The sequence below is a fragment of the Tamandua tetradactyla genome, chromosome 2 (assembly GCF_023851605.1).
Source record: "Tamandua tetradactyla isolate mTamTet1 chromosome 2, mTamTet1.pri, whole genome shotgun sequence".
Taxonomy (NCBI): Eukaryota; Metazoa; Chordata; class Mammalia; order Pilosa; family Myrmecophagidae; genus Tamandua; species Tamandua tetradactyla.
In genome coordinates, this window is record NC_135328.1 from 160595575 (window position 1) to 161749007 (window position 1153433).

The 1153433-nt window shown below is 38.8% G+C and overlaps 4 protein-coding genes, 4 long non-coding RNA genes, 1 other non-coding gene and 7 pseudogenes across 27 annotated transcripts; 10 read left to right on the forward strand and 6 right to left on the reverse strand.

Moving 5' to 3' along the window:
* Positions 1-3144: 3144 nt before the first annotated feature.
* LOC143662901 (cytochrome P450 2J2-like) lies at positions 3145-27956 on the forward strand (annotated as a pseudogene).
* A 39846-nt stretch (positions 27957-67802) lies between these two features.
* LOC143674151 (ribonucleoside-diphosphate reductase subunit M2 pseudogene) lies at positions 67803-68968 on the forward strand (annotated as a pseudogene).
* A 28743-nt stretch (positions 68969-97711) lies between these two features.
* Positions 97712-123857, forward strand: LOC143674149 (cytochrome P450 2J2-like). Its single transcript, XM_077149475.1, has 9 exons — positions 97712-98018; positions 104697-104859; positions 107850-107999; positions 108365-108525; positions 112135-112311; positions 113785-113926; positions 115926-116113; positions 118944-119082; positions 123329-123857. Exons 1-9 carry the CDS (start codon positions 97809-97811, stop codon positions 123505-123507), a joined length of 1509 nt encoding a protein of 502 aa, XP_077005590.1. The 5' UTR covers positions 97712-97808; the 3' UTR covers positions 123508-123857.
* A 31857-nt stretch (positions 123858-155714) lies between these two features.
* Positions 155715-186583, forward strand: LOC143674148 (cytochrome P450 2J2-like). The gene is made up of 9 exons (XM_077149474.1): positions 155715-156026; positions 161129-161291; positions 165053-165202; positions 165582-165742; positions 169324-169500; positions 171257-171398; positions 172942-173129; positions 175937-176075; positions 186157-186583. The coding sequence occupies exons 1-9, from the start codon at positions 155817-155819 to the stop codon at positions 186333-186335; spliced, it is 1509 nt and encodes a 502-aa protein (XP_077005589.1). The 5' UTR covers positions 155715-155816; the 3' UTR covers positions 186336-186583.
* A 40690-nt stretch (positions 186584-227273) lies between these two features.
* Positions 227274-314031, reverse strand: HOOK1 (hook microtubule tethering protein 1). Its single transcript, XM_077149476.1, has 22 exons — positions 313461-314031; positions 303279-303364; positions 296925-296997; positions 287233-287283; positions 285272-285404; positions 282221-282288; positions 281063-281125; positions 280042-280125; positions 272436-272602; positions 268079-268219; positions 266810-267011; positions 266188-266298; positions 249839-249926; positions 249698-249758; positions 247775-247915; positions 241967-242060; positions 240258-240292; positions 239633-239715; positions 238062-238162; positions 235061-235162; positions 232569-232637; positions 227274-230844 (listed from the first exon to the last, which is right to left on the reverse strand). Exons 1-22 carry the CDS (start codon positions 313521-313523, stop codon positions 230674-230676), a joined length of 2187 nt encoding a protein of 728 aa, XP_077005591.1. The 5' UTR covers positions 313524-314031; the 3' UTR covers positions 227274-230673.
* On the forward strand, positions 313699-316109 carry LOC143674152 (uncharacterized). Its single transcript, XR_013170888.1, has 3 exons — positions 313699-314062; positions 314450-314581; positions 315982-316109. It is a non-coding gene; the product is annotated as an uncharacterized LOC143674152 (long non-coding RNA).
* Positions 316110-376170: 60061 nt separating this feature from the next.
* On the reverse strand, positions 376171-376303 carry LOC143675378 (U11 spliceosomal RNA). Its single transcript, XR_013171604.1, has one exon. It is a non-coding gene; the product is annotated as a U11 spliceosomal RNA (small nuclear RNA).
* Positions 376304-388616: 12313 nt separating this feature from the next.
* On the reverse strand, positions 388617-389538 carry LOC143657774 (glyceraldehyde-3-phosphate dehydrogenase pseudogene; annotated as a pseudogene).
* Positions 389539-409270: 19732 nt separating this feature from the next.
* Positions 409271-924931, reverse strand: FGGY (FGGY carbohydrate kinase domain containing). Of its 16 annotated transcripts, none has more exons than XM_077149482.1 (17): positions 924817-924931; positions 891988-892205; positions 855028-855139; positions 843725-843876; positions 815400-815488; positions 701817-701932; positions 656732-656860; positions 621545-621648; positions 571911-572018; positions 557171-557232; positions 520832-520979; positions 502311-502385; positions 496634-496754; positions 495758-495939; positions 491054-491148; positions 413995-414056; positions 409271-409520 (listed from the first exon to the last, which is right to left on the reverse strand). In XM_077149482.1, the coding sequence occupies exons 2-16, from the start codon at positions 892189-892191 to the stop codon at positions 414038-414040; spliced, it is 1716 nt and encodes a 571-aa protein (XP_077005597.1). In that variant the 5' UTR covers positions 892192-892205; positions 924817-924931; the 3' UTR covers positions 409271-409520; positions 413995-414037. The 16 variants fall into 16 exon arrangements, with proteins under 16 accessions (XP_077005597.1, XP_077005607.1, XP_077005599.1 ...); XM_077149492.1 differs by lacking the exon at positions 495758-495939 and adding an exon at positions 700422-700526; XM_077149480.1 differs by lacking the exons at positions 409271-409520; positions 413995-414056; positions 924817-924931 and adding exons at positions 440758-441971; positions 924087-924161; positions 924587-924769.
* LOC143674155 (glutathione S-transferase Mu 2 pseudogene) lies at positions 514592-515908 on the forward strand (annotated as a pseudogene).
* Positions 730603-773124, reverse strand: LOC143654390 (developmental pluripotency-associated protein 2 pseudogene; annotated as a pseudogene).
* Positions 855724-859584, forward strand: LOC143654393 (cytoskeleton-associated protein 2 pseudogene; annotated as a pseudogene).
* A 65-nt stretch (positions 924932-924996) lies between the features above and the next one.
* Positions 924997-927006, forward strand: LOC143674156 (uncharacterized). Of its 4 annotated transcripts, XR_013170894.1 has the most exons (4): positions 924997-925185; positions 925501-925742; positions 925864-926142; positions 926383-927006. It is a non-coding gene; the product is annotated as an uncharacterized LOC143674156 (long non-coding RNA). The 4 variants fall into 4 exon arrangements; XR_013170895.1 differs by lacking the exon at positions 926383-927006 and having other exon boundaries at positions 925000-925207; positions 925864-926256; XR_013170892.1 differs by lacking the exon at positions 926383-927006 and having other exon boundaries at positions 925003-925185; positions 925864-926256.
* Positions 927007-1040806: 113800 nt separating this feature from the next.
* LOC143675120 (U2 spliceosomal RNA) lies at positions 1040807-1040919 on the reverse strand (annotated as a pseudogene).
* Positions 1040920-1083805: 42886 nt separating this feature from the next.
* Positions 1083806-1088716, forward strand: LOC143662917 (uncharacterized). Its single transcript, XR_013165670.1, has 3 exons — positions 1083806-1084008; positions 1087790-1087903; positions 1088018-1088716. It is a non-coding gene; the product is annotated as an uncharacterized LOC143662917 (long non-coding RNA).
* Positions 1088717-1126727: 38011 nt separating this feature from the next.
* LOC143662922 (uncharacterized) lies at positions 1126728-1129202 on the forward strand. The gene is made up of 3 exons (XR_013165672.1): positions 1126728-1126964; positions 1127872-1127921; positions 1128260-1129202. It is a non-coding gene; the product is annotated as an uncharacterized LOC143662922 (long non-coding RNA).
* The last annotated feature ends 24231 nt before the right edge of the window (positions 1129203-1153433 follow it).

The window sequence follows — 1153433 nt, forward strand, 5'->3', positions numbered from 1 at the left end:
GCCCAGTATACAAATACACCTCTGGCCAGTTCTCCTTCAATGCAAAATGAAGAAGCAGGTACATGCTCAAAGTTCCACCCACTGGGAGGATTTCCCCTCACCACTGTTCTTCAGGGACATCCTGGAAAAGGGTCATAGTGCTGCAGCTGTCCACTTTTATGTGGTACCTGCATATCATGCAGACCATCTGTAAATCAGGCCTGAGTTTTCTCTTTCTCAGTCAATTCACTGCAAGGAACTTCCCAAGAGGTCAACTCTCTGGTCTAGGAAAGAGAAGGTAATATGGCAGGAGAGCTGACCATGGGCATTTGGGCCACTTCGTCATGAAGCGTACTTGTGCCCTCAGTAACTCTTCTAGCCATATCATGTATATACCATTTCCATTGTATGATGGAGTGTGGCTGTGCACAGTCACTTTATGGCTTGGTGGGCCAGACAACATAGAGTTCATGATAGGCAACTTAGGTCTCATGGTAACTTGGTGGCCCATGGTTAAGCGTTCAGTCTCTAATAAGGTCCAGTGGCAGGCAAAAGCTGTTTCTCAAAAGGAGAGTAGTTATCTGTAGCAGATGGTAAGGCTTTGCTCCAAAATCCTAAGGGTCTGAGTTGTGATTCTCTCAAGGGGGCCTGCCCAAGGCTCCAGACAGCATCTCTATTTGGCACTGACACTTCAGACACCAGTGGATCTGCTGGATCATATGGTATAAGTGGCAGAGCAGCTGTACAGTAGTCTGGACCTATCATAGTGCCTCCTTTTGTTCAGGTCCACACTCAAAGTCAGCTTCTTTCTGGTCACTCGGTAAATGGGCTGGGGTAGCACACCCAAGTGAGGAATATGCTGTTGCCAAAATCCTAAGAGGCCAACTAGGTGTTGAACCTCTGTTTTCATTGTAGGAAGGGCCAGTTGTAGTAGTTTATCCTTCACCTAAGAAGGGATATCTCAACATGCCCCACAGCACTGGACACATAGAAATTTCACTGAGGTAGAAGGACCCTATCTTTTTGTTGGATTTATCTACCATCCTCTGACACACAAATGCCTTGCCAATAAGTCTGGAGTAGTTGCTACTTTTTGTCCACTAGGTCCAATCAACATGATATCATCATTATGAACCAGGGTGATGTCTAGTGGGAGTGGGAAACAATCAAAGTCCATGTGGACAAGATTATGACATAGGGCTGTTTGATATACCCCTAGGTAGCCCAGTAAAATTATATTGCTGACCTTGCTAGCCAAAAGCAAACTGTTTCTGGTGGTCCTTACTAATAGCTATGGAGAAAAAAAAGCATTTTTCAGATTAATAGCCGCATTCCAGTTACTAGGGATGTATTGATTTGCTCAAGCAATGATGCCACATCTGGAACAGCAGTTGCAACTGGAGTTACCACCTGGTGAGCTTACTATAATCCGCTGTCATTCTCCAAAATCCATCTATTTTCTGCACTGGCTAAATAAGAGAATTGAATGAGGATATGGTGGGAATCACCACCCTTGTACCCTTCAAATCCTTAACAGTAGCAGTAATCTCTACAATCTGTCCAGGAATCTGGTATTGTTTCTGATTTACTACTTTGCTAGGTAGGACCATTCTAGTGGCTTCCACTTGGCCTTTCCTACCATAATAGCCTTCACACCATGAGTTAGAGAGCCAATAAGGGGATTCTGCCAGTTTCTCAGTATGTCTATTCCAATTACCCATTCTGGAACTGGCAAATAACTACAGAATGGGTCTGGGGACCCACTGGACCTACTGTGAGATGGACCTGAGCTAAAACTTCATGGACTTCCTGATCTCCAAAAGCCCCCACCCTGACTGGTGCAACAGAATGATGTTTTGGGTCCCCTGGAATTCATGTCACTTCTGAACTAGTGCCTAATAATCCCCCAAATATCTGATCATTACCCTGTCGCCAGTGCAGGGTTACCCTGGTAAAAGGCCATTGGTCTCCTTGGGGAAGGCTTGAAGGAAGTCTAACAGTGTAAATTTGTGGCAATGTACCAGGGTCCTCCCTCAAAAGACCTGGCATCCCCCTCATTCAATGGGCCATCATTTGTAAACTGTCTCAAGTCTGGAAATTGATTAATTTCCATGACTCACTGTTTTTGTAATTCAAATTAGACTTCTGTTCACTTGACCTATAACTCTTTTGCTTATACAGCTCAAACAAGAATTTAGTAGATTCCCATCTATTGTTATTTATAGGTACCCCATGATCTACTAGTCCACTCCACAAGTCTGTAAATCAGATTAGTTTGACTTTTACTTTCAATCTGCTGTCCTATGACAGCCATGTCACCTTGTTTTTGGTGATTAAGGGCTGCCACCTGGCTTCTGTCACTCAGGATCTGATCATTCCCATTGAGTTTAAGGATTCCAGCTCAGTGACAGCTGTTCCCACAGTAGTATCTGATCTACAGAGAAGGGCAACCACAGAGCACTTCAGGGATAATGGAGCTAGTCTCACAAATTTATTTCTCACAGTTCTGGTAAAAGGTGCATCCTCCAGTTATTCCTGGGGTGTCTGGGCAGGCTTTCGATGATAAATCTATATGTGCATCTATTTGTGCAGTCCTGCATGCTTTTGAAAGGATGAATAGTTTATATAAAGAGACCAACTCAGTGTCTGACATATAGTAAGAGTCCAAGAAATGTTAGTTACTGCTGTTATCTTACTGATTACCGGGCACAGTCCCAATAAGTGTGCGAGGAAATGACTGAGAAATAAGGAACCCAAGTGTCTGCCGTGCTCTGCGAGATGCATTAAAACCATAACGCACGAGAACTAACCGTTTCAGAGAAAGATGGTCTTCAAAATAGAGAAGAAAATCTCTCCTAGCATGGCGTTTTCCAAGACCGTCTCCTGCTATTTGGTGCAGGTTCTCCTGGAATCAACCGCCTGGCGCCTCCCTTGCCTCCCCTCAAGCCTGGCATCTGGCAGGCAGCAAGGCTGGGCGGGGCAGAGGGTGGCAGGGGGCGGGACGCGGTGGGAGCTGCTTGGGCCGGGCGAGAGGGGCTCGGCAGTGGGCGGGGTTCGGCAAAGGGGAAATGGGGAGTGGATGCGCTGGGCTGGGGTTGGAGTTGGGGAGACCTGACAAGACAGACCAGTTTGGACCGCGGAGGAGAGTGAGATATATATATAACCATGTTCCCCGGGTTAGGCTCCCTGGCAGCCGCCCTCTGGGCGGGGTTACGACTCCGATTCGGTACTCTCCTGCTGGGTGCCGTCGCCTTTCTGTTCATTGCTGATTTCCTCAAAAGCCGGCGTTCAAAGAACTCCCCGCCTGGGCCCCCGCGCCTGCCCTTCTTTGGCAACTTCTTCGGACTGGATTTTAAGCAGTCGCATCTGCATCTTTAGCAGGTAGGAGCCGCAGAAGTGCCGGCCATGTCTTCGTCTGAACCTGCAGGGCAAGGGGCAGTCCAGGGAATAGAGGGAAGGGTTGGGGGTTCTGCTGCTAAAGCTGGTAAACCCTGCTTTAAGGCTCCTCTTCCTCATCCAAATGACATTATTCTACCTACCCTTTATATGGGTGAAATATTATTCAAGAGTTACTAAGTGTGCTAGGCTTGTTATCTACCTTAATTCATTTAATTATGTTATCTTGTTAAATATTATTGTAATACATTATTATACTATCCTTGGTTTGTCACCTATAACATTAGGATACTTTAAAGCATCTTGAAAAGTGCTATATTTTCGTTCATGGTGATTCCATTTTCTATGTGTAATAATGCCTAAATCCTCACCACTTTTCAAGTTGGTAACTGCCACCACCACCCCCACTGAGCTTTTGGCCTTTAGCCTGTTCCCCTTTCAATGCACTCACTAAAATAACCTAAATTGGTCACTCCCTGTGTAACTATTTCCACTGCCTCCCACTGTCCCTCAGAATTCAGACTCCTTACCAAGGCACTTGTCCCACAAAAGGCAAAGTGATGTTTCTGGCCAATTAATTTATAGTGTCGAATCCATGAACAGCATAGATTTCAGTGATTTAAAGACAGATTTTATTCGGAAAGCAATTAAAAGAGCTTTCAAAAATAAGGCATAGTTACATCACCAGAAAAGATGGCACGAATACCTGAAGAGAAGTGGTGGAAAGTCTCAAAAGCAGCATTCCAAGTCTCCTTAGTAAAAATCCACACCAATCTTGGAGACAGCACTCAGAGTCTCCTTAGTAAAAATCCACAGAAAAGCATTCTTTTCCTGGATAAGATTCTGGTGAGATGCTCTCTCTTTTTCATAAGATTCTCTTCCTTTTTCTCAGAAGATTCTCCTCTCTCTTTCTTCTTCCTTCTTCTTCTAACTACTTGCATGCAGTTTTTGTGATATGTTTACACAATAGTGACCGATTTCCTATTAACTTATGTGACCAGGCCCAGTTTGGTCCTCTGGAAACTCAGCTAGGGGCTGAGAGGGGCTTCCAGGGATCTAGATATCTCTATCAAAGTACACCTTCTTCGGAAAGATAGCCAGTCCTCCCAGCTGGAGGGTGCATTTCACCAATGTATTATTAAGGGCACACAATCACAACATCAGTTGTATGCAATGGCAACATCCATGGAAGAGAACAGACTCGACAAATGTATCTTTCCCTTATAGCACTTGAGACCCTTCTGGATTCCAACCCTTTCCACCTCCTTATTCTCATCTTCCATCCAGGCTTCCCAACTCTAGTGGCTCTGAATTCCTTAAAGTTTCCTCTAACATTCAGCACTTTCTCAAGAATCCTCAGCTGGTATCCCTGTCATTCAGCGCAGATACCTGGATGAGAGTCAACATTGTGGGAAGTGGTTATGAAGATTAAATAAGATGGTTAATGGGCAACACTAACAAAGCTTATAGAAAGGGTTCAAAAATGGTTAGTTCCACTTTCTCTACATATCCTGGCATAGTTTAAACACATATCTATGTTACTTAAGGACAAATGGACAAAATTTATCGCATTTAATTACAAAATGTATTTACCCTTTCTGTTGCTCTTTCTTCATTCTCTAGACTCCAATATCCTATCAATGTCATTTCTTTCTTCTACGAAAAACTTTCTTCACTCTTCCTTTAGATTATTCTGGTGACAAGTTCTCTAGGCTTTTCTTCATCTAAGGATGTCTTCATTTCACCTCTATTTCTGCAATATATTCTCACTGGATATGGAATTGTATATCCAGTAGAAGTCAGAGTTCCACTCACAGACTCTTCAGTGGAAGGGTACCACCTTGTTACTGCAGAGCTATGGTGGAAGAAAACGTTGCACCCACGGATACCATGAATGTAGGACCTAGGGTGGGGGATCTCCTTTTTCATGGTTTTTGCATAAAGATCAGTCAGATAAAAAGATTAAAATATTTCTGTCCTTTGTGCCAGCTTTTCCTGATTCTTGGTTAGACAGAGGAAACAGACATTTCTTGAAGCTATTTTTGTCTGTGCCCATTGGTGTTGTGATGAGCAGGAAGTATAAAATGGAAAGCTTTTACTCAATCTTGTCCAGAATGAGAAGATGAACACTTATAGGTCCTCCCCACATACATATCCAAAAATGCTCTTAATCTACCACTTGAACTCTTTTAACTAATTGGACCCCACTTTCCACTCACACTGGGTAGCTTGTTTACCCCTACACACCCAGATTTTCCTGCCTTTGCATTTGCATATGCTGTTCTCACAGTACTGTCAGATGAGTCATTTACTTTAGCTTGAAGTTTTCAGCTGTTTTGTGAACACCCTTATTAAATATTCAAAATTAGTCAAGAAGCTAGGAAATTCATCCAGGCCCAGCAAGATGAAAAAAGTCTGCTTGATTTATATGGACTTTTACTGCTTTTTCTAGAAGTAAATGTGTGTATTTTGGAGGCAAACAAACCTGAGATCAGATCTTGGTGCTGCCCTACTAACGAGTCAGGACACTGTGCTTTCGCATAATGTATTTTTTGTTTTGTTTTGCCGGCATCCTAAATTTCACCTAAGTTCTAGCTAAAACATTGCCTTCTGTTAAAATTTTTCTCTGATACCTTGAGTGGATATTCATCTCTTCTTGTCTATTTCTAGTGGCATTATACCTTATATTATCGTCTTCCGTGCACTGGTTTTTCTGCAGTCAGCCTTTCCAAGGGACTTTGATACCCTAGGTGAACACCATATCATATCAATTTTTGTACTTTCTCTGCATATAGCATGGCAAGGCAGGAAGGAGCTTGACAACTCTTTAGAGTGACATAAAGGCTCGAAGCATTGAACTTGAATTTGATTTCCTCAGATTGTTCTCAGAAGCCTAGCATAGACCCAAGAACTTCCTGTGAAACCAGGATTCCCAACAGGAGTCCATGGGCCCCAGGGAAGCCCTGAAACTGCATGCCTGAATGTATCCTTAGGTACAGGATTTTACTGGAGAGTAATTCTATGACTAATAGTAGATTTTTAAGGATTTCATGACTCCAAAAGGTAAAGAGCCACTTGTGATAAATCTTTACTCCTTATTTATTTTCTTTCTTTTCTTTATTGGATGTAAATACCTTTTTTACCTATAAAAGCAACACACATTCATTGCATTTTACAGTATAGCAAGAAAGAGAGAGAGAACCTGACCCTTTCTTGTGTGCATCCTGCCCCCCAACACTGCCTTCCACCCCTCAGCACTGCCTTCCACCCAGGTCTCCCAAAATTAACAGCCAAACCTCTCCATTAAGACTTTGGTATACATCTTTCTAGATTTCTGTATAATAAAAATAAAATAATTAGAGTTTCTCCATATGGAGGAGAAAAGTGTTGAACACCCCAATACAAAAATTATCAGAAGATGTAAGCAAGAATTTCAACATGCAGGTTGTGAAAAAGGTGAAAAACCTCAGTAAACTATACAAATGGCATGCATTTATTCCTATCAGAATGATGCTGATGCACCAAGATACACACACACAGTATACAACATTGATGAGAGTTCAGGGGAACAGGCCCTGTCTCTCACTGCTGGTGGGCATGTGACGTGGTATACCATTTTCCTTTTTTCTTTTCTTCTCTTTGTCTTTGTTCTGTTGGTTCTTAAGTTTAAAAACTTAGATGAAGTGGATTCTCTCTCAACTTTATACATCTTATATCAGCTAAAGTATGTTCTAATTGATGAATCCTTTTAAATGCTATCAGGATCATTTAATCGGGTAAAGAAATTGGCACAATATTTGCACTAATAATTGTTAGGTGCAAGCACCATCATCGATACTGTTTGTGACACCAGGGCTCTACTAGGGCATTAGATTTATCCATGTTTACATGATTGATCATAATGTACAAGTTTTTTTTTAATCAGGTTTGTTAAACAAGAACTATACATGAGCAGAGAGTGGTGGAGATGGAACTCTGATGAATTAACTTTGAAGTGCTAGATCACTCCAAGTCCAAGCTGAAAGTCTAGATTGTTTCGCCTTGTCAGTTGAGTCATTTACCTTAGCCTGAAGTTTTCAGCTGGTCTGCGAACACCCTTATGGAATATTCAAAATTAGTCAAGAAGGCTAAGAAGTTCACCCAGGTACCAAGCAAGATGAAAAATCTCTGCTTGATTTATGTGGACCCATTACTGCCATTTTCTAGAAGCAAAGACATATACTTTGAAGGCAAACCAACCTGAGATTGAATATTGCTGCTGCCCTTAGATTTTCTCTTTGCCTTGCTAGCAAGTCAGGACATACTATGCTAGAGATGAATCAAGACTGATGGAAAATCTGGGCCAAAGGAACAATGGAAGGATTAAATTGAGGCTTGGTCTTGAATTCAGGAGTTGGGTGGTGTGATGATACTGCGTCCATTGTCCTTGCTTTGATGAGATTTCATGGGTCCAGAATTCTGTACATGCCACGGGGAGAAAGTACATGGGGATCAGGGAGGAGGAGCCACAGCCACCTAGAGGAAATGGAACCCTTCTGTTTTTTTGAAGAAATAACAATTTAATGGACAAACATAACATTATCACGTGGAATAAAACATCAAAGCATTATCCATTCTTCACTCAGCAAAATAAAGTGTTTTTGTTGTTATCATCTATAACCCTTGAAAACTGAATTAACTTTACTAGTAATTAAAAAAAAAGACTGTCAATACAAAGAGACACAAATTTAGCACTGCAGACATTATATAGAAAAGAAAATTACAGAGTACACGTGTCCAGAGCTTTCTTGAAACCTCACCAAATGCTAATCTAGTTTATTGGATTTTCCATTTCAGACAAAATGAACATTTTTTTAAAAACCTTATAAATATATAAATTCTAAATCACAAAACACCTCCTAAACTTTATATTTACTCTAAGTACAAATGGAGTTTTTGAAGTTGCATTCACAAAGCCATCTAACTTACATTTTGCAAAATCATCACTGTATTCACAGTTATCTTGTGGCTTGAAGTCACTGCACCAGCTCCCACATACCTGTTCCTGTCATACATATTCCCAAGTTAACTGTTATAAAATTACAATCAAACTACTATCCTAGAAGTTTCAATTTTTCCTAAATAAGGAGGTTACAATTGGCTCACTGTAACTATACCACACAATAAATATTTCATCTCAAATAAGTCAAAGTAGGTTTTCTTGATGCCCTTTCTAAGAGTGACAGATATTTTAATGTTAATCATCAGGTGAAAGAGAAAATAAGCTTTTTGTTGTTATCCATCTATAACCCTTGAAAACTGAATTAACTTTACTAGTAATTAAAAAAAAAAGACTGTCAATACAAAGAGACACAAATTTAGCACTGCAGACATTATATAGAAAAGAAAATTACAGAGTACACGTGTCCAGAGCTTTCTTGAAACCTCACCAAATGCTAATCTAGTTTATTGGATTTTCCATTTCAGACAAAATGAACATTTTGTGATAGAATATGAAAGAGGCAGTTCAGTGTCTCTGCTTTCACAAGTCATATGGCTTATGTTTCACTTTGAAAACTTGTGCAAGAACTTGAATCCATCCTAGAAGTGATTTTAAAACATGTAACTCCAGAGCTAAAGTGGTTTTCTCTATATCTGGACCCAGCCATCTAATGAACTTTCTTCTATTATCTGGTATGTACTGGGGAATGGGGCATGATCTTGCGTTTAAACAGATATTATTATTTACTAAGAATTTTGTGTTTGCTACACCAGATTTATACTGAACTGTGTCTCTTTAACTGTTTTTCAGCTTGTAAAGAAATACAGGAACCTTCCTAGCCTGGAGTTTGGTAACTCTCCTTTAGTAATCGTAACAGGATTACCCTTAATCAAAGAAGTCATTGTCCACCAGGAGCAAAACTTTCTGAACCATCCCGTGACTGCTATCCAAGAACACATCTTTGAGAAAGGTGGTAAGTTTCTTGACTGATGTAGGATTTGTGTGCTTGATATTATGTTCTGTTAAAGTGTCTCTATGATTATAATTTTTCAAAAACCTCAGAGACAAGGTCCACTGGAGAATACCTTCCATTAAAGGTATCCATATTTCCATAGTGGAGACACCCTCTCAGAGGGTTTAGCAGGGTCAGCCCTAGAGTCAGGGATTTGGTAGAAGTCTTCTTTTATTCAGAAACTTGCTGTGGATGCTTCCATAATCAGGTAGCCTTATCACTCAGTGATAGAATATGAAAGAGGCAGTTCAGTGTCTCTGCTTTCACAAAAATGGGCATGGAACTGCTTTCTTCTGCTGCTCATCTAGTTTCTTATTCTTAAGACCATCCCTTTCACTCCTTAATGTATCCAGTGTATCTAACAACAACCAGCCAACATCTCTATACCTCTTATTTCCACAAAACTCCATAAAGGTGTGAAAAACATTATCCCCCAGAGCCTGGCTTCATGCAAGCGAAGCATTAAGAGAATCGAATGGTGATATTTTGACTATCTCTTTTGTGAACTCACTCCATGGATTGGGAGTACCATTCCGATTACGGGAATCAGAGTCCTTAGTGCCTTTGAGTCTAGTCAGAATAGAAAACCATTCATAAAAACTGATTTTTAAGATTCTGTTTCTTAAGAACCATTCCTGGTACCAAGTTGTATTTGTTAGGGTTCTCTAGAGAAACAGAATTAACAGGAAACACTTGCAAATATAAAATTTATAAAAGTGTCTCATGTAACCGTGGGAATGCAGAGTCCAAAATCCACATGGCAGGCTGTGAAGCTGGTGATTCCGATGGAGAGTCTGGACGAACTCCACAGGAGAGGCATGCTGGCCAAAGCAGGAAGAGAGCCTGACTCTTCTGAATCCTCCTAAAAAGGCTTCCAATGATTAGATTAAGCCTCACTCATTGCAGAAGACACTCTCCTTGGCTGATGACAAATGGAATCAGCTGTGGATGCAGCTGACATGACCATGATTTAATTCTATGAAATGTCCTCATCACAACAGACAGATCAGCACTTGCCCAACCAGACAGTCAGGTACCCCGTTTTTTGGAGTAATAAAAATGTTCTAAAATTGACTTTGGTGATGAATGCACAACCATGTGATGATAAAGTGTATATACAGATTATATATGAATACATCTCAATACAATTACATAAAAATAAAAAATAGATTCTATTTAAAATTTTAGGAGTGGGTGAAATTTCCCAGAAATGGAGTTTAAAGTGATAAGGTGCTTTGAACTCAATCTTGAACAACTTAATTTTTTCAAAATTGATAGAAGAATATAAGCCAGCAAAAGTAACTGAGGAAAATCTAGAGTATGGTGTTGTGCATGCCCCTAGAAGAAAATATTTCAAGGAATTAAGTGTCTAAAGCTGCTGAAAGATCAAGTAAGATAAGGTTAAGAAGAATCACTGGATTTTACAAAAGGAGGACTATATCATTGGAATGATGAAGGCAAACGCTAGATCTTAAAAGGAGTTCATGGAGAGCTAGAAAAGAATGTAGCATTACCTGTGATATAAAATGAACAATGTTATGTTGAACACCCTGAAGTTTTGTTGTTGTTGTTGTTTTGTTACCTTTTCCCCTTGCTATTCTTCTTTCTCTATGGAGTATTCAACCCTCCTTGCCTTCTTGAGTCATTCTTTCATCTTTTAAGATCTAGCTTAGATAGGACCCTTTTAGTTTGCTAAGGCTGCTGGAATGCAGCTTTCTATACCCAGAATGGAACAGCTTTTAAAAAGGGAATTTATCAAGTTGTAAGTGTACAGTTCTAAGGCCATAGACATGTCCAAACTAAGGTATCCAGCGAAAAATACCTTAACTTAAAAGGAAGGGCCAATGACGTTTGGGATTTCTCTCTCAACTGGGAAGGCACATGGGGACATCTCCTAGCAGTCTTTCCTGGGCTCTCCTTTCATAATAGCCTCCCAGGAGTGATTTCCTCCTGCATCTCCAAAAGCCTCTGGCTGTGTGGGCTCTGTTGTCTCTGAATCTTCACGTAAATTGTTTCTTTCTTAAAGGGCTCCAGTAAGCAACCTCACCTTGAATGGGTGGAGACATATCTCCATGGAAATTACCTAATCAAAACTCACCACCCACAATTGGGTGGGTCACATCTCCATGGAAACAATAAAAAATGTCCCACCGAGCAATATTGAATGAGGATTAAAAACATGGCTTTTGAGATTACATGACAGTTTCAAACTGGCACAAGCCCCTCGTACAAAGCCTTCCATGCCTCCTCGAGAGTATGAAATTTGTTTTGTCCTAAAGTTCATTCCTAGGACATAGCACAATATAAGTACTTAAATATACTTCTGTAAATAATATTCAAAGCTTGGGATTTAGAATCAGCAGACTTAAATTTAAATGCCTCTTCAGCTGCTTATCATACTGTGACCTTGTGAAGTTTACTTACCTTGGGCTTCAGTTTTTTCTGCAATAAATTGGGGCAATAATCGTAAATTGTACACTAATTTACTCCGTTGACTTTTTGTGAGTATTAAATTATGTAATGCATGAGAAATATTTATAGAAGTGCGTGGTATAGCAAATATTCAGTAAATGTTAGCTGTTAGAGCCACTCCTTTGGGATTAATCTGTTAACTTGTTTCACATGTCTTAACTCTCTTCCCTTCCCTGCCACTGATGTCAGTCCCCAAAGTATTTGCCAGACATTCATATTTTAGAATCAGAATAGCATGATATTGGCTCTCTTTTTCCCAGGATTAATCATGTCCAGTGGCCAGACCTGGAAGGACCAAAGAAGGTTTACCCTGTCAACCCTAAGGAACTTTTGGCTTTGGGAAGAAGAGCTGAGAGGAACACATTCAAGAGGAGGCCCGACACCTCATAGAAACAATAGAAGAGAAAGGTCAGTGTTTCACAGGACAGGTGCAGGAGATTGTGGCTCCTTTCTTCGTTGAGCAGATACCATTAAGTGCCTAAATGCCTACCCTATGCCCAGCACTATGCTAGGCACTGAGGATATAACAGTGAACCACTAATTGCCCCTGTCCTTATGGGGCTCTAGAATTAATCGCAAGACAGGCATTAAAAATATTGCTGAATTAAACCCTGCTCATCAGTTTGTCTTTACAAGCACTGACTGAGTACCTGCTGGGTGTCAGCCCCTACAGTGTGCTGTGGCCGGAGCCTGATTTGTGGTTCTCTCCTAAGTATGCCATGTGTCCTTTTGAGTGGAGTCTCCATAGAAAGCAGAAACAAGGCCACCTGAAGGATCCATCTCTTCTTCCTCCTCCTCCAGGACAGCCTGTTGACCCTCGCTTCAAGATCCACAATGCAGTTTCCAATATCATTTGCTCCATCACCTTTGGGGACCACTTTGAATACCAGGATGGGTTGATTTCAAAAGCTTCTGAAGTGGGTGGATGAGGTCACATGTATAGACCCTTCAGTGCAGTGCCAAGTAAGGCAGTTCTCCTTCCATATATGTTGCTTAAGAACATTGGGGCTAGTGTCAGACACAAATGGGTTCTTTCTTCCTTTCCATCCTCCAGCTAAATGTCTTTCAATTGCCTTCAACAAAAATCATTTGAACTTAGTTTGTGGACTTTAACGTGTTTAATAATATTATGAAATATTTACTATGTGCAAAAAAATATGTTTAACATTCATGTAAGGTGTAAAATTTCATGCACTTATACAGTTCTCTTATTCTTTAAAAAAAAAAATTATTGGCCTGAGTCCCTTCTATTCCCCCCTCCCTCAGAAATACTCTTCTGCAACTGGCTTCTCACTCAGCATGTCCTTTTGAGAGCCATTTATGTTGATTGATCTTTTTATTGTTGAATACTAGTCCATTTTATGACTCTGTCACTGTTTACTAATCTATTTTCTATGGATTCACGCTTGAATGATGTTATGAACAAAGCTGCTATGCTCATTCTTCTATAAGTATCTCTGTGGAGTTATCCACTTATTTCCTTTGAGAATATGTGGACATAAAAGATGCCAAAATGTTTTTAAACTGATTACACTATTTCCACACTCACCATCACTTGCTGTTATAAATCTTTCAATTTCTTAGGGTGTAGGCCTTTGGGATGCAAACCTCACTCCTTTCCTTGGGGGGTCCTGAACCCCAAATTTTATTCCTCTAAGCCTATGTGTCTACTAAAAATTCTGCTCAGCCTTTTGGTCCCCTTAGCCACTTTCCTAGATTTAGAAGACACTTCTAGGGCAAAATCATCGGAAGTGTTAAGCTCACCTCTCTGGGTTTCCTTCTTCCCTAGACTTTGTTGCTGAATTCCTCACTGCCTTGCTACGTGTGTGGATACACACATGTGTGCATTTTTACAATCTTATCTTACTGTTCTCAATAGATTGGTTGGCTTTGGTTTATCTAACCTGCCGTTGCTAAATGTTAAAGATTGCCTCATTTAAAAAAACACTTTATTTTTGAAAATTGCAGACAAATATTAATGTAGAGAAAATATATAATGAATCACTGTGTACCCATCAGTCAACTCCAACAGTTATCAACACCTGGTCAATCTCATTTCATCTATATCCATACCTAACTATTATCCCCTCACCCCCAGCCCTGGATTATTTTGGAGAAAATTATAGATGTCAGTTATTTAATCCATTGATATTTCAGAGTATAATTAATGTTTTAGAATATAATTCTGAAATGATCCACTTTAACAAAAATATGTTACTACACCTTAAAAATTGGTATAATAATTCTTAGTCATCAAATACTCAATCAGTATTCAGATTTCTCAAATGTCTCCTAAGTATTTTTAATGGGTTTTATGTTTTTTCCTTGACTCAAAATCCAAACTAGGCCCATATGTTATATTTTGTTGCTTTGTCTCTCAAGTCTCCATCTATGCCCTCCAACCCACCTCTTTATTTGACCTTTGCAATTTTTATATTGACAAAACTGAGTCATTCATCCTATAAAATATTCCACATTTTTTATTTTGCTACCTGCTTTCCTTTAACATTTAACATGCTCTTCTAGTGCTGTGCTTTATGTGTATGGGTAATTAAATCTAGATGATTGATCACAATCCGTTTTAATTTGGGGGGGGAAGACTCCTTTTTAAGAAGTACATGACATCTGGTTGTCTCTCTTTGTTATATCAAGATTGATCAGTGAGTTCTTCTTTTTATCAGCATGATCCATCAATTATAACATCCCCCATCAGCTCTCTCTGAAATGGTTTTGTAAATCATTGATGATCATTGCCTAGATCCATTATTTATTTGGAAGATTCAAATCAGTGGTATTCTAATTCTTTCATTCACTCTTCGTAACTGACTTTGATTATTGATTCTGTATTTATCAAATTGGATTAACTTATTAATATTATAATTGTTCTGTGGATACATTACAGACAATTGTAACATGCAAATAATAAATAGCTCTGTTTCTTCCTTTCCAATTCACATCATTTATTTTTGCTGGCTAGAATCTCCACTGTGTCAAAAATTTCCTGGTATAATGGTGGATTTCTCTTTTTCTCTTTTTAGTTCTGACAATTTCTGCTTTATAAATTTTATGACTATGTTGTTAGTAGATGCATATAAGTTTAAAATTGTTATGTCTTTCTAGTGAATTGAAACTTTTATAACTATTAAGTAAAGTCCTTTATGTCTACTAATATTTTCTTCCATAAAGGCTATTTTGGCTTATATTAATATAGCAAATTACCATTCCTTTGGTTAGCATTTGGTTAATACTCTTCCATACTGTTCTTGCCTTTTTGATCTTTTTATTGTTTTAGGAGATTCTTTTTTAAACAGTGAAAAGCTAGATGTAAATTTCTTATCTGGTCTAAAGATATTTGATATGTTAATGAAGCATGTAATTACTTTTCATTTTTCCTATTAAAAATTAGAACTTCATTCTAGTCATTTTGTATCTTCTATTCATATTTCCTTTTTCTTCTTGCCCTGAGGAGTTTTTTATTAAAAGAGGCAAACCTAATAGTCAGACCCACCTCTGACTCATCTTAAGTCTAGACAGTTTGTATTATGTTATACTATCTGCTTCCTACCAGATATTAGAGAGAATTTATACAACAAATATTTTATTCAACTAAAAACGACAAGTTTTGCCCATGTAGAGATTACATTATAGTGGAGAAATATAGAAATACAAACATATCTGTGCAATACATTTATGGACATATGTATGGATGGGTGTATATATTTATGATATATATATATGTATATATATATATATTCATATTATATAATGAATATATATAATTGCCATGAAGGAAAATAAAGCAACATAGGAGAATACATAAAGGTTACAGAGCTGCTGCCATTTACAAGATTATTGGTAAGACTGTTTCAAGGAGGTGACATTTGAACAACACCTCAATGAAGCAAGGAGGTGGGGTCATGCAGATTTATAGAGGAAAAGTTTCCAAGCAGAAGGAACAGCAAAGGCAAAGGCCTAAACAGAAACATATTGATGTGGTCATGGAGACCAGTGTGGTTGGAGTGTAGAGAGAAAAGTGGCAAAAGTGATAGGAAAGGACTGAGGGGGTGGGCATAAGCAGGGATCAGCTTGTTAGGGGCTCATAGACCCAGCTAGTGATGTAGAACTTTTTTCTGAGTGTATGAAGCCTATTGAGGAATCAAGGGTCAAAGAGTGAAATGATCTTATTGACTTGTGAAAGGATCACTCTGGCAGCCCTGTGCAAAACAGACTTGGACTGGTGTTAAGAATAGAATCATTAAACACAATTCCAGATAGGAGATGATGGTGGATTGTTCTTGGGTGTTAAGCAGCTTGTTGGCGTGCAGTGGCCTAAGCCTGGACATATTTTGGATAGAGAGCTGCAATGCTTTGCTAGAGGGGTGAGAAGAAGAGTGAGAGAGGAAAACAGGCATCAAGAATGCCTCCATGATTTAAGCCTAAGCCTATAAAAGACCTATGGATTAAGAACATTGTTTGTCTTATATAGTGAAAAAATGACCTGTGATCTCCATCGTTTTGCTTTTATCATTTAGCTCTACAATTTATTTCCATGGATACTGAGATTCCTTCCTGGAGCTCACCAGACACTCTTTAGAAACTGTGAAAAACTGAAATTGTTTATTTCTGATATGATTGAAGAACGCAAGAGAAACTGGAACCCTGCTGAACCAAGAAACTTTATTGATGCTTATCTCAAGGAAATAGCAAAGGTAAGGAAACCAAAGCCATTTCATGTGCCTTGTTCTTAAAGGTAAAATGTGGATATTGCTACTATAACTAATTGCCATAAACTTAGTACCATAAGATACAGATTTATTCTCTTACAGTTGTGGAGGTCAAAATTCTGAAATTCATTTCACTGGACTAAAGTCAAAGTGTCCACAGGGCTGGTTCCTTCTGGAGGCTATAGTCAGACTTCTCTCCTTGCCTTTTTCAACTTCTGAAGATTGCCAATTTACTTGACTCCTGGGCCCTTCCTCTATTTTCAAAGCCAGCAGTATAGCATCTCTCTGACCTCAGTTTCTGTCCTGACATCTTTTCTCTCTGACCTTGATGCTTTTACTGTCCTCTTTTTAGGTTTCCTGAGATTCCATTTATCCAGGAGACCTTTCCTTCCCCATGAGGCCCGACTTGATAATCCAGGATAGTTTAAGCATTTCATGATCCTTACCTTGTATACATGGGGGGCAGGGTAAAGATAGAGGCAGTCTTTCAGAGAGTGTAAGAATAGGAGTAGCATGAAGTTGGGGTTGGTGAGGCAAATAGAAATAAAGATACTGGATAAATGGTACTTGACTGGAGGCCTTTTCACCCCTCACCCTTACTCTCTATCCATATCTGAAGGAGTGATACACAAAGGGAAAACAAACCATTGAGAATAGTAAAAGCACTGTTTTATTAGTGGCTGGTCCTCTGCCCAGTTACATATTTCTTCTACCAGCCCCAGTGCAGAACACAAGTAAAACTGTTTTGAAGGCCATAGTTTCGTGTCAAGGTCTAAGTGGGTCTTCCTAATACCCCTTCCCCCATACCATCTACTTTCCAACATTATAAGCAAGAAACAGGGAGGAAGCTAAAGGGGATGTTTGGTCTTCAACACAGTGGGTCCTCCAGGTAGTATATGTCACTGAATAGTTGTCTTGATTTTGGCTCATGAAATTAGTGGTTCTTCTGTCTGGAGAATATTGGATTTATTTCCATTTCCTTTCTTGTTTCATTTTCTTGCCACAATATTAGCAGGAGCATCCTTTTTTTCCTTGCTACCTGGTGCTCAGATATGCAACAACTCATTAAGAGGAATGGTGACAAATTGAAACTCTTGGAAGATGGTGATGAGGATGAGGAGGGGACATGAGGAATCTTTGATAGAGTCAGAGAGGTTTAATCTAGCAAAGATTTGTGGAGAAATATGAGAATAGCTGTAGGGGAGTCATTCAGCTTAATCTTTCTGATATCAGTACACACATTTGGTGGCTACTTCCTACATTCCTTTTTGCATCTCAGGGAATTCATAATGTGGTCTTAAGAGAGGCATATGGTCAGGTTCACTTTACAAAGCTTGAAACTGAAGGTCAGGGAAGTGAAGGAGCTTTCTCTAAGGTATACAGCTGTGAATTAAGTGGCTGATATTGGAATTCAAACTGTTTTTCATCCCATTCTGTATCCACTGTAGCATGACCTCCCAAGTTATAGGCATAAGAAAGTATTTCTCTTGAATCATCCCCCAAAGTGCTAGAAACCCTTCATAGCTTCCAACGCTTAGGGCGGGACAATGCCAATGATACTGGCATAATAGCTACTGTCCCCCGAGTATGAAAAAAGGACAGTCATTTATCCTTGGGACCTTTCCTTCCATGTTCCCTCCCTAGGATGAAGCCCCACTGTTCTGTGGGCAAGCACAAACACTAGAAGCACATCAATAAACTTTCTCCTTCCTAGAATTCAGGCGATGCCTCTTCAAGTTTCCATGAAGAAAACCTCATCTGCAGTACCCTGGATCTCTTCTTTGCCGGAACAGAAACAACCTCTACAACGCTGCGCTGGGCTCTACTCTACATGGCCATCAACCCAGAAATCCAAGGAGAGCATGTCAGTCTTGTGCCTGGAACAAGACATACTGCCTGCTAGGACTGCTGCCCTAAAGTTGGGTCCAAAGATAGCATGTGGTGAAATGGAAAGACTGCTTGAACAGTCATGAGGGAATATGGACTTCAGAACAGGAACATTCTTCAATTTTTCTGTTGGGAAAGCAATGACACCTGGTCATACAAATGTAATAGAGGGTCCTTGCCCTCAAGATCCTCACAGCTAGTGAGGAAACTATGACCTCAATTGGCCTTGTGATAATTTCCATAAAAGAGCTGCATTCTCATATGAAAATCTAGTCCTTCCCCTCCCTCCTTTGAAGTAGTGGCTTCCCGCTGCCCTCTACGTAATGTCCACAGTCCTCAGTCTGGTGTATAGCACTGTCTGATGTGCCTCTTTCTCCCTTTCCAGACTCACCCTACCCATGCTGCATGGGGGCCTCACTAAATTATGCCATTTCCCATTGCACTGTCCTTATTTATGCCTCTATGCTGTCACATGTGGTGTTCCCTGTATTGAGAATATATGTCTCAAATATCCCAACAGTGTAAACCTGTAGACTTCTTGAAGAATCTTATCAAACATTACCTGTGCTATGACATTTCCCATTCTTCTTGGAAAATGGCAGCATTTCTTCTCCTAGAGATGATCCACGGTACATCCATCACTGTGCTGATCACACAATGTGTATGTGTCTTCCCCACTGGTTCTGTGCCACTCAAGGAGAGTAACTGTTATGTTTATTTTTCTTTCTCCTTGGGATTTGGAACTGCTTCAGCACAGTTTTTCAAAAAACGTGATTAGCAATTTAATAGAGGTATATAAAATCATGTTGATGAATAAGACCAAATTTTTCTTCTAAAATAAAAATAGAATAGAAAATATCAAAGTTCTCCCCATGTACTAAGGCAAAGCATGTCCGTGAAACTTTGTTTCTCTCATATGTCATGAATATATACATGAAGTGTATATTTATGGATCTGTGTCCTGGGACATGATATAAAATTCATTTTTATATTTGGATTACATTTCTTAAACATTTAAATGCTACTGGGTCAAGATACAGATTATATTTCTGTAATAGAGGCCCCATATAACAACAGCTTAAGTTTTACTTCATTTATCTATCAATCTGAGCTGGACTCTTCTGAGTCCCTAGAGTGCCATGCTCCTTCCAACTTGTTGCTGTGTTGTATCTAGTATCATGTCTGTGTTTACCCATCTAAGATGGCTTTCTGCTAGGGCTGTGATTCTACCTGCGGAAAGGGTAAAAGAGAAGGGAGCTCAAACCCCCTCTTTTAAAGGAATGTTCCAAGTTTTATACATCATGTCTGTGCACATTCTGTTAACCAGATGGTCATATACAGTAGCAAGGGAGTCCGGGAAATACAGTCTTTAGCTGAAAAACTATGTACCCAGCAACAATTGCTATTATACAAAAAAAGAGGAAAACATACATTTGGGAAACCTAGCAGACTCTATCATATATTGGGTGCTCACATACATCACTTCATGCCATGTTTTTAAAAAAAGCTTTAATTTAGTGGTCAAATGCTCACCTTCCATGCAGGAGACCCAGGTTCCATTCCCAGGACCATGCATCAAAAAAAAAGAGATTTAAAATGGGAGTAGATTTGTCCCCACTTCTTAGATGAGGAAACTTAGGCTCAGAGAAATTGAAGTAATTGCAGCATTAATGTTGTGGAGCAATGTTTACTTCTACAATTTCCTTACATCATGGTTCCCTTTCCACTCATATATGCCTCTTTGAGAAACTAGAGTCCACACACTTGACTATAATCTTTAGCCATTTTGATCCTAGTTATTCCACTCCTTAGCCTCATCAGGATCAAGGGAAATGATGCACTCAACAGTTTTCTAAACAAGCACTTGGAAAGGTCAAAAAATACTTTATTGCTTTGCAACCTGGTCACTAGTTGGCATACAGCAGGTAAGATTCTGGAGACCATCTCTACATATTTGTAAGGAATCATAGAAGTTTGAAAAAATAATAGAATTTTCCCTTCTTTTCCAGAGAAAGTACAAGCTGAGATCATCAGAGTGATTGGCCATTCTCAGCAGCCGAGCACGGCTGACCGAGAGCGCCTGCCCTACACCAATGCCGTCATCCACGAGGTGCAGAGAATGGGCAATGTGGTTCCCCTGGGCTGGCTCAGGGAAGTGGTGGCAGAAACCACCGTGGCTGGATACTACCTGCCCAAGGTAATCAAGAACTCCCCAGATCTTCAGGCCATTGTTTTAGATGGTTGGAGCCTGAACTTGAAAAGTGACATGTATTCTTATCAATTTGAATGGGTAGAGTGAGATATTATCCCTAATATAAAATACTATTTAACTTCCTCCAGTTATGAACTTTGAAACATTAGTTCAAAACATAATAACTAAATGTTAATAGGTATTGGGAGGTTCCTTGGTTCAATAAGTCTAGGGGAAGAAGTCCTGTGGGATTTCACAGAGTCTGCTAATCATTGATGGGATAACTGGCAGCAGTACTCAATCATGATTTGGCAAAGAACTTTTTCCTTTCTCATAATAGAGCACCTCACAGGTTTAGAGACTTTGGAAAATACTGCTTCATACAATGCTAGATGGAATGTTAAAATGTGAAGGGACATTTGAGAATACCTTGGCCAACATCACTTTAATGCTGGTGTTTCTAACATAATATCCCCACATGTATTTTTCCAACTTTGACTGACAGTCCTAGAGATGGGGAAGTTAAGTAGTGCACCAGCAAAACCAACCCAAGTGTTCAATGTTAGTTCTAGTTAATCAGATAGATAATTAGTTAGTTAGTTTACCTTAGGTTTATAACCCAGGTTAAAAAGGAAGGGAAAGGAGCCAATACTTATTAAGAATTGATTTTGTGCCATAGACTATCTAGGTTCTTCAAAATCTCTTACTCAGTCCTCTAATAATTTTTATTACATCCATTTTAGAGATTGGGAAATTTAGGTTCAAAGAAATTAAGTAGCTTATCCGAGATCTCTAAGCTACAATAGAACAGAGTTGGGATTCAAAACCAGATCTCTTCTGATTACAATGCATATATGTATATATGTGTATATATATTTACACATACACACACACGTATATACACTATACCATGTTCCCCGCCAGATGCTGCTGCCCTTTGATTTTAAAAGTCTCCCTGTAATTTTTCCCAATTGGTCTCTGTTAAATTCTCCATGTCCTCACAAGGATTTTGATTCTCCAAGCACTACTAATCCTGTCCTCTGCAGACAGCTCTTCTGCGCCCCCTAGTATCCTCACTCCAGACTGCGCATTCTCAGCTCCACCCCTGCTCCTTACCACCTTGGTCAGCTGCCTTGCATCCATTCCAGTGTGTCACAGTCCCTGTGAGTATGTCACCGTTTCAAGTGGCAGAATTAGAGGAGCTTCCACTTACACCTTGGTCACTGGGCTACCCCTTGGACACTGTCCTTGCAGAGCCAGGTAGAGCAGTTGTTGTTTTCACTCATTGGACATCTTTTGGGTGAAAGCTGGGGTCTAAATTCCAGGCGTCCAGTACAATTTTCTGGCAATTTATTTTCCTCCAGGAAATCAGCTCAGCTCAACAGACCCCTTCTACCACTGTTTTTAGCATCAAGTTTAATGTTAAAGTTTTTCAGCCTGGGAGCTAAGAAATCTCATTGATGTTATAATATAGACCTGGTTCAAGCACAGTACTGCCTCTTCCCACTGTGCATCCTTATGAATATTGTTTAACCTCTCAGAGCTTCTGTTTCTTCATCTGTAATGTACACAAGATCATGTATGCAGAGCACTTACCCTACTCCTTAGTATAGAGAGCACTCACAAATAGTTATGGATCTTTGTGAATTCAATAAATATTCATTTAGCACTAATATGCACAAATCTGGAGAAACAATCCTGAGTAAAATAAACCAGGGAAAGAAAATGTAAGAACTAAATTACAAATCATGATAATTGTCCAAAGAAGAAAGCTCACAGGACACAGGTTAACTGGGGCATGAGTAGGAGTTGGAGATGTCTGAGAAGTGGTATTTGAATGGAGAAGTAAAGGATGATCGAGAATTAGTTCAGTGAGGAAATAAGGAGGAAGAATTTCCCAGGAGGGGCCTAACAGTACTTAAAAAGGCTTTGAAATGAGGCATGGCATGTTTGAGAAACTGAAGAACGACCACTGCAGTGAGAGTGCATGGAGAGGAAAAAAGTGACAGCTACAGGGCTCAGGTGGCCGGTATTTTACCTAACTGCCTGGAAACTATGAGGGTTTCAGGTTCTGCTGTTAGTGGTGGGTGGGTGTGGCATGATAATATCATTTTCAGTGCTCACTCTGTTTTCAGGATGCCTGATAGATTAAAAGAAGAAAGAGAGGTGTGGGGCAAACAAGATGGCTTGTCTTGGGGGGCAGCACTGGACATGGAATACAGGTGACAGAATCAAGAATAATTGAGGAAGTCAAGTCAACTATTCTTGGTGATGGATTTGATAAAGGAAGAGTGAACAAAAGAGAGGCATTAGGCTTTCTCCTTGGAATCTTGCTTGTATAATTGATTTGATCCGGATAATTTTTCACTGGACCTGATTGTATTTTTCACCTACTGGGGGTGGGGGGTAGGTGCCATTGTACTATTGGATGCAATGAAAGAAGGAGAATGGGGGAAATAGGATAAATGAGCCCTTTTTATCTCGAAGACCTGCCACACTGAGGAGCTGAATTAATTTTGGTCCAGTACTGGCTGGACAACTGCTCCATTCTCCTGGAGCTGTATATACATCCCCTTTCTATGCTGACCTCTCCTGTACAGAAAGATCCACTCTGCAGTCAAGAGAAGCCAGACTTCCTTAATAAAATTCCCAATAGGAAAGTGTCCCATGGCAAAGAAGAGGGTCCTGGGGTTTTAGGGGAGTGGGCACAGTGGAGGATGGGTTTGGGAGGGAGGGGACTTCAGGGTGTGGTCCACAGTGGTGTGGGAGTCCGAGGACCCGCACCCGTTGTGCAGACCTATTGTGCAGCTCAAGCCTTGCCTGAGCCTTCATGTCTTCTCTAGGGGACCACGATCCTGACCAATCTGACTGCGTTGCACAGGGACCCTGCAGAGTGGGCCACTCCTGACACGTTCAACCAGAGCATTTTCTGGAGAATGGACAGTTTAAGAAAAGGGAATCCTTTCTGCCTTTCTCAATGGGTGAGTTGTAATAAACAAGAGTGAGAGTTCTGATTTCCTCTTTCAACCCTCCTGCACTATTCTGCGTTAAGTACTTAGTTTTAGTTGCCATGTTTCCACTTGGTCTCAGCCGGCGTGACGCTGCCTTTTGCTCACAGAGACTTAGACACTTGCGGTATTACAGGGTTTTATATTTGTTTCCTATTCTTTTAAAGGACCAGCACTCACACAGAAATAGACCCAATTTATAGTAAGGTGTCAGGCAGGAGACCAAGGAAAGGAGCTACTTATTATTAAGGGCATCAGTCAGTGATTGAGTAAATAGCATAGGCTTAACTAGGTCAGGTTCTACTCTGCAAATGCTCAATGAAAAGACCCTTTTGCCTTTAAAATTTTTAATTATCTTTTTTCTAATTTTAAATGAGATATCTATACATACCATAGAGTCCATCCACAGTATATAATCTGTGCTTCACAAGATCATCACAGTTGTGTATTCTTAAATACCTTTTAAAATTTGAGTTAATACATTCAAAAGGTATGCAGATTGAAAGGTAGAAAAGAGGATGAGATGAAACTGTTTCCTGTCAGGCATTTAGCCCTGAAAATATGGCCACGAATAAAATAGAAAAAATAAATCTGTCCTTATGGAATTTATGTTCTAGTGTAATTTCACAAGATTTAAATTACTATTCCAACTGTAGAGACAATGATTCTGAGGCACAGAGCGTTAAATATGTCAATTAAATTCATAAAACTTATACATGCCAGAATTAGGACTCAGCCGGTCAACTTTGTCAAAAACCAAAGCCTGTGTTCTTTCTAGTTTTATCTCCTAAAAATGACTAAATGCTTCAGAGACCCCACAGTGTGGAATGTATGTCCATTATACTTTTCATTAATGATGCCTATCATTAACTTAAAATACACATCATATAATGAAACAGTATCATTTTGCTGATGATCTCTTAAAGGCTCAGAGAGAAAGGAATGAAATGCATTTTGAATTCCAAGTGAGAGTCTCTTCAAAGACCCTCCTTACCAGTGCTGCACTGACCTAAGTGTAGCTGGGCTGAATCTGATTACATCCTCTTTGTCTTTCTTCATCTGGCAAAGTGTCACCTTTGCTCATATTAGATAAGTCATTTCTTAATAGAAAAGCTGACAATGAGATTTAGGAACATCTCCCCATCTTCTTGTCTGCAATAGTTTCAAATTTTACATTGCAGTACAAAGTTTAAGCTGCATATACCAATAATTGTAATATTCTTGTTCCCTGGCCTTTGCAACAGTTTTATGTAATTCTAAAATTCCAAAAGTATAACCATTTATGAGCCCCACAAAATCTCCTCACTTAGTGATTCTGGCAGCTGTGAGGGGAAAAATTTTAGTAGATTTCTGTAGCTTTAAGAAAAATGGTCCTTCTAGTCCGAGTATGCCAAAATAACTTTCCTTCATATTGCAGAAGACAATTCTTTGTAGTTCCTTCATGTTTCCCCATTAAAAAAAATTATCTTATCTCCGTTAGCTGGAGTATAAAAAGCTCTATGAACATTTCCTCACTGGGGCTTTCTTACTGAGAATTGTATCCCTCCCTCTTAATCATTGATTTCAATGGAAAGCAGATTATCTCATTTAATCCTACAGCACCCAGTTATTAAAAGTTAGATTGGAAATGGATTTGGCATTTCTTTTCTTAATATAAGAAAACTAAGGATAAGAGATGTCAGCATAACTGGTTAGTCTTACCCGTCACATTCCCAGTTTTGGCACCCAGATAAATTTCCTCACACTTGGTCTAGGATTTTCTAAAGGCAGCATCCCTAAGCAAATGAGGTGTGGACAGCTCCTCCACTTCTCTTGGTAAAGAAACCAGGTAAGAAACTACTACATGTGTGTAATCAGGGCGGATTGTTAAGCTACTATTGAAAGTTCATAATTTCTTTTCCTTGTTTAAATCCTTCTTCTTTGATCCAGCAAAGTAGCATGCAGTTTCATGAAATGCATGCGTCTTGTGCCTTATTTTTTCAAATACACTCACTGAAGTATAGGAAAATTGAGTTGGTAATAACTTTGCTGGGTCAACTCTCTCATTTTATTCATGAGGTAACTGATCTGGTTGATTAGTGATGCCAGTTAATGGAAGCACCAGGAAGATGTTCCAATTACTGTTTACAGTGAACATGTATTATGGCACAGGTAAATAAGCTTCTAAAAGTAACTCTAGAATTAGAATAAGCAAACTGATAGAGTCACAATCTGGATTATAGATGAGCAGGGGATGTGTTGTTGATTTGGGAATGGGAAGGTAAGACATGAAATGTACAGATTTCTTATTTGGAATGATGAAAATATTTTGGTAATGGATGGTGGTCAATGGTAGCACAAAATTGAGAATGTAATCATTATTACTGGAATGTATATCTGAATGTGATTACAAGGGGAAATGTTAGACTGTATGTATGATAATGGAATGATTTTTTTTAATTCATGGAACTGTGAAACATAATGAATCTTAAGTTAAATCATGTCCTTTAATTAATAGTATAGTTCTACGAATGTGCTATCATCAGTTGAGACAAATGTTCCACATCAGTGCAAGTTATCGGTGCGGATGGTGGAATCATTGAAACCTATATTATATGTATGATTGTTCAGGAAACCCACAACTTCTCTAAAATAAGGAAATATGAAGAAAGAAAAGCACACACTAGAGCATGGTGGTGCTAAGTGGTGTGGGGTATTAAAGTTAAGTGGGGGGAGGACAGTCCCTCTCAGGGACAGCTGCCACAGAAGCCTAGAGTTGGTGTCAGGGACTAGGGAGATGAGAAATCTGCATGGGGTGGCCTTTTGAAATACTCTTTTTACCAGAAAATTATTGCTTACTTAGTCTTTTGGGGTTCAGTGAGTAGCCCACACAATTTATAAAATAAGTTCTCATTTAAACACAGACACATGTGCGTGCACACACACCATATAATCATTTTCTCTAATGCTTAAAAACATTAATTCATTTGCCTCAAATCAAATGGCTAGAAAGGGGGGAACATTGAGCTGGCTCTCCATCATCCTGCCCCCAGTTCTTCACTTACGCAATGGAAGGAGATGTGGTCAGGGCAGGGCTGAGCTTGATTTGTGGAGAGGAGCATCTAGTCTTGGGCACCACATTGTCAGAAAAGAAAGACTGCTATTTGTTGAAAAGACAATTGTGAGAGATAAGGAGGTTAAAGCAGCTCCAGAGGAGCGGGCCTTTTAAATTCTTGAGTTCATCCATGTCAGTGATATCCCCAATAATTGAGGAAAACATGGAGAAATATGCTTTGTAATTAAGAAATTGCTCTGATATTCACTTGCTTATGCCTTTGTACAGTTTCCTTTTAAAGATTGAAAAAAAAATAATGCAGAATTTTGGTGTGATATCTGCTTTTTGTTTTGCTGTTTGTTAAATGATTTTTGAAAATGTTTAGGCTAGATGTGCATTTTCTTCATCATCCCAGGCCTCTGACTTTGATGATGATTCTATGCAGAACCAGCCTAATCTCTGAAAATATTTGAATTTCTGATCGTGGGCTTTTGCTTTCTGTGATCTAGGTTACGTAGGAGCTTTTCACACTGTACATATAGCTCTGGGGCCTAGAAAGCCCTTCCTTTGCTCAAAGTTTGCAGGACTTTCTGTTAGAATTGTAAAGAGCCTCGTATCATCTCTCCTAACCCCTCCCATTACCAAAATGGTCTTCTCTAACTCAGAGATAACAGATATGAGAGATATCAATGAGTTCTTCTGGCCATTGTAATATAAAACTGCAACTTGTAGGCAACCACGTCTTTGAATCTAATTCAAGGACGAAACACTAATAAATGAGACTTTAAATCTTAGATGCTAAGATGGCTTTGTTATCACTGGGAACGTGCTTTCAACTCACCTTTTCAGTGTCTGAGTTCAGAAGCCATGTCTGCTCACATTTTAAGCAGGATTTCCATCCTGCTGGGTACCTCCTCAACCTGGAAGATAAGTCAGTCTTACTGTTTCTGTCTTTCAGGAAAACGTGTATGCCTTGGGAAGCAGTTGGCCAGGTCTGAACTGTTCATTTTCTTCACTTCCATAATGCAAAAATTTACCTTCAGTCCTCCAAGCAATGAGAAGCTGAGCCTGTATTTCAGAACAGGCCTCGTCATTTCCCCAGTCAAACACCACCTCTGTGCTGTTCCTAGGGGGTGATGTTGTTGGGGAAGGAGAGAGAAAGGAAAGCGAGAAGAAACATGGACTGTGTTCTGAAGACCCTGGTGCCTGCTCTGGTGTGGGAACAGAGTGTTAGTGGCTCTCTGGAAAAGACACAGAAAGTGAAATTAGTAGAAACTGGATCCAAATCCCAACTCGGGAATGTCCTTCGATGTAGCCTTAAGTAAATCATTTAAATTCTAAACAAATTTCCTTTTTCCTTAAGAAAGTTTCTCTAAGAACCAAAGTAAATAATAAACTTCAGATGATTTGGAAAACATAAAGCATAGCATGAAATTATAACAGTTATCTGCTTCCTCCTTTTTCCTTAGCCGTGTACTTGCTGTGACCTGTTGACCTATCTCAATTTGTACAAGTGGTACAAAGTTCACCTTAAAGACTTTCATGTATGGTAGCATGGTGCATTTCTCTAGGTTGAACAGACAGGAAAAGCAGGTGTTCTTGAGGCAGTTGTTATGGTTTGCATGAAAAAACACTACTTTGTCATTGGCCTCAGGATCAAGTAGGGTGTGCATAAAATAAAAATAAAATAAAATAAACCTGGAAATTAGGTTTAGGGTAAAAATTGTGGAAAACATCCCATCTTTAAGTAATGCTGGATAACTCAACTTCCTCATCTTAATCCTGCCTTCAGGCATTTGTTCCCATGCTGATTCATATCATGATTTAATGGTATAGTAGGTGTCCATCTTTCAACTATGTTGTAAGTTCTTGGATGTCAAGTATTACCAGCCTACACTCTCCTTGACTGCCATACTGTATATTGCAGTAGGGAACCAGGAGCCCCAGATCATGTTCAATCTCTTTGCGTGTGATTGCTCAGGAAAGATAATGGCCATAAAATGGAAAAGCAGTTTTGGCCCCAATTTCCATGCAAGCTAAGAAACAAAACTGGACTAAACTATATAAAAAGAACTCTTTCCCCATGTAGTCAGGCTTAACTAATTTAAAGAGCTGAACACAAAACAAAATGGTCCACGAGGCCATGGGGCTTATTTTTCTTCTTGACCAGACTCCACACAAATCTCAACCTGGGAATTCAAAAAAAAAAGCAGTTCATCTGACACCAGAGAAGAGGAATGAGAGAAGACCTGTTTGGCTACAGTTGGCCTCAGTTAGTCTGGCAGAGCTCAGAAAGAATGTTTCTTTGTAAGGAGAGAAATTTGCCACGCTTCTAGATGGGCAAGTACTCACGAACTACTTGAAGGACTCATCTTCACCTATTGGATGGGATTGGACACAGGACCAAGTAGGGCATGACTGCCATTAACCAGGATCCTTGGGGAAACCGAGGACTTGAGTAATGGAATTGTATGGCCACATACAATGCCTTTCATTTGTTTGTTTTCTTAACTTGTGAGGACCAAGGTCTGTGAACAACCAAGCTTATTGTCTCACAGATCTGGAGACTATAATCCCCAAACGAGGTGTCGGCAGGGCCATGCTCCTTCTGCAGCCTGTAGGAGAGAATCCTTCTTTCCTCTTCCAGCTTCTCTTTGCTGGCATTCTTTGACTTGTAGCTGCAGCACTTCAATCTCTGCCTTCTTCATTATATGGCGCTTTCCCATATGTCTGTTTGTCTGTCCCACCTGTGTCCAAATTTCCTATTTTTTTTAAATCCACCAGTCTTATTGGGTTAGGGCCCAGCCTATTTCACTTTGGCTTCTTCTTTGCTAGGAGCATCTTCACAGGTCCTAGTTCTAAGTAAGGTCACATTCACAGAATGAGAGATTAACACTTGAACATATCTCTCAAGAAGACACAATTCAACCCATATACCAAAGGTAAGTGTGGGGTGGGGCTATGTACAGGAACATCTGAAGTTGTCTTTCCTCAACCCCTTACAGTGACCTTGAACAAGATATTCAAACCTGCAAGCTGCAGTTCTCTTCTTCTAAGACATGGACACATGAGTAGAAACCTCACTGTATGGCAGTGAGGATAAAACTCAAAATCATGAAATACTGTGTGTATAACAATTAGATGATGACATGGGACTTGCAGAATGCAAACTGATACTGGATTAGTCCTCCCCCACCCAAGCACCCTTTGGGCTTCCATTATTTGTCCCTGAATGAAATTTCAGGTAGGGCCCATCACTTTCTGGTTACTCTTATTTAGTAAATCTTTGTCTTGATGCATTCATTCCTAAGAATCATCTGGTCATTAAGATGTGTAGCTAGTGAGTATACACCTCCATAAATTAGCTGATTTTGTTCCCCCTGCTCAGCCCAGTGTCATGCCTGGCAACCTGCCAGGTGGTGGGTAGGAGGAAGGCCAACTCGTCTCTTTGTTCTACTTCCCTTACCCTTCCCCCTAGCCCACAAAGGCTGCTTCTGGCTCATGATGCTTGCAAGGGAAGACAGGCAGCAAGTTTTACCATCTGATCCATCTCTCTTAATCTCATTTCTCTTATTTAATTTGTAGCCAGCATAAGTCCCAAAGAGGGGCATGACTAGAGACAATAAAGTACATTTAGGAAGTTAAAGTAGCCGTGAGGTAGAATGGCATAGTGGTTAGGAGCACAGAGTGCCTCGGTCGAAATCTATCTTTACTACTCAGTGGCTGAAGAACTTTGGGCAAAGCTCTTCACCTCTGTTCCTCTGTTTTCCCATCTTACCTTCCTCTAATTAAACTAGTTTTTTAAAAAGTTGCAAATACTTCATTTGATACTATCATTATAATTCCAAGATTATGTCTTCATATTTAGAAATTCTATTGGAGCTATTGTAAATATAAAGTTGTTACATACAAAATATCCCATTTTTACCTTGTGAAATTGAATTTTATTATAATCTTTTGTATTTTAGACATACTTGCTTTAATGTCTCTTTCATTTTGCTTTACTTTCTGTACTTCCTAAGATATGAATTTTCCTCTCTTTTTTGGCATCTGCTGACTCAGCCAGTCAAAAATGTTTATTGAACATCTGCTTTGTGCTAGTCACTGGAGATACAGCAGTGAACAAAAGAGACAGAAAGCTCTGCCATTATGCATCTTATGCTTTGGCAAGGAGCAGAGAAAGAGGCAATAAACCAAATGTTATATGAGAGTCCATGCTGTAGACTAATATTAATTAGGAAAGGAAGGAAATATAATTTACACAGGTTGGAGAAAGAAAACCTTATTGAGAAAATACAACATGTGAGCACTGTCCAGAAGAAGGTTAGGGAGAAAGCCATGCAGGAACTTGCAGGAAGAACCTTACAAGCAGAGGTAATATATCCTGAAGCAGGAGTGTTTCTGGTACTTCAAGAAATACACCAAGGAGGACAACATGACTACAGTAAACTAGAAGTAATAGGTCAGAGAGACTACAAGAGCAGATATTACAGGGCCTTTCAAGACATGAACATGATTGGGCTGTTTTTTTTTCCTTATGCAAAACCTTTTCTTAATTTGTACATATAATCACTATCATTGTACACTCTAGGCATTCCTAGATTATACCATTTCAGTCTTTATCATCTATCTCCCAGCCCTCCTCCCTCTATCATTCTCACATTCAGTTTCATTCGGTGTACTTACATTATTGTGCTACAATCAAGTAGTATTGTGCTATCCATTTATGAAATTTTATAGTCAGTCCTGTTGTACAGTCTATGTCACTTCAGCTCCAATTACCCAATATCTACCTATTTTTCTCTCCCAATTACCTCTGTCCTTAACTGAAATTCTCCAAGTTCATTCATTCTGTTTAGTTCATATCAGTGAGACCATACGGTATTTGCGTTTTTGTTTCTGGCTAATCTTTTTGTTTCTGGCACAGTGTCCTTGGGGTCCATCCACGTTGTTACATGCTTCATGACTTTATTCTGCCTTATAGCTGCACAATATTCCACCATTTGTATATACCACCACTTGTTTAATCACTCATCTCCTGATGGACATTTGGGCTGTTTTCATTTCTTGACAATTGTAAATAATGCTGCTATAAACATTGGTGTGCGATATTTTGTGTCCTTGCCCTCATGTCCTCTGAATAGATAACTAGCAATGAAATTGCCATATCATATGGCAATTCTGTACTTAGCTTCCTGAGGAACCAGCATACTGCCTTCCACAATGGTTATAACATTTTACATTCGCACGAACAGTGGATAGGTGTGCCTCTTTTCCACATTCCCTCCAGCACTGGTCATTTTCTATTTTATTGATAATGGTCATTCTGGTGTGTGTGAGATATCCTAATGTGATTTTGATTTGCACTTCTCTAATAGTCAAGGAAGTTAAGCATCTTTTCCATGTGCCTTTTAGCCATTTGTATGTCCTCTTCTGAGAAGGGTCTGTTCATGTCTTTTGCCCATTTTGTGATTGGGTTGTTTGTCTTTTTGTTGTTGAGTTGAACAATCTCTTTATATATTCTGGATATTAGACCCTTATCTGATATATCATTTCCAATTATTGTCTCCCATTGTGTAAACTGTCTTTTTAATTTCTTGACAAAGACCTTGGATGCACAAAAATATTTGATTTTGAGTGTTCACATATATCTATTTATTTCTTCAATGCTCATGCTTTGGGTGTAAGATCTGGGAAACCACCTTCTATTACAAGTTTTATAAAGCATTTCCCTACATTTTCTTCTAAAAGTTTTATGGTATTAGATCTGATAATTAGGTCTTTGGTCCATTTTGAGTTAATTTTTGTATAGGGTGTGAAATATGGATCCTCTTTCGTACTTTTGCATGTGAATATCCAGTTCTCCAAGCTCTACTTATTGAAGAGACCATTCTGTCCCAGGTGAGTTGGCTTGACTGCCTTATCAAAGATCAATCGTCTATATATGAGAGGGTCTATGTATGAATACTTTATTTGATTCCATTGGTCAGAATATCTGTCTTTATGCCGGTACCATGCTGTTTTGGACACAGTAGCTTCGTAATACGCCCTAAAGTCAAGTAGTGTGAGACCTCTGACTTCGTTTTTCTTTCTCAGGATGTTTTTAGCTGTTTGGGGCACCCTGCCCTTCCAGATAAATTTGGTTATTGATTTTTCTATTTCTGAAAAGTAAGTTTTTGGAATTTTAATTGGTATTGCATCAAATCTATGAATCAATTTAGGTAGAATTGACACCTTAACTATATTTAATCTTCCAGTCCATTACAAGTACAGAACACATTATGTACTTCCATTTATTTAGGTCTTCTGTGATTTCTTTTAGCAATTTCTTCTAGGTTTCTTTGTATAGGTCCTTTGTATCCTTAGTTAAATTTATTCCTAAATATTTATTCTTTTGTTTGCAATTGTAAATGGAATTTTTTTCTTGATTTCCCCCTCAGATTGCTCATTACTAGTGTGTTGCTTCCATGGATGGGAGCTCAAAGGATATTAAGGAATGACAGCAGAGACAGATGGGATCAGGGGGTCTGAAGATTAGTGACAACAGGCAACTTTATTCTTAACTAGTTCCTGCTTTATACTTCAGGGTTTATGTGACAAAAAGCATGTATGCATTTCGTGAGAAAACAGAATGCTTACTTTTCAGTATTTACTCCCTACATACTTAAGATAACCATGAAGAACTTGGGGTTAAGAAAAAACATTCTCTCCCTCCCAGACTGTTCTCCATTAAGCAGATAACAATCTCCACAGTTTACTGCTGCCACTACTCTGAAGCCAGTTGCTCCCAATAAATTCCGCAGGTCTTGTTTTAACTCTTGCTCCTACATTTCCCCTTTTTTATTTTATTAGCCAAGGTGACTATGCCTGTCTTAGGTTGCCCTTAAGCTCTGAAGGAAGGGTCTTACTCATCATTGGCTACCAGTCAAGCTCTTTGACTTTGATTCAGGAGGGAGCCAAAGGCTTTTGCCAGAATCATACTGTTAGTGTGGCTTTGCTTAGTGGCGCGGCTTGCTACTTTGAACATTTGTTGTTTGACACAGCTGAGGAGGAAGAGAAAGAGTATAAACAGCCCCAAACCTAAGCCTGTAGTAGTCAAAAAAATGGTGTGATTTCCACCAGTAAATAGGATTAAGATTTTTTTAGCTCTTGGGTAAATGATTGTATAACATCATCTCCATTGGTTATATGTAAGATATTCTGAGATAGTTCTAATACCCTTTTTTGTAATTCTAAGATATCAAGACTTAAAATTATCTGAATGCCCCAAAAGGTGCCTTTTTATCTTTTCCCATTCTATTTCAGAATGATTATATCTTAAAGGGGTAATACAAAAAATGCTCTCATTCCAGTCACATTTTAAACTTCGTAAAAAATTTAAATTATACATTTGATCTCCAATATGAACCAATGCTGTCTCTATATCATTTAGTCTATTATTAATTTGCTCATCAATATGAGATTGACTGTGCCACAGCTCAGGCATTTTTATGCCATTCTCTAACATAATGCTGCATCTGTATAGTTTGATGCAATGCAGTTCCAGCAACCGCAGCCGCAGTGGTAATTCCAATGATTCCAATGACAGCTGCAATAATGAGTCCAATTAGTCTCTTAGTCCTTTTCAGATATTCTTTTGCCAAATGGATCAGGATTTGTGTTTCTGGAGAGGATTGCCAAGATCTTGACATCTGTACCAGCAGCCAAATACCTCTTCTTCTCCTCGCTGCTATAATCGTCTCATTTTCCTACAACATAAATGCTTGGAGACAAGTGAATAGAGAACAATTCTCACAATTAGAAGTTTGATTTCTTCTATGCATATGACCTTTAACAATACATGGATCTCTGGTACATATTTGCATATAGTGTTTATGGCTGCTATTTAAAGAGAAGTTATAGTTAGTAGAATTCACTAAAAAAATTGATCGCAGTCCTAGAAAAATTTTCCATAAATTTCTCTGACTAATGTTATATTTATCATCCCATGGATTTGGCACAAATCGTCCTCTATGTATTAAACTCTGATTTAGCTTGCCTATCCATATAGTCTCAGTTATCTCTGAGATAGAGATGGGAGGCCCCACAGGGGCCGCATCTCTCACAATTCCATAGGAATCATTAATTATGGTAACTGCTCAATCCATATGACATAACTGCCATCCATCCCAACTTTCCCTCTCATCTAATAGGCAAGTATCATTTGATTCCATAGAGTTAAAAGAGGGATACACATATAGGTAATGATGAGAATCATTCTTGATCTTAAACCATATAGTTCAATTACTTATTATCATACACAGTAATTCATTACCTATGCATATGGGTCTTTCTAAAAATGGAAAAGTTAAACTTGACACCATTTTTCCTTCTTCCTTAAGTAGTTTTGGAAGCCTTGAACCTACTGGACCTGGGAATCCTAAACTAGTATTCAGATATATTGGTAAAGTTGGATCTGCCCATGTTGGTGCCCACAGCAGAGCTGGGTTAGGAATATAAACCCAATAAGTATAATTATGTCCCTGTCCTTCAGCAATTAAAGTTATATGTCCTATATATAACTATAATGTACATTACCCATTTAATTATTTTTGTCAGGGTCGACATGTCTGGGTTTTATTCTTTTCAAGGGAATCCAAACTGAGGTTCCATCATCTGTAATGACAAGAGCAAATCCTCTACCCCGCACCTTTATCATGCCTGCTTTCTGTAGATCATCCTTAACATCCTTCCAACAGATCAACTGTACCTGCAGTTCTGTTTGGTCATATCATTTTTCTTTTCCAAATTACTAAAATGTTGTTCTGCAGGGGTCTGTGATGAATTATCATAAATGTTTAAAAATTTTAAAGTAAACAGTGCTTTTTCTAATTGACTTTTTGGTGTACTTATTTTCACAACATCATCCTCCTGATCATCATCTCCCCCTTTTTGTTTCATGAGCATAGACTTGAGCATCTGGTTTGCTCGTTCAATAATTCCTTGCCCAGAGGGATTATGTGGAATTCCTGTGATATGAGCAATATGAAAAGTAGTACAAAATTTGTGAAATTGCTTCCCTGCATAAGCAGGACCATTGTCTGTTTTAATAGATTGAGGGCATCCCATAACAGCAAAAGCATTAAGTAAATGTGATCAAACATGGCAGAAACATTCTCCAAATTGTGTGGTATCCCATGCGAGATGAGAAAGGTGTCTATGATAACATGTACGTATTGCATTTTGTCAAAATGTGAAATATGAGTAACATCCATTTGCCATAATTCATTTGTTTTTTGACCTCGAGGATTTACCCCTGATGCAAATGGGAGCGCATTCAAAGTTTCACCTGTTGGACACGTCCTAACAATGTCCTGAGCTTGCTGTTTAGATAAAGATGTAAATTTCTTTTACAGCCCTTTGCTATTAAATGAGTCAACTTGTGAAATATCATGGGATCTTGAAGTACCCCTACAAGAGTATCTGCTTGCTGATTTTGTAATGACAAAGGACCCAGAAGATTAGTATGAGCTCTTATATGTATGATAAAAAGGGGATCAATTCGACGTCTGACCAATGTTTGTAAATGTAAAAACATTCAAGATAATTCATCTCCTTCAAACAAAGAAGCTGTCTCAATGTGAGTAACTGTTCGGCAGACATATTCAGAATCGGAAACAATATTCAGAGATTGTGGAAAATTTTGCAGTACTTGAACTACAGCTGCTAATCCAGTGCACTGGGCTGAAGTATAAGGTGTTTTCCAACTTTTGTTTTCCCCTGGGGTGACATACACAGCCTGTCCAGTACTACTACCATCAGTAAAGATGGTAATGGCTCCCTCTAGCGGGGAAGCCTGAACTATTTTAGGCAAAATTCATTGTGTTCTTTTTAGAAATTGTTAAAGTTTTGACAATAGGCAAATGATTATCAATTTGTCCTTTAAAATCACTTAATGCTATTTGCCAAGAGGTACTGAAAATAAAGACTTTGAATCTCTTCCTTTGTGAGATCACACACTATGCAATTAGGATCATGACCTCTTAATTGATAATATCTTTGGCGACCTTTGGCTATTAAAGAAATGATTTTTGCAATATATATTTAAATGTTTTTGTCAATTATTTGGTAAAAAAAAAATCCTTTCTAAAACACCATCTTGCCAAAATAGGCCTGTGGGAGATGGCAAGGTAAAGAAAATAATAAAATCAACAGGTTTTACTAAATCTATTTGAACAAGCTGTCCTTCTTGAATGCGTTGTTCAATTAATTGTAATTCTTGTTCAGCCGGAGCTGTTAACTGCCTTTTGTTTAATAAATCAAAATCTCCTTGTAAAATATCAAACAGGTTCTGTAACATATAATTAGGGATCCCTAAAGTGGGTCTAATCCAGTTAATATCTAACAGTTTTTGAAAATCATTGAAAGTTTGTAAGTTATCCAGTCTTAATTGTATTTTTTGAGGAATTATTTTATTATCAGTTATTTGCATTCCTAAGTATAGGTAAGGCTCAGTTTTTTAAATCTTTTCTGGAGCTATTTGCAGCCCATATTGAGGTAAAATTTTTGTAATAACACCAAAAACCTTTTCTAAAGATGCATCATTGTCATATGCAATTAAAGTATCATCCATATAATGAATGACAAGGGCCTTTTTACACTGATTGTCAGCAATATCAAAAGCTAATGTTATTAGAATTAAATCATGGGCTTCAGGTATCTGTACAGTTTTTTGAATCATATCTGTTAGACGTGCCACAAATTCAACATACGGCTCAATATTTCCTTGAATTACTTTAGCAAAAGTTAAAGCAGGCTGTCCAGGCACAGAAATTCTTTGCCAAACTGTAAAGCAGGCCATTCTGATGTGGATGATAGCTCTATCATCGTACTGTAACTGTCTTTCAATACCTGCCCATTGGCCAGTGCCCATGATTTGTTCTTCCGTTATTAGCACTGGAGGTTGGTCATTGGCATTCCTCCTAGGCAATTGATTAGCTTCATCAGTGCACCATGTTTTAAATTGCAGAAATCATCCATATTTAAAACAGTTCTGGCTAGCATCTCCCAATCCCAAAGAATTAATCTATCCACATGAGCCATGCCCTGGACTAAACTCCATACTGGGCACAAGCTTGTTTCAAATCTTTTAACAATTTAAAAGGAATTGGCTCATGATAAAATTCTAAAGTACCCTGAGGATTATTTTGATCGGGAGGCAAGTGATTAATTGTCACAGGAAAAGCTGATAAAAGTTGTACTGCCTCCAAGTCCCCTTGCTGAGATCCCTGTAGCAGACATTTCATTATTGGTGTTTTAGGTATAGGCTTTGGCACAATATTACATGATTCATATATATCACTGAATTGCCAGAATCTGTAAAAAACAGATTCTGAGGATGCTGTGAAATTAAGGGACTGAGTATAGGGGCAGAAGGTGGATTGCAGATCTGTGCAGGGAATATGGAATTTTGTTGATGTAAAGTAGACACACTAGTAGCTTTTGTTTGATAGAAGTTCGGGAAGTCTTAAGGGCAAGTGAAACCAGCCTTATTTTAAAAAGGGTTGGTATGGGCTGCGGTGTAAGAACACTGAGAGTGTATAGATTTAACATCTTCCTCATCTGTCCTTACACCCTCCTCCTCACTAAGTTTTATTTTCTTTTCATCTGTATTTGCAGTCGCAGTCATGTGTTCTCAGGGAAAAAATCACAGTTTCCCCATCCTCACTTTCTGACTGTAAGGTATCTAATGCTGCAGTTATTTGATGACACAATGCCCACATTGATAATGGGGCAGTCTCCCCTTTTTGATAAGTCCTTTGAAGAGTCTTCATAACCAAACGCCATTATTTTAAATTTAAAACGTTATGACCCTCAGGGTGAAACCAATAACAATGCTTTTGAATGAGATCAAATAAGCTTAATAATTCAGATGTTTTAACAGAGACCCCAGTAGCTTCTAACAATGTTTTCAATACACAAACATACTCCTCCAGCTGCCCACTGTGATTACCCATTACCCTGATGCTACAAGGAAAATGCTTACTTACCAATATGACTTGAGTCCTCTTCTACCAGCTGAACAAACGTCCCTCTAATGGAGACTTTTCCTTGGTTCCTCAATATTGTTTTGGAGTCATCTTCTTCTTCATGCCCTATGTTGGGTGCCACATGTTGCTTCCATGGACTGGAGCTCACAGGATATTAAGGAATGACGAGAGATACAGACGGGATCAGGGGTTCTGAAGATTAGTGACAACAGGCAAATTTATTCTTAACTAGTTCCTGCTATATACTGCAGGGTTTATGTGACAAAAAGCATGCATGCATTTCATGAGAAAACAGAGTGCTTACTTTTCAGTGTTTACTCCCTATATACTTAAGATAACCATAAAGAACTGGGGCTAAGGAAAAAAAAATTCTCTCCATCCCAGACTGTTCTCCATTAAGCAGATAACAATCTCCACAGTTTACTGCTGCCGCCACTCTGAAGCCAGTTGCTCCCAATAAATTCCACAGGTCTTGTTTTAACCCTTGCTCCTGCACTAGTGTATAGAAACACTACAGATGTTTGAATGTTGATCTTGTAACCTGCCACTTTGCTGTACTCACTTACTAGATCTAGTAGTTTTGATGTGGATTTTTCAGGGTTTATGACATATAGTATCATATCGTCTGCAAACAGTGAGAGTTTTACTTCTTCCTTTCCAATTTTGATGCCATCTATTTCTTTTTCTTGACTAATTGTTCTGGCTAGAACTTCCAGCACAATGTTGATTAACAATGGTGATAGTGGACATCTTTGTCTTGTTCCTGATCTTTGGGGGAACGTGTCCAGTTTTTCCCCATTGAGAATGATGTTAGATGTGGCTTTTCATATATTCCTTTTATCATGTTGAAGAAGTTCCCTTCTATTCCTATCCTTTGAAGTGTTTTCAACAAGAAAGGATATTGAATTTTGTCAAATGCCTTTTCTGAATTAATTAAAATGATCCTGTGGTTTTTTGCTTTGATTTGTTTATATAGTGTTAGTGATATAGTGTTGTGTCCTTTCATTACCTCTTTTATTACATTAATTGATTTTCTTATGTTAAACCATCATTGCATACCTGGGATGAATCTACTTGGTCATGGTGTATAATTCTTTTAATGTGCTGCTGGATTCGATTTGCAAGAATTTTGTTAAGGATTTTTGCACATATATTCGTCAGAGAGATTGGTCTGTAATTTTCCTTTCTTGTAGTATGTTTTTCTGGCTTTGGTATAAGGGTGATGTTGGCTTCATAGAATGAGTTGGATAGCCTTCCCTCTTCAATTTTTTTAAAGAGTTTGAGCAGGATTGGTATTAATTCTTTCTTGAATACCTGGTAGAATTCACATTTGAAACCATCTGGTTCTGGGCTTTTCTTTTTGATGAGCTTCTTAGTGACTAATTCAATTTCATTACTCATGATTGGTTTGTTGAGGTTGTCTGTTCCTTCTTGAGTCAATGTTGGTTGTTCATGTCTTTCTGGGAAGTTGTTCATTTCATCTACATTGTCTAGTTTATTAGCATAAAGTTGTTCATAGTATCCTCTCATTACCTCCTTTATTTCTGTGGGGTCAGTGGTTATGTCTCCTCTTCCTATTCTGATGTTATTTATTTGAATCCTCTCTCTTCTTTTTGTCAACTTTGCTAAGGGGCCATCAATTTTATCAATTTTCTCATAGAACCAACTTCTGGTTTTGCTGATTTTCTTGATTGTTTTCATGTCCTCAATTTCATTTATTTCTACTCTAATAAGTCAATTTTGTTGGCCCTGGGGCTAGTTTGCTGTTCTTCCAAGGGAACAGTTACTGCCTCAATTTTTGCTCTTTCTTCTTCTTTGAAATATGCATTTAAGGCAATAAATTTCCCTCTTACCACTGCCTTTGCTGCATCCCATAAATTTTGATATGTTGTGTTTTCATTTTCATTTGCCTCGAGATATTTACTGATTTCTCTTGTAATTTCTTCCTTGACCCACTGGTTGTTTAAGAGTGTGTTGTTAAGCCCTCATATATTTGTGAATTTTCTGGTGCTCTGCCTATTATTGATTTCCAACTTTATTCCTTTATGATCTGAGAAAATGTTTTGTATGATTTCAATCTTTTTAAATTTATTGAGATTTGATTTGTGACCCAGCATATGACCTATCTTTGAGAATGATCCATGAGCACTTGAGAAAAATGTGTATCCTGCTGTTGTGGGGTATAACACTCTATAAATGATTGTCAAGACTAGTTCATTTATTGTATTATTCAAATCCTCTGTTTCTTTATTGATCCTCTGTGTAGATGTTCTGTCCATTGATGAGAGTTGGGAATTGAAGTCTCCAACTATTATGACAGATGTGTCTATTTCTGTTTTCAGTGTTTGCCTCATGTATTTTGGAGCACTTGGGCTTGGTGCATAAATATTTATGATTGTATGTCTTCTTGTTGAATTGTGCCTTTTATTAATACATAGTGTCTTTCTTTGTCCCTTTTAATTGTTTTACATTTAAAGTCTAATTTCTTGGATATTAGTATAGCTACTCCGCCTCTTTTCTGACTGTTGTTTGCATGAAATAGCTTTTCCCAACCTTTCACTTTCAACCTATGTTTGTCCTTGAGTCTAAGATGCATATGCTGTAGATGGGTCCTATTTTTTAATCCATTCTGCCAATATATGACTTTTGATTGGGGAGTTTAATCCATTAACATTTAGTGTTATTACTATAACGGCAGTACTTTCTTCTACCATTTTGCCCTTTGTATTTTATATGTCATACATAATTTTTCTTCTTTTTACCTTTACTGATAGTCTTCCTTTCTACATGCTTCTCCACACCTCTCTCTCTCCTATCTTTTCCTGTCTGTCTCTAGATAAGAATCAAATCTAGAAATCAAATTTGTCTGAAAATGTTTTAATTTCCCTCTCATTTTTGAAGGACATATTTGCTGGATACAGAATTTTTGGTTGGCAGCTTTTCTCTTTTTGACTTTTAAATATATCATACCAGTATCTTCTTGCCACCCTGGTTTCTTCTGAGAAATCTACACATAGTCTTATTCGGCTTCCCTTGTATGTGATGGATTGCTTTTCTCTTGCTGCTTTCAAAATTCCCTTTCTTTTTACATCTGACATTCTGATTAGTAAGTGCCTAGGATTATGTCTATTTGGATCTATTCTGTTTGGGGTACACTGCACTTCTTGGATCTGCAATTTTACATATTGGGCTTTTATTGTGAGTGATAGAGAAAAAATTACATAATTCTTTGAGCAAATGAAGGACAAGATCTGATTTTGTTTTCAAAGATTTTCTCAGGTAGATGTGCATGAAAGTCCAGAGTACAATAGCCGAAGAAAAAGGGCTAGTCATTTACTATAATCCATGTGAGAGTTCAGGGTGACTGTAATAGGATGCTAGCAGAGGAGGCAATGTGAAATGATTGGATTCTGGGTATATTTTGGATGTAGATTCAACTAGATTTGCCAATTTACATTCTATGTGTGAGAACAAGAGGAAACAAAGATGATTCCAATATTCTTAGTTTGAGAAACTGGAAGGATGAGTTTTTATCTCTGAGATTTGGAAGACTAGGAGGGGAACAAGTTTTATACAATCCTAATCAAATGAACACAAATAGTTTTCCTCCGATTGGCTAGACAAGCTGAATCCCAAGTCTATAATTAAAGTCAATGTTAAAAATATCTTAGAAAAAATCTGAAAGAGAGGGGGCATTGTAGCATTGTAGAGTAAGGAGAACTAATGGAAGGCCCACAGAATCTCAATTAGTTGGATGGATGGACAGATAGATAAATACATGACTGATGAATGTGAGAGAGAGAATATTACTTTATGATAAAGATAGCATTGCAGAACACTAGAAAGAAAATAGTAAGCAAATTGGATAGTCATGTGAAAAACTGAAATTAGGTATCTACCCATTTATATTAAAATAAATGTTGATGGATAAAAATATTAAAGTAAAAATTGACACAAAAAAAATCCAGGACTTCCGGAGAAGATGGCGGCTTAGTAAGACGCGCGGATCTTAGTTTCTCCTCCAGGACAGCTACTAGGGGAGTAGAAACGATACAGAACAGCTCCCAAAGCCATGACAGAGATAAAAAAGACACTGTACCCCATCCTGGAACGGCTGGCTGGCTGAGAGAACCCGCTCTGGTGAGATCACCGAGGGGCGCGGGCTTCACCGGACAGGGCGGCAAGCAGCCGGAGTCACTCCCTTCCCCCTTCCCGGGCCGGCTGGGAGAATTGGACAGGCGGTCCCCTCAAACCGCGGCAGCTGGTGCCCACACCATGCGCGGCCCCCCGGACCAACAGAGAGAATTGGATCAGAAATCCCCAGGCCGCGGAGAATGGTGACGGGGGGGGCGCCCTTCCAAACCCGTGACTCCACGGGAATGTGCACTCTCCTGGGCGGGCTGCTGCAGCTGGCGCCCTCCCGCCACGCTTGGCGCCCTGGGCCGACTAGGAAATTCGAACGGGCGCTTGGCCGGGCTGCGGCGGCCAGCGACCCTCCCTGTGTTTGGACCCTGGGCCGGCTGGCACTCTTCCAAGCCGCTTCGGCTAGCGAACCTCCTGGACGGCGAGAGTTTTCCAAAGTTAAAGGACCCACAGCACCTTTTACTGGTGGGACCCGCAGACAAACGTGTGCCACGAGCACCACCTACTGGGCAGGATAAGAAAAACAGAACCCAGAGATTTCACAAAAAATCTTCCAAACTTTTGGATCCAACACCCAGGGAAATCTGTCTAAATACGCAGACGCCAGCAGAAGATAACGGATCACGCTCAATTAATTGAAAATATGGCCCAGTCAAAGGAACAAACCAATAGTTCAAATGAGATACAGGAGCTGAGACAACTAATGCTGAATATACGAACAGAAATGGAAAACCTCTTCAAAAACGAAATCGATAAATTGAGGGAGGACATGAAGAAGACATGGACTGAACATAAAGAAGAAATAGAAAAACTAAAAAACAAATCACAGAACTTATGGAAGTGAAGGACAAAGTAGAAAAGATGGAAAAAACAATGGATACCTACAATGATAGATTCAAAGAGACAGAAGATAGAATTAGTGATTTGGAGGATGGAACATCTGAATTCCAAAAACAAACAGAAACTATCGGGAAAAGAATGGAAAAATTTGAACAGGGTATCAAGGAACTCAAGGACAATACGAAGCGCACAAATATACGTGTTGTGGGTGTCCCAGAAGGAGAAGAGAAGGGAAAAGGAGGAGAAAAACTAATGAAAGAAATTATCACTGAAAATTTCCCAACTCTTATGAAAGACCTAAAATTACAGATCCAAGAAGTGCAGCGCACCCCAAAGAGATTAGACCCAAATAGGCGTTCTCCAAGACACTTACTAGTTAGGATGTCAGAGGTCAAAGAGAAAGAGAGGATCTTGAAAGCAGTAAGAGAAAAACAATCCATCACATACAAGGGAAACCCAATAAGACTATGTATAGATTTCTCAGCAGAAACCGTGGAGGCTAGAAGACAGTGGGAGGATATATTTAAATTACTAAAAGAGAAAAACTGCCAACCAAGACTCCTATATCCAGCAAAATTGTCCTTCAAAAATGAGGGAGAAATTAAAACATTCTCAGACAAAAAGTCACTGAGAGAATTTGTGACCAAGAGACCAGCTCTGCAAGAAATACTAAAGGGAGCACTAGAGTCAGAACCGAAAAGACAGAAGAGAGAGGTATGGAGAAGAGTGTAGAAAGCAGGAAAGTCAGACATGATATATATAATACAAAAGGCAAAATGGTAGAGGAAAATATTATCCAAACAGTAATAACACTTAATGTTAATGGACTGAATTCCCCAATCAAAAGACATAGATTGGCAGAATGGATTAAAAAACAGGATCCTTCTATATGCTGTCTACAGGAAACACATCTTAGACCCAAAGATAAACATAGGTTGAAAGTGAAAGGTTGGGAAAAGATATTTCATGCAAATAACAACCAGAAAATAGCAGGAGTGGCTATACTAATATCCAACAAGTTAGACTTCAAATGTAAAGCAGTTAAAAGAGACAAAGAAGGACACTATATACTAATAAAAGGAACAATTAAACAAGAAGACATAACAATCATAAATATTTACGCACCAAACCAGAATGCCCCAAAATACGTGAGGAATACACTGCAAACACTGAAAAAGGGAAATAGACACAAATACCATAATAGTTGGAGACTTCAATTCCTCACTCTCATCAATGGACAGAACATCTAGACAGAGGATCAATAAAGAAATAGAGAATCTGAATATTACTATAAATGAGCTAGACTTAACAGACATTTATAGGACATTACATCCCACAACAGCAGGATACACCTTTTTCTCAAGTGCTCATGGATCATTCTCAAAGATAGACCATATGCTGGGTCACAAAGCAAGTCTTAACAAATTTAAAAAGATTGAAATCATACACAACACTTTCTCGGATCATAAAGGAATGAAGTTGGAAATCAATAATAGGTGGAGTGCCAGAAAATTCACAAATACGTGGAGGCTCAACAACTCACTCTTAAACAATGAGTGGGTCAAGAAGAAATTGCAAGAGAAATTAGTAAATACCTCGAGGCGAATGAAAATGAAAGCACAACATATCAAAACTTATGGGATGCAGCAAAGGCAGTGCTAAGAGGGAAATTTATTGCCCTAAATGCCTATATCAGAAAAGAAGAAAAGGCAAAAATGTAGGAATTAACTGTTCACTTGGAAGAACTGGAGAAAGAACAGTAAACTAATCCCAAAGCAAGCAAAAGGAAAGAAATAACAAAGATCAGAGCAGAAATAAATGAAATTGAAAACATGAAAACAATAGAGAAAATCAATAAGACCAGAAGTTGGTTCTATGAGAAAATCAATAAGATTGATGGGCCCTTAGCAAGATTGACAAAAAGAAGAAGAGCGAGGACGCAAATAAATAAGATCAGAAATGGAAGAGAAGACATAACTACTGACCTCACAGAAATAAAGGAGGTAATAACAGGATACTATGAACAACTTTACGCTAATAAATACAACAATTTAGATGAAATGGACGGGTTCCTGGAAAGACATGAACAACCAACTTTGACTCAAGAAGAAATAGATGACCTCAACAAAACCAATCACAAGTAAGGAAATTGAATTAGTCATTCAAAAGCTTCCTAAAAAGAAAAGTCCAGGACCAGATGGCGTCACATGTGAATTCTACCAAACATTCCAGAAAGAATTAGTACCAACTCTCCTCAAACTCTTCAAAAAAATCAAAGTGCAGGGAAAACTACCTAATTCATTCTATGAAGCCAACATCACCTTCATACCAAAACCAGGCAAAGATATTACAAAAAAAGAAAACTACAGACCAATCTCTCTAATGAATATAGATGCAAAAATCCTCAATAAAATTCTAGCAAATCGTATCCAACAACACATTAAAAGAATTATACATCACGACCAAGTAGGATTCATCCCAGGTATGCAAGGATGTTTCAACATAAGAAAATCAATTAATGTAATACACCATATCAACAAATCAAAGCAGAAAAATCACATGATCATCTCAATTGATGCAGAGAAGGCATTTGACAAGATTCAACATCCTTTCCTGTTGAAAACACTTCAAAAGATAGGAATACAAGGGAACTTCCTTAAAATGATAGAGGGAATATATGAAAAACCCACAGCTAATATCATCCTCAATGGGGAAAAATTGAAAACTTTCCCCCTAAGATCAGGAACAAGACAAGGATGTCCACTATCACCACTATTATTCAACATTGTGTTGGAGGTTCTAGCCAGAGCAATTAGACATGAAAAAGAAATACAAGGCATCAAAATTGGAAAGGAAGAAGTAAAACTATCACTGTTTGCAGACGATATGATACTATACATCGAAAACCCGGAAAAATCCACAACAAAACTACTAGAGCTAATAAATGAGTACAGCAAAGTAGCAGGTTACAAGATCAACATTCAAAAATCTGTAGCATTTCTATACACTAGTAATGAACAAGCTGAGGGGGAAATCAAGAAACGAATCCCATTTACAATTGCAACTAAAAGAATAAAATACGTAGGAATAAATTTAACTAAAGAGACAAAAAACCTATATAAAGAAAACTACAAAAAACTGCTAAAAGAAATCACAGAAGACCTAAATAGATGGAAGGGCATACCGTGTTCATGGATTGGAAGATTAAATATAATTAAGATGTCAATCCTACCTAAATTGATTTACAGATTCAATGCAATACCAATCAAAATCCCAACAACTTATTTTTCAGAAATAGAAAAACCAATAAGCAAATTTATCTGGAAGGGCAGGATGCCCTGAATTGCTAAAAACATCTTGAGGAAAAAAAACGAAGCTGGAGGTGTCGCGCTGCCTGACATTAAGGCATATTATGAAGCCACAGTGGTCAAAACAGCATGGTATTGGCATAAAGATAGATATATCGACCAATGGAATCGAATAGAGTGCTCAGATATAGACCCTCTCATCTATGGACATTTGATCTTTGATAAGGCAGTCAAGCCAACTCACCTGGGACAGAACAGTCTCTTCAATAAATGGTGCCTAGAGAACTGGATATCCATATGCAAAAGAATGAAAGAAGACCCATGTCTCACACCCTATACAAAAGTTAACTCAAAATGGATCAAAGATCTAAACATTAGGTCTAAGACCATAAAACACTTAGAGGAAAATGTAGGGAGATATCTTATGAATCTTACAACTGGAGGCGGTTTTATGGACCTTAACCTAAAGCAAGAACACTGAAGAAGGAAATAAATAAATGGGAGCTCCTCAAAATTAAACACTTTTGTGCATCAAAGAACTTCATCAAGAAAGTAGAAAGACAGCCTACACAATGGGAGACAATATTTGGAAATGACATATCAGATAAAGGTCTAGTATCCAGAATTTATAAAGAGATTGTTCAACTCAACAACAAAAAGACAACCAACCCAATTACAAAATGGGAAAAAGACTTGAACAGACACCTATCAGAAGAGGAAATACAAATGGCCAAAAGGCACATGAAGAGATGCTCAATGTCCCTGGCCATTAGAGAAATGCAAATCAAAATCACAATGAGATATCATCTCACACCCACCAGAATGGCCATTATCAACAAAACAGAAAATGACAAGTGCTGGAGAGGATGCGGAGAAAGAGGCACACTTATCCACTGTTGGTGGGAATGTCAAATGGTGCAACCACTGTGGAAGGCAGTTTGGCGGTTCCTCAAAAAGCTGAATATAGAATTGCCATACGACCCAGCAATACCATTGCTGGGAATCTACTCAAAGGACTTAAGGGCAAAGACACAAACGGACATTTGCACACCAATGTTTATAGCAGCATTATTTACAATTGCAAAGACATGGAAACAGCCAAAATCTCCATCAACAGAAGAGTGGCTAAACAAACTGTGGTATATACATACGATGGAATATTATGCAGCTTTAAGACAGGAAAAACTTATGAAGCATGTAATAACATGGATGAACCTAGAGAACATTATGCTGAGTGAGTCTAGCCAAAAACTAACGGACAAATACTGTATGGTCCCACTGATGTGACGGACATTCGAGAATAAATTTGGAATATGTCATTGGTAACAAAGTCCAGCAGGAGGTAGAAACAGGGTAAGACAATGGGCATTGGAGCTGAAGGGATACAGACTGTGCAACAGGACTAGATACAAAAACTCAAAAATGGACAGCACAATAATACCGAATTGTAAAGTAATCATGTTAAAACACTGAATGAAGCTGCATCTGAGCTATAAGTTTTTGTTTTGTTTTTTTTGTTTTGTTTTTACTATTATTACTTTTATTTTTTCTCTATATTAACATTCTATATCTTTTTCGGTTGTGTTGCTAGTTCTTCTAAACCGATGCAAATGTACTAAGAAACGATGATCATGCATCTATATGATGATGTTAAGAATTACTGATTGCATATGTAGAATGGTATGATTTCTAAATGTTGGGTTAATTTCTTTTTTTTTCCGTTAATTAAAAAAAAAAAGAAGAAGGGGTATTTGGAGCTGAAGGGATACAAACTGTGCAACAGGACTGGATATAAAACTCAGAAATGGACAGCACAATACTACCTAATTGTAATGCAATTATGTTAAAACATTGAATGAAGCTGCATGTGAGGTATAGGTTTTTTTCTTCTCTCTATTATCGTTTTAATTCTTATTCTGTTGTCTTTTTATTTCTTTTTCTAAATCGATGCAAATGTACTAAGAAATGATGAATATGCAACTATGTGATGATATTAAGAATTACTGATTGTACATGTAGAATGGAATGATTTCTAAATGTTTTGTTAATTTTTTTAATTAATGAAAAAAATCCAAAGAAAATATAGTGAATTATTTTACATTTTTGCAGTAAGGATGACATCCTAAGAATGACTCAAAGCGCTGAAGTTTTGAAAAAAAGATTGATAATTTTGACTGCATTTTAAAAATGAATATTTCTGCATAACAAAATGCTATAATCAAAGTTAAAAGAGCAGGGAAAATGTGAGGAAAGTATAAACAATGCAAATAACAGATAACCACCTAGTTCCCTCAATATACCAAAGAACATATAAATCAGTAAGTAAAAGATCAACTACCCCCACAAAAATGAACCTTAGAAATAAGTAAATGCAAATGGTGTTTTTAAAAGAGGCAAAACCTCGCTTTTAAGCTTAAAAGTAACACAATTAAAAATAATACATATGAGAACTGAAATCAAATGCAATCATTTTTCATTTATCCAGTTGGCAAATAAGCACAAGGTGTGAGTTGACAAGCATGTGGGGAACAAACACCACTGCATATAGGTGGTAGGGTCACTGCAGAGAAATCCAGTCATACACATCAATATTTAAATGAACATACCATTTGATCAGAATATTCTCCTTCATGAACTCATTCTATAGCCTCTCACAAAAATTTTAAAACTGCAACTACAAGCACATTCCTTGAGGCATTGTTTAAAATATTAAATAGCTAGAAATAACATCAATGTTCATGGTGGAGACATAGTCATTTTCAAAAATGCAGAGATCCATATATACTTATATTAAATGATTGCTGAGATATTTCAAGTGAAAATTACCAGGTTTAGAATCATATCTATAGTAAGCAACAATTTATACATTAAAAGGGTGAATAAGATTACAAGTGTATACACACATGCAGCTAAATTCTGACTTAATTATCTTTGGTAGACACCTCCCTACTGCAGCTCCAGTTTCTGCAGCCCACTTCAATCAAGCTTTTTTCCTGTCACTGAACTCAGAGACTGCCAATGACTTCCATATTGTCAAAAACAAGGTTTACTTCTCTGTTCCTTTCATATTTTACCAGAACAAATTCAACACTCAAACCACTCCTTCTTTTCTGATATTTTCTCTTCTATCTTTTGTAATGCCAGACTTTCCATCTTTGCTCCTACACTTTACATAGATTTAGAATATTTTTTTACAAAACTTTAGCAAGTTTCTGACCTTGCTTCTCTTTCTAAACCTGAAATCATGAACTATACTCTCCCAGTCTTGCTACAACTATCTATTTCCATTCTAAGCTTGAATCTCAGAATATACTTTCCTGGAGTTATCTAACCTGTCCATTTTTTTAAGCTAGCCTTCAACTTCAGAATGTATTTTCCCAGACTCGTGCATCCTTAGGTTGTCTACTGAGACATTTCTTAGGACTATTCTTAATCCCTGCCTAACTCTAATTTCATATTCCTGTTTCTCCATCCCTGTTTTCTCATTTCCGTAAAACCTCTGCTAACCACCAGAGGAGAGGGCCTATTACAAAAGGCTTTCTCCTTGTTTCTCCACTTTTCTGTTCTATTTCAAGTCTCTTTGTGACTCTCCTCTGTTCAGCTTCTCAGTGTGGCATCCCCAAATCTTTCTCTTAGGACTCCTTTACTCCTCAATACAACTTCCTCCTAGGTGATATTATCCATTCCATGACCTGAAATATTTCTTCTCAAAATACCAGACTGGAACATGCAGTTGTCTACTTGATATGTCCACTTGCGTATGTAATAAATACACCTAATTTAATATGTTTGTCTTAATTTTCTAGGGAGCTATGACAAATACACACAATGAATTGGCTTAATAACAGGAATGTATTGGCTTACAGTTTCAGAAGCTAAAAGTAAAAAATCAAGGAATTGGCAAGGCAACGCTTTCTCCCTAAGTCCATAGCATACTGGTACTTGCTAGCCACCTCCTTGGGGTTCCTTGGTTTAGTCTGTGCCTCCCATCACACAGCAATCTCTCTTTTCTTTTCTACAGTCTGTTCTTCTTCTTTCCAGTGACTTCCAGTTTCTGGTGATCTTTGGTGACTTCTGTCTTCCAGTTTCTTCTCTTTATAAAGCCTCCCCTAACACAGATTAAGACCCACCCTGATTCAGTTGGCCACACATTAAATGATGATAATATCTTCAGAAAGTCCTGAATAAATTCATACAAATCAGATTGCAGATTAAGGTAAAGAACGTGTATTTTAGGAGGACACATTTTTCTCCCTACCATGATGTCTAAGAGAGAATTCTTTATTCTCCCACCCAAACCTGTCCTGTGTTCTTTTTCCCTAACTCAACAACTAGCAGCAGAACCCCAAATCTAAACATTTACATAATTTTGCTTAGTTGTTAAAGATTAGGTACTTTATGTTTCTGTGTCTCAATTTCTTCATTTATATAAGAGGTTTTGTGGTAGTGCCTATTTCACTCTATGGCTATGAAGATTATGTGAATGACTGTGTACCCAACTGAAAATGACTCCTCAGAAGACATAATTATCATTATTCTTGGGACTCTTTTTCCATCAATAAGGAAGTCTTTTTACCATACTTCCAAAATCACAGCCTAAAAAAAAATCCTGAATTGCATTGGCTTATCTTTGACTTTTCTACTGTCACCAGCCTAAGCGATTATCATCTACAACTTGTTTACCATAATGACCTCTTATCCCACCTCTCTTCTCTTCTCCTACACCTCTAATTGAATATCTTCAAGGAAATCAGGGTAATAGTAATTTATAAAATCAGGTTTTGTTGCTCATACTCTTAAACAATCAATGGTTTAAAGAGGGAATCAGAAGTGAAATTAGGAAATATCTTGAAGTGAGTGAAAATAAAAATACAAAATAACAAAATTTATGGATACAGAACTGAGCTAATCTTATGATTGGCCAGTGAAAGAGAACCCCTAGTCCCACTATTTCTATCCTTTCACCATGGAAGCTCAGAGCACTCATGGTATGCATAGGCATAAAGGAAAAGACCCGAAAGTGAGCCAGGCCACACTGCCAGGCTCACCCAGACTGGCTGCGGGCAGGAGTAGTTTAAATACTCAGTTCCACAATTCAACATTGTTCCACATGGGAGCTTGGGAACCACAAAACACTTTGTTCCCACAAGCAGATTCTCCACCAAAGTCCACACTGCCAATACCCAGTCCCAGGATTGGTGACATTCAGCATGTACAGATTCCTGCAGCCTTGAGTGGCACAGCATCTGGTTAGTCCTGGTGCTGCCAGATGATTTAGTCAGGGAAAGTCAGGACTGAGGGAAAGAGGGAGCCCAAGAGAGCCATCTACTCTGACAACACACAACATGCAGTCTGGCAAAATGCCATTCTGCCTAGCTTTTAAGAGATCTTCAATTAGAGTTGAATCTCCTGCATGAGCTCTTGGTCTTGCTTTGGTAGGAAATTGCTGACAAAGCAAGTGACAAGTAAACCTTCAACTCAAATCCAAACAACTATAAAATCTTAAGCAAGTGAGGGAAACCAACTTTCAAAATAACCTTATCAGGATAATCAAATACCTCAAAGGCAGCAGAAAATGAGAAAAGCACATGAAGATGCAAGAAAATATGGCCCAGCCACATGACCAATTAAAACAGCGGAGGGTACATAGAATTTGGAGCAACTACTGAAAGATGTCCATATAAATCTCCTAAATAATTTCAATGGGTTGGCCAAAGATATATCAATAAGACAATAGAAGAGAATAAAGAAGAATTTGAAAAAAAAATAGAAAAATAGCAGATCTTACAGGAATGATAGATACTGTAAATCAAACTAAAAATATACTAGAGACACACAACAGCTGATTTGAAGAAAGAATAACTGAACTAGAGGACAAGACAAATGAATTTGAACATGCAAAACAACAAATGGCAAAATAGCTGGAAAAATAAATTGGATCTCAGGGAAATGATGGCCAACACAAAGCTCACAAGTATAGATATCATTGGTGTCCCAGAGGTATAATAGAAGAGTCAAGGGCTAGGACACTTATTTGTTGGGCTGAAAATAAAGACAGGAGGGACAGATCTAGAAGAGGGAACAGAATTGAAGAATATTAGTAAGGGTAACTTAAATAATAAAAAGAAAAAGGGAGAGAAAGATATACAGATCTGAGAAATAAAAACCAAAGGATAAGATGGTAGATTCACTAATGACTTTACAGTAATAAGGTTGCATGTTAACTGACTAAACTCACTAATTAAACGGAGAAAATGGATTAAAATATGACCCATTTATATGCTGTTCATAAGAGATTCATCATAGACCCAAGAATACAAATAGAGTGAAAGTAAGAGGATGGAAAAAATATTCTGCACAAAACATAACCAAGAGGGTGGGCCGTGGTGGCTCAGCAGGCAGAATTCTTGCCTGCCATACTGGAGACCTGGGTTCAATTCCCAGTGCCTGCCCATGCAAAAATAAATAAATAAATAAATAACCAAGAGAAAGCAGAAGTAGCTATGCTATTATCAGACAAAATAGACTTTAACCATGAAGACATCATAAGAGACAGATAAGGACACTATATATTAATAAAAGGGACAATTCACCAAGAAGAAATGACAAACGTAAATGTTTTTGTACACAAAGAGCTCCAAAATATATGAGGTAAACATTGGTCAATTTGAAAGGCAATAGACATTTCAACAATAATAGTGGGAGACTTCAACACACCATTCTTTTCTATAGATAGAACAACTAAACAGAGGATCAGTTAGGAAATAAAGAACATAAACAATGTGATAAATGAATTAAACCTAATAGACATATGCATTCTTCTCTAGTTCTCATTGAACATTCTCCAGGAAAGATCATATGCTAGGGTACAATGCTGGCCTTAACAAATTTTCAAATATTGAAATTATTCAAAGCACTTTCTATGACCATAATGGAATGAAGCTGGAAATGAATAGCCATCTAAGACACAGATCTTTTGCAAATATATGGAGAGTAAATAACAAAGTTTAAACAATCAGTGGGTCAAAGAAGAAATTATAAGTGAAGTCACAAAACATCTAGAAATGAATGAAAATGAAAATACAGCATCTCAGAACTTATTGGATGCAGCAAAAGCAGTGCTGAGAGGGAAGTATGTATTGCCATAAATACCTATCTTAAAAAAGAAGAAAAAGCTTGAGGACTTAACTGCTGACCTGGAGAACTAGATAAAGAACAGAAAACTAACCACAAAGCATATAGAAGAAGAGAAATAACAAAGATTAAAGCAGAAATAAATGAATTGGAGAACAAAACAACAATTGAAAAAATCAATAAAAACAAAAGTTCATTATTTTATGGAGAAAATCCATGAAATTGATAGGTTCATCGGTAGGCCAACAAAGTAAAAAAAAAAGAGAGAGAACAAAAATAAATAAAACCAGAGATGAGGGAGGCTTTGATTACCATGGACCCTGGGGAGATTTTTTTTTAAACCATAAGATGATACTATAAAAAAACTACGTTATCAACAAACTAGAGAACTTAGATGTAATGGACAAATTCCTAGAAACATGCGCACAACTTACACTGGCAAAACAAGAGATAGAAGATGTCAACAAACAAATTACAAGCAAAGAAATTCAACCAATCATCAAAAGTCTTCTTACAAAGAAAAACCCAGGGCCAGATGGCTTCACAGGAGAACTTTTCCAAACATTCCAGAAAGAACTACCACCACTCCTGCACAAACTGTTGCAAAAAATTTAGGAAAAAGAATCAATACCTCACTCATTTTATGAAGCTAACATCACTCTAATACCAATGCCGGATAAAGATACTGCAAGAAATGAAAACTACAGGCCACTCTTCCTAATGAATATAGATGCAAAAATTTCCAACAAATTCTAGCAAGTTGAATCCAACAGCACATAAAAAAATTACACAGAACAAAGTGGGGTTTATTCCAGGCATGCAGAGATGGTTCAACACAAGAAAATCAATCAATGTAATATACTATATTAAAAACTCAAAAGTGAAAAAAATCACCTGATTATCTCTATTGACACTGAAAAATCATTAAACAAAAGTCAGCATCCTTTTGGGCAAAAGTACATCAAAAGGTAGGAATCAAAGGAAGCCTCGTCTATATTATGAAAAATCCACAAACAGCATCATACTCAATGGTGAGAGACTGAGAACCTTTCCGCTGAGATCAGGAAGAAGAAAAGGATTCTCTGTGCCACCCCTCTTTTTCAACATTATGCTAGAAGTTCTAGCTAGAGCAATCAGGCAAGAATAAGAAATAAAAGGTGCCAAATTGGAAAGGAAGCAGTAAAACTTCTATTATTTGCAGATGACATGATCCTATACTTGGAAAATCCTCAGACATCTATGACAGAGTTTTTTGAGCTAATAAATTCAGCAAAGTTGTGGAATATAAGATTAATGTGCAAAAATCTGCAATGTTTCTGCACACAAGTACTGACCTAACTGATGATAAAATAAAGAAAAAATTTCCAATCACAATAGTAACTAAATGCATCAAGTTTCTAGGAAGAAATTTAACCAGGGATGTAAAGGACCCATACATAGAAAACTTCAAAACATTATTAAAAGAAATAAAAGAAGATCTAAATAGGTCTTCATGGATAGGAAGTGTAAATATCATTGAGATGTCAATGCTATCTAAATTTATCTACAGAAAAAAACAATTAAAATTCCAATCACTTACTCTGAAGACTTTAAAACATTAGTTATCAAATAAATTTGCCAAGAGAAGGGCCATGTAAAGCCAAAAGCATGTTACAATAGAAGAATAAAGTAAGAGAACTTATACTTCCTGATTTTAAAGCTTTTCATAAAACCACAGTGGTCAAATTATTGTGCCATATTATTGGCACAGAGTTAGACATGTTGATCAATGGAATTGAATTAAGTTTAGGAATAGACCCAAACTGGGAGAGAATAGTCTTTTCAATTAATGAGATTAATTGATATAGCTAATGAAAACAGTCCCCTACCACACTTCAGACCAAAATCAACTCAGAGTGGAGCTAAGACAAAATTTAAGAGCTAGTACCATAAAACTTATAGAAGAAAATGTGAGGAAACATCTACCACACCTAGTATTAGGAGTTTGCTTCTTAGACCTTACACTGAAAGCACAAGCAACAAAAGAAAAACTGATAAATGGGAACTTCTCAAAACCAAATGTTTCCATGCCTTAAAGTACTTTATCAAAAAGGTAAAGAGGCAGGAGTAAATATTGGCAACCATGTATGTGATAAAGATTTGATATCCAGTATACATAAAGATACATCTTACAACTCAACAAAACAAATTATAAAATGGACAATACATATAAATAGACATTTGTTCTAGTTTGCAAGCTGCTGGAATGCAATATACCAGAAATGGAATGGCTTTTAAAAAGGGAATTTAATAAGTTGCTAGTTTATAGTTCTAAGCCTGTAAAAATGTTCCAATTAAGGCAAGTCTGTAAAAATGTACAAATTAAGGCACCAAGAAGAGGTTACCTTCATTCAATTAAGGCCAATGAAGTTTAGAGTTTCTCTCTGAAATTGAAAGGCCCATGGCAAACATGGCGTCTGCTATCTTTCTCTCCTGGCTTGTTTCATGAAGCACCCACACACAGGACATATTCCTTCTTCATCTCCAAAGTACTCTGGCAGTGTGGGTTCTGGCTCTCAACATTTTTGTGGTTCTAAAAAGGGACTCTCTCCAAAATGTTTCCTCTTTTAAAGTATTACAGTCAAGACCCACCTGGAATGGGTGGAGTCATATCTCCCTCTAATCAAAAGTTACTACCCACAGTCAAGTGAGTCACATCTCAATGAGAATAATCAAAAAACTCATAACCAGTAATATTAAATGAGAATTAAAGGACATGACTTTTCTGTGGTCCATGACAGATTCAAACCAATCCATTACACCCTTTGGACCTACAAAAGACATGTTCTTTCCAAATGCAAAATACATTCATTTCATAATATTATCATTAGACCTTAAAGCATTTCAGTAATAGTACAAATGCAATACAAAGTCAGAAGCAGTACAAAATCTCCTAAGCTACAGGTATGATTTGTCCTAAGGTAAAATTCTCCTCTGGCTGTAGACCTGTGAAACTCAGTACAAGTTATTTGCTGCCAACACACAATATACAAGGGAGAAACAGTCATAGGATACATATACCCATTTTCATAAGGAGGAACTGGAAGGAACACAGGGATCATTGGACCAAGTAGTCTCAAAAACCTATGGGGAGAGTGGGCCATGGCGGCTCAGCAGGTAAGAGTGCTTGCCTGCCATGCCCGAGGATCCGGGTTCGATTCCCGGTGCCTGCCCATGTAAAAATCAAAAAAAAAACCTATAGGGAAAATGCCATTAGATTTCAAAGTCAGAGAATCATTTATCTATGTAAATTTATTTATCTTTGGAAAGTCATTTATCTTTAGAAAGAGGCAGTCCCAGCCTTTCCAAGGGCCGTCAGAGAAGCCTGCCTCTCTCTGACTGCAACCTTGAGAGACATTGGGGAGACCACCTTTTTCTTGACTCCACCCTTTCCATGCATTGGGGCTGCACTTTGGCTCTATGCCATCTCCAGGACACATGCTCAACACCTCCATGTGGTGGCAGTCAGCCTCTCCCCAAACCCCAAGGGATATACTCCACCCTCTCCAAGGCCCAAGACAGCATTACTCTTCCATTGAAACAAGGTGGAAGGCCCATCCTCTCCCTTCAGGCCAAAGTCACTCTCTCCACATGCTTGGGTATGTCCATTCTAGAGTTGAGTCAAGAGCCAAGGCTTCTTGACTCTAGACATTAGCTTCTATAGTTCTGCTTCTGAAGTTATTGTATCTTCACATTGTCCCTTTTCTGAGCACCCCAGTCCAGACCGGCAGCTGCTCTGTTTATACAGGTCCCACAGCTCTCTTGTTGGCTTTCTATGTAGTAAGCAAAGATCAATGCCATCAAACAGCAGAGTTTCCACAAACCCTTCCTAGATAGCATCATTTCCAATCCTGGATTTTTCTGAAATGGCTGACTGATTCCACATTTGGTTAAATCCTCACATAGGGCACCATTCTTTGGGGTCACCCTTCCTGGATGCCCAGGATTTTCCATATCATCAATTTCTGTTTTTTTTTTGTACCCAAGAGTTCAGTTCTCAGCTAATCTCTTTCCAGTCACATTTCGCTATAAACTGGGAGGAGAAACCAGGCTGCACTTGCCACATTTAATTTGGAAATCTCTTCTGCTAAATATTCAAGTACATACCTTTTAAAATCTGCCTTCCAGACAAAGTCACTAGTCAATTTTTGCCATATTATGTGCCATTTTAAAACAAGGATCACCTTCCTTCCAGTTTGCAACAACACATCTCATTCTGTCTAGAGCCTCATCAGAGGTATCTTTAGAGTCCACATTTCTACCAACAGTTTCTTCAAAGCATTCTAAGCTTTCTCTATCAAGCTCCTCACAACTCCTCCAAAACCTTCCCCTTATCCATTTATAAAGCTGTTCCAACATGTTGGTATTTACAAACTGCAGTAGCACCCCACTTCTTCAGTACCAAATCTGTTCTAGTTTGCAAGCTGCTGGAGTGCAACATGCCAGAAATGGAATAGCTTTTAATAAGGGGAATTTAATAAGTTTTAAAAGGGGAATTTAACTAGTTTATAGTTCTAAGTCCATAAAATGTTCCAATTAAAGCAAGTCTATAAAAATGTACAAATTAAGGCACTAAGAAGAGGTTACCTTCACTCAAGAAAGGCCAATGAATTTCAGAGTTTCCCTTAAATGGAAAGGCATATGGTGAGCACGGTCAGCATTTCTCTCTCAACTGGAAGGGCACATGGCAAGCACGGTGTCTGCTAGCTTTCTCTCCAGGCTTCTTGTTTCATGAAGCTCCCCCGGAGATGTATTCCTTCTTCATCTCCAGAGCTCTCTGGGAATGTGGGCTCTGGCACTCACCATTTTGATGGCTCTAGAAATGGACTCTCTCCAAAATGTTTCCTCTTTTAAAGGATTCCAGTCAAGGCCCACCAGGAATGGGTGGAGTCACATTTCCCTCTAATCAAAAGTTAATATCCATAATCAAGTATGTCACATCTCCATGGGATCAATCAAGTTTCCAGCCAGAAATACTGAATGAGTATTAAAGGTCATGGCTTTTCTGGGGTCCACCACAGATTCAAACCAGCCCAATATTTTTCTGAAGAGTAAATACAAAATATAAATGGCTAAAAAGTGTATAAAGAGATGCTCACAATTATTAGCTAAAAGGGATATGCAGTGGAATCAAAACCACAATGAGATATCATCTCAAACCTATAAGAATGGCGGCATTAAATGAATAGGAAACTACAAATGTTGGAGAGGATGTGGAGAAATTAGAATGCTTCTGCATTGCGGGTGGGAATGTATGTTACAGCCACTGTGGAAGACAGTTTGATGGTTCCTCCAAAAACTAAATATTATGTTGCCCTATGACCTCGTAATACCACTACTCAGTATATACCCAGAAGGGCTGAAAGCAGTGTCATGAACAGATATTTGCACAGCAATGTTCCTACCAGCATTATTCACTACTGCCAAAAGATGGAAACAACACATGTCCATCAACAGATGAGTGGATAAACCAAGTGAGATGCATACAGATGATGAAATACTATGAAGCGGTAAGTAGAAATGAGGTCCTGGATCATCCAACAACATGGATGAAACGAGACATAATGCTGAGCAAAATAAGTCAGTCACAAAGGGATATGGTTTCACTAATATGAATTTCTTAAAAATGTGAACTCAGAGTCTGTAAATGTAGAATATATAGGATCTAGAGATAGAAGGAGCTAGAGAAGGAGGAATGATTACCTAACGAGTACAGACTAGTTAATGAGACTGAACTTAAAAGTATGGGGATGGATAAGATGATAATACTTCTTAGTGGGTTTATAAGTAATAGTTCCATACTGAAGGTGAATATGGCTGAAGGGGGGTTGTTTAGAGCCTTGCACCTCACTGATTAGCACTGCAAATACAAATAAATTCTTGCATGAATTACTTCAAAAGTATGTGACACCTGTAAAAGAATTAATAATACAAGGGTATATAAGAAAAAACTGATTTGCATGCCATGGTTTATATTTAACTGGAATACATCACAAATACCACAGCAATAATTGGGGGTGGGACAAGAGTTAAGGGGAGGTTTGGATTTTCTATTTGGTGTGGGTGTGTCTATCTGCTTTTTTTCTCTCTGCAGCAATGAAAATTTTCTAAAATTGAGGGTGATGATGATTTTAAAACTAAATGAGGATATTTTGAAATACTCTTTATTTATTTTGGATAGAATATCTGGTATTTGAATGCATCTCAACAAAATCTGCAAATTCAAAATAAATAAACAGAAAGATTCAAAAGCTAGAGTAAATGTGGAGAAAGAGGTACACCTATTGAATGATGGTAAGTAGCAGAAAGGGGCAGCCACTCTGAAAGATAATGTAGTGGATCCACAAGCATTAATTGTAGGGTCACACTATGATGAGGCAGTCCCATTACTGGGAATATAATCAAAAGAACTGAAAGCGGGGACTTGAGCAGACATTTGCACACTGATGTTTAGGGCAACATTATTCATGAAACCCAATGGATAGAGGTGGTCTAAGGGAACATTGAGAAAAAGATGGGTGAGATGTGATGTATACATATGATGGAACCTTGTGCAGCTACAGAAAACAATGAAGTCATGATGCATACAATGGGATTGTGAACTGTGAGTACATTATGCAGAGTAAAATTAGCCAGAAACAAAAGGACAAATATTGTATAGTCTCTTTAGAAAATACTTATGAGAAAATTGAGGCTTGGAGTGTAACCTCTTACAGCAATTATATTTATTATTTAACCTGAGCTTCAAGTTAAATTTATTTCTAAATTCTGAGGTGTGGTGCTATATGTGTCTAACCTGGTATTTTCCTGGAACTTTAGGGACTTGTGTGATACCTAATGCTCAGAGCTGGAATTCTGCAGCTCTGAAACTCAGCACTACCACATACTGCAACTATTTAAAAAAGCCAAAAAAGAACTCAGGCTTCAATTAGAGTACACAATAAAGCTAATCTGGTTAGGACTATGGTAAATAAGAACACAGAGTAAAGAATAATATTGCCTATATTTTAGAACTTGTCCTACTATGTGAGACCAAAGGAGGAGAGATTTATTTTGTTCAAAACCAAAATTTTCTGTGGTACAAAATTTAACTTAACCTCTCTGGCCAGTTCAGTTAAACAACCTAAACACTCAGAGCTTAGAATTAAAAGGAGGTCTTGCAATTCTGTGTAGGTGAAAGTAATACCCAGATACATTCTAGAGTATGTTGAGAAGACAATTAAAATATTTTGGCCTAATCCCTTGAGAGACTGAAGGAAGATATTACACTTTTCCACCTGGGAATTCCCTCACACTCTCTCAAACATTATGGAGTAACAAATTAATAGGCCAAGCCCTTGATCTTGAAGTTTACTCTTATGACCCTTTTATCAGTAATGGAGAAGCTAATTGTACCTATAATAATGCCTGAGCATACAGAGAACCTCTTTTGTTGCTCAGATGAGGCCTCTCTAAGCCCAATTCTGGAAGTCAAATCATTATCACACTCCCCTTCATGGGATGTGATGTCCAGGGATGTAAGTTTTCCTAGCAATGTGGGAATTGACTCCTAGTGATAAGCCTGGCCCTGGCACTGTGGAGTCAACAATGTCTACCTGACCAAAAGAATGTCTGAAAAGAAAGTAACAAAATAAGGCATGAGTGGCTAACAGATGGTGTCAAGGAGCTATTCTGGAGCTTACTACTATTCAAGTTCAGTTAGATAGTGCTAATTGCCATGATATGCCAAGCCCCACCAACGGTACTTATGAAAATCCTAAAGAATACCAAGGACTGTTCTAGTTTGCTAGCTGCCAGAATACAATATACCAGAGATGGAATGGCTTTTAAAAAAGGGAATTTATTAAGTTGCTAGTTTACAGTTCTAAGGCTGAGAAAATTTCCCAATTAAACAAGTCTATAGAAATGTCCAATCAAAGGCAGCCAGGAAAAGATACCTACTTCAAGAAGGCCAATGAAGTTCAGGGTCTCTCTCAAGTGAGAAGGCACATGGCGAACACAGTCAGGGCTTCTCTCTCAGTTGGAAGGGCACATGGTGAACACGGTATCATCTGCTAGCTTTTTCTCCTGGCTTCCAGTTTCATGAAGTGCCCTGGGAGGCATTTTTAGAGTGGTTGTTAAACTGGATTATGTGACAACATGTCACTGGCTTGTGGGCTCTCTGCTTTTCATGGCTATGTTGTTCTGCTCTGCTCTCTCTGAATCTCCTTCATTCTCCAAAATGTTTTCTCTTTTATAGGACTCCAGAAACTTATCAGGACCCACCCAAATGGGTGGAGACATGTTGTCACCTAATCCAGTTTAACAACCACTCTTGATTAAATCACATCTCCAGGGAGATGATCTGATTACAGTTGCAAACATGCAGTATTGAATAGGGATTATTCTGCCTTTATGAAATGGGATTTTGATTAAAACATGGCTTCCTAAGGTCCATACATCCTTTCAAACCAGCACAAGGACTCTATCTGAGACTGTATAAAATTTTCATTCACTAAGTTTATTTTTCAGACACCTATAACCTCTAGGTGGTTCTTAGGCCATATAAGCCCTGAAACCCAGAGTTAATGGCCTTTCCTAGAGCATCAACCTATTCCATTACCTTCCCACATAATGCCAACACATCTTTCAAGATGACAAAGTTAGAATGGCCGCTTCAAAAAAATGCCTAAAGATTGGAGAAGGATCAAAGGATGAGGAGGACTTGTAACAGAAAACATAGGATTTAACAAATGAGTGTGGCTACTGAGTCATTATTCATGATATTTCTTTTTAGTCTCCAGTATCTTAAAGCAGCTAGGAAATATCTGAAATGGTGGAACTATACCCCATCCATACTTTGAAATTTGTCTTAACAATACTTGTTAAAATGTACTTTGAAATTTATCACTTTTTTGTATGTATAGTCTACAGTAAAAAAAAAAGTAAAAAGAGAAGAAGTAGAATATACTCATAAACCAACTACCACTAAAGAGATTTACTTAGTCTTAAAAAAAAAAAAAAAAGCCCAGTATTGGGTGGCTTCATAGGGAAATTCTTCCAAACATTCCAAGAAAACTTACCTCCATTTTGTTCAAAATCTTCCATAAAATTAATCACGAGGGAACACTATCCAAATCATTCTACAAGGCCAGCATCACCCTTATAACAAAGCCAGATAGTGATACCACAATAAAAGAATACTACAGAACAATAGTGCTTATGAATATAGATGCAAAAATTTTTATCAAATACTCACCAACCAAAAATAACAACATATTAAAGGACTCTTACACAGTGACCAAGTGGAATTTATTCTGTGTATGCAAGGTCAGTTCAGCATAATAAAAGCAATCAATGTAATACACCACATTAACAGAATGAAGGAAACAAAACCATCTGATTATCCCAATTGATGCAGAAAAGGCATTTGAGAAAATCCTTTGCCTTTCTTGATAAAAACACTAAGAACACTAGGAAAGAAGGAAATTTCCTCAACATGATTAAGGGCATATATGGAAAGCTCATAGCTAATATCCTACTTAATGGTCAAAGACAGAAAGCTTTCTCTCTAAGAACAGGAACAAGGCAAGATTTTCAATTGTCCTTACTGTTATTCAGCATTATACTGGAAGTTCTTGCCAGACAATTAGGCAGGAAAAATAAAAGGCATCCAAATTGGAAATGAAGAATAAAGCTTCCCTCATATGCAGACGATATGATCCTATATATAGAAAACCCTGAAAAATTTGCAACAATGCTCCCAAAGTTAATAAATGAATTGAGAAAATGGTGAGTGTATTTTTGAAGGTATGAAAATATCAATACCTTCAAATCCATAGTGTTTCTATATACAAACAATGAACAATTGGAAGCAGAAATCAAGAAAATATTCATCACAATAGAAACTAAAAAAAATCAAATATCTAGAAATAAATTGATTCAAGGATGTAAAGGACCTCTACACAGAAAACTACAAAATATTTCTAAATGCAATAAAAGAAGAGCAGAATAAACAGAAGTACATTTCAATTCATGTACTGGAAGATTAAATAACATTATAATGTCAGTCCAACCCAAAGCAAATATAGATTCAATGTAATCCTAATAAAAATTCTAAGAACCTTCTTTGCAGAAATGTAAAAGACAATCATCAAATTCATATGGAAGGGTAAAGGTCCCCAAATAAGTAAAGCAATCTTGAAAAAGAAGAATGAAGTTGGAGGATTCCTGCTTCTCAACGTTAAAACATAATACAAAGCCACAAAAATCAATACACCATGGTACAAGTACAAGGAAAGACATATAGGGCAATGGAATGGAATAGAAATTAACCCTTACATTTATGGCCAACTGATTTTTGACAAGGTGGCAAGGACCACTCAATTGGGACAGAATAGTCTCTTCAACAAATGGTGCTGGGAAATCTGGATCTCCATTTGTTAAAAAAAAAAAAAAAAGTGAACCCCTGGTTCACACCTTATATAAATGTGATCTCAAAAATTGATCAAAGACCTAAATACAAAAGCCAGATTTATCAAAATCCTAAAAGAAAACATAAGGAAGCATATTCAGGCCTTTGTTTTAGGACATATGTTAGCCTTTATACCCAAAGCACATAAAACAAAATAAAATTGGGTAAAGAAAACCTCATCAAAATTAAAAACTTTTCTACTTCAAATGCCTGTATCATGAAAGTAAAACAACATTCCTACACAATAGGAGAAATAACTTGGCAACCATATCCATCCAGGGTTTAATATTCAGAATCTATAAAGATATCCTTCAACTTAACAAAAAGATAATTCAATTAAAAATGGGTGAAAGACTTGAACAGACATCTCCCCAAGGAATATATGCAAATGGCCAGAAAGTGCATAAGAAGATGTCCAATATCATTAGCTGTCAGGGAAATTCAAATAAAAAGCACAATGAGATACCATTTCAAACCTGCCAGAATGGCCACTATTATAAACACAGAAAATAACAAGCATTGGCAAGGTTGTAAAGAAATAGGAATATTCATTCATTGCTAGTGACTATGTAAAATGTTGCAGCCATTGTGAAAGAGAGTTTGGTGATTCCTCAGAAACCTAAGTATAGAACAACCATATGACATAACAATGCCACTATCCAGTATATACCCCAAAGAATTGAAAGCAGGGTCTTGAATAGATAATGAATGGATAAATAAAATACTGTATATACATTGGATGGATGATTATTCAAACAGAAGAAAAGTGAAGTCCTGCTACAGGCAACAACATGGGTGAACCTTGAAGACTTCAATGGAGGGAAATAAGCAAGACATAAAGGACAAATGTTGCATTGACTAATTTATTTGAAATTGTTCAAATAAGCGGATTCATAGAGTCAGAATCTAGAATATAGGTTACCGGGTGTGCTGGTTTGAAAGGATGTATGTACCCCAGAAAAGCCATGTTTTAATCTTAATCCCATTTTGTAAAGGCAGCTGTTATTCTAATCCTTATTCAGTACTGTATGTTTGAAACTATAATTAGGTCATCTCCCTGGAGATGTAATTCAATCAAGAGTGGTTGTTAAACTGGATTAGGTGGAGACATGTCTCCACCCATTTAAATGGGTCTTGACTAGATTACTGGAATCCTATAGAAGAGGAAACATTTTGGAGAATGCAATAGATTCTGAGAGAGCAGAATGACATAACCAGAAGAAGCAGAGTGCCCACCAGCCAGCAGCCTTTGGAAATGAAGAATGAAAATGCCTCCCAGGGAGCTTCATGAAAGGAAGCCAAGAGAGAAAGCTAGCCGATGATGTTCACACATGTTCACCATGTGTCCTTCCAGCCAAGAGAGAAACCCTGACCCTGTTCGCCATGAGCCTTCTCACTTGAGAGAGAGACCCGGGACTTCAACAGCCTTCTTGAACCAAGGTATCTTTCCATGGATGCCTTTGATTGGATATTTCTATAGACTTGCTTTAATTGGGGCATTATCTCGGCCTTAGAACTGTAAACTAGCAACTTATTAAATTTCCCTTTTTAAAAGCCATTCCATCGCTGTTATATTGCATTCTGGCAGCTCGCAAACTAGAACACTGGGGGATGAGTTGGGATAGGGAATGAGAATTTAAGGCTTAAAATTTATAGTGTTCCTATTTGGAATGATGTAAATGTTTTGGTAATAGATGGTGGTGATGGTAGCAAAACACTATGAATGCGCTTATCACCAGTGAATTATACATCTGGGTTAAAGAATAAAATTACAATAGATATTACAAAATACTAAAAGATGAGTGAAAAGAAAGCAGAAAATATCCAAATTAATGTTATGCAGTCAAGGCAGTGCTCAGAGGGAGATGTCTAGCTTTTAATGCCTGTATTTAAAAAAATAAATCAAATTAAGAACAACTTCACATATTGAGGAACTGGAAAGAGAAGAGCAAAGTAAACCCAAAGTTAGCATAAGAAAAGAAATAGTTAATAGTTAATATTATCATGGCGATACATAAAACAGAGAATAGAAAAACAGTTGAGAGAATCAACAAACCAAAAAAAAATCAATAAAAACAACAAATACCTAGATTGACAAAGCAAAACAGAGAAGTGATGCAGAGAGCTATGATCAGAAATGAAAATGCTGATATCACTATTGAACCTAAACAAGTAACAAGGATAGATAATATTATGGGAAAGTGTACACCAAAAGAAATTAGATAATTTAATTTAGATGATACAGAAAAATTATGTAGAAATGCAAAAATTACCTCAATAGAATTAAGAAGAATTAGAAACCTCCAAAAACACAAGCATTGAAATTTAAAAATAAGAAAAACCTTCCATCAAAGAAAAGCCCATGAGCAGTTGGCTTCACAAGTGAATTCTGCCAAATATTTAAAGATTTAACACCAGTCCTCATCAAACTCTTCCAAATAACTGAAGGGGAGAGAATATTTTCTAGTTCATTCTAGAAACATTGTAGACAAATGCGTATGTCTATAAGCTATAGGCAACATTTGTAGATGTGTAATGCAGACGTACACCAAATGTGTGTATACCACATAACAGACATTTGGTATATGTGCTTGGCTGAGGAGCCAATGCGGTGAAGCTACCATCTTTGGGAAGCTACCATCTGTGGGATTATGACTGCATGCCTCTAAATCCCACCCAGGCAGAATGATACAGCAGCACCATGGAGCCTTGGTTGGTCTTGGATAGCCATTCCCCACCATCCCATGCAACCCATGCACATGTGGAATCCCCACCTGCTTTGAGAATCATTCTGGTGTGGAAAGCCCCTCATCCTGGGGAATGGAGCATGGCCAGAAAGGGGGCTTCCCCTTCACCCATCATGCACCACACGTTCATGGGGAACGTGGTGTTAAACCATTTGTAGATGACATGCTTCTGTGTCTAGGTTTTATAGGTAGCAGAGCATCTCTCTCACTGTGATCTATTGAAAGTCTGCCCTCCACACAAGGGTTTAAAAAAATAGAACTTATACTAAAGCTTGATAAAGATATCACAAGGAAAGAAAATTACAGGCCAACTCTTTACAATATTGATGCCAAAAATCTTTAATGAAATACTGACAAAATAGCTACAATAGCATATTAAAAAGATACTTCAAAAATGTAACCTGCTCCCTTCTACCCCCTCCCTCATGCTCTCAATGCACATCCTGCTTGCCACTCTGGCAGACCAGCAGCAGATCCAGCTGTCATCCCTGAAGGGGCTCAGCCTGGCGGACAAGGAAAATGCAACTCTGGCTCTTAGTAGCACCCACATCCTGGCCAGCAAGACCACCCAGAAGATCTTCCAGGAGCCTGCTGAGCTGGAGAAAACTAACATACCTACCCCCAGCATGGAGAACAAACCACTTCTGAGAGAAAATCCTTGCCACTTTGACATCTTTCCTGTAGAGTACCATGATATTCGGCAGATGTATAAGAGGCTTCCTTCTGGACAGCTGAATAGGTAGATCTTTCTAAGGACATTCAGAATTTGGGAAGCCCTGAAGCCTGAGGAGAGATATTTTATATCACATGGTCTGGCTTTCTTTGCAGCAAGTGACGGCATGGTAAATGAAAACCTGGTGGAGCAATTTAGCCAAAAAGTTCAGATTACCAAAGCCTGCTGTTTCTATGGCTTCCAAATTGTCGTGGAAAATATATATTCTGAAATATATAGTGTCCTTATTGACACTTATATTAAAAATTCCAAAGAAAGGGAATTTCTCTTCAATGCAACTGAAATGATGTCTTGCATAAAAACAAAGTCAGACAGGGTCTTGCATTAGATTGGGGACAAAGAAGCTACCCATGGAGAACATGTCCTAGCCTTTGCAGCAGTGGAAGCAATCTCCTTTTCTGGCTCTTTTGTATTGATCTTCTGGCTCAAGAGATGAGGAATGATGTCTGGCCTCACATTTTCCAATGAACATATAGCAGAGATGAAGGTTTACACTGTGACTTTGCCTGCCTCATGTTCAAACGCCTACTTCACAAACCTTCAGAACAAAACGTAGAAGAAATAATTATCAATGATGTTAGGATAGAACAAGCATTTCCTACTGAGGCATTGCCTATGAAACTGATTGGAATGAATTGCATTTTAATGAAGCAGTATATTGAATTCATGACAGACAGTCTTATGCTGGAACTGGGTTTTAGCAAGGTTTTCAGAGAGGAGCAACCATTTGACTTTATGGAGAATATTTCACTCAAAGGGAAGACTGACTTCTTTGAGAAGAGAGTTGGTGAATATCAGAGGATGGGAGTGATGTCAAGTTCAACAGAAAGCTCTTTTACCTTGGATGCTGACTTCTAAATGAACTGAAGATATATTCTGATTTTGCTGATTTTTTTTCCTTCTCACAAAAGAAATTAGTTACTTGAAACATATCAATCAACTATACCACAAAATAGTCCAATAGAAATATTTGATGGCATCTTTGAAACTGTGTAGGTACCTCAAAACTAGTCCTGTTAATAATATTAGTGGAGTTACCTAGACAGAGGATATCTAAGACACAAAGCCAGTAGGATTTTTATGGAAGATCTTGTCTGTGCTTCGTTTTTGCAAGCAGATTGGCTGTAGGTGACTTTGCTGTATATAATTGTACCTGCAGCAATCTTGGCTTTCGAGACGGGAAACTCTCAAGCTAGTTGGATTCAGCAGGATTGAACATTCAGTTACTCCCACTAGGCAATTGGAAGATGCCATCCACACTGCTTCAATGCAAGTTTTAAAGTTTACTTATTAGTTTGTATATAAAAATGGCACTTTACATGCAAATAAACACTGTACTGTCAAGCTACAACCTAGTATAGCTTCATTTCATTAGTTTCTATACCAAAAAGCAATGCTGAGTTTTCAATCTACCACTTAATGGGAGCCCATCCAGATTTTTACTAGGTGACTAAAGTTAAACTTGTGTAGACTAAGCATGTTATTTCTAAGCTTTATTTTCTTTCATGAAATGAAGTATCTTTATATCAATTTTAAAGTCAATTTTGTGCATACATGGGTGTTATCCAGTCAATGCCACATAAAAGACAATTTGTGTTTTATCCTGGAGCACAGCTGTGCATACTGAAGTAGAGTGTCCTAGGATAACAGAAAAGAAGGTTTTAGTTTTTTTAAGGTTAATCGTCCAGGTGAAAGCTTCTAACTTAAGTCCTTAGGAATGGAGGCATTTCTTTGGCTGGCTGCAGGTAAACTCAGTCTTAATACCTATGAGGGGCTGTAACATTTGATTTCTTAAATGTGTGTTCCCCCCACCCCCAGAAAATTGGTAGGAAAATGATCCTCAAAGGGTCTTAGATGGGATCTGACATAATGTCATAAATTTTTCAAATCATTTTCATATGGAATAACCTATACAAGATCTTTTCCTTCAGTGGTAAAGCCAGGACTAAAGTAGGGTCCCCTAAAAGTTGTGTGTGTTTTTTTTCATTAGAAACTTTCTGCTTGTGGCGTTTGGGTTATACCTATAGTTCATACTTGGAAATAACCACCCAGTATTTTCTTACAGTCATGATTGATTGATTAGACATTACCCAGTGCAATCACTTCTAACAGTTACCTAAATCTGATGCCAACGTGATTGCCTAAACTTTAATAGAAAACTATTGTTGTATAGCTATTAATATGTTCCATTCAAATTTTTAATTTGAGAAGGAAGTATAAACTAATAGATAATAGGGCTTATGTCATCAACCTGCCTTTATGTTCCAAACAAAAAAGCTGAGACATTACATGGCAAATCATGCTCAATATACATTGCCACTTTGGCAGCAGTTGTCAACTGATGGCATTGGCTGTTTGACCTCTGGCCTGTTCTAGTTATCTTCAACACTTATGCATTAATTGTCTAGTCAGTCTTTTTATTCCCATAATATGGGACTTTTCTATCTATTGTATTGTTATTAAAATTAATGAATTGAGATTATGGTCCTCACACTGGGCAACATTAAAATGAATGAGCAGTTTCCCTTGCATTATCAGGTACAAGGGAGAATTTGGAATCAGATTTTAGGATTCCACTTCTCATTACCTGTGTAATTTGAAAATTCTCCCAACTCATACTCAAGTCCTAATCTGTGAAAGGAAAAATTTTTAGTGTAAAGTATTTCAAAGATTGAATACTGTACAAGTGTTAAATGATTAAAATAAAATTGTTGTCAGTTAAAAAAAAGATACTTCAAGACCAAGTAGGATTTATCATAAATATGCAAAGTGGTTCAATATACAAATATTAATCAATATGATATAGCAAATAAATATAACAAAGGAACACATCATGTAATTATCTCAATAGATGCAGGAAAAGCATTTCTCAAAAATCATCACCATTTATTGATAAAACACACACACAGAAAACTACGAATAGAAGGGAACTTCCTCAACATGGTAAACACTATTTATGAAAAACACACAGCTGATATCATACTAAATGATGAAAGGCTAAAAGCCTTCCACTTAAGATCAGGAACAAGACAAAGATGCCCACTTTCACAATTGCTGTTTAATGTTACAATAGAGTGAGGTGGGGAAAGATGGTGCATAGTGATGTGTGAAATTTAGTTGGTCCTCCACAGCATAGCACCTAGTAAATAGCCAGGAACTGTACTGAACAACTTCTGGGGGACATGAGTGACCAGACACACATTGTACACCTGTATGGAATGGGTGGAACAGCTGAGAGAATACATATAAATGTAAGTGTCTCAAGCCCAGGAGGCCAGCACCCGCCCCCCCCACCATGGGTACAAAGCCATATTCTCTGAGGGGAAAGGAAATAGACTTTACTTGTAGCAAGATCTTAGCTTAACCCCAACTCCAACTGGAAAATAAATGAACAAATTCTAACTACTGAAAACAGGCCATAAGCACAGATAAGCCTGGAATAAGCACCAAAGGAACCAGGAGTTTCACCCCAAGAGAGGGGGATGGGCTCTCATAAAAAAAAAGAGGCATTTTAAGTTGCACAACACAAAATACTGGAAAATGGGGGCACATTGAGCTTGGGGATACATCAATCCACATACTAATTCAAGCTGTTGAATAGCAAACCTGGGGACCAGGGATATGGCTCTGAAAAAGCTTTTCCTTTTTCTTTCTCTGTTTTGTTTTGTTTTGTTTTTTTACCTCTTAACAGCTCATTAGATAGAACTGCAAGCACTGTCAGGCTCCATCACTGCCCCATGCAAGGGCAGAATTAAGCTTTACTGAGAGACAAAGTAATTAATCAGGGGAAAGGTGTTAATCCCCTAAAGGGCATATTGTCCCTAAGAAAAGGGGGTGGAATCCAGTTCAAATGGGGGTCCACCTTCAGGGAATTCAGGCCCCAGGTCTGAAAAACAGAAGCAATCAAAGTCAGCCTACCACTTCAGACTCTGTCTCAACCACATCCCTGGCAGGGAGAGTCTAGCTGGAATTAAACATACCCCATCACTTTACAGTGGTGGAAACCCACAGGTAGATAAGTGCCACATTGCTGGGCAGGATTGGAAAAGGACAGAGTCTAGAGGCTTCATAGGAAAGTCTGACAACCTGCTGGATCTCACTCTCGGGGAGAACTAATGCTGGGTACTCTCTTCTCTTGGGACGGAATACTATCTGGTCTGGGAAAATCTGACTGGGGTTGATAATATCTGAGGAGAACTTCCCAAAAAAGGGGGGCTCCATTTAGGCAGGGCAAGAAACAGAACAATAAGAATGAAAACTTCTGAGCAGTAAAACAGAATCAATGCCAGAGGTCTAGAATGAGTTGAACTGAATATCAAAGAACAGATAGAGAACATAGTCATCCAGCAAAAAGAAAAACTAGATAAAAGAATGAAAACAACCTCCAGAATAAACTAATTAATAAAATCAAATGCCTACATGTGAGCAGAAAATAATGAGTCATGCTAGGAAAATTAAAATGGTGCAGTGAAAGTAACAAGGTAACACTTCAAATGAGATACAGGAGTTGAAACAACTAATTCAGGATGTTCAAACATTCATGCAAAATCTCATCAAAATTCAAACCAACAAGGAGGAGCCAAGATGGTAGTTTAGTGAGGTGTGGAATCTAGTTCACTCTCCAAAGCAGCTAGTAAATAGCCAGGAACAATACAGAACAACTGCTGGGGCCACATCAGTGACGAGATACACAGTGTAACTCACTCTGGACAAGCTGGACCAGCTGCGAGCCCACCCAGAACCATGAGTTCCCCAAGCTGAGGCAGCCGGCACCCCTCCCACACAGGCTGACTCCCAGAGGGGAAAGGAAAGAGACTTGACTAGCACCGGGGCTGAGCACAATCAAGCTCCAATTGTAGAATTAATTAACAAACTCTGACTACTGAAAATAGACCCCCAGCTCAGCTGAACCTCGAGTAAAAGCTGAGGTTGCTGGGTTTTGCCTTGGCCAGAGGGGTCAGGGCTGATGGAAAAAGAAATGGAAAAAAAGACAGAGGTGTTTTGGATTGGACAGCACAAAATACTTGAAAGGATATGGGTCTGAAGGAAAGGAGAGGGCACATAGGACCTGGAGATACACACAGTAATGTCCCAACTTAAGCTCTTGATTGGCAAACCCAAGGGTTTGCTCTGAAAAGGATTTTTTTTTTGTGGCTGTGTTTCTATGGCTTGACTGCTTTTTGGATACAGCTGCAGGGTGTCTCAGGCTCCAACCGCCCCAGGCATGGGCAGAATCAAGCTTGTTTGAGAGTTTATCTGGAGGCTATGCATTCCCCAGGAGAGGGGTGGGGCCAAGCTCAGGTGGAATTCCTCTCTCAAGGAATTCGGAGCCCAGGGTCTGGAAAACTGAAGTGATTAAAGTCAGCCTACAACCTCTCCTCTATCTCAATCACACCTCCAGCAGGGAGAGTCTGCTGAAGTTAAAGGTACACATCACCTTTTGCTGGTGGGTCCTTCAGGCAGACAAGCACCAAATACTGGGCAGGATAGGAGAAACAGAGTCCTGGGGCTCCATAGGAAAGTCTTTCAAACTGCTGGGTCTCATCTTCAGAGAAAACTGAAGCAGGTGACTCTTTCCTCCTGAGAAGAGACCAGTTTGGTCTTGGAAAATCTGACTGGAGTCTATAATACTTAAATAGACACTCCTACAGGGGGTAAAAAAGGCACCATACAGGCAGGATAAGACACAAGAACTGAAACTTTCTGATCTGTTAAACAAAACCTAAGCTAGAGGTCTAGAATAAGCTGAACTGAATGTCAAAGAATAGATAAACAGCAAAGTCATCCAGCAAGAAAATCCTAGGTCAAAAAAGTGAAAACAATCTCCAGAATAAACTAATTAAGGAAATTAAATGCCTAGACACCAGCAAAAAACCAAGGAATCATATCAGGAAAATTGCAGATATGGCCCAGTCAAAGGAACAAACCAACAATTTGAATGAGATACAGGCGTTGAAACAATTCAGAATGTTCAAACAGACATGGAAAACCTCATCAAACATCAAAAATCAATGAATTGAAAGGGGATATAAAGAAAGCAAGGAACAAACAAAAAGAAAAAATCACAAATTTTCTTCCCATAAGTTCTGTGAAAAAACAAATCACAAAACTTACAGGAATGAAAGGCAGAGTAGAAGAGATGAAAAAACAATGAAAACCTACAACATTAGATTTCAAGAGGCAGAAGATAGTATTAGTGGATTGGTGGACAGGACATCCAAATACCAACAAACAAGATAAAATATAGGGGAAAGAATGGAAAAGTACAGGCAGGGACACAGAGAATTGAATGACAACATGAAGCACACGAATATACATGTTGTGGGTGTCCCAGAAGAGAAGAGAAGGGTAAAGAAGGGGAAAAACTACTGGAGGAAATTATCACTGAAAATTTCCCAACTCTTATGAAAGACTTCAAATTATAGATCCAAGAAGTGCAGCATACCTCAAACGAGAATAGATCCAAATGGACATACTCCAAGACACTTACTGATCATGATGTCAGATGTCAAAGAGAAAAGCAATCCATCACATACTAGGGAAGCCCAAAAAGACTATGCATAAATTTCTAAGCACAAACCATGGAGGCAAGAAAACAGTGGTATGATATATCTAAGATACTAAAAGAGAAAAACAACCAACCAAAAATTCTATATCCAGCAAAACTGTCCTTCAAAAAATAAGGGGCAATTTAAAACATTTTCAGACAAAAAACCACTGGGAGAATTCGTGGCCAGGAGACTGGTTCTGCAAGAAATACTAAAAGGAGCACCAGAGACAGATAGGAAAAAGCAGGAGAGAGATGTGGAGAAGAGTGTAGAAATGAAGACTATCAGTAAAGATAAAAAGAAGAAAAATTAGATATGACATATATCTGAAAGGCAAGGTGGTAGAAGAAAGTACTGCCCTTACAGCAAAAACACTAAATGTTAATGGATTAAACTTCCCAATCAAAAGACATAGCCTGGTGGAATGGATTGAAAAACAGGACCCACCTATGTGTCTACAAGAGACACAACTTAGACACAAAGATAAATGTAGATTGAAAGTGAAAGGTTGGAAAAAGATATTTCATGCAAACAACAATCAGAAAAGAGCTGGAGTAGCTATACTAATATATGACCAATTAGACTTCAAGTGTAAAGCAATTAAAAGAGATAAAGAAAGATACTATGTGTTAATAAAAGGCACAATTCAAAAAGAAGACATAACAATCATAAATATTTATGCACCGAGTCTGAGTGCTCCAAAATATATGAGAAATAGACACATCTACCGTAATAGTTGGAGACTTCAATTCCCAACTCTCATCAATGGACAGAACATCTACATGGAGGATCAATAAAGAAACAGAGGATTTGAATAATACAACAAATGAATAATCTTAACAGTCACTTGTAGAACATTTTATCTCACAACAGCAGGATACATCTTTTTCTCAAATGCTCATGGATCATTCTCAAGTATAGACTGTATACTGGGTCACAAATCAAATCTCAATAAATTTAAAAGATTGAAATCATACAAAACACTTTCTCAGATCATAAAGTCTCAGATCATAAAGAAATCAATAATACACAGAGGGCCAGAAAATTCACACATATATGGGGGTTCAACAACACACTCTTAAACAACCAGTGGGTCAAGGAAGAAATTACAAGAGAAATCAGTAAATATCTTGAGGCAAATGAAAATGAAAACACAGCATATCAAAATTTATGGGATGCAGCAAAGGCAGTGCTAAGAGAGAAATTTATTGCCCTAAATGCCTATATCAAAAAAGAAGAAAGACCAAAAATTGAGGCATTAACTGTTCACATGGAAGAACTGGAGAAAGAACAGCAAACTAACCCCAGGGCAAGCAAAAGGAAAGAAACAATGAAGATTAGAGCAGAAATAAATGAAATTGAGGACATGAAAACAGTCAAGAAAATCAACAAAACCAGAAGTTGGTTCTATGAGAAAATTGAATAAAATTGGTGGCCCCTTAGCAAGGTTGACAAAAAGAAGAGAGAGAATGTGAATAAATAAAATAAAAAATGAAAGAGAAGACATAATCATTGACCCCGCAGAAATTAAGGAGGTAATGAGAGCATACTATGAACAACTTTATGCTACTAAACTAGACAATGTAGATTAAATGGACAACTTCCTAGAAAGGCATGAACAACCAACACTGACTGAAGAAGAAATAGACAATCTCAATAAAATAATCACAAGTAAATAAATTGAATTAGTCATTAAGAAGTCCCCCCCAAAAAAGTCCAGGACCAGATGGCATCACATGTGAATTCTACCAAACATTACAGAAACAATTAGTATCAATCTTGTTCAAACTCTTAAAAAAAATTGAAGAGGAGGGAAGACTACCTAACTCATTCTATAAAGCCAACACCACCCTCATACTAAACTCAGACAAAGATATTACAAGAAAACAAAACTACAGACAAATCTCTCTAATGAATATAGATGCAAAAATCCTCAACAAAATTCTTGCAAATCGAATCCAGCAGCACATTAAAAGAATTATACACCATGACCAAATAGGACTCATCCCAGTTATACAAGGACAGTTCAACATAAGAAATCAATTAATGTTATACACTATATCAACAAATCAAAGCAGAATGTTCTAGTTTGCTAGCTGCCGGAATGCAATATACCAGAAAAGGAATGGCTTTTAACAAGGGGAATTTAATAAGTTGCAAGTTTACAGTTCTAAGGCCTAGAAAATGTCCCGATTAAAACAAGTCTAAAGCAATGTCCAATCAAAGGCATCTAGGGAAAGATACCTTGGTTCAAGAAGGCCGATGAAGTTCAGGGTTTCTCTCTCATCTGGAAAGGCACATGGCGAACGTAGTCAGGGCTTCTCTCTCAGCTGGAAGGGCACATGGCAGACACAGCGTCATCTGCTAGCTTACTCTCCTGGCTTCTGGTTTCATGAAGCTCCCCGGGAGGCATTTCCCTTCTTCATCTCCAAAGGTCGCTGGCTGGTGGACTCTCTGCTTCGTGGTGCTGCAGCATTCTCTGCTCTCTCCGAGTCTCTCATTCTCCAAAATGTTTCCTCTTTTATAGGACTTCAGAAACTAATCAAGACCCACTCAGATGGGTGGAGACATGTCATCCCCTAATCCAGTTTAACAACCGTTCTTAACTAAATCTCATCAACCAGGGAGATGATCCCATCTCAGTCCCAAATACACAGCATTGAATAGAGACTATTCTACCTTTAAGAAATGGGATTTATATTAAAACATGACTTTTCTTAGGGGGCATACTTCCTTTCAAACCAGCACACAGAACAACCACATGATCATCTCGATTGATGCAGAAAAGGCATTTGACAAAATTCAACCTCCTTTCTTGTCAAAAACACTTCAAGGATAGGAATAGAAGGGAACTTTCTCAACATGATAAAGGGAATATATGAAAAACCAACAGCTAACATCATCCTCAAAGGGAAAAACTGAAAACATTCCCCCTAAGATCAGGAACAAGACAAGGATGCCCAGTATCACCATTGTTAATCCACATTGTGTTGGAAGTTCTAGTCAGAGCAAGTAGACAAGAAAAATAAATACAAGGCATTGAAATTGGAAAGGAAGAAGTAAAACTCTCACTGTTTGCAGATGATATGATACTATATGTTGAAAACCCTGAAAAATCCACAGCAAAACTCCAAGAGCTAATACATGAGTACAGCAAAGTGACAAGTTACAAGACCAATACTCAAAAAATCTGTAGTGTTTCTACACACTAATAATGAGCAATCTGAGGGGGGAAATCAAGAAAAAAAAATCCAGTTACAACCAAAAGAATAAAATATTTAAGAATAAATTTAACTAAGGACACAAAAGACCTATGCAAAGACACCTAGAAGAAATTGCTGAAAGAAATCACAGAAGACCTAAATAAATGGAAAGGCATACCATATTCATGGATTGAAAGACTAAATATTGTTAATATGTCAATTCTACCTAAATTGATTCATAGATTCAATGCAATACCAATTAAAATCCCGAAAACTTACTTTTTAGAAATAGAACAACCAGTAGCCAAATTTGTCTGGAAGGTAGGCAGTGTGCCTCAAATAGCTAAAAATATCCTGAGAAAGAAAAATGAAGTTGGAGGTCTCACACTGCCTGACTTTAAGGAGTATTACAAAGCTGCAGTGTTCAAAACAGCATGGTACTGGCAAAAATATAGATACACTGACCAACGGAGTTGAAAAAAGTGTTCAGATATAGACCCTCTCATCTCTGGAAAATTGATCTTTGATAAGGCAGTCAAGCCAGCTAACCTGAGACAGAATGGTCTCTTCAATAAATGGTGCCTAGAGAACTGGATATCCACAGCAAAAGAATGAAAGAGGATCCATATCTCACACCCTATACAAAAATTAACTCAAAATAGATCAAAGACCTAAATATTAGATCTAAGACCATAAAACTTTTAAAAGAAAATGTAGGGAAATATCTTATAAATCTTATAAGAGGTGATTTCCTAGATCTTACACCTAAAACATGATCATTGAAGAAAGACATAAACAAATGGGAAATTCTCAAAATTAAACACTTTTGTGCATCAAAGAGCTTTCTCAAGAAAGTAAAAAGACAGCCTACACAATGGGAGGCAATATTTGGAAATGATGTAACAGATAAAATTCTGGTATCCAGAATATAAAAAGAGATTGTTCAACTCAACAACAAAGAGACAAACAACCTGATTACGAAATGGGCGAAAGACATAAACAGACACTTCTCAGACAAGGAAATACAAATGGCCAAAAGGCACATGAAAAGATGTTCAACTTCCCTGGCTATTTGGGAAATGCAAATCAAAATCACAATGAAATGTTTCTCACACCCACCAGAATGGCCATTATCAATAAAACAGAGAATGACAAGTGCTGGAGAGGATGTGAAGAAAGAGGCACATTTATCCACTGTTGGTAGGAATGTAAAATGGTACAACCACTGTAGAAGGCAGTTTGGCAGCTCCTCAGGAAGGTAGGTATAGAAATGTCATATGATCCAGCAATATCATTGCTAGGTATCTATTCAGAGGACATGAGGGCAAGGACACAAACAGACATTTGCTCACCAATGTTTATAGCAGCATTATTTACAATTGCCAAGAGATGGAAGCAACCAAAATGTCCACCAACAAATGAGTGGCTAAACAAGCTGTGGTATATACATACAATGGAATATCACACAGCTGAAAGACAAAATAAAGTTATGAAGTATGTAACAACATGGATGGACCTTGAGGACATTATGCTGAGTGAGATTAGCCAGAAACAAAAGGACAAATACTGTATGGTCTCACTGATATGAACTAATATGAGTGAATGAACTTGGAAAATTTCACTTAAGAACAGAGATCATCAGGAGATAGAAATAGGATACATATTGGGTAATTGGAGCTGAAGGGAAACAGACTGCAACAGGACTGATTGTAAAAATTCAGACATGGATAGCATAATACCACCTAACTGTAATACAACAATGTTAGTACACTGAATGAAGCTGAATGTGAGAATTATTGAGGGGGGAGGGCTGGAGGCACAAATGAAATCAGAAGCAAAGATAGTTAATAAAGACTGAAATGGAATAATCTAGGAATGCCTAGAGTGTACAATGATAGTGACAAATGTACAAATTTAAAAATGTGCTTGCATGAGGAAGAACAAAAGAATGTCAGTATTGCAGTGTGTTGAAAATAGATGGTAATTCATATTTTAAAACTTTAATTTATGCATGAGACTAAAGCAAAAAATGTTTATTTGGTAAAAAATTTATATTTTGACCAGTGCATTTCATAATATAACTTATGTGCACAGTTTAATTGAACACCATAAGTACTTGGAACCTTGATAGGGCATTAGCATTTGTAGGTTTGTCCAGAGTGATGGCCTGATAAATCCCAGAGTGATTTGAACAGTGAATAAAAAAGTATTTGCAAAGTCCCCCTGGGGAATAGCAAGAAAATGGGAAAATTCTACTTCCCCATGTAGAGAATTCTTGATATTTTTACAAGCAGTGAGGATAACCAAAACAATAGGCCAAGCCCTCAATCTTGTGGTTTTTTCCCCATGAAACTTATCCCCACAAAGGATAGGCTAAGCCTACTTAAAATTAGGCCTAAGAGTCACCCCCAAGAAAACCTCTTTTGTTGCTCAGATGCGGCCTCTTTCTCTCAGCCAACATGACAAGCAAACTCACTGCCCTCCCCCTCTCTACATGGGACTTAACTCCTGGGGTGTAAACCTTCCTGGCAATATGGGACAGAAATCCTAGAATGAGCTGGGATTCAGTATCAAGGGGTTGAGAAAACCTTCTAGACCAAAAGGGGAAAGAGAGAAATCAGACAAATTCTCTCAGTCCATGGCTGAGAGATTTCAAACAGTCGAGAGGTTATCCTGAAAGTTATTCTTATGCATTATATAGATATCCCCTTTTTAATTAAGGTATATTGGAGAGGCTGGAGGGGAGTGCCTGAAAATGTAGAGCTGTGTTCCAGTAGCCATGTTCCTTTAAGATGATTGTATGATGACATAGATTTCATATCATTATATGTCACACAATGTGACTGTGTAATTGTGAAAACCCTGTGCCTGATGCTCCTTTTTTCTATGGTATGGACAGATGAGTAAAACATGTGGATTAAAAATAATTAAATATGGGGGGAACAAATGTTAAAATAAATTTAGTAGATTGAAATCCTAGTGATCAATGAAGCAGAGTGATAAGGGGTACAGAAAAAAATAGGGAAAACAAAGCCTAAAATATATTGCATAGATGGAAATACTAGCAGTCAATGAGAGGGAGGGGTAAGAAGTATGGTGTGTATGAGTTTTTTCTTTTTGGTTCTTTTTCTGAATTAATGCAAATGTTCTAAGAAATGATCATGGTGATGATATTGTGAGTTTTTTATTATATACCAAGAATGAAATGATCATATGGTAAGAATGTTCATGTTTGTATGTTGTTATGTCTAAAAAATTTTTTTTTAATTAAAAAAGCAAAAAGGGACCTAGATTGTAAGCTGTTAGTGCAGATACTTTAAGTCCAGAGTGGTGATTATTATTTCTGAATTTTGAGAGACTGTTTTATATACATAACCTGATATTTAGAGATAAGAATGAAGCCAAACAGCTTGGGGTTAAAGAATTCAGAACATGGGGTGAGGAATACGGTGTCTATATGTTAGAACCACATATACTCTTTGAGACCAATGGAAGAGACATTTATTTGATCTGGAACTGAAATTTTCTGTAGTGCATTATCTAATTCAACCTATCCATATAGCTCATTTGAACATAGGAAGCACAGAATAAGAAAGAGGCCCTTTAATCCTGTATAGATTATTGTAATTCCTGGAAACATCCTAGAGTATATTAAGCAGATAATCAAAAAGTATTGACAAAGTCCCCTGAGGGAGGGGAGAAAGACTATGGAACTATTAAACCTCACTATCAGGGAATCCCCTGATACTGTGTCAAACTTTAGGGATACCCAAATCAATAAGCCATGCCCTCGAACATGAGGCTTACCATTGTGAAGCTTATGTAGGTAGCATAGAAGCCTAAATTACCTATAGGCATGCCTAAGAGTTACTTCTGGAGAACTTCTGTTGCTGCTCAGATGTGGCCTCAGTCTCTCTAAGCCCAACTCTGCAAGTGAAATCATTGCCCTCCCCTCTACATGGGACATGACATCCATGGGTGAAAGTCTCCCTGATGACATGGGAAATGACTCCCAAGGATGAATCCAGACCTGGAACCATGGGATCAAAAATTACATCCTGACCAAAAGAGGGAAAAGAAGTGTAATTAATAAAGTACTAGTGGCAGAGAGTTCAAATACAGTTGAGAAACTACTCTGGAGGTTGCTCTTATGCAAGCTTCAGGTAGAACTTGCGAACCTATCATAACCTGCCAACCCCCAACCAGGACCATTCCAGCCAATTCTAAAGAACACCTAGGGCAATATATAAGAGTCCACAAGGGTTCCAGGTACTAGAGTAACTTTCCAGAAACCTGCAACCTCCAGACGGGTCCCTAGTTCAGATAAGTCCTGAAACCTAGCCCAGCGTCTTCAGAACATCAGATACTTCCATCTCCCTAGCCCATATTAGTGACAGACCCTTCCAATATCAAAAATTTTGAATTTCCATAGCCCAAATAACCCTAAAGAAAGGTACGGAGAGACCAAAGGTGATGGTAGAGTTATACTGATAAGATAGGATTTAACAAATAGATATGACTGCTGAATCATTAAATTGATATTTTAGTCTGCAGTATCTTAGAATATCTAGAAGTAAAAACCTAAAATTGTGGAATTGTAACCCATACCAGACTCTGAAATCTGTTCTACAACTAATTGTTGTGCTGTACTTTGAAATTCATTGGGTTTTTTTGTGTGTGTATATTATTTTTTACAAAAAGGAAAAAAAGTTGAGTGTGATGATAAAAAAATGTATTCCTTAGAGCCCCCTATATTCTGGAGCAGCTAGAAGGAAAAATCTGAGATGATGGTATGGTAGTCCATGACCAACTCTGGGATCTGTCCTGTAACTACTTGTTGAAGAATGCTTTGAAAACTGTTGCTTTTTTCTTTCTTTGCTTTGTATATATGTTATATTATACAATAAAAAAGTTTAAAAACAATCAAACCAGCAAGTTGATGAAGGATATAAAAAAAGACATTGGATGAAAATAAAATGAGCTTGAAAGTTTGAATAAAGAAATCACAGAAATTATGGAAATGAAAGGCACAATAGAAGAGATGAAAAAAACAGTGAAAACCTACAAAATAGATCTGAAGAGGCTGAAGAAAGGTTTATGAACTAAAGGACTGGACATTTGAAATTCAACACACAAAAGAAAATGCAAGAAAAAGAATGGAAAAGTATGAGCAGGATCTCAGGGAACTGAATGACAACATGAAGCATATGAATATACATGTTTTGGGAGTCCCAGAAAGAGAAAAGAAGGTAGGGGGAGCAGAAAGAATAATGAAGGAAACAATCACTGCAAATTTCCCTTTTCTTATGAAAGGCATAAAATTACAGATCGAAGAAGTGCAGTTTATATCAAAAACAATAGATCCAAATAGACATACTCAAAGACACTTACTAATCAGATTTTCAAATGTTAAACACAAAGAGAGAATTTTGAAAGCAGAATGGGAAGAGCAATCATCACATACAAGGGAAGTTCTATAGAACTATATGTGGATTTCACAGCAAAAACAATGGAGGCAAGAAGGCAGTGGCACGATTTAGTTTAGATTCTGAAAGAGAAAAACTGCCACACTAATTCTATACCCAGCAAAATTGCCTCTCAAAAAGGAGAGGGAAATTAAAATATTTTCAAGCAAATAGGCGCTGAGAGAATTTATAACTAAGAGACTGGCTCTGCAAGAATAAGGACTATAGGCACATAGGAAAAGGCAGGAGGGAGGTCTGGACAATAGTGTAGAAATGAAGACTATCAGTAAAGACGAAAAGAGAAAAAAATCAAATATGACATATGTATTAATTTGGGTTCTCTAGAGAAACAGGATTAGCAGGAGATATCTATCAATATGAAATTTATAAAAACGTTTCATGAAACTAAGGGGATGTTGGGTCCAAGGTCTGTAGGGCAGGCCACGAGCTGGCAGCTCCAAGAAGGTCCTCAACGAACTCTCAGGAGAGGCTGGCTGGGCAACTGTGGGACTATAGGAGCCCAAAATCTTTAGGGCAGGCACGAACTAGCATCTCCAATGAACATTATCCATGAACTCTCAGGAGAGGCTGGCTGGCTGAAGTAGGAAGAATGATTGCCTCTTCTGAATCCTCCTTAAAAGCCATCCAGTGATTAGATTAAGCATCACTTATTGCAGAAAGTGCCCCTTTAGCTAATTAAATCAACTGTGAATGCAGCCAATGTGATCATGATTTAAGTTCATGAAATGTCTTCATACTGACAAGGCAGCACTTGCCTGACCAGACAACCAGGCACCACCACCTGACCAAGTTGAAAAATGGACCTGATGATGACAACATATAAAATCCAAAAGGTAAAATATTAGAAGAAAGTACTGCCTTTACAATAATAATATTAAATGTTAAAAGATTAAACACCCCAATCAAAAGATGTAGACTGGCACAATGGGTCATAAAAGAGGACCCATCTATATGCTGAATACAGGAGATACATTTTAGACTGAAGAACAAATATAGGTTGAAAGTAAAAGGTTGGGATAAGATATTTCATGCAAACAATAACCACAAAAAAGCAGGGGTAGCTATACTAATATCTGACAAATTAGATTTCAAATGTAAAACAATTAAAAGAGACAAAGAACCATGTATTAATACACCATGTATTAATAAAAGGAACAATTCAACAAGAAGACATAATAATGATAAATATATATGCCAATTCAGCATGCTTCAAAACACAGGAGCCAAATACTTGACAACACTGAAGTTAGAATTAGACATCTCCACCATAGTAGTTGGTGACTTGAATTCCCAGCTCTCAGCAGTGGCTTGAACATCTTGACAGAGGGTCAAAAAGGAAATGGAGATTTTGAATAATATGATAAATGAACTGGACTTAATAGACATTTACAGAACATTGCACCCCACACAGCAGAATACACATTTTTCTGAAGTGCTAATAGATCATTATCAAAGACAGACAATATGTGGGTCACAAAGGAACTCTCAGTAAATTTGAAAAGAATGAAATCATAGAAAACACTTTCTTGGGTCATAATGGAATGAAGTTGGAAATCAATAACAGGCAGAGGGCCAGAAAATTCACAAATATATGGAGGCTTAAAAAGACACTCTTAAACAACCTGTGGGTCAAGAAGACATTAGAAAAGAAATCAGTAAATATCTTGAGACAAACATATGGGATGCAGCAAATATAGTTTGAGAAGGAAAATTATTGCCTTAAATGCCTATATTAGAGAAGAAAAAAGAGCAAAAGTTGAGTAATTAACTGCTCTCCTGGAAGAACTAGAGAAAGAACAGCAGTCCATTGGACGGCAGTGGAGTGGTTCCACAGGAAGCTAGGGGTTGGGCTGCCAAATGATCCTGAAAACCCATTGCTAAGTATGTATCTGGAGGAACTGAGTGTTGGGACACAAATGGGACATTTGCACAGTGGCATTTACAGCAGCACTGTTCCTGATCCACAATGGATTGAGAGGCCTAAGGGTACAACAATTGAAGAACAGAAGGGGTATCTATGGTGTATATACAATGGACTACTGAGCAGCCTCAAGAAAGAATGAAATTGTGAAGCATAAAACTAGGAGAATGAAACTTAAGGACTGTATGTTGAATGAAATGGCAGAAACAAAAAGACGATATTATTATGCCTCGATCATATGGGCTAACTATAAAATAAAAACTCAGTGAACTAAAGTTGAGAGCATAGGTTACTAGGTTGGGGCCCATTGTAGAGGGTCTTAGATTGTAAGCTCCTGCAGCAAGTCATGCATATTCAGGAGGTGAACTGTTAATTCTAAATTCTGATATACTGATCTGTTTGTATATCACCTGGTCATTCCCAGAAGCTTCAGGTGTTTTTGTGGCACTTTAGACTCGGAGTTTGAGTTCTGAAGCTCTGAAAGTTAACAGTCTTCCATACAAGAACTGCTTAAAAAGTTGCAAATGTGATCAGACTTCAAGCAGAGATATGAATGAATGATCTGGACAGGACTAAGCTATCCTTACCTGTAAGGATGATATCATACAGATTTTAAAACTTCAACTTCTGTGTGAGATTAAAAGAAGAGATGTTTGCTTAGTGGAAAATTCATATTTTCAGTAGTGCATTTCCTAATTTAACTGGTATGGTCAGTTTAGTTGAACACAGTTAAGTATATGGAATTTTGACGAGTGTGTGAGATCTTGTTGGTTTGTTCAGATTAGTGTGATGCCCCAATATATCCCAGAGTAATTTGGGCAGAGAACAAAGAAATATTTGCAAAGTTCCTTGGGGAAATGGGAAGAAAGTAGGAAATATTCAACTTTTCCATTTGGAGAATTCCTGATATTCTCAAAAACAATGGGGGCAACCAAATCAATAGGCTGAGCCCTCAATCTTGGGGTTTGCCCCTATCTTTTACCCCTGCAAAGGATAGCCTAACCCTTTTTTTCCTTTTTATGCTCCTTTTTTCCAGGGTATGGACAGATAAGTAAAAAAAAAAAAAAAAAAAAAAAGAGAGATAAAAATAAATAAATAATGGAGGGGAACAAAGGATAAGATAAATAGGATAGATGAATAGATGAAATATTAATGGACATTGAGAGAGAGCAGACATATATTTCATATATGGTGTATTTCATACATGGCTCACAATATCATCACATAGTAATATACTCATTACCATGTTTTAGAAAATTTGCATCACTCCAGAAAAAGAAATAAAAAGAAAAAACTCATATGTACCATACCCTTTACCCCTCCCTCTCATTGACCAAAAGTATTTCCATCTACCCAATATATTTTAACCTTTGTTTCCTCTATATTTTTTCTATACCCCTTACCACCCTATTTCATTGATCACTATCATTTCAACCTACTCAATTTATTTCAACATTTGTTCCCACTATTATTTATTCATTTTAATCCATATTTTTTACTCATCTGTTTGTATGGTAGGCAAAAGGAGCATCAGACACAAGGTTTTCACAATTACACAGTCACATTGCAAAACCTGTATCATTATACATTCATCTTCAAGAAACATGGCTACTGGAACACAGCCCTACCATTTCAGGCACTTCCCTCTAGCCTCTCTAATACACCTTAAACTTAAAAAAGTGCTACCTATATAATGCATAAGAATAACCTCCAGCCACTGACACTTTATTTTGTCTCATTTCTCTCTTCCCCTTTTCGGTCAAGAAGTTTTTCTGAATCCCTTGATGTTGAGTCCCAGCTTATTCTAGGATTTCTGTGCCACATTGCCAGGGAGGTTTACACCCCTGGGAGTCACGACCCAGGTAGAGAGGTGGAGAGTAGTGAGTTTGTTTGTCGTGTTGGCTGAGAGAGGGATTGGCCACATCTAAGCAACAAAAGAGGTTTTCTGGGGGTGACTGTCAAGCCTAATTTTAAGTAGGCTTAGCCTATCCTTTGTGGAGATAAGTTTTACATGAAAAAAAGCCAAGATTGAGGGTTCAGCCTATTGATTTCATTGTCTCCACCTCTTGCAAGACTAAGGAATTCCCCAAATGGGGAAGTTGAATTTTTCCCCTTTCTCACCATTCCCCCAAGGGGACTTTGCAAATACTTCTTTATTCACTGTTAAATCACTCTGTAATTTACTGGGGCATCACACTAGACAAACCTACAAAATCTCATGCCCTATTCAAGGTTTCATGTACTTTTGGAGTTCAATTAACCTTTCAATATAAGTTATATTAGGAAATGCACTAGTCAAAATATAAATTTTGTGCATTACACCATTTAGCAACTGTTAAAAATTTTGAAAAAGTGATCAGGCTTCAACTAGATATATGAATGAATCTGATTTTGGTAGGAGTAAGGTAAATCAGAATACAGGGTAAAAGATGATTATGGTCCATATTTTTAAATTTTAACTTCTATGTCAGACCAAAGGAAGGGATGTTTATTTGGTGGAAAATTTATATTTTGGGTGGAGCATTTCCTAATTTATCTTGTATGGTCAGTTGACTTGAATACCATAAGTATATGGAATCTTGAATAGAGTGTGAGATCTTGTGGGTTTGTCCAGGTTAGTGTGATGCCATGATATGTCCCAGAGTAATTTTGGCAGTAAATGAAGAAGTATTTACAAAGTCCCCTTGGGGAAATGGGGAGAAAGGAGAATATATTCAACTTCTCCATCTGGGGAATTTCTGATATTTTCACAAGCAGCGGGGACAACGAAATCAAGAGGCTGAGCCCTTGATCTTGGTGTTCACCCTTATGAAACATATTCCTGCAAAGGATAGGCTAATCCTACTTATTATTATGCTTAAGAGTCACCTCTTTTTTGTTGCTCCGATGTGGCCTCTCTCTCTAAGCCAACTCAGCAGATGAACTCACTGCCCTTCCCCCTACATGGGGCATGATTTCCAGGGGTGTAAATCCCTGGCAATGTGGGAAACAACTCCCAGGATGAGCCATGACCTAGCATCATGAGACTGAGAAAGCCTTCTTGACCAAAAGTGGGAAGAGAGAAATGAAACAAAATAAAGTTTCAGTGGCTAAGAGATTTGAAACAGAGTCAAGAGTTTATCCTGGACCTTACTCTTATGCAGTATACAGATGTCCCTTTTTAGTTTGGTGTGTGTTGGTGTGGCTAGAGGGAAATACCTGAAACTGCTGAGCTGTGTTCCTATAGCCTTAATTCATGAAGATGATCATATAACAATATAGCTTTTACAATGTGACTGAATTGTGAAAGCCTTGGGTTTGATGTTCCTTTTATCCAGGATATGAGAAGATGAGTAAAAATAAATAAAGATAAAAAGTATATAAGTAATAAGGAGGATGAAGAGTAAAAAACTGGGTAGATTGTAATACTGGTGGTTAATAACACGGAGGGCCAAGGGGTGTGTGATGCATGAGTTTTTTCTTTCTTGCTATTGCTTTTTCTGGAGTGATGTAAATGTTCTAATCATTTTTGTTGAATACACAACTATGTGATGATATTGTGAGCCATTGATTTATAATATGTAGGAACTGTATGTGTGAGAATATTTCACAATAAAAATATTTTTTCAAAAATTTATTGCACTGTAAATTCTCACCAGAGCAATTAGGAAAGAAAAAGGAATGAATCATTCCCAAATTTAAAAGAAGAGTTAAAACTGTCTCTAATTGTAGATTACATGATCTTACACATAGAAAATCCAAAGGAATCAAAACCAAACAACTGGAGCTAATAAAAGAGTTCTGCAAAGTGGCAGGTTATAATATCAACATGAAAAAATCAGTTATTTTCTTTCCATGCAACATTTTATGTTATAGATAGATAGATATATAGATGATAGATAGATAGATAGATAGATAGATAGATAGATAGATAGATAGATAGATAGATAGATATAGATAGATAGATCAAAGGCACAGAATTTGAAGTCCATAATAGATACATTCATACATCTATGGACAATAGATTTTCAGCAAGGGTGCTAAGGACATGCAATGGGAAAGAAGACTCCTTTCAATAACTGGTGTTGGGAAAATTAGATATCCACATACAAAAAGTGGTAATGGATTAAGAACCTTAATATGAGAGCTAAACTATAAAACTCTTAGAAGATAACATGGTGGCAATTCTTCATGAGCTAGAATTATTTATGATCTATTTGTTTATCTTGATGCCAGTATCACAGTTTTGATTACTGTAGCTTGGTAATACAATTTGAAATTGGGAAGTGTGAGTCTTACAACTTTTTTTCTTTTTCAAAATTGTTTTGGCTATTTAGAGCCTCTCACACTTCTAAATAATTTGAGAATGAGGTTTTCCATTTTTGCAAATAAAAATAAAAACAGGCTGCTGGAAATTTAACAGGGATTGTATTGAATCTATAGATCATTTTGGTAGCATTGATTGTTAAGTCTTCTAGATCATGAACACAGTGTGTCTTGCATTTATTTAGGTCTTCATTTACTTCTTTCAGCCATATTTTGTAGTTTTCTTTGTCCTTGATTAAATGTATTCCTAAATTCATCTAGGAATTCTATTGCAAGTAGAATTGTTCTATTATGAAGCCATGCAGGTGAGGCGGTTTGAATCTGCTTTATACCCCAGAAGAGCCATGTCCTTTAATCCTCATTCAATATTGCTGGGTGGTATCTTTTTTATTGTTTTCATGGAGATGTGACCCGCCCAATTGTGGGAGGTGACTTTTGAATAGATGGTTTCCATGGAGATGTATATCCACCCTTTCAAGGAGGGTTGTTCATTGGAGCCCTTTAAAAAGGAAGCATTTGGGAAACAGCTATGAGAAGCACCAGGACTGACAGCCAACAGAATGGACAGAATCCCAGCAAAGTCACTGAAGAGAAAGCTAGCAGATCTTGCCCTGTGCCTTTCCAGCTGAAAGAGAAACCCTGAACTTCATCAGTATTCTTGCACCAAGTTATGTTTTCCTGGATGCCTTAATTTGGAAATTTTCACAGCCTTGCCTTAATTTGGACATTTTCACAGCCTTAGAATAGTAAACATGCAACTTAATAAATTCCCCTTTTAAAAGCCATTCTATTTCAGGTAGATCACAGACTGGTAGTTTTTACAAACTAAAAGAACAGGGTTCCTCAGAAAGTTAAATACAGCACCAGTGATTCCACTTCTAGGTACATGCACAAAGAATGTGAAAGCTGGGTCAAGTATAGATTCTTGTACACCAACGCATATAATAACATTGTTCATAATAGCCAAAAAGTGGAAACAGCCAATTGCTTATCGTCAAATGAATGGATAAACAAAATGTAAGATAGAACGAAATTCTGAGACATGCTGCAACACGGAAGAATCTTAAAACATTACACTCAGTGAAACAAACAAGATGTTATAAAGACAAATATTTTGATGCCACTTATAAGAAACATCTAAAAATAGGAAATTCATAGAGATAGAAAGTATATATGAGGTTACCACAGAGTAGGGGAAGAGGGGAAGGGAAAATGTTTGCTTGTTGGGTGTAGAGTGTTTGTAAATAAAAATTAATTTTTTAAAAAGACATGAAAAAAATTGGAGTGGGGCATATGGGCAGATCTTGATGGGGACAGGGGACATCGTAACTCTAAATAATGCTGAGTTTTCTTTGCCAGGTAAACCTATAATGATCTCCTTTGAGGGAGCATCCATCCACTCCTGACTTAGGAGGTTAACTCTGTGTTCTAGTTTGCTAGCTGCCGGAATGCAACACACCAGAGACGGATTGGCTTTTAATAAAAGGGGATTTATTTTGTTGGTTCTTCAGAGGAAAGGCAGCTAACTTTCCACTGAGGTTCTTTCTTACGTGGAAGGCACAGGATGGTCTCTGCTGGTCTTCTTTCCAGGCCCCTGGGTTCCAACAACTTTCCCCGGGGTGACTTCTTTCTCCATCTCCAAAGGCCTGGGCTGAGCTGCAAGTGCTGAGATGAGGAATGCCGAGCTGCTTAGCTGTGCTACGTTGCAAGCTCTCATTTAAGCACCAGCCAATTAAGTCAAATGTCACTCATTGCAGCAGACACGCCTCCTAGCTGACTGCAGATGTAATTGGCAACAGATGAGGTTCACCTACCATTGGCTTATGTCTGCAGCAACAAGATTAGGTATGCTCACCTGGCCAAGTTGACAACTGAATCTAACTAACACACTCTGTTTTGACAGAGAAAAATGTAATAGAATTCCCTGAGATAGTTGACTTACAAGACCCCACACATTCTTCTCAGTACTACCTACCCCACCCGCACTGCTCTTTACACCCAGCTCACAACTAGACTGAAATCCCAGCAGACCCCAAAAAGTAAGATATAAAGTCCAACCCATGAAGAGATATCCTAAACTCAAAAGAAACTCGGATTTCTTCCAATATAGAGACAGAAATCAGGGGAACATGCTCAGCTTGCTTGAGACCCATGACCCTTCGTTTCCTTCCCATTCCTGCCTTGTGGAATGCCTTTGCCACCATTGTACACAGTCTTTGAGGCCACTTTCATAGCCAAGAGGGCACTTCTTAGCTCTCTTTTGTGGGTTTTCTCTAGTAAACTTCTAGCAGGTCTGTGGTAGAGTATATTGCTCTCATGGAGCTACTAGTCTCCTCTTAATTACTTACCAACAAATCTCCATTGTTTTCAAGAGCTCCTTTAAGCTTAAACTTTGCCACACTCTAACTAAAGTTCTAACTAAAGCCAGTTCTAACTAAAACCTGTTACCTTGGGAAGAGTTTCAGATCTCTCTTTTCTTATCGCCTGCTTCTCCCCCTGGACAAAATCTCTCCGCCACTACTCCAGAGCTGAGACTGTGGACATTGGTCCACTTCTCGTGGACTGGCATTCCTGTTTTATTAGCAGGGCACTGGGCAGGGGCAGTAGCCTCTAATCCTTTACGGCTTGCTTTTCCTGGTGTAGGACCTCTGTCTAAAGAGTGAGTACAGAGGGAAGACATGAGGGCAAGGATACAAATGGACATTTGCACACGAATGTTTATAGTAGCATTATTTACAATTGGTAAGAGATGAAAACAGTGTAAATGTCCATCAATGGATGAATGGCTAAATAAGCTGTGGTATATACAGATGATGGAATATTACATACCTGTAAGACAGAATAAAGTCATGAAGCATGTAACAATGTGCATGGATCTTGAGGATATTATGCTGAGTGAAATTAGTCAGAAACAAAAGGACAAGCATTGTGTAGTCTCACTAATATGAGCTAACATTAATGAGCTTGGAGAATTGAAGGTAAGAACACAGGTTATCAGGCAATAGAAACAGAGTAGAGATAAGGCAATTAGTGCTGAAGGAATACAGATTGTGCAGCAGGACTGATTGTAAAAATTCAGAAATGGATAGCACAATACTCTCTGATGATGGCACAATAATATAAGTACACTGAATGAAGCTGGATGTGAGTATGACAGAGGGAGAGGGGCTGGAGGTGAGTATGATACCAGAAGGAAAGAAAGAGGTTAAAGTCTAAGATGGCAGAATTTAGGAATGCCTAGATTGGACAATTATGGTGATTAAATGTCCAAATTAAAAAATGTTTTTGAGTGAGGAGGAACAAAAGAATGTCAAAATTGCAGGGTTTTTAAAATAGATGGTATATGGGAAAACATACCATCAATGTAAGCTAGGGAGCATAGTCAACAATAACATTGTAATACTTCCACCGAATGTAACAAAGGTATTATGCCAAAACTAATGGTCAACACGTAGGGGGAATGAGAGAGGGGTACGGATTCTTTGTGGAAGAAAAAGAATGTATTCAGATAGAGTATGATGGCGAAAGCATGTCTATACACTTAGGTTGGATTGTATGATGCATGAATAAAACTGTTTAAGAATGAAGAGAGAGAAGCAAGTGCTAGAGAAAATATGAAGAGAGAGATATTCACTGTCGGTGGGGAAATGAGAGGTGCAGCCCTGGGGAGGGCAGTGTGGTGGTTCCACAGGAGGCTAAGGATGGGTTGCCATATGATGCTGAAAGCAGTTGCTCAGTATATACCTGGAGGAACTGAGCATTGGGACACAAATGAACAATTGCACACTGGTGTTTTCTGGTGGCAGTGTTCTTGATCCACAATGAAAGGACTGGCCTCAGTACAACAACTGAGGAATAGAATGAGGGGGTCTATGTAATGCACATACAATGGACTACTGAGGGGCACAAGAATGAATGAAGTCATCAGGCAGTAACTAGTTAATGAAACTTAAGGACTGTATATTGAATGAAATGTCCAAAACAGAAAGACAAATATTATCATGCCTCAATCATATGGACCAACTATAATATAAAAACTTGGTGAACTAATGTTGAAAGCATAGGTTACTAGGCTGGGGCCTATTGTAAAAGGTCTTAGATTGTAAGCTCTTATACTAGTCACATATATTAAGGAAGTGTAACTGAGATATTGAGATATTGAGCTGTTTGTATATAACATGGTCTTTCTCAGAAACTTCGGGTATTTATCTGACACCCGAGACTCAGAGTTAGAAACTTAAAGCTATGAAAGTCAGGAGTACCGCATACAGTAACTATTTAAAAAGTTGAAAAAATTATCAGACATCGACTAGAATATGAATGAAGCTGATCTGAATAGGACTAAGGTATATCAGAAGACTGGGTAAAGGATGATATCGTGCATATTTTCAAATTTCAACTTCTGTATGAGACTAAAAGGAGAGATGATTATTGGGTGTAAAATGTACATTTTGGGGTACACAACACTTTGCCCTTTGTCCCCCTATTATTTATTTATATTTTTAATCCATATTTTTTTACTCATCTGTTCATAACCTGGATATAAGGAGTTAACTTATAACTTGTGTGGTCGGTTTAGTTGAACACCATAAACACGTGGAATCTTGAATAGGGTGTGAAAGTTTGTTGGTTTGTCCAAGTTGGTGTGATGTCCTGATAAATCCCAGAGTGATCTAGGCAGTGAATAAAGAAGTATTTGCAAAGTCCCCTTGGGGGAATGGAGAGAAAGGAGGAAATATTCAATTTCCCCATTTGGAGAATTCCTGATATTTTCATAAGCAATAGGGACAACCAAATCAATAGGCTGAGCCCTTGATCTTGGAGTCTTCCCGTGTGAAACTTATTCCTGCAAAGGATAGCCTAAGCCTACTTAAAATCAGGCCTAAATGTCTTCCCCAGAGAAACTGTTTTGTTGCTCAGATGTGGCCTCTCTCTCTAAGCCAACTCAGCAGGTGAACTCACTGCCCTCCCTCCTACATGGGACATGACTCTAAGAAGTGTAAATCGCCTTGGCACTGAGGGACAAAAACTGCAGGATGAGCTGGGACCCAGCATAAAGGAATTGAGAAAGCCTTCTTGACTGAAAGGAGAAAGAGAGAATTAAGACAATATAAAGTTTCAGTGACTGAGAGATTTCAAATAGAGATAAGAGGTTATTCTGGAGGTTATGCTTATGCATTAGATACACATCCCTTTTTAGTTTATGGTGTATTAGAATGGCTGGAGAAAAGTACCTGAAACTATAGAGCTATGTTCCAGCAGTGTAGATTTTTGAAGATGGTTGTATAAAGATGTAATGTTTTCAATTTGACTGTGTGACTGTAAAAGCCTTGTGTCTGATACTCCTTATATCCAGGTTATGAACAGATGAGTAAAAAAATATGGATTAAAAATATAAATAAATAATAGGGGGACAAAGGGTAAAATAAATTGGGTAGATGGAAATATTAGTGGTCAATGAGAGAGAGGAGTAAGGTGTGTGGTATATATATGAGTTTTTACTTTTTTCTTTTTATTTCTTTCTCTGGAGTGATGCAAATGTTCTTAAAAATGACCATGGTGATGAATACACAACTCTATTATGATACTGTGAGCCACTGATTGTACACCATGTAGGGTATGTGTGGGTGTGAAGATTTCTCAATAAAAATTTTAAAGAAATAATAAATTAAAAGAAAGGCCAATGTGTCTGGAACGCCTTGTCAGCTGGGAAGGCACATAGCAACGTCTTCCAGCTTTCTCTCCTCATTTATTCAAATCGTTTCCCCAAGGCCATTTTCCTCCTGCTGCTCCAAATGTCTTTGGCTGTGTGGGCTCTGTTGCTTTGTCCAAAATGCTTCCTTCTTAAAGGGCTCCAGTAAGCAGCCCAACTTTGAACAGGTAGGGACACATCTCCAAGAATGCCAACTAATCATTTGGCCCCACCCTGGAATATTGATTGAGGATTAAAGAACATGGCTTTTCTGGGGTACACAACACTTTCAAACCGGCATACTGTGGTTGTTTGGCTGTGAAGAGGGTCCAGGAAGCGCCTTATGCTGGCTGTTCTAGTTTGCTAGCTGCCAGAATGCAATATACCAGAATCAGAATGGCTTTCTAAAACGGGAATTTAATAAGTTGCTAGTCTACAGTTCTAAGGCCAAGAAAATGTCCAGTTAAAACAAGTATATAGAAATGTCCAGTCAAAGGCATCCAGGGAAAGATACCCTGGTTCAAGAAGGCCAATGAAGTTCAGGGCTTCTCTCTCATCTGGAAGTGCACGTGGCGAACACGGTGTCATCTGCTAGCTTTCTCTCCTGGCTTCCGGTTTCATGAAGCTCCCCGGGAGGCATTTTCCTTCTTCATCTCCAAAGGTTGCTGGCTGGTGGACTCTCTGCTTCGTGGTGCTGCAGCATTCTCTACTTTCTCTGAATCTCCCATTCTCCCAAATGTTTCCTCTTTTATAGGTCTCCAGTAAACCAATCAAGACCCACCCAAATGGGTGGAGACATGTCATCACCTAATCCAGTTTAACAACCACTCTTGACTAAATCACATCATCCAGGGAGATGATCTCATTACAGTTTCAAACATACAGTATTGAATAGGGATTATTCTACCTTTATGAAATGGGATTTTGATTAAAACATGGATTTTCTAGGGGGCATACTTCCTTTCAAATCAGCACACTGGCATTCCACACCGAGGAATAAAAGCTATAGGGATGCATACCAACTCTAGTAAAATAGTAAAATGTGAACTGGGCTCCAGCTAGTAGTTCCCTCTGGTCTTTGGAAAAGTAGAGAAGATGCTTCAATTGTTTTAATTTATTTCTTCTTTTTAATAGAAAATTTTAAGCATAATATGTATCTGAACACTGGGTATATGAGTGTATGCTATACTATTCCAGAACTATTCAGCATGTTTTTTGTGGAGAGCCAGGAGCAATCAATCAGGCCCAACCAGGAACAACGAATCAGGCCCAAGCAGGGAAAGTCTCCACAACATTGGGGCAGAATGTCCCCAAAGTTCAACAGTAACCAATGTTAGGAAACTGAGGGAACAGGATGTGTTTTGGCAACAGCTAACTGCATTTTTCTGCTTCTATGATTGTGCTTGCTTGCCAGCAACTGCAAAACCACAACATGATTTTAGCCTTTATAAGCACAGCTTGAAAACCTCTGGCTGCTGCTCTCTGAATCTTCCTTCTTGGAGGTTTCTTAGGCAGTCGCTGGCAGGCTAATAAAGACTCCCAATTGGCTTGCAGTTTTGAATTGTGGTCTCTCTTTTGGCACGCCCCACAACATTTTGAGTATCTCACAAATGGTGAGATACTGGTGGGCACAGGATGGAAGGAAAGGTTGGAAATCAGAGGCCTAACACCGTCTTGGGATTTCAAAGGAAGAGCCTCAAAAGGCAAACCAAAATCTAAGACACATTCCTTCAACAACCTTCCAGACTAGGCTCAGTCCTAGGAGTTTTGTATTCTAAATCTTCAAAACACTTTTCAAATACAAGACCTTGGTTAACAACAACCCCTGTGAGCTTTACCAGTATGGGGGATTCATTTTTTAACTGCTTCTTTAGTCTTAAACTTACTACGTCTCAGGTTCTTCAACTAGCAAGGCTAACTAACGACCAGAGCATCTCCCGCACAATTTTGTAAGGGTGAATAATTTATGTTAACGAGACCAACGAGCCGGCTGGCATAGGGTAAGAGCCCAAGAAATGTTAGTTGCTGCTGTTATCTTATTGTTTACTGGGCACAGTTCTAATAACCGTGCGAGGAGATGACTGGGAAATAAGGAAACCAAGCGTCTGTTGCGCTCTCTGAGATGCATTAAAACCATAAACCCAAGAGCACTAAAGGTTTCAAAGGAAGACGGGTCTTCAGAATAGAAAAGAAAAACTCTCCTAGCATGGCGTTTTCCAAGACCGGTCTCCCGGGAGTCAGTACGGGTTCTCCAGGGAATCAACCGCTGGCGCCTCCCTTGCTTTCCGGAAAGCCTGGCATCCCGCAGGCCGCAAGGCTGGGAGGGCAGAGCGTGGCAGGGGGCGGGAGGCGGCGAGAGCTGGTTGGGCCGGGCGAGAGGGGCGGGAGGGCCCGGAGGGGCGGGTGGTTGCTGGAAGTCTGGCGCGGCAGTAGGCGGGGTGCGGCGAAGGGGAAGTGAAGAGTCCGGGCGCTGGGCTTGTAGCAGTTGCGCGGAGACCGGCGGTGACAGCTCGGACCGCGGGTGAGAGTCAGGTATTGGAGTCATGCTCCAAGCGTTAGGCTCCCTGGCGGCCGCCCTCTGGGCAGGGTTCCGTCTCCGTACTGTCCTCCTGGGTGCCGTCGCCTTTCTGTTCATTGCTGATTTCCTCAAAAAGCGGCGACCGAAGAACTACCCGCCTGGGCCTCCGCGTTTGCCCTTCTTTGGCAATTTCTTCGAAGTGGACTTTAAGCAGTCGCATCTGCAGCTTCAGCAGGTAGGAGCGGCAGAAGTGTCCGGCCATGGCTTGGTTTGAACCTGCAGGGCAAGGGGAATTCCAGGGAACAGAGGGAAGGGTTTGGGTGGCTCCGCCGCTGAAGCTGGTAACCTGGGTAAACCCCGCTTTGATGTTCCTCTTCCTCATCCAAATGACATCATTCTACCTGCCCTTTATATGGGCGAAATGTTATTAAAAGGTTACTACTTAAGTGTAGTAGGCTTATCTTCCTTAATTCATTTATGTTATCTTGTTAAATATTATTGCTATATATTAAATTTGCTTTGTCACCTGTAACATTACTTTACCGTGTAGCTCTTCAAAAATATTTCGTTCGTGTAAGTTCCGTTTCCCATGTGTGAAACGGTGATAATAATCCTAAACCTCACCACTTCTCAAGTGAATAACTGCCACCACCACACTAACTGAGCCTCTGACCCTCAGCCTGTTTCCCCATTCAGTGCACTCTCACTGAAGTAATAATCTAAATTTGTCATTCCCTCTGTAGCTATTTTCAGTGCCTCCCATTGCCCCGCAGAATTCTGACTCCATACCTAGGTGCTTGAGACCTTTCTTGACACGATCTCTTTCCACTTTTTTATTCTCATCTCCCATCAAGGCTCCGCAATTCTAGCGGCTCTGAATTCCTTAAAAGGTCCCTCCAACATTCAACATTTTCTCAAGAATCCTCAGCTGGTATCCCTGTCCTTCAGCACAGGTACCTGGATGAGAGTTCACATTGTGGTAGGTGGTTACGAAGATTAAATAGGACATTTAATGGGCAGCATTAACAAAGCTTATAGAAACGGCACACAAACTATTAGTCCCCTTTCTCCACAAATCCCGTCATAGTTTAAACCCATGTCCATATTACTCAAGTACAAATGGACAAAATTTATCGCTTTCAAGGAGAAATACCTAATTGGCAACTCTGGATAACAGAATTGTTGGCAGAATTTTAAACGTGGACCTTTAAACTCATGCCCTTGTTTTGGAAGCATATTGTTTAATTTTCAAGTGTTTGGAGATTTTCCCATTTTCTTTCTGTTAAAGATTTCCAATTTGATTCCAGTTTGAAATTACTTTATATGATTTCAGTTCTTTTAAATTTGATAAAGTTTGTTTTATGACTCATTATATGGACTACTTTGGTCAAGGTCTGATGTGTGCTTGAAAAAATGCATATTCTGCTGTTGGTGGGTGGAGAATTCTATAAATGTCAATTAGATCCTGTTGGTTGTTGGGTTTCAGTTCTTCTTTATCCTCTGCTGACTTTTTATCTATGGTTCTATCAATTACTGAGAAAGAGGTGAAGACAGCAGCCATAACTATAAGTTTATCTATTTCTCCATTCAGTCGCATCAGGTTTTCCTACATGTATTTGGTAGCTCTGTAGTTTGTGCACATTAAAAATTGCTATGCCCTGTTTTGGTTAATTGACCCTCTCTTCATTTTGTAGTCTCTCCCTGTTCCTGGTGATTACCTTGGCTCTGAACTCTACTTTGCTTGATATTTATATAACCACTTCAGGCTTTCTTTTGATTAGCATTTGCCTGGTATATTTTATCCACCCTTTTACATTTAAGCTATTCATATCATTATATTTGAAATGGACTTCTTATAGACAGTGTGTAGTTCAGTCATTTTTTAAAATTCATATTGTCAGTCTCTGTCTCTTAATTGGTATATTCAGACTGTTTGATGTTTAATGTAATTATTCATATATTAGGATTTAAGTTTGCCATTCTATTATCTTTTATTTGCTTTTTCTGTTTTATTATTGTTCCTTCTGTTTTTCATTACTCCGTTTCTCTTCCCTGTCTTCCTACTTAATCATTCTTTTAAGAATTCCATTTTTATTTATCTATACTGTCTTTGAGTATATCTCTTTTCATAGGTTTTCATTTAGTTGTCACTCAAGATATTACATACACATAAGTACATTACTGCAATCTACTAGTATCAATATTTTACCACTTAAAGCTGAATATAGACACTCTACCACCAGGTAGGTTCCTTTACAATTTCTGCTTTATGTTATAATTGTCTTCAATATTACCTCTAATTTGATCAAGAACCACATCAGACAATATTATAACTCTTTTTTTCAACCGTGCGACATGACCTCAAAAATCAAAAGGAGAAATATAGTCTTTTGTATATACCAATTTATTGACCCTTTCTGTTGCTCCTTCTTCATTCCTGAGGCTCCAAGTTCTTTTACCTTTCCTTCATCTCAGAATGTCTTTATTTCACCTTTATTTCTGCAATATATTATCCAGTGAATTCTATATCCTGTCATGTCAGAGTTCCTCCCACAGACTCTTTAGGGGAGGAGCACCACCTGGTTACTGCGGAGCTGTGGTGGAAGACAATGTTCCACCCGTGGGTATCACGAATAAAGGACTCTTAGGGTGGGGAAGCACTGCATCTTTTTTGCATGGTTTTCAGCTCAAGAAAAGTCAGATAAAAAGATTAAAAATGTTTTGTCCTGTTGCACTATCTTTTCCTGAACTTTGGTTAGATACAGAAAACAGACTTTCCTAGAAGCCATGTTGTCTGTGCCCATTGGTGTTGTGATTAGTAGGAAGTGTAAAATGAAAGCCTTTTACTCTATCTTGTTCAGAATGAGAAGATAAAGACTAATAGTAACGGCCTCACCAACACCACCCAGCATCTACCCTTTACCTACCACTTGGACTCCTTTGGCTAATGGACTCTACATTCTACTCGCACTGGGTAGCTTCTTTGTCCCTAAACACTCAGATTTTCCTGCCTTTGCATTTGCATATGCTCTTCTCACAATATTGTCAGTTGAGTCATTTACCTTAGCCTGAAGTTTTCAGCTTTTCTTTAACACCCTTATTGAATATTCAAAATTAGTCAAGAGGCTAAGAAATTCACCCAGGCCCAGCAAGATGAAAAAAGTCTGCTTGATTTATGGGGACCATTACTGACATTTTCTAGAAGCAAAAAGATGTACTTGGGAGGCAAACCAACCTGAGATCGAATCTTGGTGCTGCCCTTACCAGCAAGTCAGGACATAGTGTGCCTTCACATTATGTTTCTTTGCTGGCATCCTGAACTTAACTTAAGATTTAGCTCAAATATGTCTTCTCTTAGAAGTTTTCTCTAATATCTGGCGTGGATATTCATCTCTTCCTGTGTAATTCTACTTGCATTATAGCTTATAATATCTTCTTCCATACATTAGTTTTTCTGCAATCAGCCTCTCCCAAAGGACTTTGATACCCTAGGCCAAAACCATACTCTATTTTATTTTGTACTACCTCTACATATAGCATAGCAAGGCAGGAAGGAGTCTGACATCTCTTAAAAGGATCATAAAAGCTTGTATCATTGAACTTGAATTTGATTTCCCCAGATTTTTCTCAGAATCCTAGTATAGACTCAAGAACTTCCTGTGAGACCAGGATTCCCAATCAGAGTCCTTGGGCCCCCAGGGACAAGAGAAGCCCTGAACCTTCATGCATGAATGTATTTACATGTACAGGATTTTACTGGAAAGTAGTTCCATGACTATACTAGATTTTAAAAGATTCCATGACTCTAAAATGTAAAGAACCACTGTGATAAATCTTTACTCCTTATTTATTTTATTTCTTTTGTATTGTATATAAATAGCTTTTTTTAACTATAAAGTCAGTACAAACTCATTGCATTATACAGTTTGGCAAAACGGAGAAATAGAGCCTGACCACCGCATCGCTCCCTCCATCACTGTCTCCCACCCAGATGTCCAACACTATCAGACAAACCTCTCCATTAGAACTTTGTTATACAGCTTTCCAGAGTCTGTGTAATAAAAATAAAATTATTTTACAATGCTTTATTAGAGTTTTTCCATATCTAAGAGAAAAATGTTGAACACCTCAATACAAAAATTATTAGAAGACAAGCAGGCAATGCAATATGCAGGCTGTGGAAAAGGTAAAAAACCTCAATAAAATATACAAATGTCGTGCATTTATGCCTTTCAGAATGCTGCTGGTGCACACACACACACACACACACACACAATACCCAGTGTTAAATGAGAGTTCAGGGGAACAGAGTTTCTCACCTCTGGCTGGTAGGAATATGATTTGGTATGCCCTTTTCCTTTTTTCTTTTTTCCTTTTTTCTTCTCTTTGTGTTTTTGTTCTATTGGTTCTTAAGTTTAAAAACTTAGATTAAGTGAACTTTCTCACAACTTTATATATTAGTTAAAGTATGTTCGAATTGATGAATCCTCTTCAGATGCTGTCAGGGTCATTTGATCAGGTAAAGCAATTGGCCTAATATTTGCAGTAAGAACTGTTAGGCACCACCACCATCATTGATATTGTTTGTGAAACCAGGATTCTACAAGAGCATTAGATCTATCCATTTTTACACAGTTGATCATAACATGTAAGTTTTTTGGGGTGTTTTTTTTGGGGGGGGGTGGGGAGCATGGGCAGGCTCCGGGAATCGAACCCGGGTGTCCAGCATGGCAGGCGAGAATTCTGCCCCTGAGCCACCATTGCCCACCCAACATATAAGTTTTTTATTAGCTCTTTTGGACTAGAAATATACATGAGTAGAGAGTGATGAAGATGGAACATTGAGGAATTTTGTTTCAGTAAGCACTTATGAAGTGCTAGATCACTCTAAGTACAAGCTGAGATTCTAGATTGTTTCACATTGTCAGTTGAGTCATTTACATTAGCCTGAAGTTTTCAGCTGTTTCATAAATACAGTTATGGACAAGAGGGCTAAGAAGTTCACCAAGGCACACAGCAATGAAAAAAAAAGAGTCTGCTTGATTTATGTGGACCCATTACTGCCATTTTCAAGAAGCAAGACATGTATATTGGAGGCATACCTTCCTGAGACTGAATCTTGGTGCTGCCCTTGCTAGCCAGTTAGGACATACTGTGCTAGAAATGAACCAAGACTGATAGGGACTCTAGAACAATGGGAAGATAAAACTGAGTCTAGGTCTTTAATGTAGGAGTCAGGTGGTGTGATGATACTGAATCCATTGTCTTTGCTCTGATGGGGTTTTATAGGTCCAGGGTTCTATAGGGGCCATGGTGGAGCAAGTATATGGGGATCAGGGAGCAGGAGCCACAGCCACCTGGAGGAAATGGAACCCTTCTGTTTGACGTCACCGCCTGGAGCTAGATGCAACCCAGACAGATAAGAGGCAGAAGCAGTGTCTACTTGGAGCTGTCTCTTGTTTGGGAGAGGCTTTGATTAATGGGCAAGCATTGTCATGCAAGCAGCATTTACAAACACCTGCAATATTGTGCATGCTCATGAACAGCCCCCCACAATTTGCACACACACCCCCCCCATCCCCAGCCCTTGCTCTCTCATTCTCACTAAATTCAAAGGTGTGGGAGCCATCTCAGGGCATCTTGTCCTGCCCTTTGCCTGGACTTACTACTACATACAGTCTTGAGCATAAACCTAAACCATCATATTTTTTTACAACTCCATACATCACAGCAAAATGCTTAACGTTCTAAGTACTTCGAACTGTGTGCTTGAGCATTTTGTTCATTTCTGAGTTTTCACTGTCATATTTACCCCAAATTGTTATAGGGTTGAACTAAACAAGTCATGACAGGATTTAAAATGCCATAGGAGAGTAAGAAAATTCAAATTAGTTGTACAAATTTGGTTTCCTCATGGACTTACAGAAGTTAGTTTAAATGGAACCTGATTCGGGACAGGTGATGCACTCTTGTGCCTGCTCATGAACACACCCCACAGGTTTCCATCCACCGCCGCCGCCCTCGCTCTCTCACTCTCACTAAATACAAAAGTACTGGAGCCATCTCAGGTTCATTTTTCCTTCTCAAATCTTAACATGGTACCCAGGTTAATGTGACTGTCTTTGACCCTAAATACTTTTCTCCCACATATCCTTGTGCTCTCATCCTCTCTGTCACAATGACTGTGCCTTCACATCTCTAGCCACACAGAGACTATTCATTCCTCAGAGACTCGTCCAGTGGCAGTGTGCCAGGCACCAGAAAACAAAGTGCCTTTTCACACCACTGTTCTCAATCTTCCTCACAGATCCCTCTGAGGAAGGAATAATTTTCTCTATTTTATAGCTGGTGTGCTGAGGCTCCAAAAAGTAAGCAACTTTGCTAAGAGCCCGCAGCTACTGAACTGTAGATTCACATACTAACTCCAGAACTTGAGTGATTTTCTCTATAGTTGGCCCAGCCCTTTAATGCACTTTCTATTATCTGGTACATGCTGTAGAATGGGGCATGATCTTGTGGTTAAACAGATATTATAATTTACTAAGAATTTTGTGTTTGCCACACCAGATTTATATGAACATAACTAAGCCTTTTATGGAGGATCAAATGTACTGCATTCTCTCCCTTCACTATATTCCAGAATACATGAGGTTAGAGACCTTGTTTCTTTTATTTGCAGTTATATCCTGACTGCCCTGTTCTAGGGATAGGTTGTGGGCACTTCCTCAACTCATGATTTTTGACCATACAAATAAATATTTTAGAAAATACTTCCAAACTGTATACTGAATTAATTCGAGGGTACTCACAGCATATCCTCAATCCAAGCCCCCAACTACAAACGCACACACCCTCTGTTCCTAGACACACAGCCATGCACATATTCAACTGTGACTATTTAACTCTTTTTCAGCTTGTAAAGAAATACGGGAACCTTCTTAGCCTGGAGTTTGGTAATTTGCCTTTAGTAGTTGTAACGGGATTACCCTTAATCAAAGAAGTCCTTGTCCACCAGGAGCAAAACTTTCTGAACCGACCCATGGCTCCTCTCCGAGAACATACCTTTAAGAAAGGTGGTAAGTTTCTTAACTGATGTAAGATTTATGTGCTTGATATTATATTCTGTTAAAATGCCTCTATGATTATAATTCTTCAAAAAATCCAGAGATAAGGTCCATCAAAGGAAGCTGAATGTCCACATTTCTCTGGTGAAGACACCACTTTATTAGGGGTTGGTAGCGTCAGCCCTAAATTCATGGATTTGAGAGACGTCTTCTTTCCTGCAGACTAATCAAATAATCAAATAACCTCATCATTCAGTGATAGCAGCTAAAAGGCAGTACAGTCAAGTCTCTCTGCTTTCACAGAAATGGACATGAAACTGCTTTCTTCTGCTGCTCATCTAATTTCATATTCTAATCTCTATTTCCTTATGCTTGGTCATTAAGATCCTGCCACACCTGGTGTCTCAAGCCTTCCAGGAGATCGTGACCCAGTACACATTCAACAAGCTGGCATGAATATTTGAAATTTTTATTAAATAATCATAATTGTGTAAAAACTGAAATGAACAACTCAAATCTATTGGTCTATCAAAGCACCAGTTTTTATCAGGTGCTTTGCAATTTCTGTTTAAAGCATTTCATCTGTTTATTTTACATCCAAACTAGTAATCTTTAATTATCTGCCATGTAAAGCACTCTCCTAAGACAAGAAATATAACAATGAGTAGGACAGATGAAGTCCATGTCCTTATGTAACTTACATTGTATTCAGGAAGAGATACAGGGTCAGTAAATAATATAACAATTTAAAGTCTATAATACTTTTGAGTTAAATGCAGGGTGCATTTCTTAGGGGTAAATAATCTAGTCCGGAATTCAGGAAATGCTAACAGAAGTAAATTGCAATGAATTTAATATAGTGAAGAGAAAGGAGGAGTAATCAGGCAGAAGGAATAACATATGAAAGTCACTGAGATGGGATGAAGGGGAATGAGCATAACGAAAGCTGGCCAGTGCAGCAGGAGCCCAGGAATTCAATGGAGGAAATGGCAAGAGATAAAGCTGCTGGGCTTAGCAAGGAATAGGTCATGCAACTTTTTGTTAAGGATATTGGTTTTTATCCTAATAACAATGGAAACTATGAATAGTGTTAAGCAAAGTAGGGAATCACAGTATTTATACTGTACATTTTTTAAAAACTCACTTAGGCTACAGAATAGAGAATGGAATGAAGGGCACAAGAGTAGATGCAGAGAAGTTCATTTAAGAGCTTAGAAAAGATGATGATGTGGACTAGGTAGATGGCAAGAAATGAGAATAGACTAGACCAGCATGGTCATAGTGAAGATACATGAACCAAGGTATGTAGGTGGTAAATCTAATAACTACAATGAGCTATGTGAAGAGAGGGTGGAGGGAGAATGAGGTGTTGAGGTGGACACCCAGCTGGGTAGATGATGGAAAGATAAAGACCTGGAGGAAGATTAGGTTGTTTGGTTTAGTTTCCTTTCACTGGGGCATTGTATGGAGAAAATGCTGAATTCAGTCTTGGATATGCTGAATCTGAAATAACTTTAATTTGGCAAAGTGAAACAGGCCATTGTAGTCTGGATCTGGATCCCAGTGTCAGGAAGAGGTGGTCATTATGAGTAGATGCTATTTAAAAATTCAGGAGTTGGCGAGATTTTCCGGAATTGGCGTATAGAATGATAAGAGGCTTTGACCCTAATCCTGAAAAATTTAGATTATTTCAAAATTGATAGAAGAATATAAATCAGCAAAAAAATATTGGAGGAAAATCTAGAGATTTTGGTGCTCTGGGTGGCACTGGAAGAAAGTATTTCAAGAAAAAGTGCGTAGAGCTACTGAAAGATCAAGTAAGATGAAGTTAAAAAGTGTCAATGGATCTTACAAAAAGACAACCTTTTATTGGAACGATGGAGGCTCTGCCAATTTGAAACTGTCGTCTACTCAGAAAAGCCAAGTTCTTTAATCCTCATTCATTATTGATGGGTGGGAGCTTTTTAATTGTTTCCATGGAGATGGGACCCGCACAATTGTGGGTGGTAACTTTGATTAGATGGTTTTTATGGAGATGTGTCTCCACCCATTCAAGGTGGGATTGCTTACTGGAATCCTGTAAGAGGGAACCATTTTGGAAAAAGCTTTAGAGCCATGAGCGTCCACACAGCCAAAGACATTTGGAGATGAAGAAGGCAAATGTGGTATTCCAGGAGCTTGCAAACTAGAACAAGGCTAAAGCTATATTTAAAAGGAGTTGCGGGGATTGCCAGAGAGCCAGGTTTGATTCCTGGAACTTGCCCATGTCAAAAAAAAAAAAAAAAAAAAAAAAACAGTTGAGGGGAAAAATAGAAAAAAAATGTAAGGTTAACTATAATATAAAATGAATAACGTAATCTTGAACACACTGTTTGTTTGTTTGTTTGTTTGTTTTTACCATTCTCTGCTTTCTGTTCTTCTTTCTCTGTGGGGTATTCACCCCATCTTCCTTTCTTGAGTCATTTCTTCATCCTTAACACCTAGCATAGTTAGGCCATCTTGGAAAACCTTTCATGTTACCTTGAAAGCATAGACATTGTCATTAGAAGAATTCATTCCTAGCATTTAGCAGAACATAAGTATTTAAATATACTTATGTAAATAATATTCAAAACTTGGGCTTTAGAATTAGGCAAACCTAAATTTAAATTACTGTTCAGCTGCTTATAATAGTGTTTCCTTGTGGAGTTTACTTACACTGGGCCTCGGTTTTTTCATCAGTAAAGTGGGGACAATAATTGTAAACTGTTTACTGATTTACCCCATAAAGCTTTTGTGAGTATTAAATTACATAATGCATGAGAAATACTTAGGAAAGTGCCTGGCGTAGCAAACATTCAGTAAATGTTAGCTATTATATCCACTGCTTCGGGATAAATTTGTGAATTTGTTTCACATGCCATAACTCTCTTCCCTTCCCTCTGTCTTACAAATCCCCCAATTATTTGCCAGACATTCATATTATATAATCAAAATAGCGTAATGTTGGCTTTTTTCCTCAGGATTAGTCATGTCCAGTGGCCGAACCTGGAAGGAGCAAAGAAGGTTTGCTCTGTCAACACTAAGGAACTTTGGCTTGGGAAAGAAGAGCTTAGAGGAACGCATTCAAGAGGAGGCCCGACACCTCATAGAAACAATAAAAGAGGAGAAAGGTGAGTGTTTCATAGGACAGAAGCAGGGGATTGTAGCTCCTTTATTCATTGAGCAGATACTTATTAAGTGCCTAAGTGCTATGCTAGGCACTGAGGTGTATAACAGTGAACCACTAGTGACTCTACAATTAACCACAAGACAGGCATTAAAAATATTGCTGAATTAAACCCTGGTCATCAGGGTTTAATTCATCACTTTGTAAGCACTGACTGAGTACCTGCTGGGTGTCAGCCACTGTGCAGTATGCTGTGGCTGGAGCCTCATTTGTGATTCTCTCCTAAATATGCCATGTGACGTTTTTACTAGCGTCTTCTTAGAAAGCAGAAACAAACCCAGCTGAAGGATCCATCTCTTCTTCCTCCAGGACAGCCTTTTGACCCTCACTTCAAGATCAACAATGCAGTTTCCAATATCATTTGCTCCATCACCTTTGGGGAGCGCTTTGAGTACCAGGATGGTCAATTTCAGGAGCTTTTGAAGTGGCTGGATGAGCTCACATATATAGAAACTTCAATGCAGTGCCAAGTAAGGCAGTTCTGTTTCCATATATGTTGCTTAAGGATATTGGGACTGGTGTCAGACACAGATGGAATCTTCCTTTCTTTCCCCTAGTTAAATATAATCTCTTATAGCTGACTTCAACAAAAATTAATATGAAGCAAATCTATTGACTTTAATGTGTTTAATAATATTATGAAATATTTATTGTGTGCAGAGAATATTTTTGTCATTCATGTAAGGTACGAAATTTCATATGGCATGCACTTATATACCTTTGCTGTTCTTTTTTTAAAAAAAAAAACATATGCTTTTAGTCCCTTCTATTTCCCTTGTCATCAAATACTCAACCAGTATTCAGATTGCCCACAATGCCTCCTCAGTATTGTTTGTGGCTTTTATGGTTTTTTCTTTCATCCAGAATCCAAACTACATCCATATGTTGTCTTTGATTGCTGTGATTCTCAAGTTTCCATCTATGGCTTCCAGCCTACCTGTTTTTTTGATTTACCTTTAAAATTTATATATTGACAAGACTGAGTCATTTCTGATGTAAAATATTCCACATTATTGATTTGCTGACTGCATTCCTTTGGCATGTTCTTCTAGTCCAATATATATACAAATTATATATATTGGTAATTAAATCTAGATGATTGCTCATAATCAGCTTTGTTTTGGGGAGGAAGACTACTTTTTAGGAAGTACATGATGTCTGGTTGTCTGTCTTTATTGTATTAAGAGTAATCAGTGAGTTCATGCTTTATCAGCCTGATCCATTAATTAAAACACCATGTATCAGCTTTCTACAAAATGGTTTTAGAAATCATTGACCATCATTGCCTAGATCTATTATTACTTTGATGGATTCAAATCAGTGCTCTTCTAATTCTTTCATTCCCTCTTCACAATTAAATTTGATTACTGATTTTGTACTTATCAAAGTTGATAAGCTTGTTAATGTTATAATTCTGTGGATACTTTATAGACATTTCTCATATGCAAATAATAATAGCTTTGTTTTTTCCTTTCAAATCCTCATACCATTAATTTATTTTTCCTGCTTTATTGTGCTGGCTAGATTCTCCAATGTATTTGTTAAAAATTTCCTGGGATAATGGTGGTTTTAGCTCTTTCTCTTTGCTGTTTTGACAATTTTTGCTTCATTTATTTTATGACTATGTTGTTAGTAGGTACATACAAGTTTTAAATTGTTCTGTATTTCTAATGAATTGAAACTTTTATAACAATTTAGTACAGTTCTTTATGTCTATTAATATTTTCTTCCAAAAGACTATTTTATGTTATATTAATAGAGCTAATTACCATTCCTTGGTTAGAATTCTCTTATGTTGTAGGAATTTCTTTTTTAAATGGCATAAAGCTAACTTTAAGTTTTTTATCCAACCTAAAGATATTAGCCTTTTTATCGAGGTCTGTAATTCCTTTTCATTTACCCTAACTATTGAACAACTGGAACTTAAATCTGGTCATTTTGTGCTTTCTATTCATTTTTCCTTTTTTTACCTTTCCTCCTTCCACCTTTTCCTGTATTAGTGTAAAAGAAGAGCACTTTTGTTTGATTATTTTAGTCTTCACCCTGGAAATTTTAATATGCGTGGTTAAATCATCAACATGTAAAATATCTTTACCATTGCCCCTAAATAATACAAAACTTTAAAACACTATTTCTGCTCACTCCTCTAGCTCTTAGTAGCATGTATTGTATTTTGTTCTTTTTTTAATTCAAAGTACATGATTTTTATTGTTTTATTCAGTCACTGCCTATTTACCTACATATTTACCACTTCTGGTTTTCATCATATTCTTTCTTGCTCTCCTACTGAATTTCCTTTAGTGAATGTCAGTTGGTGCGAAATTCTTTTGTTTCCAGTTACTGGGAAATATTTTTAGTTTGTCCTCACTTTAAAAATGTATCTTTAGTGTTTATTCATTTCTCTATGACGTACTTCGAAGTGGGTTTATTTTTACTGCTGAAAAGTATCTGTTCCTGTAGTTGTCTGGACACATCACATGAAAACGTGATGCAATTACTATGATATTAACCCATAAAAAGGACATAATAAATGCTAGCTATTAACCTTGATTCAGAATTATTTTGAACTCATATTTTATCTGCTATTCATGGTAGGTCTCTGTTAAATACATTTTTTCCTTCCTATTAGGACAGAGTCTAGAAAATCATAATTCAGTGGTTGCCCAGCTGACTTCTAAGTACGTGTATCAGGGATGAGAAATTTTTTAGAAGAGAAGGAGGAAAAGTATAGTGGGGGTCATTCTTGGAACCCCCAAACATACCAAGTGAAGTATGGACAACTGCACATACCTTAATCAGTTAATTTTCATAATAATCCTATGAAAGTGAAATGAAGCTATCAGGTGTGTGCAAGCAGATATGGGAATGTCCAAGCAAATACAGGTCGTGGTCCCTGGCTCTGGGTTAAATGTTCAATGTACCTCATGCTGTTTGATCCCCAGAATAATTGTGGGTGCCCAGAGGCAGCTAGTGAAACTGAGGATCAACAGAATACATTATTGTTATTTCTAATCTGAAAGTATTATGACTAGAAAGAAGCAGAGCTAATAGTCACACCCACATCTATCTCATCTTAGCCTAGGCATCTGTATTATGTTATACTATCAGCTTTCTACCAGATAGATAGAGAAAATTTATTCAAGTAAATATGCCACGTTTTGTCCACGTAGAGATGAAATCATAGTGCAGAAACATAAATACAAATATACCTATGCATATATGTATGTACATATGTATATGTATATAGGGGTGTACAATCTATGATATATCCTTATAAGCGTCTATATATACATATATGTATATATAATTATGTATATTTAAAATTGCCTTGAAGGAAAATAAAGCAACATAAGGGAATAGATAAAGGGTGACAGAGGTATTGCCACTTAAAAGATTAGTTGGTAATACTGTTCCAAGGAAGTGACATTTGAGCAATACTTCAATTGAGTGAGGAGGGGGGGTCTTGCAGATTTATAGAGGAAAAGTTTCCAAGCAGAAGGAATAGCAAAGGCAAAGGCCTAAACAGGAACATGTTGCTGTGATCATGGACCGGTGTGACTGGAGTGTAGACAGTAGAGTGGCAAAAAATGATAGGAAAGGAGGGAGGGGTGTGGGGGTAGGCAGAGATCAGCTTGTAGGGCCTTATAGACTCAGCTAGCGATATAGAATTTTTTCCTGAGTATAATGAAGGTCAGTGGAGAATCAAGAGCCAAGGAGTGAAATGATATGATTACATTGTTAAAGGATCACTCTGGCAGCTCTGTGGAAAACAGACTTGGACCAGGGTTAAGAATGGAATCATTGGACCCAATTATAAATATGAAATAATGGTGGATTGTTCTTGGGTGGTAAGTAGCTGGGGTGGTGAGCAGTGGCCTGAGGCTGGATATATTTTGGATAGAGAGCTGAAATGTTTTGCTAGAGGGGTGAGAAGAGAAGTGAGAGAGAAAAAGAGTCTTCAAGTATACCTCCAAGATTTTAAGCCTAAGCAAATAAAAAATCTATGGAAAAAGAAAGTTGTTCGTCTTTGAAAGTGGGGAAAGACATGTGGTCTCCATCATTTTACTTTTATCATTTAGCTCTACAATTTATTTCCATGGATAATGAGATTCCTTCCTGGAGCTCACCAAACACTCTTTAGAAACTGTGAAAAAATGAAATTGTTTGTTTCTCGTATGATTGAAGAACACAAGAGAGATTGGAACCCTGCTGAACCGAGAGACTTTATTGATGCTTATCTCAAAGAAATAGCAAAGGTAAGGAAACCAGTCATTTGTTGTTTTGTATTTAAAGGGAAAATGTAAATATTGCTGCTGTAATAAACTGCCATAAACCAGTGTCATAAAACACAAATTTATTTTCTTACAGTTCTTGAGGTCAGAATTCTGAAATGCATTTCACTGGACTAAAGTCAAGGTGTCAGCAGGGCTGATTCCTTCTGGAGGCTATAGTGAGATTCCTTTCCTTGCCTTTTCCAGCTTCTAAAGGCTCCCAATATTCCTTGGCTCATTCCTCTATTTTCAAAGCTAGCAGCATAGCATCTCTCTGACTTCTGCTCCTGTCCTGACTTCATTTCTCTCTGACTGTGACGCTTTTGCCATCCTCTTATAAAGTTTCTTGTGATACATTTATCCAGGGGACCTTTCCTTCCACATCAGCCCCACCTTGATAGTTGAGGAGAGTTTAACCACTTCATGATCTCTAACTTACCCATAATGGGGCAAAAATAGAGGCAGTCTTTCAGAGTGTAAGAATAGGTGTGGCATGAACTCAGGGCTGGTGAGGCAAATAGAAATAAAGATAGGGAATAAATGATACTTGGCTAGAGGCCCTGGGAATGTCTAAGTATGGCCTTTACACACCTCCACCCCCTACTCTTTACCCATACTTGAAGGACAGATACCCAAAGGGAAAGAAGCAATTGACAATAATAAAAGCACTGTATTATTATTGGTTGGGCCTGTGCCCAGTCACTTATCCCTTCTACCAGCCCCAGTGCAGAACACAAGTAAAACTGAGTTGGAGGCCAGAGTTTAGTCTCAAGGCCTAAATGGGACTTCCTAATAACTTCCCCCATATCACCTGCTTTCCAACTTTGTAGGCAATAAAGAAAGAGAAAGCTAGAGGGGATGCTTGGCCCTTAACACAGGGGACCCTCAGGTAATATATGTCACTGAAGAGTTCTTGAAATTTGACTCATCAGATTTGTGGTTCCTCTTTCTGGAGAATGTTGGATTTATTTCCATTTTTTTCTTATTTCATTTTATTGGCCTAATATTAGCAGAAACATGGTTTGTTTGTTTTTTCCCTTGAAAGAGATTTTACTTGCTACCTGCTGCTCAGGTAGTGAAAAACACACTAAGAGGAATGGTAGCAAATTGAAATTCCTGGAGGAAGGTGATAAAGATGAGGAGGTGTCATTTGGAGTCTTTGATGAAGTCAGAGATGTCTAAACTAGAAAATATTTGTGGGAAAATATGAGAAATTCTATAGAAATGATTATATCAGCTTATTCTGTATGATATTATGTGTTGAGTATTTCTGACGTTCCTTTTGCATTCCAGGAAACTCATAATGTGATCTTAAGAGGGTCATATTGTTATTTTCATTTTACAAAGCAGAAAACTGAAGCACAAGCAGGTGGTGGGATTTGCTCTACATCATACAGCTGTAAATTATGTAGGTACCACAAACAGTAGAAACATATCAAAAACCTTTGCCCTTTCTAGAATTCAGGCAATGCCTCTTCAAGTTTCCATGAAGAAAACCTCATCTGCAGCACCCTGGATCTCTTCTTTGCTGGAACAGAAACAACCTCTACAACACTGCGCTGGGGTCTACTCTACATGGCCATCAACCCAGAAATCCAAGGTGAACATGTTGGTGTTATGCCTGCAGCAAGACATACTGTCTCCCAGAACCTGCTGCCCTAAAGCTGGGTCCAAATACAGCATGGTGAAATGGAATGATGGGTGGGACACTCATGAGGTGATATAGACTAAAGAACAGGAACATTCTTCAGTTCTTCTGTTGGTATAGCGATGAGTCCTGGTCATTCAGATGTAACAGACAGTCCATGCCCTCAAGAACCTCACAGCTAGTGAGGAAACTGTGAAGTCAATTGGCCTTGTGATAATTTCCATATAAGAGCTGCATTCTCATATGAAAATCTGGCCATGCCCCTCTTCTCCTTATAAGTAATGGCTTCCCACTGCCCTCTGGACAATGTCCACGGTCTTAGTCTGGTATATAGCACCCTCTGATGTAACTCTTTCTGCCTTTCCAGCTTCAACCCACCCACACTGCATGGGGGCCTTACTAAATTACACTGTTTCCCATTGCACTGTCCTTATTTATGCCTCTATTCCATCACGAGTGGTGCTCCCTCTATAAAGAATATACTTCCTCAGTATCCCAACATTGTGAACCTGCAGTCTTCATGAAGAATCTTTTCAAACAACATCTTCCCTATGATGCTTCCCGTTCTTCTCCAAAATCACCAGCATTTCTTCTAGAGATGATCCAAGGTACTCTGTCACTGCTGATCGCACAATTTTACATGTCTTCCCTACACATTCTGTGCCATCGAGAACAATAACTGTTATGTTATTGTTATTCCATCCCTAGGATGTACCTCAAAGAAAAAAATAGTGGGTAGCAATTTCATAAAGGTATATAAAATCGTATTAGTGAAGCACAAATGTTTCTTCTAAAATAAAAATAGAATAGAAAATAGCAATGTGGTCCCCATGTACTAAAGGATAAGCAGGTCGATGAAACTTTGTTTCTTTCATACTTCGTGAATATATATATAAAGTGTGTTTATTTGTGTATATGTGTCCTAAGACAGGATATAAAATTATTTTCTAAATTTGGGTTACATTTTTAAAAAAACTTTTAAAACTACTGGGTTAGGATATAGATTTTATTTCTGTAGTGGAGGTCCTAATATAACAATGACTTAAATTTTACTTCATTTGTCTCTCTGGTAAAAATCTGAGCTGGACTCTGCAGAGTCCCTAAAGTGCCACGGTCCTTCCAACTTGTTGCACTGTTGTATATACAGTGATGTCTGTTTACACCATCTACGATGGCTTTTTACTATGGCTGCCTTCCCACTTGCAGGAAGAGGAAAAGAGAAGGGAGCTCATACCCTTTGTTTTAAGGCATGTTCCAAGTGTTAAGCACTTGTCCACTTTGTGCCCATTCTGTTAGCCAAATGCCCATATTCAATGGCAAGGGAGATGAGGAAATAATAGTCTTTAGGTGAATAACCATGTATCCAGTTAAAATTACTATTTTTGTAGGAAAAAAAAGAGGAAAACAATCATCTACCATATATTGAATGCTCAAAAACATGTTTGTGCCATTTTTCAAAAAGCTTTAATGCAGTGGTAGAATGCTCACCTTCCATGCATTGAAAAAGCATGCATCAAAAAAAAAAAAAAATGCTGTAAGAGATGAGTAGATTTGTCTCTACTTCTTAGATGAGGAAACTGAAGCTCAGAGAAATTGAAGTAACTTGCAGCATTAACATTGTAGAGCAAAGTTTACATCCAGAATTATCTTATATCATGGCTCCCTTTCCACTCATATATGGCTCTTTGAGAAACTAGAGTCTGTAGAGCTTACTATAATCTTTAGCTGTTTTGATCCTAGTTATTCCTCTCCAGCCTAACCAGGATCAAGGAAAACAATGGACTCAACAGTTTTCTAAATAAGCACTTGGAAAGATTAAGAAACGTTTTATTTGTTTGCAACCTGGTCACTAGTTGGCATACAAAAGGTAAGATCCTGGAGACCACCCCTACATCATTGGAAGGAATCATAGAAGTTTGAAAAAATAATAGAAATTTATCTTCTTTTCCAGAGAAAGTACAAGCTGAGATCATCAAAGTGATTGGCCATTCTCAGCAGCCGAGCATGGCTGACCGAGAGCGCCTGCCCTACACCAATGCCGTCATCCACGAGGTGCAGAGAATGGGCAACATCATTCCCATGAACGTGCCCAGGGAAGTGGTGGCAGACACCACTGTGGATGGATACTACCTGCCCAAGGTAATCAAGGTCTCCCCAGAGCTTCAGGCCATCATTTTACATGGTTGGAACCTGAACTTTGAAAGTGACATGTATTCTTATCTCACTTGAGTAGGGAGAGTGAGATATTTACTAATATAAAATACTATTTAACTTCCTCCAGTTATGAACTTTGAAACATTAGTTCAACTAAATGTTAATAGGTATTGGTGGATTCCTTGGTCCAGTAAGTTTAGGGCAAGAAGCCCTATGGGATTTCACAGTCTTACTATGCTAATGTGTGTTGTAAGTCATTGTGGCGTAACAACTGGCAGTAGTACTCAATCATCCTTTGCCAAAGAACCCTTTCCTTTCTCAGAGTAGAGCACCTCACACATTTAGGGAATTTGGAAAATACTGCTTCATACAATGCTAGGTGGAATGTTAAAATGTAAAAGGACATTTGAGTACACCTTGACCAGCACACTTTTGATGCTGGTGTTTCTAACTTAAATATCCCTACAGGTATTTCTCCAGTTTTACTTACTGTCCTGGGATCCTGAACTTAACTAGAGCACCAGGGAAACCAACCCAGGTGTTAGATGTTAGTTGCTAATTGAGATAATTAGTTAGTTAGTTAGTATACCTTGGATTTATAACCCAGGTTAGAAAGGAAGGAATTGATTTTGTGCCTAAGATTGTCTAGGTTCTTCAAAATGTCTCAGTCCTCTAATAATTCTTTATTATACCCATCTTAGAGATTAGGAAATTGAGGTTCAGAGAAAGTAAGTAGCTTGTCCAAGGTCTCTAAGCTACTAAATAACAGAACTGGCATTCAGACTAGATCCCTTCTGATTACAAGATGTATATGTATATATGTGTGTGAGTCTGTGCATGTGTATATACTCACACACACACACATAATACATTATACTGTATTCCCAGCACAGATGTTACTTTCCTCTGACATTAAAAGAATCTCCCTCTAATTTTTCCCAATTGGCCTCTGTTAAATTCTTCGTGTCCTCACGAGAATTTTGACTCCCCCAGCGCCACTCCTGTAGTGTTGCAGACAGCTATCCTGTGCCCCCTAGTATCCTCTCTCCACCTTTGCATCCTCAGATCCTCCCCTTGCCTCCTCACCACCTTGGTCAGCCAACCTGGATACATTCCAGTTTGTCAAAGTCCATGTGAGTATGTCACCATCAGTGGCAGAATCAGAGGAGCTTCCACTTATACCTTGGTCATCCCTTGGCTACGCGACACTCTCCCTGCAGAGCCAGGTAGAGCAGTTGTTACTTTCACTGATTACCATCTTGTGGGTGAAAGCTGGGGTCTAAATTCTAGGTGCCCAGTGCAATTTTCTAGCATTTATTTTTCTCCAGGGAACCAACTCAGTATATCAGACACCTTCTACCGATAGTTTTAGCATCAACTTTATGCTAATTTTCAGCCTGGGAGCAGAGAAATTTTATTGATGGTATAAAGTTGAGGAACCAGGGCTTTCACATCAGGCAGACATGGTTCAAGCACAGCTATGCCTCTTCCCTCTGCATCCTTAGTGGATGTTGTTTAACCTCTCAGGGCTTCAGTTTCTTCATCTGTAATGAGCACAAGATCATATATACAGAGTGTTTAACCTATTGTTTAATATAGAGTGCTCACAAATCTTTATTAATTCAACAAATATTTATTAGCACTAATGTGCTCAAATCTGGAGAAACAATCCTGAGAAAAATAAACCAGAGAAACAAAATATAAGAACATAATTACAAACCAAGGTAAGTGCCTGAAGGAGAGAGCTCACAGGACACACGTTAACTGCAGTTGAGTAGGGGCAGGAGTAGTCTGAGAAGGCTTCCAAAAGAACTGATAGGTGAGCTGGGAATTAAAGGATGATCAAGAGTTAGCTTGGTGAGGAAATGGGGAGGAAGAACTTTCCAGGTGGGGCCCCACAGTATTTTAAAAGGCATTGAAATGAGTGGGAACGTGGCATGTTTGAGAAACTGAAGGAAGACCACTGCAGTGAAAGTACATGGAGGAGAAAAAAGTGGCTGCAACAGGGCTCAGATGGCTGATCTTTTAACTAACTGCCTGGGAGCTATGAGGGTTCCTGGTGTTAGTGGGTGTGTGGGTGTGGCATGATAAAATAATTTTCAACACTCACTGTTTTCAGAGTATGTGGAAGATTGAAAGGCAAAAGAAAGGATGTGGGGCAAACAAGATGACTTGTCTAGGGGGCAGCACTGGACATGGAATGGAGGGACAGAAACAAGAGAAAGTGAGGAAGTAGAGTCAGTCTTGCTGATGGATTTGATAAAGGCAGAGTGAGCGAAAGAGAGGCATGAAGACTCTCTCCTTGGGTTCTTGCTTGTGTAATTGGATAGACATGATTTTTTTTACTGCACGTGATTCTATTTTTAACCAATGATGGTGGGCGGTTTGCAGGTGTCATTGTACTAATGGACACAATGAAAGGAAGATAGTGGGGGAAATAGGATGAATGAGATATTTTTACCTTGAAGAGTGGCCACACTGAGCAGCCGGGCTTAATTTGATCCAGTGCTGACTAGATAGCTATTCCATTCTGCTGTATACACATTCCTTCCCAGTCCTATGCTGACCTGTCCCTGTAGAAAAAGATACACTCTGTGGAAGCCAGACTTCCCTGATAAAATTCCCACCAGGAAACTGTCCCATGGCAGTTCCACGGAAAAGAACAGCATCCTGGGGGCATGCGGGAATGGGCAAGTAGAGGGAGGGTTTGGAAGGGCGGGGAGTTTAGGGTGTGGTCCGCGGTGGCGTGGGAGCCTGAGGACCAGCACATGTTGTGATGCCCAAGCCTTGCCTGAGCCTTCACTTTCTTCTCTAGGGAACCATCGTCGCAACCAATCTGACCGCACTGCACAGGGACCCCGCAGAGTGGGCCACTCCAGACACGTTCAATCCGGAGCATTTTCTGGAGAATGGACAGTTTAAGAAAAGGGAATCCTTCCTGCCTTTCTCAGTGGGTGAGTTGTAATAAATGAGAGTGAGGGTTCAGGACTTCCTCTTTCAGCCCTCCCACACTATTCTCCTGGAAGTCCTTTGCTTTAGTTGGAACGTCCCCACTTGGTCCCAGGCAGCGTGACTCTCTTGATGTTGGTTGCAGCCTCAGAATTCCCTAGGCTGGGCGTTGCTGCACCGACTCCTCACCTCCTGAGTCCTCCCTTGCCTCTGGTTGAAAGTTCAGCTTGGCTTTGCTCTAACCTCCAGAGCACCAGGAGGAGAGACACATCCCCTTCTTTTTGCTCACAAAGAAATTTGGTCACCTGCAGGATTACAGGGTTTTTGAATGTTTCCCATTCTTTTAAAGGACCAGCCCACTTACTCAGAAATAGACCCAATTTATGATAAGGTGCCATGGAGGAAACCAGGGAAAGGAGTGCTTATTATTAAGGGCATCAGTCAGGGACTGAGTAAATGTCATAGGCTTTTTAACAAGGTCAGGTTCTACTCTGTAAATACTCCTTGAAAAAGCCCTTTTGCCTTTTAAAATTTTAATTACCTTTTTCTAATTTTAAACGACGTATCTACACACACCATACAGTCCATCTACAGTATACAGTCTGTGGTTCACAAGATCATCACTCAGTTGTATATTTTTAATTACCTTTTAAAATTTGAGTGAATACATTTAACGTGTATGCAAACTGAAAGGTACAAAAGAGGATGTAATGAAACTGTTACCTGTCAAGCATTTAGTCCTGAAGATATGGCCATGAATAAAATAGAAAAGATAAATCTGTCCTTTTTGGAATTTATGTTCTAGAGTAATTTTACAAGATTCAAATTACTATCCCCACTTTAGAGATGATGAATCGGATGAATCTGAGTCTTAGAGCATTAACAATGTCAATTAAAATTTATAAAACTTATACTTGCCAGAATTAGGACTCAGTGGCACTCAACTTTGTCAAAAACCAAAGCCTATGCTCTTTCTAGCTCTATCTCCTAAAAATAACTAAATGCTACAGAGACCCCACAGTGTGGAATGCATCCCCATTATGCTTATCATTAACTTAAAATATATGTATCATATTATGAAACAATATCTTTTTACCGATGATGTCATGAAGACTCACAGAGAAAGAAAGGAAATGGACTTTGAACCCAAGTCAGCGTGACTCCAAATACCCTCCTTTCCCAGTGGCACACTGCACTAGGTCTATTGGGGCAGATTCTGATTATTGTTTTTGTCTTTCTTCATCTGGTAATGTGTCAACTTTGCTCATATTAGATAAGTCACTTATTAATAGGAAAGCTGATATGAGATTTAGGAACATCTTCCAGTCTTCCTATCTGCAATAGCTTTAAGTTTTATATTGCAGTACAAAATTTGAGCTGCATATATCAATTATTATAATCATTCTTGTTCCTTGTCCTTTGTACCAGATTCATGTAATTCTGTAATACTAAAAATATGACCATTTATGCATTCCACAAAAATCTCCTCACCTAGTGATTGCTGCAACTGTGATGGGAGAAATTTTAGTAGCTTTCCATGGCTTTAAGGAGAATGATCATTTTAGTCTAAGTGATACCAAAATAACTTTCCTTCATATTGCAGAAGCCTATTCTTTGTAGTTGCTGCATGTCTCCCTGTTAAAAACAAATTCTCTCATCTTCGTTAGCTGGAGTATAAACAACTCTCGGAACATTTCCTCACTAGGGCTTTGTTACTGAGAATTGTATCCCTTCCTCTTAATTACAGATTTCATTAGAAAGCAAATTATTGCATTTAATGCTACAACAACCCAGATCTTAATAGTTAGGAAATGGATTGGCATTTCTGTTATTAATATAAGGAAACTAAGGATAAGAGATGTCAACACAGCTGGCTGGTTTTACCCATTGTATTCCCAGCTTCAGCACACAGATAGTTTTCCTCACACTTGGTCTAGCACTTTCTAAAGACAATCTCCCTGAGGAAATGAGTTGTGAACTGCTCCTTCCTGTCTTGGAAAAGATGACCAGGTGTGAAACTGCTTTGTATGCATAGTCAGACCAGATTTTTTTTTTTTTTTTTTAAATACATGGGCAGGCACCGGGAATCGAACCCGGGTCCTTGGGCATGGCAGGCAAGCACTCTTACCTGCTGAGCCACCGTGGCCCACCCCAGGACAGATTTTTAACCTACTATTGAAAATCATATTTTCTTTTCCTCATTAAAGTCCTTCCTCTTTGATCCAGCAAGGTAGCAGGCAGCTTCATGAAATGCAATAGTCTAGTGCCTCATTTTCAAATTAAATCGTTGAGCAAAGGAGAGTAGAGTTGGAAATAACGTTGCTGGGTTGACTCACTCGTTTTACTCATGAGGTAATTGATCTGGTTGGTTAGTGATGCCAGTTAGTGGAAGCACCAGGAAGAAGGTCCAAGTTACTCTTTACATTGCATATGTGTTATGTAAAAGGAAAATAAGCAACTAAAAGGATACTCTAGAATTAGAATAAGCAAATTCACAGTGTCAGAGTCTAGGTTATAGGTTATCAGGGGATGGGCAAAGAGATAGGGATGGAAAGTTAAGGCTTAAAATGTACAGGGTTCCAATTTGGAATGATGGAAATATTTTGGTAATGGATGGTGGTAATGGAAGCACAAAATTGTGAATGCAGTTATTACTGAATATATATCGGAATGCGATTAAAAGTTATACTGAGTATGTGGTAGTGGAATAAAATTTTTTAAGTTCATGGAACTGCACTACACACTGAATCTTAGACTATGGACTTTAACTAATCACACAGTTATAAAAACGGGCCATCATCTGTTGTGACTAATGTTCCACATCAATATGATGTATTGGTGGGGGGGTGGCATAATGGAATCCTATATTCTATGTATGATTGTTCTATAAACCCACAACTTCTCTAAAATAAGAAAACAGTGAGGGAAGAAAAGCACACACTAGAGTGTGGTGTTAGTAAGTGGTGGGTTGGGGTTTTATAGTTTAAGTGGTGGAAAGACATTCACTCTCAGGGGTGGCTGCCACAGAAGCATAGAGCAGGTATCAGAGCCAAGGGAGATGAGAAGTCTGCATGGGGTGGCCTTTTGAAATACTTTGTTTTAATGGCAAATTATTCCTTACTTGGTCTTTTTGGGTTCAGTGAGTAGCCTACACAATTTATAAAATAAGTTCTCATTTAAACACAAACACACTGCTTGCAAACACCATAAAATCATTTTCTCAAATGCTTAGAGGGTTTATTTAATTTGCCCCAAATCACATGGCTAGAAAAGGGGGAAGTTGAGTTGGATCTCCATCTTCCTGCCTCTAATTCTTTGCTTACACAGTGCAGTGGGATGTGGCTGGGACAGTGCCAAGCTTGAGCTGTGGAGACAAGCATCTAGCCTTCGGCTCCACATTGTAAGAAAAGAAAGGCTGCTATTTGTTGAAAAGACATTTGTGAGAGATAGGGAGGTTAAAACAACTCCTTTGGAGGCCTTTTAAACTCTTGAGTCCATCCACGTTAGTGATATCCCCAATAGATGAGGAAAACGTGGAAAAATATGCTTTGTAATTTAGAAATTGCTCTGATATTTACTCGCTTATACCTCTGTAAAATTTCCTTTTAGCGACTAAAAAAATATTAATGCAGAATTTTGGTGTATTACATCTGCTTTTTGTATTACTGTTGGTTAATTGATTTTTAAAAAACTTTAAGCTAGACACACATTTTCTTGGTCATCCCAGCCTCCAGCTTTGATGATGATCCTATGCATAACCAGCCTAACCCCTGAAGGTGTTTGCGTTTGTGATCCTGGATTTGTGCTTTCTGTGATTTAGTTTAGCAGGTCATCACACTGTACATAAAGCTTTGGGGCCTTTGCTCAGATTTTGCGGGATTTTCTGTCTGAGTTGGAAAGAGTGTCATATCATCTCTCCCAACTCGCTTCATCCACAGAATGGTCTTTTCTAACTCAGAGACAACAGATATGAGAGATATCAATTAATTCTCCTTAGCATTATAATTAAAAAATGCAACATAGAGGCACCTGGGCCTTTGAAACCAATTCAAGGACAAAACACTAATGGAGAAAACTTTAAATCTTCTATGCCAAATGGCTTTGTTAGCACTGGGAATGTGCTTTCAATTCACCTTTTCAGTCTCTGAGGTACAAAGTCATGGTTGCTCCAACTTTAAGCAGAATTTCAATCCCTGCTGGGTACCTCCTCAACCTGGAAGATAACTCAGTCTTACTGTTTGTGTCTTTCAGGAAAACGTGTGTGCCTTGGGGAACAGTTGGCCAGGTCTGAACTGTTCATTTTCTTCACTTCCCTTATGCAAAAATTTACCTTCAGGCCTCCAAACAATGAGAAGCTGAGTCTGGACTTCAGAATGGGCATCACCATTTCCCCAGTCAAACACCACCTCTGTGCTGTTCTTAGGGGATGACATCTTGGGGATGGAGAGGGAAAGGAAGGCAAGAAGAAGCATGGACTATGTTCTGAAGACCCTGATGCCTCCTCAGAAGTGCAGAAACAGAGTGGCCTTGTGGAAAAGGCACAGGAAATGAAATTAGAAGAAATTGAATCCAAATCCCAATTTGGACATGTCCTTCAATGTAGCCTTAAGCAAATCATTTACATTCTAAAAAAAATTTCTTTTCCATTAAATGAAAATGAAATGAAATCTCCTGGATGATGAAAGAGTAATGACTCTTTTCTAAAGAAGGTTGCTATAAGAATCAAAGAAAGTAATGGACTTTAGGTGGTTTGTAAAAAATAAAGCATACCACAAAATTATAACAGTTATCTACCTCCTCCTCCTCCTTTCTTAGGCATGTACTTGCTGTGACCTGTTGATCTATCTCAGTTTGTTCAAAGTGGTATTAATGGTTGGTAATAGTTAGAATCTGGGTCCAAGTCACAGAAGTTCACCTTGACTCTCACTTATGGTAGCATGATGCATGCTTTCTCTTACTTGTATCTCATAATGGCCTTTTGGGATCAGCAGGGCAAATATTGTTCACTAGTTACAGGCAAGGAAAGCAAGTGTTGCTGAAGCAGTTGTTACGATTTACATGAAGAAACACTACTTTGTCATTGGACTCAGGGTCAAGTAGGGTGTGCGCAAATTAGGCTAAACCTGGAAATCAGGTAAAAGTATGGAAAACATTCCATCTTTAAATATAGATAGATTACTAAACCTCCTTGTCTTAATCCTGCCATCAGGCATTTATTCCCATGCTGATTCACATCATGATTTGATGATATAGTAGGTATCCATCTTTCATTATAGTGTACGTTCTTGGATGGCAAGCATTACTAGCCTACACTCTCTCTGGCTGTCATACAGTATATTACAGCAGGGAACCCAGAACCCCAGAATCATGTTCAACCTCTTTGTGTGTGATTGCTCAGGGAAAATGATGACCAAAAAATGGAAGACCAGATATCATTGAGTTTTGGGCCCAATTCCCTTGCAAGCAAGCAAACAGAACTGGACTAAACCATAGGAAAAGCTATTTTTCTCCAAGGTAGTTAGATGTCACTAATTTAAGGAGCTTAGAACAAAATTAAATGGTCCATGAGGCCATGAGACTTTTCTTTCCTCTTGCCCAGATTCCACACAAATACCAATCTCAGAATTCAGAGAATAGCCAACTCAACTGACACCAGAGAATAGGAATGAGAGACGGCCTGTTTGACTAGACTTAGCCTAAGTTAATCTGGAAAAGCTAAGAATGAATGTGTTCTGAAGAGAGAAATGTTTCAGTTTCCTAATGTATGGGAAAAGGCCTTTGGGCATTCTTGCCTCCTAGAAGAAAGAATGAGAAGCAAGAAACTTCACCATGTGTATTTACTTTGTAACCCACTTGAAAGTTATACCTCTAGAAACTAGCCCAAGTGATATCCTAGGAAAAAAAATCAAATTAGGCTTTGCACTTTTCCAATATCTGAGGCCTTGTTTTCCATTTCTTTTAATTATTGATCACTCGAGCAGAAGAAGAAGTTGCCCCCACTGTGTCACTGGGAAATTGACCAAAATAACTTTACATTATATGCTTCAGTTTCCTTATCTGTAATGTGAAGTGCTTTATTGAGTTTCATTGCTGCTGTAAAATTTCCATGCTTCTAGATGGGCAAGTACTCAAGAACTATTTGTGGGAAAAACGTAAAATCACTGGGGATTCATCGTCACCTGATGGATGGAATTGGGCCCAGGACCAAGTAGGGCATGACTGCCATTAACCGGAACCCTTGGGGAAATAGAAGACTGTGAGTAATGGAATTGTATGGCCACATAAAATGCCTTTTTTCTTTTTTTCAAACTTGTTGAGATTGTAAAATATGAACCTTCTTCCTGTTCAAGCATGATACAAATTTTGTTATATTCACTTTACAACCTCTCTTATCCCCCCATCCATTTGGGAAGTCCCAGGGCCCTTTATCCCAAACAGTGTCTGGCAAATAGTGTGCAAGCAAAACAGCATTTTCTGTGTCCTCACAGAAGAGGCACACATTTTATGGAAAGGCAACATGTAATGTGAATCTTCTGTCCTCCACCATCCTGCACAGAGACAAAGATGCACTTTGTAGGTTAAGTTTAAAATTGAGTTGGAAGTCAGGGGGCTTCAAGCAAAGTAGTAGCAAAACACACACCCCGAGTTCTCACAGCAATGTGCTCGGGTGGTCATACCTGGACTGCATGCATCATAAAGGGGCCTCCAGAAAAAAAACCCACGCTGACAGTGCCCAACATATTTATAGACGTGGGGAGGGGCTGACCAGGTGGCTAACAAGGTGCTTTAGTTTGCTAGGCTGCTCAAGGCAGAATCCATGAAATGGTTTGGCTTTAACTATAGAAATTTATTAGCTTACAAGCTTACAATTTTGGAGCCCATGAAAATGCCCAAATATAGGCATCATCATGACAATGCTTTCTTCCAGAAGACCAGCTATTTGTGATCCTGGACTCCTCTGTCACATAGTAAGGCACAGGGTGGTTTCTGCTGGTCTCTCCCTTTTCTTCCCTGTTTTCTTGCTTTCCACTTCTTGCTTCTATGACTCTCTCTGTCTGAAATTCATTCCCTTGTAAAGGACTCCAGTAAGAGGATTATGACCCACACTGGGCCATGCCTCCACTGAAATAACCTTACCAAAGGATCCTACTTACAATGTGTCCATACCTACAGGAATAGATGAGCTGCAAGAACATGATTTTCTGGAGTATATACACATCCAAATGACTACACAAAGATAGCTTCCTGTGGGAGGAGGAGGCTTTGTGGAGCTGGGAGCTCCAGAGCTCTGCCTCTGGTGTCAGGCTGCTCTTCCTTTGAACTAACTCAGGCCTGCTGAATAGTTTCCAAACTACCAAGACAAAGTTCTACAAGCCGGATGGTTTAGAGACTCATTGTCTCACAGATCTGGAGAGTATAAATACAGAAACCAGGTGTTGGCAGGGCCATGATCCGTCTGCAGCCTGTACAGGAGAATCCTTCCTTGACTCTTCCAACTTTTTTTTTTGCTGTAATTCCTTGGCATTCCTTGACTTGTAACTGCAGCACTTCAATCTCTGCCTTCTTTATCATATGGCATTTTCCCACGTATCTGTGTGTCTCTCTCACCTGTGTCCAAACTTCTTACTCTTTTAAATCCACCAGTCATATTGGGTTAGGACTCACCCTATTCCAGGTTGGCCTCATTTTTGCTAAGAGCATCTTCAAAAACCCTACTTCCAAATATGGTCACATTCACAGAATGGAAGTTTAGAACTTGAACATATCTTTTGAGATGACGCAACTCAAACCATATACCAAAGAAAATGTGGGGGGTGGGGGTGGGGAATAAGTGTCCAGGAACATTTGAATCTATCTTTCTTCAAGCCCTTTTCTCAAGGCTTACAGTGACCTTGAGGAAGGTATTTAAACCTGCAAGCCCCAGTTCTCTTCTTCTAAGACAAAGGTACAAGAGACGTAACATCACAGTGTGCTGATGAGATAAAACTCAAAATCATGAACTACTGTTTGTACAACAATTAGATTGATGGCATGGGACCTGTAGGATGCAATCTGAAAGTTGCTTTAGTCCTTCCCCGCCCCCAAGCACTCTGTGGGTTTCCTTTATTGTCCCTGAATGAAAATTTCAAGTACAGACCATCACTTTCTGGTCACTTATGTAATAAATGTTCTTCTGGTTGCATTCAGTCCTAAGAAGAATCATTTTGGTCTATTCCAATTAGGATAAATTACTGCCCCTTCCATGATGAAAGTGGTCCAATATAATCAACTTGCCTCCTTGTAGCTCGCTAATCACCTCGGGGAATGGTACCATATTAGGACTGAGAGTGGAACTCTACTGCTAGCAGATTGAGCACTCAGCAGTGGCCATAGCCTGGTCAGCCTTGGTCAGTTGAAGTCCATGTTGCTGAGCCTATGCATAACTTCCATCCCTACCACCATGCCCACTTTGTTCATGAGCCCATTGGGAAATGGCAGGAGTGACTGAGGAATGAAGATAACTTATATCCATAGGATTGGTCATTTTATCCACTTGATTATTAAATACTTCCGCTGCTGAAGTCACCCACTAGTGAGCATTCACATGAGACACAAATATCTTCATGTCCTTTGCCCACTCAGAAAGGACTATCCAACAAATACCTCTTCCCCATCCTCTTTGTCACCAATTTTCCAATCATGCTCCTTCTAAGTCTCCTGCCATCCTTCAAAACCATTAGCAACAGCACATGAGTCAGTATACAAACGTGCCTCTGGCCAGTTGTCCTCCAAGCAAAATGAACAACCAGGTACACTGCTCAAAGTTCTGCCCACTGGGAGGAGTTCCTCTCACCATTGTCCTTTAAGGACGTCCCAGAATGAGGTTGAAGGGCTGCAACTGTCCACTTCTGGGTGGTTCCTGCATATCATACAGAACCACCTGTAAACCAGGCTCAATTTTTCTCTTCCTCAGTCAACTGACTGCAGGGAACTGCCCAAGAAGCCATAGCTCTGGTCTGGGAAAGAGAAGGTAATGTGGTAGGTGTAGGGGCCATGGGCATTTGGGCCACTTCCTCATGTAACTTCCCTGTGTCTTCAAGACATGCTTGAGCCCTATCTCTAATATATCATTTCTATTTTACGATGGAGTGTTGCTGTGCAGGTCCAACTTTGTGGGTCAGACAGCACCCAGCTCATGGTAGACAATTCAGTCTCAGAGTAAATTGGTGGCCCATGGTTAAGCATTCAGTCTCTTCTAAAGCCTAGGAGCAGGCTAAAAGCTGTTTCTCCAAAGAGTAGTTATCTGCAGCAGATGGTAAGGCTTTGCTCCAAAATCCTAAAGGTATGCTTTGTGATTCTCCAAGAGGTGAAAGCCAAAGTCTTCAGACACCATCCCTAATTGCCACTGACACTCACAGAACCATTGATTCTGCTGGATCATATGGCCCAAGTGGCAGAAAGCTTGCACAGTGGCCTGCACCTGTCACAGAGCCTCCTCTTGTTCAGTTTCCCACTCAAAACTAGCATTGTTCTGGTCACTCAGTAAATGGGCTGGTATAGCATACCCAAATGAGGAATATGTTTTCTCCAAAATCCAAAGAGGTCAACTAGGCATTGTGCTCTTTTTTGGTCATAGGAAGGGCCAGATGCAACAGCTTATCCTTCACTTTAGACAAGCTATCTTGACATGCCCCCCACCACTGTACACCTAGAAATCTCACTGTATTTTTGTTGGATTTATTTCCTATTCCCTGACACACAAATGTCTTACCAATAAGTCTAGAGTAGTTTCTACTTCTTGTTCACTAGGTCCAATCAACATGGTATCATCAATAATTATATCGATCATCAATAATTATATCGATCATCAATAATTATATTGATATTGATTATATTGACTAGTGTAATGTCTTGTGGGAGGGAGAAACAACCAAGGTCCCAGCGGTCAAGATTGTGACATAGGGCTGAAGAGTTGATATACCCCTGAGGCAAGACAGTGAAGGTATACTACTGACCTTACCCGCTGAATGTAAATTGTTTCTGGTGGTCCTTAGTAGCAGCTATTGAGAAAAAAGCATTTGCCAGACCAATAACTGCATACCAGATACCAGTCAATGTGTTGATTTATTCAAGCATTGATACCACATCTGGAAAAGCAGCTGCAATTGGAGTCACCATCTGGTTAAGTTTAGGACAATTTACTGTTATCCTCCAAGTTCTGTTTTCTGCACAGGCCAGATAGGAGAGTTGAAAAGGGATGTTTTGAGAATCACCACCCCTGCATACTTCAAGTCCTTAAGAGTTGCACTAATCTCTTTAGTCCCTCCAGGAATACACCATTGCTTCTGATTCACTATTTTTTTAGGTACGGGCAGTTCTAGAGGCTTGCACTTGGTCTTTCCTAACACAGTAGCCCCCACTCCATGAGTCAAGAACCAATATGGGGATTCTGCCAGTAGTTGAGTATGTCAATACCAATCATGCATTCTGGAACTGGGAAAATGACCACAGAATGAGTCTGGGGACCACTGGACCCACTGCAAGTTTTACTTGAGCTAAAAACTCCATCAGTTACCTGGCCTAAATAATCCCCTACTTTGACTGGTGGACCAGAGTGATGTTTTTGGTCTTCTGGAATTAGTGCTACTTCTGAGTCAGTGTCCAATAATCCCTGAAATATCTGATCATTTCTTTTTCCCCAATGCATAGTTACCCTGGTAAAAGGCCATTGGTCTCCTTGGGGAAGGCTTGGAGGAAGATTAACAGTATAAATTTGTGGCTGTGTAACAGGGTCCTCCCCTAAAGGGACCTGACTTCTCCTCATTCAAAGGGCTCTGGGTCTATAGACTATCTCAAGTAATTAAGGGCCTGTGACTCTCTGTTTTTGTAATTCAAGTTTGACTTCTGTTCACTTGACCTAGAACTCTTTTGTTTGTACAGTTCAAACAAGAATTTAGTAGACTGCCCATCTATTATACTTCTAGGTATCCCATGATTTACTAGCCAACACCACAAGTCTCTGCAAGTCAGATCATTTTGACTCCTGCTTTGAGTCTGCCACCCATTATGATAGCCATAGCCACCTTGTCTTTGGCAATTAAGTGCTGCCACCTGGCTTCTGCCAACTTGGAATTCAGTCACCCCATTGTGCTTAAGGATTCCAGCTCAATGACAGCAGGTCCCACAGTAACATCTGATCTACAGAGATGAGCAACTACAGAGTTCTTCAAGGATGATGGTGCTAATCTTGCAAATTTATTTCTCACAGTTCTGGTAAAAGGTGCATCCTCTGGACATTCCTGTGGTGTATGAGGGCTTTGTATGATAAATCCACTTTAACATTACAATCTTTCTAAGCCTCTGAATCCCCTCATCTGTGTTATACCTTGGCAGTTCTGGCATTTCAACCTCAGGTAACATCAGCCATCTTTTGATCCATGTTTCAGCCAACCACCCAAACAAACTGTTAATGCATTTTCTAACCCCTCAAGCTTTAACACTGAATGCAGCATCTCTGCTTAGTGAGCCCATATCAATCAATCCAGCCTGATAGAGTTTATATTCCTCCTACCATCATCCCACACCCTTAAAATCCATTACCACACATATTCCCCTGATTTTTGTCTATGTAAATTGGAAAACTCATATAGTTCTTTAAGAGTAAATTGTACCTCCTCATGGGTGATAATTTGTACCTAGCCTTTGGGGCCTGTTGGGACTTTAGCCTGGTTATAAGTCTGAAAGAGATGAGGGGGTGGTGGGGATGGATCATAAAAGGATTAGAAATATCTTCCAAGCCATTTGCTTTAGGACATCTGTTTGCAGTTTCATCTGGTGAAACAAGATTAAACACTCTAGGGTTAATCCCTTCAGGTGGAGGTTGGGTGGCCAACTACTCAGGGCAGGCTGGAAGTGGAGCAGCTATGTCCTCAGGGCAGATTATTACATGGGTACCTAGAGAAGACTCAGCATGACCTAGAGTATCAACCTCTCCACCAACATCATTATCAATCCATGTGTTGCTATCCCGTTTTTTTGGGGTCCCACTCCTTTTCATTCAATGCCCTCACTTTAATGGCAGGCACCATGCAAGATTGAGATTTCAGTTTACATTGTAAAGTTGCTACTCTAACAATAAGATTCTGAGTCTAATTTTTGGAGATCTCAAGTCTCCAATATCTTAGAGCAGCTGGAAGCAAAGACCTAAAATTGTGGAATTGCAACCCATACCAACCTCTGAAACCTGTCCTAGAACTAATTATTACACTATACTTTGAAATTTATTGGTTTCTTTATTTTTTTTTTTTTTTGGTTTATTGGTTTTCTTTTTTTTTTTTGGTATATATGTTATTTTTCACACAAAAAAAGAAAAAAGTCGAGTGTGATGATTAAGAAAATCATTCCTTATAGCCTCCAATGTTCTTGAGGAGCTAGAAGGAAAAACATGAGATGATGGTATGGTAGCTCATGACAAACTCTGGGAACTGTCCTATAACTATTTATTGAAGAGTACTTTGAAAACTACTGTTTTTTTCTTTCTTTGCTTTGTATATATGCTATATTATACAGTAAAAAAAGTTTAAAATTCCATAATGGATCCAGGACCTTAATATAAAAGCTAAACTATAAAACTCTTAAAAAATAACATGGTGGCAAATCTTCATGACCTGGAATTTGGCAATGGATTCTTTGATGTGCCACCAAAATTACAAGCAATGAAAGAAATGTAAAATGTAAAACTTTTGTGAATCAAAGGACACTGTCAAGATAGTGAAAAGACAAACTGATTGGGATTAAACAGTTGCAAGCCATATATGAAATCTGAACTTAATATCCCTAAAATATGAAGAGCATTTACAATGCACCAACAAAAAATTAACCCAATTTTTAAAAGGGGCAAAGGAATTGAGTAGACACTTGTTCAAAGAAGGTATACAAATAGCCATAAATGTATGAAAAGATATTTGACATCATTAGTCATTAGGAAATGCAAATAAAAACCAGTAATGAGACACCATATCATACCCACAAGAATGAATGTTATTTTAGAAAATGGAAAACAACAAGTGTTGGAGAGGATATCAAAAAATTGGAGTTCTAGTGAAAAGCTGATGGGAATGTAAAATGGTGCAATCATTGTGGAAAGTAATGCAGGGTTCCTCAAAGAATTAATACAGAGCCAGAAATTCTACTTTTAGGTATATACCCAAAGAATGTGAAAACTGGATTACATATAGATTCTTATACACCAATGGTTATAACAGCATCATTTACAATAGCCAAAGTGTAGAAACAATCCAATCATTCATTATCAAAATAATGGATAAACAAAATGTAAGATAGAATGAATTTCTGAGACATGATACAAAATGGAAGAATCTTAAAACGTTATGCTCAGTGAAACTAGCAAGACATGTAAGGACAAATACTGTATGATGTCACTTTTAAGAGAAGTATAGGAATAGCTAAATCATTGTGATAGAAGGTAGATGTGAGGTTAACAGGGAATGGGGGAGGGGAAGTGAGAATGTTTGCTTGGTGGATACAGAGTATTTGTAAATGACATTTAAAAAATTGGCATGGGGCATATGGCAGATACTGATGGAAAGGGAGGGACATTGGGCCTTTAAATTGTGTTGAGTTCTTTTTGCCAGGTAAACTTGTAATGGCCACCCGTGAGAAAGCAACCCTTCCACCCCTGACTGAAGAAATTAACTGTTTTAACAGACAAACCTGCAATGGAATACCCTGAGATAGTTGATTTGCAAGGCCCAACAAATTGTGCAACTTTCTACATATCTTGTGGAATTTTGCAAGGCAAAATCACCATAAGATATCACCGCACGCCTACTAGAATGGTCGTTACAAAAAAAAAAAAGAAAACATCAAGTGCTGGAGAGGATGTGGAGGAAGAGGCACACTTATCCCTTGTTGATGGGAATGTAAAATGGTACAATCACTGTGGAAGGGAGTTGGCAGTTCCTCAGGAAGCTAAAAATAGAATTGCCATATGACCCCATAATCCTATTACTAGTTATATATTCAGAGGAACTGAAGGCAAGGACATTAATGGACATTTACACACTGATATTTATAGCAGCATTATTTCCATTTGCCAAGAGATAGAAACAGCTCTGATGTCCATCAATGGACAAATGACTAACCAAGCTATGGTATATACGTATGGTGGAATATTATGCAGCTGTCAGACAGAATACAGTCATGAAGCATGTAACAACATGGATGAACATTAGAGACATTATGCTGAGTGAAATTAGCCAGAAACAAAAGGACAAATACTGCATGATCTCACTAATATGAGCTAACATTAATGAGTCCATTTTCAGAGTTGAAGTTAAGAACACAGATTATCAGGGCAGGCCATGGTGGCTTAGCAGGCAAGAATGCTTGCCTGCCATGCCAGAGGACCCAGGTTCGATTCCTGGTGTCTGCCCATGTTAAAAAAAAAAAGAACACAGATTATCAGAAGATAGAAATAGAGTAGAGATTGAGCATTTAGTGCTGAAAGAACACAGGTATGCAACAGGACTGATTGTAAAAATTCAGAAATGGATGGCTACTAACTGATTGTAGAACAATAATAAAAGTACACCAAATGAAGCTGAATATGTGTATGACTGAGATCAGAAGGAAAAATAGGGGATAAAGACTGAGACCATAGAATTTAGGAATATCTTGAGTAGACAATGATGGTGATTAAATTTAAAAATGTAAAAACGTTTTTCAATGAGGTGGAAGAAATAAATGTCACCATTACAAGGTGTTGAAAATGGATAGCATAAAAAAATACAATCAGTGCAAGCTACAGTCTGTTGTCAACAATAACATTGTAATATACTTCCACTAAATGTAACAAAAGCATTAAACCAAACTAAATGTCAACAGGTGGGGAAGCATGGAGGACAGGTACAGATTCTCTGGGTAAGGAAAGGAAATGTCTTCACATAGATTATGGTGGTGAAGGCATGTATATTTACTTAGGTTGGATTGTATGATGTGCAAGTAAAACTTTAAAAATGAACAAAGAGAAACAAGTTTTAGAGAAAATATGGAGAAAGAGATGTACCTATTCACTGTCAGTAGGGCAACTGAATGGTGTAGCTGCTTGAAAGACAGTATGGTGGTTCCATAGGAGGCTAGGGGTTGGGTTGCCAATTGATAATGAAGCTCCATTGCTCAGTATATATCTGGAGGAACTGAATGTGGAACACGAATGGACATTTGCACACTGGTGTTTATGGTGGGAGTGTTCATAATTCACAACGGATGGAGGTGGCTTAAGGATACAATGACTAAGGGAAGAAAGAGAGAACTCTGGTGTATATATACAAGGGATTACTGAGCAGCTGCAAGAATGAAGGAAGTTGTGAGTCATGGGTGAATGAAACTTAAGGACTGTATGTTGAATTAAATGTCAGAAACAAAAAGACAAATATTATCATGCCTCACTCATATGGACTAACTATAACATAAAGACTCAGTGAATTGAAGTCGAGAACATAGGATATCAGGTTGGGGCCTCTTGTAAAGATTCCAAGATTGTAAGCTCTTACAGCAGTCACATATATTCAGGAGTTGTAACTGTTATTTCTAAATTCTGAGATACTGAGCTGTTTGTATATAAGCTGGTCATTCCCAGAAACTTTGAGTATTTAAGCGACACCTGAGACTCAGAGTTAGAGCTCTCAACCTATGAAAGTCAGCATTATCCCATGCAAGAACTGTTTAAAAAGTTGAAAAAGGGATTAAACTTTGGCAAGAGAGATGAATGAAGCTGATCTGGATAGGACTAAGATAGATCAGAATGCAGGGTAAAGGATTCTATATTTTACAACTTCCATGTCTCTGTGGGACCAAAGGGAGAGATGCTTATTTGGTGCAAAATTTATATTTTGGGTAGTGCATTGCCTACTTGTATGCACTATGGTCTAAACTTGTATGGTCAGTTTAGTTGAACACCATAAGTACATGGACTCTTGGGTAGGAGTGAGATCTTGTTGATTTGTCCAAGTTAGTTTGATGTCCTGGTATATACCAGAGTAATTTGGAATATATAGTAATAAAAACCTGTGTGCAAAGTCCCCTTGGGGGACTGAGGAGAAATGAAAAATATTCAACTTCCCCACTTGGAGAATTCCTAATATTCTCACAAGCAGTGGGGGCAAACAAATCAATAGGCTGAGACCTCAGTGTTGGGGGTTGCCCCTATTGAACTTATTCCTGCAAAGTATAGGCTCAGCCTACTAATAATTATGCCTGAGTTACCCCCAGAGAGAACCTCTTTTCTTGCTCAGATGTGGCTTCTCTCCCTCTCTAAGACAACTTGGCAGGTGACTCATTACTCTCCCCTCCCCTCACATGGACATGACTCCCTGGGGTGTAAATTTCCCAGGCAACATGGGGTAGAACTCCTGTGATGAGCCAGGTCCTAGCATCATGGGATCAAGAAAGCTTTCATGACCAAATGGGGAAAGAGAGAAATAATGCAAAATAAAGTTTCAGTGGCTGAAAGATTTCAAACAGAATCAAGAGTTTATCCTGGAGGTTATTCTTATGCATTATATAGAAATTCCTTTTTAGTTTGTGGAGTATTGGAGCGCATAGAGGAATGTACCTGAAACTGTTAAGCTGTGTTCCAGTAGCCTTGATTCTTGAAGACGATTGTGCAACAATATAGCTTTTACAGTGTAATTATGTATATTAGTTAGGATTCTCTAGAGAAACAGAATCAACAAGGAACACTCACAAATATAAAATTTATAAAAGTGTCTCACATGACCATGGGAGCACAGAGTCTAAAATCCGCAGGGCAGGCTGTGAAGCCGATGATTCTGATGGAGGGTCTGGATGAACACCACAGGAGAGGCTCACCAGCCAAGACAGGAAGAACCTGTCTCTTCTGAATCCTCCTTAAAAGGCTTCCAGTGATCATATTAAGCATTACTCATTGCAGAAGACTCTCCCCATTGGCTGTGTAATCAGCTGTGGATATAGCTGACATGATCATGATTTAACTCTATGAAATGTCCTCATCGCAAGAGACAGGGCAGCACTTGCCCAACCAGACAAGCAAGTATCACCACTTGGCCAAGTTGACACATGAACCTCATCATGATAGTCCACCTCTTGTCAACTTGGCAGCTATACATACCACCTTAAACCATACCAAATTTCTAAATAAAAAACTGTGAAACACACATTTTTCCTTTCACTTAACAATACTTAACTGTCCTGTATATAACTGGAAACACATTAAATCTCTCCAGAATAGGGTGCAAATCCTTGGGTAATATTCATTCTTAAACTTGATATCTTACAACTTAAATAGTCAAAACAGCATTACAGTCTTCAGTTCTGTAACTGATGACGTGGTCGAAGTTCACATTTATCACTACCTTCTTCCACTATCCATTCCATTGACCCTCAGCAAGCACTTCAGCTGGCTGTGGTTCTTTGCCTGGTGGGGTGACCCAAACCTTCATTCCTGAAGTTTCAGAGCCATTGGTAGTCCTACCTGGATTGGGTTGTTGCAGTTTTCCATTGATTTTAATCACATGGCATGGTACTACTAAAAGACACCCTAGGGGATCTCCTATATTCCAAGAAAACTCTTATTTACCTCCATTATGTAGTTGCAGTTTTACTTCCCCCTGATAGTCAGGGTCAATCACTCCAGACAATAATGTAATCCCCTTCTTGGCTTGTTGATCCAGTGGCATAAGTAGCCCAAAGTGACCAGGTGGCAGTCTTAACTTCCAGTTCAGTGGAATCATTGTTGTTTCTCCTGGAGGAAGCATTCCCCATTTTGGAACTAAAACCTGTAGACCATCAGAGCTCAGGGTCGCAGGGACAGGAAGCAAAAGTTTTCCTAGTGGATCACTGGAGGTAATAGTGAGTGGTACCACTCCCATTTCCACCCCTTGGTTCCTGGACCCATGGATCCTGGCTATGGGAGAAACAGCACCATACAGTGGATGCTGATTCAGAGCATATACAGCTTCCTAGAGAACATTACCCCAGCCTTTCAAGGTATTGCCACTGAGTTGGCACCGTAATTGAGTTTTCAAAAGGCCATTCCACCGTTCTATCAATCCAGCTGCTTCTGGATAATGGGGAACATGGTAAGACCAGAGAATTCCATGAGCATGTGCCCATTCCTGCACTTCATTTGCTGTGAAGTGTGTTCCTTGATCCGAAGCAATTCTATGTGGAATACCATGATGATGGATAAGACATTCTGTAAGCCCACAGATGGTAGTTATGGCAGAAGCATTGTGTACAGGGAAAGCAAACCAATATCCAGAGTATGTGTCTATTCAAGTTAGAACAAATTGCTGCCCCTTCCATGAAGGGAGTGGTCCAATGTAATCAACCTGCCACCATCTAACTGGCTGATCACCTCGGGGAATGGTGCCCCCGAGGCACCATCGGGGTGCTGAGTGTGGGTCTCTGCTGCTGGCAGATTGGGCACTCAGCAGTGGCTGTAACCAAGTTAGCCTTGGTGAGTGGAAGCCCCTGTTGCTGAGCCCATGCATAACCTCCATTCCTACCACCATGACCACTTTGTTCATGAACCCATTGGGCAATGACAGGAGTTGCTGGGGAAAGAGGCTGACTGGTATTCATAGGACGGGTCATCTTATTCACTTGACTATTAAAACCTTCCTCTGCTGAAGTCACCCTCTGGTGTGCATTCACATGGGACACAAATATCTTCATGTTTTTAGCCCACTCAGAAAGCTCTATCCACATACTTCTTTCCCATACCTCTTTGTCACCAATTTTCCAATTATGGTCTTTCCAAGTCCCTGACCATCCAGCCAAACCATTAGCAACAGCCCATGAGTCAGTATACAAACGCACCTCTGGCCAGTTTTCCTTCCAAGAAAAATGAACACCCAGGTGCACTGCTCGAAGTTCTACCCACTGGGAAGATTTCCCCTCACCACTGTCCTTCAAGGACACCCCAGAAAGAGGTTGTAGTGCTGCAGCTATCCACTTTTGGGTGATACCTGCGTATCATGCTGAATCATCTGTAAACCAGGCCTGAGTTTTCTCTTCCTCAGTCAATTCACTGTAAGGAACTCCCCAAGAGGCCATAGCTCTGGTCTGAGAAAGAGAAGGTAATGTAGCAGGAGTGGAGACATGGACATTAGGGCCACATCTTCATGTAACTTGCTTGTGCCTTCATGACATGCTCTGGCCCTGTCTCGTATATACCATTTCCAATTTACAATAGAGTACTGCTGTGCACACCAAGCTTTATGGCTTGGTGGGTCAGACAACACCCAGCTCACAATAGGCAACTCGGGTCTCATGGTGTTCTAGTTTGCTAACTGCTGGAATGTAATATACCAGAAACAGAATGGCTTTTAAAAGGGGGAATTTAATAAGTTGCTAGTTTACAGTTCTAAGGCTGAGAAAATGTCCCAACTAAAACAAGTCTATAGAAATGTCCAATCAAAGGCATCCAGGGAAAGACACCTTGGTTCAAGAAGGCCAATGAAGTTCAGGGTTCCTCTCTCAAGTGGAAGGGCACATGGGAAGCACAGTCAGAGTTTCCCTCTCATCTGGAAAGGCACATGGTGAACACGGCCAGGGTTCCTCTTTCATCTGAAAGGGCACATGGAGAACACAGCATCATCTGCTAGCTTCTTCTCCTGGCTTCCTGTTTCATGAAGCTCCCTGGGAAGCATTTTCCTTCTTCATCTCCAAAAGTCCCTGGCTGGTGGACACTGCTTCTTGTGGCTACATTCTGCACTGCTCTCTCTGAATCACTCATTCTCCAAAGTATTTCCTCTTTTATAGGACTTCAGAAACTAATCAACACCCACCCAAATGGGTAGAGATATGTCATCTTAATCCAGCTTAACAACCACTCTTGATTAAATCACATCTCCAGAAAGATGATCTGATTACAGTTTCAAACATATAGTATTGATAAGGGATTATTCTGCCTTTATGAAATGGGATTTAGATGAAAACATAACTTTTCTAGGGGACATATATCCTTTCAAACCAGCACACATGGCAACTTGGTGGCCCATGGCTAAGTGTTCAGTTTCTACTAAGGCCCAGTAGAAGGCCAAAGCTGTTTTTCAAAAGGAGAGTAGTTATCTGCAGCAGATGGTAAGGCCTTGCTCCAAAATCCTAAGGGTCTGCATTGTGATTCTCCTATAGGGGCCTGCCAAAGGCTCCAGACAGCATCTTTATTCACCACTGACACTTCCAGCACCATTGAATCTGCTGGATCATACGGCCCAATGGCAGAGCAGCTTGTACAGCAGCCTGGACCCATCGCAGAGCTTCCTCTTGTTCAGGTCCCCACTCAAAATGAGCAGCTTTTCTGGTCACTCGATAAATGGGCCGGAGTAGCATCCCAAATGAGGAATATATTGTCACAAAAATCCAAAAAGACCAACTAGGCATTGTACCTCTTTTGTGGTCATAGGAGGGGCCAGATGCAGCAATGTATCCTTCACCTTAGAAGGGATATTTCGACATGCCCCACACCACTGGACACCTAGAAATTTCACGGAGGTGGAAGGCTTCTGTATTTTTGTTGGATTTATCTCCCATCCTCTGACACACAAATGCCTTACCAGTAAGTCTAGAGTAGTTGTTACTTCTTGCTCAGTAGGTCTGATCAACATGATATCATCAATATAATGAACCAGTGTGATGTCTTGTGGGAAGGAGAAGTGATCAAGGTCCCTGTGGGCAAGATTATGACATAGGACTGGAGAGTTGATATACCCCTGAAGTAGGACCATGAAAGTATATTGCTGACCTTGCCAGCTGAAAGCAAACTGTTTCTGGTGGTCTTTACTAATAGCTATGAAGAAGAAAGCATTTGCCAAATCAATAGCTGCATACCAGATACCAGGGGATGTATTGATTTGCTCAAGCAATGATACCACATCTGGGACAGCAGCTGCAATTGGAGTTACCACCTGGTTGAGCTTACAATAATCCACTGTCATCCTCCAAGACCTATCTGTTTTCTGCACAGGCCAAATAGGAGAGTTGAATGGGGATGTGGTGGGAATCACCACCCCTACATCTTTCAAGTCCTTAAGAGTGGCAGTAACAGCTGCAATCTCTCCAGGAATCCGGTATTGCTTCTGATTTACTATTTTGCTTGGTAGGGGCAGTTCTAGTGGCTTCCACCTGGCCTTTCCCACCATAATAGCCTGCATAAGTCTGAGAGCCAATGTGGGGATTCTGCCAGTTGCTCAGTATGTCTATCCCAATTATATATCTGGACTTGGAGAAATAACTACAGAATGGGTCTGGGGGCCCACTGGATCCACTGTGAGATGGACCTGAACTAAAACTCCATTGATTGCCTGGCCTCCATAAACCCCCACTCTGACTGGTGTACCAGAGTGATGTTTTGGGTCCCTGGAATTAATGTCACTTCTGAACCAGTGTCTAATAATCCCCAAAATATATGATCATTTCCTTTTCCCCAATGCACAGTTACCCTGGTAAAAAGCCATTGATATCCTTGAGGAAGGCTTGGAGGAAGATTAACAGTATAAATTTGTGGCAGTGTAACAGGGTTCTTCCCCAAAGGGACCTGGCCTCCCCTTCATTCAAGGGGCTCTGGGTCTGTAAATTGTTTCAAGTCTGGAAATTGATTAAGAGGCCGTGACTCTGTGTTTTTGTAATTCAGGTTAGACTTCTGTTCACTTGACCTAGAACTCTTTTGTTTATACAGCTCAAACAAGAATTTAGTAGACTGCCCTTCTATTGTATTTCTAGGTACCCCAAGATTTACTAGCCAATGCCACAAATCACTGTGAGTGATATAATTTTGATGCCTGCTTTGAGTTTGCTATCTATTATAAAGCCACATCTATCTTGTCTTTGGCAATTAAGTTCTGCCACCTGGCTTCTGACAACTCAAGATCCAGTCATCCCCGTTGTGTTTAATGATTCCAACTCAGTGACAGCAGTTCCTACAGTAATATCTGACCTACAGAGTATGAAGGGCCAGGAGCAATCAATCAGGCCCAAGCAGGGAAAGTCCCCACAACATTGGGGTGGAATGTCCCCAAGAGTTAAACAATAACTAATGTTAGGAAACTGAGATAGCGGGATGTGTTTTGGCAACAGCTAAAGGCATTTTTCTGCTTCTATGATACACTTGCTTGCTAGCAACTGCAAAACCACAACATAATTTTAGCCTTTATAGGCACACCTTGAAAACCTCTAGGTTTCTTCTTGGAAGTTTCTGAGGCAGTCACCAGCTGGTTAATAAAGACTCCAAATTGGCTTGCAGTTTTGAATTATGTGGTCTGTCTTTCAGTGCACCCCACATCATTTGGAGGCCCCAGCGAGATCATCCCTAATGGGACATCTGGTGACCACAGGTCCTGGGGATTGCCCCCGGAACTGAGGTCCGGGCTAGGGGAAGGCCTCAGAGAGATGTTCCTCCACCCCAGGCAAGGACCAGAAATCGGGCTGGTTCTATAGGACCCTCCAAAACTATACAAAATCTGGTGGAGTCACCTGTTTCTGGAAACCTCACCATGAGTACAGGTCTGTTATTGGATCCAGTGAGGACCTCTGGAAGGCTGGAAGCAGCATTACTTCCAAGGTCAGGTCCAAGAGCAAGACATTGCCTGGGGCTTCTGGTTAGGAATCAATTAAGGATAAGGCTTTTGTGTATCTTGGTTTACTTTGTCTCTTCTCTCATCTGTTGGTCTCATCGCATTCTGTGTCGTTCTTGTCATAATTGCCATGGGTCAGTCAAGCTTATCTGTCTGTATTCCCCTTCAACATTTTTAGAAAAATTTCCAGGAATTTCAATGGAAGATCAGAGACTACAGAGCCCCTGTCAATGCCTTCAACTTAAAAAAGTTCTGCTCATGGGAATGGCCAACTTTTGGTTCTGGGTGGCCTCCTGAGTGAACCACAGATCTATCTGTGGCTTATAAACTCCAAAGACCAATTTTTGGTAATCCAGGCCACCCTGACCAAATCCCCTATATACTAATTTGGATCAAAATTTTAGCAGAAAAACCCAAGTGGTTATGGTCTTGCCTGGAGTCCCAAAAAGAAAGACCCACCCAGAGCCAAAACGTCCTTCTTAATAAAAACCTCTCAAAGAGAAAGGACTAAAGGGATCCCAGTATTGACAGGACCATCAGAGGAGCTGCTCTTGATGGACCCTCCCCCATACTCAACAGCACCTCCACCCCCTCTAAGACCAGAGGGGAAAAATAGTCAAGAGGTGGCAACCAGCCCCTCTGATAGCTGGGAGGTGACATTCAGTACCCCCACACCAGAAGTGGCTCTGCTTACCACCCTTCTTCTGGTTCACAATCACCAGATTCTTCTGGAGCTCCAATTTTACCCTTGAGGCAGGTTTGCCCTGCCCCAGGGGATGACAGCCCACCTTTCATGGTCTATATCCCCTTTTCCTCTAGCAATCTATATAATTGAAAAAACTAAAATCCCTCTTTCTCTGAAAAGCCCCAAGGGCTCATCTCCCTCTTGGAGACTGTCTTTTTTACCCACCAGCCCACCTGGGATGACTGCCAACAGCTCCAGGACCTCTTTACCTCCAAGGAATGAGACTGAGTCAAGAGAGAGGTGAGGAAGTTAATTCTTGGACCTGATGGACAATTTACTACTGAATCAACCCAATTAGAGGCTGTGTTCCCCTCCACCCATCCTGGATGGGACCCCAATACTGATAGAGGTAAGGAGGCTCTTGATTGTTATCGCCAGACTCTGCTCCAGGGAATACGAGTGGTAGCCAAGAAGCTGACCAACTTATCTCAGGTAAGCGAAACTGTACAAAAGCTGGATGAATCTCCAGCCGCTTTCCTTGAGCGCCTCCTTGAGACATACTGCTTGTACACCCCTATAGACCCAGAGGTGCCCAAAAATAGGCGAGCCATAAATATAGCATTTGTAACCCAGATGGCCCCAGATAAAAGGAAAAAATTCCAGAAATTAGAAGGATTTAAGGGTAAAGTGCTGTCTGAACTGATAGAGATTGCCCAAAAGACTTTTAATAACAGAGATGACCCCGTGACCACGCAGTCCAAAAAAATAGCCAAAATTTTAGTATCCACAATGGCTGAACAGGAAAAACAAAAAGGTAGATGGGAAACCATTGAAAAAAAGAAAGGGAAACCAAGGAAAAAGGTTGGGCCTATGTGCAAACCAATGCACCTACTGCAAAGAGAATGGACATTGGAAAAATGAATGCCCTAAAAGACGACTTAAAGGACTGAAACCAGCCCCTGTTCTGGTTGAAGAGGTGAATTGACAGGGCTAGGGGTCCATTCTGTTGAGCCCCTGGGGAGCCCAGGGTCACCTTAGAAATTGGGGGCAAGCCTATAAAATTTCTTGTGGATACTGGGGTAACCTTCTCCATCCTCCAGCAAGCAGAAGGGCCCATATCTAAGGAAAAATCCCCATACAGGGAGCAACGGGAAAGAAAAAGTCTTACCCATGGACTAAGACTAGGATCACTAACCTTGGGGAAGGAACTGTCACCCGCTGGTTTCTTGTAATGCCAGAGTGTCCATACCCCCTTTGAGGAAGAGACCTTCTCCAGAAATTACTAGCCACCATCTCTTTCAAAAATGATTTGGCTGAGCTCTCCTTCAATACAGCCCCCTCGGTAATCCTCCTCACTTGCCCCTTATCAGAAGAGTATTTACTTACTGCAGAGGTGGTGCTGCCAGGCCCATATTTGTGGGAATTTAAAGAAAAAATACCAGGCGTATGGACAGAAACTAACCTACCAGGATTAGCCACCCACCAGCCCCTCATTGTTGTCCAGCTGACTAGCACCGCCACCCCAATCAGAGTCCGACAATACTCAATAAGCTTAAAGACTAAAAGAGGCACTGCAGTCCATATCAAAAGACTCCTGGAGGCAGATATTCTAGTCCCCTGTCATTCGGCCTGGAATACCCCCCTTCTCCCAGTCCAAAAACCCGGGACCGATGATTTCCGGCCAGTGCAAGATCCTGGAGAGGTAAACAAAAGAATTGAAACAATTCACTCCACTGTGCATAACCCATATGTGCTCTTGAGCCTGTTACCTCCCAGCCAGCAGGTCTACACTGTTCTGGACTTAAAGGATGCCTTCTTTTCACTTCCCCTGGCCGCAGTAAGTCAACCCATCTTTGCTTTTGAAAGGAGTGACCCAGAGGGGGGATTCTCTGGACAACTAACCCGGACTCGGTTGCTGCAAGGTTTCAAAAATTCTCCCACCCTGTTCATTGAGGTCTTAAGCCAGGATCTGGCTCGTTTTAGACAAGAGCATCCAGAGATACCCCTCCTACAATATGTGGATGACCTCTTACTGGCAGCTAATAATCTGTCAAACTGCAAAAAGGAAAATGAAAACTTGTTACAGGAACTAGCCCAGTTGGTCTATCAGGTCTCAGCCAAAAAGGCCCAACTCTGCACCAGTTCAGCAACATACTTAAAGGGTATGAATTAGAAGGGGGAAAAAGAGCTCTGTCTTCTAATAGGATTGAAGCTATCCTAAAAATACCCCAGCCAAAAACGAAAAGGCAGGTACGGGAGTTTTTAGGAGCAGTTGGATATTGCTGGCTCTGGCTTCCTGGGTTTGCAGAAATAGCAAAACCCCTGTACACTAGCACAGGAGGAAAGGACGAAGCTCTAACCTGGACCGAGGCTGAGCAAAATGCCTTTAAAATGCTGAAACAGGTGCTTTTGAGCGCCCCTGCCTTAACCTTGCCTGACCTGTCCAAGCCTTTTCAACTACATGTCACAGAAACCCAAGGAATAGCAAAAGGAGCCCTCACCCAAATGTTAGGACCATGGAAAAGGCCAGTTGCCTCCCTGTCTAAAAGACTGGACTATGTGGCAGCTGGGTGGCCAAGCTGCCTCTGAGCCATTGCCACCACTGCCATTTTAGTAAAAGAAGCATCTAAATTAACTCTGGGACAGGACTTACACATAGTGGTCCCACATTCAGTAGAAACATTACTAAGGAGCCCACCTGAGAGACGGCTCTGAAATGCCTGGATAACCCAGTATCAGGTATTGCTACTGGATCCCCCAAGAATCTGCTTCCTAAAAATGGCAGGTCTTAACCCCGCCACCTTGCTTCTGGATGATGATCCATCCGAGGACATCCATGACTGTTGTGAGATCTTGGAATCTTTCACGAACCTGAGGACTGACCTTACTGACAACCCCTGGCCAAATCCTGATAAAGAATTATATACAGACAGGAGCAGTTACATCTCAGAGGGAATCAGGTATGTGGGGGCAGTGGTGGTAACTGTGGACCAGGTCATCTGGACTCAGGCCTTAGGACGTGGGACTTTGGCCCAGAAAGCTGAACTAATAGTTCTGACTCAGGCTCTAAGGTGGGGAAAGGGGAAGATTGTCAACATCTACATGGACAGCAGGTACACCTTCACAACTGTGCATGTCCATGGGGCACTATATCAGGAGTGGGGACTTTTGACGTCGGGAGGAAAAGAAATAAAAATATGCCAGAAAGACTTGCCTTGCTAGAGGCTATTTGGTTGCCCAAAAGGGCAGCCATTATACATTGCAAAGGACATCAGACTGCTGAAACTCAAATTGCCAGAGGAAATGCCTTGACTGATAAAATGGCAAAAGAGTTGCCCAAAAAACAGTGGGGACACTGCAGATAGTTCCTGTTTCACTGGGCAAGTGCTGCCGAGCCCTCCAAAATATACCAGGGGAGAATTAGACTGGGAGAAACTCTGGGCACTTGAATAGATCTGGACAGTTGGAAGATTCTCCCAGATGGGAGAATCCTAGTGCCAGAGCACCTGGGGAAAACTTTGGTTACCCAGGTTCACCAAAGTACACACCTGGGCAGTACGAAACTAACTAAACTGTTACAGAGAAATTGCTACATTCCCCGGTTGCAACAACAAGCCTGGAAGGTATCATCCAGATGCCACATCTGCGCCCAGGTAAATTCTGGCTGAGGAAAAGAAATGCCCCAAGGAACTAGGCTGAGGGGACAAGCCCCAGGGGAACAGTGGGAAATAGACTTCATGGAAATATTACCTGGTCATATGGATACAAATACCTGTTAGTCTTCATTGACACCTTCTCTGGATGGACTGAGGCATTTCCTACCAGAACTGAGACAGCACAAATAGTAGTAAAAAAACTAGTTTCTGAAATTGTCCCCTGATTTGGCCTCCCGACTGCAATGGGGTCCGACAATGGGCAGGCGTTCATCACCCAAGTTACCCAATTGTTAGCAAAAATATTAAACATCAAATGGAAATTACATTGTATTTATAGGCCACAGAGTTCAGGGCAAGTTGAAAGAATGAATAGAACAATAAAGGAAACTTTAAATAAGCTAAAGCTCGAGGCTGGTGAAAACTGGGTGAGTCTCCTTCCATTTGCCCTCCTAAAAACTAAATGTACTCCCTATGTTAAGGGAATTACTCAATATGAAATCATGTTTAAATGACCACCTCCATTAATCCCTAAATTGGGGGGGGGGGGGGTGGGAAATAGCTGAATTAAATAACCATTCTCTTCTAAAATCATTACAGGCCCTGCAATCTACCACCCAGCAAACTCGGGAACTGGTGAAAGCAGCCCGTCCAGGACCAACAAATCCTGCCCCTAAAAAAGATCTATTTCAGGTGCAGCCTGGAGACCTAGTTTGGATGAAGAAGCTTTAGCCAGCCACCTTGGAGGCCTGGTGGACGGAACCCCTGCCAGTGATATGGAAACTTATTTTCCTGGTCCCCATGGCTGACCACGCTCTTGTCTGCCATAGCAGGGCCCCTAATTCTCCTATTATTAAGCTTAATGTTTGGACCCTGTATAATCAACTGTCTAACCTCATATGTACAAAGAAAAATACAAAGTGTTAAATTATTAGTCCTTGGAACCCAATATCAACAAATTTATAATCAAAGTAAAGAAACAATGATTTGATTCTCTCATAAAACCAGTGGGGAATGTGGAGGGCCAGGAGCAATCAATCAGGCCCAAGCAGGGAAAGTCCCCACAACATTGGGGCGGAATGTCCCCAAGAGTTAAACAATAACCAATGTTAGGAAACTGAGACAACGGGATGTGTTTTGGCAACAGCTAATGGCATTTTTCTGCTTCTATGATACACTTGCTTGCTAGCAACTGCAAAACCACAACATAATTTTAGCCTTTATAAGCACACCTTGAAAACCTCTAGGGGCTGCTCACTGAATCTTCCTTCTTGGAAATTTCTGAGGCAGTCGCCAGCTGGCTAATAAAGACTCCAAATTGGCTTGCAATTTTGAATTATGTGGTCTCTCTTTTGGTGTGCCCCACAACACAGAGAAGTGCAACCACAGAGCTCTTCAGGGATGATAGTACTAATCTCACAAATTTATTTCTCACTGTTCTGGTAAAAGGTGCATCCTCTGGACATTCCTGCGGTGTAAGAGCAGGCTTTGCATGATAAATCTACTCTAACATTCCAATCTCTCTAAGCCTCTGGATCCCCTCATCTGCATTATACCAGGGCAGTTCTGGCATTTCAACCTCAGGTAATGTTGGCCACCTTTCAATCCATATTTCAACAAACCATCCAAACAAACTTTTAATACCTTCTCTAACCCCTCAAGCTATAACACTGAATGCAGAATCTCTTCTTAGTGGGCCCATATCAATAAATTCAGCCTGATCCAGCCTTATATTCCTTCCACCATTATCCCACACTCTTAAAATTCATTGCCACACATATTCCTCTGATTTCTGTCTACATAAATTGGAAAACTCACACAGTTCTTTTGGAGTTATAATGTACCTCCTCATGTGTGATACTTTGAACCTCACCTTTAGGGGCCTGTTGGGACTTTAGTCTAGTTATAGGTCTGGAAGAAATGAGGGGTGGTGGAGGTGGATCATGAAAAGAATTAGAAATATCTTCCAAGCCATTTGCTTCAGGGCCTTCATTTGCAGTTTCATCTAATGAAACAGGATTAATCCCTCTAGGGCTAATCCCTTCAGGAGGAGATTGGGTGGCCAACTCTTCAAGGCAGACTGGAGGTGGGGTGGTTATGTCCTCAGGAAGAACTATTGCAGGGTTATCTAGAGAAGACTCAGCGTGGCCTAGGGTTTCAACCTCACCCCCAACATCATTATCAATCCATATGTCACCATCTCATTTTTCAGGGTCCCACTCCTTTCCAATCAATGCCCTCACTTTAACGGCAGACACCATGCAAGATTGAGATTTCAGTTTACATTGTAAAGTTGCTACTCTAACAATAAGATTCTGAGTCAGATTTTCGGAGATCTCAAGTCTACAGCTACAGGAAATAAGATTTTCCTTCAGGATACTCATAGAAATGTCTACATCTGTCAGATGGCGCTTAAGCTTCTTGTTCGAAGTTTTAAGCCCATTCCTTTCACTCCTTAATGTAGCCAGTGTATCTAACAACAACCCACCAACATCTCTATACCTATTATTTCTACAAAACTCTCTAAAGGTGTCAAAAACATTATCCCCAGAGCCTGGCTTCGTACAAGTGAAGCATTAGGAGAATCGAATGGTGGTATTTTGACTATCTCCTTTGCCAATTCACTCCATGGATTGGGAGTGTCACTCTGATTATGGGAATCAAAGTCCTTAGTGTCTTTGAGTCCAGTCAGAGTAGAAAACCACTCATAAAAACCCATTTTTAAGATTCTGTTTCTTAAGAACCACTCCTGGTACCAAGATGTATTAGTTAGGATTCTCTAGAGAAACAGAATCAACAGGGAACATTCACAAATATAAAATTTATAGAAGTGTCTCACGGGAAAACAGAGTCCAAAATCCACAGGGCAGGCTGTGAAGCCAATGATTCCGATAGAGGGTCTGGATGAACACCACAGGAGAGGCTCACCAACCGAGACAGGAAGAACCTGTCTCTTCTGAATCCTCCTTAAAAGGCATCCAGTGATCAGTTTAAGCATTACTCATTGCAGAAGACACTCCCCATTGGCTGTGTAATCAGCTGTGGATGTAGCTGACATGATCATGATTTAATTCTATGAAATGTCCTCATCGCAACAGACAGGCCAGCACTTGCCCAAGCAGACAAGCAGGTATCACCACTTGTGGGAGCAGTCATTTCCTTTAATCCTGATTCAATATCGCAGATGGAAGCTTTGATTAGATTTTCTCCATGGAGATGTGGCTTGACCAATTGTGGGTGTGGCTATTTGATTAAGTGGAGTTGTGACTGCACCTATTTCAGATGGGTCTTGATTAGTTTGCTAGAATCCCTTAAAAGAGGAAACATTTGGGAGATAGTCAGAAATGACAGAGCTGACAGAGACATTGCCCACAGAAACTTCAGAGCAGAGCTGACACAGATGCCAACACTTGGAGAACAGAGACACTGATGTTTGGAGATGCTTGGAGCCAAGCAGACATCACTAAGAAATGTTAAACAAAGCAGAGCCAAGAGAGAGCCAAAGGAAGTCATGAGACGAAAGCCAGCCTTTAGAAGGAAAGTGGGGATCCCTGGAAGAACAGAGCCTGAAAGCAATGGAGCCCTGGAGTGAGGGATCAGCATGCCAACCACATGACTAACCATCTGACAAAGGTGTTACTGACCCATTGGTCTTCCTTGAAGGAAGTTATTATTCTTGGATGCCTTAGTTTGGACATTTTTATAGGCTTTGAACTGTAAATTTATAATTTATTGAATTCTCCTTTTCAAAAGCTGTACTATTCTGGTGTATTGCACTCTGCAACTAACAAACCAAAACAGATTTTGGTACCAGAGATGTGGGGTACTGCAGTTTGCAAACACCAAACATGTTGGAACAACTTTAAATGGATAAGGGTAAGATTCTGGAATTGTTGTGAGGAGCTGTGCCAGTCTGAATCTGTGGTGGACCCCAGACAAGCCATGCCTTTTAATCCTCATTCAATATTGCTGGGTGGGAGCATTTTGATTGTTTCCATGAAGATGTGACCCACCCAAATGTGGGTGGTAACTTTTGATTAGATGATTTTCATGTAGGTGTGTCTCCACCCACTGAAGGTGGAGTTGCTTACTGGAATCTTTTAAAAGAGGAAACATTTTGGAGAGAGTCCCTTTTTTGGTGGAGCCACGTGAAAGCCAGCAGATGCCGCCATGCTCGCCATGTGCCCTTCCAGCTGAGAGAGAAACGTTGAACGTTGTTGGCCTTCTTGAACCAAGGTATCTTTCCCTGGATGCCTTAAATTGGACATTCCTATAGACTTGTTTTAATTGGGACATTTTCTCGCCCTTAGAACTGTAAACTTGCAACTTATTAAATTCCCCTTGTTAAAAACCATTCTGTTTCTGGTATATTGCATTCTGGCAGCTAGCAAACTAGAACAGGAACTTTATAGCAAAGGCCTAAAGTGCTTTGAAAAGACTGTAGATATGTGGATTCTAAAGATGCTTCTAATGAGGCCTTAGACAGAAATGATGAACGTGTCATTCTAAACTGGAAGGAAGGTGCTTTTTGTAGTTGGAGGCAGAATTTGAGAGTAATGAACATGGATGTTTAGCAGAAGAAATTTCCAAACTCAATATGGAAAATGCAGTCTGGCTGCTCCTGCAACTTAGAGTAAAAAGTGAGAGAAAAAAGATAAGTTGAGAACTAAACTCTTGGGTACAAAGAAACCAGAAGCTGGTGGCCTGGTAAATGCTGGGCTTGCAGAAAGCGAGACCACAGTGCATAGGACCCCAAATGAGGATTTAACAAAACACAGAAGTAGTCAGACATTACAGAATAAGTGAGGATTTGAGATGGCGTTTTCCAGAAAGGATTTGAGGAAAGTGTTTTTGTCTGATCACATGATCCCAGCCTAGTGCATAGAAAACCAACACAAGTTTTGTGGAATCTATATAAATGGAAACACGGCCAGTCTAGACTAATAGGGACAGAAAAGGGACAAAATTGAGGAAAAATTACTGCAGAGGCAGAACCATAGAAGCTAATGTATGAAGTCAAGAGACCTTGGGCAATGAGAGTGAACTCACCCAAGTGTTTGGGTCCAGTGATGCCTGTGTTGCTTCCAATTTCCCCCTAAGGGAATGGGACAATGTGTCCTATGACTGTTCCTCCTTTGTATATTGGCAGCAGATCACTTAGGTTTTGAGCTTTATCAGAGTTATGGGTTGCGAGAGTGAAGGAATGTGTTATTGCTCAATAGTTGCTACATATCTTGCTATTATTACTGACATTTAGTAGATTTTCTAGAATAAAAGATTCTTCATTTGTTGTATGCCATAAGGGGTATTAAACATTTTAAATGGGTGGATTATTTTTCAATCATTGGCTATATGTTTTAGTTTGCTAAAGCTACAGGAATGCACTATTTCAGAAATGCAATGGCTTTTATAAAGGGAATTTATTAAGTTTGTAGTTTACATATCTAAGGCCACTAAAATGTCCAAACTAAGGCATCCATAGAAAGATACCATAATTCAAAAAATGCTGATATTTTCCTTCTGCAATTCCAAAGGTCTCTGTCTGTGTGGGCTCTGTCACTTCTTCCAAATTGCTTCCCTCTTAAAGGGTTCCAATAAGCAACCCCTCTGGGAAAGGGTGGAGAAACATCTCCATGGAAACCACCTAATCAAAAGGTCCCACCCAGCAATATTAAATGAGGTTTAAAGAGCATGGATTTTCTAGGGTACACAACAGTTTCAAACCAGTACTTTCCACCCTCTGGACCCCAAAACACATATTCTTTCCCTGTCCAAAATACATTCATTCATTATAGTATCACAAAGCCTTAAACCATTTCAGTACAATGGTTTCAGTAATACAAAATCAAAACCAGTATAAAATCTCATCAAAGTTAGTTACAGACATGGTCTATCTATCCTAAAACAAAATTCTCCTCTGGCACTGGACTGGGAAAACTCAGCACAAGTTTTTTGTTGTCAATATGCAAAAGAGGAACTGTCACAGCGGTCAAAGTTCCTAAACAATTCCTAAAGCCAGCAGGGCAAACTCCATTAGATTTCAAAGTCTGAGACTCATTTATCTGTGGGGCATTAGGAAGCAGCAGTCCCACCCTTTTCAAGGACCTACAGAAGGGTCCTGCCTATTCCAAAGGCTGGGCCATTGGATGCAACTTCATGGACATTGGGGAGACCACCTTTTTCTCAGCTCCACCTTGTCCAAGCATTGGGGCAACACTTGGGCTGTCTGCCATCTCTGGGGCACACACTTAGTCCCTTCAGAACAACGTGTGTTAACAAGGTTTTCCCAGTCCCCATGGAATATGCTCTATATCTCAGAGGCGTGGGGCACCAAAATTCTTCCAGGACATCCAGGTAGAAGGCCTGTCCTCCACCTTTAGGGCAACTCACCCTCTCTAGGTTTATGGGTGGGTCTGGTCTCCTGATCAGAGTTTTCTTGGCTTCAGACCTTAGCTATTGAAGATACTTTTCCTTCAAAAACCCTTTTCTGTCCCTTTTAGTCCACACACTGGCAGTGGTTCTGTTCAGTGTATGAACAGAACACTCTTGTTGATTTTCTATGTACTATGCAGGGATCATAATCATCAGACAATAGGACTTTCCACAGATCCTTCCCTGATAAATTCATTGCCAATCCTGGCTTTTTCTGAAATGACTAACTGGATCCATATTTGGGTAAATCCTCATGTGAGCCACAATTCCCTGGGATCTCCCTTTCTAGAAGCCCCAAATTTTCCAGACCATCAATTTCTGATTTCTTTGTACCTAAGAGCTCAGTTCTCAACTTATCTCTTTCCTATTACATTTCACTATAAGCTTCAAAGTGTAGCCAGGCTGCAATTTCAACATTTAGCTTGGAAACTTCCTCAGCTAAGCATCCCAACTCATACCTTTTAAATTCTGCCTTCTACTCAAAACCAGTAGACTGCCTTCCACTCAAAATCAGTTATCAATTTTGCCAGATTCTTTGCCACTTTAAAGCAAGGATCATCTTTCTTCCAGTTTGCAATAACACATGCATTGTTTCTGAGGCCTTATCAGAAGTACCTTTAGAGTCCACATTTCTAGTCTCTTCAAAGCATTCTAAGCCTTCTCTATCAAGCACCTCACAAATCTACCAGAAATTTCTCCTTAACCATTTAAAAAGTAATTCCAACATGTTTGGTATTTGCAAATCACAGCAGCACCCCACTTTCCTGTTTTAGTTTGCTAAAGCTGCCAGAATACAAGATACTAGAAATAAGTGGCTCTTAAAAAGAGAACTTATTAAGTTTCAAGTTTACAGTTCTAAGACCATTAAAATGTCCACACTAAGACATCCAGAGAAAGATACCTTGAATCAAGGAAGGCCCAGGGGTCCAGAACACCTCTGTCAGCCGGGAATGCACATGGCAATGTCTGGTAGCCTTCTTTCCTGGCTTCATCAAACTACTTCCCCAGGGGCATTATCCTTCTGCATCTCCAAAGGTTTCTGGATATGTGGTCTTCGTCACTTTTTCCGAAATGTTTTTAAAGGGCTCCAGTAAGCAACCACACCTTGAATGGGTAAGACACATCTCCATGGAAACCACCTAATCAAAAGTTCCCACTCAGCAATACTGAATGAGGATTAAAGAACAAGGCTTTTCTGAGGCACTCAATAGTTTCAAACCAGCACAGTATTTTTGTTTTGCAGTGTAGAGGGTCCCCAGGGCTCCTTATGCTGCCATTTCAGAAGTTGTTCCCCGGAAGCATTGCTCTAATGCAAACAAATAGAAAAGGGAAGGGGGGTGCTAACAAATCTAAATGTCTATAACTATGGGAATGAGTGAATAAATAGTGTTGTAGTGATAAATGATTATACAGCTGTTAAAATGAATGAAGTAAAGCCACACATATCAATCTAAAGAGAGATCTCAAATACATCACAGATTGAAAAAAGGAAAAGCAAACTGTAGGGTCATTCTTTAAAATTAACATTTATATGAATATTAGAAACCTTGTAGGGATACATAACAACTATAAGAAAACTAGGCTCTGGCTAGTAACTCCCTCTGGACTTTGGAAAGGTAGAGAAGACACTTTCATTCTTTTCAAACTCCAGTCTCAGGCATGCCAGGCAAGAACTCTGCCACTGAGCCACCGCAGCCCATATATATATAATGTACTTATTTATTTTTACATAGGCAGGCAGCAGGAATCGAACCGGATTTCCAGCATGGCAGATGAGAACTCTGCCTGCTGAGCCACCGTGGTCTGTCCCAAGTCTTTTATTTTACTTCTGAGAGAAATAGGGAAAATGGACTCTTCTCCGGAGACAGAATGGCTCAGATCTGCTTGTCCAACCTCCCAGCAGTCCTGTTTGCCAAACCTTCCAGATCCTGGATCCTTGTTAAGTCCGGATAAGCAGAATATAAATTTCACATTCCTCTAGGCCAGTCCATTTCCCTGAATCCAAGTCAACAAAGGGGCTGTAACTATAACCTCGGACCTTCCTAAGGGAGAGTCCCGTCTCTTCCTGATTGGTTCAGCTTTGGTGCTCAAGACTGTAAGCCCACAACTCCCAGCCAATGAGGGATGGGTGAGAAGGGGGAGGGGGGCAATTGCGTCAAGGGACCTATATAAGCTTTGTTACTGCGCACGGTGGACGCACTCGCCTGCTTTCACTTGTGTAAAACTTATGAAGTTTCAAGTTTATAGTTCTAAGTTTACACCACTTGTGTGGTGACTGAGCTTTCTCATGAAAACAAAACGAAGGCTGTCTTTGATTTAACCTTTTGTCTTCACAAATCTTCTTTTGGGTGGGTAACTGTCTTCCCACTCATTTTAAGCATCTGTGTCCTGACACTGGGTACATAAATGTATGCTATACTACTCCTGAGCTATTTAGCATGCTTTGAGTATCTCATAAATGGTGAGACACAGGTGGGCACAGGTGGCAGGAAAGGTTGGAAATTGGAGGCCTAACACTATTTTGGCATTTCAAAGGAAGAGCCTCAAAGGGCAAACCAAAATCTAAGACACATTCCTTCAACAACCTTTTGGCTTAGGCTCAATCCTAGTAGATTTGCATTTTAAATCTTCAAAAAAGTTTTCAAATACAAGACCTTTGATAATCTGGCAACAACCCCTGTGAGTTTTACCAGTCTGGGGGATTCATTTCTTCACCATTTATTCAGTCCTAAACTTTCTGTCTCAGTTTCCTTAACTACATGCCAACTAATGCAAGCATCTCCCGCACAATTTTGTAAGAATGAATAGTTTATGTAAAGACACCAACTAGGTGTGAAGTGAGACTCCAAGAAATGTTAGTTGCTGTTGTTTACCAGGCACAGTTCCAATAACTGTGCGAGGAGATGACTGAGAAATAAGAAAAACAAGTGTCTGTTGTGCTCTCTGAGATGCATTAAAAATCATAATTATACCCAAGAGTACAGTTTGAGAGAAAGAGAAACCCTCAAAGCCGAAAAAAAAAAACTCTTCTAGCGTGGCGTTTTCCAAGACCGTCTCCAGGGATTTGGTGCGGGTTCTCCTGGGAATCAACCGCTGGCGCCTCCCTTGCTTCCCCTCAAGCCTGGCATCTGGCAGGCAGCAGGCTGGGAGGGGCGGAGGGGGCGGGACGGCTGGAGCGGGTTAGACAGGACTAGATGGGCGGGTGATTGCTGGAAGCCTGGCGCGGCAGAGGGGAGGAGGGGCTGACGAAGGGGAAGTGGGGAGTGGCAGCGCTGGGCTGGGAGTCGTGTTGAGCGGACCTGCCGTAACAGATCAGCTCGGACCGCGGGTGAGAGTCAGGTATCGGAGTCATGCTCCCCGCCTTAGGCTCCCTGGCGGCCGCCCTCTGGGCAGGGTTCCCTCTCCGTACTGTCCTCCTGGGTGCCGTCGCTTTTCTGTTCATTGCTGATTTCCTCAAAAGCCGGCGCCCAAAGAACTACCCGCCAGGGCCTCCGCGCCTGCCCTTCTTTGGCAACTTACTCCAACTGGACTTTAAACAATGGCATCTGCATCTTCAGAAGGTAGGAGCGGTTGGAAGTGCCAGCCATGTCTTCGCCTGAACCTGCAGGGCAAGGGGCATTCCAGGGAACAGAGGGAAGGGTTTGGGTGGCGCTGCCGCTAAAGCTGGTAAGCTGGGTAAGCTCTGCTTTAAGGCTCCTCTTCCTCATCCAAATGACATTATTCTGCCTGCCCTTTATATGGGTGAAATATTATTAAAAGGTTACTAAAGTGTGCTAGGCTTATCTTCCTTAATTCATTTAATTGTTATCTTGTTAAATATTATTTCAATATAATATTGTTGCTTTGTCACCTATGATATTACAATACTGTAAAGCATCTTGAAAAATGCTGTATTTTCCTTCCTGGAGATTCCATTTCCCAGGTGTGAAATGGTAATAATAATGGCTAAATCCTCACCACTTTTCAAGTGTATTACTGCGACCACCGTGCTAACTGAGCTTCTGGCCTTCAGCCTGTTGCCCTTCACTGCACTGTCACTAAAATAATAATCTAAATTTGTCATTCCCTGTGTAACTATTTTCAGTGCTTTCCATTGTTCCTCAGAACTCAGACTCCTCATCAAGGCACTTGAGATCCTTCTCGACTCGATCTCTTTCCACCTCTTTATTCTCATCTTCCATCAAGGCTCCCCAACACTAGGGGCTCTGAATTCCTTAAAGTTCCCTCCAACATTCAACACTTTCTCAAGAATCCTCAGCTGGTATCGCTGTCATTCAGCACAGGTACCTGGATGAGAGTCAACATTGTGGTACGTGGTTATGAAGATTAAAAAGACAGTTAATGGGCAGCATTAACAAATGCTGTTCTCACAATACTGTCAGTTGAGTCATTTACTTAGCCTGAAGTTTTCAGCTGTTCCCTGAACACCCTTATTAAATATTTAAAATTAATCAAGAAGCTAAGAAATTCACCCAGGCCCCCAGCAAGACGAAAAAGGTCTGCTTGATATATATGGACCCATTACTGCTTTTTCTAGAAGCAAATGCATGTACTCTGGAGGCAAACCAACCTGAGATCCAATCTAGGTGCTGCCCTTCTAGCAAGTCAGGATACACTGTGCTTTCACATTATATGTTTTTTTGTTTGTTTGTGTTTGCTGGCATCCTAAACTTCCCTTGAGATCTAGCTAAAATATTGCCTTCTCTTAGAAGTTTTCTCTGATATCTCTTCTTGTCTTTTTCTACCTGCATTATAGCTTATATTATCTTCTTCCATGCAGTGGTTTTTCTGCAGAGTCAGCCTCTCCCAAAGGACTTTGATACCTTTGGGAAACACCATATCAAATAGATTTTTGTGCTGCCTCTACGTATAGCATGGCAAGGCAGGAAGGAGCCTGACAACTCTTAAGAGTGTCATAAAAGCTTGTTGGATTGAACTTGATTTCCCTGATTTTTCTCAGAATCCTAGTATAGACTCAAGAACTTCCTGTGAGGCCAGGATTCCCATCAGAAGCCCATGGGCCCCAGGGGACAAGAGAAGTCCTGAATCTGTATGCATGAATGTATTCATATGTACAGGATTTTACTGGAGAGTAGTTCCATGACTAAGATTAGATTTTAAAGGATTCCATGACTCCAAAAAGGTAAAGAACCACAGTGATAAATCTTTACTCCTTATTTGTTTTCTTTCTTTTCTTTGTTGGATGTAAATACTTTTTTGCTATAAAAGCAACACACACTCAGTACATTATACAGCTTAGCAAGAAAGAGAGAGAATCTGACCCCTCCTTGGGTGCATCCCTCCCACCCCTATCACTGCCTCCAACACTATCAGCCAAACCTCTCCATTAGGACTTGTTATACATCTTTCCAGATTTCTGTCTAATAAAAATAAAATTATTTTATAATGCTTTATTAGAGTTTTCCATAAGGTGGAGAATATTGTTGAGAACCCCAATACAAAAATTATCAGAAGACATATGCAGGCAATTCAACATGTAGGTTGTGGAAAAGGTAAAATACCTCAGTAAAATATACAAATGACTTGCATTTATGCCTTTCAGAATGACGCTGGTGCACACACAACCACACACACACACACACACACACACACAAAATATATGTAAAGAAATTGGCACAATATTTACATTAAAAATTGTTAGGCACCACCACCATCATCAATGTTATTTGTGAACCAAGGCTCTACAGGGCATTTGATCTATCTGTGTTTGCACAGTTGATCATAGCATATAAGTTTTTTTTAATCAGATCTGTTGATCTACAAATATACATGAGCAGAGAATGGTGGAGAAGGAACTCTGAGGAATGTTGTTTCAGTAAGCACTTAGGAAGTGCTAGATCACTCCAAGTACAAACTGAGGTTCTACATTGTTTTACATGGTCAGCTATGTCATGTACCTTAACCTGAAGTTTTCATTATTCCAGGAATACCCTTATGATATATTTAGAATTAGTCAAGAAGGCTAAAAATTTCACCCAGGTACCAAGCAAGATGAAAAAAAAAGTTTGCTTGATTTATGTGGACCCATTACTGCCAGTTTCTAGAAGCAAAGACATGTACTTTGAAGGCAAACCAACCTGAGATTGAATCTTGGTGCTGTCCTTGTGTGCAGAGCAGGACATACTCTGGCAGTGATGAACCAAGACTGATGGAAAATCTGGGCCAAATGAACAATGGAAGGATAAAATTGAGTCTAGGTCTTTAATGCAGGAGAAGGGTGGTGTGATGATACTGAATCCATTGTGTTTGCTCTGATGGGGTTTTATAGGTCCAGGGTTCTGTAGGTGCCGTGGTGGAGTAAGTGCTTGCGGATCAGGGAAGAGGAGCCACAGCCGCTTGTAGAAATGGAACCCTTCTCTTTTTTTTTAAACATAACAATTTAATGGACAAATAAAACATTATCACAGGGAATAAAATATCAAAGCATTGTCCTTTCTTCACTCAATAGCATAAAGAGGTTTTTGTTGTTATCCATTTATAACTCTTGAAAACTAAATTAACTTTACTAGTGATTAAAAATAAGACTGTCAATACAAAGAGACACAAATTTAGCACTGTAGACATACAGAAAAGGAAATTAGAGTGTACATGTCCAGAGCTTTCTAGAAACCTCACCATATGCTAATCCCCTAAGTTACTAAATGTTCCATTTCAGACAAAATGAACATTTTTTTAAAACATTATAAGTATATAAATCTAAATCATGAAACACCTCCTAAACATTTCATTTACTCAAAGTACAAGTGGATTTTTTGAAGTTGCATTCACAAAGCCATCGAAACTAGATTTTGTGAAATCATCACTGTATTCACTGTTATCCAGTGGCTTGAAGTCACTGCACAGCTCCCACATACACTTTCCTGTCATAAATGTTCCCAAGTTAACTGTTATACAATTAAAATCAAACTACTATCCTAGAAGTTTCAATTTTTCCTGAATAAGGAGATTGCAATTGGCTCACTGTAACCATACCACACAACAAATATTTCATTTCAAACAAGTTAAAGTAGCCTTTCTTGATGCCCTTTCTAAGAGTGACAAATAGGTTAATTTAATCATCAGGTTAAAGAGAAAATAAGCTTTTCCCAGCTGGGTGCCTCTTTCTATAGACAGTCTACTTTCCCAAACCTAAAATCTGCTAAACAATTTCTTCTCCTAATTATATACATTCAACTTCCCCCACATCATGAAAAGGGGTTCATTAACTCAAGTCATATGGCTTATGTATCTCTTTGAAATGAAGTGCACAAGAACTTGAATCCATTCTAGAAGTGATTTTAAAACAACAGGGATTGCAACATGTAAAGTTCCACTTGCCACCTCCATTTTACTTCCTTTAGGGTCTTTTCAAACAGGGCATCTTGTTCTTCCCTTTGTCTGGACCAACTACTATAAACAGTCTTGAGCAGAATTTAAACCATCATATTTTGGTGCAACTCCAAAGAGTACAGCAAGATGCTTAACGTTCTCAGCCCTTCGAACTGTGTGCTTGAGCATTTTGTTCATCGTTTCTGGGTTTTGACTGCCATAGTCACCCCAAATTGTTATAGGGTTAAACTAAATAAGTCATAACAGGATTTAAAATGCTATGGAATAGAAAGAAAATACAAATTAGTTGTACAAATTTGGTTTCCTCATGAACTTACAGAAGTTAGTTTAAATGGAACCTGATTCGGGACAGGCGATGCACTCTTGTGCCTGCTCATGAACACACCCCACAGGTTTCCATCCACCACCATCACCCTTGCTCTCTCACTCTCACTAAATACAAAAGTACTGGAGCCATCTCAGGTTCATTTTTCCTTCTCAAATCTTAACATGGTACCCAGGTTAATGTGACTGTCTTTGACCCTAAGTGCCTTTCTCCCACATATCCTTGTGCTCTCATCCTCTCTGTCACAACGATTGTGCCTCCACATCCCTCTCGGCACAGAGACTGATCATTCCTCAGAGACTCGCCCAGTGGCAGTGTGCCAGGCACCAGAAAACAGAGTGCCTTTTCACACCGCTGTTTCAATCTTCCTCACAGATCCCTCTGAGGAAGGAATAATTTTCTCCCTTTTATAGCCGGGGTGCTGAGGCTCAAAAAAGTGAAGGAACTTTGCTAAGAGCCCACAGCTAGTGAACTGTAGATTCACATATACCTCCAGAGTTAGAGTGGTTTTCTCTATACCTGGCCCCAGCCTTCCAATGTACTTTCTATTATCTGGTACAAGCTGGGGAATGGGGCATTCCCTTCTGGTCAAACTGATATTATTATTTACCAAGAATTTTGTGTTTGCTACACCAGATTTACACTGAGCATAACTAAGCCTTTTATGGAGGGTCAGATGTAATGAATTCTCTCCCTTCACTAGACTTCAGAATGCTTGAGATTAGAGACCTTGTTTCTTTTATTTGCAGTTATAACCTAAATGTCCTGTTCTAAGAACAGGTAGTGGCTGCTCAAGGAATTCATGATTTTTGAATATATGAATAAGTATATAAATATAGAAAATATTTCCAAATCGTGTAGTGAATTGAATTTGAGGGTACGCACAGAATACCCTCAATCCAAGCCCCTCCAGCTATACACACACCCCCGGTTCCTAGAGAAGCAGGTATGCGCACACTCAACTGTGACTCTTGAACTGTTTTTCAGCTTGTAAAGAAATACGGGAACCTTCTTAGCCTGGAGTTCGGTACCTTCCCTTTAGTAGTTGTAACAGGATTACCCTTAATCAAAGAAGTCCTTGTCCACCAGGAGCAAAACTTTCTGAACCGTCCCATGGCTCCTGTACCAGAACATACCTTTAAGAAAGGTGGTAAGTTTCTTAACTGATGTGAGATTTATGTGCTTGATATTCTTATGTTCTGTTCAAATGCCTCTTTGACTCTAATTCTTCAAAAACTCCAGAGACGAGGTCCACTAGAGAATTCCTTCCATTAAAGGAAGCTGGATGTCCACATTTCCCTGGTGAAGACATCCTCTCGGAGGGTTTAGGAGAGTCGGCCCTGAAGTCAGGGATTTGGGAGAAGTCTTTTTTTTTCTTCACGAACTTACTGTGGATGCTTTGATAATCAAGTAGCCTCATCACTCAGTGATAGCATATGGAAGAAGCAGTTCAGTCTCTTCTTCCTGCTTTCACAAAAATGGACATGGAACAGCTTTCTTCTGCTGTTCATTTAATTTCTTATTCTTATCTCTAGCTCCTTAGACTTGGTCATTAAGATCCTGCCACACTGGGTGTCTCAGGCCTTCTAGGTGATCATAACTCAATACATATTAGAACAAGCTGCCATGGATATTTAAAATTATTTTTAAATAAATTTAAAAACTGTAATGAAAACTCAAATCTATTAGTCCATTGAAACACCGTTTTTTTCCATTGCTTGGCAATTTCTCTTTGAAGCATTTTTTCTTCTACATCTAAACTAGTAATATTTATCTGCCATGTAAAGGCACTCTGTTAGGCACAAAGGATATAACAATGAGTAGAATAGATGAAGTCCATGCCCTTATGTAACTTAGATTCTATTCCGGGAGAGACACAGGGCCAGTTAATAATATAACAATTTAAAAGCCTATAATACTATAGAGATAAATGCAGGGTACATTTATTAGAGGTAACTAATCTAGTCAGGAATTCAGGAATAGCTAACATAGGAAATGGCAATTAATTTTATATAATGATGTAAAAAGAGGAGTAATCAGGCAGAAGAAGTAACATGAAAGTCACTGAAATCGGATGGACAGTGATCATAATGAATCAAAAGCTGTTCAATGCAGCAAGAGCACAGTAATTAAATGGAAATTATGGCAGGAGATAAAGCTGCTGAACTTTGCCAGGAATGGTTCTTATAAGTTCTTGTTCAGGGTTTTGGTTTCTATCCTAATGAGAATGGAACCTACTGAATAATTTTAAGCAGAGTAGGGAATCAGAATTTACATTGTACATTTTTAAAACTCACATATGCTACAGGATAGAGAATCGAATGAAGGGAAGAATAGATTCAGAAACGGTCATTTAAAAGCTTAGAGAAGATGATGGCTTGGACTACAGAAGAGGCAAGAAATGAGAGTAAGTTAGACCAGCATGCACACAGTGAAGATACATGAGCCAAGATGTTACCTGGTAAATTCAGTAAGACACCATGAGCTAGACGGGGAGAGGGGAGAGGGAGAATGAGGTGTGGAGGTGCACACCCAGCTGGTGAGATGATGGAAGGAGAAACACCTGGAGGAAGAGAAGTTGTCTATTTAGTTTGCTGTGACTGGGGAGTTGTTTGGAGAAAATCCTGAATTCAGCTTTGGATATGCAAAGTTGAAATGTTTTTTAGTTGGCAAAGTCAAAAAGCAGTCTTACTATGGAACTGCAGCTCAGTGTCAGGAATAGATGGTCATCATCAGTAGATGCTATTTAATTAGTGGTCAATGAGAGGGAGGGGTAAGAGGTATAGTATGTATGGTTTTTTTCCTCTTTTGTTTGTTTCTTTTTCTGGAGTGAGGAAAATGTTCTAAAAAATGATCATGGTGATGAATACACAACTATGTGTTGATATTGTTAGCCATTGTACATCACGTATGGACTGTGTGTATGTGAAGTTTTGTCAATAAAAATGTTTTAAAAAAAGAAACATTTATATTTTTCTGAAGGACTACTAAAATAGTGCTTAGAAAATGTTTTAAGTGCTATTAAAAGTTTTGGGTCAACTTCCCATATTGAATTTATCCAATGTTATATTTTCTCACCTCAAAACATTTCACTGAGAATGTTCTCATATTAACTGTGTGGTGAATGCATAACTATGTGATTATACCAAGAGCCAGTGATTTTACCCTTAGGACGGATTGTATGGTTTGTTAATAAAACTGTTTAAGAAAAATAATGTTGGGGAGGATAAAAGGTATGGAATGTTTTGGTTTTTCTTTTTTATTTCCTTTTTCGGAGTAATGAAAATGTCCTAAAATTGACTGTGGTGATGAATGCACAATTATGTGATCATACTGTGAATATATAGATTATATGGTAATATAATTAAATTATATGAAAATAAAAATAGATGCCATTTACAATTTTAGGAATTGGTGAAATTTCCCAGAAATGGAGTATAGAGTGATAAATGCTTTGAACCTAATCTTGAACAGGTTAATTTTTTCAAAATTGAAAGAATATAAACCAGTAAAAGAAATTGGAGGAAAATCTAGAGATTTTGGTATCATGGGTGCCCCTGGAAGAAAATATTTCAAGAACTAAGCATCTCAGACTACTGAAAGATCAAATAAGATGAGTTTAAAAGAAAAATCACTGGATTTTTACAAAAGGAGGACCATTTCATTGGAATGATGAAGGCGAAAGCTAGATCTTAAAAGGAGTTAATGGAGAACTAGAAAAGAATGTAGCATTACCTGTGATATAAAATGAACAATGTTATGTTGAACAACTCAGCTTTTTGTTGTTGTTGTTGTTTTGTTTTTACCTTTTCCGCTTGCTATTCTTTCTCTGTGGAGTGTTGACCCCTCCTTGCTTTCCTGAGTCACTCTTTCATACTTCAAGATCTAGCTTAGATAGACTCCTTTTATTTTGCTAAAGCTACTGGAATGCAGCTTTCTATACCCTAAAGGGAACAGCTTTTAAAAAGGAAAGTTATTAAGTTGAACATTTACAGTTCTAAGGCCATAGAAATGTCCAAACTAAGGCATCCAGAGAAAGAGACCTTAATTCCAAATGAACGGCTGATGACATTTGAGATTTCTCTCTCAGCTTGGAAGACATGTGGGAATGTCTGCTAGCTTTCTCTCCTGGCTTCTCCTTTCATAATGATTTCCTGAGAGTTTTCCTTCTGCATTTCCAAAGGTTCCTGGCTGGGTGGGCTCTGCTGACTCTAAAGCTTCTTCCAAAGTGCTTCTTTCTTTAAAGAGCTCCAGTAAGCAACCCCACCTTGAATGGAAATCACCTAATCAAAAGTTACCAGCCACAATTGGGTGGGTCACATCTCCATGGAAACAATAAAAAATGTCCCACCCAGCAAAATTGAATGAGGATTAAAAGCATGGCTTTTCTGAGCACACAACAGTTTCAAACTGGCGCAGAACCCTCATAAAAAGCCTTCCATGCCTCGTTGAGAGTATGGACTTTTTTTTAGTATTTAGTACAACATGAGTACTTAAATATATTTATGTAAATAATATTCAAAGCTTGGGCTTTAAAATCAGACCGAAATTTGACTTTGTGTTCAGTTGCTTATAATAATGTGACCTTGCAAAGTTTACTTACCATGGGCCTCACATTTTTCTCTGTAAAATGGGACAATAATTGTAAACTCTTTACTGATTTACCCCATAAAGCTTTTGTGAGTATTAAATTACATAGTGCATGAGAAATACTTAGTAAAGTGCCTGGCATAGCAAATAGTCAGTAAATGTCAGCTATTGTATCCACTGCTTTGGGATTAATCTGTGAACTTTATTCACGTGCCTTCACTCTCTGCACCTTCCCTCCCTCTAATATAAATCCTCAAGCTATTTGCTAGACATTCATGTTATAGAATCAGAATGGCATAATATTGGCTTTCTTTTTCCCAGGATTAGTCATGTCCAGTGGCCGGACCTGGAAGGAACAAAGAAGGTTTGCTCTGTCAACACTAAGGAACTTTGGCTTGGGAAAGAAGAGCCTAGAGGAACGCATTCAAGAGGAGGCCCGACACCTCATAGAAACAATAGAAGAGGAGAAAGGTGAGTGTTTCATAGGACAGGTGCAGGAGATTGTAGCTCCTTTATTCATTGAGCAGATACTCATTAAGTGCCTAAGTGCCTGCCCTGTGCTAGGCATTGAGGATATAACAGTGAACAATTAATGGCCTCTGCCCTCATGGGGCTCTAGAATTAACCACAAGACAGACATTAAAAATATTGCTGAATTAAACCCTGGTCATTATCACTTTGTAAGCACTGACCGAGTACCTGCTGGGTGTCAGCCCCTGCAGTGTGCCGAGGCCAGAGCCTCATTTGTGGTTCTCTCCTAAGTATGCCACGTGTCCTTTTGAGTGGAGTCTCCATAGAAAGCAGAAACAAGCCCATCTGAAGGATCCATCTCCTCTTCCTCCTCCTCCAGGACAGCCTTTTGACCCTCACTTCAAGATCCACAATGCAGTTTCCAATATCATTTGCTCCATCACCTTTGGGGAGCGCTTTGAGTACCAGGATGGTCAATTTCAGGAGCTTCTGAAGTGGCTGGATGAGCTCACATGTATAGAAGGTTCAATGCAGTGCCAAGTAAGGCAGTTCTCCTTCCATATATGTTGCTTAAGGATATTGAGGCTGGTGTCAGCCACAGATGGGTTCTTCCTTTCCATCCTCCAGCTAAAATATAATGTCTTTTAATTGCCTTCAACAAAATTATTTGAAATCAGTCTGTGAACTTTAACGTGCTTAATAATATTATGAAATATTTACTATGTGCGAAGAATATTTTTAACATTCATGTAAGGTATAAAATTTAATGCACTTATGCACCTCTGTTGTTCTTTTCAAAAAAAAATATCATTGGCTTTGAGTCCCTTCTATTTCCCTCCTCTCTCAGAAATACTCTTCACCTGGCTTCTCACTCAGCAGGTCCTTTTTAGAGCCAGTTATGTTGATTGCCCTTTTTATTGTTGAGTACTATACCATTTTATGAATCCGTCACTATTTACTAATCTATTTTCTGTGAATTCACACTTGAAGGGTGTTATGAACAAAGCTTCTATGATCATTCTTCTACAAGTGTTTTTATGGATACATCCATTCATTTCTTTAGAGAATATATGGACATGAAAGATGCCAAAATGTTTTTAAAGTGGTTACACTATTTCCACACCCACCACCTCTTGCTATTATAAATCTTTTGATTTCTTAGTGTGTAGCCCTTTGGGATCCCAAACTCACCCCTTTCCTTGGTGGGCCCTGAACATCAAATTTTATTCCTCTACACCTGTGTGTGTGCTAAAAATTCTGCTCAGCTTTTTGGTCTTTCAGCCACTTTTCTAGATTTAGAAGACACTTCTAGGGCAAAATCATAGGAAGTGTTAAGCTCACCTCTCTGGGTTTCCTTCTTATTCTAGACTTTGTCCCTGAATTCCTCACTGCCTTGGTAAGTGTGTGTGTATGCACACATATGTGTGTATTTTTAAAATCTTATCTTACTGTTCTCAATAGATTGATTGACTTTGGTTTATCTAATCTGCCATTACCAAGTTTTAAAGATTGCTTCATTTTTTTTTTGTTTGCTTCATTTTAAAAACACTTTATTTTTGAAAATTGCAGACAAATAATAATATAGAGAGAATACAATAATGAATCACTGTGTACCCATCAGTCAACTCCAACAGTTCTCAACACATGATCAATCTTATTTCATCTGTACCCATACATAACTATTACCCCCCAGCGCTGGATTATTTTAGAGAAAATTACAGATGTCAGTTATTTGATCCACTAATATCTCATAATATAATTAATATTTCAGAATATAATTCTTAAAAGACCTATTTTAACAAAAATGTAATGCTAATCCACCTGAAAAATTGTTATAATAATTCTTTGTCACCAAATACCCAACCAGTATTCAGATTTCTCAAAACTTCTCCTAAGTATTTTTTATGGGTTTTATGTTTTTTTCCCTTGGCTTAGAATCCAAACTAGGCCCTTATGTTGTAGTTTGTTGCTATGTCTCTCAAGCCTCAATTTAAGGCCTACAGCCCACCTCTTTATTTTACATTTACAACTTATATATTGACAAAACTGAGTCATTTATCCTGTAAAATATTCCACATTCTTGATTTTGCTAACTACTTTCCTTTGACATTTAACATGCTCTTCTCATGCTGTGTTTAGATATATTGGTAATTAAATCTAGATGATTGATCATAATCAGTATTAATTTTGGAGGGAAGACTACTTTTTAGGAAGTACATGATGTCTGGTTGTCTCTCTTTGTTATATCAAGATTGATCAGTGAGGTTCTTTTATCAGCCTGATCCATCAATTATAATATCCCCCATCAGCTTACTAACAAATGGTTTTGGAAATCATTGATGATCATTGCCTAGATTCATTATTTATTTGGAGGATTCAAATCAGTGCTATTCTAATTTTCTCATTCATTCTTTGTAATTGGCTTTGATTGTTGATTTGGTACTTATCAGATTTGATAAACTTATTAATATTATAATTGTTCTGTGGATACTTCATAGACAATTGTAATATGCAAATAATGATAGCTCTGTTTCTTCCTTTCCAATTCACATGCTATTCATTTATTTTTCCTGCTTCATTGTGCTGACTAGAGTCTCCAACGTGTTTGTTAAAAATTTCCTGGTATAATGGCAGGTTTATCTTTTTCTCTTTTTAGTTCTGATAATTTCTGTTTTATATAATTTATGACTATGTTGTTAGTAGTGCATGTAAGTTTTAAATTGTTATGTCTTTCTAATGAATTGAAACTTTTATAACTATTTAAGTAAAGTTCTTTACATCTATTAATATTTTCTTCCATAAGGGCTATTTTGTCTTATATTAATATAGCTATTTACCATTCCTTTGGTTATCATTTAGCTAACTCTTTTCCATACCTTTTTATTTTTTTAGGAGTTTCTTTTTTAAACAGCATAAAGCTAGGTGTAAATTTTTTATCCAGTCTAAAGAAATTTGCCATTTTACTGAAGCATGTAATTCCTTTTCATTTATCTTATTAAAAAATTAGAACTTAATTCTAGTCATTTTGTGCTTTCTGTTCATGTTTTCCTATTTTCTCCTGTCCTGACTAGTTTTTAATTAAAAGATGCAGAACTGATAGTCAACTGTATCAGCTTAAATCTAGGCAATTTGTATTATATTATGCTATCTGCTTTCTACCACATATTAGAGAGAATTTATTCAATACCTATTTTATTCAACCAAAAATGACAAATTTTCCTCACATAGAGATCACATTATAGTTGAGAGACATTTAAATACAGACATACCTGTACATTTATGGACATATGTCTATGTTTAAATGGGTGTATATATGTATGAGATATACATGTATATGTGTGTGTGTGTGTGTGTGTATATATATATACTTACCATGAAGGAAAATAAAACAACCTAAGGGAATACGTAAATGGTGACAGAGATGCTGCCACTTACAGATTATTGGTATGACTGTTCCGAGGAGGTGACATTGAGAAACACCTAAATGAAGTGAGGAGGTGGGGTCGTGCAGATTTATAAAGGGAAAGTTTCCAAGCAGAGGAAATAGCAAAGGCAAAGGCCTAAACAGGAACATATTGATGTGGTCATGGAGACCAGTGTGGCTGGAGTGTAGGGAGTAAAGCAGTAAAAAGTGATAGGAAAGGAGGGAGGGCTATGGGGGTAGGCGGGAATCGGCTTGTTAGGGGCTCATAGACTCAGCTAGTGATGTAGAACTTTTTTTTCTGCGAATAATGAAGGCTATTGTACTATCAGGGGCCAGGGAGTGAAATGATATGATTAAATTGTAAAAGGATCACTCTGGCAGCTCTGTGGAAAACAGACTTGGACTGGGGTTAAGAATAGAATCATTGGGCACAATTACAGATAAGAAATGATGGTGGATTGTTCTTGGGTGGTAAGCAGCTGGGGTAGTAGAGCAGTGGCCTGAGGCTTGACATATTTTAGGTAGAGAGCTGACATGCTTTCTTAGAGGAGTGAGAAAGTGAGTGAGAAAGAAAAACAGGCATCAAGAATGCCTCCAAGATTTAAGCCTAAGCAAATAAAAGACCTATGGATAAAGAACATTGTCTTAAAAAGTGGAAAAAGACATAAGATCTCCATCATTTTGCTTTATTGTTTAGCTCTACAATTTATTTCCATGGATAATGAGATTCCTTCCTGGAGCTCACCAAACGCTCTTTAGAAACAGGGAAAAACTGCAATTGTTTGTTTCTCGCGTGATTGAAGAACACAAGAGAGATTGGAATCCTGCTGAACCAAGAGACTTTATTGATGCTTATCTCAAGGAAATCGCAAAGGTAAGGAAACCAAAGTCATTTAATTTGTTTCGTTCTTAAAGGGAAAATGGAGATATTGCTACTGTAATTAACTACTATGGCAGTGTCATAAAACACAGATTTATTCTCTTACAGTTCTTGAGGTCAAAACTCTGAAATCCATTTCACTGGGCTAAGGTCAAGGTGTCTGCAGGGCAGGTTCTTTCTGGAGGCTATAGTGAGATTCCTCTCCATGCCTGTTCCAGCATTTTAAGACTACCCATATTCCTCAGCTCATGGCCCCTTCCTCTGTTTTCAAAGCCAGCAGCATAGCATCTCTCTGACCTCTGCTTCTGTCCTGACATCTTTTCTCTCTGACCTTGATGCTTTTGCCTTCCTCTTTTTAGGTTTCCTGTGATTACATTTATCCAGGGGACCTTTCCTTCCGCATAAGGCCCCCCTTGATAATCCGAATAGTTTAAACATTTTATGATCTTTACCTTACCCATGAGCGGGATAGACATAGAGGCAGTCTTTCAGAGAGTGTAAGAATAGGAGTAGCATGAAATCAGGGTTGCTGAGGCAAATAAAGATAACTGGATAAATGGTACTTGGCTGGAGGCCTCTTCACCCCTCACTGCCTACTCTCTATCCATATCTGAAGGAGCAATACACAAAGGGAAAGCAAGCAATAGAGAATAGTAAAAGCACTGTTTTTTTAGTGGTTGGGCCTCTGCCCAGTTACATATCCCTTCAACCAGCCCCAGTGCAGAACACAAGTAAAACTGAGTTGAGGACCAGACTTCAGTCTCAAGGCCTAAGTCGGGCTTCCTAATACCCCTTTCCCCATATCAACTGCTTTAAAACATGGGCAAGAAACAGGGAGGAAGCTAAAGGGGACGTGTGACTTTTAACACAGGGGCCCTCCACATAATATATGGCACTGAATAGTTGTCTTGACTTTTGACTCATCAGATTAGTGATTCCAGTCTCAGGAGAATACTGGATTTATTTCCATTTCCTTTCTTGTTTCATTTTATTGGTATAATATTAGCAGATGCATTGTTTTTTCTCTTCAAAAGAGGAGACTTTACTTGCTACCTGGTGCTCTGATATGCAGCAGCTCATTAAGAGGAATGGTGACAAATTTAAACTCTTGGAGGATGGTGATGAAGATGAAGAGGTGTCATGAGGAATATTTTAATAGAGTCAGAGAGGTTTAAACTAGAAAAGATTTGTGGAGAAATATGTGAATAGATGTAGAAAATAGTCATTCAGTTTATTCTTTCTGATATCAGTACAAGCATTTGTTGAGTACTTCCTACATTCCTTTTTGCATCTCAGGGATTTCATAATGTGATCTTAAGAGAGGCATATTGTTACTTTAATTTTACAGAGCATGAAACTGATGCACAGGGAGGTGAAGAAGCTGCCTCTAAATCATACAGCTGTAAATTATGTGGCTGATATTGGAACTCAAGACTGTCTTACATCCATTCTCTTTCCACTGAACTATGACCTCCAAAATTATAGGCATTAAAAAAGTTTGTCTTAAAAAAAAAAGTTTGTCTTGAATTTCATCCCCCCAAGTGCTAGAAGCCCTGCACAGCTTTCCACACTTGGGGCAGGATAATGTTAATGATACTGGCATAATAACTACTGTCTCCTGAGTATGAAAAGAAAGACAGTCATTTATCTTGGGGACATTTCATTCCATATTCCGTCCCTAGGATGAAGCCCCTCTTCTGTGGGCAAGCACAAATGCTAGAAACAAATCAACACAATCTGTCCTTCCTAGAATTCAGGCGATGCCTCTTCAAGTTTCCACGAAGAAAACCTCATCTGCAGCACCCTGGACCTCTTCTTTGCCGGAACAGAAACAACCTCTACAACGCTGCGCTGGGCTCTACTCTACCTGGCCATCAACCCAGAAATCCAAGGTGCGCATGTTGGTGTTGTGCCTGGAACAAGGCACCCGCCGCCCTAAAGTTGAGTCTGAAGGTACCACGGTGAAATAGAAAGATGGATTGAGCACTCATAAGGTGATATGGACTTAAGAACAGGAACATTCTTCAATGTTTCTGTTGGTATAGTGATGAGTCCTGGTCATACAAATACAACAGAGGGTCCCTGCCCTCAAGAACCTCATATCTAGTGAGGAAACTGTGACTTCAATTGATCTTGTGGTAATTTCTATGAAAGAGCTGCATTCTCATATGAAAATCTGGTCATGCCCCTCTTCTCCTTTTAAGCAATGGCTTCCACGTTCCTCAGTCTGGTGTATAGCACCCTCTGATGTGCCTCTTTCTGCCTTTCCAGACCCACCCTACCCATGCTGCATGGGGGCCTCACTAAATTATGCCATTTCCCATTGCACTGTCCTTATTTATGCCTCTATGCTGTCACATGTGGTGTTCCCTACATAAAGAATATATGTCTCCAATATCCCAACAGTGTAAACCTGTAGACTTCTTGAAGAATCTTATCAAACATTACCTCTGTTTGATGTGTGATGGCATTTCCCATTCTTCTTGGAAATTGGCAGTATTTCTTCTCCTAGAGATGATCCATGATACATCCATCACTGTGCTGATCACACAATATGTATGTGTCTTCTCCACTGATTCTGTACCATTCAAAGAGAGTAAGATGGCTTTCCACTAGGGCTGTCTTTCCAAGTGCAGGAAGGGATAAAGAGAAGGTAGCTCATATCCCCTCTTTTTTTTTTTTCACATGGGCATGCACTAGAAATCGAACCTAGGTCTCTAGCATAACAGGCGAGAACTCTGCCACTGAGCCACCATTGCCCACTCAATACCCCTTCTTTTAAAGGCATTTTCTGAGTGTTAAACATCACATCTGTGCACATTTTGTTGGCCCGATGGTCATATACATTTGCAAGGGAATCTGGGAAATATAGTCTTTAGCTGAACAACTCTGTATCCAGTTAAAATTACTATTTTTGTAGAAAAAAATGGAAAATATACATCTTGGGAAACCTAGCAGATTCTACCATATATTGGGTGCTCACATACATCAGTGCAAGCCATTTTTTAAAAAGCTTTGAGATGAGGGTAGATTTCTTCACACTTCTCAGATGACGAAACTGAGGCTCAGAGAAACTGAAGTAACTTGCAGTATTAATGTTGTGGAGCAACGTCTACATCCAGAATTGTCTTACATCATGGCTCCTTTCCACTCATATATGCCTCCTTGAGAAACTAGGGCCTATAGAGCTTACTAGAATCTTTAGCCATTTTGATCCTAGTTATATTCCACTCCTTAGCCAAACCAGGATTAAGGAAAGTGATCGACTCAGCAGTCTTCTAAATAAGCCATTGGAAAGATTGAGAACCACTTTATTTCTTTGTAACCTGGTCACTAGTTGGCATACAGCAGGTAAGATCTTGGAGACCACCCCTACATCATAGGAAGGAATCTTAGAAGTTTGAGAAAATAACAGAACTGTCTCTTCTTTTCCAGAGAAAGTACAAGCTGAGATCATCAGAGTGATTGGCCATTCTCAGCAGCCGAGCGTGGCTGACCGAGAGCGCCTGCCCTACACCAATGCCGTCATCCACGAGGTGCTGAGAATGGGCAATATCATCCCCCTGAACGTGCCCAGGGAAGTGGTGGCAGACACCACTGTGGATGGATACTACCTGCCCAAGGTAATCAAGATCTCCCCAGAGCTTCAAGCCCATCGTTTTCAATGGTTGGAACCTGAACCTTGAAAGTGACATGTATTCTTATCTCACTTGAGTGGGGAGAGTGAGATATTGTAGTAATATAAAATACTATTTTTCTTCCTCCAGTTATGAACTTTGAAACATCAGTTCAACTAAACGTTAATAGGTATTGGTGGGGGGAAGAGGGGAGTCCTTGGTCCAATAAGTTTAGGAAAAGAAGCCCTGTGGGATTTCACAGAGTCTTTACCATGCTAACATGTGTTGTGAATCTTTGTGGGGATTCAGCTGGCAGTAGTACTCAATCATACTTTCCCAAATAATCCTTTCATAGTAGAGCACCTCACAGGTTCAGGCACTTTGGAAAATACTACTTCATACAATGCTAGGTAGAATATTAAAATGTAAAGGGGCATTTGGGAATACCTTATCCAACGTCACTTTGATGCTGGTGTTTCTAATACAGTATCCCCACAGGTATTTTTCCTTACAATTCCAGGAATGGGGAACTTAGTTAGCACACTAGGGAAACCAACTCAGCTATTAGTTGTTAGTTACTTAGGTAGATAGTTAATTAGTTAGTTAGTTAGAAAGGGAGTGAAAGGAGCCCGTATTTATTAAGAATTGATTTTATGCTGTATCCTATCTAGGTTCTTCAGAATGTCTTAGTCCTATAATACTGCTTTATTATACCCACCTTAGAGATTAGGAAATTGAGGTTCAGAAAAAATAAGGAGGTTGCCCAAGGTTTCTAAGCTACTAAAAAACAGAGTTGGGATTCAGAACCTCTGATTCCAAGGTGTATGTGTTTGGGGTGTGCATGTGTGTGTGTGTGTATAATTTTTTTTTTTTTTTTACTATACCATGTTCCCTCCAGAGATGTTGCTTCCACTGACTTTAAAAGAGTCTCCCTATAATTTTTCCCAATTGGTCCCACTTAAATTATCAGTGTCCTCACAAGGGTTTGTACTCCCCCAGCACCACCACTCCTGAGCTCTGCACACTGCCCTCCTGTGCCCTCTAGTATCTCTGCTCCAGCCTGCACATTCTCAGGTCCTGCCCTTTCCTACTTACCACCTTGGTCAGCCACCAAGGATCCATTCCAGTTTGTCAAAGTCCCTGTGAGTACGTCTTAATGAGGGATGATCTAAAGTGGTAGAACCAGAGGAGCTTCCACTTACACCTTGGTCACCCCTTGGTGACACATCTTTGCAGACCCAGGAAGCGCAGCTGTTGCTTTCACTGATTTCCTCATTGAATGGCCATCTTGTGGGTGAAAGCTGGGGTCTAAACTCCAGGTGCCCAATGCAATTTTCTAGGAATTTATTTTTCTCCAAGGAACCAGTTTAGCCAACAGAATCCTTCTATCGCTGGTTTTAGCATCAGCTTTAAATATTAAAGTTCTTCAGCCTGGGAGCTGACAAACCTTATTAATGGTATAATATAGAGGTGAGGAACCAGGGCTTTGGCATCAGGCAGACCTGGTTTAAGTATAGCTCGCTTCCTCCCACTGTGCAACCTTATGTGTGTTCTTTAACCTCCCAAAGCTTCTATTTTTTCATGTATGTAGAGCACTTAACCTACTGCTTAATATTGAGTGCTCACAAATAGTTATGGTTCTTTATTAGTTCAATAACTATTCGTTAAGCACTAATATGCTCAGATCTGGAGAAACAATCTTGAGCAAAACAAATCAGGGAAACAATCATGCAAGAACATAATTACAAACCATGATAAGTGCCTGAAGGAAAGAGCTCACAGGACCAGGGTTAATGTTTGAGCTGAGAATTAAAGGGTGATCAAGAGTTAGCTTGGTGAGAAAATGGGGAGGAAGAGTTTTCTGGGTGGGGGCCAACAGTACTTCTAAAGGCATTGAAATGAGTGGAAACATGGCATGTTTGAGAAACTGAAGGACAACCACTGCAGTGAGAGTGCATGGAGGAGAAAAAAGTGGTCCTGACAGAGCTCAGATGACAGGTCTTGAACCTAACTACTTGGAAGCTATGAGGGTTTCATTTCCTGGTGTTAGTGCGTGGGTGGGTGTGGCATGATAAAATCATTCTCAGTACTCACTCTGCTTTCAAGTGCATGGCAGATTGAAAGGGGAAAGAGAGGGTGTGGGGCAACCAAGAGGGCTTGTCTAGAGGGGCAGCACAGGACATGGAATGCAGGTGACAGAATCAAGAAAAATTGAGGAAGTAAAGTTGACCATTCTTACTGATGGATTTGCTAAATGCAGAGCGAGCGAAAGAGAGCCAAAAAGGCTGTCTCCTTGGGTTATTGCTTGTGTAATTGGATGGATCGTCATGATTTTTATTGCACCTGATTCTATTTTTAACCTATTATGGGGGCTGGGTGTCACTGTTGGACAAAATGAAAGGAGGATAATGGGGGAAATAAGGATGAATGAGCCATTTTTACCTTGAAGAGCTGCCACGCCGAGTAGCTGGTTTGATTTGGGTCCAGTGCTAGCTGGACAGTTTTTCCATTCCCCTTCTGCTGTATATACATCCTCTCTCAGTCCTACGCTGATCTGCCCCTGTAGAGAAAGATCTACTCCGCAGGCAAGAGAAGCCAAACTTTCGTAATAAAATTCCCAACAGAAAAACTGTCCTACAGCAAAGAAGAGGGTCCTGGGTTTATGGGGGAGTGGGCACAGTAGATGGTGGCTTTGGGAGGGCAGGGAGTTCAGGGTATGCTCCGTGGTGGTGTGGGAGCCCGAGGACAAGAGCCTATTAGGCAGATGTGTTGTGCAACTCAAACCTTGCCTGGGTCTTCACTTTCTTCTCTAGGGGACCATGATCCTGACCAATCTGACTGCACTGCACAGGGACCCTGCAGAGTGGGCCACTCCTGACATGTTCAACCCGGAGCATTTTCTGGAGAATGGACAATTTAATAAAAGGGAATCCTTCCTGCCTTTCTCAATGGGTGAGTTGCAATAAACGAGAGTGAGGATTAGGGACTTCCTCTTTCAGCCCTCCCGTACTCTTCTCCTGGAATTCCTTTGCTTTAGTTGAGATGTCTCCACTTGGTCCCACCCAGCGTGACTCTATCTCTAGGTTGGTTGCAACCTCAAGATTCCCTAGGCTGGGCATTGCTTCACTGACTCCTCACCTCCTGAGTCTTCCTTTGCCTGGTGTAAATTTCAGCTTGGCTTTGTTCTAACCTGTGGAGCACCAGGAGCAGAGACACTCACCCTGACTTTTGCTCACAAAGTAGTTTGGTCACCTGCAGTATTACAGGGTTTTTTGTTTTTGTTTTTGTTTTTGTTTTTTAATGTTTTGTGTTCTTTTAAAGGACCAGCCCACCTACACAGACATAGACTCAATTTATAATAAGGTGCCATAGAGGAAACCAGGGAAAGAAGTACTTATTATTAAGGGCATTGTTCAGTGACTGAGTAAATGTCATAGGCTTTTAACTAGGTCAGGTTCTACTATAAATGCTCCTTAAAAAGGCCCTTTAGCCTTTCTCTAATTTTAATTTTTTTTTAAATTTTTATTGAGATATCTTCCCACAATATGCAGTTCTTCCAAAGTATAAAATCAGTGGTTCACAAGGTCATCACTAGTTGTATATTCTAAATTTCCTTTTAAATTTTGAGTTAATACTTTTAAATGATACGCAAATTGAAAGTTACCAGGAGGATACAATGAAAACTGTCAAGCATTCAGCCTTGAGCATATGATAATGAATAAAATAGAAGAAATAAATCTGCCCTTATGGGATTTGTGTTCTAGTGTAACTTTACAAGATTGAAAATCCTGTTCCCACTTTAGAAATCATGAATCTGAGGCTTAGAGGGTTAAATATTGGCAATGAAATTCATAAACTTATACATGGCAGAGTTAGGACTCAATGCCACTCAACTTTGTCAAAAACCAAGCCTGTGCTCTTTCTAGATCTATCTCCTAAAAATAACTAAATGCTACACAGAACCCACAGTGTGGAATACATCCCCATTATTCTTTTCATTAATGATACTTTTCATTAACTTAAAATATATATATCATAGAATGAAACAGTATCATTTTGCTGATGATGTCATGAAGGCTCAAAGAGAAAAGAAGGTAATGGATTTTGAACCCAAGTCGGTGTGCCTCCAAAGACCCTCCTTTCCTATTGGTGCGCTATACTAGGTGTGTCTGGGCTGATTCTGATTGTATCATCTTTGTCTTCCTTCATAGAGTAATGTGTACCTTTGCTCACATTAGGTAAGTCATTTATTAATAGGACAGCTGATATGAGATTTAGGAACATCTTCTAGGCTTCCTGTCTACAATAGCTTCGAATTTGATATTGCAGTACAAAGTTTGAGCTGCATATATCAACTATTGTAATCATTCTTGTTCCTTGGCCTTTGTACCAGGTTCATGTAATTTTGAAATACTAAAATATGACCCTTTATGCATTCCATAAAAATCTCCTCACTTAGTGATTGCAGCAACTGTGATGGGAGTACTTAATAGATTTCCATGGCTTTAAGAATGATCATTTTAATCTGAGTGATACCAAGATAACTTTCCTTCATATTGCAGAAGCCTATTCTTTGTAGTGGCTTCATGCTTCCCCATTAAAAAAAAATTCTCTCATCTGCATTAGCTGGAGTATAAAAAGCCTACAAACATTTCCTCACTGGGACTTTGTTACTGAGAATTGTTTCCCTCCTCTTAATTAAAGATTTCATTGGAAAGCAAATTATCTCATTTATTCCTATAGCAACCCAGTTATTAATAGTTAGACAGGAAAAGGATTGGCATTTCTTTCCCTAATATAAGGAAACTAAGGATATGAGATGTCAATACAACTGGCTGGTTTCACCTGTCCATTGTCAGCTTTGGCACACAGATACTTTTCCTCACACTTGGTCTAGCACTTTCTAAAGACAACCTCCCTGAAGTTTTTAATGATCCTTCCCTTCTCTTTGTAATGATCACCAGTTGTGAAATTACTACATATGCATAATCAGGGCAGATTGTTAAGCTACTATTGAAATTCATATTTTGTTTTCCTCATTTAAGTATCCGGCAAAGGGGAAGGCAGTTTCATGAAATCCAAAAGTCTACTGCCTCATTTTTCAAATAAAGTCATTGGAGGATAGGAGAATAGAGTTGGAAATAACTTTGCTATGTCACCTCTCTCATTTTACTAATGAGGTGATTGATCTGGTTGGTTAGTGACACCGAGTTAATGGAAGCATCAAGAAGAGTGTCCAAGTTACTCTTAGTGCAGACCAAAGCCAAGAAATCGAATAGTGCTAGTCTTAATGCTTTTATAAGGAAATTCATACGTGCTCTCTTGCTGAGAGCCTCACCCAGACATGTAAGGTAATTAGAGCAGAGATTATTTCACTTATATGACAAGTAAGAAAAGTATAGCTCTGTGAGAATGCATGGTTTACTCACAGCTACACAGCTGATTACTGGTGGAGCCAGTACTCCAAGGCAGTTCCTGACTCTATAGGTCAGGTTTTGTCATGATTTAAGGATTCTTCTAGGAGAATCTCTGCTATTAACAATATAGCTGATTTGGTACCATTTAATCGTATTTGCTATTCATACTATTTGTGATGGGTAAACATATAAAAATGTGGGGAACAGCTGACTTAGACACACCCTGGTGGGAAATGGCATAAAGTAATATATAAATAATGACATAATTGTGAAGCACATTTACACTTACTAAACACTTTTGCATGTATTATCTGATTTTATTTTCTTGACATCTTTTTTAAGCAAAGGAAAAAATAGAGACTTTTTAAAAAATATTGAATTACACAGGAAAAAACAAAGTAAAATAGCAAAAGTATAATATAGAATTCACTGCAGAGAATAATACCAGTTTTGTTAGCATAGGGAAGACTGTGAGGAAATATGTTATTTAGTTGTAACATATTTTAAACTTTTATTTTCTTCTTTATAAATGTTTACAGTAAATATGTTTTATGTAAGGGGAAAATAAACTACTAAAAGGATACTCTAGAATTAGAATAAGCAAACTCATAGAGTCAGAAACTAGATTATAGGTGACCAGGGGGTGCGGTGTAGAGATAGGGAATGGGAAGTCAAGACTTAAAAGGCACAGGGTTCCTATTTGCTATGATAGAAATGTTTCAGTAATGGTTGGTGGTGATGGTAGCACAGCATTATGAATGCAGCTTTTGGTAATGAAATATATATCTGAATGCTATTAAAAGGGGAAGTGTTATACTGTATATGTGGTAAGAGAATGCATGTTTTTTCAAAGTTCATGGAACTTCACTCACAAACAGTGAATGTTAAGTTAAACCATTGACTTTAATTAATAGCAGAATTATAAAAATGTGCTATCATCAATGTAACAAATGTTCCACACCAATGCTGGGTATTGGTAGGGGTGGACGGTATATGGTATTCCAGTTTGTAAGCTACTGGCACAATATACCAGCATGGAAATGGCTATTTTAAAAAGGAATTTATTAAGTCGCGGGTATACAGTTCCAAAGCTGTGAAAATTGAAGCAAGGCTATGAAAGTGTCCAAATTAAGGCATCCAGGGTAAGAGTACCTTGACTCAAGAAGGCCAATGGTTCCAGAATATCACTGTCAGCTGGAAAGGCACATGTGCATATCTGTTAGCTTTCATTATGTTAGCTTTCTTTCCCAGCTACTTGTTTCATGAAGCTCCCCCAGGGGCGGTTTCCTTCTTCATCTCTAAGGGTCTCTGGCTGTGTGGACTCTGTCAGTTCTGGTTACTCTAGAGCTTTCTCCAAAATTGTTCCCTATCAATGAGCTCTAGTAAGCAACCCCACCTTGAATGGATGGAGGCACATCTCTATTGAAACCATCTGTGCTCGTTTGAAAGAATTTATGTATCCTTAGAAAAGCTATGTTTTAATTCTAGTCAATCTTGTGGGAGCAACGGTTTCTTCTAATCCCCATTCAGTACTATAGGTTGGAAGCTTGCTTAGGTTATCTCCATGGAGATGTGACTCAATCAAATGTGTGTGTATTATATCCCTCCATTCTACCTGGGACTCCTATAAAAGAGAATGAGGAGTGAGCCACAGAACTGTGACAGAATAAGAGAACCACAGTCCACCAGCAAGCAAATTTTGGAAATGAAGGAGGAGAATGCCTCCGGGGAGCTTCATGAAACAAGAAGTCAGAAGAAAAACCTAACAGACCTTGCCTTGTGCCCTTCCAGCTAAGAGAGAAACCATGAACTTCATCGGCCTTCTTAAACCAAGGTATCTTTCCCTGGATGACTTGGATCAGACATTTCTATAGACTTGCTTTGGGGCATTTCCATGACCTTAGAACTGTAAACTAGCAACTTATTAAATTCTCCTTTTTAAAAGGTGTTCCAGTTCTGGTATATTGCATTCTGGCAGCTAGCAATCTAGAACAGATTTTGGTACCAGGAATGGGTGCTGCTGTGGTTTGCGAACACCAAACATGTTGAAATGGCTTTTTAAATGAATAAGGGGAAGACTTTGGAGGAGTTATGAGAAGCTTGATAGAGAAGACCTGGAATGCTTTGAAGAGACTGTTGGTCAAAATGTAGATTCTAAAGACGCTTTGGATAACGCCTTAAACAAAAATGAGACCCGTGTTATCACAGCCTGGAAGGAAGGTGAGCCTTGTCTTACAATGGCAGATAATCTGGCAAAATTGACTAATGACTTTAGCTGGAAGGCAGATCTTAAAAGCCATGAATTTGGATGTTAAGCAGAAGAGATTTCCAAATTAAATGTGGAAAGTGCAGCCTTGTTTTTCCTTTCAGTTTGTAGTGAAATGTGACAGGAAAGAGATAAGCTGAGAACTGAACTCTTGGTTACAAAGAAATCAGAAATTGAAGTTCTGGAAAATTCTGAGCTTACAGGAGGGGAGACCCCAAAGAGTGGTGCCCCACATGAGGATTTGGCCAAATGTGGAATCAGTCAGCCATTTCAGAGAAAGCCAGGATTAGAGACGGAGTTATCCAGGAAAGATTTATGGAAATTCCTTATGCCCCATGGGCATGATCTGAAGCTACTGCATAGAAAGCCAATGAGAATGTCGTGGGATCTGTATAAAGAGAACCACTGCCAGTCAGAACTGAGAGGGACAGAGAAGGGACACATTGGAGGAAAAATAACTTCAGAGGCAGAACCATGGAGGAGGGGTCTGAAGTGAAGAAGCCTCAGGCCAGAGAGTGGACCCACCCAAGAACTGGAGAGGGTGAGTTTGCCCCAAAGGCAGAGGCTGGGCCTTCCACCTCATTGCAATGGAAGAGTTGTGCTGCCTCAGGCCTTGCAGAGGGTAGAGCACATTCCTTGGGATTTAGGGAGAGCCTGACTGTCACCACATGGTGGGGTTGAGCATGTGCCCTGGATATGGCAGAGAGCCCGGGTTCAACCCCAATCTTTGGAGAGGGTGGAGCTGAGAAAAAGGTGGTCTCCCCAATGTCCCCCAAGGTTGAGTCTGGAGAGAGGCAGGCCTCTGCGTAGGCCCTTGGGAAAGGTGAGACTGCCACTTTCTAAAACCCTGAAGATAAATGACTCTCAGGCTTTGAAATCTAATGGACTTTGCCCTGTGGGTTTTCGAAACTGTATGAATCCAGCGACCCCTGTGTTTCTTCCAATTTTTCCCTGTGGAAATGGCTATATATATCCTATGATTGTTTGTCCTTTGTATCCTGGCAGCAAATAACTTGTTCTGAGTTTTACAGGTCCAGAGCCAGAGGAGAACTTTGTTTTAGGAGAGACTGTGCCTGTAACTGACTTGGTATTGGTTTTAACCTTGTATTGTAATTGTATTGTTACTGAAATGGTTTAAGTTTCTCTGATATTGTTATGGAATGAATGTATTGTATATATGGAAAAAGCGTGTCTTCTTTAGGGTCCAGAAGGTGGAATGTGCTGGTTTGAAAGGATTTATGTACCCTAGAAATGCCATGTTTTGATCCTAATCAATCTTGTGGGAGCAATGGTTTCTTCTAAATCCCTATTCAGCACTATAGGTTAGAAACTTGATTAGGTTGTCTCCAGGGAGATATGACTCAATCAGTTGTGGATATTAAACTTGATTAGATGTAGACATGTCTTCATCCATTCTATGTGGGTCTTGATTAGTTTACTGAAATCCTATAAAAGAGGAGACATTTTAGAGAGAATGCTATTTGAAAACGGTGAACAAGCAGAACTACAAAAAAAATGGCAAATGAGCAGAACTACAGGAGAACAATGGAAAAGCAGAGCAGAAGCACGAGAATGAAGACAGAACCACTGAGTCCACCAGCCAGTGACCTTCAGCGTTGAAGGAGAACACCTCCAGGGAGCTTCATGAAGCAAGAGGCCTGGAGAGGAAACTACAAGACATTGCCATGTTTGCCATGTGCACTTCCAGCTGAGAGAAAAACCCTGAACCTCAACAGCCTTCTTAAACCAAAGTATCTTTTCCTGGATGCCTTAGATCAGATATTTCTATAGACTTGCCTTAATTGGGACATTTCCATGGCCTAAAAACTGTAAACTTGCAACTTATAAAATTCCCTTTTTTGAAAAACAATTCTGTTTCTGGTGTATTGCATTCTGGCAGCTTGCAAACTAGAACATATGTTCATATTATATTTATGTACATACATTCTCCAGCTCTGTCCACTGAAATGGCCTGGGAGCAACAACACCCCGAGAGCAATGAACAGATCTAGATATCATTGTCCATTAAAAGGAACCAGGGTTTCTGGAAAGATGGCTGATGCCAGGTCTGAAGAAGGGCAAGTATAAGATGAACCCATAATATTTTGTTGTGTCAGGAGTAAGGAAAGACCAGCCTGTATGGGCATCCAGTGACCAAATCTGGAAGATCTTGAGCATTTAAATAAATGATAGTAGTAGAATGCTTTAACCCTTTGAATGCAAATATCATGAATCCATATTTATATAAATGAATAAATAAATTGACGGATGCTCTCCTGATGGAATGCCTATTAATACATATGGAAGGAGTAATGGAATTAGAAAATTACCATTCAGAAGCCATCAGGGTAATAAATAATTCTGTCAGGAAACATCAATGGATGCTAAAACTACTGGATGTCATTTTATGGTCTATTTACATAGTCTCAAAGTATTTATTAATTACAAAGGGAAAAAGAGTCATTTACAGGAGAGAACCTGGCAGATACCACCTAAATCAAGTGATCAAATCAAAATCCTGTAACATCTGATAGGATGCAACAAGAAGAACATAGTGTCACTTCAGTGATAATCCTATGAAAAATGTACAACCTCACAGGCTAAATCTAATGATAAGGAAAAATGAGGGACATTTTAGAGAATATCTGGTCTGTAATTTTCAAAAATGGCAAAGTCGTGTAAGTTAAGGGAGGACTGAGGTATTATTCCAGATTGAAGGAGACTAGGCAGCTAACTGCAACACATGAATCTGACCTGGATCCTTTTACAATGCAGGGCATTACTGAGACATCTGGTAGAAATCTAAATAGGATCTGAGGATAAAATGTTGATAATGCATTAGTGTTAAGTTCCTGACTGCAATGGTTATATTGTAGTTCTGTTAAAGAATGTCCTTGTTTGTATGGAATACATACCAGAGATGTCCTTGGTTATGTAGGCAACTTATTCACAAATAATTCTGGGGAAACTAGTTCTTTGTATTATTCTTGAAAGTGTTCTATACATTTGAAATTATTTCAAAATGAAGTACCACATTAAAGAATTATAATTTACAGAAAGGTAATTTGGTCATGCTACCACCCAAAAAGTTTTATTTAAAGGTAGTCTTTCAGTTATGTTTTTCTATGTATGGAATTATAAGGAAAAAATCTATCATACTGTTTTCCAGATCAGATTAATGATGAGCTATTTTACAACTAGAATGTTTACTATTATCCAGATGGCATTTAAAAAAACTATTTTTATTGACAAATCTTCACACATATAGAGTCTATACATAGTGTCCAATCAGTGGCTCACAGTATCATTACATAGTTGTATATTCATCACCATGATGATTTTTAGAACATTTGCATCACTACAGGATGCAAAGAAATAAAAAAGAAAGAAAAATACTCATATATCCCATACCCCTTAGCCTCCCTCTCATTGACCACTAATATTTCCATCTACTCAATTTTTTAACACCTGTCACCCCTATTATTTATTCATTTTTTATCCATATTTTTTTACTCATCCATCTATACCCTGGTAAAAGGAACATGAGACACAAGGTTTTCACAATCACACTATAAAAGCTATGTAATTATACAATCATTTTCAAGAATCAAGGCTACTGGAAGACAACTCAACAGTTTCAGGTTCTTCCCTCCAGCCACTCTGATACACCATAAACTAAAAAGGGATCTCTATATAATGCATAAGAATAACCTCCAGGAAAACTTCTTGATTCTGAAACTCTCAGCCACTGAGACCTTATTTTGTGATAGCAATAATTTTTTTTTAATTTTTTTATTGTATAGTATAGCCTATATACAAAGCAAAGAAATAAAAAAGCAATAGTTTTCAAAGCACTCTTCAACAAAGTAGTTACAGTACAGATCCCAGAGTTTGTCATGGGCTACCATACAATCCTTCTAGCTACTCCAGAATATAGGAGGCTAGAAGACTTAAATATTTTTTTATCATCACAATCGACTTTTTTCTTTCTTTTTTTTGTGAAAAATAACCTATATACAAAAAAGCAATAAATTTCAAGGCACAGCACCACAATTAGTTGTAGAACATATTTCAGAGTTTGACATGGATTACATTAAATTGAGTCATTAAATTGATATCTCTTTTAGTCTGCAGTATCTTAGGATAACTAGAAGTAAAAACCTAAAAATTGTGAAATTGTAATGCAAGTGGCATTTTGAAATACATTGTTTTACCATAAAACTTATTGCTTATTTGGTCTATTTGAGTTCAGTGAGTGGCCCATACAATTTATAAAATAGTTCTCATAAAAACAAACACACATGCGTGTGCATGCACACACACCATATAATCATTTTCTCTAATGCTTAGAGAGATTACTTAATTTGCTTTAAATCACATAGCTATAAAGGGAGGGAACTTGAGTTGAATCTCCATACTCCTGCTTCTAGTTCTTCACTTATGTAATAGAGTGGGACGTGGCCAGGGCAATGCCAAGGCTGAGCTGTGGAGATGAGCATCTAGCCTTAGGCTCCACATTGTAAGAAAAGAAAGGCTGCTATTTCTTGGAAAAACAATTATGAGAGTCAGGGAGGTTAATACAGATCCATTGGAGATGGTCTTAAACTCTTGACTCCATTCATGTCAGTGATGTCCCCAATAATTGTGGAAAACATGGAGAAATAAGCTTTGTAATTTAAAAACTGCTCTGATACTTACTTGCTTATATCTTTGTACAATTTCCTTTTAAGGACTAAAAAAATACAGAATTTTGTTGTGTTATATGCCTTTTGTATTATTGTTGAATTGATTTTGAAAGCTGTAGGCTAAACATCCATTTTCTTGGTCAACCAAGACCTCCCACCTTGATGATGATCCTATGTATTTGTGTTTGTGATCCTGGGCTTATGCTTCTGTGATTTAGTTTACCAAGGAGGTTGTCATCCTGTACTTAAAGTTCTGGGGACTGGCAAGCCCTTCCTTTGCTCAGATTTTGCAGGACTTTCTGTCAGAGTTGAAGAGCCTCATATCATCTCTCCCAATACCTTCTATCTATAGAATGGCCTTCTGTAACTCAGAGATATCAAATATCAGAGATATCAATGAGTTCTCCTGGCCCTTATAATATAAAACCACAATTTAGAGGCAACTAGGTCCTTGAATCCAATTCTAGGACCAAACGCTAATGGATGAGACTTTGTCTCCTATGCTAAAATGGCTTTGTTAGCACTAGGAAAGTACTTTCAACTCCCCTTTTTAAGTGTCTAAGGCCCAAAGTCATGGCTGCTCCAGTTTTAAGCAGGATTTCAGTCCCTGTTGGATGCCTCCTCAACCTGGAAAATAACTCAGTCTTACTGTTTGTGTCTTTCAGGAAAACGTGTATGCCTTGGAGAACAGTTGGCCAGGTCTGAACTGTTCATTTTCTTCACTTCTCTTATGCAAAAATTTACCTTCAGGCCTCCAAACAATGAGAAGCTGAGCTTGGAGTTCAGAATGGGCATCACCATTTCCCCAGTCAAACACCGGCTCTGTGCTGTTCCTAGGGGGTGACATTGTTGGGGAAGAAGAGGGAAAGAAAAACAAGAAGAAACATGGACTGTGTTCTGAAGACTCTGGTGTCTTCTTAGAAGTGCAGGAATAGATTGTATGTGGCTCTGTGGAAGACACAGGAGGTGAAATTAGAAGAAACTGGATCCAAATCCCAACTTGGACATCTCCTTTGATGTAGCCTTAAGCAAATCATTTTAAACAAATTTCCTTTTCCATCCAATCAAAATGAAATAAAATATCCTGGTTGATGAGAGGATAATGATTCTTTTCCCAAAGAAGGTTGCTATAAGAATCAAAGGAAATAATAGATTCTAAATGGTTTGTCAAATATAAAGGATATCATAAAATTATAGATGCCGTTTGTCTCCTCTTTCCTTAGGCATGTACTTGCTGTGACCTGTTGATCTATCTCAATTTGTTCAAAGTGGTACAAATGGTTGATAATAGGTATAAGGTAGTGCCAAGCCACAGAGGTTCACCTCTCACATATGGTAGCATGATGCAGCTTCCTCTTGTTTGTGCCTCAGAAAGGCCTTTTGAGATCAGCAGAGCAGATATTGTTCCCTATTTATTGGCAGGAAAATCAAGTGTTGCTGAAGCAGTTGCTATGGTTTACATAAGGAAACACAATATGCATTCCACTCATGGTCAAGTAGGATGTGAGCACAATAAACTAAACCTGGAAATTAGGTTTAGGGTAAAAGCATGGAAATACTCCATCTTTAAGATTTAAGACTTATTGTCTTAATCCCGCCATCAGGTATTTATTCCCATGCTGATTCACATCATGATTTAACTGAGTAGTGGGTTTGCATCTCTCAACTAGACTGTAAGTTCTTGGATGGCAAGTATTACCAGCTTATACTCTCCTTGGCCGTCATAACACTGTTGTCGCAGGGAACCGGAAATGCTAGAATCCTGTGCAACCTCTTTGTATGTGATTGCTCATGGAAGATGAAAGCCATAAAATGGAACGCCAGGTAGCATTGAGTTTTGGCCCCAACTCCCATTAAAGCAAACAAACAGAACTGGACTAAACCATATAAAAATATCTTTTTCCCCAAGATAGTTAGACTAAACTAATTTAAAATGCACAAAACAAAATGAAATGGTTCATTAGGCCATGGGGCTTTTCTTTCCTCTTGCCCAGACTCCACACAAATACCAACCTGGGAATCCAAAGAAAAGCCAACTCAACTGACACCATGAGAAAAGGAACAAGAGAGGACCTGTTTGGCTAAAGCCAGCATCAGTTAGTCTGGCAAAATTAAGAAAGAATGTGTTCTAGGAGAACAGGGCTAAGAAACAATGTGTTCTGGAAGAAATATTTGAGTTTCCTAATGTATGGGAAGAGGCCTTTGGTCATTATTATCTGGAAAAAGAAAGAATGAGAAGGAAGAAACCCCATGCATGTGCACTTACTTTGTAACCCCCTTGAAAGTTGTACTTCTAGAGATAGACCACGTGATGTCCTTGAATAAAACCAATCAAATTAGGCCTTGAACTTTCCCAATATCTGAGGCCTTGTTTTCCATTTCTTTTTAATTATTGATCACTCAAGCCGAAGAGGGTGCCACCACTGACTTACTGGGAAATTGGCCAAAATACTTTATATGCCTCAGTTTCCTTATCTGTAATATGAAGCCCTTTATTGAGTTCCATTGCTGCTGCAAATTTCCCATGCATCTAGATGGGCAAGTACTCAGGAACTACTTGTGGGGTAAATGTAAAACCACTGGGGACTCATCCTCACCTGATGAATGGAATTGGGCCCAGGACCAAGTAGGGCATGACTGCCATTAACCAGAATCCATGGGGAAATAGAAGACTGTGAGTAATGCAAAAGTATGGCCACATAAAATGTCTCTTTTTATTCACAGCTTGTTGAAACTGTAAAATATGAGCCTTCATCCTGTTGAAGCATTATACAAATATTTTGTTAGAATCACTTTTCTACCTCTCTTATTCCCCCATCTGTTTGGGAAGATCCAGGGCCCTTTACCCCAAATAGTGTCTGGCAAATAGTGTGCAAGCAAAATAGCATTTTCTGTAGCATCACAGAAGAGGTACACATTTTATGGAAAGACAATATGGACTGTGACTCTTCTCTCCTCCACCATCCCACAAAGAGACAAAGATGGACTGTACTGTTTAAATTTAAAATTGAATTGGAAGTAAGAGGGCTTGCAAGCAGAGTGGTAGTAGGGCACAGAAATGTGTGTGGATGGGATGATCAATTCCCAGTGCTGATTGTTGCACCCTGAGACCCCTTCAACCAGAGCCCTCCATCTGCTTTATGGACCATGCCTTTCTTTAACTAAGTCCCTCTCCTACTCTTGGGCATCTGCCTGTTTCACTTCTCTTTAGGCTACAATATCCCTCCAAGCAATCCCCCTATAGAATTCAAGTGATTCAAGCTGGCCTCTGCCATGGAGAGCACATCAAGCTCCCACATTTGCCACCTCAAGAGTGCAATGCCTTCCCTACTCCAAACCTCCTCAAGCTTCAAGGTCTCTCACCTCAGCATGGCACTAGTCTTGGTGCCCCAGAAACTCTGGAAGGCACGCAAAGACTGTCAATTGGTGAGGGGAGACTTTTGTGGAGTGGTGGTAAGGACGGGTCTGCCAGCAGCCTCCCCACAACACTCCAACACTCCAACTCACCACAGAAGCCCCTCTATCACTTTTCCCTTTATCTTCAACCATATGGACCCTTTACATAGGTGACAAGCTGTAGCAGGTCACAAAAACAGTTTTTGGTTGCCCTCATGACAAGTCCTACCTACAAAAGATTTCAAGTACCTGCATTTGAACTGTGGGCTTAGTGAGCATTTGGCACATGTTTGACGTGCAACAACTGGAACTCCACAGAAACTCAGAGAGGAAGACGCCCATTTTCATATCCTGTTATAAATATCTGGCCATAATAAGACCCAAATAAATGTTCTTTCTCTTTATATGTTGATTGATGGGACAGATGCATGACCCATAGGACACCTCAGGATTTTGCTGTGTCTCCAGGTCAGTGCTATCAGCAGCAAGGACAGGACTGTAAATGGAGCAAACACTGAACTAAAGTTTTACTGAGCTCTGTCATAACTTAGGTAGGGTCCTTTGTATTGTTTTAATTTTTATTCTGTCACATATATGTGCTTAATTTTCTGCCATTAAATCCCTGAAAGTAGGGTTTCAAATATATTTGCATTAAATGAAACTCCTTTGTTTTATTCTCATTAGTTTTGGATATAAGGCAGCCTAATATGGTATGCCTCACATTTTTTAATGTGGTAAAATTGCATGGCTTCCCCCAGTACTCAGCACTCTGGTGGTGTCTCCCAACATGTGGAAAAATTCAAATTGTTAAGAATTGTTACTTCTACTTGGAAAGAGTGGATAGATCTGTGCTTTGGAACCAATCCTCACGTTAATAATATTTTCATGACAATTCAACAAATATTTTTGAGTGCATAGCATAAGCCAGATATGCAATGATTACCAAGGGGAGGTACAGGGCCACCCATTCTTAAAAGCATTCAGTCTAGTGATTTTAGGAGTGATGACTGCAAACATATAAACAAAGTTACAACAGTGATCCTCACTGAGAATGACTACAAAAGGAAAATTTTCTCAAACATATGTAGCCCCATATATTTCACTTTCATCACTGCATAACACTCTTCAGGCAGGGGGGGCATGCAATGAATAAGTCCCCCAGATTGACCCCCTTTTCCCCCTACCCCCTATTAATACCCAGTGCAATATATTGTGACCTGAATTCTCTCAGTGATTTTTCCTCCTTTTCCTTCTTCATTTTTGAAGAATAATTTCATCATACACAGAATTCTATATTAATAGTTTTCTTTTAGCATTTTGAAGATGTAATTCCATTGTTTTCTGGATTACATTGTTTCTGATTAAAAGTCTGTAATAATTCCTATCTTTATTCTCTGTTCCCCCTTTTTTTTTTTTTTTTTTTTTAAAGAGAGAGGGAGGAAGGGAAGGAAAGACAGAGAGAAGGAAGGAAGGGAGGAAGAAAGGGAAACATCTTTAAACATTTTCTTGTTTTATTGTATTTTGTTTGTTTGTTTGTTTTTTACATGGGCTGGGGCCGGGAATCGAACCGAGGTCCTCCGGCATGGCAGGCAAGCACTCTTGCCCGCTGAGCCACCGCGGCCCGCCCTCCCCCTTTTTAATTCTAGCTCTTATCCAGATTTGTTTTCTTTATGATTATCTTTGAACAAATTAACTATAATGGACATTGGCTTAGTTCTGTTGCTTTTTATTCTGATTGGAGTCTTGGGTATGTGAGCTTATTACTTTTAGCAAATTTGGAAATCTTTTGGCCATTAAAACTTCAAATATTTTTTTCTGAAACACTTCCACCTCTTCCCCCAAGTTTCTGGAATTTCAGTCCTATACATATTAGACCACTTGGTACTGAACTACTTGGTCACTAAGGGTCTGTTAATTTCCAGCCTTGTTTTTGGCTCTAAAATACATAATCCTTTAATTTTATATTGTAATAAAAGAAATTAACATCACAGGCAGTAGAGTAGGGAAGGAGAAACTACCTCTACATGCCCAGTAATTTAAACCTATGTGTACTTTTTTTCTGTGTTCTTCAGTTTGGATAGTTACCATTGTGTTTTCAAATTCACTTTCTTTTTTTATCTATAGTATCTAATCTCTATTAAACCCATCCATTAATTTTTTTTCCTGTTTACATGTTTTATTAACTTTTAAAGCAGTTTCATTAAGATATATCCATGTACCACAAAACCCATCCAAAGTGTACATTCAGTGGCTTTTAATAAAGTTGCAGAGTTGTGATTTCATTACCACAATTAATTTAAGAACATTTTCATTACTCCAAAAAGAAAAAATCTATACCCCGTAGCAGTCACCTCTCAATCCCTGTATTCTTACCCAGCCTTACATAACCACTAATCTAATTCTGTCTCTATAAATTTATTTTTATTTATATTTTATACAAATGGAATCATACAATATGTAGTACTTTCTGTCTGGTTTCTTGTTTTTCCTTTTGAATTAGTTTTTTAATTTATTTTTACAATTAGAGTGGTTGTATGTTTTCAGAAAAGTCATGAAAAAATGCAATATTCTCAAATACCCCCATGTTGTCATAAGTATGGCACCTTTGTTGGCACTGATGAAAGAATATTAAATTATTACTGTCCATAGTTTACATTAGGTATATTTTTCCCTAGACAACCCCATTATTAACACCTTGGAATAGTGTTGTACATTTGTTATACTTCATGAAAAAAACATTCTTATATTTGCACTACTAACCGTACTCCATCATTCACAACAGGGTCCACTGTGTTACATAGCTCCATGCTTTATCTTCTAACTTTCCTTCTGGCAGCATCCACGATCCAACACTTCCCTTTCAACCATATTAATCAACATAATCCAGTACTGTTAATTACACTCACAATAAGTTGCAACTATCATCCCTATCCGTTTCCAAATATTCACAATCAAACTAAATAGAAGTTTTGCACAAATTAAGCATCAGCTCCTCTTTCTCTATCCCATTCAATCCCCTGGTAACCTATATTTTAGATTCTAAACTAACTCTATGAGTTTGCTTATTCTAAATAGTTCTTATCGGTGAGCTCATACAGTATATGTCTTTCTTTCTATATATTTTTATTACCAGAACATAACAACATACAAACATGAACATTCTTAACATGTGAACATTCCATTCTTGGTATATAATCAATGACTCATAATATCATCACATAGTTGTATATTCATTACCATGATCATTTTTTAGAGCATTTGCATCACTCCAGAAAAAGAAACAAAAAGAAAAAACTCATACATACATAACCCGTACCCCTCCCTCTCATTCACTGCTAGTATTTCCTTCTACCTGATATATTTTAAACTTTGTTTCCCCTCTTTTTTCTGAACAACTACCACTCCCTTACATTGATAACTAGTATTTCAATCTACTCAATTTATTTTAACATTTGTTGCCCCTATTATCTATTTGTTTTTAATCCATATATTTTACACATCTGTCCATACCATAGATAAAAGGAGCATCAGACAAAAGGTTTTCATAATTACACAGTGACATTGCGAAAGCTATATCATTATACAATGATCTTTAAGAAACATGTCTACTGGGACACAGCTCTACAGATTCAGGCACTTCCCTCTAGTCTCTTTAATGCACCATAAACTAAAAACGGGATATATATATGATGTGTAAGAATAACCTCTAGGATAACCTCTTGACTGTTTGAAATCTCTCAGCCACTGACACTTTATTTTGTCTCATTTCTCTCTTCCCCCTTTTGGTCTAGAAAGTTTTTGCAATCCCTTGATGCTGAGTCCCAGCTCATTCTAGATTTCTGTCACACACTGCCAGGGAGGTTTACACCCCTGGGAGTCATGTCCCACATAGAGAAGGGGAGGGCAGTACATTTGCTTGCTGTGTTGATGAGAGAGAGATAGTCCACATCTGAGCAAAAAAAGAGGTTCTCTGGCAGTGATGCTTAGGCCTAATTTTAAGTAGGTTTAGCCTATCCTTTGCAGGCATAAGTTTCATATCAACAAACCCCAAGATTGAGGGTTCAGCCTATTGATTTGGTTGTCCCCACTGCTTGCGAGACTATCAGGAATTTTCCAAATGGGGAAGTTGAATTTTCCCCCTTCTTGCCATTCTTCCATGGGGACTTTGCAAATACTTCTTTATTCACTGTTCAAATCACTCTGGGATTTATTGGGTCATTACACTGGGCAAACCTACAGAATCTCATGCCCTATTCAAGGTTCCATGCACTTATGATGTTCAATTAATGTGTCCATATAAGTTATATTAGGAAATGCACTAGTCAAAATATAAGTTTTGTACCAAATAAACATTTTTTTGCTTTAGGCTCATTAGAAGTTGAAGTATTAAAATATGAATGTCCATCTATTTTCCACACCCTGCAATATTGACATTCCTTTGATCTTCCTCACGCAAAAACATTTTTTAATTTGTACATTTAATCACTATCATTGTACACTCTAGGCATTCCTAGATTATACCTTCTCAGTCTTTATCATCTATTTCTCCTTATGGTTTCATATGTGCCCCCAGCTCTCCTCCCTCTATCCTTCTCACATTCAGCTTCATTCAATGTACTTACATTATTGTGCTAAAATCAGGTTGTATTGTGCTATCCATTTCCAAATTTTTACAATAAGTCCTGTTGCACAATCTGTATCCCTTCAGCTCCAATTATCCAATATCTACCCAATTTCTATCTCCTGATGACCTCTGTTCTTAACTGAAATTCTCCAAGGTCATTCATTCATGTTAGTTCATATCAGAGAGACCATACAGTATTTGTCCTTTTGTTTCTGACTAATCTCACTCAGCATAGTGTCCTCAAGGTCCATCCACATTGTTACATGCTTCATGACTTTATTCTGTCTTATAGCTGTGTAACATTCCATCATAAGTATATATCACAGCTGTTTAGCTATTCATCTGTTGATGGATATTTGGGCTGCTTCCATGTCTTGGAAATTGTAAATAATGCTGCTATAAACATTGGTGTGCAAATGTCCATATGTGTCCTTGCCTTCATGTCCTCTGAATAGATACCTAGCAATGGTATTACTGGGTCATATGCCAATTCTATACTTAGCTTCCTAATGACCCATCAAACTGCTTTCCATAGTGGTTGTACCATTTTACATTCCCACCAACAGTGGATAAATGTGCCTCTTTCTCCACATCCTCTCCAACACTGGTCGTTTTCTGCTTTATTGATAATGGCCATTCTGGTGGGTGTGAGATGGTATCTCATTGTGGTTTTGATTTGCATTTTCCTAATAGCCAGGAAAGTTGAGCATCTTTTTCATGTGCCTTTTAGCCATTTGTATTTCCTCTTCTGAGAAGTGCCTGTTCATGTCTTTTGCGCATTTTGTAATTGGGTTGTTTGACTTTTTGTTGCCGAGTTGAACAATTTATTTACATATTTTGAATATTAGACCCTTACCTGATGTGTTGTTTCCAAATATTGTCTCCCATTATTTAGTTGTGTATTTACTTTCTTGACAAAGTTCTTCAATGCACAAAAGTGTTTAATTTTGAGACTTCCGGAGAAGATGGCGGCTTAGTAAGACGCGCGGATCTTAGTTTCTACTCCAGGACAGCTACTAGGGGAGTAGAAATGATACAGAACAGCTCCCAAAGCCACAACAGAGATAAAAAAGACAGCGTACCCCATCCTGAAACGGCTGGCTGAGAGAAGCCGCTCGGGTGAGATCGCCGAGGCGTGCGGGCTTCACCGGGCGGGGCGGCAAGCGGCCAGAGTCACTCCCTTCACCCTTCCCGGGCTGGCTGGGAGAATTGGACAGGCGGTCCCCTGAAACCGAGGCGGCTGGTGCCCACACCACGCGTGGCCCCCCGGACCAACTGAGAGAATTGGATCGGAAATCCCCAGGCTCCGGAGAACGGTGACGGGCGGGGGAAGCCCCTTCCAAACCCGTGACTCCCCGGGAACGTGCACTCTCCCGGGCGGGCCACTGCCGCTGGCACCCTCCCGCCACGCTTGTCGCCCGGGCAAACTAGGAAATTCGGGCGGGCGCTTTCCCGGGCTGCGGTGGCCAGCAACCCTCCCTGCGTTTGGACCCCGGGCCGGCTCGAATCTTCCAAGCCGCTTCGGCTAGCGAACCTCCCGGACGGCGAGAGTTTTCCAAAGTTAAAGGTCCCACAGCACCTTTTACTGGTGGGAGCCGCAGAAAAACGTGTGCCACGAGCGCCACCTACTGGGCAGGATAAGAAAAACAGAACCCAGAGATTTCACAGAAAAATCTTCCAAACTTTTGGATCCAATACCCAGGGAAATCTGTCTAAATGCGCAGACGCCAACAGAAGATAACGGATCATGCTCAAATAATTGAAAATATGGCCCAGTCAAAGGAACAAACCAATAGTTCAAATGAGATACAGGAGCTGAGACAACTAATGCTAAATATACGAACAGAAATGGAAAACCTCTTCAAAAACGAAATCGATAAATTGAGGGAGGACATGAAGAAGACATGGGCTGAACATAAAGAAGAAATAGAAAAACTGAAAAAACAAATCACAGAACTTATGGAAGTGAAGGACAAAGTAGAAAAGATAGAAAAACAATGGATACCTACAATGATAGATTCAAAGAGACAGAAGATAGAATTAGTGATTTGGAGGATGGAACATCTGAATTCCAAAAACAAACAGAAACTATTGGGAAAAGAATGGAAAAATTTGAACAGGGTATCAGGGAACTCAAGGACAATATGAACCACACAAATATACGTGTTGTGGGTGTCCCAGAAGGAGAAGAGAAGGGAAAAGGAGGAGAAAAACTAATGGAAGAAATTTTCACTGAAAATTTCCCAACTCTTATGAAAGACCTAAAATTACAGATCCAAGAAGTGCAGCACACCCCAAAGAGATTAGACACAAATAGGCGTTCTCCAAGACACTTACTAGTTAGAATGTCAGAGGTCAAAGAGAAAGAGAGGATCTTGAAAGCAGCAAGAGAAAAACAATCCATCACATACAAGGGAAACCCAATAAGACTATGTGTAGATTTCTCAGCAGAAACCATGGAGGCTAGAAGACAGTGGGATGATATATTTAAATTACTAAAAGAGAAAAACTGCCAACCAAGACTCCTATATCCAGCAAAATTGTCCTTCAAAAATGAGGGAGAAATTAAAACATTCTCAGACAAAAAGTCACTGAGAGAATTTGTGACCAAGAGACCAGCTCTGCAAGAAATATTAAAGGGAGCACTAGAGTCAGAACCGAAAAGACAGAAGAGAGAGGTATGGAGAAGAGTGTAGAAAGAAGGAAAGCCAGATATGATATATATAATAAAAAAGGCAAAATGGTAGAGGAAAATATTATCCAAACAGTAATAACACTAAATGTTAATGGACTGAATTTCCCAATCAAAAGACATAGAATGGCAGAATGGATTAAAAAACAGGATCCTTCTATATGCTGTCTACAGGAAACACATCTTAGACCCAAAGATAAACATAGGTTGAAAGTGAAAGGTTGGGAAAAGATATTTCATGCAAATAACAACCAGAAAATAGCAGGAGTGGCTATACTAATATCCAACAAGTTAGACTTCAAATGTAAAACAGTTAAAAGAGACAAAGAAGGACACTATATACTAATAAAAGGAACAATTAAACAAGAAGACATAACAATCATAAATATTTACGCACCGAACCAGAATGCCCCATAATACGTGAGGAATACACTGCAAACACTGAAAAAGGAAATAGACACAAATACCATAATAGTTGGAGACTTCAATTCCCCACTCTCATCAATGGACAGAACATCTAGACAGAGGATCAACAAAGAAATAGAGAATCTGAATATTACTCTAAATGAGCTAGACTTAACAGACATTTATAGCACATTACATCCCACAACAGCAGGATACACCTTTTTCTCAAGTGCTCATGGATCATTCTCAAAGATAGACCATATGCTGGGTCACAAAGCAAGTCTTAACAAATTTTAAAAGATTGAAATCATACACAACACTTTCTCGGATCATAAAGGAATGAAGTTGGAAATCAATAATAGGCGGAATGCCAGAAAATTCACAAATACGTGGAGGCTCAACAACACACTCTTAAACAACGAGTGGGTCAAAGAAGAAATTGCAAGAGAAATTAGTAAATACCTCGAGGCAAATGAAAATGAAAACACAACATATCAAAACTTATGGGATGCAGCAAAGGCAGTGCTAAGAGGGAAATTTATTGCCCTAAATGCCTATATCAGAAAAGAAGAAAAGGCAAAAATGCAGGAATTAACTGTTCACTTGGAAGAACTGGAGAAAGAACAGCAAACTAATCCCAAAGCAAGCAAAAGGAAAGAAATAACAAAGATCAGAGCAGAAATAAATGAAATTGAAAACATGAAAAGAATAGAGAAAATCAATAAGACCAGAAGTTGGTTCTATGAGAAAATCAATAAGATTGATGGGCCCTTAGCAAGATTGACAAAAAGAAGAAGAGAGAGGATGCAAATAAATAAGATCAGAAATGGAAGAGGAGACATAACTACTGACCTCACAGAAATAAAGGAGGTAATAACAGGATACTATGAACAACTTTATGCCAATAAATACAACAATTTAGATGAAATGGACGGGTTCCTGGAAAGACATTAACAACCAACTTTGACTCAAGAAGACATAGATGACCTCAACAAACCAATTACAAGTAAAGAAATTGAATTAGTCATTCAAAAGCTTCCTAAAAAGAAAAGTCCAGGACCAGATGGCTTCACATGTGAATTCTACCAAACGTTCCAGAAAGAATTAGTACCAACTCTCCTCAAACTCTTCAAAAAAATCAAAGCGGAGGGAAAACTACCTAATTCATTCTATGAAGCCAACATCACCCTCATACCAAAACCAGGCAAAGATATTACAAAAAAAGAAAACTACAGACCAATCTCTCTAATGAATATAGATGCAAAAATCCTCAATAAAATTCTAGCAAATTGTATCCAACAACACATTAAAAGAATTATACATCATGACCAAGTAGGATTCATCCCAGGTATGCGAGGATGGTTCAACATAAGAAAATCAATTAATGTAATACACCACATCAACAAATCAAAGCAGAAAAATAACATGATCATCTCAATTGATGCAGAGAAGGCATTTGACAAGATTCAACATCTTTTCCTGTTGAAAACACTTCAAAGGATAGGAATACAAGGGAACTTCCTTAAAATGATAGAGGGAATATATGAAAAACCCACAGCTAATATCATCCTCAATGGGGAAAAATTGAAAACTTTCCCCCTAAGATCAGGAACAAGACAAGGATGTCCACTATCACCACTATTATTCAACATTGTGTTGGAGGTTCTAGCCAGAGCAATTAGACAAGAAAAAGAAATACAAGGCATCAAAATTGGAAAGGAAGAAGTAAAACTATCACTGTTTGCAGACGATATGATACTATACGTCGAAAACCCGGAAAAATCCACAACAAAACTACTAGAGCTAATAAATGAGTACAGCAAAGTAGCAGGTTACAAGATCAACATTCAAAAATCTGTAGCATTTCTATACACTAGTAATGAAAAAACTGAGGGGGAAATTAAGAAACGAATCCCATTTACAATTGCAACTAAAAGAATAAAATACGTAGGAATAAATTTAACTAAAGAGACAAAAAACCTATATAAAGAAAACTACAAAAAACTGTTAAAAGAAATCACAGAAGACCTAAATAGATGGAAGGGCATACCGTGTTCATGGATTGGAAGACTAAATATAGTTAAGATGTCAATCCTACCTAAATTGATTTACAGATTCAATGCAATACCAATCAAAATCCCAACAACTTATTTTTCAGAAATAGAAAAACCAATAAGCAAATTTTTCTGGAAGGGCAGGGTGCCCCGAATTGCTAAAAGCATCTTGAGGAAAAAAAACGAAGCTGGAGGTCTAGCGATGCCGGACTTTAAGGCATATTATGAAGCCACAGTGGTCAAAACAGCATGGTATTGGCATAAAGATAGATATATCGACCAATGGAATCGAATAGAGTGCTCAGATATAGACCCTCTCATCTATGGACATTTGATCTTTGATAAGGCAGTCAAGCCAACTCACCTGGGACAGAACAGTCTCTTCAATAAATGGTGCCTAGAGAGCTGGATATCCATATGCAAAAGAATGAAAGAAGACCCATCTCTCACACCCTATACAAAAGTTAACTCAAAATGGATCAAAGATCTAAACATTAGGTCTAAGACCATAAAACAGTTAGAGGAAAATGTTGGGAGATATCTTATGGATCTTACAACTGGAGGCGGTTTTATGGACCTTAAACCTAAAGCAAAAACACTGAAGAAGGAAATAAATAAATGGGAGCTCCTCAAAATTAAACACTTTTGTGCATCAAAGAACTTCATCAAGAAAGTAGAAAGACAGCCTACACAATGGGAGACAATATTTGGAAATGATATATCAGATAAAGGTCTAGTATCCAGAATTTATAAAGAGATTGTTCATCTCAACAACAAAAAGACAGCCAACCCAATTACAAAATGGGAAAAAGACTTGAACAGACACCTATCAGAAGAGGAAATACAAATGGCCAAAAGGCACATGAAGAGATGCTCAATGTCCCTGGCCATTAGAGAAATGCAAATCAAAACCACAATGAGATATCATCTCACACCCACCAGAATGGCCATTATCAACAAAACAGAAAATGACAAGTGCTGGAGAGGATGCGGAGAAAGAGGCACACTTATCCACTGTTGGTGGGAATGTCAAAAGTTGCAACCACTGTGGAAGGCAGTTTGGCGGTTCCTCAAAAAGCTGAATATAGAATTGCCATATGACCCAGCAATACCATTGCTGGGAATATACTCAAAGGACTTAAGGGCAAAGACACAAACGGACATTTGCACACCAATGTTTATAGCAGCGTTATTTACAATTTCAAAGAGATGGAAACAGCCGAAATCTCCATCAACAGAAGATGTGGTATATACATACGATGGAATATTATGCAGCTTTAAGACAGGATAAACTTATGAAGCATGTAATAACATGGATGGACCTAGAGAACATTATGCTGAGTGAGTCTAGCCAAAAACTAAAGGACAAATACTGTATGGTCCCACTGATGTGAACAGACATTCGAGAATAAATTTGGAATATGTCATTGATAACAGAGTCCAGCAGGAGGTAGAAACAGGGTAAGATAATGGGCAATTGGAGTTGAAGGGATACAGACTGTGCAACAGGACTAGATACAAAAACTCAAAAATGGACAGCACAATAACACCTAATTGTAAAGTAATCTTGTTAAAACACTGAATGAAACTGCATCTGAGCTATTGGTTTTTGTTTTGTTTTGTTTTGACTTTACTACTATTACTTTTATTTTTGTCTCTATATTAACATTCTATATCTTTTTCGGTTATGTTGCTAATTCTTCTAAACCGATGCAAATGTACTAAGAAATGATGATCATGCATCTATGTTATGATGTTAAGAATTACTGATTGCATATGTAGAATGGTATGATTTCTAAATGTTGGGTTAATTTCTTTTTTTCCGTTAATTAAAAAAAAAAAAGAGAGAAGGGGTAATTGGAGCTGAAGGGATACAGACTTTACAACGGGACTGGATATAAAAACTCAGAAATGGACAGCACAATACTACCCAATTGTAATGCAATTATGTTAAAATACTGAATGAAGCTGCATGTGAGGTATAGGTTTTTTTTTTCTTTCTATTAATGTTTTAATTCTTATTCTGTTGTCTTTTTATTTCTTTTTCTAAATCGATGCAAATGTACTAAGAAATGATGAATATGCAACTATGTGATGTTATTAAGAATTACTGATTGTACATGTAGAATGGAATGATTTCTAATTGTTTTGTTAATTCTTTTTTTAATTAATAAAAAAACTATAAAAAAGTGTTTAATTTTGAGTAGTTCCCATTTATCTATTTCTTTCTTCAATGCTTGTGCTTTGAGTGTAAGATCTAGAAAACCGCCTCCTGTTACAACTTTTATAAGGTATTTCCCTTCATTTTTTTCTAAAAGTTTTATGGTCTTAGATCTAATGTTTAGATCTTTGATTCATTTTGAGTTGATTTGTGTATAGGGTGTAAGATATGGATCCTCTTTCATTCTTTTGTGTGTAGATATCCAGTTCTCCAAGCACCATTTATTGAGGAGACTGCTCTGTCTCGGGTAGTTGGTTTGACTGCCTTATCAAAGATCAATTGCCCATAGATGAGAGGGTCTATATCTGAACACTCTATTTGATTCCATTGGTCAGTATATCTATCTTAATGCAAGTACTATGCTGTTTTAACCACTGTAGATTCCAAATACGCCTTAAAGTCAGGTAGTGCAAGACCTCCAACTTCATTTTTCTTCCTCAAGATATTTTTAGCTATTCGAGGCACACTGCCTCCCTTCCAGACAAATCTGGCTACTGGTTTTTCTATTTCTAAAAACTAAGTTTTGGGGATTTCAATTGGTATTGCATTGAATCTGTAAATCAATTTAGGTAGATTTGACATGTTAACTATATTTAGTTCTCCAATTCATGAATATGATATGCCCTTCCATTTATTTAGGTCGTCTATGATTTCTTTTAGCAATTTCTTATAGTTTTCTTTGTATAGGTCTTTTGTATCCTTAGTCAAATTAATTTCTAAATATTTTATTCTTTTGGTTGCAATTGCAAATGGAATTTTTTTATTGATTTCTCCCTCGGATTGCTCATTATTAGTGTATAGAAACACTGCAGATTTTTGAGTGTTGGTCTTGTAACCTGCCACTTTGCTGTACTCATTTATTAGCTCTAGTAGTTATGATGTGGATTTTTTATTTTTTTGACATATAGTATTATATCATCTGCAAACAGTGAGAGTTTTACTTCTTCCTTTCTAATTCTGATGCATCATATATCTTTTTCTTGTCTAATTGCTCTGGCTAGAATTTCCAACAGAATGTTGAATAACAATGGTGACAGTGGACATCCTCATCTTGTGTCTTATCTTAAAGGGAAAGCTTTCATTTTTTCCCATTGAGGATGATGTTAGGTGTGGGTTTTTCATATATTCCCTTTATCATGTTGAGGAAGTTCCCTTCTATTCCTATTCTTTGAAGTGTTTTCAACAAGAAAGGATGCTGCATTTTGTCAAATACCTTTTCTGCATCAATCGAGATGATCATGGGGTTTTTCTGCTTTGAATTGTTGATATGGTGTATTACATTACTTGATTTTCTTGTACTGAACCATCCTTGCATACATGGAATGAATCTTACTTGGTCATGATGTATAATTCTCTTAATGTGCTGCTGGATTCGATTTGCAAGAATTTTGTTGAGGATTTTTGCATCTATGTTCATTAGAGAGATTGGTCTGTAATTTTATTTTCTTGTAATGTTTTTGTCTGACTTTGGTATAAGGGTAATGTTGCCTTCATAGAATGAGTTAATTAGCTTTCCCTCCTCTTCAATTTTTTTGAAGAGTTTGAGCAGGATTGGTAGCAATTGTTTTTTGAATATTTGGTAGAATTCACATGTGAAGCCATCTGATCCTGGACTTTTCTTTTTTGTGAGCTTCTTAATGACTGATTCAATTTTTCACTTGTGATTAGTTTCTTGAGGTCATCTATTTCTTCTCAAATCATTGTTGGCTGTTCATGACTTTCTAGGAAGTTGTCCATTTCATCTACATTGTCTAATTTATTAGCATAAGGTTGTTCACAGTATCCTCTCATTAGTTCCTTTATTTCTGTGGGGTCAGTGGTTATGTCTCCTCTTCCGTTTCTGATTTTATTTATTTGCATCCTCTCTCTTCCTCTTTTTGTCAACTTTGCTAAGGGACCATCCCTTTTACTGATTTTCTCATAGAACCAACTTCTGGTTTTATTGATTTTCTCAATTGTTTTCATGTTCTCAATTTCATTTACTTCTGCTCTAATCTTCGTTATGTCTTTCCTTTTGCTTGCTTTGGGGGTGAGTTTGCTGTTCTTTCTCTAGTTCTTCCATATGAATGGTTAATTCCTCAATTTTTGTTCTTTTCTGATGTAGGCATTTAGGGCAATAAAATTCCCTCTTTGCACTGCCTTTGCTGCATCCCATAAATTTTTGATATGAGGTGTTTTCATTTTCATTTGTCTCGAAATTATTTTCTGATTTCTCTTGTAATTTCTTCCTTGGCTTACTGGTTGTTTAAGAGTATGCTATTGAGCCTACATAAACTTCTGAATTTTCTGGTCCTCTGTCTATTATTGATTTCCAACCTCATTCCTTTATGATCTGAGAAAGTGTTTTGTATGATTTCAGTCTTTTTAAATTTATTGAGACTTGCTCTGTGATCCATCATATGGTCTATCCTTGAGAATAGTCCATTTTGAAGAAGAGTACTTGAGACAAAGGTGTATCCTGCTGTTGCAGAGTGTAATGTTCTATAAATATCTGTTAAGTCTAGTTCATTTGTTATGTTATTCAAGTTCTCTGTTTCTTTATTGATCCTCTGTCTAAATGTTCTGTCCATTGATGAGAGCAGGGAATTGAAGTCTCCAATTATTATGGTAGATGTATCTATTTCTCTTTTCAGTATTTGCCTCATATATTTTGGAGCACTCTGGTTCAGTGCATAAATATTTATGATTGTTATATCTTATTGCTGAATTGTTCCTTTTATTAATACATAGTGTCCTTCTTTGTCTCTTTTAATTGTTTTGCATTTGAAGTCTAATTTGCTGGATATTAGAATAGCCACTCTTGCTCTTTTTTGATTGTTGTTTGCATGAACTATCTTTCCCAACCTTTCACTTTCAACCTATGTTTATCGTTAGGTCTAAAATGCATCTCCTGTAGATAGCATATAGATAAGTCCTGTTTTTTAATTCATTCTGCCAGTGTATGTCTTTTGATTGGGAAGTTTAATCCACTGACATTTAGTGTTATTACTGTAAGGGCAGTACTTTCTTCTACCATTTTGCCTTTTGGATTTTATATGTTATATGTTGCTTTTACTCTTTTTACCTTTACTAATAGTCTTCATTTCTACACTGTTCTCCATACCTCTCTCTGCTGTCTTTTCCTATCTGTCTCTAGTGCTTCCTTCAGTATTTCTTGCAGAGCCAGTCTTTTGGCCACAAATTCTCCCAGTGATTTCTTGTCTGAAAATGTTTTAGTTTCCCCTTTGTTTTTGAAGGACAATTTTGCTGGACATAGAATTCTTGGTTGGATGTTTTTCTCTTTTAGAATCTTAAATATATCATACCACTGTCTTCTCACCTCCATGGTTTCTGCTGAGAAATCTATGCATTGTCTTATTGGGCCTCCCTTTTATGTGATGGATTGCTTTTCTCTTGCTGCTTTCAAAATTCTCTCTTTCTCTTTGACATATGACATTCTGATTAGCAAGTGTCTTGGAGTATTTCTATTTGGATCTGTTCTGTTTGGGGTATGCTGCATTTCTTGGATCTGTAATTTTAAGTTTTTCATAAGAGTTGGGAAATTTTCAGTGATAATTTCCTCCATTAGTCTTTCTCCTCCTGTTCCCTTCTCTTCTTCTTCTGGGACACCCACAATACATATATTCATGTGCTTCATGTTGTCATTCAATTCCCTGAGTCCCTGCTCATATTTTTCCATTCTTTTCCCTATATTTTCTTTTGCTTGTAGGATTTTAGATGTCCCCACCTCCAATTCACTAATTCTATCTTCTTCCACTTGAAATCTAACATAGACTTCCATTGTTTTTTCATCTCTTCTACTGTGCCTTTCATTCCAATAAGTTCTATGATTAATTTTTTCAGACTTTCAATTTTTTCATTTTGTTTGTTCCTTGCCTTCTTTATATCCTCCCTCAATTCGTTGATTTGATTATTTATGAGATTTTCCATGTCTGTTCTAACATCCTGAATTAATTATTTCTACTCCTGTATCTCATTTGAATTGTTGGTTTCTTCCTTTGACTGGGCCATATCTTCAATTTTCTTAGTATGATTCATTATTTTTTGCCTGTGTCTAGGCATTTAATTTCTTTAATTAGTTTATTCTACAGATTGCTTTCACTCTTTTACCTAGGATTTTCTTGCTTCATGGCTTTGTCTGTATATGTTCTTTGACATTCAGTTCAGCTTATTCTAGACCTCTAGCATAGGTTTTGTTTAATGGATCAGAATTTTTCAGTTCTTGTTTTCTTGTTTCTTGCCCTGCCTGTATGGTGCCCTTTTTGTTGTTGTTTTGTCTTCCTTGGGGAAGGTCTACTTATGTATTATAGACTCCAGTCCCATTTTCCCAGACCAGAGTGGCCTCCTCCTGAGAGGTGAGACCCAGCAGATTAACACACTTTCCTATGATGCCTCCAGACTCTGTTTTTCCTATCCTGCCCAGTATGAGGTGCTTGTTTGCCTGCAGGTCACACCAGCATAAAGTTACATGGTGCCTTTAACTTCAGTAGACCCTTCCTGCTGGGGGCATGGTTGATACAGAGTAGAGATTGTAGGCTGGCTTTAATCACTTCACTTTTCCAGACCCTGGGGTCTGAACTCCTTGAGGGAGGGATTCCACCTGAGCTGAGCCCCACCCCTCTCCTGGGGAAGGCACAGCCTCCAGAGAATTTCCTCCTTCCATCTGACCAGACTCTGCCTCTCAGACAAGCTTAATTTTGCCCTTGCCTGGGGCACTTAGAGCCTGAGAAGTCTTGCAGTTGTAAAAAAAAAAAATCCTTTTCAGAGCAGGACCCCTGTTCTTGGAGGTCTTGATTTGTGAATCAAGAGCTTAATTTGGTAAATTGCTCTGTGCCCCGCCCCACCTTTTTTTTTTTTAGGGTTCAAACCTTTGCAAGTACTTTGTGCTGTTCAATCCAAAAAATTTCTCTCTCTCTTTTTTTTTCTGTCAACCCTGTCCCCTCTGCACCAGTGCAAAAACTAGTAACTTTAGCTTTTATTTGAGGTTTAGCTGAGCTGGGGGCCTATTTTCATTAGTCAGAATTTGTTAATTAATTCCACAATTGGAGCTTGGTTGAGCTCATTCCCTTGTTAGTAAAGTCTCTTTCCTTATTCCTCTGGGAACCAGCCTGTGGGGGACAGGCACTGGGCTCTGCAGCTTGGGGGACTCACGGTTCTGGGTGGGATCACAGCTGGTCCAGCTTGCCCAGATTGGTGTATGCTGTGTGTCTGGTCACTGATATGGTCCCAGCAGTTGTTCTGTACTGTTCCTGGTTATTTATTAGCTGCTCTGGAGGATGAATTAAATTCCACAACTCAGTAAGCCGCCATCTTGGACCTAACCCAGTATTTGTTTGTCTTGATGTGTCTGGCTGATTCCACTCAACATATTGCCTCCAAGATTCATCCATGTTGTCACATGCTTTGGGATATTGTTCCTTCTTAAGCTGAATAATATTCAAACATATGTATATACTACATTTTGCTTATCCATTCATTGATGGACACTTGGGTTGCCTCCATCTTTTGGCAATTGTGAATAATGCTGTTATGAACATCAGTGTGTAAACATCTGAGTCTCTGCTTTCAGTTTTTCTGGTTATATACATAGCAGCATGTTTGCCGGATAATAGAACAATTCTATTTTTAGCTTCCTGAGGAACTGCTACACCATCTTCCACAGTGACTGCAACATTTTACATTCTCACCAACAGTGAATGAGTGTTCCTATTTCTTCACATCCTCACCAACACTTTAGATTTCTTTTTTTTTTTTTAACAGTGGTCATTCTAATAGATGTGAAATGATATAAAATTGTGGTTTTGATTTGCATTTCCTTAATAGTTAGTGATGTTGAGCATCTTCTCATGTGCCTTTTTAGCCATTTGTATTTCCTCTTTGGAAAAATGACTTTTCAAGTCTTTTGCCCATTTTTTCATTGGGTTATTTGTCTTTTTATTGTTGAGTTGTAGGATTTCTTTATATAGTCTAGATATTAAACAGTTATTGGATATGTGGTTTTCAAATATTTCCTTTATTGAGTAGGATGCTTTTCACTTTTTTGACAAACTCCTTTGAAGACAAAATTTTACTTTTGAGGAGGTCCCAATTATCTATTTCTTATTTTGTTGTTTGTGTTTTGGATGTAAGGTCTAATAAATCATTTTCTACCACAAGATCTTGAAGATGCTTCCCTATATTTTCCTCTAGGACTTTTATGATTCTGGTGCTTATATTTAGATCATTGATTCATTTTTAGTTAATTATTGAATAAGGTGTGAGATAGAGGTCTTCATTCATTCTCTTGCATATGGATACCCAGTTCTCCTTGCACCATTTGTTAAAGAGACTTTGTATCACAGTTGAGTACACTTTGCAGCCTTGTCAAATATCAATTAGCCATATATGTGAGGGTCTAATACCGAACTCTCAATTCAATTTCATTGGTCAATATATCTATCTTTATGTCAGTACCATGTTGTCTTGACCACAGTAGCTTTGTAATGTGCATTAAGGTCATGAAGTGTGAGTCCTCCAACATCATTCTTCTTTTTCATGATGTTTTTCACTATTTGGGGCCCCTTATTCTTCCAAATAAATTTGATAATTGGCTTTTCCATCTCTGCAAAGTAGGCTATTGGAATTTTTATTTGGATTGCATTGAATCTGTACATCAATTTGGGTAGAATTGACATCTTAATCATATTTAGTCTTCCATTCCATGAACATGGAATATCCTTCCATTTATTTAGGTCTTTGATTTCTTTTAGCAATATTTTTTAGTTTACTGTAGACAAGTGCTTTACATCTTGGGCTAGATTTATTCCTAGATATTTAATTCTTTCAATTGCCATTTTAAATGAAACTTTTTTCTTGATTTCCTCCTTAGATTGCTCTTATGAATGTGTAGAAATGGTACTGATTGAGTGTTGCTCTTCTATCCTGTCACTTTATTGAACTCATTTATTAGCTTTAGACAATGTTGAATAACAGTAGTGACAGTGGGCATCCTTTTCTTGTTCTAGATCATAGAGAGAAAGTTTTCAGTGTTTCATCATTTAGTGGAATGTTAGTTGTTGGTTTTTCGTATGTGCCCTTTATCATATTTAGGACATTTCCTTCTATTCCTCAAATTCTAAAAGTTTTTGTCAAGAAAGTACACTGCATTTTGCCAAATGCCTTTTCTGTATCAGTAGATATCATGTGACTTTTCTCCTTAATTTACTTTCTTGTTCATGGTGTATAATTATTTCATGTGCAAATTCTATTCGTAAGTATTCTGTTGAGAACTTTTTACACCTATAATCATAAGAGAAATTTATGTAATTTCCCTTTCTTGTATAGTATCTTTATCTGACTTTGATTATTAGGGTGATGCTGGTTTAACAGAATGAGTTAGGTAATTGTGTTAGTTTGCAAGTGCCAGAATGCAAATATACTGGAACTGGAATGACTTTTTTTTAAAAAAAACTTTTTTTTTGTATAGTATATCATATAAAGAAAGCAAAGAAATTTAAAAAGCAATAGGTTTCAAAGCACTCTTCAAAAAATGGTTACAGGATAGATCCCAGAGTTTCTCATGGGCTACCATATGATCCTCTCATATTTTTCTATCTGCTCCAGAATATAGGTGACTAGAGGGCTTAAATACTTTCTTATCATCACAATCTACTTTTCCTTCTTTTTTGTGAATAGCATATACGCAAAAAAAGCAATAAATTTCAAAGCACAGCACCACAATTAGTTGTAGAACATATTTCAGACTTTGACATGGGTGACCATTTCACAATTTTAGGTTTTAATTCTAGCTGCTCTAAAGTACCAGAGACTAAAAGAGATCAATTTAATGATTCAGCATTCATATTAATTTGTTAAGTCCTATCTTCTATGTATAATTCCATCATCACCTTTGATCTTTCCATACCACTCATTGGGGTTGTTTGGGCTATGGCAATTCTAAATTTTTGATGTTGGAAGGGTCTGTCACTAATGTGGGATAGGGAGATGGAACTATCTGATGTTCTGGAGAGGCTGGACTAGGTGTCAGGACTTATCTGTCCCAGGGATCCATCTGGAGGTTATAGGTTTCTGAAAGTTACTAGAGTGCCTGGAACCCTCGTGGAATCTTTTATATTGTCATAGGTGTTCTTTAGGCTTGGCTGGAATGGTCTTGGTTGGGGGTTGGCAAGTGATGAAAAGTAGCAAGGACTACCTGAAGCTTATGTAAGAGCAACCTCCAGAGTAGACTCTTAACTCTACTTGAAATCTCTCTGCCACTGATACCTTATTAATTATGCTTCTTTTACCCCTTTTGGTCAGGATGCAATTGTTGATCCCATGGTGCCAAGTCTGCATTCATCCCTGGGAATCCTCTCCCATGTTGCCAGGGAGATTTTCACCCTGGATGTCATGTCCTACGTAGTGGGGAGGGCAATGATTTCACTTGAAGAGTTGGGTTTAGAGAGACTGAGGTTACATCTGAGCAACAACAGAGGTCCTCCAGAAGTAAGTCTCAGGCATGCCTATAGGTAGTCTAAGCTTCTCTGCTACTACATAAGCTTCACATGAGTAAGCCTCATGATTGAGGGCATGCTCTGTTGATTTGGGTATCGCTAAAGTTTGACACAGTATCAGGAGATTCCCTGATGGTAAGGCTTAATAGTTTCATAGTCTTTCTCCCTTCCCTCAGGGGACTTTGCCAATGCTTTTTGATTATCTGGTTAATATACTGTAGGATAGTTCCAGGCATTACAGTTATCTGTAAAGGATTAAAGGACCTCTTTCTCATTCTGTGCTCTCTCTGTGTTTCAGTTGTTCAAATGAGCTATACAGATAGGTTGAATTAGATTATTCAGTACTGAAAATTTCAGTTCCATATCAAATAAACCTTTCTTCCACTGGTTTCAAAGAGTATGTGTGGTTCAAAAATATAGACACTGTCTTCCTTACCCCTTAATGTTCTGAATTACTTTAACTCCAACCTGTTTGGCTTTGTTCTTACCTCTAAATATCAGATTATATACATAAAAGAGCCTCTCAAAATCCAGAAATAATAATCACCACTCTGGACTTAATGTTTCTGCTCTACAAGTTTACAATCTCGGCCCCTATTTTGTTCTAAGCACTTTCTGAAGGTGATCTTACCACTGTTTTTTATTGTTGTTGTTGTTGTTGTTTTTGTCTCTGGTTTATTTTGTCTCACCAAATGTGCCACATGTTCATTCACATCATTGCATGCCTCACACCATTGTACTTTTTGTAGCTGCACAGACTACGTTCATAAGTATACACCATCATTCACCATTCTACTTCTCTGCCAGTGCATCCTTCAGCCACCTGCATTCATTGGGCATCATGTGGAGGGCCCACAGTTCATCAACATTCTCAATGTTAGATAATTTCATTGTTCTCAAGAGACAGAAAACACACCCTCGCCAAATAAGAAATCTAAGCTTCCTCTTAGCTTTTGTCCCTCATCCATTATTTACCTCTGCTATTGCTGTGGTAGTGCTGATGGTTTCCTTTTGAACATAGCTCATATCATGCAATAGCAGCTTTCCCCCTGTGCCCTGTATTTAAACATTCTTTATGCAAGAATCATTTATTTGAAGTAATTCTTACGAGAATTCATTCATATTTCTTGTGTGAGTCAGTGGGACACGTAGGTCTATACAACCCCTTTAATCTTGTTCATCTTCAATACGGTAATATTACTTTTAGATCCACTAGAAAATCACCTTCACTCCTATCTATTCCCTTACATTGGAATTCAACCTTATCAGCTGATGGTTCACCCATCTCTAGCATCTATGTATCTCTCTAAGTCCCCTGTATTCTGTATTATAAGACTCTGATTATACCTTTATTCTGGTCACAAAAGTGGACTCATACAGTATCTGTCCTTTTGTGTCTGGCTAATTTCAATCAGCATTATGTCCTCAAGGCTCATCCATCTTGTCATGTGGTTCCTGATGTCATTTTGTCTTACTGCTGCATTATATTCCATTGTATGCATATACCATATTTTGTTGATCTACTCATCTGTTGATGGGCATTTGGTTTGTTTCCATCTTTTGGTGCTTGTGAATAATGCTGCTATGAACATCGGTGTGCAAATGTCTGTTTGTGTCATTGCTTTCAGCTCTTTTGGGTATATACCAAGTACTGCTATTACTGGATCATAGGATAGCTTGATATTTAGGTTCCTAAGGAACCACCAAACAGTCTTCCATAGTGGCTGCACCATTGTACACTCCCACAAGCAGTGCATAAGTGTCCTAGTTTCTCCACATCCTCTCCAACATTTATAGTTTCCTGACTGTTTAATAGCAGCCATTCCTACAGGTGTGAGGTTGTATCTCATTGTAGTCTTGACCTGCATTTCCCTAATAGCCAGTGAAAATGAGCATTTCTTCATGTGCTTTTGAGCCACCTGTACTTGCTCTTCAGAAAAATTCCTATTCATATCTTTAGCCCATTTTATAATTGGTTTGTTTGTTCTTTTGTTGTTGAGTTGTGTGATTTCTTTGTATATACAGGGAATTAAACCTTTGTCTGATATACGATTTCCAAATATTCTCTCCCATTGAGTTGGCTGCCTTTCACCTTTTTGGCGAAGTCTGTTGAGGTGCAGAAGCATTTGATTTTGCTGAGAAATCTACATATAGTCTTTTTGGGCTTCCCTGTATGTGATGGATTGCTTTTCTCTTGCTGCTTTCAAGATTCTCTCTTTTTCTTTGACATCTGACATTCTGATTAGTAAGTGTCTTGGAGTATGTCTATTTGGATCAATTCTGTTTGGTGTATGCTGCACTTCTTGGATCTGTAATTTTAAGTCTTTCATAAGAGTTGGGAAATTTTCAGTGATAATTTTCTCCATTAGTTTTCCTCCTCCTTTTCCCTTCTCTTCTCCTTCTGGGACACCCACAACATGTATATTCATGTGCTTCATCTTGTCATTCAATTCCCTGAGTCCCTGCTCATATTTTTCATTCTTTTCCTTATATTTTCTTTTGCTTGTCGGATTTCAGATGTCCTGTCCTCCAGTTCACTAATCCTATCTTCTGCCTCTTGAAATCTGACATTGTAGGTTTCCACTGTTTTTTTCACCTCTTCTACTGTGCCATTCATTCCCATAAGTTCTGTGATTTATTTTTTTTTACTTTTGATTTCTTCTTTTTGTTCATTCCTTGCCTTCTTTATATCCTCTCTCAGTTCACTGATTTGATTTTTGATGAGGTTTTCCATGTCTATTCGAACATTCTGAATTAATTGTTTCAACTCCTGTATCTCATTTGAATTGTTGATTTGTTCCTTTGGGCCATATCTTCAATTCTCTTAGTATGAGTCATTATTTTTTGCTTGCATCTAGGCATTTAATTTCCTTAATTAGTTGATTCTGGAGATTGTTTTCACTTTTTTTGCCTAGGACTTTCTTGCTGGATGATTTTGTTCTCTATCTGTTCTTTAACATTTAGTTCAGCTTATTCTGGACCTCCAGCTTAGGTTTTGTTTAACAGATCAGAATTTTTCAGTTCTTGTATTTTTGTTTCTTGCCCTGCTTGTAGGGTGTCTTCCCTTCCCCCCTTAGGAGGGTCTGCTTAAGTATTATAGACCCCAGCCAGATTTTCCCAGACCACACTGGCCTCCTGTCAGGAGGGAAGAATCACTTGCATCAGTTTTCCCTGAGGGTGAGACCCAGCAGATTGAAAGGTTTTCCTATGAAGCCTCTGGGCTCTCTATTTTTCCTATCCTGCCCAGTATGTGGTGCTTGTCTGCCTGCAGGTCCCACCAGCATAAGGTGATGTGTACCTTTAATTTCAACAGACTGTCTCTGCAGGGGGCATGGTGGAAACAGAGGAGAGGTTGTAGTCTGGTTTTAATTGCTTCACTTTTCCAGACCCTGGGGTCTGAACTCCTTGAGGGAGGGATTCCACCTGGGCTGGGCCCCACCCCTCTCCTGGGGAAGGCACAAGCTCCAGACAAACACTCAGACAAGCTTAATTCTACCTGTGCCTGGTGCAGTGGAGCCTGAGAAGCCTTGCAGCTGTATCCAAAGAGCAGTAAAGCTGTAGAAACACAGCAACCAAAACTAAAGAGAAAAATCCTTTTCAGAGCAGGATCCCCAGTCCTCAGATTTGCCAATCAAGAGTTAAGTTGGTACGTTGCTCTGTGTATCTACAGGTCCCTCCTCTCCTTCAGGGCCCAGAACTTTTCAAATCCAAAAAAACCTCTGTTTTTTTATTTTCTATTTTTTTAAATTTTTCCATCAGCCTGGTCCCCTCTGTGCCGGGGCAAAACCCAGCAACCTCTGCTTTTACTCAAGGTTCAGCTGAGTGGGGGTCTATTTTTAGTAGTGAGAATTTGTTAATTCATTCCACAATTAGAGTTTTGTTGAGCTCAGCCCCTGCTGCTGGTAAACTCTCTTTCCTTTCCCCTCTAGGAAGCAGCATATGGGGAAGGGGAAGCAGCTGCCACAGCTTGGGAAACTCATGGTTCTGAGTGGGCTCACAGCCAGTCCAGCGGGTCCAGATTGGTGTACTCTGTATGTCCGGTCACTGACATGGTCCCAGAGGTTGTTTTATATTGTTCCTGGCTATTTATTAACTGCTCCGGAGGATGAACTATGTCCCAAACCTCGCTAAGCCACTATCTTCAGAAGCATTTGATTTTGAGGCATTCCCATTTATCTATTTTTTCTTTTGTTGCTTGTGCTTTGGGTGTAAAGTTTAGTAAGCTATCTCCTATTACTAGGTCTTGAGGATGTTTCCCTACATTTTCTTCTAGAAGCTTTATGGTGCTAGTTCTTATAATTAACTATTTGATCCACTTTGAGTTAATTTTTGTGTAGCGTGTAAGAAAGGAGTCCTCTTTCCTTCTTTTGGCTATTGATAGCCAGTTCTTCCATGCCCAATTATTGAAAACTCTACTTTGTCCCTGTTCAGAGGATCTGGGGGCCTTGTCAAAAATCAGTTGACCATAGATTTGGTGGTTTATTTCTGCACTCTCAATTCAAATTCATTAGTCAATGCTTCTGTCTTTGTGCCAGTATAATGCTGTTTTGACCATTGTGGCTTTATAATAGGTTTTAAAGTCATAGAGTATTAATCCTCCCACTTCATTCTTCTTTTTCAGGATACTTTTAGCTATCTGGGGTCTCTCCCTTCCAGATGAATTTGGTAGTTAACTTTTCCAAATCTTTGAAGTAGGTTATTGGAGTTTTGATTGGTACTGTGTTGAATCTGTACATCAATTTGGGAGAATTGACATCTTAACTATATTGAGCCTTCCTAACCATAAGCAGGGAATGTCTTTTCACCTATTTAGATCTCCTTTGATTTCTTTTAGCAATGTTTAAGTAGTTTTCTGTATACAAGTCCTTTACATGCCTAGTTAAGTTCATTCCTGAGTATTTGATTCTTTTAGTTGTTATTTTGAATGGAATTTTTTCCTTAACTGACTCCTCAGCTAGGTCATTGCTTGTGTATAGAAATGTTACTGATTTTTGCACATTAATTTTATTTCCAGCCACTTTGCTGAATTTATTAGCTCAAGTAACTTTGCTGTAGATTTCTCAGGATCTTCCAAGCATAGTATCATATCATCTGCAAATAATGAGAGTTTTACTTCTTCCTTTCCAATTTGGATGCCTGTTATTTCTTTGTTCTGCCTGATTGCTCTAGCTAGAACTTCTAGCACAATGTTGAATAATAGTGGTGACAGTGGGCATCGCTGTCTTGTACCTGATCTTAGGGGGAAGGTTTTCAGCCTCTCTCCATTGAGTACAATGCTGGCTGTCAGTTTTTCATATATTCCCTTTATCATATTGAGGTAGTTACCTTTGATTCCTATCTTTTGGAGTGTTTTTATCAGAAAAGGATGCTGAATTTTGTCAAATGCTTTTCCAGCATCAATCAACATGATCATGTGATTTTTTTTTTGCTTCTGATTTGTTAATGTGTTGTATTACGTTAATTGATTTTCTTGCATTGAACCAACCTTGCATTCCTGGTATAAACCCCACTTGGTCATGGTGTATAATTCTTTTAATATGTTGTTGGATTTGATTTGCTAATATTTAATTGAGAATTTTTGCATCTATGTTCATTAGGGAGATTGACCTGAAGTTTTCCTTTCTTATACCTGGTTTTGATATTAAAATGATATTAGTTTCATAAAATGAGTTAGAGTTCCTTTTTACTCAATTTTTTGGAAATGTTTGAGCAGGATTAGTGTTAGTTCTTTCTGGAATGTTTGATAAAATTCCTGTGTGAAGCCATCTGGCCCTGGGTTTTTCTTTGTAGGAAGATTTTTGATGACTGATTGAATCTCTTTACTTGTGATTGATTTGTTGAGACCTTCCATTTCTTCCTGAGTCAGTGTAGCTTGTTTGTGTGTCTCCAGGAATTTGCCCATTTCAGCTAAGTTGTCTAGTTTGTTGGCAAATAGTTGTTTATAGTATCCTTTTATTATTTCTTTTATTTCTTCTGGCTCTGTGGTAATGCACCCCTTCTCATTTGTGATTTTGTTTATTTGCATCCTCTCTCTTTTTTTTTCTTTGTTAATCTTGCTAGTGACCCATCAATTTTATTGATTTTCTCAAAGAACCAACTTTTGGTTTTATTGATTCTATTGTTCTTTTGTTCTCCCATTCATTTATCTCTGCCTTAATCTTTGTTATTTCTCTTCTCCTATTTGCTTTGTGGGTAAGTTTGTTGTTCTTTCTCAAGTTCCTCCAGGTTTGTTGCTCTTTCTTGCTTTTTAGTATAGGTATGTAAGGCAATAGATTTTCCTCTCAGCACAGCCTTTGCCACATCCCATAACTTCTGATAAGTTGTATTTTCATCTTCATTTATCTCCAGATAGCTGCTGATTGCTCTAGCAATTTCTTCTTTGACCCACTGGTTGTTTAAGAATGTATTATTTATTTAATCTCCATATATTTATGAATGTTCTCATTTTTTGGTGGTTATTGAGATCCAGCTTCATCTCATTGTGATCAGAGAAAGTGCTATGAATAATTTCAATATTTTTAAATTTATAAAGACCTGTTTTGTGCCCCAGCATATGATCTATCCTGGAGAATGTTCTATGAGCACTAGAGAAGAATGTGTAACCTTGTGCTTTGGGGTGCAATGACCTATATATGTCTGTTAGGTCTAATTCATTTATCAAATTATTTAACTTTTCTATTTCCTTTTTGAACTTCTGTCTAGTTGTTCTTTCTATAGAGGAGAGTGGTGTATTGAAGTCTCTTACACTTATTATTGAAACATCTATCACTCCCTTCACTTTTGCCAATGTCTGTCTCATGTACTTTGGAGCCCCTTGATTGGGAGTATAAACATTTATGATTGTTATATCTTCTTGTTGAATTGACCCTTTAATTAATATATAGTGTCCTTCTTTGTCTCTTATGAAGTCTTTACATTTAAAGATTATTTTGTCTGATATTAATATAGTTACTCCTGCTTTCTTTTGTTTACAACTTGCATGGAGGTCTTTTTCCATCCTTTCACATTCAATCTATTTGTATCCTTGTGTCTAAGATGAGTCTTTTGTAAGCAGCATATAGCTGGATTATGTATCTTAATCCATTCTGCAAATTTGTATCTTTTAATTGGTAAATTTAGTCTGTTAACATTCAAAGTTATTATTGAAAAGACATTTCTTGATTCTACCATCTTATCTTTTTAATTTTATTTGTCATATCTCTGTATTCTTTTCCCTCTTTCTCTTTATATTCTTTAAATTACCCTTAGTGGTACTCTTCAATTCTGTGCTCTCCTCTATACCCCCCTCTCCTATTTTTTTTTCGGGTGGTAGAGCTCCTTATAGCATTTCTTGTAGGGCCAGTGTCTTGTTGACAAATTCTTTCAGGACTTCTTTGTTTGTGAAAGCTTTAATCTCTCCCTCAATTTTAAAGCACAGTTTGGCTGGGTACAGAATTCTTGACTGGAAGACTTTCTATTTCAGGATCTTGAATATGTCATACCACTGCCTTCTCACCTCCAGAGTGCTGGTTGAGTAGTCTGAAGTGAGTCTTATTTGATTTCCTTTGTATGTAGTAGACTGTTTTTCTCTTGCCACTTCCAGGATATTCTGCCTCTCTTCAACACTTGACAGACTGACTAACATGTGGCTTGGGGAAAGCCTACTTAGATTTTTCTGTTTGGAGTTCTTTGGGCTTCTTTGGCTTGTATATTTATGACCTTTATTGGGGTTGGGAAGTTTTCTGCCATTATATCCTCAAATACTCTTCCTAGCCCTTTACTCCTCTCTTCTCCTTCTGGAACACCAGTGATTCTTATATTTGCGTGCTTTGTTTTGTCTATCATTTCCTTGAGTTCCCATTGAATATTTTCCATCTTTTTTGCCATTTGCTGTTTTGAGTCTTCAAAGGCAGTAATCCTGTCCTCTATATCACCTATTCTTTCTTTTGTCTCTTCAAATCTGGTGTTGTGTGCCTCTAGTATGCTTTAATTTCATCAACAGATCTTTAATCACTGTGATTTCCACTATTTTTCTATTTATTCTTTCAAATTCCTCTTTGTGCTCTTCTACTGTCTTCTTGATCTCCTTTATGTCATTTGCTCTCCCGCTCATTTTATTAAGTAGAGTTGTATGAACATCTTTGATTAGTTGTTCCAATGTCTGTGTCTCCTCAGGTGTTTTTATTTGGTTGTTAGGCAGGTCTATATCTGTCTGCATTGTGATATGCCTAGTGATCTTCTGCTGTCTTTGTCACATGCAGATATATTTTTTATTAATTAAAAAAATTATAAGAAAGAGACACAAACATTCTTAAGATATGCTCATTCCATTCTACATATATAATCAGTAATTCACAATATCATCACATAGCTGCATATTCATCATCATACACATTTCTTAGAACTTTTGCATCAACTCAGAAAAATAAATAAAGACAATAGAAAAATAAAATGAGAACAGAGAAAAAAATTATACATACCATACCCCTTACCCCTCCCTTTCATTGATCACTAACATTTCAAACTAAATTTAGTTTAATATTTGTTCCCTGTATTATTTATTTTTATTCCATATATTCTACTCATCTGTTGACAAGGTAGAGAAAAAAGAGCATCAGACACAAGGTTTTCACAATTACAAAGTCACATTGTGAAAGCTATATCATTATACAATCATCATCTAGAAACCTGGCTACTGGAACACAGCTCTACATTTTCAGGCAGTTTCCTCCAGCCTCTCCATTACATCTTGAATAACAAGGTGACATCTACTTAATGCATAAGAATAACCTCCAGGATAACCTCTCGACTCTGTTTGGGATCTCTCAGCCATTGACACTTTGTCTCATTTCACTCTTTCCCCTTTTGGTCAAGAAGGTATTCTCAATCCCTTGATACTGAATCTCAGCTCACTTTAGGATCTCGTCCCACGTTGCCAGGAAGGTCCACAGCTGTGGGAGTCATGTCCACATAGACAGGGGGAGGGTGGTGATTTTGTTTGTTGTGTTGGCTTTAGAGGGAGGCCACATCTAAGCAACAAAAGAGGTTCTCTTGGGGGGTGACTCTTAGGCCTAATTTTAAGTAGGCTTTACCTATCCTTTGTGGGGTTAAGTTTCATATGAACAAACCCCAAGACTTGGGGCTCAGCCTATAGCTTTGGTTGTCCACACTGTTTGCAAGAATATCAAGAATTCAACTTGGGGAAGTTGGATTTTCCCCTGTTCTCATCATTCCCTGAAGGGGACTTTGCAAATACTTTTCCACTCACTGATCAAATTACTCTGGGATTCATCGGGGCATCACTCTGGACAAACCAGCAAAATCTCATGTCCTACCCAAGGTTCCATGTACTTATGTTGTTCAACCAACTATCTACAGAAGTTATATTAGGAGATGCACTTGTCAAAATACAAATTTTGTACCAAATGAACATTTTTTTTGCTTTAGTCTCACACATAAGTTGAAACTTTAACATATTAATTACCATCTATTTTCAGCACCCTGCAGTAATAACATTCCTTTGTTCTTCCTCATGCAAAAACTTTTTTTTTTATTTTGTACATTTAGTCACTATCATTATACACTCTAGGCATTCCTAGATTATACTATCTCAATCGTTATCATCTATGTTTCTTTGTGATTTCATTTATGCCCCCAGCCCTCCTCCCTCTATCATTCTCACATTCAGCTTCATTCAGTGTTTTAACATAATTGTATTACATTTAGGTAGTATTGTACTGTCAATTTCTGAGTTTTTATATTCAGGCCTGTTGCACAATCTGTATCCCTTCAGCTCCAATTACCCAATATTTTACCCTATTTCTACCTCCTGATGGTCTCTATTACCAACAAAATATTCCAAGTTTATTCACTAATGTCAGTTCATATCAGTGAGACCATACAGTATTTGTCCTTTTTTTTTTTTTTGCTAATCTCACTCAGCATAATGTCCTTAAGGTCCATCCATGTTGTTACATACTTCATAACTTTATTCTGTCTTACAGCTGCATAATACTCCATCGTATGCATATGCCACAGTTTGTTTAGCCACCCATCTGTTGATGGACATTTTGACTGTTTCCATCTCTTGGTAATTGTAAATAATGATGCTATAAATATTGGTGTGCAAATGTCCATTTGTGTCCTTGCCTTCATGTCCTTTGAGTAGAGACAGCATATAGATGGGTCCTGTTTTTTAATCCATTCTGCCAGACTATGTCTTTTGATTGGGGAGTTTAATCCATTAACATTTAGTGTAATTACTGCACAGGTAGTACTTTCTTCTACCATTTTGCCTTTTGGATTTTATATGTTGTCATGGTTAGGGACATGTGTCAACTTGGCCAACTTGTGCTACCTGTTTATCTGATTGGGCAAGTGCTGGCCTGTCTGTTGCAATGAGGACATTTCATAGGATTAGATCATGATCACATCAGCTGCATCCACAGCTGATTCCATTTGTAATCAGCCAAAGGGGAGTGTCTTCTACAATGAGTGATGCTTAATCTAATCATGGGAAGCCTTTTAAAGAGGACTCAGAGGAGATAGGTTCCATTCCTGCTTTGGCTGGTGAACCTCTCCTGTGTTGTTCATCCAGACCATCCATCAGAGTCGCCGGCTTCACAGCCTGCCCTGTGGATTTTGGACTCTGCATTTCTGCAATCACGTGAATCACTCTTATAAATTTTATATTTGCAAGTGTTCCCTATTGATTTGTTTTCTCTAGAGAACCCTAACTAATACACATGTCATATTTAGTTTTTCCTCTTTTTACCTTTACTCATAGTCTTCCTTTCTACACTTTTCTCCACACCTCTCTCTTCTGTCTTTTCGTATCTGTCGGTGCAGAGTTGGTCTCTAGGTCACAAATTCTCTCAGTGATTTTTTGTCTGAAAATGTTTTAATTTCTCCCTCATTTTTGAAGGACAGTTTTGCTGGATATAGAATTCTTGGTTGGCAGTTTTTCTCTTTTAATAATTTAAATATATCATCCCACTGTCTTCTTGCCTCCATGGTTTCTGCTGAGAAACCTACACATAATCTTATTGGGCTTCCCTTGTATGTGATGGATTGCTTTTCTCTTGCTGCTTTCAAGATCCTCTCCTTCTCTTTGACCTCTGACATTCTGATTAGTAAATGTCTTGGAGTACGTTTATTTGGATCTATTCTCTTTGGGGTGCACTGCACTTCTTGGATCTGTAATTTTAAGTCTTTCATAAGAGTTGGGAAATTTTCGGTGATAATTACCTCCATTAGTTTTTCTCCTCCTTTTCCCTTCTCTTCTCCTTCGGGGCACTGACAACACGTAGGTTGTTCATGCACTCCATATTGTCACTCAATTCTCTGAGTCTCTGCTCATATTTTTCCATTTTTTCCCATATATTTTCTTTTTCTTATCGGATTTCAGTTATTCCGTCCTCCAGTTCACTAATCCTATGTTCTGCCTCTCGAAATCTACCATTGTAGATTTCCATCATTTTTCATCTCTTCTACCTTGACTTTCATTCCCATAAGTTCTGTGATTTGTTTTATCAGACTTTCGATTTCTTCTTTTTGTTCATTCCTTGCCTGCTTTATATCCTCCCTCAATTCATTGATTTGGTTTTTGATGAGGTTTTCCATGTCTGTTCGTATATTCTGAATTAATTGTTTCAGTTCCTGTATCTCATTTGAATTGTTGGTTTGTTCCTTTGACTGGGCCATATCTTCAATTTTTCTAGTGTGATTTGTTATTTTTTGCTGGCATCTAGGCATTTAATTACCTTAATTAGTTTATTCTGGAGATTGGTTTCACTTCTTTTACCTAGGGTTTTCTTGCTGGATGAATTTGTTGTCTATCTGTTCTTTGACATTCAGTTCAGCTTTATCTGGACCTCTGGCTTAGGTTTTGTTTAACAGAGGAGAATTTTTCAGTTCTTGTTTTCTTGTTTTTTGCCCTGCTTGTGTGGTGCCTTTTTCCCCCACCCTTAGGAGGGTCTACGTAGGTATTATAGACCTCAGCCGGATTTTCCCAGACCAAACTGGCCTCCTATTAGGAAGAAAGAGTCACCTGCATTGGTTTTCCCTGAGGGTGAGACCCAGCAGATTGAAAGACTTTCCCGTGAAGTCTCTGGGCTCTGTTTTTCCTATCCTGCCCAGTGTGTGGCACTTGTCTGCCTGCAGGTCCTACCAGCATAAGATGATGCGGTACCTTTAACTTTGGCTGCGGGCATGGTGGAGACTAAGGAGAGGTTGTAGGCTGGTTTTAATGGCTTCAAATTACCAAGCCCTGGTGTCTGAATTCTTTGATGGAGGGATTCCACCTGGGTGGGGCTTCACCCCTCCACTGGGGAAGGCACAAGCTCCAGACAAGCCCTCAAACTATCTTGTTTCTGCCTATGCCTGGGGCAGTTGCAGCCTGAGAAGCCCTGCCACTGTATCTAAAGGTAGTCAAGGCTTTGTAGAAACACAGTCACAAAAAACTCTTTTTTTAAAATTTTTCCATCAGCCCTGCCCCTTTGACCAGATTCACCTGAACTGGGGGCCTATTTTTAGTAGTCAGAATTTGTTAATTAAGTCCACAATTGGTGTTTGGTTTGGCTCAGCCTCTGCTGCTGGTAAAGTCTCTTTCCTTTCCCCTCTGGGAAGCAGCCTGTGGGGGTAGGGCGCCAGCTACCATGGCTTGGGGAACTCACGGTTCTGGGGGGGCTCGCAGCCAGTCCAGCTGGTCCAGACTGGGGTATGCTGTGTGTCTGCTCACTGACGTGGCCTCAGGAGCTGTTCTGTACTGTTTCTGGTTATTAGTCATTGTTCTGGAGGACGGCCTAAAGCACGCACATTGCTAAGCCTCCATCTTGGCCTGGAAGTCAACATGTAGTTTTGACCATTTTACTTTGGGAGTTGATTTCTTTCAGTAGTCTAAGGCCTTATGTTTGTGGGATGTTTGTACAGCAGGGAGCAGGGCACAGGGTGGGGCACTCAGTACAGTGATTTGTTTCAGGGCAGGTATGGGCACAGGCTGGGGATGTTACATTGGTGCTTGTGAATGTGGGCATCCAGTGGTCAGGGAGGATGTAGCTGTGCAGGTACACCAGTCTGGGGGACGTAACCCTGGTGTGCACTAGTCTAAGGCATGGAGCCCTTTGTGTGCATGTGTAGAGCTATGGCAGCAGGTCAGTGTTATGTCTTCGTGGATTGGGGGCAGATGTGACCCAGCTGTGCAGGCTGCTATTTTCTCAGAGCTTGGAAGTGAGGCTGAGGGCTGTGTGCATGAGCAGTTCTAGGACTGCTATAACGTGCAGTTTCCAGAGCTGAATGATGATTGGGCGCCCGTGTGCGTGCGTGGGCATGGGACGCTGTAAACGGATGCTCTGAGCTCAGGGCAGGTGGGGTGAGGCTGTGTGACACCATGAGCAGGACGGGGGTGCGGGCGTAGCCTAGGTATGGAGGTTAGTTTCTGCAACCTTTATGTGCTGGTAACAGCCTGCAGGGAACAGGGAGGGGGAGGTAGTGCTTGGGAGGGTTGTAGGAGAGGTACGTTGGGCTGCACTTAGCATGGGGGTGTGGGGCAGGTATGTGCACTGGTGGCTGGTGGGGTGGGGATGCCTGAAGTGTGGGGAATGGGAGTGGGTAAGGGGTTTCAGGTTCATGGGGTTTGGGGTGAGTGGAATGGCTTTTAAAAGGGGGAAATTTAATAAGTTACAAGTTTACAGTTCTAAGGAAGTGAAAGTGTCCAAATTAAGACTAACAAGAGGTTACCTTCTCTCAAGAAAAGCTGATACTGTCTGGAACAGTTCTGTCAGCTGGGAAGTCATGTGGCTGGCATCTGCTGATCCCTTGCTCCTGGGTTCTGATGACTTCTGCCTCTTTTCCTGTCGGGATCCTCACTTTGCTTCTCCAGAGCTGGCTTTCATTTCTTGGCTTCTTTCCGTTGGTTCGCTCCAGGTTCTGGCTTGCTTAACATCTCATGGCAACATCTGCTGGGATCCAAGCATCTCCAAACATCTGTGTCTCTGATCTCCAGGTGTTAGCTCTGCTCTGAAGTTTTGTTGGCTCTGAAATTTCTGTCATTTATGACTCTCTCCAAAATGTTTTTTTAAAGTTTCTTGCAATTTAATCAAGACTCACTGGAATGGGTGGAGTCACATCTCCACATAATCAAAAGATTACACCCACAATTGGGCATGTCACATCTCCATGGAGATAATCTAATCAAAAGTTTCCATCCTGCAATATTGAATCAGGATTAGAAGAAATGGCTGCCTCTACAAGATGGAATCAGAATTAAAACATGGCTTTTCTGGGGTACAAACTTTCAAACCATCTCAGTATAGTTCCCTCCCTGAGTAGGATTGGTATTCTTCTTGGTATCACTGGTAAAACTCACCTATGAAGCCATGTGGTCCTGGGCTGGTCTTTATTGGGAGGCTTTTGATGGCTGATTCAATCTCTTAACTTGTATTTACTCCGTTGAGGTCTTCTATTTCTCCTAGAGTCAGTGTAAGTCATTTGTGCCTTTCTAGGAATTTGTCTTTTCATCTAAGTTGTCTAATTTTTTGGCATGAAGTTGATCACTTATGATCCTTTTTATTTCAGTGGGATCAGTAGTAATGTCCCCCTTTCTCATTTCTGATTTTATTTATTTGAATCTTCTTTCTTCTTGTCAGTCTAGCTAAGGATTGTCAATTTTATTGCGCTTCTCAAAGAACCAACTTTTGGTTTTGCTAATGCTCTCAATTATTATTTCATTCTCAATTTCATTTATTTCTGCTCTAATCTTTATTTTCTTATGCTTGCTTTCCTGTTTTCCAATTTCTCCAGGTGTGCCATTATGTCTCTGATTTTAGCACTTACTTCTTTTTTAGTACAGACACTTAGGGTATAAATTTCCCTCCCAGCACTACCTTTGCTGTATCCAGATACAATGTGTTCTTGTTTTCATTTGTCTCAACTGATTTCTCTTAAAGTTTTTCTGATTGTATAGGAGTGTGTTGTTTAACCTCCATATATTTGTGAATTTTCTACTTCTCCAGCAGTTCATTCCATCATGGTCAGCAAAAATGCTGGACAAGAAAAAGTATGAAAAGGCATTTAAATTGGAAAAGAAGTAAAATTATCTCTATTTGCAGATGACATGATCCTATATATAGAAAATTCCACATAATCCACAAGAAAGTTAGTGCAACTAATAAATGAATTCAGCAAAGTTGCAAGTACAAGAGCAATATACAAATTTCTTTAGTTCTGAAAGCTTTTTAGTAGATGCCTGACAGTTTTCCATGTACAAAATCATCTGCGGAAATAGCTTCTTTCGATAACTTCTTTGCGATTTGAATGCCTTTTATTTCTTTTTCTTGCCTAATTTCCCTGGCTAAAACTTCCAGTACAATGTGCAATAGAAGTGATGAGGGTGGACATACACTAGGAATGGACAATCAAAAATGAAATTAAGAAAAAAACAGCATCATCAAAATTAAGATACTATAGTAAATTTAACAGAAGTACGCTGAAGCTACAAAACATTATTGAAAGAAATTAAAGACCCAAATAATGAACAGATACCCCATATTCATGGATTTAAAAGAAGATAGTATGGCAAAGAAGGCATTGTTCCCCAAATTAATCTACAGCTTCAAGCAATTCCTATCAAAATCCTAGCTAGATTTGCAGAAATTGACATGGTGACTCTAAAATTCATATGGAAATGAAAGAGACCCACAACAGTCAAACAATTTTGAAAAAAAAACACATTTGGAGAAGTCATACCTCTTGATTTCAAAGCCTACTTCAAAGCTGCAGTATAGTACAGACATAAGAATACACAGCTAGATCAATGGAATACATTTGAGAGCTTAGAAATAAGGAATTATTTATGGTCAGGTGACTTTCAACATGGGCGACAAGACAATTCAATAGGGAATGAATTGTCTTTTTAAAAACTGAGAAAATTGATAAATTGAAATTCATAAAAAAAAAATCTATTGTGTTATATCATCAAGAAAGTGAAGAGAAAACCCACAGGGTGGAAGAAAATTATGTGAAAATCATATATCTGATAAAGGACTGTATCCAGAATATATAAAGAACTTTTACAATTCTACTATACCAAAACAAGTAATGCAATTTAATAAAAGTTGGCAAAGAATTTGGAGATATTTCTTCAAAGAAGACATACTAATGGCCAATAAGCTTGAAAGGATGGTCAGACTTGTTAATCATTTAGGGAAATGCAAATCATGAGATACTTCACACCTGTGAGGATAGCTGAAATAATATCAAGTGTTGGTGAAGATGTGGAAAATTGAAACCCTTATATACTGTAGTGGATTTGTGAAATGTTGCAGCCACTTTGGGAAACAATTTGGCAGTTCTTCATGTTTAACAGAGTTATTACATCACCTGGCAATTTCACTTGCTTGTATGTATACAGAATGGAAAACCTGTCTACATGTGTTAGTATTGTTCAGAGTAGAATTTTTTGTAATAGCCAAAAGGTGTTAACAACACTCATCAACTGAAGAATGGATAAATAAAATGTGGTATATACTTATGTATATATGTAATGCATTATTATCCAACACTAAAAAGGAATGAAGTATTGTTATATGCTACAACATGGATGAGCCTAGAAAATAATAAATGAAAGAAGCCAGTTATAAAAGGCCATATATTGTATGATTCCATGTAAATGAAATGTCCAGAATAGGCAATCCATAGATATAGAAAGTAGATTACTGGTTGCCAAGTGATGGGAAGAGGGTAAAATGGGAAGTGACTACTAATAAGTATGAGAATTTCTTTTGGGGGTGATAAAAATATCTTAAAATTAGAGAATGATGACAGTTACAAAACTCTACAGATGTACTAAAAAAATCTCTGAATTGTATGCTCTACAAGGGTGAATTATTATGGTCTATGAATACATCTTAATAAAGCTGTTGTTAAAAAAAAAAAAAAAGACTGTGATAAGAACAGTAAAAGGCCTAGGGATAGATCCAGAGGAGTCGAAACACTAAGAAGCTTACAGATATGTTCAGAGGAATTGTGTGGCTGAAATGAAAACCCAGGTCTCCTAATTCCTTGTCTATTCAGATGCTCTCTGCAATGCACTCCGCTGACCTCTTCAGAGCTGATAGAGACTGGAATTCCAAAGAAAAAATTTTGTCCATTATCAGAAGATCTAGTTTAATGCACCACGAAATTTGTTGACTGTGTAGAAGATATTATGTTAAGTACTGTGAAGAAAACAGAGATGAAGCAGATCTGGCCCTGGATCTCAAGAAACTTAATTTAGTAGGGCAGACACATAAATAAGGTAGGTCACATTAAAAGCACTGACGAAGATTTCAGAACTTTAGAAAAATGGATCTTTCATCTTGAGAAATCATGAAATATTTTATGGAAGAGGGGAATGTTTAAGTTGAGGCAAGAAGTCCAAATGGCAGCTCTTAACACTTCCTGAGTAACAGGTTGCTGGAGCTTGGGAGGGCAGAGTAATGGAGTGCTGCAAAGCCTCAGCCAACTTGAGTCCAACCGTAGCTCTATTCCCACCCATGCCACTGTGTGCCAAACAGAGTGTGATGTCTAAGTTTCATTTTTGCCATATTTCTATGACCCCAAGTCACCTGGAATTTCACAGAGAGATGCGGAATGTGTACATTCAACCTAGAGATCTAGAACAGAGCTATCCAACAGAATTTTCTGATGAAAGAAATGTTTTATATCTCCACTGCCCAATATGGTAGCAATTAGCTACATAAGCCTATTGAGTGTTTATGCTAATGCAAGATGGCTACATTCCATGAGTGAAATTGAAGATGTAAGTGGGCACATCAAAAAATTGCTTTTATCCATCATTTCATTCACAAAAAGTTTTCAAAGGAAAAACAAAATTAGAATTCAGTAAATACAATATATTTTTCTTTATTGATTCAAATATTTTAAATCCTTTATTAATTCAACAAATAGCATACATTTTATCCACTAAAAATCCATCATACACAGAAACAGAAAATTTATTTACTTAAAACATTTCACAAATATTATGTTATTGGACAATCATTTATTTAAAATAATATGCTACTTACAAAAATAAATCAAGTATTGCTTCTATTTTTCAAGTGTCAAAGTCTCTGCCATAGAAAATAGAAAGGATGTTTTATATACTAAACATTACATCAGGTTTAATAACTGCACACTCTTTTATGATTGTGCTTTATGAATTTCCAAACTACTTCTTTACAATGTACAGTTTCACAATAATAATGTATGCATATAGTCCATATACACACATTTTTACACAGGAATGTTTCTCATTAAATATATAGAGAGAGAACTTAACAAAGACAGTACTGTGGTCCAAAAGCCACCCCATAGGACCACATATGCTACCAAACAGAAATAGGCGTAGATGTGGAAGCATTATCTAACATTCAAATTAGCACACAAGTTATTATCAAAGATGACATTTTAATGAAGGACACTCAGAAACATTTTAATGTTTCTGGACAGCAAGACATTAATTCTCAATTTATACTAAATCATTAGTTCATAAGCCTTATTCATTGGAAAAATAGAATAAACGAAATATTTCTCATACATTTAATGAATCTCAGAATAAACATCAGTTGTATATACAAACTTCTTATTTTAAAAAGAAACAAATATAAATATTAGAGAAAATGCTCAAAATTAATGATCATTTCCAAACTGGTCTGTGCTTTTACTTTATAATCAGAGGGCCATATAATTCCTTATCAAATAGATAAATGTTGAATTTCCTTCTTTCATAGTATATACATTCAAGCTTCTCTGACAACACAGATGTATATGAATCATGGTTCATAATGAAATATTTATAATGCTTTACCACCCACAGGGTGTCAATGTCACTACATTAACCAGATGCGGAAAAGAATCTCACTTCTGATCAGTTTCTGAATTACTGTATGATTACTCACAATTTAACACAGAACTTTAAGTTACATTCTCTTGTATAAATACTTGCATATCAAACACTTTAAATTCTACTTAACAATTAGAAAATTGTTATTTAAAATCTACTTACCAAGCAGAAAATGTGCCTTTTCTCCATTAAGAAAAAAAGAATCTAGTTTATGTTCTTATTCAGACACTGTATGAATTATTTAGAAATTCCAAGTATAATAATCAGAAAGTTATTTGAATTGTGAAAAAACTAATTTGTTGAAATTGATGTTCTAGAATAAATGCCTTTAAAAGAGTGCTTGCAGAGTTGGTAAAATCTTAATTATAAGCAAGTAGTAAACATCAAAGAGGCAGATGTTTTTTCACTTACAAAATATGCCAAAATGCCATAATATTTAGAAAATTTTAAATAGCGTGCTAAAATATTTTCCAAGGCTTGTTTATTTCACTAAAAGTTACAGGCAAGAAGAGACTACAAGAATATTTAAAAAATGCAAACAAACGATATAATTACACCAACTAAAAAAGCATCAGAATCTAAGAGGTAGTCAACAGAAGTTACCTTGATAAAACAAAATATCCTGAAAGATGCTTCCTAATATTAGAAATCCAAATGCAGTATGAATTCTTGTATTTTGGGGATTAAATACATTTATTGGGAGAGGATCTGAAAAACAGGTATATCTAAATGAATAATACTGTCATGTTTGAAAAGAGTGGAATAGTCATATTAGAAAAGAAAGGCTAAGAATAAAAATCCAGGGATCTACAGTCCTCAGGCCTAATCTGACCTACTACCCATTTTTTGCAGGTAAAGTTTTATTGGAACACAACCATGACCACTATTTCCGTACTGTCTGTAGCTGCTTTCACATCAAAATAGAACTGATTTGCCCATGCCAAAAAAAACCTCACAGAACTGACTAGTTGTGACAGACATTATATGAGTCACAAAGCCTAAACATCTGGCCCGTTACAGGGTTTTCTGGGTCCTGGCCTCGACAGTATGTAGTTGTTGTACAGCACTGGAAAGCTCTGGGAAGACCTAACTATGAATGTCACAACAAAAGGTATTCAAACTGTAAGGAATGCAGGATGCTAATGAGGTCACAATTCAACTCTTTTTGTTTTTCATATCCAAAATAGTTCTAATATTTTTCTTCTTATTTTTGTGATCCTATACCAAATAGTATTTCCAAGTTATTATAAAAGATTTAATGTGGTTTATCCAATATAACTTTCTGCAATGATGGAAATGCTCTATATCCACATTGTCTAATACAGAAGACACCAGCTACTGAGCATTTGAAATGTGGCTGGGTATAATCAAGGAGCTGAAGTTTAAATTTTAGTTATTTGAATTTAAATGACTGCCTGTGGCTTGTGGCTAAGCATTAAATAGCACAGATTTAGCACAATTAAATTAAAAATGCAAAGTGGTTAGTTTTTAAAACGATGACCAAAAATTTAGAAAGTAAAAACTTTACAAGAGCTTTTGATAGAAACAAAGTGAATACCATAAACTCAGTCCAAGACAGACTTCTTAATTAGTAAAAAAATCAAACTGATTCCAATGTCTTTTTTCAATAAAAAGACAAAATTATTATACCATGATGAATCTTCTTCTTAGCAGAAGCCCTGATAATTTGTAATATTTAAAAGCAAATAACTGAAATTGCTCATCAATTACATTGTAGATATTTCATACAAAGTATATTTTAAAGCTTGTTTTCCATTGGAAAGTCATCTCTTACGAAGGTTAATTTGTTTTCAGACCCTTAACATATGGACTAAGCTGTACAGAAGAAGTCCTTGTATATAGTAGGTACATATGAGAACTACAAGTTTTTCTAGTTATTTTTAACTGTGGCAAAGTCATTTCAACAATTAAATCTTCCTAAAGTTACATGTTCAATGACATGATAAAATATACTCACTCAATGTCGGAATTAGAAGGACAGAAGTAAAAACTTGTATATAACAAGCCAAAGAATAAGTCTTATATATATCTATGTGCCTACCTCAAGACTATTTTAATATGGGCCCCAAAAAACCAAATATATATATTTTTAGGTTACCTATTCCTGATTACAAAATAATCAAGTTACTGGAACTGAGAACATTACAGTAAAATATACAAAATCAAATTGAAATTCTAGTACTTTCAAAAGATGACTGTTTGTTTGAGATGTATACCTAATTACATCTTTTAATTATTCAAATGTGCTTTCTACAGAGAAATAGCAAATTCTATACTTCATTAATAAAATCAGCTGGCAAAATTAATTCATGCATTTTGATTTTAAAGCAGCATCATAAGCTTCCTTTTCAATATGGTAGTTAGTTGAAAGGTACAAAATATTTTAAGGGCACTTTTGTTTGTTTTCTTTGCAGTTTAATCAGATGTTGCAGCAGGAACTTTAACAGAGAGATTTCTTCTGGTGCTGGTAATGTGCCTTTGTTGTGCTAAAAATGACCGTACAGGAGTACATGCCCCACTGTCTTTGTAAGCACCACTGCCGCTCACAAGTCTAGATTCCATCCCCAGTTTCTGGAATGCTAAACTCTGGACAAAAAAAAAAACAAAAAATATTAACATGACTGAATATTTATATAATCTTTAGAGTTTGCAAAGTCCTTTTCACATATATAAAGTTGTTTAATCCTCAAAATAATTCTGTAAGGCTGGAAAGCCTTATTTTTATAGAAAAATGTAAGGGCTAAGAAGCTAATTGTTCTACACACAGTAATACTAATAATAATGAGAAACAAATGAAAATTCAGTTTCTCTATTTTAATCCACTAAACTCGAAATCTTTAAAAAAGATGGCTTAAATTATGTGCTGGAATTAGGTTTATTTATAGCAATAGGAAAAACTTCCAAAGTGAATTTGGAAAAACAGAAAAACTTAGATCAGTGTTTCTCAAAGTGTGGTCCCTGGGTTAACAACATGAGCCTCACCAGGAATTTGTTAAAAATGCAAATTCTTTAACTCCACACAGACTTACTGAATCAAAAGCTCTATAGATAATGCCCAGCAATTTGTGTTTTAGTAAGTCTTCTTATGCATGCTGAAGTTTGAGAACCACCAGCAAATTCCAAATTTACTATGGTCTTTCTATATATATTGATACATGACAAATTACTGTACTTGTGGCTGTGGGGTTCTTAGTAAGGGAAGTCATTACATATCTCTCACCAAACCTCATGATGTAATTTTACTGATTTAGTATCACTAGTAACTAGTATGTTACATAAAATATATTAGCTCAATGAATGTAGGTTGAAAAAAACAAATATACAATGCATTATTTGGCTCCAGTGTCTTCACTGATTTATGCATCAAAAAGCCACAGAGAGAATAAAAAAAAAAGCCACACAGAAACAAACAAAAAACACAGTCCCTGATTTTAACTAAGATGATTAATTTATGAGGGAAAGTTTTAGAAACACCTCTTTCAGAGTAATTTCCTTCAAGTCCCTGCTACATTTAAGCCAGAGAAGGCAGGGAAAGATGGAGGGAAGGAACAATCAGTATGGTGATGTAAAAGAACAAGGCATGTTTGAGGAAGGGCAACTAATTCTATGTAAATGAAGTTTACATAGGGAATCTGTAAACTGATATTCCTTCATATTAAATAAGAAGTAGCTGAGGTAGATAATGGCTGACTTATCTATTCTAGATAATTAACCCAAAAAAATATTATGCCATGAAATAATATTCTTGAAAATACCCCACTGATTCAAAGGATGACAAAACAAAACAGTTTTCAAATTATTTAATACTATTTTCTTCTTAGTAGGACAAATAGACAATGATTAAATAGTATTCCCTGAATAAAAAGACAGAAATATAGTTAGGGACACAATGAAGGACTAAAAGAGGATATTAAAATTAATACTGAGTATCAGAAGCAGTGATTTTGCATTACATAGATACCCATATTTCTTCAGAAACCCTTTAAGGAGCACAAATTAAATGTTTCAGTTTGAATAGGCAATTTAAAAATTATTTATGATTTGTAATCATAAATTACAATGGCATATCAACTATAGGCTGTGACATGTTAATAAGTCATGAAATCAATTTAGCAGTTTATGACCAATATTTTTTAAAAATAGAAGAAAATGCAATAGAAAATACCTGAGTGCAATGTAAATTGTTTTTGTTATATATCATGTATACATACTGATTTATGATATAAAATCTATTTCCTCCTGTAGTTTTTCATCAGAAGTTTGATAAACACTCTTTTTAGGATTCAATCATTAGCTAAATTTCATCTCACCTTATTATACCAGGCAGAAACAATTAGTTTTTCTTCATAGTCACGGAATTTTGCTACTTTACATTCACTCTAGAAAAAGAAAAGATTAACTATTAAAATCTCACAAACCACCCAAATTATTAAAAATGGAACCATTTCATCATTATGCTCATTTTTTAGAGTATCTGAATACATGTGTGAGGCACATGAAATAATGAAAATGTAAACTGAGTCATGAAGAATGTATGTACAAGACCTTTAGGAAAGAACAGGATTTGTAACTAGTAAATCTTCATTTTAGTCATTTTACTGGCAGAACTGAGCAATTTTCAAAATAAGAGACCCCAATGTCTAGAGAGAATGTAACAACTGGCTCAGGTAACAAAACAGTAAAGCTGCATCCTAGAGAGTCAAAACTAAGGAGAAAGTGGGCATAGTTAAAAGTACCCTGGGAAACAATCCTTTAAAATCGCCCATAAAACTTACCACAAATTTCTATCTCTCAGGTCTTGGCTGCCTGTACACTAAAATCCTTGTAGCCACACTAATGTGGCATGTTAAAATGATTATTCTAATGGCGCTAAATGTTTTTTTTTTTTGAGTCCCAAATATAGTTAGCTTATATTAAAAATTATCATCTTGAAACACTTGAATCTTCTTCTGGCAAGGCAAGATGCTCATGGTATGACAAGCATCCAAGAACCAAGCACAAATGAGGAAAGGAAGACTTCCTTCTCCTGCTCACAGCCACTGTAGGCACAGACTCCCAGTGAGGGAAAACACACAAAATAACCTCTGCTACTGTTATTTTCGTCCTCTTCCTTCTTGCAGAGCGGAGAGAGATGAATTCACATAAATTAAATGCCCATATGCTGTGATTTAACTGAGCTTTTTCTCATAGTTGTTAGACAACTGCATATCAAACAACAATGGTGTTGTGTTATCATTCTTTCGCTGGGAAGTAAATAAGCAGTAATTTAGATTTCTGAGATTATCCAATCCAAGTCCCGTTATTTTAAAGATGAAGAGACTAAGAAAAGAGGACAAATTTAAGATAGGAAGTTACAATAATGAAACTTATGGCCTCCTGAATTAGGTAATATTTAATGCAGTGGATACAGAAACAGATAAAACACAGCCTCTGCCCTCGAGGCTTTCCTTCACATGCCAAAAAGTTCAAAGTACATGAAGTCACTATGGAGAGGTAATTAACTTTGCCTAAGGAATACAGGGAGAGCATTAAAGATGAAGTGACATTTGATTTGGATCTTGAAGAATTAATAGCATTTCTCAGACCTATCCAATGTTTTCTACAAATACTACATTGCCTGAACCAGCACTTAAAGCTTATAGGTCTTCATAGCAGGTACACATCAGGTTGGTGTGGACTCAGGGTGTAGAGAAGAGTGTCAAAAACTATTTCTACCACAGTTCACATCTACTGGTTCAGAAATAATATGAAGGAAACAGTAAATAAACGTTTCTCTGAAATATAATATTCCTAATTGATTTTAAAAGAAACAAACTATTATGAGAATTCAGAGGTCAGTATATAGACCTCAACATAGTTTGCAATTATGTGTATGTTATTGTAAAGAGGTCTATATACTGACTTCAAGAATAGCCTCAAATCTCACCACAGTCTTAAAAATAGTAGCTTTGCAAAACAAATGAGATTAGAACATGTCCAGTTATAAAATCTAAGCATTCATAATTTCATATTCACATACTTAATTCAGCTCATAGCTTTTAGCACAAAAACTTAAAAATTTAAAGTATTATTAACTAGCTTTATGTTAGTGCTAGTACTCAATTAATTAAGGAGAACATGTGATTACTTCCACAACTTTGCACAACTAATAATCAAGATTGCCACTTTAATTCAAGGGCTTACTGGGATCCTGTAAATATGTCCATCTCCCAGGATTTACAACTGACAGCTGTTTAGAGTCAGTCAGGAACCAATACAGATAAGCTAAAGCTGGTTAACAGAGTGAGCATACTGCCTTTTTAAAAAGATGAACTCAGTTTCTGTATTGGCAGAAAAAGAAAAAAAAAATCACATTGGCAGGGGTGCAATGGCAGTTCAACAGTAGAATTCTTACTTACTGTGCAGGAGGCCTGGGTTTGATTCCCAGCCTGTGCACGTCCCAAAAAACAAAATACAAAAAAATCAACAAATGGTGCTGCAATAATGGGATAGTCATAGGGAAAAAGCACACCGAAAAAAAATCACATTGGTAGAATTTTAAAAGGACTCTATTAGAAATCCAAGGATATCTTATTATTGGCTGTTACAGAGGGAGAAAGACTCAATGCAGCAGTTTATAAACATAGTCATAGAGTACACAGTGGCCAATCTTGTGGGTAGTGAGATGCTATATATGTGCTAAAATATGTTATTTCTACCTTCCTCTTGTGAAACATTTTCATTAACAGCATACAGATAACAGCAGTTAACTACCAGGATTGCACAGTATAAGTAACAGTAAATGATTAAGAAAGTTTTTTACCTCCAGAATCTCAATTCTTCTCTCTTTCTCTGCCAACTGTTTTCTAAGCAGCATTATTTCAGCTGAAGCTGGATTTAATTTGGGATCTAAAGTTTTTATTACCTGTTTAAAGACAAAAAAAAAGTTATGTTCCTTTTATCTTCCTAAGTATTGAAAATATAGGAACATAATCTATAAAATCTGTGTAAGTAAAATGGAAAATTATCTGGAAAGGGATCCAGGACCTAACTGTAGCTTGCCCTACAAAATCTAACTTGAATAACAAATTATCCTCTTCTAACAGCCTCATATCAAAATCAAATTTCCCTTCTCCAAAGCTCAGTACTAATGAATAGTTATTTAGCCCTTTCAACCTTTGAATGGTGAGGTCTTGCAATAATTCTACATTTATCCAATTGAAATTTTAAAAAACTTTTTAAATGAATGCCATAACCATAGGGGAACTTGTAGATTTTTACAAAATTAATGAACAAAAACAAAACTCTTAGCAAATGTCTCTCTTACCACCATTACCTAGCTATGTTCAATTCAATAGGTAAGATGAACATAATAGATTTTAGTGATTTTATCTGTAAACCTTAGGGTGCTTAATCATACGTAAATTACTGAAAGTTGAGTAAAAAAGATGTTTTATCAGAATGTAGTTAAGAGATTCAGCCAAACTATGTGGGTAGCAGTTTCTTAGGTAACATCAGGTACAAAGTAAGCAAAAACAATAAATTTTCCAATAACATAGACATGCATATAATTCTAAATCAACTAAAAAAGGTTTAAAATGTTAAAAATGAATTAGGAAAATGTCAAAATGTCATATATATTTATTTAGGTCAAGAAAAAAAGAACAGAATACAATTTACCTAAATATTACTGTGGTTCATTCATTCATTCATGAACAATTCACTCACTGAGTGCCTACTATGCAGTAGATACTATGGCACATAGGATCAGTAATAAACAAGAAACAGGGTGCCTGCCCTCATGGAATTCATATTAAAGATGGACAACATTTTAAAAATTCAAATCACGATTTAATTACAATGCTGTTACCTATAAGTGGTAAAAGTATGGCTGTGACTTGTTTATAAATTTTCTGCTTTTCTACAATGCACATTCACTTTAATTTTAACAAGCCCTTCCTGTCCCCAACTGTACCTCCCCATTCCTTTTTACTTAAGGTGAAAAAGATCTAACGTTGGTCAAAGCAAGCAACTGCTTTCTAAATGATAAAAGTCAGTGATGGCTAGGATATGGTATTCAGTGTCATTGCTTATTCCAATTAATTATAATCCTTTTAAATACATTTAGGAAGACTCTCACTAAAATTTTCTTATTCTTCAATGCTTTAATTCCATTTCTAGGAAGCAAGGTTAATAAACCAAAAAGAGGGGAAATTTTTCTGTATCAATTTGTTCCCTAAGGCCTTAATTTCTTTCTAATAACATAAAAAGAAAAAGAAATGAAAAGAAAATATTTCCAACAGTAGGTTGATGAATAAATAAACTAGGATACATTCCACACATCTGAATATTATACAGACATTATTTTAGTCGTTTCATAAGGGAGTCTCTGCTGTATTCCCAGTGCTTAGCATACTAGGCATTCAATAACTATTAATTACATTATATTTATATAAAATGAGGAAATGCCTATTATTTTAAGTTAAGTGCAAATTATATACATAGATATATATATATATCACAAATTATGGAAAAAATAAGCAATGAAAAAAAGCAGTTAAGAAAATACAAAATGTTGACATCGATTGTCTCTGAAAACTTATAAGCCTGTTATACTTTCATAACAAGGAAAAACGAAAGTGTGGCAGAGACTTCCTGGATGTTTACCAAGCCTACTTCCCTTTCTTTCATAGTTTAATTAATTAAAAAAACATAGTCATACTTTCTTTTCCTTCCTCTGCAGCAGCTGACTGTGCCTTGAGTTTTGTCCACTAGAGTGGAAGTAGAAGTGATTTATGTTTTTTCCAGGCATGATCCATTAGACATCTCCCATACAATTAATTTATGCTTCCTTCTCCTATCTACTGGTTGGACAGCAATGTCAAGTGAACTGGGGAACCCGGTGTTGAAAAAGCAGAGTCTCTGTTAGCATGGGTCTCTGAATAATGGCAGGGAGAATAGCCCCCTCCCCAGCAATTACTGGACTTTATGTGACAGGAAGGAAATGTCTATCTTGTTAAGCCTTTAGACCTTGAGTTTATATGTTGCTACAGGTACGGTTTGTATCTTAATTAATATATAAACAATATATAAACTTAAACATAAAAAAGGTAATAGGCATATTACTGGCATTTTAAAGCTTCACCCAAAAAATTCTGTTACTCAATAAATAGAACATAAGTACATTAACACTGGGGTATCACATTAATATTTAATTAGGAAAATAAATGGCTAACTCACAGTAAAAAAAGATTTCAGTAGAATAGTAATACTTTGAGACATTAAAAAAAGGTGTGAAATAAAAATAATTTAGTCTGGTGAACATTAGAATAAATGTGTTTTAACTGTCTAATGTAGACTAAAGTTCAAACAATTTCAAACAAGCTTAAAAAGTTAGATTTCCGGGCGGGCCACGGTGGCTCAGCAGGCAAGGATGCTTGCCTGCCATGCCAGAGGACCCGGATTCGATTCCCGGTGCCTGCCCATGTTAAAAAAAAAAAAAAAGATTTTCATCAAAGGCAAAACGTTCATTTTAAGAGCTAAAGATTCTACACATTATAGTAGCCATTTTCTCTAATGAAATCACTATAGTTAACATGCAATCTGCCTTTATAAACCATGTTTATTTTATTTTATATTGATGAGTGAGACTGAGAAAGTGGGAAGACTGGTGTAGGGATACACCAGGAACATGACAGGTAAGGCAAGGCAGTAAAAGCGAAGTGACCTGATATAGTTACAAGTAAAATAGTATAACCAAGTGGAATGGGCTTCAATGGAACAGGGGTCACAAAGACTTGAGCTCTGAAAGCTAAACCACTCACGTTTCTTGCTTTCTCCAAGTACATTTTGTATCTTTCCTCCATTGCTTTCATATCTTCATCTTTCTTCTGAAGAGCAGCTTCAAGTTCACTGATCTTTTGTGCTGTTCATGAAAATGAAATGAAATATGACGAATTACTTCTTATTTAAAATACTAGATCCACTTGCAAAAAATTGTATTATATTTATTTTGTAAAGACTGATAAAAGAACTTAAAAAAGAAACCTTTATTTCTTCTTTGTAGTGAATTCTTATCGAAATCTTTTTTTTTTTTTTTTTTAAGGAAAGACAGAGAGAAGGAAGGAAGGATAGAAGGAAGGAAGGAAGGAAGAAAGGGAAACATTTTTAAACATTTTCTTGTTTTATTGTATTCTGTTTCTCCGTTTCTGTTACATGGGCTGGGGCCGGGAATCGAACCGAGGTCCTCCGGCATAGCAGGCAAGCACCTTGCCCGCTGAGCCACCGCGGCCCGCCCTCTTATCGAAATCTTTGAACTACCAATACCCCTGTGCTGGTTTGAAAGGATGTATAGAAAAACCATGTTTTAATCCTAATCCCATTTTGTAAAAGCAGCCATTTCTTCTAATCCCTATCAGTATTGTATGTTTGAAAGTATGTGATCATCTCCCCGGAGATGTGATTTAATCAAGAGTGGTCGGTAAACTGGATTAGGTAGAGGCGTGTCTCCATCCATTTGGGTGGGTCTTGATTAGTTTCTGAAGTCCTATAAAAGAGGAAACATTTTGGAGAACGAGAGATTCAGAGAGAGCAGAGAATGCTGTAGAACCATGAAGCAGAGAGTTGACAAGCCAGCGACCTTTGGAGATGAAGAAGGAAAACGCCTCCTGGGGAGCTTCATGAAACCAGAAGCCAGGAGAGAAAGCTAGCTGATGATGCCGTGTTCACCATGTGCCTTTCCAGCCCTTTCCAGAGAGAAACCCTGAACTTCAGCGGCCTTCCTGAACCAAGGTATCTTTTCCTGGAAGCCTTAGAGTGGACATTTCTATAGACTTAATTGGGACGTTTTCTCAGCCTTAGAACTGTAAACTAGCAACTTATGAAATCCCCCTTTTTAAAAGCCATTCCATTTCTGGTATATTGCATTCCAGCAGCTAACAAAGAACAACTCCTTAGCCATTTATTATTTTGTACCTCAAAAATATCTCTATAATCTGTTTTATCTAACTATTTTTCTCTTTTCATTTCAATAAGCAAATACACCTTACAATGTAAGCACAGCCACAAAAAGGGCAAAGAAAGCTTTATTTTTACATAATGTTTAGAAGTTCAATTTAATCTGACTTTAAATCATTATTTGGTATACAAATCCACAGTATTAATTTCTATTATATTTTACAATGTTTGATACTCCTATATATCAATCAGTTTGCTTTAGATTTATATACTTTTGCTTTAAGATAAGCTCTTTTCTTAGTGACTTTATGACTAAAATGATCCATACTTCTTATTTGTAAGGTATGAGCCTATGCAGTATCCAAAGACTTATATACATAGTTCTTGTTTCCTTCAGTTAAAAAGGTATGATCTGATCCAGGTTTTCACAAATACCTACCATTCTGATTCACATCTGGCTGAAGATCTTCAATAAGCTCTTGTTTCTTCTGTAACTCTTCATGGACCTCTGTTAGTTTTTCCCTAAGTAGTGGAAAGAGCATGGAGCTTTGGAGTCAAATAGACTTAAGAACGAAAACCAGTGTTTGTCACACAACAAGGGCAGACTGTGGGCAAGTCTCTTTCTGATTCTTAATTTCCTTCTCTGTGAAATAGGAATAACTACCTGCCTAACTTGCTATGAGGATGTAAGCTGCCTGGCACATGGTGAATGCTCAAAACATTAAATTTCCTTCTCCTTGCCATTCTTGTTTCCTAAGAATGTGAAAGGAGATATTTTATAGGTTTAATCACTCACATTTTCACAAAATGTAGGTGTGGGAGCAGTTTAATTTGTTAAACTCTTCAAATGGTAGTGACAAAAAAAAACATAGGAATTTAGGATGGCTGGCAAGCAAGCTAAATATTTTAGCATGTCTTCTTTTCACTTTTTTATGGCAATGCTGAACATTCAACTAGTATCATAATATTTGCTTTTATAAACAGAATAAGAAAAGGATATTAACTTTAAAGGTGTTTATAACCCTTCCCCTTTCACATTTGAAATGAAATATCATTTTACTTACATATGAGCTTCCAACTTCTGCTTTAGTTTGCTGGACTATAAAATTAAAAAAAAAGTTGCTGTAAGATGACTATCTTGAAAAAGGTGAATTTTCCAGACATCAAAACTGCTTTACCTCCTTTTGAAAGGGTACTGTTTAACATTTATAAATATTTTTAAATTTTACATCTCTATCATAAAGCTTTAGGTATTTTCTACTTCAAAAGTGAAAGGAAAAGAATAGGAAATGAAATAGGGAAGAAACAGTAACACAAAGAAAAATGCTTCATATTTCTGAACAAAAAAAGATTTAAACTTCATGAAAATAGCAAATGCAAGCTGAATGTGATATATAGAGGAGTATCAAACAATATATATCTAAGGAATCATTTAGATATAAATTTTAAGGCTTTAGTCTTTAATGAAGAATAGAATTAAAGAACTAAAAATAATTATCTTTATGATTAACATTTATATCATTATAAAATACAAGAATTTAATGTTAATACCAAAACTAAGCAATAAGATTTTTTAAAGCTGTGAATTTAAAACATAAAATTTCCTTTTGAAAAAAAATTTTAATTACAATATTATTTCTGCATCTACTGAACAGCTGAAAATTTGAAAATATATAGTCTGAAATACAGTTATCTACAATTTAAATTAAAAAATAAAAATATTTAAATTCTTTAAAAAATACTTCAATTCAAAATGTACTCCCCAAAACAGATCCTATTTTAAAAGTATTCCCTAATGTGGTTAAAAAATATATTTGTATTAGAGAGGTTACAATACCGTATATATGCACATATGAGATGCCGCCATGCATGAGACGATTTCTATTTTCCAAGCCCCCAAAGAGAAAAGAGAAAATCATATAAAGCATATGAAAGACAGAAAGGAAACTCAAAATCCTTTCAATCTTCCTTTCATCTCTTTACTTATTCTACATAGTTTCCTCCCCCATCAACACAGGTATACTTACCAAAAATTCTACCTAATCTCAATCAATTAGTATCTTTCTCTCTCTCTCTCTAGCACACATCTAGCTCTATGTTTTTTGTTGTTGCTTTCTCCCCGAACCATTACTTCTTTTTACCTCCACACACAGACATCAACTATAGAAAAATTGCTAGGTACATCCAGAATTAGGCTAAGTTTGATCTCTTTTAAGTCCTCTTATTTCTGTCCTCACAATATCTGCCATCTGAAACCATTAGAAAGTGGCAAGGCCAGAATTCAATATGGACAGAAAGAGAATATAAAGGGGATGTCTCCAAGATTACATTTAGGTTCTGTCCTTCTGAGACTGGTATGATCCATTTCTTGAATGCTCTTTTAATAAAAATATTTTTGTTTCTGTTTTCTTAATAAAAATTTTCCTCAATTCTGACCACTATCATTTAGGTTTTTCTAAGGGCAGCCCTGTAGGAATCCACGTAGAACTGTGATGGCCTCAATTGTAGCATACTTTCAATTAGGAATTAGCATGAACTCAGATGTAGCTATTGAAGTAGGGTAGATAGACATCACCCTATAGTATGTGTGATAAACTTATAGGCTCCAAGTTGGCAAAATCACTGCATCTATTATGCAGATATATACGGTATTTAATGGTACCCTCAATGATAAGGGTACTATTTTCAAGTAAGAGGTTAATTTGGGCATCAGGACCTGCCACTACAGATAGTCCAGACATAACACAATTATTGTAATTTCTAAATTACTTACACTTTCACCTTCAGACTTGGAGCCTTGTTCCTGTAAAGACTTTTGGAGATCCTCAATCTGCTGCTGCAATTCTCGGATGCGCTCTTTGCTTAGCCTATTGTAAAATGAGTCTTACATACTTATTTGTATTACAAGTCAAAGCAGTTATGATTCTATAATTTAAAGGCATAATCATGAAACTTAATAAAATAGACACTTAATAGCAATAATAAATGCAGAACAGCTATCTGTGGCTAGGTAAAATATGTAGTACAGTTGGTTGCTTTTAAGGAAATGCTTCATTTTTTTTTATCCTGAAAACACATATGCTCAAATTTAAAAATTTACGGCACTTATATGTGAGTGGCAAAAACATTTCTACAACGTATTCAATAGTAGGAATATTAGATCAATTTTCATACAGTTCTATTTTTTCATAAATAGAAACTAGGTTTCCTTCTCAATCATACTTCATGGTGCTTTAGGAGAAGAGGAAGGTCACCATTTTCCAACTATTTCTTCCCGATTTTTGTTTTTTTTAATTGAAAGACACACTAGCAACTAATGCAGTTTCTGACTTGACAAAAAAAAAAATTCTTTAAAACCCTGCTTAAAAATTACCTTCTTTGGGAAGTTACCATCAAGAGTTAGTTAACTGTTGGTCTCTCTATAATACATGCAAAAACACATACCTGCCCATCGTAATAATCCCACTATTGCAGTTATAATAATTTTCTATTCACATGTCTATATTCTTATATTAATGCCCTAAAAGATAAAACTTGGTACCTCCAGTGCTAATAATAGTTTTGGGCCAGCAAAAACCAAAAGGCTTTCAAATGTTATTGAATTGTTTTGGGTTTTAATATTTAATGGATTCATTTGAAAGCTAAAATTTTATTTTTCTTTTAGGCTGAATGTGTATGATTGACAGAAAAGGGCTGGGGCCATATATGAAACCAGAAGGAAAGACAGAAGATAAAGACCTAGACAGTATAACACAGGAATGCCTAGGGTGGACAATGATGGTGATTAAATGTACAAATATAAAAGCATTTTTGCATGAAAGAAAACAAATGAAGGTCAACATTGCAAGGTGTTGAAAATGGATGGTATACAGGAAAAAGTACAATCAATGCAAGCTAGGGTCTATAGTCAACAGTAATGTTGTAATATGCTTCCACTGAATGTAACAAAGGCATTATGACAAAACTAAATGTCAACAGGCAGGGGGGACAGGGGGAGTGTATGGACTCTTTGTGGAAGAAAAGGACATGTCTTTATATAGGTGGCAAAGGTATGTCTACGTACTTAGATTGGATTGTATGCTATGCAAATAAAACTGGTTAAAAACAGACAGAAACAAGTGCTAGAGAAAATGTCGAGAAAGAGATGTACTTTTCACTGTCGGTAGGGAAACTGAGAGGTACAGCCCCTTGGAGGGCAGTGTGGTGGTTTGACAGGAAGCTAGGGGTGGGGTTGCCATATGATCCTGTAAACCCGGTGCTCAGAATATAACTGGAGGAATGAGTGTGGGGACATGAATGGACATTTGCACACTGGTGTTTATGGCAGCAGTGTTCACAATCCATAATGCATGGAAGTGGCCTAAAGGTACAAAGACTGAGGAATGGTAGGGGAATGGTGGTGTACACATACAATGGGCTACTAAATGGCCTCAAGGAGGAAGGAAGTTGTGAGGGATGCAACTAGGTGTATGAACCTTAAGGACAGTATGTTGAATGAAATGTCAGAAACAAAAGATAATTATTATCATGTCTCACTCATATGGACTAACTTTATTAAAACTCAATGAACTGAAGTCAAGAGCACAGGTTATGAGGTTGGGGCCTACTGCAAATATTCCTAGATTGTAAGCTCTTACAGTAGTCACATATATTCAGGAGTTGTAACTGTTATTTTTAAATTCTGAGATACTAAGCTGGTTGCTTTAATCTGTCATTCCCAAAAACTCTGGGTGTTTACATGACACCTGAGACGTAGAGTTAGGGCTCTGAAGCTATGAAAGTCAGCATCACCCCATACAGAACTGTTTAACAAGTTGAAAAAGGGATCAGACTTCAATTAGAGATACTGAATGAAGCTGATCTGGATAGGACTAGGGTAGATCAGAATACAGGGTAAAGGATGATATTGTCCATATTTTAAAACTTCAACTTTTGTATGAGAACAAAGGGAGAGATTTATTTGGTGCAAAATTTATATCTGGGTAGTGCATTACCTAATTTAACTTGTGTGGTCAGTTTAGTTGAATGCCATAAGTACATGGGATCTTGAATAGAGTATGGGATGAGTTGGTTTGTTCAGGTTAGTATGATGCCCTATATATTCCAGAGTAATTTGGGCAGTGAATAAAGAAGTATTTGCAAAGTCCCCTTGAGGGATTGGGGAGTGTGGTGGTCTGAAAGGATTATGTGCCCTAGAAAAGCCATGTTTTAATACTGATCCAATCTTGTGGGAGCAACCTTTTCTTTTAATCCCTATTTAACAATGCAGGCTGGTATCCTTTGATCAGATCATCTCCATGGAGATGTGGCATGCCCACTCAAGGTGGGGCTTGATTGGTTTACTAGAATTCTTTAAAAGAGGAAACATTTTGGAAAGGGCAACAGAACCAGGAGAACAAGGAGAGCCCACGCAGCCAGAGACCTTAGGAGATGAAGAAGGAATACATGTCTGGGGGAGCTTCATGAAACAAGAAGCCTGCAGAGAAAGCCAGCAGACATCACCATGTTCACCACATGTCTTTCCAGTAGAAACCCTGAACTTCATAGGCCTTTCTTGAGTGAATATAACCTCTTGTTGGTGCCTTAATTTGGACATTTGTATAGAATTGCTTTAATTGAGACATTTTCATGGACATAGAACTGTTAACTTGCAACTTAATAAATTCCCCCTTTTAAAAGCCATTCTGGGTGCAAGGGTGGCTCAGTGGTAGAATGCTTGCCTTCCATGCAGAAGACCTGGGTTTGATTCCCAGACCATACACGAAAATAAAAAGAAGTCAATTGTGTCAATTACATCACATTTTTGGGTGGTACAATGGTGGCTCAGTGGCAGAATTCTAGTCTGCCATGCCAGAGACCCAGGTGCAATTCCCAGAGCCTGCCCATGTCAAAAAAAAAGCTGTTCCATTACTGGTATATCACATTCCAGCAGCTAGCAAACCAGAACAGTGAGAAAGGAGAAAATACTCAACTTCATTTAGAGAATTCCTGATATTCTCACAAGCAGTGGGGACAACCAAATGAAAGGCTGAATGCTTTGATCTGGGGTTTTGCCCCTATGAAACTTATTTCTGCAAAGGATAGGCTAAGCCTACTTATAATTAGGCTGAAAAGTCACATCTAGAGAACCTCTTTTGTTGCTCAGATGTGGCCCTTCTCTCTAAGCCATCTAGGCAGGTGAACTTACTGCCTTCCTTGCTACATGGGACATGACTCCCAGGGGTGTAAATCTCCCTGGCAACATGGGACAGAAATTCTGGCATGAGCTGGGAACTGGCATCATGGGACTGAGAAAGCTTCTTGGCCAAAAGGGGGAAGAGAGAAATGAGACAAAATAAAGTTTCAGTGGCTGAGTGATTTCAAACAGAGTTGAGACTATGTCTTGGAGGTTATTCTTATGTAGTATATAGATCTTTTAGTTTATGGTGTACTGGAGTGGATGGAGGGAAGCACCTGAAACACTTGAGCTGTGTTCTAGTAACCTTGATTCTTGAAAACAATTGAATAACTATATAGTTTTTATAATGTGACTATGTGATAGTGAATACCTTGTGTGTGATACTCCTTTTATCTGGGATATGGACAGATGAATAAAAAATATATATGAATAAAAAATAAATAAATGATAGGGGGATAAGGGGTAAAATAATTGGGTAAACAGAAATACTAGTGGTCAGTGAGAAAGAAGGGTAAGGGGTATGAGATGTAAGAGTTTTTTTCTCCTTATTTCTTTTTTTGGAGCGCTGCAAAGGTTCTAAAAATGAACATTTTTAGGTGAAGAATACACAACTATGTGATGATATTGTGAGCCACTGATTGCATACCACGTATGAACTGTATGTGTGTGATTTGTCAATAAAAATATATATATATTTTATTTATTCTTCTTTTAACCACAGCTGATTTAACAGTATACATATACGTTTGAGAGAGAAATTTCAAGTATCTCTAAGATTTCTTGGTTGTATCTGAGCTCCAATAAAGGTTGGACCAATAAATCCAAATACACCTGATAAGCAAGTGTGTCAGATAAGCACATTGGTCAAGAGCAGAGTTAAAATGAGAAACGGTTCAAATCTAGGCTCCATACTTACTAGCTGTGTAACTTTGGGCAAGTTAACCTCTTTGTATTTCCATTTCCTTATCCACAAAAAAAGAAGTCATCATAGTTACTACTTCACAGTATAATTCTGAGGATTTATAAAAATGTTACCTCAGTATTCGATAAATACTAATTGATTTAAACACATTATCTGCAATCTTCATAATACTCTACAAATAAGTAACACTCTTAATTTATAGAGCTGAGGATATCAAATGTGAGAGAACTTAAGTAATTTTCCAAGAAACTAAACAGCTAATAGGTTAAGTAAAAGTGGGATTCAAATTTGACGTCAACATTTATGCCCTATCTACTGCACCAGACCACAGTAGAAAGCCAGACTGTCATTTATTTATTTGTTAAATTTTCTGTTCATTGTGAAGGTCTCTAAAATGAACACCAAGGATAATCTGCCTTAATTGTAATAAATTCTCTGTACCAAAGCCAAATGTCAATAATAGGGGAATATAAAGGAGGGGTATATGATTTTTTTTTAACTTTCTGCTCAGAAAAAAGGGGAATGTTCTCATATAGATTGTGGTGGTGAATGCCTAAATATGTGATTATACCAGGAGCCATTGATTGTATACTTAGGAAGAACTGAAAGCAGGGACATGAATAGACATTTGCACACCAATCTTTATGGTGGTATTATTCATGACTGCCAATGGATAGAGGTGGACCAAGGGTCCATGGACTGATAAAACACAAGGCTGAACAATGGTGTACACATACAATGGGATACTGTGTGGCTGCAGGAAGGAGTGAAGTTGTGAGGCATGCAATAACATGAATGAAACTTGAGGACATCATGTCGAATGAGATAAGCTAGGAACAAATGGACAAATATTGTATGGTCTCACCAGTATGAACTAACTATAATGAGCAAACTTTGAGGGTTAAATTCAAGAACACAGGTTATCAGGAAATAGAGGGAAGAGATTAGGCAATTAAATGCCTAAGGAGTACAGAATGTTTAATAAGGTTGATTTTAAGGGTTCAGAAATGGATAGCACAATACTGTGTGATGGTAACACATACTGTAAGTATAATTAACAGAGCTGAGTGTAAGTATAGCTGAAAGAGGAAAATTAGGCTCATGTATGTCTCTAGAAGGAAAACGAGGATAAAAGCTGGAACTGTATAACTTAGTGAAATTAGAGTGGACAGTGGTTAATTAATTGTACACATATAAGAAAGTTTTTACATAGAAAAAAAAAAGATAATAATCAGCCTGGTTAACTAAGACTAGTAAAATTAATAGCTAACTTATGAATCTAATAACCATAAAGAATATAATTGAAATGAATCACTTGACTTCTTTCACAGCATGAACTTTATAATAGTGATAGACTTTACACAGAAGATTCAAACTCTTCTAGAAAACCCCGATTATTTTAACTACATTATTTTCTACTTCTGTGAACTAAGATATTGTGCTTAGGTATCATCATGCTTTTAAATTATAAAGAATATCACCTTTGCTCAGTTTCCAATTCATTCATTTTGCGATGCTTCTGTTCTAACTGTTCCTGAAGTTCTTCAATACGTTCATTCTCAGTCCCCTCCTGCTGCAAGCGAAGCATCTTATTTTCATGTTGCAGTCGAATAAATACTTCCCTGATGTTAAAAAACAAAATTTGTACTTTTATTTTTAAAATGTAATGGTCTTCACATAATTCCTTAAAAATAAATTCCTGTCCACTCAATAGTTATCATTTTAAAATGCTACTAAAGCTTCTGAAAGCATTTAATTAAAAATTATGTAGGGCAGGCCACGGTGGCTCAGCAGGTAAGAATGCTTGCCTGCCATGCCCGAGGACCCGGGTTCGATTCTCGGTGCCTGCCCATGTAAAAAAAAAATAAAATAAAAAAATAAAAATTATGTAAACTGCAAGACTGCCTCAAGAAACAAGTAGTAAAGTTTTAAAGGTAGATATAGGATTAGTTGTATCTTATTATTTATTTATTATGGGAATCTCTAAGAGATAATGTGAATTACTTTGCTCTGATAATTTAGAAATTATTCACTAATAATTTGTAGCTTATACTTAGAAAACATAAATGAAAAGCAATAGATTTAAGAAGACTATAGTTGGCTGAACATTTTTAATATACTTTTATAGTGGTAATAAGTCTTATACTGGTGGTAATGTCAGTTTTTTTATTTTTGAAAAAAAAATTATTGAAGGTTTATATGCACATGCTTTATAAAATGCAATAAACGAACGGTAATAAAAAAATAATACTCTTGTGCCTGCTGCCCTCCCAAATTTCATTATCTACAATGAAATTTCAATTCATCCCAATTTTTCTTCCTCTGAATGACATAACATAATTAAAAATACAGGCTCTTATGGCTATTTTTTCAATTGTCCATTTTAGAGTCATGACTGACTTCCTGCCAAGAATGAAAGATAAACAACTGATCTTGCTTTACATACCTATGACGTCCCTCATTAGAGGTCTATATATTGTTTTTCATCTTCTAATACTTTTAAAACTTAAAATTAACTCAAAGTGGATAATACACTTAAATGTAAGGATCTAAAACTATAAAGCTCCTAAAAGAAATAAAAGAAGCAAATCACAAAATTTGAATCCATTTATGTGAAATGTCCACAACAGAGCAGAATGTAATTTCTACTTTCTAGGGCTAGCTTGTGGAAAGCTGGGAATGAGGAATGACTGTTAGGAGGTTTACGGTGTATCTTTTGGGTATTATGAAAATTAGTGGTAATGCTTGCACAACCCTGTGAATATACTAAAAACCTCTAAACTATACATTTTCAAAATGGATGAATTATATCACATATCACATAAAATGAGATATGTGAATTATAGCTCAATAGCGCTATTTTAAACAAAGAACAAATAAACATAACATGTGAATTTGTTGCCAATAAAGGGAAAAGAAAACCATAAAAGTGTCAGACCAATCAGATAGCTGGAAGCAAAAGTAGTAAAAAGACCATGATGAAATTGGGGGGTGAACAGGAACCTCTAAATTTTGTATTTTTCTTTAACGTCTGTTTAATTCTCTGGATATTTTTTACAGCTCCTAGTTTTTCACCCACGTGGATTTAAATGCAGCACACTGAAAAGATTTTTCATGGAGTTAAATAATAGGAAAATATGTTCAACATAATAAAGGTCATCTTACAAAAATTAGAACATGTTATTCAGATAGTTTATGAAATTTTAACTTCTGATTTTCTAACAATATGACTTAGAAAACTTAAGCAGATAAAATAATTTTCAGATCATGACTCATAAAATGAGTTTTAATGGCTAAGACATTTATGAAAAAAATGAAGAAATCACAATTTCTCCTATTAAATATTGATCAATAAAAACAAATATACCTATATTCCAAAACAAAACAAAACAAAACAAATATACCTATACTCCACCGGCATAATCTCAGCAGCAAGATTCTCATAACTTTTTGTGGCAGCTGTATCTAAACAACAAAAATCAGATTAGCATTTCAGTATTTCTACAATTAAAAGAAAAAAATTTTCCAAATGCAGTAAAATTTACCTGTTTGGTTTAGGTGATCCTGTTGCACTTGTGAACATCGAAGCTCTTCATTTGTTTCTTTCAGAGTATCACGCTGTTCTATTAGTCTCTTAAAAAGAATTGATTAGACAAATTTAATTTTTGCCCACATTGTACTTTATGTTTATAATTGTTAATCTTAAATTAATCTAATAATCATGGCTTAGTTAATTTAAAATGACATTGTTTTTGCTTTAGTGCTAAAAATCTCATTTTCTCTTTTATATAAGAGTTATGAGAGCTTTCATACAAAACATGGTTCGTGATTTCTCCATCAGATAATTTAACTTTGAACCAAATAAAAGCAAATAAATGCAATTATGTAACACAGTGCAAATATGCAACCTTAGGGCTACAAAGACCGGGGATTTAGGAGGCAAACAGACTATGGTTAGAACTCCATTTTCACTACTTCCAAGCTATATTATCACAGGGCATTGTTGTTATTTGACCTGATTCAGTGCTTAATCTGCAGGAAAAGGCTTATTCCCAGGGCATTTATTAAAAGCAATCATCAGTAATTCTTTAACATCACAGCTGCCTGAGACACTGGTATATGTTCAGGTAAACAGGTGCCAAGCCAAAAATAAAAGAAAGATATGAGAAACACAATGTCCAAATTGGGCTTTGAAAAGCTCCCACATATTCCTGGAGATCTAGAAGGCCATCCATGTGCAGAGGTGTGCACACGCCTAGGAAAGATCTGAGGACCCCAATCTCTCACCTCCGGATGTCCTTGATGCATGTGCAAGCAAGAAATAAAAGGCAAAAGGCAGAGTTTTAAACTGCCTGAGAACTAAAAGTGCCTTCCAACACACACACTCAGCCCTTCGGCAATGGCTAGAGAATTATTGTTTTAAGGAATTTATTTTAAGCTCTGACCAAACCCCAATCATTAATTGACCACTATTCTGAGCAAAGACTTCAATGGCTGCACATGAAAAAGAACATAGAATTTACAGAATTAGTTCAGAAAAGTCACTAAAAAAGTCTGATTTGCAAAGTTCACACATTATATTATTTAAAATGCCAGGGTTTCAAGAAAAAGATAAGACACACAAAGAAACAGGAACATATAAAAGCCTATAACCTGGGAGTGGGGGGCGGGCGCAGGGAACAGAGGGGAAGTAGTCAATAGAAATTGTCAACAAGGGGACCAAGTTGGTGGAAACACGAGACAAAGACGTCAAATCTTTATATGTTATAAATTTGGTCAAAGAACTAAAGCAAACTATGTGTAAAAAATTAAAGGAAAATATAAGAATGATATCTTACCAGAGTATCAATAATAAAGAGATTAAAAATTACAAAAAGGAACCAAAAAATGCTAGAGTTTAAAAAGTATAACTGAAATGGAAAATTCAGCAGAGTAGCTCAACAGCAGATATAAGCTAGCAGAAAAAGGAATGAGGAAACTTAAAGATAGGTCAATTGACATTATCCAGCCTGAGGAACAATTGAAAAAAAGCAAAGAAAGCCTTAGAGACCTGTGAGGAACCATCAAGCATACTTACATATGCATAACAGGAAACCAAGAGGAGAGCAGAGAAAGGAACAGGAAGAACATTTGAAGAAATAATGGTCAAAATGACATCCAAAATTTGATTAAAAAGATAAATCTATGCATCCAAGAAGTTCAATGAACTCCTAGTAGAAGAAACTCAGAGAACCACACTTAGACTTATCATGGTCAAACTTAAAAAATTCAAAGACAAAGAATCATGAAAGCAGTACGAGAAAAATGATCCATCATGTAAAAGGATCCATGAATAAGATTAACAGCTAATTTCTCATGAGAAATGACAGCCAGAATGCAGTGGGATGTATTCATAGTCAAAGTGTTAAAAATGTATAAATTGAGATATTCCCAACCAAACAACTTACTGGTAGAATTTACTAGCAGAACTGCCCTACAAAATCCTAAACAGAGTTCTTCAGTCTGAAATGAAAGGACACTAGATGGTAACACCCGAATCCACGTGAAGAAATAATGAACACCAATAAAAGCAATTGTGTATGTAAATATATAAAGTGTATTTGTTAATCTTTTATTTTCCTTTTTTATTTGAACAATATCATAAACAGTCATTATAAATTGTGCTATATGACAATTATAGCACAAATGAGAGGGAGGGAAAGATATAATATTGAGGTAAAATTTATGTATATATGTAAATTAATATTTAAACTAGATTTTAAGTTAAGATGCTGTCTTTTTGAAATAATGGTCTCATTTCCAGGAAGACAGCCAATTAGAGTAGCTCGAGATTAGCCCTGCTCCACAGAAAAGTTAGAGAAGGGACAGGAAGGCAACTGAGGCAGCAATTTGGGAGTGCAGCTGACCTGCACCACATGCAGCAGCCCTGTTTGCAGAGGCCAAGGAACTGAGAGGCAGAAAGTCGGAGCCTGGGATAAAGGCGCAGAGCCCACGGACTGCACCAATGGGAAAGTGGGACTAGGAAGTAAGCCAGGCCATGCTCCTTGGCCATGCTACCCTCACCAGCGCAGCCAAACAACCAGGAACTCACCCCACACCCCACACACCTGAACTCCATCACCTGCTCCCATTCCCCACGCTCCAGGCACCCCCACCCACCAGCTTACAGTTCACGTACCTGCCCCACACCCCTACCCCAAGTGCAGCCCAACGCACCTCTCCTGCACACCCCCCAAGCACTACCAACCCTACTGTTCCCTGCAGGCTATTGCCAGCACATAAAGGTTGCAGGCACTAAACTACATACCTAAGCTACCCCTGCCCCCGGCCCATAGTGTTGCACAGCCTTACCCCCCACTCCCTGAGCTCAATGCATCCGTTTAAGGCACTCCCAGGCCCACGCATGCGCATGGGCCCCCAATCACATCATTCAGCTCTGGGAACCACACTTTACAGCAGTCCTAGAACCACGGATGCATACAGCCCTCAGCTTCACTGCCTAGCTCTGAGAAAGTGGCAATCTGCACAGCCAGGTCACATATGCCACCAATCCACAAAGGCAATAACACGGACCTGCTGCCACAGTCTACGCATGCACACACAAAGAGCCCCGTGCCTTAGACCAGTGCATACCACAGTTATGCCCCCAACACTGGTGCACCCACACAGCTACATCCTCCCTGCCCACTGGGTGCCCATGTTTACAAGCATCAGTGTAATATCCCCAACCTGCACCCATGCCTGACCTGAAACAAATCATCGTACTGAGTGCTCCAACCCATGCCCTGCTCCCTGCTATACAACCATCCCACAAACACAAGGCCTTAGACTACTGAAAGAAATCAAACCGCAAAGTAAATCAATCAAGCTATTTATATGCAAGTAAGACAGGAGAAGATTACTAAGCATATCACAACACAGACAGATATAGCCCAGCCAAATGAGAAAATTAAAAGAACAGAGGAGACACAGTCTTTGGAACAACTAATCAAAGATGTTCATATAGCTCTATTTAATAAAATAAGTGGGAAAGCATATGACATAAAGGAGATAAAGAAGACAGTAAAAGAGCACAAAGAAGAATTTGAAAGAATAAATAGAAAAATAGCGGAAATCACACAGATTAAAGACTCTTTTGACCAAATTAAAAACATACTAGAGGCACACAACACCAGATTTGAAGAGAGAGAAGAAAGAATAAGTGATACAGAGGACAGGATAATTGATTTCAAAGACTCAAAACAGCAAATGACAAAAAAGATGGAAAAAATTCAATGCAAACTCAGGGAAACGATAGACAAAACAAGCACACAAATATAAGGATCACTGGTGTCCCAGAAGGAGATGAGAGGAGTAAAGGGCTAAGAAGAGTAGCTGAGGATATAATGGGGGAAAACTTTCCAACTCTCATAAAGGACATAACTACATGAGTAAAGAAGCCCAAAGAACTCCAAACAGAATAAATCCAAACAGGCCTTCCCCAAGGCACATACTAATCAGTCTAATCAGTCTGTCAAATGTTGAAGAGAAACAGAAAATCCTGAAAACAGCAAGAGAAACACAATCTACTACATACAAGGGAAACCAAATAAGACTGAGTTCAGACTACTCAACTAGCACCCTGGAGGTGAGAAGCCAGTGGTATGATATATTCAAGATCCTGAAAGGGAAAGATTTCCAGTCAAGAATTCTGTACCAAGCCAAATAGTCCTTCAAAACTGAGGGAGAGATTAAAGTTTGCACAGACAAAGAAGTCCTGAAAGAATCTGTTAACAAGAGAAAAGCCCTACAAGAAATACTAAAAGGTGTTCTGCCAGCTGAAAGAAAAAGACAGGAGAGGGAGGTCTAGAGGATGGCACAGAAGAGGAATATCACTAAGAGTAATTTAAAGAATACAAAAAGAAAGAGGGAAAAGAATATAGAGATCTGACAAATAAAAAAGATAAGATGCTGGAATCCAGAAATACCTTTACAGTAATAACTATGAATGTTAAAGGACTAAATTTACCAATTAAAAGATACAGATTGGCAGAATGGATTAAGAAACATAATCCAGCTATATGCTGCTTACAAGAGACTCATCTTAGAGACAAGAATACAAATAGATTATAAGCGAAAGGATGGAAAAGGATTTTCCATGCAAGTTGTAACCAAAAGAAAGCAGGAGTAGCTATACTAATATCAGACAAAATAGACTTTAAATGTAAAGACATCATAAGAGTCAAAGAAGAACACTATCACTGATGTGAACCGACATTTGAGAATCAGCTTGGAATATATCATTGGTAACAGAGACCAGCAGGAGTTAGAAACAGGGTAAGATAATGGGTAATTGGAGCTGAAGGGATACAGACTGTGCAACAGGACTAGATACAAAAACTCAAAAATGGACAGCACAATAATACCTAAGTGTAATGTAACTATGTTGGAACACTGAATGAAGCTGCACCTGAAATATGGTTTTTTGTTTGTTTGTGTGTTTGTATCTTTTGTTTTTGTTTTTTTTCTTTTTCCTTTATATATATATATATATATATATATAATTAGTATTATTATTTTAATTCTCTTCTCTATATTAACATTCTATATCTTTTTCTGCTGTTTTGCTAGTTCTTTTCCTAAATCGATGCAAATGTACTAAGAAATGATGATCATACATCTATGTGATGATACTAAGAATTACTGAGTGCATTTGTAGAATGGAATGATTTCTAAATGTTGTGTTAATTTCTTTTCTTTTTTTTGATTAATAAAAAAATTAAAAAAAAAAAAAAAAAAAAAAAAAGAAGAACACTATATACTAATTAAAGGGTCAATTCACCAAGAAGATATAACAATCATAAAGGTTTATGCTCCTAATCAAGGAGCTCAAGTACATGAGACAGACAATGGCAAAACTGAAGGGAGTGATAGATGTTTAGGAGACTTTATTACACCACTATCCTCTATAGGTAGAACAACCAGACAGAAGATCAACAAGGAAATAGAGAAGCTAAATAACCTGATAAATGAACTACACCTAACAGACAATACAGGTCATTGCACCCCAAAGCATAAGGTTATACTTTCTTCTCTAGTGCTCATGGACCATTCTCCAGGATAGACCATATGTTCAGGCACAAAACAAGTCTTCATAAATTTAAAAATAATGAAATTATTATAGTACTTCTCTGATCATAGTGGGATGAATAAATGGATCTCAATAATCACCAAAGAACGAAAACATTCACAAATCTGTGGAGATTAAATAACACACTCTTAAACAACCAGTGGGTCAAAGAAGAAATTGCTAGAGAAATCAGAAGCTATCTGGATATGAATGAAAATGAGAATACAATTTATCAGAACTTATGGGATGTGGCAAAGGCTGTGCTGAGAGGGAAATCTATTGCCTTACATACCTATATTAAAAAGCAAGAAAGAGCAAAAATCGAGGACCTAACAGCAAACCTAGAGGAACTTGAGAAAGAACAACAAACTTACCCCCAAAGCAAACAGGAGAAGAGAAATAACAAAGATTAAGGCAGAGATAAATGAATGGGAGAACAAAAGAACAATAGAAAGAATCAATAAAACCAAAAGTTGGTTCTTTGAGAAAATCAATAAAAGCGATGGGTCACTAGCAAAACTAACAAAGAAAAAAAAGAGAGAGGATGCAAATAAAATCAGAAATGAGAAGGGATGCCTTACCACAGAGCCTGAAGAAATTAAAGAAATCATAAGAGGATACTATGAACAACTATACGCCAACAAACTAGACAACTTAGATGAACGAGCTACACTGACTCAGGAATAGAAGATCCCAACAAACCAATCACAAGTAAAGAGATTCAATCAGTCATCAAAAATCTTCCTACAAAGAAAGGCCCAGGGCCAAATGGCTTCACACAGGAATTTTATCAAACATTCCAGAAAGAACTAACACTAATCCTGCTCAAACGTTTCCAAAAAATTGAGGAAAAAGGAACTCTAACTCATTTTATGAAACTAATATCATTTTAATATCAAAACCAGGTATAAGAAAGGAAAACAACAGGCCAATCTCCCTAATGAACACAGATGCAAAAATTCTCAATAAAATATTAGCAAATCAAATCCAACAACATATTAAAAGAATTATACACCATGACCAAGTGGGGTTTATACCAGGAATGCAAGGTTGGTTCAATGCAAGAAAATCAATTAATGTAATACAGCACATTAACAAATCAAAAGAGAAAAATCACACAATCATGCTGATTGATGCTGGAAAAGCATTTGACAAAATTCAGCATCCTTTTCTGATAAAAACACTCCAAAAGATAGGAATCAAAGGTAACTACCTCAATATGATAAAGGGAATATATGAAAAACTGACAGCCAGCATTGTACTCAATGGAGAGAGGCTGAAAACCTTCCCCCTAAGATCAGGTACAAGACAGCGATGCCCACTGTCACCACTATTATTCAACATTGTGCTAGAAGTTCTAGCTAGAGCAATCAGGCAGAACAAAGAAATAACAAGCATCCAAATTGGAAAGGAAGAAGTAAAACTCTCATTATTTGCAGATGATATGATACTATGCTTGGAAGATCCTGAGAAATCTACAGCAAAGTTACTTGAGCTAATAAATTCAGCAAAGTGGCTGGAAATAAAATTAATTTGCAAAAATCAGTAACATTTCTATACACAAGTAATGACCTAGCTGAGGAGTCAGTTAAGGAAAAAATTCCATTCAAAATAGCAACTAAAAGAATCAAATACTTAGGAATGAACTTAACTAGGGATGTAAAGGACTTGTGTACAGAAAACTACTTAAACATTGCTAAAAGAAATCAAAGGAGATCTAAATAGGTGAAAAGACATTCCCTGCTTATGGTTAGGAAGGCTCAATATAGTTAAGATGTCAATTCTCCCAAATTGATGTACAGATTCAACACAGTACCAATCAAAACTCCAATAACCTACTTCGAAGATTTGGAAAAGTTAACTACCAAATTCATCTGGAAGGGAGAGACCCCAGATAGCTAAAAGTATCCTGAAAAAGAAGAATGAAGTGGGAGGATTAATACTCTCTGACTTTAAAACCTATTATAAAGCTACAATGGTCAAAACAGCATGATACTGGCACAAGGACAGAAGCACTGACCAACGGATTCAAATTGAGAGTACAGAAATAAACCCCCAAATCTATGGTCAACTGATTTTTGACAAGGCCCCCAGATCCTCTGAACAGGGACAAAGTAGAGTTTTCAATACTTGGGCATGGAAGAACTGGCTATCAACAGCCAAGAGAATGAAAGAGGACCCCTATCTTAAACCCTACACAAAAATTAAGTCAAAGTGGGTTCAATAGCTAAATATAAGAACTAGCACCATAAAGCAGAATAAAATGTAGGGAAACATCTTCAATACCTAGTAATAGGAGGTAGCTTCCTAAACTTTACACTCAAAGCACAAGCAACAATAACAAAAAATAGATAAATGGGGACTCCTCAAAATCAAATGCTTCTGCACCTCAAAAGACTTTGCTAAAAAGGTGAAGAGGCAGCCAACTCAATGGGAGAAAATACTTAGAAATCATATATCAGACAAAGGTTTGATTTCCTGTATATACAAAGAAATCATACAACTCACCAACAAAAGAACAAACAACCCAATTATACAATGGGCTAAAGATATGAATATGCATGTTTCTGAAGAGCAAATACAAATGGCTGAAAAGCACATGAAGAGATGTTCATTTTCACAGGCTATAAGGGAAATGCAGATCGAGACTACAATGAGATACCACTGAATGGCTGCTATTAAACTAACAGGAAACTAAATTTGGAGAGGATATGGAAAAACTGGGACACTTATGCACTGCTGGTGGGAATATATAAGGTGGGAATATATAATGGTGCAGCCACTGTGGAAGACTATCTGGCGACTCCTTAGGAAACTAAATATTAAGTTGACCAAATGACCCAGCCTTAGAACTATTTGGTATACCCAGAAGAGCTGAAAGCAATGACACAAACAGACATTTGCACACTGATGTTCACAGCAGCATTATTCACAATTACCAAAGACAGAAACAAACCAAATGCCCATCAACAGATGAGCGGATCAGCAAAATGTGGTATATACATACGATGGAATATTATGCAGCAGTAAGATATAATGACTTCCTGAAGCACATGACAAGATGGATGAGCCTTGAGGACATAATGCTGAGTGAAATTAGCCAGACATAAAAGGATATTGTATGAGTCCACTTTTATAATCAGCATAAAGGCATAATGAGAGGCTATAATACAGAATATAGGGGACTTAGAGATACATAGAAGCTAGAGTTCAGAGAACCATTAGCTAATGAGGTTGAACTCCAATGTAAGGAAACAGATAGAAGTGAAGGTGGTTCTCTAGTGGGTCTATTAAGTAATATTACCATATTGAAAATGAACAAGATTGAAAGAGGTTGTATTGTCCTACCGATTAACACTAGAAATATGAATTTCTTCTCACAAAATTCCTTCAAAGATATGATTCTTATACAAAGAATGTTTACTTGCAGGGTATAGGGGGAAAACTGCTATTGCATGCTAAGAGCTATATTCAAAAGCAAATCATCAGAGCGGGCCACGGTGGTTCAGCAGGCAGAATTCTTGCCTGCCATGCAAGAGACCCGGGTTAGATTCCCAATGCCTGTCCATGCAAATAAATAAATAAATAAATAAATAACCGTTAGTCCTACTACAAAACAGCAGAGGTAAATAATTGGGTGAGGGACAAGGGTTAAGAGGAAGTTTAGGTTTCCTATTTTTCTAGGGTGTGTTTATTGGTTTTGCATCTCTTGGGAACAGTGAAATTATCTAAAATTGAGAATGTTGATGAACTGTAGACATTGGGCCTTCTACATGATGTCCAATGAATGCAGATGGCTGAAGGATGCACCGACGGAGAAGTAGACTGGCGAACGATGGTGTACACTTGTGAATGAAGGATGTAACTGCTACAAAATGGAACAATGTCGTGAGGTACACAATGATGTGAATGAATATGTGGGGCATCTGGTGAGAAAACAAGCCAGAAATAAACAAACAAAAAAAACAATGGTATGGTCAGCTTTAGAAAATGCTTAGAAGAAAATGGGCCTAGGTTGTAAGCTTTTAGAGCAGACACATTAAGTCCAGACTGGTGATTATTATTTCTGGATTTTGAGAGGCTATTTCATATATGTAACCTGATATTTAGAGATAAGAACAAATCCAAATAGGTTGGGGTTAAAATAATTCAGAACATAGGGGTAAGGAAGACAGTGTCTATATTTTAGAACCACACATACTCTTTGAGACCAATGGAAGAAAGGTTTATTTAATCTGGAACTGAAATTTTCAGTAGTGCATAATCTAATTCAAACTATCTGTTGAATTAACAGCTGAAACACTGTGCTTCCTGTTTCAATGAGCTCATTTGAACAACTGAAACACAGGAAGCATAGAATAAAAAAGAGGTCTGTGCTGGTTTGAAAGGATGTATGTACCCTAGAAAAGCCATCTTTTAATCCTACAAACATTTTGTAAAGACAGCCATTTCTTCTAATCCCTGTTCAGCACTATATGTTTGAATCTGTAATGAGATCATCTCTCTGGAGATGTGACTCAATCAAGAGTGGTTGTTAAGCTCGATTAGGTAGAGATGTGTCTCCACCCATTCAGGTGTGTCTTGATTAGTTTATTGGAATCCATAAAAGAGGAAACATTTTGGAGAAAGCTGGAGATTCTCAGAGCAGAATGACATAGCCACAAGAAGCAGAGAGTCCACCAGCCAGCAACCTTTGGAAATGAAGAAGGAAAATGCCTCCCAGGGAGCTTCATGAAAGGAAGCCAGGAGAGAAAGTTAGCAGATGATGCTGTGTGTGCCACATGACTTTCCAGATGAGAGAGAAACACTGACACTGTTAGCCATGTGCCTTCTCACTTAAGAAAGAGACCCTGAACTTCATCGGCCTACTTGAACCAAGGTATCTTTCCCTGGATGCCTTAGATTGGACATTTCTATAGACTTGTTTTAATTGGGACTGGACATTTCTATGGATTTGTTTTAATTGGGACATTTTCTCGCCCTTAGAACTGTAAACTAGCAACTTATTAAATTCCCCTTTTTAAAAGCCATTCCTTTTCTGGTACATTGCATTCCTGCAGCTAGCAAACTAGAACAAGTTCCTTTAATCCTGAATAGATTACTGTAATGCCTGGAAACATTCTAGACTATATTAACCAGATAATCAAAAAGTATTGGGCAAAGTCCCCTGAGGGAGGGGAGAAAGACAATGGGACTATTGAACCTTACCATCAGGGAATCCTCTGATACTATGTCAAACTTTAGGGACACCCAAATCAATAGGCCAAGCCCTCGATCATGAGGCTTACTTTTGTGAAGCTTACATAGGCAGCAGAGAAGCTTAGACTACCTATAGGCACGCCTAAGAGTTACTTCTGGAAGACCTCTGTTGTTGCTCAGATGTAGCCTCAGTCTCTCTAAGCCCAACTCTACAAGTGAAATCATTGCCCTCCCCACTGCACGGAACATGACATCCAGGTGCAAAAGTCTCCCTGGCAACATGGAAGAGAATTCCCAGGGATGAATGCAGACCCGGCACTGTGGGATCAACAATTATATCCTGACCAAATGGGGTAAAAGAAGTATAATTGATAAAGTATCAGTGGCAGAGAGAGTTCAAATAGAGTCGAGAGTCTACTCTGGAGGTTGCTCTTACACAAGCTTCAGGTAGACCTTGCTACCTATCATAACCTGCCAACCCCCCACCAAGACCATTCCAGCCATTCCTAAAGAACATCTAGGGCAATATATAAGATTCCACAAGGGTTCCATGCACTAGAGTAACTTTCCAGAAACCTACAGCCTCCAGATGGGTCACTGGTCCAGATAAGTCCTGACACCTAGCCCAGCCTCTCCAGAACATCAGATAGTTCCATCTCCCTACCCCATATTACTGATAGACCCTTTCAATACCAAAAATTTAGAATTGCCGTAGCCCAAACAACCCTAAAGAGAGGTATGGAAAGATCAAAGGTAATCGTGGAATTACACATAGAAGATAGGATTTAACAAATGAATATGAATGCTGAATCATTAAATTGATATCTCTTTTATTTAGAGCAGCTAGAAGTAAAAACCTAAAATTGTAAAACTGTAACCCATGTCAAAGTCCGAAATATGTTCTACAACTAATTGTGGTGCTGTGCTTTAAAATCTATGGGTTTTGGTATATATGTTATTTTTCACAGAAAAAGGGGGAAAAAGTCGACTGTGATAATAAAGTATTTAAGTTCTCTAGCCTCCTATATTCTGGAGCAGCTAAAAGGAAAACTATGAGAGGATGATATATATGTAAGCTCATGACAAACTCTGGGATCCGTCCTGTAACCACTTGTTGAAGAGTACTTTGAAAACTATTGCTTTTTTATTTCTTTGTTTTGTATGTATGTTATATTATATAACAAAAAAAAGTTTAACAACAACAAAAAAAATGTTGTCATTTCCAGAGTAGCCATTAGAAAATAACTGTAAGAAAAAACAGTAAAAGAACAGAGTTAAAACAGTACATTAGAAAACATCTATTTCACACAGAAAAAGGCAGTAGTGAAGGAACTGAGGACCAAAGAAAACATAAGACAAATAGATAACAAAATGACAACCATACATGCTATCTTATTAATAATGGCATAAAATGCTAATGAGTTAAAAACCCCAATCAAAAGGCAAATATTGAAATAATAGACTTTTAAAAAAATTATCCAACTATATGCTATGTAGAAGAAACACATTTTAGACTCAAAGACATAAAGTAGTCTGAAAATAAAAGGATGGAAAAGATTTATCATGCAAACGGTAACCAAATGAGAACCAGAGAAGGTATACTAATATCAGATGAAACAGACTTTAAGACAAATATTACTAGAAACAATGAGAGATATTTCATAATGATAGTCAATCCATGAGGAAAATAAAAAAAATTACTAAACATATGCACCTAACAAAAGAATCCCAAACTACATATAAAGCAAAAATGGAGAAACAAAAAAAAATCCCACTTTTAATAATAAATAGAATAACTAGGGTAGGCCATGGTGGCTCAGCAGGCAGAGTTCTTGCCTGCCATGCCGGAGACCAGGGTTCAATTCCCAGTGCCTGCCCATGCAAAAATAAATAAATAAATAGATAGAATAGAATAATAAACAAAAGTTCTAAAAAGAAAGACTTAGCAAAATTATAAACCAAGAAGACCCAAAGACACTTAGCGAACAATCCACCCAACAACATCAGAATAATATGCTGCTTAAGGGCACACAGAACATTCTCCAGATAATCCATACACTAGGCCGTAACAAAAGCTCCAGGAAATGTAAAAAAAGGACTAAAATCATAAACAGTATGTTTTCTGATCATAATGGAATTAAATAAGAAATTAATTATAATAAAATGAGAAATTCACAAATAGGTGGAAATTCTTAAAAACACTATGAAATAAACAATAGATCAAGGCAGAAATCACAAGGGAAATTAGAAAATATTTAGAGATGAACAAAACAAAAATACAATATACCAAAACTTATGAGATACAGCTAAAGAAGTGTTGAGAGGGAAATTTATAGCTGTAAACACCTATATTAAAAAGGAAGAAAAATCTCAAATCAGTAAACTAATACATTATCTTCAGAAACCAGAAAAAGAACAAACTAAACCACAAAGGAAGTATGTTAGGAAACAAAGATTGAAGCAGAAATAGATGAAATAGAGAAAAGAACAAATGATAAAGAAAATCAACAAAATCACAAATTGGTTCTTTGAAAAGATCAACAAAACTGAAAAACCTTTAGCTAAACTGGCCAAGAAAAAAAAAGAGGTGACTCCAAAATCACTAAAATCACAAATGAAGGAGGGAATATCCTTACTGACATTACAGAAACAAAATGGATAAGAGAAACTACTATGAATAACTGTATGCCAATAAATTAGACAACTGGGATTAAATGGATAAATTCCTAAAGGTAGACACAAACTACTGGCACTGATTCTACGATAGAAAATCTGAATAGACAGGAGAGAGTGGATTGGTAATGTAATAACTTCCCACAAATAAAGCTGAGGTCTAGATTGTTTATGAAAACACCAATTGTTCCTAAATTCTAAAAAAAAATAGAGCAGAGAAAACCTGTCAATTCATTCTAAGTGTCCAGTATTACCTTGATACCAAAACCAGGCAAAGATTTCACAAGAAATGAAAATTACAAACCAATATTCCTTATAATATATATAGACATAAAAATCCTCAACAAATGAATAGGAAATCACATCAAACAACATATGAAAAGGATTATAAACTTTGACAAGTGGAATTTAACCCAAGAATGTAACACTGGTTAATACCAAAGGAAATCAACATGTAATATACCAGTAAAGGATGAAAACCACATGATTATCTCAATAGATGCAGAAAAAGCATATGACAAAATCCAACTCTTTTATGATAACAACACTCAGCAAACAAGGGATAGAAAAAAAGGAGCTCAACCTGATGAACACCATCTATGAAAAATCCACAGATAATGGTGAAGGACTGAATTTTTTTCCTGTAAGATCAAGAATGGAACAAAGGTATCCACTCTTGCTACTTCTCTTCAGCATGCTGCTAGAAGTTCTAATCAGGGCAATTTGACAAGAAAAAGAAACAAAAGACATGCATATTAGAAAAAAAGAACAACTCTTCCTATTCACAAATGACACGATTTTGTATTTAGAAAATTCTAAGGAATACTCCTAAAAACTATCAGAAGTAATGAAATGAATTCAACAATGTTGCAGATTCCAAAAATCAGTACATAAAATCAGTTGTATTTGCATATATAAGCAATGACTGATCCAAAAATGAAATCAAGAGAGCAATTTCATATTATATCATCAAAAAGAATAAAATACTTGGGAGTAAATTTAGTCGAAGTCTAAGACGTATACACAAAAATCTACAAAACATCAATGAAAGATAATTAATTGAAGGACGCTATATTCATGAATCAGAAGGACTTAATATTTTGGAGATGGCAATGTTCCCCAAACTGGTCTATAGATTCTAAGCAATCCCTATCAAATTCACAGCTGAAGTTTTCAGAGAAATTAATAGGCTGATCCTAACATTCATAAGGAAATGCAAGGGATCCAGAATAGCTAAAAAAAAACTTGATAAAAAGAAAGAGGTTGGAAGACACACATTTCCCAATTTCAAAACTTACTACAATGAATCAAGAAGGTGTGGTACTGGCATAATGATAGACATAGTGATCAGTGATACAGAATGGAAAGTCCAGAAATAAGTTTTACTGCTATAAACAGGTAATTTTCAACAAGGGTGACAATTCAATGACATAGGAACAGTCTTTTAAAAAAAAATGAATATCCCCATGCAAAAAAATGAAGTGGACAGCAACCTTACATCATATGTAAAAATTAACACAAAATTTATCAATGACCTAAGTACAAGATGTTTATGAAAACCCTAAAATTAGAACCATAAAACTCTGAGATGAAAACATAGCAAATCTTTGTGACCTTTAGTTAGGCAATGGTTTCTCAGAAACAACACCCAAAGAAAAAAGAAATAGATGACTTGAACCTAATCAAAATTAAAGACTTTTGTGCTTCAGATAATACTATCAGAAAGTGAAAACTCACAGAAAATATCTGCAAAATAATTTCTCTAATAAGACTTGTATCCATAATATATAAAGAATTCTTTTAACTCAAAAATAAAAAGACTAAGACTGAATTGAAAAACATGGACAAAGCATTTGAATAAACAGGTCTCCAAAGAAGATATACAAATGACCAGTAAGCACATGAAAAGATATTCAATATAATCAATTATTAGGGAAATGCAAATCAAGACCTATAATAAGATACTTCTTCAAACTCATTAGGATGGCTATAAACAAAAAGACATATATGAACAAGAGCTGTCAAGGATGTGGAAGAATCACACATTGTAGGTGAGGATGAAAAATGGTTCATTCTCTTTAGAAAACAGTTTGACAAGTCTTTAAAAGATTAAACATAGTTACCATATAACCCAGTAATTTTACCACTAGGTATACACTCAAGAAAATCGAAAACCTGCACAAGAATATTCATATGCAGCATTATTCATAACAGACAAAAAACTGAAATGACCCATATATCCATCAACTGGTGAATGGATAAACAAATGTGATATTATCCATACAATGGAATATTATCTGGCAAAGTAAAAGAATGAAGTACATACATGCTGAAATATGGATGAATCTTGAAAAATACTAAGCAAAAGAAGCTAGTATATATTTTGGAAAGAAGAGATAAATCTACAGACATAGAAAGAAGACTAATGGTTGCTAAGGATGTGGTAGGGGTACAGGAATGGGGAATGACTGCTAACGGATATGGAGCTTCTTTTTAGGGTGATTGTTCTAAAATCAGACTTTGGAAATGGCTGCACAACTCTGGAAATATACTAAAAACACTAATTTTTTCACTTCAGATGAGTGAATTTTATAGTATGATACCTCCATAAAAATGCTTTTTTTTTTTTTTTAGTGTATGAATGGTCCTGGAGAGCCACAGGTTGACAGAATAAAGTTGGAAAAGTTCACCCAGAGACATATGACCTTGTCTTCTTTTCCCTTGCAAAAGAAATTAACAAAGTCCATGAAGAAATGACAGTTAATTTTACAAGACTTTCTTTAACACCAACAATATCCATTTGGGGAAAGGCAGAAGGACTGACAGATACCAGTTTTATTCTAAGAACAGCAAAGCTAATATAAAATCTAAACAAAAGACATATATCTCAACTTTTCAATTATATGTGTTTACCTCTTTTTCCTTCAGTAAGGTTTCATGTTTTTCTTCAAGTCGCTTCATTTCAAATGCTAGTGTGTCTGCCCTTTTGGATTCTGAAGAAAGTTTAACATGAAGATCCTGAACCTTTTGTCAGAAACAAAAGCAAAAAATAGAAACAACAGTATGTAACATTGATACTTTGTCTTTCAGTTGTATAAATGAAAAAATTGATAAAATATTTTATATTGATTACAAATTCTGGTTATTTGTGGGAAATTATATGTAGATGAGAATTGGCATAAATTTCTAAATAACCAAATAATTTAGCCCAAAAAGTTCAGTTTCTAATCTAATGTTTCTTCTGTAGGTTGTTTGATAAATAGCAAAACAGAGTATTTTAGGCCATAGCTCCATTCTCTAGGCATTTACCATTGGAAAAATTTACAAGTTCAGAAAGCAATAAAAACATGAAAGAACTAGATAATTCAAAGTAATTCATCAACTCGAATTAAAGTTACAGATAAAACAAATTCGTCATAATAATTTCAGCTATGTGTGCTCAATCTGCAGTTTTATAATCTTTTTAATGGATCAAACGGAATAACAAAGTTGAACTCTTTCATGTACTAATTTAAAAATTAAGATATTTTCTTACCTGCCTTTTGTATGTTTCTAATTGCGTACGTGCTGCATTTGCCTTCTTCAATTCTTCTTCTAAGCTGACTGTATTATGCATATACATCATGTTTGTTTCCTGTAAAGTTTTTACTTGCTTCCGGAGGTCATTCAGATCTTGTAGTTTCTGACGATATATCTCAACAGTTGACTCGAGTTTATTTGCTTTATCAGAGGTGGCTCTATAACGATAAAGACAAAACATTACTGTGTAAAAACTAGTAAATGCATCTAACAATTTTATTTGGCTGTAAAATGAGTCTCCCCAAAACTATCAATTGGCTATTAAAAAAAAGAAAAATCCTAATCTTTGTGAAAACTCTAGAAACAGACCCAAGCCTAAAATGGTCTAAATTTCAACCTTCTTGTTAAAGAGGTGTCAAAATAAAAATGCTACAAATTTGGCACATTAAATTATCAAACTTTTATATAGTAGCATACAGTGTGCAAAAAGAATGGTGCTGCAAATATACTGAACAATTCTGAGTCAATCTGTAGGTTATAGGCCAAACTGTCTTTGTGTGTATCATTTAAGACTCTTTTGTTCTAAGAATTTAATATACTCAGGAAGTTGACCAATTTATAAATATTACTGTCTGGCAAAACAGTTTCCTATACAGTTGTGCTTGACTAACTGGGCAGGAGCAAAAAAGAATGAAACAAAAATAAATGAAATCACTTCAATATCATACGCTGGTGCAAATTAACGACTCTGAAGATATTGTTTTTAAATGGGTATTAAAACTGAAAAAAAAAAAACTAATAGGAAAAAATCGCAAAATGTGAAAATCATATGGATAGCCTGTTCACTTGAGGAAAATTTCATACGTGGAAGCTAAATATAAATTTTACTTTAATTGTCAAGCACAATTCTTCCTGAAATTAATGCTAGTGTACTTACGTATAACTATTTCCTCAAAAGCTTAAAAATGATGGTGGGAATGTATTTTCTTATACAAAAGTCACAAAACATACTAATGGTCAAGCTAAAAATATCTACAAGTTACTCAGTTACAAAATTCTAAGAAAAAAGTATCATTTAGGGTTATGGGTTCTAATAAAAACTGTCTTAACAAGACTAGAACATTATCTTTCAGTTGAAATAACTATGAACAAGCATGAACTTGGATATAAATTGTCCATACTTGGACACAGTGATAACTCCAAGAAGCTCTGATTAAAATATGGAATACCAAAACTGACTAAGTAGTAACTCAGTGGTGACAATTATATTTGGACGTACCCATACCTAAGTATATCTATTTCATCTTTCAGGGCTCTTGTTTCTTCAGCAAGACTAGTCAATTCATCATTCCGATGCTGAAATTCAATTAATTGCTTTTCAAGTTCTTCACAGTGAACACGATAATCATCTTTTGCAGCTTCGAGCCTTTCATAAAGAAAACAACTATGTATTTATAATGTAATTGCCATTATTTATTTTTCCTACTGAGCTATGTGCTTAAGAAGACATACTTAAAAACAAATGTAATCCACAATCAAAAGAGAAAAAATTTAAAGGGTAAGATAATTTCAGGCTGTTGGTTTTGAAACAGACTTGAGAAATAAACTTAATGTTTTGAATTTCCATTTTCACTTCTGTGAAAGATAATGCTGTGAGATAACACTGTGCTTAGTATTATCTCTAGTTCTAACAGAAATTTCTATTTCAAAGGATGAAGAGAAAATGCATGAGGTGCATATTAAACTTACTCAAAAATATACATAATATGTAAAGTGAAAACTGTAGACTGATGAATTAAGGATTGTCATGGTCAGCTGCATCCACAGCTGACTGCATTTGTAATCAGCTAAGGGGAGTGTCTTCTGCAATGAGTGATGCTTAATCTAATCAGAAGACGGCTTTTAAGGAGGATTCAGAAGAGCTGTCATTCTTCCTGCTTCAGTAGGCAAGCCTCTCCTGTGAAGTTCATCCAAACCCTTCATCGGAGTCGTCAGGTTCACAGCCTACCCTACAGTCCTCGGACCCCTACGTTCCCACGGTTGCACAGCCAGCTTCTCCTGAGAGTTCACTGAGGAACTCCATCAGAGCTGCCAGCTTGTGGCCTGCCCTACAGACCTTGAAATCTATGTTCCCATGGTTATGTGAGGCATTTTATAAATTTTATATCTACAGATATTTCCTGCTGATTCTGTTTCTCTAGAGAACCCTAGCTAATACAAGGATGAATACTTCAAACTCTAGAGCAATATCAAAAAGTAAAATGACAATACAGTAATGAAAATCAAATATTAAAATTATATTTTGTTAATCCAAAGAAAGCAGGAAAGAACAAAGAACAAAAGAACAGATAGGACAAATGAAAATAGGAGCAAAAAGACATAACTGAATACAACCACATCAATAATTACACAAATGATAAATGGACAGAACATGCCAATTAAAAAAGCAAGGCTGGGTTCATTCCCCAGTGCCTACTCACACACACACACACACAAAAAAAGCAAGGCTGAAATATATGCTAACTATAAGTCACATTTTAAAAAATAATTGCAGACCAATATAAATTATAGTCACAAAAATCACTTCAAAATACTAGCAAACAAAATACATATCTGGTTATATATAAACAGGATAATAAGACAAAGGGGTTTATCCCAGAAATATAACATTAGTTTAACATTCAAAAATCTATCAGAAAAAAAAATCAATCAGGGCAGTACAACGGTGGCTCAGTGGCAAGCTAGAGAACCAGGTTCAATATCTGGAGTGTGCCCATGCCAAAATAAATAAATTAATCGAATAAATCATATTTTTGTGGTGATAAAAAAATATTTATTCCTTTGAGCCTCCTATATTCTGGGGCAGCTAGAAGGAAAAATCTGAGATGATGGTATGGTAGCCCATGACAAACTCTGGGATCTATCCTGCAACTACTTGTTGAAGAGTGCTTTGAAAACTACTGTTTTTTTCTTTCTTTGCTTTACATATACGTTATACTATATAATAAAAAAAGTTAAAAAAAAATCAATCATAGCTTAAAAAGGAAAACTACACAATCTTTTCAAGATGAAGAAAAAGCATCTAATAAAAATCAACCCCTATTCATGGTTAAAAAAAAACAAAAAACCTCTTAGCAAATTAGAAAAAAAAGGGGGGGAACGTCTTCATTCTGATAAAGAACATGTATTTAAAAACCTACAACTAACATCATACTTGATGGTACTTAATAGAACATTTTCTCCCTTAAGACTGGGAACCAAGTAAGGATGTCTGCTCTTGCAATAAGGCAAGAAAAACAAATACACAGGAGAAATACTAAGAAAGGAAGTAAAATTGTATTAAATTCTGTTTGTACGACCCAGCAATATTACTCCCAGGTATCTGCCAAGATATATGAAAAATCAGATTCACAAAAAGTCTTGGGCCTCCAATGATCACACCAGCTTTATCTGTATCAGCCCCAAACTGGAAACAATTCAAATGCCTACCTAAAGGAAGATGGATAAACAAAATATGGTATAATGTGATATAATACTATAAAATTGAATGTACTCAGCAATAAAAGACTGAATTACTGATATATTTATCAACATGGATGAATCTTACAAAAAAATAGCCAGTCTCCAGAGTTCATACTGCATTATTTAATTTATATAATGTTCTAGATTGGAGAAAACTAATCTATGGTGGTAAAAAAAATCAGAAATCAACCTCTAGGGGATGAGGACTGACTGGGAACGGGCAGGAGATTTTCTGTAGTGTTGGAAATTATCCACATATTGATAAGGGTATGAATTACACAGATGTATGCATTTGACAAAATACATCAAATTTGTACTCAGTAGTGCATTTCACTATAAGCTATCTTGTTAAAAAAAACTGTAAACATACTGAACTCTAATAACAGGTCTCTTTTTACAGGGGTGTGGGATTCTGAAACTACTTTCTGTACACTTTGGGCTTTAGTCAATCAGTACTGAGAAAAATGGGAGCCAGGACTTTCTCTATTGGAGAAGGGAGTTACAATACAGAAATGGAGATAACTAGATATGAACCCTGTAGTGTCCATTTAATGAACATGTGGTTCATTTTTATATATTTGAAATACACATATTTTCAGCCTAAAAATGAACCACGTGTTCATTAAATGGACTAATAATTAAATAAATGTAGCTACATGTATATACAAGTATGTGAATATGCGTGAGTATGAACCCGTGTGAGTGTATTTCCTAGCTATGTCTACCATGGTGGCCTAGAAGCATTGATCAAAAAGCATACCTGGAACATAGGTCTTTGTTTATAAGTAATATTCTCCAACTGAAAGGAACCAGAGTTCACTGGAGAAATGGCTAATCCTAGAGTTTGGAAAAGTAAAGGATGAGAAGAGACTGGAACATTCTGTTGAGCCAGAAAGAAAGTGTTCAAAGAATAAAGCCAAAATGTTAAAAGGATATGTGGGCCAATCTAGGACAATCTGAACATCAAAATGATGAAAGCAATTAATTTATAAATCACTGAATAAGAATACATTACTAAATACAACGCATGATCCCAGAATGGATTCTGGACTGAGGAAAAAAATAGGTAAAAAATAGGTATAAAAGACTCTGAGACAACTGATGGACTTGAATAGATTTGTGGGTTACATAATATCGTTACCAAATTCCCTAGTTTTGATCATTCTACTATGATGATGTAAGAGAATGTCCTCGACCTTAGGAAATATACACTGATGTATACAGGGGGTAAAGCAGCATGTCTCCAGCTTACTCTAAAGTGGGTTAGATAATATTATTATATCAATGATAAATTCCCTAATTTTGATCATTCTACTATAATTATATAAGAGAACGTCTTTGCTCTTATTAAATACACATTGAAATACACAGGGCTGTAAAGAAGCATGTTTCCAGCTTACTCTTAAGTGGTTTGGAAGAAAATGCCTATCTATATGACTGTGTTCATACAGAGAAAGATAATGTAAATGTAGCAAAATGTAAAACAACTATTGATTCTGGGTAAAGAGTATAAAGTAATTCCTTGTATTCTTTTAACTTCTTTTTGTAACTTTGAAATTACATCAAAATAAAGTAATAAAAAATATATACAGTACAATTAGAGTGCCTACCCTCAGGGTCTAAGGGTGAAAAGCTCAGTGATCAACACTCAGGCAACAATCAACATATACTAAAAGCATGAATGTGTACATTTTTTTAAAAGAAGAAATATAAAATTGAAGTGAAAAGCATCTCCTTAACTTCAGATTTACATTTTTGTCCACTCATTTTCAGGCTTCCTTTCCTATGTAAAAAACTCCCTGTCTTCTCCATCCCTTCATTCACCCCTGCTGGCTTCAGCAATCACTCCCTTATATGAACGCCTTTAGTTCTTACCTGCAGTCTTCATTTGTTCCTTATCATATACTGTTTTGAAATGTTTTATTTTTATATAGTATCCCACTTGCCTAACTGGATTGTAAGCACTGTGAGGGCAAGAACCACTTATATTATCTGGTATCCTTAGTAGCTTATAGTACCCTATGTATGTTTAATAATGCTTAATAATTAGTTCTTATGATCTTTTAGCTACCAGTTTACTAGACAGAACTCTACAGAATGACTTCTACTGAAAATGATACCTGAAGTTTTCTTCCTGTAATTGTTCTAGTTGTAATTGTGCTTGAAAATATTTTTTTGCAACCATTGTATTTGGATCATCAAAAGATCCATCCAACTGGTCAAGTTTTTCATTCATCATCTCATTCTCAGAAACCAGTGAATTCTTTTCATCTTGAAGTGCGGTCACCTAGAGAAAAAATCCACAAATATAAACACTGATAGCAAAAAGCTCTGAGATGTGAGTTTGAAGTTCTGATTCTAATTCTGACTGAGTCATTAAGTACCTTGGTCAATAGGAATAGATAATTTATAAGGTTCTTTCCAACTCTGGAATTCTGAGTCTATAAGGTTGGGTCAAACAAAAGAAATCAAAACAGAGTAAGGATATCTTTGAAATGTGCCTGTCTAAGTTCTGGGAAGAAAATATTTTGAGACCTCTAAAATTTGAAATATCAATAAACTTCAAAAAAATCATCTGTTCCCCCCCTTTTAGGTAAAAACTAATTTTCAGGATGTCATGACAAAGTAAACTAAAACATACATGTAAGCATAAAGTTATTTTAGGTTCACAGTAGAAAATTATCAATCATACATCACATATTTGGGGCGGATCACATTTGGTTAATGAATCAATAGCAGAAAGCTAAACTGTAACCATTTATACACTGAGGCTTTATGATTTAAAACCAACAAAAACATGTTACTTTAGAAGCACATCAAATATCAGCCCTGACAACACTTTTTTTTTTTAACTCATACCTTTTATACAAACAGGATTGGTCCTCTGGTTCTATTTCTTTTCAATTTAAAAACATCCTTAGAAATTTATGGCCAAGGGTGTGACCTTTCGTAAGACCAGAGGTTTACATGTGCTTTTATTAAGAATTAGTTTGATAATAGGGGGGAACAAAGGCTAAAATAAGTTGTGTAGATTGAAATACTAGTGGTCAGTGAGAGGGAGGAATAAGGTATATGGCATGTATGAGCTTTTTCTTTTCTCTTTCTTTTGCTGGAGAGATGCAAATGTTCAAAAAGATGATCATGGTGATGAGTACACAACTATGTGATGATATTGTGAGCCACTGATTGTAACTATGAGAAAAGTGCTTGTATGTTTGTTTGTTGTTCATTAAAAAAAATTTACAGATTAAAAAAAAAGAAGTGGAAATTCAAACATGTTGGAACATTTAGAACTTCTTATATTCAGGCTCTCCATTTTGGGGGACAATTAACCAATTAAAGCCAGTTCCCATTTTTAACAAGGAATTTTGTATTTCTTTTTATTTAAAATTTTCCTTCATTGTGCTCTCAATTGAATTACTTTATGTATGTAACATTGGATTTGTTTTGATGTTACATAGTATTCTCTGATTTTATTTTTATTTTCACTGTTTATATCACTCTGTATTTCATTAAGAATTTTCTCAACTGATAATTAAACCATATATATAAAAGCAATAAAAGTATAAGGATTAGTTATGCAAAAAAATTTTTTTTCCTTCAAAAAAATATACCTTTGCTTTTTCTCCTCACAACAAAATACCCATTAATGTCACTGTCATAATAGAATGACTAACAACATTTATTTATTCTTTTGAGAACTAGCATCTCTTACATTATTAAACTGAAATGGTGATTTCCTACGTCAATTTATTACGCTGAGACAGAGAGTTTAGAAAGTGAAGAACAGACATGAAGAGTAGTAAAGTAAAGGAAAAATCTCTGAGTGAGGATATGTGATTTTTTGCACTAAAGGGGCTAAAAGTTTGCGTATATGGGTAATGTTCAGCAGATATTCAGGGGCTACCACTTTCACTACTAACATCTGTGCATATAATAAAACTGCATATATTATTTTGAAAATACTTAGAAGAACATAGTGCTGGTTTCAGTCTATTCTGTATCCCAGAAAAGCCATGTCCTTTAATCCTCATTCAATATTGCTGAGTGGGAGCTTTTTGATTATCCATGGAGATCTGGCCCACCCAATTGTGGGTGGTAACTTCTGATTAGATGGTTTCCATGGAGATGTGTCTCCACCCATTCAAGGTGGGGTTGCTTACTTGACTTAAGAAGGAACCATTTTGGAAAAAGCTTTAGAGCCCACACAGCCAGAGAACTTTAGAGATGAAGAAGGAAAATGCCTCTGGGGGAGCTTCATGAAACAAGATGCCTGAAGAGAAAGCTAGCAGAATTTGCCATATTCATCATGTGACTCTCCAGTTGAGAGAGAAACCCTGAATGTAACTGGCCTTCTTGAACCAAGGTATCTTTCCCTGGAGGCCTTAGATTGGGCATGCCTATATAACCTTGCCTTAATTTGGATATTTTTACGGCCTTAGAATGTAAACTTTCTACTTAATAAATTCCAAAATTTAAAAGCCAAAAAAAAGAAAAAGAATTAGTTTGAAGAAAAGATGACTGTCATGACCTCCAATATATTATTGGACAAGTTTGCTATTTATATTTGCAATAGGTATAATTAATTCAATCTAGTTAAGTGTATGAAAATATAAATTGACGCAGTAAGCTAACAATGAGAAAGTAAAATCAAGTGATTGCCTTAAAGTATAGGCATGCTACATAAACTGTTCTCCAAACAAGAAATTAAAAAGACTAGGGAACCCACCCCTAGATAAACCACACCAAGGAAATAACTTTCTGTTTTTAAATTCAATGTATATATCCGTTCCTGCCATGCAAACGGCTTAGTAACTATTATCTGTCATGTACAATTCTAAGTGATTCAAATAGAAAGAATAATGAGTTTTGTCCTCAAGATTTTATAGTAGACATATACATAAAGGAAAATGTTCAGGAGAGCACTGCATTCCCCATCTGTCCCCCAAATCTTCATCCAGATCACTTTAGAGGAAAATGTCAGAGGAAACTGCATTGACTTTCCAACTCAGAGCTGATCACTTCTGGGCCTATTATCCAGAGCAACTCATTTGGAAACTCATTCTGCCCACATTACTCTCCGTCCTCCCCCACTACTTCTCCCCCTCCTCTCTCTTCTTTCCTCTCTTTTTCTTCCTTCCTTCCCTAAATAAAATAAAATAAATAAAAGGAAAATGTTCAAGGTGCATTGATAGAAGCACACTAAAGGGTGGTGATGGGGGGCACAAAGCAGTCTATCTAATTCTAGCTTGATGGTAGGGGCTATCATAAAAGAACTGTTAGAAAGTAACTGCCTTCAGTCTTCAAAAGTGGGTATGAATTCTCTAAGAAGAGGATGAAGAAAAAAATTAGTGTTTTAGCATGCTGTTGAGTGATAGTATTTTTCAAAGTATGGTTCCAGAGCTGCCTTCATCAGAGACGTGTGGCAAGGAGTCAGGGGATAGGGGTGGGGGTGGGGTGTTGTTAGACAAATATCTTGGACCCACCCCAGATCCATGACTTGGAATCTCTGGCAGTGGGGTTCTAGACATCTTTAACAAGCTCTCCAGAAATATATATTTTAGGGATTGGTGCTACACATGCCTCTGTCCCTCTCTATCTTTCTGAGCTATTTAAGATATAGAAAAGTTCAAAAAAAACCCTTTTTTTTCTTAATACCACTCAGCATTAATCATTAACATTTTGTCATGTTTACTTACTTAAAAAAAATATGAACTTCTTTAGGAGTCCCACATGATTCTCAGGCACATTACAGTTTGAAAACCAATGCCTTAGAATATGAACTTGTACAGTGATGATCAGGAATGTTTTTTCTCTAACACACTATAAGCAGGAGTAATGGGCCACTACTAATGCAGTAAGTAAAGGAAATCTAGCTACTAAGTAGGTGTTATAAAAAATAATTGGAAGAGGCAGAAATTAAAAGCCACTGGCTATGAGTTGCTTGCCCTAAGTCTCCATAATCTTTTAGGCTGGAACATGATATCAAAGGTTCTTGAAACTTCACATCAAAACCACATGTGGAGTTTTTTTGTTTTTTTTGTTTTTTTTCCAATTACATATACCCAGGTCTTCCTCCTAACTTCTTAGGAGGAACTGAAGAATTAGAATTTCAGTTGTCTCAACACTAATTCGGATTCAGGCTTAACCATGTAAATGGATTCAAGTTTCAACACCAGATCTCGCACCACAGAATATACATTGTTTTTTGGGGGGGATTAATATTTTTACTAGCTGAATTGTGTCAACAAGTAGTTTTAAGATGGGCTCATCTGAGCTTTTCATCTGGGTTTAATACTGTTTCTCTGCCTCACTTTTCTGTAGGTATTTCTGGCATTAAAGTAGTAGATGGAGTCTAATTTTCAATTTTATGGGCAATACACCTTTTCTACCTGAATGTCTAAGGAGTTATTTGTCTTTTATGCTTCAAGTACAATAGTTTAACTAGGATAAGGCTGGTCTCAAACATTATTTTTGTCTTCGAAACTAGTTTTTTCTGGAACACGGTATGCTCTTTCAATATTCACCTTCAATTCATTTTGAAGTCTCATATTTCTTAGTTGTGTTCTGTTACTCAGATCCCTTTATCTTTTTTTTTGCATGGGCAGGCACTGGGAATCGAACCTGGGTCTCAGGCATGGCAGACAAGAACTCTGCCACTGTACCACCATTGCCCACCCAATCCCTTCATATTTTTTAAAGATATGTATGAATATATGCACATATATGTTGGTCTCTGTAAACACCCACATATTGTCATTAATCCAACATTTAGCACAGTTGATTTCCACAGGAGCTGCACCATTCTACACTTCCACCAAGAATATACTAAGAGTTCCAATTTATCTCCGACACTTATTTTCCATTTTTTAAATAATAGCCATCTTTGCGGGTGTGAAGTGGTTATCTCTACTGTGGGTGTGATTTGCATTTCCCTAAGAACTAATGATGTTGAGCATCTTTTCATGTGTTTATTGGCTATCTATGTATCTTCTTTGGAGAAATGTCTATTCATGACCTTTGTCCATTTTTAAATTAGGTTGTCTTTTTTTGGTTGTACTATAAAAGTTCTTTATATATTGCGGATATTAAGCCCTTATCTGATACGCAGTTTCAAACTCTCTTCTCTGATTATGGAGGCTGTCTTTTCACTTTCTTGATAATTTCCTTTGATGCACAGAAGTTTTTAATTTTGATGAAATCAAACTATCTATTGTTTCTTTTGTTACTTGTATTGTTGGTGTTGTATCTAAAAATCCACTTCTGAATCTCAAGTCATGAAGTTTTCCCCTTATGTTATCTTCTAAAAGTTTCATAATTTTAGCTCTGATATTTAGGTTGTCGATCATTTTGAGTTGATTTTTGTATATGACATAAAGGGTCTAACATCATTCTTCTGCATGTGAATATCTACTTTTCCACTCTCTTTATACTTTTCATTTACATTCATTGTGACATCTTGAATCATTCCTTTGTTAGTCACCTGATTTTCAGCTAAGTCTCTTCTGTTTCTGCCTATTTCTATTTTATTAGTACTACAATATTGTTGTTTTAGGATCTCAATGTTTCTATACATCTTTAATCTCCTTTGAAATCTCATTTTGTTGTTTTATCATCTATTCTGCTTTACTAATGGGTTTTTATGAAACTGTTATTCAATAAGAAGCAAAAGTTGTTTTCTAAGTTGGGCTATTGTCTCTTACATGCTCTCTTGTCTTCTAACTTTTGGGTTTAATCTGTAATATGTCTACATAGATGGAATGCCATTTTTCTTTTCATCTTGTTCATGCTTTTCAGCTGAGAAATGTTATCTGTTCCAATGCAGTGGCTGACATCTTGGCCACCCTTTCTCGACTGTTTCTGATATCCAGTATATCTTCTCCTCTAAGCCATATTTGGGACTATTTTCTCTCGATATGAGACTATAGCTTTGTGAATGTTGGCAGAAGGAATGGAGATCAGTTGAAATAATGTGCAATCTTTTTACAATATCCGTACTATGCTCTGATTTCTTAAGTTGCACTATGTTTCTTATCCCAGGATGGTGGGAGATATATCCTATACTCCTGGGAAAATTTTGTTCTTGATTCTATATAACAAATTTATCTGTGCAGATAATTGAAGGTTAACGCTTATATTCTAATACTGGAATTAAAATCCCAAATTTTGGGATTTCTGTACTTTTAACTAAAACTATGAGATCACATTATCTTCATTATATATGACAAACACTTAAATCTTGAACATAGAATTTTTTATTCTTTAATGAATAAGAATTTCTCATAAAACTGTACAGAGATCCTACATGTGGTGGCTGATATCTGAATTAATCATTTGTTCTCCATCTGAAATATTCTGGAGGATTCATATGATCCCAATTTGAAAGAAACACATCTCTCATGTGCAGAGATGAGTATGTCTGGAATAGATGCATAGGAGAACAGGTAGAATTTCCCCTATATTTGAGGTATTTTCTTTGTTTAAATACAGATGACTGGATTTCAAGGACCTGGATTCTAGTATTGCCAGTGTCCTATGTAGCCAAGTGACACTGCAGAAATCACTTCTAGATGGCACTGTTTCCTTATTTGCAAACCTCTAAGGGTTAGACACATTCACTACTTAGCTTTATCATTCTAGATATTTACTAGCATTATCTAGCAAAAATAATGCACAACCCTACTTCCATGTCCTCACACTTTTCAGAAGGTCAACTATTTAGTTCATTATTTGAAAAAAAAGGGGGGGTATACACAGCATATTATGTAGGCATATTAAACTTTTTGCATACTTTTTTCAAGACAACACACACATACACACTATAAAACATATATATAGGATGATGCTACAGTGGCTCAGTGGCAGAATTCCTGCCTGCCATGCCAGAGACCTGGGTTAGGATTCCTGGAGCCTGCCCATGCCAAAAAAATCAAACAAAACACATACATAGTGCTATGTGCCAGACCCTGGTGTGAGTGCTTCAGCTATATTAACTCATTTAATGTTCACAGCAATTCTGGAAGATATACATTATCATTACTTCACTTCTCAAAAGAGAAAATATAGTGCAAAGAAATTAAGTAATCTGCCTAAGAGCAAACAACCAGCTAGTAACCTGGCCACCTTCTGGATCTAGGTAGTCTGGTTTGACAGGGGACCCCTTAACAACTGACTATTGCCACTCATACCAAGAACGTTTATTTTGCTGACATGTATATGTATATGAACATGTGCATATATAACTTCTCTCTACAGATATGTGTATATGGGAGAGAGAGAAAGGAGGAGAGGACAGAGGAAGGGAAGAAAAGAGGGTAGAGAAGGAGAACACATCTGTTTATTGAGTGTCAGACATTTCTAAATATTTTCATGAATTACATCATTTAATACCTACAAACACACTATGAATTACATACTTTAATTTCCTCTTTTTACTAAAGAGAAAATTGAGGCATTATCTTACCAGTTGAAATTCTACCATCAACAGACTTATTTTCTCAAAATATTTCTTTTGGCAGAAGGGAGTAGTTAGGTTATCAATATCCAACTTTCAGAGAAAAATAATTATGAAACTCATGTTTGAATATCCGAACCTATAACAAATCCTTTTAATGAACTCATCATGAAATGAAACCCAACCTCCAAAACAGTTTACTTATCAGTTAAAATAAAAAACATTTATACACTAGAAGAGAATTTTTTTCAGATCAGGCTTCTTTTCCGCACCTGCATATCTAGTTCTTGGCATCTTTGTCTCAACTCTTCTTTTTCTGCTAGTGCTTCCTGAAGTTCTTCCAAGGCCCTTTTAAGCTGTAATATAAAATGTCCTAATTTGTAGTAAACCATCTGACACAAATTGAAAAACATACTTTTCTCACTACACACATATATACTGATATTGGAGATTACTTTTTAAAATCTACCTATTAACTAAAGAGCCTGAACTTGTCTTTGCATAAATATTTATATAACCCTATTTAAAGTGTCCCACAGAAAAAATTTTATATAAATTCATGTGAAATATTTAAACAAAAAAATATTGGGGGGGCATAATTTAATTTCAGCAAAGAAAAAGTTTTGAAAGAATACAGCATGTTTAAATTAAAACAAATTATTTATTGAAAACTTTTAAAATTTAAAATACTTCTTGAGGTATCTGGTGACACTCATGAAGAAAATGATGTTCAACATATCAATGACAATCAAAATATCTGATACATTTGCCTCTCTTTGCCCACCTTCCTCTATATTTCAGATGGGGTTATTCATAGGAGAAAGCTTTTCCCCTCTTGTAATACAGTCATGTACTAGAACCAGGGAAAGGAACCTTGAGTATAGGGTCTTTAAGTTATTTCTTCAATAGCAGAAGAAATGATAGTGACAAAAATTATATTACCTTAATGGATAAATTAAAAGTCAGTTTAGTTTTTCTTTAATTGTCTACTATGTAATTGTTTAACCCCAGAGCATCGGCTAAATAGGTATCACAAATGTGAGAAGGAAACTTCAAAGCTACTCAACTCTTCCAACATGATCACAAAATCTCTGGGGACCAATATACCATTTGCTTTCAGGAAGGAATATAAACATAACATTTAAGTGCATCTGTACAGCAAAATAAATGATGCAAATTTCATGGAAGAAAATACTTTTGTATATGCTCTGCTATGTAAGCCATATGATAGTAATTGGCAAAGGAACTGTATATATCATTTTCAACATTTTTTTCACATACTGAAACACTTACCTGTTGCTCTAATTCTCCACCATCATCATTTGTAGGAGAGCTCATTGTTTCTTTACTCATCAACTAGGAATTAGAATAGTTAAATTTAATACAATAATGCGATGTTTCTACAGTAAAATTTCTTGCCTTAACTTGATGACCCCTAGCATACTTTTTAAATAAAAATTTTATTAGAGGTTTAAGGTCAATAACAATATTCAAGCATTATTTTATTGAATACATTATAAGTAAATTGTCTTCTAAATATATACATTTAAAATACTTTTGTACAAAAAAATTAAAAACCAAGTTTTAGAAGATGAATTACTTTATAAAATTGAACACATTGAATAATACAAAAATGATTTCCTCACAACATATATATTAACACTTTTAAGTTACAACTTTTGAAGATGTGGCAAAAATTCCTAATTTGAGAAGTCACCTTAAAATTTAGGAGTTATAATGACAGAAAACAATCCTGTGAAATAATTTTTTGCATCTGAAACACAGATTTATTTATAGGCATGGCTTTGAATTCAAACCAACAATGCAAACCCAGAGTACATAAATTACTAAAGTCCTATATGATGTCACTCTCTAAATAATACCTACTGAATTTTGCTTTTTCTCATTAATCCTTCACCTATTTTCCTTCAGGTCTTCTCTGCACTCCATGGCATCCCTGTTTTTTTTAACCTGAATTTAAGAATCAGTACAATGCTGCAGGTACTCTGAAATCTTCTGGCTCCACTTAGGTAGATTTGCTTGAACCCAAGTTACTTAGTTCCAAAACCTAAGTATCACCACATTTCCTGACAGATCTAATGTTCTGAAACTTCAACTGAAATATATGCAGCTTTGAAATCTCAGGAAAGATTGTTCTTACTGGCAGAAAAAGAGAAGAAATTAAAAATAAAGAAAACCATATATGCAGAAGTTGTTTATCCTACTTAGAAGTTATTTAAGGAAATTTGATAATTTATCAACTAGTTTTTAAAATAAAGATAACAAAATTAGCTTAAAAGGTCTTTTAAGATATTTTGTAAAAAGATGATACTTTAGCTAAAGATAAGCAAAACTGCTCTGAAAGGAAGTTTATGCAAGTAAAAATGTATACCCATAAACTTTATGTGAAAAGTTTTACATAATTAGGTTTGTTAACATGATATGACTTACCTCTTGAATAGCAGTCATAACTACATGCTGAACAGACTCTTCCAAGGTCATTATATTTTGAATATGTTCTATGATTTAAAAAAAAAAATCTGAAAAAATCTCTTTACTCATAGTACCTTACCCATCGAACTAAGAGTAGAAAAATTTATTTACTACAGTTAATTCTTTACATAACTACATTATTTGATACTAAAACAAATATATCCACTGAAAACAAATAAGCAGTACAGAAAATATTTATATATATATTTATTTTTATATGCTTTCTTTTTCCTAAAGAAGGAAACCTCTAGTTTTCTTATAAGGAAGCGAAGGAGGAAAAAACACAATCTTAAATTAATTACAATTTCTTCCCTTATTTCTTCTTAAAATATTCTTGTTAAATATTACTGGACGGATTCAAAAACATTAAGTGAATTTCTAAAATCTTAGGCCTAGAAAGTTTCATTTTATTACCTACTTAGTTCATTCTAGAAAAGGTTTCAGACAAGAGAATTATACAGCTTCCTTTTAAAACCTGTTCAAGCACTCACTAACTCTCACTGTATGGAGATGCTTATACCTTACCACAAACACATATGCACTAAAGTAAGGTAAATACATCTCAATGAGAAATAAGGAACCATGAGAAAGAGTCCTTCATATATTTTAAAATTTAAATCCACTTAGACTGTCTGTTCTCCAGCTGAACAATTTTCCAAAAATTCTAAGGATTTATTTTCTAATACTTTTATAATTTTAATTATTCATTTGAGAAACTTCTAAAAGTTCTTTAAATCCTTTTAATTGTGAACCCAAGAACTGAAAATAGATTCAGATATATTCTGGTATACACCTGACTGCCAAGTGGGGGTAGGGGAGAACTAATTAGAGAAGGGACACGAAATGGATGGATTCCTTTATTTGGGTTTTCTGATAATGGAGTATTTCACATCTGCTGAAACCCTTGCTAAAAATAAACTTTCTTCCCCACCAAGATAAAAGTGCTGTTATCCATACTAGTTCATTCTTTCAAGACTGAGATTGTTGTAGTACTTTGGAATCATTTTGATATCCTACTTCAAAATACAAAGGTGTGAAAGCTGTTTCATATCCTAGATAGGTGTGTGTGTTTCTTTATTTAAATTAAAAAACTGATAGGTTATTTTTTTCTACTAAATACTGAGAACCCCCATACACCTCCATAGATAAACTCAATTAGATAATCCTGAAAACGCAAGGAAATTTTCTTATATTTACTACTTGCTAATGTTTTGGTTATATATCCAGGAACCAAAAATTCTTTTAAAAATATGAGGATAAAATTGCTAAGTAATGCTTACAGCTGTAGTGTGAAAATACTACATATCACATAAAAATTCATAGGATGCAACAAAAATATTAATTTAAGGGAAAATTATAGCTTAACATTTCATAGTAGGAAAAAAGGATGGCTAAAAATTAAAGAACTATGTCCAGTGTAAGACAGTATAAGGAGCAGCTGATTAATTCACAAGAAAATAGAGGAACAAGATAAAAGATAAAATTAAATAGAGGAAAAAAAAAATTCAAGCAAAGCCAAAACTTGGTTCTTTGAAAGAAAGACTAATAACACTGATACATCTGGTAAGATTAGTCAAGGAAAAAGAAGTTACAAATAACCAGTAGGAAGAAACAGAAAACAAAGCATTAACAGAAAAAATAAAACAATCACAATTTTAATAGAAAATCACTAGATTTATAAATGAATTAGTAGTTGTCAATTTGTAAACATTTAAGGCAGTTTTAACTTTCTATGAGCAATGTCCTTCCCTTTATTTTTTTTTAGTGTGTTGTATGGTGGAGTCACATTTCATTCTTTTTTCCATGTGAGTATCCTATTATTGCAGCACCATTTACTGAATCGTTTGGTTTTATTGGTTTCTTTGTTTGTTTATTTTGGGAAATGCACGGGCTGGGAATTGAACCCAAGTCTCCAGCATAGAAGGCGAGAACTGTACCACTGAACTACCCTCACACCCCTATCCTTCACTTTTATAAAAAATTCAATATATAAATCTTTGGCATCTATATGTGAAAAGTAAAAGCCTATGGAGAAGTATTGCCTTGCACTAAAAAAAACAGCAGCAAGTTAATAATAGAGGGGATTAATATTAAAATTTCCTGATATCAAATTCTTTCCATTTTTTCACTGATAAATTACAATCAGTTCCATGTATTTTATTTTTCTTTCTGAATTGTGTTCTTATTGAATTTATCCTCTCATATGCATCTGACATTAATCTAATTAATTTATCTAATTAATTAGAAGACATTAATGTTTTCTAAGGTGCTGGCTTGAAGTATTTTGCAAACTTAAGCACCCAGCTTTCTGTTTTAAAGGTGATGTACTAAGACCAATTTTGACCAAATCGTACAAATAACATCAGCATCAATAATCTCACCACCTGGAATGATGTCAACCTTGAGGGAAGCAAAGCTAAGTCTGTTCAGTTCATAATTTAATTTTTTACATGCAACCAAAATTAATTTTTTTTTGTACCCTGCAACACATAGGTCGCTATATTTGGATATACCAATATAATGATCCAAATTCCTTTTATATCAGACAGGTTATTTGAAGGATACATTGGATAGGTATTATCTTTAAAAGAAAGAAATATCATTTGAAGAAGGCTGAATTTACAATTTAATAGCTGCATATTTATTTATAAAAAATTTTATACTTAAGATTTTATGTCACATATGAAATAGATAATGTATCAAATCAATAAGTGAAATTTTTCATTGAATACCTATTATATACCAAGCACTGAATATATAAATTAAACTGAGTTATGAATTAAAATACCTGCATTTTAACCACTGAATAAAAATCACAGAAATCAGGTTCAAATGGGATATTTCAGATATGTGGCTTTTTAATGGAAGATGTTACCTGAATTCATTTCTTCTGGCTTACATTTCAGGGAACTGTCCGCCAAGTATAACAGCTATTCTCATGCTATTCTATATGGCAACGTAGGTTGTTTCTAGAAAATAGATATCCTTAAATGATTGAAATTCACTTACCTTGCTTCTTTTCACAGTTGACCGCACAACCTAAAATAAGCTGGAGCAACCTCCCAAGTTCAACAGGATTTGTACATTCAGTTATTTTGTTTAAATCAGGAATAAGTTCTTCAGAAATCTGCTGCCCTAAAAACTGAAGTATCAAAACAATAAATTTAGATTACTCATTTAGGTAGGCTAAATGAAAAAAAATTAAAGCCTAATTCCTATATGGGATTAACTATATTTGATTTATTACAAGGGAAATAAATTATAAATAACTTCAAGAAAAGACTCAGATAAGTTAATAAATGACAGAATAATTGATTAAAACTAGAATATTCAAACAACCTGTCAAATTTTGAGTAAACAACCAAAAGCAGAGAAAATGGCTTTCCAAATAGTCTTTGATGCCACTGTCAGGGGAAAGGATCATTTAAGGGGCCCTTTTCTGATCTACCATGACAAATCTTATGCTTTTCCATACAATAATGACAGCTTTATAAACCAAAGAATATACATAATTTCTTGATAAATGAGCAACTCTTAGAGAATCACAATACAAATTGGCATTTTTTTTTACAAGTAAACAACAAATATAATCTTTCCTGGCCTTTTCTTTCAGTATTTTTAGCTTTTTGCTGGCACTGAAAAAACTTAAAAATAACTTTTAGGTATTAATAAACTGATAAATTTTTCAGAGAATTCTTCAAATTCTTTGGAAGAAATTACAAGTTTAATCGTGTGACATTACTAATAGAAATAAAAATTCCTTAATAGCAAAATCAAACCAAAAGCTTCCAATCATTAAACAATAAGCTACCTGACAAAGGGTTTTCTTATATCAAATAACCCTGCTATAGAACTTTTTATGATGCTGAACGAGAAAAACAGAGTAATGTACTAATGTAAATTTAATACTACTTTTAAAAAGCATTTTTCCCAATTCACTTGTACAAGCATAATCTTACAATATATGTTTACTGTTGTTTACAATGGAAAGATGGCAAAATAAGAGAATGCTTTAATTGAAAGCTACTTAAATTTAATTAGAAAGTCTACATTATTTGAGCCCTCAATCTTGGGATTTGTTCATATGAAACTTATCTCCACAGAGGATAGGCTAAGCCTACTTAAGATTAGGGCTAAGAGTCACCCTAGAGACCCTCTTTTGTTACTCAGATGTGGCCTATCTCCCTCTCAACCAACTCGGCAAGCCAACTCACTCCCCTACCCCTCTCTACATGGGACATGACTCCCAGGGTTGTATAAGCCACCCTGGCAACATGGGACAGAAATCCTACAGTAAGCTGGCACTCAGCATCAAAGGACTGAGAAAAGCTTCTTGACCAAAAGGGGGAAGAGAGAAATGAGATAAAATAAAGTATCAGTGGTTGAGAGATTTCAAACAGAGTCAAGAGGTTATCCTGGAGGTTATTCTTATGCATTATATGGATACCCCCTTTTTAGTTTAAGAGTTATTAGAGAGGCTAGAGGGAAGCACCTGAAACTGTAGAGCTGTGTTCTAGTAGCCATGTTTCTTGAAGATAAATGTGTAATGATAGCATTCACAATGTGACTATGTGATTGTGAAAACCTTGTGTCTGATGCTCCTTTTATCTATGGAATGGACAGATGAGTAAAGCATATGGATTAAAAATAAATAAATAATAGGGAGAACAAAAAAAGAAAGACTATTTTATAGCACTACATATAATCAAATCATATAAAAATGAAGGTAGTTCTGTTTGAGGAAATAATTTAAAGACTATGTATATATATAAGCAACTTTATGATTCAACATATTTAAGTTTATGCATGTCTATTTTCACAAAATTTGAGTGTACTAAAAATGGCAATAAGACAAAAATATGACCAATTATGATGCAGTAAAACACTGTAAACAAAAAGCTACATAGTTTTTCAGTGCCAATATAATTATCATAGCATTCTGTATTTAAACAAAGTCATGTCTTCCATACCTCATGGTAATAACTCATAATTCCTTGAAGGACTTTCTTTAAATTACTAGCCTGATGGGAAAAAAAGAATAAGAATTATTATTATATTAATTATATAAATTTGTATTTCATATTAATTATGAAAAAACACTTATGCCAAAGTGAAAGACAAGAAAAACTTTTCATTGCTGAGATGAATGACAGCACAACCATTACATTAGAGTAAGATAACAGAGATTTAATTGGTGTTTAATCGATAGGAAATTTGTCTTCATGTTAACATATTTTAACTAGGGTGATTTTATTTAAAGTGATACACAAAAAATTCAAGAATCTGCTTTAAAGGTTTAGCACAAACACATTCAGCCATGAGCAAGTAACAAGTTTTGTGCTCATTCTTGTACTACAAACAAGTAGAAAATAGTACAAAATACAAGGAACAATTATTTTCAAACCCAAGACAAAAGGCAGTACAGAATTCTGGTTTCTTGAAAGAAAGGAAACAAAAGAGATGAGCTCCACACTTGCTGAGGCTTTCTGTCTGGATACAGTTTTCAGACCATAGCGTAGGGAGATGGAAACCAAACAAAGCATGATATTAAAACTGAACTGAGAAGACAGACATCAGGAGACCAAGGCAGCTAGAATTTTCAGGGCAGACAAAGTTTGGAAAGAAAGAACTTCAAAAATGTGGAGAGTGGTTCTTTTTACTCTTTGGGTGAATATCAATTTGCATACGTATAAGGTAAACTCAATGAGACTGTAAAAAATAACTTCCCAGGAAGAACAATTCGTGGGAACTATAAGCTGAGCACTTTTCAAAGTTTACATAGGTCAGGAATTCTTGAAATTGCACCAGCTAGAGTAAAGAGATGATGGGAGACTGTACTTTTCTGGGAGACTCCAGAAAAGTCGTAACTTAGTAGTGGGTTACAGAAAGAATACTCTAGATCTGCCACCCAAAGAGCTTTAAAACAAGCCTGTAAATAATCAAATGGATTCACTAGTATCTTACCTAGAAGAAAAATTCTACCTCTTTAAAAATATACAACCAAACCCAGCATTCAAGAAAAAAATTCACAAGACCTAGCATCAAATAAAAAATTACTACACATGTGGGGCGGGCCACGGTGGCTCAGCAAGCAGAGTTCTCACCTGCCATGACGGAGACCCGGGTTCGATTCCCGGTGCCTGCCCATGAAGAAAAAAAAAAATTACTACACATGTGAAGAAGTAGGAAAATGTGGACAATGAACAGAAAAATCAGTGAACAGAAATGGATCCAGAAATGAGAGGTAGACAAATAAGACTGCTAAAACTAGTTTAGAAATGCTCAAGGATTTAAAGGAAAACACGGACATAAGGGAAGAAACTGAAGATAAAAAAAAGAAGAAACAAACCACTAGGGATAAAAAAAAAAAATTACAATACCTGAAACAAACAAACCAAAAAAACTCCACTGGATGAAATTAACACATTAGATACTACAGAAGAAAAACAATGGATCACTGCATAAGAGAAAAATGGCTAAATTAAAGACAGAAACAGAAACTCTCCAAATTAAGCAAGGATACGAAAGAAACTGAAAAGTTAACAGTGCTTCAGTGACTTGTGGGGCAATATCAGTTTACCATATATGCAACTGGAATGCTGGAAAGAGAAGAGAAGGAGGATAAAAATTATTTGAGGATATAATGTCCAAGAATTTTCCATAGCTAATGAATATTATAAATCGTGGATTCAAGAAACGCCTAAAAAAATCATGATGACCATGCAGACTTACTTAATAAACTGCTGAAAATCAGTGATGAAGAGAAAATATTAAAAGTAGACAGAGATAAAAAAGTCACATTATATAAAAGAGGAACAGAGGTAAGAATTATCAGACTTCCTATCAGAAATTCTTTGTGTTGATCTGAAGTTGTATGTACCCCAGAAAAGTATGCTTTTAAAGATAATCCATTCCTCTAGCTGCGGACCCACTGTAATTAGGATCTTTTAGTGAGTAGGATCTTAACTAAAGATGAGACCCACCTCATTCATGGTGGGTCTTAATCCTCCTAACTGTGTTCTTTAAAAGAGAATAAAATTCAGAAAAAAAGAGAGAGGGTCATAGAAGCAAGCTGGTGAAAGCAACAAAGAAACCTGGAAGAGAAGGGAGTGACCAGAAGACACTGTCAGGTGCCTTGCCATGTAACAAGGGAGCCAAGGATCTCTGGAAGCTGGTCTTCTGGAAGAAGGAATCATCACGATACCTTGATTTGGGCACCATGGCCTTAGAAGTTTAAATTTGAAAGCTAGTAAATTCCCATTACTAAAAGCCATCCATTTTATGACATCTGCTTTCAGCAGCCTAGCAGTCTAGAATAAATTTTGGTACCAGAAAAGTAGAATACTATTATTGCAAGTACCAAAAATATATGAATGGGTTTATAAATGGGTAAGGGGTAGATTCTTAAAGAATTATAAAATGTTTGATGGACAAGGCCTAGATTGCTTTAAACAGACTGCTGGTAAAAATATGGATGCTAAAGGTACTTCTGATGAAGCCTTAGACAGAAATGACGAATGTGCCACTGAAAAGTAGAAGAAAGGTGATCCGTGTTTTAAAAGTAAGAAAGAACTTGGAAAAACTGTGTCCTGATGTTAGATGGAAAGCAGAATTTGAAAATGATGAGCATGGATACTTAACTGAAGAGATTTACAAAGTAAATGTGGAAAGTGCTGCCTAGTTTCTCCTTGCGGCTTACAGTAAAAGGCAAGATGAAAGGGATAAACTGAGAATTAAGCTCTTGGGCACAAAGAAACCTGAAATTGCTGGTCTGAAAAATTCTGAGCTTCCAGAAAGCAAATCCTTAGAGTTTAGTGCTTCATTTGAGGGTCTAACTGAACATGATCCAGTCACAGCCATTTCAGTGCAACACAGGATAGGAAATGCAGTTATCCAGAAAGGATTCATAGAGAGTCTGACTTATGGCTTGGAACCCTGTGCACTACATACAAAACCAACAACTGATTTTTGAGATCTCTATGAATGGAACCAGTTGGGAGTAAAATATGACAGAAAATGGATAGACTGAAGGAAAGATGACTTCTAGGGCAGAATCATGAAAGGTGGGGTCTAAACTGAAGACATGGGCTTGGCCCAAGAGGGCAGACAGAACCATGTATATGGAAAGGGTAAGCATGCATCAGGGCTCTGAAAAGGTGGGCCTTCTGTCCTCCTGTTCAAGAAGAGGGTTATCACTCCAGGATTCTCAGGGACCTGGGGATTACAGAGTCTGGCCATTAACCTGATGCTTGACAAGGGTATAGCCAAGAGCATGACTGTCACCCCAAAGTTTGAAGATGCTGGAGCCTTCACCCCAGTCTTTGGGGAGATCATGGCTACTCCATAAGCACTTGCTGGGGCTGCCACTTCATCAAGCCCCAAGTACAAGGCATTGTTCCACAAATGATTCTTGTATCTTGAAATCTAATGGTGTATGTCCTGCAGGGTTTCAAAATTGTTTGAAACCGTTAACCCATTTTCCTTCCAATTTCTCCCTATGGGAATGGAAATGTTTATCCTATGAATACCCCTCCTTTAATTACTAGAAGCAGATAACTCTTAAGTTTCATAGGTCCACAAACTGCAAGGAATTGTGCCCCAGGACAGACAACACCTATAATGGATTTTGATAAGACTTTGTATTAATACTACTACTGAAATGATTTAAAGCTTTGGGATACTGTAAAGGAATTACTGAATTTTGCATAAAGAACATACCATTTTGGTGTCCAGTGGATGGAGTAGTGATGGTCTGAAGCTATAGGTACCCCCAGAAAAGTATGTTCTTAAAGTTAATCCATTCCTGTGGGTGCGGACCCATTGTAAATAGAAACTTAACTTAAAATGTGACCCACCTCATTCAGGGTAGATCTTAATCCTCTAATTGGAGTCCTTTTTAAGAGAATGAAATTCAGATAGAGAAAGGCACTGAAGCAAGAGGATGAAAGCAAGGAAACCCAGGAGAGAAAGGAGAGACCAGTAGATGCCACGATGTGACAGAGGAGCCCAGGATCAACAGCAGCTGGTCTTAAGGAGAATGCATCATCTTGCCTTGATTTGGACATTTTCACAGCCTCAGAACTAAGCTAGCAAGCTAATAAATTCCAATTATTAAAAGCCAACCCATTTTATGGTATGTTTTTGGCAGCTGTTCTAGTTTGCTAGCTGCTGGAATGCAACACACTAGAGACGGACTGGCTTTTAATAAAAGGGGATTTATTTCATAAGTTCTTCAGAGGAAAGGCAGCTAACTTTCATCTGAGGTTCTTTCTTATGTGGGAAGGCACAGGACGATCTCTACTGGCCTTCTCTCCAAGCCTCTGGGTTCCAACAACTTTCCCCGGGGTGATTCTTTTCTGCATCTCCAAAGGCCTGGGCTGAGCTGCAAGTGCTGAGATAAGGTATGCTGAGCTGCTTGGGCTGTGCTACATTGAGCTCTCTCATTTAAGCACCAGCCCATTAAGTCAAACAACATTCACTGCAGCAGGCATGCCTCCTAGCTGACTGCAGATGTAATCAGCAACAGATGAGGTTCACGCACCATTGGCTCATGTCCACAGCAACAGAACTAGGTGCCTTCACCTGGCCAAGCTGACAAATGAATCTAACTACCACATGTCCACCCCTTGTCAACTTGGCAACTACATGCATCACCTTAAACGATATTAAGGTACAAAAAATCCTCTTCTGGCTGTGGACCTATGAATCTCAAAACAAGTTGTCTGGTGCCATTATGCAAAGAAGGGACAGTCACAAGATCCATAGGGAGAAATTGGAAGGAAAATCTGCAGGGCAAACACCATTGGATTTCAAAGTCTGAAAGTCATTTATCCTACAGCTTTAGAAAGTGGCAGTCCCACCCTTTCCAAGGGCCTATGCAGTGGCCCACCTCCTTCCAAATCAACCCTGGGGAACATTGAGGAGACCACCTTTTTCTTGGCTCCACTCTCTCCAGGCATCAGGGTCACCCCTGGGCTCTCTGCCATTTTGGGACACACACTCAACTCCTCCATGTGGTGGCAGCCAGGCTTTCTCCAGTCCCTAAGGAGCGTGTTGTACCTTTTCCAAGGTCTGCAGCGGCACAACTCTTCCACTGCAACGAGGTGAGAGACTCATCCTCGCCCTTTAGGGTAAACTCACCCTCTCCATGTATATGGGTGGGTCCACTCTCCTGGCTGAGGTTTCTTGGCTTCAGACACGAGCTTTCATGGTTCTCACTCTGCAAACTTCAATTTTTCTCTTTTGTGTCCCCCTCTGTCCAGATTGGCAGTGGTTTTGTTTACACCAACAGTCTCTCCAAGCACTCCAGGACTTCTCCATCATTCTTTTCACAGTACCTCCAAAATCTTCCCCTTAGCCATCCAAAAAAACCATTCCAACATATCTGGTATTTGCAAACTGCAGCAGCACCCCACTCTCAGTACCAAATCTGTTCTAGTTTGCTAACTGCCGGAATACAACACACCAGAGAAGGACTGGCTTTTAATAAAAGGGATTTATTTCATAAGTTCTTCAGAGGAAAGGCAGCTAACTTTTATCTGAGGTTCTTTCTTATGTGGGAAGACACAGGATGATCTCTACTGGCCTTCTCTCCAAGCCTCTGGGTTCCAACAACCTTCCCCGGGGTGATTCCTTTCTGCATCCCCAAAGGCCTGGGCTGAGCTGTGAGTGCTGAGATAAGGTATGCTGAGCTTCTAGGGCTGTGCTATGTTGCGCTCTCTCATTTAAGCACCCGCCAATTAAGTCAAACAACATTCACTGCAACAGGCACATCTCCTAGCCGACTACAGATGGTGATCAGCAACAGATGAGGTTCACATACCATTGGCTCATGTCCACAGCAACAGAACTAGGTGCCTTCACCTGGCCAAGTTAAAAACTGAATGAGAGATTCAGAGAGAGCAACACTACAAAGCAGAGAGTCCACCAGCCAGCCTCCTTTGGAGATGAAGAAGGAAAACGCCTCCTGGGGAGATTCATGAAACCAGAAGCCAGGAGAGAAAGCTGGCAGATGATGCTGTATTTGCCATGTGCCCTTCCAGCCAAGAGAGAAGCCGTGACTGTGTTTGCCATGTGCCTTCTGACTTGAGAGAGACCCTGAACTTCATCGGTCTTCTTGAACCAAGGTATCTTTCCCGGGATGCCTTCGATTGGACATTTCTATAGACTTGTTTTAATTGGGACATTTTCTCGGCCTTAGAACTGTAAATTTGCAACTCATTAAATTCTCCCTTTTAAAAGCCAAAAAAAAAAAAACTGACACTAACTACCACAGCAGCCTAGCAAACTAGAACACTCCTCCAGTAGAAAGGTGATGGAAAGACATGTTTAATGTACTGAAAGAAAAAAAATCACCAGCCTAGAACTCCATATACAACAAGCATATTTCTCAAAAAGAAAGCAAAATAAAAACTTACTGCAGAGAAACAATAACTGAGAAAATTCACTGCCAACAAGTGTGCACTGTAAGAAATATCAAAGTTCTTCAGACAGAAGGAAAACAACACCAGATGGAAATTCGGATCAACACAAGGGAACGAGGAGTTCTAGCATTGTTATATATGCTGATAAGTGTAAAATACATTTGTTTTCTCATTCAAAGAGTACTGACTCTGTCCCAATCAAGATGGCTGAGTGAGAAGCTCAGGACTCCAATTCCAAACAAACTTTGACCAACAAGAACTGGCAGAAACCAGCAATCATACCAATATACACATTGTGGGAGTTCCAGAAGGAGAAGAAATTAAATAATATTAAAGAAATAATGATTGTAAACTTCCCAAATTTAACAAAAGATATGAATATACACATCCAAGATGCTCAATGAACTACAAATAGGATAAGCCCAAATAAATCCACACTGCAACATACTATAATAAAATTGTTGAATACCAAAGATCAAGAGAGAACTCTGAAACCTACAGAGAGAAGCAACATGTCATATAAAGGGAGCTTCAATAAGATTAAATGCCAATTTCTCATTGGAAACCACAGAGGCAATGACATATTTAAAGTGCTGGAATGACATATTTAAAGAGCTGGAAAAAAATTTCCAACCAAGAGTTCTTTATCTGGCAAAACTGTCTTTCACAAATGAGAGAGGGATTAAGATATTTCCAAACAAACATATCTGAGGGAGTTCGTCACCACTAGACCAGTCCTACAAGAAATGCTAAAGGGAGGTTCTGTAGGTTGAATGGAAAGGACAATAGGTAATTTTAGATAATTAACTGAAGCCACATGAAGAAATAAAGATCTCCAGTAAAAATAATGAAATGGGTAAATATGAATACTAGTGACACTGTAAACAGCACAGGATCTAAAAGGTAAATGCATAAAATATAATGATAACTCAATGGCACCACTCTCATAATGTATATATGTGTAATCTGTGACAAGAACTATATAAAGGCAGGGGATAGGGGCGGGGGTATAGTAACATGGTTGTGTATACTACTGAAGTTAAGCTGACATCAAACCAAACAAAACTGTTTTAGATTTAGGATGTTAAATTTAAGATCCTTGCTAACCCCAAAGAAAGTATCGGAGAATATGAAACTCCTGGAGACAGAGGTGGAATCAGATTAACAGGGGTAAGCAGCATGGGTAGTTAATGCAAAATGAATGAATGCAGTATTTCTCTGTGGGGTAAAGGGAAAATTCTAATGGGCAGTGGTGAGGGTACCACAACATTTTCAATGTGTTTAGTCCCAGTGAACGTTATGCTTGAAGATTTATGTTGTGTATATGTTTCCACAAGAGGCAAAGAAAATAAGATGGTAGATTTAAATAGAATCACACTGAGTAGACAAACATTTCCATTAAAGGGGACAGTCTGTCAGACTGGGTTACAAAAGCAAGACCCAACTATTAGGTATCTACATGAAATGTCTTCAATATAAAAATGCAGACATATTAAAAGAATAGAGAAAGATAGGTCACATAAACAATGATCACAACAAAACTAGATTTGCAATATTAATCAGACAAACTATAGATTTCAGAAGAAGGAATAATATCAGTGATAAAAAAAGGCATTTCATAACGATAAGTGGATTAATTCATCAAAAAGACATAAAATCAATATGTGTAAACCTAGTACCATATTCAAAATACATGAAGTAAAAATTAACAGAATGGAGAGAAAAAGATGACAAATCTATAGTCATCATTAGAGATTTAAGGACTTCTCTCTCTGTAACTGATAGAATAAGAAAATTATTAAAGGTACAAAGATTTAAGCAACAGCATCAGCAAATTTGACTTAATCCATATTTATAGACTAACTACAGAATACACATTCTTTTCAAGTGCACATGGAACATCCATCAAGATAAGCCCATATGTTATGTCACAAAATAAGTCTCTGTAAATATAAAAGAACTGTTTTCAGACCAAAATGGAATCAAATTAGGAATCAACAAATCAATAAAATAAATACACCTGGAAAATCTTCAAACTTTTAGATTTCAAAATACCAACTCCTAAATTACATATGGGTCAAAGGAAAAACCACAAAGGAAATCAACAATTTATTGAACTAAATGAAAATAAAAGCATACTGTGTCAAATATGTAGAACGTGGCTACTGCAGTGCTTAATATTGGAAAACAAAAGGTCCAAGGTTGATGATGTAAGCTTACACATTAAGGAAGATAAAGAAAAAAGGCAACTTCAACTCTAAGTAGTAGAAGAAAAGAAATAAATAATAAAGATCAAAGAGAAAACCAATGAAATAGAAAACAGAGAAAAAAAATCATGAAAATAAAAAGCTGGCTCTTTAAAAACATCAATAAAACTGGAAAAACCTCTAGTTAACTGACCAAAAAAAGATAGGAAAGTCACAAATTACTATTATCACAAAAGAAAGTAGAAACATCACTAAAGATAATAAGTCCTTAGCATTCTATTAGCATAATAATAGTTAAGAACAACTGTATGCCAAATTAAACAATCAAAATAAAACAAACAAATGCTCAGAAAGCCACAACAAAACTGACTCAAGAAGTAGAAAATCAGTTTGGCATTTCTTAGAAGATTAAACGTATCTTACCATACAACTCAGCAATTCCACTCAGAAATTTACCCACAAGAAACTGAATATATCTCTATACCAAGACCCATACATGAAGCGTTCACAGCAGTTTTATTTATAATATCTGAAAATGGAAATAACTTAAGCATTTATCAACAGGTAAATGCTGAACAAATTGTGATATATCAATGTAATGAAATACTACTTAGCAATAAAAATAACAGCAACACAACATGGATGAGTCTCAGAAACAGGCTGCATGAAAAAAGCCAGACACAAAATACATACTGATTTCATTTAGACAGAACTCTAGAAATGAATTCCATAGTGGCAGAAAGCAGAGTCACAGCTGACTAGGACCAGACTAGGGGTGGGGATTAACTGTGAAGAGGATATGGAAATGTTTTGGGTGAATGGGGAAATGTTCTATATCTTGATTATGATGATGGATAAATGGGAATATATTCATTTGTCAAAACTCAAACTGTACACAATACAATACACCTATTTTAAATATGTAAATTCTACCTTTTAAAGTTTATTTTTTAAAAAAGATTTAGTTGTGCTTAATGTTAATTTTAAGAAAACTCTTTGAATCAAGTGCTTTTTCACATTCATTCTATATACCTTTATTCTCCAGTTTTCACCAACATCCTCTTTAATTCGGCTTAACCAAGAATCGTTGAACCAAGTTACATCACTAAAACAAAAATACAAATAAACATTAAAATGCTTTTATTATCTGAAAAACATTAGGAATACCAAACTGAATCAACAGAAAGTTATTTTACATTTTACAACCTGCCCTTAAATTAACATGAATAGTAAAAATTATTTAAATGAACTCACTGAATTTTTTGTGATTTCTCAGGATTTCTTTTGGAGTTTCCGTGTTAGATTACTTAAGCCACTAACATTTCCAATTTAACATACATTTACTAAATAGTTCATGCTAGGTACCATGTTAGCAGGAAGACACTAAGATTTTAATGAGCATCTGTGTATCAAGCACTGTACTTGATGCTTTCCCATACTGCTTCATTTAAATGTCAATTATTTGGCAAAGAAACTATCATTATTCCCAAATTTACTCTTCATGGAACTGAAGATAAGAGAGGTTAATAATTTGCCCCACATGACACCAATACATGTCAAAAATCAAATAATCTATTTGATTACAGTCAAGGAAAATGAGTTTAACTGAGAAATCTATAAGGACAAATATTGTTTTACTTAGAAATAAACTTCTATATTGATATTGAAAAACCAAGATAAAGAATTGAAATATCAGATTTTTGAACACATTTGTCCATAAATAATGAACTATAATAATAAATTATATACTTTCAACAAATATTTGGATGCTTGCTCTGAGAAGGTAATTGAACAAGATTAAAAGGAAGATGAAAGAGTTGAACAAAACAAGTAACTACAAGTGGCTAAACAAACTGTGGTATATACATACGATGGAATATTATGCAGCTTTAAGACAGAATAAACTTATGAAGCATGTAATAACATGGATGGACCTAGAGAACATTATGCTGAGTGAGTCTAGCCAAAAACTAAAAGACAAATACTGTATGGTCCCAATGATGTGAATCGACATTCGAGAATAAACTTGGAATATGTCATTGGTAACAGAGTCCAGCAGGAGTTAGAAACAGGGTAAGATAATGGGTAATTGGAGCTGAAGGGATACAGACTGTGCAACAGGACTAGATACAAAAACTCAAAAATGGACAGCACAATAATACCTAATTGTAAAGTAATCAAGTTAAAACACTGAATGAAGCTGCATCTGAGCTACAGGTTTTTGTTTTGTTTTTTTTTTACTATTATTACTTTTATTTCTTTCTCTATATTAATATTCTATATCTTTCTCAGTTGTGTTGCTAGTTCTTCTAAACCGATGCAAATGTACTAAGAAACGATGATCACGCATCTATGCGATGATGTTAAGAATTACTGATTGCATATGTAGAATGGTATGATTTCTAAATGTTGGGTTAATTTCTTCTTTTCCATTAATTAATAAAAAAAAATAAGGTAAAAAAAATAAAATAAAAAATAATAATAATAAAAAAACAAGTAACTACAAAATCACAGAAAAAAAAATAGTGCTGGAAGAGGTCTTATAGGTCTCATCTGAAGTTTTACTTTATAAGCCAACTAAAGCGGAGGGAAAGTTTAAAAGAATTATTTTCTAAAGTTGTATTTTAAATTTGAAAATGCAAAGCTGAAACCAGAACACAAGGTCTAGTCCCATTAGCTTTTAGAAATTAGTCTATCTCTCATATTCTAATATGAAGATCTCACTTCTGGCTGGAATAACCCAAAATGGTTTTTTTTTTTTTTTTTTTTGCATAGACAGGCACCAGGAATAGAACCTTGTCTCGGGCATGGCAGGCGAGAACTCTGCCTGGTGAGCCACCATGGCCCACCCAACCCAAAATGGTTTTATCATTTTCAATTCATCTATTTGAAATTTGTGACCATTTTCTTTTGAGAAAATTTATGTTGATTTTGCTCAACTTCTCCCAGATGCTAATGCTACAATTACCAAAACAATTTAAATATGTAAATGATGCACTGCTAACCCAGTATTTACCTGATATGACTGAATTTATTTAATGTACCAAAGCTGTCAAAATAAATTTACTTTCTTTTTATATTAAATAAGTAATAAAAATTCTAACATAAAAGAGGTATATGCTAATCTTCTGAGTCAAAGAAAATCTAAATATATGATTCTAAGCTGCAATTATCTTTAGAAATTAGATCTAGAGATAATCTATTCTGATTTCTTCTTTTTTCTTCCATTCTTCTGTTTCTTCTTTTCCATGCAAATCAACCTCAGCACTAGTTGGAAAACATGTTCTAACTTCTGCATAAAAATATAACTTCTGCTTCCTTTCTTAAAAACTAACTCACCTTTCTTAAATACAATGACAACCAATTTTTCCAATAAATTTGATATCCAACCTCAGAATTCTATGGACTTATTTTTTCTTTATTATATTGCCACATATATATGCCTTAACTAGATTCTTGGCCCTCAACAATTAGTTCCTTTTGCTTATATTTCCTAGAACTTCAATAAAACTCAAGGGGCATCAAACAAGAAGGGGACAGAGGACTAATGAAGCAAAATATGATCCAATTATTTTCTAATAAAAATCAGTGAGAATCACTAAATGAATTATTTTTTTAAATCAATCCATGGTATTTGTCTTCCACAATTATACCAGCTAAATTCAGAGAGTAAGGAATACCTAGTGGTTTCTACGAACAACACAGTTGTCTCTTCAGTGGCCACCCCGAGACTACTTTTATTGAATAATCAAAAGGCTTTTTGTGTTTAAAACATCAAACTATGATCAGTACCTTGGACATGCACATCTGACTTTCAAAGTGTTCTAAATAAATCTTTCAGTTGCTTTCATTTTATTAAGAGCCTAAAGTAGTAACACTACATTTCAATGATTAAAGCTGGTTAAGAGCACTAGCACTGGCTTTTGAGTCCGGCCAAAGAGGCCAAACACTAGTTTTGCTCATTTCACTTCTCTCAGCTTCAGTTTCTTCATCTAGACGTTGAAGATGAACAATAATAACTACCTCACAGAATAGAAGCAAGCAAAATGAGACCTATGGGACCTATGACAATGGCTTGTATTTAAAGGATTCAAATGTTGGCTATACGGTATTTTATTATTTTTATTTATTTTAATAATAAAATGAATGAATGGTCTCTAAATATTCTACATTCTCTGTCTCATTCTTTCCCCTTTTGCAAAAATGTCTAGTCAGAGATAACAGAAATTGGCAGAAAAGATATATCATACGTAAAGTGACAAAGCTAGGCCTTGCTTTTGGAAGAAGGGGCATGTACTATATATAGTGTAGTTACCATTTCCCCCCAGATTAAAAGAAAAATGCATGCTAATAAGATGGATTTTAGTCTGTTACAGTTTTCCTAAAGAAAAAGAAAAGAAATACATATGTATATTTTAATTAAAAAGTTTCTCTCCTAAAACTCTTTCAGAAATTATAATCAGTTTACTCAACAATCTTAATAAAGGCCTCTATCTTTCAAATCCTTTAAACTTCAAAAAAAATTTTGAAGCCCTATAATAAATCATAATTTAGAATCCACTGATTAAGAAACTAATAAGAAAAAGCTACAATAAAATCAATAACAGTTTAAAAATAGCCAAGTTTTTCAAATAAAAATAGATTCTACACATCTGAAAAAGAGGTACACATTATGATGTGTTCAGACTAAAGATAATATTTAGTCTCTTAAGGACCTGTAGACCCCTAGCTGAGACGAAGAGGTATGCAATTGGATATCACTTCTACAAAATTTATTATTCAGAAGCATATCTGCCACAGGTAAATAAGGAAATAATTATTGGCTAAATTTTGCTACTGTTATAAAAAATAAAATTTACCTTCTCACCTTCAGTAACAACTCTGATGCAATCTGACATGAGTCACAACAGCAACCAGTACAAAATGTGATAAACTGTAACACATGCTAAAATGCTTCAAAATATTCAAAGAAATATGAAATTTGATCTTTTTATAAGAAGACAGATGATACACCGACCTAACTAAGGGAAAACATATAACTCTCACTATCCAGGATCCAGACTTCTACAAAGCTCAAGAAATGGAAGAGTTAAAAAAAAAAAAAAAAAAAAAAAGTGCCCTTCGGACAATAAGGAGGTAAGTAACTCAAATATGCAAAAATAAGAAAATAAAGCAAAAAGAAAATTTAGGCCCAATTTTAGGTAACAATTCATTCGCCTTATGAAGAGAGCTTTCTAATTTCTGGATACTTGATTTTTCCAGCAGGGACACTATTAGAAGACAGTAAGAGACAAAGGCAAGAGCTGAAATAAAGAAAGAAAGAAAAGCAAAGAGAAGAGAATCAGTAATAAAAGCAGAATCCCAGATTCCTACAGGATGTGGAAAAATGAGCCAGTGATAAATGATACAGTTCAACTATAATTTATCTGACCCTATTCTAAGTATCAAGGCACAGTTCTAGAGTATAGGAGGTCAAAGAGCCAGATGCATCACGGTAAAAATAGTTCTCCTCTATTGTACTGTGGCATAAACCCACTACAGCCCACTCCAATACATATAAATGACATCTTTGGATGCACTATTGGAGTGAGTGAATGTGCTTCAACCTCACATCCAATACCAACCACAACGTGGCTGCCTTGTCACTAATCTCCACAATATACCATTATGAGAATGTCTAAAGACAAAAAATAGTAACAACTTTCTCAAATGATCAAGAAAAGATCATGTTGAGAATATGTGACCATTCAAATCACTTTGAAACCAATGAGGGTATAAATAAATAAAATATATAAGAAATGTTTTTAAGAAAGCAGGGGAGTAAGGCATATTTGAGAAGGACTGTGCCTAAAATATTAAGTGCATTTCTTAATTAACCTTGAATTAACCATAAAATTTGTCTATTCAAATGATATCATTTTGAAGATTACAAATAACTAGGATGTTGCTATAATTTTAAGCTATTTTTCTAAAAGTGGCATGCTGGTTTGAATGGCTATGTACCCCAGAAATGCCATGTTCTTTAATCCTCATTCAATAGTGCTGGGTGGGATCCTTTGGATTAAGTTGTTTCCACAGAGATGTGACTATCCAGTTGTGGGTGGGAACTGTTGATGAAGAGGTTTACACAGAGATGTGTCTTCATCCATTCAAGGTAGGGTTGTTTACTGGAATCCTTTAAGAAGGAACCATTTTTGAAAAAGTTTTAGAGCCCACACAGCCAGAGACCTCTGGAGATGAAGAAAGAAAACACCCCCAGGGAAGATGTTTGAAATGAGAAGACAAAGACCCCAGTAGATTCCAGCTATGTGCTTTCCCAGTTGACAGAGGTGTTCCGGACCCGTGTGCCTTTCTTGAATCAAGGTAATCTTTCACTGGATGCTTTAGTTTGGCATTTTTATAGCCTTAGAACTGTGAACTTGCAACTTAATAAATTCTCTTTTTAAAAGCTATTCCACTTCTGGTATATTGTATTCAGGCAGCTTTAACAAGCTAAAACAAGTGTCAATGATTTTTACTAACCTATCTACATGGTTTTCAATATGAATCACTACAAGGCTTTGCAAGATGATGGCCATATTAAACAAGCCTTCTCTAAAAGACAGTGAAGCACAGATGATTCTGGTCTCACTGAAGATAAGTTATCATGAAAGTAAGCTAATAAAAATTGATTATGATTGCTGAATTGGCCATGTTATTCCCCTAAGGGTACTGTTCATACTGTAGACGTTATTTAATCTTTGTAAAATGTTTGACAAACCAAATTCAGGAAATAATGAATTTAGGAATTTTTGACATATAAAATGGGCATAGCCCAAACAGAATCACTTCACTGGGTGAAGTTCTTCAGCATCTGTGACTTCAAATTTCACCCCTACATCATCTCATTATTAGAATTACTAATATTAATGCAGAAACAGGTTTTAAACTTTAACTTTAATATTTTTTCCAAATCAGGTATTTGACAGTTGCATGCTTCAATAATCTGCAAAACAGCACTCTCCATGCAATGATACTTTAAAATGACAATAGTATATAACTAAAGGAAACATGAGAAGCAATTATATCATTCATTTAATGTTTTATTTTACAGTTACTAAAATCTTGTAAACACATCCAGCACAAGTTTAAAACAAAATCTGAATAAGTAAGAATTCTACTTGTAAATTAATTTACTTAAAATGTATCTCTATGAGTAAGGAAAGAATAATAAAGTGGTAAAATTTTTGTTCCCTAGTTGCAAGAATGCCTTAGTATCATATGCTTATATGTATTAATAGGATAAAGTTTCAATAACCTTGAAAGTACAAGTCTAACTTTCTCTCCTTCTAGATCTTGATATTAGGTTTGCAACTGTTTTCAGAAAGAGTCAGAATCAACACTCACATCTGATGAAGAACCTGGGCCATGGCCACTCCATTAGTCAGCTGTTTGACGTCTTGACAAGGCGCAGTAGTATTGAAGGTCTGCAGCTAAAATGACATGAAGCAGATAACTTTACTGATTTTTGATGCCTACAAAGAAGCACTAAAAAAAAAAAATCACTAAATACACTGATGCCATTTATGGAGTAATTCAGAATTTCTGAATAATAAAAAAGCAAGGTACAGACTCTAAAGATAGTAACAGTCCCTGCTTTGCCTATTTTTAAAAGAATAACATAAAAGGAACTTTAAAATAACAATATTTACAATGAAATTTTCATTCTTAAATTTCATAGGAACACAAGGTTAGGAATGTCAAGGCTAAAATGTCAATGAGATCTAAAATAAGACAATATTTGTGACTCCTATCCCCCAATGAGCTGAGGGCATGGACATAAACCAAGGACTCACCATGGTAGCTTCTATCTAGTTTGGTTTTAGATATTACTGGCTTTTCAAGTCTCTATCTGCTAGACATTTATGTACATATTAAAAATGGTGGCCCCTTTTTCAAATAAGAATGCAAATACAGGGCGCACAGGTGGCTTAGTGGTGGAATGCTTACCTTCCATGCAGCAGACCTGGGTTAGATTCCTGGACCACATACCCCGCACCCCCTCACCCCCCAAAAAAAAGAGAGAGAGAAAAAGTTTTACATATCAAACTCCAACAGAGATAGAACAAATCATATAGTTTCTACAAATCTAAGCCTAATCTATAAGGATCTTAAACTAAATAACTCTTTTCTCATACCTATTTTATTTCTTTCCCTCATTTTATCACTTAATTCCTTACTTTAACACTAAATTAATTATCTTAATCCAATAAAATTATCTTCTACTAATTGTTCTGGGTATTTTGAGATTCTACAAATCTGTTCCCATTGTCCCAACATAACATGGAAGAATGATACAGACAAAGCAGAATAGTCACAGTTACTTTCAGTATACACAGAGATACTTGACTAAGTTCCTAGGCTAAGCAGGACACGATGGTACAGGATATGGTTACAAAGGAAAATCACCAAGTTTCTTCCCTCAAGTAGCTTCACTCAAAGGTTAAGGAGAAAAACACATAATCTATTTCTAGACACTGCGTAAGTACCACAATTGTAGTATACTCAAAATGTTCTAAAAAATAGGTGTTACCTAAATCTAATTTGGGCTATTTAAAAAAGACTCCTTAGAGATGATTCCTTAATGGCAAGTTTTAAGGATGAACAGCATATTTTCTCAGTGGGGAAAAAAAGCCAGGGGAAGGTAGCTTTAGGAAATAGGAATATAATAAAAGAAAAAATACATGAAGAGAGTATTTTAGGGAGCACACAGTTCAGATTACTGGATTTGCAGTACAAAGAGACATGAGGAAGGAGTGACAAGGGGGTTGATATGACAGGCAAGGGCCAGGACTTTGGAGGGCCATGGCAAGAAATGTGGACTTATTTTATCCTAAAGGTATCATCTATGTATTGGAAATAGCAGTTTCTACCTCCTCGGACAGTTGTGAGAATTAAATGAACAGACAAACATAATACACTTAGAATAGTGTCTGGCATGTGGTAACTATTAGGACATTACTTATGAGCCAAAGTTTCTCAAAGTGTGGGATCTAGGAACAAAAGGTATCAGAATCTGCAAATACATTAAATCAGAAAATTCCCAAACAGGAACATCAAGTTTTGAAAACCATTGCTACAGGGGGTCTTCACTGAAGGGTGATAAGGAAGAAAATAATAACTTTAGTATATTTTGGATAGCAGTAATAGCAATACAGAGAATGGAAGAGAGGCAGCTTTATGCTCAAATCGGAGAGACCAGTCAGAAGGCTCCTGCAATGATCCTGTTGATAAAATGGGTATCAGAGAGAGAATGGCTGAATTAGGGTAATGCTGACTGAGAAGACAGTATAAATTCATGGAATATTTAGAATATAAGTGAGTATTTTAAAACTGGGTAGGTGCCCAGGGAAGAAATACCCCAGGGCTTAGGGCATTTTTAAAAGGAAGATATGCAAATATTTTCAGATAAACTGTGGTTCCCACTGTTCAGCCCTATCTACTTACACTTTACATCATTAACTTAAAACAAAAATGGATATGATTAATGAGTCAAAAGAGTCAATATCAGAATGACAGAATATTAGGCAAAATAGTAAAAAAAAAAAAAAAATTATGGAATACACATACCACACAAAAACAAAGTAATCATTTCATTGTCAATGCTTAAATTAAGATCAATTTCTCCTCTGCGTAGCCAAGGAAATTGGAGCGCCTTCTGGCAGTTCTTAAGCTAACTGCAAAATAAACTAGATAACAGAGAATACAATTTCATTTGGCTAAATTGGAAGGCTTTATAACCAAAACCAGTGAATAAATTAGAAAGCTCAGTAAAGGGAGTGAAGCGGAGGCAGAGGGACAAAAGAAAATTAATTCTTTCATAATACTCTTCACAAAATTGAAGAGGCAAAAGCCTTTTTAGTAAGTAACCCAGACCAGGCTACTACAGCTGCCCATCACTAAAACAGTGTTCCCCCAAACAATCACCTTACTTTCTTCTGTAGCTAAAAAAATAAATAAAATAAAATGACCAGAATATGTGTGAATGCTATTCCTGACCTGCTTCAATACAAACATCACAGAAATCAAAGAAGGGGGGAATTATACCTGATATCCAACAATAATTCAATTTTGGGTAAACTATATATTCATATCCTCCCCACTACCTACTCATTTCAGAGAGGAAAACAAAGTTTTGAGTTTAAAGATGTTATAAGAAAGATTCAGTCTTTAATATTTTTGCTAATTTGGGTATATATTTGGTATTATTCTTTCCTTTGCCTGCCTGTCAAAGAATTCAAGAAGCAATGAAATTATTTTTTTAAAAAATCTGGTAAAAGAGGCACATGAAGAGATGCTCAATGTCCCTGGCCATTAGAGAAATGCAAATCAAAACCACAATGAGATATCATCTCACACCCACCAGAATGGCCATTATCAACAAAACAGAAAATGACAAGTGCTGAAGAGGATGCGGAGAAAGAGGCACACTTATCCACTGTTGGTGGGAATGTCAAAGGGTGCAACCACTGTGGAAGGCAGTTTGGCGGTTCCTCAAAAAGCTGAATATAGAATTGCCATACGACCCAGCAATACCATTGCTAGGTATCTACTCAAGGGACTTAAGGGCAAAGACACAAACGGACATTTGCACACCAATGTTTATAGCAGTGTTATTTTCAATTGCAAAGAGATGGAAACAGCCAAAATGTCCATCAACAGAAGAATGGCTAAACAAACTGTGGTATATACATACGATGGAATATTATGCAGCTTTAAGACAAGATAAACTTATGAACCATGTAATAACATGGATGGACCTAGAGAATATTATGCTGAGTGAATCCAGCCAAAAACTAAAGGACAAATACTGTATGGTCCCACTGATGTGAACGGACATTCGAGAATAAACTTGAAATATGTCATTGGTAACAGAGTTCAGCAGGAGTTAGAAACAGGGTAAGACAATGGGTAATTGAAGCTGAAGGGATACAGACTGTGCAACAGGACTAGATACAAAAACTCAAAAATGGACAGCACAATAATACCTAATTGTAAAGTAATCATGTTAAAACACTGAATGAAGCTGCATCTGAGCTATAGGGTTTTTTTTGTTTTTGTTTGCTTGTTTGTTTGTTTGCTGTTGTTGTTTTTTACTTATTACTACTTTTATTTCTTTTCTTTATATTAACATTTTATATCTTTTTCTGTTGTGTTGCTAGTTCCTCTAAACCGATGCAAATGTACTAAGAAACGATGATCATGCATCTATGTGATGATGTTAAGAATTACTGAGTGCATATGTAGAACGGTATGATTTCTAAATGTTGTGTTAATTTCTTTTTTTTTTCTTTCCGTTAATAAAAAAATTAAAAGAAATAAAAAAAAATAAAAAAAAAAATCTGGTAAAACACCGGTTTTATTTGTGAAAGTCCAAAGATATTAAATGTATCTCCAAATGTTACAGAGCTAAAAGGCAAAATTTCTCTTCACAGAAACTTCTTCAAACTGTCCTCCATTTCCTACACTATGTAATTTGCCCAACTTTAGCCCTAAAATTCCCCCTTATTGGCAGAATAGCATTTCTAAGAACTAACTATTTCAGGAAAATAAACTCCAAAAACCATAAAATAACTTTCTAAAAACTACTTTTGGGTGGGCCATGGTGGCTCAGCAGGCAGAGTTCTCACCTGCCATGCCAGAGATCTGGGTTCAATTCCCAGTGCCTGCCCATGCAAAAAAAAAAAAAAAAAACTAAACTTTTATCTGTTTCCCAAAAAGGCAGCCCCTCCACCTACCCACTCAACCAACTTTTCTTTCTGACCGCTCTAATTCTGTTAATAATGGCTCCCTTCTCGAAAGAACAGTTACTGACAACTGTGTTCCTCATCTCCATGCTTTAGTACTGACATAACTTCTATCTCCTACTACTTTCTCTCAACCCATTACATTACTTATTATGGTAGGGAATACATTAAGGGACCAGCAATCTCATGAAAAATATTTATCTTCCATTACATCACTTTAACCTACAACCAAAGTAGACCATTCACATTGCTGCGAGTGGCCCTTCTCTGGGTCTCGACAACTCTAGTTTTCCCCTTACTACTGCTTACTGAAATCCATCAATCCTTTTATGATTCATTACAAAATTCACTCCCAGGTAACTACAAATTCCTACAGCTATATCATACTTAATGGTGAATACTGAATGCTTTCTCCCTTTGGTCAGAACCAAGACAAGGAAACCCACTATCATCGCTTTGATTTAATGGTATGGAGACCCTAGCCAGTGTTGTAAGGCAAGAGGAAATGTTTAAAAATTGAAAAGGAAAAAGAAAAACTTCCATTATTCTCAGATATGATACACATGTAGAAGAGCCAAAAGAATCTATTAGACCTATAGGGAATATAGTAAAGTAGATGCATATGAGGACAACAGAAAAATTAATTGCATTTCTGCATACTAGTAATACTCAATTTGAAAATTAAATTTAAAGTATCTTCTGCAATGGCACCATAAATAATCAAAAAACATGAATTAATCCAATGAAAGGTAGAAAGGTGTGCAACACTTCTATAATGCAACTTTAAGAGAGAAATTAAATGGAAAGACCACTAATACCATTGAATTGGCATCAATACCAATATTGAAGAGTCAATATAGTTAAGAAGTCAATTTTATAAAAATGATACAGAGATTTAATGTCATCCCAATAAATATCCCCGTAGGTTTTTTTTTCTTTTGGTGAAAATTGACAAGCAAATTTAAAAATGCATACCGAAATACAGATAATCTAGAATATTTAAAACACTATCGAAGAAGTTTAACATTGAAGGTCGTAAATTATCAGATTTCAAGAGTTAACATTAACTCCTATAATTGGGACAGCATAATAGTACACAGACAAAAAATGAGTCTTAATGCTCTCTCAAACCATTCACAAAAATTAATTCAAGAGGAATAAGCAAATTACATGTGAACAGTAAAACAATAAAGCTTTGGAAGAGAATAAAGATCTTTATGTTCTTGGGGTAGGCAGTGCTTCTCAAACAGGACTTTTACATAAGCACATGACAGCACAATATCACTACTTCTCAGGAAAATACAAAATTAAAACTGCAATGAGATACTACTATACTTATCAGAAAGGCTAAAATTAAAAAGAATGACCATTCAAATGTTGGTGAGTATGTGGAACAACTGGAACTCTCAAATATTACTGGTAGGAGTGACCACTGACACAGCCATCTTGCAAAACTGGCAAATTTTCTAAAGCTAAACATACAGATACCTATCCTATGATTTAGTACCATTTTTAGATTAATACTACCAAAAGAAGCAGATGCTATGTTCTCCAAAAGACATATATGAGAATGTTCATAGACATTTTCATAACAGCCAAAACCTACCAACGAAATATAATAACCCAATATAATAGCCAAAAAGATGCCCAAACGTCCACCAACAGGAAAATGAAAAAAAAAAAAAAAAAAGAGTCATTTTCCTACAATGGAAAGCTATACAGCATTTTTAAAAACTGATCTACCCAACAGCATGGATAAATCTCACAGACATGTTGACTAAAAGATGCCACACCCAGTAGTACAAGATTCCATTTATATGTATTTCAGGAAGAAAAAGCATTCCTCTTTGTGATAGATCAGAATAGTTGTCACATCTTACTGGGAAATAGCATAAAGAGAATTTCCTGGTATTCTAGTAATGTTCTATATCCTGATCTGCATGATGGCTACATAAGTATAAACATAGGAAAATACTGTTGAGCTGTTAAGTTTAAGATCAGAGCATATTATGTACTTACTGCTTCATTAAAAGGAGAAAAGATCCTCTGAGCCTGTGTATTACTCTATGTATGTGTATTCAGCTATTCTTCACTGAGTATCTACTCCAAGTTAGGTACTGTGAGACATGCTAGAGCCACAAAGATGGCACTACTTAAAATCTAATGGAAGAGAAAACAATTAAAATGGAAAAAATACAATAGGAGTTATAGAGAAAATTATGACTCAGTCTACCTGTGCCTGACATAGTAAGGGAATCCTTTTCCAAGAGTCCTACAATGAAGGGAACACATTTACAGAGACCTGATGGATGCATAGGAGTTTATTAGGTAGCCAAGGAGGCGGAATGGCATTCCAGATGTTTGGGAGCAGCATGTATAATGGCATATAGATGTTAAAGCATCTGCCCATATTCCTGGGACTACCAAAACCTTGATATTGATCTAGTATAAAAATCACTGAAAGATTGTGAGATTGTACAAGCTTGTACTTATTACTAGGGGTAAGGGATGGGCCACAAGATGTAAATAAGGCAGTAACTAAAATCATGGAAAGGTATTTGGGAAACCACCAAAGATTAGTGTATAGGGGAGTGGCATGATCAAATTTTATTTTTTCTAAGATCACCATATCTGAAGTGTGAAGAATTTATTGTATGGGTTAACAATAGAGCTGGGGAGTTCAATAACTCTGCAACTACTAAATGGTCTATGCAGGTGATTAAAAGGACCTGAAGTAGGTCAATAGCAATGGAAGGAACAGAAGCAGAGGCTAATATGAGAGAGCTTCAAGAGGTACTGTCAATAAGAATAAGTGACTTACTATATGTACAGTGTAAATAGAGAAGAAACAGAAAAATATGAACTGAGTTCACTGGAAAGAAAATAAAAATTACTGTTGAATATACATCATGCTACTCAACTGTTCTCATAAAATAAGAGTATATTAAAACTATGCGATTCCATTTTCAACTATCAGATTGGAAAAGTTAAAAAAAAGTTTAATAACACATTATGATCAGTGATCACGGAGAAACAAACATTTTCATACTGCTCTAAAATTTCCCTGGATCTGACTAAAATTCTATGCATGTGGTGGACAATCATGATTTTCTCCCCAAACTTGCTCCTCTTCCAAGATTTCCAATCTCTATACCTTATGCTAGAAATCTAGCCATCATTCAAGACACATTTCTCTCATCCTATATCCAATCAATTACAGACCCTTTTGATTTTACTCTTAAATATCTCTTTAATCTTTATTCCTTTCATCCTCCAGTGACATAAAATTCATTCATTTTTCACCTGAACTACAGCAACAGCCTACAAACCTTATCTTGATATCTACTCTTGCTACCTTCAATCCATTCTTCACACTACAATCAGCCTGATCTTTGAAAGATACTTATACTACCCTGTGACTTTGTTTAAAACTCTTTAATAGATGCCCAATTCTGCTGCAATAAAGTTCAAAGAGTTTTAAATGGCTTGAAAGATCTTGCAGGATAAATCTTCTTCCCTCAACTGTCTTACCATCAGGTAAGATAAAAGATAATACAGTGCTTATTGAATTGGGCAAAACTAAGAACCATGTGAAAGCCTTAGAGAAAAGTATATAAGTGCAGTAGGTTGAGGAGAGATTAGGTTAAGGAAGTATAAAAAGGTGATTTAAAAAAGAAAACTCTTTGAAGGAATCACAACGGAAATGAGAAAAAAAATTGACTGTAAAAGGAAGGTTAAATAAGTGGGATTTTCACAGGTAGTACTGGCTCTTTGTTCTTTAATTTCAAAAATGGGGAAGATATGAACCCATTTATATGTTGCAGATAAGGAAGAGGATAAATGATGGAACAAAGAGCCAGAACCAGAGTAAGGAGGAGGAGGTGGTGATTTACCAAAGAGAAAGAAGAGTTGGGGGCTTAGAGCACAGATAAAGTCTAGCTAAGAACAATGTGAAAGGAACTGTCTGGGTATTTTTTACAACCTGTATCACAGAGCTGGGCAGCATTACAGCAATAGCTGGATTTGGCTATAACAACATTTGTAGATTGGTAGAGGCAACAGTTTGCACAATCATTCCATTTTCTCCAGAAAGCTCAGAAGCCTGAGAGAAGAACAGGTAAACAAACAACCAAGTGTACTCTGTCATTTATGATTCTTTATCATTTGGTTTATAACATTTTTGCAACTTTTATTGAATTTTGCTTTCCACTGTAAAATTCATTAAATCTTAAAAACAGCTCTGCCTGCTATTCTGATTAAAACGAAAATCTCTTTGATTCTTACTATGCCTAGTAAAAAGTAGGAACTCAATAAATACTGGTTAAAAGAATGGATTCAGTCATAGAACATTTTAAAATACTGCCATACTATTCAAGAAAAACCCTGCACTCTGCCACCACCTCACAGGTAATTCAATGACATCATAAAGACTAAGTTTACTACTTCAGTCAGAAGTTTAGAGCAACAATGTAACAGATGAGGACACACCCTGTAATTAGCCACTTGTTTTAACAAAACAGATCATTAAAAGTAATGTTGGCTTATTTCAAGACAGTTTAAAATACAGCATCTAAATCCCCACACTTATTTTAAATGAGAATACAGTTGAACAGTTCACTAATTGCTTTTAACACAGAAACTCTAAATATTATTCCACTTAGAGTAAAAGCTATTTACTTTAAGTATAAACACTGATTTAAATTTTGATTATTTCCAATGATGTCATACACTTCTAGAAACCATCCCTGATTTCTCTCATTCTTTTGATTACATGCATTAGAAGACTGCCAGGGAATCTTATTAACCAACTACCTGATCAAGTTCATTTACATTCCACTTTGCACATATTCTCCTGCACATAACTAAACAACTGGTTTGAGGATAGGCATCATCAACAAGTCCCTCGTGAACTCCCAGTACTATCCTTGCCCAATATGTTAGGTACCACACCTTAATGCCAGCTCTGATACCTGAGAAATTCCAAGAGTTGAGACATCATTTTGCTGAGCAAAATACTGAAGAATCTGGAAACAGATCTTGTCTATCCAAACATAATACAAACTAATAGAAATTCTAAAGTGTAAACGAAAATGCCAATTACTTTTATTTAAATAAAATCCTGTCCATTTTGGAGGGGGAGGGGTAGCGAGAAAAAGGGAAAATGATCTCCCACCCCAGCACATCTTTTATTCCACCCAGAAAAATACGTGGAAACGTCACTTCTAAGTGGATTCTACAAAATCCGAGGGCCCTGGGTAGTGAGGGAACATATATCCAGGAATTAAAACACCTTCTTGACCATCTGTGTACAAGGTGAGCGGGGTCTTCACTCGCTAGTGGTGCAAAGATCCCTATAGAAAGACTAATCGGCAAATGGAAGGTGAAAGTCAGTGGTCCAGACCGTCTAGGAATTGGGGCTCAGGGTAAAGGGAGATAAGAGGGGTCCGGGAGGAAGGATAGTTGGCGCTTGGTTCCTGTGTCAGCTGTTAGGGGCACGGTCCAGCTGGATCCTACCGCTAATTCCCGACTCTCCTGCGTTCTGTAACCTCCCTCCCCCAACCCCGAGTTTCCCTTACTCCTTCCCCTCGCCCCCACAGATGTAGATCCTGCCTCCCGACCCACAGGTGGCACCCTCACGGTCAAGGGCGACAAAAGGTGAGGAAGACAAGTCGGCGAGTCCGCTGCGCAGATGGCCCGGCTCCTCGTCGAGCTCACCTGGGAAAAATAGTGGGCCCGGGGCTTCTCGCCCAGGTTCCTCGTGCCCCCAAGCCCAAGCACTCACCCAGATCATGAGGCTGTCGCAGAGAGGTAGCTCGGGCTGCGGAAGGGGCTGCGTCTCTTCCATGGCCGGGGCCGCCGACGACTACGCTGTGACACCGACACCTTCCTCCTCCCCGGTCTCCTCCAGGAGCCGGCGTCGACGACCGACTCGCCAGCCAGGAAAGCTCGGTAGCGAGGCCCAGCGCCAGCGCGGCTCACGCGGAAACCTCACGCCGCCGACGTCGCCGGCGTAACCCCCTCCTCGCCGTCGCCCTCGCCCCCGCCTCTCTCTGGAGTTCGCCCCGTCCCCCGCCTGGGACCCGGCCTCGCCGAAGGGCACCTGAGCCCCGCCCCCTCCCGTTCCTCCCCTCTCCCGCCCCCTCTTACCACTCCCACCTACCTCTCCCCGCCGCCCTGAGTGACCTGCGTGCACACCAGTCACAAAGAAGCTACCCAAAAGAGGCGGGGCGGGAGGTAGAGGGAGGGAGACAGCGGGAATAGGTTGAGCAGGAGGGGTTACTGATTGGGCGCGCCCTCCTGGGGATTCGGCCAATGAACATGAGACAAGCCTAAGGCTCCAGGAGGGAGTCGAACTGGGCGGGAACCCGCTTTATGACCTGGCAGGTGCAGTGAGGGCGGAGGAAGGAGGTTGAGCCCGGGGGAAGGGTGCGCATGCGCGGCGGGGAGGTGGCAGTGCTAAGTTCGGGCAAATACCGGTGCAGCCCTAAGAGGCAAAAGGGGCAGGGTGGACGGTGCTGCCCGAGTAAACGCGGGACATTTAACAGGGCAGAGGCACCTTCCCGCCTCCTTGGTCGTGGCGCGCCTGCGGGCTGTACCTGCGGACCCCGACGCTCTGCTTCCGTAAATTCTCGAGAAGGAGAACGTACATGTGAATTAAAACCATTCGGGAATTTTCCACGAGTAGTGGCCGCAGAGTCTGACGAGGAAAGGAGCAGTGGGTTTTTTCCTACCCTGGGAACACATTGGAAAAGGGATGGCTTACCTTTGCAGGCATGGCAAAAGAATGTTTGGTAGGAGAAACTAAAATTGCTGGAATCAAAAAGACTCTCACGGGATTACGGATCCTCGGTAATTTTATTTTAAATGGAGCAAGAGGAAAGACCATTTTCAGGTAGCAAAACGGTAAATCAAATGGTCTTTTCGTTTTCGAAAAGTGATACGGAAAATATCAATATACAATACTTCCCATTTCCCTTTGGGGATTGAAAAATATGTCTTCTGAGAATGTTAGGGGAGTGGGGTGGCATAAAATTGGAGGCTCAAGTTGCTGAAAGACGGTTTGGGCTATTGAAAAGTAGTCTTTGCTTATGATTAGCATCACTTCACTCATTCATAAACTCATTAATTCAAGCTCCGCATAAAAATGCAGCTGGCTCTTGGCTCATTTATATTGCTGCGTTTTTATATTTAGGCATTGAAAGTTTAAAACTGCTGGTTCACAGCAATTAAAGCCTCTAAATGGAAACGAATCTCATTTCTAAAAATACTACACATGCATTTGCTACAGGCTCTCAACATTATTCCAGAACTTTCTTACTCTGTGTGGAGTCATTTTATATTTCTGGACCCTGGGAACATTGATAATGTGGGTCAATGTAAAGTACAGGATGTAAGAATCTAAGACCTGGCCTGAACTTTGGCTTCATTACCCACTAGCTATTGACCTAAGCTCCTTCCATTGGACCCCGACCTACACGTTCTTAAAATAATGCAAATGACACTTCTTGCCCTGCCTACCTCATACTGGCAAAAATGATAATGGATATTACCTTCCAATAGATAATGGAAGTTTGGTGAGTGTGAGTTACTGTAATTATATATACTTAGAAGCTTTTATCTCTGATAGCCGCAGGTAACTAAACTATTCAAATAAAATATTTAATAAAAGTAACTGAGGTGCGAAGGATAATTGAGTGCTAGAGGGTAGACCCTGGAGGAAAAGATGCTTTCTCTTCATGATACTAGAGCCAATAGAAAAGTATGTGAAGAACATGATCTGTGAATTCAGAGGAGAAAAAATACCAATATAAAACAAATATGAAAAATAGGAAAATGTAAAACATGAATCACTGAAATAAAACAATAAAAAAATAATAATCATACCTAGAAGAGTGAAGTGCATTTTCATACAAAACTAGAACAAGCATTAAAAAGGGGGGAGGGGCAATATTTATGAAAAATTTTTTAAATGTCCATACCATTTAACGCTATAATTCCATAATTCAGTTTCTAGTCATGAATTCTATTGAAGTAATCAGAAATGTAGTCAAAGATTTTGAACACTTAACATGTATTGCAATTCTATAAGTATTGAAAATTACATGTCCAATAAGCAAGAATTGTTAAATACATTATAGTATGTTTAAAAGATAGAATATTAGGCAACTAATAAAATAATGCTTTGGAGAATATATGATAACATAGAAAATGATCATAATGTATAATAAAAATTTAGATATAAAAGATGAGCCATATGGACTAAACATTATAAATATTATTTATGTATTTTAATATGTGTACAGCAAGAAGACTGAAAGGAATAGTCATCAAACTACTGTGGTTACTTTTCTAAATGGAAGACAGATGAATGCTATTTTTTATAAGCATTATTTTAAAATTTTCTGCCTCAGAATAAAAGACAGAAGAAATACCAGTTACAATGCGAGCTATTTTTTTCAGTTTTTTTTTAGATTGACATCTGTGTATGGAGAGTTGAATAAAATTTTTTTTGGTATGCTGTATGGTGGAGGTTACATTTCATTTTTTTTCCACGTGAGTATCACCTTATTGCAGCATCATTTGTTGAATTTTTGTTTATTTGTTTTGCTTGCTTCTTTGGGAAGTGCACAGACCGGGAATCGAAACCCAGGTCCGACATGGCAGGTGAGATTCTACCACTGAACTACCCTTGTACCCCGAAATGAAACTAACTTTTAAACACTAATGGGGAGATTATAAATTGGTACAATCTTTCTGAATATTTGACAATATATATCTAGAGCCTTTAAAACAATCAAAGCTATTAAGCCAATAATTTCACTTTCAGAATATATTCTACAAAAATATTCAGATGCTGACAAAGTTGTTGACTGCAGTGTTATTTTTCAAAGAAAAAGAAACAGCCATTAAATGTCTGAAAAAGTAGTGATTAAATACATTTTGAAGGGTGCATGCGTGGTTCAGTGGTAGAATGCTCACCTTTCATGCAGGAGACCTAGGTTTGATTCCCGGACCATGCACTGTCCCCCCCAAATTAGTACATATCCACACAATTAAATACATTGTAACCATTAAAATACTTTCAAAGATGTTTAATGAATCAGGAAAATGCTTGCAACTAACATTAAGAGAAAAGAATGAAAACATAATTCACATAACAGGCATCCTAATGTATATCTATATATATAAATATATAATTGTATAGAAATGTATATTTATATATGTTTGCTTATTTGGAGATGTGTATGCATATGTATATATAACGAGAGAGAGAGAGAGAAACTAAAGAAAATAAATCAAAATGTCACCAGTGGCTGATGATATCAGTGTGTTGGGATATTGTGTACTTTACCATAATTTTTAAATTTTCTACAACTTTATTATCAGAAAAAACTAAAAGCTAAAAATGATTAAAATTGTAACTATACTAGATCTAAATAGTGGAAGATATGTATAAGTATACACACATATCTATTATGTATTTATATTGAGAAGAGAGTTGTTTAAAATTAAATGCAAGCTTGCTATTAAAGAAACCTGACATTTCTTATTGCTGGGATGATCTTGGGCAAGTCACTTAGTTTCTCTTCAGTTTCAGTCATTGTAAACTAGGGTAATAATACTAGTATATTTCTGTATTGCTTAGAGGGTTATTTTGGTGGTAAGTGGGAGAAACCAAACTAGGGTATAATACATATATGTTAAACAAAATATGGTGTTAGAGGGTGTTCTAGTTTGCCAGCTGCCGGGATGCAACACACCAGAAACGGATTGGCTTTTAATAAAAGGGGATTTATTTTGTTGGTTCTTCAGAGGAAAGGCAGCTAACTTTCCACTGAGGTTCTTTCTTATGTGGAAGGCACAGGATGATCTCTGCTGGTCTTCTCTCCAGGCCCCTGGGTTCCAACAACTTTCCCCGGGGTGACTTCTGCATCTCCAAAGGCCTGGGTTGAGCTGCCAGTGCTGAGATGAGGAATGCCGAGCTGCTTAGCTGTGCTACGTTGCTATCTCTCATTTAAGCACCAGCCAATTATGTCAAACGTCACTCATTGCAGCAGACATGCCTCCTAGCCGACTGCAGATGTAATTAGCAACAGATGAGGTTCACATACCATTGGCTTATGTCAGCAGCAACAAGACTAGGTATGCTCACCTGGCCAAGTTGACAACTGAATCTAACTAACACAGAGGGTTATGGGAAAGCTCACTGATTGAGAGGAAAAGCCAAAGAACCAGGCCTGAGAAAGGCAGAACAGAGTGAGTACTTTTGAAAAAAGAACTAGATAGCAAAAATTATGGGTGCTCTTTCTAGGACACCGCCAACTAGATGAGTATTTTGAATAATTACTCAGTCTTTCTGAGTCATTCTGTTCAAGATACAGATTTCTGGGAGAATATCTGATTGGGATATTTGTCCACCCCTTTGCCAGAAGACGATGGAATGTGTCGTCTGATTGCCCTGCCAAGAATGCATACCCAGTTGAAACTGGGGGGCAGTTGCAAGTATGAAAGGAGATGGGTACCTGCAGACAGAAAGAAAAGTAGCAGTTCTCTCCACTTGACCTCCTAGGACTGTGGTGAGGCTCAAATGCATGAAAAATACTTAACACAAATCCCAGCTATAGTAACTGCTTGATACATTTTAGCCGTTACACACATGTGTTATGTGTGTGTCTTGGGGTGTGTGTGTACATTTCATAAAGAAAACTGAAAGAAAACAAATTAGTAGATGTTATGATGATGATTATTAATATTTATTTATTTTCCAATTCCACCAAAATGGAAAAATGCTCACTTTTAAAGTAACATGAAATTAAACTTAATAGCAAGGTCCTTGACGGCAGCTTAGTGAGGTGTGGGTTTTAGTTCATCCTCCAGAGCAGCTAGTAAATAGCCACAAACAATACAGAACAACTACTGGGGCCACATCAGTAACCAGACACACAGCATAACCAGTCTGGACAAGTTGGACCAGCTGCGATTCCACCCAGAACCACTTCTCAGGCTCTAACTGCCCCAGGCAAGAGAGGAATTAAGCTTGTCTGAGAGCTTGTCTTGAGGCTATGCCTTCCTCCCAAAGGGGTGGGACCAACTCAGGAATTCAGACCCCAGGGTCTGGAAAACAGAAGCAATTAATGTCAGCGTACAATCTCTCCTCTGTCTCCACCATGCTGCAGCAGGGAGAGTCTGCTGAGGTTAAAGGCACCTGTATTAGTTAGGGTTCTCTAGAAAAACAGAATCAACAGGGAACATTCACAAATATAAAATTTAACACAGAGTCCAAAATCCACAGGGCAGACTGTGAAGCTGACAACTCCAATGGAGGGTCTGGATGAACGCCACAGGAGACGCTCACCAGCCAAGACAGGAAGAGCCTGTCTCTTCTGAAGAGCCTTTAAAGGCTTTCAGTGATCAAATTAAGCATTACTCATTGCAAAAGACACTCCCCTTTGGCTGATTACAAATGGAATCAGCTGTGGATTAGCTGACATGATCATGATTTAATTCTATGAAATGCCCTCACCGCACCTCAGCGGGTGCTGATTCAGAGCATATACAGCTTCCTGGGTAACATTGCCCTAGCCTCCAAGGTGTTGCCACTTAGGTGGCACCATAATTGAGTTTTCAAAAGGCCATTCCAACATTCTGTCAATCCAGCTGCTCCTGGATGATGGGGAACATGGTAAGACCAGAGAATTCCATAAGCATGTGCCCATTCCTGCACTTCGTTTGCTGTGAAGTGTGTTCCTTGATCAGAAGCAATGCTATGTGGAATACCATGATGATGGATGAGGCATTCTGTAAGCCCAAGGATGGTAGTTTTGGCAGAAGCATTGCATGCAGGGAAAGCAAACCAATATCCAGAGTATGTGTCTATTCTAATTAGAACAAATTGCTGCCCCTTCCATGAAGGAAGTGGTCCAATGTAATCAATCTGACACAATGTAGCTGGCTGTTCACCTCGGAGAATGGTGCCATATCGGGGGCTGAATGTGGGTCTCTACTGTTGGCAGATTGGGCACTCAGCAGTGGCTGTAGCCAAGTTAGCCTTAGTGAGTGGAAGTCCATGTTGCTGAGCCCATGCATAACCTCCATCCCTACCACCATGACCTCTTTGTTCATGAGCCCATTAGGCAATGACAGGAGCTGTTGGGGAAAGAGGCTGACTGGTATCCACAGAACAGCTCATCTTATCCACTTGTTATTAAAACTATCCTCTGCTGAATTCACCCTCTGGTGCACAGTCACATGGGACACAAATATGTTCATGCTTTTTTTTTTTTTTTTACATGGGCAGGCACTGGGACTCGAACCCAGGTCCTACGGCATGGCAGGCAAGCGTTCTTGCCTGCTGAGCCACTGTGGCCCACCCTGTTCATGTTTTTAGCCCACTCAGAAAGGTCTATCCACATACTTCTTCTCCAGACCTCTTTGTCACCAATTTTCCATTTATGGTTTTTCCAAGTCCCTTGACCATCCAGCCAAACCATTAGCAACAGCCCATGAGTCTGTATACAGATGTACCTCTGGCCAGTTTTCCTTCCAAGCAAAATGAACAACCAGGTGCAGTGCTCGAAGTTCTGCCCACTGGGAGGATTTCCCCTCACCACTGTCCTTCAAGGACACCCCAGAAAGGGGTTGTAGTGCTGCAGCTGTCCACTTTTGGGTGGTACCTGCATATCATGCTGAACCATATGTAAACCAGGCCCGAGTTTTCTCTTCCTCAGTCAATTCAACCCCCCAAGAGGCCATAGCTCTGGTCTGGGAAAGAGAAGGTAATGTGGTAGGAGTGGAGACCATGGGCATTTGGGCCACTTCTTCATGTAACTTACTTGTGCCTTTAGGACCTGCTCTGGCCCTATCTCATATATACCATTTCCATTTTAAAATAGCGTGCTTCTGCACATGCCCAACTTTATGGCTTGGTGGGTAAGACCACACCCAGCTCATGATAGGCAATACAGGTCTCATGGTAACGTGTTGGCCCATGGTTAAGCATTCAGTCTCTACTAAGGCCCAGTAGCAAGCCAAAAGCTGTTTCTCAAAAGGAGAGTAGGTATCTGCAGCAGACGGTAAAGATTTTCTCCAAAATCCTAAGGATCTGTGTTGTGATTCTCCTATAGGGGCCTGCCAAAGGCTCCAGACAGCATCTCTATCTGCCACTGACACTTCCAGCACCATTGTTCTGCTAGATCATATGGCCCAAGTGGCAGAGCAGCTTGTACAGCAGACTGGAACTGTCGCAGAGCCTCCTCTTGCTCAGGTCCCTACTCAAAATTAGCAGCTTTTCTGGCCACTTGACAAATGGGCCAGAGTAGCACACCCAAATGAGGAATATGTTGTCACCAAAATCCAAAAAGACCAACTAAGCATTGTGCTTCTTTTTTGGTCATAGGAGGGGCCAGATGTAGCAACTTATCCTTCACATGAGAAGGGATATCTTGACATGCCCCATACCACTGGACACCTAGAAATTTCACTGACATGGAAGTCCCCTGTATTTTTGTTGGATTTATCTCTCATCCTCTGACATGCAAATGCCTTACCAGTAAGTCTAGGGTAGTTGCTACTTCTTGCTCACTAGGTCCAATCAACATGATATCATCAATGCAATGGACCAGTGTGATGTCTTGCGGGAGGGAGAAATGATAAGGTCCCTGTGGACAAGATAAGACATAGGGCTGGAGAGTTGATATACCCCTGAGGTAGGACCATGAAAGTATATTGCTGACCTTGCCAACTGAAAGCAAACTGTTTCTGGTGGTCCTTACTAATAACTATTGAGAAAAAAGCATTTGCCAGATCAATAGCTGCATACCAGGTACCAGGGGATGAATTGATTTGCTCAAGCAATGATACCACACCTGAAACAGCAGCTGAAATTGGAGTTACCACCTGGTTGAATTTACGATAATGTATTGTCACCCTCCAAGATCAATCTGTTTTCTGCACAGGCCAAATAGGAGAGTTGAGTGGGTATGTGTTGGGAATTATCACCCCTGCATCCTTCAAGTCCTTAAGAGTGGCAGTAATCTCTGAAATTCCTCAGAATCTGATATTGCTTCTGATTTACTATTTTGCTTGGTAGGGGCAGTTCTAGTGGCTTTCAGTTGGCCTTTCCCACCATAATAGCCCTCACTGCACCAGTTAGAGAGCTAATGTGGGGATTCTGCCAGTTGCTCAGTATGTCTATACCAATTATACATTCTGGAACTGGGGAAATAACCACAGAATGGGTCCAGGTGCCCACTGGACCCACATTGAGATGGTCCTGAGCTAAAACTGCATTGATCACCTGGCCTCCATAAGCCCCCACTCTGACTGGTGGACTAGAGTGATGTTTTGGGTCCCCGGGAATTAATGTCACTTCTGAACTAGTGTCTAATAATCCCCAAAATATCTGATCATTTCCTTTTCCCCAATGAACAGTTACCCTGGTACAAGGCTGTCAGTCTCCTGGGGAAGGCTTGGAGTAAGATTAACAGTATAATTTATGGCAGTGTAACAGGTTCTCCCCCAAGGGGACCTGGCCTTCCCTTCATTCAAGGGGCTCTGGGTCTGTAAACTGTTTCAAGTCTGGAAATTGATTAATGGGCCATGACTCTGCGTTTTTGTAATTCAGGTTAGACTTTTGTTCACTTGACCTAGAATTCTTTTGTTTATACAGCTTGAACAAGAATTTAGTAGACTTCCCTCCTATTGTAGTTCTAGGTACCCCATGATTTACTGGCCAATGCCACAAATCTCTGCAAGTCATATAATTTTGACACCTGCATTGAGTTTGCTGTCTATTATAATAGCCACGTCTACCTTGTCTTTGGCAATTAAGTGCTGCCATTTAGCTTCTGCCAACCCAGGATCCTGTCATCACCATTGTGTTTAATGATTCCAGCTCAGTGACAGCAGTTCCTACAGTAATATCTGACCTACAGAGAAGTGCAACCACAGAGCTCTTCAGGGATGATGGTGCTAGTCTCACGAATTTATTTCTCTCTGTTCTGGTAAAAGGTGCATCCTCTGGACATTCCTGGGGTATAAGAGCAGGCTTTGCATGATAAATCCACTCTAATATTCCAATTTCTCTAAGCCTCTGGATCCCCTCATCTACATTATACCAGGGCAGTACTGGCATTTCAACCTCAGGTAATGTTGGCCACCTTTTGATCCATGTTTCAACCAACCATCCAAACAAACTGTTAATCCCTTTTATAACTGCTCAAGGTATAGCATTGAATGCAGAATCTCTTCTTAGTGGGCCCATATCAATAAATTCAGCCTGATCCAGCCTTATATTCCTCCCACCATTATCCCACACCCTTAAAATCCATTGTCACACATATTCCCCTGATTTCTGTCTATATAAATGGAAAATTCAAACAGTTCTTTTGGAATATAATGTACCTCCTCATGTGTGATCTTTGTACCTCACTTTCAGGGGCCTGATGGGACTTTAGTCTAATTATAGGTCTGGAAGAAATGAGGGGTGGTGGGGTGGGTCATGAAAAGAATTAGAAATACGTTCCAAGCCATTTGCTTCAGGGTTTTCATTTGCAGTTTCACCTGGTGAAACAGGATTAATCACTCTAGGACTAATCCCTTCAGGAGGAGGTTGGGTGGCCAACTCCTCAAAGCAGGCTGGAGGTGGGGTGGTTATGTCCTCAGGGAAAACTATTACAGGGTTATCTAGAGAAGACACAGCATGACCTAGGGACTAGACTTAACAGATATTTATAAAACATTACATCCCACAACACCAAGATGAACTTGTTTCTCAAGTGCTCATAGATCATTCTCAAGGATAGACCATATGCTGGGTCACGAAGCAACTCTCAATAAATTTAAAAAGATTGAAATCATACAAAACACTTTCTCAGATTATAAAGGAATGAAGTTGGAAATCAATAATAGGCAGAGGCCCAGTAAATTCACAAATATATGGAGGCTCACACACACTTTTAAACAACTGGTGGGTCAAGAGAGAAATTACAAGTGAAATCAATAAATATCCTCCAGCAGATGAAAATGAAAACCCAACATATCAAAATTTATGTGATGCAGCAAAGGCAGTGCTAAAAGGGAAATTTATTGCCTTAAATGCCTATATCAAAAAAAGACAGAGCAAAAATTGAGGATTTAACTGTCCACTTGGAAGAACTAGAGAAAGAATAGCAAACTAACCCTAAAGCAGGCAAAAGGAAAGAAATATTGAAGATTAGAGCAGAAATAAATGAAATTGAGAACATGAAAACAGTCGAGAAAATCAACAAAATAAGAAGTTTGTTCTATGGAAAATCAATAAGATTGATGGACCCTTAGCAAGGTTGACAAAAGAAGAAGAGGGAGGATGCAAATAAACAAAATCAGAAATGGAACAGGAGACATAACCACTGACTCCACAAAAAATAAAGGAGGTAATGAGAGGATACTATGAACAACTTTATGCTAATAAACTAGACAATGTAGATGAAATGAACAACTTCCTCGAAAGACATAAATAATCAACATTGACTTCAGAAGAAATAGATGACCTCAGCAAACCAATCACAAATAAAGAATTTGAATTTGTCATTAAGAAGCTCACCAAACAGAAAAGTCCAGGAACCGATGGCTTCACATGTGAATTCTACCAGACATTCAAGAGAGATTTAGTACCAATCCTGCTCAAACTCCTCAAAAAAATTGAAGAGGAGGGAAGGCTACCCAACTCATTCTATGCAGCCAACATCACCCTCATACCAAAGCCAGAGAAAGATACTACAAGAAAAGAAAATTACAGACCAATCTCTCTAATGAATATAGACGCAAAAATCCTCAACATAATTCTTGTCAATTGATTCCAGCAGCACATTAAAAGAATTATACACCTTAACCAAGTAGGATTTCCCCCAGGCATGCAAGGATGGTTCGACATAAGAAAACCAATTAATATAATACAACATATCAACAAATCAAAGCAGGAAACCACATGATCATCTTGATTGATGCAGAAAAGGCATCTGACAAAATTCAGTCCTTTCTTGTTGAAACACTTCAAAGGATAGGAATAGAAGAGAAATTCCTGAACATGATAAAGAGAATATATGAACAATGCATAGCTAACATCATACTTGTTTTAGTTTGCTAGCTGCCAGAATGCAATATACCAGAAACAAAATGGCTTTTAAAGTGGGTGTGGTAGTTAGATTCAGTTGTCAACTTGGCCAGGTGAAGGTGCCTAGTTCTGTTGCTGTGGACATGAGCCAATGGTACATGAACCTCATCTGTTGCTGATTACATCTGCAGTTGGCTAGGAGGTGGGCCTGCTGCCATGAATGATGTTTGACTTAATTGGCTGGTGCTTAAATGAGAGAGCGCAATGTAAGCGCAGCCCAAGCAGCTCAGCATACCTCATCTCAGCACTTGTAGCTCAGCCCAGACCTTTGGAGATGCAGAGAGAAATCACCCTGGGGAAAGTTGTTGGAACCCAGAGACCTGGAAAGAAGGCCAACAGAGACCATCCTGTGCCTTCCCACGTAAGCAAGAACCTCAGATGAAAGTTAGCTGCCTTTCCTCTGAAGAACTAATGAAATAAATCCCCTTTTTTAAAAAAGCCAATGCATCTCTGGTGTGTTGCATTCTGGCCGCTAGCAAACTAGAATAGTGGGGGATTTAATAAGTTGCTAGTTTAAAGTTCTAAGGCTGAAAAAAAGTCCCAATTACAACAAGTCTACAGAAATGTCCAATCTAAGGCATCCAGGGAAAGATAGTTTGGTTCAAGAAGGCTGATGAATTTCAGGGTTTCTCTCTCCAGTGGAAAGGCACATGGCAGACATGGTCAGGGTTTCTTTCTCGGCTGGAAGGGCACATGGTGAACATGGTGTCATCTGCTAGCTTTCTCCCTAGTTCCCTGGGAGGCATTTTCCTTCTTCATCTCCAAAACTTGCTGACTGGTGGGTTCTCTGCTCTCTCTGAATCTCCTCTTTTTCTCCAAAATTTCTTCTCTTTCATAGGATTACAGTAAACTAATCAAGACCCACCTGAATGGGTGAAGGCAGGTCTCCACCTAATCCAGTTTAACAACCACTCTTGATTGAGTCACATCTCCAGGGAGATGATCTAATTACAATTTCAAACATACAGTACTGAATAGGGATTAGAAGAAATGGCTGCCTTTACAAAATAGGATTAGGATTAAAACATGTCTTTTCTACAGTACATACCTCATTTCAAACCAGCACAGTCCTCAATGGGGAAAAACTGAAAGCTGTCCCCCAAGATCAGGAACTAGAAAAGGATGTCCACTATCACCATTTTTATTTTATATTGTGTTGGAAGTTCTAGACAGAGCAATTAGACAAGAAAAAGAAATACAAGGCATCAAAATTGGAAAAGAAGAAATAAAACTCTCACTGTTTGCAGATGATATGATACTATATATTGAAAACCCCCAAAAATCCACGGCAAAACTACCAGAGCTAATAGATGAGTACAGCAAAGTGGCAGGTTACAAGATCAACACTGAAAAATACATAGTGTTTCTATACACTAGAAATGAGCAATCTGAGGGGGAAATCAAGAAAAAAATTCCATTTACAATTGCAACCAAAAGAATAAAATATTTAGGAAAAAATTTAACTAAAGATACAAAAGACCTATACAAAGAAAACTACGAGAAATTGCTAAAAGAAATCACATACTGTGTTCATGGATTGGATATCTAAATATAGTTAAGATGTCAATTCTACCTAAATTGATTTATAGATTCAATGCGATACCAATTAAAATCCCCAAAACTTACTTTTCAGAAATAGAAAAACTAATAACCAAATTTATCTGGAAGAGGAGGGTGCCCCAAATAGCTAAAAATATCCTGAGAAGGAAAAATGAAGTTGGAGGTCTCATACTCCTGACTTTAAGGTGCATTACTAAGTTACAGTGGTTAAAACAGCATGGTACTGATGTAAAGATAGATACACTGACCAATGGAGTCAAATAGAATGTTCCTATATAGACCCTCTCATCTATGGACAATTGATCTTTTATAAGGCAGTCAAGCCAACTCACCTGGGACAGAGCAGTCTCTTCGATAAATGATGCTTGCAGAACTGAATATCCACATGCAAAGGAATGAAAGAGGGTCCATATCTCACACCCTATACAAAAATTAACTCAAAATGGATCAAAAACCTAAACATTTGATCTAAGACCATAAAACTTTTAGAAGAAAATGCAGGGAAAGATCTTATAAATCTTATAATAGGAGGCTGTTTCCTAGATCATACACCCAATGCATGAGCATTGAAGAAAGAAATAGATAAATGGGACTCCTCAAAATTAAACACCTTTGTGCATCAGAGAACTTTTTCAAGAAAGTGAAAAGACAGCCTATGCAATGGGAGACAATATTTGGAAATGATATATCAGATAAGGGTCTAGTATCCAGAATATATAAAGAGAGTATTCAATTCAACAACAAAAAGACAAACAACCCAATTACAAAATGGGCAAAAGACATGAATAGATGTTTTTCAAAAGAGGAAGCACAAATGGCTAAAAGGCACATGAAAAGATGCTCAACTTCCCTGGCTATTAGGGAAATGCAAATCAAAACCAAATGAGCTATCATCTCACACCCACCACAATGGGTGGGTTATTTATTAATTAATAATAAATTATTAATAAAACAGAAAACGACAAGTGTTGAAGAGGATGTGGAGAAAGCGGCACACTTACACACTGTTCGTGGGAATGTAAAATGGTTCAACCACTGTGGAAGAAAGTTTGATGGTTCGTCAGAAAGCTAAATATAGAATTACCATATAATACCATTGCTAGATAGCTATTCAGCGGACACAAGGGCAAGGACACAAACAGACATTTGAACACCAAGGTTTATAGCAGCATTATTTCAATTGCCAAGAGATGGAAACAGCCCAAATGTCCATCAATGGATGAGTGACTAAACAAGCTGTGGTATATACATATGATGGAATATTACAGAGCTGTAATACAGAATAAAGTCATAAAGTATGTACCAACATGGATGGACCTTGAGGACAGTATGCTGTGTGAGATTAGCCAGAAACAAAAGGACAAATACTGTATGGTCTCACTGATATGAACTAACATTAATGAATGAACTTGGAGAATTTCAGTTAAGAACAGAGACCATCGGGACATAGAAATAGGGTAGATTTTGGGTAATTGCAGCTGAAGGGATACAGACTGTGCAACAGGATTGATTGTAAAAATTCAGAAATGAATAGCACAATACTACCTAATTGTGGCACAAAAATGTTAGTACATTCAATGAAAGCTGAATGTGAGAATGATAGAGGGAGGAGGGCTGGGAGTACAAATTAACCAGAAGGAAAGATAGATGATTGATTAGAACAGTGAATACAAAAGTATTTGCAAAGTCCCCTTGGGGGAAGGGTGAGAATGGGGAAAATTCAACTTCCCCATTTGGAGAATTCCTGATACTCTTGCAGGCAGTGGGGACTACCAAATTAATAGGCCAAGCCCTCAATCTTGGGGTTTGTTCATATGAAACATCTCCACAAAGGATAGGCTAAGCTTACTTAAAATTAGGCCTGAGTCACTCCCAGAAAACCTCTTTTGTTGCTCAAATGTGGCCCATCTCTCTCTCAGGCAGCACGGCAAGCAAACTCACTGCCCTCCTCATCTCTACATTGGACATGACTTCCAGGGGTGTAAACTTCCCTGGTAACGTAGTTCAGAAATCCTAGAATGAGCTGGGACTCAGGATCAAAGGATTGAGAAAACCTTCTCAACCAAAAGAGGAAAGAGAGAAATGAGACAAAATAAAGTTTCAGTGGTTGAGAGATTTCAAACAGAGTTGAGAGGTTATCTGGGAGGTTATTCTTATGCACAATATAGATATCCCCTTTTTAATTTAAGGTATACCAGAGAGGCTAAAGAAAAGTGCCTGAAACTGTAGAGCTGTGTTCCAGTAGCCATGTTTCTTGAAGATGAATGTGTAATGATATAGCTTTTGCAGTGTGACTATGTGAGTGAGAAAACCTTGTGTCTGATGCTCCTTTTATCTATGATATTGACAGATGAGTAAAAAAATATGGATAAAAATAAATAAATAATAGGGAGAACAAATGTTAAAATAAATTGAGTAGATAAAATACTAGTGAACAATGAAAAGAAGTGGTGAAGGGTATAAAAAATAGGGGGAACAAAGGTTAAAATATATTGAGCAAATGGAAATACTAGTGGTCAGTGAGAGGGAGGGGTAAGGGGTATGATATGTATGAGTTTTTCTTTTTATTTTTTCTGGAGTGATGCAAATGTTCTAAAAAATGACCATGGTAATGAATACACTACTATGTAATATTGTGAGCCATTGATTATACACCATGCACGGAACATTTACGTGTTAAGAATGTTCATGTTTGTATGTTGTTTTGGTTTGATAATAAAAAATAAATTTAAAAAATGAAATTAAACTTAGAAAAAAAGGAGTCAGGTTCAAGAGGATATTTTAGGCTCTGAGCTGGGCTGTAAGTATCCATCTGTCTAGATGGATAAATGATAAGAGGAGAGAATCCCTGATTAAACACCATAAATAGAATCGTAGTAGATTCTACTTGTAAAGAAGAAACATGTGCCTTATACATACATGTGAAGGAATGAAGAAAAGGAGAATTCTAAGGTTCTTCCTGCTGATTTCTAGGTACCCTGAATGCTGAGTGCACACACCACTAGAAAACAACTTTAGCCAGGATAGGCATGTATCTTGACAAACAGAACAGCTACCCTAAAAGTGACCATCAGATCAGCAAACAGCCCAAATGGACATCGCTGGCAAAGCATTCATTTGTGAAGCAAACTTCTGGACCCATACACAGAGAATCTTGACACTACTTAGTTGCAGGTATTTTTCACAGTCCTGCAAACCAAGTCCTCCAAATATTTAAGGAAGGAAGAAAGGATAAAGAAGGGAGGAGAGGAGGAGGAGGGAGAAAGGAAAGAACTGTAATGGAGGCTAGATTTCAACAACAGAGATGGAGGAGCCAGAATGATGTAAGATTCACTATTGGAGTTAACTTGGTTCTCTGGATGATGCCCCCAAGAGTAGTTTGCAGTCCACAATATCCAAAGAACTATAGAAAGCTCAGGCTACATGTGGGTCGGCATCTGCATCCACAGGCAGTTCGATGGAGCAGCATCTGTTTCTAGACTATGATAATTTTTAAAACATGGGAAATACTTTGGAATAATAGTGTGCAGATCCTGGGGAAGGAGATTTACAAACTCTAGGCAGAGTTTGTAAGAAAGTTTGTAAGAAAGATGCTGACAAAAACTGACATCTTAAAATGGCTTTTAGTTCTTAGGCCCGTGATTGCAGTGGGCGCAAGTGCCTGGAGTTCACCAGAGCTCCATCTAAAACTGGATTTAGGGAAGCAAGAGCAATCACAGCCACTGTCCATAAGGGAGAATTAGGCTTCTGTTAAAGGAACAATCTTGGGCAGAATTGACTTGGAAACTACGTTATCCTAAACGTTTGGATGATGGGGCTGGGAACACAAAGAAAACCTTCATATTATAGATGTTTTCAGCTGGAGTGTCAATTGAGATAGAAATTGGAGAAAGGGTATTAAGGATATGAACGACTTCCCACTGCATATAAAAGGAAATCCTCATCTATTCTTCACATTAAGCAGAAAGTGACTCCTGGTGTGAAATAAATACCCATTTAGGGACTCTATGTGATACTGGGAATTTTACTCCTGGGGCTCTTGTTGACTTAAGTTTTAGAGATTTTATATCCTTTAATGGAACTGCTTTTTAATGCATATCAGTTGAATGCTTACAAATGGATGTTAGCATGAAAATCTTGGGCTGCCCAAAGTGAGATTATTCTAAGATTTCAATGGAGAAGTTCTAGCCGAGTTGAGACTAAAGAACTCTCTGCCACTGGATACTGTACATTAAAAGAGCAAGGGTTTTAAAATTTGCACCATAACTGGCAAAAAATATATATGTATTTGCTAGGACTTTTGTTGTGGCAGCATGTTACAAGTTAGGTTTCCCAGGAAGCAGATCCTAAGGTGGAGATTAGCAGGCAGGAGGTTTATTAAGAAGTGCTTTGGGGAAATACAGCTGTAAAAGGAAGGGAAGGAAGCAAAGGTGGGCAGAGGATAACAAATGCCATCCTAACAAAATTCCACCCTGCTCCTGTGGAGCTCTGAAACTGGAATGATCCCTCTCATGACCTGGATATGGGCTGATCTGGAAAGGGGATGTGACAGTTAAGGCAATTCACAAAGAAGGCTGATGACTGAGGGCTGACTCCTGGCAGCACTCCCAGATGCTGGGGGTCTGGGCACAGCAGTATCCTCTGCACAGCAGTAGTTCCCATGGTCATTTGCGGGGGAGGTGGAGGTGCCATCACTTAGACTAGCAAAGCATGGGGTCAAAAGAACACAGGCAAGTGACCATGAATGTGTCATAGAGCTCACAGAGGGAAAATGTTGGCTTCCATGTTTCTTGGATTGAGAAGGCTCCAAAGTGGGAAGGGACTGAAGCCACACTTAAAATTTTATGTAGGGGCTTGGTGTCAACTAAATGAATGCCCCCTTGGAGAATTTAGGACTTAGATATCTAGAGAAACACATTATACAAATAGGTCACAACACATGGTAATATCAGTTGTGTTTTAAACTGATGGGAGTGTTCAGTTTGCCATTTACTGAGTGGAAATAAATACAACTTTCATTTATTAAGCATATTTAAATTAACCGTAAAGCTCTAAATCAGATATAACAGGACATAATTATTTTATCTCACCTTAAATAATTCAGATGAGAATTGTTTAACTAGCAAGATATGTGCATCAGTTTTTAAAAACTTAAAAAGTGTTTACACAAATAAGCATTTAGTAAACTGTACTGGTAATGTGACCAGTTAAACATATCATTTAAACATATAAATTCTGTAGTTTATTCTGAGTTCATGCAAGTAAAGCACAAGATATGTCATCATTTTACACCTTATTAGAAGAGATGATCCATGCTTCTCATTCAGTCAGTGACCTATTTTATGTATACATAAATCCTAATCCATGTAAGCAGATTTTAAATATAAAGACCAAACAGTGACACCAATGACTAATCATTTAATCCATAGATGTTTGTCTTTTAATGTATTATCTTTAAAAGTCAATAAAAATCTACACAGGATACCTCCTATTGTTTTCAGGGGTGTTGAAGTTAATATTTTCAAAAGTAAATTTCCTTAATTTACTGTTTTTATATTTTCCCTTATTGCTGAAATATTCCTTTAGGCAGTCAACTTTTTTTTTTCAGCATTGTGAACCAAACAAACCTTCATGTCTAAATGAGTGTAATTTCACTGCTTGAGAATCTGCTGACTGAAGAACTAATGACTACAGTACATGATACAGGGATAAATCAGATGTATTGATCCTTGAGCATTTTTAAAATTAATTTCATTTATGCACATACCATATCCACCAAATATACATTTATATTTTCAATCAGAAGATGAACTTGGACTATTATTTCTCTTCAGTTTTCATTTTAAACTTCATATGATTTTTCTGCAAAATAATTAAGTTTGCCATTTTGGTTAAATAACTGGCTTACTGTCAATGTTATATCCCTTTTCTATTTTCAAGGTTTTTTTTTTATGTTGCCTCCCTCTCTGTCTTTCCCTCCAAGAGTCATAGAAATCATGATTGTTTGCCCTTAAATACTTTGCATATATCTCCTAAAAATGAGAACATTCTCCTACAAAAGTGCATGTATAGCCTCATACAGATATCACAACTGGGAGATTTAATGTTGATACAATTCTTATTTAAATCCCCCTAATTCTTCTGGTATTCTTTCCCCCCCTTTTTTTATTTCTGGGATTCATAGTCAAGAATCATGCATTATATTTGTTGTCAGGCCACTTTAGTCTCCTTTTATTAAATCAGTTTCCCAGTCTCTCTGTATGTGTGTACGTGTGTTGTGTGTTCAGCAGTATTATTGAAAAGTCCAGTCCAATAGACTTGTCTTATTGTTTCTTCAGGAGTGGATTTGGGCTAACTATTTTTGGCTCAGTGGATCACCTTAGCAGGAACATGGTACTTGTTTGTCCAGTTATTGGGGATTTTAAATTTTATCATTTGGTTAGGATTGTGTCCACCAGATTTCTCTATTCATTGTAAAGGTATTTTTTCCTGTGTGTGAATAATCTGAGCCTGTGTGAATATCCATTTCCCCAGAAGACTTTCACCCAATGCTTTTTTTTTGGGGGGGGGGGTTGTGGTACATGGGTCATAATTGAACCACAGTCTCCTACATAGCAGGTGAGCATTTACCATTGAACCATCCGTGCACCTGCACCCAGTGCTTTTAACATCCATAAAGTAAAGTATAGCCTGAATCATTTACTACTATGGCAGTTATAAAATAATCATTTTCTCCTTCTATTATTCCTTCTATATCTAATTGACAATATTCTGTAAATTTTTTTTCCTTTTTCCCCATATCTCCTTTAAAATTTAAGTGTGAATATGAACTCATTAATTTTTTTATTCCATATGTTATAATCCTTTCCTGTCATTATTCATTTTAATAATCAAATTATCCCAAATTTGGCCAGTGAGAACCTCTTCAAGTTGGCTTCTTTGTCCTTTTGGCATCCCCCAACCACTTTTTTTTTTTTTTTTTTTTTTTTTTTTTTTTAGTGTTTCCACTGTTTCTGGCACACAAACCTGTTCCAGGCTCACTTTGTACTTTCCTAATCCCTACACTGGAATCAACAATTTCCCCAAGGAGACATGGCACTGTAACAGAAGTTTGGATTTAAGAAATGTTTGTCTGTCAGAAAGACTGACCTATTGAGATTCTCCCCTCCAGGCTGCAGTCCAGACATCTTCCATGTTCATTGGGCACAGTGCTCCAAAGAGCCTCCTTACCTGGGAACAGGTCACATCTGCACAGATCCCACAGGGGCCCAGCTTCCCGGGCCTGATATGCACCAGTGCTAGGCTTCTGATTCATTCTTCTTCCTAGAGTCTCTTCCCAGTATCCTTGCAACCACTCAGGAGTGTCAGAGTTTAAGATGTCTTATAAATGAGTCCTTCTTAACAGTTATGAATTACCCACCTTCTTGTTTATTTAGCTACAGTTCACCAACCAGTGAAACTGATTTTAAAATTATAATATATAGTTCTATCACCTATAAGTTAACATGTATGTCAAGGACACTGGTTTTTAACCGATGGAAGGTGCATGCTGTTATTACTATCGAATGACTAATGACTTTGAATACTTAAATAGGAGCTAGATTAAAAATCAAAGAAACAAACAGCAACAATTGAATGTAAGTTCCAACGTAGGTCTTTATGCCACTCCTGATATGTGAACAACCACAGGTCAAAGAATTTAGAGGTCAAAGACACCCAGAGCTAAATAGCCATGAAAGAGAAAGTTTTACCTGCTAATGGGTTAGATCATTGTTTCTATATCACCTCTTTTATTGGCTTCAAAATGGGGTACATAGAAAACACTTCGGTGGTACAAAAGTTTTTTTTTTAAGTCTCATGATTTATAAGTTGAAATGCACATCTATGCACTGTATCCCCATTCCATTTTCACTGAGAAACCACACTTCTCCTTGGATAGTGGAAGTGAATAGAGTCATCCTCACTGCAAAGAGAAAGGGAGAATTTCAGGGGCAAACCAGGCACACCACCCTCCTCTTTCCCACAATTTTACCAATCCCTGAATTCTAGTAAAGTTTGCGGAGAATAAACCTATCATATTATTTTTGGAGAGCTAATTTTGTTGATGCTGATTATAAAAACAGCACAGATGTAAGCAAAATAAAGCTATGTTTGCAAAAGGTAGACAACAGCTAGAAAAGTCAAGATTCAACATTTTATCAACGTCACTATTGTCTTGATTTTACCCTAAGTCAGCCTTGGGTACAGAGCTGATATTAACAGAGCAGGCATGGATGGGTCACGAAGGCTCACTATTCTAGACTAGCACTGTGGTTCTTTTGGAACATTAATGCTTTGAGATTTCTGGTCCATCTCTCTCTCTTGCCACCATTCTAGGTCCCCTGCTGCTGCCTGACCCCCCCAGGGTGACTTGAGAAGCCGTCCCCAGACACAAGTTTCCATACACCTCAGTTAAGGTTTCTGGCAGGTCTGCTGGCTATCAAAATAAGATGTATCTTTACCCATAGTTTTGAAGGGGATTCGGTGCTGCATGTATTTAATGTCGTGGATGGAATTTTAATGCCTGGCAATCTACTAAACTCTTCGCCGTCTTCAAAACCACAAAACCTTTGCAGAGTTAATTCAAGGCACAGATTTTGAGGTTTATATCCCTCATCCTGAGTGAAAGACAAGGACTTAGAGAGTTAAAAATGAAGGATTCTGTGGTATGCCATGCCCCAGCCAACGGTATTCCTGTAAACCCTAAAGGAATACCCAAGGCTCTATCTGAGACTCTATAATGAAGTTTCACTCACTAAGTTTATTTTTCAGAAACCTAAAACCTTCAGATGGTTCCTAGGCCAGATACACCCTGAAACTCAGAGGTACCAGTCTCTCCCAGAGCATCAACCATTTGTACCCCCAACCCCATAATGTTAACACCCCTTTCAATATGAAGAAGTTAGAATGGTCATTGCCCAAATGTCCCTAAAGATTGGAAGAAGGATCAAAGGAGAGGGAGGAGTTGTAACAGAGAAGATAGGATTTAATAAATGAGTATGACTACTGAATCATTATATTCATATTTCCTTTTAGTTTCCTGTGTCTTGGAGCAGCTAGAAGGAAATACCTGAAGCTGTGGAACTGTAACCCGTACCATACTTTGAAATTTATTCTATAACTACTTGTTAAAGTGTGCTTTGAAATTTATCGATTCTTTTGCATGTTATATTTCACAATAAAAAAAGTTAAAAAAATAAATGATTATGCTTATTGAATCATTATATAGATATTTCTTTTTACTTTCTAGTGTATTAGAATAGCCAGAAAGAAATGCCTAAAATTGATTAACTGTAATCCAGTTGTCTTGATCTTTGATAATGATTATATAACTATATAGCCTTTATCTTATTACCTCCGGATTGTAAAATCTTGTGACTGACACCCCCTTAATTTGTTTTTTTCAAGATGAGAGTCTTAAAATCACAAAGTCAACCCTCTAATTTTAACGAAGGAACTTGAGTCAGCTCAGCTAACCATTGATTTGTTCTTATATCGGTTAGTATATTAGTCAGGATTCTTTAGAGAAGCAGAACTAACAGGAGGTATCTGTCAGTATGAAATTTATAAAGATGTCTCACACAACTATGGGGATGCAAGAGTCCAAAATCCATAGGGCAGGCTGTGAAGGTGGTAACTCCCATGAAGGGTCTCAGTGAACTCCATGTCGAGGCTCACTGGCTGAAGAAGCAGTGAAAATTCTCTGTTCTCCCTTAAAAGTCTTCAACTAATAGGATCAAATCCAACTGATTGGATTATCTCATTTGTAGGAGACATGCCCTTAGTTAATCATAGATGTAACCAGCCACAGCTGCAATCAATTGACTGATGATTTAATAAACTATCCTTCTGGTTTATCAACCAGCCACGAAATATCCTTCTAGTAATGGTTAGGCCAGTACTTGCCTGACCAGAAAACTGGGCATCATTACCTGGCTAAGTTGACACGAGAAGCTAACCATCACAGTTAGCTTAGCTCTAACATAGCTCCATTTCATTCCATTTGTAAATTGTTTCTGTTAATACTTGTTATTGAAATAGTAACAACTCCATCTCCTCTTGTTTGATACCTTAAAAACCATGCACTCCTTAGACTTGAAGAGACAGATTTGGGGGCCATCTGCTCTCCTGCTTCATGTGTGGCATTAAACTCTTTCTCTCTTCGAAACCCCTTTGTCATGGATTGGCTGTTGTGCACATCAGGCAGGGAACCCACCACTTTTGATTCATATCACTATGTGATGTTAAGTAAGGTTTGGTTATTATATAAGCAGGTTCCATCTCATGATTAGAATTTAATTCCTTGACATTGGATTTCGGACCCCTGTTAAAATAAAGGCATTGCAGTAAAATCTTAAATGTTGACTCTCGTAGCCCTTTATACTTTAGGATGAAAGTATTTATTAGCGCATTTCTGTTGTATGAGGTCAGAAATTGAAAGAATGAGAAAATGAGCACCTGGGAGTGGAGTAGTGAGAAGGATCCATGGAGAAGGGAAGAGAGCGAAAATCAATTTCATCTATTCAATATACCTCATATACATTGTTTAAGTTAATTTTCACAACAACCCTCATATTTGCAAGTGAGGTTGTAACATTCAAAGTCTACAAATTGTTTGGCATTTAGCCCAGAAATAAAACCCCCATTTGTCTGACATCAAAAACCTCATCTGTTCCTTCTATTATCCCATGCCAATCTCCAAGTCAAGCAAGGAGGGCTAGGGGCTGAAAAAACAAGCTTCACCCACTTTGAGTTTTGAGAAGGGCAAACCTGTCATGCTGCTTTCCCTGTTCTACCTTAAGTTACTCATTGAGACTTTTGTGCACAGCCGCCCTCACAAGCATTGTCCTTTGGTTGAAAATAAGGTCCAAAGTCATTCTCTTTGTTACTCAGAAAGTCTGTGGAAACAAGTTTCTATTTCATTTGCTTTCAGTATCAGTTTAAAAAGAACAGATAGGCATCTTAAACTGAATGCTGTCTTAGTTGGATTATTCATTATTACAAGTGCTGTCTGTTGCCAGAAGTTCATGCTAGTGATGGAAAAGCTTGTTTCAGGCTTGTAAGAGATAACTAAAGCAAGATGTCTGTGAAACAATGTTGGGTACAACGCCCCGGAAAACATGTTTTTCTCCCCTCCTTTTGCTGACCTTGGTCAAATTCCTGAAGTCCTTTGGTTCTCAGTTTTCTCACTGAAAATGAGAATTATAATACCTAGCCTGCCCATACAATACCTTGCCTGCCTGAAGGAAGGAGGCAAGGTACAAAGGATAACATTAAAACAGACATATTAAATATCTTCTACACTCCCTTTAACATTGGAAATTTGGAGAAATATAAGACATAGTACCTGCTCTTGTGATGAAGAACTTGCATGCACAAAAGGAAAATAATAACACAGAGACATATTTGCAAAGTACTATGTGAATGTCAAAGATGAGAAGAGAAGGGATAAATTACCAAGAATATCATAAGCTTCCAAATTTAAAATAAAATACAACTATATAATTCTTTCTTCCCAATGTCTAAGAAAAGAAAACAAGAAGAAGGAAAGGAGGGAGGGAAAAAGGGAGAGACAAAAGAAGGAAAATGAAGGAGGGAAGGGAAAGAAAAGATAAATGGGGGAGACAAAGGTAACTACGCAGAAAAATATTGTCATTTAAATATATTTTTGTTGTAGCTCTTTTTTCTCACATGATTTAAAAGACACCTGCATAAAGTGATAATCATAAATCTATGTTGATGGATACATGTTTAAAGATGTAATTTGTGAAAAGAACTTGAAGCAGGGAAAAGGAGCTATTTAGAGGTAAAGTTTTTTGTATACTGTTGAGGCTAAGTTGGTATTAATTTGAGCTAGATTATTATAAATTATGATGTTAACTTTAATGCCTAGGACAACACTAAGAAAATAGCTAAACAATATATAGAAAAAGAAATTAAAGAGGAATCATAATGGTACACTAGAAAATACCTATTTAAGGAAAAGGAAGGTAGTAATAGAAGAATTGAGGGAAAATATATAAGACATCGAAAACAAATAATAAAATGGCAGTTCTTCTTTATCAGTAATTATATTAAACACAGATGAATTTAAAACTCCATCAAAAGGGAGCTTTTGGCAGAATGGATAAAAAACATGATCAACCATATGCTGTCTCAGGAATCTCACTTCAGATACAAAGACATACATGGGTTGAAAGTGAAAGATGGAAAAAGATAATCTATGCAAATAATAACCAAAATAACATGGAGTGACTATATTAATAATAGAAAAAAGCAGATTTTAGTATAAAAATTATTACAAGACAAAGGGCTTAGTTAGTCCTAAAAGGGCTATATATAAAATATATATATAAGAATACTAAACATATAAACAGATATGTAAAATATATGAAGCAAAAATTGGCAGACTTGAAAGGAGAAAAGTTCAACAGCAACAGTGAGAGATTTCATTATCCCACTTTCAATGATGAATATAACAATTAAATAGAAGATCAACAAGAAAATAGAGGGCCTGAATAAAACTATGAACTAACTATACCTACTAGACATATATAGAAATTTCCACCCAAGAACAGCAGAATCCACATTCTTCTCAAGTTCACCTGGTCATTCTCTAGGAAAGACCACATTCTTTCACACACACACAAACACAAAACATAAATTTAAAAAGATTGAAATCACAAAAAATATCTTCTTTGCCCACTGTGCAATGAAATTAGAAAAAAATAACAGAAGGAACACCGGAAAATGCTCAATTATTTGTAAATTAAGCAACACGCACTTTAACAGGTCAATGAAAAAATCAAAAGGAAATAAAATACTTTGAAATGAATGAAAATGATAAAGCAACATACCAAGATATATGAGATGCAGAGAAAGAAGTGTTCATGGAAAACGTTAAGCTGTACATGCCTACTTTTAAAAAGAAGCAAGATCTCCAAATCAATAACCTCACTTCCATATTAAGGAAATGAAAAAAAAAATAGTAAAGTAACCCAAAGCAAGTGGAAGCAAGGAAATAATGAAGACTAGAGCAGAGATAAATGAAATAGAGAATAGAAAACAGAATTGAAAAAACAAAAGTTAGGTTTTGAAAAGTTTAACAAAATTTCCAAATCATTAACTAGAGTGATCAAAGATAAAAGTGGACTCAAATTACTAAAACCAAGAATGAGCGCGATGACATTTCTACTGGCCCTATATAAATAAAAATCATATGCAAGAGTACTATGAACACTTGTATGCCAAGAAATTAGATATATAGATGAAATGGACAAATTCTAGAAACACAAGAACTATCAAAACTGACTCAAAAAGAAATAGAAAATCTGAATAGGCCTGTAAGAAGTAAAGAGACTGGACTAGAGTAGCTCGAGATTAGGCCTGCTCCATGGAAAAGTTAGAGAAGGGACTGGAGGGCAACTGAGGAGGCAATTCAGGAGTGCAGCAGACCTGGGAGAGCCTTCTGTACCACAGGCAGCAGCTCTGTTTGCAGAGGCCGAAGAACAGAGAGTCAGAAAGCTGGAGCCTGGCATGGAGTTGCCAAGCCACAGAGCATGCAGTAGTGCAAGGACAGGAGCGTGGGACAGGGAAGTAAGCCAGGCCACATTCTCTGGGTATGATACCCTCACCAGTGCACCAGCAATTACCCCACACCCCACATACCTGAGACCTGTCACCCGCTCCCATTCCCCATGCTCCAGGTGCCCCCACCCCACCAGGCCCCAGTGTACATACCTGCCCCCCACCCCCACCCCAAGTGCAACCCAACCCACCTCTCCTGCACCCCTCCTGAGCACTACCTCACCCTCCATGTTCCCTACAGGCTGTGGCCAGAGAATAAAGGTTGCATGCACTAACCTCCAATACCTAGGCCACCCCCAACCCCTGCTCATAGTGTTGCACAGCCTCACCCTGCCCTCCCTGAGCTCAGTGCATCTGTTTGTGGCACTCTTAGGCCCAGGCATGCGCATGGGCCCCCAGTCACACCATTCAGCTCTGGTGACTGTTCCATACAGCACTCCTAGAACCACACATATGCACAGCCCTCAGCCTCACTTCCCAGCTCTGAGAAAGTGCCAGCCTGAGCAAATGGATCACATCTGCCCCCAATCCACAAAGGGGTAAGACCTGCTGCCACAGCTCTATGCATGCGCACAAAGGGCCCCATGCCTTAGACCACTGCACGCCAGGTCTACACCCCCCAGACCAGTGCACCTGCACAACTACATCCTCTCGAGCCACTGGGCACCCACACATAGCATAACATCCCCAACCTGCACCCATACCTGCCCTGAAACAAATTACTGTACTGAGTGCTCCACTCTGTGCCCTGCTACCTGTGTACACCATCCTGCAAACACAAGGCCTTAGACTACTGAAAGAAATCAATTCCCAAATAAATCAATCTAAATATTTACATGCAATGGAGACAGCAGAAGATCACTAAGCATATTACAATGCAGACATATATAGCCCTGCCTAATGACTAAATTAAAACACCAGAGGAGACACAGACATTGGAACAACTAATCAAAGATGTTCATACAACTCTACTTAATAAAATAAGTGGGAGAGAAAATGACATAAAGGAGATCAAGAAGACAGTAGAGGACTTCCGGAGAAGATGGCGGCTTAGTAACACGCGCGGATCTTAGTCTCTTCTCCAGGACAGCTACTAGGGGAGTAGAAACGATACAGAAAAGCTCCCAAAGCCACAACAGAGATAAAAAAGACAGCGTACCCCATCCTGGAACGGCTGGCTGGCTGAGAGAAGCCGCTCGGGTGAGATCACGGAGGCACACGGGCTTCACCAGGCGGGGCGGAGAGCGGCCGGAGTCACTCCCTTCCCCCTTGCCGGACCGGCTGGGAGAATTGGAGAAACGCGGTGGCTGGTGCCCACACCACGCGCGGCCCCCCAGACTAACTGAGAGAATTGGATCGGAAATCCCCAGGTCGCAGAGAACGGTGACGGGTGGGGGAGGCCCCTTCCAAACCCGTGACTCCCCGGGAATGTGCACTCTCCCGGGCGGGCCGCTGCCGCTGGCACCCTCCCGCCACGCTTGCTGCCCCGGGCCGACTAGGAAATTCGGACGGGCGCTTTCCCAGGCTGCGGCGGCCAGCAACCCTCCCCGCGTTCAGACCCCGGGCCGGCTCGCACTCTTCCAAGCCGTTTCGGCTAGTGACCTCCCGGACGGCGAGAGTTTTCCAAAGTTAAAGGTCCCACAGCACCTTTTACTGGTGGGACCCGCAGACAAACGTGTGCCACGAGCGCCACCTACTGGGCAGGATAAGAAAAACAGAACCCAGAGATTTCACAGAAAAATCTTCCAAACTTTTGGATCCAATACCCAGGGAAATCTGTCTAAATGCACAGACGCCAACAGAAGATAATGGATCACGCTCAAATAATTGAAAATATGGCCCAGTCAAAGGAACAAACCAATAGTTCAAATGAGATACAGGAGCTGAAACAACTAATGCTGAATATACGAACAGAAATGGAAAACCTCTTCAAAAACGAAATCGATAAATTGAGGGAGGACATGAAGAAGACATGGGCAGAACATAAAGAAGAAATAGAAAAACTGAAAAAGCAAATCACAGAACTTATGGAAGTGAAGGACAAAGTAGAAAAGATAGAAAAAACAATGGATACCTACAATGATAGATTCAAAGAGACAGAAGATAGAATTAGTGATTTGGAGGATAGAACATCTGAATTCCAAAAACAAACAGAAACTATCAGGAAAAGAATGGAAAAATTTGAACAGGGTATCCGGGAACTGAATGACAATATGAAGCACGCAAATATACGTGTTGTGGGTGTCCCAGAAGGAGAAGAAAGGGAAAAGGAGGAGAAAAACTAATGGAAGAAATTTTCACTGAAAATTTCCCAACTCTTATGAAAGACCTAAAATTACAGATCCAAGAAGTGCAGCGCACCCCAAAGAGATTAGACCCAAATAGGTGCTCTCCAAGACACTTACTAGTTAGAATGTCAGAGGTCAAAGAGAAAGAGAGGATCTTGAAAGCAGTAAGAGAAAAACAATCCATCACATACAAGGGAAACCCAATAAGACTATGTGTAGATTTCTCAGCAGAAACCATGGAAGATAGAAGACAGTGGGATGATATATTTAAATTACTAAAAGAGAAAAACTGCCAACCAAGACTCCTATATCCAGCAAAATTGTCCTTCAAAAATGAGGGAGAAATTAAAACATTCTCAGACAAAAAGTCACTGAGAGAATTTGTGACCAAGAGACCAGTTCTGCAAGAAATACTAAAGGGAGCACTAGAGTCAGATACGAAAAGACAGAAGAGAGAGGTATGGAGAAGAGTGTATAAACAAGGAAAGTCAGATATGATATATATAATAAAAAAGGCAAAATGGTAGAGGAAAATATTATCCAAACAGTAATAACACTAAATGTTAATGGACTGAATTCCCCAATCAAAAGACATAGAATGGCAGAATGGATTAAAAAACAGGATCCTTCTATATGCTGTCTACAGGAAACACATCTTAGACACAAAGATAAACATAGGTTGAAAGTGAAAGGTTGGGAAAAGATATTTCATGCAAATAACAACCAGAAAACAGCAGGAGTGGCTATACTAATATCCAACAAGTTAGACTTCAAATGTAAAACAGTTAAAAGAGACAAAGAAGGACACTATATACTAATAAAAGGAACAATTAAACAAGAAGACATAACAATCATAAATATTTACGCACCGAACAAGAATGCCCCAAAATACATGAGGAATACACTGCAAACACTGAAAAGGGAAATAGACATATATACCATAATAGTTGGAGACTTCAATTCCCCACTCTCATCAATGGACAGAACATCTAGACAGAGGATCAATAAAGAAATAGAGAATCTGAATATTACTATAAAGGAGCTAAACTTAACAGACATTTATAGGACATTAAACCCCACAACAGCAGGATACACCTTTTTCTCAAGTGCTCATGGATCATTCTCAAAGACAAACCATATGCTGGGTCACAAAGCAAGTCTTAACAAATTTAAAAAGATTGAAATCATACACAACACTTTCTCGGATCATAAAGGAATGAAGTTGGAAATCAATAATAGGTGGAATGCCAGAAAATTCACAAATACGTGGAGGCTCAACAACACACTCTTAAACAACGAGTGGGTGAAAGAAGAAATTGCAAGAGAAATTAGTAAATACCTCGAGACAAATGAAGATGAAAACACAACATATCAAAACTTATGGGACACAGCAAAGGCAGTGCTAAGAGGGAAATTTATTGCCCTAAATGCCTATATCAGAAAAGAAGAAAAGGCAAAAATGCAGGAATTAACTGTCCACTTGGAAGAACTGGAGAAAGAACAGCAAACTAATCCGAAAGCAAGCAAAAGTAAAGAAATAACAAAGATTAGAGCAGAAATAAATGAAATTGAAAACATGAAAACAATAGAGAAAATCAATAAGACCAGAAGTTGGTTCTATGAGAAAATCAATAAGATTGATGGGCCCTTATCAAGATTGACAAAAAGAAGAAGAGAGAGGATGCAAATAAATAAGATCAGAAATGGAAGAGGAGACATAACTACTGACCTCACAGAAATAAAGGAGGTAATAACAGGATACTATGAACAACTTTACGCTAATAAATACAACAATTTAGATGAAATGGACGGGTTCCTGGAAAGACATGAACAACCAACTTTGACTCAAGAAGACATAGATGACCTCAACAAACCAATCACAAGTAAAGAAATTGAATTAGTCATTCAAAATCTTCCTAAAAAGAAAAGTCCAGGACCAGATGGCTTCACATGTGAATTCTACCAAACGTTCCAGAAAGAATTAGTACCAATTCTCCTCAAACCCTTCAAAAAAATCGAAGTGGAGGGCAAACTACCTAATTCATTCTATGAAGCCAACATCACCCTCATACCAAAACCAGGCAAAGATATTACAAAAAAAGAAAACTACAGACCAATCTCTCTAATGAATATAGATGCAAAAATCCTCAATAAAATTCTAGCAAATTGTATCCAACAACACATTAAGAGAATTATACATCATGACCAAGTAGGATTCATCCCAGGTATGCAAGGATGGTTCAACATAAGAAAATCAATTAATGTAATACACCATATCAACAAATCAAAGCAGAAAAATCACATGGTCATCTCAATTGATGCAGAGAAGGCATTTGACAAGATTCAACATCCTTTCCTGTTGAAAACACTTCAAAAGATAGGAATACAAGGGAACTTCCTTAAAATGATAGAGGGAATATATGAAAAACCCACAGCTAATATCATCCTCAATGGGGAAAAATTGAAAACTTTCCCCGTAAGATCAGGAACAAGACAAGGATGTCCACTATCACCACTATTATTCAACATTGTGTTGGAGGTTCTAGCCAGAGCAATTAGACAAGAAAAAGAAATACAAGGCATCAAAATTGGAAAAGAAGAAGTAAAACTATCACTGTTTGCAGACGATATGATACTATACATCAAAAACCCGGAAAAATGCACAACAAAACTACTAGAGCTAATAAATGAGTACAGCAAAGTAGCAGGTTACAAGATCAACATTCAAAAATCTGTAGCATTTCTATACACTAGCAATGAACAAGCTGAGGGGGAAATCAAGAAATGAATTCCATTTACAATTGCAACTAAAAGAATAAAATACTTAGGAATAAATTTAACCAAAGAGACAAAAAACCTATATAAAGAAAACTACAAAAAACTGCTAAAAGAAATCATAGAAGACCTAAATAGATGGAAGGGCATACCGTGTTCATGGATTGGGAGACTAAATATAGTTAAGATGTCAATCCTACCTAAATTGATTTACAGATTCAATGCAATACCAATCAAAATCCCAACAACTTATTTTTCAGAAATAGAAAAACCAATAAGCAAATTTATCTGGAAGGGCAGGGTGCCCAGAATTGCTAAAAACATCTTGAGGAAAAAAAACGAAGCTGGAGGTCTTGCACTGCCTGACTTTAAGGCATATTATGAAGCCACAGTGGTCAAAACAGCATGGTATTGGCATAAAGATAGATATATTGACCAATGGAATCAAATAGAGTGCTCAGATATAGACCCTCTCATCTATGGACATTTGATCTTTGATAAGGCAGTCAAGCCAACTCACTGGGACAGAACAGTCTCTTCAATAAATGGTGCCTAGAGAACTGAATATCCATATGCAAAAGAATGAAAGAAGACCCATCTCTCACACCCTATACAAAAGTTAACTCAAAATGGATCAAAGATCTAAACATTAGGTCTAAGACCATAAAACAGTTAGAGGAAAATGTAGGGAAATATCTTATGGATCTTACAACTGGCGGCGGTTTTATGGACCTTAAACCTAAAGCAAGAACACTGAAGAAGGAAATAAATAAATGGGAGCTCCTCAAAATTAAACACTTTTGTGCATCAAAGAACTTCATCAAGAAAGTAGAAAGACAGCCTACACAATGGGAGACAATATTTGGAAATGATATATCAGTTAAAGTTCTACTATCCAGAGTTTATAAAGAGATTGTTCATCTCAACAACAAAAAGACAGCCAACCCAATTACAAAATGGGAAAAAGACTTGAACAGACACCTATCAGAAGAGGAAATACAAATGGCCAAAAGGCACATGAAGAGATGCTCAATGTCCCTGGCCATTAGAGAAATGCAAATCAAAACCACAATGAGATATCATCTCACACCCACCAGAATGGCCATTATCAACAAAACAGAAAATGACAAGTGCTAAAGAGGATGCGGAGAAAGAGGCACACTTATCCACTGTTGGTGGGAATGTCAAAGGGTGCAACCACTGTGGAAGGCAGTTTGGCGGTTCCTCAAAAAGCTGAATATAGAATTGCCATATGACCCAGCAGTACCATTGCTGGGAATCTACTCAAAGGACTTAAGGGCAAAGACACAAACGGACATTTGCACACCAATGTTTATAGCAGCTTTATTTACAATTGCAAAGAGATGGAAATAGCCGAAATCTCCATCAACAGAAGAGTGGCTAAACAAACTGTGGTATATACATACGATGGAATACTATGCAGCTTTAAGACAGGATAAACTTATGAAGCATGTGATAACATGGATGGATCTAGAGAACATTATGCTGAGTGAGTCTAGCCAAAAACTAAAGGACAAATACTGTATGGTCCCACTGATGTGAACAGACATTCGAGAATAAATTTGGAATATGTCATTGGTAACAGAGTCCAGCAGGAGGTAGAAACAGGGTAAGATAATGCGCAATTGGAGTTGAAGGGATACAGACTGTGCAACAGGACTAGATACAAAAACTCAAAAATGGACAACACAATAATACCTAATTGTAAAGTAATCATGTTAAAACACTGAATGAAGCTGCATCTGAGCTATAGGTTTTTGTTTTGTTTTGTTTTGATTTTACTATTATTACTTTTATTTTTTTCTCTATATTAACATTCTATATCTTTTTCGGTTATGTTGCTAGTTCTTCTAAACCGATGCAAATGTACTAAGAAACGATGATCATGCATCTATGTGATGATGTTAAGAATTACTGATTGCATATGTAGAATGGTATGATTTCTAAATGTTGGATTAATTTCTTTTTTTCCGTTAATTAAAAAAAAAAGAGAGAGAAGGGGTAATTGGAGCTGAAGGGATACAGACTGTACAACGGGACTGGATATAAAAACTCAGAAATGGACAGCACAATACTACCCAATTGTAATGCAATTATGTTAAAACACTGAATGAAGCTGCATGTGAGGTATAGGTTTTTTGTTTTTTGTTTTTTTTTCTTTCTATTATTGCTTTAATTCTTATTCTGTTGTCTTTTTATTTCTTTTTCAAAATCGATGCAAATATACTAAGAAATGATGAATATGCAACTATGTGATGTTATTAAGAATTACTGATTGTACATGTAGAATGGAATGATTTCTAATTGTTTTGTTAATTCTTTTTTTAATTAATAAAAAAAAGAAGACAGTAGAACACAAAGAGGAATTTGAAAGAATAAATAGAAAAACAGCAGAAATCACAGAGAATAAAAACTCCGTTGACCAAATAAAAAATACACTAGAGGCACACAACACCAGATTTAAAGAGGCAGAAGAAAGAATAAGTGATATAGAGGACAGGATAATTGAGTTTGAAGACTCAAAACAGCAAATGGCAAAAAAAAAAAAAAAAAAAAGGAAAAAATTGAATGGGAACTCAGGGAAATGATAGACAAAACAAAGCACACAAATATAAGGATCATTGGTGTCCCAGAGGGAGAAGAGAGGAGTAAAGGGCTAGGAAGAGTAGTTGAGGATATAATGGGAGAAAACTTCCCAACCTTCATAAGGGACATAAATATACAAGTCAAAGAAGCCCAAAGAACTCCAAACAGAATAAATCCAAATAGACCTTCCCCAAGGCACATACTAATTAGTCTATCAAAAGTTGAAGAGAAGCAGAAAATCCTGAGAGCAGCAAGAGAAAAACAATCTACTACATACAAGGGAAATCAAATAAGACTGAGTTCAGACTACTCAACTAGCACCCTGGAGGTGAGAAGGCAGTGGTATGATATATTTAAGATCCTGAAAGAGAAAGACTTCCAGCCAAGAATTCTGTACCCAGACAAATTGTCCTTCAAATTTGAGGGAGAGTTTAAAATTTTCACAGACGAAGTCCTGAAAGAATTTGTCAACAAGAGAACAGCCCTACAAGAAATACTAAAAGGAGTTCTGCCAGCTGAAAAAGAAAGACAGGAGGGAGGTCTGGAGGAGGGCACAGAATTGAAGAGTACCACTAAGAATAATTTAAAGAATACAAAGAGAAAGAGGGAAAAGAATATAGAGATCTGACAAATAAAATAAGATGGTGGAATCAAGAAACACCTTTTCAGTAATAGCTTTGAATGTTAATGGATTAAACTTACCAATTAAAAGAAACAGATTGGCAGAATGGATTGGGAAACATAATCCAGCTATATGCTGTTCACAAGAGACTCATCTTAGACACAAGGGTACAAGTAGATTGAAAGTGAAAGATGGAAAAGGATTGTCCATAAAAGTTGTAACCAAAAGAAAACAGGAGAAGCTATACTAATATTGGACAAAATATACTTTAAATGTAAAGATATCATAAGAGATGAAGAAGTACACTATATACTAATTAAAGGGCCAAAAATTCACCAAGAAGATATAACAATAAAAAATGTTTATGCTCCCAATCAAGGAGCTCCAAAGTACATGAGACAGACATTGGCAAAGCTGAAGGGAATGATAGGTGTTTCAACAGCATAATGCTGAGTGAAATTAGCTAGACACAAAATAATATATACTGTGTGAGTCCACTTTTATGACTACCATAAAGGGATAATCAGAGGCTTATAATACAGAATATAGGGGACTTAGAGATACATAGAAGCTACAGATGGATGAACTGTTAGCTAATGAAGTTGAACTCCAATGTAAGGGAATAGATAGGAGTGAAGGTAATCCTCTAGTGTGTCTAGAAGTAATATTACCATATTGAAGATGAACAAGATTGAAAGGGGAACACATATGTTCCACTGACTCACGCTAGAAATATGAATGAGTTCTCATAAGAATGACTTCAAAGACATGATTCTTGTAAAAAGAGTGTTTAAGTCCAGGGTACAGGGGAAAACTGCTATTACATGCTATGAGCTATGTTCAAAAGGAAACCATCAGCACTACCACAGCGACAGCAGAGGTAAATAATGGGGGGAGGGACAAGAGTTAAGAGGAGGTTTAGATTTACTATTTGGTGAGGATTTGTTTATTGGTTTTCTGTCTCTTTGGAACAATGAAATTATCTAAAATTGAGGGTGTTGATGGACTGTGGACTTTGGGCCCTCTACATGATGCCCTATGAATGCAGGTGGCTGAAGGATGCACTGACGGAGAAGTAGATTGGTGAACAATGGTGTGTACTTATGAATAAAGGTTGTGTTACTACAAAAAGAAACAATGTCGTGAGGCATGCAATGATGCGAATGAACATGTGGGACATTTGGTGAGACAGAATAAGCCAGAAACAAACAAAAAAACAACAGTGGTATTGTCACCTTTAGAAAATGCTTATAAGAAAACAGGGGCCTAGATTGTAAGCTTTTAGAGCAGATATATTAATTCTGGAGTGGTGATTATTATTTCTGGATTTTGAGAGGCTGTTTTATATATATAACCTGATATTTAGAGATAAGAATGAAGCTGAACAGATTGAGGTTAAAGTAATTCAGAACATAGGGGTAAGGAAGACAGTGTCTATATTTCAGAACCACACGTATTTTTTGAGACCAATGGAAGAAAGGCTTATTTGATCTGGAACTGAGATTTTCAGTAGTGCATAATCAAATTCAACCTATCTGTATAGCTCATTTGAACAACTGAAACACAGGAAGCACAGAATTAGAAAGAGGTCCTTTAATCTTGTGTAGATTATTGTAATGCCTGGAAACATCCTAGAGTATTTTAAGCAGATAATCAAAAAGTATTGGCAAAGTCCCCTGAGGGAGGGGAGAAAGACTGTGCAACTATTAAACCTTACCATCAGGGAATCCACTGATACTGTGTCAAACTTTAGGGATACCCAAATCAATAGGCCAAGCCTGCAGTCATGAGGCTTACTCTTTTTTTTTTACATGGGCAGGCACCAGGAATTGAACCCGGGTCCTCCCGCATGGCAGGCAAGCGTCCTTGCTTGCTGAGCCACCGTGGCCTGCCCAAGAGGCTTACTCTTATGAAGCTTATGTAGGTAGCAGAGAAGCTTAGACTACCTATAGGCACACCTAAGAGTTACTTCTGGAGGACCTCTGTTGTTGCTCAGATGTGGCCTCAGTCTCTCTAAGCCCAACTCTGCAGGTGAAATCGTTGCCCTCCTCACTACATTGGACAAGACATCCATGGGTGAAAGTCTCCCTGGCAACATAGGAGAGGATTTCTAGGGATGAATCCAGACCCTGGCAACGTGGGATCAACAATTCCATCCTGATCAAAAGGGGAAAAGAAACATAATTAATAAAGTATCAGCGGCAGAGAGAGTTCAAATAGAGTCGAGAGTCTACTCTGGAGGTTGCTCTTACACAAGCTTCAGGTAGACCTTGCTACCTATCATAACCTGCCAACCCCCCACCAAGACCATTCCAGCCATTCCTAAAGAACATCTAGGGCAATATATAAGATTGCACAAGTGTTCCGTGCACAAGAGTAACTGTCCAGAAACCTACAACCTCCAGATGGGTCACTGGTCCAGATAAGTCCTGACACCTAGCCCAGCCTCTCCAGAACATCAGATAGTTCCATCTCCCTACCCCATATTACTGACAGACCCTTTCAATATAAAAAATTTAGAATTTCCATAGTCCAACAACCCTAAAGAGAGGTATGGAAGGCTCAAAAGTGATGGTGGAACTATACATAGAAGATAGAACCTAACAAATAAATATGAATGCTGAATCATTAAATTGATATCTCTTTTAGTCTCCAGTATTTTAGAGCAGCTAGAAGTAAAAACCTAAAATTGTGAAATTGTAACCCATGTCAATGTCAGAAATATGTTCTACAACTAATTGTGGTACTGTGCTTTGAAATTTATAGTTTTTTTGAATATATATGTTATTGTCCACCAAAAAAGAAGGAAAAAATTCAATTGTGATGCTAAAAATGCATTTAACTGCCTAGCCTCCTATATTCTGGAGCAGATAGAAAGAAAAATACGAGAGGATCTTATGGTAGCCCATGACAAACTCTGGGATCTGGCCTGTAACCAGTTGTTGAACAGTGCTTTAGAAATTATTGCTTTTTATTTCTTTGCTTTTTATATAAGTTATACTTCACAGCAAAAAAACAAAAGTTAAAAAAAAGAAGTAAAGTGATTGAATTTGGAACTTATAGTCAAAGACATCAATTCAACTTACATGTGTTAAGGGAGCTAAAAGAAACCACTGATAAATGCTAAAGGAAGTGGAAAAAATGTTGTCTGAACAAAACAAAGGATAGAAATTACAAAATGGAACAAACAAATTCAGGAGCTAAAAAGCACAATAATTGAAAAACACTCACAAGAGAGGTATAATGGCAGATTTGAGAAGGCAAAAGAAAAGATCAGCAAACTAGAAGGGAAGACAATTGAAATTACCCAGTGTAAGCAGAAATTTTTAAAATAATGAAAATATGAACAGTCTGATGGACCTGTGGTACACCAGTAAGCATAATAACATATGCATCGTGGGAGTACCAGAAGAACGAGAGAGAGTCAGGGACAAAAAAGTATTTGAAGAAATTGTCGTCAAAACTTTTCCAAATTTAATAAAAGACATGAATATTTACATCCAATAAAGACAATGAACACTGAACAGGATAAACTCAAAGAAACCCACTTCCAATCTCGTGAAATTGTGAAAACCACTAAACACAATGGAGAATTTTGAAAGCAGCAAGAGAAGTGACTCATCACTTGCAAGGCTTCTCAAAAATATTAACAGTCAACTTCTCACCAGAAATCATGTAGGCCAGAAGGCAGTGAAATGCATATTTAAAGTCCTTATAGAAAAAAAAAACAAAACTGTCAACCAAGAATACTATATCCAGCCAAAGAATGCTTCAAGAAAGAAAAAGAAATTAGAACACTTACAGATACATAATAGCTAAAGGAGTTCATTACCAGAAGACCTGCCCTACAAGAGAGGCTACAGCGAGTTCATTAGATGGAAATTAAAGGATACTAAACAGTAATGTGAAACCATAAGAATAAATAATAAACATTGGTAAAGGTAACTACAAAGGTAAATATAAAATCCCATATTATTTTACTTTTGGTTTATAACTTCTGGGGTAGATTGAATTACATACCCCTACAAAAGAGAGGTGCTTAATCTTTATCCATGTCTCTGTGGGTGTGAATCCATCGTGAATAGAAAGATGTTATTTTTAGTTAAGGTATGGCCAAACTGAATCAGATTGGGCCTTAATCCATATTACTGGAGGCCCTCTTTATAAAATAGCAGGCAGAGAAAATCAGAGGAGACAGAAGAAATCAGAAGAGCAGACACAAGGAAAGAAATATTGCCATATAGTGGGAGACAGAGATGCAAGCCAAGAAATCCCAAGGCTGCAGCGAGGCAGCACCAGAATGCAAGAGCCTCCCAGGAGAAAGCAGAGCCTTGCTAAAACCTTGATTCGGGGCTTCTAGACTCTGAAACCATGACATAATGAATGCCTGTTGCTTAAACCAATGCATTATGTGGTATTTGTCATAGTAAACTGGAAAACTATGATAAGTGCCTGTTTTCCCCTAGATGACTTAGATGGCAAATGTGTAAAAGAATAATTAAAATCTATGTGTATGTGCACACAATGTATAATAATGCAATCTAAGACTGTAACATTATGTATGGGGAGTAGTAGTGTTGCATAGGAGGAAAGAAAAAACACATGTTTTCCCCATATACAAAATACATTCATTCCATGACAATATCAGAGAACCTTAAACCATTTCAGTAGCAACATACATGAAATACAAAGTTAGAAAGGTACAAACTCCTATCAAAGTTAGTTACAGGCATAGTCTGTTCTAAGGCAAAATTATCCTGTCTCTAGACCTATAAAAACTCAAAACAAGTTATTTGCTGCCAACATACAAAGGAAGAAGAACATTCATAGGATGCATATACCCATTTCCATAGGGAGGAAGGAACACTGGGGTCACAGGACCCAAGCAGTTTCAAAAACCTGCAGGGCAAAGTCCATCAGATTTCAAAGTCTGAGAGTCATTCGTCCTCGGGGCTTAGAAAGTGGCAGTCTCACCCTTTCCAGAGGGCTGCCTCTTTCTGAACACAACCTTGGGGGACATTGGGGAGACCACCTTTTTCTTGGCTCCACCCTCTCCAAACATTGGGGCTGCACCTGGGCTCTCTGACATCTTCAGGGCACATGCTCAACCCAACCATGTGGTGGCAGCCAGGCCCTCCCCAAATCCCAAGGAATGTGCTTCACCCTCTCCAAGGCCTGAGGAGGCAAGATTCTTCCACTGCCACGAGGTGGAAGGCCCATCCTCTGCCTTTGGGGCAAACTCACTCTCTTCACAGGCTTGGGTGAGTCTACTCTCCTGGCCCGAGGCTTCTTGACTTCAGACCTGGCCTCCATGGTTTTTGCCTCGGAAGTTATTTTTCCTCCAATGTGTCTCTTCTTTGAACCCCCCAGTCCAGACTGGCAGTGGCTCTGTTTATACAGGTCCCACAGCACTCTCATTGGCTTACTATGCAGTAGCCTTGGATCATGCCCATCAGATGTAAGGAGTTTCCGATAACTCCATGTCCCATCTACGCTTTCTCTGAAATGGCTGGCTGATTCCACATTTAGCCAAATCCTCACATGGGGCACCATTCTTTGGGGCCTCCCCTCCTGGAAGCCCAGAAATTTTCAGAACATCAATTCCTGCTTCTTAGTACCCAAGAGTTTAGTTCTCAGCTTATCTCTATCCTGTCACATTTCACTATAAGCTGTGAGGAGAAACCAGGCTGCACTTTCAACACTTAATTTGGAGATCTCTTCTGCTAAATATCCAAGTTCATGGCTTTTAAAATCTGCCTCCCAGCAAAAGCCACTAGTCAATTTTGCCAGATTATCTGCCATTTTAAAGCAAGGATCACCTTCTTTCCAGTTTGCAATGGTACATGCCTCATTTCTGTCTAGAGCCTGGTCAGAAGTATCTTTAGAAACATAAACTCTGGGCCTTCTCTATCAAGGTTCTCACAACTCTTCTAGATTCTTCCCCTTATCCATTTAAAAAGCCATTCCAACATTTTTGGCATTTGCAAACTGCAGCAGCACCCCACTCCTGGTACCAAAATCTGTTCTAGTTTGCTAGCTGCCAGAATGCAATATACCACAAACGTAATGGCTTTTAAAAAGGGGGATTTAATAAGCTGCTAGTTTACAGTTCTAAGGCTGAGAAAATGTCCCAATTACAACATGTCTACAGAAATGTCCAATCAAAGGCTTCCAGGGAAAGATACCTTAGTTCAAGAAGGCCAAGGAAATTCAGGGTTTCTCTTTCAAGTGAGAAGGCACATGGTGAACACAGTCACAGTTTTTTATTTTTTGCACACCATCTGCAAAGGCACATGGTGAACACGGTCTGGGTTCCTCTCTCATCTGGAAGGGCACATGGCAGACACAGCATCATCTGCTAGCTTCTTCTCCTGGCTTCTGGTTTCTTGACACTCTCTGGGAGGCATTTTCCTTCTTCATCTCTAAAGGTCGCTGGCTCGTGGACTCTGCTTTGTGGTGCTGCAGCATTCTCTGCTCTCTCCAAATCTCCTTCATTCTCCAAAATGTTTCCTCTTTTTTAGGACTTCAGAAACTTATTAAGACCCACCCAAATGGGTGGAGACATGTCGTCACCTAATCCAGTTTAACACCCACTCTTGATTAAATCACATCTCCAGTGATACACCGGATACATCATACAGTATTGAATAAGGATTATTCTGCCTTTACAAAATGAGACTTAGACTAAAACATGGCTTTTCTAAGGGACATACATCCTTTCAAACCAGCACAGAAAGCATTTATATACTACTGAAACTAAGTTGGCATTATTCAAACCATGTTTTTATTAGTTTGAGATGCTAATAGTAACCAAAATGCAATCACTAAGAAAATAATCAAAATATATAGAGTAAGAATATATATATATATATTTAGAGAGAGAGTAAAGGAGAGAAGAAGGGAACCAAAATGGTACATTAAAAAAAAATCTAAATACAAAAAGGCAGGAATGGAGTAATTGAAAAAAAACATATAATACACACAGAAAGCAAATACCTAAATGACAGAAGTAAGTCCTTTATCAGTAACTAATTTAAATGTAAATGGATTAAACTACCCTATTAACAGTCAGAGTTTGGCAGATTGTATTTAAAAATGACCAATCTATATGTTGTATACAAGAGTGTTAATTTAGGTACAAAGACATGAATATACTGAAAGTAAAAATGAGAAAAGATATTCCATGGAAATAGTAATGAAAGAGAGCCATTTGGCTATATTACTGTTAGATAACATAGATTATAAGTCAAAAATGACATTATATATTGAACAAAGATTCAATCCATCAAGAAGTTATAAAATTACAAATAAATATATACCCACCTAACAATAAAGCTCTAAAGGATATCAAGCAAAAAATGGACAGAATTGAAGGAAGAAATACATTGTTTTACATAATAGTTAGAGACTTCACTATCCCATTTTAAATAATAAATACAATAACTAAACAGAAGTTGAACAAGTAAATAGAGGACTTGAACAAAACTATAATCCAGTTACACCTGATGGGCATGTGTAGACACTCCACACAACAGCAGCAGAATCCAGATTCTTCTCAAATGCATATGAACCATTGTCCAGGATAGACCATATGTTAGGTTCCAAACCAAGTCTTAATAAATTTAAAAACATTGAAATCATACAAAGTATCTTCTTTAATCACAATGGAAAGAAATGAGAAATCAACAAGAGAAAGAACACTGGAAATCACACAGATAACTAGAAATTAAACAACGCACAGTTAAACAACCAGTGGATCAAAGAAGAAATCACAAGACAAACTAGAATACACTTAAAGGCAAATGAAAATGGAAAGAGAATATACAAAATTTATGGGGTGAAGCAAAAGGAATGCTCACAGGGGAATTTATTGCTGTAAATGCCTACATTAAAAATTATGGAAGATCACAAACGAATAACTTAACTTCAAATGCAGAGTAACTAGGAAAAGAAGAGCCAACTAAAGCCAAAGTTAATAGAAGCAATAAAATAGTAAAGATAAAGATTCGGATGATGATAAATAAAGCAGAGAATAAGAAAAAAAATAGCAAGAACCAATAAAACTGGGCGGGCCACGGTGGCTCAGCAGGTGAGAATGCTTGCCTGCCATGCCCAAGGACCCGGGTTCGATTCCTGGTGCCTGCTCATGTAAAAAAAAAAAGAACCAATAAAACTAAAAGTTGGCTGTTTGAAAAAACAATAAAATTGGCAAATCTTTTGTCAGGCTGACAAAAAAAGAGGGAAGGCACAAAAACTAAAATAAGGAATGAAAGTTAAGGCATTACCAGTGACATTACAGAAATTTTAAAAAAGATTTATAAGATAATACTATTCACAATTGTATGCCAACATATTAGATAATCCAGACAAAATGGACAAATTACTGAAGCATACAAATTATCTGTAGTTATTCAAGAAGAAATTGAAAATTTCAACAGAGCTATAACAAATAAAGAGGTTGAATCAATAATTGCAAACCTCCCAACAAAGAAAAGTGTGGAACTGCATGACTTCACTGCTGAATTCTATCAAACATTTAAAAAATAACACCAATCTGAGAATTCTGAGAATTTGGCAGAATAGGATAGGCTGAGTTCACCTCTGCTCCAAGGAACAGCTAGAGAAGTGACAGAAAAATGACTGGGACAGCAATTCCAGGATGGAAGTGACCTGAGAGGGTCTTCTACACCACATAGGGAGTCACTGGTTGGAAAAGCTGAGGAATGAAGACACAGAGAACCAGAAACCATCCAGCGACTGCAAAGAGCCTAATGTGCCCCTTTCCGGTGGGGTCCTGGAGCCCTCAGGAGTGCACAGGCAGGGAGATGGGAGCTAGGAAGTAAGTCAAGCCACATTCCTTGAATGTGTTATACACAGCTATGCTGGCCTCTCCACACAACCTGTGCCACCCCATGCCCAATGCACCTGAACCCCAAACAGCACCCCCCCAGTAACCCATGAAAAACCCATGCCCCACACACCCATGTCCCATTCCCTGGAGTCCCAAGCACCCCCCTACCCTCCTCAGGTTGAACACCCTCATCTCGCCACCCCATGCACGCACACACCCCTGCCCTGGTCCTGTGCCTCCACCCCAGGCACACCCTCACCTCACAGCCCCACGACCCATGCCCCCATGCCCCACCCTTCACCCATGCCCCCCCCACAGGTACTCATCTTTATGTCCATGCCACACACACCCTGCCCTGTGCACACGTGCACTCCCACTCTGGCATCCTTCTCCCCCAAGCTCCATGCACACACACCCGTACCCTGCACCTGCAGCCCTAGACATGTATGCACCTCTGCCCCAGCACCCAGGCATCTGCACCCTGCCTACTAGACTCTTGCACTCCACCTCCCCATGACCTGCACTCTTGCACCCCACCCTGAGCACATATGCATCTGAGTCTCTGCCCACTAGGCCCACCCTTCCCCATGCAAGTGAGCACACCCTCTCCATCTCACAGCTGCACCCCACTCTTGGCACACATGTGTGTACCCATATTCCAACCCCCCCATGCCCTAACCTCCATGCCCTGAATCCCACACCCCTATACGCATGATTCCCACACTCCATGCATCCCCTGCACCCTGCCCACATATCCACAGAGCCCCACAATCCACCTCCTGCATGTCCTGCCTCTGTTTTCTCCATGTCATGCCCTGTCCCTATGCTCCAACGCCTGCCCAAGATGTACCCCACCCCCACTGCCCTTCACCACCCCACCACAACCCCACACCCTATACCCCATGCCACTGGGCACCAGCATAGCACCACCACCCCATGCCTAGCCCTGTGCCACAATTCACCACTGTGCCAGTGTGCTCTGCCATATACCCCATGTCCTGCCCCATGCCCATCCCACAAATACAAAACTTTAGACAACTAAAGGAAAACAACTTCCAAAGTAACTTTATCAAGGGAATTACATGCCTCAAATTCAACAAAAAATTCACAAAAGCAGAAGATACAGATAGATATAGCCTAGCCTGATGACCAAATTAAAACACCAGAGGAGGCACATACTTCAGAACAATTAATCATAGAAGTTCATACAACTCTAATAAATAGATTCAACAGGTTGGCTAATGATATAAAGGAGATCAAGAGGACACGAGAAGAGGGCGGGCCGCGGTGGCTCAGCGGGCAAAGTGCTTGCCTGCTATGCCGGAGGACCTCGGTTCGATTCCCGGCCCCAGCCCATGTAACAAAAAACGGAAAAACAAAATACAATAAAACAAGAAAATGTTTAAAGATGTTTCCCTTTCTTCCTTCTATCCTTCCTTCCTTCTCTCTGTCTTTCCTTTAAAAAAAAAAAAAAAAAAAAAAGAGGACACGAGAAGAGCATAAAGAGAAATTTGAAAGAATAAGTAGAAAAATAGCAGATATCAGACAGATTAAAGAAACTTTAGACTAAAACAAAATTATACTAAAGATTCACAACAGCAGATTTGAAGACACAGAGGAAAGAACAAGTGAACTAGATGACAAGGACAATTGATTTTGAATGCAAAAAAGAATAAATGGCAAAAAATAAGGAAAATTTTGAATTGTATCTCAGGGAAATGGTCAGCAAAATGAAGTGCACAAATATAAGAATCATCAGTGTCGCAGAAAGAGAATAGACAAGTAAAGTGCTAGGAAGATTAGTTGAGGAGGTAATGGGGGAAAACTTCCCATTCCTTGTAAAATACATAAATATGCAAATCAAAGAAGTGCAAATAACCCCAAATAGAATAAATCCACATAGGCCTACTCCAGGATACATACTACTCAGTCTGTCAAATGTTGAAGAGAAGAAGAAAATCCTGAAAGCAGTAAGAGAAAAGCAATCTACTACATACAAGGGAAACCACATAAGACTGAGTTCAAACTACTTAACAGGTGCCATGGACATGAGAAGGCAGTGATATGGATATGATACATTTAAGATCCTGAGAGAAAGACTTCAAGCCAAGAATTCTGTACCCAGCCAAGTATCCCTCAAAAGTGAGGAAAGATTAAAATTTTCACAGACAAACAAATGCTGAGAGAACCTGTCAACAGGAGACTGGCCCTACAAGAAATACTAAAGGAAGTTCTGTTGGCTGCAAAAAAAAAAAAAGAGAGAGAGGAGATAGATGTCTGGAGAAGAACAGAGCATTGAAGAATAAAAGTAAAGGTAACTTAAAAGATAAAAAGAGAAAGAGGGAAAAGAATATATGGGTCTGACAAATAAAAACCAAAGGATAAGATGGTAGATTTAAGAACTGCTTTTACAGTAATAACTCTGAATGTTAACAAACTAATCTCACTGATTAAAAGATACAGATTGGCAGAATGGATTAAGAAATATGATCCACCTATATGCTGCTCTCAAGAGACTCATCTCAGACCCAAGGATGCAAACAGGTTGAAAGTGAGAGGATGAAAAAAGATGTTCCATGCAAGCTGTAATCAAAAGAAAGCAGGAGTAGCTAAACTGATATCAGTCAAAATAGACTTTAAATGTAAAGACAGCATAAGAGATAAGAAGGACACTACATAATAAAAGGGACAACTCATCAAGAAGAAATAACAATCATAAATGTTTATGCTCCCAGTCAAGGAGCTCCAAAGTATTGAGGCAAACAATGGCCAAACTGAAGGGAGCAATAGACATTTCAACAATAATAGGAGGTAGATTTCAATACACCACTCTTCTCTATAGATAGAGTAACCAGGCAGACAATCAATAAGAAAATAGAGAACTTAAATAATTCAATTAATGAATTAGACCAAACAGATATATATATATATATATATATATATATATATATATATATATATATATATATATAATGAGAGATTGTTATGCCCCAATACATTCTTCTGCAGTGCTCATGGAACATCTCCAGGATAGAGCACATCTTGGGGCACAAAACAAGTCTTTATAAACTTAAAAAGATTGAAATTATTTAAAGCCCTTTCTCTGATCACAATGGAAAGAAGCTGGAAATCAATAACCACCAAAGAATGAGAACATTCAGAAATATATGGAGATTAAATAACATACTCTTAAACAGAATCTAGGAATAAACTTAACTAGGGATGTAAAGGACCTGTACACAGAAAAGAACATAACATTGCTAAAAGAAATCAAAGAAGATCCAAATAAGTGGAAAGACATTCTTCGCTCATGGATAGGAAGGTTAAATGTAGTTAAGATATCAATTCTACCCAAATTGATCTATAGATTCAATACAATACCAATCAAAATTCCAACAACTTGGAAAACTTGGAAAAGCTAGTTACTAAATTCATCTGCAAGGGAAAGAGACCCCAAATAGCTAAAAACATCCTAAAAAAGAAGATAAAAATGGGACAATTAATACTCCCTGACTTTAAAACCTATTATAAAGCCACAGTGGCCAAGGCAGCATGGTACTGGCACAAAGATTGACCAATGGAATTGAATCAAGAGTGCAGAAATAGACCACCAAATCTATGGTCAACTGATCTTTGACAAAGCCCAAAAATCCACTAAGCTAGGACAAAGTAGTCTTTTCAATTAATGGGCATGTGAGAACTGGATATCAATAGCCAAAAAAATTAAAGAGGACCTTTACCTTACACCCTATGCAAAAATTAACTCAAAGTGGATCAAACACCTAGATATAAGAACCAGTACCTTGAAATTCCTAGAATGAAATATAGGGAGACATTCTCTAGATCTAGTAATAAGAAGTACCTTCCTAAACTTTTTACCCAAAGGCCAAGCAATGAAAGAAAAAAATAGATAAATGGGAACTCCTCAAAATTAAATGTGTTGGTCCTCAAAAGACTTTGTCAAAAAAATGAAGTGTCAGCCAATTGAATGGGAAAAATATTTGGAAATCACATATCAGACAAAGGTTTGATATCCTGTATACATAAAGAAACCATACAACTCAACAACAAAACAAACAACCTTATTATAAAATGGGCTAAAGATATTAATAGGCATTTCTCTGAAGAGCAAATATAGATGGCTTAAAAGCACATGAAGAGATGTTCATTTTCATTAGCTGAAAGGGAAATGCACATCAAGACTATAATGAAATACCACCTCAAAACTATAAGAATGACAGCTGTTAAACAGGAAACTACAAATGTTGGAAAGAATGCGGAAAAATTGGGACACTTATGCACTGCTGGTTGGAATGTATAATACTGCAGCCATTATGGACAAAATTTGAAGGGTCCTCAGAAAACTAAATGTCGAGTTGCCCTATGACCCAGCAGTACCACTTCTTGGTATATAGCCATAAAAGCTGAAAGCAGTGACACAACAGACATTTGCACACTGATGTTCATAGCAGCATTATTCACAATCAACCCAAGATGGAAAAAATCCAAGTTAGCATCAACAGATGAGTGGATATACAAAATGTGGTATAAATATATGATGAAATATTATGCAGTAGTAAGACAAAATGACTACTGAAGCACATGAAAAGATGGATGACCTTGAGGACATAATGCTGATTGAAATAAACCAGACATAGAAGGATAGAAACTGTATGATTTCATTTTTAGGATCATGGTAAGGGTAAACTCAGAGGCTTATAGTACAGAATATAGGGAACCTAGAGATACACAGAAGCTAGAGATGGGTGAACAGTTAGTAAAGAGGTTGAAGTTAAATGTAAGGGAATAGATAGAAGTGAAGGCAGTTCATTAGTGGGTCTATAAGTAATATTGTCATATTGAAGGAGAACATGATTGAAAGGGTTTGTATAGAGTCATGTATCCAACTGATTATCAATACAAACATAAATAAGTTCTTGCACAAACTACTTCAAAAGTATGAATCTTGTACAAAGGTTGTATAATATTGGGACATAAGGGGAAATTGCTGTTGCTATGTTTAACAGGAAGACCTCAACAGTACAACAACAACACTGGAGATAAATAATTGGGGATGGTGAGGCACAAGAGTTAAGGGGAAGTTTAGATTTTCTATTTGGTGAGAGTGTGTTTATCAGTTATTTTTTTCTTGGGAGCAATGAAAATTGTCTAAAATTGAGAGTGTTGATGAACTGTTGAATCTTGATATTACACATAATGCCCAATAGATGGAGGTGGCTGAAGGACACAGCAACTGAGAAATAGAATGGTGAACTGTGGTGTATAAATATGATCAAATATTGCACTGCTATAGAAAGGAACAAAATCATGAGGCATACAATGTTGTGAATAAACCTGTGGAACATTATGTGATGAAAAATGAGTTAGAAACAAAAGAGCAAATATCGTGTGGTCTCATTTAGAAAATACTTATAAGTAAGTTGGGGCCTAGGTTGTAAGTTCTTATAGCTGTCACATTTAGTCCAGAGGGGTAATTGTTATTTCTAGATTTCGAGAGGCTGTGCTATATAGGGATAACCTGTTTTTCTCCTGGAACTTTGGGTACCTTCGTGACACCTAAGACTCAGAGTAGGCATTCTGCAGTTCCACAGTCAGCATTGCACAAAGAACAACTGTTAGAGAAATTGAAGAAGAGATCAGGTTTTAATTAGAGATAAGAATGAAGCTGATCCAGTCAGGACAAACATAAATCAGAATATAGGGACAAGGAGGACATTGTCTATATTTTAGGTCTTCACCTCTCTATGAGGCCAAAGGAAGAGAGGTTTGCATTGTCCAGAACCTAATTTTTTGGTAGCACATGACCTAACTCAACCTGTCTGGATAGATCATTTAAACAACCCAAACACAGGGAGCCCAGAATGGGAATGATTCTGTATAGCTTAATGTAGTGCCCTGATACATCCCAGAGCATGCTGAGCAGATAATTAAAAAGTATTGGCAAAGTCCCTTAATGAATGGGAGAAAAAATATGAAACTACTAAACTTTAACAACAGGGAGACCCCTGACACTGTCTCAAACATTAAGGACTCCCAAGTCAATAGGCCAAACCCTTGATCTTGAGGCTTGCTCTTGTGAAGCTTATTTATGAAGCAGTAAATAATGCTCCCAGAGGACCTCTTTTGTTGCTCAGATGTGGCCTCTCTCTTCCTAAGCCCAACTCTGCAAGTGAAATCATTACACTTCCCCTTACATGGGACATGATATCTAGGGGTGAAAACCTCCTGGCAATGTGGGATATGATTCCCAGAGATGAGCCTGTGAGATTGGCCATACCTTCCTGACCAAAAGGGGGAAAAGAATTATAATAAATAAGGTATCAGTGGCTGAGAGAGTTCAAATAGAGTTGAGAGGCTACTCTAGAAGCTACTCTTATGCAAGCTTCATTTAGATACTGCTACTATCATGGTTTGCCAACCCCTAACAAAACCATTCCCACCAATCCTAAAAAGTACCTAGGGCTTTATCTGAGATTCTACAAATGTTCCATGCATGCACCATGATTACTTTCCAGAAACCTATCACCTCCAGATGGATTCCTAGGCCAGATAAGTCCTGAAACCTAGAGGGACAAGCCTCTCCAGAATATCAACTAGTTACATCATTCTATCCCATATTAATGATAACCATTTCAAACATGAAAAATTAGAATAAGCAAAGCCTAAATACCCATAAAGATTGGAAGAAAGATCAAAGAAGAAGGTGAAATATTAACAGAGAAAATAGGAATTAGAATGAATATGACTGCTGACTCATATTGATACTTCTTTTAGTCTCCAGTGCCTGGGAACAGCAAGAAGGAAAAGCCCAAAACTGTGGAATTGTAACCCATACAAAACTCTGAAATCTCTTCTGCAACCAATTTTTGTGCTTTGAAATTTATTGCCTTTTTGTATATATGCTATTTTCAAAACAAAGCAAACAAAAACCCCCAAAACAAATAGAAAAATGAATCAATGTCAATCCTTCTCCATTTCTTCTGAAAACCATAAGAGAAGGGAACATTTCCACATTCATTCTATGAAGCTGCATTACCCTTAAACCAAAACCAGATAAAAGTAGCACGAGAAAACATATAGACCAAAAATTCCCCTGAGAATAGATGTAAAAATTCTCAACAAAATACTGGCAAATTTAATCCAACGGCATATTAAAAAAAATTATACACAAAACCAAGTAGGATTTATTCCAGGATTGGTTCAACATGAAGAAATGAATCAATGTAATATACCACATTAGTAGAACAAAGGAAAAAACCCACATGATCATCTCAATATATGCAGAAAAGGCATGTGACAAAATCCAACACCCTTTCTTGATAAAAACAATCAGAAAACTAGGAAGAGGGAAATTTCTCAACATGATAAAGGCAGTTTATGAAAAAAAATATGGTGAACATCATACACAATGGTGGGGATAGCAAGCTTTTCCCTTAAGATCAGGACTAGGTCAAGAATGCCCACTGGCTCCTCTGTTATTCATTATTATACTGAAGGTTCCAGTTAGAGCTATTACATAAGAGAAAGAAATAGAGCATATTCAAATTGGAAAAGAAGAAGTAAAACCATCTCTGTGTGCAGATGACATGGTCCTATTGTTTTTTCATTTTTAAACATTTTATTCACACAGCATACAATCCAACCTAAGTAGACATGCCTTCACGGCCATAATCTATATAAAGATATTTCCTTCTCTTCCGCATAGAATCCATGACCTTCCCCATGCCCCTCACTTGCTAACTTTCAGTTTTGGCATAATGCCTTTGTTACATTCAGTGGATGCATATTATTACAACGCTATTGTTGACTATAGACCCTAGCTTGCATTGATGGCACCTTTTCCTGATTACCATCCACTTTCAACACCTTGCAATACTGACATTCATTTGTTCTCCCTTGTTCTAGTTTGCTAGCTGCCGGAATGCAACACACCAGAGACGGATTGGCTTTTAACAAAAGGGGATTTATTTTGTTAGTTCTTCAGAGGAAAGGCAGCTAATTTTCCACTGAGGTTCTTTCTTATGTGGAAGGCACAGGATGGTCTCTGCTGGTCTTCCCTCCAGGGCCCTGGGTTCCGACAACTTTCCCCGGGGTGACTTCTTTCTGCATCTCCAAAGGCCTGGGCTGAGCTGTGAGTGCTGAGATGAGGAATGCCTTGCTGCTTAGGCTGTGCTACATTGCATTCTCTCATTTAAGCACCAGCCAATTAAGTCAAACGTCACTCATTGCAGCAGAAACGCCTCCTAGCTGACTGCAGATGTAATTAGCAACAGATGAGGTTCACATACCATTGGCTTATGTCTGCAGCAACAAAACTAGGTATGCTCACCTGGCCAAGTTGACAACTGAATCTAACTAACACATCCCTCATGCATTTTTTTTATATTTGTGCATTTAATCACCATCATTGTTCACTCTAGGCATCCCTAAGTTGTATGATCTCCATCCTTATCTTCTTTCTTTACTTCTGGTTTCATACATGCCCCCAGCCCTTCTCCTTCAAACATATACTCACATTCATTCATTGTACTTATATTATTGTGCTACAACTAGGTAGCACAATAGTGTTGTCCATTTCTGAAATTTTACATTCAGTCCTGTTGCACAATCTGTATTTCTTTAGCACCAAAATGCCCAGTATCTACCACTTTCTATCTTCTGATAACCTGTGCTCTTAACATTAACTCTCAAAGTTTACTCATAAATATTAGTTCGTATTAGTGAGACCATGCAGTATTCATCCTTTTGTTTCTGGCTAATTTCACTCAGCATATTGTCCTCAAGGTACATCCATGTTTTTACATGTTTCATGACTTTATTCCATTGTACAGCTGTGTAGTATTCCATTGTGCGTCTATACCACAGCTTGTTTAGCCACTCATCTGTTGATGGACATTTGGGCTGTTTCCATCTCTTGGCAATCATAAATAATTCTGCTATAAACTTGGGTGTGCAAATGTCCATTCTTGTCCTTACGTCCAGAATCCTCTCAATATATACCTAGTAATGGGACTGTTGGATCATATGACAATTCTATACTTAGCTTCCTGAGGAACTACCAAACTGCCTTCCACAGTGGTTTTACCATTTTACATTCCCACCAACAGTGGATAAATAAGCCTCTTTCTCCACATCCTTACCAGCACTTGACATTTTGTTTGTTTGTTTTTTTTATAATGACAATTCTAATGAGAGTGAGATGATAGTTCATTATGGTTTTGATATACATTTCCCTAATAGCCAAAGAAATTGAGCATCCTTTCATGTGCCTTTTAGCTATTTACATTTCCTCTTCTGATAAGTGTCTGTTCATGTCTTTTGCTCATTTTTAAATTGGATTGTTTGTCGTTTTGTTGTGGAGTTGAAGAATCTCTTTACATATTCTGGATATTAAACACTTATCTGATATGTGGTTTCCAAATATTGTCTCCCATTACACAGGCTGCCTTTTTACTTTCTTGACAAAGTTCTTTGATGCACAAATATGTTTAATTTTGAGAAGATACCATTTATCTATTTCTTTCTTCAACACTCATGCTTTGGGTATAAGGTCTAGGAAACCACCTCCTATTACAAGATTTATAAGAAATGTCCCTACATTTTCTTCTAAGTTTCATGGTCTTAACTTTAATGTTTGGCTCTTTGATCCATTTTCCAGTTACTTTTTGTATAAAGTGTGAGATATGGATCCTTTTTTATTCGTTCACATATGGATATCCAGTTCTCCAAGCAACATTTATTGATGAGACTATTCTGTCCCAATTGAGTTGGCTTGACTGCATTATCAAAGATCAATTGTCCATAGATGAGAGGGTTTATATCTGAACACTGTATTCAATTCCATTTGTCAGTATATCTATCTTAATGCCAGTACCATGCTGTTTTGACCACTGTAGCTTCTTAATATGCCTTAAAGTCAGGTAGTGCAGGACCTCCCACTTCATTTTTCTTTCTCAAGATATTTTTAGCTATTTGGAGCACCCTGCCCTTCTAAATAAATTTGGTTATAGGTTCTTATATTTCTGCAAGTAAGATATTGGGATTTTAATTCATATTGCATTGAATCTACAAATCAATTTGGATACAGTTGACATCTTAGCTATATTTAGTCTTCCGATCTAAGAACATGGTATGTCCTTCCATTTATTTAGGTCTTCCGTGGTTTATTTTAGCAATTTCTTGTAGTTTTCCTTGTATATGCCTTTTTTATAGCCTTTGTTTCTGTAACTGATTGTGTGGGTGTAGTTCATATTTATAACTACCTTCTTCCACTACCCATTCCATGTTCCCTTACCCTCAGCAAGCACTTCAGCTGGCCGTGGTTCTTTGCCTGGTGGGGTGACCCAAACCTTCATTCCTGAAGATTCAGAGCCATTGGTAGTCCTGCCTGGATTGGGTTGTTGCAGGTTTCCATTGATTTTAATCACAGGGCCTGGTAGTACTAAGAGACACCCTAGGGGATCTATATTCCAGGAAAACTCTTCTTTACCTCCATTGGTAGTTGCAGTCCTATTTCTCCGTGATAGTCAGGATCAATCACTCCAGCCAGTAAAGTAATCCCCTTCATGGCTTACTGATCCAGTGGCATGAGTAGCCCAAAGTGACCAGGTGGCAGTCTTAGACTTCAGTTCAATGGAATCAGCGTTGTTTCTCCTGATGGAAGCACTCCCTCTTCTGGAACAAAAATCTGTATACCAGCAGAGCTTAAGGAGCAGGGACAGGAAGCAAAAATTTTCCTAATGGATCACTAGGGGTAATAGTGAGTGTTGCCACTCCCATTTCCACTCCTTGGTTCCTGGTCCCTTGGATCCTGGCTATGGGAAAAATAGCACCATACAGTGGACACTGATTCAGAGCATCAGCTTCCTGAAGAACATTACTCCAGCCCTGTAAGTAATTGCACCTAGTTGGGACCATAATTGATTTTCAAAAGGCCATTCCACCATTCTATCAATCCAGCTGCCTCTGGATGATGGGGAAGTTGGTAAGACCAGAGAATTCCATGAGCATGTGCCCATTCCCACACTTCATTTGCTGTGAAGTGGGTTCCTTGATCAGAAGCAATTCTGTGTGGAATACCATGATGAAGGATAAGACATTCTGTAAGCCTTATTTATATTCTGCAATAGTTTTGACAGAAGCATTGCACACAGGGAAAGCAAACCCACATCCAGAGTATGTGTCTATTCCAGTTAGAACAAATCACTGTCACTTCCATGAAAGATGTGGCCCAATGTAATCAACCTGCCACCATGTAGCTGGTTGATCACCTTTGGGAAGGGTGCCATATTAGGCGCTGAGTGTGGATCTCCGCTGCTGGTAGATTGAGCACTCAGCAGTGGCTATTGCCAGATCAGCCTTTGTGAGTGGAAGTCCGCATTGCTGAGCCCATGCATAACCTCTTTCTCTACCACCATAGCCATTTTGTTCATGAGTCCATTGGGCAATGTCAGGAGTTTCTGGGGAAAGAGGCTGACTGATATCCACGGAATGGGCCATCTTATCCACTTGATTATTAAAACCTTCCTTTGCTGATGTCACTCTCTGGTGTGCATTAACATGGGACACAAATATGTTCATGTTTTCGGTCCACTCAGAAAGGTCTATCCACATACCTCTTCCCCAGACCCCTTTTTCACCAATTTTCCAATCATTCTCTTTCCAAGTCCTTGGCCACCCAGCCAAACCATTAGCAACAGCCCATGAGTCAGTATACAAATCTACCACTGGGCAGTTCTCCTTCCAAGCAAAATGAACAACCAGGCATACTGCTCAAAGTTCTGCCCACTGGGAAGATTTGCTCTCACCGCTGTCCTTCAGGGACATCCCAGAAAGGGACTGAAGTGCTGCAGCTGTCCATTTTTAGGTGGTACCTGCATATTATGCAGAACCATCTGTAAACCAGGCCCGAGATTTTCCTTCCTCAGTCAATTATCTGTAAGGAACTCCCAAAGAGGCTATAGCACTGGTCTGGGCAGGAGAAGGTAATGTGGCAGGAGTGGCAACCATGGGCATTTTGGCCACTTCCTCATGTAACTTATTTGTGTCTTCAGGAACTGCTCTGGCCCTATCTCATATATACCATTTCCATTTTATGATGGAATGCTGCTGTACACACCCAACTTTATGGCTTGGTGGGTCAGACAACCCACAGCTCATGATAGGCAACTCAGGTCTCATGGTGAATTGGTAGTCTATGATCACACGTTCAGTTTCTACCAAGGCCCAGTAGCAGGCCAAAAGCTGTTTCTCAAAAGTAGAGTTGTTACCTGCAGCAGACGGCAAGGCTTTGCTCCAAAATCCTAAAGGTCTGCATTGTAATTCTTCTATAGGGCCTGCCAAAGGCTCCTGACAGCATCTCTATTTGCCACTGAGACTTCCAGCACCATTGGATTTGCTGGATCTTATGGCCCAAGTGGCAGAGCAGCTTGTACAGCAGCCTGGACTGTCACCGGGCCTCCTCTTGTTCAGGTCTCCATTCAAAATTAGCTGCTTTCTGGTCACTCAATAAGTGGGCAAGAGAAGCACACCAAAATGAGGAAAATGATGTCACTAAAATCCAAAGAGACCACATTGGTGTTGTGCCTCTTTTTTGATCATAGGAAGGGCCCAATGCAGCAACTTATCCTTCACCTAAGAAGGGATATCTCGACATGCCCCACACCACTGGACCTCTAGAAATTTCACTGAGGCAGAAGGCCCCTGTATTTTGCTGGACTTATCTCCCCTCCTCTGATGTGCAAATGCCTTACCAATAGGTCTAGAGTAGTTGCCACTTCTTGTTCACTAGGTCCAATCAACATGATATCATCAATATAATGGACCAGTGTGATGTCTTATGGGAGGGAGAAATGATGAAGTTCCCTGCAGACAAGATTACGACATGGGGCTGGAGAGTTGATATACCTCTGAGCTTGGAAAGAGAAAATATATCGCTGATCTTGCCAGCTGAATGCAAATTATTTATGGTAGTCTTTATTAACAGCTATTGAGAAAAAAGCAATTGCCAGATCAATAGCTGCATACCTGCTCAAGCAGTAATACCACATCTGGACGAGCAGCTGCAATTGGAGTCACACCTGGTTGAATTTATGATAATCCACTGTCATCCTCCAAGACCCATCTGTTTTCTGCACAGGCCAAATGGGAGAATTGAATGGGGATGTGGTGGGAATCACCACCCCTGCATCCTTCAAGTCCTTAAGAGTATCATTAATCTCTGCAATCCCTCCAGGAATCCAGTATTGCTTCTGATTTACTATTTTGCTAGATAGGGGCAGGTCTAGTGGCTAACACTTAGCCTTTTCTACCATAATAGCCCTCACTCCATGAGTCAGAGAGCCAATGTGAGGATTCTGCTAGTTGCTCAGTATGTCTATTCCAATTATGCATTCTGGAACTGGGGAAATAACTACAGAATGGGTCTGGGGGCCCACTGAACCCACTGTGAGATGGTCCTGAGCTAAAACTGCCATCGATCACCTGACCTTCATAAGCTCCCACTCTGATTGGTGGACTAGAGTGATTTTTTGGGTCCCCTGGAATTATTGTCACTTCTGAACCAGTGTCTAATAATCCCCCAAATATCTGATCATTTCCTTTTCCCCAATGAATAGTTACCCTGGTAAAAGCCCATTGGTCTCCTTGGGGAAGGCTTGGAGGAAGATTAACAGTATAAATTTGTGGCAGTGTAACAGGGTTCTGCTACAAAGGGACCTGGCCTCCCCCTCATTCAAGGGGCTCTGGGTCTGTAAACTGTCTCAAGACTGGAAATTGATTAAGGGGCCATGACTCTATGTTTTTTAACTTCAAGTTAAACTTCTGTTCACTTGACCTATAACTACTTTGCTTATACAGCTCAAACAAGAATTTAGTAGACTGTCCATCTATCATACTTCTAGGTACTCCATGATCTGCTATTCAGTGTCACAAGTCTCTGAGAATCAGATTATTTTGGCCTATGCTTTGGGTCCGCTGTCCATTATGATAGCCACATCCACCTTGTCTTTGGCAATTAAGTGCTGCTGCCTGGCATCTGCCAACTAAGGATCCAATCATCCCCATTGTGTTTAAGGATTCCAGCTCAATGACAGCAGTTCCCACAATAATATCTGACCTACAGAGAAGGGTGACTACAGAGTTCTTCAGGGATGATGGAGCAAGTCTCACAAATTTCTCACAGTTCTGGTAAAAGATGCATCCTCCAGACATACATCCTAGGGTGTATGTGCATACATCCTGGGATATATGTGCAGGCATTCCATGATAAATCCAATCTCTCTAAGCCATTGAGTCCCCTCATCTACATTATACCATGGCAGTTCTGGCATTTCAACCTTAGGTAATGTCGGCCACCTTTTGATCCATGTTTCAGTCAACCATCCAAACAAACTGTTCATGCCTTTTCTAAACCCTTGAGTTATATCATTGAATGCAGAATCTCTGCTTAGTGGGTTCATACCAACAAATTCAGCATGATCCAGCTTTATATTCCTCCCACCATTATCCCATACCCTTAAATTCATTGCCACACATATTTCCCTGATTCCTGTCTATATAAATTGGAAAACTCAGTTCTTTTGGAGTATAATGTACTCCTCATGGGTGACACTTCGGACCTCACTTTTTGGAGCCTGTTGGGACTTTAGCCTAGTTATAGGTCCAGAAGAAATGAGGGGTGGTGGGGGTGGGTCATGAAAAGAATTAGGACTATCTTCCAAGCCAATCACTTCAGAGCATTTGTTTGCAGTTTCATCTGGTGAAACAGAATTAATCACTCCAGGGTTATTCCCTTCAGGTGGAAGTTGGGTGGACAACTCCTCAGGGCAGGCTGGTGGTGGGGTGGCTATGTCCTCAGGGCAAGCTATTGCAGGATTATCTAGAAAAAACTCAGCAAGATCTATAGTTTCTACCTCTATACAGTTATCATTAATCCATATGTTGCCATCCCATTTTTCAGGGTCCTACTCCTTTCCAATCAATGCCCTCCTTTAACAGCAGACACCGTACAAGGTTAAGATTTCAGTTTATGATGTAAAATTGCTACCCTAACAATGAGACTCTGGGTCTGATTTTCAGAGATGTCAAGTGTGCAGATACAGGAAATAACATTTTCCTTCAAGGCACTCAGAAATTTTTACATTTGCCATATGGTGCATAAGCTTCTAATTTGAAGCCTTCAGCTCACCCCTTTCCCTCATCGATATACACGATGTATCTAACAACAAGCAGCCAACATCTCTATACCTCCTAATTCCACAAAACTCTGTAAAGGTGTCAAAAACATTATCCCCAGGTGGGCCACAGTGGCTCAGCGGCAAGAACGCTTGCCTGCCATGCCAGAGGACCTGGGTTCAGTTCCCAGTGCCTGCCCATGTAAAAAAATAAAAATATTAAAAAAAAAAAAAAGACATTATCCCCTAGAGGCTGGCTTCATATAAGTGGGGCATTAGCAGAATCCAATGGTAATATTCTGACTATATCCCTTTTGCCAGTTCACCCCATGGATTGACAGTGTCATTCTGATTATGGGAAACAGGGTCTTTAGTGCCTTTGAGTTCAGTCAGACTAGAAAACCAATTGTAAAAACCCATTTTTAAGATTCTGTTTCTTGAGAACCACTCCCAGTACCAAACTGTATTAACTAAGGTTCTCTAGAGAAACAGAATAAGCAGGGGCTATCTCTACATATAAAATGTATAGAAGTGTCTCACATAACCATGGGGATATAGAGTCCAAGGTCTGTAAGGTAGACCACAAATAGGCAGCTCTGATGAAGTTCCTTAATGAACTCCCAGGAGAGGCTGGCTGGGCAACTGTGGGGATGTAAGAGTCCAAGGTCTGTAAGGCAGACCACAAACTGGCAGCTCTAATGAAGGTCCTCAATGAACTCTGAGGGGAGGCTTGCTGGCTGAAGAAGGAAAAGTGATTGTCTTTTCTGAGTCCTCCTTAAAAGCCATCTGGTGATTAGATTAAGCCTCACTCATTGCAGAAGACACTCTCCTTAACTGATTGCAAATTCAATCAACCGTGAATGCCACCAACATGGTCATAATTTAAGTCCATGAAATGTCCTCACAGCAACAGACAGGCTAATGCTTGCCTGACTGGACAACAGGGCACCCCCACCTGACAAAGTTGACACATAAACCTGACCATGACAGCTTCATAGAATGAGCTAGATAGCTTTCCATCCTCTTCAATTTTTTGAAGAGTTTGAAGAGGGTTGGTACTGATTGTTTCTTGCATGCTTGGTAGAATTTACATGTTAAGCCATTGGGGCCTGGACTTTTCCTTTTTGGGAGCTTCTTAATGACTGATTTAATTTCTTTACTTGTGATTGGTTTGTTGAGGTCATCTATTTCTTCTTGAGTCAATGTTGGTTGTTCATGCATTTCTAAGAAGTTGTCCATTTCATCTGCATTGTCTAGTTCATTAGCATATAGTTGCTCATAGTATCCTCTCATTACCTCCTTTGTTTCTGTGGGATCAGTCGTTAGATGCCCTCTTCCAGTTCCAGTTTTACTTATCTACATCCTCTCTCTTTTTTTGTCAGCCTAGCTAAGGGTCCACCAATTTTATTGATTTTCTCAATGAACCAACTTCTGGTCTTATTGGTTTTCTCAATTGTTTTCATATTCTCAATTTCATTTATTTCTGCTTGGATCTTTGTAATTTCTTTCCCTTTGTTTACTCTGGGGTTAGTTTGCTATTCTCTCTAGTTCTTCCAAGTGAACTGTTAATTCCTCCATTTTTGCTCTCTTTTCTTTTTAAATACAGGCACTGGAGGTAGTAAATTCCCTCCTCAGCACTGCCTTTGCTGCACCCCATAAAGTTTGATATGTTGTGTTTTCATTTTCATTTGCCTCAAGATATTCATTGATTTCTCTTGTTATTTCTTCTTTGGCCCATGGGTTATTTAAGAGTGTGTTGTTTAGCCTCCATATATTTGTGAATTTTATGGCCCTCTGCCTGTTATTGGTCTCCAATTTCATTCCATTATGATCTGAGAAAGTGTTTTGTATGATTTAAGTCTTTTTAAATTTGTTGAGACATGCCTTGTAACCCAGTATGTGGTCTCTCCTTGAGAATGATCCATGAACACTCAAGAAAAAAGTGCATCTGCCATTGTAGAGTGTAAGGTTCTGCAAATGTCTGCTAAGTCTGTTCATTTATCATATTATTCAAGATATCTGTTTCCTTATTGATCCTCTTTCTAGAGGTTAGTCCATTGATGAGAGCTGGGAATTGAAGCCTCCAATTATTATAGTAGAGGTGTCTATTTCTCCCTTCATTGTTGTCAGTGTTTGCCTCATGTAATTTGGAGCACTCTGGCTCAGTGCATAAATATTTGTGATTGTTATGTCTTCTTGTTTAATTGTTTCTTTTATTAATACATAGTGTCATTCTTTGTCTCTTTTAATTGTTTTATACTGAAGCCTAATTTGTTGGATATTAATATAGCCACCCCTGCTTTTATCTAGTTGTTTGAATGAAATTTTTTTTCCCAGCCTTTCACTTTCAACCTATTTTTATCCTTGGATCTAAAGTGAGTCTCCTACAGACAGCATATAGATGGGCCCTGTTTTTAATCCGTTCTTCCAGTCTGTGTCTTTTGACTGGGGAGTTTAATCCATTAACATTTAATGCTATTACTGTAAAGGCAGTACTTTCTTCTACCATTCTGTCTTTTGGATTCTGTATGTCATATCTAAATTTTTTCTCTTTTTACCTTTACTAATAGTCTTTGTTTCTATTTTACTAGTAGTCTTCTGCAGACCTGTCTCTCCTGCCTTTTTCTGCCTGTCTGTAGTGCTCCCTTTAATATTTCTTGTAGAGCCAGTCTCTTAGTCACAAATTCTCTGAATGATTGTTTGTCTGAAAATATTTTAATCTCTCCTTCCTTTTTTGAAGGACACTTTTTCTGGGTACAGTATTCTTGGTTGGCAGTTTTTCTCTTTCAGAATCTTAAATAAATCATAACACTTCCTTCTCACCTCCATGGTTTCTGCTGAGAAATCCACAAATAGTCTTATCAAGTTCCTATGTATATAGTGGATTGCTTTTCTCTTGCTGCTTTCAAAATTCTTTCTTTGTCTTTGACATTTGACAATCTGATTATTAAGTATCTTGGAGTAGGTCTATTGGATCTATTCTGTTTTCAGCATGCTGCACTTCTTAGATCTGTAATTTTATGTCTTTCATAAGAGAGGGGAAATTTTCCATGATTATTTCCTCCATTAGTATTTCTACTCCTTTTCCCTTCTCTTCTCCTTTGGGTACACACAAGACATGTATATTCATCTGCTTCATGTTGTCATTCAATTCCCTGAGTCCCTGTTTGTATTTTTCCATTCTTTTCCTTACATATTTTTGTGTTGGATTTCTGATTTCCAGTCCTCTATTTCACTAATCTTTTTTCTGCCTCTTCAAAGCTATTGTTGTAAGTTCCATTTTTTAATCTCTTCTTTTGTGCCTTTCATTCCTATAAATTCTGCGATTTGTTTTTTTCAAACTTTTGAGTTCTTTATGTTCACCCAGTGTCTTCTTTGTCTTCTTTCCTCAACTCATTGATTTGGTTTTTGATGAGATTTTGCATGTCTATTTGAATATCCTGAATTAGTTGTTTCAACTCCTATTTCTCATTTGTTGTGTTTGCTTGTTCCTTTGACTGGGCCATATCTTCAATTTTTCTAGTATGATGCCTTATTTTTTGCTGGCATCTAAGCATTTGATTTTTTTTAGTAGTTTATTCTGGAGATTGTGTTCACTCTTTTACCTAGGGTTTTCTTGCTGGATGCCTTTGTTCTCTATCTGTTCTTTGACATTCAGTTCAACTTATTCTAGACTGCTACCATAGATTCTGTTTAACTGATCAGGCTTTTTCAGTTCTTGTTTTTCTGTTTCTTGCTCTGCACATATGAAGTCTTTTTTTTTTTTTTTTTTTTTTTGAGGAGGGTCTCTTCAGATTTTTTTTTTTTTTTTTTTTTTTTTTCCGCCGGGACCAACGATCACCAGCTGCCCTGGCAACAAAAATTATGCTTCCGAAATCTCTTGATGTCGATTCCGCACGAAGAGCAACCGAGGCGCCCTACGTGTGCCACTCACGACAGAAGCCCTTTTTTCTTCTTCAGATATTTTTAACACCAGTTAGATTTTCCCAGACCTGACAGGCCCATGTGTCAGGAGGTGAGAGTAGCCAGCATCAGTTTTTCCTGAGGGTAAGACCCAGGAGGTTGTTAGATTTTCTTATCAAGCCTCTAAACTCTATGCTTTTCCTCTCTTGCCCAGCAGGTGGTATTTGTCTGCTTACAGCTTCTTCCCATCTTAAAGTGATGTGGTACCTTTAATTTCAGCAGACTCCCTGCAAGGGTGTGGTTGAGACAGAGGTGAGGTAGTTGGATGACTTTGATTGCTTCTTTTTTCTAGCCCCTGTGGACTGAATTCCTTGAAAGATGGATTGCACTTGAGTTGTGCCCTGGTCCCTTCTTCTTGGGGAGGATACACCCTTTAGGGAACTAACCCCTTTCACCTGACTAGTTACTTTGTCTCTCAGATAAGCCTTATTTCCACCCTTGTCTGGGGCAGTGCTGGAGCCTGAGTGCTTGCAGTTCTATTTAATGAGCTCCTTAGAAGTAAAAACAAGTCTTTTCAGCACCAGACCCCAGCTGCTTGGATTTGCCAATCAAGAGTTGAGTTGGTTTGTGGCCGTATGTATCTCCAGGCTCTGTGTGTCCCCTTTTCTTGGGGTCCAGCCATTTTCCAGTATTTTGTGCTATCCAACTCAAAAAACCTTTGGTTAAAAAAAATTTTTCCATCAGCCCAGCTCCCTCTCTACTGGGACAAAAAATCCTAGCTGTTTTAGTGCTAATTCCAGGTTTTTCTGTGCCGAGAGCCTGTTTTCAGGAGTCGGAATTTGTTAATTAATTCTGCAATTGGAGCCTGGTTGAGCTAAGACCTTGCTACTAGTAAAATCTGTTTCTTTTCCTCTCAGGGAACCAGCCTGCCATGCCCATGGCAGAAGGTTGGACTCCACAACTCGGGGGATGTACAGTTCTGTGTGGGATCTCAGCCTTTCCACCTGGTTCAGACTGGTGTGCACCATGTGTCCAGTCACTGATAGTCCCCCAAACAATTGTCCTGTACCATTCTGGGCTACTTACTAGCTGCTCTGAAGGACAAACTAAGTTCCACCCCTCACTGTGCCACTTTGTCATCTTGCTCTGCCTCCAGAATGGTTCTATCTATATAGAATATCCCAAAGAAACCACAAAAAAAGAAAATAGGGTTAAAGAAATTAATCAGAGTAGCAGGGTAAAAGATCTATAATAAAAAATTAGTTGTTTTCTATACACCAATAATGAAATATCTGAAATGGAAATTAAGAAAACAATTCCACTTACAGTAGCATCTAAAACATTAAAAACAACAACAACAACAAGAATAAATGTACTGAAGGAAGTGGAAACCTTGCATACCAAAACTACAAAATATTGCCTAAAATATTAAAGCACATAAATAAATGAGCAGATATCCTCTGCTTATGGATGGGTAGACCTGATATTGTTACGATGTCACCACTACCTAAAACAATCTACAGATTTAATACAATCCCTATGAAAACTCCAGCAGTCTTTCTGCAGAAATAGTTAAACCAATCTTCAAATTCACATAGAATGGCCAGGGGCCCTGAAGAGCCAAAACAATCTTGAAATAGAAGAAAAAAGTTGGAGGAGTCATACTTCCAGATTTCAAAACTTACTACACAACCACAGTAATTAAAATAGTGCCGTGACTATCATCCAGTTAGGTATATACACCAGTGGAATAGAACTGAACCAGAAATAAACCCATTAATCTCTGGACAGTTGGTTTTTGACAAAGGTGCCAAGTTCATTCAATGGGGAAAGAGTAATCTCTTCAACACTGGTGCTGGGACAACTGGAAATCCACATACAAAGAATGAATTTGGACCTCTATCTTTCACCATATACAAAATTCACTGAAAATGGATCAACAACCTAAAAATAACGGCTAATTCTATAGAACTTTTAGAAGAATTCATAGGGAAATACCTACATGAACTTTTGTAAAACAACTGATTCTTAAATTTTACACCAAAAGTTTGAGCACTAAAAAAAGCAAAGTAAATTGGACTACATCAAAGTTAAAAACTTGTGTGCTTCAAAGGATGTTATCAAGAAAGTGAAAAGACAGCTTGAAGAATGGGAGAAAATATTTGGAAACCATATATCTAATAAAGGCTTAATATCCAGATTATATAAGGAAATCCTACAACAAAACAACAAAAAGATAATCTAATTAAAAACTGGGCAAAGGACTTGAGTAGATATTGGTACAATGAAAACATACAAATGATCAATAAGCACATGAAAAAGATGCTCAACATCATTAGCCAATAGAGAAATGCAAATCAAAACCATGAGTTTCCACTTCATATGCATTAGGACGACTACTTAAAAAAAGAAAATGACTAGGGCTTTTAAAGATGCAGATAAAAAGGAATCTTCATACATTGTTGGTGGGAATGTAAAATGGTGCAGCAACTGTGGAAACAGTTTTGTGGTTCCTCAGAAAATTAAACATAGGATTACCATATAACCCAGCAATTCCACTCTAGGAAGATGCTCCAAAGAATTGTAAACATGTACTGGAACAGATACTTGGACACCAATCTCCATATCAGCATTATTCACCATAACCAAATAGTGGAAGCAAACCAAGTGTTCATCAATGGATAGGCAAATGGATAAAAGATGTAGTATATGCATACAATGAAATAGTATTCAGTCATAAAGGGGAACAAAATGCCCATACATTCTACAACATGGATGAACCTTGAAAACATCATGTTGAGTGAAATATGTCAGAAACAAATGGACAAATATTGTACAATTTTTCATATGAGTTACTTACTACATGCAAATTCATAGAGACAGAAAGCAGAATAGTTATTATCATGGGCTGGGGGAGGGGAGAATAGGAGTTAGTGCCTAATGGGTACAAAGTTCTGTTTGGGTTGGTATAAATGTTAAAGAAATAGATAGTGGTGAAACTTACACAATGCTGTCAGTGTACTTAATATTACTGAATGTACACTTATAAATGGTTAAAATGATTTTTATATTATATATGTTTCACTACAATAAAAATTTCAGCAAAGAAAACCTCAAGAGTAGATGGCTTCACTTGCAAATTATACCAAATTTTTAAGCATTAATACCAATCTTACCAAACTCTTCCTAAAAAAAGAAGAGGGAACAATTCCTATGAGGATAGTGTTACCCTGGTATCAACTCCAGATAAAAATATCACAAGAAATGAAAATCAGAAACCAACATCCCCTATGATATGGATGCAATAATTTTCAACAAAACATTAGCAAACTGAATCCAACAGTATACTAAAATGATTACACACCAAGGCCAAGTGGAATTTACTCCAGGACTACAAGGGTGGTTTAACAAATGAAAATTGATTAATGTTTACACCATAATAATGGAATGAAGGAAAAAAACCCAACATGATCATCTCAATTGATACAGAAAAGGCATTTATCAAACTCCAACATCTTTTTTATGTTAAAAACACTCAGAAAACTAGGAAGAGTAGGGAAATTCCTCAACCTGATAAAGTTCATTTATGAGAAAACCATAGCTAAAATAATAATCAATGATGAAAGACTTGGATACTTTCCCCCAGCAATGAGACAAGATCAAGAACAAGATCAGGAAGAAGACGAGGATGCTTGCTCTTGCCACTTATACTCAACGTTATAATGTAAGTTCTAACTATGGAAATTGGGCAGAAAAAAGAAATAAGCATCCAAATTGGAAAGGAAGGCGTAAAACTATGTCTGTTCAGATGATGTGGTCATATACAGAGAAACCTAAAGGAGTTCAGCAAAGTTGTAGGACACATGATCAACATACAAAAACCAATTGCACTTCTATCACAAGTTATTAAGTAAACAATTCCATTTATAATAGTTTCAAGAAGAGTAAAATACTTAGGAATAAATTTAATAGAGGTACAAGACATATCTGAAAGCTACAAAACATTGTTGAAAGAAATTAAAGGAGGCATAAATAAATGGAAAGACATTCCATGTTCATGAGTTGAAAGATTTAATATTGTTAATATGGTAATACTCCCCAAATTGATGTACAGATTCAATGCAATCCCTATGAAAATTCCAACTGTCTTTTGAAGAAAAGGATGAGCTGAACCTAAAATTCATATGGAATTTTAAGGAACCCAAACAGACAAATCATTCTTGAAAAAAAAAAAAAAAAATTCGAAGACTCACACTTCCGAATTTCAAACCTTCCTACAAAGCTACAGTAATTAAACCAATGTGATGCTGGCTTAAGGATAGATATACAGGCCAATGGAATAGAGGGTCCAGAAATAAACCCAAACATCTTTGGTCAACTGACTTTTTAACAAGGGTTCCAAGATTATTCAATGAGGAATGAATAATCTCTTAAAAAAGGGAACGAATAATCTCTTAAATGGTGCTGGGATAATTGGAAATCCATATGCAAAATAATTAATTTTGATCACTACCATACATTATTTTCAAAAATTAATTTAAAAATGGATTAAAGACATAAATTTAATAGTTAAAATTATAAAATTCTTAGAAGGAAATATAGGTATAAATCTTTGTGAACTAGGATTAGGCAACAGTTTCTTAAATATGACACCAAAAGCACAAGCAACAAAAGAATATATAGATAAATTGGATTTCATGAAAATTAAATCTTTTGTTCCTAAAAAGACACTATGAAGGAAGTGAAAAGGCAATTCACAGAATGGAATAAAAATATGTGCATATCATATATCTGGTAAGGGCCTAGTACCTAGAACATATAAAATTCTCTTACAACTCAACAATAAAAAGACAAATAACTCATTTAAAAAGTGAGCAAAGCACTCGAATAGACATATCTCCAAAGATTTGTGTATATGCAGATGGACAGTAAGCATAGGAAAAGATGCTCAACCTCATTAGTTCTATAATTATTGGCAGATTATAATGGCGTATATTATTTCATTACCCCCAAAATGAAGCTTTAACAAGTCTCCTCGTAGCATGTATATCTCCCTATGTGTGTATCAATATATAATCAGAACAAGAGTTTGATTCAGTGGGGGAGATATACAAACTCACTGATAGGGATCATTAGCCAAATCCTTTACCTTTGACCTCTTGTCACGGCTCAGGTGCAATAGTCTGCGAGATTTGATCAAGTTGACAGCCTTGGCACTTCCTCTTTCTCTCTCAAGTCAAGTCTGTTAGACTCTGACACTGACACAGAAATAGCTATTTCTGTCTTAGAAACATTCTGTTCTTCGACATGTTTAAGAATTGAAACTAATCCAGATTCTTCCTTGATGGTCTTTTTAATGTTCTGTTTATTCCAGTTGTTCTAAAGATTAACAATGCAAATTTTGGTAATGTTTTATATTTCTTAGACTTGCTTTCCTACATATCATTTTATTATATTTCCTCATCTTCCTATATGGCATAGGAAGTAAATGCTTAGTGATTTACCTTTTACTGAAGATGTGAATGTTCCTGACCTTCAAAGACAGGGTGTAGGAAGGGCAGGTGATCCACTGGTGCCACTGTTATTGGTGTTTATCTTTTGCTGTGGATTAAAAAATATCTATTTTTCATCTCTGTGTGCACAATCTTGTACATACATTGTGAGGGACACAACTATATACAGAACACATGCCGTCTATACTCCAGCAGCCACTTAAAAGAATCAGATTCCTTCCTGCTGCCAGGCCTTCTCAGGTGCATAAGCCTAGAAGATGCATTCTCTAAACTCTTCCTCACTTGTCCAAACTCCAGGAAGGGGGTAGCATGTCTGTATTTACTGCTGCATCCTCTTGTCCCTTGCACAGTGCACTGGACATGGTAAATGCTCCCTACGTATTTGAAATCGGCATAATTAATCTTGTCATCTCTTGCTGCCCCTGAAGTAACTCCAGCTCACATTTCTCTTGCTCCTGGAGTTCTTCCTGCCATTTCTGCTTCTGACTCTGAAATAAACTCCTGAAAAACAGATGATACAGCACATTTCAAAAGTTTTTTCTCTGTGACGGTTTGCATTGAAACTTGGCTTGGCAGTGTGGACAACCAAAGCTATAGGCTGAGCCCCCCAATCTTGGGGTTTGTTCATATGAAACTTAACCCCACAAAGGATAGGCTAAGCCTACTTAAAATTAGGCCTAAGAGTCACCCCCAAGAGAACCTCTTTTGTTGCTCATGTGGCCTCTCTCTTTCAGCCAACATGACAAGCAAACTCACTGCCCTCCCCTTTCTACATGGGACATGACTCCCAGGGGTGTGGACCTTCCTGGTCACATTGCACAGAAATCCTAGAATGAGCTGGGACTCAGGACCAGAGAATTGAGAAAACCTTCTCGACCGAAAGGGGAAAGAGAGAAATGAGACAAAATAAAATGTCAATGACTGAGAGATTCCAAACGGAATCAAGAGGTTTTATCCTGGAGGTTATTCTTATGCATTAAATAGATATCACCTTTTTAGTTAAGGCATAACAGAGAGGCTGGAGGGAAGTGCCTGAAAATGTAGAGCTGTGTTCCAGTAGTTGTGTTTCTTGAAGATGATTGTATAATGATATAGCTTTTGCAATGTGACTGTGTGATTGTGAAAACCTTGTGTCTGATGCTGCTCCTTATGGACAGATGAGTAAAACATATATATAAAAAATAAATAAATAATAGATGGAACAAATGTTAAAATTAACTTATTTGATTGAAATGCTAGTGATCAATGAAAGGGAGGGGTAAGGGGTATGGTATGTATGAATTTTTTTTCTGTTTTCTTTTTATTTCTTTTTTCTGAATTGATGCAAATGTTCTAAGAAATGATCATGATGATGAATATACAACTATGTGATAAAAAATAATGTTCATATTGTATGTTGATTGATTTTATTAATAAAAATAAAAAAAAAAGAAACTCGGCTTGGGTTCACTGTCAGTCCACAGCAGGAAGAGGAAGGGTGATTCAGAGTTAACAGTGGTAACCCAACACAAAGCCCGCTAGCATTCACCAATTTTAAAAAATTGAGTAGTTTCTGTCCAGAAATAGTAGAACCATAAACTGTATCCTGTTTGCAAATCGAGCATTTCAGTTTGTTATTTAATTGTTCACATTCAGCATATACAATTTGTGAATGTTGGAATAAAATTATTGCTTCTAAAATGAGTAAAACATAAATTAAAAATGCTCAGTAAGAGGAAATATCATAAGCACATTATAAAACACTGCTGTTGCTACCTAAAAATAGCATAAGAAAGAAAACACATTATGTACACCTTTAACCTATGAGATTGTCATAATCATCACCTCATCTTCTTCTACTCTAACATTTATCTGAGTATTTCTGGCACCATCACGGTGTTTGGCTCCTCGTGTGTGTTCAGAACATGTTTTTGAAAGGAATGGATGCATGTCCTATAACTGATACTTGGCAAGACCTTTAGGGTTTTCAAAGTCAACAGTTTTCCAGCCATTATTCCATTTGAATCTCATGACAACATGATGAGTTGGGCAAAGGAGTGACTACCAACTCGATCATAAAAATGAATAAAGAGAGACCCAGAGGGATTAATTTATTTGTCCACGTTCACACTCTGCTAGTGTGTGCACAGTCTGCCCTTCAAACCTAAGCTTTGTGACTCCAAGTTCCAATGCTATCCTGGCTTGTCTTTAAAACTTGAATGCATGTATAATGTTAGGACTGAAAAGTTCTCGACATTTTAATGACATTCAAATTATCTCTCAAATATCAAAATGAAATTGGTCTAACGTTTTAAATTAGAGAATCATAAATCTAAATAGACGTAGACACCATTAAAACAAAGCTAAGATCTGAAAATAATTGAATCCTTCATTTTAGGACTAAAATGAAAGGAAAACCACTGGGTGTGTGGAACAAACACTAACATGTTGTTAGAGAACTGTCAGCATCTCTTAGTATGAATGAGTGAATAATTATCACAAGAAGAAAAGAAAAATAAACTGTAATTAAGCAATGGCTGTTACAGTGTTCCTTAGGGGATAATTATTTGTCTTTATTGTATTGTAACAGTACTACTCTGCAGATGATAAAGTACCTTCTTTTTATAGTTATATTTGATCTGTGCTTTTGTTTAATCCATGCTTTTAATAAACAAATTGCTTTATTAATGCCTTACACTTAGAAAACCTTTAAGATTTCACATAATACACTATTGATATATTTAAATAACCAATGGCTCATTATTTAACAAGAACCACAGATCATTGTTTCTTCATTTGGCCCACCTATCAATAAACATTTAATAACTTTGCAGCAATTAGAGCTGTTCAGCAAACAGAAAAACCTCAGGAGTCCCATGTTTTGGGGATCCTCCAGGCTGAGGCTGTTGCTGCTAAAGAGAAAATCCGTTCACTGAGTGGTAGGAGAGGCTTTTTCTTTCTTTGTTAATTTTTAAAAATTTGTATCCATCCTAATTTCAAAAAAAGGTCTTGAATTGGTTTACAACAAAGGCATAACACTACAATAAATAATCCTAGTATGCTCTAAAGGCAACAAGCAGAAAAGGAGAAGGATTGAGGAAATGTTATATCAAAAATTCACAGCAAAGGAAAATATAATTGAGTGAATCCAAAATGGAGTGATGAGCTTCTTAGTAACCAAGGAAAAGAGGGAAACGTTATTCTTATTTAGTGGAGCCTGGAGTTCTGTGAGGTTTTGGATATGAGGCTGTTCCTAGAAAAGATTTTGAAAGAAAAAAACCCAATAATGTAAATGATAGCAAGAATTAGAACAAAAAATATACTGTTCCACATCCGACTGCATTTTATACATCGGTCTTTGTCAAATACGAGAGCTTGAAAGATAAGACTATGATGCAAACTAGTGATATGGTCAGGTGTAAAGCTCCCTGGGGAAGCATGCCAGCAGAGAAAAACGTATAGGTGGCAGTCGAGGGGAATGACGGAGTTGGGGGTAGGGTGTTTCCACTGGATGGTCCTATATTGCTACATGAAATAAAATGCCCCTCACTTCCCTATTGAAAATGCTTCAGTGACATCCCATTGCACTTGTGACAAAATCTGAAATCCTTACCATTGACTTTAAAACCCCGTTATGATCTGGCCTCTGCCCACTTCTCAAGCATCATCTGAAGTTACACATCTTCTGCATCACTCTGTTCTAGAGGCATGGACCTCTTCCAATCCTTTGAGAGCACTGAGCTCTTCCTACTCTGTGGTACGTCAGATGCTTCTCCTTCTACCTGCAATGCGCTCTCCTTGCCGCTTCACCTGACTCCTATTCAACTAATAGATTCCCACTTAAGAATTCCTTCTGCAGAGAAGACCAACTGACCTCCACCTAACCCCATCTATATTGAATTACATCCCTAATTATTTTTACATAAAATGTGTTTTTATAGCACATATAACAACCTCTTTGTGCATTTATTAAAAATCTCCTTGTGTGCATATACATGACTTAGTATGTATATGCATATATTTCCTAGATCTATTCCCTGAGAGGGAACCACCTCTCACTTGAGCCCTTGCCCTCTCTGTTTTCCTTAATTGGGTATCATATTTTACATCCACTGCTTGCTGCCTCTTGGAATAGTAAGACTTGCCCGACTGTCTTTCCCTTGACCTTTGTTTTGCTTCTGGGACATCATTCTGGTATTTGTCTTTCAGCTTCCCACACCTCCACCACAGTTAATCTCTCTTCCACACCCCTACTTAAGACCTTACCAGGGCCCTCCTTTTATTGCATTTAACTTAAAAATAGGAGACCAACATGAAAGATGAGATGTGAGTGTCGATGGCAAAACTGACAACAATGGAGGGATAAATTAAAGGAAAGAAGGGCTGGAGGCAGGAAAGTTAACCAGAGGCTCTTAGATATCATTAGAATCTGGACTTAGAGTGGAAAAGGTGAAGAGGTACAGGAAATCCAAGAGATTTCATTGAAGAGTGGACAATAATAGTAATATTTAATTATAAGGATGCATTATAGCTTACAGAATACCTAATTCATTCCTTTCAACCCCAATTAGATGGTTATGTAAAGATCCTTCCTGTCTGAGGGACAGAAGCAGTGGCAAGAAGTGTGTTTTGGGGAAGGGGGCTTCAACTTTCCCACAGTTTTCACCAACTTTGAATCTGAACAGTTGACATTTTCTCATTCTTAAAAAGTAAAAATTTTTGCCAAAGCACTTTTAAGACAAGTCTGCTAGCTCTTTGAGTCCCCTAAGTAATTCTTACACAGAAATTCTATATTCTCTGTTGCTGAAAGAAGTAGTTTTTTGGCTATTAAATATTCTTCACCGCACTCAAAATGTATACTTTTATTTTGATGCTAACAACGCATTATTCTGAACAACCAGTGGTCCTGTGCAGCACTCTCAAGTTAAGTCACGATCATCTATGCCTTCTTTAGCACACATGTAAAAATAAGCCCGGCAGTGTTTGCTTCCTCAGAGGTGCCTCTTCGACAAAGAACATTGAAGATGTTTGCCACATACTGTGCAGTTATCTGCTTAACCTGAACAGCAGCCTATTTTTAGCTAAGAATCAAAAAGAAAATGTTCTGAAGTGTGACAAAGGAAAGAGTATGGATTTTGTATTCATGCAGACCTAGCTATTCACTGGCTCTGTGAACACTGATGATTTATTTAACTTCTTTGTGCTTCCGTTTATTCATCTATAAAAATGAGAATAGCATCTCCTTTATAGTGGTTTTGGAGGATTAAATAAGTAATGTATGTAGCATATCTGGCATTTGGTGATTTGTTATTGTTGGTGATGTTGTTTTAGGTACATTTCCTGCAGAATATTCTCTACCCAGTCCGTCCGTAACTCTCATTCCTGCGCCACAGAGCCCCTCCCAGTGAGAGCAGGAGGTTAGAGCTGTACAAGATGCAGTGGTTCTTAATGCCAGCTGCACATTGGAATCACCTGGGGAGATTCTCAACCCTACTGATGCCAGGCCACATTCAAGAACCATTAAGTCAGAATCTCTGGAAGTAGAGCCCAAGCATGGGTAGTTTATAAAAGCTCCCAGGTGACTCTAATTTGCAATGGGCATGAGGATCACTAGGTTAGAGGGGCCACGGGTCTCACAGATGGATCTGACCTTGAATGGCAACTCTTAGGACACTTTGTTCTCACAAAATTTGAGAAGACTCCCTGTTATTCTTCCTCCTTAGAAGGAATATGGATCTTTCCTTTCTCTAAAAAAACAGTCCTTTACAGTATGACGGCACCCCAGATTCAGATGCGGGGTAGGAGGATTTGGCTGATGCATTTGCAGGAATACGACTTGGTGGCTAAAATGTTGCTGAGTTATCTAGTTGCTAAGTACAGAGGAAGCCACGTTCGTGTTTAAGAATGACTCACGGATGTTTTTATATTTGATGTATATATTAATCCATTGTAGTCACTATTTTTTGATGCAAATAATTTTCTTGAATTGGTCAGCAGAAAACCATTCAAGTTGGCTCTAGTGTTATTTTAACATGATCCAATAGAATTTGAGAACTTCCTTGCTCTCAGTTACAAAGAGATATTCCAGACTTCTTGCACATTTCTTGTCCTCAGTATAGTTTCTACAAATAATGTAGATTTTGGGCACTTAGACACTGAAACCTTGACCCTATGCTTGCTAAATTGTATAGGCTTGTCAATGTTTTCAGAGAAAATAGCTAGCATTTTCAGAAAGAAAACATAAATCATGCATGTATACTGAGTTTTTCCATTCAAAGTAAAGGTTATAGGATTTGTCTTATCTTTTATTTTATTTTTGCATCCTTTCTTTTAGGCTAAAATCCTAGATTGCTGAAGACATTAACATAATTATAAATTTGCTTTATGCATTATATCGTCATCTATTTTTCAAAATACTAATGTTAAGATTATTGTGAAGAATAAGATTATTGAATGCAATTGATGCTTTACTTAGGTCCTTAGTATGAGGTATGAACAGATAATAGTATAGTTTTCAAAGCTGAAATAATTATTCTCTTTGTGGTTATGCTACCAATTTGATCCAGATTTAAGCTGAACTGTACTCTTTTTTTTCCCTCTGGGTGCAGTGTTTATTGATGGTGCATGACAAGGTAGGGGTTCTCTGAGCCCCTTCCCTTCTTCAGGAGTCTGGGGTGGAAGCTGTGGAGGGTGGGTGATTCTCAGTGTTGGGGGATCAAATTGGGGCTAGGATTCCCTGGCAGTTGGCTGCCTCTCTCTTCCTCTTATGCTGGGGCTGGGGCTGGTGGTCCAGAGGCTCTTACTCCTTGGAGACCGTGTGGACCATAACGTCCACCACCCTGTTGCTGTAGCCAAATTCATTGTCATACTAGGAAATGAGCTTGACGAAATGGTTGTTGAGGGCAATGCCAACCTCAGCATCAAAAGTGGAACAGTAGGCGTCACTGTTAAAGTCACAAGAGACAACCTGGTCCTTGGTATAGTCCAGCATACCCTTTAGGGGGCCTCTGAGCCTGCTTCACCATCTTCTTGATGTCATCATATTTGGCAGCTTTCTCCAGTCAGCAGGTCAGGTCCATGGTGGATACATTAGAGGTGGGGATGCACAAGACCATGCCAATGAGCTTCTCATTTAGCTCCAGGATGACCTTGCCTGCTGCCTTGGCAGCATTGGTAGATGCAGAAATGATGTTCTGGGCAGTCCCATGGCCACCATGCCACATTTTTCTGGAAGGACCATCCATAGTCTCCTGGGTGGCAGTGATGGCATGGATGGTGGTCATGAGTCCCTCCATGAAGCCAAAGTTGTCACGGCCTGAGTGGGTCAGGCAGTTGGTGGTACAGGAAGCACTGCTGACAATCTTGAGGGAGTTGTCATACTTCTCATGGTTCACACCCATCATAAACATGGGGGCACTGGCCAAAGAGACAGAGATGCTGATTCTCTTGGCACTATTCTTCAAGTGAACCCCAGCCCTCTCCAGGGTCATGAAGACACCAGTGGATTCCATAATATATTCAGTATCAGAATCATCCCATTTTATGTTGGTGGGCTCTTGCTCCTGGAAGATAGTGATGGAATTCCCATTTATGATAAGCTTCCCATTCTCAGCCTTGATGGGGCCATCAAACTGGCCATGGGCAGAGTCATATTAGAGTACGTAGACCACTCAGTTGAAGTCAGTGCAGGGACCATTGATGGCAACAACCTGTCCTTTCCCAGAGTTTATAGTAGCCCTGGTGACCAGGAGCCCCATATGGCCAAATCCATAAATTCTGACTTTCACCATCCTGTCTCAGGGACGTAGCTGGTACTGCAAGAAAAGATGCAGCTGCCTGTCAAGAAGAGAGGAGAGGAGATCCTAGACTGTACTTTTAATAATAGAAAGTGGCCAGATAGGATCTGCTACCTATCAGGAAGGGAAATTTGGCATCACAGAGTTGAGAGTGGAGATTGGAGAAAAAGGAAACCATTTCATGAATGTACCCCACCAAGTTCAGGCTGATTGATAAACCTGGTAAACTAGTAGAAAAAAGAGGCAGAAAATTGATGGAGAATTGAAGGAGAGCTTGGTACAATCAAATGCACCTATCTGCCTTCTGTCTGGAGATAGAAATATAGTATGTTTGCATAGTAATTAAAATTCCAATTTATTACATTACCTTTCTCTCTGCTTTGATGCATTCATTTGTGAAATGAAAAACTGTAATTCCTACAGTGATGTTCCTTATGGGTATGGTTAATATATAGTCCCCTTAAAGTTACTAGAAGGAGGCTTCACCTACACCCTGCTGTTGGAACTACCCTTTATGAGAATGTCAATGACTACACTTAGGGGACTGACATTCAATATTCCCCAAACCACCAATCCGGGTGTCAGAGCAGAAGCTGCACACTAAGGACTACAGGCCAGCTTTTGTAAATACCATTTTTTGGAACACACAGCCACACCTATCATTTACATATTGCCTATGGTTGTTTTTTTGCAAAAGTGGTAGAGCTGAACAGTTGTCATAGAGATTGTATGGCTTGTAAAGCTGAAAATATTTACCACTTGGCACTTTACAGAAAAGTTTGCCAGCACCTGCTTTATAGCGCCACCCTTGTGTCCGAAGTCTAAAATTCCTCACTCTTCCCAAGCCAGGTGAAAGGGCTGAGAGGGAGATCCTCACCCATCTTTTGTGTTTCCCTTTTTTCTTCATGAGGCCTCAGCTTTTTCTTTCCTCTCCTGTGACTATAGGACAACGCCACCAGATGGTTCAAATGGGACATTTTCTATCTGCTATGACTAATATTTTAAGAGACTGTGCTACAGCTCAGAACAAAATATTATTTAATACACGCAGAAGGAGGCTTAGTACCACTTAGCAAGTAGTGACCTTTGACGAGTTACTTGATCTCTCTGAACCTGTTTCTTCATCTACAGATATTTATTTCTAGGACTTTGAAGATGAAGTGACATAATGAAAGTTCTTGGCACATAATTTACATTTGAGAAAGGTGGTTTTTTTTTTATTATTATTGTTGCTATGAATGAGAGTCAGGTAATGGTTGTGAACTTGACCCAGGCTTCTTTATATATATATATATATATATATATATATATATATACAAAACAAAACAACATACAAACATGAACATTCCATACTTGGTGTACAATCAATGGCTCACAATATCATCACACAGTTGTATATTCATCACCATGATCATTTCTTAGAACGTTTGCATCACTCCAGAAAAAGAAATAAAAAAGAAAAAACTCACACAACCATACCCCTACCCCTCCCTCTCACTGACCACTAGTATTTCCATCAATTCAATATATTTTAACCTTTGTTCCCCCTATTTTTTTCTATATCCCTTAACTTTCTTTGATCACTAGTGTTTCAATCTGTTCAATTTATTTTAACATTTGTTCCACCTATTATTTATTTATTCTTAATCCATATTTCTTACTCATCTGTCCATACCGTAGATAAAAAGGAACATCAGACAGGTTTTCACAGTCACACAGTCACATTGCCAAAGCTGTACCATTATACAATCATCTTCAAGAAACATGGCTACCGGAACACAGTTCTACAGTTTCAGGTACTTCCCTCTAGCCTCTCTAATACACCTTAAACTAAAAAGGGAATATCTATGTAATGCATAAGAATAATCTCCAGGATAACCTCTCGACTCATTTTGAAATCTCTCAGCCACTGTCACTTTCTTTTGTCTCATTTCTCTCTTCCCTCTTTTGGTAGAGAAGGTCTTCTCAATCCCTTGATGCTGAGTCCCAGCTCATTTTAGGATTTCTGTCCCATGTTGCAGGGAGGTTTGCACCCCTGGAAGTCATGTCCCATGCAGAGAGGGGGAGGACAGTGAGTTTGCTTGCTGTGTTGGCTGAGAAAGAGAGGCCACATCTGAGCAACAAAAAAGGTTCTCTGGGGGTGACTCTTGGGTCTAATTTTAAGTAGGCTTAGCCCATCTTTTGCAGGGATAAGTTTCACATGAACAAACTCCAAGATTGAGGGCTTGGCCTATTGATTTGGTATTCCCCACTGCTTGTAAGAATATCAGGAATTCTCCAAATGGGGAAGTTGAATTTTCCCCCTTTCTAGCTATTCCCCCAAGGGGACTTTGCAAATACTTCTTTATTCACTGTTCAAATCACTCTGGGATTTATCAGAGCATCACACCAGTGATGCTCTGATAAACCTACAAAATCTCATGCCCTATTCAAGGTTCCATGTACTTATGGTGTTCAATTAACCTGTCCATATAAGTTATATTAGGAAATGCACTAGTCCAAATTAAAATTTTGTACCAAATAAACACTTTTTGCTTTAGAAGTTGAAGTTTTAAAATATGAATGACCATCTATTTTCAACACCCTGCAATGTTAATATTCCTTTGTTCTTCCTCATGCAAAAACATTTTTTAAGTCACTATCATTGACTAGTATATTTAGTCACTATCATTGTACACTCTAGGCATTCCTAGATCATACCATCTGTCTTTATCCTATATCTTCCCTTATGGTTTCATATGTGCCCCTAGCCTCCACCCTCTATCATTCTCACATTCAGCTTCATTCACTGTACTTACATTATTGTGCTACAATCAGGTAGCATTGTGCTATCCATTTCTGAATTTTTACAATCAGTCCTGTTGCACAATCTGTATCCCTTCAGCTCCAATTACCCAATATCTACCCTATTTCCTTCATTCATTAATGTCAGTTTATATCAATGAGACCATACAGTATCTGTCCTTTTGCTTCTGGCTAATCTCACTCAGTATAATGTCCTCAAGGTCCATCCACGATGTTTCATCTTTCATAACTTTATTCTGTCTCACAGCTGTGTAATATTCCATCATATGTATATACCACAGCTTGTTTAGCCACTTGCCTGTTGATGGACATTTGGGCTGTTTCCATCTCTTGGCAATTGTAAATAATGCTGCTATAAACATGGTTTGCAAATGTCCATTCATGTTCCTGCCCTCATGTCCTCGGAGTAGATACCTAGCAATTGTATTGTTGGATCATATGGCAATTTTATACTTAGCTTCCTGAGGAAACGCCAAACTGCCTTCCACAGTGGTTGTACCATTTGATATTACCACCAACAGTGGATAAGTGTGCTTCTTTCTCCACATCCTCTCCAGCACTTGTCATTTTCTGTTTTATTGATAATGGTCATTCTGACCAAGGCTTCTTGAGTGATGTTGGGCAAGTTATTTAACCTTTCTCTGTCTCATTTTCCTCATCTATAAAATAGAGATGATAATAGTATGCAAGGTTGTTGTAAAGATAAAGAGGGATGCACACATACAGTCTGCCTACAGTGAGCACTCACTGAATGGTACCTACTATTACTATCAGTTATTCTTGTTGGTATATGGGCTATGAGTGTCTTGAGACTGAGAATTGTGATAAAAATGGTAGAAGAAACAATAATTTTGAAAACATTGGGTTAAATTTTCTTATAACTGCAAAAAGTTTGTGGGGGGAGTGAAATAATAAGGAAAGATTCAGAAGAGTAACACATTGTTGTTTCATTCCATAGTGACAGTCATAAAGATTTTTTTAACCACTTCCTTACCAGCTCAATCACCTTTATAACAAAGTAAACATTGTATTTATTTCCTGTGGGTTTTATAAGCTCCCAGAAGTTTCCTTTTAAGTCCCTGTACTAAAAAACAGGTGACATCAAGGCCAAATACATGTTCCTGATGTAAATAGCAGGAAGTCTATGAAGTGTTTGTTGTAAAAAGATTAGGATTGAAACATATGCTTCCATACATATAGCACAATATGTTCTCTAGCTCTATATAACACCTGTGTTGAATAGCTAAGCCATATGTTTTGCAAATTATACTTAAAAAATATTATGTAGATGTCAGAAAGAAAAGTGTGCATTTGTACAAAAAATAAACACGTTTGCTGTTCACATGAACTTAACTTTATGGACAATTTTTTCAGATCCTTTTTAATTGAAACAAGGTTTTAATCTTGTAGTAATGCTGAAACTTCTTACAAAACTGTATAGTTTAAAATATCAGAAGTATATTGTCAAAGGATGATACTGAAATTTCTATACAGCATTGTAATTTAAATTAGCACAACTTTAAAGCAATTCACGAGATTTAGTATTAGAAACTCCATGTGTCAAAAAATAGCTAGTTAGTTACATCATCCATTGATATATATTTGGCTTCAAGGAAAGAACTTTTTATTTTTTTAGTCAAAGACCTAATAATATGTTAAAACTGTCCATGTTGTATGTATGTGTTCTTTAGAGTTAGGGTATTTACAGGGAGAGGATGTAAGTGGGCACATGTGAGTCATCCTCGGCCTTCTGTGAGTGACTAGAGAGTTTCTTACCTGGGATGGATAATAAGAAGAAGACTTACAGGTTAGAATAAAGAGGAATACTAAATTTTAAAAGGCCACAAAGAAATTCAATATTGTATTAGTTAATATTTTATACTTGTTCTTCCTTGAGCAGTTTGACCTTTGGTGTTTCCAGATCTAGAATTTAATTGAAAGACTTCCAACAAGATATTTCTAAATGGAAGTTTCTTTTGAGTCCATTTTTTAAAACTTTTTTTATTGTATAGTATAGCATATATACAAAGCAAAGAAAGAAAAAAGCAGTAGTTTTCAAAGCACTCTTCAACAAGTAGTTATAGGACAGATCCCAGAGTTTGTCATGGACTACCACACGATCCTCTCAGATTTTTCCTTCTAGCTCTCCAGAATATAGGAAGCTAGAAGGAATAAATATTTTTTTATCATCACAATTGACTTTTCAAAATTTTTTGTGAAAATAACATATATACAAAAAAGCAATATTTTCAAAGCACAGCACCACAATTTGAACCCAATTTTTTTTTTATTAATTAATGGGAAAAAAAAGAAATTAACATAACATTTAGAAATCATACCATTCTACATATGCAATCAGTAATTCTTAACATCATCACATAGATGCATGATCATCGTTTCTTAGTACATTTGCATCGGTTTAGAGGAACTAGCAACACAACAGAAAAAGATATAGAATGTTAATATAGAGAAAAGAAATAAAAGTAATAATAATAGTAAAAAACAAAACAAAACAAAACAAAACCCTATAGCTCAGATGCAGCTTCATTCAGTGTTTTAACATGATTACTTTACAATTAGGTATTATTGTGCTGTCCATTTTTGAGTTTTTGTATCTAATCCTGTTGCACAGTCTGTATCCCTTCAGCTCCAATTACCCATTATCTCACCCTGTTTCTAACTCCTGCTGGACTGTTACCAATGACATATTCCAAGTTTATTTTCGAATGTCCGTTCACATCAGTGGGACCATACAGTATTTGTCCTTTAGTTTTTGGCTGGACTCACTCAGCATAATGTTCTCTAGGTCCATCCATGTTATTACATGCTTCATAAGTTTATCTTGTCTTAAAGCTGCATAATATTCCATCGTATGTATATACCACAGTTTGTTTAGCCATTCTTCTGTTGATGGACATTTTGGCTGTTTCCATCTCTTTGCAATTGTAAATAACGCTGCTATAAACATTGGTGAGCAAATGTCCGTTTGTGTCTTTGCCCTTAAGTCCTTTGAGTAGATACCTAGCAACGGTATTGCTGGGTCATATGGCAATTCTATATTCAGCTTTTTGAGGAACCACCAAACTGCCTTCCACAGTGGTTGCACCATTTGACATTCCCACCAACAGTGGATAAGTGTGCCTCTTTCTCCGCATCCTCTCCAGCACTTGTCATTTTCTGTTTTGTTGATAATGGCCGTTCTGGTGGGTGTGAGATGATATCTCATTGTGGTTTTGATTTGCATTTCTCTAATGGCCAGGGACATTGAGCATCTCTTCATGTGCCTCTTGGCCATCCGTATTTCCTCTTCTGGTAGGTGTCTGTTCAAGTCTTTTTCCCATTTTGTAATTGGATTGGCTGTCTTTTTGTTGTTGAGTTGAACAATCTCTTTATAAATTCTGGATACTAGACCTTTATCTGATATGTCATTTCCAAATATTATCTCCCATTGTGAAGGCTGTCTTTCTACTTTCTTGATGAAGTTCTTTGATGCACAAAAGTGTTTAATTTTGAGGAGCTCCCATTTATTTATTTCCTTCTTCAGTGCTCTTGCTTTAGGTTTAAGGTCCATAAAACCGCCTCCAGTTGTAAGATTCATAAGATATCTCCCTACATTTTCCTCTAACTGTTTTATGGTCTTAGACCTAATGTTCAGATCTTTGATCCATTTTGAGTTAACTTTTGTATAAGGTGTGAGATATGGGTCTTCTTTCATTCTTTTGCATATGGATATCCAGTTCTCTAGGCACCATTTATTGAAGAGACTGTTCTGTCCCAGGTGAGTTGGCTTGACTGCCTTATCAAAGATCAAATGTCCATAGATGAGAGGGTCTATATCTGAGCACTCTATTCGATTCCATTGGTCGATATATCTATCTTTATGCCAATACCATGCTGTTTTGACCACTGTGGCTTCATAATATGCCTTAAAGTCTGGCAGCGCGAGACCTCCAGCTTCGTTTTTTTTCCTCAAGATGTTTTTAGTAATTCGGGGCAACCTTCCCTTCCAGATAAATTTGCTTATTGGTTTTTCTAATTCTGAAAAATAAGTTGTTGGGATTTTGATTGGTATTGCATTGAATCTGTAAATCAATTTAGGTAGGATTGACATCTTAACTATATTTAGTCTTCCAATCCTTGAACACGGTATGCCCTTCCATCTATTTAGGTCTTCTGTGATTTCTTTTAACAGTGTTTTGTAGTTTTCTTTATATAGGTTTTTTGTCTCTTTAGTTAAATTTATTCCTAGGTATTTTATTCTTTTAGTTGCGATTGTAAATGGGATTCATTTCTTGATTTCCCCCTCAGCTTGTTCATTGCTCATGTATAGAAATGCTACAGATTTTTTAATGTTGATCTTGTAACCTGCTACTTTGCTGTACTCATTTATTAGCTCTAGTAGTTTTGTTGTGGATTTTTCCAGGTTTTCGACGTATAGTATCATATCGTCTGCAAACAGTGATAGTTTTACTTCTTCCTTTCCAATTTTGATGCCTTGTATTTCTTTTTCTTGTCTAATTGCTCTGGCTAGAACCTCCAACACAATGTTGAATAATAGTGGTGATAGTGGACATCCTTGTCTTGTTCCTGATCTTAGGGGGAAAGTTTTCAATTTTTCCCCATTGAGGATGATATTAGCTGTGGGTTTTTCATATATTCCCTCTATCATTTTAAGGAAGTTCCCTTGTATTCCTATCTTTTGAAGTGTTTTCAACAGGAAAGGATGTTGAATCTTGTCAAATGCCTTCTCTGCATCAATTGAGATGATCATGTGATTTTTCTGCTTTGATTTGTTGATATGGTGTATTACATTAATTGATTTTCTTATGTTGAACCATCCTTGCATACCTGGGATGAATCCTACTTGGTCATGATGTATAATTCTTTTAATGTGTTGTTGGATACGATTTGCTAGAATTTTATTGAGGATTTTTGCATCTATATTCATTAGAGAGATTGGTCTGTAGTTTTCTTTTTTTGTAATATCTTTGCCTGGTTTTGGTATGAGGGTGATGTTGGCTTCATAGAATGAATTAGGTAGCTTTCCCTCCACTTCGATTATTTTGAAGAGTTTGAGGAGAGTTGGTACTAATTCTTTCTGGAATGTTTGATAGAATTCACATGTGAAGCCGTCTGGTCCTGGACTTTTCTTTTTAGGGAGCTTTTGAATGAGTAATTCAATCTCTTTACTTGTGATCGGTTTGTTGAGGTCATCTATTTCTTCTTGAGTCAAAGTTGGTTGTTCATGTCTTTCCAGGAACCCGTCCATTTCATCTAAGTTGTTGTATTTATTAGCGTAAAGTTGTTCATAGTATCCTGTTATTACCTCCTTTATTTCTGTGAGGTCAGTAGTTATGTCTCCTGTTCCATTTCTGATCTTATTTATTTGCATCCTCTCTCTTCTTCTTTTTGTCAATCTTGCTAAGGGCCCATCAATCTTGTTGATTTTCTCATAGAACCAACTTCTGGTCTTACTGATTTTCTCTATTGTTTTCATGTTTTCAATTTCATTTATTTCTGCTCTGATCTTTGTTATTTCTTTCCTTTTGCTTGCTTTGGGGTTAGTTTGCTGTTATTTCTCCAGTTCTTCCAAGTGGACAGTTAATTCCTGCATTTTTGCCTTTTCTTCTTTTTTGATATAGGCTTTTAGGGCAATAAATTTCCCTCTTAGCACTGCCTTTGCTGCGTCCCATAGGTTTTGATATGCTGTGTTTTCGTTTTCATTCGCCTCAAGGTATTTACTAATTTCTCTTGCAATTTCTTCTTTGACCCACTCGTTTAAGAGTGTGTTGTTGAGCCTCCACGTATTTGTGAATTTTCTGGCCCTCCGCCTATTATTGATTTCCAACTTCATTCCTTTATGATCCGAGAAAGTGTTGTGTATGATTTCAATCTTTCTGAATTTGTTAAGACTCGCTTTGTGACCCAGCATATGGTCTATCTTTGAGAATGATCCATGGGCACTTGAGAAAAAGGTGTATCCTGCTGTTGTGGGATGTAATGTTCTATAAATGTCTGTTAAGTCTAGCTCATTTATAGTAATATTCAGATTCTCTATTTCTTTATTGATCCTCTGTCTAGATGTTCTGTCCATTGATGAGAGTGGTGAATTGAGGTCTTCAACTATTATGGTATATATGTCTATTTCCCTTTTCAGTGTTTGCAGTGTATTCCTCACGTATTTTGGGGCATTCTGGTTCGGTGCGTAAATATTTATGATTATTACGTCTTCTTGTTTAATTGTTCCTTTTATTAGTATATAGTGTCCTTCTTTGTCTCTTTTAACTGTTTTACATTTGAAGTCTTACCTGTTGGATATTAGTATAGCCACTCCTGCTCTTTTCTGGTTGTTATTTGCATGAAATATCTTTTCCCAACCTTTCACTTTCAACCTATGTTTATCTTTGTGTCTAAGATGTGTTTCCTGTAGACAGCATATAGAAGGATCCTGTTTTTTAATCCATTCTGCCAGTCTATGTCTTTTGATTGGGGGAATTCAGTCCATTAACATTTAGTGTTATTATTGTTTGGATAATATTTTCCTCTACCATTTTGCCTTTTGTATTATATATATCATATCTGATTTTCCTTCTTTCTACACTCTTCTCCACACCTCTCTCTTCTGTCTTTTTGTATCTGACTCTAGTGCTCCCTTTAGTATTTCTTGCAGAGCTGGTGTCTTGGTCACAAATTCTCTCAGTGACTTTTTGTCTGAGAATGTTTTAATTTCTCCCTCATTTTTGAAGGACAATTTTGCTGGATATAGGAGTCTTGGTTGGCAGTTTTTCTCTTTTAGTAATTTAAATATATCATCCCACTGTCTTCTAGCTTCCATGGTTTCTGCTGAGAAATCTACACATAGTCTTATTGGGTTTCCCTTGTATGTGATGGATTGTTTTTCTCTTGCTGCTTTCAAGATCGTCTCTTTCTCTTTGACCTCTGACATTCTAACTAGTGTCTTGGAGAACGCCTATTTGGGTCTAATCTCTTTGGGGTGCGCTGCACTTCTTGAATCTGTAATTTTAGGTCTTTCATAAGAGTTGGGAAATTTTCAGTGATAATTTCTTCCATTAGTTTTTCTCCTCCTTTTCCCTTCTCTTCTCCTTCTGGGACACCCACAACACGTATATTTGTGTGGTTCATATTGTCCTTGAGTTCCCTGATACCCTGTTCAAATTTTTCCATTCTTTTCCTGATAGTTTCTGTTTCTTTTTGGAATTCAGATGTTCCATCCTCCAAATCACTAATTCTATCTTCTGTCTCTTTAAATCTATCATTGTATGTATCCATTGTTTTTTCCATCTTTTCTACTTTATCCTTCACTTCCATAAGCTCTGTGATTTGTTTTTTCAGTTTTTCTGTTTCTTCTTTTTGTTCAGCCCATGTCTTCTTCATGTCCTCCCTCAATTTATCGATTTCGTTTTTGAAGAGGTTTTCCATTTCTGTTTGTATATTCAGCATTAGTTGTTTCAGCTCCTGTATCTCATTTGAACTATTGGTCTGTTCCCTTGACTGGGCCATATTTTCAATTTTCTGAGCGTGATCCGTTATCCTCTGTTGGCGTCTGGGCATTTAGTCAGACTTCCCTGGGTGTTGGACCCAACAGGCTGAAAGATTTTTTGTGAAATCTCTGGGTTCTGTTTTTCTTATCCTGCCCAGTAGGTGGTGCTCGTGGCACACGTTTGTCTGCGGGTTCCACCAGCAAAAGGTGCTGTGGGTCCTTTAACCTTGGAAAACTCTCGCCATGGGGGAGGTTCGCCAGCTGAAGTGGCTTGGAAGAGTGCCAGCCGGCCCGGGGGTCCGAACGCGGGGAGGGTCGCCAGCCGCCGCAGCCCGGGAGAGCGCCCGATTGAATTTCCTAGTCGGCCCGGAGCCCCAAGTGTGGCGGGAGAGCGTTAGCCACCGCGGCCCGGGAGAGTGCACTGTTCCTAGCTGGACCGGGGAGTCACGTGTTTGGAAGGGAACCCCCCGGTCACCGTTCTCCGCGGTCTGGGGATTTCCGACCCAACTCTCTCAGTTGTTCCGGGAGGCCTCGCGTGGTGGGGGCGCCAGCCGCCGCGGCCCGAGGGGACCGCCTGCCCAATTCTGCCAGCTGGCCTGGGAAGGAGGAAGGGAGGGACTCCGGCCGCTTGCCGTCCCGCCCGGGAAAGCCCGCACCCCTCGGCGATCTCACCGGAGCTGGTTCTCCCAGTCAGCCGTTCCAGGATGGGGTACGCCATCCCTTTGATCTCCGTCGTGGCTCTGGGAGCTGCTCTGTATCATCTCCACTCCCCCAGTAGCTGTTCTGAAGGAGGAAAGGTGAGGGTGGCAAGGCTGTCGAGGACGGTCGTGGAGGAGCTGGTGAAGGCGGCAGAGGGCACGGTGGTGGTTGGAGAGCCGCCGGAGCAGGAGGAGAAAGGGAAGGATAAGATGGCGGATGGAGCACCGGAGCAGGAGGGGAAAGAGAAGGATAAGATGGTGGATGGAGCGCTGGAGCAGGAGCGGAAAGAGAAGGGCAAGATGGCGGCAGGAGTGCCGCCGGTGGAGAAGGGGGAAGAGGAGGGCTGGCTGGCTGGCGGCGGGAGCGCCGCCCGTGGAGAAAGAGGGAGAGGAGGGTTGGCTGGCTGGCGGCGGGAGCGCCGCCTGCGGAGAAACTGAGCCCATTTTTAATGACTACTTTAGACACTGATAATTAGGAACATTCATTTGAAAGACAATAACCGATAAAGTAGTGAAAAGCATTTTGTTTCTGTAATTAGGTAAAACAACCAAATTTCATGCATAATAGCCATTACTTTGTTGAAGAAACCACCTATTTATACATAATATGAAAGAGAACATCTGCACAACTCAGGCCAAAGTATTATAAACTCTTGGTTAATCAGAGTCCAAATCACTGCAGTGGTTCTACATGACTCCAGGAAAATGCTTTGTACAAAAGGCTCCTTGATAGAGTAAGTTTGGGCGACTCTTCACAATTTCTCTAGGAGATTCTCAATGCACATAAGTGTATTAAAAAATATTCTAAGATATTCTACAATACTAAAACTTGTTTAGCATAGTGTTTCCTTAACTTACTTCATTATGGCTCTTTCTTCAAATAAACCTATTGCCTATACAAAAGCCATTGCTTCATCTCCTTTGCTTAGTAGAACCATGAGTTCACTGGATCAGAAATAAGCCTAGTGCCAGGGAATACACCATGAGTTCTCTAACCCAGCTTTGGCAATTCCATTCTTTCTGACAGTGATTGGCCTCATGGCCGGCCTGATGCAGAGTCTGGCCAATGAGACCACAGGAGAAGTCTGCTAGGAGGTTCCTCCTTCATAAACGAGGGCCACAGGGAGAGATAGCCATATTCTGCTTTGGAAGATATTATGTGAAAATAAGACGTCTCCAGAGGTAGTAACTATTTTGCAATCAGGAAGTGACAAACCTGAAGTCCAAAATCAGCAGACTGAGGCTGGGAGAATGGGATGATGAAAAGGGGTTGGATCTTTGATGAGATTGTTGAATCCACAAGTTAACTCAAGGACTGCCTATTTTTACATTTCTTGTTGAGGAAATAACAAACATTATATAAGTCACAGTAGGAGGGGTTATTATTATTTGTAACTAAACACCATCCCGATTGAAAAACACATTCTTGGGAAACTCTGGAATAGAGTAAGATGGTGTCCTATTTACTTTGAGTGTGAGACTTCCATACATGCAAGTGGGGAAAAGAAGTAAATGGGATTGCTCATGTCTAGGACTGGAGGCATTAACTTAGCTACAGGTCTTGCCCCAAGCAAGGCTGAGCCAGATGTTCTGATCATGGCATATTTAGTCTCAATATGGGTCAGTGTGGATCTAATAGCATCTTATGAAGTGTATCAGTTAGGACAGGATAGGTCATGCTGGTGCAAGAAATAATCTTGACATGAATTTGTTTCTCTTTCATGCTACTTGTTCACTGGGGGTTGGTTGGGGGCTCTACACTGAATCCTCCTCATTCTGGAAGCCAGGCATACTGACAAAGACTTGATCCAGAAGCAATAAGCATTACAGAGTAGTCACAAGACCCCACCCAACCACAAGGGGTATGTGTGTGTGTGTGTGTGTGTGTGTGAGAGAGAGAGAGAGAGAGAGAGAGAGAGAGGGGCAGTGAAATCCTATCACATGTTGTAGCACAGGAAACACTCAGGAAACAGCTTTAATAATCAGTCCTCTCAGAGTGATAGCAATAGCAGTTTCTAGTCAGAAAGTCTGCTTAAGTCCCTTAGATTCTCTCTAGAAGGCCTTTCTGGGCTAAAGCAAGGCCTGGGTTGGTGGCTAGAGAATTGCAAGGAACTGGATCTGGCTACTGGGAGAGAGAGCTGGTAAGAGCTAATCAAAGTTCCATCCAGCAGAGTAAATATTTAAGCAGGACTCTGGTCCTAGCAGGGAAACTGGAGTGCAAATTGACACTTTGTGCCAGTTTTGGTCTGTTGAGCACAGATAGATAAACCTTTTCCATATGGTTTTAACTGAGATAGGGCTTTTTTGGGTCAAGTGGAATGGGAGAGATGATTTATAAGTCAGAGTAGCAGGAAGGAGAATTTCACATATGGTTGGAGGAGAGCCAAGGTTCCACCTAGGAAGCCAGTTTCAAAAGCTAAATTGGAAGGGACCAGTGGGGCCAAACATGAGTAAGTAAGTGAGACCTGGGCCTAGGAGGACTACAAGTAGAATGAAATGTAATGTGATGTATGGCCTTTGACAAATGGCTTAGGGAATAGTGCGGGGAACCATGTGAGAGCACTCAACATTAATCTTTCCTTGTGCCTTGCAAAAGGATAGTGTGGCAATTTAAAGGTGTTGAGCCAGACTGGACAAGCATATTTGTATTTTAAGGGAAAAGGCTGCGACATGGTAAGGCTCTAGGTGCTCAGGGATCACCACCCCTGGAGCCCCCCAAACTGGGTTAAGGACAGAAAGACAAATTCTAAACCCACTGGCTGGGGAAGGGTTGGGGCTGGCCTGAACTCGATGTACACTGCTTGTCTCCGGCAGTGGTTACCTAAGAGAGATAGTAGAGCTGAGCCTGCAGACAGAAGCCTTTGGTACCTGCAGTTTAGCAGAGCTGAGACAGTTAGGGCAGACCATTTCAGCTTCAGTCATTTCAAGATGAGCCTTCCCAGACAGATTTAGGTTATTGACATCCTTTGCCTGCCTGCAGTACTTCCTAACTTGTGGTACTCATTGGGCCCAAGATTGCTGTGGTGGTTAGTTCTCTTTCTATATACATGCCTTCTCTCCTCATCCTGATGCTGTTTCCTTAATGCATCCACAGGAACATTCCAGCACTCTTGACACAGTAGGAACAATATATTGGGTGTTATTGATAGAACAGAGAGGTTTTACCTGGAGAAATTGGATATAAAGTTTTCCAACTTGACCAGAAGCAATTCATTCAGAAATTTTATAATGAAAATATGGATTGGTTGAGGAGGGAAAGACTGATCTTTCTTGAATTTTTACTTTAAGTCAGACACTGTACTAGGCACTTCACACCTGCACACATCATACCGTTTAATACTCAGATCAGCAATAAGGTAGATTTTCTTAATTCCACCTTATAGGTAAGAAATGAAGACCAATAGGTTAACTGACTCACATAAGTTCACATACTGTGTAGAGTAAAAAGCAGTAAAGCTGGGTGGTGCAATGGTGGCTCAGTGGCAGGATTCTCGCCTGCCATGCTGGAAACCCGGGTTCGATTCCCGGAGCCTGCCCATGCCAATAAATAAATAAATAAATAAATAACATGAAAGAGTAGTAAAGCTGCCATTTGAAGGCAGGACTCAGTGACTCCATGGCCCTAGGCTTTCTCACTTTACCACTCTGCTTGCTGACAGAAATAATACAGTGCTTCTATTGACCAGTATGAGAAACGGCCTCCTAGATTAGATGTTTATGCATCATGTTAAAGAGTGGAACTGCAGAGAGAGCAATTAGCAAACTAATGAATGAGCCATCTTCAGTTGCACAAATAAGCTAATTGAATTTACTGAGGAAGAAGTAAGTGAGGGGTCCTGTCCTGCCTCCTCCCCATTCTAGCTACATCATCTTGGGTAGCACTGAAACTCATGAATTGTGGTTTTTGTATTGTAAAATGGAATCCCACTGCTTGCAGACTTACCTCACCAATTTATTGTGAGAAGCAGCTGAGAAATGTATGTGCAATCAATATGGAAGCTGTAAAGAAATATTCAAATTTGAGATACTATTATTGATTTTTGCCTAAATACCAGACATTAGTGAATAAAACATTGTGCATTTCAAATATGTATTAAAATGGTACAGAAGGGAGTCTGGCTCACCATAGATTTTAATAATGAAACACTTCTAAGGCACGACTTAAGCAAATAAAAATTGGGTCTTTAGAAACATTTATGCTAGTATATAGTTTTAAATGATTTTCTGTCCATAATGGAAATTGATAATAAAATTAATAAGTGAATTAATGGTAAACTGAAAAGCTTGAATTTCTTAGCAGGAATCTTTTTATTTAAGTTACTTTTGTCTTATACAATTTTATAAAATTGTCAGATATGTATAAAGTACATTTATAAAATGTACTTTTTAAAGTTTTCCCTCTAGAAATCATAAAAGAAAATGTTTTGTGTTCAAGACCCCCTCCTATTACTGTCAATAGCAGTTAAGTGCATTTATGCAGACACAAGACAGCACAAAGATTCTTCTGTAATTCATCAGAAGTTCCATCTTTTGTGTAATTACATTACACAGCTCTACTCAGTCATTAATTTCTTGTTTGGCAACAACATCCTTCATGTAAAATCCTTTGATGGTAGTTATTTGTAACTATACCCTTGAATTCTGAAAGCATGTGCACTTCAGCCCTGATGAACAATGGGCATTTCTGGAATATGCACAATTGGTTTCCCATCAAGTATCATGCAGGAAATGGTAGAAACACTGAAAATTCACAAAAAGTTTCTGAGCTTGACCTAAAACCAAAAAGAAGGTGTGTGTGTGTGCGTAATAAAAAACTGAAAGCAAGTGACTAGGTATAAGGCATGATTTTTTTTAACCCTTAATAACCAAGTTACACTTTAGACAGTCCCTTAAATTAAGGCACATTAACACATATTGTAGACAGTTTGACCCAGAAGTGTGGGACCTTTGAGATATTTTTAGTTTTGCCATTCATCTCTGTACAGATAAGTCATTCATTCATTCACTCATTCATTCATTCATTTAATCTATTTGTTCACGGAGTATCTGTTAGATGTGAGAAATTTTCTAGGTGCAGAGAACACAAGGCCTTAAATCAGTGTGTGCCCTCTAAGCACTCCTGGGCCTGCAGCAGGGACACAATGAAGTAAACTTGAATAACTTGATTATCATCAGACCTGGAAGAAATAGCAGATCACATTAACATTAAAACCCAAATGTCCAGCTTGTTACCCTCATCTTGTTTGAGGAGGCTGAGGGACCTCCTCAAACCAGGGTTTCTAGTATTTTTACTGCTCTCCTGGGAGCTTTTATGTCCTTATTCCTCTACCCTACAATTCAAATTGCACCAACACAGACCATTTTCCTGATAGAAAGACCAACTTCCCAGTCAGAGCCTCCCTAAGAGGGGACCGTGCCTTCTAGATGCTTCATTCAGATACCAACAAGCTCTGGAATTGGGTCCTGTACTTTATTATATCTCTGTAAAGTGTCACACCATTCTATCATCTTTGTCTTTAGTTTCCCACTATCTCCCCTGGCTTTTGTTCTCTTTGGCTCTTCTGAAAGCCACATTTATCTTCTTCACATTTGGGAAGTATTTTTGGTCAAATACAGAACCTGGAATCTGTTTCTTGGCAAAATGATTTGCTAAGCAAGGCTGACTTCAAGTTGAAAGAAAAGTGTTCAGGAGGCAACAAAACAAAACAAAAATCCCACAAATCACTCTAGTTACACTGTAATTCTTATTCATAAAGGCTAAATATACCTATACTTTATATGCAGGCATTAAATAAAACCTCCTCTCCCAGTATAAGAAGGTGAGTGTTAGAGTCATTAAAAATGTATTGTCAGGCTACACTTAGCTAAAGAAATCCATATAGACATTTATACTTCCTTGTATGGTAGGAATCAGAATGATTTTTCTTAGAAATTAACTTCCTGGCCAGGTAGCATTAAGAGATCACTGTAGAAACAAAATTTGTGAAGTGTCTATTATCTGCAAGGCATTGTGCTTGGGTCTTGACACACAGTTCTTTCATTGGATCCTCGAGGTAGGTAGCAGGTTTATCCCATTGATGGAAGGGGGAGGTGGACTCTTGGAGGTTAAGTACTTTGCCCAAGTCTTCTCATCTCTTCTCTATGTCTCTGGCTGCTCCACACTACTGAGTGAGATGCCAGAAGAATCCTAGGGCCAGGGCTCCCTTGCTTCATCTTGAAGTGGTATCCTTTTTCATAAGGCAGTGGGGCTGCAGGGTCAGTCTGGTTTGGATAGGAGTTGACTGTGGGAATGAAAAGCATTCTGGGCTGCTCACCCACAGCATAAGCACTAAAATTGTAGAGCAGGTGGTGGGGAGAGATTTCTCTCCAGCTTTACAAGGGGGTGATAACCAAAGCTTTGCACCCAGGCAGGTCTGGATTCAAATCCTGTCTCTACCACTATCAGAGTGATTCTGGGTGAACTGTTTATCTTTTTTGAGTCTCAACTGGAAAGTGAGTATAATGCCCCCTCTTTCACAGTGCTGTTGGAAGGACTGGAGAGAATATACAGGAAGGACTTGGTAATTACTCTTTCTTCTACCTCTTTCTTTCCTAGGCACGCATGTACTGCATTCACCACTGCTTTATACAAACAGGTCCAGGCCTGCCCCAATTTCTGAGTCAGTACGGATCAGCTTTAGCAGCTTAAGCCTCTTTAGTCCTAACATCTTGCCTAGCTCCTACTGTATCCGACTCCTCCCTGAGCTGCTAAATCCAACCCCACAAACCTCTCTCATTTCCATCCCAAGCCCTGGCTGGAGTCCAGCTCTACAGAAACTGGGTTTCATCCTGCTGGTTTGGACACCCAGACCCACCTTCACCTGGGTGATCCAAAAGATCTCTATATCCTCTAGATACTGTAAAATGCTATTGTAGAGCTGGCCTTTGTAACTAGGTGTGGTCATCCTACTCATTACTGATTTGTTGTTATTATTGCGAGCATCTGTTAGGTGCCAGCCCCTGGAACAAGACAGACATGGTCCAGGCAATTGAGCTAACAGCTTCACACTCAATCCTCATTATAGTCCTAGTAAGTAGGTACTATTAATATCTTCATTTCAAAAATAAGGAAATGGGGCTAAGTATCACAGCCAATTACAGGTAAAGCCAGGCTAGCAAGCTAAGCCAGAACTCACAGCCATTACACCATATTGCTTTTCAGCCCAAATGCTGACCCTCCACCCTTGCCTCCTTTTCTAAGTGTTTGAAGCACTCCATGGCAGAAGATGCTTTCTTTTACTGCAGCAACTCTCACAAGGCACTGAGAGAGATTTTAACTTGTCTGTGTTTCTCATTAGAATGTGAGCTCCCTGAAGGGCAGGGACTGTTTATTTATTCCTGTACCCCAGTCCTGGTATAGAAAATGTACCCCACAAGATGTTTGTTGACTGAATTATACTGGCCTTTTCTTTTCTACCTGCTGACTTACATTGCTGTAGTCCCAGCATGCCCTCTATCCAAACTCATCTGAGCTATGACAGCTCTAGAATCATCATTCGCAGCTACCTCTGGGTCTGAAATAGTGTGTGAATGTGTGTGTACGTGTGTGATATATGACTGTGTTTGTGTGTGTCTGCATGTATGTGTGGTATCACCTAAAGCAACTATAATTTTCAGACACTTGTTTGCATTAAAAACTTTTAGTTGTCATGTTTCTTTAATCTGAAAACTTTCCATAGGCTTTGTCTTCTTGACATATACATGTTGAGGACTGCAGTCCATTAAAAAAATAGAATTCTCCATATTTTGCATTTGTGTAATGTTTCTTTATGATTAGATTCAGTTTATGCATTCTCAGCCACTGTACTCCATAAGTGAAGCAATCTCCTTCTCAGGCTGTCACATCTGGAGGCACATGATGTCCATTTGCCCACCTGAAGTCAATTTTGATCACCAAGTTGAGATGTTATCCTATTTCTTTCCTATATAGTTTTTTTCTTCTTGTAACTAATAAGCAACCCATAGGGAGACATTTTAAGATGATGTACATGTCTTATTCCTCATCAAAATTCTCCCTGGATTTACTAACGATTCCTGCCTGAACCTATCTTTAATATGATGGTTGCAAAATAATGATTCTATAATTAAATGCAATATTTGATCCTAGACTGGATCCTATACTGGAGAGGAAAAATGCCATAATGATTGTATTAATTGACAAAATGGAATATGAATTGCCGATTCAGTAAAAGTGTTATGTAAAATTAGACCTACTGAAACTTACTCTCAAATGTCTCAGAAAAAAATGTACATGTACACAGATACATGTGTATATATATATATGTGTGCGTATATGTATATATACACATATAAAAAGACAGAGAATGTACATATGATAAAGCAAATGAAGTGAAATATTAAAAGGTAAGTACTAGGGGTAAAAGGTACGTATATGGGTGTTCTTTGTATTATTCCTATTCTTGGAAGTTTTCTGTAAGTTTGAAACTACTTGCAAATGAAAGTTACTAACATGCTTTAGCCATCGATAGAGTAAACATTAGATGACCTACTAAAGCAACATAAGTCTTTCATTTAGTGGCTGGTAGAGTTCAATGAACAAGTTTCCCCCAGATTGGATATCCCAAAAGATCTAGCCCCATTTAAGGTGCTATGACTCAATGCAGAACTTCTGATACCATGATGGCATCTGTGTGTCAACTGCCAACTAATAATGGTGATATTTTGAAATGGAAAACTCTAGTTCTGGTTGTACATGTCTCAGTTTTCTTTATTAAAAGATGATAAAGAAATGATAATGTGGGTCCTAAAGGGTTTTGCATATAAAATGAAATGACAGAGGTCCCTGATGCAATGACTCACAACCTTCCAGTGTCAGCACCTACAGGCCTGTTCAATCCCCTTTCATGATCGCTGCATACTCCTTCTGATGCTCCACCAGCTTCAGGAATACTTGATATTTCCTATCATAATATCTGGGGGAAGAAAAAATTATATTGAATTATCTCAAGATAAAACTGTTATGCAGCTTCCTCTTGAATTTAGATGAACAGAAAAACATCTGTTATGGTTTTGCTAATACCTCCCACTCTTTGAGTGCTTACAACCTAAGTAATGGATCAGCATGTTTCATACCCAATATCTCTAACTACTTGAGATATTATTATCTCCATTTTAGAGATAAGGACATATGCTCAGAAGAGACGCTTCTAAAGCAGTATAGCTAAAAATTGGCAAGCCGGAATTCAAACTCAGACCTGTCTGACTTCAAAGCCTGCAGTGTAACGTATTGAAAAGCCCAGACTTACCCAGCCTTTCATCCCCAGCTTCAATAAATATTTCATGTATGACTGGCCCCAGGTTTGGTGGCTGATGTAAACCACAGCCTGAAACTTACTGAACATTTTAATCACTCTTTTGCTGATTCCACACCTAGATTTCCTTTGAGACTGCCTTACCCAGGAGTAAAACCCCCTGGAAATGTGACTAATACTGTTCCTGAAGCTGTGCCCTGCCTTTCAGACATCTCATACTGGACCTTCCTTTCCTGTACACTCTCACGGACTCTTCGGGTGAGACATGTCAGTACTGGTGTTGACCATGAATCATATGGCAGAGCAGCTGGAGCTGCTTTTGCACCAGAATCCTGGAAAGAATAAAAGCAGCTAAGATAAATTTTACTTGAAGACTTGAAAATTTGTCCTTACAGTTCTTGGATGTGGGGGAACTGACATCCAAGGGGTGAGGGTTGATGAAGCCACTTGAGCATGTCTTGGTAGATTCTGGGCTCCTCTGAAAAGGAGTCCCCATAAGGGAGCTTTAGCACAAGCCTGTGAATTGGAGAAGGGCTGGAAGAACAACTGTGAATACATACAGGACTTCTAGTGGTAACATGCAGAACTAAATTGGTTCTCCCAATATTTCCACCCTAAGCACTCTGGTAGCTCAAGAGCTGTGATAGGGCCGAATCAGGGGTTAGAAGGAGGATTCTGAAGCCTGGTTTGAATCTCAGCGCTGTCAGTTACTAGCTATATGACCATGGGTATATATGTTACCTTATATGTGCCTATGTTAGCTCACCTGAATACAGTGATAATAATAGGACACATCTCAATTGAGCTTTTGTGTAAATAAAATGAGATAATATAAGAAAAGTATGTAGAGCTATTGGCAGTTGTTACTTTTTAAATAATTCATGCTCCAGTATTATCCTCAATCTGACTAAAGGTAGGTTCTACTAAAACCCACTCTATAAAGGTCCAGATTTGTTAATCCCATAGAATGATTTTGGGGACAGTAATCTTTTCCTTGTAATAGCACTCTATGACCATTACAATTCTTTTATTATATGAGATGGAGCCTGACTTTGGAATCTCAAAACTGCTAGAAGGGAGCTAAGGTCAGTACCCTCAGCTTATACTTGAATATTTCTAATTTTAAAATCAGTAACTTTGTAGCATCTTTTTTCTTCGGTTGCCTTCTTTATATAGTAGGAAAAACCCGGTTTTGCAGATAAGAGCCATGGCTGAATTTGGGCAATATATTTAAATGGTTTGAGCCTCAGTTTCCTTGCTGTAAGAGGGATGATATTAGAATTCATGTCACAGAGAGGCTGTAAATTTTAGACAAGAAAATTAACATGAAATACTCTGTGAGCTGTCAAGTGCTTACAAATGTGAACTAATGCTCTTATGTCCTTATCTAATTCTGGAACATTAAGTGATGGATGGACTGTAGTCTTCCCTTTTTATATATAGGAAGCTGAGGCAGTTTTAAGTGACTGGTCTAAGGCCACAGATAAATTCTGTCTGGTCATAACGCTGAGATTGGGGGATCCTCCTAAAATCTTATTCAACATAGTCAGCTAGCTTATGTTCTCTGTGAGATTGGATTTTTTTTTTTTTTTTTTGATATTGGCTTTTTAAATCAGCTGAATCCCCTGTCTTCTGAATTCTCCCTCGGTCAGTTCCTTTCGTGTGGCACAGGCCTCTATTTGAGGCAAATGAGGAGACTGGCTCTCTTTCTACTTGTGCATCTTAGGGCTGGCCTGCAGATGGAGCTACAGCACTGTGGGTGCCTCCTTCAGGGGCCTGCTCCCTTCTGACAGCAAGAATCCAAGGATTATATTCAAAAGGAATATTTTGGGTTTACTGGAAGAACTTAAAAACAGACTTCCCTCAAAAGTCTTGGGCGGGTCAGGGCAGAGATGGAGGAGGATCATCTGTTTCAAATTTCAAGAGAGAGTGATGACCCAGACACCCTGGGGAAGAGAAAGAGGAGCAGAAGCTCAGGGCCCCCGCCACGGTGGGGAGTGCTCCGATCCCTCAGTGCTGCGGCGCTGAGCCACCCCAGAGGGTCCACAGCCAGCTCCGTTTGGAGATGAAGAAGAAAGGGGAAGGGAATTGGATTGCTTTTCCCATGGACATTTCCAAGTTTGTCACATACCCACTTAACGGGAGGTGGATTGTTTTATTTAGGAACTCAGCAGACACTGGAAGAGCCTGAGATGAAGCAGGCTCTCCCAGATCGACGTTCTTACTGGGAGTATGATGTGCACTGAATAATATTTCTCTCTCTAATCCAGTGCCTGACAGGGTGTTAGACAGTGTTTGGAAATCGACTGACACGTAACTGTTCAGACGCAGTTTTTGTTGAATATGAAGTGCTTAAAAACCTTACTGCATTTAATCCTATTCTAGAAATACTAACTTGGATGTGCATGCTACCTTGTGTTTTTTAGATGTGTTAGTGTGCTGGTTTGAAATTATTATGTACCCCAGAAAGGCCATGTTCTTTTAATCCTGATCCAGTGTTGTGGGGACAGATCTATTGTTGGGTGGGGCCTTTTAATTGGGTTGTTTCCATGGAGATATGACTCATCCAATTGTGGGTGGGACTTTTTGATTAGAAGGAGATATGACCCCACCCATTCAAGGTGGGTCTTAATTAGTTTACTGGAGTCCATAAGAGAGCCAACACAGAGAGCAGACACATCTCCAAACAAACAGATGTCTGGAGATGCAGAAGATGCCAGAAGCCCCAGAAGATGCCAGAAGCTGAGAGAACCGTCTGAAACCAGAAGCTTAGAGGAAAGGACAATAGACATCACCATGTACTTTCCCATGTGACAGAGAAACCCAGGACAGAGAAAATCAGCCTTTTTTCCAAGGTATTCTCTTGTTGGGAGGTTTAATTTGGACATTTTCATGGCCTTAGAACTGTGACTTGAAACTTAATAAATCTCTTTTATAAAAGCCAATCCATTTCTGGTATACTGCATTCTGGCAGCTTTAGTAAACTGAAAGAGTGAGCAAAGCTGAAAATGGTTCCTTTTGGATAAAACTTTTTGTAAATTTCCTTTTCTGTCTTAACCTCAAATACTCTCCAAAAATTATAAAAGGTACAACTGCCCATCTTCAAACTTACTGCCAGTGATTTACCTTAGACCATTTCCATTATCAATCTGGAGTACTGGAGTACTGAAAAATTGAAAATGCCTTCTGGTCTATTTCTACCTTTGGCCCCTTCAACTCAATTTCTAAAACACTGATAGATCTTTCTAAAATCCACATTTGACTAAGTCTCACCATTGCTTAAATCCAGTATTTCTATTCTGCCTATGGGCTGAACTTGGAGCTCTTCAGCATGGCCTCGAAGCCCTTTGTGAGCTGCTCTTCTACACCCAACCTTTCTGGTCTGACTTCTTACCACTCTTCATCTTATATTTTGTGATTCAGAATAGTTACCTGAAAATAACATGCTGTTTCCCACCTTTACAACTTTGTATGTGCTAGTCCCTCTGTATACAATGTCCGTTCCTGCCTTGGCCTGCCTGCCAATTTCTTTTAAGCATTGAAAGCCAGCTCAGAGACTTCACCTCCTCTCAAAAGCTGTACCTCACTCCTATAGGGTCACATCTCTTTCTTTTTTGTGCTACTTTGTCATCTGGCACATACTTCTATTGTAGAACACGTCCCTTTTATCGTTAATCTATGCACATGAATAAGATTGTGTCTAATTCACCTAGAGCATAGCATAATGCTCTGAATATAGCAGGAACTCAAAATTCATGTTTTCTTGAATTTTGATAGAGAACATATAAGTTAAAACACTGATTAAGTTGCAGCTCTCAATGCCAAATGATATAAAGTGTGCAAGAATGGACAGATGCTACTGCGTCCCTTAATGGAAGGTTTATGTTTTGCTGCTAATTACCTAGTGAAACAAATACTGGTCTGCGAGTTCAAAAGTTTATATCTGACCCCCCAGCTTTGGTTCTGCCTAGCTCTGTGAGCTTGAGCAGGTGACTTTATCTCTCTGGGACTTAGTTTTCCCAACTGTTAAATTAAAAAACTGGATTAGGTGACCTCCAAGATTTCTTCCAGCTCTACAGTTGCATGTGTCTGTATGTTCTCATTCCTGAGCACCATGCATATAAAAACAACTTACCTTTTATCCTCATGTCTGGGGAACACAACTTTCCCAACTTTGCTCATTCTTGCCATTGCCTCCTATTAAATGGAAAACAGAACACAGAAAGCTGAGGTGGAAAGCCAAAACCAGAGGGAGGCTTGTCACAGGCAAGAACATTCCAATTAGTGTCCACTTTCCTTTAAGACACTCAGTTGATCCATAAGTTTTTCAACCTATTTTCTCTGTTAATAACATTAAAACCCAATGAACACTTTTAAAGAATAAAATAAAGAATGAAACCCTACGACCACATAGCCTGGCTTTAATAAATAGTTGTGTATTGATGCCTCAAGGGTATAAACAACTCAGAAGGCCAGCACTTCTGCGATGGCCTGCAGGGTGGGTGGGAGGCAATTATTTCTCCTCCACGCCAGGACTTGAGGACATAAGACACCGACATAATCAGCCGTTGAGCTCATTGTCTACTTAGGCTTAAATAACAATAACTGAATGGAAACTAAATTATACCTGGACTTTAGGATAAAATATTTAAGACCTCTTCATTGCACATTCAGTTCTTTTCCCAGCGGTCTCTAAAGTTGTGAGTACAGACATGAGATCTCTGGGCTGAATCTAATTGACTTGAGTTCTGGAATGTGGCTCCAGGACATTCTTGTCTTAACAACAGGGCAATTGAGCAGACCATACTTCGCAGCTTCTGGATGGAAATGGTCTGGTGTGTACAGCATCAAGATCAGCCATAGGTTGTCTTGGCCCCTTTATCTAACAGAGGGGCTAGGTTTCCTTGGGCAACCTCTCAAGGCTGTCAAAGCCATAAAAAGGTTAAGAGGAAAGGAGTGAACCCAAACTTTGGACCCAAGGGATATGACTAAGGAGGACTGGAAGCAATAGCATGAGAAAGCTCCTCAGAGTAAGTCCTGTCTTAGAACAGCTATTGAAATCTTGTTGTTGAGGATAGTCATTCTGGAATGGCATATACAACTTCTCATCCCACACATTAATTATTCACTATGTACCAGACACTGTGCTAGGGACCCAAATTTGTGTAAGACATACTCTTTGCCCTGGAGCAACTTAAATACTAGCAGGGGAGGAAAAAAAAAGATAAAATGTTGACTACTACACAGAATTTGATTGTTGCTGGGTATCTTCAAACATATCAAAGTATCCCCCACCATCCTGGTGATCTTACTGTGCCTTCTTATTTTATATAGTATCATGTCAGATGATACTAGTTACCATCTGACATACCATGAATTAACCAACTTACATATTCACTATTTGCCCTCTCCACTCCCTGCCCTATTCAGAATGTGAGTTACATGAAGGCAGGGACTTTGCTCACTGCTGAGTCTCTGCATCTAGGATAGTCATAAAGCATACTGAGCACCTTCTGTTTGCCAAGCAAACAGGACTCCATATATATGGAATATGGAGATGAAGAATGCATGGGCCCTTTTATCATGAAGCTCCATATATATGGAATATGGAGATAAAGAATGCAGGGGCCCCTTTATCATGGAGCTCAAAAGAGTGTGGAAGAGACAATATACTGTGATCAAAATATAATGTGATAGGGAGTGGGCCGTGGTGGCTCACTGGCAGAGTTCACGCCTGCCATGCTGGAGACATGGATTCAATTCCTGGTGCCTGCACATGTTAAAAAAAAAACAACATATATATAGTGTGATAAATATTATGCTAGGAGCATAAACTTTTCAATAGTTACTCAAAATTTAGGAAACTTGAAGGTTTTTCACCTGCTCATCACTTTTGCAAATTTCCATACTAGAGAGCTGCTCGATCAACTCATTCCCTGAGGATGGCCTGGACAGTTACCTGATTTGCTAGCCCTCAATGGATTTGAAAGTACTGACTGGAAGGTCAGAGAAGCTGAGAGCAGCAAGCACACCAACAGCAGAAACAGATGGCAAGCTTAAATAGGAAGGGGATTTTAAAAAATTAAAATAAAAGGAAATCAAGGAGAAGAGACAAAAACTAAAAAGGGCAGTCCGTGGCTATTTTGTGAAGGGGCAAAGAGTCAAAAACATCTTCTTGCTGTTCTACTTAGTGGGGATATTTTAAGAGTTCAGCTCATCCCCCATGTGTGCCAGCACATTATCCTTCATAGACTAAGTTCTAATTCCCTTAAAACCAGCCGCATGTCCTGTGGGGATGGTCTCAGCAGCCTCTACCACCAACCTCTCATTCATTCGTGTTGTGTCCTTGCTTCTTCTTTCAGTAATGGTGCTCTGCTCTGCCTCGAGAGTGGCCGCTGCCTCCTTCTGCTGACCATTTTGATGGAATCTAGAAAACTGCCCTCAGGGAATATCCTCCTGCTCGTGCCTAAGCCCCAGACTTCAGACAGCGTTGCGGAATAGACTTCATGGGCGGGTTCCAGGAAACTGGTATTCTAGAAGCTGCTCCATAAATGTTATTTTCCTTCCCATCACAACAGATGTTTGGATGAATGGCAGATGCCAGTGGATTCTTTCTTCTTTTCTTCTGTTACCTTTGGCTTATTTTTAAAATAAATTATTGAGGGGAAAAAAAAACAGCCCTAGAGATTTCAAAGGCTTAAAAAGAAGTTTTATTTCACAAAAACTACAGATTGAGAAGTTAAACTTAGCTCAGGTAGTAACTCCTCTAAGAAGATTTTTCTGAATCATCCCCACTGCCTGCCTCCCAGCTAGACTGAGTTATTTTCTCTCACAGCAATCTGAGCTTCCATCTATCATAGCATTTATGATATGGCACCGTAATTTTTTAACACATCAGTCTCCTCAACTAGACTGTGAGCTCCTTAAGGCAGGAATTGTTATAATTATTTCTGCTGCCAAACTCGGCATCTGGTATAGTGTATGTGCTCAGGAAATGTCTACTGAATGAATGAATTTAAGGATAATAACACGTGACAGAATGTTAAAAAGGAAGTTTTGGCTGAGATCTAAAGATGACAGATATGAGATACCAAAGTGAGCTGAAAACAGACCACCCTGAAGAGTTTGCATAAAAGGTGGTTGAGGACCAATTAATCAACTCTTAAACCTTTCATCCACATTGAAGTTTTTGGAAAAAGAGATGACTTTTCAGAAGAGAGCTGTTGTTTTATCGCATATCAAATCTCCTTGCAGGGCAAAACTGTTCTCAGGGGAGAACAGCGTTCACTGAGACCATCAGAGAGCTCGATGTATGTCTCAGACAGCTTGATGTGATGAGGTTTTGGGATGCAGTGAATTGTGTGTGACTCCTGCTTGGAAGAGGCAGGCTGGCTGGCAGCTTGCAGGAAGAAGTAAAAGTCAGATGCATTGGAATCTGCCAGCACTTCGAGTCCTGTGGACCCCAGGCGGCCCACAATGTGAGACTGTCAAGGGTTATCTTAGCGCCTGCCTAAAACAGACACCGAAGGAGGCAGAGGGAATATGATAAGCTGAGGGTTTCTAGAGGTGGAAGGTCTCCAAAAAATCTATGATGGAATCTCATAATATCAAAAGATCACTATGAACTCTAATTAACCTAAAAGCTCATGAAGCCCATTTATGACAGTGCTGATCAAATAAGATCTTTCCTAAAGACTTGACCTCTCTTCTCTTGTGCCTTCTAACTACTCTAGAGGAACAAGAAAAAAGCTAACCTGATCACGGCTACTTCTCACTTGTGGTAGGTGGAGAGGTCTTACCTTTGGTTGAATATAGAAGTGATAGTTATTATATATTCCTTGATATTATAGTTCCAAAATTTTGCCTGTGTTTCATAACTTACAGGGACCACAAGACCTGTATTATCTAAGAGACTGTTTCTTATAAAAGAAAGTAATGGAACTGCCTGGTTTTCTAACCAGAATAGAGAAAAACCAGCTCTACTATACAAATGGAAAGTGGCCATGGGAGTAAAAAATAAAGATTTTTTTAAATTCAAGCTCAAGAACTGTGTTTGTTCTAAACATCAGCTATATATGCATAATAAAGATTAGGTGAAAATACATCAAAATGTCAACAGGTAAGAGCATGAGTGATAATTTTTTATTTTGTTAACTTTTTCTGTGTTTTCTAAATTCTCCATGGTGGCATATAGTCAGTTTATAATTCTAAAGAAAACAAAAATATACTGAAGTCTTAAAAAAAAAATTATGCTTATACAGACAGTCAAGATAACCAGTACTCACTTTCTTCTCTCCTGGAAGGTAGGGCTCATTATGGGTTCTTGATACAACATAGAGAATGCCCAGAGCACCAGTGCTGTCATCAGAAACAGCACTGCTGAGTTTTTCAATTTCTCCAAAAAATTAACATAAAATGGAACCCTTGTGAACCAACTGGCTGCAGTAAATCTGGAAATTACCACAGCGTAACAATATGAATTTATTATGGAAATGCTGACGTGCTAAATATAGTCACCCCACAATATATTTCTGTTCAAAAGGGTTTATTTGAAGTTGGCCTCCAAATTCATACTTTTTGTCAGCAGGCAGGAGCTGGACAATCTTAATTTGCAGCACGCTACCCTCTTTGTTTGAGAGTCTAGACAGCACAATGAATACAGTCACTTTTCTTTTTCCTTCTTGCCCACACAATGGAAGCTTTTTAAAAACAAAGTATTTTGTAAAATAGCATTTTAATCGCTTCTTTTCTTTCTCTTTATAAGGCAGAGCTATAAATAAGCCATGAAAGTTCACATTTGATCATCACTTCTGAAAGCAAGTAAAGGATTTCTGTAGGGAAAAAGAGGGGCCCTGTACCGCGGCCATGAAAGACCACATTCACAGGGCTTGACCCGAGGCTGCCATGTCAAGGCCGAAATACTGGTCAGCACACACTGCTTGCCACTTCTCTTTTAGCAGCATTGTGGTCAGGGGAAACACCCACTTCTCATGTGTTATGGCTTGGCCTGGGAGCTACCAAAGGGCTTTAAGCTATACTAGGGCGTGTGAGCAAGAGAAATTAAGTTAAAGCAAGGAAGAGTCTCCTTCAGGACGCCAAGGAGAAATTGTAGATTCTGTGAGTGGCAGACAAACTGAGGTGGGCAGTTTGTCCAGGGGAGATATGATACATTGGGGAAAGGGAACTACACCCTTAAAGCTTGGGAAGACTGCCTGATGGTCCAGACACAGGCAGTAAAGGACACAGAAAGCTCTGCAGTATGCAGAGTCATGATCTACAGGGGAGACCACGTCAGGACCTGGTGTGGTTGGAGCCCTACTGTGAACTCCTGGGAGGCAGAACCACGTCACTGTTGATATAATGCCTAACAATGTCCTAGAACTTAGTAGGTGCTTTGGTCAATGTTTGCTGAGTTGCTGCAGGGAAGGTATGATGCCTCATATGACAGAAGCAATGCACGACTGTCTAAGGTAATCTTTCTACGGTGGCATCCATGCACTCCAGAGTGTGCTCAAGGTGGTCCACTGGGATTCCAGACCAGAATACTGGAAATGCCATGTATAAGGTTTTCAGTGTAAAGAAATTAAGCTTTACCAGCATTAAACATGACTACTGTCACCAGATCTGTCAGGTGGTCCATACATTAGACAGACATGAATCATGTAAGAAGTGCGAGGTTTCTTGAGAGAAGAGTGGGAACTCTATGTCCCTGAAAAGTTGCCAGCATGGTGCTCACTTCTCTGTCCCCAGTTTCCAGGGATTTGACAGGTTGTCATTTACATATTCAAGGTAAGTGGATTTACAGGCCTTATCTAATTTTATTTAAATTACCCCTCACAAAATGGGCAAAGGGGTTGTAAAAGATTCAAGTCAGTGGATTAAAGGTAATGGGGATAATTGAGACCCATGTAAATGAGAAAATGATAAGACTTTTATTCAGTACTAGCTTTTCACAATACAAGATAAAAAACAGTGAAGACCCAGCCAGATACAAAGACTGTCTCAGGTAATGGATACACAGGCACACACAAAATCATATAAAAATTGCCAAAAATCATTAAGAAGGTACCTCGCCATATATCTATAGTAAACCTTCAGATATTACAAAATACTAGTATAAGTCATCATGATACATAAATACGTTAAAAATATTTTATTTCAGCATTATTTTATGTTCTATACTGTACACAATCTATAAGCATAATAGAATACAGCTATGCTTTCTTTTTTTTGGGGGGGTGCATGTCTGGGAATTGAACCGGGTCTCCTGCATGAAAGACAAGTATTTTACCACTGAACCACCCAGGTACCTTGCTATGCTTTCTTATAAATTCATTTCCATCTACTGAGTAAGGACACATGCTCAAAAGTTTTTAATGATGGTGTATATGATCCAAAAAACAAACATGGTGGCTACTGACTTAGCAGCTGATACAAATATGCTGTTATGCTACTTGCTCAAGACAACATTTATCAGGTGTCATGCACTGTGCTAATCATTTTATGAACAGAAAGTTTTTAATCCTCAAAATGACTTTATGAGACAGATATCACCATTTATTCCCATTTTATGAATAAAGAAACTGAACACAGAATTGTGTAAGTCATTGGCCCAAGGTCATAAAGTTAAGAGTAGTAAAATCAGAATTCAACCCCAGTTCTGAATCCAGGCCATTGCTTAGCCCTCGATTCAGATAGGACAGTATCATCTTCCCTATAATGCAAAAAGCCTGATCCTTGGGTCCCAAAGGCTTGAGTTTAAATCCCATTTCTGCTGTTTATTATCTGTGTGAAACTGGGTGTGTGAATTCATGAGAGAGAGACAGATAGGCAGACAGGCATACTAGTACAGGATACTGCACCTTTTTTAAGAGATGCTGACACAAAGCTCTGAAATACATGAATCTGCCTTCTTGAGAAACTCTGACTCATTTTACTGGAACAACAAGTTCACATGCTAATGTGTGGGCCGAGGCACATGACCCTTTCATAGAAAAACAGAAAATATATCAATGTGATGTTCCTCCACAAATATTAAGAAATGGCTACTTGTTCTTTTATTTACTTTGTTTTCTGTTTCTTTTGACCTGTACCTGGTATTTGTGTAATCCCCATGCACAATGATGTCAGTGGAGATACGGGAATGAATATGATAATGGAAAGACCTTCGTTATTAATTATGATATGATGACTGGCTCCTTTGTAATTTTTTTGTTTTGGCATGGGCAGAATCTGGGAATCAAATCCTATATAATTTTAAATATGCCAGATAAATATCTTATTTAGGGTGTGGATTACAAGGTTGTACACATCTATCAAAATTTATCAAACTGAACACAAGAGCCATGTATTTCACTTTGTCTATACCTCAATTTTAAAAACTGTAAAAGAAAAAAATGTGTATGTGTCCCTGTACTTACAATTCATTTAATTTTCAATTATAAAAATGATAATGAAATGGAAATAAAATTTCTAGATGTTCAGTGCTCCAATCCTGACTCTAAAGTACATTCAAATGTCTCTTGATCACAAAGAGAGAGGGTGACAGTGAAGCCTCTCTAATTTTGCAAAAATGAAGATGCTATTAGAAAGATGTTGGCTTTTAGAATTAATAGGCTTGGGGTAGGATCCTAGCTCTGCTACTTATCAGATGAGTGAATTACGCCTCAGTTTCCTCATCTATAAAGTGGAAATATCACTGTCCAATCTGAGCGTTGTTGAAAACTCCAGTATCACTCTCTGACTAATATCGCCTAACTAATCTCCTGACTTCTAGTTTGGTCCCCCTAAAAGCAGTCAAGGTGATTTTTCAGATAGAAAGAAAATATAATGTAGTGATGAAAATAACAGGCTGTGCAACTAGATTACCAAAATTTGAAGTTTGACTTTACCACTTAGTAACTGTGTGACAACTTGTTTATGACTGATTTTCCTTGTCTGTAAGGAGGTATTAATAATAGGATGCCCCTTATGGGAACATTGTGAGGATCAAGTGAATTAATTCATATAATTCACTTAGAACAGTTCCAGCACATGATAAATGCTCTATAAGCTTCACAAATTTTTTATCTAACTAGAACGCAAGCTTCATGTTAGCTGGGGGTTTTAATTTGATTCATTCACTGCACTAAGAATTGTGCCTGGCTAAATAGGTACTTTATAAATATTTGTTGAGTGAATAACTGGTTCAATGAATAAAGCAAATCAGATTATGTCTTTACCTCCTAAAAGCTTCAATGGACTACCACTGCCTTTTGAATTAAATCCAAATTGCAGATAACTTCAAGATGGAACTTGTGCCTATGTTTCCAACCTCATCTCAGACTCTTCTCAATGGGTTTACCATACTCAAAACACTGTCTTGCTTTTAATTGAACATTCCAGATTGCTCCTGGCCAGGAATTTCTTGCCTTTCTCAAGTATGTTTTTCTCTGGGTCTTTGTCTGTCCTCTTCATACCATTTAGGTATGAACTATAATCTCCTAGAAGCCCTCTTTGGCCACACTTTGCTGAAGCAGTCTAGTTGTTCCAGGCATGCTTTATCACATCATCTCATTTTCTTGTCTTCATAACAATTCATAGCATTTGGCTTCATCTGAAATTATAGTGTTAATTTATTTGCATCCTTCTGATGCATCTGCATGAGAGCAGGATCCTTGGCTGTCTTACTCATCAATGTATCCCTAACTTTTAGAAGGACATAAGTAAATGTTAGCTGAAAGCATAAACTTACTGGATGACTATTTTATGAGAACTAGTGGGTATATATCTCGTCTTATTTGTTCTTTACAAACATTTTGTGAAGAAGGTCTCATTATCTAAATTTACAATGGTTCCGAGAAGTTAAGTGACTTGCCAATCCTAGTAACTGACTTAGCTACGATCTGAAACTTCCTTTAACACACTGAATAAGATAAGGCCAATTCCTTGATGAGCTCACAGCCAATAGGCAGATCTCCAGTTTTAGTTCATGACAATTTATCTTCCTCTGATGATACTGGGCCCTATAAATGTAAAAGCTTTCTCCACTATCAAAGACAAATTCATTTATGCTCATTACCTTGTCCTTAAAAAGGCAGGAAGGTGGATTCATGGATGTATAGAAAGATCTTTCATGTTAATTTTTGAAATAAAATTATTGCCAGCTGTATGACCCTGAGCAAGACCATTTCCCTCCCTGGGACTCACTTTCCTTATGAGTAGAATGAGGGGGTTGGATTAAATTATCTCTAACATCTTTGCCAGCTCTGCAATCTGTTGGTTCTATGCAAAAGTCTTATTTTGATTAACTCTCAGTTGACAAGTGAACCAGTTACTCCTTACTCCCAGTCGTATAGTTTCTTAGACTTTTACTAGTCCCACTCCACAGGGAATACTTTCCTCAGCAATGTACAGTTTCACTCCCAGTCATGGGTCAATATGGTATAGGAGAATGGTTCTACAATAGGTAAGGCCACCTATCACTCTTGCAATATTCTGAAGTAGGGTCCCAATATATGGACTGACCGCTAAGAGGTTGGGCCCGAATACGGATAGTTAAGCAAATACTCATCCCATACCCATGTTCCATGTGAGTTTGCCTTGCCTCCAAGGTGTTGTTTTTGTTTTTTTTTTTAAGCAAAAATATCAAACTTTAACTTAAAAGCATCAGACAAGATTATGGACTACAAAACTGAAAATCATCTTCCATTGAATAAATGAACCCACTGATACTTTAGTCTGAAAAAGCATAAAGTACTTCAGTGAACTTGTAAAAGCTATAATAATAATGACAAAAACAATGCAAACAATAAAGTAGCCAACATTTATTGAATGCTTACTATAGCCAAGCACTGTATTCAACACCTTACCTATTTTTTTATTTTTAACTTTTTTTATTGTATAGTATAACTTATATACAAAGCAAAGACATAATTTTCAAAGCACTCTTCAACATGTAGTTACAGGACAGGTCCCAGAGTTTGTCATGGGCTACCATATGATCTTCTCAGATTTTTCCTTCTAGCTGCTCCAGAATATAGGAGGCTAGAGGGCTTAAATATTTTTTTATCATCACAACGACCTTTTTTCCTTTTTTAAATGAAAAATAACATATATGCAAAAAAGCTATAAATTTCAAAGCACAGCACCACAACTAGTTGTAGAACATATTTCAGAGTTTGACTTAGGTTACAATTCCACAACTCTAGGTTTTTATTTCTAGCTGCTCTAAACTACTGGAGACTAAAAGAGGTATCAATTTAGTGAGTCAGCATTCATACTCATTTGTTAAATCCTATCTTCTCTGTATAACTCCACCATCACTTTTGATCTTTCCATACCTCTCTTTAGGGGTATTTTGGGCTATGGCCATTCTAAAATTTTCATATGGGAAGGGCTGTCACTAATATGGGGCAGGGAGATGGAACTACCTGATGTTCCAGAGAGGCTGGAAAACACCTTACCTATTTTATATTCCCAACTGAAAGGTGAGGAAACACATGACTTTGGAATCTATACTCTTAACCATTCACTGTGAAACAGACAAAGCCTTTGGTGATACACAGACCATAATTCAAACCGCAGCATTGCCATTTAACATTCTGAATCTCAATTTCCTTATTTTAAAATGGGAATTTTAATGACTACTTATGGCCTATTGCATGGACTAAATATTTAATAAGTGAAGATATTGCTATTAATTACCCCACAACTGAAAGAAACTTATTTTCCCAGAGATTTTAATAAAAGGGAAGAGATGCCACACACAGTTGTGTATGTGCTTTTCAGGTTGGTGGGGTGGATGGGTTAGGGAAGGTATGGCATGTTAATTTTCTCATGCTGTCCATTATTATTCCCAATTATTATCTGCATGAAAATTATCCCTTCTCCTCTGAGATTTGTAACACCCAATGATACTGATAAAATCATAGATGCATCCCCCTGCATCTCACTGCTGTTACCTGTGAGCCTCTTCTATACTTCCTTATATTAAATGAGGGTAAGGCCTCTGGATTACAATCTCCCTCCCTACCTGGAGATTTGTTGTTACCATAGAAAACTTCAACATTTGTTCATAAGACCAGCCCAATGCTCCAATCTTATGGTTTCAAACTTTTTCCAACTCCCGGAACCCTCATCTCCATTTTATGGGTTCCCACAGCCACACTCTGAAACTTATCATCCTCTGAGACTGCTATATTTATGTACATTCCAATATTCTAAACAGCCACTTTCTGACCTCAATCTCCCATTAGTCCAATTCTCTCACTTATTCTACTACTCCCTCCAAATGCCTTCCTCCATCTCATGGCAATTTCTAGAACCTCAATTACTTCCTTTTCCTTCAACCCATATACCCTTCTGGCTCTACTTTCATCTCTAGGTGAGATGTGATGGTGGCTTGCAGTAGGATGGTGACTGTGAAATTAAAGCAAAGAGAAAGAATTCAAGTGACATAAGATGTAGTTTATAAAGATTGTGAGAGACTGATGTAGAGGTGAAAGAGAGGATGGGGTTCCAAATAGTCTTGAGATTCTGGCAGGAATGACTGCATATGCGGTAATGCCATTTATAGTGCCATGTACTAGGATAGTGCCAGATGTCCAGGCAAGGGTGCAGATGAGTTCAGGTTTTGATATGTCTAAATTAAGATGCCTGTGAGACCTCTTAGTGGAGATGTTACAGAGATAGTTATTAGAGCTGTGGCCTATAAATACTAAGTGAATCCCTGGAAGTTGTTGTGATAGAAGTCTGTAGAAGCCCAATATATATGTTTGGTAGAGGGGCAGAGGAGCTGGAAAAGGAATCTGTAAAGCATTCAGTGCAGTGGGAGGAAAATCAAGAAAATATGATGTAAATGGAAGGGTATTTCAGTGAGAGGAAGGCTCCACATCGCAAATTCTGCCAAAGGTAAGGAAGGGTAAGGGCTGAAAAGCCGTTTGTGATCAGCAATGGCCCAGGTTACCGTTAGTGACGTAGGCTAGCACGGTTTTGTGGAACTGTGGGGGAGGAAGGCAGGTCAGTCTGCACTAAGGAACAGGGAGACAGTGAGAAAACCACAATAGTGAGGATAGACACCTTTTTAAACACTTGATTGCGAGAAGGAATAACTGAAGGGGCAGAGAGAGTAGAATAAGAGGTTTTACTTTTAAGATGTGAGAGTTTCTAACAGCCTTGTTCAAAAGAAATACTGTGAGTCACATAGGTAATTTTTAATTTCTGGTAGTCACTTTAAATACATAAAAAGAAACCAAAGTTTGATTTTAAAATATTTTATTTAATCCATTATACTCCAAATATTATCATTTTAATAGTCATCAATACAAAAACAGTGACAAGAAATCATTTTTTGAATTTATTTAATTAGAAAAGATGTGCATTTACAGATCATGCAGATTTCCCATATACCTTGCATTAGTAATATTTGTTATAATTGGTGATACTTTTTTTTGGGGGGGGGGGTGCATGGTCCAGGAATCAAACCCAAGTGTCCCATATGGAAGGCGAGCATTCTACCACTGACCCACTGTGCAAACAATGATACACATTTTTATAATTTTACATTAAAGTCCATGGTTTAACTTAGGATTCACTGTTCGTGTAGTGCAGTTCCATGGATTGCTAAAAATTTTTATTCTCTTACCATATATACAATCTAACATTTCCTCTTCTAGTCACATTCAGATATATATTTCAGTGCATTCACAATGCTGCACTACCATCACCACCATCCATCATTACAAACAGGGAACTCTGTACCTTTTAAGCCTAGACTTCCCACTCTCTATCTCCCCACCTCGCCCCCTGGTAACCCATACTTCAGATTCTGACTCTATGAGTTTGGATATTCTAATTGTTTCAAATCAATGAAATCACACAACTTTGTCCTTTTGTGTCTGGCTTATTTCATTCAACATCATGCCTTCAAGGTTCATCCATGTTGTCGTATATCAGGATTTAGTTCCTTTTTACAGCTGAATTAAATTCCATTGCATGTATATGCCACATTTTGTTTATTCATTCTTCAGCTGATGGACTCTCTTGGGTTGCATCTACCTTTTGGCAATTATGAATACTGTCTCCATGAACATTGGTGTGCAAATGTCTGTATGAGTGCCTGCTTTCAATTTTGTGGGTTATATACCTAGCAGGTGGGATTGCTGAATCATATAGCAGTTCTATACTTACCTTTCTGTGGAACCGCCAAACTGTCTTCCCCAATGGCTGAACCACTTTACATTGCCACGAGCAATGAATGAGTGTTCATATTTCTCTGTATCCTCTCTGATACTTGTTTCCTATTTTTTTTTAAATAGCAACCATTCTAATGCAGATGAAATGGTATCTTATTGCAGTTTTGATTTGTATTTCCCTGTTGAGCATCTTTTCAGGTGCTTTCTTGCCATTTGTATATCTTTTTTTGAGAGATGTCTGTTCAAATCTTTAGCCCATTTTTTAATTGGGCTGTTTGTCTTTTTTAGTTAAGTTGAAGGATATTTTAATAGATTCTTGATATTTAACTTTTATATGTGATTTCCAAATATTTTCTCCCATTGTGTAGACTGTCATTTTACTTTCATGGTAAAGTCCCTTGGGGAGCAAAAATTTTAAATTTTGATGAGGTCCAAATTATACTTATTTTTTTTTTTACTGTACTTTGAATGTAAAGTCTAAGAAACCATTGCTTAACACAAGGTCCTGAAATTCTTCCCTACTTTTTCATCTAGGAGTTTGATAGCTCTAGCTTTTATATTAAGGTTTTTGATACATTTTGAACTGAATTTTATATACGGTATAAGGTAGGGGTCTTTCGTTCTTTGCAAATGGAGATCCAGTTGTCCCAGCACCATTTGTTGAAGATACTATTCTTTCTTAATTGAGAGGTCTTCGTCAAAAATCAGCTGGCCATAAATGTGAGGGTTGATTTCTGAGCTCTCAATTTTATTCCATTGATCTATATATTCGTCCTTGTGCAAGTACCATGCTGTATTGACTACTATGGGTTTAAAATAAGTTTAAGATCAAGAAGTATGAGTCCTCCAACTTCATTCTTCTTTTGTAAGATGACTTTAGCTATATGGAGACCCTTGCCCTTACATATAAATTAGATAACTGGCTATTCTATTTCTGCAAAGAAAGTCCTTAGAATTTTGATTGGGATTGCATTGAATCTATAAATTGCTTTGGTTAGTACTGACATCTTAATGATATTTAGTCTTCCAATTCAGGAATATGGAATTTCCTTCCATTTATTGAGGTCTTCTTTAATTTATTTTAGCAATGTTTTGTAGTTTTCTGTGTACAAGTCCTTTACATCCTTGGTTAGACTTATTCCCAGATATTTGATTATTTTAGTTGCTATTGTGAATGGATTTTTTTCTTGATTTCTTCTTCCAATTGTTTACTGCTTGTGTACAGAAAAACCACTGATTTGGGGGTGCTGATCTTGTACTCTGCCACTTTGCTTTATTTTATTAGCTCTAGGAACTTTGTTGTGGATTTTTCATGACTTTTCTGTATTTAGGCTCACATCATTTCCAAATACAGCAAATTTTACTTCTTTCCAATTTGGATGCCTTTTTTTTTCTTGCCTAATTGCTCTGGCAAGAACTTCCAGTACAATGTTGAATAACAGTGGTGACAGTGGGCATCCTTGCCTTGTTCCTGATCTCAGAGGAAAAATATTCGGTCTTTTCACCACAAAGTAGGATGTTAGCTGCGGGCTTAATATATATGACCTTTATCATGTTGAAGAAGTTCCTTTCTATTCCTAGTGTTCTGTTTTTATTAAGAAAGAATGCTATATTTTGTCACATGTCTCTTTTCTGAGATGATCATGTATTTTTTTTCCTCTTCATTCTGTAAATTGTGGTATATTAATTAATTGATTTTCTTATATTGAGTCAACCTTGTACACCTGGGTTAAATTTCACTTGATCATGTTGTGTACTCTTTTTTTTTATATGCTGTTGGGTTGAGTTTGCTAGTATTTCATTTAGGATTTTTACATCTATATTCATAAGAGATATTGGTCTATAGTTTTCTTTTCTTGTGGTATCTTTATCCGGCATTGGTATGAGGGTGACATTGGCTTCATAGAATGAGTAAGGGAGTGTTCCCTCCTATTCAATTTTGTGGGATAATTTGAGTAGAGCTGGAGTTACATCTTCTTAGAATGTTTGGTAGAATTTCCTTGTGAAGCCAAGGGCTTTTCTTTTTGGGGAGGATTTTGATGACTGATTCAATTTTTTTTATTAGTAACTGGTTTGTTCAGATCTTCTATTTCTTGAGTCAATACAGGTAATCTGCGTGTTTCTAAGAGTTTGTCCATTTATTTCATTTAGGTTACCTAAATTATTGGCATACAGATATTCACAGTATCCTCTTATAGTCCTTTTTATTTCAATGGGGTTGACAGTAATGTCCCCCTTTTCATTTGTTATTTTCTTTATTTCTGTTTTTATTTTTTTGACAGTCTAGCTAAAGGTTTGCTGATTTTATTGATCTTTTCAAAGAAACAATTTTGTTTTTGTTGATTCTCTCAACAAATTTCCTAATTTCTTTTGCTATTTCTTCTTTAACCCATCGTTTGTTCGTTTGTTTTTCTGTTTTTTACAAGGGCAGGCTCCGGGAATTGAACCCAGATCTCCAGCATGGCAGGCAAGAATTCTGCCTTGAGCCACCATTGCACCACCTTAACCCATTAGTTTTTTAAGATTATGTTGTTTCATTTCCACATGTAAGTGAATTTTTCATTTCTCCCTCTGTTGTTGAGTTCTAACTTCATTCCATTGTTGTTAGACAATATACATCGTATGAATTCAGTATTTTCGAATTTATTGAGACTTGTTTTGTGACTAACATATGGTCTATCCTGGAGAATGATCCATATGCACTCGAGAAGAATGTGTTTTCTGTTTTTGTTGAATGCAGTGATCTATATATGTTTGTTAGATCTAGTTGGTTCAGTGCATCATTCAAGTCCTGTTCTTCCTTACTGATCTTCTGACTAGATGCTCTATCTATTATTGAGAGAGGTAAGTTAAAGTCTCCTATTATGAAGGTAGAACTACCAGTTTCTCCCTTCAAATCTGTCAGAGTTTGCCTTGCATATTTTGGAGTTCTGCTGTTAGGTACATATATAATTGTTACATCTTCCTGTTAAACTGTCCCATTATAATTATAAAATGACAATCTTTGTCCCTCATAATTTTGACTTAAAGTCTATTTCAACCGATATTAATATAGTATATTTCTGCTCCTCAGTCTCACTCATTTCACTGATTCTTTCTTCTGCCAGTGTCAATTTGCCCTTAAAACCATTCTGGGGGTGGGCGGCAATGGTGGTACAGTGACAGAGTTCTCACCTGCCATGCCGGAGACCTGGGTTCAATTCCTGGTGCCTGCCCATGCAAAAAAAAAAAAAAAAAAAGTAAAAATAAAAGAAAAAACAAAACCATTCTGGGCACTTTTCTTTTCAGTCATAGTGGGTTTCAACTCTACTAGTTCTTTAAAAAAAAAATTCCATCTTTTTATTTAGACCTTCATATTTTTCAGTTATCTCATATCCTTTAGTTTTTTCTCTGTATTTTCCTTCACCTCCTTGAGCATTTTAAAGAAATAATTTTTAAAAAGGCTTTGCTCCATGTGTCTACATTCTCTTCTCTTTCACTGGTGTGTTCTGAATTTTTATCCTCTTCCTTTGGATGGGTCAATACTTCCGGTTTCTTTGTCTTATACTCTTTTGCTGCACACTGTACATTTTAACATTTTAAAAAGGCAGCTCTGGAATTTATTCCCTGGGATGACTGTTTCTTTGTAAACCAGCTGGTGATAAGACAGCTTTTCTTGAGCTTTAGCCCTCCTATCAGAAGGGTCTGCCCAAGGCAAATGCACTAGGCAAGACTTTCCCTTTCATGGCCTCTTTTATTCTAGGCTTTTGCTTGTTAGTTGTTTTGGAATTTCCCTGCTTATGGGAGTTTTCTTGTCCCCTCTGTTTCCCAGGGGACATATCTTCCTCTCCAGGGTATTTGATGCTGACAGGCCTTTGTCTCATGTCCACCTCTATGGTTTTTTACCCTCCTTTCATTGTCTCGTGCTACTTTTGCCTGGGGTACAAATTATGAGGGGTGGGGGGTGTCACCCTGGAGAGGACTTTCCTAAGTCAGTCTTTCCCAGTTACAACAGGGCTAGGGACTCATGAAGGGGGTGCATAGTGGCTCCAAAGTGCCCTGGGGAGGGGATCAGGAAAGGTGGCAAAAGTTTCACTGATTACTTCCTAAAGCTGAGCTTTCCTGGCTTGCCCAACAAAAGCAGCCCTTCAGGTAACTGTCTGCTCAAGCCCTGATGAAACACTGAGTCTTTAAATCTGCCTCTGTCCAGCGAGGGTTGAAACAATGATTGGCACCGCCTTTGTTGGGATGGGACTGAAATAACAGCCTTCATATCTAGGGCCTAGCAGTTCAAATTCACCAATCAGAAGCTGTGATCAGCAATTGGCGGTGCCCACCACTATTCCTGAGGAAGAGGTTTTTATTTTTTATTTTTTGGGCATGGACAGACTCTGGGAATCAAACCCAGGTCTCTGGCATGGCAGACAAGAATTCTGTCACTGAGCCACTATTGCACAGCTCTCCAGGGGAAGAGGATTTTTACATCCCTTTCTGTTATCAGCAGCCAGCTAGGGACTAGACCTCATGGCAGCCTTCCATGGGAGAGAGCAATTTATAGTTCTCTACCATGATTTATCTGTCTCTTCCTCCTGCTCTTCCCTGGATGTTCTTCTGTCCTCTGGAGTTCAAAATAATTGTTTAAGACAGTTCCTACTGTCTAAACATCTAACAGATGTTTTGTGGGAGGACTGAGTCCTGGAGCTCCCTACTCCACTATCTTTCCTGGAATTCTAAGTAGATGTCTTACATTTTTTTATTCATATGAACTCCTTGAAATCTGGTGTGCATTTTTACACTTATAGCACATCTCAATTCAGTCACATTGCAAGTGCTCAACAAGTACATTTGAGTAGGTGCTGCTATCCTGGCCAGCACAGATGCAGAGCATGTTTAAAGGCTGATGAGGAGTTAGTATAGAAGGGAGGCAATATAGGAGGGAGAGAGGATAACAGATTGAATAGGCTGTCAGAGGAAGTAGGAGATGAAGGAGCCTCTGATAATAGGTGGGACATTTCTTTCATAACAAATGTGAAGAAGAAAAAGTGTTTTTTTCCTGAATATAAGTAGCGGTAAAAAAAAAAAAAAAGCCTTCATTTGTTGTTCTTACCAATTTCTGTGGTGTAAATACTTCCATCATCGTCAATACAAACTACTAATGTGATGTTTCTGAACAGGGAGCTGGGCAGAGATGTGCATAATTGGTTCTTGTCAGTAGGTATGAGCCAATTACAATAGAAACCAGATATTAGAAAGCTTGAAGATTTGACAGCAGGTGTCTTTCTAATGGCTTTTATTTTCTCTTTGAAGTAAGAGGTGGCTAAGAACAGATAGGAGGTCATGTGTCTGAACATGAAAGGGAAGACAGGGATGGGAATTAGAAGTTTGAGAAGGTCTGAAATAGTCACTGTGGATAATGGAAGCTGAGTTCACATAATGTTTTAGTCAGGTTTCTATCAGGAAGTACATGGATACTCATATTGGGTAACGGAAGTAAGCTTACTAAAGGGTCAATTTAAAAATCAGGTTTAGGACAAGAAATGCACGCTCCATGATTAGCAACAGTGGAAAGGCATTGCCATTTCTTGGCAAAAAGGAGTCAAAGAGGAGGCATGGCTCCCATCACACGACAGTTTAGGGAGAAGGCCACCTACAGGAATTGTGGTCCACAGTAGATGGATGGTGGAGGGAGGCAGCGAACTTGTGGCCACGTAGCAAAGAGGGCTAGGGTATTAAATACCTTTACCTCACCCTCATTCTACCTTCCAGGTATCTGCTAGTGCCTTCCATTGGCCAAACCCAGCTAGAAATCAGAGATTAAGAGATACTGATTGGTGACAAGTAATATATAATGATAGAAGCCTGCCTCGTGGCTTTATGATTTTATCTTATAATATTCAGTGACCTCTAAGGAGGCATAAGTAAGTAACAGAAAGCTGGATTCAACCTGAAGTGAGGTGTGGTAGGGGAAGAACAATGGAAAATAAGAAAATGGTTATTGGCCATGTGGAAAAAGAGAAGGTGAGATAACATGTTTTATTCTGGATAGGAGGAAAGTGAAAAAATGTAGTGTTCTACCACCCACTCTGCCATTTAATTCTTATAACAGTCCTTCAAGATAGAAATTTTAGAGATAAGGGAAAGTGAAACTCAAAGGAGAAAGGTGGTTTGCCCAAAATAGCAAGTTTTAGCTAGTGGTGGAGGGAGGAGACAGGTCTGCCTAGCTTGAAAGCATGTTCTACCCTACCATTCCACTTGCAAGGAAATGAATGGTTTGGTTGAATCAAGGAGGATGGGGGGAAGCAGGGAGGGCGTATTTTTATAGTCATTCAGGTTTTTAGTTGAAATTGAAGAATGACTGGAATTTCCTATCCCAAACATAGACACTGACAAGCAGGGACTCAAAAGGTAAGACTTTGGGCATTTTCATTAACCATACTCACACCAAATGTGCAATTTAAGAGATGAATGAGGGGACTGCAAGGGCATCTTTTGTGAAATAAAAGTGCTGTCAAGTTCCTCAGGAATTCTGTCCCCTGTTCTGTGGCTGCTCCAGTCTGTCCTCAAGGCAGTACCTGAGCCATGTCATCCTCTTAGTTAGGCCTGGTAAGGTAGGAATGGAGGAAAGAGTGGCATACAACTTCTCCTTTTTATCTGGAACATATATATATAATTCACGGGTATTCCCAGAGGCTTGGTACACGGTGAATGCTTAGGGATTATGGGATGAACTGAATCTTGCACTGCCCATGCTTTTTTGCATCAAATACCACGCGGACTGACAAAGAGAGAAGGTTGGAAATCAGAGCTATAGCTGCAGAGCTGGGAACCTTGGATAAGAAACTGGAAATAGCTAGGTTGGAATTCATGTGGTGTGACTTTGGGACATAATATCTCTCTCAGTCCATTTAAACTTGTGTAAAATTGAGCCATTACCCAATGGGGAGTTGTAAAGGATTAAATGAGACAAAGGAGGTAAAGCTCCTGGCACATGGTAAGTACTCAGCAAAAGCTGGTTTGTTCCACTTTCCTTTCCCTTTCTTTTTTTCATTTTTACATGGGCAGGCACCGGGAATCGAACCCGGGTCCTCGGGCATGGCAGGCAAGCATTCTTACCTGCTGAGCCGCCAATGGCCCTCCTTTCCCTTTCTTGTTCTTGTGCATTGACTTAACCATTTCTTTAATTTCCCAGAACTTCTTCTCACTTTGCATTACATTCCCAGAAGATGGTAGTGGTTTTCCTATAGCTCCTCAATTATGATTACTGCAGGGTTTTGTGAGTGTGTACATGTGTGCTTGGTCACTTTTGACTCTAAGTTTGGAGCTTGGTGACCCCAGGTGGCCATTCTGGGGAAACCACAGCATTCGGGTCACGGCTTTTTTTCCCATTTTTGAATAAACACCGAATGCTTTCTTTACCTTTCATTTCAAATCTTGTTTGCCATCTGGTGCCTGGTTTGGCTGCATCTGTGTTTATTTAATGACTTTAGGCAAAGGCCGAGTTTACATATGGGAAGAAGGAGAAGGCTTTGCTGATTTCTTCCATATGTTCATTTATTCATATATTATGATTTTTATAATCTCACAAGCATAGATCCCTTCAGACAATCCTTATACTGTTCCTTAGAGACCTGCTTCTTTGTATGTTCAGCTAGGAGTTTCCATTAGAACATTTTTTGGTGCCCATTCCACCTTTAGCCCAGCTCAGTGTGGCTTTTAAATGGGTACAAAATTAATGGTCTTCTTTCTGAATAGAGGATGCTTATTAAATTTGGATGATACTGTGGAAGACTTGGGTTCTAGATCCTTTCTCCATTTATGAAAGGTGTGATTTCAGACAAGTTCTATGATCACTCTTGTCCTAAGTTTTTTTTATTGTAAGTCAGATGATTTAGGTTAGGGATACTCTGACATTCTAAGAACCTTACATTGCCTAGCGTTCCCTCCCCCTTTTCCTTATCTTCCTCTGGTACTGTATTTCTGGCTCTTACAGATTTCTGGTAAGTCCCAGTGTGTGATTTACCAATTTTCACCTCCTGAAGAGAGCTGTTCATAGGAAAAGTAATCCAAGAAAGGTATCCCATCTTCTGAATAATGAATGAAGGAAAGATGAGGATGAGTTTTATTTCTTGTTTATAAAAAATCCTTTTGTTTTTCTTTAGCAGACAGTGCTCAATTTAGTGTTGATAATCTGACTTCCGGGGAATGAGAGAACCGGGTTTGAAACCAGTCTCTTCTCTTAACTAGCCTGCAGCCCTGAGCAGGCTTCTTAATTTTGTTAATTCTTATCTTTCTTATTTGTAAAACCAGAGCAATATTGTCTTGTAGGGATGGTGGGTGGATAAGTATACTTTAATTTCTAACGTGATGTTTTGCATAAAGTAAGGAATCACAAATGCTATTACCTTTCTCCTATCCCTTCTGTGGCCTTATTCATTGATTGGGCTCTTTTTAGGGGGGGGGAGCAGATACTGGATGGGGGCAGACACTCGGCATGGTGGTGAAAACACCATGGAAACTAATTAGACTCAGAGAAAATCACAAAATCAGTTGATGTCAAAGCTAGTACATGAAGCTGGGACTCCTGATTCCAAGGTTGCAAAATTCTCCCATGAGCTGAAGAGTTGCCTGGTAAAAATGGAGAGTTGGGTGGAATCTATGTTTGGCAAAGGGAGGGAGGTAGCCTAAGTCTTACCCTAGAGTCCTAGTAAATGGAAGAGAGATTCTCAAGGGGGTCAGGTCAGGATTTGTGTACGTGTGTGTGTGTTTGAGGTGGGAGAAAGAGTGAAGTAAAGGGGGTATACTTTTTTATGACTGTCCTTAAGTTGCTGTGAGAGATGGTCTCTCTCTGCTCATGTCCAGCCTCAGTACCTGGGAGGCTGAAACTCAAAAGAACAAAAAATTTGAATGAATGTTTTGAATGTGGCCAGATAGACAGGTGAGGCTGCATTTGGAAGCTTGAGCAGGAAACCTTTGTGAGTTTATTATCACAAGTCAAACTAATCTCTGTCGGATATCAAAGAATAATCTTTCTAGGTTAGAGGCAAGGACAAAACAAGAGATGATATTATCCGCAGCTTCCCACTGGGCCCACCCTGCTCAGAAGCATGAGGAAGAATGGTGTAGCATGGGTGGTTCTGGGCAGCTGTTCCCTTAGACCCTTCATCTCTTTGTCAGAGAGCAATCCACATCAGAATCTAAGAGATAAGAATCCTCTCCTCCCCAGGGACTGTTCGAACTCATTGAGGGCAAAGGAGAGTCTCAACATTTCTGAGCATCAATGGGCTCTTCTGCCAATGAATATGCTATGGCTTAGCTGAGATTCAAAGGACTGGCAAGCATGGATAGGTTAAAGATGGGGGAAACACATGTTAAGCCGCGGTAAAGAACCACACGGAGGGAGGGAAAATGACACCCTTGAGGAAAGAATAGGCCAGTGTGATTAGAGCAGATAGACTGAACCCAAGTGGGGGACGAGGCAGAATGGAGAGGTAGGCAGCCACACCACACATGAACCTGTGGTCTTCTTTCCATGAGCACTAGGGAGTCAAAGGTGCCACCACTTGCTGCTCTGCTGTGTAAACATGGGCAGAGGCAAGAATGCATTGATCCAGGGGAAAAGATCGGATGGTGCTGGGGTGAATGAGGGAGATGTTTCCAGATTGGAGAGGTGCTCAGGAAACAGATGGCAGGCTGAGTGTTGGACTGGATGTAGGTGTTGGGGAGAAAGAGTTGTCAGAAATAAACTAATCCTTGGATTTCTGGACTTGGGCATTTGTCTCACTTAGGAAGCAGTTGAGTGAGGATTCTTACTTGGGGATGTTTGCCTAGAGTCACTTCTTTCAATTTGAAAAGGCTTAATTTAGTGTCACTGGGTAACTGAGAGGCAGAGCCTCAGCCTTCCCTCCTCCTGTTCAGAGGACAGTAGCAACAAGAAAAGAACATCAAGAGAAATAATGTTGCAAAGATTCTTCGCACACCAGGCCAAAGCTTACATCAGCCAGTCATGTGGGTTTTAAGCTCCATTATTCAGTAAGAAATGGATTTGTCCTTGTAAGTGCAACAAGATCTAGCACTTACACCTGAGATGTGAAGGGAATTTTTTTTTTTAAAGCGACAGCAACCCTGGACAACAAGGCCTTTAAAGGCAGACTCTGGACACCCAACACAGTGTGTGCAACTCAGACCTTTCCACGGAGTCATCTCCTAGTCTTCTTAGGGGCGATGAGGAGAAGATGAGGAGAATACAAAAGTGTGTGTCAAGACAGAAGGCATAAGGCCATGGAAAAGTGCTAGGGCCTTTATGCACAGACTTTTGGAGCAAGAAAATACAGCTGCTTGGGGTCATTTACACCTTAATCTTGGGTACGTGGTAGAGTGGGAAGTGCTCTACCTAGCAGTATGTTCAGGGAATTCAAAGTGGAGCTCGGCAGTTATCCAAAGCTGGAATGCAATGGGGAGGCCTGTTTAAATCAGGAACTGAAGGAAATTTCCTCTACTCCATCCCCCACACCCACACCCCCACCTTAGAGGATTTCTCTTTAAGGGCCACGTCTGTGGAAGGGATGGAGAAAGAAATAAGAATAATCATTATTTATTAGGCACTCAGTAATGATGGCCAGCATTTTTAAAGAAAACTACATGCTTGCCATTATGTTAAGATGTTTAATTCATCAGTGTTTAGAGCAGCTCCAAAAGACAGGTATTATCATTATTACCTGTGAAGAGAGGTTAAGAAATATGCTCAGGGCCACATAACTAGTAAGTGACAGAATATTCAAAAACAATCAGCCTCTCTCCAGCCTAGAAAATAAGAGTATGTATGGGTCTTTTTTCTCAGTTAACATTTACATGATAACAACACTCATGTAGCACTTACCAAAATGCCAGTTACTGTTCTAAGTGTTTCCCTATGCACCAACTCCTTAAGTCTTTACAACAAACCATTATCTCCATTTAAATGATGAGGAAACAAGGCACAGAAAATATAACTTGCCCAAGACCACCCAGCTACCAAATGGTAGATCCAGGATTTCAACCTAGGCAGTAGGGTCCTAGAATCCATCTGCTTAATTTAGTAGTGTACCAAGGGCAGGGTGGTGGGAGCTGCTTACCTGGGGTAAGGGCAATAAAGTGGATGCACTGTCTATAAAGAATTAAAATGTAATAATAAGACCAACTAAAAGGTTCATAAACTTTGTATTACGATATACATTGGCAAAATATGTCAGAAAAAAAATATTCTCCTCCAGGGCAAACCTCCCCTCCTGACTGTATCCCCCGACCCTCCTAAGCTTGGGTGGCTTAACTACCATGATATTCTGCCTCTTTCACTGGAGAAGATAGGAATCAGTATTCACATTGTACAGATTTTGAATCCTGTTCAAAAACTCCCAATCGCACCCTGTGCCTCTTCTTTAAGCCCTTATAATATGTCTATTGGATACATGATGGATTATTTCTTTACCATATGCCATCACCACTGGACCATCAACTCTTTGGTGGTGGGGGGTGTGTCTGCAGCTCATGCTGAAACACAGGGTCTAGCATGTTGTGCTGCTCATTCAAATACTTGTTGAATGACCGGATGAATGAATGAATGGTTAACCTAAAAAGCTACCTTCTCCACTGATTTCCTAAGTGAGACTAGCTCTGGCTCCCAGTGTACATTAAATGTTCTTCTGTTGGTCTTTTACATAGTTTTCCTTAGATTATAGGGGTCAGTAGATGCTTTATATGATGGCAGGCATATGGCATTATGGGGTCTACTCAGTCCTCTACCTCCCACAGTTTCCAACTCATGGGTAGTCCAGAGACGGTCCTTGGCATATGTTGCCTGAGCCAACTGAATGGGGATATGCAGGTCATGATGATGACCCAGGTGGGATGCAGTAGACAGTGTATAAGAGCAGAAGGTGGAACTGAAGATGCCAGAAGAAGCTGTGATAATGAGCTGGGCCCTTCTTCCCTCCAAGGCAGCTCAGGAAGTTCTCTGCTGGGTGTAAAGAACATGATTTGCTGTAGCTTTGAGCTTCAGGACACTCCAACACTCCTCCTTTTGGAACCACCATTGTCAGGAAGAGAAGACACTCCTCTTACAACTGTCATTTGGGAACTGATAAGTACTGGACTTGTCTAGGGTCAGAAACTACTTATATGTAGGCAAAGACTTTGAGTTATCTTTAAGACTACGCAATCCTTGATTAAGATCTTGGTATAGAAACCAAAGGTTCTAGGAGGTTCCTTAGAGAAATCTATTTTGCTTTTGCCATGTTTCTAAGTTGTTAGATACATGTAACTTTGTAAACATTTCTATGACCTGGGATGGTGTTTTATTTTGAAATGGGGACATCTTGGTTTATAAATTTGTTAAACAAAGAACTATTTTGGTGAAGGAATGAGATGTATTTTGTTAAAAAAAAAAAAAAGGAATTGCTAAAGCACTATGGAATCAGCCTCTCCACGGAAGCTTACTTCATGCCCATTTGTTAAACAAGAATATGATGGTCTGTAAAACATTCTAGGTACAGAGACCTCTATCTTGTCCTCCTATAATTTTATGCTTCAAATTATATTTTGTATTTTCCCCTAAAAATAAAATGACGTTCCATTCTACTCTCTTGATGGTTGACCTGTCAGAGAAGAGCTCCCAGGTGTCTTCTGAGAGGTAGGCCATGGGGACGTCGGTCCTTGTGCGTGAAATCAGCATCCAGGAGGGAGGCTGGACAAACTGCAGGATGAAGCGGTACATCGGGGCACAGGTGCTCTTTGTCACAGCTGGCCAAGGCAGAAACCAACGGGATGCCTTAGAGCTTAGGCAACGTCAAACAGAGAACTGGCAAAGATGAGGCCAAATGAGAAGTCTCTGGACCCCAAATTCTGTCATGACATCTTAAAGAGTCCTTCAGTGTTGAGGAAAAGAACTTAAGAAGTAAAGCCCCCTTCTGACTCATAGGGAATTTCTACCTGGAATTTTCATCACAAAAAGTTTAGGTAAGGCAGTATACGTGGAAGATTAATGTTTACACATTTATTCTGTTCATCGAGAAAAAATTAGTGAAACGAACAGTATAACAGAAGACAATTTTTGTCATAACAGCTAGCTACATTATGGAGAAGCCTAGAGTTGGGAAACTGGATAGATGAGTGTTAATAGAGAGAATGAGAGGCAAGAAAATACTATGCAACCATTGATATCTTATGGAATGGGAGAGAACTAGATCCTAAAGAGTGGGCTTTGGAAGCATCTTTTTTCTTTTCTAGTCATCTTCTTTTCCTGTTTTCCTTTGTTCCTTTCTTCCTTCTTTCTCCTATCTTTCTTCTTCCCTCCTTTTCTCACTCCTTCCCCTGATAAACATTTACTAAACAGCTGCAATGGGCTGATTAACACTTTGGGTTCTGGGAGTTACTTGTGAACAAAATAGGCATGGTCTCTGCTTCATGAAACTTTTAAGTCTTGCAGAGGAGATAGAAAGTAAAAAAATTATTCACAAAAATATCTATAATTACACATTGTCCTAATGCTGTGAAGTGGAAGTAGAAGGATAGTATAGGTTACTATGAAACACTAGTTTAGATGGGGGGAATTGGGGAACACTTCTCCCAGGAAGTCACATTTAAGCTGACAGCTGAAGAGTAGGAGTTAGACAAGAAGGAGCTTGTTGGGGTGGGGGAAGGGAAAACATTTCAGCCAAGGGAATAGGGGGAATAATAATAATAATGATGACAATGATATCAATGATATCAATGATAACAATGACAAAACTTACTGAGCACTTATTTTCTGCCAGACACGATTCTAAACATCAATTAACTATTCATTAATTTAATCTTTGCATTCATCCTGTGAAGCAATTACTGTTATTATCTCTATTTTTCAGATAACGAAAATTAAGCACAGAGAGCTGAAGTAACTTGCTCAAAGTCACACAGCCAACAGGTAAAGAAACTAGGATTAAACCCAGGTAATCTGAAAAAAGGAGAGAAAGGCTTGGTGAAGTGGAGTAAATGAACAAAAACCAGTGGGACTGAGCTGCAGCAAACACTCAGAAACCATGTGACAGGGTCTGAAATTTTTTCTGAATTCAACGTGGAAATCCAGTGCACGAGTTTTAGGAGGTGATGCCTGCATTTTTCACATGTCTTTCCTGGCTCCAGTGGGAGAACAGCTTGGAGCCTGGGGCCAGCTGGAAGAATATGGTAATCATCTAGGTGGGAGAGACAGTGGCTTGCACTAAATAACCAATGAAATAACTAACCAAGCAGCAGAGGGTGGGGACACAGCCGTAAATTTGCCAAGCCAGGGCCAGACTTAGGCATTTCTTCAGCCGAAGCACACTTCCTTTTCTGCTTGCCCCCTCTCAAGATCATCCTTTTCCATCTCTTCAGGCTGAGAGGGAGCAGCTGCTGGTATCAAGAACAACTCCCAGCTGTTCTTCCAACTTTTCTCAAGTGTTTCTTAGTGTCAATGCCTCTAATTAGTTAAAATAGGAAGAGGGGTGATAAAAAGAGGAGCAAAAGAGAAGACTAATTTTAGCTGTAGCCAAAAGGACTTTCCCCTAAATACACTGTGATCTCAAAATACTTAGCTAAGCGCATATGTACACAGCAGAGAGAGGTTTTAAAGAACTACAGAAGTAAAATTTGGAGGCCAAAGGGGACAGATCCTGCCTTCCTTTACAACTGGCTTGAAGAGGAAGGAAATGACAAAATATCAAATCCTTGCTCTGTGCCAGGCTTGGTGCTGGGTGCTTTGCATGCATCCACTCAGCAATTCGTAATCCTCACAACAACGTGAGGATGTAGGTACTGGTGCTACTCTCCTCTTATGGATGAAAGAACTGAGGCTCCCTGAAGTTGAAGTTAATTTGTCCGAGATGATACAGCAAAAGGTAGAGCCAGGATTTAAAATTGGGTCTCTGACTTCACAGATTCTGGCGAGAGGAAGATGGGAGTCTCAAACCTAGGAAAGATGGGGTACTGGACAGACAGCTTAAACAGAGATTCAGAGCAGGGGATCTGAGCAAAAATCTGGAGGATCCTGGCTTTCAGAGTGCTAGAGGCATCACTGTAGGAACTGACACAATTTCATTCAGTCTTGCACTTTTTCCAAATCTGAAATCCCTCCCAGCCTCACAAAATGCGTTGGAGAAAGGACCTGGCTGTCACTAACAATCCACAGGTAGATAAATCATTTGGTGAATGACCCCCACCCCTCACCGAGCAAAAAAGACCCTTCCTTGCTTTAAGCAATCAAGGAAGATGCATTGTTTGGCAGAGGAATCTGAACTTGCTAATCCCCCGTGCCTTTTTAAGGTTATGGCAGAATCTGGTCTCCTTCAGAAAAAGGGCCACCTGGTAGGACTCATCACGTCAACTTCCTTCATCTCAGCTCAAGCTTAAAAGGCCTCTTCACTGGGAAGCTCCCCAGTGAGGTTTTCCACACACATCTGGAGACTTTCCACAATAGGCCTTTGAAGCAGCCTGAAGTATTTCGGGAAAGTCTGCCTCACTGGACTGAGGTTTAAAGAGCAGAAGCCCACATTTATTTTTCTTTCCCGCCTTCTTTGACAAAACTCCCACTGGTGGTTTGTGGGCATTTGCAAAGCAGCCCTGATTTTCAGTTTGCAAGTTCTAGGGTTGAAGTCATAAAGGAAAAAACAACAATAACACAGAAAATTCAAAAAAGGTGTTGGTATCATAAAGATCTGTTTATGTGCACGCTCGACTCCCCCGCCAGACTCTGAGCCATGCTTTAGTCATCTTTGTAGCAGAAAGAAAGTGGACTTTGAACTCAAACAGACCTGCTCCATCACTCACTATTGGTGCAATTCTGTCAAGTCACTTACATTTTGTGAGGCCTGGTTTCTTAATCTGTGAAATGAGTTAATAGTGCTGCCTTGAATGGGGTATTAAACATTACATGAAGTAGGACAAGTAGATCATTTGAACATTATCTGACATGGACCTTATCAAATGTATGTGCCTCTGATGTGGTACTGTCCCCTCTGTCAGAATCACTGTACCTCACATAGGCTAAGGACTACTCAATCTTTACAGCTCATCTCATTCTATGAGGCCAGCATTACTCTAATACAAAAAAACAGATAAAGAGCTCACAAGAAAGAAAAACTACAGACTAATATTTCTCATTAACATTAGTGCAAAAATAATCAACAAAATATTTGCAAACCAAATCAACAATGCATGAAAAGAATTAGACACCATGATTAAGTGGGAGTTTATTCCACATATTCAAGGCTAGTTCAATATTAAAAAATCACCACATCAGGGGAGCAAGGGTAGTTCAGTGGTAGAATTCTCACCTGCCATGTGGGAGACCCAGGTTTGATTACTGGCCTCTGCACTCCCCCTTACCTCCACCCCCCCTAATTCAACAAATGGTGCTGCAATAATGGGATAATCACTTGGAAAAAGCATGAAACGTTACCCCCACTATACAGCATACAAAGAAATCAGTACATCAACAGTTTAAAGAAGAAAAATCAAATGATATCAGTTGATGCAGAAAAACTATTTGAGAAAACACAACACCCATTCATCATTAAAAACTCTTAGCAAGGGAGGAATACTGGAGAACTTTCTCAACTCGATAAAGAATATCTACAAAAATACCTACAGCTACCATCTTACTGATGAAAAAGCAGACAGTTTTCTCCTAAGACTAGAAAGAAGGCAAGGATGTCCCTTCTTGTCATTCCTATTCAACATTGTACTAAAAACCCTAACTACTGCAATAAGACAAGAAGGGGAAATAAAAGATACACAGATTGGAAAGGAAGAACTAAAACTGTTTTTGTCCTCATATGACAAAACTCTCTATGTAGAAAATTCCAAAGAAGCAACAACAAAAAAACTTCCTGGAAGTAGTAAGTGGGCAGTGTAAGATCACAGGATACAAGATTAGTATACAAAAGTTAATTGCTTTCCTACATATTAACAATGAACAATTGGAATTTGAAGTAAAAATAATTTCACTTTTGATAACACCTCATCAAAAATGAAATACTTAAGTATAAAACTAACAAAAAGTGTTCAGGATCTATATAGGGAAAACTACTGAAGAAAGAAATCAAGGAAGAGCTAAATAAATGGGGAGATACTCTATGCTTGTGGACTGGAAGACTCAGTACTGTTAAGATAAAAATTCTTCCAACCTGATCTATATATTCAACACAATCCCAAATTCCCAGAAAGCTATTTTGTAACTATACACAATACTGAAGAAGAAAAAAATCGGAAGATTGACACCACTTGACTTCATGACTTACTCTAAAGTGACTGTGATCAAGACAGTATAGTATTGGTTAAAGACCAGACAGGTAGTGCAGTGCAACAGAAGAGAGAGCCCAGAAAGACACAAATATTGTCAATTAATCTTTGAAAAAGGACCAAAGGCAATCCAGTGGAAAAAGAAAAGTCTTTTCAACAAATGATGCTAGAACAACGACATCCAATTACAAAAAAAAAATGAATTCAGACACAGACTTTTAAGACCTTTCACAAAACTTAACCCAAAATGGATCACATACCTATATGTAAAATAAGAAATTACAAAATCTTCAGAAGAAAGCATAGGAGAAAATCTAGGTGACCTTGAGTTAATGGTGACGAATTTTTAAGTACAACATCGAAAGCATGATTTATGACAGAAATAACTGATAAACTGGACTTCATTAAAACGAAGAACTTTTGCTCAGTGAATGACACTGTGAAGGGAATCAAGGACATGTCAAAAAGTGGGAGAAAATATTTGTAAAACACATCTCTGATAAAGAACTTGCTTCTAAAGTTATACAAAGAACTCTTAGAATTCAATAATATGAAAGCAAACAAGCTAATAAAAAATGGGCAAAATATAGATATCCCACCAAAGAAGGTATACAATGTCAAATAAGTGGATGAAAAGATGTTTAACAATAACAGCCACAACAAAAAGATGCTCAACATAATTTGTCATTAGGGAATTACAAATTAAAACAAGATACCACTGTATTCATATTAGAATGGCTAAAAGTTTGAAAACTGACAATACCAAAGGCTGATGAGGCTATGGAGCAAGAGGAACTCTCATTCCTTGTTACTGGAAATGAAAAATGGTACAGCCATTTGGAAGATAGTTTGGCAGTTTCCGACAAAGGTAAAATACAGTCCTATCATATAATCTAGTGATTATGATCCTAGGTATCTACCCAACTGATTTGTAAATGTGAGTCTACACAAAACCTACACATGAATGCTTATAGCATCTTTATACAGAATTGCCCCAAGTTGGAAGCAACCAAGATGTCCTTCAATACATGAATGGATAGGTAAATTGTGGTACATCTTAAAATGGAACAATGTTCAGCAAAGAAAATGAGCAATCAAACCAGAAAAAGACATGGACAAATCTTAAATGCATATTACTAAGTGAAAGAAGCCATCGTGAAAATCATTGTATGATTCAAATTAAGTGGCATTTTGGAAAAGGCAAAACTACTGAGGCAATAAAAAAGATTATTAGTTTTCAGGGGCTCAGAGGGAAGAAAATAAGCAAAGCACAGGGGGATTTTTTGGGAGGTGGAGAAATGATTCTGTATGATACTATAATTATATATATATGATATATTTGTCAAAACATTTTGAAGATCATATGTACCCTTGATATGAAGTGAAAAGAAGACTAGCTCTGTGGTCTTTCCTCCAAAAACAAAACAAAGCAAAACATATTCCAGTGTAATCCTTAGAAAAATATCAGACAAATCCAAGTTGAAGGACATTCCACAAAATACCTGACTAGTATTTCTTCAAAACTGTCAAGATCATCAAAAATAAGTAAAGTCAGAGAAACTGTCAGAGTCCAGAAGTCTAAGGAGATAGGAAGACTAAATGTAATGTGGTGTCCTGGCTGAGATTCTGGAACAGAAAAAGGATATTTGGTAAAACTAAGGAAATCTGAATAAATGTGGACTTAGTTAATAATTATGTATAAATATTGGCTCATTTTTATAATAAATGACAATACTAATGTAAGATGTTAATAAACTGGACTTCATTACCCATTGGAAACTGGGTGTGGGGTTTATGGGAACTCTCTGTAGTATCTTGAATTTTTTCTTTAAAAACCTAAAACTGTTCTAAAAAATAAAAGTTTATTTAAAAAATGTATATATGCACAAATATGCATACATGCATTATGTCAGTTAGCAAAAGTACTAGGAAGAAAAACAATCAAGTAGTGTAGAGAGGGTGGAGAATGGTAAGAACAGGCAGGAAGTCTGTATGGGGTGACCAGGAATGGCGTCTCCCTGATAAAATATTTGTGCAGAGATCTGAAGGAAATGAGGAACTGAACCATATCAGTATCTGGGCAGAGAGTTTCATGCAGAGGGAACTAAAAGCGTAAAAGGCCTGAGGTGGGAGTGTTTGGTGAGGGAAAGATAGCAAAGAGTCTAGTGTAGCTGGAGCTGAGTTGGCAAAGTAGAGAAGGGCAGGCAGTGAAGTCTGAGAGGGATGGCTGCTAGGCTGGGAGGGCCTTGCAGGCCATGACAAGGAACAAGTAAATGAATGAAAAAATAAGATGAATGGAAACTCTTCATCTTGAAGTTTTTTCTAAGTACTTCCGCCTTTCTTTTTTTTTTTTAAATAGTCATCCTTCCTATTATACCTCCCTCTCCAACCATGTACAAATATCCTATCATGGCAATAACAAAATCCCTTACTCTGCAATTGTTCCAACAGTCCTGTGGAAGCTGTCTAAGGCATGCCATATACTTTCTGAAACAAAATTTGAGACTGTTCCTAAAGAGACAAAGTGAAATGAAGGCTTGAGCCCAAATTTTCACCCAATTCAATATAAAAAAACTTATATATGCCTGAAATCTTTAAATAATGGAAAGAAAAGTTAATTTTCTTTTCTTCATTATTAAAGTAATTGGCTTCAACTTTCATTTCATTTTGTACATGTACGCACAACCCATAGTCTGCAATTAGTTTCAAACCACCAAAGTAAAAACAGAATAAAACCTCACTAACTGAAGGACTCTTTTTTTTTTCCTTGACATACTTGGCTTTCCATGGCTGGTGGCATAAGGCACAAATCCAAAAAGCAAGCTCATGACTGGAACTTGTTTAAAAAAACAAACAAAACAAGTAACTTGCAAGATATGCCTTGGATGAGTCTAATATTAGCCCCTTACTAATTGCCTTCTCCTTTTTCCAGTCGCTTATAATTAAAGAAAATATTCTGAATGATGACAGATCTTCAATCTTCAGATAAGAGCCCACTATTCTCATCACTTGTATGTTGAGATAGGAATAAGAACTCTCACCTATTACAGAGAGTCATACCAATAAGGATGGAATTAGAACAACCTTCCTGTGAACTTCCCTTTAACCAAAAAGGTACATAAACAAAGGCATTCTATTGCATGAGTATAGAGTAAAAGGTGGATTTTCAACAGCGGGGACTTGAACTCAGAATATCTGAGTTTATTTAAGGATGATTGTTGCCAAATTCTATCACTGACCATATGCTTGAGAGGTCAGTTAACCACTTTGTCTCAATTTTTCATCTTTAACATGATAATTATAATGTCAGCCTGCAAGGCCTTTATCAGGGCTAAATGAAATAATGTCCCTAAAATCCCTAGAACAGTGGTTTGGCCTACAATAAGCAATTAACATTCATTTGCTTCCTTTTATGATTATAATTATATACACCATACTTGTACCTGGTATGGGTTTGGCATATAGTAGCCTCTCAATAAATGTTTATTGCATAAATAACTGTCTGAAGGAAGTATCTCCAGGAACCTAAATGATACTTTAGCTAATAATATTTAAGATAATGCTGATAATAACTATCATTTATTGAGCACTTACTATATATCAGGTACTGTGAGATGTGCTTCCATGTAGTATTTTACTGAACTCTCATGACTACCTAATAAATAGTAAGAGGTTAAGAAAATATCCCAGGCAGAATTGAATTCTGGATCCATATTCTTCTGATTCCACAGGCTGTAATCTTAACTGCTGTGACATACTGCGCAGTATTTTAAGGTACATTTTAAAAAGAAGCTCTTTTAACTTCTTTTATTAAAAACTAAGGTGAAAAGGGCCCTTGCTGCTCCCTAGAATAGCATCATCCAATTGGACTGGCAGCTGCTAGCTAGGAGCAGGAAGCACGGTAAAGGTGCCAGAGGCTCTTGAGAAGGTGACTGAACAAGCTGCCTGGTCCTGTTCCATGGAGCCAGTACAAATCTGATGTGGATGCCCCTCATATGGGCTGGCAGGGGTAGAGGATCCTGGATATTAAGCTGGGATGTCATCTGAAGTAAAAAAGGTAAAAGTATCCCAAGGGCAAAAATAAATTTTTAAGAGAAGCAGGGGAGTGGACCTGGTTACCAGCCCTATGGGGGCTGGGAAAGGCCTGGGGGATGCAGTGAAAATAGTCCAGACAGGCTGTTTGGAACAACACCAGGCTGTGGCAAGGACCTTCTTAGTGGGTGGCCACTGGACTCATGGTCTAGAGGTGGGAGTGTCAATGTATCGGTAAAGGAGTGGGATTGGAGAGTTTTAATTCCAGAATTTTCCTTGTATAAATTCACCTTAGAGAAGGGGCAGTTGACAAACTTAAAAAAGCACCATCCTTATTTCACCTGGAGTTGACAGAAAGCAAGTAGCTAACAAGTAGGCATGCTGGCTGTACTGCCTGTACTACTGAATAGCCCCACATGCTTCTATCTGGAGCAAGCACAACAAATATTAATTGAAAGCAGCCCTCTACTCCATGTCAGGACCCTGAGGGATTTCAGGGAACAGAGAGGGGAACTGGCTGGCAGCTCTCTTGGAGGGGGTCAAAGTTGAAGGGGCAAGTCCTCACTCCACTGGTGAGTCAGGCCAGTCTACTCCCTTCATTTTCATACAGAATCAGCAAAACTTTAAATCAGTAATAATAATGTGTTAATAAAAGGTTGTTAGGGGGGTTATGGTTGTATAATGCTCTTACACAAATTGGATGTGGTGTGTTCTAATAGAAAGAGTGCCAGGTTCAGAGACAGACAGACACAGGTTCAAAGGCCAGCATGGTGATATTCTTTGTAATCTTGAGCCAAATCCTCTCTTCATCTGAGAAACTCTGTTCATAACGATTACTATTTTCATCTGTGAGCTTCTGTGCACAGTAGGTAAGAACATGGACTCAGGGGCCAAACTGCCTGGATTCAAAGCTTAGTCTCTCTCTTTACCAGCTGTGTGGTCACAGCCATGTTAGTTAACCTCTCTGTGACTCAGTTTCACTATCAATACAAAGAAGGTAATACCACCTACCTCATGGGGTTTCTATGAAGACTAAACGAGTATACACACACACACAGCGTGTTAAAAGAGAATATAGAAAATGCTGGCACACAACTATGTGTTACCTATTACTCCTATCATTACCACATCCCAGAACTGATGTGAAGAAACAATGAGATACTGTATAACTCATCCGCTTTGCACCTAGCATACAATTATTCCTTTTTTCTTTCTTCACATAATACATTTTTAGCAATGGTGCCAGGACTTGAACTTAAATCTCTAGACTCCAAGTTCTATGTCTGTCTGCTCTACCAGCTGCCTGTTCAGAGCTGAACTTGGAACCACAGTTGTCTAAGTAATAAGACGTAAGTGGGGTTGGTCAGGGGCCTATTATTTCATCTATGTGCTCCTTCACCTCTTGGCAGGGGCTTGTTGGGCTCCCTTCAATCATCCCAAACCAGAGCTTCAGCTGCTCATCCCAAAACTGCTCCAGTGCCTCGAATCACACAACTTGTTTATACTAGTTCTTTCTTCCTGTCTTTCCCAGCTTGCATCCAGCCCAACTTTTTGGCAGAGTAGACCTTTTATTATAGTATCCCCTGCTCAAAAGCCTTCCGTGGTTCTCTAATGCCTGCCTGGTTCAGGTAGTATAGAGCCTTTAATTCATGGTATTCTGTCTGATTCCATGAGCAACTGATAATAGATAGACAGGAAGTTTTACAAACACAGCACATGATTATATTGCATGGGTATAAGACACAATCTCAAGCACAGGCATCCACAGAAGAAAAGTAACAACAGAAAAGTCCTGCATTATTGGACTAAGCCATGTGAGTTATTTTTAACTTTGCCCATTAACATTTGATTGCTATTTTCTAAGTCTCAATTTTCTCATCTGCATAATAGGATAATCCCTACATCATAGAGCAGTTGAAAGAATGAAAGGAGAAGATATATGTAAAGTGCCTGGGCAGCAATCCTGCAATAGTAGGTGTTATCATAATTATCTTTGTATATTATGAGAACCCCCATAACCCCCCCTCTGAGAACCCCCACTTCCATTTCTATATGTTCTCTCTGTGGCTCCTTTCCCTACTTTCATTATGCCCAAATTAAGCTTCTTTCTAAATCCTGTCCCACAGTCAAGGCGCAGCTCATATCCAACTGTCTCCGGGAAACCTTCCATGGCCTGCTCTCTCCACGCTCTGTCCCATCCCTCTGAATGCACACCTAGTTACAAGACGTACTAAGGAACTTAACTAAAAATACCTGCTTGTTACTCTTCTAGTATTTTGGTTTTTCTCTCCCCAGTTGGACTGTAAACCTTTCTAGAGTAACTACTGAGGTTTTCTTGTTGTTGTTTGTGTTTCTTATGTTTTGGATATAACAAATGTTTAAAAAGCCCCTGGCAGTATTTCCTCTGAGAGTCCTCAAAAAGTAAAAAGATTTCTGGGCACCCAGAACCCAGGAGTGGGTTCATCTTTAAAGTGAAGATGATGAATACCTCTATAGAGTTGTTTGATAGGTAGAGATAACAGATAAAAATCAACCGGAAGTCTGCTGAATTGAAAATATAATCTGGCAGAAGAGAAAGAGAAGGCAACTGGAATAGATGGGAACCTGGGAAGGGAAGCAGAAGGAACAGGCGTTCATAGAGCAGTGCAAAAGATTGCTAATGAAACAGATTTATTAAGCAGCTCCTATGTGCCAGACACTGCACTTGATGCTTTATATAAATTACGTATAGGATCCTGGTAAAGAATACAAATCCTGAACTCAGGCTACTGGGTTCAAATTTCTAGTCCTATAATTTACCACTGTGACCTAAGGTAAGGTACTTAAAATCTTTACAACTTATTTTCTTCAGCTCTAAATTGGGATAATATAAAGCAGGTGTTGGCTAAGTTTTTCTGTAAAGGGCAAAATCATAAATATTTAGGTTTTGTGGGCCATACAGTCTTTGTTACAACTATTTAACTCCGTGGCTGTAGCACGAAAACAGTCACACGTGATTCGTGAATGAATGGGCATGGCTGTGTTGCAATGAAATTTTATTTACAAAAACAGGCGGTGGGACAGATTTTAGCCCACAGGCAGCAGTATGCCAACCTCTATTATAGGACCTACTTCACAGAGTCCATTAAGGACTTCAGAGTTAATATAGAGCATGCTCTTAGAACAGAGGCTTGCATACAGTAATTGCTCAACAAATGACAGTGGTGGTTAAACACATCCATGGAATAGGTTCTATTATGCCCTTTTACTGGGAAGAAAATTGAAGTTCAAAAATAATCGACTAATTTTTCCAAGATCTTACTCATCCAATAGTGGCAGAGTCAGATTCATAGCACAGGCCTTCCTGACCCTAAAGCCTGCAGTTTTTCCATTATATTTTTCATTAAAATTCTTATTAGTACCAAGACTTTATTTCATAGACTGAAGGGGAACTCTTTCCCTAGTCCCATATCTCCACGTTTCGAGATTTGACTAGCAACACATTGAATAATTAAATCGGGCCACGGATCCAAATAAAAGCATTGCGGGAAAGCCCCAACTTTGTTTCCTTTGAGTTCTGATTTCAGTGAGTGGGGAACAGGTGCAAAGGCCATGCTAGCCACCCTCTCAGGGTGCTCACAGTCTCAGCCTTCCCTGGCCTCAGCATCGGTTTCCTATGGCACCAGCAGATAAGCTGCCTTGGGGGAGCCCTAATTAACTGCATAAATAGGGCAGGCTTCCCAAATCCCACATTAGTTCTGCTTTGGAATGCCAGAACTTTTCTACCATGGAAAATGCTTCATGCCCTGACTCTTAACAAACCCAGCAAGTTCAAATGCATTTCTGGGGGATGGGGGGGTGGGGCGAAAGGGGGACAAGAATCCCAAGCTGTTATGTGAGAAGGCAAGGAAAGAAAGAGCTTTTCTTGAAAGGGGGAAACAAAGGGCATCCAGAAATGTCACCAAAATGCCCTGCAAACTCTTAAGCTTGCCCCAAGTTGTTCTTTGTCTGAAGGCCTTAGAATGTGATATATTTCATTCTTTTCTCAGGTCAATGCTAGGGTTCTTAAACCTGAGAATCTGAAGCCAATATCAGCAAAGATTTCTTTTCATATGCTAAAAACATGGAACAATAACAAACAGTCCCACATTAAATGGCAGTGACTTTGTACATTTTAAAACTGCCCACCTACCTAACTCATTATTTAACTGTCCTTTCTTTCCTTCTCTCCTCTCATTCCGAAGTTCAATCTAAACACCAGTCTACTTGAGAGAAAGGCTCTGGTTCTGCAGCTGAGAAGACAACAGTAATAGTTGGTTTTGTGCAAATGGATTTAACAGTAATCAGCTGTCTGTTTTATATTTCACTCCACATCTGCTGGAGTAAAACCATTTAGGCTACACTCCCTAAAAGGCACCGCATGTCTTTTTTCCCCCAGAGTTCAGTGGACCATTGTGTTGACATACTTTCCACTCATCAAAGGATGTAACTGGCTTGGCCTTCAACTCAGTGCTCCAACAAGACAATGCAATGGTAGAAACCACGGGACTGGGAGCCACATAGACTCATCCGCCACCAGGTCTTCAAAGCCCAGGATTTAGCGTGGATCCCATAGGCTCCAGGCAGACACCCAACCCAGACCTCTGGTGGGAAAGAAACAACCCTTCAATTGGGCACCATGGGCCTTCTCCCAAGGGAAATAGCAGCATCCATGGGGTTTGCTGACTTTAATTAGGAAAACAATATTTTTAATCCATTAAACTCACCTTTGAGTTCTATTACCACCCTTCTGTTAATCCACTTCACTTCCAAGGAGCTGTTACTGTTTGAGAGACTTTGGAGAAATGATTGTTTTTGGACCCTGCACTTTCTAGGATGGTACGAAGTCAGGAAATTTTAGTCTTTGTATTTTGATTTTGATGCCCTTTTCCTGTGTTATCTCTCCAGACAGACTCCATCAGACCTTTAGACTTCCCCAAATCAATGATGTATCTAGCAAATACCGAAGGGTACACAATTATTAATTCTATAGGGAGGAAGACTTTCTGATGCAAGTGGCTGAGGAAGAGATCCCATGCCCACAAGCTGGAATGGAAGAGGTTCTATGTTCACAAGCAAGAGAAGGCCTAGCTCAGGTATCCCCAAACTTTGGACTAACGAAATATCCCAAAACTTTTGGAGACCTGCAAATAGTCGTCAGCTTTTTATTTTAGCATTTAATGCATTAAAAAACAAAACAAAACAAAAAACCCACCACTACTCTGGTCGCTATTTCATAACAGAAAGGAGATATGAACACCCCAAGAAAAGATAGTTAAGATATCAAAATAAAGGGATATCATTTAAACAGTCTGCATTTAGTTTTGCTAAAAACTGAGTATGGGGGGGGGTGAAAGGGTAGTTCAGTGGCAGAATTCTCGCCTGTCATACAGGAGGCCCGGGTTTGATTCCCAGTCCATGCACTTCCCCCAAAACAAACAAACAAGCAAAACAAACAAACAAAAAACAAAACAAAACTTCAACAAACGCTGCTGCAATAATGGGAAACGCACATGGAAAAATAACGAAATGTGACCCCGTCATACAGTATAAAAAAAAAATTCAGTACTCTGTCCTTATTTTTTCATTTCCCCTGTACCAGTGAAAACCTTATTAAGGACCTTCATTAAGGGTTGGCTTCATGGAGTGTGTAATTTTTAATAGCTGCACAGGGCCCCATACTGGAAGGGCCTAAGACTGAAGTTTAGTCCAGTATAGACAGTGTCTTGAAATTCTTAAGTTTTTATTTGAATCTGTGGAACAATGGAGCGTGTACTGAGGGGCCTCTTATAGCCTCTCCAGAGCTGGTTCTTGGCTGTCTACTCCCCGCTTCCTGGCCACCACCCCACAAATACTGGGTGGGAAATTTAGTGGGGACATCCCTGTGTGGAAGCGACCTTGATGGCCACCTGTCAGCCATGGTTTGGGGTGGTAAGCCTTTGGGAAGGGGAGATGTCTTCTGTTCCCATGCCTGGACAGAGCTCTGCATTTTCACTTTGCATTGGGCTAAACAAATTATGTAGCTGGCTCTGTCTGCAGTGGCCCTTCAATGATATTTGAGAACTACTGGCCTAGCTGATAGGTCCTTGCCCCTGAATATCTCCTCCATTAGTCTCACTTTGAAGTTGAATCTTTCAGTCCTGGCTGTAACTCCCAGACTTCCTTCTGAAGGGCAAATTTATCTTAGTTCACTACTGGCTTGTTGGGAGTCATTTTATCTAGACCTGGATTGGGTGTCTAATTGTCATGTTTATCTTTTTTCACTTTCGTGTGGCACTTCACAGTTTAGAAAGCACTCTTCCACCACTAGTGTGTGTGTGACTGAATACATGCATATATTCATTTCAGTTTCTCTTGGTAAACCTGAAAGAGCTTATACCTTGGATTTTCAGACAACTGTAGTCCCAACCCTTTCATTTCCTGGCTCTGTGGCCTTGTCCAAGTGATTTGCCTCTCTAGATTTCTAATTCCTCATCTGTTAAAGGGAGATAATACTATCTAATGACCTCATATAATCTAATTTGAAGATTAAATGCAGTGATAGATTCAAAGGATCAGCATCTAATGGGTGATCGATAAACATTTATCCCTTTCCTCAAACTTGGCTGCATCTGCAGACGAGTATGGGTTACAGTTTTATGATTTCTCAATATGTGTCCTATAGATGAGGAACTCTTGGGGGAGGCAGTGTTTTATTCAGGGAAGCCTATCCAATAGGGGATGAGCCAGCTTATTTCCTGACTAGCATCCTTTCCATTGTTAAAAGGCAGTGGGAAAAGCCCTGGAATAGGTGACAAGCAGAAACTCTGGAAATAGGAGAATCTAATTTTCAAGAAACAAGAGCTGAGCACACAGAACTGGTTAGTTTTGGCAGATGAGGGGAAATACTGAACTGGGGGGAAGACTTAGAGGAGGAAACAGAAAGAATCAAGAACAAACATGACCTCCTTCACATTTTTAACACACTCCAGTCCTGCCCTTTAGAGACATGGACAGACTTTTTTTGATGCATTGGAAGCTTTCAGGAGGGCAGAATTAGACACATTTTGGACTGAGAATCAGAAGGTCTAGGTTCTAGTCTCAGGTTTCTCTATATAACCTTGGGAAAGTTACCTCCCATTCTGGAAGCAAATGTTCTCATTTTAAAAATGAATTAGACTAATAATAAAAAAAAAGAGAGAAAAAAAGAAACAAAAAAATGAATTAGACTGGATGCCTTGTTAAAGCCTCTTTTTTGATACTATTTTTAAAATATAATTAGAGAAAGTATAATAATAAAAATATATTCTGCAGTTAGCTGAGTCATGTCCACTAAACTAGTAGGATCCTTCAAAACAGTGGTGTTAGGAGGCCATGCCCCTAGTACAGTGATGCTGATTCCTGGGGTGAGGCCATTTGAGACTCCACAGTGGCTGATCATCTGATGATTCTTGCATGTCTACTCACACCCAAGGCACCTTGTTCAAATGGGGTGTGACCAGACTGCATGCATAGTAAAAGATTCAGGTATTTTCACGTAGAGGGTTTAAATATTCATCTTCAAACACAAGGAGCACAGTGGGACGCTGTTGGGAATTCTGTGTAGTGCTATTTATGGCTATGTTTTGGTTTACCCTCGGCCTAGTACACAGAGTACAGTGGAAAATGCCTCAGCTGAAAACACTTTCTTGTCTTTCAGGGCAAAATTTCCAAATTTTTACATTAAGCCTGTGAACTTCAGGCCTTTTGCCCTGCCTTTGCCTCTTCTAGCCTCCCAGAAAAACATAGTCATTCCCCACTCCCCTCCCCCTCCTCTGGCCTCTGAGTCACTCCCAACGGAGGCAGAGTGTCATTAAGGATTTGGAGTAGGAGAGACCTGGGCTCAAATCCCAGTTTCTCTACTTCTTGGCTGTGTGACCTTGGGTGAGTCACTTAACCTGTCTGACCCTCAGGTTCCCCATATGAAAAATGAAAATAATAGGACCTACTCAACAGAACTCTTTTAAGAATTAAAATGAGATAAACTGCTGCAGATTAATCCTGATGTACGCCTATGATTGCATTTTTAGCCATTTAGCCTGATCCACAGAAACCAGGTTTCTGCCTCAGTTTCCTTTACTCAGTTTTGGTCCTCTCTTCGGTCTTGTGCTCTAGACCCACATTAGTGGATTGGGCTCTGCTCTGATTGCACTGCCATCTCTTCTGTCAAGGGCTTGCAACTGCCCACGAGCCCATGACTGCAGGTAGGAGTTTTCCCATGGACAGACAGGAGATATGGGAAATAATAATTGCTAATTTCATTAAGCACTTACTATGTCCCCAATTTATTATCACTTATTCTTCCTAACAAGCCTAGAGGTAGATACCATTATTAATGCAATTTTACAGATCAGGAAACTGAATGTTGGAGAGGTTAGGCCTAAGGTCACAGGGCTAAGAATGGTGGAGCATGAATTCTAACCCAGTGTGTCTGACCCCAGACTCTTCTCTTTTAATTATTAGCCTCCTTGCTTTTGAGGATTGGAAACTCCCTGAATTTTCATTCCTGTCTTTTTCAATAATCACCACCACAGTAGCCACTACTTATTGAATACCTATAATCACTTACATATATTATCTCATTAGACTTTCATAAAAACCCCATAAAGTAGGTATTTTCACACTCATTTTACAAATGAGAGTGCTGAGCTCAGAATAAGCATGTTATCTAAAATCTGTCACCAACAAAAGGAGCTGAGATACAAATATATATGAATTCTTAGTAGCCCTTTCAACACTCCATATGTGCCAAATACTTTATAAATAGTAACCCTTGTATAAACTCTGTAAGGGAGATAATATTAATATTTCCATTTTATTCATAGGGAAACTAAGGCAGAGCGAAATTAAGAAACTTGCTTTAGGCCTCATAATGAGGAGCAGCAGAATTGGGTTTTGTACACAGGCAGTCTGGCCTAAGGATCTGGACTCTCAACCACTAGTACTGTGTTGCTTTAAGAAGTGAAGGATGCCAGACGAGGTGTGGGAAAGAGCAGATGGTTTCAAAGGCAGAGGGAATTATCCCTGTATAGGCAAGGGGCTCAGTGAGCAGGGGATACAAAAGCTCTGGAAGAAAGTTTTCTACGCCCACGTGGATGTGAGCAGTCCCCCAGGGCCCTGGCTCTTCTCCTTCAAAAGGGGTCGGCCACCCTGGAGATTCTTGTCGCATTGAGCAATGGTGTAGGTGTTTCGTTTTCTTTAGGCCCACTGAGTCGTATCACGAGGAAATTGCCTCAGACTCTTGAGCAAGATGTACTTCGACAATTTGGCTACAAAACTCTCAGAAGAGATAGAAGCCTACAGTTTTAAGTGACCAATTGCATTTTAATGTCCAGAAAAAGAAGACTTTTTATCAGGAAACAAACATTTTTGAGTAGCTACCCCATGTCTGGAAACATGGGAGATTTTAAGTTTCACATTAAACCTTTGAAGTTGTGGTTAGTCCCATTTTACAGAGAAATAAACTCAGGCTCAGAGTGGCAATGTTCTGAACCAAGGGCAAATGTGACAAGTAAAGAGGACTGGATATAATCAAAGGCCTTCAGGAATTCAGGTTTCATGCTTTTATCTAGCTTTCTGCTGAGCGTCATTTGTCTCTGACTGATTCAGGTGGATTTTTAGAATTTTTCAATATTAATGATGAAATTACCAAGAACGTCTGCACAAATACAGAGGTTATTCTGCAGCCTAGTGCTTTCTTGTCTAAGCTTTGCTCCTGTATAGAAACTTCACCGTTTGGGTTCTTAGTTTACTATTGTGCATATGGAAATTGAAAACATTATCATTCTGAAAAGTACAACTTCAGGAAGAAAAATGGTTTATAGGGAAAGATTCCAAAAATTTTTGAAGTCATAAAGGAAAAGGCCACAGATCTGATTATATGAGAATTTAAAACTCCTGTATCGGACATAATAAGTAAAGCCAGATAATAAGGGACACATTATAAGAAAATCTTCAATATATATGACAAAGGATTACTATTTAGAGTATATAAAGAACTTCTTCAAATCAATGAGAAAAGATAAATAACCCAATAGCAAAATGAAGAAAGAATATTAATAGGTCACTAACAGAAGACAGAAAGCAGCAACAGATATAAATAAAATGCTCACTCTTCCTAGTACAGGGAAAAGGCAAAGGAAGAGAACAATGAACAGTCATTCTCTGCCCAATATATTGGCAAAAATGTTAAAAGAGTGACAATATCTAGTGTTGGCAAAGGCACAGGGACACCATTAGCAGGAATACAAATTGGGACAGCCATTTTAGAGGACATTTGGGCTAGACCTAACAAAACTGTAATTGTACAAACACTTTCATCAGAAATTTCACTTTTCTATACCATGTCATACTCATACTCGTGTGTGTGTGTATAAAACATACCAAGGATAATCCTTGCATCATTATTTGAAGTAGCTATATTAGAAATTACCTAAACGTCTATCATTAGGACATCGGTTAAATAATTTTTTTATATGTGCAGACTTTGGAGTTGCTATCAGTATGTAATGGATGTGGGGCAGTTCAACATGAATTATACTTCAAAATCTCTTGAAATGAAAAAAATGTTGCAAAACAATATGTACACTATGGTCCCATAAACACACAAACATATATATCTGTAAATGCATTTAAAAGGAAGAAGATACACAAAATGTATAATAGTGATAACTTCTGGGAGCAGGACAGATATGCGCCTTTCACTTCTTACTCTATGGTTCTACATTATTCAAGTTTTTACATTGTATGTGTTTTCCTATCATTTCTCAATTGTGTAAAGTGGAGCAAGTCTTCACAGAGGCAGCCTTGTGGGCTGGGTTATCTACTGTTCACTGAGCATTGAGAAAAACTCTGACCCAGGGCTGAGGTACCCTCCTTTGCTGATGGATATGGTAACCAGCTCACCTGGAAGCAGTTTTCTCTCATTCTCTCTCTATTTTCTATAAGTGCTCACATACCCGGATGTGTGTGCACATACATACATTCCAGTGTTGCACACATATTCAGAGTAATTATGGTGTGGGCTAGTTCACAACCTGAGAACTTTTGCATCATGGACCAAAGCAATTCTTGCCATCTTGATAAAACACATACACAATCATACCCCAATATGATTACCATGAAAATAAATTGTCACATCCCATAAGCATGAGCCTTGATTTAAGCCACGGGGTCCAATGGGTATATATTGGATGTGAAGCTCCTCAAATAATAGCTCTGCTAGTCTAAAACATATCAGATGTTCCTTAGCCTTAGCCTGCCCAAGATATAAACTATGTGTTCAGGGGAAAGCAAAGTCAAATGACTCATGACAGAGTTTGCTTTTAGTATGAATTATTTTTTCTGGCTCCTTGCTTTTAAAGACGGATCCTTTTCAGATGGGCTGAAGCAAGGCCTGCTGGGAGCTGGGCTCACGAGCCTAGCCTTCCCATCCCTTCTGCAAGCTTGGGGCATCTGCCCCAGGAAGGAGGGTTCATTTCCCAGGAAGCTCATCCCCATCATGTATTGCTTCCTCTCCTCCTCCCCTTCAAAACAAACAGCCTTGTGGTAGTTGTGTGAGGTGGTAGAAATCTGGATTTAGAGTCAGAGACCTGAGTTGCAATTCCAATTTTGCCCATTTCCTATTTGCTTGATGTTGGAAATATCTGATGTTGGAAATGTCACTTGGCTTCTCTGGTCCTCACTTTTCCAGAGGGTGGAATGGGAAAAATAAGAAGCACCACCCTGGATTGTGGTAAAGATTCAACAAGGTAAAATAGGCACATAGAAGGCACTCAGTAAAAGGAAATGGACTGAACTTCCCCAGGGCAGAGATGGTGTGTTATTTACATCTGAATCCTTAGTGCTTGTTGAAAATATTTGAAGAAGGAAGCTGGCAGTGAAACACCACAGAAATAATCATTACTACAGTAACAACATTCTTTGTATTTACCCCATACCAGCACTGCTCTAACGACTTTACATGAAACAAATGCACATTTCACAGCTGAAGAAACTGAGGTATAGAGAGGTCAAGAAACCTGACCAAGGTCACACAGGATGGTTAATGGAGGGACCTGGGTTTGAACACTAGTGGTTTGGCTATAAAGCAGGAGGGCAAAGATGCTTTCTGTATGGGATTTAAGGAATGGTTACATAGGGAATAGCCAGGCTTTCAGATCACTTTAAAGCAACAGACAGCAGAAGGGAGTGTGGTCATCCATGGCACTGCAGGAGCACAGGTGGTGGTCAAATAGAACCTGCCTAAGAGCAGGGCAGATTAGGACAACTACTTAGGGTGCTCTGGGCTCAGACAAGCCCCATGTGTCTGGAGCAACAAGTACTCTTAAAACAGGGCTGCTGGCCAGAGAGGATGAGGGAGCTGCCCAGCTAGTGTCCATATACATTTAATACCTTCCCCTTCCTTAGCAGGTAGACCTAAAAATAACAGAGTTTCAGAGTTGGCAGGGATCTTGGAAACTGACTGGCCCCACTCCACGTTACACGTTAGAGGAGTGTAACGCACATCAATGCCACACTGTAAAAGTGGCAGAGTAAAGACTAGAACTTGGGTACCTATTTCCCAAGTCAGTTCTCTCCTCCAGCTTTTAGACCATACTAACTGGTCCTTCTCATTCTAATAGCCTTGAGGTTATGACTTCTTCTTTTCATTTTTCCACTTACCCCATATTTCCAATCAATCAACAAGCAATCAATGTTTAGAAAAGCTAGGAATACTGGTCATAGGACTCTGGATAAGTCAACTCCCATATCCCTTGGATATGTCCACTCCTATCTATAGAGTAAGACAAATGCAAAGCTGGATCTCCCAATAAATCATTGAATAATCTACTTGGCAAGCAACCTTTTGATAATGATATGGCTCCCCATAAGAGTCTACCTATAAGGAAATGATGGACAGAATCTGAAATAGGGAATTCTCAGGGTAAATCAACAAAATGCCTTTTGGCTTTATACCTCCTGAGGGTACGTTATGAGCTGTCCCTGCAACACATGTGCAGACAATATCGATTTATTTATTAGTTTACATTTTTTTTTTGCCAATGCACAATTAAATTCACCTCTAGGCTCATGAATCTGTTGTTCCCAAGATCTAAAATTCTGCACACCATCTGCCCATCTCAGACCTTCAATACACACACATACACATCCTTTGTGTGGTCAACATTTCCAGGTTTTCGTTCAACTGTCACTTTCTTTGGAGAGTTTTCTCTGATTCCACGAGCTTGGATGAGGTTCCTCAACTATCACAGCACTTAGCATACTATATTATTCTTGCATATTTTATGGTATTTTTCCTCCACAATACTATGTGAAACTTGAGAGTGTTTATTACGTGAAATTTGAGTGTTTGTTTAGAGTTGTATTTGCGAATAGATAGAGAAGCCTAGCACAAGTGGGGCTCACATATAACACTCAAGAAACATTTGTTGAGTAAATGAATGAAAAAAAGAAAAATGAATAAGGCATGATTACAACATAAGCTCTGCCCTCAATAAGTTTCCAGTATGGGGCGGGGGGGGGGGGGGGGGGGGGGCAGACACACAAAGGAGAATCACCGCACACATGAGAAATACTATATCCAAGGTCTATTCTGGACTATGGGGGTACCAAAGAATGAATAATCATGTTCAGAGGGCTGGGATTTCCACACTGCCTTATATTTATCTGATTTGATCAGGATAGAATGTGCAGGAATGTGGGTATGTGTAGGAAGATACTGAAATTAGAGTATAACCTTTCTCAATCCTCTCTCCACCACTGGATGACACCTTGGGATTTTTACCATTGCAAACCATTCCTACAAATCCAGTGAAACTGGGGTTTGAGACACAAAGCAAAGTGTCAGGGAGTTGAGAAGTGAAAGACAGAGAAGAGAGACTCACCAGAGAATTCTCCTTAGTCAATACATTCGAGCTTTCTTGACATTTTTGCTTTTTCTTAGACATGGTTGACTTATTCCCAGCCCAGAGAATGAATCCACCCCAGGGTCTTTGCACTCGTTGTCTGCCATTTGGGTCTCATCTTACACATGTCTTCAGGAAGGCCTTCTCCCGCCACTTTATACAGCTAGAGCTTCAGGTCCAATCTTCCCAGTCACTATTGGTTCCCTTAAACTGCTTTATTTTTCCTCTCACAGCACTTCTTGCTAGCTGAAATCATATTACTTGCTGTAATTACTTGTTTTTTGGAATCCCCATGTAGTAGATTGACTCATGTCAAACACAAAGACATGTTCGAGTCCTAACCCCTGGTCCTGTGGATGAGAACTCATTTGGAAATCGGATCCTCACAGATTCTATTTGGATAAGACAAACTGAATCAGGCTGGGCCTACACCCAATATGGCTGAAGTTCTTATACGCAGAGGAAACTCGAAAATAGCCAGAAGTCAGAGAAGGGGCTACAGCTCCCCACATGATGGAGGCAAAGATACATCTACAGGCCAAGGAATCCCCAGGACTGCTGGCAAGCCATTACCAGAATGCTACAGATTTCAGAGAAAATTTGGCCTGCCAGTATCTTAATGTTGGAATTCTAGGTTCCAGAATTGTGAGACAATAAATTCCTGTTGTTTGAGCCAACCAGCCTGTGGTGTCTGTCATAACAGACATGGCAAACAGTGATACCCCACAACTGGAATGTAAGCTCTGGGAGGGCAGGCATTGTTATTTTCAACAGACATAGCTAGAAGATACTCTGAGAGAAGGAAACAGATATCAAAGGGTAAAGAGTTTAGCAGGAAGAAAAAAAGAGTGACACTAACTCTGACTCTCAAACAGTTAAGAACTAATGATACTGTTTTATTACACCCTATCTATGACAAGGTCGTGTATTACCTTGCTGAAGTTTCTTTTAGGAATGAAAGAGCATTCTGTGAACTGTGCAAAATGGGGATAATAATAATTCTCGCCCCTATGGTACTGTGATGACTAAACACCTTAATTTAATCATGAAAATATAAAGTTATTAGAACAGTGCTTGGCATTGCAGAAAGCATCAATAATGTTGCTAATCATCATCATCAACATCTACAGAACTATATGGCCATTAGGTAGTAGCTATTTATGAAAATTAAATGCATTGCTGTGCACTATATTTGCTTGTTCTTTTTAAAATGAAGCTTAGAATTTCTACAATTTACAAAGTTAAACACGTGTTCCTTATTTGAATTTAATATAATGCAAAACAGTTTTATAAGAATGGTTTATTCATGTTATGTAATAAAGAATTTTAATGTGTTTTTAATAAACACATTTATGATCTCTGAATCAAATATTTAAAAGTGATAGGACCTGCAAATATGGAGAATGATATGAACCCTGAGAAATTACTAGAAAGGATAAAGGAACATTAGTGGAGAAAATGAATAGGCTAAAAGTCTGAAATAAAACTTTGTAAGGACAAATATGGATAGAGAAGACTGAAAAAAGAAAAGAGAACTAGAGATGTGAGAACCAAAACCTTATAAGACATTAAACTGAAGCACCACATGCAGTAATCCTTTAGCTGCAATGGTGAGGAGAACTGCCTGCTATAAAGGTGAGAACAGCAAGCAAAATGCTAAAAATACGAAGAAAAGTGAACCATATTAAATAAATACAATGATACTTTATTAATAACCAGGGAATCTGCCAGAATAGTATATGCTACTACAGAGCGGATAATTCTTTATGACTCTTCTTAGTTGCCAGATCTTTTTCTGTTTTGTTTTGTTTGTTTGTTTGTCTCCATATCAGAAGCCTAGTGGACAGAAATGGCAACCTATCTTGTCCAGGCTTCCACTGGCCCTCTCTTTCCTCCAATTCTAAAAACCCAGAGGCATTTTGCCATTACTTCTTAAAGAGCAGGGGCATTGCTTTTGAAAAAGACGGAATCAATTCCAAATCAGAACATTTTAGTTGCTCATGCAATGTTCCTTATGGCCAATAGGTGTCAGTATTGCAAAACTAACAGAAGCCTGAACCGCCAGGAAAAAAAAAAAAGGAAAAAAACAGTATAGTACATTAAGTACAAAACACCAAAAGCAATAACAGCTCAAAAGGCAGACACCATTTATTACAGAAGCCACAAACAATTTAGTAGCTCTGAGACAATTATCAATTTCTTTTTTAATTCAAGGGCTCACAAGAAGAGATATCTCGTTTTCAACCATAAAAAACAAAAACATAAACACGAATACCTCAGTGTTATTCTCCCTGAAACACGACATTGAGAGGCTCAGCCAAAACCCACATGATGTTAAAACCTGTGGTGTAAATTGTTTTTAAATCAAATTGGTGTGATAGCACACACACAAAAATTAGTCTTGAGAGTAAAAACATAAGACAGTGAACGAGGTTTGGCTGAAGAAAAAAAATGTAGCTGTTAGTGTGATATCCAACCAAAAGCTATAATTTTATTAAATATATTTAAACATGGTTTTCATTTAGATTTGGCAGCTTGATTAATGGGGATATATTAAATAATACCTGGCTGCTAAGAGTATATTTAGGAATCTGTGCCACATAAAACATACAACATGTTCAATTTGGTCTCATTGTTATTTAAGATTTCTCTGTTCTCTTGGCTGTGGGCACACACATATTAAAAATTTAAGTACACACACTCAATGCATGCTCAGTCCTTTTAAAAAGCTTTCTCTTTAAACTGAAACGTGCAGTGGAAAATGAACTCAAGCTTGGTGAAAGGTAATGGATTCATCCCTTTGGGGACAGCTGTCCTGTTTATCAAAATAAAGGAGTAGGAGGTTCAGAGCAGGAAAAAAAAAATCCCAAGTGGTTGATAAAGAGCAATGCCCAACTCCAGAGAGTAGCAGAAATCAGTCTCTACATCCAGGCTTGAGAGGTTGAATAAATGGCACCTTGGATTGTGAGATCATGAGGGTGCTGGGAGGGAGGAGATGATATCTTAAGAAATGAGGGTATTAGTGGCCACACCACTACCAGTAGATGCTGAGTCTCAGTACTTAAAGAAATACTTATAGTTTTCAGGGCATAATGCTAGGCACTGATTATAGGGTGGAGGTAGGGGGATTCGAACTTGCTGAGGAGATAGATGATGATGATGTAATAAGCCAAATGCTATCACAGGGTTCTATTCAAAGTTCTCGATGAAAAACTGCTACATCTATCCTTATTTTCCTCCATAGCAACTATTTCCTAAACTATAGGAAAAGAGGAAAATTTTACTCAAAGGTTCTATTTTTCAAAAAGAACTTTAAAATATCTTAGTGTACTCTTATGCTATGATATAGGAGGAATGGCTGGAGTTTTGATTATTAATTTAGCAGAATCTTTGTTAACTGGGCAAAAAGAAAAAGCTTGTTTTCCCGTCACCCCTCTTCCTATCTCTGTCTCTGGCAGATCCCTCAGAGATGACATCTGGGGGGCTGTCTCCGATTTGATCCTCAGGAGAGGCTAGGATACGGAGGCTTACTCCTTTCAGCTCTATGACATTTTGGCCACTCTGAGATGTCTTATTCTTTCAGGCTGAGTCTTATTAGGGAGCCTCCTGGCACTGGAAAGGAGAGAATTCTCATTTATTGAGCAGCTTCTCCACGTCAGGGAAAGTGCAAACACTGTTCATCTAACCTCACATAACATCTCAGAACAACCCAGTGGGGTAGGTGACTATATTAAATATATTTTTTTTATTTGAGAAACTACATTTAAATCCAGAAACGCATAGAAAATAGTATCTCAGCACAAAGAAAAAAATTAAACTTTTTGATACAAATATTATTGTCTCTATTTAAAAACAATAGAACTGAGTCTCAGAGAGGTTAATGATGTTGTCTAAATATACTCATTTAGTGAATTACATAGTTAGGACTAGAATTCAAGGCTTTCTGACTTGAAAACCCACCATTTTAACCTCTAGCACCTTTGGCTTCTCTGGGGCTAACTGAAAAGTTGGGACAGGAACAACGAAGGAAGTTGTGGGGCCGAGGCAGTTACTGAGAGAGGGAGCACAGCATGTAATTCTATCATCTACCACCAGGCTATCCATTTTCCCCATGGGAAAGAAGTCACTAAAATGTTAAGCATGCCCAAGTCTGTACAGTGCTGATGGTTACAATCCGAAGCCCACAAGGGACAGGCTAGGATGCTTCAGAATACAACCAGGAAAGCCTTCAGTGGTCATTTATAATGTCCTCTTGCTGGCATGGTAGGAACTGTGACTTACAAAATTTTTAGATTTGAGGAAGTAAACGTCCTTTTATGATGTTTCCCTGCTACTTTTCTAGAAAGGAGGAAGTCTGGAGGAAACAGACCTTTTTCTTTAAACGTGTAAAATTTTACATCTGCATGTTTTATATGAATTCTCATCCTGGTTTGGCCAGTAATGAGCTCTCCAGCCAGGAACAAAGTACTTCCCCTCTATGGGTCCCAACTTCCTCATCTGTAAAAGGAGAGGTTGGATGGGATGGTCTCGGAGGGCCCTTTCAGTTCCCAGATTCTGATTCCTGTTTTTTCCAAAAGCTAGTACTGCTTACTCTGTTGGGCACAAATCACTCATGAGTGACACTCACAGATATTTTTGTGAACTACTGGTTACTTCTGACATATTTCCACCTACTGCACTTTTCCCGAGGGGTGGGATGGAGGATGCACGGTAAGGCAGGTACATAGGCAGTAAAAGAGTGAGGGGATGGGAGTCTGAAGCTGTAAGGTTTAGTCCTGAGCTATGCCACTTGCTAGCCATATGAATCAGGAAGGAAGGAAGCATTTACTGGGGCCCCCTATGCAGCAAACACTTTCACACATATTATTTCACAAATTTTAGTAATTCATGCATCATCTTCACAATTGTTTCCATATCAAGTCCTACCTTTGTATGTATTGTTATGTAATGTTTTTTTCTAAATTAATTCTGAATAAATCAATTTTACTTGTTTTTTCTATTTTTTTTAACTAGTCTTAGTCTAGGTAAAAATATTCAAAACACTCAGATATGATACTAGTTATATTTTTTCTAATACACATACAAATAAATATTTAACTATTAGAAAAAGTTTCTCTGCACACCAGCTAATATTACGCAGTTACCACTGATGACCTCTGTGTGCATTTTGCAAAATGCTATATTATCACACTCTTGTGGCCTCTGATTACTGGAGCTCATGGAGGTTAGTAACTTGTCCAACTTTGAACTAAGGACCGACACACCCGAAAGCAAGCTCTGGCTTATTTTCATGACTGCACTAGAAGTTTTATTTCTCTTATCTTTAGAATGGGTATGTCCTATAAAGTTTCATGGGGAAGCATTTCTAAGATATTTAGATCTCACACACAGCAACAATTCCAAAATTATTTTGGAGACATAGGATTAGCAAGTTTTTCATATACCAAGTAAGAACTCAAAATTAAAAAGTGTGCTATTTCACAATAAGACATATGTATATAATACAAGACTTTCTACACCAAACAATTTGGAAGGCACTTCTCAGAATAAGATAAAGTCATTTAAGAAGAAAAAAATAGCCTAAGGAAGAATTCATTCTAAGAAATCAGCCTAAGGAAGAAGTAACCTTCTTCTTACTTTTTTACATTTCTCAGTCTGGTGATAATGCTGTCATGGATCAATCACTATTTAGGCTCAGCATTTTTGGACCATGGAGATGTGGGGGCTTTGAAATCAGACAGATCTGAGTTTATACCTTGGTTTTACACTAAGAATATGTTCAGATTTTAGAAAGCTTCTCTGAGCCCCAGTTTCTCATCTGTAAACGGAGAATACTCACTGTTGTGAAGGTGAAATACAACAGTGTGTAAAATGCCTAGTGCAGTGCCTGACATGTAATAGGAGCTCCTTATATGGTCAAACTATAATTTTTACTCTTTGTCATATCTACATAGGAAGGTTGCTATGAGGATGCAATGAGGCAACACATGGGAAAGTGAGTTATAAACTCCAGTGTGTTACACAGGCAAAACTCTTTGGATCTCAGCTTAGAAGTTACATCCCTGGGAAAACTTTTCATTGACACACTAAACTGGGTAAGAAGCCCCTGTTCCGGTAACACAGCACCCTGTGCATTCTGTCTTCACTCGTCACACTGTGTTGAAATTAACAGATAGTTTTCCCTTCTCCCCAGCAGTCCTAAAAGAGCTCATGGAGGTAGAAAATGTATCAGTCTTTTATATCATTGTTTCTCTGCCATCTAGCACATAGTTGCTGCCAGATACAAAATTGGTGTTCTTTTAATTTTTTAAATGGGTACATGAATTTATGGGAGGATTAGCAGGAGTTTTCAAATCTATTTTGAGTAATTGCACATATACTTGATGGTCCTGACCATGGATTTATGGCAGCACTTTCAGATATTTGGTCCTTGAAACTTTAGCAAAGTAAGATGCTCCATGACCACTAATTCTTTGGTCAAATAAATTTGAGAAACATTATATTCTATAAGTCCCTGGTCTTTTGCCCTCCTGGGAGATTAACAATGCATGTTTATATGTTTAAGTCTTAAAAGAAGTCTTGCTATAAAAATAATTAGTTAGCTTGAACACAGCATTTCCAAAAACTAATTATTTCCAAGAATACCCTTTCATACACTAAGGAATACTCTTTTGGAAATTCTGGCTTATAAAGAACTTGGGATCTGAGCAAATTTTTCTCACTGTTTACATCATTTCCCCCTCCTGGTTCTCCTTCCCCCATCTAAACTGCATAGTCAGAAAACAGGAGAGATACATAGACTGGACTTGACAAAGAGGCAGAATCTGCAACAGAGACGATAGAACATTTGAGAAAACTGATAGACAGTTAAGTTAGACATTGGAAAGGCAGACAAATCCAGGGACTGACCAAAAGTATTCTGACAATGACTATGAATGTCCTCATTTGTTTCGCACTTGAGACCCTTCACAGTTCTGTGCACATATGTAATATCAATTGTTCTTCTTCCTCCTCTCCCCTTCTCCTCCTCCTCCTTCTCTTCTTTCTCCACTATTATCACCACCATCACCATAACAATGTCAGGCACTGTTCTAAAAGCTCTTCCTGTATTAACTCATTTAATCTTCGAAACAACTTTATGAAGGAGGTACTAGTGTCATCTCCATTTTGTTGAAGGGGGAACTGAAGTGCAGATAGGTCAAACAATTGGCCCAAGTTCTGTAAAATGGTGTGGCAGGCTGAATTATGCACCTCAGAAAAACATGTTCTTAATCTTAATCTATTGCTGTGGGTGTGGGCCCATTATAAATAGGACCTTTTGAAGATGATACTTTCAGGCATGGGCAAGCAAATCAGATTGGGCTTTAATCCAGAGTACTGGATTAAAAACAGATTGAAATTCAGGCATAGAGAGAGAAAGCCATGTGGAGGAGAAGCTGGAAGTCAATGGAAACTGGAAGAGAAAGGAGAAGATGCTGCCATGTGTATTGCCTTGAGACAGAAAAGCCAAGGGGATCAATAGCAGCCAGCCCAGCAATGCTGCAGTCTTCAGGGACAAAGCATCGCCATGATGAATCCTCAATTTTGGACATCTCTTAGCCTCAAAACTGTAAACGATAAATTTCCATTGTTGAAACCAAAGCTTTGTATGGTATTTGTTTTAACAGCTGGGAAACTAAGACAGATGGGTAGAACATTTTACATACATGTATATTCCATATAAATGTGTGGAATTTTACTGGTCAAGAAACTGAGGCTCTGAGGGTTTAGGTAGACCTGTTCAGAATTAGCAGACAGTAAATAGTCAGGTTGGTCTGATTCTCACTAAAAACTCTTTATATCTTATAAGGCTTTCTCTTGGTATTGATATTTGATATTTGTTAGCTATTTTATAGTTTACTAAGCACCTCTATACTCTTCATTCTATTTAAGCCTTTTTTACATAAATATTACTCTTCTGTTTCACATATTTTAAAAATAAAATCTCAGAAAACTATTACTAGAGTGATAACAGTGATGATGAAATTAGCAATAACTACCACCCGCTTTTGATTAATTGTCTTACTTAAGGCCACAGAGCTCAGAAAGAACAGATTTAGGGCTCAGACCCAAGTTCTTTGATGTCAAGTCCAAGGTTTGTTCTGCCCTTCAAGGATGGGTCTCTCCCAAACGACCACAGCATGATTAGCCCAACTGTGGTACATGCCTCAACATCTGCCATTAATTAGAGTTTCTGTTGCCATGGCAATGGTTTATTATTGCAAGGATGATAAGATGGCCAATTCAAGAATACTATCTTCCTCCTTTCCTTCCCAATCTCCAGCAAAGCTTCTACTCTTTCCTTTTTCTCCTTTCACCCCAAGTGATAATCCTTGGAGTTCATGAGAATTTCTTTTCCTTTTGCTTGGAACAAAGGCTCTGAGCCAGACCAACTTCCAGTCAACTCTCACCTCTGATACTCATTAGCTCTCTGGTCATGAACAAATTTTTACCCTGGGCTTCATTTATTTCACTAGGAATAAGGGATAAGGATGCCTAATGGGCAAGGTTATTTTGATAATGTGATATAGCAAATATGAAGATGCTAGCACTTGGAATGTAGCAGGTATTCAAGAAATGGTAGCAGCTATGATAACTAAAATAACAATCATAATTATTATTTACAAAAAGATGAGATGAGAGATTGGATGTTTGAGAGTTGAGGTTATTTACTTTCATCCATTCATCAATAATTTTAGTTTATTCTTCTACTGAACTCGCTCTTTTCCTTTATAGCACTTATTGTGAATTGAATTGTGTCCCCTAAAAGATATGCTGAAGTCCTAATGTTGGTACCTGTGAATGTGACCTTATTTGGAAATAGGGTCTTTGCAAATGTCATCAAGTTAAGATAAGGTCCTACTGAATTAGGGTGGCCCCTAATACAATATGACTGATGTCACAAGAAGCGGAGGAGAGACAGACAGAGAAGAATGACAGTGGAGATGTACAGGCAAAAGAAAGCCATGTGAAAATGGAAGCAGAGATTAGACTTACGCTGCCACAAGCCAAGGAATGCGTAGAGCCATAAGAAGTTAGGAAAGGCAAACAGTGATCTTTCCCTAGAACCTTCAGAGGGGTCACGGCCCTGTCAACATTCCGATTTAGAATTCCTATTCTCTAGAACAGTGAGAGAGTAGATTTCCGTTGCTTTAAACCACGCAATTCATGGTATTTTGTTACAGCAGCCCTAGAAAACTAATACAATACTTAACCCAAAATATATATTTGTCTGTTTCTCCCACTTACATGTATGCTTGATGAGGATTGGGGCCATAATTATTGTACCCCTCCCTGTACCTGGGGGGATACTTACTGATTGAACAAATATTTACCAGACATCTACTCTGTGTCAGGCTCTGTATTAGGCACAGGAGTTACAAAAATAACTAAAGCAAGATTCCTAATCTTCAGGTATTCAAATAAGTGGTCTGTGAAAAAAAAAATCACAGAAATAAAGGAAATGGAGCATTTATTCTCAACCCCAAAAGGGTTTGCTTTTTTTTTTTTAAATAATGCTAATGACATAAATGGAATTCAATCTTCAGTTATCTTGTAGTACAAAGGACCATCTATGGGTGGTGGTGTGGACATCTCAAAGCTCTACATACCAGGAAGGATTGAAAGTGGTAGTGTTAAGCCCCTAAAGTAATCAGAAACTCTCTTTGAAGCACACAGAAGAAAGGAAATGAGAAAGAAAAGGGGGAGGGGAGGAAGAGAGAGAGAGAGAGAGAAAGCCTTTTAGAGAGCTAGCTCATTGACTCCTCCCAGAACAGTCTGATCTCTGCTAGTGAAGCAAGAGGTCAGATCCCCAGATGGAAAATCAATCTCCAGGAGTAGCTGGATAGAATTTCTAATTTATCAGTGCCATGAGACACAGCCTGTTTTCAAGAAAAGCAGGATGAGGCCTGAGGCTTTAGCTTCCCCAACTCACTGTACATTATAGGCCAAGATGACATTCCCTCTAACCCCGTGACATGAACACATGTAACAGTCACCTGGTACAGGGGTCCCTTGGAGAGACCCTCCAACCTGCATTTCTCAACAGCCCAGCTTTTCCCATTTTGAAGATTTTATTCTATTATTTTTGCACTTATTTTATATTTTATTTTAGCTATTACTTTATTATTCTTATATCCTTAAATATTATTATTAATTATATTACAAACACTTGGATTATTTCCTTTGAAAAAATCCCACCCAGTGCTTCTTAAATTATCTTCAGTAGAAACCTTGAAGGCTGCCATGTAGCAGAGGAAATGGAGGGCATAAAAGAAGGGTAAGCAGCAAATACAGTTTGTCTTTTGTCTATTTTACATATTGGGTTCCCAAAGGGTCTACTGTGTTAAATTTTTTGAAAACTACTGAGCCTGATCCTTTCAGATAAAAGATGAGGAAATGGAGGTCTGTGCTGGTTTAAAAGGATGTATGCCCCCTAGAAAAGCCATGTCTTAATCAAAATCCCATTTCATAAAGGTAGAATAATCCCTATTCAATACTATATGTTTAAAACTGTAATCAGATCATCCCCCTGGATGATGTGATTTAGTCAAGAGTGGTTGTTAAACTGGATTAAGTGATGACATGTCTCCACCCATTTGGGTGGGTTTTGATAAGTTACTGGAGTCCTATAAAAGAGAAAATATTTTGGAGAATGGGTGATGCAGAGAGAGCAGAGAATGCTGCAGCACCACAAAGCAGAGTCCACCAGCCAGCGACCTTTGGCGATAAAGAAGGAAAACGCCTCCCTGGGAGCTTCATGAAACAGGAAGCCAGGAGAGAAAGCTAGCAGATGACGCTGTGTTCGCCATGTGCCCTTCCACCTGAGAGAGAAACCCTGACTGTGTTCGCCGTGTGCTTTCTCAGTCGATATAGAAACCCTGAACTTTATCGGTCTTCGTGAACCAAGGTTCTTTCCCTGGATGCCTCTGATTGGACATTTCTATAGACTTGTTTTAATTGGACATTTTTTTGGCCTTAGAACTGTAAACTAGCAATTTATTAAATTCGCCTTTTAAAAAGCCATTCTGATTCTGGTATATTGCATTCCAGCAGCTAGCAGACTAGAACAAGGTCTAAAGATGTAGACCTTTTGTCTAAGGTCACAGATTGAATTGCTCAGTGACTAAACAGACTAAAGACAGAGATGCTTATCTTTGAAAAATAATCAGAATATTATATAATATAAATAACCAAAAATCATAAGGAGCAGTCTGGAGTCAGTGCTTGTGTGAATGGGAAAATTATATCTAGAGACACCCCTAGTAACTAGATGATCCTGAATCAGATTTTTTTGCTAAGGACTCTAAATCCCAATCCATCAACAGCAGCATCATTGCATTAAAAGCTAGCACTCTTTGTAACTAAACTACAAATGGTTGCCTTCCTAGCTAGCTCCAAGGAGATTACAAATTATTTGCAAAATTTTGCCTCCATCTGTTTGATACAATATGAGGTTATCCAGCACTTGCTAGGCTAGATTGTTCAAAGACCTGGAACCTTACCTGGATGCTCATACTTTAGATCAGTAAATGTTGGAGCATCTAAGTGCAGTGCTAGATAGTTAGAGCAGTGAGGAAGTGGGTCTTACCCAGAGGAGTTTTCCCAAAGAAACTTGTTGCAGTATCATAGAATTTGAAGAGCTGTTTTTTTGTATTATCATAGTGAGCAGACTATAATGTCAGAATGTCTGGGTTAATATCTTAGCTTCACCTCTCACTGGCAATGTAACCTTGGGAAAGTACTTAACCTCTTTGTGATTCAGTCTCCTTCTCTGCATAGTGGGACTAGTACCAGGAATTCATGGGATCACTGTGATGATTTAATGAATTAATACACAAAAGAAGTGCTTAAACAGTGGTTGGAGCATTCTAAATGAATTCTCTCTGCCATGGTTTTAGAAAATTTTAGAATCCTATTGAAGATAGTGGTCCCAGATCCCCACCACACTTTAATATGTGGAAAATTCACTAAGGACTACTGTTTCCTATTAGTCTAAGCATTTGTTTGAATCTTCATTTTAGGACTGTCTATAAATTTCTCTTCCTGCGTCTGTCATGGTTAGTCAGCTTACTGAGATGAAGACAACTGCTGTAATCCAATTATCTAGACCACTCTGGTCTGTCAAGATCCCTCCTCATCAGAGATGGTGACAGGTGAAACTGACACAGCCAACTCCGCAGGAATTTCACCACCCCCCCACCACCCCCACCCCCCGCTAATTTCATCCAACTCCTCCATGTCAAGGTGTCAGCTGATGCGGGTAGGGGAGAGTTTGCACGAAAACAATGCAACTTTTGAGCTAGTACAAAGTGGGTGCTTGGTTCCTATTTCCTAGGTGCCTTTTCCATTCTGAAATTCTAAAACACAGTATTTTACAACACTCAAATGTGGTCCAGTGTTACAGGATAGCTTTCTAGGGGCATTTAAAGAGTGTTTCTATTCTAATTCAGAGACTGTTCAATACTGTGAGAGACAAGTATTAAACATTTATTAGTTTTCCCAGCCTGAATTAATCAATAGGCTATTTTTCTGAAAAGTAGTTTTATCACCTAAGAAGCAATTGATGCTACTACTTTTTAAAAATTATCTATTAGCCTACAACATTTTGTATAAATAATAGACAGGGGAAGCTGGGACAAAGGATGCTCCCAAGTCTCCTGATCAAATTCCTAATTCATCTGTTTGTCATTCACAGCCCCCCACCCCACCCCCTGAATCAACTGTGGTCTTTACATATCCAACTTCTCCTTTTGCTGCCCTCAACTGGGATCCTGCCCAGAATTTAAGTTGATCTGCTTTCTGTCTGTTTCTTTGCTCTCACTAGCACCTCCATCCAAAAAGCCCTCTTCCTTTGCTTCATTGCCTATCCTAACTTAACATTTACACTTAAGACCATTTCAAGACTTCTTGAATAAGAAGTGTTCTTATTCAAAGAAGACTTCTTAAATAAAGTCACACTTCTCTTTCCTGCTCGTAGCCATTACCATAGAGATTATGTAAGGCAGTCTCTGTTTTTCAGCTCACTTTACTTTATTTCTATAACCCAACTGTCAGCTCCTTGAAGGTGGGAAAACTAGCCCTGCTCTTCCTTTTTCTTTTTTTTTTCCTTAAAATCAGTTAGGCCCTATGCTACCTACTGCAGTACTTTGATGTCACCAGTAATATGTGCACATCCTTAGGGACAGATAAACCTGGGTTCAAATTTCACATTGAATATAAGCACTGAGTGTGAACTTAGGTAAATTCTTTTAATTTTTTGAGTCTGTTTCCTTATTTATAAAAGTGAAAACAGTAAACTTTCTATATAAACTTATTATAAGAATTAGATTGGAAAGGTTAAGTTCTGAATATTGAATATTGTTTCTGTAGGGAAATTTCTACAAAACACTAGAGCTGTATGGATATAGATGCAGCTTTCTTACTGTGTGCTTTGAAAAAGGTAGGATGAAAGCTTAGAAAACTTTGAGAAGCAACAATAATAATCAACACAGGTTCTGAAATATGTAGGCTTAAACTCCCAACATACCACTTAATAGCAATGTGACTTCGGTAAATCACTCTCTCTTTCTGAGTCTCTATTTCCTCATTGGGGAGTGAAAATAACCACACACCTATAACACTGACTCACCTGGAATAGTGCATGGCCCACAGGTGAGGATTAAGAAAGAGGAGTTCTCTTGAGTAGGGCATGAAATTTTGTTGGTTTGTCCAGAGTGATGCCCCAATAAATCCCAGAGTGATTTGAACAGTGAATAAAAAAGTATTCGCAAAGTTCCCTTTGGGGGATGGTGAGAAAGGGGGGAAATTCAACTTCTCTAAGTTGAATTCTTGATATTCTCACAAGCAGTGGGGACAACCAAAGCAATAGGCTAAGCCCCCAATCTTGGGGTTTGTTCATATGAAACTTAACCCACAAAGGATAGGTCAAGCCTACTTAAGATTAGGCCTAAGAGTCACCCCCAAGAGAACCTCTTTTGTTGCTCAGATGTGGCCTCTCTCTCCAGCCAACACAACAAGCAAACTCACTGCCCTCCCCCTGTCTATGTGGGACATGACTCCCAGGGGTGTGGACCTTCCTGGCAACGTGGGAGAGAAATCCTAGAATGAGCTGACACTCAGCATCAAGGGACTGAGAAAACCTTCTCAATCAAAAGGGAGAAGAGTGAAATGAGACAAAATAAAGTGTCAATGGCTCAGAGATTCCAAACAGAGTTGAGAGGTTATCCTGGAGGTTATTCTTATGCATTAAATAGATATCACCTTGTTAGTCAAGATGTAATGGAGAGGCTGGAGGGAACTGCCTGAAAATGCAGAGTCGTGTTCCACTAGCCATGTTTCTTGAAGATGATTGTATAATGATATAGCTTTCACAATGTGACTATGTGTGAAAACCTTGTGTCTGATGCTCCTTTTATCTACCTTATCAACAGATGAGTAAAACATATGGAATAAAAATAAATAATGGGGGAACAAATGTTAAAATGAATTTAGATCAAAATATTATTGATCAATGAAATGGAGGGGTAAGGGGTATGGCATGTATGAAATTTTTTCTGTTGTCTTTTTATTTCTTTTTCTGAATTGATGCAAATGTTCTAAGAAATGATCATGATGATGAATATGCAACTATGTGACGACATTGTGAATTACTGATTATATATGTAGAACAGAATGATCATAAGTTAAGAATATTTGTGGTTCTTTGTTGTTATATTTTTTTAAAAAATTAAAAAATTAATAAAAAAGTAAAGAAAAGAAAAAAAAAAAAAAGAAAGAAGAGCTCTTATTCCTCCTAACTAGATACCACTTTGTACTGTGCCTGCCTGTGACTCCTAATCCAGACTTGTCTCCTCCAAGAGGTGGCAAGCTACCTGAGACTCCTGGCCTCAAAGCCTAACTTAGAGGTGGGTACCATGGCAGTACTCACTAAAGATGTTTAGGCCAATTTTTAGTCTTTTGGGCTTCACTTAGTCAAAGTGAACTACTCTCCATGATATCAACGATCTCTCCCTTTTCCAGTGGGCCTTGTGCAATCCAGTAGGGAGAGAGGTGGGGATGTGAATTCATTGTAAGGACTGACTTCTCTTTCAATATTTAAAATCAACTATATCAGCACTCAGGGTAATAGAAACCACCCTAAGAATTTCAACAGAAAAAATTTAAAGCAAGAAATTGGTTTCACAGGTGACAGAAGAAACTAAGAAAACAGGTGATGCTGAGGTAACCCAGAGATCAGCAATAGCAGAAAGCTGCTACCTCTTTTAGGGCTTGAAGCACAAGGAAGGCAGTGTGGTATGATGAGAGCCAGGAACCAGGGATATCAAGATGGATCTAAAACTACAGAAGGACTGAGTGTCCAGAGCTGGGACCTAAAAGACAAAGAAGTTGGTAGCACATAGGAGATGTAGCTGCTGCTGCAGTGGAAGGGAGAAATGACCTGACTTCTTCAATTTCCTGCACTTCAGTCTTCCACCACTATCTTCCACTGGGCAAACCCACCCAGTTGCAAGGGAGCCTGGGAAATGTACCACAGAGCAGAGCAGGGGAAAAGATGAATAAGGTATCTGAGAGCAAACAGGCAAATGACTAGCCCAGGCATCTTTCAATAATATATGTAAACCACCAGCATAGTGTGTGATTTATAGTTGGCTAATAATAATGATGATGGTTAACATCATAAATATGTGGTATACCTCTCATTGGCATCATTTGGTATATCTCTCATTGAAAGCTTATGCAAACCAGTAACTTTCTAAGTGGTTTATACATGTTATCTCATTTAATCTTCACAGCAATCTTAAGAGGTAGGTACTCTGAACAGTCTTATTTTAACAAATGAGGAAGTAGATTTACAGAGGTGATGGTGTTGATCTAATGCAGTTACAGAATTTGAACTCAGGATTTGAACCCAGATTTATGTGGTGTCAGAATCTGTGCTCTTAACTATGGCCCCATAATAGTTTTATTATTTATAATATAAATCATACAGCTAACAGGAAGCGGAGAATACTAAAGAAGCTGAACATGAAACTTCTCACAATTACTGGAGAGATATTTTTGAAGGTCTACATTTCCAGGGCTGAGAGTTTAGGATACACTGTGAGCATTAAATTTGCCCTTAAAAAAAGGAGATTATAAAAAAACAGACAGACTATAGCAGACTATCTCTAAGTGAAATTACTTCATGGGTAGCAGATTGTCCAAATGGAGAAAAAACATACACCACTTAATGCAGCTTATAAAAGTCCATGGTGTTCTCTCCTGAAGGCAGCAGGGTAATTTTGCTAAGAGGATGCCAAGTTCAGTGGCCTCTGTGGGCTTGCTGTTTACTGATATTTGATACGCTTCAACAGCTGTTGCCCTTCTCGATGGATGGGTGCTTCATTTTAGCACTTCCCTGATGCCAGCCTGGTAAAAACTTTAGTACTGAGGGCCTGTAAGACATTGTTTGTTTGCAAAACTTCCTGAGAGAAGCGGCATTCGGGGAAGAGAAGCTAACACACATGCTAGCCATCTACCAAGCAGGGCATTCTCAGTTCTTCCCTGGGTCAACCTACATCTCCAAAACATTATAAACCAGGGCTATCCTTAACCTGAAGCCAAGTTTCAGTGTCATGCTCAACTCCCAACAAAATGCTACATGAAGAATTGTTCTGCTGCTTCTAAAAAACTGCTGTGGAAGGATTTCTAGGTTAGTCTTCTAAAGCATGACAATTTTAGAATTTGGTACAGGAAACTGGTATGCTGCCTATGACCTCTCAGTTTTGCTTTGGTTGTCTGGAAGCTCAAAATATTTCCCTTGGCCAAGATCAGAGACCCATAGGCTAAATCTGTCCCATAGATGTATTTGGTTTGGCACTCACCAAACCAGGGTGAGGTACTCACCAATCCAGGTTTTAAAAAAACCTGAATTTCAATGTACTTATATAGAGTATCTGTTCTACAACCTGGTTTAGAAACAAATCATTCATCTTGTTCTCTGCCAGTATCTTGCCATGTTTATATGGCCTGCCTGGCACCTGAAGGCATTTGAGTTTGAGAAGCCCTAGAATAAGTGGTTTGTATAGCTGTCTCTTTCTATACAGTTTTTGATTTTTAAGTTTTATTTTGGTAGGTAATCCTCTTAGACATTAATTTTAAGTGCCCTCAAATCCTTTATGGAAGGAGAGAATGAATAACAAACAAGCAAACAAATTGTTTTACTTCTCTAAGCAAAGCTGACAAGATCTGTGTAAGCAGGTGCATTTCCACTGCTTCTAAGGTTGGATGATTCCTGGTGAATTACTCTGTCCTACTTCACCTGTCCTGTCTGGATGCTGAAAGGTTTTTGCAGTTGTAGGCTCAGCCCTGCCTAGTTCCTCCAGCAGGAGTAAGAACTTAGTCCCCTGTGGTTTGAAGCTGTATTACCCAAGAGAAATATTCTTAAATTTAAACCATTATTGCGAGTGTGAACCCATTTTAAGTAGGATCTTTCAATGGGGTTACTTCAGTTAAGAAGTTGTGCTCCATCTCAGTGAGCATGGGTCTTAATTCTGTTACTGAAGTGCTTTACAAGCAGAGTGAAATTCGGACATACAGAGGAAAAGCCACAGGAAGCAAGGAGGCTGGACGTTGACAGGACCTGTTAGAGAAGAGACAGACCAGGAAATGCTGCCATGTGCCTGTCCATGTGACACAGGAGCCAAGGATTGCCAGCAGCCAGCCCTAGAACACAGGTCTTTGGGAAAAAAGCATCGTTTTGATGATGCCTTGATTTGGACTTTCTTTTAGTCTCAAAAATGTGAGGTAATAAATTCCCATTCTTTAATGTGACCCATTTCATGGTATTTGCTTGAGCACTCTAGGAAGCTAAAACATCCCTCCTGAAGTGGATGTTTTCTTCAGGAAATCTATATGCCCTGAAGTGGTTTCTGCTCTATTTCTAGCAGGTGACATGTAAACCCACTTCTAGGTGCCCTCCAAAGCAATGGGCTGTGAGGGACAGGCAGAGGTGGGTCTGGAGCTAGACTGCCTGAGTTCAATTCCCCGGTTTACTACTTACGATCTGTGTGAACTTAGGCAAGCTTTTCAATGTCTCTGGGCCTCAATATCCTGCTGTATAAGATGGGACAAGGTTACTACCCACCTCATAGGGTTGTCATGAGGATTAAATTAATACAAGGGATCATAATAACAGTTTCCTGTGTGCCACATATTGTGCTAAGTGTACTTTCATTCACAGAATCTTTGCAGTAACTTGGTAGAGTCAGTTAACATAATAATAGCCTCAGAGAAATTAACTTACCCAGGTTCATTCACACAGTTAATATGCCAAGAGCTGTTATCATCCTGGGGTATGGCATGGGGACTTAGAGAGCTACTTTCTGTATGCAAAGGGCCTCCTCTGAGCCTGCCAAACAATGGACTGAGTTCACTCACCTTCATCCATCCCCCCGAATATCTGGCAGACAGTTGCCATAATACCACATAGCTGAAGCTCCAGCAATTACTAAAGATATTTACTATGTTCTTTAGTAAATGGAGAGAAAGTGTGCTACAACCACATATTGTACTAAGTGTACTTTCATTCACAGAATCTTTGCAGTAACTTGGTAGAGTCAGTTAACATAATAATAGCCTCAGAGAAATTAACTTTTCTCTGAGGAAGGTTGTAGCACATGTTCCTTTCTCTGCTTTCAGGGGAGGCACTCGAGTGCAAAGATTACAAGCACAGGTCAGGGGTTACAAAGACTGTTGAGTAGCAGCTCTGTCAGTAACTAACCCTCCAAAGCCCAGTCAAACGTTGCCTCCTTGGGAGGTCTTTCCTAGCCCCAAAAATGTCCCATTATCCCATTTTATAGAAGTTATAACTTTAAAATAATAGCCAACATTAAACAAATACTATTTCCCATTACATGTACAAACCTGTTTACTTCTCACAACATGAGTTGTGAGATAATATATCTATAATATAGCTGTTATTGTTATCTTTTACAGACGAGGGCTTTGAGGCACAGGAAAATTAAGTAATTAGCTCAAGAAAGATCCCATGTTCCTTATACTTCAGTACTGACTTATATCACTGTATCTTTCTGTATTCCCCTCCCCTTACAAACTGGGAACTCCTTGAGTGCTGTCCCTGTGTTGAATTCTCTATTCTGCCACCATCTACGACAGCCCCTGGCACATGCAGGCTCCTCTTGATAAACCCTGGCTGGAAGAATGAAGCAGAGATCCTCATCACCTACTCTGAATCAAGGCCCCCACACATGCCTTTTCCAGATCTAATCTCCTGTCATCTGTCAGTTCAGCAATCACAGCCCACCCTGTCTCCAGCAGCAGAAAGCAGAAAACGCATCCTGACATTACAGGAAGGCCCTGAATAAAACGTGCATTAATGGAGCAAAAACAAGCCAGCGGAGTGATTAATTTGGCCTCCCCTTCGATATTATGTTTATACAAGTTGATTATATAGCACTTAATTACTAATTTGTCCTACTTAAACCAAGAGTGCTTTTAATTTTTAATGATGTAGGGAAGAAGATGCCTTTACTCAGTAAGGAACAGCTATTTTATTTCCTTCTCTTGTTCTGCCCAGCCAATTAATAACATTTCTAAGGAAATGCTTCCTTCTCATGAATTCTTTCTCTCCTTCTTTTTCTGGACCTCCTAGATTTAAAAAGATATGGACACAGACAAGAACTAGTTAAACTGACTTTACCTTCTGCCCTGGCTGGCTGGGCAAGGCACTGTAAAGCAGAGTTAACATGGTACCTATAAAAGGTACGCTCTGATTTTTTGGAGTTGGAGTGTGTTTATTCCCAGAAACCATGACTTAGCTGTCACCAACAACACAGAACACAGACATGGGTCCAAATAAAGCAATACCCCCCATAACCCCACTTTGCTTTCTGGGTATTAATGTCAGATCATTCTAAGCACAGGTCCTGGGGCAGCCTAGACTTCAGACCTGTGGATTGAGATATGGGTTTGATATGGGCTCTGCCACTTTCTAGTTGCTAGATCAGGGGCATGTTACTTAAAATCTCTGAGCCTCAATTTCTTGTCTGTAAAGGTGAGATGAATAACTTAACTTACAAGTATTAGTGTTACGTGAAGTATCTTAGCACAGTGTCCACCTGAGAATAGGTGCAGAAAAAATTATTACTTGCCTTCTCTTTAGCAAAAGGTAAGGCAGGAACATTAAAGCAAGGATTGATAGTCTCTTTGGAGGACATTCAGCATGTGTGTCATTTTCTGAAGATCTATAGAGTCTAGATCAGTGCTACTCAAAGGGCCTGTCCATGATGATAGAAGAAGTTTGCATTGGAATATAAACCAACACACTGATTCCTTCATTGAGAACATGTTGGTATGAAAAAAAAATGTCAACTGAACTAAACAGTACACCTGATGGCACAGTTGACTGACATCCTGGTTCAAGTTTCTTATCTCATTGTGTATCTGACAGTACACTTGATGGCACAGTTGACTGACGTTCTGGTTCAAGTTCCTTATCTCGCTGTGTACCAACAGTTCACAGACTGGCTGCTGGACCATTCTAAGCAGCACAGTCTAGATGACTATGTTGGACATCTTCCATGGGTTTCCCACTCTTTGCTCTGAGCAAGGCTGACTTCCTTGCTCTCTGACTTTGAGACCAGTCAAGGGGGAGCCTGGCAGGATATCAGGAGAGGAAGGAGAATGGGGTCAGTTACCCATCTCTTTCCTTACAGGATCAGTGAGTGGCAAGCCAGCTGCTTCAGCAGCATCCACACAGCCCTCTGTTCTGGGGTTCCAGTAGTTGTGCTCTGCTCTTGCCTCTCCAACTATTACAAACCCAGGATACCACATTCTTCCCTGGGATTTCTCAATTCCCTGTTAACAATTTTGTAAGTAGTCTCTCTATTAAACTCTCCAAAAATTATCCTAATTTGAAGATGCCCTCTGTCTACTTTGGGGACCTTGTCTAACACAGTGCCATTTTAATATACATCCAAATTCTAGTCATCTAAATCTGATACTAGCTTTTTAAATAATGGTAGTCACACTTAGCCCCAGAAGAGCCCATTTCTATTTGTGGCAGAGAGGAACAATCCTAAGCTTTGGAATCCTAAGCCAGGTCTTAGATTTTGGCTCCATCACTTTCTAGCCATTGGCTTTGGTAAGCCACTTAACCTCTATTACCCTCAGTTTTCTCATTTGTAACATTATCATGATATATTATAGGAAATTTCTTTATATACAGCTTTTAACATGGCTCAAACACTTTATAATTGTTCAAATTTATTTGAAATGCATATGATTAAGACATGTCACTTAATTTTCTCAACCCATGGTACTTTGGTTCGTTCACTACAAGATACCATATACACTCAATTAAGGAACTGTAATAATGATTTCACTTTTTTCTACAGTATAATTCTTGATCATTTGCCTCAGTGCAGCTAAAACTCTTTCACAGACTTCTGAAAGACCTCCATGCATTCCACTATTCTGAATAAAATTTTTACAAGTTGTATGTACGTAGTATGTATATGTCTGTGTGTGTGTGTGTGTGTGTGTTCTGTGTGTAGTTACAGTCACCATCAGGGCTATTTTCCCAATTACAAAATATTATTGATTCCTAATTTAAATACAGTGCTTGTCTTTCTTGAGCTATCATTTTATTCCATGGCTTAATTCACTGTGGTTAATAGTAAGCTCATATAAGCTTGGATTTGCTGTTCATGAGTTAAGTATAGAGAAAAAAACAATATATTTATCTCTCATTTATTCTAACAAGGAAGTTTATTTTGAAAGGTAAAGGCAAAAATGGCAATTAGAAAGGCGTTAATTACTAGCAAACTTTTACTTCTATGGGATGATCTTAAATACTTCTTTAGAATTGTACCAGTATGAAACATTTTCTTGAACAAAATCAAGTTAAAGAGTTAGATAAACTTTATTTTACAGTTCTGTAATCCTTCTAAGTTTCTAAGGACTCAGTAAATGCTTAGCCATCATTTGCTTTTATAAAATTGGAAGCCTTAAGTTCCTGAAAAAAATTGGGGGGGATAATCGAGAAAAATGTTTGTTAGTCTAATTATTCCTGTCTAATTATTAATACAATTAAAAATGTCTTTTAATTAAAGCTGTTAACTAGTTAAAGTGCTCTTTTATATCTTCCTCTATAAAAAATAAATGGGCAAATTATGATTAAAAGCAAACATGTGAAGCAAAACAATCCTGATGAGAATGTTATGAAGTCTTCTCCGAACAAAGGAATTAAAAATTTCTAAACCAAAGAGGGCACTTTTCTTATTTTTATTTCTACATTTGACACTCAACAGAGCAATGACGTCAAATGAGTGACACTGATATTTTCTATAAACCAGCAAGAGGCTGTAAATGTCAGTTGAATTGCCATGGCATCTCTGCCTTTTCCAAGCAATAAATACCTATTTACTATGATATGGTTTGACAGAACAGAAAAGAGTACGGATTTTGCATCAAGCAAGATGATACAACGTCTTCTTACTTCAGAGTCCTCATTTATACAATGGGAACTGTAATATCTATTGGTTTGCTTCAAGGATTCTATGAATAATAATGGACAGAAAGTGACAGCACTGTTCCTAGATTACTCCTGTAAGGAACAGGAGAGTCAGATGTTATATATCTTTTATAGAAAGAATTTCCTAAAAATATAATTTTAACTTTGAGCTAATGTTTTGACATTTACATTTATGGTGCCATTCTGCAAACTAGATTGGAACAAGGAGACTTACAATTAACCAGAGTCTGAATTTTGGAGTTTTAAGGTTTTTTTGGAGGGGGGAAGCTCTTAATAAAAAAACAAAAAACAAAAAAAACCACATACTGTTAACCAGGTGTGGCAATAAGTATATTGAATGTTAGACCCAACATCACATTCTTAATTTAATCCTTCTTTAAACTATTAATTACCATTCCAAGGTTTCTGTTGACTTTCTATGAGGCACTGACATATGGGACAGGATACTGAGAAAATTCAATCAGAAATCTGAATCTATTTAATTAGAAACCAGAATCTCAAATGTCCAGAAACACATGCTAACGCAGCAAAGGGCAAAAGTCTAGCAAAAAAAGTTGATAATATCAGGACCATATGTGAAACGAATAGGATTATAAGAGGCCTGGGGAGGAAAGTTAAATGGAACTAAAATTCATAGTAAAAGACTCCTTGTACACAAGAAATGTAAACCCTGAATTTTCATATAGTATTGATGGGAATATAAAGTGTTAGTATATATCAAAATCCTTAAATTTGGGCAAACATTTTCACCCAACAATTAGACCTTTATAATTTGTTTTATGGAAATAATGCAGAATCTGTACACAAATGATAATTGCAACATTCTTTACAACAATGGAGACAATCTAAACATTCAAGACTAAGGGACTGGGGAATAATCATGGTATATTTCATAGAGTAGAAAATAATGCATCTACAAAAATATGTAAAGGGATTTACTATATATTTTGGGGTGGGGAGAAAACAGCCACAAAGCAACATGAACTGTATGAATACATTTTTTGTAATTGTAAAAAGTATAAAACAAATTAAAAATACATACCAAAAAGATGAAAATGGTAGAAAACAGAAAATTAAATAGTAGTTATTTTAGGGTAGTAAGATCAGTGTTTTCATATCCCTTTTCTGGCTTACTGCATTTTCTTATTTTTCACAATGAACATGAATTATTAGTTGCATTCCAGAACAAGAAGGAAAAAAAGCAAATTAAGATTGAGTGCACTGAGAAATGGGATGGTTTCATATTTCTGAACATTCATTATATTTCAGTCTTTCCAAACTCCAAAAAATTATGTTATAATCAGTTTTACTTTGAAAACTGTATTTATGGTACTAGAAAGCCAAATAGAACTAAAAAGCACAGAAAGATGGCTCCCCTCAAATGAAACAAAAATGGGATACATTCTGTTTTGGATACAAAATCACAGACTTTGTAGCATATGATAGGTGATGACTATCACTGGTGCAAAATGAAGCAAATTTCATGTGAAAGAATAGAGGGAGATGTTTGCAAGGGCTGAGCACTGTGGTTGGCATGAGAGTTTATCTAGGGGGCACACGTTATGGAAAAGGTAAGAAATCACAGCTCTCAATTGGCCATTCAACATGTGTTGGTCTGTAAGACCCAGGAGTCTGTGAGAAACACAACAAGGAAAGCTAATGGTGGGAGCACAAGGGTCAGTGGTTTTCAGGGGCAACAACACTCACAGAGTAAGAGGGAAAATGGTTTCTGATTAATTGGTTGATTCTAAGTGCTTATTTTCTTTACACTGGTACTCCCCTTCAAAATGATTACTGAATTCACTGTGTTCTCTTGTCACTGTCTTCTTTTGCTGATTTTTGCTTCAGATGCCTCCCTAACCGTTTTTTGTTTTTAGGGGGAAGGGAGGAAGTTTACAAGACAAATAGCATTGTCAAAATTAAGGCATGCTTTGTATAAACAGCCTAGGGAAACAAACTGCCTCTTAAGATAAATTACAGAATGCTAATGATATCTGCATGGGTCTGAAGGAAGCAGAAAGTGCAAAGCCATTTTGTATTTCTGTCTCTTTACCATTCGATTGCGTGTTCTCTCACAACATCTTGAAGCTGGTTTCTTGCATTACTTATTGTTTTTTACATTTCTGAGAACCTCTCTACTGTCTATACTTAGAAAATGTAAGCATGCTGATATTTTTTAAACTTTGTTTTCCAGTTTGTTAAATTTCCAGAGCGCAGGAACTCGGGAATGGGATGAGCTCAATTTCTACCTATAAGGTTTTGCTTGCTAGGATACTAAGAATTACAGAAGATCACTTTGGAGTGAAAGGAGGTAACAGAAGTGACTTTCGGGGTGAGGAAGTGGTTAAGTGAAATAGTTACAGCGGACAAGATGACATGATTCCACAGTTTTACCAATAAAAGGAGATAGGAAAACATCTTTCATTGACCCAACAAGTCTTCTCCCACCAACTCAATAGGTAAACTTTTATCAAGACAGTGGTATCTCTATGGTTTGATTCCATTTTATTCATCAAACATTATTCAGGCCATACAGTATGTTGCAGAGACACTTGTAGCACGGCACTTGCCCTCAAAGAAATTTTAGTTTAGTTTTAAAACTTATTTAAAGGACAGTACACTTTTTGGAGAGGGATAACTCTTTAAGCTGGTATTAGTCATTATATTCTTTAGTGCAGTGGCTATATTAGTAACTTTCATGAGTTCCTACATGGAAAATAGAATAATAAGACTTTAGATGCCTGAAGGGAGGAAAGGCAGGAGAGGGGAGAGGAAGAGTGCAGAGAAAAACTACAAGAACAAGAATATCAATACATTAAAGAGGGTATAGAAGCTAGGACTGGCAGCATGTTTCAGAACTTTGAATAGCAATGACCTTGATCTGACTTATATCTCTCATTAAAATCCTGCCAGAAAATCCTGTCCACTGTTCCTCTCTCTCCACATGATAAAATTCTCCTTGAATTGAAACACATAGAAGTTTGCAATAGCAACCCACAGCTGCAAGTCCTTCAGATCCACTGGTATCATCAAAGGAGGATACAGCTCTATCACTGGCTCAAGTGTTCCTTCAAGGGCCTAGGTAATTGGAGAGCCTGGTCTCCTCCCAAGGCCCATAAACCTCTTCCTTAGGTCAGCAGCCAGGATCCATGAATGGCCATGCCTCCTATGGATTCTTCCTCATCTTAATTTCATCTGAAGGGGATGATTCTTGCTGGGTCTACCAACGTCTGCCCATCTGGATCAGATGTGTTTTATCTTCTCATGAACCAGATATGTGGTTCATGAAAAGATAAAACAGTTGGTCTGCTGGAATCACTGATATGTTGGCAGGAATTACTCTGCATTATTAAAGGAAGAAGTGGCCAGCACCCTGCAGATCAAACAAGGATCTTTGAAGTTCAAAGAAAAGACTGTGTGTTGAGGTTCAAGTTGAAATATATGAATCACAGGAGGAAGCAATTCTGTTTCCTCTTAACCTGTCAGAATCTTTAGTTGGTACCCAGACCTGGGGCAGGTTGGTGGGCTCCCTTTCTCTGGAGAAAGGAGTATGGAGTCAAACCAACACATACTTACAGCTCCAAATAATTAAAATAATGATATTGAAAATTATACTTGAGGCCTATGGAGGTCCTTGGATCTTTCTTTATCTCAGTGGTCCCCCAGAGTAGCCATTATTTTTATTTAAAAATATTAAAAAGGAACAAAGCAAACAAACAACATGCAATGGAGAGGCCAGGTGACATTATCTGAGAAGATGAAACAAGCAAGCATAGAGGTAAAGATTACATGGATTCTTTCAGGCAAGTGATGATGATAAATAAAACCTTAGGCCTCTCTATGCCTGGGGCTCACTTTACCAGATTATAGTGTCTCCTAAAACAATCAGGAAAGGCACAGTCTTCCTTGGTTGAATAGGTGACATGAGTTTGTGTTTGAGATGCTGTGAGCCATGAAGTTATTCAAGTCACCAATTCCAGGATCTGTTCCACCCTATCTTAGAAAATTCCAGATGATTAATAGAAAATCTCATGTAGTGATGATGTTGGTGTGAAATTAAGCTCAGTTTCCATTTAGTGGAGGTTGTGAGTAGAATCTCCTTGGAGGTGGAAATCCCAGACTTGACTAAGAAGTGCCATAAAACATGATGTAAAGTATCTAGGGAGCAGCCCCATCATGTCATACTACTCTGCGCTGCTGACTCTCTCCTTATTTGTGACTGATGGCATTCCTTTTAGAAAATACAACTTTGAATATTTCATGTAATGAAGCAAAGAAGCCAAAAATTCTTTTTAAATCAAAGAGCAAAAAGCAAAAAAAAAAGCAAACAAAATAGAAAATTAATGAGAATATGGATAGGGTATGGCTCAGACACCTCTGTCTCCAATCTGACTCTGCTCCTTACTAACTGTGGAGCCTTGGGCAAATCACTTAAAGCTCTCTGACCCTCAGTTTCCTCATACACAGTATGAGCATAAAAATGTCTATCCCCAGAGAGATAGTCAAGATTAAAGGAAGCAACATGTACAGGGCTTCAGTAGCATCCCTGATGTTTTGTTTCAGCCACTGTAATTTGTCCCAGGAAGGTCAAGGCATTCAGTAGTGAGAACATCCTTACAAGATGATATATTAAAATATTAATTGACAAGTCATTGACATTTCAATAATAAATAAACATCACCATGTGATGTTTTTAAGACAGCAGCAGAAAACTTAGAAAAAGATGAGACTTTCTATCTTCTTCATGTAAAAACTTAAGTTAAACTCCATAATCATTCATGAGTGGATTAAATTCCTTGGAAAAGATGTTTCAGAGGCTTGAGCAGTGCAATCTGATGCAAAGAGTACAGATTTTAGAATCAGACTTTTGCATCTGTCCCTTTCTAACACTGTACCCTGAGTTATCTAATCTTTTTGTTAACAGTTGCCCAATCTCTGTTGCCCATGCCAGGTTGTTATAAGTAGCACAAAGATTATATGAAAAGCACCTAGCACAGTGCCTGACATAAGAGGGTTAAAAATAAATAGAGTTTTAATTACTGGTCTTGTGATGGAAAACCTGGCTTCTAGTTCTGACACTGAGACACTGGGCAAGTCATTTAAGCTCTCTGAATCTCAGCTGAACAAAGATCTCTTAAACTATCAGTTGGGGCATGGGAGCCAGGTTTCTTGATTCTGGCATTTATGAGCAGTTTCAAGTTGGACTAAGTTATTTAACTTTTTTGTGCTTCAGGGTCTACAACTATAAAATGGGGATAACAGAGCTTTACGAGGACTAAATGTGCTTGCCTAATCCACAGAAAAACTCATTATGTGTTATTGATTATTATTACAGGTAAAGAAAAAGAGGCACAGCACCGCATGGTAGGATCCAGAGCTAGTGAGCAGTCAAGCTACCATGTGCGCCCAGGCACTCCAACTCCAGAGGCTGTTGTGCCTTTGCACAATACAGCTTTTTGACCTTTTTGTAAACCTGTTCTTAAAACTATTATTTTTACACTCAAAGCCTTGCCATAAAGCCCCAGTGTGAAAAGTCTTTCGCAATTTGGTGGGAGGAAAAGCTTTGACTCCTACCAGAAACTAATGTTTCCTCATTTTGAAAATAACAATTATGCAATTTATCATGTGTTCTTTTTTGTTTTGGCTGCCAGGAAGCTCAGAGCCAAATTATATGCTCAATGATGGACATCAAATTTTTCCTTCTTCCTATATCTTTGTTCCTTATTTTCCCCTTTAATTCCTTTTTTTGCTAACATTTTCATTTGTGTCTCTTGTAGATCAAGGCCTCAATGGTATTTGGAAAATGGTAGGGTTTAAATAAGCACACACACGAAAATCTGAAATATACATGAAAAACTTATATTTTGAGTCTTAACCTGTTTCCTAAAAGAAAAATGGTCAAGGAGAAATTTAAAAGAAAAAAAAATTAAGAGCTATTTTAAAGGAGAGGAAAAAAAAAAAAAACGCCAACAGAAAAACAACCCAACAGGAAAACAGAACCACCAACACTAACAGGGGCCAATCCAAATGAAAACTGCAATAAATATGTCTGAGGCTAGAAGTGCTTGTGCTTTCTCTGGCTGGAACCTATCATTTCTTAATTATATCCTGTGTGTTGTGTTTTGCAAGATGTGAGCTGCTGTCAAAAGAACGGCCTGAGACAGGGGAGGAGCCATGGCCTGCCCGCTGGTCTTCACATACCTGTACAGAAGCGAAATCCCCCGAGGCACAGGCACCCAGAATAGCAGCACCCACAAGAACAGACTCCACTTCTTGCGACAGCACCACTGGCATGCCTGCACAGGAGAAGGCCACACCCCGGTTAGGGCCAAGGGCAGTGTGGGAAGCCAGCACGCAGCCCCAGCAGCAAAAACACCTGACGTCAAGGCAGCATGCCCCCTCCCCTCCTTGCCCTCTGCACATCCTTGTTCATTGGGTTTATCTGGTTCTAAAGGATTTTACTATCCCTGCCTGCTGGTACGATAGCAAAGAGGCCCACGGGAGTCAACACTTCATGAGGCCATTTTGCCCAGGTGTCCCAGGTTTTGGCTAGCTGCCTCCCACCATGTGGTTCAAGTTCAGTTCAACAAACATTTAGTATGTGCTTTGCTGGGCCCAGGGAATATGAGATAAATCAGATTATGGCCTCCTATTCAGGTATCAAAGTGGACAAAGATGAGAAAAAGATAAAGGCCATACAAGGATTTGGTTCTTTAACTGAGATACAATAAGAAAAGGGAAGTAGTAAGGGAGGATGTGATTAATCCCCTAGTAGCTTCCTACCTCTCCCAGAGCCAAAGCCAAAGTCCTTACAATGGCCCACATGGTCTTATAGGATCTGACCCCACGTCCCTCATGCGGATCTTCTCCTTTCCCCCCAGCTACACTGCCTTGCCTCCTTGCTATTTCTTGAATGTCCTTCAGGGTTCTCGCTGTCCCCTCTGTGCAGAACACTTCCTCTCAGATGCCCATATGGCAACTCTCCCCCTCTCTTCAGGTCTGCGCAAATGTCATCTTTCCACTGAGCTTTCTTTGACCTTCTTCAACACCCTTTATCCCTCTTGTTTGTTTCCTCTTTACCCTCTAACATTGTCTACTTTACCTATTTGTTTATTGTTTGCTTCCCTGATACAACCTACTCTACAACCCAATCCACCTCCTACCCCATCCTCTTGTCCCAGGGCTGGGTCAGCTGCCCCAGGCATCCAGTACAAAGGGTGAGTTCTCTTTCCCCCACATCCTTACGGCTACTGGCTCCCAAACTGTAGGGCTAGCACTTGAGACTTTGCCAACAAGGGGCTGCAGGTATCTGGGGTGGGGGGAAGGGGGAGTGCTCTGGGAAAAGTTCAGACTTGGGTTTGTTTCCTGATTCTACTAGCTCTGTGATCTTCAGCATGTCACAAACTGTTTAGCCTCGGTTTTCCCATCTACAAAATAGAGGATGAAAATAAGGCCTCTTCCACAGGTTTGTTGTGAGGATAAATGAGAGAATGCACAGACAGTGCTTAGCACATTTCCTGGCCCATACTAAGCTTTAAGACATGGTGGCTATTACTGTTAGAATTAATATTGATGGTGGGTGAAGCCTCTCTACATGCACTTCAGCTGGGCTGGAAACTCAAATGGTGGTTTGGAGGATGCAAGGAAGGAGAGCACAGGTTCCCATCAGCCTTCCAGAGGGGAAAGATAAACACAGGGCCACACTGAAGGGCTGTACTGGAAAATCAGGAGAAAGCACTGCGCCTTTTGCAGAATCCCAGGAATTGGGTAGAATGTGTGTGACTGGGACCACCTGAGCTTCCATGTGTGCACCATGGCTTCCTCTGGACCTGGAGCCTCTTAGAAGACAACCCTCCAAATGCCATTCATCTCCTAACTGCTCCCCTCCCTGTCAAAATCCTCACTAGTTCCAGGTCAGGGAGGAATATCTGACAGGCTCCTCCCCTTGGGAACCAGAGTCCTGGCTGAACCAGAGTCTGACAGCTCCCACATCTCAGCTCAAGGTTCTTTGGAGCCAGACTGTCAGGATTTGAATTCTGGTTCCCCCACTTGTTTGGCTGGCTGAACCTGAGCAAGTTACCTAACCTCTCTGGACCTTGATTTCTTCATCTTCAAAATGGGGTTCAAATTCCACCTACCTCATAGGGTTCTATGAGGAGTAAAAAAGTTACATAAATAGAGCGCTTCTTGGCCCAGAGAAAGCATGGGATTAGCTTCAGCTGCTATTATTTAAAAAGTCCACCTTATCTCTGAAGTCCTCACCCATGTCAGCCTCAGTGGAACTAAGCCAGTGTTGGACCTTCCATATTACCCTTAGGTCTATCCTTGCCCCTCTCTGCTCCAGGCACTGGGAGAATGGCTTGCAGGAACCATATCTGTGGCCCCCTTGCCCTCTGGTTTCATCCCTGACCCTTTACTAAGCTTCTATCGTGCCACCCTCTTCACAGAGCTTCTTCAGTCTTAAGTTGGGCTGTTTCTCCCTGCTCTTGCTCCACAGGCCTAAGGTGGGAATGCTACTACTAGCCCGAGAGCACTTCCTGGTTGCCTGGAGTTTCTCTATGGGTAGACCCGTTATTCAATCCTTCTCCAGTTGACCAGTTTATGTGGGCCATCTGCTTCTGGGTTGACACCTCTCTTCTCTGGGCTCCCAATATACTCCCTCGGGACCTTGGTCATAGCACTGAGAGCACTTTTTTGTGTGTTTTATAATGAACCTCTTGACAGTATTATTGTTCTTTTTTGCACCCTGATGTGGAGCTCAGCACTTGGTACACTGGATGCTCAGAGAATGTTTTGAGTGAATAACAGAATGCACAAAAGATTTAAATAATGAATATGACTGGAAGAGGGAAACCCTACAGAAACAGCCAGTTCTAAAAAAACAAAATTTAGAGGAGAGAACATTTAGTTCCAAGTCAGTGGGGGAAACCTGCAATTATTTATACATACACACCAAAGGTTCCTTGAAACCACAATAAACTAAATGACCGGGGTACACAGAGTCTTTTTCTCCTCACGTAGAAGACATTTTCAAGTTGGCAAAGCCCCAACCTCCTTGCTTAAACTTAGCAGGCTGTTCCCAAAATGGCAAAGATTTACTTATGACATATTAAACTACTTTTTCTCAACACACTTCCTCCTCTTTGGCTTGGAGCTGCCTGGATGGAAGAAGTGAACTAACATTTATTGAACACCTACTTTGAGCTTGGTACTCACAAATGTGCAACCATTTATTCCTCAGCATAATTGCCTGAGGAAGATATCATTTCCATTTTACAGAAGAGGGAACTGAGGCTCAGAGGAGTAAAAATAATTAGTCCAAAGTCACAGAGCTGGTCTCTTGCTCTTACTACCAAACTCAGTGGTGTTTTTCATATGGTTCCTGAGAATCATGAAACAGATCTAGGATTCTTTCTCTTTGTTTGCAAGGAAACTAGAGCAACGAATGTTTAAAGGCTCTAAAGACACTACCTGAGGCTTGGGAACATGCAAATGCAAATGTGTTTTTTACCAGGAGTGCTGGGTGAAGGAGAGGACGTTGCTTTGCCTGGAATGTCAACTATTTAATCTGATGCATTAATGAGTTTTGCAGAACCCAAAGCATTTAAAGGCAGATGCACTTTGCCATAGCTTGTCAGTCACAGGCCTCCAAAGGAAGAGGAATTCCAGGCCAAAGAAAAGGTCCCTTTGTCCGGAACTGTAGCTGGGCCATAGTGAGACAAAGGGTTCCAGTTTCAATTGGAATCCAAACAGTGATTAACAGCCTTTTCATTCAACAGCCTGGAGGAGAACAGTTTCCAAAGCAGAACTTTCTGTGAAGCCACTTGCTTCTGAGTCAGCCCAGGGACAGTAGGGCCTGGACAATGACCCAGTTTCACAGAGGAGGCCGGGAACCGCCCTGCCCTGGGGAACTCATGGCTATGCTTCTCTCTGGTCCCTGTTTCCCATTCTCTTAGGTAATATGTTACCCAATCTAATTTTTACCTTTCCTTCTGTGTTCAGGTAAGAGGTCCTCTGGGCTATTAGAAGGCTGGATATTAGAAAGTCACAGAGCAAATTTGAAGTCTGAACCTTATCTGAAACTAGCCAACTGATATTTAGATAAAATGTTGTTCTGCTTTTCTTTCTAGACAAAATTATAAGGTAATCTGGGGTCTTTTTATCCCTTTCTTCTTTCTGCCTTAAAATGGCACACCTTCCATAGGTTTTGGATGCCTCATGAAAGGGGTGTCATCATCAAATGGTTGCAAACTGAGCAGAAAAATCAAGAAAACTGGAGCAGCAGCATAGTATAGGGGCCAGAGTCCAGACGGCCCTGGACATGCCTAGATACTGTCCTGGTTCTGCCTGTTTGACTTTGGGCAGTCAATTTAATTCCTCCCTGGTCCCTAGTTTCCTTGTCTGTCAGATGGGGACACCAATTTCTAACTTGTTGTGGAGGGTTAAATATAAATAAAATGATTCACAGTGATATACAGTAGAGCTAAGTGAAAGGTAGTTAATTCCATACTTGACATCCTGAAATATCTACCCTTAGACTGTACGCTTTTCTATACTGCTCTCTGCCTTATGCCTCAGTTTACCTGTCTATAAGAATGGGATAACTACATTGTGATGAAACTAAATAAGTAGTCAACTATATCTACTATGTTTGGTAAAGCTGTTACCTGCAGGAAGTAGTCAAGTGCATAGTCTGGAGGGGGAAAAGAGCGTAGGAAGAGGCAGAGTGAGGCGCAGAGACTTTGGCCTACACGGCTTTCAGAGTTAAAGAATCCAGAGGATGGGAACAGGGAGGGGTCATGATGGATGAAGGCCAGGGTAAGGTGGACTCAAATCAGGCTGGGGATGGGACTAGGGACAGGAAATCCAACCCTAACCCCCAATTTCCCTACCCCTGCCCTGTACCTGGCCACTCTGGGATGGGTCCTGACGGGAAGGAAAGTCTCCAGGAGATACCGGGGCTGAAAGGAACAGTAAGGGTGAGGGCACCAGGCCCAGAGGAGTGGAAGGCCAGGCCATCTTCTGTGACACCAGCAAGTGTTCTGTCAACTGGAGCCTCTTTCTTGAGGATCCTGCTCTGTCGTTGTCTGCTCATGACAAACAAAGGGCTCGGCCCATTACTCTGCATTCTCGCTCTCTTTACCATAATCCCTGATTCTGAGGAACTAAGATGGGTCAAAGTTTGAGTCAGCAGCCAGACCCATGGCTCCCAGAACTGATGGGTTCTACAGTTTTTTCTCAAAACAACTTCACATCACTTCCTTCAGACCACTTGTCCTTTGCTATCATTGGCCCCAAACTGGGTGAAGTGCCCCACTGTGTTTCTGTAATACCCTGTGGTTTCCTTACACAGGGCCCTTCCCACACTATATTTAATATGTCTATCGGCTATCTGCCTTTCTCAATGGACTGCGAGATCCTTGGGGGCAGCGATCATGTCTCACTCATTTCTGGATCTTCAATATTCCTCACAATGCGTCGGTCAAAGAAGGTACTCAAAAATGTTGAGTAAATGAGCAAATTAAGATCTAGCTCCTACTAACTGCTCTCATTCATTTCTCACTGTCATTCAATAGTTGGATAGCCATAAAGGTTATTTTCTCCATCATGATTATAAAAATTTCATAGTTATTTTAAGGGGGGAAAAACACATTTTGCAATGTATATGTTCAAAATAAACTGACATACCCCTTACATCCTCCTGTTCTCAGCATTGCCCAGAACTTGGCCAGCCCATTAGCTGACAAGTCTAAAATGTCCTTCTCTCCTCCCCAGACTTACCAGTAATGTCTGCATGCATTTGCACAAAAAGGGGATTCTTGCTCAGGCCTCCACATAGGAAAAGAGTACGGACAGAGTGCCCTGCTGCCTCCATGGCCTCTATAATGAGGCGGGTCCCGAACTTATAGGGAAAAGAAGAAGAAGGCATCAGTTTGGTAACAATAGTAATGATATCAAACATTTGCTAAGCATCTGCCTAGTGCCAGACACCACGCTAAGAACGTTACATATAATATCTCAGAAAGCTGAGACTCGGACAGATTATGCTGCTTATGACCACATGTGTAATTAAGCTGTAGAGTGGGAATTCCAACTCGGGCCTGCCTGACTTCAAAAACCCTTTAAATTATGACATCATTTGCTACTCTCAGCAGTAATTGACAATGCTAATAGGATTAATATTAACGAGTTCATTAAGACAAATATTTGATGAGTATCTTTGGTGGTCCAGGCCCTCTTATAGGTCCTGGGAATGCAGTTATTGGCAAAACAGGCACAAACATTGTTCCAGAATTAACAGACTCAGTGACACTTTAGTCAGTCTTCCTTCATTAAATAGGAAGTAAAATGTTTATTCCTGGGAAAATGTTCTTACAGATGAAGCAGCAGAAATATGGAAAGAAGGTACTAATAACCTAAAGAAGGTGATACAAAAGTCTTCAGGCTGGCAGAGAGCTAAAATTACCTTTGTTATTGCTTGATAACAGGTAATGGTGCGCTAATAAAGAGTCTGCCAGCCAGAATCCATTCTCAGTTACTCCTTAATGACTTGGGATGATGAGGAAATCACATACTCTGGTTGGTTCAGGGCTTCGTTATATTTTCATTTTAGAATTTTTACCTTAATATTTTTCTAAAATGCATTATTGTCTTCCTTGTCTTGCCAAGTGTACTAAATTTAACATAAAACTTTGATGCTTGAGAATAAGACACTGTCTTGGGGTCACTGTGGTAAATCTAACCGTACAATTCTTTAGTTTTAGCCAGGTCATTTGAATAGCTGAAAAATCATAATTTATTTGGCATATGGATTAAAAAAAATAATAAACCATGGTTTAGCCTTAAAGAGGCAGCCTGCTTGGTGATGTTTGCAAAACTAGCTCCAGAGAAGATGAGGCTTTTCCCCAAGGGATTTAGATTTTTTCATGAACAGACAGTCTTTGAAATGTTTCCAGTTTGAGCAATTCTGGGGGATGACAAAGTCCCAGATGTGGACAATGCAGTGAAATGCTGAAGTGGAGGGAGGAGAAGGTCAGTGGAGATAAGGAGGAGGTCACGGATCTGAGAGGCTAAAGTGGCTCTAGAGATGGTAGCCACCAAGGAGAAGGTGCGGTTTGGGCGGCAGAGAAGTCAGCCAATGTCACAGGCTTTAGCGAGTGTGGCAACGCTGTTGGGAAGTCGGTACCCAAGTGCACAGAGAAGGAGAATAAGGTAGCTCAGCTTGAGGGCACGAAGGATCAGAGGTTTACCAATGCAGCAAGGAGTCAGGATGTTCATCCAGGCCCTAGAGGGTGGGATGCGTGGCTAGTGCAGTCTACTTTAACAAGGCTGCCTGGAGAGCTGTCTCCCTGAACCTCGAGTACATCTGGGGAAGAGAATGGTCAGGGGGTGATCTGTGTACCATAAGACGTGAAATCCTGACCAGTGTGGAAGAAATGATGAGGGAGGGGGCAGTTCAGGAGCAAAAGACACAGCAATTCCCATCCACAGGTCTTTAGAATTTTGGAAGTTATGCATGGATCTGGTGAAAATACAGATTAGGTGAAACTTGGGCCTCCAAAGATAAACCACAGATGTAATGTGTTTTAAAAAAATTAAATCATGTTGAACGGTAAGGCCAGATCCTGCTTATGGACTAGGGCTGATTACCCCCAGATGTTCCTTCTTAAGTTTTTTGGGGGTCATGAACCCCCTTGAGAGTATGATAAAACCTACTGACCTCCCCAGAAATAAAATTCACATACAAAAATAAATTTTAAATAATTTCAGTTGGTTTGGAGATGCCCTTAAGCCCACCAAGGTCATTTGGCATCCCTGGATTCCAGGTAACCTTTGTCTACCCTGGGGGGAGAGAACTGTAGTAGCTCAGGGCATGGTTTTTGAATTTAAAAAACCTAGGATGACATTCAGGCATTTCCCCTATTTCTTTTATCAAATTTGTACCTAACTTTTCTAAGACACAATTCTCATTTTTAAAGTGGGAATAAGAACCATATTCATTCAGTGGGATATGCTATGGATTGTCAGAAATGTTAACATGCAAAAAAACCCTGCATTTTTGGATGTGATGAAATACAGTAATACCTACTTTATAAGGTTGTTGCTGTAGACAATGTAAAGCTCAGTGTCAGGCACACGCAAAGTGCTTACAAATGAGAGCTATTTTGATTATCACCTCTATACAAGGCACTCTCATTTTACAACAAACTTGAAAACTATATATTGTTACTTCCATTTTAAGGAGTTGATAACTGAGGTTCTGAGGAGTTATACAATATGCCTTAGAAAATACTGTCTGTATTGGGGAACGGGTAAGCTGCTTACCAATTTGCATGAAAATACCTTGCAAAATTTCTGATATTTCTAAACCAGGGACATGGGGCCCACATGATGAACAGGCCTGAGACAAGGATAATACAAAGCACATTTCCTGGGAAAAGGAAAAAAGTGATTTGAACAAGAGGTGCTCCGTTGGGAGGGGCTGTGATAGTCCAAGTCTCCCCCATGAAGCATTGTCAGTTGGAATTTCCCACTCGGGCGGGTGGTGAGTTACAGGACCGTCCCTTTCCGTGTCTTAAACTCCAATCTGTGAAAAACTCCACCCTCCTTAAAGGCCCCGCCAAAGGGCTTTGTGCTAACATGATTTTGTGCTTACCTTTCTGGAAAAAATGTTTTCACAGAGAAATTTAAATTAAAATTAGGCTATTCCACCGGGAACGTACAGAACAAAATGCAAATTGAGAGACTTCAAATGCAAATAGTACTCTTGAGGGTCTATTCTGAAAAGAAAACTATAGATGAACAGGCCATGGATAAAGCTGGGTGTTTGACAGGTCTTTCAATTAAGCATGATCAAGAAAGAATCGTACTTTATGGAGGGTTTTGCACAGTCTCAAGTTAGCTTCATTAAAATCTCTCTTTAACTTTATTCCGTTGCTTCAAAATACCAACCATGAATATTACTATATTCAGGAATTTGCTTAACTCCAACTATCAACAAGAAATGGTGCTTGTTCCAGGACAATGAAATAGAATTTTTTTTTTCAAATTGAACATCTTGGGAAAATATCTATCAGAATGCTTCATTAAAATGCACATTTTTGCTTAAAAGAGCAGCACACCCAGATATTTTTGTAAAACAGACTAAACCCTTCACAATTCAAGTGGCTCCACAATAAAGTCTTATCTAAAAATTTGTCTTAAAACATGTTCTTTTTATGATATTATAAAAGCCATTAAGACAATGGACAGAATAAATATGATAGCTTTTAATATATGTACGGCCTGTTAAACACAACATTGATTTTCCAAGCATGTGGTACTTGGGGAAATGTAGCCGGCTTTTTTTCCCCTCCTTCCGTCTACATTAGCTTTAACCTCATTTATACATTCCTGGATTTCTGCCGCAGTGCTCTTACCAGGAAGAAGACCTCTGTGAGACAATCCCAAGTCAAATTAATAACGTTTTGTAAGATGTGTAAAGTAAAAACTGTTCTTGGGAATAGTTGAAAGCTTACTTCCATCTAATCCATAGCTTTTACAGATAGACAAAGAAAATATAACATGGTAAAGTGGAAAGAGCAGAAGCCCAGAAGTGAGACGAAGGTTCAAATTCCAACTACCTACCACACATTAGCTATTTGACTTTGGGGCAAACAGTCTTCCCTCTGTGTGTAAAATAGGGACAATCCCACCTACGTCAAGGGTTACTGTCCTTAGTCACAGGTAGATAAGATACTCGGTTTGGTGACTGGCACAGAGTTGATGCCCAAAGAAAGATACTGGTCATTACCATTTATATGTGATGCTCCTTGGCCTTCCCTGGTTAGTCTCATTCTTCACACCCACCTCTTACCATGTATGCAGAAGGGTACTCAGCTCTGATTTTAATAAAAGTACCTCAGATTTCACATACCTAGTTTTATTTTAGAAAGCCATGGGTTCAAATTCCAGCTCTGCCACTGACTAGTTTTAAATTAATGCTGAACAAATTTATTAACTGTGCTGAGGCTTTCTGATATGTGGAATGGAGATTATAACACCTACCTCATAAGGTGAAACCAGATAATATGTGTAAAGCGCTTAACACAGTGCCTGGCATATAATAAACATCCCTAAAGCTATGCTATTATTATTATCATCATCATAAAACAGATGACTAAATAATTATCTTTACCACAGATGCATTCTTCTGTTTTCTATTTTCATCTCACAGTCTACTCTCTCCATTTTGATAGATGTCAGAATTGTCTGCTTTTGAACAAATTTCCTTGCATAAAGCAGTTTGATTTATTTCATTGAATTGGCCAAGCTCACCAAATTGGCCAAGCTATTAAATCAATACGATAGCTACTTCAGGAAGATACAGTCAAACTGGTTCATAAGCTAAAAGGACTGTTTAATCTAATCATACGGTTATGTAGTTACATTGAAAATGGTATATTCCTTTAGTAGTTGGGAAGTTCTGCTTTCTTATTGTACATGGCACTTACCAAATCTGAGCATAAGTAAAGCACTTTGCTGGAGAAATGCATAAAAACTATGTAGTTCTATTATGTAGAGTAATAAGGTTATGAAAACAGTTATCTGGAGAAAACTGCATAAGCTGAATATAATTGAATAGTGTGTAAATACGGCATTAACAAACTGAAAAAACAAAGCGTGGTCCCGAAAAATCAAATTTGAATCAGAATTTAGTGAACTGCTTTTTCCTTTCTGTTGACTCCCATTCTCTTTCCAGGAATGGCTAAGCCTCACCGGGTTAACTGTTATTTTGGGGTCTCTACCTAGTCTGAGACCCTGAAAGCCAAAATATACTTTGTATCACAGACATACATACTACCTTCTACATGTGTTCTCAGAGGTTCAGAGGCCTCTTGCAGCCCACCATGGACCACCTTTAGAGTATCACATTCCATGGACAATGGTCTTCCAAGGATTTTGTTTTCATTTTTGATCACCAGTATTATCTTTAGCTTTAAATTCCTCCTTCCTTAACCATCCAAATCTCTCATGCAAGCAGTGAGTTATCTAAACAGCAAACGCCTTCAAGTTCTAAGGAAGCCTGCTATTTAAAGGAACCCTGTAATGAGTTCTTTTATGAAATGAATAATATCATGTGTTTCATAAATTTGGACATACTTACACCAGTATTTCTTAATACAAGAATCCATGGTATGTGTTTGTTTGCTTCTATTTAATGGAATTTAGAAGGCAACTTAGATAAATGGCAAGAATGACATTCAAAGACTTTAACTTTTCAGCTATGTGAGGTTATTAAAGCAGGTGAAGACCTCCATCAACATTTCCTTCCGGACAGACAAGCGTCTCTTTTTGGCAAGCTCACATTTAATTAAGATTCTCTGTCACAAAAGCAAATGATGTATCTTGGGGCACAATGGCCTAAAGTTTATTGATAGTCTTAAGTCTCTCTGAGAATGGCATTGAAGTGTCTTACAGCAATGGCTTGAACTGTGGCCAGGTAGAGAATGGCAAGATCATCGAGGTCCTGAGACAGTTTCAATCCAGTGACCTGCAGGGATGAAGAAAAGAAAAGAAGGAGATGGCCAAAAGGAGCCGCCACAGATAGAGACAGTTCCCATGAAACAGGCTCAGATGTGTTTTCTTGCCGAAACAAGTTCATATGCAAATCCCCCTTTTGTGAACTGAACGTGAAATGCTTACTAAATAGTTTAATCTCCAGACCTGGGAAAAACTATCCCTTTCTCCCCGTAAGAAAATGTCTTGCACTCGGATTAAACAAAAACAAAACAGAATAAACACTGTAACAGTGTAAGAAGACTATACTTAATATTTCTTAAATGTCTTTCCTCTTCTTTTTTTAAAAAAAATGCTCTTTTTTACAATTACCTATTTTCTTGGTCTATAGACATCAATATGTAACAATGGCATTCTAGTAAAAGATGATCTTATTCTGGGTTTGGCCATTATCAGAATTCAGCATAAGCATCAAGAGATATTCAGGGTAAAAAGAGTTTGTCCCCTGTAAATGCTGTATCTACTAGGGGATAATTCAGAATCTGCAGTTTGCTAGGGGACTCCATCAAAGTCATTCAGAACCAAACACTTCTATGGAGTATGTCAATCTCTGGGAGATACCAGGACTAAACAGCATGCTGGATCTGGATGACATCAAGATTTCTCCACAGTCCTACCTTCACATCTCTCTTTCCATCAAGGTGTACTTTCTCTGGGTATTCCCAGAGGGTAAGGCTGCTGTTTTCCTCAAGCGTAGCCTGAAGTTCGGGGATATCAATGCCAGAATTCATCTTATATTTTCACGTTACAAAGCTCATTAATATAACATACATGAAGGCAGGACCTTCAGCGTGTATGGTCCTGAGTTCAACATGGTGTCAACATGCAGTTTACGTTACAATAGGGGAGTGAGGAGTCTGCCCAGGTTCCTATCTCTCTTTCCTCCAGATACCACCCAGATCTAGACTAAGGGACCAGGCCTGGTCTGCCGCAGCCCACAAACACCATTCAGTTGCTAGAACTACAAATCCAAGAGCCCTCTTCCTTGATCTCCCTCCCATACCCATATTCCATCAGTCTCCAAGTCTTGTACACCTGATCTCCAAACTCTCTTTTGAATCCATTCCCTTCTTTTTAGCTTCACTGCTGCTTGCTTTCTAATCAAGGCTACCACATGTCCTTCCCGACTGCTAAAAGACCCTCCCAAGAAGTCTTCCTCTAGTTGCATTCCTTCCACAATGGAGCCCAAGTGATTGTCATGAAATGCAAACATGACCGTGTTACTCGCCAGTTAAAAACCCTCTGCACTGCCCTCAATTCACAGGAGAGATGCCTTCATGTGTCTGACGTGCTCCTCTGAGCTTGTCTCTGCTTGACTCTACAGTGTCTACTCCTGCCTCTCTTCTCTTAAGATCCTACGCTCCAGCTATTCTGAATTAGGGGAGTCCTGAATTCAGTGGAGCTACCTGCTGGTAGTTTTTCTTGGCAAATAACTGGACAAGCAGATGAGAACTATGGCTTTAGTTTTTGTTTGTTTGTTTGTTTGTTGAGGGTTACAAGTATCGTCTTACTCTTTAATTCATGGTTAATAAAATTTATCTCTTTCAGATAGCAAATGGCTACATGCTGTTTTTTCACATTACATCTACAAGAGGGGACAAGTACCTTTATGAAACAGTGTATCCCAAGTAAGTTTGTGTTCCTTCACTTTTTTAATATTTGATCTGCATACTTTATATTCAGAAAAACATTCAGCTTCAGGTTATCTGAAGTGATTAAAATAAATCTCAGCTAGCATGACCAAAATATAAATGCATATTTATCAAATTTCTAGATAGTGAAAGACATCCAGGGTTTAATAGGCATATAAGAAATTAATGAAAATTAGGTTTCATTATAGGAACAGCTTAAATTTCTGAAAATTAAGGGAAAGAAGACCAACATAAAAAGGCAAACAACAAACCAGGGGAAGAAATTTGCAGAAAATGGTAACAAAGCTTCCTATTTTCACATAAAGAAGTCACTACAATTGCTAAGAAACACACAAAGACCCCAATACATAAATAGGGAAAAGAGGAAAAGATATTAGAAGAGAAATCCTGTAAGAGGAAATACAATGACTAACACAAGAAAAGGTATTCAGGCCCAATAGTAACTCAAACAAAATAAAACAGTAACGATAGCAGTTTTTTTTTAACCAATACATTTTAATATATAAAAATAGCTTTTTTTCTTTAAAAAATTGCTCATTGTTAATGGAGGTGTGCAAAACTTGTGGTTTTGCACATTTAGTAACTGCTCAAAGGTGATGAGCACAGTACTGTTAATATTAGAAAAAAAAATGAGAGAATGCATCTAAATGTGTAATAATAGGGAAATGATTATCAAATTATCTGTAGGACAAAAATAATGTACATTTGTTAAATATAATGTCCGATAAATAGTTATAAACTTGAACATGATTATATTATAATGACAACTGAAGAAATAAATCACACAAAAAATTAAGTTTAATGTAATTATGTAAAAAACAATAAACACAAATCATCAAAAGAAAAAGCGGAAGAATATAATAAAAATATTTATAGCAATTGCTCTGTGTGGTAGAACTGTAGGGATTTTCCCCCTTCTTTCAACTCTTTTGAGTTTTCCAAAATTTTTGATGTTAGTATATTTAATATAAAAAATGAACATATTTGGAAAATCTAAAACAAAAAGAAACTTAGAGTTTCTCAAAAATGGTACCATGACAGTTGTTTGTTTTTTTTTTTACTAACATTAGTTAATGATCTTCAGAATATACTTTGTAAAAGGCTCAAATAGGCACATAGAATATATAAGGCCAGATTCTATACATAGATTCTAAGGAACTATCTCAATTTTCTTGATGATACAGCTAGTGGTTTTGTAATAAATATAGAATTAATTGAGGTATTGAGTTTTGGAAATATTTTGTGAAGTAAATAAGTACTTTTCTTTTCCTTTTTTCCCCATGATTTATTTTTATTATTTTTCACTAGAAAAGTTGTTTATTATATTAGAGAAGGGTTTACAGAAGATTGTTAAAGAACAATCATTCCTAAAATACCCTACCCCTACCCTACAATCAACAGCTTGCATTGTTGTGAGACATTTATTACAACTGATGATGGCACATTTTAATAATTGTACTATTAACTAAAGTCCATGGTTTAACTTAGGAATCCCTGTTTGCATAGTATAGTTCCACGAATTAAAAAAAAATTTTAATCTGTTACCATATGGGTTAGTTTGCAAGCTGCTGGAATGTGATACACCAGAACTGGAATGGCTTTTCAAAAGGGGAATTTAATAAGTTACAAGTTTACAGTTCTAAGCCTATGAAAATGTCCAAATTAGGGTGCCAACAGTACTTATCTTCACTCAAGAAAGGCCAATTGGTCTGAAATACTTCTGCCAGCTGGGTAGTTGCATGATTGGCGTCTGCTGGTCACCTTGCTCCTTCCTGGGCTCCACTGCTTTCAGTCTTTGTCGATGTGGAGGTTCCTTGCTTTACTTCTCCAGGGCTGGCTTTCATCTCTTAGCTTTCCTTCAGGTTCTGGCTTGCTTAACATCTTATGGCAACATCTCCTGGGCTCCAAGCATCTCCGAACCTCCGTGTCTGCTCTCCATGTGTCTGCATCTGTGTCAACTCTGCTGTGAAGTGTCTGCTGGCTCTGAGGCCTCTGTTGTTTCTGTTAATTCTCTCCCTGTCGGCTTTGTTGTTTCCCCAAAATGTTTCCCCTTTGAAGGACTCCAGCAATCTGATCAAGACCCACATGGAATGGGTGGAGTCACATCTCCATGTTATCAAAAGGTAACACCCACAATTAGGTGAGTCACATCTCCATAGAGATAATCAAACCAAAAGTTTCTTCATAACAATACTGAATCAGGATTAAAAGAAACAGTTGCTCCCACAAAACTGGATTAGGATTAAGGCATGGCTTTTCTAGGGTACATAATACTTTCAAACCAGCACACCATATATACAATTGTCTCCCTTCAAGCATATTCATTTATATACACATATATGAATCTCAGTGTTTAGTTGCATTCACAGTTCTTTTGATACTGGGATTTAATTTAAATTGGTTAGTTTTCAATTAATTTTTAATGTAAAAACCTTGGCACATGAACTGCACTGCTTAAAATGGTATATATATTATGAGTGATAGGAACTTGATGTATTTGGAAATTTTAAATTCTGTTTTGTGGATAATATAAATCTTATTTTCCCATTCCAAGTGCTAATTTTGTGAGTCTTTTGAAGAACAATTGCAATCAGTGTTTAAAATTTCATTCACTTGTACATTTTGAACTACTACATCTAACTTCTTTTGTTTGCTTTAGACCCGCTCCTTAAAATAACATGAATAGTGGTTAAGTGTTACAGGCTTTGGAGCCACATAGACCTGGAATTTAACATTAGCTCTGCCACTTTTCAGCTGTATGATTGCCCCAAGTTATTTAATAACTCCAAAACTCAGTTTTCTCTTTTAAAAGGTGAATATTTTTAAAACTTTGTATAAACTGGTAGTTGACTCTGAATGCTGTGAACTTCAAGAGTTGGAGCTGGGTAAGGGACCATCTTATTCTATCCATTTCAGTGCTTTATATTCTGTGCCACCAGATTGTCATCCTGTTTTTAGTTCTTGTCACTTATCATTTATCCTTCCATCTTCTAATTTGTGGTTCTAGATTTGTTTTTTAACTCAGTTCATCAAGCTCGTAACTGCTGCTCTTCATTTCTTCCAGAATTTATGCTTCTAGATTGAATTCTATTGCTTTGGTTTCGACATACAGTTAGATGGAAAGTTTGAAAAACGACCAAAGGAGGACTCTGGGATGCATCTTTTCAAGCCAATAACTCTGGAATGGACCAAATCTCATAAAGTTCCCCGGAGACCTAAACATATACTAAGAATGCAGGAGCTAGGAGAGCACATGAACAACAGGGACATTACAGAACTTCATTTCACAGGCGAGGAAAGAATCTGCCTCAACAAACATAGAGAATGGAAACCAGAACCTAGTATCTACTTTCTATATACTGTGGAGAAACCATTTATAGAATCTCCAATGCTTACCACTGTACCTGGCACACAGATATCCATAAGCACTAAATAGATATCTGTTGAATGGAAGAGTGACAATTCATTGCTCTTTTTTTCCTTTTGGATATCATTCTCCCTCCTAACATCCTATCTTTCTTTGTCAAATTATGCAATTATACTCAAGCAGTATTCACTACCTCAGCTCCTCATATATTCACAGAGGAAAGGAGATTTTGCTCTAAACCCCAAGAGAGAAGAGCATTGGAAAAACAATTCTAGTCCCTTGCTCCATGCTCCCCAACCCCCCTAAACTTAGCCTGCCTCATTAGAGGTGTGGCTTATATGAGACTGGTAAAATAGGGTTCACTGCTAGCTTATATGGAGTCTTTATGGGAACCAGAAAAAGATGCTTCTTTCAGGCAAACTAAATGCAAAAGGAATTCCTTCTGAGAGAATGAATTATAAAAAGGTGGAGGGTAGACTGGATTTCAGTCCCATAAAAAATTGCACTCAGCTGCACACCCTTGTGTGGGCAATTTGTTCCGTGGCCTGCAGAGGGGCTAAAAATCACTAGCCATGGGCAGGCCAAAGTGGCTCAGCAGGCAGAGCTCTTGCCTGTCATGCCAGAGACCCAGGTTCGATTCCTGGTACTCGCCCATGTAAAAGCAAAAAAGCAAAACTCCCTAGCCATGACTGGTCTCTCTCTTTTATGTATTGGTTGGTCTCAAGCAGTACAGCTCTGCTGATGGTCTATCAGGGAAGCCAACAGGGCCATGGCTTAGCACACTCTTCCAGAACCAGTCCAGGAGGCTGTCTCCTTCTGGCTCCCTCTCCTTGTAATTAATGTGATCATGTCACAGTTTTCTGTGTGGCTGGGTACCTGTTTGCTTAGCAGATGCAAGTCTCCGGACTGGTGGGTTCTGAAGACCAGATTTGGATAGCTGGTGATGAGGGTAAGGGGAGATTTTGACTTTGGGTGTAAGATGCTTTCCCCTACTAATATTTATTAGAAACCCTAGTGCTTTGTACTACAACAATGATAATGTACCTGGTTCTGATATCTTTCTCAATTAGTCTGTACCCAGAGAAAAGAAGCAGTGTGATGATAATGCCAGATTTAGCTTCCTTAATCTCCAAAATATCCACGACAACTTCTAAAAAGTATTGATGTTCAAATAAAAAGATATTATGGATCCTTTTTAAACTTCCAGTGCCTTCATAACTCAGAAAGGAGAGAAATGGGGAGAAAACTTTTTTTTTTTAACAGAAACTGAGAATGAGATAGTCACTGTAATGGAAAACTAAATTTCACTCTTGAGCTTGCTAATAGCTATGGCAAAAAGAGACACATGATGGGGTGAGACAGCTTTCTTTTCTGATAAATAAAATATATGTATCCTTCAAGGGAAATAAAATTATTCCTAGAAAGAAATTCTAGAGGAATTTATTATATGGATCATTATATGGAAGGGACTTGGCATCAAAAAGGAAGAAGCAATCCTTTTATAGCCATTTCTAACATTTCCTTATCATAAATATCAGGGCAATGGTATAAAAATATGATTCAGTGAAAGACACTTCTCTCTGAAGTACAAAATTACTATTTTCTGGAGTCCCTGCTTGCTTGATGTCAAGCAGGGACATCTCACCTGATATGCAGATGGAGACACCAGAAGAACAGATGTTCATCATGGCCATTTGATTCTCTCTCAAACATCAGTGACCTCAGCCCTACTTTGGCAAAAGTCAAATAGCAGTCAGCTCAAGATGGAACTTTCTAAGGGTGCCTGCCATATGGACTGCTTGCTGGGTTGGAGGGTTCTCAGGGAAGTGTCTTGGTAGGAAGGTGGTGGCAGAGATTTGGGAGTACCAGGAATGTGCCAGGGGAGGCGCAGCTTTGTAATAAGTGAGAAGGCTGGGACATACCACATGTGCCAGCAACCAGGCTGAAAGCTAAATTATTCCATCAATAGAAGAAACGGGGAAGAAGCAGAAGGAATGTGCATGTTCCTATTTTGAATGTTTGCGAGGTGGTGAAATGTGTGGGGAAGCCCCTTGACAAATGCAAGGGTAAGCACATTTTATATATTTTGGTTATTATGTAATGATGAGAACTTCAAGAGAAAGTACTTATAATTAATATTCAGAAATGTGTGAAAGCCACATATCAGTGCCAAAAAGATGCAAATGACTGCAATGGATAATTTCAACATCCTAGATTATGGATATGAAACGCTTATGTAAATATTGGAATTTTTTTAATTTGGAAGAAACATGTAGGTGGAATGGAAAGGAAACGAGGTTTGGAATTAGACATGTGGGTTGAAATTTTAACATTACCACTTAACTGGCTGTAGGACATTTGCAACCTCTTCGAGCCTTAATTTTTTTCATTTGTAAAATGGGGATTAGATAAGATATCATTTGAAAATTGCCTTTCTTTCTCTGTAAACTGTGCTGAACCACCAAGAGCTAAGTACTTCCTTGGCACCATGTGCACAAAGGTGGCACTTAATAAATGTTTATTCTCTTTTTCTTGCTGCATGGAGGACTCAGAGTCACGGGTTAACTGGGATACAGCAGTTTAAAGCATCTCCTTCGACAGGCTACTGGTACCACCAGGACATTAGTGAGGAACAGTGAGGACCAATTGTTGAACTGTGTGAGGAAGCCAAAGCAGGAAGTTTCTTATTTTTTATGTCTTTAATGCTACTTGTGACACTTTTCACTTTTGAACGTTGGCTGTAGGATGACCAGGGAAGTTGGGGTTCCTTTTTGTGGCTGGAGGTACTTTTAATAACTTCTCGGCCCCTCTGCCACCCTGCACTGTTGTTGGGCCTACAGATGTCTGGGCAGTGGAGTTAATGCAATGATTCTGTTACTTTCAAGCGTCGCCTTCCATCAGCATCTGGGCCATAATGATAAAGGTAGGGACAACTATGAATGGGGAGAAGCAATCTACCCTTGATGAGTGGGCCTTGCTGCTGTCACCCAGGGATAATACAGGGAAGGAATCACTTGTAAGGTCTCCTTGGCAAAATGTTAGTACTTTTATCAATCTCCAGGGATTCCTTCACTCTATAAACAAGAAAGACAGATGATAACTCTTCATCCTGGACTTCAGCTTTAATCTTGCTGCCACTTAGTGGCTATGTAAATTTGAGTCTATCTCTTAACTCATGACTCTTTCCTGGGATTCCAGTCAAATACAGACGTCCTGGGATTCTACCTCACATTTACTAAACCTTTAGAGTGGGTCAAGCAATTTGCATTTTTAGCAAGCTCCTAAAGCACAATAAATTGTGGGAACAATTGCCCCAACTTGATATTGTAAATTATAGGTTCTCAGGCCCCCAAATAGTAGAGACTATTACCAAATGTGTTAGTAGTTAATTTTTTTTCTTCCTTGCTGTTAAAGGAATTGAAGTGATTATATAATATTTGCAAGAAAAAAGGGCTCTGGAAGTTTCAAGGGATCTTCAAAGTTCATAAAAAACATGAAAATAAGATTCCAGGTTTAGGATTTTTTAGGGTCATTAGAGCTTGAAAGGGACGTTCAAGGCCTGGGCAGGGGGTGGGGTGGTGGAAAATCGTTGAAAGCTTTTCAGAGCACAATGGAGCAGCAAAAATGCTCTGTTTTCCTAGTCAATAATGAGGGCAGAACTGATGGAGAGACAGCAAGGTAATGAGCAGGATCAGTGAAAGATTTAGAGAAAACCTGTGAAGTGGGGAGAGAGACTGGAAGACAGGTCTGAGATAATCAGCAGCCTGAAAGAGAAAGGGAGGCAGCCTGTCCCAAAAATGTTTAGTGGATCAATAAGTGTTAGGGACCAAGGCTAACACTCGGAATTGCTTACATTCCCTGGAGATTTGAGAAATGCAGATGAATGTGCTAATACAATGCAGTAGGAAGAATTCTAAAGATGTCCTTACCCTCTTTATTCGCATGCAGATTTAGGTACTGTAGTTGAAGAGACTTTGCAGATAAAGTTACTAACCAACAGGTTTTACAATAGGGAGATTGTTCTGGATTATTCCAGTAGATCCAATGTAATCACACAGGCACTTAAAAGCAGAAGAGGAAGACCGAAGAGTCAGCCAGAAAATGTGGTAGAAAGAGGAAGGCAGGAGAGATGAGGCAGAAGGGGAAGTCCAAGAGAAGCACTTGGTCCATCCTTGTTGGCTTTTATGATGCAGAAAGGGAGCTACAGCCCAAGGAATGTAGGCAGCCTCTAGAAGCTGAGGAGGAGCCTTGGCTGGCAGTTAGCAAGAAAATCAGGATCTCAGTTCTATAACTGCATAGAACTGAACAATGTGACTGAGCTTAGAAGTCGATTTTTCCCAGAACCTTCCAGTAAGAGACCTTAATTTTGGTCTTGTAAAACCTGGAACACAGAAGCCAGCAGAGCCAAACTGCACCTCTGACCTACTTATGGATAATAAATTTAACCTGCTAAATTTGTGGCAATTTATTGTGATAGCCATAAACAACTAAAATACATATACTATATACTACAACTAGATGATGGACTGACATTCTCCCTCATAACTCTATTCTATTGGTGAACTCTGTTAGGTCGGGGGAATGGGGAAGGGCACTGCAACTGGAGCTGCGGAGGCTGTGTCACACCTCCCAACCTGACTTCCGGAACTAATGAACTGCCGCTCCCAGACGTCACCTGACCTCCATCCTTAAAAGCTGCCTGCACCGTAGCTTGCGTGTGGACTCACCTCTCTCCATCTTGGGTTCGGTGAGCTCTACCCAGGAGTGCATAATTAAACTCGCCCACTTTAAATTTCCTGGTCTACCTTTTTTCTTTCTCACGCTTTTGCCTCCTAAACCTTTCAAACTCTACAGCATGCAATGCTACCCTACTTACTGATTCTCAAATGCACCAGGCACTTCACACTTCTGTCTACCCTGTTCCTGATACTCTTAAGTCTGAGCATTTTGAAATGCTCATGCATTAGCACCCTGAAGCTGTTCTGTACAACTGTCCCGGCTTTTTTTACTGACTTGGGCCTGTGTACCAACCTGGCTCCCAACCGTGGTATTCTGGCCTTAGTTCTTTCCCATTGTTTGTCTCTTGTGCCTTCCTAGTGGATTTCTACCAGATCCACTCCTTAGCCTTTTATCATTATACGTTACCTTGGGAAAGACTCTTGTCTATGGTTTGCAACCTTGATTTTACTTGTTATGTGATATACAAAGGAAAGATGGAAAGAAAAGTCAGATTCTGTGAAATAATTTTAAAAGTCACTAAAATGAGGCAGAAGTATGGCAGATATATTGAAAATAGAGCAGGGAGAGGGAGGAAAAACATAAAGATCTGGGTTTTATTTATTCCAAAGAGTACCAGAGACTTAGGTATTAACTCGCTGGGTCTAATTTCACTTCTACTCTTTCCCCTCTTGGTAAATTACTTAAAACTCTCTGAGCCTCAATTTCTCTCTTCTTTTAAATGGGCAACAACATCATCTTAAGGGTTTTTGAGAAGGTCACTGATGATGCGTGTAAAGTATCTGCCACGGCACCTGGCACATATGCTGGTCCCTTAAAAAAACGGTAGCAATTACAAATCAGAATACTAGCTGATACACTAGTTACTACAATAATAAAATACATGATCAGAGAACCAGTTAAATGACACTGAAGAAATTAAACTTTGCTAGATGCGTTAATTTTTCATGGGCAAAACCAATATGCAAAAAATAGCTAAACAGCATTAATTTACAACAAAAACATCAACAAACTCATGTCAAGGGTCCACGTGTTTTCAAATGTTTATAAATATGTAAGTCAAAAGCTGGTTCAATCATCTCATGAGTTTCCAGCTCCATTATCCATCTGCCCCATTAGAGGAAGCCTCTACTGAGCCCACCTCAGTGGCTGATTCCATATATATCTGAATCTGTTTAGCAATGCCCACCTCTAGCTAATATTTGGTTCTCTGGGAACTGCTAAGATCTCCTTATACTCTCCCTGTTCTCTACCTACACGCTTGTTCTACACTTGCTTTGAAGTGTTGCTGGAGCAGCACATAGTCTGATCTTAGAAATCACAGCTCTTTCTGCTCTGAGTACTACTGCACTTGCAAAATGAAATGGGGAAAACATTTCAACTAATGGTGAATAAAGTGTGTTTGCATGGCCTAGTATGTCTGAAAGGTAGTTTACTTCTTTGAATGGGTGTTTCAGGAAAAAAACATATAAAACAAACCAAAACAAAGAAGCTGTATTGATTTATGAATATAAACTGGTTATATATACAAGGAATTCTCAGGATTTCAAGATTCCACAACACTAGCTAGCTTGTAAGGTAAACCAAATTTGAGTTTCCTGTCATGTTGATAAGGAAATTAAAGGCCAAGGCCTCAAGTAATCAGGAGGCTAGAGAAAACGAATCTCCAGACTTGTATGAAACCAGCTTCCTGTGAAGGGCCAAATGATTTAAACTTCTCAATTAGTTGTTCATGGTAGGGATCTCAGAGGCTGGTGAACCCACCCGTTCTGGGGCTAAGCTGCACAGTTCAGGACTAGCTGTTCAGGGTTCAAAGGCCACACTTAGAACCCTGCTGGCCATTTTGTAAATGTGAAAGTGAGGGCCATCAAGCAGGACTTACAGATTCAAAACGACCTGTTGTCTGTCTACTCTGTGCTAGTCACTGTGCCAGCACCTTTCCATTTGACTTTGACAATGACCCTGGAAAGGCAGCTTGCATTACTGGTGAGTAGATTAATGCTCACCGAACTAACCTACCACAGGTCACACACTGGTACTTAGAAGCTGGTATTCAAATACAGGCCTGACTTCAGTACCGAGCTCTCTTTAGTGCTTCATGGTGGGAAAAACTGTTTAACCAAACATTAAAAATAAAACCATGTGAGGGTGATACTGCATCCACAAAATAAAAGGGAAACAGCTAGTCACACTGCAGGGAGACAGTTATTATCAGAACAAGAAAAAAACGATAACTATCAAAAAACGGGAAGATTCCTGGGTTATATCCTTAGCTTATGTATGTGGGTAGGCACATACAGCAGAAGGGTTTAGAGCTAGGTCAGACTAGAAATGGTGATTAACTTTGAGATCTGAAGCAGTGAGGGTGTGGAGGAGACTAGAACCACTACTGGAAAAAGACAGGGTCAGAGCTTAAATCCAAAGATCAGATAAGGGTAAAAATGAGAGCCGGAGTGGTGAGGTTGGTTTCATAAGGGACTTTTTTTTTTTTCATTTTAATTACCATATTCCCCAGAATACAGCACATATGATTTACTTTCAGCCCCACCCCCTGTACACTTTGATTTACCTCTTCAGATCTATAGCTAGATGCCAATTCCCAGAGTCTAGCAGTCTTTTTTTGTATAGCTTTGCTGGACTGAGGTGGAGGTACCACAGCCTGACTTTCTAGACCCCAGAACACACAGTATATATATAAAACTATGCCACCACTCCAAACTTCCAGCCATCATGGCTTTTCCTGTCTCTGTTCCATTAATAGACTTTTAATCAGGTCTTTTAAAATACAAGGCATTGTTGGTTCACCAAGCTTGAGTAAACGAGCACCATGCCCATGACCCTGGGTTACTGGGATATTGGTGGGCTGGCTCAGGCCATCCGCTTGCTCCTGGAACACAGAGTCAGAAAAGAAGAACATGCTGGGGAGTGCTCTGGACTATGACAAAAACCAGTGGCTGAAGTGTAAAGGCAAGCTAGGCCTGGACTTTCCCGATCTGCCCTACTTAATTGATGGTGCTCAAAAAATCACCTAGAAAAATCCTGTGCTACACTGCAGGCAAGCACAACCTATATGGGGAGACAGAAGCAGAGAAGATTCACATGGACATTTTGGAGAACTAGGCCATGGACACCTGCATACAGCTGGCCATGCTCTGCTAAACCCTGACTTCTCAAAGTACTTGGAGGGGCCAGAGTACTTGGAGGGGTTCCCTGAAAAGATGTGGCTCTACTTAGAGTTCCTGGGGAAGCAGCCATGGTTTGCAGGGGACAAGATCACCTTTGTGGATTTCCTGGCTTATGGCACCCTAGACCAGATCTGCTTATTTGAGCCCAAGTGCCTGGAAGTGTTTCCAAACCTGAAGGACTTCATGGCCCACTCTGAGGGCCTCAAGCAGATCTCTGCCTATAAGAAGTCTAGCCACTTCTTCCCAGGCCCCTGTATATGAAGATGGGAGTAAGCAGGATCCTGGAAGACCACGAAAGCGGAGTCAGGAGCCAGCTCTGTGCCTGCTGCCTGGGGGCCCTGGAGACCAGCACGCCTCTCCTGTCCTACCCCAACACCAACCCAACTCCTCTCCCCTTCATTTCCCCAGTCTTCTCCCTAAGACCTTTTTGGACTTTTATATCCCACACTAAACTCAACCCCCTCCAGACCTTTAACAGTCTCAGTTCCCAACTTTGCTTCAGCAAAGACCCTCTTCTGATGTTACTCTCCCCTGCACAGATGCCAAGCAACCTTCCTTCCCCTCCAGGGTTGTCCCTGCTCTGAGGAGCCCCACTGGACCCCTCACGAGTAGACTCAGCCCTGTGCTCCTCCAGCACTGCCTAGAACTGCTAGCATTGGCCTGGCCTGCTGGCCACTGCCCAACTGCATTCCTGCCCCAGCCCTACCCTAGCCCTGCCCAATCCCCAGTGAACTCCAAACCACAACTGCTGTACTTGTCTGATTCCTTCCTGAGGAGCTGGACTCAGCGCTGACCGTGCTGTGGAGAGGGACTCTTCCCCTTGTCTTCTGGCCTTTCCAGCTTGAATGAGATGGTTTGGGTGAGGAGAGGAGGGTTTTAAGGCTTCTTGTTCTCATTTCTGTGCCCTCTCTATGTCCCTCTGTCCATCACCATGGGATCTCTATGGGAGGGAGCCCCCTTCTGTTTCTGAGTCCCTTATTTACTCAGCATCATCAAGTGCCTTCTATAAGCCTTGTGGAACTGTGATGATTCAGAGTGGTGGGGAAGGGGACTGGGCAGTCACAGATACTACCTTCTGTGAGCCTCTCCTGGGAACTTTCCCTGATTTAGATGCCTCTCCTCTCTGTTCTCACAATATATCTCAATAAAGTTTATTCCAGCATTAAAAAACAAAAAAACAAACAAACAAACAAAAAAACAAGATTTTACCATTGATCCTAACTCATAGGATCAGCTTCTTAGGCTGGCAGTTTGACTGACTGGAAAGGGAAGTCAGAGTGCAGATTGTAGGGGGATTGGAGGGATTAAGTTCACCGGCTGCTTCAAAAACAAACAAGCCATCAGCAGCAGAGTAGACAGATGGTTGCTCCGTTTTTAGGCTAGAAGCCTTTTAAAATGAAGAGGCCCTAACTTTTGCAAAGGTGGAGATTCATGTTGTTTACATATCATATATTGTATTTATCAAACAAGCTACATTAATTCTAGGTTCCGTTTGGGAATGTCAATCCTAGTTTTCCTAGTTGAATGTCAATCTTATTTTTAAAGTTGTTGTTTCTTAAACTGGTTGGATAGTCAAGGAGGCAAAGAACCCTTTCAAAATTCCTGTACTCTAGCTAGTACACCAAATTTGAATTTATGCCGTTTTTTTGTTGTTGTTGCGTATTCACAGGTACTTCTGAGTAAAGCAGGAAAAGGCTGCATTAGGGCTTGCTAGCTAAGTAGCACTGTAAACAGAATTCCAAGGTCAGATGTTTACTGAGCACTTCCCTTGGCTTGCACTGGCATCTCTATTATGGGGTCACACTGGATGAAGCTAGTGCACAGACACACACACACACACACACACACACACACACACACACACACACACAATTTCCCCTACATTTCTGTGAACTCAGAACAGATATTATGTCTTGTTTTCATTTGTATTCTCTGGACCTAGTACAGGCCTGCAGACAGTTACTGCTCATTAAATTTTTATTGAATAGACGAGTGTTTAACAAAGGTAAAAGAAAAGAGCCAACCGAGGTGGGAGGAAATAACTGGGAAAGGTTAATGCTGCTGACACAGGAGAATGGAGAGTGTCAAGTCATTCTCTAAGAAAATACTTTCTTTTTGTATCAGCAAGATAAAATACTAAATGTGTCCTATCCTTGGTCAGACATTGGTACAAGGAGCCATTATTACAGAGAGCACATGTACATACTATGATTCTGTTGGCCCTAAACTCTCTCCCCTAATTGACTCAGTGTCACTCCTATCTGGAGCCTTTCCTGACTATCACCTTCCATGTAGTCAGCAATCCTGGACAGTGAGTAACTCCTAGAGCTGGATCCAGTATTCCCCTGCCTGTTTACTTATTATATCTGCCCCCACCCCCAAAGCAGTTGTCTTCTTGAGAACTGGGATTGTGTCTAGTTACTTTTATATCCCCCACTAACCAGACTAGGGACTGTAAATACCTAATTAATTCACTGATGAACAAGGGAAGTACTCATAGTTATTTTAACTTAGCTGGACACTAATATTGGTATTGGTACTTAACACACGAATAGTAAGAGTTAGTGGCAATGTAGTCCATTTGTATCAACAAATTGTTCCTAAGTATATATTTTCTACAGGAATAAACAGGCTCTTAATTAGCTCCATGTTGATCACCAACTATTAATAAATACATATTTAGCACCTACTATGTGCCCAGAGAAACATTTCAGAAGCCAAAATCAAGATCATAAGCTATGGTTCTCATCCTATGGGTATTATCTTGACAGTTCTAATCACTATGTAATTTTTAAACTTAATATTTTATCAAGCACTTTGTTTTCTCCCTGAAGCATAGTCCATAAATATATGAATCATTGTATATTAGTGTATCTGTGGGTGTACATGGCAGACAGTAGGTACCCAGTAATTATTTATTGAATGAGTACTGGAGATAGGAGTTGTTATAGCTCTGGTGAAATGAAACAAAATAACATACACATTTCAAGGAGATTATCTTTGACGTTATATAAATGTCCTTTTGAAGGAAAGAAATTTTAGGGATAATGGTTAGTACACAATTGCCTTTCTTCTATTTTATTCTACCCTTCTGGGTCACTTTCTTTTTCCAGTGTCGTAATGTGAATTCAAGGAGTAATAGCTATTCCAATATGAGCCTAACACAAGGACAGTTATATAGGGGAATCATTGCCAAGAAATACTGGGTGATATATGAGTTATGTTTATAAAACAATGAAATGTTTTAAAAAGTAAATATACCAGGATTTTTAGATCCAATTGGGCATATGCTCCCATAAAAAGTAGTTCCCTTTGGTGAGAACATATTTACTCGAGTGAGATGGCCATTTCTCAAAATATTCTATCAACTCCTTTGGAATTATGCTTTGCATTTGGGTCAGCTTTGTTAGAATATCCTTAATGATGGCAATTTTTAAGTCTTAGGAAGTCAGGCTTGGTTTTAAGAAGCAAAAGTCACTGCGAGACATGTCATCTGGCCATGCTGGGGGTTGGGGCTGGTACTATAGCTGTTGGAAAGGAAAGGAGCACAAGTCTGTACAACTCCAGGGCACGTGATCATTTTACTGTGTGTATGGGTTGAACTGTATCCCCTGAGAAGATATGGTCAAGTCTTAACTTCCAGTTCCATGCGCGTGACCTAATTTGGAAAGTGTCTTTGAAGATGTGATTGATTAAGATGAGACCAAACTGGATTCACGTGGGGTGGGTCCTAATCCAAAATGACTGTTCTCTTTATTCAAAAGGGAGAACTGGACACAGGCAGAGAAGAGAACACCGTGTGACAACAGAGGCATGTGATGACTGAGACAGACTGAAGTGCTGCAGATCCAAGCCAATGAATGTTAAGGCCTGACGGCAAACCACCAGAAGTTAGGAAGAAGCAAGGAAGGATTTTCCCTACAGTTTTCAGAGGGAGCTTGACCCTACAGACACCTTGATTTCAGACTTCCAGTCTCCAGTATCGTGAAGAGACAATTTTTTTTTTTTTTTAATGCCACCCAGTTTGTGGTACTTGGCTACAGCAGGCCTAGGAAACTAAGACACTATGCAACTGTGCCTTCTTTGGGAGTCATTTTAATAACTGGTCATGATTCTTAACTTCTTAACATTTTAAGTGGCTAACTGTTTATATATTTGGCTTCCAATAAATTTATTTCTGAGACCCATTTTTACACCCATACAAAAAGTGAACTCCCTGTAACCTTCGTTTGCACCCAGAGAGTCATTTATTTGAACATGCAGCCTGTTGTCACATGGTCCTCAAGACATTCCTTTCCTACCTCCACAGGCCAAATAAGAAAGCCAAGCTCATCATTTATTGTGTATACATGCTTCATAGACTCCAGACAGACACAACTTTTGCTATGAGAAGAAAATTTTGTTTTCTTCTCACCATGATTCCCTTTATTAGCAAAATTTGATTGTGGCAACTAGGTGATTAAAATAAAGTTCAGGTCTTCCTGCTGGCATCATAAAAATGTTTAAAACAATCTCAGTAAAAATAACTGCAAAACCACAGCATTTTGAATCTTTAAGTTCTCAAACTGCCAGGCCTGCTCCACTGTCACACAGTTCCTACGCACAAAACTTGTATGGTTCACAGCCTCCATTCCTTAATTTACTTCACACTGCTTCCCAACTTCTTTACAACCTTCCTGGATTCTGAATTCATGGCTTATTTTCTTATTTGTGGCTTCTCCTGGTCCCTTGGACCTGAAGCTCCATTTCTGTAGCTTTAGTGTGCTTTATACATACTAAAACACAATTGAGCCTTTCTAGGTTGATTTACTGCTGTCTTAGGCACCCAATCTCTCTTGGCCTCCAGGATATCATAGCTCAGCTTAGAAGGCTGGGAATGCCCCCCATGAAATTTATCCTTGCCTCTTCAGGAAGGCCTAGAATCCCAACGCTAGTAGGGACCCTATGGGTCATGAACAGTTGGATTTACCCTCTAACATAAGTTATTAACTGTATTTACTTTTATAAAAGTTCAATCTGAAGTACTAATAATATTCGCTTGGAGTCTCGGAACAGCTCTGACTTGAAGTGCCTAGGCAGATGGGTAGCTGAGCCAAGTGAAACCATGGGTGGTAATAACTACCACTTATTTACCAGGCGGCCCAGAGATGGAGATAGAAAACATGACTTTACAAACCTACATAAATATGGAAATTACCTATTCAGGGGCTCATGACTTCCAGCCACTTGATGGGACAAAGAGGCAGCAGTAGCCTAATATTAGAAATATTGCTTTTAATGCTCTTGAGGTTGGCCCAGAAACAATGGGAACTTTCATCAAATCAACCTGGGAGCAGCAATGGCCTTCACATCAAGCAACACATCCACACGAAGCCAGTGGGCTATTGGCCTGCTTTGTTTTGTTTCCTTTTCTCCTCACTTTTGCTTTGCAGCCCTTTGGCCTGCCTTCACTTTCATGCAATGACTGGCTGTTACTCACCATGCCCTTTAGTGTCAGATCTGCTAAGGGAGACCGGTTGCCATGGAAATCTGGCCAAACATGTAAATCAACAGTGAGGAAACCCACAGACTGAGCCTTCTTAATCAAATCCAGGTGACTGTTCAAATATTCATATACATTCTGGCATCTGGAAGAGAGCAGATTTTGTTTTTAAAAGGGGGGTAGAGTAGGGGAGAAGTTATTCTGCAAAAAGAAATCAACTGTACTTACATATCAGACAAAACTAAGCAGGATCCCAAAAGCTTCATCAAAAAACAACCCGAAACCCAGAGAAACTAGCATATTATACTTTCAAATCACATTGTACTCTTAGCAAAAGAAAGTGGCATTCCCTAGTGGAGAGTGGAAAAGTTTGGAAATAGAACACCTAGATTCCAATAACTTCTTTACCATTAGTAGATGTGTGATCATAAGAACGTTATTCAAACTTTGTGAACCACCCTCTTCTCATCTGTAAAAACAGATATCATCATCCCTGTCCAACTTACCTCATAGGGTTATTGTGAGGACCAAAGAAAATTATTTATGTGAAGATATGGTATTTTGTAAACTGTACAATACTATACATGTGTAAAGGATTTTAAAAAACAGTATCATAATTGTAGTAATAGTGATGATGATAACGAAAGGAGACAAATATAAATTCCTGGAGTCAGGATAAGGGTTTGCTAAGGGAAGTGAGTGAACATAGTGAATACAGCTAGAATCAGGAGTCAGGAGACTTAATTTTCAAACTAACTCACCAAATGTGGGCTAGTTCTTTCCCTTTTTTGAACTTCAGTTTCCTCATGTGTAGAATGAGGAGGTAGACTAAGTAGAAACTTTAAGTGAGACAGAGTCACGGTGAAAATGACAATATTACAAGTCAAGACAGTCTAAATTCAGATCTTGGTACTCCCCTGTCCTACCTAGGTGATGTGGGCCAATATTTTAACTCTCTGAACTTCAGTATTTCCCTCCACAAAGGAGATATAATAATACCTAGCTCACTGGATTAAATCTCATTGCATGGAACAAAGTTGAAACTGATCACCTTTCAGTTAACCTCTTTAAAGGTACTTCACCTTTTTTTTTTTTTAAAGAATTTGAAATGTTTTTTTTTTTTTTATTATTTTTTTTTCTTTCTATTATTGTTTAAATTCTTCACCTTTTTAAAGGTACTTCCTTCATGGTAGCCCACGACAAACTCTGGGATCTGTCCTATAACTGCTTGTTGAAGACTGCTCTGAAAATTATTGCCTTTTTCTTTCTTTGCTTTGTATATAACAAAAAAAGGTAAAAAAATTAAAAATTAAAAAAAAAAAAGGTGCTTCCTTCCAAAATTCTGAACCAATGATTTTAGAAGAAAGCAGAATATCAGTTTGGTATCTTTACCACTTCCCACTAGTATCCTTGGAACTATAGCGTTAAGGGTTAACTGAATGGCTTGAACAGTGGCAGGGGAAAAAAAAAAAGTATTTGAAACCAATGTTCAAGGGAGCTAATATCTAAGACAATATTTATTATTTAAAGTTTTAAAATGTTTTAGAAGTAAGGCCCAGGAATTTCTAGTTCTAGTTTTGTGACAGTGCGTGAGTGTCCACTAGATTCCATGAAGTTCTCCCAAATCGTCCAAACAAACAATGCTATAGAGCAGTGGTTTTCAAACTTTTTTTTTTCCCCTTTATGAGTGGAATTCTTCCATTAAATAAAATTTTTTTTGTGGACCAACAATATATAAAATACAGAAAAGCAAAAATGCTCTGCACAAGTGCATGAGGAAGTGTGAAAATGCTTCTGGGGATGGGGCCAGGGTAGGAGTTGGGGTAGAGTCAAGGGCAGCCCTACCTACCAGGCTCTTTCTTCACTTCTTGCTATGATACCTCATTCCCATCTGCAAAAATCTTTTGCCTTAGGCCATGTTAGGAGGAATAAGGTACTGTTGGGAAAAGGCTCAACAAGCAAAGCACCATCACTGCCACTCTCTCAGGAGGCACCTGGCCGTCCACCATAGCCTGGTGAGCAGGGTATCATTAACATCCCTTTACAGAGAGGAAGCTCAAAGAGTGAAAAGCTGGGACCAAGTCCACATTTAAACCATCTCAGTGTGAATCTGAAGCCATGTGCTTTGTGAACCTCATGTCAGAAATCATCTGTCAAAGCCCACATTCAGACCTTGTTTAGAATGACTCTATTACAGTTTTAGGAAAGGGTCTTTTGAGACCTCCGTGAAGATTATAAGGCCAGAACATTATCTCTGGAGAGGATAAGATCCCATCTGCTTTTCTGTCTCCTAGCTTTCTCTATTCCTGGCTCAACAGGAACCACATTTACAACAAAAACCACAAGAACCTCCTTCTAGCCAGAAGTCAAGAGTCTGCACTAAATTCAGCAACATTCCACTTCAGAATGGCATCATTGCCCTCAGAGTAAAGGGATTCTTTTTTTTTAAAGAACACACATCTATAAATCTTTTCATTCTGCCTCTCAAGGAATCTCAGAACAGGGCATTTGGTTTCAGACATCTGGGTCAATGAGAACCTGTAGGCCTAATTACTATTGATTCATCATTGTCTCATTTACTGCGGATCTTTGCAAACAGTGAGATTCATTTAGCCTCTACATGTATGGTCACTCATGCACTAATGAGATCCCTGGGGGACAGGGCATATGCTTACCCCTTTGACTCCTAACCTCCTCGCAGCTGTATGTTTATTCTTTGTATTCAGCCATTCTCTTACATGTTTTTTCAATTATACCTTAGCATGTGTGCTATCCGAGTTTATCATTCAAAATGAAATGCACTTGGAAGACATTAAATAACTAATGCACATCATTATTCACGTAATTTTAACCTTGCACGATGCCTTTTTGGGGTCTGACTTTGTTTCATTTTGTATGGTTTATCAGTTCTTTCTTAAACGGCGGCATGCTCTCCTCTAGCTGGGGAATCATATATACTCACTGTTCCAAGTGGCTCATTTTCCCTCCCTCTCACGCTCATTTATTTTCTCACAGAGGGAAAAATTCTTGTCCAAGTCCCATTGGGTGTGGTGAAGAAAATATAGGTTCAACAATCACAAAGTGACTTCACCATGTTCCAGTTGGATGATCAGGGACACTAAACCTCTCAGAGCCTAGTTTATTAATTTGCAAATGGAGCTAATATTCTCTATCTTATAGGCTGCTATGAAGGTTAAATACAGAGCCCTGATGGGTGCAAAAACCTACAAAATGATAGGTGATCAATAAATAGTTCCTTCTCTCTTTCCATCACAAGAAACCCTTTTCTACCTTTTTATTTTTTTAAAACCAAGAGCCGGGGAAGACTTTTTTCCAGACTTTATTGTTTATAATCTTAAATGCAGACAGCATTCCTAGAATCCCTACATTCCCCTCCCTCTCCATAAATTATCTAATTCTTTGGATTCAGAGGCTGTCCAGAAGTATGGTGACCATACGTCCAAACCAAAAATCAGAATACTTGGTCTATTAACAGGCTTCTGTGTCTCCTCTAGGGGTAAGAGCAAGTCTTAGAAAAGAAGCTATCTGTCTGTCCCCAGTTCTTACATCTTAACTTATTGCAATACACATGTTGCCTTCCCCATTCCAAAGAAACTACTCACCATGACAAACAATACCCTCTTTGTTACTAACTCTCATGGATAGTTTTCTGCCTTTATTTTACTTGAACTCTCTGCTGTGTTTTGCACCATTTAACTGCTTCCTTCTCATTTGTCCTCTCCACTTTGCTTCGAGGACACCTTACTCTCTTGACTTTCCTACCTCTCTCTGGTTGTTCCTCTTCCTCTAATTGTCCTTTAAATATCTGAACTCTTCAGAGATTGGTCCTTAGCCCTCTCTTGGGTGATTCCATTCTCCCCTCATAGCTCTGGTTACCATCCAATGGTAAGGACTTTCAAATATATGCCCTTATCCTATGCTCATTTCTCTCTTGTGAATTCCAGGTCAAATATCCAACCATCCATCAAATGTCTCCACTTGGATGTCCAAAGACATCTTGTCTAAAAGTGTCTAATATGATAAGCTTGCTCATTATTCTGGGTTTCTTGGTTTAATCAAATCCAGTATAATCTAAGCAGTGGTTGAAGCCATTCATATTTTGGTATCATTTTGACTGATCTCTCTTCCTTAGCTATAGAATTTAATTTTTCGCCAGTACCTTCCAGTTCCTTCTTTTAAACATTGCTCTGTGGTCAGCTAGAAGTAAAACCTAAAACAGCCAGAAGTAAAAACCTAAAATTGTCACCTAGAAGTAAAAACCTAAAATTGTAACCCATGTCAAAGTCTGAAATACATTCTACAACTAACTGTGGTGCTGTGTTTCGAAGTTTATAGCTTTTTTGTATATATGTTATTGTTCACACACAAAAAAAAGTTGATTGTGATGATAAAAAAAGTATTTAAGCCCTCTAGCCTCCTATATTCTGGAGCAGATAGAAGGAAAAATATGAGAGGATCGTACGGTAGCCCAAGACAAACTCTAGGATCTGTCCTGCAACCACATTTTGACGAGTGCTTTGAAAACTGTTGCTTTTTTATTTCTTTGCTATGCATATATACTATACAATAAACAAGTTAAAAGAAAAGATACAAAAAAAAAATATTGCTCTTGGGTAGACTGAATTACAACCTCCAAAAAGACATATAAGTCCTAACCTTTGGTCCTGTGGGTGTGAACTCATCTGTAAATGGGATCTTTGAAGATCCAATTAAGGTGAGGCTCCACTGAACAATGATGGGCTTTAATCCAATATGACTGAACCCCTTATAAATAAAGGAAATTTGGATGTAGTTAGCCAGTAGGAAGACAGATCTGCCATGTGACAGAGATAAAAGCTGACTGCCAGCAAGCTGCCAACAGAACACTACAAATCTAACAGAAGGCTTGGCCTGATGACACCTTGGTTTTAGACTTCTAGCCTCCAAACTTTGAGCCAGTAAATTCCTGCTGTTTAATCTAACCAGCATGTGGTATTTGTCATAGTGGTCTTGGCAAACTAAGACATCCTTTAATTAGTAAACTTTTCTCCAGCTTAACTATTATTACTTTATTCAGTTCACCTTCAAATCACATTCGGATTAGAGTTGTGGCCTTGTAACTTATCTCCCAGCCTGAAATCTTGTCCCCTCCTACCAGGTGTTCTACATACTTTTCTGAGTGATTCTTCTAAAATCTATTCTGTGGCTCCTCCTCCTGCCTAAAATCCTTCAGTGGCTCCTCCCCATTGACCCCACGGTAATGCACAAGTTTCCACGCTTGGAATAAGATGTGCTTCATTATCTATCTCCTCCTTCTACCACTGGACTCAATTTCTTTCATATCCCTGTTGGTAATTGTAGACTTATTTATGTGTTCATTTACTTGTTAATTGCCTGTGGCCTTCCTGGACTTTAAGCTTCATGAAGATGGATCACCACCAATATATGTTCAGGGCTTAGCAGAGAATTTGGCACACAGAACCACTCAAAAACATTTGTCAAATGAATGAATGGCACTCCACTGTATGATAATTGCCTCTTTATTTTATATGTATCCATCTCTGGGATCTGAACTTCTTCTGGGCAAAAACTACATCTTATTCACCCTACCAGGTGCTCAACACATAGTTCACGAAGTATAGATATTTTATGTAGTACAGACCTTACTCTGAATATTATAATTGGAATTTCTGGGATATCCTGGTGATTTACAGAGAAAACAGAGAGTATCTGATAAGCTGGAAAAAGTTGCCACTAAAGGTTACCAAATTTTTCACTGAGGAAACCTGGTTGATCCCAGACATCTGAAATGTTTATACATCACAGATAGGTTTGCAACACATTGTAGCACTGGGCAGCCAAAGGGAGGAAGGAGTTCTAGAGTCATATGAACACAGCCTTCCAGGCATGCTGTTGATTACCAATGAAGAGACAAGGAAAAGGAGCAAGCACCTGTGTCCCCTCATCCCACCCCCATATACTGGGTACCATGCTGACTACAGGAAACTTGCTGAGAGCTAGAAAACGGAAGATTTATTTTCTATGTCAGCACAGCCCTCAGACTTCATGAGAGGACCTGAATGCCCTGAGCATGTTCTTGCCCTTGCATGCAAAACAGAAGCCAAGAGGGACAATATAATATCTACCTTAAAGCTGTTTAAGAAACATTCTTCATCTAAGAGCCATGAAGAATTTACAAGTGATCTTCATACACCCTGGCTGAAAGGTGTTTATGAGGTGCCCTGGTTCTACGATTGCCCCAGCACATGCTGATGGCCTGATGGTCCCAGTTATCAACAGAGGGAACGATGTTTAAGAAGCATAAAGGCAAAGGAAGGAATATGAAAACAAGAGTAGAATGGAAAGGGAGAATGTGGTTTGGAAGTAGAGTCTGAGAGCTCCCTACAACCCTCAGTTACCTTATCTAGAATTAAATGAGATAATATAAGCACAATACCAGACACACCACATATTCTTAAATGTTCTTATTCTTTTAAGTTTCCTTGTTTGAGGAATATTTGTCAGCATCTAAAGTGAAGCTTTAAATGTTTATGCGACTTGGCATATAGAGAACTGGTACATTTTAAGAAACTGATCCTCAGGAAGATTATGGGAATTACAGAAAAGGGCCCACATAAAAGGAAGGAATAAATGAAATTCGTAGAAACTAATTGTTCTCAAAGGAATTAACAGAAAGATCCAGTTCAGAAGGAAAAATATAAAATAATAGAACAGAGAAGATTCCAAAGGACCTGAAATTAAAGGAAAAAGAATGAGAGATGACTACTCCTTAGAGTCACCTCTCCAATAGAAACTCAAAACAGACTGGGTTTTTCTGTTTACACATCTTCCTTCTCCTACAGACTGTGAGCTTGCTGAGGTCAAGGGAAATAGCCTATTTCCTGCTTCCTCTCTGTCCTCTCTCCTTCTAGCCCATTACCTCATGGTCTGGCTTATTAACCACAGAAAAGCCAGAGTAATTATTTTAAAGACAGAGCTGATCATGCCTCTCTACTGTTCAAAAATCAAAACCTCAAATAAAATGCAGGGTCATTATAGATGTCTATAAAGACTTGAACGGTATGGCTCTTAACTTACTTCCACCATTCCCTCTTTAGCCCATCTCCTTTCTACTTTGGTCCAGCCACTGGGCCTCTACAATTCCTGAGCCTGCCAAGCTGGCAGCTGCTTCAAGGTCTTGGGAACTGCTGTTTCTGCTGATTGGATCAATCTTCATATAATTACATTGCTTGCTCCCTCCCTTCATTTAGATTCCTCTCAAGTGCCACCTCATCAAGGATGGCTTCTCCATCCGAAATAGCAACTATCTACCACCCCAACATACCTTATTCTATATCTCCTTACCTATCTCTGTTTCTTTTATACTGCTTATCAATTCCTGGCATTACATCTTGCATAGGTAGGCATATTTTGGAGAAACTGTGGGTTTGGTTCTAGACCATGGGGATGAAGTGAATATTACAATAACACATGTCACAGTGAATTTTTTTCTTGTCTCTCAGTGCATATAAAAGTATATTCACAGGAGGAGCCAAGATGGCAGCTTAGATGGCAGCTTAATGAGGAGTGGGATTTAGTTCGTCCTCCAGAGCAGCTAGTAAATAGCCAGATACAGAATAACTGCAGGGGCCACGTCAGTGACCAGATACAGAGCGTACCCAGTCTGGATGAGCTGAACCACCTGCGATCCCACCCAGAACCCAGGGAGAGTCTGTTAAAGGTACCACATCATCTTATGCCGGTGGGACCTGCAGGCAGACAAGGACCACATATTGGGCAGGATAGGAAAAACACAGAGTTCAGAGGCTTCACAGGAAAGTCTTTCAACCTGCTGGGTCTTGCCCTCAGGGAAAAGTGATACAGGTAACTCTTTCCTCCTGAGAGAAGGCCAGTCTGGTCTGGGAAAATCTGACTGGGGTCTATAATACCTAAGTAGACTCTCCTAAGGGGGCAGAAGAAAAGGCAAAATACAGGCAGGGTAAGAAACAAGAAAACAACTGAAAAACTCTCATCTGCTAAACAAAACCTAAGCTAAAGGTCCAGAATAAGCTGAACTGAATGTCAAAGAACAAATAGACAACAAAGTCATCCAGCAAGAAATCATAGGTAAAAAAAAGTGACAACAATCTCCAGAATAAACTAATAAAGGAAATTAAATGCCTAGACGCCAGCAAAAAATAATGAACCATACTAGGAAAACTGAAGATATGGCCCAGTCAAAGGAACAAATCAACAATTCAAATGAGATACAGGAGTTGAAACAATTAATTCAGAATGCTTAAACAGATGTGGAAACCTCATCAAAAATCAAATCAATGAAATGAGGGAGAATATAAAGAAGGTAAGGAATGAACAAAAAGAAGAAGCTGAAAGTCTGCAAAAACAAATCACATAACCTATAGGAATGAAAGGCAGAGAAGAAGAGATGAAAAAAAAACAATGAAAACTTACAATGTTAGCTTTCAAGAAGCAGAAGATAGGATTAGTGAATTGGAGGATGGGACATCTGAAATCCAACAATCAAAAGGAAATATAGGGAAAAGAATGGAAAAATATGGGCAGTGACTCAGGGAACTGAATGAAACATGAAGTGCATGAATATATGAGTTGTGGGCATCCAGAAGGAGAAGAGAAGTGAAAAGGAGGAGAAAAACTAATGGAGGAAATTATCACTGAAAATTTCCCAACTCTTATGAAAGACTTAAAATTACAGATCCAAGAAGTGCAGTGTACCCTAAAGAGAATAGATCCAAATAGACGTACTCCAAGACACTTAATAATCAGAATGTCAGATGTCAAACAGAAAGAGAGAATCTTAAAAGCAGCGAGAGAAAAGCAATCCATCACATACAAGGGAAGCCCAATAAGGCTATGCATCGATTTCTCAGCAGAAACCATGGAGGTGAGAAGACAGTGGAATAGTATATTTAGGATACTAAAAGAGAAAAACTGTCAACCAAGAATTCTGTATCCAGCAAAATTGTCCTTCAAAAATGAGGGGGGAATTAAAATATTTTCAGACAAAAAATCACTGAGGGAATTTGTGACCAAGAGGCCAGCTCCACAAAAAATACTAAAGGGAGCACTAGAGCCAGATGGGAAAAGGCAGTAGAGAGAGGTGTGGAGAAGAATGTAGAAATGAAGATTATTAGTAAAGGTAAAAAGAAGAAAAATTAGATATGACAAATAAAATCCAAAAGTCAAAATAGTAGAAAAAAGTACTGCCCATACAGTAATAACACTAACATTAATGGATTAAACTCCCCAATCAAAAGACAAAGACTAGCAAAATGGATTAAAAAACAGGACCCTTTTCTGGGCAAAGAAGGCGGCTTAGCAATGTGTGCGTTTTAGTCTGTCCTCCAGAAAAACTACTAAATAACCAGAAACAATACAGAACAGCTCCAGGGGCCACATCAGTGACTGGACACACAGCGTAAACCAGTCTGGACCAGCCGGACTGGCTGCAAGCATCCCAGAACCATGAGTTCCCCAAGCTGCGGCAGCCAGTGCCCCTGTCCCACAGGCTGCTTCTCTGAGAGGAAAGAAAGAGACATTACCAGCAGCAGGGGCTGAGCCCAACCAAATGCCAATTGTGGAATTAATTAACAAATTCTGATTACTAAAAATAGGCCCCAGCTCAGGTGAACCTGGTCAAAGCGGAGGTCGCTCATTTTAGCCCCAGTGCCAAGTGGGATGGGTTGACGGAAAAAGGAAAAAAAAAAAAAAAAAGGAAGCAGAGGTTTTTTTTTTTTTTTATGTTGTTGCTCTATCAATGGGTTGTTTTTTCTTTTTTTTTTTTTTTAACTTTTTTTATTAATTAAAAAAATTAACAAACAAAACATTAAGAGATCATTCCATTCTACATATACAATCGGTAATTCTTAATATCATCACATAGTTGCATATTCATCATTTCTTAGAACATTTGCATCAATTTAGAAAAAGAAATAAAAAGACAACAGAAAAAGAAATAAAATGATAACAGAGAAAAAAAAGATTATACATACCATACCCCTTACCCCTCGCTTTCATTTACCACTAGCATTTCAAATTAAATTTATTTTAACATTTGTTCCCCCTATTATTTATTTTTATTCCATATGTTCTACTCTTCTGCTGATATAGTAGCTAAAAGGAGCATCAGACACAAGGTTTTCACATTCACAGAGTCTCATTGTGAAAGCTATATCATTGTTCAATCATCATCAAGAAACATGGCTACTGGAACACAGCTCTACATTTTCAGGCAGTTCCCTCCAGCCTCTCCACTACATCTTGAACAACAAGGTGATATCTACTTAATGCATAAGAATAACCTCCAGGATAACCTCTCAACTCTGTTTGGAATCTCTCAGCCATTGACACTTAGTCTCATTTCACTCTTCCCCCTTTGGTCGAGAAGGTTCTCTCAATCCCTTGATGTTAATTCTCAGCTCATTCTAGGGTTTTTCTCAGTCCCTTGATGCTGAGTCTCAGCTCATTCCAGGATCTCTGTCCCATGTTGCCAGGAAGGTCCACACCACTGGGAGTCATGTCCCACGCAGAGAGGGGAAGGGTGGTGAGACTGCTCGTCATGTTGGCTGGAGAGAGAGGCCACATCTGAGCAACAAAAGAGGCTCTCTTGGAGGTGACTCTTAGGCCTAAATTTTAAGTAGACTTGACCTATCCTTTGTGGGGTTAAGTTTCATGTGAACAAACCCCAAGCTTGGGGGCTCAGCCTATAGCTTTGGTTATCCACACTGCTTGTGAGAATATCAAGAATTCAACTTGGGAAAGTTGAATTTCTCCCCACTCTCACCATTCCCCAAAGGGGGCTTTCAAATACTTTTCCAGTCACTGATCAAATCACTCTGGGATTCATTGGGGCATCACTCTGGACAAACCAACAAAATCTCATGTGCTACCTGAGATTCCAAGTACTTATGAACTTCAGTCAAACTATCTACATGAGTTATATTAGGAAATGCTCTAGTCAAAACATAAATTTTGTAACAAATAAACATTTTTTGCTTTAGTCTCACACATAAGGTGACATTTTAAAGTATCAATTATCATCTATTTTCAACACCCTGCAATAATGACATTCCTTTGTTCTTCCTCAGGCAGAAACATTTCTTAAATTTGTACATTGTACATTTCACTATTATTATACACTCTAGGCATTCCTAGATTATACCATCTCGATCTTTACCATCTATCTTTCTTTCTGATTTCATTTATGTCCCCAGTCCTCTTCCCTCTATCATTCTCACATGCAGGTTCATTCAGTGTTTTAACATAATTACATTACTGTTAGGTAGTATTGTGCTGTCCATATCTGAGATTTTATATTCAGTCCTGTTGCACAATCTGTATCCCTTCAGCTCCAATCACCCAATATCTCACTCTATTTCTATCCCCTGATGGTCTCTGTTACCAAGGAAATATTCTAAGTTTATTCACTAACGTCAGTTCATGTCAGTGAGACCATACAGTATTTGTCCTTTTGTTTCTGGCTAATCACACTCAGCATAATGTCCTTAAGGTCCATTCATGTTGTTACATACTTCATAACTTTATTCTGTCTTACAGCTGCATAATATTCCATCTTATGTAAATGTCACAGTTTGTTTAGTCAACTGTCTGTTGATGGACATTTTGGCTGTTTCCATCCCTTGATAATTGTTAATAATGCTGCTATAAACATGTCAATGTCCATTTGTGTCCTTGGCCTCGTGACCTTTGAGTAGAGACAGCATATACATGGGTCCTGTTTTTTAAACCATTCTGCCAGACTATGTCTTTTGGTTGGAGAGTTTAATCCATTAACATTCAGTGTTATTACTGTATGGGTAGTACTTTCTTCTACTATTTTGCCTTCTGGATTTTATATGTCATATCTAATTTTCCTTCTTTTTATCTTTACTCATAGTCTTCCTTTCTACACTCTTCTCCACACCTCTCTCTTCTGTCTTCGTATCTGTCTCTAGTGTTCCCTTTAGTATTTCTTGCACAGCTGGTCTCTTGGTCACAAATTCTCTCAGTGATTTTTTTGTTTGAAAATGTTTTAATTTCTCCCTCATTTTTGAAGGACAATTTTGCTGGACATAGAATTCTTGGTTGGCAGTTTTTCTCTTTTAATAATTTAAATATATTATCCCACTGTCTTCTCGCCTCCATGGTTTCTGTTGAGAGATCTGCGCACAGTCTTATTGGGCTTCCCTTGCATGTGATGGATTGCTTTTCTCTTGCTGCTTTCAAGATCCTCTCTTTCTCTTTGACCTTGGACATTCTGATTATTAAATGTCTTGGAGTATGTCTATTTGGATCTGTTCTCTTTGGGGTACGCTGCACCTCTTGGATCTGCAATCTTAAGTCTTTCATAAGAGCTGGGAAATTTTCAGTGATAATTTCCTCCATTAGTCTTTCTCCTCCCTTTCCATTCTCCTCTCCTTCTGGGACACCCACAACACGCATATTCATGCGCTTCATATTGTCTTTCAATTCTCTGAGTCCCTGCTCATATTTTTCCATTTTTTTCCCTATAGTTTCTGTTTCTTGTTGGATTTCAGATGTTCTGTTCTCCGGTTCATTAATCCTATGTTCTGCCTCTCGAAATCTACCATTGTGGGTTTCCACTGTTTTTTTCATCTCTTCTACTGTGTCCTTCATTCCCATAAGTTCTGTGATTTGTTTTTTCAGACTTTCAGTTTCTTCTTTTTGTTCCTTCCTTGCCTTTTTTATATCCTCCCTCAATTCATTGATTTGTTTTTTGATGAGGTTTTCCATGTCTGGTCGTATATTCTGAATTAGTTGTTTCAGCTCCTGTATGTCATTTGAATTGTTGGTTTGTTCCTTTGACTGGGCCATATCTTCAATTTCCTTAGTGTGATTTGTTATTTTTTGCTGGTATCTAGGCATTTAATTACCTTAATTAGTTTATTCTGGAGATTGCTTTCACTTCTTTTATCTAGGGTTTTCTTGCTGGATGAATTTGTTGTCTATCTGTTCTTTGACATTCTGTTCAGCTTTATCTGAACTTTTAGCTTAAGTTTTGTTTAACAGAGGAGAATTTTTCAGTTCTTGTTTTCTTGTTTCCTGCCCTGCTGGTGTGGTACCTTCCCCCCACACACACTTAGGAGGGTCTGCTTAGATATTATAGACCTCAGCCAGATTTTCCCAGACCAAACTGGCCTCCTATCAGGAGGAAAGAGTCACCTGCGTCGGTTTTCCCTGAGCATGAGACCCAGCAGGTTGAAAGACTTTCCTTTGAAGTCTCTGGACTCTGTTTTTCTTATCCTGCCCAGTATGTGGCGCTTGTCTGACTGCAGGTCCCACCAGCATAAGATGATGTGGTACCTTTAACTTTGGCTGGGGATTTGTTGGAGACAGAGGAGAGGTTGTAGGCTGGTTTTAATGGCTTCAAATTACCAAGCACTGGTGTCTGAATTCCTTGATGGAGGGATTCCACCTGGGTGGGCCTTCACCCCTCGCCTGGGGAAGGCACAGGCTCCAGATAAGCCCCCAAAAGAGCTCACTTCTGCCTATGCCTGGGGCAGTTGCAGCCTGAAAAGTCCTGCCACTGTATCCAGAGGCAGTCAAGCCTTTGTAGATACACAGCCACAAAAACCTGTTTCCTTCTTTTTTTTCCCCCCTTTTTCTGTCAGTCCTGTCCCCTTGGTGCCGGGGCAAAAATGAACAACCTCCACTTTGTTCAGGTTCACCTAAGCTGGGGGCCTATTTTTAGTAGTCAGAATTTGTTAATTAGTTCCACAATAGGCATTTGGTTGTGCCCAGTCACTGCTGCTGGTAAAGTCCTTTCCTTTCCCCTCTGGGAAGTGGCCTGTGGGGGAGGGGTGCTGGCCGCCGCAGCTTTGGGAACTCACGGTTTTTGGGGGTGCTCGCAGCCGATCCAGCTGGTCCAGACTGGGGTACGCTGTGTGTCTGGTCACTGACGTGGCCCCAGGAGCTGTTCTGTACTGTTTCTGGTTATTTAGCAGTTGTTCTGGAGGATGAACTAAAACGTGCATGTTGTTAAGCCACCATCTTGACCCCGAAGCAGAGGTTTTTGTGGCTGTGTTTCCACAAAGGCTTGATTGCCTTTGGATACAGTGGCAGGACTTCTCAGGCTGCAACTGCCCCAGGCACAGGCAGTAACAAGCTTGTTGAGGGCTTGTCTGGAGCCTGTGTCTTTCCCAGGGGAGGGGTGAAGCCCATTTGAGGTGGAATCCCTCCCTCAAGGAATTCAGACACCAGGGCTTGGTAATTTGGAGCCATTAAAACCAGCCTACAACCTCTACTCTGTCTCCACCACACCCCCAGCAGGGAGAGTCTGCCAAAGTTAAAGATGCTGCATCATCTTATGGTGGTAGTACCTGCAGGCAGACAAGTACCACAAACTGGTCAGGATAAGAAAAACAGAGCCCAGAGACTTCACAGGAAAGTCTTTCAACCCTCTGGGTCTCACCCTCAGGGAAAACCGACACAGGTGACTCTTTCCTCGTAACAGGGGGCCAGTTTGGTCTGCGAAAATCTGGCTGGGGTCTATAATACCTACGTAGACCCTCCTCAGGGTTGGGGGGAAAGGGACCATACAAGCAGGGCAAGAAACAAGAAAACAAGAACTGAAAAATTCTCCTTTGTTAAACAAAACCTAAGCTAGAGGTTCAAAAAAAACTGAACTGAATGTCAAAGAACAGACAGACAACAAATTCATCCAGCAAGAAAACCCTAGGTAAAAGAAGTGAAAGCAATCTCCAGAATAAACTAATTAAGGCAATTAAATGCCTAGATACCAGCAAAAAAATAACAAATTGCACTAGGAAAATTGAAGATATGGCCCAGTCAAAGGAATAAACCAAAGAGAAAGAGAGAATCTTAAAAGCAGGAAGAGAAAAGCAATCCATTACATACAAGGGAAGCCCAGTAAGACTATGCATAGATTTCTCAACAGAAACCATGGAGGCGAGAAGACAGTGGGATGATATATTTAAATAATTAAAAGAGAAAAACTGTCAACCAAGAATTCTATATCCAGCAAAATTGTCCTTCAAAAATCAGGGAGAAATTAAAACATTTTCAGACAAAAAATTACCGAGAGAATTTGTGACCAAGAGACCAGCTCTGCAAGCAATACTAAAGGGAGCACTAGAGACAGATACGAAGACAGAAGAGAGAGGTGTGGAGAAGCATGTAGAAAGAAAGACTATGAATAAAGGTAACAAGAAGGAAAATTAAAAGGACATATAAAAGCCAAAAGGCAAAATGGTAGAGGAGGGTACTGCCCGGGCAGTAATAACAGTGAATGTTGATGGATTAAGCTTCCCAATCTGGGGACATGAACTGGCAGCATGGATTAGGGAACGGAACCCATCTATATGCTGTCTCTACTCAAAGGACATGAGGGCAAAGACACGAACAGACATTTGCACACCAATGTTCATAGCAGCATTATTTACAATTACCAAGAGATGGAAACAGCCAAAATGTCCATTAACAGATGGGGGGCCAAACAAACTGTGGCATATACATACGATGGAATATTATGCAGCTATAAGACAGAATAAAGTTATGAAGTATGTAACAACATGGATGGACCTTAAGGACATTATGCTGAGTGTGATTAGCCAGAAACAAAAGGACAAATAATGTATGGCTTCATTGATATGAACTGACATTAGTGAATAAACTTGGAGAATTTCGTTGGTAACAGAGACCATCAGGAGATAGAAATAGGGTGAGATATTGGGTGATTGGAGCTGAAGGGATACAGATTGTGCAACAGGACTGAATGTAAAAACTCAGAAATGGACAGCACAATACTACCTAAATGTAATACAATTATGTTAAAACACTGAATGAAGCTGAATGTGAGAATGAAAGAGGGAGGAGGACCGGGGGCACAAATGAATCAGAAAGAAAGATAGACGATAAAGATTGAGATGGTATAATTTAGGATTGTCTAGAGTATATAATGACAGTGACTAAATGTACAAATTTAACAAATGTTTCTGCATGAGGAAGAACAAAGGAATGTCATTACTTCAGGGTGCTGAAAATAGATGGTAATTGATATTTTAAAATTTCAACTTATGTGTGAGACTAAAGCAAAAAAATGTTTATTTGGTCAAAATTTGTATTTTAACTAGTGCATTTCCTAATATAACTTATGTAGATAGCTTGCTTGAACAACATAAGTATATGGAACCTTGGGTAGGACATGAGATTTTGTTGGTTAGTCCAGAGTGATACCCTGATAGAACCCCAGAGTGATTTGATCAGTAAGCGGAAAAGTATTTGCAAAGTCCCCTTTGGGGAATGGTGAGAACAGGGGAAAATTCAACCTCCCCAAGTTGAATTCTTGATATTCTCACAAGCAGTGTGGACAACCAAAGCTATAGGCTGAGCCCCCAGTCTTGGGGTTTATTCATAGGAAACTTAACCACAAAGGATAGGTCAAGCCTACCTAAAATTAGGCCTAAGAGTCACCCCCAAGAGAACCTCTTTTGTTGCTCAGATGTGGCCTCTCTCTCCAACCAACACAAAAAGCAAACTCACCACCCTCCCACTGTCCATGTGGGACATGACTCCCAGGCGTGTGGACCTCCCTGGCAATGTGGGAGAAAAACCCTGGAATGAGCTGAGACCCAGCATCAAGGGATTGAGAAAACCCTCTCGACCAAAAGGGCGAAGAATGAAATGAGACAAAGTATCAATGGCTGAAAGATTCCAAACAGAGTCCAGAGGTTATCCTGGAGGTTATTCTTACACATTAAGGAGCTATCAACTTGTTATTCAAGAGGAAATGGAGAAGCTGGAGGGAACTGCCTGAAAATGCAGAGCTGTGTTCCAGTAGCCATGTTTCTTGATGATGACTGTATAATGATAAAGCTGTCACAATGTGAATGTGTGATTGTGAAAACCTTGTGTCTGATGTCCTTTTATCTACCTTGTCAACAGATGAGTAGCACATATGGAATAAAAATAAATAATTGGGCGAATAAATGTTAAAATAAATTTAGTTTGAAATGCTAGTGATCAATGAAAGGAAGGAGTAAGGGGTATGGTATTTATAATTTTTGTTTTTGTTTTTGTTTTATTTTTCTGTTGTCTTTTTATTTCTTTTTCTGAATTGATGCAAATGTTCTAAGAAATGATCATGATAATGAATATGCAATTATGTGATGGTATTGTGAATTACTGATTATATATGTAGAATGGAACAATTACATATTAAGAATGTGTTTCTTTCCTGCAATTTTTTTTAAAAAATTAAAAAAAAAAACCCAAAAAACACCCAGGACTCATCTATATGCTGTCTACAGGAGATGCATCTTAGACCCAAGGATAAACACAGGCTGAAAGTGAAAGGTTGGGAAAAGATATTTCATGCAAACAACAATCAAAAAGAGCAGGAGTAGCTATACTAATACATAACAAATTAGATTTCAAATGTAAAACAATTAAAAGAGACAAGGAAGGACACTATATATTAATAAAAGGAACAATTCAACAAGAAGACATAACTGCATAAATATTTATACAGTGAGCCACAGCGCTCCAAAATACATGAGGCAAACAGTGAAAAGAGAAATAGACACATCTACCATAATAATTGGAGACTTCCATTCCACACTCTGATCATGGACAGAACATCTAGACAGAGGATCAATAAAGAAACAGAGAAGTTGAATAATACAATAAATGAGCTAGACTTAACATATTTATAGATCATTACACAACATAACAGTAGGATACACCTTTTTCTCAAGTGCTCATGGATCGTTCTCAAGGATAGACCATATGCTGGATCACAAAGCAAGTCTCAATAAATTTAAAAAGATTGGAATAATACAAAACACTTTCTCTGATCATAAAGGAATGAAGCTGGAAATCAATAACAGGCAGAGGGCCAGAAAATTCACAAATATACGGAGGCTCCACAACACAGTCTTAAATGACTAGTGGGTCAATGAGGAAATTACAAGAGAAATCAATAAATATCTTGAGGAAAATGAAAATGAAAATACAACATATCAAAATTTATAGGGCACAGCAATGGCAGTACTAAGAGGGAAATTTATTGCCCTAAATGTCTATATCAAAAATGAAGAAAGAACAAAGATGGAGACATTAACTGTCCACTTAGAAGTACTAGAGAAAGAACAGCAAACTAACCCAAAAGGAAAGAAATAATGAAGATTAGAGCAGAAATAAATGAAATTGAGAACATGAAAACAATTGAGAAAATCCACAAAACCAGAAGTTGGTTCTTTGAGAAAATCAGTAAGATTGATGGACCCTTAGCGAGGTTGACAAAAAGTAGAAGAGAGAGGATGCAAATAAACAAGATCATAAATGGAAGAGGAGACATAACCACTGACCACACAGAAATAAAGGAGGCAATGAGAGGATACTATGAAAAACTTTATGCTAATAAACTAGATAATGTAGATGAAATGGACAACTTCCTAGAAAGGCATGAACAACCAACATTGACTTGAGAAGAAATTGATGACCTCAACAAACAAATCACAAGTAAAGAAATTGAACTAGTCATTAAGAAGCCTCTAAAAAAGAAAAGTCTAGGACCAGACGGCTTCACACGTGAGTTCTACCAAACATTCAAAAAATAATTAGTACCAATCCTGCTCAAACTCTTCAAAAAAATTGAAGAGGAGGAAGGCTACCTAACTCATTCTAGAAGCCAAAATCACCCTCATATCAAAGCCAGACAAAGATATTTCAAGAATTGAAGACTACAGATCACTCTCTCTAATGAAAACAGATGCAAAAATCCTCAATAAAATTCTTGCACATTGAATCCAGCACCACATTGAAAGAACTATATACCACGACCAAGCAGGATTCATCCCAAGTATGCAAGGATGGTTCAACATAATAAAATCAATTAATGCAATACAATATATCAACAAATCAAAGCAGAAAACCATATGATAATCTTAATTGATGGAGAAAAGATATTTGACAAAATTCAACATCCTTTCTTGTTGAAAACACTTCAAAGGATAGGAATAGAAGAGAACTTCTTCAACATGATAAAGGAAACATGAAAAACTCACAGCTAACATTATTCTCAATGGGGAAAAACTGAGAACTTTCCCTCTACGATCAGGAACAAGACAAGAATGTCCACTATCACCATTGTTATTCAACATTGTGTTGGAAATTCTAGTCAGAGCAATTAGAGAAGAAAAAGAAATAAAAGGGATCAAATTGGAAAGGAAGAAGTAAAACGCTCACTTTTTGCAGATGGTATGATACTATACGTTGAAAACCCCGAAAATCCACAGCAAAACTACTAGAGCTAATAAATCAGTACAGCAAAGTGGCAGGTTACAAGATCAACACTCAAAAATCTGGAGTGTTCCTATACACTAGTAATGAACAATCTCAGGGGGAAATCAAGAAAAAAAACTCCATTTACAATTGCAACCAAAAGAATAAAATATTTAGGAATAAATTTAACTAAGGATACACAAAAACCTATACAAAGAAAACTACAAGAAATTGCTAAAAGAAATCACAGAAGACCTAAATAAATGGAAGGGCATACCGTGTTCATGGATTGGAAGACTAAATACAGTAAGAGGTCAATTCTACCTAAATTGATTTACAGATTCAATGCAATACCAATCAAAATCCCAAAAACTTACTTCTCAGAAATAGAAAAACTATAACCAAATTTATCTGGAAGGGCAGGAACCACTCAATAGCTAAAAATATCCTGAGAAAGAAAAATGAAGTCGGAGGTCTCACATTACCTGACTTTAAGGTGTATTATGAAGGTACAGTGGTCAAAACAGCATGGTACTGGCATAAAGATAGATATATTGGCCAAAAGAATTGAATAGACTGTTCAGATGTAGACCCTCTCATCTATAGACACTTGATTTTCAATAAGGCAGTCAAGACAACTCACCCAAGACAGAACATTCTCTTCAATAAATGGTGCCTAGAGACCTGGATATCCACACGCAAATGAATGAAAGAAGACCCATCTCTCACACCCTATACAAAAATTAACTCAAAATAGATCAAAGACCTAAACATTAGATCTAAGTCCATAAAACTTTTAGAAGACAATGTAGGGAAATATCTTATAAACTTTCTAATACGAGGTGGTTTCCTAGATTTAACACATAAAGCACGAGCATTGAAGAAATAAATAAATAAATGAGAATTCCTCAAAATCAAACACTTCTGTGCATCAAAGAACTTTGTCAAGAAAGTAAAAAGATAGCTACACAATTGGAGTCAATATTTGGAAATGATATGTCAGATAAGGGCCTAGTATCTAGAATATATTAAAGAGATTGTTCAACCAACAAGAAAGAGATAAACAACCCAATTACAAAATGGGCAAAAGACATGAACAGATACTTCTCAGAAAATCAAATACAAATGGCTAAAAGGCACACGAAAAGATGCTCAACTTACCTGGCTATTAGGGAATGAAAATCAAACCCACAATGAGATATCATCTCATACCCACCAGAATGGCCATTATCAATAAAACAGAAAATGCAGAAAATGACAAGTGCTGGAGAGGATGTGGAGAAAGAGGCACACTTATCCATTGTTGGTGGGAATGTAAAATGGTACAACTGCTGTGGAAGACAGTTTGGCAGTTCCCTAGGACACTACATATAGAATTGCCATATGATCCAGCAATACCATTGCAAAGTATCTATTCAGAGGATATGAGAGCAAGCACACAAACACACATTTGCACACCAATGTTTATAGCAACATTATTTATAATTGCCAAGAGATGGAAACAGCCCAAATGTCCATCAACAGGCAACTGGCTAAATAAGCTGTGGTATACATATATGATGGAATATTATGCAGCTGTAAGACAGAATAAAGTTATGAAGTATGTAACAACATGGATGCACCTTGAGCACATTATGCTGAGTGAGATTAGTCAGAAACAAAAGGACAAATACTGTATGGTCTCACTGATATGAACAAACATTAGTGAATGAACTTGGAGAATTTCAGCTAAGAACATGGAGCATCAGGAGATAGAAACTGAGCAGATATGGGGCAATTGGAGTTGAAGGGATAAAGATTGTGCAACAGGACTGTAAAAATTTAGAAATGGATAGCACAATATTACCTAACAGTAATGCAATAATGTTAGTACACTGAATGAAACTGAATGTGAGAATATAGAGGGAGGAGGGCTGGGGGCACAAATGAAATCAGAAGGAAAAATGGATAATAAAGACTGAGAGGGCATAATCTAGGAATGCCTAGAGTATATAATGATAGTGACTAAAGGTACAAATTAAAAAATGTTTTTGCATGAGGAAGAACAAAGGAATGTCAATATTGCAGGGTGTTGAACATAGAAGATAATTCATATTTTAAAACTTTAACTTATGTGTAAGACTGAAGCAAAAAAATGTTTATTTGGTACAAAATTTATAATTTGACTAGTGCATTTTATAATATAATTTATGTGGACATTTAATTGAATACCATAGGTCATGAGATTTTGTAGGTTTGTCTAGAATGATGTCCTGATAAATCCCAGAGTGATTTGAACAGTGATTAAAAAAGTATTTGCAAAGTCCCATTGGGATAATGACAAGAAAGGGGGAAAATTCCACTTCCCCGTGTGGAAAATTCCTGTTATTCTCACATGTCGCAGGGACAACCAAATCAATAGGCCAAGCTCTCAGACTTGGGGTTTGTTCATACAAAACTTAACCCCACAAAGGATAGGCTAAGCCTACTTAAAATTAGGCCTAAGACTCAACCCCAGAGAACCTCTTCTGTTGTTCTGAGTGGTCTTTCTCTCTCAGCCAACATGACAAGCAAACTCACTGCCTCCTCTCTATGTCCGACATGACTCCCAGGGATGTAAACCTTCCTGGGAACATGGCACAGAAATCCTAGAATGAGCTGGGACTCAGCATCAAGGGATTGAGAAAACCTTCTCGACCAAAAGAGGGAAGAGAGAAATGAGACAAAATAAAGTGCCAATGACTGAGAGATTCCAAACTAGTTGAGAGGTTACCCTGGAGGTTATGCTTAATGCAGTATATAGGTATCACCTTTTTAGTTAAAGTATATTGGAAAGGCTGGAGGGAATTGCCTGAAAATGTAGAGCTGTGTTCCAGTAGCCATGCTTCTTAAAGATGATTGTATAATGATATAGCTTTCACAAAGTGACTTGTGATTGTGAAAACCTTGCATCTGTTGCTCCTTTTACCTACAGTATGGACAGATGAGTAAAACATATGGATTAAAAATAAATAGTAAGGGGAACAAATGTTAAAATAAATTTAGTAGATTGAAATGCTAGTAATCAATGAAAGGGAGTGGTAAGGGGTATAGAAAAAAAATAGGGGAAGCAAAGGCTAAAATATATTGGGTAGATGGAAATACTAGCATTCAATGAGAGGGAGGGGTAAGGGATATGATATGTACGAATTTTTTTCTTATTTCTTTTTCTAAATTGATGCAAATGTTCTAAGAAATGATCATGGTGATGAACATAGAACTATATGATGATGCTGTGAGTTATTGATTGTATACCAAGAATGGATTGATCACACGGTAAGAATATTCATGTTTGTATGTTTTTATGTTTTAAAAAAATTAAAAATTTTTTTAATTCTATTTACATATATTTTAATCTATCAAGTGTGCAATAGCATTATATCTAAAAAAACAATGTACATACCTTAATTAAAATTCTTTACTGCAAAAAAAGTGACAATCAGCTGAGCATTCAGCAAATTGTAATCTTTTTGCTGGTGGATGCTCTCTCCTCAATTTTGGTGGCTGCTGACTGACCAGGGTGGTGGTTGCTGAATTTTGGGTGATGGTGATAATTTCTTAAAATAAGACAACGATAAAGTCTGCTGCATCAATTGACTCTTGCTTTCACAAAACATTTATCTGTAAAATGAGATGCTATTTGACAGTATTTTACTCATAGTAGAACTTCTTTCATAATTGGAGGCATTCCTCTCAAACCCTGCCACTGTTTTATTAACTATGTTTATGTGATATTCTAAATCCTCTGCTGTCATTTCAACAATGTCCACAGCATTGTCATCAGGAGCAGATTCCATCTCAAGAACCACTTTCCCTGCACGTCCATAAGAAGCAACTCCTCATCCATTTAAGTTTTATCACATGATTGTAGACATTCAGTCATATCTTCAGGCTTCACTTCTAATTCTAATTCTCTTGCTGTTGCTACCATGTCTGCAGTTACTTCCTCTACTGAAGTCTAGAACCCTTCAAAGTCATCCATGGGGGCTGGGATCAACGTCTTCAAATTCCTACTAATGCTGCTATTTTGACCTTTTCCCATGAATCACGAATATTCTTAAGAACATTAAGGCATTGAGAATGGTGAGTCTTTCCCATTTTCCAGAATGTTTTCAATTTACTTTGCCCAGATCCAATCAGAGGAATCACTGTTTATAGCAGCTGTAGCCTGAAGAAATGTATTTCTTAAATAATAAGACTTGCACGTTGAAAGGACTCTTTGTATCTATGGGCCACAGAATGGATGTTGTGTAGTAGGCATGAAAACAACATGAATCTCATATCTCCAACAGAGATCTTGGGTGTCCAGGAGCACTGTCAATTAGCAGTAATATTTTGAGAGAAATCCTTTTCCTGAGCAGTAGGTCTCAGCAATAAATCATGTCGTAAAGAGATGTGCTGTTATATATGCTTTGTTGTTCCATTTATAAAGCATACACAGAGTAGATGTAGCATAATTCTTTTAGGCCCTAGGATTTTTGGAATGGCAAATGACCATTGATTACAACTGAAAATCACTGGCTGCATTAGCTCCTAACAAGAGAGTAAGCCTGTCCTTCAAAATTCTGAAGTCAGGGATTGACTTTTCCTCTCTGCCTAGGAAAGTCCTAGATGGATCTTCATTCAATAGAAGGCTGACTGTTTCATCATCATTTAGCCTAGATACCTTCATCAATGATCTTCGCTAGATCTTGTGGATAACTTATAGCAGCGTCTACATCAGTACACACTGCTTTACCTTGTACTACTGTTTTAGAGAAGATTTCAATCCTTAAAGTTCAAGAACCAACCTCTGCTAGCTTCAAATTTTCTTCTACAAGCTTCCTTATCTCTTAGCCCTCACAGAAGTAGAGAGTTAGTTCCATGCTATGGATTAGGTTTAGGCTTAAGAGAAAGTTGTGGCTGATTTGATCTTCTATCCAGACTACTAAAACTTTCTCCACATTGGCAATAAAGGCTGTTTCACTTTCTTATCATTTGTGTGTTCACTGGAGTAGAACTTTTAATTTACTTCAGGAACTTTTCCTTTGCATTCACAACTTGGCTAACTGGTGCAGGAGGTCTGATTTTTGGCCTATTTCAGCTTTCAACATGTCTAATGTTGAAATTATTTCTAGCTTTTAATTTTAAAGTGAGAGACGTGGGACTCTTCCTTTCACTTGAATGCTAAGAGGCCATTGTAGGGTCATTAACTAGCCTAATTTCAATATGGTTGTATCTCAGGAAATAGGGAAGCCTGAGCACAGGAAGACAGATGTGGGACTGGCTGGTTGGTGGAGCAGTCAGAACACATGCAACATTTAAGTTCACTGTTTTATCTGGGCATTTTAAATGTGGCTCCCCAAAATGATTACACTAGTAACACCAAAAAACACTCATCTCAGATCATGATAACAGATACAGTAATAATGAAAACGTTTGAAATATTGCAAGAATTATGAAAATGTGACAGAGTCATGAAGTGAGCACATGCTGTTGGAAAAATGGTGCTGATAAGACTTGCTTAATGCATGTCTTATCAGCACCTGGCACTGGCACAAACCTCCAATTTGTAAACAAACAAACAAAAAACAGTATCTGCGAAGTACAATAAAGTGAAGCATAGCAAAACAAGGTACACCTGTAACTAGAATATAATTTCTATGAGGGCAAGGGCTTTGTCTGTTTTGCTCACTCTTTTATCCTAAGTGCTAGCACACAATAGGAACTCAATATATATTTACTGAGTATGTGCATATGTCCAGGGTTTAACACAGGTCTGGCATATAGCAAATGAGCAATAAAGGCTGAACTGTGCCATGCTCTCTGCTGTCGCTCTGATCCTGTGAGAGTATGATTTACTGTTGATTTGTTTCTCTTCTGAGCTGGACTGTGAACACCTTGAGGACAGGTACTCTATCTGATTCATCTTTGCACTGGAAAAAGCTAAAAACAAGTAAGTCTTTGCCCAAAAAATGTGTTCAATTGATTTATTCATTGGGAACAAGGAAAGGATGTTCCATGTTGAAAGAAGAATAATCCTTACATATTAGAATGAGAGAGGCAGCTTGGCAGAAGATGCTTGAAAGACACTCATTCATCAGACAGTTACAAAGGATCTGGTTCTAACCATGGCTCTGTTGCCAACCCTGAACCTAGCACTTCTGGATTAGGCCAATATCTTCCCATGAAATACTGCTGTCGTCAGACCCTCATTCTGAGACCATAATCTATTTAGGTTCCACAAGAGCATCAAGAAAATAACAGGAATTTGAAGAGAAAATAAGCTGAGGCTATGATCAGTGTAAGGCAATCTCTGGCTGAGGAGTGAACTATCTGGATATTTCGCATTGGACAGTGAGAGAATGGTTACCGCTTCCATGCATGGGCACAACTTGTCACTGTTTACATAACTCATAAGCTCAGAAAACATCTCTGTGCAGGGGTACGGCCTAAAAGGGTCATGGTAAATCAACAGTATAAAATATTTAATTTGTTTATCAACATTTGTTTCTACAGTTTCAAATTGGATTTGCTGATGCTAAGCTCTGAGACAGTGGTGACCTGTGTTGCTGTTTTCAGAAAGGCCCAAGATACATGAAAAGAGACATATGGTTTCTGATTCCAAGGGATTTGTTCTCCCTTCCAAACAGCCAAACTCAATTTGATAACAGCTATGCCTAGTTAGTTTTATGACCCAAAGCAAAATAGATTGTTTCCTATATTCTTACAATATTCTATTCATAGATCTGATAGAATACGGATGCACTTTTCTTAGCAGGACAATAGAAGGACGGTGGAAAGGAAGACAACTGACAGTCAGTGAACATCTACCAAATATCTGGGCTAGAGATAAAATTTGAAATTCACCAAAATAGAGAAAAAATGATGCCAAGATGTGAGACATGCAACTAAGTGACTGCATCTTGAGGACAGTATACTGAATGAAGTGTAAGAAACAAAAAGTCAAATATTATCATGCTTTACTCATACAGACTAACTATAATAAAAAAAAGTGATGAACTGAGATTGAGGGCATGGGTTATCAGGTTGGGGCCTATTGTAAAAGGTCCTAGACTGCATGCTCTTATAGCAGTTACATACAATCAGGAGTTGTAACTGTTATTTCTAGATCCTGAGATACTAAGCTCTTTGTGTATACCCTGGTCATTCCCTAAAACTTTGGATACTTATGTAACATCTCAGACTCAGAGTTAGAGCATTGAAGCTATGAAAGTCAGCACTATACCTCAGACAGCAACTGTTAAAAAAAGTTGAAAAGTGATCAGACTTTGACAAAGATATGAAAAAAGCTGATCTGCATAGGACCAAGGTAAATCAGAACACAGGGTAAAGAATGAAATGGACCATATTTTAAAACTTCAGCTTCTGGACACCAAAGGGAGAGATGTTTATTTGGTGCAAAATTATATTTTGGGTAGCGCTTTATCTAATTTAACCTGTATGGTCAGTTTATTTGAACACCATACATAATTACATGGAATCTTGTTAGTGTGTACAGGTTTGTGTGACGCCCCAAAACATCACAGAGTAACTAGGCAGACAATAAAAAAAGTATTTGCAAAGTCCCCTAGGGGAAGTGAGGAGAATGGGGGAAATATTAAGCTTCTCCATCTGAGGAATTCCTGGTATTTTCACAGGCAGTGGGACAACTGATTCAGTAGGCTGAGCCTTCATTTTGGGGTTTGCTGCTATGAAACTTACTCTTACAAAGGAAAAGTTAAGCCTACTTATAATTATGCCTAAGAGTCACCCCCAGAGAACATCTTTTGTTGCTCAGATGTGGTCTCTCTAAGCCAACTCAGCAAGTGAACTCACTGCCCTCTCCTCTACAGGGGACATGACTCCAGGGGTGTACATCTCACTGGAAATGGGGACAGAACTCCTGGGATGAACCAAGACCCAGTATCATGGGATTGAGAAAGCCTTGACCCAAAGGGGGAAGAGAGAAATGAGACAAAATAAAGTTTCAGTGGTTGAGAAATTTCAAACAGAGAAAAGAGGTTATCTTGGATGTTATTCTTATGTATTATATAGATATCCCTTTTTAGTTTACAGTGTATTGGAGTGGCTGGAGGAAAGTACTTGAAACTGTTGACCTGTGTTCCAATAACCTTGATTCTTGAAGATGATTACATAACTATATAGCTCTTACACTGTGACTGTGTGATTGAGACGACCTCGTGTTTGATGCTCCTTTTATCCAGGGTATGGACAGATGAGTAAAAAAAACTAAGGATAAAATAAACAAATAATGGGGGGGTAAGGGGAAAAATTGGGTAGATTGAAATATTAGTGTTCAAAGAGAGAGAGAGGTCAGGGGTATGGAATGCATGGGTTTTCTCATTTCTATTTTTGTTGCTTTTTCTAGAGTGATGCAAATGTTTTAAAAATGCTCATAGTGATGAATACAAAACTATGTGATGATATTGTGAGCCACTGAGTATATACTTTGAATGGCCTGCATGTGCATGAAGATATCTTTAAAATATCTTTTAAAATGATGCCAAGACTATGTTTAACAGGAAAACATCAGCAGTATCACAGCAACACCAGGGGTAAATAATGGGGTAGGGACAAGAATTAAGGGAGGTTTAGAGTTCCTATTGGTGAGGGTATGTTTATTGGTTATCTTTCTCTTGGGAACAATGAAATTATCTAAAATTGAGAGTGTTGATGGACTGTGGACTTTGGTCATTATACATGATGCCTAATGAATGCAGGTTTGGCTGAAGGATGCACTGATTGAGAAGTAGATTGGTGAATGATGGTGTATACATATGATCAAATACTGTGCTGCTACAAAAAGGAGTGAAATTTTGAGGCATGCAACATTGTAAATGAACCTGTGAGACATTTGGTGAGGCACAATAAGCCAGAAACAAAAGAGCAATTATTGCATAGTCTCCTTTAGAAAATCCTTATTAAGGAAACAGAGGCCTAGATTGTAACTCTTACAGCAGTCACATTTAGTCCAGAGTGGTAATTATTCTTTCTGAATTTTGAGAGGTTCTTTTATATATGTTGTTCTAGTTTGCTAGCTGCTGGAACGCAACACACCAGAGATGGACTGGCTTCTAATAAAATGGGATTTATTTCATTAGTTCTTCAGAGGAAAGGCAATTAACTTTTATCTGAGGTTCTTTCTTATGTGGGAAGGCTCAGGGTGATCTCTGCTGGCCTTCTCTCCAGGCCTCTAGGTTCCAACAACTTTCCCTGGGGTGTTTTCTTTCTGCATCTCCAAAGGCCTGGACTGAGCTGCGAGTGCTGAGATGAGGTATGCTGAGCTGCTTGGGCTGTGCTATGTTGAGCTCTCTCGTTTAAGCATCAGCCAATTAAATCAAACATCATTCATCACAGCAGGCATGCCTCCTAGCTGACTGCAGATGTAATGAGTAACGGATGAGATTCATGTATCATTGGCTCATGTCCACAGCAACATAACTAGATACCTTCACCTGACCAAGTTGACAACTGAATCTAACTACCACATATGTATAACCTGGTATTTAGAGATAAGAATGAAGCCAATCAGGTAGGGATTAAGGTAATTCAGAACACAGGGGTAAGGAAGACAATGTCTATATCTTAGAACCTCACCTTCTCTTAGAGACCAAAGGAAGAAAGGTACATTTTGTCTGGAAACTAAATTTTCTAAAGCACATAATCTAACTCAAACCTGTCTGGATAGCTCATTTAAACTATCACAACACAGGGAGCCCAGAATAAGAAAGAGGTCCTTTAATCCTGCATAGCTTAATATAATGCCTGGATACATCCTAGAATATATTAAGCAGATAATCTACAAGTATAGGCAAAGTCCTTTGAGGAGATGAGAAAAAAACATGGAACTATTAAACTTTACCACTGCAGAAACCCCTAATACTGTGTCAAACATTAGGGACACTCAAATCAATAGGCCGACCCTTGTCCTTGAAGCTTGCTCTTGTGAAGTTTGTGTATGTAGTGGAGAAGCTTAGGCTACCTATAGGTGTGCCATAGAGTTACTTCTGGAGGACTCTTTTGTTGTTCAGATGTGGACTTTCTCTCTCTAAGCCCAACTCTGCAAATGAAATCATTGCCCTCCCCCTACATGGAATATGACATCCAGAGGTGAAAGTCACCCTGGAGGCATGGGAGGTGACTCCCAGGGATGAGTTTGGCCCTGGTGCTATGGAATTAACAATGCCATTCTGACCAAAAGGGAGAAAGAAAGTGTAACAAATAAGGTGACAAAGTGGCTGAGAGAGTTCAAATGGAGTCGAGAGGCTACTCTGGAGGTCACTCTTACGCAAGCTTCAATTAGACATTGCTACCTACCATAATTGGCCAAATCCCAACCAAAACCATTCCAGCCAATCCTCAGAACACCTAGGGCAATATATAAGATTCACAATGTTCCATGCACTAGGGTAACTTTCCAGAAACCTACAAGTTCCAGATGGGTCCTTGGACAAGATATGTCCTGAAACCTAGAGGGGCGAGACTCTCCAGAACATCAACTAGATCCATCTCCTTACCCCATATTACTGACAGCCCCTCCCAACATGAAAAAATTAGAATAGGCATAGCCCAAATACCCCTAAAGAGTGGAAGAAAGATAAAAGGTGGTGGCGGAGTTATACAGAAAAAGTAGGGTTTAACAAATAAGCATGATTACTGAATCATTAAATGATATTTCTTTTAGTCTCCAGCATCTCAGAGCAGCTAGAAGTAAAAACCTAAAATTGTGGGATTGTAACCCATATCAAACTCTGAAATCTGTTCTACAACTAATTGTTGTTATGCGTTTGAAATATATTGCTTTTTTGTACATGCGTTATTTTTCACACACATTAAAAAAAAGTTGATTATGATGATAAAAAAATATTTATTCCTTCTAGCCTCCAATGTTCTGGAGCATCTAGAAGGAAAAATCTAAGATGATGGTGTGGTAGCCCACGACAAACTCTGGAATCTGTCTTGTAACTACTGGTTGAAGAGTGCTCTGAAAACTATTGCTTTTTTCTTTCTTTGCTTTGTACACACGTTATATTATACAATAAAAATAGTTAAAAAATAAAACAAGAAATGATGCCAAGAGTGTAGAGGGTGTCATCTTAGATAGTGAAAAGAGAGAAGAAGGCGAAGAACCCAGAGGCAATGAACTTTAATGTCAGCAGTCAAGAAAAGGGTCATGAGCCTGAAGAGATTTCAAGATTTCCTCAGAGACAGAGGAAGAAAATGGGAGGTTAAGCAAGGAAAGAGAATGTTAAAAGGAATGGAGGCGCCATGTGGCTGAGAACTCAGGAAAAGGGTCTGAAAAGTACCCTATGGATTCAGCACTAACGACCTTAGCAGCAACTTGTCAGAGGGCAGAAGATGCTAGAAATCAGATTGGAGAGGGTAAGGAAGAAGCAGATGGTGAGGAAACAGAGAAAAGAGTATAGGCAATGGTTTTTTAAAAAGCTTATCATCTCTAAAGCAGGGGAGAAATAAAGGGGTTATTTAAATCCAGGTCTGACTCAAGACTGAATCCTGGAAGTTGTTGCTTCTGAACGACACTCTGCTGCTGCTGCCTCTCTGAGCCTTCATATCCATCCACAAATTCTTTCATCCTTCCTTCCTTTCTACTTTCAATCAAATCCACTCACCTGACATTCATCTACAGAAGAAAGTTCTGGAAATTTTGAGTATTTCACTGCAAAGCCTAACTATCCCTTAGGTTTGTGATGAGCTTAAAAATCTTCAAAGACTGTCATTCCCATCATCCACTTTTATCCTTATAACACTGTAAAATGAGTTAATAACAAGGAGCGCAGTATCATCCTGATTTCATGGATGAGGAAAGCGAGGAACTGAGACATCCATGACAAAACTTGCACAACAAGCCAAAGTCTCTAATTCCTAGCTCAGTGTCCTCAGGACTACAGGATACTCTTCACAAGAAGATTAGCAGGTGTGGATGATTTCCGTCTGCTCTCAGCTCTGGAACAATGATTACCAGGACTTCCTCCTCCCTGTTTCATAATCACTATCATTCGAGGTAATAGTCATTGCTCTAGTTGCGTTAACAAAGTCTTGTCAAATATATTACCTCACTATCTCAAAATCAATTCTTAAAGGTGACTTAAGGCTGGTTCTCTCCTACTTTCAAATGTTAGGATGAGAAAACTGAAATTCACACAATGGTAACTGAAGAAGCTGAGATTTGAATCCAACTCGCTGAACTCCAAATCCAGTGCTCTTTTTCTTTGGGTTAGTGGTTGATAGATGCTACATCTCTCCGAGAATCCGATGAAGCTATGGCCCATCTTCATAATAATATATGCTTACGTATATAATCAAATCTGTTCTGTATACAATTTCAAGGGGCTCACTGATCATCTGAAGTGAGGAATTGCTGCTCTAGGTTATACAGTCTCTAAGGCAACTAAAGTGATAGTTGATAAGGTTAACTGCTGTAATCCCTCTCCCTCTCGCTGCTAATTGCATTATAATTAGAGAGCCTTAAAAGGGAAAGCTTTTGAAGCTTTTCTCAAACTTCTTGTCAGGTGTAATCCTCCTTTCTCTATACAGTTACAACACATTGCTTATAATCTAGTCCTGCTGCATTTCATTCTGCACTATGCAGGTCTGCCTCCCCCCTTAGAATGCAAATTCCTTCAAGGAATGGAAATGTCTAATACAAGTAATGGCAATAACCATAACAAGAACTTCTATCACTACCACTACCATTTACTGTATACCTGTTACAACCTGACACTTCACATGATGTGCTAGGCATTATTCAAAACATTTAATTTTCTCAACAGCCCTATGAGATGGTTACTATTATTTACCCTTACAGTGAAGTATTAAGGTACAAAGAAGGCAAATTGCCTAGGGTCACACTTTTAGTAAGAGATGGAGCAGAACCACAGGCAATTTGGTTCCAGAGTCCATGACATTAACCACCACCTTAGAATTTCTCTTTTCCCCCACACTGGCTACACTGGGTTTCTCTATTAATTTTCTAAAAGATCTTAATTTTCTTAAAAAGCCCAATTGTTTGGCATTATTCTTATCATATATACTTATTTATTCTTTTTAAAACTTTTTATTTTGAGATTATTTTAGATTTACAGAAAAGTTACAAAAATAATAGTGCTCCCTTATACTCTTTACTTAAGAAACTAACATAGTACGATACTCTTGACTAATCTATAGACTTAGATGAATTTCACTAGTTCCTCCCCCCGAAAATGCCCTTTCTCTGGCACTTGATCTAATCCATGATCTTACATTGTTTTTACTTGTACTATCTCCTTACCTTCCTCCAATCCAGGACAGTTCTACAGTATTTTTTTTGAGTTTCATAACCTTCTTTTGAAGTATACTGGTTAATAATTTTGTAGAATGCCCTTCAATTTAGGTTTGTCTGATGTTTTCTCATGTACATGCTGAGGTTATTCATTTTTGGCAAGAGCCTCACAGAAATGATGTTGTGTCCTTCTCAGTGTATCATTTACATGATGATATATCTTATTACTAGTATTAATTATTTTGAATGCTTGGGTAAGGTCATGTCTGCCAGATATCCAGACTGTAAAGTTACTATTTTTCCCTTTTATAATTAATAAGTCTCTTGCAGGCTGATACTTTGGGGTTATGAAAACATCCTGCTTCTTGCCATACTTCCACCACCAATTTTAGCATCCACTAATGATTCTTGCCTGCAACAATTATTACCATGATGTTTGTCTAATAAGCATTTTCCTATTTCCTCTACATCTGTTCATTGGAAGTCCACTGAAAAGAAGACTTTTTCTCCCATTTATTTATTTCTTCACTTACTTATTATTTATATTATTATGGACTCATGGATGGTTATTTTTTACTATCATTATTTATTTTGTGGCTCAAATTGTTTCAGATTAGCCTACTGAAAGATCCTTCAAGCTAGCTACCATATCCTTTGACAATTCTTTTTTTTTTCTTTTAGCAATTCCTCACTTATTGGACTGCAAAATATTCATATGTTTTCCCTACTCCAGCTCTGAATTTGATCATTTTCCTAAAGGGTCCTGGTCCATTTTATTGGAAGACCAGAAGAATAATATTTAAAAATTGTTTCTGTTTCTTGGCTGTTAAATACCATAAAATGGACTGGATTAAACCACAGGAACTTATTGACTTACAGTTTTGAGGCTAGAAGTTCATAACTGAGGCAGCAGCAAGGTGATGTTTCCTTTCCAAATATTGCAGCATTCCAGGGCTGGCTGCTGGTGATCCCTGGCCCTTGGCTTTTCTGTCACGTGGCAGTGCATGTAGCAGCATCTTTCCTTTCTCTTCCAGGTTACACTGATTTCAAGCTGCTGCTGCTTCTTTTTTTAAATTTAATTTAATTTTTAAATTTATTTTTATTTATTTTTTCAGTCCTTTAAAAATTTTTATTCTAATAACATATATACAACCTAAAATTTTCCCTTTTAACCATATTCAAATATATAATTCAGTGCTGTTAATTATGTTCACAATTTTGTGCTACCATCACTATCATCTATTACCAAAACTTTTCCATGACCACAAACATAAACTCTACAATTTAAGTATTAACTCCCTACTCCTTAACACCACCCTGGCTGCTCCCTGTGGTTTCTCTCTTTGTGGCCTTCTCTATAAGACTTCTAGTAATAGGATTAAGACCCATCCAGAATCCACAGGGCCATCCAGAATTAACTGAAGCAACCTCATGAAAAGATCCTGTTTACAGTAGGCTCACACGCACAGGAATGGATGAAGAACTTGTTTATCTGTGGCACATACTCCAAGCCACCACACAGAAACCAAGCTCTTGGTGCCAGATATGTACATTGTTAAGAGGGTGCTGTAGCCTCCGGGCCATCTCAGCAGAGAGAGCTATGGGACATATTATGTATACTAATACAAAAACACACTATTTTTATTTATATCTCTGTGTTTTATTAAAGTCACAAGTTCATACTGATACCTCTGATTTTTATTTTCTCCAAATATCTCTGTTGGTAAATAAATCCTAACCCACAAAAAATTCCATACATAGTGTATAATCAATAGTCCACAACCTTACACAGTTGTGCACTCACCACCACAATCACTCCCTAGAACACCTGCCTCACTCCCGAAAAAGAAACAAAAAGAAAAAAGAAAAAAAACTTATATTTATGATACCCTCTGTCCCTACCCCCCATCAACCATCACAACCTCCGTCCACTCAATGCACTCCAACCCTTGTCCTCCCTATTATCTGTCCACTCTCTTTCCAGATCTTCTACCCATCTGTCCATATCCTAGGCAAAAGGAGCATCAGACACAAGGTCCCCACAATCACACAGTTACGCTGCAAAAGCCACACCACTACACAATCATCTTCAAGAATCAAGGACAGAGGAACACAGCTCAACAGCCCCAGGCAGCCCCCTCTAGCCACTCCAACACCCCACAAATCAAAAAGGGATATCCCTACAATGCACAAAAACACCCTCCAGGACAACCTCTTGAAGCTGCCAGAAATCTCTCAGCCACCAAAAGGCTGCTTTGTCCCATTTCTCTCCTCTCCATACCCCATCAAGAAGGCCCTCCCAATCCCACCTCCCCCATGCCAGGTCCCACCCCACACTGCCAGTGAGACCCTCACCCCTGGGGGTCACTTCCCATGTAGCGAGGAGGGCAGCAAGCCCACCACTGAGTTGGCCCAGAGACAGAGAGGCCACACTCAAGCAACAGAAGAAGTTCTCTCGGGGTGAGTCCCAGGCCCAACTCCAAGTCAGCCTAGCCTGTACTGCACAGGAACATGTTTCACAGAGGCGAACCCCAATCAAGGGCCTGACCCATTGAGCTGGTTTTCTCCACTGCCCATGAGAACATCGGATACTTCTGATTTTAATACAGTACTACAGAATTCATTCCATTCTTGCCCCTTTTCTTACTTATAACTGGCAGTGAAAAACCTTGCTTTCATTTTCTATAATTGTGGTATTCATATCATGCATTTTCAAGATGGCAAATGCATACTCCTATGAAAAATAAATTTACTAATTACAATCCAGTATTTATATAGAGTTATTTTTGTCTTTAGCTATATAGCATACTGTCAAAATACTCTTTTCCAGTTACTTAATCTAGTTCTGTTTTTCCCACTCTCTTTAATGTGGTTATACTATTTATTTGTAAAACAGTCAGCTTCTTTTTAAATTATTATTTATATTTCACTTTGCATCTGTCCCTCCACACACACGCATATCCTGGCACACATCTGTTATATCTACCTATTTACCTACCTACCTAGTTACCTACATATCTATTACTTTACTTTATTTTTTTTTGGGGGGGGGGATATGAACCATCACAATGTTTCTAAGAATCAAAGTTAAACAAAAAGGTATTCTCAAGAAATGTCACTCCCTCCTACTATCCTAATCCCAATCTCTATTCTTTCCATCTCATACCTACCCACCCCAGAAACTGATGGCACCAATTTTTGGTTTAACCTTCCTGAATCATCTATACAAATAAATAGATACATATACATTTTATTATATCTTCTTTCCCATATGAAAGAGAGCATATGGCAGATGTTTTGTACCCAGCTTTCTTCACTTTACAGCGCATTCTGGAAGTCCCTGCAAAGCAATTACAATCCTCACATTTTACAGATGAAGAGACTGGTTTAAAGAGGTTGAATACCTTGTCCAAGTTCACACACCTAATAAGGAGTAAAGCTAGGATTTGAACCCGGGAAGTTCTTACTCCAAAATCATCATTCCTTCTTCTAGTTCAGTTTCTTATCCGGCACCTCTGGGGATATTCTTGGGGGTTCTTTAGGTTCTTTGAATTCCCACAGATAATTTTAAAAATTAATATATGTATGTTCTGAATCACTGGGATGACTATCTTATAACCAAGTACTGTAGGCATTTTCATTGTCTATAGGATTTGAAAATCACTCAGCTGTCCAAAGTGAATGCCCTCAATGAACCTTGGGAAAGTTGTAGAGGAAACAGAGAGGACAATTACCTGGCTGTGGCCTTGGCTTGTAGTTCAGGGAAGGCAGCATGTCCTTGCACCATGTGGTCTATCTGAAAAACAAGAGAGATGGGTCCAATCTATGTTTAAGTCAGGAAAAGATATTTTAAAATGTGTTTCTTTCAACTCTTAGTCTACAGAAGATCCAAGAATGTTAACATGCTAGCTCAGCAAGAGTGTCTCACTGCTTTTGAAAATCTATCTTTGCTTAACCTTCTGCCAGCCTCTTGGATTTATAAAACAAAGAAATTTAGAGATAAGAGTAGCAAGAAATAAAACTTCCAAGACTGAACTAGTAACAGCAGCTACTATTAGGTCCAAGAATATGATCAGGAAAGTGAGAGTGAGGACTCAGGGAAGCAGGGCTAATTAAAGTTAAATGGTGAAGTCTGGGTGTTAAAAGAACAAATCTTTTTTGGGCCACATCATTTTCCCTTCCTGATTCAGAACATTACTCCAGGGCAATGTGAAAACTTGAATTACTAACTGTGCCTTACTAATGGATCAGCTGAGTAAAACTGACTGTGACTAGGGAGCCCAATTTTAAAAAAATGACATGCCCCAGAGCTGTCAAGAGAACCTCTCTTGACTGAAAAGTTATCACATGGGAAACTGGATGTAGCTTGCTAAGGACAAAAATGCCTGAACTCTGCAACCATCTTCTCATTTGAAATCCCATGTCTAGGACTTATTTTTAATCCCTGCAGTTCTTTTAAACAAAATAATATGGAATATGCATCAGGATCTGCTTGCTAAAATACACCAAACAGTGTGTTTCAGTTCCTGAACCTAATTCTGTGTAATTTCTAGATGCTTACTTGAGTTTTGAGGACTCCAAAACAACCACTGTGATGGATTTCTTTAATCAAACTATGGATAGACTTGTTATTTTGGCCTCATAGAGACAGTTTCTCTGAGCACAGTTCCCAAGAGTCACCCTGGTGTAAAGAGAAAGAACATTTGTACTGGAAGCACCCAGACTGGGCTTAGGTGCTGGCTCTGATACTTACAAGCTGTCTATCTTTATGAAAGTCATTTAACTTCTCTGAGCCTTAAGAACCTCTTTTTATCTCCAGCCTCCCTTGTTTTTTTCAGAAATAGATTGTTATATTGCGGGGAAGTACACAGTGTCTTCTATAATGTCAATAATAATAGAAAAAAAGGTCGCTTTAAATTTATCATCTCATGTATCAATAGTATCAATGCTAACCTAAACATTTTATATTCATTATCTCATTTATTCCTTACAACATGCTTATGAAAGACTCTTTTCTAGTATGAAGAAGAGAAAAGAGGGGCTAAAAGAAGTTAAATAACTTGTCCAAGGTCATAGGGCAATAAGTGGCATATATACGTCTTTCTGTATCTAAAGTCACTGTCCTTAATTGCTAAACTAATTGCTCACTGAACTTCCAGGCATATAAGTTGTTGAATTCCATTTGCGCAATTCTGTGGGACTCTGTCAAAATAATACCAAAAACGACTCATCATTTCAAAAGAAAAAGTATCACACAAGTTTTGAATATTTACTTCCTGTGGGTTTAATCTTGGGCTAGTGGTATGGAAAAGATACTGGACCCTCAAATAATTTACAATCCATTGGGAGCATTAAGATGAAACCACTGGAATCACTAATAGATAATTAAAGGAATTACTTGATTTGATGCTAATTTCTATAGGAAGTGTTTTGGAGTTCAGAGAAGGGGGATTTAAATGACCTTGTTGAATCAGAAAAGGAATCCAGGAGGAAGTACATGACCCTAGCATGTGTGCATGTTGAATGTAGCTTTTTAGTATTTCCTAAAAGTTTAATGTACCAGGTACTGTTCTGGGCTCTGGGGATTTCTCCAGAAATAAATACATAGTAGCATCAAATAGGAGGTCAGTCATCTGGCAGTCATTATATACGTATAGTTGGGGGAGGTGCGGCTACAGCTGAGAAGCTACGAATAGGCAGAATTTGGAAGAGTAAAGTGCTAGAGGCTAGGCCTTCCAGAAAAGAGCTTTTGATAAGCAGAGATGCGAAGCAGGAAATATATAAATGATTATGGGCAGTAAGGGGACTGCTGGCACATCATAGGTGCTCAAAAACATTTGTTGAATAAATGTAGAATGAATAAAGCATAATGCAGGGGACCCATCATATGCTCTCATAGCACCATTTACCCCTCCTTGGTTGCAGTTATCATACTTTACATCCTCATCTCTATCTGCAATTTTCTGAATGCCATATGTTTCTACCACTTAACTTTAAGCTCCATAAAAGCAGGGACCATATCTGTACTAATCTTTTTTGTGTCCTCAGTGCCCAGCCAAGTTCTGTTAAATTAGAGAATAAGTAAAGTGGTGGAAATATGGGCAAATAAAGAGGGTGTGTCAGAGACAGTGGCTCTTGAAAACCAGGTAAGAATTTATACCTTTTTGGACTGGGGGCATCAAAAAATTTTCGCATTTGAGGAGCAAAATGATGAAAAGTTAAGGAAAATTAATCTGGTAAGGTATGCAGAACAGGGTCCAAGTGCAGCGAACAGGAAATGCAGACAAGGCTTAGAGGCTGATAATGGGAATACAAGGCACAAATATCCTTTCTCCTCCCTCTATTGTATAATTTATTAAATTATTTCACAATCATTAGTTTATATTCTGTCTCTTTCTCTAGGATTTTAGCACTTTAAGCCAGAATCCTATTTTCAACTCCCGAATGCCTAAAGCAATGGCTGGCAGCTTGAATGAATAAGATACATTTTAAATAAAATAAAACAGACTTTCTGATTGATCACTTATAGAATATTAAGAAATCTGATTCATGGGTGACTTTAAAGTTTGGGGTCTTATTGAAAAAGAACTTTGGCTCAGTGGAAAGAACATGGGCTCCAGAGACAAATGGACCTGGCTTTAAATCCACAGTCTGTACTTATATGTTGTGTTCTCTTGAAAAGTTTCTTAACCTCCCAGAGCTTTCAGTTCCTAGGACTATAAAATGGGGATGATGCAATTTGCTGTTTCGTCTCGTATATAGCTGGGTTTCAGTTCATAATGCCTTTTATTAAAGAAAAGGAATAACCCCAAAAGAGTGAAATAGTTAAATGTTCAGCTACACTGTTTTTTTCACAGCATTTGGTGGTAAAGGCCTATGTTGCTGAACAAAGAAAGGCCTCTTTGTCAAATAACTGAGCACTCATTCCAGTAGCCCAGAGTACTTGTTCCTAGGGTTGGTCTCTCTACTTATGTTCTATTCTCTAATGCATTTAGCACAGTATAGAAGAATACAGGGTCCAATTACTGGTTATTTGCTTCCCAGTGAAATAACAAGTTTCACCACAATGACTGTCTCTGCCAAGCCGTTGCCTTAGAAATACATAGACAGAGCCCAGTCCAACTCTATGACTGTTTTTTTGTTTCCAACATCATCTCAGATTTCAGTTCTGAAAGCAGGCAGCTTGAAAAGTAGGCAGAAAAGGCCAAAACCTATTTGGATAGGTAGGAAGCTTGAGCTGAGTAGTCAGGCCTTCTTTAGGATGACTTTCAGGTCCAGATCAAGAGGGAAAGTCTTGGGTTTTTAGGCCTTTCCTTTTAAAGGTGGTATCTGCATTTGGAACATGGGAGAAATAGAAATGCAATACAATATAACACAGAGATCATAAATGGGCAGTATGAGGTGGCATCTGGCCCACAGATGTATTTTGAGATGAATAATGTTTTAGAAAATGAGCCAATATTTTAAAATTGTGAGATTTCAGTACAAAATCAGATTCTGATTTTTCTTCAAGAACTGAAGAATATAAAACACTGGGCCATCCATACTCCCCCATGGCAACAGTCAGTTGGAGCTGAGTGACGACAACCCTTTCAGACAGGCATGCACCCTCCAGTTTACAAGAGGCCACACTACTCTTTATCATTCCCCAAGATAGACACCAGGTTTTTATCGATTTATCATCATGATTGCACTTTTAGAATTTAACGTGTAGTACAGATAACTTCTCTATGTCCATTTCTCTGTCAAAGGAGAGAACACAGAATTCAGCCCTAGAGTACTGCACATTTCAAGAAGCATTTCTTTGTGGAAGTAAAGGCTATTTCTTTGCCAATCTGTTTTTCATTTAAGCTATCTATCTGACCCTTTCAGGCATGTGAATCTTTGACCTGTGATATGGTAGAGAGAATATAAGACAAGGAATCCTGATTTCCTGAATTCATTCCTGGCTAAGGTGTGATCCTGAACAAATCCCTCTCCTCTTTTGCACCTCTGTGAAGTGACAGATTAAGACAGGATTGTCTCCAGTCTATTACTAAGACATTTAATAAATTATTATGACACCCAAAATGTTTGTAAAATTATGCAGAGAATTGCACTGTCTGAGATATCAAAGTGTTGGCTATAAATTTACAGGAAAGAATAACACCTAACAAAATCAAACCTGAAGTTTAACTTATAATTTTGCTAAGATAAAGTGATATTATTGCATGATGGCTTTTTCTGTTATAATAAGTTCAATTCATCAGTTTTGAAACTGTTTTTTCACTCTGCCTTGCAGATAAAGTAAGTCCCTAGGCTCAGAAAAACGCTCATCATTTATCTCAATGCCTTCTTTCCACTGGTATTTTCCTGTAATGTCACTTTTTTCATTTAAGTTATTTCAACTCTTTATTTACCTAGGATTCTTTTCTCAAAGCACAAACACTTTGCCTGATTTTTCCCAGCCTTGAAACTCTTGTGAAAACTGAATGAACGGAGAAAGCCCAACTTGGACAATTTATTTTATGCTGCTGAACTTATTATAACAGAAAAAGCCATCATGCAATAATATCACTTTATCTTAGCAAAATTATAAGTTAAACTTCAGGTTTGATTTTGTTAGGTGTTATTCTTTCCTGTAAATTTATAGCCAACACTTTGATATCTTAGACAGTGCAATTCTCTGCATAATTTTACAAACATTTTGGGTGTCATAATAATTTATTAAATGTCTTAGTAATAGACTGGAGACAATCCTGTCTTAATCTGTCACTTCACAGAGGTGCAAAAGAGGAGAGGGATTGCTGCAGAAACGCAGTAGTCCCACACCTGGCCCAGGAAAAGAATGGGAAGACTACGTGCAGATCCAGTCTTTTTCTTGTCTAATTGCTCTGGCTAGAACCTCCAACACAATGTTGAATAATAGTGGTGATAGTGGACATCCTTGTCTTGTTCCTGATCTTAGGGGGAAAGTTTTCAATTTTTCCCCATTGAGGATGATATTAGCTGTGGGTTTTTCATATATTCCCTCTATCATTTTAAGGAAGGTCCCTTGTATTCCTATCTTTTGAAGTGTTTTCAACAGGAAAGGATGTTGAATCTTGTCAAATGCCTTCTCTGCATCAATTGAGATGATCATGTGATTTTTCTGCTTTGATTTGTTGATATGGTGTATTACATTAATTGATTTTCTTATGTTGAACCATCCTTGCATACCTGGGATGAATCCTACTTGGTCATGATGTATAATTCTTTTAATGTGTTGTTGGATACGATTTGCTAGAATTTTATTGAGGATTTTTGCATCTATATTCATTAGAGAGATTGGTCTGTAGTTTTCTTTTTTTGTAATATCTTTGCCTGGTTTTGGTATGAGGGTGATGTTGGCTTCATAGAATGAATTAGGTAGTTTTCCCTCCACTTCGATTTTTTTGAAGAGTTTGAGGAGAGTTGGTACTAATTCTTTCTGGAATGTTTGATAGAATTCACATGTGAAGCTGTCTGGTCCTGGACTTTTCTTTTTAGGAAGTTTTTGAATGACTAATTCAATTTCTTTGCTTGTGATTGGTTTGTTGAGGTCATCTATTTCTTCTTGAGTCAAAGTTGGTTGTTCATGTCTTTCCAGGAACCCGTCCATTCCATCTAAATTGTTGTATTTATTAGCGTAAAGTTGTTCATAGTATCCTGTTATTACCTCCTTTATTTCTGTGAGGTCAGTAGTTATGTCTCCTCTTCCATTTCTGATCTTATTTATTTGCATTCTCTCTCTTCTTCTTTTTGTCAATCTTGCTAAGGGTCCATCAATCTTATTGATTTTCTCATAGAACCAACTTCTGGTCTTATTGATTTTCTCTATTGTTTCCATGTTTTCAATTTCATTTATTTCTGCTCTAATCTTTGTTATTTCTTTCCTTTTTCTTGCTTTGGGATTAGTTTGCTGTTCTTTCTCCAGTTCTTCCAAGTGGACAGTTAATTCCTGCATTTTTGCCTTTTCTTCTTTTCTGATATAGGCATTTAGGACAATAAATTTCCCTCTTAGCACTGCCTTTGCTGCGTCCCATAAGTTTTGATATGTTGTGTTTTCGTTTTCATTCGCCTCGAGGTATTTACTGATTTCTCTTGCAATTTCTTCTTTGAGTCACTCGTTGTTTAAGAGTGTGTTTCTGGCACTCAGCCTATTATTGATTTCCAACTTCATTCCTTTATGATCAGAGAAAGTGTTGTGTATGATTTCAATCTTTTTAAATTTGTTAAGACTTGCTTTGTGACCCAGCATATGGTCTATCTTTGAGAATGATCCATAAGCACTTGAGAAAAAGGTGTATCCTGCTGTTGTGGGATGTAATGTCCTATAAATGTCTGTTAAGTCTAGCTCATTTATAGTAATATTCAGTGACTTTGTATCTGAATGCTGCTGGCGTCTGGGCATTTAGTCAGATTTCCCTGGGTGTTGGACCCAACAGGTTGAAAGATTTTTCTGTGAAATCTCTGGGTTCTGTTTTTCTTATCCTGCCCAGTAGGTGGCGCTCGTGGCACACGTTTGTCTGCGGGTCCCACCAGTAAAAGGTGCTGTGGGTCCTTTAACTTTGGAAAACTCTCGCCGTGGGGCAGGTTCGCCAGCCGAAGCGGCTTGGAAGAGGGCCAGCCGGCCCGGGGGTCCAAACGCAGGGAGGTTCGCCGGCCGCCGCAGCCCGTGAGAGCACCCATCTGAATTTCCTAGTCGGCCCGGGGCGCCAAGCGTGGCGGGAGGGTGCCAGCCACCACGGCCCGGGGAAGTGCACCGTTCCCAGCCGGACCGGGAAGTCACGTGTTTGGAATGGACCCCCCGTCACTGTTCTCCGCGGCCTGGGGATTTCCGATCCAATTCTCTCAGTTGGTCCAGGGGGCCATGCGTGGTGGGGGCGCCAGCCGCTGCGGCTTGAGGGGACCGCCTGTCCAATTGTCCCAGCTGGCCCGGGAAGGAGGAAGGGAGGGATTCCGGCTGCTTGACGCCCCGCCCCGGGAACCCTGCGCCCCTCGGTGATCTCACCGAAGCGGGTTCTCTCAGCCAGTCAGCCGTTCCAGTATGGGGTATGCTGTCTTTTTGATCTCTGTCGTGGCTCCGGGAGCTGTTCTGTATCGTTTGTACTCCCCTAGTAGCTGTTCTGGAGGAGGAACTAAGATCCGCGTGTCTTACTAAGTCGCCATCTTCTCCAGAAATCTGTTTTATTTCTCTTAATTAAAAAACGTGTATGACTAAAGCAAAAACTATCAAAACTACTGTATTATTGGGTTTATAGCACATGTAGATATCATACATTTGACAAATATGGCATAAAGAACTGTGGGGGATGGTAACTGGAACTGAACATTTTTATATTTTACATGAAGTAATACCATTTGCACTTTAAGCAGACTGAAAAGCTAGGGATGTTTATTGTACTTTCTAAAACAACAATTAAAAAATAATGCAGGATGAGCCCAAAGAGAGGTATGGAAAGATCAAAGGTGATGGTGGAATTATACATAGAAGGACTTAACATATGAATATGACTGCTGAATCATTAAATTGATATCTCTTTTAGTCTCCAGTATTTTAGAGCAGCTAGAAGTAAAAACCTAAAATTGTGAAATTGTAACCCATGTCAAAGTCTGAAATATGTTCTACAACTAATTGTGGTGCTGTGCTTTGAAATTTATAGCTTTTTTTGTATATATGTTATTGTTCACAAAAAAAGAAGGAAAGAAAAGCTGTTTGGGATGATAAAATAAAAAAAGTATTTAAGCCCTCTAGCCTCCTGTGTTCTGGAACAGCTAGAAAGAAAAATATGAGAGGATCATATGGTAGCCCATGACAAACTCTGGGATCTGTCCTGTAACACTTGTTGAAGAGTGTTTTAAAAACTATTGCTTTTTCATTTTTTTGCTTTGTATATATGTTATACTGTACAAAAAAAAGTTAAAAAAAATAATGCAGGGTGATGCAAAGGTGGCTCAGTGGCAGAATTCTCGCCTGCCATGCCAGAGACCTGGGTTGGATTCCTGGAGTATGCCCATGTTAAAAATAAATAAATTACAAAACAATGCAAAGAAAGGATAGCAAAAAGACAAAAAGCGAATATATAAATTAAAATGGAATTCTGAAATTGAAAAAAATATTCAATTATCACAAAAGAAGGCAGGAAAGGAGGGACAGAGAAAGAAAACAGAAGTGATGACATACAGAGAATAGCAAAAATGAAAAACCTAAATTCAAGCACAGTAATCTTTACATTAAAGTAACAGTCTAAACACTTCAAGTAAAAGACAGAGATTGTGAGACTGGATGGAAAGCAAGAATCAACTGCATGTTGTGTACAAGAGATACACTTTACATAGAACAGGATAGAGCCAATGGTGGTTTGGTTAATGGTGCTGGGATTAGAAATAAAGAAAAACAGATGAATTGACAATATATTTTGAAGGTGGAACCAAGAGGCTCTCTGAGGGATTAAATGTGGGGGGAGGGGGAAAGGAGTAAACCATCCTAGTTTTCTGGCTTTTCTCAATGTATAAATGGTCGACCAATGATGGAGGATCAACTGTGGGAGTACATTAATTACTATAGCCAGAAAATTGGCAGTAATTCTTAACTCCTTCTTTTCTCCTCCTCACATCCAATCCATCTTTTCCATTGATGGCAATGTTATTCTTTCAATTGCTCAGGCCAAAACCTTGAACTCTCTCTGTTCTGCACACCCCACATCTAATCCATCAAGAAATCTTTGTTTTTTGACTTTACCTTTTAAATATGTCCAAAATCTGACCACTTTTTATCAGATCTAATGTCACCATCTCTATCTCTTATCAAGTTTACTACATTAGTCTCTTTCTGGTATCTCTCTTTTCAACTGTCCTACTCCACCTTATGGTCATATCATATCATTGCTCAGCTCATTAGTCTCTACTGGCTTCTCATTTCACTCAAAAGCCAAAATTCTTACAGTGGCTTACAAATCCTATATAATACAGCCCCCATCACTTTTTTCAACTTATCTCCTATTACTCTCATTTTGGTTTACTCTGCTCTATTCCTAAAGACCCCCTTGCTGTTCCAGTAATACCCCAGGCAAATGACCTCCTGAAGAGCTCTCCACTGATGGTTCCCTAGGTCTCGCCCTACTGAAAACTGTAATCTGCCCACTTGAACTCACAAGCTATCCTTTCTATTATTTTCAATAACTTATATCATAATATAAAATTGATTTACATTTTGTTTTACTGTTTTATTTATTCTTTATTGTATGTCTCTTCCTATTAGAATATATGCTTGGCAAGAGCACAGATTTTTTTTTTTTCCAAGAGGGGGAGGAGTTTTGTTCACTGCTGTTTGCTAACACACAACAGGGCCTGGAACAAAGTAGGCGTTCAGTAAGTACTGGTTGTACAAGTGAATGCCATTCTAAAGTTTACACTTTATTCTACAGACAAGTAGAGATCTATCGAGAGTAACATGGTCATATCTGTGTTTTAGGAGAATTGCTTTAGCTGTGGTGCAAGAGAGGGTTTGGGAGTGGGGGACAAATGAGAGGCAAGGAGCCAATTAGGAAGCTGTACAGGAATCCAGGTGAGTATACAAAAAATACAGTGAAGGCCAGGGCAGGAGGAGGGAGCAGGGAGGGATGTGCTTATGCCAAGTTGGTCTTTGGATCCATGAAGTTATTCCAACTAGTTAATGTGCAACGCTGGGGACATACCTAAGTCCATGCATAGATCCCGTTGATACCGATACACACACATTTTCCCCTCATGGCTTTACCAAGCCTGCCAGCTGTACATGTTTTAATATATTTGAAGAGAATATCATACCAACACACTATAATTGTTTCTTAAGGGAGTCAAGCAGAGAATTGAAAGTAAAGCTCAGAAGTACAGTTCTAAAAAAGTCAGGTATGGTTTAGAAAGATCTGGGAACACCACTGGCCTAGCTGGGTTGGAATTATGGCCATGCCACTAACTGTAAAACTGTGTTAAAGTTAGCTCACCTTACTGAATCTATTTACTCACTGATAAAACTATATAGTAATACTGACCTCACAGGTATGCTCTGAAAGATGAAATAATGAATCTCAATGGACTTCAAAGCACTTGGCACATAATATGCACTCAATAAATGTGAGTGCCTACCTTCCCAAAAGATGTAGGGGTAGTAAACTGACTTTTTTTTTTTGCATGGACAGGCACCAGGAATAGAACCCGGGTCTCTGGCATGGCAGGTGAGAATTCTGCCTGCTGAGCCACCATCACACCTCCCTAAATTGACTTCTATATGCTACAAAAATTATAATTATCAGTTTGTACACCTAAATTTTCCATTTGATGATAAGCTACTGAAGGACAGGGATTATTTGACTACATCCTTGTAGCCATAAGAGGTAATCACTTGAGAAATCTCTGCAACACTACAGAATAAGTGAATAAATACATAGATGAGCGACTCAATTGTGTACACTACAAGTTCTTCATACACACATTTACAGAAGACTGGCTGATTTCCTGATTAGCCTCAGGTTAAATGGCCTTTGAGATGAGGGAGGAGGCTGACAGGAACTCAGGTTGAATTAATCCTGAAATTCCAAAAGCACATAGCAGCTTGCTAAATTGGGATCTTGTGGCCTAAATCTTTAAATTCTTTGAATTAAAGAGTTACAACTTAACTGGCATACAAGTCCAAATGCCCTAGAAAACCAAGGCCATGCATAATACATCCTGCCCCCTCCTGGGTCTCCTAAGCACCACAGGGGTGGCTTAGGAACTTGTCTTCGCCTCTCTTATTCAGTCCCTCTTCCAATAAAAATGACTTCAAATAAGATGGAGAAGGGCTCTTGGAGGGAGAGATGGCCACAGTCCAGTTGGAAACAAGCTTCAGCATCTGTATGCAGTGATTGCACTGGGTTGTTCTATGGAAAAAGTCTGGGCAAAAAGCAATGGTTTTTGCACAATTGTTCTGGACAAAGTATCAGCAAGCACTAAACAATCCTTGATGGGTGCTTAGCGATGCAATTTAAATCAATCATCTATGGGAAGGAACATGTGCCTTTCTAAGAAGAAAAGAATACCAGTGACACAAGCTTAAAATGAGTGAAAAATGAGCCCAAATCCAAAAAATGAAACTGCAAGGACTCCAATGCCAGAATATAACCTATTCAATTTTTTCTTTAACCTGAAGTTAACCAGATGGATGTCTTTTTTTAGTACCATCTAGTCACATACTTGAAACGAAGGGTATGATTTGTAATGGAAGATCTGTATTTAATTGTAAAATACAGACATAATGTATTTCTTATTTCCCAAAGTATAGTTTACATGTTTTCTTTACTTTCTTTTTTTCTCGTTTCTTTCCCCTTCTTTATTTTTTTTTCCTTTCCTTTCCTATTTCCATCTTTTTTCTTCACATTTATATGGTATATATGTGTGTGTGTATTATTGGAGAGAGCCCTTTTAGGCGTGGCACATTAAACATGCATTGAAACAAAGAACAAAAACGATGCAACTTCCTCTTATGATGTCCTCTATGACAACATTCTGTTCTAAAATAAAAGATCAGAATTCACAAGAGCAAAAGTTGAATGAGCAAATGGCAAGGAAAGGTGAATGTCAAAGGAACCTTGCTGTAAGGACGCTATTTGAACATTAACGTCTCAGGAAATCTCTCTAGGATGTATGTGCTATACATCTCAGTTTCAGTTCCTCAGCTGTAAAGTGCAGGTAATAACTGTACCTGTCTCATAGGAGTTTTGAGAGGATTAAATGAGATAATTCATGAAGAATTCTTGGAACTGAGATTAGGAAACAGGGCTTTAAACTAAATGTTAGACACTGTGATTACTAGGCCATCATTCAAAGATTAACAAAATTATGTATTTAAATTCTTAGCACAGTGCCTGGCACAGAAAAAAATAAAAAAACTTAAATTACTATTATTAGTATTGCTATCATCATTGTTATTATTTCATCCCTTTATTTTATTGTTTCCACTTCTCTGGCCTCTATGGCTTGATACTTTATTATATAGTATGTTTCACTCTTGACTTAAGTTTTGTCCCATTATGCTAGTTCTGATTTCCTAAGATTTCGCTCTCGATAACCCATGGTCATGCCACAATGCAACTGTCTTTGTCCAGTAAAACTATATAGAATTGCCCAAAGGGCAGCTCCAAATGCACCCTGATGAGTTAATGATACAAAATCAACTAAATAGATAAAGGTCAACAACTCCTATGATTCCTATAGAAAACCAAAGTTGACTATTATGAAGATTTTTAGTAATGGCAAAAAAAGGTCATATTTTTCATTTAAATTCAGGCTTATGAAACAGGCATAACCAATGCTTGTCCTCAAAAACATGTCATTTTGTTTGGGTGAAGATGACTTACATTCATAGCAACAGAGCAAAGTTTGAGTCAAATATTGGGAAAAGCATTTCCAGACTAATATAGATTTTCAATTTGCATACTGTGTCTCTGTCGATGGACAGGCTAATGGACAACGCATCCAGCACAAAAAGTTGGTTTACTGGATCTTTATTGTTGTTAGAAAAGTCTCTGGTTGGTGTTATCTATGAATTCTGGATCTGTTAAGGGTGATTGTACTATGATGTGGGGTTTAAAAGGGCTATATTCCAGTAATTTGTCCTCAATGTGTCACAGAAAGGGAAAAGATGTTTAACTTTGAAAGTTGTAGGAATACATGGCACCTGTTTAAATAGGAGTGCGCAAAGCTCCAGTCCCACTGCACTTCAGGCCCATGGTGATGTCTTCCTTCTCTACTTTCTAGCTGTAGTTATTGACCACTCAAATATTATTTACCTAACATTCACTGGGCTTCCCTATAAAACTGTGGGCTCTGTAAAACCAGGGAGTGACTGGGTCTGATTCATTTGATTCATCACTGTAGCCTGGCACAAGAGAATCCACCCAACCATCTGTTTTCCATCTACTCTGAAAAAGGCCATGTGGCAGGTAAATATAAAAAAAAGCTATACAATAAGATACGGAAACCAATGGGTAGTTGTATCTAGTTCTGACTTTGGATCATATTACTTATATTTTGGCTGAACATTTAGAAGAATTGTTAGGAGAATCAGACCATAAACAAGTAATTTCAATAAAATTTAGTAAATGTATAGGAAATGCAGTGAAGTTGGATCATTGAGCCTTGGTTTCATTTTCCCTTACCTCTCACATCCAACTGTCAGAAGCCCTGCCTTGACTTTAATTCTAGGTCTTCATTGCCACTGTCTTCACTCAAGCCCTCATCACTTTTTGTCTAGATTAATGAATGAACCTATTAAACTAAGTCTCCCTGCCTCCAGCCATGTAACTTTAGGTCTTCTTCAGTGCTGCTAGCCAGAGTTTTCTAAAACTGAGATCTGACCTTGCTAGTTTGCTCTTTCAACCTTTTACTGGTTCCCCTTGGTCTACTAGATAAAGTTCAAATTACTTGGCATGTTTTACAGGGACTCATGATGTGGCCCCTGTCCAGCTCTCTAACATTTACTGCAAGTTAATTTTCTAAGAGCAGATTATGCTACAGCTGAAATTCTGGACTAATGGAACTGTCCTCAAATAAGGCCTGTTATTTTTCATTCCCATGTCTTTGTGCATGCCAGTTCCTCTGCCTAGAAGTCTATCCTTACTCTTCTTTGTCTGGATTATACCTATTTATCTTTTAAGACTCAGAACAAATGCCTCCTCTCCTATAAAGAGTTTCTTAACCTATATTCATCTCATTTTTAAGGATCTCTGACTCTCCTATTAGACAACCTATTCATTCAACAAATTTTTATCAAGTACCTTCTGTGAACTAGGCACTGAACTAGTAGCTTTGGATACAAAGAGAATTATGATATGGCCCTTACCTTTAAGGAGCTCATAGTTCTTGGGAAAAAACATATTAGATAAACCAATAAAAATAACAAGAGTGTGATAAGGGCTGGAGCTGTGTCTTAAAGAACAAGTAAAATTATCAAGGTGTTGAAGAACCGCCCAAGAAGAAAAAGAAGCATACACAAAGGCACAGAGAATATGGAGAAACTTGACTCATAGGGAAGCTACGAGTAGGACAATCTAGCTTTATTGACAGGCACATGCAGGACTGGAGGAGACAGATGAGGAAGAATATGATATGCCTATAACACTAGTCTAACCATATCCCGACAGCTCTGGAGAACGGCTGAGTATCTGGGCTAGGGAGTGACACAGTCACTTTCACAAAGTAAACTATCTGTCCATTTCCCAAGTGAAAGCTGGTTAATGGATTAGTCATCAACTGCCTGGGACAGTTTTAGCAAACGCTTTAGCAAACGCTTGTTTCACATGCATAATACGTTAGTCTCTACACTAAGAGAATGTTGATTCTTCTCATTCAGAAGACTGCAAATCCTCAGATACTGAGTATGTGGGCAATGTGAGAAAACAGATTGTCAAAAGTGCAAAAACATTCAAAACCCTATTGTAGGAAGTTCCAACTTACCAATTTTCCAGTAACACTCTGACCACCTTCATTCAACCAGAACCCAGGGACCATAGCTGAGAAATAAGGGCCCCAGACACCCGGTACAAAAATCGGATCTTTGCTGATCTGGAAAGAAAGAGGCAAAGTATGTGAAAACATTGACCCTGAAGGCTATAGAGAACCTTATCCTTCTCTGCCTACCTAATGTTTCTATGGCTGTGGAATTTAGCTGCTTCTTGAATACTTTTTAGTGGTGGAGAAGTCACTCCCTCTCAAGCAACGCCATGACTCCTCCTTTAGAAACACTTGTGATAAATCCATTTAGATGTCAGGGTACCAAAAGTGATTGCTTTGGAAAGAAACTGATTAGACATTTCCTTACTCTCCCCCTTGCTGGTTCCCTCTCTGTGGCAGACTGATTACAAAAATGGTTCCCATTCTCCACCACTCCGGGTAGCAAAGCCCTTTGTAATGTTACTTTGTAGTTCTCTACATAGAGAAGTTGAGTCTATTTCCCACCCCTTGATCTGCAACCATCTTGTGACTTGTAATGACCAGATATAGTGGAAGTGAAGCTGTGCCAGCTTTCTGTGTCTAAGACTCAAGAAAGCTGTGTGCTTCTATTTTCCTTGTCCTGGTGCCTTCATCATAAGAAAATGCCCAGGCTAGCCAGCAGCACGAAAAGACCTGTGAAATAGAGGTGAAGGTCTAGGGAAAATCTTATCAAGAGATGAGAAAGGATAGGCTGAGATGGACCATGCAAGTGGATGTGAAGGTCTAATTTATAGTTGTGGAATGGATTAATTAGAGGGTGGGAGGAGAAGGGAGTCAGAAACACAAGATTCTACCCACCCATAGTGTACTCCCCCATGTCTTGAGGCTGCACAGAGAATCTATTTATTCATTTATTCAATAAATATTTATTCTGCTCTCACTATATACACTGGTACTGTGCCAGGCCATAGGGTTACAGAAGTGAACTGAATAGCCATAATTTCTGCTCTCGTGAAGTTTACAGTCTAGCATTTTAGCAGAGGGGCAAATCTTCTTTAATTGTCTTGAACCCAACTATTCTGGTTTCCTTTTCACTAATCTAGTGATTCTTTAAGTCAGTAGGATTTCTTGCCTCCAAATGAGAATGGGGTAAGAGAGGTCAAGGAAACTGCACTGTACTTCTAATTTTAAATATTGTCAAATAGCAACTTATAAAACCTATTTATTATCACTATCCCTTCATTAAAAAGGGATATTTAACATCTAAAATAGGAAGAACAATCTCAGGGAAGATAAAATTTTCTTGCTTCTGCAAGAAAAGGGAATACACCTTTCTTTCCTTAACCTATTCATTCATTCTTGTATTGGTTGAACAGATTTTCCTGAGCGCCTACTGCGTCCCAGGTCTGTGTCAGGTGCTGGAGATAAAATAGTAAACTAAAGAGTACAGCTCCTATTCTCATGCAGCATACCATCTTGAGAGAAACAATCTTGGTGATCAATTTTCCAGGTTTGGCCAGATCTCTTCCGATTTTAGCATGAGAAGTCCTGTATCCCAGGAAACCCCTCAGTCCCAGCCAAACCTGGACTGTTGAACATTCTAAGACAGATATTAGTCAAATCAACACACAGATATGTAACTGCAACTGTTATAAATATATGAAGGAAGACAGAAAAGTAATATGAGAGCATATAAATAAGGAACCTAATACAACCTAGGGATCAGGGAAAGCTTCTCTGAGGCAGTGAAATTTGAATTAAAATTGTAAAATATGCATAGACATTATTCAGGTAACAGGTGTGAATATAAGTATGTGCCTGTGTGTGTATGTGTGAAATAGAGTTCTAGCCAGAAGACACATTAAATGGTCTCCATTTTCATCACCTTGCCTTTGCCTAGTGAAAATTTTTCACATGTCAATCCTAGAAACTTCTGTCATAAACTGCAACCCAGAGCTTCTTTGTGATGAGTAAGACAGTCCATATCATGACCACTTATGGCTTGGGGCTTAAGTGGTAGGTGGTCACAAACCAAAACCAAATCATCTCATTTCATTCCCTGCACCTCCTCCTTTCCAGAACTGTTAGCCCCATTTGATAGATGAGATCAGTCTCAAAGAAGTTGTATAAATTGTCCAAGGTCACATAGGTAGTAAATGGCTGAAATGATAGATGCTGGTTTCAAATCCCATGACACTTTTTTTTTCAGTTTTATACATATATTGTTTAGGAAGAATATGCCCACCCTTCCTCTAATCTCACAATTTAAGGATATTACTAATCCACTGCAGCAGGACTGCATTTGAAGAGTGTGGCTCTGCTGTTCAAAAATGTGAGGTGAAGGCTTTGCCTGGCTCTGTCCAGCCAGAAAGTCTCAAGCTGGCTCCTGTCTGTGCTCATTCACCCAGAAGAGCACGTGCTTCTCATCAGACATGCCCAGTAAAGCATGGGAGCAAAGACACAGAAATACATTTTCCTAAGCACTTCCAGTCATTCCCAAATCCTGTGCTCTTGGAGAAAACGAGTAATAGTTTGTTTTGGGAGAGAAAAAGAATGTACTTTTGTCTGCTGTGCATGCTTTAATCCTTTGCAAAAAACCCCAAATATTTAAAAATAATTTTGTGAAAGCTCTTTCCATGTTGATGGCTATCTTGTCCTGCAGAAGGTCACTTTACTTCACTGATGTCCATACAGGATGCTGACTTACCAGTAACAACAGTGCTGCTGATAACAACAATAACAACTCAAGTTGTCTGGGTGATTACTAAAGAGTGTGCTTTAAGCAAATTACAGGCACTAAATCACTTATTCCTCTTAACAACTCTAAGAGAAGTCTCTGCCATTATCATTGTACAATAGCGTAAACTGAGTCAGAGAGAATTAAGTAATATGCCCAAGGTTACAAAAACAGGAAGTAGCCTTGCTATAATGGCACCAGGCTTTATAGGTTCTATAGACATCTCTGTCAAAGTATGGTCCTGTTTTTAGGCTATCCTTGATTCTTTAAGTTCTTCATCTGTCTTTAAAGGGCAAAAAAACTGACTGACGGAGTGAGTTGAGCCAACAGTCTTTATGGCTTTGATGACAAGCATGTCAGGCAATCTTCATATTCAAAAGGCTTTCATTATGTTTTTCCCTGATACATTTGTGAACAGTAAAAGACAAAGCATGGGCTGGGACTTTTGTGATTCTATTCTTGCCACATTTCATGTCAGGGATCTTAGACAAGGTAAGCTTTCTGAACCTTAGTTTCTTCAATTCCAAAACCCAGGAATAATACAAATGTTGGAGGACTTTTGTTAAGATTAAATAAGCTGCCATGTATAAACAACTTACTATATGCTCAACACTAAATTAATGATTTAGTAAAATGAAATGAGCCTTGTGTGATGGAGTAGTTGGGTGACTAGTTGAAGAACCATACTAAAATTGCTACCATGTAAAAAGTCCTTTAGATTTATCATTGGTTGTATATTAGTCAATGTTCTCAATAATGAAGTAGACGATGATGCAGAAGTCAAGCTTATATTTTCAGATGTTATAAACTTGAAAGGATTGGTTATTATGGAGCCTGAACAAATCAAGATTCAAAAATATGTGAAAGCGCTAGAACATTAAACAAAATTCATCAAGAAAATAGTTAATATTTAATATATCATTACTTTTTTTTAATATATCATTACATTTTTTACTTAAAAGGTGCTAGTAATATTCTTTTATAAACTGGGTGGAAGGTACATTAGTATTCATGTTATGTTGTTTCAATTGCTTTTTGACATTTTATATGCTCCTTATGGGTGAAATAAATAAAATTTTAACAACCCAAACCAAAGGAAACATTTGGGTGCACACTACATGCCAAGCACATAACATGCTCAACAACAAGACAAAAAAACAAAGGCAAATATAGCAAAAAAAGAGGGCATGATCCCTTTTCTTTAAGGAGTCCATAGTTTTACAGGGTGGACAGAGGTGGAATTAAAAAAAATTACAACATAATACGCTAACTGTCACCAGAAGGTAAGAGGGGAGTATTGCGGGAGCCCAAAGGCAGGCATAACTAATTCTGCCTGGGGAGGAGGAAGCACATCACAGAGGGGGACGCAGTGGAGCTAGACCTTGAAGGACATGTAAGAGCTAGCTTAGGTAGACAAGGAGAGCACGCCGGGCAAAGGGGCTGTGAGGGCAAGGCCCAAAGTCAGAAAGTATTTCGAGTTTTCACAAGTGCTCAGTTTAAAGTCCTGCATTTTACTTTAAATGAACGATCATATGGCTTGAAGGATTGATATATTATTGCACCAACATATCCTATTGTTTGCTGAAAATTTAATTTTTTAAAAATTGTGGTTGGGAAAAGGCCCCACCGAAACCACTTTTGCTGTCAGATAATAATAGTAACAAAAATAATAATAAAATTTAATTACTAATAGTTATTGCAGGTTTATTATGTGCCCCTGACTCTTCTAGTATCTGTGCAGATATTACCTGTTGAATACTCATGACAACACAATGAGATAGGTCCTATTATTTATTATACCTGCTTCATAAATGTGGACAGTTAAGCTCAGGAGGTCAAATAGCTGGTAAAAAGAAGAGGCAAAATTTCAGGATACAAGCAGTATCCAAGTTATCACCCACCAAGTTATTTCCCTGTCTAGACCTCATTCCCCCTATCTGTACAATAGGGGACCAGACTACAAAGTGTTTAATATCTCATTTCTCTTTGAGATCCTCTACAATTTCATGAAATTGAGTCATTCTACTCCAGCTGACCAACCAGAACTCTCTAGCAAGCTATTTCGACATGGCCACCATCCTCACATGGCTTGTGGGATGGCCACGGGGCTGCCCCCTGAGGCTACTCTAAGTAACCTCTTAGTTCTTCTACCCCTCAGACTAGTCATCAGGTTTATCGGGAGGTTTTCTTGACTGTCAATTTCATAAGTTCCATTCAATGCCTAGTATCCGTAATATCTTACATTAACTTGGTAAATATTCTGCAACTGTTTACTGGGTACACATCTAGCACAAAGCACTGTTTTAAACATGAAAGGAGACAGAAAAACAGGTGTCAGAGCAGTGCATGTCATGTAGAACCTGTCCTCCTGAAGTTTACTATTTAGTGGGAATTAGACCACAAGATGGGCTGAGCGTTAACTCAATATTAAGCAATTTGTGAATGTTCTTTGCATTTGTCATCTCATGTGAGACTCAAAATTACCTTGGCAACATGTAGAGGGAAACGTATGCAGCCTACATACAGGTGAAAAGACACGCACAAAGAGGATAAGCAAGCTGCCCAGGATCACAAAGATCAGAACTGGTAGGGCTAGGATTAGAAGTCTCTCTCCACGTGTTCCTGCTTCTCTTCACGTCTGTGCCCAAGTTGGCTCCATTAGTGCATGCCACTGGCTGAGTTTCATCTAAATCTAGGCTCCCAACAGCTGAGTTTCCCTGCAGTGACAAAAGCACAGATGCCTGCTCACACCCCTTTCTGGGAGAGATGACTGTGCTTTGAGCAGGGAACTGGTCCAGCTCCATCTGCACTGCCTTCCCCCTAACCCCATCAACTCAAGACTGGCCTAAGCCTCTGGCAGGGGCAGGAGTCAGGTTCCAGGCGCCAGTGGTCCTGGCATAGATTGGGAGGTTTTGTTTTGAATGCCTCCAATCAGGTTGGGAACTTTAGAGGGTAGCCGCAGGCATGTGTGGGTACTGGGTATTTCCATGGTGGCTCATCTTCCCTTGCAAATGGACTGTGCTATCCTCTTACTAGAGAATAACCATTGATACACATTCCTGCCAACTTCCAGCTTGCTACACAGTACAAAAAAGAGCAGGGAAGCAAATTCTGTTTATGAATGTAGGCTCTTAACATTCACCTCCATTTCAGCACTTCTCAGGTTGACATGCAATGAGCTGTTTACATGCCTGCCTCTCTGATGAAATAGTGAGTAGCCATGTCTTATCTTGAAGGCTGTGAACACAGTTTAACAATATGGGCATCAGCTTTGAAGACAGACAAAACTGGTGTGCAATTCTGGTTATATCATTTACTAGTCACGTGACTTTAACCAAGTCACCTTATCTCTCTGAGACTCAGTTTCTTCATTTTTAAATGGGAATAATCTGATCTACCAATATTGTGCATGTCCTAAATATTATAATGCATATAAAGATCCTAGAACACAGTGCGTTCTTAAAAACTGTTAAAGATGGGCCACAGTGGCTCAGCAGGTAAGAATGCTTGCCTGCCAAGCCCGAGGAACCGGGTTCATTTCCCGGTGCCTGCCCATGTAAAAAAAAAAAAAAAAAATTAAAAACTGTTAAAGATGATGATTTAATTCTACTCCTTTTTGATAGTGGAACACTTTGGATTCCAAAGACATGGATTTGGGTCCAGCTTCTACCCCTTACTACCTCTCTCTTTGGGAGGCTCCTCTTCCCCTTCCCCCTTGGATCTTCTCCTATTTGTCTCACTCTCTTTATCTCCTGTGATCAATTCATAAACTCTTAACATATTTCATGACAATTTTTATGCTAATGAGTCTCAAATCTTTATGCCAATGTCAGACCTTGCTCCCGAGTTCCATACTGGAAATTTGACCTGGATGTCTAATAACACGTTCAAATTGATACTTGCCATCTCTTCTCCCAGGCCCACTTTTATTCTGGGTAGTCCTGGGCAATCCAAGGCACCCTATTTATCCAGCCACCAAAGCATCGTTCGTGACTTGCAGACTTCTTCATCTTTCTCATCTCTCCCTCAATAAGTCACCACACTCTATCAATTATATTTCTCTATTATAAGCCTTCCTGATTCTTCTACCACCATGGCCTTAGTCTGCTCCTTCATCACCCCTTGCTTGGATTAGTGCAACAATCACCAAATCAATTTCCTTGCCTCGAGTATTGTCCTCTACCCTGCACCCCTCAACCCCCACTGAGAATCTAAATTCAAGACCTCCAGCAGAGTGATCTTTCTAAAATGCAAACCTGATTATATCATTTCCCTTATTTAAATCCTTTAGAAGAACCCCCGTGACATATGAGACTCTTCCTGATCTGGCTTTTATCTATTTCTCTGGCCTAATTAGAAGTTATCATTTCCAAATCCTCTGATTCCATCATTTTTCACTGCAAAGGCCTATCACAGCCAAGGTCCTAGACTTACTGAAAAACTTGAAATTTCTTGAATATGTCATTTCCCTTCTCATCGCTGAGCCTTCATAAATTTTCCTCTCTGCCTGAAAGGCACTCCTTCTCACTTTACCCTGGCTAACTCTTGTATGTCCTTTTAACACTCAGTTCAATATTATCTCCTCTAGGAAGTCTTCTCTAAACCCTAACATCCATCACAAAGCTGGGTTAAGTGTTTCTCCCTGCATCTTTCCCTGTTACAGGTTGTTTTAACACTTACTGTATGTGTATGTATATACCTATATAGATATAATGTGAATTTAATATGCAGTATGTACATAATATGCATTATAAATGAACTCACTATTAGCAGTAACTATAGGCAGTAACTATGAAATTATGAGAAATAATATAAAAGAAAACATGTCCAATACCCTATAAGTGGCACATGGCTAATAAAGCTCAGACTTGCCAAATTTTCCTCTCTTCTCTTTAGAGATTTCTGAAAGGTTAAGAGTCCTCCAGTAAAGATTTACCCTTCCTAGAAATTTAATCCCTTTATTTCAGTTTGAGCAAAATAAAAGCACATGAAACTTCTTCACGGATCCCTCGTGGGGCTTAGCAGTTAAGAGTGGGCAGGGAGAGCACTGAGCGGGTCTGTCACCCAACCAGTCTCCAACTTTGAGATGAAGAGAAGCAGCCAAATGTTGCTTGCAATGTCCTGAATTACTTTCAAAGAATTTTGGACCCCTTAAGCCCTGAATTCCTCATTCTTCAGCATTCTGAAACCCATATGCGATCACAAAAGAAATTTAATCCATATGTTTCTCATTCACTTACACTTAATGCACCCAAAGTTGCTTTCCAAGAGAGACAGAATAGCCAAGAAAACTTTGAGGCCTTTCTAAAGTTTTCCCCAATTTTCTCTCCCCTGTAGACAAGAAGCCACACTTAGTTTCCTGTATACAAATACAAGACTGGCTCCAATGTGCTCAGACTGGCCTTTAGCTTTGGAAGCTTCAAGCAGTGTATGACTCCAAAGACAGAAAATCCTATCTTGCATCTTGTTCACAACCTAAACAATCTTTGCTGGATAAACAATTATTGGTCTCTTAGGTGGATCCTGTAAGGAAGGAGGGGTAGGTGGGGTGGGGTGGAGGTAGAGGAGGGAGTTAATTCTGCCTCAGATGGATTCTGTTCGTCTAAAATCACATGGTGACCTGAATCCTTAGAGCCAGAACCATAACTTCTCTTTCTGTCAAATCCCCCAGGTGTGATATTAAGTATATCTCAAAGCTGGCCTGACCAGTGCTCCCTTTTGATTCCAAACTAACTATTAGGAAAAACAGCTCCCTCCTACAGACTGTAGGGTCCAGTGAGAAGGATGCCCAGGGATAGTATCTCAGCCAAGGCTGATCAGCAGGTGAGGACACAGATGACCTAGTCTTCTCCCTTACCATGAGCATATGGCACCCCATAAAAGAAGCCTCTATCAGACAACTCTTATTTTTGACTATTAAATCCTAGATGCTTTTTCTTCCTGTCCTGCTCCTAATCAGTCCTTGTATTTCCCTTGTTATGATTTTTTGCTTTGACACCAATCTGGGGCCTCAGTGCTCATCTCTTAGATCTGACCATAGGCTTGATTTTCTCGTTTGACCCTGGATGTTCTGTCTTACTTGTTGGTTGCACTTTCACCTCCCTGAGGCTCAGGTTCCTCATCTGTAAAATGGGACAAACAGGACCCCTTCACACATTTGTAAAGATTAAATACGGCATAGTCTATTATAGGACTTGGTGCAGTGCCTAGTACATTCAGTGACCAGAGAAATGGAACCTGTATTCATATCATCACCTCTATACTAGCCAAAGAGTATTTCTCATTTATGGATTGGCATACATGTGGGGGTTTAATTTTAAAAACAAAGACCTGATATCATCTTGACTAGAAATCTAAAGTACAGTATAGAGATGTAGTGGGACATCATAAGTTTTCGCTAGCTAACTTTTCTTTTTTTTTTTTTTTTGCATGGGCAGGCACCGGAAATCAAACCCTGGTCTCTGGCATGGCAGGTGAGAACTCTGCCTGCTGAGCCACGGTGGCCCGCCCCCCAGCTAACTTTTATATGTCCTTTTAAAACTCAGTTCCATATTATGTGCTCCAGGAAGCCTTCTCTAAACCCTAACTTCCATCACAAAGCTGGGTTAGGTGTTTTGTGAGAAGAGAGGAAAAGATAAGACTCTATGCTATTCCTTGGAAGGGTTACTTTCTATTTGCCAGGCCTGTCACTAGGGATAAGTACAGCTGGGGTTTTACACTCGTAAAGGCATCTTGTGCAAAGGCAAAGAGAGCCTTGGTTGATTTATATCAGGGCCTCTTTTAATAACAGCCAGAATTTCTGTGTATAACGCTTTAATCATAGCCTTTCAGAAGAGCTCCCTGAAAGAAGCCCGCCCTGCTTCATAGGTTTAGTTCAAGGGAATTTGGGGCATGTTCATTACAGTCTAGACTTGAAGAATTCTGATCTTCAGACCTCTCTCACCATTTTTGGCCTAACAGAAGAGGAGAAGGCTAAACTGACAGGACAAGAGAATTAAAAGTGTTATCAGTTTTGGTAATGAGAAGATACAAAATCTACAGAACAAAACTCAGGGAAGCCTAAGTCTTCTTCCCACTGATTCTTGGGCTGCTCCCCTCCTGAGTGACGGCAAAAGAACTATAAACTGAGAAGGGTTTATAAAATTCAGTTCCAGTAAAAGTGAAGGGTACCTTTCACATATTCTCTATAACAAGAAATTGGTGACCATACTAAAAGAAGTAGTTATGGCTGGATGGGGAAGAGGTCAGAAGAAGAGAGTTGGGACAGAAGGTTTAAAACCCACCATTCTTTGGCTACCTAATATGTTACCAGGAACAGCATACATAACCGACGACAGTGCTCCTGCCTGTCATATCTAGACGAGGCCTCTGAATCCTTCTTAGCCCAGTGTGCCAGGAAGCCACTACAATCAGCTGAGGCAAGATATGACACTGAGCCTCTGTGTTATCCCTGTGCTGTGCACATTCACATACATTCTTCCATCTAAGATGTTAAACAAGCATGTATAATCCCCCAGATTTTATGGAAAAGGAAACTGAACTTCAGAGAAGTTAACTCAAGTTCCTGGGCTTACCAAGTGGGCAGAACCAGGTTTTAAACCCAAATTGGATTCAAGAGTCTCATACCCTTCTGAGATACTTTTGGAGAAAAAAAGTTGTGAAAAGGAGAGGCAAGGACATAGCAGTCAAAGAGCACTTTTTTCAACATTTGATCTAGGGCCCACCTAGCTCCACCTCTGCCCAGGTGGAATAGGCCCCTTGGCAAATTCAACAGAGATAATGGGATTTTCCTCTGTCCAAAAGAGAAAAAAAAAAAATCACACATTCCAGTGGTATCTTTTCCCTCTTTTTCATAGTCAACAGGAGTTCTTTGAGAACTTTAAGTGAGTCCCATGTTAATGAAAAAAAAAAACCACACTTAAAATTTGTTTTCTATTTAAATGAGTTCTTGTAAAAGAGAAATGATTTGTAACAGAGAGGTAAAGGGGCTAAAAGAAAAAAGGTGAGGTAGGGAAAGAAAGTTGATCTGGGTGGGGTTAACCTCTGCCTGTACTCTATAAAAGATCCTACTAGTATGTAAGATATGTAAATGCTGTAGAACAATCAGAAACAAATGAAATGATGGCTTAAGAGTAACAGTATTCAGCTGTGTGCAATGGCCAGGAGGCAGCTTTTGTTATAAATAGATCATCTGGCTGTGAAGTAGGCTTGATTTTAACCCTTAAATTATGTATATAGGTTATGCAGCCTATGAGAATGTATCCAGAGCTCATCTGGCCTTCCTTAGGTAAAAGAAAAAAAAAAAAAGAAAAGAAGGAAAGAAAAGAAACTCTATAAAATACAGACATGATGTAAGGCAGTGTTATAGTTCTGGAAAGTGGTTAAATAGCATTTGCACGTTACTGATCTGTAATATATTTAGCTTACAAAGTAACCAATGACAATTATAATTGCTTTGATTTTTAAAAAGTGGGCTTTACAAATCAACACAGGGACAAAAGGGAGGGAAGACAACCAATGTTTGCCAAGCACCTACAAAGTACTAACTGCTTGATACACATTCCCACGTATAATTTTCATGACAATCCTACCATTTTCTTCATTTTGTGGATGAAGAAAGCTAAACTCATAAAAGTTCAAAGTCTTGCTCGTTGTCATACATGCACCAATGGGGATTTGATCTCAGGTTTGTTAGGTTTCAAAGGCCACACTTTTCCACACCTGGCTGCTTTTTGGTTTCTTGGGAACCACAAAAGTCAAAAGGCATGAGGGAGCCAGTGAAACCAGTCCTTCCCTTCCCAGACTTTTGAGATCTTGCTCTGGGGTAAAGTGAGGGGCCCATGGACTCATTCATGCAAGGGTAAGAGTACTGCGACAGGTAGGTACTCTGAATGAGTAAACCAGGCAAGTGCTAGAGCCTACTGCTTTGGGTATGATTTCTGGTGTGTAGTGTGCTTTTCTATGGCCTCCCTGGCTTCCTCCTCCTCTCTCCACTCATCATGTCAGTAATCAAAGACAAGATAAAAAGAAACTGGCCACCATGGTCAACCTGGTTTCCAGAAGTGTGAATTTCTGCACAACTGTGTGTTGATAACATCCGTATGTGTGTTGTGGGTTTACGCACTATTGGCCTGGTAATCTGAGAGTTTGGCTCGCACCTGAGGGACAGATCTCAGCGCTAGGAGTAGGAGCTATTTTACCACTTCATTGGCCTGCTCTTACAGGGTGGTGACTGGGCACTCAGGCTTGGTAGGAGGAAATATTCCCCCACACCTCCCTCTGGGAATGCAGACAGGGGGGCACTGGTTAATGAGACTGACTCCAAGGGTCAGAATGGTGCCATGAAAAGAGGAGTCTGGGTTCAGACAGATCAAGGTTGTAATTACAGCTCCATGCAACAAGTTATATGGCCCCTTGGAATCTGGGTTTCCTCAGGTAGCAAAAACAGGGATATTCACCATCTACGATGTTTGTGAGGTTGTGGGTTACATGGAGAGATTTCTGACAAGGTGACTTCACAGTATATAATCAACAAGTGATAGCTGATTATTTAACTTTTTGTATTCTTGTTTCATTAAGACAGGAAATGTTTAATCTGGGTTCAGAGTACAGAATGGTCTGATTAACCCTGGTAAAATGGGAACAATAGAGGTGCTGTAAGAAGGTAGGGAATGGCTGGAGATGGAGAAGGCTTGGGGTGGAAGAAATCTGGTTCACATTTTTCATGTTGGACCAAGAGGATTGCACGATACTCCTTTTGTGTCCCTAGTGGGTTAAAGGTAAAAAGACATCTGATGTTTACACTTCAGGCATTTCTGTTAATTGAGGCTCTCCACTCATCTGTCAAGTGTTTACATAATAACTGCCTCCTAGAGTTGCAGGACTATTAACTGAGATCATGTATGCAAAGCACCTGGCATGGTTTCTGACAGAGGAGGTGCCTTCTATGTGGTACAAGGGTAGGGGCCAAAAAGGATTCTAGGCTTGTTGGTAATCCAAGTTCTCTAGAATCCAGATACTTCACACATTCCTTCAGCAAACATTTAATTGAATACCTACTATGTGTCAAGCCCTGGGTATACAGAGACACAACCAATATTGTTCTTATCCTAGTTTGGGGGATGTCTGAGATTTAATCCAAGAATTGCAAGGTACTCTGATAATTGAAGGTGCTATGGTTTGGCTGGCATACAGAATATTTGGTAATAAGAAAAATCACGCAACTGTTGAATTGGTACATATTATGAGCAAAACACTGTCTTAAGAGTTTCATTTTTGTTATCTCATTTAATAATTATTACAGGCCTGTAAAATGATTGCCCCTTTACAGATGAGGCAACTGAGGCTTAGCAAGTGTGCTGGTTTGAAAAGATTTATGTACCCAAGAAAAGACATGCTTTATTCCTAATCCAATCTTGTGGGAGCAACTGCTTCTCCTAAACTCTATTTAGCACTGTATGTTGGAAACTTGATTAGATTATCGCCATGGAGATGTGTCTCCACTCATTCCAGGCAGGTCTTAATTAGTTTACTGGAATCCTATAAAAGAAGTATTTTGGAGAATGCCAGAGAACGACATAGCCATGAGAAACAGAGTCCACCAGCCAGTGACCTTTGGAGATGAAGAAGGAAAAGGCCTCCCAGGTTGCTTCATGAAACAGAAAGCCTGGAGAGAAAGCTAGCAGATGATGCCATGTTAGCTACATGTCTTTCCAGATGAGAGAGAAACCCTGGCCATGTTCACCATGTGCCTTCTCACTTGAGAGAGAAACCCTGAACTTCATTGGCTTTTGAACCAAGGTATCTTTCCCTGGGTGCCCTAGATTGGACATTTCTATAGACTGGTTTTAATTGGACATTTTCTTGGCCTTAAAATTGTAAACTAGCAACTTATTAAATTCCCCCTTTTAAAAGCCACTCTGTTTCTGGTGTATCGCATTCCAGCCGCTAGCAAACTACAACAGTGAGGTCATAGAACTTGCCCAATATTAAGCAGCCACTGAGCAGCAGGTGTGAAAATAAAACTTCAAACACAGATCCAGAAATGAGTGGAAGGGCCAGCAGAGATCAGATCAGGAAGGGCTTTTCTTGATAGGCTAAGGCATTTGAATGTTTTTTGAAGGCAACAGGAAGTAATCACAATTTATGTTTTTGTTGCTTTGTTGCCAGAAGTTCACAGACATACACTCACTGCTGCCCCTCTCACGCATGTAGTCAGGATTACCAGGGGCCAAACTTGCACAGTGGTTCATTTTGGGTTGTGTTGGCTTGCAACTGAATGTATAATGAATGATTAGTTTGTTATAGAGCCTGACAGTTCTTGTAGCCAGAGGCAGGTAAGTGCTCCACACAAACGCAGACTTTCTCTGGCCCTCTGAAGACTACTAGCTCCAGATCAGCCTCATGGTATGTAACTATGTGTGGTTTCTTCTGTTTCTTCTGTTTTGCTCAACTGACAATTTCAGCAGAGGAAAAGTAGCTTTGCCTCAATATGTTTCTCTAGAACGTCCTCCACTGCCTCTCCTCATTCTATTCATCTACTCTTCCCCAAATTGCCAGCTTCATCACCTTCTGCCCCTCCATTCTCTGAATGTTCTAAACTTGCAACTTAGACCCTGGATCTTTTAACCCCCTGACCAGCCCAGGCACAGAAGCCAATATATAAGTGGTGAGTCATGGGCATCTCACAGGTGAAGGGGACAATCTTCAGCCATTTCACACCTGCTTTTGCCCTGATTCAACTAAGACATGGCCATTTCACATGGATGATATGTCTTGTCTCAAGGTCCTAGCATTTGGACTTAGTCTTCCAATTCCTGACTCTCCTTGAGGACTCTGACTTAGATGCATTCTTCTAACCACCTCTGCTCTAGACATCTTGATGAGGATATCTACAGCTAGACTCAAATCAGGTCACCACCCAGGCACCTGGAAGACTATCTCTATTGCCCAATGCCTTCAAGAGGGGTTTCCGGCATTGCCAAATTCAAAGGCACTCTTCCACTGAGGAAATGCCCAACCTACATCAAATGTGCTTCCCATTAGACTCTCCCCATCCCCAGACTGCTTCAATACCTCTAAAGATTACTCCATGCTACTGAGGGTTTCCAAACAGCTTTCATGATCACTAGTTGAATTACTCCTTAAGTTAGATGAAAAGGCAGAAGCTCTAAAAAATCAAATCAATCAAGTTCATCTAGGTAGAAAGTGCCAATGTCAAAAATAAGAACCTTCTTTTTATTTTTAAGGCCAGTGCATTTCTGATAGCATCATATTTGAGAAGAAATGTATATGATTTCAGAAAAGTCAGAGATGCCCTTATACTTCCCCAAAACCATCATGTTGCTGGTCTCCTGTGGAATGAAACACAGAAAGTCTCACTCAGTTTAAAGGTTTAATTCAGGCAAGAAGACAGATGTTACATAAGAATGCTTCCTGACTAGTCGGAGAAGATGGCGGCTTAGTAAGACGCGCGGGTCTTTTTTCCTCCTCCAGAACAGCTATTAGGGAGGTGGAAACGATACAGGACAGCTCCTGGAGCCACGACAGAGACCAAGAGGACAGCGTACCCCATTCTGGAATGGCTGACTGGCTGAGAGAACCCGCTCCGGTGAGATCGCAGAGGGGCGCGGGCTTCCCCGGGCCGGGGCGGCAGGCGGCTGGAGTCCCTCCCTCCCTCCTTCCCGGGCCGGCTGGGAGAATTGGACAGGCGGTCCCCACAAGCCGCGGCGGCTGGCGCCCCACACCCCACGCGCGGCCCCCCCAGACCAGCTGGGAGAATTGGATCGGAGATCCCCAAGCCGCGGAGAATGGCGACCGGGGATCCTTACAAACACGTGGCTTCCCGGTCCGGCTGGGAACGGTGGATAGGCACTCCCCCAAGCCGTGGAGGCCGGTGACCCCCACCACGCTTGGTGCCCCGGGCTGGCTGGGAAATTTGGAAGGGCGCTCCCCAAAGCTGCGGAGGCCGGTGACCCTCCCCGTGTGTGGATCCCCGGGCCGGCTGGGAGATTCGGATTGGCACTCCCCCAAGCCGCTTCGGCTGGCGACCCGCCCCAACAGCGAGAGTTTTCCCAAGTTAAAGGAGCCACAGCATCTTTTACTGGTGGGACCCGCAGACAGATGAGCACCACAAGCACCACCTACTGGGCAGGAAAAGAAAAACAGAGCCCAGAGATTTCACAGAAAAATCTTTCAACCTGCTGGGTCTCACACCCAGGGAAATCTGATCAAATGCCCAGACGTCAGCAGAAGATAACAGATCACGCTCAGAAAATTGAAGATATGGCCCAGTCAAAGGAACAAACCAATAGTTCAAATGAGATACAGGAGCTGAGACAACTAATGCTGAATATATGAACAGAAATGGAAAACCTCTTCAAAAACCAAATCGATAAATTGAGGGAGGACATGAAGAAGACATGGGCTGAACAAAAAGAAGAAATAGAAAAACTGAAAAAACAAATCACAGAACTTATGGGATTGAAGGACAAAGTAGAAAAGATGGAAAAAACAATGGATACCTACAATGGGTAGAAATAAAGAGATAGAAGCTAGGATTAGTGAATTGGAGGATGGAATATCTGAATTCCAAAAAGAAACAGAAACTATATGGAAAAGAATGGAAAAATTTGAACAGGGGATCAGGGAATTGAATGACAATATGAAGCACACAAATATACGTGTTGTGGGTGTCCCAGAAGGAGAAGAGAAGGGAAAAGGAGGAGAAAAACTAATGGAAGAAATTATCACTGAAAATTTCCCAACTCTTATGAAAGACCTAAAATTACAGATCCAAGAAGTGCAGCACACCCTGAAGAGATTAGACCCAAATAGGCGTTCTCCAAGACACTTACTAGTTAGAATGTCAGAGGTCAAAGAGAAACAGAGGATCTTGAAAGCAGCAAGAGAAAAACAATCCAACACATACAAGGGAAACCCAATAAGACTATGAGTAGATTTCTCAGCAAAAACCATGGAGGCTAGAAGACAGTGGGATGATATATTTAAATTATTAAAAGAGAAAAACTGCCAACCAAGACTCCTATATCCAGCAAAATTATCCTTCAAAAATGAGGGAGAAATTAAAACATTCTCAGACAAAAAGTCACTGAGAGAATTTGTGACCAAGAGACCAGCTCTGCAAGAAATACTAAAGGGAGCACTAGAGTAAGATACAAAAAGACAGAAGAGAGAGGTATGGAGAAGAGTGTAGAAAGAAGGAAAATCAGATATGATATATATAATACAAGAGGCAAAATGTTAGAGGAAAATATTATCCAAACAGTAATAACACTAAATGTTAATGGACTGAATTCCCCAATCAAAAGACATAGATTGGCAGAATGGATTAAAAAACAGGATCCTTCTATATGCTGTCTACAGGAAACACATCTTAGACCCAAAGATAAACATAGGTTGAAAGTGAAAGGTTGGGAAAAGATATTTCATGCAAATAACAACCAGAAAATAGCAGGAGTAGCTATACTAACATCCAACAAATTAGACTTCAAATGTAAAACAGTTAAAAGAGACAAAGAAGGACACTATCTACTAATAAAAGGAACAATTAAACAAGAAGACATAACAATCATAAATATTTATGCACCGAACCAGAATGCCCCAAAATACGTGAGGAATATACTGCAAACACTGAAAAGGGAAATAGACACATATACCATAATAGTTGGAGACTTCAATTCCCCACTCTCATCAATGGACAGAACATCTAGACAGAGGATCAATAAAGAAATAGAGAATCTGAATATTACTATAAAGGAGCTAGACTTAACAGACATTTATAGGACATTACATCCCACAACAGCAGGATACACCTTTTTCTCAAGTGCTCATAGATCATTCTCAATGATAGACCATATGCTGGGTCACAAAGCAAGTCTTAACAAATTTAAAAAGATTGAAATCATACACAACACTTTCTAGGATCATAAAGGAATGAAGTTGGAAATCAATAATAGGTGGAGTGCCAGAAAATTCACAAATACATGGAGGCTCAACAACACACTCTTAAACAACGAGTGGGTCAAAGAAGAAATTGCAAGAGAAATTAGTAAATACCTCGAGGTGAATGAAAATGAAAACACAACATATCAAAACCTATGGGACGCAGCAAAGGCAGTGCTAAGAGGGAAATTTATTGCCCTAAAAGCCTATATCAAAAAAGAAGAAAAGGCAAAAATGCAGGAATTAACTGTCCACTTGGAAGAACTGGAGAAAGAACAGCAAACTAACCCCAAAGCAAGCAAAAGGAAAGAAATAACAAAGATTAGAGCAGAAATAAATGAAATTGAAAACATGAAAACAATAGAGAAAATCAATAAGACCAGAAGTTGGTTCTATGAGAAAATTAATAAGATTGATGGGCCCTTAGCAAGACTGACAAAAAGAAGAAGAGAGAGGATGCAAATAAATAAGATCAGTAATGGAAGAGGAGACATAACCACTGACCTCACAGAAATAAAGGAGGTAATAACAGGATACTATGAACAACTTTACGCTAATAAATACAACAATTTAGATGAAATGGACGGGTTCCTGGAAAGACATGAACAACCAACTTTGACTCAAGAAGAAATAGATGACCTCAACACACCAATCACAAGTAAAGAGATTGAATTAGTCATTCAAAAGCTCCCTAAAAAGAAAAGTCCAGGACCAGACGGCTTCACATGTGAATTCTATCAAACATTCCAGAAAGAATTAGTACCAACTCTCCTCAAACTCTTCAAAATAATCGAAGTGGAGGGAAAGCTACCTAATTCATTCTATGAAGCCAACATCACCCTCATACCAAAACCAGGCAAAGATATTACAAAAAAAGAAAACTACAGACCAATCTCTCTAATGAATATAGATGCAAAAATCCTCAACAAAATTCTAGCAAATCGAATCCAACAACACATTAAAAGAATTATACATCATGACCAAGTAGGATTCATCCCAGGTGTGCAAGGATGGTTCAACATAAGAAAATCAATTAATGTAATACACCATATCAACAAATCAAAGCAGAAAAATCACATGATCATCTCAATTGATGCAGAGAAGGCATTTGACAAGATTCAACATCCTTTCCTGTTGAAAACACTTCAAAAGATAGGAATACAAGGGAACTTCCTTAAAATGATAGAGGGAATATATGAAAAACCCACAGCTAATATCATCCTCAATGGGGAAAAATTGAAAACTTTCCCCCTAAGATCAGGAACAAGACAAGGATGTCCACTATCACCACTATTATTCAACATTGTGTTGGAGGTTCTAGCCAGAGCAATTAGACAAGAAAAAGAAATACAAGGCATCAAAATTGGAAAGGAAGAAGTAAAACTATCACTGTTTGCAGACGATATGATACTATACGTCGAAAACCCGGAAAAATCCACAACAAAACTACTAGAGCTAATAAATGAGTACAGCAAAGTAGCAGGTTACAAGATCAACATTCAAAAATCTGTAGCATTTCTATACACTAGTAATGAACAAGCTGAGGGGGAAATCAAGAAACGAATCCCATTTACAATTGCAACTAAAAGAATAAAATACCTAGGAATAAATTTAACTAAAGAGACAAAAAACCTATACAAAGAAAACTACAAAAAACTGTTAAAAGAAATCACAGAAGACCTAAATAGATGGAAGGGCATACCGTGTTCATGGATTGGAAGACTAAATATAGTTAAGATGTCAATCCTACCTAAATTGATTTACAGATTCAATGCAATACCAATCAAAATCCCAACAACTTATTTTTCAGAAATAGAAAAACCAATAAGCAAATTTATCTGGAAGGGCAGGGTGCCCCGAATTGCTAAAAACATCTTGAGGAAAAAAAACGAAGCTGGAGGTCTCACGCTGCCTGACTTTAAGGCATATTATGAAGCCACAGTGGTCAAAACAGCATGGTATTGGCATAAAGATAGATATATCGACCAATGGAATCGAATAGAGTGCTCAGATATAGACCCTCTCATCTATGGACATTTGATCTTTGATAGGGCAGTCAAGCCAACTCACCTGGGACAGAACAGTCTCTTCAATAAATGGTGCCTAGAGAACTGGATATCCATATGCAAAAGAATGAAAGAAGACCCATCTCTCACACCCTATACAAAAGTTAACTCAAAATGGATCAAAGATCTAAACATTAGGTCTAAGACCATAAAACAGTTAGAGGAAAATGTAGGGAGATATCTTATGAAACTTACAATTGGAGGCGGTTTTATGGACCTTAAACCTAAAGCAAGAGCACTGAAGAAAGAAATAAATAAATGGGAGCTCCTCAAAATTAAACATTTTTGTGCATCAAAGAACTTCATCGAGAAAGTAGAAAGACAGCCTACACAATGGGAGACAATATTTGGAAACAACATATCAGATAAAGGTCTAGTATCCAGAATTTATAAAGAGATTGTCCAACTCAACAACAAAAAGACAGCCAACCCAATTACAAAATGGGAAAAAGACTTGAACAGACACCTCTCAGAAGAGGAAATACAAATGGCCAAAAGGCACATGAAGAGATGCTCAATGTCCCTGGCCATTAGAGAAATGCAAATCAAAACCACAATGAGATATCATCTCACACCCACCAGAATGGCCATTATCAACAAAACAGAAAATGACAAGTGCTGGAGAGGATGCAGAGAAAGAGGCATACTTATCCACTGTTGGTGGGAATGTCAAATGGTGCAACCACTGTGGAAGGCAGTTTGGCGGTTCCTCAAAAAACTGAATATAGAATTGCCATACGACCCAGCAATACCATTGCTAGGTATCTACTCAAAGGACTTAAGGGCAAAGACACAAACAGACATTTGCACACCAATGTTTATAGCAGCGTTATTTACAATTGCAAAGAGATAGAAACAGCCAAAATGTCCATCAACAGATGAGTGGCTAAATAAACTGTGGTATATACATACGATGGAATATTATGCAGCTTTAAGACAGAATAAACTTATGAAGCATGTAATAACATGGATGGACCTAGAGAACATTATGCTGAGTGAGTCTAGCCAAAAACTAAAGGACAAATACTGTATGGTCCCACTGATGTGAACCGACATTCGAGAATAAACTTGGAATATGTCATTGCTAACAGAGACCAGCAGGAGTTAGAAACAGGGTAAGATAATGGGTAATTGGAGCTGAAGGGATACAGACTGTGCAACAGGACTAGATACAAAAACTCAAAAATGGACAGCACAACAATACCTAATTGTAAAGTAATCATGTTAAAACACTGAATGAAGCTGCATCTGAGCCATAGGTTTTTTTTTGTTGTTTGTCTGTTTGTTTGTTTGTGTCTTTTTTTTCTTCTTCCTTTTTTTTTTTACTATTATTATTTTTATTTTTTTCTCTATATTAACATTCTATATCTTTTTCTGTTGTTTTGCTAGTTCTTTTCCTAAATCGATGCAAATGTACTAAGAAATGATGATCATGCATCTATGTGATGATGTTAAGAATTACTGATTACATATGTAGAATGGAATGATTTGTAAATGTTGTGTTAATTTCTTTTTTTCTTTAATTAATAAAAAAAAAGAATGCTTCCAGTAGTCAGTTATACCATAGTATAAAAAACATACATTTTAATTTTATTAGTAGGAGTGGATAACAGATACCATGAGTTGTGAGCCGATCAGCATGGGGTGAGGAGACTCTCATTTATGTCCCATTCTAGACCTCTGGGAAACTTCTGATTTGGAGATATTTCTATAGAAGCTGTTGGTACAGGTGAAAAACCATACTTAAGCATTAGACTTGTAAAAAAATGTAGCATTATTAAAATGGTTGGTTCCTTTCAATTCTCAAAGCTGGTGATAAAGCCTTCAAGAATACCTTCAAGATACTAAAAAAAATTTTTTTAAAGGTGAGCATATTTAACACCACCAATCTGCCATTCTTGTTTTACTTTAGACCTGAATCCAGGTGCCTGATGGCTTCATTCAAAATTCACTAAAAACTGACTTTAAGCACAGGGCTATATTAGGTCTCAGGGAATGAAAATAGGGAAGAGGTAAAAAGCAAAATAAATACTTGAGTTAATTTTGAATAGAGAAGTGAATGGGCCAATACCTACTCTCAAGGAATTCACAGCCAAGTGAGCAAGTAAGACATAAATTCAGGAAATCAACGATAAATATGGAGGGACCTGTGCTGGGAAAGAGGTATTCATCATGAACCACACAGATGCTACACCCTCTCTAGGACAAAGAGTTCCAGAAAGAAAGGATGCCTGAGCTGAGATTTGAAGGTTAAGTAAGATTAGGCAGGAGAGGGGTACAGGGTGCAGAGGCAGAAGCAGCAGAGCTATTGTAGTTTAAAGCATGGCTGGAGGGGAGAGAATATGAGGGAGAACAGAGAAATTTGGGTTCAGAAGGCCAACACACGTCACCTGTGTAGGAGGTCTCAGCTTCACGAAGGATTTGGAAGACATTACTGAAGGACTGATAAAAGGAGAAGAGGAACATGATTCAATCTGGTCTGAGCCTAGAGATACTGGCCAATACTGTTTTCCCCTCTGGATCTAAATTTTGTCATCTGTAAATGAGTGTACTAAATTGGTTGATCTGTAACATTTCTTCTAAGTCTCCCATTCTGCCTGTTCCTCAACTGGCTGTAGTTATAGAAATAATTTTCATGCTGTTACAGAGTTGGTAACTAAATATTACAAAAGGTTCCTGAAAAATATTTTAATCTTTAATAAGGGAGAAAGAACACAGTGACTTGGCTTCAAATGACTTGAGTTCAATGACTGGGTAAATCCCTTAAGCTTGCTCTCTCATCTTTTTCAAAGAGATAATAATACTTTTCAGGGTCTCTATAAGGATTAAAGGACACTAAATATTTCAAAATATCTGGCACTACTCCACAGATACTCATCATAGCAACTACTCAACAAATTCCCATTGACTCTATTAACTTCTATTAACTGAACCATCAAGGGTCCAGATTTGGAATATGAGCCCAGGAAACCATGGCTTAGTAAATTCATTTAAGTTTAACTGTATGTATATTACATGCCAGGCCTTGGGCATGCTGAGATGAATAAGTTAGTGTCAGAAGCTCAAGGGCTAGTGGTACAGACATATATTTAATTTACTCTTATAATAAAATTGAGTTCAACAACAGAGGTATGAATAGAATGCTAAGGTAACAAAACGCAAAGCTATAGAGAAGAGGTGCTATTTAAATTGGTGGCCAATAATTTATAAACAAGCTGTTTTAAATATTATGCAAATTTCACACCGTCCAGGATATCTAAAAAAAGTCAGAAAAAAACAAGTGTTGGTGAAGATATGGAGAAATAAGAATCCTTGTGCACTGCTGGTGGGAATGTAAAATGGTACAGCTGTTGTGGAAAACAGTTTGGTAGTTTCTCAAAAAGTTAAACACGGAATTGTCATATAACTCAGCAATTCATAGGTATATATCCAAGAGAAATGAAAACATGTCTACGTAGAAACTTACACATAAATGTTTATAGCAGCACTATTCATAATAGCCAAAAGGTGAAAACAACCTAGATGTCCCTCAATGGATGAATGCACAAACAAAATGTGGTAAACTTATACAATGGAATATTATTTAACCTCAAAAAGATCGATGTGCTGATAAGTGCTACAACTTGAATGAACCTTGAAAACATTATGCCAAGTGAAAGATGTCAGACACAAAAGTCACATATCCTACGATCACTTTTATATGAAATATCCAGAATAGGCAAATCCATAGAGACAGAAAGTACATTAGTGGTTGCCGAGGACTGGAGGGTAGGGGTTATTTGGAAGTGATTACTTAAAGGGTATGGGATATTCTTCTGGGATGATGAAAAGGTTTTTAAACTACAGAGTAGTGGTAGCTGCACAACATTATGAATGCTCTAAATGTCACAGAATTACATACTTTTAAGTGCTTAATTGTATGTTATATGAATTTCACCTAAATAAAAAAAGATACTATTAATACGGAAGTCATGAGGTAATCTTATTTTCAAATTCAATTTTGTCCAATAAAGTGGTTTCCAACTAGAGATGCTAATGAAATTCCTCATGTAAATGGTCTCAGGGAATGAAAATAGGGAAGATTTAAAAAGCAAAATAAATACTTTAGTTCATTTTTACATTTTTAGCGGTTCCCAGATTTTTCATGATATACTACCTTTTTAGCCAAAAACCTAATGGGATCTTAGTAAGCAGCTGCAGAGCTAAGGTGACGAATCTGCCTCATCACACAAACCATTTCAGGGAAGATACAAAATGACTTCATGTGCTCAACAGCCCAATGTCATTAGATTGTATACATTAGATGAAGACTTTACCAAACTCATTATTAATTGCAGAATTTAGCTTATTAATATAAAGGGTTAGAGGCATCTCAACTATTAAATCAACAAAGTGAGAGACTGCTCACTATCTACAGACATAAGAAAGGCCATTGAATGGAAGAGGTGGGTTATTATCTAATCAAGCAAATGAAATAAGCTTGAAGAAAATTATTGACATATAGTATGTGCCTGGATTTTTTTTTTTTTTTATGATGAAGAATGAGGAGAGGAAAAATGAGGAGAAGATGAACGAGAAGAAGAGGGGAAAATGCATGAGGTGGGATTGAGTGAAAATTAAAGATTTAGGATTTATATTGTTGTATGGTGTTTAAAGACAGCTATATTACAATTCTACATTAGAAGGAACTGTGGTTGCTGAGTTAGTCATCTCTAAAAACCTAAAAATCAAGAAAACCTAAAAAACATAGATCTGGGCAATAGCTCAATGTATTGGTTAAGAACACAAACTTGATGGAATGAATACAACCAAAAGCTATGCATTCTGGGGAAAGGGTAATTAAATCCGATTTGGATAGTGTCACAGAGAAGTTGGTATGGAAATGGGTGTCTCAAACAATGCATAGGATTTTAACAGGCTCAGCCTAGGTTTAGGTAAAAGAACCGGCAATAAAGGGAGGTTTTCTTTCCTAAGGAAACAGCATTTGGAAAGGCTAGATTCAATTCATGAATTAATTCATTCCTACATTTATTCAAGAATTATTTTGAGCATCTATATATTTAAGGCACTGTTCAAGGGGCTGGAGACATAACCATGAATAAACAAAGTCCTGCCTTCATGGAACTAATAGAATGGTGAGAGTGGAGTGAGAGAAAATAACATTCAAATGCATAAGATGTCAGTTGGTGATAGCGTTATGATGAAAAATGAAGCAGGATAGGGAGGGTAAGTTTGTGGTGAGGGAGGCTGTTGTTATTATGATACAGGGTGGTCTGGGTGGGCCTTATTAATTAGGTTACACTGGAGCAGAAACCAGAAGGAAAAAGGGAATGAAGCATATGCTTAGGAGTGATACAGGCAGAGGTAACAAATGCAAAGGCCCTGTGGTAGAGATGTGCTTGCTATCTTATATGAATAACAAGGAATCAGGGTAGATAGAATGGCAAGAACAAGAGGAAAAGTGATAAACAATGAAGGCAGATAAGTAACAGGGCCACATCTTATAGGGCTTTTTTGGTCCTTTTTAAAGAATGTTGGCTTTAATTCTCAGGGACATGGAAAACTATTGAGAGGTTTTGAGCAGAGGAACGACACAATCTGAGTTATGCTTTAAAGTGACAATAGACTTAAGAGGGCAAGGTCGGAAATAGGGAAACTAGTCAGAAGGCTACTCCAATAAACCAGAAGGGAAACCACAATGGCTTGGAGCAAGGTGGCTGGATTTTGAGTATACTTTGTTGGTAGAACTGACAGTATGTATATATTGATGGGATGTGAAAAAGTGAGAGGAACTAAGAATGTTTTCAAGGTATTTGGTGTTTGGGTAACCACAAGAACAGAAGTGCTCTTTATTGCTCTAGGAAAAAGCAGATTTCAGGTGGATGAGAAGAATTAAGAATTTGGTTTTTGACATTAAATTTTGGGTGTCTATTAGAAAACCAAAAAGAAATATTGAATAGGCAGTTAATTAGTCAGAATATCAGGGGAGAGGTCTCATTGGAGATAAATTTTGGGGGTCACAATTTAAAAAGCTGTGAGTTTCAATAAGATCATTACCAAAGAAGTGAGGGTGAACTGAACGGGGAAGAAGTCTTGGATAGAGGTTTAAGGCATCCCCAAATTTAGAAACTGTGGTATGAGAAGGAATTTAGATGATGAGACTAAATAATCCACAAAAGGAGAACCAAGAGAAAGTCCTGGAAGGCAAGTGGAGAGTATGTTTCAAGAAGGAAGGGTTAACTTTGCCAATGCTGCTGACAGACCCAGTAGGAAGTCTGAGAACTGACTGGTAGATCTGGCACCATGGAGGTCACAGATGATAGAAACAAATGCTCCAGAGTTATTCTGGTAGAGAAGTTTATATAAATGTCTAATTGGACATTTTTTGTCCTGATTAAATAATCCTTTACTACCCAGCTTCACTTATTTATTCCTTCAATGTCAAGTGACTAGCTGATATGTTGGTGTTGGAATGAAGTGAGAAAGGCAGGACAATAAGCTCAACTCATTGTATGAGGGACACAGAAAGCAGTGAGATTGTGGCTTACTTTAAAAAATAATTTTGGTAACTTTCATTCATTCACTCATCAGTTACCTTCCATTCATTCATTTAACAAGTATTGAGTGCCTAACTAAGTCCCAGGAACTGTATTAGGCACTGGGGATAAAATCATGAGTCAAGGAGTATCTGCCCTTGGGAAATTCACAGTTAGTGATGGAGTTCTGTAGCGGTGGAATGGGGCTCTCAAATAAAATAATCCCTAGGGGATGTTCAAGCAGAGGTTACTGACCATCTGTCCTGAATGCTATAGGAGATACAGCATTTGTAACTTCATAAAAGATACATATATATAAAATATGCAGTGAATATCATACCTAATGGAGAAATTTCAGGCACATTTCTTTTAAGATCAGGAACAAGAGGAGAATGCATTATATCATAACTGTCCAACATAATACTGGAGGCCGTGGCAAATATGATAAGACAATTTTTTAGGCATAAAGAAAGGAGGACAGAAAAAATTGCAGATGATATGATAACTTACATATAGGTTATACTGTTCCTCTGTTTGGATCACTCTGTTCTCTAACCAATCCCCTATTCTTACCTCACACTCTGCTTCATTTCCTAACCAAAATATCACAGTGCTAAAGCATTACTGCCTTATAGAAGACTTCTCTGACCCTCCAAATCACATTAGGTCTCCTAGTACTTTGCTCTTGTAATGTCTTCTTCCTTAAGAAACCATTGAGAAACATACCATACATTAGTATCTAAAACATATGTATACAATTAAAAACAATAAATAAGAGAGTTTAGCAAGGTTACTGGTTATAAGATCAGTCTTAGAAATTAAATATATTTTTCTATTTCAGCTATACCCAAATAAAAAATATAATAGAAAACTAGATAGAATTGAAAATATCAATTAAGAGTTGCTATACTGGAGGAGTTTGACTCCTTTCCTTTATCTGTGTTACTTCACTGTACACAAATTAAAGAGTAGATGCATTTTATATTTCTCCAATATACCAATATATTTTATTTTTATTTACTTAAAAATTTATTTACATGAAACCTTTCTTCATAAATGTAGGCTGGATAATGGCTTCCTAGAAGCTACTGACATCCTAAACCCTAGAATATGGGCATGTTACCTTATATAACAAGAACAGAAAAGGACTTTACAGATGTGATTAAATTAAGGATTTTGCGATTGAGAGATTATCCTGGATTGTCCAGGTGGGCCCTAAATGCAATCACAAGTGTCACTGTAACAGCGAGGCAAAGGGAGAACTGACCACAGAAGAGGAGAGGGCAATGTGAACATGGCGGCAGAGAATGCTATGAACACTGGTGTGGAGACAGCTCTTCAAATTCCTGCTTTAAGTTCACTTAGGTATATACCTAGAAGTAAGATTGCCAGGTCATTTGATATTTCTATATTTAACTTTCTGAAGAATTGCCAAACTGTCTTCGACAGTGGCTAGACCCTTTTACACCGCCACCAACAATGAATGATGGGTCCTACTTCTCTGCATACTCTCCAATGCCTGCAATTTCTGCCCCCTCCCCTTTCTTAATAGCAGCGATTTTAGTGGGTATGAAACAGTATTTCATTGTGGTATGGATTTTTATTTCCTTAATTGCTAATGATGTTGAGCATCACTTCATGTACTTTTTGGTCACCTGTATATCTTCTTTGGAGAAAGGTCTATTCAAGTCTTTTACCCATTTATGAATTGGGATCTTGGTCTTTTTATTGTTAAATTATAGAATTTCTTCATATATTCTGGATATTAAACCCTTATGAAATATGTGGTTTCCAAGTATTTTCTACCATCGAGTAGTTTGTCTTTTTACTTTCATGATAAAATCCTTTGATTCACAAAAGATTTTAATTTTGAGGAGGTACCATTTACCTATTTTTGTTGTTGTTGTTGCTTTGTGCTTTGGGTATAAAGTCTAAGAAACCATTGCTTAATACAAGGAACTGAAAATGCTTCTCGATGCTTTTTTCTAAGCGTTTAGATTTTAGAGATCTGGTCCTTATATGTAGGTCTTTAATCTTGAGTTGCTTTTTCTATATGATAAGTGCTGGGGGTTCCCCTTCATTCTTTTGCCTACAGACATCAACTATTTTCAGCACCATTTGTTGAAGAGACTATTCTTCCCCAATTGAGTGGATTTAGCACCCTCGTCAAATATCAGTTGGCCATAAACGTAAGGGTTGATTTGTGCAGTCTCAACTTGATTCCACTTGTCTATATGGCTGTCCTTATGCCAGTACTATGCTATTTTGATTGTAGTAGCTTTGTAATAAGTTTGAAGACCAGGAAGTGTGAGTTCTGAAATTCTGTTCCTATTTTTCAAAATGCTTGGTTATTTGGGATCCTTTACCCTTCCATATAAAATTGATGATTGGCTTTTTCATTTCTGCAAATAAGGCTGTTGGAATTTTTATTGGGATTATGTTGAATATATTAATAATATTTTATAGTTTTCTGTGTATAAATCCTTAATATACTTGGATAGATAAATTCCTAGATATTTGATTCTTTAAGTTGCTATTGTAAATAGAATTTCTTCATAATTTCTTTTTCCAATTATTTAGTACCAGTGTATTGAAACACTACTGACTTTTTACATACTGATCTTGCACCCTGCCACTATGCTGAATTTATTAGTTTCAGTAGTTTTTCTGTTGATTTTTTTAGGATTTTCTGTATACAGGATCATGTCATCTGCAAATATGGAAAGTTACACTTCTTTTTTTCCAATTTGGATGCCTTTTATTTCTTCTTCTTGGTCAAGTGGTCTGGCTAGAACTTCCAGTACAACGTTGAAAGACAGTAGTGACAGTGGGCATCCCTGCCTTGTTCTTGATCTTAGAGAGAAAGCTGTCAGTCCTTTACCATTGCATATATTAGTGGAGAGATTTTTCATATATACCCTTTATCACGTTGAAGAATTATCTTTCTATTCTTGGTTTTCTAAGTGTTTTTTAAAATGAAGAATGGGTACTGAATATTGTGAAATGTCTTCTCTGCTTGTTTGAATTTGCTAAAGCTGATGAAATGCAATGTACCAGAAAAGGGTTGGCTTTTACAATGGAGATACATTAGCTTACAAGTTTACAGTTCTGAGGCCATGAAAATGTCCAAATCAAGGCATCAACAGGATGCTACCTTCTACATGACTGCAATCCTCAAACTCTCTGTCACATGGACAGGGACATGATGCCTGTTTTGTTCTTTCCATCTTCTGGCTTCAGTGGCTTCCTCTCTGGGCTTCTGTGTGCGTCCTTGTCTCAGCTTTTCCGGTGTTTTTCTATGTCTTCTCTCTGTCTTTTATCCTCTTATAAAGGACTCCAGTAAGAGCATTAAGACCCACCTGAATGAAGCCGGTCACATCTCAACTCACCAAAAAATCGTACTTATAATGGGTCCACACTCATAGGAATGGAATAGTTTAAGAACATGATCGTTTCTGGAGTAAATACAGCTTAAAACGATCACATGCATCAATTCAGATGATCATGTGTGCTTTTTTTCTTTGTTCTGTTAATATTCTATCTTACTTTTATTCATTTTCTTGTTGAACCACCCTTGCATACCTGGGATAAATCCCATTTGATCATGGTGTATAATTATTTTGATGTACTGTTAGATTTGGTTTGCTGGAATTTGGTTGAGGATTTTTTAATATATTCATAAAGGATATTGTTCAGTAGTTTTCATTTCTTGTGATATATTTAACTGGCTTTGTGTAAGGGAGATGTTGGTTTCAGAGAATGAATTGGGTAGTGTTCCCTTCAATTTTTTGGAAGAATTTGAGTAGGATTGGTGTTAATTCTTAGAATAGTTAGTAAACTTCACCTGTGAAGCTATTTGCTGCAGTGATTTTCTTTGTTGGTAGGTTTTTTGATTAGTGAGTCAATCTCCTTACTAGTTATTGGTTTGTGAAATATTTCATTTTTTCTTGAGTCAATGTATGTAGTTTTTGCATTTCTAGAAATTTGTCCATTTCATCTATGTTATCCAATTTGCTTGCAAACAGCTGTTTATAGTACCCTATTATAGTTCTTTTTACATCCTTGGTTCAGTAATACTATCCCCTTTTTCATTTCTGTCTTTCGTCTGTGTAGTTAAAGGTTTGATGATTTTACCGATCTCTGCAAAGAACCAACCTTTGGTTTTATTGATTCTATTATTTTTAATTCTATTTCATTTATCTCTGCTCTATTCTTTGTTATTTCCTTCCTTCTGCATGCTTTGGGTATAGTTTGTTCTTATTTTCCTAGATTCTCCAATTTGAGGTTAGGTCTCTGATTTGAGATTTTTCTTTTCTAAATGCGCATTTAAAACTATAAATTTCCCTCCAGCACTGCCTTTGCTGTGTCCCTTAAGTTTTGATAGGTTGCATTTTCATTTTCATTCACCTCAGGATAGGTCCTAATTTCCTGTATTTCCCCTTTAACACATTGGTTGGTGTGCTGACTTGAAAGGATGTGTGTCCCCTAGAAAAGCCATGTTTTAATCCTAATTTTATAAAGGCAGCCGTTTCTTCTAATCCCTATTCAGCACTGTATGTTTGAAACTGTAATTAGATCATCTCCCTGCAGATGTGTTGTAATCGAGAGTGGTTGTTAAACTGGATTAGGTGACAACATGTCTCCACCCATTTGGGTGGGTCTTGATTAGTTTCTGAAGTCCTATAAAAGAGGAAACATTTTGGAGAATGAGAGATTCAGAGAGAGCAGGGCAGAACGACGTAGCCACGAAAAGCAGGGTCCACCAGCCAGCCACCTTTGGAGATGAAGAAGGAAAATGCCTCTCAGGGAGCTTCATGAAACAGGAAGCCAGGAGAAGAAGTTAGCAGATGATGTAATGTTTGCCATGTGCCCTTCCAGATGAGAGAGGAACCCTGACAGTGTTTACCATGTGCCTTTCCAGATGAGAGAGAAACTATGACTATGTTTGCTGTGTGCCCTTCCATTTGACAGAGAAACCCTGAACTTCATCAGCTTTCTTGAATCAAGGTATCTTTCCCTGGATGCCTTAGATTGGACATTTATATAAATTTGCTTTAACTGGGACATTTTCTAGGTGTTAGAACTATAAAGTAGGAACTTATTAAATTCCCCCTTTTAAAAGGCATTGTTTCTGGTATATTGCATTCTGGCAGTTACCAAACTAGAACAGTTGGTTAAAAGTATGTAATTTAATTTCTACATATTGATGAATTTTCCACTTCTCCCTGTTACTGATTTCGAGCTTCATTCTACTGTCATCAGAGAATGTACACTGTATGACTTAAATATTTTTTAATTGAGACCTATTTTGTGAAACTAACATATGGTCAATCTTGGAAAGTCATCCATGTGCACTAGAGAAAAATGTACTTTCTGGTGCTATTGGGTGAAGTATTTTATATATGCCTGTTAAATCTAGCTGGTTTACAGTATCATTCAAGTTTACTATTTACTGATCGATCTTTTCTCTAGATATTCTACCCATTGACAGTGGTGTATTGAAATTTCTCACTATTAAGGTAGAACCATTTATTTCTCCCTTGAAATCTGTCAATAATTGCTTCATATATTTTGGAGCTCTGCTCTTAGTGCATATATATGTATTTTTTTTTTTTTCTTTTTGCATGGGCAGGCACTGGGAATCGAACCTGTGTCTCCGGCATGGCAGGCAAGCTTTGCCTGCTGAGCCATTGTGGCTCGCCCTATATATTTATAATTGTTATGTCTTCTTGTTGAATTGACCCCTTTATTGGTATATAATGACCTCTGTGCCTCAAAACAGTTTTTGACTTGAAGTTAATTTTATCTAGATATTAGTACAGCTATCCTAGCTTTCCTTTAGTTAGCATTTTCAGTTAGCTCTCTTTTAGTAAGTTAATGTTTTGGTTTGCTAAAACTGCCAAAATGCAATATACCAGATGGATCAGCTTTTACAATGGAGATTTATTAAGTTACAATTTACAGTTCTTAGGCTATGAAAATCTTTTTTCCATTCTTTCATTTTCAACCTACTTATGTTTTTGAATTTAAGTTGAGTCTCTAGTAAAGACTATATAGTTGTGTTATATATTTTTAATCCATTCTGCCAACATCTGCATTTTGACTGTAGGGTTTAATTTATTTACATTTAAAATAACTGCTGAAAATGCAGTACTTTTTTTCTGCCATTTTGTTATTTTGTCTAAGTTTTAAACATTTTTACCCTCAACTCTTCTAACTAATACCTACTTCTGCTTTTTTCTTTTTGTATTGTATTATTTTGAGTCCCCTCTAATTTCTTTCTGAATATATTTTTCATTTATTTTCTTTGTGGTTATTGTGGGGTAAAATTTAACATCATAAACATATAACAATCATATATGATTTGATACCAATATATCTTCAATAGTATACAGATACACTTTCCTGTACCTCTCCACCCTCCCCCCCACCTTTTTGGTAATTGTTACAAATTACACCTTTGTACACTGTATGTCCCAGATCATCAATTTATCACAGCTTTTAATGCATTTTAGCACCTGTAAGAAGAAGAGCAGTTACATAACAAAAAATACAATACATTAATACTGGCATTTATAATTACCCATATGGTTACTTTTACTGGAGGTCTTTATTCTTTATTCTTCTTTGATCCCCTGTCTACTATCTTTTCCTTTCAGTCTGAAGAACTCCCTGAAGCATAGCTTGTAGGGCAGGTCTACTGGTAATAAATTCCCTTGGCTTTTATTTATCTGGTAATGTCTTAATCTTACCCTCATCTTTGAAAGAACATCTTGCCAGATATAAAATTCTTAGTTGACAATTGTATTCTTTCAGCATTTTAAATATTTCATAATACTGCCTTCTCCTCCATGGATTCAGGTGAAAACTGATACCAAATTTTATTAGGATTCCCTTGTACATAACTTGTTGCTTTTCTCTTGAAGTTTTTAGGACTCTCTCTCTCTCCTTATCCTTGGCAACCGACAATTTGATTACCATTTGGCTGTGGTTCTTTTTGAGTTTAGACTGTTCATGTTTCTCTGGGCTTCGATAATGTGCATACTCATGTCTTTTGTTATATTTGGGGCGTTTTCTGCTATTATTTCTTTGAATATTCCTTCTGTCCTGTGATGGTTGGGTTCAGGTGTCAACTTGGCCAGGTGATGGTACCCAGTTGTCTGATCAGGCAAACACTGGCCTAACCATTACTTCAAGGATATTTCATGGTTGGTTGATAAACCAGAGGTTGGTTTGTTAAATCATCAGAAAGTTGACTGCACTGTGATTGATTACATCTACAATCAGCCAAGGGTATGTCTTCCACAAACTAGAGAATCCAAGCAGTTGGATTATATCTAATCAATTGAAGACTTTTAAGGGAAGAAGAGAGAATTTTCACTACTACTTCTTCAGTCAGCAAGCCTCTCCTGTGGAGTTCGTCTGGACCCTTCATTGGAGTTACCAGCCTTGCAGCGTGGCCTGTAGCTCTTGCAATTCCCATGGTTGTGTGAGACACTTATAAATCTCATATTTACAGATATCTCCTGTAGGTTCTGGTTCTCTAGAGAACCTTGACTAATACATGCTGTTTTCTCTTTTTCTTCTTGTGCCGGTTTGAATCTGTGGTGGACCCCAGAAAAGCCATGTCCTTTAATCCTCATTCAATATTGCTAGGTGGGAGCATGTTGATTGTTCCCATGGAGATGTGACCCACCCAACTGTGGGTTATAATTTTTGATCAGAAAGCTTCCACGGAGTTGAGCCTCCACCTATTAATCACTTAAAGAGGAAGCATTTTGGAGACAGCCCCTTTTGTAGAGCCATGAGAAAGCAAAAGGCAGCAGACACTGCCATGTTCACCATGTTCACCATGTTCATCATGTGCTCTTCCAGCTGAGAGAGAAACACTGAACATCACTGGTCTCCTTGAACCAAGGTAGCTTTCCCTGGATGCCTTAAATTAGACACTTCTATAGACTTGTTTTAAATGGGACATTTTATCAGCCTTAAAACTGTAAACTAGAAACTTATTAAATTCCCCCCTTTCAAAAGTCATTCTGTTTCTGGTATGTTGCATTCCAGCAGTTAGCAAACTAGAACACTTCTCCTGGGACTCTCATGTGTGCAGTGGTAAGCTTGATGGTGTCCCACAGGTCTCTTAGGCTCTGTCCATTCTTTCTTCTGCTTTTCTTTCTGCTCTTCAGCTTGAATCATTGCAGTTGCCTTATCTTCAAGATCACTGATTTTTTTCTTCTACCACTTTCAATCTGCTGTTGAAACTGTCTAGGGAATTTTTCATTTTAATCATTATGTTCTTCAATGCCAGTATTTTTCTGCAGAGTTTCTCATATTGTTTGTTCATTGTTCTCATTCTTTAGTTCTTTCTCTGTGTGTTTTTTTTTTTTTTCTCTCTTTGAACATAATGAGGTTCATTTTTTTATAGTCTCTATCTGGTAATTGTGAAGTCTTGTCCACTGTATTGACGGTCTCTGGATTTTTTATTTTGTTCCTTTGGATGGGCCATCATGTCCTATTTCTCTGTCTTGTAATCTTTTGTGTATATTGCACATTTAATATATTGATGCATAACTCTGGGGTTTAGTCTTTGAGCTGTCTGTTCCTTAAGTTTGTATCAAGACAGTGATACGACAGAGATTTTCTTTAATGCCAGGAGCTAACTAAGCAAAGCAAACAAACCATAGAAAAAGTCACTTTCCACTGTCTTTGAAAATTGGTTCTGCATTGGCTGGTGTCTCCTTCAGAGCTTAGCCTTCCTTTCAAGAAGAGCAGCCCAAGACAAATGTGAAGTGCAGGGTACTCTCTTTCTTATCTGAGCCATGTGGAGCTGGAGTCACAGAGTATGCTTCTTATCCTGGGCTTGTGCTTGCTACAGGCCCTAGGAATTCCCCATATACAGTTTATGGGAGGTCCAGTGAATGCCCCCTCCACTGTCTTTGAAATGGACCTCCTCCCCCTTCTGAGTGCTCACTTAAGCAACTTAATAGTCCTTTGCCCCAAGCCACTTCAACTTAATTGTTTCTCACACTGTGTCTCAGTTATCTGCAAGCTGCTTCTCTGACCTCAGGACAAACTCTGGGAGGACAAGCCTGAAACATGTCGTCCAGCTCAGTCTCTCAGACTTGTATCCAGTAGACTGACAAAGATATAAATACATTCCAGTATGTACACATGATCACTCTGCTCCCTCTGGAACAGACAGCGACCCATAATAGGAGCATAAACTGACTCATGTGGAGAAGGTGAGGGAGAGGCCGCAAGGATACCAGGAGCTTCTTCTATGGCTTTGAAAACTGTGTTTTCTCTTTTCCCCCTTTATTTTATTTTAAAAATACTTTTATTGATGAATCTCCACAAGCATATAGTCCATACATGGTATAAAATCAATGGCTTACAATATCATCACATAGTTGTGTATTCATCACCATGATCATTTTTTTTCAGGATGTGTTTTTTTGATTCATCAGTTGCCCAGCTAATGTTTTCCTTTAATGGTATTTGTAGTCTTGAGGAAGATTTAGTGTCTTTAAGATTCCTCCCATGCCTTTGACTAAGGGGGGCTGGAAGTGGAGCCGGGCCTCAGTGCTATGAAGTAGCTGATCAAAGGTAGAGATCTGCTATCAGATCACACACCCCTAGAATTTGGAGGACTAGGTCTCCATGACCCATGCTGGCACCAGCCTGAGCTCCAGTCTCCACTGCTCTCTCGTATGAAGCTGGTAGATGGGAGATGGCAGCCACTGTATTGAGGGTAAAACTCACCCGTATTTATCACAGTTTACAAGCCTCTTCCTTCTGCTCCTCCCTGGATGCTGCAGTGTTCCATTAGACACCAGAGTTTCAAAGTAATCTATTCAGACAGTTCCTGCCTGTTCAATAGTTGTTATGGTGATCAGTGATTCCTGGAGTGTCCCACAATCCTCCCTTTTCTCACAATGCCTTGTGTGCTGGTTTGAAACTGTTATGTTTCACAGTAAAGCCATGTTCTTTCAATTCCAATCCAATCTTGGGGGCAGCCATGTTCTTTCCATCAAGAAAAGGACAGTGAATTTTGTCAGATGCCTTTGCTACATCAATTGAAATGATCATGTGGTTTTTCTACTTTGATTTATTGATATGGTGTATTGCATTTATTGATTTTCTTATGTTGAACCAGCATTGCAAACCTGGAATAAATCCCGCTTGGTTGTGGTGCATAATTCTTTTAATGTGCTGCTGGATTCGATTTGCAAGTATTTCATTGAGGAGTTTTGTGTCTATATTCATTAAGGAGATTGGTCTGTAATTTTTTTTTTTTTTTCTTGTAGTATCTTTGGCTTTGGTATTAGGGCGATGTTAGCTTCACAGAATGAGTTAGGTAGCTTTCCCTCCTCTTCAATTTTTTTGAAGAATGTGAGCAGGATTGGTACTAATTCTCTTCCATACTTGGTTCAATTCACATGTGAAGCCATCTGGTCCTGAACTTTTCTTTTTTGGGAACTTCTTGATGACTGATTCAATCTCTTTATTTGTGACTGGTTTGCTGAGATTGTCTATTTTTTCTTGAGTCAATGTTGGTTGTACACGTCTTTCTAGGAAGTTATCTATTTCATATATATTGTCTAGTTTATTAGTATATAGTTGCTCATAGTAGCCTCCTTATTTCTGTGGGGTCAGTGCTATTTTTCCTCTTCCATTTCTGATTTTATTTCTTTGCATCTTCTCTCTCTCTCTCTCTCTCTCTCTCTCTTTTTGGTCAATCTAGCTAAGGGTACATCTGATTTTATTGATTTTCTCAAAGAACCAACCTCTGGGTTTGTTGATTTTCTCGATCGTTTTCATATTCTCAATTTCATTTATTTCTGCTCTAATCTTCATTATTTCTTTCCTTTTGTTTGTTTTGGGGTTAGATTGCTATTCTTTCTCTAGTTCTTCCAAGTGACCAGTTAATTCCTCATTTTTTGCTCTTTCTTCTTTTTAAATATGGGCATTGAAAGCAGCAAATTTCCCTCCCAGCACTGCCTTTGCAGCATCCTATAAATTTTGATATGATGTGTTTTCATTTTCATTTGCCTTGAAATATTTATTGATTTATCTTGTAATTTCTTCCTTGGCCCACTGGTTGTTTAAGAGTGTGTTGTTAAGCCTCCACATGTTTGTGAATTTTCTAGCCCTTATTCTATTTTTGATTTCCAACTTCATTGTATTATGATCTTAGAAAGTGTTTTGTATGATTTCAGTCTTTTAAAATTTATTGAGATTTGTTTTGTAACCCAACATGTGGTCTATCTTTGAGAATGATCCATTCACACTTGAGAAAAATGTGCATCCTGCTGTTGTGGGGTGTAATGTTCTGTAAATGTCTGTTAAATCTAGTTCATTTATCATATTAGTCAAAATCTCCGTTTCCTTATTGATCCTCTGACTAGATTTTCTATTCATTGATAAGAATGGGGGATTGAAGTCTCCAACTATTATGGAAGAGATATCTACTTCTCCCTTCAGTGCTATCAGTGTTTGCCTCATGCATTTTGGAGCACTCTGGCTCACTGCATAAATATTTATGATTGTTATATCTTCTTACTGAATTGTTCCTTTTGTTAATAACCTTATTTGTTTCTTTTAATTGTTTTACATTTGAAGGCTAATTTTTCAGATATTAGTATAGCTACTCCTGCTCTTTTCTGACTGTTGTTTGCATGACATATCTTTTCCCAACCTTTCACTTTCAATCTATGCTTGTATTTGGGACTAAAATGAATCTCCTATAGACAGCATATAGATAAGCCCTGTTTTTTTTTTTTTTTATGCATTCTGCCTGTCTATGTCTTTTGATTGGGAAGTTTAATCCATTAACATATAATGTTATTACTTTAAAAGCAGCACTTTCTTCTACCATTTTGCCTGTGGGGTTTTATATGTCATATCTAATTCTTCCTCTTTTTACCTTTACTGATAGTCTACATTTCTACACTTCACCACACCTCTCTCTCCTGTCTTTCCCTACACCTCTCTCTCCTGTCTTTCCCTATCTGTCTCCAGTGTTTCCTTTAGTATTTCTTACAGAGCTGGTCTCTTGGTCACAAACTCTCTCAGTGATTTTTTTGTGCGTCTGAAACTGTTTTAATTTCCCCCTCATGCTTGAAGGACAATTTTGCTGGATATAGAATTTTTGGCTGGCAGTTTTTCTTTTTTAGAATTTTAAATATATCATACCAGTGTCTTTTCACCTCCATGGTTTCTGCTGAGAAATCTACACATAGTCTTATTGGGCTTCCCTTGTATGTGATGGACTGCTTTTCTTTTGCTGCTTTCAAAATTCTCTCTGTCTCTGACATTTGACAATCTGATTAGTTAGTGTCTTGCACTGTGTCAATTTGGATCTATTCTGTTTGGGGTATGTTGCAATTCTTGGACCTGTAATTTTATGTCTTTTATAAGAGATGGGAAATTTTCAGTGATTAATTCCTCCATCAGTCTTTTTCCTCCTTATCCCTTCTGTTCTCCTTCTGGCACATCCACGACATGTATATATTTTTTAAATTTATTTATTAATTAAAAAAATTAAGAACAAACAAAAACATTAACATATAATTCTGTTCTACATATATATTCAGTAATTCTCAATATCATCACATAGTTGCATATTCATCATTTCTTAGAAATTTGCATCAATCAATTCAGAAAAAGAAATAAAAAGACAATAGAAAAAGAAATAAAAACAGAAAAAAAAGATTATTCATACCATACCCCTTACCCCCCCACCTCCATTCATCACTAGCATTTCAAACTAAATTTATTTTAACATTTGTCCCTCCTATTCCTTATTTGTTTTTTTTAAATTTACTTATTAATTAAAAAATTAACAAACCAAATAAAACATCAACATATATAATCAGTAATTCACAGTATCATCACTTAGTTGCATATTCATCATTTCTTAGAACATTGGCATTAATTCAGAAAAAGAAATAAAAAGACAATAGAAAAAGAAATAAAATGAACACAGGAAAGAAAAAAAAAAAAGATTATACCTACCATACCCCTTACCCCTCGATTTCATTGATCACTAGCATTTCAAACTAAATTTATTTTAGCATTTGTTTCCCCTATTATTTATTTTTATTCCATATGTTCTACTCGTTTGTTGACAAGGTAGATAAAAGGAGCATCAGACACAAGGTTTTCACAATCACACAGCACGACATGTACATTCATGAGCTTCATGTTGTCATTCAATTCCCTGTGACCCTGCTCATATTTTTCCATTCTTTTCCCTATATTTTCTTTTGTGCATCAGATTTCAGATGTCCAATCCTCTACCTCATGAATCCTTTCTTCTGCCTCTTCAAATTTATTGTTGTAGGTTTCCACTTTTTTTTTTCATCTTTTCTACTGCAGCTTCATTCCCATACATTCTGTGATTTGTGTTTTCAAACTTTCAAGTTCTGCCTTTTGCTTGCCAATGTCTTCTTTATATCCTCCCTCAACTTGCTGGTTTGATTTCTGATGAGATTTTGCATGTCAGTTCAAACATCGTGAATAGTTGTTTCAACTCTTGTATCTCATTTGAAGTACTGGCTTGTTCCTTTGACTGGGCCATATCTTCGATTTTCCTACTAATGACTCACTTTTTTGCTGATATCTAGGCATTTTATTTCCTTAATTAGTTTATTTTGAAGGTTGTTTTCACTCTTTTGCCTAGGGTTTTCTCGCTGGATGGTTTTGTTCTCTCTCTCTTCTTTGATATTCAGTTCAATGTATTCTAGACATGTAGCAAGGTTCTGTTCATGTTGTCAGAACTTTTCAATTCTTGTTTCTGTTTCTTGCCCTGCCTATATGGAGCCTTTTTTTTTTTTTTTTTTGAGGAGGAGGAGGAGGAGGAGGAGGAGGAAGGTCTCCTCAGATATCATTTACCCAGTCAGATTTTTCTGAGACAAGACAGGACCACATGTCAGGAGGAAAGAGAGGCTGGCATCAGTGTTCTGAGGGTGAGACTCAGCAGCTTGTCAGACTTTCCTATGAAGCCTCTAGACTGTGTTTTTCCTATCCTGCCTAGCATGTAGCAGTCATCTGCCTGTGGCTTCCCACTAGCTTAAAGTGATGTAGTACCTTTAATTTCAGCAGACTCTCCCTGCCAGGGGCGTGTCTGAGACAGAGGTCAGGTAGTAGGAATGGCTTTGATTCCTTCCGTTTTCCAGCCTCTAGGGCCCAAATTCCTGAGAGGAGGGATTCTACTCAATCTGGGCCCTGTCCACTTTTCTTGGGGTCCAGTTGATTCCCAGTATTTGTGCTGTCCAACTCAAAAAAACCTGTTTCGTTTGTTTGCATCTCCTTCAGCCTCACTCCACACCCCCCGGAGGGGCAAAAACTACTAGTTCCTTTAGTGCTTATTCCAGGTTTTTCTGTGCTGAGGGCCTGTTTTCAGCAGTCAGAATTTGTTAATTCTGTAATGGGAGCTTGGTTGAACTAAGCTACTTAAAGTCTGTTTTCATTCACCTCAGGGGAACAAGCCTACTGTGCCTGGGGTGGACGGTGGGGGCGGAGGCATGTCAGCCTCAGCAACTTGGATGACTTATAGTTCTTTGTGGGATCTCAACTGTTTTACCTTGTCCAAGCTGGTGTATGCTGTGTGTTCAGTCACTGATGTTCCTCCAGCAGTTGTTCTGTGCCATTCCTGGCTATTTACTAGCTGCTCTGGAGGATGAACTAAATTCCACACCACACTATGCTGCCAACTTCCAGCCATGTTCTTTGAATCCTAATCCAATATTGTAGGATGGGTCTTCTTAACTAGATTCTATCAGGTACCGTATCCAAGTTACAACCTTTCCATAGGTCTGTATGTAAGCCTACCAAAAGAGACCTTCTTTGGAAGGATGGAGATTCAGTGGACCTCCTGCAGTGCCTAAAAAAGGATGGGATTAATTTTCCAATTTGATTTTATATTAATTTTACAGTCATTTACTTCAAGCTTACATTCATCACGTGTAAATTTAGAGTACCTTTTATGTACAAGGTTATCTGCTAGGCACTGAGAAAATAATGATGTAGAAATATAATTGCTACTCTGAAGGAGGTTAAAACAGTGTTTGAGTTTTGTTTTCTCCTACATCAAAATCAATAGTTCACATATTAAAATTACAGATTCACATATACCCCTTTCTGGCAGGACTTACTGAATCAGACCCTGTGGGAGTGGGACCTGAGGAATTTTGAAAGGAGTTCCCCAAGTGTAGTTTATACATGTTAACTGAGACCTCTGGCTTGTAGCTAAAGGAGAGTTTACAATCACAATGGAGATTAGTGACAGGGCCACAGAGCCATTCCTGTGATGAATCAGACTGTCATCAGCTGCGGTACCCTTCTACGTGAGTAAATGAAGATGAACTGACTAAGGATGCAGTAGAGCAGCTCAGAGTTTTGCTCATATATATATGGGTCTTGGCCTTATCATTTACCAGTTGTGGGACATTGGGGAAATTATTTAGTTTCTTCAAGTCTCATTTTAAAAAAATAAAACAGCACCTGCTCTGGCTGTCTCTCTTAGTTATTTTGAGCATCAATATCCATAAGGTACTTTACAAATTCTATAGCACCAAGATAAAATCAGTTATCCATCATCACAAAACTTTTGCAAACAAACAAACAAAAAGAATGGTTAAGCCAATCTTTAAGTTTCTCTTAAGCAGTTAGAACCATCCCAGCTCTCTTAACCATCTCAAGCTTTACTGGTGGGGCCTGATTAAATTTTACAACTCATTACATGGTTCCTTCTAGGTTCCAGAAGCTTCTTTCAAAAAACCGGAGAGAACAGTGGGAGGTACTCCTGGTACCAAGACAACACATTTCAAGAAATGGATATAAAATAATGAGCTTAACCACACCTGGCTTCTCCCACCTCTTATTATTTCTGTATTCTTGACATGGATACACAATGTCTCTGTCCTCAATTGTATCATTTCTTAGATGAGCAAAATGTACTATATTGAGCTATTTTATGCTACAATATTGTAATGAAGTTCAACATTTGTGAATCTGACTATTTTAGCATTACCCTTTATACTGAACTAAAACATGGCAACTACATCTTTTTTCTTTCTTATACAGCTGTGTTTTCTGTCCATTCAGGGGTTCTAAAATTAATCTCACATATTTGTTGTGAGGACCAAAAATTCTATATATAGAATGCCCAGCAGAGAAGCCTGTGCATAGTATTTAATAAAGTCTAGCTATTGATAGGACTGGGGTAGATTAGAATACAGGGTAAAGGATGATATTGTCCATATTTTAAAACTTCAACTTCTGTGTGAGACTAAAAGGAGAGATGTTTATTGGTGCAAAATTTATATTTTGAGTAGCACATTACCTAATTTAACTTGTATGATCATTTTGGTTGAACATCACAAGGTGTTCAACTAACATCTTGAATGAGGCATGAGATCTTGGTTTATCTAGGTTAGTGTGATGCCCTGATATTTCCCAGAGTAATTTGGGCAATGAAAAAAGAAATATTTGCAAAGTCCCTTCAGGGGAATGGGGAGAAAGAAGGAAATATTAAACTTCCCCATCTGGAGAGTTTCTGATATTCTCACAAGCAGTGGGGACAACCAAATCAATAGGCTAAGCCTTCAATCTTGGGGTTCACTCCTATGAAACTTATTCCTGCAAAGGACAAGCTAAGCCTACTTATAATCATGCCTAAGAGTCACCTCCAGAAAATCTTTTATTGCTCAAAGGTGGCCTCTCTCTCTAAGCCAACTCAGCAGGTGAACTCACTGCCATCACCTCCCCACAGGGAACATGACTTTTATGGTGTAAATCTCCCTGGCAATGTGGGATAGAACTCTTGGGATTTGCCAGGTCCTGGCATCATAGGATTGAGAAAGTCTTCCTGGTTTAAAGGGGAAAGAGAGAAATGAGACAAAATAAAGTTTCAGTGCCCGAGAGATTTCAAATAGAGTTGAGAGGTTATCCTGGAGGTCATTCTTATGCATTATAGATATCCCTTTTTAGTTTATGGTGTATTGGAGTGGCTGGAGGGAAGTACCTGAAACTATTGCCCTGTGTTCCAGTAGTCTTGATTCTTGAACATGATTGCATAATGATATAACTTTTACAGTGTGACTGCACAATTGTGAAAACCTTGTGTCTGATGCTCCTTTTATCCAGGGTATGGACAAATGAGTAAAAACATATGGATAATATATGGATAAAAGTAAATAAATAATAGGGGGATAAGGGGTAAAATAAACTGGGTAGATTGAAATACTATGGTCAATGAGAGGGAGTGGTAAGAGGTATGGGATGTATGAGTTTTTTCTTTTTTTCTGTTTTAATTTCTTTTTCCGGAGTGATGCAAATGTTCTAAAAAATGATCATGGTGATGAATACAAAACGATGTGATGATATTATAAGCCAGTGGTTTTATACCATGTGTGAAATGTATGTGTGTGAAGATCTGTCAATAAAAATATTTTAAAAAATTTTAAAAAATTGTAGCTATCATTCTTAAGCATAAATATCAGGTTCCTTGCTCATCTATGAACTGTCGTCCCCAACAAATTTCTCTTCTTTTCACATCATACATAAACCTGAGTAGTTTTTTTCTTTCTGAGTATTTTTTTAATATCCAGATTTTACATCCTTGAACATCTACTATCTCTTTCACTGGGGATACAAATTATTTGCTATGTATTACCATAACTCCTTGGGTTAACTTGATCATAAACTTCATGTTTAGTACCTACTGAGTGTCCTAAAGATAAAGTACTGAAGTAGACATTTCTCCCAGTTGAAGGAGCTCAGGCTTCCAGGCAAGACAGAGAATTATTGTACTAGAGCATAAAGAGCTATAAAGGCTCAGAGGAGGAACATTTAACTAAACGTGGTGGAAGAAGGGAAGAGGGTTTCACAGAGGTGACATCTGAGTTGGAACTTTGGGAATGAGACACACTAAGGATAGCTTAGTGAAACAGGTTCTTGGATCTCTATGCTTTGCTTCAATCTTATCTCTATCATTCACTAGCTCTGTGATTCTTTAAGTTTCCTCATCTGTACACTGGGGGTCATAATACAAAGGGGACCTAATCCACAGGGTTTAGTGGGAGTATCAGAAAACATAGCAAAGGGCACGCCATGGTGGATCAGTAGGCAGACTTCTTCCCTGCTATGCCAGAGACCCAGGTTCAATTCCCGGTGCCTGCCCATGAAAATAAAAAACAAAAACATAGTAAATACTCAATGAATGTGAGTAAAATGATGATGATTCTGCTGCTGATGATACTCACAAGGTGCAAGGGAGATGCAAGCATTCCAGGTAGAGAAAACATCATGTGAAAAGGCCAGAGGAATGAGAGAGTACAGGCTCTTTCAGGAAAAGTAAATACTGATCTAAGCTTCTTTAATTCAAAGCATTTAGAATGCCAGACATTTTTTCATGACTCATTTTTTTTTTTTTTACATTGGCAGGCACCGGGAATCGAACCTGGGTCCTCTGGCATGGCAGGCAAGCGTTCTTGCCGCTGTGCCACCGTGGCCCGCCCTCATGACTCATTTGATGGCAAAATCTGATCCAAACTGATCAAGCAATCTGTAGTCTATTTACCCTATTTGGTGTAACTATTCCTAAGGTTCACGACAGAAATATTAAAGTGTTTGATTATGGGTGGTGTTATGCAATATACTGTATATGCATAATATTACTGTTCTAAAATCTGGTCATTATCTAATTCTTTTCCCAAACACATCTGGTCTCATGGAATTTAGATAAGTTTATAGGGATGGATCTGTTAGAATATAGGGTGAAGGGTAAAGGATAGAAGGGGATAAGGCCAAAAAGGGGACACACAAGAGCTCCTATGCCCAGCTAGCATGCAGGAGACTCACTTGAGAATTTTAATCACAGTAAAACCATCAAACTTAGCATTTAGGATCATCTTAATTGTTAGTCTGTAGGATTGGTATCTTATGCCAATTGGTATCTTATATACCACAGAATAAATTCATTTATAAATATAGCTGACCATTCTCTTTGTGGGATCTCTCTTTTCTCTTATGGGCCATGTTCTAGTTTGCTAGCTGCCAGAATGCAATATACCAGAAGCAGAACAGCTTTTAAAGGGGGGAGGTTAATAAGTTGCAAGTTAACAGTTCTTAGGCCATGGAAATGTCCCAATAAAAGCAAGTCTATAGAAATGTCCACTCTAAGGCATCCAGGGAAAAATACCTTGGTTCAAGAAGGCCGATGAAGTTCAGGGTTTCTCTCTAAAGTGACAAGGCACATGACAAACACAGTCAGGGTTTCCCTCTTATCTGTCTTGCTCATTTATTTATTCAATTGCATATTTAAATAAGCATGGACTTGTGGATGTTCATGATATATTTTAGATTATAATCTAATACTACTTTATATATTTTGCTGTTCAAATTGTTCCAGTTTTGGCCACTGGGAACTTTTTCAGTAGGCTCCTCTGTCCCTTTAAGATGTCCCATTAATGTACGGATTTTATATGCTTGTTTGAAGTATTTCCTTACTTCCTGAAGCTATAAGATGCCCCAGACTCATCTGCATATTCCTGCCCCATCTTGTAGAATGCCTGCCTACTAGAATCAGTCATTTCTCCAAGGAGCTCTGATTCTTTTTATTGGAGAATGGTATTAGAAACCAAGATCTAGGTGCAGTGTGCCTATAGCTACTAGATACTGAGGTGGTGTTGCTTCTCAGCTCTCTCAGCTGATAGGACTAGGGTATATGTGTTAACTAACCTGGATACATACCTATAAATGTGTCTGTATGTGTCCATCTTTATTTAGATTAAACTAAACATGAGCTCCTAGTGAAGTCTCTCTATAACATCTTACCACATGAATCATCCTAACCTTAATGAATGAGTTTTAATAATAACAATATATTTGGTGTTTTGTGCCAGGTACAGTGATAAGCTCTTTATAAATAATACTTCATTTCATCCTCAAAAACACTTTATGGGTAAATACTATCACCCTGCATTTAACAGACTAAGAAACTGAACCACAGAAAAACAAAGTATCATACTTAAATTCACACGGTAAGTGGTGGGGTCACTATTTGAAAGGCCTATTTGAAATGCCTTGTCTACTAAGTAATAGAGAACCATCTTTGCAATCATCTAAGCCCCTCAAAAACCATTTTTTTTTTTACATACACATGTAATCCCCAGCTCTCATCATCAAGTGCTGTTCTGCTAAAACTTTACCTTTATCAATAGCCCCCTCTCTACCCTTTCTAAGGCTCTCTTCCCAACTGACATAAAAACTGGAAGAAAAGTTGCCAAGTCACAATCTGACTTGACAGCTCAAGAAAAGGGTGCTGGAGAGATGGCAAGGATCAGCTCCATTCTGACCTTATGACTTTTCGACCTCTAGCTCACCCCTAATGTGTATTATCTTGGGTTTTAGTGACTTAGTAGTAATTAATTCTGAACAAGCAGCTCTGATGGAGTTAAAAAAAGAACAGTACTTTTTCCCTTGTTAATTAAATCAACCTCAAGGAAGATAAATGTGCAGCCCACACTTGTATCTTGTAAAATATCAAAGGCCTGATTAGTTAGTCTCATGTTCAACCTCAGGCTCTTTCTCCAGATTCCTGAAAGTAACAGAAACCTGGAGGCAGGGAGCTTCTAAGGGTTTACCAATACCCACTTCCTTAGCAATTCACTCATTCCTTCATTTTGGTTGATCTAGAAAAAAGCAACCAGCATCAAGCACAAAATGCCCCTGGGAATTTCATCTCAACCTAATGGATTGGAAACATCAGAAGTAGACGGACAGGAAGAAAGAGAATCCTTTAGATCATGTTAAAAAACACTTTGTTTGAAAAACCCACAACTCCATTTAGTCCCTGTGTTCTGTTTGGTGAATTTTTCCTGACAGTTGGTGGTTTTATGTGCCAGAACCACAACAAAGGGGGTCCTTGAGCTTCCCTGGGAGTGTTTCCTCAGATCTGTACCTCTCCTGGACCTCACAAAGGTGTTATTGTTGCTGGTTTGCCAGACTCCCAGCACCTGAGGGAGATCAAAGGCACTTTTCGAAGCCAGCATGACCATAGTCTCGCCCTCACGACATAACATTAAAGCTGATGATTAATCCTTTTGGCCCAGAAAGTCTCTTCTCACTCCCAAGCACAAAGGGAGTGGGGGTGGGACTTTTATTCCAAGCACAACATGACCATAATAAACTGGCATTTTATGGCCTTCATTTATGGCAACCAATTGCAGCTGCCCATCAGACTAGTTAAAGCCCAACAATTGCTTCATGTGAGTCTTTTATATCACCAGGAACGTTTACTAAGAATGCCCACTAGTCTTGCCTACTACTGTGTGTTAGGTACCTAAAGACAGGATGAGTGTTATCCACACAACAACTCTGTGAGTCTGGCATCTTCACCTCCAATTTGATCGATGAGGAAACTGTGGCTCAAAGAAGTCACATAGCTCAACTTGAGTCACAGGGTCAATAAGTGCAAAACAGGTGTTCACACCCGTATCTGTGTGACTAGAAAGCCTATGCTCCTCTATCCCATATGGAAACATTATAAACATGTACAATGCAGGAAGGCATCAAAGAGTAGGAGCTTGGGAATCAGAACTAGATTCAAGTTCTCAGCTGTAGCACTAACATCTACCTGACCTCGGGAAATAATTAAAAAGGGGAGTGGGTATGGGCAGGGGATGAAGACTTTATTTCAAGCACAACACGACTAAAAGACACTGAAAAGGCTGCTCAGTGTGGGCTTCCTGATTGCAGTGGTCTTGGCTACTATGACTCTCTTCTTAAATGATAGCCTAAGCCTTATAATGGGGCTGCTGAAGGGAAAAAAAACACTGGGATTTTTATACTTAAAGAAGTTCCATTTAAGACCTTGTTCACAGTGCAGAGAAACAAAGAGAAAGCATTTATCAAGGAAATGCATTTCCTTCAAGTCTGGCACAAATGCCACCCCAGGATGGTTGCTATAAACTTAGAGACTCCCAGGAATTGGTCCCTATCTTCTCTCTGCTCAGCAATACCAACGGTAATACTAGGAATGACAGTTGACCCCATGAAGTGCCTGCTCTGTGTAAGGCAATCTTTGAAACATTTTATATCTCTCTCTATATATATATTTCTTCATTTAATCCTCATAACACTATGAAACAGGTACTGTCATTCTCTACATTTTGCAAATGAGGAATCTGAGGACCAGGGAGGTTAAGCAACTCGACTAAGGGTTGCTACTTAGTAAGTGGAGGAACTGGGACTGGAATCTAATCAGGCTGGCTCCACCATCTCTATTAATGGGATGCCCTGTGTGAGAACATCTCATACAGTATCTGACACATAACAGGTGCTCAGTATTGTGAGTTCAATCTGAATCTGTATGTGGGGCCTCGTATTGTAATAATTTTGTCTCATCAATGGGAAGCCCTATGTCATTCTTATGTCCCTAGAGTTTAGCATAGTACTTAAGTTTAGGAATTCAGTAAAATATATGTAGCAATATTTATTCAACCAAAATACTTAACAATAATTAAAGGCCAATGTTCCCTATGTAAATACAGTTTTGCATTGTGCATGATTTTCTCTGTAGTTGCAAAATTCTGCCCTGTGCTGTATCCCATTCTAATTCTTGCTCATCTAAACTTCCCATCCCCCCCACCCTTGCTCCCATTTAACTTCCTCCTCCCCCACCCTCCTCTTTATTTTACTTATCTGGGAAAAATCCAAGGAGTCGTCCATCTAGGTTTAACGAAGTAATGACTTTTAAATAAAAATATGGTAGAAATGGGTACTTATCGAGATGGAATGCTTTCAGACTCATGCATTTAAAGAAGATATAAATTTTAGGGCAGGCACTAAATTTTAACTGCAATCTTGGAGAAAGCCTTTCCACTAATTCATGGAGAAAAATTAACAAAGTGAAAATTGCTTATCAGTGTTCTTTTGAAGTCATGATACGCAGCAGCCTAATTCTATAGATCATCAAGATGCTCCCAGGGAGATGGATTTATATTGATTGAGAGAGTTCAGCGGCCAACGAAAACAGACACTCCTTTGTAGAGAAGACTCAGCTACCCATTAGGGACAGATCAGTTCTGGGCAAGTAAGGCTTTACCATTTTTGGTCCAATTTCACCTTCAAGCTCAACCTTTACATACTTGTTAAGAAGTTGGCCCCTGGGAAGAGATCTGGCTATTGAAGGGAAGTATGGGCTTCTAGCTAGACAAAACACAAGGGGGGGAGAAGGGGAAAAGAAAGGAGGAGCTGAGGGGGTAAAGAAGCCAGCAATTCAGGATCTCCTCCCAGGCAACCCTGCACTGTGTGTGGTGGCCCAGCCTTTGTGCCTGGCAGACTCACCCCCATGTGACAAGAAGATGTTCCACAGATGATAGCCAGCCGTGACGTCATTGGCTGTCCCTCACAGGGAAGGCCGTGCCCCCTCACATCTGCTCCAATCACTCCTGTGAGAAAGCAAAACAGAGCAAAATCCTCTTTTCTAAAAAAGAAGGAAATAAAGCTAAAAGCAAGTTAAAACAGTCAGAAAAGGGGGAAAAAAAAAAAAAGGCCAAACAACCTTGTGAAAGAGTCCCATATGTAGACCAGGCTTAAAAAGAAACCAAAAGAGCACAGATACCTGCCATGGGAAAACAAGGAAACTTACTTTGTTTTTGCTTTTATCTTGCCAGTGTAAAAAATCCAATATAAATTGTAATCATAATAATAAAAGCAGTAACTAGCAGTTATTTTGTGCTCAGTAAATACCAGGTGCTATGTCAAACATTTACTTATTTTATATTAACCTTGTTAAGAAGATATTATTAATGCCACAGACATCAGTGGAGAGACATTTGGAGGTTGGATGCCTTATCCAAGGTCACACCACTAGTAAGGATCAGAGCTGGGCCTTGGACTCAGAGGTCTCCAACTTTTGCAAATTCTATAAGCCTTGAGGGTTATTCCTCAGCTCTTATTCATAGGCAAAGATGATCTCCTAAGTAAACTGTAGCATGGCTATTTTTGACATATCCATCGCACTGAAGACCAATTCTCAAATCAATGGAATTTTTAATCTCAAAGGCAAATGAATGTTTTGATAATGGAAACTTTTTGGCATCTCTAGATCACTATTCTTAATACTATTTATCATGGAACTCTAAATGTAAAGAAGAGGGTGAATGACAGTGAGTTTCTGTTAAAAGAATACCAGATAGTACAGTTTCCCATAAATCGTATGAATTCAGACTTCTCTTGCACAGATTGTATTAATTGATGGAGAAGTGAAGTTACCTGCCTTCACTTGTGGTAGGTGCTGGGCTCCCAAGCACCTATCACAAGAGAGCTAGAAATGTGACAAGAGAGCTAGAAAAACTGATTAGAGCCTAGAACTTCCTTCATTTATTCAAATAGGGAACAAGAATACTCTATGCCCAGAATGATATACTGGGACTGAAGTGGGAGCCACAAACATGCAAATGTGAATAATTACAACTCAAGGCAAGAAGTGAAAAGTGATTGGGTCAAGGCACAGAGAATGGGCTGCAGAGATATCAGCTCTGTCCAATGCTACTCTTGTTCTCAATCCCCAATACTCAATGCTCTTTGCACTTGCTTTTTCCTTTGAGACACCATTTCCCAAACTCTTTGCCCAGCTAACTACTGTCTATTTCCACTTCAGATGTCACCTCCTCAGATGATCCTCTAGGAAAGACTGAGTCTTCCTGTTAATGTCTTCATGCACCCTTGGGCTCCCTACACAATACGCTGGCAACTTCAAAAAGTCATACACTGCCTGCCTCCCTTTCTGCAATAAAAGTGGTAGGGAGCTGCTGCATTAACCAGGGTGCTTGGGAGCCCAGCACCTACAATTGCTAGCACAAGGCAGGGAAAAAACAACGGGAAATTTGAGGAAGTGAAAATAACAGAGACAAATTCCTGTCCTCAAGGTTCTCTCAGTCTGGTTGGAAGGAGAACACGCACTAATGGAATATTTAAATGGACCAGTACACAGTCAGAGGAGCCACAGGGACAGCTAACCCACTTATAGGGGCTCAGTAAAGGTTTCCAAAGAGGTGGGTCTATGCTGAGTTCTGCAGGAATTAGCCAGGAGAAAGGTTGAGGGTGATGTCTCTTTAGACTTTGAAGGCTTTGGCTCCTCTTCAAGCAGTCCTTTTACATTTTTGCCCCTCATTCAGATGACTGCTCCTACAGCTTTCTAGGTTTTCCCAATCTTTTTTCAAATTCTGCCTTCTCAGGCAGAGCAACTTGTGAACCTCTGCCATTGTAGAGAGGTCCAGCAGTAGGGGGAAGTAAGGCTCTTTCAAACTTTCTGTGGCTGGTTATCACAGTAGTCAGAACATAGCAATCAGACAATTGAACCCTGGGCCTATCTGTTTTCAGAACAAGTGGCCTGCTCTGCTCTGTGTTGTAGGAGCTGTTCCTGTAAACTGTGATTACCAGACTCCAAGTCAGCCAATGACAGTTCTATTAGGAGGTCTATGGGGAGCCAGAGTATATCTACCCTTCCCTTATCTCAGACAGCATCTCAGCAGCAGCTGTCTCCCCTTCATGACTTCAGCTTTGCTGATGGGACCACCATGGGCCTGGTGGGTACCCCTGGGCTCTGGCACCTCCACCTCTTTGTCCTTACAGCCTGGAGGTGGTAGCAGCTTTGGTTTTGTTAATCTCTGGCTGGCTTCAGTGTTCCTCACATGTGGCCATCATTCTCAGCTCTTCCATCAGCTGGGTCACTATTTTTACAGATTAAATTCTTTTTTTTTTTTTTTTTTTTTTAATATCTAGAGGTAATGGTGTTTTTCTGAGTGGACCCTGACTGATAGAGTTTCCCATCCAGGGCATGAAGGCTTTCTGGATGGGAAGAAATTCTAGATATGAGCAGATTTTAAACTTCTGACAATGTACATGAGACAAGAGAGAGGATGTGACCTCCCATAGATAGTTAAGGGCAGAACTGGGAGTAGAGACAGGAGGTCCCGTCTTCCCCATTTTCATGTGTCCCACCATGCCACACATTTTGATTTGGAGTTTCACTTAGTTTTTCTAAAGAAAACTAAGAGGCAAATTAACAGGTCTCTTTTGAGTAGTGGGGTGGTGGATACTTTTCCATTCTGTGCCTTTAACTTTTTTACTTATCTGGTAGCCCATATGCAGCTTGAACCTGTGCCTTTAACTTTTAAAGAAGAAATAATAATAGCTAATATTAATTGAATGCTTATTGCATACTTATTCCTTCTATAAATATCTCATTTTATTCTCACAACAACCTTATGTGATTGATTCATTTTCAGAGGAGTAAACTGAAGCTTAGAAATGAGACGTAAACTTGACCCAGTCATACAGCTAGCAAGAAGTAAATTCAGGATTCACATTCAGGCTATCTGATTCCAAAGTCCTGGTTCTTAACTACAGACATAACTTGCAGATATTGTAGGTTTGTTTCCAGACCACTGAAATAAAGCAAATAATGCAATAAAGCAATCACACAAATTTTCTGGTTTCCCAGGCATTTGAAGTTATGTTTACATTATATTGTGGCTTAAAAATACTTTATTATTGAAAAATGCTAACCATCATATGAGCCTTCAGTGAGTCATAATCTTATTGCTGGTGGAAGGGCTTGCCTTGATGTTGATGGCTGCTGGTTGACCAGGGGGGTGATTAATTAAGGATGAGGAGACTGTGGCAATTTCTCAAAATAGGACAACAATGAAATTTTCTTTCTTGATTGACTCTTCCTTTCATGAAAGATTTCTCTGCAGCATGTGGTGCTATTTAAAGCATTTAATCACAGTAGAACTTTTTTCAAAATCGAGGCAATCCTCTCAAACCCTGCCACTGCTTTATCAACTAAGTTTATGTGATATTCTAAATCCACTGTTGTCATTTCAACAATGTCCACTGTATCTTCACCAGGAATTGAAGCCATCTCAAGAAACCAGTTTCTCTGTTCATCCATAAGACGCAACTCTTCATCCATTAAAATTTTTTCATGAGATTGTAGCTGAATTACTACTTCTTCAGGTACCACTTCTAATTCTACTTCTCGTACTATTTCCCCCATATCTGCAGTGACTTGCATCACTGAAGTCTTGAACCCCTCAAAGTCATCCACGGGTGTTGGAATCAACATCTTCCAAACTCCTATTAGTGTTGTGATTTTGACCTCCTCCCATGAATCAAAAATGTTATTAATAGCGACTAGAATGGTGAATCCTTTCCAGAAGGTTTTCAATTTATGTTGCTCAGCTCCATCAGAGGAATCATTATCTATGACAGCTATAGCCTGATGAAATGCATTTCTTAAATAATAAGTCTTGAAAGTTGAAATGACTCCCTGAGCTATGGGCTTCAGAATGGATGTTGTGTTAGCAGGCATGAGAACAACATAAATCCCACTATACATCTCTATCAGAGCTCTTGGGTGACCAGGGCCATCATCAATGGAAGGAATCTTTTTTTCTTTTCTCAACAGTGGACTTAAAAGTATTCAGTAAACCATGTTTTAAACAAATGTACTGTCATTCAGGCTTTGTTGTTCCATTTCTAGAGGTAGAATGGATTTTACAAAATTTTTAAGGGCACTGGGATTTTTGGAATGGTCAATGAGTAATGGCTTAACTGAAAGTCACCAATTGCACTGGCCCCTAACAAAAGAGCAAGGCTATCCTTTGATGTTTTAAAGTTAGGCACTGATTTCTCCTCTTTATCTTGGACAGTCCTAGATGGCATCTCCTTTCAATAGATGGCTATTTTGTCTACACTGAAATTCTGTTGTTTAGTGTAGCCACTTTCATCAATTATCTTAGGTCTTCTGGATAACTTTCAGCAGCTTCTATGTCAGCAACTGTTGTTTCACCTTGCAGTTTTACGTTATGGAGACAGCTTCTTTCCTTAAACCCCATGAACTAACCTCTTCTATCTTCTAATTTTTCTTCTGCAGCTTCTTCGCCTCTCCTAGCCTTCACAGAATTGAAGACAGTTAGGGCCTTGCTCTGGATTAGGCTTTGGTTTAACGGAATGTTGTGGCTGGTTTGATCTTCTATAAAGCAAAAGGCTGTTTTGCTTTCTTATCATTCCTGTGTTCACTGGAGCAGTACGTTTAATTTCTTTCAAGATATTTTCCTTTGCATTCACAACCTGGCTAACTTTGTTGCAAGGGGTCTAGCTTTTGTCCTATCTTGACTTTTGACATGTCTTTCTTACTAAGTTTAATCATTCCTAGCTTTTGAAAAAGTGAGAGACCTGGGGCGACTTCTTTCACTTGAACACTTAGAGGCCGTTGTAAGGTTACTAACTGGCCTAACTTCAATATTGTTGTGTCTCAGGGAATAGGGAAGCCCAAAGAGAGGAAGAGAGACAGGGGAATGGCAGGTTGGCCTAGTAGTCAGAACACATACAACATTTATCAGTGAAGTTCACTATCTTCAATGGGCACAGTTCATGGGAGCCCTAAAACATTTATAAGAGCCCTAAAACTTCAAAGATCACTGATGACAGATCATCATAGCAGATACAATAACAATGAAGAAGTCTGAAACAGTGTGAGCATTACCAAAATGTGACGGAGACACAGAGTGAGCACATGATGTCGGTAAACTGATGCCAATAGACTTGTCTGATGCAGGGTTTGCGCAAACCTTCAATTTGTAAAAAAAATGCATTATCTGCAAAGTGCAATAAAGTCAAACTCAATAAAATGACATATGACTGCATGTAGATTCATGTTTTTCCTCAAGGCAAAAGCCCAATAACCAGGTGATCACCAGTTGTGTTTTACTTATCTATATATCTCAAAATATGGGGAACTTATTGATTCTGAGGTCTGTGACAGAAAGGGGGTTGGCCACTGCTGGTCCACAGTGTTATAAATAAGTTCAAGGAACTCCTGATCATGACCCACACTTGTCAGTTCCATGTACATAAAAAACAGGCAAAGATAATCTCACAGTCAATTCTGAAAGGGGGTTAAAAGTGGGAATAAAAGAAATTTGTGGGAAATATTTCTGTTTCTTTCCTTGTTAGCAGATTCATCACTGATATATCTAGGCTTAGAATCTGAGGAACAGAGTGTAATAAAAAGAAAAAATGAAATTTGGAGACAGAAAGATCAGCTACACAAGTTAGAAAATCTGAGTTTTAGCCCCAATTCTGCCAAAACTAGCTAAAGGTCCGACCTTGCTCTCTCATCTTGATGAGAGAAATGGACTAAACGATTGAAAATGGTGGTCTGTTCTTAGTCACTTCAATATATAGAATGTACAGTGTTGCTTCTAAAATACCAGATAAAGTACCTCCTTGCCTGGAAACCAGGGTAGAGAAAGTCCCTGCCAAAATTGTACATTCTCAAGTCCTAAAGAACCTTAAACAACCACAAACCAGGCTTGTGCAGCCTGGTAGGAGGCAGAACTTGCCCAACTGCCCCTTAAGAGAGGGTCTCTATGGTCTGCCCATACTTGGCTTAATGGCCACTACTGCCTCAATAGATACACGTGGCTATGGTCTTCTGTGAGATCATATGAGTCTAAAAACTGACACATATTAGGGGCTATTCCCAAGAAAGGAATACCAAAGGCAAGGAGAGAAAGCAACAAATGGCAGAAGCTTTCTCCTTTCTGAATAAAAACACTCTGCAGCCCACAGAAGAAGCATGGGCTGCAAATGTGCATCAGGAAACAATTCACAAGATAAGGTTTTGACAAGTGCAACCCTCACACCCTTCACATGACTTTACGTGAGTCAGTTTATTACATATTCTCAGAAAATAAGACAACAACAACAACAACAAAGTGACCTATTCAACTGTTTTCCCTGAAACCTGTGCATAATGCCCAGTTAATGGTAGTTGCTTAATCAATTTTTATTGAATGAATAAATAGTAGAATGACAAACTTATCGAGTCAATGAGTCAATTCAGGGCCTCTTATTTAATGATTTCCACCTCTTAACACACACAAGAATATAGTACATCTCAAGGAAAATGCTGGATAACGGAATTAAAAAGGACAAGATTTTAACTTCAGGAACAGCTCTCTTATTGACCCATATGTGCTGCTCCCTCCCTCCCTCTCATTTGTCAATTTATGAATCTTAGTTTTTGAATCCAAACTTTTATTGAGTACCTATTATATTTATAAAAAAGAAGGAGACTTTGCAAATGTTCTGATTAAGAGTAGGTTATTCTGTAATTTATCAAGCTGCACTGCTTTGAATACTTGAAACGGTTATAAAGAAGAAAAAACATCCCAAGTTCTAACATTTGTGTTATAATTATCTCCCATTTTAGTGTTTTATAAAGTATTTTTTACCTGGCAAACATCCTCAAATACTGTGCTTTTCATTTAGCCTTTAGAAATGAGGCACACATTTTATTTCCAGTTCACATACGAGAAAACTACATTTTAGAGACATGAAGTAAGCTGATACAGTTTATTTGGCTACTTTAGAGGTAAAGGTAAGGTTCAAACTGGGATTTTCAGTCTCCTAATATGATATTTTTACCTTATGGTTAAACAAACAAGCAAACAAAAAGGTCTGCCATGACTATGTGGCATCCTGAAAAGGATTCTCTTGAAATAACAACCTCAGACATCTAAGGAGGAAACGGATTCTGAACATTACTTAAGGTTGTACCAACTTCAGGCTTCTGATTTAGACTTTTAGATAAGTGTTCTGACTGATAAATTCCATCACATGCCTCGCTTGACTAAGCTAACTGAGAGGGTTACAGACTCCCTGGGGACAAGTCTCTCTGGAGACTACTAACCTTGTGTAGGAAAAGCCTGTGTCAATTGTAAGCTCCTGGAGGGGTAAGACTCATATCAAAGAAATTTTCCCTACAGAGGACCTAACACTAGTTACATAGAAGCAGATGTTGAATTCTATTCTTTTAGAACAGTGTTATTTTATATATAATATAATTAAGATCACAACACAAGACACTATATTAGGTTGGCTATGTAGTGTGGTGCTTAAAAAGTCATCACGTGACCTGGATTAAGTTTCTCATCTTCTTTATGCTGGTCTCCACATCAGCACTATTTGAAATATAATGGCATCTTCCTCATAGGACTATCATAAGGATCAGATGTGTTAATATACATAAAGTGCTTCCATCAGAGCAACAAACCTTTCTATGATAATGTTCTCTATCCGCACTGTCCAATACACTAGGCACCAGCAACATGTGGCAAATGAGCACTTGGAATGTAGCTAATGAAACTGAGCAAATGAATTTTCTGTTTTATTCAGTTTTAATTAAATAAAATAAAAATTTAAAAAGCAATATGTGGCTAGTAGCTACTGTATTGCAGTAAGAACGTGCCTGGCACTGCAAGACTGTTTGCTGTTTATATTGTTGTCGTGTTGTTATGTTTTAGCTATACCTCAGACGTAGGCTTGAATCCTATTTACCTGCCCTTGATCAAATAACTTTTAATCTCTTAGAACCTTAATTTTCCACATCTGATGAGTTTAGATAATGCTATTTTTGTTTGCTAAAACTGTTGGAAGGTAATATGCCAGAAATGGGTTGGCTTTCTCAATAGGGATATATTAGGTCACAAATTAACATTTCTAAGACAATGAAAATATCCAAATTAAGGTATAAAGAGGAAGAAACCTTCTTAGAGGAAAGGCTGGTAGCATTTGGGGTTCCTCTATCATCTGAGAAGGCACATTGCGAAGTCTGCCGGTCCTTCTCTTCTACGTTGGTTTCAATGATCTCTCCTCCAGAGGCTTTTCTCTGGATTTCATCTCTTAGCTTCTCTCTGGGTGTTTCTGTCTCTTAGCTTCTCTGGACTTTTACTATCTTTTATTCACTCACAAAGGACTCCAGTAAAGGTTTAAGACCAATCTTGAGTGGGCTAGGTCACATCTCCATGGAGATGTTCCACCGACAATAGGTCTACACCCACAAGAATGGACTAAAGCACGTAGTTTTTCTGGGGTACACAGCTTCAAACGAGCACAATTACTTATCTTACAAGTTATTGTGGAGATGAGATTTATGCAGAACATGTGAGTACTCAAGAAATGGAACTATTATTTCCTGGATCTACTGGGCTGCCTAGAACAAGAAGTGCTCTACTTGCAATTCCTGAATGTGTCTTGCTCATTCATGCCACTGAGCACCTGCTCATGTTCTTCCCTCTGCAAGGAACATCCTTTCCACCACAATGCCCCATCTTCTGGGGGTCTACCTGGAGGAAACAGACTCCATTTTGAAAACTCTTCTCTAGCATAAAAAGCATTTTCTGAATTATAGGTAAAAGAAACAAAAATTAAAAATAGTTTTAAAATTAAAAATAGTTTTAAAAAGAAGTCTTTCCCTCATTCCCACAGACAGTATTGCCAGGCAGAACTGACCAAACCTATCCCTCCTTTTAATCCCATCCCTGATACTGTACAGATTCTATCACTGTACCTGTAATTCATCTGTTTGAATAGCTGTCTGCCTCCACTAGACAATGAGCAAACTGAGGGCAGAGCAGATCTTGGACACTGCAGTGGCTCATGAATTTTTGTAGTTATTTAATAAATGAATGAGTAAAACACAGACACTAGTCAAAGCATAAGGCATTTTCTAAATAAAGGTAGCATATATATAATCACAGACAAATGTTCTGTGTCTTACGTTTGACTAAAGGTGAAAGATACTGAAGAGTTTCAAGTGGCAACACAAGGATAATAGTAAAATGATTACTGGAACATTGAACACATCTTGTTTAAACTTAAAATCAGTGATAAAGAATAAAGGTCATAAGAGCCTTATGATTACTAAGAGACTGCTTTGTGCCGGACACTTTCCAAGCATTATTATATTCAATTCTCCTTACAATCCTTCAAGATAGTTATTCCCATACTGTTTTACAAATAGGGAAAATGAGACTAATGTATTTCAAGAAACTTGTCCAAATTCCCTTAAAAGGGGGAAGACTATTAAGACCAGATCTATGTGACTATAAATCCACTATCATTCTACCACCTTACATTGCCTAATGGAGCCTAGTGAAACAAATTTCTTTCTTTTCAATTACTTACAAAAATTCTAAGTATTTACAGATAGCAGTCACATAGCTAAATTGAGATCTCTTTTAAGATTTATTGTTATAATGCCACTGAAGCAAGCCCAAAGGGTTAACCTTATGCCTAACAAATGAAGGGAAAGCAAACAGCTGAAAAGATTTCTGTGATCCTAGTATGTGATGAAGTATGCCCTTGGTTTCAAAAGAAACATGGTCTAAAATTCACCCAACATAAACACTAAGGTAGTTTATTTTTTAATCCTATGTGATAAGTCTACAAAGAAATTTTATACACTCTGCCATTGCCACTATCCTCCCAATTTCCACTATTCACAGAGTCTGAAAGATGAAAGGGAGTCTTTGTCTGAAAGAGATATAGGCAGTCATATACTAGATATCTGAACCAGTTAGGGTAAGACGGTCTTAGACTGCCTGGTTTCGAGTCTGGTAAGTTGGCCAAATTTCTTAACTTTCCTGTGCCTCAGTTTCCCAATCTGCATTTTGGAATGATGCCAGGATGCAGCTCAAAGAGTTGTTGTGAGGATTAAGTGAGTATTGCAATGCCTGGAATATAGTTTACTCAATACATTTTCACTATTATTGTGCTATTACTGACAACTCAATCTTCTGAGGCAACAGCAGGCCTTGGCATGACAGTTCGTGCACTTGCTTTCAGAATGGAGTGTACTCTGCCAGGGTTATTTGGGCTTACTTAAATTGAGTGGAACACTTGCTATCTGTCCTTGAGTATACAACTGATGACAGAATAATGGGGGTGACCACGGGAAGAAGAAAAATGAGGTACCAAACAGTAGAAAAAACTCCAGGGTTAGATTTTAAACATTGTTGAGAACAAAGTAAAGCTGTTTATATCCCTGAAAGCCACAATAACATAGTGTCATTCATACTGCAGTGCACCTTGGGATAAGATTTGTCATTTCTGTCTAAATGCCATACTCTTCCAAGACGTGCACTAATCAGAAATTAAAACAATCTCATTTATAAACTGGGTGGGCCATAGAACAAAGAGTAGAGCCTCAGATAACTGGGTCTTACTCCTCTACATCTCCTTTCTACCCAGACAGATCAAATCTCAAAGGTGAGCTGATACGTAATAATAGCTTGGAAATCCGAGACTTAGAGAACATTAGTAAACTCTGAAGTAAAGACAAAGCAAAACTTGATTTTGATTCACCTGTCAAAAATTTTATTTCCTCACCTCAATACCAGCCTGCAGATTACTTGAATATTCTCATCTATTACGTCATAAAAGGCAACTTTTCACTCACAGGCATTAGACATGTTAAAAGATCAGGTTAAAATCCAATCCAAATAGCCAATTTACTTCACGAAAATTATTTACTTTCTGAAATTAAGAAAATCAGGGAAAGAGAACTAACCCAAGCACCACAATTTATATTATGGCATAAATCCCTAAATAAATCTGAAACCACGACTCTAAATCACACAGTTGTCTTCTGATACTTTATAAATTAATTGATTAACTCAACACTGTCGATCCTTAATCAGTAGTCAGAAATCCAAAATGAAAACGGTTTCATTTTATTAGACAAGTTCTCAGTTAGTAGGGTAGAAAGATAGATGGGCAAATACTTAATAACGCATACAACAACCAGTGACAGCACTATGAATAAGTCTTGGAAGCATGCAGCCTCAGCTCCTGGCCTAGGTTGGATGGTCAGAGACGGCCTCCAAAAGAAGGTGAGACAAGAGTAATGTCAGTTCTGGGGGGGGGGGGGGTAGGGAGGTCAGGCGGAACTTGGATGACAGAACAGAGACACGAGAGAGAAATAGCCAGATGATGCAAGACTTCAGGGCTACAGAGCCTTAAACAGAAGAAACCTCTTCATCTAGCTCTGGCTTTGAAGTCAGACAAATCCACATTTAATCCCAGTATCAAGAAAAAATTGCCGTGCAATCTTTGATAAGCTAACTCATCTCCCTCATCCTCAGTTTCCTCTGTGGATGGAAATAAGGACATCTATTTTGCAGGGTCATATATTCCCAGTTTTAGCACTGACAGTCCTGTGTCCCAGCTACCCCCTCAGTACTGGACAAGCTGAAATGGTTGGTCACTCTGTATGTGAGGCAAGTATTGCCTAGGATATATAACTGCTAGATAAATGCCCACAGAAATCTTCCCTTGTTGGCTGGCAAAAGAACTTGTATAAAATTATTTGAGGTGCTTGAAGGTGAAGGAAGGACTTAGCACCTGAGATGGTCTCCTCAAAGGTATAAGGCAGACCAGTGAGAAGCTTCAGAAAAGCACCAGGAGAGGATAGGAAGTGTGTGATACTCTGTGGAGATGTGGGCCAAGGGAAGAGACCCGAAACTTCAGAGTAAATTATTTTAATTAGCAGGCTAGCTCTCCTCTCTTTCCAACCTCTGATACCAAACTCAGCACCTCCTCCCCTGGTATAAGTTTCGGTTCCATCAAAACTTCTGAGGTTTTGCTGGGGTTAGTTGAACATTGACAGATTCTTCAAAGCTAGGAATTTATTCTGAGAGCCAAAACCAGGCCAAGTTTCTATGAGGCTAGGATTTCCCCTGGGCAGGGTCAGAGGGTTCCAACACACCTAGACATTAATCTAGCCTTGCTTCAAGCTTCAGACAATAAGGGACAAAAAAGAAAAACAGACCAAAGTTGGGCCCTGATTCTACTTCCTTCCTCAGAATGGGGGGTGGGGAGTGTAAGCAGACTCCTACCACCAGATAAGAGTCAGCCCAGGGAGCTCAGAGAATTAAATGATAGGCAGAGCAGCTGGAGAGAGAGAGAGGGGAAAAAAAAACAGACAGCCAAAATCAGAAACCTAAGCAAGATAAAGAGCTCAGGGTTGAAACACAATGAATGACATGTGGCTAAAATAGTTTCAAAATGAACAAAGGCTTAGGTAAATAAATAGTGTGGAAGATGAGAGCAAAAACGAATTACAGAAACCCCCACGAGAAATATGCTGACATTTTTCAAAACTGCAATTGAAACTAAATCTCTGCTTCAGCAGAGGTCAAGATCCAGTCCTCCCCTTCCACCGAGATAACCTGCTCTTGATGCCCACCTTCCTGGGTGGCACCCTTGGCTGGGCTTCGCTTTCCAGCTCTCCTAGGTTCTCTGGGGTTGGGGGTGGTAGCTAGAAAGGGTACTGGCTTTGAAGACAGACACTTTGAGACACCACCACTTACTTGCCGCATGTGCACAGGCAAGTGGGAAAGTTTCCTGAGCCTCTGATACCTCATCTGGAAAACAGAAATGATGATTTAAAAGCGTACAGTAAAAGTAAAATCTTGCTTTGAAATAAAAGTGCTGGCACATGGTAGGCTCTGAATAATAGTGTCTCTCTCCTCCATTTAGTAGGAATTGAATTGAATTGAATTCAATAAACATTTATTGAGCATGACAACATTAAGCACTGTGCTCAGCATTTCAGGGGAAATAATACTTAAAAAAAAGCCACACTCACTATCCTCAAAGAACTTACAATTTCCCAAAGAACCAAGGACGCTGATACACGGACTGATATAGGCTGCAACAGAAGTACAGACAGGCCTTCTGGTGGGAGAAACTCTGAAAGCGTCTTCATTTCACTTTGTTAAATTTATTGAAGTGGAATTTGCATAATATAAAATTAACCATTTTAAAGTGAACAATTAAGCTGGTATTTAGTACATTCACAATGCTGTGCAAACATCACCTTGATCTAGTTTCAGAACATTTCCATCACTCCAAAAGAAAATCCTGTACCCAGTAAGCAGTTCTTCCTCATTCTCCTCTCCTAATTCCTGGCAACCACTGACCTTTGTTTAGTCTCTATGGATTTGCCTGTTCTGGATATTTCATACAAATGGAATCATACAACTGTTATCTGGAGTCTTTCACTTGGCAAAATGTTTAAGCAAGGTTCATCCAAATTGTAGCATATATCAGTACTTCATTCCCTTTTATAGCTGAATACGATTCCACTGTATGTATATATCACAACTTGTTTATTCATTCAGGCACTGATGGACATTTGGACTGCTTCTACTTTTTGACTATTGTGAATAGCGCTGCTATGAAAATGTGTGTGTGTGCATATGCATGTATTTGTTGGAGTACCTGTTTTCAATTCTTTTGGGCATATACCCAGGAGTGGAATTGCTGGGTCATATGGTAATTTTGTTGAAAGTATCTTTATTGAGGCCCTCTTTCCTCTTTGACCTTATGATTAGAGCTCTCCCAGTCTGGCAGCAGCCTACTTTAAAAGTCTTTTAGCTCTTCTTCATATCAACATCATCATTGTTATATTGCTATGTATCATTTCTTTATCATATTTATTTGTGCCAGGTGCTGTTTTAAATGTTTTAAATAAATTAACTTAATATTCACAACTAATAGTATTATGTCATTTTGCAGATGAAAAACTGAGACTCCAAGAGTCAGCTGACCCGAGATCACACAGACAGTATGATGTTACTGGAATGCGGACTCAGGTACTCCGGCTCCAGGATTCATGCTTTTTTCCAACCATTATGCTGCATATTCATATTATTTTTTACCCTTCCTGGGCTCTCTTTCCTTCCAAATTTTGTGTTTCAAAGGGAAGCATTTTTAAATGATATAAAAATAATATTCAAGTCACCATTTCAAAGCACCTCGAGGCAAACAGAGAGTGTGCCCAAGTCAGTACTGTTTGTTGTGAGCGATTCATAAAGACCACTCCGCAGGCCTGCTTTAGCATGGGCCAGGGGTGGCAATCACATGAGACAAGATGTATGCAATTTTTAATCCTTCCTTTCTTTTCCAACACTACTGGAACTGCCTTGGTTCTTGCCTTCAACACCTCTTACTCCAGCGCTGTCTTTTCCTGACACATTAATCTCAATACCTCCAATTTCTCTACTTAAAAGGTATTACCCTATGTATAGAAACCCAAACTCTTAAGAATGTTGTTCAAGGCCCTCAAAAACTTGGTCCCCAAATATATTTCCCTCACTTCCATTTCAACATGCACACACTGTACCACAACTATACTGAAATATTCAGTATTATATGACCAAACAGACTCTCTCGTGGTTCTGGACTTTAACAAACATGCCTCTCTGCCTCTCCCTTGCCTTCCCACCCTCCTGCCTGGTTGCCCATGCCATTTTCTCCATCTGATAAATCCCTATATTTCTCTCCTGATCATTTTTCAAGTGTCAAATCGATACCACTTTTTGGGGGAAATCTTCATGATCTACTCAGGCAAAAACAGTTTGGACTCCCCAAAATACCGTGCACCTGCTTATATGATAGCAATTACCATACCACATTATAACAGCTTCCTTGCCTGTTTCTCAAATTAGAATATGAGTTCTTAGACAGTAGGGTGTTTACATATGTTCCACATTTATATCTCTAGAACCAGCACAGTATCTAGTGCTTGGTGAGACTATGCTGGCTATGGGCAGGAGGAAAGAATTTTTTTTTATAATCAACTATTATTACTCTGCCATGTTTAACTATAATCCTAAATACAGTGCACAATGCTGGGTGACACCCTGAGAATGGGCTTTGAACTTTCCTATAGTTCATGGACTCTTTGACAAGGATTTTCTCAGCTCTTAGAGGTCTTTTGCTCTGTTTATTTAACTTAAGAATTCATAGCTCTGCTTTAAATGGCTGAGTTCACTAGATATTTCCAATAAAGACAGTAGATTTTAATGAATGCTTGGCTTAGAGTCTGGATGTATAATTCTGAACCATTTGGTTCAAAGTTAGCAACTTATTTACTGTTTTTCACCAAATATGTGAGAAAATTTATTCCAAATAAACAAAGAAAAGATACTCAGATTCATTTAATTCAGTAGTAGCCAGAGGAAATATAAAGAACATTCAAAATTTTAAACAACCTTTGCTAAACAATGGATTTTACAAAAAAAGTTGCCAAATTCCCTGTTTTCCTTTTAAGCCCCACTGCCACTAACCTATTTCAGGCCACCCTTTCTCCTTCAGTCTTCCTTTTCCCAACCTATTATAGACAGAACTACATAAAGTCCTGCTTAAAGTGTCCCCTGTGTGGGGACAAGAGAGGGAAGCACAAACTTTCAGCATGGTACCCAAGGCCTTCCATGCTGTCCTCATTTATTTCATCTTTATAGGCTCATCCTACAGGAATCCTTTATAGGTACCACAGTTTCCAGCTAATATTTAAATGCTAACCATTTCCCAAATTCATTGCAATGTCTAAATCCAGATTATTCTCTTCATCCAGAATACCCTATCCTTCACTGTTTCCAATGGAAAACACACTTATTATCTCAGGTTTAGCACAGTTCGAAGGCTACCCTACATCCTGCTGTGCTGAAGGGCCATGATTGAGTGGTAGCTGACATTCTGAGGGTAACCATCATTAGTTGTGTGATTTTGAGCAAGCTAATGGAGTTGATGTGAAGATTATACACCTAGAGTATCCAGCACATTTCTGTCACACTGAGAGCACTCAATGACTATTAGTATCTTTACCCTTCCCTTGCCTTATTTTGACTGAAAGTGACTTCTCCCTCTGTGCTGGTTTGAAAGGACATATGTCCCCTAGAGAAGCCATGTTTTAATCAAAATCCCATTTCGTAAAGGCAGAATAATCCCTATTTAATACTGTATGTTTGAAACTGTAATCAGATCATCTTCCTGGAGGTGTGATTTAATCAAGAGTGGTTGTTAAACTGGATTGGGTGATGACACGTCTCCACCCATTTGGGCGGGTCTTGATAAAGAAACATTTTGGAGAATGAGAGATTCGGAGAGAGCAGAGAATGCTGCAGCACCATGGAGCAGAGAGTCCTCGAGCCGGCGACCTTTGGAGATGAAGAAGGAAAATGCCTCCCAGGGAGCTTCATGAAACCACAAGCCAGGAGAGAAACCTAGCAGATGATGCTGTGTTCACCATGTGCCCTTCCAGCTGAAAGAGAAACCCTGACTGTGTTCACCATGCGCCTTCTCACTTGAGAGAGAGACCTTGAACATCACTGGTTTTCTTGAATCAAGGTATCTTTCCCTGAATGCCTGTGATTGGATAGACTTGTTTAATTGGGACATTTTCTCGGCCTTAGAACTGTAAACTAGCAACTTATTAAATTCCCCTTCAAAAGCCATTCCGTTTCTGGTACATTGCATTTCGGCAGCTAGCAAACTAGAACACGCTCTTTCAAATTCCTGTAGAACTTAGTCTTCATGTTATGTCTCTAGTTCTCTGTAACACTGTATTTGACACAGTAATTAGTACAGTGTCCAGGATATTATTTATGCACGTCCATTTACACATATATTAGTTCATTCAGTGACTGAGCTAAGTGCTAGGATCTGAATTACAGAGATGACTATGACCAGCCTCCATTACCTACAAGAAGCTCACAGTCGAAGTGAGGAAGACAGTAATATAATAATCTGTTTAAGTACTTAATGTTATTGTCTTTGTGCAACATTTACTGATAGAGATAGGAGGAAGGGGAAAGAATTATCAGTCCACATGCATTAGGCTGGGCAATAACATTATACCACGTTTAAGAGACAATGTATGAACTCCTCTGAGGAGTCACATTTATTTGAACGTATTTAACACATTTCACAGAATTGAATTGTGGGGGCTTTCCTTTATAACCTTCAGTTGTGAGCATCCTGGAAACAGAATGCATGTGAAGTTTTACTCAAATTATTGATACTGGTGGAAGATTCCCCCTCTGGGTTAGACAGTAGTGAATCACAGGACGAAATATTTACGTATCGGCTAAATTTAACAGAGGAACCTGTAACAATGCAGATCAACAGCCTAACAACTTTTCTAAATGTAAGAACCTTAACTTAACTTAGATCTGAGCATCTGATTCAAAGACTGTCCATGTTTTCTGCTTCCTGAACATTCTTTTTACATCGTCTTCAACTACCTCAGTTAACACTGGTTTGGGTAGAGCTGTATAATGTTACAAGCAAAAGACCTAAAGGCAGACAGACCAAGGTTTTCCTTCCAGTTCTTCCATATTCGCTGCCTGAGTCTCAGCAAGTTTTTTTCATATCCTTAAATGTGGGTGGCAAGAATGTGCACAGCCAACAGCTTCTTGTCTACATGAAAGGAGAAAGTTTAAGTAAATACTTAGGTTCCTGTCTAGCTCACAGTAAATGTACACCAAATTGAAAGCTCTCTTCACTGCTTTAATTTTGAGACAAACATTTTAAAATACAGTCTTTCCATTAGTCTGGATCAGTTTTCTTCTTTATGGATGATATACAGTCAATCTTGACCACACTCAACTTGAGTTTAGGCCCCCTCTATATTTAGAGGTACCACTGGTGAAGCCCATCAGGCTCACTTGGGGGGCAGGTACAATGCAGATATTTAGACCCCTCAAAATCTACTGACGAGAACCTGTGGTGATAGTGATGGCGGTTGTGGGCATCCAGTAATCTGTATTTTAATTAGTTCTCCCAGTGACCATGCATACTCAAGTTTGAAAACTACTACAATAAATGAAGAAGGAAATACATGAGATGTGAAAAAACCCTGTAAGTCATTCTAGGCTTAAATTTTTAAAAATCATGTTATCTCCATTGAGAATTCAGTTTACTATGGCAAATTGGAAATAATAATTTGAATAACCTATTTTCTCATGCTGCCCCTCTATTATATATTTTCCATTCACAATCTGCAGTAAATATTAATTTCAAACTAAAATGGGGACAGAGGAAAGTAACATGGGAAATTGTGTCACTGCCACCAACAAAGTAAAGTGAGAACGTTTGAAAGAATGATCACAGAAATCCCAAAAGGCTCAGAGATCTTAAAGAATCTTCATCAGCTCCAACTAGTTTACTTGAGCAAAAGCTGTACATTCTCTGTTTGGATTTGAAGTATGGAGAAGAGTTAATGGGGTGGGGAGAGAGGAACAGAGATAAAATCTCTCGCACAAAAGACACTGGCAGGGTGGGCGATGGTGGCGCAGTGGCAGAATTCTCGCTTGCCATGTCAGAGACCTGGGTTCAATTCCTGTTGCCTGCCCAAGCCAAAAAAAAAAAGACAATGGCAGAGACAGGAGCAGGGGTACAAGGCAGTGAAAAGCAGCATTGTCCACTGTGTTAGTTAGATTCAGTTGTCAACTTGGTCAGGTGAGCATACCTAGTCTTGTTGCTGCGGACATAAGCCAATGGTACGTGAACCTCATCTGTTGCTAATTACATCTGCAGTCAGCTAGGAGGCGTGTCTGCTGCAATGAGTGACTGGTTTGACTTAATTGGCTGGTGCTTAGATGAGAGAACGCAATGTAGCACAGCCTAAGCAGCTGGGCATTCCTCATCTCGGCACTAGCAGCTCAGCCCAGGCCTTTGAAGATGCAGAAAGAAGTCACCCCGGGGAAAGTTGTTGGAACCCAGGGGCGTGGAGAGAAGACCAGCAGAGACCATTCTGTGCCTTCCACGTAAGAAAGAACCTCAGTGGAAAGTTAGCTGCCTTTCCTCTGAAGAACCAACAAAATAAATCCCCTTTTATTAAAAGCCAATCCGTCTCTGGTGTGTTGCATTCCGGCAGCTAGCAAACTAGAACATCCACCCTTAGACCTGGTGGATGAGAAATAATAATCTTGAAATACAGAAGTTGGAGATGGCAAACATACAGTTTTCCCTCCAGCCGTGAATCTTTAGGTTGGTAAGTACAGTTGCAAAGGTAAATGCTAAGCACTGGTAGGGAGTGGGAAATTTCTGTAGCCCTGTGCCTGGCAAAATTTATTATCTCCTTAATTTCATTAAAAGAGCTTTTTTGCTCTAAGTTTAAAATGAGATGGCATCTTTTCGATTGCTCTAATTATTCTTTTAGAATATCATTCACTGCTATCAAAAATCATGCGACACTGTCAAAGGCAAATGTTTGATTTAGAATACACCATATATTTTTAAACATCAAAATCAACGATAAGCAAATAGCCCAAAACATCTTGAAAAAGAAGATAAGTTGTGAACTTACACTTCCCAATTTGAAAACTTATTACAAAGCTACAACAGTCAAAACGGTGTGGTACTAGCACAAGGACAGATGTATAAATCAATGGAATTGAACTGAGAGTTCAGAAATAAACTCTCAGATCCTTGGTCAATTAATTTTGACCAGGGTGCCAAGTCCATTCAATTGGGAAAGAATAGTCTCTTCAACAAATGGTGCTGGAAAAACTGGATCTCTATAAGCAAAACACTGAAGGTCGACCTCTACCTCACATCATATCCAATGATTAATTCAAAATAGATGAGAGACCTAAATATAAGATATACAACTATATAAAACTCATTGAAGAAAATATAGGCAAGCATCTTCAGTCCCTTGTATTAGGCAGTTTGTATTAGGCAGTGGTTCCTTAGACCTTACACCAAAAGCATGAGCCACAAAAGAAAAGATAAATGTGTTTAATCAAAACTAAAAACTTTTGTGAATCAAAGGACTTTATCATGAAAATAAAAACACAACCTACAGAATGGGGGAAAATAGTTGGAAACAAAGGGTTTGATATCTAGAATGTATGAAGAAATCCTACAACTCAACAACAAAAACACAAACAAATCAACTAAAAAATGGGCAAAAGATTTGAACAGACATTTCTCCAAAGAAGATACACAAATGCCCAATGAGCACATGAAAAGATGCTCAATACCATTAGTCATTAGGGAAATGCAAATCAAAACACAACAAGATGTCATTCACATCCACTAGAATGGCTACTTAACACAAAACAAAACTGAAAAGTACATGTGTTAGAGAGGACGTGAAGAAACAGGAACACTCCTTCATTGTTCTTGGGAATGTAAAATGGTGCAGTCACTGTGGAAAACAGTTTGGCAACTCCTCAGAAAGTTTAGAATGGCCACTTGTCCCAGCAATCCCACTTCTAGGTATATACCCAAAAAAACTGAAAGCAGAGCCTCAAACAGATATTTAAACACTGACGTCCACAGCAGTATTATTCACGATTAACAAAAGATGGAAGCAACCCAAGTAGTGACCATGAACACATGGATGGATAAGCAAAATGCGGCATATAAATACAGTGGAATATTATTTGACCATAAAGAGGAATGATGTTTTAATGCATGTGACAACATAGATAAAACCTGAAGACATCATGCTGTGTGAAATAAGCCATCACAAAAGAACAAATATTGTATGAACTCACTTATATGAAATAATTAGAATAAGCAAATTCCCAGAGTCAGAAACTAGAATACCAGTTAGCAGGGTAGATGAAGGTAGGGAATGGGGAGTCAATGCTTAATTGGTACAGAGTTTCTGTTTGGGGTGATAGAAAAAGTTTCAGTAATGGATAGTAGTGATGGCAGCACAATACTGTGAACGTAATTAACACTATTGAATTATATACTTGAAAAATGGTCAAAATGGGAAATTTCAGATTGAAAAAAAAAATATATATATATATATAGCCAGAATACAAAATTTTAAAAACCATTGAACTATGTAACAGAAAAGGCGAGTCCTAATGTAAACTACGGGCTACAGCTAATAGTATAATAATTTTGTTTCATCAATTGTAACAAAAGTACCATAGTAAGGCTAAATACTAATAATAGGGAAATCTGCATGAAAATTACATGGGAACTCTATATTTTCTGCATGATTTTTCCTGTACACTTATAACTACTCTAGTTAAAAAAAAAAAAGAAAAACGAACAACAACAACAACAAAAACAATGGTGAGAAAGCTATTGAATAATGTTGATTCAACTTAATTTTAGCATCCAAATTCCTTTGCTTGGAATGCAAGGCCCATTACGATCAAACTTCCAACCTGGAATCGCTAACACTTGAGTTCTCACTGTGTGTCAGGAGAAAGACATCTACACAATAACCTGGGAGGTACTACTGTCATCTCTATTTATAGAAGAGACATCTGAGGCAGGGAGTATATAAGTAAGTTGCCAATATGCGGGAAAGCTGGGATTTAAACCCAGGAAGCCTGGTTCCAGAGCCCACACTGTGCTACTCAGCCTCTGTCTTCCTGGCCATCTCTCACTGTTCCCTCACATACTTGAGCAGCAAGTCTGCCAGATGTGAAATGCTCTCTCACATCTGTGCCTTTGCACATTCTGTTCCTGCTTCTTGGAATGTTTATTCCAATTTTCAGCTCCTAGGTGATGTTTCCACGCTGCTTGTCCTGGCAGAACTGGTTGATCCATTCTCTGTGCTCTTGTAGCACTTTCCTCCCATCTTGGAAAAGCAGTGTTGTGCAGCTTGCATTGAGATTTTTCTGATTATAGGTCTGCCTCCTCCACTAGCTGCTAACCTCCTCTAAAGAAGGGATTGGGTCATCTTCTTCCTTGTATCTCCAGTGTCCAACATGGTTTGTGAGGCAAAGTATAGGCCCAACAAATATTTTTTTATTAAATTAATTTCTGCCTTGTTTCCTACTATCATAAAACATTCCCTCACTTCACTGAGGTCTGTTTCCTGAAATGTCATCACTCTGGACTAAATTCTCGTGACCTCTGAATGACAGGAGCATCTCCTTTCATTCCCTAATGCTTCACACAGACAAGCCCTTCTTAATAATACTTAGCAGTACCTAGTATACACACACATGCATGTGCATACACACGTGAATACCCTCATATACATACAAACATATATGCAGAGACACACAAACACATATACACATACATTCATAACAGACACATGCATACATATACACATATGCAGAGACATAAATGTGTGTACATAAGTTCATATAAGCCTACATAAAGCACACATATACAGAGACAAATATGTATGCATGCATGCACACATACACAAACCTGCACATACATGCATACTGAGATAAGCACATTCTACATGCAAACACAAATACATTCATAGCCATATATATATGCACATGCAAAGATATAAACACACATGTGTGAACATATACACATACATGCACAAGAACAGACAGGCACATACATGCACAATATATACACATACATACTTGCACACTGTTATGGGTTGAATTGTGGGATTCTATCCCCCCAGAAGATATGTTGAAGTTCTAATCCCCAATACCACAGAATGTGACCTTATTTGGAAATAGGCTTGTTATAGTTGGAATTAGGCAAGTTAAAATAAGGTCATAGTCAAGTAGGGTGGGCCCTTAATCCAATATGACTGGTATCCTTATACAAAGAGGAAATCTGGACAGAGACAGACAGATGGAAGGGAGAAGGCCATGAGACAACTGAGGCCAAGAACGCCATGCAATGCTGATAAACCACCACTAGAGGCCAAGAAAAAGGCATGCAACATACCTTTTCTTGCAAACTTTAGAGGAAGCATGGCTCTGGTGACTCCTTGATTTCAGATTTCTAACCTCCAGGAATGTGAAACAAATTTCTGCTGTATCAAGCCACCCAATTTGTGCTTTGTCATGGCATCCCTAGGAAACTAAGAAATATGCATGCATTCATTCACATATGGATGTAAATGTTCATACATGCAAATACACACTTGCATACATGCATGCATAGATTAGCACACATGCATGAATACATAAGTGTATACATATACACACAAGACACATACATATATATATGTACATATTTATGTATATATTTATGGATTCCCTCAGTATGACAAAAGGGCTGTGAGAACAGGAATTTTGCTTTATTTACTACTGTGGTAGTTTGGAGGTTTGTGGCTGTTTGGACCCCAGAAAAGATCATGCCCTTAGATTTAATCCATTCCTGTGGGTGCAGACCTATTGTAGGTGGGACCTTTTGATAAGGTTATCTCAATTGAGATATGACCCACCTCATTCAAAGTAGTTCTTAATTCTCTTACTGGAGCTCTTTATAAGAGCATAAAATACAAAGAGAAAGTGAAGCACACAGAAAAGGCCCAAGAGAAGCTGAGAGACAGAGGTTTAGGAGGCCACTCAAGCCATTATTAGGTGGAAGCAACAAACCCAGGAGAAAAGGGAGAGACCAGCAGATGTCACTATGTGCCCGGCCATGTGACAGAGGAACCAAGGCTCACCAGTAGCCTTTCTTTGAGGAGAGGGTACCGTTCTGTTGACATTAATTTGGACATTAAATGGACTTAGAACTGTAAACTTGTAAGCTAATAAATCCCCACTGTAAAAGCCAACCTATTTCTGGTATATTACATTCCGGCAGCTTCAGCAAACCAAAATAACTACTATCTCCATACATCTAAAACAACGTCTGACACATAAAAGGCTGACAAAACATATTTTCAGATTAATGCATTGTTTTTGGTCCTATGATCAATTATCTTTCAAAATGTGACTCTGTGAAGATCACAAGAATCATAGCTAACCATATGTAATATTACCAGGCATTGTTCTAAGTGTTTTATAAATATTAACTCATTTAATTTTCAAACTCTATGAGGTAGATGCTAGTATTATTCCCATTTCACAGATGGGTACACTGAGACACAGAGTCAGGTAACTTCCCAAAGTCATAGAGGTGAAGACAGGATCTACATCAGTTATGTGTTCTTAGCTAGAATGTGTCACCTCAGAATTTTTTCAATTTCATAGTCTTTGGAGAGGCAAATTCTTACATCAGTCACTTAGATAAGGATTACAGTCAACAAAAGGAGGGGTAGGGAGGTGCTGACAAATGCTATAAATTGAGACTAGTGTCACTTTTCTATGTGCCAAGAAAATTTCTTTCTTAATTCCTCTAGACATCTATATTGATGGTAGGGTGCCATGAGGCAATGCTCAAGACCTCCAGTATAGAGAAACAAAAAAAAGGTGCTTTCCTTTTCTCTTTACAATAACTTGTACAAGTGCACAGTTAAGAGAAAGGAAAATAAAAATAAAAAAGAAATTAACCAGGCATATGCAGAGATGATTAGGAAGCAGCTAGCAGTTCAGATGCAAGGTCTCTGTGAGAGGAGATAACTGGAGAAGTGCACTTTCCCACCAACAGCTGCGGATGCGAAAGCCCCAAAGCAAACATTAGTGATCAGGGATATTATATGGATTTGAAACACCATGTGCTGAGTTTCTGTGCCATGAAAAACAATGGATCCTTGGGGTGAGCCTGCGCTTACTCTCACAGACAGTGACGCAAGGGCAATATTAGACTCTGGGCCCCCAAATAAACACTTTTCCAGCAGTCTTCTACCTTTTGAACTTTGAGCGGGAAGTCTTCTAACAAGTGCTTCAGTGATGGAACCTGGGGCTGGGTTATTATTCTGTGTCTTTTTGTTTTTGTTCCCAAGCTCAGAAAAGGGAAAGAGCAGTTCTTCTTCTCAGTATATATTAATATGAGAGCAAAAGTGGAACCTTGGCTAAAAGTTCCCTCTGAATACTGGACAGGGTTCTGGAGTTGATGAATTAATCAGAGATTTGCTGTAATTCTGGGGTTCTGGGCACAGAAATTCATGCTGGGTAAAGAAAGTCTGCTAAAATGACTCGGTAGCTTTGTTCTGTTGTTTGATGCAAAAGCTGCGCTGGATCAGAAATGAAGAAATGGGAGAAGCAGACAGATCAGGGTTTGAGTCCTGGATTCAGCTCCTGCTGGTCCTGTAATCTTAGGCAAATCCTTTCACCTCCTGGGTGTCAGTTTTCTCAAACACTAAAGGGGTATGGGGGTGGAGTAAAAATATCTTCCTTGCTTCTGTCATAGTTATTGGAAAATGGCAAGTCACTACACAAAGTACTGACAGCAATGTTATCGATCTTTCTACCACACAGTCAAAATAGCTATGTGTCCTACTCCTGGCCTGATCGCATCATGAAAACTGCATTCCCTACCACTAAAGGAGCCCAGACGCTGTGCTGCATTATCAGTTCTTTATGAAGTCACGTCCATCCTCTGGATCTCCAACCTTCCCTAAAATGGATCAAAAAACATACTTACCTGGAAGTAAGACATATCTAGAGATGCATAAAATTACACATAATAAATATATTAGCCAGGGCAAGGAGGGGAAATCTCATCGGCCTGGAGTCAGAAAGGCTTGTATTTATAAACCAACTTCACTATTTCTTAAAATGTTGCCTTGAGCAGGTTATTTAACCTTGATTTCCTAGTATAGAAAATGAAGAAATAACGGTACTCACTGGGGTTGTGAGCTGACAACAGTTAATATTAAGGTGCCTTGCACAAGGCCTGGTACAAAGTAACTGTAATTACTATAAAAATACTGCTTTGAGCTCTTAGAAGGAACTTGAAAATCAGCTGTTTTATTATTACCAGCTTATGAGGGAGAGTCTTTGGAGCTTAGCGTAGTTTGTGATGACAAAATAGAGACTTCTTCGTGTGTGGCTTAGGAAAAGTAGTTTCCCTATTTAAAGAGGGCCCCTGACATTGACTATCACCATTAAATGGGATATAAAGTGGAGAATGGAATAGCATGTCAAAAATCATTCCATTTTCCTAATTCAGAGTTGGTGCAGCATAACAAGGAGAGAAAATCCCTGGGTGAATTCAGAGACCTAGATTCTAAATTCAACTCTGACATTACTTTGCTGGGGTAACCTTGGGTGACTTTATTTTTTCTGGGCCTCAGTTTTGTCATCCAAAAATTGAGGAATTTGGCATAGAAAATTTCTGAGCAATCCTATTAGTTCTAAAGCATATGGATATTCCTTATCCAAACAGGAGAATGTTATCAAACCAAAAATGTTATGATTTCATGGCAGACTCACAGCTGTATATCCTGGACTGTGTGGCACAGGGTGGGGCTGTACCCCCAAGGCCCTGGATTCCACCCAGGCTTTCAGGGTAAAAGTCTGGTCTCTGGCTAAGGCCAGTTCTGTGCACTCCACAGAAGCATAGTTCTCCAAGAAAGCCTCAGCGCCTGAGAACCGGAAACTCAAAGTTATCCATCCCCCACGTTTCTTCTCTGCACCGCTGCCACATGGGCTAATGCTCCAGCTCACACAGGTGCTGAGGTCTCATTAAACCAAACCTCATCTTAAAACAATAAACGCAAAATCACAGGAACAAATTCCTCCTCCCAGCTTCTGGCCTGCATCCAGGAACTCCCGCACTTGTCTCTGCTCTATCTGCTCAGGCACTGACACCACTTTTCTCCTTCCAGATTCCTCAGTGTGACTTTATCTTCTTCTCTAATCCCCCTCCATTTCTTACAGTCTGCCTCTTTGGATCCTTATTCCCTTTCTTTGGGGATAAGCGCCATCCTGCCCCTGGCTCTTGGCCCACGCCTGGGCCTGCCTCCTTCTCAGCACAGTTCTGGTTTGGTCTGATTTGCCTATTTGGCAATAGTGCCTCACGACTGCTCCTGACCCCTGTGTCCCCACTGCCAACCTGTCTTCCCAGGCTGTCTCCTTTAGGTACCAGGTGACATCTTCCGTGATTATAACTACACTTCAGGGCCCTAACCCGGACGTTCAGATTCAGAATCTCTGGCAGAGTGGGGTCTATGAATTATATTTTTAAATTCTCCCTCACACAAATTTAGAGATCCCTGTTTCAAAAATCCTCTCACATCTATTATCTTAATTCACTGATTTACTGAGGACTGACTATGTGGGTTCTATACTGGATGATGGGGAAACACGGGTACATATGATTTAGTATGAAAATTCAGATACTGCAATGGGTGCAAAGTATTGAAGAGTAGGGAGTGATTCATTTTTCTTTTTCTAGAAATCTGATTAAGTTCAGAGAAGTCTCTACAGTAGAGTAACATTTCAACTGACAGCTGAAGATGAGGGGAAAGACTACATGGGGAGGGAAAGATGGTCTCCCCACACAGAGCCAACAGCTCGAGCAAAGACAAGGAAGCAAAATGCACATGACATGCTGAAAGCAGGACAAGAGATCTGGTGTGCCTTGTCTCTTAGTAAGATAGATGGGAGGAAGGGGAGGGAATCTTTTACTCATTCCCTACTCCTTAGGCTTCACTTTGATTTCCTCATCTCAAAAATATTTTCACAGAAGAGTTCATTTCACAAAACATATTTGAAAAAGCATTATTATATTACTAAAATCCTGATTTGGGAGTGTTTTTTTAATTCTATAGAAAGGGGCTAATGCCAATAAAATGAATTGATGAAGGAAAATAATATCATTAGAGGTATTTCAGTATAGAGCAAGGTTTCTCAACCTTGACATTTTAAGCTAGATAATTCTTTGCTATCTGGGGCTTTTCTGTTACATTACTGGATATTTAGCAGCATCCCTGACCTCTATCCTAGAAGCCAACACAACCTCTCCCTACATCAAAAAGTCTCCCAGTATTGTCAAATGTCCTCCAGGGGGTAAAAATCTCCCTTGGTTGTCAATCACCGGAATAGAGAAAATGAACGTGAGTTCTGGAGTTTGACCCAACTTCAAATGCTGGCTATGAGACTAGTTATGTGATTGTGGAAAAATTACTTAATTCTCTGATCGGGATACACAAGTACATACAGAATTTCCTCACATACAGAATGAGAAATAACATCTACCTTGCAGGATTATTGTGAGGAACAAGGGATAAAGTACGGGAAATGTCAGGCAGAGTACCTGACTGTATTGGTTTGTTAAAGCTACTGGAAGGCAATATACCAGAAATGGAAGGGCTTTTAAAACAGGGAATTCATTATCACAAGTTAACAGTTCTAAGACCATGAAAATGTCCAAATTAAGGCACCAACAAGAGGTTACCTACACTCTAGAAAGGCTGATGCTGTTTGGAATACCTCTGTCAGCTGGGAAGGTATCTGCTGGTCCCTTATTCTTGGGCTCCACTGCCTGCAGCCTCTGTTTTCTGTGGCACTTCCTCACTTAGCTTCTCGGGGGCTGGGTTTCATCTCTTGGCTTCGCTTGGCTCTCTCCAGATTCTGGCTTGCTTAGCATCTTGGGGGAAGACACATGGCGATATCTGTTGGCCTCTGCATTTCCAAACATCTGGGTCTCATGTTGGCTCTGTCAGCTATGTATCTTCTCCAAAATATTTCCCCTTTTAAAGGACTCCAGTAATCTAATCAAGGCTACCTTGAATGGGCAGAGTCACATCTCCATCTAATAAAAAAGCCACAAGCATACCACATCATCATGAAAGTAATCTAATCAAAAGGGCTTCCACCCAACAATAGTGAATGAGGATTAAAGAACATGCTTTTCTGGGGTATACAACAGCCTCAAACCAGCACACTGACATATACAAAACCTGTAAGAAATGGTTATAATAGAGGTAGTACTAAAAAGAGTCATGGTTCTCATAGCTGTTATTAATGATGCTGATATTATTATTATTATTATTATTATTAGGAATAAAGCCTAATTGAAGTTTAAAAGTTACAATGAGTAAATAAATTACACTTCATTTTTTTTCACATCAGCAGGCACCGGGAATCGAACCTGGGTCTCCAGCATGGCAGGCAAGGACTCTGCCTGCTGAGCCCACCCAAATTCCACTTTAACAAGAAGAAATAACAGAGCAGAAGATGTTGCAATTCCATTACCAGACATCACTTCCTCTAAAACTCTTCAACTCTTGCATCCTGTTAAAACTCTTCAAGTCTCAGCTTTGTGAGCATTCTATGTTTTTATAAAGTCCCCCCATATAACTGTGACAACTTATTTACTTTACTCTACTACATTATGAATTTACTGCTAAAGTCTAATCCTCTCTCTTATTTACCTTACATCCCCAACAACAAGTAAAGTGGGTCATTAATAAGTATTTATTAAAATACTTTCTTTTTTCAAGATTTGTCATCTTCTCAGATAATATTTTACAGGCCAAATTTAAGAGTAGACAAAATCACATTCTAATTGATATACTATTCTATATAGCATGGTGATTAGAAGCATAAGCTCTGGAATTGGATGGCATGAATTTTAATCAACACCTACCATTTACTAACTATGTGACTTTGGGCAAAGTACTTATCCTTTTGAGCTTCAATTGCTTCATTTGATAAATGGAACACAATCATAGTATTATGAAGTTCTTTGAGAATTAAGTGTGAAATAACAGATTAAGATTCATTCCTAGTCCTATATCTAATCACTCTGAAACTCAGTTGTTCCCTGTGGCATCTATACCCCCCACTAACTTCACTATGAAGTTGCCATGAGTTACAAATTCCACAGAGAACACAGATGTGTTTCACAAATCTAATGCATGGGAATATTGCTGATAAATACATTTCTTGGTCAAATATGTTGAATTTTGTATATATAACAGTTTAAATAAATAAAGACTCCTCCAAATCAAGTTATCCAAAGTTGCTGCCTACCCACCTTCTCTTCTTAAACCCTGGTAATGGTGAGATAAGAAATTGATGTGTTTTATTATTATAGGAAGGCATGGGTCAGAAGGTCTTTTTGAAAGACTGGCCAAATCAATTATTCTGCCATTTAATTAAAAAAAAAAACAAAATATTTTTTTGGTTTGACTGAAATTCTGATTGGCAATTTAAGCCAATTCAACATCTAGCCCAGATGAGCAATTTAAGCCAATTCAACATCTGACCCAGATGAGCAATTTAAGCCAATTCAACATCTGGCAAAGAATCTAATATTGGAATCAAAGACTCTTGCTAAACCTAGGCATGAAGTTTGATCTTGGCCAAAAACTACTAATATGATGGGAGCACAAAAGACAGAGATTTCCAGACATTTAGAAGGGAATGACAGACTGCTAAAACCAGACTCTTTTACTTCATAGAGAACTTGGTAAAGTATACCTATTGTAGAGGGGCAAAAGCTTCTGTAACAAAGAGGTTGCTGCATCTTTCAGTTATAAATTTCATCACTCATTAAGGCAATGTCATTTATTCATTCACTGATTAACTATGCATGTCTTATGGGCCCCACATAAGCAAAGCACTGTGCTAGCTGCTGAGGATATAAGGATATAATAACATAGAGCTATCTCTTGAAAAGTTTACAAAGTAGTACATGAGCCTAAATGAAGCAAAACTCGAGCTGCACAAAACTGGATGATATGAACAGTAAAGGAGACAAGTACAAGACAGTTGGATCAAAGAAGGAGTGCTTAAGCCAGCTTGGGAGAGTCAGGGAAGGCTTCTCAGAGGAAATGGCATTGGATACTAGATTTCATGGATAATCAGGGGTTTATCAGAGAGATAAGAGCCAGTGGGAGGAGAGGGGCCTGAGATTGATATTAGGTTGTTATTGCCTTGGGGTGTTGGAACCAAGAACAGACCTGGAACAAAGTTAATGCTATTTTTAGAAGCTAGAAAAATATCAGCAGCAGGAACCCTGGCCAGAATCAACCCCACAAAGTGAAAACAAAGCTACTCCTATCTTCTAGCTGTTGTGCTGAAGAACTTACTAATCAGCACCTTAAGAACAAAATGTTCAACTTTGGTTTTTATTCCCACAGAATCCTTCTTCCTCTTTTCCAGAAATTAAAAAGCATGAGTTGGGTTTTACTTACTTTCTTCATCTTTATCCTCTAATCTAGCCCTTTCTTAGGAACAAGAGTCAAGGAGCATTTCTCCAAAACAAAGCGCTGACCCTTCCTACAAGTCAGAATGTGGAGTCCAAGGTGGCCCATGCCAAGTCAGTCCTCGAGGAGACACCATTATCAGGGTTTGCTTGTGAGAGGGCTGGATGGCATTCATTTCTGACCTCCAAAGCTGAGTTCTTAACCTGACATTCAGGGGTCTCTGAGTATGGAGTTCATCTACCCACTTTTTAAATCTGTTTCTGACCTCAAGCTATACTGACAAAGTACCAAATTCTGCATTCCATTACAGATACCTGAAGAAGGAAGATTAAGGCAGATTTTGGAAAGGCAGATGGAGTTGGGAGGTCTTACATTCTTCCCCACCTGTCTATCCAAAGGGAAGACACCTCTCCTTATAGAAACATCTTACCAGGGACGTAGTCCAGAAAACTTCCATTTATGATGCTGCTACTCTATGCCAGGCATTATGGTTCCAGAGTGAGAAAACCAGAGAAAGAGATATCATTACTTTGTGCTGGCTATGTGCGAGACATTGTGTTAGCCACTTCACCTATTTATATCATTAGTTCTCTTAACAACCTGGTGAGGAAGGAACAGTTGTCTATTATCACAGAAGAGGAAACAATTATGCGAGTTGCAATATTCAGCTCAATGTATATAGTTAGGCAGAGTAGGAATTTCCACCCAGATCTTTGAACTCCATGTTAAGAGCTCTTAGTACAGCATCGCAACACCTCTCAAAAGTTAGTTGTCTCAAACCAACACTATTAAGCTACAAACATGCAGGCCAGGGAAAACAATTAGAATTTTCTTTCCAAGAGGGGTGAGGTTTTGTCTGATTTGTTCACTAATAATAATTAGTGAACACCCAGACCAGTAACTGACAAATTTGCAAGCACTCAATACCTATCTATAATGAATACACATGAATGGATGGGTAATTGTTTAAGTATGCTAAAGCTGACAAAATGCAATACAGCAGAAATGGACTGGCTTTTAACAATGGGGATTTATTAGCTTACAGTTTACAGTTCTAAGGCTATGAAAATGTCTAAATTAAGGCATCAACAGGACGATACCTTCTTCTTGAAGACCGGTGACTGGCAAGCACGGGCTCTTCTGTCAGATTGCAAGGCACATGGTATGTCTGCTGGTACTTGACTCCCAGGTTTTGTTGCTTCCAGCTTCTAGCTTCAGTGGCTTCCTCTCTGATCGTCACATGTTTCTCTCTTTTAGCTTCTCTTTTGTCTCTCTTACCTTCTCTGGGTGTCCTTCTCTCTAAACTTCTCTGGGACTTTTTTCCTATCCTTTATTCTCTTATGAAGGTTTCTAGTAAGAGGTTTAAGACCACTTGAACAAGATGAGTTATATCTCAATTGAAATAACCTAATCAAAAGGCCCCACCTATAATAGGTTTACACCCATGGGGATGGATTAAAAGAACATGATCTTTTCTGGGGTACCTACAACTTCAAACTATCACAAAGACCTTTTCAACACTTGCAGTATTCTATTCTCTTCCACATCCTGATATGAGCCTAGGTAAGCAGGAGACAAGAGGGAACATTTGCTGCCAGGCCCCTTCTTTTTGCCTAGGCATTTGAATCTTGAATTGGGCATAAAGGTGAAAGGGAGAGGAGAGGTATAAGAAGGATAAAACTTAGTCAAAATCATTAAGTAGGTCTTTACTATCCGTGATCACTGAGAATTCCCTTCCTATGCTCTTCTGAGCCACTGCTGGCACCTAAGCTCACCTCTTCAGGAATGCTATGTTCTTATTCTATCTTTCCACTCAAAAACTTACTTTTGGAAAATGCTGGGGGAATTCACTAACTTAAGTCTTTGTATTTTAACAGGGAACAAAAGGTATAAATCAAGGCTTTTAAGGGTAAAATTTCTAGCATGGAGTTTCTCTGATCTAGGGAAAGAGGAGGCCTGAATTCCTCCTGGTAGAATTCAACACATACTCTCCAAATGTCTAGAAGCTCTAAGTACCATATAGGAAGGTGGCTCACCTGCTAGAAGACACAGAAAATCTGGGCAGAAGCAAAAAGAGGGTTTTGGCATATCTCTTGGGGAGGTCTGAGAAAATGACAAGGAGATCAGAGAGTCTGAGGCGTCCCAAGGTGCAGCCTTCTTTCTTTCAGTATTTGGTGGTCTGAGCCAAGTGCCTACCACCTGGGTTGGGATGGATAATTGAGAGTATCATCCCAGGGATAATTGAAAAAGCATGATGGAGAAAGCTTCTCTGGCCTCAAACATGATACAGAATGTCAGGATTGCTAGGGGACACGAACACTCCATGTCTGTCTAGACCACAACTTCTCTCTGTGCTTGTATTTAAAAACCAAAATCACGACATTGAAATCAAAGGCATACACTGCTTATACTGAAAAGTGCTTGGAGAGAAACATCCTTGCCTATAATCAGTACTATACACCATTTCATGTAACCCATATGCATTCCTTACTATTTCTCAGGTACCATGACAGATTCTGAAGACATAAAGAGAAAATGACAGACATATTCACAGCAATAAGAGCTATCCTGCTTCTGAAAGTCCATGGACCAGGTAAAAGAACATGGCAATGTTTAATAAACCTGCCATATAAGGAAAAAAATTAACCTTTACTCTATAGGTTAAGGCTATTAATACTTTATTCTTGCCTTAACACAACTTTATTCATTCAACAAATTTTCCAAGCACCTATAATTACTAGGTACACTGCTCAGTGCAGAAGATACAAGAATAATAATACAATGTCCTTGCCGTCAAGGAGCTCACTGTCTAGTGGAAAAAACAAGTAGATAAATCAATAATTATAATACAGTGAGATCATTTCTTCAAAAAAGGGCAGGTAAAAGAGTTGAAGGAGGCACAATTTAGAGAATCCCTAAATCAGTCTGAGTCATTCATGGGAGGATATGTAATGGAGAAAGCATCTGAGATGGTTCTTCAAGCTAGAGCAGGAGATAGCCACCTGGAGAAGTGGAGGAGCAATCATTCTGGTCAGAGAAACACACATGCAGACACGGTGGTATAAAGGCTCAGACAGGGTTATGGGAGCATGATGAGATATAAGCATTAGAAAGATAACTCTTGTTGTAATACTGAAGTACAACTAGAGTATTTAAAAAATTGTAAAAATTTCATTTTCATCATGGCCTCGTATGCACACAAAAAATAGAAGCATTAATTCCACAAAACACTATTTATTCTTACTATGTGAGATATACTCTGATGTTTTCTATTCTGTTCTATTCTATCCTGTTACATCATATTCCAAAAATTCAATGGTCATGATCTACTAAATTGATATCATTGTTTTTTAAAAAAATCATTAGAAAGAAAGGCTAAGAAAATAAATGTAGCTGTGATTAAAAGTGAGTGAAAATGAGATCTGAACAAAAAAATCACCATAGGGATGAGAAAGAAGATAGACTGATCATACTTGTTTTACTGTTTATCCCCTCTACCCATCAGAATTTCCATGTGGGAAGAGAACTTTGGTTTTCTTTTTGTTTTGTTTTAAATTCACTCATCCCCAGCACCACGCCTGGGACATAGTAAGTGCTCAGTGAGTTTCTGATGAATAAATGAATGAATGCATGAATGATAGGTTTAAGAGTTATATTGGAGATAAAATCAAAACTAATATCAATCTTTTGGATCTAGGATATAAACCAAATACACTATGAAAAGAAATCTATTAGACTTATAAGGGTTGGAAGCAAACCCTTTGGGAAAAACAATGTAGGTAAGTACAATGCCATCATATATGTTAGGGAGAAGTTCACCTATCTTTTACGAATTGTTGGCAAAGCAAATAACCATCTAGACATTTATTAACATCACTTCATTCTATTATTCTGTGTGGAGAAATTAATCACTGTAAGTTCTATTTTTGGTGAAAATTTCTATAATTCTATCCAGTATAAAAAGTGCAAAAAGGCTTTTCATTATAATAACTTGAATCACCATTTCTTGACCTTTGCTTTAAAAAAAGAAATGGAGTGTCTTTGAAGACTACTGCATTTGAAGAGAATATTGAGGGTAGGCACGGAGTATGACATACCTAGTCCTCCTGCGTGAGCATCAATGAGTGAGGCTGCCACTGCAATTCCAGCAGGAAGGCCAAGGTCCTTGGCTGCCTCTGGCGTGAGTCCATTTCCAAGAGAAATTCCAGGAGGCAGCACTTGGTTTCCTGCGTAGATATGAGAAAAAACAAACACCATCAATTTGAAAAACACAAAAGCAAATACAAGATTTTCCTAAGAGAACCTTTCTGCTCCCTCCCCCTCCTCTGAATTTTCTCAGTTTCACAAAGATAAAAACCATGCAGCCATGCTCACTTGGTGACTTGCTCTGGGGTGCTTTACAAAGCCAGGAAATCTAAGGCATTATTCAAACCAGAGAAAAATTCCATTCATGGGAAACTCCAAAAGAAATCCAAACACAGTAGACTCATGAGGACAAGGTTAAGATGCTCAAACAGTTCTAAATGGGCTTCCTGACCCAGCAGCTCTACCAGCATACCTCATACATACACACATACATGCATGCACACACATGTTCAAACATCCACACACACTCCTTGATGGACATAAAGTTAATAAAATTCACTTGTGCAGCTGCTTCCTGTCAGAGGATATCAGAATCATTTTGTTTCTCTAATGAATTTTTTAGAAGTTTTCTGGCTGGCAAAGATGGCACAGGCTAAGCCTTACAAATTTTACAGGGCCACTACTTTCACTACCATAGAATACAATTTGAATGATGTTCTTTGGAGTTGTGCAATGCAACGACCCTGCTATCTCAAATGACCTTGAATTCTTGCAGTCAGTCAACCTCACTTAAGAATTTATTGATTGCCTTGCTTTGTGTGGGAGCTGTGTGGCTGTAAAAAGTAGTCCTTACCCGAGCCTAGTCAGAGAGATGAGATTAGAGCACAGAGACCAACATAAGACAAAATAGAATGAAATGTTGCATCTGCTCCCAGGTGTTTAACAGAGACTGAGTCCTGTTCTCCTCTCCCCCAAGGAATTCTATAAGTATCTCTGCACTGCAGGGGGTGAGCAGAGGTTGACCCATATACATATATATATATATCTTTGTGCCCCAAGATTCTAAGATTCTGAATGTGCGGTCAACAATTTGTTCGGTGCTAGGGCAGTGGGTGTTAACTATATCATGGAGTTTTAGGGCTGGGCAGATATGCTTTAGGGCTTCTGGAGGTGAGGGTAGAGGTTAGAGGAGAAGAAAGAAAGAGCGGCTCAATAAATCTCTTCCAATTATAAACCCAGCAACTCTACCACACCATTTTTTTAAAAATATTTTTTACTGAGATATTTTGACACACAGTCCATTCAAATTATATAATCAATGGCTCACAATATCATCACATAGTTGTGTATTTATCACCATAATCATTTTTAGAACATTGGCATAGTTCCAGAAAAAGAAATAAAAAGAAAAGACTCATACATCCCATACCCTTTACCCCTCTCTCTCACTGACCACTAGTATTTCAATCTATCCTATTGTTTTTACACCTTATCTCTCCCCTATTATTTATTACTCTTTTTTTTTTTTGTCATTATTATTTTACTCATCTGTCCATACCCTGGATAAAGGGAGCATCAGACACAAGGTTTTCATAATCACACGGTCACATTGTAAAAGCTACATACTTATACAATCATCTTCAAGAACCAAGGCTACTGGAATACAGTTAAACAGTTTCAGGTACTCCCATCTAGCCAGTCCAATACAACATAAACTAAAAAGGGATATGTATATAATGTGTAAGAATAACCTCCAGGATAACATCTTGACTCTGTCTGAAATGTTTCAGACAGTGAAGCTTTATTTTATCTCATTTCTCTCTTCCCCCCTTTTGGTTAAGAAGCCTTTCTCAATCCCATGATGCTGGGTCCTGGCTCATGCTGGGAGTCCTATCCCATGTCATTAGGGAGACTGACACCCCTGAGAGTCATATCCCACATAGGGGTAGGGCAGTGAGTTCACCTGCCGAATTGGCTTAGAGAGAGAGGCCACGTGTGAGCAACAAAAGGGGTTCTCTGGGAGTGAATCTTAGGCATAATTATAAGTAGGCTTAGCCTATCCTTTACAAGAATAAGTTTCACAGGGGTGAATCCCAAGATCAAGGGCTCAGCCTATTGATTTGGTTGTCCCCACTGCTTGTGAGAATATCAGGAATTCCTCCAGATGGGGAAGTTTAATTTTCCCTTCTTTCTCCCCCAAGGGGACTTTGCAAATACTTTCTATTCTCTGCCCAAATTACTCTGGGATGTAGTGGGGTATCACACTAAACTGGACAAACCAACAAGATCTCACGCCCTATTCAAAATTCCATGTGGTTATGGTGTTCAAATAAACTGACCATACAAGTTACATTAGATAATGCAAAACCCAAAGTACAAATTTTGCACCAAATAAATATTTCTTCCTTTGGTCTCACATGGAAGTTGGAGTTTTAAAATATGGACCATATCATCCTTTAACCTGTATTCTGATATGCCTTAATCCTATCCAGATCAGTTTCATTTATATCACTAGTCGAAGTCTAATCACTTTTTCAACTTTTTTAATAGTTGCTGTATGGGGTAATGCTAAGTTTCATAGCTTCAAAGTTCTGACTCTGAGTCTCAAGTATCACATCATTTTTAATCTACTTTAAATAATGGGCTTCTATCTAGAATTGAATTTAAAAAGGGGTTTAGTCAAGAAGAAGAGGATGAAGATTGAAAACCACCACAATGGTCTATGGAATTACGCTATTTAATACAGAAGCCACCAGTCACATGTGGACTGAGCACTTAGAATGTGGCTAGAATGATGTGAAACAAAATTTTTAATTTTATTTCATATTTAATTTAAACTTAAATTTAACAACACATTCAGTTGGGTTACTGAAAAACTTGAAGTATGTTTGGGAAAACTTGGGTATGTGAATCTACTCTTTCACCAGTAAATTTATGAAATCTAAATTGAGCATTTCCAGTGAAAATTTAGTGTCTGGACTGAGGTGTGCTGTTAGGTATAAAATATACACCAGATGGCAAAGATTTAGTACACAGAAACAAATGTCTCATTAATTAACCTCTGTGTCTTTAACACGTTGAAATCATATTTTGAATATCTTTGATTAAATGAGATGTATTGAAATGAATTCTACCTATTTATTTTTACTTTTTTAAACTAACAACTGGGAAATTTAAAGTGACATACATGGCTCACATTCTATTTCTGTTAGTGTACTCTAGAGGGCAAGATTAAGATGCTCAATTGATGGGGTGGAGTGCAAGGAGAACCTCTAGTCTGCTGTGAGTGCCCAGACCCTCAGACATTTGGAGGAGTACACAGCCCTTCATTCTGGATGGTTTCTTAGCTCACCTTATCTAGTACGTAGCCCCTAAAAGGCATCGCTCTATTTACTGAGTACTTTTTATCAGTGCCAGGTACTAAAAATGCTAAGATGGGGTATTTCCTCACTTAATCCTCACAATAACACAGTAAGCACTGCTTTAATAGAGACCCATTGTACAGATGGATGGGGAATTTGAAATTTACAGGGGAAAATCAAGTTCTCCACACAGCTTAAGAGCTGGCGTGCAAGCCCACAGATTTCAATCTGACTGATACCAAAATCTGCTCTTATTCATTATATTACTTTTCAGAGCTGATATTTAAAAAGCTTTTTGAAGGGACCAAAAGAAGCATTTTAGGAGCATTGCGTAGCCCCAAAAGGACCATTTGGAAATCTTGCCCATTAAATTCAGACTTTCTTTAAAAAGAGTTAATTTTTGTAGGGAGACCTAAATGAGAACTTGGTTCTTCATCCCCAATCTTTACAAACATAAAAAAAAAAAAAGTAATTAAAAAAAAAAAGGCTCAAGACAGGAGGAGGATCAACAAGGTCTACTAAGTTTTCATACAGTATTTCAGAAAGAAGTCCTAGCTGGGGAGACCTACTTAATTTTATGTCCTCTGGCTCAGAGCATCCCACTGCAGACTCCTACAAGCAGAGAGACAGAGTACTAGGCTTGCAGCCAGATCTTGGTTAAAACCGTGTGCTGTAGGACCACAGGTAGGTTCTAAGCAGAAGCAACATCTTGAACAAAGAGCAAGAAGAAAGGGAAGAAGGGCTCCTGAGGGAACTGCACGAGCAGAGTAATCACGAACATACGTGCGGTTAGAAATTGGAGGGGTACAGACAGAGGCCAGAGAGGAAGGCAGGGCCTTACAGTTCTTAAGAGAAGGAACTTCATCACGAAGACCACAGCAAGCCACTGAAGAAGAATTAAGCAGGGAGTAAAGTGATAAGTTTTGCATGTGTCATTTTTTTTAAAGATCTCTGGCAGCACTGTAGTACAGGATAGACTGAGGTAAGAAAGAACAATTGTAAAGTTATTTCAGTAAACAAAGAAAGACAAGATGAGTGGCCTTCACTAAGGTATTGGCAACTGGGACGTAGAAAAAGAAGCAGAACAAGAGAATTTAAGGAGCAAGAAATGCCAGGTCATGGTGGTTTCTGGATATGGGGAGTATGATGGATGGGGCGATACCAACACCTGAGTTCACTAAGGAAGGACTTGTCTAGCTGCAGGAGTGAAGGTGGTGACGGCCTCCAGTTGTCAGTTCCTTCAAGGCCTGCCTCAGTGGCAGAGGGCCACCTTGCCAAACTGATGCCATCCCCAGGACGGCTTGCAGCTGGTGACTGAGCAAAGGACTAGAAAGGCTCTAACCAGCAACACTCACTCCAGAACACTCTGCTAGGTTGGCCAAGGTTTTGTGGGGCCTGCATCACAGTTTGACTTCTTCCTCTGCCCAGTCTTGCTTCCTCCCCCTTCATTTCACAGATGACAGTCCATAATAAGCATCTTATACCCCAAAATCCAGTTCAGCATCTGCTTCCAGAGAACCCAACCTATGGCACTGAGCCAGGCCTGCTCCTCAGTTCAATGGTCTAGGAGTGAAAATACATATACACAAAGATGAATGGCTCTCTTTTGAATTGCAACTGTAATCTTCAAGAATAACTTTTCCTGGACCCCAAGCAGGAAGGAGCTTTGTTTTATCTAGGGACAAAAGAGAAACAGCTTGGCATAAAAGGGAGACAGAAATAGGTGGGAATCTCAAAGAAACAAACTCTTCAAATCACACTTTGAGTTTATCAGTCAAAGGTGTATAGAACGGACCTGCAGGGACTAGAGGAGCTCCTGGGGGCAATCGTTAGTGCCCCCTGATAGCTCTTCCTGAAATAATCCTTATTTTATCCTTCTTCCACCATAAAATTTAATTAATCAGTGACTCAGGACTTGTAGTCACTCACAAAGCTTAACAAGAAGCATTTCAATAATAATAGTAATAAAGGTAACACCTTTATTGCTGCCCACCCAGTGTCAAGATTGACAGATACCTCAGGGATACCTGAGGGACACAGAGCGTTTGAGGTTTTCATTCATTATGGCTGTAAAAAGGGAACAAGCAGACAACAGGGCAGACAGGTTAGAGAGGTGGCAGGATAAGAAGCTCGGACTATAGCAAGACCTGCCAACTGAAGGCTACGAGCAATCAGAACTGTTTTTTAAGACAAATCCATAGTGTGGAGAAAGGTTAGAATGGGAAATAGGGTTTATCTTTTTAAAATTCAAGCCAACTGAAAAATTCGGGTGTTAAACATCGTGTAGAGTATAATTTCAGCTTAGGATCAACAACAAAGAAGCCATAGATCAACTGTTTGTAAAAATGCATTCCTAGGAGAAAAAAATTAGAGATGGGTTTTTCCTAGGTAGAGATACTATGGGGGATTTTTAGTTTTTTAACTAATCTATAATTTCTCATTTTTCCACCTCAGCATCCCTATTTATTGTGTGTAACTTTTTAAAAAGGGTTTTTTTCTTTTTTGCCTTAAACCTGGTCAGGGTAAATAAATAAGATTACACTTATTCAACAGAATCCCACATAATCTTTAAAAGGAATGAGGCAGAACTTTATGTATGGGTTTGGAAGGAAGTCCAAGATAAAATAAGTGAATTAAGTGAAACAGTGAGATGCAGAATAGTAATCAGAGGACAATCCCATTTGTCATTTTTTAAAAGATACAAAAATGTACACACTTAAACTTACAGAAAATTTTTAGGAAAATACACAGAATATTGTTACAGTAGGGAATGGGTGTGCTTTTCTACAATATGTACATCTTTTATCCATGATCTTACATTTCTTTTGTGATTAAAACAAACCAGCTGAAGTTAAAACAAAAACAAAAATTAAGGACAATGTTGTGTACCTTTTCCAAACCCTGCTCCTCAAAGTCTGAAATGAGGAAAGACGCCGAGGGACAACTTACCTGCATTCTTGATCTTGTTAGATACCCTCACCTTGGGGTGTAAAAAAACCATAACTCAGAGGGCTCTTGGGCTCCTTCTACTTTATTCCCATTCAGATGGGTAGATTAGGGTTGAGTGGTCAAAAGCCTGAGCCTACAATTATCTGGTGGATGCAGGCCCACCACTAAGGCAGGGACTACTATTACAGCAAATCTTCCCCACCAGTTTTTCAATTATCTATGACTAATGAGCACTTTGGGAACAGTTTCAGACACACATATAATCCTCTTTCCTGACGTCAGCAGCAGAAATTAATGACTGTGTGGACTGTTGGGAGACAGAAAATGCATTATAATGGTCAACAGAACTGTTACCCTCTTCAGGAAGGGGGTAAAGAAGGAGGAGGGGGTGAGGGGTTGTACTAACTAGAAAGTTCAGTGTTCCATTCTTTTTCTACAGTGAGATAAAACCCAGGAGGAGAGTTGGCTTGAAGCCCATAGAAATGTCAGAGAGAGGTTGGGTGTGGGATGCAGGTGACCCTGGTTCCTCTCTGCTTAGCACTAGGGGTGCCAGTCCCTGCTCAGTTTTGCTAAGCATAACCAGCAAACCGGACGGGCTGGGTCAGTGCTAACTGTCGCCATGTCCTAAACAGGAGAATTTAGAATGAATCTGAATTCAGTCTGGTTTAGTGGTATGGAAACAAAAATAAGAACATAAAACTCTCAAATGATAGGCTGGAGTTATTTTTAAAAGTATGTGGTTGCTGATATGTACTGTTTTTCACACAGGCCTACCAAGTGCCTAGTGGTTTTGAAGACTGCTGAGAACTGGTTCAATTCTCATGGAGTTTCAAAGTTTTGTGAAGCTGACCCCTCACTAAGCAAAATGTCATACTATGCAATTGCCAGTAGACATGGCTATTGATAGTTAATTTTAAAAGAACTGATAGAATTAGGGGCTTGACCCATGCCCATCTGTTAATTTCTTCTATAGAGATCTCAGTTCATCTTGGAAGGTTAGCACAGGGAATTTTCTGGGCCTGAAATCACATCTGGACAAGACTCTGACTGAAAACAGTCCAGTAATCCTTGCTCCTACATCGTCCAGATGGTTCATTCAATCTGAGAAATTAACAAAAAATCTGAACCTGGAATGTTCTGTCACGTGTCCAAAGAAATCTTCTAAACATTAATTTATCCATAGAAAAATAATTTCATTTTAACTGTTTTTTTTTTTTTTTTTTTGGTGACTCAAAACTTAACAGGTCTATTTTGGGGGGTGAGTGAGCAGGGAGAAGGTAGGTGGGAGAGCAAAAGAGAAAAAGCAGGCGGGAGCCAGCAAAAGGAAAGAGAAAATAGCTCCTTAACTGGGGTTTTAACTCTATTTTAAAGTACTAATTAATTGTAAAACTTTCTAATGATATTTTCTCTTCATTCATTATTCATTAAATGTTTACTGAGTAACTACTAAGTGCCAGATACAGTCTTAAGGACATCTGCACTCAACATCTCTCCTGAATTGATTATATCATATAAGCTCCCCTGTGTTGTGGACTATATTTTATATATTCTTATATCCTCACCTTGTATTCTGACCTACACTAGGCAAGCCACGTGTTTTTTAATCCAAGTTTGAATGACTCTTATGAATGACTCTTATGTCGTGTTTTAATTGCTTTTGTTCCTGTTTGTCTCTATCCCTCTGCTCCACTAGACAGAATAGCTCAAATGCTATACTTTATCACTACATCTATTTCCCTCACCTCCAGCACCCAGATTTATTATATCTACTGTATAATAAATTCTCGGTAATGTTTATTCAATTGAACTTAGTTTTTTTTTTTTAAATAAAGAAAAAAAGAGAAGACTATAAGGCACAGAATAATCAATTTAGACAAAAAGATAAGCCCTCCTTCCCCTTACACACCATGCATGTGCACACACACACACAAACACACATTCACTCCATATGTGAGCATCAGCTGGAAGAGTAAGGAGAAGAGAATGAGTTACTTTTAACCCTTGAATGCTAACAAGGAATGAGTTCTGTAATAAAATGCCACCAGTAATGTATTTTTGTGTCTCTAAATCAGGGACAATGGAATGTAACAAGAACCAGGAGGTAAGCCTGGGCATGTGCCTAGAATATGGTTAACTCAGGAGGCCCAGGCCCTTCACCAGTCACATCAGATGCTTATGGTGGCAAGACATTCTGGGCACCACATTTTGGTGGAATAGAAGCTCTCAAATTCTCCTTGCCTGGCCAAGTCAGATTCAGCATATACATGGTGGTGAACTTAAACGTGAAAAGCCCAAGGCCCTACAGCTGAATAAGTCTAGGGAAAGTAGAGTGGACAGCAGGTCAAGGGGTTTGGACTTGTTCTAGCAGGCAAATGACTGTCCATCAGTGAGCAGATAAGTGGCATATGCAACTTCTGTTTTTGCAAGGTAAATATCTTAATAGTAATAGTCCCCACTTACTGAAACTTACTGGCTTTCAGTCACTGTTTTCAACACTTTTCAGCTGCTATCAACAACTTTAAGAGGCTGGTATTAGAATCACAGGTTCAGTTACAGAAACAGAAACATGGAAGTACACAATTTGTTCAGTTACTTATCTGGTAAGGTGCACAGTTAGGATTTCAACTCAGGATTTTCTGACTCCAAAATGTGGGATCTTTCCACTATACCATATAAATTAGATGGGGGAGATATTAGAAGCAGGCAGAAAGATTTCAAGATGATGCTGCCTGTCATAGATAGAAAAGGGAGGTGGCTTCACATGCAGAGAAGGATCCTTTGGTGGGTCTAGCAACTTCCTCTCTACTCCTTGACAGATTCCAAAAACAGATTCTCTGGACTTTGAATAGCTCTTAGAGGTTATCAACTTCAAAGCACTCATTTTGCAGCACAGAAAACTGAGCCGAGAGAGGCAAATGACTTCTGCTGGTTCATCCAACTGGTCGAAGTAGAGGTGAGACTGTACCTACAGGCAGGCTTCCTCCACTTCTCCACACTCCCTGCGGAGGCAGTGCCTTCCAGCACTCTCCCCTCAAATGGAACAGAAAGCTCACCTAAGACAGACTTACTCATCACAGGGAGAACAGGAGAACTGGCAAAAATCCAACTTGCTCCAGCTGTGTGGCAGGCCAATTCTGAATTTTTCAGAGCATAGATGCAGTCTTTTTATTTTGAAATCATCTACTCTGACATCCACAGTGACCTAATTCTCTAGCTAGTTGCCAATTTCCTATTTTCTCCTCACTTAGCCTAAGGCCACCTCCAAGAAGCCCTTCCTGGGTAGATCACAATTAATTACTCTTTCTTCTAAAATTCCACAGCATGTTTCTCGAATTACATCATGGGTTGTACCTTATGGCTCTTCCCTTATGCCTCACTTTTCTAATTTAGATTATATCCGCCTTGAGGGCAGAGCTCTTTTCAGAGGTTTATCCATAGGAGGCAGGTAGTTTAGCATAGCACTCAGTTCAGTTCGGAAGGTGAACAGGCTTGGACAGAGGTCCTGGCTTTACCACTCACGAGGCTTATGACCTTTGGCAAAGGATTTAATTTCACTGCTACAGTATCTTCACCTGAAAAAGGGCTATATTAATACTGTTTTTTTTCCAGGAATGATTGTGAGGATCAAGCAAGGTAATGCAGGTAAGCACATAGCATACCATTTTGGAAGTGGAAATGCTCAACATGAGATATTGTTATGGTTATGATGACCCATTATTCCTGGTGTATTGGACACTGCCTGGAATACAGCAGCTATTCAGTTCATTCTGGCTGAGTTCATAAAGCTTGAGAAGAAATCCTTGATGTTACAGTATGTATGGGAGCAAACCACAGAAACTGTGAAAGTTGTTAAAATATTCACAATGATGGAATTTAGTTTTCCAGCTCAAAAAATGTCTCTCCCTGTGGTCATGTCTCCGCAGCATTTCTCCAAAGTGAAATATTTTTAAAGTGCAGAAGGTGCTCTCTTCAGAGTTATTTTAAGGATCAAATGCTTCTTTCAAAAGGAAAAATCATTTTGTCAGCAAAACACATGACTGTTAAAATGGCCAATGCTTTCAAGACCCATGAAAACAGTTCCACTATGGAGAGTTCCCCTACTTCTGGGGAAGGAACATCAAATTTGGGAAATATATATGAATATTTTAGCTGTCATTTTTCTGAAGATATTTCAAGAGTCAAAGCAGTGGTTTCCAGACTTTTTTTTTTCACAGCCTACTAAAACATCACACAAAAAAGGTGTCTCAAATTTATATTTTTCCAAACTAATTCATTAAAAACAAAATTCCATCTACAATCAGCATCATTTGACAGAGCATTTTAACACTAAAAAAATAGGAAAGAGATGATCTGAAAATAAAGGGCATTCCTTTAAATTAAATGCATATACTTTTATGACCTTATTTGCTCATTCCATTATACACAAGTGAACACAGTCGGGGGCTAGTGCTGGTCTCTAGTCTAGACTAATGTTTGCACACTGTTGGTTTACAAAATGAAAATAGCCTCTTAACAATGGTGGGTCTATAGGACATGAAACAGCATGTTCTAACATGAAAAAGTCAGTCTGGTGTTCCGGTGTTAAACATACAATGCCAAACATCTGGTGGTTTGAAGACATCTGGGGCTTTTCTATCATGTAGACCAAAGATGGTTCAGGTAATTGACTGAATTTTTTACTTCTCAACCAGATGTCTTACTTTCACATAAATGAAGCCCATCTTGTGCTTTTATGTGCAAATAAGCTAGACATAAACTTACCCCTGGAAGGCAGAATTAATTGCTTATTTTCAACTATTGCTAAGTTACATATTATTTTTTTTAATTCCCCAACTATTTTCCCCTTGAAAAAGGTTTTCCATACATGTTTTAAAGAGCATACATTTCATCTTAGCAGTGTTCTGTTTTTTAAAATGTTTATTCTTCATTTTTGTTTTACAAAGAAGGAATGTGGTATAAGAAAAAGATTGTGGTCTTTGGAGAATAAACTGGGTTCTCATTTTGTGCACTACTGACCCACCCCACCACCAACTTTTAAGGGTCTTATAAAAGTTAAATTCCCTGAATTCAGTTTCTTTGTAGATATAAATCAAAACCCATCTATAAGGGGCATTGTGAGGATCTGAGATAATTCATTCCTATAACAGGTGTTGGGCATCTCCTCTGTGCCTACTACTGAGAGACAATGGAGAACCACAGCACCTGTCTGGTAGGAGTTCTGCCAAGAGCACAAGGCAGGAGCTCAAGAGGGTGTGATAGAAGAGTCACATGTGATATGCTGAAACGACAAACATACTGTTCAACAAAGGTAATGCCTCAATTTAGGATTTTTTACAAAATTATGAGTAACTACAACTGTAGTTAATTAAAAAAAATAGAATATCAAAAGTTTGTATAAATAAGAATGTCTGAAACCTCCTTTTATTATATACTGCTTTCAAGCATATGAAGGAATTTGCTCTGATCATGTCCTGTTTAAAGAATTCGTGTGGTTATCAATGACCCTCCACCTTCTATGCCATTGTCATGACACTTCACCATTTTCTAGACCAAATATTGGAAGACAACAATGTATCTCTTCAGTCAGGGTGAGTATACAAAACTCAACAGTATAGAGACAAGAGTCAAAGGACCAGGGCTTTTGTACATGAGATACTTTGAGGGGGAAAATTTTAAAGTAAATAAATAAATAAATAAATAAATAAGGGGGACTGTATAATGAATCCAACGGTGCACAGAAAAGGCTGCTGTACAGGTAGCACTTTTTCCATAATCAGGCTACAGAGAGGGAGGCAGGGCAAGATGGTGGTATAGAGAGTTATGGAATTTAGTCAGTCTTCTAGAGCAGCTAGTAAATAGACAGGAACTGTCTGGAACAACTGTTTGGTGGACTTTCATGACCAGACACACATTCTACACAAGTCTCGAATGGGTAGAAGGGCCAAAATCACAGCATAGAACTATAAGTCACCCAAGTGGAGGCTGGTGCCCCACCACTCTCAACTGGCATAGCAGGCTGTTTTGGAGTTAATTCTCCATGAAAAAAAGTACTCTCTACCAGGAGCAAGGGAAGGTAGCTCAAACAAGCTCCAACTGCAGAATTAATTAACAAATCCAGGCTGCTGAATACAAGCTCCAAGCACAGATAAACCTGGATCAAGCATGAAAGGAAAAGGAGGTTTCTCCCTAGCAGAAAGGAGGTAGTGTTGAAGGAAAAAAACAAACAAACAAAAAAAACCTCAGAGGCTTTTGGGATTGGTCTAGCTCAGAATACTGGAAAAGGACTTTGGCCCAAGAAAAGGGGCACAGAGAGCCAAGTACCAACTCTAGTTCTTGCCTGGCAAACATGGGGGCTGGGGAGTGGCTCAGAAAAGGACACTTTTTTCTCTGTTCTTTTTTCTTTTTAAATTTTTAACAGCCAATTAAATAAAGCTGTAGGCATTCTCAGGTTTCAGCACTGCCCCAGGCAAGGGTTGAGTTAAAGTGTGTATGAGAGACTAAGTAATTAATCAAATGTTGCTAAAGGGTATATCTTCCCCCAAGAAAAGCAGGGACATGGACCAGCACAAGTAGAGGCTCTCATTTAGAGAATTCAGATTCAAGGGCAAGATTAAGGCTACCTTCTGCCTCAGACTCTGTTTCAACCATGTCCCTGGCAGGGACAGGGTCTGCTGAGAATTAAAGGCACTGTACCACTTTATGTCAGTGGGGGGCTGCAGGCTCACAAGCACCGCCTGCTGGGCAGGAAAGGGAAAACACAGAACCAGCAGACCTCACAGGAAAGATTGGTAGCCTGCTGTGTCTCATCCTCAGGGAAACTTGACACTGATTATATCCTCATCCTGAGTCCTGGACTTGTCTGGGAAAATTTGAATGTGGTCGATCCAATCTGGTAGGGCAAGAACCAGAAAAACAAGAGCTGAAAAATTCTGATCAGTTAAACAGAAGCTATGCTAGACGTCTAGAATTAGTTGGACCGAATGTCAAAGTACAGATATAGAACAAAGCCAAGCAACAAGAAAATCCTAGGTAAAAGAGAGAAAACAATCTCCAGAATAAACTACTCAAGGAAATTGGATGCTTAGGCATCAGCAAAAAATCATATACTAGAAGAATGAAGATATGGTCCATGTAAAGAACAAACTAACACTTCAAATGAGATACAGGAGTTGAAACAACTAATTCAGGATGTCCAAACAAATTTTAAAAATCAAATCAGAATAAATTCAATGAGATGAAGCAAAGCTTTGCAAAAGAAATGAAGGATGTAAGGAAGACACTGTGTGATGATAGAGAAGAACTAGAAAGTTTAAAAAAACAAATGGCAAAACTTATGGGAATGAAAAGCACAATAGAAGAGATAAAAGAAACAATGGAGATATGAAACAGCATATTTGAAGAGGCAGAAGAAAAGATTTGTGAACTAGAGGGCAGGACATCTAAAATCCTACACACAAAGAACAGATATGGAAAATCTTAAAAAAATATGAGCAGAATCTCAGGGAATTGAATGAAAACATGAAGTGCATGAATAGATATGTTATGGGTGTCTCAGAAGGAGAAGAGAAGGGAGAAGGGGAAGAAAGACTAGTGGAGGAAATTATCACTGAAAATTCCCCAACTCTTGTGAAAGACATAAAATTACAGATCTAAGAAGTGCAGGATAACCCATACAGAATAGATGTGAACAGACCTACTCCAAGACACTTACTAATCAGGCTGCCACATGTCAAAGACAAAGAAAGAATTCTGAAAGCAGCAAGAGAAAAGTGATCCATTACATACAAGGGAAGCTTGATAAGGTAATTGCAGATTTCTCAGTACAAACCATGTAGGTAAGGAAGTGAAAGATGATATATTTAAAATACTGAAAGAGAAAAAACTGCCAACCAGGAATTCTCTATCTGGTAAAAATGCCCTTCAAAAATGAGGGAGAGTTAAAATATTTTCAGACAGACACTGAGAATGAGTATGAAAAGGAGACCTACTCTACAAGAAATACTAAATAGAGCTCTACAGGCAGACAGGAAAAGACAGGAGAGAGAGGTTTGGAAAAGAGTTTAGAAGTGAAGATCATCAGGAGGGTAAAAAGAGAAAAAAAAAATTAGATATTGCATACAAAATTCTAAAGAAAAAAAGGCTAGGAATAAGTAGAGCCTTTAGAGTAATTACATAAAATGCTAATGGATTAAACTCCCAAAACAAAAGACAAAGACTGGCAGAATAGATTAAAACACAGGACTCATCTATATACTGGCTACAGGAGACTCACTTTTGAGCCAAGGATGAAAATAGGCTGAAAGTGAAAGTTTGGGAAAAAGAAATTCCATGCAAACAAAATTAGACATCAAATGTAAAACAATTAAAAGAGACAAAGAAGGACACTATATAATAGTAAAAGAGACAATTCATCAAAATGACATAACAATCATAAATATTTATGTTGTAAGCCAAAGTGCCCCAAAATATATGAGGCAAACACTGACAACTTAAAATGCTACTTAAGAGAGAAGTAAAAACCTCTACAATAATAGCTGGAGACTTCAATACACCACTCTCATCAATGGACAGAACATCTAAGCAGAGGATCAATAAGGAAGCACAGATTTTGATAGTGTGATAAATGAACTAGACTTAAGAGAGATTTACAAAACATCACACCCAACAACAGCTGGAAACACATCTTTCTCAAATATTCATGTATCATACTCCAGGACAGACCACATGTTGGGTCACAAAGCAAGTCTCAATAAATTTAAAAAGATTGGAATTATACAAAACACTTTCTCGGATCATAATGGAATGAAGCTGGAAATCAATAACAGGCAGAAGTCTGGTAAACTCTCAGATAATGGAGGCTAAACAACACACTCTTAAATAACCAGTGGATCAAGGAAAGTAAAAATTTACAGGAGAAGTCAGTAAATATCTAGAGGCAAATATGAAAATACAATGTATCAAAGCTTATGGGATCCAGGTAAGAAGGAAATTTATTGCCCTCAATGCTTATATTAAAAAAGAAGAAAGAGTAAAAATTGAGGAATTAATTGCATAACTGGAGGAACTAGAGAGAGAACAAGAAACTAACCTCAAAGCAAACAGAAGGAAATAAATAACAAAGATAATAGCAGAAATAAATGAAATTAAGAACTTGAAAACAATAGAGAATCAATAAAACAGAACCTGGTTCTTTGAGAAAATCGATAAAATTGAAGGACCCTTAGCCAGGCTGACAAAAAAAAAGGAGAGAGGGAGGGAGGAAGTAAGGAAAGAAGGAAAAAAAAAAAAAAGAAAAACCCAGGACCCCATTGCTTCATATGAATTCTAACAAGCATTCAAGAGAGAATTAGTAACAATCCTGCTCAAACTCCTGAAAAAAATTGAGGAAGGAAAGCTACCTAACTCATCCTATGAAGCTAACATCATCCTAATACAAAAGCCAGACAAAGATACTACAAGAAAAGAAAATTGCAGACCAATCTCTTTAATGAATATAGATGTCAATATCCTCAAGACAATTTTTGCAAATTGAATCCAGTGGCACATTAAAAGAATTATATATCTTCACCAAGAGGGTTTTATTCCAGGTATGCAAGGCTGGTTCAACACTAGAAAATCAATTAATGTAATAGACCACATCAACAAATCAAGGCAGATTACCCACATGAACATCTTGATTGATGCAAAAAAGGCTTCTGACAAAATATACCATCCTTTCTTGAGGAAAACACTTCTAAGGATAGGAACACAGGGAAACTTCCTCAATAAGATAAAGATATGAAAAACCCACAATTAATATATACTCAATGAGGAAAAACAGACAGCTTTCCCTCTGAGATCAGGAACAAGACAAAAATGCCCACTGTCACCACTGTTATTCAACACTGTGCTGGAAGTTCTAGTAGAGCAATTAGGCAAGAAAAAGAAAAGGCATTCAAACTGGAAAGGAAGAAGTAAAATTCTCACTGTTTGCAGATGACATAATCCTATATGTAGAAAATCCTAAAAAATATACAGAAAATCGACAAGAGCTAATAAATGAGTACAGAAGAGTAGGAGGACACAAGATCAAGATGCAAAAATCAGTAGCATTTCTAAACAAGAGTAATGAGCAATCTGAGGAGGAAATCAAGAAAAAATTCCATTTACAATAGCAACCCAAATAATCAAATATTTAGGAATAAATTTAACAAAGGACACAAAAGACCTAAATAAAGAAAACTACAAAAAACTGCTAAAAGAAATTAAGGAAGATATAAATAAATGGAAGGACATACTATGTTCATGGATTGGAAGACTAATTATAGTTGTCAATTCTACTCAAATTGATTCAATTTGACATAGATTCAATGCAATACCAATTAAAATCCAATGACTGAATTTGCAGAAATAGAAAAACTAATAATCAAATTTACTTGGAAGGGCAGGTTGCCCCGAGTAGCAAAAAAATACCTTGAGAAGAAAACTGAACTGGGAGGTCGCACACTACCTGACTTTAAAGCATATTACATGGCTACAGAGATAAGAGCAGCATGGTACTGGCGTAAAGACAGATATGCCGACCAATGTAATTGAACTGAGGGTTCAGACATAGGCCCTCTCATCTACAGACGCAGTCAAGTTGACTCAACTGGGACAGAACAGCCTCTTCAACAAATGGTGCTTGTAGGAACTAGATATCCACACCCAAAAGAATGAAAGAGTACCCCTATTTTACACCTTATACAAAAATTAACTCAAAATGGATCAAAGACCTAAACATTAGAGCTCAGACCAGAGAACTTTTAATAGGAAATACCTTCAAGATCTTGTAATAGAAGATTCTTTCCTAGAACTTATACCCAAAGCACAAACAATGAAAGAAGAAATAGAAAAATGGGATCACCTCAAAACTGAATACTTGGGTGGGCCACGGTGGCTCAGCAGGCAAGAACGCTTGCATGCCGTGCCAGAGGACCCGGGTTCGATTCCTGGTGCCTGCCCATGTATCAAAAAAAAAAAACTGAATACTTTTGTGCATCAATGAACTTTGTCAGGAAAGTAAAAAGGCAGCCTACATGATGGGAGATAATACTTCAAAACCACATCTCAGATAAGGGTTTAATATACAGAATACATAAAGAGATCCTACAATTCAACAACAAAACGATAAGCAACCCCACTTAAAAAAGGGAAAAAGACATGGAGAAATACTTTTATGAAGAGGAAATAAAAATGGCTCAAAAACATATGAAAAGATGTTCAACATTACTAGCTATTAGGGAAACACAAATCAAAATGACAATGAGATTTCATCTCACACCTACTAGAATGACCATTATCAAAAATCTTAGAAAACTGCAAGTGCTGGAGAGGATGTGAAGAAACAGGCACACTTATTTACTGTTGGTGGGAATGTAGGGTGGTGCCAACCTTCTGGAAGGCAGTTTGCCGATTCCTCAAGAAGTATAGAATTGCCATATGATCCTGTAATCCCATTACTAGGTATATACCTGGAGGAACTAAAGGCAGGGATATGAACAGACATCTGTGCACTGATATTTACAGCACCATTATTCACGACTGCCAAAAGATGGAAGCAGCTCAAATGTCCATCACTGGATGTATGGATAAACCAGTGGTATATACATATTGTTTTAGCTTGCTAAAGCTGCTGGAATGCAATATACCAGAAATGGATCAGCTTTTATACAGTGGATTTACTAAGTTACAAGTTTATAGTTCTAAGGCCTTAAAAATGTCCAAATTAAGTAATATAGAGAAAGATACCTTGACTCCTAAGAAAGGCTGAAGTTTGTCACATGGGAAGGCATGTGACAGGCATCTGCTGGTCCCATGATCATGAAACTATTATATGTTATGATTTTTCTTCAATTTACAAAGATAATGTAACTTCATTATAGACATTTCAAACAATATGGAAAGGTAGTAAAAGAAGGGAAATAAAAACCTTTCCCTTGATTCCCCTCCTCCCAAAATATTAGAAACTATCATTCCAAAACAATGGGATACATATATATTTAATTTTATCTAAAATGGATAATGCAATTATGCTATTTTACAATCTGCCTTTTAAACTCACAGATTTGTCATACAGCTCTTTCCACACTGAGTACACTACATTCTTTTTTTGAAAATGTATCATGGTCTATAAGTTGGATGTGCTATATGATATAATTAACCCCTTACATTTGGATACTTTGTCCTTAATTATTTCCCATTATAAATAATATTACAAGGAATATCTTTGAGCATGTATCCTTGCCCAGATGGTACCTTGACTTAATTGAGGAACTTAGGAATGGCATCCCCATCTTCCCTCATTTAAATGGAAGCCATACATACACATCCAATACCCTCTAGCCCAGTAGCTTATGTCCTCAAGGAACTAGAAAAAAACAAAATTATACACACTTTTTCTTGCCAGGAAAACCAAACCTAAAGTAACCTGATTCTCCCTGCCTTGGATGGATACTCTAGGCTCTTTGCTTAGGCAGTAAGATAGGGTGGAAGCAGCCCAAGTACTGAATTCAGGTACACCTGGGTTTAACTTCACTCCACCATTTGCCAGATGCAAGGGTCTGGGTTACATATTTAACTTCTCTACGTCTCCTTATATAAGATGGGAAGATTAATACATTAAACAAATATTGTGAAAAATGAACGAGATGAACATTAAGAGGGCCCAGTATATAGCACAGCATCTAACTGATTTTCTGTAAATATTTAATTTTCCTCTTTTATTCCCCCAGATTAATGCAGCTATATAGGAGCAAATAACAGTGTGAGGAGAGTTGTATTAACTATCAGCTGTGGTCCAAGGATAATACAGCATACACTGCAGCTATTATCCAGTTTAAACTCATATTAATCCTGTGAGGGAGGGGACGCTATCCCTATGTTATAATAAAGAAGCCAAGGTTCAGGATTGGGTGTATAACTTGTCTGGGGGCCCATATTAAATGAATAACAGGATAATTGATGGGATCTATTTGCTTTGGTTGCAAAGCCCATGCTTTTTCAGTCAGCCAATCTGCAAAAACACTGATACCTTCACAGCCTAGGTGTAGCTATTAGTACTAGCATCTACTTCTGGGAAAACTACAATCCACTAAATGTCATAATTGCAAATTCCCTAAGTAAGGTTCTCTTAGTAACCTCTAACTTCTCTTTCCCACTGAAGACTGGTATTGCTTTCCCTCAGACCTAGAGCCGGTGCCCCAAGCCATAAACAAGTAAACTATGAAGCAGATATTCTTGGATTACATTGTTTATCTGTATGACATCTCCTTCTGGGAACAGTCAAAGAGCATGCAAATGGGGCAACAGAGGGGCTAGCAGCAATATAGGCCTAAATTATTCACAAACCAAATCCACACTATAGTTAACGTCCATAGTTCAGATAATTTCCTGAACTAAACACTAAAAGTAAGGCTTCATGATTTTCACAACTCTTTCCCTGAGGAAAGTGGGAAGGGAAGAAATGAGGAACAAAGCTCCATTTATTAAATGCTTGGAAGGAAGCTATTAGCATCTGTTCTAGTTTGCTAGCTGCCAGAATGCAATATACCAGAAACAGAATGGTTTTTAAAAAGGGGAATTTAATAAGTTGCTAGTTTACAGTTTTAAGGCCAAGAAAACATCCCAATTAAAGCAAGTTCATAGAAATGTCCAATCAAAGGCATCCATCCAGGGAAATATACCCTGGTTCAAGAAGGCCAATGAAGTCCAGGGTTTCTCTCTCAAGTGAGAAGGCACATGACAAACATAGTCAGGACTTCTCTCTCAGCTGGAAGGGCACATGCCGAACACGGCATCATCTGCTAGCTTTCTCTCCTGGCATCCTGTTTCATGAAGCTCCCCGGGAGGTGTTTTCCTTCTTTATCTCCAAAGGTCGCTGGTTAATGGACTCTCTGCTTCATGGTGCTGCAGCATTCTCTGCTCTCTCCGAATCTCTCATTCTCCAAAATGTTTCTTCTTTTATAGGACTCCAGAAACCTACCAAGACCCACCCAAATGGTGGGGACATGTTGTCACCTAATCCATCTTAACGATGACTCTTGATTAAATCACATCTCCAGGGAGATGATCTGATTACAGTTTCAAACATACAGTATTGAATAGGGATTATTCTGCCTTTATAAAATGGGATTTTGATTAAAATATGGCTTTTCTAGGGGACATACATCATTTCAAATCAGCACAGCATCCTCATACTTCAGTCCAGGAAACTGAAGCTCAGAGCCTTGGTCAGTAGTGAAACTGGGAATTGATACCAGGCAGTTTAACCTAAAATCCCACTCCATAAATAAGTTTTTTCTATTTCTTAATTAAATCATTTGGTCAAAACCAAATAAACCTCCAGGCTTTTTTTTTCCTTCTAAAAAAAAAAGCATTTCATCCAGTTTCCTAATGCTAACCCTCTTATTCTTATAACTTTGCTCTGTTCCCTCATTATTCACCTACTGCATTAGATCAGTGTTATCAAGGTAGGTCACTGACAAGCAGCATCAACATCACCTGAGAATTTGTTAGAAATGCACATTCTCAGGCCCTACCCGAGATGCACTGATGCAAAAACGGTGGGGTGGAGCCAGCAGTCTGTTTCAATAATCAGAACTGATAATTTTTATACACACTAAAGTTTGAGAACCACTGCATTAAATTCACCTGGGGAGCCTTGGAAAATATGGAGTGATTCCTGGGTTTCATCTCTGAGTTTCTGATCAATAGTTACAAAGTGGAACCTCAGGATCTGGGTTTATAAAAGCTCCCAGGTGATCCTGATGTGCAAGCAATGTGAGCACAGAATCCCCAATAAATAAATATTTATGGTATTAGCATACAATGGCACTAATAACAACTGTAACCTAGGTTTAAATGATGGCCTCTTCCTTGAATTAGCTAAATGACCTTGGGTAAGCTACTCTCCAGCCTCCTTCATTTGTAACCTAGAGTTAATAACACACTCTAGGGTTTTGAGAACTAAACGACAATATAAAATGTGTAGTATAGCTTCTGGTACATAGTAAGCACTAAATAAATAGGGCTATTCTTATTAATCACCTACTAACTATGAAGAAAAAATAACCTATGCAAAGAGACTCCATTATAACAACTGAAAGCGGTGGGGGATGTATAGGACAGAGATCTCCCCACATTTGTGAACCTTTCTCATACTCTTGCTTCCCGCTGTGTGTGAGAATATGCCTTTGCAGGGAAATGTGAAATCCTCTAATTACACTGCCTTGCAAAAATCAGATGCAAAAATGAGTCTGGATGGGGTGGGGGATGGATGTGGCAGTGTGAGTGTTTTCAGAAACAATGTGAAGACAGAAACAGTGGTGTCGACGGAGCTGTAGGTAGTAATAGAAAATCCATGATTCCAGGAAGGCTGAGCCAGCTGACACAGGTGAGAATCACGCTCAGCAAGGGGCCTCTGTCCGTTCTTCCCAAACAGGACTGCATGTATGTGCAGCAGAGGGTAAGAGAAAGATGCAGAAAGGGAGCTGGACAGAGTCAGGCCAGTAATGGAGGATGGGAGCCTTCTGTGTAACAGAAATCAGCAGTTCTTATCAAAGCCCAGTTTTGAGTCCGGGGCACATCCAACCAAACAGGTCATGCACTCCAAGGGATGCCACGCTCATAAACTGTAATGTGAATGTCGCCCCCGTGGTTCTTCTGTGCAAACAGAACAGTATACAGCGGGCCTGTTAAACTCATATTCCACAAAAGGAGGTACACACTACAAGATTGTACATAGGAACTGAAGCCAACCGAAGGAAAAGCTGATTTACATCTCACTCTAGGGCTGGGCTTACTGAGTGGGATGGTAAAATAAATCACTTACGTTACTTATATCATCTAATTTCTCTCTGCATCTCTTTCAGTTCCTTCCTGAATCCCATATAGTTGGATATGTAAACCACAAATCTTCGCACTTCCTTTTATAACACTCAATCACATTTGACATTTTCATGGATTGTTTGTAATCATGGGTTCAATATTGTTGCTAGATTACATTGGAAGGTAGGGGCTCTGTCCATCACATTACCCGTGGTGACCCCAGCACCAGCACACTGCCAGGCACTCAGTTTTTCTAATTCCATTCCAAACACTGAGATGGCTTTCCACTCACTTGCTTTTGGGAAGATGTGCTAGCCCTCTTTTTCAGTACTCAGCCAGGAGTTCATTGGGCGCTGAGACACTCAAGTGTAGGGTGCAGATAAGCTTGCCTGGGCCAGTGCTGCTCTGATGACACAGAAACCTACAGAACCTGGTAATTACCCAGAGATAACTGATTTTTCTGAGGGCCTAAGCAGTTTTGGACCTCCTCTGTTCATTGTCACCTTATTAACTTCTCCCTCCCCAAACTCTCTTCTATTTCCACTATTAACTCCATCTTCTAAGGCTTTTCCACAACCTGGTTTTGACTGAGCCTCTTTTATAAGTGAACTTCACTGAAACAATATCTTAAATATATGTCAAAGTTGGTTTATGAAAAGGCTATCCAGTAACAACAGCTTCTTCTACTTTTTAGTTTTCTCTTTCATTTTGAAGAGTGTAAAAGTAAAAATAAACGATGAAGCTGGAAAGCTGATCCCGGCTCTGTCCCATTTTATCAAAAATGTTATGAATTTTGGATTCATAACAAATCAAAGGAAATTTTCCAAGCACATTTTCTCAGGATCTATAAAGTTGCCTCTACTTTAATTATTTTGAAAGCATATTCCCCTTAAAGGAAATGTAACTATATGGGTCTGATTCACTCTAAATTATTGAAAAATTGATTTTTTAAAAGGTGTTTGCCAGCCAAGACTTTTGAACAATTTTAATGAGCTTATAAAAAAATAAAGCCACTAACTCTCTTTCTTTTGAAGAGTAGAATCATATTTTTGCCAAGAAAAAACAAAAAACTGAACCCCCAGATTAATGTATTTACACATTCCTTAAGTGAAAGATAACCTATACAAGCCTGAGTGACTTACAAAAAGTTTTTTATTAAGGCCCACGTTATTCCCATTATCATGGTGGATTTTATTTGAAAACATTACTTACTTCATATTAATTATGGATTATCATTAATTTGAGGTCTTTTTATTACCAAATCTTTTAAAATAATGCAAATGATGGTGACTCTTCATGGAGGCATTACTTACTGATGCATTTTTTTCAATCATGAGGATATATGAGGCTCATAAAAAAGTTGGATCTGTAATTTAAAGTGTCTTTCAAATAAACATTATTGTCCTCAACAAATTCACTTTTACTTCCAAGCAAGCTTAGCAGATTTCATAGAGACCGTTCACAAGAAGGTATTCCTTTAAGAGACACAGGCCAATGGAAAAGGAGAGGATGATAAGCATGAGTGGACATTACTAGAAAAGACAGTAGGAGGAAAGTGGATACAAGGGAGAGTGCATAAGATACATTGGATCTGTCCCTGTTAGGTGAGATGAGTCAGAGAACCAGTAAGCCAAATGAGTCAGCACCATCCCTATGAAAAATGCATGGACTGAAATGACTGGGGATTAATTTACTGGTTAAAAGTATGAACTTTTGGAGTCAAAAAGACTTGGTTTTGAGTCTCTGCTCCTCCATCAAAAAACTGGGACATTTAGGGTCAGTTATTTATCCTCTAAGGGACTCCATTTTCATAGCTGCGAAAGGGAGAAAATAATAGCACCAATCTCATAGACTGTCAGGAAGTTAACCTGAGATAATACGTATAAAATGCCTGGCAGAGGTCCCTAGCACATAATATACATTTGACAAATCATAACTGTTATCAGTATATCATTTCTTTTCCTTCTTTTATATACCAGGCACCCTTCCTTCAAGAACCCTGTATCCTTCATCTTTTATTCTTTAAAAAAGCCTAATATCTGACAGTAGGAGATAGAGGTCACTATTTGAATGCATTCCTTAGGTCTTGTAATTTCATTGAAGTTGGAATAATAGTGAGGAAATGGCCTTAAACAGGGGTGTCTGCTCTTTCTGTTGATTTAAACTGTCACTATCTGCTAAAAATGAAAATGCAAATTTTGAACAAAGCTAAGGTTTCATCTAGGATAGGAAAACAACATTTATGTTGGCAGAAATTAAAAGAAAATGTACCTATTGAGCTGGCACAATAGAGAAATACCTCAAAAAACAAAGTACAAAAGTCAAACTAGATACAGAGAACGGGCAATTTATGACTTCAGGATCAGAGTAGAAAACACGTTTGTTCAGGTAAAGTTTAAAGTTATAAACACTAATCCCAGAGCTTTTTAGTCCATAGATTCTCTATTTCCCCTTTTTAATAACTACACATTAATAATCTATCTTCTGCAGAATATGTACACACATCAAGTGGAGGGGGCCAGGTGTATCATAATCATGTTGTGTCTGCAGTATATCGTACAATGCCTGGCACATGGTGTGTACAATAAATACTTGCTGAACAAATGAGCAAATGAATAAAGGAAGAAATTATTTTTGTCAGCCTTCCTCCATGTTTAGAGTTTTTCTGAGCAACCATGAAGCTTGCAAAGCAGTTGGGAAGTCAATACATCAAATGATAGTATTTTGATCACCCACCAATGCAAGAGACTAATGATTAGCCAGGTCACTGACTGTCCAGGATATAACAGTTAGAAGAAATATCTGAGATTACCTAGTCCAGTGAGTCTCAAAGTATGGCTCGAGAACATCATGGGGACCTTGTTGGAAATGCAGATCTTGGGTCCCACCCTAGATCTGCTGAATCAGAAACTCTGGGCAGGGCCCAACAATCAGTATTTTACCAAGTTCTCCAAGTGATTCTGATTCTGACTACAATTTAAGAACCATTAATGTAGCTCAACCTACTTAGGGGAGGAATAGAGGACCAGAGAGGGAAAGTTAGTTTGGTTATTTACCCAGAATCAACTTTTACAAAAATGAGACAACTAAAATCTTCCAGATTTACCACTTCTTAGTTTTGTGATATTGTTTCACCTTTCTTGTACTTTAGTTTCCTTATCTTTGAAATGGGAAGAATAAGATTTACTATTTGATGGTTGTTATAATAGTTTAATGAGACTATAAAGAAAGACAGAATACAGAAGATGTTCAACAAACTTTACTTCTCATAACACTCTGTTCCATTATGCTCTAGGATAGACTGAGAAATAATCTCACTGAACTTGAGATCCATTTCTCAAATGGCAGAGACTGCCAGAATACATTCTCTCTTTCTTCTACCATATAAGGTGCTTCAGCTGGGTGCATGGCCACAAGTTATAGAATGCATTTCCCAAGTACCTCTTGTAATTAATTTTGGTCTTGTGATGGGACTAGTTTCTGACCAATAGGATTAGAGTAAGACCATAAAGGAAAGGAGCATGTGTTCTCCTTCCTGTTTTTTCCTTCCCAAGAACTAGATTGGTTCTTCCTTCAACCATGTTGACAAAACTCTAAGGATGGCAGAATACCCTAAAGCCTGGATCCCTGAATCTATTCAGGTACAAGAGCAGTAATGGACCAGGAGAAATATAATTCTCTCTTGCTTGAGCCACTGCAATTTGAGATTTTGTTAGAGTGGTAGCCTGTAGCCTAACTAAAAAAACCAGGAACCCTTGTCATTTGTATATTTACATATTTATTTAGAAATGACCACAAAATTTCTTGGTATATATGGGATTCTTTTTTTGGGAGGTACATGGTTTGGGAATCGAACCTGGGTTTCCTGCATGGAAGGCAAGCATTCTATCACTGAAACACGCCTGCACTCTATACAGGATTCTAAACCATCTTTCTTATTGTACCTTTAAGCCATTAGAATGTCCCAGAAATGGCAATATATCAAAATCCAAACTATCTTTTGCAGAATACACAGAACTGTCAAATAAAATACATTCAAACTTTATCAGGTCCTATAACTATATTATGTGTGTATATGTATGTGTATGTATGTATGAAATGTATGTATATACCAATATATAGTCACAAACAAATACATGCATAATGCATGTATTTGGGTTCTTATATGAAAAAGCCTTTTTTACATAATCTTTATATCTATGTATCTATATTTTACAAGAGCAAGGATTTACTCAAATGTAAAAACATATGTCCAGGATTCATATAATTGTGTTTGAGGTTGGAGTTTGCCACCATGAAGGCTACAGGCTTCAATTTAGATTTGTGTCTGGCAAGCCCACAGGAGGTTCTAACATCAGGCTGTTTTTTGAAATAATTCCAGGGTGACCTAAGCCATTAAAAGAGGACTCAGCTGGTGATAAAAGGATCTTAGTAAACATGATCATCAACTTGACAAACACATTCGTCTGGAGACACCTAACCCTTGGTCTGTACCCTTATAAACTGAATTTTTTGGATAGTTTAATATACCCAGGAGAGTAAAGATTTTGTTCACCATCTGGTTATCAGACAGTCCCTGTTGTTCCTGTACTTGCAGAGCTGGGCTGATGAGGGCATGGGGAAATAAATCAATTACACTGGCCAAGAAGTAGTTAGCAAAGCTCTGAACTAGTACTCATAGCATCAGGAAATAGGATTCTATAAATCAGGTTTTTTTCCTATCAGTTTTTACAAGATACTCTCTGTGAAATGTATTCAAACACATACACATTCCCTTGGGCAAACACATGTTTCTTCATATACACAGAGCTGAGATAAAACGGGGCAGTGCACCCCTCGGGAAATCTCTATCTTACCAAGTCAGTGCAGTGAAATCTGTTCAGTTTAATCTCTTAGTTTGTTAGCTTTGCAAATGGAAAAAAAAAAAAAGTCGTCCCAATGGAGTGTCTGCAGTGAACTGCCTGATGTTTTTGGCATCATGAAAACAGAGCCTTGTGGGAATCTGTGCCTAGAGACTTTCGGGTTAATAGTTGAACAGTCAATGAAATGTTGAGGCTAACCTGGTCATTCACTTTTGCAAAACTCTATTTTCTTGCTTTAACGTTTATTAGAGATGTTTGTTTCTTCCCTTCTTGGCTCCCTCATGCCCAAAGTTCTAATAAGGAGAGTAATTGCTAAAGAAAGAAGGTAAGCATTCAGGAAGAGAGGAAGCACTACATGTGGAAAGTACACAGAAGATCCTTAGGAGACAAGTTCTGGGTTTGAGCCCCAGATCTGCTGCAAACTAATGAGAAACTGTCTTTAGTTATCTAGCCTTCCTGTGCCTCAGTTATCTTATTTATAAAATGAGTAGATAATCCCTATGTTACTAACATTCTAAAATAATTCTTTAAAAATGTCTAAAGAACTCTTTATTATAAAAGAGAGAGGAAAAAAAGGCAACTTGGACCATGTCATTTCCTTGCTTAAAATCTTTCAACAGTTCCCTGATGCCTAATGCAGTAGCTTCCAAACACTGATTGTGCTTATCATTAACAAAAAAAAACCTTCAGTATTAATTCTCAATATATGTATAATTATTGCTTATAAATTGATACATATACTATTAGATTGATACATTATCTATAATGAAATAAATATAAAAAATGGCATAAAAGATATTTTAAAATACAAAAATTTTAAAAGAATGAAATAATGATAAATAGAAATTCTAAATATTCTTTCCATACCTAATGGGCCATCTTGCCTGACATTCTCTGTAGTATAAAGTCCCATTTAGAGCTCATTAACATACAGGATAAAGTGTAAGCTCCTCAGTACTTCATAAAAGGTCTATTATGATTTGGTCCCTGCCTACTCTTCAGCCTCATTTCTCCCCTTTACCTGCCCCAAACTCAATGTCCCAAAAACTTCTTACCTGCAGATATCACATTGCTCAGCTCAGAATGTTTACTCATGCTGTTACTTCTATCAGCAGCGCCCTTCACTCAACTGTCCATCTAGAAAACACCTCCCCATCTATGTCAGAGAGAGCAAGTTACCCACCTAAGATCTACCTGCCCCTTGTTCTTAATAACACAAACTTGATCTTACTGGAAGCTGCAGCGTGAGTGGTGAAAACCTTTTTTTTCCCAGCTTCCCTTACTGACAGTGGTACCCGTGTAACAATTCCAACCAATGGGATGTAAACAGAAACAACTAGGTGTGGTGTGAGAGAAAACATCATGAAAGGGAAGCAGACTCAGTTAACATGCAAGCTTTTGCTCTTTGTCCTTGTATTTTCTTCTGCCTACTATGGACTTAACACTGGAGGAAAGACAACAGGACCAGAAAAATAGGTCCTGTGGTAAAGACAAGAGTGTTATATGCAGATTAATGGAAAGAAGGAAAGCTGACTAGAGTCCAGAGATCAAAGGGGGAGAATGGTGCTAGAAGAGGAAAGCCTTTTATTTTTTGCCTCAAGAGCATTGGAAGGACTTGGGAATGTTTATGCTGGAGAGTGACAGGATTTGATTTGCGTTATAAAATGTTCATGCTGGTTGAGTATGCAGAACAGATTGAAGAGGGCAAGTTTCCACCCAGTGACAAGTGTTAAAAGCTGGTCAACAGTTCAGGTGGAAGGTAAAGGAAACATAGGCTTGGCTGCAAATAAGGTAGACAGAGTTCATGAATATAGAGCTGATGAATGATTAGACACGGAGGGCAAAGGACAGGGCAGTGCCAAGGGCTTGGAGAACTGGACGTAGGGTACCACTATCACCTGAGATGAACAACGACAAATGAACAACCCCTTCCACTGTGCTTGCAACCAGAATGCTGAGCACTCACAGTAGAAATTACACAACAGGACAGATTAATAATAAATTCATGACCTCTCCTCAACACTGTTTGATAGCCCACCAGATTTTCTCTATTTATCTTGCCTCCCACTCCCATTCTCTGTATCTCTATTTTAAATCCTTGCCACTCTTCTCAAACTTTTGACTCCATGACTTCTCAACCACACTCTCAGATAGATGATCATCTCTCCTCCTACTTCATGTTGAAAACAGAAACCACCTGAAAGGAACTCCTGCAGTTCCCACTTCCAAGCACACACTCCTCCCCAGATCTGCACTATTCTTCCTCTTCCCCTTTATTAAAATAGAAGCACTATTCATGCTCCTCTCTAGAAACCAATCCTTCCCACCTTCTCTGGAATCTCACTGGATTGATTCTCCCTTCTGTCTGGTATCATCAACCTATCACTCACCACTGAAACCTTTCCATCTGCAGTTAGGCATGCTAAATCAAACCTCTTCCAACTTCAACCGGCCAAACAAACAAACAACAGAAAACTCCATTTACTTTCAACTGCTTTCCCTCCTCTAGCTACTGCCTCACTTCTCTTTCTTTCCTTCCCAACTAAATTTCTAAAGAACTGTCTAAACTTGCAGGCTCTCTTTCCTTACCTCTTGAGTCTGAGCTTGTTTTGATTTGAATTCTGATTCAGTCCTTGCCCAGTATGTGACGTTAGGTAGTTAAGTTCTTTCATTTCATTTTTCTCCTCTGTAAAGCATTGGGGTGGGGGGGGGGGAGGATAAGTTAACTACATATCTTACAAGGCTGTTATAAAGAGGAGCCTTTATAAAATCTATATTAAGTAAGCACTTGGCACAGTGGCATTTAGTAAATGCTCAGTAAATGTTGTAGCTGTTGTAGTAAATATTTTTTATTCTTCCACCTTTATCTTCTGTCCCCATTATTACAATGAAGTAGCTTCCACTAAGGTGACTAAGTCACTATATTGAATGACAGTTTTCAGTTCTCATCTGGCTTCCTCTCTCAGCATTCTTAGAAATTGTTCCTTCCCATACTCAACTCTCCTGGTCTTCTAATCTCCTTACCCACTACTCCTCATCTCCTTGCCCACTACTCTTAGCCTCCTTTGCAGGCACAGCCTCCCTAGTGGGAGTGTTGGAATTCCTCAAACCTTTCTCTCAGATTCATTTCCTTCTTTCTCCAGTCTCTCAAACATATTTACAGCTTCAAATATCGTCTACATTGATGACTTCCAAACCTCTATTTCTAGCCTTACTTCTCTTTTCAGCAGTAGATCCAGCTGCTTAAACCATGTTTTCATTTGGATACCTCAAAATTCTCAAACTCAAGATGTTCTCACTCTTTTATTGCTGATTCTCCTTGGAAGCATTTGTTTGTCCATGTATATATTCTCTAACATTTATTCATTTAATTACCAAGTATCTATTGAGTGCCTACTATGTTCCATGCTTTTTTCTATGTGCTACCGTTTCCTAGAAAATACTTCAGGCATTTTATAAAGAGTGCGCAAAGATAAAACAAAGTCAGTGGGATAAAAGAAGAAATAAGCACAAAGATAAAACAAAGTCAGTGGGATAAAAGAAGAAATAAACTAAAGACGGGACAAATAAGATAAGGCTAAAAATATGTATCAATAGCTCACAAATCCACTACAGATGAGTCTCAAATTTGCTTTAAATCCTCTGGTAGCTTAAGAAGGAAAGGAGGACTTGCCAGTTATTCAACATGATGCCCATGAGAGATAGGGAAAACAAAAATAGTTATTCAGAAGAATCAGAAGAAACTAAAAATACTATGGGAACTAAGACCAGACAAGGTTTTTCCTATGAGGCCTGCATTAAGACTTCTCTGTGTGAGATCCTAAGTAATTGCCGTGTACAGCTATCACTTTCCTAATGTGGCAGTTGGGTGAATGGTGGCCCCGCAGAGGTTAAGTAACTTGCTTGACACTAGTCACATAGCTAGTAAGGAGCAGGGCCAAGATCCAAACTCATGTCTACATGACTCTAAAACCCATGTTCTTTCCATTACCCCAGAGTTCATTTTAAAAATAAACAGGCCCGGGCAGTGTGACGGTGGCTCAGCGGTAAAATTCTTGCCTGCCATGCTGGAGACCCGGGTTCGATTTCTGGTGCCTGCCCATGCATGCATGCATGCATAAATAAATAAATAAATAGGTCCTCTCAGCAGTTCTGAGCAAACAACAGGTCTCTGCATACAATGTTTATAACAGGACAACAGAAGAAGATAAAGCATCAAAAAAGCTCTGAATCTTAACGATCCCCTAGCAGCTGCTATACTTTCAGTTTAAAGACAAATGCACAATTTATGCTAGAAAATAACGGGGAGGGAGAAGTCAAACATGAAGTATTAATAAACATCATGAAATCATTACTTGGTCCCTTAAGTAGCCTCTGAAGTAAGGACAGAGGGGAAAAAAAATTGCAGAAGGTTTTCTCCCCTCCTAATAGATTGCGTATTTCAACAGCTAAAAGAGTATGAAACTTTAACAGAATTTTTAATGTCTTTCTAGGTTTTACAATACCACAAAGAGATCATCTTCGTTCTCTGTACCACAAGAACAGATGGGTGGCAGAGGTGGTGGAGCTGTGACTCACTACCTCTGCATGCCCACAGAGGCTGTCTGAACAGCAGGCAAACTTCTGGGATCAACAGGGTTCACAGCAACGCAGAGTCTGCCAGCAAACCGTGGAGAAGGCCATTAGTCAACCGGTGACCTGCCAACCTGACCACAGCAGCCCTGTGATGTGGATTCTCAGAAAGGTTAGCCCGTGCTGGGAAGCTGAAAAGGTCATGAGCGCATCACAGTCAAAGCCCCACAGATCTGGGGTGAAGAGCCCCACAGAAGCGCTATGGAGCCAGAGGCAAGGGCTGCCTCAGAGGCTAAGATCACGGCCTCCTAGTTGCAAGAGAAGTACCTGTAAGAGGCAGACGCCATGCCTTGGCATGTGAAATACAGAAGGCCAAGCACTGGGAATGGCTGCCTTTCAAATAGAAGAAAATAATGTCATGAAGTCAAAGGTCCATCTGGATTCCAGAAGCAAGTCCTGAGTTAATACCTTCAAAAATAAAACATAAACAAATGACATCGGATTGGGAATTTTAAGGTGATTAAAACACATGTAACTTTGCAATGTGTCATCTTGTTAGCTCATTTTTCTCCCACAATTTGGGAGAAGCCAAGATGGGTTCTGATCCTCTGAGAACCACATACATCTTCAAGTCTGTTTTCCCTATGCTACTTCAGGGAAAGGGAGGAAGGAGGAACCCTTGAGAGAGCAATTTATCTTTTCACAACACCCCAAAAAGTGTGGAATAACCTCCTTGAGCTGGCAGCAAGGAGGGGCTTTGATGTCACACAGATCTGGATTAGAATCTAGCTACATGATTAACTACTATTTTTATTTTGGGCAGGTCGTTTCATCAGGATAGGCAACCCTAGACTATCCTACTGTTTCTCCCATTCACTAGATCTAAATTACCTTTATCATCTTAGTCACTCTCCTGTAGATGGACTACATTTATAAGTGGCCTTTATAAGTGTGAGGCCCAGGACAGAACACAAGGCTTCAGATACAATCCAACCGGACCGCAGCTCCTGTTGGTCCATATCTGAACACTGCAACCATATTAATGCAGCCCAGGCCAGGGAGGCTTGCAGCCTGTGGTTAGACATGCAGGCTACGGAACAGACCTATCTCTATCGCCATTATTTACTGTGTGACCCTGAGTAACTTCACCTTTCTGTGCCTCAGTTTCTTCATTAGCAAAATTGGGTATAATAGCACCTATCCACCGCATAAATTAGTTAAGAGGATTAAATAAATGAATGTTTATAAAGCATTTAGAAGTATTGGGACATACATATTTAACAAGTATTTGCTTCGTTTATTGCTTCTTAATTTAGGTTCAGGGGAGTTTGCATACACACAACTGAGAAGCTACATTTTTTTTCTTCCTTGAATTTTTTAATGAAAAGACAGGAATATAAATTTATCCTTGATAAAAATTCATCTTGTTAACTTTACCTCATGCTTCTAGCCTGCTGATCTTTAAAAATATTTTCTTAGATTCTTTTATTCAATTTAACTATAGTTTCCTGATTTGTATTGTCTACAGATTTATTCAGTATGTCTTCTGTGTCTTCATCTAACCTGCTGACTGAAAATACTTGCAAGGACAAGGCAACATGCAGTGTCATGTGTCATACTACTATAGACTCAAATGGGTTGAGATTGAGTCTTTTATCAATGCACTTTGAAATAAGTTGCTCAGCCATTTGGAAATACAGTTGAACATATCATTCATTCCAAACTTCCTTATTTTGACTAAAAAGAAACTACAAGAAACCTTCTCAAAATAGTTGGCATTCAGAATAAATTTCTTCTGTAGCATTTTATTGATCTATCAATAGTGTTTTTGAAATTCTAATTAATTCGTCATTCATTTATTCAATAATATTTAATGAGAAGCTATTCTGTCATAAATATATATAAGAACAAGGTGATTCTGGATAGTGACAAATGCTGGAGTGGTTAGAGAAGGCTCTTCTCTGATGACATTTGAGGTGTGAGCTGAACAAAGAGAAAGAAAGTTAGCTATGTGACTATCTTGAGAGGGTCCATGCCAGACAGAGGGCAAGTGCAAAGGCTTCACAAAGTAGAACTTTTGGAACATAAAAAAGGTCATTGTTGCTGGATGGTTAATTTGTGGAAGCAATAAAAGCCAGAGAGAGAGAGAGAGGGGAAGGGGTGGGGGTGGGGGGGAGGGAGAGAGAGAGAGAGAGAGAGAGAGAGAGAGAAAGAGAGAGAGCACACACATAGAACTTTGTATGACACGGATTTTTTTATACCCCCAAATATAATAGTTAGCCACTAGAGGAACTTAAATAAAAAGTAACATAATCTGATTTACATTTTAAAAGTATCATTCTGGCTTCTATGTGGAGAATGGATTCTCAGAAGAAAGAACAGAAATAAGGAGGAGACTGTTAGCAGGTTGTTAAACTAATTCAGGCAGGAGAGAAAGTATTTTGAACCTATATAACAACAGTGGAGAGAAGTGAGAGTGGTCAAATTCAGGGTCCATTTTGTAGGGAGAGCAGAGGACTTGCTGATGGATTGAATATAAGGTGTAAAGGAAAGAGAAGCATCAACAATGAATTCTAGATTTGGTTGCTGATCAACTAGGAAGATTATAGTACTTTTTAACGAGATGTAGAAGATCAAAGGAGAAGCCCGGTGGGTGGCTAGGTTATGTGGGCAAATCAAGTTGGTTCTTGTGTTAGTCTGAAGCTGTTATGTACCCCAGAAAAGCCCATGTTCTTTTATTCTATTCCTGTGGGTACAGATCTGTTGTGGGTGGGAACTTTTGGTTAGGTTATTTCAATTGAGATGTGGGCCACCCAATTCAAGGTGAGTCTTAAACCTTTTACTGGAGTCCTTTATAAGAGGATAGAAGAAAAAGCCAGAGTCCACAAAAGCTCCAGAGAAGCTGAGACAAGGACACACCCACAGAAGTTGCAAAAGCAACTGAAGCTAGAAGCTCTAAGCAACAAAACCTGGGAGAGAAGGACTAGCAGAGGCTGACCATGTGCCTTCCCATGAGATAGAAGTGTCCCTGATGCCAGGAGCCTTTCTTAAGAGAAGGTATCCTCCTGTTGATGCCTTAATTTGGACATTTTCATGGCCTTAGAATTGAAACTTGTAAACTAAATAAATTCCCATTGTAAAAGTCAACCCATTTCTAGTATATTGCATTCCAGCAGCTTTGGCAAACTGAAACAATTATGCATTCCTCACACATCCACACCCCACCCCACCAAGCAGCAGCCAGCCACACATCAAACGTTTATTTAGTGGTCATGCTAGGCAGAGGAGAAAAAGAACCCTAAAAAACCAACAGTCTAGTTAGAGATATAGAATAAACACAAAAATAGAAAACACCAGGGAACTATCAGAGCTTGGATTATATATAAACAACCCAGAGAGAGACTATTACTGAGAGAAGAATTTGAAGAAAAGACAACACTTGAGGTTAGGTTAGCAAGACTTACTCATAGTGAACCTGGGGTAGCCCTGATGACATCCTCTTTCGTAATTATATACTTAGTATTCCAAACTAAGGTCTCTTACATCATTGGCATTAGGGATACAGGCCAATAGGTTTTAGGGACCAAATGTTTGGAACACTGGGATAGTGATGACCACTGCCTATCTCTGGGCAGCAATTCAGTTTTACCTCAGAGACTCCAAGATCACATCTGCAACCCATTTTCTTAGTTGGGGATATCTAGCTGGGCAGGAAGATATAAAATTGACTAAGATGGTCAAAATGCATTCTTAGGTTTCCATTTTTTCTCAATCACATTTTCTGTGTATGAAGCTAGTTCTCTGTGGCAATCATTATAGCATCATCTCACATTCCATTGCCTTTCAACTTTTTCAACTCCAGCCCCAACGGCCTTCTTTCACCGTGGACTCTCCTGTTACAGAGACATTACAAATGCTGTCCCTCTACCTGAAACACTCTTTCTAAACCTCTTCATAGAATTAATGCTTATTGAGCTAGTTTAAGCATTACTTTTTCAAGCATTTCTTGATTTCCCTGACAAGGCTATATATTGTATTATATACTCGTAAAATTCCTTCTACTTGTTTTTTTGTAGCATGTACCTCAGTGGCACTTTTGTGACTGATTGATTAATGCATCCTCTGCTAGACTGAAAGCTCTAAGAAAGCAGAAAACCTATTCACTTGAGCTCGCTACTATTTCCCAGGATTTAATTCAGCACCTAGCATTAAGTCAATGAATGAGAAGAGAGTGTTTCCTCTCTCTTCAGTTATTAACATGGTTTTGTCTTTGTACACCATAGGCCCACCCTTCTTAGTTTTCCTTCCTTTTAATATAATCATCAAAAAATCCATTTGGTTGTTCATTTGAGTTGGAATTATGGGATCCCAGTGCTGGCTTCATGTTGACAATATATTACAAACAGCACTGAATCTTACTGTATTTGTTAATTTAATGCTGTTTACTGGAGTCTTATCAGAAATAAGACATTTTATATAAGGACCATGCAAAGTAGGAATTAATGTACCTATTTTATATATGAGGAAACCAAGTCTTAGTGAGGCTTAGTGACATGCCCAAGGTTATACAGCCAATAAGTGGTGAATCTGGGAATTGATCCCAGATTTTTATGATTCAAAAGTCTGTGACTTCTGGGCAGTACAACAGTGGCTCAGTGGCAGAATTCTCGCCTACCATGCCAGAGACCCGGATTCGATTCCCGTAGCCTGCCTATGACAAAAAAAAAAAAAAAAAAAAGTGTGTGACTTTTAGTTTCCCCAAATGTAAAACTGGAATAAAACCTATTCTACAAGTCTGATGGGAGAAACAGATGTGATAGCATGTGAGAAGAAATACTTTTCTAAAGTTGTAAACAATGTAGACTGCTAGTCACCAATTTTCGTAATTAATTATTATCAACATATCCTATTATTTTATTGGCCTATAGATATGTGCCCTTCTATTTATGGGGGAAAGGTAAAAAAAAAAAAATGCCAGTAATATGGGACTAAAAATTTTAAGGAAAAATCTAATTCCAATCAAGGTGATTTCTCAACGAGGTAAGACTGGAATGTGACTATTTAGAACTCTGATTAGTTCTGGAAAAAGGCTGTGTGAATGCAAAGATGAAAGTCAGAAAAAGCCACTGTCTAAAAACACAAGTTGACAATAACTAAGTGAACTTATTCAAGAGGCACTGACTTTGGCAGGCATGGCGTATCACCTAAGAGAAATCTGAGTTCATGGGCATGGACAGTTACGATATTAAGAACTAAAATTTACTGAGGACTTATATGCCAGTCATTGTACTAGAAGCTTTACAGGTACATTTCCTATAGCCTTCATTATATACCAATTAAGTACCTGATCTAGCATTAGATACGGCAAAGCTTGCGTGGCTTGGATACGGCAGAATAGAATTAAATTCAGGATTGTTTGACTCTGATGACCAAATGCTTAACCATTAAAATGGACAATCACAAATATATTACATAATTATTCTAAATATATCAGTCTCTTAAAGCTTGATTGGTATATTCCTATAATCCAAGATCAAATTTTTCCTGGATACTTGGGCAAGTCCAATTCTTGAGTTTGTAAGGCTGAAGACTGGACAATGGATTGGGTAGTTAGTCTTTCTTCATGACATTCTCCTATTGGTTAGTCATTTTCAAATGCTAGAACCTATATTGAAAAATGACCAAAATGGTGCTGAAAATGCTTAAAGAGGAAAACAGTATGGAGTCACTGAAGGGCCTCCTCAGGACTGCAGTTCAGAAGATCTGGTTTCTGGTCTCAGCTCTATCACTAAAATGCTGCAAGACCTAGGAAATTCTCTTTTCACGTGTACAATGAGAGAAGTAGAATAAAATCCCTAAGACCCCTTTCATCTCTGGTGTTCATTGATTTTCCAGCAATAGGAAAGGAAATTGGAAGTTGATCTCACTTTCTGAGGGCTTCCAATTATCGTCTAGATGTCATATTGCTAAAAGAAGCAGTTCCATGAAGACCCGTATATAGCAAAACATCTCAAAACCATTACCTCACAGAATGACATGGCCATGATACTCCCTCACCCTTCTGGCTATTTCTAGAAGGGTCAGCAGCTGAAATAGTACTTCTTGGAATCAAAAGACAGTGAGTGGGGGACTGGACAACAGCTATTTCTTTCAGGCCTAACAGAATGTTGAAGACTGCTCTCCCTCAGATGCCAAAGTAGCCACTTAAAAATAAAATAATGGCTAATATTTTTACTTTGTAGAAATTAGGCTCTATAAACCACACAGTTCTGCATCATCCTCTACTTCATTTCAGCTACACAACAAACCTTTATGAAAGGAAGAGTGAACAATGGGGATTGCATGTGATGTATGACTAAAGGAAAGAAATGGACTTCGCATACACAACCATACATACTTCACAGGAGGTACAAAACTCTAAAATGGTCCCTGCTCTTCTCAATTCTACTTACTTCACTGACAGGAGTAGTAATTAGAACCATCTACTCAGAAGTTACCCCCAACTTTAAGGAAGGATAGAAGTCTCATTAGAAATTAAACCCAGTCCAGACTCCTATTTCATTCTCCATGTGCATATCCCACCCAAGGTCCATTATACTCTAGCCACACCAAACAATTCACTGACATTCTACACTCCTTCATGCCTCCAGGTCTTTACTTATGCTGTTTCTTCTGTCTCAAAAGCCATTTCTTCTCTGCCTGGTAAACTACTACTTATATTTTAAGACACCTCAAAAGCCACCTTCATAAGAGGCCTTCTCTGAATCTATCACCGTAACTCTATTACCCCACAAAACTTCGGATATTTGTTGTCCATTACTGAGATTTATTTATTAATTTATTTTCCCCTTTGGTAGATATGAGCTTCCCAAAGGGATGGACCATGATGAATTCATTTCTGTAACCCTCATACCTAGCACTGCACTTGGCACAAAGAAGGCACTCAGTTGAGTTGTGGGATGAATGGATGGATGGATGTCAGGATGGATTGCTAATTGGGACCTCCAAGCCATGCTCTATTAGGCAGAAGTTTCATTTTTGAAAGGTAAAATAAGGTAGTGCAATATTTAGAGAAAACTGCACTTGCTTCAGTACCGGAAATACCTTATTCTATCACTTGGATAAGAAAAGGAGGATAAAAAGGACGAGGGTGATAAGATGATGACAGTAAAAGGTTTAGGGTGAAGGGCAAATTTAAAGCCTGGTCCAGAACACAAACAGGGATGGACTCACTCACAGCATGGAGATAATGATCTGACAAGATCCAAACAGCATAGAAAAGCCTAGGATTACCTATGACCAAAGATTTCCCCAGACCACCCAATACAGATTACTAAAAAGAGCACCTATGTTACCTGATCCCAAGAGAGAGCAGCGGTTCAATAAAGCTCTCAGATGCCCAGTTCTACTGGGAAAATTCAAAACATTTTGTATTAAGAGATCAAAAAGTATTTTATAAAACCAGCAGTGCATGGCATCACTACAGTCAACTACACTGGGTTTGATGGACACTTAGCTTATTGATGAAACTTGAGAAAGCTCAACATCCTAGGGGCCATGCTAACCAGGAAGTAAGAACAGTGCACTGATATGGAATCAGTACAAGCTTGGTATGTCTCTCCCTTCTTGAACCTCCTATACTCAGACCAGTGGGCTCTCTTGAGTTGATGAAGTAAGCTGATTAAGGTGGACTTGCTTCAGGCAAGCTGAAACAGGTTTCTTCTCTCTTTGTCCCAGCTTTCTGCCAGTGAATGGGTAAGTCAGTGTCAGGCAGTTCCCAAGGCCCAGCCAGCTTCAGAAAAGAGATAGGAGTCCTCCATGCTCTTTAATTCAGTCCGACCAAAGCCAATCAGCACGTTGTCTCAGTTGGCTCTTTTGAATTGTTCTTGACTGGTTAACCTCAGAGAAGAACAGTGATGGTTACAGGCACATTGATGCCCCCAACAAATACTTGCAGTAATCAAGATCCTTTATTACAGTTTTAAGCCTCTAGTACAAAAAATATCTAAAATGCAGCTCAGTTACTCCAGGGTTAGGGTTAAGGGATGTGAAATTCCCAACCTACCTATCTTTTTTATTTTTTTTTTTTTACTGTGAAGGAGTCTGAAATATTTCCTGTCACAGAAAAGAGTGAGAGATTTGCCACAGGAATAAGGCTGGATTGTAGCTATTGTTCAGGCTGAGATGTCTTCCACAGAGGTCCCTTAAGTGGCAGATGTGTTGGTAAAAACAGAATATAAACACTGATTTTATGAAACAAAATCATTGTCTCTGTCAACTAGTAGTATCATTTAGCTCAAAGGAATTCATGGAGAGTTCATTAAGTATTAGGGACACTTGGAGCCAAAAAGGGACTAATTTATCAAATCCTTCATTCAAAAACATATTCATTCATTCAACATATATTTCATCAATGTCTACTTCTGTGCCAGGGACTATGCCCACGCCACCAGATGCCTGAAATACAGTCTCTTTGCAGGGAGAGAAAACCAATGAAAAAAAAAGCAGCCTTTCTCTCCTCAAGGGACTGTCTTCTTTTACATATGCTTTATTTTCATTTCAGCCTATTACTTAACAGCTATTAACTCCTTCTACTCATGCTTTAAGCTTCTTTGCCTGGATTCCCTGACCCCAAATCATGAATGATCTATCTATAAGCTAGCACACTAAATCCTTTTATATAATAAAGCTCTTTCTATAAGACAAATATTCACTCCATAATTCAGCCATCTTGTACACATGAATTTTCATAAAACGGCCTACCCCAATAACACAATGAAGTACTTTTCCCAGGAAGTAACAAGGCAACTGGGACATGCTGATAGAGAGCCTGGATAACCGACTGGAACAGGTGGGATGTTGCTTATCTCCCTAAGGGTCTTTTCTCCCTGCTGAGGTCCTCCTTCCTGTTTGCTTTTGATAGATGTTTAGGATTAGTTAGGTAACCTAGGAATGATCCATATGGAATTTAAGGTCAAAATTTATTGACACAGATCAGTTTATTGGACTGTAGGTATATAATTCCCTAAAAATGAGTTTGGGCTTTCTCTATCAATTTCAAACCTTAAATTGACCAGTATAGCTTCAATTGTAAAAGGATTTCTGCAATATTCTTTTGATTCAAAAAAACTATTTTTTCCTTATTTTACATAATGTTTCAGAACCAAACCATTCAAATACCTCATTGAAAGAAGGCATTAGGTAGTAATATTTTAGCTTTTGAAACTTACATGTAATTACTTAAAACACTGTAAATTTTCCCCTGTCCTTGAAATGCACGACTTAAATATTGCATTTGATCCTTAACTTACACTTCATAAATAATTTATTCCTAAAATATTTCTCCATAAGACCATTGGTTGCTGAGGTGTTCAGTTTTCAGGGAAAGCATTTATTTACTGCAAGAGCCCAAGAAGGCTGGTAAAGACTTGGCTAAGAGCTCCACATGGAGCGAATTATGGTAATTGTATTAATGCTCAAATCCAGGACACTCAATGCTCAAATCTGCTAAAAGGTTTTGTGCAATATTGCCCACATCTTGACGGGCAATGAGTCCACTGGAAATGTTTAACACTTCATAGGGAGGGTTCTGAGATTCATTTTTCATAGTTCCAAGAATTGCTAAAGAATATCTGGAGATAGCTTCCAGAAGAGTTTCTGAAAGTCACAATTGAGAGTTAATATCCTCTTAAATATCTTCTAATTTTGGTTCAGGCTGAAACTACAAGTTCAAGTCACCAGAAATGGAAATCAAAGGAAATATCATACAATTAATTTTGATGAATGGGTAAGTTTTAATTCATGTACAGCAATATTCTGGTTAATGATATGTCTCCCTAGGACATCCATTAAAAATCCATTAACTTAACAGGCAAAATCTAATAAGGTTACTCTGGAAATTTTCTGCTAGATTAACATTATGGACTTTTAATGAATATTTCCTGTAGATATTGCTCTATTAGCAGAGCTAATATACTAATTAAACATTGGTCTTGTGTGTGGCCGGGGGGGGGGGGGGGAGCATAAAAATGTTAAAATAATCAGAAAATCAGAGATGAAGTTGAACCCAAGTCACCAAAGATGCTGCTAAAGTCAGTAAATATAATTTTATCTTTTATCAAGCAAAAACAGCCAACTTCCCAATACTAGTTACCTCAATCATTAATTCATTCACTTACTAATCAAATAGTAATCAAGCTACTAAAATGCATCATACCTTATGCTAGTACTAGGGATATACAGGTAAATTAGTAAAAAATCCAAACACCAAGGGGCACACAGTCTCACATAAGAACAACACACATACACCGGCAATCAATACATACTACAATAAAGCTATGTTCAACATACCATGGGAATACTCAGGAAAGAACTGACTTTGGGGGAAAGGGCATATAAATTCTAAAATTCACTTAAACTATTAAGTAACTAAAGTTGAAATTTGTGTTCCAGTAAAAGATTAGTTCCTTCTAGACCCTCCCACTGGGAGGATTTCAATCCTGGCTTACCACTTTTTGGCTTTGTGTAGTTAGACAAGGTTACTTATCTCTCTGATTCCCGTGTATAAGCAGGGTAAGAGTGTTTTTGCCATAATTGTGAGAATTACATGAAACAAGGTACGTGAAGGCACACAAAAATGTGCTTGGAACATAGGGGAGAAGAATTAGTTTTTATTCACTACTTGCTACAGGTATACAGTGGATATTAACTGGAAAGGCAGTATTGCAAAGTGGTTAGTGCAGCATTTGGAGTCATCTGAATATAGATTCAGAGTTCTGTTTCTACCATTTTGCAAACTATACAGGCATTAATTAGGCATACTTCACCTTTCTGACACTGGGAGTCTTCAGCAATAATAAAAATAACTCTGTTACACAGTCATGAAAATATAAAAAGAGAGTGGTTGTAATGCAAGAGTATTAATGTCGAGAACGTGGTAAACTGAGTATTAATCGACACCCATTATGTCTTTCATAGGCAGGACTATGGACATACAGAAAGGTTAATGAGACCTGGCAGAGTTCATACCACTAGTGGTAGAACTAGGATTACCCTGGCTCTTACTTCAGTGTGTTAGACCCAACTTGCCTGCACTCCCTCCATTACAGGACTAGAGGTCCTCCCCAGGCACTGGGTCATGATAGCTCTCCATCAGGCCAGGAGCTCATATAGAGTTCACATATCAACAGGTGGGGGACTCAGAACTCAAGTGTCCTGCTTTAGCTCTAAAGAACAGAACCCAATGCTCCAGTAAATCTCTATCTCTTTGCCATAGTTTTCTCTTAACTCCTGTCTATCTGACTCAGTTCAAATAATTGTGCTTATGCCTTACATGTGCCATCAGTACATATTTATCAACTCCTTCCATGTCAAGATACTCAAGGATAGGGTAGATTCGGTCCCTGCACATATAGTGTTTTCAATTTAGCTTCACTTTTCTGCAGGGCTCTGGACCTGAAGCACAATCCAAAACCCCAGCCTGCTTGGTAAGAGTCCCAACATGCCATACTCTTACCAGCTCTGCCAAGCCCCTTGGAAGGCAGTTTGACTCTACTCCTCACCTGCTGTCCTAGCTGCTGGCTCTAATTGGCCTGAACACTCAGAATTTAAAAACCAACAACTAAGACTTGAAGTATCAAAATTTCTCTATGCCCAGGGAAGTTGTATCTTCCTAATCAGACTGAGATCCTACCACACCCCTAACTCTTGTCCAATATGGATGCTTGTCCCATTCTAGCTTAAGTTGGCTTTGGGTACTAAATATTGAGGAACTGGGTTGTCTACTGGAAGCCAGTAATACAGTCTAGTCAGTACTCTCAGTCTAGTATATTCCAAGGAGGCACTCTGCTTTGGTAGAAAAGTATGACATCAGAAACCTAAATTCTAATACTGGTTCCACAACTGCCACAAATGGGCAAGGAACTAAATCAGTTTCTTCATCTATAAAATGGAATAGTAATCCAAGCAGGCTTCTGAGGACCAAATGAGATAATGTATACAAATATATATAATGCATATATAAATGTATATAACATATAATGTATATAAATATATATAATGTATAATGTATATAAATGTATATAATGTATATAAATCATTTAGCAAATAACCTGATATGTAGTTGATGATTTGTGACTGCTCTGCTTTTTTCTTCTCTTTCCTGCATTCCAATTTTCTCCCCTCTTCTACCAACTCAGCTCCTGAGATGGCATCACCTGAGACAAAGAAATCCTAGCTGGCTCTTTATGTGTATTACTTTTGCTCTGTCCCTTTCCTGAGATTTGGCTGCTAGTAGTTGAACAGACCATAGACAATTGAACTACTAGGATTACCACTGAGGTAAAAGGATTCCATCAAGGAAAAGTAAGACTGAAATAATTTATTAAGTGATACAGTTTTCAAAGGTGGTCAGAAGTTGTAGTAGATACCGCTCCACCAATATTTAATAACACTACTCTCAAGCGTTAGTCACAGGGATGGGTACATGGCTGTCCAGCCAGTGACTATATTTCCCAACTAAAGGGGTCTATGAATAAGGAGTTGTGACTTGAAATGACATGGCCCATTTCCATGTTATGCTCCCTCCAAATGAATGTGTATGGACTTCTCTGGTCCAACTCTTCCCACTTATTGGCTGGGAGATGCTGAGAACTTGAGTAGCTAACCTGGATGGTAAATTGGAGGTCATGTTTTCAGAATGGCAGAGTTGCCCTAATAAGTCACTTACCTTTATTTCATTACAAGAAAAGGAAATAAACTTTTATCTTGTTTAAACCACATTACTTTTTAATCTTATAGTATAACATCCTAGCCTGCACACTTAAACAATACAGAAGTATTTCTATTTAATTAGGCATTACTACTTTCTTGATGATAGCTAGAATTTACAGCTATCTGGCTAGACAAAATAAATACGTTCTTGTGAAATGATCATTTAAATGATCATGACATTTAAACTTTAAAATGCCAGCTATCATTAGATATTCCTAGCATCTGAGTTCTTTTATCAGGTAAACCCTTACCCATACCTTTATCATGCAGTAAGTACCACATAAGACTGGGCATCTTGTGCTCTAGAGCCTTTGTCAAGAATCAAGGATTCATATTCCAGTTTATGTCTTATTTCTAATGTGTCAAGCTTTGATTCTGTTCATTTATATATATATATATGGTCTTGCCTTGCCCCTTGAACCTAATTCATGGAACTATTTTTCTAGTACTGACTAGAAATAATTTATTCATACACACTCTTGATTATACCATACCCAGCTGTTCCATACAAATATCTTCCCCAGTCTAGCCTAATTTCCAGAATTCTAAATTTCATTGCAAATTTTCATAGCATGTATTTCCACTGAGTTCATATGAGCCCTAAGACAAGGGCCCACTAAGGTACATAGTGCTCTTCCCACATTTTAATTCGGAAAAAAACAAAATAAAAAACAAGAAGATATCCTCATACATGCACATGCACACACACACTTGAGATTTTTTAATTCTTTTACCTATTTTGCTGTAATTATCAGAAACAAAGTCTTCCAAACCAATCATCTTCCAGAAACTGTCATCCCAGCCTTTGTCTGCCAAGTATGTCCATTTACACACCAGTGAGCAGAGAGACCTAAGGACACAGGAGAAAGGTAAAAGCAATAATATGAGCTGAGCTTCCTTTATATTTTGCCAATTACCTGCACAAATATTTGTAGTAATACTGAGAAAGTAGAATAAACCAAAATAGTTATGTTAGGTACAAAACATTCTCGTTCAGATAAAAAGTCCCGATTTATACCTGTTAAGTATTGACAGCACTTCCTTTTACTTTCAAAAGAATCCCAGCCCTTTATTTGGATCCTGATAAAACAAATCATGTATGTGAATATTTATATTTATATCCATATTTATATTTACATGCATTTGCTGAGACAATTAGAAATCACAACACTATTTGATGATATTGAGCATTAATTTTAATTTAGGTGTGATATTGATAATTGTGGTACATAAAAAATTTCCTTATCATTTAGAGATAATGTACTGAGATATTTATGTATGAAATGATAAGATATTGGGGAACTGCTTCAAAATAACATGGGAAGTGGAAACGAATGGGGTTATAGACAGGACAGGATTAGCCATGGGTTGGTGGTTGTTGGAGCTGGATGACAGGTGCATGGGGCTTCATTATATGACTTTTTAATTTGTCTATGTTCAAAATTCTCTATAGTTAAAAAGTAGAAAAAGAAGTGCCCAATGTAGATAATGAATAACATGATATAAAGCAACCTGAAACAGTATTTAATAGGAAGAAGACTTGAATACTGAGGTTTTTTCCTTCCCAGCTCATAGATTTACCCTTAGTATTCTATGTTTCATCAGTTTTCTGTAAAAAGTTATGTGTTATACTTCTGTGCCTTTACCAAACTCCTGTCTATTTGGAAGGAAAACTCTTCCCAGGAACTTTGCTCTGATAACTCAAAATCTTCTTCTAGCCTAAGCTGAGATGCCAGTGCTGGGTTAGGTATTCTTTCTCTGAGCATCCAGATCATGTAGTATTTCTTCTACGACAGCCCTTATCGTGTTGTGTAATTAATTGTTTCTTTACATATTTTCCCCATAACCCTATTGCCTTCCAATCTGTTTTCCGAATTGTGCCCAAAGCAAGCTTTATAAAATAAAATCTGATTATATTCTCTAGTTAAAACTATTGTTCCTCACTATATTCAGGGTAAAATCCAAACCCTAGCAGAGCTTAAAAGACCCTTATTGATATGATCTGTGCCCAGCTTTCTCTCTTGCCATTCTCACCTTTGCTTTTTCCACTCTGCAATATTGAATTATTCGAAGTTTCCAATACTGGGCCTTGATTTCTCACTTCCCTGTGCTTTGCATTCTTTGCTTCATTCTGCCTGGGATATTTTTCCGCTTTATGCATCTAACTCCTAATCAGCTTTTGCAACTCAGCTCATGTATTCCTTCTCAGGAAGTCCCAGTGGAGGGCAGGCTGAGTTCAGAGCCTCTTCTCCAAGTTCCAATCTGGACTGTGATGGTTAAGTTCATGTGTCAACTTCACTAAGTTATGGTATCCAGTGGTCTGGTCAAACAAGAACTAGTCTGAATGTTACTGTGAGGATATTTCATGGATTTCAATAATCAGTAAGTTGACTGTAGCTATGGCTGACTTTATCTACAATCAACAAAGAGACTGCCTTCAGTAATGAAAGAAGACTTATCCAATCAGTTGAAGGCCTTAAGGGGAAAAGTGATGATTTCAGCTGTCAGAAGTGAGAATTTCCATCTTTGACAGATTCTCTTGGGGAATTCACTGAAAACCATCATCAAGATTCCCAGCTTGGGGCAGGCCACGGTGGCTCAGCAGGCAAGAATGCTTGCCTGCCACGCCAGAGGACCCGGGTTCGATTCCCGGTGCCTGCCCATGTTAAAAAAAAAAAAAAAAAAAAAAGATTCCCAGCTTGTAGTCTGCCCTATGGAATTCGTACTTGCCCAATCTCACAGTTGTGTGAGCCACTGTTGGTTCTGTGCATCTGAAGAACGCTGAACAAAACAGTTTTTTGGTACTGGAAAATGGGATGTTGCTACTTCAAATACCTAAACTGTGGAAACAGCTTTGGAATTGGGTAACTGGTAGAACCTGGAAGATCATCACTGGCCCTGATGAAATCAAATTAATGGCCTAGAAGACAAAGAGAAAGAAACATGCTACATAAAGAGGGATAAATAAGGATCAAAGAGGTAGAAATAGGAGGCTTGGCGCACAGAGCTAGTAGCCTAACATGAGAATAACAAGCATTCCAGGAACGATATTTTAAAAAGAAGAAAAAACAATGAACAAGATGGTATAATGACAAGAATGTAATACTAGAATTATCAGACTAAGCTGAAGACTTAAGCTTACAAATTAAAAATTTCACTAAGTTCAAGAAATGAATCTAGGAAATATTTGAATTTCAAGAGTAAATAGAAAATTATATATGCTTCCAGACAGAAAGAACAAGTATTTACAAAGACAAGGGATTCAGACTAGCTAAGAAATTCTCATCTACAACCCTGGAATGTAGAAGACAGTGGAATAATGTACAGACTACTAAAAAAATTGACCAAACAATCCTATACTTGACAAAATATTATTCAGCTATCAGAGAAAAAAACATTTTTAACATGCAAAGATTCAAAAAGCAAACCATCTATGTATACTCTCTAAGGATAATACTTAAGAAAGAACACAAGCAAATAACAATTGATTCAGAGCAGCTTCTTCAACATAGGTGAATTTGAAGACAAGAGGAGCCCAGTGGTGGTGAACACAACCTTCATTTTCATTTGCTTTCTCAACCCCACACTTTATCCCCCCTCCCTCCCTCTCTCTCTCTCTCACACACACACACACACACACACACACACACACACGCACGTACACAAACACTTCAAGTTAAATGGATTATGATAACGTAAACAGGAATTTGTAATATTACATGGTATGCATTTTTTCTTGAAACATTAAGAGGTATGCTATCTCGTAAGGAAAAACCTAATAATCACTTCGAACTTAAAATACTAAGCTAAGTAAGCAAAACCTCAATGTCAGAGAATGGAGATGGGATACATAAAAAAAGTATCTTAGGATGCATTTATATGTTTGGGCATGTTTTAGTTTCCTTGCTTGCTCAAAGCAGATATGACAAAATGCATGGACTTCAACCATAGGAATTTATTAGCTTGCAAGCTTACAGTTTTGAGGCTGAGGAAAATGTCCAAATAAAAACATCATCAAGGCCATGCTTTCTTCCCAAAGACTGGCTGCCAGTGATCCTTAGCTCCTCTGCCACATAGCAAGACACAAGGTGGAATCTGCTGATCTCTCCCTTCTCTTCTGGGTTTTATTGATTTCAGTTTCTTGCTTCCACAGTTTTCTCTCTCTCTGTCTGAATTTTTTTCTCTTACAAATCCTCTTACTCCAGTAAGAGGATTAAGAACCACTTTGGGCTATGCCTTAACTGAAGTAACCTCATCAAAAGTGCCTATTTTAAAAAAAAACTATCTATTCACAATAGGTTTATACCCACAAGAATGGATTAACTTTAAGAATATAATTTTGGGGGGGTACATACAGTTACAATGCCCATGATCAAACATCACCAGCAACCACTCCAGAACACCAGTCTTCAGGAAGAAAGCACTGCCAAGGTAATGCTTTCATTTGAAATCTTTCCTAGCCCAAAAACCATGAGCTAGTAAGTTTCCACTGTTTAAGCCAAACCATTGTATTTGCTTGAGCAGCCAAAGAAACTTAAAACAAAAGGAAAAAGGTGCAATGTTATATATTTTCTATTATATAAGATGCAAGGAATATAACCAATAAGTTTTACTATTATATCAAATGTGAATGGGCTGAATTCTACACCTGGTGAAAAGATAATCACATTATGGTTAAAATTAAGCTACATCTTGCCTATTATATAGTTCTTTTTTAATGTGATTTTTAAAATGTTAAAGGTTAAAAACTAAAGCTGAACAAAGAATACAAATAAAAATTTAAATATTACAATATAATTACCAGACAAAATAGTATACAAGATCAAAAACAAGGCAAAGAGGAACATTTCATAATGACAAAATGCTCAATCATAGAATATTACCAATCATAAAACTTTATGAACCTAATAATATAGTATCAAGTATATAAAACAAGTGCTCCCAGAAATAAAAAAGCACTTAAAAATACACATTTCTATTTAAAGATTTTATTATACTTTCAGAATCTGAAGAAACACATAAACCAACATAATAATTATTACTGCTATTGAGGAATCAAAGGACTCAAATACAATAAAAAAATCAATTCAATATACTTGCATAGGGGAGAGGGAGGGAGAATGTTTTATAATACAAGCAGAAACTATAAGAGTAGAGTGGTATTTACTGGGAAACTTGGAGTTTTAAAAGCTTTTAAAAGATGAATGCCTAAAAATTAATAACCTAAGCTGCCAACTTAGGAAATTATAAAAATAATAATAGATTAAACTGGAAGAAAGGTTTTAAAAGGAATAGTAAGCATAAAAGTAGATGAAACTCATAAAATATCAAGATAAAATTCTGGAATCAACAGACAAAGCACGGTTCTATGAAAAGATGAATGAAACAGAAAAACATCAAGCAAAATTAAGGAAAAGTGAGAAAAAGCAAAAATAACAAATATGAGGAATCAAAGATATAGCAGATGTGAACAGGAAAAAAATAAAAGGATAATGTGACCAACATTATGATAATACATTTGAAAATTCAAATGGAATAGACAACTTTCTAGGAAAATAGAATCTACCAAAATCGACTCCAGGAAACTTAATTGAACTTATTCTCTTAAAGAATTGAAACAATATTATAAATGGCAAATGAAACCTCAAGGCCAGAGAGTTGTACTAGAAAGCCCTAAGATATGCTTAGGAAACAGAGCACACCAAAGTATTTGAAAGTTGGAATGCTCTCACATTATCTACAAGGGTAGAATAACTTTGTTTTAAAAACCAAACAAGGACAGTATAAGAAACCAAAATCAAGCACCACTTTCACATATGAATGTTGGCATAAAAATCAATTACTGAACTTAATATAAAAATCTATGAGTTACTGGTGCCTGCCCATGCAAAAAAAATAAAAAACAAAACTATGAGTGTGCTTTGCCACACTAATTTATTAAAGGAGGGAAAAATGAATTTATATGGAAGAATAAAAAGTATATGGTGAAGATAAGAACATTTATTGAAGTAAGAATAGAGGCTTCCATTTCTGACCATCATGGAGTAACAGAGAATGGAACAGTAGGAGAAAACAAAACACAACCATAAAACTGCTTTCCGATCTTGAACAACAGGTAGCACAAGACTGTGATCTGAGAGAAGGAAACAAACGAGGTCAGTCCTAAGAACACTGTGGCTTTCTGCCTAGAGGCACATGCCAAACCACAAAGCAGGAAGAGGTATCCAAGGAAAGCAGAGCCGCTTTACTAAATTGTAAAGACAAAGAACAAACTTCAGGGAATGTGAGATGGCTGGAAGGTGCAGTGGCACAGACTTCCAAAGAGGAGGAAGCTAGGCAGAAAAAGAGTTTCAAAACTTTATGGTGGGGTCCTCTTAAATCTTGGCTAAATACTAAGATGTACATATGTATACTAAACTCCATAAGGTCTAGCAAAAAGTGACTGGAAGGCAGTAAAGCTGAACAGTTCTTAGAGATCACAAAGAGCTGAGAATCATTTAAGTTACCAAGAAATCAGAGCAGAAAGTCTTCATTGATTCCTTTGAGCATTTAGTAGAGATCCTATAAGAAAGATGCCTTAGAAGCATAATTATATGATAAATTATAGTTCATGCAAAACCCTCAGTTTAAAGGCAGAGATCATCAGGCTGGATAAAAATTAAAAATAAAACCCAACTATATATTGTCTTTAAGAAACAGATAGGTTACAGAAAAAAGGAAACAAAAAGATATGCCATGTAATCACTAACCCTGACAAAGTTGAAATGGCTATATTAATATCATATAAGTCGACTTCAGAACAAGATATTTTACCAGGGTTAAAAAGGACATTACACAATGATAAAAAGGGTGAATCCACCAAGACTCATGAGTTATAGAAGAAATGATAATTTGTTAGACTGCACCTTGAACTTAGCTAAAGTAACTTTCATCTGTGTAAGCACTGGCAAGCAGTGCAAAAGTAAGCAGTGTAAAAACTGTACACAAAATCAGCAGTTCATGACGATACAATTCCATGTCGTCACCCAGGGTCACTCTTGCTCTTTATATAGGTTTGACTGAAGTTCTGTGGTTTCAACACCTCGTGTTGATTAAAGGATCTGACAGAGTGGAGGAGTCCAGAAACTGTGGGACTGTTGTGTTTTATACTATTTTAGGCAAGAGTGCGTGTGTATGTGTAGGGAAGGCCAAATCAGCACTTAAGGATCTACCTCATTATCATAAAAGAATGTCAGCGTTTTTGTTTTCTTTTCATTCCTGATATTCCATCTAGATTCCCGGGAATTTCAGTATATTAGGCCTAACCACATCCTACCAGAGATGGACCACATCTGTCTTATTCATTATGTTATACCCAGCAGCAAGCATAAGGTCTCTCATGCAAATTTTAATGTGTTTACTACATGAACGAATGAGAACCCTAGCACCTCAGTTATGAAAGGAAGATTTCAAGACTCTAATTATTATTTTTTTAATTCTTGGACTATAAAGTCCACCTTTTCAGCTACTGCTCTCTGTGCAGGCCCTAGAAGAGACAAACTTAGATTGCTGGAGTGTCCAGGAGCAGCAGCAGAGCACTGGGTTCCTTGCACAGCCCACAGACCTCACTCAACAGGACAAGAAGAGCTTCCTGAAAAGGCATTTTGCTTACTTCATATTCCCCCCATCACCTACCTGCCCAGACACAAAAATATAGGTTTTATTTCAATGGTAAAATCTCTAACAGATCTTCTTTCCTTTTTCACAAAATGTGAAAACAAAAAGAGGCTTCCAATTATACATAACAGATTGACTACACATGTTGACCTCTGTGCCCTTTGAAAACCCCCAAAAAGCAGCAGTATAAGAATATTTCAAAAAGGGAAAAAGCCACAACGACAAAAAAAAATAGAACAGAAAATTACAGCAACAAAAATGCGAAAGCCGGAAAACAGATGGATGAGTAGTTACTTGTGGCAGACTTGAGAAAGTTAAAATCTAAACAGCACTGGGCAAACCTAAATGCAAACTGATTGACCTACACAGACCCAGCAAGGATCAAGAAGTGGTGACACCACTTTCAGGTACCTCTGAAAGTAGAGATAAAAGTGGTGCTAGGGTGCACAGGAGGTTCAGTGTAGAATGTTCCCCTTCCATGTGGGAGGCCCAGGTTTGAGTCCCCAACCATGCACCCAAAAAAAAGTAGTGCTAAAAACAGCAGGATAGTTGTGAGTCCATTTAGGAAGTATAGACCCCCATATGCTCTCACTATGAGCCACCTGGTACCTACCACTTCCACACCATGGCAGAAGACTAAGGTTCACCTTTAGTGAAAGGAGGATGCAAGGTGCAGCTAAAGGAAGGGACACCTTGACAAAAAATGGGAGATTAAAATCTACCTTTTTTGACTTTTGGCAGTGAATGTGGTGAAAAGCGGAGCATGGCCTGGTTCTCTGAGCCCTCCAGGACAGTGGGTGGGCGGGGGGGTTCCAACAATGACCTGGGGTTCTTGCCCTGCAGAGAGCCAGCGACCCTGCCCTCCCCTACCCCATGATGACCTGTTGGTGTGGGCTTTTTGAGCCTGGACCCTGCCAGCCTCCCTGCCCAGCGGCGGCTAAGCCCCCACAGAGCCAGCCTGCACTTGGTGCGAGGGGAGAGAAAGGAGGCGGCTACACGAACCACGGAGAGCCTTGAAGGGATTCCAGGGTCCAGAAGGTGGGTCTGAGTCAACTGGAACTGGGCCATTTCTCAGCCAAGGTGCCCTGTTGATCTGGGACCTGGTGGCTACTCATTCTCAGCTGGACAAGATGCCATTTCATCCCCATAACGATGGACAAACACCTTAACAGGCCTGGAGGGTGAACGGAACCCTAGACAACAATGGGTAAAATGGTTAGCGGGCCATCCACAGGTTAGTCTTCTACCTGACATTGCTTAATATTGGAAAAAATAGTAGAATAACGTACCACATTGTCCTGTAGGAAGTGCCCACCACCCTTTGGGATCTTTACTGGCTATTTATAGAAAGCCTGTGAATATAATTTTAAAAAGCTGCTTTCAATCCCACCCCACTCCCCATCTTCACAACCTTTTAAAAGAAAACTTTTGCTACACCTAGGCTTTCTAGATGTAAAGAAGTTGCAGAGGTATGATAGCATTAAAAAAAATCATGCATTCTGTAATGCCCATTTGTTAAAAAAATTTTGAAGTCATAGAAAAGAAATGTCTTCTGGAAATGACTTTGAAATGGAATTTAGACTGCCTCTGGAAGTTGTATCAGGAGCGACACACATCCACTCCTATTCTGTGGGTTAGAGAACAGAGCAGAAGGCTGAGAAGAGGGGAGGTTCTATACCAGACTGGTTATACTTAGAAGATATTTTCATATTATAACCGTTGTTCTGTGTGTACATTTTATTTTTCTCTACTGCATATATAGTTGACAATACTAAGTAGTTTTTTGAAATGCCTCCTTTTCCTAGATGTTCTGAAGTGCCTGACACATGTTAAAAGTAGTGTAAAAGAACACACTTTGTAAGTATCTTTTTGTTAAAATTCATTTGAAATATTGTAGGTATTTTTTATTATTATTATTTTTTGCAATGCCATACCACCTCTTTGAGTAGTACATATTTTGTGCACTGGTTTTGGGGAGGAGGGAGATGGAAGTACAAAGGGCTCTATGCTACTGTTTTTATAATGAGGCAAGATTAACCACTGTCCCTATGTTCACGCATTCGATTTTATTTTCCTGTGTATACAGTGTATATGTCCTAATTCACAACATCTGGTCTTCTGGATGTTAAAGAGGTTGCCAGTGAATGACAAAAATAGAGTTAGTAAACTAATACATATTATACACTTTGTGCTAAACTTCCTAGGAGAGACTGTGTTCTGAAATTTGGAGTATTATAGCCCACAGGGTTGGTAGAGAACCGATAAAAGGGCAGGGTTCTAGACCAGAATGTTCATAATTAGAAGACACTTTCAATTATGGCTGTTATTACATGTGCAGTTTATTCAAGACTGCTCTGTATACAGTAGACAAACTAAGTATTTGAAACATTAGTCTGTCTAGGTGTGTTTAGAAGTGCCCAAACTATGTTAAAAGTAGAAGTTGTAAAATATTACTCTTTAAATATTGTTAGCTCAAATTCATAGGAAATAGTGTCTTTTAGAAATGGGATTGTTAAACCATCTCTGTGGGCAGCACATATTGTCTATATATACTCAGTGGTTTGGAGGAGGTGGGAGGGAAGTAATTGCAAAATGTAATGTGCTAATGTGTTATACTTGGACAATTTCAGACAAAACCTTCCTGCATGCTCTCTGCCTTTTTTTTACTGTATATATATAGTGTATATAATAGACAAATGAGCCCTAATTTTGCGACATCTAGTCTCTAGATGTTAAAGAGGTTGCCAATGTATGACGAAGTAGAGTTAGTAAAACTAGCATGTTTTATATAGTTTGCATTGAAATTCATTGAAAAGCTTGTCTTCTGTAAATGATTTTTGGGTATGAATTTTTTCAACCACCTCTAAGCATTACAGTTGTCCACTGAACTGGCAGTGAAAAAGAGGAACTGAAGAGGGAGCGGTTCGAGGCCAACATGGTCATGTTTAGGAGATATCTCAGGTTATAACCATTGTTATGTATGTGCAGCTTTACCTAACAATTCCATGTTTAGATTAGACATACAGAGTTCTTATTTGAAATATCTAGTCTTTCTAAATGTTTAGAAGTGCTTGATATAACTAAAAATAGAGGTGGTAGGATAACACCATAAAAGCTTTTAAAAATTGGCAAGAAATATTGTCTTTGGAAATGGAATTGTTAAATCACCTCTGAACACTGACTCTTGTACTTTTTCACTGGTTTGAAGGAAGTGGGAGGGAAGAAATTACAAAAGGTGTTTTGTCAGTACGTACTAGAAAATTTCTGATCATCTATTGCTCTGTTTGTTATGTGCATTCATTGAACTTTGTTGTACTACATATAGTATATACACTGTACAAACGAGCCCTAGTTTTATAATATCTAGTCTCTAGATATTAAAGAGGTCGCTAATGTAGGGCAAAAGTAATGCTAGCAAACTAACACATTTTGTACATTTTGTGTTAAAATTCATAGAAAGGCTGTCTTCTAAAAATGACTTTTGGAAATGAAATCGTAAAACCACATCTAAGTGACACATGTGCCTGTAATTCATCCAATGGGTTTGTGGTGTAGAAAAAGAATTGGAAGAAATAAGAGTTCCAGACCAGAATTCTTCTGTTCAGAAGACACTTTCTGATATAACCATTGTAGCATGTATATAGTTTATTCAACATGATTGTGTATATAGTGGGAAAAATTAAGTTCTTCTTTGAAGCACTGAGTCTTTCTAAATGTTTACAAGTATACAAAGCATGTTTAAAGTAAAGGTAATAAAATAACACATTTTGTAGACACTGTTTTGTTAAAATTCATATGAAATATCCTTTAGAAACAAATGGTCAAATACCTCCAGAGCATAACACATTATGTTCCTGCTGTTTGAGAGAGTGTGGAGAAGGAAGGGTCAAGGGCCTTATGCCAGTCGGTCTATAGTTGGGTAAGATAACCGTCATCCTATAAATTCTGTGCTTTTTGTTTGACTTGACTGTGTATTTAGTATATGTAATAGACAAACCAATCCTAATATTATATCATCTAGTCCTTCTAGATGTTAAAGGAAGTTTTCAGTGTATGGCAGAAGTACAATTAGTAAAGTAATACATTTTGTGTTAAAATTCACAGGAAGACTTTGTTCTGAAAATGATGGAATTTCACTTGTGGAAGTAAAATTGTCAAAATCCCCTCTAAGTATTGCAGATGAAACCAGTGGGTTGATACAGGCGAGACAGAAAGGGTTTTAGGCCAGTATGTTCCTATTTAGAAGACATTTTCAGATTGTATCCTTTGTTACATGTGTGTGCTTTATTAAATGCTACTATGTGTATCATGGACACACTTAAGTCCTTATTTGAAACATCTAGTTTTTTGGAGGCTCAGAACTATATAAGATGTTAATAGTAGAGAGTGCAGAATAAAACTATAAATATTTTTTTCTGTTAATACACAGGAATGATGCATTTGAGAAAAGGCATTGTTAAACTAGATGTCTTGGAGCAGTATGCTGATGGGATGGTGGTGGGGGCAGGGAAGGAAGTTCAGAGGGAAGGATTCATTGCCTGTCAGGTGTTAAACAAATTCAGTTTCATGATCTTCTGATCACTGATCTACACAGGCATTCTAGTTATTGCTGTGAATTAAAGGACAATACCTAATGTCCAAAGTATATTAAAAATAGAGGTAGTAAAGTAATCCATACATAAATGTACTTGGTTTAGTTTATAGGAAGGACTGTCTTCTGGGAATGACCTTTGTTAATCCACCTCTTAGAGCTTGAGGTATTTCTCTACACAGACACTGAAATGGTAGAAAAGGAAGAGGAAGGGCAAAGGAAAGGGCTCTTTGCTAGAATCTGTGTATTTAGAAGACAATTTTAGATTCTAACTATTGTTCTACGTGCAATTGCTATAAAATACCTGTGTTTACTGAGGATAAGTTTTATTATTTCACAACATCTAAGCTTTTTTAGTTATCTTGAGGTGACAATGTACAATAAAAAGTAGAGCTAGTGAACTAAAGAATTTGAAATATCTTTTTTTAAGTTAATAGAAAAAATAAATCTTTGACATGGAATTGTTAAACCACCTCTCAGTGGTATATACCAGGACTCGTTCATTAAGTTGGCTGCAGAGGAGCAGAAGGAAGTGCAGGGGGAGAAATGTATGCAGATGTGTTCATATTTCCATTTTGATGTAAGAATTCTATGTGCACATCTCTTGACTATATCATAGGAAAACACTGTTAAATAATTCAATGGAAACATACCGTTTTGCTAATATGTCAATATAGATCTGATAATGAATTTTCTTAGACACATTAAATTTATTGTACTCTTGTTTAATATTTCATTTTAAATTTAGCATTAAGGGAATGCAGTATTTGTAACTCTGTCAATATCCATGGCAGCCCGCTGCCATTGTTGTCTTTTATGAAACTTTTGTCCCCAAGAAGGCAGGAATACTTTTTTTCTTCACTTGATAGAGTTGGTATTCTTGGTTATCACAATACTCGTGGCTTTGGAACCTTGAAAAAGTAAATACTCCTTTAAAAAAAAAAGCATGATACAGTCTGTGTGATCTCAACCACGTGACACTGTATGCTCAGCTGTGTACATACAGATACAGGACCTAGAAGGATAGGTCAGTTGTAAACTGCTTGTGATTCTGCATGACTTTTGTATTCTTTGCTTGTGTTTTTCAGTCTTCTACATTGCACAATTTACTTAAAAGTTTGAAAAAAAATGTTATTTTTAAAAACCTACTTTTTTGCCCCCTCTCAAGTACCCTCCCCCAACTTAGTTCCCAAAACTCTGGGTTTACATCCTGAAGATTCTTTTACCTTTTTCGCTTTTTTGGGGGGGGTGGGGGGTGGGGCGGGGATCAGACCAGAAAAAAGAAAAGACCCAAAGCTAACTGGGAGAACGAGGGAAAAGAAGGAATAGCCCAGCCAGATCACTCTAGTCCTAGGAGTATTAAAATGCAGTAATATAAGTAAATATCATTTTCGATCATCAATAAGAACTTACATTCTTATATAAGCAATAGTAACTGCTATAATTATCATCATCTTTATTTTAAAAAACCATTAAAAAATGTGGAAATGCTCAGAAGATATTAACTGAGACTACTGTGTATATATCAGAGTTTTTCTAGGCAGGTGGGGCCTCTACACTCTGAGATAAACAAAGGGAAAGGGTCATCCCAGCCATACTCTGGAGATAATGGAAGCAGCCTCAGCAACAGCAAGGAAAACTTCTGACTTTCCTGCTTTTACGCAGAGCAAAGCACCCATCAAAAACACAGCCTGAGTTCCAGGGGCCTGATCGTTATCATGTATTTCTTCAACAAGATTTTATAAAAATGAAGTCGGCTTTGCTGCTTTATTTATACACAGTTCACTGTACTGACATTGCCAGGCCCCCACTTTCAAGGGAAACCTTTTGTTCTCTGTTCAGGGAAGGCAGAACCTGGAGAGTCTCAATCAAACAAGCTAGTGAATAACAGAATAATTAGAGCTGAGAGTGGGGATAAATTACCAAGATATTCCTGGCTGTGGCTTTCAGTACACCATGGGCCTAGATGGCTGCTTTTCCAAGCCATACAACAAACTGAATTACCAGCGCTGAAAACTCAGCTCATGGGGAGATATAATGACTTGAACTGAACTGCTAATTGTATCAAAGCAACCAAAAGGGCTTTATTTTTGAAGAAATACCATTGTACCAATTGGGGTTGCTTCTGTTAAAGATCTGTCAGGTTTCAGGTTTGTTACTATTTGGCTCTGTACTTCATCAAGACTTGCTGACAGGTCCATGACATACCAAAATAATATATGCAATGATGCAACACAGGACAATATTAAATTGCCATTTCAGTTAGACTTGCCGATAACATGATTTAAACAAGGCCATGACAATATGGGGAGTATGGAAAAAACTGCATAAATAATCAAGGCCAAGGAATTTTCTGATGCTCCCAAGAGAAAGAGGTCCGAGAGTTAAAAACAAAAAGATCACAAAGTCACGCCCAAACTTTCCAAGATCTTGGTGAAGTCCCTGGACCCACGGATTTGTCCCCTAAAAACATGAGGATGATATCAATTAGAAGCAATATGAGGGAAGGAGGCTAAACAGGGGGAGGAAGGAAAGGAAACAAACTGCATCTTATGGAGTTCCTGTTATACACCAAGCACTATGCAAGGCAGCGTTGTGTGAGTCATCATGAAAACTTCCTACAACAAAGCTGTGAAGATACTATCAAGATCTCCATTTGACAGATAAGGACACTGAGGCTAAGAAAAGTTAGGTTACTCATTTAAGGTCATGTCACTAGTTCTGATCAATTCAAAATCTATTGGATGTTAACTACAGGCTGATTTAAGCTCATGCATGGAAAGATATTTACAAATCACTGCAAAGCCTGCCAATCAGGCACGTGAAAGAACGAAATAATTTTGAAGTACTTCATTCTGCTGTGTTTATCTTGCCTGCTGTATCTCCTTTTCTCAATAACAGGAAAAGAATACGGAAACAAAAAGCAATGAAGAGCTCAAGCAGCGGGGACTCTAGGTAGACAAGAAGCAGCTTCCTTCCTGAAGGTGTCCCATGAAGATGGCTGTGGTAAAACAAGGGGTTCAGGAGATGGGTACCATAGTCAAACAAACAGAGGAAATAATGAGATGCTGCCTCAAGATCAGAAAATTAAGACCTGCTTTGGAGAATTCAGCTGTAAGATCAACCAATAATAAATAAGAACAGATAAATGTAAAATTATCATAAAATGACAAAATAGCTTCCAGAACCCAGAGTTGATTGTAACTAATCTGAAGGCATTAAGACGGCTAAAAAAAATGAATGTGTCAGTCAGATGAATGATTAGTCTCCGTGGGAGTGGAAGAAGAGTGAGGAACAGAGGCAAACGTCAGTGGGAAGAGAGAAGAATGTTCCATATAGAAAGAACTACATGTGCAAAGGGCTAGAAGGAAGAAACAGCTAGGTACAACTCTTGCCTCCATGAGGGCTCAACACAAATTTCAATCAGGGAATGCTCTCCCCACATAAGGAAAAGAAACAAAATAGCTATTTGTGCACTGGCTCAATCACTGTCTCTCCACTCCTCCCTTCTTCCTTTTTCCCCTTTCATTTCAAAAATATTTAGTAAGTTTTTATTAAGTACCAGGCACAGATATTGTCTCTTCCCTCATGGAGCTTAGAGTTTAGTGAAAGATGATGTTAGTTAATGAACACCTCACTCAAATATCTAATAAGTACTATGAAGGGCATGTATAATTGAATAAGAATTATGGGGTGTTCTGAGAGCTTATGGTATCAAAAGACATGTAGAAAGATAAGAATTTATAACCTGCCTTAGATTCCTCCATTAAGAGAACAGTGCTACAGGACCAAGAGTTTCAACTAAACATCTGTCCACTCCTTCAGGTTTCAGTGGAAACCATATGGTTGGAGACTCCTTTTGATGGCATCTTGAGTTTACTTCTGCCTTTGCACTAGCTCCTACTCCCTTCTAGAGATACTGAATTCCTGACCCAGTGGTTTCAGGCCACATCTGACTCCTTGAGGTGTGGTCACAGATTTTTGGCTCTGGCCATCTAAAGATGCATCATTGGCCTACTCTCTGGTTCTCCCACTTCAGAGTCCTACACCCTAGTGCTATCTTCCTCTGCAATGTCCAATCTAATATATATGTATATGTGTATGTGTATGTGTGTGTGTGTGTGTGTGTGTGTGAGTGATGCCAGGACCAATTTCCTATCATAGCTATGTCCTAGTATAACTGTAGAAGATTGAAGACACACAGATGATCCTGATCTGACTCAGAAAAAAAAACTTTCCTAAACATTTTATAAGCTTCAGTATTATATCTTCCAGTGCCAACCCATTTTGATCATCCTATTAAAGGATAACACACTATGTATCAATAAATTAGAGCAGTGGTGGTTATATAATCCTTATCTTCTGATATTCTCCAGTCCTGATGGCATCCCATACATGCCTTTGTCAAGTTGAACACTGAAGTGATCCAAAGTTATCTAAAGTATACATATAAGGAAGCCTGTGATCTAATATCACAGACAAGAAAAAATAGCAAATCTATTTTATAGCAATCAGTTGAGGAAAAAACAAAGAAAAGAAAGTTATATTAATATATAGCCATTCAAACTTATTCTACTTTGAAGAGATAATGCAAGATCCCTGGCAAAGGATGAGAAAGAGGGCAGATTCAAACAGCTCCTGGCAATTGTCCCAGTGTATTCCAATTCCATTTGGCTATTCAATCACCTTATGATTACTATCTAGCCTCTAAAGCATCCACAAACATTATCTTAACTTGAGAATACTCTTCAATATAAATAAATACATGAACAAATTATAAAATAAATCTTTCCTTAATAAGCTAGGATCATCTTTACAAATATTCACAGTAATAACAACAATTAAACAAGCTATACAAATGCCACAGTTTAATAAAGTACATATTGTAGGTACTCAATGAATATTCTTTACCTTTATCTTTAATGAAACATTGTTAGCTATAAGAGGTATTGAAAGGTGTAGTGATTTCCCGTACACTAAATTATTCAAATTTGCTACATTTGATTTTGCTCAGTGATTCCATCTGAAGCAAACTGTGCAAAATGCACAAACATGGGAAGCTGCCTTTCCTGCACCCTGACCTTCCTTCGTCAGGATTCATGGTGTTCCAGGTGACTGAGGTTGCCGCTGTGAGGACTGCCATGATGATAAGTGGGGCCACCATGGGGATGTTAGTGCCCTTCTTAGTGATGATACCAACCACTCCAGAACCCAAGGAGCTGCCTCCTTATTTACCTCTCAGGGCTCAGAATTCTAACAATATCCCTCTGGCAGAAGGGAGAGTGCCCAATTAAAACTTTCCAACTAACACAAGTAGACAAAAACACTAAAAGAAAAAGTTGGTGAACTACAAGCATTTGCCTGAAATTTTCATAACTTTCAAGACATAATGTCTCTAAGAAAGGAAGGAAGGGGTCAGGCTACGGTGGCTCAGTAGGGAGAGCTCTCATCTGCCATGCTGGAGACCAGGGTTCAATTCCCAGTGCCTGCTCATGCAAAAAAAGAAGGAAAGGAAAAGGAACAAACAGAAAAATGGCCTTAAAACTAGGTTCTCCATTTCATTCAAGGATCAAGATCCAGAAATTGACTAGGGACTTAAGTGTTCATAGAGTCAGATAGGAAGAGCATGTCAGCTCTTCAGAAAGCAGACATTTTTATTAATGTGAAGACATGGAAATTTTAAATTATCCATAGTATCTATCATCTTTCCAGCCCCAAGGAGCCAAAAGTGTATCAGAGAAGAAAAGTATCTCAAGTTCATCCAGCTAAGAAGAGTTAGAATTAGGATTTGAACCCAAATATTCTGACTCCAGAGTCCATTTTCTTAGCCATTAAACAAACTTCCTGCCTCTGGGAACATACTCTCTACATGAGCGGTAAATTGCAAGAATGAAATATAAGCTATTTAAGGTAATAAAAGAGGGAGCAGCCTGGAATGATTAAGGAAGATTCAAGTAAAAGGAAAAGCTTCATTTGAGTACTAAAGAATGAGCAGAAATTCACCAGGTGGACAAAGGTGGGGAATACCTTCCCAACAGAGTGTGTTGAGGCATTCAGTTTAAGTGAGATCCTGCCTCAAGATGGGAGATGGAATAACTGACCTCTTAAGATCTTTTGATTTTACTGCTGCTGTCAGGAGGGCTTTACTGCGCATATACAGAATACAGGTTTTGGCTCAAACAGACGTATGATGGCATCATTTACTAGTGGGTGAGATATTCTTCCTGAGTCTCAGTTTATTCATCTGTTAAGGAATTAATTCACAAACTCATTAAATGATTAGTGAGTTAATTAACATAAAGTATGTAGCACAGTGCCTAATATCTAGCACATGCCAATTAAAGGTAGCTCATTTTTTGTTATCATTGTTGTCATCAGCAGCAGTATCATCATTATCTATAGCCACTTCTACGAGATAAAATACCAAAGAAAGAGAGATGTTCAAATGAAAACTCATTTTGAGACTCTGCCAAGGGAACTCTAGTTAACTGGCTGGGCTTGACACAGTGATAGATGCTCAATAAATATTTGTTAGTTAAATGAAAACAGAATATATCTGCAATTCAAATAATCAGGTCCATAAATTTAGATGTTGGTTTGTGGTTTATATTTGTAGCTATGACAAGCAAGTTCCATCAGTGTGGGGAAAAAAAGTGTTGATGGATGAATGAATATCTTGGCTGTTGGTCCTAATATCCTAAATACCATGTCTTTATTTTTAAAAACTACCTTTAATTTTGACATAAGTTCAGACTTACAGAAAAGTTACAAGATTACTACAGAAAAGCCCACAAATATTCCATCCACATTACCCAAATAACTTTTTATCATGTTGCTGCATTTCGCTCTCTCTTCCCCCTGCTTTCTGTCTCTATCTTGAACCTTGTCCCAGATATGATATTCCTGTACCACAGTGTCCATTTCCTAAAAACAAGCATATCTCTTATAATAGTATGAAAATCGGGAAATTAACATTGAACCAATATTATTATCTAATCCACAGGCCTTATTTCTATTTTACCAATTGTTGCATAAGAAAATATCTATATATCCTCCTTTAATCTGGAACAAATTTTTAAAACAGTAACTGACAGACAATAAACTTTACATATTTAAAGTGTACTATTTGATGAATTTGACATATGTATACACTGTATAACAATTACCATGATAAAAATCCATTCCAATCCCCCAAAACAACACTAAGAAATGAGGTGGGTTTTCAGCTCTACTGTCATTACCAGACCTAAATGAAGCAATAACTTAAGCAACCCATTTTCAACATAAAATTGACTTGAAAACCAAATTCTTGGTTCATATCTTGAACGTGCAAAACAATGCTGGAACCCAAACTATACCCCTCTGCACAGTCAGGAGCAAAATCACTCATAATATTCCCTTCATTCATGGAATGATTAATTCCTAAACAGTTTTGTCAGCGATGGGCATGGGATATATAAGTGAGTACTAGATCTCTTTTCTTGAGTAGCTCAAGTACAAAGTAAGACAGATCTATGGGGAAAACACACAAAGCAATGTAAGAAAGATTTTAACACAAAGCAATGTAAGGGAGATTTTAATACAAATACACAAAGTTCTATGGAAGAAGGGAAAGCTAGAGAAAACAATTCTGTGGAGGTTCTAGAAACCTTGTTAAACATATACTGGAGAAAAATGAAAAAGATGCCTAAGGCAGGCATTCTATAGAACCTAGGGTAAAGAGTGTTAAATCATTCAGTGTTCGCCTCTTCTCTGGCCAAAACAAACATGAAGTGTCCTGAATGTGCAGCCCTCCCACTCACTTCTGTGTTTGCCATGCACTTCCCTTCTTAAAACACCTTTGCCTTTCTCTTGATCATGTTCAGATGTGAATTTCTTTAGGGATCCACCCAAGGGCACATTTGCCCTCTACTGTGCTTCCATCATCCCCTATTGCAACACCTATTGTATTATGATTGTCTGATGAACTGTCTTTCTCTCTCCCACACTAGATTGTGCATTAGCAGCACGGATGGTGCATTCTGCATCTTTGGCTACCCAGTAAAGATGACTCATAGTAGATGTTTAATCAGTTTTTGTTGAATCAATGTTTGCTGACTCTATGTCTATTGCTGATGTTCTTTAACCTACAACTACATAAATACTCATTTCATTCTTACATACAAAATCTGCTTTGTGTTGAACTGGACCACTAAATGGCAACTCAGTCCATATTTTGAGTTTTTAAATGAGTTCATACTAAAAACAAAAGGGGGTGCATGGGTAGTTCAGTGGTGGAATGCTGTTTCATGTGGGAGACCCACATTCGATTCCCAGACTGTGTATTCCAGAAAAACAAAAGACCAAATAAATAAATAAATAAATAAAGGATCAGAGACCTCTGCTCAAGTCAATATCCTTGATAAACTAAATGGAGAAAGAAAGCTTCCGGCTTGCTATTCTTTTAAATAACCAACAAGAAGGAGCTAGTGGGTTTTCTTAATTGAGAAGGCATACAAAAGGTAAAAGTGAACTTAAAGTGTACCATGTTCCTTTTCTCCTCCTTTGGAATTACCATGTGTTTTTCTAATTGCAAGCATTCTTAAAGCTTATTTATAAACCATTCCTGAAAGAAAAAAAAGCAAGGCCTAAATTCATTCTATTTCCCCTGTGCATAATTTGTTTCTTTTGAACCTTGCAAAGGAGTTTATAACAAATAAATCATGTCTTATAAATTAAGCAACTGGAGAAACTGAGATGGGAATGGCTGATGGCGGCTTAAAAAGATACTACCATATATCACTTGGGGTTACAGGAATCCAGTTACTCACTGGCCTGGCTGGATTGACTGATTTTAATGGTGTGAGGCATATTTCTAGTTACACCTGAAATCAACAGTCACTTACTAATCATTCCTAACCTGAGTTTTTTTAGGCAAAAGACCAATAAGTTGAGAGAGTGGCATTAAATGGTTTGGAAATGGAGAAGAAAAAGGAATGAAAGATGGAAGGGAGAATTACAGCAAGGGAAGAGGATATGGAATGATTGAATAACCATCTTTAGGAAGAAAAACATTTTCAATTGAGAGCAGCTGTTTTTCATTTCTATGAAGGCAATGAGCATAAATTCCAGTAAGGGAGGGTTTGGGTTAACTGAGGGAAAACTGTCTAACTTACAGAGCTAGAAGACATGATGAGTTGGTATGGGAGAAGATAATGGTCCTCTTTAAGGGCCCTTTAAAAAAACGAGAGGGCTTGTCATGGTGGCTCAGCAGGCAGAGTTCTCGCCTGCCATGCAGGAGACCTGGGTTTGTTTCCCGCTGCTTGCCCATGTTAAAAAAAAAAAAAAAGAGAGAGAGAAAAGGAGAGCCCAGTCAGGTAAGATGACTAAGGAACTAGTCTGGCCTGGAGAGAAAGGAATGGATTAAATAAATGATTTCTACTGTTCTATTATTAATACTATTCTAGTTCAAAGATTCAATGATTTGTTTCATTTACTGTAAAGTCATGCTCTTTGATCTCAAAAAAGGAATAATATTGAAAACTAAACTTTTCTGAGAATGTCAAATCCATGAACAGTTGGGCCTAATTTATGGTCTTATTAAATAAAAGCACAAAAGCTTCCTTTTAAAATTCATTTTAATCTAATATAATGAGTCGTTGCAAATTCTGTGCAAGGTGGGGTGGGGACAGGACATAGTACCCAGTCTTCAGTCTATCAGAAGAGATAAAATGAGTGATGTGAGATATAATGATTACCTTTAAAGAAATACAAACTGCCATGTGGTAACAAAGAATAGTAAGATAATATCTCGTTTGCTGTCAAATGCTCTAAAAATGTTTGAGAAAGAAGCAGATTATAAGGTGGACATTAAAATCCATATGATGGTAAATGTTAGAGATGGGGTTGAGGGACAGCATAAACAAAGACACAGAAGTATGGGCAGCTGAATCATGCCTAGGAACTGGAAATGGTCAGGCTTAATTTAAACAAAAAGTAGGTTAGGGAAGTAAAAAGAAAGAAAACTTGAAAAGGTATTTTGATTCACAATATGTAAATCTCTAAATGTAAAGCAAAAGATATTGTCTTTCACTGAAAATAAATTCATTTCCTAAAGATTTCCCTCCTTAACTGGAATAAATCAGACCAAATTTCTTATAGTTTCTCCTCAACTGGAATAAATCAGACCAAATTTATTATAGTCTTATTGTATTTTTTCACAAAATTCTTAATGTTGAAAAGTTACAATTTAGGCAATTAACTGACAGCTGCCAAACACATGCAAAACTTCTGGTTTCCCTTCTACTGTTAACTCATCCATAAGGGACCAATATGGGCCTTGTCTGCTTAATAGAAGAACATCAGTGGGATGGCCTTGGTGCTTTCAATAAGTTCTGAAATACTATCCTAATAATTATCTGACCCTGAAAAATCTTTCTAAACCAGAAGACAAACACTAATGCTCATCATTTTAAAAAAAACTATGATACGCCTAAACATTAGAGCTGGGTACTTTTGCAGAATTTTTAAAGCACTGTGTGCTATACAATGAAAAGAAGGGAGAGCTGAATCAGTTCTCAATTGGTACTTCTCTAACAGAAAGAATGCTTTAGGATGCTGTATAGTATTACAGAAAAGGCAAAGGCTTTTGAAATAAGCAAGCCCTAGATTTAAATTCCAGCTATGCCACTTGGCATGTGATTGGTCCTGGACAACTCTGAACCTCTCTATTTTCTCAAATCTAAAGTGGGGGTGGGGTGGGGTGGATAATATCTAACTTAAGATCTTGTTGTGAGAAGTAGATATAGTGTAGTCAAAGGACATCACAGCATAGTAATTTACCTCAGTAAACTCTCAATAAACAATAGCTATTACTAGTCGTTTTTCTAAAATTTAACTTATCACATTTGAATAATCACATAAACATACATGTACAGGTACTACAGAATTCTACTGAAATCTGCTCATTAAAGTGTATGAAAATGAATACATTCAACAATTGCCCCTGAAACTCCAACATCTCTGTGACTGGGCCAGAGACCACATGAGAAGGGTGGGTTTTACATTAATACAGAGATGCTTTTACCAGTCTTTAAATTGGACCAGATTCCCTCAAAACCTTCAGTTTTATTCCCTCCTGCATAAATACCAGTGTAGATTGAGATCCTTCTGAAGTATTCATGTTTTTTTTTTTTTTTTTTTTTTTTTTTAGAAAGAAAGACAGAGAAGGAAGGAAAGATGGAAGGAAGGAAGGGAGGAAGAAAGGGAAACATCTTTAAACATTTTCTTATTTTATTATATTTTGTTTGTTTGTTTGTTTTTTACATGGGCTGGGGCCGGGAATCGAACCGGGGTCCTCCGGCATGGCAGGCAAGCACTCTTGCCCGCTGAGCCACCGCGGCCCGCCCTGAAGTATTCATGTTTTAGTGATATTTATGTAAAAATTATAAGCCAGAATATTTTAGTTTAAATGTCTCCCTCATACCAGTCAATTACAGCAATCACTCACACATGCATAGGTGCACACAGCTATGATCTCCAGAGTGGGCTGAATATGAGTACATTTATAACAACAGTGTTCACATGTATTAAATATTCCCTACTTATTCCCCCAAAGCAGTCACTGGATCCATCCCTTAGGAAGTGGAATGCAGGAAACGAAGTTTTCAGTCACTATATTATTGGGTACATGGGATTTCATAATAGTCTGCTCTTTACTGTTGTGTGTGTTTGAAATCTTCCGCAATCAAAAGAAAAAAGGAGCACACAAAAGCGTCTGATTTAGTGACAAAGAGGTCACTAAATGTTGCCCTTAGTTACAGTGAAGGTGAATGCCTATTCTGTGCCAGTCACAGAACAAAATAAGATAAACATGGTATCTACCCTCCTGAACTCAGGGTGAAGCAGGAGACACTGATACTTAACATATAGACAATCAGCATAAGTAAGAAAAGTGCACGGTACCAGGAAGTCACATAATAAGAGGAGTCTAATTTACTTAGAGTGGTCGGGAAAAGATTCTTCGGAGAAGTAACACTGAAGTAAAGATTTAAAAGATGAGCAAGGAATTGGTACAGAACTTCTGTTTGAGGTAATGGAAAAGTTTTGGTAATGGACAGTGATGATAGTAGCACAACTTTGTGAAGGTAATTAATAGCCCTGAATTATACGTTTGAATGTGGTTAAAAGGGGAAATTTTAGATTGTATATATGTTACTATAATACAAATTTTGAAACAACAAAACATAGGTCTGTGTAACACAGACTTTGTAAACTATGGACTGTAGTTAATAGTACAATTTAATAACATTCTTTCATCAGTTATAACAAAGGTACCACACTAATGCAAACTGTTAATGGCAGGAGGGGTATTTTATGGGAATTCTGTATTTTCTGTATGGTTTTTAAGTAAACCTGAATTTTTTCTAATTAAAAAAATATATTTCAATAAAGTATATAAGCAAGAGTTATCCCAGTAAAGAGTGAGAGAGGAAGAAATAGAGGGCAGTGTTCAAATAGGGGGATAGCCATGATGATCAAAGGAAAGGATAGTGTCACCTCTGAGAGAGCCCAGGATCCTATCAGGTACTTTTGACACATATCTGAGTTTGCTTCACAACAGTCCAAGAAACTGAGAATTAGATAAACTAAGTAATTTACTCAAAATTGCACAGCCATTAAGCAGGTCGCCAACCCTGCAGAAATGAAATTTTTTACTAGTATTAGCAGTTGCAATTTCAATTTCAGATCCTTTTCAACAAACTTCATCAGTTGCATAATATAAATCCCTGTAAGTGTGTGTATACAAGTGAAAAGAGAACGATTTAAGGTACTTGGATTGGCAAGGTTAGAACCAAAGAAGTTCTAGGTCTCATACTTTTTTTTTTTTTTTTTTTAGTATATGTGTTGCCAAAACAAGCACTCAAATACTTTTATTAAAAAAAAGCAAGTGTTTACGCATCCTGGGCTGTAAAGCAGTACAGTAGACCTGAAGATGAGCTAGTAAGCTGTGTCAGAGTCTTACCATGACTGCGAATGGGCCTGTCTAGAGTGGTACAGGCCACTGCTTAGCACAATGCCGGGCCGATGGGAAGAGCTGCACTAATGGATGGAGAATGTAGTTGTTATTAGGACAAAGGTGGGCTTATCTTCACCCTCCACACTTCTACCTTCTGGGTGAACTTCTATATAGAACTGGCTCCCAACCACGAAGATCGAGAACTCCGAATCTTGTTCTGGGCTCTCGTATACACACATCATTAAATTAAAACATAGGGCTCCTTAGGAAACAAGAGAGTTCTGACAGCCCTCCCTTTAACTGTCCCCCAATACCTGCGATGAAGAACGGAAGTTACTAAGGAGACAGACTATAAATGAGGGCCCGTGGTATGGTGTCACGGGACAGTCTGGACTGAATTCGTGAACACCTGTCTCCTGTTCAGTTTCCCCTGACCTTTCTCCAAGGAAAGTGGCCTTAAGCAGCAGTAAACAAAGACCACCCCCAAAAGGCTAATTTTAGAACTATTTGTAATAGTAAAAGCCAAAGTTCTTCCCCTTCCTGTGTTGTAACAAGAGAAACACAAGGTTCCTTGCACATCTGTGGTTCAACTTCTCTCCGTTATTAGACAAAGGCAGAGATCTACTAAGAGCAAAGGCCTGCCTAGGCCAGGGAAGCCTTATCCTGGGTGAGATTACCCAGAGGGGGAAATTGAGTAAAAGCATATTTAGGAACTCTTTATTAACTTGCTTACTCGTTCATTCATCCATTAATTTACTTATTTACTACACAAGTATTTACTTAGTGCTTACTACCTCACAGGTCCAGGGTTAGATCCTGGGTATACAGAGATGAATAATGCAAACATGCTGCTGTTCTTGGGGTTCAGGAGAAAAGAGCCAGAATTAGACAGTAAATCAAAGAAATAATTATACAATGACAATTGTGATAAATGCAATGAAGGGCACTTGAGGGTTATCTAATCTGGTCCAGGGGTTGGGGAAAGATTCCAAAATCTTAAATTGAAACTTGAAGGATAATGAAAATGCAGCCATATGACACAGGAGGGCAGAGGGCTTCAGCTGCGGAAAGATAACGTGAGAGAGTACCAGGAACAGACAGAATGTGGTGTGACAAAGGAACAATGAAGTCAGTGCTACTAGAAAGTGGGAATGGAGGTTTGTGTGCAGTGAATTTGGGAGGTAAGGACAAAGGTGCTTCGGGGGCCCAACATGTAAGGTTTATAGCTCCTGTTAAGCATTTAGGAGAGCATTTGATCAGTGGAGAGGAAATGATCACTTTTAAGCAAGGTTCTGTCACACCGGGTTCAAATCCCAATTGTGCCTTTCTTACCTGTGTGACATTGGGTAAGACACAATCTCCGTGATGCTGAATCTGTTTGTGACGTTAATCATTTCTCCTATGTGCTGCCTCATTCAGTCAACACTTATTATTATTATTTTCTTTTTACAAATAAGGGTCTATCTTGTGTCGGCCACTCTACCAGGCAATGAGATGCAGCAGTGAACAAGACAAACTCCTTGTGCTCTTACAGCTCATGTTTTAGTAGGGGAGTCAGACAATCAAAGACCAACAAACAACCCAACAACATGCTGGAGGGAAATAAGCAGGACGGCAAGGAAGAGAATAAACCAGGAGGCTATCTTTGGGCAGGTGGGCAGGTGGGCAGGGAGGGCCTCTGGGGCAGAGCTTGGAGCTGAGGCTGAGGAATGAAAGTCCCACAGAAGGAGAGACTGGGAAAATGGGGAGCGTAACTGCAAAGATCTGGAGGTGAGAAAGAGCTTATTCATTTAAGTAACAGAGAAAAAGCAAGGGTAGCTGGAGCACAGAGTGTGAGGGGGCAGAAGAGGCTGGGAAGGGAAGCAGCAGACAGATCACGCAGGACCTCCTTGGAGAGGGGATGTTACTGTGAGAACAATGGGAAGACTGGCGAGGGGCACGATCTGAATTACATTTTAAGATCACTCAGCAAGAGTGGAAGTATGACATCAAAGAGGGGACCTCTGCATGTTCATTACTGAATGTAGCATGTTACATTTTATTCTTAGCTGGCAACTGGCTTCATAAACTTGGGCAAGTTGCTCAACCTCTTTTTGTCTTACTGTCTTCATCTATAAAACCAGAATAGTAATATCTCCTACATCACGCTGGGATATTGTGAGGATTAAATACAAGCGATCATTTGTAAAGGAAATAGAATAGTACTTGGCAGAGCTCTCAATGCGTCTTAGATATTCTCATTTTCTCATTACTCATTTCCTCTTCCTCCCTGCTGCTGGACTCTGAGTGCCTCATAGACAGTGTCTAGCACCTGTGTCAAAGTGTCTATCCTAGGGACTCAGTAAATCAGGAGTTGCAAATTGTTGATTATTATATATATATATATATATCAGTCAAATTAAGTCTATATATATATATAATAGGCTGTTGTAGAGACTTCAAAACATGTGACTATGAATGTCTTTAGGCTTGGCATGCCCTTCTTAGTTACAATGGATCCTTCTCCCCAACTTCCATCTTGTTTCATATGTGCCAGAGTCAGAAGTGTGTACTACCCCTTCAAGCACCCAAGTTTGTGACTCCTACTAAACATTCGGTAAAGCGACACATAAGCCATATAACAAGTCCCATCTCCCTGTCTACTACTAGTGCAATGGATCACAGAGTCTGACTTTGTAACTTATTCATCACCTTCTAGGTCCCAGATACTGGGAGAAAAAGATGGACAGTGTTTCCCTTAAGTGAACTTATAATCCAGTGCCCATGAATGACATCAGTGCAGAGTTCGCATGGGTCCAAAAGGTGTGCTGACTGTGTAACATACTAGGGAGACTAAGCCTTCCATGCAGATTATCTTATTCTGTTCCCTGTGGAGGCAGATACAACAGGTGGATCACTTCATGTTACACTCAGGCTCTAAGATGCTATATCCACTGTCCAAAGTGACACAGCTAATAAACAGGGAATCTCAAGTTCATGTCTCTTGTTACCAATGAAGGCATTGTTAGCAGGGAAGGATTAACCCCTTCATGGAAAAAACAACAAAATGTTCTCACTGGAACATGCTATAGACACAACTACAAGTAGCATATGGGTAAAATGAGCTAGACTTGCTTAGAGAGCTAGGAAATCATGACAACAGGACTGGGGAAGAATAAAATTCCAACACATTGATTGTAACACAGTTCCTGCCAAGATCGATGTGTTTCCAGTGACACATCTGGAAACAGAAAAAGGAAATTAGCAAACAGAACTTGTCCCTGCTTTATCAAGAGACTCATAGAAGCATATTTTGGGGTACGGAAATGAGATTTTGCTGCATGGTACCAGGCTAAGCAGCCAGTTTGCATGGTGCAGCAAGAGCCACCTCTGGAGGGGCTCTCTCTGGTATTCTGTGTGAAGGCTTGGCACAGTTGGGAAGATCATCACAGCCACCGCCATGGAACCTATAAGTTCTTAAGCCATCACTCAGTGTTCCAGACATAACAAGGCCTGGGAAATACATCATCATCTTTGAGAGATCTTGCAGCTTTACCATTCAGGCTCATCCTAAAAAATAAACATATACCCTTTTTGCAAGTCAACACTACTCAAAGATCCCAGACATTCTTTTCATTTAGATCAGTGGTTCTCAACCAGGGGCAATGTTGCTTTCCAGGGGTGAATGGCAATGTCTGTAGCCATTTTTGGCTATCCCAATCTGGGACGTCCCTGTTTCCACTGGCACTCATAGAAAAAGTTCAGGGATATTACTGAACATCCTAGAATGGACAGGGCAGTCACCCACAAGAAAGAATTTTCTCACTTAGAAAATCACTACAGTGGGTTAAGAAACCCTGATTTAGGTATGTAAAAAATATATATTTATAACCAAAAATATGCCCAGATTTGCGCCAAGCTGTACAAATTACAAAGGTAAATCAGATAAGCCTTTTTCCCCCCTAGGAGTCAATCTAGTGGTAGAGATGCTCATATAAAGAAACAATTGTCACAGGCAGGTCACCAAGATGGTTGACTAAAACAATCCAGGGTTCTGACACCAGTCCTCCACCCCCGAGAGGATTAAAACACAAGCAGAAATTGGAAGAAGCAGCTTTTTCAGAACTCCACATACCAAAAGGGTTGCAGTAACTGGGTGAGTACAAAACCAAGGAAAGGCAATCAATTTAAAAATGATATGAATACTTCATATCACCCTTGCTGGCCCTTCCCCCACCCATCCCAGGCTTGGTGCAGAGTCCTCTCACACCTCCAGTACATATCCCTGGTCCTGGTTCTGAAGGAAGTAGAGTAATCTCTGTGCAAACACTAGGGTTCATGCATGTCTATGCCAATTTTTATGGTGGCAACCTAAAGGACTAAACAAGGGCACTTCTTATAGGCTCACCATCCTAGAACTTGCCCTGCATGAGAAGTGACTTGTAAGGAAGTCAAAACACCATAGGAGAAGAGTCAAATTGCAGCATGCTGGTGCAAAGGATTACTGGCTTTAAAATATGCAATATAGTACCCATGAGAAACGGGAAAAACTAATTCCTAGGGCAAAAGGGACATTAAGATCTTTGAAAATAGTGGGATTCCTAGGGTCATGCATGTATATCCAGGACAAGACACATGCTCAGTCTGTGGAGGACCCTATACTTCAACATGGGAAGGTCTTTAGACTCACTGTTAGACAGGTTACACTCCAAAGTAGATGACTCATATAGGCTAATAGGCAAAGAATGGGAAGAGTGGGCTTTTTCTTTTTCTGTTGTTGTTGTTGTTAGATCCTGGCATTCAAGGAAACCACTGTCATAACACTAGATGGATGGAAAAGACACCTCAACGACTAAATTTCAGAGATAACACATTAAATTATTAAGATGTTCAACATGCAAAAAAAATTACAAGGATTAAGATAAAACATGAGAAACAGACAGTGAGGACTACCACACTCTGGAAATACCAGACAAACACTTTTTTAAAACTGTCTTTAAGCAAAGGGAGGTGGGACAAGATGGCAGCATAGGGAGGTAAGAAATTTAGTTAGCCCTATAGGTTAGCTTGTAAATAGCCAGGAACTTCTGGAACAGCTGTTTGGGGGACTTCCATGACTGGACACACATCATAAACCAGTCTAGAATGGACAGAAGGGACAAGATCACAGTGCAGAACTGTAAGTCACCCAATCTATGGAGGCTGGCACTCCTCCCCCACTGGCATGGAAGACTGTCCTGGAGACACTTTCCCTTGGGAAAAAGAAGCAGTCTCTGTTAGGAGCAAGGGAAGGTAGCTCAACCAAGTTGCAATTGCAGTTTTAATCAACAAATTCAGACTGCTGAATATAAGATCCAAGGACAGATAAACCTGGAGCAAACATAAAAGGAAACTTGAGGTCTCTCCTGGCAGAGAGGAGGTGTGGCTGATGGAAAAAAAATAAACATAAAAAAAACAACAACAAACAAAACAGAGGCTTAAGAAGTTGTCTGAGTTCACAATACTGGATAGGGGCATATAGAGTCAGGTACCAATTCCAGTTCTTGATTACCAAAGCCAGGGGAGGAGACATGGGGTGCTAGGACTGGCTCTGAAAAGGATTTTTTTTATTTAAGTATTCTAAGCAGCCCATTAAAGAATGCCCCAGGCATTTTTAATTGTCAGCACTGACCCAGGCAAGGGTGGAGTTATGGTATGCATGAGAAACAAAGTAATTAGTCAGACAAAAAAGTGAATTCCCTAAAGGGAATGCCTTCCCCAAGAAAAAGAGGGAGGGGGTAGGTTGCATAGGGTCCAGCACAAGTGGCAGCTCTTATTCAGATAATTTAGATACCAGGGACTGGAAAACAGAAATAGATTAAGCCAAGCTTCAACCTCAGCCTCTGTCTCCACCATACATCTGATAGGGACAGGGTCTCCTGAGAATTAAAGACACCACACCACTTTACACTGGTAGGGAGCTACAGGCTGACAAGTGCCACCGGCTGAGCAGTATAGGGAAAGCACAGAGTCAAGAGGGTTCATAGGAAAGACTGGCAACAAGCTAGATCTCATCCTCAGGGAAAGCTAATACTGATTACAACCTCCTCCTAAGACCTGGGCCTGTCTTGGCTGGGAAAATCTGACTGCAGTTGATTATATCTAGGGAGACCCTCCTCAAAAAGAGATTCCAAATTGGCAGGGCAAGAACCATAAAAACAAGAGCTGAAAAAAAATCTCACCAGTTAAACAGAAGCTATGCTAGAGGTCTAGAATAAGTTTAACTGAATGTCAAAGAACAGATACAGAACAAAGACAACCAACAAGAAAACTCTAGACAAAAGACATAAAACAACCTCCAGAATAAACTGATCAAAGAAAACAGATGTCTAGACATGAGTACAAAATCATGAGTCGTACCAGGAAGCATGAATATATAAGAATGGAAAGCTTGAAAAGACAAACAGCAGAACTTATGGCAATGAAAGCCACAACAGAAGAGATAAAAAACACAATGGAGATGTACAACAGCAGATTTGAAGAGGCAGAAGAAATGATTAGTGAACAGGACATCCGAAATCATATACACAAAAGAACAGACAGGGAAAAGAATGGAAAAATATAAGCAGGGTCTTAGAGAACTGAATAACAACATAAAGTGCATGAATATAAGTGTCATGGGTGTCCCAGAAGAAGAAGAGAAGGGAAAAGGGGAAGAAAGAATCATGGAAGAAACAATCACTGAAAATTTCCCAACTCTTATGAAAGACATAAAGTTACAGATCCAAGAACTGCGGTGTGTCCAAAACCAAATAGATCCAAACAGATCTACTCCAATACACTCACTAATCAGACTGTCAAATGTCAAAGACAAAGAGAGAATTCAGAGAGCAGAAAGAGAAAAGTGATCTATCACGTACAAGGGAAGCTCAAGAAGACTGCATGTAGATTTCTCAGCAGAAATCATGGGGGTGAGAAGGCAGTGGTATGATATATTTGAGAGACTGAAAGAGAAAAATCCCAACTAAGAATTCTATATGCAGAACAACTGTCCTTCCAAAGTGAAGGAGAACTTTAAATATTTTCAGAAAAACAGATATTGAGAGATTTTGTGAACAAGAGACCTGCTCTATAAGATATACTAAAGGGAGCGCTACATGTAGTTAGGAAGAGAAATAATGGTTATTAAACGCACAAATATACAGAAGTTTTTTCATGAGGGAGAGAAAAGGAACGTCAATATTGCAAGGTGTTGAAAATGGGATGGCATATGGAAGAAACACAATCAATGCAAACTAGGGTCTATAGTAAATAGTAACATTGTAATATGCTTCCCTTAATTGTAACCAAAGGCAATACACCAAAGCTAAATATCATTAAGAGGGGAGAAAAGGGAGGGGCACAGGATTCTTGGGGTTGTTGTTTCTCCTTTTTATTTTTTTTATCTTCATTTTTTTTCCCCCTCTTCTTTCTTTCTTTGGGGAAGAAATAGAAATGTCTTCAACAGATTGTGGTGGTGAATGCATAACTATGCGATTGTATCAGGAGCCACTGATTGCTTACTTAGGATGGACTGTATACTATGTGAATAAACTGTTTAAAAATAAACAGAAAGATACAATGCTGAAGAAAATGTGGAGAGAGAGATGTACCTATTCAATGTTGGCAGGTAAGTAGAATGGTGCAGCCCCTCTGGAGGGCAGTGTGGTGGTTTCACAGGAGGTTAAATACAGGGCTGCCATAAAATTCTGCAACTCTGTTAGTTGGTATATACTTGGAAGAAGTGAAAGCAGAGACATGAATGGACATTTACACACTAGTATTTATGGCAGCAGTATTCACTACTTGCAATGGGAGGAGGCTGCCAAAGGGTACACTGACTAACGAACAGAAGGGCAAACTGCATTGTATACATACAATCCAATATTGCACGGCTACAAGAAGAAATGAAGTTGTGAGGCATGCAACTAGGTGAATGAACCTTAGGAAATTGTGTTGCATGAATTAAGCCAAAAAGGAAAACACAAATATTGTAAGGCTTTGCTAATATGGACTAATTATAATGTGCAAACTCTGAGAACTGGATTTAAGAGCATAGGTTATCAGAGGATAGAACATGGCCAGAGAATAGGCAATCGATAATTGAGGAGTACTGAATGTTCAATAAGGCTTATTGTAAATGTTCCTAGATTATTAGCTCTTATAACAGACATAGTGCTCTTTGTTGATAACCTCATTTTTCCCTGAAACTTTGGGTATCTGTGTGACACTGGAGACTCAGAGTTAGGGTTCTGCAGCTCTGAAAGTCAACATTAATGTATACAGCAAGTGCTTAATTTATTTTATTTTATTTATTTATTTATTTTTACATGGGCAGGCACTGGGAATCGAACCCAGGTCTCTGGCATGGCAGTTGGGAAAGCTACCTGCTGAGTCACCATGGCCCGCCCGACAGGAACTGTTTAAAAAGCTGAAAAAGAGATCAACCTTCAATTAGGGATATGAATGAAGCTGATCTGGTTAGTATTAATGTAAATTAGAATACAAGGTAAAGGATGATGATATTAACTGTATTGTAAAACTTCAACTTCTGTGTGAGACCAAAAGAAGAGAGGATTATTTGGTACAAAATCTATACTTTCTGTAGCACAATATCTATTTAACCTCTATGATCACTTTATTCAAACAACATAATCACATGGAATGAGGAACAGAGAATGAGACCTTGTTATTTTGTACAGCTTAATGTGATACCCCAAAATATACCAGAGTAATTTGGGCAGAAAATAAAAAAAGTATTTTCAAAGTCCAAAATTTGGAAATGTTAAACTGCCCCACCTGGGGAATTCCTAATATTCTTATAAGCATTGGAGATTACCAATTTAATAAGATAAGATTTCAATCTTCTGGCTTGCCCTTATGAAACTTATTCCTGCAAAGGAGAAGCTTAACCTACTTATAATTATGCCTAAGAATCATGCCCAGAAAACCTCTTTTGTAGCTCTTATGTAGCCTCTCTCTCTAAGCCAATTCTGCAACTATTCTCATTACCCTCCCCGAAAAGTGGGACATGACTCCCAGGGGTGTAAATATCATTGGCAATGGGGGACATGACTCCCAGGGATAAGGTGGCCCTGGCATCATGGATGCCCGAAAGGGGGACAAGAAATGAAACAGTGGCTAAAAGGTTTCAAATAGAGTTGAAAGATAGTTCTGGAGGTTATTCATATACATTACATAGATTTTCCTTTTTAGTTTCTAGTACATTAAAATAGGTAGAAGAAAATACCTGAAACTGTTGAACTGTAATCCAGTAGTCTTTTTTTTTTCCACTTGCACAAATTTTATTTAACAACAAATCCGCGTGTAGAAATTTCATTGTACAAATGCACACACACAATATGATTGAACAAGGTTAACTGTGTGAATATTACAATGAGAAATATTTCATAATATATCCAAATAGTTTTTAAATATTGTGGATATACCCACATAAAGATTTTTAAGATAGCAAAAACGTATTCTATATAGCTATACACAGAATGTTAAAATATTTATGGATACATTTCCTGTACTTGAGCTCTCCTCTAGCAGTAATTTCTATGGAACCAACACATGGAGAAAATTTTAATTGACATGGACAGGATTACCTTTTACTAAACCCAATTCATAAAAAGTAGCAGTAGCAGTCACTTTTTGATAAACCGAAAGTCTAGAATCCACAAATTCACATTTTTACTCAAAAAAGCAAGCAGCATTGAGGATGTTTAGGATACAGCACATTAATCATCTGGATGCAAGCCAATTTAGCTATGGACTCTTAGTCATTTGTTGTTTACTAAAACATTGCCCTTCCAAAAATAGAGATGGTGTGTTCAAAGCAGATCGCTTCTCCTTCCCAATTAAAATTAATCTTTTCATTAACTTCTTGTTCCTCTTCACACATTCTGGGCACAACATATTGTCTTCTACGTCTGCTGATGCAAAAGTGCAGGCTGGTAACAGAAAGAGAGAGATCATCCTCTTGGGAGTGTCAGGTACCCAGGCCTGACCTGCATGGAACTGTAGGTGAACCCAACCCTTTGTGTCTGCAGGGAGAACTCTGCCATGGACCACACACCATCTGACACCTGAGGCTTGCAGCAAAAAGGTCTCAACAGAAGTAGGTATGGGACATGAATTCACAGTCTTAGGCTGAACTGCTCTTGCAGCAATTCTTGTCCATGATGCTAACACTGCCTCCTGAGCAGAAGTTATTACTTCAATTTTTTTAGTCATTTCTTCTTTCTCCTTTTTCTGACCCTTTCCTGTCTTGGTCATTGTCTTGCAATTTTTCGAATGTGACTCCAACTTGGCCTTCCGCAGTGTATCAGGAATATCCTGTGTTTTTGCTCAGGGTAAGCATGTTGCTGGAGTCTCAGATAAACCTCTATTTTCGGGCCATCAGTACTCAAATTAAAATGCAGGCACCACTTCCGCAAAGTGTCCCGGTGTACCTTATTAATTGGAGGCAAAATGGTTGGCAAGGGAAGTGCTGGTACTTTAGGTTTTGAGCAAGCTTTGGATTGAGGAAGAGGAACTTTATCCCTTTTCCTAGACTTCTTTGGTTTAACTTCTGCAGGAGAAGTACTTGGTTCCATTTGATGGTCTTCTTGAAGTTCCTCTTTTATTGGAACTAAAGTGATTATCACATGTTCCTCATCTACTTCCTCCTCAGAGACATTCTTTGCTCTCAAACCCAAAGGTGAAGAAACTCCATCCTGGCCCTACTGTAACAAAGCCCTCTAGGAAGGACAGCCGGGTGGGTTTCAGCTAATCCAGTAGTCTTGATTCCTGAAGATGACTGTATAACTATACAATTTTCATGGTGTGAACATGTGATTGTTTAAACCTTGTAACTGACACTCCCTTAATCCAGTGTATGAGCAGAAGTGATAACATAAAGAGAAAAATATAAATAAATAATAAGGGGTGATAAGGGGTGATAAGGGGCATGGGATATTTTGGATCATCTTTTTCATTGTTGTTGTTGCCCCTATTATTTATTTATTTTTAATCCATATGCTTTACTGATCTGTCTATACCATAGATAAAAGGAGCATCAGACACAAGGTTTTCACAATCACACAGTCACACTACGAAAGCTTTATCATTATACAATCATCTTCAGGAAACATGGCTACTGGAACACAGCTCTACAGTTTCAGGCACTTCCCTCTAGCCTAATGCACCTTAATTTAAAAAGGTGATATCTATATAATGTCTAAGAATAACCTCCAGGATAATCGCTCGACTCTGTTTGAAATCTCTCAGCCACTGACCCTTTCTTTTGTCTCATTTCTCTCTTCACCCTTTTGGTTGAGAAGGCTTTCTCAGGCCCTTGATACTGAGTCCCAGCTCATTCGAGGATTTCTTTCCCACGTTGCCAGGAAGGTTTACACCCCTGGCAGCAATGTCCAGGTAGAAAGGGGGAGAGCAGTGAGTTTGCTGCTCTACTGGCTAAGAGAAAGAAAGGACACATCAGAGCAACAGAAGAGGTTCTCTGGGGGGTGACTCTTAGGCCTAATGTTAAGTAGACTTAGTCTATCCTTTGCAGGGAAAAGTTTCATATGAATAAGCCACAAGATTGAGGGCCCGGCCTACTGCTTTGGTTGTCCCCACTACTTATGAGAATATCAGGAATTCTCCACATGGGGAATTGAATTTTTCCCCTTTCTTGCTATTTCCCCAAGGTGACTCTGCAAATACTTTTTATTCAGTGTTCAAACTACTCTGGGATTTATTGGGGCATTCCTCTGGACAAACCTACAAAATCTCATGCCCTATTCATGATTCCATGTACTTTTTGGTATTCAATTAAACTGTCTGTATAAGTTATATTAGGAAATGCACTAGTGAAAATATAAATTTTGTACCAAACATTTTTTGCTTTAGCCTCACGCTTTAAAATACGAATGACCATCTATTTTTAACACACTGCAATACTGATATTCCTTTGTTCTTCCTAGTGCAAAAACATTTTTAAATTTGTACATTTAGTCACTATCATTGTATACTCTAGGTATTCCTAGATTATACCATTTCATTCTTTATTGTCAGCCTTTTCTTATGGTTTCATTTGTGCCCCCAACCCTCCTCCCTCTAGCATTCTCACTTAGATTCCTTAGGTGAACTAACATTATTGCACTACAATTAGGAAGTACTATGCCATCCATTTCTGAATTTTTACAATCCGCCCTGTTGTACAATCTGTATCCCTTCAGCTCCAATTACCCAATATCTACCATATTTCTATCTCCTGATGACCTCTATTCGTAACTGAAATTCCCCAAGTTCATTCATTAACGTTAGTTCATATCTGTGAGACCACACAGTATTTGTCCTTTTGTTTCTGGCTACTCTCACTCTTCTAAAAGTTTTATGGTCTTAGATCTAATGCTTAGGTCTTTGATCCATTTTGAGCTAATTTTTGTATAGGGTGTGAGATATGGATTCTTTCATTCTTTTGCATATGGATATTCAGTTCTCCAAGCACAATTTATTGAAGAGACTGTTCTGTCCCAGGTGAGTTGGCTTGACTGCCTTATCAAAGATCAATTGTCCATAGATGAGACAGTCTATATCTGAACACTATATTTGATTCCATTCATCAGTATATCTATCTTTATGCCAGTACCATGCTGTTTTAACCACTGTGGCTTCGTAATACACCTTGAAGTCAGGTAGTGTGAGACCTCTGACTTCATTTTTCTTTCTCAGGATATTTTTAGCTATTCAGGGATTCGTGCCCTTCCAGATAAATTTGATTATTGGTTTTTCTATTTCTGAAAAGTAAGTTTTTGGGATTTTAATTGGTATTGCTTTGAATCTATAAATCAATTTAGGTAGAATTGACATCTTAACTATATTTAGTCTTCCAATCCATGAACACAGTATGCCCTTCCATTTATTTAGGTCTTCTAGATTTCTTTTAGCAATTTCTTGTAGTTTTCTTTGCATAGGTCTTCTGTATCCTTAAATTTATTCCTAAATATTTTATTCTTTTGGTTGCAATTGTAAATGAAGTTCTTTTTTTGAATTCCCCCTCAGATTGCTCATTACTACTGTATAGAAACACTACAGATTTTTGAGTGTTGCTCTTGTAACCTGCCACTTTGCTGTACCCAATTATTAGCTCTAGTAGTTTTGCTGTGGATTTTTCGGGGTTTTCTACATATAATATTGTATCATCTGCAAACAGTAAGAGTTTTACTTCTTCTTTTCCAATTCTGATGCCTTGTATTTCTTTTTCTTGTCTAGCTCTGGCTAGAACTTCCAGCACAATGTTGAATAACAATGGTGACAGTGGACATCCTTGTCTTGTTCCTGATTTTAGGGGGAACATTTTCAGTTTTCCCCTATGGAGGATGATGTTAGCTGTAGGTTTTTCATATACTCCCTTCATCATGTTGCGAAAGTTCCCTTCTATTCCTACCCTTTGAAATGTTTTCAACAAGATAGGATGTTGAATTTTGTCAATGCCTTTTCTGCATCAATCGAGATGATCATATGGTTTTTCTGCTTTTATTTGTCGTTATGGTGTATTACATTAATTGATTTTCTTATATTGAATCATCCCTTGCACACCTGGAATGAATCCTACTTGGTCATGGTGTATAATTCTTTTAATGTGCTGCTGGATTTGATTTGCAAGAATTTTGTTGAGAATTTTTGCATCTATATTCATCAGAGAGATTGGTTTGTAATTTTCTTTTCTTGTAGTATCTTTGTCTGGCTTTGGTATGAGGGTGATGCTGGCTTCACAGAATGAATTAGGTAGCTTTCTCTCCTCTTCAGTTTTTTTGAAGAGTTTGAGCAGGATTGGTATTAATTATTTCTTGAATGTTTGGTAGAATTCACATGTGAAGTCATCTGGTCCTGGACTTTTCTTTTTTGGAAGCTTCTTAATGACTAATTCAAAAAAATTTTTTATTTGTGATATGTTTGGTGAGGTCATCAATTTCTTCTCGAGTCAGTGTTGGTTGTTTATGCCTTTCTAGGAATTTGTCCATTTCATTTAAGTTGTCTAGTTTTTTAGCATAATGTTGTTCATAGTATCCTCTCATTAATTCTTTAATTTCTGCAGGGTCAGTGTTTATGTTTCCTCTTCCATTTCTGATTTTATTTATTTGCATCCTCTCTCTTCAACTTTTTGTCAACCCACGCTAAGTGTCCATCAATTTTATTGATTTTCTCATAGAGCCAACTTCTGGTTTTGTTGACTTTCTCAACTGTTTTCATGTTCTCAATTTCATTTATTTCTGCTCCAATCTTCGTTATCTCTTTCCTTTTGCTTCCTCGGTGGTTAGTTTGTTGTTCTTTCTCTAGTTCTTTCAAGTGAACAGTTAATTTCTCAATCTTTGCTCTTTCTTCTTTTTTTCGGGATTTAGGGCAATAAATTTCCCTCTTAGCACTGCCTTTGCTTCATCCCATACATTTTGATATGTTGTGTTTTCATCTTCATTTGCCTCGAGATATTTACTGATTTCTTCTATAAGTTATTCCTTGACCCACTGGTTGTTTAAGAGTTTGTTGCTGAACCTCCATATATTTGTGAATTTTCTGGCCCTCTATTTATTATTGATTTCCAACTTCATTTCTTTATGATCTGAGAAAGTGTTTTGTATTATTTTCATCTTTTTAAATTTATTGAGACTTACTTTGTGACCCAGTATATGGTCTATCCTTGAGAATGATCCATGAGCACCTGAGAATAATGTGCCTCCAGCTATTACGGGGTGTAATGTTCTATAAAGGCCTATTAAGTCTAGTTCGTTTATTGTATTATTCAAATTCTCTGTCTCTTTATTGATCCTCTGTCGAGATGTTCTGTCCATTGAAGAGAGCGGGGAATTAACTCTCCAACTATTATGATAGATGTGTCTACTTCTCTTTTCAGTGTTTGCCTCATATATTTTGGAGCATTCTGGCTCAGTGCATAAATATTTATGATTGTTACATCTTCTTGTTGAATGTTTCTTTTATTAATATATAGTGCCCTTCTTTGTCTCTTTTGTTTTACATTTGAAGTCTAATTTGTTGGATATTAGTATAGCTACTCCTGCTTTTTTTCTGATTGTTGTTTGAATGAAAATATCCTTTCTCAACCTTTCACTTTCAACCTATGTTTATCCTTGGGTCTTAAATGTGTCTCCTGTAGACAACATATAGATGGGTCCTATTTTTTAATCCATTCTGCCAGTCTATGTTTTTTGATTGGGAAGTACAATCCATTACCATTTAGGGTTATTACTATAAGGGCAGTACTTTCTTCTACCATTTTGATTTTTGGATTTTGCATGTCATATCTAATTTTTCTTCTTTTTCCTTTACTGAGAGTCTTCATTTCTATACTCTTCTCCACACCTCTCTCTCCTGTCTTTTTCTATCTCTCTCTACTGCTTCCTTTAGTATTTCTTGCAGAGCCAATCTCTTATTCACAAATTCTGTTGATTTTTTTTGTCTTAAAATGTTTTAATTTCCCCTTCATTTTTGAAGGACAATTTTGCTGGATATAGAATTCTTGGTTGGCAGTTTTTCTCTTTTAGGATCTTAAATATATCATCCCATTGTTTTCTCATCTCCATAGTTTCTGCTGAGAATTCTACGCATAGTCTTATTGGGCTTCTCTTGTATGTGATGGATAGCTTTGCTCTTGCTGCTTTCAAAATTCCCTCTTTCTCTCTGACATCTGACATTCTGATTGTGTTTTGGAGTAAATCTATCTGGATCTATTCTGTTTGGGATATGCTGCACTTCTTGGATCTGTAATTTTAAGTCTTTTGTAAGAGTTGGGAAATTTTCAGTGATAATTTCCTCCATTAGTTTTTCTCTTTTTCCCTTCTCTTTGCCTTCTGGTACACCCACAACATATATATTCATGCATTTTATGTTGTCATTCAATTCCCTGAGTCCCCGCTCATATTTTTCCATTCTTCTCCCTATATTTCCTTTTGCTTGTCAGATTTCAGATGTCCCGTCTTCCAGTCACTAATCCTATCTTCTGAATCTTGAAATCTAGTATTGTTTTTTCATCTCTTCTACTATGCCTCATTCCCATAACTTCCATGATTTGTTCTTTCAAGCTTTTGATTTCTTCTTTTTGCTTGTCTCTTGCCTTCTTTATATCCTCCCTCAATTCATTTATTTGATTTTTGATGAGATTTTCCACATCCGTTTGAACTTCCTGAATTAACTGTTTCAACTCCTGTATCTCATTTGAATTATTGGTTTGTTCCTTTGACTGGGCCATATCTTCAATTTTCCTAGTATGATTCATTATTTTTTGCTGGTGTCTAGACATTTAATTCCTTTAATTAGTTTATTCTGGAGATTTTTTTCACTTTGTTAGCTAAGATTTTCTTGCTGGATGACTTTGTTGTCTATCTGTTCTTTGACATTCAGGTCAGCTTATTCTAAACTTCTAGCATACATTTTGTTTAATAGATCAGAGTTTTTCAGTTCTTATTTTCTTGTTTCTTGCCCTGCCTGTATGGTGTCTTTTTTTTTTTTTTTTTTTTTTGCCTTAGGAGGGTCTACTTAGGTATTATAGACCCCAGTCAGATTTTCCCAGACCAGACTGGCCTCCTATCAAGTGGAAAGAGTTACCTGCATCAGCTCTACCTGAGGGTAAGACCCAACATGGTGACTTTCCTATGAAGTCTCTGGACTCTGTGTTTTCCCTATCCTGCTTGATATGTGGTTTTGTCTGCCTGCTGGTCCTACCAGCATATAGTGATGCAGTACCTTTAACTTCAGCAGACTCTTCCTGTTGGGGGCATGGTTTAGACAGAGGAGAGGTTGTAGTCTGGCTTTAATCACTTCATTTTTCTAGGCCCTGGGATCTGAATTCCTTGAGGGAGGGATTCTACCTGAACTGGGTCCCACCCCTCTCCTGGGGAAGGCACAGCCTCCAGGGAATTACTTCCTTTCACCTGACTAGCCTCTTTGTCTCTCAGGCAAGCTTAATTCCACCCTTGCCTGGGGCAGTTGGAGCCTGAGAAGCCCTGCAGTTCTAGCCAAAGAGTAGTCAAACCATAGAAACACAACCACAAAAAAAAAAAAGGAAAGAAAAGAAAAGAAAAAATCCTTTTCAGAGCAGGACCCCCATATCTTGGGTTTGCCAATCAAGAGCTTAAGTTCGTACATTGCTCTATGTGTCTCCAGGTCCTATGTGCCCTCTCCTTTCCTTTAGGGTCCAGACCCTTTCAAGTGTTTTGTGAGGTCTGATCTAAGAAAATCTCTCTCTTTTTTTTTTTTTTCTTTTTCCATCAGCCCTGCCCCTCTGCACCAGGGCAAAAACCAGCAACCTCAGCTTTTACTTGAGGTTCAGGTGAGCTGTGGGTCTATCTTTAATAGTCAGAATTTGTTGATTAATCCCACAATTGGAGCTTTTTTGAGCTCAGCCCCTTGCTGTTAGTAAAGTCTTTTTCTTTTCCCCTCTGGGAACCAGACTGTGGGGGAGGGGGGCACTAGCCTCCATGTCTTGGGGGACTAATGGCTCTGGGTGGGAACACAGCCAGTCCCGCTTGTCCAGACTGGTGTACGCTGTGTGTCCAGTCACCGATGTGGTCCCAGCAGTTGTTTTGTACTGTTTCTGGATATTTTACTAGCTACTCTGCAGGATGCACTAAATTTCATACCTCACTAAGCCGCCATCTTGGCCCTCCCCCTGAATTAAATCTTGTATGCTCTTTTTTATTTTAATTTTTTCTTGGCATAGTGAAAATGTTCTAAAATTGATTGTGGTGATGAATGCAGAATGATAATACTGTGAACCACTGATTGTATATTGATTGCATACTTTGGATGATTATATGGTATGTGAATATATCTCAATAAAACTGCATTTAAAAAGAGTAAAAAATGTTCAAAGAGCTAAAGGAAAGCATACACAAATAACTTAAGGAAATTAGGAAAAAGATAGGTGAACAATAGGAAAATATCAATAAAGAGATAAAAATCATGGAAAAGAAACAAAAGAGCTGAAATGCTGCAGATCATAGTAAAAGAAATAAAAAAATGTATTATGGGGTTCAACAGCAGATTAAAGCTGAGAGAAGTAACAAACATTGAACTTGAAGACAAGAAAATTGAAATTATACATTCTGAGGAACAGAAAGAAAAACACAATGAAGAAAAGTGAATAAAGTCCAATGAGGAAACTGTGAGTAAACCAACATACACATTATGAGCATCCTGGAAAAAGAGAGAAAATGGAAGGAAGAATATTTTAAAAAGTAGTTGCTGATTACTTCCCCAGTTTAACTAAAGACATGAATATATACATTCGATAAACTTAAACTCCAAAAAGAATAACCTCAGAGTCCAACACTAAGACACCTTATAATCAAATTACTGAATGCCAAAGACAGTGAGAGAATCCTCAAAATCACAAGAAAGACAGTGAGAGACTCCTCAAAACCACAAGAAAGATGCAATCATATACCAGGGATTATAGGTAACATTAAGTGTCAATTTATCATCAGAAAATATGGAGGCAAGAAGGCAGCAAGATGACATATTTATAGAGCTGAAGATTTTTAAAAATCCAACCAAAAATTCTATATCCAAGAAAAGCTATTTCAAAAATAGGAAAAAGATTGATAAAACCACAGATTAAATAAAAGCTGAGGGAGCCTGTCACCATTAGGGTGCCCCAATAAGAAACACTAAATGGAATTCTTTAGATTGAAAGGAAAGAAGAAATCAAAGCTACATTAAGAAATAAAGACACCTGGTAAAGGTAATGATATACAAATGTCAGGACTAATGAATTTTTGGTTCATAACTCTACTTTTCCTTTCTTATAGGATCTAGGGCAGATGCATTAAAAGTAATGATAAATCTATGGTTCTGGCCACACAATGTATAAAGATTGAATCTGTAATAAGAACAGTATGTTAATATCAGAGATGGAAGGATAGAGGAATATAGTTTATGTTATTAAAGTTGGTATCAAATCAAACAAGATTGTTATAGATTTAATAGTTTAATTTTAAATACTTTATTAACCACAAAGAAAATATATGAAAAATATACAGAGAAGGAATGAAGAACAGATCCTAAAGCATTCACTACAAAAGATCAACTAAAAACAAAAGAAGGCAGTAGTGGAAGAACTGAAGGCCAAAAGTGTATAAAACTTAACAAGAACCAAGTAGAAAAACAGCAGAAGAAAAACACGCATTAACAGTAGTTACTTTAAATATAAATGGGTCAAAGTGTCCAGTCAGTAGCCAAAGACTGGTAGAATGCAAGAAGAAATCATAGCCAACTATATTCTCTTTACAAAAGACTCATTTAGATTCAAAGGCACAGGAGGCTGGATGTGAAAGGATAGGAAAAAAAAATCCATGCAAAAACAGAACAAAAGAGAGTGGAGGTGGCTATGGTAATATAAGACAAAATAGACAAATATCTAGAAACACCACTGATCTTGTACTAGGCAATGGATTCTCAGACTTCATTCCAAAAACACAAACAACGAAAGAAAAAAGATATATATATAACTTCAAAATTTGAAACTTTTGTGCATCATAGAACATTATCAAGAAACTGAAAAGGTAACACACAGCATGAGAGAAAATATCTATAACCATATATCTGACGAGTGTTTAATATCTAGAATGTATAAAGAACTTCAAAATATAAATGACAATGAAAAAATGGGCAAAGGACTTGAACAGACATTTCTCCAACAAAGATATATAGATGGCCAATAAGTACATGAAAAGATACTCAACATTATTAGCTAATAGAAATGCAAATCAAAACCACAATGATACACCAGTTCACACACACCATGACGGTGTACTGGTTTGAGGCTATTACGGACCCCAGAAAATCCATGTTTTAATCTTGATTCAATCTTGCGGACGCTGCCATTTATTTTAATCCTGATTCAATACTGTAGGGCAGAAACTTGATTAAATTATCATCATAGAGATGAGACATGCCCAATTGGGGGTGTGACCTTTGAAGAGATGGAGATGTGACTCCACCCATTCTAGGTGGGTCCTGATTAGTTTACCGAAATCCTTTAAAAGAGGAAACATTTTGCAGAGTCAGAAATGACAGGAGCCTCAGACCTAACAAACTTCACAGTAGAGTTGACACCGATGCAGACGTGAGGAGAACAGAGAGACCTGGATATTTGGAGATGCTTGGAGCCCAGCAAACATTGCCATTAGATGTTAAGCAAGCCAGAACCTGGACAGAGTCTTGAGAAGCTAAGAGATGAAACCCAGGCCCAAAGTAGGAAAGTGCAGGACTCCCACAGGAATACAGACTGAGTGCAACAAAGCTCAGGAGGAAGGGACCAACAGATAACACCACATGACTTCCTAACTGACAGAGGTGTCCCTGATTCATCAGCCTCCCTTGAGTGAAGGTAACCACTTGTTGGTGCCTTAATTTGGACACTTTCACTTCCTGAGCACTATAAACTTGTAACTTATTAAATTCACTCTATAAAAAACCATTCCAATTCTGGTACATGGCATTCTAGCAGCATTTAAGAAACTAATGCAGATAGCTATTATTAAAAACCTGAAAAAATAAGTGCTAGTGAGGGTGTAGAGAAATTTGGAACCCTCATGCCGGCTGGAAAGTAAAGTGGTCCAGTAACTGTGAAAAAACAGTTTGGTGGTTCCTTAAAACCTAAACATAGAATTAACATATGACACCATTGTGGTAGTTAGGTTCAGGTGTCAACTTGGCCAGGTGAAGGTGCCTAGTTCTTTTGCTGTGGATATCAGTCAATGGCATGTGAAGCTTATCTGTCGCTGATTAATTACATCTGCAGTCGGCTAGGAGGCATGCCTGCTGCAATGAATGATGTTTGATTTAATTGGCTGGATGCTTATATGAGAGAGCTCAACGTAGCACAGCCCAAGCTGCTCAGCCTACCTCATCTCAGCACTTGCATCTCAGCCCAGGCCTTTGGAGATGCCGAAAGGAATCACCCCAGGGAAAGTTATTGAAACCCAGAGGCCTGGAAAGTAGGCCGGCAAAAATCACCCTGTGCCTTTCCACGTAAGAAAGAACTTCAGTTGAAAATTAGCTGCCTTTCCTCTGAAGAATGTACATTTTTAACTAAATAAATCCCCTTTTATTAAAAGTCAATCCATCTCTGGTGTGTTGCATTCCAGCAGTTAGCAAGCTAGAACAACAGTAATCTCACTTCTATGTATATACACAAAAGATGTGTAAACAGGGACTAGAACAGATTTTTGTACACCAATTGTTCACAGCAGCATTATCCACAAAAATTAAAAGGTGGAAATAACACAAATGTCCATCAGCAGATGAATGGTTAAATAAAATGCGGTATGTACATGCAATGGAATATTACTGAGCAATAAAAAGGAATGAAGTCTTGATAGTGAGGCAGGACGGATGAACCTTGAGGACAGACATCATGTTGAGTGGACTGAGCTAGACACAAAAGGTCAGAGAAAGCATGATTTCACTTATATGAAATAACTAAAGTACTCAAATTCGTAGAAACAGAAAGTAGAGTAAAGGTTACCAGGACCAGGGGGAAAAGAAATGGGTAGTTAATGAACAAGGAGTCAAAGCTTTCTGTTTGGGGTGAGGAAAAAGTTTTGGTAACAGATGGTAGTTAGTGTAGCCTAACATTGTGACTGTGATTAATCTCACTGAACTGTGTGCGTGGGAGAGGCTGAGGTGGGAAATTTTATGTTGTATATATATATTACCAAAATTAAAAACAAGGGAGAGATTAAAGAAGCAATGAAAATTAAATCCAATACACAGTCTTGGATTGGATCTAATAAAGGAGGAGAAAATGCGTAAGAGATTATTATTGGAACAACAAAAAATCAGAATATTGACAATATATGCTTTGTATAAATGTTAAATTTCTTGAATTTTATTTGATGTGGTTTTATAGGTGAATATCTTAGGAAATCCTTAGGAAATATACACACAATACATAGGAATATAAGTGTTCAAGGAGCATGATGTATGTAACCTACTCTGAAATGTTTCAAAAATAGAGAGCTGGTTAGTAAAATCAATAGGTATTTAGGGAAGAAGGGAGGGAGTAAGGGAGGGTTATACAATAAATGTGTCAAAATGTTGGAAGTCAGTCAATTTGGGTATCTGGGGAGGGCGTATATTGGAGTTCTTTACATGTTTTTGTATTCATTTTACAACTTTCTGGCAACTCTGAAATTGTTTCAAAATAAAAAGAAATAATTTTCATTCAGTGTGACAGGACTAAAAGCCATCACAGTGCAGCAGTGGGTTCTAAAGTCAGAAAGCCTTGAGTTCAAATGCTGGTTTTACCATGTAGTTATTAGTTTTGTGACTTGAGCAAGTCATGTATCCTTTCAGTCTTCCGAAATCATAATGGGAAATTATGTGAATGGGGAATGATAAACATTACCAACCTTATATGATAATTGAAAAGATTAAATAAATCATGCAAAGCACTTGGTATAGTCAGTACATTTTTCTTTCCTTTTTAAAATAAAATTCATTGTGTTAAAATAAATAACAAGAAATTTGTCATTTTTAAGTGTCCAATTCAGTGGCATTAATTACACTGACAATTTTGCACAACCATCAATACCATACATTACCAAAACTTTTTCATCACTCCAAACAGAAACTCTGAACTAATTAAGCAATAATTCCCCATTCTCCTCTTCCCCAACCCGTGGTAAACTAAAATCTACTTTCTGCTTCTATAAATTTGTCTATCTTACATATTTTCATGCAGAACGAATCACATGTTTTCCCCTTTTGTATCTGGCTTATTTCACTTGGCATAATGTTTTCAAGGTTAATCCATGTTGTAGCATGTATCAAAACTTCATTACTTTCTACAACTGAATAATATTCCATTGTATGTATATATCACATTTTGTTTATCCATTCATCTGTTGCAGGACAATTGTGTTTATTCCACCTTTTGGCTACTGTGAATAATGCGCCCATGAAGATAGGTATATAAATATCTGTTCCAGTCCCTGTTGTCAATTCTGTCGGGTATATGCAGTGAGTACTTTTAAATACAAAATGGTGATTCTACTTCTATTATAAGAGATACTCTACTGTACTACTACTACTACTGCTGCTGCAGAGGTAGAGTAGCAGACAGATAAATAAGCACAAAGAATTGGGAAGTACAGTTATTTGCAACTTCTGGAATGTGCCCTTTAAGGAAGAAGGTATGTCCTTTCCTCACAATTATTCTCCATCTTCCTGCTTGGAAGGAGGTTGACTTTAAGGATGGCAAAGCAACAATGCAGAGGAAGCCTGAGTTATCAGGTGATCTTATAGAGAGCATCTAACTCTGGGCTGTAATGTGAGAAAGAAGTAAGTTATCTTATTTAAGTCACAGTTAACAGTATATACAAATAATAAAGAAGGATAGGAGTTGACTGGGTAGGCCAACTGAGGAAAGGGGATTACTGGCATAGGAAATAACATATGCAAAACCACAAAGGGTTGAAAGAGAATAAATTATTCTGAGAACTCCATGTTGTTTCATTCTTTCTACCAGGAAAGTGGCACAGGATGAGACTGGAGTTAGGAAGTAGCAAGACCACAGTGGGCCTTACATATAATACTAGGGAGTTAGGATTTTATTTTTAGGCATGAGATGCTACTGAAAGGTTTCAAATAGTGTTAAGTATTTTAAAGATAACCCTAGAGATGGTATGGAGTACAGATTTGGGGAGTGTGGAGGAGTGAAGAGTGTTTAGGTAGTGTGGAGGAGAAGTTAGGGGAAAGGAAGTATAATTGGAGCTAATGAGATGTTAGCTTGTTAATGAATCCCAGAGTTTTTAAGAAGTAAAATTCCTGAATTTGACCACGATTTAGGTAATAGTAATAGACATGGAAGGTATGCCGTCAAGGTTCTCGGTCTTAGTAAGTGGTGGCAGCATCTTTTCAATTACAGGAAACACAGGAGGAAAAGCAAATTTATTGCAAAATCAGATGATTCTGAAGTGTCTATGGGCCCACAGGTGGAAACACCTAATGGTAAACTGGCTTCTCAGCACGGAATTCAGGAGAAGCAAAAGACTGGCATTCAGATTTTTTTTTAAGATGTGGGTGGTGAGCTGATGTTTGAAATCATGGTAATGTAGGACATTTTGTTGCATTAAAATGGGACTGAATTATATAAACTGTATCCAAGTCACCTCTAAGAGCAAATGAAAAAAGTCCACCATCTCCCTTCCCTGTTTATTATGGGTCAAGAGATTTAAATAAAAAAAAGCCCTCACCCTGGATAACAGAGACAGCTAGGCAAGACTGACAACAGGAAAAATGTCTAGAAGACAATGAGATCTTATCAGAAAAAGTCTCCTCCTAGACCACAGATTGTTGCTGAAAACAACAACCAGGGCTGACCTCAAGTTTGCATATAGGGCCCAGGAACATATTTGACACTAGGAAAAGTCATTCTCACCTTTAAATATGATAGAAAATGCCTCAGAAACCTGGGATTTTGTAGCAAAAGGACTCGAAACTAATCCCCTTTAATGTAAACATTCAGGGTGGAATGCACAAAATGCACCACAGAAACCATTCAGATGAAGCTTTCAAAGCCCTTGAAGCAAGACCATTTAAAATGGAAGTGGGCGTTGAATCTACAATGATAGACCAGGGGGGTGGCTCCAGTGATCACAGGGCAGAAAAAGTCAAGTCATTATTTTCTTCCCAGTAGTGGCTAATTCTCTGCAAGTTAATTCTTGAGTTGTCTAAAATGGGACCAGAAAATTAGTTCTTCATCTGCAAGAATGAGGATACTGGACCAGCTTCTGACCTGGAATTATTCTTTATTACCTCCTAAGAAGTGAGGAGTGGGGCAGGAAGTAGTATCTTGACTTAAGGCAACCATTTAGCTGAGTGAAAATCTCTTCTCAACTCTGAAACTGGATCATACAGCTATAAAATATATTGGACACACACACAAAAAATATATATATATATATTGGACACAAGTCAGGCAAGGGTGTTGGGTGGAAAGAATCAAGGAATGAACTGTGGGCCAAATTCAGAGAGTATGTATAACGAAACCTGTTGTCACTCACTTATTATGCCAGATCTCCCAAGCAAATTAGATTTAAACCAGACAGATCTGGGGTCCAGCCTAGCTGATCTTGGACTATTTTGTCTTGCTAATATTTTTGTCTATTAGCACAGAGTAAAAAACAAATGTGAGTGCCTGGGTATATGCACATATATGTACACATATATGTCCAGGTGTGTGTGTGTGTGTATGTGTGTGTGTGTGCATGTGTGTGCTGGAAATGATGGGGAAAGAGGGGTATTAGAGAGAATGAGATGTGGAGTTGTGCAGTAGAAGTGGGGACAGGAGACAGCAAATATTGCCAGCAAATTACTTTAGCTTTGAAACTGTAGATTCCAGATTCCTTAATATTTGTAATCTGAGGGTTGTATTTTCAAGACTTTGATCGAATTTCCCAAATTATTAGTTTTAGTAAAAGAAAAGCAATAGCACCAGATGAATTGAGTTGACTGGCAAGGTACAAAGTTACCTAAAGAAAAAAAAAGGTCACTAGGATTAACCACTGGAGTATAAATATTCCAGATATTCTCTGAAGATTGCTATTTTCACATTTACTTTGAATCTCTACATGCATACTTAAGATACCTGTATTTATTATTTTCAACCCCTAAATTTCTAAGCTAACAAAAAAATCCCAGAATTATTGAAATTAAATTTATTGGCATCATTAGGGATTTACTTCTTTAAAAATCCATTCTAGATCACCTACTGCACATGCCACTTCTCCATGATTTTTTTATAATTCATTGTACTATAAATTTGATTGCCATGTGCTTTCAGTTTTTATGAAAGTAAAGAAAGTTGTCTGCTGCCTGGTATCACTCACCTTGTGGCTTGCCACTTGGAACTATTGCTGAGCACTCCGAGATTAGAGGAGAGTCCTCCATCCTACCCAGAGAAGGATACAGAGAAAGAGCAGCAGGGTTCTTCCTTTTTTACACTAAGGAAGAAGGGCCAAGATTTTCAGCAAGTTCCGGAGAAGAGAATAGACATAAGTGAGAGGGATCCTCACCCTCACCTTGCTTATTCAAAAGAGTCTGACCCTGCCTCATGTTTCTCTCGGAACTCACTAGTGCCCAAAGGTGCCACCACCACAGATTCAGGGGTGGGTGGATCTGGGTTCAAATCCCAGTCACAGGACCTTGGGACAAACTGCCAAACTCTCTAAGGCTCAGTGATTTCAACTAAAAAAAAAAAATAAGTAATAGCTTTTAAGGTTTAAATGAGGTCATTCTGGTAAAACATCCCATAGGGTGTACTATATGTGATTAGCACTCAAAATGTGATTATTTTATTTTGAAAGTACTTTGCAAGCTTAAAAGAGCTGGGCAAATGTCACACAACAAATCTTTCAAATAACTCTCTGATCTCTGCATACTTTCAGGCGATGCCACACAGTGACATCTAATCATGATCTATACTGATGTGTGCCCCAATTGGAAAGTTCTAGGTGGGGTTGGGAACTTGACTTCTAGAGAGGCATACAGTTGTGGGGTCAAATTCCAGCTCTATCACTTACTAGCTGAGTGAGTGTGGGCATGTCTTTTAATCATTATGAGTTTTCCTTTCTATATAGATATACCCATAATATAATCTTAACTATAATAAACTCTCAACAAATATCAGGGTGTGTGGGTGTGTATGTGTGTGCATGTGTAGGTGTGTATCTGTGTGCATGTGTTCCTAACCATCTTGAGTATTAACGATTAAGACTGGGAAATATTACAGGACATTTGCAAGAAACATGGTATCATAAAATAACAGAGGAAGAAATTACCATCAAGTTTATGGTCAGATTATACCTGGCACATGTGCCACTATATCCCAGTCTATATATGTGAAAAACAAGAAAAATTGATTGTTCTTCCTTACTTAGCTGAAATTTTGCCTCCCAATCACCCCACACAGGGCCCCAGAGAGCAACTTCCAATCAATCAGAAGTGGGATGAGAGGTAATCTATTTGCCATCTCCAATCCAGTCCCAACCCAGTGTCACAGATGAGAAAGTAGGCCATCGAGGCTAAATGATTTGCCAATAGTCCTACATATTGCAAGTGAAAATCCCAGAACACAGATCTCCCAGCTCCTCATGCAGTGCTACTCTCTCACTCTGCCTCTCTGAGTTGTTCAAAGCATCCTCAGGGAAACGAGGAATGTACTTTGACAGCCTCGTTGTTTTCCTCCTCAGGACAGCATAAAGGGGCTGCTGCACTTAGCAGATTACTTGTAATCTAATTCCAACAGGACCTTTCTGTGGTAGGTGAAGAAGGAGAGGGAAAATGAAAGCATCTCTTCAAAGTCCTTTGGTTATAAAGACATGGAGATTAACAGATGTTCTTGGCCAAGTTTGGTGGTTCTCAGGAACATGAGCAAAAGAAATTCTCCCAGTCCAAGGAATATGAACTGAAATTTAAACTACAGCAAAGTGAGTCATTTGAACTGTGGAGGGGAATGCAAGGTAACTGCCCTCACCTCCCACAACTATCTCATTCCGTCGTGAGTAAAGCAGCGGCTATGCATTTGGTGCCATGGACAGATCAGCAGTGGCCTGAAGCCATCTGTTTGTCTGCCAGGCAGAATCCCGGCATGCGTTGGTTGCAACTGGATTTTTGTGGTGAGGAAAGCAGAGATGGCCCCAGCTGCTACACTAGACAAGGAGGCGCCTCCTCCTCACCTCTGTCCTGGGTGCCCTCCATGGACCTGAGTTCCCAGCTGTCCCTGTGGCTAAAGACTCTTCTTTCCTGACACAGAATATTAAATGTGCCCTCCCTCAAAAGGGAGAATTAAAAGAATTTTTTTGTTTATTCATGTGTGTGATAGCGAAAAGAAGGTGGGGTTGAAAATGAGAACTATTCTCTTTTGCTGGTGGTATCATCTGCTATGTGACTTCTACTTCCCTCAACTCTACAACATGCCCAGCCTCCTAAAGAGGTTTTAAAATACTATTGATCAAGCTAATAATAACCAAGGCTGTATAAAATTGCTGCCTGACTGAGCTTACAGAATTGCAGGAGACTACACCCTTTCTTCCATGTTAGTCTCATTCCATGCAACTCAGATTGACACAACCATCCATTTATTCAGTTAACAAACATTTATTGAGAACCAGCTATGTTCTAGGCACAGTTCTAGGCACTGTGGAGCAAGCAGACTCATCCCTGCCTTCATGTGGGTTAGATTCTATTTGGGGAAATCAGACAAAGAAGTAAGTAAAATATTTCCAGAGAGTATTAAGTAGTATAAGGACAGAGGTTAATATAGAGAGACCTACTTCAGAAAGGGTATCAGAGAAGCTCTCTCTGAGGAGGTAACTTCTGAGGTGAGAACTGCTGGATGAGAATTATGAATATACTACCAATTTTGGGAATTAAAGCTTACTGTATTATTTTTAGGCCTGGATTGCTGGTAGTTTTTTGGTGGAATACTATTATATCATTCAGCAAACTACATTCATCCTTCTTGACTCTCTTCCCAATCCAGTTCCCCTGTCCTTCCCTTCCTCTAGCTTCTGTCCCCATCCTGGATATCCTCTTTGCCACTCATCTCTTACAACTCCTCCAGCCCTTCTCATCTCCCGCCAGGGAAGAGGAGGAACTAGATTCCTAGTAGGGACTTCTCTCCTGGATCTGTAAGCAGTGAAATAAAAACTGCTGCTACCTGGAGGCTGCTGACTTAAAAAGAGGAACTGCCCAGAGGTCCTGACAGTTTACTAAGTATGGGGTGGGGTGAGGTGATTAAATACCCAATATATAAGAGAAAGTAGCTCCAGTAAAATCAAGGACAGAGAGAAGTAACATAAAAAAAAAAAAAAAAAAGGCAGTATCACCAGTAATGCCCAGAAAAAAAACCTGGTAACATTTTCCTCAATTTTTGTATTTGAAATGTATTAAATATTTAGTCTCACTGGTTAAAAATAATTAAGAAACATGAATACTCTTAAAATACTATTTCTCAACAAACACTTAAAATAAACACCGAAAAATCAATTCTCTTGCTCTGATCCAGTATCACAAGAGGAGAACGAGCCAGATAATTTCTGAAAACGTTAAGAACCAGAGAAAAAGCATTCAGATCAAAAGAAGTGGTCCATTCAAAGAATCCAAGGCAGGAACCCAAAAGAAGCAAGGGGGGCAGGAGAGCAGGGGAAGGCAGACAGATGGCATAGGACAAAGGGGAAGGATACTGACAGGTGGAAGAACCAAAGACAGGTGAAAGCACTGGGCATCCATCGTATATTCAGAGACCTACATGGTCTGGCCTGCCTGAATGGTGAGGGGTTGGAGTCACAGCTGAAGAGACTGGGCCAGGCCAGAAAGAATTTTAAATCTATCCTGAGGGGCTCAGCCTTTCTCCTTAAGTAACTGGGATTGACTGAAGGGATCTAAAATGGGAAGAACAAGATCAGACATTTATTTTTAAAAGGATCACCTCTGGATCCCTATCTTACACCCTACACAAAAATTAACTCAAAGTGGATCAAACATTTAAACATAAGAACTAGCACCATAAAGCTTCCAGAAGAAAATGTAAGGAAACATCTTCAAGACCTAGTAATAGGAAGTAGTTTTCTAAACTTTATACCCCCTCTGGATCCCTATCTTACACCCTACACAAAGATGAACTCAAAGTGGATCAAACACCTACACATAAGAACTAGCACCATAAAGCTTTCAGAAGAAAACGTAGGGAAACATTTTCAAGACCTAGTAATATGAGGTAGTTTCCTAAACTTTACACCCACAACCAACAAAAGAAAAAACAGATAAATGGGAACTCCTCAAAATCCAATGCATCGGGCGGGCCGCGGTGGCTCAGCGGGCAAAGTGCTTGCCTGCCATGCCGGAGGACCTCGGTTCGATTCCCGGCCCCAGCCCATGTAAAAACAAAACAAACAAACAAAATACAATAAAACAAGAAAATGTTTAAAGATGTTTCCCTTTCTTCCTCCCTTCCTTCCTTCCATCCTTCCTTCCTTCTCTCTGTCTTTCCTTCCCTTCCTCCCTCTCTCTTAAAAAAAAAAAAAAAAAAAAAATCCAATGCATCTGCACCTCAAAAGAGTTTGTCAAAAAGGTGAAGCAGCAACCAATTCAATGGGAGAAAATATTTGGAAATCACCTATCAGACAAAGGTTTGATTTCCTATATATACAAAGAAATCATACAACTCAACAACAAAAGGACAAACAACCCAATTACGAAATGTGCTAAAGATATGAACAGGCATTTTTCTGAAGAGCAAATACAGATGGCTCAAAAGCACATGAAGAGATGCTCATTTTCATTGGCTATAAGGGAAATGCAGATCAAGACTACAATGAGATACCACCTCATACCTATAAGAATGGCTGCTTATTAAACAAATAGGAAACTAAAAATGTTAGAGAGGATGTGGAGAAACTGGGACATTTATGCACTGCTGGTGGGAATGTATAATGGTGCAGCCACGATGGAAGACTCTTTGGCTGTTCCTTAGGAAACTAAAGATTGAGTTGCCCTATGATTGACAGCAATAGCACTACTTGATATATACCCAGAAGAGCTGAAAGCAATGAGACAAATAGACATTTGCACACCAATGCTCATAGCAGCATTATTCACAATCGCCAAAAGATGGAAACAACCAAATGCCAATCAACAGCTGAGTGGATAAACAAAATGTGGTCTATACATATGATGGAATACTATGCAGCAGTAAGATAAAATGACATCCTGAATCACATGACAAGATGGATGAATCTCAAGGACATAATGCTGAGCGAAATTAGCTAGACACAAAAGGATAGATATTGTATGATTTCACTTTTATGACCATCATAAAAGTATAATCAGAGGCTTATAATACAGAATATAGGGGACTTAGAGATAAATAGAAACTATAGATGGGTCAACCGTTAGCTAATGAAGTTGAACTCCAAAGTAAGGGAATAGATAGGAGCGAAGGTGATTCTCTAGTGGGTCTAGAAGTAATATTACCATATTGAAGATGAACAAGATTGAAAGGGGTTGTATAGACCTATGTGTTCCATGGATTCACACTAGAAATATGAATGAGTTTTCGTAAGAATTACTTTAAAGATATGATTCATGTATACAGAGTGCTTAAGTCCAGGGTACAGGGGGAAAACTGCTGTTGCATACTATGAGCTATGTTCAAAAAGAAACCATCAGCACTACCACAGCAATAGCAGAGGTAAATAATGGGGTGAGGGACAAGAGCTAAGAGGAGGTTTAGGTTTCCTATTTGGTGAAGGTGTATTTATTGGTTTCTGTCTCTTGGGAAAAATGAAATTATCTAAAATTGAGAATGTTGATGGACTGTGGACTTTGGGCCTTCTACATGATGCCCGATGAAAACAGGTGGCTAAAGGATGCACTGACGGAGAAGTAGACTGGTGAACGATGGGGTAAACTTAAGAATGAAGGTTGTGCTGCTACAAAAGGAACAATGTCATGAGGCAAGCAACAATGTCAATGAACATGTGGGACATCTGGTGAGATAAAATAAGCCAGAAACAAAAAGCAACAATGGTATGGTGACCTTTAGAAAATACTTATAAGAAAACAGGGACCTAGATTGTAAGCTTTTAGAGCAGACACATTAAGTCCAGAGTGATTATTATTTCTGGATTTTGAGAGGCTGTTTTATATATATAACCTGATATTTAGAGATAAGAACAAAGCCGAACAGGTTGGGGTTAAAGTAATTCACAATATAGGGGTAAGGAAGACAGTGTCTATATTTTAGAACCACATATACTCTTTGAGACCAATGGAAGAATGATTTATTTGATCTGGAACTGAAGTTTTCTCTAGTGCATAATCTAATTCAACCTATAGCTCATTGGAACAAATGAAACACAGGACATACAGAATAAGAAAGAGGTCCTTTAATCTTGTATAGGTTATGGTAATGCCTGAAAACATCCTAGAATATAATAACCAGATAATTAAAAAGTATTGGCAAAGCCCCCTGAGGTAGGCGAGAAAGAATACAGAACTATTAAACCTTACCATCAGGGAATCCCCCGATACTGTGTCAAACTTTAGGGATATCTAAATCAATAGGCCAAGCCCTCAATCATGAGGTTTATTCTTCTGAAGCTTATGTAGGTAGCGGAGACGCTTAGACTACCTATAAGCATGCCTAAGAGTTACTTCTGGAGGACCTCTGCTGTTGCTCAGATGTGGCCTCACTCTCTCTAAGCCCAACTCTGCAAGTGAAATCACTGCCCTCACCCCTACATGAGACATCCAGAAGTGAAAGTCTCCCTGGCAACATGGGAGATAACTCTCAGGGATGAATCCAGATCTGGCACCATGGGATCAACAATTACATCGTTACTGAAAACGGAAAAAGAAGCATAATTAATAAAGTATCAAAGGCAGAATACCAGAGGAACTTCTGGCAATACCAGAGCAACTTCCGGAGAAGATGGCGGCTTAGTAAGACGCGCGGATCTTAGTTTCTCCTCCAGAACAAGAACTAGGGGAGTAGAAATGATACAGAACAGCTCCCGGAACCACGACAGAGATCAAAAAGACAGCGTACCCCATCCTGGAACGGCTGACTGGCTGAGAGAACCCGCTTCGGGGAGATCGCCGAGGGGCGCGGGGTTCCCCGGGCGGGGCGGCAAGCGGCCGGAATCCCTCCCTTCCTCCTTCCCGGGCCAGCTGGGACAATTGGACAGGCGGTCCCCTCAAGCCGCGGCGGCTGGCGCCCCCACCACGCGCCAAAAGGCACATGAAGAGATGTTCAATGTCCCTGGCCATTAGAGAAATGCAAATCAAAACCACAATGAGATATCATCTCACACCCACCAGAATGGCCATTATCAGCAAAACAGAAAATGACAAGTACTGGAGAGGATGCGGAGAAAGAGGCACACTTATCCACTGTTGGTGGAAAAGTCAAATGGTGCAACCACTGTGGAAGGCAGTTTGGCGGTTCCTCAAAAAGCTGAATATAGAATTGCCATACGACCCAGCAATACCATTGCTGGGAATCTACTCAAAGGACTTAAGGGCAAAGACACAAACGGACATTTGTACACCAATGTTTATAGCAGTGTTATTTACAACTGCAAAGAGATGGAAACAGCCAAAATGTCCATCAACAGACGAGTGGCTAAACAAACTGTGGTATATACATACGATGGAATATTATGCAGCGTTAAGACAGAATAAACTTATGAAGCATGTAATAACATGGATGGACCTAGAGAACATTATGCTGAGTGAGTCTAGCCAAAAACTAAAGGACAAATACTGTATGGTTCCACTAATGTGAACCGACATTCGAGAATAAACTTGGAATATGTCATTGGTAACAGAGTCCAGCAGGAGTTAGAAACAGGGTAAGATAATGGGTAATTGGAGCTGAAGGAATACAGACTGTGCAACGGGACTAGATACAAAAACTCAAAAATGGACAGCACAATAATACCTAATTGTAAAGTAATCATGTTAAAACACTGAATGAAGCTGCATCTGAGCTATAGTTTTTTTTTTACTATTATTATTACTTTTATTTTTTTCTCTATATTAAAATTCTATATCTTTTTCTGCTGTGTTGCTAGTTCTTCTAAACCGATGCAAATGTACTAAGAAACGATGATCATGCATCTATGTGATGATGTTAAGAATTACTGATTGCATATGCAGAATGGTATGATTTCTAAATGTTGGGCTAATTTCTTTTTTGCCGTTAATTAATAATAAAAAAAAAGTATCAAAGGCAGAGAGTTCAAATAGAGTCAAGAGGCTACTCTGGACGTGGCTCTTACAAGCCACAGGTTGCAAGCTTCAGGTAGACCTTGCTACCTATCATAACCAGCCAACCTCAACCAGGACCATTCCAGCCAATCTTAAAGAACACCTAGGGCAATATATACAAGGGTTCCAGGTACTAGAGTAACTTGCCAGAAACCTACAACCTCCAGATGGGTCCCTGGTCCAGATAAACCCTGAAACCTAGCCCAGCCTCTCCAGAACATCAGATAGTTCCATCTCCTTACCCTATATTAGTGACAGATCCTTCCAATATGAAAAATTTAGAATTGCCATGTCCCAAACAACCCTAAAGAGAGGGATGGGAAGATCAAAGGTGATGGTAGAATTATATAGAGAAAACAGGACTTACCAAATGAGTATGAATGCTGAATCATTAAACTTATATCTCTTTTAGTCTCCGGTATTTTAGAGCAGCTAGAAGTAAAAGCCTAAAATTAAGAAATTGTACACCATGTCAAAGTCTGAAATATGTTCTACAACTAATTGTGGTGCTATGCTTTGAAATTTATAGCTTTTTTGTATATATGTTATTTTTCACAAAAAAAGGACAAAATGTCGATTGTGATGATGAAAAAGTATTTAAGCCCAATAGCCTCCTATATTCAGGAGCAACTAGAAGGAAAAATATGAGAGGATCATATGGTAGCCCATAACAAACTCTGGGATCTGTCCTGTAACAACTTGTCGAAGAGTGCTTTGAAACTATTGCTTTTTTTATTTCTTTGTTTTGTATATATGTTATACTATACAACAACAAAAAAGTTAAAAAAAAAAAAAAAAAAAAAAAAGGGATCACCTCTGAAGAAAGTAACTGGGGAAGCATTTAGGCTGCTGGAAGGGAGACCAGAAAATAGGCTGTTAAAGTATACTGGTGAGTGACAGCAAGTGCCCGGAATCTACTTGTGAAATTTTTTCTTTCTATCAGTCATTTTGATCTTTACACCATCAAAGAAAGCCAACTTGCTGACTGAAGTCCACATGGGCAGAAAACTCCAACATTCTAAAGCCTGTTACAAGGTGTCAAAAAAAAAAAAAATTCAGCTATGGCCTAATAACCCTGAAGAGGCTTCTGTCCTTTGCTGCCATGTTCCTTTGCCAAACAGTTCTCCAGTGATCACACTCCAGCCTTCTGAGCAGCAAGAAAGGCTTTCAGCTGGACCTTTACCCCAACCGGACAGAGAAAATCAAACTCACTGTTATGGCTCAGTAAAGGAAGGTTGGCAGGGCCTTGTGATCGATCAGGTTTCCTGATCTCTAAACTGATTTACCCCTCCGGATACACAATCCTCTGGAACCAAGAAAAGGTTGATAAACAGTGTTCATCAAGGCTGTGTGGCATAACAAAAAGATAAATCTAGCCTAAAATTCTGGTTCTGCCACCCATTTACTGTGAGACTGTGGGTATAATACTGAACTTCTCTGAACTCAACAGCTCACTAACCTCACTGATCATGAAAGTCATGTGGGAATACCTGCTTTTCAGGGATGTGGCAAGAAGAAAATATAAACTATGAGTTAAGCCTACAAAACCAGTAGGCACTCAGTAAATATTAGTTGCCTTTTTTTTCTGACTTTCCTTTTTGTAGTCACCATTTATTTACCATGTGCTTGTGTAATAATTCCTATATACAAGGCCCTGCTAAGTGGTAAATCATCTTAAATAAAACAATAACAACAAAACACTTGCCATGTCCATTACTGGTATAACTACCTGACGATACAATCTAAATCTGTTCCCTGAACAACTAGAATACCTCCAATCTATAAAAAGTCATTAAATTCAGTAACTCACTAACCTCACTGATCATGAAAGTCATGTGAGAAGCTGAGAAACGTACAGATTTTAAGAGTGTTTCCACCCAGTCTACATACTTTTACTAAAAAAAAAAAAAAAAAACTTTATTAAAAATAAAAACCTCAACTTGATTTCTGAGCCTAGTTTGGGATCCACTAACCCAATTTCTCTCTTCCCAGAAAATGATTAAATCAGACCCATTTTATAGCAAAATCTCAAAGCCAAGAGCACACTCTAAACCACAGACAATAACAAAACAGAACATGATCCTAACATCCCCTTTGCAAATTGAGACTTGAGCCTAATAATAAAAAGTTAAGAAGTGTTCTTAACTTCAACCCAAATCCTTCTCATTCTGATCATGGTAAGGGTTATAAAAAAAAACACGCAAAAAGAAAGAAAGCATCCCAAGGACTAGGTAGCTCTGGGGTGGGTAGTTTAGTCAAGTTTAGGCCTCAAACCTGTCAGACCACATAGAGGTCAAGACAGGCCTCTTTGGGAATCCAAAAAGTACCAGACCTTTGTGCTAAGCCTTATGTTGCTATATGGTCAAAGAATATTTATAACTTGATGCAAGACACAGGTCTTCTTTTCCTGTCAGTCCAAACGAAGGGCAGGGAAAGGACAGAAAGGACAGGACCAGAAAAGGAAAAAGGAAGAAAAGGGAAGGGAAGAGAAATACTCATGAAGAAAGGGAAAAATATTTCTGGATTAAGGAAAAGTGGGTGTCGAAAAGAAAGTAAGGAGACCAAATCAAGTACCCTTAAAAACCCAAATCAAGTACCCTGAAGAACCCAAGACTTTCAGAGATTCCAAATTTTACTTTTTAGCATGCCAAGTTTCAAACATTAAAAATTAGAAAGAATAGTTCAGATGTACTTATCTCCTAGTTTTAGATAATTTTACCTCATGGCCAATTTTGTATTTATACCCCTATCCAGTTCTTTTAAAACAAGCTCCAGACTTTGTATCATTTTTCTGTAAATAATTCAGGCTATACCTCTAGCATATGAGACATATCTTTTTAAAATAACTACAATATCATTACATACTGAAAAATTATAATTCCTTAAATCAACAAATATTCATTCTATGTTCATCATACATTACAACTGGCTGATATGCTACTAAGTCCCATTTCATTATAGGTTTTCCCTCCATCTCTATTTTTCTTCCCTTCACAATTTTTTTTTTTTTTTTTTTTTGGTGAACGAAACTGGGTCACTAAACGGGCTTTTTATGTCAGAATGTATTTAGTGTTTGTCAGAAAGAGATTTCCCTGTGTTATGAAAATACTTGAGAAGCTTCACTTAAAAATCTTTGGACAAAAACTGGGTTTTTCAAAAACAGCTCTATGAGCTAAGTGCAATGCACACCAGAAACACGCATTTAAATTGCCCTATAATAGCAGTTGGAACAACAACAAGAAAAAAAAAAAAAACAGAAAATACTTGTGCCCAAAGCTTCTTGGTGTCCTGGCTCATGCGGGTGAATTTGGGCCTATCTGTGAAATCACCCATTTCTGTTAGTCTCATCTAAGAGAAAAACCAAACAAAAATTTTCAAAAAGACCAATTTCTGGGCTTCAGAGATTGCAGAAATACAACTTTTTGATCATTTCATGGTAGACAAATCAGCAAACATACGGAGCACATTTCCCTTAATAGACACCAGTGCACAAGCACTTGGTGGAACACATTTGGGGAAGTCCTGAACCCTACAAGCTTGAAAAATAATTTGACAAATTCACTGAACTCCAAATGCCCTGGATTCAGTCAGCCGCTTCTGTTTAAGCGTGTGAGATTCAGAAAACGGATGAGGTTTCCTTACTCCTCTCATCACACCTTCCAAAAACAATGTCAAATGTTGGTATTCAATGTGAGCCACTGCCTCTGCCCTTGCAGTATTACTGGTAAGGCAGGGGAGACCTGTCTTCACAGCCTGCACAATGCCCACCCACCCCGTAGCAGGAATACGACTTCCCTAAAGCATGTGTTATCAAAGGGTCAGCCTCTTTTGATGTTATCACCTCTTTTTACCCTACCTTATAAATACTCATAATTCCCACTGGACACAGGTCCAGCCACTCAAAATGAGAGTCAGGAAACATTTCCCGGTGCTCTGTGGCATTTGGAGGATGCCCAGAGAGAAAACAGTTATGTATGTGTGATAGCTGGCATTCACTCCTGGTGTTAGTACAATTTTTCTGTCTTGTGAAGGGCCCAAAACTGTTTTTTACAAAATATTTATATTTTCATACCTTTAGAAATTGATGAGGATTTAACTGGTGAAAAAGCCAAGATGCTTTCTTGAAGAATTCAGTCACAGAAAGAAGACTTCCAGAAAGCACTACATATTATCCCACTTCAAATTAAACTTCAGAGGATTTGGAATTAATATGCTTACAAACAGGAAAACCAAATGACCAGCAAATGCTACCCTTTTACTGTAGAGTTCTTATTACTCAGGCTGCAAAACTGACTTTGAAAACATGCTACGTACTCACAGGCTAGAATTACCATGTAGAAAAAATCCGTGAACCTACAATTTGCATTTCCAACTTTCTAAACCCATATGGATAATTTCTCTTCACTGGTGGCAGACATTTCCAAGCACATCTCCATATTGTGCTAGACTCTGATCTAGCTTCATATATTAGGAGGTCATCAAACTTTCCTTTTCCCCATTAAGGGCCTGTATTAGTTACGGTTCTCTAGAGAAACAGAATCAACAGGGAACATTCGCAAATATAAAATTTATAAAAGTGTCTCACGTGACCACGGGAATGCAGATCCAAAATCTGCAGGGCAGGCTGTGAAGCTGACGACTCCGATGGAGGGTCTGGACATACTCCACAGGAGAGGATCACCAGCCAAAGCAGGAATAGAGACTTTCTCTTCTGAATCTTTCTTAAAAGGCTTCCCGTGATTAGATTAAGCATCACTCATTGCAGAAGACACTCCCCTTTCAAATGGAATCAGCTGCGAATGCAGCCGACGTGATCATGATCTAATTCTATGAAATGTCATCATTGCAACAGACAGGCCAGCACTTGCCCAACCAGACAAACAGGTACCACAACTTGGCCAAGTTGACACATGACCCTGACCATGACAGGGTCTTTCAGAACTGAGGCTCCTAGAGTGATCTTACTTCTCCATTTAGAAGTTAAGTGCTCCAAGAGCATAGCAACTCACCCCATACAACCCTAGTCTCCTACCTTTCCATGGGTGATAGATGGTCTCAGTTAATACCAAGCACCAATTCTTTGGGTTTCCAAGGTAAATCTCCCAGGATATTAAAAAAGCATGCTCAAGTCCCACCCTTCACATCCCATCTGAACAATACTGCTTCTACTCAGCCCACAGCAAATAGGTAAATCAGACAAAAATTAGCAGCATGGTTGGCAACATCCATACTGATGCAAATAGCATGATAATGACCAAATCTTTATTTTACTCATGACACACAGACATAAATTGTGTCACCGTCACTGGTATATTGGAAACAGCCTATTATCTGTCATGATTAGGAGACAGGTATACTTACTAATAGAATTACTTGGTTTATACTACGGCTTTTGTTCAGAATTTCATCTCTCATCTTTCTATCTGTAGCATCACTTCCTCCAAGATACTTTTCAGATGCTGTCTAAGGAATTTTGTAAAAAAACAGTAGGGTCATATAATTTTCTACTTAAAAACCTTTGATGGTTTCTTGTCACCTTTAGGATTTTAACAAAAATATCAAAAGAAAACATAAAAAAACATTGATATACATTGGAACCCTAAAATTTGCCTTTCTAAAACAAAAGCTCGCAGAAAACAAGGCAGCCACGTAGGTTATTGCCACACTGTCCCGATGTGGTTACCAGAGGCATTCCATAAAAAAAATAAAAACTCTGGGAAATGCCATGCCAGGAGAGGGGAGCAGGTGGAATCTCATCCCTGGAGCCAGTTCAGGGCAGGCCCATCTGCTGAGGGTGGCTGGGGAGGGCTGCCAGAAGAAGCACATGACCTTCAGAGTCCCCATCCAAAAATGGAGCTCAAAGATAGCAGGCAACAGGCTCCCTGGCAGAGAGGAGGCCTATTTGGTTTATTTTCAGAGACATAGGCTCCCTTATATGACCATATTTTTAAATTACATTAAAATATCTTCACTGATCACTGCTAATTCACAATTTGTGCTGAGCTCTTCCGTGATTCAACTGATTTCATGGATAAAGCAAACATATCTCCCTCTTCTGTAAGGAAGAGATGTGCTTTCAAACAGTCTGAGTGCTTGACAAGCATCATTTTCTATTTAGATGACACTGCAACTGAAAATAGATTTTGTAAAACTCAGCTCAGTAGAGGAGGTCTACTATAAGCAATTCTAGGTTATATGAGCTGATTGTTTCTTCTTCTCCTTACACACCTGTCATTTAAATGTACCATAATAGAGGTGAGCAACTTATTATTTTGTACTGATAAAGAGAACAATCTCTGCAATAACATCACCTGGGTTAATGTTAATCGCTACCCTGACACTTGTTACTACATAGATTTCAACGCATTTAAGTTTTCTCCAATTCTCAGTTTTTTCATCTGTAAAATGGGTATAAAAATGGGGGCTTAGCTAGAACACCTCAAAAACGAGCTGAATGATTTAATTACATTTATAGCAGAAAGGAAGAAAAGGAGACACATTTGAAAAAATACTGAGAAAATAGCACAAGATTTAGACCCTGACTCTTGCACATACAATTTGTCAGTGAGACGGACATCTAGAATGAAGCCTGGCTTCAGCCTGGACCCCCGAAAGGAGACGGTATATCATCACACAGAGCAAGGCAGAACAGGCGCAGCTTGGTAGGAAATTTGAATCTGAGACATGCTGGTAGGACACAACAGTGGAAAAGCCACATGAAAATGTCCAGTGGCCAGTCAGATATTGAAGTAGGGTGAAAAATACAGATTTCGGAAAGACTGGTCCATACACTGAAACCAAGCCATGTACACTGAGGTAAGCCAAGAGGAGAATTTCCGCAGAAGTTGCAAACCAGTGGCCCAAGGATAACATAGGGAATACAGGCTTGTTTGCCCCCTACAGGATTGTAAAATGTTTGGGCCAACATATAAAAATATGGATTATGAAATTTAAAAATCTGCATGTCTGGGCAACAACAAAAAAAACAGATAAAGGAGACTTTATCAAAACCAAAACCTCTTGCGCATCAAAGGACATTATCAAGAAGATGAAAAGACAAATTACAGAACAGGAGAAATATTTGAAATCATGTATCTGATAAGAATTTAGCATTCCAAGTATATAAAGAGCTCTTAAAAAATACAAACAATCCAATGAAAAAAATAGGCAAAGGATCTGACATTTCTCCAAGAAGATACACAGATGGCCAATAAACACGTGAAGATGCTCAGCATCATTAGTCATTAGGGAAATGCAAATCAAAACAACAAGGGAATACCACTTCATGCCCCTCCCCACTCCCAAAGAAGAGGAAAATAAAAAATAACAAGTGCTGGCAAGGATGCAGAGAAACAGAGCACCTCCACCCACCCATGCCATACATTGTTGGTGGGAATATAAAATGGCTCATCCACTAGGAAAAACAATTTGGTGATTCTTCAAAAAGTTCAATACAGAACTACATGACCTGACAATTTCAGTTTTTGCTATGTACCCAAAAACACTGAAAGCAAGGACTCAAACAGATATCTGAACACCATTGTTCATAGCAGCATCATTCACAATAGCCAAAAGGTGGAAGCAACCCAAGAGTCCATCAACAGATTAATCAATAACCAAAGTGTGGTATATAAATATATATATATATATACAGTAGATTGTTATTCAGTCATAGAAAGGAAAGAAGTGCTGATCCATGCTACAACATGGACAAACCTTGAAGACATCATATTAAGTGAAATAAGCCAGACACAAAAGGACAAATATTGTAGGAACTCACTTATATGAAATAATTAGAATATGCAAATGCAGAGTACAGGTTACCAGGGGCAGGAGTGAGGGCGGGGAATGAGAATAATGCCTGTTTGGTACAGAGCTTCTGGGTGGGGTGATAGAAAAGTTCTGGTAATGTAAGGTGTTGATGGTAGCACAATGCTGTGAATTTAAGTAACACCAGTGAATTGTGTAAAAAAAATGGTTAAAATGGGAAATTTTATGCTATGTATATGCTATCACAATAATTTTTTAATCTGGATTCTTAGCTTATCTTGAAATATCAGAAGACCCTCTAGTATCTGGCCAGCATTCTCCCTTCACAACATACTCAGAGGTCAGTGCAAGAGGCCTCCTTGAGACAGGACACACTGTATGGAGACCACCACAACTGCTGCTACATACACAGTGTCTGTGCATGCACTAATCTCTGCCTGCAACTTCCATGTGCTACCCTCTTGGATCCTATAGGAACAGGAATTTATGACATCTGTTGCATCATCTCTGGCAGACTGAGAACAGATAACCAAGCCTAGTGAAAACTAACACACAAAGATACTCTAGGCAAGGAATCTATAGATGAGAGCTGGAAAGAGGTGTCAGAAAGGCACAAGGATATGCAGCAGCATGAAAGTCAAGGAAATAAGGAGTGAAGAATTCGCCTTTAATTATTCTTTGTCTTACCTCCCCTCCCCGTCCCCCATTAGTTTAAATCTAAACACTTATCATCATCTTTACTGCTACAGTCCAAACCACCATAATTGTTCACTGGATTATTGTATCTGCCTCTTATCCAGAATCCCTGTTCCATTCTTGTCTACCAACAATCCACTTTCTACAAAGCAGCAAGAAACAGTTCATTAAAATACAGATCAGATTATGTCACTCTCTTGTCAAAACTACCAGTGGGAGGGGGCCAAGATGGCGGCTTAGTAATGTGCACGTGCTTTTAGTTCGTCCTCTAGAGCAACTACTAAATAACCAGAAACAGTACAGAACAGCTCCCGGAACCACGACAGTGACCAGACACACAGAGTACCCCAGTCTGGACCAGCTGGACCGGCTGTGAGTCTCCGGAACAGTGAGTTCCCCAAGCCGCACACAGTTCCCCAAGCCGCGCGCAGTTCCCCAAGCCACGGCGGCCGGCGCCTGGCGCCCCTCCACCACAGGTGGCTTCCCGGAGGGAAAGGAAAGAGTCTCTAACAGTAGCAGGGACTGAGTCCAACCAAACACCAACAGTGGCATTAATAAACAAATTCTGACTACTAAAAATAGGCCCCCAGCTCAGGCGACCTCCGCCTGCTCAAGGCGGAGGTCGCCTATTGGGCTAACCGAAAAAGAGGAAAAGGGACAAAACAGAGCCTTCTGAGGCTGTTTCTACGGAGGCTTGGCTGCCTCTGGATTCAGCAGCGGGACTACATATGCTGCAACTGCCCAAACACAGAAACAGGCTGCTTTCAGGGCTGTCTCCCACCTGAACCTTCCCCACGGGATGGGTGAAACGCAACTCAGGTGGAATCCCTCTCTCAAGGAATTCAGACCCCAGGGCTTCGCAATTTGAAGCCATTAAAACCAGCCTACAACCTCTCCTCTGTCTCCACCACACCCCCAGCAGGGAGAGCCTTCCAAAGTTAAAGGAGCCACAACATCTTTTGCTGGTGGGACCCGCAGACAGACAAGCACCACATACTGGGCAAGATAAGAAAAACAGAGCCCAGAGACTTCACAGGAAAGTCTTTCAACCTGCTGGGTCTCACACTCAGGGAAATCTGATTAAATGTCCAGACGCCAGCAAAAAATAACAAATCACACCAGGAAAACTGAAGATATGGCCCAGTCAAAGGAACAAACCAATAGTTCAAATGAAATACAGGAGCTTAGACAACTAATTCTGAATATACGAACAGACATGGAAAACCTCTTCAAAAACCAAATCAATCAATTGAGGGAGGACATGAAGAAGGCAAGGAATGAACAAAAAGAAGAAATGGAAAGTCCGAAAAAACAAATCACAGAACTTATGGGAATGAAAGATACAGTAGAAGAGATGAAAAAACTAACCAGTGGCCTTCCAATACACTCAATAAAATACATCCAAATTCTGCATCACGAGCTTTAAGGTCTTATAAGGAATGCGCCTTGCCTATGTCTCTGACGACATGTTCACTAGCTCCTTGCTGACGATGTTCAGTCACACTGGCCTCCACGCTGTTCTTCAAACAGGCCAAGCAGACACATCTGCTTAGGGCCCTCATACTTCCTCTTCCTCCTGTCCGCCTCATTTGTCCCTCAGCTCATTTCTTCTCATTAGTGCCTTCTCTGTTAAATGTCACCTCCTCAGAGAGTACTACTAACCATCTCAAGGTCATCACCCACTTGCTCTACTTCCTGTCCTCTCCCTGCTGCACTGTTTTCACACTACTTGCCGTGAAGCTGAATTTTTAATTAATTAATTAGTCTGTTTATTTGGATATATTCTACCTTCCCCATTAAAATAAACTGTATGTGATCAGGGGTTTTGTCTACCTGAATACAACTCCTGACACAGAGAACATTCCAACAAATAAGTTCTAAATAAATGACTACGTGATACTGTAAAAGTCAAAAGAGTATAGAAAATGAGTAATAAACACAGCATGTCCTTGCCTGGGGTTCCTAGAATGCAGACCTGAGAAAATGGGTCTATGCTCCATGACTATAGTAGAAAGTTCAATCTCAGGGAGGAAGAGTGGAGTGATGGACAAAGGAAGTCAGCAAAGAAAGAGGGAGAGGCAAGAAGAAGCTGGCCCCACTGAGTGGTTCATTTCTCCATTCTACAGAAACATCCATGATGGGGAGAAAGGAGCATTAAGTCCCCTGCAATCCAGATTGTACACATGTGGCACAGAGTGAGATACAGCGGTGGCACCAACAAGGAAGCTTCACAGTGCATGACAGTACGCATCAAGGGCATGAGGTGAGGCACTGCCAGGTTATACCTGTAGGAAGTCTTTCAGCCTGTGCAAATGCGGTTGCCACAACACAGATGGAGCAAGAAGTGATGCAACTCTCCTTTACCATTCTTCTGAAAGGATCTGACACTGGCATAAGACATATCTGATGCACAATAATATCAGAATTAAGAAACAATAATATCAGTGTCAGTGCACTGGGGAAAACAGAAACTATTCACAGGGAAGTAAGGAAGTAGAAAGTATAAGTAGGCTGATATCAGGGCTCTCGAGAGAATCAACTGATTCCAGGGCTGGAGGAGGAAAGGAAAAGTGGCATTTTATGGTGCCAGGAAGTAAAGGTGTGTTCCAAAAAGGATGGGGGTACGACAAAAGGACACAGAAGCCAATTTAAAGGGGTTCCCAATGGTTAAATCTGGGAGTATTTAGGCAATAGAACAATGATAGCAACAGACTATCATTGGAATAAAATAAGAATTCATAAATCCATACTGATATAAATAATTGAATGAATAAATAAATGGGGGATAAAGGGAAAGCTACTTACAATAAAGCTCCAGTTAATAAATAAAGAAGGAATCAGGAGAACACCATCTGGAAAACACCATAGGAATTATTGTTACTGGCAAAAGTTATCAAAGGATTCTAAAATTAGTGGGCAACAGTATGATAAGAATCATGTATTTATATAGTCTCAAGGTTTCTCCCCTACAAGCTGATTATGAACTACAACGGGAAAACAGTACCTTTAAAGTGGAGAAACTGGCAGTCACTCCCTTAAACAAAGTGGCCAAAGTTAACATCACCAGCAATGGGCTAAATTAACATCATGTGCCTCCTAATATACTGAGAAAGACACAACATCATTTCTGTGGTTTTCCTGCCAAAAATGCATAACCTGAATTTAATCATGGGGAAACATCAGACAAACCTAAATCAGGGGGCATTCCACAAAATAACTGGCCAATACTCTTTTAAAATGCCAAAGACTGAAGAACTGTTCCAGACTCAAGGCGATAAAGAAGATATGATGACTAAATGTAATCTTGCCATCCTGGATAGGATGGTGGTCCCGAAAAAAGGACATTAGTGGAGCAACTGGTAAAATTTGAATGAGATCTGTAGATTAGAAAATAGCATTGTATGGGTGTTAATTACCTGATTTTTATAATCGTATAGTGATTTTGTAACATATTAACATTTGGGGAATCTGGGTAAGCAAAGGTTGACGGGTAGAGAAGAGAGGAGGTGGTAGACAGAGCAGATCCTAAAGGAGATGGAAGTAGATAGCATAGGCAGGGGACATGGAATGAATAAGAAGTCTTGAAGTCAGAGTTGCAGCATGGACACTGCTCTATTCCTCAGACTCAGCCAGTTACTGGTACATTGCAGTTTCTCAATACATTTCTGCTCAATGAGTAGATGAAAAGATAAAGAAGGGGAGGAAGAAGAAAGAAATCCCAATGGCTGGCAACTATAGGGCTCCCAATTTTACTGTTTCACTCTGTGATGCACTATAGTGAACCTAGGTATTAGGGAGGAACCTAACGCTACCACCCAGGGTTAAGGACCACCTTGAGGTTTCAGACATTGGTTCAATGGCCCTGACCTAGCTGAGCCCTCAGGAGAGAATCCATTAGCACACTCTGCTTTCAAAACCTTTCTACAAATGGGAAACTGTTTTCCCAAGGCAATGTGGAAAATATGCCAGGAAATCTTATTTGACATCCTTTCTTTATGGGTAGGTAGAAAGTCTTCTCTTTTCATTTTTTGTTTGTTTTTATTTGTTTCTTGAACCAGATTTATTATATAGCAGGCTTTTCTGGATGCATAAGTATATCACCATCTGGGGTAAAGAGTCAAATACGGTGCCCTCATTTCTTCCCCTCCCTGTATATTGATGCTGCAACTCACATTAAGGAGTCAAATATAATTCCCCTTCTTTTTAATATGGATTGGCTCTAATGACTTGCCTTGACCGATAGATGTGGTAAAGTATGTTTTCAGACTGCTGAGGCTATGTCAGCTTCTGCCTCGGTCTCTCAGAACATTTCCTGTCAGAACTCAGCTACCAGGCTGTGAGAAGTCCCAACAACCTGTGAGTGATCTGGGAGGGAGCACCAGAAGAGCAGAGCCTCTAGTTCACCGGGAATAGCAGCAGTTGCCAGCCACGTGAATGAGTCATCTTGGATGTTCAGCTCAGTTGAGCCTTCAGATGACTCCGGCCCTGCCATCCTCTGACTGAAACTTTGCGTGAGGAAGCTAAGTAAAGATGGCCCAGCTGAGCCCAGGCAGTTCAAAGAAATGAGAGATGATAAATTGTTTAAAGCCACTAAATTTAGGGGTAGTTTGTCATACAAGCAGTAGATAACACATCACTGAAAAATGGATCTAAGGTGCCAGATGTGAGAAAGTTTATAATTTAGACTTGAGGCATATTTTTTAATGTACGAGTAAAGGAATAGTTAAGGGTCTGGTTCTAAAGTCAGACAGACCAGTAAGTAAAATCTGGCTCAGCTCTCCCAAAGAGGACAAATCACTTCACTTCTCTAAACCTTAGTGTCCTTTCTGTAAAAGAGAGCAATAATCGATTAATATCCTCATTAATGAGGTTTTTGTGAACATTAAATGAAAAAATCTATAGCTGTGTACACTGCTTGGCATAAAGTTCTCTCAAATGTTAGCTCTTATTATTATTAGCATCAAACAATGGGAAAGGATCAAAGGAAGAATCAAAAGAACTTTTCGTAAGGCCTGAAATAAATCTTCATTCTATGGTCCCAGTCACTTGGTGACAACAATAGTGCCAAGATTTTTCTCTGGATTAAGAAAACAATGCTAATGATCAGAGATCATACTCCAATTTCCCATTAGGGCTAATTGCTATGCTCTGCTCTAAAGTGAAAGAAAATTCCCTTAATACAGTAGCAGTTTCATCATATACTATGAATTCCTAAAACCCAATACTTTCCAACTGCCCAGGATGTATGACTCCTGGATAGAATCTGCAGATTCCATGAAATATAGAAAAATAATTAAAAAAAAAAAAAAAAAAAAGAGGGTGGAGGCTAGAAGGAATTGCAAAGCAACATAGTAAAGTGAGAAAAAAATTTTGACTTGGAATCAGGCAAACCTACATTCAATTCCCAGCTCCTCTACTTACTAGCTACATGTCTTAGACAGGTACAAACTCTGTGAAGCTCTATTTCTTCATATGTAGGATGAGGGTAACAATACCTATCTCTTGGAATGTTATGAGGATTAAAGCTTCCAGCCTAGTGTCTGACACATGTTGACATTCAGTAAATGACAGATAAGTAAAGAATGAAGGGAAGGAGGTAGGGGGAAGAAAAGTAATTGGAAAACTTCTATTAATCATCTACTAAATTCCAAACACTTTAAGTACATAATCTTATTGATTGCTAGAGACAAACCTAGGAGAGGTTGTAGTTACCATTCCCATTAAACAAAGGAGATAGCTAAAAACTTAAGTAACTTATCCCAACTTATACAGAGGTTAGTGATCAAATTTTGTAGGATAGTTTCTAAAGCTAACAGAAATGTAGAAAGAGAGAGAGGGGGGAGTGAGAGAGGAAAATTAACATCAAGATATTCCAAAATATACTCAAGCGATTTAAGTACTTAACTACTGTTAAAATATAGATAAGCTATAATTCTTAAAGTAAAACACAGATGTATCAAGAGACCCAAAACACCATCGACCTGAAGAGCTGTGCCCTGACTTGAATATGTGGGAACTAAAGATTTGAGAGAGGAACTCAGTCATCTCAAAAATAAATAAACTAGTTGGCAGTGAAAAGGAAAAAGTTGATGCCTGAGGTATCAGGGAAAGGAAAAACAGGAGAACTAGACTTAAATTCACTGAGGTAGGCCATGCTCCTGTTGATAACCTTGGTCAAAACTAGGTAAACGGAGGAGAGTCACCCCTTAGGCTGCCACTTTCTAAGGCATAGGACAAATACTTTCTGCATAACTTCCTATCAAGAATGTCATGAAACTCTAAATAAAATATTTTAAATGTGTGACTAAGCAAAGGAACCCTAAGGATTATCAGCCCACCAAAATGCTCCAATCCCAGGAGGAAAGCAGGCCTTCAAGGCTCTGAAATCATGAGATAATAAATTACTATTCTTTAGCCAACCTGCTGTGTGGTAGTTGTTAAAGCACCCAGGAAACTAAGACAACAGTGTATACTGTAAAGGTTGAAACATAAAAGTAGGAAATATATAGCTTAGAAAAATATATGTGTAAGGAAAACTATTTAAAAATGGAATTAAAAATGCAAAATTCAGGGTACTTATAACCTTTGGTAGGGGAGAGAGGAAGATAATGTGACGGGGAGAGACACACAGCAAGTTCCAATACCACCTGCAACAGCCTAATTTTTCAGTACGTGATGGGTACAGGGATGTTCATCATATTATTCTTTATGCCTTATATATGCATTGTATTCTTTTGTATATATGAGAATGTCATAAGTTTTTTTTTTAGTTAGAGAAAATTTAAAAATACAACAAAAGCAAAATTAATGTCATAAAGTTCTAGATTCTATTACCTGTCTAAGCCTCAAAACCTGAGTTTTGTTCTCTTTTGGTTAAAAAAAGGAGCAAGTATTAAAAAGTAATGAAAGGCATACTAACATCTAACTAAAACTTTCTCTTTGATGTAATCAGATGGTTTCTAAGACAACTGAAAAGGGAATTACTTCTTCACAATGTAACTCATTGGTCTTTAATACCCTATCCCTATATTACTGTAATTCATCAGTGTATCACTTAAGGTCCCCGCATGTGTTTCTGATGATAAATGCTCATACTCTAAGTGGAAGCTGTATACTTTTTGTATAAGAAGTCCTAGGTTCAAATCCCCACTACTTCACTTACTAGTAGTGTGCTACTAGTAACTAGTTGCTACTAGCAAGTAACTCAATCTCCCTAAGTATGTTTCCACATCTGTAAATCAGAAAAACTTTATAGGGCTGCCATAAAATTGATCTGAAAGAACTTGTGTAAAACAAGTACTGTGCCTGGTACCCACAGGTACTAACATACAGTAACAATGTCCATCATCACTGTTGCTATTATCTTTGATGCCAAGAATAATGAGACTAAGAAAAACAAGCCTACCCCTACTTTAAATTCCCATAATGCTGCAAACAAAATGAAATTTGTAAATGCAGTAGAGCATGAAACTCAACACCTCTGCACTGACTGCCACATACCTACCACTTACATTCCAAGTGCCTCAGACCAGTGGGCCGCCTCCATTTGGGGACAGCTGGTATCATGGGCATGGCAAAAGTTCTGGAGTCAGATCTGGGCTCAAATCCTGGCATCATCACCCACCTGTGTTCTGTGTGACTTCAAGCAAATTATGTAACCCTTGTAAGCCTCAAGATTTCCTATCTAGCATGGTGATAATACCACACCATGGGGTATTATAATGAGAACTTTTTGTAACAAGAACTAAAAGAAATAGCACATGTACATTGTATAAAACAGTGCCTGACACAAACAGATACTCAATAAAGCTTAGTTCCTTACTTTGGCTGAGATATTGCAAAAGGCATATCTCCAAAGAAGGTTCATGGAAACTGAGGAGGAAGGAAGAAGACAATCTATCAACTGAATAATCAATACCCAGCCTCACTGTGAGACCTTGAATAGTTTTCTTTACTTCCCAGAGCTTCAGTTTCCTCATCTGTAAAAGAGAAATACCACCATCCCCTTCACAAGGTTGCCATGAGAGTTAATTGAGGGTAAACCTCGAGGGTTTCCTATGGTGCCTGGGACTCATCTGCAGCTCAGTACACAACTGAAGCTAAGGGATCAAGGAACCTCCCTTTGTGCCTCTTGTTCCTTTTCTCAACAGGATGAATGATGGTTAAGTGTTCAAGGCTTAGGGTCTGGAAACAGTTATCTTTCAGACCTTCCCTGTCAAATCATCCTAGCACTCACTCCTGGGCCTCACAGAAAGGAACTGAAAGTCCATCTGATGAGCAAGTGAAAATGTCCCAAAGCTTTCTAAAATCCACATTCCTACTTTCAAGCCACACCACAACTTCTGGCTATATTTCCTGAATTCTACACTCTAAAACGTTTGTTTAATCTTCCTAAGCAATCTACAAAAAAATTAATAATAATTCTTAGGGTATGTGTGATGTTTAAACACTTCCAAAAAGATGGATTTATATGTCATACCCTGACTTTGAAGGAAAATTTGAGGACAAGAAAAGGATTAGGAATTGTTAGATTGGGAGGTGGGGTAGACATTTGAAAAATATGTCAGGTTAGGATTACAAGGGTAAAAGTTAGATAAAAAAACAAAACTCAGTTAAGGCTGCCTTGGTTAAAGCTACAAATAAAATCACACACTTCATATATCTCTAGTTCATGAATCCAGGAAAGCTCTGTGGCAGCTCTTTCAAGAGGAGTCTAAGCGTTTGGGCTCCAGGACAAATAGATTGAAAGCTCAAGCATAAGCCTTGAGCTTATGAGGTCTCAGAGAGTTAAAAGGAATTCAGACCGCCCCAAAACACACCAGTCGTTTGTTTTTTCTGCCACCTTTCCAAGGGTCATGTCTTGGAGTGAGGATAAACAGTTCTGAGGAAAAAAATTATGTGAAGCACAGACTTTAAAAAAAATAAAATATTAGACAAACACTTCTTAAAGACTTATATGTGTGCCTGTGTGTGTGTGTGAACAGAGAGAGGGGAAGAGAGAGAAATGTGTGTGTATGCCAAAATTATTCAAACTTCTGTGTTTTCAGGTTTAAATAATGAGGGCTGAAATAAGCCTTTGAGATGCGATAGTTTTTAAGCAAGATCAAGATTTTTCACCAAGGCATTCCAAAAACAGTGAAGGGTGTTTGAGCAATGTTTCAGTTTTATTTAATAAGTAAAGATTAAATTAAGTGCTTTGGTTAGGCTACTATTAATAGCACATTCCAGCATGTATTTGGAAAGTCCCAGATAGAAAACCTAAGAGAAAGGAAGGAATGAAAAGAACTTGTATGGCAGTCCCACAGTGTCAAAGATTCTACTGCTCCATCGTACCTGTACAACAAACTTGGGTGAGAAGTACCAGCTGCTCAAGTCCACACAGCTTGCAAGTGGCAGAACCTGTTCTGCTCACCCCAGAATCTGAGCTGATTCTATCATTATTCCCATATCGCCTCCCAGTGAAATGCTGAGAGAGTCAGGGCAATCTTTCCCCGTACTGCCACGAGGTCAAAGAAATGTCCTAAATTCCTGGGACAGTAAAACATCACAGCAAGGTAAAAAGCAGCTTTCCTGTGATCTCCACTTCAGCAGAAAACTGATGAGAACCTTCAGGTCTGAGAGTTGAAGCAAGAAGATGAACATTTTACATGCAGTGGGTGATAAATATTTAATGTCACTCGGTACAGTGGTTCTTCAAAAATGTCTTTCAGCTCCAAAGGCCTTTCTGTTAATCTACACCTCAGGGGGTGCAGCCAAGGATCGGTGAAAATACATTTTTAATAAGGACTTCGCTGGCACAAGAGGCTCCAAATGGAGTATAGCATTTCGATTTTTAGAGCCCACAGGGGATTTTGCACTTCGGGGAGAAAAGGTCCTGATGTGAAGACAAAGATAAAAAAAAAAAAAAAAGTGGCCAGAGAAAAATTATATTCTTGGGGAATGAGGCCCTGTTACAGCTCTGTCAGAATAATTATCAAAATGGATTTTTTTTCACCTCACTGGACAAGTTAGTCAGGTTTAGAGGAATCATACACCAGACAAATAAGCTGAGGATGAAAAGCACTGGCTGCTTTCCAACCCTCTCTGGCATCTTAGCTGTTTAACCTGTGCACACAGAGCTCCAGCTCACACTCCACGCAGACAGTCCTGATGCTGAGCCAGGCCACGCCACCCTCTTCTGAGCCTGAGTCTCTCATGTTGTGATGCTGACATTCTCATATTCTCTCTCTCTCTCTCTCTCTCTCTCTCTCTCTCTCTCTCTCTCTCTCTCTCTCTCTCTCTCTCTCTCTCTCTCTCTCTCTTTGGTTTTTGTTTGTTTTTTTTTGCCTTGCCTTGCCTCGACTTTTGAACCTGGTGCTTTACCCAGAAGACAGGGAAGAAACTGAAAGATTAGTAACAGCAAGAAACTGGAAAGACAAAGGATCACCCAGAAGAAGCTGGAGCCACAGGGGGCCAGCTCCGTGGGTGGGGGAGCCATGAAGGAGATGTAGCCACAGCTGGAGATGCTGCCTGAGGCTACAAAAGGGGGGACTAATACTCTGGCTTCTCCCTTTCTCCTGTCCTCTCATCTCCCAATAGAACCAAAATATCAGTTGGCAGGTATCAGCCCCCTGTAATGCAGAACAGAGCAGGGCGAGGGCAACAAATGGATAAAACCAGGCCAAAGGTCACACAGATGAGAAGTTAAAAGATATGTCACAGAACAGTCTGCAAAGTGTGATACCAAACTGCTAAATATATGCACATATAATTTTAGCAAATGTACTTACACATACACAGACTGAAAGGACCAACGGGTGGAAAAATCTCTGAAAAGAGAGAGCAAGAAGAGTAGGATATAAACCAAGGTATTTTAAAAAAAAGAAAATCAATTAAAAGCTTGTCCCTAGATGGTAAGAGATGGAATGCTTTCGATTTTATTATACATTTTTCCTTTTCATTTTTGACTGTTGTCCAGTAATTTAGGGGTAGGAAAAGGATTTTAAATTTCAGATTTCGAAAGGGAAAGGAAAACTAGCAGAAAATGCACTAAGAAATGCAATCACATAGCCTAGCAGGTGGTCATTCTGAATGTACACCCTCAGTACAGCTGGCTACGCTCCCTGTGGTATGAGAGGCAGCTCCAGGGTATCCCCACTCCAAATCTCTACCAGTCCTCCAGCCAACAGCCCAAGGAGGGCAAAGTGTAAAGGCAGACTGTAGGGAAGGCTAAAGGCAAGACGGGCATTGAGCTAACTTCCAAAGTTGATATCAAGCATTCTTATGAAATGGTTTAGCCTGGATTCCTAGACTCATACTTAACCCATCCCTCTCTGACAAAATCTCTATTATGCTCTATCATGGCTTGAAGCTATGTGCCCTTCCCCTAGAAAAAACATGTCCTTAATCTTAATTCATTCCTATGGGTATGAACCCATTACAAATAGGACCTTTTGATGAGGTTACTTTAATTAAGATGTGGTCCAAGTGAATCAGGATGGTCTTAATTCAATTACTGAAGGTGGCCTGGGGAGGGCAACACAAAGAAAAAGAGTCACAGGAAGAAGCCAGAAGTCAACAGAACCCAGAGAAGCCACGAGAGGCCACCATGTGCATTTCCACATGACAAAAAAGCCAAGGAACAAGGTTCAGCAGCAGCCAAGCCCAGAACGTCTGGGTGAAAGCATTACCTTGACTAAGCCTCAATTTTGAACTTCTAGCTTCAAAACTATGAGCCAATAAATTCACATTGCTTAAGCCAACACATTGCATGGTATTTGTTTTAATAGCCAGGAAATGAAAACATCCTCATTTGATGTTTAGTTATGAGAGATATGAGCCTCCTTCAGTTTAATTCACCAAATCTGATTTGAGTCCTCACTATGCACAACACTATACTAGTGCTAGAATGAATAAACCACTGTTTTGTCATGTCATGATATGCCTAATACAAGAGGACACATATCCTAACATATTTGCAAAGCACTATGATGTACATATTTATATATATATACATCATCTCATGGCTTTAATTAAAGTTGTTAAAAATCTGCATCCTCCTGGTACTTTATGTATACCTCTATTTTTCACATTATATTATTGTGATTTTTATTGATTTATTTTTGCTTTAGTCTTTGAGCTAGCATTTTGGGGACAGGTGCTATTCTACCAGGCCCTCAATAACTCGTGAAATTACTGAATTTATTTAAATCCTCACAACAACAGTGAAGTAGGAATTCTTTAACAATTTTTACAGGTGAGGAAAACAGATCAGAGAGGTGATGTGTATAAGGTCGCATGGTAATGGACCCTAACTCCCTGCACAGTGCCCTTTCCCCTGTACCAGAGCTACCTACCTACACTGAAGCATCTCCAAAGCTTCTGGTTATTCCAGGTGAAAGTTATAAAAATGCCATGAATCCAGCCAAGTTCTAGAAATACAGTTGTATGAAAAGTAAATGATACATGTATCCATCTTGTTTTTTTATGCATAAATGAAGGCAAGAGAGGGCAAAAAGACTGTACCTGGTTCTGCTTTCTATAATATTTGGTGTTCAAAATATTTTACCAAGAGTAAAGGGCTTTTTTTTGAATTAGGATGAAGATTTAAATAAAAACTGCCCATTGAGTTTTAGATGCAAAAGCCTACTCTGGTAACTGAAAAAAACTAAAAATCTAATTTACGAGATTCTTCAGCTTCAAGCCAGGAATAAAACTAAGTTGCAGAATTGAAAAAGCATCAGAACAACACAAAAGCATAGTAATTTAGCTCTCTGTTCATATCTTATGCCATTAACAAGCAACTTTTAATCTTTAATCCTTGACTGCCTTGTACTGTCCCATCTGCTCCTCTTACTCATGCCTGCAAGATCTTGCAATTAAATTCTAATTAAAGTTTAAGGCATGTAATAAAGAAAGCACTTGCGGAATGCCTTTGATTCAAGAGGCCAAAAGAACATTTCAGCAGTTTGAAAAATGAATTATATCCCTTTGCTTAATAAGCATCTTTATAATGGGAAATTCCAATCTTCCGTGATTGCCACCAGCCACACATTATGTAAATATGTTCATCATCATGTGTTACATTTAAGTCAGCTGAAGGCATCATGAAGCGAACTCTGCTGGGCATGCACAGTGTGGGTGTGAGCTCAGTGGCAGTACAGGAATCAGGACCCTCATAAACACCACCACGGTGAAATTACCTTGACACACAGAATATCTCGGGCCTGATGCGTCTGTCCAGCACAACTCCTGCAGGTGTTCTCCTTCCTCATCAAATCTCTCACTAAATTTGATCAAGTCTACCTTTCCATCATCTTCCCAATTTATCCCCACTTTCTGTTAGTTCATCTCTCCAACAGCCCCTGTTACATTGCAATACTTTCTCACCTTCAGTCTCAGCCCTTTCCTCAAATTCACACTCCATTCCACACCGTTGACAGTTATTTTTCTTAAGTATCGGCATAATCACATTGTTCCACTCTGAGCATAGGCTAAAAATGACTGAAATGTAAAACAGTGCAGCAGTATGGCATTTCCTCAAAAAGTTAGAGAATTACCGTATGACCCAGCAATTCCACTTCTAGGTATATACCTAAAGAAACAGAAAACAAACTATCAAGCATACACCAGTACACCAGTGTTTACACCACCATTAGTCACAATGACGAACAGGAACTGGAAAGAACCCAAGCGTCCATCACAAATGAATGGATAAAGAAAATGCGGTAAACAGACTCAATGGAATATTATTCGGCCATAAGAAAAAATGAAGTCATGAGACATGCAGCACCATGAAAGAACCTTGAAAACATTATGATAAGTGAAACAGGCAAGCTACATAAGGACCAATACTGTATGATGTCACTTTTAAGAGATGACTAGAAACAGCAAATTCGCAGAGGGGGAAAGTAGATTAGAGGTTACTGGGTGGTGGAAGAAGGGGGAAGATGGAATGTTGTATGTAAAAATAAAAATAAATAATAAATTGAGGGAAATTACTATTATTTATATAGATATGTTATGCATTTATAAATGTATAACTAGATAATTATAATGCATAATAATGTGTCAGACACTATTCAAAGTACTTTATATTATTCAAATTCTCACAACCACCTGTGAGATACCCTACTGTTATCTCGGATGAGGAAACTGAGGAACCAAAAGGCTGAGGTACTTGCCCCAAATCACAGAGGTATTAAGAGGTAGAGCCAAGGTTTACAGTCAGGCAGTCTGGCTCCAGAGACCATGCCATAAACACTTCTAAAGCCCCAAAGTCTAAGCAAAGCATATGAGGACTTCCTGCTCTTCTCTTCAAATGGTCCCAGACTATAACAATGATCTGGTTATATTAACATGCTTACAATTTCACAAATGCGCCCCAGTCTTTCATGCCTCTATACATTTATAGATGCTGCCTTTTTACTAGGTGGCCCTTCCCATCTACCTGGTAGATTCTTGCTCATCCTTTAAAGTTTAGCACGGTCATTATCATCAGTAAAGCCTTTACTAATTCATTAGATGGACCTGATCAGATCCCCTTGTACTACCGCAGAATCTAGCATGGCACTAGATCTCTGTTATGGCATTAACCCCAGTGATGTGATTATCTGTTGACAGATCTGAATCTATTTGAAACTAGGGGAGCCTTGCTGACGGACATAGTGCTTTCATTTCAACGGCCCTATAGGAAGGGCTTTAATAAAGGTGGCAAGAATGAAAAAATGGGTGGAACCCCTGAAGTAGTACACTGGAAGAGGATGGTGTACTTCAGATGAAGACACTATAGAAAATAATGTTACCTTCTTTGGTACAATGTCTCAAAATAAAAGGAAATAAAGGATACTTTATAAACCAAAGAAGCATCATCAAACACTCCCAAAAGCATTCAGCTCACTGATAACTAATATTTTATTTTACTTTTACTTTTCGTCAGCAAAAGGCCTTGGTTCCTTTCATCCGTAACTCTACAACCTTTGAAATGATCCCCTTCTAGACCACAGCAGGGTCAAAATGGTAGATTCAGTCTCAGCCACACATGGCAGACTGGACTTGGTTGCATTGCATTTATCCTAGCATTGAGCCCATGGCCTCAGGAGCCCAGAACTCCCAGACTGAGGCTTTCCTAATCCCTGCCCTATCAACCAAGTGAGGTCTAAACAACCAAGCATCTCTACCTCCTTATACGATTTAAAACCCAGGACTCTACTGAGACTGAAGCCTTTTTTTTAACTGGGCCCTTATAACCCTTACTTTCGTTCTGCCAAATACTCCCTTTCCCTGGGATTTGACTACCAGCCAGAACACTGTTACTGCCCCAGGTGAACCAGCCACTCTGAACCAGCTGCCACCTTGTCAAAGCGCTCAGTGTCCCTCATGCCTGGGATCTCCTTGGCCTTGTCCTCTACTCAGTGAATAAGTACCTAGCACAGGACTAGGTCTTTTCCCTAGGTGTATCTCAAATTCCTCAAAATCATCTTGCGAAAAGGTATGATTTTTTAAATTATTCTATTCAAGAAATCTTTACTGAATGCCCATTATATAACAGGCAGGACAGCAAAGCTAGGAGATATGTCCCCTATCACTCAATGAATGAATAGCAGAGGTGGGATAGAAAAACAGATCTCTCTAACTCCTAGGGTACTTTGTATCTCTCTATCATTGAGTAAAGTAGGCATAGCTAAACACGACCCTTCCCAAGACTGATGTCTACATTTCCATGACTGTCTACACCAAACTATCCACCATTTCCTGGATATGCAATGAATTTTCACACGTTCCGGACTCCATTCATGTTCACGGTTTTATCTGTAATGTTCTGTCTTCAATTATACACTTGTATTCACCCCTGTAGATCCAGCTCATTCACTCATCATTCGGTATATTATTAGCAACTGTCAGGAACCAGTTCCTGCACTAAGTGATGAAGATACAAAATTTAGCCCCTACCCTTAGATGGCTTATGGTAAATAAATCAAAACCACACTAACGGTATGTCCAACAGGCTGTCTTGTCAGCTCAAAGGAAAAGTCGGGAGCCCAGTTTTGTTGCCTTCCTTCTGAGATGTTGCTGACCCTTCTTCAGCACTCTCCCCCATTCCTTCCCTCGTTTTTCCCCACACCGCACCACAATTTATGGCCCCTTACATATTGTTTTACTGTACTGCTCACTCTGAAGTTGTGACATTTTCTATACTGTATCATAATTTATGATTTGATAATTTATCTCCATCACTAGAGTTAATTCCTTGAGGTAACTGATTTGCTTAATCAACAAATACTTTTAAATGGCTTGAGGTACTATAGTGGCTAAAAGCATGAGTTTTATGGTTTAAATCCTGGCATAGACTTATTACCTTTGTGATCTACATGACCTAGGCTTACCATCTCAGCCTCTAGTATTTTCCACAACTCTAAAATGAGGATTAATTAGGAATATAAGTGAAGATAAGCATGGCTACAGTATTCACCCAAAAACACTATCACTTTTGCCTTTGGCCTCAGTCTTTGGCACTGCCTACTTCGAAATCATTTCTAGCATTACTCAGCCTGTGTGTGGTCAGCGGCCACATCATAGCCAGAGTTGCCATCATATCTAAACAGTGCCACAATGTCAACGAAATAAAAGCGTTTCAAATTAGTGCACTATCATAATATTTACTTCTAAATATAGGTAAATGACTTAGCTTTAACTTGAGATGAAAAATCTATGTATGAGCTTTATAGGTTGAAGAATTATCATTTAGTTGAAATATAAAAGCATACACATAACACAAATTTGTATTATATAATGTGTTAATATAAATATAGTTAACAAACTAATTAATGATTAATAAATCCAAATTAACATTGTGCTGTATATAATTTTATAAAATAAACATCTATTGACTATTGCTATTAACGATTTTGAGAAATGTTAATATTATATACCAAATTAACCATTACGAACTCAAATAATTTAACATATTAATAGTGAAATCAAGTACAAAGAAAGCAGCATTAACTAGATGGGCTGAGAAAAAAACGTAATTTTTTGAGACAATGAATGTTTATAAAAAGATAAATAACATAAAGCAAAGTACTCTTAAAATGTGATAGCATATAATTCTAATCTTTATGGCATTGTTTAGTCCTAAAACCCATTCTAATACTCATAACAAAAAATAAAATAACAATAAATTTTAAAATAATAATTAAGAACTATAATAATATTTGGCAATTTAATTCCACTTAGTCCAAATGCCTTTCAAGAAAAAGTTCTACTTAGAATTTTTCACATCTTAGAAAGATGAATTAAAAGTAGAATGTCAACCTCACTATCTCCATATTTCACAAGGAAGAAAACCTTCAAAACCGGAATGTTTGGAAAGGTAAAAGAACACTCATGATAAATCATCTCGATACAGACTTAATTTTAAACAGTAAAGAGTACAAAAATGAAAATTTTAGAGAAAAATTAAGCTCCAAAACATACTTTGTTCCTGCTAACCAACCTATAAGATTACATATTTCAAAGAATGCCAAAAGGCAATTTCATAAAACTTTGACTCTGTGGAGCATGTAGGTGAAAAAATGCCTGGGATGCACATCTAAAACATAAATTATGGTAAGGAAATTACCAGTATACTTTAAGGTAGGTGGTAAGGGTGAAACTACATCGTAAGGGGTTAAAGAATGAATGGGCAATTGAATATGTGAAGCAAGTGCTGACCCTTCATATGGAAGATGTGACCGAAGATCAAAGAAGAGAAATGGGTCAGTAACTAGCAGTCCAATTTTGTACATCACTTTCACTTAATAAGGCAAGAAATAAAGGCTGAGATATCATGAAATACATTACATCTGTACACACCAGTCTACATGATTGTTGTTGGCTTCTGGGTGCCAAAAAATGTATGTTTAATGCTGACTCCACCCTATCCATCCAAATTTATTTGATTCCCAAATGCTCAGTGTTAGCTAAGCCAGTTTCCTTAACAACTTTCAGAATAAAGAGAAAAGCAAAACTTTGAGGCCAAGAAATGTTCACGTGCACATCCATGATTTTGAACATTCGTAAGTTTCCTTATGTAGCATCCAGATTTAATAATCTTACACTAAATAGCACACAGATTTAGTAACCATATATTAAATAGATTTAGTAACCATAAACTAAACATATCCACATTTAGTAACCATATACTTCTAGACTCTCTATCTCGTCTAGAAGTACATGCATGCGTAGACATACAGATATACCCAGATACATAATGTGCCAGATCATGAACATGATCTTGAAGTTCTCAGAAATGCAGGACCCATTCTTAAGAATTTTCTTTCAGTCTATAGTGAAACACACATAGAATGAGTAAAAGAAAGGAAAATTCCATTGCACAGAAAGTTCTAATTGGAGATAACATATCATAATATATGTATATCATAACAGAAGTACCCATTAAGTTGCAAGTACTTTATATATAATTTTTAATCTTTAAAAACAGCTGCTCTTATTCCTATTACCAATGATAAAATTGTAATTTAGGCAGACTAATGAGGTAATCAAGAACATGAACTTTAGAGAGTCAGCTTGATCACTGGTTTAACTCTGGTACTTTGAGAAAGTTTCTTAACCTCTGTAAACCTTATCTTATGCATCTAAAAAACTGGTATAATCATGCCTACCTAAGGATTAAATGAGAAACAATGCATATAAAGTACCTAATATATATTAGATAAGTCAATATCTAATAAATTGAAGTCATTCCATTGCTACTGTTATTGTTCAAGACTACACAACTAGTAAATGATAGAGGGCAGATTCAAACTTATACTTGGCTGATTTCAAAACCACGCCAAACAATAACATTTATTAAGACCTTACTAGGTGCCAGGTACCCTGTTAAAAGCACTGCATGCATTACCACAATTGATCTTCAAATAATCCTATTAAATAGATAATATCATTATCCCCATTTCACAGATAAAGAAATGGAGGTACAAAGATGTTCCATAATGAATAGCTACTGGAAGCTTAATAGGCTTCCTTGAACCTTGATTTTAGGAACTTCTGATAATATATGATTCCCATATCATTAATGTATTCATTTATCCTTCAGATGATATCTTATACATTTTGAAACCACATCTAACCATATCTCATATATATTCTGGGAACAGAGTAGATACAGAAAGGGACACTGCTTTGAGCTCCTTGTGAAGATGGTGACTATATAAATGTAAGATAATACTATTATTACTATTTTACAAGGACATGAACAAGTTATATCAGGCATTTTAAAGTCCTACATAGCCAATCAGGTTCTGGTTGAATCAAACTGACTTCTCTCTAGCTTTTCTTTTCCATTCTACAAAATTTCAAGACACTTAAACTAGCTGCTTGAAAAGCACCAAAACGTGGTATCAGAAACCCCATGTGAATTCATCCTCACAGTCAAAAGCTCCAAATGGACATAAGTGGATAAGTCAACATATCAGAACCTACAAGAAATGGCCTCTGGAAACATTTTGTCCCTATGCTTACAGTCAAACGATAGTGATCAAAAAGAATTAGATCAAATTGATTGCAGCTGGAGAAAACTGCTGACATAAGTAACTAAAAAAATCATGAGCAGCTTATAATAAAAGGGTACATGATCACAATGTAAGTCGAGGTCCCACAGACTAAACCCTTCCAGTCACATCTCATTAAGACTAGAAGCAGCTGCTAGTATCTCTCAAAACAAGTCCTAGAGAAACAAAATTAAAAGGGTACCCATCCTTCAGATGTGCTCTTAAAAATACTGAGTCCTTCTCAGCATCAAGGGATAGAGAAAATCTTCTTGACCAAAAGGGCTAAGAGACAAATGAGACAAAATAAAGTGTCAATGGCTGAGAGATTTCAAACAGAGGCAAGAGGTTATTCCGAAAATTATTCTTACACATTATACTGATATCACCTTTTTAGTTCAAGGTGTATTAGAGAGGCTAGAGAAAGTGCCTGAAAATGTAGAGCTGTGTTCCAGTAGCCATGTTTCTTGAAGATGACTGTATAATGATATAGCTTTCGCAATGTGACTGTGTGATTATAAAACTCTTGTGTCTGAGGCTCCTTTTATCTATGGTATGGACAGATGAATAAAACATATGGATTAAAAATAAATAAATAATAGGAGAAACAAATGTTAAAATAAATTTAGTAGATTGAAATGCTAGTGATCAGTGAAAGGGAGAGGTAAGGGGTATAGAAAAAAAGATAGGGGAAACAAAGACTAAAATATATTGGGTAGATGGAAATACTAGCGGTCAATGAAAGGGAGGCGTAAGGGGTATATATGTGTGAGTTTTTTCTTTTTATTTCTTTTTCTGGAGTGATGCAAATGTTCTAAGAAATGATCATGGGGATGAATATACAACTATGTGATGAAAAAAAAATACTGAGTCCTTGATCTGATGAATTTTTTTTCCTGGCATAATCTTCTTTTTTATTTATTAGAGAAGTTGTAGGTTTGCAGAAAAATCATGCATAAAACACAGAGTTTTTATATACATACCACCCTATTATTAACACCTTGCATTACTGTGGTACATCTGTTATAACTGAGGAAAGCATATTTATATAATTGCACTGTTAACTACAGCCCATGGTTTAACTAAGGGTTCATTGTGTTGTGCAGTTACATGTTTTTTATTATTTTTTTTATTTTTATAGACAGTTGACAAGTCAAATTTGAGTGCATGTTATTCTAAAGGGCAAAGAGTTGGCAAAATGGTTATGACTGCTGTCAAACAGGAATGAGCTCCTTTTGAAATCTGAGGCTTAGATTAGTTAATTCTAATGTGCTCGCTGTGAATTCAGCAAAGATGAGGGTAAAAAGCAAGAAATGCCGCCCAGTATAAGTTGAGACCTTTTAAGTAATGCAGGTTATACTGACCTGCCCATCTATGTTGGCATGACCCAGCATTAAAATGTGGACAAAAAAGAACCAACCAGTGAAATGAGAAAGTGTTAGCAAACAGCTACTATGAACCCTTCACTGCCTATATACGACAAATGTCTAGGAGAGAGCCTCCCTCAAACTACAGCTGCTTCCAGTTTGGTCTGCTCCAGGATCTGCCTTGCCCTCTATGTATTTGTGCTTATCTACTTAGTTCCCCCACCCCACCCCCCATAGTTTGTATTCCCTGATGGCCAAACTTGTTACTATGCCACCAAATATGTGAGTTCTTTCTGTGTCCATTATCATGCAGGAAGTTCACTATGTTGTTATCTGACCCTGCTCTGCCTTTCAGATTAGTAAATCAGACTAATATTCTACCTCATAAATCAGAAACACAATGCCATGTCCCTCATCCCAGAAGCCCCAGTAGCTATGGAATGGAATACCAGTGGACTTAAGGGAAGTTCTTACAGACTCAAATACCACAGCAATTCAATAATTTGTCTTTATTAATAGAAGGTCGAATACCATGTACCTCTGACAGTTGCAACAATATTTTTACAGTCCTTAAGTCTTGACTTGCAGCAATAGTCCTTTTAACACGGAAAACATTAGTTTAAATCCTGGCATTGTTAAATCGTTTTTAGATACCTTTGTGAAAACAAGCAAATTTAAAAAATAAAATGTTCAACCTGGTGCCTGCTTTTCCCTAGAATTGGACCTCCCAGAATTCTGCTGCTTGGAATACCAGACACTGTGGAGCACTTTGGAGTATCTGCTCCTCTGAAAAACCTCCAATCCATTTCTTAGAACTCACTGATGGAGAACCTTGCAGCAGAGGATATGGGAAGATGGCAGAGTAGGAAGTTCCACAACTCAATCCTTCTACCAGAACAACCATTAAACAGGAGAGAACTCTCTGAAACTACTATGAAACTCCAGAGGCCTGTACAGCGCCCAGGGAAGAGGGGGTGGTAGGGCCTGATAAATTATGGTAAAAGAACAGTAAACTGCTCTCTCTGCACAGTAGATGCCGAGCCCATCTCCCACTCTGTCAGCAGGCTGCCATGGAGTTCAGTCCCTGACTAGTTCGCTGGAGAGAGAAAAGAACATAAAACTCCTCCTCCCCAAGAGGATCGGCATGGCTGATCACTGATCACAGCTTTTGATTAGCACCTCTGGATTAATGGGGCCCAGCTCTGTGAGCAGCCACTGTTTCAGCCCACTGCAGAAAAGGGTGGTAGATGCCATTGTTTCAAACCACACCAGACAGGGGCAGCAGCATGGAGGATGCTGAGCTTCCTCAGGGCTGCCGGTGACAGTTAATTGAAGGGCTGTACTTACTGGCAGTTAAATGAAGGGCAGGCCAAGAAAGCTTAGCTTCGGGAGCCCTGGAAGAGGCTCTTGGTGTCTACCCTGAGTCCCTCCTCAGGGTACCGTGGAGACAGTCTGTGCCCCTTGTGGGTCCCTGGACGTGTTCTGGCTGGGAAAGATAGATGTGGGAAAGTGCTCTCTGGCACAGCCTTCCTCCCAGAATTTGCCCTCCAGGCTAAAGCATCTTGAGGCAACAAAAGGAGTATAAGAAACTATCCAAGCAGAAAATATGGGGCACAGACTTGCCAACTTCAAACACCTGGGAGACAGGTATCTCTTGACTCAAGAGAGCATGGGAGAACTGGTATAAACATATGATGGAATATTACGTAGCTAGAGGAAGGAAAGAAGTTGTGATGTATGCAAATGATGTGGCTGAACCTTGAGGACATTATGTTGAGCAAAATAAACCAGAAATATAGGGGGGCAAATATTGTCTGATCTTACTAATATGAATTAACTATCATGAGCAAATTCTGGGAGTAAATTCAAGTGCATAGGTTATCAGAAGGAAAAGGTAGAGATTTGATGCTCAGGGACTACAGAATGTTTCACAGGGTTGATTTTAAAATTCTTGAAATGAATAGCACAATAACGTGTGATGGTGTCACAATAGCATATGTAACAAAGCTGAGTGTCAGTATATTGAAAGAGGAAGACTAGGGTTATCAGAAGAAAAGCTAGAGGATAAAAACTGGGACCGCGTAACTTAGCAAAATTTAGAGTGAATGATGATGGTAGTTAATTGTACAAATACTTGGAGCAAAAAGAAAAAAGAATTATTAAATATTAACATAACCTAAGACAAGTTTGGGACACTATATATTATAGGAGTCCCAGAAGAAGAGAAAAAGGGACAGAAGGAATATTCAAAGAAATAGTGACAAAGAACTTCCCAAACTAAGCAAAAGTCATGAATATGCATATCCAAGAAGCCTAGAGAACACCAAAAAGGATAAGCACAAGGAAGAATACACCCTGTCACATACTAGTCACATTATCAAATGCAAAGGACAAGAGGAGAGTTCTGAAAGCTGTAAAAGAAAAGCAACATTATGTACAAGGGAGCTGCAATTAGACTGAGCGCAGATTTCTCATCAGAAACCATGGAGGCAAACAGGTAGTGAGCTGAAATAAAAGTGCTGAAAGAAAATAACTGCCAAACAAGAATTTTATATCTGGCTAACCTCTTTCAAAAATGAGGGAGAGATTTAAGACATTCCCAGATAAACAAAAGCTGAGGGAGTTCATCACTACTAGACCTACCCAACAAGCAATACTAAAAGGGAGTTCTTCAGAATGAGAGGAAAGGACACTATGCAGTGGTTATTGTCTATGCATCCATAATGAAATAAAGACCTGGGGATAAGGGTAACCATTTGGGTAATTATAAATGCCAGTATTACTGTAGTGTATTTTTTAGTATATAACTCCACTTCTCTCCAGTCAAAAGACAGAGGTTGGTAGAATGGATTAAAAAAAAGTGTAACCCAAATACATGCTGTGTGAAGAGAGTCATCTTAAAGTCAAGCATACAAGTAGGGTGAAAGTGAAAAGATGGGAAAATATATACCATGCAAGCAATAATCAAGAAAGACCTGGGCTAATATACTAATATCAGATAAAATAAATTTTAGTCAAAAACAGTTCTGAGGGACAAAGATAGTCATTATTTACCAAAAAGGGGGATAATTCAATAAGAAGTTATAAAAATTATAAATACATATGCACCTAACAGCAGAGTCCCAAAATATACAAAGAAAATACTTACAGATATGAAGGGAGAAATTGTCAGTTCTACATTAACAGTAGGAGACTTTAATACACCACTTTCAATTAGAGAATATCTAGTCAGAAGATCAATAGGGAAATGCAAGCCTTGAATGATACTCTAAACCAACTAGAACTTACAGACATATACAGGACACTTGACCCAACAAAAACAGAATATTCATTCTTCTTAAGTGCACATGGATCATCCCCCAGCACAAATCACATGTAAGATACAAAACAAAATGCTGAAATCATATACAATCTATATTCTCCAACCACAAAAGAATGAAGCTAGAAATCCATAACAGAGGAGGAAATGGAAAACTCACAAATATGTGAAAATTAAACAACATATTTTTAACTAATGGATTAAAGAGGAAATCACAAAATTAGGAAATATCTTCAGGTGAATGAAAATGAATACCCAATATACTAAAACTTATGGGATACAACAAAAGCAGTGATGAGAAGGAAATTTATACCTCTCACATTAGAAAAGAAGAAAGACTCTAAATCAGAGACTTAACCTCAAAACTGAAAGAACTAGATAAAGAAGAACAAACTAAACCCAAACTGAGTAGAAGGAAGAAATTAACAGATTAGAGTAGAGATACATGAAATAGAAAAAATATATAGAAACAACAAAACCAAAACTTATTGAAAAGAACAATAAAATTGAGAAACCTTCAGCTAGAATAGCAAAGAAAAAGAGATACAAATAATGAAAATTAGAAATGAAAAGGGAGATGTTTGTACCAACCCTACTAAAATAAAAAGGACCATAAGAAGATATGATAAGCAAGTGTATGCCAACAAATTAGATAATCTAGATGAAATAGACAAATTCTTAGAAACATACAAATTACCAACATTGATTAAAAAAGAAATAGCTCTCAACAAACCAATTACTAGAAAAGAGATTGAATCAGCAATTAAAAACCTCCCAATAAAGAAGAGCACAGGACCAAATGGCTTCACAGGGGAATTCTACTAAATATTCTAAGAAGACTTAACTCCAATTCTGTTCAAACCCTTCCAAAAAAAAGGAAGAGGAAGGAACACTACCTAACTCATTATACAAGGCCAACATCACTTCTCATACCAAAGCTATATAAAGAGACCACAAGAAAACTACAGACTAACATCTCTTATGAATATAGATACAAATATCCTCAAAAAAAATTAGTAAACCAAATCCAACAACAACCATGATCAAAGGGGATTTAAAAATAAGAAAAAAACATAAGAAAAGCAATTAATGTAACTGACCACATTAACACAATGAAGGAAAAAAAGCACAAGATCATTTCGATTGTTGCAAAATAGGCAACTGAAAAATCCATGCTTCTTGATAAAAACATGTAGAAGATTAGAGACAGGAGAAAATTCCTCAACATGATAAAGGGCATATATGAAAAGCCCACACCTAACATCCTATTTAATGGTGAAAGACTGAAAACTTTTCCTCTAAGATAAGGAACAAGGCAAGGATGCCACTGTCACTATTGTTATTCAACATTTGTACTGGGCATTCTCGCCAGAGTAATTTAGTCAAGAAAAAGAAATAAAAGGCATTTGAATTGGAAAGAGAAAAGTAAAACTTTCCCTATTGGCAGATGACATGATCCTATATAGAGAAAATCCTGAAAAATTCAAAACAAAGCCCCTAAAACTAATAAATGAATTCAGCAGAGAGGTGGGGTACATGATCAACACCCCCAAATCAGTAGTGTTTATATACACAAGCAATGAACAAATCAAGAAAAATATTCTAGTCACAACAGCAACTAAAACAACTAAATATTTAGGAGTAAATCTAACCAAGGATATAAAGGACTTACACAGAGAAACTTACAAAACACTGCTAAAAGAAATCAAAGAAGACCTAAATAAATAAATGGAAGGACATTCCATGCTCATGGATTGGAAGACTAAATTTCATTAAGATATCAATCCTGGGCAGGCCACGGTGGCTCAGCAGGTAAGAGTGCTTGCCTGCCATGCCTGAGGACCCGGGTTCGATTCCTGTGCCTGCTCATGTAAAAAAAAAAAAAGGATATCAATCCTACCCAAAGTAATTTATAGATTCAATGCAATTCAAGTCAAATTCCAACAACCTTCTTTGCAGAAATGGAAAAGTCAATCATCAAATTTATGGCTAAAGTCATCTTGAAATAGAAAAATGAAATTGGAGGACTCACAATTCCCAATCTTCAAACTTGAAACAAAGCCACAGTTATCAAAATAGGATTGATACTGGCACAAGGGCAGACATTCATTCCAGACCAATGGAACTGAATTGAGACCTCAGAAATCAATTCTCACATGTATGGTCTACTTTTGATTTTTGACAAGTGTGCCAAGTTCACTCAATGGGGAAAGAATAGTCTCTTCAACAAATGGAGCTGGGAAAACTGGATCTCCATTTGTAAAAAAACAAATGAGGATCCTTACCTCACACCTTATACAAAAATCAACTCATAACGAATCAAAGACCTAAATAAAAGAACCAGACCTATAAAATTCCTAGGAAAAAAACATTAGAAAGCATCTTCAGTTCCTCGTGTTAAGTAATGGTTTATAAGACCTTACACCTAAGGTACAAGTATCTAAAGAAAAAACAGATAATATGACCTCATCAAAATTAAAAACTTTTGAGCCTCAAAGTACTTTATCATGACAGTAAAACAACAACCTACACAATGTAAGAAAATATTTGGAAAACACATATCTGATCAAAGTTTAATACCCAGAATATATTTTAAAATACTTCAACTTAACCACAAAAAGATAAACATACCAATTTAAAAATAGGCAAAAGACATGAATAGACATCTCTCCACAGGACGTATACAAATGGCTGATGAGTACATTAAAAGATGTTCAACATCATTAGCCATCAGGAAAATGTGAATAAAAATGAGATACCATTTCACACCCATTAGAATGGCCGCTATTCAAAGAATGGAAAATATCATGTGTTAGGATGCAGGAAGCTAGGTCATTGCTGGTGGCAATGTAAAATGGTGCAGCCACTATGGAAAACAGATTGGCGGTTTCTGAAAAAGCTAAGTATAGAACTATCACAGTATTTGGTGACCCCATTACTAGGTATAAACTCAGAAGAACTGAAAACAGAGACTCAAACAGATATTTGCATACGAATGTTCAAAGCAACATTTTTCATAACTGCAAAGATGGAAGCAACCCAGGTGTCCATCAACTGATGAATGGATACATAAATTTTGGTATATACATAAAGGGAAACTTATTCAGGCATAAAAGCGAATAAAGTCTTGATACATGCGACAACATGGATGAACCCTGAAGACATTGTGTTGAGTAAAATAAGCCAGACACAAAAGGACAAATATTGTATGATCTCATTGACAGAATAAGCAAACTCACAGAGTCAGCATCTAGAATAAAGGCTACCAGTGATGGGTTGGGGATAGGGAAAGGGGAGTTAAGGCATAAAATTTTCAGGGTTCCTATTCAGAATGATGGAAATGTTTTGGTAGTGGATGGTGGTGATGGTAGCACAATATTATAAACATAATTAACAGCACTGATATATATCTATATCTATATCTGAATGTGATTAAAAGGGAAATAATTTTTTTTTATTATCCATGTCTATATACTACACACAGTAAACCTTAAGTTAAATCATGGACCACAGTTAATAGCACAATTACAAATATGTGCTATCATCAATTGTTACAAATGTTCCACACCAATGCAAGGTATTGCTATTAGGGCAGTATATGGAAATCCTTTATTTTGTTATTCTGTAAACTTACAACTTCTCTAATAAGGAAAACAAGGGGAGGGGGACAGGAGGGGGAAGGACCTAGTGACTAACTCTAGTTCTTCTAGCTTCCCCTCAAAGCAGATACAATTATCAATAAAACCTTGCAACATCATTATGAACCAGGTAATATTATTCCCATTGTACATGAGGGAACTTCTGCTAAGCGAGTTAACTTTCCTAAATTCACATATATAAAGAGGCTAAGCCAGAATTCCAAGTCTATTTCAAATCCAGCATTCTTTTTTCCTATCACGTGCAAACCAAGAGTCCATAGGAGCTGGGGCTATTTCCAGGAATGTAATGATTTGTAAAACCCTGGCTCCTTCCATCCTCTGGTTCTGCTGCCCTCTCCTCTGCTTTTCGCTATTATTTTTGCATCTCTGGGCTCCTTCCCCCACCAGTTAGGAGGCAAGGCTGAATGGAGGAGGTATTGTACTGTTTAAATTTTCTGATCTTGAAATCCGCCTGCACAGATAAAAACAAAACAAAAATATAGATAAAAGCAGAGACAAGTAGGCAGAAAACACAACTGTCTCCAGTTAGAATAATGATTTGACAGACAGGATTGCTCATAACTTGTAAAATTGTGAGTCCCAATAGTTCGGTCTCTATGAACAGAATGACTTCCCTAACTGTAAATAAATGTCAAGCAACAGACACTCTTGGAACTTTCAAATTTTCTCAGAAATCTTAGCAGAACTACTCACCAATATAGTTTTGTCCCCAATATAAATGTCACAAAAATATAATGGGTATACAAAGATGAGATAACTGAAATGTATGACTCATTTTAAGAAAAGCCAGAATAAATTAAATTATTTCATAGAAAATAATTTAGGTTAGGGCGGTGGTTCTCAAATTATAACATGAGGCAGAACTGCCTTGATGTTTTGTCAAAATGCATATTATTGGGTGCCACCACTCCCAGAGTAACTGAATTAGGTGAGGGTTAGGTTGCAGAATTTGCATTTCTAATAAATTCTCAGGTAATGCTAATATTGTTGGTCGGGTACCACATTTGAGAAATGCTGGGGAGTTATTCATTTAATAAATGAACGTTTTACTTTACAAAAATAGATCTCTGCTGAATTCCTTTAACAGTCAACAAATATGTACTGAGTGCCAATCAGAGGTAGGAAACCATCGTAGTATACTACAGGTTTACATGTGATATATACATGGATTTCGGGACCACAATGCCTGGGTTCAAATCCCAAGCTTTGCTGCTTATTAAACATGTGACTTGGGTAAGTTCCTTGGCCTCTTTGAGCCTCAGTTTTCTTATCTTTAAGATATAAACAATATTTATAGTACATATAATACAGGAGCACGGGGAGGACTAAAGGGTTATTATATCTAAAATGGTCACAACAGTGTTTAGTACATGTAAAGTATTCTCTAAGTATAAACAACTAATATTGTTATTATTGTAAGTTCTTCTACCTCAGAACTATTACTGTATGTCAATCATTGTGGACCAAATATTTAAGATTCCTACACTCAAGAAGTTAGTCTACAAAAGAAGTTACAGTCTAACAAGTAAGACATAACTTTAGTGTTTGTTTACAAAGAATTATCTGCTTAAATCAGATGCTGAAGGCATGGAAACAAAGAGAAAATGCTATAAAGACATTTCAAATTGGGGACCTATCAGACATTAAAAAAATCTCTTACAGTATAAACCAATGGAAAAATATGATTCTGTGTCATCATACCATAAAGCATTTCTGGAACAAACGATCAGCTTTTAAAGTATAACTGAATGAAAATAACAGTTCTTTTCAATCCACCCCTTCAAAATATCTCAACACCTAATACCTATCATATACTCTGCACCGGGGGTATACAAGTGAAAAAACCATGGTTTCTTCATTCAAGGATTTCTTAGGCTAGGAGAAGAAAAATATTTGCCAAGAAATAATAATACTACAATGAAAGAAGTACGAGGAGAACTGTAAGAACAACGATGAGGAAGTGTCTAACTGCCATGGGGGAGTTTGAATGGCTTCAGAAGTAACATGACCTTTAAACTCGGTCTTGAAAATGAGCAAACAGTTCACAGTTCAACAGTAGAAAAGAGGACGATCAATATTCAGGAGACAGGGACGAGGGTGTACAAATGCAAGACATGAAAAGGCTGCTTTGCTCAGGGATTGGCGAGACAGTGTGTAATAACGGGTGACAGGAGAGGAGGCCAGCACAATTCTCAGTTCTTTGAAAATCATCGCCAGTTTTCTGAATAAAATTTATTTGACGCCATTTGGTTGATGGCCAAAGATAGTGAGGAAACAAATGTGTAAAGTGATAGTCTGTGGGTTTTTAATTTAAGTTTTAAGTCTTCAGTTTGTGGCTTTTAAATATTAATCTAAGAGTTTGCTAGCAATATGCTCTGAAGGTCAATGTGTGGAGAGCACACAGTGGTACTGAAAGCGCCATCTACCTAGGTCTTAGATACCAGCAACAAATTATAATAGACCAGCAGCAGGAAACATTTACTGAGTCCTCCAGCATGCTGTACTATGAGTGCAAACACCTTATCAGCCCTATAAGATACAAAAGAGGGAAGAGAAGCACAAAAAAGGTATGTAACTTGCTCAAGGTCACAAGTAGCAGAGGTAGCATTTCATCCCCAAGCCCAAGCTCAACTTTGAGTTCACTTTCCTTCTTCCATGATCTCACCACCACTTCTCAGAGCAAATCCAGGTTTTGTAGGTCCTGAAGTTTATAAAGTATGGGAGACTCTTTAACAAAAGGAATATAAAACTAGGAATTCAAAATTAGGAATAGACAAATATGTAAAGAACTTCTACAATTCAACAAAATGAGAAACAACCAAATCCAAAAATGGGGAAAGGAATTGAATAGACATTTCTCCAAAGTAGATATACAAATGGTCAACTGGCATATCAAAATCATCAGTCATTAGAGAAATCAATTTAAAAAATGGGCAAAGGACCTGAATAGACATTTCTCAAAGGAAGATATATAAATGGTCAATTGGCACATGAAATGATGCTCATAAATCAACAGTTATTAGGGAAATGCAAATCGAAACTACAATGATATGTCACTTCATAACCACTAGGATGGCTACCTTTTTTTTTTTTAATGGAAAACAAATATTGGTGAGGATGTGGAGTAACTGGACATTCCTCATACATTGTTTGTAGGATTGTAAAATGGTACAACTACTCTGGAAAATACTTTGAGGGTTGCTCAGAACTTTAAATATGCAATCACCATGTGATACAGCAATTCCATTCCTAGGTATATCCTGAAAAAATTAAAAATATGGACTCAAACGGATACTTATACACAACTGTTCACAGAAGCACTGTTCACAATAGTCAAAAAGGGGCAGCAACCCAATGTCTATCAACAGACAAACGGATAGATAAATTGTGGTATATCCATACAGTCAAATATCATTTAGTCATACAAAAGAATGAAGATTTGGTATACAATACAATATATGAGAGTGCCATCTACCTAGGTCTTAGATACCAATAACAAAGTATAACAGACCAACAGCAGCAAACATATACTGAGTACTCAGCATGCCGTACTATGAGTGTAAACACCTTAACAGCCCTATGAGGTACAAAAAAGGAAAGGGAAGCCCAGAAACCTTAAGTTTTCTTTAAGAGTGAATCTTAAGACATCATATTGGGTGAAATAAGCCAGACACAAAAGACAAATATTGTATGATTCCACTTACATATCTAGAATAAGCAACTTCATAGTAAAATAGTGCTTACCAGGGGGCAGGGGGGAGAGGGTAACTGGGAATCATTGTTTAATAGGCAGAGAGTTTCTGTATGGGTTAATGGAAAACTTTTAGTAATAATGGTGGTTGTAGTAGCACACAACACTATACATGTAATTGCTGTCAGTGAACTGTACACTTAAATGGTTAAAATGTCAAACTTCACTTTATATAGAGAAAGATACAAATATATATGTTACCACCTCAATTAAAAAAAAATTAGGTAAAATGGGGAATATTTATTTAAAATGAAGAAAGCTAACTTCCACAAATAAACAGTCTTAGAGATTTAGTGCCTTTAGAGAAGAAATGCTTACACAGAAACGCTTCCTAACTACATCCCCCTACCATTTGTAATATTCTACAACTCTTAAAATTGCCAGCATTCACAAAAGCCTGTGCAAATAGGGGGCCCTAAGACTTACTCACTGTATTTATTTCACAGTGCCCAGGTAGCCACTACATGAAAGCCTCTTATTCCTTTCCAAACTGTTTCAACAAGGGCTAGAAGTCTGGGTCAGAGGGAACTAGACATTACACCTACAGGACAAAAAAAGGAGGTGGGAGTGAGTGCAACACGAGAGAAACTAGGGTTTTCATTCTTTCTCCCCTGCTAGAAAGAGGGGCCTTGGCAAGGGGCACAGCTTTGGAGCCATAGAAACCTAGGTTCAGTTTCGGCCTCCACACTTAATAGCTGTGTGATTTTGTACATGTTCCTTGACCTCTCTGACTCTCAATTCCCTCATGTGCAAAAATGGCAAGCGTAAGGATCATATAAATAATATACACAATGCCCAGGTATGTTTGCTCCCTTCTCTCCCTTCTTCTTCTTCCCTATCTCCTCACCCCAAATCTAGGTGTAGGACCCTTTTCTATATTCCCAGCATACCCTGTGGAGACCCCCATCATTACACATCATTTGTCAATTAATTCAGCAAGCTTTCTCTGGATACAAAGACGAAAGAAGACATGCAATTGCCTTCTAGTTATCTAGCAGATAACCATAACTCATGAATTCTCTTACCACCTCTAGCTGAGATACTTCTCAAGGACTGAAGCCATGCCTTATTTAGCTGAAGACCCTCAGAGACAAGTAAGAACAGCGCTCACATGAGTTGGACCTAACTGGTAATACTGAGTCCACCTTCTACCTCCCCACCAGCCCCACTGGTATAGAGACCCACCTGACCCTCTTAGCCCTTCCCTTGACAGGCCATGAGCCATGCAAGGCCACACACCCTCTGTGTGGCTGTATTAATGAAGTTTGGTTTATAGGCCACTGGGCACATTGCTGGCACTTACCTGTAGAACAGAGGCAGAACAAAGGGAGACTTTTCCCCCATCGGATCCCTTTTTCTTTATGGAAAAACAGTATGCAGACCCTTGTTTCTCCACTGAACTACATTTAAAATAGCTTTTGTGAAGGACAAAAACAGTGGTCATTTTTGTGGATGTGTGTGTAAGCAGCAATGAATTTATTGTAAAATCAACAATGTACACTTCTCACTTCTGACAGAATAGACGACATTGCATCATGGGCTGGGGAGGGGGTAGGGAGTGGCCAAAAAAAAAAGAAACAAAACCTTAAGTTTTAATACATGAAATTCTGATAAAAAGCACTTCGAAGCCTCTTTCCCATCATCAAAAACCACACTGAGTAAGATCAGAGCTTAACAGCCAACAAAAAACACATTCAATCCCTGAGATCATTTTCCTGAAATAGAAAACTACATATGTTTCTCAAATTTCACATCAAGCCACTGCAGAGGCCAGACTGCAGGACTGAATTGGGCCAAAGTAAGTAAGAGAGAGAGAGAGAGGAGGAGGAGGGGAAAGGGAGGAGGGGAGGTGGGGCAAGGGAAGGGGGTAGGAAGGGGAGTCAACAGAAGAAAATGAGTCCATTCTTCCGCATAGCCACATTTCTCTAGCACAATCTAAACTTACAAACACCCCCAGTTTCACAGAACTTGTACTGAGGGTTGCTTATCGGGCAACCTTTACTTTGTCAAATTAAGACACATTGCCTTGGATTAGCAAGACTCCTTAAATTCAAAATGACTTCATGGCTGGCTCAGAGTTCAGAGTCTCTAGGGCCAGCAGCCAGGAATACATCCACTCCTGAGCCTCCTCCCCTCGCTGTACTGACCTGCCTCACTTTTCCATGGAAACAGCAGAGCAAAATATTAAGCAGACAGGCTGTCAGTGTTAATGAAAAGTCCAAACACTTCTTTAGAAACTATCTCCAGCTCAATATTTATACAGAATCTAAGCCTCCTAACAGGCAGGACTGAGGAGGAGACGGGGGTTGGGAATGGGGAGGAGACTGAGGGCGGAAATCGGTTTGAATGGCATTTGGAACCCATTAATTTTTAAAAGACAGGCTGCCATCCTGTACAGACCCAGAGAGGTTCAAAATGTAACAAAACCAGGAAGATGAATGAGCTGCAGATTGTTTAGAAAGCCTGGGGAGGGTGTCCAGCTTTTGAAAAGAATAATATCTGGGCAATAATGAGAGCTGACATTTATTATTGGTGAGTGTGGTTTTGGCACATTTTATAGATACAGGTTGACAATTTTTCATACTTAACAAAAGGAAAAGCAATCTTCTAAATGACTTAGGAATAAAGGGCTCCCTTTCTTAATAACATTTAAGAATTCTCTTTAAAGTCCTTCAACAACAATTTAGAGAGAAAGGAACCTGAAGAAATTAAGAAAAAAAAAATAAGGTTTAAAAAAAAAAAAGTAAACTATATAGAAGTAAAAAGGAGGAGGAAAAAGAAAAGGAAGAAAAGGCACAGCATTTAACATTAAATTACATCCCAAAGGAATGAATTCTAAAGTTAGACTTTAACAATCTCTTTTCAAAGGAGTTTTAAGGGAGATTCAAAAAGAGGCTTTGGTCAACACCACTCTATCTCACAAACTCTTAAGACGTTAGGGCTGGAAGACACTAATTGGACCATCTGCTCCCACCACCCTATTTTGCAGATGAGGAAACTGATGCTGGGGTGCCCAAGGTAACCTGCCAGGACCAGATATAGGCTTTCCAAGGCCCAAGCGATGCCACCCTCCATTTCTTTTCTTTTCTTTTTTTCGCATGGGCAGGCACTGGGAATCGAACCCAGGTCTCAGCATGGCAGGAGAGAACTGTGCTACTGAACCAAGGTCACACCGCCCTCCTTTCATTTCTTTTAACATAAGTCCTGGATGTCCCAAAGCTGTCATAGTCTTTACGGGTTCCAACACTGAATACTGGTAACTTTAATTCAATTCACCGACCTCAGTAGCTACTTAGAATCACACAGGCACAACACATTCAAAAGGTCCAACTGCAAAGTTCACAAAAGAGTCCACAGCCAGAAGCAGCGACTCTGGATGAGAAATTAATTTAAGAGTCCATAAAGTCTAAGATGCCCTGTCTGTCTTGAAGGAGGCCTTCTCAGTTCAAAGAAAGGAGCCTAAGCAACGCACGGTGAAGGTATATACCCTACTCCTACTCCACCCACTATCTTTGCTCTAAGATTGAGACCTACTAGATTTCAATTTTATCACCTGGAAAATTAAATCTGACTTTTTAGCATTTTAACAGTTTTTAAAGCATTTTCAACAGAGAATATACCAACATACCTATCTTTAAATGAGAAATCAAATTCAGAGATCATTCTACTTTACCACATTAAAAAAGCAAATGGTATTAAATTCTAAAAAGTGATTCAAGGTCTCAGAAAATTGTTAAGTAAAAGAAAACCTGTCCTGCTGCTGCTCAGTTGGAAAATTACAGTCACACTGGCTATCATTTTTCAATCATACAAAATTCATGTCTAAATGTATGCTGTGGAAATCTGAAAAAAAATACAGAAATTGAACAAATTCAACATAATAGTTCTTAAGAAGGGTTCACAGGATAACCACCTGAGGTGACACATTTTTTACCACCCTGCCCCCAACAAAGGAAAAGATGGGGATTCTGAACCTTTTCCTGTCTAGATTTGCTTTACTGACGAAAAGTGAAAGGAGGAACGACCTTCTTCATGTCCATCTCAAAGGAGCAGGTCCAGAGGACAGCCTGCGACAGGAGAGCGGGCGTCAGTGCGAGGCAGCGCACGACCAGTCACGTGGAGCCCTGGCCTGGATTCTGAGGCTTTCAATAGGCACGGACAGGAAGCCAGGAAGTGAATGTCTCATTCCCTCTTCTGCTCCCTAAGTGACCCAGCATATGCCACACCTCCTGCCCTTCTGGGACCTTCTGCCCCTGAACCCTGACCAGCCTGGGATTCCCCTAGCACCTACCTTTTTCTTCGTACCCATAAATCCGAGACCCTTGGTAACACATTCGCCCTGCATGACTCACTGAACCCTGATCACAACTACAGAAGGCCAAGATAAACCCCCAAACTGGGGAGGTGGAGGCTGAGGTGAATTTCTAAGTGGTTTGGGTTTCTAAGAGGCTCGTCCTTCCCACCCCCACACACAGGCTGTTTCACTCGACTGAATGTGCCTTCAAATTAAAAATAAATAAATAAATAAAATTAAAAATAAAAACTGAAGAGAAATATAAATGAAAGTAACACTATGTTTGTACTATCACATAGCAAAAACTTATTGAGGGTCCCCTTGGGCGGTTGTTAGTCCTGTAGGGCAACCCCATATGGTCTTTGGCCTCTTTCAATCATAAGAGGAAACCAGGATTGAGGGGGGTTAAAATGCCTTGCCTAAGTTCACTCAGATGATAAATTGCAGAGTGAACTCTGAAATTCAAACTGGCTCCAGCCTTTATATGGATTTGATTTGTCAAATATAGGTATACCTACCTACTGCTAGATTGGAGAAGGGGCACCTCCCAGGTACTCTATAAATATCCAAGGAAAGAGTGAATGAATGAATGTGGGAAATTATGAGACACAGCAGCTTCAAACTGCATGCCACCTCCCCCATGATGGCCACCACCCTCATTCCCCTTCCTGTCATTACTATAGAAGGATTATAACTTGGTATCTGGGTTATTGGTCAATGTAATTTACTGAGAAATTACAATTGTCTTTTTGCCAACCCAATATCAATTCTCCCTTTTCTTTTGTTTCTTCAGTAGTTAGAGAAACCCAATTATGTTCAGATAATAAAACATCCAGCTAAAGGCCTACATTGCCCACACTCCATTCTGGCTGGGTACGACCATAAACCCAAGTGTTGATCAACGATATAAACAGAAGTAGTATGTAAATCTTCTGAGAGGGTTGTTTAAAGAAGTATGACTCAGATACATGTTTTATCCCTTTTGCTAGCCCTCTTCTTCTTGTTATATGGGATATGGACTTAATAACTGGGACCCCAGCAGCCTTTTTGAATCATGAGGTGACCTTGAAAATGGAAGCCAGTGCTGAAGATGGTAAAGCAAAATGTCAAAAAAGCCAGTGTTCTTGATGACTTCGTGAAGCTGTCACAGTAGCCCAGCACTCCCTATGCTTATTTACAGGGCAGAATGGCCCCTAATGTGTTTAAGTCACTGCTATTTTGAGTTTTCTATTACATTATTCATCAGTGAAGAGGTAAGCATCATATTTTTTATGCAGAGAGCGAAAACAAGTTTCTTTCCCAAAAATAAGGGTAAATGGAATCTAATACTTACAGGCCATTTCTCAGCACTATTAAATACACTAAAATATCAGCTGATGAGAGATGATAGCTGAATCATTCTTCCTAGAACAGCTGCTTTATACCACAGTTCTGAGAAATCATCCTTCCACACAACCATCAAACAATGAAATTCAAAGTGCTAAAGCATTGGGCATGTAAGGAATAAACTGGGTTTTGTTTTACTAAGAACCCTTTACCTGGAGAACCCGCATTAAGATGTTTCAACCAAGGTCTAACAAATGTTACTTCTAGGATCATCTAAATTAAAACAATTTCACTTTCATTCAATAGATCTTCAATATTCAAAAAATCAAGTCTTATCTAAGATATGCAATTGAGAAAGGAGATTAGGAGGTTAAGTAGGGCAGAAGGAACATGCACTAGAAGAGTAACACCAGAGGCAGACATCATATGGGCAGTTTCTCCCTTCTATTCCCCTTGTGGCTGCCTCAGCTCTTAGGGAGGATGAGACTTCACTCAACCTGCTCTGGCCATCCAGGGTGGAACTGCAGGAAACAACTGGACTTGTGTCTCATCCCCCAACTTAGTTTTCTCCAAAGGGTCAGGATAATTCATCTGATTGTTGGGAGAATGAAATGTATTAAGCTGTTTTAAGCATGAGTGTGTTAAATATAAGGTGATAATTCACATCCAGAACAACGTCCAGCCCACTCCATCTCTTCCCATGTACAGGTGCAACCAACTTGCCTTGACTGTTCACTACCCTGTGGTAAGTACACCTGGGTAGGGTGTTGCTGACAAGTGTATTGGACTTGACATCTGGTTGGCAACGCTGGTCTTCCTGGTCTTCCTCTCCACCCACTCACTGTATGTACTCATACACCTGAATCTGAAGTGCCAGTTTAGCCTCACTTCTGAACTGCAATATCCATCCATTATGCCAGAAGCTCTATACATAAGAAGATGATGGTATTTTCTAAGACAGTGAATTTTTTAGTTAATGAGTTTTGTATCTAGCCTCTTGTTAGTCAGAAACCTAAAGATGAGGAAGGGTGAATGGCATTTTGAATCCTTAACAAGCCAGATACCCTTTAGGAGTTTAAATAATGAGGATAAATGTGAATTATCCTAAGTGTAATGATGGCACTGTGGTTATAAGAATGTTAGTATTCTTGGGCAATCTTACTGCAGAATTTAGGGGGAAAGTATAGTGATATCTGCAATTCATTTTCAAATGGTTCGGCAAAATAAATACATGTGTGAGAATATGTGCACTTGAGAAAACAAGCATAACAAAATATTAATAACTGATAAATAAATAAAAGATATGGATGTTCAATATACCATTCTTTCAACTTTTCTGTAGCTTTGAAATATTTAAAAAATAACACCTGAGGAAATATAGGAAAACAAAAAAATTATAATCAGTTGTTCTCACTTAAGAAAAAAGCTAGAATTTCAATGTAAATATTAGTAATTGACATAAAGATAATTAATAAAGAAGTGGTAGTTAAACATAAGGAAAATGTGTTTAATAATGAAAGAATGTAAATTAAAACAATATATATACATTTCAAGCCTAACAATTTGGCAAAGTTGATACAGATATAGTATACTGACAAATGACAGAATATTATACAAGTATCAAAAAAACATTATTTGGGGAGAATATTTATTGATATGGAAAATACACATAAACTAAAAAAAAAGTAAGTTGTATAAAATAGATACCCAATTTTAAAAAAAAAGAAAGATGTAGAAAAATTGTCTAAATAATAATGCTATTCTTCAGATTCTGGAGATTTGGAAAATGACCAGGGATCTAGATCAATAACCCAACCATAATCTCCTCCTGACAGATAAATAAGCACAGAAAAAAAGAACAATAATGTGGTAGATTGAATCATGATCCCCAAAAAGACATGTTCAAGCCCTGACCCCCAGTCCTTTGGGTGTGAGCTCATTTGTACACAGGGCCTTCAAAGATCCTATTTGGATAAGGCCAAATTGAGTAGGAGGACCTTAACCCCATATGGCTGACGACCTTACAAGCCAAGGAAATTCAGGTACAAGTGAGCAGCAAGCAGAGAAGAAGCCAAAACTAGAAGCTAGAGAAAGAAAGAAAGATCACCATGTGATGGAGGCAGAGATTGAGCCGTCAGCAGAACTCTACAGACTTCAGAGAAAACACAGCCTTCAGATACCTTGATATCAGGTTTCTAGCCTCTGAAAATTAGACAGTAAATTCCTGTTGTTGAATCAAAACCAGTGTGTGATATTTGTCATAGCACCCTGACAACTAAGACAAATAATATCCTGCACACACCCAAAACACAAAGAATAAAATGACTCTGGAAAATAATTGCTATTTTTAAAGGGATCTCAGTTTCTAAAAATCCATAAATTCATCTCTTTTACAGAGAAGATAGAATATTTACTGCTGATCTACATAGAAATGTACGTCGTGCTAGAGAGAAAAGACAAGGGAAAATATGAAAAAATATAAGGGAAAATAAAGAAATCTGAGCTTCTAGAAATTCAGGACACTACAGAAATGTCTCAGAAATGTGAACAGATAAACTCTAAGCCAATCCTTCCAGACCTCTTCTTATATATAAGATGTCTGGTCATCAATGTCCTTTAGGCACACAGTAAATAGAAGTGAACTGAGAACAGATGAATCTCCCATAGAGATGAACTCAGCATAATTTATGCAGATATTCCATCCTCCAGGAGGTGGAGCCTAACTCCCCACTCCTTAAGAGTGGGCCAGGAAAGTGACTTCCTTCCAAAGAGCAGAGCATGGAAAGGAGGGAAAAAGAGTAACTTCCTGGTGGAGAAACCTGACAAACACAGCCTCAACAGGGTGGCCAATGTGAGCACCAGCAGTGACAGGTCATGTTGACAGTACGTACACTCGACATGGGGTGATAAAAAGAGCACTTCACCTCCATGGTCTTCCTCCCAAAATCGCATCACCTCATTCTGATCATTACAAAAGAATCAGGCAAACCTCAAGTGAGGGATGTTGTAAAAATACTTGACCAGTACTCCTTGAAACTTTCAAGGTCATCAAAAACAAGGAAAGCCTGATAAGCTGTCACTGCCAAGAGGAGCCTAAGGAGAGGTGATGACTAAATGCATGATAAATAACATCCTGATATCCTGATGGGATCCTGGTACAGAAGGTCATCAGGTAAAAACTATGGCTATACCAAAAAAAAAATGAACATCAGAAAATAATGATGCATCAATATTGACTCAGTACTGTGACAAATGAACCATACTAATGTAAGATAGTAATAACAGGGGAAACTGAGTGTGGAGCAAATGGGAACTCTCTGTACTATATTGCAATTTTTCTGTAAATCTAAAACTGTTCTAAAATGAAAAGTTTATTTTACAAAATAAGTGAACTTGGGCGGGCCACGGTGGCTCAGTAGGCAAGAATGCTCGCCTGCCATGTCAGAGGACCCGTGTTCGATTCCTGGTGCCTGCCCATGTAAAAAATAAATAAATAAATAAGTGAACTTAATAGGATATAATTTTAATAATTTATAGAAGATGGCCAACCCTTCATAACCTAGAAAAAAATTCTCTCAGTATTCATGGATAGAAAGAGTTCTACTACTTCTAAATCACTGTCAAGTTTGTATCTGTTCATTCGCCTTATCTAGATTTTGGTCCATCTTTGTATTCGCCATTAGAAAGCTTGGAAATAAATCTTCAGCCTATAATTACTAGCACTTGACTGTTAGATTCATCTTAGTTATTCTACTAATATTTTCAATCCACTCTGATTTCATTATATTTTTTTGTCAGTGTTTTTATCTTTTTTTTTTTTTTTTTAAAGAGAGGCAAGTATTTATTTATTTTTTTAACATGGGCAGCACCAGGAATCAAACCCGGGTCCTCCGGCATCACAGGCAAGCATTCCTACCTGCTGAGCCACCATGGCCCACCCAGTGTTTTTATCTTATCATATTACCAGTCACCTCAAACCTCTTTAGAAGGAAGCTTTATATTTATGAATATGCTTAATTCTTATTATACAAAATTTTATTTTTGAAATTTCTGACTTCCCATTTCTCATATTACTAAAATTCTCGACAGTTCTCCAAAATGTGGAAAATTACTAAAACATTTAGCTTCAGTTCTCGTATTTACAAGATGGAAAATACTACCTACTAGTGAAGGCACAGGAGTTAACACTTATTAATAGGCCTAGCATAGGTAAAGAGAAGGCTCAATTGCTGTCTAACACTATTATTATCATTAGCAATAACACTGCCATTAATGTAATGAAAAGAATGGAGCTGAATTACAAATAAAACAGAGGCCAGTAGGTGATTTTCTCAGTGGCCCAGGTAAACAAGAGTAGCTACCATATATATATGCGTGTGTGTGTATGTATATATATATTATATACATAAAAAATGTATTTATATAAACACATTTTTTAGCCTTTTTTTTTAAAACATAACAACATACAAATACGAACATTCTTACCATATGATCATTCCATTCTTGGTATATAATCAATAACACAATATCATCACATAGTTGTATATTCATCACCATGATCATTTCTTAGAATATTTGAATCACTCCAGAAAAAGAAATAAAAAGAAAAAGGAAAAAAACTCATACACACCATACCCCTTACCCCTCTCTCTGTCTGCTAGTATTTCCATCTACCCAATATATATTAGCCTTTGTTTCCCCTATCTTTTTTCTATACCCCTTACCACTCCCTTTCATTGATCACTAGCATTTCAATCTACTAAATTTATTTTAACATTTGTTCCCCCTATTATTTATTTATTTTTAATCCATGTGTTTTACTCATCTGTCCATACCATAGATAAAAGGAGCATCAGACACAACTTCCACAATCACACAGTCACACTGCGAAACCATATCATTATACAATCATCTTCAAGAAACATGGCTACTGGAACACAGCTCTACAGTTTCAGACACTTCCCTCCAGCCTCTCTAATACACCTTAACTAAAAAGGTGATATTTATACAATGCGTAAGAATAACCTTCAGGATAACCTCCCGAATCTGTTTGAAATTTCTCAGCCACTGACACTTTATTTTGTCTCATTTGTCTCTTCCCCCTTTTGGTTGAGAAGATTTTCTCAATCCCTTGATGCTGAGTCTCGGCTCATTCTAGGATTTCTGTTTCATGTTGCTAGGAAGGTTTACACCCCTGGGAGTCATGTCCCACGTAGAGAAGGGGAGGGCAATGAGTTTGCTTGTCCTGTTGGCTGAGAGAGAGAGGCTACATCTGAGCAACAAAAGAGGTTCTCTGGGGGGTGACTCTTAGGCCTAATTTTAAGTAGGCTTAGTCCTTTGCAGGCATACGTTTCATACGAACAAACCCCAAGACTGGGGGCTGGGCCTACTGCTTTGGTTGTCCCCACTGCTTGTGAGAATATCAGGAACTCTCCACAGGGGGAAGCTGAATTTTCCCCCTTTCTCGCCATTTCCCTAAGGGGACTTTGCAAACACTTATTCACTGTTCAAATCACTGTGGGATTTATCAGGGCATCACTCTGGACAAACCTACAAAATCTCATTCCCTACTCAAGGTTCCATGTACTTATGGTGTTCAATTAAACTGTCCACATAAGTTATATTAGGAAATGCACTAGTCAAAATATAAATTTTGTACCAAATAAACATTTTTTGCTTTAGTCTCACACGTAAATTAAAGTTGTAAAATATGAATTACCATCTATTTTCAACACCCTGCAATACCGACATTCCTTTGCTCTTCCTTATGCAAAAACATTTTAAAATTTGTACATTTACTATCATTATACATTCTAGGCATTCCTAGATTATACCATCTCAGTCTTTATCATCAATCTTTCCTTCTGATTCATTTGTGCCTGCAGTCCTCCTCCCTCTATCATTCTCACATTCAAAAGTAGCTACCATATTTCAAAGGAATACAATGATAGCTAAAGTAAGAGGGGGAATCACCAAGAAGGGAAGGAGGAGAAAAGAGAGAAAGGGAAGAAGAGGAGAAGAAGGAAAAGTGTCACCGTCAAAAGTAGGTTTGAGGGCGGGCCGCGGTGGCTCAGCGGGCAAAGTGCTTGCCTGCTATGCCGGAGGACCTCGGTTCGATTCCCGGCCCCAACCCATGTAACAAAAACGGAGAAACAGAATACAATAAAAACAAGAAAATGTTTAAAGATGTTTCCCTTCCTTCCTTCCTTCTATCCTTCCTTCCTTCTCTCTGTCTTTCCTTTAAAAAAAAAAAAAAAAAAGTAGGTTTGAAAGCTTTAAGACAAGGTGAAATCCAGGCACCTGTCAGACATGACTCCAACAGAACAACAAAAAGTTAAAGAAAAGCAAAATACATCCTAGCCTTTTGGCACTCATTTATCCAAAGCTTCCCAGACAATCACATAGAGGGGCCAAATAAACAGCACATCAGACCCTCTCCTCGGCACAGAGGACGCCAAGCTTATGTTGTGTTGCCCCAAGATCTTTTGGCACTGACAAAAATTCAGACCCTCATTCCCCTTATTCTAAAAGAGAAGGCAGTGGGAATTTTTTTTATCAAAAAACCCATTTATTGAATAAGTACCATGTGCCAATACTTTCATCCACAGTTCCTCTGATTCTCTCACCATCACTGAAAGGGTTTGCACAAGAGGAACTGAGACCAGGAAGGTAAATAATTTGCTCAAGGTTCTCACAGACAGTACACACAAGAAACACTGGATTCAGATCAGTCGAACTAGAAGATCTATGCGAGAAATTTGACATGGACTCTTCCAAAACTGACTTCAAAAAGGAAACTAAATAGAATAACAAATTCCTTTAAAACTTTTTCAGCTAGTGTTGGAAGTTTTCTATCTGCGACCTAACTCACTTAAGCCATACAACAACCCCACAGGGTAGGCACTGTCATCATCCCTATTTGAAAATTAAGAAAGCCAGAAATGGTGACTTGTTTTACCCCGATTATGCAGGCTAAGCTAGAGAAGGGGAAAAGAATTGAGAAATTAAGGAAATAATAGGAAAGAAAAAAGCAGATGTAAGATGTCTTAGGGAGAGGGCATTCATCTTTGCAAGAAAAACTGGGTGCTCTGGTGTCAGAGGTCCTCAGGCTCCACTCTACAAGAAGTGGAAATGAAAAAGAAAAAAAAAGGTTGAAACCTCTGAAGGTACTTCAAGTGTATGTGTGTGGAAGAAGAGATTATAGATTTGTCCTAATAAAAACAGAATGAGTCATGAGCATATCAACCCATAATAAGTGGCAGTGATAACTGAATAGCCAATAAATCATTTTTGGGCATAAAACTTTCTGCTTCTTCAGGGTTTGAAATTACTGCAGATCAAAGCCCCCAAGCATGTTCTGATAGGTCAACAAGAAGCTCTGCATTTTAAAATCCCCCACTAAACACCTCAGTGTCAAGTTTTATTGGCATCTATATTTTGTTAGACAATTGTCCGATCATATAACCAGCTGGGGCACTTGTTAACCATACAAATTGCCAGGTCTCCCTGGAGATTCTGATTCAGCAGGCTTAAATTGGAGGCCCTGGAGATCTGCATGTTTAATAAATTATTCAGATGATTTCCTATAATCAAGGTAGAGTGGAAAAAACTGCTTTACTATAACCCTTACAACAACCTTGCATGGTAGGTATCATGATCCTCATTTTACAGATAAGGACAGTGAGACTCAAAACAGTGAAAACACATGCCAAGGTCACACAATTAGTGTGTGGCAGAATAGAGAATTACAACTCACACTGCAACACCAGAGTGTATACACATGCCACTGCATTTAAATCTATCTGAGCCAGAGCTAAGTTCAAAAAGCCCACTCCTGCTATCTTAATATAGCATCAATAGCATCAGATATCAGGGAATGAGGGTGTATAACAACCAGAGCCATCAGAAAGAACCAAGAAGGAAGTCAAAGCACTGGGTTCAAGAACACATGGGAAAAATAAGAAGGATAGTGAGCGCCTCTTCCATCTCTCTTTTCATTATTATTCAGAAATGGAATTATTACTTAAAATTTGCTAGATTTTATCATTTTAGACAACTATAACTAAATCAAAGCAGTGCTAAAATTTGTGTTTATAGGCAATAATTTCATTTCTTTCACTACTGCACATAGGCTAAAGCACACACACACACACACACACACACACACACACACAGAGACAGAGAGAGAGAGAGAGAGAGAGAGAGAGAGAGAAATCCTTCAAGAAATAATTTTGGACAATTAACATCAAACCAAAAGAATGCCCAAAATGAGACACCCACATACTGCCCTCCCCACCAATGCTAACAGTATAATGGTGACTAATTAACTAATTACAGCTCCTGGTATAAAGTTCAGACCACTCCTCCAGAGCCTTCACCTTCAGAGGGGGTGAGTACCTGAGGTTTGCTGAGGCCATTTTTATGGACATGTGGATCTCCTACATCCGGAGACCACTGGCTAATGATCATTTAATAGGGGGAGGGAGTATTAATCAGCATGAAGAATGAGGTGCTTGTGAAACACATCCTCTACTATCCACTTTCTGGCAGTCCCTGCAGCTGAAATATCACACCCTTATCAACTCCCTACAAGGAAAGGTTCAAACACTGCAAAGTGAGACAGCAGAAGGAGCACAGTGAAAACAGTACACCTATTCCCAGCTTCCTGAGTTTAAATAAAAAGAAAAACGGAGAGGATTTAATCCTCTTTGAATGAGCTGACATTAAGATACAGCAGGTGCTTAAAAAAAAAAAGATATATGAGGATCTTGGGAACTGATCTATTCTTCACAAATCTGTCAATCCAGATTCTACATCATGTTCAAAATAAGAAGACCACTACACCTTGCACCTTCCCTGAAATCTTTGGTAAAGATGACCACAGACCTGCCATACTTGGAGATTTCAAGTCTAACCTGTCTATATATAATCCTGCACACACCACTCAATTAATTATAGTGTTTTCAACTTCACACTCAAATGAGTATTTTTTTAAAAGTCTCTGTAATGTAGTGCATACCTTATTTATAAAATTTATAATTTATTGCAAAATAGTTGGTGACTGCAATATACATACCTCTAATGTCTGGGATGATTTGGGTACACATACATAAAAAGCAAAATAAGTTTATAACATATCCATCCTGTTAAAATCAGCTTCCTTGAAAATCACACATATATCTCCCCTGTCTTAATTATAGAGAGAAAAATTTTGTTTTTCCTTTTACGCACCTTGTAAAGAGTGCCTTTCCAAATGTAGTCACATTTCACTTTGGAATTTTCACATCTCCTTCAAATGTTTCCAATTTTAATGAATGGTTGTCACCTTAGATACCCACATTCCAGGCCTCACAGGAACAATGGTGTTTGAGCATGTGCAGTAGAGGCAGAAGATGGCTTCAAGATGTTGTATGCAAAATCACATACAGATGTACAAACAGTATGTCCAAAGGGAGTTAAGAAAGCAATACACATACACCCGAGGTTGGATGACCGCAAATAAAACCCAACTTGTAATTAACATACCGTGCTGTGACACCTGTTGCCTTCCACGATAAGAAATCTGGGAGATCAAAGAAATGTCCCGCCTTATCCCAGCAAGTCTCTCTCAAGTTCTGCCAAATTAAATATATATTAGAATCAATTACTGTTTTTTTCCTACCTCTCTCCTCTTTCAATAATGTTTTTAAATTTTCAAAATAAAAGCATGACAGACAATGCCCATTAAAACAACTGTTCGGGGGCTGGGAGGTAGAAGGTGAGGTGGGGAAGGATGATACAAAAGTGATACCTATTGTCATGGTTAGGGACAGGTGTCAACTTGGCCAAGTTATGGTACCTGTTCATCTGATTGGGCAAGCGCTGGCCTGTCTGTTGCAATGAGGACATTTCATAGGATTAGGTCATGATCACGTCAGCTACATCCACAGCTGATTCCATTTGTAATCAGCCAAAGGGGAGTGTCTTCTGCAAGTAGTGATGCTAAATCCAATCATGGGAAGCCTTTTAAGGAGGACTCAGAGGAGACAGGTTGCATTCCTGCTTTGGCTGGTGAGCCTCTCCTGTGGAGTTCACCCAGGCCATCCATTGGAGTCATCGGCTTCACAGCCTGCCCTGTGGATTTTGGACTCTGCGTTTCTACGGTCACGTGAGACACTTTCATAAATTTTATATTTGCAAGTGTTCCCTGTTGATTCTGTTTCTCTAGAGAACCCTAACTAATACATCTATACAGGAAAGAAGAATTAGCACACAATTATTGATCCTTCCAAAAATAATCATAATTTCCCTTTTATCCCCCCTTGCCAACCTAGAGGAGGGATGGATGCCCACTCTATGAGTGTATTCATTCTATCAATTCAAGTGAGAGGTGAGAGGATACACCTCAAGACATGTAATAAAATTTCAAGGCTAAGCAGCTGTGACCTGGGAAAATTACAATAAAAAATTACTCCATGAAACTGAATATATCCTGCCATGTAAAACGGTCCACAAGCAGATTGGTTCCAAAGTCAGTAGAAAAGATGGTTCCTGAAAGAACTTCCCCTCTAAGCCAAAGAGAACGGTCATATGATCAAGCTATTTTTGTAAAAATTTTAAATATTGTGTTTCTTACAGTTTCTTCCACATGCTAAATGGACACATTTTTTTCTTACCTCTGAGCTTTTTCTTTCTTTCGTCACCTGTCTGGAGCATTCATTCCTCACCCACCATACTTTTCCCTCCCCCAGGATCAAAGCCCCCCTCCCCTCTTTGGTTACCTCCTATCTATCCCTCCTGGGGAAGCTTTCTAGTTTAGGTCTGGCTGCTATACAATTCATACCACCTTTTACTTCAGCCTACAATTATTTGTGGGATGTCTTTCTTTCCTGCTAGACTGTAAACTCCATGAGGTCAAGGACCTCATCAGTCCTGTTCACCATGATACCCGTCAACTATCTCCTCTCCCCACACACACAGGGGTGGACCCTCTGCTGCCAGAGGTTCCGTAACTCCCGCCACTTACCACATTTCATAGGACCAGGGATAGGCATGTGACCTACGTGAGCCTTCTCCCAGAAATGCAGACCCAGGATCTGAATGGAGCCATTTACCCTCTGCCTGTGCATGGAATCAGGGGTGAGATAAACCTGATAACTGTGAAGTGGCCATTTTTGGTCAGTATATAGAGAAACAGAATTCATAAAGAGAAGAATAAAGCAGACAGAAGCAGCAGCAAAAAGACCTCTATCCAGGCAACTTTCTAGGTCCTGATCTCGATTACTCCCTCCCTAAGAGGCTATAAGAAAAGGGAATTTATCATAAGGAACAAGGGTGTCTTTGGGAACCCAAGGGTAACAATAAACCCGTACTTGCTGCAGGACGATACAAAGTAGACAATAAACACTTGTTGAATGAATTAAAAAACATTTCACTTTCACCTTTCAACCCCTCTCATACCAGTACTTCAGAGTTTATAAACGGCTTGCACAATGGAACTACCCACCAGCCCTGGGTGCTACTATATCCACTTTACAGGAATACAAATGGCCCTTTACCCACATTCACCCTCAAATTCTGTGAGTTCTTACTATTTCAGTTACTGCTTCCATACAACTACCATGTGAATACAGACACCTATATACAGCATGAAAAGTAAGCATTACTTGTTTTAAAGCGAGTATTATTTCATTAAAACAGCAACTTTAAAAGGAGTCAGATGTAGAAGGCAACGCCTTTAAGCCAATGTTCAGTTACTGTTGCTTGTTTCTAAGTATTTGCGTGACAGTTTACATCTAAGAAAGGACCTGTCCTACACTTACTTCTCTTTGGATACCCATAGTTCTCCACATCAAACAAAGCAAAACTTAAAAGTTTACTAAATAGGCCTAGCACAGCTATCAACTAGTAGTGTCTTTATACACTAACAGGTCACATTCAGAAAATGGCAGTCTTTGAAACTACATGAGTCAAATCAGCAGTATGCCTTTTAGACAGTCCCAAAAATTGATTTCTGTGTGCTTCGTGGTTTCAGCAATCTTGGCAGTCAAGAGAGGGAGAAAAGGAAGGCTTTTCTTCTAAAGTCTCCAAAATCCAAGTCCAATCATCAGAAATGAACCACAAAACCAACCCAGTGCAGCAACAACTAGTTCTTCAAGCCAAAGCTGAGTAGTCTTTCCAAACTCAGAAAACAACTGCTACTGTTAGATCTTGTATAGGGTCATTAAAGAGCTTACATGGTGAAAACTTCCACTCTGTAGCCACACAGACAGCCACTGCAGACAAAAGGACCCAAGTAGAATGTATCAAACAAAACTTCAGGCTTCTTGTAAAAAAAAGCATACCAGAGGTGGGACAAGGGTGGGGAGTGGCAAGAGATCTAGGAAGCGTCATTTCTTCCGGAGACCACACTAGCTTAATCAGCCAAAGTCAGAGTCACCAGCTCAACCTTTCTATGGGATGAGGAACCTGAAATAAAATGTTGTTAGAAAAATGAGGTATCCTTAAGTAAGAAAGCAAACTCAGAGCAGAAGATACCCATATCCTTTGTGTTCTCTATAAAATCCAACTCTGCAGATTAGCCCCCCAAGAAAAGGGGGAGAAATTTACCTGGAGGAGAGGGAATATCTCCAGAAACCTGACCCCTTATGCCAAGATACTGACAGAACATCTATGAGGATCCCAGCTGTTCTTATGTTGGGCTACATGATTCACAAGCTCTTTGTAATCAGACATCAGATTAGCCAAGAGCATATAAGATCCCCTGGGTGAATTTTTAATCCAGTTCTAGGGAAAAATCTCTCTGCCCCTTTCCCTCCCCTGTTGATCCAGTCCTAGCTGAGGGCCTCAATCTTACTGAATAAATTCTACTCTTGTAAGGATTCAGCCTGCATCAGGACACAGTCACCATCCTCTTATACCCATCCACAGTTCACAATAATACTCTCATGCGTGTCATCTCTGAGCAGTTCAGAGGTGTGCAGGTGATATGCAATATTCCCACATTAAGAAGTAGAACATCCTTAATGGGACAAGGGCTTCACCCAAAGTCACATGTGGCTTCTAGCTCTAAAGTGAGTATCCTTTCATCCTACCATGCCACAGTCAACACTCTATGTTCCCAGGCATTCTCAAGGCTGAGGGTTTTAGGCTTTTGAAAGTATCATGATGGAAGCTTAAATTACCATTCTTTATAGAAGAAAAACAACAAACAAAATCCCTTATAAACACATTTTTTAATACAATTTCAAAAAGTGCAGAGATCTAAATTTCAATCCTGGACAATTCACTTAACTTCTATGAATCCAACACCTTCCATACACAATGGTGTACGGGTTATAGAGAGCCCAGAGCAGCTCATGAACACATGCCAACTTGAGCCATATTTCATTAAGTGACAGCTGAGACCAACTCAAACTAGGAGCCCTCTGTGCAGGAGTTAAAGCTTTCTATCCACCAGTTACCAAGCAACTAACAAAAACTAGTCTTTTCAAGACAAAACAAAATCAGCAGTGCTTTTGGGTGTATGACCTGGCACTTAAAACTTTTACATTCCAATAACAATTCTGTGAGTTAAGCAATGATCCAGGTTTAAAAGCAACCAAAGGAAAGAACTTTTCTCTCTCTTTCTCTCTCTCTCTCTCTCTCTCTCTCTCTCTCTCTCTCTCTCTCTCTCTCTCTCTCTCTCTCTCTCTCTCTCTCTCTCTCCCTCCCTCCCTCCCTCCCTCTCTCTCTCTCTCTCTCTCTCTCTTTTTTTTTTTTTTAAGAACTTCATGAAACCACAGCATTTCTTGGGAGGAGGCAAATACTCAAAGCACACCCAGAGGGTTTCAGGAGAGGGTGGAGGCAGGACAGTACATCCAAGATTTAAGGCCAGGCAGCAGCCTCCCCACTAGACTCAAGGCAAAGAGAAGTAGCTTTCTCCCATTCCTTCCTACTTAAATGTCCAGCGAAGCTATGAGGTCTCTACCAGCTTCCAGATACCCAGGGAACTTGCAGAGACTATGAGGCAGATACTGCAATGTATGTTAGGAGATGCCAGAGTCTAGGAATAGCAAGAGAAACTAGGAATGAGCAGTTAAAAAGGGATCACCTACGTATTTTGTTATTGTGAAGGCATCCTAACTGGGCTTTGTGCAGTGAATGAAAGGTAAAGAATAGAGCTCACTAATTCCTCACTCAAGAAATGACCCTGCCTGAACATTCGAAGTACTCACAATGTTGTTTTCCAGCAAAACTACTAATGAAAAAGCAAAACCTTATCCTCATTCTGTGTACAAGATTCCAAATCAGGGTACAGGCAAATAGCCCACAGAAGAAAGATGTTTCACAGAGAAACTTAATCCTTAACGTCATTCTTAAAAGAAAAATTATGCTGAAAGCAGGCAGTGGGTCAGAATCCCTGACCAGAAACTTTCCAGAATGAATGAAACAATTATGTGTTTCAAACTTGCATCCACAGAGAAAAAGACCAAACACAAACACTGGAAATAATTCAAGTCAAATAGACAGATTTTAAGCTCAGAGATTTGTGCTACTCCAGGCATCTATATAAAACCTTAAAACTTACCATCCCATTCCTTTGTTTAAAATGGTTCGATAGAGCCTCAATTTCTTAGCATGACTTTCAGGACATTTAATCTGGCTCCAACTTGGCCATTATCATTATTATGATGACTTTCTGGGCTCCTCTCCCATTACCCCTATCCTAGCACTCTCCACTCCACTGTCACTTAATTTCTTTTACTTCCCCCAATGCATTACGGCTCTTTCCACGCCTCTGTTTATGAGGGTGCCTTTACTAGATTGACTTCTCCATCTTGACCCCTTATCAAACTCCAACCTGTTATTCAAGATACAGCTCAAATGTCACCTTTTCTGTGAATCCCCTGATTCTTCTCTACTACCACTTAGCATGTAACATCCTAATTACATATTTATGTGCCTGAATCCACCTCAAAATGACAAATTTCTGAAGGGTAAAAGTCAAGTCTAACTCATGAAAAAAAAATGCAAGAAGTTTCAGGTAAAAGTCAAGTCTAACTCATGAAAAAAAAATGCAAGAAGTTTCAGGAGTATAAGGAGATTTAAAGCCAGGTCCTTTTAAAAGAAAATTACAATGGAGCAGTAGAAAGATGTGTGTAGAGGAAAAGGTAATTAACAAAATGATGTATGACAATAATGTAATGAGCCTGATACCAAGGTTTGGTGAGTCAGCCTCATAACGTTATCGTAATATTTTGTGTGTGGCCATATATCTGCCTCTAATGAGTAATCATAGACAAGATTCAAAGAAGGGAAAAGGCTTTGGAGCTGTGGTAGCTAGAAAAGCCTTCTGGGAAGAGAAAATTCAGTTGAAGCCTAGAGGTCAAGTAGAATAAATATCTATGCTATTGCTGAGAAGACACCCAAGAAACAAAAATCTAAATTGTCAAGACAGATTATATCTATCAGAGAAGAATTTGTTTCACTGTACCATCACAAAATTTATCTGTAAAATGAAATAATTTCATTAAATAATTTAAATTATTTCATTTTCAAAACTTGGATTGTTTATATGTCTTAAGAATGTTTGTACATCAAGAACGTATGTTTGTTCGTTGTTTATAATAAAAATATTTAAAAAAAAAAAACAACTGGATTTATATGCAACCCCCACCATCATCTCTCCTGGAGTTCCACAGTTGTACAGAAAGTCAACTTTTACTCCCCACTAGAGTTGACTTCCCAACCATAAAAATGGTATCATTATCATGAAAACTGGTCAGCTGACTTTGCTTAGGAGGATAATACCATTACATATATTTGGAAAACAAGGCTGTGGTACGTGGGGGTCTAAGAAGTTTGGAGTCAGGCAGATTTGAATTTGATTACTGTCCTCACCGCTTCCTAGTTATATATCTTGAGGCAAATTACTTAACTTCTCTAAGCCTCAGTTTCCTCATTACTAGCATCTACCTCATAGGATGTTGTGAGAATTAAATGTGCCTGATAAATCAACAAGATTCACTCTACTGCTACAAAGTTTCATATTTTTCAAAGTGCTTTGACTTGGATGATCTCATCTGATCTGTATAATTCTTTGAGAAAAAGAAGGCAAGACATTATAAACCTCACCTTGGCACTTAAGAACTGAAGCCCAGAGAGGAACTATGACAGTTCCAAAGTTAAGTGGCAAGAAAGACTAAAATTTGGATCTCTAAGGCCAAGTGCAGTGCTGATCCATGTATATTCCATGATCCATGTATATTCCACCCTACAACATAATAAAATGCAGAAGAGCTAGGAGGAAAAGAGAAAGATACCATAGTGACAAAGATAATACAATTCCTTGCAGGTGGTAGTATTTGTGCAAGGGGAGAAAACCAGCAGAGGAGGGAGAGAGAGAGAGTCCTGACATACCGAGAAAGATTTGGGATGAGTAAGAAAGTCTTGGAGTGGACAAACAAAAAAACATTTGGGCAGGTACAAAAGGTGCAAAGGTGAGGAAGATTTCCTTGCAACCAGCAATTTGTCAAATTATGTAACCCAATAAGCACATGTTCTTAATCTTAATCCAAATCTCAAACTCTAAATCAAACTCTTCTCTGAGACACTTTTTCCTATATACCTCTAACTCAACACATCCAAGGTAGAATCTCATCTTCCCAAATGTGTTACTCTCCTCCTTGATTCTCTGTCAGTTACTCCAGTTACCTAAAGAATTATCTTCTACTTCTACTTCTCCTTTTCTTTCACTCATTACATCCAATCATCCTTCTAATTTAAACTCCCAGTTACTTCATGACTGTTCTCAACTCTTCACTGTCCCATTTTCTGTCCATCATATTCTATCACATGGATTATTCCTATAACATCTGTGGTATACTACAAAAGTGGTCAGAATTCTTCCTCTCCCAGTATTTATGCCCTTTGCATTATGACTCTGCAGCTCTTCCCAATAAGAGGTGAGATCTATTTCTACATCATGTGACTGGTCTTATGACTTGCTTTGACCAATGGAAGGAAGCGGAAGTACCACTGTGCTACTTCTGAGTTGAAGCCTCAAAGGATTTTGCTTCTCTCTTCTTGGAATGAGGTGCCAACATGTGAGGAAGCTCTGACTAATCTACTTGAGGATGAAGGAACACATGGAGCAGAGATAAACTATCCCAGCCAAAGATCCACACATGAGAGAGATGGACAAAGCTAAAATCAGCAAACCCTACCCAACAGTTCTCCACAGACTCTTGAACAAGCTGAGCAAAGACCAGAAAAACCACCTATCTGAGCCCATTCCAAACTGCTAATCTGTATAATGGTGAAGTAAATAAACATCTATGTAAAATGTACCTGGCAGTATAAGTAAATAAATAAATAGTTGAATAAGTATTTATTTGGTTTCACCTATTTGTAAGGTACTATGCTCAGTGCTAGGGAAAAAAGAGTAAACAACCCCTGCTCACAGGGAGCTTTCTATCTAGTATGCTTTATACATTTCAAAAACTTTCTACTACCTTTCGGGTTAAATAGCAAATTCATTATCATCGCATATATGACCCAGGCCTTACTTTCCACCTTCATTTCTAACTACTCCCTGATACACTACTGTATAATTACCCACATACATTATGCTTTTCTCACCACTGTATCTTTACTTACTGACTCAACTAAGGTTTATCACCTCTATGAACTCTCTCCTGAATCCCCTAAGCTGAGTTAGGTGTTCCTATACTATGCTTCTGTAATAATCAGTGAATATTCCTATCACTGTACTTTCCATAATGTGTTTATGTGTCTGCTTCCCTTACTAGACTGAAAGCTCCTAAAAGGTAGGGACTGTGATTTGTAATCTTTCCATTTCTAGGACCCAGCATTGTGCATTGTGTCTGATATACAGAGGATGTATAAAATTAGATGAATGAATGAATAAATGAATGAAAATATAGAAACTAAATAAGAGTTTATGGAAATGAAAATAAGGAATGAATGGATAAATGAATGAGATTGTGAATAAGAACACTCCTAGTTTCTTCTTTTTTCATTCAAGTTAATGGCTTTTCATAGCCTGTTTCAGGAGCAGAGACATATTCTAGCCAAGCTAGACTGCCAGGAAGATAAATTTGTCTACTCAGGGTGAACAGGTCTTTTGGAGAAGTTTCATTTTAATTGGAAAATGGATTCATTCACTTCCTGGCTTAGATTCCTGGGTCAGTGTAGAATCACTGATTCAAATCAACATGCTGAATGGCTGCCAAGCATTGTTGGAGAGGGGGTTGTGGCGGGAAAAGTGCTCCATCAAATGTCAAGTGCTTGGGATATCCGAGGACAACCTACTGTCAGTTCCAGGCTGGCAGGCTCACATGGCTGCCGATTTTTCCTTCTGCACTGGATGTCCATCAATCCAAACTTTATTTATCCCCAACCCATAAAGGATGGGTGTACTTTATTGTTCCAACTGACATTTCTTTTTGTTTTTTGGGAGGTAAGTATATCCTTAACTTGCTTATTTATACCACTGTATTCCATTGTCACTTCCTACTGGGCACAGACAAGGGCCAAAACTGAGAAATTCCTTCATAATTCAATTAATAACATAAGATTAGTACATCATAACTCTTCAGGAACTCTTTAGAAACATTTCTTGCATCTTCTGTCAAGGGGCTTTGCAGAAGGTGTTGGACTTCTCTTTCGTCTCAACTCTCAATACCTTCTACTCATCAGCAGCCCCACAGTCCCCATTTCTCCAAACAGACTGATCCAATGGCAGTTCTCCTGATGTAGTATGCTACTGTACATTGAATTGTCTATTACATTTTGTTCCCTCTACTACAGGTAGCACAGCACAGCAGCTATGAGCATAGGCTCCAGTGCCAGACTGTAAAGGTGCTATCCTGTCTCTGATACTACATAGCTGGTTCTAATACTTGATCAAGATACTTAACTGCTTTGTGTTTCAATTTCTTCATTCTATATTATTACCAAAGACAATAACAGTACTTATTTCATAAGGTTATTGAGGAATAAAATCAGGTAATAAATGTAAGATGTGTAGAACAGGCTCTAGCAAATAGTAAGCACTTTTTTTTTTTTTTTTCTTACATAGGCAGGCACCGGGAATCGAACCCGGGTCCTCTGGCATGGCAGGCGAGCATTCTTGCCTGCTGAGCCACCATGGCCCGCCCGTAAGCACTTCTTAAATGATTATTTTTATTACTACACAGAATATCAGTTCAACTACACCTTTCCATCTCCAGGAAGGAAAAGGTGCTTTGGAGTCTGATTTCTTAGTTCAAACCTTGGTTCTTCTACTTATCAGTGGCCTTTTAGCCACTAATCACTAATGGTACTTTTCACATTTATAGCAATGTTTAACTCATAGTATTATTGGCTGAATTCAATACAATGAGATTGTATATGTTAATGTACCCAGACCAGCACACTTCCAGTAAATATTAGTTTCCTCCACCATTATCATCACAATTATATAGGGCCTACCTATCTCCCCTACTAGACTCCTGGCTCTTTTAGGCAGAGATTATAATTTATTCACCTGTATCCCTAGAGCAAACATCAATGAAATACCTATTGACCATGCATCAAGACCTGGTCTGTGGCCAGGTGTGCTCTATCTAGATACGAAGGTAAAATATGAACGGCAAGAACATCCTGGTCTCAACCCATATGTGGCCTGTTGGCTAGGTGGAACAAAGAATGTACATACATGAAACAATCAAGAGGAATGTATAAAATAATACAAAGTAATATCAAGTTCTAAAATAGCTAGATTTAGAAATTGAGAATTCTGAATGATCATGAAGAAAATATATTGCTGTGGTACAGGTAGAGGAAAGGTATTTGATAGGAGGTGGTGTCCAATCTAAGCTTTCAGGCAAGGCAAAAACTAAGGAACATGGAAAGGAAGGCAGTCCAGCATGGTCAATTACCTGAGCAAAAAAAATGTGAGAAGAATCAACTGCAGGGGTTTCCGGGTCTAGATGGCAGCTTAATAACGTGCGCGTTTTAGTTCGTCCTCCAGAACAACTACTAAATAACCAGAAACAGCACAGAACAGCTTCTGGGGCCACGTCAGTGACCAGACACACAGTGTACCCCAGTCTGGATCAGCTGGACCAGCTGCAAGCACCCCCAGAACTGTGAGTTTCCAAAGCTGCGGAGGCCAGTGCCCCTCCCCCACAGGCCACTTCCCAGAGGGGAAAGGAAAGGACTTTACCAGCAGCAGGGACTGGGCACAATCAAACTCCAACTGTGAAACTAATTAACAAATTCTGACTACTAAAAATAGGCCCCCAGCTTAAGTGAACCTGATCAAAGTGGAGATTGCTCATTTTTGCCCCGGCACCAAGGGGGCAGGACTGACAGAAAAAGGGGGGAAAAAAAAGAAGGAAACAGAGGTTTTTGTGGCTGTGTATCTACAAAGGCTTGAATGCCTCTGGATACAGTGGCAGGACTTTTCAGGCTGCAACTGCCCCAGACATAAGCAGAAGTGAACTCTTTTGGGGACTTATCTGGAGCTTGTGCCTTCCCCAGAGGAGGGGTGAAGCCCTACCCAGGTGGAAGCCCTCCATCAAAGAATTCAGACACCAGGGCTTGGTAATTTGAAGCCATTAAAACCAGCCTACAACCTCTCCTCTGTCTCCACCATGCCCTCAGCAGGGAGAGTCTGCCAAAATTAAAGGTATTGCATCATCTTAGGCTGGTGGGACCTGCAGTCAGACAAGCACCACACACAGGGCAGGATAAGAAAAACAGAGTCCAGAGACTTCACAGGAAAGTCTTTCAACCTGCTGGGTCTCACCCTCAGGGAAAACCGACACAGGTGACTCTTTTCTCCTGATAGGAGGCCAGTTTGGTCTGGGAAAATCTGGCTGGGGTATATAATATCTAAGTAGACCCTCCAAAGTGTGTGGGGGGGGGGGGGGAGGCACCACATAAGCAGGGCAAGAAACAAGAAAACAAGAACTGAAAAATTCTCCTCTGTTAAACAAAACTTAAGCTAAAGGTCCAGATAAAGCTGAACAGAATGTCAAAGAACAGATGGACAACAAATTCATCCAGCAAGAAAACCCTAGATAAAAGAAGTGAAAGCAATCTCCAGAATAAACTAATTAAGGTAATTAAATGCCTAGACACCAGCAAAAAATAACAAATCACACTAGGAAAATTGAAGATATGGCCCAGTCAAAGGAACAAACCAACAATTCAAGTGACATACAGGAGCTGAAACAATTCAGAATGTGTGAACAGACATGGAAAACCTCATCAAAAACCAAATCAATGAATTGAGGGAGGATATAAAGAAGGCAAGGAAAGAACGAAGAGAAGAAACTGAAAGTCTGAAAAAACAAATCACAGAACTTATGGGAATGAAAGACACAGTAGAAGAGATGAAAAAAACAATGGAAACCTACAATGGTAGATTTTGAGAGACAGAACATAGGATTTCAAAACTGGAGGACGGAACATCTGAAATCCGACAAGAAACAGAAACTATAGGGAAAAAAATGGAAAAATATGAGCAGGGACTCAGGGAACTGAAAGACAATATGAAGCGCATGAATATAGGTGTTGTGGGTGTCCCAGAAGGAGAAGAGAAGGGAAAAGGAGGAGAAAAACTAATGGAGGAAATTATCACTGAAAATTTCCCAACTCTTATGAAAGACTTAAAATTACAGATCCAAGAAGTGCAGCGTACCCCAAAGAGAATAGATCCATATAGACATACTCCAAGACATTTAATAATCAGAATGTCAGAGGTCAAAGAGAAAGAGAGGATCTTGAAAGCAGCAAGAGAAAAGCCATCCATCACATACAAGGGAAGCCCAACAAGACTATGCGCAGATCTCTCAACAGAAACCATGGAGGCGAGAAGACAGTGGGATAATATATTTAAGTTATTAAAAGAGAAAAACTGCCAACCAAGAATTCTATATCCAGCAAAATTGTCCTTCAGAAATGAGGGAGAAATGAAAACATTTTCAGACAAAAAAATCACTGAGAGAATTTGTGACCAAGAGACCAGCTGTGCAAGAAATACTAAAGGGAACACTAGAGACAGATACGAAGACAGAAGAGAAAGTTGTGGAGAAGAGTGTAGAAAGGAAGACTATGAGTAAAGGTAAAAAGAAGGAAAATTAGATATGACATATAAAATCCAGAAGGCAAAATAGTAGAAGAAAGTTCTACCCATGCAGTAATAACACTGAATGTTAATGGATTAAACTCTCCAATCAAAAGACATAGTCTGGCAGAATGGATTAAAAAACAGGACCCATCTATATGCTGTCTCTACTCAAAGGACACGAGGCCAAGGACACAAATGGACATTTACACACCAATGTTTATAGCAGCATTATTAACAATTACCAAGAGATGGAAACAGCCAAAATGTCCATCAACAGACAGTTGATTAAACGAACTGTGACATTTACATAAGATGGAATATTATGCAGCTGTAAAACAGAATAAAGTTATAAAGTATGTAACAACATGAATGGACCTTAAGGACATTATGCTGAGTGTGATTAGCCAGAAACAAAGGGACAAATACTGTATGGTCTCACTGATATGAACTGACATTAGTGAATAAACTTGGAATTTTTCCTTGGTAACAGAGACCATCAGGAGATAGAAATAGGGTGAGATATTGGGTAATTGGAGCTGAAGGGATACAGATTGTGCAACAGGACTGAATATAAAACCTCAGAAATCGACAGCACAATACTACCTAACTGTAATGTAATTATGTTAAAACACTGAATGAAGCTGCATGTGAGAATGATAGAGGGAGGAGGGCTGGGGACATAAATGAAATCAGAAAGAAAGCTAGATGGTAAAGATCGAGATGGTATAATCTAGGAATGCCTAGAGTGTATAATAATAGTGAAATGTACAATGTACAAATTTTAAAAATATTTTTGCATGAGGAAGAACAAAGAAATGTCATTATTGCAGGGTGCTGAAAATAGATGATAATACTTTAAAATGTCACCTTATGTTTGAGACTAAAGCAAAAAATGTTTATTTGTTACGAAATTTAGATTTTGACTAGAGCATTTCTTAATATAACTCATGTAGATAGTTTGATTGAATGTCATAAGTACTTGGAATCTCAGGTAGGACATGAGATTTTGTTGGTTTGTCCAGAGTGATGCCCCGATGAATCCCAGAGTGATTTGATCAGTGACTGGAAAAGTATTTGAAAGCCCCCTTCGGGAATGGTGAGAGTAGGGAGAAATTCAACTTTCTCAAGTTGAATTCTTGATATTCTCACAAGCAGTGTGGACAACCAAAGCTATAGGCTGAGCCCCCAGTCTTGGAGTTTGTTCATATGAAACTTAACCCCACAAAGGATAGGTCAAGTCTACTTAAAATTTAGGCCTAAGAGTCACCCCCAAGAGAGCCTCTTTTGTTGCTCAGATGTGGCCTCTCTCTCCAGCTAACATGACGAGCAGTCTCACCACCCTCCCCCTCTCTGCGTGGGACATGAATCCCAGGGGTGTGAAACTTCCTAGCAATGTGGGACAGAGATCCTGGAATGAGCTGAAACTCAGCATCAAGGGACTGAGAAAAACCCTAGAATGAGCTGAGAATTAACAACAAGAGATTGAGGGAACCTTCTCGACCAAAGGGGGAAGAGTGAAATGAGACTAAGTATCAATGGCTGAGAGATTCCAAACAGAGTCCAGAGGTTATCCTGGAGGTTATTTTTATGCATTAAGTAGATATTACCTTGTTGTTCAAGATGTAGTGGAGAGACTGGAGGGAACTGCCTGATAATGCAGAGCTGTGTTCCAGTAGCCATGTTTCTTGATGATGATTGAACAATGATATAGCTTTCACAATGAAACTCTGTGAATGTGAAGACCTTGTGTCTGATACTCCTTTTAGCTACTATATCAACAGAAGAGTAGAACATATGGAATAAAAATAAATAATAGGGTGAACAAATGTTAAAATAAATTTAGTTTGAAATGCTAGTGGTAAATGCAAGCGAGGGGAAAGGGATATGGTATGTATAATATTTTTTTTTCTCTGTTATCATTTTACTTCTTTTTCTGTTGTCTTTTTATTTCTTTTTCTAAATCGATGCAAATGTTCTAAGAATGATGAATATGCAACTATGTGATGATATTAAGAATTACTGATTGTATATGTAGAATGGAATGATATCTTAATGTTTTGTTTGTTAATTTTTTTAATTAATAAAAAAAGTTAAATAAATAAATAAATAAAAGAATCAACTGCATCCATGGGCATTCGGGAAGGAATTGTGAGAAGCTCAGTCTAAGAGATGTGTGCTGAGATGCAGTAAGAGGTAAATGTGGATATGTGTTATACACTCAGGTCAAAGACAAATGGGAACCACAATCATTGTTCAGCAGAGGGTTATTTGTGAATACAGTTTTAGAAAGGTTAAGATAGCAACAACCTGCTAAGCAGCCTGAAGAGGAGAAGAAAGAGGAAGCAGAAAGATTGGCTTCCAATATACATTTCTGACACAAAGGGAGGAGAAAGGGCATAGAGAAAAGAAGAAGGAAAAATGGATGCAAAAGAGAAGATGAGTAAGAAAGATGAAGCAAATAAAAGAGGAAAAAGGAGAAGAAAATAGCAAAAAGCAAAAAGATGGACAAAGAAAGGGATAATAGAGTGAAGAAAAAGAAGCGGTCAAACATGAGAAATGAATAAAATGAAAAAGAAAAAAAAAAGGAGAGAAAAAGTAAAAGGTAGAAAAGGGAGGTAAAAGAGGGAAAAAAAAGTGTAGAAAACAACAGTAAGACCACAGTAATGTCCCCGACAAGGAAAAATATTAAGAAGAAGGATGAGAAGCAGAACTCTGGGTCTGCAGGCTGACTTTCCTCTGGGTGAATGAGGTCATAGCTGATGTCACTGGCTCTGAGTCATACGCCCACCAAAATGAGAGGCAGAAAAGGCACTTCTGTTATTCAGTTCCACCCTCCTGGCCAACAGGGGTTAATTGGCTGCTTTATTCTCCACAGCACTGTCTAGTCTAGTCTTGAGACACTTGAAATGAGGACAGCTTCTTCTGCCCAGAGAGGACACTGCAGCCACATGAGGGCTCACAGTTCACCCTCCACTAAATTTTCAGGTCCAGGACATTGAGATGGGAGGATCAGTAAAGGTGCAGTAAATGGCCTTGGCCTTTTCTCAGATTGTAGTAGAGCAATGTAGCTCCATCCCATAATGTCCCAAAAGGAAATTCCCATAATGAGCAGTGTTCAGTACAGAAAAAGGATTCAAAAAATGCCTTTTCACTGACTCATTAAATCACTTGCTCACAGTCTCAGCTTAGCCATACTATACTTGAGACCCACGGAGGTCTTATTTTCTCAGGTTGCCAGACTTTTCTCCATGCAATTCCAGCTGACTGGACTCTCTCTGCAAGCTACCACAACCCCTGTGCCTAGCTCCAGTTCATCCATCAGCCCCCAGACTACAATGACCTCCTCAAGACTCTACCACATACTAGCTTCATGAGGCGAATCTGGCCTGCTCCTACCTGCTCAAAGAGGAATAATACCTTCCCCACTGAACTGCTTGTAAAATTAATCACTTTTTTTTAAGTGCCTACCCCCACAGACAATGTAAATTTTCTTTTCCTTTATTCTAGGATTTCTTAACAGCATCTAGAGCTAAGTACATAAAATCCAGACTTCATTAATTTTCTTTCCAAAAACCAAGTTTAATTGTCATAATCATCTGAAAATACACTGCTACCACTATAACTCTACAATTTACCAAAAACCATCTGACATATAATACAGCCATCAACACCATTTGATAGACAAGAAACTAAGGCCCACAATCGAAGTGAATTGCCCAAGATCAAGCAGATAGTAAGTGGAAAGATGGGGTGAAACCTCAGCTGCTTTAACCCCAAATCAAATATTCTTGCCCAACTGTCCAGTTGCTGCTTCCCAGGACATGGGAGGTGCTCGGTAAATACTTGCACAATGATTCACTCTCTTTCTCAGGTCCATGGGCTTGCCTCTGACTCCCAGCCAAGGCCAGACTACATGGCTTCATGCTAAGACAACTGCAATAGACTTCACTCCGGTCCCTGATTCTCTTCTCTTCTATCTTAGGGTCATAGAATTCCAGGGGCATGTAGACCAGTTGTTCTTCAATGCCCAGCCATGGACTGGTGCTAGCCCATGACCAACAATTTTCACCAATAATTAGTGAAGTAGTAATAATAATGATAATTAAGATAACAATAAATAAAAAAACCTAATTAGTAATAAAATTACAAAAAATTAATTGGTGAAAGGAGCAAGAGGTCTTACTTCCTAATAGATTGCTTTGCTTTACTTGGGCAAGCTCCAATATTCTTTACTTGGAGAATTACTGGGAGAAAAGGTCTATTCTGTGCCATACTGAGACCCTTTTAGCAAAGCCCTAAAGTGAAATAGAGGCCAGTAAGGCAAAGCTGGTTACTCAAGCAGCTCTCTAACTCCCTCTAAATGTTTCCTCTTCTTGCAGTTCTGAGTCAAAGACACTGACCACTGAAATTGCGAAGCCTGGAAGCCAGACTAAAGCAGTTTCTTGAGAGAGTATGGGTATGGGAACTGATGGGGCCTTTAGAGTTGAGATCAGACTCTCTTTTATTACTGAGATCATTCATAAGTTTTACCTAATCCATACCCTCTCCATGCAGAGAGGATTCAGAGTGACACTGGCTTTAATGGGGATTCCTGAGTCATCTTATTATTCAACCAGCAGGATGAAACCAGCCTCTCATGAGGTCTTACCTGCAGAAGTACTTCCTGGACCCCTGGGTTTAGAAGCGGTAAGAAGCTAGTTCAATCATTTATTCATTCTTTTTAACTACATGTATCTAAGGGAAAGCAAAGGGGAGGAAGAGGCCAACTCTTTAAGAGGTAGCTACAGTGCAATGGTAACACAGACAAAGGAGGGATGGAAGGAATTGGTGTAAAGGAGGAAATCTTAGAATTCACCTAGTCTCAACGATGAATTGTGTGTCTAACTGTGTGTCTAACTGTGGGTATCTAAAATCTAGACAAATTTGATAACTTTTAAATTCTGGGGTTCATATTTAGCTTAACAATTTAGGTGAGATGAATGTATTATCTAGGAGTAGTAACTTAAATTATGGGAATTGGTTCTGTCCACCTAGGTGTCTCATCTGTAAAGAAGCCAGAAGAACCCTGCCTGATAATGGCTAGAGTTTGACCAGCTAGCCTTTCCAACTCCTTTTTAAATCCATTTGCTCAAGTCAGAAAGCTTGGGTTTAGCAGTTTTTTTAGGGAAAGTAGTGCCAGAGATCATGGAGTCAGTAAGTGGTAATCTACTTAACTCCCTCCATCCTCAGCTTCTCCAACTGCAAAGTAAGTGACACACCTACTTCATAGTAATTTCCTAAGAATTAAATGAGATAGCAGACTAAAAATCACACAGAGATATTTAATAAATTCTAGTTCATGTGTTGATCATGTTTGTATATAGCAATAAACTATATACCTGACTATAACACCTGAACTCTAATCTATTAAATATCTCAGAAAGGTAAAGAGCTTTTAATATTTCAAACTGCTTTCACAAATGTAATGATGTTTCAATTTACTCAAAAGTATATATAAAAAAGGATAAATTGATAGATAGAAGGAGGGTTAGATGGATAAGATTGATATATAAAAGATAAAGCAGGTACAGTAAAATGTTAATGGTAGAATCTAGATGATGTTCTAGATGTTGAAAACTTATTTCAATTTTGATAAAATGTTGTGGGGGAATGACTTTCACAGCCTCTTCTCCTTGGTCTTAGACTTGGGAGCTCCTTGAGAAAATAAGACAATCCTAACTTCCTCCCTTTCTCTCCATCACTTGGCAAGGTGCTTTGTGCAATAGTAGTTATCAGTCAAAAGTTTGTTTCAGTGATTAAATGAATATGTTGCCAAAACAGAACAGTTATTCTCATTTTAAATATAACAGGAAAAGAAAAATGTAAAATCAACCCAGATGTTCAAAGAAATGAGATTTTCTTACACTTCCAAAAGAATCCTTTGCTTTGTTCTTTCCTGGTTTCTGACCAGCCTCTACCCTTGCCTCTATCAATGAGTATCTACTCTGGGCCTCCAGACATCCAACACAATAACTACTTCAATGAAGTCAATGGTGCTAATGAGTTACTATATCATGACATGTTAAATGCATAGTCTTATCTAGTGAGTTCTCTAAAGATAATATTTTTCCTCGAAAAGGCATGACCTCTATTTTAGCCAGTGTGAGAAAAGAATTTTGTTCCAATTTAGTTTTACCTTAAATCATACCATGTAGGCATGAGAGCAGCCTAGCTTAGCAATGTTTTTCTCATCTCTCTGGTTACACTGAAAACTCCAAAAGCTGCTAACACCCCAACACAGCAGTCAGGACAACTGGCAACAAATACAGCTGAACATATGACCTTTAGTGCTACAGTTTTAAGTCTGGCCCCTAGCTAACCAGGAAACATTTGTCCATTTAACAAATATTTATTGATTATGTTTTCCATGCCAAGTGTTGTGTTTGGCTCTGAGGATACAATAGGAAGGTATGAATAAATAGATTTGGTGCCTTATATAGATTTGGTATAGAAGGTATGAATAGATAGATTTAGCCCTTATGGAGCTAAGAATTCATCAACCCAAATGAAAAAGGAAGGTGACACAGCAGAAAAAACAAACAAAAAAAGGATATATTGGGGTGGGAGGGGATTTAGAGTCAACAAATCTTCATCCGGACCAGTCCTGATACCTGAGAGTTGCAGACAAGGTATTTCATCTCTTTAAGACTTACTGTATTTATCTATAAAATATAGAAAAGAGTAATATTTACCTCACAAGGTCATGTCACAAATCAAATTAAAAATATGTTTAAAACATCCGGGAGTCATAAAGTAAACCACAAAAAAGTGAGTGTTATAGTAATAGCTGGCATTAATTAAATGCTGCTAGGTATCAGATTAAGTTCTATTTTTTTTTAAGTCTGCATTTTAAAATTACTTCATTGGACTATAAAATTAAAGAATACAGTGCATAATGCATATCTGTCATAAATCAAAGAAACAAATACAAGGATGATAACAAAGTAGATTCATTGTCCAGGTAAATGAAGGTAGGCAATTTGCCTCAATATGCCATAGATTAGTTACAAACCCAATTTATGGACAGATGACCCAGGAGAGAAAATCCACAACAGATGCTTTAAAAACAGCTGATATGTATGAGACTGATGAGTCATTATATTGATATATCTTTTAGTCTCTAGTATTTTAGATCAGCTAGAGGTAAATACTTAAATTGTAGAATTGTAATCCATAACAAACTCTGAAATCTGTTCTACAACTAATTGTTGTGATATGCTTTGAAATTTACTAGTTTTTTTGTATATATATTATTTTTCACAGAAAAGAATAAAAAGTTGACCGTGATGATAAATGCATAGCTATACTGATGATATTGTGAACACTGTACACTTTGGATGATTACATGGTATGTGAACATATAATATATATCAATTAAAAAATAATTAAAAATAGCTGATAAAACTATCCACATTGGTCAAAGGCTGGGAGAAATCTGGTCAGGAACTCAAGAAGATCCTGGTATAAACCTTCTGAAGAGCGGCATTTTGATCCAGTAGATGAGTCTTGGGGTAGGAGAAAGCTTCTTAAAGGGGTTATCCACATCAGGAGTCCAAAGACTCAGAGGACAGGCCCAGAGGAGTTACTGACTCAATCTTGAGCCTTCATTTCACATACACAAAATAAGCTATGATTCAAAATAACAGGACTGTAGCCAATGGGTAGCTCTGGGGTGGAAAGGAGTGGTAATTCTCCAAACTTCCTTTTCCACAATAGGAAAGAGAAAATCAACTTATGCCCTGAATGTCGTGGATCTTTACAGTGGAACAGAAATAATGACCAGCCATATCCAACAATCAAAAATGGTACAACAGATGGCTTAATAAGTTCATCCATTCATCCATCTATCAAAATATTTACTGAGTTATATATGTTAGATGTTAGGCAGTATATTAGATACAAACTTCTAAATAACCATAATCTGAAGAAGAAATCATACAATAAATTTTAAGAGGTTTTACTAAATGAAAACAAAACTTAGCAAGTTGAAGTGTAGAGGATGCAGCTAAAGCAATATTTAGAGGAGAATTTATAGCTTTAATTACATCTATCATAAAAGAAAAAGATGTCTCAACCCAACAACCTAACTTTAAGAAATTAGAAAAAGAAGAGCAAACTAATCAAAAAGCAAATCAGATGAAGGAAGTAACAATGGTTAAGAGCAGAAATCAATGGGGGGGGGGAGAAAAAACAATGGAGATAATCATTGAAACCAGAAGTTGGTTCTTGGAAAAGATCAACAAAATTGACACACACACCCCCTTAGCTAAATAAACCGAGAAAATGAGAGGTAAGGCACAAATTACCAAAATCAGGAATGAAAGATGGCACTTTAATTAAAATCCAATTCTGGTGAATTAAAATATTTAATGAAATACGAGCAAATTTTAAAAATATGCAGGATGTTCTGTGGTGGACAGCTCCAGTGGAGCTTTTGCATTTCTATATTTTCTGTTTGTATTAATATTTAATTCTTTTGACTTTGTTTCTTTTGTGTAGAGTTAAAATGGCACATTTAGAGTTAAAACTAGCACAATCGATTACACCAGTGAAGCCATCTGGGACATGCTTTCCTTTGCGCAAGATTTTCGTCTCTAATTCAATCTGTTTATTTGTTGAAATAAATAAGACATGGTACAGGGTAAATTCCAGGGTAGAGACAACAGAGGATGCCATAGGCGAGACAGAACAGAAACCTACTCAACATTAGATGGAGAAAGTCAAAGAAGGCCTCCTGGAGGAAATGATGGCTGAGTCTTAAAGAATTAGTACACGTTTTCCCAGTGAAGGAACAATGTATTATAAATTGGCCAAGCAAAAGGGAAAAACTTGAGCAAAGACACTGTGAGAATATGGGTATGGAATCAGAGCCACTGACCAAGAAATTTGTCATCTGGCAAGTCTTTTCATTTCTCTAAGTATTTTCTTATAAGAAGAGTAATGATGGATTCCTTGAACAAATTCACACAGCCTGGGTCTCAAATTTAAATGCCTGCAGGGGTCCAGCTGGAAAGGCAGAAGGTAAAGCAGGCTGGGTGGGGTCTACTAGAATAAAAGGAAGAACACCTGTGCACTCTAAAGGGGGCAGTCCCTACTCAGCTCCAGCGAAGTCCTTCTACGTGGGAATATGAACCCAGTATTGCCAGGCACTTTCATTATTTTTTCTAGAAAAGCAGAAAATCTGGATATTTGTATGAAATCTCTTCTTTAAAAAATGTTAGAAACTAATTTTTTTTTAATTCAAACACAGAGTGGGTAAAACAAAACCCATCTGTGGGCTACCAGGCTGCAGCTCTGGCATGTAGGAATAAATGAGTGTCCCTCTAAGGGCATGGAATGAGTCCAGGAGCGGAAGGCAGACAGGACCTGGTGAAAATCCTGGCGCTACCATTCGTGTTGTGCAGCACTGGGAAAGCTACATAAACTATCTGAGTTTCGCTTCCTCATCAGTAAAATGGGATAACAAAACTTCATCACTGAGGGGCTTACATAAAATGCTGCCCATGAAGCCCCCAGTACAGTGCTTTTTAGGAAAATAAACAAAAGAAGAAAAAAAAAATCCCTTGCTAAATAATGGCGTATTGTCAACCAGAAAGACTAGTTATGACCAGAAGATTATTTCTGTTTAGTGGAAACTTACTAAGAAATCACAAAAGCATGAGCATTGTGCAAACTATTCCAACCATGTATGGTGTCCCATTATTACTATTTCTTATGTACATAGTGAGTCTTTTTTTCCATACCAATAATCTCTTAAAACAAATGCATTTTTAAGTCTGTATGTTCAATCTTGTAACTTTTTTCCCTTTAATATCATTAGCATAAACCTTATAGCTGCTATACAAATATTATTTATTATCAAGTCAGCATATATGCCAAAGTGATTTTTTTAAGCCATAAAACAGGTCATGTCCTACCCATGCTTAAAACCCATCAAGATCCCACTGCCCGTGGAATAAATTCAGATTCCCATCCATAGCCTCCAAGGCCATGAGAGATCTGGCCCTTGACCATTTCTTCTATCACCTTCTATCTCTCTGCCTTGCTTATACAATCCCAGCAGCCTTTCCTGATGGCATGAAGTACTTGCCTCTCCGCAGTGAATTTGCTGTTCCCTCTTCCTGAAAATATCATCATTCCAGTCAAATAAAAACTCTCAAGAAAGTCTCATGCTGACCAGGCCAAATTTGCTGATTTGTGTTTTTCTTTCATAGCACTTTCCAGAAAACAAAATCAGTTTGTATATATATTTGTTTCCTTATCTATTTTCTGCCTAGGGGCTTGCCCAGGGTCCTCATCTGGCTTGATCATCTTGACATCCCCAATGGCCAAACAGTGCCTACCAAATAGAAGACCCTCACTCAGTATTTAATAAACGAAAAAATAAACCCACCACCCATCGTTGATGACCTCATATCCTCCTGAAACCATCATGCATTAATCAGGCACAGATTTCTTCCCTGAACTAGTTTATGTGAAACCTGCATGGCAAATACTTGAAGAGGTAGTAAAGGTAACAATGAAGAGCCCATGATCTAGACCTGAAATGTCAAGATTCAAAGCCCAGCCCTGTCATATTTTTGCTGAGCAACCTTGGGCAAGGTGATTAAACTCTCTGTGCCTGTTTCTTCTTCTGGAAAAGATAAGTACTTTATAAGGTGGTTCTGAAAATTAGATGAGTAAACATAGGAAAAATACTTAGAAAAGTGCTGGGTAGATAGTTCTAGGATAGTAGGTACTCAGTAAATTTTAGGGGAAACAAGTAGATGGTAGTCAGCAAAGCAACCTGCTTTGCAGCTCCAAGTTGGCTGCCTTTTGGTATAGATGTTATAACACATATGATATGAATGATTCAAATAAATGAATTACTGTGCAAATATGCTTGTACTCTTCCACTGTCTATTTTCTATGACTGTCTCTGACAACTTCGTAGTGTTTTTAGGTACTTTCCTTCGATATTAGCCAAACAGGAAAACATACCACTCAGGACGGTCAGATCCATGAAATAAGATACACCTCAAAATTCTTCTCAATGGCAATATTACTGAAATGTGCCATCAGCAAAGGAATTTTTTTAAACAAAATGCAAGTGAAAAGTAAACTACTATTTGAATATATACTGTATAAGCAATTTTACAAATACGTAACTAAATTCTTACATAATTTCACAAAGCCAAAGTCATTCCCATTTTACAGATAGGTGCATGGAGACTCAGAGAAGTTGATTCAGCTTGTTCAGAGTGACACAACTGATAAGTGGTGATAAAGATTTAAATACAGATGTATTTGGCTTCAAATATTGTATTTCTTTTCGTTGTTGCTACATAAGTGTTATCTCCCCAGAGTTCCTCAGTATCTAGTATAAGCTCATTGCTAAGTCTTACTGAATGTAGATGAATAATATTACACCCTTAAACTGAACTTAAGCCAAAATACTGAAATAAGAAAGTCTATAGCTTCCACCATGTTGCCATAAGAGAGAGAAACAGACAGACAGACACCAGTGGGGGGAACAATAGTGACACTTCAAAGAAAGGAACTGACGTTGTTCCTTTCCACAAAGTTTCAAGATGAGAAGAAATTTTAGGGTAAGAGAATAATGTTATTATATCATGAAGAAGAATGAAAGAACAGGATAAGACAAGCCAGGAAAAATGAGAGCGACAAACCTCTCCCACTAGAGAAAGGACTAGAACCAACTTTTCTTGCCTCTACCAGGGTTTTTTTTTCTTCTCAAAAGTTCCTACAGCAAGGCGCTCAACTGACACCTTCCACAGCCAGCAGGAAGGGGTACTTCAATAAACTACCGTTCCAGGCATCTAAACTTCAAGGTTCCCCGGAAGAATCAACATACACTGGAAAAGAGACCTTAGAACCATTCAGAGAAACATTTATTCATTTTCTCAACTGTTATCGGGAAACAAAAAAACAGAGCGGAACATGCACTGGGGAGATGGGAGGGGTGGACATATTTTTTTAACTCATCAACAAAAGCACTTGACATTCCAGCCAGTTGGTTCTAGAACTTCGGAATGAACAATGAATATTTCAAACTATAAAATGATTACTTTCTGCTTTGCTGACAACAGCAAAAAGAGGAAATGAGTTAAAAGATGGATTGGAATATCTCCATCCAGCCCCTACAAGCCACGTTAATTATCTTCCATTAACATTGGCCTGTCAAGATCGGCATCAGCCCGTTAACTTTCTTGACCTTCCTCAGTCTGCACCTTGTTACCCTACAATGTTTCATGTTTATAAAGATAGGAGACTCCAGCTGCTCTAGTCTGACAGAACTTAATTTACATTTGGCCTTCATTAGGATGAGAGTCAGAATCATTGAGACCAAATGGAAAAGCCAGACTGCTGGGGGTTATGAAAAATTCAAATGGCATTTTTCCTTTTATCTGACAGTTCTTATTAAGGAGACATACGTCAACCTGAAACACATAAACCTTAAATGTAGAGGACATGATTAAAATTCCATATTGCAGGACTAGGACCTGGTGACTTTGCCCGAGAGCTCAGGTGGCCCTAGAACAACTCTTCTAAGTCTTCCAGGGAGTCTGAACGCAAATTTCTGCTCAACTCCCTCTGAGTTCTGATTCCAGGCTAAGGACAAGGAGCACATGAGTGACAGCAATACTGAAGTAAGCGGTCAGCTCTGACTCTTCCATATGACTCATCACTCATATCTAATCAGTTTCAATGTCCTTTTGATTTTATTGTCTAAAGATTTCTGGAACCTATCCTCTCTCCATCCTACAGTGCCTAATTTAAGCCTCATTAGTTTTCACTTGGAGTACTCCAACAGCCCCTTATGAGGTCATTAGAATTATTTTTTAACTCTTTATTGAGCGCCTACTTTGTGCCAGTCATTTGATTTGGGGAAGAGGCACAGCAATAAACAAAACAGACATGATCTCCATTCTCTTTTAGATTATAATGGTTGTAGGGGGCAAGCATTATATAAATCATACAAATTGCCATAATATTACAACGTATGAAAGACATAACGAAGTAAAATAAAGAGTGCAATGACAAGAGACTTCTGATTTATTTGAGGATCAGGAAAGGCTATTTTAAGGAAGTGACATTTAAGCTGAGACCTAAGTGATGAGGAGGAGACAGTGACAGTGGTGAGTAGAGGGAAGAATATTCTGTTCAGAAAGTATAGCATTATCAAGATCAGGAATCAGCAACCGTTTTCACTAGTGGGCCAGATAGTAAATATTTACAGCTTTGCAAGCTATACAGTCTCTATTACAAATTCTCAACCCTGCCACAGTGGCACAATAGCAGCCATAGACAATACTTAGACAAATGGCCACGGCTGGGTTCTGATAAAATTTTATAATGGACAAAAAAAATGTTAATTTCATATAATTTTCACACATCACAAATTCTTATTTGTCTTTTGACCTTTTTCAGCCATTGAAAATGTAAAAGCCATTCTTAGCTTACAAGCCATCCAAAACTAGGCAGCAGGCTGTATCAAACTCAAGGTTGCAGATCCCTTGTCAAGACTCTCAAGTGGCAAACAAGTGGCTATGTTTGCAGAACTCTGAGTGAATCCCTACAAGATGGATCAAAGCAGCAAGGAGGTGAGGGACACAAAGTAAGACAAGAGGGGGAGGTAAAAATAATACTAAATGCCTCCTCCTTGACCACGTTAAGAATTTTGGAATTCTTCCTAAGAGTAATGGAAAACTGTTGACGCTATCATCTGAGGGATAAGAAGATTCTAGTACTTACACACACACATTTTCTCAATCCTAATCCAATCTTCTTATCTCTGCTAGAATTACCTAATTCTACCCTTGCTAAAAAACCATCAACCAATCTCTACCACCAAACAGGTCCTAAACAGAGCCCAGGCTACTTATTTGGCCTCACCTACTATACCCATTTAAGCACCCTGATGAAAGAAAGGAAGGAGGGAGGGAAAAAGGAAGGTAAGAGAAGACCATCTTAGAAAGTCACAGCCATTGCCATTCAATTTAGAACTTATTTTCAATGAGCTTTATTTAGTGTAGTTTGATCTCAACTGCAAAATGGTAAGGATTCTGGGAGGTTCATACAAACACAGATTTAGATCTTCTGCAATATATGGCCTGGGCTGTTCACATAGCAGGTGCTCAGTAAGGCCCTGATAATGTACCAATGATGATCCACCCAATCCTCCTTGCTTAACTCTACAATTCTTCATTACAAGTGGCCAGGAGGACAATATATTCAACCCATTTACTTTATTGTAACAAGTTTAGGCTAGCTTGAAGAACACCACGGTCCTCATTCCCCGCCCCTCAGAGGTGAAACACTTCACAGTAAGAATTTCAGTACAGCATGACCAGATGGAATGAGCCAAGATTATGGGGCCTAGTAGAAGAGGCTTTAAATCCTGGCTCTACCATGGTGAAGTTACATAATCTCTCTCTCAGCCTCAGTTTCCTATGCTATCTACCAGGCAGAGCTTGTTAGAATTAAATAAATTAACGCCTATAAAACCTATAGCTGAGAATGGGGGTGATATGATATTGGCTCTATATCCTGATATGTATTTGAGCCACAGGAATGTATTACTAACTGATCAAGTCAGATTCCCTTATATTATGGGTGGAAAAAATGATAACTCGGATGAGAATTGCTTTGCACAAAGTCACATGATGTATTTCGGGGTTAGATCCCTGAAACTACCTACTCCTAAGGCACTCCATGTTTTAAAACTCTTAGCAACTACAGAAGGATTTCTTCAAATTAAAACTAATTAACAGCAGAGCTCAATATATAAAGCAGATAATAAGACAAGCCTGTTTGTCTATTGAAGCCCTTCTTGTTTAGCCCCTTTCATCGGCAGCTGAAACTCTCCCAACCTCGTACAATTAGAGTAACTGAGGAGTCCACCCCTAAAACCTCAAATCACACTAGGTCTTACTCTCAGCTGGATTCCCTCCTGTCCAGACCACCTAGGGGTTTTCAAGTCCCTGAGGTTCCGAAAGGACTTGAACTTTCCTCATACATCCATCTCTAATGGGAACCATTAAACTGACATCACCATTCTCCACACTTCAAAAAAGAGTCCTAACATCTGGAAATGGGAACCACATGCAAGTGCTTTGGACCAGAGATCACAATATCACTTGAGGATGTCAAGGTCAGGTGGTTTGAGAAAGGGATACCCTAAAATGTCAGTAAGAACAAAGATCAATAATTTAGAGCTAAAAGCCTATAGAAAAAGAAAGCTCTGGTTAGAAAATCTAGACTTCAATCCCAGCTCTTTAACTTTCTAATTGGAATGGTAATTAACCTCTCTGAACTTCACTAGATTACTGGTTATTAAGAGAATCAGTTTTGTAGTTCAGCCTTAGATTCAGATACGGACTCAGTCACATATATATTATGCTACTTTGGTGAGCTGGTGAATCTCTTTGAGCTTTAGCTTCCTTGCTTACAAAACAAAGACTATAAAACTTACCTTGTAGGAGTATTATTGGGATTCAAAGAGCTAATCTATGTAAAATACTAATAACAATACCTGGCTTGAGCTAAGCATTTTATTAAAACAGGAAGAACTTAACAGAAACCTAATCAATGAAATTGGATCAAACCTCCTCAGAGTGTTGTTGGAGAAAATCAAAAACAATGTACAGTTCCACAAAAATGGAATCTCTTAACTGTTACGATCATCTCCTTAATCCTATGCACTCACCTCTTTCAGCCACAGAAGCTTGGGGGCTTGCATCTCCACAGACATCACACCCCCAACGTACTGGAGGACACTGTGCTTGGTGTCATTGATCCTCTGGACCTGACTGACAGCTCGGTGGTCCAGCCACATGATTATGTTACGGTGAGAAGCCCCTAATAGAAACAAGAAGCAGATAAGGACCTACACATATTCTTTTCCTTCTAATTCAAGGGGGCAATTATGAATTACCAAAGGGGCAAAGCTATCTCTCTCTCTCTCTCTCTCAACTTCTCTTTTTCCTTTCCTATCCCTTTTTGTTCTAGAAAAACTTTTTTGATCACAGATTCAGGAAAAGAGCCTACGATATAAGTTAAAACACTATTTTGACTTTCCAAAAATTCTCTTCTTTAAATATGGACAAGTATTTCAGTGGTATAATATAACTAATAGCCACCCAATAGCTTTTATCTGCTATATTCCTACTTTTCCTAATCAATTTAATTAAAATTTGTTAACTTAGGTGTTTTTTCCTCATTTGGTTAGTCTGTTTGGTAAAGTAAAAAGCATATGAGCTTTGGAAATCAGACAGACCAAGAAGGGAATGTTGTCTCTTTCATTTACAGACAAAAATAGAGTAAGTTACTAAACTTGTCTTAGCCTCAGTGCCCTCATCTATAAAATGGGGATAACCTAAGAGCATACAAGGATTAACAAAGATCTTCGTTCACTGAAAGAAAGATAATGCACATAAAGGACATGGCAAGCACCAATCATCACATAATAGGCCCTCAGGAGGAGTAAACCACAAAGCATGGAATTTAAAACTGGCTGGAAAAGGAGGTCACTGCCCCCTTTGTATCTAACCTCTATCATCCTGCAGCCAACACAGTAAATGTCCCTTCCTCAACCTCTGTTAGGTCAACATGTAATGGTGGGAAGCCAACATTCCTTTTACAGTCCTCTTAGGAAGTCCTCTACCTCCTTGCATTGCAAAATGAAGAGAACAATCATGCATATGCCTGGGAAATTATAAGGGGGAAAACTAAACGGAAACCAAAGGGTTACTGAGCCAGGCACTTTTCAAAAGTTACTTAATTGCAAAATAAGAGAAACAATGACATAACTTTGCTAATGGCAAATGTTTATAAAACTTTCTGTGTGTGTCTCCCAAACCCTGTAGTATCATCTCATTTAATCCTTAACACAACCTTTAATAGGTGTTATTATCCCCATTCTCAATGACAAACTGAGACTCAGAAGTTTAAGGCATGTCCCATGTTTTACAGCTGGGAAATAAATGCATGATGTATGCTTAGAAACTAGATATATCTAGGGAATGGATAAATTAACTGGTGAAATGAATAAACTAAAGCTACACATATCAACCTAAATAATAATACCAGCTTCGATACTTTAAAACATGAAAAATATGTACTGTTTGTTATGAGTATATATATCATTATAAAACCCCCCAAACGATGTATTTGTAAACACCAACTACAGAAGAATTTTTAATTGTAGGGAGCAAAAGGGTGAGGGGGAGAGGAAGAGAAAGGACTGAAGCTTCAAATAGTTATTACTTAAAAGAGATCTGAGGCAAATATGGCAATTTCATTTGTTTATCCTCACTAGTGGATACAATAAGGTCTATTATTTTGTCTTTTCTTGCTCTTCCGTATCTTAAAAAAAGAACTTTGAAAACTAAAAAAAATAAAAAGTGAGTCTAAGAAAATATCCAAATGAGGTCATCATTTATTCTAATGAGTCAAGGACACAGAGTTTTCTTGACCAGGAAGATTTCTGGTCCCACAAAAGCTCCTCAAATGACAGTAATATTCTGCAGAATGAAAAAGCACAGGAGACCTTTCACAAGCCCAACAAAGGTTTCCCTTCAAAAACAGTGGTTCTATTGTGCAACAGATAACCTCTGGGTCTCAACCTTAGTTGCACGTTAATATCACCTGGATACCTTTTTTAAAAACTGATGTCTAGGGTCCTTTTCCAGAACAACTGAATTTGAATGTGTGTGTTTGCATGTTTGTGTGTGTATGTGCGCATGTGTGTGGACGTGTAGAGGGAAGACAATACCTGCACTGTTCCTTAAATATTGTATGGAATGTACAGCTGTTTCAAACCACAAACACCTGCTGCTAAACTTCCAACTGTATTAGAGACAGGCCAATAAGCTACTGATACCTCTGCATAAAGAGGCCCTCACAAAGCAGTCATGCAACCAATTCAATAAGTTGAGCCCTCGATCTTGGGGTTCAACCCTATGAAACTTATTCCTGCAAAGGAGAAGCTAAGTTTGCTTATATTCATGGCTAAGAGTCATTCCCAGAGAACCTCTTTTGTTGCTCAGACATGGCCTCTTTCTCTAAGCCAAATGGACAAGTGAACTCACTGCCCTAGCCCCACTATGCAGGACATGACTCCCTGGGGTGTAAATCTCCCTGGAAAAGTGGGACAGGATTTCTGGAATGAGACCCAGCATCATGGGATTGAGAAAGCCTTCTTGACCAAAAGGGAGAAGAGAATAATGAGACAAAATAAAGTTTCAGTGGCTCAGAGATTTCAAACACAGCTGAGAGGTTATCCTGGAGGTTATTCTTATGCATCATATAGCTATCCCTTTTTAGTTTATGATGCATTGGAGTGGCAACAGGAAGTACCTGAAACTCTTGAACTGTGTTCCAGTAGCCATGATTCTTGAGGAAGACTGTATAACTATATAGCTTTTACAATGTGATCATGTGATAGTGAAAATCCTGTGTGTGATGTTTCTTTTGACCAAGGTATAGGTAAATGAGTAGAAAAATAAGGAAAAATGAATGGATGAATAGTGGGGGGTTTGCTGGTTTGAGGCTATTATGTATCCCAGAAAAGTCATGTCCTTTATTCCTCATTCAATATTGCTGGGTAGAATCTTTTTTACTGTTTCCATGGAGAAATGATCCACCCAAATGTGGGTGGTAACATTTTTTTTTTACATAAGGTGACATTTTAAAGTATTAATTATCATCTATTTTCAGCACCCTGCAATAATGACATTCCTTTGTTCTTCCTCATGCAAAAACGTTTTTAAAATTTGTACATTGTACATTTCACTATTATTATACACTCGAGGCATTCCTAGATTATACCATCTCAATCTTTACCATCTAGCTTTCTTTCTGATTTCATTTATGCCCCCAGCCCTCCTCCCTCTACCATTCTCACATGCAGCTTCATTCAGTGTTTTAACATAATTACATTACTGTTAGGTAGTATTGTGCTGTCCATTTCTGAGTTTTTATATTCAGTCCTGTTGCACAATCTGTATCCCTTCAGCTCCAATTACCCAATATCTCACCCTATTTCTATCTCCTGATGGTCTCTGTTACCAAGGAAATATTCCAAGTTTATTCACTAATGTCAGTTCATATCAGTGAGACCATACAGTATTTGTCCTTTTGTTTCTGGCTAATCACACTCAGCATAATGTCCTTAAGGTCCATTCATGTTGTTACATACTTTATAACTTTATTCTGTCTTACAGCTGCATAATATTCCATCTTATGTAAATGTCACAGTTTGTTTAATCAACTGTCTGTTGATGGACATTTTGGCTGTTTCCATCTCTTGGTAATTGTTAATAATGCTGCTATAAACATTGGTGTGTAAATGTCCATTTGTGTCCTTGGCCTCGTGTCCTTTGAGTAGAGACAGCATATAGATGGGTCCTGTTTTTTAATCCATTCTGCCAGACTATGTCTTTTGATTGGAGAGTTTAATCCATTAATATTCAGTGTTATTACTGCATGGGTAGAACTTTCTTCTACTATTTTGCCTTCTGGATTTTATATGTCATATCTAATTTTCCTTCTTTTTACCTTTACTCACAGTCTTCCTTTCTACACTCTTCTCCACACCTCTCTCTTCTGTCTTCGTATCTGTCTCTAGTGTTCCCTTTAGTATTTCTTGCACAGCTGGTCTCTTGGTCACAAATTCTCTCAGTGATTTTTTGTCTGAAAATGTTTTAATTTCTCCCTCATTTTTGAAGGACAATTTTGCTGGATATAGAATTCTTGGTTGGCAGTTTTTCTCTTTTAATAACTTAAATATATTATCCCACTGTCTTCTCGCCTCCATGGTTTCTGTTGAGAGATCTGCGCATAGTCTTGTTGGGCTTCCCTTGTATGTGATGGATGGCTTTTCTCTTGCTGCTTTCAAGATCCTCTCTTTCTCTTTGACCTCTGACATTCTGATTATTAAATGTCTTGGAGTATGTCTATTTGGATCTGTTCTCTTTGGGGTATGCTGCACCTCTTGGATCTGCAATCTTAAGTCTTTCATAAGAGCTGGGAAATTTTCAGTGATAATTTCCTCCATTAGTTTTTCTCCTCCTTTTCCCTTCTCTTCTCCTTCTGGGACACCCACAACACCTATATTCGTGCGCTTCATATTGTCTTTCAGTTCCCTGAGTCCCTGCTCATATTTTTCCATTTTTTCCCTATAGTTTCTGTTTCTTGTCAGATTTCAGATGTTCCGTCCTCCAGTTTTGAAATCCTATGTTCTGTCTCTTGAAATCTACCATTGTAGGTTTCCATTGTTTTTTTCATCTCTTCTACTGTGTCTTTCATTCCCATAAGTTCTGTGATTTGTTTTTTCAGACTTTCAGTTTCTTCTCTTCATTCTTTCCTTGCCTTCTTTATATCCTCCCTCAATTCATTGATTTGGTTTTTGATGAGGTTTTCCATGTCTGTTTGCACATTCTGAATTAATTGTTTCAGCTCCTGTATGTCACTTGAATTGTTAGTTTGTTCCTTTGACTGGGCCATATCTTCAATTTTCCTGGTGTGATTTATTATTTTTTGTTGGCGTCTAGGCATTTAATTACCTTAATTAGTTTATTCTGGAGATTGCTTTCACTTCTTTTATCTAGGGTTTTCTTGCTGGATGAATTTGTTGTCTATCTGTTCTTTGACATTCTGTTCAGCTTTATCTGGACCTTTAGCTTAAGTTTTGTTTAACAGAAGAGAATTTTTCAGTTCTTGTTTTCTTGTTTCTTGCCCTGCTTGTGTGGTGCCTTCCCCCACACACACACTTAGGAGGGTCTACTTAGATATTATATACCCCAGCCAGATTTTCCCAGACCAAACTGGCCTCCTATCAGGAGGAAAGAGTCACTTGCATCGGTTTTCCCTGAGGGTGAGACCCAGCAGGTCGAAAGACTTTCCTGTGAAGTCTCTGGACTCTGTTTTTCTTATCCTGCCCTGTGTGTGGCGCTTGTCTGACTGTAGGTCCCACCAGCCTAAGATGATGTGGTACCTTTAACTTTGGCAGACTCTCCCTGCTGGGGGCATGGTGGAGACAGAGGAGAGGTTGTAGGCTGGTTTTAATGGCTTCAAATTACCAAGCCCTGGTGTCTGAATTCCTTGATGGAGGGATTCCACCTGAGTTGGGCTTCACCCCTCCCCTGGGGAAGGCACAGGCTCCACACAAGCCCCCAAAAGAGCTTACTTCTGCCTATGCCTGGCACAGTTGCAGCCTGAAAAGTCCTGCTGCTGTATCCAGAGGCAGTCAAGCCTTTGTAGATACACAGCCACAAAAACTTCTGTTTCCTTCTTTTTCCCCCCCCCCCTTTTTCTGTCAGTCCTGCCCCCTTGGCCCCAGGGCAAAAATGAGCAATCTCCACTTTGATCAGGTTCACCTAAGCTGGGGGCCTATTTTTAGTAGTCAGAATTTGTTAATTATTTCCACAATTGGAGTTTGATTGTGCCCAGTCCCTGCTGCTGGTAAAGTCCTTTCCTTTCCCCTATTGGAAGCGGCCTGTGGGGGAGGGGCGCTGGCCTCCACAGCTTTGTGAACTCACAGTTTGAGGGGATGCTCACAGCCGGTCCAGCTGGTCTACACTGGGGTACACTGTGTGTCTGGTCACTGACGTGGCCCTAGGAGCTGTTCTGTACTGTTTCTGGTTATTTAGTAGTTGTTCTGGAGGACGAACTAAAACGTGCACGTTGTTAAGCCGCCATCCTGACCTGGTGTGGGTGGTAACTTTTGATAGATGGTTTCCATGGAGATGTGTCTCTACCCACTCATGGTGGGGTTGCTTACTGGAGTCTTTTAAGAGGAAATTATTTTGGAAAGAGCCACCAGAACCGACAGAGCCAACAGAACAGACAGAGCCCCAGGGAAGCCATTAAAGAAGCCTGGAGAGAAAGCTAGTAGACATGACCATCTGCCCTTCCAGTTGAGAGGGAAACCTCAAACATCATCAGCCTTCTTGAACCAAGGTATCTTTCCCTGGATTCCTTAATTTGGACATTTTCACAGCCTTAGAACTGCAAAATTGCAACTTAATAAATTCCCCTTTATTAAAAGGTATATCACATTCCAGCAGCTTCAGCAGACTAAAACAAGGGGGTTAAGGGGTAAAAAAAGAATTGAATGATTGAGATACTAGTGGGCAATGAGAGGGAGGGGTAAGGGCTATAGGATGCATGAGTTTTTCTATTTCTTTTTCTGTAGTAATGAAAATGTTCTAGAAATGGTCATGATGATGAATGCACAAATATGTGATGATAGTGTGAGCCACTGATTATATGCTATGAATGGACTGTGTATGCATGATTTCTCAGTAGAGATATTGAAAAAAAAAGCAGTCAGAACAATGTAGTAAGAATCATACAAAATGGATTACTTCATTATATTTATTATGATTATTCATAATAATTTTTACTTTAGACAAAGACCAAGAAGTTAATCCTTCCTCAGTTCTTGTAGAAAAATCACAAACAAATGATACTCAAAATTCATTTAGCCTTTTATTGAGCATCTGCAACATGTCAGACACAGTGTTGAGTGCTGGGATACAGAGAAGAATATGCCACAGTCCCTGCCCTTAAGAAGCATGTGGCTAGCTGGAAACAACTGTGTATATTGCACTGATGTCCAAAAAAAAAGGACTTACTGGGGACAAAGAGGAGGAGGTCAAGATGGTTCTAGGCTAGCTAAGCCTAAGGCTATACAGGCTCCCAAGGAGCAGGAAAGCTTTCACTTATTTCTAAAAACAACCCACTTATTAGTTAGCCAGATGAAGGAAGAGTGGGGAAAGAAGTTCCAGGCAACGGAGACAGCATGTGAAACAAACACCACGAGAATCGAGTAGATGTGATATTTTAAGAGAACTGGAAGCAATTCAATAAAACACAATTTGAACTATGGTCAGTATATATATATAGACAGTTTAAAGGCATTCATTCAATTAATATTTTTAATTTTTTTTTTTATTTCACTCATTCAATTAGTATTCTGAACACCTCTAGAATCCCAGACACACATGAGTGGGGTGGGGATACTTCAAATCAGCAAAAATAACTAGATATTAAGTTTCTGTTGCACAGAGTAGCCTAAATAGTAACCCCATTCTGTACCCCGAATTATCACCTTTGGGTCCACTCCCTCCTAAGAGTTCCTGTAGCTGTAATGACCCAACCAGAATTAGACTCTGAACTGGAAGAAATCATGTGCAGGATGCAGAGGTAGAAACCATGCAGCAACCGCACCTGTCCAACCCAAATGCTGTTCGGATCTTCAAAAGAAGAAGGACCCCAAAAAGAAATGGCTACTTCCATTTCTGTGTGAGTCCAAAAGATGAGATGTTTATTTGGTGCAAAACTTATATTTTTGGTTGCATACTATCTAACCTAACTTGTTTGGTCAGCTTATTAAAATACCATAATTAACGGAAACTTGAATAGGGAGTGAGAGCTTGCTGGTTTGTACAGGTTGCTGAGATGTCCGATACATCCCAGAATAATCTGGGCAGAAGATTAAAAAGAATTTGCAAAGTTCCCTTGAGGGACTGAGAGAAAAGGTAGAAATAATAAACTTCCCCACCTGGGGAAGAGATCATATTCTCACAATCATTAGGGACTTCCAATCTGATGGACCTGACCCTTGATCTGGGGGCTTGCCCTTAAGAAACTTATTTCTTCAAAGGAGATGCTAAGCCTACTTATAATTGTGCCTAAGAGTCAACCCCTAGAGGACCTCTTTTGTTGCTCAGATGTGGCCTCTTTTTCTAAGTCAACTCTGCAGGTGAACTTACTGCCTATGAGACATGACTCCCAGGGGTATAAATCTCCCTGGCAACAGGGGAAAGAACTCCCAGGATGGGCCAGGAAACTGGCATCGTGGGAGTGAGAAAGACTTCTTGCCCAAAAGGGGGAAGAAGAATGAAATAAAATTTAGTTTCAGTGGCTGAGAGATTTAAAATAGAGTCAAGAGGTCATACTGGAGGTTATGCAGTATATAGACATCTCCTTTCAGTTTTTGATGTGTTGGAGTAGCTAGAGGGAAAATACCTGAAATTGGTGAACTATAATCCAGTAGCCTTGATTCTTGAAAATGACTGATTAACTATACAGCTTTTAAGGAGTGAACGTGTAATTGTGAAAACCTTGTGATTGACACTCCCATAATCCAATGTACGGACAGATGAGTTAGGAAAAAGAAGACAAAAATTAAATAAATAATAGGGGGGAGGGGGAGCACGGGATGTTTTGTTTTTTTTTATTTTTATTTTTATCCATAGTTTTATTTTTTATTTTTGGAATAATGAAAAAGTTCAAAAATCAATTGTGATGACAAATGCATAGCTATATGATGATACTGTAAACCTCTGTACAGTTTAGATGATTATATGGTATATGAATCTATACCTTGATAAAACTGCATTAAAAAAAGAAATGACTAACAGTAAGACTCTTTCATCATATAGTAAAACTTAGCATTCTTCAACTAACACATTTAACTTTGGTTTTTTTCTTTTTTTTTGTTTAAAATCTAAACATGACAACACTTTTGTCGGTTCTTTCTGTTTGATTTTAATGGTGATTGAGGACATCAGTTACCTCCTGACCTGACTCCCTCTCTCCTCACAATTACTCTGGTTAATCCCATCAAGAGATGATCATCGTCGTGGAGGTAGAAGCAGTCTTTAAAGAACCTTTAAACCTAATTTCATTTTCTAGTACAAAATAATCTATTTCAGATAAAATCTAACCTTAATATAATCTGTTGAAAGGAAAGAAACTGGGGAAAGAACCTGCAGCTGGATACATTTGATGAATGGTACACCTGAACCTTTTAGGTGTAACAAAGTTATTTCATCACTTATAATTAGGATTGCAACCTGGCTACCCTTTCAATAGAGGATCTATTAACAGGAGGCAAATTTACCCACCAGGAGAAAAAAAGATGGCATCCAGAGAAGGTATGAATCTAAACAAGTTTAACGAGGACATCTATTCCACTTGAACTGCCCTTATTGGTAATACTTCAGGTGTCTGCTCACTGTGCCCAGTAACTCTCCACATACTTTTTAAAATGCCTAGGTTCTTGCCCTACACAAAGCAAATGAATACAAACCTTGGGGATGAGGCTCAAGAACTGGTAATTTTTAAAAGAACCCAGATAAGTCTAATGTACAGCCAGAATTCAAAATCATACACTTAGTAGTTGAGTACAGAGTCCCTGAATCTTAGGGTTCTTAATGTCCCAAGTTCCATCCAATGTGAGAATTCCTCCTATAGGTCCCCTAAAATATGATCACCTGGCCTCTACTTAAAGGCATAAGGGATTGCTAAGCAGCCTCCTACAGAAGCCATCTCCATGGTTGGCCACATTTATAATTAGAGATGGCTTGCTGCTGCTGAGCTGAGGTCTGCTTGCTCATCACCCCTTCTAAGACTTCTGCCCTCTGTAGTGGCCCAGACAGAGGCTGATCTGCCCTGCTGGGTCAGAACAAACCCAACAAACACAGCCAGTGAATGGCTACTGAGTACAAGGCTTCATTTTGAAGCCTCCACACTTAATAAGACAGGGCTTGACACACCATAAGTGGTGATAAATGTGGAAAGAAGAAAGAAAAATAAATATATATATATATTTACACTTTAATTTATTTTTACATATATGTGAAAGCTGCTTACCATTAACACTATGTTCTAACCATTCATCCATTCAGAAAGTTTTCTAGCACATATCATAATCAATCATAGGCAATAGATCCACAGAAATAAGCAGGACACATTCCCTTAACTTGAGGAATTAAATGAAAGAAACTCTTCTGAACATTTAGGGTATCAGGCTCCCACTTGATTCTCAGAGCAGAGTTGTTATACTATTCCAATTCTTTCAGAGGAAACAACTGAGGAAAAGTGACGCATGCAAAGACTGAGTGGCTAGCCCAAGATGTCATGGCTCAGAAGTAGCACAGCTGAGATTTGGATGCTGTCTAACTCCAATTCCACTGTGTCCCAGTGTGCCCAACTATAACACAGCTGCCAATTTTAAAAAGGTGCTGTTAAGCACTAGTCCACAGCTAAGATTTCTTAGGTAGAATTCAACCAAGACATGTCATTAATGGCCATCTTGACAACAACTGCCTATAACTACCTAAAGTGGCCCCTTTTTAGACAGAGCATGCAATTCCCAGTGCATCAAAATTTCCACTACTCCCTAATATCTTCCTTTTATTTGATGACTGAATGTCAGTTGGAATTTATCTCCACCTTTGAACTGCTGACTTTCTCAAACCTGAGAAATCACAATTTCTCAAACCTGAGAATGACACATAATTCATTTACATTACCTGCCAGACAACTGTTGACTTTGGTTTGCAACCCCAACTGGCTATTATTCCTGAAAAAAGAACAGATCCTCACCCACTGTGAAAATCTCTGATGGTGGACCTAAGAGGCACTTTACATTTGAAACAGGTCATTACTATAGTCACAAATGTGTGTTAGAACAACATCACTAAGAAAATCCTTTGGTCTGGCTATTGAAATCAGAGAGGTCATCTGTTTCTAACTTCAGTGTGATACACAGTCCTGTCTCTCTGGATCCATTTCTTTTAAATGGCTCACCCAAGTCCATTTAAAAGAATGGGATGGGAACTTCATATACAGAGCAAATGCAGGCATTGACATTCCTTTTCTAAAACACCCAGACCACTCATCTGTCTCAACACTATTTATTCTGAGTTCATGACTTCATGTTCTTCCTTCATTGATTACTGTGGCTCTTGCACTTTCAGGAGTCAAGTCTCTCTGTAACCTAGGCCCCCACAACCATCCCATTTCTCCCACTTACTCTCCAAGCTTTCCAACTGAGACTTGATTTCTTTAACCACTGGGACACTGTACTCTAAACCTCACTAACAGTGGTAGGATACACCTAGTGTGCTCATATTTCACCTGGGTCCTCTGATTAATCAGCTAAGCCTGCCCCAATCCAGTCTCCCAAACCAGGGAAAAAGATAGGAATGGTCCTACCTTCATGGTTTACTGGTAAAGGTTGAAACTCCTTATCCAAAACAACCAGAGAGCACGTGGCATCAAACCCAAGTCCTCGAATTTGGTTTAAATCAATCCCTTGGGCAACTTTCTGTTTTAAAAACAAAAGCAAATTATACCACCAGACTTTCAAAAGCTTGAAGTTATGACTAGAAGGAAATAAATGACAGCATGGAAAAAAATTTTATAGATAAGAGTTCAATATCATTATAATATCAAAAGATGCTATAAACTAATGAGAAAAAGACAACCAATATAATTAGAAATTAAACAAAGGAATGAAGTCATTCATAAAAGAAAAAGAAATGGTCAAGGAGCATATGAAAAGATTTCCAACTCCACTATAATTAATAAATGCAAATAAAAATATACCAAGTTTTGCCTGTCATATTGTTAACTGTAAAAGATTAAAAGTATACAGCATTGGCAAGATATGCAGAAGTGGACCTTTATGAACATTCTTGTAAAAATGTAATTTAGTACAAATGTGGCAAATAATCTGGCAATATCTATTAAAATGAAAAATATGCATACCTATTGGCCCAGCAACCCCATTTCTTAGGAACCTATGTTAGCACTAAAATAGCATAAGTTGGTAAAGTTATCACTGCTTAAAAACATGTTTTAAAAAAATGTTTAAACTTTTTATTAAATAAATTATAGTATACCTGCGAAATGGAATACTATGCTGACATTAAAAAGAAACCAGCAAAGAGGCAACTTCTGGGTGTGGTGGTATGAAGAGAACAACAACTCCTCTTAGCAAAATAAAAGTACAAAATTCAACAAAATTATCACACACCCACAAAAAAAAAATTGGTAAATTTGGAAATTGAGCAAAGTTGTATGACAAACTGAGGAGTATTTATGGTTGGAAAATCAAATTTGTACTTAAAAAAATATTCCCACAAAGAAAACTCCAGGTCCAGATGACTTCACTGGTAAATTACAGCAATCATTTAAGAAAGGAACAGTATCAACTTGGCACAAAACCATTCAGAATATAATGAAGGAATTTTACAAGGCCATTATCACTAACCAATTTTACAAGGCCAGCATTACCCTGATATCAAAGACAAACAAGGACAAAATAAGAAAAGGATACCACAGATAAATATCTTAATGAACACAGGTGTAAAAATCATTAACTAAACATTAGCAAACTAAATCCTGCAACATATCAAACATGGATTATACACCACGATCACATGGGCCTTATCCTAGGGATGCAAGGGTGGTTTAATATTCATAAATTGATTAGTATAATATATAGATACATTTCACTAGTAATAAAAAATATGGAGAAAACTAATAATAAAAAGAAATGCTCATCAAACCAGGAATAAAAGGGGATTTTCAAACTGATAAAGAGCATTTATAAAAATTCTACAGCTAACATCAGGCTTAAGAGTAAAACAGATTACTTCCCCCTATTAGGAACAAAGCAAAACATCCACTTTCATCACATCTACCCACCTTGTATTGGAGATTCTAGCCAACACAAAAAACAAAGGGGAAAAAAAAGCATACAGGTTGGAGGGGAAGAAACTAATCTGTTTCTATTGGCAGATGACATGATTTAAATGTAGAAAATCCTAAGGGATCTACCAAAAACAAAACAAAAAAGCTACTAGAACTAACAAGTGAGCATAGGAAGATCACAAGACACAAGATTACATACAAAAAAGCAACTGTTTCTCTGTATACTAACAACAAATAAATTGAAAATGGAATGAAGAAAATTCTATGTGCAAGAGCAGCAAAAAAGTAAAGTGAAATACTTAGGAATTAACTTATTACAAGAAGTATAAACCCAGAAACCTGAAAGCTAAAGATTTGTAAAAAAAAAAAAAAAAAAAACCTGCAAAGTGGAGATAAATACATTCATGAAATGAAAGATCCAACACAGTTAACATGTCAATTCTTCCCAAATTAATCTATAGATTCTATACAATTGTACAAACCCTATTAAAATTTCAGCAGGTTTTTTTTTTTGTAGAAATTGAGAAGGTGATCCCAAAGGATCCTAAACATTTTTTAAAAGGAAGAGCAAAGTTGGAGAACCACTACCTGATTTCAAAAATACCATAAAACTGCCATTACTAATTCAGTTTAGTATTGGCATAAGGATAAATTTATAGATCAAAATAACAAAATGGAGACCCAAGAGATAAATCCAAATATTTATAATCAATAATTTTTTAATAAAGAAGCCAAGATAATCCAATGGGGAAAGGCAGACTCCTTGAGAATGGTCCAGGAACACCTGAATGCCCATATGTCAAAAAAGAAAAAGGAAATAAAAGAACTTAGACTTTTACCTCACACTGTAAACAAAAATTAATTCAAAATGATCATATTCCTAAGAGCTGAAACTATAAAACTTCTAGAAGAAACTCTTTGTGACCTTGGGTCAGTCAGAGATTTCTGAAAAAGCAAGATACGTAAAAGAAAAAACTGATTAATTGGACTTTATCAAAATTTTACAATTTTGCTTTTCAAAAGCAACCATAAGAGAGCACGACTCCTGCCTACTATGAACCTCCCAGCTGTGCCCTGCAGCTGCAGCTCGTCAGAGGGCCACCCGTGATCTGAGAGCAAATAAGCTGAAACCTCAAGGAACTTCTATTAGAAGGAAAAACACATTTCCTATGCAAAGAGGAAGATCAGATATTATTCAGTTGTAGAAACCGGAGAATGACGACAACTGAACACCAAGTCTAAGAAGAGTCAAAAGTTGTGAACCTTAAAACAAAAATGGGTGATAAAGAAAATGCCAATAGACCTATAGAGAGCAAAAATAATATAAGGACGGAAAAACAATTTATTACTTTAAAGCCTTCTAATGAATTAATCAATTCAACTATAGCAGTTCATACACATAATTTTAAGGATAACAAACTCTTCGGTTGTTACCAAAGATGATTCCCCAAATCAACGTGACATTTGCACATCATTTCACTTAAACAAAATAGTGAAAAACAAACAAACAAATGACTACAGAAAAACCTAAGCAAGATGCTGCTAACATTCCCAAGAAACCTGTGCTGCTGGGATCTTACCATGGCCAAATTGTTCAGTCTAAGGTTAATTCAGTAAGAAAACCTCTACAAGTCCAAGACATGAATTCTGCAACAACCAAGAAACTTTCAGCTGCTATTTCTGAAGCCACAAAGCCTGATTATAAACAACAGCAGTTTAACAGTGAAAAGTAATAAAGCCTCCAGCATAACTGCCACAAAATTTCCTAAGCACTACACGTCAGGACAGACAACTTGTGCAACCTCCTACTAGAAGTCACCACAATAATGCCCAGGACAAGGTGAAACAGGGCATCACTAGAACTTCTGCCAGTGTTTCAATCCAGAAAGGGCCTACTGGAAAGGGGTTACTACAATTAAAAAGAGATTTCTCTAGGGTCAAAAATCAGTTCTTCTCAAGACACAAAAAGAAATGAGACATCATCAAGAAACCTGGCTTCTGAAGTTATAGTCAGGCCTGCTTATTCATCTTCTCATACCAAACCGATAGAAAAGTCCACAACCATCGATCAGCAAAGATATACCGCAACCACAGCAACCTTTCACAGAGCAGCTCTTCCCAAAGACGCTGCAGAGGAGAGAAAACTCTGAGGGGAAAACTGGCAAAGGAAGAGTGCTGAAAAGGCCTCCTAGCTCCATAGCTATACAGCTAGAATCTGAAAGACAAAATGAAAAAACAGTTGGGTCTTTCTGGACTACCATGGCAAAAGAAGAAGAACAGAACTAATTACTGAAAAAGTAAACAAGACATTTTGTGAATACCTGAGTCTGAATGAGGGATGCCCAGAAGAAGAAATAGTGGCCACGCTGAATGACCTGGTTTAAAATATTCCAGATGCCAAAAAACTTGTTGAATATTGGATATGCCTTGTACATTTTGAATTAATTTCACATCCTATTAAAAATATTATCACAATCTATGAGAAAGTCATTCTGGCAAGGGCTAAACCTATCAAAGAGAAGCAACATGCAATTATATTCTAACATTGAAGAGTCAAGAAGTTAATTTTGGAGAAAATACTGAGGCCTGTGCAGTCATGGAACAAATCCAAGAAGTTATCACTGAAAATATAGCTGTTAATCTAGAGCCAGGAAAACTAGAAAAGAAAAATAAACAACATAGAAATGTGATATTTCAAGATTGTGAAAAAGAGCAAGAAGACAAAAGAATCCATTAGTGAAGCTAAAACCCCCAACAAGGAAACTAGAGTGAGTTGCTTAATTAAATATAATGTTTCTACTATGCCATATTTGCAAAGTATAAAAAAGAAGATGCAGTTTGAATGAAATAAATTCTACATTTAAAGAGCTGAAATTTCTAACATCAGTGGGACATTCCTGAGACTTACGGAGAACAATTCCAAATTGCTAGCAAGTTAAAAGACCATTATCCATGTGTGTCTTTTAGGAACAGTTAAAAGAATTGGGAAGTGACATGGATGCTTTTGTATGCCGTCCTAATGCAACACTCTACCGGTATGCACTCCAAGACTGAGACAGCAGAAGAGAACTAAAGCACTGATAAGGAATGGGATTTTAATATAAATATAGTAATGCTGCATTGTCAAAAAAAAATGAGACGTTCTAGGTAAAAATCTGGATTTATATAAAAGAAGGTACTTTGTGAAGAAGGAAAAGATGGCAAACTTAGTGGGTATTAGAAACTTTAAAGCTAGTATGAGCTCCGTTTCTACTTAAAATGTTAACTTCCACAGCTTCATTTGATGTAGTTTACACACTATTAGAATGGAGTTAAGGATGGAATATATAATTAATAAATGTCATTCTTGTTTAGGCAGCATTTCTAAAATAACTAATATTTAAACTTGTTTTCTCCACATGATATAAAAATTTTACTGTTAAATCATGTCCCCTGAAACCTGACCACTACATTCAGTAAACATTTATTTCCCTCTCACACATGCATACCACCAATAAAACTGTTTTGCAAAGCCCTGAAGTAATACTTGAATGACATATAATCTACCAACTCTACAGTTTCATATAAGTGATTTTTCATTGTAAAAGAATAGTTTTAAAACAAATTACTGTGATCAAAGATCACATATTTCATCTTATTTATGATCATTCCATTTGTGTAACAGTAGCTATCTTTATTCTATTTACTGTCTTTTGTTTGGGAAAGTAGGGCTTTTATTATTTTTTAATGGTGTACCTAATACGCATCCAATACATTAAAATACCTGTAAAAAAAAAAAGAAAAGACAAACTGTAGATTGAGAGAAAGTATCTGCAAATCATACACCTGACAATAGGGTTGTATGCAGAATACATAAAGTACCCTTACAACTCAATAACAAGAAGATAACTCATTTATTAAATGTTTAAAAAAGATCTGAACAGACACTTCATCAAGAAGATATATAAATAGCTAATAAGCACAAGAAAAGATGCTCAACAGCATTAGTCACTAGGAAAACAAAATAAAAACCACAATGAAATACCACTACACACTCACTAGAATGACCATAATTACAAAGACTGACATTAACAATTGTTACAGAACTGGAGAGAAAATGGAATGCTCGTAACACCTGTGGTAATGTAAAATACGGCCACGTTGGAAAAAATATTTGGCAGTTTCTTAAAAATACCTTACCACACAACCCAGCAATTTCACTCCTAAGTTTCTACCAGAAAGAAATGAAAACATATGTCCACATAAAGACTTGCATATGAATATCCATTGTAGCATCATTCATAGTAGGCCAAACAAACTGAATTTCCATCATAATTTAATCAAATGGTTACACAAAATGTGGTATATCCATACATAGAATATTACTCAGCGTGAAAAAGGAACAAACTTCCCAACTGCCAAACAATAACACAGATAAACCTTGAAACCATCATGCTAAATGAAGGATGCCAGACACAAAAGATGACATATCAGAGACTTCCGGGAAGATGGCCAATGAGAGTGGCCCAAGATTAGCCTTGCTCCAGGAAAAGTTAGAGAAGAGACTGGAGGGTGACTGAGGCAGAAATTCTGGAGTACAGTTGACCTGGGAGAGCCTTCTGCACCACACACAGTGGCCCTAGTGGTAGAGGCCGAGGAACTGAGAGGCAGAAAGCTGGAGCCTGGTGCTGAGGAGCAGAGCCCATAGGAGTGCATGGAGGGGAGCCTGGGACTAGGAAGTAAATCAGGCCATGTTTCTTGGGCACACGACCGTCACCAGCACAGCCCCATGACAGGTGACTCACCCCACACCCCACACACCTGAACCCTGTCACCTGCTCACATTCCCCATGCTCCAGGAGCCCCCACCCCACCAGGCTCCAGTGCACATACCTGCCCCACACCCCACCCCAAGTGCATCCCAACCCACCTCTCCTGCACACCTACTGAGCACTAACTCCCCTTCTCCATTCCCTGCAGGCTGCTGCCAGGGCATAAAGGTTGCAGGCACTAACCTCCATACCTAGGCTACCGCTGCCCCCACCCAAAGTGTCGCACAGCCTCACCCCACCCTCCCTGAGCACACTGCATCTGTTTAGGGCACTCCCAGGCCCATGCATGTGCATGGTCCCCCAATCACGTAAATCAGCTCTGGGAACTGCACATTACAGCAATCCTAGAAGGGTGCAGCTCACAGCCCTCAGCCACAGTCCTAGCTCTGAGAAAGTGCCAATCTGTGAAGCCGGGTCACACCTGCCCCCAATCCATGAAGGCATACCACCGATCTGCTGCCACAGCTCTACTCATGCACACAAAGGGCCCTGTGCCTTAGACTAGCACACCAGGGTTATGCCCCCCAGACCGATATACTCACACAACTACATCCTCCCTGGCCACTGGCACACACATTCACAAGCATCAGTGTTACATCCCCAACCCGCACCCATGCCTGCCTTGAAACAAATCACCGTACTGAGTGCTCAACCCCATGCTCTACTACCTGCTGTACAACTATCCCACAAACACAAGGCTTTAGACTACTGAAAGAAATCAATTCCCAAAGTAAATCAATCAAGGCATTTACATGTGACGAAGACAGCAGAAGATCACTAAGCATATCACAATGCAGACAAATATAGCCCTGCCTAGTAACCAAATTAAGACACAGATGTTGGAATAAGTAATCAAAGATGTTCATACAATTCTGATTAATAAAATAAGTGGGATAGCAAATGACATAAAGGAGATTAAGAAGACAGTAGAACAGCACAAAGAAGAATTTGAAAGAATAAACAGAAAAACAGCAGAAATCACAGAGATTAAAGAATCTGTTGACCAAATAAAAAACAGACTAGAAGCACACACCACCAGATTTGAAGAGACAGAAGAAAGAATAAGTTATATAGAGGACAGGATAATTGACTTTGAAAACTCAAAAGAGTAAATGGCAAAAAAGATGGAAAAAGTTAATGACATGACAGACAAAACAAAGTGCACAAATATAAGAATCATTGGTGTCCCAGAAGAAGAGAGGGGTAAAGGACTAGGAAGAGTAGTTAAGGATATAATGGGAAAAACTTCTCAACCCTCATAAAGGACATAAATATACAAGTCAAAGAAGCCCAAAGAACTCCAAACAGAATAAATCCAAATAGGCCTTCCCTAAGGCACATACTAATCAGTCTGTCAAATGATACAGAGAAGCAGAAAATCCTGAAATTGCAAGAGAAAAATAATCTACTATATACAAAGGAATCAAATAAGACTGAGTTCACACTACTCAACTAGCACCCTGGAGATGAGAAGGCAGTGGTATGATATATTCAAGATCCTGAAAGAGAAAGACTTCCAGCCCAGAATTCTGTACCAAGCCAAGTTATCCTTCAAAATTGAGGGAGAGATTAAAGTTTTCACAGACAAGGACATCCTGAAAGAATCTGTCAACAAGAGATTGGCCCTGTAAGAAATACTAAAAGTAGTTCTGTCGGCTAGAAAAAAAACAGAAGGAGGTCTGGAGGAGGACACAGAATTGAACAGTATCACTAAGGGTAATTTAAATAATACAAAGAGAAAGAGGGAAAAAAATATATAGATCTGACAAATAAAATTAAAAAGATAAGATGATGGAATCAAGAAATGTCTTTTCAGTACTTTGAATGTTAACAGACTAAAATTTATCAATTAAAAGACACAGATTGGCAGAATGGATTAAGAAACATAATCCAGCTATATGTGGCTTACAAGAGACTCATCTTAGAGGCAAGGATACAAATAGACTGCCCATCACAGACAACTGTATCAACAAAATGTACTCTATACACACAATGGAATATTACACAGCAATAAGATAAAATGATGTCCTAAACACATAACAAGATGGATGAGCCTTGAGGACACAATGTTGAGTGAAATTAGCCAGACACAAAAGGATAGATACTGTACAATTCCACTTTTATGACCAGCATAAAGGTATAATAAGAGGCTTATAATACAGAATATAGGGGACTTAGAGATACATAGAAGCTAGAGATGGTGAACCATTAGCTAATGAGATTGAACTCCAATATAAGGGAATAGATGGGAATGAAAGCGATTCTCTAGCGGGTCTAGAAATAATATTACCATATTGAAGATGAACAAGATTGAAAGGGGTTGTATAGATCAACATGTCCCACTGACTCACACTAGAAATATGAATGAATTCTCGCTAGAATTACTTCTAAGATATGATTCTTGTATAAAGAATGTTTAAGTTCAGGGTACTGAGGAAAACCACTATTGCATGCTATGAGCTATGCTCCAAAGGAAACAATCAGCACTGTCACAGCAACAGCAGAGATAAATAATGGGGTGAGGGACAAGAGCTAAGAGATGGTTTAAATTTCCTATTTGGTGAGGGTGTGTTTATTGGTTTTCTGTCTCTTGGAAACAATGAAATTAATCTAAAATTGAGAATGTTGTTGGACTGTGGACTTTGGGCCTTCTATGATGCCCTATGAATGCGGGTGGCTGAAGGATGCACTCACGGAGAAGTAGACTGGTGAACGATGGTGTATACTTATGAACGAAGGTTGTGCTGTTACAAAAAGGAGCAATGTCAGGAGGCACCCAATGATGTGAATGAACATGTGGAACATTTGGTGAGACAAAATAAGCCAGAAACAAACAAAAAAAACCCCAATGGTATGGTCACCTTTAGAAAATGCTTATAAGAAAACAGGGGCCTAGATTGTAAGCTTTTAGGTCAGCAGACACATTAAGTCTGGACTGGTGATTGTTATTTCTGGATTTTGAGAGGCTGTTTTATATATGTAACCTGATATTTAGAAATAAGAACAAAGCCAAATAGTTGGGGTTAAAATAATTCAGAACATAGGGGTAAGGAAGACAGTGTCTATATTTTAGAACCACACATACTCTTTGAGACCAATGGAAGAAAGGTTTATTTGATCTGGAACTGAAATTTTCTGTAGTGCATAATCTAATTCAACCTATCTGTATAGCTCATTTGAACAACTGAAACATAGGAAGCACAGAATAAGAAAGAGGTCTGTGCTGGTTTGAAAGGATGTATGTACCCCAGAAAAGCCATGTTTTAATCCTAAAACCATTCTGTAAAGGCAGCTGTTTCTTCTAATCCCTATTCAGCACTATATGTTTGAATCTGTAATTAGATCATCTCCCTGAAGATGCGATTCAATCAAGAGTGGTTGTTATGCTGGATAAGGTGGAGATGTATCTCTACCCATTCGGGTGGGTTTTGATCAGTTTACTGGAATCCTATAAAAGAGGAAATATTTGGAGAAAGCTGGAGATTCTCAGAGAGCAGAACGAATAGCCACAAGAAGCAGAGTCCACTACCCAGCAGCCTTTAGAAATGAAGGAAAACGCCTCCCAAGGAGCTTCATGAAAGGAAGCCAGGAGAGAAAACTAGCAGTTGATGCCGTATTCACCACATGCCTTTCCACATGACAGAGAGACACTGACACTATTCGCCATGCGAAAGATCCTGAACTTCACTGGCCTTCTTGAACCAAGGTATCTTTTACTGGATGCCTTAGATTGGACATTTCTATAGATTTGCTTTAATTGGGACATTTTCTCAGCCTTAGAACTGTAAACTAGCAACTTATTAAATTCCTTTTTAAAAGCCATTCCATTTCTGGTATATTGCATTTTGGCAGCTAGCAAACTAGAACAAGGTCCTTTAATCCTGTATAGATAACTGTAATGCCTGGAAACATCCTAGACTATATTAACCAGATCATCAAAAAGTATTGGCAAAGTTCCCTGAGAGAGGGGAGAAAGACAATGTGTGTTAGATTCAGTTGTCAACTTGGCGAGGTGAGCATACCTAGTCTTGTTGCTGCAGATATAAGCCAATGGTGCGTGAACCTCATCTGTTGCCAATTACATCTGCAGTCAGCTAGGACGCGTGTCTGCTGCAATGAGTGATGTTTGACTTAACTGGCTGGTGCTTAAATGGGAGATTTCAACGTAGCACTGCTAGCAGCTCAGCATTCCTCATCTCAGCACTTGCAGCTCAGCCCAGGCCTTTGGAGATGGAGAAAGAAATCACCCCAGGGAAAGTTGTTGGAACCCAAGGGCCTGGAGAGAAGACCAGCAGAGACCATCCTGTGCCTTTCATGTAAGAAAGAACCTCAGTGGAAAGTTTGCTGCCTTTCTTCTGAAGAATCAACAAAATAAATCCCCTTTTATTAAAAGCCAATCCGTCTCTGGTGTGTTGCATTCCAGCAGCTAGCAAACTAGAACACTATGGAACTATTAAACCTTACCATCAGGGAATCCCCTGATACTGTGTCAACCTTTAGGGATATCCAAATCAACAGACCATGCCCTTGATCATAAGGCTTACTCTTGTGAAGCTTATGTACATAGCAGAGAAGATTAGACTACGTATAGGTATGCCTAAGAGTTACTTCTGGAGGAGATCTGTTGTTGCTCAGATGTGGCTCAGTCTCTCTAAGCCCAACTCTGCAAGTGAAATCATTGCCCTCCCCCTTACATGGGACATGACATCCAGGGGTGAAAGTCTCCCTGGCAACGTGGGAGATGACTCCCAGCGATGAATTCAGACCTGGCACATTGTGATCAACAATTCCATCCTGACAAAAAGGGGGGAAAGAAGCGCAATTAATAAAGTATCAGTGGAGAAGAAGATGGCGGCTTAGTAAGATGCGCGGATCTTAGTTTCTTCTCCAGGACAGCTACTAGGGGAGTAGAAACGATACAGAACAGCTCCCAAAGCCACAACAGAGAAAAAAAAAGACAGCGTACCCCATCCTGAAACGGCTGGCTGGCTGAGAGAAGCCACTCGGGTGAGATCACTGAGGCACGCGGGCTTCACCGGGCGGGGCGGAGAGCGGCCGGAGTCACTCCCTTCCCCCTTGCCGGGCCGGCTGGGAGAATTGGAGAGGCGGTCCCCTGAAACAGCGGCGGCTGGCGCCCACACCACATGCGGCCCCCCGGACCAACTGAGAGAATTGGATTGGAAATACCCAGGCCGCGGAGAACGGTGACAGGTGGGAGAGGCCCCTTCCAAACCCATGACTCCCCGGGAACGGGCACTCTCCCGGGCAGGCCGCTGCCGCTGGCGCCCTCCCGCCACGCTTGTCGCCCTGGGCCGACTAGGAAATTCGGACAGGTGCTTTCCCGGGCTGCGGCGGCCAGCAACCCTCCCTGCGTTCGGACCCGGGCCGGCTCGCACTCTTCCAAGCCGCTTCGGCTAGCGAACCTCCCGGACGGCGAGAGTTTTCCAAAGTTAAAGGTCCAACAGCATCTTTTACTGGTGGGACCCACAGACAAACATGTGCCACGAGCGCCACCTACTAGGCAGGATAAGAAAAACAGAACCCAGAGATTTCACAGAAAAATCTTCCAAACTTTTGGATCCAATACCCAGGGAAATCTGTCTAAATGCGCAGACGCCAACAGAAGATAACAGATCACGCTCAAATAATTGAAAACATGGCCCAGTCAAAGGAACAAATCAATAGTTCAAATGAGATACAGGAGCTGAGACAACTAATGCTGAATATACGAACAAAAATGGAAAACCTCTTCAAAAACGAAATCGATAAACTGAGGGAGGACATGAAGAAGACATGGGCTGAACATAAAGAAGAAACAGAAAAACTGAAAAAACAAATCACAGAACTTATGGAAGTGAAGGATAAAGTAGAAAAGATAGAAAAAACAATGGATACCTACAATGATAGATTCAAAGAGACAGAAGACAGAATTAGTGATTTGGAGGATGGAACATCTGAATTCCAAAAACAAACAGAAACTATCGGGAAAAGAATGGAAAAATTTGAACAGGGTATCAGGGAACTCAAGGACAATATGAAGCGCACAAATATACGTGTTGTGGGTGTCGCAGAAGGAGAAGAGAAGGGAAAAGGAGGAGAAAAACTAATGGAAGAAATTATCACTGAAAATTTCCCAACTCTTATGAAAGACCTAAAATTACAGATCCAAGAAGTGCACCGCACGCAAAGAGATTAGACCCAAATAGGCGTTCTCCAAGACACTTACTAGTTAGAATGTCAGAGGTCAAAGAGAAAGAGAGGATCTTGAAAGCAGCAAGAGAAAAACAATCCATCACATACAAGGGAAACCCAATAAGACTATGTGTAGATTTCTCAGCAGAAACCATGGAGGCTAGAAGACAGTGGGATGATATATTTAAATTACTAAAAGAGAAAAACTGCCAACCAAGACTCCTATATCCAGCAAAATTGTCCTTCAAAAATGAGGGAGAAATTAAAACACTCTCAGACAACAAGTCACTGAGAGAATTTGTGACCAAGAGACCAGCTCTGCAAGAAATACTAAAGGGAACACTAGAGTCAGAAGAGAGAGGTATGGAGAAGAGTGTACAAAGAAGGAAAGTCAGATATGATATATATAATACAAAAGGCAAAATGGTAGAGGAAAATATCATCCAAACAGTAATAACACTAAATGTTAATGGACTGAATTCCCCAATCAAAAGACATAGACTGGCAGAATGGATTAAAAAACAGGATCCTTCTATATGCTGTTTACAGGAAACACATCTTAGACCCAAAGATAAACATAGGTTGAAACTGAAAGGTTGGGAAAACATATTTCATGCAAATAACAACCAGAAAATAGCAGGAGTGGCTATACTAATATCCAACAAGTTAGACTTCAAATGTAAAACAGTTAAAAGAGACAAAGAAGGACACTATATACTAATAAAAGGAACAATTAAACAAGAAGACATAACAATCATAAATATTTACACACCGAACCAGAATGCCCCAAAATACGTGAGGAATACACTGCAAACACTGAAAAGGGAAACAGACACAAATACCATAATAGTTGGAGACTTCAATTCCCCACTCTCATCAATGGACAGAACATCTAGACAGAGGATCAATAAAGAAATAGAGAATCTGAATATTACTATAAAGGAGCTAGACTTAACAGACATTTATAGGACATTACATCCCACAACAGCAGGATACACCTTTTTCTCAAGTGCTCATGGATCATTCTCAAAGACAGACCATATGCTGGGTCACAAAGTAAGTCTTATAAAATTTAAAGAGATTGAAATCATACACAACACTTTCTCGGATCATAAAGGAATGAAGTTGGAAATCAATAATAGGCGAAGTGCCAGAAAATTCACAAATACGTGGAGGCTCAACAACATACTCTTAAACAACGAGTGGGTCAAAGAAGAAATTGCAAGAGAAATTAGTAAATATCTCGAGGCAAATGAAAATGAAAACACAACATATCAAAACTTATGGGATGCAGCAAAGGCAGTGCTAGGAGGGAAATTTATTGCCCTAAATGCCTATATCAGAAAAGAAGAAAAGGCAAAAATGCAGGAATTAACTGTTCACTTGGAAGAACTGGAGAAAGAACAGCAAATTAATTCCAAAGCAAGCAAAAGGAAAGAAAGAACAAAGATCAGAGCAGAAATAAATGAAATTGAAAACATGAAAACAATAGAGAAAATCAATAAGACCAGAAGTTGGTTCTATGAGAAAATCAATAAGATTGATGGGCCCTTAGCAAGATTGACAAAAAGAAGAAGAGAGAGGATGCAAATAAATAAGATCAGAAATGGAAGAGGAGACATAACTACTGACCTCACAGAAATAAAGGAGGTAATAACAGGATACTATGAACAACTTTACACTAATAAATACAACAATTTAGATGAAATGGACGGGTTCCTGGAAAGACATGAACAACCAACTTTGACTCAAGAAGACATAGATGACCTCAACAAACCAATCACAAGTAAAGAAATTGAATTAGTCATTCAAAAGCTTCCTAAAAAGAAAAGTCCAGGACCAGATGGCTTCACATGTGAATTCTACCAAACATTCCAGAAAGAATTAGTACCAACTCTCCTCAAACTCTTCAAAAAAATCGAAGTGGAGGGAAAACTACCTAATTCATTCTATGAAGCCAACATCACCCTCATACCAAAACCAGGCAAAGATATTACAAAAAAAGAAAACTACAGACCAATCTCTCTAATGAATATAGATGCAAAAATCCTCAATAAAATTCTAGCAAATCGTATCCAACAACACAGTAAAAGAATTATACATCATGACCAAGTAGGATTCATCCCAGGTATGCAAGGATGGTTCAACATAAGAAAATCAATTAATGTAATACACCATATCAACAAATCAAAGCAGAAAAATCACATGATCATCTCAATTGATGCAGAGAAGGCATCTGACAAGATTCAACATCCTTTCCTGTTGAAAACACTTCAAAAGATAGGAATACAAGGGAACTTCCTTAAAATGATAGAGGGAATATATGAAAAACCCACAGCTAATATCATCCTCAATGGGGAAAAATTGAAAACTTTCCCCCTAAGATCAGGAACAAGACAAGGATGTCCACTATCACCACTATTATTCAACATTGTGTTGGAGGTTCTAGCCAGAGCAATTAGACAAGAAAAAGAAATACAAGGCATCAAAATTGGAAAGGAAGAAGTAAAACTATCACTGTTTGCAGACGATATGATACTATACGTCGAAAACCCGGAAAAAGCCACAACAAAACTACTACAGCTAATAAATGAGTACAGCAAAGTAGCAGGTTACAAGATCAACATTCAAAAATCTGTAGCATTTCTATACACTAGTAATGAACAAGCGGAGGGGGAAATCAAGAAACGAATCCCATTTACAATTGCAACTAAAAGAATAAAATACCTAGGAATAAATTTAACTAAACAGACAAAAAACCTATATGAAGAAAACTACAAAAAACTGTTAAAAGAAATCACAGAAGACCTAAATTGATGGAAGGGCATACCGTGTTCATGGATTGGAAGACTAAATATAGTTAAGATGTCAATCCTAACTAAATTGATTTACAGATTCAATGCAATACCAATCAAAATCCCAACAACTTATTTTTCAGAAATAGAAAAACCAATAAGCAAATTTATCTGGAAGGGCAGGGTGCCCCGAATTGCTAAAAACATCTTGAGGAAAAAAAAGTGAAGCTGGAGGTCTCGCGCTGCCTGACTTTAAGGCATATTATGAAGCCACAGTGGTCAAAACAGCATGGTATTGGCATAAAGATAGATATATCGACCAATGGAATCGAATAGAGTGCTCAGATATAGACCCTCTCATCTATGGACATTTGATCTTTGATAAGGCAGTCAAGCCAACTCACCTGGGACAGAACAGTCTCTTCAATAAATGGTGCCTAGAGAACTGGATATCCATATGCAAAAGAATGAAAGAAGACCCATCTCTCACACCCTATACAAAAGTTAACTCAAAATGGATCAAAGATCTAAACACTAGGTCTAAGACCATAAAACAGTTAGAGGAAAATGTTGGGAGATATCTTATGGATCTTACAACTGGAGGCGGTTTTATGGACCTTAAACCTAAAGCAAGAACACTGAAGAAGGAAATAAATAAATGGGAGCTCCTCAAAATTAAACACTTTTGTGCATCAAAGAACTTCATCAAGAAAGTAGAAAGACAGCCTACACAATGGGAGACAATATTTGGAAATGATATATCAGATAAAGGTCTAGTATCCAGAATTTATAAAGAGATAGTTCATCTCAACAACAAAAAGACAGCCAACCCAATTACAAAATGGGAAAAAGACTTGAACAGACACCTATCAGAAGAGGAAATACAAATGGCCAAAAGGCACATGAAGAGATGCTCAATGTCCCTGGCCATTAGACAAATGCAAATCAAAACCACAATGAGATATCATCTCATACCCACCAGAATGGCCATTATCAGCAAAACAGAAAATGACAAGTGCTGGAGAGGATGCGGAGAAAGAGGCACACTTATCCACTGTTGGTGGGAATGTCAAATGGTGCAACCACTGTGGAAGGCAGTTTGGCGGTTCCTCAAAAAGCTGAATATAGAATTGCCATACGACCCAGCAATACCATTGCTGGGTATCTACTCAAAGGACTTAAGGGCAAAGACACAAACGGACATTTGCACACCAATGTTTATTGCAGCGTTATTTACAATTGCAAAGAGATGGAAACAGCCGAAATCTCCATCAACAGAAGAGTGGCTAAACAAACTGTGGTATATACATACGATGGAATACTATGCAGCTTTAAGACAGGATAAACTTATGAAGCATGTAATAACATGGATGGACCTAGAGAACATTATGCTGAGTGAGTCTAGCCAAAAACTAAAGGACAAATACTGTATGGTCCCACTGATGTGAACAGACATTCGAGAATAAATTTGGAATATGTCACTGGTAACAAAGTCCAGCAGGAGGTAGAAACAGGGTAAGATAATGGGCAATTGGAGTTGAAGGGATACAGACGGTGTAACAGGACTAGATACAAAAACTCAAAAATGGACAGCACAATAATACCTAATTGTAAGGTGGTCATGTTAAAACACTGAATGAAGCTGCATCTGAGCTATAGGTTTTTGTTTTGTTTTGTTTTGTTTTGATTTTACTATTATTACTTTTATTTTTTTTCTCTATATTAACATTCTATATCTTTTTCGGTTATGTTGCTAGTTCTTCTAAACCGATGCAAATGTACTAAGAAATGATGATCATGCATCTATGTGAGGATGTTAAGAATTACTGATTGCATATGTAGAATGGTATGATTTCTAAATGTTGGGTTAATTTCTTTTTTTCCGTTAATTAAAAAAAAAAAAAAAAAGAGAAGGGGTAATTGGAGCTGAAGGGATACAGACTGTACAACAGGGCTGGATATAAAAACTCAGAAATGGACAGCACAATACTACCCAACTGTAATGCAATTATGTTAAAACACTGAATGAAGCTGCATGTGAGGTATAGGTTTTTTGTTTTTTGTTTTTTTTTCTTTCTATTATTGTTTTAATTCTTATTCTGTTGTCTTTTTATTTCTTTTTCTAAATCGATGCAAATGTACTAAGAAATGATGAATATGCAACTATGTGATGTTATTAAGAATTACTGATTGTACATGTAGAATGGAATGATTTCTAATTGTTTTGTTAATTCTTTTTTTAATTAATAAAAAAAAATAAAAAAAATAAAGTATCAGTGGCAGATAGAGTTCTAATGGAGTTGAGAAGCTACTCTAGAAGTTGCTCTTAAGCAAGCTTCAGGTAGACCTTGCTACCTATCATAACCTGCCAACCCCCTATCAGGATCATTCCAGCCAATCCTAAAGAACACCTAGGGCAATACAGAAGATTCTACAAGGCTTCCAGGCACTAGAATAACTTTCCAGATGGGTCCCTGGTCCAGATAAACCCTGAAACCTAGCACAGCCTCTCCAGAACATCAATAGTTCCATCTCTCTACTCCATATTAGTGACAGACCCTTCCAATATCAAAAACTTAGAATTGCCATAGCCCAAACAACCCCAAAGAGAGGTATGAAAAGATCAAAGATGATGGTGAAATTATACATAGAAGATAGGACTTAACAAATGAATTATGAATGCTGAATCATTACATCGACATTTTTAGTCTCAAAGTATTTTAGAGCAACTAGAAGTAAAACCTAAAATTGTGAAATTGTAACCCATATCAAATTCTGAAATATGTTCTACAACTAATTGTGGTGCTGTGCTTTGAAATTTATAGTTTTGTACGTATGTTCACAAAAAGGTAGATTGTGATGATAAAAAAGTATTTAAGCCCTCTAGCCTCCTATATTCTGGAGCAGCTAGAAGGAAAAATATGAGAGGATCGTATGGTAGCCCATGACAAACTCTGGGATATGTCCCGTAAACACTTGTTGAAGAGTGCTTTGAAAACTTGCTTTTTATTTCTTTGCTTTGTATATGTTATACTATACAATAAAAAAGTTATAAAAAAAAAAAAGATGACTTATATGATTCTATTTGTATGGAATTTCTAAAAAAACAGCTATAAAGACACAAAAACAGAGAAGTAGTTAATTAGGGTTGGGGCTAGGGATTGAGTACAAACAGAAACAAAGTAACTTTGGGGGGGATAATGCAAATGTTCTAAAACTAGATTATGGTGATGACTGCACAAATGTATAAATTTACTAAAACCACTGAATTTAGACATTTTCAGTGGATGAATTTTATAATATTTAAAATGAAACCTCAATTAAGTTGCTATTTTTTTAAAAACAAGTCAAGCTCTATAAGGTGAAACAGAAAGATGTCCATGTTATAATAATAAAGTAAAAAACAAAATGCAACAAATTGTTAATAATGGTTGCCTCTGAGAGTAGAAATTACAAGTAGAAAAGATAGGTGAGTGTTCAATTCTTTATACAATGTTTAAAGTTTAGGATAATAGATTTATTCTTTGCTTTTGTTCTGTTTCTACAGTTTCCTTTTTTAAAAGAAATTATGAGTTACCATAAATAACATTTCCCATTAACTGAAAATATGACAGTAACCTTTAAAATCCCACAAACATCAACCTAAAAGTATACTTCCAACCACTGAGTAAAATTCACCTTAAAATGCATAATTCTTTGTTCCTATTTGGAAATGCCAGACTTATAAATTAGGATTTTACTTTAAACGCTTTCCTCAAATATAAAAACAATTATGGTAGATTTCCAACAAAAAATGCATTAAGTTTTTGGTATATGGTAATATGAAATTATCATAATATATGGTAATATGAAAATGCTACCATATATTGAGTATGTAGTATTAATATGTACTTTACATATATCATCATATTTAATCCTCACAATATGCCCCTAAAAGAAACATTAAAAATTTCCATTTCATTAAAAATAAGTGGAGGGTTGGGAAGAGAAAGGGAAAGGAGGGGAGTGGAGAAAAGGAGAGAATAGCAAACAGGGAAGGAGTTAAGGAACTTTCCCTTATCACACAGCAAGAAGATGGCAGAGCCAGAAGTCAAACTTGGAGCCTGTGTTCTATTATACCTCTATCATCAGAGAATTTCCTGTTGCCCAAGAGACTCACCCTGCTGTAGAGGAGAATATTTGCTGGTGACCCATCTGTAGACACTGGCAATATCTTTGCCCCATAGCACCAGGAGAATACCCCATATGCCTTTATTACACTGCTCCATCGAGATATGCAAGAGCCTGAGGACCAAACCCACTTCCCTGACAGGCAGCATGGTCTCATGACACAGACGATTCAAATCCTAGCTCTGCCACTCACTGTCTATGTGACCAAGGGCAGGTGATGCATTTCTGGACATTCCATGCTGTGCTCCTGGCTTGCTGGTTCATGTCTCTATAGCCTGTTCAGGAATAGCTTCCTCTGCCTGCAAAGTCTTTGAACTTAGCTTGGAAATCATTGACTAGTAGTTAAAGCTTTAAGTACAAACTGCCTGAATTTGATTCTTGGCTCTGCCACTTAAGTCACATAACCAGTTTCCTCTTATTTGGAGCAAGGGTCAAAACCTTGGTTGCTGCATCTCCCAGCAAGGTTATTAGAATTCAACAAAATAAGGTGTGATTAGCTCAACATCTGGCATTCAGTAAGTGCACAATAAGTTGCAGCTATCATTAGACTGAATCAGCTGCCTCAAATCTTTGACCACGTGGTACAGCAACTATTTATTCAGTCAACCCAAATTTCTACCCACCATGACACTCTACTGGTCTATGCTGCTTTACCTCCAGAGTCTACATGCCTAACTCAGGAAAACCCACCTCCCACAGGCCCACAGATGACTCAGCAAAATCCTTACCATAAGTGGAAATATGAACTCATATATGAGTGGAAAAGAACACCAGATATGGTATCGAAAGAATTTTCTAGTCCCAGTTCTACCACTTCCAGGTCTGGTAATCCCACACTAACTTCACCACCTTTCTGAGCCTCAGTGTCCTGACCAATAAAGCGAGAATTATGAGAGTGAGCAATACCTTCCAGGTGAGGATCACAGAAGACAATGAGTTTGAAAGTGCTTTGGAAACAGTAAACTTTTGTAGGAAACGAAAAGTATGGGAAAACCACTGATGCTTATAGTGTGCATGGGATACTTTTTATGCACAAAGCAGCACATGCGCTGTTTCATGTAAGCATATATCAAAATGATAGGCATTAAAAAAATGATAGGCAAAGGGAATAACAACAGAAAAGACTGCTATTTTAGAAAGGTTTCACCTTTCTCAGGATTATGGTGAGAACTGCCCTCTGTAGAAGCAAGGAAAACATTTTTTTCAATCTATGTTATGAATCCCCTCTGAAGACCCACGGAATTCTATATTCACAAAGGTTCAATGTCTACATTTCTATCACAGAAACTTATCACAAGGATCTGAAAGAATAATTCTGATGCATTTAAACCTAGGTAGGTAGTTATTGCTACTTCCTCAGACGTACAAGGAAATGCCTTATGATCATGCTTATCCAGGGCTGGGGAGAACCACCCCCATCAACAACTCCCTCCTGCCCCTATCGGAACTATCCCAGAAAGATGGCTGTCAGGGTCACACTATGCAGAAGGCCACAGGGGCCTGACCTGGTGACCTGAGGATTCATTTTTATACTCTTATTAATGGAAGAAGAAAGCAGCCTGGTAAATGCACTCCAACAATGTGGCATCAAGGGAATTTCCCTGGCTAGAGAGAAAGCACACTGCTCTTCTAAAGAATTTCCAGAGAAGAAGATTCCTGCAAACTCGTCTGGTAACCTGGTCCATGTCTAACGACTGTCAGCTCGTAGCTATGGGGCAGCAAACAAATATTTGGGGAAGGGATTGTGCACGGCTTTATTCTTACTGTGGGAGCCGGTTCAGTCTCGCATGTGTTTTAAATCAGCAGGCTCTGCCATATTAGGTGGGGAGACAGCTTTCTGTATAAAACCCTCTAAACTAAGAACTAAAGCATAAGCTGCATACCTGGTTTTATCTTCAGCTCTAGTTGGAGCAAGAGTCAAAACCTGGGGCCTCGTGGAAAGAATTCAGTTCATAGTAGAGTTCTGTATGGTTGGTATTGTATTCTTTCAAATCTTGATTGATGCCTTTGTCACCCTTGGGGGCATGTGTAGGGTTATAAAATTCCCTGCTCCATCAAGCCCATGACTCTGCACAATTGCCTACACAATTCATTCAGTCACTCATTCAGTAAGTCCTCAGTCAGTCAGCAAATACAACTGAGCCCCTTCTAGGGCCAGGCTGTGCACTCTTCTGGTACTTGGAAAACAATGGAAAGTAAAACATTAAAATTAAATTTCTTGCTCTTTTGGAGATTATATTTTAGTGGGTGTTCTAGTTTGCTAGCTGCCAGAATGCAATATACCAGAATCAGAACAGGTTTTAAAAATGGAATTTAATAAGTTGCTAGTTTATAGTTCTAAGGCCAAGAAAATGTCCCAATTCAAACAACTCTATAGAAATGTCCAATCAAAGGCATCCTGAGAAAGATACCTTGGTTCAAGAAGGCCAATGAAGTTCAGCATTTTCTCTTTCAAGTGAGAAGGCACATGGCGAACATAGTCAGCACTTCTCTCTCAGCTGGAAGGGCACATTACGAACATGGCATCATCTACTAGCTTTCTCTCCTGGCTTCCTGTTTCATGAACCTCCCCAGGAGGCATTTTCCTTCTTCATCTCCAAAGGTCACTGGCTGGTGGACTCTCTGCTTCTTGGTACTGCAGCATTCTCTTCTCTCTCTGAATCTCTAGCTTTCTCCAAAATGTTTCCTCTTTTATAGGATTCCCATGAATAAATCAAGACACACCCGAATGGGTGGAGACATGTCTCCACCTAATCCAGTTTAACAACCGCTCTTGATCGGGTCACATCTTCAGGGAGATAATCTAATTACAGGTTCAAATGTACAGCACTGAATAGGGATTAGAAGAAATGGCTGCCTTTACAAAATGAGATTAGGATTAAAACATGGCTTTTCTAGGGTACATACATCCTTTCAAAACAGCACATTCTACTCTCTGGACCCTAAAAAGACATGTTTTTCCCACATACAGAATACATTAATTCCATCACAATATCAGAGAACTTTAAAGCATTTCAGTAACAATCAAATGCAACACAAGGTTAAAACCAGTACAAGGTCTCATCAAAGACAGTTACAAGCATGGTCTGTGCTCAGGCAAATTCTCCTCTGTCTCTGGACCTTTGAAAACTCATAACAAGTTATTTTCTGCCAACATAAAAAGAGGAACAGTCATGGGATACATATAGGCATTTCCATAGGGAGGAAGGAACACAGGGGTCACTGGACCTATACAGTTTTGAAAATCTGCAGGGCAAAGTCCATTAGATTTCAAAGTCTGAGAGTTATTTATTTTCAGGGCTTCTGAAAGCAGCAGTCCTACTCTTTCTAAGGGCCTACGCAGAAATGCAACCTTGGGGGATACTGGGGAGACCTCCTTCTTCTTGGCTCCACCCTCTCCAAGGATCATGGCTGCACCGGGCTCTCTGCCATCTCCAGGGCACACGTTCAACCCCTCCATGTGGTGGCAGCCAGGTGCTCTCCAAACCCCAAGGAATGTGCTTCACCCTCTCCAAGGCCTGAAGCAGCATGACTCTTCCACTGCAACAAGGTGGCAGGCTCATCTCTGCCTTTGGGGCAAACTCACACTCTCCATGGGCTTGGGTGGGTCCGCTCTCCTGGCCTGAGGCTTCTTGACTTCAGACCTGGCCTCCATGGTTTTGCCTCTGAACTTATTTTTCCTCCAGTGTGTCTCTTCTCTGAACCCCTAGTCAATTGGCAGCAGCTCTGTTTATACAGGTCCCACAGTGCTCTCATTAGCTTCCTATGTAGTAGCCTTGGATTATGCCCATCAGACATAAGGAGTTTCCATAAATCCTTCTGGATAACTCCATGTCCAATCCTCGCTTTCTCTGAAATGGCTGGCTGGTTTCACATTTGGCCAAATTCTCACATGGGGCACCATCCTTTGGGGTCTCCCCTCCAGGAACCCCAGAATTTTCCAGAACATCAATTCTATGTGTATGGTACACTAGAAAGTGATAAGTCAGGGGGAATCAGTGCTAGAGAAGGGGGAGATAACTGAAATTTTAAATAGGGCAGACAGAGTAGGCTTCTCTGAGAAGGTGAGAGTTCATAGAGTTCTGCTACCTTTGTACCCAAGAGTTCAGTTCTCAGCTTCTACCTTTCCTGTCACATTTCACTATAAGCTGCAAGGAGAAACCAGTCTGCACTTTCCACATTTAATCTGGAATCTCTTCTGCTAAATATTCAAGTTCATGGCTTTTAAAATCTGCCTTCCTGTCAAAGCCACTAGTCAATTTTGTCAGATTCTCTGCTATTTTAAAACAAGGATCGCCTTCCTTCCAGTTTGCGATCACATGTGCCTCATTTCTGTCTAAGGCTTTATCAGAAGTATCTTTAAAGTCCACATTTCTACCAACAGTCTCTTCAAAGCATTTTAGGTCCTCTCTACCAAGCTCCTCACAACTCCAAAAACTTGTCCTTATCCATTTAGAAAGCCATTCCAACATGTTTAGTATTTGGAAACCACAGTAGCCCCTCAATCCTTTGGTACCAAAATCGGTTCTAGTTTGCTAGCTGTCAGAATGTAATATACCAGAAACAGAACAGGTTTTAAAAAGGGAATTTAATAAGTTGCTAGTTTACAGTTCTAAGGCCAAGAAAACGTCCCAATTCAAACAAGTCTATAGAAATGTCCAATCAAAGGCATCCAGGGAAAGATACCTTGGTTCAAGAAGGCCAATGAAGTTCAGGGTTTCTCTCTCAAGCGACAAGGCACATGGTGAACATAGTAAGGGCTTCTCTCTCAGCTGGAAGGGCACATGAAGAATATGGCGTCATCTGTTAGCTTTCTCTCCTGGCTTCCTTTTTCATGTAGCTGCCCAGGAAGCATTTTCCTTCTTCATCTCTAAAGGTCACTGGCTCCAAAATGTTTTCTCTTTTATAGGATTCCCATAAACTAATCAAGAACCGAATGGGTGGAGACATGTCTCCACCTGAACCAGTTTAACAACTGCTCTTGACTGAGTCACCTCTCCAGGGAGATGATCTAATTACAGATTCAAATATACAGCACTGAATAGAGATTAGAAGAAATGGCTGCCTTTACAAAATGGGATTAGGATTAAAACATTGCTTTTGTAGGGGACATACATCCTTTCAAACCAGCACAGTGGGATTAGATAATAACTACTTAAAAATTCTATGTGGGACTTCCGGAGAAGATGGCGGCTTAGTAAGACGCGCAGATCTTAGTTTCTCCTCCAGGACAGCTACTAGGGGAGTAGAAACGATACAGAACAGCTCCCAAAGCCACGACAGAGATAAAAAAGACAGCGTACCCCATCCTGGAACGGCTGGCTGGCTGAGAGAACCCGCTCTGGTGAGATCGCCGAGGGGCGCAGGCTTCACCGGGCGGGGCAGCAGGCGGCCGGAGTCACTCCCTTCCCCCTTCCCGGGCCGGCTGGGAGAATTGGACAGGCGGTCGCCTGAAACTGCGGCGGTTGGCGCCTGCACCATGCGCGACCCCCGGACCAACCGAGAGAATTGGATCGGAAATACCCAGGCTGCGGAGAACGGTGACGGGGGGGGGTCCCTTCCAAACCCGTGACTCCCCGGGAACGTGCACTCTCCCGGGCGAGCCGCTGCGGCTGGCGCCCTCCCGTCACGCTTGTCGCCCCGGGCCAACTAGGAAATTCGGACGGGCGCTTTCCCGGGCTGCGGCGGCCAGCGACCCTCCCCGCGTTCGGACCCCAGGCCAGCTGGCACTCTTCCAAGCCACTTCGGCTAGTGAACCTTCCGGACGGCGAGAGTTTTCCAAAGTTAAAGGACCCACAGCACCTTTTACTGGTGGGACCCACAGACAAACGTGTGCCACGAGCGCCACCTACTGGGCAGGATAAGAAAAACAGAACCCAGAGATTTCACAGAAAAATCTTCCAAACTTTTGGATCCAACACCCAGGGAAATCTGTCTAAATGCGCAGACGCCAACAGAAGATAACGGATCACGCTCAAAAAATTGAAAATATGGCCCAGTCAAAGGAACAAACCAATAGTTCAAATGAGATACAGGAGCTGAGACAACTAATGCTGAATATACGAACAGAAATGGAAAACCTCTTCAAAAACGAAATTGATAAATTGAGGGAGGACATGAAGAAGACATGGGCTGAACATAAAGAAGAAACAGAAAAACTGAAAAAACAAATCACAGAACTTATGGAAGTGAAGGACAAAGTAGAAAAGATGGAAAAAACAATGGATACCTACAATGACAGATTCAAAGAGACAGAAGATAGAATTAGTGATTTGGAGGATGGAACATCTGAATTCCAAAAACAAACAGAAACTATCAGGAAAACAATGGAAAAATTTGAACAGATGATCAGGGAACACAAGGACAATATGAAGCGCACAAATATACGTGTTGTGGGTGTCCCAGAAGGAGAAGAGAAGTGAAAAGGAGGAGAAAAACTAATGGAAGAAATTATCACTGAAAATTTCCCAACTCTTATGAAAAACCTAAAATTACAGATCCAAGAAGTGCAGCGCACCCCAAAGAGATTAGATCCAAATAGGCGTTCTCCAAGACACTTACTAGTTAGAATGTCAGAGGTCAAAGAGAAAGACAGGATCTTGAAAGCAGCAAGAGAAAAACAATCCATCACATACAAGGGAAACCCAATAAGACTATGTGTAGATTTCTCAGCAGAAACCATGGAGGCTAGAAGACAGTGGGATGATATATTTAAATTACTAAAAGAGAAAAACTGCCAACCAAGACTTCTATATCCAGCAAAACTGTCCTTCAAAAATAGAGAAATTAAAACATTATCAGGCAAAAAGTCACTGAGAGAATTTGTGACCAAGAGACCAGCTCTGCAAGAAATACTAAAGGGAGCACTAGAGTCAGAAGAGAAAGGTATGGAGAAGAGTGCAGAAAGAAGGAAAGTCAGATATGATATATATAATACAAAAGGCAAAATGGTAGAGGAAAATATTATCCAAACAGTAATAACACTTAATGTTAATGGACTGAATTTCCCAATCAAAAGACATAGATTGGCAGAATGGATTAAAAAATAGGATCCTTCTATATGCTGTCTACAGGGAACACATCTTAGACCCAAAGATAAACATAGGTTGAAACTGAAAGGTTGGGAAAACATATTTCATGCAAATAACAACCAGAAAATAGCAGGAGTGGCTATACTAATATCCAACAAGTTAGACTTCAAATGTAAAACAGTTAAAAGAGACAAAGAAGGACACTATATACTAATAAAAGGAACAATTAAACAAGAAGACATAACAATCATAAATATTTACACACCGAACCAGAATGCCCCAAAATACGTGAGGAATACACTGCAAACAGTGAAAAGGGAAATAGACACAAATACCATAATAGTTGGAGACTTCAATTCCCCACTCTCATCAATGGACAGAACATCTAGACAGAGGATCAATAAAGAAATAGAGAATCTGAATATTACTATAAAGGAGCTAGACTTAACAGACATTTATAGGACATTACATCCCACAACAGCAGGATACACCTTTTTCTCAAGTGCTCATGGATCATTCTCAAAGACAGACCATATGCTGGGTCACAAAGTAAGTCTTAACAAATTTAAAAAGATTGAAATCATACACAACACTTTCTCGGATCATAAAGGAATGAAGTTGGAAATCAATAATAGGCGGAGTGCCAGAAAATTCACAAATACGTGGAGGCTCAACAACACACTCCTAAACAACGAGTGGGTTAAAGAAGAAATTGCTAGAGAAATTAGCAAATACCTCGAGACAAATGAAGATGAAAACACAACATATCAAAACTTATGGGATGCAGCAAAGGCAGTGCTAAGAGGGAAATTTATTGCCCTAAATGCCTTTATCAGAAAAGAAGAAAAGGCAAAAATGCAGGAATTAAATGTTCACTTGGAAGAACTGGAGAAAGAACAGCAAACTAATCCCAAAGCAAGCAAAAGGAAAGAAATAACAAAGATCAGAGCAGAAATAAATGAAATTGAAAACATGAAAACAATAGAGAAAATCAATAAGACCAGAAGTTGGTTCTATGAGAAAATCAAAAAGATTCATGGGCCCTTATCAAGATTGACAAAAAGAAGAAGAGAGAGGATGCAAATAAATAAGATCAGAAATGGAAGAGGAGACATAACTACTGACCTCACAGAAATAAAGGAGGTAATAACAGGATACTATGAACAACTTTACACTAATAAATACAACAATTTAGATGAAATGGACGGGTTCCTGGAAAGACATGAACAACCAACTTTGACTCAAGAAGAAATAGATGACCTCAACAAACCAATCACAAGTAAAGAAATTGAATTAGTCATTCAAAAGCTTCCTAAAAAGAAAAGTCCAGGACCAGATGGCTTCACATGTGAATTCTACCAAACATTCCAGAAAGAATTAGTACCAACTCTCCTCAAACTCTTCAAAAAAATCGAAGTGGAGGGAAAACTACCTAATTCATTCTATGAAGCCAACATCACCCTCATACCAAAACCAGGCAAAGATATTACAAAAAAAGAAAACTACAGACCAATCTCTCTAATGAATATAGATGCAAAAATCCTCAATAAAATTCTAGCAAATCGTATTCAACAACACAATGTAAAAGAATTATACATCATGACCAAGTAGGATTCATCCCAGGTATGCAAGGATGGTTCGACATAAGAAAATCAATTAATGTAATACACCATATCAACAAATCAAAGCAGAAAAATCACATGATCACCTCAATTGATGCAGAGAAGGCATCTGACAAGATTCAACATCCTTTCCTGTTGAAAACACTTCAAAAGATAGGAATACAAGGGAACTTCCTTAAAATGATACAGGGAATATATGAAAAACCCACAGCTAATATCATCCTCAATGGGGAAAAATTGAAAACTTTCCCCCTAAGATCAGGAACAAGACAAGGATGTCCACTATCACCACTATTATTCAACATTGTGTTGGAGGTTCTAGCCAGAGCAATTAGACAAGAAAAAGAAATACAAGGCATCAAAATTGGAAAGGAAGAAGTAAAACTATCACTGTTTGCAGACGATATGATACTATACGTCGAAAACCCGGAAAAATCCACAACAAAACTACTAGAGCTAATAAAGGAGTACAGCAAAGTAGCAGGTTACAAGATCAACATTCAAAAATCTGTAGCATTTCTATACACTAGTAATGAACAAGCTGAGGGGGAAATCAAGAAACGAATCCTATTTACAATTGCAACTAAAAGAATAAAATACCTAGGAATAAATTTAACTAAACAGACAAAAAACCTATATGAAGAAAACTACAAAAAACTGTTAAAAGAAATCACAGAAGACCTAAATAGATGGAAGGGCATACCGTGTTCATGGATTGGAAGACTAAATATAGTTAAGATATCAATCCTACCTAAATTGATTTACAGATTCAATGCAATACCAATCAAAATCCCAACAACTTATTTTTCAGAAATAGAAAAACCAATAAGCAAATTTATCTCGAAGGGCAGGGTGCCCCGAATTGCTAAAAACATCTTGAGGAAAAAAAACGAAGCTGGAGGTCTTGCACTGCCTGACTTTAAGGCATATTATGAAGCCACAGTGGTCAAAACAGCATGGTATTGGCATAAAGATAGATATATCGACCAATGGAATCGAATAGAGTGCTCAGATATAGACCCTCTCATCTATGGACATTTGATCTTTGATAAGGCAGTCAAGCCAACTCACCTGGGACAGAGCAGTCTCTTCAATAAATGGTGCCTAGAGAACTGGATATCCATATGCAAAAGAATGAAAGAACACCCATCTCTCACACCCTATACAAAAGTTAACTCAAAATGGATCAAAGATCTAAACATTAGGTCTAAGACCATAAAACAGAGGAAAATGTTGGGAGATATCTTATGGATCTTACAACTGGAGGCGGTTTTATGGACCTTAAACCTAAAGCAAGAACACTGAAGAAGGAAATAAATAAATGGGAGCTCCTCAAAATTAAACACTTTTGTGCATCAAAGAACTTCATCAAGAAAGTAGAAAGACAGCCTACACAATGGGAGACAATATTTGGAAATGACATATCAGATAAAGGTCTAGTATCCAGAATTTATAAAGAGATTGTTCAACTCAACAACAAAAAGACAGCCAACCCAATTACAAAATGGGAAAAAGACTTGAACAGACACCTATCAGAAGAGGAAATACAAATGGCCAAAAGGCACATGAAGAGATGCTCAATGTCCCTGGCCATTAGACAAATGCAAATCAAAACCACAATGAGATATCATCTCACACCCACCAGAATGGCCATTATCAGCAAAACAGAAAATGACAAGTGCTGGAGAGGATGCGGAGAAAGAGGCACACTTATCCACTGTTGGTGGGAATGTCAAATGGTACAACCACTGTGGAAGGCAGTTTGGCGGTTCCTCAAAAAGCTGAATATAGAATTGCCATACGACCCAGCAATACCATTGCTGGGTATCTACTCAAAGGACTTAAGGGCAAAGACACAAACGGACATTTGCACACCAATGTTTATAGCAGCGTTATTTACAATTGCAAAGAGATGGAAACAGCCGAAATCTCCATCAACAGAAGAGTGGCTAAACAAACTGTGGTATATACATACGATGGAATATTATGCAGCTTTAAGACAGGATAAACTTATGAAGCATGTAATAACATGGATGGACCTAGAGAACATTATGCTGAGTGAGTCTAGCCAAAAACTAAAGGACAAATACTATATGGTCCCACTGATGTGAACGGACATTCGAGAATAAATTTTGAATATGTCATTGGTAACAGAGTCCAGCAGGAGGTAGAAACAGGGTAAGATAATGGACAATTGGAGCTGAAGGGAAACAGACTGTGCAACAGGACTAGATACAAAAACTCAAAAATAGACAGCACAATAATACCTAATTGTAAAGTAATCATGTTAAAACACTGAATGAAGCTGCATCTGAGCTATAGGTTTTTGTTTTGTTTTGTTTTGTTTTTACTATTATTACTTTTATTTTTTTCTCTATATTAACATTCTATATCTTTTTCGGTTGTGTTGCTAGTTCTTCTAAACCGATGCAAATGTACTAAGAAACGACGATCATGCATCTATGTGATGATGTTAAGAATTACTGATTGCATATGTAGAATGGTATGATTTCTAAATGTTGGGTTAATTTCTTTTTTTCGTTAATTAAAAAAAAAAGAGAGAAGGGGTAATTGGAGCTGAAGGGATACAAACTGTGCAACAGTACTGGATATAAAAACTCAGAAATGGACAGCACAATACTACCTAATTGTAATGCAATTATGTTAAAACATTGAATGAAGCTGCATGTGTGGTATAGGTTTTTTTTTTCTCTCTATTATTGTTTTAATTCTTATTCTGCTGTCTTTTTATTTCTTTTTCTAAATCAATGCAAATGTACTAAGAAATGATGAATATGCAACTATGTGATGATATTAAGAATTACTGATTGTACATGTAGAATGGAATGATTTCTAAATGTTTTGTTAATTTTTTTTAATTAATAATAATAAAAATTTCTATGTGTATGGTACACTTGAAAGTGATAAGTCAGGGGGAATTAGTGCTAGAGAAGGGGGAGATAACTGAAATTTTAAATAGGGCAGACAGAGTAGGCTTCTTTGAGAAGGTGAGGGTTGAGTTAAAGCTTGAAAGACATGAGAATCTGGATGAAGAGTATTCCAGGCAGAGGAAATAGCCATTGAAGAAGCCCAATGTGGGAGTATGCCTGGAATGTTCTAGTTACAGCAAGAAGGCACACAGTGTACAAGAAATGAACGAAAGTGGTAGGTGCTCCTTACAAGGCCTTCGTAGGCAGTCATTTTGCAAAACCTACACTACTGACTGGTAAAATGAATAAATCCAGTCCTGGACCATTACCGCACAGCCTCCTAGCTTAGATGTGGTGGTGTCCCATGATGATGAGGCAGGGAAATGGAGGCCAAACACTCCCATTATGTCAGTGACACCATCATTCTTCTAAGAGCTCAGACTGTGAAATCACCTCTACTTCCTTTCTCTTTCCTGTCAACTAGTCTTGCTAGTTCTTCCTCCCCAAATCTTGTCCCTACTTATTCCTCCTGCCAACATTCTAATCCATCCATTCATTTTTAAAGATGTATTTATGAAGTACCTATATATGCCAGGCACAGAGAACACATATCATGTCAAACAGACATGGTCTCAGGTCTCCTAGAGTTTATAGTTCAAAGAACTTCATTTGAAGAATAAAACTGCCTCCTAACTGGCACTGTTGAGTTTAGTTTCTGTTCCTTCCAAGTCATCCTAAATCTGTTGCCAGATAACCTCAAACTTACACTGTTTCTAGAAAGCTCCCTACTGACCTCAGAGCTGGCTCTCCCAGGTATGCCCTGACAATCAATTCCCATTCCTTTTCCTTCCTCCCATTGGATACTATCTGCTCCAAACAGACGTGGCTCTTTAATGGTCCAACCTCAGCACTATGATGTTCCTCCAGTTTTGAGTGTCCTCTCAGAATTCTCAAGAGTCACTTTCAGCCCAACATCCTTCCTCAAGCATTCTCCAATAGTTATGAGTAGGGAGGTCCTAATTTATTTTAATCATTCTTTCTTTTTATACTTCCTTACCCACAATTTGGTAGGCCCCTGGGTGAGGAAACATAGTTTCTGCCCACCTGAAACAAAATCTAGTAAGAAAGACATTAATGAAAAAAATAAGCACATCACTACAAACGGTATGAAGTTCCATAAAGAAAAATGCAAGGTACTATGAAAACATTCAAAAGGGAACTATGACTTACTAATGGGAAAGAAAAGGCTTCTGTCTCAGAGATCTAACTTCAAGGAACTAAGATCTATAGCAGCACTATTCAGTAGAACGTCCTGCACTGAAAATGTCCTGTATCTACACTGTACAATTCAGTAGCCACTAGTCACATGTGGCCACTAAGCACTTGAAATGTGGCTAGTGTAACTGAGGAATTGTATTTTAATTTTATTCAATTGTATTTACTTTTAATAGCCCCATGTGGCTAGTACCTATTATACAGGATAACTGCAGATCTAAAGAATGAACAGTAGTTAAATACGTTAGCAAAGGACAGGAATAGTGCATAGGCAGAAGGAACAATAGCTACAAAAGTCCTGAGACTAGAGAGAGAATTATGTTTGATGACATGACAGCAGGAGAGAGGATGGAATGCAAAGAGCTGGAAGAAGTCACCATGAGAAGAGCCAGAAAAGCAGGCTGGGACCAGACCACGCAGGGTCCAGAAGGCCAAGTTAAGGTTTCTGAGTTCCAGTAAACAGTAGTGTGAAGGGGTGTAATAAAAAAGAGTGACATGATCAGATCTGCATTACAGAAAAAAGAAAAAAAAAAAGTCACAACAAGCTGCAAAAAGGAGAATGGATTAGAGAGGGGAAGACCAAATATGAGGGGGTCAGCAATAAAGCTCTTATAATAATCTGGATAAAAATCAAGGTATGTGGGGTGGGAGGGGAAAGAATGCATAGATTTGCATATCTTTGTTCAGGCTTATGCCATGCTATCTGAGTGACCATGGGAAAGAAATTCTCTGGGCTCATATTCTTTCAACTATAAAATGGGGAATAATATCACCTTCTGTGCCTAATTTGCAATGAGGAGCAAATGGATAGGAATGTGCTCAAAATCATAAAGAATCTATGAAAGTCACAGGTTAACATTATTGCTCAATCTCACCTAGGCTACTCTCTCTTCTTCCCCCACAACCATCACTCATACAGCTAGTACCATCCAACTTAGAACAAAATGGTGCTTCACTGGCTTCATATGTGGTAGTGGGGAGTAGAAAAGAGAAGAGGATTAGAGTCATCACACTGGGGCTCTAGTCCTGTCTCTAATACCTATTCAGTTTCAGAGCCTCAATTTCATTGTGTTCAAATAAAATGGCAGTTGGCCTTCCTACCTCACAGAGTCATTGTAATACTTTAAAAAGATGAGGGGAGCCATAGTGTTTCTTGTTTGTTTGTTTGTTTTCAATTCCTAGTAACATTAGTTCAGTAACAATTTTAAAGCACCTAATCTGTGGCTAGCGGTCTATCAGATGTTAGGGATACAGGTATGAATCTTTCCATGAGCTCAGCAAATGGCTCAAAAGGAGTCAAACAAGAAAACAATTGAAATATACTCTGGTAAGGGCTAGATGATGATTAGGTAAGACAGTGGACTATGGGACAGTAGAGAGAGGGTCTTCATCTTCTCCTTCCTCTGGGTTGGCAAGGGAGGGCAGGCATTATCAGAGGTCATAGAGAAAGGAGTCCAAAAGGAAGGAATGCATAAGCAAGCCTTATAAGGTGTACAGGAATTGAACAGGTGAAGAAGGTGAGAGGAGAGCATACCAGACAATAAAAATAGCATACATTTCATTTATTCATGAATTCAACAAACACTAATTGAGCATATTACAGGCAAGGTACTCTAGGGAAACAAAGAAAAGTAAGATATGACTACTGCACACTGGCTGTGCATGTTCCTGGAAGACAGACAGCTGCTAGGCAAAGTCACTTATAATTCAATATGGTGAGCACAGCAATGAGAGTAAGTTCATGGTTCTGGAAACGTATAAAGTACCTTAAAACACTTTTACAGCATGGGGACATGTGGAGGAAGATGAGGCTGGCAAGGGGAGCAAGGAGCAGAGCATGAGGGTAGCAGCAGCAGCATCCCAACCCATCCTCTTAGTCATGTGACTTCAGCTCATCATTTAATCTCTTCAAACTTCATTTTTTTATCTCTAAAATGGAGAGAATAATTAAAACTACCTTAAAGGGTTGTCAGGAGGTTAAAATTAAGGGAAGGTTATAACATGCCTAGCAATGTACCTGGAACATAATTAGTGCCCAATAAACATCAGCAGCCATCATCTTATCATCATCATCAACATCATCAACAACTTGATGAACGGGAAAAATCATTCGGGAAATGTGAACTTAGAAACAGGAAATAGTACAACTGCTCTCAGGCTCTTACCTTCCTGAAGTCCACAAGAAAGAAAAAGACAGGCTAGGCTATATTTTATGTCACCCTCTGCCCTAGACCAGTGCCTCTCAGAATCTTAACACAGAAAGAAACCTGACCAGACAGGGAGTGCATGAATAATTCCCAAGAGGTACCTTCTCAATTGCAAAAGCTCTCTGACTTTTCAATACCTCATCCTAGGACTTCATTCTCCTTCATAACCTACTCATTTTGGTATCATCGACATCACTATAGGAAACAGCGCTTACTCACTTCCAGGCACTGTTACAGCATTTTTCATGCCTCAATGCATTTAATCCTCTGGAGGTAGGTACTATTAACATTCCCATTTTATGGCTGAGGAAATTGAGAGAAGAACCACTAAATAACTTGCCCAAGATGGCAAGCTAATAAATGTTGGAACTGGGATGTCAGTCCAGGCAGTCTGGCTCCAGAATCCATGTTTTTATCCACTTCAGTATGTTACCTCTCCAATATGAGAACACTTCACCCTGAAACTCACACCAGCACTGATATTCTGAGTGGATGTGCCATGCTCATCCTGTGGCTTCTAGCACACAGCCACATATTTATACTCGATCTGAGGGGAAGGGTCTAAGACCTAACAGCTTTACTCAGGTTTGCACTAGGAGACATCATCACTAAGGACAAATGCCCACAGCACTTAGTGCTGCTAACGGAGCTCAAACAAATGACAAGTTGGTGGTTACTGGGAGACGATTAAAAATCTACCATTAAACCGAGCTGTACTTAGAGGAGACCTTTTTGAAAGTAGCTTTTCATCAGGGGATTATATTTTCTTCTTGACAATTTCCTTAATGGCAAGAAAGGCTATGGGTTAGAAGAACAAAGGAGACCCAAGGGCAAAGAGTAGAAGATTCTCACCAAAGTGGGGGCATGAGGGGAGGGAGGAAAAATATTAAACAACCAGCAGAGATGTACCTCTTCTTTTATTCCTGTATAATGCTCCAGTTGCCGCCAACCCCACCCCCTCTCTCTGCCTTCTTTTCTGGGGGCACTAACAGCAGCCCAGAGCTCATTAAAGTTTGAACAGACTGATCGATCAATAAGGACAGAATGGTGAATTGTCCATCTGCAAATTACCAAGCACCTCATGAATATTTCAGGAACTAAACTAGGAACAGGGAGAAGAGGAAAACCAGGACTTCATTTTCCTCTGTAAAAAAAGGACAAAAGCATCTCTTTCGTTACTGATCACCTGGATTTTTTAAACCAAACAATCAAATGAAACTTTAAAAATGAACAAGTATTGTCCAACATTCCTTCCTTTCCAAAACCAGAAGGCTGAATCCAAAGCTAATAAATATCAGCATCTACATGACACAGAGATATTCTAGCTTTAACCAGTTTCCTTACTTTCTCAGAACACACCACCACGTTCTCATACCGCCATGCCTTTGCACACGCTGTTCTCTCTGCTGTTTGCCTCACCTGTTCACTTGGGAGGACAGTCCAGAGATTTAAAAGCGGAGCTTTGGGGTCAGAGAGCTTAGTTAGGTTCCAGTCCTGCCTCTCCTACTTATTAACTATATGAAGTTGGGTAAGGTACCTTACCTTTTTGTGCCTGTTTCTTCCTTGATGAAATAGTACTACATTGTTCTAGTTTGCTAGCTGCCTGAATGCAACACACCAGCGATGGACTGGCTTTCAATAAAAAGGGATTTATTTAGTTAACGTATAGTTCTCCAGAGGAAAGGCAGCAATTTTCGACTGAAGTTCTTTCTTACATGGGAAGGCACAGGGCAATTTCTGCTGGTCCTCTCTCCAGGCCTCTGGGTTCCAACAACTTTCCCCGGGGTGATTTCTTTCAGCATTTCCAAAGGCCTGGGCTGAGCTGCGAGTACTGAGATGAGGTATGCTGAGCTGCTTGGGCTGTACTACGTTGAGGGCTGTGCTATGTTGAGCGCTCTCATTTAAGCACTAGCCAATTAAATCAAAGGTCATTCATTGGAGGAGGCATGCCTCCTTGCTGACTGCAGATGTAATCAGCAATAGATGAGGTTCACATACTGTTGGCTCAAGTCCACAGTAATAGAACTAGGCACCTTCAACTGGCCAAGTTGACACCTGAATCTAACTACCACATACATTTATATGGCCATTGTGAGGATTCAATTCTGTTATGCATGCTGATATATTTTACACAGCATTTGGCACATAACAGCTCAGATGTTAGTCATGATTATTAGTGGAATTAGCTTTAGCCTCGGTTCCAGCCACAGTTTTTTCTCTCCAAGCACTTATCAATCATATTTTAGTTGTCTATTCATCTGTTCAACTTGACTATGACCTCCTGAAAGTTAAACCTGTATCTTGCTCACCTCTGCACCTAAAGTTATCCTAAAGTAGTCTCTGGCATGAGGTGGACACACGATAATTACTTGGCAGATAGGTGCAAGGGATCATGCTCAAGGAGAGGTTGCACCTTGCCCATACCTTTGTGACAACACAGCATGCGGCCCAGATGTCCTCAGAGGATTGCTCATGGTGGTTGAACTCAGGCTCCCACTTTTTAATTGTCTGGTCTGCAAAAGCCAAAAGGGTCCCCTTCTGGTCCACTAGAGCTGCACGGACACTGCCTGTTCCAACATCCACACCAACATAGTAGTGGCTCCCTGGTTCCTGTTCTCCACCAGACATTGTGGTCCTTCAACCTGTGGTGATCAAGTACAAGAGCAATGTGAGACACAGTAGGTCTGCAAAGACACTTACAAAATATCTTGAAAGTGGAAATGAAATGGGTGCAGCTAATTAACTGGCAGTCGATTTGTTCATCTAGCCAAATTTTTTAGTGCTAACTGTGTTCAGAGGCACTGAGTGAGGTTATGAGTGGACAAGACCAACATGTTCTGAGATATGAAGTTCACATTCTCAGAAAGGAATCAGGCATGAAGCATGTAATTAATGATTACTTAAGCAAGTTGTGATGCATGCTGTAAGGGCAAATGCAGGGTTGTCAGAGAACTTAGAAGCTGGAGGCAATGGATGTGAATTTATTCTCAGTGAGTCTGAATCAACAAGGACAGTGGCCATAGTACTAAAAAAGAACCTCATCTTCCCACTCATTCATTCAATCAACAAATACCTATCGAGCCCCTATTATGCAACCAGTACTATAAAAGGCATATACATTCCTCTATTTCCCACAATTACTCTGGAAAGTGGGTACAATTAACTCTCTACTCAAAGTGAAATGATAAGAGACAAGTAACTTTTTGCTTAATGGGAAGGCCCACACACATAAACAGTAAATACGCAAGTACCACTCAGGGGGCAGCGTGGACCTAAAGACCCAGATCTGTGCAACTCCAAATCTCATGCTCTTTCCATTCCATCCCATTCTTTCTTAAAGCCTGACAAACAGGTTTGGAGAAAGGCAGATATACTACAGTCATGTCATAAAGTGACTGGGAATTGGGAAGGAGCCCCAAGGAACAGAATCAGGAATCTGTTACACTGTTTTCCTTATAGATCCCTGGTGAGATACACTATGGAATTTCTTGGCCTCCATTGCTGCTCTAAATTCCCTTTGGCCAGGTTAGCCCACATGACCCAAAAATCTCATAAAGGTTTTCATTTTCCTATCAGTCTTTCAAAGAGTAAGAACAAATCCCAAAGACAAATGTGCTATTGAACACACTACATTTCTCCCCAGGTAAGCTGTTGCAGTCTTATGCCCAAAGTTTAATTTCAACCTGAGTAGCATTCTACGTCCTTCAAACTTCAAAAATATAATGTTTCCTTTGTAGAGTCACACTTGGGGATTCTAGAGCAAGCCAGTGAGCAGTTGTTCAGTTACTGCTTCCTGGATATTCATCTCAGTGAAAAACAACTTCATTAAACATGACTGCTTCTGACTTAATGGCAAGGCTTTCCAAACTGTATGCTTTCCTCCTTTTGGCTTTAAGGCTCACTGGCAGGTGAAGAAGAAAACAGGGAGGTCCTAGTGATAACATTTACTACCTTCACCTGAGATTCAGAGAATCACTCTCAGGCTTTAGCCAAAGTATGTTCGCATCTTCTCTCATCTAAATCCCTTTGGGAGTTTCATACGACCATATGACCAGTTTTCAAAGCATCCATTCCTCCATTCATTCAGCAACAATACCTTTGCTTCAAACTCTTACTTAAAGAAAATTTAAATAAGACACATAAAAGCAGAGAGGCTCTGTCTGTAGCAAAGCTCACCCTTGCCTCTCCCTCCACCTCAGGACTGCCGAAAACCACTGGCTTCTGGCTGTGTTACAATCCAAGCCCCTTGGTGCAGCCTCTGAGGCCCTGCGTGATCTGGTCTCTACCTGCTGTCCAGCCACGTCTAAAACAGGCCTGCCCATGTCTAATGCACCTGTCCATTCATAACTGACAGCATGTTTTTCTTTCTTAGTGGTGTATAAAATAATGGCACATCTTGCAACCAATGACATCTGAGATTTGAAGAAATCTGGTGATACCAGGCACCTTAACAGAGAGCTGAGGATATAGCAATTGGCAAAACAGGCACAGTCCCTTGGCTCACAGCTTCCCCGGCTTCTTTATATGTAAATAGGGCCCATTCACTTCAGAGGATTCTTGTAAGGATTAATTGCGATCATGCCCAAAATATGAGGCAGGGCACAGAAGAGTAGCCTAAGTCTTTCGGTGATTCTTCTGTGGCCTCTGAAAGGTAGCAGCCTGAGGAGAAGGTGGATAATGTACTTCCACCTCTTCCAATGCTATTACTTAGGTTCTTTCCTGTATGGAAACCATACCTCCCATCTGAGTTTTTCAATATGTTCTTTTCCCACCCTAGCACCATAGCCCCTCCCCACCCTCTTCCATTAGATCCTGTGACTATTAACCACACTGGAGCTCAATCACTCTAGTTTCTATTTTCTCCTCTGTAAGCAGGAATATAACGCTACAAAGTAAACCTTCAACGAACAGCAACAGTTGATGCTGCTGTCATTGCTGCTGTTCAAATGTCAGTTCTCAGAGTTCTAGCACTGAAAAAATGCCTTTGCCAAGAATATCTACAATATACAAAAAAAAAAAAAAATTCTTCTTCCCAAGGCAAGAAACAGTATTGACTCTTCAGGATATACAATGTAAGGAGTGTAGTTTCTGAATCTCAAATACACAAAAGAAGGTGTCTCTTCCCATGTAAGACTCTGGTGAACAGGCTTTCCCCCACCCCACCCCCACCATGCCTGTTCCAGAGAAAAAGAGAAGTCTGTGAATGACTTTCCTTAAAAATCCAGTACAGAGCATCCAAGTGTAGCTCTAGAAAAAGGAATTTCCTTGGGGGAAGGATACTGATCACATTGTTTCACACTCCTACTACCAATCCACCCGTCCCCCCAATACACACAAACACACACACACCTTTTTACTTTGCTCAGCTTCCCGTGTTTCTCCGGGAAGATTCACGGGGGTGTGCTCCTTAACACTAATTTTAGCAACCCAACAATTCTCTGCCCTCGGCTGGGACACTCCAAGACTATTCTAAATACCTAGGGGAGAAACAAGGAAACAAATAGGGAAAGAAGAATTGGTACCAACATTCAGGCTTACACAATCAAGACTCTGACTGTGTCACAGCCAGTCAGCACCCAGGCTTCTATTTACCCCTACCAACCCCAAGGACAAGAGAGATTTCCCCCATGGGGCAGGTCCAGCTCCTCAGGCTTGGGAGTCCTCCCTTTTGACTCCATCTTCCTCTGCAAGAATGCATCATCTTACCGCTCGTCACCCAGATATCCTGGTGCTTTTGTAGTAAAATACAAAGAGGCAGATTTCTTCTCTGCAGCTGACCAGGGATTACTCCAGTTCTAATTTCTGAACCTATAGGAATGAGACTGCCCTCCGAAAGCTCCCACCTTGTATGGAGAGTGGGGCTTTACCATTAGACAGTTAACTCCACCTGACGCCGGGTCACAGCTATATATATCCCCAGGCTCTAGTATATAGTAGGAACTCAATAACTGTGACTCAGTGAATGAGTAGATACCTTTAAAACTCATCACTAAAGAAATTATAAAAATACCATTTGCCAAGTATTTGCTATGAGCCTGATATTGTACTAGGCATTGGTGCTTACATTATCACTATTAATCATAACAACAACCCTGGAAGATAGTTAATATTTGCATCCTCATTTCACTGAGGAGGAAAATGAGTCCTGTATCAGTAACATAACTTTTTCAAGTAAATAGAATTGAGAGTGATCCTGTTCCCTCTGGCTCCGAAGTCCCTAACCTTTCTTAAGAATACTATGCTGTCTCCTTAATATGCCTCTATTCATAAATGCCTGCTAGTCAGGGATTCTACTAGATTTCCCTGCCTACCCTGTCCAAGTTTGGCTAACTTGAAACTGAGCTCTCCATCTGTAGAGGTTGAACCTTCCATAACACCAGGCTGTAACCTATGGGATCAAGGGAGTCATACCCTCCCAGCAATGTCCACATATGCCCCAAGTTCATGTTTTTCTAAGAAATGGATCCTAATTAAATATTTCAGGTTGGTCATTTTTCCCATTACTATACTTTTAAGTGATCACTTTGTGTATTATTTCTACACCTGGAACCTGAAAGCAGGGAAGCAGTGACGTCCAAACTTCCCTGCAACTTGACCTTGTGAGTTATGAAAACCCTGCAGACGAGTTCTTGTAATACAGATTCCTTGTTATTCCCATTCTGTGCCCTTTGTTCATAGATCATAAGTACTATCTGCTGTGTCCTAGACACTAAACCTTGTTCAACCAATACCTCTTAGCCTTGAAAAATGAAGTTAATTGCAAAATGGAAAACATCATTCACTTTATAATCTGTTAAAAAAAATAAATTAGGTTCCTCCTGTGAGTCAAGCACTTCTGTATGCGTGTTTACTTCATCCCACCAAAATCCAACCAGGTTGGAGACATCACCATTTCATGCCTTAATGGAGTGGGGTAATTTTCCCAGTCAAACAAACAGTAAAAAGCAACACCAGGACCTGAATCTCAGTCACTTTTGGCAAGTGTAGGGTTCTCCCCATAACCTAAAATTAAAAACCAAATTCTCTGATAACTTCTTCAATAACAATAATATCCACAAGTTTACTGTGCTCTGCTCTGAAAACCATGAATGATTTCATGATCCCATTTTACTTTGCAATATGTCTGTGAGGGAGGCAGAATGAACCCCATTTTTCAAATGAGGCTCAATGACAAAAATATTTAGGGTCACAGGTAGGAAAGTTGAGGAGCTGGGATTCAAAGCTAAATCAAGTTTGACCCAAAACCTGCATTATGAATGGCAAGAGGCTGACTTTTGGTTTCACTTCATTCTTTTTAGGCAAAGATGAATACACTAAAAAGGAAAATAACTAATAGTGTTATGGGGAGGGTGGTCAGCAGACAGAAATAAGGACATGGACCGTGGAGACAAAAAAAAAAAAGAAAAGAAAAATAATAGAGAAGAATTCAAGCTGTGCTGCACCCCAAGTCCTGAGACGTACCTAAATTCTCAGTGTTACAAGACGTTTCAATGGGCAGAAACAGCCTCCCTTCCACGTCCCCAGCATGAACTGTACAGATTTTAGCCTCTATTTCTGATCAAAAGACTGCTCTGTATGATAAATATTTATACGGTTCATTAAATAATGGTCTGTATAAATATTATTAGAAATGTGCCACAGGAAACCACAGACTTCGCGGTTGATTCTTCAACAAATGTGCAAGCTGCTCAAATGCAGTGTGAAAAAAAGGAAAGGGGGATAAGGAAACAGGAGACTGTTCTTTGCAAAAATATTTCAGCAATTCTAAGACAGGGGTAAATGCTACAAATACTACAGTGAAAACCAATCATTTGGGGTTAGTTCTCATTTTTCTCTCTCTTCTTTTCCCTTACATAATCTAATAGCAATAATATTGTTTCTATGACTACAACTCTGGCTTGGATCCTATTTCTTAAAGAGTCACTCTTCCAGGATCGATTTGGTGAAACACAGGGACCTAGGAATGAATTCTAATACCCTCTTCAACTTCGATCTTTGGACTGGGCTGGAAACTCATGTACATGAGTTCTGCACAAATCATAGATTTATTTATTTATTTATATTGCAATCAAGGGTTTGGTAAGATTGGGAAAGAAAAGATAAGCAATGAGTAAGCCTGTCCACTTCAGTCTTCTCAACAGAAGGAATTAAATACCACTTTAAAGAAATCTCACATGCTTTAGGATGGTGAGAAAGTTTGGGAAGGAAAAAGCTGTTTAGGCAATAATAACTGTTCTTTATTGTCTCTTAACAGGACATATGTTTAGAGATACTCACAAAACTTCCTGACAGGTACTTTCCTCTTCAAACAAAAGGTCATCTTGTACTGGCCCCCATCTTAGTGCTTTTTCAATCATTCAATTTAACAGAGAGATGTTTTTAAAAGATTTTTAGGCTACCAATACTGGATGACTTTATGTTTTTTTTACTCAAAAGAAACCCACAACCTCCTTTTGGAGTTTACAGCAACTGCACAAGACATCTTTCATGCAGAAATCCCTGTGGACCTGGGAAAGTGCACAGGGGAGTATAGGCAAGTGAATGAGGTCTGTGGTAACCAACACATTTTGTGGTATCAGAGGGAAGAAAAGGAGAAAACAGGAAAACCACTCCCTGAATGTTTCTCAGATGCTGAACCAGGCTGTTATAATGCAAGTTCCTAGAGGGCTGTGACTTTTATTCATAGATATCTATGACTGGTGCCCATCAAAAGGCCTGGCTTGTTTTAGATTAAGAATAATGCCAAAAAACACTAAGAAGGTAAAGGAGGGAAGAGGATAGCGATGAGGAATCTAAATTGGCAGTGGGTAAAGGACAGGTGATTGAGAGGATAAGCTAAGAAACCTCTGGATGGATGAATGGATAGGAGGAAGGGAGAAAGAAAGGGAAGGGAAAGGGAAAGGAAGAGAAAAGGGTGGGAAAAATGGAAAGAGAGAGAGAAAAGAAAAAGAGAAAAAAAAGAAAGAAGAAGTAGATATATTCCTTAGCCAACAAATAATATCCACCGCTCTTCCTGCCCAGGAAAAGTCCATAATGGAGAAAAGGAACAGTTCACATAAATGTCAATTCTCAGAGACCCAGATGTAAATTCAAATACCAAACCAGAAAAAAGACCCCTAACAAACCTTCCTCTACTCGAAGGTTCACCCACTCACCCCTGGAGTATCCAATGTCATCAACGAAAGAAACCTCAAGGCCGGGAGAGGCTGAGAGCATCCAGGAATACATACATGGGATCTATGACTTGTTGATCCATCCTTTCAGCCAGCTGCCAGGTTGGAAAAAATCCTAGAAACTACAGAATGTGAGAAAACACCATTCTGACTATTGCCTCAAAGCCCCAGGGATGTCAAAAGAAGCTCCAGCAAGGACAAAAAATCATCCTGCAGACAAATGCAGGGCTGCATCTTGACAGGTGAGGACATGGGCTGGGCAGGTCTTATCTACTTCTGCATCCCTAATGTGGACATCTGAAAAATACTTTCAGTAGATAGAAAGTCTCAATGAGGATCTGTTGAATGAATGAACAAGTCATCCCATTTGGGAGAAATGAAGGCACTTCTCTCAGATCACTATAAAATAAATCCTCACTACCTATGGGATAGATAGTGAGGCGTGCAGGTCACTGTATTGGATCAGGAGTCATGAGACCTGGGGGTTGTACCATGTCTACCATTAACTTATCTAGGACATGTCCCTTCAATGAATTCTCTTTTCCCAGGTATAAAATGAAACAAATGATTCTAAATAATTCTACAAGGAGTGTGCAGACTACTAGAATTAATGGACACAGAGGAGCTTTAAAAGGGTAATTCCTATATAAATAGAGGGAATCCCAGGTGCTGGGAAGCACATAAGGAAAAATTGGGAGTAAAATAGTAATGCATAGCCAAAGACACTCTAAAGACATGCTATTTAAAGTGTAGTCTTCAGACCAGCAGCCTCTGCAATACCTGAGAAATCGTCCAAAATGCAGGCCCTGCCCTAACCTTCTGAATCAGAATCTGCATTTTAACAAAATCATAGGTGATGCATATGCACAGTTAAGTATGAGAAGCACCCCATAACACAGTGGGTTTTGGAGTCAGACAAGTTCAAATTCTGATTATGTCACTCACCACCTGTTAGATCTTGGGCAAGGTAACCTTTCTGAGCCACGTTGCCTCAACAATAGCTCCACCTCATAGGACACTTGGAAAGACTAAATGAAATAAAACTGAAGTGCCTAGCACAGTACTTGGTACTTGGTATGCTCTCAGGAAATGGCAGCAATCATTAAGACTATTGTCATGGGTCAACAGTTCCTTCGAACACCAAACCATGGCCTACAATCTTTTAATATGCATAATCCATTCCAGCTTGTTGTCACTGATTCTAACAATAAACAAGCAAATATTCTCTGTGCCAGAATACTAGAACATGAGGCTGAAAAATATATTATCTCTGACCTTAAAAAGTTGAGAATCTAATGTAGGGATCTGATGTTTGAAAATCAAATGATAACTCCTAGTTAATGTACTTCAAGCAAAACCTAACACACCTAGCAATGCTTAATTGGTGTAGAATTTGTGTCTGGGGTGATGGAAAAGCCTTGGTAATGGATACTGGTAATGGTAGCACAACACTATGAATGCCATTGACACCAATCAATTGTATATTTGAATGTAAAGGGGAAATTTTAGGTTGTATGTATGTTACTAGAATAAAAATTTTTAAATACTTAGAACTGTACAACACAAAAGTGAACCCTATTGTAAACTATGAACTACAGTTAGTACAATTATAATAAATATTCTTTCATTAACTATAACAAAGGTACCACAATAATAAAAAGTGTTAATAATGAGGGGAGGGAAGGTTAATGGAAATTTTGTGTTTTCTGCATGATTCTTCTAGAAATCTACAATTTCTCTAATTATTTTTCTTTTTTTAATCCTAACCCAATTAGTAAAACTGAATGGCAGTAAAATGGCTTCAAGTTGCTGCCAGAACACTGGCCACATGTCAGAGGACAGACATCCTATTCTAAGCCCTCCTTTTTCCACTAAATGCAGAAAAGTTAGTTGTTAATGGAGGTGCCAGTTTACTGATGGCTCTGACCCCATTTTTAAAGACAAACACAAGGGGACTGGAGGAAGAACATGATATCAAATCAGACCACAGAAAGCTGGTTGTCCTTTTAACTTTGAAGTTGAAGTCCAAAAGGCAAAAAAGCCAAAACTCACCAAGTTCCATGCCTGCCTCACAAAGTGGCAGTCAAAGAATCAAAACTGGATGGTGGCTGTGCTGATCTGAGACTGTTATGTACCCCAGAAAAGCCACGTTCCTTTTCCTAATCCAATCTCATGGAGGCACACCTATCTATTGTTTAGGGTGGAACCTTTTTGATTAAGTTGCTTCCATGGAGATGTGACCCACCCAACTGTGGGGGGGACCTTTTGATTAGGTGATTTCCATGGAAATGTATCTCCACCTGTTCAAGGTGGATCTTAATTTCCTTGATGGGGTCCTTTAAAAGGGAAACATTTTGGAAAAATCTCAGAACTGACAGACAGAGCTGTCTGGAGATGCAGAAAGAAAATGTCTCTGAGGAGGCTGTTTGAAACCAGAAGTCAGGACGAGTAGATGCCAGCCACATGCCTTCCCAAATAGATCTTCCTTGAGTCAAGGTATCTTTCTCTGGATGCCTTAGTTTGAACATTTTTATGGCCTTAGAACTGTAAACTTATATAATGAATGTAAACTGTAACTTAATAAGTTCCTCTTTAAAAGCTAACCGATTTCTGGTACATTGCATTTCCAGCAGCATTAACAAACTAAAACAGTGGCCAAGCCCCACCACCCTAAGAGAGCTACACAAGCACTGGCACAATAGCAGTCACAAAGAAAATATAAAATCCAACCACTTTAAGGCCAAATGCACAGTATACATCCTAAAAAAATCATGGACAAAAAATGTGACTCATCAAAATGACATCTCCTAAACCTGGTAACAAACATCCCCTGGGAGCCAGTTAAATTTTTATCTCTCATGTCTTCCTCTGAATAACCCTGCTTACTCCTTCTCATATCTTCTATCCAACTCTTTTGTTCCAGTAAACCAACTCCTTAGATATATATAACGCCTTCTCCTATTTTTCTACCAAGCAATTTCCTCTGTGGAAAAAGGGAAAAGAGAACCCACACTATAACACTCACCAACAAATTCTGTTTCTCCCATTACAAATGGAGGAAACTGAAATACTGAGAGGATCAATATCGTGCTGATGATCACAAAACCAGTAGAAGGAGGAGCCTGTATTCAAACTTGGGTTTGCTTGAGTCAGAGCTGGACTCTTGCTACCATTCCTGAAATGAAATAGCTTTCCACACTAACCAAGTTGCCTTTAAAATGATCTTTCACATCCATTTATCCTGCAAAACCTTCTCAGATACTCAATCATTAGAATTGGATAAATAAAAACTGCTTTATGTCACCATAAATCTTGTTATAGAAAATATTAGATATTAACTGAGAATGTTTTGTCCCCTACCTACTTCCTACACATAAGCAGAATGTAGTAATAAGAATTACTGGGTTATGGGAGAGAGGAGAATTTTTATTATATAAAATAGTTAAATTATATTTGTTCTAGTTTGCTAGCTGCTGGAATGCAATATACCAGAAACAGAATGGCTTTTAAAAAGGAGAGTTTAATAAGTTGCTAGTTTACAGTTCTAAGGCCAAGAAAATGTCTCAATTAAAACAAGTCTATAGAAATATCCAATCAAAGGCATCCAGGGAAAGATACCTTAGTTCAGGAAGGCCAAAGAAGTTCAGGGTTTCTCTCTCAAGTGAGAAGGCACATGGCGAACACAGTCAGAGTTTCTCTCTCATCTGGAAAGGTGCATGGTGAACACGGTCAGGGTTACTCTCTCATCTGGAAGGGCACATGGCGAACATGGCATCATCTGCTAGCTTCTTCTCCTGGCTTCCTGTTTCATGAAGCTCCCTGGGAGGCATTTTCTTTCTTCATCTCCAAAGGTCACTGGCTCGTGGACTCTCTGCTTCATGGTATTACAGCATTCTCTGCTCTCTCTGAATCCATCATTCTCTAAAATGTTTTCTCTTTTATAGGACTTCAGAAACTAATCAAGACCCACCCAAATGGGTAGAGACAGGTCATCACCTAATCCAACTTAACAACTACTCTCGATTACATCACATCTACAGGGAGATGATCTGATTACAGTTTCAAACATACAGTATTGAATAGGGATTATTCTGCCATTATAAAATGGGATTTTGATTAAAACATGCCTTTTCTAGGGTCCATACATCCTTTCAAACCAGCACAACATTTTAAAACAAAAATACTCTAAGAGGAAATACAAATGGCTAAAGAAAAAGCACATGAAAATATGTTCATCTTCATTAGCTTTTACGGAAATGCAAATCAAAACCACAATGAGATATCATCTCATACCCAGAAGAATGGCTGCTATTAAAAAGAACAGTAAACTACAAATGTTGGTGAGGTTGTGGAGAAAGAGGAACACTATTCACTGCTGGTGGAAATGTAAAATGATACAACTGCTATGGAGATAATTTTGCAGTTCCTCAGAAAACTAAATATTGAGCTGCCCTATGACCCCAGCAATTCCACAACTCAGTATATACCCAGAAGATCTGAAAATAGAGATACAGACAGACATTTGCACACTGGCATTCATAGTGGCATTACTCACAGTTGCCCAAAGATGGTAACAATCCAAGTGTCCGTCAACAGATGAGTGGTGCATCCACGTGATGGAATATTACGCAGCAGTAAGAAGGAACGAGGTACTGAAGTATGTGACCGTTTGGATGCACCTTGAGGACACAATGCTGAGTTAAATAAGTCAGACACAAAAGGATAGATACTATATGATTTCACTAATATGAACTAACAACAGTATGTACACTCAGAGTCTTAAAACATAGAATATAGGATACTTAAATGTACACAGAACCTAAAGAAGAGGGAGCAGTTACATAATATGTACAGAATTTATAACGAGATTGAACTTAAATGTTTGGGGATGGATAGAGGTAAGCATAGCTTGTTACTGGGATTGTAAGTAATAGGGCTGTATTGCAGATGAATTTGGTTGAAAGGGGGCATTTAGAATCATGTATGTCACCAATTAACACTAGAAATACAAATAAATTCATCAACTATTACAAATGTATGACACCTGCACAAAGAGTTAATAATCGAGTGGTATATAAGAAAAATAGGGAAAAAATCCTATTGTAAACTACGGATTAAAGTTAACAGTAATACCTTAATATTCTTTCATCAACAGTAACAAGTGTACAACACCAATACTAGAAGTCAATAATAGAGGGGGATAAGGAAAATGGGGTGTTATGGGTCTTCTTTCTGTGTATCTGTGCTGGTTTGAAAGGATATGTCCCCTAGAAAAGCCACGTTTTAATCAAAATCTCATTTTGCAAAGGCAGAATAATCCTTATTCAATACCGTATGTTTGAATCTGTAATTAGATCATCTCCCTGGAGATGTGATTTAATCAAGAGTGGTGTTAAGCTGGATTAGGGGAGATGTGTCTCCACCCATGCGGGTTGGTCTTGATTAGTTTCTGAAGTCCTATAACAGAGGAAACATTTTGGAGAACAAGGGAGATTCAGAGAGAGCAGAGCAGAAAGACATAGCCACAAAAAGCAGGGCCCATGAGCCAGTGACCTTTGGAGATGAAGAAGGAAAATGCCTCCCGGGGAGCTTCATGAAACAGGAAGCCAGGAGAAGCTAGCAGATGGGGCTGTGTTTGCCATGTGCCTTTCCAGATGAGAGAGAAACTCTGACTGTGTTCACCATGTGCTGTTTCACTTGAGAGAGAAAACCGTGAACTTCATCAGCCTTCTTGAACCAAGGTAACTTTCCCTGGATACCTTTGATTGGACATTTCTACAGACTTGTTTTAACTGAAAAATATAGACATTTTCTCGGCCTTAGAACTGTAAACTACCAACTTATTAAATTCCCCTTTTTAAAAGCCATTCCATTTCTGGTATATTGCATTCCGGCAACTAGCAAACTAGAACAGTATCTATCTGATATTTTTCTTTTTAGAGCAACGAAAATGGCCTAAAATTGAGTGTGATGATGACTCCATAACTAAGTGATGATACTGTGAGACACTGATTGTATACTTCAGATGGAATAAATGGTATGTGAATATATCTTAATAAAATCTGCAGATTAAAAAAAAAACAAGCTGTGAGGATCAAAGCAAATTCTGGGACCATATTGCTCAGGTTCAACTCTTAGCCCCATCATGTATCAGATACGAGATCTTTAACTAGTTACTTTACCTCTCTGTACCTCAGTTTCCCTACATGAAAAATGGGGATGATGCAGAGTAGTAGCTACCTCACCAGATCATTGTGAGGATTAAATAAATTAATATTTGCTGAGTTTTTAGAATGATGCCTGGAACACCACTGTATTGTATATTAGCATTTTTAATTATAACTGTTATGAATATTTAAACTAAAGAAAATTCTAAGGACTCTCTTCTTTAGGAGAGCACTGGGAAGACTTTCTTTGGATGGTTAAGATCTCCGTGTCCCCACCCCCCCACCTTAAAAAAGGGCCCTACTTCCGCAGGAACACATTCAGGGGGAAGAAAGAAAATGGCGAGGGAGCTCCCAAGACAAATAGGCCAATAAACCCCATTTACATACTGAGTTCATTAAAGATAGAGGTTTGGATTTTATAGTCTCTCACCCTCACCAAGTCCCTGGAAGCAGAAAAGTGGCAGAACAAGGCCAAAGAAGGGCCTTAATGTCCTGATTCTAAACACAAGGCCATTGAATTTTCATCCCCAATATATCAATTACAAAGCTGAGTCCGTAACGGGGAAAATTATATGCAAGCTCAGTGATTTATGCTTAAACGGACTCCTCTTTTTGAAACATGAATTCCTGGCCCTTCTTTGAGTTCTGAATAATTAAAATATATATGTAGTTTCTTCCCCTCTATTGCTTTCTTCTCCAAGAGGCTGCTGTTGATTTGCTGACATAATTGACTATGAAATGATTTTCTACAAAACCAGACCTTCAAAGCAATGCCATTATCATTAGCATATTGGCCAAAATCCATGACTTTTCCCAGAAAGTAACTCAAATTAAAACAAGAGAAGAACCCACCAACCTTAATAAGTGCTGTCAGATGCCAGTAAATTCAGGAAGGGCTCAAGGCAGTATTAGGTTAAGGCAACAAAATCCATTCTTTACATGATTTGCAAAAACCCCTGCCTCAGAAACAATGCCAAGCCAAAAGTTGGCTGAGGCCTTTGGCCTATTTTTGCTTAGTTTGTGAAGCATGGTCCAGTAGCTTTCAGTTCTAAGGTGAAAGGCCTAAAACTGAGCTATTTGAAGATTAAACATTAAGCCTGGGGAAATGGACAGTATACCATTCCAGAAACAAGGCTCTTTCAAAATTACTGAGACTAAAGTACAAGCTTAAAATTTGGCAACACACCAATTTGGCATCACACAATAAAACCTAAGCTCTTTAACTGACCCACAAGGGTCTGTAAGCTCTTACTCCTGACTGCCTCTTGAACCTTTGCTCCTATCTGCCTCCCCCATCTATACTCCTTACACTCCAACCCTACAAAACTGCTAGCAATCTTATAAATGAAGGTTCAGTGCCTTTGTCAATACTGCTACCTCTTCCTGGAATGCCATTCCCTTCACCAAGCCATCACCCATCTGGTGAGCATCCACTTTCCTTTCAGGGCTCCATTAAATTATCACCAGCTCTTGGAAGCCTTACATTTTTATCCCAGATGGATTATGTGCCCCTATTCCACGTGACCCTCAGTATTCTATGCGTCCATCTCTTTATAATACTAGATGTATTAGAGTTCTCTAGGAAAACAGAGCCAGCAAGATATATACATATATATAATATGTAGATACATATATACATATATATATAATGTAAATATTATGAGATTTTTATAGGAATTGGCTCATGCAACTGTGCAGATGAGTAAGTCCAAATTCTGTAGGGCAGGCTGCAAGCTGGGAACTCTGATGAAAGTTTCAATGAATTACCCACAACAAGCTGGCTGGCTGAAGTAAAGATGGAAATTCTCCTTTCTGACTGATGAAATCATTATTTCTCCTTTTAAGGCCATCAACTTCTCTCATTATTGAAGGCAATCTCCTCAGTTGACTGTAAATGTAATCAGCCACAGATGTAATTGACTTACTGATTATTTAAATCTATGAAATATCCTTACAGTAATAAGCAAACCAGAACTTGCTTGACCAAGTTGAACAACCAGAACTTGCTTGAACAACTGGATACCATAACCTGGTTGTGGTTTGAAACTGTATGTACCCCAAAAAACATGTTCTTAAATGTAATCTATTCTTGTGTGTGAGAACCATTTGTAAGTAGGACCTTTTAATGAGGCCACTTCAGGTAAGGTGCAACTTGCCCCAGTCAGGATGATTTTTTATCCTATTACTGGAATTCTTCATAAGAGAATGAAATTTAGAAAGAAAGAAAGCTATGGGAAGCAAGAAACTGAAACAGAACTGGTAGAAAAGGAAGCGACCAGGAGATTCTACCATGTACCTTGCCATGTGACAATGATCAATGGCAGTCAGCCCCAGAATGCCACAGTTTTTGAGGAGAAAGTATTGCCTTGATGATGCCTTGATTTGGATAGCCTCAAAATCAGAGCAAATAAATTCACACTGTTTAAGCCAAACAGTTTCATGGTATTTGCTTGAGCAGCCTAGGAAACGGAAACACTTGCCAAGTTGACAGATGAATTTAACCTTCACAGTCCACTCCTTGTCAACTTGGCACCATACACATTTCCTTAAACCATACTTAATCTCTAAATAAAAAGAGTAAGTCATATTTTTACTTAACAAGATCCTACTGTCCTGCATACAACCAGAAACACCCTAACTTTCCCTAGAATAAAGTACAAGTCCTTGTGTAATATTCACTCTTAAACTTGATAACCTATAACTTAAATACTGCAACATGAAATTAATAAAATTTATATCATATGTTAAGGGGACAAGATAGGGAAGAAATCAAAGATATTTGAGTTTATTTACCTCCATTATGTACTACTAGTTCTATTTTCCCTTGATAAGCAGGATCAATCACCCCAGGCAGCATAATTTCCTTCTTTGTTGATTCAGAGGTATGAGGAACCCAAAGTGGCCAGGTAGCACTCTTAATTCCAGTTCAAAGGAATTATTATTGTGTCTCCCAGTGGAAGGACTCCTATTTTGGAACTAAGACCTGAAGACCAGCAGAGCTTAAGGTGGCAAGGTCAGGAAGCAAAAAATTTCCAGTGGATCACTAGGGATAATAGAGAATGGTGCCACACCCATTTCCACCCCTTGATTCCTGGATCCTTGAATCCTGCCATAGGAGAAATAGCACAATAGAGTGGATACAGCTCCTGGAGAACACTGCCTCAGCCCTGCAATGTATTGCCAACCTGTTGACACCATAATTGAGTCTTCAAAAGGCCATTTCACCTTTTTATCAATCCAGCTGCTTCAGGATCATGGGGAACACGGAAAGACTAGTGAACTCAATGCATGTGCCCATTCCTGTACTTCATTCGCTGTGACATGGGTTCCTTGATCAGAAGTGCAGTGCAGAATACCATGACATTGGATAAGTCCATGAATGATAGTTTTGGCAAAAGCACTGCATGCAGGGAAGGCAAACCTGTATTCAGAGTATGTGTCTATTCTAGTTAGAACAAAACGCTACCCCTCCCATGATGGAAGTGGTTCAATATAATCAACCTGCCACTAAGTACCAGGTGATCACCTTGGCAAATGGTGTCAGACTGGGGATTGAGTGTTGATCTCTACTGCTGGAAGATCGGGTATTCATCAGTGGCTATAGGCAGGTCAGCCATGGTGAGTATAAATCCATGTTGCTAAACCCATGCATATTCTCTATCACTACCACCATGGCAACTTTGTTCAGGAGCCCATTGGGCAATGACAGGAGAGGGTAGGGAAAGACGCCAATAGTATCCACAGAATAGGTTATTCTATCCACTTTTCACCTGCTGAAGCACCCTTTGGTAAGCATTCACATGGGACACAAATATCTTCATGTGTTTTTGCCCACTAAGAAAGACCTCTTTAACACCAATCATCCAATCATATTCCTTCCAAGTCCCTGAACAGCTGCCCAAACCACTGGCAATAGCCCATGAATCATCTTGAGCCATTTCTCATTTTAAGTGAAATAAACAACCAGGTACACTGCTCAAAGTTCTGCCCACTGGGAGAATTTCCCTTCATCACCGTCCTTCAGCAACGTGCCAGAAAGGGGCTTTGGTGCGCTAGCAGTCCACTTTCAGGTAATACTTGTAAATCATGCAGAACTATCTATAAACCAGGCCAAAGTTTTCTCTTCTTCACTCAACTGATCATAAGGAACTCCCCAAGAGGCCACAGCCATGAGCTGGGAAAAAGATGGTAATGTAGCAGAATCGGGGGTCATAAGCATTTAGGCAACTTCCTTATGCAAATTACTTGTGCCTTCAGGGCCAGCTTAAGTTCTATCGCATACATACAACTTCCATTTTGATGGAGTGCTGCTGTACACACCCAACTTTATGGTTTGGTGGTTCAGACAATACCCAGTTCATGATGGGCAACTCAGTCTCGTGATAAGGTGGTGGTCCATGGTTAAGCATTCAGTCTCTACTAAGCAGGAAAAAAAAAAAAAGTTGTTTCTCAAAAGGACAGTAGTTATCTGTAGAGGCTGGCAAGGCTGTGCTCCAAAATCCTAAGGGCTTACACTATGACTCTCCTAGAAGGGTCTATCAAAGGCTCCAAATATTTGCCACTGACACTTTCATAAAAATAGGATCTGCTGGACCATAAAGTCCAAGTCGTAGAGCAGCTTGCATACCAGCCTGAACTCATTAAAGAGCCTCCTCATGTTCTGATCCCCTCTTTTTGGGTTACTCAGTAAATGGGCTTGAGTAGCATACCCAAATGAGGAAAATGTTGTCTTCAAAACCCAAAGAAGCTAACTATGCATTGTTTCTCTTATTTGAATGTAGGAAGGGCCAGTGCAGCCCCTTACCCTTCACCTTAAAAGGGATATCTCAACATGCCCCACAGCCCTGGACACCTAGACATTTCACTGAGGTGGAAGACCCCAATTTTTTGTTGGATTTATCTCTATACTCTGACACACAAATGTCTTAAAAATACGTCTGAATTAGTCACTACTTCTTGCTCAGTAGGTTCAATCAATGTACCATCAATATAATGGACCAGTGTAATGTCTTGAGGGAGGGAGAAACATCAAGGTGCCTGCAGAAAAAATTATGACATAGGGCTCGAGAGCAGATATACTCCTGATATAGGACAGTAAAGGTCTACTGCTGAGCATGCCAGCTGAACTCAAAGTGTTTCTGTTGGTCTTGACTAACAGCAATTGAGATAAAAGCATTTGCCAGGTACCAGCATACTAGGTATAAGGGGATGTGTCGATTTGCACAAGCAATGTACCACATCTAGAAGAGGAGCTGCAATTGGAGTTACAACCTGGCTAAGTTTAGAATAATCCACTGTCATCCTCCAGAATCCACCTGTTTTTCACACAGGCCAAATAGAAGTGTTTAATAGAGATGTGGCGGAATCACCATCTCTGCATCCTTCAAGTCCATGATGATGGCACAAATCTCTGCAATTATGTTTTGGTTTGCTAAAGCTGATGAAATGCAATATACCAGAAATGGGTTGGCTTTTATAATGGGGATCTATTAACTTACAAGTTTATAGTTTTGAAGCCATAAGAATGTCCAAATCAAGGCATCATCAGAAGATATCTGGATTCCTTGGTCACATGGTGATGCACATGGCTGGTATTTGCTGGTCCTTCTCTCCTGGGTTTCTGTTTCAGCTTCTGGCTACAGTAGCTTTCTGAGTTTCTTTGGCTGTTCTCTCTCGGCTTCTCTGTGTATTCTCCTTTGAATTTCATCTCTTATAAGGGACTCCAGTAAGAGGATTAAGACCCACCTAGAGCACATCTTAGCTGAAACTATCTAATCAAAAAGTTCCACATGCAACAGAGTAACACCCACAGGAATGGATTTGCTGATCTTTTATGAACACAATCTTTTCTGGGGTACATACAGCTTCTGACAACCACAAATCACTTCAGGAATATAGCACTGCTTTTTATTTACTATTTTGCTAGGCAGAGGCAGTTCTAACAGCTTCCACTTGGCCTCTCCTACCATAATAGCCCTCAGTAGAAAGCCAATGTGGGGATTCTGTCAATTGTTGAGTACGTCTATTTCAATTATCCATTCTGGAACTGGGGAAATAACCACAGTATGGGTCCAGGGACCCACTGTGAGATGGACCTGAGCTAAACTCTACTGTTCAACTGACCTCCATAAGCCCCGACTCTGACTGGTGGACCACAGTAACATCTAGGTCTCCTGGAATTAATGTCACTTCTGAGTTGGCGTCCAAAAATCCTCCAAATGTCTGATCACTTCCTTTTTCCCCAACATAGTTACCCTGGTTAAAGGTGTAGGTCTCTTTAGGGAAGCCTAGGAGGAAGATTAACACTATAAATCCTTAGTAGTATAGCAAGGCCCTTCCTCAAGAGGATGCAGCCTGCCCTTCATTCAATGGGCTGTATACTCTCTCAAGTCTGGGAACTGATTAAGGGGCCATGACTCTGCTTTTGTAATTCAAGCAAGACTTTTGTTCACTTGACCTAGAACTCTTCTGCTTATACAGATCAAGTAAGAATTTAGTAGACTGTCCATCTATTTCATTTCTAAAAACCCATGATCTACTAGCCAACACCATAGGTCTGTGCAACCAGATCATTTTTTATTACTGCTTTGAGTCTGCTGTCCATTATGATAGCAATGTCTACCCTGTCTTTATCAATTAAATGTTGTGACTTGGTTCTATCAACCAGGGATCCAATCATTCCATTGTGTTTAATGATCCAAGTTCAGTGACGGCAGTTCCCAAAGTAATATGTGACCTACAGAGAAGAACAACCACAGAGCTCATAATCCTAGTGAAAGGCGTATTCTCTGAATATTGCTGGGGTGGATTAGCAAGTCTTACATAATAAACCCACTCTAACATTCCACCTTCTCTAAGCCTTTGGAAATCCTCATGTACATTATATCAAGGTAGTTCTGGCATTTTGACTTCAGGCAATGAAGGACACTTTTTGGTCCATGATTCAGCAAGCGACCTGAACAAATTTGAGAGTGCTTTCTAACCCCTCGAGTTTCAACACTGAATCCAGAATCTTTGTTTAGTGGACCCATATCAATAAACTCAGTCTGATCTGACTTATATTCTTCCCATCATCCCACAGCCTTAAAATTCATTCCCACATATGTTCCCTGCTTTCTGTCTATATAAATGAGAAAAATCATGCAGTTATTTTGGAGTGTAGCACACCTCCTCATAAGTCACACTTTGTATCTCACCTTTTGAGAGTTCAGTCTAATTACAGGTATGGAAAAAAAGAGAGGTAGTGGGGGTAAGACATGAGAAGAATTAAGAGGGGTCTTACATACCAACTACCTCAAGGCATTCCATTGCAGTTTCATCATGGGAAACACATATGTGAGGGTTGTCTCTTCAGGGGAGATGGTTACAGATTTATCAGGCACAGCACAGTTACTCTCTTCTGGTAGAGGTTTCATGGCTGATTCCTCAGGACAGGCCACTACAAGTTTATTTGGCAAAGATGCAGCAGAATCCAAGGTTTCAACATCCTCACCATTTTTACTATCAATCTACATGTCTCATATATTCAGGATCCCATTCCTTTCCAATCAACACCCTCACTTTAATAGTACGCACTCTGCAACGCTGGGAATTCAATTTACACTGTAATTCAGCCACTTGCACAATGAGACTCTGGATCTAGTTTTCAAAAATCTCAAGTCTGCAGTTACACGAAATAATTTTTTTTTCAAGGCACACATAAAAATGTACCTTCATGTAGTTCTTAAGTTGGGAAAATGAAGCCTTGAGCACATCCCTTTCTTTTACAGCTGTATTCAGCATATTTGGGGACAAAAAGCCATTTTAATGCCACAAAAGTCTGTTAAGGAATCAAATACTCTCACTAAAAGCCTTGCCTCTTATAAGCATTTGAGTAGCCATATCTAGTTGCGGTATTTTGTGAATCTCTATTATCAACTCACACCTTGGACTATCATCAGTGCCATCTTGATTCTTGGAAATGGAATCATTAGTGCCTCTGAATCGAATCAGCTTAGCAAATCAATTCCCAAACCCTCAGAACCAACTCAGCAATCTCATCCTTAAGATTCTGCTTCTTAAGAAACACTCCCAGTAATAGCCCCAGTTAGCGTTCTTTCGGAAACAGAACTGACAGTATATATGTGAGTATCTATGATATTAATATTGAGTTGTTGTTGTTTTTTCATAGGAATTGGTTCAAATAATTGTGGGGATAGGAATTTGGTAGGGCAGGCCACAAGCTGTAAACTCCAATGAAGATTTTTCAACGAATTTTCCAGGAGAAGCTGGCTAACTGATATAGAGATGGAAATTCTCCTTTTTGACTGCTGAATCATCCCTTCTTTAAAGGCTTTTAACTGACTGGTTGAGATTTCCCTCATTGTTGAAGGCAATCTCCTTAGTAGATATAATCAGCCATAGATGCAATCAGTTTATTGATTATTTAAATCCATGAAATATTCTCACAGTAACAATCAGCCTAATGCTTACTTAACCAAACAACTGGATACCATAACCTGGCCAAGTTAACACAGGAATCTAACCATCACATAGACATATTCTCCTACAACCATCAATTTCTGATTATCTCACACAACGAGTACTTTGAAGGGAGAGAGAGGGGTCTCTATGCAACATGTATGTCTGGAAACATCTTTGAAATAAGGTAGGATCTAAACAAATACTTAAGGAAGGAAGAATACGCGGGGCGGTGGGGAGGGGGGTGCATGGCAAGTGTTGACATGGTAGACCAAGCCTGGACACAGAACTAGTATTTAGTTCATCCATTACTATTACCTGAAAGTGTTTCTTCATTGAGTAAGTTAGTCCTAAAATATATATATATTTGACCCAAACTATATGTAGCCAACCTAAGATCTGTGGCAGGGTTCTGAGAATTTCCACCCACACAGACCTGAACACTTACTGACATATCTCAAAGAATCCTGTAAGTCAATAACTTCTAGGACCCTGGCCCCAGCAAAGACACATACACTGGCAACATGATGCTAAGCTGATTTCTGTAGCATAAGAAAGAACAACGTTACAGTGTGGGATAGAAAACAAGCACAGGTTTGGGGCTAGTCTTGGATTTGAATTTAAGCACCTCCATTTAAGGAGCTGCGGGCCTTGGGAAAATTGCTTACCCTTTCTAAACTTATTTGTCCTTATCTGTAGACATGTACAAGCACAGCAGCTATCTCAAGAGTTATTGAGAGGAATGGAACTAATATATGTCACAGACCTTTAATACTATACTGGACACGGTGGCTGGTAATAAAGGGTTAATATTATTAAATTATTCTTCTGGGGTAGAGGAAAGGTTTTACTATGACAGCTTACATTCACCAACCCTTGAAGAGACCTAGGTCTCCTCATACCAAGGGTGAGCATTGTGGCAAGTCCTTGGATATTTCCTATTCACAGATGAAGAATGTCCGATTGAGAAAGCCTGGATCAAGGCTTCATGCATATGGGGGTGGGCAAATCACAGATAAAAAGAAATATTTGATTATATAAAATGTAGAATCATGGACTGAATCCTTTTTGCAGCAATACCACCAAGAGTGATGTTTTAAAAAAATAATTTTAAGAGGGAGAAGGAAAAAGCATAAAAACCTAGAAGTCATTTTTAATCTTACCACATAGAAATTAAAATTTTATGAATAGCAAAAAATAAAATCCTAAACACAGAGTGAAAAACAAATGGGCAGGATTGCAGGAAGCTGGCGGAGGAGGAAGCTCCAGGATTCAGTCTTTCCACCAGAACAACTTCTAAACAGGCAAGAACTGTCTGAAACAACTATTTCAAAACTCTGGAGTCAAGTACAACACTATACAGCATCCAGGAAAAAGAGGGGGAGGAAGAAGCAGGTAAATTACAGTAAAAACTAATAAACTGCTCTCTCCACATGGCTACTACAGGCATGTGTCTGCCATTCTCGTGGCAGGACACTGGAGGGTCCAGCCTCTAGCTAGTTCATCGGTGACAGAAAGGCATATAAAAATTCTCTTCCCCAAGAGTGGGTAACGCCAGTCACTGATCATGGCTTTTGATGAGTTCCTTCGGATCACTGGGGGCCCAGCTCTGAGGGAGGCCAAGGCCCCAATCCATCCTGGACAAAGGCAGCAGAGGAAACTTACGAACACTATGCTTCCTCGGAGCTGGATTTGCTCGGCAGGCCAAGAAAGCACTGCTTTGAGGAGCCATGGAAGAAGCTCCCAGTGCCCCTTCACATACCCTCCCCAGGACAGACTGGAGCCCGTCTGCGTCCCCACTGTGGGTCCCTGGCCTTGTTCCGGCTGGGACAGAATGACTTGGGAAACTCATCTCTGTTATGCTTCTCCTTCCAGACTTTGCCCTCCAGGCAAAAGAAGGTTGGGACAACAAAGGCAGCACAGTAAGAAACTGTGATGGTTTGATGCTAAATGTACCCCCAGAAAATCATATTCTGAAAGCAAATCCATTCCTGTGGGTGTAGACCTATTTTGGATCTTGATTAGGTTGTTTCAGTTGAGGCATGCCCCAGGTGGGTCTCTTAATTCTCTTACTGGAGTTCTTTATAAGAGGATAAAATTCAGAGAAAGAAAGCCACAGAAAGCTGAGAGAGAAAAACACAGAAACAGGGAGGTAGCTCCTGAAGCCAGAAGCTAGAAGCAATGAAACCCAGAAGAGAAGGAAGAGACCAGCACACATCACCATGTGTCTTGCCCTGTGACAGAGGAATTCCGGATCACCAGCAGCCTGTCTTCAGGAAGAAGGTATTGTCTTGATGACGCCTAGCTTTGGAAATTTTCATGGCCTCAGAGCTGTAAGCTTGTAAACTAATAAATCTCTATTGTAAAAGTCAATGTATTTTATGGTATCTGCATTTCAGCAGCTTTAGCAAACTAAAACAGAAACTACTGAAGCAGACAACCTGGAGCAAAGGCTTACCTGCTTTAAACACCTGGGAGAGGGAGAAGTCTGTCTCCTGGGAAATAAAAGGAACATTAAAACTCCTGTAAGCAGGGGAACTCCAGAGCAACTAACAAGAGTGAGCCACAGACAAGATACACGCCCAGAAAAGACAAGGAAGACTCTGTATTTTGCTTCCCCTAGGGCAGACCTTCCTGATAAGAGGGCTAACACCCAAGAAAATCACCAGCTGGCAACAAAATCAAGAAACAGGCATCTCAGACAATAAATTCCAAAAATTAATATTTGAATGTACAGTGTGCAACAAAAGAATACAAGACAAACAAACAAAAAAAACAAGAAATGATGGCCCATCCACAGGAAGATGACAAAAATCCAGAAAATACCAATGAAGAAGACCAGACAGTGGACATACCAAAAACAGGCTTTTAAAAATGATCTTAAGGGTGGTGCAACAGTGGCTCCGTGGCAAGAATTCTCACCTGCCTAGCTGGAGACCCGGGTTTGATTCCTGGAGTCTGCCCATTCCAAAAAAAAAAAAAAAATCTTAAAAATGCTCAAGGAAATGAACACTATTACACAGAAAGAACTGAAGAATAACAGGAAAATGATGAATAAGCAATATGAGAATCTTAGAAAAGAGATAAAAACTTTAAAGAACTAAACAGAACTACTAGAGCTGAAGACTACAATAACTGAGAATAAAAATTCCCAGGAGGTTTTCAGCAGCAGATAAGAGCTGATAAAAGAAAGAACTGGAGAACACGAAGACAGGATATTAACATGAGTCAGGCTGGGGAGCAGAAAACAAAAAGAATTACAAAGAGTGAAAACAGCCTAAGAGACTTCTGACACACCATGAAGCATACCAATATACTCATTATGACAGGAGAAAAAAAGAGAGAAAGGGACAGAGAAATATTTAAAGAAATAATGATAAAGAACTTCAAAAACATAGACGACATGAATATGCACAACCAAGAAGCACACCAAGCAGGAAAAAAAACACAATCTGTCACATACTGATCACACTACCAAATACAAAGGACAAGGAAAGCGTTCTGAAAGCTGCAAGAGAAAAGCCATGCGTTACGTATAAGACACTCCCAAATTGACTGATTGCTTATTTCTCATCAGAAACCATGGAAGCAAGAAGGAAGTAGGCTGAAATTCTTCAAGAGCTGTTTGAATTTTCACTATGAGCAGCTATTACTATACTAATTAAAGAGGTCTCGCTCGTACTGAGGTGGACTCTGCCTTACAGGACTTCTACCCACAAGTCCTAATTTGTATTCTTCAGGATCAACCAAACAGCCTAGTCCCTTTTTTGGATTATCCCTTCAAATGTTAAAAATGTTTCTCATGATCCCCTACTAAATCTTTTTTCTGCCATACTAAAATTTCCAGTTCCTATAAACTATTCCGATGTGCCATGGCTTTTTTCTAAGATGAAAAGCGAAGAGAGAAAAAGTGCTACGGGACACTAAATATATCTAACTAGAATGATCTTCAGATCCCCATGTATTCCACATGGCATTGTGTAAAGATGAGGTCGACTGGGCTACTAACACATGGTAAGCGCAAAGTAGATATAACCTTTCCCCTCACCTTCCTAGAGTCCTTCTGGATGCAGTATACACTGGGATATATCAATTGCCCATCTAGTCCAACATCTAATCACTAACACTAACAACTATGTGCTGAGGGAGAAGAGAAAGTGAGCTAAGGTTCTTTAACAACTGTCTTTAAACGGGAGCTTTGAAATGGCCCTCTTCAAACACCTACTCTTCTCTTAATAGTTCATTTGTAATTACTGTTGTCTGTGTTTAATTAACATGTACCCACAAATGAGTCCAAAGGAATCTTAAACCTACTTATATTTTGAGCCAACCATCATTTTGAATCAATAAATTTCCTTTGAATTGAGTACATGGTACCAGCAATTTAGATGACCTTGCTAACCCTTCCAACAACTTTGGAAGGGTCCCCAATTTTTTTTTTTTTTTTTTTTATTAACGGAAAGAAAAAAAAAAGAAATTAACACAACATTTAGAAATCATACCATTCTACATATGCACTCAGTAATTCTTAACATCATCACATAGATACATGATCATCGTTTCTTAGTACATTTGCATCGGTTTAGAGGAACTAGGGACTCAAATGCTCTGAAGCAGTTAGGTTGCTGGCTCAAGGTCACACAGCCAGCGAATAACAGAGAAGGATTTCCATCCTATGCTTTCTTTCTACTGTGTCACATGGTAATTTTAATAAATCGTAAAAATAGTCTCATTCTAATGTTAACGTTGGTCATATAATTCTACAATCCCAGAATCTGATAAGCTAAATTCTGAGTTTGATCTAAACCATAGACTTTGACTCTCAAATTCTATCCCCCTTAGCCAATTAATCTCTCCAACCTTCAACCAATTTAGAAGAATCCAAATTTCTCAGCTATGAACTGGCTAGCAACACATTTCAAAATAGCTCAGATGCCAAGGGACTGGTAATACACATAGCCTGAACGATTTATACTTCATTACCCAACTCTACCCAAATCCACCTGTTTCAGTTTTCTTGGCTGCTCAAGCAAATACAATGTAATGGGTTGGTTTAAGCAACGGATATTTATTAGCTCACAGCTTTAAGGCTAAGCAAAGGACCAAACCAATGCATAATCAAGGTGATGCTTTTCCCCCAGAGACTAGTATTCTGGGGCTGGCTGCTGGCAAGCCTTGGTCCTTGGGCCCTCTGCTACATGGTAATACACATGGTGGCCCTCTCCTGGCCTCTCCATTCTCTTCCAGGTTCTGTTGGATTTCAGCTTCTCGCTTTCTATGGCTTTCTCTCTATCTGTCTGAATTTCATTCAGCTTATAAAAGACTTTAGTAATAGGACAAAGATCCATCCTAATGGAGGTGGGTCGCACCTTAGGAAGGAGCCTCATCAAAAGGTTCTTCTTATACCCACAGGAATAGATTAAGTTTAAGAACATGTTTTTCTGGCATAAAACCAGAAAAACCAGCACCAAACCAGCAGACCATCCTTCACAAATATCACTGTTTATGAACCTGCTGTATGAATTCTGTTTCATTAAGTCACCCACATTGATAAGAACTTCCTAAATAATTTAAGATAAGATGGGATTAAAGGAACTCCAGGGAAAAATATCCCGATCTGGGGAAGAAATCTTATTTCTTCCTCACACACCAAACCTACTGCTTGGTTTGCTAAAGCTGCCAGAATGCAATACAACAGAAATTGGTTGGTTTTTTTTAGAGGGGATTTATTAAGTTATAATTTACCATTTTAAGGCCAAAACTGTGAAAATATCCAAATTAAGGCATCCAGATAAAGTTACGTTGTCTCCAAAGAAAGGCCAATGGTGTTCAGGGCTCCTCTGTCACATGGGATGTGGGATGGCACACAGTGACGTCTGCTGGCCCTTCTCTCCTGGGCTGGTTTGAAAATGGCTCTCTCAGCTCCTCTGGGTCTTTCTGGCTTCTCCTGGGGGGTTCTGACTGAGCTCTTTCTCTCTCTGAGCTCTCTTAAAGGACTCCAGTAAAGGGTGAAGACCCACTTCAAATGAGCTGGATCACATCTCCATGGAAACAATCAGTGCTGGTTTGAAACTGTTATGTACCCCAGAAAAGCCATGCTGTTTTTCTGTTTTGTTTTGTTCTGTTTTACTTTTACATGGGCAGGCACCAGGAATCGAACCCAGGTCTCTGGCATGGCACGTGAGAATCCTGCCAAGCCATGTTCTTTTAATCTAATCTTGTGGGTACAGACCTATTGCGGGTGGGATCTTTTGATAAGTTTGTTTCCTTGGAGATGTGACCTATCCAATTCAAGGTGGGTCTTAATCCTTTCCTGGAGCCCTTATGAAAGAACCAGAGAGGGTTAGAAAAGAAAGAAAATGTCCCAGGGAGAAGAAAGGAGAACATGAGCTGAGAAAGCTATCTGAAACCAGAAGCCAGGCGAAAAGGACAGCAGACATTGCCATACGCCTTCCCATGTGACAAAGGAAGTAAGTCCCATTACTGTTAAAGCTTAATACCCAGGATATGTTCCCAGACTATGGCACAGGAAGGTGGAAATCAGGTGAAGCTCTGCAGTCTCTCTGAATTGAGAAAACAGATATGAGAGTCTGCAAAGAACAAGGATTCCAGACTTCCCAAAGCAGAGTATTGGCGAGGAGAGAGCCACATGAAGGTAGAATTCCAGAGAACCACAATGAGTGGACTTCACATGGTCAACCTATTCCTACAAACAGAGTAGAAAACCTCATAATTCACAGGGATGCCGGTGAAGTATACAGAAGGGTTTCACCTAAATGGTGAAGAGTTAGCCCTAGGCTGTACACTGCTATGGTTTCACTTAACAAAGTTTAAAGCAAGAACCAAAATAATCAACTTGTCTCCAAATAAGTTAAACACATCAAGAACAAAGCTCAAGTATATTGATAGAGATACAAAAATATCCAACATTCAACAAAATAACATTAACGATGTCTGGTATCCAAAAAAAAACCCTTATCAGGAAGGGTTGGTATGACAGTGGCTAAGCGGCAGAATTCTCACCTGCCATCCCAGAGGCCAGGGTTCAATTCCTGGTGCCTGCCCATGCAAAAATAAAATAAAATTTTTTCACTTAGAAAAAATTTCTAGCCAGGCAAAAAAGTAGGAAAACTACAAAAACTGACTTGGAATTGACACAGATGATAGAATTAGTGAGCATGGATATTAAAACTGCTATCATAACTGTATTTCATACCTTCAAAAAATTAGAGGAAAGACTGAACTTAAATTTCAGACAGGGAAAATGTAAAAAAAAATAAAAAATAAAAGACCCAGGTCATATTCCTAAAAATGGAAACCCAAATGTCTGAAGTTTTTCAAAATTTGATGAAAATGCATTGATTCAAGAACAGAATCTGAATGAATTCCAAGCACAAGAAATCGTGAAGAATACTAAACCTAGACATATGAAAACCAAATTGCTGAAAACCAGTGAAAACCAAAAAAAATCTTAAAAGTAGTTAGAGGAAAAAAGATGAGTACAAAGAAAACAGATAAGATAACAGATTTCTCATTAAACAATGGAACCTAGAAGACAATAGAGCAATATATTTAAAGTAATGTGAGAAAAAAAAAGGAGTTATTTACCTAGGATTCTTTAATCTATGAAAACATTTTCAAAAATGAAAGGTGAAATAACTTTTTCAAGCATACAAAACTTAAAAAAAAATCAATCACTAGCACAACAAAAAGTCTTAAAAGAAGTCCTCCAAGCAGAAAAATAAATAAATAAATAAAAAAGAACATGACATATGGAAATCTGGGTCTGTACAATGGAATAAAGAGCACCAGAAATGGTAGTGATGCAGACAAATATAAAAACATTTTTATTAATATTTGAATGTCTTAAAAAGATAATTGACTGCTTAAAGCTAAAATAATGATAATGTATGGGGAGTCTAAACATATGTAGAAGTAAAATGTAAAACAAAAGTAGCACAGAGGCTAAAAGGGAAGAAATGGAAATTTCTTATTATACTACACATAAGCGGTATCATTTGAAAGCAGACTGATAAACTGTATACTACAAACCTAAAAGCATTCAAACACACAAAAAAGTTATTCCTAATAAGCCAATAAAGGAGATAAAATGGAATCATAAACAATACTCACTAAACTAAAAGAAGGCATAAAAGGATGGAAGCAGGGCCAAAGAACAGGAAGAAGGAGGAGGAGGAGGAGAAGAAGGGGGTAGGAGAAGGAAAAGAGGGGGAGGGGGAGAGGGAGGAGGGGGGGAGGAGGAAGAGGAGGAAGATTAAAACAAACCATACAAGTAATCACATTAACTATAAACAGTCTAAATTAAAGGATTGAGATGGTCAGGTCCTACTTCATTATCCAATCCAACTACATAGTGCCTACAAGAAACCCACTTCAAATATAAAGACACAAATAGATTAAAAACAAAAAGAGAAAAAAGACATGCAATATAAAAAAACTGGAGTGGCTAGATTTCAATGTTAAGGATATTACCAGAGATTATGAACTAATGAAGGAGACAATTCAATAAGCGGACATAACAAAACTAAACATTTATGTACCCAATAATGGAGTATCAAACAAAACAAATCTGATAGAAATGCAAAAAGAAATATACATAAATCTAAAATAATACTCAGAGATTTCAATACTGCTTTTCCAATACCTGATAGAAAAAGTAGATAGAAAGTCAGCAAGGATATATGGACAACAGTAAATCAATCAACCTAATTGGCATTTAAAGAACACTCCAGCCAACGACAGCAGAACGCACATTCTTTTCCAACACCCACGCAACATTTACCAATATGGACCACATTTTGGGCCATAAAACAAATCTGAAAACATTTAAAAGGATTCAAGTCATAAAAAGTACATTCTGTGACCATAATGGAACTCAATTATAAAGAAATAACAGAAAGATATTTGTCTCTAGATATTTGGAAAGTGAATAACACACTTCTTCGGGAGTGATGAACATGTTCCTTATATTGATTGTGGTGACAGTTTCATGGATATAGACACGTCAAAAACTTCTCAAATTGGACACTTTAATATGACTAGTTTATTTTATGTCAAACTACACCTCTCAATAAAGCTGTTAAAAAGTATCCCAACTGAGACTGCCGTCTCTTTCCCAGTGGTACTTTGTCTGCTACATTCCTCTTTCAGCTCTTATACCAAGCAGTAATTAAGCCTTACTCATTCTAATTTCAAAATTTCTCTCCATCCCCCATGACTGTTAACCTAAACCATCTTTTCACCTGTTTTATTATAATAGCTTCTCTTAAGTCTTCACCACTCCAAATCATTCTCCACCCTACCAGCAAAATTACCTTTCTAAAACATAAATCTGTAGGTTTCACTTCAATGACTCCTGACTATCCTTTAAATTTCAAAATAGCCTTAATATGACTCACCAGACCCTTTCTGACTCTTTCCCCTTCTCCAGCATCCTATCTGATTATTTCCCACCTCACCGTCCTCAGTTCAGCTATACTAACCAACAACATGCCATGATTATGCAGTTTTGTACATGCTGTTTCTAATCCATATAATCCCCTTCCTTTTGTCTTTCTCTAGCACACGGATATTCAGGTTTTGTAATCAAGCGCAGATATTATCTTCTCCGGGATGTCTTCCCCAAACCCCCATATTGGGCCATTTGCCTTTGTCTCAATTCCTGAGAATTTTCTGCTAGTTTGCCATAGCACTAATTCCACTATTTTAAAATTTCCTACTCAAGTATTCACCTCCCTCATCAGACTAGATTTTAGCAGATTGGATGAAAGCTTTAAAGCATGACCAAGTCTTATTCATCTTTACTTTTCCAGGGCCTAACACACCATAGGGCCCAGAGTATGTGCCATAAAATTAGTGAACAAATGAATGAATGAGAGAAATGGTTTGGATGACCTCCCCTTCTACCACCCGGGTTGATTCTATATTCCTGCTATAAAAGGAGTGGACACACGAGAGGTTAAGTGAGCTCTGCAGTACATTTCAGTAAAATAATTATTTCAAATTCCCTTGGGAGGATCTCACTCTGGCTGAGAGTTTAAGGGCAAGACTCATTACCTCAATTGTTTTAAAAACCAGCTGGTAATTGATTGCGATTGAACTAAGTGAACGGTTAGGAAAACGGAACCAGATTCCAGGAAAAGACAACAAGGTCTACAAGTCAGAATTAACACAGGCTGGAAGAAGGCCGAGTATTCTCCCAGTTAATTTCTTAACTTATCCAGGAGGATAGGACTCCACCCTCTAAATTATCCTCTTCTCCAAGAACACACGTTTTGACTTCCAAACCCAGCTTGAAAGGCTCCCAACCTCCCCTCCCCCTCAAAACCAATCTCCAGGCCCTTCTCATCCTACATTCTGTTTTCTCTACCATCTTTAAGGACAATCCTCTAGGCCTCCCACTAGGGGATTCTTCCCAACTGCTCTAGGCAATCAGATCAAGAACCAAGCTGTGAGGGCTACATTATAAACAGGAGACTCCCAGAAGACCAGGGGGCAGGCAGTCAACAGGCTGAAAGATGCAGCCAGCAACTTAAAAAGCAAAACGTGTGGTGGAAAAAGCAAGCAAAACAAAACACACGAAAACTCTACCATTTAAATAACAGCCACAATCTAAAAGTAGACCTGCCTTCTTTTTCACTTATTTGCAATTCAAAAGCATAACTACTTTTCCTCTCCCAATCTCAGACTTCAAAAAACGAACCTGCTGATTCACTTCCAAATCTTAGCCATGACTGGTCCTTTCACTTAGGGGCGAAATTAACGTGAAGACGAAGTGCTTTAATGGAAAATAGCCAATGATTAGGGAAAGTCACCACTTTACATCTCGACAATTCTTTAAAGAAAGGGAAATCAATTAAAATGGAAAGATAGCCTTAGGCCTTTCCTGCCCAGGACACCTGTAACCAAACAGCAACATCTAAACTGCACCTTGAACATTGTCACGAGCTGTTGAGAGCAGCTTTAAACTACTTTAAAGGGTTTAAAGCTACACGCAGCACTGGCTTTTAAAAGGGTACAAAATATGCCTGATAAAAGTCTTACTACCCTGTAACAGATGGTTAGGGGGAAAAAGGGAGGTGCAGTGCACAGTAAACTTGACCATGACCGAGGAAGGCCCCAGGTTCCAGACATCTATCTCCCGAGCAGCGACGGGGATGCAGTGGAGGCCGACCCTTCCCTCGAGCTGCCCGGACTCCTCACCCAGGAGAGGACACTGGGACTCAACAACGCCTTGGGAGCCAACGGCCGGGCTGGTGTGAGATTTAACAGGCCACAGGAGGCGGAAGAGGCGGCAGCGGCGGAAAAGGGAAGGGGACGTCCGCGCGTTGCGCGCTAGCGTTGGAAAACCTTCTTCCTGGACGCCCGTACTGAGTGCTGCGCGCCTGCAAGCGACCCTGTGCACACGTGGGTCTGAGGGGAGGATCACTTACTTGTCCAATCTGAAATTACATTTTAGCTAGCCAGGCTCTGCTGGCAGCCGCGCGGAGGTACACCGCGCCTCTGCACGGCTGTCCCGGTGGGAGACCGCAGCCCCGCCCAGCGCCCGGCCCTCCGCCCTCCGGCCCCTGTAAAATGCGCCCCGATTGGCCCTTTGAACCGGGCCCAGGATTGGTGCCTGCTGGCCCGGTTCTGCCTTGTCAGCGGGTGGTACCCGGGGCAGCCCTGTTCCGGTTCCTTCTGCTCTCTCTAGGTTTTAAAGGAACCAGCGAGCCTCTCTCCACTTAAGCTTCGAGTTTCCTGCTGGGGAGATTCATCTCGCAGGACTCGGCAGGGCCGAGTCTCTGCAGCCCCTGATGGGTGTGCGTGTCAATAGTGTTTCCTGTAATTCCACTTTTCGATCATTTATTGAACACCAGGAATTTGTATGTTGGTATAAACAATAATAATAGAATTCTTGCAGTTCTTGAATGCTTACTTTGTGCCAGGTACTCGTTCTTTTATGCAAATTTACTCGTCTAATCCCGTAGCCAACCCTATTAAGTAAATATGACATTACAGATTGGTTCTTGCCTTTGAGGAATTTGCAAGCTGGTGTGTACTGGACTCACCAACCTCATTTAATCCTCACAATCCTTGCCTTTCCAATAAATTTCATACTGTTTCCTATTTTACAGAAGTTTTTTTGCTTGCTTTGAGGCCCGTGGGACGTAACAAAGGGAGACTTGCAACCTAAACTCCACTATGAGCTACGTCCATGAAAAATCACGCAGAGACAGACAGGTTCCTGGACTGATAAAATTTGAAATTTTGAAGATAGTTTAACAGTCAGCTGAAGCCCAGCCCTTCGTTTTCCTAGAAAAGAAAACCGAGGCCAAGTAAAGGAAATGCCTTTCTACGGAAACAGCAGTCATGTGAGGTAAGCCTAGATAATAAGATTTTATTGAACTGGCCTTATGTAGCAGGTGTATTCTGTCCATTGTCTCCTATGCTCACAGAAACCCCACAAGCAAGTAAATGTTCTTATCATTGCCTTACAGGTAAGAATATGAGGCTCAGCGAGGCTGAGGCAACACTACTAGTCCACGGATTGTGCTGCCTCTCTGCTGGGGATCATGGTTTGGGGTCATTTTTTTCTACGTTATGGTTCTTTACCTTTCACGTCCATCAACATACTCAAAGACCTGGCAGTGGACTCTTTGGGAAGATGAGGTGCTGGGATCTGGCTACCTACCACCTGGGTGAATCACAGGGTAAAATAGGAATAATAATAAGACCTGCTCATCTCACCTTCCTAGGCTGTTCAGAGAACAAATGAGGTAGTAGGAATGGCAATGCTTTGTAAAGTGTGAGATACTGAATGTACATTCCTCTGAGATCTTCCTAAGTACCCCAAGAATGGAAAAAATAAAATATACTAGTTGCCTCATGAACTATGGCAGGAGGTCTCATCTTTGCTAGACTTTTATTAATGTGAAATTGCTGCTTGTCCTCTATGATGGTACGATTTCTAGGCTTTTGTATATTCGATTACTTTATTGGTTTTCTCTTATTATCAGGCTATAGTATGAAAACAGGAGCATAATGACTGGAGTGCCAACAGCTCTCTTGGATCACGAGAGGACCTCAGGAATGAAACCCAGCCAAGGCAAAGCAGAAGGGCTTGATGCTGCAGCACCAGATCAATACTCAACTTCCCATTTGCAGACCTCCATATGAAAGAAATAAGCCACTGTCTTGTTTAAGATACATTTATTTTGCATTTTTGTCTCACACAGCCAAACCTAATCATAACTAATGCACATCTTACCTCGCTGAAAGGTAAGCCCTATAAGGTAGATCATATTACACTGCTTTTATGGATGAGGAAACAGGCTCAGAGAATATAAAGAACTTGTTCAAGGTCATCCAGTCAGGTGGAAAGAAGAGGAATTCTCACCTGGGTTTGTCTGAGGCCAGTTCTCATTCTTTTCCAGCTGCGATTCACTACCTATTATGAATGAGTGAATGAATAGATGTTTCTTACCTTTACTTCCACACCATTTATTTATTCCAAGGGTAGACAAACTTTTTTCTGTAAATGACCAGATTATCAATAGTTTAGTCTTTGCAGGTCACATATTCTCTCGTAACTACTCAACTCTATCTTTGTAGTATGAAAGCATCCATTAAAAATATTTAAATGAAAGTTGCTCATAAGTTTTTATTTACAGAAATGGGCAGCAGACTGGATTTGGCCTATGGGCCTTTGTTTGCCAATTCCTGGTTTATTCCATTCTGATGTTCCATTACAAAATACGCTGGAAACCCAGACAGTTGTGGCCAATTCATTTTTGACAAAGAGGCCAAGTCCACTCAATGGGGAAAGAATAGTCTCTTCAACAAATATTCTGGCAAAACTTGGTATCTCTGTGCAAAAGAATGAAATTGAACCTCATACCGTATACAAAAATTAACTCAAAATGGATAAATGACCTAAATGTAAGAGCTAAAACCATAAAACTCTTAGAAGAAAACATAAGGGAAAACCCTTTAAGAATTTGTATAGGCAATGGATTCTTAGGTATGATACTAAAAGCATGAGCAATAAAGTAAAATATAAATTGAACTTAAACAAAATTAAAATTTTTTTGCATCAAAGGAGATCATAAAGAAACTGAAAAAACATACAGTTGGGAGAAAATATTTAGAAAGCATGTATCTGAGAAGGATTTAATACCTAGAATATATAAAGAATTTCTACAACTCAAAAACTAAAAGATAAGCAACCAATAAAAAAATGGGCAAAGGGCTTGAGTAGACATTTCTCCAAAGAAAATATACAGATGGTCAGTAAGCACAGGAAAAGATGCTTAACATCATTAGCCATTAGGGAAAGCAAATCAAATTATAATAAGATACCACTGCACACCAATTAGGAGGGCTATTACTTTAAAAAAGAGAAAATAACTATTGGCAAGAATGCAGAGAAATAGGAAACCTTGTATATAGTTGATAGCAATGTAAAATGTTACAGCCACTATGGAAGACAGATTGGCTGTTCCTCAGAAAATTGAATGTAGGCTTATCATATGACCTGGCAATTCCACTACTAGTTATATACCTAAAATAATTGCAAACAGGGACTTGAACAGATATTTGTACATCAATGTTCCTAGCAGCACTGCTCACAATCGCCAAAAGATAGAAACAATCCAAGTGTCCATCAACAGAAGAATGGATAAACAAAATGTGTTATAGGCATGCAATGAAATATTATTTGACCATAAAAAAAGAATGAAATTCTGATACATGCTATGACCAGGATGAATCTTGAAAACACCACGTTGAATGAAATAAACCAGACACGACAGGACGTATATTGTATCATTCAACTTATATGAAATATCTAGAATAAGCAAATTCATAGAGGCAGGAACGTAAATTATAATTTACCAGGGGCTAAGGTGAAGAAATAGGGAGCTATTGTTTAAAGGTGTTCTAGTTCACTAGCTGCTGGAATGCAATATGCCAGAAACAGAATGGCTTTCGAAAAGGGGAATTTCATAAGTTGCTAGATCACAGTTTTAAGGCTGTGAAATTGTCCAACTTAAAACAAGTCTATAGAAATGTCCAATCTAAGGCATCCAGGGAAAGATACCTTGGATCAAGAAGGCTGATGACATTCAGCATTTCTCTCCCAATTGGAAGGGCACATGGTGAACATGGCAGTGTCTGCTAGCTTTCCCTCCAGGCCTTGTGCTTCAGAGAATCTCCGGGAAGTGTTTTCCCTCTTCATCTCCAAAGCCTGCTGGCTGGTGGACTATAAGGTTCTGTCATGGTTCTGCAGTTCTCTCCTCATTCTCAAAAGGAACTCTCTCCAGACTGTCACCACTTTTATAGGATTTGGTAAACTAATCAAGACCCATGTTGAATGGGTGGAAACACACCTCCATCTAATCAAGTTTAATACCCATGATTGATTGAGTCACATCTCCATGGAGATAACCTAATCAAGTTTCCAACCTATAGTACTGAATAGGGATTAAAAGAAATGGCTGTTCTCACAAGATTGATTAGGATCAAAACATACCCTAGGCTTTTCTAGGGTGCATAAATCCTTTTAAACTGGCACAGATGGGTGCTGTTTCTGTTTGGGGTCATGAAAAGGCTTTGGTAATGGGTGGTGGTGACAATGGCACTACCATATTGTGAATTAATTGAAATCACTGAATTGTACATATACATGTGGTTAAAATGGGAAAATTTGTGTTGTATAGGTTACCCCAATGAAAATTAAAACAAACAAAAAAAGAGGAGTGAAAAAACATGTATTGGAAATACATCAGAGATGGTGGAGAACTATGCCACTGCAGGCTTTGTTCACACTGTTGACCAACATGACGTGACAATGTGGTCCAGAGGAAAGATCCCTGACTGTCATGAGATCTAGGCCAGTGGTTATTATCTGCTACTGAAACCACATATCTGTCCTAGACCAGCCCCTGTTGCCTCTGTTTCTCTATCTCTATAATAGGAACAGATAACAATGCAAATGTTATCCACACTTCCCCATTCTTCATAGCTGCAAGGACACTCAGATGAGATGATATATGCAACCATATTTTGAAAAGCTATAATTATTATCTAATTGTGCATTGCTTCCCCTCTAGTTGGGCTGTATCTCCTCCTCTTTACTTCCCCGCCCTCCCCACCTCCACCCCACTTCCCTGTCCTTAACTCTATCATAGAATGTTTCAAAATTCCTAGTAATTATCAGGCCATTAGTCTACTCCCCATCCTCCTCCCCAACTCTATGGAAAGATTTGTTGCATTGCATTGAATTATAAAGGTTGATTATTTGTGAGTCTACTCAGGGTCATTGCCAGACAGGTTGGGGATAATACAGAATTGTTGTCCTCTAAGAATACCTCAAGTCATATCAGGTGAAACAACATATAAGACCTAATTGATACACTGGAACCAGCTGAACTGGAAGTTTGTGCGATTTCCTTCTTGCTGAGAGATAGTGATGTACAGCTGTAGGAGGCAGAGAAGAGCCCTGGTGATTTCTCTGATGACCCCTGAAGGCCTACCCCGAAACCTTTCCCTGTTTCAGCAATGTGCTCCTTCACTGGAGAAAAAATGTATTTTCCCTCAGATTCTTAGTCATAGCACTGAAATATGTATAGTTATTCATATATTCATTCACACTTTTGTGTATTCATTCATTTAACAGAGATTTATTTAGTGCCTACTCTTCCAGGCATGGAGGAGATAGTGTTGAGAACAGACTTGTCCCTCTCTTCATGGAACTTACAGTCAGGAAACAATATTAAATAAATACACAAATGCATAATTTTTATAATTATCAGTAGGAAGGAAAATAAGATACTAAGAGAGATGGAAACTTGTTGAGACTGAGATTTAATTTAGATCAGTGATTTTGAGAAATCAGGCTCTTTACTACATTGTCTCTGGTCTTCAATAACTCAGTGAAGTGGTCATTATCATATCTATTGTACAGATGGGGAAACAGAGGATTAGGGAGATTAGGTGACTGGTAAGGAGTAGGCCGTGCTCTCTCCAGTACTCTACACTACACAACGCAATCCTGTAGGTTGAGAATTTCTCACCTCTCCACCTTTGCATATATACCAGACCTCCTTCCTGCCTGGAGAGTATCTCCTTGCATTCTTCTTTTATTGTAGACAAACTATACCTTCAGGGACTAGTTGAGGTCCTACTTCCTCTGCAAACTCCCCCTTTTATCTGAGGCCTCAATAAATCACTTTTCTTCTATATTCCTGCAACACTTATTACTCATATAGCATTAAACTTAGCATGCCTTATGAAGTCTATTCTCTTTTTCACATTCTAGCACTGATGCTCTTTCTCATAATTCTGTGAGCAGTATAGAGGCATTAGGACCAGACAAACTTGGGTTCTACTATTAGATCCACTCTTCTGGGTAACCAGAAGAAAGTGTCTTAGTCTCTCTAGCTCCTACTGTCTTTAGATAACATTTGTTTCATGAAATAGTATCTTTCAACATTATTCTCAGTGCTGAACAGATAGTAAGTGCTCAATATTTCCTGGTCTTCTACCCAATTCCATTCCCTAGATTGGGAGTATGTGGGGGTCAAAAACTTTGCCTTCTATTTTACAATGCCAACAACTGGCACAGTTCTCTGTGCTAGCAGGTGGTTAATAAACTATATGATTATGGTGGTTGACAGCCCTTTCCTGCTTTCTGGCTCCCTCATTACTGATCAGCCTTGTTCTTTTGCCTTCCTTTCTTTCTTTCTCAACTTAGATTCCCTTAAACCTCCCTTAAACTTAATCCTCTGGCAGGAACAGGTGCCATCCCTTATACATTCTCCCTTCCAAATCCACACTGTCATATCAGGAGGAAAATAAAAATACTGAAATAGTTCACTGGAGACCACAACAGATGGTCAGTAAATAAAACACTGATCCAAAGGGCCTACTGAGATCCCTACCTTGACCGTTAACCAGAGCCATGTTTTATATATAAAATGGTAAGTTGGCTCAACTTTCATCTGTAAAGGGTTAGTTCATTTCTAAAGATGGGAAAATGTTGCAACATTATTACTTGCCTACCACTTATTACTTGCCCATCTCTTATTACTTGCCCTCTATCTGCCTGCCTGCCTTCACTCATCAAACATCTACTGAGTACTGAGTACTTGCCAATGCTGGATGCTTTGTGAAGAGTTTGGATAAAGTGGTATGGGCAGCTAAAGGCTAGTGGGAAGAAGACGGGGTGTACAGTGCAAAGGGGAAGGAAAGACTACTCTGGCATTTATTGAGTACTGTGCTCTGCACCTCCACATGTTGTGTCTCAGTCATCTCTCTACTTCCTACATGGAAGAGATAACAACTGAAGAAATGGAGACACAAAGATTGAGCAACTTGCCCAACATCATCTGTCACAAGACACTGAAAGTCAAACAGCTGAAGATGCAGTTTCCACTGAGACTCTGAGGTGGATGAGAAGTTCATATTGGATTTGAAGGCTTCAAATGAAAGTAAGTAATAATAAATCTCACTGGTTTTGACCTGCAGCACCAGTTTTGTCTTCCAAGGTTTAAACTGCTCATCAACTCCCCGGTTCAAAGACCTCACTCACCACCTGAATTAGTTCTACACCATCTGTATCTTTCTCTCCTAAACATCACCCTCTTCCAACCCCACAGCCTCTTGGCCATAATTCATTCTACTTTTTTTTTTTTTTTTTTTGCATGAGCAGGCACGGGAATCAAATCTGGGTCTCTGGCACGGCAGGCGAGAACTCTGCCTGCTGAGCCACCAATAATTCATTTTAATAAAAGTGCAAACTATGTAAAAGGTATGCAACAATGTCTATCCCTAAACCCCAGCAAGCATTTTCTGCAGTGAAGCAACAGGTGACAGAAGCAAGTCCGAGGCCACGAGATAGTGACAAGGCAGGACTCTGGCTTGTGAAAGGAGAGAAGGGAGAGAGCCACCTGGAGATGCATGTTCAAGGCTTCAGGAGCTGAGTCAAAGAAAGAGGCCCCTGGAGTCAGCATGGGGACTTGATGTAGAAGAACTCGACCACAGACTTCTCCTAGAGTCGTGTCATTTGGGAGCCAGTAGGAACATTGCAGAATGCGTTCTTTAAGAAGATACCCGTAGGGAAAAGAGAGGCTAAATGGATTTGCAGGCCTTCCAAAATGTGTCCCCTCCCTCACCAAGTTGTTCTCTGCTCCAAAACACGAGATGGAAAGACAATTAGGGGCTGAAACCCAGTCCTTTTTCTGCTAGCCAAGTCCTGTGCCTGTGAGGCTGCCTTTGCACTACCAGAAAGGACAATTTGCACAAGGCACAGGACAGGATAGTGGCAGTTGGCCCTCTCCTCACCAACCAAACACAGAAACAAACATTCAATATACAACAGACATCTATATCAACAACACAAACACATACAAGCACAGGCATATACACACACATTTACACAAACATGCTTGCAGACACTCTTGCATAAACATAGTGCACACAGCCCTGTAAACAAGCCTACGTAGATGCAAATTAAACCACAATATAGCAATACAGATACAGACACATAGACACAAATATAGTCATACAGAGCTATAAACACCCAGACTCAGAGACCACACAAACACATATATATGCAGACAACACACACACAGAGATGTTCATACACAGATCTCATACTCATTTATACATGACTCATATATAAACACACACACATCAGACCGCACAAATGCATAAATGCGCACACAGATGTACTTACACACAGAGACACATACATATGCACACATCTTTAACTAGAACATTCTACTTTTATCTGCTTTACATAACAGATTCTGTAAAAAAAATTATTTGATCAATGTTTCACTACTCGAAGGGGGAGAGGAGAGAGAATAAATTGGCTCTTTCAAAGGTTCATTTTTCATTCATTCATCAATCAAATATGACAATATGAAAAATAAAATTATAGTGGGAAAAGGAGTATACCTAGGCATGAGAGCATGATATAGTCACAGGTCTCTTCATCATATCATTCTCTTTTTTTTTTTGCATGGACAGGCACCAGGAATCGAACCCAGGTCTCTGGCATGGCAGGCAAGAATTCTGCCTGCTGAGCCACTGTGACCTACCCATCATATGATTCTTATAGTACGTTTTTGTTTTTTAATTTGTCATGATTTTAAAAAATGCTGTGATTTGTAACCTTGCTACATAACATATAGAACCAGAATTCCTGTTTTGTAGTTTATACGCTTTCAGATACTTACAAATATTGCTTTCCATCCAGTCTCCTTCACCTCTCAAATGACCTCTGAGTCTCTCTCTTTGGAGAATGATATGAGGACTTAGATGAAGGGTACAATATTAAATTTTACTAGCAGGAATCTTTTCATTTCAAGAGATGGAAATATAACTAAAACTAGCTTAGCAGAACAGACAAACAAACCAAAAGGCAATTTATTGGATCATATAATTGGGAAATTCAAGGTTGTTACTGGACAAAGGCAGTGGATTCTTTAGCCCAGTGTGCTCAAATGAGAAATTACTGAGACACCCAGTTTCAAAAAGAGAAAGGTTTATTACTAGGTGTGTAGCAGGAGAGCAGCTAGCCTTTTGGCCCAAAATCTGTCTCCCCAGACTGCAATAATTCTGGTAGTTTTATAGAATCAAAAAATGGCAGATTTTATTATACAGAGCACAGTGGCCCCAGATGATGTGATTAGAGGTAATTTAATTATTGAGCATTGCAGACTGATTACATGCTCAATTATAGAATGTATGTAAGAAAATGGCAGCCTCAAAATTGGTGATGGGTGTGATTTTTAGTATTATAATGTGGTAAAGGGGACTTGTAGGTTCAAGTCTAAGCTACTGTGCATGTCAGGTGGGCCTACTTTGGTTAGATACAGTCTTGTTTATCAAGATAACTCTGGACTTGAGGTGGGTTAACTCTGGGCTGACCCAGGGGCAGTGATTACAAGTCAAGTGGAAAAATGGTTAAATGGGTACAAATGAAGGTTAGTCATTCTCTCTCTCCTCTCCCCCTTTGAGTAGTGAAACATTGATCAAATGATTTTTTTTTTACAGAATCTGTCATGTAAAGCAGATAAAAGTTGAATGTTCTAGTTAAAGATATGTGTATATGTATGTGTCTCTGGATGTAAGTACAAATGAAGGTTTTTATAATCACAGGGATAGAAGATAAAGACTATACAATTGTCATCAGCTAGGTTACAATTTAGAGATTTCAGGTATTTTCCTTTGTCTACTCCAATATACCAGAAAGCAAAAAGGAATATCTTTATGCAATGATTCACTAGTCAAAATCATCCCTTAAATCCTAATTTCTCAGTTATAAGGTAGGAGTGAAACTCAAGAAAGGCTGGATCCAGATATGCAAATTTTATCTCCATTTTTTTTCTCCCATTTTTAAGCTTTTAATTCTTCTGTCAACTTCACACTTTCAAGTAGGATCATTTCATTTAGTAGAAAAGATGACCACCAATTGTTCTAGCCTTACAATATGGTTCTAAATCCTAGTGGGAGGAAGGTTGATGCCATCTCCACCCTCATATTTCTTGCAAGAACTCTGGACGGGTCTTTGATTTGCCCAGTTTCAGTTAAGTACATGCCTAGGGATAGGTTGGAAAGAGATCAGCCTCACCTGAACTAAAAGGACTGAATAGTTCAAGGGCAAGGGGGATGGGGTGGGGGGGTGGCGCTGATAATTCCCCAAAGAGATACTAGTTAGGGGAAAAAAATATGACTGTCCCATGTGGGAACATATATTTTCCCTCTCCTCTACTCCTAGCGACCTCAGTGCTACACTTATGGAGCCATCTATGTGTCAGGGGTTGGATCCCAAAATTTTAAAAATTCACATTCTTTCCCTCTAGGAACTCACAGCAGAGTGATGGAAATGGCATGTAAATAAGTAATGCAGCACACAGGAAACATAACCTCAAAATTTAGAAGTCTGATAAAATAGACTTCATCAAAAGACAGCGAAGAAAATGAATACATAATACACAGACTGGAAAAAAATACTTAAAAAGCATATATCTGACATAGAATTTTAATCCAGAATATATTAATAATGCCTACAATGCAATAATAAAAAGAAAAACAACTCATTCTTTTTTTTAATGGGCAAAAGACTTGAATAGACCCTTCACAAAAGTAGATGAATGGCCAAAAACCCTGAAAAACTGTTCAACATCATTAGTCTTCAGGGAAATACAAAATCAAACCACAATGCGATACCACTACATAATATCTAAAGTGGCTAAAATGAAAGAGACTGACACCACCAAATGTTGGAGAACATTTGGAACAACTGGGACTCTCAGACATTGCTGGTGGAGATGTAAAATGGTATGACCATTGTGAGAAAGCGTGCATCCACCCTATGGCTCAGCAATTCATTCCTAGGTATCTACCCAAGAGAAATAAAAGCATACGTTCACACGCACACACAAAAGTTTGTATGTGAATAGTTATGAAAACTTTGGTTTTAAAAGCCCCAAACCATGAACATCCCAAATGTCTTTTAACACGAAAATGGATATTACTCAGTCACAAAAAGAAAGTAAGTAGAGATATACCCAACAACACGGGTAAATCTCATAGAAAGTACGTCAAGGGAGAGAGGCCATACATAAGAGAGCACTCTATGATTGCATTTATATAAACTTCTAAACTAATCCATGATGAAAAAAAAATCAGAACAATGAGTGCCTGGAGTGGTGGGCGTGAAGAGACGGAGAGTGGTAACAGCTGAGTGTGGAAAGGACATGATGCAGGGATATTGTGACCGTGATGGGAGTGTTCAAAATCTTAAAAGGTATGTGGGTCATGTGGGTGTATCTATTTGTAAAAATAATAATAATAATAATACAGTTAAGATTTGTGCATTTCATTTTATGTAAATCTTACCTCAAATGAGAAAAACTATTAAAAATAATTGAATGAGGAGTGGAGAGTGGTGAGAGTTATAGAAGAGTGAGGATTGGCAGGATGCTGCTTGATGATGAAGCTGGGTGAAGGAATAGGGAGGCTGACTGAGCTATTCCATTAGTTTTGTTTATGTTTGAAATTTTCCCTAAGAAAGCATTTAAGGGCAAGCAAATTTTGTATCTAACAATGAGGTATCTTCTAAGAGGGGAATAGGATCTACATGCTGTGGGACCACATAACCTGCAGAAATGACTGGACTGGGAAGTTGGGGATAGGGGGTGGGAGTAGCTCTTGGAAAAGGCTTCACAGAGGAGGTGACATTTGATTTGGGACTTGAAAGCCAGGAAGATCTGATGAGTGGTTAGAAAACATCGTAGAGCTTTTACGTAAAGTGACAGAGGTAAGCATTGCCAATGATCTATATGCCCCTGAAAGACCCTTTTTCTCATAAGAGTCAATGGAGCAAAGGGAACAGGGCAGAGAAACTGAAATCAAGATCCTACTCAAAGTTCTGCCACTGTACCCTTGGATGACCTTAGGCAAATGTCTGGGTTTTCTTATCTTTGAAAATTAGCTAAAATCACAAGTTAGTCTGTGCCATAGCAGGGGTAGAACTCAAGGTCTGAGAGCATCTAATTCCTAGAACTTTCTTACTGCCCTATTTCATGTATTCTAAGATGCTGTTTTATTTGGGGTTCACCAGAGAAACAGACCAATAGGAGATATGTACATATGTAAATATAGAAATTTATAGATAGATAGATAGATAGATATTAAGAGATTATATATCTTCATATATCTCTGTCTATCTATACATATGTAATGAAATTTATCATAAGAAATTGGCTCACAGAATTGAAGAGGGCTGGCAAGTCCCGAACAGCAGGTCAGAGGCTTGGAATTCTAAAAAGAGTGAGACTGAAGTCTTTGAGCCTGTAGAGGAAGCCAGGAAGAAGTAGAGGTTATAATCTTGAGGCAGAATTCCTTCTGATTCTGAACTCCTCAGTTCTTTTCTTTTAAGACCTCAGACTGATTGGGTGAGGTTTACCAGATTACAGAAAAAAATCTCTATTTACAGTGAACTGATCATAGATGCTAATCCCAACTACAACATATCTCCAAGTAATTACAAGACCGCTGATAACCAACCAAGAGAGACCATAACTTAGCCAAACTGACACATAAAATCAACCATTGCTGATGCAAATTTCTACTTAACATTTAATATCCCTGAAGTCAGGACATGCCTTACAATCGATGGCATCAGATGGCCTGGGAGCAGCAACACCATAGTTTCAGGTACTTGGTTATTATTTCTGGGCAAAATAACTGGACAACTGCAGCCTACAGATGTTTTATAATCGACAAAGCACTTTAGGGACCCTTTGACTGATATATATGAGTCCCGTTTCTAGCCTGAATAAGCCAGGTACCTTCCAGTAAGATCATAAAGAAAGCACCAGCATCAAAATTTGCAAATTGTTACCAGTGACTCGAAAGAAAATTCAAGTGTAGCATTCTACTAAGAAATGCCGCATTCCCCAACTCTCCCATCAATACAACATTGTGGGGAAAAACACAACATCAACAATTGAGTTAAAATGTGCCTCTAGGGTGGGCCACAGTGACTCGTGGCAGAGTTCTCGCCTGCCAAGCCAGACACTCAGGTTCAATCCCCAGTGCCTGCCCATGCAAAAAATAAAAAAGTGCTTCTATAAAGGTGGAATCATTCAGAACATGAAGAAGTCTTAGTAATACTTTAACCAATATATTTTGCTTATATTTTCTTTTTTACATATGCACAAAAGTGATGTGGTAAAAATTATATCTAAAGTCTAAAAATTTTCTTGGAATGAATTAAAAATAACTTGAATGCATTGTATCACAGTTCAATTAACAATGTTTTTTCCTTTCTAAGAATATATAAAATAATAGTTCCTCTGATGGAGACAACTTTGATGAAATATAATAGTGAAACCTGATGCCTACTCCTTTGTTTCTACTTTGAGATAAACACAGTTATCACATGCATCCCTCTACATCATCCAGCACTTTCTTCCTGTTTCTCTAAAGTTTTCTGAAGTTATAGATAAAGCGTAATTTCTGAAGGCTGTCAATGTGTAGTGATGGTGCTAATGGCTTTACAAACATCCTCTCTGCCAATCCTCACTATAGCATTATGAAGGCGATAACACTACCATCCCCATTTTCAGTCAAGGAGACCAAGGCTAAGAAAAAGAAGAGATATATCATGCCCAAAGTAACACAGCTCGTATCACCTCTTTTCTGAAATTATTGAGAATCACAAATGGGCTTTCCTCAGCCCATATACACTGTCTAGAATTCCAGTGATGAACAATCTCTTGTGACTTGGGGAGGGACCACAGAAGATACAGAGGTTTAGGGCAATCCCTCACTCACACCTCAAGGAAGGCTGGCAGCATGAAACAGCACAGATGTCCTCAATTTGTACCAAATAGAACCAGGATCTAATCTCAACTCTACCACTTACTAGTTGTGTGCCATTGACCAGACTATCAACTTCTCTGAGCCTTCATCTGTTACTTCATTTGTAAAACAGAGCTAATATTGCCTGCCTCTCAGAGTTGTGTGAGGATCAAATAGGTTCACGCAATCATCTGTTTACTCAACAGGTGTCTATAAAGTGCCTACCTTGTGCTAGGCAGTGTACAAAATGCACATGAATACTATACCAAAGCCCCCGGTGCAGTACCACCACAGAGCAGGCACCCTGGAGAAGATTTGCTGTTCTCTTTATTGTTCTGGATATATTTTCCCTTCCTACCAGTACCTCATTTTCTTTTGATGAGTCTTCCTCTTTCTTCCCATCTCAATCTGTAGGACTGTAATTAGATGCTCTGTCCTGCTCTGGCCTAAGAATGAGCGTGTAAACCAGCTATACTTTCTTTCTGGAATTTAAAACCTCAAAAGACTGATGAAAAGGCTGAAAATGGTAGGAATTCAAGCATTCCACCCTTGGCAGACCTCTTCACCTAGGAGACAAGCTGTCTTGGCTCATTTTTGAAACTGATTCTCTAGTCTTACTACTATTTTTTTTTTTGTCATGTTATCATTCCAAAAATTCCCGTTTGCAGAAGTTATCCAGAAACAATTTTTGTCATTTGTAGCCAAAAAGATCAGATACCCAGTATTTAAAAAAAAAGTTTCCCTTTTCTCAAGCATTATTATCTAATTAGGGTAATAGAAAAATCACAAGCAAAAAAGGGAAGCAAAAAATGGTACATAGAAGTTAGAGGTGTTCAGTTTGGCAGCACATATACTGAATTCAAAATATTCCATGTTAAATATCCTAAATAACAATGGCAGTGGCTTATATTTGTGGTGAGCTTGTCATGGAATATGCATGACACACATTGTCTCATTTAAAGCTTATTCATAGTTGTGGGTTAGCTAGCATCATCATTCCTGCTTCCTGTATAAAGATAAAGCTCAGAGAGGTAAAGTAAGTAACTTGCTTACAGGACTGGCTACATAATTTGCATGGCCCATTCCAAAAGAAAAATTTAGGGCCCCTTGCTCAAAAGTTATTAAGAATTTCAAGAAGGCAATAGCAGAACTTTAAACCAAGTGCAGGGTTTTTCTGAGCATGGATTCCCTTCAGGTCACAGGCCCCTGAAGCTGGCCCTTGCTTGCTTAAGTTAGTAAGTGGTAGAACTGTGACTTAAAACTGGGCCTGTTTGACTTGTAAGTCAATGGTCTCAACTTTTAAACAACCCGATGATGGGACTGCTCCATGTGAGATGAAACTGACCCATTCATGTTCATTTAAGCTGTCTAGGAATTGCCCTCATTCCCTACCTATAGAGCAGGTGGGGAATCAAGTGGTAGACTGATAATGATAAGGACTTCAGAAGTCATAGGGAAAAGTATTTAAATAGAAGAGCAGTGACAAGCATTGCTCTCCTCTGCCTTCCAGCTAGTGCTCACTTTAAGACCCACCCTTTGAGAGGGGTCAAGAACAATTAGAGCAAATGCAGAGGAGGGTAAGTAGGACAGTGAAGGAACTGCATTCAAGAGTTTAAGAACTTTCCAAGGGTTAGCCTGGAAACCAGAAGAATCATTTCATTGATTGATTGAAAATCAATCAATCATTTCAATCAATCATTGTTGTTATCAAAGCTCTTTCCTGCATGGGGTGCACGGGTGGTTCAGTGGTAGAATGCTTGCCTTCTATGTGGGAGACCTGGGTTTGATTCCTGGACCAAAACTCTTTCCTGCTGAGACATAAACTCCGTGAGAATGGAGATCTATTCTTCTCACCACCTTACCCTGTGACTAGCATAGTGCCTGGGTTATAGTTGATGCTAAATTAATTCATTAAAGAGATTGCAGACGTCTATCAAGCGGAAGAGGGATTAGATCAGTTTTATGTAGCCCCGAGGAGGAAAATCAGTTCCATAGGGGTGTACACGTTTCAGCTAGATATTAGAAAGCACTACGGTTGCAAGATAAAACAAGCTACTAGGACTTACTCCACTCAAGAGGAGCCAAGTATTGAGATGATGGCAAAGATATTCCCAAAATGCATTTCTTATATTATCAGAAGTGGCAAATAAATTTCAATTCTTGTGGCAAAGAATCTGCTCCCAGGGAAGTTCAGTATGTAATAGTGCTGTGATCAATTATTGATGCTTGAACTGAGCACATGAGCGCCTTTTAAGTTTCTATCTAAACCTCAGTGTTTGTGACTCTATGACTTCACACTTTTTATCAGACCCAGAAATGTTGTGTAAGGTTAACTTCAGGGCTCCCACATAAAGCAAGTTAATTGAAACTAAATTCGCCAAAGCTCATCTCATTGTGTGGCTCGACCAAGGTTTTTTCATCAAAGACATTTTCCTATCCTAACTGGGACAGTTGTTTGGAAATATATTATCATTCAATTCTGATTAAATATAAAGGTTTATTTGTTTATTATTATTTTAGGATTCTTTGCTTTTTTAGTTTTGGGATTGGATACTGAAAATATAATGTTTAATCCCCCCAGGGAAAACCCTGAATGTTAGATTCACCATGCTTACAGTTATCTGCAGGGAGAAAACTCTGAATAAATCTGTCTAAATAGTAATGATGAATTACATTACTTCATAGCAATGTTAACCTTTGGAGGCAGAAGTCCAGACAGGTTGAGAAATGGAAAATGAGGACATAAGAGGGACAATTCCATTAACTCAAATCAAAAGAAAAGGCCAAAAGGGGATTAAAATCTATATAACATGTCCAAAAAGGGCAGAGAATAACCCACTCCAACTTGGGAGAGGAAAGATTAAATATTTGCCATCATTTCCTGTTTCTTCACCAAAGAGTTTTTTAATTTACACTTAAGACTGTGCCTGTCTCAGTTAACTGAGTTTTAAAAATGAATAATGGACGAACTCATTTCAAACAAAGGAAAAAATCTTCTTGTGCAAAGTCTCCATTTCCTCTAGGCTATATATTTATACCTTTATTTAGAGAAGAAATTTTAAACCTGGGGTACAAGGACCCCATTTATTATAGGATTCAGAGAGATGTACACACACACACACACACACACACACACACATATTTTTTTCTGGTGAAATGGCCCATAGCAATTTAAGATCATCAAAGAGGGTCTCTGACTACACTTCTGAAAAAAAAAAAATCAAGAAATGCTAGATCAACTTCTTCATTTTTAGGTTCTCTCAGGTATTTACTGAATTTTAAGCTGTATGCCAAACACTATTTTAAATATTGTTACCAAATGCTTCCTCATTTAACCCCTCTTTAAGGTAGGTAACTTGTTCTAGTTTGCTAGCTGCCAGAATGCAATATAACAGAAGCAGAATGGCTTTTAAAAAGGGGAAATTAATAAGTTGATAGTTTACAGTTCTAAGGCCGAGAAAATGTCCCAATTACAGCAAGTTTATAGAAATGTCTAATCAAAGGCATCCAGGGAAAGATACCTTGGTTCAAGAAGGCCGATGAAGTTCATGGTTTCCCTCTCAAGGGGAAAGGCACATGGCAAACACAGTCAGAGTTTCTCTCTCATCTGGAAAGGCACATGGTAAACACGGCGTCATCTGCTAGCTTCTTCTCCTGGCTTCTTGTTTCATGAAGCTCCCCGGGAAGCATTTTCCTTCTTCATCTCCAAAAGTCACTGGCCGGTGGACTCTGCTTCTCATGGCTATGTCGTTCTGCTCTGCTCTCTCTGAATCTCTCTCATTCTCCAAAATGTTTCCTCTTTTATAGGACTCCAGAAACAAATCAGGATCCACCCAAATGGGTGGAGACACACCTCCAGCTAATCCAGTTTAACAACCACTCTTGATTAAATCACATCTCCAGGGAGATGATCTAATTATACTCTCAAACATACAATTATGAATAGGGATTAGAAGAAATGCTGCTTTTACAAATGGGATTAGGATTAAAACATGCATCCTTTCCAACAGCACAGTAATATTATCTGCTCCTCACCTTTTTTTCTTTTTAATCTCCAGGAAACAGAGACTCAAGAGTTTAAACAATAATAGTACCATCTGTGGAACACTTTTTTTTATTGTTTTTATGCCCCATTTAATCTTACAACAGCACTATGAGGTAAATGTTTTTTCACTGCCATTTAATCAATGAAGAACTATATAATCAGAAAGTTGGCTAATTTATCTGCGGACAATTGACTAGTGTTTGAAGCATAGGTTTGAACCCAGATCGGTCTGATTCCAAATCTTCATTAGCCACCTTGCCATATTATGTTTTCTTGATGACCTGCAGCATTTGCACATGCATATGTTTAGCACTGAGTGGTAGAGTACTTTGTTTAGCAAGTGCTCCCATAGCATTCACTGTTCAGTTGACCTCATTATAATCTGAGTTCAGTTATGCTGACTCCCTTTCCATGGATGCATATTTTCAGAGGACGGAATATATTTCACTAAATAGGAATGACAAAAAAAATCTTACAACTTTTCTCCTCTTCATATCTCCCTCAGGGCACCCAAAGTTGTGTCTACAAGTGTTTGTCTGTGTGTTTCTTGTGAAACTCTCCCACAAGAGAGTAATCCTCTCCCTCAGTGGGACTCAGGGAGCTCCGTTACTAAGATGGAGAAGGGTCTTCTGGGAGGAGATCAAGACAGATAGCAACTAGGGACTGATGGATTCAGCAGGGAAGATACTCCCTTCTTCATATTTCTCATCCTTCAAGGCTCCTCTCAAAATCCCCTGACTGGATGATTAATCTCTTTGGCATTCTCTGTCTGCATCACAGCACAATTGAAGAATTGCCGGTGAGATGAGGAGGTACTAAATATTTAATATGATAATTTCTTTCACACTCACAAAGTATTTATTTATTTATTTATTTATTTATTTATTTATTTATAACATGGGCAGGCACCGGGAATCGAACCCGGGTCCTCCAGCATGGAAGGCAAGCACTCTTAACTGCTGAGCCACCGTGGCCCGCCCACTCACACAAGTATTGATTTACTGTCTGTAATGTGCCACGTGCTTCTGAGGTGAAATAGGTATAGTACCTTGTTAGGGGAATCACTTGTAGAGAAATAATTGGAATAACTGTGTGTAGAGGGCTGTAATGGTGTTAATTTTCAAGTAACATAGAAGCATAGAGGAGATAGGAGCAAACTTTCCAGGGCGTTATGAAAAAACTTCCCAGAGGAAATGATACTGAAGTGTGGTTCTGAAAAAGTAGGAATTTTCAAAGAAAAAAAAAACAGTGGTGATAAAGGCATTCTAGAGGTGGGGAAGAAAGCACAGAAGTGTAAAGAGTTATGTGTTCAGGGAGCAGCAATATTTTCAGTTTGACTGGCATGAAGGTTGTGTTAAGGGATGAGTCTGAATCTGGTGTGAGACTATGATAGGCCTTTTGTGTTAGGCCCTGAGGTCTTGACTTTGTCTTGTCTGTACTATAGCATTTTCTTTTCCATTATTTGAATATTTTATTACATTTACCCTTATTATGTTATACATGTGAGTGGGAAGTGGTAGTTAGAAAAGACTGGTTATAGAGGTAAGAAGCAAACAACGGTGTAAGTAACACCCTTTCCAAAGATTGAAACCATCAAGCAAACCTAATGATATTTCAGCTTTAATTAAAGACTTAGAGGACAAAAGACAATGTGTAAAATGTAAAGAAAATGAATTAAATGGAAGAAAATGCCTTTCCTTTAAAAACACACACACATTTCTTAGAGAAGAACCTGAGGAAGGAAGGCAGCAATATTTATTGAGTGCCTGCTCCGTTTTGTTGTTGTGCAAAATTGAGCTAACTGCCATCCTTAAGCTCATGTTATGCACTTGTCTTGTCTCTTTTGTATTAACAATGAACTAAGTATCTGTGACTTTGCCACCAACTAGTAGAACTACAACACTGGAGCTGACATCTACTCATGTGCTTCTCCTCCTTACTTCTTCCTGTGTCCCATCCAAAGTATTGCCTTTCCTAACTCTCCTAACTTTGAGATATTTATTCTCTTCTTTTAATATACAGTTTCCTCACATATATTCACTTAGTGTCATATTACAAAGATCCTGTCTTCCTGTTGCATGTCGCTGTCCTTTGTTTCCTTTCACTGAGGATTATATTATTTTGTGTGAATATCCCACCATGTATTTATTCTTATTCCTGTCAGTGAGAATTTGTTGTGCTTTTTTTTCTTAATTACTTACTGAATGAAGAAATCTCTAATTTTTTACATTTACAATTTCAGGTCTCCCATCAATTCTATGAAATGGGTATTCTTTTTAATGCAAAGTTATATTATATATTACAGATTCATATACCGTATTATCATCCATAGTTCACAATATCATCATATTGCTAGGCATTCATCATCATAATCAATTTTTGAGCATTCTCATTACTTCAAAAAAATAAAAATAAGAATAAAAGTAAAAAGAACACCCAAAACATCCCATATTATCCCTCCCCTTATTATTTATTTATTTTTGTCTTTTTTTAAATTTATTTTTGTCTTTTTTTTTTTTTTTCTTACTCATTTATCCATACACTGGACAAAGCGAGTGTCAGTTACAAGGTTTTCACAATCCATGGTCACACCTTAAAAGCTCTATAGTTATTCGATTATCTTCAAGAATCAAGATTATTGGATTACAGTTCAACAGTTTCAGGTATTTCCCTCTAGTTACTCTAATACACCAAAAACTAAAAAAGGATATCTATGTACTGCATGAGAATAATCTCCAAAACGACCTCTCAACTTGATTTGAAACGTCTCTGCCACTGAAACTTTATTTTGTTTCACTTCTCTTTCCCTTTTTGGCCACAAAGTCTTTCCCAATCCCATGATGCCAGGGCCAGGCTTGTCTCCAGGAGTCACGTCCCATTTTGCCAGGGAGATTTACACCTCTGAGAGTCATGCCCCATGTAGGGCAGAGGGCAGTGAATTCACCTGTGGAATTGGCTTAGAGAGAGAGGACACATCTGAACAACAAAGGTTCTCTGGGGGTGACTCTTAGGCATAATCATAAGCAGGCTTAGCTTCTCCTTTGTAAGAATAAGTTTCACAAGCACAGGCCCCAATGAATGCAAGAATATCAGGTCTTCCCTTTGTGGGAAAGTTTAATATTTCTACCTTTTTCCCCCAGTCCCTAAAGGGACTTTGAAAATACTTCAAAATCTTCTGTCCAGATTACACTGGATGTATTGGGGCATCACACCAACCTGTACAAACCAGTAAGATCTCACTCCCTATTTAAGTTTCCTTGTAGTTAATGGTGTTCGGATAAGCCAACCATCCAAGTTAAATTAGATAGTGTGCTACTGAAAATTTAAATTTTGTACCAAATAAACATCTCTTTCTTCGGTCACAGAAGTCGAAGTTTTAAAATACAGTGAATATCATTCATTGCCCTTTAGTCTGATTTACCTTAGTCCTACCCAGATCACATTCATTCATATCTCTAATTGAGTCTGATCACTTTTTCAGTGTTTTTAGCAGTTGTCTTATGGGTACATAGCGACAGAAATCTAGCTCTGAGTCCCAGGTATCACACAAATACCTGAAGTTCCAAAGCTAAGCATCTCAGAATTTAGAAATAACAGTTACAACTCTGGAATAGATGTGACTGCTATATGAGCTTGCAATCTAGGAACTTTTACAGTAGGCCTTCACCTGATAATCTATACTTTGAATTCAATTCTCAGAGTTTGCACATTATAGTTAGTCCATATTAGTGGGGCATTATAATATTTGTCTTTTCTATTCTGGCTTTTTCTTTCAACCTACTGTCCTCGAAGTCCATTCCCCTGGTTGCATGCCTCACAACTTTATTCCTTCTTGCAGCTGCTCAATATTCCATCATATGTAGACACCACAGTTTCCCTTCCATTCCTCACTTGATGTGCCCTTAGGCCACCTCTGAAATGGGTATTCTTATCTTCATTTTACGATGAGAATGCTAAAACTCAGAGAGGATAAGAAACTGTCATGCTATCATGTGGTCACACAGTGACAGGCCAGGGTTTGAATGCAGTTCTACATTCATCCAAAGCCTGATTTAGCATATACTTCCTTCCCTGGAGGCTTGGTTTCCCTCTAGACCTGTCTGCTAAAGGCTCAGGAGACTTTCCCAGCTCACATTTGTATGTTCTGAAGAAGGAACTCCCTAAGCTGTCCCTGTCAGTAGATGTCGAAAGCACATGTTCCCTCAGGCAATTCCATGGGTAGTAGTCACTTCCACTAAAAAAAGCAAAAACAAAAACAAAATACTCTGCCTAACCATTTGGATGAGGTCACACTGATGGCAGCAATCTGCTTGAATGAATTTTCTTCTTTTCCACCATTTGTGTGCTCACATAGGTAATAGGAGTAATCGTTTACTTGTGAACAGAGCAGTACCATTTCCAAAGCTCTCAATGAATTAGGAAAGCATCATTAACCCCATTTTGCAGATCAGGAAGCCAGGTCCAGGAAGATGAAATGATTTAGCTAGTAAGTGATGGGTTAGAAAAAAGACTCCTGGTACAGGGCATGTTCTGCTTTTCCATGCAAATATTTTCTACTAAAATCTATCACATTATGAGAGAGATTTTAAGGGAATCTGAACATTCAATATCCAAGGCATTCCCCCTAACTCATCTTTACTGTTAAGCACCATGTTATTTGCAAAGGGAAAATAGCTGATGCTGTTCCACCTACATAGTATCTGAAAATAACAAATTTTACTAAATGACAGCCAGAATACAAGAAGGAGGCAAATGATAACCTGATGTGATCTGAAGGTGCTAGGAGAGAACCCTCCTTTCATTTCTCTTTCCCATTGCCTGTCCCAGAGACTGACGTTCCACTTTCCCCCAATTTGTAACTTGGTTGTTTTCAGCCTTGAGAAGATCTTTATGAAAACATGAGATTTGGTTTAGGTCCTTCTAAGAAAAATGATCAAATCTTAGAAATAAGACAAAAAGGCAGTTGTGTGTTCTTTCATTATCATGCTGAAGCATTGTCTAATAGGCTTACCAAACAATAATTTAATTTTATGTGGGAATGCATCACTGTTCAATACACTATTTACAGTTGTTTAAGGCCCAGACTGTGAAAGAACATGATAACCTGCAGATTTTTTTTCCAGCACAGACACAAATGATTTTTGTTTGGAATAAAGGACAATCCCAAAGATTGTGGTTTGATTGCCTGTAGGACATTAACCTGTTTTATATTTAATCTAGCAGTCATACTCCAAAATTCTTTCTTTAGTATAGAAGTACTTAATGTTGCAAATATTTTTTGAACAATTTTTACTAACCTGCTGGTTCCTTTGTAATGACTTAAATTAACTTGGGGCATGTGCTCATTTTATGTTTGTATAAGAGACATGTTTCTAAATTTTTTAAATATTATACTTTCACAGTCTCAATTTTTTAATGCCCAAATGAGAGTTTTCCATTTGCTTTTGCATAATAAATTATCCTAAAATTGCTGGTGTAAAACAGAAACCACTGGATTTGCTCTCAGTGTTGCGGGTCAGGACTTTGGGAAGGGTTTACTGGACAGTCCTCACTTGGGTATAGTCAGGTATCTGTTGAAGCTACAGTCGCCTAAAGACTTGATTTGGCTGGATGTCCAAGATGGCATATTTGTATGGCTGCAGTTGATTCTGGCTATTGACTGAGAACTCAGCTGAGGTTATCAACTAGTGGTCTCAGGGAGTAAACCTTCTTACCTGATGGCTGGCTTCCTCCAGGGCAAACATCCTCCCTCCAAGAAACAAACAAACAAACAAAAAAAAAACAGGTAGAGCTACATGGCCTTTTCTGATTTAGTCTGGAAAGACACAGCATTCCTTGTGCTGTAATTTGTTGGTGTGTTGGTTTGAAATGATGCATGTACCTTAGAAAAGCCATGTTTTAATTCTAATCCATTTTGTAAAGGCAGCCATTTCTTCTAATCCCTATTCAGTATTGAATGTTTAAAATTGTAATTTTATCCTCTCCCTGGAGATGTGATCTAATCAAGAGTAGTTGTTAAACTGGATTAGCTGGAGGTGTCTCTCCACCCATTTGGGTGGGTCTTGATTGGTTTACTGGAGTCCTATACAAGAGGAAACATTTTGGAGAATGAGAGATTCGGAGAGAGCAGAACGACATAGCCATGAGAAGCAGAGAGTCCATCAGCCAGCGACCTTTGGAAATGAAGAAGGAAAACGCCTCCTGGGGAGCTTTGTGAAGGGAAGCCAGGAGAGAAAGCTAGCAGATGATGCTGGTTTGCCATGTGTCCTTCCAGTTGAGAAAGAAACCCTGACCCTGTTCATCACGTGCCTTCTCACTTGAGAGAGAGACTCTGAACTTCATCAGCCTCCTTGAACCAAGGTATCTTTCCCTGGATGCCTTAGATTGGACATTTCTATAGACTTGTTTTAATTGGGACATTTTCTCAGCCTTAGAACTGTAAACTTGTAACTTATTAAATTCCCCTTTTGAAAAGCCATTTTGTTTCTGGTATATTGCATTCCAGCAGTTAGCAAACTAGAACAGTTGGTTAAAACAGATTTGAGGGGAGGGGACATAGACCTCATGGCTTTCTTAAGGTGAGTGACAAAGAAATTTTGGGCTGTGTTTTCAAAATGCACATGAGGAGTCATTTTAAGCCTCACATTGAGAAAGGAAACTCACATACAAGCTATAACTTATCTGAAAGATGATTAGGGGGAGGGAGATGACAGGAGAAAGAAAAAAAAAAACAAAGGTAGGGAAGCCAGCAGGGAGGTTGTTGTACCACTTAAAGACTGGGAGAAGGATTAAAGGAGAAGGAGGAGGTATAACAGAGAAAACAGGATTTAACAAATGAGTATGACTGCTGAATCACTATATTAATATTCTTTCTAGCCTCCAGTGTTTTGGAGCAGCTAGAAGGAAAAATCTCGGATGATGGAATGGTAACCCATGACAAAATCTAGGATTTGTTCTATAACTGCCTGTTGAAGTGTACTTCAAAAATTATTGCTTTTTCTTTCTTTGCTTTGTATATATGTTATATTTTACAATAAAAAAAGTAGAAAAAGCTGTTTGTCTTCAATCTTCAGGATCATGGGAAGGGACATATTAAAGACAATTCAAATGAAGAATTGAAAAGATTTGATAAATGACTGTCTGCCCTATTAGCTCTGAAATAAAGAATCTGACTCCATTTTTGACTGTTTGACTGTAGACAGCCTTTAAGCCTGATCCCTCCCTCTTCTCTGTCTGCTTACATCTACACAAGCTGATAAGGAAGCCTGGATAATTCCCCCTTTGGTGCCAGTGATAAGTTCAAGCCATCCTGGGAATCTTCACTCCAACTTTACCTTCTAACCAACTTTAAAAACCCAAAGCCAATCTCCTTTCCCTGCCCTCTCAAGCCATTTTTGGATATGCTTGGAAGCCACTCTGCTCTTCCCAGGAAGCCTTATGTGAACAATAAATCTTTTCATACTCTCTTGGTGAACATGTAGCATCATGAGTATTTACATCTGAACCAAATTTTGTCTGTGGATTCATCTCTGCCAGCAGCATAGCCTAAACAAGCTCCAAACCATACCATATGTGGTAATTTTGTTTTCTGAATATAAAAATAATAAGAGATGACATTTTGTGCTGTCTGTGTGCTAGATACTGTATTGGCACATTTTACCTTTCAACTCATTTCAACTCCCATGAAATAGTATTATCACTATTTTACAGATGGGGAAACTAGCAGCAGGTGGAGGGGAGGAGTTGTCCAAAATGACACCCAGACTTGAAATTTGGTCGAGAAGCTGATGGTACCAGTGACTAAAACAACAACAACAAGAACAAAACAAAGCAAAAAAAACAAAAAACAAACTCAGAGAGGGTCTGTCTCTATGGGAAGGAAAGCTCAATTTTAGACGGGTTGAGTTTCAGGTGAACCAGGGATATACAAATGAAGACATTCTTGGCATTTAAAGATAAGGACTTTATTTAATTAAAATGTATTGGATGCTGTTTAAGAGCCAAACTCTAGGTAAGTACCAAACAGTGCTCAGATTGAAGATGAGTGAGACTTGTAGAGTTATCAATGTAGTTGATGATGGGAGCTAGGATTTAGATGCCAAGGGAAGAAAGAGAAAAGCAGAGGGTTACAGATTCACATTTAGAGCACAGGAGAATCTGAAATAGACAGCAAACTAGGCAGAGAAAGGGCAGGGTCTAAATGTAGTGAAGTGCCTACTTAGCTGGGGCCCAGACATATTACAGACAATTCAAATGAAGAATTGAAAAGATTTGATAATTGGCTGTCTGCCCTATTAGCTCTGAAATAAAGAATCTGACTCCATTTTCGAATGTTTGCAGACAAACTTCAAGCTTTTTTTTAAAAAAATAAGCTGGTATTTAAAAGTTGTTTCCCTCTCTATGGCAAGCCCTGGAAGCAGTGGGTTGTTCCTCTTTGACCTCAAAAATCTCTTCAGTTGATGGCCATTCTTAGTTATGGAAACGTAAAGCAAGTGAGCACCAATGGCAGAGAGAATTCTGTATCAAAGCCTCTTTACTTATGGTTTAGGAAAGCTGCCTTTCTTACTTTGCAGAGAGGATCAGGTGGATGGATGCAAATTTATGTACAGCATAAAGATATTGAAATCTAGATATTTCCTTTGGAGGTTCAACTTCATTCATTATACTCTGTGCAATGAATAGAGATGGTCCCCACAGCATTCTACTAAGAGAAAGAACACCACTGTCACTAAATAGGAACTCCCTATAAGAAAATTTCTGGGCTGATGACCCAAGGAAATGGTTGCAAAAGAAGGTCTAATTCAGCTAACTGTGTGGCCTGGGATTCTGCTGCTGGGTGCCATTTGAGGACAGTTAAAGGAACAGGCATGGAGCATCCTAGGCCAATATTTACACTGGGAAATTTATATTGTCCTTCCTTTAAAAACAAAACAAAACAAAACAAAATAACCTTTGCAGCTTTGAAGGGGTTTAAACAGCCAGGATTTCACCTAGGATGAGCTTCAGTAGGCAGGACCACCCTGTTGATGATGCCACACACCAGTGTCAGAAGCCGAAGCTACTGAAAAGGGAGTCAGTAACATATGGACCAGACTTTCCCATTCTCTGTCTGAGAGATGTTGGAAATAATCCTGGATTTTTGGATTGAGAAGGCAGTTCAAGGGGAGGAAACAAAAAGAGAGTGTGAGGCCAGGGCCAAGCTAATCTTAATTTTAAATAATGAAAATGTGACCTTAATTGCTCCCCAAAGTGGTGCAGCAGTTCATTGGTCATGAGGCCAAAGGAGGTATGTTTATAATTAGTGTGCCACCATTCTTTGAACACTCACTATGCATATTGTTTTGCATTGTTCCAGATGTATGGAAATGCTCAGTATATGGTAACTATGATAAAGAACATTATTTTAAATATTAATATATTGTTTTTTTCTAGTGGTTAAACATTAATCTTGACTTGGTAGCCAAAACAGTCCTGGTGGGATAATCAAGCTATGATGCCAACAGCACCTGCCTTTTGATTTCACCCCTTAAATGAACTCGAGCAGTCCAAGAAGAGCTATCGTTTAAGATAAGAAAGGAAAGGCTGCTGCAAAAGGCATCATCACAGCCCAACTGCAAATGCGGGCAGCCCTTCCTGCAACTGGGACCTCGGCAGAAGAGGAGAGGCCCACCCTTCATTCCCCAGGGAAGGTTATTAACCAGGTCCCTGATTAGTACCAGAGGAAGGTAACTTTTTATCTTTTATTTCTTTAAATTCTTCAGACACAGCTCAACTCCAGAGGACTCTGCCAAGGGAAAAGATAATCACTCATAGGTGGGGACAATTTGGCAAATCTCTGGATTGGTAAATGGGTGGGGACTTGGGGGAGGAGGTAAGGGAGATAGGAAGAGGAGACTTCATTACTGTAGGAATCTCTTCTCCTCTTTCTCCTTTTTCAGCTCTGCCTTCTCTCTCTCTCTCTCCCTCTCTTCCTCCTCCTCCTTTTTTACTCCCCTTCTCTCTATCCTAAATTCTATTCCCACATTTCCACAAATTCCCATCTATGTGACCTTGGGTGCATTTTTAGTCCCACAGATGTTCCACCAAAAATGGCTCTGTGGTTAAGTTGTTTTGGGAAACTCAGGATACATATACCCTTCCTAGAAATTCACAATGCAACTTAACGTGCCTGGAGCTCTGAGAAATTCTGCAGTTGAAGGCACTCTTTAACTCTATTAAACCCAGGACCTTAGTCTCTTATTTGCTCACAAACCTAAGTACTTAATTATTTTTGTATAATACTTATTAATATCCCTCAGCACTAGGTTGTCAAGGGATTTGGATCAGGGCATTCTAGGAAGAGGGAAGAAATGGGAGGCACCGAAGTGTGAAACAATTTTGTTTGGCAGGGACATTGTGCAGGGAGGGAGGCTGGGTGGAGGGAAACACTGAAGAAATTCATTGTGGATCATAAGCATAGAGATGAGGGGTCAGAGAGAGGCTTATACCCCCAGGAACTGGTTTTTGAAGGCACATAAAAATGCCAACCTGAGATCAAGTAGCAGGGGAAGATGAAAATTATTACATTGCCCTAGGTCATCAATATCCCTTGCATGTTGCTCTTATATGTGGAGGGTAAAATGGAAGATTGGGGTAGATGCACCTGGAAGTGAAATTAGAGGAGAAAACCTGAGTTTTAAGCCAGATATTTGGACTTTATCCTCTTCTGTGCTTCCCAGCATTTATCTCATCGGGGTACACTAGAAAATTATTTTATTTTTGGTTTCGTCTGGCACACTGGAGAAAATGGAGGAGGCTACTTTCTCTAGGGCTGGAGAGATAATCATCTCAAGCAACCTGTAAGTCATTTGTGACACAGCAGTGTCCCTTAGTGCAGTTGGGAAGGTGATAGGGAATAAAAGAAGCACTTGAAACAGGTCAATGACGTGATTAAGTTAGCATAAAGGGCCTTCATGGATGCTGAAATGCAATATACCAGAAATGGGCTGCCTTTTAACAATGGGAATTTAAAGGTTTACAAGCTTATAGTTCGGAGGCTGTGAAAATATCCAAATCATGGCACCATCCAGATGATACCTTCTACTTGAAGACTGGCTGCAAGCAATCCTGGACTCCTCTGTCAGATGGCAAGGCATATGGTGGTGTCCGCCGGTCTGTCTCATGTCTTCCAGGTTTCACTGCTTCTTCTTCTTGCTTCCATGTCTTTCTCTCTCAGCTTCTGTAGCTTTTTTTCTCAGCTTCTGCTGTGTCTGAGTTTCATTCTCTTATAAAGGAGTCCAGTGAGAGGATTAAGGCTCATGCTGAATGAGGTAGGTTACGTCTTAAGATTCTATTCACTGAAAGATCCTACTTACACTGGGTCCACACTGAGGAGAATGGATTAAATTTAAGAACACGATTCTCTGGGGTATATAAAAGCTTCAAACTATCACACTGAGACTGGGAAGGGATCAGAAACAGCTAGTCTTTCTAGTTGTATAAACTTGCCATGGTCCCCCCCCCACCATAGGATATTTTTGCACAAGTTTTCCTTCTGCTTGGAGTTTTCCTTTCCAGTATCCCAGGTCTTCACCTTTTAGATCTCAATCCAAACATCACTTTTTAAAGGAAGTTGTCCCAAATTGTCAATGTCAAGTCTCCTTTCTCATATATATTTTCCTCCAAGCTACTAATTTTAATTGCATAGTTATGTATTTGCATTGTATTATTATATAGTCCTCTCCTAACTAGACTACACAATCCCTGCATTTGGCATGCATTTCCCCCACCTGGCATGCCTCTCCTCACACCTCCATATGCTCAAAACCTAGCCACCCTTCAAGGTCTATCTAGAATTCTATTGCCCACCAATCTCCACAGCTGGAAATACTTTTGCCTTTCATCTATAAATATGGCATCCAGACATCTCTGGTGATTTTGTGAAATAGACATTTTGTGATATTCTGCCTACCACATTTGCTTTCTGAGATTTGCTTCACATCTCTCCGGCTCCACTTATATAGTTACTATGGGAGATGCCATGTTATTACGATGTGATTCCATCTGAGGCCCCAGTTGCTTATCCTAGGAGTGTGGAGATTTGAACCTGGGCCAATGCACCCATATCTTGGGATTTTTAGGTTTGGTTTTGAAAGAGTTGGATCAATCTGTGTCATGTAGATAAAACACTAAGGTGTAGCACTCTGGAGCTATCAAGGGCCATGGTTTTGTCTTGTAAGTATCATGGGCCTATAGTGAAAAACAAGAATAAAGTTGTATACAGAGAAAAGCAGAGATGAGATATTGTCCTGTAAGGATTTGAGTTCCTTGTTCCAATTGTTCCTGACCCCCAGCTAGATCTAATCCTCACTTATCCTTTGAGCAGTGAGGTACCCAGAGATCCTGGCAGTGAATTCCACCTTTGCTTAAACTTGGTTTGAGATGGTTTCTGTCACTTTGTCACTGAGAATATAAGCTAATATGCTTTGGTTATCTTTGAGAATGCTTTAGGAATGCATTTATTACTTGAATTAAGGACCACTGGGATAGAGAAAGTTAAAATTATTGATGAAACACCCCAGATTTTAATGCATGTATTCTAAATTATATGTATCTGAAGTCTCTACTGGTACATAGCACAATGTAATGGAAAGTTTATCGGCTTCGGAATCAGACTTGGGTTTGAGTCCCATCTCTATATTTTCCTAGAGGAAATTATGACTTTGGATACCTTACTGCACTACTCTCAGCCTTAGCTGTAATATGGAGATAATAATACCCACCTTAAAGAGTTATTATCTTATGTTGTAATGAATAATTCACTAAAGGGCTTGACACAGCATCTGGCTCACCATGGCCACTCAACATTCCACATTTCACTGAAACCTAGATACCATCAATTTTAATAAGCATCATGATTTTATATATCACTGAAAAAGAAAATGATGATTAGTCTATGACATGTTGATGATTATACACGGCATTCTGTTTCCAGAGATCTTAAACTATGAAAAGAAGTGTGACTTGGAATGAATGAAATGCAGTATTTTTATTGAGCATGGATGATCTGTGCAATAATGTTAGGCTCTGGTGATATAGAAAGGAACAAGACTGACATTGCCCCTCAAGGTACTCAGAATCTAATAATAAATTTCAGATTTTCAAAAGGACACAGAATAACCTTAGTTGGTGAGTTCATCACTCACAAAGATGGCTAGGACCAATTAGCAGAGCAACAGAGAAATACTAAACTTTAATCCCTTTATATGTTGTTAGATCCTATAGCAGTTATATTTTCATGCTCTGCATACAATCCAAAACAAATTGTCTGCTTACAATTAAAATCCTGCTGAGTTTCCAAGAGTCCAGGCCCCAGGGAGCTATTTGAACACCACATCTTATCCACAATGACGCAATTCCACTTTTAAGGGACAATTAAGGGGTTTCCTTGTAAGTCAAGCCAAACTTTCTCCAAAATACATGAAGGAAGTGCCTGGAAAAGAAAACATTTGAGGCTTGTTTTCAGACTGTCACTTAAGACGAACAATTTCCAAAAAGGATTGAATTTTCTTTTTATCAAATTTGGAAGGCCTGTACTTTATAGCCTTTTGTAGCCTTTTAATAGAACAGAACAAAGTCCCTGAGGAAACTTAATGTAACAGTAACCAAATGTCCTCGTTAAGCAGCCATTTATTGGTCTATTAAATCTGATCTGAACTGTGATATTTTGTGGTAAATCTTTTCCCCAACATAAGTTGCTCAACATAGGCTTCCTGAGACATCTACTCCAATGGAGACAGCCCCAGCATCATCCCAGAAGAGGGAAATGTGTTTGCATTTTCCTGGGCAACTCTTTCAGAAGGGAAATCTAAAAAGAACACTTTATTTGCCTCATTTTCTTAGAAAGACTTAAAAGTGATTTTAGAGATAGTTCAGTTCAACTGCTTCATTTAACAGATGAGGTAGCGATAAATTATTGTATTAAGCATTTATAGCAAGTGGGGCTCTGTCTTGAACACTAGGGATGCAGAGATAAATAAGATGTTTTCTTTTCTGTAGGTGTTCACTGCCCAGTGGAGGGGAACAATCAATAAGTTGACTGGTAAGAGCTGGGCAGCTGAAGGAGCCCAGAAGTACTACCCCCAAACTAGGGGAAGTGATGAGAGATTGGCAGTCAGGATAGAATATTTGGGGCTACATGCCTCTAGACTTGGATTCTGAAAGCAGTGTGGGATGGTGCTGTGTGATGGTGGCTCAGTGGCAGAATTCTTACCTGCCATGCTGGAGACCTGAGTTTGATTCCCGATGCCTGCTCATGCAAAAAGTATATATATATTAAAACCAGTGAGGAATCCCCCAAAAGCTTTAATTTGGAGCTGAGTTTTTCAGGTTTGAAAATGGATGTCTTAGTCTCTGGATTGTCCTGTCTTTAGCGGATATGGACATAGTGATATGCTAATGAGTACTAAGGACCTTAGAAGCCAGCCAACTGACAACTGAGAATGGGATTCCTGGCTGAGGGAACAGCATGCCCAAAGGTTCAGAGACAAAAGCAGGGCAGGATCCTGGTAAGTGATTTATAACAGCTAGAACATGGAGAATGAGTGAGGGAGGGAATGAGGTGGTGGGAGGTGTGAGAGATGACTGAATTACCATACTCTCCACCCCATGCTCACTATACTTCAGGCACATTTCCACCATCATCAGAGCATATGCTTTCATTTCTTCTAGGTAAACTTCTTGTATTGGAATTGCTCAGCCCCAGGGTAGGCATAGGTTCCAGCCTTAATAAAAGTTCTCCATGTTGTTGCTTATGCTAATTCCTCTGTCTAGAATCCTCTCTTCTACCATCTATTTAAGAAAGAGGCTAGGCAGTAGTTGTTAGAAACTCCGTATTAAGGGTGCTAGGGCAAGATAAGAGAATTGCCAGTGAATAGTAGCAAAGTTGGAGAGAGTTTGGAGAAGCATGTCAGTAAGAGTAGGGCTCAAGATGAAGAACAGGCACCCAAAATGGTGACAGCAATTTCAAGATATTATCTGTAGAATAAGAAGTTTATAAGAGTAAGTTAGCCTTAAAACACCACACCCAGCCTTCTTCAGGGTTGTACTGCGCCTAGCTTAAAGCTGCATATATTGGGGGCTGTTGCCTGACCAAAGTGATTTATTAGTTCATTAACATTCACTGACACCTAAACATAGTTTGCATCATTATATTTTCTGCCAGGGCCTCTCAGAGACTGCTGGTTGAAGTGTAAACTGGTACAACATTTGGAAAGAAACTTCAAGACATATTTGAGAAACTTTATAATTTCAGTATTCTTTAATCCAGTAATTTTGCTAATAATAATGGCTAATGTAAGTGAATATTAGTGTATACAGTCAACATCTGAAGTGCCTTATATGTATTAGGGCATGTAAAACTTCATTAAACCCTACAAGGTAGATGGTACTATCCTTATTTTACTGATGAGCGTAAAAGTGAAAAAGTAGAATCAATATGCCATCTACACTCACACAGTCAGTAATTTGCAGAGCCGTAATTTAAACTAAGGCAGTTTGACTTCAAAGCTGGCATGTGTGACTCCATCCTATACTGCCTTTCCACTTATGTAGACAGATGTGGATTAAGATCTATGTACAAAGATATGCACTACCATGCCATTTACCCAAGGAAATACGTTGATACTTTTTAAAGGTGTAGTTTACTTATAGAAATGTACACAAATCAACTCAATTAAGTGTTTCATATGTATTAACCCAGGTAACTATGATTCAAATCAAGATAAAGAACATTTTCAGTACCCCCAGAAGATCTCCACATGACTCTTTTTACCTCAATAACACATACCATCAAATAGATTAATTTTGCCTGTTCAAGAACTCATATAAACAGAATCATACAATAGGCATTCCTTTGTAACTGATTCTTTCATTACATTTAATGTTTGTAAGAGTCATCCATTTTTTTTTTGTTACTGTGCTCTATTCCATACTATTAATCTATCACAATTTGTTTATCTATTCTCCTATACACGGACACATATTGTTCCCACTTCGGGGCTACTATGAATAAAGCTGCAATATACATGTACTGGGCAGACACAGGTTTTCCTATCTCTTAAGTAAATACCAAGGTTGAAATTGCTGGGTCTCTGTTTTAACTGATACTGACAACACTTGATATAGTGAATCTTATTAATTTTAGCCATTCTGGTGGGTGTGTAATCTTATGTCACTGTGGTGTTGTCTTGAACTTATTTCCTGATAGCTAATGAAATTGGGCACATTTTCATCTGTTTGGCCATTTGAATAGTCTCTTTTGTGTACTGCCTGTTCAAGGCTTTTATGACCTTTAAAAAGTTGGATTGTTTATATTTTTCCTATTGATTTGTAAGAAGAAGTTCTTTATACATCCTGAATATGAATCACTTGTTGGATATTACAAATTTATTGGATATATATATATATTACACATATATGTTACAAATATATTCCAGTCTGTGACTTTGTTCACTTTTTAATGGTGCTTTTAATGAAAAGAAGTTCTTATTAATAAAGTTCATTTTATCATTTTTTTTCTTTTAAGGTAAGTTATTTTATGGCCTATTTAAGACGTTTTTGCCTACACTGAAGTCAAGATATCCTTCTATATTTTCTTCCAGAAGCTTGGTTGTTTTAGCTTTCTGCTCCAACCCAACTCAACCCTGAGATCAAAGAACACACTAGGCAGAGAATTACTCATGATTTGATTAGGGACTTACTAAGAGGAGAAAATTCTTCCCGATGGTGGCTGGTTGGGAAGTGAAAGTCACACCCATGCCAATACAAGAGGAGGGGGAGTGCCACGGGGGTGGTTTGTAAGTCTCAGCAGAGTCTCATGAAATTTGGTTACAATGGAGTTTCAGCAGAATTCCACCTGAGTTGGTTAGGGGAAGGGAGTTTTACGTTCTTTGACCTTTAACATCTGTCCCAATCATGTTGGCGGCTGTGGGCAGTGACTTGCTCTCAAAATGGAGGAGGGTTGGGGTCTGAGGCTTGGGTCCTTACACTTTTATATTTAGGTTTTTAATCACTTTGAATTCATATTTGTGCATGGTGTGAGGTATAGATCAAAGTTCACTTTCTTTAATATGGATATTCAGTTCCTCCTGTACCATTTATTGAAAAGACTGCCTTTTTCCTACTAAATTGCAGAGTTGTAAATCAAGTGCCCTTATGTGTGTGGGTCTATTTCTGGACTCTATAATCTGTTTAATTGGTCTATTTTTCTAACTTAATATCAGTATCATGCTGTCTTAATTACTGTAGCAAAATAATAAGTCTTGATTCACAAAGTTTAAGTCCTCCAGTTTTTTCTTCTTTTTAAAGATTGCTTTGAAGGATGCATTTCTGATGTCCAATAATAAAGAAATAGTTAAATAAATCATAGTTCCTCAATTAAAATGTTATATTTAACATCTATAAAAACTAAGCTTATTTTAAAAGTTTGACCAATGTGGAAAAAAACATATTTGAAATAATGCTGAATGAAAAGAGAAGGACATCAATTTGTAAAACCTGTATGATCTCAATTATGTAAATGAAAGATACATAAAAAGAAGATGAAAGGTAAATAGGCCAGAGTTTTAACTGTGGCATGCTCTTCAAAGTGAAGTTACAGGTATCAATTTCTGTCACCTTCTTGTTTCATCTCAGACTTATTCACCATGTCTCATGCTCTCCTTTGTATTGTAGGGTGCTGTGCTGGTCTGAAGCTGTTATGTACCCCACAAAACGCCATGCTCTTTTAATCCATCCCTTTCGAGGCAGATCTATGGTGGGTGGGACTTTTGAGTAGGTTGTTTCAATTGAGATATGATCCACCCCATCAAGTTGGGTATTAATCTTTTACTAAGAGCTCTTTATGAAAGGATAAAAGACAGAAACACCAAGAAAGGTTGGAGAGAGAGAAATGCCCTGGAGATACTAAGAGAGGACATATAGACACTCAGAGAGGAAGCCATTGGAATCAGAAGCTGAAAGCAATGAGACCTGGGATTGAAGGATCTCCATGCCAGCCATGTGCCTTTTTATATAACAGAGGAACCCCAGATGCCAGCAGCCTTTCTTTAGAGAAGGCATCTTCTTCTTGATGCCTTAATTTGGACATTTTCATAGCCTTAGAACTGTAAACTTATAAGCGAATAAATCACCATTGTTAAAAGCCAGCCCATTTCTGGTATATTGCATTTCAGCAAACCAAAACAGGAGCTAAACATGCAAAGTACATTTCTCATGCATCTTGTTTTCTGACACTCCATTAGCATTGGCTAATAGGGGCACTAACCAGTAACTATTGGTGGGAAGAGGAAAGTAGAAAGGGGTATTTCTCTGCCCCTTTTCTGCTTGCCTTGAACAGCACTCCCACAATAGCTATGTCTATTCTGTGCTGTCATCTCCCACTGGCAGTCCCTCCCTCTGTGAGAGTTTGGCTTCTGAGTTCCAATAAGCCCACTTCTTTCCTTTGTCCTGCCATCAGTAGGGGTGTTAGTGGGTTGCTGTTGTTGCTAATCCCTGGGTTGCTTCTCCATCCTCTCTTGGCACCTTTAGCTCTACCAAAGTAAATGAAAATCATTTATCATATTAAATTCCCTCTAATAAATTATTTGATGTGGTTAATTATTTGGTTAATTAATTAGGTTTTTCTAACTGGACCTTGAGTGATCTGGTAATTATCGTTTTCTTAATTACATATTTTTTTAATTAAAAAAATTTGCTCAACTTCATCTAAATAGTTTATATAATCTTTTTTTTCCCCTTCAGTGTTTACCCAAAATGTTAGATGTGGGAGTCAAGCATTTGGATAATTTAACTAGCAATTATTTCATAGCTACCCTAGACTGGTAAAATATTATTACTGCATTGACCATAATTAATTGTGATGCTGTAGATGTAAAACTTTGGACTGAGTTGCTATCCTTATTATGGGATTCTTTGTATTTCATTTCTGTAACCACAAAGAGTAGAAAGTATGTCACAGAGGAAACAGCATTGAATAAATTTGTTTATAGAAAGAGTAGATGAAATTTGCTTTGGTCCCCAGACATCTAGAAAGGGCAGGTTAGAAATCTTGGCCTCTGGAAAGAGTCTAGAGACAAAAGTCCTTTCTGGAAGGTAATCCATACATACACATAAAGTATGGGAAACAATCTGGGTTGTTTCTCTGTAATTGGTTGAGCTGTTCTTTTAAGGGTGAGGCTGGAGAGAGTAATCTCTTCGACTCAATGCATTTTACTGCCCTTCCTGTCAACATAAACCCCAATGGGTCACAGATAGAGAAAAACATAGTCTTTTTTTTTTTTCATTTTTGAAGGGAAAAAACAGTTTTATTTTATTTTTGTTGTTTTTGGTACAGAATTATGAGGTCCATAGCACAAGGTATATAAATCTTCAGGAAGAAAACAAGGGTAAGCAGATTGGCAATTTGGCTCTACAATCAATGTTACCAAGTCTTTAAGAAGGGCGAGGGCAGTCCATGGTGGCTCAGCAGGCAAGAATGCTCGCCTGCCATGCCAGAGGACCCAGGTTCGATTCCCGGTGCCTGCCCATGTTAAAAAAAAAACAATGCGAAAGTGGAAATGAGTGCAGCTGTTTAAGATCTAAAAAACATATAAACTGAGGAATAGAACATTCTCCAAAGGACATTATTAGGGCATATGCAAAATTGTAACATAGACTGTAAGTTTAATATCAATGTTAAATTTCTTGAATTTGATAACTGTTTTTAAGTTGAATAAATGACATAAATGAATATCCTTGTTCTTAAGAAAAGTACACGGAAGAATTGTGTTCAAAGAACACAAATGTATATAGCCTACTCTTAAAAGTTTATATATAGGTAGAAAGACAGATAGATGATTGATAACTAGATGGATAGACAGACAGACAGACTGATATGGCAAATGTAGCAAACTGCTAAAAGTTAGTGGATTTGGGTATCTGGATGTGAGGTATGTCAGGGTTTTCTATATGGGCTGTGTATTATTTATGCAATCTATCCTGTCTGTCTGAAATGATTTCAAAATAAAAATTTTATATTAAAATATAAAAAGGAATATGTAAACATTAATACAATGTGAAAATAACTTGCAATGTTGTATTTAAACAACGAGGAATGGTTGTTTTTCTTTGTGTGTTTTTCAGAGGCCAAGGAAAGATAAACAAAAGTCTACAGACCACCTGAGAAAAAGCCTATTGAAAGTAAGCAATGGTCATGTTAATATTTCACCATCTGAGGTTTCTGTATTGTGCAAACTGTACATCTTAGGAATGACCCTAGGACTCAGTTTCTTCCTTTCAAGAGTGGTTGCTCTGAGAGATGGTGTGGTGATGCCTCAAAGGCCTGGACTTGGGCTCAGAATCCTGAATCTTAATCTTCTGTCAGTTAGGGAACCTGAATATATTATTTTATCTTCTGTGAGCTTTGCATTTTCCTCATTTCTAAAGTAGGAGTTAATAATACTCATCTGCAAAGTCCATTTATGAATTAAGTCAACTACTTTTCATATTATTTTTCTTTTCATATTACTTAATATTTTTAATCTGCTTGAGGAGATAGCCCATGTTTCTTATTATGACGTACTAGACCTTCATCTGACCCCTTATTTTCCAGTCTCTTTTCTTATCACTCTCCTCTGCATACCCTACAATCCAGCCATAAGGGCTTGCATCTTCCTTTCAGTGTTTTCTCACAGCCCTAATTCCTTTATAGAATTCATTTCCTCTTTCTCCGTTGTCTGGTTGAAAATTTGAAAACGACTCTTACTGTCTTGGTGAAGCCACCCCTGTTCTGTGGCCCTAATTGGTTGCTCCTTCTTTGCCAATCCATTTCACTGGTGTAAACCTCCAACATAATAAGCGTTTACATGTCTGTCTTCCTGACAGGACTAAGAGTTCTGTATTATAAATCTTTGTTTTCTCAATGAGTAAACCATGAATTGGCCCATAGCAAGTGATGAGTAAAAGTAGGTTGAGTAAATAAACACAGTTTCAAGAGTTTGGAAGGAAAATGCTTCTGATGAAGCATTAGGGAGTAGCAGAAAGGGTGGAAATGAGGAGATCTAGGTTCTGACCTGCCTCTTCTATCAGAATGTTGCCCTCATCTTTCTAGGGTTTTGTTTTCTCATCTTAAAGCCAGAAGATGAGATCGGATGGTCTTTAAGATCCCTCTCAGCTCAAGTATCTCCTGACCATTCTTCCCCTCTGAAACAGCAGAGATTCTAGCTCTTTGACTAAGAGACCCATAGCTGAAGTTATACACAAACTAAGATGTAATACAGAGACAGACTCTGTCTTAGTGGAAAGGTTGTTGTATTGGGCAAGTAAATCTAGGCTTAAGTCTTGCCCGGTACTAATTTTGAACAATGTGATTTTGCTTGGGTAAGTCGTTTCTCTTCTGGGAATTTTATTTTTCCGATCTGTAATTTGGGGAGAATAAACCCTCAAAGTTCTTGTCAGGATTAAATTGATAATACATTTTTAAACTATAACCTACTTTACCAAAAACAGAGTATTATTTTGATTATTATTTCTCTCACCAGTTTTGAAATTTAAGAGATCTACCGGGTGGTGTGGACGGTGGCGCAGTGGCAGAGTTCTCACCTGCCTTGCTGGAGACCCGGGTTTGATTCCTGGTGCCTGCCCACGCAAAAAAAAAAAAAAAGACATCCACCTGGAAAACCGGATAAACTTTTTAAGATGGTTTCCTAAAAGGGATCATTGATGTTAAATTATTGGCCAGGAATTCAAGCTCCAAATTTTGTGAAGGCTTTACAATATTCAAACTCTGCCAACTGCTTGATTGCTCAACTTCAGCCCTTAACCACTTTGCTTTGAAGTTAGGCACAAATTAGACTGTCTCCAGCTTCTACATTGGATAAAAATTATTCAGTGGTAAATTGTCTCATAAACTGTGGTCAAATGTACCATAAACAAACACGTTTTACAGTGTAAGCTACGTAATAATTTCTCAGTGACACTGGGATGGAGTGTGAGGGTTCCCAGACCTCAGAAACTGAGATCTCAGAGAAGTTGATGCATATTTGCTCAAAACAATGTTTTCTTTGTGACTGTTTCTTGAGTGGGAATAAGTAATATGCCCATTGTGTTATCTACATATTTATATATATTAGCTCATGACCCATATGACCTAAGCACCAAAAACTATAAAGTATTTCATAATGTTTTCATGATTATGAGCATTGAGAAGTAGATAGCTTTCTTTTTTCCCCAGGTTTTTCCTGGAATCCATTTACTGACTTTCAGATGACATTTCTGGATAATATGGAGGAGAGAAGGAGCTGCCCAGTTGTCTACATGGTCCCTCAGAACCATTCACTTCTTTCCTGATTAAGCACACTGAATAACGGCAAGCCCCATGGGTTAGAGAGCCAAGGCACTGCTTTGGAATGCCTAGCAAGACTGTAGAACTGTAGGGTAGCCAGTGGGATTCCAGTTCAATTCCCACAGATTTAGAGAGGAGCTATAGTTCGAGGAAAGTGACTGCTTTGCTTCTTTTCTCATCTCTTACCCAAAACATCCTTTCAGAGAAGTAAGAGAGGGCACAGAGAAAATGGGAAGGTGTGACAGTTGTTTTACAATTTGTCAAGATATGCATTTATTGACTCCCAGGGCGGTAAACCTCTCTGGCAATGTGGGACAGAAATCCTAGAATGAGCTGGGACTCAACATCAAGGGATTGAGAAAACCTTCTTGACCAAAAGGGAAAAGAGAGAAATGAGAAAAAATAAAGTGTCAGTGGCTGAGAGATTTCAAACAGAGTTGAGAGGTTATCCTGGAGGTTATTCTTACGCATCATATAGATATCCCTTTTCAGGTTATGGTGGATTTGAGTGGCTAAAGGGAAGTACCTGAAACTGTAGAGCTGTTCTCCAGTAGCCTTGCTTCTTAAAGATGATTATAGAAAGATATAATGTTTACAATGTGTGTGTGTGATTGTGAAAACCTTGTGTCTGGTATTCCCTTTATCTAGGGTATGGACAGATGAGTAAAAAATATGAATAAAAATATAAACAAATAATAGGGAGAACAAAGGTTAAAATATATTGGGTAGATAGGAATACTAGTGGTCAATGAGAAGGAGGGGTAAGGGGTATGTTATGTACGAGTTTTTTCTTTCTTTAAAAAATTTTTTTCTGGAATGATGCAAATGTTCTAAAAAGTGATCATGGTGACGAATATACAGCTATGTGATGATATTGTACACCATGTATGGAATGTTTGTATGTTAAGAATGTTTGTGTTTGTATGTTGTTTTGTCAATTAAAAAAAAGATACGCTTTTATTTTTTATGAGAGCATAAAGGCACGTGCTTTATTGTCCACTCAGTTCAGTGGGTGCTGGGCAAATGCTGCTTTCTGTTATGGATTGTGCTTTATATGAGTAGTATGGCATGATGGTGAAGGGCTCAGACCCTGAGAACAGAGAAATTGGAGCCAAACCCTGGCTCTGCCCTTTATTAACTGTATGACTTTTAACAAGCTACAAAAAACCTCCCTGGTCTCAATGCCCTCATCTGTCAAGGAAAATAATCCTAACATCTACTTCATAGGGATGCTGTGATGACTAATTACATACTACCGGTAAGGCACTTAGAAAAGTGCTTCCCACCTAGACTCTATAAATGTATGCTAGCTGCCTGTTATTCTCCTTGTGAGTTTCTATGGGGCTCATAGAAGACAGGGGCTATGGATTCATTCATTCAACAAGCAGCCACCAACCATATATTATGTGCCAGGCATCAGAATTACAAAGATGATTGACACCAGTGCCTGAAATGGGGCTCAAGTAGTGAAGACAAATAAGTGAATTACTACATATGCTAAGATAAGTGCTATATGAAGCATATGGATGAAATTAAGGGAGATATTAGTTGAAATGACTAATTCTGCCCAAGAGACCCAGGCAGGATTCAGTTTTGATGTTTGAGATGTCTATGCCTGATTAACAAGGCAGGGAAAGCTTTCTAGATGAAGCATATATATTCTCTAGGTGAGATACTTACATCTCTCCCTGTGTGTGTATATGTGTGTGTATCTGTATGTGCATGTATGTTCAAGATTGCTAAATCATCTCTGAGAAAGATGATTTTTTAATTTCCTATTATTATTACAGATTCCAGATCTCCTGGTGATTCTATCAGTATTTTTCTATATATGTTTTAGTTGATGCTAGGCAAATACCAGTTTATTATTGTTATATCTTCTTGGAGGCGGTTCTTTTAATTATTATTAGTATCATTTATATATAATGAATGACCTAATGTTTGTTCGCTTTAATTGTTTCTGGTCTAATACTAATTTTGCCATGCCAGCTTTATTTGATTTATATGTGGCTGTCACATCTTCTTTCATCCAATTAGTTTTGATCTTTTGTACCATTTTGTTTGGGTGTGTCTCTTTCAAGATGTGTGCAGCTGGATGTCTTAAAAATCCAATGTGATAATCTCCAGCTTTTAATAGATAAGTTTGTTCCCAAGTAATGTGATTACTACCTTTTGGATGTATTTCTACCATTTTATTTTATGTTTTCTTTTCTCTTTACTGATTTGGTATTGCTTGCAGCAAGAATCTATAGATAGTAAATGTTCAAATTTTTAATGGATCTGAGTATATCTTTATTTTTATCATTCTTGGGTGATAGTTATACAGGGTATAGAAGTTCATGTCAAATATTCCCCACCCTCGGCACTTTGAAGATGCCTGTTGTCTTCTGGAATTGGTGACTGATGATGAGCTACCTGGTACCAGCCTCACTGTTTTTCTAAGGAGGCAATATGTCACTTTTCTCTAGTAGCTCCGAAGATTTTCTTTGTATCCATGACACTCTGCACTTTGTAGGCAAGCACACTTCTATTTTTATTTTTTTTTGTGCCCTTTGGTGTTTTCAATCTGAATCCAACAGTCTATCTTTCATATTGAAAATTCTCATCTATTAGCTCTTAAAATTATTCTTCTCCATACTTCTCTAGAAGTGAATCAATAGCACATAGCTTGGTTCAAGTCCTAGTTACACAGCTGTTCTGCTCCCTCATGGAACTTTATACAAACCGCAGGCCCAGCCAACAGGTGGTCTGATTTTAAGCCTCCCTTTATGGATAGAAGAATCCTACGCCAGATTCCCAGGTTTAGTAAGCTAGATTCTCCCTGGTCCCCTGCCTTCTTTGGTTCCCACTGCCCCCAAAATCAACTCAGTTGTATTGGTGAAGTGGGTCGTGTGATTACTGCTGTGCTGTGTGTTTCTGTTCTATTTCTGGTGCCAGAGATGCTTGTCTTTTTTTTTTTTTTAAATACTGGTTCTGTTTTTTTGTTTGTTTGTTTTTATTTTGAAATATTTTAGACTACTGAAGAGTTGCAGAGATCATAGAGAAAGTTCTTTTATCCAGCCTGTCATAGTGTTAACATCTTAGGTAACATAATTGGGTTTTTAATATTTTTCTTTTTATAATTCATTTGTTATTGCTGAGTATTTGGAACTGATAGGTAGTGAAAGCATGAACTCACAAAGCCATCTGTTTTTTAATGTAATTTTACTGAGATATGTTATATATTCACATACCATATAATCATCCAAAGTATATGATCAGTGGTTCACAGTATCATCACATATGTGCATTCAACACAATAGATTTTTGAACATTTTTATTACTCCAAAAAAAATAAATAAAAGTGAAAAAGAACACTCAAAGCATTCCATACCCTCATACCCCTTATTTTTTTATTTTTAATCTTTTTTCTTATGCGTCTATCCATACACTGAATAAAGGAAGTGTTAGTCACAAGGTTTTTATAATCACACCATCACACCATAAAAGTTTTACAGTTATTCAATCATCTTCAAGAATCAAGGCTATTGGATTACAGTTCAACAGTTTCAGGTATTTCTCTCTAGCTATTCAAATACACAAAAAACTGAAAAGGGATACTTATATACTGCATAAGCATAACCTCCAGAATGACCTCACAATACTATTTGAAATCTTTCAGCCATGGAAACTTTATTTTGTTTCACTTCTCTTCCCTGTTTTGGTCAAGAAGGCTTTTTCACTTCCATGATGCCAGGGCCAGGCTCATCTGCAGGAGTCACGTCCACATTGCCAGGGAGATCTACATCCCTGAGAGTCATGTCCCATGTAGGGGGACGTCATGAGTTCACTTGTGATTTTGGTTTAGGAGAGAGGCCACATCTGAGCAACAAAAGAGGTTCTCTAGTCACAAGCCCATCTTAACCAGAAGTTCTGGGCCAGGAATCTTCACATTGACTAATCATTTAGTCATCCATCAGTTTATTCCACAAGTATTTATTAAGCATTTATTATGTTCCTGACACTGTTCTAGGACAAGGGATAAAGCTAAGATTAAAACAGGTAAAAATCCCATCCATGTGTTCTTTAAATGTTAGTATGAGAGACAGAAAATAAAGAAAATAAAAACAGTAAAATATATAGTGTCTTATATAATGCTAAGTATTGAAGTATTGAGAAGAAAAGTAAAGCATGGAAAGAGGATAAGAAGTGTGGGGATTGGGGAATTGTTTGCAAGATTAAATATGGAGCTCAGTGAAGACCTCACTGAGAAGTGACAGTTGAGTGAAAATCTGAAGAGGTGTAGTCATAGCTGTGCAGATATCTGGGGAAAAGAACAACCCTCAAATTAGTCTTGAGATATGAACCTTCTAACCCCAAGGAAACTGAGGTTCAGAGAAATTAAATAACTTGATTCTGCACATAGCCAGTAAATGGAAGAACTGTGATTTGGATCCATGTTTTCCAGAGCTTGAGTTTTTATCTGGACAGACTTACTAAGAATACTCCCCCCCCGCTCACCCCCCCACCTCCCTTCCTTCCTCATCACACACACTTCAAAGGGTTCATTCTTGTCCTTTTACTCACTTAACTTCATACTAAGCCATGGTGTTCTCATGAACCTTTCACGAAAACCCTAGAATTCTATTTACAGAGTACTTGAGGTTTTTCAACAAGATGCTTTCATCGAACTAGCTGAGCTTCATAAAATATGACTTTGACCTTTCCATTCAGTGGTCCAGGATTGAGTGGTCACGGCCAGCCTGGAAGGTGACCAGCACCTCCTTGCTGGACAGTTCTTTTGGCAGCTCCCACACCAATAAAGAAGCTAAAAACTTCCCAAAAGTGTTTGTTTCTATTTTGCTATTTGGGAGAACGTGCATCACTCACGTTCATAAAAAATATATCATGGAAAATGAACTGTTATGAGCAAACCCTACAGATTCTTATAAAGCAGAGAGACAATCAGGTTATATCGTAAAAGGTGTAGATTATAAGAAATCTTCTATAATTCGTTCTTTAAAAGGAATGTGATAATATCAACCTGTACCTAAATGGAGGTCTCATGGGGTTACTTTAATATGTGTTAAGACTCTACTGGAGAGTTTGTTTAAATGCACATTCCTGAGCCTGACCTTCAGAAAGTGGATTCAACCAGTCTGGCCTGATGACAAGGTATCTGCCTATTAAACACTTCCCCTTCCCCCAAGTGATCACTCTTTGGTAATTATTGATGGAAGAGATCAAATGCTGATTCCTCCTGAGAGCTCTAATGCATGCTGGAGAAGAGTTTCTCAAGTCAGTTTTACAAGCCCTGGCCAGGGATCTGCAAAGGAAGCACCAGCAGTTTCCAAACTTCCCTGGAGAGGGCATGAGTGAGGGGCCAGGAAGGGTCTTCATCCATGGCTCTCCAAAACTGCATTTTCTTCACCTGCCCAGCAAATGCAGCCCTTCAACTGTCCTCCACAGCCCTGAGGAAGCATGCCTTCTCTAAGTTTCCTTTGCCACCTTTGTCAGGTTGGAGTTGAAACAACAGCCACCCCCAGCAATCTGAAGTAGATAATCAAAAGCCATGCTGAGCAATTGGCTTGTGTCCACCTGAGAGCTTGGGAAGTGAATTTTTGTGTCCCTTCCTGACACCAGCAAGCTAAGCCAGGGGCTGGACCCCTCTGATGCCTGACATGAGAGTGGGGAATGGGTGATGGTAACTGCCACACAGAGCGGTTTATTGATATTTGACATTATTTACCAGCTTCTTCCTGGTATGCTGAACAGTGTTCTACTAGGCTCAGGAGTTTCGGAAGAGTTGTTTCAGACTTCTCCTACTTGTTTAATACTTGTTCTGGTGGAGGGATTGAATCCTGGAGCTTCTTACTTCACCATCTTGCCATAATCCTTGGTGACTCTCCCTTTCAAGAATTATGATTTAGCCACCCATATGCTATTTGGGTAGGTGTTATCCAGATGGTGTTTGTATGTACTTTTGATTTTTCAATGACTCCTTATGTGTTATGCTATTATAACTTCTCCATTGTTTCTTTGAAACATTTTGTAGGAACATCAACAACACAATTCCATATGGCCTCTTGAGCTTTAAAACATGCTCTTTCTGAATTGTTCCTGCACTGGATTCTATTTAATTAACATTTGATTTTGCATTGCAAGACTGATATACATTAGGAGGTCACCACCAAGCCATTTATCTTTTAAAGTAACTGGGCTGGTTATTTTTTTAAAAGTTCCATTGGGTTAAAACAGTTAGCAATTTTTCTCCTTGCAGTGTCCCTTCAGCCTGGACCAGAAGGATAATAGATCAGTGTAGGTTCAGATGCATTACAACATTAGTCATCAATTAGATTTAAACCAGCACTGTAATATATCATTTATCTTGCCTGCCATGGCTTTTCTGAACATTTAATTTTTTAAGGCCTCTTAGGTTTTTTTTCTTTCTAACTTGCCTCCTGCCTCTCTCCTTTGTCTCCAATACAGCCATCTCCTTAAGGAACAATAAAAATTAAATTTGTTTGACCTGCTCTCAGAGTTTGTTTCAGCGAGATGGATTTTAATAGCTTTGACTGGTTGGGCAGACAGCTTTTATGTAATATTCCAGACATTTATGCACTGTCTTTTGCTGAGCCCTGAGAAGGTGTGCACGCTGGAGGATGTGTCTACGTACCACCGTAAAGCTTCTTACTATTCTCTTCACGTCGAATAATCCTCTGGGAAATTGCTTACTTTTAGATACTGTGGGCACTTCATTAAAGGCTCAAGTCATGGCACATCTTTTTCCTCTTAATAACTTTGCTTTAATCTCCTGAATTCAGCATTTTTTTTTCATTGTTAATGCTAAAAGGATGCTTTTTGCTCAATAGGGTCTTTCTAAATAAGACTTGGGTTGCAATGGTTTTTTTCTATCCTCTCCAGATGTGCAATGACCCTGTCTTCCATGAATATTGGGTCTTGAGGACTGGTCATTTTCTCATTGGAAAGTGGCAGGAGGTCATAAGAAGAGCAAAAGCTTCAGAGCCACACTGCCCAGGCTTTAAATTGTGTCTCAGCCCTTTACTAGATGTGCTGCTTTTTGGCTTGGAGCTGGTGAACCCAATTCACTAAATCTTAGTGTTCAGTTCACTACAATGAGAATGAAAATACCTACCTCACAATGGAGTTACCAGCTTTCAGTGAAAGCATGGACTACGGTGGAGTGACTGACATAAAATCAGAGATTTTTATTAATAACTCTAAATTCAGCCTTTTCTTTCCAAGGAATAGATGATAATAGTCATTAAATATTCATGCCCTAAATATTTACTTAGCATCTTTTTGGTCTAGATACTCTTCTAGGTACAGGAGAAGCAGCTGTGAACAAAAAACCAGACAAATATTTTTGCCCTCATGGCTGTTAAATTCTAGTCAGGGGGACAGACAATAGACAAGGTAATTAAGTAAAATGTATGCTATATTAGATAATGTTAAGCACTAAGGAGAGCAAAATAAAGCAGGGTCATTCAAGGAATTAAATAAGATAACATATGAAATGTTCCTAGTCAGTGTCTGGCACATAATCAATAGCCCATTAATAGTAGTTATTCTTATCAATCATTCATCCATTACTTCATACATTGATTCAACATCTGTTGAAATCACAGTTTAGGCTAGGCAGAGGTGCCAGAATTCTTGGGCACTTCTGGAATTTTAAGTCATGGGATTTATTTATTCATTTTTACATTTCTTGGGCTCCTACTCTATACCAGGCAATTTGATAAGTGCTAGGATACAAAGATGAATTCAGATAGGCCTCTGACCTTAAGTTACTCATAGTCTAATGGAATCTCAACTATGGTAGAAGCCAAAATCACAGAGACAAGAGAAGAATTTGACCAGGGCCAAGTAGAAGATTGGATTTGGGAAAGGCAGAGTGGAAGAAAGGATTGACTGCAGACTGAAAGCTCCAGCTTGCTTTGGTCAGGCTTCTGGCACAACAAATTTGCAATTTCCATATGCTGATGGAAAAATCTGTGAATGACCCAGGCTATGAAACAGTCCTTTCTAGCTCAAGCTTTGCCAGCTCTTTTCACGAAGCCATCTTAAGATCCAGTAATTGGGAGAATCTTATCCCAGGAGTTCTGGGAAGATGGTAGAATAGGATAGGTTGAGTTCACTCCTGTGCCAAGGAAGAGCTAGAGAAGTGACAGAAAAATGCTCAGGACAATGATTTCAGGGTCTAAGTGACCTGAGAGGGTCTTCTATACCACATAGGGAATCCTGGTGGCAAAAACTGAAGAATTGAGATGCAGAGAACCAGAGACCATCCAGTTAGTGAAAACAGCCTAATGTGCCCCTTTCCAGCAGGAGGCCTGAAGCCCTCAGGAGTGCACAGGCAGGGACACAGGACTAGGAAGTAAGCCACACTGAATACCTTGAACATACTATACCCATGCACACTCCCCCCACCCTGCGACCTGTGAAACCTCCACACCCCATGCCCCTGAACCCAGACCCCTGCCCCCCGTTATGTTCCAAGCCCCCTGCCCTGCCCACCTCCACTGCACATACCTGGCCCACAACCCTGCCCCATGCATTTTCACATGCCTGCCCCAACCCAACCAACCTCTCCTGCAGAAGCACACAGTCTTGTCTTGTCCCTCCCGAGACACTGCACCCAGCCCCTCACCCCACCTCAGCATCTCCTCCTTGCTTCCTCCCCCCTCCCCCCTGCAAACACTCACCTTCATGCCTGAGCCACACTTGCCGCCAGTCCATGCAGTTGTGCAACCCCACCCTATTCTCCCTGACCTCTGGGCACGGTGCACATCAGTGTCCAGCCCGCCAGACCCACGCACATGCACGTGCACACACATCATCCATGCCCCTGTACCCACATCTGTGCCCTGCCCCTTCAGCTGCTGCATCCCAGCTCCCTGGTCCCGTGCATGGGCACATCTTGCCTACCCTTCAAGCTCTAAACAAATGTTGACCTGTGCATCTGGGCCACATCTGCCCCCAGCTCCATACAGTGCAACCTGGGCCCACCGACCCTGAGCTCTGCGCAGGCAGACACCAGGGCCCACTTCCCAGAGCTGCGCATATACAGAGCCACATCCTGCCCATCTGGCACCATGCATCTGTGCACCAACCTCTTGACCCTTGCACTGTGCTCCCCACCCCACCCCCCAGCACAAGTGCCCCAGTTCCACACTGGCAGGTGCCCATGTGTGCATCTGTGCCACACAGCCCCTGCCCTGTGCACGTGTGTACCCCTGCCTCACCTAATCCTCACAACTGTGCACTCATGCAGGGACCTTGCTCACACCATGCCCTGCAACTCCTGTGATCTGTGCCTTGTCCCTACGCATTTGCACATTCGCTTCCCAGCCTCCCTGGACCCCTTCACCCTGTGCAAGAGTGCCTCATCCCCTGCCCTCCCTATGCCCTTACCTCTGTGCCCTGTATCCCACACTCTGATACTCACAACCTCCATGCTCCATGTGCCCACCCACATCTTGCCCATGCACTAGCCCAGCACATCCACACTGCCTGCCCATCTGCCTCACACTGAGCCCTACTTCTGTTTCCTCCATGCCACACCCTGCTCCTGCACTCTAAGGCTTTTCTGAGCTGTACCCCATCCCCATAGCACCTGCACCGCACCTCCACAACACCCCATGCTCATGGACACCAGTGTAGCATCCTGACCTGTGACTGTATGTGTGCCACAATGCATCACCACACTGTTGTACCCTGCCCCATGCCTCACATCCTATTCCACACCCATCCTGCAAATACAAAACTTTAGACTACTGAAGAAAATCAACTTCCAAAGTAACTCTATCAAGATATTTACATGCCTCAAAGGCAACAGAAGATCACAGAGCATATGAAGATGCAGACAGATATAAACCAGCCTAATGACTAAAGTAAAACGCTGGAGGAGACACAGACTTTGGGAAAACTAATCAAAGATGTTCATATAAATTTACTAAATAAAATCAATGGATTGGCTAATGACGTAAAGGAGATCGAGAAGACACTAGAAGAGCATAAAGAAGAATTTGTAAGAATAAATTAAAAAAGCAGATATCACAGAGATTAAAGATTGCATAGACCAGATAAAAAATGTACTAGAGACACACAACAGCAGATTTGAAAAGGCAAGAGAGAATAAGTAAAGTAGAGGACAGGACAACTGATTTTGAACACACAAAAGAGCAAATGGCAAAAAGAAATGAAAAAAATTGTATTGGATTTCAGGGAAATGATGAACAGAACAAAGCACACATGTATAAGAATCATTGGTGTTCCAGAAGAAGAGAAAAGGGCTAGGAAGATTAGTTGAGGATAAAAGGGGGGAAAACTCCCCAAGCCTTAAAAAAGACATAAAGATATAAATCAAAGAAGCCCAATGAACCCCAAATAGAATACATCCAAATAAGCCTACTCCAAGACACATAAGAATCAGTCTGTCAAATGTTGAAGAGAAGCAGGAAATCTTGAAAGTGCCAAGAGAAGAACAATCTACTACATACAAGGAAAACCATTTAAGACTGAATTTGGACCACTCAACTGGCGCTATGGAGGTGAGAGACAGTGGTATGATATATTTAAGATCCTGGAAGAGAAAGAGTTTCAGTTAAGAATTCTGTACCCAGCCAAATCATCCTTCAAAAGTGAGGGTGAGATTAAAATTTTCACAGACAGACAAAGGCTGAGAGAATTTGTCAAGAAGAGACTAGCCCTACAAGAAATATTAAAGGGAGTTCTGTCAGCTGAAAAAAAAAAAAAAAGAAAAGACAGGTGAAGGAGGTCTGGAGGAGGGCACAGAATTGATGAGTTCCAGTAAGGCTAATTTAAAGAACAAAAAGAGAAAGAGGGAAAAGAATATATAGATCTGAGGAATAAAATCCAAAAGACAAGTAGGTGGATTCAAGAAATCCCTTTATATTAATAACTTTGAATGCCAACAGACTAAACTTACCAATTAAAAGATACAGATTGGCAGAATGAATTAAGAAATATAATCCAGCTACATGCTACATAAAAGAGACTCATCTTAGACCCAAAGATACAAATAGATTGAAAGTGAAAGGATGGAAAAAGATATTCCAGGCAAACTAACTAAAAGAAAGCAGGAATAGCTACACTAATATCAGACAAAATAGACTTTAAATTTAAAGACATCATAATGATCAAGAAGGACATTGCATATAAATAAAAAGTACAATTCACCAAGAAGAAGTAACAATCATAAATATTTGTGCTCCCAATCAAGGAGCTCCAAAATACAAGAGACAAACATTGGCAAAACTGAATGGAGTGATAATAGGAGACATAAAGAGTGGGAGAAAGATCAAAGGTGATGGTGAAGTTAGACAAAAAAGGTAGGGTTTAACAATGAGTATGATTGCTGAATCATTATATTGATATTTCTTTTAGTCTACAGTATTTTTGGGTAGCTAGTAGTAAAAGCCTATATCTGTGGAATTGTAATCCATTGCAAACTTTGTAATCTGTTCTACAACTAATTGTTGCAGTGTGCTTTGAAATTTATTGCTTTTTCGTATACATGTTGTTTTTCGCAAAAAAGAAAAAAGTCCATTTTGATGATAAATTCACAGCTGTATGAAGATATTTTGTGAACCATTGATTGTACATTTTGGATGATTATAAGGTATGTGAATATATAACATACATCAATAAAAAATACAAAACTGTGAAACAATACAAAAAGAAAAGAAAAGAGCCCAAAAAGAAAAATAAAAGATCAATAATTGGGTGAAAGCAGAACCAGGCCAACTGCTGTTAGAGAAGCTCTTGAGCTCTGATTGGAAAAAAGAGTTGTTGAGCTCCTGGTTGAATTTCTTAGGCTGGAAAAAAGATTCACTGGAGAAAATGGGTAAAATTAGTCAAGAGTTTTTTTTCACATAATTTAATATGTTGAGATAAACCAATTTTACTCTTGATACTGCCAAGAATTTGCTGTTTGAATGTGCACTCTGAAAAACGTAGAGGTTGGATTAAATGAACTTCTGACTCTGAAAATAATCCTATAAAATTAGTTAATTAATCATTGTATGGTCATTCATATAGTTATTCATCTAGCATCCATTTAATCATTCTTTTATTTGTTCAGTTGTGTTTTTAAAGCATTTTCCATCTGCCAAGCATTGTGTTATGTGCTCTATTACAGTAAGACATGGTCTCAGTCTTCAAGAATCTAAAACTCTTGATTGTACTATTCACAGTTATTTAAATTCTCTTTTACTTTACTGGAAGAAATAAAAAAAAACAACAATTCTCATTCAGACCTACTATTTAGCAAAATAACGCATGTGAAGCAGGACAAGTATGAGACCCCTTTGTCCCCATTTTATGGGATAGGAAATCAAGGCACTAAGAAATCTAATAAGAGTAGCAGAGGCTCATCATATGTCAAAACCTGGCCTGGGTGCTTGTAATACAATGGGGAAGGATGGAATGACCAACAGTCCTGGTTTGCCTGAAACAGACCCAACTTTAAAATTGAATCCCTGTATTGGGGATTGAATCACGTGCCCCACCGAGGCATGTTCAAGTGCAGCCTTCAGTTGTGCGGGAGTGAATTCATTTGTAAATAGGATCTCTAAAGATCCTATTTAGATGAGGCCAAACGGAATCAGGGTGGGCCTTAATTCATTATGAAATCTAGACAGATGATGGAGCAGAAGAAGTAAATACCGCAGGAGGAGACCAAAGGAGACAGACGGCCATGTGACAGAAGGAGAGACTGATTGTCAGCAAGCCACCACCAGGATGCTACAGACTTTGGAGAAAGCATGGCCTTGATTTTGGACTTCTAGCCTGCAAAACAGTAAGACAATTAATTTATCTTGTTTAAGCCAACCAGTGTGTGGTATTTTTCATAGAAGCCTTGGCAAACGAAGGTACCCTGCATCCTGGTAAACTCCTTAGTTCTGGGCAAACCAGAACTGTGGGTCACCTAAGATGTCTGATAAAATTGTCCTCATATCATTGAACACTAAGTGTCATGTCATGAATGAGGTTTGATAAGATTTTACTGATTTGGATTAGAACAAATGGAAATTACGCTGGCAACATTTAATTTCTTTTACCAGAGACCTGCGCCTGGTGCTCTTCGTCCTGAACCCGGAAGTCCGGATGGCTATTGAATAGCAGAGAGAGATCTGCTTTGTGGGAAAGCCAGTGATGAGATAAAATGTTGGTGTTCTGACATTACGAATGACTTCCTAAGTCTCTTCATTATCTGTGTGTTAATTAGGAAGTACAGGGACCACAGACTAGACTTTGAAGAATGTGTTACTAACTCTCCAAAAACTCTTTTCTAGATGGTCATGTTGGTGAGACAAAATTTCATGAATGGTAACAGCCATGCATAAATCACATGCAATCCATCCAACTTTCCTCTTCTTGGGGCACAGGGCTCTCTCTCTAGGTACTCTTTTTCAAAAAATTCAGATATTTATAACTTATTTCAGATAAATAATAAATAATTTTTAGTGTAAGCATGTCCCATGAATTATTTTCCTCTTATTGCAGTGTACATCAACAGAGGCAATTAAAAATAATTCAGATTTAACTAGATGCCCTGAACTGTTTTTTTGTTTGTTTGTTTGTTTGCATGGGCAGGTGCCGGGAATCAAACCCGGGTCTCTGGCATGGCAGGCGAGAACTCTGCCTGCTGAACCACCATGGCCTGCCCCCTGAACTGTTTTTAAGTAAAAAAAAGTACTGCAGTTTTATTTTCAAAAAATTCACATATAGTAAAAATTTACTTGGGGGTGTCTACAGTTCTATGGGTTTTTTTTTAAAGCAGTTTTATTGAGATATATTCATCTACTATATAATCCATCTAAAGCATACAATCAGTGGCTTTTAGTATAATCACAGGGTTATGCGTGATCACCACAGTCACTTTTAGAACATTTTCATTGCTCAAAAGAAGAATACTCTATACCCCTTGGCAGTCACCTTTCACTCTCTCTATCCTTCACCAGCCCTTCATAATCGCTAGTCCATTTCTGTCTTTATAGATTTATTTTTATTTATATTTTATATAAATGGAATCATGTAATATGTAATACTTAATGTCTGGTTTCTTCCACTTGACATAATGATTTTTTTTAATTAGTTTTATTTTTAATTAGAGAAGTTGTAAGTTTACAGAAAAGTCATGTAAAAAATACAGTGTTAAAAATTGTATAACGTGAACTCTCTTCAGAGTGAAAATGTTCTAGAAATGATTGTGGTAACATCTGCCCAACTTTGTGAATATACTAAAAGACAGTGATTGTACACTTCAGATGGATTGTTATGGTGTGTGACTTTATATCAATAAAGCTGCTTTAAAAAATACAACACCCACACATACACCCCTATTGTTGACACTTTGCATTAGTATGGTGCCTTTGTTACAGTTGATGAAAGAACATTGAAATAATACTATTAACAGTAGTCTATAATTTACATTAGGTATATTTTTTCTCCAAATACACACTATTATTAACATCTTATAATAGTGTTGTACAATTGTTATCATTCACGAAAGAACATTCTTAGACTTGTATTATTATCCCCAGTTCTTCATCCACCACAGGGTTCACTGTGTTATACTGTACCATGTTTCATATCTAACTTTCATTTCTAGTTCCAGATATGACCCCGAATTTCCCCTTTCATCAACATTCATATATATATATATAGTTCAGTGCTGCTACTTGCACTCCCAATAATATGCTACCATCACCTCCATCCATTTCCAAACCTTTAAAATTAACCTAAATAGAAATTCCGTAAAAATTAAGTATTAGCTCCCCATTCTGTACCCCAATTTATCCTCTGGTAACCTATATTCTAGAGTCTGTCTCTATGAGTTTGCTTATTTTAATTAGTTTATATCAGTGAAATCAAATAATATTTGTCCTTTTGTGCCTGGCTTATTTCACTCAGCATAATGTTCTCAAAATTCATCCCTGTTGTCACATACATCAGGACTTCATTCTTTTTAAAAGCTGAAAAACATTCCATCTTGTGTATATACCACATTTTGTTTATCCATTCATTGGTTGATGGACTCTTGGGTGTCTTCCAACTTTTGACAATTGTAAATAATGCCACTATGAACATTGATGTGCAAACATCTGTTTGAGTCCTTGCTTTCCATTCTTCTGGGTATATACCTAAGTAGCAGGATTGCTGGGTCATATGTTAATTCTATACTTACCTTCCTGAGGAATCACCAAATTGTCTTCTATTGCATCTGCACCGTTCTATAATTCCACCAACAATAAATGAGTGTTCCTGTTTCTTTACATCCTCTCCAACACTCAAAATATTTTTTTAATCATAGCCGTCCTAGTCAATATGAAATGATATCCCATTGTGGCTTTGATTTGCTTTTTAGCCATCTGTATCTCCTCTTTGGAGAACTATCTATTCGTATCTTCTGTTCATTTTTTTGATTGGGTTGTTTGAGTTTTTAACAGTTGAATTGTAGGATTTCTTTATGTTTTCTGGATATTAAACCCTTATTGGATATACGGTTTCCAAATATTTTCTCCCATTGAGTAGGTTGTCTCTTCACATTAGTGATGAAGTCCCTTGATGTGCAAACATTTTCAGTTTTGAAGAGGTCCCATTTATCCATTTTTTCTTATGTTGTCTGTGCTTTGGGTGTAAATTCTTTTGTGTGTGTGTTGCCTGCCATAATATCCTGATGATTCTGCTCCACATTTTCTTCTAGGAGTTTTAGAGTCCTGACTCTTATATTAAGGTCTTTGAACTGTTTTGATTTAGTTTTTGTTTATGGGGTGATATGGAGACCTGCTTTCATTCTTTAGCATATAGATACCCAGTTCTCCTTCCACCATTTGTTGAATTATTTCCCAATTTTGTGGCCAGGGCAAACTTGTAAAAAATCAGTTGACTGTAGGAGCACTCCCAGGCGTCTCCCGGGCGGGTGGGTGAGGAGCCATGCTGTCCTCGCTTGCCCAGCTCTACTCTTTCATCATCTGGGTTTTCCATCTTGGACTACATTTTTCACAGGCCTGGGGGCAGCTAACAAATTTCAGCCTCTGGTTCAATTTCCACTGGCCGTCGTTGGAGTCTGTGTAGTGAATTGAGGACACTCCACCTCAAAATGCACAGCTGTGCTACAGGATAAAACACACAACTTGTCTTCTATGTGGCATCGACTGGCTGACACCTAGGTTTGTGAAGCAGGTGTTTGAACACGAGGCAGGCAAAGTAACAGTGTAAACCCTCATTGCTGCCAAGAAGTTCAATGGAAAAAGTGAGGCCAGGCATCAGTCCTCATTTTCTTGAGCCAAAACATCAATGCAAAAGCCAGAAGATCCCTTCTATTGCTGCAGAGGCTATGAGACATTCTCCATAGATAGCTTCTTTGTCCGCAATTTGACACAGGGCCTAGTCTGCCTTCTTCTTTACACAGATATCATTTCAATTGCAGTGGAGAGAAATTCTCTTTCTTTGGAATCTTTAATGTAAGTGTCAATAAGGAGACTATACATTTAGAATGTAGTTTTCCATGGCAATTTGGAAGCCATAGAAACAGCGGGTTTCTATAATCTGAACTTCTTGGCTAACTTCCACCAAGATTTCATTTACTGTGCTATCACTTGCTGAAAGAAAGCCAGAACATGTATAAAATAGCTCTCCTCAGGCTTCAGGGCTTCCTAATGCTGAATGTCCTTGGAAAGATCCACTTCCTCAGCTGTTCAAAAGGAAGCTTCAGCTTTCTTAGACATCTGCCAAATATCATGGTATTGGAAAGATGACAAAGCAGCGGGGAGTTTCTCTCAGTAGTGGTTCCTACTCCAAGCTGGGGGCAAGTACCTTGGTTTTCTCCAGCTCGTTGTGCTCCTGGAACATCTTCCAGGTGATCTTGCTGGCCAGGAGGTGGGTGCTGCTGAGAGCCTGGCCATGGGCTGTTTGTCCACCAGGCTGAGCCCCTTCAGGGATGAGAGCTAGGCTGCTGGTGGTCCTCTAGGGTGGCTTACAGGACAAGCATGGAGAGCGTGACAGCAGCGGTGGAGGCGGCAGGGACTGGGCTGCACTGGCCCAGTGTACTTCCTACTGATAATAGGTACTTACTGTCCATGGAAAAATATTGACTGTATCCTCAAAAATTATTATGGATTATACCTTGATAGAGAATTATATTAGTATTTATGACAGCAATCAATTCTAAGATTATTCAATAGTATAAATTAGCTATAACCATTTAATCTGATTAAAAAAACAAGTCATTTCTGATTTTCTCTCATGTTTGCTTGAAGGTTCTATAAGCTAAGGGCCAAATTTTAGTCTTCTGCAAAGGGCAGTCTCAGTACCTTGTGCAAAAGGCTGTGCCAGGTACTCTTGACTATTGATATTTCAGGAAATAGATTAAATAGATAACCAGGCTTCTAAGAAGGCATTGTTTAGGTAATTATTAGCAAGGGAGAGAGAGTAGAATTTCCAGGACTCTTTTAAATCCAGAAGAAGAATGAAAATGGTTGTTGATTCAAGATCTAATAGAACAGGAATAATTACATAAAACTAAAGAGGTGATAAGGAATCCAATTGTGGTTATTTATTTTAAAATACTATTTGGTATTACTTGTACTGTTTTATCTTTTGACCTGCATTTGAGGACACCCATTCTTCTCCTTGATCTATCTAATTAACAATTTAGAAAAAATGCTTTTTTTCAGACTGAAACAGTACATTTAGTATTTTTGTTGTCACAAATTTGTACCTCAATTCAGGAACATTTACTAAACATTTACTAAATCTCTTTATTATTTACTATAATGATAAGGCAGCTTTGCATAGGTTCTATAAAAATCCAAATACCTTTTGATCAAAAAATAAATGAGCGATGACATAGCCCAAACACCCCTAAAAAGTGGGAGAAAGATCAAAGGTAATGGTGGAGTTATACAAAGAAGTTCAAGTTTAACAAATGAGTATGATTGCTGAATCATTATGTTGATATTTCTTTTAGTCTCCAGTACCTTAGAGCAGCTAGAAATAAAAGCCTAATATTGTGGAATTGTAACCCATACCAAAACCTGAAACCTGTTCTACAACTAAGTGTTGCGGTGTACTTTGAAATTTGCTGCTTTTTTGTATATATGTTATTTTTCACAAAAAAAGAAGAAGAAAAAGAGAAGGAGGAATATAACAGAGAAGATATTATTTAACAAATGAGTATGCCTGTTGAATCACTATATTGATATTTCTTTTGGTCTCCTGCGTCTTGGAGCAGCTAGAAGAAAAAATGAAAAATTGTGGAGCTGTAACTCATACCAAACGTTAAAATCTGCTCTATAACTACTTGTTAAAATGTACTTGGAAATGTATTGTTTTTTTGTATATATGTTATATGTCACAATTTAAAAAAAATGTTAAAATATATATATATAAATGAACAAATTGTTTATGCAACCAAGGTTATGTGTGGAGAATAAATCCAATTTCTTGAAATATGACAATCCCTTCATATGTAGAACCTGGGAAATGACTGGTCTGATACCTCTAATATACCTTGTGGGGTCCCAGCCTTTCAAGTAGTTAGTAAGATCACTTTCTGGTAGGCTAAGAACCTTTAGGAAGATTTGGGAGAATTCACCCATAGTCATTAATATTACAGGCTAAACCTAGCAGATATGATTTTTTTTTTGGTTTTGTTATTCACATGATCTGGATACAAGTTATTGTTCAGATGTCTGTATTATGAGTATTTTCTTCTTTCTGTAACATGAGTTTTCATTTTCTTGACTATGCTTGTTCCAGAACAGAAATGTTTACTTTTAATGAAATATATTTTACTAATTAAAAAAAAATCAATTGGCCATAGGTGTGAGGGTCTATTTCTGAACTCTCAATTTGATTCCATTAGTTGATATACCTATTTTTGGGCCAGTACCATGTACAGTACATGGCTGGCAGTTTCTCTGTTTTAGTACCTTCAATGTATCATAGTGCTTCCTTCTTGCCTCCATGGTTTCTGATGAGAAATTGGCACTTAGTCTTATTGAGGATCCCTTGTATGTGACAAATTGCTTTTCTCTTGTTGCTTTCGGAATTCTCACAAGATAACCCAATCCGTCGGAAGCTTTTAAGGAAGGAGACTCTTTAACTGTTTTTTCAGCCAGCAAACCTCTTCTGTAGAGTTCACACAATACCCTTTATTGGAGCCACCAGCTTCACAGCCTGCCCAAGGATTTTGGGCTCTTCCATTCCCATGGTTGTGTGAGACACCTTTATGAATCTCATATTTACAGAACTGTCCTGTCGGCTTTGTTTCTCTAGAGAAACAGAGTAACACACCTAAGCTCTGGGAATACATGATAGACACAACCCCTGCCCTCAGATAATTTAAGAAGGGACTCAGGCAGCAACAAACTATAATCAAATTTATATATTACTGCAATTATGGTGATTGCAATGAAGGTGGTACTATAAAGACAAATAGAATTAGGCTGATATGACCTTGAATCCTAAGTCTTCCACTTACAAGTCAACTTGGACAAAGTACTTAAGTTTCTAAATATCAGTTTCTCTAAATATCAGTTTCTCATGAAATATGAGATTCATTTAAGTGCAAAATGGGATCATAACAGTAGCTACTGCATAGGGCTGTCCCAGGGATTCTTCTTTTGATCATCTTTTTAGAGTGTCAGACACTATTTACTCAGTGCCTTGCATCTGTGAATTCTTCTAATTCCCACAGCAATCTTATGAGATTGGTACTACTATTATCCTGAGGAAACTGAAGTAACTTATGGTTAAGTAACTTTTCCAAGGTCACACTCATAAATGATAGTCATACAGAATTTCAGTCTCCAAATTTGGTTCCTGAGGCCACATGCTTTACACACAATAGTCACATGGATAAAATTTGCTTAATACCTTGGGGCTTTCCTTGGCCCATCAGTGGTTTGTTTTACTCAACAAGGGGATAGGAATTTGCATCATTCCAATCCTCAATGCCCAAGAACTATAGCACACAAAAGGTGCCCTATGAGGCACCCTGAATAGATGAAAGCTCTGGACCTGGCCAAGGAAGTCACATTTTGGGGGGGGGGGGGGAAGGGATTAAGGACCCACTGCCCTCCCCTGTAACTTCAAAAAGGCTTTCAACACCGTTGATTGCTATGTGCTCTGACAAATGCATAAAATATGGTCCCCTTCCAGCTGCCTTCTCAGTCTGCCTGGAGAGGTGCCAGTTGTCGATTTGATCAGCTTCAGCAGCAGTCAGGTTGTTAAGACTGAGCAGAGTGCAGCCGGCTGAGAAAATGGGTAAATATTTTATAGACAGTATGGTAAATAATGTATACATTTCAGAGAAACAGGGTGAATCTTTTATAGACGTGAGCCTCTGTTAAGTCTGCAATTAAATGCTGGTTATGGAAGAAATAAAAGTGATTCCTGAAAAAAAAGTGAGCTCTAAATCTCCCTGCCTTATGGAGAATCAAAGGCCTACCCTTAAACTCTGGGTAAGAAGTTGAGTTTCTGTTTCCGACTGCTAATATGCTCACATTTCAGTATTTCTCTGCAAAGAAAAAGGCCCTTTTCCTTATCTTCGTTCTATTTATTGATGTGTATTCATAAATATTTATTTATATTTATAGTTTATATTACAGTAGGACCTTGTTTGACATGACCAATACATTCCAGACCCATTGTAAGTTGAAAATAGTATGTAATAGCAACCCCCATTATTTAATAAGAATTTCTTGTATAGACATACCTATCACACATTTTTTAAATAAATAAGGCAAATAAACACTCTAGTAACAATGAACAAAATTAATCATAGAAATAATTTTTAATAATCTTAATTCTCTCTCTGCCTTTATTTTTTTGATTGCTAATTGCATGTACTTGAATTCACGTGTGTTGAGTTTGTGTAAAATAAGGTCCTACTGTGCTGATTTGTATTGTAAGTTTACTCAGTGCTAGTTATTTTCACATATGAGATTTATTTTTCTCCTTAGAACAATTTCAGTGAAGTACACATAGGGACACAATAAATGTTTGGTATTTCATTTATATGTTCTGGGGACCTATCTTGTGCCAGGCCCTCTTCTAGATAATGGTGACACAGGAAGTCTGGAGTGTACAGTTTAGTTGCAAGAGACAAATAAAAGACAGCAACAACAAAAAAAGAGTTTTGGATGATGATAAGATCTGGGGAGAAAAATGAAGCAGAGTGAAGGGAATAGAGTTCCAGGAGGAAATTCTGGATGGTAAGATGACATATGAGTAGAGACTTGAGTGTGAGTGGTGGTGGTAAGAGAGCTTCTGTAATTGAAAAGGTCTTCTAGTGAATGCTGTGCTATGTGACCAAGTTCAAGACCAAGGCATTCACTCCTCCAGCCTATGGAAGATGCAGACAGTTCACACCTGCATTCCTCCTCTGAAATTATCCTTAATTGAAGCAGCTTCCTTGATCAAGTTTTGCCCCTACACTCTAGGTGCTTCCAACATCTCACAACTAGATGACACAGGGACACAAAGACCTAACCCTCTTGTCTCAATGTGTGGTAGTTCTGAATGGGACATCCTGCATGAAAATGAGGACACTATCATTGGTGGTATGTGGTGTACTTTTAGATCCTGGCATGCTCTAGCAGTACAATTGTTAACATTTCAATTAGTGGGAAACTGGTTGGGATACCAGTTGTTGTAGTTTGCTAGCTGCCAGAATGCAACATACCAGAGATGGATTGGCTTTTAATAAAAGAGGATTCATTTCATTAGCTCTTCAGAGAAAAGGCAGTTAACTTTCATCTGAGGTTCTTTCTTATGTGGGAAAGTTCAGGGTGATCTCTGCTGGCCTTCTCTCCAGGCCTCTGGGTTCCAACAACTTTCCTTGGGTGTTTTCTTTCTGCATCTCCAAAGGCCTGGGCTGAGCTGTAAGTGCTGAGATGAGGTATGCTGAGCTGTTTGGGCTGTGCTATGTTGCACTCTCTCATTTAAGTACCAGCCAATTAACTCAAACATCATTCATTGCAGCAGGCATGCCTCCTAGCAGACCACAGATGTAATGAGCAACAGATGAGGTTCACGTATCATTGGCTCATGTCCACAGCAATATAACTAGGCACCTTCACCTGGCCAAGTTGACAACTGAATTGAACTACCACACCAGTGGAAGACAATGCACTTGCCTCTGTAATATCTCAGACATTCAGGAGAAAGAGTAATTATAAGGACAATGAACTTGGATAATTGAGCATAATCAATGTATGGAAAAAAGATACCAAAAGGCTGGAGATGATTAATCACCAATTTATGGCAAAATCTGAAAGTCAGAGGGCCTCTTATAAAAAGTTATCTCTTGCAGCCAGAGGGCAGAGAAAATACAGGCTCAGTTCTAGGATTTAATTATAAGAGTAGCAGAGTTCTAGACAAGACTAAATTTTCAACTACAGTAAGTCTGATACACTAAGAGCCTTGATTAGGAAGGGGCTGAATCTTGGGACTTGGAGTGAGGACATTGATGTTGACTGAATGTGAAAATTTTAAACTCCAGGTCTCTCTGAATTCTCTGGGCCTTCAGAAGTGGTCATGCCTCCTTGTTAAAGTCTACTGCACTGTTTTAGCTTGAAGATATTGCACAGGCTTCTACTTTGCAAGACCAAAAATTCTCCCTGCCCACTGCCAAGAGCCCACCTCCACATGGACACTAGACCAGTAATTATGTCATTATAACATAACCAAGCTGAGAAAGTGCTGATCCTGCTAAAGGAGCAAGAGACTACACTCTGAAGGAGCTGAAGAACCTAGCCAACATAAACCTATAGATTATGGGGGGTATATTTGGACCTGGATCCAATGAGTGCTAGATCAAGGAAAGCATGATGTAAAGTGGTGTAAGGATAGTTTAGTAGCATGAGGATACTATCTTGTGATATAGGATTTAATACCCTGGGAAGGATCCCAGGAGATGGTATTAACCCTGCTACAGTGGCTCCTCAAAGCTTGGAAAAAGTATTTGCCAATATTTTGGTTTGTTAGAGCTGCTGGAATGCAATATGTCAGAAATGGATTGGCTTTTTGAAAGGGGATTTATTAAGTTACAAATTTACAATTCTAAGGCCATGAAAATGTCTAAATTAAGGCATTAAGAAGAATGGCTTCTCTGAGGAAAGGCTGCTGGCATCCAAGTTTCCTGTCACATAGGAAGGCACATGGCAATATTTCTGGTCCTTCACTCCTGTATTCTGCTTTCAAAATGGCTCTTGTAGCTCCTATGGGTCCTTCTTGCTTCTCCTGGGTGTTTTCTTTCTTTGAGCTCTCTCCAAAATGTCTCTGTTTTGTATCCTCATGTAAAGGGCTCTAGCAAGGGGCCTAAGACCCACCTTGAATGGGCTGGATCACATCTCCATGGAAACAAACGAAGCAAAAGTTCCCACAGGCAATAGGTCTGCTCCTACAGGGATGGATTAAAAGAACATAGGCTTTTCTGCGGTATACAACAGATTCAAACAAGCACAGCCAATGCTGAGTAAAGCAGAATTGACATAACTGTCTTGACAGATGGAAGAAGAAGGTGTCAAAAAGAAGTAGAGCTTAAAGTCAACCAAGATGGCATTATAAGATGCTCCAGGGTACCATTCCCCCACAGAATCTTTGAATGAGTAACAAAATCTGACAGATCTAACTTTTCAAAACTCTGGGAACATCTAAAGGGTTGTAGTAATAAGGGAAGGGCCAAATTAAGAAAATCCAGCTTTAAAAATGGTAGAAGTTCTTGGCCCCTCTACCACTCCTCTCCAGGCTCACCCTTGTGTAGAGTCAACCTGTGCTCCCATTGTAGGTCTCTTGTCTTGTTCTTGAGGGAGCAGAGTGACACCTAGACACATACTGTGGTGTCTAGGCCAATTTATTGGGTGGCAGCTTGAAAGACTGGACCAGGAAACTCATCTCAGGCTTACCCTCTCAGAACTTGCCTGCAGGCAAGAGCACCTTGGGGATAGTTAAAACAGAACAAGAAGTGACTAAATCAAAGGGATCTGAGGCAAAGAATTACCAGCTTAAGACAAAAAAACGAGAGGGGAGAAATCGTACATCACAGGAACTAGAGGGGACATTCAAATTCCTGTAATAAGGGGAATTTCTAAGGCCATGAGCAAGTACAGAAGCAAGATATGATGCAGGCTCAAAAGAATACAAGACAAAATGGAGAGAACTCTGCACCTCACATTTGCCTTGGGCTTATTTTCTTGAGAGGAGCGATAAACTTCGAAAGAGAGCACCAGCCAACACAGATCCAATTTGCAAAGACTTTGAAAAGTGTGTTTTTGCATTAGCTTATTTGTTTTGTTAGTTCCTGGCACTCAAGGAAATCTGTTATACAAACTTAACTAACACACAGCTCAGAAACTAAAACCCCAGAATTAACACTTAAAAATATTAAAATGCACAGTGCGCAACAAAAATTTACAAGACAAACAAAGAAGGAAACGATGTCTTAATGAAAGAAAAATGCTAAAAACCCAGAAATCATTTAGCAGAAGAAGAGAGAGAAAGGGCCAGAAGAAATATTCAAAGAAATAATGGCAAAAATTCCCAAATTTAATTAAAAATATGAATATGCTTGTTCAAGAAGCCCAACAAACCCAAAGCAGGATAAAAAAGAAGGGAACTATGCCCAGACACATAGTAGTCAAGATGCCAAATGCCAAGCACAAGGAGAGTATTCTGAAAGCTGCAAGAGAAAAGCAATGTATTATGTACAAGAGAGTCTCAATACGATTAAGTGCTGATTCCACATCAGAAACTTTGGAGGCAAGAAGGTAGTGGGTGGAAATAAAGTGCTGAGAGAAAAAAATACTGATCAAAACTTTATATCTAGTAAGACTGTCTTTCAAAAGTAAGGGGGAGATTATGATATTTCCAGATAAATTGAGGGAGATAATCACCACTAGATCTGTTCTTTAAGCAAGGCTAAAGGGAAATTTTCAGAGTGAAAGGAAAGGACACTAGTGCATCAAAGCAGCATAAAGAAATAATGACCTCTGATAAAGGTGGCTATACAGATAATTATAAGTGCCAGTCTTCTTGTATTGTATTTATTGGTTTGTAATACTTTTTACTTATTATAGGTTCTAAAATGCAGAGGCATAAAAAATGAAAAAAAAATCAATGGTTTGGGACATACAATGAATAAAATTATAACAGTACAAGTATGACAAAAAGGTGGGGGGATGGTAGGGCATAGGAAAAGTGCATGTATACACTATTGAAGTTAAGTTACTATCAAATAAACATGATTGTTATAGATTTAAAAAGTTAAATTTTAACCCCATGCCAATCACAAATAAAAAATATGAAAAATTTATAGAGAAAGAAATGAGAAGGGACTGGAAATGGTACAATACAAAAAATCAAATAAATATGAAAGTTGGCATTAACAGAAGAATTTAAGGACAAAAGAGATGTAAGATTTACAAAGACCAAATAGCAAAATAGTAGAAGAAAGTCCTGCATTATCAGTACAGACTTTGAATTTCAATGGAATAAATTCTCCAGTCAAAAGGAAGAGATTGATTTAAAAAAAAAAAAAAGCATGACCCAGCTATATGCTGTACACAAGAGACTCACCTTAAATTAAAAAAACAACATAGGGTTTAAAGTGAAATGATGGAAAAAATATACCATGCAAACAAAACCAAAAAACCCAAATCAACTGGGATGACAGGGGTAGCTAGACCAGTATCAAATAAAATAATATCATTGTGTTATGAATGACAAAGAGGGTGATTAGATACTACTTAAGGGATTAATTCAACAAGAAGACATACAAATTATAAAGATATATGCACCTGTGTTAGTTTGCAAGCTACTGGAATGTATATACCAGAACTGGAATGGTTTTAAAGGGGAGAATTAAATAAGTTACAAGTTCACAGTTCTGAGGACGTGAAAGTGTCCAAATTAAGGCACCCACAAAAGGTTAACTTTACTCAAAAAAGGTCAGTGGGTCAGGAACACCTCTGTCAGCTGGATAGTTATGTGACTGGCATCTGCTGATTCCTTGCTTCCGGGCTCCATTGCTTTCAGCCTCTGTCCTTGTGGGTGTTCCTCACTTTACTTCTCCAGGACTGGCTTTCATCTGTTTACTTCCCTTGACTCTCTTCAGGTTCTGGCTTGTTTAACATCTCACAGCAACAGCTGCTGGGCTCCAAGCATTTCCAAATATCCATATCTCTGTTCTCTACGTGTCTGCATCTGTGTCGGCTCCGCTGTGAAGTTTCTGTCAGCTCTGAGGCTTCTGTCATTTCTGTTAGCTCTGAGGTTCCTGTTGTCTCTCTTAGTTCTGAGATTTCTGTCATCTCTGACTCTCTCCTAAATATTTCCTCTTTTAAAGGATTCCAGTAAACTAATTAAGAACCACCCGGAGGGGATGCAAAGCTAGTTAAGTGATAGAATTCTCCCCTGCCTTGCGGGAGAGCTGGGTTCAATTCCCAGTCCATGCACTTCCCAAAAAACAAACAAGCAAAACAAACAAACAAAAAACAAGCAAAAATTCAACAAATGTCACATGAAACTTAACCCCATGAAGGATAGGTCAAGTCTACTTAAAATTTAGGCCTAAGAGTCACCTCCAAGAGAGCCTCTTTTGTTGCTCAGATGTGGCCTCTCTCTCCAGCCAATATGATGATCAGTCTCACCACCCTTCCCCTCTCTGCGTGGGACATGACTCCCAGGGGTGTGGACCTTCCTGGCAACGTGGGACAAAGATCCTAGAATGAGCTGAGACTCAGCATCAAAGGACTGAGAAAAACCCTAGAATGAGCTGAGAATTAACATCAAGGGATTGAGAGAACCTTCTTGACCAAAAGGGGGAAGAGTAAAATGAGACAAAGTGTCAATGGGTGAGAGATTCCAAACAGAGTCGAGAGGTTATCCTGGAGGTTATTCTTATGCATTAAGTAGATATCACCTTGTTGTTCAAGATGTAGTGGAGAGGCTGGAGGGAATTGCCTGAAAATGTAGTGCTGTGTTCCAGTAGCCATGTTTCTTGATGATGATTGAACAATGATATAGCTTTCACAATGAGACTCTGTGAATGTGAAAACCTTGTGTCTGATGCTCCTTTTAGCTACTATATCAGCAGAAGAGTAGAACATATGGAATAAAAATAAATAATAGGGGGAACAAATGTTAAAATAAATTCAGTTTGAAATAGTGGTAAATGAAAGTGAGGGGTAAGGGGTATGGTACGTATAGTTTTTTTTTCTCTATTATCATTTTATTTCTTTTTCTGTTGTCTTTTTATTTCTTTTTCTAAATTGATGCAAATGTACTAAGAAATGATGAATATGCAACTATGTGATGGTACTAAGAATTACTGATTGTATATGTAGAATGGAATGATATCTAAATGTTTTGTTTGTTAATTTTTTTTATTAATAAAAAAAGTTTAAAAAAAAGGAAAGAAAAGTTAATAATTATAAATTAGGCCACTTTAAAGGAAAATATCTAGACATGGTTTATTTTCCATGAGTACAACAATACTTTGGCTTATGATTCTAGCCATTCATTTTCTAGACATGTCAAGTTATGTGAATTAAATGATTAAAACCTAGAAGTGACCCTTTCTAGCATTTTAAAGTTTATACTTGCAAGCTACTACTAAAATTAATATAAAATGGTAAAATCCTGGTCTTATAAAAAAAAATTCAACAAATGTTATTGCAATAACAGGATATTCATGCGGAAAAATAATGAAATGTAACCCCACCATACAGCATATTAAAAAACAAAAAAAAAGAACCACCTGGAATGGGTGGAGTCACATCTCTATCCAATCAAAAGTTCACTCCCACAGCTGTGCCACATCTCCATGGAGATAATCTAATCAGGTTTCCAACCTAGAGTACTGAATAGGGGTTAAAAAAAGTCCGCTCCCACAAGATTGGATCAGGATCAAAATATTACTTTTCTGGGGTACGTAATACCTTCAAACCAGCACACACCTAATGGCAGAGTCCCAAATATATGAAGCAAATACTGTCATATTTGAAAGGAAAAATCGCTATACATTAATGATAGGAGACTTTAATATGCACTTCAATAATGGATAGTACATCTAGACAAAAGATTAGTATGGAATTAAAGACTCAAATAATACTATAAAACCAAATAGAACTCACAAACATATATAGGAAACTTCTCCCAACAGCAGCAGAATACACATTCTTCTCTAGTGTACCTGGATTATTCATTAGGATAGACAGTATATTAGGTCACCAAGTGAGTCTCAATTGATTGAAAATATTGAAATCATAGACAACCAACAAGAGTATTGTGGGATCTGTATAAACAGAACCACTGCCAGTCTGGATTTAAAGGGACAAATTGAAGGAAAAATAACTTCAAAGGCAGAACCATGCAACCTAAGGTATGAAGCTAAGAAACCTCAGGCCAGGAGAAGGGACCCACTCATGCACTTGGAGAGGATGAGTTTATTTCAAAAGCAGAGAGTTGGCCTTCTGCCTTGATGTTCAGGAAGAGTTAATGTTCCCTAAGACCTGGGGAGGGTAGAACACTTTCCTTGGGAATTGGGAGGAGCCTGCTGCCATCCCATTATTCTGAGGAGGTTGAGTGTATGCCCCAGAAATGGCAGAGCCAGAGTGCTGCTCCAGTATCTGGAGAGGGTGGAGCTGAGAAAAAGTTGGTCTCCCCAGTGTCCTCCATGTTCGAAGCCAGTCATTTGCAGAGAGCAGGGCTACTGTGTAGGCCCTTGGAAAGGGTGGAACTGCCACTTTCTAAAGCCCATAGGATAAATGACTCTCAGATTCTGAAATCTAATGAAGCTTAGTCAGCAGGTTTTAAGAACTGTTTGGGATCTTTGACCTCTGTGCTCCTTCCAATTTCTCCCAGTGGAAATAGGTACATATGTTCTATGACTGTTTCTCCTTAGTATATTGGCAGCAGATAACTTATTCTGAGTTTTACAGGCCCAGAGCCAGAGGAGAGTTTGGCCTTAGGACAGACCATGCCTGTAGCTGACTTTGATGAGATTTTTGTGCTGTCTCTGATTTTGTGCTGTATTTGTATTGTTACTGAAATGACTTAAGGCTTTGGATACTGTGATGGAATGAATGCATTTTACGTTTGGAAATGACATGACTTCTTGTGGTCCAGAGGGTGGAATGTGCCAATTTGAAACTGTTGTGTACCGCCGAAAAGCCAGGTTCTTTAATCCCCATTTGATATTGCTGGATGGGATCTCTTTGATCAAGTTGTTTCCATGGAGATATGACTCCACCCATTCAAGGTGGGGATTCTTACTGTAGCCCTTTAAGAGGGAACCATTTTGGAAAAAGTTTCAGATTCAACAAAGCTCACACGACCAGAAACCTTTAGACATGCAGATGGAAAACACTCCTGGGGAAGCCTTATGAAATGAGAAGTCAGGAGAGAAAGCTAGAGACATCACCATGTGCCTTCCCAGCTGACAGAGGTGATCTGGATGGCATCAGCTTTTCTTGAGTAAAGGTAACCTCTTGTTGGTGCCTTAATTTGGACGTTTTTATGGCTTTAGAGAAGTTAACTTGTGACTTAATAAATTCCCTTTATAGAAACCCTTCCATTTCTGAGATAGTGCATTCCAGCAGCTTTGGCAAAATGAAACAAAATGCGATATATGCATTGTTATGGTTGGCAAAATGAAACAAGTAGCAATCAAAACTCCAAGAGCCTTAACAGAAATGGAAAAGCCAATCATCAAATTTATATGAAAAGGTGACCAGCCCCAAACAGCCCAGAAAGACCATCTTGAAAAAGAACAAAATTGCAGGACTCACACACCCTCATTTTAAAACAGTACAAAGCTAGAGTAATCAAAACAGTATGGTACTGACATACTGAATTAGAATTGAATTTAGAAACCAGCAATAAACTCTCACATCTATGGTCAATTTATTTTTGACAAAGGTGTCCATCCACTAGGGCAAGGATAATCTCTGTAATGAATGATGCTGAGAAAATGGAATAATCATATAAAAGGAATGAAGTTGGATCCCTATCATATACCATATCCAAAAATCAACTCAAAAATCATTAAAAGACCTATATGTAAGAGCCCAAACCATTAAACTCCTGCAAGAAAATATAGAGAAATATCTTCAGGACCTTGTGCTATACAGTGGGCCTTTACAACAAAAGCACTAGCAGCAAAAGAAGAAACAGAGAAATGAGACCTCATGAAAATTAAAAATTTTTGTGCATCAAAGGACTTCATCATGAAAGTAAAAAGGCAACTTACAGAATGGGAAAAAATATTTGAAAACCATGTATCTATTAATATTTTAATATCTTGAATATATAAAGAAATCCGTATCTCACCAATAAAAGGAGAAAAAAATCAATTAAAAATGGGCAGAAGACTTGAATACACAATTCCCCAAAGACAATATGCAAGGCATGAACAATAAACACATGAAAATATGATCAATATTTAGCCATCAGGAAAATACAAATCAAAATTACACCCTATTAGAATAGCTACTATTTAAAAAAGCAGAGGAAATAACAATTGTTGGAGAGGATATAGAGAAATAGGAACACATTCATTACTGGTGGGAATGTAATATGGGGCAGCCATTATGGAAGACAGTTTGGTGGTTCCTCCGAAAATTAAGTATAAAATTATCATATGACATAGCAACCCCACTTCTAGGTATATAGTCAAAATAAATGAAAACATGGATTTAAACTGATATTTGCACACCATTGTTTATAGCAGATTATTTTCAAATACAAAAGATGGAAGAAACCCAAATGTCCATCAACAGGTGAATGCCTCAACAAATGTGATATATGCATTGTTATGGTTGTGCTCATGTGTTAACTTGGCCAGGTGATGGTGCCCAGTTGTCTGGCGAAGGAAGCACTGGTGTAACTGTTACTGCAAGGACATTTCGTAGTTCCTAATAAACCAGAAGGCTGGTTTATTAAGTCATCAGCATGGTGATTGCATCCATGACTGATTACATCTCCCATGTAATCAGGAGAGTTCCTTCCACAATCAGTGATGTTTAATCCAATCAGCTGAAGCCTTCAAAGGAGAAGTCAGAAGAGAGAATCTCTCTCTCCACTTCAGCCAGACAGCCTCTCCTGGGGAATTCATTAAGATCCTCATCAGAGCTGTTAGCTTGTAGCCTGCCCTATGAGATTTGGACTTGTGCATCCCTACAATTGTGTGAGACATCTTTATAAAATCTCACACTTACAGTTATCTCCTGTTGGTTCTCTTTCCTTAGAGAACCCTGACTAATATATATATATAATGGAATATTATTCAACCATCAAAAAGAATGAAGTTCTGATATATGTGACAATATGGATGAACCTCGAAGACAACATGTTAAGTGAAATAAGCCAGAGAGACACAAAAGGACAAATACTGTATGATCTCACTGTTATGAGATGATTTGAATAAGAAAATTCATAGTGTCAGAAACTAGAATGCAGGTTACCAGCATGGGGGTAAGGAATGGGAAATTAATGCTTAACTGGTGCAGAATTTCCATTTGGGGTGATGCAAAAGTTTTGGTAATAGATAGTGGTGATGGTAGCATAGCATTGTGAATGTAATTAACACCATTGAATTGTGTATTTGAATGTGGTTAAAAGGGGAAAATTTAAGCTTTCATATTTGTTAGTGGAATAAAAATTAAATAACAACAGTAACATAGAACAATGCAACAAAAAGAGTGAGTCCTAATGTAAGTTATTGTTCTAGTTTGCTAGCTGCCGGAATGCAATATACCAGAAACAGAATGGCTTTTTAAAAGGGGAATTTAATAAGTTGATAGTTGACAGTTCTAAGGCTGAGGAAATGTCCCAATTAAACAAGTCTACAGAAACGTCCAATCAAAGGCATCCAGGGAAAGACACCTTGGTTCAAGAAGGCCAATGAAGTTCTGGGTTTTTTTCTCAAGTGGAAGGCCACATGGTGAACACAGTCACAGTTTCTCTCTCATCTGGAAGGGCACATGGTGAACACTGTCAGGGTTCCTCTCATCTGGAAGAGCACATGGCAAGCATGGCATCATCTGCTAGCTTCTTCTCCTGGCTTCTTGTTTCATGAAGCTCCCCAGAAGGCATGTTCCTTCTTCATCTCCAAAGGTCGCTGGCTGGTGGGCTCTGCTTCTCATGGCTATGTCGTTCTGCTCTGCTCTCTCTGAATCTCTTATTCTCCAAAATGTTTCTTCTTTTATAGGACTCCAGAAACTTATCAAGACCCACCCAAATGGGTGGAGACATGTTGTCACCTAATCCAGTTTAACAACCACTCTTGATTACCTCATGTCTCCAGGAAGATGATCTGATTACAATTTCAAACATACAGTATTGAATAGGGATTATTCTGCCTTTACAAAATGGGATTTTGATTAAAACATGGCTTTTCTAGGGTCCATACATCCTTTCAAACCAGCACAGTTCCAGACTATAGTCAACAGTACAATTGTAATAATATTTTTACATCAGTTATAACAAATTTACCATACTAAAGCATAAGTGTGAATAATAGGGAGGTCTATGGGAACTTTGCATTCTCTGCATAACTTTTTTGTAAATCCTATAACTTCTATAACAAAACTATAATTAAAAAGTGGACATGTCAGAGTGAACATTCAGGTAAGACCAGGAAATTGCATGTCAAGAAGAAATGAGCTGGACAGGGGAGAACACACATTGCTAAGAAGCTCAGCTGGCTGCCTTATATGGACATGAACTAATGGTAGGAGATGGTGTATCAGAACTGATAGCAATGAGAAGGAAAGAATCCCCCCAAAATAGGGACCACTTGGTGGAACTAAAACATTAGAGGCAAAGGTGGGTGCAGCAAGGTCAGGATAACCTGATCCGCAGGGGGTCATAGAGACAGTTAAAAGAATATTTTATTTCTAGGGGTAAGATGGATGCACAGCTAATAATGGTAGATCAGAGATTGCATGATCAAGAGGCTGAGAGCAGCCATCCTAATAAAAAGTCACTATTCTTTATTTAGTTCCTGGTCCTGATTTAGTTCCTGGTCCTGAGTCACTGTTCAGACTCAGAACCCACTGACTGAAGGAGAAGTCATTCTTGGGAGAAAGAATTCTGCAGTATCAAAGAAGGCTATTTCATAATGACTCCTCCAAAACCTCACCAAAGGGACCTTCAGCCTTTATCTTGAGTAATCATACACTGAGAATTGGAGTATATGCAGATAGTTTAGGGACTGCTGATCATGAAGTCTGTTGACATTTTTTACCCCGGGATTACTATCATCACCAGACCTCCTTATTAAAGTGGAATCCTGGCTTAGTTTCAGTTCACTGTATGTCCACTGAGTATGACCCATCTGGTATATATGTTCCTGTTCTCTAAAGGTGTAATTGGAATGGGTATCATTGGTAGTTGGCAAAACTCTACATTGAGTTTTTGGCTCGCGGGGTAAGAGCTATTCAAGTAGGAAAGGCCAAATGAAAATCTTTCGAATTAATTTCCCCTACCCTGACTAAGATATTAAATTTAAAAATAATATTCCATCCTGAGGAGGGGGAGAGGATGGAGGAGATTAGAGTCACACTTGAAGACCTAAAGGATTCAGGGATGATGGTCCCTATTATATCCCCATTTAATACATTAATCTGGCCTTAACAAACTGGCAGATCCTGGAGAATGATGGCAGACCACTACAAATGCAACCATTAAGTAGCCCAGTTGCAGTTGCTCTGCCTACTGTCATATTTTTGCTGAAACAGATGAACTGGGCCTCAGGTTTTTGGTTAGCAGCCATTGAACTAGCAGATGCACTCTTTTCCATATTTATGAGAAAGAGAATTAGAAGGGTGCAAATTCATATGAGATGGACAAAAGTATATATTCATGTCCTTTCCCAAGGCCATGTTAAATATCTTCCTCTCTATAATAATAGAGTCCAGAGGGATCCGGACTGTCCACATATTCTGGAGAACATCACATTGATCCAATATATCAATATCAAATGAATGACAACAGATAAGCAAGAAATGGCTAGCTTTGAAGTTCTTCTTAAGATATGTACATGCCAGAGGATGAGAAATAAACTCTGCAAAGACGAAGGGGTTCATATCAGTGAAAAATTTTAGTGACAATTTTGGAGTCTGGTGGTCTGGGGCATGCCAGATATCTCTCCAAATAGCATCTTTCAGTTAACACCACCAAGACGGTATCACTTAGCCTGGTAGACCTCGTTGGGTTTTGGAGGCAGTATGTTTTGCACTGTTCCAATATATTCACTAAGTGATAAAGAATGCTGCCAGCTTTGAATGTGGCCAAGAACAGGGAAGCATTCTGTAAATGCTTCAGGCTGCAATATAAGCCTCCCTGTCATTTGGGCCAAATTATCCAGAAGACCCTATGGCGCAAGAGTATCTCTTATGGGAAAAGATACCAGGTGGAGATTATGTATCACAATGTGAGGTATGGAACAAGGTCATGTCATATGAAGAAGAGAATTATTCACAAATTCTAAAAACAGCTCTGGGAATGCTACTGGGTCCTACTATTTTAACAGGGGTGATTAAGTGACTAGGTGGCCATAATTGCACATAATGGGCTGGGTTTTGTCAAACCTCTTGCTCCCCTATGTCATAAGGTCAGGTCCAGCAACAATCCCTCAGAAGATGGAAGTGGTATATCCAGAATTGAGCACATGGACCAGGCACTATGTTATCCCTCACTGTTGTACTGGTGCCATTTCCTCAGTTCACATCTATGACTTTGAAGGGTAGGGGATGGGTCCCTCCTGACAACTGATGGAGAAGAAAAAAACAGTCAAATTTGCTTTATGATGGGTCAGTGTTGGATGCAGGTACAAACCAAAATTAGAATACTGCTGAAATATATCTCCAACATAGGTGGCTCAGAGACAGTGGTGAGAGGGAATAATTCCAATGAGTAGACTACCTGTTCATCCATTTTGTGTAGGAAGAGAAATAGACTGAGATAAGAATATAAATTTTTGGTCAGTGATGTATGGCTTGGCTGGTTAGTCTTGGGCCTAGAAGGAGAAAGATTGAGGACTGGTCACTAGAAAATTTGGGTAACAGGCATGTTGATGAGAGTGGACTTGAAGTATGAAGATCCTTGTATGATATGTTAATGCCCACAAGATAACCTTCTCTACGGATGGGGTACTAAATAACCAAGTAGATAAAATGATTTTGTAGTTGAAATCACCCACCATTTCAATGATCATTAGAGTGCTGGCACAATAAGGAGCATAAACCAAATAGCCATTGTGGCAAAGATGGAGCTATGCATGGGCCCAAGAGCATGAGACACCATTCACAAGGGTTGATCAAGCTATTGCCCCTGTTGAATGTCCAGCCAGATATCCCTAGTGACCAACACTGAGCCCCTGATAAAGCATCATCCTTGAAAAGACCAACCTGGGTTTAAGTTTTCTGAATCATGGAAACTGGTATTACCTCAAATATAATAATTTTTGTTCCTCCATTAGAATGTCATCTCCAAATAAGAGCTATGACATGCACTATTGTATCTTCAGTTCAACCTCTGCCCAGCTGCATATTCACAATAGTTTCAGTAGTCAGGCCTGCTCCCCTGGCCACTTTGTCTCTGAGAAGCTCCTTTCTCTTCTTGTGCTTCTGGGAGAAGTCTTTATGCTTCTCTCCCCACAACCTTAGAGACCTCTATATCTGTAGTTGGAGACAAAAGTTAGCCTCATACTTTGGATATATCCACTGGGACCAGGGTGGTTCAGGGGAAGCCTGAGTCATGCATGGGTCACATGTCTGTGCAACCCAGTTGCTCCCCGTGACACACACTAAAATATTAGCTACCATTTATGGAGCTCCCCCCTAAATGCTGGGCTAAAGACATATTATTTCATTGAATTCTTTCAAAAAATCCTTGGAAATAGATATTTGTATCTTGTCTGGTAGAGGAATTGAAATGAAGATGAACTCACTTTTCAAAACCAGTTAGTAAGTGGCAGAGCTGAGTTTTGAATCCAGATCTGTTTGATTCCAAAGATAGTTCTCTTAACTACTAAGCAGAAGTTAGAGATAGTGTCAATGACTTGGCTTGGGAAAATACTTCTATGTCTAGAAGGCAGGCAGGGTGAAAATAAAAAAAGACAAAGAGAGAGAAAAGACCCACCTTGGCATTATACCAGATTCAACTCTTCGTAATCTGGACTGGAAACCACACATGGTGCATGCATGCAGCAACTTCAGCTGTTCCTCTCTCTCACCCCCACAGGGAGTCCCCTGGGATATGTCATATTTCTCTCTGACATTCTTGGAATATTTTATGTTTCATTCTTGGAGAGTGAACTTTTTAACTCTTCCCGTGGAAGAATTTCTTCTTCCTTAACTGCAGGCCTGCACGGAAACTCGTAGAGCTGTTCACTGGTAAGCCTGATTTACTGGAGGCTGACAGTTTATTAAATTATTTCAGAGACTATCAAAACTGGGAGGGACTTTATTTTTCTGAGAGATAACTTGGCCAAGGTCAAACATACACACAGATAGGAGCCAGGTCCTGCTTCTTTGAGTCCCGAGCTTCATAAATCCATGGTACCTGACAGGTATAGTTTACTAAAATAAATCTGGAGATGAGCTACAATTTTTTGTTTGGTTAATGGCACACAAGTTTTCACATAATATTTCCCTGATTATATCACTGTAGTAGGAAAGCTGGACTAAGTGTGTCCTAGGTTGCCCAAGAAGGCTGTTGTTATGTTTTTATAAGTAGAGAGGAGAAAACAGTTGTGTGGGGCGAACTAATACAGAATTCCAAAAGTTTATGATTATTTTCTTCTTTGATACTCCTAATAACCATGTGAGATAGATATTATTATCTCCATCTTGGACCCAAGGGACCTGAAGCTTGTAATTGGGCCAGAATTAAAATCTAGATCTGCCTGACTCTCCAAATCTTGAGATCTTTTCACAAACCTAAACTCTCCAGGACTAATACGGATTTTACAAAAAGCTGCACATCCCCAGAAGTATAAGTATCTCTTGCACAGCAGCCTGGGGAGTGGTCTGTATTTTCTCTGGAGGGAAGAGGGGGGCCAGTGTTGGCAGCTGTTATATTCCTCTCCACTCCCCATGTCCCACCCCTTTGACATCATGGGTGTGCAGTCCATTACTGGAAGGCTCCACCCATAAAGGCTCTACCCAGTGGCCCAACACCATGGAAATGAGCCCACCCTCTGGGCCTGGGGAATCAGTCCATGGTCCCACCCAAGGAAGAGAGTGAAACCAAAAGATACATGAATTTCAAGCCAGATGTCAGAGTATAGGACCTAGAGGTAAGCTGTTGGAGGTATCTAGGAAATTGCAGTAGTTGCATCTCGGAGACTTAAGCTAAAAATTTTATGGACTATTCTTCAAAAGGCTTATAGTATTTTATAAAAAAAGGTTTTATTTCTTAGCCTAGCATACAAGTTCCTTCATGATCTAGTCTTTGCCTTAGCATCTGTCTCTTCTTCCCACGCACACCTTTTGCTCCAACCACATTGAACTACTACAAACTTATCATTCCTTACCTCTTTAAACAATCTAATCCTTTTGCTGGAAGTACTTTTTACCTTTTGTGTCTGGATAAGTCTGATTCACCTTTTTAAACTCAGCCCCATGGCCATCACACCTCCTCTGGGATGTTTTCCTAAAAGTCCAGGTCAGGGTGAGGTGCCTTTTCTATTAATGCACTTATCCTACACTACACTGCTCTTTTTGTCTGCTTGTGTGTCATCTCCCATAGGCTATGAGTGACTCCAGGATAGGGGTTGAGTTTTAATCTCTACCTGTGTCTTCAGTGCCCAGGGTGGATTGGTCTTAGTCATGAATAAAATATCTGTATGGGCTTGTGGGCACTGCCCATCACCAAGATGAACATCTACTTATAGCCAATAATAGATAGAAATAGTATGAAACATTTATCTTACCATCGCACTATCTCCAATTCCATACAGAGTTCAATTCACATAGACATCTGGGGTTTTTTTTCCTCCCTTCTTTTTCCCATCTTTTTCTACTCTCACTTTCCACCTATACCTCTTCCTTCAAACTGCCCCAAGTCTCAGCTTCAACCTGGAAGGAAAGCTTTAGATCTTTAAAACTTTTGAATCTTCCAAATCTTCAGATTGGAGCATCAGCAAGACAAATCAACCTTTCTCTTCCCAGTACTAACCAACTTTCTTAGCAAACATTTGATGTATTTTTATGCTGATACATCTTTATGTGTTCATTCCGAGTAATTTATAATCTCTCAGCAAAGGATTAGTGGTGAGAAAAGGAAGGAAGTGAAAGAAAAGTATAATGCTGTTCATGTAAATATTTAATGTTTTATTAACATGGATGAATGGATGGATGAACATAGGAAGGACATGATGTGTGGATGAATAAATGAATGAAATGCTTCAAGTCTGGCCATGAGCCCTGGTACTGCAGTTCTGGTTGTACATCTGTTTGCTCACTATGCTTGGTCACTATCCTGAATCCCAAGACTCTGAGCTCAAATATGGGTTGGGATTCAATTATTTGCAGAGTCCAACCTGACATTGATCATGGTCCCAGATTTTCTAATGTCTCCTGATTCCACATCCCTGGGTTTATTTGCTTTTCAAAGAAATCCCCTCTTTATCAAGGAACTAATGAGCAGACATCAATTCATTCAACAAATATTTATTGAGCTCTATTAAGCACCAGGCCCTACTTAATGCTTTTTTTTCAGACTATGACCTGCTGTTACCATAGTCTTTTATAGTCTCATAGTTCCACCCACCAGACTGAACTTTTCCCTGCAATTTTTAGCTGCACTGTTTCCTGGGACCTGTCCACCCAGAAAGGGCCTACCCTAACACTGGGCTCCTTCCTTTCTGTCCAACTTGCAGGCATTTTGCCAGGCGCAACATGCATGAAGCTTGAGCAGGGCTGGCTGCCTCTTTATATGTCTCCAAGGGAGCACTTAAGAGACCTTAATGGAAATGAATTTAGCAAAGAGGGAACAACAATATGACAAACAAACCTTAATTTTTTCCAGAACTGCGATAACTGAGAAAACAAAGGATGTAGAGAAGTGCTGGTGTAGCCATTCTCCTTACTTGCTTTTTGTCTTTTTATTTCCCTCTCCACCCAAATTTCCCACTCCTTTCCTTCTGCTCTTAATTTCTTCCCTTAGCCTAGAACATCCTTTGACCATACTTTAGGCAAGTTCCTTCAGGATTCCAGGTTTCCTCCTCTAGGAGTCCTCCCTACCCTACTCAAGCTGAGCCATGTGCCCACCCATTGTGGTAGATCTGGAGACATGTCCCCCAAGTCCTTCTTCAAGGTAGGACTTGCCCAGATGCTGGGAGTATGGGCTGCAAGCTGCATCCAGCTGTCAGCTCATCCAGGGTCAAACCCGCTGCAGGACAATGCTTTGCCCAGCCCCACTGCAGTTACTGGTGACTGAGTGAGGCAGAGGTATAAAGGCCTGGCCGTTGCTACTTGATGGAAGACTTTCATATTGGGCAACATAGCTCCAGTGTCCCCCCCGACATGGGCCAAGGCTTAGTCAAGCTCTGCATCAAGGTCCAATTTTTTCCTCTTTCCACTCCTGCTCTCTCCCCTGTCCTTTTTCAGGTGTTTGTCACTAACAAACACCATTTTGCACCCCCAAATCTATCACAGTATCTGCTTCCTGAAAGCCCAACTGTGACATCTATTCACAGGGAGCACAGACTATTAGGAAAAAGTAAATGTCTTGGAGTGACATAAACCAGTGTTTGAATCTAGTTTCTCCACTTCCTATTTATGTAACCTTGGGAAGATTACTTGACTTTTCTGAGTCTATTTGTCCATCTATAAAATGGAGATGATAATTCGTACCCCATGGACTGCTATGGTGATTGAGTGATAAGTATACCTAAATTACCTGGTATATAGAAAATATTCAATACATATTACTGTTCTATATCTCTTGCACTTCTTTCATCAAAGTATTTATCACACTACATATAAGTGTAGTCATATATTCACTTATTTGTGTCTGTTCTTTAAAGTCAGGGAATGTTTCTTATTCATTTTTGTCTCCTTGGCACCTTGCATAGATCCTGTACATAATGAGCGTTCAATAAATATTTGTTCAATATTAAATTAATATCTTCATTTTTTTCAGGATGAGGGAACTAAGACAGAGGACACACTAACAGTAAATAAAAGAGTTGGAACTTGAACCCAATTCTGTCTTCATTAAAGCAAATGCCTTTTCTATCATAGCCTTTAGGAGTCACAGGTAAAGACAGGGCCTGGAAATACTAAAGAATTTGGATTTTAAATTGAGAGCAATGGGGTTCATAGAAGATTTTTAAAGAAGAAAGTTATAAATTCAGGTTTGTACTTTAGAAAGGTCACAATGGATGCAAAATGAAGCAGACAGAGAGATGCAGGCTGAGGGCATGGGCACCGTGCTAGTTGTCCAATTGCCATGTAACAAATTAGCCTAAAACATAGTGACTTGAAACAACATGCTGGTCAGGAATCCAGGAATAGCTTAGCTGGGTCCTCCATCTCAGGGTCTCTTGAAGACTGCAATTGAGTGTTTTCTGGGGCTGCAGTCATCTCAGGGCTCAACTTGAGAAGGATTGTCTTCCAAGTTCATTCATGTAGTTATTGATGGAATTCACTTCTTCTCTGGCTATTTGCTGGAGGCTGTCTTCAGTTTCTTGCCATGTAGCCTCTCCAAAGAGCAGCTTACAACATGGCATCTGCTTCATCAGAGCAAGCAAGTAAGAAAAACCAGAGGGAGAGAAAGAGAGAGAGTACTACCAAGATGGAGCCTAATCTTGGAAGTGACATCCCAAAACTTTTTCCATATTCTAGTCATTAGAAGCATATCAGTGAGTCCAGCCCACGCTCAAGGGAAGGGGATTGTGCAAGGACATGAATAACATGAATATTACGAGGGCAGGGTCAGTAGGAGTCATTTCAGAAACTGCCTCTCACAGAGGCCTAAAGTCTGGAAGGTACTGCCTGATGCTGAGGAAGTAGACGATTTCAGTTGATAAATCAGTTAGATGGAAATTGTAGGTCTTGGTGGCAGTTGGATAGAGAGAGGGAGGGGATAAAAGTGTGTCTGTTGTGCATCCCTTTATTTGTACTGATCTAGGTAAGGGCAGTGAGAACTGAGGAATGGGTGTTCATTAAGCACCCCTTTGAATGAAGTCCAACTATCAATAGGCTAGGATAGCCTGTAGATGTGATCCCAGTAGGTGAAAGTGGCTGTTCCTCCCAAAGGCGTGGTGGGGTGGTGGTGGCCGGACCTTTCAGATTCTGAAATGTCTCAAGACATGTGGGATGTTCGGCTTCAGTGTCAAACGTGTATATTCTTCTTGGTTTTGGGAACATTAAGGTGAATAATCTTCCTAATTCACAAATCTGACTAGCACTTTCGAACGCCAAGAGATCAGGCTTCAATTAGAGATAGGAATGAAGCCAATACCTTGCTGACAAAAAGTTCCACGCACTATGATTACTTCCCAGAAACCTACAACCTCCAGATGGTTTCCTAGGCCAGATAAGTGCTGAAACCCAGAGGGCCCAGCCTCTCCAAGAACATCAACTATCTCCTTCTCCCTAGCCCATATTATTGACAGCCCTTTCCAACATGAAAAAGTTATAATGGGCACAACCCAAATACCCCTAAAGATTGGGAGAAAGATCAAAGGAGAATGTGGACTTACAATCGGGAAGATAGCATTTAACAAATGAGTATGACTGCTGAATCATTATATTGATATTTCTTGTAGTCTCCAGTGTTTTGGAACAGTTGGAAGGAAAACTCTAAAATTGTGGAACTGTAACCCATATCAAATTCTGAAATCTGCTCTATAATGTATTATTGCAGTGTGCTTTGAAATTTATTGCTTTGTTGTGTATATGTTATTTTTTACAATAAAAAAATAAAAAATTAAAAAGAAAAGAAAAGAAAAGAAAGCCTTCAAAAATATCCTATCAGTTACTGGATAAAGTACAGGCTCCCTAACATAACATGCAAAGCCTTTCTCCAGCTGGCACAGACCTCCTCTTTCCCATTCTCATTGCATTTACTGCCATATCGAACTACTAGTAAATTCCTAAATCAGAGGGGTCATCTGAGTCTTGGCTGTTATTTACTCTACTTATATCTTTCTTTCTTCCTTACTTTTAAACATTTTTAAATTGGCTGGCCTAAGTTCTACCTTCTCTTCACCACCAAGATAAAATGCAAGCTTCCTCTGTGAAGCCCTTTCTGCTTCCTTCGGCAGATTCTTATACTCTTTTGTGGAGGAGAAATATTTCCTTTTTTTTTTCATTCTAGACAATAAGCTCTTTGAGGGTGGGATCTATGTCTTTTCCTCTTTCTACTCCCCAGTGCACAGTACCTTGCCTCGAGCAGAGCTAAATCCAAGCTAGTTGAATGAAATGAATGGTTAAAGAAACCAGTGAGTGAAGAGAATGCAGTTCTTATGCCAATGAGATATAGGCAAATAAACAGTTCCAAAGCACTATGCCAAGTATTTTAATAACTAAATACCTAACATAGAGGGTAGAACATGTCCAACTTGCCTAGGAAACATGGATTAAAATCAAGGAATTTTCTGGAGAAATTCCTTGAAAAGGGGACCATTTATTTGAGTCTTAAAGGAAGATTGTGGCTGTATCACATGGACGGGGAAAGACATTTCCCTCTGAAGGAACAGTGAGTGCACAGGCATGGGCATGAGAGTGTCTGCTGGCGAGGGAAAGATGTGAGTGACAGGTAGCAGCCACCAACGAAAACTTGGAGGGCTGGAATGATATCCTAAGGGGGTTGATGACTCCAGTATCAATTTGCTGAACACTGAACACCAAAGAGCTTGAGGCAGTTAAACGGGATTGAGAATGGGCCAGGTGAGCTCCACAGAGCCTATTCCTGTCCTGCATACCCAACGGCTTTTCTTTTTCAGGATTAGCAGCTTTCTCTTAAATTGTATCAAATTTCAAGGACTATTTCATTACATTTACTTGTTCTTTTCCTTGAGATTCAAAATAACACACAATCACGAAAAGAAATTTGAAAAATACTTGAAAAAGAAAGAAGAAAAAACTTTTATGGGACAAAAATACAATCATTGTTGACATTGTTATATCTTATTTATCTTTCTAAACAAAACATGAAAAGATATACACTTCTGCATCCTGCAATTTCATCTAATAATGTATCCTAATGCCTCTCCCATGTTATTTGTTGTAGGAAAGACCAATTATTAACTCTCTCAGCAGAGACACAGGACATAGCAGGCAGATGGAGAGCAAAATGTCAGCTTTATTACTTAAAGAGCATGACTGCAGATGTGCAGGCAAAAAGGCAAACAATGCACCCTTAAGATTTACCTGCACACAAAAAGGCACCAATGCGCTGACACAACCCAGAGGTCCTGCCCTCCTTATTTTGTGCTTAAGCAGAGAATGGGTAGGACCTGTGGCCAGGCTGTTTCCAAAGAGAGGGCCGGAGAGAGCCAAACTGGGGTCTGGCATGTAGGCAGCATAGTATGTTCTGTAGGGCACATTTTAGTGCTTTTTCTGGTAGGCTCTCCAGTCAGCTCCTGGACACAAGTCCCTTCTGTTTGCCCACACCCCCACCCCTGTTGTCTCCTCTATTTTTCAAACTGACCTGTGAGTTCTCTGAGAACAGAGACAAATGATTTTGCTCACTCATGTACCCCCAGACCTTAATGTAGTGCCTGGTACAGGTCTGGAATAAATGTTTGAGAAAGGCATGAAGGAATACACCTCATTTCCTTTGTTTTGTATACTCGGGTCCCATGTCTGGTTCTATGAAAGTTTATCTTTCTAGGGTGTCACCTGTATGGTGAGATCAGACACTCAGGACAAGGAAGCTCAGGGTCTGTGGAGGGGTGTGAGCCAGCACAGCCCTATCGACCCCAGCAGCATTGCCCCAAGGGGCCTGCAGGAACGTGTGTGATGTAACCACGTTTCCAGCCTGGGTGTTAGGCCCCTCTAATTTGGTTTCAAAAACATGTGGTTTCACCCTTGTTCAAATATTGATTTTAGGTAACGTGAGCCTGGTAGAAAAGGCCTCTGCCTAGGCCAGTGGTGTTGTTTGTTGCTTTAATGACATTTCTGTGTGTTTATATAACACAGGCTGGCAGTGGAGTTGTCGCTCCCAGGGAAGATTTACAGGACTTTACACTTTGGAAGATATTGAGGCAAACTGTTGATGAAGGCCCAGGGCATAAATTAGACCCGTGCGGGCCAACAAAGGACACTTTGGAACCTTTGCCAGCTGCCTTCTCTGCTCATGTGTAGTGAGGGGTTTGGATTAGCTCAGCTGGTTTTATAGTGTGCTCTGGACAACCCTTGGATTTCATGAAGGAGCTGGGGGGAGCAAGAGAAGAACCATGCTTTTGCGTGGGATGACAAGCAGGCAGAATTTCAAGGCCTTCCAGAACTTGATCTGTTTTATAATTGGGGTTCTTACAAGATTTCTGCAGGTACAAAAACAACAACAACAACTTTGAAAACCACAGGAGGAGAAGACTTTTGACAACCTTTCCAGACCCAAAATTCTAGTGCTGAATTAGCAGGGTTCTAACAGGAAACACATGGCTCACTCGAATGGGCTTATTAAGGAGAGTTTAATGAAAGGACTATTTACAAAGGTGTGAGCAGAATTAACAGAACCAAACGAGGGGTGGTGAAGGATCTGGGGCTGGTAACTGTGGGAAGCCTTCACCATCCTTAGACTTGAAGGTGCATAAGCAAGGAGAGAGCAGAGCTGTAGCTGCAGCTCCAGAAGTTGGCAGACTGGTTGTGGCCTTTGTACAGGAATGCAGCAGGAGTGAGCCAAGAAAGAAATACGCTGTCCTCTCTCTCTTGCCCTTGAATCTCTTGAGGGTGCCTCCTACCTTCATTTCCTAGTGTTGCTGTACCAAAGTATCACAAACTGGGTGATTTAAAACAAAAAGGGTGCGCCCTAAACCAGTTTGGCTTCATCTTAACTAATCACATATTCAAAGACACTATTTCCAAATCAGATCACTTTCATGGGACCAGGGGTTAAGACTTAAACATATCTTTTGGGGGAACACAATTCAATCATAACACCTCTCATTGACCAAACCCAACAGAAGCCAGGCTCCCAGGCTCAGAGAGAATGTGGGTGGAGAGTGGATTTTCAAGAGTGATGGGGAACCACCCAGCCTTGAATGGGGGGCTGCAGACCACGGCAAGGAGACAGGAGGTAGAAAGCCCTTCTTCTCCTCCACCCTCTGTCAATCGCCAATCTTCAGCCAAGCACATCATGTCTTTAGCTGCCTTTTTAATCTTTAATCAAATTTGAGTTTGGTGATTACTTCAAGTCTCTCCTTGAACCATGAAAAATGGTACCATGTACACCTGAATAGGGAAATGCTGGTTAGTAGAATTTAAAGGGAAACAGTAAAGGATATTGACTAAGAACATGGAGTTTGAGATCCTACATAACTGGTTTTAATATTGGCTCTGGGAGACTTTGGGTAAGTTACTTCACCTTTCAGAGCCTCAGTTTCTCAGCTGGACTAAACTATATTACCTACCTACCTTGTAGCATTGGGTTAATGACAAAATAAGTTTAAACTTAGAACAGTGTGAAGCATGTGGTTAGTAATCAATTGACAGCAGTCATTATTTCCTATAAAGAATGATTAAAGTTCTCATGCTCCATTGATCTTTGCATGCTTGTCTCCTCTCTAACCCTTTGTTGTCCGGTTTCCTGGTCAAAATCCAGCAATTTGGAGGTAGTTCTCTGGGGTTAGCAACAGAAGACATTTAATGGTGTGACACATAACCCATGAGCTGACTAGGGTCCCTCAAACCTCAATGTCTGCCGTTGTGAAAGTCAGCTCACCCATCTGGGACAGCCATTCTCAATAATCACAATAGATGTTGGCATCTTCAGGGCATGGCAAAGTGTCCTGCAGCGCCAGCTGAGCTCAGCAGGTCCCTGCTTTCTCTCTTTAGGCATGTAAGTTTCAGCCAGGGCTGGCTGGCCCCAGCTGTGCACCTTGGCACATAAAATTCCGGCTCCTGTCAAAGCCAAAGCAGAGAGAGTGCTGAGTACTGGTGACCCAAGGCAATAGCTTCCTCATCATCATTCTACCAAATGCCACTCCCCTGGGGCCTGGGGAGACAAATAACCAGTTCAAATCTCAGCAGCTGGCCTTGGCCGTAAGTCTGCACAATTTACCTCTGCTCTCACTGGCACTGAGAATGAGGTCATTGGAAGAGGGAGACAATGGAGAAGACCCCTGGAAGGGCAGCAGTAAAACATGCTATTAGGAGGCAGGAGAGAATCCTTAAGTCATGGAGTCCTTTGCAGCTGTCTTTGAGAGGTAAATAACTGCAAAAAGTCCTTGCCTTGAAGAAAAAGTATGTGCTTTTATGCACACCAAAGGCCATCTCTAGACTCTTTTCTCATTGGCTTTTTATTGAATTGATTTCCTTAAAGCTTAGAAGTACGGTGTGATAAAATGAGCAAGAAGTGGGATGGTAAGCAGGCAGGCCTTCAATAGGCTGAGTAATTTAGTTTTTTCCTCTTCACTCCCTCTGTGCTACCTTTCTAGACTTTTCCTAGTTCCCTCATCTACCAAATTCTATTCTGCTTTAAGACCTGAGACTTACATCCTTTGAGTTCTTCCTCTGGAAAGTTCTTCTTTGTCACTCATTCCTTGGCTAATTCTTATACAGTCTTCAAATCACAATTTATATGTCATTTTGTCAGAGTCCTCCTCATTCTTGTTCTTTGCTCTTTTCTCCTACCAGATGGCTGGAATGCAGGTAAGATCACTGGAGTTTGAGCAGCCATTTTGGACCATGAAGTAGAAGCTGAAAAGGTGTATGGCAGAACTGCAAGAGAGGAGGAGCCAGATCCCTGAAGTTTTCATAAATCTGTCTACCTGTTCTGGATTTCTCACTTCTGGATTTCTTTCTTTCTTTTTTTTTTTTCAGATTGAGAGAAAAATCCACATAACAAAATTGACTATTAGCCATCAGCCATTTTAAAGTGTATGGTTCAGTGGTATTTAGGACATTCACTATGTTGTGCAACCATCACCTCTGTCTAGTTCTAAGACATTTTCATCTCTCCAAAAGGAAACTCCATACTCATTCAGCAGTCACTCTTCATTCCTTCCTGCCCCCAGCCCCTGACAAGTACTAGTCTGTTTTTTGTCTCTATGAATTTGCTTATTCTGACATTTCATATAAATGGTGTCATATAATTTGTGACCATGTGACTGCTTTCACTTAGTCAATGTTTCTGATGCTCATCCAGGTTGTAGCATATATCAGTACTTCAGTCTTTTTGATGGCTGAATAATATTCCATTGTATGGATATGCCACATTTTGTTTATCCATTCATCAGTTGATGGACATTTGGATTGCTTCTACTTTTTGGCTATTGTGAATAGTGCTGCTATGACCATTCATATACATGTATCTCTGGATCTCTTTTACACAAGACAGAAATACATTTCTATCTGTTTAACCCCTTATTATTTGGGTTTTCTGTCACTCTCAGCTAATCATAATTTTAGCTAGGATGTAGCACTTGCTATTTTAAAAACTGTATTTGCTCCTTTTCTATCCTGTCTGAAAGTAGAGGGTATTAAGAAGCAGACAGATCTGTGTTATCATTTTCTCTCTACAGCTCCCTTCCTGTGTGGCTTTGGTCCTCAGCACTCTTGTCTATAAAATACGGGTAACCAGGCCCTCGAAGGTGGTAGTCCAAGCCAGATAATCTCTCAAAGTCTCTTGGATTTGATTCTTCGAAGTATATTTTGAAAGGGTTAGGGGTTATAGGAAACAGTGTGAAACCCTATTCAAATGTCATGCTACTTTCTTTGGAAAACTTTCCCTAAGTCATCCCTTTCTTTTGTCCTTGAGCTGAAGGTTTTGCTTTCTCTCTGTTCCCCATAGCGCCTTTAATACTGAGCTTTTCACAGTCCATCTTGAATTCATTGTGTACATACCTGTTTTTCTAATAGAGTATATGATCCTTGAAGACCAGACCTTTAAATGAAGCTGCTTTCTCAAACAGAGCAAGCACATAAGAGCCAACCACAGCAACAGCACACCTTCTCACCCAACTTCTTATTCTAGGTTTTGGTATCTCTTCTAGTTCTCCTTGATGAAGATATTATTATTTCAGTTTCCAATCTTCACCCTATTACTTGAGCTACAGCTATGGCTTAGAGCTATACCACGCAAAAGCCTTGGATCAATGGAACTCTCAATGGCTGGTCCAATTCCTGCTTTACTCCCCACCCCTGTGGGAAAAGAGTTCAGTATGGCTCTCAATCATAGGTGATCAGAAAATATTTATTAAATGAATTCTAAAAGAAGGAAGGAAAGAAAGAAAGAGAGAGAGGGGGAAGAAGGGAGGAAGAGAGAAAGAAGAAAAGAAAGACAGGGCTCAGTCAACCAAAGTTTCTTACTAAGGGATAAGATCTAAAGGCAAAGGCCAAACATAGTACTGGTGGGAATCTGGGGTGAAGATGGAAAGGAAAAAAAAAATTACTGAATTTCTTTAGTATAAGTCTAAATATATGTTTCTCTATATATTCCCCCTGAACTAATCATCTTCCCTCAAATAAGAACTATTCAGTTCTTGATACATACAAAGAGTACATTAAATGAGTTAAACTTGAAGACTTTTTAAAGGTAATAATAACTAACGTGTATATTATGCAAGTGCTATGCCAAGTCCTTTACATGGATCATCTCATTTATGTCTCACAACAACCCTATGTGTAGATACTATAATTATCTTTATTTTATACGTGAAAACACTGAATTCTCTTAGGCCAAGTAACTTGTTCAAAGTCTCACAGCTAATAAGTAAAGGAGGCAGGGATTCAGGTCATCTTATTTCAGTCTATATATACAACCACTCAGCTATACTCTAAGATGAAATGCCCATTTGTGCAAATATTTCCATGCACCCATCTGCTCCACATTTATAAAACTTGGAATGTGTATTGAATATCTCTCCCAGGCCACTTGCTTGGGATAAAGAGATAACTAAGATGGGGTTCAATGCAGGGTATAGTAATATGAAGAAATTTCCAGCTTTATTATTTCCAGCATGCCTCAGTAGTCCCTAATTCTCAGCCTTGATTACAAGATAACTTTTAATGTTGGGATGCTTCTGAGACTCCCCATCTCTAATAATCAAGGAGCACTTCCCAAGTGTGGAAGGCTATATAATGGGCCCCAATGATATCAGGTCTAACCTCTGGACCCTGTAAATGTTTCCTTATGGGCAAAGACTTTGTAGATGTGCTTGTGTGAAAGAACTCAAGAGAGGGAAATTGACCTGGATTATCTAGGTGGGCCTTAAATGCAATTGCAAGTATCCTTTGAAGAGGGAATCAGAGGGAGATTAGGTCACACACAGAAGAGGAAGAGGCAATCTGACTACAAAAACAGAGAGTAGAGTGTTGCAGCCACAAGCCCAGGAATGCCGGCAGCCACCAGAAACTGTAGAGTCTGCCCTTGAGCCCCTAGAGGGAACACAGTTCTGCGGATGCCTTGATTTCACACCAGTGAAACTGACCTCAGATTTCTGGCCTCCAGATCTGTGAGAGAATATATTTCTGTTGTTTTAAGCCACCCAGTTTGTGGAAATGTTAACACATGGGAGGCAGTCATGGGAAATGAATACACCAAGGTAAAATAGTTTGTTGCTTTTATGGCTCCTGAGATCATCCACACCCAGGACAAGTATAAAATGCACAAAGTAGGAAACTGAGTCTCATAAAAATAAATTGACTTGCCCAGGGTTACTCAGCTAATAGGTCATGAAACTAAGATTAAAACATTAGACCTGTCTGACACCAAAGCTGATGCATTTTGAACTTTTTGTGTCACTTTATAGTTTACAATCACTTTGATATAATTGCCTCTTTTGATTTTCATGGGAACCCAGGGCAGATTAAATTTTTTTTTTTAACAGAATGGGAAACTAAATTTCAGAAAAGTAAACAGACATGTCTCAGGTCATGACAGATAGCAGGTAAGGTAGTGGGATGGGAGCACAGTCTGGGTCTTCCAATTCCCTGCTCCTGTACCTACAATACCTGGCCCATTCTCCCTAGCCTGTGATGGGTCCAGATGTTGGATGAGGAGGCCCTGTCATTAGCTTCCTGATAGCCTGGCTGCAGGTCCCCCTAATTTATCAGTTTGACCTTTGGTTTTCCATGGCATGCTCCTTTGAGGAGGAAGCTGCCCAGAGGCTGCTAAGGCCCTGGCTCCCTAAGACTTTATTGTCCTTATTTAGAATTACTTTCATGTAAATCAGCCCTACTCTTGCAAAAACATGTTTATTCTGGTTTCCTCTCCTCCTGGCTGCCAGACCAGTATGAGCCCAGAGTGCAGCAGCTCCTGCTCTCAGGCCTGAGCCAGGCAGGCCAAGGTAAGGAGAAAAACATGAAGTTCCAGAAATAGGACACAGGAAGAAATGGTTGCCCTTTCCACATTGTGTGCCAGATGGGATGGATACCCTCTCTTTGGGGCATTGTTCTGGCTCCTCCAGAGAATGTAGCCTGCATAACACACCCCTGCTGAGACTGACTCCAACTTAAAGAGCACAAAGAACTCATGACTAGTGCTTTACTTTCTTAAAATCCAAACAATTTTAACATAATAATAATGATAATGGTTACTGAATAATAGCAACTTCCTTTTATTAAATACTTATTATAAACCAAGCATTGTTCAAGTCCTTATGCAGTTTATTTAATTCTCAGAGGAGCCCTATTAGACAGGTACTGTTATTAACCCTGTTTTGAGGTTGAGGCAACTGAGACTTAGAGAAGTTTTATGACATTCTGAAGGTCATCAGCTAGTATTCACTGGAACTTAGATTAGAAGCCAGGTCTATCTAGGTCTAGAGTTTGTTTTCTGAAACAACACTTTCCTTCAGGGATTACCTGGTGTCACCCCCCCCCCCCCCCATTAGAAGAGTGAAACTTGAGATTTGGAGAGAGGGAATGACTTGCCCAAGGTCACCCAACCAGTTAAGAACAGAGCCAGGTCTCCAGGATCCCAGGATAGGGTTCTTTCTAATAGGTTACCCTAATGTGATCTGTGATTAAAAATGGAAGAAAAGAAAAAGCAGTTTGTCCACTTGCTGTAATTTGAGAAGCTTGCTCTCCCCTCTCCTCATCCCCTCAAATTCCATTTTAGAAATGCTCTTTCTCTTTCAAATCATTTCTTCCTCAGGCATGTCTGGTTATAACTTGGCAGAGAGAGGAGAGAGAAAACCTTGAAGTGTCAGGGGAGCGGTTCTGCCAAGTTTCTTGTGATCATTTTAAATGAAGAGCATTTTACATTTTATGAAACATATCCACTGACAGTCATCTTGTGGAATCTTCCTACTCTCCTGGGACTTATCCTTCTCTGACGGGTATGTAATATGAACATCAGAGAGACAAGAAGTCATTTGTCCCAGACAAACAGCTTTTAGGAGTGTATTGCTGGTCCTTGAACCTAGGTCTTCTCACTGCCTGGTTACGGTGCACAACACAGGTTTCTCCCAGGACACACAAACCTTAGCTGGCCACCATTTTGCTCTTCACCTTTTGGAAATGGAAATTCTGGTCTTATTCTGTAGAGGAAAGGGAGGAGAGATGGAAGACTCTCAAGTTAATTTTCTTGGTAGTAAGGGAGGGGTGATAGTTTCGGAGGAAAGCAAAACCCACAAAAGAATCAACAAAGAAATATTTTTCATCTCAAGTCACTCTCTCATGGGATCTAGAGCATATCCTCCCAATCTTTCTAAAACCTGTGCCATGCACAGATGAGTGTAGTCTTTTTTTCCCAGTGACTGGCCCAGCATTGAATTCAGAGGCAGATGTTAACATCTGTGTAGAGAGCAGAATCAGAAACTAAAAGCAGTAGGCGCATGGGTAGATGGGAGGCGGGGCAGGTCTGCTCTTTCCCTGTCCAGTGGGTGGGGGAGAAGCGCTTCCTCGGGACCTGCCAGCATCTGTCCCTTGGACAGCTCGTTCACTTTCCATCCGCCCATGATGTTTGTCCCATTTTTGCTTTAAGTATCTACAGTTTATGATGCCCTTCCAGAGGCATCACAATTTCTGACAAGTTTTGTGGTTGGCCTTACAAAAGGTGATTATGACATCAGTTTAATAAATGTGAAAAGGGCTATATACCTGAGTTTCTGGAATCCCTCTAATTTTTCTTTATCTCTCTACCTAATGGCAAGCAGTACCACTGGTATACTATCCCTGGAATATGAAGGGATGACATGGTCATTTTGCAAATGCAAGCCTTGATTTTCTCATCTATATGACAGGCATGATCATTTTTGCCTCTTGTATTCCATGAGTTATTGAAGATTTTAAAAACATGGAAAGTTTGAAAACATAAACATATTATTAGACAAAATACTAGATTATTGGGCAGTCTATGATATTTAAAGAAACCTCTCCCTTCCCTCCCCCACCAAAAAAAAAAAAAAAAGAATCTTAAGTCATTTTTAATTCAGCAATTTGTTGCTGCCCAGGATCTCCTGACTTGCTTTTTAGAGTAGATTACGCAGGATGAATGTGTGGGCAGTGAGAATAAGTGCGATTGATAGGAAAGTGATGCCCTGATTGACACAAAGCTAATTTTCAAGCCTCAGAGCAGTCATTTGTTGTCTATATCATCTTATGCAAACCACTCATTCTCTCTAAGACTCAGTTTCCCAATCTGTAACCTGGGACTAGAAGGCCTATTTCATAGGGTTTTGTGAAATTTAATAAGAAATTTAAAAGACTTGGTACCTGGTTTGTTTCAGGCACTTGACATAAATTGTTTCAGAACTTGTAGTGTCCCAGTAATCTGTGCTTTGCTCTCCCTTTCTTACAGTTAATGGAATTGGTGATCAGAAAAATTAAACAGTTTGCCTAAAAGCAAAAAACAAATAACTAGAAGAGCTGACATTCTAACACAGAACTATTCATTCTAAAATCTGGGAACTTTCCACTGCCTCAGGTTGCCTTTCAGTGTGTAAGTGGAAATACTTTAAAAACAATAAAGCAATGTGGAGAGCCATTTGTTTCTTTCATAGACACTTTTTGAGGACTCTGGGGATATAGTACAGTGACTGGAGCCATGGTATCCAGCATTTTCCTCCTGGTTTCTTCATCTATATAATAAGAAAGGAATTTCTTAAATCATCTTCAAAGTCCCATTTTTGCTCAGTTTTTATTTTTTAGAAGTATTTGTTTGCATGAATTTCCTAGAGTTGCTATAACAAAGTACCACAATTTTGGTGGCTTCGAACTAGAAATTTATCCTCTCACAGTTCTGGAGACCGGATGTCTGAAATTAAGACATTAGCAGGACCGGGCTTTCTTGATGGTTCCAGATGAAGACTCCTCCTTTGCCTTTTTCTGTTTTCTGGTAGTAGCTGGCAATCCTTGGCATTCCATGACTTGTAGCTGTGTAACTCCAGCCTCTGCTTCCATCTTCACGTGGCCTTCTCCCCTATGTGTCTCTGTTTCCCTTTTATAAGGACACAAATCATACTGTATTAAGGGCCTATCCTACTTCACTATGACCTCATCTGAATTATTTCAGCTGTGATGACCCTATTTCCAAATCAGGCCACATTCTAAGTTACTGGGGGTTAGAATTTCAACATATGTTCCCTATTCAACCAATAGCAATACTTAAAGTATTTTTTTAAAAATAATGGGTCAGAGTGAAAAAGAGGATATGAGAACTGATATTCATTGAATGCCTATGATAAATAATGTACTGTGTGGTTTATGGTCTCCAAAGATGACCGCCCCCAATTCCTTTCCTCTATGTACTCATGTACTGCTCCTCACATCAAGGAGTGAAGTTCACTTGAATCTTCCCCTGGAATCAGTGGCTTGCTTAACCTATAAAACATAGCAGAAATTATGATCTGGAGCTGCTAGGGCAAGGTCATAAGGAACACTGGAGCTTACTCCTGGGTCTTTTGCAATGCTGACTTTTTTTGTGGATATTCTCTTTTGGAACCCAATTGCCATGCTATGAGAAAGAAGCTCTGCTACATGGAAAGATCATGTTTAGTTGCCTCTGTCAACAGGTCCAGCTGCTGTCACCTGCCAGCTGTAGTGCACTATCTTGGTCATCCAGCCCATTTGAGCCTTCAGATGACTTTAGGTTGTCAACCAACCTCTTTCTGCAACTATATTAGAGATCTTAAGAAAGAGCTGCCTGGCTGAGCTTAGCCAACCCACAGAGCTGTGAGAGAGAATGATTCAATATCTTTTAAGTCACTAAATTTTGGAATGTCAGCAATAGACGACTGAAATGCACATCACATATATTTTCTCAATTGACACAATAAAACTTGTATTTTTAGCATCATTTTTTGGAAAGGAAACCTAAAGCTCAGACTTTAATTGGTCACATAGTAGGTGGCAAAGCTATATTCAGAAACTGAATCTATTTGACTCCAAATCCTGTATTTTTAGCCAACAAAATATACTGCACTCCAAAGGATCCTTTGTTTTTCATTTAATAGCTTATTAGTAAAGCCATTAAGTTCAAATTAGACATCTAAACCCATATACACACATACACTATATATACATATTTATATATATAATAAGATTTTGACAAAATTATAAAATAATAACTCTAACTTCCCTTTACCAAATATTAATTTTCTACCAGATATTTAATAGTAACTGTTGCTTTCCTCATATCTCAATGCTATTTTGGCCAAATTGCTGGGCCAAGCCTGTGTGAAATAGCTACACGCCAATCAAAGGGCAGAATCTCATCATCTCTCTCCAGTTTCATCATCCCTGTCCCTGATATTGCAGAAACATTTCAGCCACCTGCCACCCCCATTGCACCTGAGCCTGGAACCCTGAGAACTTGGCCATTTATTTGAAGCTCATTCAATAAATGAATGTTGATTCTGGGAGGCACTGGGGACTCAGAGACTGGCACTTAGGCTGTGCTCTCAAGAAGCTTGAAGTCTGATGGGGCAGACATAACATAAGTTAAAAAACTCAAAGTCAGGATGGAGGATGGGGGCACTACACGAGGTGCTTGTGAACCAGCTCCTGACAATTTCACAAGCCACATTCCTCAGCACTCCTGTTCACTTATTTTCCACCTATACCCAAGTATTTGAAAGTCCCTGTACAAGCCGTCCTGTTTCCTACCTGTGCTAGTTTTTTGTCTGCCATTCTTCCCTTGCAAGCCTCTAAGTGGTTTTATTACCTCTATCACCAAGTTAACCAAATTGCCCTGTAATTGTCTGACTACTTTGGGTATCTCTCCCTTTTGACTGAGTTTCTTAAAAGCAGAGAATATCTGTGTTTCCCCACTTAAAAAAAAAAAGAAAAATAGTAGATCAAATTTATAACGTTTAATAACCATCAATAAAAACAATAAAGCTAGGTTAATGGGTACAAATATTTTAAATCAGGGGTCACTCTCAGCATTCAATTTACTTCTGTGCTTTACTTTGGTTGTTCAGTTTGAAAAACCTGACTATCCCAGATGAGCAGTTGCAACACAGTTTTTTTTTTTTTTTTTTTTTTTTTTAAAGAGAGAGGGAGGAAGGGAAGGAAAGACAGAGAGAAGGAAGGAAGGATGGAAGGAAGGGAAACATCTTTAAACATTTTCTTGTTTTATTATATTTTGTTTGTTTGTTTGTTTTTTACATGGGCTGGGGCCGGGAATCGAACCGGGGTCCTCCGGCATGGCAGGCAAGCACTCTTGCCCGCTGAGCCACCGCGGCCCGCCCAACACATAGTTTTAAAAGAGCGCGCCTTACAATCTCAGGGTGGTGGAGGTAACAGAGTGGGCAGGCAACTTCTCATTTAGAAAGCTGCACAAAGACAATGTAGTCTGACAACAGTTTAAGATGCTGGATAACAATCATGCAATCAAAGAAGTAAACAAGGTAAGGTCATGTTTCCTGCTGAGGAGGATATCAAGAGGGCAGTGCTTTAGTTAGTAGCTGGGGCGCAAAGAGGAAAGGGGGGGAACTTTAGGCAGGAACTTTAGGGAACACAGTATTTGAGGAGTTAACTGAAGAGTGAGAGGGCTCCAAGCAGCAAAGGACTGAAGGAAGAGAGTTTTGGAAAGGCAACAGTAAATAAAAAGGGCCCAGAGTGGGAAAAAGCCTAGGATTCACCGTATATTTTCCTTTTAGGAAACCAAGCCAGGACGTTCGGATAAACCTAGACATTTCTCAGTAACTCCTTATAGGTGGCAAACTGGCAAACCTCTTTTCTCAAACAATGCGTCGTCCCAGCAACCTTCGGGAGGTTCTGTGCCTGCTTTACAGCCAGGAGTGTAACGGGAGTGGGAAGGTCCCACACAGCTGGTTATTGGCAGGACCATAATGAGATCCCAGCAGCATTCTGACTCCAAGGCCAGGGTTCGAACCACAACATCTTACCACCCCATGGGGGGAGGTAGAATTGGTTCCTAAAACCAAATTTATTCCATAAGAAACCAGGGACCTGGGGCCACCACAGGATTTATGACCTAGTAACTGAGGACAGAAATAATTGGTTGCATTAGTGCCTGGCAACCCCAGTCTGGGCTTGGCTCTGGAGGGGCAGCACAGATTGAAATAGCTAACGCAAGTTTACTTTTCTCAGCCCAGGTGCTCTAGTGTGGCCAGCACAGCCCTAATGAGCTCTACATATTCAGGACACAAATAATTGATGGCCCAATTTAAAGTGTGCAGAGGTCACGTTTATTTCCAAGCTCTGAAGGAAAAACACCAGCTGAGGAAGAATGAAGAACTGCTTGTTCTAAGTTATTCTCCTTCTGTGGCCATTTGATCCCCAGGAAGACTATGTCTACTCCATCAGGTGCCTGGAGAACGGAGGCAATTACCCAGAGAAGTCAAGCAAAAAGGAAAGAAAAAAAAAAAAGAAGAAAGTCATGCACCAGGGTAAAGGTTCCAAGCTCCAAGCTGGAGTGGAAACTGCTTTCAACATCCCTGAATCTCACAGAAGCGTAAGACCCAGACTTTGGGGTTAAACAAACCTGGATTTGAAAGCAAGTTCCATTTTCTATTAGATATGCTACCTAGGCAAGATTTAACCTCTCTGTATCTCCATTTACTCCTTTATTAAAAGGCAATTAAGAGCACAGACTTTGGTTCAATCAGGTTTGGATTTCAATCCCAGCTCTGCTAATGACTTTGTCAAAAAAGGCAAGTTACTCAATGTCCAGTTTTTTCATCTCTAAAGAGGAAGTGATTACATAGTTACTTTGGTAGATTGCTGTGGTGACCAGGTGAGATAAAGCATATAAAGTACATATGCACAGAGCTTGGATTGCTAACTTGTTACATGCCACTGTTTAAACACTAGGACAGTGGTTCTCAAAGTGTGGCCCCTGGATGAGCAGCACCAGCCACACCTGGGCACTTGTTAGAAATGCAAATTCTCAGACTCCATTGAATCAGAAACTCTAGGGGCATAGTTAAGCACTCTAGGATTTAACAATCCCTACAGGAGATTCTGGTACACATTTAAGTTCGGGAAACTCCATTTGAGGTGGAAATGTAGAATGCACCTGAGACATTTCGGTTCGTCTACAGTTGTTCGTACGAACCTACTCAGTGCAAAGATACTTTAAGGAAGAAAACAATTCCTCACGAGAATAATGTTCCTCCTTTGCTGCTGACCATCCTGTAAGCACTATTTTTTCTTGGACATGCCATGCTTCCCACTGTGTGGGGGGGATGAGTATGCATATGTACTTGACAAAACAATCCACAAGATAAAGCAATTTTGGAGACAAGAAAAAAAGACTTGAATGAATCTGTCACAACTAGTTGGAGTTATGTGATTATCTGGGGCAGTTGCTGACTTTGGGAAGGACTTGGCCTCTGGAGTCACCCGCCTTCGTGGGTGTTGCTCTCCATGTTGAACGTCTTTGATAGGAGCCGAATGTTTCAGTGCAGATTCTAGAAGACTTGAAAATGGGTCTGTTTTTAAACACACTACATATTGAACTTTCTCCACATGGGAGGCAGGCCAAATTGTGGTTTTTAAAGCTTTGAAAGGCTCGCTGGCCCTTCTAAAACCATATGGTTTTAGAAGCCTTTACAAAAGTCTTGTGGGCTTACTTTTAGAGCAAACCTTAACCTCGTTAAGCTTCTTAAAGGAGCCACAGAGGGCCCAATCACTTGAGCTGCTTTGGAGACCCAGGCAGTTTGCTCCCAGAGATTTTCAAGCGCAGCCTTTTCTTGTGCTTGACCAGGGTGCTAGCTAAGCCTGAGACAGACTGCCCCCGGAGAAGGAGTGTCCTAATTCTCTTAAAGACCTGGGCCATATTTGGCTCACCTTAGGAGGCAGAGTATTGGTCACCAGTGAGTAAAGAGCCTAGAATCACAGTATCATGGAATCTCAAAGAATCTACTGAAGAAACGGAACCTTAAAAATCATCCAGTCAACCCTGGTCTGATGCAGAATCGACCCTTCAACACCATTATGAAGAGGGTGTTTTGGCTGTGTTTGTATACCTCTAGCGATGTGAAGATCATTGTCTGACCATTCAGACATTTGACACTTTTTTATTGAACACATACTATGTTCTAGGACATACAATTTTGCACATTAACATGTGGTTTCAATAAGGACTGAAAATTTGTGGGAGAATCAGATATGGATCAAATAATCATACCTATCTGCAACTGCAAATTTAAAAGTGTCATTATAAAAAGCCAAGAACTTATAAACGCATATAACAGGACCTGATGTGGTCTGAGAGACCAGGGAAGGTTTGATGAAGAGGTGTCCTTTGAACCAGGATCTGAAGGATGAGTGAATGCTAACAAGGCAAGGTGAGGTCGGGAAGCACATAAAGGCCGAGAAGATATCTCTGCAGAAGCCTTCAGGCAGGAGTAAATGTGGCATTTTAATGGAAATAAAAGCAGGTAGGCATGGAAGATAAAGTGGGGGAAAATCTAGTTTGAGATGAAGAGCATTTAGAGTGTGGACCATGTGTGGCCTTACCTGCCAAGTCGAGGATTTTGTATTTAACCTGAGAGGTTCTGGAAGCCTCTGACTCATTGTAAGCAGAAGGTAGGCAACCCATACCAGAGCTGAAAATTCTTTCTCATGTTGCAGTGCGGTGGTCTTAAAATGAGTCTGTAAATTCTTTGAGATTCCTTCCTTTAAAAGGTGAAGCCTAATTTCCCTCCCCTTGAATGAGGGTCAGACCTGGTGACTCACTTCTAAAGAATAGAATGTGATGAGATGGATGCTGTGTGACTTCTAAGGGTAGGTCATGAAAGGGATGGCTTCTATATAACATTCTCTCTTGGATCCTTTGCTCTAGGAGAAGTCAGCCGCCATGCTGTGTGGACACTGAAGCAACCTGTGGAGAGGAACAGGGGCCTCCTGCCTATAATCAGCACCAACTTGCCAGCCCTGTGAGTGAACTACCTTGGAAGCGATCCTTTCCCCCCATTCAAGCCTTGAGATGATTGCAACTGCGGCTGATATTTTGACTGCAACTTAATGAGAAACCCTGAACTAGAACCACTCTGCTAAGTCCCTCTTGATTTCCTGGTCCACCAAGACTGTAAGCAATAATAAATGCTTATTGTTATTTCAAATTACTGACTTTGGAATAATTTGTTAAGTAGCATAGATAACTAATAGAATAATGCATACTCAAGTTATGGAGGGGGAAAGCAAGGACTTTGGGGAGAGAGAGACAAATTTTAAATCTGACACATCCATTCACTAACTATTGGACTTGCGGGCATGTTACTTTACCTCCTGGAGCTCTAGTTTTCCATCTGTAACATAAGATGGCAATTATAGTACCCAACATATAATACTGTGTAGTAAACTTTAGTCTCTTTGCCTTCTCTTACTTCTAATTGAAATGAGAAATGCCATTCTCAAAGCCAAGGAAAATAAAGAAAGTTTCTGTTGTTACCATGTACTCCAGAGAGGGGTATCTTGATGCCACTGGACCCAGAGGGCTAGAAAATTGCCTGAGCTGCCTTAGACCATGTTTCATGATAAGCACTATAGATTTTTAAGCCTATTTCTTACTTGAAATTGATAAGTTTTATTAGTCCATCTCCTGTTAGGTGAATAGAATTTCCTTTTATTTATTTGAAATTTACCTATTCATAGTTTCATGTCTTATTTTCTTTATTTTCAAAGCAATGAGGAAATAGATTTAAGATCAATATTCTTTGGGAACAGATTAATTATTTTTCAGTATGGACCATATACATTGTGAAAAAAATTTCAATTAATTCTCAAAACACCTCCCTGGAATGTCTCTTGTTTGACCGAATTTACAGATGATGAAATGGGTAAAAAACCAAGAATATTACTTTGTCATCTAGTATTATGTGACATTGGCAAGTGATTAAACCTTTCTTACATCTTTAACTGGTGGCAAGAACACAACATACAGAATAAGAGCAATGTGAGGATTAAAAAAGTAAATATATATAGAACAGAACAATGCCTGGTGTATTTTGGCATATTTCTGATTTGCTTCTATCATTGCTTTTCTTAGTTTTTTAAATCAATTTTTCAAAAAATTCAGGGTTCAATTTCTCTTTAAGCCATTTTGTCCCATTCATGGTATCTTTTCCCCCGTAATAACATTCCTTCCCATTGTATAGCACTTTTCATGTCCATTTGATCCTCTCTACAATCCTGTGATTCAGCATCATTATCTTGATTTTACAGCTGAACAAACTGAGGCTCAGAACAGTGAATGTGAATTGCTTACATTTCCTTTGGTTGCAAGCAACAGAAACCAACTGAAGTTAGCCTAATCTAATAGGAAATTCATCATAAGTCATCAGAGATAACTCACAAGCCAATCATAAGAGCGAGCCATAGGGAGGGGTTCCAGGAATGACAAGAACTGGAAAGAGGAAAACTGCAGGGAACCTCAGTAATACGGCCTCTACTTTTCTCCTCTCTTCTTCTTTCTGCTTGGCCGATGGAATGCTTCTGTCTTGTTTCTCTACAGACCAGCTTTATTGGCTATTCTGTCCGAGTGATTGGAGGAGGGGAAGCCTTCCACAGCAAGCAGGTTCACATTTTATCCTGCTAACCATTGGAGAGACTGACCTTCTGCCTTGCTCTGTTTGGAGTTCGCATTACCACAGATGGAATGCTGATTGGATCAGCTTGGGTCAGGGGTCTTTCCCTGATCCACTCTAACATGACCAAGGCCACAGTGTACAATCTTTGCTACAAGCATTGTAGGAAGGTCATTGGTAAGTAAAAGATACCCCAGAAGGAGCCAAGACATGATTTTCCTAAGTCATTTCCCATATTTGATTGTCTGAGGCTGTATTCTCTTCCAGATCTTCTTACACCAAGGCCAGCACTTTTCCAGGGGACTTCACCTTTCTCTCTTCAGAAGACTAGTACCTCCTAGGGTTCGGGTTGGTAAAGATCAAGGAATTCTTCCAAATGTGGCCTTTCTTCAGATGGAGCTGGCCTCACACCCACACAGGCAGCATGGTAAGTTTTATTATTTTTTCATTCCTCTTCCTACTAAGAGAATTCTACATCCCCAACCTTTGCCCTGCAACTTGCCATGTTACTCTGGAGGAAGGTGTCCTCCCCCATACTACTGACATCAGGCTTGGCTGATGATTTATGTTAGCCAAAGGAACATGAGTGGGAGTGATTTAGCAATGCCCAAGCAGAAACATGAAGAGATATGTGAGTTTCAGTCTTGCCATTTTCCCTCTGCTATTGAATGGAATGTTCCAAATAGGGGTTGCTCCTTCAGCCTGGATCTTGGGATGACGAAGGGGCAAAGCCACAGCTGCTCTGCAACTCTGTCCATTGGCAACATGAGCAAGAAATGAACCTTTGGGAAATGACTCATTTGAGATCTTCTCCTGAGAGGAGACTCTTTACAGGATATGGGGTGGTGGAGGATGAGGGCAGTCACTGGGTGAGTTATAACTTTCTTTTTTATGCAGCTAGGTAGATGATTATGCCTTTCACTGAAAGTAATAACTCTGAGGGTGGTTATTTGAAGGGAATGGCAATGAGTACAGTTTTGAAATGCTGAGTTGAGGTACATAAGGGAAGAGTTCAGGAAATAGTGGGATATGCTGCTCTGAAAGAGATCTGGACAGGATTGGCATTCATCCACACACAGAGAGTAATCAAAGTCTTGAGAGTACACGAAATCCCAAGAAGAATAGGAGCAGAAGAGAGGAAAGGGAATAAATGCTAAGGCACATTAACATTGGAGACAATGTGAAGGGTGAGTGGGGGAAATGAGAGGTACAAATGCTACAAGGGAAAGCAAACTATCATTTTTTAATTTTAGACATAACAAATGCACACAAACACTCTTACCATATGATCATTCCATTCTTGGTGTATAATCAATAACTCACAATATCATCACATAGTTTTATATCCATCATTATGATCATTTCTTAGAACATTTCTGAATTGCATCAATTCAGAAAAAGAAATAAAAAGAAAAAAGTAAAAACTCAAAACCATACCCCATACCCCTCCCTCTCATTGACCGCTAGTATTTCCATCTACCCAATATATTTTAGCCTTTGTTTCCCCTATTTTCTTGTACCCCTTACCACTCCCTTTCATTAATCACTAGCATTTCAATCTACTAAATTTATTTTAACATTTGTTACCCCTACTATTTATTTAATTTTAATCCCTATGTTTTACTCATCCATCCATACCATAGATAAAAGGAGCATCAGGTTTTCACAAGGTTTTCACAATCACACAGTCACACTGTAAAAGCTGTATCAGTATATGATCATCTTAAAGAAACACGGCTACTGGAACACAGCTCTACAGTTTCAGGCCCTTCCCTCCAGCCTCTCCAATATACCTTAACTAAACAGGGGATATCTATATAATGCATAAGAATAACCTCCAGGATAACCTCTCAACTCTGTTTGAAATCTCTCAGCCATTGACACTTTATTTTGTCTCATTTCTCTCTTCCCCCTTTTGGTCAAGAAGGTTTTCTCAATCCCTTGATGCTGAGGATTTCTGTCTCATTCTAGGATTTCTGTCCCACATTGCCAGGTTTATACCCGTGGAAGTCATGTCCCATGTAGAGAGGGGGAGGGCAGTGAATTTGTTTGTCATGTTGGCTGAGAGAGAGACAGGCCACATCTGAGCAACAAAAGAGGTTCTCTGGGGGTGACTCTTAGGCCTAATTTTAAGTAGACTTACTCTGTCCTTTGCTGGGATAAGTTTCATATGAACAAACTCCAAGATTGAGGGCTTGGCCTATTGCTTTGGTTGTCACCACTGCTTGCGAGACTATCAGGAATTCTCCACAAGGGGAAGTTAAATTTCCCCCCCTATCTAAATCACTGGTGTCAGAATTCCTCTTGAGGAAGGAAATTTTTGAGACAGGTAGGACAGAAGGTGAAACCCTGAGATGTCATTACTTCTCTGTATGAGCAAATGAGGGGAGTTTTGCTCCTGAGAGTTTCAGGGACAGAAGAAGGGAGAAAGGGCTAAGAGAGGATGCAAGAAGAAATGATACTGAGAGATGGAAAAGGGTAGAGAATACCTGGGGTGAGAGAACCACTGGAAGCTTTCCACTGTTGAGTGGTAAAAGAGCAAATAGTTATAGTGTTTGCTCTAAAGGGGTTAAAGTATTTCTTTGCTCCATTCCTCTTATTCAGCACAATTGGGAACATCCCCTTCACAAAAATGCTCTGTGGAATTGATTTTTGGTGGAAACTGAGGAAGAGATTAGGTTTCACATCTGGGTTGGTGTGGTCTAGACAGCGAATGCAAATATGGGAAGGCAAAGCAAGCTATCCATTGTCCTACAGAGGGGAGCAGCTGTGAGCCCCCTGGGAACTCAGACATCTTGGGAGGTGTTTGGATTTCCATAGATTGTGCACTAGATTTGGGCTTCCATGGAATGTAGCTAGGAGTTCTGAGACAATTCTATCTAGACCAGTGCTACTCAAACTTGAGTGTGTCTAAGAACCAAGGGTCTTTTTGAAATGCACATTTTGATTCGGCCAGTCTGGAAAGGGGCCTGAGATTCTGCATTTCAAACAAGCTCATGGGCAATGGTCATGCTCCTGGTGTGTGGAGCATATTTTGGGTCATAGGGCTCTTGATCTCAAAAGAATGGAACACTCCTAATGGCATCATGGGCCCTTTCTCTCTCTCCCTCTTCCTCTCCCTCTCTCCCTCTCTCTCAACCCCTACCCCCACCACCTCCCCCGCTCACATACACATACATACACTCTCTCTTTTTCTCTGTCTCACTCACTCACTCACACGCACCATTTCCCAGTGTTCCCAAGAAAACAGGCTCCCCAGTCTTCTCAGAGTGAGGCCATGACAGGAAAATTGTCCCTGCTGGCATGTTAGCCCTTCACCTCAGTCCCTCCTTCTGTCCTCATCCAGGCAGTGCAGAGGTCACACCAGGGTAAGCCCAGCAGTCCATCCTGCCCACTTCGACCCAGGGTATTAGAACAACAGTCTGCAGGGGGGAAACCCAAGACTCTCCACAGTTGGCCTCAGAACTCCCTCTTTCAGATGGAGAGAGACAGAGAAAAATTTAAAACTGGTATTTTTCTTTAGCAAGGTTGCCCTGGAGAGCCAAGCATTAATTGAGTGCCTGATTGTGTGAGTGCTGTGTGGTCAACTCCCTTGTTTTCAACAGATGTTGGAGAAGCCAGAGCCAGAGTTCAGAGAAAAATGTTTTTTCTGCATATCCACCCCTACCCCAGAGGCTGTGCTGAAGTTGGCAAACTACATTCAGGTCAAGCTTGGCTCTGGCAACCTCACGGAAACACCAGAATTCACGAATCTGAAGGGGAATGGTGGCTGGAGAGCTTCTACTAGGAGAAGATGAGGAGGTATAATCTTGAAATGAGCTTTTGTTACCAACTCTGAGAATGGATCCCTGCTGCTTTCTAGACAGGTGCTTCTTTTGCTGGGTGGCTACTGCCATGAAGAGGCAGCCCAACTTACTTAGGAGCACTTTAATTGCTAGAAGGACTATCTTTGCTTTGAGCTGAAATCTGCCTTTCTAAAACATCCACACTGAGGTATTTGCAGTTGCTGCTAACCTCCAAAACCACTGTAAGTAGAGCAATATCCCATTTCTGTAACACATTTCACAGTTGACAAAGTACATCATGGTCACTTCCATGGGCCCATCTGCTCTGCAGAGGTATTCGGGGAAGAAAGTGGAATGGGGAGCTAGGGGGTTGGGAGGTTGGGGTGTGGGGGATTTAGAGGGGTAGAAGGGTTTTTCTCCCAGGGTTTCAGATAAGCAAGTGGAAGCCTGGAGGTGCTGCTTGTGTTCACCTTAAAGGTTAATAGCACAGGTTCTGGAACCTGACCTCCAAAGTTCAAAGTCAAGCCTCTCACTAGCTCTATGTATCTTTGGAAAGGTTCCTTAACTCCTCCAAGTCTGGGTTTCCTCATCTGTCAAATAGGGATAATGATACTACAGACTGGAAAGGGCTATTATAAGGACTAAATCAAAGTGCTCACCCTCCAGCTTATAGGAACTTCCCCATAACACAATTGAGGAAGAGGAGGAGAATAAAATGGAGATTAAGTGACATGGCCAAGGCCCTAAAATGGCCACACCAGCTCTAAAATTCAGGTATTTCTGATGCTAAATCCAATGCTCATTCTATTATATTAAATGTCTTACATGCCTCCCCTCTTCTGGCCTCAGAGCTGAAATTCCCCAGTGACCTCCATGTTGTCAGGGCCTGGCTCCACACAATTCTGCACACAATAGGCAGCTGCTGCCTGGTGGGGTCACTGAAGCTTAGAATTCCTGTGTTATCTCATGCCTTGGAGTTAGCCACTGCCCCTTTTCTATGGCCTCTTTTAAAATGCAAACACCCTAGTTGGAATGGGGAGCTAGAAGGGAGCCCACATTGGATTAAAGCCTGTTGTAGCCCAAATCGCTCCACAGATTCCAACTCCCTGCAACCATACAAGGCCTGTACAAAGCCCAATATTAGTCCCTCTTTACTGCAAAGAGAGATGAGCCCAGAAAGGTTAAGCAACTTGCTCAAATCACACAATTAGCACTGGATGGGAAAAGGATTTGAACCAAAGAAATCTGTTTTCAGTGTCTGTGCTCATAACCCTCAGGGGATACTCTCCAGTCTAATGCTGTCTCTGCGCTTATGAGAAGAGAGGAGGATCATAGTTATAGAGGGCCCTCTATTGTACAGGACTTAACACATGTGTACGTGATCTCATCTGAGCCTCCCAACAGCTCCCAACAACTGTGAGATGAGCACCATTGCCCTAAGTTTTACAGATGGTGAACCTCAGAAAGGTCAAGTAACTTGCTGAGAAAGCACAAATAAGTAAGGGGCTCAGTTAGCTCTTTTCTCTGCATTATGCTGCCTCTAAGCTTACAGGCGGTGTCTAACACCCCAGGGGACTTCAATCAGATTCTTCAAGGATGTCACAACAGGCGCTTGGGGTTGGGCAGGCAGTAAGTTCAGCTCCTTCAGAAACAAGCCTCATCCATCAGGGTGGGGAGGCCATTGGGGAGGAAAGGGAGGATGGGAAGTGATGATGGAGGGGATGTCCAAGGAAACAGGACAAGCAGGGATGGGCAAGAGCAAGTGGTGCAGACAGGCTGTCATTGTCAGGAATTCCAGCTGTCCCAGATGGTAAAATCTGGGCCACAGTGGATCCGTGGATTCCAGCCATGTGTGTATCCAGGCAAGCTAGAGAATCAACAGCATATGGTCTGGGAGTAGGGGGGAGTGTCCTACCAGGATCATATGCCGAGGATTCAGAGATGGGATTAGGTCCTGTGGAGAATCACACAGTGCCCTCATCTTGGAATAACTGGAGAGGCAGAATATTATAGTGGTTAAAAGGGAAGAGTTCTGAAGCCATGCTGCCTGGATTCTAATCCTAGATCATCTACTTTTTAGCTGTGTTATCTTGGCAAGTTACTTAAATTTTCTGCAGATCATGTTCCTCTTTGGTAAATGGGGATATAAATAGAATGTACCTTATAACTTTGTTTGAAGATTAAATAAGTGAGAAAGAGAAAAGCAGCCCCTGACAACTTGAACTGGCCTAGCACTAAAAGCTAACCTCGGTGTTTTTAGATGCTGGCCTGGCATTCACAGCTAGGCTGTGGGTTGTGTGTTCCTGTTGAACATAAATAATCTCACAATTCATCAAGGAAGAAGAAGGAGGAGGAGAAGGAGGAAAGGAGAAGAAGCCATTTCATTTCATAATTTGGTTTGAGCACAGACAAAACTGTCACTGCAAAGCACAAAAATACCATACACCACCCTTTCTTGGCCTATATGAGTATTTTCTGCTTCTTTACCTATTACCTCTTTAGCCTCTTTTTATTCTTCCCTCCTTCGAGGTAAGATTCATTAAGATACTCAATTACCCTTACACTCTAACAGCACCCAATGCAGAGCAAATTCCCACTTTTCTTTTGAACTGTCTCCAAAATAACCTAATAGAAGTCTAAATCCTAGAATAAGTCCATTCTAACACCCTCTTACTGAGACATCCGGTGGTTCCCTGTCATGTGTGTTCTCCCTCATTGCAATGAGTCAATGCTCAGCTACAGGAAGTGTTCCTAGTGGTCTTTGGCTGGAGGGTATTGACTTAAGTCAATAAATGGAAAGCAAGTAGAACAGTTCCTGGCATAGTGTATATTATATAAATGATGCCCTCGTCATTGCCTAACAAGTTATCAGGGCAGACTCAGGTACAGGGAGATCCAGAGGGGAAAGATACAGAACAGAGGCCAAGGGAAATAGTGGACTGAAGAGTCAGAAGACTAAAATTCAAGTCCCAACCAACCATTTAACATTTTTATATTGAGTCTTGAACATTTTTATACTGAATGCTTAAAGCATGCCAAGCACAGTGCTGAGTGGATGATCTCACTCATTAACTGTGGTACAGTTCTTCCCCTTGCTGAGCCTCAGTTTCTCCATCTGTAAAAAACCAGGGAAAATAAAAATACTTATCTCAAAGGTTTGTCATAAGTCTCCATTGAGAACATGAGTGTTGTAGACCAGGCAGTTGTACAAAATGTGACTCAAATGGGCAAAAGCTGGGGTGACAATCATGAGGCTGCTCAGTTGTCCCAGCTTGCAGGTTAGGAAGGGAGAAGCGACTAGGCGGATTTCAAGTAATTTTCCTTAAATGCCTGCATTTAATTTACCTGGTTTTAATTCTGAATTTTGTTGCTTTACAATAATGGTAAAAATGCACTTGTCGGGAGCCCCTTTGTTCAGCCTCAAGTTGCCAGGGAGTGTCTTTTCCAGGGAGACCGGGAAGAGTGAAAAGCTTTTGCTTCCTCATCACTTATTAAAGTGGAGAAAGCACTTGTTTAGGACAGAATTTCTCCTCTAGAATGGGAATAAAGTTCATTTCTACCCTGTATATTTGTGCAGCTCATACAAGACGGTGTATATCAGATTGTAAACTTGCCTTGGACATCACATGCCATCACTTTCTCAATATTTTATTATTCACACAAGTCATCCTTGTTCAGTGTAGGAGGGAATGAATGACACAAAGGTATGGTAACCAGAAAGCCAGAATCATTAGGGGCTTGTAGGCCTCTTCCTGAAACCAAGAGGGTCCTTTTTTGTGAGAATAGGGGCTCTAAGTGACTAACATAGAGGATAGGTTAATTTTGATAAACAAAGAGAGGGAAAGAAGAGAGAATACAGAGAATATGTCAAGTCCAGGGAGAAAGGCAAGAAGGTCTGTATAAAGCAGCCAAGAGGCAATGGTAATATTCTTAGCGTCTGGGGAGAAGTGAATGAAAAAAGGAAAAAAAAAAAAAAGGACTGTAAGTAGGGGCAAGGAAATGTTTTCCTTTCCTTACTCACTAAGTCTTGTTACTGGCCCATAAAGACTGAACTCTGTCATTGTTTGGATGAAAGTAGGAGCCCAAAGTATTCTCAATTTTTCTCAAAGGCCATTCGATTTACTATCCATCCATCCTTGAATCCAGCAGACCATGTGGTGTTCTAAGGAGTGCTGGTATATGTAGAAATGACCAAATACACAAGCCTTGAGGTGGGAGGTTAGGGAGAGGGAATGGATATTTCATGTACCTACTATGTTCTTGTACTTTCACATGTAAATTGCCTTCAGAAATTCTCATGGCTACTCCAGATGTTGACATCATGGTTCTTACTTTGCAGATGAATGAACTGAGGTTTGACTGACAGCTTAGAACTGAAAAGTGGTGAACCTGGGAGCAATGCAGATAGCAATGGTACAAAGTAGAATGTGAGTAAATGACAGGGAAAGGGCACAGATACAGTACAGTGGCAGTTCTGAGGATGGAATGAGCTCCTTTGCTTGGGGAGGTAAGTGAGGGCTTCATGGAAGAGGCAGCATTTTAGCCGTGTCTGAACAGATGAGAGATGATGGATAAAGGCCATGTGTCAGGAGTAAAGACTGTAAAAAACCAGAGGCATAAAGGTAGGAGCAGTTATTAATTATAATAACACCTATACATACACACGCAAATACAAACATGCACACAGATGTACGCTTCAAATGTGACTAGGGAAATGTGCATAAAGAAAAAATTTGCAGATAAGGATGAACAAAATTGATGGGGGCCACATAAATACCAGACAGATATCAGGTATAGTATTTAGTTCTTTAATGACACCAGAAGCCAGAAAAGGCTAGATTATCATTTTTACAACGGATTGTGAACACCTTTCAGTTTGCTTAGATAGCATCTTCTTCAAGGTGATTAATAACCAAATTAGAAGCTCACCTTCACATACACAAAAGTGTATGTGAAGCAAAATGTATACAGCAAAAAATGTATATTGACAAATCATATAAGATGCTGCAAATTATTTAATAAAATATGAGAAATGCCATTGATCTGTTACACTATCCCACAATGGCAATGAATGTATTTTTATTTTTAGAACTTTTTAATTAGATAACAATATACAGAGATCCCATATACCTCCCTGCACAGGTTCAGTTTTCCTATTATTACCACTTTGCTTTAGTGTGGCACCTTTGTTACTGTTGATAAAACAACATTATTATAATTATACTACTTACTATCATCCATAGTTTATATTAGGGTTCACTGTGTTGTACAGTGCAATGTTTTCTTTTCAGCTTTTATTCTAGTAACATATATACAACCTAAAATTTCTCCTTTCAGCTTCATTCAAATATATAGTCTAGTGATATTAATTACATTCACAGTGTTGTGCTACCTTGACCACCATACATTACCGAAGCTTTTACATACGCGCCCCCCACAGAAACTGTGCACCAATCAAGCATTAAATCTCCATTCCCTACCCCCACCCAGGCCTCAGGTAACCCATATTCTATCTATGGATTTGCCTATTCTAATTATTTCATATCAGTGAGATCATACACTTATTTGTCCTTTTGTGTTTGGCTTATTTCACTTGACTTGATGGCTTCAAGGTTGGTACATACTGTCCCATGAATCAGAACTTCATACCTTTTACAGCTGAATGATTTTCCATTGTATGTACAAACCACATTTTGTTTATCCCTTCTATTGATGGACACTTGGGTTGCTTCCATCTTTTGGTAATTGTGAGTAATGTTGCTTTGAATGCCAGTGTGCAAATATCTGTTCGAGTCCCTGCTTTCAATTATTTGGGATATATACCTAGAAGTGGGATTGCTGGGACATATGGTAATTCTATACTTAAATTTCTGAGGAATTGCAAAATTTCACCATTTTACATCATCACCAAGAATGAAAGAGTGTTCCTATTTCTCCACATCCTCCTAACACTTGTAATTTTCCTTTTTTAAAAAAATGTAGTCATTCTAGTGGGTGTGAAGTGGTATTTCATTTTGGGTTTGATTTGCATTTCCTTAATGGCGAACAATTTTTTGTGTGCTTTTGACCATTTGTATATCTTCTTTGAAGATATGTCTATTCAAATGTTTTGCTCATTTTTTAATTGGGTCGTTTGTCTTTTTGTTGTTGAGGTTATGGTTCATTATCTATTATGCATAGTAAACCCTTATTAGACATATGGGCTCCAAATATTTTCTCCCATTGTGTAGATTGTCTTTTTATTTTCATGATGAAGTCCTTTGATACTTAAATGTTTTTAATTTTTATGAATCCAGTTTATCTATTTTTTCTTTTCTTGCTCATGCTTTTAGCATAAACTCTAAGACACAAGGTTCTGAAGATGCTTCCCTGTTTTCTTTTATGAGTATTTTTATAGTTTTGGTACTTATATTTGGGTCTTTGATCCATTTTGAGTTAATGTTTGTATATGGTGTGGTAGGGGGTCCATCTTCATTCTTTGAATTCAGTTTTCCCAGCACCATTTGTTGAAGAGATTCTATCCTTTCCCCCTTGAATGTACTTGGCACCCTTGTCAAAAATCAATTGGCCATGGATGTGAAGGTTTATTTCTGAACTCTCAATTCAGTTCCATTGGTCTATATGTCTATCTTTGTGCCAATGCTATACTGTTTCTTTTTTTTTAAGTAGGCAGAAAATTTATTAGGTACACATGTTGGAGAACATGAGGACATTCTTGCAAAGATGGAGATGAGAAAGCAAGAGGCCCCAGCAATGTGGGGCCATTTGCTTTATAGATTAACTTTACTTACTTCCCCTCCCCCTTCCTTGATTGAGGCTCTTTGTCTTACCCTCCCTTCTCTCCAGGGTGGTGCCTGGTGGTAGATAGTGCATTTGGGTGGGTTGGTTGGCTCCACCCTTCCCTGTAGATGACTTGCTTAGGTGGGGGTCATTTAGCTCCAGCTGGGTAAGCTGTTGTTGGGTGTTTCCCATAAGTGGCAGTGCCCGAGGTAAGTGGGATAAGTGGGTAAGTGGGGACATGGGACCATGCTGTTTTAATTACTGAAGCTTTGTAATAAATTTCAAACATGGGAGGTATGAGTATCCCCACTTCATTCTTTTTTCTCAAGATGGTTTGGGTTATTCTGAGCTCAGACAAATTTCTCAATCATAAATTTGATGATTGGCTTTTCCATCTCTGCAAAGAACACCATTGGAATCTTGATTGAGATTGCATTGAATCTGTAAATTCCTTTGGGTAGAATTGGCATCCTCACAATATTTAGTCTTCCAATCCTTGTGCATGGAATGCCCTTCCATTTATCTAGGTTTTCTTTGGTTTCTTCTAAAATGTATCATGGTTTTCCATGTATAAGTCCTATACATCCTTGGTTAAATTTATTCCTAGATATTTGGTTCTTTCATTTCCTTTTGCAAATGGGACTCTTTTCTTGATTTCCTTTTTAGATTGTTCATTTCTAGTATATAGGAACACTACTGATTTTTGTATATTTTTCTTATACCCTATCACATTGCTGAATTCATTTAAAAACTATAGTATCTGTGATGGGGGACTTTTTAGGATTTTCTATATATAGAATTATGTCATTTGCAAATAGTGAAAGTTTTACTTCTTCCAATTTGGATGCTTTTTATTTATTTATTTTTTTGGCCCAATTGCTCTGGGTAAAGCTCCCAGTACAATGTTGAATAAATTGATGACAGTGGGCATCCTTGTCTTGTTCCTGATCTTAGAGGGAAAGCTTTCAGTCTTTCACCAGTGGGTGTGGTGTTAGCTGTAGGTTTTTCATATATTCCCTTTATCATGTTGTGGAAGTTCCCCTCTATTCCTAGTTTTCTGAGTGTTATTATCAAGAAGTTTCCCTATACTCCTAGTTTTCTAGATTTTGAAAATGACTTGTCTGTGCCAACTGCAATGATCATTATGTTTTTATCCCCTTTGTTCTATGAATGTGGTGTATTATATTGATTTTCTTATGTTGAACCACCCTTGCATTCCTGGGATAAATCTCACGTGGATGTGGTATAGAATACTTTTAATGTGCTGTTGGAGTTGTTTTGCTAGTGTTTTCTTTTTTTTTTTTTGGAATAGGCAGGCACCAGGAGTCAGGTCTCCGGCATGGCAGGCAAGAACTCTACCTGCTGAGCCACCGTAGCCCGCTCTTTACTAGTGTTTTGCCACAAATTTTTGCCTTTATAATCATAAAGGATATTGGTCTATGTTTTTTTCTTGTGGTACCTTTATTTAGCTTTGGTATTAGGTGATTCTGACCCAGAATGAGTTAGGAAGTGTTCCCTCCTCTTCAAAGGTTTGAAAGAGTTTGAGCAGGACTGGTGTTATTTATTCTTGTGATATTTGACAGTATTCACCAGTGAAGCCATGTGGTTCTGGGCTTTCCTTTGTGGGGAGATTTTGATTACTGACTCAATCTCTCAACTTGCTGTTGAGATTTTTCTCTCTCTTCTTGAGTCAGTGTAGATAGTTTGCATGTTTCCAGGAGCTTGTCCATTTCATCTAGGTTATCTCATTTGTGATTTACAATTGTTCATCGTATCCTCTTATAATCTTTGAATTCTTTGGAGTCAATACTAAAGCTCCCCCCTCTTTCATTTCTAATTTTAGTCATCTGTATCCTCTCTCTTTTGTTCCTTTGTCAGTCTAGTCAAAGGTTTGTCAATTTTAATGGTCTTTTCAAAGAACAAATTTTTGGTTTAATTCAGTCTCTATTTTTTTTTTGTTGGTGTTGTTTGTTTGTTGGTAATTCTGTAGTTCATTTATTTCTGCTGTAGCATTTATTTTCTTCCTTCTCTCATTTTGGGTTTAGTTTGCTCCTCTTTTTCTAAATCGTCTAGTTGTGAAGTTAGGTCTCTGATTTGAGATCTTTCTTTCTTTTTGTTTGGTTTGTTTTTTTATTTTTTAAGGTAAGTATTTAGAGTTATAAAGTTCCCTTTCAGTACTGCCTTTGTTGATTCCCATAAGTTTTGGTAGGTTGTGTTTTCCTTCTCATAGATTTGCAGTATTATGATATTATAGGTTTATAGTATTATTCGTCTTCTATTTCCTGACTGATTTTCTGTCTAGATGTTTAATCAATTAATTAATTGTTTTACTCAATTATTGAAAGTGATATATGGAAATCTCCTACTATTAATATAGAATGCTCTATTTCTCCCTTCAAATCTTTCAACATTTGCTTCATATATTTTGGGAATTTGCTGTTAGGTGCATATATATTTATAACATTATGTTTTTTTGTTTGAACTGACCTCTTTATCAGTATAAAGTAACCTTCTTTGTCCCTCATAACAATTTTGACTAAAAATATACTTTATCTGATATTAGTGTAGCTACACCAGCTCTATTTTTCCTCCTGTTTGCATGGTATATTTTTCCCCCATCCTTTCACTTTCAACCTACTTGTGTCTTTGAATTTGAGTCTCTTGTAAACAGCATATTTTTGGGTTATGCTTTTTAACCCATTCTGCTAATTTCTGCATTTTGACAGGAGAGTTAATTCCACTTACATTTAAAATAACTATTGATAATGCAGGACTTTCTTCTGTCATTTTGCTAATGGTGTTTTGCTCCCATAAATTTTGGTATGTTGTGTTTTCCTTTTCATTTACCTCAAAATATTTCCTAACTTCCCTTGTGAAATAAGAAAACTACAGAAATTATTGAGTTTTCTATTTGGTTCCTTTTAAAAATTTCTGTCTCTTTATTAAGAGTCTTGCATTGTTCATTCATAATTTTCCTGATATACTTTAGTTCTTTCTTTGTGTTTTCCATCATCTCCTGGAGGATATTGAGAAACATTTAAAAAATTATATGTTGGGTTTGATTCCCGGACCATGCACACCCCCCACCCCAATAAAATTATATATCCAGTATGTCCAAGGTCTGGACTTTGATATTGTTGTTTTCTGGATTCTTATTTTGTTCCTTTCAATGGGCTATCATTTCCTGTTTCTTCGTTTGTCTTGTAATCTTTTGTTGCACACTGTACATTTTAGTATTTTAAAGTATTAGCTCTGGAATTTAGTCCCAAGAGTTAACAAAAACAAAGAATCAAATGCAAAAACACCTTTCACAGTCTTTACAAACTGCATCCGCTTTGGCCTGCACTCTCCTGCAGAGCTCAGCACGCCTATCAAGAAGACCAGCTCCAGGTGAACGTCAAGTGCAGACTCTTCCCTGTCTTTCCTGAGCCCGAGTCTTATTTTGAGCTTGTGCTTGCTGGTGGCCTAAGAATTTCCTTTATACTAGAATTTGAATGCCCTCTATGATTATTTCCTATGAAATAGACTTTCTGTCCCTCTGGGGTGCTAAATTGTATAATTTATAGCAGGTAATCTTTTGCCCCAGGCTTCTTTGACTTAATGATTTTTCACACTGCTTTGGCTATCTGAAGTTGATTTTTCCTACAAGGCAAGTTCTAAGAGAGAAAGCCAGAGAGGAGATTCCTGGTTCAGTATTTCAGGGTGTCCTCAATAGATGGACACTGACATACAGGCCCCTCAGTATATGCATAGCATTTACTCTGCTCCCTTCAAAATGGGGCCGGGGACCCAAATGGGGACACAGGCTGGCTGCACACTGTGCTGGGAAGGGGTTAGAGGAGGGGCCAGCAGGCGTGCCCTGAGCTTCTCCTACCATTTTTTTTTTTAACTTTAAAGCTTACGTTTATGAACCAACGCATGTTTCCCCCACAGGGAATGCGCCATTCCTGGAGGTACTGCAATACCAGGTTGATGTGTGGAGTGGACGGAGCAAGCTCCTATTCCATCTCCCTGCTCCAAAAATCCATTAAATATATTAAAGATTGTTTTCTTGATTCAGCACTTGTCCAGTTACTGCAACCCTTTAACTGGCTTCTGGGGTTTTGAGGAAGATGGTTCTCCCAGTTTTTGCTAGCTGTTAAAAGATTCCGTGCAGCAATGGCATTCTGGAGCATCTTATGCTGTCACCTTCATGGCTCAGAATGAATGCATTTTTTAAACTAAAATGTGAAGCCCCAGAGTGAATGACCAAGGGAGGGGTAGGATTTCAGTTTTAGGCCTATGAAAGATTAACAAAAGAGACAACAAGGTAGCCTTATGGTAAGAATCTGCTGCTTGTTAAAAATCAGAGAAAACTCTCAAGAATGGCAGCAGGGCTGAGAAAATCATTTTGGGCAACAGGCCTTAGGGCTATTGACGTCTCAGAAACATCCAAGGACTCCAGAGCTGGTAGTAACCTAAAGTATTAGTTACTCTAACTTTGCAGGTTACTTAGCAGGTTAAACAAATGCCCCAACCACCCAGGTCAGTTGTCTTTATCGCCTGTCCCACTTGGCCTGCTGTTTGTAGGAAAAACAGTGACAGAAATACTAACCTCTGGCAGCTCAGGCCCAAGTCCCCTTGGAGCTTCAGGCTCGTGCAAGAACTGGCTTCAGAAATTTGCCCTAGTGGGGGGTCTTCCTATCCTGGCTGCCCAGACCTCTCTGCAGTGCTGAAAAGTCAGCTTGTGCTATTTATGAATAAAAACAACAACAAAAATAAACTTTTCTTTCCAAACGTCCCCTGCATGGGAAGCTAAGCCTTCAGCAGGTCATTAATATGTTGACGTTTTGAAGGCCTGTGCTTCCAGGCCCTGAAATGGAAGCCAGGCCTGCTGGTTTTGGCCTTGGGATGTCTTGGCTCTCCCATATAAAGGGCCCCTAGGCTCAGAAACTTTAGCTCCTGGCGGCCACTGCTCTGAGCAATGCCACTAAGGAACATGGAAAAGAACGGAGCCAATTTCAGCTGGATCCACATCTAAGTCTGTGGAGTGATGTCAAGTGTGTTGGGGTGGTGTCTTCTGCCTCCAATTAGGCCTCTCTGGTCTGCCACACTCCCTGAAATTCCATTAAGATGATGGAACCTATTGCTTTAGGTTCATGAGGAAGGCCAGTGGGGGCAGGAGAGGCAAGGACGGGGGGGGGGGGGTAGGGGGGATGAGAGTCCTCGGCCTGGGGTCAGAAGATCTGTCATTGAATACAGGCTCTCCCACTAGCTGGCTAAGTGACCACAGACAAATCAAATCTCCTCTCTGTGACTCTATCTCCCCACCTGAGGCCCCTTTCTAGTCTCTGATTCTACAATCAAAGCCTATAAAACAGAACCTATGAAAATACAATATTAATTCAATTTCCTACCGAATATGTTCTAGATCCCTCAGCATGGCTTTCAAGAATCCTCACAATTTGATCCATGTTCCTGTGATTCCTTTCCTCCTCCTTTAGCCATCCCCTCTGCAATCATCCATACACTTGGGTTTTAATTCTCCTAGGCCTTTGCACATGCTCTCTCTCAGGCTGGCGTATCTTCCGCATTGTCTGCTCTGCTGTTTTCTATCCAAATCCCAAATCACACACCCATATTGAGTTGTGTGTTAAAAATATCTGGTTGCCAGTGCACCTGCAACATGTCTTACAAATTGTTCTATGATTTCTTGGTCACTTCTCTTGTCCATCCTCCCAAACTATTCTTTCCCAAGCTCTCTAGCTTGTCTCATCTTCATGCATATCAGCTTACCTCACCTTTCCCTTCATTGAGAGAGAAAAAGAAGTTATCAGATCTAATCTTCCTTTCCTTTCTGCTGCCCACCTATACACTTATTTCTATCCCCTCCCACCTGTGCCCCTCTCCTGCAGACTCAGGGACCATGTTTCCATCCTTTTGTACAGGCCAGCTCCTTCCCCTATGTCCTGGACTCATTCACTCTCATTTCTCCTCAGTCTTTATTTCACCAGGCTTCCATTCTCTTTTCTTTATTAACAGCCTCTCTATTTCTATTGGTGTGGTGGTTTAGAAGCTGTTATGTACCCCAGAAAAGGCCAAGCACTTTTAATCCATTCCTGTGGGTGCAGACCTATTGTGAATAGAACCTTTTGATTAAGTTATTTCAATTGAGATGTAATCCACTCCATTAAAGGTGGATTTTAATCCCCTTACTGGAGTCCTTTATATGAGGTTAAAAGATACACAGAATTAGCTCAGAGAGTCCGGAGAAGTTAACAGATGAAATTAAGAGAAGCGCATGAAGGAAAGGCCAGAAGAAGCTAAGAGAGGACCCACAGAAACTCAGAGAAGAAGTCACTGAAGCCAGAGTCTGAAAGCAATGAAAATCAGGAGAGAAGGACCAGCAGACACCAGCCATGTGCCTTCACATGTGACGGAGGTGTCCCAGATGCTGGCAGCCTTTCTTCAGAGAAGGTATTGTCCTGTTGATGTCTCAATTTAAACATTTTCACAGTCTTAGAACTGTAAATTTGCAAGCTAATAAATCCCCATTGTTAAAAGCCAGCCCTTTTCTGGTATATTCCATTTTGGTAGCTTTGAGAGCCTAAAACAATCACTTTTTCTTCTCTGCCTATAAACAGGCATATCCTTAATGAAGGAGAAAAGTCAACACACCCTGAACTCTTTATAGTTATTCTCCTGTTTCCCTTCTCCTTTCCTCAAGTCATGTTTTATCTAAGACTTTTGTTTAACTCATTGCTTACAAATCATTACCTCTCATTTACTCCAAATATTCTACAGTCTAGCTTTCACACTCAATCATCCCATTAGAATTGATTTTCGCCTAAGTCCCCACTAACTTCCCATTTGACAACTGCATTGACCATGTCTTGCCAATAATCTTGCCCTCCTTTAGAAAATTATTTTCTCTTGGCTTCCATGATGCTGCTGTTTCTTGAGCTCTCCCTCCACTCATTATTGAGTATTCATTCTCATTTTCTCTCCAGATTTTTGTTTCTACCCTCAACTGTTGTTAATTACCACTGTTACTACCTCAGACCGCTGCTCTTCTCATTTTTTAGAGGTCACTAATCCAGCAGTGTACTTTGTTTGGTTAGCATTATTTGCTAAAAGCATTTACACTGGAAAGATTTTAGCAGGGCATTGCTAGTGTTTGCCCAGGCTCTAGTATTCCCTTGATATGTTGCAGTAGGGCTCATTCACTGATGGTTGCTACCTGCCTGGCTCCTCCAGACATTTATTTTTGCAACCCTGGCTCTATCATCCATGCATATGGTTTTAACCACCACTGGGTGGAAACACTGCGACACTTCCACCTCCAGCATTTCCAGTCTAGGCCTTTCTCGTCGAGCTTCAGACTGTTATATCTAACTGCCTGCCACTGAATACCGCACCGTCAGTGAACTCATCCTCTTTCTTCACAAACCTGTTCCTCTGCAACTCCCTTTATTTAGTTTCCCAGGTCAGGCTGGGAAACCTGAAAGATATGCTGGAGTCTCCTCTTTTCCTCACATCCAGTCAGTCACAAAGATCTACTAATATTGCTTATTAAAATTTCCTATAACTATTTCTCCCTCACCATTCTTTCTGATACTTCCCTAAGTCAGGCCTACATCATCTTCTGATTAAACTACTCCCTGTCACCAGTCAGTGGGCTCCCTGTCACCAGTCTCAGGCCCACTCAGTCCACCTAGCAGCCAAAGTGGCCTTATATGTAAATCTGGTCATGACACGATGCTGTTATGACCTTTTAATGTTGTCCCATCACCTTTGGGATAAAGGTCACTTTCCAATATCCCAAACAAGAACTTAATTCTTCTGTCCCTGTCTATATCTCCATCTCATAACCTCCTACATTACCTCTCTTCTCCAACAACTGGCATGTTCTGGTAGTTGCCCCAAAAGAAAGGTTATTAATCTACCCTGATTGTACTCATCAGTGGTTCTCAGTCTTGACCTTTACCTGCATCCCTTTACCTGCATCAGTGGTTCTCAATCTTGACGGTACAGTGAAAGCAACTGGGTACCACTCAAAGCCATTAAATTGGAAACTCTTGGCCATGGAGGCCCAATCACTGGTATTTTTCTTAAAGTTCCCCTGAGGATCTGAATGTTGCCATCACCGATCTAGAACATAATCCCCACCTTTCAGGGTTTGGTTAATTCATTTATTCCTCACAATTCATCTCAGTCAACCCTTCGGCCAAGAAAATCTTCCCTGAGGCCACCTGTGAACTCATGCTCTGTTCTCCTGCAGACCCTTGTGGCAGTTCTCATGCTGTATGTTATGTGTCACTGTATCTCTGTCTCTCCCACCAGACTGAACTCCCTGAAGGCATTGACTACATTTTCTTCCTCCTGGTTCTCCTAGTTCTCAACACAGAATAATGGCTGCCAAGTGTGACTTACCTTCCTTTCCCTCACTCTCTTCCACTTGATTAAGGTCCTCACATACATTTTTTCATTTCATCAAAGGTCCCCCAAAGTGTAGTTAACTGCGCAGTGACTCACAACAGTGTGGTAACGGCGGAATAAGACTCAGTTTCTTCAGAATCCCAGTCCAGGGCTCTTCTCACTTAGTAGTCTAATGTCTGTGAAAACCAACCAAGGACTCACATACCATGACAAGACTTTCCCAAACCCTCCTTGAGGTAACAGCTGGAAGGTGCCTCAGCATCTGAATTATGAAGGTGGCTCATCTCTCATCTTGAGGGTGTAGAGGGAGAGCCTGCACTCACACTGGTACTTTCTTCATGGATAAATGCATGCAATTTGAGAACTGGGATTTAGAATAAATCAGGAGTCAAGAATCCCAGGCCTGACCCTGTTACTAAGTATTAAACTTTCACAAATGAAATTACCTCTCTGAACTTCAGTTTCCTTGTCTATTAAATAAGGAGAGCAATACTCTGTTTTCTGGCTTATAAGGTGTTTTGCAAACCAAATCAGCCTGTGAAGAGTAGAGTGAGTGAATCAATTGAGGTATATTCGCACAATGGAATCTTACCTAGCAATGTAAATGAACAAACCACAATCACACACAGTATTATGGATAAATTCCACCAGGATAATATTGGGTGAAAGAAGCCAGACACAAAAGTATATACACTGCATGATGATGCATACATAAAGTTCAAAGGAAGATAACTGGTCTGTGCTACAGAAGTCAAGATAGAGGCTTGGTGGAGTGAGAAATGACTGGAAGGGAATGTGAAAGGGCTTCTGGGATGCTGGTAATTTTCCACTTCTTTAACTGAGTGCTCATTACAAGGGTTTGTGCAGTTTGTGAAAATTGGTCAAGTCATGAGCTTATGATAAGCGTACTTTTCCATATTAAATTTTTTAAAAATTTAAAGCAAATAAAACTTTTAAGAGGTAAAAGTGATACAAAAAAGACAGTGATAATGATGATATAAGCTGTAAATAGATTTATGATGTATAAAACATGGTTGTATATGTTTGTATGTATATGCATGCATATACAAACACATTCTATCTTTATTGATATCTTTTATTCTAGGCATGGTGACAAGTGCTTCACATATATTATCTCATTCAATCGTCACAGAAATTTCACTTTATGAAAGAGGAAACTATATTAGAAAAGATAAAAAATTTTCTTGAGATTAATCTCATGTTAAGCTGACCATGGCCACAACCTGACTGTTCTCAAAGTCAGGCTTCTGATTAACTTTGACTAACTCTGTGACCTTGCACATGTTACTTGAACTTTCTGTACCTCAGTTTTCTCAACTTTAATATGATGATAATAATATCTGATATAAGTCATAGGTGGTGAGGACTAATTGAAAGGAAAGGGGCTCAAGAAAGAAAGAAAGATCGATGATTTGGTCTTTTAGTCTCTCCAGAACAGTAGAAATGTTGCTGCATATAAACACCTCGAAAAGCTTTTTGAAAAGGTGAAATTGCTCTGGAAATGGGAGGAAGAAAAAAGAGAGTGAAGGGAAAGCAAAATGAAGGCAAATTCTTTATAAGAAGCTAGCATGTGATAAAATTGTTCAGAAGATCTTTTGATTCCTTTATGGATGGGAAAAGAATTTAAAATATCTTTACTATGTAAATTTCTTTTAATAAGCTATTTTGATTCTCAAAGGCGGTATACTATTGTAGAGAGAGTACCCAGACTTCTAACTTTGATTTCACAGCTTCATATCTATGTAACGTTTGGACATGTCTTGTAAACACTCGAATTCTCTAATTCCCTATCTGTACAACAGAACTATTAATATCTTCTTGTTTCTCTGGGAAGAACAAATTGAGAAAAAAGAAAAGATGTGCATGTGATTTGAAAACTTCAAATACCATTTGGTTCCAGGTTAAAGTCACTTTTACTAGTCATAGAACCCAAACCACTTCACTTTCCTGAATCTGTTTACTTATTGTTAAGAAAGATAAAAATAGGCCCAATATCCTAGAATTGCTAAAGGGATGAAATGAAAGGATGTAGGTAAAATGCTTTGCACAGTGTCTAGCACATACTAAGCACTCAATAAAAGGCTATGATAATAATGAATACCAATAACAATAATCATAAAAACATTTCTTCACTGTTGACATTTTTTTTTTTTTGCATGGGCAGGCACCAGGAGTTGAACCCGGATCTCCGGCATGGCAGGTGAGAACTCTGCCTGCTGAGCCATCATGGCCTGCCCGGCAATTTTTTTTTAAAAGGTAGCGTGTATTGAGAATTTTAGGAAAAGAACAATTCATGGAAACTTTTAAAAATCCACATTTCTAAATCTTCTTTACAGGGTAAAGAGTCCTTACCCTGAGAAACTGCAGCAGAATGGCATGCCTGAGGTAACATGCTTCTCTGTGATATTTCTTTGAGTCTATGGTTAGAAGCCTTCTGTCTCCAGTGATTGAACACTCCCAAGGCATTGGATCATTTCCTGAACTTCATTTATTTAATGACTAATCTTTTATTGCCTGCTCTCTTTTAAAGCTAACCAGTCTTATTCCCACTCTCCCACCCCTTTTCAAAGTTTCACCTCTTCAATCATTTGGATAATGCCGGGACACACTACAAACCATTTTAATGGAAGGCTGATAAGTGGAGGCCATTTTTCCTCCTGTCTCCTTCTCAAACTGGCAGTATTTAGGATGATTTTCAGTAATCCCAGCAAATCACTCATGTCATGCTCCCACCATCACCTAGTTAATATCCCCAGTCAACAGGATTTTTCTGACTCTTTTGTCTGGGAAAGCCTGCTACACAGAGAGGGCTCCAGAACTCTGGAGGAATGAGTCTGTACCTGGAATGTGAACAAACTAAGCCTTAAACTGCAAGATTAACATTTTTCCAAGTTAATAATAATAGCGAGCATCTTTGAACCACCATTCTGTGCCAGGCATTATGCCAAGCACCGCACACGCATTATCATTTTTAATCCTCACCAAACCTGCGAGGGAATGCTTTCATATCCATTTGATGGACAAAAGAACTTAGGCCTGGGAAAATGTTACTTGACACAGGTCCTGAGCAGCAGCACCCCCGGGAAGCTTGTTAGGAATCCACTCCAAACCTACTGCATGAGGGTCTCTGAGGGTGGGGTGATTTTGATGTAGGCTAAAGTTTGAGAAGCCCTGTACTAGAAGAGGTAAGTAATTTTTCAAGTTCACAGAGATAATACAAGTTTGGCTAGTTCCTAAACCATAGGTAGGTGGGTCTATAACTAGAAATGAGGCTGCTCTCAAAGGTTTTAGAATTTGAAGTATAAAGGGCTTGTATAATAAAGATGTCTATTTCATATGATAAGATATGCAAAGTTGCTCCGTTACAAGATTGGTTTAACTCAGTGATTCAAAGGTTTTGGGACTCCAACTCTGCAGCATCTCTTGGGTTTTTCTTCATGATCACAAAATGACTGCAGCAGTTCCAGGCATTACATTGTTTTCCCTCAATGCTCAGGGGTCTGGGAATGGAAACAGGAGGAAAGAATCTGTTTCTTCTTCTTCCAAGTCTCTTGTTATGAGCAATAAGATTTTCCCAAAATGTACTTTCTCCCAACAGAACTCTTCTCATGGCATTCTGTTCATAATTTTGTTACGTACTCGTTCCCAAATCAGTTACTGAAACGAATAACAATGGATAAGACAAGTCAAAATTCACTTCGCCTGAAGCACATAGCTGCCTGAACACGGTGAATGGAGTGCTAGATCAAAGCGATGAGTACGAACTGCAAAATGCTGAAAAATAGGTTTAAATTCATCGGATGAAATCGGAAGAGGGGAATACAGATAAAAAAACTCAAGGTTTATGCCATGAGAAATGCAGAACCTGTATATTTTTGAGCAGGGGAGAGGAACCTGTAAAGGCACACAGGGAAGGGGTCTGCTGCTGATGTGTAGGGTAGACGGGTGTTGGATGGGGAGAGGGAATGATGAGAGCCTGTGGGAGAAAGCCAGCTGTTGCTGCAACCCTGGTGGAATTTGCCAAGGGTTTGATCAAGGTAAGTGGCAGTGGATATGAAGGATGGGTGAAGTTAAGAGTCATTTGCAAGGAAAATTGTCTAGAGTGGGTAACCGATTGGCCATGGGGAGATAAAGGAGGTGATTCAGACATTACAAGCCGTCTTCATGTCTGTGACTAGGTGTTCTCCTGGCCCTCTGGAGCCAGGATAGAAAGCAACTCCTGCAAAAGGAATTTAGGGAAGTTAAGGGAAAATTGTCAGATACATAATGTATGTAGTTAATTGCTTACATGTGGTGCTTGTAACATAATAATTACAATAGTGCCATTTATTGCCAATTATGCCTTGCTGTTTATTGTTTAACTTTACTTTTTATTACAGAAAAGTTTAAATACATACAAAGTAGAGTAAATAATATAATGAACCTCTGTGAATCTATTAACCACCGTCAACTGATTAAATCATAGCCATTCATTTCCCTTATTCTCTCACCCACTCTCCCCCTACTGCCCCAGGTTACTATTTTTATAACAGCTTTGTTCAGATGTAACATAGACTTTGCCTATTTAAAGTACATAATTCAATGACGATGGTGCTTAGCATATTCACACAGTTGTGCAAACATAACAGTAAATTTTAGAATATTTTTATCACCCCAAGAAGAAATTTGCACACATTAGTGGTCATTCTTCTTTTTCCCCAAACCCTTGTGCTGAGCCCTAGGCACCCACAAATCTACTTTCTATCTCTGTAGATTTGCCCATTATGAACCATTCAAATAAATGGAGTCATGCAATATGTAGTCTTTCTTGACTGGCTTCTTTCACAAGGTTCACCCACGTTGTAGCATGTCTTAGTACTTAATTTCTTTTTATGGTTGAATAGCATTCGATTGTATGGGTGCACCACATTTTATTTATCCATTCATCAGTTGATGGGTGCTTTGGGTTGTTTCCACCATTGGCTATTATGGATACTGCTGCTATAAACATGCACATTCAAGTTTTTGCGCGGACATGTGTTTTAATTTTTCGTGGGCATATACCTACAGAGGAATTTGGGACATATGGTAATTCTATGTTTAATCTTTTGAGAAACTGTTAGATTCCTTTCCAAAGTTGCTACCCTATTTTGTATTTTATATTTCCACCAGTAATATCTGAGGGTGCTAATTTCTCTACATCCTCCACAAGATGTGTTATTATCTGTCTATTTTATTACAGCCTCCTAGTGGGTGTAAAGTGGCATCTCATTGTGGTTTTCATTTGCATTTCCCTAATGGTTCATGATGTTGAGCATCTTTTCACATACTTATTGACCATTTGTATATGTTCTTTGGAGAAACATCTATTCAGATCATCAGCCCATTTTAAATTGTTTCATGTGTGTGTGTTTCTTATTATTGAGTTGTGAGAGTTCTTTATATAGTATAGAAACAAATCCCTTGTCTGATATATGGTTTGCAAATATTTTCTGCATTTTATGGATTGTCTTTTCACTTTCTTGATGATGTTCTTAGAAGCATAAATGTTTTCGTTTTAACTAAGTCTAAATTATCTGTTTTTTCCTTTGTTGTTTGTGTGCTTGGTGTCATATCTGAGAATCCATTATCTACTTCAAGGTGCAGATCTTGGTGCATGTTTTCTTCTTAAAGTTTTGTAGTTTTAACTCTTACATTTAGATCTATGAGTTGAATTTTGCATGTTTTATGAGGTGGAGATCCAACTTATTCTTTTGCATGCAGATATCCAGTTGTCCCAGAACCATTGGTTGAAAAGACTATTCTTTCCTCATTGCATTCTTAGCTCATTTGTCAAAAACCAACTGACTGTCACCCTTGGTTATTTTGAACAAACCTCAGACACTCATGTTATTTCATCTGTATATATATTCCAATATGTATCTATAAACTTCAACGTTCTGTTGTTTTATCTATCTCATCACTAATCCTCACAACAAACATCAATTGTCTCATTTCTCTCTTCACATTTAATAGAAAAGGATACTGAGGCTTGGAGCAATTGGGTGACTTGCCTGAGATCATGCAGCTACTTAAGTGACAGAGATAGATGAGAAGCCTGTGCCCTTCCCATTACACCATCATCCACTGCAACCAAAGCATAGTGAAATATACTATTAGTGAGGACAGCATGACCCAGGCAACTCTGTCTTCAATTCCTTAAAAATATCATTCAATTTGTTTCCTCTCATCATTGGCATCCCACTATCTCTTATGTGACCTGCCTCCACCATTCTGCCCATCAAGACATAGAAGAATGGTTCTATAAAAATGCTTAAATTACCTCCACAGGATTTACTCATGGAAGGTATGGTGTAGAAAATTGAAAGCTTGAGGTGAGTAGTCTTTCAATTTGAATCTGTCTCAGAGCTGATGCTGTCCGTTCTGAAATGGGAAGCAGACTGAACAATCTTTTTTAAAAACATTTTTATTGGGAAATCTTCATGGATATACAGTCCATTCAACGTATATAATCAGTGGCTCACAGTATCATCGCATAGTTGTGTGTTCATCACCATGATTGTTTTCGGAATGTTTGCTTTACTCCAGAAAAAGAAATAAAGAGAAAAAAGGAAAAGCCCATCCATCCATCTTCTACCCATTACCCTTCCCTCTTATTGACCACTATTATTGCAATCTATTCAATTTTTTTTTTGCCCTTTATTCCCCATCCCCACCATTATTTATTTATCTAGTCCTTATTTTTCAACTCACCTGTACATAGCCTGGATAAAGGGAGCATTAGCCAAGAGGTTTTCCCAATCACACATGTGATTGGGAAAGAACTCTCACATCTCAATAAGAAGAAATACACACAAAAAAAAACAAATTAAAATGGGCTAATGAACTGAATACATTGTAAAAACTATCTAGTTGTGCAACTGTTTTCAAGAATCAAGGCTAGGAGAGTGCAGTTCAACTCTTTCAGGAATTTATCTCTAGCAACTCCAATACAACATAAACTAAAAAGGCATATCTATATAATGCAGAAGAATAATCTTCAGGATAACTTCTTGACTCTGTTTGAAACTTCTCAGCTACTGAAACTTTGTCTCATTTCTCTCTTCCCCGTTGGTCATGAAGGCTTTCTCAATTCTATGACTGCCCTCCCTGCTCATCCCCAGGAGTCATGTCGCATGTTGCCAGGGAGAGTTACACCCCTGGAAGTCATGTCCCATGTAGGTGGGAGGGCAGTGAGTTTGCCTGTGGAGTTGGCTTACAGTGAGAAGCCATATCTGAGCAACAAAAGAGGTTCTCTGGGGGTGACTCTTAGGCATAATTATAAGTAGGCTTATCTTCTCCTTTGTAGGAATAAGTTTCATAGGGACGAACCCTAAGATCGAGGGCTCAGCCTATTGAATCTGTTGTTCCCAATGCTTATGAGAATATTAGGCTGAACGATCTTAACTTTCAAATGGAATTTGAAAGTTTATTTACTGGAAAGAAGACTTGAATTACCTAATAGTATATTGGGAGACACTGTCACTATTAGTTTGCCTAGCCCCTTATTTCACACACAGAAACATGTCCAGTGACTTCCAAAGCTCTTGGGCTAGTTGAAGCAGAAAGGGGACTCAAAGACAATCCTCTGAGTCCTATATTAGGGAATATCAGAATTTCCTATTCCTAGAGGCTCCTGGGCATGGAATGTCAGATAACATGCCCCATATAAGAAAAGAAAGATATATAATCCCATGGGACTCTAACAGAATTATAGGAATATAGAGGTGGAGAAAAATATCACTGGAAGTTGGAATTTCTTTGAATCAGAACCTTCACATGGAGAACAGGAATTTTCAAAAACCTATGAGGGAACAAATAATCCAACTTCTGAGTCAGAGGGAAGATATATCATCCAGGAATTGGGGTGCATCATGCAGATTCCATCATTTTTCAATAAGATAAAGAAAGATGGACTCGGAACCAAACTGTGATATACTACATGGCATAGGGCACACTAGAACTACTGTAGAGAGAACACCAGTTTAAAATAACCTGGGTGAAGAAAAGATATGCAGCCTATGCTAAAATAGCGTAGGACCTATACCAGAAAACAGAATGCTACCTAGCCAGGTAACATGGGGAAGAGGACCTCAATTAATGACATCATCTTCAGGACTGGGGCCATTTTATCTTCCACCCAGCACCTACCTCTGTCTCCAGCAGAAATTGCTCTTAGGAGAGGTCATTAAGAAAGTTGAGTACTGGGGTTGTAACAAAGCCTTAGGATCAGCTAGACTAGGGTTTAAATTGCAATTCCTTTACTATTTAGGAATCAATTCCTTTACCTTCTAATCATGTGATCTTAGGTAAGTTATTTCATCTCTTCAAGCTTCAGTTTTCTCTTCTGATCAATGGAGCTACAATAAATCCCTCAAAGGGATGTTGTAAGGATTAACTGAGATGACGGCATAAACCATATAGCACAGATTTTGTCAGAGTAGATGTTTCACTTGTAATTTTTTTGCCCCATCCTTCTTCAATGTTTCTCAGCTTAGTCTGAATTTTGGTCTCAAGGTCACCTCTCCAGGTGCTGTTTGGATCTCAGGATGTATGATTTTCAGCATGGAATTCAATGTTTCATTCTCTTTTTGAGATAACTATAGACTTAAAGGAGCGAGGCCCTGAGGCCAGATGTTCATGGCAGAATGGATGCCTGGACTCTCCACTCAGTGCTCCCTCCCCCACCCTCACTGTGGTGTGCCTGTGAGTCTGGTTGCCATGACCACCTAATTATTTCCTCTAGGCCTGACCACCACAACGAATTGAAATACTTGCCAAATTCCCAGTCAAACAAACAGCAGATGTCCAATTTGAAAAACATCATTCCTGAACAATAATGCTTGGTTTCCCATCAATCACATGGACCCTTCTGCAGAAGTGTGTCAGGGAGGGGCAGCATGAGGAAGCCAGGGATAAGACCTGGGGACCAGAAAGTGACCAGCCTTGGGTCTGGTTCCTTCCCCTTGGGATAGCAAGCAGGAGGCACTCTTTCCCGACACAGTGGTTAAATTCATGAAATCACTAAGTAGGTTCAACCGGTATTAGGACAAGCGCCAAACAGCCACAGCAGCAGTGGAGGGCAAAGAGAATGGCTTTTAGAGTCAGACAGATAAGGGTTTCAATGCCACTTCTATCTCTGAACAGCAGGATAACTTTGGCCAAAGTTACTTCTCTGAGGTTAAGTCTCTTCATGTAAAATAAAGATAATAATCCCTGCCTCATAAGAGTTGTTGTGAGGGGTAAAGGAAAAAGCATAGGGATTTAGCACTGGGCTTGGACCTAGTAATTCCTTGATACATGTTAGCTATAAATTTGTTTTAAATCATCACAGAGTCTAATATATCCACTCTTCTACAATTTCCCAAGATTAATGGCTGATTCTGAGAAATACGGAATCTCATCCAAATAAAAAGTGCTTTGCGAATCATTTAGTACAATAATCTTATTTTATAGAAGAGGAAATCGAGACCCAGAAAAGATAAGGCATTTGCCTGAGATCACACAGCTAGTTAACATAAGGCTAGGACTAGAATGCCACATCCCAACATCCAACCCGATGCTTTTATCCAGTCTAAGGCATTTTATAATGCCTAAGAAAGGGAAGGAGAAAGAGAATTAGCATTTTTTGAGCATATACTATTCACAGATGTTCTTCATAAAGTATTTCATTTAAATTTAAGCCTGCTGTAAGCAACACCAGAATATAGAGGATCATTATTCTTACTTGGATGAGGAAACTAGAATACATGCTCTAAAGATTAGGGACCGTGTCTTTCCTTTTTTTATCTGTATACTCAGCAGGCAAAACAGTGCCTAACACATAGTAACTCTCCAAAAAATATTTGCAAATGAGCAAGGTGAAATAATTTGCCAGAGTCAGACAGGTAATGAACTGGGGAGCCAGGACTCGAAATAAAAATCTGTATGACTCCAAAGCCCATGACTTTATATTTTATATATATGTATATATATATTATTATTTTTTTTCAACTGGCCTTTGACCATTTTCCCCCAGGACAGCTAAGGAATAGGAGGGAAAAGGAGGAAAGACTCAAAAGCATTCTTTGAGAAATTTGTTAAGTTCTGAGGCATTAAACCAAGTATGTTCATATATACTATCTCATTTACTTTACACAACCACTAAGGATAACAGATTTTTTTTTTTAACTCACGAGGAAATTGGGATACAGAAAAGTTCAGAAACTTCCTAATTAAAACAGTGAGTAAACAAAACAAGGGCTCAAATCTCAGTCCCCAATTTTCCCTTCAATTCACGCTCTTCAAATAATAATCACAGCTGCTTATATACTAGGTCCAGAAGGAGACTGGTGGTGGGTGAGAAACATGCTGCCAGGCCTGTCATGCAATGGGGGTGAGGGATGGGGGGACACACTCACAGCCCCTGCGGGCTGCCATGGAATGTCAGTCAGAATGCCCACGACTATGGCGAATCTCTGTGGACACAAGCATGAAGATGAAAGACCAGGAAGCTGTGGATGGAGGAGTCCCTGTTGACACGGTTGAAGCTTGCAACCTCTTCGCTCCTAGTTAAGTTTAAATACTGAACAGCTTTGTTTCTTATGCTGTTACTAGTTGACATTCTGTTATCTGCAGCCCAAAGCATCTCTAACAGATATGCTCTGCTTCTCAGAAGTAAGGAGGCAGTAAAGACCATGGCACTTATTGTCTGTTCTCTGAGGGACAGGCAAATGTATTCACTTCCAGAATTCTCAGTGTCCACACCTTTATTGGTAGGAGGGATTTGTTGGTTGGATGTATTAGAGATGAACTCAGCTAACTTGTATATTCATACAATATTTGTTGAATTTGTTGTAAGAATGATGGTTGTCTCATGGAACCCAAGTACTGAGATGTAGCTGAACCTCGCAGTGGCCTGGGGTCAGGACTTCAAAAGCAGTTGGCTTTGGACTCTCATGCCTCTCTAATCTGTGTCTGCTGCATTATTTTCTCTTTCTCTTTGAAAAACAGATGCAACTAATGTCCACAATTATATGTAACCAGTTTGCCTATCAGAAAAAGAGACAGAATCTGAGAGCCAATTAAAATTTCTTGAAAAGGACATGCTGATTGGCCACACTCAGGTCTTATATCCAGTTTTATAACAATCAGGAAGAAGGTCACAGAGAATGAACTTGGCTTCCTGGAGTTGATTTTCGTATACATTGTAGACAGATGATGGAGCAAAACAATTCTGAGAACAGTGGGACTGGAGAGTCAACCCAAAAGTTGTCTATTATAAAATCCCATCTCCTTAAGGTTTAATGGGTACAGAGTGGGTGGTGGAAAAGTTTTGATAATAGTGGTGATGGTAGCACAACATTGTGAATGCAATTAATGTCATTGAATTGCATTCTTGAAAGTGTCTAAACTGAGAAATGTTACCCGAATTCAAACAAAAAATCTCCTCTCTCTTCCCTACAAAGTAACTGCTGATTTTAGCCGTTATTAAGGCTAACCGGCATCCCTGCTCTTACTGCAGTTTGGTCTTGCATTCATTTAACATTTGAAAGACACTATTCTAGGTTTTGGAAATTGTCTTAGTTTACTAGGGCTGCAACAACAAATACCACAGACTAGTGGGTGGCTTAAACAATAGGAATTTATTGTCTCGCAGTTTTGAAAGTTAGAAATCTCAAATCAAGGTGTCAGCAGGATCATGCTTTCTCTGAAGATTGCCGCAAGCATTCTGGGGGCTTGTGGTGATCCTTGCTCAATCTCTACCTCCATCATTTGACCATGAATCTCCTTCTGTCTCCTACTCCTATTCTGTGTTCAAATTTCCTCTTCTTATATGGACGCCAGTCATATTTGATTAAGGCCAATGCTGATTCAGCATGCCTCATCTCAATGGGGTCTTTGAAGATCCTGTTTGCAAATGAGTTCACATCCATAGCACAAGGGGTTAAGACTTGAACATGTCCTTGGGTGGGGGGGGAGGGGGCATGATTCAATCCATAACAAATATAGAGCAGTGAATTCAACAGGTAAAACCACTAACTTGAGAGGTCTTTCCTTTTCCCCCTTCGATTGTTTGAGATCTCTCATATTTTCCCAAAAGGTATTCTTTTAGCCTAACATTATTTGAAATGAGTTTTTATCACTATCAATCAAAATTCCTGGGAGAGAAATACTACAACCGACACATCCCCAAATTTAAAACCAGCTGAGTCAGGATAGAGTAGGGCATTGTGAGGACACTGCCATTAGGCTAGGATATTATCAATCCTTATTAGGTGGTAGAAAATCAGGAGGTTAAAGGATGATCAGTTGTCTTCTAGAAAGCAGAGCATTACTCACAAAGTAGGATTTTCAAGTAATCTGTTAGGAAAATGTACAAATGTTGCTATATGTGGCTACTTCTTCCCCTAAGTTAATGGTTCTGGCTCATCTGAAAGCAAAAAGAGAACAGCTGGACAGAAAAACAGATCTGCTAAAAGAATTAATTTCTGGTGGGCAACGGTGGCTCAGTGGCAGAGTTCTCGCCTGCCGTGCTGGAGACCTGGGTTCAGTTCCCGGTGCCTGCCCATGTGAAAAAAAAAAAAAGGAATTAATTTATTTCTAATTGTAGTTAGAGATCTGAACGGCAGAAGCGGCACCTTAAAGTTAGTGCACTGATTAGGACACTGGATATCTGGGATGGTTGAGAAGAACTGGGGAAGCTGATGTCCCAGATTGCTTCTAAATAACTCCGATGTGCATCTGTCTGAAATGCAGATGTATAATAAATTGGAGGGAGGACCCAGAGGGTAGGAAAGATGAGCTTTGCCTCACTATTCCAGCCTATTGTCTTTCAAACTCAGAGGCAGAATCCAATAAATCTAGATTTCAGAATAAGTGTGGAGTCCCTAAGTTTGATGTTCAGAAACTGATGCCATAGAAGTGAGATCCAAATTTAAAAATGGAATTCTGCCAAGATTTCTGGTGTTAGCTACCAGCAAACTGAATCCCCCAAGCCTCCCACCCATACTGTCATCAGTTGCCTGCTAACAAAGGACTTAAAAGAGTTGTACTGCAAGGAGTACCCAAACCTGTCAAAGAGACCCATCCTTGCTCAACTTGAAGGCAACTCTCGGACCACATTAGCAAACCAAACAGAAATGAACTGCAAAGGTGCTACAGATCCCTGTAACAGAATCTTCTTCAATTCTTCTCTCAAATGTGGCTCTGATTAACATTGGCCAAAGGTAGAACTTCCCTGTAGATAGAAGCCAGAGGAGCCAGAAACGAACAGATACCCATGAGAGTGAGTGGCCCACGATCCAGATAACCGTCTCCTCTAGTGACTCAGTATCTTATTGTTCCCCTTACCCTCACTAAATTGGAGCCTTTTTTGCGGTTATACTTTGTTTACCTGATCTTTGGATAACAGATGTATTGAGTGGTTAAATACATTTATTTAGCTCTTAAGTTGCAAAATCTCAAGGCTCCACATCCAATTATATACAACAGGATGAATAGGCATTCACCAGAAGCTCTAAGCTTGGAAATCAGTGGTCCTTGGTATCCCCTCTGGATTTGTCATCTGGAAAGTATTTTCAGTTTTCACCCATTGGGAAAGGGTTGCCTTCAGATAAAATGCAGTGGTGTGTACAATAATAATAGCTAACATTCACTGAATCCATTCTATATGCCAGGCACTGTTCTAAGCACTTTACATACATGAAATCACTTAACTGTTCCAAGTACCCTATGAGGAAGTTACTATTATTACCTCCATTTTACAGAGTGTACCTGAAACAAGAAGTTAAGTACTTTGCTTAAAGCTGATCTGAGATCTAAATCCATGGTTTGTATTCTTAAACATTGTATTGAATTCCTTATAGGAAATTTAATTTTCTGGCTTTTTGCTTGACAGACTATCTCTACTGATTTTTTGAAGTACAACTTACATACAGCAACCAACACATTTAAAGTGTACAATTTGATGAACTTGACCTGTGTTGATACCCATGAAAGCAACACTATAATCAAGATAAAGAATTTGTCTATTACCCTTCCCCAACAATTACCTCATGTTTCTTTGAAATTCATCTCTTACCCCCACTCTGCTAATTCCCAGGCAAACACTGACATGCTTTCTGTCACCATTGCTCAGTATATGCATTTTCTAGACTTTTATATAAAGTAAGTCATACTCATTTTTGTTTGGCTTCCATCACTCAACATCATTATTTTGAGATTCATCAATGATGATGAATATATAACAAATTTGTTTCTTTCTTCCCGAATAGTATTTCATTGTATGGATATATCACAATTTGTGTATCATTGGTTTGTTGACAGCAGCTATGAACATATATGTATAAGTTTGGTATGGATATAACGTTCATTTCTCTTGGATGAGTTTCTAGGCGTGCAATGGTTGGTATATGTTGAAATGTTGGGAAACTATTTTCCAAAGTAGCTATCCTATTTTACATCCTCACTAGCAGTGTTTTTGAGCTCCAATTGCTCCACGTCTTCACCAGCACTTGATATAGTCAATCTTTTTAAAATTTTAACCACTCTCGTGGGCATATAGAGGTATCACATTTTGGTTTTAACTTGTGTTTCCCTAATGTCTGATGATGTTGAACGTCTTTCCATGTACTTATATGTAGTCCATATCTCTTGTTTGTTGAAATGTCTGTTCAAATAATTTGCCCCTTTTATTTTACTTTATTTTTATTTTCATGTTTTATTACTGGTCCTAGTTCTTTCCTCTCTAGTTGACTTCCATTTCTCTAAGAAAACATGCCACAAATTAGAACACAAATCAAGGATATGTAAATAGTTTGCTGGGAAGGGCACAGGTTTGGAAATTAGGCATATATGGGCTTGAATTCTAGCTCTGCCTCTTGAAGAGTGATGCAACATTTGGCAGCTAAGCTAACATCCCTGAACTGCAGTTCATTTGTCTATAAAATAGACCTAAAGAACCTACCTCCTAATATTTATATGAGAAATAAATGAAAACCCCTTTCTTTCAAAAGTACCCTATAACAATAGGAATAACCCTTGTTGAGGCCATATTTTGAACAAGTGATTTCCTATGAGAAATTTTTTTTTCCTATGAGAATTTTGATTGTAGAAATTATTAGAATTCCTTCAATGCCAGATATTCATATAAAATGACATTTACTTACTGGCATCTTGTTTATTTCCCTTTCCCTTTCTTCCACTTATCCATTTTCTCTTCTCTGTATACAGTACACACAGTGTGCAAAAAAGGCTCATCATATTCACACATACACACACACAAACACAATACCCTATGACATACCCGCAAAATATCTGCTGTGCTACTAGGCTCTCCCCAGAGGCATGGGGAACCCACTTATCTGGATGCCCCTCTCCTTTGGTCTTCCTGTTTATAGACTGCCCTTATTCTTTCCTGAGGTCCTCATTGTTTATAGCCTTCCAGTCAGGGACATAATGATCTCTTCCATGCAGGTTATTTTTAAAGTCGAGGTAGAGAATTCCCAGTTTTCCTGTCTGCAGTGGCTTGAAGGCACAGGTGGCCATCAACAGCTGTGTGAAAGCACAGTAGTAGCTTTCTGGGTCTCTACATTGTGCCCAGAGTCTACCTGGGAGTTGCACGCTGTAGGTTTGGTGGGGGGAAGGACAGCAGTGGGAGAGTAGGGTGAGAGCTATAGTCCCTGGCTTTGTGATAAAGAAAGAGCAGCTTCTAGACAGGGTTCAACCTGAAAAAAGGCTCCCTTCTTATACAGAAATTATTCACTCTAGTTTATGCTTCCTATGTAATAACATCAAATATTCCTTCTGGCTGCAGAAGCTCAGGATTTGACATCTTAACTACTTCATGCCCAGTCTGCAAGAACTACTAAAAGCTTCTGCCACCATGTTGTGCCTATAATAGGTGCCCTCCTATAGTAGCTTGCTTCCTAATTCTGATTTCTACTCCCAAATGGGCATCAGGACCATCTCTCCACATTCCCTTGTGGTTGTCCACCACTGTGGTTCTGTACAAGTGTAAATACTACCATTCTCCCAGTGACCACCTCTTCTTCATGCCTTCGATTCCTGTGGCTCCTTCCCTCAGTCCTACCCATCCTTGATGAACCCAACAGTTGATTTTTTAGAAGATGCCAAGGGGCCCCTGGAACTTCACAGGCTTATTTAAAGGAAGTACGGCCCTCCCAGTGTTTTAGGGCTTAGATCTTTCCTGAAAAACTGCTGGTGTTCTCTACCCTGAGGAAATACTACCATGTAGATGGGATATCTAAGATAGCCATCTCTCTCACTAAATGGAAACCTTCTAAGTCCCCTTTATGGAGAAACTCATAAAAATAAACCTGCAGTAGATTACAAAAAGCATATGAAAGGAGAAGTTGCATTAAGCCCAGAGTCCTGTGGGATGCCACAAAAAGACTGGCTTAGACTCAAATGCTAATAGCCCTGCTGATGAGCATGGACAACATGATTACACAGGGATGGCAAGGCCAAGTTCTCCACTCTCTCCCTAGCTGGCGAGAGCAAACTTCCTGGAACAGCTCCCTCCTACTTCCCCTCCTCTTACCTCCCATCCAGGCACTTAAAAAACTTCCGAGAATCTTCCTGTCACAAGCCTTTTCAGACAAACTAAAATGGATCAAGTAATTGTCCTTCACAGAAACCTCAGTGCCTTACCTTCAGGTATCATGATTAGAAAACAAAACGAAACAGATCAAATAAATTACTTTAGGGAACAAAGTGTTAACGCTAGAAAGAATACCAGACATCCAGAGAACGAGGATGGGAGAGGGGACTTGCTGGGAACCGACTGCATGTTAGGCCCTGTGCTAAAGCGGTTTAGTCTCACATGTTTTCCCTCTAGTCCTCGTTATAACCCTTCAGGGTAAGGATTACAATCCCCAATTTTTGAGTGAGGAGATGGAGGATCACGGAGTTTGAAGAATTTGTCTCGGGTCACATAGCAATTCGCAATGGACCTGGGATCTGATCACAAATCGGTTTGATTTCCCAACCTCATGGATTTCCCAGCACACGCTTGACATTTGTGCGTGGCTCCCATTCTACCACCCCCACCCCCCACCTTCACCACCTTCTTTGGCCTCTGGCTATGTTGTGCTAGACCCACTGTGATGGTACCTGTTGTCGTTTTCTCCATGTTGCACAGTTTTCCTGAAGCATATTCATTAAGCCATTGGAGCTACCCTGTGTTCCAATGCAGTCTCTTCCCTCTCATCCTCTCCCGGTCACTTGACCAGGCCAATGGGCCTTTGTGGATGAGAGCACCATCTAATTCAGGCTCCCACAGTGAGGAAAAGTGTCTGGGTCTTCCTGTTTCAAAGTTGGCTCTGCTGTTTTGGTCATTCATTCAATCCCTATTTTTTGTTGTTGATTTAGTGGTATGTGTGTTTGTATGTTGGGTGGTCTGAAAGCCTTTTGCTCTCAAAGCTCATTTGATGAGCACAAATGAATGACCTGTTCTCAGACCACTAATAAACAATCTTTCCCCGCTCAGATTTGTCGCCCTACCCACTTCTTCAAGGGGTTCCTTTTCCAGAAACCTCTCTTGATGACCTTAGACACTAAGGATACAAAATTGAATAAGACATTGTTTTAGCCTACTAATAGCTCACAACAGGGTGAGAGAGATGGGCACTATTAACCAGTGTTCAATTCAGAAAATGGAAAGTAGTGTAGATAAAATCCTTTAAGAAGAAAGGATTTTAATATGGGGATTAGATTCTTATAAAATCATTGAAAGAGTTAGAGGAATGGATTGAGGGCTTCAGAAATGACTTCGAGAGAGAGACGTTACCTGTGCTTCATCAGGAAGGTGGGAAATCAGGAATCCCCATATTATTGAATTCTAGATTCTAGTATCTAGAACATACCACATACCCACAATCAAGAACTCAGAGAGTCATCACTGGGAAGCTATTCTCATTGCTGTTGAAATGGACTCTTGACAATCATCAAACTATGGTATAGCTATTCATGCAATGCAGAAAAACTTTGTGTCTCCATAACTGCTCTCGCCTTCAGAAAATATCTAAAGACACAAGATTTCCTTTCCTTCATATCTACTTTTCAAATCTTCTATGAGTGTATCTCTTCACTGGAACTTAATTAACATCAAGAACCCTTCTCTACAAGGAAGCCTGGAAAATGAACTTATGCTATAGAAGGTCAGAGTGAATATTGGGGGAATGACTAATGGTCTCTGTTGCAGACTCATGAGCGCATGTGTGCACTAACATGTTAGAGGACGTGCTCTATACATGCTATGGTAAGTCACAAGGAAGAGGATCAGTTCAGAGAAAGTGGCAGAGAGGCAACTCTTCCTATTGAGTCTTGAAGAATGTCTTTAAGAAGCTTGCTTCAAAGAGGGCTGAAGGGCAGCTGGGACAAAGTAAACATTATGTGTCAAGGCCAGGGGGCAGGAAAAAGCGTACCACACTTAGAATCAGCCTGCATTTGGCTGGAACAGAAGGCAGAAAGAAGAGTGCATGGAACAATGAGGCCCACGACGTGGCAGGGTCCAGATCAGGGCAGGTCTTGTGTGCCATGCTCAGGAGCTCGAATTTTCCCCTGGAAGTGATGGGGAGCCTTTGGAAGATTTATGCCGGGGAATGACAAAATGAGCTGTGCTTTAGAAAGAACACTCTAGATGCTGTATGGTGGACAATTGGAGGGGGTGGAAATCAGAGTAAAGAGAGCAACTGGAAAGGTGCTGTGCTATACTTGGCTAGAAACAGTTAGAGCCTAAACTAAGACATAACTATTGGGATAAGGAGGAGAAAACATGGCAAATAACAGGAAGTTGAACCAATAGGACTCGAATGATCTAAAGTAATTAATTGGAAACTATTATGAGCATATACCATGTGCCAGACTCTATGATTTTGCATATGTGAATTCATCCAATCCCTACAAAACTCGATGATGTACATTCTATTATCAATCCAAGTCTACAGATGAAGAAATGGAAGCATAGCTGGTAAATGGCAGAGCCAGTACTTGCAGCCAGGTAGCATAGTTTTAACAAACAGATGTTTAGCCACTTTATTATGATACTCCTCATTCTTAGTGATAAAATCTGTTTGTGCATGCTTTTTGAATCTGTATTTCACTTATGAATCCTGCTGTAGACCCCTGAAGTAGGAGTTCTTTTAACCTAGAAGTACGTGGATGAACTTCTGAAAATGTAGTGAACCATGAAATTTCTTCACATTTTTTCAATACATGTGCGTTGTTTTTCTGGAAAGCAGTGTCAAGGCTTTCAAAAGATAACTGAATGAGTCTTCAACTCAAAAAAATGTTTAGGAATTTTTCCTAGAGCACTGTTTTTCAAAGTGTGATCCCTGAGCCAGCAGCATTAGCATTTCTGGGGGACCAGTTACAAATGCTTATCCCCAGGCCCCATCCCAGACCCGCTGAATCAGAAACTCTGGAAGTAGGACCCAGAAATCTGTTTTTGATTTCTGATGCATGCTTAAGTTGGAGAACCACCTCCCAAGAGCAAGCAAGAGCAACAGTGATGTGGCAATAGGGACTTCTCACTGGCCCGGGTGAGATGCTCATCATGGATGTGGTGTCAGGGAGGGAGGAATGAAATCTTAGAAGACTGAGATTTTCTTTGGACACCCTCAGGAAGCACTGAGACCTAACCTCCGTACACACTATGCAGAGGTTTTGGACAGGCATTGGAGCTTCCATAGATCTCAGAATAGGCCTTCCTGGGAGATTTCCAAAGATGGTTTCTGGACTCTGGTCTCTGAGGAGGTGCAACCTGGAGGCTCGTCCACCAATCCCGCAATGCTCCCATGGCATCTTCTAGGGCTACAGTTTAGATATCTTATTTTGTCCAAAGTACACAAGCTTCTGATGACATTTCAGCAGAGGATAACTTGCCTGTGTTCCCTGGGGTATTCAGAAGGCACTGACACCCTAACCACTCACTGTGAGGAGCCAGGGCCTCTGTCCCACACCCCTCCTAGTTGACACCACAGCTGTGCAATCTGTTGCAGGACTTATTGCCACAATGCCAGTCTCTTTCCACATCTTCCTGGAAACACAGAAAGGTCCAGAAACAACTGTAGTGCTTACGGATGGCAATGCCAAGGATTATTTCACCCCACTCCCCTGCTGCCCCTCCCCTGCAGGAACCCAAGCCTGGCCTCCTTCTTTCTGCTAAGTCATAAAGCTGGAAAGTGCTTAGGGTAAGGAGAGAGCATGTGCCTGCTGGTTGGCTTGGAAGGGTTCTGGGAATGCATTATGATCTAAACAACTATTCCAGTTATTCATGTGACTCAGTCCCTGAAATCGGGATCTTCCTGTGTCCACAAGGCTTGGTGTTGCTGAATCAGTGCTGAGGAGAGCATCTTGTCAGCCCTCCTGGGTGCCCAACACCCCTCCACACTCCCCTTCATCCCCCAAGGGCACTAAAACAAAAGCAGACAGACTGGGTGAGTTTTTCTGCTTGTTCAGTTTCATTTTGAAACAAGCAGCCAGCCTCCTCCCATCACAGATCCTTACCAGACACATCTGTCGGTCTTCTCTGGTGCATTTTGGAGGGGAAGCAATCAGAAACATTCATTCATGCATCACGTATTCGCGTATGCATGGAACATGTTTACACAGCACCTACTATGTGACGGGCCAGTTGCTAAGGGTTGGGGACCAAAAGAGACGTGGGTTGTATCTGCCCACACAGTTCAGAGGTCTGGTGGGGGAGAACGCATCAACGGACCATTTAGGAAGCAATGGGAAAAGGCTGTAAGAGATCTGGAGAGCTCTGAAAATGCTGAGCCGCAAGCAACAAACCCTTCTACTTGCCGAGAGTGCCTCTTTAACATGCAGCAAAATCTATAAAGGGGATGGGAATTCCTTTCATTTATGGAAGCTAGAGAAAGAAGAAAAGTCCAGGAGCCGATATGGCTCAAGTGGGAAAGAAGAAAGGAAGGAGGCCAAAGGGCAGTGAGACTCAAGTAGCAGGTTTCACAGATTTGCTGAAGGGCTGTTTCTTAACTTGAACCTGCTATGTGCTATCTGCTAGGTAGGATGGCTCAACTTCCTTAAAATGGTAAAGGACTTGCACTTTTCTCTCCTTCATTTGAGGAGGAAAAGGAGGAGGAAAGACCATAATGTTGCTGAATGAAATTTTGGGAAAAAGTAAAGAAACTCATACAAGCATCTACTGTGTTTTAAGCCTTTATATGTAAATATCATATCTCCTTTAAACTAAAGGAATATACAAACACAAATACACTAGGGGAATTTCAGCCTTATTTTGCAGAAAAGGAAATTGAGACACAGAGAAGTTAAATTGCCTGCACAAGGTTATTTAACTGAGCAGAGATTTTGGTGGCTGAGCAGAAATTTAGGCCTATGATCTCCCCACTCATACATTTACTTCCCAAATAGGAACACAATATACAAAAAAATGCTAGTATCCCCAGTTTATAGATGGGGAAACTAAAGCAATGAGAAGTTGAGTAATATCTCCAAGGTAAATGAGGTAACAAAACGTTATCAGATCTAGGTTTGTCTAAATTCAAAGCCTAATCCATTTCTGCTATACCACCCTGCTTTTTTCCATTTTGAAATCAGATATTGTCTTTCTATAAAAATGGAACCTGGTATCTTCGTCATCGAAGATTGTGATTTTAATCCTCCACAATATTAGAATTAAAATGCTTACTCATAAGCCCAAGCATACTTCCTTATTCATTTGTTCATCCATTCAATAAATTGATACTGAATATTCATCTACTGTGCCAGACACAGGATCTGGAGAATAGAGCAAGGAAAAAGGCAGCCGTGGTCTTTTCCCCTCATGGAGTTTCAGTATAGCAGGGAGAGAAAAACATGACATAACTAATTATATAACAAATCAGTTTATTACAACTGTAGCAAATAGTACAATAAAGATAGCTAACAGTTCAATTGACCTTATCATGTGCCAGGAGCTATTCTAAGTATTCTACATAACTTAGCTCATTTAGTTCTCAAAGGCCTTGTGAGGGAAGTGCAGAAATCAATAAGGGCTTCCTGAAGGAAGCTTTAGCTCAGTCTAGAAACTTGGGGCAGTGGTTAGGCTGTAGTGAGGGCCATCCAGGTCCAAGCTGGGAAATGAGTGCAGTCCAGGGCTGTGCCATCCGGGTAGCCACTAGTTGCTTGAAGCCATGGAGATCTTGAATTGTGGCTAAACTGAGATGTGCTGTCAGTGTAAACAACACACCGAGTTTCAAAGACAGTATGAGCAAGTATTTTTTATATTGATTACATGTTGAAACAATATTTTGGATATATTGGGTTGCAGCAAACAAATTTTTAAAATTAATTTCACCTGTTTCTTTTTACTTTATTAAATGTGGACACTAGAACATTTTAAATGACATATGTGGCTCACATGATATTTTGATGGGACAGCTCTGGTCTTGAAGGTTAGGAAGCCTCAGGGAGCAGGCACAGGAGGGGAAGCAGAGCTTGGAGGAGGTGTCAAGAATGATGGGAGAAGAGAAAAGAAGATGCCAAAGGCAAATTTGAACTGCCAACCTTCTATCCTAGAGTTTCCTTTAAATGGTCACAAAGGGTCGTTGCCATCTTTGCAAGCCCCAAATCTGAGCTGTGGGTTGGGTCACTAACTTATGGAAAGTTGTCTCCTCCTCCTCCAAACCAGCTCTGGCTGTGCACCAGGGGATAGTTATGGCCATTCTGGAGTCTAGTTTTGTAAACGAGAGACAAGAACCCCCAAGACAAAAAAGTAAAAAAGCAAAATGGAGGAACATCTCAGGGTAAAAGTCAAGGTCCTTAGTGGTCGCTGAGCCATAAGATATTTTCCTACCTGATCTCATCTACTCAGCTTCCCACCTGCCTCCCTAACCTCCCCTCCTGTCACACTGGCCCCTGGCTGAGCCTCAAGCACACCAGACAAGTTCCTGCCTCTAGACCTTTGCACTGGCCATTCCCCGGCCTGGAACACTCCCCTGCAACCAGGCCCCCTCCTTGCCACACCCCACTGCCCAGTTACCTTCCCTGGTTAAAGCCACCTTCTCAATAAAGCCTACCCTGACTACTTATTTAAAATTGTAACTCCCTTTTGGTACTCTCTTACCCTCCTCTTTTTTTCTTTTTAACAGCTTCAACCACTTTATAACATATTCATTACTTTACTCTTCTATTATGTTTACTGCAGATCTTCCTTTGAGAAAGTATGTCCCTAAGGACAGGAATCTCTCTTTTGCTTCTTGCATTATCCCCAGCACCCAGTGACTGGCACAGAGTAGTTGCTCAATTAACTTTTTTTTTTTTTTTCAAAGAATGAAAGTGTTAATGGCGCTGCTCAGGGCAGGTTCGGTTGAAGATCAGGCATCCTTTCCCTGTGCACTCTCTCCTCTCCCGAAAGAAAGACCTTTTGCTTCCTTGGCTGCCGTCACATTTGACTAATCCTGCTTCCCACTCAGCTTTTACTACTTAGGGTCCCACCCTGCCCTGGATCCCACACGTACGTCTCCCAAGAGAGCAAAGGAAGCAGCTGGTTCAGTGGACAGCGCCCCAGACTGGGAGTTCCTGCCTGGCTTTGCTAGCATGCTAGTTGCCTCTCCTGGCCTGTTTCCCCAGCTGTCAAGGATTCCGGGTCCAGTGGAAAGGTTGAGCAAGGTTATTGCATTGAGGAGGAAACTGAAGGAGAAAAATTGCCACAGCCAGGGCAGTGGTCCTCAAGGGATAATCTCTGGACCAGAGGTATTGGTACTACCCAGGAGCTTAGAAATGCAAATTCTCAGGGCCCACCCTGACTTACTGAATCGGAAACCCTGATGTGGGGCCTAGAATTCTGCTTTAACAAGGCCTTCAGGTGATTCTGATGCACTAGAGTTTGGGAACCCTGTGGGCTGGGGGAAAGGAGGGAGAATTTTTTAGCACCATCCGGGATGGCGTGAGAAGGTTAGGTGAGAGGACAAGCCCCGGGGAGGGTTAGCACTGGGGTTGATCCAGGCATCAGATGCACTCCTCTTCCTCGCTGAAGCCGCATTGGGTGGTCCCAGCCTAGTCTGGCCTGGGAAACTTGAAAGGCTGCGGCTCTGAAGTCTCCCACCTCAGGAAAGTCCTGTATGGAGGCCATGACCTTGGCCATGCAGGGCTGAAGGCGGCTGTGCTCTCTGCAGGTGGACAGGGAGTGCCGACAGTTTTCTCGCCTGGCGCTCTCACTGCTTTCCACTGTTGGAGATCCGGAGGGATGGGGGCCAGAGCAGCCAACAACAGTTCTCCCCTCTGCCCTCCACCCCTTACCTCCTTCCTGTGACTCTGCATCTGTCTGTTGCCCTCTCTCTGCCTCTGTCTTCCTTCTGTGCCTCTCTTTGTTGTGGCCTCTGTCTCATAGACTTCCTCTCTTTATCTGTCTCTCTCCTCCCCGGTTTCATTCTCCCCCATTTCCTTTTCCTTTCTCATTCTCATTTAGTCTTTCAACAAATAGATATTAAGTGCCCACCATGTGCCCTGGGCTGTCCTGGGCTCTGGGCAGTCGGCAGACAGACAAGATACCTGCTGCAATGCAGCTTACTGCCTCCTTTTGCCTTCCTGACTTCCTCCATTCCTCTTCTGTCCACTCCTCACCACTCGCCCTCCCCTCCTTTCCTGGTAGCTTTTCTTCAAATTTTTTTAGTTTATTATGGTGCATATAGACAACATAAAATTTCCCATTTTAACCACTTGCAAGAAATACCACATTTTGGTTGTATTACATTCATAGGGTTGTTCTACCATCACTCCCACTCACTATCAAAACTTTTCCATTACCCCAAACAGAAACTGGACCCATTAAATATTAACTTTCCATTCTCTCTCCCATCCTCCACCCCCTCATCCCTCTGCCCCAATGCCAATGGTAACCATTAATCCACTTTCTGTCTCTATAAATTTGCATATTCTAGTTCTTTCATGTAAATGAAATCTCATGACATTTGTCCTTTTGTGTCCACATTATGTCTCCAAGGTTCATCCTGTTGTGGCATGTATCAAGACTTCATTCCTATTTAGGGCCAAATAATATTCTATTGCCTGTATATACCACATTTTCTTTATCCATCTGTTGATGGACACTTGGCTTGCTTCCACATTTTATTGTGAATAATGCTGCTGCACACACTTGTGTACATATTTCAATTCTTTGGGCAATATGCCTTGTTGTAGAATCACTGGGTCCTATGGTAATTCTATACTTAACTTTCTGAGCAACTGCTGAACTGTTTTTCACAGTGGCTGTACCATACTACATTCTGGCCAGGGCATGTTAATTTCCTTTTTTAAAGTTATAGTCATCCTAGTGGGTGTGAAGTGTCACCATAGCTTTTCTGTTATTGTTTCCCCTTCTTCTCCCTTTTGTGATATCTAGAGGAGCTTTACTTCTGGAAAGTCCCACAATGGGATTTAAAAGCCTATTTTTGTCTGACTCTTGGAAAGCTGCAATTAAAATGTAAATCTAATCTTGAGGTGCCAACAGTTTAAGTTGTTATCAGCTATTAACACCTCTAAAACTAAACCAAAATTAAGATTTAGGTTTATTAACCTAAAGCAGAGAGCCATACCCTATGGGGTCTTTCAGCTGAGAGAAACTAGTATTTGCCTACTTTGGCCTTTGTGCTAGATAGTCGCTCAAGAAAATGCATACATTCATTCAGCTGTTTACTGAGTCCCTACTATGTACCATATATTGTTCTCTTCTAGTGCTGTCCAATAGAAATCTAATATAAGCCACAAATGAAATTTTAAATTTTCTAGTAGTCACATTAAAAGGAAGTAAAAAGAAACAGTTGAAATTAAAATCAATAATACATTTTATTTAAGCCAATATATCCATAAGGCCATTATTGAAACATATAGTCAGTACAAAAAATATCAGTGAGATATTTTACATTTATCTATTTCCTTCATGCTAATTCTTTGAAGTTCAGTATGTATTTTATGCGTTTAACACCTCTCCATCTGTGTGTGATGACCACATTGGCTGGTGGCTACTCTACCAGACAGCACCATTCTAGACACTTGGGAAACAGCTATGGATAAGGCAAAGAAGGGCACAGGAAGAAACATCTGATCGACTCAGATGAACAAATAAGATGATGATCTTAAATATTATTAAGTGCTGTGAAGAAATTAAAAGAAAATAACAACTGGACAGTACATCCTTTATCCAACCCCCCTCATGTTGAGTAATGATATATAACACTTTTGCAGATATGAAAACTGAGGCTAAGAGAGCATGCAACTTGGGCAATGACCTACAGCTGCTAAGTTGAATGGGTATGATTAAAACTCCAGTTTGTCTGATTCCCAAACTGGTTCCCTTTGCCCGACAAGGCCAGGTTGAAAGAAACAGAAGAGAGAGATGAAGAAAGGTGAGTGGGATGGCTTTGGGTTGAATCTTTTGAGCCCTGAACTAAGAGTTGAATGTGCTGTGTATTATTGATCAGGTTTCATGACCCCTTTGGGTCCAATTCCTGGGTAAAATGGAAGGCCTGGCCTAATGACTACAAAGGCCTCCTCCAGTTAGCACTGAGACTCTGGACCAGACTAGCAGAGCTAGAAAGCTGCTTCTGCTACTTCTTTGCTGTGTGACCTTGGATAGTTTACTGAAGCTCTCTGGGTTTCAATTTTCTCATTTGAAAGATCACTGTAACTATTACCATTCAGTGGACTGATGACAAGGTGAACAATTTATGTTGAGTTTTAGGTTGGGCATCTGGTGCAAAACAAGCATCAAGTATATGTTAGCTCCTTTTACTATTACCCCAGTTTGATCATTCCAACCCCTCCTGCAGGCTTCTCAGCCAAGGCCAGAGACATGTTGCCCTGCAGCCAAAGCTTATCTGGTGCTTGGCTCATACCCAGTCTAAACCCTTTCTTTCCTTGTACAATGGAAATCTGTGCTGGTTTAAAAGGAAGTGTGCCCCCTAGAAAAGCCATGTTTTAATCAAATCCCATTTCATAAAGGTAGAACAATCCCTATTCAATACTGTATGTTTGAAACTGTGATCAGATCATCTCCCTGGATGATGTGGTTTAGTCAAGAGTGGTTGTTAAGCTATATTAGGTGATGACATGTCTCCACCCATTTGGGTAAGTCTTGATTTGTTTATTGGAGTCCTATAAAAGAGAAAACATTTTTGGAGAATAGGATACTCAGAGAGAGCAGAGCAGAATGACATAGCCATGAGAAGCAGAGTCCACCAGCTAGTGACCTTTGAAGATGAAGAAGGAAAACGCCTCCCGGGGAGCTTCATGAAACAGGAAGCCAGGAGAAGAAGCTAGCAGCTTGACACCGTGCTCGCCATGTGCCCTTCCAGAAGAGAGAGAAACCCTGACTGTGTTCACCATGTGCCTTCTCATTTGAGAAAGAAACCCTGAACTTCATCAGCCTTCTTGAACCAAGGTATCTTTCCCTGGATGCCTTAGATTGGACATTTATATAGACTTGCGTTAATTGGGACATTTTCTCAGCCTTAGAACTGTAAATGAGCAACTTATTAAATTCCCTTTTTAAAAGCTGTTCTGTTTCTGGTATATTGCATTCCAGCAGCTAGCAGACTAGAACAGAATTTCTATCTTGATTCCTGATTATGAAAGCACCAGGGAGCTTGGGAGCTTTGGACCTCAGTGGATTTTCAATTAAGGCCTTTTTTTACTAGTCCACCCAAAAAGGGGATAAAGAGTTTTATGCAGAACAGTTAGAAATGTTTTATTTTCAAATCTATCAGCTTTCACAGAGGTTTTGGGCAATGCTCAAAGCATATTCCTTATTTCATATGGTCTAGACCAGGGTCCAAAGACCACAAGGAGAGCACTGCCTGGTAATAAGGAATAGGAGCCTCAAGTGGTATGTTTCGTCCTAGCTATGGGACCTTAATTGTTTTGAGTCTAAGTTTTTTTATTTTAAAATGGACTTAATTGTGGCATCTATTTTATCACATAGTTGTAGAAATGAAATGATGCATTTGGTACTACTATAGTTGTTGGCACATAATAATTACACAATAAACATTGGCTATTAGCAGCTCTCATTGATACTGGAACATTGGGGATTAGAAGGGTTTGAGTCTGTCTTAGCTCTATCACCTACGAGCTGTGTGGTCTTTGGGCAAATCAATTTATATCTCAGAACCTCAGGTTTTGCATTTGAAAAATGGGCATAAAAGTATTACCTGCACTATCTGCCTCGGAGTGTCTTCATAAACATCAAATAAAATTCTCTTGTGTGAATGTGCTTTGAAAGCAGTGAAGCTCTGTACCCATGTTGATTATCATTGGTAGTTATTTTTCTGTCTAGGCATCATATCTAGTCTTTTGCTGATCTGAGCTGTCTCATCATTGCCTTTGTACTAGAACACAAAGAACTCATCTATCTTTGTACCAGTAAAGCTCAGCAAACTGCTTCATGCGGTTGACATGCCCAGATACATTCTGGTGGTATAATCCTAGGCCATTCTTTTAAATTCTCTGAGCTGTTTCCTTATCTCTAAAATAGGGATAATCTTAATATTTGACTTATTATTTCGAGATTAAAATATGTTGAAAACACAAATCTTTAACGAAATATGGGGAAAACATTGTCCTTATTACCCACTGTGAAGCCCATTTTTCCTCCTCCTTGCTCCCAGCTCAGGACAGCAATCACACAGAGCTACTTACGGTTTTCTGTACAGGTTCATGTTGATTCGTGTCTTAGTGCCTGTACTCTTTCCCAAACCTGGTTCCTATTCTTGGAATTCCCCTTTGCTCACCCTTCAACCTGACCCCTTGCTTTGTAGGATGCCTAAGAAACCTTCCTCATTCTCTGTGGACCAGCTCCAAGTGGTCTCCTTCTCTTTAAAGGCTTCCCAGACACTCCCAACCTAAGTCAATCACCAGTGCTTCATGGGTCCCTCTGTGACCAATTCCGATTGCCATCATATCTCCCAGCACCCCGCAATATGACTATTGTTTAGTCTTTCATTTAATGGCAACAATAGAGTATAGCAATGATGCACATAGGCTCTGAAATCTAGGCTCAAATGCTATGTCTGACACTTAATTTTGTCACTTTGGGAAAGTTGTTCATCTACTCTATGTTTCAGTCTCCTTGTGTGTAAGGAGGGATAACAATGATCCCTGCTTCACAGGTTGTTGTTGAGGGGAGTCACATTAAACACTTAGAATAGTGTGTAGTGTGTAGTAGGTGCTCCGTAATTTTCAACTTTTATTAATGTTTTTGCCTTTCTTACCTGGTAGCAAGGGGTGGGTCTTATCCTCAGTACCTAAAACAGTCCCTAACATAAGGAGAGGCTCAGCAAATTATTGTTAAATGAATGATTCAGAGAATTCCACATGCTATGAATTCTTCTGTCTGTACTCAGCCCTCTCCCCCACCCTATGAGAGCTGCCCGCTCTCCAGTTTTCTCTGGAAATAGGTCTTGTAGTTTCGGCTTTCCATTCAATTCTAGTGCTGCTTTCTCAGTCAGGAGTTCCCCATCTCCTGCTTGGCTTCTTATTTATTTTTCTGACTCAAATTCTTCCTGCTCCACCCCAGCCTATCGTCCTGTTTCACACTCAGCCTGCTAAGACATTGAACCTTCTGCTCATCCCCTGCTCCCAATCCCACTAGATCCCACATTTTCTACTGAATTACATCAGAGGTCTTCTGCCAGGATTTTAAAAGCCCTCCGGTATCTGGGTCTCCCACAACATTCATTTATTCTTTCTCTACTTGCGTGGCTCTTCTCTGAGCATGACAACTTCCTCACCATCTCAGCCTTCCTCCTGTTCATCTCCACACCCAAACCATCCACTCATCCATCCATCTGCCCACACATCCACCTTTCCACCCATCCATCTATCCATCCATCCGTGCATCCGTCCAACCACTCATCCACATACCTATCCAGGCATTCATTTAGCATTCACTGTGTGCCCATCACTCTCTAAGTCACTATGTGGAATACAGACTTGAACAAGAAGAGTTGGTCCCAACTTTCTGTATTTGATAATCCATTAGGGGAAATTAAATAACTGCAGAACTATAATTTGTGGCAGAAGGTGGTTTGTATCATATGAGGGCTATGGTAGATTTTTAAATTAGAATCCATGAATGAGCTTCAGGGACTCTGTGAACTCCTTAATATTATAAGCAAAATTGTGTGAGCAAGAGGATGTGCATAATACCTACTTATCTACATGTGCATTCTTCAGGGGAAGGGTTCCATGGCTCTTGTCACATTGTTAAAGAGGGTCTCCAGGAAATATAAAGGGCTGGGTAAGAAAAAGCTTGGGGAAGAGATAGCTCTTTTTCAGAGACTTGAAGGTGGAAAGAGATAAATTAATGTTTATTTTTCCATACCCACTATGTTCCAGACATGCTTCTATTTTTGCAATCTTGGATGTGTCCTTGTTTGGAATATGGGAATGGTAGAGAAATAAGGGGGGATCAAACAAACCTTTACTGAGTACCAAATACATGCAGCATCATCTCATTTAATGCTTATGGCAACCTTTCCAAATAAGTATATTATTTTTCATTTTTTGCATGGGCAGGCACCAGGAATCAAACCCGGGTTTCTGGTATGGTAGGTGAGAATTCTGCCACTGAGCCACTGTTGCACCACCCCCAAATAAGTATATTATTTTTATCCAAATAAGTTTATTGATCCCCATTTTACTGATGAGGAATGTGAGACTTGGAGAGAGGTAAAGCAAGGCTTACAGTCAAATAGCCACGAAGAGTGGAGCAAGGATTTGAACCCATACTGCCCTGGTTCTAGGGCCGATGATCTCTGCCTTGCTCCCAGGGTCTTATGTGGATAAGGGATGTCATTATGTGAGAAAGTGTTTTATGGCTGTAAAACACTGTTCAGTTTAAGGGAAGATCCTGTTTTGTGCTTTGTTAATGTTAAAAGGGTTTTACAAGCCTAAGGAATTGCTATCATTAAATTTTCAACAACCTCCAAAGAGAACAACCTTTTCCTGTGGCTCCTGCCCATGTAAAAGGTCATTGAAGGTTTGTTTTTGCCCAGAGAGTGTTATCACAGCAGTTTCCAGGAACAAGGCTAGGCATGGGGCAGGCACCTAGCAAGCACTTGTGGGCAGGTCTGCTGGCAGAAAGGTGCCCTCAGCCCCCTGCCAGCTGCTGTGCCCCTCTCTGCTGGAGGTTCTGTCTGATAGGATGGCAGTCTACCCCACCACAGCCGATAGAGGAGATATCTCCTCATAACTGCCCTCTGGTCAGGAGCCACAGGACTTGCCAGCAGGAGATGCAGTCCTCTGAGTCCAGTGGTCTCAGGAACTTCAAGAAACGTTGGGTCCACTCCAACTATCAACCGCCCCCCCTGCCCCCCAATACCAGAGCGTTCCTCCTGCTGCCTGACAATCCACCACTCCTCCACAACCTGGAGGAACTCAAGCCCAGGTAGAAAACTGCTGGACTTCTCACAAGGGGAGATTGAACAAAATGACCTCTCAGTTTCCTTCCTGTCACATAAGACAGGGATGAGTTATAATTTTTCAATTAAATTGTTTTTCCTTGAAAGCACGGGTCATGTAATTTGTTGATCTGGCCCTCTAACACACTTTATCCTTCCCTCCTCTCCATTCCCCCCACCATCATTCCCCAGAATCACTGCCACACCCGCCTCACTGGGTCTCCCTGCATGGACTGTGTCCTGTTCCATCTGTCCTCGAAAGCCAGATTGGTATTTCTAAACAGATCTTATGTTATCTGTGGCCTTCTTCTAATTCTTCAATCATGCTCCTTGAAGGATTTCAAGACATGAATTTTTTTGCCAACTGTTCATGTCTCTTCACTTATTTCCTTACACTTGGTGTTTTTGCACCTTATGTTCTGGTCACACCATACACCTTCCCGCCTATGGCTCTTCCCATGTGCTGTTTCTCTGCTTCTGGCATCTCCAGCTCCCTCCTCCTCAGCCTGCCAGTCTCAGTCACTTACACAGGGAACCCTTCTATTATGGATTAAATCAGGTACCCCCAAAAAAACACACAGGTTCAAGTCCTAGCCCCAAGTGCCATGAATGTGAACATATTTGTAAATAAGCTCTCTGAAGGTGTTATTGGGTAAGGTGAGGCCTAACTTAATTCGGGTGTGCCCTTATAAACAGAAGATATTTGGACACAGTAAGTCAAAGAGTGGGAGAGGTAGAGGGAGGGAAGGAGAGAGAGAGAGGAAGAGAGACAGAGAGAGAGAAAGAGAGAAGGAGAGAGAATGAGAGAGAGAGAGATGGCCATATTATGGAGGCAGAGATTGAGTTATGTGACAAGCCAAGGAACATCATGGATTGTTGGCCACCCACCAGAAGCCAGGGGAGAGTCAGATTCTCCCTTTTAGAGGAAGTATGGCCCAGTCGACACACCTTGATTTCCAACTCAGCCCCCAGAACCACGAGATAATACATTTCTGCTCGTTGAGCCAACTAGTCTGTGGGATCCTGTCTCAGCAGCCCTGGTAAACTAAGGCAACTACCCTCCAGCCACCAAGTCTGCATAGGTGCCCTGCTCTGGGTTCCTACAGGTCCCACAGTCCTCTTCACCCTGTATTGCAATTCTCTGGTAATTTTTCTATTTCTCCCACCAGGCTGGGCAGGCTTTATCTGTGTTTGCTGGTTTATCATCTTCTCAGGGGCCAACCCACGAGGCCAAAGACGCTCACTTATAAGGGGTGCATGGTGAAAGCTTGCACTCCATAAAAAGGACTCTGCCCTGAAGCAAGGTCAGATTTCATTGCCCCAGAACTTGGAAGGCCCTGCTGCAGAGGGTCCCTCATGTGGAAAACATTAGTGAACCCTCCTCCCCTCCCTTAACTGAATTTGCTCAGAAGGCAGAAAGGCTTTTGAAAGCACCTGAATCATATTATAGAGCTTGGAACCAAAGCAAGGCATATTTGGACCACTTTACCCGCCCTTCTACCCCACCCCCTTTTTTAGCCAGATGACCAGCCCCCTCAGCCACCCTGCCTGCCTCTCTGCCAACATGTTCTGGCTGTGACAGCACTGTCCCCACTGAATGGGCAGCTGCTGTCACATTCACAGTGGGTGAAGCAGAGAGACTCACTTCAACTCTGACATTCAGTCTGTCTCTTGTGACTCAGGTTGCCACTTACTCCTGGGGCTGCAGGATGCAGGCAGGGACAGCCCTCTCATTAGGTATCTGTGACATGGGGAAAGGTCAGAAAGTGGGCTGGGCTGCTGAGTCACAGAGCACGAATATCCAGCCCCTCAACCCTACCAGTCATTGCCTGCCCAACTCAGTGGGAACTTCTTCCTCTCTCTGAAGACAGATTGACTCCTGGCATTAAATCAATGCATGGCATACACGCGAGAATGCCTGGGATCTAACTTTAGAAAGGAAGATCATTGAACATGGTTGGAAAGAAAGAAGTTTTTTTGTTTTTGTGTGCATGGTCCAGGAATCGAACCCTGGTCTCCCACATGGAAGGCGGGCATTCTAACCACTGAACCACCCGTGTGCCCGGAAAGAAAGTTTTGAAGTCAGTCTCACCTGAGTTAGAACCTCAGTTCTACAATTTACTAGCTTTGACACCCCGAACAAGTTGGTCAACCTTCCTGACCCCCAGTTCTCATCTTTAAAGTGGAGCAAATACTACCTAACTCAGAATTGTTGTGAAAATTACGTGAAGTGAAATATGTAAACTGCTCAGCATATTGCTCAGCAAATGGTAAATAGTTGATAAAGGGTAGATGTTATTATTTGTACATGCTGACTTGATCTCCAGAGAACATTGTGTGTCCCCACTGAGTCACCAGGAACTGGCTCCACTACCCACATCCACAATGGCACAGTTAAGGTTTTGGAGAATTAGTTAAAATGGGAGGAGGGCAGGAAGAAAGGAAAAAGAAGTAAAAGGTTTATAATAGTTTTTCACTCTCCCAGAAGCATGAATTGCTTCTCTGACTTGAATGATTCCCAGGAGTGTTTCTCTGAGTGGAGAGTAGATGATAGGTAGACATAGAGGACCATCTATGCCTGATAAGTAGGTTTCACTTTTATCAAGCCTTCTGGCTTAGATAGAGAAAACACAGTCCATTGACTAGACTTTTGAAATCCATGCATTTTTTACCATTCACTGAAATTCAGCCCGGGGTTCTGCCCTATGGCTCTCGGCTCACCCTACTTCATCCAATGCTTCTATTCCTCGAAACAGAGGAAAATCATCAAAGTACTCTTTGGACCAATGTGGAGAAGACCTAATTTGTTCAGCCTCAATTGGCAAGATGCTTAACCTCCCTTGTAACCTAGCTATCTTTAGCTTCCTTGATGCTATTTTGAAATGTCAAACTAGCAAATACTGCTTCCAGAATGGTTCTGATCTGGGATGTGACAGGATGCTTGGGGGTGGGGAGACGAGGAGGAGGTGGGGATGGTAGAGGAGCCTTCTGGTAGAGGGTGAGATAATGCACCAACTTTACCACTGCCAAGACTCTCTCCCTTCCACTGCCTCAGCCACCTCCTCCAGGAGACTGGTCCTATTTAAGGGGAAATGAAGCATAAAGTCCCACCTAGGCCTAATCTAGAGGAATGTCTGCTTATCTGACTCTGGGGCCAGGCCTGGATGCCACATTGGCTGAAAGAGCAAAGTGACCCTTTTGTGCCCAGTTCAATCTAAAGATATTTATTCATTCACTCACTCATTCTTTCAACTGGTAATTATTGATACTACCTATGTGCCAGGCACTGTGCTATAGGCATCAGGTATACAATAGCTTGCAAAGACTAGTACCAATTAGAATCATCTAGGGGGGTTATTAAAATGCAACCTCTCAAGCCCCAGTCCGAAATATTTGAGGCGGTCTCAGAAATCTGCATTTTGAATGAGTACCTCAGAATCCTGATGCAGGTAGTCCAAGATATGTAAGAAACCCTTGTCTAGCTTCTAGTAACATCCATTTCCCAAGTACCTGTTGGAGATTGAATCATGACCCCCACAAAACGTACGTTCAAGTCCTAACCCCTGGTCTTGTGGATTTGAACAAATTTGTAAATAGGACCTTTGAAGATGCTATTATTAGTAAAGACAGGATTCACTTGTAAATAGAATCTTCAAAGATCCTATCGAAATGAGGCCAAATTGAATGAGTGGGCCTTAATCCATATGACTGGAGTCCTAACAAGCAAAGAAAATTCAGAAGCCAGAAGTCAGGAGAAATCAGAGGAGCAGATGCAAGGTGAGAGAGATGGCCATGTGACAGAAGACTGCCAGAAAATTACAGACTCCCGGAGAAGGCAAGCCTTGCAATACCTTGATATTGGGGTCTAGCCTCCAAAACCATGAGACAATACATCCCTGTTGTTTTAGTCAACCCATCGTATGGTATTTGTCATAGCAGCCCTGGCAAACCAAGACAGCAACTCCTCAGTGCTAAAAGCTGGGGATATAGAGATACATGTTACAACACCTGACCTTGAGGAGTTCACCGTTTGTGGTCTCTAGAAGGAGACAGTCAAACAAACAGGGTGCTAAGGGCTCTGAAGGTTAAGGTACAAAGTGCTGTTAAAGCTATACAGAGGAGACAACTAGCTCTGGGAGAGCTGAGGAGGTGACATTTGAGCCAGGTCTTGAAGCATAGGAACCTTTTTCCAGATAGAAAAATAATAAGCAGCAGATTGTATTTTCCAAAGATAGACTCACTGATGTGTATCACCCATCCCACATGTTTTTCTTATAATGTGACTGACAAGCCTCCCAAAGAGAAGTGGGGGATCTGATTTTCTCCTCTTGTCTCTGGGTAGGGGTCTATGACTGCTTCCACCAATTCAGGGTTGCAGAAGTGATGCTAATGACTTCTGAGGCTAGGTCATAGAGAGGTGACAGCTTCTGCTTGGCTCTTTTCCTCTCGGGACACATGCTCTGGGAGTCCAAAACAGACGTGTAAGGCATTCCGCTATCCTAAAGCTGCCATGCTGGAGACACCACATAGAGAAGCCACACAAAGATGGAGAGAGATGCCCCAGAATTCTGCCTTTGGATGATTCCAGCCCCAGTCTCAAGCCCCCCCCACCCCCTCCAGCAGATACAAGATGAGCAAAGATGAACTGTTCCCTTTCACCCTACCTAAATTGCAGAATTGAGAACAGAATAAATGTTTTTGTGATTTTAAACCACTAAATTTGGAGGTGGCTTGTTATTTAGATAACTGCCATAGGCTGTAAGGGCATTTCAGGAAGGGGAAACAATAGCAGGTTCAAATGTCTGGGAGTGTAAAATGTGTGCATAAAATATTTCTGAAATTCAGAGAGCTCAAAAACCCTTACATAGGATTTAAAGGTCTTGACCCATGACAGATTAATACAGGCAATAGAGCCATCTGTGTGTTGCTTCAGAAGTGAGGTCTAAGCTCTTTCCTTAGGCACATGCCCCACCAATTTGGTGATGCCCTAAAATGGCATACATCTGCCAATTTAACTGTCACATCTTTGTTATCATGTAAATCGAAAGATGTGGGTGGCACACACCCTCAAATTCTTAATTTCTAGGAAAGACACATGGGTATTAAAACTGAAGCCATCTAGGTATTATTCTGTCTTTCTTTTTGCCTAGCACAGCGCCTGGCACATACCAGACCAGGGGAAATGAAGCATCAAGTCCCACCTATGGGACCTCATAACCTCTCTATGACCTAGCCTCAGAAGTCATTAGCATCACTTCTGCAACCCTGTATTGGTGGAAGCAGTCATAGACCCCTACCCAGAGTCAAGAGGAGAAAATCAGACCCCCCACTTCTCTTTGGGAGGCTTGTCAGTCACATATAACAGTGTTTGAATGAAGCCTGGTGTGGGAGTAGCAACATCAGAACAAGAGTCCACATCCCTGGCTCATGGAATTGCAGAATCTCAGGCACAGAGTGGTCTTCACAAGTACCCTCATAACTACCCTGTCAATATCAAGCATTCGGCCATCCTCTGTCTGCACATCTCTTGCAGCAACCCATCGCCGCCTACTATGAAGTTCTTTCTTTCACTGGGTCCAAATCTTCCTCCCCAAATTCCCACCCATTGAGCCTGGTTTTATCTTTGGGGCACGGAAATTGGTTCCTTTTATCCCGTAATTACTATGATGGCTTTGGGATATGTTAACTTGGCTGAGCTGAGCCACCCTTCCCAGAAATCCCCTCTCTAGTTGATTTCTGATTAAAGTGGGCCACAAGAGAGATTCTTACAGAAGAGTGGGAGGGTGGACATGAAGTAACAGTAATTTTGTAGCAGATGCATATCTCCCAGTTATTTAACCCTATACTAATCTAGGTGCTGCAGTCAGTGAATGGAATTTGCAGATGTTACTAAAGTCCCTGAAGAGATGACTGAGTTAGACAAAAGACAAATTATCCTGTTTTAATTTGATGGAAACTCCTTTAGAGAGAGCCTAGGTGCACCCTGAGAGCACAGGCCCCAAATATTGGCTGAGCCCGCAATTGCTCTCCCTTTCCCGTGAATCTTCCCTTCCTGCTGCCTGACTGTCAACTTCATGTTTCAATCCCTGTGGAGTTTCAACCTTCTCATGATCTTCCCTTCCTATCTACCTAGTGGATCCTGGCCTGCTTAGCCAGCTGTCAAAATTGCATAAACCAATTTCTTTTAATAAATCTCCATTTATCTATCACCATCAATCTCTCTGTTTCATCAGTATAATATCTATATGTCCATCTACATCTAAACTATCCAGCCATCTATCCATCCATCCACCCATCTTTCTATCTATTGTCTATCTTTCCTAATGGTCTGCTTTGCTGGGTGAACCCCAATAAAATGAACTTTCAGCAGACCTCTAGCACCTTGGTCTCGTTCTTCAAGTACACAGCCCCGGTTCTACCAACGTTCCTTATACAATATGGTTTTGAGCCCCTTTTCCATATTGGCCTCTTTTCAAACATGCTACATTTTTATGCCTGTTTCTCTTACAATTTATCCATTCAGCAAATATTTATTGCATTCCAGCTACATGCCTGGAACTGTTTTGGGGAACTATGAGGAAAAGGCTCACCTAGGTCCTGTGTTCACTGACTGGGTCCCTAATTGTGAGGCCACATTCCGGTGGAGTGTAGAAACCATCAGGACCATAACCCCGCAGTAACAACCACTCAGTACTGAAAAGGACGCTTGCTCTGAGTATTTAATGAACACTATTTGATGGCAAGCATGGGCAACAGCTCTATTAAGTTCCAGGCATTTTAATTGTCAACCCATATATTCCTCACAATTATCATATGAGGGAGACATTCTCATTTCTGTCTTTGCCCAGCTGGTAAGTGCAGAGACAAGCACTGCTCCTAGTGTGTGAGTGCTCAAAGACTAAGCTGGGGGCCAAACATCCGCGCATGGCCTTTTCCTCCACCGGCGCCTAGGGAAATAGCCAACCGTCATCCATTCGGGGACCAGGTTCTTTTCTAGATTCTCTTGTCTCTATGGCTGCAATTCTCTCACAACCTTCTTTAGTCCCCAGTCCACCCAAGTATAAGGAAGACTCTTGTGCTCTTCTAAGGCTCTACAAGGCAAATTTCTCAGAGATGAATAACTTACAAATGATATTGAAGACAATATTTTCTGAGCCTTTGACCTATGATAGAACATGAATCATGGAACATTGTTCTCTAGCAGGCCTGTAGGACTACAGGAGTGTGGTATGGAGGAAGGGAACTTGCAATTGTGAGCACCTAATAATAATAATAATGACAAAAAAAGCATAAATTGTAGACCTAACCACGTACAAAAGCTATTCTACTAATTTAATATACTAACTTAATCTTCTTAATAATTGTATGTGTTAAATATTATAATTATCCTCATTTTATAGAGGAGAAAACTAAGAGAGGTTTATTACTTCCTTAAATGATGTAGTTAGTAGGTGGCAAAGCTGGGATTTGTACACAGGTAGTCCAGTTCCAGAGTTTGTGTTTTTATCAAAGGCATGCTGGGCCCTTACATACTTTATCTGATTAACTCCTACAGATCTATATTTCAAGTGTTATTGTAGCCTTGCTAGATCCTTCCACAGCAAATACTTTATTCTAGTAACTTGTAAGTATTCTTCATTTGTCAGTAAGTTTCTGTGAGGGAAGACACTATGTCTGTCTTAGTCACTGCTGTGTGTCCAGAGTCTACAATAGTGTCCAATGTAGTGTATACCTACAATGTAGTATAACCTACAATGACATAGCAGGTTATCATTAAGCATGAAAGAATACATAGATTTCACAAATAAGAAAATGGAAATGAACCATCCAACATCAAAGTGGTAGTAAGTGACAGAACTGAGATAAAAATCCACGATGCTGAATTCCAAATTTTTCCAATATGAAAAAAATTCCGTACTTTTTTCAATGATATGCACCTAGCTTCCAGAATGGCACCTGATACATGGTAGGTGCTCAATAAAATGTGTTGTTAAATGGATGAAATGACATTTTCTTTCTTTTCCTCAATGCCAACAACATAGTATAAGGTATTATCTCCATACATTGTAAGTCTTGCCTTTGTCTTGAAGTTCATTCTTAGGACACTGGGGATCCTCTGAAGAGATATAGGCAAAGGAATGCTTCTGTTAATTTATAAATTCATTATGAAAATACTTCGAACATCTTAGGAACATTTTTGGAGCTCTACACATACATCTCCTGCATCAGTGGTTCTGAAGTTGCAGGGTAGAGCTAGCAGTTAATTTCAGTTCTAACCCATCATTTGACTTGGGCAAGGCACTCCCTATCCAGAAGCTTTAATTTTCTCATATGTAAAAGAAGGAAAAGAAAGAAAGGGAAAAAACAAAAGGACTGGCAAGCTTAGCATGTTGAATAATTTTCCTTTACTGAACTGTTCCCAGAGGGTCAACAGCCTTCGATAGGTGTGATTAATAAATTACAAAAGATAAATAGAGTGCCTTGCAAGATTTTATGTCCTTATTTAAATTTTACCTGTCTTTACAACCTACCAGGAAGTCTGTCATTCAACCCTTTGCAATAAAACAGCCCTGCACGAATGAAGACAAAATAAATCAGAGGCTGTGTGCTTTTAAATTCACTAAATGATAGTCCAGCATGCATGCTGCCTCTCTCCAAATTAATCACTGGATTAAATGCGAGACGCACACACCAAATCAATAGCTTGTGACAAAGATCTCCCGCTTATGCTTCAGGAAAATTCCACTTCCTTTCAGATGTTGTTGCTTAAAATGTCAGGAAGTTTCCATTCATCACCCATCATTGAAAATGCCACCATCACCATACTTCACATTTCCATACTGCCTTTCTTCAGAAGAATCAAAGGCACCTTGCAGAGGGAACCCATTCATTGTCACAGCCTCCTCTGGAGGCTAAAAGAGAGGTAGTGTGCAGATAGGAGAGGTATTCAGAGGCCTCATTTAGAAAAAGCTAAGCATAAAGAAACCAAATGTCTTGTTCCAAAGTTCCAAAGTAGCAAGACTCATATGCTTTTCCTTGGATGGGCAACTTACTGTAGTGGGAAGAACATGGGTTTAGGGATTTGGAAGATATGGATTTGAATCTTGACCTTGGTCCCCCCTATAAAATAATAATAATAAAAATAATAACAAGTTAATTTAAAAAATTAAAAATCCAGATTGGGTTAAGTTCCTTTGGCTATAGTATAATAATATTCAAAATAATATGGAATTTATCTCCATCTGTATGGAATGTCTTTTTCTTTTTATAAAAAGGATATGCTCATTTTCATTGCTGAGCCTGTGCACATGCTGAGCACCTGCCTGGACCATTTCTTCCCTTATAAATGAATGAATGAATGAACTAGAACTTAAATTCAAATCCTAACATCAACACACTAGATGTGTACCTTTGGGCAAGTTCTGTAACATCTCTGTGCCTGAACATCTTCATCTGTAGATGAGGTAATGGAGATTAAATGTCCGGGTCAATGTAGTTTCTCAAAACATAATGAAAATGTAATAGTTCATATCTAGATCAAGGCTATACCCATCTTCTCTGCTTTTCAAGATTCAACCCTCTCTGCCACTTTATTACCTTCGCCCATAAGCCTAAGATTGAGTTACATCCATTTGCTGTACCACTATCATGTTAACCACTGAGAAAGACAATTATAATGGTAACACTAGAAACTAACTTTTATTGTTCACTTACTGTCACGACAGCTTCTAAGGACTTTACTTAAATTAACTTATTTAGCCTTCATAACAATCCTATGAGGTGTTATTAATTCTGCATTTTACAGATGAAGAAACGGAGGCACTCAGACTTTATATTACCTACCCAAGATCTCATTGCCAGTAAATGGGGGAGCTGTCCGCAGAGTGACCTGGGCTTCTTCCTTTGTTGACTTTTCCATATGACCGTGACAATCCATTTTATATGGCTGTCTCCTCTCTGGACTTCAGGCTCCTATGAAACAGGGACTGGGTATTATTCATTTTTGCATTCCCAAAGCTTAGCACAGAGTAGGTGCTCCTTGTGTTTGAAATGAAATGAAATTGGCTCATTATGCAAAAGCTGTAGACTATGAGTATTTAATAACAAGGGCTCCAAACTGAGAAGGTGACTTTCCAGACCAGAATGCTGCAGAGCTAGACATCATCTCACATGGAAAGGACTCAGTCAGACTGGGACAAAGCAAAGACAAGAGCAGTTCAGATGAGACAGTTGGAAAAAAAAAAAAAAATCCTCTTCTCTTAGCCATACAAATGAAAGACCCTCACTAGATATTTAATATGGACAGTCCAGAAGCTGTCATCAGAACCTCAAGGAATGGTGTGCGTGGTTGTCAAATATGATGTCTTATAAACTCCACAGGAACTTTTTTGAGTTCTAATTCCAGAGCGTAGGTTCAGTAATTCTTAACGAGCTCTTGTGTCATTGTTATATAATCTCAAATTAAAAGCTTCATGGGGTATTGTTAGAGATGAAAACCTGTACTGAGTGGAACTCACTAAGTGTTGAGATCAAGATTCTGATGTTAACAGGCAAGGTACAGAAGAAGAAAAATAAATAGACTATAAATATATAGAAAGATGTGCAACTGCACTAATCGTCAAAGAAATTCAAACTAAACAATGAGATTTTTGTTTCAAGGTTTGCAAAAGTTAAAATGATCAACAATGATATCCAGGCTCAGGGAGGCTCTGGAGAATGAATTCATTTCTATCCTCTTAGTGGGAGTGTGACTTTGGAGTTTCCCCAAAATCCCACTTCTAAGACTGTATCATACAGAAATACTTAAATACTTGCACATGTGCTCACAAATATACTTTCAAGTATGTTCATTCCAGGACTATTTGTAACAGTGGAAAACTGGAAGCCACCAAAGTAAGGAAATAGTTAAAAATATATGGTATATTCATACAATGGCTAGGGAACAATTGAAACAAATGTAATAGGTCTATAAGTGTTGGCGTGGAATGATGACCAGGAACTGTGAACTAAAGCTTTAGCCCTTGCCTCTACAGGAGACTTCTAGCATCCTACTCCTGGTCTTTGTCTATTATGATGGGTCAGTGCCCGTTCCATACCAGATAAATAACTAGTGATTGGAGGGCAACAGGATGGGAGGAGAAAGAAAGGTAAGTTTTTTCTTTTCATTTATAGTGTGCTTGTATTTATTTATGTATTTATTTTAATGTGTGCATTTTTTTAATTGTTTTCAATATCACTTGCTTTTTTTTTTTTTTTTTAAGGTTTTGGTGTCTAGAAAGGGTAAAACCAGACTCCTGAGGTGATGAGGCCTAATGCAATCTGGTGTTACACTATGATGAAAGTAGAGGCATAGCCACATGATGATACAAAGGAAATAAAAACAAACAAAAAACAAAATCCTACCTGGAAAAGTGGGAAAGGTGTCACAGAAGTGGAGGATCTGAGGTTCCGCTGAGACTTTGACTGAGGCATAGAAGCTCTTCAGGGGAATCAATGAAGGCAAAGCTTTCTAGGCAAAAGAGTTTAAACCTAGAGGCATGAAACAGTGTGGACTCTCGTGGGTCTGCAGCTTGTCTGGCTTCCTTGGCACACAGATGGTTTATTCTGTCTTGAGATGGAGCTCCAGAAGGAGAATGGTATGATATACAGAATGAGTTCAACTCTAGTTGAGGAAAGAAGTGAAAAAAGCCCTGCTGAATTGCTTACATGTTGTTTTCATCTGACCTGCTATGAAATATGGGTTATAACTCTTCAGCATATGCAGCTATTGGAATAGACAGAGAAATCCCAGCCAGTGGAAATTCCAGGGAACCTGTGATGGGGCTCATATAGGAAATGCCACTGAAAAGATTTTACTGATGCCAATCTCAAATGCCAATGCTGGTTCTGTGCTCCTCAAAGAACCATTCATGCTTGTCAAATGCAGATGAGACACTTTGGCAAGATACAAATAAATAATAGACATGGTCCCTGTGATAGTATCTTTTCCAACCTTTTTGTACTCACCATCTAATTTGATGCTTCAAGAACCTTTGAGACAGAAAAGAAAAAAACAAACAAAACCAAAGCAAAAAAAAAAAAAAAAAGAAGAACTTTTGAGACAGGGACTATTTCCCCATTTTACAGATCTTAGAACTGAGGCTCTGTAAGGTTAAGTGACTTCCTCAAGGTTACACGGCTAAGGGAGATAAGACGGAAGCATAAATAGTCCTTTGCCTTTGGAATGAGGCAGATCTGTCTTAATATCTTTATACCATGTCTCACTATTTGGGTGACTTCGGTCACTCTATTTCTTCTCTGAGTCCATTTTCCCATCTGTAGAAGGTGTATAACCTTATTGACTTTACAGAACTGTTAGAAAAATGGAATGAGAATATATGTTGCATACTTGTTACCCATTTCCCCCTCATCTTTAGTGACTTAACCCTAATTTAGGGAAGAGGAGGCAGAAAAGGCACCCTGCTAAAAACATTCAATTTTCCAGCCCCCCTTGCAATTGGGTGTGGACATATGACATAGTTTTGGCCAATGAATTGTTAAGTAGAAGTCTATGGGAAGGGTATCTCTTCTGGAACTTTTTCTAAAAGTTTTGCTTTCTTATTTTCTCCCTTTCTTCTTTCTTATAATGATGCAGAGAGAGCTGGAGTTGCAGCAGCTATCTGGCAACCACATGGCAACAAGTGGTTGAAAAGCTTGCATTTCTGATGGCATTGTTCGACTACATTTTCTTGGACTTCTTATTGCTTGAAATTAGAGGATTCTAGTGAGTTTAAACAGTTTTCAGCTGGTTATATTCCTGACTGATAGAGTAATATATACTTCGTCACATAATATGTATCTAAAAAAATGGAAGCCTTTTTTTATTAAGATGGTGACCTTTCTCTAAAGTGGGAGCCCCTCTACCTTACATAGAAAACATTATCAACCTGCCCAATTATTCCTACCACACACCACATAGTGCTTCTTTCTCTAAACTCCAAAACTGGGTCCTCTCTACCTGCAGATCAATCTTGGTTCAAATGAGATAACAAATGTAAAATCCCTAGCACATTGCCTGGCACATGGTATAAAATAGATGGGAATATTCCTTCCTTCAGGCTGAAGCAAATATGGAAAACTTTGGAGGGCCCATGATCTATAAGATAAAGAAACCTAGCAGATTTTTCACGGCAATCATGAAATTCTTTTTATTATTTTTTTTTTTAGTGGGGTGGGGTACGTGGTCTGGGAATTGAACCCGGATCTTCTGCATGGAAAGCGAGCATTTTACCACTGAACCATCTGTGCACCCATGGCACTGTGATGGTTTGAATCTGTTGTGTACCTCAGAAAAGCTATGCTCTTTTAATCCAGTCTTGTGAGGGTAGACCTATGATTGGGTGAGACCTTTTGATTAGGTTGTTTTCATGGAAATGTGACTCCACCCATTCAAGGTGGGTCTTAATCAGCTTACTAGGTTCTTTAAGAGGGAAACATTTTGGAGAAAGCTCAGACACAGATATTTGGAGATATAGAAGGAAAATGCCCCAGGAGATCCCAGAAGGACTCATAGTCACTGAGAGAGTGTTTTGAAACCAGAAGCAGGAGAGAAGGACTGCAGACATCACCATGTGCCTTCCTATGTGACAGAGGAATACAAATATTAATTGCCTTTTTTCCAAGAAAGTATCCTCTTGTTGGTGCCTTAATTTGGACATTTTCATGGCCTCAGAATTGTAACTTAATAAATTTCCTTTGTAAAAGCTGATCCATTTCTGGTATATTGCATTCTGGCAGCTTTAGCAATCCAAAACATGGATTTGCTAAACATCTTAATCCTCTTGCTGAAGTCCTTTGTAAGAGATGGCATTCGGAGTAGCACACAGAGGAGATGAGAGAGTAGGGCACACAAGAGACAGAGATAATTCACAGGCATAGAGAGGAAGCCACTGAAGCCAGTGCTGGAAGCAATGGAACCCAGGAGAGAAGGGAGAGACCAGCAGACATTGTCATGTGTCTTGAGGATAGCTGGTCATCAGGGAGAAAGCACTGCCTGTTAATGTCTTGATTTGAACATTTTCATAGCCTCAGAACTGTAAACTTGTAAGTCAATAAATTCCCATTGTAGAAACCAACCCATTTCTGTGTATTGCATTTGGCAACTTTAGCAAATTAAACAAGCACATGATGCCTTGTTTATTATTATTATCATTATTATTTGTCTATGTGTTTCTCTTCCCTGCCAGACTGTGGGTGCTTAAAAACATTTTTTTGGTTACTTGTCTTCAACACAGATTCTAGGACATGGTAGATATTAAAAATTTGGATGAATTTAATTACATTCAAAGACCTGTCATTGAGTTGTTGCCCATCCCTACTTCTGTAACTAGACTTGTGACATCAGGTATTGAGGAAGGAAATGAGCTTTTATATGGTGCCTGTATAAACCAAGCATTATTATACTCTATGCTACCTCCAGAATAGGTATGAAACATGCCTTCAGAGAGCTTCTGTCATTATTGCGGAGACACGCTTTACATGTATGAAAGTTTTAGAGACTGGCATAAATTGAGGTAATGATCTCTTTGTCAATTTAAACCACACCTCTTGGTGTAATTGCCTGGCTCACAATGAGTCCATTATACTAAGAATGTTGCAGAACCCAGTAGTGGATTATAGTCCTCCCCTCACAAGTACCGGAGTCTCACCCAAGATGGCTCAATCAGATTCTTTCTACAAGAAATACAAAATTTGATATGTATTGCTGCAGAGATTGGGAGTTGTTGGAGGTGAGTCACACTGGTGGCATCCCTCCAAGGAGTAAGGCCATGAAGTCCTGTTTTCAAGATACCAGAATTGCTTGGGTCCTCCTATCTTGGTAGTTCAGCATTTCCTTTGATTCTCTGAGACTCCCTCAGCATCCTTCCAATAAATTTCCCTTTTGTTTAAGCGAGACAAGGTTCATTTCTGATGCTTACAAGTAATAAATACAGTACACATCCCAAGAGAATTTCCTGTGTAATCTCTGTTTGGTTAGGATTTTCACGACTACAAGTAACAGAAATTCAAAGTAACAGTGGCTTAAAAAGCATGTAAGAATTTCTCTCTCAATTGAATATAGACAACCAGGACTAATGGTCTGATCTTCGGGGATCTAGCTTTCTCTATTGTGTTGTTCCACCAATCTCAGGATGTGACTTCCATCTTGTGAACCAAGATGGCTTCTCAAATTCTTGTCATTGTGTCATCAATCCAGCCAATAAGAAGGAAGAAGCCATGCTCCTCCTTTTAAAGGCATGTCTTAAATGTTGAACACCCCACTTCTGCTTATATTCCATTGGCCAAAAATTTAGCTACATGATGCTCCTTTCATTTGTCTCTCCATCGGCTCTCTGCCCTTGGAGGCTAGCCTGTGTAGACCATGTCAAAGGGACATTGTAACCTTTGCTTCTAAGTTCTAACTGGAGCAGTAGTTCAGACAATAGGGACCCTAGCAGATGAGAAAAAGAAAGGAGAGTGAGGTCAGGGTATTTATTTCTTTGCATCCCTCCCTTCAAGTTTGTATTGGACTGACTGTCCCTCAACTGAGGGTCACTTATTCTTACAAAGTGATCAAATCTACAAACATTTCTCTTTTTCTTGGTTTTGGGAGCTGTTGCCTTTTTTCCATCACATCAGCTGTAATGGCCCTAGCAGATAGGCTGCTATGAATTCTGGTTTATCACTCTACACTTTGTAGTTCCTCCATACCACCTGAGTAAGCAGCCCCTTTGTAAATAAATCCTCTTCCTTATCCCATTTTGAGTATTTGACATGTTTTCTGTTGGGACTTTGACAAACACACTTAATTGCAAGGTAGCCTGGATGTAGTTATTATTATATTCCATGCACTCACCTAAAAATCAAAAGTTCTATTTCCTTAACAGGACAGGAGAATCGATATTATAGGACAAATAGTCTCTGCATGGTCCCATCAGTCTTTCTTGGTCAATTCTCCTGTGTCTTATGTCCATTTTCTATAAATTTGACATTCTACCCCTTACTGCAATAATGCAAGGAAATCATCACCTTTCTTACCTCAAACAAGGTTATAATAATTTACAGATACACCTCTATATATGAGTTATTAATTAGTCTTACTTAACTCAGCAAGTTAGTAGAATCAACACATGCTTCTGAATATTTGGATGGGATGATGAATAGGTTTTCAATTTTTCAACTACAAAACTGGTAAGTTGTACTAGATGATGCCTAAGTTCCTTCTAGCTCTGATCTCATAGTATTATTTTATAAGCTGTATGTCAAAATTTTCCATGAATTATAGAAAAGGACATATGAGATTTACTCTCAACCATGGAAGAGGTTACAGAATCCAGAGCAAACAGAAGAATAAGACAGATCCAAAAAGCTACCTGATCTGGTGATCCAGGCAGAACCCAGAGAGGAATCATGAGTATTGCCTCACAAACGTTCTGACTGCTGGAACAGGCAAGCGGTGGAAGGCAATTTAGCAGACATTCAAATTTCAAACACCCAAAGGAAGTGCTTAGGCTCAGAAAACCAGGAACTTGGAATCACATACCTGGCAAGACAATAGTCATTCCAGACAGAAACTTAGAAATCTGCTATACTTGAATAGAATATTCCAATCGTCTGTGTAAAAAAATGGGGTGTTATCTGTGACTTCTGCCTCCTCCATACAACATCCAACTAGTCACCATTCTAGTTGAATCTGCCTTCTAAGTATCTCCCATTCTTTCACTTCTCTTGGTTGTCATTTCTATACCAAAGTGCAGGCCCAAATAATCTCTTTCTTGCAATAATGCTACAGCTTCCTAATGGATCATCATTTCCCCTTACACCATTGTTCTCCACATTGAAACCCAAGGAGTCGTTCTAAAACACAAACCAGACCACATTACTCTCACTTGAATAAACTATTCAATGGCTCCTCAGTTCTCCTAGAATAAAGTTAATTTTTAAAACCTTTGCGTTATTTAGTTCTACATCTCTTTTCAACCTCACCTCGCACCTATTCCTTTTCTTATTTGACACGTTAGTGACCCTAAGATACTTCCAATTCCGGAAAGAAATTAAATAAGCTTACGCATATGTTTATTTTAGGGCACCCCCAAGCTCCCCTCACTTCCTTCACCTGATGCACTCTGAGTCATCAAAACTCACTCATAGGTCATTACCTCCTATAGAACGTCTATCTTGATACCTCCACCTAGCTAATAGGTATCCTTCCTTTGAATTCTCATAATCCCCGGGCTTAATGCTACTATATAATTTATCATGAAGTAATATATTTCCATGTTATTTGCATAGTCCTTCTTGGACCATGAGCCACTTAAGGACAACAGCTATCTTTTTCAACATAGTATCCACAGTACCTAGCAGAGACTGACAAAGAAAGTGTCCAAAACATGTATATGGAATAAATAAATGAATGAACGAGATCAGTTGGGTGCAGAGAACAATTGGATTGTCACCTTCCTTGTCCCAGACACAATACTTGTATTAACGCAGCCTAGAATATTTTTCACATTTTAGTAACTATGTTACACTTAATTTTCATTTTTGTCCTGTTGTTGCAACACAATATCACCACCTCTGGTCTTGGAGTTTATCCTTTACTATAATGTACAAATTAAAGTGCAAGAGTTGAACTTCCACTTCAAGCCATGATGGAGAGACTAGATTCAGACTTATTCTTCTACCATAAGCCACAAGAAAATTCAAATAATATATTAAACAAGTATTTTCAGAGATTGGGCAACAGACTGTATAGTACTGTGATCTCCAAGTGAAGAGAAATAAGTTACGTGAACCCTGCAATTGCCTTTGCTTTCTACTTGGCATCACATTCAGGACCTTACTGCAGAGGTCCACCTGGACTTCAGCTAGGCAGAGTGGAGGGCGTCTGGGATATTCAGTAAAGATCACAGAGGTAACATGCCTTAGTAGTGGGGTTAAACTATCTCTAGGGTAAAGGCTTCTCTGGGCTTTCCCTGAAAAGCTTAAAAACAAGTCTTGAATCGATCAAAGCCCAACACTTTTTAAAGAATGACAACAAAATCCAGATCCTTTAACCACAAAATATCACGTTGTTCAGGATCCAATAAAAAATCACTAGATATGACAGCTATTAAATTATGTTTAAGTATTCTAAGGTAAATGCAAATGCAGTAAGGGGAGAAATAGAAGGTATAAAAAAAGATCAACTGTAATTTCTAGAGATGCAAAGTAAAAAATATGAAAATTAAAACTTCACTGAATAGACTACATTCACCCAAAATGAAGCAGATAGAGGACAAAAATTTTAAAAAATACATATCAGGGGTCTATGGGACAATTTGAATTGCTATAACATAATATGATTGGATTCCCAGAAGGAAAAGCCCAGGCAAGAGGAAATAGGAAAATATTTTGAAGAACTAATGGATAATAATCAAATTTCTGAAAATAAGTGATAAAGAGAAAATCTTAAAAGTAGTTAGGCAAAACAGACACATTTCGTGTCTTAAATAAAAATAAGCAAAGATGTATCACCTGAACTATGCAAGCCAGAACACAATGGAACACTATATTAAAGTGCAGAATGGAAAAAAAATTGTCAATCTAGAATCTTATATTCAGTGAAAATATCCTTCAAAAATGAAGATGAAATAAAGATTTTTTCAGACAAATATGAAGAGAATTTGTTGCCAGAACACCTGAACAATAAGAAATATTGAATAATGTTCATGTCCTTTAGACAGAAGGAAAATTATAACAAATGGCAACTTGAATGTAGAAAAGAAATGGAGAATGCCAGAATTTGTAAATATATGAGTAAATTCAAAACACATAACTTTAATTCTTATTTTCCTTAAAAATTAGTTGACTTTTTAAAGCAAAAACACTAATATATTTTGGAGTTTATAATATAGGTAGATGTAAAGTTTAGTACAAAGGATGAAAGGGGGAAATGGAAGACTGTAAGATTCTTATGTATGAAGTGGTATAATATAATTTCAAGATAGATTGTGACGAGTTAAAGAAAGACATAGTAAACACAAGACCAGGGATTGGCAAAATTTTTGTCAAGGGCCAGATAGTAAATATTTTAATCTTTGCAAGCTATATGATCCCTTTGCAACTATTCAACTTTGTTATTGCAGTGTGAAAACTGCCATAAAAATATGCAAATAAACGAGCATGATTGTGCTCCAAAAAACTATTTAGAATAACAGCTGATGGGTTGGATTGGCTGCAGGCTGTAGTTTATGGATCCCTGCTCTGGAACAACCAGTAAAAATAAAAATAAAATAAAAATGTAGATGAATAAGCCAATAGTAAATACAAAATGGAATAATGAAAAATAGTCGATCCAAAAGGAGGCAGGAAAAGACAAAGAAACTACAAAGAACAGATGGGACAAACAGAAAACAAATGGCAAGATGGTAGATTGAAGCACAGCAATACTGCTAATTACATTAAATACAAGTAGTTGGAACATTCAAATTAAAGGCAAATATTGTAAAACTGGATAAAAACACAAAACTCAACAGTATGCTATCTATAAGATACTTTCTTTATCTATGAAGACATAGAGTGAAAGGTTGGAAAACTACACTGTGAAAATGATCTAAGCAAGCTGGAGTGTCTATAATAATAGTATACAAAATAGTATACAAAGTAGACTTCAGCATAAAGGATATGATCAAGGATAAAGAGGAGGCATTTTACAGTGATAGAGGGATCAATTCATTTAAAAGTCACAATAATCTCCACGGAACGTCAAAATTCGAGAAGCAAAGACAGAACAGAAATAAATTCATGACAAAAGTTGGAGATTTCAATATCTCTCTCTCAGGAATTGACATAACAAGTGTGTAGAGTATCAGTAAGAATAAAGCAAACTTGAACAAAGCTATCAATCAATTTAGCATTATTGATATTTATAGAACATTCCACCCAACAATACCAAAACACATCTTTTTAAGTGCACACGGAACATTTAACAAGATAAATCATATTCAGGGCAATAAAACAAATCCCAATAAATTTAAAAGAATTAAAATCATACAGAGTATGCTTTTTGACCACAATAGAAATACATTAGAAATCAATAACAGAAATATATCTGGAAAATCTTCAAAGATTCGGAAACTAACACAGTTTTCAATAACTCATGGATCAAAAAATAAATTACAAAGGATCTAGAAAATATTATATACTGAATGAAAATGAAAACACAACATGTCAAAACTTGTAGAATGTAGCTAAGGTAGTGACCAGAGAGAAATTTATGGCTTTAATGATCCTCCTTAGAAAGCTAGAAAAAGATGATTGATTTGAGCCCAAAACAGGTAGAAGTGAAAAAATAATAAAAATATAGGAGCAGAAAACCATAAAAGAGAAAAATTTTAAGTCATCGTAGAGAAAAATCAATGAATTCAAAACTGGCTTTTAAAAGCAAAAATCAAAAATGAAAAAATCTCTTGCTAGATTCATTAAATAGGAAAGGTAAGTGCAGTGTATAAGACTTAAATTACCAATATCAGGAGTGAAAGAGGGGCATAATTACAAATTTCACAGAAATTAAGTTGATAAGTTACTATTATTAAAAACCTTATGCCAAAACTTAACAATTTACATGAAATGCACAAATTCCTTGAAAAACACAAATTATCAAAATAGACTGCAGAAAGAATAAAGAAACCATAAAGCCTTAAATCTATTACAGAAATTGAAATTGCTATTAAAGACTTTTCTGTAAATAATAATAGATATCTCCAAGGTAAATTATAACAAACATTTAAGAAAAAAATAGTACCAAGACTACACATACTGTTTCAGAAAAGAGTGGAGGAGGAAACACTTTGCAACTCTTTTTTTTTTTTATGAGATTAACATTTCTTTGATTAAAAACCAAAGACATTATAAGAAAAAGAAAAGAAAGCTCCAGACTACTCTCCTTTGTGAATTGAATTCAAAAGCATAGTTTATCAGGGACTAGAGAAGGTGGGTAGAGATTGGGCAATTGACAATTAAGGAGTACAGAATGTTCAATAAGTCTTATTGTTAAAGTTTCTAGTTTACAGGCTTTTACAGTAGTTGCATCTATTCCTGAGTTTTAACTATTGCTATATTTTAAAACTTCAATTTCTTGTGAAACCTAAGGAAATGATGCTAATTGAGTACAAAATTTATATTTTCTGTAGCATGCTATCTAACAGCCTATATGGTCAGTTTATTTAAACAACGTAACTAGAACCTAGAATAGAAAATGAACTCTTGCTTATTCTGTACAGGCTGATGTAATATTCCAATATGTCCCAGAGTATTTGGGGCAGAAAGTTAAAAAAATATTTGCAAAGTCCCCTTGAAGAACTAGGGGAAAATGTGGAAATGTTAAAACTTCCCCTATGGGGAAGTCCTGATATTCTTTCAAGCATTAGGGACTCTCAATTTAATCAGCTAAGCCCTTGATCTCAGGGCTTGCATTTATGAAACTTATTCCTACAAAGGCAAAGCTAAACCTACTTATGATTATGCCTAAGCGTCAGCCCCAGAGAACCTTTTTTGTTGCTCAGATGCGATCTCTTTTTCTAAGCCAACTCTGTAAATAAACTCACTACCCTCCCCCTTATGTGGGACATGACTCCCAGGGGGTGTAGGTGTCCCTGGCAATGTGGGACAGGACTCCCAGGAATGAACCTGGCCCTGGCATAATGAGATTGAGAAAGCTTTCTTGACCAAAAGGGGGAAAAGAAACAAAACAAAATAAAGTTTCAGTGGCTAGGAGATTTCAAATAGGATTGAAAGGTTATTCATCTGCATTATATAAATATTTCTTTTTAGTTTTAGTTTTAGTTTAGTTTTAGGAAACTGGCTAATCTAGATGCTACAGTTCTACAGTTATTGAATATAATTCAATAGTCTTGATTCTTGAAGATTATTGTATAACTATATAGCTTCTATGATGTGGCTGTGTGATTGTGTAAAACCTTGTAAATGACTTTCCTTTCATCCAAAGTATGGGCACAGGAGTAACACAGTAAAGACAAAAAAAAATATCGACAATGGAGGAGGAAAACAGGTATGGGATGTTTTGGATCTCCTTTATTCTTTCTTCTTTTTTGGAGTAAAGGAAAATTTCTAAACTGATTGTGGTGATGAATGCATAACTATATGATGATACTATGAGGTAATATTCCACATCTAAGTGGATTTTATTCCAGAAAAAGTGGTCAATAAACATGTGAGAAGATGCTCAATATCAGGGAAATGCAAATTAAAATAATTAAAACAACAGTGAAATGTCACTACACAAGGACATAGAGCAACTAAAATTCTCATACATTGCTGGTGGTGACAAAAACTAGACAAGTACTTTGAAAAACAATTAAACACTTTTCTTACAAAGTTAGGCACTTTCCTATAGAATTAAATATACACCCACCCAATGACCCAGCGATTCCACTTCGAAGTGTTTATCTAAGAGAAATAAAAACATATGTCTACACAAAGACTTGTACACAGATGCTCCTAACAGCTTTATTTATACTATCCCCAAACTGGAAACAATCTGAATGACCATCAACAGGTAAACGGGTAAAAGTGTTTTGGTATAACTCTACAATGAAAGACTACTCATTGACTCAATCAATAGACCAACCAATCAGTCAGTCAAGCTACCAAAGCATACAACCACAGGGAGGAACCTAAAATACCATTATACAGAAAAATCTATATAGTTTATCATTCTATTTATATGAATCTCCAGAAAAGACAAATCTAATCTAGTGTGACATTGAAGCTGTTTGAAATTTGCTTCAATCCGGAGAGTTTGGGGGTCGATTGACTAGATGAACAAAAAGAATTTTGATGATGGAAATGTTTCATTTCTTGACTGTGGTGGGGATTACATGGGTTTATACATTTGCTAAAACTGATTAAACTGTATACTTAAAATGGGAGTATTTTATTGAATGTAAATAACATTCCACAGACCCTGGGATTCCAGCACTCTTCCCAAGGCTTCCCAGGATAGGGTCGCTCAGGTTTCTGGAGAATGTCCTGCTCCTTTGCTCCATGAATTCCTCCTTCGCTTCAATTCTCACTTACTTCTTGCTCACCCCTGGTCCTCATGGATGGGTGTTTCTCTGGAAAATTCTGGCATGCCCCCAAGGCACACGGTGCTGCTTTGTACAGAGCATTTCACTAACGGTCCGGTGATGGGAGGGAAGTATGTTGGAGGAAGTCATCACCCACTCTTTCAAGGCAATGACTCACTGCCTCCTCACTCCTTGGCTTCAGCCCACTGCCCGGGACCTGGGTCAATGTCCCCTCTTTCCCTAATTCAAGGACGTTAGACCCTGACAAGGACTGACATGGGAAAACCTTCGAGTCCTATTATGTTATAAATATAAAAATGTAAATCTGGTCCTTTATTGACCTCTCTCATCAAGAGCCCTGTCACCTACATTTGCATAACCATTAAAAGCCCATTAAAGTAACTTCTCAGGCAAAAGATGATTTATTTCCTGAAAGGAAGTTTTCCTAGGTTGGTGTTTTTCACCTGGGGTGCTTATTTAAAATGAAAATATCTATGCAGATCCATTGAAAAAAAAATTTCTTGTCCCATGGCCTGGGAATCTGCATTTAAGCTAGCAGACCACCTTACCATAACTTTCTCACCTTGATTTTTTTTTAGTCAGTTAAAAATAGCAAAAGCTCCTGTTGTTTTGTGGTTAATAAATCCTCTAGATCTTCTCTAATGAATGTCCTTTAAGCAAGGGGTCTCTGCTTGATTTCAGTAGTCAATATATGAATTTGATGTGCTGGACCAGTCTCTCACCCCATCACCATTTCCACAGCCCACCTCTGACCCACAGGGAGAGTTTTGGACCACCAGCCCTCCAACACTGCGGTGGGGGTAGAACCACAAACATGCTGCTTTGTCAGAGGCATTTCATAACTCCAGATCTGTCTGTAGCTCCTTAAAGTCACCCCAAAACAATTCTAACTGCTCTGAAAGACAGAATACTGTGGGCTGCCCATGCCATCAGGAAGTTTTATGACAAGCTCTGAAAACACAAATTATCCTTTGGGATCTTTAGATCTGCAATATCTAATTGAAGTTGTTAGACAATGTTCTGGAGAAGTGGTCTCGGCATGTGCTCTGTCTAGAGTCATAGACTTACTTAAGGGAAAACCTTGAAATAGCAAATGACAAAGCTTTCCCTGAGGTTCACAGATGTTCTCTCCAAATGCCAGAAGTATGCCAAGAACTAAATTTCATTTTGGGGGCCTCTTATCAGCAAGTAGACGAAGATGAAGAATCAACATGCAACATGTGGCTTGAAGTAAATAAAGTTTGCAAAGCCCTCTGTTTGCTATTTTAATAATTGATTACAGAACGATTCTTTTTTCTTCTTCTTCCAGACCCCGTTGAATCACTTTGATTCCTTCTGGGATTATGAATTTAGAGACTGAGGTATCGATGTATTAAAACCGGGCTTTTCTTCTTCTTCCAGACCCTGTTGAATCACTTTGATTCCTTCTGGGATTATGAATTTAGAGACTGAGGTATCGATGTATTAAAACTGGGCTTTAGCTACAAGGTTTTCAGGGACACGTTGCCCCCTGCTCATGGCAGTTGTAGGGTTCCCCTCCACCCAGAGATAACCACCGTTAGTAAGCTTTCTTCTGGTCTTTTAAGTATACTCAATTTGTACTTTTCTATTGCAAAATTTGAATCACACTGTTTATAGTTTATGTGTTACTTTTTAAACTAACAATGAGGATGTTTCCTTAAAGTTCCATGGACAATCATAGAAATTAACATTTATTTGGTGCTTCTATGTTCTAGTCACCTTTTGCATTAATTACGGCCTTTGTTTCTCAACACAATCCTACAAAAGAGATTCTAGGTTTTTCCCCATTTTTCAGAGAAGGAATTGAAGCAAAGTGAGGACCAGGCAGTTCAATCTCAAATCATTGATGCCTAACTGTACCTTGTACTTGTTCAACAAATATTTATTGAGTGTCTACTACATGCCAGGTACTGTCAAAGGCAGTGGGGATACAACAGTGAACAAAGCAGACCCAGATCCCTGCTTCTTATGGTGCATACATTTTATTTCAAATTTAACGTATGAACTTGGGATAATTTACCTAAAGAGTCTCTATTGGGTGATGTTTAAAATGTGTCTGAAATGTGATACCGTTATAAAAATAACACCATGAGGGACAGTGTTCTTCATAAATCTATATTCAAGTCTACCTATTTCATTAGGAGAGTTTCCCAGAATGAGGATTACAAAGTTTAAGGTTATGAATATTTGTTCCATTTCTTGATACATCTTGCCAAATAATCCTCAAAAAGGGTATAACAATTTACACTTCCATCAACTTCAGCAGTTTCTGAGAATGCCCCTTTCACCACACCCTGGCCAGCACTGAATTATTCTTTCTCTACCTGATAGGCAACATGTGGCACTATAACAATAAATACCATACCAATTTAATTTTATTTAGAGAAAATTAATTTTATTGCCTCAAAATGGCCAATGAATGGCAATTTTACAGTCCCTCATAATTAAAAAGAAAAACTCAACACTTCCCTATTCGTGAAAGTAAATATATTTATTAAGCTATCAAGGGCTTCTGAGAAATGCACCTGATATTAAAAGTGCTTGTTAACACAAAAATCTCCTTGTAGAGCAGCTCATCTAAATTCTTACAACTTCTAACTAAGGAGCCTGTGAGCAATTGGCTTTTTTCGTAAAGCAGTGACTTGCCCATTCTTGAAGAAATCCAAGAGTATGTTGGAAAGACATTTGATCTGGTACATTTTTGTCTTTTTAGTAGTACTCTTCCTAATTAGATACAATTTCTTCCTTCTTAGGATGTCCAGAGCACATTTTATGTACTTCTCTTATGACACTTAGCACATTCAACATATAAATGCATACTTTCCTTAGCTCTCTGACTAGACTGCTATATATAGACGTTGAGAAAATTAAATGAAATAATTCATAAAGTGCATTGCACAGCGCTTGGCACAGAGACACCCTCAAAAATGTTGAATGAAGGAATGAATATCAATGCTCAATAAATTTTAGATACTGCTAATGCTAGTGATTGATTCTCAAACTTTAGTGTTCATGGGCTTAACCGGAGAAATTTATTTAAAATGCAGATCCCAAAGCCCCACCTCCAGAGATTTTATTCAATAAATCTGGAGTAGAGGCCCAGGAAACAGGATGGCTCTGAGAAAGGTGGTTGGAAAACTACAGGTAACTTAGAGAAACACTGATTAGTCTGCGAGCTCCATAGTTGCAAAGACAATATGATATTTATCTCTAAATGGTCTTCCACCTTTCTATCTTAGTCCTTTCCATGTAAGAGGTACTCAAGAAGAGCTAACTTTAAATTTAGCATTATTGGATAGAAGAGGCTTTGTTTCCAGACCTGTTAGTAGGAAGCAGAGAACTAATGTGTCTAAAATGTGTCTAGAGCTTTACCCCTCCCCGGACGTGGTTTCAAAAGTACAGCCATCATTGTCCTAGAACAGAATTTCCCCAAGTCTTCTATGTCCACCTTAACAGCACCATTTTTTTTAGCCCTTCACTATAAAAATTGTTATATATTTTATAAATATATAAAATCACATTCTATGTGGTTTAATTCTCATGATATCTCCGCAAGGAGGAAAATTGAAGCTCAGAGAGTTTATTACTTGTTTGAAGTCACACAGCAGGTAAATCATGATGTTGAGTTTTATCCAGACATGAATGATTGTTAAGTCTGAGCACTTTCTATATAATTCACCATTAGAATGGAGAAAAGAATTGAGAAACCTTGCTCTTGGCCTGCTGGGGCACGCAAAGAGTGGAATCCAGAGTGTGTGTGTGTGTGCTGCCAGCAAATTCCTGATTATAGGTAATTGCATAAAATGGAGTAGATTTTTCCCTTGTAAGTCGATATTATAAATATAAGATATGAAATAACCCTGACTTAATCCAGCCAATCAGCCCCTTCCAGTTTGCATGCTACATTGTGCAGCATTATCCAGGGGAGCCTCAGGCAGTGGGTGGGTTAAAATCACTCAAACAATAATAATTTTCATAAATGGGAACTCCCCAGCTTTCCAGTTGGCTGTTCAGTTAATCATGAGTCATGAATTTCCTTTTTAGGGTAATATTTACCATAGAGCACAGCTGGTTACAGGGAATACGTAATATACACTTATCTGATGGCAAGCATGTTATTAAAACATTACCTAATTGTACATTTATCTGATAAATAATCCCTAGGATTTGACAAATAAATGGTTGGAGAGGGGCTGGGTGGAATTGCAGTGTACAGAAAGATGAATAGGAATTAAGCCATAGTTTGGGGTAAATAAAAAGAGTGTTTGTCTGGAACTGGGTGTTGAAATAATTCTTACTGCAATAAATAGAGAGGGAGAGAGAGAAAATGAGGAGCAGAGAGTGAGAATGAACATTGGAAATGGTTAATAATAATCACTGTAATGATAGGGAATTCTAAATATGTTGCTAATGTTGCAGGCACTGAGCTAATTATTTTACACACATCATCATTTTTAGTCCTCATGAGAACTGTGGGTGTTAGTGACTCCCACTGCATCCCAATTTCTCAGATTCTAGCCAGTGTGGCATAGCGGTTAAGAACAAGGACCCTGGAGCTAGAGTGTCTGAGTTTATTTCATCGCCAGTCTGCCATGTACTAACTGTGTAATCTTAATTTTTCCATGCCTCAGTTCTCTTATCTGTGAAATGAGGGTAATTCATAATTTTTCCCACCTTGTAGAGTTATTGAGAAGATCAGAAATGAATAAAAAGTTCTTAGAAGGGTGTGGCATATTGTAAAGTTACTTTCAGCTACTATTTCAACTGCAGTTGAAGGATCTGAGGTCAGAGGTTAAATCTTGCTCAAGGAAACTAGAAACTGGCACACCTGGGTTGGAAATCCCTACTCTGACGCCAGGCCATGTGATCTCAATCTCTCTCCTTTGGCTAATGAGAGCAATAAGGCAGGCTCTGAAGGGATATGACTGGGGATGTCTTCCTAAGACGCATGATGGCAAACCAACAATTTGAGTTACCAACCCCAATTTTGGGGCCATTTTATAACTAGAGGTTGCTCAATCCAGAAGTGGCCCTAGAAATAATTTCAGACTGTCACGTCAGGAACCTCCTCATTTCCTACAGTTGCTTTTTTTTTGGCTGTGCAGTGTTGGCTGATGCAGAGTGATGAATATTTCTGAATTAGCTTCAGGTTTATGTCTTCTCTACAAAAAATCTGGCATCACCAGGTACATATGCCCATATATAACACCCAGCTGCCTCTGAGTATGCTGTCACACGGCCGACTGTCTCTTGCATCTAGTCCACTGGTTTGTGTCCTCGTTACAGCCCATTGAATATGGGACACCAGATCCCAGGCCCTGTGAACTGAGACTTCAACTCAATACTCCAGGTCAATGATCTCTTCTGGTGAGTAGGGTCTTAGTCCTTCCCCCAGCCTGGCCCTTCCATCTGAAACCTTGCGTTCATCCATGCCCGCTCACAGTGTGGGGCTCTGAAGGAAGCCAGTTTTCTGTGAGTTGATTCACATCTCCTGAGATCTCCTGAGACCTTCCATCAAAGCTTCTCCTGTTGGACCAGCCTTACCAGGTCAGTGAGGACTGGCACACTGTTCTTCTACGCTTCCTGGTGCTAAGGAAGTTGAAGTTCTCCTAGGGTATTAGTCTGTCCCAGGGTACTCACTAGACACTTAAGAAGCATCTTACCAGGGGTTACTGGCTCTCTAGGCACAAGATTATATTATCTCTCCACCCCTGGAAATTTCAGTATTTCTTCTCTACTACACAGTCAACCCATCCTATTCAAGCATTGCCGAGATCACAGCAACACCCACTTGTACAGTTATGAACAGTGACTCCCAGCTGACCCCAGAGTATGTAGCTTTCTCCAGGAGCCTTAAATTCAATAGCTTGGTAGTTGGCCCATCCCTCAGTGAAAACCCCATTTGTGTCTTGCCCTGTGCTACTGCTAAGTTCTCAAATGGGGGTGATGTGAACCTTACCTTGAGCACCAGTATCTTATTTAATCCTTATAACTTCTCTTTGAGAAGGCATTATACATATCCCCATTTTAAAGATACAGAAATTGAGGTTGGACAAGTTTAATATGTTGTCCAATGACAGGTATGCCTAATTCTAAAGTTTCAGGTTCTTTACAGTCTTACAAGGGTGATGGGATGGTATAAAAACTCAGATCTGTATGACGGAGGAAAGAGTGTGATGCAGGCTCAGCAGGAAGGCTTCATGGAGGAGATTAACTAGAACAGAGTTTCCAGATATGGATAGGGTCTTTATGGTGAGAGAGAGGTTGGAAGCCACAACACAGCCAAGTCATTTAGTGTACCTGTCTTGGGACTTCTTCTCAGGAGTGAAGATATGGAAAAGGCCAGATTATAGGATGCTTTGTGTATCATACTGAGGGGTTTGGACAAAAAGGCACAGGAAACCTAGTATGGAGTTTGGATAGTGATGAGTCAATCACTAGCCCCAGAGAAACACACTCCCTCCTCCACTTGTTGTTCAGTCCTTTTGCCATGGGCAGGGAGTATGGGGGTCCAGGGAGACAGCCCTATGTATTAGAAAATGCGTGGGCTTTGGATATTGATTCCAGCTGGAGCAAGGAGAATTGAGAATTATTCATGGAGAAGGGGGCATTGACTGGAGTCATGAAGAACATTTGAAGTGTTAGGATTCAGAGATGAGGGCAATAGGCATCCTGGGAGGAGAATCAGTGCAGCAAAGGGAGCAGGAAATTAGTAGGCACGTTTGGGGAGTAGTGAATAATTTACTGTTCTTGAAGTGTAAAGTGGGGTGGGAAGTAGGCATAAGGTAGTAAGGATTGGCTTTTGTAGGATGGAGCAGAGGAGAGTGAAGGAGAGACTAGAGACAAATACAAATAGGGAGCAGACCTAAAACTTCAGACGAACTGTAATGAGCATATGAACTAGGACAGAAGCAGTGGGAATGCAGAGTTCTTTCCACCTTGGGTATCAAGAATGTTGTATCCTGGTTGCAAATGGTACCTACTCTTGACCAATCTTTGTCATTTTGTTGTTATTGTTGATCTTCCTCTTCACCTCTCCATCCTTCTCCCCTCTTTTCCCTTGTCCTCCTTCTCCTTTTCTCTTCTTGCTTCTCATCTTCCTCCTCCCCTTCCTCCTTCCTTCTCATTCTCCTCTTCCTCCCCTTCCTCTTCTATAATTATTTATGTCTCAACAGCCATTTCAGACTGACTTTCAGAATCATTTCCTCATTTGGTTGGTCAGAATGGTATCCAAACCTTGAGAATTAGAATTGGATTCTGCTGGGAGTAACAGAAATCAAACCAACAGTAACACTCTTTTCACTTTCCTGTCACATAGGCTGCACAGGCCTCGTATGGCATCTCCCTGATTGACAGATCCAGGCTCTTTCTATCTTGTTGCTTTGCCATTCTTGGCTAATTGTTTCCATCACATGATTCATGATGGCTGCTCACAGTATAACCATTATGTCTGCTTTCCAGGCTGCAGAATGTATAAAGAGGGGCAGGGAAGACACACATTTTTAAGGGCACCTCTTGGAATTGGCACGCTCCAGTTCTCTCTATTCCTAATTAGCCAGATCTTAATCACATTGCTTTACCTAGGTGCCATGGAGACTGGGAAGTGAGGGCTTTATGCTGGGTCACCATTTGCTAGAGTTGAGACCTGCTAGTGGGGCAAACAGAACACTACTCTGTGAGATCCCCTTCTGAGAACCATACAGATAAAGTAAGTTTCATCACAGGTAAAGCATTGCCACAGCAAACATTTTATCACTGCTGCTTAGCTGGGCCTGTGCTAGATACTCCCCGGGATCTAGAGAAGTACTGAGTATGTCTTCCATCAAGATGTTTAAATGTTCACAAACTGTAGGAACTTGGAGCTGAAGAGATCTTAGATATTGTCAAACCCAGGACTTTTTCTTACCCCATTCTAGATGAACCATTTTTCAAATTCTACCTGCTCAACTCCAACCCCAGCATTACAGGCATCTTATTCCATGAGTTAACAATGCTCATTTCTTACAGTGAGCAATTCACCTCCCTTTGACTTCTACCATGGAATGGGTCTTCCTTACTCATCATTCTACAAAGTAACCCATTTTCTATGTGAAGGCAGTTCTCACATGTTTGTCCATCTGTCTGTACCCTGCCTTCCCAATCAATCTCCTGTTTTCTAGAGTAGCTATACCAGATGGTTAGGCTCTGTTGCAATGGGCACTGGCATTCCTTGGATGAATCTGTTGGTGTTGGTGATAGCAGAAACAGACAGAACACAAATAAACAAACATCTTGGAGAATGCACATATCGTCTGCATTGTACTGGGAAAGGAAGTCAAGAAGTCTGGATTTCTGATTCTTACCTTATGACAAACTGGCTGGATGACCAAGGGTAAGTCATAGTCCTGCTCTGGGCCTATCATTTCTGAGAGCCTGTCCAGCAAAAGCATCCTGTGACTAGAGAAAAGATGTAACATGGCCTGCTTTTCCCTAGAATCTCTTTCTCTCCACTTAGAGCTGGTCCAGGTGGAACCAACCAGCAGCTGGGAGGAGGCTGAGTGCAGGCCCAGGCAGCCCATGTGTGGTCTGTGAGCCAAACAGAAGCCTGCCTGCTACCAGGGTGTGATTGTTCTTGTGATTTGGCAACATCCGACAAACGTGTCCCATCAGGGCTGAGCTAAAAATAGGTCCTGTGCCGTGGGGCCCAGAGAAATCATCCACTCAGCCCACATAAGATTGGCTGGCCAGTCAGAACTCAGGTGTCACCAACCCCCAAGGGGCACAATGACAAAAGGGATGAGGTTTGGCTAATTCCCCACATGCATCTTCTTTCCCCACCCTCCCACTGCACCTTACCCATAATGAGGCCAGTAACCTGCTTTCTTCTACTTCCAGATAAACTGACTTTTGCAGTTGAAGGTATGTGTGAAGTAGTGGAAAGAATTTTAGCCCAGGCATCTGTGGACTTGGGTTCAGATCCTCACTCTGAGATTTTCTGTTTGATTATGAGAAAGTTAGAGGACCCCTTTGAGGCTCAGTGGCCTCAGCTATATAATGCTGTTAATTATAACTTCCTCTAATTTTGTGATGAAGAGTAAAAGCAACAAGTGGCAACATGAAGTAGAGCAGTGGTTCTTGAGGTTATTCTATATTCAGAATCACCTGGCATGAGGGACTGGTTAAGACAGAGATTGTTGCCCCCTTGCGCCAGTGTCTTATTCAGGGCTGGATGACATCCCCTTCCCATCAGGTTCCCAGGTGATGCTCATGCTGCTGGCGTGTTGTCCAGGGGACCACACTGTGAGAACCAGTTACATATGTGAGCTCTGGGGCCAGACTGTGAGGGTGACTCCTGGCCCCTCTACTTCAAGCAGAGTGACATTGGGCAAGTAACAAAATCTTTCTGAACTTTTCTGGAAAATGGGAATAATAATTCCTACTTTATAGTGTTGACGTAAGGATTAAGTGAATAATTCATATAAAGCACTTAAATAGCATCTGGCAAACAGCAAGTGCTGAGTAAACATTAACTTTTATTAGTATCACAGAGTCTGCACAGAATATGAGTTCAATACTTGCTCTTTTTCTCTTTCCTTGTTCTTCTTCTTATCGGCTCAGCTTGAGTTTCCATCTCCGCACCACCCCTTTCGAGGTCTTTGTGTTCTGAGCCTTGCCCTCTGTGTGGAAGAATTCTTGTGCAGGGAGAGTTCAAAGCACCAAAAGAGCACAGATTGCATGTCAAAAGTTTAGCCATCACAGAAGAATTTGAAGCTCTCAGATGGGAATGGGCTAATCCAAAGGGACCTAGTCTAGAGAGCAGAACAAAGCTAGACCCAGATTTCCTGGCTTCTCAGCCAGAGCACATTTCAAGACATCCTGACTCGCCCCTAGTGGCAGCCCTGGTTATTCTGAAGTGTGCTTAGGGAACAAGACACCTTCCCCCATATCCGTGCACCCACCCTTGCTGGGCATGTGGGTTGTTTCGCCTTTGATTGTTTATGATGGAAGATGACACAGTTGTAAACATCTAACATCTGAGTATAAATGATTATTTTCTTTTGGATTTTTTCCTTGGGCTAATGTCCCCAAAATGGGTCAGAAAGTACAGACAATGTTATAACTAGAAGAAAGCAAGACTTAGCAACTCTTCCAGGGGCGGGAACTTCTTATTTCCCAGAAACCTTAAGTTGGCTGATGTCAGCGCTTGAAGCAAGTTAGGGAGTAGGGCCTGCTGGCCCACCGAGGGAGACAGCCATGGAGGAGAGAAGGGCGTTCTAGACTAGAAGTGAGATACCTGAAACCGCTGGTAATTTTCTCAAAAAAATGGTGTTTAGACCAGTGCTTCTCAAACATTAATATGCACAGGAATTCCCTATGGACCTTGTCATATGCAGGCTCTCATTCAATATGTTCGAGATGGGGTTCAAGATTCTGCATTCCTAGTAATTGGCATCCAGTTGATGCCAATTTCCTCTTCTCCATGGACCACACTCTTGAGCATCAAGAGTTTAGTTACCCAATTTTTGCTTGTGCTGTTTCTCTGCCTAACCTACCCTTCCCGTCAGGCTTTAGACCCAGCTCTAAAAGCATCGCTGAATTTACTTTGCCAGCCTGGGTGTCCCTCTTCTATGGAACTCTGTACTTATGAGCATCACAGCATTTACCATGCTTCCCTAAATTGTCTGTCCTTCTCTCCTCCTGAAGGCATAGATGAATCTTATTTATTGCTGTGTTCCTAGCATTGAGCACGATGCCTATCTTGGTTCAGACCTAATTATTATTGTTGAATAAATGGATAAATGGATGGATGGATGGATGGATAATTGTGACCTTGAGAGAGGGAAGTAAGAAGTTTAGAGAATGATGGTGAGCTAACAGATTTGACCTCAAGATCATCATTGTCCATTTGGGAATCTCTGAACCACACTCATCTACTGAAATCCCAGGCAGTGACCCTCCTTTGAGCCTCACCAACTTTTTTCAGACCCCCCAAAATGATGACCCCTGAACCAAGAATGAACTCAGCAAAATGAATAAGATCCAGAAAGTAAAGAGGTCCCTCACAGGGTGGCTCTAATAAATACCAGAAAACCAAAAGCAGGTGTTGGCAATATTTCTTCTGCCCAAAGAGTTATTTACACAAGTTTCTGAAGCACAATCCCCTTCATCACTTTACACGCCTATTACATGGTTCTCTGCAGGGAAAAGTCTGGAGTTGGTTAGTTTAGTGGATTAGAGAGTGGGTCTCTCAAGGTGAAGGGCAGTGAGAGTCTTTTCTTCTCTTCCTCTGCTCCCGGGCTGCAGATGTATTGCCCAATCTTGGCTCCTAGTGCCCATGGTCTTGTTTGGTCCTAATGATTAGAGAATGAAGAAGGATCAGTGTGAATTCATCCCTTCTATTCAAAAAGAGATTGTGCTGTGGAATACAAAGAACACAAGCTTTGATATCAGACAACCCTAGGAACAAAGCAGGAATGCCTCAACCACTTACCAACAGTGTAATCATTTTTTTTTACTTTTAATTTTCAATAATGTCAGACAGAGAAAAGTTGTAAGAAGAGTACAGAGAACTCCAGTGTACTCATTACCCCAATTTGCCAGTTTTTGCATTTTGCCACATTTGTTTTCTCATTCTCTTTTGATACTAAATTTTTGTTCTAGCTCCTCTTATTAAAGATGACATTGATTGAAACAGAAAATTAAAATTAAAAAGTCATTCAAAATCACAAAGCTAAATAAGTGTGAAAGTAATGTAAATAACCTTTTAAAGGATGTTTGTGTTTGTAGCCTTTATATATCTAAAGTTATTTTGGGACCATTTGAGAGTAGGTTGCATATCTCATGCCCTTTTATCAGTTAATACTGTGACATATATTTCCTAAGAACAAGAATATTCTCTTAATTAACCTCAGTGTAGTTATCAAAAACAATACTTTCATGTTACTTGCAATACAATATTCCAGTTTTGTCAGCTGTCCTTTATAGAAGGTTTTACCAAAAAGTAAGCACATAGAAACGTTTATTTTCTTATTTCCCCTTCTTACTTGCACAAAAGGTAATGTCCTATATAGACCCTTTTGTACTTTGCCTTTTCTTGGAACTCACTCCATATCCATTCAGGCAGATATCCTTATTCTTATTTACAGCTGCATATTTGTGGTAGATTATAAATGGCCACAAATTATTTGCTGTTCCTCCTGTCAAGAGGTGGAGTATATTTCCTCTATCCTTGAATTGAGCTGACCTTGAGACTTGCTTTCAGCAATAGCATGTAGCAAATATGATATTCTGGGACTTCCAAGCCTAGATCTTGAGGGGACTGGCAGCTTCCATTTCCTTGCTCTGAGAAGCCAGCTGCCATGTTGTAAAGATGCTTAGGACAGACTACTGAGTGATAAGAGGCCAAATAAAGAATGCCCCTGGGACACAAGAGACCATCTCATATGTTCCAGTCCCAGCTGCACTCCAGTTAAATGTAGCCAGTGGAGTGACCTCAGCTTATGCCCTGTGGAAGAACCACCCACCTGAGCCCAGACAAATCTCAGGACCATGAAAACTAAGAAGTTGCTATTTAAGCTACTAAATTTTAAGGTGATTTGTTACAAAGCAACGAATATCTAAAACAATGGCACGCCAATGTGGGTATGCTCAATGTGCTGTGTTTGGAAATTTAGGTAATTTTCAATTACAAATAATGTTTCAGTGAAAGAACCTGTGCGTATATATTTTTATATTGTTGCAAGTGTTTCTTTAATGCTAGAAGTGGGACTGTGGGATTGAAGGGCAAATGTGAACTATTTTGTTAGATAATGCAAAATTACCTCAGCCATGTATGATTGTGAATATTGCTCAATCTTTTAATTTTTTGCCAATTTGATGTGTGAGAAATGGTATCTCAGTATTGTTTTAATTTGCATTTGTTTTCACAATCTATTGTCACAAAGCAAATTACCCCAAAATTTTAGTGACTGAAAACAACAAAAATTTATTATCTCACAGTTTCTGTGGTTTGGGAATCTAGGAGCGACTTAGCTGGGTGCCTCTACTTCGGGGTCTCTCCCAAGGCTGAAATGCAGTTGTCAGCTGGGGCTGCAGTCACCTCAAAGCTCGACAAGGGAAGGATCCACTTCCAATTTATCTGGCTGTTGGCAGACTTCAGGTCCTCCCTTGCTGCTGGCTGGAGACAATATTTTCTTGTCATATGGATCTCTTACAACCAGGCGTGTGGCTTCCCTCTGAGCAGTGAGCAAGTGAGCTGGAGAATGGAAGAGGACATCCATGACAGAAGTGGCAGTTTTTTTGTGACCTAATCTCTGAAGTGACATCCCATCACTTTTGCTATGTTCTGTTTGTTAGAAGTGAGACACTAGGTCTGTCCCCCATTCAATGAGAGAGGATTGCAAAAGGGCGTGGATACAGAAGGTAGGGATCATTGGAGCCATTTTGGAGACTGCTTACCATAGCGTTTCTCTTATTATGAGTGCTATAAGACATCTTTATATATGTTTAAGGATTATATACATATGTATATGCTGTATATTATATTAGTGATGGGATGTCACTTCAGAGATTAGGTCAGAAAGAGATTATATATATGCATGTAGAAAAAGAGAGAGAGAGAGAGAGAGAGCTAGGAAAGGAGAAAGAGAGAGAGAGAGAGAATCATGTTCATGTTTTTTTATACATTATTTTGGGGTTTCTCCCCAATCAATGTTTAAAAGTTCCTTATAAGTTAAGAATTTTAGCCCTTTTATCTGTTGACATATGTTGCAAATATTTTTTCCCCATTTGTCATTTGTCTTTTTTTGACTTTCATATTAGTGCTTTGCAAGGCAAAAGTTTTCTTTTTTATTGTTTTTCAGTATTCAAATTTATCATTGTTTTCTTTTATTACATCCTGATCTTGAGTCATAGTTAGTAAGCCTTTCCTTACCCAATAAGTTTATAGGGAATTCACTCATGTTTTCTTCTAATACGTGTATTGTTACTTTACATTTCTATCTTTGATGCATTTGGAATTTATTCTGGTATATGGTATGAGGAATAAATCTAATTTTAACTTTTTTTCAAATGTCTAACCAGTTGTTCCAACACTGTTCATTACAAAACCCTTCTTTGTCCTAGTGATTTGAGTTACCACTCTTAACACATTCTTGACTTCCACCTATGATTAGGTCTAGTTCTGTACTTTCTAATCTATTCCATTGGCCTTTCAGTTCATTTAGCAGTATTATACTACTTTAATTATAGAGGTTTTGCAGTGTGTTTTAATACTTGTTAGGTATATTTCTTTTCGGTTTTTCTCTTGCAAGTTTTGTATATTTATTTTCCAATATGAACTTTAGTATCAGCTTGTCTAGCGCCATAAAAAAAAGTTTGTTGGTATTTTTATTGGAATTACAAAAACTTTATAAATACTATGAACTGGATTGGCTTAAACAACAGCAATGTATTGGCTCATGGTTGCAGAGTTTAGATGGCTGCTTCCTCCCTGGGGCCGGTAGGTTCTGGCTGGGTCCTTGGCTTTCCTGTCACATAGCAATGTCCTCTCCTTTCCCTTCCAGGTTCCATTGAGTTCCTGTGGTTTTCCCTTCATTCAGATGGACCACACCTTCACTAAAAATAACATCTTCAAAAGGTTCTATTTACAATGGGTTCACACCCACAGGGAAGGATTAAGATTAAGAATTTGCTTTCAACTGACCTTCACAATTCAATCTGCCATAGTAAATTCTAGTTTTCATATGCCTTCTTTGAAGTTCATCCTTTCCCTTGGGATGGGAACAGTAAGGGATATCTCAGAGAGTTGCGGATTTGGTTCCTGACCACCATAATAAAGTGAATAGCTTAATGAAATGAATCACGCAAGTTTTTGGTTTCCTATTTTATATAAAAATTGTGTTTACACTATCCTGTATTTTATTAAGTGTACAATAGCCCTGTTCTAGTTTGCTAGCTGCTGGAATGCAATATACCAGAAATGGAATGGCTTTTAAAAAGGGGAATTTAATAAGTTGCTAGTTTACTAAGTTCTAAGGCCAAGGTAATGTCCCAATTAAAGCAAGACTATAGAAATGTCCAATCTAAGGCATCCAGAGAAAGATACCTTGGTTCAAGAAGGCCGATCAAGTTCAGGGTTTTTCTCTCTCAAGTGGAAGGCCACATAGCAAACGTAGAGTTTCTCTCTCATCTGGAAAGGCACATGGTGAACACAGTCAGGGTTTCTCTCTCATCTGGAACATGGTGAACATGGCGTCATCTGGTAGCTTTCTCTCCCAGCTTCCTTTCATGAAGCTCCCTGGGAGGCATTTTCCTTCTTCATCTCCAAAGGTCGCTGGCTGATGGACTCTGCTTCTCATGGCTATGCCGTTCTGCTCTGCTCTCTCTCAATCTCCTAGCTTCTCTCTTGTCATTATAGGATTCCAGTAAACTAATCAAGATTCACCCAAATGGGTGGAGACACGTCTCCACCTAATCCATTTTAACAACCACTCTTGACCACTCAAGATCACATCAAGATCACATGAAGATGTGACTCCCTAAGTTACAACTCCAGGGAGATGATCTAATTACAGTTTCAAACATACAGTACTGAATAGGGATTAGAAGAAATGGTTGCCTTTACAAAATCGGATTAGGATTAAAACATGGCTTTTCTAGAGTATGTACAACCTTTCAAACCAGCACAAGCCCTATGTCTAAAAAGAAAAAGCACATACCTTAATTAAAATGTGACAAAGAGGCACAAAATGAGCACATGCTGTTGGAAAAATCTTATTGATTGACTTGCTTGACACAGAATTATGCAAACCCTCAATTTGTAAAAATACACAATATCTGTGAAGTGCAATAAAGAGAAGCACAATACAAAGAGTTATGCCTGCAATTTGTCAGATATGTTTAAGTAGGCTATTGTTTAGGTCAGTCAATAAGTCAATAAGTATTTTTGAAGCCCACAAGGAACCAGTTAGTAGCTCTGCCAATTGCTGGAGATAAAATGGTGAGAAAATCAAACATGATTCCTACTGTCTCAAAGCTTTTAGTTAGTGAACATTTCCCACTAATCATATGAAATTTTATGAAATCAAAATGCAAGCTCAATTCCTGAGCCAGGCCCTGGAATTCAACAGAATCTAAAATTGTGCAGGAGAATGAAATGGAGGCTTTAAATACTTTTATAATCCAGATCCCAGCTTGACTCATCATATGAGCAGATATTAGACCTAAACCAAAAGAGAATCAGAACTGGAGAGGATATAACGGATGAGGAACTTGAGGCCCAGTAGGGAATGATTTAACAAGGATCACACAATTAATGAGTGACTGAGGTGGGACTGGAAACCTGGTAACCTGGCTCCCAGGCTGGGGGTACTTTTCAACACACTCCCACTGTCATTCTATTTTCTTTCTCTTGTCACTGCCACATATGTATCAGGGTTTTAGCTGTCCACACTGGTTGTCTAGGGAACACTGGCCAGAAATGAGCAGCACATTTCTAAGAAAGACCTGATATCACCAGAGTCATGAGGCTGCTACTTAATCCACAAAGAAGCACTCTAGCCCAGTGGCTGTTTGAGCAAACAGACACAGTAATTTACTATCTGTGTCATCTTTACCAAATTATTTCACTTTGATTTTCTCCCCTTTAAAATAAGCTACTATTTTTCAGAAATAGAAAAACCAATAAGCAAATTTATCTGGAAGGGCAGGGTGCCCCGAATTGCTAAAAACATCTTGAGGAAAAAAAACGGAGCTGGACGTCTCGCGCTGCCTGACTTTAAGGCATATTATGAAGCCACAGTGGTCAAAACAGCATGGTATTGGCATAAAGATAGATATATCGACCAATGGAATCGAATAGAGTGCTCAGATATAGACCCTCTCATCTATGGACATTTGATCTTTGATAAAGCAGTCAAGCCAACTCACCTGGGACAGAGCAGTCTCTTCAATAAATGGTGCCTAGAGAACTGGATATCCATATGCAAAAGAATGAAAGAAGACCCATCTCTCACACCCTATACAAAAGTTAACTCAAAATGGATCAAAGATCTAAACATTAGGTCTAAGACCATAAAACAGTTAGAGGAAAATGTAGGGAGATATCTTATGGATCTTACAACTGGAGGCGGTTTTATGGACCTTAAACCTAAAGCAAGAGCACTGAAGAAGGAAATAAATAAATGGGAACTCCTCAAAATTAAACACTTTTGTGCATCAAAGAACTTCATCAAGAAAGTAGAAAGACAGCCTTCACAATGGGAGACAATATTTGGAAATGATATATCAGATAAAGGTCTAGTATCCAGAATTTATAAAGAGATTGTTCATCTCAACAACAAAAAGACAGCCAACCCAATTACAAAATGGGAAAAAGACTTGAACAGACACCTCTCAGAAGAGGAAATACGGATGGCCAAGAGGCACATGAAGAGATGCTCAATGTCCCTGGCCATTAGAGAAATGCAAATCAAAACCACAATGAGATATCATCTCACACCCACCAGAATGGCCATTATCAACAAAACAGAAAATGACAAGTGCTGGAGAGGATGCGGAGAAAGAGGCACACTTATCCACTGTTGGTGGGAATGTCAAAGGGTGCAACCACTGTGGAAGGCAGTTTGGCGGTTCCTCAAAAAGCTGAATATAGAATTGCCATACGACCCTGCAATACCATTGCTAGGTATCTACTCAAAGGACTTAAGGGCAAAGACACAAACGGACATTTGCACACCAATGTTTATAGCAGCGTTATTTACAATTGCAAAGAGATGGAAACAGCCAAAATCTCCATCAACAGAAGAGTGGCTAAACAAACTGTGGTATATACATACGATGGAATATTATGCAGCTTTAAGACAAGATAAACTTATGAACCATGTAATAACATGGATGGACCTAGAGAATATTATGCTGAGTGAATCCAGCCAAAAACTAAAGGACAAATACTGTATGGTCCCACTGATGTGAACGGACATTCGAGAATAAACTTGAAATATGTCATTGGTAACAGAGTTCAGCAGGAGTTAGAAACAGGGTAAGACAATGGGTAATTGAAGCTGAAGGGATACAGACTGTGCAACAGGACTAGATACAAAAACTCAAAAATGGACAGCACAATAATACCTAATTGCAAAGTAATCATGTTAAAACACTGAATGAAGCTGCATCTGAGCTATAGGTTTTTGTTTTGTTTTGTGTTGTTTTGTTTTGATTTTACTATTATTACTTTTATTTTTTTCTCTATATTAACATTCTATATCTTTTTCGGTTATGTTGCTAGTTCTTCTAAACCAATGCAAATGTACTAAGAAATGATGATCATGCAGCTATGTGATGATGTTAAGAATTAATGATTGCATGTGTAGAATGGTATGATCTCTAAATGTTGGGTTAATTTCTTTTTTTCTGTTAATTAAAAAAAAAAAAAGAGAAGGGATAATTGGAGATGAAGGGATACAGACTGTACAACGGGACTGGATATAAAAACTCAGAAATGGACAGCACAATACTACCCAATTGTAATGCAATTATGTTAAAACACTGAATGAAGCTGCATGTGAGGTATAGGTTTTTTGTTTTTGTTTTTTTTGTTTTTTTTTTTCTTTCTATTATTGTTTTAATTCTTATTCTGTTGCTTTTTATTTCTTTTTCTAAATCGATGCAAATGTACTAAGAAATGATGAATATGCAACTATGTGATGTTATTAAGAATTACTGATTGTACATGTAGATTGAAATGATTTCTAATTGTTTTGTTAATTCTTTTTTTTAATTAATAAAAAAAAAAATCAAAAAAAAATAAAAATAAAAAAATAAGCTACTAATACATACCTTGCAGGATCTGTACAAGAGACCTCCGATTGTTCCCTGTTTGGTTTCCCCTTCCTCTAGAGTAATAGAGCTGCTTCATTTTTAACTGGGAATATGACTTCAGCCGTCATTGTTGCAAAGCATGGAACTACAGCTAAGTTCTGTTCAGTGGGAATCAGTAGAAATGGTATGTCCACCAGGAAATATCCTAAATTAATAGGAGTATGACCTTCTTCCTCTCCTTTTTTTTCTTTTTTGGTTGGAATATGGCAATGAAAGCTTGAGGTAAGGGAGCTATTGGGTCCCATGGGGTAACCTTGGGAACAGAGGCCACACATGATGAAGCACTGGATAGGTAGAAAGAGTCTGGGATTCCCCACACCTTCATTTCTATATTGCAATCCTTTGACTCATTTTCCTCATTTGTATAAGTGGAAATAATAACCTCTACCTCATAGGCTTGGGGAAAGGCTTAAATGAAATAATACATATAAAGCACTTAGAAAAGTTGTACATGTGTACTACATATAGTTATTATAATTATCCCCATGTGAAGATTGAAGAACTGAGGCATAGACAAGATAAGTGTTTTGCCCAGGACTACAAAGCTAATAAATGATACTAGGGGGATTTAAACCTAGGTTGGTTTGCCCCTAATGCCTGTACTCTGTACCACTCTGATATACAGTCCCCTGGGCTGTAGATATGGAAGGCTTGTTGCAAGCCAAGAAAGTGGCAAATTTAAAGGCCACAGAGATGCAAACAGTAAGCTGTGGGGCCTAGAGGGGAGACTATGAGGTGAAGTCTCAGAAGATGAGGCAGAGTAGTTAACAGAAGCCAAGTCACAGTGGGCCTAGAACTTCTCACTCAGTGGTTGGAGAAGTTCCACTAATATTAACTTCTTGCTGTAATTGGCAGCTGTTGCTTTTGTCTGTCCAGCTTCTATTCGCCCTTCTTTTGCTAATTATACCTTAAGTTTTCTTTGAGGTCTGACATTTAAGGGAAATGTCAATTAAGTTGCACCATATTCCCCTAAGCTAGGTCAACTGGATTCTTTTGTCTGAAATTTGAATCTTGAACAGAGTAATAATCTAAGCACTGAAAGTGTCGAGTAGATATGTCCTGGAGGTGGGTGACAAGGAAAGCTCTTCCTTACTGAGGAACAATAACTAAGAAATGTAGCAGGAAAGCTAGAAATAAAAATCACCATTTTATAAACACCATAATACTGGATTCATTCAAGAATTTTCAATGGACACTGAAATCTTTGGGTGAAATAATGTTGGGAAATAGGCTATCCATACAGTCTCAGAGTACCGCTCACAGATTACTTATCAATTACAAAGGCATAAAGCTACTTCCACAGAGGAGAGATCTGGTGGTTCCAGTTTACCAGATGACCAAAACTATTTTCATCAATTGTGGGACATCATATGTTCCCTGATGGGAGGCACTGAAAAAGATCCAATATAGTACAAATACTATAGGACTGTATGGTATCTGTACCCAAATGGATTCATGTGGGCCAAATTGTGAAGAAATATTGGACAGTTCCAAACTCAGGGGCATTCTGCACAAATAACTGCCCTGAGTCTTCAGAATCTGACTGTCATGAGAGACTAAAAAGCAAAAGAAACAAACAAAATCTGGGGTATTCTTTTAGATTAAAGGAGGCGGAAAAGGCATGATAATTAAAATAATTGGATGTTCGATAAAGAAAACAGCTCAAAAGGATAATATGGGGATAATTGTGAGGAAATTTAAATAGGGATTGTATATTACAAAGCAGTACTGTATCAAGAAAGTTTTGTGTGATACCTGTGTGATAATTATGTTGTTTTTATATGAGAGAATGTCCTTGGTTCCTTGTTCTTAGGAGATCCATGCTGAAGTATTTTGGGGTGAAGTAACATGATATCTTCAACTAATTTTCAAATGGTTTAGCAAAAAATTCAAATGGGTCTATGTGTGCATGTGTGTGTGTGGTGTGAATGCATAAGTGTGAGAGAGAGAGCATGCAAATGTTGCCAACTGGTGGAGCTGCTTGAAGGGCATATGTTCATTGTACTATTCTTGCAACATTCCTGTAGTTTTGAAATTTTTTTCAAAATAAAAAATTGGAGAAAAAGCCTCATTTTCTTTTCCCACTCTGTGTTTTTGACAAACACCTTAAGGTGAAATACAGAGACCTTGGAGGCAGCGCTTACTGCTTCTCACATGCCCCAGGCCCTTAAAAGCAAGAGCACGTGGATGGTCCAGGGACATGACTTGTGTATTCTGGGTTATCAGCTCTGAGCCAAGGAGGCTTCCCACAGCAAGACATGACACTTGATGTGCCTGTTGGATCGTTTCATTTAGTGTGTCAGTGGCCTTCAGGATACTCCCAAGGTGGGCAGAGCCTTAGAAGAGGGATGGTGAAGGAAGAAAAGTGGGGGCCACAGTCCACAGTGATAAGGCCCTGCCTCCTTCTCCAGTCTTATTTCCTACCACCCTCCTCTTCATTCTCTACTCCTTGGACCCATGGACCGTCCTTCTCCACAAACAGACTGAGTTTGTCCCCATCTCAGGACATTTCTGGTTGTTTGTTTCAGAATCTGGAATGTTGTCCCTCCTGATCCTTGCATGGCTGCCTCTCCCTCATCATTCAGGTCTCAGCTGAAAAGCCCCTTCCTCACCAAGGCCTTTCCTGACCACCCTACCTAATACTCCCTGCATCCTCCACCACTCCCATCCTTCAGGCTTCTTTCTACCCCATTACACACTTCTGTCTCCTTCACAGCCTTACTTGTACCATCTCAATCTTCACAACAAGCTTAAAAGTTAGATGCTATTATTGTCTCCATTTTATTGGAAAGGAAATGGAGGCTCAGAGGTTAAGTAACTTACCTAAGCTCATAGAACTAGTCGGTGGCAGAGCCTGGACTCAAGTCCACACTTAAGTCCACACTGTCCAGGAATCAGGGTCATGTTGAGCATATGACTCACATGCCTCTGTACACAGTTCTTTGGAGTTGCCTGCCATTTAAACTCAGACAACATGATTTTAGACATTTTTTATGCCATCTAGGTGAAATAGGTAACCAGATAAAACATTATAGTGTGAATTAATATAGAAAACATAACCAGAGGTGCTTGGAAAAGCCATTTGTTCTAGATTCCTAAGTCATAATCCTCCAGTAAAAGGGCTTGAAATCCAGCCTTGCTAGAATCAAAGAGTAGACTAAACATGACATGTTCATATTTAAGCCAGAAGATGGAATGTTCCGGGAGCTGGGCTTACAGGCTTTAACCTCTGACTCCTCGGAATACTGAGTGAAGCAGAACCTAGGAAGTCCACAGTGGGCACATTGATTCATCATGAGTGCTTGAATCATAGGACTTCAGACTTAGGGTCAGTTTAGGACTTCTGCTTTCCCAAATCCAGAAACTTCCAGGACTAAAATCAGAGTGAAGGAGCTGCAGACAGTAAAAGTTGTGACAATAAATCTGGATTCTTACAATTTGGAGCTTGAATTCATCCTCCATAACTTACTTTCTGTGTAAACAGGCAAATTACTTAACCTCTCTGAGCTTCAGCTTCATTATTTATAAAATGGGAAAAATAGTTCCCACTCATTGGCCTGAGAAAATTGAGCAAGCAAATACCTGTAGAGCTTTTAGTAATAACAACCAACATTTATCAGGTACTCTTTTATGCCAGATACTGTTTTAAGCATTTTTTAATGGATGTTAATTTATTTAATCCTTCCAACAATTTTATGAGGAAGGTCCTTGAAAATCAATAGACTCTTGGGACACCAGAGACCAGAGAACCAGAGATGGGAAGTGGTCAGACAAACTGACAGTCTACTCTCCAACATCCACTGAGTCTACTCAGTGGAGTCAGAAAGACATTGTTCTAAGCCCAGCTTTTCCATATGTCCACTGAATGACCTTAGGCCAGTTTACTTAACTTCTCTGAGCTATGGTTTCCCTAATTATAACATGGAAATATCACTTTTATTATTATTTCCCAAATGTGGGCAGCCTATACCACTAACCCTGCCTTTGCCTTGGACCAAACTTAATGCGAGTCTCAGAGCCTCTTCACACTCTCCAGAAGAAATTCACCCACATCAAAAGTGTATTTCACTGGAGATATTATAAAGGAGACAGAGGAGGTGGTTTCCATTCCATGCCCCCTTTGACGTGTTGCTTCTCCTGAATTGATTTATTTTCTATGCTGCCTCTAAATTCATCCGTCTACTATGCGAAGCTCCATTCTCTCACTTTCAAATTCACTCACGATCCTCAGTCTCTTAGTCCTTCTTTGCTCTTGACCAAATTGTACATCTAAACTTGCACATCCTACCCAGCAAAACAAAAGGGCTGCCCTTAACCAGATGACTGCATTTAGGAATTTCACCTCCACTGCACTCAACTGCCTATTAAAGTTCCACCTAAACAAACATAGAGCCCTCCCTGAAGGTGTTCTAGGAAAGAAATTTTTCTCTAGCTCATTCCATTAATACTTCCCTCACTACTGTTATTAGGCAACTTGACACACAATAACTAAGTACTCAATAAATCACAATCATTATTATTATTTACAGATTACTCTTATTTGTTCTTAGTAAAGTCAGTCTCTTCCTGACCTCGATTAGGAAATATACTCAACTGTTGGAGTAATTCTGCACGCCTAGATGTTTTGGTTTCCTAGCTGCTAAAACAAATACCATACAATAGTCTGGCTTAACAACAATAATTTATTGGCTCATTGTTTCAGAGGCTAGAAGGCTCGCTTCCTTCCGGGCTTGTTATCTTCTGTCTGGCTGGCAATCTTTGGGGGTTCCTTGGCTTTTCTCTGCCACATGATAATGCATATAGCAATGTCTTCTCCTTTCTCCTCCGGGTTCCATTGACTTCCTGCTTCTGGCAGCTCCTCCTGGCTTCTCCCTTCATCAAACTTTCAACTCTTTATATAAAGGACTCCAGCCATCTGGATTAAAGCCCAACCAGATTGGGTTGAGCTGCACCTTACCTTAAGTAACATCTTAAAGAGATCTTATCTACCGTAGGTCTACACCCGCCAGGCTGTGGACGAGACCAAGAACATGTCCAAACTGGGGCTCACAATACATCCCACCACACCGGCTGTCACAAATTATAACTTTTTAAAAATGATGCACTTTAGGGCGACCTTTCCTAATATTGGTTCAACTGATGAAGCCCGCATCCACAGTTTAACATGGAACAGCATTTTTAAAAAGTAGGATTTTCTTGAATGTTATCAAATAGGTAAATTAATAAAGAAAGTTGAATTTTCATGGAAACATCCTTGCCTGATCTGTAAGTACAAAATGATCTCTGCTCTTGGTAAAGTAACAACTGTTTTGCTGAGAAAGGGAACCAGAAAAGCTATTAGTTTGCTTGATGTAAAATACTGGCCACAATTCAAACAAAACTAAGGTTAGGTAGAATCATCAAAATCCCAAATATTATCCATTCTGATTTTAAAAGATTAGACTAGTAGGCCTTACTGAATCTTTCAAAGAGAAGCAAAGATGTGTGCACGTGTGTGTGTGTGTGTGTCCGTGGAACATAGTGGACCCTAAGCAGTTTCTGGTGACCTCAGTCAACTTTGTAAAGCAATTAACCTTGATCCCAAGGCTTATGAATCCTGCTCTCCACTTCAGCTGGAGGAGAGATAAGGTCTGGCTATTTAGGGGCAGAAAAGGACTGATCATGATCATGAAACTTCACTTTCTTTATTAGAACTACCTGCTCCCGATAGGAGTTCTCAGATCTTGACAATCTGCCATGATTCCAAAGCCTTTCTAAAATTAAAAAAAATTTTTTTTTAGCTTAGGTGTCTCAAGTTCAAGGGTTTGGTACAAAGGGGTTAGAAGTAGGGGATAGGAAATGGAATGGAAGAGACAGAAACTAGGGGAATAAAAGCTTTTACTGAGCATGCAAGATGTTCTAGATGTGATGCTAGATCTTTTACCTATATAATCATGTTTAGGCTTGCTACGTTCCAGGGGATCAGTATTATTTTATTAGAGAAAGGAGGAAACTAGAACTCAAAGAGTGTAAGAGGATTGCCCTAGTTCTCAGACCTAGTGACTGGCAGAGAACTGATTTCAGGTCTCATGTACTCTTCAATATACACTAATGCCTGTAAAAGATAGATAAAACTCACTATAGTTCCTCATAGCCAAACTCTTTTCATGTCTCTTGGGGTGCCTGGGGTAGTGGTAAGAGCCCTTTGAGGATGGACAGCTTGGAACTTATCTCTAAGGCTGTACCTGTCAAAATGATGTAATGCATTTGTACCAATTGGTAAATTTCTGCTGCTCTCAGCACTTCTATTATGACAGCCATCCCAGACCCTTTCCCTGGACTTTACGGACCTCTCTCCCCTTAAGTCAGCAAACAAAGATTAAATTCTTGCGTATCAGGAAGGCTCCAGAACCCTAATCCAATTCTTTGGCCAGTCTATTCCGAGTCATTGGTGCATCGTACACAGTTGTTTATTTTTTCTGTGCTTTCTGTTGTTTCATCAAAATTGCCCTTACATATTTGTGGTAGACACCAATGCACCAGCCAGATCCCCTTCAGTGAAGAACTTATTGTTGCCCTAGCTACTGGGAGTGCTGTCAGCAAACAATGGTCAACTGTCAGCTTCAGGGACTGCTTCAACTACAGACAGCCACCTTGCCCAAGGTCACACCCCTTGCTGGGGCAATCACATGTAATGACTGATTGATGTAGGAGTGGTAAGATCCACCCACCTCAGTCCATCTTGTGACAAGTCTGAGGATCCTTCTTAGTTCTAGAGCTCTCTCTGTGAGATTGGCCAAGATGTTTGCAGGCTTACATTAAGGATTTCCTTCTCACTTTCTCAATCCTGCTTCTGTTCGCCTCCCTTCTACAATGTTAAACCCAGAACATTCCCTAAAAAAAAAACCCACCTATATTACTAAATGCCCTTCAAATCTGCTTCCCGGAGAACTCAATCTGACAAAAATGTGTTATAGTTAATTCTTTATGAGTCAAACTGTTCTGCTAGAAAGAAAGCTTCTTGAGGGCAAGAAGTTGGTCTTTCTCATTTCTAAATCACCAGTGCTTGCCCCAGTATTTGGTGTGGAAAAGATGGACATTACATGTTCAATGAATAAGAAATATACTTGTGGACCTCTAGTGTAATAATAACAGTTAATACTTACATAGTATTTATAATTTTGTCAGGTGCTATTTTAAGGGTTTTGAAAATACCAACCCTCACAAAAATCCTATGATGTAGTTATTATATTCCCATTTCATAGATGAATAAATGGATGCAAATAATGGTTAAAAGGTCTGCCCAAGGTTACAAAGCAAGTAAGTGGGGGTTCTGGCTTCTGAATGCTGGGAGTCTATCTCTAAAGTTCATTTTTCTTATCACTGCTCTTTATTGCTTCTGATATCCATGTCTATATCTCTCATCCACCAATTTTCTACAGAGGGATAGAAAAGAGCAAGGTAAAGAAAGAGGAGTGGACAGTCCTTTCATTCCAGGGACACAGGAACCATCAAAGAACATTTCCAGTGCTGAAACATCTGTCTAGAGTCCAATTTTGGCATATTAAGTATATGCAGATCCAAAGCTTCCCAGGTGATTCTGATGCACAGCCAGGTTTGGGAACCACTGATGCAGGTGGCAGTTCCGAGCACACAGGAGGTACTGAAATAAATGCCACGAGATGCCCCAGATGAGAAGTGATCTGGCAGTAGCACGCTGGCAGCAAGTGAGAAGGAGCCAGGACTCTTGCCTATTTCAGGGTCCAGTGCAGGGCTCTTTGAGCTGCGCTTCCTGAAGTTTGGCCAAGAGTCTGCTGGGGCAGGGGGAAACCACATACCTCACACGTGCATCTAACGAATACTCAGGAAGTAGAAGCTTTGGAGCTGACAAACGCTGCACCGGAAAGGGGAGGGGAGAGACCATCAGGAGGGGGTCAACGAAGCCAGCTCCCTCAGAACATTGTCCTTTCCTTCCTCCAACAGGATGCCAGGAGCCCCACAGAAAAGGGACTCATTTGTCTTCGTTTCCAGCACAATAACTTGCTGCTGGCCTTTCTCTTGGGTCTTGCTCAGAGCAACAGGATACGGCCTCTGCCAGGAGAGAAGGAAGGAAGGAGGAGGGGAGGGAAATGACAGAGGAGCACAGGATCTCCATGCACCCAGCCTGGACCCTGGATCATGGAAAGACCCAGCACCGTGAGTCCCAGGACCGGCCTAGATGTATTGGGTCCAGCTGGACCTGGTATGTGGAATGATTTTCAGTGGCAGGGCAAACTTAATCAGGCAGAAGCTGAGTAGCTGTTACAAGCTGGGCTATAATTTCTGGGTGTATCAGAGTGGCCTCTCTCCAACTTTATTTTAATCTAGTCTTTTTTGCACATTTAGAGAAGGAAAATAAATGCAGTCAATTCAGAATGGAGTCATCTTTCCTTTTTCCGTCAGTGTTAAAGACGGTGTTGGGCTTTGGGGCTATTTTTCAAGGTTTAATTTTTGTTTTTGTTTTTGTTTATGTGCGTGTATGTGTGTGTGTGGTAGGTGTGTGGAGGCTGCTTAAAAATGGGATTGGATTGAAAAACTGGAATCAGTACTACCATATATAGAACGAAATGATGAACAAATCAATACATTTTAACACATGTTTATTGAACTCCAAGTATACGAAATACTGTGCTAGGGATAGGCTGTACCTACACGACCCAAAATCTTACAGTTGAGTGGGTGGCTCAGCTGGGTAATGGCTAACCAAGAGCCTTAGCCTTATGTAAAGAGTCACTTGGCTCTGAGGGTGTGAGGGGCCCTCCTGAAGGGGATTTCTTACCTTGGTTAAGCACGGAAAAGATGAACACACAACAGTATTTATTGTCACCCTCCTTAAAGGAAATGCTTACTGAAGAAAGCTGTACTCATTTTAGATTAACATTCCAATCTTGCCTCTAAGACTCTTCCAGGTTGCAAGGAAAAAAATCATCCTATTCAATTAAAACATAGGCCCTTGATGTGAACTCTGCTGCCTGTCAAAGAAATCACATAATTTTTAAAAAACTCACTTGTATTTGGGTTTTCAGCATAGACACAGTTTACCGCAAAAGGTTTCTCTCAAAAGAAACCTCTTTCCTGTGTTTCCAGTCTCTTTCTTTTTTGTATTGCAGAGACAAGATGGTGAAGCAGGACTGAAGGCATTTCTGAGGTGGGCCTGAGGGTAAGAAAGTGAAGGTAACAGGTTCTTGGCCTCCCTGGTAGAACTCCCAGCTTGCTGGAGGTCCTGGTTGGAAGTGGCAACTAGGGTCAAGTCTGGGCCTTCTCAACCTGACTCTTGGCACCATCCTCGCTCCCCTACTCAGAGTTGCCTTTGGAGGAGACTTCCCAGAAGAGGTGAGAAAAGAAAGGGAGGGTGAGCAGGAGGGAGAGAGGAAGGAAGAGAGAGAGCAGGAGGAAACGATCATCTAAGTGCATTCCCTCTCCAATAATTTACACGATTTCTCTTCGTCATTAATGCATCCCTATGTGTTACAAACTGTCAATCATCATTTTCACCAGGATGAAATTGGAGGCTCAGAGGATGATGAGGATTCACACAAGGTCACATCACTAGTAAGGAGCAGACCTGGGATTCTTCCCCCACTCTACCTCATTCAAAAGCTCATGTTCTTTGGATGACCCATCTTTCTGATTGAAAACACTTTCCTGGTTGGTTTTGTACCATAAGATGTAACTGAGATGTGACTGGATGTTGGATCAACCTCACCTGAGAAGGAAGCCCTCGACTCTCCAAGGGTGAAGGTGCCTTCTTTCAAGTCATAAAGAAACTGTTTTTTCGCTGAGCTTTAATATTTATTAACGGTATGTAATCTTTATTTCTTCCTCTCATAACTCTAGTGAAGTATTTGACAGAGGAAGGAAAGGAAAACATTTTGACTAAGAGAGACAGAGTTCTGTTACCCCAAATGTGGTTCATGAATCAGCAGCTTTGGCATCACCTGGAAGCTTGTTAGCAAAACAGAATCTCTGGCTCCAGATCTCCAGAATCAGAATGTTAACAAGAGCCACAGATGACTTACTTATATGCACATCAAAGTTTAGGATGCACTGGTATAGAGGACAGGCTTTAGAGTCAGAACTGGGTTCAAACCCCAACTCTACAAATGAGAACTTGGGGACGTTACTGAACTTGTCTGAGGTTCAGCGTTCCTTATGCATAAAACGAGGATCAATGATGCCCACTGCACAGGCTTACTGCAGAGTTTTGTGAGCTAATGTTTGTTTTAGTCCTGGTACCTAGCAATCCATCCATAAGCCATGATTCCTTTCTGCTCTCATCTTCCCTTCCCTTGGAGAAAAGAAATAAGTTCTTTTTCAAGAGGATGCACACTACAAGATCTTTTCTCTGAAAAATTGAAGGAACTGCTTCTGAAATACTATTCACATCCCTTGGACCTGTGCTTTCCAATGTGTTAGCTACTCGCCACATGTCGCTATGTAACTTGCCACATGTCACTATGTAAATTTAATTAAAAGTAAATAAAATTAAAAGCTAAGTTCCTCAGTCCCACGAGCTTCATTTCAAATACTTAGTCACAGTGGATTAGTGACCATCATATTGGCTAGCACAGATATAAACATGGAAAGTTCTATGGAGAGCCCTGCCTTAGATGCTTCCTGTTTCTCCTGGCCTCTCATTAACTCACGGCCTTGCCATTCACATAGTAGAGGCTCAATGAATGCTCTTGACTTGAATTCTGCAGCTTCATTTACTGCGCAAAAGAAAAGATTTTAGTCCCGAAATCTGTTTTCTAATTCCTGCTCTGCTTTCTAAGGAGCTATGTAACTTCCCCTCTTAGAGTCTCACTTTCCTAAAATGTAAATTAAGAGGGGAAGAGGTCATAAGAAAACCTTACATTGGTAGAGAAGATTCTGCAAGTTTTATCTCTATTGATGGTTTTGATAGTCCTACAACCTTTAGTGTGACCAAATCATCCTTGTTTGCCTAGAATTGCCCTGGTTTTGAAAATTGGAAGTCCACACCCTTGCAACCAGGGACAGTTGGTAACCATGCCTACAGTTGCCTTCCAATTATAAAATTCTATGATTCTGTGCAAGTCTGAGGGTGGAGTTCCAGGAAGCCAAAAACTGCTGCAAACAGCAGAGGAATGTGATTAAGAGCTCAGGCTCTGGAATCAGACCAACCCGGGTCCTATACTGACACCACCACTCACTTGCTATGTGACTTTGGGCCAGTTACTTAATTTCTCTGAGACTGTTTCCCCCTCTGCAAAAACGAGAATGGATTATTACTTCAGCAAAGCTTTGCATAATGCCTAGCATTCAAAACAATGTTAGCTGTTATTCATCAGAGTGTGAAAAGGGCAGTAGGTCTATCTTTAGGGAAAAATATCCCAAAGTATCTGCTAAAAAGAAAGATGGCTTGCTTATGAGCTAGTAATCTGCTCTTCACCCCAAACTCCCACAACTCTTGCCCCAGAATCATCTCTTTCAAGTAACAGTCCAAACTGGTTGTAGAGATGGCATTTTAACTCCCCCTGCCTCTGCTGGGATAAAGCCACTCTGATGCAGTGAGTTTGCTGAAACACGAGCTAATCATTCTTGTTGCCAAAGTAGTTTTTTGGCACAGCTCTGCTAAGAAAGAAAGAGTGAGGGAGTGAAAAAAAAAGCTTGAATTGCTGAGACAGCACTGTATTTAGACAATTAAATTTGGAAAACCAAGACAGTTCCTGTAACTACCTCCCACACCCCCCCATTCCAAGAACAAAAGGATTTGTTGAAAGTATTCATATGGATATTAATACCGACACTTTAATGAGCCCCTCAGTAAACTCATCAGCAGTAATTACACCTAGCCAGGGTGCCACCAGTGGGAAGGGCACAAAATCAAGCCTCCAAAAATTAGTCATTTGTAAGTTAACTCCACAGTCACATCAAGCAGCCTACACTTGATGGCTGATTCACAAAGATTCCTTGACACCTCTATAGTTAAAGAGGCCAGATCACAATGGGAAGTTGGGCAAAGAGGGAAAAGTTCACATTTACAGAGATCTTCTTGTCAGGGAAGAGTTTTGCAGAAAACCAGGGTCATAACTTTATAACTGTGTTGATGATGGCAGCAATTCTAGACCTGCTGAGCACTTGCTGTGAGCCAGGCAGGGCGCTGTGTGCTGCATCTGTCCAATCTGGCTTAATCCTCACAAAAGTGATGGGGGGTAGGAAGGCTTCTATGAAGCCCATTTTATTGGTGAAGAAACTGAGGCTCAGAGGGTAAAGGGCCTTGTGCCAATCACTCATTGCTGCAGGGTAGAGCCTGAGGTTTGAACCCAAGCCTCTAGGCGAGATTTGAACTTCAGTATTATAAATTGGGATAATAGAACAAGTTGGGCTTTTTCTTCTCATTTACTGTGGATGTTTCGGGGGGTGGATATTTGCTTTGGGTTTTGGCCTTGACTCTCAGTATGTAAAATCCATACAGGAAAAATTTTCCTTGCTTTTATAATCCACCTCCTCTCACTAAATTTTTCCCTCTTAGGCTCAGAGACTGCAGGCAGGAAGACCAGGGCTCAGACCTCCCCTCGACTACTCTAGCTGCCTTATCTTTGTTGAATCTTTTCTCCTTCTTTTCTCCTAATTGGAACTTTGGAGAAATAACATGGTCTAAAAAAAAAGACAGAGAATGCAAGAGAGAATGAAAAAGGTCAAACAACAGTGAATAAGAGAGAGTGAAGAAGAGTAAATGAAGAGAGAGAGAGAGAGAGAGGAGAGAGAGTGAACAGGCTCAAATGACCCAGATTTGGTTTGAGTCATTGCTCTGCCATTTCCTAGTGTAGAATCTTGAATAATCTATTACCTTGTCTGTAAAATAAATGAGGGCGATATTACTTATCTCACAGGCTTATTGTGAGGATCAAATGAAACAATGTTGTGCCACCAATAGGCATTCAATAAACCTTTTTTGCAAAGGTTTATTCTTCGTCAAATGCCACTTACATCCTAAACATGGTCCTAAACATCTGTACAGATATCCTCAGTTTAAACCTTGAGACAACTCAAGAAGTAAGTGGTATTATATTCTCATTTTACAAAAGAGCAACTGGAGCCTGGAGAAAGGAAATAGGAAGCCTCGGTTCACCCAGCAAGTGAACAGCTGAGCCAGAATTCAAATGCAGATCTGTGTCTCTCCAAAGGGTACACACTCTCCATAACCACCAGGAGAAAGAAAGAACAGGATTAGAGGGGTATATGAACCCACTAAGCTTTTACAGTTTTCTTCTCTAGCTGTTCCACTGAGTGCCGTTGAGAAAATTATACCAATCAAGTTAATGAGCAATTGAGTGCTGGAGTTCTCTGAGGGAAGATAGCAGACAAAAGCGCAGGTTGGGGCTGGTAGCCAGGAGCTAAGATCTTTATCTCAGCTGATATCAAGAGGCTCTTGGCTCAAATAATTAACTCAATTGCCTCCTCTAGGGGGTGAAGTGGGCCAAATAAAAGTTAACCACCTTGTTTGTGGAAAAATGACTACACATTGATGAAGTGCTCTCAAGACCATCTGGGAACTGAGTCCTGTCATCCCAGAAGCCATGGTGAGCACTGGCTATAGCCAGCGAGATCCTCAAGCGTATGAAAGGAGCCTGCTCAGGTCTTGATGTTGATTGAACAGAGGTGGCCTGAATCAGGATCCATCATTAACTAGCACCGGAGTCTTGGTTTCCTAATCTATGAAACAGAGTTAATAGGCTTGACATCCCAACAGAGGTATTGGGAAGGTATAAAAAGAAAGAACAGAGGCTTTGAGCTAGTACATAGTGGATTCATAGCAAACTTGAGTTGTCTTCCCCTAGAGCAAATCTGCTCTTTGCAGAAAGGAAAGGTCTAGAGAGAGTAATGCAGCCCCACTGGTGGAGGAACTCATTTGCATCTCCTCTTTAGAGAAATGACAATTTCCTAACTCTAAAACTTGAGGCTTTTTATTTGCATGTTAACACCCAATTTGTGTAGGCAAATCACTTTTACTGGTGGTTTGGGTTTAAAAGTGTTCATCCAGTTGGTGTCTTCTTCCTTCACCCTTCTCCTTAACTACACAACTCTGTTACATATTTTCCCTCTCACTCATAGTCCCGCTTGATTGAGTGCTTACTCTGCCAAGTGCTGTGATAAATCCCTTCCTGAGTTATCATGTTTAATCTTCTAACAACCCAATGAAGTAGGTACAATTGTTATCCCTATTTTACAAATGAGTAAACTGTGGCTCAGAGAGGTAACATAATAGGTCCCAGGGTCATAGGGTAGTAAGAGTAATAAGAAGCAAAGTTAGGATTCAAAACAAGTCTGACTTCGGTGTCCATGCCTATAGCATGATTGGGATCAGTGATCTTTCCTCAGATCCCCTGTAAGCATCCAACCTACTGGGCAAGTTAGGCTGGGCAGCAAGTCTACCTAGTACTTCAGTTACTTCTTTCTGTGGTCCTATGCCCCATCATCCCTACAAATCGGATTCACAGCTTCATTCAGAAGTCACTGGTTGCCTTTTTCAAAGCCTAGACTACACTAAAGTTGCCAAGCTGAGTAATAACCTCTGTTCCCTTGCCCAATGTATTCTTGTTCCCTCATATGTTAACCCATGGCTTCCTCTCCACCCTAAATGTTGCCTGGCACACAGTAGGTACTTGCTCTTTGCATCTTCAGTGTCTTTGGTCTGAACTCATACCATAGTTTCCATTTGGGATCAACACCAAACTCCTTAGGATGGTAGTCAAGGTTCCTGGTGAGCTCAACACACTCTTGGATCATGGAACTGCAATGCTCTATGCTTTTGTTTGTGCTGTGCCCTTTGTCTACAGTGTTCTTCACAGACATCGCTACTTGGAATCCTGCTCCTCCTTTAAGAGGCAAATGTTATTTCAATGGAGCCTTCTCTAGGACTCTCCTCTTTCTACCACTCATTCTCTAGATAAAATTAAGCACTCTCTCCTAAATGGTCCTCGGCACTCCAGGAACACAGGGAGGAGGCCAGTTTTAGCACATCCCACACTTCAGTGCCTTTCTTTTTTCCATAAGACTGTTAGCTCCTGGAGGTGATGGGGGAGGTTGTCGTAACACCTAACTCAGTGCCCAGCCCACTAGAACTCCTAAGAATGCTCTTTCCCCCCTTCTTGGAATAGCTGGCTCCTTCTCATCATTTCAGCCTTGGATTAAATGCCACATCATCTCGTGAAGAAGTCATATCCAGTCATTGCATCTTAATGAGACCTCCTCCTACATGCATAATTCACCATCAAAGCATCCAGCTAGTTCTTTAGCTCTCAGATAGACCCTATGATGAACTGGTTAGGGGTTCTACCTCTGCTACCAGGCATTGGAGTTCAGATCTTTGCTTACTAATGTATTATCAGTAGGACGTTAGGTATTTTGTTTCATAACTGCAAGCCTCTGTTTCCTCATCTGGAAAATGGGGCTAATGATAGTACCTACTTTGTGGAAGAGACATTCAGATTAAATAGTACTTGAAAAGTGCTTAGCATAGTGCCAGGAACAAAGAATGCATTCAAGGTGGCTATGTGTTTGCTTCTTTGTTCCCCACTCCAGAATATTTACTTTGCAAAGGGAGGACCATGTTTTGTCTTTTTCACTGTTGAATTTCTAAGACTTAGCAGTGGCTGCTTCAGAGCAAGCCCGCATTAAATACTAGTGGAATGAATGACGGATGAGAAGAGAAGCAGGGCTCCTAGGATCCTCTCATCTCTGTAGCCTCCTAGATACTTCCATTGCTGAAGGGTGGTAATTAAGCACTAAGATTTGAGGTCAGCCTGCCTGCATCTGAGTCCTCACTCTATCTCATATTGGCTTTGTGACCCTGATCCAATTGTTAACCTAAGTCTTAGATTCCCTAACTCTTAGGGTTGTTGTGAAAATTAAATAACAAGCATTAATGTAATGTACATAGGATATGACCAGTATGCAATTATTGTTAACTATTTATTATTATTCTACATCTCTTAAATAACTATTTCATATTGCATGGTATGGCAATTGTCTCTTTCTCCCCTTACTAAACTGTGAGCTCCATGGGGGTAGGACCTGTGTCTGCCTCATCCTTGTGCATCTTGCACTTAGTACAGTGCTTGGCATATAGTAGATGCTCAATAAATTTATTTTAAATACATTTTTTTTTTCAACCTATAGTCCTCTCAACAATCTTGGAGGTAACCAGAGTAGGCATCCTCCCCCATTGAGATAAAGACTCCAAAGCATAAAGAGATTAAGTGCAGTGCTAATGTCACATTGTTACTTTAGCAACCCAGACAACTCTCTGAGGTTGCCTGAGCTACCACGAGGCTGCTGGTGACCTTTTTCTCTGCAATCACAGGAAGGGGAGATGGGTCCTGTGTTGGAAACTTTGTTCACACATATGTAAGCACAGTCACTGCGTCCTGCTGGAGGAGTTCAAGGGACTACAAGCCTACCGGTTTTAACCAGGAAAGGATCCAGGAAATACACCAAAATTCTTCTACTCATCCCCATCCCACCACTTCAGCCCCACATCCTACCAGAACCAAGTTAGCTCCAGACTCCAGCAGGCAGCTAATTCCTCCTCATCTGTTATCATGCAGAGTCATCCCCCACCTGACTCCAGCTGTCAGTGAGAAATGAGCTCTGACATTCTCTGTTCTTAATAGCCCAGTGCATGATTGTGAGATGTGTAGTACAATCTCTCTCTGCCCTCCCAAGCTGGAGTAGAGTTGATTAAAACTGTTCACCTTCTCGGTGGGTCTTGGTTCTCTCTGAGTTCTAGAGCTTACCTCTACAAACACTCATCCCTGAGCTTCCTTTCCCTTTGTGTCCTCATAACCAGAGAGGGGTTCGGTGCAGTTCAATTCTACCAGTAGATATTAAATAGTCAGAACTCACATTTATAGGCCTTTCATCATTTAAAAATAACCTTTGCATTCATTTTCACTCTTATGCCAGAAACTGTGCTGGGGCTGTGGGAGGTGAATAAAACATGGCCCTGCTCTCAAAACACTTAAAATGTGTAGGGGAAAACAGAAGTATGCAATTAACTTGGTATTACCAATACTACCATTAATACTAATACTATTACTGCTATTACTGTTAATTTCTACAAAAACTACCCTTATCAATAATATGACTCTTACTATTGCCACTACTACTGCTACTGCTATTACTATGACAACAACTGCTACTAATACTGCTGGGTACCCTTTACTATTCTGCTTACCATTTACCAGACACATTGTACCAAATTCATTTAAGCTTCACTGCTACCTTCTAAGTGCTATCGAATAAAAATATGAACACCACTAGAGCTGGAAAAACCAAAGCTGATTTATTGCTTGCCAGGAAGAGGAAAGCCACATCTCTCAAAAAAGGAGTTTAGCTAGACTCCACAAACAGAAATGGAAAGAGCTATTTGATAGGACCCAAAGAAGTAAGTATACCACATAAGGCAAGACTCTGAGTTCAAGACTCTGGTTGGCTCATGATCTGGATTATAAACTCTTACTTATCATTGCACCAGATCAGGTAAAAAACAAAACAAAACAAAACAGGGGCATGCTTCTCAGTGAGGTCTGGATTAGATTACACTAGGTCTCTGCTGTGTCCAGAGATCCACAGCAAGTAAATTTGTATGTGCATGCCCCTGGCTTGGCAACAGTTTTCAATAGTTTGTTTACTATTTCCATTTTACAGATGGGGAAACTGAGACTTGAAGACATTAAATCATTTTCTAAGGTTTCAAAATTAGCAGAAAAATAGCATTCAAAGTCAGATCTATCTAATCTCAAATATAGCCACTCATTTATTCAGGTTAAAAATAAAACTGTGTACTGTGGAAATACAGAGAAAAGGATAATTTATTCCAATTGAGAATAGGAAGCATCTGAGCTGAGCCTGGCAGGATGATAATTTCCCCAGGTGGGGAATCATGACAGGGCATCCCACACAAGGTGCCAGCAGCAAGGTCTGAGTGTTATAGGAAAGTTCTGGTGTGGCCATTGGTCATGGGGTCAATGTCATAGCCTTTCTCTACTGTAAGATGAAAAAGTTGGACTCAGTAATAATAATAACAAAGAGTAGAGCCCTTTGGAGTTGGCGATGTACTTCTGCATCTGCGATTGCGTATGATCTCATAGCAACACTTATCATTGTCATCGCAGTGTAGACAAGGAAACATACTTAGCCAGCTGAGGAAATTTGCCTAATGTTACTCAGTTAGAAAATGGCAGAGCCAGAAATTGGTTTCCAATTTCTAACACCTATGCTGCCCCTACTACCAGGCTGTGTTTAAATAATCCCATAAATCTGTGTAATCAGATGGACTTTGAATCTAGGATTCTGGGTTGAATCTGCTACACAAAGGCACATGGGTCACTTTCAGGTCAAAAAGTTGTGCATGTCTCAGGGTATGACTCAAAATCCATCACAGTATGTGTGTGCCCAATATTTCTGAATTCCAGAGCCTCTACTGCAGGATGATGGCCTGGAGGTAATAAGGAGTGCGCCAGAGGCTGGCATACCACTCATTTGTCCTTGCTAGAGGGATCTTGAAAGCTTCCTCTTCTCCTCTCTTGTCCTCCTTTCCCCTTGTCCCTCCTCCCCTCCTCTTTCCCTTTTCCTTTCTTCTAGAACATTGCTCTCTATGAAAACCTTACATGGATTGCTGTGTCAGAGAGGTTGGACACACTTGAGTCCAGGCAATTGCCTAGAACTGTGAGATGATTGAGTATGGTTAGAGTATTTACATTCTTGCCATATAACCATTGGAAAATCACTTGACTTCTCTGAACTTCAATTTACTCATATGTAAAATTGTGAGAGGGAAAGGTGGAGCTAAGATATAGAGAGAAGCAATATAGCTAGAGATTACAAGCATGGGCTCTGAACCCAGATTGCTGGAGTTCAAATCTTGTTTCTACTAGCTGTGAGACCATGACCAGTTTACATTAACTCTTTGTGCCTCAGTTTCCTTTAGTGTAAAAGGGGGGGACGGTAGTGCTAATATCTACCTCCTAAGACTATTGTGAGGATTAAATAATTAAGACATGCAAAGCATTTAGTACAGCTTTTTAAACAATGTTCTCAGGATTTAATAAAAAACAACAGCATTGCTATCATGTTAAAGTGTTTAAGACCTTTCTACAGATTCCCTCGCTTGCCTCTTATGGCAGCCTCTCAGAGGTAGCTGTTGTCACCCTCCAGAAAGGGCAAATGATTTTTACAAGTTCACACAGCCTGTCAAGGATTAAAAAGATGCAGATCTAGGATTTCTTCATCCTGCAGAGGCAGCAAACGATGGTGGAGCTGGACTTAACCATCCTGGCCTCTCTCTGTCTCTCTCCCCCCACCCACCCCCTCACACAAACACCCACCCCCCACCCCGTACAGCCCTGAGACTGTCCACTTAATCTAAGCCTGAGTTTCCTCAACTATAAAGTGGAGATGATAAGCCCACTACACGAGATTATTCTCTTCCCGTCTTCCCATTTCAATAGGTCTCGGGAAAAAGTGACCACAATTCTTTCTCTTCAAAACCAGGCCCATGGACCAGCAGCGTCAGGATCACTTTGAAGCTTGTCAGAAACATACAATCTCAGACTCACTGAATCATAATCTGTGGTTTAACAAGATTCCCGGGAGATTCGGGTACACATTAGAGTTTGGGAAACATGGAACTAAACCCGTGAAAGTGTCTCATAAACTGTCAAGTCAGGTGCACGATGATTTGGTAGTAGCGGTCTCCCTACAGACTCAGCATTTCCATTCATTCTGTCACTGTCTGTGCTTGCTCACGAGGGAGGGCATTTCCCTGATGAAGTTGGTTCCTAGGGAACATACTTACACGGATATACCTATTTTAAAAAAGTTACTTGTTGTTTATCTGAAATTCAAATTTAACTGAGGGTCCTGTATTTTACCTGGCAACCCTGTCCCCTATGCCAACCCCTTTCTCAGATCCAGTTATCAATGAAATGTGCAGTCCCTGAAATTTGAGGTATCAATTTAGCTAATAGTGAAGCCAGGTGTTGGGCTCTCTCCAGACCTCAAAGGCTATGCCAAGGAAAGGGGTCATATTAACAATTTTCTCACTCTGTTGAACATCTACCATTTCCCAATCCCTTTATTTAGCTCATTATTCCTCAATATCGAGACTTACTACTCCACATGTGGTTTTAGACCAGCAGGTTTAGTTGTTAGAAGTGCACAGTCTCAGGGCCAAGCCTGAGAAACAGGTGATTCACATGTACACTAAAGGTCATGAAGCATCGGGCTAGGCAGGGCTCAATATGGAATAACCCATCAAAGCTAGAAAAATAATAAAAATTCTTCCACAAGGCCAAAGAATATTTTTCCAATAATGAAACTGATACAGGGACTAAGTGAATTTCCCAGAGTCACCCAACTAATAAGTACAGAAGCTGGATTTCCAACCCACCTCTGTCTACCTCCAAAGTCCTTGCTTTTTCCAGTAAGGCCAAATCCTTTCTTACTAAGAGGACGCTTTGAAGTTCTATGCTTTAGAGAAAGTTCAGGGGTCTTGATAGCTATTTGCCCTATGGATAGTGTGTAGGGATGATGGGGGTATTGGATGAAGGGACTTGGCCAGCATGCTGAGGTTCCCCAGGCTTCCCAGGACACTTCAGTGGGAGCTGCCGATGAATTTCAAAAGGGAATCTCCCCACACCAGCTGCTCCTGCACCTCACTCAAGCCCGTTGTGATTTACAAATGGGAACACAGAAATGCTAATAACCCTGACTGGGCTTGCTAATTACCCTTTAATCAACTGCTAATGGGCGTCAGCTGCCAGTCCTGGGAGGCTGCTAGGGCTCCAGCTGGCAAAGGTTAAAGGGAAGCCAGTTGTTTCAGTGCCACTGGCCTTTAAAATAGGAGACCATGGGGTGGAATGGAAAGTGTCTTCTTTTCATTTTTCTGGCTCTACCTTTTTGCCTTCATATTTTGGCACACTCATGAGGTACCCCAAGGGAAGCCAAGGTATTCGGAGGATTTAAGGGGCCAGACTAAGCTGAGAACGAACAGTTAAGAAGCAGAGGAGGTTAGTCAGTCAACAAATGCTTAGTGAATATGTATGAACTGCCAAGTACTGTGCTGCAAGCTTTCTTCCAACTCGAAGGTTATGGTTTTGGAGGGAGAAAATGGAGACAAGGAAAACTGAGTATATAGGGAAGCTGAGGAACATGTGTGAGAGAGGAAGTCATGAATCAGAAGCTCCTACAGGCTTGCATGAGAGACTAGGAAAGAAACTAACATTTACAGAGTACATTCTAGAAACAATAAATAGTTGTGGAATGAGTCAATCATCTAGAATCACTCACTCACTCTGTAAACACTTTGATAATAATAGTTGCCCCAAATTGTATAATTACTATGTGTCTGCATGTGCCAGTCCCTCACAATGGCCATCTTAAGTAGAGATTTACTATACCTATTTTATAGATACAGAAATTAAAGTTCGCATAGGTTAAGGGTCATACCCATGATATATGACTGGTAAGTAGCTCTGCTGTCATTTAAATTGTTGTTTTCCTGATTGCAAAGCTCATACATATTCCATGGCTATTTCTGCCATTTTATTTGCTTAGATTTTTAGACAATGCAATAAGAGTATATGTTTGTAAGCTCAAAAGTTAGGAGAGGGAAAACCTCTCATCATTAAAGGTCTATTTTGGGTGGTGCTGCAATAACGGGTATTCACATGGAAACAGAATGAAATATGACCCCCACAGTACAGCAGACAAAAAAAAGGTCCATTCAGGGGAACAGAAACCACACCAGTTATTTTAACAGAGCTTTAATAGAGAAAATTTAATATAAAAAATTGTTATTTGGGAATTGAAGAACTAAAATAGCAAAAAGAATGCTAAGGCATCATGGGGGTAACAAATGTAGAAAGAGCTACAGCCTCAGGGCGGGGAGAACAGAAGGAAGAGGCTGGCTTTGTTAAAGCTTAGAAAAACGGAGAAGGGCCTTACAGATCTGAAACTGAGACGGGGACACTGCCTGGCTGCTGATGATGTTTCTGAGCTTGAAGCAGGGAGCAGGGAGCAGGGGTCTCCTTGGCCTAGGGCCCGGATGTCTGGGGAGGAAGCTTGGGTTAGTTGGTGCTGGCATTTCTGAAGGGCATAGTGAGGTGGGTTCTGCTAGTGTTGGAAAAACTGCAAAGCGGATTTAACTACTGTACCTAAAAGGGCCTGCAGTTGCCAGGATTTAGAATCTTTGCATAGTAGCGCAGGGACAGGAAGTAAATAGGAAGCCGAAAGCAAATTAAAAAGAGCAGTCCCTTCTTTCCATGCTCCACCTGTGCAGTACCCTCTCATGCCCCCTTTTGTCAGAGCTAAATAGCTAGCCAGCTAGCCAAGCAGAAATGTGGTTTGCAGAATCCCAGTTCCAGCATCGCACAAGTATACATTATGATAGCAGAAAGTGCTTTAAATTTACCATCCAAAGACCTAGACCACTATGAAGGCATCCTAACTGGTTACTCTGCTTTCGTTTTTAGCTCCTTATAATCCATTTTCCATATTGCAACAAGAATGATTGTCTCAATATTTTATTTATGTGTTTATTTAAACCTACAATGAGTTGCCATTTAACTTGCAATAAAACCAAAATTCTCAACTCTTGCTTTTCAATCTCCCTGGCCTTGGCTTCCACCACTCATCCCCCAATCACTGTGCCATGGGTCTTTGACCTTCTTGTTGTCTTTTAGTTCACCACACTCTGTGCCATTATATGGCTTCTATACCTGCTGCTCCCATGGCATTATCTAGTCTCCAACTCTTAATCTAATTCCTTTCCATCTTTTAGGACTGAGATGAAACATAAATTTCTTGGTCTCTGACATCCAGGTCTAAATAAACATCCATACACCATTAACTTTACTGCATACTTTGTCCTTTAAAGCACTTTTCACAAATTGTTAATTATTTATTTAGTATCTATTCTATCCATTAGATTTTGAGCTTTGTGAAAAACAGCTCACTTTTGTTGTCTCTTCTATCCCCAGTACTAAACACTGATCATTCTTTAAATCTGTTGAAAGTGTGTATGTTTAGCTCCAACCCCTGCATTGACAGCTGCATACCTCACATTACTCCTTAGGCACGTTTCGGTTCCTGGAGGACAGGGACCATACCTTGCTTGCCTAGCACAATGGTGGGCAAACTGAAGAAGTCTTGTGGAGTCTTCATTCATAGAGACAAGTCAAATGCAAGGTCCCTTCCAGGCTGTTCAAATCCTTTGATGCACATCAAGTCTTTGATCTGGAGCTGATGGTGGCACTTGCTGGAGAGAACAGGGAAGCTGTATCTATAGCTAGCCATGAGGACTGTGCAGAAGAGTGCTGAAGGGCATAGGCTACGAACTGCCTGGGTTTGGAACCTAGGCCTGCCACTCACACTACTATATAACTTTAGAAAGTTACTTATTCTCATTATGTTTCAGTTTCCTCAATTCTAAACGGTAATAATACTGCCTTCCTTACAGGATGCTATGAGGTTTATTAAGGTATTCATATAGCGTTCTATAGCAGACCCTTATGCTAATGGGAAAACCCAAACCAAGGAAAATTTCTAGTACTTGGAAATATAAGTACTTAACAAATGTTAGTGCCTCTTAGCTGAATTTTACTTGTAACAAGACACTTCCTATATCTTCTGTCAATTGCTTCCAAAATATAATTTATTACGCAGTAACCGTGACACAACATCTGTATTCTCTAATAACATTACTCATACTTCAGCCTAAGCCTTCCTCTTCGTTCACCTCACCCCCAAGTATAACATTCAGTTTTTTTCACAAGGCAATTCTTATGTGCTAATTTGGATTTTTTCAACTGCATTGTATGTTTCTCAAAAGCCACGTCTCAGTGCTATGTTACTCTTTGTTTTGCTTATGGGATCTTGGGACATAATCTGGGCTCAATAGCTGTTGCTTAATTCTGTCCCTATACAGGTTGGAAGCCCCCTACTGATACCATCATAAGTAGCTGTGACAGTCAATTCTCAATTGCAGATAATATAATTCCTCTAGTTAAGTTAAGCAAAACAGGAATTATTTGGGGGGGGGGGGCGGTGTGCAAGTATGGCAGAGACTATTATTCACCAATGTCCATTCTTTGCTTCCTTCTAATAATAGAACTCAACCTCCCTTCCAAGTTTTAACTGGGCATTTATTTGGCCATCTACATAGCAATTACATTCTCTGCCACCTTGCAACTAGGTGTGGGCCTGTGGTTGAGTTATAGCCAACAGAATGTATGTAGAGGAGATCTGCGACGTTTTAAGTCATTTCCCTAAAAGGAATCAGCTTCCATCTATTTCTTCTTTTCTGTTTCCTACCTCTGAAATATGAGGCAGTAAGCAGGTTCAATCATGCGATTAGAGCAGCATCCTAGGTGATGGTAAGGCACCAAGAAAAATGGAAACGGAGTTTTTGAATAAGACAATCATCTAGAATCACTCACTCACTCTGTAAACACTTTGATAATAATAACTGCCCCAAACTGTGTACCTACTATGTGTCTGCATGTGCCAGTCCCTCACAATGTCCATCTTAAGTAGAGATTTACTATACCTATTTTATAGATACAGAAACAAAGGTTCACAGAGGTTAAGGGTCATACCCAAGATAGATGGCACTCCTGCCTGAGTTCTGAATCATTTGAGAGATGTACAAATGGGTTCACATGGATCTCAGAATGTTAGCTTCAGGACTGATCTTGCCATTGGAAACTTGGCACAGGAATGTCATAATAATTGGCTTTCCCTAATTCTGGGGGTCAAGGTTATAAATCTGAACCCAGACTTTTTGCCATCACAGGCCATGTGGGCCTTAGAGCCCTCACCAACAAGCCCACAGCCTGGCTGAGAACCTAGGAGGAAGGAGAGGGAAACTGGACCAGACAACCCCTGAGAGGTAGATCCCTCTAGCTTCTGCGGGGAGGAGGGAAGGGAAGCTAGTAGACCAGTAGTATTTCTCCAATGGAGGTCATTCCTCATGGAAAGAAACAAATGTGATAAATAAATGTCACCCTCCCCGTCAATCACAGGTGATATGGCAGGCTGTCATGTTGAGCACTAGGCAGGATTGGACATAAAGGCCTTTCAGGCTTAATGCAGAGGTCCTACCTCATCCCTAGGACAGTGAGGAGCCATTAAAATGTACAGAGTTAACACCAAGCCTTCATCCTGCAGCTCCTAACAGGGCTCCAGCTCCATTTGCAGGGTTCTATGCTGCAATGAGCGGTAGATGGTTCACAGTTTCCTCTATTCACTTTACAGTTGCTCATCAGTTTTGGTTATGGCAGGGTACTGGCCAGTCAGGAGCACCGTAGGTAAAATATGTATCAGAAGGTCCTGATGTGAGTTTCTAAAGCTTGCAGAATCAAGAATCTAACAATTCCTGATGGTTGGGAAAATCACAAGGTATATGTGTGAGGTGCCATACCCAGGGACAAGTTGTAGAAATTGCAGCTGCCTTTAATTGAAACTTTCTATGAGCCACGTACCAGAGAGAGTTCTTAGATGCCATCATGTTCTGCCATCAGCTTCCCTAGAAATACACTTGAAAGACATTTAACTGTGCTGATGGTAATGATGATGATGATGTCCCACTATTACAAAGGACCAATTGTATGCCAGGCACCACTCAAAGTGTTTTATATGTATCATCTCCTTTAATCCTCATCCACATTTTCCAGCACAGAATCTTGTGAAGGGGAACATAGTTAGTGTGATCTAAAATGACCTGAAATAGGATCTGCATCCAGACAGAATTCACCCTTAGAACTTATGCTCTGCTGCCTCTTCTTACAGAGGCACAGGCTCTGAGAGAGATCACAGAGGTAAATTGCTAACTCTGAGAGAGATCACAGAGGTAAATTGCTAACTGCCCTTGTGCACAGTGTTTGAAGTGTCTTTTAGCCTGTTCTCCACCGTGGAAGATAGGGATGGCAAATCTATGGAATAGGTGGTATCATTATGCCCACTTTACAGATATAGCTACTGAAGATCAGAGTGTTTAAGTGCTTTCTTGAGAGTCATGAAGCCACTATGTGATGGATCCAGGGTTCAAATTAAAGTTGGCTCCAAAGCCCAGCTTTTTCCATACCTCCTCTCTCTATCTGTGTGAAGACAAAGGTAAAGATTAATGGAGAGGAGCTGCCTTTTTTTAATGGGCCAGGAAAAGGTCTCCATCTTGCCTGTTTCTACTCTTTACTCTTAAGTTGGCTACCCCACACTCTGGCTGTCCCCCAACAGAAGATACAACTAATAAATTTGCTTTTAATGTGAATTAAGCACCTCCCTCCCCTACTTTCAGACAAAGTCACACAATTAGAGATGGGAGAAGCCAAATTTTAACCTTTCTCCATAGCCCAGCTTGTAACTACTAAGTATGCCATTCCTCTTGCCTGCTGCTCTTCCTGGTGGTCATTCCCACTCTATAGCTAATTTCCAGACAGTGTATTTTGTAGACTTACCTTTTCCTTTGTAGTTTTGGCTGGTCATGCATCTTTGGCTTCAGCGTCTCCCTAGTTCTTTGACAAGGATTCCTCAGCTACAGACTTGTGACCTTGGGGAAACCTTCCCATGCTCTGGTCCCTGTGCTGGTAGAATACAAATGCAGTATCTTTCTTGAGTTAGATATATTCCAGTCTAAGGTGTCTTCGATCAAGAAGAACAGTCAGCCTTTCTTCTTCCAGATGTGTAGACCAGCCCAGGATGACCCCTTCAGAATGAATGTGAATAGGGAGTGGCAACTCAAAACCATAGTAACTAGGCTAGATTACACTGGTATGAGTGCATGCTACTGGATCACAGGTGAGTCCCTTGTGTGTGAGCCAGCATTCATTTATCCCCACGACTGTACAAATGGGAATGGATACCTAAGGGAGTCTCAAATCTTTCCCCTGCCCATGAGTTTCCAGAGATCCCCTTCTATCACTGGCCTACTGGTTTTCCCACCCTCCTTCAGTCTTAAATTCATCTTGGTCTTTCTCTCAAATACTTTCAGAATATAATTTCAGGTCCAAGCCAGAGCGGGTGGACCCAATTTTTGGACTGCATGTGTCTTAACTAACCCAGCTGAATTTAGACACTAATGTTTGCCCCCTGTCATCCTGAGACCTAGAATGCATTCATTTCATGTATTGAGGACAACAAGACCAGGTTCTTAGGAAGACCACAGACTGGCAAGGTAGCCTGAAGGTCTGGAGTTGAAGCTGTAGTTCTGGTGCTCATTAGCTGGGTGAACGTTCAAAAATGATTTCCTTTACTCCCGCAATCCCTTTCAGTTTCCTCAGCTCTTAAATTTGGCATGCTGGCTAGAAAAGAAGCGAGCTTTTCAAATGTTAATGTGCATACAAAATCACCTGAGGATCTGTTGAAGTGCAGATTCAGATTCTGTAGGTCTGGGATTGGTCTAGGATTCTGCATTTCTAAAAAACTCCTAAGTGAAGCTGATGCTGCTCGGTTATAAACCACACTTTGAGTAGCAAGAGTCTATAGATGATCTCAGAAGTTCCCTCCAGCCTTTGGGCTCAATGTACCTCACACTTTTTTAGTAGCAAGAATAACCCCTTTTGTTGGGTTTTAAATATATACTTACATACGTATTTGTTAAGTTACACATATATTACAGGTGGCTAAAAAAATCAAAATACAAAAATCTAGAAACACAGAATTTGGAAGTTCCTGGTAATCCCACCCACAGGAGAGAACTCTTGTTGATAGTATAAAGCTTTGAAGAATATGACAACCCATTTCAAAGTCCACAGTGCTCAGTCATCCTAGGCCTGCTTAGTGAGCCTCCAGGACATTTTTTGCAAAGAGTTGAAATTTCTTCTCTGGCTCAAAGTCATTGCAATACCCCAGTGTAGAAGATGACATGGTGGTGAACTTGGGCTTGTTAAGTGAAGGCCCTTAGTTCTTTGTTTGTATTCTCAGAATAGGATTTAATGCCTATGGGGGCTTCAGAAAGGGACCTTCACAGAGCTAAGGGAGGAAGAATCTGACCCATGGAGGGCTTACTCCTTCTTGACGTCTCTTTGGGGTCACTGCCCAGATATTGAGGGTAAAGTATGGCATGTGATTTCCCTGGAAAATGCCCTATGACATTAAGGAGTGACTTAACGGAACAAAGAGAAATAATAGATTCCAAGTGATGAGCATTTCTTTGGCTCTGGGCACAGGATCAGTTGGGACCTGTAAATCCAGAATAAAAACCTCCTGGCTCAGGGGACTGAGGACAAGTGAAGGTTTTTTTCTGCCACCTCAAGCGTGTAGATGAAAGAGCCAAGTACAAGCTTTGGTTTGCTGCTGTTTTAAGAACAAACTCTGCAGTCAAGATTTCCCAGTTGCCCTCAGGAGTAAATTCAAAATATTGAAGATGGCTTTTCTTGGCTTTGGCCCTCCCTTCTTTTTCAGTTTCCTTCACCTGCCCCATTCTCTAGGAGGGAGTCTCGATGCATTTACAAATGCAGTTTCCCTGAATAAACACTGCTCTTTCTTACCTCCACACCTTTTCATAAGCTGTGGGCTCTTCCTGGAACACACCGCTGCTACCCAATAGGCAAACTCTACTCTTTCTTCAGGCTTGTCTCCTCAAAATCTCCACTGACCACTCTTCCCGTCTCCTCAAGTGGAATACAGTGACTCTTCTCTCTGCTACTGGCACCTTATTTCACCTCTATAAAAACACTTTTTACACACTGTATTATAATTTTTGTCACCTAAATTAGTTTGCAAGATCCTTGAAGGAAGATTCCTGTCCTATTGAAGATTGTATCTCCTAGGACTTCACAGCACAGAATATGCTCATCAAGTATTTGTTGAACAAATGGAAGGCCTAGAAATTTACTGCTCAGAGAATTAAAGTAATAATTCCTAAATATGCTTGGATTAAATTAATTTCTGATTGAGGATTTACTAATGAAGATAGGTCATTCATTCATTTACTTTATGGAAAAACTTTGAGAAGACACTGAATTTGAGATCAGAAAGACTGAATCTCAAATCTACTATTTATGTATTATAAATCATTTTGTAAGTGCTTGATCTTTCTGAACATCATTATTTTCAACAGAGAAAAAATGTTTCCTTCCTCACAAGATTAAATAATACATTTAAAAGATTATAATGAGATGTGCAAATGTGAGTACTTATTATAATGGGGGCCCTTAAGGAAACTAAAGCGTAAAGATACCAAATTACTCCTGCCAGTGTTGCAAATGGATCAGTGTAGAAGTTATGAAGATATTGTCTCTCTGTTCCAAACCCACTCTTCTGTTCTCTGCTTTGAGGTACTCTACAAAAAAATTTCTCCTTTGCCAGCAGCTTCCTTTTAGGCTCTGTCAATAGGGGGTGCCTGGTAAGACTGGGGGAGGAAGAAAAGGCTGACTCCTTGTTTGCTTCCTGTTTCCATCAGTGTTACCTCAGCTGTACTTCTTCACCCTGGCAGGAGCAATTCCTTCCAGTTGAATCCTGTTTGCAGGTTTACCAATACTTATGGAAACTGCCTCATTGATTCCCTCAGAGACACCAGCACCAACTACTGGCGCTTCCCTCTTAGAGGTCTGGATTCCAGCCCAACAGAGCACTTCCTTCAAGCCTGAAGACCTCAGCACCAGTCGAACAACACTCCCTCTTTCATGGTCTCTGTTTTAGCCTTCTTGGGCCCCTCCAAATTCCTAAGTTTTCATAATTACGACCTCTTCTTTTGTTCTCCTAGCTACTTCCTGTGATTGCTACTTCCTGGTATACCTTTTACTATATCATTCTTTAATGCCTAGTTAACAATTCTTTATATTAAATTGTCTCCATTAAAACAACTGATATTTTCTGTCTCCCAACTGCACCTTAATCTGGCACACCCACTGACATTTTAGGCTAGATTTGGAGAAGAAATAGGAAAACTTGACTGGAAAAGAGCATAGGAAAACTAGTCCTCTATAAAATTAACCCCTTGAAAAATTCTAGAGAGTTTCTAAGGTCAATGGCCTCTAAGCAGGTCCCCAGTGATCCCCAACTCCTGGAATTCACAGCAGAATTGATGGAATGTCACTCGAGTGATTAGGTTATAGAAAGACCGTGGCTTCTATCTTAGGTGCTCTGTCTTGGATCTCCCAACTTGGAAGAAACCAGTTGCTATGTTGTTCGGCATTCCTGTAGAGAGACAGAAATAGTGTAGGACTGAGGCCTACCACCAATCACATGATTAAGTACAGAAGTAAACACCTTCCATCCTGATAAGCCCTTAGATGAAACTACAGCCTTGGCTGATAGACTTTAAGCAGGAGACACCTAGCTAAGCTATGTTGATATTCTTGACCTACAAGACTGAACTAATAGATGTTTATTTTAACCCATTAAGTTTTGGGACACTTTTTATGCAGCCATAGTGATTACTTTAGTTCCTTTTATTGAAAAACTATGAAAGAACAATGGGAAACATTCTTCCTTAATCAGAAAATATGGAAAAGAACCAGCATTTATAAATAAATTCATTCAGTTGAATATTCACTTAGTTCCTGCTATTTCAGTTTCTCCAAACCTCAGTTTCCTTTCCTGTGAAATATATGCTGGTAGAGACAGAACTAGAGCAAGGAGAGTTAAATTACATATTTATGAAAATCTTCTGGCCCTAATCTACCCAAGGACATACCCTGGGCTAGGTATTAGGTGAAGGAAAAATACGTTTGAGAATCTAGATCTCATTTTTAAGGAGTTGACAACTTAATTGAGATAACAAGACATGGACAAAATTAAATAATCTAAGGAGACCGGGACTAATCAGGATTCTTGATTGCAAAAAATATATTCGTCACGGTAGGTTAATTTAACAGGCGAGCATAAACTATCAGTGCTCTAACATTATAGAAGTTTCTTTCCTGCCATGCAGAGGGGGAAGGTTTATACCCTACACAATCATTGTAAAATTAGGAACTCAGGCTCTTCCTGTCTTTTGGCTTTGCCCTCTTCTATGTGACTTCAGTGACTTCTTTTTCTGGAAAAAGAGAGAGAATAGTAGATACTGGGAGAATTTTTTGAGTTGGCCTTGGAAGTACATCCCTGCTGCCCAGATCGCATTGTCAGAACTCAGTCACATAGAGCCACAGAACTGCAAGGAAGGCTGAGAAATAGTGTCAGCTATGTGCTCACGAAAAAAGGAAGTGGGGTTTGGTCAACACATGGCTATGTCTGCTACAAACAGAAACCAATTCCTGTCAAATTAGCTAGAAAAGAAATATCAAAATGGTATTTGAGTAGCTGGAGCTACCAAGTACGATTGTGCAGGTTGTATCCTGCAGAAAGAGTGAATGGAGATGGTGTTCAGCTTGAAGGAAGGTTTGCTTGTTTCAAATGATCTACTAAGAGGGGCAGGCCTTCTAGAAATTATACAAAGGTACTGTGTGTGCTATGTGACCCTGAGTCTAGATCATGCAATTGATGAGAAGGCAAAAGAATGAAGCTTGGAGATAAACTAAGGCGTGAAGGTAGTGCAAGAACAATCTATTTAGGATGCTGCTGCTGACCCTGCCATGCTTTCCAGTTCCTACTGCCCTGGAAACTCAGGATCTCCCCAAAAGACCCTACTTTCAGCAATAGTGAGGATATCCAATTGACCCTCACATAGGCATGATTTCCTCACAATCTGAAGCCTAGGACTGATGCATTTGATTAGGTCTGTGTTAAAAGTATTAGACAAGATATTATTCATAGGAGTTTATTTTAACAAGTTTACCATTCATGAATTGAACAGAATTCAAACCACACATGGAAAGGAGCTCCACCAAGGAGGCAGAAAGTGGGGGGCTTATATAGAACAAAAGTATAAACAAGGAAGGAAATGTTCTGATTGGCTGATGCTTGCATTTTACATGGGGGGTGGCTTAAAAGTGGAGTGAAATATATATTGATTAGTAGGATATCCTTTACGATTCTGATAAGCTATCTCTACTGGACCAAATGTGGTTTCTTGTTTGTTTTTTTGGGTGCATGGTCCAGAAACCAAATGTGGTTTACCACCACGTATAGCTTATCTGCAATTCTGTAGGGTGTGTTCTTTTGTTCCATTTTCTTGGAAAGCTCCTGCAGGTCAGTTGTTTTTGTCATCTGGAAAATGTTTTCTTGGAAAGGGGTTCCTGCTGGCAACACGCAATGCAGGAGGCCTTTTTTATTTTACTTAATACCTGCTTAGGTCAGTTTCTCAGGCTCTAGTGAAGAGGTTCTCAAACAGTAAGAAATCTATGCTGGAGACAGCCAGGCAAGACCTGAGCTCTTCATTCACAAGCAGTATCATTCGGGCTCTAACTCTTATCCTATTTCGTTCAGGGTGCGTGCACCATGATGGGGAAAAAATGCTGGGAAGGACTGTTTAATTGCCTAGGGTAGAGAAAGGAAGTATCTTTCTTTCTTGGGAGCAAAGCCATAGCCCCATTCCAATATAAGAAGAATTTTCTGACCCTAAATAGTCAAAAATAATGTCTACTCCATGAAGGCAGTTGTCCATTCAATAGCACCTATCGTGTGCTCGATTATTCTGTACCCATCTTGTCCATCTAAATAAACCAGGTCCCTCTGGCAAATATATACTGGGAGTGGTCAAACCTGTCTCCTAAATAATTTGGACTAGTATAGGCCTTATGTTTCTTGTTTTTGTCATTTCTGGTAACCTCACTTTGTAGCTCTCATTTTTTTTTAACCAAACTTGGGCTGATGTCCTATTTGTATAATTCTCTGCTGCAGATACAAGCCCTTCCATCAGAATCTCAGGGATCTGCATTTTGATTCTCCCACTGGAGCATGACATAAGAGTCATACTGAATCTTTTCCCCCCCTGGCACCTGCTGTATCATGCCGTCTGCTGGAATGTATGGCCCAGGAGGCAGGGCTGATTTCACTACAGCCTGGACTTCGTGAGAAGCTCTTTCCTGCTTTGGGCCTCACTTAAAACTGACAGCCTTCTGTGTCACCCAATACATGAGTTGAAGTAGTATTCCTATGTATGGGATATGTTGCCTTAAGAACCCAAAGAGGCCTGATGCCATACTTCCTTCTTTGCAGTATGGGATATAAGCTGCAGCAATTTGTCTTTTACTTTGGAAGGAATATTTCAGCATGCCCCTGACCACTAAACTTTACTGAAATGGCAGGCACGTGAATCTTGGTAGGATTTATCTACCACCCACTGAAAGGCATGTGTCTTACCAAGGCCCCTAGCATACTAGCTGCTGCTCGTTCATCTGGTCCAACAGCATGATATGATTGATGCAATGAAATAGTGTCAGGCGCTGTGGGTAGTTCAGGCCATCTAATTCTCTCAGACTATATTATTACACAGGGTAATAGAGTGAACACAGTCCTGAGAAAATATTGTTGTCTATCCCATGTGAATGTAAACTGTTTCCACTTCTCTTTTTCAGTTGGAATGCAAAAGAATGCATTTGTCAAATCGATGGTGGTATGCCATACACCTGAAGCCTTATTAATCTGTCCTAGCAGGGATACCACATCTGGCACAGCAGCTGCAGTCAGAAGTACTACATAGTTAAGTCTGCAGTCGTCTGCAGCCAATCTCCAGGATATGCCATCTTTCTGCCGGCATAGAAAGATGAATTATATGGTACGATAGGGACCCACCCTTGCAGTTTTTAAGTGTTTAATGACAAGACTAATCCCTCATTCTCCCAGGATGTGATACTATTTTTGAATTACTATCTTGGCCAGGATGGCAAGCAGTTTCATTTTTCTCTTTGCTTTCTCTACCATGATAGCCCTTGTCCGACAACCAAGGGTCCAGTGTAGGGAATACATTAATTGCTAAATATATAAATTCCAATTATACGTTGTGGCCTGAAAAAATAACCACTGAGTGGGCTTACTGTAAGCCGGACTTTAGTTAGCATTTCATTTATTGTTTGTCTCCTGTTGGCAGGGTTGGCTACACAATTTGTAGGCCCCAGTACAAAATGAAAATTCAGGGCCCCTTGTTCAAAAAGCAGGCACCTTAAAGGGCCATTAAAGGTATATGCAAAGATTTTCCCTTCTCCTGTCTTCTCTCTCTTGACTTACGGTGCTTTTTCTCTTTACTATTTAGTGTCATTATAAGTAATGAAAAACTTAAATTATTAGCGTGGACTTTACCATTTATCCACCTAGTCTGAAATGCAAATAACAAAATATTTAATTTGTATGCAGAATCACCAGAATTACATATTTTTATTTCATGGCTTGTCTCTGAGGGTGCCTGGAAGTGGACTCAAGGGGCAAGCACAAACCAGACTCAAGAAGGTTGGAAGAAGGAAAAGAGGATACTGTTGGGCATGGAGTCAGCCAATGAAGCCCTCTTGGTTATGGAGGTGATTTTGTAGGGTGAGTGCAAGCCCTGCCTCACAAAGCAAAGAGTCACTGCAGCCTGATGGCTGTGGGTTTCACCTCCTGCCCACTACTGAACTGAAGTGCCATGCCCTGATCCAAGACAAGGTTGAAGGAAGGCCAACAAAGAGATGCACTTCCCACAGGTCTTTCCATTCTAATTCATGTCAGATAGACAACCCCCATGGAATTTTTTCCTATTTCTTTTTTATGAGAGCAGTAATAGGTTAGCATAAAAATCACACAAAAAAGTAGAGTCCACATACTTTTTTCCCATTATTAATATTTTGCATTA

Excerpts from the sequence above, each read along its gene's own strand:
- HOOK1 (XM_077149476.1), bottom strand. The coding sequence starts at position 313,523 with ATGGAAGAGACGCAGCCCCTTCCGCAGCCCGAGCTACCTCTCTGCGAC. Across the intron at positions 303,365-313,460 it reads GCGACAGCCTCATGATCTGG|CTGCAGACCTTCAATACTAC; the intron begins GTGAGTGCTTGG and ends ATGTCATTTTAG. Across the intron at positions 247,916-249,697 it reads ATTATGCCGGTGGAGTATAG|GGAAGTATTTATTCGACTGC; the intron begins GTATATTTGTTT and ends TTTTAACATCAG.
- LOC143674149 (XM_077149475.1), top strand. The coding sequence starts at position 97,809 with ATGCTCCAAGCGTTAGGCTCCCTGGCGGCCGCCCTCTGGGCAGGGTTC. Across the intron at positions 98,019-104,696 it reads CGCATCTGCAGCTTCAGCAG|CTTGTAAAGAAATACGGGAA; the intron begins GTAGGAGCGGCA and ends ACTCTTTTTCAG. Across the intron at positions 112,312-113,784 it reads ATCTCAAAGAAATAGCAAAG|AATTCAGGCAATGCCTCTTC; the intron begins GTAAGGAAACCA and ends TGCCCTTTCTAG.
- LOC143674148 (XM_077149474.1), top strand. The coding sequence starts at position 155,817 with ATGCTCCCCGCCTTAGGCTCCCTGGCGGCCGCCCTCTGGGCAGGGTTC. Across the intron at positions 165,203-165,581 it reads AACAATAGAAGAGGAGAAAG|GACAGCCTTTTGACCCTCAC; the intron begins GTGAGTGTTTCA and ends CTCCTCCTCCAG. Across the intron at positions 176,076-186,156 it reads CTTCCTGCCTTTCTCAATGG|GAAAACGTGTATGCCTTGGA; the intron begins GTGAGTTGCAAT and ends TGTGTCTTTCAG.
- FGGY (XM_077149492.1), bottom strand. The coding sequence starts at position 892,191 with ATGTCTGGTGGAGAACAGGAACCAGGGAGCCACTACTATGTTGGTGTG. Across the intron at positions 656,861-700,421 it reads AATCATCAACTACATATCAG|GAAACCAAGTGCTGCCTCCT; the intron begins GTTATTTGCTAA and ends ATATCTACGCAG. Across the intron at positions 502,386-520,831 it reads ATCTGACACTAAAGGGCATG|GTCACTGGATTGAAACTGTC; the intron begins GTGAGTAACAGC and ends TCATCCCTGCAG.